This window comes from Ambystoma mexicanum, chromosome 7q (assembly GCF_040938575.1).
Source record: "Ambystoma mexicanum isolate Mex_15411 chromosome 7q, UKY_AmexF1_1, whole genome shotgun sequence".
Classification (NCBI taxonomy): Eukaryota; Metazoa; Chordata; class Amphibia; order Caudata; family Ambystomatidae; genus Ambystoma; species Ambystoma mexicanum.
The window spans coordinates 147,404,137-148,557,569 of NC_090941.1; the positions used below are offsets into that span (position 1 = coordinate 147,404,137).

Genomic DNA, 1,153,433 nt, shown 5'->3' on the forward strand with positions numbered 1-1,153,433 from the left:
CTGGGGGAAGACAGTTACTCGCTTACTTTTTTCACTGTTTCTTGCTTGCTTATAGTTTCTGAGGTCTACCCCTGCCATTCTAGTGGGGAACAACCTCAGTGGAAGTTTTGTCTTTGGCGGGAATCCTTTGTGTTCCCTGCCAACGCTCCAGAGCGTCTGAGAAGGCAGGAAGCGAGGGTGGAGTCAAAAGCTCCACAGCCCTTTGTCTTTCACCTTGCCTGAAAGGAGCACAGATTTGATTGGGGGCTGGCTGTCCTGAGTGGACTGCCACACCGCCCCTCTCTGTAAAAAAGAGGGGGATTGCAGAAGTTGTGCTGTAGTTCCTGTTAAATAATCAGAACCTGGAATCTGCTGACAAGACGACCACTGGGGCTGAAACTGAAGAGGAAGATGACGAACAATGGCTGTAGCTATTTTCAGTGACCAAAAAGCCTGCTGTGTAACCAGAACTTGCTGTAACCCTTCCTTCCAATCCACCTGGGGTTCCTGACTGAAAAGGATGGCCCCAACCAGGAGCCTACTGTGATCCACTAGACTCATGAACACCTCCATTTTGAGCCATCCCACATTGTGATGGAACCTTTTTTTTGGAGCTGCAATAACCTAATTCCCTGGGACTTCAAGCCCTCATGCAGTGCATGGGCTTCCAAATTCTGTCTCAAGCTGAAACGTTGATGGCCTTCTCCTGACTCTCCCGAAACACGATTGTAGTCTGAAAAGTCACCTCATCAGAGTGCTGAACCTTGCAAGGGACGAGAATCCAATCAGCGATATTCGGTCTTCTGGCTCCTGAAAAGGGCGCCAAAACCACAGAGCTGCATCCAGCCAAGAAGAAACTTGTGCCTGCAACCTTCCCTGATGATCCGTGTCCCTTCCAGTGTCCTGTCTTCAGTCTTCATGAGAAGGAAGTCATCGACCGGGGTCTTAGCTGGAGATCCTGAAGTCTCTCCTGCTGCAAACTCTTCTTCTGTGCTGAGGTACTGTGTTGGCTGGGGTATTTACTTACCTTAAGTCGGTGTGATTTTTGTATAGCTTTGGGGTGTTTCTTGTGATTGTGAGTCCCCTCATCTAGTTCACCCAGGCCCACTGCTGGAATCCTCCTAGGGTGTCTTCACAAAAGTCCCTAGACCCTTTAAACTACTCTAAAGCGAAATACATACTTGTTTAAACAGCCTTCCTTAGGATCTCTGACTTTTGCTACTTATGTGCCTATCCTGACCTGTCTGTTGGACACTAGAGACCTAAGGACCCCCCTTCTGCCACTGAGAACACTCATGCTCCAAGGATAGGAACAGACTTCTAAAGTTTAGCCCTTTTGCCTAGAAAATATATCGTGTTTAAAAGTGCACTTACTTGTGAAAGAGTTGGTTGGTAACTGTCACTCTGAGGGTGACCAGTTACATTAGTTATTTCCCTTGAATGTGTTCTGCCATTTTGTAAAGTATATGTAAGGTTATTTTACCCACCTGTGAATTGGTTATGCCTTTTTTTCCAAAAGTAATGCTGTTGGCTTCACTTAACTATTTCTTTCAGAATATTAGTGTATATGTTTACCAGCTGGGTCTTGCTTCCCATGACCTGCTTTATAGCCTATCTAGAATAAGTCTGCTTTGTGTTGTACTTAACTAGAATACCTGTGTGCAATTCCTGATAAGTGTATTGTAGGTTGTACGTACCTTGGTCTGCATTGTACCATCCTAAAATAAGTTAGAGAGTTCTTTCTTATCCTAGTTTGTGTGCACTGAGCTGAACATCAACTGTAATAGTATACTACACACTTAGGTTTTACCTGCCCAGAATAACTGGGTGCCAATCTTAAAAGGTGTCCTATAGGTTTTTAGCTGGCCCTGGTCTGCCTGGTGTAATCCTAAATTAGTGTAACAAGTTATTGCTTACCTTAGTCTGTGTTCCACTGATCTGAAAAGCAACTGCAATTGCAATTTACAACAAATGGTCTTACTCACCTGAACTAACTGTGTGCTATCCTGAAAGTAGTTATAGGTTTATACTGTTCCTTGCATCTGTGTTCCTCTATTCAGAAAAGTATCTCGATAACAGGGTTGGTTTACTAAGTGATTCCTTAACTGAGTGTCCCTGCATGACTGACAGGGTCTACTACAATTTACTTACTGTAAAGTAATCTAAAAGTAACTGATGGTTTTACTCCCCATGAATAGGTTTGTCTTATACTAAATGTGTTTGATATGGTCTGGCTTTGCACAAAATACTGTTTGTTTTCTGAACAGGGTCTATGCTTTGGCCTGTGTACTTTAAAGCAGTGTGTTGTGCTTTTATATGATGTGTTTATGACTCTGTGACAAAGAACGTACCCCCAAGAGTTCACTTAGCCTAACTGTATTTATAATTAACCTTTATTTTGTATAATACTTCTGGTTGTAAGTGTTTGTGTTGAACCCTTGATATACTACCATTTCTCTGTGCCTTCCTACAGCCCTCTCTCCCTCCTAAAATAAGCCTGACTGCTCTGTCAACACTACCAAATACTCAAGTGGTACAGCCTTATGCTAATAGTGAAGTTTTGTACTCTCTCTGTTTTATGGCTTTGTGAAGCCCTTAGTTGGACTTCAGAAAAACTGCCTAACTAACACACTGATTCATAGAGCGGTGCAAAGTGTATTTTGGACGTGCACTGCCAAAGTACTCTTTTCACCACGCTACATTGGCCTAATTCACAGTGCAAAGTGTACTTTTGCAGTGCAAAGTGACTTTGCACTAGTGCAAAGCCACTTTGCACGGTGCTACACAATTCCATGAATCAGGTTCAAAGTCTCAAAATAGATTAGTGATCAAAATTCCGAGGCATGTCACAGCTCTGTTCTACTGCTTTAGAAGGCAGTCAGTGATGTACCAGCATTGACCTCCAGGCCCTGAAAAAACTGTGGTAATCATGGTATTCCCTGCCCGTCTGATGTGCCTACTCCACAATCCCACTCATGGAGGAGTTTACTTCTAGATCATCATTTGTATCATGTTGTTTTCTGGATATCAGGCGAAGCTTTTCAGACTCGGCAATGTCCCACAGCATCCAAGAATATGATTAATGACGATTTTTGAGAGTGTTATTAGAAAATGTTTCGTTTTTACAATTGGAAGCGTTGTAAGAACTGCTGATAAACACAATTGCCATGGGAAGTGAAGATAGGGGAGAAATGGGATGTGGGCAAGGACACGTAGCCTGTGGGTGTGGTTTGGTTTTTTTTACCCACCCAATGGCCGCCTACGCTAAATCCTATGACCATTCCCACTCATGTTAATGTTAATGGATAGTTGTAACGCACACTATCACCACTGGAGTGGTCCCCTGGCACTCTGGCGGATCTGAAAAGGAATGGGGTCTCATGACCTGCCCCTCTCTGCCCAAAGTACCCCCCGCCTCCCTGTACCCAAGGATCTCTTTGATCTCTTGCTGTGCTTTTAAAACTATACTGGGCTTGTGTCTAAGAAAGAGGTCTTTTAACCGGTAATTGCACAAGTGCAGCTGTAAACCATCCCCTGGTGAAATTAAAATGTCTTAGCCCAGCGTGTCTGCAGGCACTTGTCTCATAAGTGATTTGTGTGTCCTTGCATTTGTTCTTTACACTGAATTCCTGATAAAAACATGCATTGGCAAAGCCAACAGTTTTGGCTACCGTGTAGGCATCAGATGGGCAGTTGCAAAGCACTGCTATAATATGCCAAGATACAAACACCGTTTGTCAGATGTTGCCAATTTGTGAGCCGGCAGTCCCATTATGGCAGTGCCTCAAAAATGCCTATCCCATGTCTGAAAAAAATCCAAACTATTGGCGTTGCCAATTCTTGTTTAAGTATGTCTCCTTAGCTGGCACTGCTGTTAACCAGTCAACAGAAAATAAATGATCTTTCTCATGAGATTAATTTAAAATAATCATGAAAAATCACACCACAGTTACACTCCCGTACCTGCATGTGAAGAAGAGTAACTCCTAAGTAATGCGCCCAGCTACCTTTGGGTTAGGTGCGTTATACAAATAAATAAATAAGAGTACAACTACAAACAAAGCAAGTCCGGGTCAACCTCTTAGTAACTCATCTCACTCTTAAATGGGAACAGACGCCCACGCTCCCTGTCATCCAAAACCCCGGAAAGGAAGGACCCATTGCGGGCTGCAGATCGCTAGCACGTCTCCCCGTCTCATTGGCACCAAGCCTAGTCCAGGCAGACCGCCGGACGCACACATGAGACGCTCCCATACACAGTGCAGACCGCCTTGCTTGCTGATTGGTTATGGAACCAGACCCCACTCCGCGCCTTTAGGTGAATGGATGCCTGTAGAAGAGACCTGCCGGTGATTGGGCCAGGGAACATTAGCCAGGCTGCCTTCAAAAAAACGCGTCTGCCTGGGTTTATAGGCAGCGTGTGCAGGGGACTACCGCCCGGCTACGCTCCAGCAGCGGCACCGAGAGAGAGAGAGAGAGCAGGGCAGGCGGGGGGAGCTGAGCAGTAGCCCCGCCGGCGGTAACAGCCGGCACCGGCCCGGGTGTGCAGACGCAGCCTGCAGTCACTGCAGCCGCGGCCGTCAGCAGCCCGCCAGGGCAGCGCTGTCCTGCTCACTAGTGCTGAAACTTCCCTCGCTCGCAGGTGCGCGGGCGCCACCGCTGCAGCGTGTCTGTGCAGCGCCCGGAGCAGCGTCGGCCGGCTTCCTGGGCATCCGCGCAGGAGAGGAGCACGCGCCCCTTTACTGCAAGGGGGCGTAGAGTTACCGGGCCTTGCCCCGTCGACGGGCACCCCGTGCCTCTGTCTGAATTTCTGGCGGCGGCTGCTTCTGAGCTTTGATGAGCTGCCTACCTCTGGGCTTGTGCCGCTGCCTATTCTTGGATGTGGATGAAGGCAAGAGGGGGGTCCCGTGCTGAAGGGAAGCCCCCCGTCCGCGCGCAACTGCTGATAAGTCTGGCATTTTTGGCATGAGGGCGTTTGTCATCCCAGCGCCTTCCGTTCGTTCCGGCACCGCGCGGTAATGTTTACGCATTGGAGGCATCGCGCGGTGATCCCCACGCAGAGCCGCGGTGCTCTGTCTTCTGTTTCGTGGCGGTGAGGGCATCCCTGGCTATAAGGAACAGCTAAGTGGGCTGCGTCTGCCAGTGAACACTCGGGCTTTCCTTGACTGCATGTGTTTTTAAGTTCCTTTTCATGCCGCATTGTGGAATATTGTTCATCCTCGTTTCTACTGCTTGGGAATTTCGTGAACCACCGCAACAGAGAAAGGGTATTTTGAAGGGCATTTTGGGATGTGCGGAGCCCCCTTTCAAAGTCATCCGTTGCTGCATTTTGGAGATTTTTTCTGGGACTTTTTCCAACTTTGAGGATCATCCATTTTTTTGCTGTTGACGTGGCACCCCATCCTGAGTATTACTACTGCGTGCTATGGAGTCTGGGTGGCCACCTTCCGGATTATACATAGAAAACACAGCCTCTATTTGAGAAATAGGGAATGGCTGAGATTGAAACCCAATTATTTTCCAGATCTCAAGAAGAGCAGGCTGTTTTTGTGGGAGCAATTCTTTGCTAAGGCTGTTGGCTTTGCCAGGAGATGATGGATGACCGCTCCAACAAGTTGGTGCTGGTGCCCGTGCTGGCACTGCTCTTTGTCATGATTGTGTACCAGTATATCTGCCCGGCGGGCACACACTCATGCCACTTTCGAGATGGGCAGAGCATGGGGCCGGGGCTCTTTTCGGCCCAGGACCCCCAGCCATCTATATGGGACGATGAGGGCGAGGAGGAGGCAGAGGAAGAGGGTGGAGGCGTCGCGCCGCGCTCTCCACCCCGCTTCAACTTCACCGCCCAGGACCTGGCTCGCTTCGTGAACTTTAATATCAAGGGTGAGGATGTGCTGGTCTTCTTGCACATCCAGAAGACGGGGGGTACCACCTTTGGGCGCCACCTGGTTCGCAACATCCGCCTGGAGCAGCCCTGTGACTGCCGACCCGGCCAGAAGAAGTGCACCTGTCACCGGCCGGGCCGGCAGGAGACTTGGCTCTTCTCACGCTTCTCCACCGGCTGGAGTTGCGGCCTGCACGCTGACTGGACCGAGCTTACCAACTGTGTCCCCGCAGTCATGGGCCGGAGGAGTGGGCCCTCCCCAAGTCGCAGGTCAGTTTTGTTGAGTGGCTTCCAAGAGGCTGGTTCACCGTGTGCTACTGTGCTTTCGTGGCACTATACCGCTCTTCTTCGCTGCCATACAATGTGAATTATGCAACTGTTGCACTGTGCCCTCAGTCTCTTCTGCTACTGTGTTATCTTATTACTGTGCCATTGTACTCCTGTGCAACAATACTTGTGTGCGTCTGTGTCAATACATTAGTGTTCTGGTGCACCACTAACACTGTGCACCTATACTATTTATTTATTTATTTTGCAATTTATATAGCGCAGCAAGCCCGAAGTTATCTAGGCACTGTTCTTGACAGTAAACTGTCCCACTATATACTTGTACCACCGGCCCATATTATTATTTTACTGTGCAAGTATACTGCTTTGCCACTATACCAGTGTTGCACTGCACCGCGTGCATCTGTAGTATTGTTCCATTGTACTACTGTGCAACGAAAATCACAGTCTACAGTGCCATTATACGACTATCATACTCTACCTTTGGGTCATCATTCTACTGTGCCACCAGAGTACGTTGTCACTGTATGACTCCGCCACACCCTAATGCTGCTACTCTATACTACTGAGTCCCTGCACATCTCGGTTACCATCCAACCCCCCACCCCCTCTCTTCCCCCCCAAGTCCCCTGACAGTCTTAAGCCTTGGAAGTGCCAGTGTTCATGTCTCCTGGACACATCAAGACCACTGCTGCACCACTGCACACATATGTCAATGTGCAACCAAACTACTATACAACTTTGCAGCATCCATTTCAACATGCTCTACTTGTGCTAATGTGTCCTGATATCACTCTGCCACTGTGCCATTTCACCAGCATGCCAGTCTGCTAACGTACTGACTGTGCCACAGTGCCAATGAACCCCTGTGGTAATGATCTACAGGACCATGTTACCGTGGGTGTCATTTATTAAGGGGGGGGGGGCAGGTGTTTCTCTTCTCCAACATTTGTGGCACACCCTTTTGTCCCACTCATTTGGCAGGGGCACCTTTCATTTAGATGTCATGCCCCCCACCCCTCCAACATTTTCAGCAAAGATACTCCACTGCATGTTACACTGACACTCTGACCCATCTACATGCAATTAACCCATGATAATGTGCAGACCAGCACTTATTTGATGGTCTTTCACAGTGTGGGGTGTGTGTGCATTGCCGTGCCCCATAGCAGTGTAGCAATATTCAACCTTGTCCCTAGTCTACGGTGGAACTGTGTTACCACACTGAATACACGAAAGCCACAACAGTGCACATGCTCAGAGGTTGTGTGGCAGTCTCATTACGTGTGGGCACTGTGTGTGATACTGTGCCACATTCCATTATAGTAATACACACCAGTGTGCCTGTTCTACATTGCCAAGACAATACCACACCAGACTAAAGCCACGACGGTGGCTTCTGAAAGGATGTGTGCTTTATATCTGCTACTGTATCACCTTGCCATTGCACTCCTGAAGCAGTCTTCCTCTGGTGGTTCACTGTGCCGAACCCTCCCCACCACAATCCGTCCACGTCACGACAGTGAAAGTGTTCAGAGCAGAGTGGGGCTCCCTTTAATACCGAGGGGTGTGGCCCCGCAAGGCTTCGTTTGTCAAAACACAGTGGCATGGCACAGTGGGGTTTGGGGCAAACGAGCCAAGGCAAATACAAATGGTGAAATTGTGTACGTTTCAGAGTAGTGCACTTAAGAATTTCATGGGGTGCACCTTTAAGTGCGAGCAGGGGGTCAAGGACAGCTAAATATCGGTGAGGGCTCGCCATTCAAATGTTGGGCGAGGTGCTTACCAGAGATAATGGGGGAGGGGCAAACTTATTTCTGTAGGGGGCATCTAACTTCTTTACACATTCTAATGACACTCGTCTAGTGCAGATTCAATGTTACAAGCAGTTAACTCTCTCCTTTAAGTCTGAAAGCACCCACTTGAGGACTGCGGACAGAATGACCGGTTTCTTGGCCCCTTCCACCCTTCCAATCACCCCCTGGCATGCAAGGACGAAACCCACATCATAATTTCAATTGCCTAAGAAATTAATCATATCAATGGAGGTCCTAACAATGAAATGCTTTAGGTTAGCAATTGCTGGGCCTTTGTTAACAGAGAAGCCCAGCCGCCATTTAACATCTCCTTCCTGTTCCGTCCCGCTACGGCTCTGTAGGTCAGGCAGGTTGTGTCAACATAGCCCCAAATTTCGGGGAGGGGGACCCCTGAACAGGGGCGTAGGAGACACATAAAATCTGGGGGGGACAGGGGACATCTTTGGGACTTTGCTTTATTTATTGTGTTTTAGTCAAAGAACTCGACTTTTCACAAAATTAGAATTAAAATAGTAGTACGTATTAAATTACAAATATCACTGTATAAAACAAGAGAAAATAAGAAAAGAAAACACAAGAAAATTAAAGGATGCAGCAGCAAAGAACATGTCTTTGTATGTTGCATTTCTGAATTTATCATCTGACTATGAGCTCATGGTAAGAGAGAGGAAATAACAATTACTTCCAGTGGTCCACAGCTAGGACGCTAGCTCATTAAGAGGCAGATCACCTGTAAGTGGACTCCTGCCAAATAAGCAGTTTGGCAGTGGGTTAGCCTTTTCCCTTTGCGCACAGGTAGGTGCACCCACACATGTGAGGTACCATTTTCATCGGGACACCTATGGGAACGCAGGATGGTAAGACATGCATTTTTTGGCAGTGTGGTTCAGTGGGTGGCCAGAGTGAAATGTCTGAAAATTACGTTTTTTTCTACCAAATTTCAAAGAGACATTTCCCTCTGCCCACCCACAGAAACACGCCACCAACAACAGATGTCCTACCTTCCCGCGTTCCCACAGGTGTCCCAACAAAAACGGTACCTCACATGTGTGGATGCACCTACCTCGGCACAAAGGGAAAAGGCTGCCCCACTGATAACCCCAAGCCTTTCGGCAAAGCAGATTTTGCTCATGTGGACAACCTACAGATTTGGACTTAGGGTGTCGAAGCCACCAAGGAAAACAGAGAACACCATGCATTTAGGAAAGGAAGACACCCGTGGGCACCCCCTTTACACTAAAAACATCCATGGTGGTTTAGTGACCCCCACACCCACTCAAAACAAGTGATCTTTTTTTTATATTTGTTTTTGTTTTGCCTCTTTCCTAGGGGCAGATTGTGCTAGCAATCTGCCCCCAGGGAGGGCTACATGAGATGCCCCCCATCCATTTGGGGTAGGGGGAGAGGGCCACCCCCCTTTCCACTAAAAACATCTATGGTGGTTCAGTGGCCCCCCACACCCACCCAAAACAAGTTATAATGTGTTTCATTTTTTGTTTTGCCCCTTGCCTAGGGGGAGATGGGCACATGTGTGTGGCCATCTGCCCCCGGGGGGGCAAAATGTACTGCCCCAGGCTTGGGGGGTGGCTCTGCTAATATTTGCAGTGGCCTCCCCCACCCCAAATGGATGGGGGAATCTCATGTACCCCTTCCTAGGGGGTGAAATCTGCCCCCTGGGAAGGCTACATAAGGTGCCCCATCCACTTAGGGGGGGGGGGAGAGGCCCCCCAGTGCAAAAATCCCTGGTGACTAGTGGTCCCACCCACACCACCCCACCCAAACTACGTTTTTTTGTTTGCCCCCTTCCCTGGGGGCAGATGATCACCCATCTGCCCCCAGTGTATTGCCCCCATGCTTTGGGGGCCAGGGGGGAGAGGGCAGCTTACATAGTAAGCAGCCCTCCCCCACTTCAAAAACAGATCCCTGTAGGACACACTAACCACATATTCTGGGGGGGATAAATGACATTACATCCCCCCAACTTAAAATTGTGGGGGGGGGGATTTGTCCCCCCTCATCCTCCATTGTTCTACGCCCATGCCCCTGAAGCCCGGTCTGCTGAATGGTGTTGTGCCACTGAGTGCGAGCACATGTGCATGTAGAGCAGACATCTGAATACCTTTGTACCTGGCGTTTTACCGAAGATTAACACAATCTGATTTCTATTATAGAGGGACTTTTTTCGAGTAGACAAAGTGATCGGAAATGTGTTTTCAGGTGTACATCTGAGTGATTATTTCAGAGGGGCACAGCTGTGCGTAGACAGCTGTTTCTTACAAAACAACCCACTACAAAGAGCCTTTTTTTTTTACACAGGATGGGTTTGGTAGTCAAAATTCATAAGTCTGAGCTGCTGTAGTTCTGGCAGGAGAAGCATCCCTGCAAATGAAAACAGATTTGCATATTGCGCATTATGCAGGACTCTTCTGGCTTCTAAACACTGTAATAACTGTCGACCATGTGGGGATTTAAACCAGTGGAGCGCAGGCTGGAGCCATGTCTGAGGTGAGCACTTAGCCCTTAAGACATCCACCCATATGGATCTCAAGAAGCAGGAACTTTCTGCTCTAACCAGACTCTCTTCTTGAACTCTAATAAAGTAGCACAGGTGCTGAGACAGGCAGCCCGGTTGCTGCCCCTAACTCAGACAGCAGCTCACTCCAACATGAATGAGCACGTGATACTCTTGGTTAGGACACAAGTCGGCCTTCAGAGGTAATTGAACTCTGTCAGTCAGTATTCATTGAAAAATGAACTCATTAATGAGAAGGAAACGAACATCATCCTCTTTTGCAAGAATGTGAACAAAAAGATGGGTTTCACCTGGGTAATTCATGATGAGATCCTGATTCCATCACAAAGTTTAATTTACTTGGGCTTTAACTTGGCGCTTGTCAAAGCCTAAGAGTCTCCATGTCTCATATTACGGCTAAAGCTGACCAGTTGACAGGGCATACGAAAAAGATACATTCCAAATTTTGTTGTTTTTCAATTTATCAGTTGGACAGCTTTTACAAATAGAATGTTTTGCCAGTGCTGTTATATGGTATGAACCTTGGTAATTATCACAAGGGCCTTGGATTACGAAAAGATAGAGGCAAAAGTTTGGAAAACTGTTCTTAATTTACCTGATTGTTTACCGATGGCTGCTCTGAGGTACGAGCTAGGGCTCTTCTCTTTGAGTAGTCATTTGGATTGGAAGGTTTTGATATTATGGGCCCAATCATGGAAATGTGCGCAGAAATCTTGCAAGGGCTGCACGCTGAGAAGGACACTCCGCAGGCCTACGAGCGTTAAGAAAAATGCATGCTCTGCTTATTCATGGAATTTACAGTACAAACTAACCGTATTCGCAAGTCGTGCCCCGGAGCGCCCCCGACACCCCCACACGCAAAGCATGAACAGCCAGAACAGCTACCTTTGCGCGCTCCCCGGGCACAAACACACTCACCCTTCAAACAGTTTGTGTGGTCCCCTGTAAGCAGGCCTGCGACTTAGAGACCCTGCGTGGGGTCCCCTGTAACTGTATCCGGCACCCTGACAAAAAGTGCATAAAAAATCATAACCCGGCAATAACATTAGAAATCTGCATTCATACCCACCTAAAACGTTCCTGTACCTCACTACACTGCTTACGCGCACCACTAAGTTACATCGGAACCCCGAGTGTACACACACCCCGAAATCCGACATGCAAGCCGACCTGCGTGCTGCAAATCATATACACTCAAGAGTACTTATTGTGGCGGATTATATGAAGGACTCGCGTGGCCATTTCCCAGCTGAGAGGTTGTGCAATTGAATCCATTAATACGTATCATACTGTGCAATTGTGGGCATGCAAGGAACTGCCTGGAGGCCGTCCATTTGAACGCCCACTTTTTTTCTTAAGTTCTTCCCTATTTTTGGTGTTTCACGTCTTTCTGAGCCCTCTGCGCAAGCCATGCCCACGCTCTCCTTCCAGTCGCGCACAGGACCATCATCGGGTCGCACAAACATGCCGAGCCAGCACAAACTCCACGCAAGTACAGGAAAAGTACAGCGCATTCGATTCCATGAATCGACAAAGGCAGATTTGCGTGCAGTTGCACGCGCAAGTACCCTATTTTCTGCACAGATAATTCCATGAATCGGGCCCTATATCACAAATTGCTAGATCCACCTGCAGCGTCCTTGTTTTTCAAGCTTTCAGTGCTACTGAACTAAAAGACATATGGTCCCCTGTTAAACCTCCAAAGCCGTGATGAAATAGTCTCGACTAACTGTAATCTATTAGGGGATGGTCTAATTCTAAATCCGGGAGCTGTGTAAAAAAAAATATTTAAGTATGATTGGTTTCTGACTACTGACAAAGTTAGGGCATTGAAACTGTTAAAGAGTTTGTCTACCCTGGACAAGCCTTTGAGTTTTATGACTGCCTCATCCCAAAAGTTTCATAACGCCTATTGGAGGTCTCAATTCTTAAGGTATAGATTACATGTATTGCCGAAAAGGGAGGTCCGTCGAGTGAGGTCAGCTTTGAGCGATGAAGCTGTGGGGAATTGCGGCTTGTTTCGGGATGGTGGCAGAGTTGCAGACAAGGACGCATATCCTGGCTGAGTGCCCAGTGCTGCAAGCCCAGAGAATGTCTCTGCTGGTCCTTTATCTGCATATTGGGCCTCATCACGAGCATGGCGGTCAGGAAACAAGGGTGTCGGTAACCACGTACCGGGACCATTTTGCGGACCACCATGCTCCGACAATGCCAGTAGGGGCTACGGATCCCCCAGCAGGTTTGACCTGCCGGGGATTCTGGCCCCTACCGGCATTGTCTTCAGTGAAGCACCGGCACCGTTAGCAACGGTGCTGGTGCTTCAGTGTCCCCATTCCCGTGGAGTCCTGTGGGACTCCACGGGAACAGGGACTTAACTTCTCCGCCACTTAACATCCCGGCCCGTCGCCACCCGTAATATCCCGTTTGCACCAGGATATCAGTCGGCAGAAACAGTGTTACGAGGTCGGCAGCACCTCGGGTTACTGCCGACTTCGTAATGAGGTCAAATGTCTTATACACAAACTCAGATGAATATTATCTTCGATTTTCCAATGGTGAGGAAACTTCATTGACAGGAGTTGTTAGAATCAGGTGGTGATTATTTGTATTTGGTGATGAGAAGTTTTATATTACATTTTTTCCAATTAGTTTTAGGAATAGCAATGAGGGTAATTTTAGCCGTTACTGTTTCATTTGTGTGTTATAAGTCTTAAATTGGGCTTTCCTTAGCTGTCATCACAATGAAAAAGTACATGTCCTGTGGGACTCCACGGGAATGGGGACTTAACTTCTCCGCCACTTGACATCCCGGTCCGTCGCCACCCGTAATATACCGGTTGCACCAGTATATTGGGCTTTCCTTAGCTGCTTGTAATGTTTGTATGATTGATATTTGATGTACAAAACTTTTGTTTAAGGTTGCCTTGATGAACCGTCATCACAATTAAAAAGTACATTTAAAAAAGTGATCTGTAATGTGTTTTCTGGTGATTATTTCAGAGGGGCACTGTTGTCCGTAGAAAGCTGTTTCTTACAAAACTACCTGCTACAGAGTTGCTTTTTTTGCACGGGGTGGCTGCGCTAGTCATAACTCCGAGCCGCCATCGTTCTGGCAGGAGAAGCATCCATGCAAATGATGACAAATGTCTATATTGGATATTGCGCATTATGCAGGACTCTTCCGGCTTCTAAACGCTGTAGTTACTGTAATGTTATCCAATTTAATGGCACTCAATTTATCGACCTTGTAAGGATTATGGGTTGGGTCGACCATGTGGGGATTCAATCCAGTGGAGCACAAGCTGGATCCATGTCTCAGGCGAGCCCTTAACACTCACGAAATCCACCCATATCGATTTATAGCAGCAGGCACTTGCTGGTTTAAGCCCACTCTCTACTTGAATTCTAATGAAGTAGCATGGGTGCTGATACAGGCAGCTCGGTGTCTGCCCCTTAACTCAGACAGCAGCTCACTCAAAGACTGGGGCACCCTCTGTGCACCTGTAGCTGTTGGAACTCCTCTCTGCAATAATCATGGGGTTGCCAACTCCATGTCCGGAGGGATGCCATGTCCCAGTACTGAGTTTTCACTTCTCTATCAATTGCCTGCTGGAAGCTGTGATGCTGGCTCACTTCCATTGAACACAGCAGACTAAATTAAAACTAAGGTAAAAGCAAAGTCCAGGAATGGCGTAGGGTGTCCCTTGTGACATGGAGTCACCTGAATAATTTAAATAATCCCCCCGCCTTGCCATGGGCTTCTAAGAAAGCAATGGCATTTGGGGCATACGTGTGAAATCTTCAGAGAGCTAGGGTCCAAGGTGTAGCCAGGATTGTCTAACACGTGGGGCCTAAAGCTAATGTGTTTGGGCCCAGTGCAGGACATCAATATCTGTAAATGTCCGACCAGCGCTGCCGAGTGGGCATTTACAGATTGTGGCTGGGCCTTGCCCGGTCAGGCCCTACCCTTTCTATGCCTCCGCGGCAGGGAGATGCCCTTGCTTACCCACCCGTCCATAAGAGTCCTTGGCACAGGAGCAGGGGTCTGGCTTTAGCACTCGAACCAACACAGGCCCTTTGTCCCACTCGCCTACAATGACATCTCCTTCTGCCCGTGCTTGGCATCCAGTGGTTAATCAGCGTTTCAGAGCCATGAAAACACACACGCCAGAAGCACGTCTTAAACAAGCATGCCCAGGGTCGGACTGGGACAAGAAATAGGCCGGACACCCAAAAAATGTGGCCCACCCCTCGCCTCATGACCCTTGACCTCTGATGACATCACCAGAAGTGATGTCATTTAACCACACCCCAGTGACCTCCTGGGAAGCGATGAAAAATATGGTTATGATTTCACTAATGTGATGTACATTTCATACAAGAATTGATCACCATATGTATCATTAATAGCTGTGTGTATAGATGCATATTGCACGTTGCAGGTGTATTATTTTTTTCTTTAAAAAAAAAAAATCTAATTTTTTTTTTTCAAAATCGGCCCAGTAATGCCCGGAAATCGGTCACCACTCCACAGGGACGATTTCGACCCGGCCACGGGCATGTCTTTGGGCATAAAGCGAGCGGCAAGGCGGTGCGGGTGCCTGCATGCTGTTCTCATCGAAGTTTCAGTCAATCACAGTCAAAAGCAGAACCATGGACAGCGGCTGCAGGGAAGAACACTTCACAGGCAGGAAAACCAGGGCTCCCTCGAAGTGGCGGACGTACGTTTCCCCCAGAACCATGTGGATTACCCCGTGTATCCACCACCACCTTTCACCCACACATGGTATCACACGATCACCCAGCGAAGAAGCGAGCTTTGCTCTAGTCGCTCACAGTTCTGTGGAATGCCTGCGCAGGGGCTGGCATTTCCAAACTCTGGCAGCGTGGCGCCGGGCGATGTGTGTCAGCAGAACTCACTCTAGGTCCACGCTGTGCATCAAGGGCAGGTGCAATTAGTAGCTGCGTTTCAACAGCCACAATCAACAGCATTGTCTAGGCATGAGCTTAATAGCTCGCCGAGGTCAACGACGCGTGGGCTCTGCTTCCTCGACTGTTTAGGCCTAGCATCACGATGGCATGAGAGCGCGAGGCTGCACCAAGGCGAATGGATGACCACGCGGCTGTAAAGGCACGTGCGGGATGCACAGCACACGGAGGGAAATCTCACAGGAGGAATTTGGCAACTCAGCATAGGTTTTCAGGTTATGGCAGGATCGTAGAAATGCAGATTTGCGCTCGGAAACGCTTTGCTTCTGATAACGGCAATATGCAGGAAAACAGCGTACATGATTATGCTTTTTCTTTTTGGATGTAAGACATCTATATGCAATGAGGTATAGCATGACCTGACTACTTTTGTTAACCCTCAGCACTCGCAATCTCTTCAGATACAGAGATACAATGAGATGCACACGATCAAACAATTTTGATCCAATTGGGGAAGCTAGGATTAGAACACAAGGCTGCTGTTTACACAGCCAGCCCATTTCCAACTAGAGCAGGGGTCTGCAACCATTGGCTCTCCAGATGTTTTGGGCTACAACTCCCATCAGACCTGGCCATCAGAATCAATGGTATGGGTTCAAAAGCGTGGTATTCCTGGGGCTTTAAGTGGCACGGGGCTAGCCGATGCCGAGACCGGTAGGCTGAGGAATCGTGTTCTGTGGTGGGGCCCTGACGGGGCTCGCTAATCTCCCCTGGCAGCCCCGGCTGCTACAGGGCAAGGCTTTTTTCAAAAGCCTGAAGCTCTCGCTCATGCCCGGGTGCTTCAGAAAAAAATGCCTTTAATCCATAAGGGTGGCTCCGCACGTGCAAGGCATCCCTTCAAGCAAGAGATGCCCGTGGGCCGGAGCCACCATTATGGAAGAAAGGCGAGGCTGCTGGACGCAGAGGCCTTTTTTTCTAAAGCCTGAAGCTACCGCACATTTGGGGAGTTTCAGCCTTTAGGAAAAAAGGGCTCATCTTCCAGTGGCCGTACCTTTTCAGCCTTAATGGTGACCACAATAGGATGGGGGCTTTGTAACGACGAATAGGAAGCAAAGGCTTGCAAAATATATAATGCAACGCTAATGTAGAGCTAAGAGAAAATGTCACAGGTGAAGAAAAACATTTTTTTGCCCCTAATACCAAAATTCTAGGACCTTTGTCTGCATTTCCTGTTGTTCTGGTGTTTAACTTTGGCACACACCTCTACGTACTCTCTTGTACCAACTGTTCATTCATCAAGTTTCTGGTTGCATTGATTTTACGGGGTGATGGTCAAATGGAAGTTTCCTTCCAGGAAGTACTTAGCAAACCAGAACACCTCACACAACGGACCTCCTGCTGTAGAAGTCTGCATAAGTGAATAGCAGATGGCACACCAGTGCTTCACGTGCACACATTATCGGAATTATGCACACACATTTGTTTCACAACAACAAAGAACGTCAAAAATCCAAACTTCGCTGTGCCAGTCAAAACCAGGCTATTAAGAAATTTAGAAATGTATATACCAAATTTACATATAGCCATTCGGCTTCGTATAACACAATACATACGACATAAACATGCAATTCAACTTGTCCATGTGTTGAAGGGCTATAAGGCTATTAATGTCAGACCCATTCTTGCATAGCACAGTTGTCTCAGTTCAAATGAGAATGATTTTAAAAATAAAGGTGACCTTATTGGGAACATCGAGTACAGTCATAGGGGCCAACTGCCCCTATGTCGCAGGTCACCTATACTCAGCCATGTCTGTATAGCCATCAGCAGTTTCGATGTTAAAACAGACAGACGACCACACTTAACATTCAACAACCAAAGGTACCAGCTCCTGGCAGATGTGGATTCACACAGCTAAATGTACCCTACGCCATGTAATGCTCCACACGTTAATGACATATCTCTACCTATATGCAACAGAAGAGAACAACGAACTACTCACCACAGGGACCTTTACAATCTCTCTGTATACATATACCGTGATTCTAAGGGGGTCACTGTCCTCGTTTGCGCATTTTTCCCCATGGTCGTTTTGGTCGAAGGTTTTATTAATGTATATATGTTTTGTGTTTGAGGATAGGGGATTGGGGGTGGTGGGTGCAGGGAAAGGTGGTGGAGGGGTGGGTTAAATGGTGGGTTGGAAAAAGAAACCCCACATTGAAATAAAAATGACAAAAATGACTAGAGGGAAACATTTGCGATTAATGTGCAAATGAGGAAGGTGACCTTGTTAAAACACGTACAACCATCAGTATAGGCCTGGATGAAAGGTAATAACCCAGCCTTATGAAATGAAGACAATCATAGTCGAGGTCCCTTCCCCCCGCCCCCGATATATGCATTGACCAGCTCGCTGTGTGTTCAGGACACCTACCACCTTCTTCAGTCTAAACACGCCTGTAGTCCATGGGACAGCCCCCACTCCCGTGTCAGACTGGAGTTAGATCTATTGATCTATGTGTTATGGTATGTTACGCGACGTCACTGGGATGTATACAGATCACCTCTTCTATCTGTATAGTCTCCAGCCACAGCCACTAGAGATTATTTCATGGTAAGTCTGGGATTTAAAGAGCGAGACTCTATTCCTCAGTGCTCCTGACAAAGAAAACAACCTAACATTGAACTATATCCTGATTGGGATATAGATTTTTAGCTCTTAATGCTAATGTAAGTAGTGTTGTTGTTGTATGGTTGATCTGAGTTCGATGGAAATCCTCAGAGTAAACTAGAATGAATGAATGTATTATATACAATGAAAACTTGACAGATTAATGGCCATTCATAACTGGGGGCAATAGAGGTTAGTGAGGAGGCCTTTGAGAATTTGTGAGGAAGAATCGAAGACAACAATCAGGGCCTTGATATATGATATGGTATGATGTGGCATTTATAACGCGCCTCTGCGCAAGTGTTTCTGGGCGCGACAAGACAAGGAGGGGGAAACAAAGGGAGGACAAAATAACGATCTTAAAAGGCCTTTTGTCATTCAGATCGTGCAAGTGTGGGGAAGATGGAAGGGGAGAAATGCCTGGGAAAGCACACACTATACTTTCAAGCACTCCAGGCTTGGTGGTTCAAAACTCAAAGGGCCTCATTACACGGTAGGCGGTAAGGGTTTACCGGTACCGGTATTTTACCGGTACCGGTAAATCCTTACCGCCTTACTACGAGATCCCTTTGCGGGTTGGGGAGTTTAACGCCTGCTTTTTGCAGGCGTTAAAAACCAACCCGCAAAGGGACCAATGGAGCTAATTACGGTACCGCAATGTGCGGTAACGTAATTAGCGCCTTCCCCATTCCCATAGAGCCCTATGGGGCAAAAATGGGAATGGGGAAGGGCAATGGTGGAAGGGGGAATTACCGCCCCGCCAACCTTAGAATGGGGCGGTAATTCCCCTTTCCACCAAGGCGGTGCTGGTATTTTACCGGCATGAACCATGGCGCTAATAGCGCCATGGTTCTCCGCCTACCGTGTAATGAGGCCCAAAGACACAAATAACCTTTAATGGGCTCTGGATCAAGCAACTAAAGAAAGAGACAAATGTGGAGGCGATTATGTCTGTCTGACATGCAAAGAGAGGCGCTGTGTATGCAGCGTGATTCCAGTGGAAATCCGTTCTCATTTCTTTGCCGGGATTAATATCTAACAGTCTTAGAAGTCACTTTGGAGAAGAAAGCATCAGGTATGTTTTATCGGTAAAACAGTTATTAAGGAAAGGATCAGCGATAAGAAAACAGACCGCTGTGACAGTTGATGTCAAACGGGCAAAGCACGGTTGAGGACGAAACGGCAAAGAACGAGAGTAAGATTTGAAAATGATGACTTACCTGCTGTAAAGTATTCTAAATAGCAATCCAGGCAATTATTTTTTTATTTTTAAAGTGCTTGGCTAAGTAACCGGTTTCCTGGGTGAACGTGTTTTTCTATTCTCTACCCACCACTTTAAACGACTACCTGAAAATTAACCGAAAGCCACAGACGGACGGTGCAAATGGACAACTTGAATTAAATACCTCTCTGAACTATTGTGTTTTAAGGAACAAATTATAAAGTCAAGCTAACCCTTTTGATAGCAAGTCGACTGGCTCTACCCCTGGCCCTGGTGTGCCAAAAGTTGGGATGATTTGTTCTTTGTGAAATTGTGATTTCCATTGTGAGGGCATTTCGCTATATTATTTTGGAAGTACTTTGAACCTATTGTTAGCTGCTTTATGTAAAGGTGAGTTTTATGTAAAAGTGTGCTCAACCTCCTTCGAAACGAGCCTGCAGGGCTCTCAACCGTTATCATGCGAGTCCGAGCAGGACTGTGGGTGCTGGGGGTTCTGGTATGACCCGAGCTCCTGCTTGAATCTAAGGCAAGAGTTGGAGACTTGGGTTAACTTTGAGTGTTTCAAGGCTGCCAAGAATAGGCCCTGCTCTTCTGAGAGAAGCTTGAGTCCCTTTTCGCCCTCCTCTCTAACCTGTCGCTGTGATTTCCCTCCCCCTCACAAAAAACAGCAATGCGTGTTTTGTAATGTTATCGTGGACCCATTCACCGACTTTCTGTTCATGCTAGAAAAATAAACATGTCGATCACTCTGAACCCAGTCACTGTGATTGTCTACTCCCTCACAGAAGCCCTCATGTGCCACTTTCACTATCCATTTCTGACTAATAAAATGCATAACTCTCATTCTAAATGAACCCTCTTTCTAATTGCAAACTAAATTCAAATGAAAGAGATGTACTGTAATCCCAGTTCTAACATTAAACTTACTCCGATGTTATTTCTAAGTCACCTTCTAATTTAGCACTCTTCTAAAGTAACATGAACACCAACAGCAACCTCTTGCCACCATGACTTCCTTCCGGGGAGGGTCGCGAGGGTAATCCGGATCTGCAGAAGCTTAGGCCTTTAACAGGCACAAGCTTGAATTCGCGGTCCAATGAGGTTGAATGCTTGAAAAAGTTTGACACTTTGTCAAACTCGCTGAAATGTATATTTTGTAATTGTAATTGGTTATTTATAAGGCGCGTAATACCCAGAGGTTCTAAGCACGGACCCACGGATCAAACCTGTGTTGCTCCGCGTCCTCTGCTATCCTCCCGAAATGACTCTACGTTTGTTAAAACGTGTTTCATCGACACTAATCATGACCCATTCAATGCATCAGTAGGACTGACACTAACTGCTCAATCTGAGACTTTCAGGTGCAAAGATGTTCTGCCCCAAACTGCTCTGCCCTATACATCTCTGCATATGCGCACTCTCTGCTCCATTGCATGGAGAGTCTGAGTCCCCATAGGTATGCCAGCACTCTGCGTATATGTGAAGTGACCTTGCGCGTTCAGCGAATGATGGGGATTTTTGTGTCATGTGTGCTCAAATCGTCTTGGTGAACTGTGCTTGATCATGCTTCCCCAGCAACAACCATACATACAATATCAAAGTAAATAGTGAAGTTGGAGAAAGCGGGTTGGCATCCAGTCATTTTACTGAAAATAAATCAGAGTGGTTTTACCGAAGTAAAGAAATACCCAAAAAATACAGAACATTTTAAATAAATATATGTATTGTAGTGGGGTAAGGAGTTAAAATGGGTGTGGACAGGGTTAAAAGGGTAGGGAAACAAGGGGATTGGAGGCGACCCCCCAAATAAAAAAAGAATATATAATTCGGTATTTTTTGGGTATTTAAGGGTTTAATTTGTGGCTAAGATAGAAACAATGGCTGCCACCATTGCAGATCTCCACCGTGCACAATTCAGCAATCCCACATGATTCACAGTGTGCCCGAGGTAAAAGGCTCAGCCACTGCGTCACTCCACACACACCTCAGATAACCGGCCACTGTCTGTCCACTGAGAGTGGAGAAAGATCAGGGCAGGGCAATGTCCATTGGCATGATGCCCTATCTGCCAGCTCTTTCACACGACCAATCCCAAGGCTCAGAATGGGCCCCAAAGGAGGAAGGATGCCTGTGGTTCTGAGTTGTTTTGTGATGCCCATGGACATTTTTTCTTGTGGTTTTTTTTGTCCTGACCATCCACAATGAGTTTTTATGGCCCCCGGTCGAGAAGTACTGATGGGTTGGTGACTGAGCTCAAATGAGTCAATTAGAATTCTCTAAAGGTGCAGCAGGAAGATGTGGACATTGCTGGGGCATGTCCACTCTGGGACTATCCCACTCAGGCCCCCCCGCATTTCACTTTCAAAATTGGACCCAAACATTTGCTACCCTACCTTATATGCTCAAAATCCGGGAGCTACTTTTGGGTGGCAAATGATTGAAGTCGTTTGATTTGCATTCATTTCTCAATTGCTGTCAGTTAGGTATTTCGATTTTCCATTGCCGGTTGTAGTCACTTGATAATCCATAAACCATCTGAACGCCATCTTCAATAATGGAATTCTGGGAATACGTGTTTACAGAATATTTTTAAATGTATGTAACAATGAAGAGTTCTAAGGTGCACTACATGCCAACTACAGCCAATCTGATTAAAACACACCTGTACAAACCCCCTGCCTCTATTTACACTTGGACATCCTAGTTAGGTATTAGTGCTGACTCAGTTCGACACACAAACATCTCCAGTCTCTCTTTAGGGGACGAGAGCTGAATGATTTATAGCGTTCCTAGTGAAAAAGTATTTTTTATAGATGAATACAAAAAGATTGATTTAGAAAAAACGGTGAGAGGTAGGGTGTGGGGAGCGGGTAAATGTGAGTGTGTTTGCTTTTTTGTGTGTCTGTATGTCTCTGGGGCGGGGATGAGGGGCAATGGTGGGGTGGTGAAGGGAGGTGATGGGGGGAAAAAGGGGGGATTCAGGGATACATCGGGCTGGGAGGATAGCTCAGGGGCAACATACTCATCTCGGAAGCAAGACGACACAGAGCACCACCCCGGGTCCGCGCTTAGAAACCTCTGGGTATTAAGCACGTTAAAAATAACCAATTATATCCAATTATATATCTGATATCCTGCCAGAGTGGAAGAGGGTAGTGGGGGTCAGGCAGGGGATCAACTTCCTGGGGGGGGCAACGTTAGTGGGGGTTGAGACCTGACCCCAGAAGTGAGATCATTCTGCATTTGATGGCTGCACAAAATTGGCTGAAATAAATCGGACTTCATAATTTGGAAATACCACATACAACAGATTTAAAGGTCAGATTAAAGGCTAAGTAAAATCCGATTTTCAGCACGACTGCATCTTTCAATAACAGGGATCATGGTGCAATGACCCGGCGGGCTGCTATATTCTCCAAAGAATACGGGCTAGTGCACATATCCTGAAAACCAAAGTAATGCTAAGTGCGAGCGGACCAACATGGGTGATTTGATATTAACAGGAAAAAGAAAAGAACATAGATATTGTGACAGAATTTAGATGTCTAGGGCTGCTTCCTACTAGGAGTTAATGGCCCTCACATCTAGATGCTCTTTTGCACTAAACACTGAACCTGGCCGGTTTCATTGGCCATGTTAGTAGAAGAAATGGCAACATCTTAGTTCCTAAAGCAATGTCTGTTCAGCCCTTACATACTGCTTTCAACAACATTAGAGGCACAGTTGTGGGTGGAAAGTATGTTAAAAGTGTAGATGAAATTGAGATATCGGTTGTCCGGATCCATTTGAAAACCCAATTCAGGAGGATCCTTAAAGGGCTGTGCCTCTCCAAATGGCCACGTAGAGCCCAACGTTCTTATTAGTTATCTTGGCTATCCCTGTGGAAATCAGCTACTTCGATGGCTAACCAGGATGAGATGGTGGAGGACAATGCATGCGCAATATTGATGACCTATAAACAAGATGCAATAGTTTGTTTGTTTGTTTATTTATTTATTGTGCACGCCGGACCCTGAGGTAGCAGAGCGCATAGTAAAGTTTGGCCGAAAAGGCTAAGATGCTACACTGTCTGTTTCAATGGTAGGTCAAGTAAAGGGTGAGGATGGCAAGGATGGCAAGGGTAATGCATCTTATTATATGTCTGGTTCTTCTGCCAGGAACGTGGTGTAAGTAATAGTTGGTCTGGGAATAGTTGTTAACATTGGTGCTTTTTTCCATCCGTTTATAAGAAAGAATAGTCACTTGATTTAATTAATGTTGGCAGTGTTGCCAAGAAGTGCCTTACCACTTGAGTTTCCTGTGGGCATATGGTGAGTTCAGCATGGTAGGTAAGGTTCTGAGGTACTTTAGTGGGGGAAAGTTGATGAATCTTTGGGTGTCAGTGGGGTCATGCTACTAATCAGTGTGGAGGGGCCAATGGATTTGCAAGTCTGGTAGGTAGAGGCTGTAGACAGGTAAATATTAGTGAAAGTGATGGGTTAATACACAAGCAGATGAGATCATGACCCAGGTCTGTTGGGCTTCACTGACCTGTAGTTAATGTGAAATAACAGTGTATCAGGGTCTGCTACTCTACCCAGATGTTCAGATCTGCACATCCTCAACTGTTTGAGAGAGAAGCATAGAGCAATCTCTACATCTTCAGAAAAACAACACCAAATGGAACATGTTGGGCCATAACATTTGAGGAGTTATGCCAGTGTACATCATTTCATGGACCTGGCTATTAAACTGAGCTTCAAGGAGCTCGTGCAATGTATCTTAGTAGAAGGATCACACCAGTTGTTTTCAGATGTGGAGTGACACAAACTAAGTGGTTTGTTCCCCCAATTCCTTTTAGGACACATTAAATTGCTTGCTCTTATGGGCCTAGGTGGGCAGCAGGGTCCTAAAAGTCATCTACGTAGCTACGTTGTTGGGAACAAATTGGTACATTTTATTTTGTTTGTGCTATTGGAAAATGGCAACTTTCCTTTTTTTCAGGTGATATGCTATATGTGCCTGGTCATTAAACCCTGAGGGTAATGGCATCTGAGATTGGTTGATGAAAAGGGAAGCATCTTATAACTGTAATTTGGTTAGTCTATATCAATCGGCATATATCAATACAACACCCTTTGAAAAGATGGGATTGGGTAAATGATTAGATGCAGGGTACGGCAGGTGAAAAACATGTACATGAATCCCTATGAAGCTGTCACTTTTTGTCAGATTTCAGGGTCTTAATTTTGTATCTTAAAAATTGCATTTTATGATGAGGATTTTACATGATATTGGGCCTCATTACGACCCTGGCGCTAAGGGGTTAAAGGCGCCATGAAAGGCTGCGGCGCCGTTAACCCCTTAGCGCCTAATTACGAGGTCCCTTTGCGGCTCCCGACCTTAACGTCTGGTCTGGACCAGCCGTTAAAGTAGGGACCCGCAAAGGGATCTTGAAGGTAATTACGGTACCGCAATTTGCGGTACCGTAATTACTGCCACCCCCATTCCAATTGAGCCCTATGGGGCAAAAATGGGAATGCAGAAGGGCCAATGGTGCATGGGGAATTACCGCCCCGCCAACCTTGGAATGGGGTGGTAATTCCCCATTTCACCATGGCGGACTCGTTACAATACCGGCAGCAACCATGGTGCTAATAGCTCCATTGGTTACCGCCGGTGTTGTAATGAGGGCCGTTGTGTGGTTTATAGGCAATAAAGATGTTCGTTTTGTTTACTGTTTCATAGTGTTTGCATATCAACACTAGTTGTTAAATAAAAAATAACAAAAAAAGCCATATGTGTTGACAACGGGCATACATCACAATAATATGCCTGAATGTCAAGAGCTGCACAATCCATAAGTATCTCAGAGCCGTTGGTTCACTCCAACATAAGTGGTAAAATTAAAAGATCTGTTTTTGCTGCTTACTTCCAATAAACAATTGGAAATGCGCTTCGATATGGGCTAACACATCTTTCATACTGCTTGGTGCTTTAATAAGGCTATAATAGAAATCAAACATAAAGAAATGCCTGTAAAATAAATAAGCTTTGCAACAAAGATTCATATTACATTGCTTTTTACTTGTGGACAATTTACTGGTTTCAATATTACAAAAAATATGTTTAATATCAGGATAGCTCTTAGTATCTGCGAGACCTTCCAACCACAGTGCAATGCTCTTGTAGCGAATACTCTAAATTAAATAAATCGCCTTTTATTTCTCACGTGGCTCCTAACCTAAATTTATTTTTCAATATGTCATATCAACCTGCCTCACTCAAGATCTTTTCTGTTATCAAAAGTGTTCTTGATTCCTTGAAAAGTCAAACTTCGATTCATTATTTCCCAGATGTGTTCCTTGTATAATCCTCAAAGAAACTATTATGAACAAGAATATTCCACTTAGTTAAAAATTAATAACAAACAATAACAAAATAACACACATTTTTTTAACTCATTCTACAGCACAGCTTTTACCAAATATTCTTTAGTTTGTGAACACTATCCTATGTCCAAAATATCAAATGTTTAACTTAGCAGGTAAATCACAAGCGAAATCAAACCGTATAATACCAACCCTACAGTTAACAGAGTTGCATTAGAAATCATCTTTAAATCTAGATTGATATCTTTTAGATCTATGTTCTACTTATCAGTTATTTTAGCTTGCAGTTCAAAATATATTTGCCCTCTTACTCCTGAATTAAAAAAATAAGGAGGCTCGTTAGCTCTTGTAGTGGTCGCTACACCATGAACACAAGTTATGTTACTTAACTGTTGTTTGCACAGGCTCTGTTTGAAGACTATCCTACTTGTCTTTCCATTTTATCAAAATAGAAATGTGAACATCCCAATAAAGATGCTGGCATTCTAGAAGTGGTCAACATTTGTAGTGTGTGTGTGCAACAACATATACAGGATCTGTTTGAAAGATGTCTTACTTGTTTTCCGTTTACACAAACACAGAAAAGGGACCACTTGAATGAAATTGGTGGGCAACCTATCTGTGGTTGCTTATACCCATTAAGCAGTATATACCACATACCACCATATCATGTCAATGGAAACAAGGAATGGTAAAGCCAACATTTCTGTCTTTTGCGTAGGAATTTACCAGGCACTGCCTTAATGATTCTACCTAGCTATAAGGTAGCAAGAGCTACACAATCATGTGATTAATCCTGGAATATATTAGCAGTCTGAATAATGCAACTATACACAAGCCAAAACTCTTGCGTTTGTCGTTGCTTGTTTCTAACTGGATGTCACTGTAACAAACCAATATAAATCAAGTGGCTAAAGGCATACTTGGTGATGATTTAAATTTATACAAGTCGCATAGTTAAAGCTGCAATTAAGCTATTAACACTCATCAAAATGCTTAGAAATAACATAGGCAGGCCAACGTTTGATTTTATTGCTTGATATAGATAGCTGGAAGACATCCCAGTAGGATGTGTTTAGGGTGACGTAGAGGGTGGAAATGGACATAGGGATTTGCATGGCCATGAGCAGTTCATGGGTGGGTAAAATATTCAAACAATACCTACAATCTTAATATCCATCCTTGCATGCCATTCACCTGATAGCTGTACTTCAATGCAATTGTTTTGGCTTATAGGTGGAACTTTAGTGCCACCTAATAGCCAAAATGGATAGGACTGATTTTGCCTATGCAGTGGCCATGTTCAAATAGTTTAATATTATCTAGTAGAGAGTAATAACCCACTGTTTGGCTCTGACTCTATAATTCTCTCTGCTTCCTCAAACTATCATTCAAGCCTTAGTGCAAACTTCAATTTCAGTTTCTAACAACCCCTTCTATAACAACATCTCCTATTCGGATTCATATTTTGTGGAGATATACCTGAATCCCAAAGGAACATAAATACATATGTCCAATTTGTAATACACCTTACTTACATTTTGTAGCATTGATTTTCAGTTGCCATTGTTTGTCATAGTAACACCCACAATATTGGTAACATCACTTGGTTACACATTATTACCCAAATTAGTTAAACAACACTATCACAAGCATCTCCATTGCCTGTTCCCTAAATGGAGTTCCATGTGCAAGACTAACATGGATGTAAACTCCATTGCATGTTGCACATCTCAAACTGTCTGCAAAGAGACAATATGCCAGAAAGCTTTATCTGCAGTCTAATCTCCTGTAAATGAGGTATCAACACATTGAAACATTTAGGAAGGGGTAGCCAACATTGAAATGGCAACCCCAACTTGTAGTTCTCAGTCTCCAATGAATATGTGGATATGTTTAAAACATCGGGGCTCCTGGAATAGAAAAAAGGTAATACTGTCTGAAGCCTTCTTTATTGAACTAGAAGAATATGAGCCTGATTACCCTCAATTTTATTCCATGATTTTCTTCATATTATTTACAATTACATCAAAGTAATAACTAGTAATATCACACTCTGAATTGCTGGTATATTTCAAAATTCTGCTGTTGAATTTAAAGTGCAAAAATAAAATACACCTCTGTATGGTATGAGATAATGGGGACAAACAGACCACTTTGTGTGAAAGGTGTTCGTATAAGAACCCATTTATTCACCTTTTGTGAACATGTGCGTTACAAATAAATAGGGTTTTAGAAGCATGATTAAAGTGGTGTCTGAACGTACATAGGGGAAATGCAAATAAAAGTTATACAGTCCCAATAAGTAATGTTGTTATCTTTGAGGACATGCCTATCTATTAAGGCTGCATAAAGTGTACCCCAATATTTTCCAAGGGAACTTTTCTAGGATAATATTCAAGAGAGTATTTATTCAAATGTTTGTAATCTGTTCATACATATTGACAGTTCCACATGGAATACAAATATGTTATACAGAGGATCATCAAAGTTTGAGAGTTTTACAGTTTGTAAGACGATGATTTCATTTGTCAAACAAAATACATGAATTAATAAATTTACCATTTAAAACAATGTTGCATCCTTTTTCTTTTATTTTATACTAATCAAACATTTTTTGTAATGTCTACTTAGTACAACATGGTCATATGTTAGTAGCTCAATTCAATTCAATGTTCTATGTGAAGTGCTTTAGCGAAAGCACTATATATATATATATATGTATGTATGTATATATGTATATATATATATATATATATATATATGACAAATTTATTATCATTAGTAGATTTTATTATTTTATGTTGTAGAAGTTTCATGGACAATAACGAAATAAATATATAGAGATGATGAAGAAATAACAATTTCAAAGGTCTGCAACCTTCAGCTCTCCAGATGGTTTTCATTATCACTCCCATGATCCTTCACCATTGACTTTGCTGGCTAGAGATGATGGGAGTTGTAGTCCAAACATCTGGAGACCCAAAGGCTAAAGACCCTTGAACTATGGGCATGTTTCTGTAATGCCCTAATGATTGATTAACGTCAACTATAGAATTATTCCATAGCAAAATCTTACACATATCAAATACCTTCTATGTAACCCATGCAGTAAATATCCCAATGCTACTCAAACTCATAATTAGGTGGTATTTAAAACAAAAATAAGCATTTAAAATACTGCCTGTTCTTACCATTTCCAAAATACACACAATGAGGTCTAACATCAGCTTTAAATTTATGGTGCCTCTAAACCTCCTCAAATCTCATCACTCCTGCTCAAATTAGATTAGTTGTGATAAATTGCATGCATAAATAATAATCCATGAATAGAAGTGGTGAGATCAACCAATATAATATTAAGGGAGATTTTTTTTTTTAAGTTTGATAGTTTTCATTGCCCTATCGAAAAGTGAAACGTATCAGGGCCCGATTCTCATTATGGTGCAGTGAGGGTGCTAAATAGCATGACTCACTGCACCATTTTTTGACGCCCAGGCACCACTGCTATTCTCATGTGGGCCTGGGCGTCTTTGCAAAGCACGACAGTGCTTTCCCTGTAATCCGCCTGTTTCTAATGGAAACAGGCGGATTGTAGATCTCGGCAGCATTTTCGTTAAATAACGAGGGAATCGTTATTTAACGAAAATGCTGCTGAGATGAAAACAAAAAAGCACGTGCTGTTTGGGTGTGCAGATCGTGGCAGGTGGGTCCTGCACTGCATTTATTTATCTTTGTTTGCAGACAAGTGCATGCTGCCATCCATAGTAGAACCATGGATCGCAGTATTCATTCTTCTGCAAACTAAGATGCAGTGCAGGACCCAACTGTCACCATCTGCACACCCAAACAGCCGTGTGCTTCTTGTGGCACTCCTCCTGTACGTGTGGTTTTGGTGGCACTCCTCCTGTACGACACCAATTTGGTACCGTAATTTCGGCACCAATTTCAGGCAGTTCCAAAATTGGAGGAGTGCCACAAGAATACCCATGCAAAAGGAGAGATAACGAAAGTGCCGGTTGCTAGGTCGGTTTTCAGCCCTTCCTAGCAACCGGCACCCATATTACGAAAGTGGCGCAGTCAGTCCGACTTCGGAAGATTGCTCCACTTTCAGAATAGGTCGTAATTACTGAAAATGTCGTTAGCACTTTTTACGACATTTTTGGTAATTAACACCAACTTGAGAGTCGGGCCCCCAATATATTTTAGCATTTGGAATCACAATTACATTTACAAAACAACACGTTTAGAAATGATTACAAGAAATTGATACAAATATACAAAAAAGTAATACACATGACAATAATGAAAAATGGGTCACACTTATTTAGTATTATTCGTCTATTTCTCACTAGTCCGAGTGAGTCTGTATAGCTGCGATGAAAATGATCATGTGGTTTATTCTTTGGGTCTTGGTTGTTGAACTGATTGTAAACTCTGTAGGGAAATCACATGGTATTCAATGAGGACACTGTAGAAGGTAGAAACAGTGTGAGGATGTGACTTCATATAAAGTGTTGTATAAGGATTGACAAATCCATATAGGTGTGAACCTAAAAACATTCTGCCTTGTTTATATGGGGACGATAGAGGTTTTAGTTTATTGTTGCAATATAGAAGCTGGAACCACACTGTGTATTTCAAAATGTTGTAGATTCTATAGTTATGCTACCATTTACACACCAAATGTGCCTTATGCCGCCCAGAAAACACCACTTTGTGAACGCCACTTTTCCTCTTTTTGTTAGTGTCTCCCTTTCATGTCTTCTGCTTCTATTTGGCCGATCAGCCCTCGAGCCACCTATTCTGTGCTTCCTTTCAGGTCCCCTAATCCACCAAACCCGCCTCCCCTCTGCCTCCATCCCCAGCACAAGTTACTCCTAGGCCCCCTTACCTGAGTATTCTGCAGTGTGGTGTGGGCGGATGTCATGGGTGCACTGGCCAAGCATTCTGCTCACCTGTTCCAGCTGCTTTCAGGCTCCTCACGCTGTGAGCATCCTCCTCTGTGCAACCTTCTACTGACATGGCATGTGTGTGGGGTGGATTTCAACATACCACATTTCCTATGTGTGGGATGTACAATGCCCACATTAAACCCCCCAAAAGGTTTGCGTCTAATGCATGCTAAAATAAAAGCAAGCCTGGAATGAATTAGGTAGCGATGTGGTATTGATTGCACAGCAGCACAGTCTCAAGAGTCTCATACGGTGAAGTGTCTGATAGCGTACACATACTGGAATATGATGGCATACTCTGCAAATATATCTGCATGTACTACTGTGCAATGTGTAGGAAGCAGCTGGAAAACACTGAAACATATAACGATCAAGGCTGTATGAATTCTTGATGAAGGAAGGCATTGAACAGGTGTGTCTCTTTCTACTGTTCCTGTATTCACCCCTCTTGATACTCCTGGGGGTCCCCAGGTTCGCTTCTCGCCATTGCCCCTCGCCAGTTCTCTCATCTACCTTTTCCCCATTTAGTTGCCTGTTTTCCTCTGCATTTTCATACTTTCTTCAACTTACGCACGAGGGAATGGAACAAGACACTGTTGATCCAAATGTATCCTGATTCTGATAGGATTTTACCATTAAATCACACTTGTAAATCAAGGCCATAAAGTTTGGACTAGGGCAGAATGAGCTAAAGGTTTTCCATTATGTTTTCTGTTGAATTATGACGGGAATCCTTGAGGCAGTGTGTTTAAAAGAATATTGTCACAGCATGTTTGTCGTTGTTGTGTAGTGTAACAGTCTTTATGTGGATTTCAGCAGAAACTGTTTGCTACAATCCGTCCTGTGCAATAGCAAAAATAGTGCAACGAGGTTTGCTGCACCAGTGCAAACAAACTATAATATGGCCACTTACCAGAACAATGACTGGATTAAAACTTTTTATGATGGGAGACTGCTCTGTTCCTATGTGTTATGACTCTTTCATTGGAGAGTTCCAATGAAGAATACAAGTGCACTGCAACTGTTTCAAAGCACATGATCAGAAATTGCTTCAAAATGCATGACAGCAAACGCCAATCACAAGCGCTTCTGTTTTCTTCACATGTGCGTTTAAGAACCACTGTACCTAAGCATTTATCGGATGCTGGTGTGATCTATACATATGCATATGACATATTTAAAATGAATTCATATATATGTGTATATAAATATAATATGAGAGAAAGCAAACGGACTGTCACAGTCCAGAATGCAGTTGGACTCGGGAAATAATGCTAAATAAAATGGGTCCCAGGCGATATTGTTGTGCACAAAAAGATCCTTTATTAGATCATTGTACGTGGACACGAGGGCAGCAGCACAAACAGAAAAGAACAACGCGTTTCAGCCTGGCCGGGCTTCGTCGGGTTATATATATACATAGAGAGAGAAAATGTTTTAAAACGTTTAAGTTGCTTAAGTTATTATATGATGACAAAGTGAAGAGTACAAATGTTGGAAATATCAATGTTAACATGTACTGTATTATTAAACAGAAATTACATTAACAGTAAACATAACATACAATAACATTATTTTACAACCAATATTATTGGATGGTGTTAATGTGTCAATGTGCTCATGATTAATTGTGTTTTTTGTTCTTTTCGTTGTACACTGCTGTTGTATGTGTGCTTTTTTGTCCTTAGACTATGGATGCTAGTTATAGTTTGGTGTGATAATTGGTATGGGGATGGTAGTAAGACTATATGTAGCATTGAATTAGATGTGGGTGTATGGGATGAAGTGATTTAATATAAATTGCAAATGTGGGTGTATACTTTGAGGTCATTTAATGTGTAAATTGTGATTGCAAATGTCTGTTTTGAGCTCGTTTAAGATTTGGTGTATATTATTTCCATTTAGTTACATGGTAATGAGGTGTGTCTTTCAAATGTCTTGCATGTTTGGTATTTGTGCTCTTGTATGTTCTAAATGTATGGTTGAATGATGATGTCACTTTTTCCAGTTTTTTGGGTTGTGAGGTAAAGCTCCAACAAAGTTCCCTTTAATATAGTTATTATTCTCTGCTATACTGCTCAAGTTATTTTTATGTTTAAAAATATGATCAACCTTACTGTTGGTATGTCCAATGTTTATATTCTTTAATTTTTAGTTTGGTAATGACCTAAACTTTACAAATAATGTATCACTTTTATTTCTGTACTTTTCAAAATTCTTGATTGCTTTCCCTTTACATTTTACTTTTTGTCTACATGGTAACCTTGACTTTAAAAAAGGGTTTCACTGATTTCTATTTTTTTTTTTTTTAGGTTATCGGGTATGTGCATATTTGCATATTGTGGGTAATGGTACTGTGTGGCATATGAAATGAGATATAAAGCTATGACCATTTGCTTGTTAATGAAACTCAAAATATAAAAAATGGCTGTTGCAATGCTTGTTAGATGAGTTCTCTTGTTGTATGTTTGTATTGTCCTATATTATGTTATACTTTGCAAAATGAGATATGAACGTACAATAATTCTTTTGTCAATGAGCAACTAAAATTACCAAAGTTATTGGCTTTGTCAGTGCTTATTATGCTAGACATGTTTACAGAGCGATCAGTGGTAAAGTTTCCGATTTGCTAATGCATATTATTCAATAAACCTATAGGCTTTGTGAATGTTTTTTATTTTGTACCTATTTATATAAGTGACTGCACATAGTAATTGAAGGTATGAGTATTTGCTTGTAACGGAACAACTACCGATGAAAGCGTATTGGCTGTGCCAATGCTTGTTTTTTCGTAAATTTTTATGCAAGTAGTTGGTCGTAGTAATTGCATTTATGACCATTCCTTTGTCAATTAACATCCAAAAAGGGTAAACATATTGAATTTGCCAAAGCTTATTCTTTCATAAAAGGTGATTGCTTGTAGTTATTGAAGCAACCACTATTTATTTGTTAACAAACAACTACAAACACCAAATGTTATTTAGCATTTGTTTGCACTGGTGACTGGTCACAGCAATATAAGGTAGGACCATTTGTCAATGAACAATTATAAATGACAAACTATGAATGACAAAACTGCGTTGACAAAGCTTGCTAATTTGTGCATATTTACATTATTTATCTATCTATATATTTATAAAAGTGAACATTTTTTTTTTTTTTTTTTTTAATTTATTTGTTTACAATTCAATGAAATGAATTTTTACAAACAGTTGAGAGCGACAGCAACCCTTAATGAGATGCGCCGCGAGCTTTCATGTAGTTATGTCAGATTCCTGGTGAGAATAGGATTACCTCTTCCAGGTCAATGTAATGTTTAGATGGAGTTGGTTGGGCTCAAGCGGACGTAAAGGGCCGAATGCGTAAAAGATACCAGAGGAAGCTTAATCTCCCTGATTACCATTATGGTGATAAAGTGGTGGCTTTGGAGGTATTGCTCTCGTTCGTGGTTTGTGAACTGGAACTGATCATTTCAAAGGCAGACTCCAGGATTTTAACAGTCGCGATTGTCCATCTGGTTTTTTCTCCCGACATTAACCTGTTCCACCACATAAGTTCTTCTTCCTCTCCGAAAGATGTGTGTTCGCAGACCAGTGTCGATAGGTAGGTGGCTCGAATTTTTCTCACCATAGGACATCTGAGTAAAAGAAAAAAAAAAGTGAACATTTGTTTGTGGGTTTGTGGCTTGGCAAATGATTGTTCCTCATACAATTCCCCAGATTCCAGCAAAATTCTGTGGGTTTGGGGCTTGGCGAAGCGTTGTTGCTTATACAATTCCACACCGTTTCACCAATCTGCACCAAATCTTGCATAGTTACCTGTTAGGACCCGGGCATTACTGGCTACATAACATTTGGATACCCCACTGCTTTCCCCAAATGCCAGCACCTTCACACATGAGACGGTTGCCTGAAATCGGCAAAACATCAATGCGGTTGTAGGAGGACCGGTCCTCAAACCTAGAATGCATGGTTTCTGGGATATTTGAACCAGAATGCACTGCAACAAAATACACCATGCCAGGGTGAGGCAACAGGTGGAGATGTCAAACTGTAATGCAATCGCACAGCCCGACTGGTATGTTTTGTATGCTGGCCATAAGCAAATCGCACCATGTGACAAACATTGCAAACCATGATAACCTGAATCTGACCATTGGGAGTCCATTTTGTAATTGCCCGCCTTTTTCTTTTCTTTTTTTAAATTTTTTTTATTTTTGTCGGCAGAGGTTCACAATGCACAAACATCAAGGCAACAAGCATACAAACCAGGCATAACGTAGAGCATCATAATGATTACAATATCTTAATTACAACAGTGGTTTCAGAGCACCACCAAATAGAGAAGGACACAAAAGAGATTACGGTGCATGGATGGAGACTGGAGACAAGCCAGATCCGGGCGTGCTCTCACTTTGGTTGTTGAGATATGTATTAAATTCGCTCAAAATTTTCCTGGGGCGAGATTGGGCTGGCAACATAGTCAAGTATTCCTCCTCACAGTTTTGTGACCATGTGAGCATACCCAGCCATTTCTGAGGGACCGGTGGGGAGGAACACTTCCAGCTCTGGAGTATACATTTTTTGGCAATCATACAACTTATATTCAAAAACTTTTTCAGGCGCTTAGTTTCATCAGTCCTCCAGACCCCAAACAGAACTGCCAAAGGATCGAAATCAATTACAGTTTCAGTTACTGCACTGAGTATATTTAGAACACCATCCCAAAAGTCGGACAATTTGTTAAAGGCCCAGAACATATGTAATTGATCGGCATCCACTGTCTTGCAACACGGGCAGAGGTGCACCTCAGAGCGAGTAAACCCCGAAGTCCTGCGTGGTGTGTAGTAGAGCCTGTTAAGGAGTTTACATTGCATGGCACGAAAACGGAAGTTGAGGGAGACTTTTTGGGTGTGAAGGCACATATCCTCCCACAATTCATCAGGTATTTCTAGGCCCAGTTCAACCGCCCATCCGTCGCGCGCCCCGGGAGCCGGGGTGGGGATGATGTCTTGTAGGATTTGATACAATGAAGAGACGACACTCCATACACCGCCCGAGTTAGTGATGTATGCTATTGCCGGGTTATCTGGGGGCTCATCAGGAAAGGAGGGCCATACGGTGCGGAAGTTTGGGGAACTATGAATTTGCATTCAGGATAGAAGTCGGATAGCGCCCGATACCCCAGTGTACCCCAGTGTCGGGCCAAAGCAGTATCCAGAGTGGGCTCCAGGAAAGGCCCATACGGGAACCCATTTGTAATATGGGGAGGGGCCGCTTGTCTAGCATAGCAGGCGTGTCCAGGCATACAGGGTGCAGCAATGGGGTCGATAGGGGAATCCGATGCATAGTGTCGGTGTAGTATTAAGGACATTAAGTTGATACCAGCAGACGCAAGCTGCTCCAGTTTGACATGTGGGCACACTGGGGAGCCAGGGTACCAATGAGTAGCATGCTGGGGTGGGCCGCAATCCAGTATAGTGTTAGGTCCGGAGCAGCAATACCACCCCGTTTGTATGAAAGCGCCATGTCAGTCCACTTCTTGCGCACTGCACCAGAGTGCCAAAGGAATTGTGCACAAAGCATATGCAATTTAGTGAAGTATGCCCTCCCAGGCCATATGGGTATATTACAAAAGGTGTATAAGAGCTTGGGGAGCAAAATCATTTTAATAAGAGATAGTCGGCCAGCAACGGATAACGGAAGAGTGCGCCATTGTGAGATTTTGGTCTCAACTGTTCGTGCTACCGCTGAGTAATTATCGGCAAGCAGGGTGGGCTTAGTGAGGGATATCTGCACCGCTAGGTATCTAACATCCTCTGGGGCCCAGCGCAGGGGATATTCGGTGGTGGGCTGTAGGGTAGATTTAGTGAGCGGGAAGATCTCCGATTTGGAATAGTTAATTGTAAATCCGGAGTGGGTGCCGATACAGGTGATATCTCTCAGTATGGGATCTAGGTGGGTTGTGGGATCTCTGATGTATAGTAGGACATCGTCAGCACATAGGGATATAATTTCAGGATCATCTACCAGTCTTATTCCTTTACGAGAGTGTCGTGCACGGACAAAGTCTGCCATAGGTTTTTTCACCAACGCAAAGAGGATGGGGGAGAAGGGGCAACCCTGTCTGGTGCCTCTGAATAGCGTGAAAATCTTGGATGTTAGTGAGTTAACTCGTACTCGCGCAACAGGGGAGGTGTATAATAGTTTGATGAACCCTATCATGTTTGGGCCAATGCCCATTGTTTCGAGGACCAGCCACATGTATTTCCAAGAGACCATATCAAAGGCCTTCTGAGCGTTCAATGTAACCGCTACGGCCTGGACGTCTTGATATATACAGGACATGACATTGAACAATCTCCTGATATTATGGGAGGTGGACCTGCCAGGAACAAAGCCTGCTTGGTCTTCTTGTACCAAGTGCGTCATAATAGGCAGAAAGCGATGAGCAATGATCTTAGCAAAGATCTTTGTGTCGAGATTCATGAGGGAGAGAGGTCTATAGGACCCGGACTCGTCATCAGGGTTACCCGGTTTGAGCAGCACCGTGATGACCGCTTCACGCATGGAAGGGGGAAGGATGGAGGTACGGAGTGCCTCATTTCAGACCTCAAACAGCCGGGGGGCCAGAATGGCTGTGTACTCTTGGTAGAAGTCTGCAGAGAGCCCGTCAGGACCCGGCGCCTTGCCTTTGGGTAAGTCCGAAATAGCCATTACTATCTCGTCTAGCGTAACCCGGGAGTCCAACTGGTCCCGGGTCTGTGGGGAGATTTCCGTAGTGGGGATCTGATCAAGGAGTTCTCGCATATGTCGCTCGGCATGCTCTACGGGCTGGGAGTAAAGGGATCTGTGGAACTCAGTAAATATATCCAGTATTTGTTGGTCCGCCCACTGAGCGTCACCATATCGATCTTTGATGGAAATGATCTGCGTTCAGCCCAACTCCCCCCTCACAAGTGTCGCTAGCATTTTTCCAGGTCTGTCTCCCTCTCCATATTTCCTGGCGGCCTGCAGGCGGCTGAAATATTGAACTTCGCTGGTAGCTAGTGTGTTATATACTTGGAGTTCATCCGAGATTTGGGCAAGAATGGTGGGGTCAGTACCGGTAGAGCAACACTGCTCCAGTTGTTTCAGTTTGGCCTCAGATCGCCCAAGGGCAACTCTAATGGCTTTCAACACCCCAGCCTCCCGGGAGATAGACATACCCCTAATGTACACCTTAAAGGCCTTCCATCTAACTGCGGCGGACGTGTCTTGAAGAGAGTTAAGTTCAAAGCACGACTCAATGTCAGCTAGTATCTCAGACTTAAACACAATGGGCTTCATTACGAGTCCGTTGGTAACCAAGGCGGTAAAACCACCTGGTTACCGCCGGACTCGTATTACCATTCCGCCTCTGTGATTCCTTGAATTACCGGGGCATTACAACCCCGGTTTTCCGGGAATCACGGAGGCGGAATGGTGTTAATCCCCATTCCCATTGAGTCCTATGGGACTCAATGGGAATGGGGATCATGGAAACACCGGCAGCATCTCGTAATGCTGCCGGTGTTTCCTCGTCCGCCTGCAGGCGGGCGGTGTTAAACCCGCCAGGTTAAACCTGGCGGGAACATCACCTCCCGCCTGCAGGAATCGCGATCAGGCGGTCCGGAAACAACGGTGGCGGCAGGTTTACCGCCACCGTTATTTCCGGACCGCCTGATTTGTAATGAGGCCCAATGTCTTTTAGGGCTTCGGACTTAAAGCACCAGGTGCTGAGTGTTGGAATGGGAATTCCCAGTCCTAAAGACAGTGTGATTGGAGCATGATCCGAAAGTGTGCGGGGCAAAATGCATGCACCCTCCACCCTACCCATGACCTCCCTAAAGACCAAGAACAAATCTATCCTGGACATGCTATCGTGTACAGATGAATAATAGGTGTATTCCCGCTGCTGGGAGTGAAGTGTTCTCCAGACGTCACAGATGTTGAGCGACTGCATGTGACCATGTGACTCTGGCAGCCATGGCAGTTCTGTCCAGGACAGTGTCCAGAATAAGGTTCAGATCCCCCCCATATAATCTGTACCCCTACGAAGCCCAGCAGTATGGTGGTTACCGTTTCAAAGAATTCCGGGGAGTCTACGTTGGGACAGTAAGTGTTAACCAGCAGATACTCTTTATTGACCAGTGTACAGTGTAGTATGACATAACGACCTTCAGGGTCAATGTAGCTTTTATGCAGCACAAACTTAATTGATTTGTGGATCACCCTGGGAACGCCCCTAGATTGTGTGGAATAGGAGGTGAAGAATCTGGCGGGACCCCATGAGGGGGCAACAGCCCTTGGGATGAGTCCATTGGCTTGTGTCGCCTGTAGAAGCAATATCGTGCAGTTGTGTCTGTTGGCATAAGCCACGATCTTACGGGCCTTGGTGTGATTGCTCAGCCCCCGAATATTCCAGGACATTATGACAGTAGACATTTCAGAGGTAGCCATCTACACCCACAGTACCCATTTTTCAGTGAACATCCCAGCTCCAGTGAAGGTATGAGCTCCCAGAGTTAGAACAGCAATTGCGCATGTGGCCCTTCAGTGTGTGCGCCGCGAAACCTTGTGTGCCTTTTTGAAAAACCACCCCTTTCCCACCCCCCGCCCTCACCACTAACCATGGATCAGCAGTGTAAACATCGGCCACCCTTAAATGGGCGCAGTTGGGCTGTCCCCAACCTGGCCCAAACTGCCCTAAGGCCCAACTGGGGCCAACACATACCAAAGGTGCGAAAAAAAAAGTGCAATCGCAATGGGGTGCGCCGTTGCCGTGCACTAGCACGCTTGGAGCCAAATGGCTCTGTTGCAAAACGAGCAGTGGTGGCAGACACATGACGCAGGCCTCCGCCTGTGGAGCGGGTAGCCGGGGACTGCGCATGAGCCCCTGCGGTTCCGTTTAAAACCAGAACAGTTTCAACAGTTATATAGTATGCACCCCTGTGTCCCATATATGGGGAACGGGGCTTGTCGCAGAGAGATTAAAGACCTGCATTTGAACAACAGGAAGACAGAAATTGCAATAGGACAACAAAACAATGCAAGATTAGCTCTGTGGAGTGCCTCACTAAGACGCCAAGGAGGATGTGCACATTAACGCTGTGGATCGTAAAATCTGCAGAGACGTGATTCATCGCAGGCGCAAACAGCACCCGATGAGACATCCGGCTCCCAAGCAAGCGTAACATCAATAGTGGGCGGCGGGACAAATTATCCCAATGTAATCAGCCTTATGGGCATACCGTGAACCAGCGTGCCCTGAGTGGGGCGCGCCACCTTAGTTTGCAAATTGTGTGGTCGACCTCGGAACCAGCCACCACCCCCCAGAACAACCAAGGACTCAGGCGAGATTGGTGTGAGCGTTCAGAACCCGGTAACGGGAGAGGTAAATGCCAGCATCGACATTTCGTGACCCACCCACGCCCCAGGCGGGCGCTGCCGGGAGCCAGAACGTCTCAGTGAACAGAGCAACATTACCAGTAACGCATTGCAAATGAAGAGTTAACAAGTTCAATAAGTGTCTACAATCCGAGCCATTCGTAATCAATTATCATCAGCACAGCTGTCTCTAGAACCCTGGAGCGGTATCTGCATCTCAATGAATTTCACCGCCTCATCAGGGACGGTGAAAAAATACAGTTTGCCCTTATGGGTGATTTTGAGCCGTGCAGGGAATAAGATGGCATATGGGACATTGCGTTCCTTGAGCATTTTCTTGACGCCGAGGAATTGACGTCCCTCCTGCTGCACCGCCACCGAGAAGTCTGGGAAGATTGTGATAGTGTGAGCCTCCATCCGCAACTCCCACTTCTCCCGCGACAGGCGAAGGATGAGGTCCCTGTCACGGTAATTGAGAATCTTGGCTATAATGGGCCTGGGGCTATCGCCTGGTCTGGGTCACGGGGATAGGGCCCGGTGAGCCCGCTCAACCGTGAAATAAGGGGAGAGGTTCGGATCACCCAGCAAGTCCTTGAGTAGTTGTTCGACTGCGTCCTCCATGTGCCCCTTCAGGGCAGTTTCAGGGACCCCAATAATGCGCAGGTTATATCTGCGGGAGCGGGACTCCTAAGTCATCGCATTTTGCCTTTACGCTCTTCATGTCGCGCGATAAGGTGGCCACAGTGTCTTGAAGTGTGTGTATCACATCTTCATTGGTGGAGATCTGGTTTTCGGCCTCAGTAATTCTAGATCCAGCCTGGTCAATACGGGTCTTGAGTGAGGCAACGTTTGCATTAATGTCATCAAGCTTTTCATGGAAGGAGGCAAAGTTTTTAGCCATTGATTCCATCATGGCAGTAAGGTCTGGCGCCGCCACCCCCGGATTAGGGTCGTTGTCGGGTTCTTCCTGTAGGGATGACATGTGGCCCACTTCAGACCGAGGGACCGCCTTAGTAAATTTGTCCATGGCACCCCCTTTAGCAGTTCCCTTGGAGCGGCTCGACATGGCCAGAACCAGAGGGGAAGATGATGAGATGGAGGGAGCAGGCTCCGGTAGCGTTAGGGGCTGCTACAGGCTCGACGAGAGCAACCCGACAAATTGAGAACACAGCCCCCCGTGGCCAGTCCAGCCAGTGAGTCAGGTATTGAGGAGGCCCTGTGCGTGGGAAGTCCAAATATATAGCTCAGCCAAGTATGAGACTCACTGCTAGCTCCACTAAATGGATCATCACATTCTCTAATGAAGCTCCCTCGGAGGACACCACCACAGGGAGCGGTGTCAAATCTGGGGAGGTTACAACTCCCAAGCAGTGTATGGCAGGGCGGCAGAGGGAAACTCCACCGGGTGCGCTGCGCTATCAGCAGGCGATAGAGGCACCCCCTATAGACACACGGCTGAAGTGTGGGTGTTTGGGCAATCCACCGCAGAATGACAGTGTCCCGGTGCCCCAAGGCAGGAACCAAGTAATGCACACGCCGCCAGCCAGTATCAGGAGAGGGGAGAGGGCAGAAGAATCATGGATACATGTAGGGCCCAAGTGGAGCCACCCCCTCAACTCCTCACCTGATCACCACTGGATCGGCAATGCAGCGCAGGAGCGGGCATCCCCACTCGAGGCAAAGCCGCAATGCAGAGTTCACAGACACACCGAGGTAACCCGCCGGATCTCATGGAGGGGGGCCGCAGCACAACGGGCCAACATCCAGGAGCCACAGATCAGCAGCGGTACAGGAAACAGGCCGCAACAGCGGTCCTCACCGGCCCGCCTCCAGCAGCGCAGCCCCGGCCCCTCATGGCCGCAGACGGGCAGCCGATGCGCCGCGGGCGGCCGTGGCCCAAGCCCCCAGCGGAAAGGACAGTCAGACGGGGCAGGGACAGGAACGGACTGGCCCACAAGTGTAGTGTGTGCCCCAAAGCACCAGGGGCAGAGCAGCCAGCAGGTAATCCGGCGGGAGGCACCCGATCAGGTCTCGATGAGGACGGGGCCCATCGGAGGCCCAAGGGCAGCCCATCAGCAAGACACAGTGGGACGAAGATCTCCGGTACGAGGGTCCGATTTCTCCCAAAATTTGACGTGCGGATAGTGCTCGTTGGCCGCAGTGCAGGGATCGTAGCAGGGACACAGGATCCAAAGCAGAACCGCAGATGTCGATGGATAAAAGGCGGCTAGGCACAGAGCTCTTGCACTAGGCAGCCATTTTGCAGGCTGCTCAACAGCGTTCCCCTGGCCATTTTCTTTTCTGAACGCTTTTTGCAAATACATTCTGTGCTTCAGGTCCACACACGGTGCAAGGCCACAGCTCGAACTTTAAATGCTAACGTAGGCAGGAATGTGAAACCCTACAGTAATACAATGGCCCTTTTTTGTGGGGACGTTATTGCATGGAACATGCGGGGGACGTCCCCGCAACCCCCAAACACTTTTTTTTTTGCTGCCCCTGTCCCTATAAATATGGTCACCCATATAATATTGCGGCAACCTGTTCCCGGCAATATTATATACAGTGAACATATAAATATGGGGATAATATTAACTGATACCGTACATATGCAGTGGCTAATCAGCAACCTGCCTTGCAAATGCTATTATACAGAGCAGTTAAATAAAAATTATATGCAACTAACGATGCTTCTTCATGAAAGATGGTATTTTCTTCAGAACTGTCTGACCCTTAGCCCATGAGCGCAGCAAATAGATAACATTGCTGGAATGTCTGCCTGCTAGAACATGATATCCTTCCCCGTGCCAGTGCCCCGTGTTCCCCAAAACAGTAAGCTGTCTCTGCAACCTCGGCTAGAAACACCAAATGTTTAGACTAAATGAAGTTACATGCCTAACTGTCAATTACTGAACCCTAGCTTGTATGTCATGTATGTGGGCGGACCGAATAATGCTGTACAATGATGATGTGTTATTTATATATATTACTGCTTTATCGACGGCTCTCTCTCTCTCCTCTCATGGTGTTTGTGAGCACACGTCGTGAGGTGTTGAGACCCGGTCGGCTGACTGAAATACTCTGAAAATAAACAAGACTTGTTTGGGAAATGAACCTCACAACTGGCGTGTCATTAGTATATGGCTATTGTGACTTTATTCCATATATGGTCTTACAGAGAGGGAGAACAGTAGGTCCCAGTATGCAGGAGCACATCAACTCTTGCCTCCCCCCAATGTCTGCGCTGGGGTACGTTAGCCAGCCACGCATGCCCATTCTCAGTGCAGTTTACTTCAGAGTGCAAAGCACATCAAGTGATAAACAAATCGGAACAGCGACCTACAGGATCATTGATGTTCAACAATTGATGAGAGCGTTGTCATGCCTACCCACAAAACCCGTTGCTAAAAGGGGTACTTTTTGTTAGTTGGTTATATCAATTATATGTACCATTATTTTTGTCAATGAAGAACTAGTGTCAGAACTATTGGCTTTGCCAATGCTTGTTATTCTGTACATTGTTACACATGTGATTGGTTTTATTAATTGGAGTTATGATAATTATTTTGCCAATTAACAACAGCAAATGCCAACACTATTTACGTTGCCAATACTTGCTGTTTCTTACCGTTTTTTATGAGTGATTGGTCTTAGTAATTGCAACAATCATCATTTTGTTGTCAATGAACAATTTTAATTAGCATTTCTATTGGTACTGAACATGCTTGGTCTCACCTACAGTTTGACATTAATGATTGTTTGTAGTAATTGAAGCTATGACCGACCATTTATCAATTACCAAATACCAAGGGAAAAATATTCACTTCCTAGTGGTTTTTGTTTTCCTTAATCCATTTTTGGCTTTGCCAATGCTTGTTATTTGGTACATATTTGCATGTTTGCACAACTGTTTGGTTATAGCAATTAAAGCATTTGTTTGTCAAATAATAACTACAAAGGGCAAAACAGTTGGCTTCACCAATGCTTAATATTTCAGATAGTGACGTTAAGGTGTTGACTCTACCAATGCATGAAATTTCATAAAGTTTGACACTAGTGATTTTTCATAGTCATTGTTGCTACAACCATTTGTTTGTCAATGAAGAACTGTACATGGCATGAATCTCTGTCGCTAAAATGTGTGTTTTCAGACTTTTTAAACAAGTAATAGATCGTATTAAATGAAGGTCCAACCACTTCTTTGCCAGTGAACAACTATAATTGTCAAAAGTGTTGTCATTGCAATGCTTCTTATTTTAAATATTTTGCTTGCTTCTTCACATTTCCGAATGAACAAATACAGATGGAAAAGGGCTTTGCCAATACTTGCTATTTTATACATTTTTACATGAGTTGTTGGTTTTAGAATTTATAACATGTTTTTGTCAAAGAACATCTACACATACCACACATTTCGAATTTGCAGGTGCTTCTTCTTTCATACATTTGTATGTGAGCAATTGCTCATAGTAATATAAGCTTCAGCCATTCATTTGTTAATAAACAACTAAAAAGTTACAAACACATTGTGCTCTGCTGTGCTTGTCATTTTGTACATATTTACACAAGTCATTAGTTTAATCAATAAGCACTCTGAACATTTCTTTGTCTATGTATAGCTAAAAACACCATAACTCTTTGCTTTGCCAATGCTTGTCATTCCATACATGTTTACACTAGTGATTGCTGATAGTATTTGAAGGTATGACCATTTGTCTATGAAAAACTACAAATGGCAAAACTGTTGCTGTTTCATAAATCTTTCATGAGTGATTGGCCATAGTAATTGAAGCTACCTTCGTTTCATTGTCAATTAACAGTGGCAATGGCAATTCACAATATCCAGTGCTTGGTCTAGCCTACATTTGTAAATGAGTGGTTGGTCATTGTAACTGAAGGTACTACCATTGGCTTGGCAATAAACACATACAGGGAGAAAAACTGTTGGCTTTGCCAGTAGTTGTTACTTCATACTTTGTTGTGTTTGCCAGTGCATACTTGGTATCACCACTAAGATAGCTCAGTGGGTTGAGAGCTCGCTGCAGTGATCTGCGCGTGATCTGTAGGTTCGAATCCTGGCAAGACCAGCTCAGCCTTTCATCCTTCCGATGTCAATCAATGTGTACTAACCTTGGTTGGGATGATGTATGTAAATATGTACAGTGCTTAGTCATAAACACTATATAAATAAACACATCCTCATATGTACACAACTGTCATAGCAATTACAACTACAATGATTTGTTTTTAAATTTACAACTACTAAGGACAAATCTATTGGCTTTGCCAATGTTACTTATGTTATATATTTTTGGCCTTACCAATGCTTGTTATTTCATACATATTTACATGTCTGAATGACCACGGCAATTGAATCTAAAAAACGTGTTTGTCAATGAACAACTACAAAGGGCAAAACCAATGTATTTCCCAATGTCTCTTACTTCATAAATGTGTACCCAAGTAAAGGGTACATTGGGCCTCATAATAAGTTTGGCGGTCTGGAAATACAGGTGTCGGTAGCAATGTGCCGACACCTTTCCCAGTGAGTTTGACCGGAACCCTACAGGCAGTATTTTCACTGAAGAACCGGCAAAGTTAACAGTGGTGGTGGTGTTTCAGGGTCCCCATTCCCATCGGAAATGGAGATTTACTGTTCCACCGTAGCTTATGATATCCCGGTAGCACCAGGATATCAGGCAGCAGAAACAGTGTTATTATGGGGTCGGCCATAGCCTGCCACCTACTGGCGAGTAATGAGGGCCATTGTGAAGTGAACAAGGCTGACCTATACATTTGAAGGTTTCATGTAACACATTTTTACCAGTAAATCCTTATAGTAATTTTATGTGGAGTGATAGTTAATTGTAAAAGGTACATTGTAAAGTGAATGTGGCTGTTGTATATATGTCTCGGCATCTTGTATATTTCCGACAGTGATTTCTTGTAATAATTCTGTTATACTTCATATTAAAGGGTACAGTGTGAAGTGAGTATTAACTGTTGTATACATTTGGAGGTGTCTCATATATATTTCATTATTTTATTCGTGTATACACTGCACATGTCAATAAATAAATCAGTGTTTTTTCTGAATTTCATATGCCCCGTTTGGATGGTATGTTTTAGGAAAAGCACTGAATGGTAAACTTCCAATTTTGGGTACATACTTTGAAAATTCGAAGCAGACATTGTTTAGTTATCATCTTCTGAAAATCCTGTTTCCCCTTAAAGATCCCCATTCCAAGTAACTGGAAACATGAACTTTTTTAACTTCTCATAACATTTTCACCCATGTATGCACTCTCAGCATGTTTGGCATTCTTGTTGGATTGCAGCATGATCCATCAATGGGTTCAAAAGTTGTAGACAAAAGCATTGTTTCATTTGCCTTTGATGGAACTGTGGCTCTATAACCAAATATTATTTATATGCATATTACATATGCACGCAAGCTTTTTCAAGTGTCCTGTGGTTAGGTAGTAGAAAAAACAATCTCTAGTTTTAGGCAGGGGTGTACACTATTTTACCCCCTACTTTAATATTGCCAATGTGATAAGCATCCGGGCTTAACTCTTAGGAGGGGAATGGGCGTGGTCATGAAGCACGCTTGCAGCACTCAATAAAGGATTGCCCACACAGTGTTTTTACTGAACACTTACTCTTTTGTTTAAAACATCAATAGATATACACATCTGCAGGTAATTTAAACAAAGGAACATTTATTATAAAAATAGTAAAGATGATTCCTTTTTTATTTCAATGTAAAATATTGTATTTTAATATATATGTATTGTTACACATGTTTCTTTTATAAACGTACGTTTTTACGGAAATAATAGTTTTTCCAAAATAAATGTCATTGATTGATTGATTATTCTACTTTCATTTTTCAGGTGGAATGGTTTTTACCAAGCCAGTCAGTCAGTCAAAGCAGCTTTACTTTGTCCTCAGTCATAAAAATGCATCACATAACAGATATCAAACAATTCATACAAGCCTTACAATATGCAAAAATAAATATCAAAACAAGTGTCAGTTATAAGCCAGGATCTAATACACCTGTCCAACTAATTGCAAATGTAAAGAGCCTATGCAATTCCCGCAAATAATCATATTAAAAACAGCTTTAGACTAAGTACAAATACAATAACAAATGTACATTAATAAAACCCAACATCCCCAATCAAAAGTACAGACAAAGGTTATTACCAATAGGCCATAAAACCACTGCCCAGCTTTGCTCAGCTTTGCTCTTATGATTCAGACTCTAAATAAACATGGGATGATATTTGAGGTTATTGCAGATGAATGACCCAAGAAGAAAGCACTGATTGCCTCTTTGACGGCACTGATGTCGCAGCTAAGGAAGAGCGGAACAAGAAGAAGTCTCCTCCAGTAATTGTACTTTGGCCAGATATATTACAAAATGGGTCAAGTATTCTTTAATATCTGGACAAAACTTGCAATACATATTTCTAGTAGCAGATTGTTCCTATTTGGAGGTAATTTTGTCCAATGGCAGGAGCCCCAGCCCCATACGCATATGCACATTAGTGGCTGAAAAATTCTCCACCTCATCTATATTTCTTTTCAGTAAAATTGCAGCAACTCACTAAACTCAAAATTCTTTCTGATGCTAGCAATAATAATTTCATCATATTGTTTCTTGATCGCTCCTTCCGTAGCTTTTTTAATGCTGCTGTGGATGTCCCAGAGGTAAAATATATCAAGCGGTGTACACGTCTCTCGGATGTGCAAAAACCCTGGTACTGACATTGACTCTTGGGAATTGCGTACGTCTACCATGGCTTCCCAATGGGAGGCGAAGAGTGGTAAACACCATAAAGTGGACCAGAATAAAATACGTCTTTGTCAAGTCTCATCCGTAATCCCTTTGATACCCATTTCTAAACTCATTGCCACATTGGGGGCATTTGGGGTGAGGGATAACCATGTTTTTAGAGTTTATTTTCTGCTTTTTCCAGTAAATGTAAGCATCCAACCCTCCAAACTTCTGCCCCATACAATGCTGCAGACAAGACTTGACAGTGATAAACCTCAAGGGAGGCGGCAATTGCGAGACCACCAAATATTTTTGAAAATGACATTGTTGCACCGCCCTCCCTGTTTGGCCAAAATGATAACATTATTGTAGACCTGAGGAAGCCAGATCCCCGGAGTAATTGAAGAATGCTACTTTTTATATTAATGTATAACCCCTTCTCCTCACAGTGTTGTTGAATACATCTAGTGTTTTTTGGAGCTCAGACAGAGATTTAGAAATTAATATAGTAATATACCTGTTTACTTCCCTCCCAGGGCTATTTATATCTGAGGGTAGTGGGCTATTATACAATAAGTATACAACACAGATAGGACACACATTGTCTAGCCACTTGTTCTACACAGAAACTTGTAGCAGTCTCGCCCTTCTGTCCAACTCTGACTCTATCTGTATTCTCCTTATATAGAGGGCAAATTGCAGTTATTGGCTGTGAGGAGCGGGGGCGGAACTGCTAGCTAATACATAACCTCACTGGACAGTATCAAACACTGTCTTCCAATCTATCAAAACAAAAGATACGGTTTGTGCTCGTAAAACCACATATTTCGGAATTAATAAAAACAACCTAAAAAAGTAGCCAACAGTGGTGAGACCATTTCTAAAACCATCCTGAACATCTGCTAAAATACTGTTGTCAGCTTGCCCATGTCTCCATGCGGACCAATAAAACTCTACCATACAATTTGGCAGACAAATCTATCAATGATACAGGATGGTAACTTGGAGGATCCCAATGATCTCCCTTCTTCAAGATTGGGATTATGTCAGTGTACTCCAGATTTACAGGAATCCATGCCCCACATCAATTATGTTGAATAGACTTGATTAAAAAGGGGCTCAGATACTGGGTATGCGTTTAGGTAAATCCCCTGCCACTTTATTAGATTTATGGGCAATTGTTGATGGCTTCAGTTTACTCTGTACAAATCAAGTGGACCATGACTTTGGACTGACCCAGACTCTTTATAGAATGGTTAACCACTGGAGCCTGAATCAGAGGACGTTTATATAGACCATGAAAATGTGCATACCAGGTGGATTCTGTTCCGCAATTAGACATGAGTTGGCAGTGGGATCTGCTAATTCCCCAGCAGACTCTACCTAACACACTCTTCATGTGTCCTTTGCCTTCATGATGGACTTTAAACAATTCCATTTAAATTATATGACCAGTTTTCTTTTCAATTGCTATTGGCTTTTTATATTTTTTTTTTATTGGACACTATCTTGCCTTTTCAACTTAACTGACCATTTTTCATAGACTCCAGACATGTCTGTCTTTTTTTCTGTCTACAAGTGTTGTTAAACCATTCTCTGTTTGGACCTTCTTTTCTACTATCCCTCCCATATTCTGTGGCAACATGAGGCTTCCAAAGGTGTAATAGGAGATAATATACCTAATTACAAGACACAGGCCAAGTATCATGATTTAAAAGGAGTCAGACGATCCTACAAATATTCCATTGCCGGCAAGGATTCAATTTTGTCGCAATTCATCTTCCTTTTGACTGACATGACAGTTGGGAGAGTTATTCAAGCACGCCCAGCATTTGGCAGCCCTGGGAGAAGAACAATATCCAAGTAAGGACCAGCATGTTTTGCTTAGCCTTTTTAAACTCACCATAACTTTGCTGGTGTTGGCTACACATGCCCCAGTGCTCCAACCTCAAAGCTGCCACACTAGATGACACTGATGTTCCCAAAGAATGGGCGAAACCGGTTGACAGTGTCCTGTTACCTTGAGAAGTGTTTGTCTTGAGTTGAAAAAACGAAGTATAACCAAGACATTCTTCTGACACTAAAGTCCTGTTTTTCAGCTAATTTGCATAACCACAATGCTTTGCTCATGTGGCTCTGAATTGGAAGCGAATTTCAGGTGATAGCTGATAGGTAGAACTGTCGCATTTGTGAATTGGTTCAAATAGCTTATTCTCCTTTCACATTGTTTTAAAAAAAAAACATGATACTAGTCAATGGAGTTTAGACTGATGCTACTGCTTTTTTTTATCATAGTAGTTTGTAGTTCGTGCATTCTAGTAATTTTGACCCTTATCTTCCTAAGCATTACATTCCTTATCTCTTGACAGTCCTTCATTTTTTTGATTGTCTATTGAGGAAATACGGTGAGTCCACTAGGGAGCTTGCACAAACTACACACATCTTTGATTCGTCTCTGTCTGAAACTAATTGCTCATTTGTTTAGCAAGAGTTTTGGTGTGGTGTACATCGACATCATTAAAGGTTCTACATCCAAATGCTAGTTAATTCTAGTTTACTTTAAACCGTGCAGCGGTAATATTATGCATCCTCACGGGCCCCCTCATCTGAATAACCATTGGCTGGTGGGATGTACAGCTTTGCGAGGCCCTGAGTCTTGTTCATAATGTCCTGTTACCATTAGTGAATGGAGGACCCAACCATTGTGTGGAATCTGCACAGCGCATTGGTCTATTTGTGGATCCTCGCCATTACAGTGTATGATGCAGGCTTAAGGCTTCCATAACTACCCTTGCCATGTAGCTCAATGGACCACTTTGGCTAGTTTCAGAAATCACCGATCTACATCACCAGAGCTGGGGTGAACTTAGTCTGTATCATTTTCTAAATGTCACATATGAAGATCAGTGATACCTGCAAAAACCGGTTCCTTATTACACTCAATGCAGGACCCTTTGGACAACCAGTTCAAGTCTTATCCATTGGGGAAAACACATAGAGGCATATCCATGCGGTTCGGGGATTTCCTACGGAACACCCTACACCTAAACATAAGGGCGGAACACCGGCACCTGCGATTCAGGAACCTCTTGAAAAAAGATCCGCTCCAATTGGCATTTGATTGAGTTCCAAGTTCAATCAGGTTAGCGAAGGATGAATTCTGGATAAGGGCTTGCGTTCTAACTTTCCTTGAGCAAATATCCAGCAAACACCCCTCCATTTATTGGAAGTTGACATGTAGCGATTTTTAAAAATAATGAAAAAATGAATGAATGCATTAAATATATGGTCTGTGAAGGAAGCCAATCCTGTTCTGCACAGGTTGACCTCATTTTATATTCATTTGGCTCACATCTGTTTGTTTTATGTGCGGCCATTGTGATGGCTACACTGTTATTCATTTCTAAGAATTGTTTATTGATTCGCTTTATTTCTTTATGGCTCTGCTCCTCAGAGCGCGTCCAGCCAGATTACTGTCGGATTGGACTTTCGATAAAATTGTTCAATCTTAAAGTTTTCAGGGGTTGTTTAATATTTCACTGAATCTGCAGTGCTTTTAGAGACTAAAGGGAAATATCCAGTTGCTTGTACCAGCATCTTTTAATTAAACATGTGCTTAATTAATTACGTGCGCAAGCAGATCAGAAATGTTGGTTTCATTTGGTATGTAAACAAATAAATAATTAACATAATATTTTTTCATGAGATATATATTTTTTTATGGGAAATGTACTTTCACGTTCAATTAGTGTGGGCTCATGGTAGATGTAGTCCAAAACATCTGGAGAACCATAGGTTGCAGACCCCTGCCTTAGAGTCATCCGACATTCAAGAGTTACTCTTAGACACCTGGGGCCAGATTACAGAAACTTTGCACCGGTACATGTGCAAAGTTTGCATGGTATTAGCACTAGGGCAAAGTTTGCCCTTTTTTAAAAACACTGGGGCATATTAGAAAACTATTGTACCATGACAAGTGCAATTTGGCATTCTATACGCACCTGGGAGAAAATTGCCACAGTGCAAAAAAGATACATTTTCAATGTGTTGTTTCACCAGGGCAAAGTTTGGCCTATTGCTAGGGCAAACTTAGCCCTGTTGTAATAACGCAGTGAAAAGGTATATTTTTTGCCCGAGTGCAATATTTGCCCTGGTGCCTATAACCTGCCAAACTGCACTTGTCATGGTGCAATAGTTTTCTAACGTGTCCCATTGTTTTTAAAAATAGGGCAAACTTTGCCCTGGTGCTAATACTGTGCAAACGTTGCACTTGCAGCGGTGCAAAGTTTTTCTAATCTTGCCCCAGGTGTACAGCGATTTGTTCAACAGAATCTACTTTTAAAGATATGATGCTTCCATTCCTAGGGCAAGAAAGGTTATGGCAAGTATGGGACATAAGCTTGCACATGGCCCTTCTACATGACTGCCTTCAGGAATTTCAGTGCCGGCACAAAGATTCTGCACCTAGCCATTATTTTTGCCTATGTTATTTGCATCTCAAATCCTCCCTCCCTCTCACTCACTTGCTCATGCATTCACATTTAATTGACCATGATCTTGACATGAGAATATTTTGTTTTTCTTTGCAAAGGAAACTATTAGTATGCTTGGGACAAAAGGTGCTAGAGAATCCTGGGCATTAGCGAGGCTGTGTAAATTGTCCTCGATTCTCCCTCCTTCCACATTGTCCGAACCACATACTATTTTGTGCACTTTTTCTGGTGGAAAGCTGCGGCAAGATGAAAGCCTCTGGTAATCGACACTTGTCAATCTTGGGCAGAGCATACTGTAGCGTATTCGTCTCCTTTCTCCTTCTTTCTCCTACTCTCCATACTTCCTGCAAGAACCTTACACAGGGCTTAGAGGTAGATTCACGCTGATCTTTCTTTAATTGGCATATTTCCTGTGCCACAGATTCTCTAACAGTGTCTTTTCCGTGGACCAAGGGTCTGCAACCTGTGCCACTTTTGGAGTACGACTCCCACGATTCCTCGCAATTGACTATGCTGGCAATGGCTGATGAGTTTTGAAGTCCAAAGCATGTGGAGAGCCAAAGGTTACAGGCCCATGCCCTAGACCAAAATATCATGGAATCAGAGGAAAGTAATAAAGTCAAGATTATTCTGAGTTTCATTCTCAGTTGAAACAGGTGCAGTTATACATTTACCAATTATATGTTTTGATTTTAGAGGTATGGAATTATATCTTGTCGGGGGGGAAATTCTGCCGGGGTCGGCCGGACCGTCCGCAGACCTCCAGGCAGGGAGGCCCCAACTCCTCCCGTGTGTATCCCAGATAAGATGAGATAGAGTATGAGACGCACACAAGGAGCAAGGTGACTCTGCTGTTTATTAGACAAAACGGCAGGGATGGGTCAAGGAGCGCACGCGTTCGTCCTGACACACACTCAATCGTGGGGCTCGCAGGCCCTTTTTACTGTATTATGACGCGCTACTTGCGTCACTTCAGAAAGTTAACAAAAAACCTATCGCCACTCTTAATTGGGTGTTCGAGTGGTAGGGTTAGTATAGCACACATATAGAGAAAGATATTAGTGGACAAGGTGTAGTCAGGTGGTATATCTGGGTTGTCCCTACAATTAGATACATGAAAATTGTTACATGAAGGCTCCTGAGGATTGGCTAAATGTGCTGGCGTCAGTGATAAGAGCCCCATGTTCTGATTGGTGCGCCCGTGAGCTTCCCAGCCTGGGACCACCGTCGTTCCCAGCTCTCGGTGTACCTGTAAGTTGCAACAATGTTTCACTATGGGTACATGCAGACAATGTGAGGACTTATTCATAGCTAGACGGGGTACCGTTCCCACTGTTGCAGATGTCCATTGAGCCTTTCAAGTGTATCTGCCAGTGTCTCGTAGCGAGGGATCCAGACGCCTCTGTTCTCCCGGGTTTGGCATCTCGTCAGGTTCGGCTTGGTCACGTGGGGAGGGACCGTGAAAGAGGCATAATTCTGCACAATTAATATTGTTTTTCTACTGTGCGTCTGGTTTAATTTGTCGGTGTGACTTTAACGTTGGTGCGCGGAGTGCGAGGTTGCAACATCGTGCCTTTGATGATTTGCTCTTGGAACGTGGGTTTGCAACATTGCGACCTTGGCTGGTTGCTTCGCCAAGCTCATTCTGCAGGATCAGCAACTGACTCTTGTCTTGTTGATGTCCACGGGAGCTCTTGTTTGAGGCCTACTTTGGCCCGGTGCATAAGTTGTCCGTTTGGTGCACAGGTGCTTTAGGTTATAGGAGCATATAATTCCATAATCAGTATTGTCTTTATTATATTTCTCATGGTGGTAACTGGTTTCAAAGAGAAGCGTGAGCAAGCTAGTAAAAAGTTCATGACGCGTCTTGCGTTTCCGCATTCTGAAAGCCTATATAAAAATAATAAAGATGCACGTCCGTGAATATGCCTGTCGCCTACGTCATAGCACTGAGTATATTCTTCGTGTAGGTTGGTGTGGGAATGTCCAGTGTGTATATTTGTACAGATGTGCTTCCCGTTGTCTAGGTCGTCATGGCATCTCTAACGACGTGTAGATTTTAGTCTAGTTGATCCGCGCCGCAGGTGTCGGCATGGCCAGTGCGGGCTGCTGGGCAAGCAGATGGACACATCCGTATGTTCCTGTACCAGGGTATCTGGTCGTCTGGTAAATGGGCAAACTCTTCTCCTGGCGGGTGTTTGGGTCGTGACCCTCTAGGCCAAGCGCGAGAGGTGAAGGACGGGAGCCTGGTTTTCCATTCTCCCACTTCAGTCCCCCCTCTGGTCGACTTGTCGACCACAAACATATCCTTCTCGTTATCTCCTCTTACTCGCCATATCTTAGTTATTCCTCCGAGATGTCCATAGTGGTTTACATGATCTTCGAAGGACCAATACATATATTCACAGGTACCCCCAGGAGTACAGTATACCCATCTTCCTATGTAGCGCCTGGGGTTTCTTGGGTTCTCGGTCTTTACTGATGGTGGGTCTAGATGGTTGGTAATTATTTGGGTGCGCAGCTTCTCCCTTTCCTGTATTATTACACCTGTATGCTGGCCGTCATCTGCTGGCATCAAGGGGTGCATTCCCACCATTTCCAGCAACTCGTCAGTAGTGCGTGCCTTTCGTGCCTTCCAAAATCTAATTATGATCAGGGTAGCTCCAGCCAATATAGTACAGCCCACTATTATTTTCAGTCCATCTGACAGCCAGGATGGCATCCACGACCATAATAGTGAAAACCAGCTCTCATCCTTGTTCACACCATTGCTTTCATCCGTCATTTTGGAGTGCATCTGAGCTAATTGCGAAACTGCTTCTGTCAGTGTACCATTGTCAGCATCATTGGCAGGTATGAACGTGCAGCATGATTGTCCTATCTTTGCACAAACTCCTCCTTCCATTGCTGTGAGAAGGTCCAATACATATCTGTTCTGTAGTGCTACCATCCTTACAGCTCGCAGCTCCTCTTTTATTGCGTTGAACCCATTTACTGTAGAATTGATGGTCATCATTAGTTCCCATCTAGTTATTTGGAGCCATTTTGCGTTTGCGTAAGCCTGTAATCCCGGGTGTATTATTGAGGAGAAGAACATTGCTGCTCTGCTGAATAGTCTGTGTTCTGGCGGTATTGATGTTAGTGCCGTTTCCGACCTTCCCCACAGGTAATTTCCTGTCAGCGGCTCTCCTTGTCTTTTTCTTCTATTTAGGACAGTGTCATTGCTGTTGGTCCTGTTCCCTTGGTCCTCCTGGAGTGGTGCAGATCTCTTTCTTCTCTTATCCCCTTCATTCATTCTAGGAAATTTCGCCACATCGACGTGCTTCTTAGGTACCACTAGTGATGGTACATTGACGTGTACCATTGTGCACACACCATTCCACAGGGGAGGCAGTGTATGGTATGCCTTTTCTCCACAGGCCCAATAATGGTCCATTATTACTGCTGTTCCCGCTCCCCCCTCAGGTAACTCCGTCAGACTTGCGCAATTGGTGTTATATCCTACGTCCACCTCTCCTTTATGCTGGTAACATACCTTGGGCGCAGTCAACGGTAGTATCGTTATTGGGTCTTCATCTTCTTCTACCCACGTGAGCATTGGTACATACTTGATCCACGTCGTCCAACATCGGTGATTGTGTGTCTCGATGGTTAAGATAGTTTCTTTTGTTACCATGTTGCTGCCAATCACTCCTATCTCCCAGCTGTTATCCAGATACACCTTTCCTGTTATCGTCAGTAGCGGCCTCATCCTTGTTTACCCGGAACTTCAGTGGCGTACCAATCACATGGTAGATACTGCAGTGTTACTTTCTGTGTTTCTCCTTTTGCAGGGCCACTTGTTATATATTTGAATGCTTCAGCATGTAAACTGGTCTTGTGATAACTCAAGTAGGTCTTGAGGAAGTTGTTTTCATATGGGTATGAGTCTCGTGTTTTCCATGTCATGTGCACTACAGTTCCTTGGAATCTTCCTTTCGTCTGGAACAGTGCCAAGTATATTATGCACTGCGCTATCTTCTCATTTATTTCTGTGGCAACAAATGTTCGTGAAGCACTCATGGCGTATGGTATTAATGAGCAGACGTAGCAGCTATCCTCAGTTGTCTGCTTACCAATGCGGGTCATGTGTTGGTACCATACGTTGTTTGTGACGTGTGCTGAATCTTGTACATAATTATCAATACCTTTATTGTCTGAGTATGTGCTGCGTTTAACTCTATTTTTCTTTGGTGCAATGTTACTACTACCACCTGACGTAACACCTGTTGCAGCAAGGAACGGGGGTATATTAGGTTTGGGTGCAGCAACAAAATTGATAGCACAGCTATACTGCCATACAGAAGCAGCCAAAAATCCGGTGATCATCAAAATCCCTATTATTTTTATTACAATTGCTAATCTCACCGGCATTTTGCTCTTACCTTGCTGCAGTCCTGGCAGCTTATTCTTGCGACGTTAAAGTTGCCCGCCTAAAAATTCTCAGAAATGCTCGTTTTTAAATGTTAGTTTTGTTTTGTTTAAGCTCTCCCTATCAAATAGTCATTCAGTGCCCAGGCGAAGAGCTGCTCCCACGCTACTCTAAGTGATTGGTCTCTTAAGACCGGCAAGTATGGGCGGAGGTGGGGCATGTAATATTCTATGGCCAGGAGGAAGGCTGTGTAGTAAACACGTACCCTTCTTCTTTTTAGGTATGTTGGCCTTTTTATTTCGTATACAAATTGGTGTGACAATTCTTCTGGGTAGTTATCGTCTGGGAGTACCATCTACGCCTGGACAGTGGACTTTGTTAGTTAACTTTCTACTTAATAATACAATAATACGCAGTTCCTGTATGTGCGAGAGAAAAAAAAAGAGAACATTCACGTGTTTACATGTGTATTTGTGCGGCCAATGTCTTTCAGTTTAAGTTACAACTGTCCTTTGCAGTCAATGGGCGGGGGGGGGGTTTTTAGCGCTCAGATGGCGTAATTATTTTTACTCTTTGAACGTGTGACCATGGGGTGGGCAGTGTAGTGATCACCCCTTTCTTCGTCAGTTGTTGTCTCTGGGGTGTCTGGGTAGTGAGAAGGTAAGGGAACAATTGGGTCGTTGTCTGTGGTAGAACTTCCTTCCGCTGTCAGGGATGTTGTTGCTGTTGTTCCAATGGACCTGTCGTTGGCGCTGGGGCGGGTCTGCAGTTTGTATATCTTTACATCATGTAGATGGTTCCAAGCACGCTTATCCTTTAGTTTTACTGCTCTTGTTGATACGTCTTCTACCAGGTGTGGGCCGGTGAACCTTTTGTCGTTCCACTTTCTATTGAAATTGCGAAGTAGCACGTGGTCACCTTTGGCTAGTTTGCACAAGTTCTCTTTTTCTAATTCTGTACTGGCGCCTTCTTCTTTATCTCTGGTGGACCCGCCCCGCGTGCGCTCGAGCTGTTGAGACACAAACACAACACTACTAATCAAAGACGACACATATTGATACATTTCATCACCTAGTACACTCGCTGAACTTTCGTGGTCAGTGAATGCCCTTGACGTTGGCGTTAGGGGAAGGCGCATTTGACGTCCAGTAACCACCTCGTGTGGGGTGAGGTGGTGGTCGGACCCTGGCCTGTTCCTCAGTTCGAACAAGGCTAACGGAAGGCAATACAACCAACTTTTCTTTGTTGTTTGTTGTATCTTTGCAATTGCCTCCTTCAATAAGCCATTTAGGCGTTCACATACACCGTTAGCCTGTGGGTGATATGCACATGCAAATTTGTGCTTTATGCTCAGCAGGGCTGTGATATGTTGGAACATTTCGTTTGCGAAATGTGGGCCGTTGTCTGATCTTAATACTTCGCACACTCCCCACCTGGGGAAGACCTCCCTTACTATGAATTTGGCTGCTCTAAATGCATCTGGGTGTGAAAAGGGCCCTGCTTCAATCCACCTAGAAAATGGGCATACTACTACAATCATGTATCTATTACCTTGACATATGTTGATCATATCAACATAGTCAATGTGGAGGTGCCGAAAAGGTCCTTCTGGCCGGGGTATGGTACCTCTTATCACTTTTAGGGTATGACCGGCCGTAAACTGTTGGCATGTGAGACAATTGCTGATAAAATTTGACACATGAGAATTTAACTCGGGACAGAACCAATCATCTCTAATTCGTGCTGCAATTATTTCCTTGCCTGTATGGGCTGGGTGATGTAATTGGCTCAGGGCGGTATTTAAAAGTGCCAACGGTATTACAACTTTCCCAGTACCACTCTGGCGCCATAGTGCGTCGGTTGGTGACATTGTACATCCTCTTTTTACCCATATTTCCTTTTCGGCCATTGGTGCTGCTGCTTGTAATTCCATAATCTGTGTGGCTGGGAGATGGGTATACCCTTCTCTTATTAACATCTCCCTAGCCATTCCCCTCCCTCTCCCTCTCTGTGAGTCTGTGGGGTCCCATATCTCACCAAAGTATGCAGCATATTTCGCATGTGCGTCTGCTGCTGCATTCCCTTTTGAGACGTGGTCTTCACCATTGGTGTGTGCGGTGCATTTTACTAGGGCTAGCTCTTGGGGGTCGTTTATTACTTCAATTAATTCAGCCAACAAGAGGGCATGTTGCACTGGAGTGCCGTCAGCTCTCCTAAACCCTCTTCTCCTCCATTTTGTTAGCCCTGAGTGGACAGTGGATGTAACATATGCACTGTCGGAATATATTGTTACACGTTTGTTAAAACTTTCTTTCAATGCCAATATTAGTGCAACTAGTTCAGCGGCTTGAGCAGAGTAATGCTGTGGTAACTGTACACATTTCATAGCCACACACACCGGAGCCTCCATCATTTTTACCACTGCTGCCCCAGTTCTCCGTATCCCATCTCCTTGATCAATAGTTGATGACCCATCAATAAACAAAAGCTCACCTCCCTCTAGTGCATTCTCTTCAACTTTTCTAGTACATGAATATATTTCATTTAGTTGGGTGCAGTCGTGGGCGTAATCTCCCTCCTCAATTATTTCTGCTAGAAATCTTGCAGGGTTAACAGTGCTTCATCTAACAATCGCTAGTTCAGCCCTAGACAAAATGATCTCATAACCTGATGCCCTTTGTGTCGTTAGTGTGGACTTGGGTTTATTCAATATTGCAAATAATGCATGTTCCACAAACAGTGTAGTTGGACACCCCATGGTTATTGCTGATGCCTTTTCTACTGCAAAAGCAGCTGCAGCGAGGCCTTGTTCGCAAGGGAAGTGGCCTAACATCACGGGGTCTAAGTGACCGCTATAAAATGCTACTGGTTTATAGCCCATGCTTGTTTTTTGGGCCAATACTGCTTTCATTACTGCTGAGTCGCAATGTGAAAATATAAAAAAGCGTCGCTCATAGTCTGGGGATGCCAGTACTGGAGCTGTTGATATCGCGTCCTTCAATTCGTCAAATGCCTCCCTCATTTCCATAGTCCACCCCAACCTTTTCTCCCCTTTATTTGCTTCCTTCAAACCCTCAAGCAGGGGTCCTATGTATGAGCTGTAATGAAATACCCATGCTCTACAGTAGTTGCATAACCCCAGAAATTGCTGCAGTTCTCTCACAGTCTGTGGCATGGGAGTGCTTGAGATGGCCTGTGCTCTTTGTGGTGCAATCTTTCTTCCATGTTGGGATATCAGTTGGCCAATGTAGAGTACCTGTTCCTGACAGTATTGTATTTTTTCCATGTCTACCTTATACCCCTTTTCAGCCAATATAGTCAACATTTTTAACGAGTCCTCTCTGCATTTACTTTCGTTTATACTGCAAATTATTATGTCATCCACATATTGTAACACTGTGCTTTCCACCTCAACGTTACCCAAATCCATCTGTATTACTCTATTGAAAATTGAGGGTGATTCACAATACCCTTGTGGTAACCTGGTATGTTTCCATTTAGTATTTCGGTAAGTGAAACTTGTTAAATCTTGTGAGTCGGGGTGTAATGGTATTGAGAAAAATGCATTTTTAAGATCTATTACTGTAAATCGTGATGCCTCTGCTGGAATGCCACACAATATTGTGGCCGGGTTTGCTGTTACTGGATATTCTGCTTCCACTATGTTGTTCAAGGGCCTTAGGTCCTGTATGAAGCGCCAAGACCCCCCTTTAGCCTTGCGCACTGGGTACACAGCCGTGTTACATGGTGATTCTAAGGGGACCAATATGCCATTGTTTATAAGGGCCGTTATAGTTTCATATATGCCCTCATCTGCCTCTTTTGACAATGGGTACTGTTTTACTCTTGGTAGTATTGCACCTTTTTTCAATTTTATCCGTACACCCCCTATGCTTTTAATGCATCCTACGTCATAAGGGCTAATGGTCCATAATGATTTGGGCACCTTTGACATATCCTCCTTAAAGAAAGGGACTGGGGTGCATGCAGGTGCCTCAAGTGCCATAGCAATTTTCTGCGCTATTTGTTTGTGAGCCACTCGTAACCATATTTCTACACTCATCATGAACACCATTTCCCCCTCCTCCTTTTCTTCTGAAAACAGTTCCTCATCTGACACCTGGGTCAACCTACATCCTTCTGCTAGTGCTATCACTGCCCTCCATGCTCTTCCTTCTTTGTCTTGGGCGTGCACAGCAATATACTCAGCTGTTGTAATAATGCTTTCAATGTCTATTGCAAACACCTTTCCTTCTTGTTCATTAACAGGTGTTTCTGGTCGGAACAGATAAGCTGCTGGCCTCCTCCATATTTTCCCTTCTATCCCTGGCATCCATGCAAATGCCATGTCTGTTCCATACTGGAATATCTCGCCATCTACTGGTTCCGCCCTAATTGCTGTCTGCCCACAGTATGCTTGCATAATCTGTCGTGCTGCTAGCATGTTAATCCCTGGAGTAGAGCAAATTATACCATCCTCTGTAAAGGAGATTGTCATATTTAACCTATTCATTATGTCCCTCCCCAGTATATTTACTGGTGAGGCACTATAATACAAGAGTGGAACTGACAGATCGTAATCTCCGATAGATAAGGGAACGTTATCAGTAAAAGGAACCAATCCTTTAGCCCCAGAAAATCCTTGGGTGTTCATGGCTTCGCCTGACATCTTAAATTTACCTTCCCTTATGCAAGACCGGGTTGCCCCGGTGTCAACAAGGAATGATAACTTTTTGTCACCTATCGTTACCTCTATGCGTGGCTCCTCCGCACTATTAGGTGTTACTGACAGGATGGGACACACCAAGGCCGTCTGTGGGCAGTCCTATTGGGGGTACAATGATTGGCCATTTCCTGTGTAAGGGTTGTGTCCCAATACCGTCACCCTACCCAATTGCGTTTGTTCAGTTTGGGGTTGTTGTGTTATCACTACTTGTTGTTGTGGCAGTGGCTGTTGTTGTGTTAATTGCTGTTGCTGCAGTGGCTGTTGTTGTGTTAATTTCTGTTGCTGCAGTGGCTGTTGTTGTGTTAATTGCTGTTGTTGTATGCCCTGCTGTTCTTGTGGTGGCCTAGGTTGTGCCTGCTCATTCCATGCTGGTGTTCCTGGCCTGACCCTACACGTGCGTGACTTGTGTCCTAGTAGTCCACAACTCCAACACACGGGTGGTTCTCTGTTTTGCCATGGGAAGCTCCCTGTGTTGTCCTGGTATACCGGTTGCCCTGTGGGGTAGGAACTTCCAACTCCCCCCACCTGCTGTTGGGTATTATATCCGTATCCTCTCCCTCTCATAAATCCTCCTCTCCCCCTGTTATAACCATAATACCCAGCTCCTTGCATTGGGTACCCTCCTCCCACGTTTGGTGCGTGTAATTGTAGTGGCGGCATTTGCTGTATTATACTTTGTGGAGGTGCTATTAGAGCTGGATCTTGTGCAGCCACTACTTGTGTGGGGCTTTGGGCCATTGTTGTGGGCGCAGTTATTAGTGCCCCTTCCATTGTGTATTTAGTTAGTTTTTTCTGTACTAGTTTGGCCTCTTCTGTTTTCCTGTCCTCTTCCTTTTGTTTCATTTTTCCTTGCCATATCCTGCAGTGATGTACTATTGTCAGCTGTATTTCAGGCCATGGTTTTACTTCCATTCCCACTACTTTCTTTAGTTGTTTCTGAACTCCTTCTGGGAGCCCTTGTACTAGTATATGATAAAATATGGCTGGTGTTTTATCCCATTGTTCTCTAGTTTCCATGCGCCACTTCTCTTGAATATCCTGTATATAATCAACAGGATCCTCATTCTCACGCATCTTACGGGAAGTAATTGCTCCTATGTCTGATGTGTCTGGGTACTGTACTCTCAGTGCCTGCCATAGCGCATGTCTGCAGTTTGCAAATGGAGCCCCATCATGCGATGTGTTCGTTATTGTTATCCCATGGAATCCCGCTCTCTTCCAGATGTCGTCCGCTCTATCCCCTAATATTGATATTAACAGGCCTTTCACATCTCCTACTGCTAGTTTCTGCCCTGCGGTGTGTTTTTCCATTTCATATATCCACTTACCCGCACCTCCACTTAGTGATGGGAGCCTACATTTTATATTTTCTTTATCCGTATGCTTCCATGGTACATACTGCGGTCTAACCCCTCCTCTCTCCAACAGTGGCATTAAGTTGTGTCTTGTGTCACCCTTTATGTTCCATAATATTGAGTCCTCACACCCCTCCTCCTCCCCCGTTTCCTTTACCACTTCAAATTCTTCCTTACTACCCCTCCTCCTACCTACCTCTCCGTCCCTTGCCCTTGTTTCGTCATCTCCTGTGTTTAATATGGGTATGTTTATCTGTCTGCCTTGCCTGCGGCTAGGGAGGTCTCTAAGCCGGCATGCATAGGGAGTCACTTCGTCCATGAAGGGCGCAAGCTTTATTGTGCGCAGCGTGCGTGTGGTGGTTGAGCATGTAGGGTGCGATGGGGGAGGGCGTGATGGAGATGGCGATGGTGTGGCTTCATGGGTTTGTTTTTCCACTAGTTGTTGCACCCTCTCCTCACTTTGTTCCAGCTCCTCCCTTCTCTTACGGATCCATGGCGAGTCTATGTTTGTTCTAGTGAGGTACAGCTTATCTAAGCTTTCCCTTTCACTCTTTCTTCCTACCCTCTCTACTCCTTCTTCCTCCTCACTGCAAAAATCAGTCATAGATGGTATCCCCCACTCTGTTTTTTTCCCTTTTACTGTTACTGTTTCTAAGTCTATTAGCTCCATTTCTCCTCTTCCTTTGTTACCAACTGTTCCCCCTGGTGTTGATGTTGTTGCTACTTCTCTACTTCTATATACATCCCCCCATTTTTCACTCCCCTTATTTCTCCCTCCTCTTTCCCCTTCACTCCTATCCTCCATTTCCCTACTATTTTCCTTCCTTTTCCTTTTTAATTCCTCCATTACTTCGTTGCTCATCTGTTCCAATATTCTTTCATCTTCTTTCTTTCTTTCCCATTTCACCCTTTCTCTTTCTATTGCTTTCCCTTCTTCATATTTCTTAGCTGCCTCTGATACTACCCTCCTCCTCCATATTTCCAATTCCCTTTCCTTGTCCTCTTCTTCCTTCTTTTTTTCTCTCAACACTACTCTTGACACCCTTTCTGCTGCTGCTCTTACCCTTCCATCTTCTATCCTTTGCTCCTCATTTTGTTCCCTTAATTTGTCCAATTCGTTTTTACCCTCTTTCCTTTTCCTCACTCTCTCTTTTTCCCCTTCTCAAGCTGTGTTAGTAATTCATTCTGCTCATCCCTTAGCTTTGCCAATTTTTCCTCCAAAATCTCTTCTCTTTGTCGTAGTAGCTCCTCCCCCTTCATCTCACTCTCCCTTGTACTATCCTCGCCTGTTCTCTTTACTGCCTCCCTTTCTTCTCCCGTTAGTGAACCCCGTAATTTTAATAATATCTGTGCAGCTACCCACTCATCATGTCCTATCTCTACAATCTGCTCTTCTCCAATCCTCCCCTCCCCCACTATCTTCCTGTGAGCCACATATGGTGGGGGGCTGTATGCCGGGTTCGAGTATCCTTCAGCCGCCCTTAACTGTCCTTCTATTTCTCCTAATTCTCTTAAAGGGTACAACCCTTCTCCCTCTGTTTTCACTCCCGGTGTTATGGGTATCTCGTTGCTCGGTTCCTTTTTTATGTCTTCTAATTTATCAATCTTTTCTCTTCCCTCTCCTTTATTCTCCGCATTCTTTTTCCTTTCACACCCCTTTTCCCCATCCGTTCCCTCTTTCATAATCTCCTTTACTTCCGGTGTTTCTCCCATAGAAAACATTCCATTTGGTCCTGGTCGGGATCCCTGGAACATCCTCCATAAGTTAAACACCTCCACATGGCTCGCCAACTTCTTCCCCTTGTATGTATTGTGCAGATGGTTTAGCAATGAATGTTGGGCATATGGATCGAAACTACCATTAGGCGGCCATGGTGTTAACATTTTGTTATCCGTCCCCTGGGTCCACTCTATGCTGTACTTAATTAATTTCTCCCTATGGGGTGGCAGTGTGGTGCATATGTGTTGTAGTGGGGTAGTGAGGGTGTTCCCCCACCCTCCCGACCCTGTCCCATATGACATAGTTGTGCCCCACTTGTTACTCCTCCCGTCGCTATCAGTTTGCAATTTACAACCTTATATTGTTTACCTGGCCCCGTAAGTGTGGGGACTTACGACAATCCTTTACAAAGTATGCAATAATAATAATTAAAAAAAAAACAAAAAATAATAAAACACAAATATGTATATGTATAATTTTGTATTGTATATTCCTTCCCCTACGGCCCCCTGCGGCCGAAGCGCACGCAGCCCCCTGTGACTGCGTACCCCTTACGACGATCTTATACAGTCGTCCTTATTCCTCGTTCTCCTCCCCCTTTTACATTTGCCGTGGCCGGCGTTCTCCGTGCTCAGCCACGCCCCTCTCCCCTTCTCCTCTTCCAATCCACTCGTTTATTGTTTATCTTCGTATCCGCTCCCTCATCATTTTTCTCTTCCCCACCACTTTCAAAACTCAATGTTCCTTGTGCTCGTGATATCCTATAAAATCCCTACTGGTGACGTCACCGATGTCTTTACGCTACTAGTACATTCTCATTATTAATTTCAAAATACACTTGCAATTTACCCCCGCTAACCCTACAGCTGTCTTCCTGTCTCTCCTGGAACAAGGTAATCTCATCAATAATATAATCGGACTGCACACGCTGCGTCGCCTCGCGTGTGATACGCCTCTCAACAGGAGGGCTTAACCAGCCAATTATCTTCCGTATTAGGCAACTATGCAACTAGCTACCCCCTACAGGGAAACGTCATCTACCTATCGAGTTTCTTGCTCGACCAATAGGAAACCTCATCTACCTATCGAGTTTCTTGCTCGAACAATAGGAAACCTCATCTACCTATCGAGTTTCTTGCTCGAACAATAGGGAACCTCATCTACTCATTGATCAATAAATGCCAAATCGTAGGAAACCACACACGCCCACCCCTACACGTTAGTCGCGATTTAGGCCAATCAGTGTCTACGAGCGGCCACACGTGATGTTTCGTGCTCCGCCCCCCTCTTTCGCGTGACTGCTCTCGCACTCTTTTCACTCCCTTTCATTCCATTGCCAACACTATATTGTCAAACCTTCGCCGCGCACCTGTGCAACACCTCCCTCCTCCCTTATTTAATTCCTCCCCCCTCCCTCACAATTTCGCATTGCTCGTTGTGTGTGTCATGCTCACCAAGTTCTCTCGATGCAGGGCCGCTCGACTGCGTGCACCCCTCCAAGCGGCTCGCCACCTCCCCTCGTCTGGACCACGTCTGGACACTCGCCAACCGCGGGCGGGATACTTCTCAACCGGCTCCCGAGGGCCAATATCTGGATTGCGCTGTCCGGTCTTCTCGCAGCTCCGCGATGGTCCTGTAGTCCTCAGAAGGGGGCAACGGCAGAGGGGGCCGCGCCGCCGGGCCTCCTCGCAACGGGAGTGCCTGGAAAAGTAAAAATAAAAGTCGATCTTAAACTTATCTCAGCAGTGCCTCCAACTTGTCGGGGGGGAAATTCTGCCGGGGTCGGCCGGACCGTCCGCAGACCTCCAGGCAGGGAGGCCCCAACTCCTCCCGTGTGTATCCCAGATAAGATGAGATAGAGTATGAGACGCACACAAGGAGCAAGGTGACTCTGCTGTTTATTAGACAAAACGGCAGGGATGGGTCAAGGAGCGCACGCGTTCGTCCTGACACACACTCAATCGTGGGGCTCGCAGGCCCTTTTTACTGTATTATGACGCGCTACTTGCGTCACTTCAGAAAGTTAACAAAAAACCTATCGCCACTCTTAATTGGGTGTTCGAGTGGTAGGGTTAGTATAGCACACATATAGAGAAAGATATTAGTGGACAAGGTGTAGTCAGGTGGTATATCTGGGTTGTCCCTACAATTAGATACATGAAAATTGTTACATGAAGGCTCCTGAGGATTGGCTAAATGTGCTGGCGTCAGTGATAAGAGCCCCATGTTCTGATTGGTGCGCCCGTGAGCTTCCCAGCCTGGGACCACCGTCGTTCCCAGCTCTCGGTGTACCTGTAAGTTGCAACAATGTTTCACTATGGGTACATGCAGACAATGTGAGGACTTATTCATAGCTAGACGGGGTACCGTTCCCACTGTTGCAGATGTCCATTGAGCCTTTCAAGTGTATCTGCCAGTGTCTCGTAGCGAGGGATCCAGACGCCTCTGTTCTCCCGGGTTTGGCATCTCGTCAGGTTCGGCTTGGTCATGTGGGGAGGGACCGTGAAAGAGGCATAATTCTGCACAATTAATATTGTTTTTCTACTGTGCGTCTGGTTTAATTTGTCGGTGTGACTTTAACGTTGGTGCGCGGAGTGCGAGGTTGCAACATCGTGCCTTTGATGATTTGCTCTTGGAACGTGGGTTTGCAACATTGCGACCTTGGCTGGTTGCTTCGCCAAGCTCATTCTGCAGGATCAGCAACTGACTCTTGTCTTGTTGATGTCCACGGGAGCTCTTGTTTGAGGCCTACTTTGGCCCGGTGCATAAGTTGTCCGTTTGGTGCACAGGTGCTTTAGGTTATAGGAGCATATAATTCCATAATCAGTATTGTCTTTATTATATTTCTCATGGTGGTAACTGGTTTCAAAGAGAAGCGTGAGCAAGCTAGTAAAAAGTTCATGACGCGTCTTGCGTTTCCGCATTCTGAAAGCCTATATAAAAATAATAAAGATGCACGTCCGTGAATATGCCTGTCGCCTACGTCATAGCACTGAGTATATTCTTCGTGTAGGTTGGTGTGGGAATGTCCAGTGTGTATATTTGTACAGATGTGCTTCCCGTTGTCTAGGTCGTCATGGCATCTCTAACGACGTGTAGATTTTAGTCTAGTTGATCCGCGCCGCAGGTGTCGGCATGGCCAGTGCGGGCTGCTGGGCAAGCAGATGGACACATCCGTATGTTCCTGTACCAGGGTATCTGGTCGTCTGGTAAATGGGCAAACTCTTCTCGTGGCGGGTGTTTGGGTCGTGACCCTCTAGGCCAAGCGCGAGAGGTGAAGGACGGGAGCCTGGTTTTCCATTCTCCCACTTCAATCTTGTGAAGTAAAACACATGATGTACTCACTATTTTTTAAGATTGTGTATAGGATAATTAGTCCTATTACTTTATTGGCTTACAAAGCTCCTCCCCAAGGGTTAGTTTACTACACTGCAAGCTTGCCGTTACCCGGTGAGCTTTGGCATAGACATATTTACTCTGATAACTGATCACCTCTATGGTTTTAATAATGGGGTGTTATGTTCAAATTCATTTTTGCTTTCCCTAAACCAATATACTTATTTATTTTGCTTCTCATAGCTCATAAAAGACATGTATGTGGCCAGATTCCAGAATTTAGCCACCATACACCATACAAATGAATATGAACTTTACCCAATGATATAGGTTTTTTAGACTACAGTTGATCAGTGCCTATATGGCTCCACATTCCATCAAAGTGTATGCTGGAGCCATGACCAGTGTTGATGGACTGTAGTGAGCATAGCACCAGCCTTCAGAATCAGCGCTCACAACTTGGGAGATTTTGTGTGAAATATCTATCCATCAGTCACAATTCCTTCCCTTTTGGAAAGCCATATCCGTGACCCCATTTACCAAATTTGTAGAGAATATTGAAAAGGTTTGGGATGCAACCTCCCCTTACCCCCCACTCCAAAAGTATGAACAGATGGGAGCTCACTGAGAAAAGATCTTGTCCGAATAGGGAAGCATTGAGAAAACATGGAAAGGCAAGGGACTAGGACTCCATTTTAGAATGAGTGCTCATAATGTGAACACAACCAATGTGATAAAAATGTACATGTGATGTATGTGAAAGTGATTTTCTGGAAGAGTGAACATTTTATAAAGCTTGCAGTGTAAAAGGTGCAGTGAGAATCGAGCGTGATTTAATGTAAAGCTGGAGGATAAGTATTCACACCCAGGGAAGGGCAGGAGACAATATACATACTCCTCGCCCGCTGTGCCAGCCACCTGAGTGCCTTCCCTGGGTGACGTCATTTTTTCGATGTGGTGAGGCATTAGGGAGCCTCTCTCTGTTATCTCCCCACCCCAATCCCCTCAAATAAACAAAACCTTTCCCTCACCCCCTCCCTCCACACTTACCTGTGGTACCGGACAGGGATGTCATTTTGCCAAAATGCCAGGGGTAGCGGAAGTGACGTCACGTGACCCTTGACCTCCAATGGCATCACAAGAAGTGATGTAATTTGACTCCACCCCAAAGTGACATCACAGGAAGCAATGGCACACAACCTTTCACCCCTTGACAAAACGCAAACCGGCACACTACAAAAAATATGTTTACGATATCACTGTAATGTAAAATACATTTCATACAAAAATGGATCGCCATATGTATTGTTAGGATAAGTGTGTATAGGCCCATATTTCCAAATTACTGTGAACGCAAGCATTCGTCCAAGGCCAAATGATAATGATGCTTTATTGTATAGCACTTATGCTAAGGCGCTTTACATAGAACAAATGTACATACAATATCACCCAACCCGTGTTGGTACTCATGTATCGACCTCGGAAGGATGGAAGGCTGAGTTGGCCTTGCTGGGATTCAAACAGACAACCTGCAGATCACACACACACATCACAGCAGGGAGCGCTCAACCCACTGAGCTATTTTACCGGCTATAGTAAAATTAGCAATTACATGCCTGAATGTTCTCAGAGTCAGAAAGCAAATTACACTCTGTAGTGGATACAATTAAACTGGTAACTGTCACTGGCTGGCCAGCTCATCTGCAGGTCTGATGCAAATTTGGCCACATGTCAAGCTTGTGTGCATCTACTTTTCAGGCTTCAGAGGTCAGCAAAATACATACCATTGGGATGGTTCATTAACTCATACATGCAAACAAACATCCTGAACAGTATGGCACAGAGAGGAAACATTTAGGGGCACTGTTACATTTGTGAAACCCTCTCTTTTCTTTTCTTTTTTTTTTTAAGAGGCCTTAACACCAAATCCAGCCACTTCAGAAACAAAGAGCCACATGGTGCTGGCCACAGCCCAGGAGCTTTGGTTTGTAAAAAAAGATTTTTTTTTAAAAAAAATGATTTTTTAGGGGTAGCAAAGGAGACCACAGGGGTCGCAGTTGCAACCCCTGGCGACCCCCAAATGACGTCCCTAGCACGGGAGCTTTGAGCTCATGTCAGCCGCAACTCCTGCTCTGGCCGCCACCATAGAAATCAAAAAGGGACATAGTCCCTTTTCCAAGGGTCTTAGTCCCTTTTCTCTATGGTGGCAGCCATATTTAGTTTCTTTTTTATTCCTCGGGGATTGGGTGAGCAAGCAGCACGAATCTCCTGAAGGGGGAAAAAAGAAAGCCATTCACACCATGGATGAACCCAGAGGCGCAAATGGCTTTTACGCCCCGGCAGGGGTGCGGACATGGTCGGTAATGGCCCACAGTCCTCACTGAGGCCCTCACTTTGCTTGGGCCTACCATGGCTTAGGCTGGCGGGGCATTACCAGCCATGTCTGCCTCCCTGCCAGGGCATGAAAGCCATAATGTCGCTAAGGCCTACAATAGGTATAAATACAAGCAGCCCAGGTGGTTTGAATAGTCTGTATTTGTCATCACAGACATTTCTTTCATTTCTGCCTCCATATGGCCCAGTTTGGCATTGCAGAAAAAGGGTCCCTACTGTAATACTAGATGTGAAATTACTCTTGAACAGCAGCCCCATTTTGATGGGTTGTTTCTCATTTGATGTAAGAGCTACACAGAAAATAAAGGAATGGGCATTACCCCATGGTAATAGCCCTTTAAACGACATCTTCGAATGGTGTCACTTCTCTCCATGGAAACACCTATTGTATAAATCCTTCAAATTAGTTCCCAAAAATATGGTCCCTGTGGAAGCCCTAGCTCACTGACAAAGGCATGGCAGTTGTGCCCTTGTTCTCACACAATGACAGTGGCTAAGGCTGTTCTGTATGTGCCAGTGTGCTGGGGCAACAATGCAGCCGGGTGCCCTGCAAGTTATGGGGCAATTGCCCTCCATGCCACCCGCTGCACAATACACAGTATGGCACAGTGAATAGTTCCGAGCGACATGCATTCTTTTTGCATCGTGGCTGTTGTGTGTTCAAGAGCTGTACTATGTTGTGTAACCTGCCCCATGAATCCCATTTAGTATAAATGTGTGAAGATTTCAGAATAACATTAAGAGTACATACATAGATGGTGATTCTTGCCCAACTATTGTCCTAACTATTTGGAATCATATATATGGCTGTGTAATGTCTCTAGGACGCATGCTGTAATGTGTTAGATATCAGTGAATGTGAACAGAGGATAGAACAGGGGAAACACTCTGGTCTTGGAAGCAAGACCACACAGAGCAACAGAGGTTCGAATCTCAGGTCCGCGCTTAGAAACCAAGCTCAGGTATGGTATTAGGTGCATTATAAAAAATCAATAAAATAAATAAATCACAGGGCCTCATTATGACCCTGCAGGTCCGGTAACATCTATGCTTACTGGCAGGTCCGGTAGGCTTACCGGCACCGTTGCTAATGGACGGGCAGAATACAATTTTGTGGCCGGATTGCCCTCCCACCCGGCAGACTGTGACGGTAGCACCGTCACCATTATGATTGGTGGCGGTGCTACCATCTTCCCCATTCCCATTGAGTCCTATGTGACTCAAATGGGAATGGGGAATACCATTTTTCCAGCGACTGACTTCCCAGAACGCCAGGGTCGGAATACCCCGGTAATTCCGGGAAGCCAGACACCGGAAAAATTCACAAGTCCGGTGGCAGCCTGCCAGTTTTACCAGAACGGTTACCGCCGGACTTGTAATGAGGCCCACAGAATTCCAAGATAGCTTAAAGTGAGACAACCAGGAAAAAGTCAATTCCCTTCTTAAGTCCGGCTTCATCCATTGAACCTGGTCTCATCCACACATGTCAGGTCAAGGCGCTAAATGTGGAACCTAGTCCAGGGTGCTTTGCCCATTTCATCCACCTGATTGGCTGATTTTGTTTGAATCGTGGTTGGCTCTACAATCCTCCCCACTTTAAATTCATCCAAGACCTATTTGTCTGCATTTGCCAGGTACTTGTCTGCAATTCTCAGAAAAAATCCACTATATTATGCAGACTCCTGAGAACAAGTAAATACTCAGTGTAAAAGTAAAGAAACCCTACAGTGTTGGTTGGGCAAGCAATTTTGCCCAGTGGCAGGCATGTTTGCACTGGTTCAATGATGTTTTGGAGTGACACTTGCACTGATGAGCTCAAAAAGACCACCGGCCAGGGCAAAGATGTAATTTTGCTCCAGTCAGTTCAAGAAAGTTTTAATGCCAAATAGCCCTGTACCGGGGCAAAATCGCCTGTCAGCAGGGTAATTAATGTAATCTGCACCAAAATGCACTTAAGAGGGCTGTAGGGTCTTTCAGCAGACATGAAAAATGCCCTTTCAGATTGTCCTGGTAGCCTCTACAGTAGCTTCCATTGTAATATCTGTGGATTATTAATGCTACGCCATAGCCACTGTTCGCAAACTCAGCTATCCTAGGTTCTCCTCCACTCCAACTCCTCTATGCAACATTGTTAGCCAGGGACATCTTGGTGTTATTTACTTCTGTGTACACCACACCCATCACTTGAGGTGGGATCTGAATGCTGCCCCTACACATGTGATCAATTAGTTGGAACCCACAAACACCTTCCTCAAGTAGTGGGAAATGTCATCTGGCAAGGGTGTAGAAGCCCTATTGAATTTTATTAATACATTAAATGACTCTGGTAATTACATCTCAGAAAGGGTGGTCTGCCAACCAGATCCCACTTTTCGTCAAGCTCCATGCCAAAAGCCTAATGACATATGTATACTGCTGCATCAGTCTCGTGGTCTGCAGCACCTGCTCTCCACTGGTAACAACCAGGTTGACAGGTCGCAGGTGCACCTTTATGTGAGCATTACATATCTCTACAGGAAGATAGCCCCTCAGCAGGACCTGTCCTAGGAAACAGGAATTAAAGGGCAGAGCCTAAACAAAGGGACTAACCTCACAACAAGGTTTTGCATACCAAAGTGCCTTTTATGCTATGCATCTGAGAAGTAGGCGGGGTTAGTGTCGTCAGAGGGAGTTCACAACAGAGAAGGATTCCATCATCTTGTTTCTCTCTGTACCTCTAATTCCTTCCTGTCTCATCCACTCCCTTAGCACAAATCAATTTGGGTATGATGCAAGAAGGCAAATAACACTTGTTGCAAGGACAGGAATTGGACTCCTTAAATTAGGATTGCTTTTGTCAATTCAGTTGTGACCATTTGCCTACACGAGAGGGGGTCTCTCAACCCTCCTTTGAGTCATTCCTGGATTGCAAGAAGAATTAATTTGGACACCTTTTGGAAGAGTTGACCTTTCCAGAGCCCTCCACCGATGAGGTGAAGATTGAGTGTTCCAAGTCGGAGGCAAGCTCTTCTTCCTAATACCTCACAGGGCACATGTGCTGTGTCATGCTGCTGGGGAAAGGCCTGTCTCTCTGCCAGCCAAACCAGTACCCACTGGAGGCGAAGTACTCTGGCAGGTGCTTGCCAGCCTCATCCTGTTGGGAGAAAAGAGAACAATGACTTATGATGTCCCTGAGCCCCTTTTTTACCATCAAACCACTTCGAGTAATCTTCAAACCCTGTTTGACAACCGTCAAACCAATAGGAATGGCTGCTGCTTCTGGCACTCACTTGATCTTTGACCCGCTGTTGCCACATCTTCAAACTAATTTGTCGCTGCACCATGCCAGCTGAGTATGTCTTGGCCTCAGTGCAAAACAGACATTTAGCAGCTGCAGAAATACTTTGAACTGCTGCATCTCGACCAAGCACATTGAGTTATCAGCATCTTCATCTTTGATCTGTGATCGAACATCAAACCAAGCTAGCTAGCCATAATGCCTCACGTCATTATAATGCCTCACGTCATTATAATGCTGCATTGAATTGCATCAAGCCTCTCTTTAAACCCAACCTGATGCCTGCTCCCCATCTGGATCACTGCGAATCACTGCATCCGATCATGCTTCGGCCTGCCTGAACAGCGGGAAGAGGCCTGGTGTGACGCTGTTGAACGGCCAAGAACTGATAAGACCCTGGCCTTCCTGGTCCAATTGTCAGGACCCTAGAGACTGGCTAAGTCCATTTTTGCTATTTATTTTTCCAAGACGCATATTCTTTTTGAACTCTGTGGTAGTCTATTGCCTTTTACCGCCCTGATAAGTATCCAGAGCAGTTGTATCCTTATATTCTGCATTTCTCTGCCTTCCCTTACCTAAGATTTCTTTTTATATAGCTTTCGTAATAGTCAGTTGTGTTTAATCAAAGTATTATATTTGTATAGAACCTTCACTGGACCGTTCCTTATTTTGGACTGTTGCACTATTGCTGTTTGGGTTGCTACTGTTTCATATAAACACCCCTCTTAAGAGTGTAGCCAGCCCTCGGCCCATGTTTCTCCTAAAGGCGAAGGAGCTACACCTCTTTTCTCTTACCTGCGCCTCTTTCACCTTTGTGATTGGCATCACTCTTGTTTTGTAGAAGTGTGAGGGATGATGATATGGTATAGCCACTACTCATCGCAGGACGCCTGGAGGGCAGAAGTCATTCTTCCAGAGGAGGCCTCTTGGACAACTTGATGGAGTGGCAGGCAAAGGTTACGCAGCATCAGGGTGTGATGCTTAACACTAGCTACCGCACAGCACACCGCAAAATTATTTTGCAAACTGGTACATGGTCATGATTTGGGTATATGTTGTTTTAGTGCTTACTTAACCCTACGTTTTGTGTTTGTTTTCATATGGCGATCTACATGTGTTATATGAGATGTTCTACTAAGGTGCAGAACGCAACACATGTAATAATCAGCCCACATACCTGACACACTCTCCTAGCTCATGTATGTTTCGCAGGCCTTGATGCAGCCGATAGCCATAAAGTTAGCTCGGTGATTTATTTGAGTACATGGGGCAGTACAATTATCATATTTCTTTAACAGCATGTCATATGGCTTTTTGCTTTGCTGGTTTTAATATTAAAATGCTATCGTACTGCCTTTCATGTTTAATGTACCACTACTTCAGCAACACTCTGTCCATGGTGTGTTGTAAGAGGTGGTGCTCCCTCACCCATTATGGAACAGAGGATAAGGAAAAAGCAAGTGCTTCTCTCAACTGGCCTCCCAGCTGATCCGCTTGCGACCTGGCAAAGTGGAGTGCTCTGTGGGAAGCCGGTGCCTCTGCCTGCAGAGCAAGCACATGCCTGCTTCATACATAGGTGATCCTGCGAGGATTCTGCCCCTGACGTCACAGTGAAGTGCTGCTGAGCAAGATCCATAGGCAGGCTTGAGTGTACTAATATGTACTGTCGCAAGCACGTACCGAATAGTGCATGTCTGGGGATGTGCACGCAGCTGTGCCTATTGGCAATGAAGAAGACAGGCCAACTGCTCACGAGAAAAGTACTTTAATCAGAAAAAAAAAGAAGAAAAACATTACATTAATAAGTGTGTGGGCAGCGTGCGCACATGCGCAATGGGTCAGACCTGGGGCCGTGCAAAGAGCTGTGGGAGTGATATGGTCAAGAAAGGGGCAATGGGGCACTGGCAATGCCACTTTGTAAATATTGGGCATTAAAATTTGACACCAGGCAGGTCTGACGCTAATAATGGTGACAACGAGCAGATCAGGGAGTAATGGGGCATTTCTCGGGGTTAATGGAATTGACAGTCAAATTGGAGGACTGGTGAATGTTACATTCAGTAGTGCTAGGGGCTATGCGAAAGGCATGGGGCAAATCAGAGGGCAATTGGGCATGTATTTGGCAATGAGAGTGACAAGGGGCGATCAGCGAACAATGATACGTTCACTGGGGCAGTTCCTGGGACAATTAGAGCGATATGTGGAACATGTAGCGTTAGTGGGGCAAGTTCTGGAGCCGAGTGACATTAGGTAAACCGGGCGCACTCAGGTGTTTTATGGATATGTTTTAGGCAAAATGAAATGGCATGGGGCAATTAGAGGGCAGTGGGCTACCTCTGCTGCAATGAGTGGGACACATTTCAAATTAGTGGAAAATTAGTGGAAAATGTTGATTTTTGGGGCAATGAGAGTAACAGGCCATTGTTGAGCAATGGCAGTGACATGAGGCAAAACAAGAGATTAAAGGGGCAGTTTAGGAAGCAATGAGAGTGAGTTGTGTAAATAAGTTCAGAAACAATGTGTCACTTCTGGGATACTCAGAGTGACATCGGACAAACCCGGGGGTAGTGCCAGGCTATGTGGGGCAGTTGTTTTCGGAATTAAAATGCATGGTGAAAATCAGTGAGACGTTGGGCTACTTTTAGGGGCAATGAGAGTGACATGGGCAATCAAAGTGATATGGGCCACTTCAAGGTCGAGTGGAATGTGACATCGGGCAGTTCTAGGGGCAATGAGAGATATGTGGGGAAAGTCAGAGGGCTATGGGCCATATCTGGTGGATATGAGAGTGATATGGAGCAAATAGGATACTGTGGTGTTACATGAGGAAGAAATACGGGATAACGAAATTACATATGATACTTCAATTAGAATGGCAATCAGAGTGGGGCAAATCAATGGTGAATGGGGCAGTTATGGTGCAATCAGAATATGTGACAAATCAGGGGGTAGTGGGATGTCACATGGGGCAGCTCTAGGGGCATTAATAATGTCATGTGACATATTAGAGACTAATTGGGGAGTTCTGTGGAAATGAAAGTGATATGGGACACATTAAGGTTAATGGTATGTTACATGGGGAAGTTATAGGGAAAATGAAATGACTTGTGATACTTCAGAGGCAATGAGACTGGCAAGCATAAAATGTTCTATCAATGGCGAATGAGACATTTCTGGGGCAATGGGAGTGACATGGACACATGAGGGGCTGTGGGCCAATAAGAGAGATACAGGCAACAGCATGAGCCATGTTACAATGGACATTTCTAGCGGCAATGGCAGACACACAGAACAGTCAGAGGCAATGGGGCCATTATGGGGTAAATAATTGAGACACATGGCAAATCAGTGGGCAATGACATATGCCATGGGGATGTTATAGGGGGGAATGAGAGTGACATGTGACAAACCAGGGAGCAGTGGGATGTTGCATGTGGAAGTTGTAGAGGTATTTAAATTACCTTGAACTTCTGGAGCGATTAAATTGGCAAACAGAATGTGTCGAATCACTGGAGAATTGGGCAGTTATGGGGAATATGGGGTGTTATGTGGCAAATCAGGGGGCAGCAGAAAGTGCGATGGTCCAATTGTAGGGCACTAAGTGTGACATGGGGCAAATCAAAGGTCAGAAGGGCGGTTTTGTGGGAATGGGATTGCCTTTGTTAATTACATTTGGGTATAATGGAGTTGTTCTGGGCCAATGAGAGTGACTTGGGAGACATTCGGGGTATTGGCTGCCACTTAGAGCAGTTATTTGGCAGTGTTAATGGCATTTAGCTAGTCAAGTTGGCAAGGAGGCAGTTGTGGGGAAATGGGAGTGGTGTGGGGAAAATCAGGGGGTAGTAGAAAATGTAGTGGGGCTACTCCTAAGGCAATAATGAACATTGGACAATTCATGGGACAATGGGGCAATTCTGGTGACAATGCGAGTGACATGAGAAAGTTGGGGGGCAGTGAAATTTGGCAATGGGTAGTTTTAGAAATAATGTAAGGGGTATTGGGCAAATGAAGGGAACAGGAAGAAGGATAAGGCATGAACCCGTACAGGGACACTAAGAGTGGCACGCATCAATTGAGGGAGAAATCGGGCAGTTCCAAGGGCAGTGTACATTCCCACCTTAACAATTTGCTTTAGTGGTGCAACAGGGGTACTTTTTTCTGGGAGCAATATAGATGTGTCTAAATTGTCTTGAGAAAGTGCTGATGCCCGACTACAAATTCTACACCAGAGAGTCCTGGATAAACCATGGTATATGGTGTGATCTTAGAAAATACAAGGTTGAAAGGTTACAAGTTTGAAGAAACAAGAACTGTCAAAGCCAACATGTTTGGCCTATGTGTATGCATGGAATAGACATTAACTAGGCAGTTCCATAATGGTAATATTTAGCCATAGCATGGCAACAGCTAAAACTTGGGGCGATGAACTTGTAACATGATAGCTGTACCTGTCAAATGTCTATCAAATACCTATACGCATGCCAAAACTATTGACATTGCCAATGTTGGGTTTTAAAAGGACGTCAGTGCAAGAAACAGATAGAAATAAAGTGGCTCAACGCACACCTGGTTAAGACATTTTATTACTCCAGTAGCACATTTACATCTGCAACTAAGCAATCAACTCTCAATAGACTGTGGCAAAAGAATACTGTCAGGGCAAATGAAGTTAATGTTTGATATGGCTATCTCAAATAGATCCGATGAGGATGCGCTTTGGGCAGCGAAGGGCAGGCATTGGGTGGAAATGGGTATAGGGCTTATCCATGGGGCAGTCAAGGGGTGAGTAAAGAACTAAACAACACCCACAAGATGTCTGTCCCTTCCACGTGTTATCTCTCTCCTAGCTGTCCTCCAATGCAATCGTTTTGTCTTATAGGTGGTGTTCATGGCCAAATATGTGAATTGAAAACACCAAAGTTAAAAGAAGTTTCAAAAAGAAAAAAAATGAAACACCCACTTAAAAAAATCAGGAGGAAGAGGTGAGATTGATTCTTATAGACAACAGAGGGGTGACAACACACACTTGAATATTAAAAGAAAAACATTGTTCATATAGGTAGCCGGACATATGGTTTTGGGGAAAGGAGGAGAAAATGTCAGCTGGGAAAAAGGGAGGGTCAGGCGATTGAGCCTCTCATTCTAATGTTAACAAATGCATGATTACAGGGTGGGGCCATTAAGTAAAAGTTAGGAGGACATATTTTCGATTGAATGTGTTAAAAAAAGATCATTTTTCCGACTTTACTTTTTGAGAGTTAATTTTCAAGATTCGGCTTTTAAAACGTAAAGATTTTAAGCTAATCGCCTATAATCATGAAACAAATTAACACCATTGTTTGAGTTGCTGAACTCACATGCCATTGACAATTAGTGATTAACTGGAGCAGCTGGAGACTGGTTTGGCAGTGTGGAAATTGGCATGACAATGTTTAAACTGACACGGCTGGAACGTTGAACTGGACTTAGTGACTTGGCAGGCAGTGGCTACACGCTTGCAACTAATTCCGATTTTATGCCCTGGCAGTTCTGACTGTACTGTATTAACTAGCAGACGTGTAATGATGTGCATTAAATGGCAAGTCATCTGGCACAGTATTTAAAACTGGTGTAATCTCTAATGGCATATGATCTACAATTCTAGCATTTTTTATTTCTGCATGGCAACTGAGAGGAGGATAGCTCTGTGGCAATGCGCAGGTCTTGGAAGCAAGACCACGCTGACCAACAGCGGTTCGAATCCAGGATCCACGCTTGAAACCAAGCGTGTTATTAATAACCTGCACTTGCACGACCTAAAATGTACAAAGGCAGCAGGATTGTCTCCGCCTTGAGACACACACGTGTATAGGTGCATAACAAATCACCTATAAAAAAACAAACACAAATCTATTTCCTTCAATGGGGCACACGATTTCCTGATTGCCATGCATACAATTAGCTGCAGGGAAAGGCTCCTTTATATACTGTCAGTGACCTGGCAGCTGATGATTGGTATATTCAACATGTTCTCCATAGCACTGCTTGTCAATCTCATGACTTTATTGCTAATTTCACCCCAGCATTTGATGTACACACCATTAGTACTGGGAGTATTGAGGAAAAGACTGAACACCACTGGGTTTGCTATCAGTTCACTCTGCATTGGAGCGGCCATTGAGGGGAGCTGAGACCAGTCAGTTGGGAATATGGCATAGCTGGAAGCTCTAGGGATTTGCAAGATCAGAAATGCCACACAGTCCATTCAGGTAGGCTTCTAACTGATAGTTTCCCATCTCCCTTTTAGAGTCTAGGAGTAGCCATGACGCAGCCTGTGTGCAACGGGTGCCCTTATAAATGACCAACAAATGAATAAATCAGTTAGGCAAGATCAGTTCTAAGATGGGATCAAGTTTGTGTGCCATTAAATCACCAATTGGTGTAGAGCACACACTGAAAAGAGGCCATATGCAACACAGTTGGTTTTATCTACAATGCTGATAAGCTTCACTGATCATGATTGCTAGTGTAAGATACTGGCCCTGATCTTAGGGCAAAAACCACAAAGTCCCAGGCAAGACACACTAATTGCAACCCTTTGGGAATACAAATTCGTCCTGGTGCCTGGCTTGGAACTAAGAAAGGAAGTCAAAATGATTTTACTGAGATAAAGGCCAAATACCTCAATTGGTGCAGGTACTACTCGCTGTGAGAAGACTTTGGTACGAAGCAAAGCACCCTTTAAACCCTACACAAACAACGCAATGAATTGGAGGTTTAAGGCTTTTGTGCTAGACAGGGCTTGTAGAAATACATCACTGTCCCCTCGCCTGTCAGATCTTTTATGGATTTAATTATATCAATCGATAAGGCAAATCACCTAATTAATGCCTCCTGATATACAACCCGCTCCAACATTCTAGGACAAGAACAGGCTATATTAGGAATCAAAATCTTGTTTTACCTACATAAAATCCCTTAACTTAAAAGGTGGTGCCTTAACTTTATGCTGGGGAAGGTACACATATTGTATCAGAGGAAAGATGCATACAAAATGTAATTTATGTAACACATTTAAATGAATTCTCATCCTTGTCGGTTTCTAGCATATACACGGAAATACAATACAAACTATGGTAGGTTGCATTAAGATCTACAGGCATGTGTTTAGGGACACTGTCCTTTCAATTTAGAATGCACAGCATAGATTTTGCTACTTCATGCATCCACCCCACATTCTGATGTTCTGAAAGGACACCAACTCCTTCAATCAGGGGAGTTGCTAGGTCTGGAAAAGACTCCGGGGCTATACTGATGTCAAAACTGTTGGGACTGGGGGCTAGCTAGTCTTTTGGCTGTAGCTCCTGAGATTCTATCCGGGGCTACAACCAAAAGATCAGGGGCTATAGCAACGCCCCTGCCTTGAACCACCTTGAATTATTTGGTTGTTTTTAGTTATGAGTCCTGTCACTTCAACACAACATCATTGGGACATTTCAATGTTCATTTAGAAGTGCATCTTTTCTATAGGAATGAAATGCCAAACTCCTTGCATCACAATCTGCCTTTTTAAATATCTATGTCTTTCAGAGGTGTTGATTTATCAATTCTCTGTTACACTATGAAGCATGGTCACTGACCCACAGATGCTTAGGGTGTTGACTAAATATGTGGATTCTAATTTACTTGGCTTTAAATATAATGATAACACACTGTTGCATTTCACACTACATTATCAAAATATTCTATTTGAAATAAGCTTCCCTTAGACAAAACCACCTCCCATTTACCCTCTCCTGAGACTTAGCAGATAAATGGTCTTTGAAGGTCTCTGTCTAATTAAATTGGGGTTATTGTCATACTTTTGAATAATGCATTAAGGCACTGAGTCAGGTTGAACCCTCAAGAGCTTTCAAATGAACTCCCATTCATCTTATGCTTCCTGTTGGAAAGCAGGTCTGATACAGGTATAGGTTTCCTCATGAATAAGGTCCAATCATCCAGATAACAGCCAAGCTCGGCTCTCATCCATTTAGAACAGGTGATCTACTTCTATGCAGCCTTTGATTTCAGAGGTTGTTTTATTATCTCTGTTTCTACTTTTATAATGGTAATTGTTCCCACACTATGTCATACCTGAAAACACACTTGTTGATTTGTCAATTTTTTCCATTGGCTTGTTTAATAAACAGCCACTCCCACAGCTTAACCCCTTAATTTGTATAGGTTGATCATATATTCAATAAATGTGAAATGTGTGGGGCTGCCTGCTCTGGATACCTTTGAATTCAAAATAATTTGTATTGCATATTTCATCGTGGCAAAATAACATATTGATCACATATGTATTTTTGGATTCCCCTGGCCCCTTTACGAATGCAGGGATACACAACATAAAATGTGCAATGAAAAATGTTTTTTTTCTACATATTTCTGATTTGATCAATTATTAATCATCATAGGCATTTAGTATCATTTGAAAGAGGAGAATCTCACAGTCTCAATACATGCTTCCTTTTGATTCTAAGTCATATGGTGGAGGATGTATGTCGATAGTACTTTTTAAAATTCATTTCTGAGGCATGATTACATCTTTAAGTTTCATTTCTTTGAATTATGAAACCCTTGTGGTTGTACCGGGAGTCATGTAGACAACTCTCAGAGTCTGCATTGTTTAATTTTCCATTAATGGTCATCTGGTCGGTTTTATTGCCTTGACTGATGTTAAGAGGTGAAACTTTAAGCACATCCTGGCTGTTTGAGGTTGAAAGTTAGGAAAACCGGGCTTGGACCATGTCATCAGTTCAGATTTGTATCTTTCCAAAAGACTGTGGATTCAACCTTTCTGGAATTTAAACATGTGTTTTCTTTAGAATATTTTCTCCTGAAATGCACCCATATTGTTGGGGCATCTTGCTAACTCTGAAACCCTGCCAAATGGTCTTTGTTATGTGATAAATAATACGTTTTCAGGAGTGTTTTGAGTTTCTCTAATGGTTTTTAATTATTTAGGTCGGTTTTCTTATAATGTAAGCCAGTCTCAAGGGCCATAACCACCCTACAATAATCCTGAGCTGAACATGAGCTCATATTGTTGCTGAGTTTCTTTGGTGTGATAACAAAACCAGCATTGGCCAAGTCAACTCAGAACATCATATGATTTCCTGTAAATGAAAGTCTTGTTTACTTCTTTTGACTTGACAGTGCTCAAGCTATTCTTTATGAATACCTTATGGTAATATCTTTCCTTTTTTCAATACATCTTGAAAATAAATCACATTGCAATTTCAACCCTGTCATTTTCATGTGTTAATATTTGTATAAAAAGTGCTCAATTTGAAACACAACATTTAAGCTTATAAAATGACAAGAGCGTTTGCTTTTATTAAGTGCAGTTACATTTGCATTGACCCTTTCAATAATGCAAACTATGTTCTCTTCTGTGCTTAGCAACATTACTCACAGCGGGAGTGTTACAGTTCTAATATCTGGACATTTCCATGTGAAGCAGAAAGCAGAAAGTTAAAGTTTCTAAAAAATCAATCCTTGGGTCTTGAAACTATGTTTTCACCTATGTAGTTCCAGGGAATGTCCTGGGGGGTGGCAAATCTGTGCTATTTGTTGCGTGCGATCTCTCAGGGAAGCCAGTAACTACCTTCATCCCACAGGTGCCTCTTTTCATGGTATCTGATGAAAATCATTAATCATCAATGAAGCAAGGAATTGTTATGGCGCTTCTTCACTTCACATTCAGGAATTCTTCATGCATCCTAATTTCTCTTACAAGCCTTTTAAAGACTCAATAAGATCCATCTATCTTCCTTCAGTGCAGAGATCAGCCTAGAATCTGACAAGTTGGATGGCTGTTGGTCAGAAGGTTCATCAACTGGAGAAAGGTTGCTTATAGCATAGAAATATAACAAGTATTATTGGTGGCAGTTTTACGGTTTTGGTGGGAGATGTGGTAGGCACCTACAGTTAGAGATCACATGGGAGGTCCCTGTAGACAGGCACATATAACGAAAGAATAAGGGACTCAAGGTCAAGTATTGGGATAGAATTTTAGAGGCCTGACAGAGGGGCTTGGGTTATCTCAACGCCCAGCAAAACAATGTTTTGGGAGTGGCAGGGTGGCAAATGGCACTGGCATAACTGAGGCCCCTGCCGCCCCAGTGGTGCGGAGGGCCCCACCAGCACATGTCCTTGGAGGGGGCCCCACTTGAAGAGAAAAAAAGAATTATGTTTTTTTTAATTAAAAACATCTTTTTTTCTTTTTGATTTCACTAGCAGAAATAATGTCTTTATGAAGGCAGAGTGACTACAAAAAGAAACTTTCTTTTTGAAGTCCGAGGGATCCCCCAACCCCATGCAATGGAAGACCCTAGACTGGAGGCCTCCATGTCATGGGGTGGGGAAGCCCTATGACTTCAAAAAGAAACAGTCAGCCTCATCATGAGTTTGCCGGTACTGTTGTTTCCGGACTGGCAAGTTCTGCGATCGGGTGCTTTTCAGCCCGCCAGACCTGGCTCCGGAATGCACAGAACTCGACAGATGCACCGGCACCATTCATGAATGGTGCTGTTGCATCCGGCCTCCCCATTCCCATTGAGTCCAATGGCATTGCGCTGATTTTGGAGGTTGGGGTATGGGTGGGAGGGAGAGGGGATGTTTGTGGGGGGGTGGGATTGTGTGACAAATCATAATGTTTGTCCATGTCCAGTATATGTAGGCATGATATGTGGTATTAGTGGCTAGAGAGGCATTTTGGTGCTGCCAGACTAGTCGTTTCTTACAGGGGCATTGTATATTTTTCTTGGAATCTGTGATAAAAAGATATGATCTATGTCATTTATAACGCGCCTGTACACAGGTGTTTCTAGGCACGACAAGACACGAGAGGGAAGATAGAGGGAGGACAAGACAAACAATCTTACTAGACCTTGTGTCATTCAGATCGTGCAGGTGTGAGAATGAGAAGTGCAAGGGGAAAGGGAGAGGGGAAGTGCAAGGGAGAGTGAGGGAAAATGGCAGCAATTCTCTAAGTAAGTGCAGCCAGGGCAGTGCAGCTCTGGGTAGTGCAACGAAAACAAGGGACTGTAGGGTTACAGTTACAGCCCCTAAGTGCATGGTAGGCCCAGAGGCAGTGCAGGGGTGACTGATGAAGAAAGAGTCTGAACATAGTGAGACTCTGAGGGCAGCTGAGCAACCAGTTGGTATGGCAGACAGGTAGGTCAGGTAGGCCAGGAGGGGAGGGAGAGAGAGAAAGCAGAGGAGAAGAGGAACGTTTTGAGCTTCTTACGGATATTCAGGTGGTCCGGCTCAGGTTTGAGAGGCCTTTCCAGAGAGAGGCACCTGCATAAGAGAGAGATCTACCCCCCTGCTCTCTGCCTGGGGAAGTGCCTAACCCTTAGAGAGTTGGAGGTAGCTGAGCGAAGGGCTTGAGAAGGAAGGCATTTTGGAAGGGAGTGATAGATGTAGTGTGGAACCGAGCCCGGAAAGCTTTGTGGAAAATGCAAAGGGTCTTGAACTTGATCCTTGCAGCAACCAGGAGCCAGTGGGGAGAGTACAGGGCTGGTGAGATATGATCCCTGGGCTTGAGGCCAAGGATAAGTCTTGCAGTCCTGCTCTGGATTAGTTGCAGAGGGCACAGAGTAGAGGAAGGCAGGTTGAGAAAAAGGCTGTTGCAGTAGTCCAGCCTAGAGAGAACCAGGGCTCTGGAGACAGTGAGCTTCTGATGGGAGAGTGAGAAATTGAAGAGTTAATTTGAGGAGGAGCAGCTGGGTGTCACACTTTTTGGAGATGTCTGAGATGTGAGGAGAGATAGAGAGAGTGGAGTCAAAGATGACAACCAAGATTTTTGCCTCACAGGAAGGCGAAATAAAAGGGCCGAAGGTGGGTGGAGAGAGTGCGAGCGGGAAAGCAGGGGCAGGGGTCCCAAATGCAAGGATCTCCATCTTACTTGCATTAAGGGAGAGATCGGTGGATGCGCACCAATCGTGAATCGTGGATAGACAGTGAGAAATGAGAGAGAGAGGAGAGGAGTCTGAGGGGAGCATGAATGAAAGCTTAGTGTCATCTGCATAAGAGGGGAAGGTAGAGATCAGGTGGGCCAAAGGGGCCAAGAAGAGGTTGAAAAGTCAGGGTGAGAGGATGGAACCCTGGGGAACGCCTCAGGTATAGAGAGATGTGGCAGAAAGAAAGGGACCAAGGTGCACCTGGGAGGGGCAGTCCAAGAGGAAGGAGGTCATCCACTCAAGGGCCTGATCCGTGATGCCCAGGTTCTCATGGAGTCGATTAGTCAGGATGGCGAGGTTGACCATGTCGAAAGCAGAGGAAATATCAAGGAGGATGAGGACAGAAGGAATGCTGTAATCAAGGTTAGAGAGCAGATCTTCACAGGTATTCAGGAGAACAGTTTCCATGCCTCTGGCAGCTCTGCAGCCAGACTCATGGTCATGGAGATAAACAACAGATTCATTGTGGAGAGTAAGCTGGAAGATGGGCAGTTTTATTGCAACAGTTTGCCTAGGAAAGAGGTGATGGATATTGGGTGATAGTTCTCCAGGCAGGCAGGAAAGGCAGACGGCTTCTTGAGGAGTGGGTGCACAAGAGAGTGCTTAAAGGGAGAAGGGAACATTCCAGTGGTGAAAGAGTGATTACAGAAATCAGCCAAGGCTGGAGTGAGGGTGTCAATATGGCTCTTGATGGTTCTAGAGGAGCATGGGAGCACCTGTTTGGACAACACTTTAAAAGATCGGACTTGTCTAGAAACCTCATCAGGTATTGTCAGAGAGAAAGAGGAGAGAGGAGGAAGAGAATTAGAGCTGGCCAGGGGAGGGGATCAAGAGAGGAAGAGGTAGAGGAAGAGGAGATGAGGGACTGGATGTCCTGAGTTTTAGTGGAGAAGTGAGACAACAGAGCCATATAGAGAGCCTGGGATGGAACAGGAGAGGTAAAGACTGCAACAGGATTGACCAGTTACTTACAGATTTTAAAGAGTTTGGCCATGTTGTTAGAGGCCACAGAGATACAGACTTGAATGTATGTTCTCTTCTTAAAGCGTGTTATTGCTTCGACTGGCATTTTGGTGCGACCAGTCTAGGTATGTCTCAATGTGGCCTGCCATGCTTTACTGTAATAATATTACGCTGGTCTACATTGTGCAGCCAGTTTGACACGTTTTCATTGTGGCATGGTATTTTTAATAGCAAAGCAACAATGTTCCTGTGCACGGTTGGTGACTTGCATGTATTGGATTGGTGTTACCCTACAAAACCATTGCAAACACTCTGGCTTTTTAGCCAATTTTTCTCAGAAAGTGTGCTGTATATTGCATTAAAACACAGATTTATATATTTCTCCCAGTGCAGTGTGTGGCATACCCCTTCAGCAGCACATTTGTGCGTATTGCACAAGCGTGATAATCTAGGCAGGCCCAGAGTGTGGCGAGACCTGTCATTTGTTGCCTAGTTGGGGGGGGGGGGCTCAGCATGGCTCCCAGGGAGCCCCCACATTTTGTGTTACGCCACTGGCAAATGAGGGTGCATGCAGATGTTGCTACGTGACAGGGTGTGTTAGGAAGTGCATTTGCTGATTTTTCAATTTAAGGCATTTAATAATTTGGAATATCTAAATTGTAGAATGTGCCAAAGTTAGAGCTATCTTCAACAGAGCAAAACACTAGACAGTAATGTGCCATTTTCTAAAATGCTAACCATGTTTGAGCAAGTCTTCTTGTGCCACATCTCCCATATGATACCATTAAACGATTGGCAATAATTAAACTGCGAATATAATAGCCACATTGTTGTTTGCAGCGATGGTTCCAAAATATTCCCAATATTACCAGTAGTGCCATTCCCTTTGTAATGGGTTATTTATAACACGCTTAATACCTAGAGGTTTCTAAGTGCGGACTCGGGGATCGAACCTGTGATCACATCATCTTGCTTCCAAGACGACTGCGTGGCCCCTGAGATATCCTCCCGAGACATTTTAAAATATGTATCTGGTTCTTGCCTGTGCATTTATTAAAGCCTTCGCATTTGATGGCGAACTAACGGAAGGCATAGGCATGATGCAGCATCTATATTTCGCAGTGTTCTTTTAATTGAAAGTCGAGGTCTTGTTGTTTTACACACTCTATTCCACGCACACAAATGATCCTCTGTGATCAGTTTAGTATGCACTCCCTGAACATGTTAGTTGGCATCCGCCCAGTGATTCCAGAACTTTCCACCAGTTCCCAAGCACGTGGGTCCATTTTGTGTTTGACTTTCCGTGTTAAGTGTCAGTTAAAGATCAATGTTGATGACCTTCAAAAAGTGCCTTCATGGACACAGAGGAGTGGCACAATGTACAGAAACGCGCTTTGGGGTACAGCTGGATTTTTCTATAGGAACAAGAGCTCCCCCCTCCCCCTCCGGATGACTATGTTGGGTCGTGCTTGGGGAAACATTGCAGCTGCACCAGGATTTTGCTCAATGGGTCCAGTAAAATCCTAGCAAAACACCACTACACTGTTTTTAGGAGGAGCCAGTGGGTGATGTCTGTGCTGGAATCAGAGCCTGCAGCTGCTTAAGGCGTTGGGGTGCGGTGGCGCGAGGAGCTGTTTCTTCTGATGGTGGTGAGGCGGGTGCCACAGATGTAATGTCTAGGTTGGGGGTAGTGAGGGTCTGTCGCAGGAAGAGCTTGTCTCCTCGGGATACGGCTACTGTCACCGATGAGGGATGAAGAGCTATGATGTAATGCATTGCCAGTTGGCTTGATTAGTCACCTGCATAATCTGGCAATGGCAGACCTGCATATTGCCGATTTGCTGGTGCAAGATGCGGATTGCTCTGAAGGCCCGACTGTATCCCTGACTGGCCAAAAAAGCCACAGAGGCAAAAGGCAGCACACGCCTGTGAGCCAGAAAGACTGGTAATGCAACCAGCAGCCAATTTTAAGCCAGCAGCAGAGAACATGTCTTCCAGGGAAACTGCTGCTCACAGGGAGCCTTGCAGAGCATAGTAGAGAAGTCTTTCCTCACTCTGAGAGTCTCTGCTACAGGAGCAAAGGCGCTCATTAAAAGAGACACTCATTCCGGGAGTAAATCCCCATGGAAGCAGATCACAGAGTTCCAGAGAACCTCAGTCCAAGAGCAAAGACCAGCTGCTCAGCTGTAGAGCGTAAGCATCCGCTCTCCATAGTAGTAATTGCTGCTCTCTTACTTGGACAGGCACTGTTAACCCCCATTTCTCCTTAAGCTCAGTAGGGACTGTGACCGCAGAATTTAAACCTGCCATTTCAGAGTATTGCAAGGACGAAACACACCCGATGTTCCCAAACCCACTTTGAGCAGGATGCTCGCCAACAGTGGTGCCTGGGTCGAATGCTATTACCCACAGGAGAAGTATCTCTTGCGGGAATGAGGCGTGGAAATGGAAAGGAAGTGTTGCCAAGTGACCCCTACGACGTGTGTGACAAGTTAAACCTATACTGGATGTACAGCCAACAACACTTTGGATTCTGGAACTTATAGTTAAGTTTGCCTCTTTATAAGCATGGCCATGGAAGTCCTGGCATTCAATGCTCTCTTGGCTAAAGAGCAGGGCTGGTTGAAGAGTCTGCAATATGAAATGAGGTCACCTGGTACCTACGGGAGTATAGCTCAGGGGCAACGCGCTCACCTGGGAAGCGAGATGACAGGAGCAGCACAGGTTCGATCCCTGGGTCTGCGCTTAGAAACCTTTACGCATTAAGCGCGTAATAAATAACATATCATAGGGACTGGAAACAACGTGTTAGCTATTCTTTGTTTAATGGAGGCTACCTCCTCCCCATCCCTGAAATGAAGGCAGCCATTCAGTAAAGATGTGTTCCCATAAGTGGAGCTGAGGACAAAAGAGTGACTGCATAGGCGCCTTATTTTGAAATCTAATATGCATGAAAAAGCGAATAATGAGGCTATCGGCTGCAAAGGGGGTTCTCCAATCCCTTCATGTATACTCAAAAATTCCCTCTCTTGTGACAGCCCAAAGCAGCTCAGGCAATTGTCTGTAAACACCAGAACAAGTTCGATTTGATCTTAAAGCGTGAAACGAGGCGTGCAGGTCATTCAAATGTTCTTAGCCAGGGCTTTCAGAAAACGAACTTAGAGAAATAAGGCCCATATTAAAAAATCAAATGACCTTTCGAATGGAGAGGTAATTTGATTGCAAGAAATAAGAGCGCTAGCTTTGCCAGAAGCAATCCTGCACACTGGAGCGGTCAGAGCTTCTAAGGCAAGCCCCCTTGGAGAATGTTGGTGCATGCACAGCAAATGTGAGGTCTTGTTTTGTCTTCATGCTGTGTAACATACAGACATCCATCAACAAACTGAAGAAACATCAAATCAACCATTGCGGAACATACAACATAACATGGACCCAGCTACAAAACCCCATTAATCTCCGAGCTAAGTTTAAACTCAACCTAGAGAAATGTCACCAATATTACATCAATTGTTCCCATTTTGGTGCATTGGGCTATAATGTAAAACCTCTGCAAACAAATTGGGGCCGATTCATGGAAATATGTGCGTGCAAAATCGTGGAATTGTACGCCATTCTGCGCGCAAATCCCTGTTCGTCGATACATGGAAACAACTGCGCAGGACTTTTCCTGGACTTGCGCAGAGTTCACGCAGTCTCTGCACGTCTCTACGAGCCGTCAAGCACCTTGCACGATGAACTATGCAGAGAGGGCGTGGCTAGCGCAGAGGGTCTGGGAGGTGGTGGAACACAGAAAATGGCAAAGAACATGTGAAAAAGTGGCTGTCCCGAGGAACGGCCAGCAGGCAATCCTACACACACCCAAAATTGTGACAAACGACACACGTATTCATGGAACCACCCGTGCAGACTCTTGACATAGTAATGGCCACGCAAATCCCTCAATCTCTACGTCACCCGAAGGGAGGCATAAGTACACTTGTGCGTAGGAATCGCAGTGCAGACATGGGTTTGTATATTGGATATAGGGTTGCGTGTACACAACTGGGGCTGTGATCTGACTTAATGGTGTGCATATGCAGTTTAGCGGGGTGGACAAACAGTTTTTGGGTGTTCACATGCAGATTTTCTGAGTTTTTACCAAGCTACAATTTATCATACATATGTTGTCTGGGTGCCAGCAACAGTTACAGGGGACCCTGTGTAGGGTCCCTGAGATGCAGGCCTGCTTGTGGGGACCCCACGCACTGTTTGAAGGGTGCATGTATTTTTACCTGATGTAGCTGTTCTGGCTGTTTGTGCTTTGCATGGGGTGTGTCCGTGGCGTTAGGAGCACAACTTGCGAATATGGCTACGTTGCATGGTGAATTTGGTGAACACGGGGAGTTTGCATATTTAATTCAGCTACAGGCACACGCAGTGTCCTTCTCGGCATAGGGCACTTGCAGGATTTCTGCGCACATTTACATGAATCTGGCCCAATGTCTCCATACCTGATATTTCCTTCTTCCTATGTTAAATGCTTGCTAGTGACGTTAGATGTCTTTCACCAGTTGAACTGACATTTCTCCGTCTACCACTTTTTTCGTGCACTTTGTCATGTGCTGCATTTTTGGAACCAGTAAGTGTGTGTGACCAGTGGCGTAAGCCAATAATGTCTACATCAGGGGTGTTGGTAGGTCTAGAAAAGATCCGGGGCTACGCTAATGTTGGAACTGTTAGGACCCAGGGCTAGCCTCCCTTTTGGTTGTAGCCCCTGAGCTTTTATCTGGGGCTGCAACAAAAATTCCCAGGGCTATAGTCCCATCAGATCCCACCAGCAACGCCTCAGGTCTAAATAAAGTTTTTTCTGATTTGAGCCCCCTAGAATCTTTCTGCTCATTAACCGTTCAAACATTGTTTTGTTTACAAAATCTTTACCAAACACAAAAGAGATGTGCGTATTTTTGGAGTGTATATGTATAGCACGATTGTTGAGCAGAAACCAGTGTGAGCCAGCATACAGCCAGGTGGTACAATGCTTTTTTCCTATGTTGCTGGCTCAGTGAAATGGGGGAGGAGCAAAGGGTCTCTTGCGTTCACCTAGTCCACCCACCCGCCATCTGCAACCCCTTAGCTCTAGCAATAGGACTGTAACATGGTTTAACCTGGCACAGGATGCAAATACCTGCTGTGTGGTGCAAGTATACAAGCGTTTAATACCACTCCCTGTCAAAAGGTGCAAATACCTGGGCAAACCACAGCAATAACAGACGGATGGTGCAAGTACCTCGCAAAATGATGGTTATTTCTGGAAAATAGTGTGGCTACCTAGGCCACCTGTTGGCCTAGGTAGCCACACTAAACATGAGATTCGATTCCAATAAACAACTGCTCGTCAGTTTAGATATAGTTTTTTTTATACACCTGTATTCCGCAGAGAGACACACTTGATGTACTTGAAGAAGTACTGCTTTCTAAAAGATCTATTTGTCGCACCCCGAATAGTTTTGTTCTGTGGTGTACTGAAATGGCATTGACAGAGAACTACTTTAGCTTTAACCAAGAATTATCCCATCAGATCCATGGCACAGTGATGGGGTCTCCAGTAGCCCCGATCGCAGCCAACATTTATGTCGAGTTTTTCGAAACTCATTGCATTTACCACATGTCAAATCCATTTTTTTATCAAATATCTCTATGGCAACGTTTCATAAATGCTATTTTAATCCTTTGGGACGGGTCGGAAAAATCAGTACTTGAGTTTATCCAATGGATCAACCAACAGAATCCATTTCCCAAATTCACTTTCACGTATAGTAGCAGTAACGTCAACTTTCTTGACATAACAATTTGGGTGGACAATTCAAAAAATGTATTGAAGGTCAGACCTTTTCACAAACCTACTGACAGAAATGCGCTGCTGTGTTTTGAGAGTTGCCACCCGAGACACACACGCGAAAACTTACCATTTGGGCAATTCTTAAGGTTAAAACGGAATAGCACACAGAATTATACCTTCTTGTTAGAGGCTGAGGTATTAAGTGCCAAATTATGAGCCAGACGGTACCCTAAGAAAATAGTCAAGATGGCCCTCAAGAGATCGTTGAACAACAATCGGGAGGCACTGTTAGAGTACAAAACTAAGACGGTGACAAACACAGAGGTCGTGTTTGTCAGTACCTTTACATCTAAATCTAATGAGATTACAAAGATAATTAAAAAGAACTGGCACATACTTGAAGGTGGTGAATGCCTGTTGCCAGTGCCTCTATGTGCGTACAAAAGGGCAGCTAACCTGAAAGAATTACTTACCAAAAAAGACATCTCGCAGAGAACATATCAACAAAAACGCATTACTGAACTCTGGGGATTACCCACACTCAAAGGACATTCGCCTTGTGGTAATTGCATTAATTGTAACTTCACGTGTAGGCCTAGTGAGGTGGACATAGGCTTATAGAGACCATGGACCCAGACTCGATTTACCAATTGCAATTCAGCCAATGTCATCTATGCAATCTGGTACCCATGCTCCAAACTCTACATTGGAATGACAGAACGAAAAGTGAAACAAAGGATCAGTGAGCATAGGAGCTGCATCAAGAAGAAAGTTATGACTGCTCCCCTAGTCAATCACTTCTTGATGATGGAACATGACATTGATTCTTTAAAGTGGACAGTGTTGTTGCACCTGGTGAGATCACATAATAGCGTGGCAGACACCAACACACTCTTTTATAAAGAACAATGGTTGATTTTTCAGACTAATGCATCAAAGTCTGGATTGAATGAACAAGTACAATGGAGTAATTGTTAAGGAAATAGCAACTAGCAGGGTGTTAGCCGACGTGGTCTGCGGCACTGCTTTGTCTGTGGCTTACACATGTTGATAGTTGGTGGCGACAACTTGAAGTTAAGGAAGGCAGTTGTTCCATAGTGCTCCCCCTTTTCTTCCACCAAGTATTTATTCTGTAGACCAATTTGACACTATGCAGGTCTTATCTCCTGCGAGGTAATTAACACACTCTGTTCAGAGGTGTTCCCCATTCTCAGTAGGAATCCACGGAGTGGTCCATATTAATGTACCCACATTGCAGCTAATGCGGTACTCGCGTTAGGATCATTCATCATGTGGCACAATGAGTGTATATGGAATACACACCTGGCAATGTCTCTTTCATTTTCTTGTATTACCTCGAGTTAACCATTGTAGCCTGCAGTACATTCAGAGTATACATCCTTACAGTGAGAAATGCATACGCGCTCTTAGTACCCAGACTACCTGTTCGCACATGTGACCTGAGCCATGTGGTCACCGTCTGACCAGTCTGTATCAGGCATGCATTCTTATGGGGTCCGCAGCCGGTGACTAACTGGAGACGTAACCAAGCGGAAGCACAAAGGATACGGAGCAACTACGGCATCTCCACGGTAAGCTAGGAGCATATTTATACGAGGTTATTTAGGAACCAGCTCGGTAATCAGCTAGTTCAGGTCCATCCGGAACTAACTTTTTTTAATGTATAGTCTTCGGTTTTTGCAGAATACGTGCACTTGCACAGAAGCCCACCACTTTCAAGTATTACAACCTGGACGAGGTTTGACCTATCGGAGAGTCAACATGATACATTGAGTGTTGTTACCTTAAGAACAGGACGCAATGCCTGCACCAGTTTGTCGGTCCCTCGTACTTTCCGATGGCAAGTAAGTGCAATAATTCACACGTAATGTTAAACGTATATACAGCACAGGGAGTCGCTAGACGGCACACCCGTTGCAAGTATAGGTATGTAAATCCGCATTTTAGTAGATTCCGGAGATTCCTCATTTTTTTATTGTTTCCGACGACTACCTATTTGACCAATTTTGACTGTGTTATAGAGTCCGTTTCATGGCACAGGGATTACCGTACACACACGGTTAATTGAGGCAGTTACTTACACGACTATGGCAAGTGTCTCTACATGCAATTGCAGAGGATAGTTTCAAATCCTCATTGTCCGGTTGATGTTACAATTGACTTTTACTCATTCTCTTGTTTTCACATTTCCCCTTAGATTGTTGTATACTCTGAAGGCACTCGTAACCATCCGTGTCAAGGATACTTTGCATACTTGGAATACACGGTAAGCCTAGTGTGGGTAGATTACAGTACCCCATAGGTATAGCAGCTGGTAGTGTTAACCTAGTTCTCATGGCTGCTCTTTCTCCACTCTCTTCTAGGTTTTTGGACTCCAAGCTTCCATGGTCTTTGGTTGTGTTTGCTGTTGCCTACTTGTTTTTGGTGTAGGCTTCACACCCTGTTATGTAGTGTTGTCTTTGTGAAGGGCAGTTGGTCCCCTGATGAAGTTCTCAGTGTCAATCGTTTTTTCAAATAGTACGAAGAAAGAAACATGTTGGGTGTTCTGTTTGCACTGGAAAATACAGCAGTGCCTATAACAACATATTGAGTTGTACATGGTTCCCTTTTTGCAGAGAAGGGACAAATAGATATAAGATCAGTCATATAGGTTAGGGGAGGCAACCCGTATCTAAGGAGCCGCCCTGGTCTGCCTACCAATGCTTTTTTAGCACCAAATTGCTGTATTGAGTTTTGTTTATTACACTGTATAATCTAGTTTTGTATAGGAAGGGTGTTCTTGAGTACTGTATTTGTTTGCACTAGGGCTGTTGTAGTTTTAGAATATATGAAATGTGATGATAATATGTTTTTTTACATTGTATATGTTTTATAATGTTACTTTTTGTACACTGTTTTTTAAATTGCGTTGATTTAATCTGCTGTTTCTTAATAAATTGTGGATGTTTATACATGATTTGTTATGAATTCTGACTCAGTACCTATTTGGTCCATGGATTGAGTTGTTCAAAACATCAGAAGGGAATCCAGAGAGAAACTTGGATTCTTTGGTCTTTGATTGTCCGTTTCTAGCAGTGGGACTCAATCCCTGTGTCCTTAAAAAAATGTTTCCCCTGGTCTCTTCTTGTATTAGTTTGGCAATTGCTAGCAAACATGGGTGCTGAGTACCTGCAGAAATGATTGCCATACCTTTGCAAATTATGTGGCATTGCACAAAATACAGTGTGATGTTAAAACCTGGCATGTGATGTAAGGACCGGGCATTTCCTGGAAAAACCTGCGGTATAAGTAGTCCCTTGGCTGGTGGTAGCATTAGCCGTCAACTCAGAAAACCTTTTCAGCGTCCAAAAGTCAACAATGCTGGCTCTTTCCATGCTTGTTCTGGTTGCAACGAATGCTCTGAGTAGTGGCAATGCTGCATATGGACCGGTGCTTTCCCACAGCTGCTTCCCAGCAGGACACTCAGCCAACAGTTATTTCTGCAACTCAACAGGGGAGGAGTGGGTATAATCCATAGCTTTTAGCAGTGGGATATCGATTTCGTAGGATAGCGCAGTTGACTGTGCACTAGCCCGAGTTCTCAGTTTGTGACCGAGGGTTCAAAGGTTTATACCAGGGTTGTCCAACTCCGGACCTCGAGGGCCGGGATCCTGATGGATTATCAGGATATCCCTCATAAATCTTCATGAGGAAAAATGTGCATACATTTAGAATCAATGTTTACAAATTGATCTCATGAATATTAATGACGGCTATTCTGAAAACCCAACATGGATCCAGCCCTCGAGGCCTGGAGTTGGAAAATCCTACTTTATACAATGTGTGTTCTGTAATAATTCAGGGGTAAATGACAATTTCCTTTTGATAAAAAAGTACTATTTTTATTATTGTATACCATGCTGCCGATATATACCTACTCTACTGCAGAATTCTGAAGATGGATAACACCAGGGGCCTCATTACGACCCAGGCGGTAAGTTACCGCCTGGGTCGTACCCTTACCACCATGGTGTAAACTACACCATTACCATTCCCATTTTTGCCCCATAGGGCATAATGGGAGTGGGGAAGGCGCTAATTACGCCACCGTAAATTACGGTGGCGTAATTAGCACCATGGTCCCTTAGCGCCATGGATTTTAACGCCTGCAAAAAGCAGGCGTTAATATCACCATGGCGCTAAGGGACCTTGTAATCAGGCATTAAGGGTCGGCGCCGTTTACGGCGCCGTTAACCCCTTAACGCCTGATTCGTAATGAGGCCCCAGGAATTTAAAGTAAGACTTTGACCCTCAGTATTGTTCAGTCTGTCACTGTCATGCCAGGTCTTGCATGCAAGGCCCCCATTGGCTTCACGTGTAGTCTGACTCCTTCTGCACTCTCTTCTCTTTGTCTTTCCAAAGAAGCGTCCAGTGAATTTACTCTTGTGATTACGTGTGTACACACTAAAGATGCTGCTTCTACTGGTAGGCACTACAAAACGCAAGGACCTGCGGAAGTGTACACTTCCTAAATACTCCCAAACAGAATACTTTGCATTTTTATGGAGTCGCAAAGCTGATGATGGTCTTATTCTGTTTGATTGGGTCTTTCACAAAACATGATTGCGGTTTCCTTTTTCTACCTCTCCTTATTTGGGTACATCTTCCCTCATCGGAGTCTCCTTGGTATGGTATTGTTTATTTATATAGTGCCTATACAGAGGCAAGAGGGTGGGAACATGGGGAAAAACAAACAGTCGCTCAAAGCCCTTGAAATTCTGAGACGATATTAGTTTGCACATGCAAAGTAAGTGCATACAGTACATTTAACAATTTGGGGGAAAGCAAAATATGCCTGACAGCGATTCTGCATTTTTGAACAGTGCAATTAAAGGGTGAAGACAAGGGAGAATAGATATACGATCTTTGGCGAGGTACGTACGGATCGAGCACAGAGGGTCACAGGGAGGGGGAGGATCAAGTGCACCCGGTCGGTTGAGACTGGGGTAAGTGCTTACTCATTTCAGTGTAAAAACACCTAACGGGTCTACTAAAGTGGTCTCCCGAATTTTGGCAATAATAGAACCCCTTTCGGTTCAATAATGATTCTTTCTGAAAAGCTTAATTGCAAGTGTTCATATAACAAAGTGGGTGCTTTGTGAATTACAGTGCAAAGTGCCTATTTCTGTAATTCTTAATCGGACAGGCCTAAAGACTGGCCTCTCCTGCCCAGTGACCCACCAGCTCTGAATTCAGCTAACAGAAGGATTAAGGGCCTGATTCACAGAGCATTTTCCTATGTGATTGTGCCATTACAAAAGGCTTCTGTGAATCAGGCCCTAAGTGTTAGAAGAACATATTATTTTCCCCTCTTAGATTCCAGAAAAGTAAGAGAACAAGGAACATTGCAAGAAAGGTGAACCAAAAAATAAAATAAAATAAAATGAGGCTGGTACTACAGAGTAGGTCCTCTTAGAGAGTGTTCTGCGAGCACACAAAGACTCCGTGTAAGGAGGCCTCACTGCCGAAGTCTGCAGCACACCAATACCTTCTAATAGGACTCCTGTATCTTTGCACGGGCCCCCAGGGGCTTCCAATCAAATCCTCAGCTTCCTCCTGGGAGTCCCTACGAGCCCTAATTTGAGGGCCCCATTTGACGCACGAGTAGCTTATCCAGTGGGAGCTTCTGCTATGTTTGAATGTTGATACCTACGGTGCTGCATTTCTTATAGGTAAAGCAAAGCCACCAGTGCTATACAGAAAAACTGCCCAAACCGCAGGAGGAAAAACCTGAGAGTGCGGTCCCATTGCGTGGTCTATTCGTCCCGCACACTGCCATCTCTTCATCTTAACACCTCTCACCTGTGTGAGTGCTGGTGACATGGGAGTCTTTTTACCTGCTTTATATAGGGTGGCCAACTTTACTAAATGGTTTCGCAGGATACTTTAGATGCGGTGGTGCCGCAGAAGCAGCTTGTGATGCGTGCGGTTCCAGACGAGATCATTCACACACTCCTTTTCCTCTGCACCCATCCATTTTTGTGGTAGCTTTAGTTGCAAAAGGCCTTTTAGCTCAAGAACAGCACAAAAAATAAAAAAGACTATATGCATGTTATGCATAATTAGACTGAAGTATTAGATTTCTCTTCAAAGCGCGGTTTGGGATTTCCAAGGTCCTATGCCTCAAGAGACATGCAGACCTCCTAATTTGGGTCTGTATTGACATTATCGAAAGTGACATCATGGAAAATAACATTACTGTGAGGGTCAATATTTGATACTCTAGACTATCATTGGTAGTGACATCAGTAGGCGTTTCCATGCATAAGCCAAGAGCCTGAAAACGTTATGGCATGCCATATGTGCATGCTGACTATTGTTAATATGTAACAGCTCTACAGTTTAGTAAACCACAATAAATCACTTCTAGGGACTTGGCAGAGGAGGCAATGTGGGTTTAAATGATTTGCCCAGGATCACACACATTGCTTAAGTGGTGAACCAAGGAATAGGGCCAAGCCTGCGAGTTAAGTACTTGAGCACACATCTTCTCAGCAATGGTTCTTACAAGTATTTGATCGGGTTTGGGATTCTAGAGATAAAAAAATTAGTTGTATAGCAAAGCTTTGAAAAGTGACAAAAGATCTCAGAAGAAACTAAGCTGACTTTATATATTATTGAGCAAAAGAAAGGAGTCCAGCTTTGTTTTTCCAATGCTGAATGCAAGATTACAGTAGCAGCCTCCAAAGATATGCGAGCATAAAGAAATCTCATTTGGGTTTTCAAAGTCTGTTCATTGTAAGTGGAAAAAAAATGCAGAGCAGTTTGATGGAACTGCTTCAGCCATGATTCCGCACCGTGTGCTGCGTTGGGCCCCTCTCGCATTTATCACCCACCAGTCGCACCTCTTAAGGGACCATAGTCCTTCAGCAGGCACCCGTGTGCTGGCCCATTAAATCCACCATCCCCCTTATTGCAATAATTGGTTGACGCAAAGCACATCCGAGTCAGCTGCTTCACTTCCCTGTCCAATGCCTTCCACGCTAAGATGGGATGGCATTGGACAGCTCATACTGGTTCAGATCAACAAGGCGGGACTTATACCCTCACACCACTCCCCCCCCCCCGCACAGGATCTCTGCGGGACAAAGCCCATTAAAACAGGACAGTCCCGCAGAATACACGACTGATGAACCCTCACTCCATGTGCACGGTGCAGCTCTGCTGTGTTGTGGTGGGTTTCGGCAGAGGCGTTGCTAGTGGGGTCTGAGGGGGATATAGCCCCGGGTCTTTGGGTTGTTGCCCCAGAGAGAAGCTCAGGTGCTACAACCAAAATGCTAGCTAGCCCCGAGTCCCGCCAGTCCCGTCATTAGCGTAGCCCCGGATCTTTTCCAGACCTAGCAACACGCCGTGCAGAGGTGAGAGGGAAAGGGAATGCATTTTTTGGCTGCTGGATGCCGGCTGAGGAAGTCAGAATCAGGGCAGTGTCCCCAGTGGCTGACCGTAGACCACCAAGAATATATACCCCTCCCCCCACCCCTCACACTCCCTCCACAGCGGTTCTCACCTGAATCATAATGCCCTTGGCTGAGCTCATGCCAAACAGATGGAAATAAGGGTGGGAGGGACTTAATGTCACAGAGCGGCAGAGAACCCACAGGGGAAATGTAAGGGGTAAAGTCACGGGCCAAATATATCAGAAACGTGCAAAAAGGCAAGGACTGGGGGGCAACACTCCCCCTTCAACTTTTTTTTTTTAATTGTTGGAATGTACCAAAACCAACCCATAATTCTGGCAAAACAACTCAAAATTCATATTTCCTACAAGTCATGCAATCATTTACTGCACGCATATTCTCATAGGATTGCATAAATAACTGCAACACAAAGGCTACCAAAACACATAATAAAAAGTAACACAAAAGAATCCAGAGCTCTCAATAGGCACCTCTGCTCTGATGTATATGGTTCACCCACATCTGAGTGTTGAGACCCCTATGAAGCTCCCACAGAGGTCCTCTAACCCGATTTGCAATGTGCATCAGTATCCCCGTGCCAACACATTCACCGCAAATACGTTTGTCTCAATGCATTTTATTGAGGATTCGAAGCACATCACTCTTTCTCGCGCCTCGAAACACTTGTGTCTAGGCACATTATAAATGCCATATCAGATCATATTATAGCTCGGGGCATCGACGCACAGACTGTAAAGATCTGTGCAGCCACAGGGTTCACGTCTGCAAATTGTGAATGCGCTGATTGGACCCCCCCCCAATAAAATGTGAATCAAACGGCCAACAATATGTTGTGTGAGTGTGATAATCACACCTCTGATAGTCACACCTCTCATTCACTGCTTCAAGAGGGTTCAGTTTAGTGCAATGCAAAGTCGGTCTAATTTTTGACAATATTTCAAGTGTTTATATGTGGCACTTAATAGAAAAAGTAGAAATGAAGCACGAGAAAAACGTTGTCCTGTGGTGCAATGGCTACAGGCAAGCTGTTGAAATAGCTTGGTGAGTGAAACACTCGCAGCAGAGGTCATGTGGAGTGAATTTAAAAACTAGAGAAAACAGATTGATTTAGAAAGACCGCTTGCAGACCGCTCCGAATCGAACTGTCAGCCCTTGCGACGCACACGAATGCATGCAGGATCTGACAGGCGCGGCCGGGCCGCAAGAGGAGGGAAGCGGGTGCCTTAGGTAAGTGCTTTTGGTGTGTGCCTGTGTGCGTATGTGAGAGTGTGACTGAGTATCTGTGTGTGCCTATGGGGGAAGAAGGGGAATGTTTGTGGAGTGTGGAAGGGAGTGGGATGGGGAGCGGGAAAACGTGAGTGTGCATCCATGTTTGTGTGTATGGGTCAGTGTGTGTGCGCTTGGGGGCGGGCAGAGGAACGGCTTTCAGAATGGGGTGAAACCCCCTGGTAGTGTGCTATTACTGCTTTTTAAGGCCATACACAAAAAGGCTGAAATAAATCGGCCTTTTTGATGTGCAGCCTTTATAAAGTGGAAATATCACATAGAACCGAAGAGATATAATGGGCCTCATTATGGGTTTGGCGGTAACCCTGCCGGTAAAAACGGCGGATTGCCGCCGGACCTGAAAAAAATTACCAGCGCTTGACATCCCGGTGCCACCGGGCTATTCCATGCCCGTTCGCTGGAAAGTCGGGCGGCGGTAAATTTGTTAGTCCCCATTCCCATGGAGTCCCATTGGACTCCATGGGAATGGGGACACGGGAGCACTGGCACCATTAACAATGGAGCCGGTGCTTCCGTGTGAACTCTGCAAGCCGGTGCCGTCCCTCAGGGCAGGTCTGACCTTGGTGGGTGCGACTTGTACTTTGCAGGTCGGAGACAACGGTGCCAGTAGGCCGTTTCTGGACTGGCACAGTTGTAATGATGCCCAATGTGTATGTGTCACTGGATCTTTTTTTTTTTTACAGCATGGCTTAGTTCATTTACAAGTTTTCTTTCCACTTCAGGTTCTGCAATAGAAAAGTAGGCGGTTGTGGGTCGGTTAGTTTGAGAAGACTAATGTTTGCTATAGTCATTGTTGCTGGGGATTGGAATTGTGCATGCCTGTATTTATTATTACTTTTTTTTAAATGCAATTGGTTTTTTATAATGCGCCTTATATCATACCTGAGTGTGGTTTCTAGGCGCGGATCCGGGATTCCATCCTCTGTTGCTCTAGTGGTCTTGCTTCCAAGACCAGCGCGTTGGCACTGTGCTATAGGTTTACCTGAGCGTGAATGGTCAGCTGCAAGCAGCACATATCCTGCATTTAGTTTAGTGTAAGGCTGTTGAAAAGTGTCAGGATTTATTGATAAATGTTGGAAGGTTTAATTTGTGAGTGAGGGCTTTAATTGTGTGGATGTTAGTTATAGCAAGAGGTTGATAATCGGATCTTAGTCGCAGATTATAAATGCATCCCTTGCATAACATGACAGGTCACTGGTTCTAATAGCAATACAATAGTTTGGTGGGTTAGTGCAACTACGGCAAATAATAATGCGCCTCCATTAACTCCAGATTCCAATATGGCAGAGGGGGCATATGTGCCTGTTGCAGAAATGTGCCTGCAATCTGCAGGTTGCAAGTTCCACTACCAGTAAGGCAATACAAGGGCTCATTTCCCTCCCATTCCGCTGTGTTTATAATCTCCAGGTCTTTGGTTCTAATCCCAGTAAACTAGCCCAGAAGGGTAATGTGTATGCTGCAGAGGTCAGCTGCAGTCTTCAGGTGACTGGTTCCATTCCTAGGAAACAGGGGTAATGTCCCTGCTGTAGAGGTCGGCATGCAACAGTTAGTTCAGAAATTAGAATCCCTTCAGGTCCCATTCAAATATTCAGCCTTCAAAGGATGTCAAAATGTGCCCTTTTTAATAAATGTACAGGAACAATTGTTACTTTAGGATTTCGATATCCAAAGGTTTTAGAGTTTTTTAAAACCACAATGTAGTAGTATTTTTTTCAGTCAGCTACACACGGCTTTTTCCAACTTCATCCAATTGGGAGACAGGATTTTATGGCTATTTTTCCAGGTCCCCCACCACTCTGAAGCAGAAGGATGGCAAGCCTCAGAATAATACAGATCTGAAAAGATGTAAACAACGTTCTTCCACTGAATTTGATAGGTTTTTATTAGTGCAACATAACCATAATGTCCCTTTGACAAAGTTTTTTCACTGAATTTTATGAGTTTTTACCAGGATACCCTAAATTTTTTGACAGGTCCCTTACATCATACTGACCTCCCTTCCCCCAACATGGTAGCCACGGAGTCTGCGGACGTCGGGCAGCACTCACACTTCCCAAAAGCACAGGGGTTACCTTACATTATTATATTCTGCAGCGAACAAAGACATGTACTTTAAAGTACAACAGATAACAAGTAGCCCATTCAAAAATTAAATATATATAAAAATTCTGTACTTATGAAACCAAAAGTACAATTTCAAAGGCTGTGCAACATACTGGAATGCACCAAGCACAAAAGTGAACTGTGCATATAACAATATTACCCCAGTGCAACCTTACATACACGCTCAGAAGCAACTCTTAGAAGCAACTCCAAGTTACTTAGAAGAAACCCTTACAAAAATAAGTAAGTACACTATATTTCTTCCAGTAACAGTAGAATGTGTTGTATGTACATGACGTGTGAGAAAAAGCAGTATTATTTTTTTATACAGAAATGGCAAACACCCTGTGGTGGTTAGAAGAAAATGTCCCCCATGATGAAATGAGTGATGACAATAATTCTAATGGTACAGAATACAATTTTTAAAGTGGAAACATTTATGTAAATTGTTTCACATGTCCCTAAAACATGGTTTTCTGATTAACACTACAAAGTGCAAATGAAGAAAGTGGGCCGAATTACCATCAAAGGTGCAAGAAAATAGCCACACAAAGCCCCAAAGTCCAAATGCTACCAATGATCTGTTAAGTTTCTCTGCAAAAATGGATGAACTGAACGCTAATTTTGCACAGTTAATGACATTTGTCAAAAGACATATTACAGACAATATTCGATATCACTGCCCCATGTGTACCTGTGCCCCTTCCCCCTGTCACAGCCAATCATCCCCACCAAATTCAACGACGCTACGATGAAACCTCAATCCCTTCCTCCCCTCATAAATAACCGGTAGAAAAACCCAATTCCCTCATATATATTTCCCAATGTGCTACCCCTTCCCTTTCCTAATTGAGTGTATTTCTGTGTGTTAATAAATATCTGTGTATGTACTGTTGGTGTGTGTGTGTGTTTTTTTAAAAAGTCCTGTTTGGAGTCCGCGGACAGGGCGACTGTCCGGGCTGTCTGCAACCAAAATGGAGGTGCCCCCCGAAGAGCACGCCTGTCTGGACATGTCCTCAAAGTTATTACGCACCTTTATATAGTTCGGGGGCCCGGACCCTGTCCTGCGTACACCTGGGTGCATGCGCATCCGATCCCCTGTACCCGGATGTCCATAAAGTCGTGACATACTTTTAATTAGTTTTGGTGCCCCACTTATGTCTTTCGGACACCTGGGCACATGTGCATCTGATCCCCTAAGCCCTCTGATCACTGCGCCTGTCCGCTTGCACGTGTCACACTTTTAATTAGTTCGGGGGTCCCACCCCTGTCCTATGGACATCTGGGTGCATGCACACATCGCATCCCGAGCAATAGATGTCCTACAGACAGCCGTCCTATCCGCGGACATCAGGGGCGTCAGCATGTGATCGCACCCGTGCTGAGTGTCGGGAGTATCCGCGGACACTGTCCTTACCCGCAAACAGTTTAAAAGTGCATTTCTGGCCAATCCAATGTGTTTTAAGCTATGAATTCACCCTCAAAGAGGTCCCAGGCCATGCCCTGCCTGGGACTCGAAGTGTCCACGGAGTGCGCATATGTCTGAGGACAGCATCCCCATAAAAAGCCACCCCCCACTGCTGCTCCTCATTGTGTTTCTGGCTGACCAGGACTAAGCACTTGCTGGAGATTGGTGTTTCTGGATTCCTGCTTTTGCTATGCAATGGCATACATGGCTGCTGCAGCCGCCTCATCACCACCTCCACCACCACCACCACCACCACCATATTGAGGGCCTGGAGAGGGGAACAGGCGTGTTGATGCAGAGGGGGATCAAGAAGACGAAGAAGATGAGGTAGTGAAAATCCCTGTTACCAGTTGCCAGCGTGAATCTTGGTTGTGGAGGTAGTTTACCACCATTGGGGGGGTACCCAAGGTGTGTGCAGCCAAGGTCTGATGCACTGAGTGCAATGTTGTACTCAGTCTTGGAAAGCCTGGGCTGTATAGCTACAGGACAACCTCCATACAGCGACACCTAAGGTCTAACCACAAGGCAGCAGTTTGGAGGGTCGTCCCATTTTGAAGGCGGTAGCAGGTTGACATCCACTGTCGCATCCTCAACATCTGCTCCTGCCACCACTCTGTAGGTACTGTGACATAGCACTCTGCCGGGAGGAGCAGATTCAAAGTGCTTTAGGGGCTGTGTTCTGAGAGCACACAAAACATTTCCCCCTTCCTAAATAAGGCCCACCCAACATCTTCCTCTCTCCATCTGCCCCTTCCTTCCTGTGGCTGGTTCCCCTTCCCTACCCTCTGTTCCGTTCCTTCCCTTGTGTGTCCTGTTTAAAAAAGCCAAAACAATCATAAAACACAAAAAATAAGAAAATAAACGGTTCTTTTCAGATCCACCTTTCACAGTTCAAAAATAGAAATACTAAAAAAATGGTGCAGGATATCATGGTAGTGTAGGTGGTGGCAGCATCTAAACCATTGCACTCTTTTGCATGGGAAAGTGGTGGCTCTGAAAAGAGCATTTTTTGTATCTTTGTGTTTAAAAGTGTTTTCCAAGTTGTAAAGTAGGCAACACCAATTGCAAAATGCTTGCTATATCTGCAAAAAGGGCTGCAAAGCATTTAGGATATTTTGTAAAATAAAGCTGATTACCATCATCAGTGAGATGTACTACATCTCTGCGGAAAATGTTGGTGTTGTGAAATTTAATGTTTTCATTATCAAAAGACGTCATGGCAACATCTTGCAAAAATGCACAAACAGCCTTGTTGACATTGCACCTCTCTTTCTCCACTTGCGGACCAAATGAAGTAGAGAGCAGGTACATCTGTCTCTGGGCAGTGCGAGAAAAAATTAGTTGGGAGTTCAGGAACATGTCCATCATTTTCCCAAATGTCTCTTTCATTGTAAACAGCAGGGAAAGTCCAGTTACATGCCCTAACCTGTTCCTTCCACAATGAACGAAGTTGGAGCGTGACCAAATTGCCACAAAATGGGAGCAAGTCCATCCACTTCATACCGCGCACTCCTTACCACTTCACATCAACTTGAGGAAATCCAAGATGTTCAGCTACTCCACACTGCTCTGCATACACCTTCAACCAATGGATCCACAAGTCCCCCATAATCCACACACTCGGCCTCCTGAAAGACACAGCCATAGCCATAGCCATCTGCACTTCTCTCAGCAAACAGACCTTCTGCCACAATCGCTCCTTGCATACCACACCTAGGAAACCTTATTGGCCAATCCCCTGGGCTCCACGGTCCTGTTTCCATGCCTGCCATCCTCAAAAGCCCCAGGTCTGGCACGTGCTGTCCATGATCTACTGCAGTGTCCATGGACCAATCGTCCAATTGAAGGGGGTGGGGAGAGAAATGAAACACAAGGTAAGGTATGTACTCTTTAGTGGTGGCTCTGAGAAGAGTCTTTTTTGTAAGTGGCTTGTAAACAAATCACCTTTTTTAAAAATGTTTGTTTTGCTTTTCTCTTGTTTTCTACCTTATAGGCTTACATGAACCTCTTCAAAGCACCCCTTACATTGTAAAGGAAAATGGCATTTCCAATGGTGGACAAATAAATGCCATCTGCAGTAAAATAATTCACACTCAGAGAATTAATGTTCTCATTCTCAAAAGAGAACATCCCAGCACTACACACAAAATAAGATATGCCTCTGTTCACAAGACACCTTCCTGCATCTTGTTGAGGACTGAAGACATTGGGACTGTTCCATAGTGCTCTAGGTGGTATTTGTGAAAATACCACCTTTGCACATGGAAAAAGCATCATTAGCGCCATCAGCAAGTCCTTCAGTGCACTCTGCAAACTTACTGCACTGATGTACCCCAAATGCAGTCCTCCACAGTGCACCGCAAGAACATCTGGAGTTCTGAAAGTGGCCATATCTCGACAAAGTCCAAGCACAACTTGCAAATTGCGGCCAGGCACACCGTACCACAAAGCTCCACTCCCTCAAATCAAATGTTGGAAGAAATGCCACTTCTCTCTGCATACCTATGCAGATCACTGTCAAAGCAATCTCCCACCACCCGCACACCGACTCTCTCCATCTCTGCCACCACATCCATCTTCACTACACACAGCATTGAAAAAAGTATTACCCTCTCTTCCTATAAAGCACAACCAGTACACCTGATTGGCTAGTCCCCACAGTACCTTTTCCATGCCAGGCATCCTGGAAAGACCCGGATGTGGCACGCCCTGTCCATGGTGTCCACATACATGTAACACAGGGGCAGCCCTTCTTCCCTTTCCACTTCACTCTTTTGCAGTACTTCCTCATTCGCTACTGTTAAGCAGTCACGCACCCATCCACCAATCACATTCAAGAACTCTACATCTAACTCTGGCATCTCAGTTCAACAATTCAGATGTACTGTTCAACACTAAGAGTACAGGTCTCCTGTTATTCCCCTGCATCAAAAACTACTGTAACACTCACCAAGATTTCTACTTTCCAGATTCATCCACATCTCCATCAACACAAACTACAGGTATGCATATATTTTGTAAAGTAAATTTCCAACTCTTTAACAAATGCATTTGAACAGGGTTCCTGCCACTTACCCTGCATAACCTACTCAATAATTATAATCTCATTTATTCCATCCCCTGACATCAAGTGGCAGTTACCATGCTGTGTGCTTCGAAAGTTTTCTTTTAATGAGCACTTTCATAACAGCTTCAAAACACATATTTCAATTTCAACAGCACTCTCTGTGATTTATTTGTAAATGAAAAGAAAACCACATTGGAAACACTTCCACAGCATGTTTAAGTGCGAGATCCTATGTGACACTTCAATATATTACCGTAACATACATACCTGCCCATATCACCCATTCTAATGGACAAACTGTTATTTTCTTCTTTCATTCTGTCACTTTTAAAACCACGTCTACCACTAACAAAGCTGCACTAAAACTCCCACAATGCCCACTCAAAACGAAAACTGGATGTATGTTACTAAAGCATGCCATGTAAATGGACTGAAAAATGACAAAAGCCAATGCGTTTAAAACTATTCATTGCAGCAGCATTTGACGGAAATCAAATAAATGCATGTGTACATTTACAGCAGTGCTGTGTGTAATAAATGAATGAAAGAAAGAAAATGGAAACGATTTCTCCAACATATTGCAATAGCACTCACATACCAAGCATGCATGTGTGGGAAAGTTAATAAAATTGCACACACTAACATTCTTCTTTCTAATCTTTACATGTTTCTTGGCTTCCCCATTTTTCTCGGCATACTAGGACTTGCAGTGCTCTATTTTTAATACAAAGAGTGCAACAACTCTCACACTTTCAAAACTCCAGCCCCATAGGACATACTTTTCATGAAGCACCGGCCTGAATACCAATGCTGCGGGTGCTCCCATGTCCCCATTCCCATACAGTGCTATGCAACTGCACACACATGCACTCACAAGCCTAGGGACTGGCCACAACCCCCATATCATAATACTGCCATGCACCCAAGAATGTGGCCACAAAAATGTGCCCTTAAATTCCCAATTTAAACACCATCCAAAATAGGCTGCCAACCCTATTTTTCACCAATGGCAATATCACCATATCATCTAGATTCCACTCTCCTACTTAATGGCTGCAGCATGCACCATAGAACTAGAACATTTTTAATCTAGTAATTTTGGATAGTAAAATAATGAATGCTACATTATCTGAGTTTTAGGTATTGTTAAACATGGAATAAATAGCTAATAATTCCATACTTACTACATACATGTGCTAGTACAAACAATACACATGAAGACAAACAATGCATACAAATAACATACAGGGAAACTAAAGTAAGGAAGAAAGAAACAACATCACCAGAAAATGTCAATAACATTAAAGTTCATCATCAAGGTTACCCATGAATTGTGAGTTTGAGGCCTGCTTATTGCCCCATATATGTGCACCATGAGCTGAGACCAAACCCTAAGGAAAGTATTTTAAGCACATACAAGAAGGTTAATGTCTAGATACATAGCACCTTTTCAAATTTCACATTTCGACTGTTAGTGAGCAAAACCACCTGGCCTAAATAGGTCTGTGAACAAAAAAAAAGAGGCCCAGATATATGATGTCATCAGTTATGTCATCAGTTATGTCATCAATTATATTTGTGATGTCATTTTTGATGTCCTGGGTGTTAGTCTTAGCAGTGCACAGTGGTAGAGTGAGATATGTTTGCTTATTTACCATAAATGGGGAATTTCTGGGGCTTTTTGGTTTTACTTGCAACCATAATGTCCCTTAAATAATGTTTTTTTCACAGTTTTTATTAGTGCAATTTAACCATAACGTTACTTTAACAATGTTTTTTCACTGAATTTCATAGGTATTTATTAGTGCAACTTAACCATAACGTCCCTTTAACAAAGTTTTTTCTGTGAATTTCATAGGTTTTTATGAGTGAAAATGTTTCATTATGTTACATCACAGCATGTAAGTTATTAATAATTCCTCTTTTAACATATACAAAAGAACTGTAAACCTCATTTAACAAACATGTTTTACAACGCATACTGATGTGTGTCGTTGTCAGCAGCACATTCTGGGGATGAAAGTCATGGTTGAATTGCCTTGGGCATGAGGCTCAACCATGACCCGAGCTTCGCCAAACCACTCCAGTTATCCACTGCAATGTTAGGGAGAATTCTCAAAAACGTGCTAATTCCGTCCACCTTGGAGACCCCCAGCAGCTTTGCTGGATTTTGAGCACCTAATTTTTTTAACATGGAGAGAGTGAGACCCTTTTTCCCACTCTCTCATGTATTTTTGTGTGAACTTTACCTCTCTGTTTCTTTTTGTATATGGAGTCTGACAAACTCCATAGGCATCATCTTTTACAATTGTGTCACACAACACCTTCAGTGCAGTGGTACAGGAAGTCTTACCTTCTCTGGGGTAAACTACTGTTTCCCAGAGCAGTAAAGTGAAACTGACTTTACTTAGCATTGTTCTTGCTAGACCCAACACACCCTATCTTACAATAGAGTGCTGGAAGGGTTACTTAGTATACCCTGTGTCTAAATGCTCTTGTAACTTTTTTTATGTTACCCTTTCCTCACTTGACTCGCTGATGGCAGTGGTTTCATTCCAAACTACCATGGTTTGCATTTACCGCGGCCGCTCGCACCTACGGTAACGCTAACCGCGGGAGCCATCTTTTTCAAAACGGCGCACCGCCATCTTTGACAAAATGGTCCCCGGTTTTTGTTTTTCGCCATGTCTTTTTGGAAAGGTCCTTCTAGATATTATCTATTGTCTCTTTGTTCATTTTGCGTTTGGCAGGGTTTCTGTGAGAAACCCGCCTCTGGCTCCAGAATTTCTGGGGTAGGCAGGAAGTGAGGGAGGTGCCTGAAAATCCCTGTGCTTAGTCTCCTAGGAGACTGAAATGATCTCTGTGGTGATTGGCTGGCTGACTGTCCAGCAAGGGCAGCCACCCTGCTGGGTGAGTGACAGCTAGGCTGGAATGAATGGGAGAGAACTGAATAAAAGGCGAGTATTTTGGCTTTGTAAAACAGAGTCGACCGAGTGGACGAAGGTGTCACAGGAGTCAGTAATATCCTCTTCTTCGAAAGAAGATTCCGTCTCACCACCCTCCTCTACCTCCTTACCTTCGTCCTTCTTCGTGGGCTTCCTTTTCTCTCTGCTTCCGAGTCTCTCCTTTTTTTTGTGTAGATAAGAACGTCCACGGAAGGACGCCACCGTGCCACCTTATAGGTGGGCGATGAGCAAACCTCTGTGAATGCCAGAAGGGGGGAAAAAGCCGGCGGCACAAAAACCCCCTATGAGGCTTTCACAAGGTGGTTGTGGAGCAGTCTTGGGTAAGCAGGTAAGCAAGAAGATCTGAGTTGAAGCTGGCGGCTGTCTCAAGGCAGGCTGAGGTCTGGTACACTGGCTGGTTGGAGAGTACAAGGCGAATGGCAAAAGGAAGTCCAAAGAGCAGGCTGAGGTCTGGTACACTGGCTGGAGGGTAAGTACAAGGCGAATGGCAAAAGGCAGTCCAAAAGGCAAGCTGAGATCTGGTACACTGGCTGGTGCGTAAGTTCAAGGCGAATGGCAAAAGGCAGTCCAAAAGGCAAGCTGAGGTCTGGCACACGGGCTGGTGGGAGTGTAATAGCGAAGAACAAGAAGCAGACAGAGCAAGAGGAAAAGAAGGACTCAGAAACAGGGATTAGAGAGAGAGGGAGCGGAGCGAGAAGGAGAAAGAGAGCGTAGCAAAGAAAAGGGAGAGCGGGCAGAAGAAAAAGAAAGGATCCTCGAAGAAAACAGGAACAGAGAGAGGAGAAAACAGGAATGACGCGGGGCTCCGAACGAAGAAGGAGAACGTGAGCGGAACACAACACAGGTGAGTAACCAGGAAACGTTGCAACGCACCCGTAACCCGGAAGTGACTGTAGAAGTACTTTCGGTTACGCGCACGAAACAAAACATCTAGACCTGTACGAGCCGCAAGAAAAGATGTGATGGAACATACTATGGCACAAGTGGTTCCACACCCACCACCTTCTCCGAGACATGACAGAAAGAAGAGCTTGAAGAGGACACCTGCTGCAACTTCTGGACCGTTGGTTTGCCCAGTGAAGCCCTGCTGCAGGGACTACTTGCCAAGTTCACATCGACAGAGAAGCCCCTGCAAGGACGACTTCTCCCTTTGAGTTAATGGGACCAATCAACTCCAAAGTAAGCCACCTGGACATCCATCTTGGAGCTGGTTGAATTTCCTCAGAGTTGCTGCAGGAAACCGTATAGCCAGGGAGAGGGACACCAGATTGTATGCGCTATGTTTAAGCTGGCCTAAAGCTTTTGGAAGATCCTCCAGACTTCCACGAAGCAGGACTGACCAAGCCTAAGTCCCCTCAGCAGAGTGCGGCACCCCAGAAGCAAGGACAGTCCACCTTGACAGCCAGGAACCGCGCTTATTGCTATTTGCTGTACCGCAAGGAGCTGAAACGCGAAACAGCCACTGAAAGTGAAGTTTGATGGTTGCCAGTTTTGACAGTGCCAGTGCAGTGCAGGAGTCCCCTGACATCCTCCCTCTTGTCCCCACGACTGAGGCCCAGGAACAGTGAGATCTGCAGAGCTGCACAGGAACATAAGTCATCAGCTGCATCTTTTCTTCTTTACCGATGTATTGTAAAACATGTCTAAGAGAATTTACCTCATAACGTGGAAGTGCGTGTAACTTCTGCAACTCACAAGTCTAATCAGCTTGTGGCCCTACATTTGATTCTTATTTTAATCAAAGACTCCTAAGAACTTATGCAAATACTTTTCCATTTAATTACCTGAAGTGCTGCATCCTATACAAAGACTTTTGCCCATTGACTTTGGCTTAGCCTATTTTAATTGAATGGCTCTTCTAAGTGCTATCTGAAAGTATTTGCCCTGCTTAAGAATATTTGTAATTTGATGTGTTCTAATAATCTTTGCCTTTTACCAACTTTTAAAGAGTATTCTGAATGCCACATTAAGGTGTTAATGTCCCCAGCACCCTTGTTACTGAAGTCACCTCTGGGTGTAGGTTGTGTCTGTGGGTCATCCCAAAGGGGCCTTGTCTGAATCAGAAACTCAAAGTGTACAGTATTGAAGTATATGTCTGTGTTACTATTCTATTACTCCCTTCTGAAGAAGGCTTTATGACTGACTGATACATAAATTATTAATTGTTTATGCAAGAAACCTTGAGTGTAAGAATTTATTTGAATACCTGTAACTGTGAATTTTAGTGTAACTCCACTACAGCTCACATTTCCCCTCTTGAGATAAGCCTGACTGCTCAACACGCTACCAAAACTGCGTAGTACAAGTTTACACAAAAGGTTGGGTTGATCATACCTGTAGTCATAGTTGTTTGTAGTGTTCCCAGAGGGAACTGCATTCAAACTTTGCCTAACATGCACCTACCCTGCATCCTAGCTCAGTGTCCACTATACCCTCATAATGTGACCAATGGCCAGTTCTCATGGCTTGCAGCCATGGCCAGTCTCAACAATCCATGGGGCATGGGCTTTCGGCCATGCCGCACACCCCAATAGGCAAATCAAAGTAGACATTTGTACTTGCCGAGGGCCAGGCCCACTGCCCAGAAAGCAAAGTTATACCACTATTTTTTGTACTTACTTTTTGACACTTTCATTTTCAAAAGGATGCTTTCAGATCCTTGCTGGTTTGCTGCAATAATGTCCAGCACTTCAGGCTGCAGCAGCAAGCAGAATTTTATTGCCATGTAAACCTATGGCTTCGGTCATGCTGTATACACCAATAAGTAAACCACAGAAGGCATGTGTCCTTGCCGAGGGCAAAGCCCACTGTCCATGCACCAAAATTATATCACTCTTTTTTGTACTTACATTTCAACACTTTGCAAAAATTAAAAACAAGACAGATTTGCAAAAGCATGCTTTCAGGTCCCTGCCCATGGCCACAGGCTGTACCTCCTCACCAAACATATATCACTGTTTTTTGTACCTACATTATGACACTTTTCAGAAAATAAAACACAGACACATATCCAAAAACCATGCTTTCAGGTCCTTGCCGATGCCCCTTGCATGAGTTTGCTGCAAATCGGTTTTATTTTTTGAAAATGTACGTACATAAAATAGTCGTACAACATAGGCCCCACTTGACAAAATCCATTCAGACTTTGCACAAAAATCCAAGGTTGGGTCTACAATTTTTCTGAAAAACTTTGTGCAGATTTGCCAAACAGCAACAAACTTATAAGCCATCTAAAAATATTGTGACCCCCACTCTAATTTTGCCCTCTGGGCAAAATCCCACCAAAACTTTACAAAAACATTCAAATCTTGTTCTAAAATCTTTTTTTCAAACCTTTGTGCAGATTCATCAAACTGCATCCATTTCAAATATGTTGGGTCCCCTCTCTAATTTTGCTCACTCTTGGCGAAAAAGCAACAAACTTTGCAGAGCTGTTCAGGAGCAGGGCTGTAATGATATTGCAATATTTCATGTAGTTTCATTGAATTGCTCCAGAGTTATAAGGCATCCAAAAACTGCTTTTCACCAACCGTGGAATGCAGAAAAAGGCATGGATGCACCCGAACATGTCAGGTGTTTGCAAACATCACAGGGCTGCCTGCTGATATCTAAGGTATTCACAGACTTTGGAGATGAGAAAACATCTTTTTTTTGGCTTTTTATGGCCATATCCCATCCCATCTGCATCACCCCTCACCTCCCCAGAGATTGTTTAATTAATTTGACAAGTGTAATATTGTGTTTTTTAATCTGTTTTTACTGCAATGTCTGCGGACACCGGCGGCTATCCGTGGACCCACTATGGCGAACATTTGAAAAAAATATGATGCACCTCATGTTTCTTAACATCCAATCAGCAGATGTGTATGATGTGCACGGATGTCAAGCTCCTCTCTGATTGGTCCTGGGGGTGTCCGCGGACTCCGAATCAGTAAATTAGTCTTCGGACCGGTCCCAGATATCAGTAATTTGTTTTTTCTACTTTTTGGGCATTTAAAAAAAAAAACAACTACTGGTCGGAATTACACCAAATTTGCAAAAGCACACTTTTGGAACCAAGCCACCACTCCTGGTGAAAATTTGGTGAAAAGTGGTCCAGCGGTTTGGGCCTGTAGGTGCGAGCAAAAGATTTTTTACATTGGGTCTATGAGGATTTCCACACATTTTTGGACCCCATATAACTTTTCCCCCCTGATGAAACCACACCAAACTACCCAAAATCATTCTGGGGGGACATATACTTTTTATTTGCAAAGTTTGGTGAGGATACGTCCAGTGAGGGAGCAGAGTTATAATACGCCCAAAAAAGTGCTCCTTCTATGAGTCGAGCAACATAACCATAACTACAGGCTATCGCAGGCCCTATAATATATGCCAACTATGGGCCTCATTACACGGATGGCGGTGAACCATGGCGCTATTAGCGCCATGGTTCATGCCGGTAAAATACCGGCTCCGCCTTGGTGGAAAGGGGAATTACCGCCCTATTCCAAGGTTGGCGGGGCGGTAATTCCCCCTTCCACCATTGCCCTTCCCCATTCCCATTTCTGCCCCATAGGGCTCTATGGGAATGGGGAAGGCGCTAATTACGGTGCCGCAAATTGCGGTACCGTAATTAGCTCCCTAGTCCCTTTGCGGGTTGGTTTTTACCGCCTGCAAAAAGCAGGCGTTAAATTCCCCAACCCTCAAAGGGACCTCCTAGTAAGGCGGTAAGGATTTACCGGTACCGGTAAAATACCGGTACCGGTAAACCCTTACCGCCATCCGTGTAATGAGGCCCTATGACTTTAAATGTCTGGATTGCCCCCCCTAAAGAATGACAGCCTAGCATATTCTTTCTGGGTTTGGGATGACGCCTACTACACTCGAAAGCTCTAAATGGTACAGTAATGCTCTCCTTTTAAAATTCAAATAAATATGGCACACCCAAATATCTTTGCATTTAGCCCCAAATACACTACTATTTCAGCCGACCTGTTACTTTAATGGAATGCCTCCTGCAATGCAGGGGCTGTAGTTGTGCTTGTTGCATAAAAACTACAGGATGTGTGTATTGTAATGCATGGCAATTTACCTTATGCATTCTGGACATGTAGTTCTGGATCGTCAATAGGAAAAGCAAAAGGAAATTGACACATCTCAGAATGCTAAGAAACATCTGTGAGTAGATGAGCATCTCTCAAATGACACGGGGCATGCTGTCATGGACAGAACAGTGCAGTGACATGAGGCTTGCTACCCGACTGGCTGGTATTGAGGACCCCTGCCAGATAAAGAGAGCCTCTGGCCCGCTGTTACCGAATAGTGTGAGGTGCCTGAGATTGTTGCAGCTGTGAGAGTCTATCCTGCCACAGTGTAGTACTCTGAGAACTGGTTCTGGACTGACAGCACTCCCCTGAGACGCATGATGCAGAGACCAGACTCTCATGCTTGCCTCTTTGACCAACAAATCCAACCACGTGTGGTCATATTTAAACTTTATATCTAGCAATTACAGCGTGAGCTTCAAACAATCACGTAACCTAAATATTTGTGTATGATCACCTGGAATGGCATGCAGCCTTTGTCATCATACAAGACCACTTGTCTCATCAAGCAGCATCTGGGGAATTATTTTTTCTCATGGAGATTGTAATATAAAAGGTTGCTATATTCTCAGAAAGTCACCCTCTAGTTACACATTGTGCTTCTCGGGATTTTCGGACACTGGGAATGTAGTACTGCAGACAACATGTCATTACTCTGTACTGTATCTCTTAAGACATGAAATAATTGATAAATAACAATAAATAAAAACAATGGTCACACCCCTTAGTTGTGTTTACTGTATACAGTGGGTATCAGGTAATGAAGTCCCCATATATATGGTCCCCTGCATGTTAATTGTAATAATGTCCCCGCAAAAAACAATTTTTTGGGGACTTTTTTGCCTGGCGACATGTTTCTGGGGACATTATTACATGGAACCGACAAAAGACTATTTGATACCTTCTTATGAACGCGCACCAGCCTGGAATCTCCAAGAGGCTGCACAAGCCTGCAACATTCCATGATACCATGGTATAACCCGCAACCCTCGTTTCTTGAGGTAAAATGGGTGTGGATATCTTTGGCTGTGCTACTATGTGAGCTAGACTGTTTCCACACCCTTAACCAGTCACCAGTCAGTCTCGGTGGCTCAGAGATACGGTCCTGCCCAATAACTGGACAATGGTAAGTATTGATGTTATAATTCCCAGGGTTTGACCCTTCTCCAACATTGCACATGGCTGTATGCTGGGGCATGTCCGTTCTGGCAGAGTGCTTCATAGGTTGAAACACATAGACCTCAAAACCCATTTTGGGAAAGAATTGAAGTTGTTACAAATTTGCTCCACCACACTAGGGGATATGAAAGAAGCCAATACCCAGTCTGAATGGCTAAAAGGCAAAGGCAATTGGAGTCTTTCAATGTCCTCGAATGAGATGACCTCCAGATCGGGAACAAGATGCAAAAGTTCTAGTAACCATGAGCATTTTACAAAAGGACGGGCAGCCGTAGCGTTGAGTTCCACTATTTTGACGAACTTAGAGCCAGCTGGCTCAGATGATTCCAAGGAATAAATCAATTTCACAGGCATTGCTGGGTTCAAAGATTCAACACATGAGAGCCAAGGCCCAGAGGTCGCTTTTGCCACGATCTCCACGGTGGGATTAATTATTGAAGTCGGACAAAGGTGATCACTAGGGTGGCCGGAGGGCTCGACCTCGCTGCAGTGCTTTACCAAGTTGTCATTTGCATACCCACAGGGCATGTTTGGAGCAAAGTTGCCTTTAACTAGAGAATTTGAAACCAAAGCTTGAGTAGGCCTCAGTGAAAAGTTAGCATGATCAGCCGCCAGGGTCAGTAGAGTATGCTCATTTTGAACAAACAGTTGAACAGTTTTAGAAGAAACGCCTAATGGGTCCTTCCTAGATGATTGCGCTACTATCTCATCAGTAAATGCCAACATGGCTGCATCAGGTGCAAGATTAATATCGGGCTGAGTGAGAGTCGAGACAGATTTCGGAGGGGAGAGATGGGAAGCACACAACTGGTTGTCAGGCGGGCCCTGAAGCAACACCTGGCGGGTAGATCCATCGGCCAACTCGTTCTATGCCACATTTTGGCCATTAGTTGTAAGCCTCAATATTGGGCCAGCATGACTTGCAGCAGATTTAGTAGAAGACTTCCCCAAAAACTCTGCTGGTTTGTTAAGCTGGCTCAGAGAACTGGCTTGCTGAGTTTTCTTGCTCTGCTATTTACATCTACGGGCCGGACTATTGAGCAGCGTTTGTTCCGTTCGTAATGCATCTAAGGCATGTTCCTCCGTATCAGCAGTAACTGTTGAAGTTTCTTGATGCATAACTACTAGGCTGAGGACAAACATGAGGGGGGGGGCTTAATGGCACGCACTTGAGTCATTGCTATTGTTATTGCTGTCGTTTTCTTCACACATTCATATGAGGATGTTAACTCCTGTGATGAGTTACGACTTTGTGATGTGAGGTCAATATTAGAGGCCCTGCAGGGAATGAGCTTAGTACTTATACAGGAGCTGGAGTCAATAATAATGTCCACTTCCAAAGCTAGGATACGTTTCGTCTCACACATCTCTTCCACAAATGCAGTGCAAAGGTGAAGTAAGGCGTCCATTTTAGCACAAATCGGATTCCGGGTGGCCGCCGAGTCAGACCTTTCCCCTGAAAGCCCTAAAACGGAGGCTTTAGTAGATTAAGCAAAACACACTCAAAAGCAGTACAATACAAAATACACAAAGTAATAGAACAAATATAATGTTTTAAAAACACTCTAAAACCAGTATAAACATGCAGTCTCATAATTTACAAATCATTTCTTTAAAGGACACTGCACTATGCCCAGTGGTGTAGCCAGGGGTCCTTGCTCGGGTGGGCATCTACATTATAAATCTCAGCCCAGGGCATGTCCAAGACAACTAAAGGAGAGCTATTTCTTTAATAGAGGTGGTTTGATTAGCATGCTTCTGCGGGCCATTCTTCAATTTTAACTATTCTGTGCAGGGAGAACTTTACATTGTTTAAAATACGCAATTCAACCAAATGCCCACTTCCATTGTACCAGACACAGTGAAAAAAAAATCATCTGAACTCTACAACCATACTTTCAAAACACACTACAAAATAAACTTTGCCACTATGGCATCTGTTGACATTCATTTCTTGACAAGGGCAGACAGCTTGTTTTTGTGTGTTAAGTGATGAAATTTAAGTGCTATAAAAATGTACATATGTGTTGTAAGCAGCCATTACGGAAATAAACTAGGCAGTTTGAATAGAAAGGAGGTTTTCTTTGCGATTTAATGTGTTGTCTTCAAAGATAACATTGTTAACTGAGGTTTATTGGGTCTTTGAGAATAGATTCACCTTTTCCAGTGTGAATCAGCCCGCCCCTCACACTTACCAGAAGACCTGTGACATGAAAAGAGGTGAAATACACTGCATGACAGTGAGTGAGCTGTGTCACAACATTGTACATAATATATGTTAATACTACCCAAATAAATACTAGTTATTAAAGATAGAATCAGCTGTGCCAGAATTTAATTTAAGCATGTGCATGTTTTCTTTTCTAGGGCACAACTAAAAACGTCATGTTAAGTAACCTCTGAATATCGAAATGCTAACGTGTAGTAAAGGTAGCAAAAAGCACAATCTAATGTCACCTTATAAACCACTTCATTCACACCCCTGTTGCCTAAAAATAAGCTGGAACATAGCTCTCAAATCATGTTCTATTTGCCCTAGAATTTGTATTCCATGACATTTTATATTCCTGTACGTATTATACATTCCGGACTACATGCACCAGAATGCAATTTCGATATAAAAGCCAGGACTGGTTTATTGCTTCGCACCTGGCAAGCCACAAGTTGAGGTCTCCTCAAACTACCCTATCTATGGCTGTTCTCTTAGATTAACAGCTAAAAAGGACATGTGTGGTAGTCACCTGATTGCAGTCATTATTTGACACATGCACCTATCTTGCTACTATGTATATTGTACACACCGTTTGTAAATCTGAACATTAAGGTGTTAAACCACTTGAAACAGATGCACATTCAAAGCCTCCTGCATGGGTCCGTACTGGGGGTATAACTGTTATTTCCTAACGTGATTTCAGGTGTTTCTAGCAGCTGCCACTTTCACTAGAGGATCACAGTAAGGAGTTTGTAGTTTGGGTGTGCAGCTGTGTATATTATAAATGTAACATCAACGTTCTGGGAAAGGACGTACCTCTGAACACAATGGGTTTAATGCTGTATCCTTGCATCATTTACATCAATGGAAGTCACAGAAACAGACGAAACCATTGTATTCATCTTATTAAGGGAAAGTAGCTCCGGCCAGAGCTCTGGTGGTTTACTTTCTTCTGTTCCCTGTAAGACTGTGCTTGACTTTAAGTGTGTTCACTTATCAGCTCACTCTGAACAGTATTTCTGGTACCTTGTGAACTGAAGAAGGCATGCCTTGGGCCACAAGCCCCACCCTGTCTACGGCACATATGAAGCAAGCTCAACATTACTTTCCACCGATTCTTTTTGCTTTTTTGGGGTCATTTTACCCGGCATGCCTCTGCAGGTGCAGCATGCATGCTCATTGCAGACCATGGCGACTCTTGGAATACAACATCTGTGTCTGCACAATACTCAATGTGTGCTTGTGAGTACATGCGTCCATTTGTATTGTGTGCAATTTAAAGTAGTGAAATGAGATAGCAGTTCATACATGTATGGCTCATGTGTCAGGCATAGGCAGAAAATAAAAGACAGGATGACAAGGGACCCAGTCAATTTCCCGAAAATAATAGAGTGGTCAATTTCACAGAAGACCATAATACTGAAAAACACGGAAAATATTAAATAAATATATATAGGGTAGTGAGGTAAGGGGTTAAAATGAGTCAGGAAGAGGTAGGGGTGGTGTTATAAGGGTAGGAAAGCAGGGGCTTGAGGGGGACCCTCAATAAAAATAAAAAAAGAATTTGGTGTTTTGATGTTTTGGTCGCAATGAAATGTATGTACCACTCTGAATTTTCCGTCGGCAAAAGCACATATAACCGATGACAACAGTCAGAACAGGTGGTTGTTCTGAGACAATCCGGGGAACTCCATTCAGTCACATGGGAATTGGCTTTGTCTGAAAGAGAGCCAAGTTGTATGCACAAAATCAATTACAGGTTTCTGAACAATGAAACTCAAATACATCTACATCCACTCCAGCATTTTTCGACTATTCTAGTACTGCCATAAAAGTACATTTCCGAAATACAACCCAATAGCTTCTCCAGGAATATCAGCCAAACCAACTGTTCCTGTTGGAGGGGACAGACATTATAAAATAAAGGTTCATGACTAATCGATTCTGCTAGAGTACTCGCTTTTGCACATACACACAACATCTCACCAGTCTGCCAAAGAACACAACAATGGCGTTCATTATGAGTATGACGGCGCAGTAAAATAGTGATGTTAACGGAATGAACTCCAACTTTACTGCACCACCATGCAGTGAGTTTTGTGTTGAGGAGTTATCTGCAGCTCTTGGCTGTAGGTATTTCCTTCACATTAGCGCCAAAAACTGTAGAGATTTCCATTGAAGAATTACTACCCACTGTAATTTCTCCAAAACCCCTGTGCAGTCCTAAGGACTCAGAAAATGGGGATTTACCCTGCCAGTATCCAACTTGCACTTGGGCAGTAGTGGTACTCATGTTTTGTGCTAATACTTCTGTTATTACCACCAAAACTCGTTATAAGGCCCAATGACAGGACAAGACCATTAGGTTTTAACAGCTCCTAAAAGGGTTACTGACGAAGAAGTCAGATAAGTAACATAGGCGTGTTCAGGGAGTGGCACGTGCTATCCCTGGAATCTGATTGGCCACCGCGGGTGCCACCCCATTATCCTAAACTATGATCATTATGTGTGTGTGGGCGCTCGTACTTCATGCCACCCCTGCATGAGTCAGTGCCCCACTTGGGCCACCCCAGTCAAAAGAGTCTGAACACGCCACTGATAAGTAAAACCCAGTGACAATTGTAGGAGTGGCCACTGGCAGCTCCCTGCCCTGACAGCATTGGGAACAATGACAGACATTATAGCTGTGGCCAAATGATAGCTGTTGTCACTAGTGATTGGGCCTGTCGTTTGGGAAATATTCGCATGTAATAGAGCTCCACACCGGCATTTGCTCCTTTGCCTTGTCTCGCTTCAGGCACCCAGGCCATTGAAAAGGGGCCTTTGATAGAGTTGCCTTTCCCATTGGTTGGTGAGCATTTTGATTGTTATATTTTTGTGTGTGAAAAAAGCTTTGCCTATGCGCAGAATCATTTATTTTCACAAAAAGAGAACCCTCAGTCTGTAGCATTGTTGCCTAATATTGAAATGTGAGTCGACTTTTTTAAACAATATTCCCAAAGAGGGCCTTAACCACTGTTACAAGGGCCGCTGTTTCCCTCCCGAATTCTGCATCCATGCCCACTGTTTCCCTTACCCATAATTCCACTTTGACACTGCTCGCTCTAAGGTTCCAAGCAACCTCGCCAGCTCTTTCGTTTTTAACCGACTTCTGTGGTTTTTCCATGTTATAATGGCATCACAGCTTTGGGTGTAGAGCTGTAACAGGTGTTATTGCCTCTTACCCTTGTTATGCGCATTCAGATTCGTGTAATGCTTATGACATGGGTATGGGCAAATAATACCTGTTACAGACTCCTTCCCTGGGCTGTAATGACACATTACTCTACTTTTATTTCAAAATCCTAAAGCAGAGGCACTGCAAATGCAATCCATTAAAACAGTCATATTGGCTTAATGAGGTTTTTTTTTTTGTAAGACCAGCGTTTGTTCTAGTGACTACTTAAGGCAGGCAACATCCTTTCCAATCTGTTTTGGAAACCATAGCATTTTTATTAATTCTGGTCTTGCATGCATGCCTGACAATATAGCTGCCATTAACGACAATAATAGTCTATGGTTCCCATTTCTGCCACCAAACTTTAGTCTGCATACCCATATCACACACATCTCATGTATCACGAAATCGAATACCAAAGAGCTTTGTCTGGTTGCACTGTTCTGTTGCTTTGTAATGTGATTTTAAAGTATTTCTAAAGCTTACATGCACCATGACTGGGCTCTTGGCAGTGGGAGCACAGAGGGGTTAGCTGAGAGAAGAGCCTTACACAGGTTGCGTGCCCAGCCATGCCTTCAGGACTTCTCTGAAGGCTTAGCAGTTCATTAATTCACAGCAAGTAAGAGGTGAAGAGGCCCATGTTCCCCATGCGGAGAACCGGAATCAAGAAGGAACAACTTTCTGTCTATCTGCGGTGGAAAGAGGAAACTAGTAGAATCAGATTTGAGCTCAACAAAGGCTTTCAGTGGGTTTGTGTGAAGTTTGGTCCATAAGGAGAGGGGATCCAAACCCTCCTTGTTAAGTCCACCAGACCAGTCACTGGGGCTTGAGTTGAAGTCTTCTTTTCTCAAAGTGAAATTTGAAGGACTAACTATGTAAAGAGCTGTGGCCTGACCTTCGTGCACATGCCAGAAGTCTGGATGCTGCCTTCTGAGCTAACAGCAGTCTGAGAAAGAGGAGTGACTCTATTCCCAATGGTAGGCGACCAATGGTGTGATCAAAGTTCATAAGCACGGTTCCTGTAAACAAATTGAATGAAAAGTTTAATCACAGCTGTTTGGGGTAATGGGTGAAGATCCAGGTTACTTGTGAGATTTATTTTATGTGTAAAAGCAACATGGTGTTCTTGCTTGATCGATCACTTTCATTGTCTCTTTATTTTCTGCAGATAGCTGTGAAGTTCATTCTCTGGCGTGTTGCTTGTTTAATTATAGAGGATCGTGGATGGCAACGGCCAGGGACGGGCATCCACAGGCTGCTGCTAGAATCTCTATTGAATGCCTGTGAGGACTAATGGGTGTGAGTGTGATATAATGAGAAAACTGGGCAGAAACCCTCCTACCTCATTGTGCCACTGTGGCCGGCTGATGCAGGTAGAAACGAAAAATAGGGGCCTGATTCATGGAATGTTTAGCACAGTGCAAAGTGATTTGGCAGTGGTGCAGAGTCACCATGCACCAGTGCAAAGTCACTTTGCACCGCGCTAACAATTCCATGAATCTGGACATGGAGTGGTCATTTGCAAGAGCTACAGGCACTCTAATAATGGCTGGAAGTTGAGAGTGTGTTATTTTCTGAATACTGATAACAAGTATCAACTTTACCCCCACAAACACTACATTGCAGAATGCAGAGGCATTTATCCTGGTATCTTGTTACCATGCGGTTTGTTCCAAACCTTTTCTAAGCATCTGCTGTGATGGACCAGGTGATGAATGGAGCATATTGCTTTACTATTACTGTTATCTTTGCCAGTAAAAGATTCCATGCACAATAAGAAAGGATGTCAAAATTGGTTGCACTTATGAAGACCAGTTTAGAAAAGTTATAACATTCATCATGCTGGTGTTACTGTCATAACAGTAAAATATTTAATGCCCAATAAAAAAGTATATCCAGACTGACTGCACCAATGAAGGCAGGTTAGCGGCGACTGCACCAATGTAGGTCAGTCTAGCAACATTATAACACTCACCATGCTGGCACGACCTAACTACCAGTTAAAAATACCTTTCCACTTTAAGACAGTATATCCAGACTGGCTGCACCAATGTCAGCCAGTCTTGCAGTGCTGTATAATTCATCATGCTGGCTTTACCTTCACAACATTGTCAATGTAGGCCAGTCTAGCCACATAATAACATGTATCATGTTTGCTTTACCCTTGATTCTCATTAAAGAAATACCATGCCACAGTAGGAATATATATGGCCAGGCTTGTGCCATTAATGTAGGTCAGTCTAGCTACATAACATTATAACACTTCTTATGTTTGCTTTAACCTTCGTGTCCAGTAAACATGCAATGCCACTAGTACCCCTCTTACTCCCTAAGTTAAGAGGCCCACCACCCACTGTCCCCTCACACATGCTGTGCAGGCACACCCACCCTACATCACAAACACTCTCTTTCATGGACATACATACAACATATACTTTCTCATTCACCTGCACATTCATAGAGCACTCAGACCACTCATTGCATGCAGTCATACATAAAAACAAACATACACACATTTACACATGGGCACAGTCATACACATGCATGCAGACAATCCCCATTGCATGCATGCAAGCACATTGCACATAAACAGTAACATTTCACTTACCTTGCTGATCGCACCATCAGTACAACAACACACAAGACATGACCAGATGGCCCATCTATTTTAGAGCGTGGTGACCGACAACGGAGGAGAGACGTTCTATGTCCGTCTGCCTTTCATTATTGTACTCTTTGCATTTTGTGGAGGCAAAAGGGCACTGTATTGAACATTTTAAAAAATAACTATTTATCGGGAGGCGGCGCCCCTGCTCAGAGGCAGGTATTACAGTCACTCGTGCAAATAAAGCACCCAGATGGCCTGCGATGCCTGCCACTGTCATGGGAGACATACATATATGTTTAGATTAGCGTTCTAAACATACATTAGAATGTTAATCGAAACATGTGCTTCTCTCAGGAGCAGCGCCCCTCGCCCACGTAAAGGAGACATCACCAGTCAATTTCTTACATCTCAGTATATAAAGTGTCCTAAATATAACAATTCAAATTTTGATCTTTTAAATATTATAATAGCATAAACTTTTCTGAAAGAAAATACACTTTCAGCCGAGACTAATTTATTCATACTCAATGGGCTTCATTATAAGTATGACGGTCCAGAAACAACGGTGCTGGTAAACTACCGGCACCGTTGGTTCCGGACCGGCATACTACAGGTCTGCCTGCCGGAGCCACTGTGCCCAACAGGGTGGACCCTGCCTGGCACAACGTCCACGGATGGCAGACCATCACAGAAGCACCGACACTGTTAACAACGGTGCCAATGCTTCCGTGTTCCCCATTCCCGTAGATGGGGAATTACAACAAGTGCCTGATTTTCCGGTTCACTGGGGTTCTAATTCCCCAGTGGCACCGGGAAGTCAGGCCCTGGTAAATCATTCCAAGTCCGGCGGCATCCCGCCGCTGGCAACGGCAGGGTTACCGCCGGACCCGGAATGAGGCCCAATGCCTCTATTTTTTCCCTGTTACGTTCAAATTATACATTACCCAGTGAGCAGAAAAATTCCCTTATGCATTGTATTGCCAATGCAAACGGATTAAGTACTATAAACACTACTGACCTCTGATCAATACTTCCAGGGCCCTGATCAATGCACTTAGTGATGATTTACAATGGGACTTGGATTCTCTTTTTTCTCTTAAAGAAATTTGCTTTCACAGAGACATAATCTTCAGCTGCTGCAACTTCTAGCAGATCTGGCTGGTATTATTATTGCAAAGTAGTTTTATCTGTGACATGAAGTAACTAGTGTTGCCAAGGATCTGTATTGTTTGCTAACTTTCTCAATGCGCTTTTACTGGACCTGCCAAGATGCACTTACAGGTTTTGACAGAGCAACCATGATTGACAACATGATTATTTCCATGATTATTTTTCTTGAGTTTTCCAGGAATTGAACAAGAGAAAATAGAAAAAGTGAGTGGGGAGAACAAATGAATAATATCTTACATATGGAGTGTACTAGGAATTTAAACATGTAATATCCAACGACATGTACATTTCTTCGTCACTAAGGAAATTATCTAAAAAATAAAACACTTTGTGCTATGACTATTTATTTATTTATTTATTTATTGTGTGTTAAAGTACAAATATGCACTTTTCACACAAACGAGAAACAGCCACAAATTTCACAAAATTCTTAAAAACACAATTTAACGATTTCATTTCCACCCCTGTGATCCATATACTAGAAATCATCAGCAGGACAAACTACACTCCATTTTGCAACCAATAACCTTGTTAGAAACACACATCCATAGAAACATTAAAATTCCACTAAGCATGCGTTTAAAAACTCTAAGAGCCTGATTGACAAGGAGATTTTTCACTTGTGTTTAAAATCCTAATCCACAGATGCTGTTCTGTTGATCTAATATACAGATGTGTAATGTGGCCCCTCGACATACACAAAATGGGACATTGGACACATAAGTGTTTTAAGGTCTCTACCTCCTTATGGCAATGCCGGCAAAGTCTCTGATCCCTCAGCAACTTGGATCGCCTGCCCAGGACTTCTTGGGTTGGCAGTAAATTTAGCTTAAGTCTCAAAATGTGGGACCTAAATAACCTTGAAGGGTGCTTTTTCAAGTACAGTGCAGCATTGTTGTAATTCTTGATTGTCCAAATAAAGTGGTCTCCTAAACATTGGTAATTCATTAGATTCTCTCTAAGGGAGATCCACACATGTCTAAACAGTTTTTGTTTTACCAAGCAAGGCGTAGCTGTAAGATCTTAAATTGAAGCCCCCATCGTTAACTACAGTTGCAAACAAACTGCCCCCCAATCCGTTAAGACCTTACATGAACCTTTCAGCCATAATACACTTAGTCTCTCATAGATATAGGGCCTCATTACGACCCAGGCGGTAAGTTACCGCCTGGGCCGTGACTTTACCACCATGGCGTAAACTACGTTTACGCCATGGTGGTTGGCGGACTTACCGCCCCATTCCGACCTTGGCGGGGCGGTAAGTCCCCAATCCCCATTTACCCTTCCCCATTCCCATTTTTGCCCCATAGGGTATAATGGGAGTGGGGAAGGCGTTAATTACGCCACCGTAAATTACGGTGGCGTAATTAACTCCATGGTCCCTTAGCGCCATGGATTTTAACACCTGCTAAGGGACCTCGTACTCAGGAGGTAAGGGTCGGCGCTGTTAACGCTGCCGTTAACCCCTTACTTTGTACTTAACAATATTTACTGACAAGTCCATAGAAATCCTCTGCCGCATGCAGGGCTCTCTGCAATCCAATAGGTGTCAAGTTGCAGATGACTATATCATCTGCACACTTTAAGTGCTGAATTTTAAACTCTGCCAACCTTGGGGGATATGTCCTTACACGACTAAAGCTGGCTAATATGGCGCAAACCACCTATTTGTCTCTATCCAAGACATGCACAAACCGTGGGCATCTAATCTCACTTTAATCCTTGTGCCCATGTGCAGAGCCTCCGAAATCCCTACCAAAAGAAGAGGACAGTCATTTTCATGTAAACCTTTCCATAGCATTGCCCTGTTTACATGATCAAAGGCCTTGCTAATGTCCAAGAATCCAGAAATACAGGATTACCTTGCACCTTTGCCTGCCGTGAAAGTCAATCCAATAGAAACATATTTAGGGAGGTTCCCATCCCCTGCCTGAACCCTGTCTGAAATGGCTTCAGGCAATTGGAATCATGTGCCCAGATCTGGAGTTCCTTCAAGAATATTTTGGTGAAAATGTTTGATACATCCAACAATGAGATTGGTCTATAAAAACAGAGGTGAGGATCTATCTCAGACTTTAAAGGTTAGAATTATTGTAAGCAGCAGACCAAATTTCAGGGAACTCCTTCTTAATCAAAATATTTGCGTACAATTCTGACAATAATTTTTACCAAACAAATACGTTTGATTTAAGGGTCAAATTTGAAAAGCCATCAGGGCCTGTGGCATTTGATTTCTTACTCCTTTTTATCAAAATGGCAATATCATCCAAGTACCACTGAAGAGCCCCCTTCCAGCTCGTCTGCAGCAGCACATAATCCCCATTTAACCCAAGTTTCACATAAAGGTCGGTGAAATGCTTGACTCAAGTTTCCTCTGAGATTGGTTGGGTTTCCAGGAACCGATCCCTTCCTTCAGGCTTTATCAGTTGCCAAAATCTACCAGGGTTATTTCCCGACATACATGCTAGCATTTTTTCAGCATCATTAATGTTCATTAAGAATGTCAGACCCTTGACCTAATTCTTATAGTCTTGCTTTACCCTGCGTACCTCTTTGCCACAGCCTCATGGGTTCTCCTTCCTCAGGCCTGTTAGCTCCCTTTGCATTTGTTTTTTCTGGGCCTGTACCTGCCTGTCAAAATCGTGCTTACCCCCCCACCCTTAGCACCCCCTTGTTCAGGGCTTTTTCTGTGGTTAAACCACCCAGTACTGCCACTGTAGGGGAAGAAAACCCTTCCGGTGAGCAGAGGAAGCCACACCCCTTTGCACTTAATCCTCCAATCTCGTTTTCAAAGGCCGTTGCCAGTTTTGGTGACCATTTAACCTCATGATTTCTTGGGTTTATTTCCACCAAAAGAGGCATATTTTTCTCCAGATTTGTTGTTGGGAGAGCAATTTCGCAGATAATCAGTAAATGATCACTTAACGCCAGTTTCTTTACCAGAAGACTTCCACCCTTCAGGAACAAGTCTAAGGAGACAAAGATATAATCTATGGTCGATTTCAAGGGTCCGTTTTGCCATGTAAAATTGGGTGGGATGTCCTCCTAGAAATGCCCATTTAGAATTGATAGATCCCATTCCTCCAGCTCTTGACAAATCCTCTTGCCCCTGTTCCTTGACTCCTTCGAGGTTCTCATTCTATTGGGAGCCAAGTACCAAGAATCGTCCAGGCATTTGCATTAAAGTCACCCCCAATGATCAATGCAGCTCCTTCATCAGGTAATTCCCCCAAAATTGTGAAAGATAGGGCGGCAAGTGCTTCTTCCAGCTGCTTTTTATCTCGATTTAAGTATACATTTATCAACAGACATTTACTAGACACACCTGCAGCATCGGGCTGCCATTCCCGCAGGGCCACCGGCATATCACTCCGATCTAGTTCAATTATAAAGAGGGATAGGCTGTGGCTCCGCTTAATTGCTGTCAGTAACCCGCCATAGGGCCTTCCTCTGTCACCACGCAATGCTTTGATATAAACTGAATCAAAACCTTCAATAATCAGTGATTCAAGGAGTAAAGTTTCCTGGAGGCAAACTATGTCAGAGGAAACAAACAAATCCTGATAATTTAATATGTTTTTAAAACCTCTGGAATTCCAACAGGTCAATATCCATTTGGGCAATCACGAGTTGTATCCAACCCTAGTGCCCCCCTCATTCCTCGGTCCTTGGGCTTGGCTCCATCCATCAATGCTATGACTACTGAACTAGGGGCCGCATTTTCCTAGTCCGGTGGATCCGAAAAAGTGCCAGAGAAAAGGGTGGGTCACTTTTACCACCACTTTTTCCAATCCAGCAGATGTTCCGTTATTTGGCAGTCATATTTGGGGAACAGAAGAATTCAAAATATCGCCCTGCTTTTCCTGGCTCCGCCTGACAAATCAACTTGCATTAGCTCCACCACGTGATTTCCAGGCTGCATTTTTCTGGAATCCACCTGATGTTAGTGCCTGATAGAAGCAAGCAGATTCCATAGGAATCCATTGCAAGGGTTCCTGCAGTCGTTACTTGCACGAGGCATTTACCCTTTTTTTTCTAAAATAAGTGAAAATATAAGGTGTAAAGGCGATCTCGCATGTGGTTTACACTTTGCCATTGCTAGGTTGAACATTTTAAAATTGCACGGTAGAGACCTTTTTTTCTGAAATGCACGTTGCCCCTAGCCTTGCAAACTTATTCTTCAGATTACAATTACTCCCATAGTGTTTTGATCAACTCATGTCACTATAGTGCACAGAAGGGAAGCAATTCAAAAAGAAGTAAAGGGGGAGGGAGTGGAATGAAATGTTGCGACACAAACAAAGAGAGGGATAAAATAAAGAAATGGAGGGTGCACCCCCCAGCTCCACCAGTGTTTGCACTGAGACAAACTGTAATCAAGAAAAGCAGTCAAGATCCACTAAAACAGTATCATTTCAGAGCAGAGAGGTGTGCAGGTGAGAGGGGTGCAACGCCTGGGCCCCATATTTCCGGGAGCCTCTTTTCACCAATGTCCTTTCTGCCTGCTGCCTTGGACCAGCGCTTTGAAGTTGACTGTAGCTTAAAGCAGGTGTTTCCATCGGTCACTGGGCCTCTTCCTAGGAGGGAACATGCCCTTTTCTTTTCATTTGGTTTTGGTAGGATTGGCTGAATGTCTTTGGATAAAGTTTATTTTGCCTTGTGCATCACGTTTTTGTACATTATGGCTGGTCACGGTTATTGCCACATACGCAGTGTGTTGGGAATGAAAGAGAATCAAAAACAGAAACAGGTGTATGGAGAAGTGGAACTCCGACTTTAAAAAAGTCTATGCAGCATTTACTCTGAAATTCATTTAAAACATTAAAAAAAAGGTTTGCGTTATAGTGCCTGATTGATTCTGAAAGACATTTTGTTTCTGTCCCCGTTAGACCAGAAACACTACATTATATCTTGCTGCCAAGTGTAAAACCTGCTGTGTTATGCCATTTACATGGCAAGTGTGGCTCAGGCCTATATCGGCTCGAATAGACTCCAGAAGAAGGACTATGTATGGAATAATTGATCCAAAAATAACATTATAAAGACAAGGCAAGGCAATGAGCACCTCTGTAAACATCTCGAGTCACAAGGCAAAAGGCTAAGTGCCTTTGAAAGGTCACACATCTCTAAGGTGACTTTATCATTTCCCGTTGAAGGTTGGAGGCACTGTTTTTCTTATAATAGCTGGGTGTAACCCTCCCCACCTCAAACCCGTTTTTTAATTTTCTTTTGCCCAACGCTTTTATTTTTTGACATATTTCTTTATCCATTTATTTATCTGAATGTTTCACGCGATCACCACCTATAAACTGAACTATTGCAGTACTATAAACTGAACTATTGCAGTAGAGTATTAGAGTACAGATCCGGAGAATTGGGATGTGAGGAGAAACAGAAAGCTTTTAGGTGTTGTTTAATTATTTGCCCACCCATTGGCTGCCATTGGCCATGCAAAACCTTATGGCCATTCCCACCCAGTTCCTTCCCTTGCCCGCCCAACCACTTTCTCATGGGAACTCTTTGAGCTCACTTTAATCAAGACTTACTGTCAAACTTTGCACTCAACGGTATAGGTAGAGGTATAGGTATAGGTAGAGAATCAGACCTACATAATCACAATATAGTGAGGGGGAGTAGGCAGGAACACGCCACAAAAGTTCAGTTTGGTCAATGAGATAGTTGCTTGTTGGTCAGCAGTAGAAGCCCATAATGGGCTGAGTAAAGACATGAGGTCATACTTTATTTATTTTCTTTGTTGGGTATATATAATGTGCCTTTATAGCCAAATGGTGTTTCAAGGTGCATCAATGGGTCTGGGAGGTAAGGTAGAAAACAACCAAAACGTTCCTACTAGATCTTGAGACATTCGGAACGTGAAAGTGGTGTAACAATAATGTAAGGGAAGGGAGGCGAGGTGAAGGTGGGGGCGGGGAGGACAGGGAAGAAGACAAACGATAATGTCCCTACTAGGTCAAGAGAGTAGTCTGAGCATGCAAGTGCAGTGACAGAAAAAGAGGGGAGAGGGGAAGTAGGGGAAGTGAGAGGATGGGGATGGACGGGGTAAAAGACAAACAGTAACGTTCCTACTATGTAATGAGACAATTCGGAGTGTGCAAGTGCAGTAACGGAAATTAGCAGAGGGGGAAGGGGAAGTATAGGCTGGGAATGAACAGGGAAGAAGACAGACAATAACGTTCCTACTAGGTCATGAAACAGTTCGGAGCCTGCAAGTGCAGTAACAGAAAAAGAGGGGAGAGGAGGAGGAGGGGAAGTGAGAGCATGGGGATGGACAGGGAGGAAGACAAACAGTAACGTATTTAGACAATTTGGAGCCTGCAAGTGCAGTAACAGAAAAGAGGGACAGGGGAATAGATGAAGTGCAGGATGGGTAGGAGGGGTACTGTTATGGCGGGAGGGAGGAGAAGGGAACATTTAGTGCAAGTAAACAGATTCACTTGCACATTGCACATTGAGGAGAGAGTTCACAAGGGAGTGCTAGAGGAGAGGCGGGAAGGAGCACAGTGGAAGGAGTGATTGCAGAGTCTGCCAAGGTGGGAGCATAGGGGGCGATGCTGTCATTGAAAGTTCCGGAGGAGCAGGCAAACACCTGTTGGATGAGAACTTTCACAGAGTGGGCCGTCCAGAGACCTCACACAGTGAAGTGGGAGAGGAAGAGGAGAGAAGGAGGGAAGGGGAGAGGGGGCCATGGGACGCTAGAAAGCGGGTGAGGGAGAAGCACAATGCAACCATCTAGAAACACGAGTCCAGGATGAAGGGAAGAGCCTAGGTTTCAGCATACAGCAGAAGGCACAACACCTAAAATCAATGTATTGTTTCCATGGTGGCTGACTGAGTGGGATGATAAGAGACAACCACAGACCCAGAATGCTTTAAAGCTAAACGCTGATCTTCATTGTGACTCTCAATAATTAGTTATTATTATAATTTGAACTTCTGTTCAGTGCTGTCCCTACCCAAGGGGGTCTCGGAGATCCTTACGATGTGCAAAATATCTGAGGTGAAACAGAAGTTACAAAATGATTTCAGGATAAACCAGTGAAATTAGGATATACAGGCAATAGCAGGGGAGGTGGTGAGGCCGGATTAGGTGTGAGGAAGCAGATATGTTTTGAGGCTTTTTTCAGAATTCAGTGATAGAGGGTGCAGTGCAGAAGTGAAGTGGTAAAATGTTCATGCTCTGGGTGCCCACTGAGTAAATAAATGCTTGTTTTTGTGTGTATGTTAGCATGCAGAGTGGCATGTGTAGAAGATACTAGCTAATATATTCTACATTTTTGACATGTAACATTTCAGAGCCAATCAAATTATACTTGTGCAAGTGTGAAAGCATCATAATATTTGTGGAGTTTCTTTTCAAGTATAATCTGCCCACCTGCATGTTAATCAGTGTTGTCGGACTGATGGATACATTTTGAAGTCTGGGGTATCATTGAGTGTCTGGCTACACCCTCAATGGTGGTTTGTATTGCGCTTATTGAGTCAAGTAGTAGGGCTGTTATAATTATAATGATTTATTTATAACACTCTTAATCCCAAATAGGTTTCTAAGCGCGGACTGAGGATTCCAGCCTGGTTGCTCTGCGTCATCTCGCTTCCAAGACGAGCGCGTTGCCACTGAGCTATACTACCCGTGCTACCGTACCCTGTCCAGGGAATGGTCGGAGGAGGTGAAAGTTGACATCTGGATTCACATTCTTGTGTAAGGGCTCAGTGTACATAATCCCATCACGTTATTCATTCAAGAACATGTTTTGTGGGCCCTTGGTTGCAATGCCATGTGTAGTGGAGCATGGCCAAACCGCAGGAAAAGTACTGTTTCAGAATTTGAAGTGGTCTTGTTGCATAGCCTTAAAGACATGTGGAGGTTATTCTATAATTTTGGGAATGCTGAATGCACGCTCCACTTTATTTTTGGATCTCCCTGCCTTTAAAAAAAAAAAAGAAGTATTCAACTTTCCGAATTGTGCGAACAATCGAGGAATCTATGTCTGGTTCGATGTTTTCGCTGCCATGGAGTGTTTGTTGAATGTGGAGAGCAGATTTTGCTGTCTTCCAAAGCTCCAAGGGTGACTTTTAGAATGTAGTTATGCACATTTTGTAATATACCTTTGAACTGCTTATACCTTCAGGGTTTAAAGGCACACCATGATTTTTGGTAGAATCAATAGGTGCTGTGTAGGTTATGGAATATTTTAGGACAGTATTGTTGGGGTGGTTGATGCAGACAATTTTGATCTAATTTATTTGACCTTTTTTTCAGTCTAAAATGCAGGGGGAGACCCCCCTCCAATCAATTTACCATGTTCAACTTTTGGTAATCTAATCAGATGTATATTATCACTACTCAACCTTATCAAGCATAAAATCCAAGCAGATCAAGAGGACGTCTCCCTTACTCATGCGTACATGTAGCCCCATTCCTTAGTGTAAGGTGAATCAAACAAAGTTGGCGACTCGGCGGATCTTCCATCTTCTAGGCGTCAATTTGATGCGCGTATTTTCATGTGCCACCTCTGTTTAGGCTTTTTAGGGGGACTTTAAACGATGTGGCCTGATGCTTGTTTCGATACGTTTGTTGAAGGTTCGATTGTTTCATGTTGTCGCGGTCTCACACCTCATGAGGTTTTCCCAAAATGTGCTGCACGATGTCAATTGATTAGTGGCACTGTGGGGTACTCTAATGTAAAAAGAGAAGCTCTCAAACAATTAGCCATTTGTCCCAGTGTGGATGCATTGTGTGCAGTAGCATAGAAAATTGAGCGGGGCGACACTCGTAACGGCAATTTGCAAACAAAGATATTGGATGCGATGACCTAAATTGATTTTGCCTATGAAGAAGTCTTAGCATGCAATCTGAATTCCTCCCACACGTCTAAGCTTTTTTTCCAGATTGGCTGCGCATTAATTGTTCTCATTAGCAGAACCAAGAATAGTGTGTTTACTCCAATGCTTGCATTTTTAATGTGCACTGCAATCATTTTGTAAGGTTATGCAGAAACGTCAAAGCATGTATTGCATTCCACATTCTTGCACTAAATCTTCTGCTTTTACTTACAATATTAATAGGCGTTACCCTTTTCCTGTTGCACGAGGACTCATATATATCACGTTATAATTGATTCTTTATTTAATACCAGCATTTCATTTCGCATGTAGTCCAAAGGCTGGCTTTGTTTCAAGCATTGGTTTTTAGAATTTGAAATGTTTGCATGTTTTATTTTATACCCTTTCTTTAACGAGTCTTGGCCACTGTAATTACAACGTAAGCAACTAAAGCAAAGGGCCTGACTCTGAGATACGACGAATCCTTTTTCCGATATTTATGCCTCGATCAATTTGCCATCCCAGGCTACATTACTCTTGGCATTAGGGATAACTTCATAAATCACATGAGGAATGAAGAAGTGGATTGCAGAAGGGGACATTTCCAGTATCGCTTCTCCCTCAAATGTCCCCTTTAAAATTCTTAACATTCAAAGCAAATCTCTACTTTCTCTATTCTCACTTATATTGTCTGCCTTTTCTTGAGTGTTCAGTGTCTTTGATTTTACTCTCGTTGTTCTTCTTCTCATCTGTAATTCCCAAACCCTTTCTTCTGTGTCATTGCCCACTTTGCCCACTGCCCATTTCCTTCAAATCTGTTTCCCCGCAATTGTTTTTACTGCATCTCACAGCAAACATGCGGGATTGGGGTTAGCTATTTAGAAAGGCAGGGGGCATGGGGGATTGAGGAGCCAACTGAGGTTCTCCATTGCATTTTATTAGATTTGTTATAAGGGAAGTGTGTGGGTGGGGAAACGGTTGGGGATGTTGAGGTTTATAACAGTGGCCATGATGAAGGTGTGTGCATGGGCAAAGATCGTGATTTCAAATCTGCTATGCTGTTGTTGACATGCGTTAAAGTGCAACAGGTGTCTTTGTAATAAGAAAAAAGACAATACACTTTGATTGTGAAAAAAGAATGTGGGGGCATTGGATTTGAGGAAATGGACCGTGAATAAATGCCATAGACCCTCTTCTACCGCTCTCCTTGTAACTTTCTAGATTTTTATTTTGACTGGCACACTTTAGCTTCCTATAAACTGGCTGTATTTCCTCTCTCTTCTCTACTACTTTCGTGCATGCATTTTGCCCTTCGCCCTTCTTTGGGGTCATTATGTGTTTGGAGGTAGCCATGGCGCTATTAGCGCCATGGCTGCCTCCAAACCCGGGTCCGGGTCCGGTCTGACAGACCTGTAGACCATTCCCCATTCCCTTTGAGCCCCCATGGGCTCAATGGGAATGGGGAAGGCACTAATTATGGGCCGCTATTTGTGTTATTAGCGCCCTGGTCCTTAGCGGGACCCGCAAAGGACGTGTGGTCAGACCACACGTCCTTTGCGGTTCCCACTAAGGGAACTCAGAATTGGGCAGTAAGGGTTTAACGGCACCATTCTCCTTACCGATGACAATTAACCCTTACTGCCCTACTCAGAATGATGTCCTATGTCTCCAATTCTTTAGGTCCATTAGTGCTATCTTTCCCTTTTGAATGCTCCCATCTTTCCATTTCCCCCTCTTCCTATTGTCTTCTTCCATCCTCCCTTGTCTGCCAAGCTCTATTCTCTATCTCTCCTCTGCTTTCCATGCAGCCTGCCCATTTTCGAACTCTTTCGAACTCAATCCTCTATTTAAATCAGTTCCCAAGTTAAATGGTTTCACAGTCACTATTGCAGAGCTCAGAGTAACAACAAAAAAAACACTAACCTGTTCCTGTTGGATTTCTTAACTGAAGATTATAAGGCTCAACTGTCCACCTCTCCGTGCACCTGAGAAACTGGCACAAAGAGAAGAAGGCAGGGAAACCCTCGTGGGGAATAAAACCCTGTCGTGCCGGGAAGTCGGGATCAGCGGTGTGGAAGCCACGGTCCGAGATGAGTAGTCTGATGGCAGTGACTTCGGGAGTTAACCTCTCGCTATCTCGGACTATCCTAAACAAGGAAAACAGATTGATTAGACAGGCTTGAGAGTTATAGAGGGCTGTCTCCTAAACTGCGATATACCTTTAAATCTGCAGGTCTGCAGCCGGGATGAAAATTAATACCGCAGATTCCAACTGTATCTGCGAGTCGGGAGGAAAGGTAGAGTATGGTTAATATGGAAAAAGAAGCGTTTGAAATATTTGTGTCAGAGGACTGAATATAAACCCACCAGAGTTGTACGGCACGATGTTTGTAGTCCGTTGAGTTTGCACAGTGTATTGGAAAAAGTTATTCCAAGACTATGCAGGAGAAACTAAGAGAGGATGGAAAGGTTAGTATGGTAGTGGAAGAGGAAAAGGTATGTGTGAAAGACGAAAATGAGGAGCTATACGTACTGAACTTTGTGGAGCTAGTGATTCCTGTGGACGAGTGTAGAGAGATGACACTGCTAATGTTTTGGGAAGGAGAAGAATCTCGCTACGGAAAGGGGAATGGTATTAAAGAGGTTTGACAAGAAAGCTTTTCCTAAATCGAAAAAGAGCAAGTCTAGATTTGCGGACTTACTTTGCGTGGCCTCTGAGAGCAGTAGCAACGCGCTGCTTCGAAGAAGCTGCCGAAGGAAATCCATTCTCTGAGTCTGGGGCGGAGTCACCTGGAACTTCCTGTTTCGGAAAACTGGAGCGCTGCTCTTCCTTGCGACCTCCATGTTAGAGGTATTAGGAGCAATATGAGAAATGTGTGTCCACTTGTGCCATAAGGACCACGTCCGTGGACTCCTACCGGGAGCGGATGTGACACTTTGCTTCCAATCCTCTCACATCTTTGCTTCTCCACTCTTATCTACCAGTTTTGCCACCTTTGGCCCATTGACACTGATGTGCCTTGGTCCATTTTTATGACTCATCTTTTCTCGTTCTGTTCAAACTCTACTTCTGACTCATATCCACTCTAGGATTGCATCTCAGCCCACCAATGTTTTCCATGAAGCCTTGTGTCATCTTTCTCTTTCAGGGTTGTCATCAGTTCACCTCCAAACATCTGACCAAATTGTTGTCATGTGATTACAAAAGTGATCTGAGATGCGGGTTGTATAATTAAGCCTTGTAGACCAAAAGAGAGTTTGTTATCGTGGGATAATGACCTGTCCCTAAGGTATCGCTTGAGATGAAAACGAGGACTATTTGTTGGCGGAAGGTCATTATCCCAAGCGATAATAAACGGGATCTGTAAGGCTATTAGCACATGGAGATATGCAACTAAATTAGAAAGTGCTTTTAATGTGGGGAATCAAAATGATCACACATAAGTAACTCGTAATGTTAATTTAATAAACATGCCACTCAGTGCCGGCCCTTGGATATGTGGGTCCAAGTGCGGCAAATTAAGTGGAGGGCCCCTTAATTTGTATTTGAGGATATCACAGGAAGTGACATCCCAAGATAATGACCACTACGTATGTAGGCAGCAGCGAAAGAATTGTAAAAAAAACCAACATTATATATATATATAAATTGAGCCCCTGAGCAGAGCAAAACCAGCGGGTTGCACTCCCGAGAGCAGCTGAATAAAGAGAATCCAATCTTCAGCAAAATGAAAGGCTTGACGGCAAAATCAGGCAAAACCAAATGTTCTTTGTTCTTTATTCATCAAAAGTGCATAGGAAAGAGGAACCTGAAATAACACAACGACGCGTTTCGTGGTACTCCGCCCGCTTGTTCACGTAGGTAGGGAAAACACAGACAAGGGACTCCTTAAAACGTTATTCAAACTCTATGGTAACAATGCATAGAGCGTCACATTGCACAAGTGAATACAATGTATTGTACACAAGGCAGCCATGTTGTAGTGTACCAAAGACAACCCATTCATTAATGTACAACAAAAATAGAGTACACATCATAGTAATCTGGACATTGAATAACATCTTGAAATCAAAAATGCTGCCACAAGTGTCACGAAAGTCAACAGAGTAGGGACTGTGGAAGAGACGGCATATAACGCGTGAGAAAAAAGGAAGGGAAATCATTACCATGGGAGATAACCTGTAGGTGAAGTCACCGCTGTACAAAAGGTACCTAATATAAAAAATATATAAGGTACTCCCACAGTGTAAACATTCAACGGGGGCAAAACAGACTGAGACATACCTCTAAACAAATATAAACATTAATATGGATAAAAAAGAAGCCCAGTCTGAAAATGCCAGCCAGAAAAATAAAATAAAAAATAAAAATAAAAAATAGCGCTAGACATTAGCACACACACAGTTATATTGCCATCCCCTCAACACAGTCCCACAGTGTGAGTTTCAGACGTGTAATTGATTGTTTGACATATAGGCATGCCCCAATAAATTCTATAGTCTCTAAATGCCTAAACATATAAGTTACATCACATACTCACAAGGGTAAAAATGGGACATTTCATGCAAACGTAGCAGTATGTGGGCAGTATAAAGTGCATAGTGCATTAACAGCCAACAAGCAAGGTGCAAAAGTGCATAGCAGCCAGGATAAGGGAAACAAGAGGGAGAGTAATAAAATGGATAAGAGTTGCAAATTCCACAGCAATAATAATGTGCACAGTGCTCTACGTCCATGGATGCACTCATATATATCTAAATATACTGATATTTCAAACCATAAGACCATACATAAGGTAAGCAAATATCAATTAAAACATCATTAAATATATAAGATGACATAAAGTGTCAAATATTTAAAAACATCCCTGCTCACTATGAAAGAATAAATGGCACAAAAACCGTGCATACATGGACGGCTGAAGAATAGTCAACTAATTAATCCACAATAAAGTATATATATATGTTTCCAAAGTCAGGCGATTAAGCCCTCAAAATATGGAGCTGCACACCTATCCACCTGGAATTGCACCAGACAGCAGCTCCAATTGGCGCAAGTAAAAGGCTTCAGAAACTCCAAAAAACTGCCAGACGTTCGTAGAAATGGTAGCAGTTTTAAAAAGGCTTCCCAAGGTTGAAGAGGCTAGCTGATGCGTTTTTCCACACTCCTGTGGCTTGTTCACAGTTACATTATGTAGTTACACAGATATATATAGAAAACCAAGAGGCCTTAGAATTTGCACTATACCAATGTATGAAGACCCTGACCCGGCAATGTTAAATGAATGGGGGGAAGCTACCAGTGAATGTTCTTTCAAAATGTTGACAATCTTGGTTAAATATGCCAAGAGTGATAGAATCAAGGCACTCAAGGAGATTGAAGTGCTCGAACAAGATGTATACAATGGTCCAGATGCTGAAGCAGCAAATAAAATTAAGATTCAAATGCAGACCAATATCAGTAAATATGAAGAAGAACTAAAAAAACGTAAACAAAGAAAGTTTTTAAGAGACAAGGAAGACTATGCCACAGGCTGTATCTATACTTTTGCCAGAAAATAGGACAATGTTCGCAAAGTTATTAAAAAAAAGGCAGAGGTCAGCGATGAAAATGCAAGTCTGACAGAATCAGAATTAGAAGAAGATGCCAGCACTTCCACTGATGTCTCAAACTCTAGCAGTGAAAATACCCCCATTAGGTTAGATTTTTTAGAGGAAATGAGACTCTTACATCAAGTAGGAAAAACAGGACAAATGCGAAATACAAACAAAAGCAAGCAATCCCAGAAAACAATGTCAACAAAAGGAGGTCAAGGGGGTGCCAGGGAAAGAGGAAGAAAAGGAGAGCAATCGACAGACCGTCTGACACGCTCTGGCAAAACCAAGAAGAACACCCAGTAGAGGATACAATGAAAGTAATCAATCTATCAGACAGAACCCTGACTCAATATAAACAAGAAGTATTAGAAAAGGGTCTCTCTTTTTGTCCGACTACTAACTTTGACTATTCCCAACTAAGAATCGATCTGTACTGCTATATTCGTAAATTAAGATTGACTAAATTCCACGCTAGTTTGAATAATGTACCAACGCCTGGACAGAATAGAATTCCTTCACATTTGAACCATCAGTGCTATACAAGCATTAAGAGACCTTGCAAATTTAGAAGAAACGGATACCACCCAGATTCCTTCACATGCAGTACAGGATGAGTGGCAAATCGAATTACCTACAGAAATAGATACCTGCATGGCAGCTTCTAGTGGAATGAAAAATAAGTCCAAATTCAACCCTTATAATGTATTTTGTCCAACGATAGATTTATTTGAGGACCTTGTTATAGATGATCTAAAAAAACTGGCGATTAGACCAGGTACAGTCCAGAATCTGACGAGACTACAACATACAGCGATGGAAAATTTAAAAGCAGATACGTTGATCATTATTAGATCCTTGGATAAAGGCGGAAATGTGGTAGTTCTTAATACTAAGGACTATCAAAAAGAAGCAGCTCGACAACTGAATGACACTAGTAACTATGTAAAACTGCCTTGTGACCCTTACCCGGAATATAACGTGCAATATGACATCATGTTGGACCGATGGTACAGTTTGGAACTCATTACCACTAAAGAGAAACAATATCTAAATAAAACCATCCTAAAACCCCAATCATTCACTTTATACCGAACATCCACAAATCAATGACTAGACCACCAGGAAGACCCATAGTGGCATCAATAGATTATCTCTTTGAAAACACCTCAAAGTTTGTTGATAACTTTCTGTTTCCCTTTGTGGAAACTTTACCTTCTTATACAAAAGATACCACAGCATTTTTTAATCAAATTGCACATATTCCCTGGCAACCTGACTTTCTTTTAGTTACGTTAGATGTTGTTTCTCTCTATACGTGCATCACCCACTCAAAAGGCATACAAGCAGTTAAAAGATTTTTGTCAACCAGATCTTTGAGTTTTCGTGAACATTCCATCATGCTTTTAGATATGCTGTCTGTTATTTTGACTCATAACACTTTCATGTTTTATTCTAAATATTATAATCAAATTTGTGGAATGGCTATGGGCACAGCAGTGGCTGCAACTTTTGCTAATTTGTACATGGGCACATGGGAAGAAGATCTTTTCTCCAATGACAACTACAAAGAACATACAGATAAAGTAATTATGTGGCAAAGATATATTGATGATCTACTCATTATCTGGAGTGGGACGAATGTGGAATGGACACATTTCTTTCATATTCTGAATCAAAACCAGCAGAATTTACAATTTCCGGAACATCACAGTAAAACAGAAATAGTTTATTTAGACATAAAGGTGAAAGTCATTGGAAACAGTATAAGCACAGAGTTGCATAGAAAAGAAACGAGCACTAACACATTACTACACACAACAAGTGCGCACCCACAATCTCTCAAAGACAGTATCCCATATGGTGAGTTCTTGCGGGTGAAAAGAAATTGTAGTGAGAATGGAGTATGGGAAACAAATGCTAAAAAAACTGCGGCCAGATTCTTGACTAGAGGCTATAAGAGAACAGTTATAAACAAAGCCTATAACCAGACCTGTAACAAAACCCGTGAGGTGATCCTGGCCAACAAAAAGTACACTCAGGGATCAAACAAAGGATCAACAGCACGAAGACTGCTCACTCAGGTTCATCACCACATTTAACTCTGGAGCCAAAGAAACAAAACAGATCTTAAACAGACATTGGCACCTTTTGAAACGAGATCGAGATACCAGTCCACATTTGCCAACACATGCCACTGTGACGTATAGAAAACCACCTTCTATACAAAATAGACTATCACCCAGTATGTTCCAATCGCCCAAATAAAGTATTACCACTTGGCTAACCACAAGAACATCAGGCTTTTATACCTGTGCCAAATGTAAAGCATGTCGTTATGGAATGAACATGAAAGTTTTCTCACATCCTCGAACGAAGAAAGGAGTTAAAATCAAACGATTTCTGAGATGTTCCACACAATTTGTTATCTATGTGATTACTTGTGCTTGTAATTTATGGTATATTGGTAGCACCAAGCTGGAATCCAAGTTACGAATATTGCAACATCTACGTGCCATCAAGAACCATGACATGTCGTATCCACTTGCAAAACACTTTGAAGAGGTTAATTAAAATGACATCAGTTCCTTCAAATATTTTATCATTGACTCAGTAGGAATTCACCCCAGAGGAGGGGACAGATTGCGTACTTTAAGACAAATGGAATCCAGATATATGGTAGATTTTAATACTAAGGCCCTCATTCCAACCCAGGTGGTAAATTCCCTACTTTACCACCATTGGTGGATGGCGGATTTTCCGCCCCATTCCAAGGTGAGTGGGGCGGTATCCCCATTTACCCTTCCCCATTCCCATTTTTGCCCCATGGGCCTAATGGGAGTGGGGAAGGCGCTAATTACGGCACCGTAAATTACGGTGCCGTAATTAGCGCCAAGGACGCTTAGCCCCTTGGTACTTAACGCCTGCTAAAAGCAGGCATTAATGTGGAAATCAGGCATTAAGTGTTAACGGCGCCGACGGCGCCGTTAAACCCTTAAGGCCTGGGTTGGAATGAGGTCCTAAATATCCAGGAGGTCACAATTGTGACGACGAACTATATGCATTCCTGTAATCTTGAAAAATTCTAAAACTTTAAAACTATTATTATTATGTAGTTACTTGGTTATATTCATATGATAACATAGGTATATATGTGAGTGTCCGAAATTCCTTGAATGTTCTGAATTTTTTTGAATTTTTTGAATTTTCTGCTTTTTTGCATATCTGCTGTGCCCATATAATGAATTAAGGGTTCTAGCAATTCATGTTTGATTTGGACGTTTAGGCATCCATTTGCAGTTTTTTCTGCATCTATTTTTCAACTTTTATTCTTCACTGTGTGTAGCACTTATATCTTTTAATCACTATTTTGTACACATTCTTTGAAATGAGAGTCTGTTTTATATTTTTAGAAATTGTGTATTGTTTTTATCAATACATAAAATGCATTATCATCAAGTTTTTTGAATCGCATGGGAATATTAGACCATCTAATACAAGGCTGGTTGAGCTACAATATATAGGCGACCGCAAGGGTAAGACACTTCCTTTACTGTTGAACCAGACCAACCTATGTGTTTTATTATGAATGTTTACAACATATTTTATGGATTATTATGTCTTCCGTAGCATACTCATGTTGAGTTGAGTTGATTTGATTTGTGTATACTAAGAACATACTATAGAGGCACCCGCAAGGGCTAGATACAGCCTCAAGTCACAACATATAGGCGCCCGCAAGGGTAACATACCGCCTTTTATGTTGCACTAAATCAACTTACGTGTCTTATTATGAAAATCTACAACATGTATTATAGATCTTCATGTTCTCTCCAGTATATCTATGTTGAATTAATTTGATTTTATAAAAGAATATACAATGGAGGCACCCGCTAGGGTTACATACAGCCTTATGGTTAATGCATAAACCACATGTGGTTTTAAAACTTGCACTTTACAACAAGCACCTTATTGATAGCACACAGCACTTTAGTAATCAATAGTCCTCTGATGTTTACATAGCACATAGCACTTTCTTACTTATGAAATATCTGTAATTTTGGTACTAATGTTTATAATATGTATTTTGTAAACCTTTGATAGCGAATTTCAGTTCAGGCTTAGATACTGTGTCGGCCCACTTGGGCTGTTAAAATATGCCTGGTGAATTAGGAAATGATGAAAAATTGCTTCCTTCAATCATGTTGGTAATGGTGAAAAGCAGGATGCAAATTATATTATGTTAAACTAGTAATTCCGTGCAAAATTGTCCACCTTTAACCCACTTGGGCTAATAGGTATCCGGGACTAATGCGGAACGGAATTACCAAAATATATCTCATATAAAGTGTTTTTAACAAGTGAACTAAGATGAGAGGTCATATAGTTCCAATATGTCCGCCTTCTTGACTAACCATTGTCATTTTACCTAAATGTTAAACATCAAAGATGGACTTATGCACTTTTTTCTATAATATCACAGTCCTCTCTCTCTTTCACATACCAGACGAAGCCCGAGTAGGGTGAAACGCGTCGTTCCTTCTTTGCACCTAAGACTGCTGTTGTCTTTCTTGTCCATGTATTTTAACCATTAAAGGACACTTTAATTGTACGGTACACCAAGACTGCCTGTGGATTATTTGGAGAAATTCAGCTCCCCGTTGGAAATACAGCCGGAGTGCCGATGTGACTTGGATTGGTTTCCAATGCACCTTTTCTGTTTATGTTTGTAACGGGGTCTGGCCGCGTTCAGCATTAAGCACCCGTGTGGACTTCTATTCTTTGAATCTATAAGCTGCAGCAGGAGCGTGACGCGATTCAGCCAGACGTTTCTTTGGAAGTTGTAAACTTCAAGCGCACGCAGCCATGCTCGCAAATGCAGCAAAAACTCTAAAAAACTTTCCGTGTAAAGGATCTCCACTGCAGTCAGAAGTCAGCAGACCCCTGTGCTGCACGAGTCGGAGGACCCGAACAACACAGGTAAGGCAGCTGTTTTCCTGAGGCTTTACGAGTGTTTCTGAATATTCACACTGCCTGTATCCTTTTTATTACACGGAACAGCATCAACACGCCGCATATTTAGAGTTTTTAACACACGTGGCAACACATTTCTATACTTTGGGACCACCAGCACAAAGACTGTTAATTTTTAGTGCTTTTCTTTTGAAAGTATAGAGCAAGCAAAACGTCAATCTTATCCACAGCAGCAAAGTGTACTTGTTTTTTTACTCAGTAAATCAAACGCATTACAATATCATAATGGCAGACAAGGAAGGCAGCAGGGATACAGAAGCGTCCATTTTATTCAATGAAACCTTGCAACAATTGCCTAAACAGGCTGATAAAGCAATGCCACCACAAATGAGAACAGTACAACAGAAGATGTTAAAATTGGAAAAAATACATAAAAAGGAAACAAACAAATGGTGGGAAATTAAGTCCTTACAAAATTATCTGGACAATCGGAGAATACCAAGAGGCCTTAGAATTTTCACTATACCAACGTATGAAGACCCTGACCCGGCAATGTTAAATGAATGGGGGGAAGCTACCAGTGAATGTTCTTTCAAAATGTTGACAATCTTGGTTAAATATATCAAGAGTGATAGAATCAAGGCACTCAAGGAGATTGAAGTGCTCAAACAAGATGTATACAATGGTCTAGATGCTGAAGCAGCAAATAAAATTAAGATTCAAATGAAGACCAATATCAGTAAATATGAAGAAGAAATAAAAGAACTTAAAAAAAGAAAGTTTTTAAGAGACAAGGAAGACTATGCCACAGGCCGTATCTATACTTTTGCCAGAAAATATGACAATGTTCGCAGAGTTATTCAAAAATAGGCAGAGGTCAACGATGAACAGAATCAGAATTAGAAGAAGATGCCAGCACTTCCACTGATGTCTCAAACTCTAGCAGTGAAAATACCCCCATTAGGTTAGATTTTTTAGAGGAAATGAGACTCTTACATCAAGTAGGAAAAACAGGACAAATGCGAAATACAAACAAAAGCAAGCAATCCCAGAAAACAATGTCAGCAAAAGGAGGTCAAGGGGGCGCCGGGGAAAGAGGAAGAAAAGGAGAGCAATCGACAGGCCGTCTGACACGCTTTGGCAAAACCAAGAAGAACACCCAGTGGAGGATACAATGCAAGTAATCAATCTATCAGACAGAACCCTGACTCAATATGAACAGGAAGTACTAGAAAAGGGTCTCTCATTTTGCCCCACTACTAACTTTGACTATTCCCAACTAAGAATCGATCTGTACTGCTTTATTCATAAATTGAGATTGACTAAATTCCACGCTAGTTTGAATAATGTACCAACGCCTGGACAGAATAGAATTCCTTCACATTTGAACATCAGTGATATACCAGCATTAAGAGACCTTGCAAATTTAGGAGAAATGTATACCACCCAGATTCCTTCACATGCAGTACAGGATGAGTGGAAAATCAAATTACCTACGGAAATAGATACCTGCATGGCGGCTTCTAGTGGAATGAAAAATAAGTCCAAATTCAAACCTTATAATGTATTTTGTCCAACGATAGATTTATTTGAGGACCTTGTTATAGATGATCTCAAAAAACTGGCGATTAGACCAGGTACAATCCAAAATCTGACGAGACTACAACATACAGCGATGGAAAATTTACAAGCAGATACCTCGATCATTATTAGATTCTCGGATAAAGGCGGAAATGTGGTAGTTCATAATACTAAGGACTATCAAAAAAGAAGCAGCTCGACAACTGAATGACACCAATAACTATGTAAAACTGCCTTGTGACCCTTACCCGGAATATAAAGTGCAATATGACATCATGTTGGACCGATGGTACAGTTTGGAACTCATTACCACTAAAGAGAAACAATACCTAACTAAAAACCATCCTAAAACCCCAATCATTCACTTTATACCGAAAATCCACAAATCAATGACTAGACAACCAGGAAGACCCATAGTGGCATCAAGAGATTATCTCTTTGAAAACACATCAAAGTTTGTTGATAACTTTCTGTTTCCCTTTGTGGAAACTTTACCTTCTTATACAAAAGATACCACAGCATTTTTGAATCAAATTGCACATATTCCCTGGCAACCTGACTTTCTTTTAGTTACGTTAGATGTTGTTTCTCTCTATACGTGCATCACCCACTCAAAAGGCATACAAGCAGTTAAAAGATTTTTGTCAACCAGATCTTTGAGTTTTCGTGAACATTGCATCATGCTTTTAGATATGCTGTCTCTTATTTTGACTCATAACATTTTCATGTTTTATTCTAAATATTATAATCAAATTTGTGGAATGGCTATGGGCACAGCAGTGGCTGCAACTTTTGCTAATTTGTACATGGGCACATGGGAAGAAGATCTTTTCTCCAATGACAACTACAAAGAACATACAGATAAAGTAATTATGTGGCAAAGATATATTGATGATCTACTCATTATCTGGAGTGGGACGAATGTGGAATGGACACATTTTTTTCATATTCTGAATCAAAACCAGCAGAATTTACAATTTCCGGAACATCACAGTAAAACAGAAATAGTTTATTTAGACATAAAGGTGAAAGTCATTGGAAACAGTATAAGCACAGAGTTGCATAGAAAAGAAACAAGCACTAACACATTACTACACGCAACAAGTTCACTCCACAATCTCTCAAAGACAGTATCTCATATGGTGAGTTCTTGCGGGTGAAAAGAAATTGTAGTGAGAATGGAGTATGGGAAACAAATGCTAAAACAACTGCGGCCAGATTCTTGACTCGAGGCTATAAGAGAACAGTTATAAACAAAGCCTATAACCGGGCCTGTAACAAAACCCGTGAGGTGATCCTGGCCAAAAAAAGTACACTCAGGGATCAAACAAAGGATCAACCGCACGAAGACTGCTCACTCAGGTTCATCACCACATTTAACTCTGGAGCCAAAGAAACAAAACAGATCTTAAACATACATTGGCACCTTTTGAAACGAGATCTAGATATCAGTCCACATTTGCCAACACATGCCACTGTGACCTGTAGAAAAACACCTTCTATACAAAATAGACTATCACCCAGTATGTTCCAATCGCCCAAACAAAGTATTAACACTTGGTTAACCACAAGATCATCAGGCTTTTATACCTGTGCCAAATGTAAAGCATGTCGTTATGGAATGAACATGAAAGTTTTCTCACATCCTCGAACGAAGAAAGAAGTTAAAATCAAACGAGAGCTGAGATGTTCCACACAATTTGTTATCTATGTGATTACTTGTGCTTGTAATTTATGGTATATTGTAGCACCAAGCTGGAAGCCAAGTTACGAATATTGCAACATCTACATGCCATCAAGAACCATGACATGTCGTATCCACTTGCAAAACACTTTGAAGAGGTTCATCAAAATGACATCAGTTCCTTCAAATATTTTGTCATTGACTCAGTAGGAATTCACCCCAGAGGAGGGGACAGATTGCGTACTTTAAGACAAATGGAATCCAGATATATAGTAGATTTCTATACTAAATATCTGGGAGGTCACAATTGTGACGAAGAACTATATGCATTCCTGGGATCTTGAAAAATTCTAAAACTTTAAATCTATTATTATTATGTAGTTACTTGATTATATTCATATGATAACATAGGTATATATGTGAGTGTCTGAAATTCCCTGAATTTTCTGAATTTTTTTGAATTTTCTGAATTTTTTGCTTTTTTGCATATCTTCTGTTCCCATATAATGAATTAAGATTTCTAGCAATTCATGTTTGATTTGGACGTTTAGGCATCCATTTGCAGTTTTTTCTGCATCTATTTATCAACTTTTATTCTTCATTGTGTGTAGCACTTATATCTTTTAATCACTATTTTGTACACATTCTTTGAAATGAGAGTCTGTTTTATATTTTTAGAAATTGTGCATTGTTTTTATCAATACGTAAAGTGCATTATCACCAAGTTTTTTTAATCGCATGGGAATATTAGACCATCTAATACACAGGCTGGTTGAGCTCCAATATATAGGCGCCCGCAAGGGTAAGACACTGCCTTTACTGTTGAACCAGACCAACCTATGTGTTTTATTATGAATATTTACAACATATTTTATGGATTATTATGTCTTCCGTAGCATACTCATGTTGAGTTGATTTGATTTGTGTATACTAAGAACATACCATAGAGGCACCCGCAAGGGCTAAATACAGCCTCAAGTCACAACATATAGGCGCCCGCAAGGGTAACATACCGCCTTTTATGTTGCACTAAATCAAGTTACGTGTCTTATTATGAATATCTACAACATGTATTATAGATCTTCATGTTCTCTTCAGTATATCTATGTTGAATTAATTTGATTTTATAATAGAATACACCATGGAGGCACCCGCTAGGGTTACCTACAGCCTTATGGTTAATGCATAAACCACATGTGGTTTTAAAACTTGCACTTTACAACAAGCACCTTATTGATAGCACACAGCACTTTAGTAATCAATAGTCCTCTGATGTTTACATAGCACGTAGCACTTTCTTACTTATGAAATATCTGTAATTTTGGTACTAATGTTTATGATATGTATTTTGTAAACCTTTGACAGCGAATTTCAGTTCAGGCTTAGATATTGTGTCGGCCCACTTGGGCTGTTAAAATATGCCTGGTGAATTAGGAAATGATGAAACATTGCTTCCTTCAATCATGTTGGTAATGGTGAAAAGCAGGATGCAAATTATATTATGTTAAACTAGTAATTCTGTGCAAAATTGTCCACCTTTAACCCACTTGGGCTAATAGGTATCCGGGACGAATGCGGAATAGAATTACCAAAATATATCTAATATAAAGTGATTTTAACAAGTGCACTAAAATGAGAGGTCACATAGTTCCAATATGGCCGTCTTCTTGACTAACCATTGTCATTTCACCTAAATGTTAAACATCAAAGATGGACTTATGCACTTTTTTCTATAATATCACAGTCCTCTCTCTCTGTCACATACCAGACGAAGCCTGAGTAGGGTGAAACGCGTCGTTCCTTCTTTGCACCTAAGACTGCTGTTGTCTTCCTTGTCCATGTATTTTAACCAATAAAGGACACTTTAATTGCACGGTACACCAAGGCTGCCTGTGGATTATTTGGAGAAATTCAGCTCCCCGTTGGAAATACAGCCGGAGTGCCGATGTGACTTGGATTGGTTTCCAATCCACCTTTTCTGTTTATATATATCTATATATAAACATCACCTATTGTCAAGTTTGAATAATGTAAATGGTGCGCTTAGTGACTTCTATTTGTTTTTCGAAAGTCACGGATTACAGGATTGGTAGATGAATGCCTACCTGGGTTGCCCACATTGTCAGCGTGTCATCCTGAAGGTTTGGAAGGGGGACTGGCCTGCCCTGTTGGTTGGAGCCGATGATCACCTCAACATGTGCTGGGGCTAGTCGTGGTGCTGTCTCAGTCCATTTATAACTGCAGCATGCGCGTGACACTGAAGTCTAAAAATATGACTCTTTCGTGGGTATTTTCTAAAGAATCGTGTGCATTGCTGCCAAGATGTGTCCCCAGAACTGTACTCCTCTGATATTAACTGGTGTAGAGACGGACACCTTCACCACCTTGTCTATTTACGGAGCTCACTTGACACTTTCTCCCTTGCTTTAGTGCCATCATAAAAATAACATGTCTGTTTAATGTATATATCTCTCAGATAACAGGGCACCCAAAAGCAGCTCAGGGGTAGTCCCTTTATTAGTGAAATACAGAGTCAGCCACATTGAGCTCAGACATGTGACCTGCAGGCTACAGATCTCTGCAGCTGGAGCTTTATCCGACTGAGCTCCATTCACTGCATAGGTTATTTGTGATTCAATTACAGAATTAAACTTCTGAAATGGCGCTGGGCACGTCACATGACATCATGGCGGCAGAGGCGCAGGGAAAACTGTTAAATTTTTTCAGGTGTGAACCTATGACAACATTTTTCCGGGGCGCTAACCCTTCAAATCTTGGGAGAGGTGCTAACTTCAGAGACTCTGGGGGAGGGAATGTTGTGAGAATGAGCGGTCTCCTGTTCCCCCACCCTTCCAATCACCACCCTGGTATGCAAGTACTAACCCCAAATCACAATTTTAATTGCCTAACATTGTTTGCATATGACTACGGGTGCTAACAATGAAATGCTTTACATTCGTTATTTCCAGGCCTTTGTTAACGGCGAAACCAAGGCGCCATTTAACATCTGTGTCCTGTTCTGTCCCACCACGGGTCTTTAGGTCAGCCAGGTCAGGTCAGCATAGCCCAAAATGTCCAGAGGGGTGGTGGGCTAGAGCCTGATCTGTTCAATGGAGTTGTGCCACTGGATTTTTGTTACAGTCTGAGTCTCGCTGTGCGTGTTCCGCCCACTCTATCCCCCACTGCCCCCCCATGCTTGCACTTAAGAACAGCTTCAGTAGTCAGCAAGCAGGGCCGACCCTAGGATTTGTGGCGCCCTGGCCGGCAAAAGGTGTGTCGGGCTCCCTTATTTGCATAAATAGTACATCAGTGTTATTGCAGAAAATGATATAGAATGAGTAAATTAAACACACCTTGCGATAAGTAAGGCAGGAGACAAATAAACTGACGTCCAGTATATAAAGTGTCACTGTTAATAATTAACTATTTGGCAGTATCAGGAGTCAGGCTTTCTTGAAGTAGCAGACAGTGTGAGCTGAATACCATATATATTTTAATTTTGGCAGATAAGGCATATTGAGATAAAAGGATTTGTCCAGGAGCACACGCTTTGATGAAGTGGAGAAGCCAGGATTGGAGACCAGTCTGCAATTCAGGAACATGAACACATCTCTTCCCAGGGGTAAAGGGTAGAAATATTGTTTGTAAAAGGTCGTTTTGAAACTTTTGTTTGAAAACACTGTCTACTTTGGAAGGCCTTGCAGAAAAATTGGGATTGTGTTTTGCTAACGGAAGTTAACTGCTGTTGTTTCCCTGTTGTTTTTATTTTTGTTGTGTATATATTTGCCCATATTGTCCAAACTAGCAGGATGCTTATATTTATGAAACTAAAGATATGGATTATTTTGGCTGTCAAAAGAAATAAACTCCAAGCAGGTTCCAATGATGTCATGTCGGGGAAGGGATTGGCCCCGGGGCAGTCAGGGCAGGTTGCATCCACTGCAGGATTGCCTTATACTGCGATAGAGCCTATTTACTTCGGAGGCCTTGAGGCAGGGAAGTAAGCAATTTTTCAGGTCTTCAAATGTTAATAAAATTAACAGGGCTCAAAAGCCCTAAAAAATAAAAGTGAAGGAGCGGGGGTCAATAATATATGCCTAGGTGCTGAGTACATTGGGGCAGAGAGCTTAGTTGTACTCAGTGACCTTACCATGCTCATCTGAATCAATAGTTGTGGCAGGGTGTCTGTCTCCTCCCCTTCAGTGTTCAGGCTTGGTGACGTGTTAGCATGCATCTTCCAAAATTAGCAAGTGCTGCTCACTTCAAAATGGGAACGAAGCCTCATTAATGGCCACCTGACCCTTGATTGTATGGGGTGGCAGGAGAAACCTGCTTTGCAGGTGCAGTAGTAGCAGAGGATCCTATAGCAGAATGCTGCAAAGGCAACTCAGCAGGTTAGGTGACTGTTGCTGAGATGTAATATGTTTAGACCTTCCTGTCAATCATATGGCTTTTTTTCTATTCCTGCTGCAAAATGTGCTGTAAAAGGTGTTGTTTTGACATGGGGATGGGTACAGCTCCCTCACATCACTCAATGTGGAAATGTCTGCCCCATAGCAAAAATCCAAAAGCTGGAATCCAAGAATATACCCAAATAAAGTGAACATATCTTAAAGGCAAATATATAAATTTAGTTCAACTGACCTTTCCCCTTAGAAGAAAGTGCGCAAGACAAATAAGCAATGACCTTTTGAAAAAATTAAGCAACCTGCGAAAATAATGTGAGAGGAGAACTTCCAGTAACTACACTAGCAACGTATAAAAGTGGTCACCTTTAAAGCCCAACATTTTAAAAAGAAATATTACAAACAAAACAAAGTTCAAACATGAGACGTGCGCTTTAATTGCACTTGTATGTGTTCTTGTGGGTAAGCGTATGTATTATAACCATGACAACCTGGTGTGAAATTTAAGTAGCTTAACACTTGAGCAAGCAAACTTGTTTTAATGCTGGCCTCAAAAACACAGAACAGGGGTTGCGTCCACCCGTTGAAAACAGTGTGCAGATGCTGTCCATCCATGTATTGACTTGTGACCTGAAAATCAGTACAGAGCCAGAACTAAGAAAATATCCCCTTAAGTCTCCAGGATGACAACCTCTCTTGCCACATCCTGGGCAAATATTCATGGCTCACTTGCATGCTTCATATATAATGTGATGAAAATGTTACATTATACTTAAATGCTTTTTGGCTTAGTAAATAAACATGTGAAAATAAGACAAATTGCTAAAACGGTTTTGTGTGATATGTTTAATTGTGCTAGAGGAAGGCACAGATTTTAGGCAGCTAACTGCTGCTTTCCATCTGCTTTCAAAATAAAAATTCCTCTTTGCAGTTCTTAACTTGTCCAAAACAATGGTCTCTTGAGTAGACCATCACTAGTAAATCACACCCACTTTAAACGCTCTGCTTTAAGAAAGAAAGTGATCAGCAGTGGCCCGCTGCACCCACTGGTACTCTGGAATGGGGCATTTGTCTCAGCAGGAGGTTGACAGCTGACAAGATGCCTCGTCAAAAGAAAAAAACAGGAGCCCAACCTCGAGGTAGAACAGCCGCTTTTGAAAAAGATACTCCGACAAGCTTCCTCGTCATCGTGCATGCTGCAGCTTTTATGTTTGAAATACCTTTGTTTTTGCAGAGGAAGAATGGGACCAGATCACTTGAACGACTCTAAATTATTGTCTCATTAAAAATACAAGGTTTCCACTCAAATGTATTTAGAGGGAAACCACTAACTGTGACTTGTTTCAGTTCACAATAGTTGGAACTTTCTTCAGGTGGATGGTATTAAGAAGAGGGGCTGGTAATATGAGATCCTGTGCATTGTTTTTTTCTTTTTACTTATAGTGCCATTGGCCAGGTCTTAGCATTGCATCTTTGGTACCTAAAAATGAAATAACAGTGACAGTGCTATTACTTTCTCTAGACACAGTGGGCCTCACTACAAGTGTGCCGGCCTGGAAAGAACGGTGCTGGTAAGCCTACTGACACTACGGGTCTGCTTGCTGCAGTTACTATGCCCAGCAGCTCGGACCCTGCCGGCCACTGCGGCCACCCTAAGCAGACCTGATTTGTGAGCTCCCTGACCGGAACTTTGATTAATGTTATTCTTATAGATTTGTAATGATTGTCCCATAACATTTTGAACGAGCTTCTGCAACTTACATTAAGTCTTCTCTAGGACAACCCGGATGTAATTGAAAATATGTTTCAAGTCTTCTGTGTCAATCATTATGAAGTACCTCCATAGACAAAATCTTGCTTCCTGGGTCTTATTAAAACCTGTGGATAACAATGTAAATATAGTCTTGAAATGTTTGTTCTCTCAACTAGTGGCTTACTACTGATGAAGTATAGCTTGGCAGGTATTTATTGTTTTATTTCGTAATAGCTTTATTTCAGTAATTTATACTTGGGAGGATAGCTCAGGGGCAACGTGCGTGCCTTGGAAGCAAGACATCACAGAACACCACAGGTTCAATCCCCAGGTCGGCGCTTAGAAACCTCTGGGTATTAAGCATGCTATAGCCCTTATCTTCCCTGAGTGGATTCCTGCCTCTGTCATTTCTACGCAGGCCTACTCCTCTTTCGAATGCCTTGTCTGCAGGCTCTCTCTCTCGCCTAGCCATTCCCTTACTGTGGCTCATAGGGCGGACCTCTCCTCCTCACTCCTGGCCTCAACCACTCAACCCCTCCTTCTTAGAGACTTCAACATCCTCCTGGATGCCTCCTGTCCCCCCTCTGAACTCTTTTGCGACCTCTGCTACTCTCTCTCACTCACCATTCTCCTCTCTGGCCCGACTCACTCTGCAGGGCACACTTGATGTTCTGATCTCTTCAGACCTTCCCCTCTCTGTCCCTCTCTCTACTCCTCTTTCCTGGAGTGACCACTTTCTCCTATCCTCCCACCTCACCCTCCCTACCCCGCAGGCCAAGCCACCTTCGACATTGCCACCCACCTTCTCGGTTACCCGACCCATGAAGCGCCTGTCAGTTGAGGCTTTCGCCGCCACCTTCTCACCCCCTTACTGCCCACCTGGCTGACTCCCACCCTGACACAGCCCTCTCCACGCTCCACTCTGCTATATCTGATAATCTTTATATCCTTGCCCCTGTCATGAGAATCCCCCTGAAGCCCAAAGCCAAGTGCAACTCCTGGTATGACTCTGACCTCGACACCCTAAAATGCAATTATAGGTTGCCGAGAGGAAATGGCGTGCTTCAAGTTCATCCTCTGACAAACTGGCCTGCCACCTGCTGCCAAGGCAATACCGGCTCTCCGTCCTCACCAAGAAGAGAGCTCATATCCAAGCCTGCATCTCTGCAGCATCTAACAACTCGGCTGAACTCTTTAAAATCTGCAAGGAACTGGCCAATCCTGCTGCAGTCTCTACCTCTCCTGTCCCTTCCCAGGCCCTCTGCACGGCACTGGCTTCTCACTTCATTTCTAAAACTCAGGACATTGTGTCCTCACTCTCCTCCTCTCATCCCCCTCCCGCTACTCCCTGCTCTTCCTCTGGCCCTTCTGCAGCCACCCCTCCTCCTTCCTTCTCTACCTTTCCTCTTTTCGCTCCAGACAAGGTTTCTAGACAAGTCCGATCTATGAAAGTCTCGTTGAAACAGGTTCACCCCGTTCCTCCAAAACTATAAAGGATCACATCAACTCCCTGGCTCCTGCCCTGGCGGATTTCTGCAATCACTCCTTCGCCACTGGAGTCTTCCCATCCCCCCTGAAGCACTCCCTTGTGCACCCTCTTCTTAAGAAACCCTCTGCCGACCCCTCCTGTCTGGCTAACTATCGCCCAATCTCCATAACTCCCTTCCTGGGCAAGCTCCTGGAGAAACTGGCCATCTCCCAGCTCAATCTCCACACTGAATCTGTTGGTTATCTTCATGACCATCAGTCTGGCTTCAGAGCTGCCAGAAGCACGGAAATTGCTCTCCTGAACATCCGTGAAGACCTGCTCTCCAACCTAGACTCTAATACCCCTTGCGTTCTTATCCTGCTTGATCTCTCTTCTGCCTTTGACACTGTCAACCATGCCATCCTGCTCAACCATCTCCGTGATAACCTGGGTATCACTGGTCAGGCTCTGGCGTGGCTGACTTCTTTCCTCTCCAACTGACCCTTCCAGGTCCAACCTGGGTCCTTCCTCTTCGACATCTTTCTCTCTACCTGTGGTGTCCCCCAGGATCTAACCTCTCTCCCTGGCTGATCAACCAATACCTGGCACTCCTTGCCCACCACATCGCTGCTCTCTGTTCCAACTTTCAGTGCTATGCGGATGATACCCAGCTCATTTTCAGGCTACCCTCGGCCTCCTCCTCCTCCTCTTCCCTCATCTCTTATTGTCTGTCTGCCATCCAGGAATGGTGTGCCGCCAACGACCTCTGCCTTAATGCCAGTAAGACTGAGATTCTACTCATCGGCACACCCACTCCCTCCTTCCCTGCAGCTCTCTGGCCGGCTTCTCTTGGCCCTCCTCCCACTCCCACCTGCAAGGCTAAAAACCTTGGGGTCATCTTTGACTCTGCACTCTCCTTCTCCCCTCACATCTCTGACGTCTCTAAGAAGTCACACTACCAGCTGCACCTCCTTAGAGGTATTCTCCCTTTCTTCTCCTTCCCCCAGAAGCTCACTGTCTCCAGAGCCCTGGTCCTCTCCAAGCTGGACTACTGTAACAGCCTCTATCTAAATCTTCCTGCCTCCACTCTCCGCCCTCTGCAACTTATCCAGAACAGGAAGGCGAGACTTGTCCTTGGCCTCAAGCCCAGGGATCATATCTTTCCAGGACTGAACTCTCTGCACTGGCTCCCAGTGGCTGCGGGGATTAAATTCAAAACCCTCTGCATTGTACACAAGTCCTTCTGGGGTCTGGGGCCGCAATACCTGCAACTCTCTCTTCCTAAATATCTTCCTTCTCAAGCTCTTCGCTCATCTGCCTCCAACTCCTTCAGGGTCAGTCGCTTTTCCAAGCAACGAGTTGGTGGCAGATCACTCTCTTCGGCAGGGGCCTCTCTCTGGAACAGCCTTCCTGCCTCCCTGAAACTCGAGGCGAACCATCTCCGGTTCTGGAAACACCTCAAAACCTTCCTCTTTGCTTCTGCTTTCTCTCCTTCCCTTCCTTGCTGAATTCCTGACTGAAATTGCACTGGTTACCTGGCCACCCTTTTCTGATCTCTGGCCCAGGCCCCCTCAACTGCCCGCCTACACTCCCTCTCTGGCAACCCCTGCACTTGGGGACCGTTTTTTTTCTGTATCCCTTCAGTCCCCCTTCCAGCACTTATGTCTGCACTTCCTTGGACTTGCCACCAGCTGGCTGTTTTATGTGTTCCCATGTACTGCACTTTCCCCTCTCCCTTCCCCCCGCGCACTCTTCCTTTCCCCCCTTCCCGTGCATTTGCGCGATCTGAATGACACCTGGCCTAGTAGGATCGTTGTCTGTCCTCCCTTTGTTCCCCCCCTTGCCTCGTCATGCCTTGAAACACTTGTGTATAGGCACGTTATAAATGCCGTATCATATATCATATCATATATAAATAACCTATCATATCATAAAGGCCAACATGTTAAAAAGATCATCATATCATTTGAGATAACCAGAACAAAAGAACACATCATAACAAGGGTAAGATCGAGACAGGTCACAGAGATTTAAAAAAATAAATAAATAACTAAACATTATTTGTCATGTCATTTCAAATACTTATTGAACAGCAATATCTTTCATAAAGTTCAAGTATACCTAAAGTGTAAAATAATTCAGCAAATTGATCCTAATAGTGTCATCTCCATACCCCTTCAAATTATTATTTAGCAGAAATAGAACTCGTAAAGTCACAATGTGTCTAGGGTGCGTAGTGATTCCGGCCATTCCTTTGGCTGTTCTTTTGAAAATTCTTGTCACCATGGTACAAAATGTTCCACTAAAGGAGCATTCAAATTCTTGTTCCCACTACAGCTCCTGCGTTTTGTGATTCTAGTGTGGATCTTATGCAAAGTCATGCCAATATATCTTTTCTGGCGGGTGATGACATATATCACCATTGTAATATTGCATTCGGGTAGATTTCTCTGGTCACATGCTCTATCTAACCCAATGTCAACCTGAGTGGATTTGGTGGTCAGATTGCAAACACTACAATTTCCACATTGGGAGTGTCCCGCTATATTGGAGGTTTCTGTTCTCACTCTGACATTTTTGATGCTTTTACTTTTTTTTTTAAAACAAGCAGGAGTAATTGAATGCCATTGTATCTTTTTTGTAACAGGGGACTGGTATGCCTAGCAAACAAGGCACCAGAACCTCAAGGATTGCCAGAGAACATCTCGAGTTCCTCATTTAACCAAATATTACATAGAGTAGTAATTTTCTTTCTCAAAATCTGTCTTGGAACACAGTCCGATTGATCGCATTCACTTTAAGATGTACCGATCTTTTCTGCATCATGAGTCTACGGTCCACCTAACTGGACTGCTATGCTATTGCAAAACATTTTTCTCCTGCTGCATCCCTCCCTCTTTTTTGTCTGTGACACTTATTCTTTTATTGCCAACCCATTATCTTTCCCTGCTGCTCTTCCATCTCCAGACCTAGTCCTGGAGAATGAAGGGCCATAACATGGGTACACAGACTTGCATCTGGCTACCTCTGGTAGAGGGAGAGTACGCCAACTCATAGACACGCATAGACCTTCTGAGTGTACTATGAAGCTGCTTCTGTGCAGTATAAAAACCTTGTAACATAGCATACCCGTTGCAATGCTCCTTAAAAAGCAGCTCATAGATATTCCTTAAATACAATGAGCTTTCCTTTACTGTTTTATGTGTGTAAAATACCTCTCTCCAAGTTCCAAAAAGGTAAATATTTCACAGGTAATATTAATTTGCCATTGGACATAATTGCATCATATTTTCTGTTTTCACGACGTATTTCCTGGTTAACAAAAACACATTTTATCCTCTGCAATTGTCTTATAAGCCATGTCCTACTCTCGCTACTCCTCTCACTTTCTTCTGTGCCCTATTTTTCAAAACGCTTCATAAACATTGTAATATTAGAAATTACTTTTTTATTTGAAAAAGTATAATATACGTTCACATTATCATTTGTATACATTTTTAAATATACAACTGTATCACTTGCAACTATACATATATTTTTTTTAAATGCATACAAACACATTCCATATTTTTTATAAATACATACATCCATTTTAGACATTTCTCCCATTATCTATTTCATTCTCATACATCCTCTGTGAGTGTTACTTGCCCAATTAAGTGCAACCTCGTCCACTGCTTAAAGAATAGAAACCTCTCCTTCTAATGCCAGCCAATTTTATTCTCCATAATTGTGATAGGGATTGCAACCAACCTGCCTTTTATTGACTATCCTTTATGGTCTGTCTGTCTGTCTTGTCATTCCGTTCAATGGAATGTCCTATTTATTTACTCTACTGGGCACATAGTAAATCTATAAGGAGTATGACTGGCAGTACATTTTAGGAACACATCCTATTACTCATATGATATGATATGATACAGCATTTATAACGTGCCTATACACAAGTGTTTCAAGGCGCGACGCAGCAAGGGAGGGGGAAACAGAGGGAAGACAGAGACAACAATCCTACCTGGCCCGGTGTCATTCAGATCGCACAAGTGCGGGGGAAGGGGGAAGGGGGAAGAGGAAAAATGCGGAGTGGGGTGGGGACAGTGCAGTACACGGGGTAAAGAATAAATAAAACAATGAGAGAAGTAGGGCCAGCTGCGGCAAGTGCAGGGTAAGTGCAGACATCAGGTGACAAGTGTGGCCAGGGGATAAACCAGTCTCTTTCAGCCAGATATACCTTTTCTAATTATACTTATGTGTATGTGGCATTCCGAATAAAACACACAGCGGGCTTCCATTAATGGCTCTTTTCTAATATTGCCAATTAGTAAGTGTTGCCACACATGAGCACATGCAAAAGGCATTCTTGATTTCATTTGTTCCTGACACCCCTTTTACTTTTCACAGATGAGTTGTTATTCTTATGTTTCAAAGTGTGATGTCTCAGTTTGCTTCCATCACAGCTTTATTCTTGTATAGTTCCCTCTATGTATTTAATGCTCTATGTCGCCGCACCTGAAATATAAACGGGACGAGTGTTGACCCCAGTTCTATTTCGAATTCTGGGCCAAGACCAAAAGCAAACAATCCAAGCAAGTAGAGGGAAAGCTTGTGCCCCACTCGATAGAACGATTCTCAGAAACTTCACCTCAACAGTTTCCTCTTGTTGATTCTGGGTGTGTTCAGCCGGAATCCGGGTTGACTCGTCCTCTCCTTCAAAGGCTGCTGGCATCCCTAAGGCAGCATTTTTGCAGCAAAAGCAAGCCACACATTTCTCGGCGCATCTCACGCCAGAAGCTCATCCACAACACACAATCCCATGGCTCTGTCACCCGCTGGCCCGGGATAAAGCACCAAATTGGTGATGCCTTGATTAAAAAAATGAGTCATTGTCTCAGCTGGGTCTTGACATGGGATGGTTGCAACTTTCTTATCGGTTTTGCTATTTTCAAAATTATTCTAAAACATATATAGATCTCATTATTCTGCGATGTGTTTTTTCTACTCTTATTGTGAAATATTATATTTTTGTATTCATGGCAATTCTCATCCTGAACCTTCCCGCCTGTGTTGCTACACAAGGGCTCCCTCAAACCTGGCATCTTCACGCTGACCCTTACAAAACAAGTGAACCTCCTTTTCATGTATGCCACCATTGATAGTGTTTAAGAAATGGATGCAATGTGTATCTTTCCTTCTGAAGATGTTCCCTCTTTCCCATCAGGCATGACTGCTTACCACCACTGTGTACTTGATCATGCCTTCTACATGTGGTTTCTCCACCAAACTATGGACTTATTTTGTGGAGTTTTGTACATTCCATATTTGAGAACTACATTCTGCCAACCTTTTGGTGATTTCCCACGAGGTCACTTCCAAGCAGTATAGATGACATGAGCATTTGAGCACAGAGTGTACAATAGTCGCTTGTTTTGTTCCTCCCCTCCCTTTCTGCATCCCTGTCCCTCACCTTTTGCTTTCGCCGGTTCTACCAGAACTGTCGCCAGGCCTAGTACGGTAGTCGCCTGTCTGTTTCCACTTCGTTCCCACTCTTCATCTCTCTTCCTTATCTATGTCTTAGCTCTTGCACTATCTGAAATGTCATCAGGCCTAGTAAGATAGTCGCTTGTTTTGTTCCTCCCCTCCCTTTCTGCACCCCTCTCCCTCACCTTTTGTTTTCCTCTGGTTCTACCAGAAATGTCGTCGGGCCTAGTACGGCAGTCGCCTGTCTCTTTCCATTTCCTTCCCGCTCTCCCTCTCCCTTCCGTATCTATGTCTTAGTTCTTGCACTATCTGAAATGTCGTCAGGCCGAGTATGATAGTTAATTTCACATCCTTACTGTTCATGGCCTGTAAGAATGTCATTGTATTTTCCCTTGTTCCCTCTCTTGCCTTGAAGCGCTTGAAACATATTGTGTACAGGCGCTATATAAATGTACTACCATATCATATCAGAGATTGTGTTCTATGACTTAAAGTTTAAAAAAGTATTTTTGCCACACGATGTGGATGGTGACCTAGTGCCCAATATGTGTGGCCAGGGGATAGGTCCATGCTCAAAGATATTTCTTTACTAGTTGTTGTTTAATGTTACACGCTTTCTGAAAGGCAAAGATGGTCTGACTTTTTTTAGGTGCCAATTGCTTTTGATCTACTGGCTTAACTTGTTGGTGGCTTCATTTTACATGGTGACACAGGCATTTTTGTCCATATTGGTTTCTTAATTTTGTATGAGAAAATACAACTACTCTAACTATATTTTGTGCTAATTTTTGCACGCTTGAGATGGTTGTTTTAGAATACCCTCTAATGATATTGATAGTTGCTCTGACTACCTGTTAAAGGTTGTCAGTTTCCTGCAATTGCAACTGATATTAAAGTTCCCCACAAGGATGGGTAGGTGGTTGGCTTTGCATAACATCTTTCAGAGCTTTCAGATGCCCTTTTTTTTTTTAAACCTGACTGAGGGCCTGATTCATGGAATATTTTGCACGGTGCAAAGGGACTTTTCACTTCTGCGAAGCGACTTTGCATTGCCAACAAACACGCTGATTCATGGAACAGTGCAAAGTGTCTTTGTCATGCAAAGTCACTTTGCACGGCAACAATACACTTTGCACTGTTCCATGAATCAGGGTGGACCAGTGCAAAGTGTATTCTTTCACTTAAAGTGACTTTGCATGGCAAAAAGACACTTTGCGCTGTTCCATGAATCAGCGTGTTTGTTGGCAATGGAACGTCGCATTGCACCAGTGAAAAGTCACTTTCTACCGTGCAAAATATTCCAAGAATCAGGCCCTAAGTTTGGTTCTCAGTGATTGCAGTTCTGCTGCGAACCAAAGGTGATTGTTTTTAGGGTTCGTAACAATTTTAGTTTTTAATGTGTGATTGTGTCAATTTCATTAGAACGTGTGGGATTGTTCAACGGACTAGATCTGCAATTTCTAAATATGTGCTGTCAGTTGTAACGTTTTAGCTCTTAGCTTATGTTTAAATAGTAAAGTGGAAATAGGCCGATTCAGTTGGTCTACAAATCAAAGAATTTCACAGTACAGCTGGAACAAAATAGGTTTACAAGTAGACCATTTCAGAGGCAAACAGACGGTTGTCAATGGAGACACCTCACATGGTAACACCCAATCCAGAGAGTGTCTCTTAATGTACTTGAGATCCAGGGACGTCATTTAAGGGTCACCAGGGGTCGCAACTGAGACCTCCGAGGTCTCTCTTGCTACCCGTGTGGTCTCCCTTGCTACCCCTAAAATAAAAAAGTTTCGTTTTTTTTAATGGAAGCGCCTGGGCTGTGACCAGCGCCATGTGCCTCTTTGTTTCTGGAGTGGCTGGCATTCTTGTTCAGGCCTCTTAAAACACTTTTTTTTTAACCAACAGGGGTTCCACAAATCTAACACTTTCAGCAGTGACCCTAAATAAGAAAGAATAGGAATAGCAAATAATGTGTCTTTCTGGAATCCTCTACAATAATTGCTAGACTCATTAAAGGTTTATGTCAGGCACACTTCATGGGGTGAGTCATTGATTTAGTCTGTTCTTAAACACCTCAACTCAGCCTTTCATCCTTCTGAGGTCGATAAATGAGTACCAACACAGGTTTGGTGATATTGTATGTATATTTTTTATATTAAAAGCGCTTAAGTGTAAGTGCTATATAATAACACATCATTATCATTTGGCCATGGACGTCTGCTTGCATTTACAGTAATTTGCTAATCCGGCCCTATACACACTGATCGTAATGATACAAATGGCAATCCATTCTTGTATGAAATGTACATCACATTATAGTGATATCGTAACGATATTTTTCATAGTGTACTTAGGAACAATGCTATGTGATGCCAATTCCTGTTTTTTCAAGGGGTGAAAGGTTGTGTTGCATAGCTTCCAGAGATATCACTTTGGAGTGTGGCAAATGAAATTACTTCCTGTGGTGTTATCAGAGGTCGATGGTCGTGTGATGTCACTTCCGCTACCCCTGGTATTTTGATGAAATTACGTCCCTGTTGAGAGCATGACTGTTCGAATCTATACTCCTAATGTATGGACCAGAAATCAACAGCTTGCAACCCATTTTCATCTTTAATCCCCAAGTTACAATCTCTCATCACACGTGTCTTGTTAAAAACCTACATTACAGGCAGACCGTCTTGGAAATTGTTGATACAACCAGTTTCACAATTTGATGGACAGTAACCATGAGAATGTATAATGTGGTGGAATCAGAGAACCCACATTTCACACCTAACCATTTCACAAACTTCAGTGTTAGCATACATTCTGTAGAGAATGGTAACTCTAGGCCTGTAAATAAGAATGTTCACAAAAACACCTATGGAACAGTTCACGTTAAACACCTTTTCATTTAATTTGCTGACTTTTTTGCAGCAATGTTGCGTGCAGGTTTTAAAATTCACAAAATCACTCTATGTGCCACAAATCCACAGATTACATTTTAATTATTGTTATTTCATGAATTGCCTACATTGTTGGTACACTTTTTGGCACACTTTCCAAAATTGGGGAAATTGAAACGGCTCAACTTTTCACAACCATAGTTGTAATTTGGCATCCTGTTGTTGTTTTTGAACTTATGATATCCTTCAACCAATGGGGACCAAACTATTGTGTGTGTTTATGTGGTTGCTCATTTAGATGAGGACTTTACTTGGTATTTAATTGCTATGGAATGGTTGAGCCGTGCAGATTATCTTGCCAGTAAGCTAAATACTCACACGATTTTGGGGTTTTGTGTGGGCCCAGAATGCCCCAGGGAATGTTACAATTTGATTAAGAATGTGTAACAAATTAAATGATGCTTTTCTAAGGCATGGATGTTTTATGGAAACAGGATACGTCTGTCGAGTCTCTTAGTTTAAGAAAGTCCATGAATGTCTGTGGCGGATTGATGAGTTTAATCCTTCCCAATTATTGTTTGATACATTGAAGGACTAACTATAATGCAAGCTTGGTGACAGCTTTGTGTTTACACAGATTAGATTGTACATTCATTGTTTTGTCAACTGAGTGGGAAGAGCTTATTAGGGCTCAGTGAAAACAAAGGTAGAGCAGCAAGGTGTAAGAGAGATGCTGCTGAAAAGTGCCTTTCCATTGTACTGCTACAGTATGAGCAGATTTTGACCTTGCCTGCACTTCTCGTGGTTCTGGATGGCAGGGGTTTGTTTTTTCCTAAAATAGGACATCACATTTAAACAGTTTTGGGTGGGATTGGTTGTGCCTAGAAAAAAGTTAAAGCCATTTCAGTAACAACTGAAAAAGTGGGTAGCCTTGACTCACTTGCTTTTATTTTTTGTCGCGCTGGTGTATCAACATATTTTATTTATTTTTACAAAATATGCAAGGGTGTTTCCTTGGCACCCTAAACTGATGAGTATTACCAGCTATACAGTGATTACTGTGAGCAATCTGAGGGCGTCCTCACTTCTTCTACATAAGTTATCCTTCTCCCAGGAGGCCATGGAAAGGCCATTGTTTTTGGATCCTGACTCTGGGGGTGGATATGCGAGGGAAGATCATCTGGGCAGGGGAGACTTGGGGAGACAGGAGAAGGACCCCAGAGATGAGACATGGTATCCCCCTTCTCCCTTTTGTGATGTTCCTTCAGTTCCCCATACCTTTATGGGTTATTTTCAATCGGACACATATTTTCCCATTAGCTTGTGTGCATACAAACACCAGTCTAGTGCTGGGACGAAGAACAAGACTAAGAGAAAAAAGAGTGTGAACTCCAATCAGCGATCTAGTTGTCAGAACGTTCTGATTGTCCCAGTCATTTCAACTCCCAACAGTGGGAGTTTAAAGATGCTGCATGTGTGGAGGAAGGGAGACTCATGGCACCAAGCAACGGCTGGGAGATGTGTGCGTACAGCGAGTCAAACCGTGGAGACAGGTGCAGAAACGGAGCTGGCGAGAGGCGCGAGACAGGGAAAGCTGTGGTCAATAAGGAAGGATCAGCAGAGGCTCCAGAAACGAGAGACCCAGGTGGCGAGAGCACCAGAGAAGCCATGGAGAAGCCCAGCTGCCAAACGGGTGAATGTGCCTTACAGCTACAGCGGAGGATGACAAAGCTCCAACCGCAACCGGTGAGCCTTACCAGGGATATAGGGCACAGGCACACCGGCATACCCCAGACCTAGTAAAGTCATATTCCTCAGTAATAGGAAGTCTGAAGAAACATATGAATATTGGAGAAATCCCGAATGAGGATGCTGAATAACCTATCAGTAACTGATTAGCCATTGTGATAAACACTTTTGAAAGGCTGAATAGCTTACAAGTACATTATGAGCAAGGGTGAAAGGAGTGAAAGAGAGGTGACAGAAAGACAAGCGCTAGAAAACCCAAGGAAGTGTATGCACGTAATGAGAAAATATTAGCAAAGGAACAAGAGAAGCCAAAGTAACTTCAAAAGTTGCCAAAAACCTGAAACCAGTTTCTTAGCAGGACAGTATACTGGAAAATCTGTTTTGGTTTGCATCAGGTACATTCAGAAATTAAGAAATGTGTTTCGGTTGCGTTACCTGTAATTGGTGGACCATATGATGCAACAACTGTGCCTAGACTGAGGGCCCCCGGTTTGAAACAGTCAAGTAAAATACCAATAGTAAATAGTCATGTGTGAAAGAGATTGCTAAAGTGAATCAGAAGAAAGCAGTCCATATGAACTGTGTAGGAACCAGAAAGATGGTGAAGTTAACCTGGAACTGGTCTTTTTCTGAATATTGGGAGACTGAGACTCCTTATAAGTGGATAATCCTAACAAGCTGAGGTTTTGGGAAAGGAAAACCCAGAGGCTATTTTGTTTAACTGTCTTGAAGCTTCAGGAATGGAACCCTTAGGCATTGAAACTTTTGCAATATTAAGGAAACTTGTGCTTCAGAAACATGGGCCAACAGGAGGAGCTGGGTCGCAACCTGTGCCTGTTGAAGGTTGGAGGAACCGCTTGTGAATTATATGTGAGAACTGTCTTGGGTGAACTCTGAAATTACAAGGAATTTTGGTGTCATGAATTTCTGATTCAACAGTCCAACTGATACAAGTTTGGAAACCCTCAAATATGAAAATTTAAATCATAGGGTGTCAGAGCCTTGAGTAGCCAGTAAGGGCTTGATTGGGTTCGATATTTGTAGCAGCAGAGAAGAACTTATCCCTCCAGGAGAAAGAAGGTTAATCTCTACCGATTTAGTCCTAATTCCACCTCCACACACCTATATTAGGTGGGCCCCTAAATTAGGATTTGCTTGGAAGTTTGGAATTGATGTACTAGCTGGAGTTATTGCTCTTGACCCGGACATCCGAGGAGATATCAAAGTTCTGCGACACAATCACGGGAAAGATCCCTTCTCGATCAAGCTGGGAGATAAAATTGCTCAAGGAATCCTGGAAAGAGCAGTGTTCCATAAAATAATGAAAGAGGCAGGAAAATAGATAACAGAGAGAGGTACCCGAGGGTTTGGGGAGGCTGGTGAAAAATCTGACACTACAACAAAACCCATACCTACAAAGAGACTAGAGGAAGAATCAGAAAGTCTTCCCGACCTTACATTCATCCATCAAAACAATTACCTATTAACTGAGGCTTTTTTTTACAAATCATACCAGAGACAGAGGGTCGAGAAAGGGAGGATCCCTTTTTCTTCTTAAAACAAAGTCTTTTATACTGCGGAGATCTCACAGCAGAAGGAGTAGTTAAAACTCAGCTTGTGATGCCAAAGTGCCACACGCAGTTAGTGTTAGAGATTGCACATTCACACCTAACGAGGGGACATTTAGGGCAGACCAAAACTCAGGCTCAAATTTTGAGCACATTTTATTGGCCAAGCATTTATGCTGACATTAAAACAAGCTGTGTGAACTCTGACATTTTAGGGGTAGAAGAACCACCGACCAGCTTGTATCTTGGGGAAAGTAACCCAGGATGTGGTTTTGCATAGTTAGAAGAGACCCTGCTGAGATTATTATTTTGAACATCCTTCACATTGTAGATTCTAGATGTGAGGGCAATAATAGGTTTTGGACACAGACAGACATTTGATTTGGGACATCCTGATGCAAACTAACCTTAGTTTAATTTATGTAGGGAAGCCCCACCTCAGCATAGGGCATGTTAGGCCTTCCACCAACCCCTTTTGTATTTAAATAAAAGTGTATAGCCCAAACTACACTCTTGTGTCTGTGTCCACTCAGTGATGCCATCACAGTACACAGTAGAACCTCACACTCGGCTCTTAGGGACTGCTGCCTACTGGATTGCGGCCTTGTTGACCTCGCTAGCTCGCCCCCTCCCTTTTCCTATTCATCTCACTGCGTTACTGTACCTACTCCTACACTCCCCTCCCAATACTTTGAATGCTTTGAAGCAGTTTCTTTTGCATGCAACAACAAAATAAATAAATATACAAAATATAATTAAAAAAAACACTCGAGACACTTCTAGACCCTCCCAAATGAATTGAATGTCAACTGCACAGCTGATAAAGTGAATCTTGTCCTAATTAACTAGAATATAAAGCCGAGTCACCAAGGAGTGTTCTGTCATACAGTTCCATGTATGAGGCCCATATTCTGATAAATTGGCCTACATCATGGCTCAGCCTGAACATCACCCTTTGGAGGGGATGCCTGCTGGGTGAGTTGTTGCACTCAACACTCATTAATCATATTGTATTTGTTCCATTTCATACCCATAAGCAATTTCTCAACTACCAGATTTTACTTGTTAAAGTCTTAGAATGTTGTCTTTCCGTTGCCTTGGCTTGGTATAGGATAACTAGCTGAGGATTTAACCGATAATTTTCTCAATGCTATGAATTTGATTCTAGTGAATATTTAATTCCAACGTGACATGCGAACTTGAAGCATATGCTGGAATGTTGATCTAACTCAGGTTATACAGTATCGATGGCAATCAGAATAGCATAACACATGTGTGTGTCTAATTGTTCAAGGCTAAACAAGTGGTTACATGTGAGACTGTATTTCAACATTTGCTTTAGAGATGCTTGAAAGAGAGAGTGGTGTTATGTATGCAGCCTTTATACTGTGCCAAATCACTTACATTTTATTCTCAGAGCCCCAGGTGTGTCTGTAAATTGAGGCATTGTGACCCCTGCAAGGGATATGAAGACATTATACGGTTGAAGGTTAAATGGGACCAGGGGGAGATTAAGAGGGTGGGAAAGAGGGAAACCACTTGGGTGGGAGGAATGCCACAGGGTGAAGGATGTTTTATCACAGCATGTGTGCATGCCAGTACTGTTAGGTAGACCACAGGTGAGAAAGAGATATTAATGTTAGTCGTGTTTCTGTGTTCATGTCCTTCTAGAATTTATTTATTTACTAATATTACTTAAGAGGCCTGGTTATAGAGATGTATAATTTCCCTGAGCTCTTGATTCAACATAAACTGGGTAGATAGGCTTATCCTCCCCGAGGGAAGTGCTTTCAGTGCGTCACCAGAGCCAGAGCACAGTGTGTGATGGCCCCAAATAAAAATGTGCGCAAACACGACCATCCCACCCGAGAGGAACCAACTGTTGACGAGTACTGCACAATAGCTCCACATGGAAAACCGCATGCACATCACATGAACATCTGTTAAAACACTATGGCCCCTATTCATGGAATACGTGCCGGATTCAAAGTGAATTTGCACTGCTGAAAAGTGACTTTACACTGCCAACACAAACCCTGATTCATGGAACCATGCAAAGTGTATTTTGGCTGTGAAAAGTTCTGGCAAAGTCCTTTTGAACTGCAAAAATGACTATGCACTGACTTTGCCCAGAGTTTGCACTGCAAAAATACTCTTTGCACGGTTCCATGATTCAGGGTTTGTGTCAGCAGTGCAAAGTCACTTTTCAGCAGTGCAAATACACTTTAAACCGGGCAAATATTCCATGAATCGGGTCCTAAGTGAATATCATATGCACAGATGATCAACATTTCATACACATTACATGCACACCCAGCACACATTAATGACCTGATCCCAGCACACATTAAGGACCTGATTCATGGATTTTTTTGCACAGTGCATAGTGACTTTCCATTTTGCACTGCAAAAATACACTTGGCACTGCTCCATGAATCAGGGTGTTTGTTGGCACTGCAAAGTCCATTTGAACCAGTGAAAAGTCACTGCGCACCGTGCAAAAATGATTCTTTGAATCAGGCCCTAAATGTTTTACCAGCATATTGCCCTAGTCTGAGAACACAGAAGAGCCCATTGCCCTGCAGGGAAAGGACACTGTGCTACTTCACGCGTGCACCACTACGTGAAAACGTTGATCCGCGGGAGAGACGACCAGCACCACAATTCCATACAAAGCAGCTTCCGGTGCCAGGCGCTGTGTGCTGTGCGAACTGTGCAAACTGCTGTAGCATACATATGATTATATACTGATAGATTTTAGAAGGATAACAAACATGCAAAGGCCATTCAAATACACCATGAGGCCATTTAATGAACAAATATGCCCCATGTAGGGGAAAAAAGCTGGTGTAAAGCAGGCAGTTGATTTCTCATAATGTGTAAAGTCAGCATAATACGGATTGGTGTTAGCACTAGGGCAAACATTTCCCTGGCCTAAACATGAATTGAAAATGTTTCTTTTTGGCACTAGGGCAATTTTTGCCCTGGTGCTTATGCCATGCCAAATTGCATTCGTCATGGTGCAAAGGTTTTCAACTATGCCCCAGTGTTTTTAAAAATACAGTGCATACTTGCATCAGTACAAAGTTTCTGTAATCTTGTCCCTGCTATCAGTAACTGCAACATTTAATTGCACGGAACAGTGTAATTAATCGCATGCATCTAACAATCGAATGCCTAGTCACAAGACAAAAACCACCAAATCATATTTGTAAGTCAAAGCACGAGACAATGAAACTAGTCATGGTCAGGAAAGTTTAACAACGGACTTTTAAATGGAGACACATATTTCGACGTGTGAACTAATAATAAATGGTCTGTCAAAATAAGACAGAAACTTGGTTTTGTATGAACATTCTACGCAAGAATTCACTTCTATGAATTACATGTGAATACATCCCGTTTCCCAGTGTCCTGTAAAATGTTCCCATAGAATTTTAAGGCGCAATTGTAGGGCTGAAGATGACAGGAGCTTCACATGAGTGTGAGCTGTTTAGATTAGTTCTGGATCATCCCTGAAATTGACCCAAAGCGTGAAGGAAAAACCCAGCTCTATGTGCTTTTCCTGATTTATTTGGGTGTTTCTGTGTTTCAAATACCACTGCTTCTAAATGTATGATATGATGAGATGATATGGCATTTATAACCCGCCTATACACAAGTGTTTCAAGGCACAACGAGGCAAGGGGGGGGGGGGGGCAGAGGAAAGAAAGAGATAACGATCCTACTAGGCCTGGTGTCATTCAGATGATGCAAGTGCATGTGAAGGGGGAATGGGAAAAGTGCCGGGGGGAAGAGGGAGGGGACAGTGCAGTACATGGGATAATAGAATAAATAAACAGTAAGTAAAACGTACGTCTTCCGTCTGGCACCATCAATATGCATATACAAATTCAGCGCAGAGAGACGTCTTACCGTTGTAGTTCAGTAACCATGGTCACCATCAAGTGAGTAAGAGTGACCATCTTAGAATGGGCAAAATGGAGTATTACGAACTATGTTATTCATTGCCAAGAAATTTAGTGAACAATCAGCATTAGAATAAACAACATGTAGCGATTCTTAGCGTGTGTATTACATTTACCATATAACATAATAGTCACATGTCAGGATATTCTCATATCTGGATAACAAACTCTTCCTTCTCATTTAGCCATTCTGTGATGGAATTCGTGAATACCATCCAATACTGTTTGACAGTGCATTTCTAATCACTTTCATGGTGTAACTTCTCTGTAAAGTATGCAAACATTTCATTAGATGCCACCCCTGATCTTAGACCTGATCATGTTCATTCATACGCACTGCAACTTTGCGGGTTGGGTACCCTGCATAGAGCAGATTATGTTGCAAGTGACATTTAACCTACACTTCCATTTCAAACCTTTGATTATTGAGGCTGAAGTTGTCTATCATGAAGTATAGCTCCCACTTGAGAAATGACCACACATTTCAGGTAATCTCCATCATTCCCCCACAGATTGAGTTTGTGGATCTAAGTATGTTCTTACTAACATTTTTTTCAAACTTCGGCCTTTTATGAAGGCAAACAATGGAAATGTATCAATGCGGTAATCTCTGTCAATATTTTTCAATTGTGTCAAATTATTCTACTCACCCAATCTCTGGAATAAACGCGGTTACACATGTGATTCGATTAATGTTAATATATATTTATATATATATATATATATTTTAATATTTTTGATGTGCAAATCCGCAAAGGAACCGGGCAGTAACTGTGTCTAGGCACATATGTTGATAAGAAGGTTGATAGAAATCAATTGCGCAGGAGATAAAGAGTTATTGGAAGAGATATGTTTTCAACTTTGTCCTAAACAATGACAGAGAATTTATCTTGAGGAGGTCAGCAGGCAGCAGATTCCAAGCTCACGGACCAGACATGGAGAAACCCCTGCCTCACTGATACACAAAGTTGGATGCAGGAGTGATCAGATTTTGATCAGCCGACTGACGTAGGCAATTTGGATGGTATAAAGACAATTTTGAGGCAAGGTAACTGGGGGTTAAGGCACAAGGACACTTAAAAACCAGGTAGAGTATCTTGAAATGGACCCTCTGCCAAAGGAGGTTCCTAAGAAACTGGAAAATAGTGGCAGATCTGGGAAGACTATAAACATTCTGAGCGTCTTGGAGGGGGTTAATCTAACTGGTTGGAATGCCCACAAGAAGGACATAACAGTAGTCCAATTTAGAATTAACCAAAGTCCCAACAACAGCTGGATGGTCTTTTACTTTAATAAGGGGCAGAACAGGCCTCAAAAGTTTAAGTTGGAAGTACATGGATTTGATAGTCTCCCTGTCATGCAAATTACAATCTAAATTCCCCTGCCAGATGCAGCCAAGCATTTTAACAGTAAAGACAGTCAGAACTTCAAACAGAGCTGGGCAGGGGACACATGACTGTAGGCCAGACTGAGTCAAACACAATGATCTCAGGGTTTAGCTTTAACCTATTTTCTAACATCCAGCTTTGTATCTTTTGTGCACAAACCAGCACTCAATGTATTGCTCCTGGGGGATTTTTGAGTCTGACGGACATTTGGGTGTCGGCAGCATAGGAGTGATAGCTTAAGTTAAACTGGGAAACATGTTTCAATAGTGGAAGGATGTAGATATGAAATAATTATGGGTAAAGAGAAGTCCTCGTGGCACTCCACACAGAACAGGCATGGAGTCTGAATTGTAGGATCCCATTTTGACTTGTTGGGTGCAACCTGATAAAAACGAGATGAACCATATCAAAGATTCCTCGGATACCAATGCCACCTTAGTGAGTCTGAATGAGGATATCTAAGTCGACAGTACTGAATGCGGCTGATAAGTCAAGCATGACCAGCATGTTAAGGTCCCCTTCATCAGAATCCCTCAAGCTATCGTCCCAGACTGCCACGAGAGCAGTTTCAGTGCCGTAGCCAAGCCTGAATACTGATTGATATGTATCAAGAATTCCCTGATCTTCAAGAACATTATGGATTTGGACCGTCACTACCTTTTCAAATATCTTAGAGACCTATAACAGGCCTGCAACGGGTCGATAGTTGGACATCTGATTATGGTCCAATGATGGCTTTTTAAATAAGGGAGTTGAGTAGGACCTTTTATGGTCAGATGGCACAAAAACTTGAGTGAAAGAAGCATTAACAAAAGCAGTGATGAAATCGATCAATAGAGAAGCGTGTTGTCTTGGCAGACAGGCTGGGTTTGGATCATAATTATAATTAGTAGATTTCAATTTGAGAATCAGTTTCCTGATTTCCCCTGAAGTGACCAGGTTAAAGGTAAATGTAGGTGATGTCAATAAAGAGGGTGTTGCAAAGTCAGATAATTAACAAGCTTGGAATCAGTATCCGGCTGGATAGAGTTTACTTTGTTCATAAAATATTCATTGAACTCGTTAGTCAGATGGGTCATGGGAGGAGACTGGGTGACGCACATGATTGAGTGACTAGATTTTTTATGACTGCAAAAAGTTCTTTAGGTCTATTGTCAATGAGATCTATCTGATTCTGGAGGAACAGAGATTTAGCTGATAAAATACCTTTTTTATGTTTCAATGATGTTTTTGCAGTTTGACCATCATTAGGATCTCTGGACTTTTGCCAGATTTTTTCATTTTGATGGTATTCTTTCTTAAGAATCATTAGTGACTCAGTGTACCATTGATTACTCTTATTTTTAGCTGTTTAGCTGTTTTAATGGTTTTAAGCGGTGCATTAAAATCACAGATTTTCTGTAAATGTGCCATATTGGCCTGATAGAAATCTGCATGTGAAAGAGCAGTAATAATTGGGCAGGCTTTGTGAGAGCCTTGATGGGCTGTCGGGATATAAATATTACAACAAAGTGATCGGACCATACAACTGGCTTATTTTCCTGATGAAGTATGGTTTTTGGTTTTACCCTTTAACATGACTAAAAATAAGCCATGACCACCTATATGAGACGCAGAGGCTGTAAGTAATGGAAGATTGGGAGACTGGAGGATGTTGTTGTGTTTAATGTAATTCATTGGCGTTGCTGCACCCAATGTTAACATCTCCAAGGATTATCATATTAGAGTAAGGCAAAGCTTCTGTACCAAGGAGAACCTGATAAGCTGATAAGAGTCAGCAGCCAGGGAAAAGGAGAAGGAACATGCCATCCCAGCTCAAAGTGCCAGGGTTAATTAGTTCCAGAGAACACTTGACAATAATGGCCACCCCCGCCACACCCCTTCTGGGTTTCCTGATTAAGCCATTTGATTTGGAAATTGTGTGGTACTAGCAAATGAAAACGTGCAGTGGAGCTAGAGATGAACCACGTTTCAGTTATGAAGAGCCCATCTAATTTTAAAGACTCAATCAGGTGTTTTAATTCAGCTACATGATTAAAACAGCTGATCTAGCATTGATCAGTGCAGCACGTGTGGGCAGCCTTTGCTTATGAGATGTAGTAATGTGTAGGGACTGCAAAGCTTCTCTGGTTTTACAGATACCCAAGTGTCTGAGTTCATTAAGGGTACGTAGGCTGAACAAGCCATCCTCACTGTTAATTTCCAGAAGTACATTTTTTGCTCCTTTGGTGCAGGGGAATCAGGGGTCACGCATGGGATGGCTGCAGGCAGTGGACAGGTCGGGAGATTAAGTCTGGTGGGTGGTTGGTGCAATAACCCAGCAGGTTTTGAAGTCAGACCCTTGCTTCGGGCGCAGATAGGACAAGAACCTACATATAGATTAATGTCAGACAGCATGTTAGGCCACCAGAACATTCGTCTAACCAGGTCGGAAGTGGCAGCTAAGCCCTTGTGACCAGCAATCCGTGATTCATGACCCCAATGAAGGACTCGTGACTGTAGCTTGGTGTTGGGAATGAAAAGCTTTCCTTTGTAGAACCACAGTCCTTCTTTCTTGATTAATTGCTCCTGAACCGGCTTGGAAAGAGGTAGTATAGCAACCGGAGTCGCTTCCTTGACGTCCTGTAGAAACCTTGAGATTGTATGGACAATTCGGACCTCAGGTAACAAAAGTTCCCCCTTAAAGGGTGGATTAACCCAACTGGAAGGGCTACGAGATAGGCTATCCGCTAGGATATTCTTGCTGCCCGGGAGGTATGTAATAAAGAAATCATATTGGGCAAAAAAGTAAGCCCATCGGGCTTGTCGAGTATTCTTACACTCCATTTGTTGTAGCACTTTAAGGTTGCTATGATCAGTGCGGATCTCAAATGGATGTCTTGACCCTTGGAGGAGATGTCTCCATTCTGAACATGCCTGCTTAATGGCCAGTAGCTCCTTCTCTATAACAGAGTAGTTGTTTTCGCTAGGCGTAAGCGTGCGAGAAAGGTAGGCTATTGGGTGTTCCTTACCATCGTGTTCTTGTTTGAGAACAGCCCCTATTGCCCCTGAAGATGCATCGGTTTCAACCACAAAGGGCCTTCGTTGGTCTGGCTGTTTGAGAATAGGAGCCGAACAAAATGCCTTTTTTAATCCTAGGAACGCTTGTTCTGCCTTGTGATTCCAAATAAAGGGAATATCTTTTTTGAGAAGTGCTGTTATTGGAAGAACTTGCTCAGAAAAGTTAACGATAAATCGTCTGTAGAAATTTGAAAGACCCAAAAAGGCCTGTACCTCCCTTACCGAAGAGGGGGCTGGCCAGGAGAGAATAGCTGAGACTTTTTTTTGATCCATCTCGATACCATGTTCCGATAGGATAAAACCTAGATAGGGTACCGAAGGTACTGCAATCACACATTTTTCCGGTTTAGCCAAGAGTTGATGGCGTCTCAAACGTTCCATGACTTCAGTGAGATGACCCTGATGTTGAATAGGGTTACTCGAAAAGACCAAGATGTCATCTAGGTATACTATGACTGAGACAAATAAGAGATCAGCAAAAAGATGATCCATAAACCTCTGAAAAGCTGCTGGGGCATTGACTAATCCAAATGGCATTACTCGATATTCATACAGCCCAAAGGGTGTACGAAACGCCGTCTTCCATTCGTCCCCCGCCTTGACCCTTAAGAGATGATAAGCACCCCTAAGGTCTAGCTTGCTGAATATACATGATCCTTCAACTGCCTCCAAGATATCTTTTATCAAAGGCATTGGGTAACGATCTCTCACTGTGATCTTGTTTAAGCCCCTATAGTCTATACATGGGCGTAGTTCACTTGTGTCTTTCTTGGCTATGAAGAATAACGAAGCTCCTGCTGGAGACTTGGAAGGACGAATCAATCCGTTTTGGAGATTTTGATCTAAGTATGTCCTCAAAGCTTGTTTTTCTGGTAAGGTTAAAGAGAACATGCGTCCAAAGGGTACAGTAGTACCTGGAACGAGATCGATAGCACAATCTTCGGACCGATGAGGAGGCAAGACTTTGGGTATTCTATCTTCAAACACATCAGCAAACTCATGAAAAATGGGGTGAATGTTAAGAACCCGAAGGGAACCAGAAGTTCCGGATGGGCTAGAGATCACGGTTGCTTCCGTCTGTTTAGAAGAGCAGCAGTGTTGGAAACAGAACTCAGAGTCGAATTTTATAGTGTTAAGGGACCAGTTAATAACAGGATTGTGTTGACGAAGCCAAGGGATTCCCAATATTATGGGAAAATGTGCTGCTCTTATCACATCAAAGGTGAGGGTTTCCTGATGAAGAGAGATGCATATCTTGATGTCGACAGCAGCTTGTACAATAGGTCCTGAACATAAGGGACGGCCATCCACCCCTTCCACCTTTTGTTCCTCTGTCTTATCTACCAGAGGAATACCTTCTTGTTTAGCCCAATTGATGTCTAAGAAATTACCAGCCGCCCCACTGTCAATGAGGGCTAATGCATTCTTTTTTGGACAGTTCTTGCACTGGAGTGACACTTGAAGGACCATCAGTCGGGCGTCTTCTCCTGACATCTGAGCACAATGTGAGCCTTCCACTGAACCCCGGTAAGAGGCTCCTTCTAAGACCGGGGTCCGTCGTTTCCCCGACGTCTCGGGGGAACCTCCGGGCAATCCCTGAGGAGGTGTGCATCTGATGCGCAGTACATACATAAACCCTTTTCCTTCCGTCGGTTTCGTTCTGTGGTTGAAAGAGGACCCCTGGTCGTACCAATCTGCATGGGTTCTTCGCTGGAGCGATGTGACCCTTGGGTGGAAGTAGGTGACGGTCCAGGGATCGAAAATGTCTGAGTTCGTGTCTTTCTTTTCTCAGATCGTCTTTCCATGAGTCGGTAATCTATCTGCAGGACTAAAGTGTACAAGTCGGTTAACGTCGCCGGTCTAGGAACTCGGGCCAATTCGTCTTTTAGGTCGTCATGGAGACCTCTTCTGAACGCCGTGTATTGCACTGTGTCTGGCCAGCCCACTTCCGCCGCCAGCTTCTTAAAGGTAGAAATATAAGACATTAGGTCCATCGAACCTTGTTTAATATCAAACAAGGCTTCTCCAGCAGAAAATCCAATCTCTTGTCTTTCAAAGGTTTGGCGTAGCAGGGTTGTGAAAGCATTATAATCTTGTAAAACGGGATTGTTGGATGTGACCAACGGAGTTGCCCAGGCAAGGGCATTACCGATCATGTTGGATATGAGGAATCCTACACGAGTGCGATCTAGAGTATAAGTAGTAGGTCTGAAGGTAAAGTATATCATGCACGCATCCAGGAACTCCTTAACCTTTTTGGGTGAGCCATCAAACTTTCCTGCTGCCAAAGACAATGGGGGTAAATCCGTCTGGTGGGCTTCTCTGGCGACTGCCATTTGACGGAGAACAGCGTTTTCTGCCTTAACTCCCTGCAGTTCGAGGGAAAAGTTCTGAACAGCGTTTATTAGCTCCTGGACTTGTTCTGCCGTAGCCATTTTTGGGCGTTGCAATCTGTCAGGAGTGGAGCTCACCTGTATCTCGGTGTCTGATTCACTGGAGGATAATTCCGATCCGGGTAGTTCTGTTGTTTCTTCGGAATATCCTTTTTTTGAGAAGAGATAGGGTCTGTTTCGGGAATGCGCCACAATGGTTGCCTTAAGAAACAGACTGCAAAAATTATGGCACCCTCCCTCTACAGCCCAAGATGGGGGAAAAAGCCAGTGGCATAAAAAACCCCAGTTGTATTCAATTCCGAAACTGAAGGAGGAGGAGTGTCTGAAGTCTTGGTTTTGAGATTCCAGCTAACAGTACATAAACAAAGGCAGAGCCGAAGATCTCCGTGGACGTTCTGAAGTAGAGGCTGGCAGGAGAATTCCAAGTATGTAGTCTGTAGAAACAGGAGCTGAAGATTTCACAAACCACCTGGGATTCAGATGGAAGGCAAGCCAGTGACAAGGAAGCCAAAGGAAGAAGGGCTTCAGGAGGGCGAATAAGTGGAACACAAGTAAACAAAGATGGAGGAAAGAAATGAAGGAAGAAAAACGTACCCAGAGAAAGGATACTACCAATCTTATGAAATGAAAAGAAACTCACCGAGCCGTTATGAAACCGGAGCCTTAGAGGTAAGTGTGAATAACGAATATCGTGAAACACTTAAGCAAAGGAGAAAGAGCAGGGGGAAAAGAAAAGGGGACGGTAAAGGCGGTAAAGATGGCAGAGAATTGCCGGTAGCAAAGAAAAGTATAGAGATAGACCAAACGCAAGTCTGAAATAAAAACGAAAGATCACACAGCGAAATAGTAAGACCGAAAGGAACTGGAGTCAGGAGGACAAGGTAGGAAGAAAAAATACAGGAGGGGGGGACGATTCCAAGGCTGGAAAAACGCTAGGAGGACTGAAGTACGAGGCTTCAGTGGAGCGAGGAAACGAAGATTGTTGCAACGCACTGAGGGGGCGTGGCTAACCTCGTTATGAATGCTCCAGAAACGTAACGACTAGAACGGCGCAGGAGATGCCGTAATGTGTAAGTTAATGGTGCTTCCATCGGGACCATAGCTTCCAGCCCCCCGCCCTCATGACAGTATTTGACAATGGCATACTGCCAGTGGATGTCAGAGCTCTCGGGTTTTCTGTGGCAATGCGTAAGATTTAAGAAGGCCACCAGTCATGTTTTTATGGTTTTGGATCCTGGGACTTGTAGTTTTATTTTATTTTTCATTTGAAATTTCAGAAAACTACGAATCCCAGAATTCCAATAACGAGAGGACGGCCACAGAAAACCTGAGAGCTCTGGCATGGTTGCTATTTCCAACAGATGTATATGTAAAACCTTTTATGTAATACAGCTCAAGTGCTGCTATTGTTTCTTTTGCTCACCTGTAACTTATACAAGAATTGATCAATCAGTGCTACACCTTTTAGACGTATGCCCCCTTTCATGAATTTGTGTTTAAAAATCTTTCAGGTATTAGCCATAGACAATACTAAGTCATAAAAATATCCCATGAAATTTCTCAAATATAAGAGCGTAATAGTGAATTTCTCACTATTGAAGTACGAGAAGAAAGGTGGGTGTTTGGCTAAGGTTTTATTGTAGAATAACATTTACGTTCCAATGTTTAATTTTGACCTTAACTTTGTTAAATTGCTTTAATGCTTTAAAACGATTTCACTCAAAGGTATTTCCAACAGTGGTATACTGGAAGAAATGAGAAATGGCATAGCTACTTTTGAGTGATCCTTCCACTCTTGAAAACATCTTACCCTATTCAGAAAATTGTAAAATGGACAACTTATATGTAATTTTAATATCACTTTTTCAATGCTCTTGTGTTGGAATGTATGATTTCTTCAATCTGGAAATGTAGGGTACGAAGCAGACTTTAAAGCTAAAACACCTCAGGAGCTTCAACATTAAGTGACACCTGGGACCTGATTTGCAAACGTTTTTTCCATAGGTTTTTCCCATTGAAAAACAAGTTTGTAAATCAGGCCTATGTGCAAAGTCTGAAATACTACCCTCAGAAGAACCGTTTTTTTAACCTCTTTTTAGTGTTCCTACTGTACAGTATATATTGACATAAAGCAACCGTATATTAGTAACACGCAAAAAGTCTCTTAGTCTTAGTAGTAGGCGACAACAATACAGAATTAGTCTTAAATGACTCCCATAAAAAAGTACAAACACTCTTTATTACAAATAGTTAAAAATACTTGCACATATATAACAATTTCTAGAGTCGTGAAAGTGCATAGGTAACATCAAAGAATAGTGCAGCTCTGTAGTGCATATCTATACAGTAAAAATGCTTTGCTTTCTAAATCACAACTAGCACCAATATTTACATGTAAACAAATACTTTTTTACAAAACTGTTGTTTGACAATTATAGGGTCTTGTAAGTTCTTGTGGGTACTTTTGACACAGAATGTGACCTTCGAAACAGCCCCATGTTTCAATCCCTCTTAAGAAGTGCAGGGATTTTCTTCAGGGGCTAAAAACGTTGTATGGTGCAGGGTACCTACAAGAATAATAACTGAAGCTAAAAAAGGGGTAGGGGAGAGAGACTCTGCTGAAATGTGTGGGGTAGCCCTTCAACGCACACACGAGACAAAATACGACCCACTTAGGAAAAAGGCCCAGCACACCTCTTGCAAGGAGAACACAATTTAATTACACAAATGTGCAAGTACGCACGTGCAAAGAACTCTGCTGCCACAGAGTGCTCTGACAAAAACAGCATAAGCAATGGGCTTTAAAGATACATAACGTGACGAGTAACATAAATTACATAGGTTACAAATCCCTGTAGCTGGTTGCTGCAACCCTATTCACATATAGCCTGCTCCATACGGGATGCCAGGCGATTGGTCCCAGTATCTGCTGTCCATCTTTTTTCTCGTGGGGATCTTCTTCTCCCATCATCAGGTACAAAGGATCTAATTAGCAATTTAGTTACATAATTCATTATTTCATAGCTCTACAGTGCACCTAATGCCAAGGACATGACCCAGGTGGAAACTTTCGAGGTCGTGAGAACTTCTCAGAACTACGTAAACTCACGCTCCATCCCAGACATGCTGGCACCTGCACCACTTTCTCACCCGCAATCTAAATTTGTTACCTTCTCGCCTGGAACCTTGCAGCACAAATCACATGAACCGATGGTGGGGGCAGCCAATCACTGCTCTCTGGTCTTACTGATTGGTTGACCAATTTACAGTTTTATGGCCAGGCGTCTTGTGCTGGTTAGTGCACTCAAACATTATGGCTTCGGCTTGGGGTCTCTAGCCACTATAACTTAAAGATCTGGACTGACTAAGGCCTAAAACACTTGCCCCCCTTCTCCTGGGATATGTCTCCAGCGACCAATTCCAGCCCTCTCTTGGACGTGCACAGCACATTCCTTCTGGGTTAAATGCACTCACAATAAGACACAACGGAGGACTGTGTTTCTTTAGTTTATTATCCTCCTGCAGGGCTGCCAGGCCTGCAAGCAGAATGCACACGCACACTTTCCTAACCCTCGGAACGGGATTTCATGTACTGGCATAGCAAAGGCACTAGGCATCAATTTCAAGATGGTGTCTAACTTTTCAAATGGAGTATCATTACACATAGGATATTGGTCCAAGGATTCACTACATTTCCACTACAATCTGTCTTGTATGGATGACACGCTCCCCTTCCATTCTCCCAGCTCCCAAACAACATCTCCTTCTACAATCACCTCATCCTAAATCGCAGAGGGGTCTGGGACTTCTGCCCCTGCTCCCCAACAAATGTAAAAAAAATGTTGCTAATGCAAGAAAGACTAATATTGAGTCTTACCTTGAACCGGCTCTGACTGAACAACAATTATGTACTGTAGTTTAGCACGTTTTGAAAGGCATAGTAAAAATCATTGCCTCCTAGCAGCCGGTCACTTGTGGTTGAGGGGCTAATCCTAGCAAGACAGATATGTATATGTATCAGTGTAAATAGACGCTTGGATATAATATGTGTAATAGCTGCAGTCGTGTTGGTCAAAAATGTGATAGCGACTCACCCATTACTGGAAACAGGCAATGTCCAAGCTTGTTGAAAACAAAGACCTTTTTCTGAGCTTGTTTACTAAAAATGCAAAACAGAGAAACCTGCAGTCAATATAACATTATTCCTGAGAGTGTTACACTTAAATAGTAATATGTGAAAGGAATAGCCCAGAGTGAAGTGTGTACATATCAGCACTTACTTGTTAAGGTTGTAAAACCATGTGGTGCCTTGGTGCTCGTCTGCTGCCGGCAGGCTGGCTGACGAAAACAGATTCGAAATCAGTGCCATTAGTGATGTATTTATACACATGTGCACCTTTCAAAAATTTAGTGTGTCTACTCCTGGTGAATTGCAATGATGGCTTCCATCTTGGAAGTACTAATAGGACGGACGTCCTTCTTGAAACACCCCGGTAAACAAATGTTCTGTAGTGATGAAAGACCTGATGCATGCATTAGCTGCGCCATTTAAACCATGTTAAAGCTTTTTTGACTAGAATGCCCCAAAACATTTCTATGGAAGCACCGTTGTTACATCTTGTATTAAAACAACTAGTGTGCAGTTGATACTGAGCACCTATAAATGATCATACTGCTCCATGTTGAAAGTAATTACTCCGCACGGAAGCTCTGATCTGAACAGTACTTCAATAAATTGGCTGTATGCTGACTATATAAACTTTCTCTGGATGTGACCTCAAAGATGTGTTTCTTGGATCTTATGAAGAAGAATGAGTGAGAGTGCCTCTATCAAATATTGTCAGTTACATGATAAATGTCTACACTTTGTTCTTAACTAAGTTGCAAAACTGACCTCAGTGAGAAGGCCAGAAAACATGTATACATCTTTACCAAACCAAAGAGACTGCTACAGGTTCTTTTTCTTGGATACTGGCTAGACAGTGCAAGCTTAAAAGAAACACAGAAGAGATCACACAGCTGGCTCTATTGCCTGCATGTAAAGAAAAGCATTTGCAAGAGGTTTAACTAAATAACCGCTAAACAACATTTTTACTCTGTACTCTAGCACATTCCCGATGATAATCTGGCAGCAAGCACTTAACATCTGTACATGAAGTCGAATGTGGAACACACAGCCCGTAATAACATTTGGTATAGTGGCACAGTATTAGGTGTAAATAACCAAATACTAAAATATTAACATGCTCTTATTCTCAATGGTAAACACTTCATGTCTCTGATGCTGATCAATGAGATGATATTTGCTGCACAGTTTATTCATTTCACAACCTGATACAATCTGTTTTGTAAAATAATATATAAAGAGGAAGTTTGGCATATTGTTTGGATAGGGGGATAACTTCAGTAGGTATCTCCGTATATAAGCACATAGTACTGACAGGTGATCCCATCGAAGGGTGTCCTCACATTGGGGGACAGTGATTGATACATTAAACAGGTGTGGTATGGAAACAATGGGGCAGAAAGAGGAGATGTCACTGACAGAAGGCTACACATGTACAAATGAGAGTGTCAAGCAAAGACGAACAGCAACAGCCGTGGAAGCACATAGGCCAGCCTGCAATAATGTATGGAAAGGACCCTCGAATGCTCCAAAGTTGGATACAAATACATGGCTTTCTGACCTTGTTATAGAAAGTACAATCCAACGCTTGCTGAACGACAGGTATGACATGCAGCAGTGGCCATCCATCTTCCAGGAAACACATTCAAAGCCACCTGCACACATGTCAAAATGCATCTCGTGCCGAACTGATGCATATTTAAGGGGAAAACAGCATACAAAACCACTAAAGTTACCAATTATATACACAAATGATTATTTTTGCTCAAGTTTACACACAACATTACACAAAATAAATGATCTTAACAATGAAAACATAGCCATTGATATACACAATAATATATATATATATATATATATATATATGTGTGTGTGTGTATATATATATATAAATATGTGAGTGTATATATATATATATATATATATATATATATATATATATATATAAGGCAGTTAGAAACTAAGCTTATTCTTGATTTTGAAACCAAAACTCCCAATGGTCATAACATAGATGAGGAGCTCTATACCTTCGTTGAAGTATAAACACTTGCTTTTGTCTCACTGGTCTCTTATATAATTAGGTCTATCCTGTATTTCATGCCCTATATATTGTTTTTTTTCCCTTTTCCCCTTTTCTTTGGGATTTCTTTGGCCGCTGCATGCGTTCTTTCATTCTTTCAAGGAAAGTTCACGTTTCTTTGGGCTGCCATCACTACTCAGCTTTGTGTGGGATCCCTGTTTTATTTTTCATCTTTTTTAGGTTGAAGTTTAAATTGTTGCCTTCTCTTCCCCTTTGTGCTTGACTTTCCAAATGCATGCGTTTTGTTGCTGGAGCATTTTTGTGATGCAGTACATAAATTGTCAATGATGGGGTTTGTTTTTAACATCATTTATTATTCTGTAAAATGTAGTAGAAATTGTGAAATTATGTTGAGCAGCGATCAGCACCTCATTGAATTAACTTTATGCAATCATGAGGCTTCACTGAGAGGTACATGTAACTGCATGCACTTGCATGTCAGTTTGTCTTTTCGACTTTGGTTATATCTCATTTTAAATAATGTTTTATTATGATATCTTGCATTTGATTATGGATTTGCTCAATTGTGATGCGGTTTCATTTTTAAAGTCATATGCTAGTCATTTCCTGTCTTCCTTAATTGTGAAATCATTGAATGTGCTGCTACCTTTTCAATGCTGCTATATACTCATTCAGATCGTATATGGATGTTGCACCTTATTTTGAATGCTGCTAGCGGTCCGATGTTATCATGCACTATGCACTTTATTATTCCCTTCATTTTTGAAATAATATTATGTGGTGTTTTAAAAGCAATGACTGCACTGATGTACTATGCTGCACTTTACCATGTATGCTGCTAGTTCTAAAATGCAGTAACAAATCGGCACTTTACTTTTTTTAATGCTGCTCTCCGCAATGCACTGATGTACTATGCTGCACTTTACCATGTATCCTGCTAGTCCCAACAATGCTGTAACAAATGTGCACTTTATTTTTTGAACTGCTGCTCTCCACAATGCACTGGTGTACTATGCTGCACTTTACCATGTATGCTGCTAGTCCGAACAATGCTGTAACAAATGTGCACTTTATTTTTGAAATGCTGCTTTCCGCAATTAATACAAGTTTGCATTTGTATTTGGATACTCGTATGAATCTGATGCCGGGCTGTGATCGTTTACGGCTCTGAGCTGGGATTGACATGATTGGATAAATGTGGATGTCCAGCCAGTTAACGCAGTGCAAAGAAGGGATTGGTTTGAAATACATTTTATGTTGTATGTGTATCATCACTCAAACAGAATATTTAATTGTTTGTATTCTACTTTGCACTGTATCTTCAGTTGGTACTATACTATACTGTTGTCTCACGTTCAAAGATGTCTGCTGAATTGTCTACACTGAAACCTCTTTGTTGTTGTCTGCAGTGGACACAGTAGTAGGAACACTGCCGGTCCTTTTAACACTGCTGTCTATTCTGATCCCTCACACGTGAACAAGCGCAGAGTGGCGTGCGAAACCCGTCATGTTGAGTAGGATAGTATAATGTTAGTTGGGTTTCTCTTCATTTATTGACTCAACACAAGTGAAGATTGCTTCTCGTCTGGAGTGCGATTTGGATTCCTTCTTTTTTTCGTATATATATATATATTTTTTTTTCCAAGAAAAGGGAAAAGTATATGCACTTTTCCACACGGGGACGGCACTCGTGAGGTGGTCAGGACATCAGCATATGTCTCCTTTTGATAAATCAATCCATCATCAGCCAATATTTGTATTCCATATCCAGCTTTATTACAGACATCACACGATACGACACGTTTCGCAACGCTCCCGTTGCTTGTTCCATATATATATATATATATATATTCCGAAAAGTGTTTCCCACGCTCGTGGTGCACAGCCTACTAACAGTGGGTGCTTATGGTTTTGGGCCGTGGGAACCACCCTTAGCTAACAAACAAATAGTTATAAAAAAAGGTTTCTTCTGTGAATCAGAAGTCTCTGAAAAAATGTGTAGTCCCCTTCGTGCCATGAAGTATAATAATGTAGTGGATGAGAATTATGGTGATCAACCAAGTCATTGGGCTAAAAAGGGTATAATAATAGAATCCTTATATAATTCCATAATAACACACTAACAGGCCGATTCATGGAATAATGTGTGCCAAAAATCTCTGCGCAAGCATGCGAAAGCGTGCGAATCGCAGCGCAAGTGTGAAAATCGCAGTGGAAGCGTGCGAAATCCGTGCACATCGATTCATGGAAGTCCGTGCGCGTGTAAAATCTGGGATGTGCGCTAAAATTCTGCGTGGTGCACGCAGGCGCACACGTCATTGAACGGCGTGCGCTACGTGCACAGCGAAAGCGCACATAGCGCGGCGCACACAACAAAAGTAGTCGTAACACGCGGAATGGGGAACAACGCGTGAAAATGTGGCCGTTATGGGGGACGTACAGGAGGCAAATGCGCGGAACGCCCTAACGCACGCCTACAACACGTATTCATGGAATCGAACAGGGCAAACGCGTGCGCCAAAAAAAAACGCGCTAATCCAGAAACACGTATGCCAGCAGGAAGCAGGCGTACGCGGACCCACGCAGCATAAACGTGCGCGCAAACAACAAACAAGCTCATTCCTCTCAGCAGTGGTCGTGGGACACCGCGGGAGGAGGAGTAGGATAGTCAGGGGCAGAATTCTTACACACAGGACCAGTTTTTTTGGGATGCCTGATGACCAGGTGTATGGGAGGTATAGGTTTCCACCTCACATAATACTCAACCTGGTGAGTGAGTGGGAGGATGACCTCACATCACCCACCCTGTGCTCCCAAGCACTGAGCCTCTTGGAAAAGGTGCTCAATGTACTGCACTTCTTGGCCACTGGTTCATTTCAGCGGACAAGTGCCATAGTGGGGGGGGGGGTGTCACAGGCCACGCAGTCACGTTGCCTACACCAGGTGTTGGCCATCATGACTGCACGCCCATCAGTCCGCAGGCACATATACCTGCCCAGAACACCTGCAGAAAAGCAGGCTGCCGTCCAGGTTTTTTAAAGGGTGGCAAACTTCCACAAAGTGCCAGGTGAGATTGATTGCAACCATGTGGCTCTACATCCTCCCAGGGCAACTGAGCACATCTATAGAAACCGCAAGCAATGGCATTCCATCAACGTGCAGGTAGTATGTGATGCCAAAGGAATCATCACCTCAGTATATGACAGTTTAATTTACAGAATGTCAAACCTAACACAGGACCTAGAAGCTGGGCGGTATGGCGATACATGGCTGCTTGGTGAGTATAAATACCTCTGCACATGCATGCATGTCAGATACTGAGTAATGTCACAACCCCACTAATGATACCCATCATCACCTCCCCAGTGGACAGTGCCTACCCTCTGAGCACCCACCTGATGATGCCAATTCGGAACCGCACCACACCACCCGAGGCAAGATACAACACAGCCCATATTGCAACCCGGGGCATAGTGGAGCGCACATTTGGAGTGCTCAAGTCACGCTTTCGCTCCCTTGACCGCTCTGGTGGGCAGCTGCTATACGCGCCCCCAGTAGTGTGCAGGATCATAGTGGCAGCATGTGTCCTGCACAACGCTGCAACATGCCCAGGCCTGCCGGTGGACATGGTGGTGCCCCCAACCACATGCACGGCCGCTGCGCATGGGAGGGGAAAGGGCACGTGGTGAGGCAGCCCGTATGCAGCGGTGGCTAATTACTTCACCTAATATCACACCCCTCTGGAGTGCACACAGCCCTGGTACATACCAGCTGACAATCAAAGATGATGACATAAGGGACAGTCAACTATCACAACCATACCAGCCTGAGATTGGTCACCTGGAAGTGTTAAATTGTGTGCATCCCTACCTACCGAAAGACAACCAATGCTGTGTCACAAAAAGACACACATTTATGCTGCATGAATGACTACCCCCTTGCAAAATACAACATGAAAACAGCGCCATGTCACCCAACCCCTCCCCATCTCCACTACCCAACACACCATGGCATGTCATGCAATGTGAATGCAAACAAATGAATGCACAATACATGGTAAAAGTGTCACAAAGTGCACTGTCCCAAATGGAAACAGGCCACAGACAATATGCTCCCAGTAATCAATAACAAACAGCACACATGCCCAAATACTTACCAGCAACACAATACAGCAACACAGGATGAAACATTGCCAAAATATGACAGTACCAAATAAAAGTAGTGCAAGTTTTACAACCTGAATAAGCCAGCACAACCACCCCTTCCAACTGCAGAGTGTTGACGTCAGGCAAATGTGTCAGTGTACTGCATACAACATAAACTGCATCCGCAAAGGAGACAGACTTGTGAAGACATAAAGAAGGTACCTGTGAATAAGGAGGAAGACATGGATGCACAAGCACATATCAATACACCATGCAGTGTTCAATACAACAACAATCCCCACTAGGGATGTACACACAGTTTTGACTACAGACTGCCCACGCAGCTCATGGGAGCCCAATGTCACTGTGTAAGTCACTGTCACTTGGTCACACCCTTTGCAAGCCCATGGAAAGGGAAGCAGGAGGGGTGTGTGTGTCAGGAACCCAAGCATCTAACCAAAACACAGGACAAGCCTGCATGTGCCCAGCTGGAATACACAGTGGATGCTCTCGGGAGCCACACAAGGCAATGCACTGTAAAAAAAATAAAAAAATAAAAATTATTGCCATGTGGGGCCCAGGGGAAGGGGGAGGGCAACCAGGAGTTTCGAGGACAGGGTGCACACCAACAGCCACCTGCGTGGATGTTGCGAAAAAAAAATACCTCCAAGGGCTCATGGCCTGCACGGCTACGCTAGTGTGGGAGGAGTGCTGCTGTCGCTCTCATCACCCTCTGCTGCTGCATCAGGAGGTGGTGGTGGTATGGGAGGCAGCCCACGCAAAGCCCTGGTACGGTCCTCCATGGCAGCAAGCATGCAGGTGTGGAAGGTCTCGTTCTGGAGGATTATAGTACGGAGATCCCCATGCAGCACCTGACGGGTTGCCTGCATTTCTGCACGTATGGCCTCCCGTGATGCCCGGATCTCCTCCCGAGTTGCCTGCAGCTGAGCTGAGAGTGAACGTGTGAGCTGCTCCAGCTGCTGTTCTTACCTTAAATTTCGGGAAGCCTCAAGTTCACCCAGAGTTTCCCTTAGGTTATGGAATTCTATCCTCAGGGCTTCCCTGTGGCCCTGTGACTCTATAGATATGGCTTCGCGCAGAGTCTCCAGTGCCGCCCGTCGGTCCCTGTTGGACGCCAATATGTCTTCCCTGTGTGATTGGCAAATGGAGTCTGTTGCCTGCTGTTGTTGCTCCATCTGCCTTTCAGGGTGGAGAATGGAAGTGGCCACCCTCTCCATTGCCTGAGCCATCATTTCAACCAATGCTCCCTGTTGGGCTGCTATACTGTAAATGGAGTTTTCCCATACAGTATTGTCTGGTGGCGTACGGCCACCGCGTCGGCGGGCACCACACCTGTTCGGGGCAAGGCGATCTGCACCTTGCTGTGCTGGCACTGACTGAGGGTGCAGGACTGCATTCCCCCTCTGATCTGCTGGCCCAGGAACAGGATCAGATGTTGTGGAGTGTGACCATGCATCCGTAACCGCCAAAGGCGGACTTACCAACACTGACATTCCCATAGATAGTTCTACCCCTGGTGCAGGTGGGTTGGACAGAACAGAATCCCTGCCAGAAACACTCACCTGCGATGGCACATAAGTCTCATCATCCGATTCAGCACCTGAATAGAGGTCTGGGGAGGTGTACCCAGAGACACCCCTGGACAGTATGGTCTGCAGTAAGATTGGGTTTTCACCCACCACCACACCACGTCCCCCACTGGTGCCCGGTCGTACCTGAGATTCCTCCTGGGTCAGCACCATCTCCTCAACAGCATCAAGTGCATCATGACCTGCAAAAACATGAAAGACAAAAAATGGAAACAGGCCTTAGCACCATAGCACACACATAGGCCTGACAAGCCAGATATCCAGTACATGATTTACACATGTCCCACATGACTATAACTCTGGCATGCATGCACTGTCAATGAGTTGGAAGGGGAGGCAAAAGCAGACACTGATGACACCAAGATGGAAAAGCACACATTTGCTGCATGCTGGGTAGCACTGCTATCACACATTAGCCTGTGAGTGGCATGTCCAATACACGTACATGACACATGCCAGCACACAGATGGCATGTAGCATAGCCATGGTACATTTGACAAGTATAGCCATATGTCAGTGAATGAGTACTGTCACCCATCCATGTTAGATAGACATGATGAGATGAAAAATGCTACATAGTGTGACAAAATACGCATGTGCAACACACTGCAACACATCCAGTGTACAATAATGCATTGATGGCAGGCAGATGTACAGATCAATGGTTGGTCACTTCAACATGACAGGAAACAACTATCATGTACCACATTCAAACAGGCACCAATTAATTAATGTGAGCAGGCCAATACTCAATCAGCCTGAATGGTCTAATCATTCACATGACAATGTAACAAATGTGGGCCAATGAGGGGTGTAATCAATGACAGAAGCATGTCACATATGTGGCGTTAGGGCTGATAAATGTGTTGCAAAAATTGGAGAATTGAAACAATGTGCCTGAATGAACCCTGAAAAAATCTGAACAATGTTGTTGCAAGATGACAGTTCAAGGGCAACTGCAGTAATGTTGCGCTAATTGGCTACTGTGGCCAGAAGGGATACTGTCATACCCAAATTCAAGGCTGGTGAATGTTTTGGAGGAAGCACATGGGTGACGCATACCACTCAGGAGTACACACCCTCACCAGGCACTCAATCAGAACCCGTCACCCAAACAACATACACATGGATTACACACACATGCATGGGCACTCACTGGACAATGCGTCGTAATCTGGTAGGTCTCCCACACCTTGGATCTGTTCCTCTGTGACAAAGGTTCCAGCAACAGACTCATGTTCAGTGATTCGGTTGTCCTCTGGTGGAGACCCACCGCCAGTCACAAGAGTAGAGGCATGATTTGAGGCCAGCTTGTTCTTTGCTCTGCGCATCAGGTCATTCCACCGCTTGTAGCAATCATCAGCTGTGCGCCTCACAAATCCAAGGGCACTAATGATGTCCGTGATGGTCTGCCAGTGTGCCTTATGTTGACCAGGTGTGGTCTTGCAACCTGCAGTCACCACCATTTCGCGGCTATGTGCTGACACATAGGCCATAAGTGCATCAAGTTCTGCATCATTAAAGCTAGGCTTCCTTGATGTGCCGGAGTGTGTAGCCGTGTCTGGGGTCTCAGCCTGTACTGCCAGAGCACCCTTCTTCTTCTTTTTCAAAGGTGTTTCGGATCCTGAGTGGCTTATGCCGCTCTGGTCAGTAGGAGCAGAAGCGCCAGTGGACTGGGTACTAGGAGTGTGCGAATGCACAATGACCATAGGTATTGGTGCAGGCATTGGCTGCAGGGTGATGTTGGCAGGGCCAACGTCGGTTTGATGGAGCTGGACCGACACTGTCCCGGCTGGGAGACTCAGAACTGAGGTGGATAGAGCTGCAGCTGCCCCTGCCCCTGTGCCAGTTCAAGTGCCAAAATGGGCTAGTCCAACAAGGGCTGAGCTGGGATGGTGTCAGCTACGTTTCCCACAAGCATGGGGGGGGGGGCGTGGGTGTCCCTGATTGGTCCTCCACACACGGGGGTCTTGGGGCACCCTGCAAATCCTGGCCACGTCCCCTACCACGCCCACCATGCCCACTTTTTGGAGGACGGCCACCTTTGCCTCCCTTACCGCTTGGTCGCCTCTCAACCATGGCACTGATGTTGCTGTGCGTATGGGAGTAGAAGTAAACAACTGTCCTGGACAATTGGGGGTGAAAGGGGTAGGGTACTAGATGGAATTCTTACCCTAGTGCTCTAGCAAGGCTGTCTTTGTCCCCTCTAGGAAGATGACGGGTCACGCAACGCACAGGAACCCCCGAAAACAAAAATGAACGTGCACGCAACCCCTCGTAGACCACGTGCATGGAAAAATGAACCCGCACTACGCTGTGGCACCCAGAAACACAAAAATAAGCGTACGTGTAATACACGCAGCCTACACTGACCTCTGAAGGGGTATGCAACACACAGGGCAAGCACAGTTGGTAAATACGTGCGCGACTCACCGTATGCCTGGAAAAAGAACGTTAAAAAGACGTGCGTGTGCGTGTTGGCAACACCCCCGCCAAAAGAAGAATTGTACGTTGTCTGAGGAAACAGGACAAAGAAGAAGTGAACGTTGTTTGAGGAAACAGGCCAAAATAAGAATTGAACGCTGTCAGAGGTAACAGGGAGTACGAACTTGAACCGTTGTGAAGTAATTGCGTGTGAACCGACTAGAAGTACAAAATTCACCCACTCGCTCTCCACGAAAAGCATGTACAAGAAAATGGCGTCCTACACGTACCTTTTCAACCGGCCCACACGTATAACGTCACTTACGCGTATATGCGCTAAGGCCCTTTCCTCCAATTACACGAGCTGACACTCGGACGTGCAGTTTTTGCACGTGTACAATGAACATGCACCCGTGTTGAGGGAAATGCCCTTGCGCGTCAAGTCACAGACACGCTTATGCGCTAAAGGGCCTTTGGTCCAATGAATTCGCGTACGTGCTGTGTCTTGACGTGCTGATTCACTATGCACCCGTCACGAGGGAAACACCCGCGCGCGTAACGTCACAGACGCGCTTACGTGCTAAGGGCCTTTCCTCGAATTACACGCTGACACGCAATTTTTTCACGTGCCAAATCACTCCGTATCAAGCTGGCCACGCGACAACACATGGAAGACCACGATCCTGCCCAGAAGGCCGAATTACTGCCCCCAAGAGCCCCGAGCACGCTCCCACCTGCCATCTGCTGCTGCCTGCCTGCCTGCTGCCCACGTGCCCTGCTATTTGCTGCCTGCATGTCAGCCAGGGGTGCAGTTGCTGTGACCACCCCTGCTGGAACTGAAGACTCCCGACTCGGATACCATCACTCCACAGCCCAGCCCCAGGACCCAGTTGCCCACCCTCTGCCTCTGGGGTTGCCATGTTGGGCACAACACCATCTGGCACCACTGGCAACCCCCAGCCAGAGAGGCAGAGGGCCACCAGCTTCAGTGCCAAGGAAGTTGGTGTCCTGGTGGAGTAAGTCCTGGGGCAATATGATGCCCTCTTTGGAAGTTTGCGCGCTGACAATGAAGGACGGACCAGGATCTGGATGGACATCGTGACTGCCATCAACGAGGAGGGGGTGGCAGTCCGCGACATCAAACATGTCTGGAAGCGCTGTGAGGACTTCAGGTCCAGGACCCTCGACAAGGCTCAGCGCCTCTTGAAGGCAGCGGATGCCAAGGGGCGCCGGGGCCAACTGTCAGACCACCAAATGAGGGTCCTGGAATGCATACGCCCAGCGCTCCACGGCCAGGTCCTTGAGAGGCAGACCCGTTTGGAGTCGAGCGGTAAGTGTACATGCATACTGATTGGACGCTCTGCGTGTTGTGGTGTGCCAGTAGAGTGCAGGTTATACGTGTGTTTTTGTAGGGCCATGTATGGATGTGTATGTACAGGGACGTGAGGCTGACACATGTGAGTCCTCTCATGTATGAGACACATGGATGGTGTATGTGTTGGCAAGCATGCAGGCCAAATACAGGCGTGGGAGCACACAAGTTTGCATTGCTGTATATGTACGTTGGCATTGTTGTGGTGTCACACATGGATGGTGGTTCCAGCTGCATGTACCTGCACTGTGTGCATGTGTGTGTATTTGACAAGTGTGCAACTGTGATGCAATATGGATGCATGTGGCACTGACATGTAGAAGGCTGAATGCCAGATATGACCTGCATGGCGATCTCCTCACTGTGACAGTTGGTGAACATGTACACATGCATGTAAGTGTGTTGGTGTGTGTGCATGTGTTGTGCACTCCCCGTGTTTCATGTGACATCAGGCTCACCTTCGGATGCTGATGCTGTTGTATGTGTATGGATGGTGCCGCCTGGTGCAATATTGCTGTGGAATTGCTCATGTGTGTGAGTAGAAATGACATGTGTGTTAGGGAGTGTGATGCCATGTCTGAAGTTTGACAATGCCACTCATGTACAACTGTCATGTGTGTATCAGTCCATTGTACAGTGCCCTGATGCCTGTGTTCTATCTCTCCCTGTCTGCAGCGTCAACTGATGAAGAGGACGGAGAGGGTGCTGTGGAGCAAAGTGGCAGTTATCGCATCACCAGCCGGAGACGCAAGGTCCGGCTCCCCTCCCAGATTGTCATCTCTTCGGGGAGTGAGGAGTCTGGTGCCGTGTCCCAGGCCGCAGCTGCTGAGGGTATGTCCAAGAGGCAGAGGTTGGAGATGGACTCCTCGGCAGCAGAAGGGGCAGCTGAGTCCCCACAGTGTCCGATGGAGGAAGATGGAATGGAGCCATTCAGGTTGGTGGGGGGTTTGGAGGAGGAGGAGGCTGTTGAAGGGACACACACGGGGTCTGGAGGTGGGGATTCCACTGGTGCCAGTGGTGCAGTGCAGGGGCAGGGACAGGAGGCAGCACAGGCTGCCACGGAGGTGAGTGTGCGTAATCCTGTCCCTGATCATGTGACTGCATCATCTGGCACCAGGAGGGATGCCTACGTCCTGACCCGTTTTCAGGGAGGGGTTGGGCCCACAACAACTGGCCTTCCTCTCTGTGTGGACGTGGCTATCCAGGCCCGGGTTGAGCCTGTCCTGGCTGGGATAGCGTTTTGTCAACGGGGCATGCGAGGTGACCTGCAGTGTTTTCGTGAAGACACTGCACGTCATCTCGGATGCCTCTTTGACCGCGTTGACCTACTGGGACGTGTCACCAGTGCTGGATTCCTCTGTGTGCTGGACCTTCTTGCGACCCCCTCCTCACCTGAACCCCCGACGCGCCAGTCGTCCTCCATGCCATCTTCCCACCCATGTATCACCTGGGTACCCTGTGTAGCTGCCTCTGACCCAGCGGCCAGGCTGGTGGAGGACACATCCATGCCACAGTCGGGAGTCGGACGTCCAGCAGGGGTGGCCACCATGACAACTGCACCCCAGCCGGAGGAGGACATGCAGGCAGCAAGAGCCAGGGCGCAGGCACAGCAGCAGCAGCAACATGGTGGGAGCAATGATGGCTCGGGGCCTTCAACATCGGAGGGGCAGGCATCGGCCAGAGGGCAGGAGGACCCAGGATTGCAAGTGTCTTCCATGTGGCAGCGGTTGGGCCACGCCATAGATGCGGAGCGGCAGTGGGCGGAAGAGGCACGGCTCACAATGGTCAGGGCGGAGAACTCCATGCGGAGTGCACTGAGGCGGGCCGAGTGCCTCGAGGCAATTCGCAGGGAGTTGGAGGTCAACATGTCATTGTCCCTGCGAACCCTCGGGGCAATGGAAGAGGATCGCCTTCAGGACATTGAGCGGGAGTTGGATGATGCCCTGTCCCGGGACATCAAAAAGTGAGCCGTCGGACTAGCCCACTGCCATTGTAAATAGTTAGTTAGTTAGTTAGTGTTAGGTTTCATTTTTGTTTTCATTTTTTTTTTTGGGGCGCTTGGACAATACCCCACTATTTTGTATATAGTTCTTCATTAGGTAGTGTATTTTTGTAGGTTGCATTTGGACAGTTGGGCTCATGGACCCAGGATTTCATCCTTGTAAATAGTTGGAGTGTGGATTTGTCGGCATTTTCTTTTTTGATTTTTCCATGGAGCAATGGATTTTACTTTTTCATTTCTGTTTGGATTTGCTTTGTTAGAGGGAGACTTTGGAGACATTTTTGATTTCATATATTTTGGATTCTGATTTCCTTTTTTATCATAATGTGACATTCTGTATTGTTTTCCTTATGTCCATTGTTTGGTCTTTGAATCTGTTTCACCACTTTTTTTGTTCAATACATTTTTTCCCGTACTTCAATGTGTGGTATTCTCTCATTGGTTTCATGCATGTCACGATGTGGGTTTTCACATTCACTGGCACCCATTGTGTGTGTGTGACGGACATGTGTTGATGTACATACATGCCATTTGGGTTGTTTCATGTAATGGGCATTTCAATGTGGGGTGTATGTTATGCTTGGTTGGTTATTTGGGCAGGGGTGGCGTGCAGTGGGATTTGGGTGGCCATGAGGGCCATGATTGTGGGTCATGTTGACGTGTTGTGGTGGACATGAGTGGGGGCCTGCTGGCAGGTGCCCTTCACTGCTGGGTGGGTGGGTCTTCTGGGGGGAAATGAGTGGGGGCCTGCTGGCAGGTGCCCTTCACTGCTGGGTGGGTGGGTGCATTGCGACATGAGTGGGGCCTGCTGACAGGTGCCCTTCACTGCTGGGTGGGTGGGTGGGGGGACATGAGTCAGTGCTCACTTGTGCGTGGTGACATGGGGGCTGGCTGGGGAGCTTCACCAGGGTGGATGGGCTGCCTGTGGGGCATGGCCAGGGGTGCAGTGTGTTCCCCTGTGTTGTGGTCTGCCTGAAGGCCCTGGGGAGGGGTGTGAGGGCACACCTGGGAGGACACACACTGCCAATTCGTTTGGGCACCCCAGAAATACACGTGCCCCACTCGCACAGGGCCTACCGCATGTGAAACTCCCTGTGAACCCCAGTAATACATGTGCCCCAGTCGCATAGGGCCTACCGCATGTGAAACTCCCCGCGAACCCCAGAAATACACGTGCCCAGCTCGCACAGGGCCTACCGTGTGTGAAACTCCCAGCGAACCCCAGAAATACATGTGTCCCGCTCGCACAGGGCCTACCGCGTGTGAAACTCCCCGCGAACTCCAGTAATACACCTACCCCGCTTGCGCTAGGCCTATCGCGTGTGTAACTTCCCGCGAATGAGCGGGGTACGTGTATTCTGAGGGGTGCGCGGGGAGTTTTACACGCGATTGGCCTAGCACGAGCGGGGTACGTGTATTCTGAGGGGTGCGCAGGGAGTTTTACACACAATTGCCCTAGCGTGAGCGGGGTACGTGTATTCCGAGGGGTGCGTGTGGAGTTTTACACGCGATTGGCCTAGCGCGAGCGGGGGGTTTTAAAGGTTGGGGGGGCTGTATGCTGGTCCACTGGCCTGTGCGCCATGTACTGGATTTGTGCGCTGTTCATGGCGCGCGGGGCGAGGTTGGGAGCGTAACTGGCACTGCTGCAGGGTCGCTGCGCCACTCTGCGCCACGGCTGCTTAGGGATGTTAAAATCCATGAATACGCTGTGCGCCGAAATGGATTTTGGTGCACGCGGCTGGCGCAGACTGTCGCACGTGCACACTGTGCGCCAGCGGCGTGCGCCACTTGTGCGCTGAATTCTATAAATTACCCCGATAGTGTCTAAAGTGAATATAATGGATGGGTGTTCATTAATAACATTAGATCCAATTCATAATGATTTAGATGTAATAACACTGTAAATAAGGCAGGTTAAGATGGCCGCCAGATTTACTGTAGAGCTAGAGCCACACTAAACAGAGGTCACATGACCAATAATCAGGTGACTCCAGTGCGTGGAAATAAAATATGCCCAGTACACTTATACTTATTTTGCAAATTCGCCTGAAGAAGTCCCAGAGATTGGGGTGGAACGCGTGGAATTAAGTGAAGCATTGGGGACTACCCAGACAGCTTGTAAATCCATGTTGGTAGGAAGAATATGCAGATATTTTAACTTTGCATATGTAAAAATAAAGATGATTTTTGGCACGTTAATCATACTGAGTGCTTTGGTTAATTGCTTGTTCCTTGGCGCAAGTACTGGCAATATTATCAATATTGGTAGCACTTTGATTTTATAAATATATGTATATACATCATCCACGAGGGGGTAACCGTAAATTAGAACTTCGTCAGATGGGGACCAGATTTATTTTGGATCTTGCAACCAAGAAGCCCAAAGGACATAACTTAGATGAAGAGTTATATACCTTCCTAGGAACATGAATTGCTTAGACTATGTGAATTTTAGAAATTTTTCTTATAAAAAAGTTAAATCTGGAATGCCTTAAAAGCTGGCCTTGAAGAATTTTTTTTTTTTAACAAAGTCTTTTTTACCAGTTGAGTATATTGTATGTGTAGTTTATTGCCTAAAAAATACATTTTACATGCAAAGTCCAAAATGCAAAAGTTGAGAATTAACAATTTGTGAGCCCTTCTCCCTATATAACTAAGCTTTAGGTAAAATTGTGATAGAGGAGCACTAACAACTGTGGCAGCTATGTTTTCTAAGCACTATGCACTATGCACTTTAGCCTCTCTGCGCATGGATCGAATATGGTTTTAATTAATCAAAGGAATCTATTATTATTACCTTTTTATTCAATTGGTGTGTGCATTAGTAGTCCAAATATAAATATGTTTGCATTATTTTGTAAACCCAAGGAATATGCCAACCGTATCCGGCAATGGGTCTCATTAAGAATTAATTTGCATAAACACTATGCACTTTATACATTGCATGAATATGAATTGTACTTCAAAATTAAGTAAGCCTAGTACTTGTTTAAAAATCAATAAGCGCTTACACGAAAAGGCAAAAGGCAAAAGGCAAAAGTTGTATTTTAAATTGACTAGAGGCGGTCGCAAGCAATGAATGGATATATCTAAATAAGCGAGAGAGGAATGAAACTACAATATATTTCTTCTATGCACTAAGCACTTTATATACTTTTATAAAATGAACTAAATAGTTTCTCCTTTACATTCATTCTAAAAACACAAGGAATTTATGAAAAACTACATAAATGCAAATCGCACAAAAAAAGATTCAAACCAATTAAATCAATTGTGAAACAAGTATGAAACCTATTACAAAAAGGCCAGATGCATTCACTAAATAAATGTATGGAGCTTTACCTGGGTGGAAAGTGAAAACGGACAATAGGGCTCTACGGAACCATAGAGTTTTGCATACATTTGTATTTAATGGCTTTGTGTAACAGTTGTTCTCTTGTAAGTGATCAAGCAACGGGAGTGTTGTGAAACGCGTTGTATCGTGGTCAAATCTGCTTTACTGATGCCTAAATAAAACTGGATATTTGAACGAAATTGCCGTTGTATGCTGGCCTGATTTTGAGGAACTATGGGCTGGCGTACGACCAAACTTGGAGAGTGCCATCCCTCCATGGAAGAAGTGGAACTACTTCTTCTTACCTTTGAAATATATGTATATATATATATATATATATAGATATATAAATATATATATATATATATGTTTATATATATATATATTTTTTTTTAAAACACTCTAAGAACATTGATCACATCAAAGGAACATTCTTCTAAAATGTATCATCTTTAGTAACCTCTTTATTAATTAATTCATAAAGTCGTATATTTTAAATATAAAAATTCTCTTCTAAACATTCATGTGCGGTTTAAAAAAAAAAGGCAGTAATGAGGGATGTATTGGATCCCTCCATCAGCCTAGACCAAACGTTCTGGCTTATAACCCTGCTAGGATCATATACAAATCCTCCAAACAACCTTTCTCTATGTAGAATAAGAATCCTACAATCCTACAATGTAAAATTAGATGTTTTAATGGCTCACAAGAATTGGGGTCCTTACCCAGCCTAGAAATATAACCTTTAGATCCTAGGCCATGAATAGGACCCCATGTATCCAGGGTACCTAACAAGTTTAGGCAAAAGTAATGTTTATTCGGCTAGAGGGATGGATACTTTGATAGTTGGTGCAAAGGTCTCCAGAATTTCACATATTCTGAGTATCATTTATATGTGTGTAATTTATCAAGTTGCTGGCTCCAATCATAAGTTTTCAATTCATACATAGTCTTTTTTTTAATTTGTTTAATGTGATATAGTTTTATGAACACAAACATTACACATTTATCAAAAGTACTGAGAAGAAATTTCATATAACCACACTTAATCGATAAAAAGTAGAACCACACTCTGAAAAGGGGCAGCTGAAGACTAGCATTAAAAGTATTAATACATAAATGCCAGAACTCAGCATCTTTGATATGATCCAGATTGTGTACATATTTGCCATACTGTTTGATATAAACTGATCCCAGCATTGGACATTGCATTAATATATGTCTGGCTGTTCAGGCACCAGACTGTTCTTACAAATCTGACAGCACCTTTCTAATTTAGGTACTGAGCTCTTAGGTCCTGTGACCAATGGTTAATACGCAACAATAATATGAATTGTCTCAGATTGTCAGAAGGGCACAGATTTAAGAATGTTTGTGCCTTTTTAAGTTTAAACAATACTTGTGATACAAACCTATGGATTTTCAAAGTCTCCTGATGTACATAGTTGTTATGCCAATCCCATAGTTTTCAGCGCTTATCTAGATGGTATTTCATATATTCATGGTCTTCTCCTCAGGGGCGGGGTGCAACATATTTCTTCGAACAGGTCATCCATAGCAACTATTGTCTTTTTTAGATTTAGCATAAAATTATCAACAATATTATCTATGTCAAATAAAATGTGCTCACATTCCTGGGTGAACTTTCTTATAACTTGGGAGGTGTTATATATACAATTGCTTATTGGGTTTATCATTTTTATTTGTAATTATTAGCTTCTGAAGAGCAGATATCTAATAGAGCTATCTCTACTGCTTGTAAATCCAAAGTATTGAGAACATGCAATCAGAGGGATCCGGCCCATCAAGACGGGTTGCAGACAATGTTAGACAAGCTTGTGCAGAAGAAGGACATTTTCCCACTCCCTGCTCGGGAAGCAAGAGAGGGTTTCTACTCCCCATCTTTGTGGTTCACAGGACTTCAGTGGGGTTCCAATTTGATCCTCAACATGAACAATCACTCCACAACAATTGGATACCTCCTGTCGATTTCATGATGGAAGTTATGCAGAAGATTCTGCCACTGCCTCATCGTACACCAAAATGACGCAAATTAAAATATAATATTGTGACCTACCACCGGATGCATCTCGCTTGGATGTTTTAGAGGGTATCACACCAAAATAACGTAGATAAAATGCTGAATGCGCTTTTACTGCCCATTCAGCATGACAGAAAATGGCACACTTTCACTTACAAAACATGGTTTAGCACATTTGCAGGCCCTGAGGAGATAGGATGACGTTTTAATGGTGGCTTGTTCCAAGACACCTATAGATGGGTGAACTGATGGTTCCATCACGCTCAAAGGTCCTGACTACATATACCAACCAGGTGGCCTGGCATACTACACCGATGGAACGGATAGCCCAAGACCTGTAGTCAATCTGTGAGAGCGTTATATGGTCCGACTTCAGAGAATTGGCTATGGTGCTGAAGGTACTTCAGATTATATTTACTCTATTGAAAGGCAAAGTGTTGCTCTTGCATAGCAACACCACTGTGACAAAGGTATGCATTCATCAAGAGTGAGGAATGAAAATTAGACATCTGGTACAGTTGGTAGAAGATATTATCTGTTGGGTCGAAGTGAACTTACTGTTTATCTCAGCAGTTCATCTAAAGCTAGCTCTAAATTGCATAATGGGTAGGCTCTGGCAAGTGTAGTGTCATTGGTGGATCTGTGCCTGTCAAAGGAAGCCTTTTTCAGATCAGCCGGTTCTTTGGGGCTCCTCAGACATACTTGCCAACTAGGGCAATGCTGTTATTTCCCTTTTTTACAGCAGGATTTGTGATTCAGATGCAGGAGGCAGGAATGCTCTGTCCATCTGTTAGCCCAGACTTCTCTATGTCTTTCCTTCCTTTGCCATGATTTTGAAGTTGTTAGCAAAAGTCTGGATGGGGGGAGGAAAGATTGTGATTCTTGTTGTCTTTTTCTGTTCCAGGGCACCAGGGTTCTCAGTAGTTATGCAGATGTCAGTAATTCAGATTTTCCTTCTGGCTGTAGATGCCAACCTGTTTCCCTCTCTTGGCTGACTGCAAGTTGTTGCAACTCAGTCTCTAGGATTGAAGATTGAGTGACAAGGTTTACAGAATTTAGGATTGTCATGTGGGACAGTGCAAGGCTCTAAGTGAGCAACTATCATTCAAGCTTGGAGTAGTTTTCTTCAGTGGTGTTTTAAAAGGCAATATATTTGTTGTACCACAAACCACCTTTGGAGCTGGACATTGTGTTTGTTACACTCCCTACAGGTTTTGCTGTGTCTACTATTTGAGTAGGGTGAACTGCCCTTCTGGAAATACTACCCTGTGAGAACATGACATTGTTTGATGGACTGGCACTGGAAGTGAGGAAATGCTCTGTACCCACATAGACAGTGTTTAATATCTATGTGGTATTTGCATATGGTATTGGTGACTCTGAAGAAGCTTCTATTCTAAAGATCTGATGAAATTAGGTTGGATTGGTTTTCATACAAAACTTTTTAGTTGTTTAAACATCTATTCACCATTTGGAGATGGTGGCGCCTTCTCTTTAGGTCTTTCTTTCTTTTAATTCTGTTTGAGGCCAGCTGATCTATGCATCTAAAAGTGGAGATGGTGTTGCCCGTCCTTGCCTTAACTCTTGTCCTGCTAAGAAGGGAAGACAACTTCAATTGGGTGTGAAGGAGACTGTACTTTTTCATCCTGATAGGATTAAGCCCTTTCGTAAAAAGAAGAATCTTTTTGTGGCCCTTTGAATGAAGTGTGATTGGTTGTCCTGCCTCTGAGTAAGGCTTTGGGCATTTGTCTGATATTTCCAATGTGGGCTGTTGGGCAGCCCCTTCAACATTTATGTCTCACTACAAATTTGACACCATGTTAAAACCCACTTTGGGGAGCAGTGTGTTGAATTGTTATATTTTGGGCTGGTGGGTAATATGATGGGACTCGCAACAAATGTGTGATGGGCTCGATTAGTGTCTCCCATCGCTGATGAAGGCCTGTTATGTGGCTGTTCTATGGTATTTCTTTAATATGTATGGAAATGGCAAGGGCTGTGTGTTGTGGGTAAACCTTAGATTACATTTGGTGTCACACATTACTACAAAGCTCCCCAATGCAATCATAGTCATAACCCTCCCTGCTGGCCTGTGTGACTGCAACAGGGGGATTCATTTGAGGTTCTGGATGACATCACTGCCTTAGACAATTTGATTGGACCAGGTACGATACGATGTAAGGGGGAAAAAGGAAGGAGCACGGGTAGAGATGCAAACGTTGTCTAATAGATAATATCATTTGGCAGGGAACACCTTACTATGTGAGGAAGGAGTCGAGGATTAGGAGTTGTAATACAGAGAATTACCAGATCTATTCTGACCATTAAAATGTGTCACTTATGATTTATTATTCTTGTTATACAAATTATTCATAAAAAATGTATCGTGCCGTGGCTCCAAGTTTGTGAAAAAAGTTCATAAGTAGTGCTTCCTTGTTTTGCCATTGAACTGATAGTCCATGCAAACTTTATTTCTTGACGTTGGACAATACGCAAGCGCTTCAGCAGATATTGCAGTCAGAAAAGCTTTGCTGTCAACTGAGCTTGCTACTCAATGAGGTCTTGCAGTTACTTAAGTGTGTTATACAAAGTCTCTCCTTTTGTACTATTTAGCAATGAGTGTGTACATATATGATCAATTATCTCTTATAACGATTTCTTTTAGAAGATATTGGGTATCTTTTCATGACTGTGTTTAATTTATGGGAATTCGCTATATGTGCAAATATTTAAATGTAATATGTTTGTAATTCCTGAAAAGAAACTGGAACTGAATCCCATACCTTGCCTTTCTTTCTGCCATACCCTTATTCATAAAAATAGGATTTCTTACTTGTCAAACCTGCATTATATAGACTATCTGCTTAGGAATATATTCTAAATGACTGGTCTCTAGTACTGCTCTCCAATAATCAAATGTCCTTCATGTTTTTAGGATATATATCCGAAATCAATTTGAGTACACTGAATCTAAATGGTAGTGTTTTACACAGTCGCTCGTTATCTTGAAATCCTGGCTCAATTGTTGCTCTTAAAAAATAAACCACTGGACCTCTGGCCTAAATTAAGTCTATCAAGAGAATGGTTGATGGTTTAATAGTTTACATGTACACAGACAAGGGAACTCAGCCAATCAGGTGGGTGGTACAGCGGGCGTGAATACACAATCCCCGCCCGCTGTCCCAGCCCCCGAGGCACTTCTTCGAGTCAAACTTTTGTTCCTTTTTTTCTTACATGGGGAGGCAACAGGGAGGCTCTCCCTGTCACATTCCCACATTAGAAAAACCCAATTCTCCTTCCTCCCACCCCAATTTACATGCAGGACCTGAGCCTTGTGCCCCGGTCCTTGATGATCTTCCTGTTTGGCCGTCATCATTAACATAGAAACAGGACTAGGTCCCTTTTTGGATGATGGTGGCCATTTCGGATCATGTTTTCCATGGCACCTGTCATCCAAAAAAGGGACATAGTCCCTTTTCTATTTCAATAACGGTGGCCATTTGTTTGAAAAAAATAAATCTCCATTGGGAGATGGGCTCGCACTGAGCTCATCTCCCGTCAGTGGGAAAACAAATAAAACTATTCGCACCCCAGTAAATCTAGGGGTGCGAATAGATGTCACACCCTGACTGGGGAATAGACATGGGGTTTAACAGCTCACAGCCCGAGCTGAGGCACTTGTTTTGCTCGGGCCTACCAAATCTCAGGCTGGCGGGCCGTTAAACCCCATCGGGGCGTGAAAGCTATAGTAACCATTCATTGGGCCTCATGACAAATTGCCCGGTATGGAAACAACGGTGGCGGTAAACCCGCCGCCACTGTTGTTTCCATGCCGGTCGATCACAACTCCTGCAGGCGGGAGGTGATGTCCCGGCAGGTCTGACCTGGCGGGTTTAACACCGCCCGCCTGCAGGCGGACGAGGAAACACCGGCAGCATTACGAGATGCTGCCGGTGTTTCCATGATCCCCATTCCCATCGAGTAACAGAGGACTCGATGGGAATGGGGATTAACACCATTCCGCCTCCGTGATTCCCGGAAAACCGGGGTTGTAATGCCCCGGTAATTCTGGAAATCACAGAGGTGGAATGGTAATACGAGTCCGGCGGTAACCAGGCGGTTTTACCGCCGCAGTTACCGCCGGACTCGTAATGAGGCCCATTATCTCTTTATTTGGAAATCGAGGTTCCATAAGAGTAGCTCATAATAAATGTACAGTTCTTCACATAAATATAAGATTGTTTCCAAAAATAAATAACAAATTCATCACTGAATGTTAAAATAATACCTTGCGCCTGCACAATGCAAATTGATGGGTTGTAAACCCATCATAAAACACACTGCAGCATAAAATGTCAAATAATTATTCTGACAGGACAATATATGTGATTCACTAACATACATAGAAATGTAAAGTTCTTTGAATATGCTAGAACGTCATTTGCTTTTAATTTGTCTGGGAGGATAGCCTAGGGGCAACGTGCTTGCTTTGGAAGTAAGACGCCACTGGGCAACACAGGTTCGATCCCCGGGTCCGCGCTATAACCTATCATAATGCAGGTATTCCTAATGCTGAGGACAATATGCAGAAAACATTGCAATGCCCACCCGTACGAAGTGAATCTGCCCCCATTAGGTAGTAAGAAAATGCTTAACCGCATTGGCGAATGCCCATCTCCTTTAGAACTAGCTCTAAAGTGATCTCTATTATTGCCTGATAAGCTGGACAAAAAAAAAATGGAGTCGATTTGCCCATCTTCCCTTGCCAATTATTTATCATAGCTCTTCTCAATGGAAGGCGTTTAGTCTGACTCTAGTCATGAGGGACCTGTCCTTCAAGAAATCGCTAAACTCTAAATAGCGAGCCATGAACATTCTTTGCTGAAAGAATGATAGAGCTTCTATCAGAGGATTTAGCTTATTCACGTGTTTCTCGCTGAGATCCAATGCATAGTTTAAAAAAATCTATACGTTTGTTAAAGCCACTTTTACTAATTGGAGCTGGATCAGTAAAATAAGTACATGCATTCATCTTTAAAAAAAGACGCGTTTATATGACTTTACATATGAGTTTATTAATCACCACAATATTCCTTAAGATCAAGATCCATATTTAAAAATACGTGCTCTCATATTAGTTTGAGAGTCCTGGGTTGGTGACTGTAGGTATTAGTGTTTTCCAATTGTTGCACAGCATTCTCGTAAATGTCTTTTTGACAAACGAAACCAGAAAGCATCAGCTACTTAATTTGTTCTTTATTTCCGCTGCCTGGATTTCACACTGCTCATGAGAGCTGTTCAGCTTTCACAGCCTGAAAAACGGCCTCACTGGCAACGTATGCTTCAATATTTATAGAGAGAATTGATTGAAAATATAATTGCGCTTTCTCTAAAAACATATTGTTTTAAGAACCACCTGCCTTGAGTCAGGGTAGGTATATATAACATGTATGCAGTTAGTGCTATAGATAATATTGGCGGCAAAGCACAGCAGTTTTGTTAGTATCCTGCAACTGCTCAGACAATTGTATGTTATTAAAATGTGTAGTGCTGAACTGCATATGCACATTTCTGGAGAAACCTTTGCACAAGGAGATGCTGTGATGGCAGCTGGAACTGGGTAAATGACTATTAGTTATATTGCTTCGTCTTTGGAAGACGTGTGTCACTTTAAAACTACTTACACACTCATCGCCAAGGCTTTGAGAAATGTTTGCTTTGGCCTAACCCAGGGACCTGCAATCTTTGTTGCCCCAGATGTTTGGACCACAAATTCCATCAGCCTCTGCAGTAGCACCTTGGAGCGTATCTCATGCGCAAAATGGAATTACCATAGTAAATGACCTCAGACCCAAATAACCAGACAGACTCAAAGAATGTGGCAAATTACTACTTTATTGTCAGCTCAAATAAAGTAGAGAAATCTGGTGACCATACAAAATGCAGCTCACTCACTCTTGTCTAAGTTTCAATTACACAAAGGGTCTATACTTCGATGTAAATCAGCTATGATGTCATCCTACTTGCAAACCTATCAAGGAGAGGGATTGGTTAAGAGAACATATATACCTATAGTTTGTTTGAGGGTTAATGACATTATTGGCTGCCATTATCTGGTAGGCACGCCTGCCTCGAACTACCTCTAAATGCGTATAATACTGATTAAGAAAAATAATAACAGCGAATTGGCTTCCACAACATTGTATAACATGATGCTACATGGCCACTCAACCTTGGGCATACTCTCTCAACCTTGGCCATTCGGCTTGCTAGCAGAATGTGAACAGAATGAAACCCAGGTTTAGAGAACAACGACATACCACTGTCCACTTTGGTCAATTAGCCTACCATCTCTCATCAGTCAAACCATGAGCCAAGACTTCTGCTTTATAGTTAACCTTGCTGACTGTTTTCTGCTCTGGGATTTTTAAGGGAGTCAGGGTACACCATTATCTTCATCTGAGGATTAATGAATAGACCTTGTTTTTGAGTCTTGCATCACGTGTCAGTAGACCACGAATATGTCCATTTCGACCTGTTATTTACTACTATTTGATTTCATTATGCTGGGTGCTATTACCCCTCTTGACCTCTAGAGACTTGGTTGCTCTGTCTTACATGTTCTTTCTTCATCCTTGATTGTCCAATACTTGGCAAATCGTTCATAGCTTATACTGGTTAACTCCCTTTCTAATTTCCAATTATGTCTTGCTATGTCATCCTTAGTCTTCGGCAAAACAGATATTCCTTGTTTCTTGCATGAAGCTGTTTTCTGCAGCGTTTCTGATCTGTGACCCTGGTTTGTCTCTGAGGTAGTTTTAACATGATCTGACGTACATCTTTCCATCAAGGCCGCTTTACTCATGTTGTAATTTCTACTGCACCACACTCATATGTAGCTCATCTACCTTGTGTTTCTGCATATATACATTCATATATACATTCCTTTAGCTTTGTCTTACTCATCTTCTCGTCATACATGATTTCTTCATTCCTTTATTCTTGATTACATTGTTACTTGGATTACACCTTCATTCTCGAAATATTGTTGCATCGTTTCTGTATATCATCATGTCTTCCCTTTATGACATCTCTTTATTGTCATTGGTTCACACTTACAGCTCTTCTGTGTCCAATGGTGTATGCCGACAACCTTCTAACACATCAGTGCGAGGGTACATGTGATACGGCTGTCTAAGTGCATATCGTCTCTCATATCTTCGGTGCAGTATTGGAATGTTACCTGGTGCCATGCACTTAGTCGTCCTGCTTTGCTTCCAGTATGACAGAGGTGAGAGGACGGACACTAGCAATAACGTCAGCTGCTTCTCTACATTCCCCCCTATGGTCGAGTCCTTAACCACCTCCTCAATTTATTCCACCTTCTCTTCACACTGTGGCTTCTTTGGGATCCATATCTTCATCACCACACTCAGGTGACCTGCATTCTTTATATGTTTATCCACACTCCAAGTCATATAGCAGCACGGATGGTGGACAGACTATACAACATCTTATATATTTCTGTGGTCCTTATGGTAATAGAACTTCGTTCCTGGGAGTGCCAAGGCACTTCCCTTTAAATTTTCATAGCTGGAGCTCTCATTTTGCATGTGTTCACCGATTTCAGCATTTATGTTGATCATTATCTTCATCTCAATAGCTTTCTTTGCTGTCTTTTGACATTGTTCAATGATGATTCTCACAACGCAGAAATCCCAGTATTACCAACACTAGTACTGCTCCTAGTAGTTTGAAAGCATTCGCCATACAGGTCGGAATTCAGGACAACGGGATGAGAACCAGTCATCTTCTTTGGTCTTGTCTACTTCTTACTCCATCTTCATGGGTAAGTTTGACAAGAAGGCCCGATCTTCTAACATCTCCCATTGCTGTAATCAAGTCCAAAACATACCTGTCCTGGAGAGTCATCAGTCGAATGGCCCTTTCTTCTTCTTGAATCGCATTGAATCCTTTTATAGTGTAAAAGCAAAAGGAAATATCGAGGCTGAGTACCCCAAAAGGAAATACACCAAACACAGATCTTTTTTCTATATCTGTACAGTTTACAAAGTAACCAAGTATCAGATAGCTATCTGGCACTCAGTACATCACAGCGAATACCAGCCCTTTCGGTGTGAGAAGTGAGAGGTACTGGATGTCTAAACAGTTGTTCATTCTATACATTTCCAATCATAATGTCCAGCCCCTCTACAGGTTAATGATACTCGGTCTACGGTTCGTGCCAAGGTCACTTCTGACTTAACCAACTATATGCATGTCGATCATCTTCAATGTGCATGTAAACAAGTCACACTGGCAACAGTGTATTCTCGTATTTAACATTAGGCCTAAACACATGTCCTATACAATGTAATTCAGCAAGTGTCCACGTTGAGTATTTAGACAGCATTGTAGTTGATGTATGTCCGCGGATCGGACTTGTTGGCGCAGGTAATCCTCTGTCTACAAGTCAGCCATGGGACAAGTTCTCTTTACTCAACCCAAACTTTCGGCCAATGGACAGTTTGAACATTAACTTCCATACAAAGGTCAGGGCGGCTCAGTTACAAGCGGGAAACACTGTCCACCATTTTAGAACACAGAATTACTTTGGAGTAGAAATCAAAATGGCGGATGGACCTAAAATGGCAGCTAAGTCTATCTAAGATCGGAACTTTGTAACGCGGTTTTCTTCGCAGAGCGACTGGGCTTAGGCCAATGTATACAATCAAGGAGGCACAATATCATATCCCATTTAACAAACCCTCCTTTTGGCCTAAGCCAAGCGCTAAACTACTTCTAGTCACTTTACAAATAACTCCACGTCTCAATGTCCATACATCCTCAATCACTATCGGAGATATCAATTGCCATGAGGTCAGATACTGAGATTTCCTTCAGCACGAATTCATTAGATATTTTCTCTGGGGCGTATACCTTATGCCCTAATGTACCCATCGCTTGTGCACAACATCCTCCTAACATCGAACATATACCAGGAAGACATTGTATACAACAGCAGAAAAACACCAGGATACCTAAAATAATCATCAAGACCGAAAGTAGCTTCCATCCCCAAGAATCCAGGAAGTCCCAGAACCAAGCACTAAGATCCCAGTTTCCCTCGGGAACATGCACTTAAGAACTGAGAATATGCAGATTTTGAATCGCCCTGAAGATAGTTGGGGAGGAATCTGGCACGAAAACACAGCATGCGGACCCCACTAATTTACATACCCCACCATGCTCAGCTAGGATGACATCTAATGCCATCCAGTCCTGAAGTGCCACTAACCTTATTACATGCACTTAAGAACTGAGAACATGCAGATTTTGAATCGCCCTGAAGATAGTTGGGGAGGAATCTGGCACGAAAACACAGCATGCGGACCCCACTAATTTACATACCCCACCATGCTCAGCTAGGATGACATCTAATGCCATCCAGTCCTGAAGTGCCACTAACCTTATGGCTTTTTGTTCTAAAGTCATATTATAGAGTATGTCAGTGGTCCAGTTGATAGTCCTCTCCAGTACTCTCGCTAGTCTTCTGATATCTTCAGAGTTTAGCATTTGCCCCCAAAATGGCACAAAGGATTTAGCTACATCGCCCAGAACTTGTGCTGAAGTATCGCCATTCTCGCCCCGCCGTGGACGAGCCTTTGAAATTTCTACAGTGCTAGCAATGAATACCCCGGGTAACAGAATCCCTAAATAACAGGTTCCCGGCCAATCCCTGGGTAACCATGAAAATGCTACATTACCGTAAACAAAGTAGACAGGTTCGCCTACATACAAAGGTCTGTCTTCACTAGTCAAATTCGCAACGTTGGCGCAACCCTTAAAATCACCCATTGACTGAGTACCATTCCTCTGTATGCAGAAAGATATTGAATCAGGGCTGTGGTTGACAGTATAAGAAGGTGGCGTGGCATCCCTATTGCCTATAGGAGCCATCTTGAAAGAGATCAAAAATTGGAAAGGACGGGACAGTCTATCAGAAGGCCTAATAGAAGCAACATTAGGCTTGCTCCTATTCGCAAAGAGTGAGCATCCCATGGGTGTTAGAACACGTTTCTCAAAATCATTTAAGTTAGTTCCATCAAAGTTCCCTGAGATGCTATCGTTCCATCGGCCAAAGAATAGTGCTCTTAGAGAACCATAGCATGCAGTTGACAAAGGTAAAGGATGAATAAACCAACCCAGCCCCTTTTCCCCTTGTTGCGGTAAATGTGTGCAGACCCAACAATCGGACTTATTGAAAATGGCATGTGTAGCGTTCATAATGAGTAATAGAGTATTGTTATGGTAACTCTGTCTGTGCTGAGAGTCTCTAGGAGATAGAGTGTGCAGATGCACGAAAGGCGTAGAAACAGTGAGTATATTTTCAGTGGGTAACACATTTTCAAGCGGATGTACTTCTTCCAGATACCAGAATCCTAAGGCAATGACTATTGTAAAACCAGTTCACATTATCACAAGACAACAATACGTTTTCGGGGCCCACACATTAGATTGTTCATTTTCACGACCGGTCACACAGTCTCTTATCTGTTCCGTACGAGTGGGAGCGGTTGCAGGCATTGTTTCTTCAGACGATTACACCAGAGTCAATGTGCTGCCGATCTCCTGATCGAGCATCTTCTTAGTCCTTTCACAAACCCTAGCCAACAGAATCCCCTTATGTACAAAAAGATTGGACCAAAGAGACAAGCCCTTCGATGATTTTCCTTGATGGCACAGCCGAACCGTGCAGTAAGTCTACTTCCTCGGATGCAGATCATACCTTGTGATCCCTGGTACTGAGTGATCTGTGAACAACGTGTCGTTACTTCCTGATGGAAGCGGCGAATTCAAAGCAAGATTTGACACAAGATTCGGAACAAGTTTTGAAAACGGAACTGTTGGAGAGTGTGGAGATGAAGTCGCTGTTTCCCCAGGCCCCACGGGCTTAGGGAGAGTCTCCGAGGCACTCTCGATGCTGTTTGATACTTCATGATTGTTGATTACAGTATTGGTGAGGGGTTCTGTGTCTTCTGAAGCATGTGGCAAAGGGAAGGGAATCCTCTTGATGTGAGATGCGTGGATCCAATGCTTCCTGCTCTCCACTCGCACGGCAATCTGTGTGACCAGGAGTACTTGGTGGGGGCCCCGTCAACGAGGTGCAAGGCAAGAAGATCGCTCAAATGACTTGGTCAGGACCCAGTCTCCCAGCCATATGCTGTGACCTGGGACCTTGTATTTTACGGGTAAATCCTCTCGCACCTGGTGATAAATCAAATACAGATTTTTAGTTAACTGTCCATAATAGTCAGAAAGAAGTACATTTTCAACCTCACGTAGAGAACAGGGCTTTGGTAAGTTCCAAATGTTAGCTGGCCTTCCTGTGACTACCTCAAATGGAGAGAGCCCAGTCTTAGTTTGAGGGGTCATCCTCATAAATAATAACACGATCGTTAAGGCGTCTGGCCATTTCAGTTTGTTGCCGGCACACGTCTTAGCGAGCTTGTTCTTGATGATGCCATTGTGCCTTTCTACTAGTCCAGCACTCTGAGCGTGTCTAGCGAATGGAACCATTTATCGAGCTGTAATCCCGTGCATATCTGCAGAATTACAGCAGCGATAAAATGTGGACCATTGTCCGACCAGATGACTCTTGACAAACCAAATCTAGGAAAATATTCCTTCAGCATGGTTTTTGACGTGGTCATAGCTGTGGCATCTTTGACGGAAAAGCTTCAACCCATTTGCTAAAAAAGCAGATAACAACTAGTACGTATTTGTAGTTATTACAATGCTCCATTTCAATGAAATCAAAGTGAATTACCTCATAGGGGACAGAAGGTGGACCAAAACTACCCCTAGGAGTCGATGTGCCCTTTCCCACATTATGCTGCAAACAAATCATACACCCTTGGACAAAATGCTCAGCTACCTTAGGGATTTTATCATTTACCCACACATTTTGCAACATTTTGGTGACTTTATGTGCACAAATATGGGTGGGACCATGAGCCATAACAACCATCATCGTAATGTATGCATCAGGCAGTAACCATTTCTCTTCTACTTTGTCCACCCAACACCCGTCATCATCCAATTTTGCCAAACCCTCAGCCCATTTCTTAGATTCCTCCAACATGGCATCAGCTTGAATGTTTTTCACAGATTCAATACCCTCATCCAAAGTACAGGAATTTGTGGCTTCCCTTGAAGTATACATTTCTGAAGAGAGATCCGTGGCAGTCTGTTTGGCTATCAGGTCAGCGAAAGTGTTCCCTTTTCCTACATTATCTATAATCTTCTGATTTGCTGCGCATTTCATAATTGCTAGCTGAGTTGGGAGTGCGAGCGCTTAGAGTAACCGTACTATCAAGGAGCCATGCTGGATTTTAGTGCCATGTGAGGTCAAGAAACCTCGTTCTGCCCAAAGTCTGCCGAAGTTGTGAACCACCCCAAAGGCTTACTGACTGTCAGTATATATATTTACGGTAAGCCCTTCGGAAAGTTCACAAGCTCGGATCAATGCTATAATCTCTGTGGCCTGTGCGGAGTTATATGTGATTCTTTTGGTCTCCACTACCGTGCTCAATGTGGTGATTGCATAAGCCATCGCAAAACAGCTCCCCTTGTGGGTTATTCAAAGGAGTATCTTTTAGATCGATTCTGCCTTTTGTCTCTTGCTCTGTAGTGTAAAGGCAGTCATGTGACTCTTTGTCACTGCAAGCAGTACCTTGCGGGAAAGGTAAAAGTTCAGCCGGATTAAGGACACAACACCTCTTTATTTGGATGTGCTGTGCAAACAAGATCAATTCATATCTTGTTAATCGTGCGGAGGTGAGGTGTTGTGTTTGTGTTCTGTTTAATAGAACATCTACAGAGTGAGGTACCATCAGGGTTAAAGCATGGCCTAGGACCATTCACTTGCTCTGTTTTACGGACGCAGCAGCAGCAGCAGCGACAGCTCTAAAACATCTTGGCAAAGTGCATGCAACAGGATCAAGGGCGGAAGAATAGCAGCCGCACAGCCTATTCTTCCCTCCAATTTCCTGTGTTAATACAGCCAAAGCACATCCATCACATTCATGCACATACAACACGAAGGCCTTTTCATAGTTTGGTGTGCCCAAAACTGGTGCCGAGCACAATGCAGTCTTGAGCAGATCAAATGCTTTCTGGTGTTCCAAGTTCCACGGCAATGGCGAAGAAATGCCCTTCTTCATCAAAGCCAACATTGGTTTGATCACTAAGGAGAAGTTTGGGATCCACTGCCTACAGTCAGAGGCCATTCCTATCAAGGCTCTAACTTCCTTCTGTGTATTTGGGACAGACATGCTAGAATGGATTTTTATCCGTTCAGGCGTCAACCTTCTTCCCTGCTTTGACAGGAGATAGCCTAAATAGGCGACCACCTGTTGACAATACTGACATTTTTTAAGCAAAGCTTTGTGCCTGTGTTGTGCTAGATGGATAAGCAACAACACGGTGCCCTCCTTACAAGTGCTTTCTGAGTCAGCAGCTAAGAGTAGATCATCGACATACTGAACCAGTGTATAGGCAGTGGGCAACTCAAGTGTGTCGAGCTGCTCTTTCAAAGCCCTACTGTAGATGCTAGGACTCTCAGTGTAACCTTGCGGTGCACGGGTAAAGGTAAACGAGCACCCCCCTAAGGTGAACGCGAACAAGTATCTACTGTCTTTGTGCATAGGATTACTAAAGAAGGCGTTCTTTAGATCCACAACACTAAAGTGAGTAGCAGAAGCCGGAATAATATTTAATATTGTTGTCACATCAGGCACAATTGTGGAGCAACAATCTTATTGATGGCATGTTAATCAATAATGAAATGTAAGGGGATTGCATTATCTCCTTTTTTGTACATGGGCAAAATCGGACTATTGCACAATCTACCTGCAATTTCCTCAATCACCCATCGATGCACTACATCGGATACTATGCATTTCAAAGCCTGCTCACCATCGACTGAGATCTTATACTGGGGAATACGTGGCAACTTCACTCCATATTTCAAAATAATCTTAACAGGCTCAATTTGCAAAATACTGACATCATTGTCGTCAATTGCCCACAAACACTCCGGAACATCACTGAATTCCGACGGCAAAGGTCTCGTTAAGAATTGAGGGACAGAAAGTTACTGTGGTGAAATCATCAAACGCACTCCATCAGAAGAACAATGAATTACTGCATTTAATTCCTTCTACAGATTCAACCCCAACAAATTCTCTCCGCAATTAATAGTCAAAAGGAATGGACAGTGGTCCGTAAATGGACCCAAAGTAATAGGTACCGGCGAAGAAACCGGACAGACAACTGGTGTGCCAGAAAACCCTACAGAAACATTGGTTTGACCTGACAGTAGACTGTTTGGAATCCGTGAATGGTCAATGGAACACTTCTGTGCCCCTGTATCTATCAAGAATATATGTTTCCTATTTCCCGCTATCATCTCAACGTAGGGACCTTTCTGAATAACGGGAATAGGCGTTGGTTCCAAACCCTGCTTTGGGTAATCCTAGCGAAACAGAATGTCGTTGAAAGGAAGTTCTTCAGAGAGGTAAGCAGCAGAAGGATGATCAAAAATGTTTCTACAAATCCACACTTGGTGCCTGATTGTTCTGTGAAAAAGGTTCCTGTGAATCCTGCGAAATCTGACTTCTACCAGGACCCTCTTCCCCAGGGCGGCCTCTGGATTGTCTACCCATATTACCAAATGCGTTATTCGACCTCTGCTGGACGATCGGGCATTGTGCACACCAATGACCCTCTTGTCTGCAATAGGCACACTGGTTTATGTTTACACGACCCAATAGCGCATTTCCCTGTCGAACATACTGACCCCTAAATTGCGGATTACCCCCTCTAGGGCCTCTAACAATTTGCTGCAATAGTACTTTTGTTTTTAAGTCACCTTTTCTCTTTTCAACTCTTTCTTTTTCATTATTGACATGCTTCTCATAGTACTGAGCCATATGCAATACTTCTGACTGAGACTTCGCTTGCCAAGCGCTCTCTGAGGACATAATTTGCGACTGGATGTCAGGGAGCAATCCACGCACAAATTTGTGCACAAATAGTCGTTTCGCAGACTCTGTGCTTAAGTCTTGCCCACTGAAATCTGAAAATACTTGTTCGAACCGATTAAAGTACTCGTTAGCACCCTCAGACTTTCCTTGGACACAGGCAGTAAGCTTGTCCCAAATAATCTTTCTTTCAGGAATTATAGCTTTCAATTTCGTGACTATTCTATCAGGCACAGTTAGTATTACCTGTGGTGGTCTCTCGCCAGCTGGCCTTTCTCTATCGAGTCTAACCATGTTATCCCATGTATCTCCTAATGCTGGTACATCATCTATAGTCCTAATCTGCTTCCACAAGTCAACAGGCAGGAGTACAGGAAACAAGAGATCAATATCACTTACGGTAAATACTGATGATTGCAAGACAGACTCTATTTCTTTGTAGAACCCTGTCGGATTCTTCCAAATATCGGGAATAGATTGTTTAATGGTGTTCACTTCCTGTCTCGAGAACGGGATGTGAACGAACTGCGACACATAATGTGCAGGAATATCTCGAGCAGGTGCACCCGTGCCATGATCGGCAGGAATCTCTACTTTTTGGGACAAATGTCGGAGGAACCTCTCTCATAGGCAACTGAGAAGTAGGCAACTCCGAACGCTTACTAAGCAACAGAGCTAGATTGAGCGCTAAAGCAGCTGAAGAAGCGTCAAATGAAAAAGCCCTCTTATAAATATTCAATAACTCTGCGGGACAACAGATCTTTCTTTTTATACATTCATCCTGCAGGTACCCTACCATTACCTGTATCACTTTCCTCTGCATTTCTGGCGTATACTGTCTATACTTGTCATATACTTTAACGGGAGTTATCAACGTGTCTGAAATCCACCTAATCGCATCTTTTGTACAAATTCACGTTGCCTCCTTTATCGATTTACGACAAGGAAAGAACCGTTCCTGTACTAACATAGCATCCATACTATCACCATCTACATCTTCATTCCGTAACCTTTCCAACTCCCTTCTATACTCGAAAACCCTCTCGACATGCTCATGTACTTTCTATGCAGTATCTCTAGAAAATGCTAAAATATTCAGATCCCTTAACCCTTGTGGGAGATCTACATCATTTAGCCTGTTCCACATTATACATAAATGAATTCCTAATCCTGCAATAAAAGCGTTTTTCTCAGGAAAATTGTCTAAATTATAGAGTGTGGCAAAAACATCAGCTTGTTCACCCCTCTACATGCAATGTCTATCCCATGTAGTCAATTCATGCTTTCTCTCTGAAGACACAGTATTACGAGTTACAACTCTCGATCCCGCCCCCGATCTACTACAAGCGGTGTACAACCACTTGGAAGAGAGAGAGTAGGCACATTTTGTACATTCGGAAACAAAGCTACTATCACTGGTGCAGCAGGCAAACCCACCGGACCCGTAACAGCAGGCAATGGTGGAGGAGCAGGTGCAGGAGCAACAACAAGAGGAGAAACAACAGCCGGAGGAAGAGGAACATTAAGAAGAGCAATAGGAGGAGCAGGAGGAGCTATGGGAGGAGGAATAACAGCAGGAAGAGGAACATATGGAGGTGGCGCAGTGGCACCAGACCTTTGTTCATTTCAAGGTTTGTCAATCAGCTCATCAGATATTTGAAAATCTTTTGAAGGATACATTTTCTGGATACCAAGTGAAAAAGCCCTATCCAGGTTCCTAACTGACTCAGACTGTTTATTCTGGTCTATAACAACGCTTTTTCGGCATTTGTCATATGACGGCATGCATGCTTTTCTCTACTCTTAAGCTGCTGAATAGCTTCTTTCTTCCAATTCTGTAATACATCAAATACTGCAGGTCTAGCCTTTTTCTTTAATAACATGGATTCTAAGTATTCAATACGAGGAATTTCAAAACTGCAATTGATTGGCCACTGAAGTTCGGAAGCATGTGCCAAATATCATTAAACACTATACTACCAATGCCGTGCTTACAGTACATAGTACACGCCAGCAACCCCTCCACTGACGCTGGTCAGCCAAATTCCAAAGATTGTCTATCACTGCAGAATAACACCCTAAAGAAGGCAGACAATTTCCCAGGCATATCGGAATACTGGTGTTACCTGGTCAATAATTGTACTCGCGAGTGCAATACACCAAAACTAATTATCAGGATACTTAAGAATCGGGTCACGACTCACCTGATCAAATCCTAAGGAGGTCTGATCGGATTTCAAAGTAGTAACAAAGGTCCCATGTGGTTGGTGATTTCGGCAAATTTGCCCGCCTCGATATATGGACCCTCGTCAAGATGCCGTCTCGGACCGCGGGCTCACCGTCCAGATATCGGGTCATGCAGTGCTGCTGAGGTGTCGCGTCTCATCCAAGAAAGGGGCCCCCTTTGTCACCGCCCGATCCCGGTCCGATAGCCGCGTCAACCTTCAACGAGATGGCATCAATCTTGAGGGACCTATTCGGGCGCCATCTGTAAAAGCAAAAGGAAATACCGAGGCTCAGTACCCCAAAAGGAAATACACCAAACACGGGCTTATAAAGATTCACCAATCTTTATTCTATAAATGTACAGTTTACAAAGAAACAAAGTATCAGATAGCTATCTGGCCCTCAGTACATCACAGCGAATACCAGCCCTTTCGGTGTGAGAAGTGAGAGGTACTGGACGTCTAAACAGTTGTTCATTTTATACATTTCCAATCATAATGTCCAGCCCCTCTACAGGTTAATGATACTCGGCCTAGGGTTCGTGCCGAGTTCACTTCTGACTTAACCAACTATATGCATGTGGATCATCTTCAATTTGCATGTAAACAAGTCACACTGGCAACAGTGTATTCTCGGATTTAACATTAAGCCTAAACACATGTCCTATACAATGTAGCTCAGCAAGTGTCCACGTTCAGTATTTAGACAGCAGTGTAGTTGATGTATGTCCGTGGATCAGACTTGTTGGCGCAGGTAATCCTCTGTCTACAAGTCAGGCATGGGACAAGGTCTCTTTACTCAACCCAAACATTCGGCCAACGGACAGTTTGAAGATTAACTTCCATACAAAGGCCAGGACGGCTCAGTTACAAGCGGGAAACACTGTCCACCATTTTAGAACACAGAATTACTTTGGAGTAGAAATCAAAATAGTGGATGGACCTAAAATGGCAGCTAAATAAATCTAAGATCGGAACTTTGTAACACGGTTTTCTCCACAGAGCGACTGGGCTTAGGCAAATATATACAATAAAGGAGGCACAATATCATATCCCGTTTAACAATAGTTGTGTTGATTGTCTGTAGCAGCTCCCATCTGGTGATTTGTAACTACTTGTCATTCACTGTAGTCTGGAGTCTTGTCATAAATATAGATGTAAGTATCATTGCCGTCTTGCCAAATAGTTTATGCTCATCTGGAATACTGTCATAGGCTTTTATTGATTTAGATGAGAAATAGTTCTCTCTTTTCAGTCGAAGGAGGGTAAGTGACCTCTTCTATCTCTGGTGTGCATCCATTTTTGGAAAGCTTTCAATCTAAAGATCACTTTGGGGAATTACTAATGCAGGAACATGTATGATCACTACAGGGTATATTCCTCCCCAATTCTTAGGCAGTTGCATGTAAGCTTTGGATCCATAGGCCCATTAATGGTCCATCAGCACAGCAGTTCCTCCATTCATTCCTGGGACATCAGTTATCTGGTTACATTCTTTATTTTCTCCAATTTTAATCAGCCTCCTATTTCGAAAGCACATTGTGGCAGTCTTCAGTGGTAATATGGGTACAGGCCCTGCTTCATCCTTGACCCATGTAAATAGCTTAGAATACTTAGCTCATGACATAAGGCATATGTTGTTTACTATTTGCACTATGCTTACTGATTCCTTCTTCAATAAGTGTGCAGTGCAAGATAACATTATGTCTTCTCATCCTGTACTGGTACCAACTCGTATATACACCAATAGCTGAAGTTTCTCCGAGCATCCTGGTACTCCTAGTTTTTCCTGTATGTCTGGTCATCCCAGCCTCTTCATTTCAACAACCGTTACTTGTTCTCCAGTCAGGGATGAATATATAAGCATTCTCTTTTTCCATCTTTTGTGTTTTCACATAAGCATCTTCATATGGAAATGATCTGAGGGGGCGGATACTAGACATGATGTCAGCTGCTTCTCTACAAGCCCTAGCCAACATAGTCAATGGTGGGTAATCATGTGAGTCATAGTACAAAATATCTGGCAAATTGTATATTGCAGACTCCTGAACTATAGTCATATCACTTTCTGTCTGACTACAGACAACCTAAAATGACTGGCCACCTGGTCATAGATTGTGCTCAGTTTTTCTGACATCTAAGTGAACAAGCATTGGCAATGCCAATAGCTTTGTTTTTTGTCTAGGCATGGAAAAGGCACTTGCCAGGCACAGCTGTAGTGCTGTTAACTGGCCATTGATGCCAGCAGATGCAAAATGGTGCAAGTGTCTTGGCATCTAATACCAATGCCTGGCAGATACCTAATAGTTATACACAAGCCAAGACTGTTGGCTTTGCCAATGCTTGTTTTTAACAGGACTCCACTGAAGGACATGCAGAGTGCTTGTAAATCGAGTGGCTGAAGGCAGACCTGGTAAGACAATTTTTATTACATCAGTAGCTTGTTTATAGCTCCAGTTAAGTCATTAACTCTCAGAAGACCGCTTTGAAAAAACACTGGCAGGCACTTGATTAAAGAGAGCTCAAAGAGTTTCCATGACAAAATGTTTTAGGCAGTGAGGGACATGAACGGGTGGGAATGGCCATAAGGATTAGCATGGACATGGGCAGTCATTGGGTGGGCACATAACCAAACAACACCTGCAAGCTGTTTGTCGCTCCTCATGAAACACCTTCCTATCTGTAGTCTAATGCAATAGTTTCTGCTTAAAGGTGTTGTAATAGCCAAGACTCAAAATCAAAATGACATTCAACAGTCAAGTATGACCCAGACAATGTCTTTGAGCAGCCTTGACTATGAGTGATCCTGCAAATAAACATAGATGTTAGAGATGTGTGCAGGAGGCTCTCAGATAACCTTATGGCTATTGGTTGGTGGCCAGAAAACAGATAAAATTCCATAAAGTATAGGACGCGGTTTGGAAAAATTGCCTGCCATTTTACTTCAAAGCCTCCACCAACGCAGGAGCCTCCAAGAAAGAAAGATGGTGGGCCAGGACCCTCACTCTGAAGTTTAACTAATGTGTCTTACTGGGTAATACCCCCACACTGTGGAAAAGTAGCAATATTCTAATTGCAATCAACAAGAAAGACAAATTTCAAGACGCAAGAACGTCTCCTTGAATTTCACAGACAGAATAATCAAAAATGATGCTAAATATATGTTTGTTTGTTTGTTTGTTTTATTACTTGTATTGCACATCAGACCCAAAGGTATCAGGGCACATTGCATTAGACAAATCACAGCTTGGTTACAAATAAGTATAGATACATATGAATACATCATAAAATATCAGATACATTTTCATTACACAGAGTTATATACAGGGTGTCACGGCACAAACGTTAAGAAAGGTCTAGAGAGGGTATAGCCGTTGAGGCCTATTCAGAGTTTTTGAGGCAGTTTATAAAGTTCTGCCGGAAGTAAGGGTAGGATATGCTGTAGACATATACATATTTGCTGTTGTGTTTGAAGGAGTAGGCAGCTCAGACCAGCTTATTTGACAAATGCCAACCTGACTTCAGAAAGGAAGAATGATGAAACTGCATGTTTGATATTGTCCTACTTGATGAACACAAGTCCGATGTCTAGGGACAAGAACTTTACACGGGCTACATCATCTTAAATGAGAATTCAATGTGTGAGACCAGGAATGATTATGGGACAAGCTGAAGAAGCTGGGCATTGATAGAACACAGTGGTGACTATCTACTCATGGATTTGGGCATTGATGAACAGAAGGAGTGGAGATGCTAACTTCAAGATCCCTGTTAAGATCGAACTCTTCCAGTGATGCATACTTATTAATGTATAGGGTAATTTTGAGAAAATGTTTGTAAAGTGTTTATTACATAAAAGCAAGGGATGTCACAGATATAAAGAGAAGGTTATCAATAACATTGCTGTTTTAAAACATCAAAAAAGCATCCTCTGCTAATAATATTATATTCAATAATTCAATAGTTGATACTTTTTACACTTACAATATCACATCAATAATATCCCAAATCCACCAAAAGATGGCCACATAGTTTAAATATAATCCAGCATAATAATGTTTCCTTAAAAATCCTGTCCAATTTCTAATCCTAAACACGTCACAAAAAAAAGGCACATTTAAACAGTTGACTGTCAATTTGTAGGTAAAAGAACACACACTTAAGACCTCTTGCTGTCTATTACACCTATAATCAAGTTGAACAGGTCTAAGCAAAGTTTATCTTAGCTGTCTATGCCAATGACAGAAAACTGATAAAAATGCGACCTATCATTAACTAGTCCCAGCCCACACCTACAACTGCCATTGTGGTCAGTTCCACTGTCCCACTTCTTAATACTATTCATACATATAGGCAAGGTGTCCAGTGTATCAAGCAGAGCTGGAAGACATGGCTCACTTCTGGATGTTTTGTACTTAGTATGCCCCAATACAGAAAAAGTTATTGGTTCCCCTACTTAAGGGACATGGTTGTACTCAGTATTTGCCAGCATTATATTTCTTGCTGGATATTACAACCCCTGTAATTGCATGGTCTTTGTCTCTGTACATAAGAAGAGCCTGGAGAATACATGAAAAGAAAAGGCTTATGGTGGTCTAGTTCTCATCTTTATTTACAAAAGTGTACTAATTACATTATGTATCCATTTTAGGATGTATAGTATCTGTTGTTATTTGTATTAAGTATGGATTCAATGGATTTTATCCTATTTCACCTAATTTTATTCTAATTTAGATGCATCGGCTTTTAATGGTCAATCTAATTGGTTGTTATGAAATGTTACCTTATATTGAGGATATGTACGGGAAACTAATTTATTTATAATATTGATATTCTTTTATGAATTTTATTTTTTAAATCTGAAATAAAGATTTTACTACTATTCAGTAAAGGGTGCCAATGAAGGTGCACTCAAATTATCAGCATGCTATCCGATAATCATGGAATCAAAGCAAGACAAACCAGCGGTTCACCCACAGTTGTAATCTCCCGCCATCCTGAGAAAAAGGGTATCACCCTCACAATGACCCAGATGTGTACATCTTCCTTTCTTTTCTAATACTTATCTGACTGATCAACCATGCTTGCTCAAACTGGATGAAACCAGTGCCCCAAAAGTAGACACACATCACTGCCTATCTTTCATCTGAGCTGACAACATTGCCCTCATCTCACAAACTACTTAATACCTCTAGAATCTTCCACACGCAATGATGAATACACCAAATGAAATATTCTAATTATTAAAGGAGGCCTCCCGTGGAATTATTTTTAAAACATCCACAGAATCACCAACTGAAACTTTGAAAACAAGATTCTTGTGCAAATATCTACGACTTCTACACGTTACCTTCATGGGGGACACATTTTAGAATGAGTCACTCAAAGTACTATTTTTTCAGATTCTGGATGCACTTATTTTGTTAGAATTTGTTAATTTTAAGCTTCCCCACAAGAGGCCAACTGTTCAACTGTGAAGTGCAGTGATACACATTATGGTTTACGAATGTTTTTCGAGAAGAGAATCCTTGTATGATTACACTGTAACATAGAACCATGACTGGGATATCAAAAGATAACATGGTTAGACAGAGTCATTGTAAATGTCTCCCTACAGAGGAACATTGCATTATAGTTTTCTGGGGTAAATGAGTATATTTGTAGAAGTCTGGTTCTAAGGTTCAAATGTTGATTACATCAATAATGAAAAAGAAAACATATGTGAGGTTTCCCCTTTGAGAGATATAAGAAAGGTGAACCCAAAAGACAATGGCGCATAGAAGGAGATACTGTTTAGACAGTGACCACTTTCAGCTCCTTGCAATTGTTTGTTTCTGAAAAGGAGACTGTGGCCAAAAGTCTACAACAGTAAGCAACTCTTAACTATAACTAGTTATAACCGGCATATAATTCGCCACTCTAGCAGTCTTTCTTCCACTGCAGCCTCTGCTGACAGCTGCATGATCAGAGTAAAAAATAAACAAATATCTTGAGGGCAGGGTGTGCTTTTTGAAACAGCAGCTTTTAACAAAAGGACATTATTTAATTGTAGTAACATTGTAGACTGCTTCTTTTTAAAATCTTGCGATGATCATTCATGTCAACATTCCGACGCACCTGGGAGGGAGATTTTGGCAGTGAAATCGGGGAGACATACATTTTCCCATAGGAATGCATTGGGGCTAGAACTATTTTAGGTGAGAGAATGTGAAAAATAGCAATATTTTTCACTGAAAAACCGTGAGTCCCCCTCCTAAATCTGGAGGGTTGGCATGTATGGGATGTTTATTTCTAATGACTATTTCCAGTATGTGTAGTTATCATAATAAGAATGTTACACTTGTCCTACAGTGCAAAGCACATTATCAGAACACAGAATAAAAGGTTATCAGGCTGGCTGTCAGAAAACCAACAAAGAATGCAAATCTAAATTTCCTGAACTCATTCTGTTGACTTTCCATGTTGACCATGCATAAGCATGGCTGGTATAGAAAGGTAAGTGAGACTGTGAAAAAAGCCAAAAAGAAAAACAAGTTGATTAAAAAGGGGAAGGAAAGTGGAATAAGTAGTAGGGGAAAAGGATGGTGTGGGGGTGTAAGGCCCCATTAAGAAAAACGAAAAAGGCTGCAAAAAAAGGAAAGTCAGATATGTTGATCATTTTTCAGGGAGGAGAGAAGCAAAGTGTGAAATTCAAATTTTTAACATGAAAACAGGTTACAATTCCAAGATGGACAGTCTGGTAAACTTGTTTTGTGAAAAAAGCACTAATGAGGGTTGTAGCCTGCTTTGCACATGAATGACCATACATTTCTTAACAAATACATCTCTGATTAAATGGTTTTATGCTTTGCTCACTAAGTATATAATGCACACCAGCTTGGTGCTAATTTCATTTTTTTACAACACTCACCCTAACAATACAATGTTTTTAACAATGAAGCAAATAAACTGGTTTGAATACTCAGAGGATTCAGATGTGTGGATAAAATGGCTGCAGCATCAATTACTACATCGAGTTCCTCACTCTGGGTGGAATTTTAGCTGGGTTTGCTCAGCCCTCAATGTACAGAGATCTCTAGAGAATAACATATATACAATACTGGCGGCACATCTGCTATTTCAGGGATTCAAATCGGACAGCTCAAAATCCTTTGGATACGCTTTCATGGAGTCTCAGAAAGTGATCAGAAGGGGCACATGCCTTATATATGAAAGAAGGGAAATTAGTGTGGAAAATACCTGGGCTCCCTAATAAAAGTAAGGCAGATGCAGTAACAAGAAATAGATTCATGGAATGTTGGATCTCAAGCCCTCAGCCAAAATGTAGCTGTTTTGAATCAATGCGCCTCAAGACGTTTCGGCCTCTTCATTCCATAGATCGTTACGGCTGTAAAATAAAAGAGGAGAAGATAACCCAAATATGGATTTACATACTGCAACCAAGATCAGCTGGAGATCACATGATTTCTATTTTATGAAAAAGAACCATACACTGGCATGCAAGAAGTACATCAGCAACACGCATAATACAATGCTAATTTCCAAGATGGCCAACTTCAGAGATTACTTGAAATATGCACAAGAGAGGAACTTGACACAGGTGGTCAGCTGGCGTGTGAAGTCCTTTACTTCCATAGCGGAGAGGTGGGTCTGAATGTCAGGGTGTTTGGTATTGTTGGTCCGCAGTAAGAATTCTGTTTTGAAAGGGGTTGAGCTTCAGGTAATCACTGGCCATCCAGGACTGGGTCAATGCGAGGCAGGCCATGAGACTGTTGAAGTCTTTAATAGTGGCTATCTTGAGGGACAGCGGCAGGTTATCTGTGTATTGGTGGATGTTGATGTGGAGGATTCTGCGCAGTTCCACGTAAAGGTTGAAGATCAAGGGCGAGAGGATGGATCCTTGAGGGACTTTACAGCTTATATGTAGAAATGAGATCTTGAGGAATCCATTTGGATGACTTGATGGTCGTTAGCAAGGTTTGATTTTAATCTGCCAAGGACTATCTTTATGATGCATTATGTGATGTCATGTGTGAGATCATGGGCAGTGCATTGGTGATGTTGAGGTCGCATAGCTCCTTAAGTGATGAAATTAGGGGATTTTTAGGTTTTATATGACATCCTTAAGTTTGCTAAAGGTAACTAAGTGATCTTTGGATTTTGAGGTTTTGTTCCAAGATGTTAAGATTCTTTGAAATCCCAATTGTTCATGGAAAGTCTTAGCATATCATGGGACTTCTACTAGTAGTCTCATTCTGCTGGTGAGTGATGCATGGAAAAACATACGAAAAGGGATATTTCTGTATTTCCTCTGCATCCGCTCCGGACATCAACAGTGCTGCCAGGATGACTGCATGCAGTGTTACTGTGAGAACATGGGCAAGCTGAAACACTGCATCCGGGTTGGCATACCTCAGATATGTGGCCATTCTGTTCTGAGAGCAACTGAGAAATATCTGCAATATGTCTGGACAAATCGTGCCCCACCCCATATCGGGCACGCGCCACTAAAATGGCTGATGGTAAGGTCATAAAATGCCCCCGCAAATGGTCATATTAAGGAGTTGTCCTATATTTGTAGACATAGTGCTGGAAGTGGGCGTGTTGAGTCATTGTTTCTCTCCACCTTGCATATACTCCGGTGCACAGCGTGGGAGACCACTGAGATTCGCACCATGCACTCAGTGACCCTCAGGAGGAGGAAGCTCAGCTGATGCTTCTTTCTAAGCACCACCACAGACATATATGGGATGCCTGATCCATAGCCACCTGCCGCAGATCCCATAAATACTCCTCTGATGCGATAGCAGTCGGGGTATTTTATAGGGACTCGCCTCAGTCGTTAGGGTAAGATCAGCATCCCCCAATGTAGTTTGCTGTGTGGTTGATTCTTTTCCTCGGAATCCTTACTATTGGTGCTGTATTTTTATGTTATTTTTTCAAAAAAACTAAAGAATAGTTCAGATAGGATCAGCAAAAAAATAAGCAGGTTTTGTGCTGAAAACCGAACGCGTACAGAGAGGCCATCTGCATTGTAACACAACACTGCGCAGGTTATGCAGAGAGTAACTATTCAGCAGAGCGTTCCTTCCGGTCAATTGCATGTCGCCATTTTTCCTTTGACAGCTGACAAGTCCCCTGCAGTAAGTCTTATATTTATATCAGGCAAAGGCTTCGGTTCACTTCTCTCTCTCCCGTGATTTTAGCTCTAATTACCACGGGGCTCCTGGGGTGACGAACACGCGCTTTCGCTCATTTTCATGACATTTTAATTTTGTTGGAGTTTTGCAACTACTGGCGTGAGGAGACGCGCTATCATTTTAATTATTCCGGCTAGGTAAAAGGTACATTCAACATGGCGCCTGGCTGAGTTCGACATTTTGACGTGGCTGTCAGACTGTATATTTGCTTGGCATCCCTGGCAGACAATAAGTAACTGTTTTGACAACTTCCTCTCAGTGTCTGCAGCGAGTGTTCAATGTCGTCGGTGTGTTCTAGGGTGACGATCGTGAATCAGACATTAGCATATCCTTGGCACACGGGGCCACGTGGGAAATTAAAGCTCTTGAAGTTATATTTCTCCAGGGAAGGCTTAAGACTGTACTAGAGGACTAGCTTGAGCTGCGAACATTGGCACGATTCCCTTCAGCGCTAAAAGTTCCGGGGAGAGTCTGGTGTATGCGAGCCTCGCGCCACGTAAATGTGGTGCAACCGTTTGTGAGCACTCCTCATTCTCAGATTTCAAGAAAATGGACAGATTCATGTCCACCCTTTTCTCATACTGAAATGCAAAATCCAACCTTGCTTCTCAATGTTGCCTGCTTGAGGTTATATATCTTTTAAAACGCTGTGTCAAAAAATCGTTCACCCACGCTTAATGCCACTCAGCTGCACAGCTGTTCCTAAGGTCATAGCTTTTCTGATGTTGATAAATATGTAATGCTCCAATATTTATTTGAACACGTTTAGCACTCTTCTGAAGTAGGACCAACACCAAGAGCAGGGGCGTTGCTAGGGGGGGCTAAGGAGGCTATAGCCCCTGATCTTTTGGCTGTAGCCCCGGATAGAATCTCAGGAGCTACAGCCAAAAGATTAGCTAGCCCCCAGTCCCAACAGTTCCGACATCAGCTTAGCCCCAGGTCTTTTCCTGACCTAGCAACTCCCCTGACCAAGAGGATATTTTATAGCAGTGTACCCAATATAAATAATCACACTTACCCACTCACTCACTCACTAGCTCACTTTCTACTTCAAGAATAACTACGTCAAGTGTGGCCACCATCAAAGAATGTTGCCGCAATTGTTTGGAAAGTACTTTCCTGGGCTTTGCTCTTCTTTCTTGCAACGCAAAACAATTATGATGCCAGACTGAAAGATCCTAGAGAGTGTCAGTGTTCCAACTCGTTTCGGCCGAAAAGGTGGAATAAAAAAAAGCTGAATGCGCATTTGCTATACATTCGGCATTGGTAAAAAAGGCCAAAGCCTATAATACCGAACAAGGGAACCAGGGATTGTGGGGAACAATGTTCTCTGTAAGGTGCGTGGCTGTGCGGCCGCGCACCTTTGATTCTGAAGCTGCGCACATTCTTTCAATCACCGCACACATGAATTGTGGCTGTCCTGCCCTCCCTTCATCAGTATTTTGTGTTCAGCCAATCAGGAGCTGTGCACAGTGAACAAACACCATGCTTTTAAGACGATTGGCTACAGCAGAGCTTGGCTGCACGTGCTGCGCGGCTACAGCCACTCAAACACGGCTCCCTTCAACCACCAGCCCTCGTGCGTAAGGAGTGGCACCTTGAAGTGATCCAGTGTGGTGTGAATACAGATTGCTTGTGCCCCAGCCAGTTGTTTTCAGGCCCATGAGCTGCATAGATTGTAAGCATTGCGAACTTGTGGGGGAATATTTCCGTGCGTGTACTTGTTGAAGCCTAGCAGAGGCACCCTCTTTTCATACTGGAATCGGATTGTAAAAAGGTATGCACCGAGCGCTTTACTGCAGTGGTGAAATATGGGAGCGGTTGGCTTGGGCACTGGGAGGGAGCAGCGCGCCTTTCCTTTTAAAAAAATGTCCAGCAGTAGATTGGAAAACCTAGACAATTGCATTAGCAGAGAAGACTGGGCAGTGGGCATGTTTAACATTAGCAATATGTATAATTACTATGTGCCGGTTTGGAACAGGCAGTATTTAAAACACCTATATTCAAATTATGATGGTTGAATGCCGGATGAGTCGCAAAGAAGCCTAATTTAGCTAGTTAAGTGATGCTGTGCGCAAAAGTAACCTGGGGATACCATGTGATGGGAGGTTCCACCAGGTGAGCCTGGTGCTTCCCCAGTGCCACACCAAAGCCAAGGAGCTGCAGTTAGTGGTGGTAGCATGGCATCTATGCTGTTGCCGCCGGGGTCAGTTGGAGGCAGGTTTTCCGCCTATGTGGCCCCACTGTATTTACAGAGGTGAGGAATGGTGGAAACCGAGCCAGAGGTCTAGCCTGCCTTTCTGAAAGATGGCTATCCACCCTCCCGCTGAGCCCCCCAGTGGGTAAAGTAATGTGCCATGTAGGGGTTGTAGGGCGATCGTATGATGGAGGTCTTTGCCACCCAGCAATCGTGCATTGGAAGGTGGCTTGGCAGCGTGGCAATTGGAATAGTATCCAAATCCATGCATACACCCATACTGTCAGCGAGTGGCTCTCCCGTGAAATGGGCCATGCCCACCTCTATCATTGAGGTGGCAAGCCAGGCGGCTCTATTGGCCTCTCCAGTGCGGTGGTTATTGTCATGCAACCCATGTCTCCATTTAAGCAGGTGTTTTTTATTGATGCTTAGTGTGTCCCCTTGACCCAGAGAAGCACATCTCCGAACCCCCCTCCACCCACACCTAATTAGGCCGGCCGGCCACCCTCATCATCTTATTCCATTGCCTCCTAGCGAAAACAACTTCACAATCCTACTCATCTTCTGACGCCAGTGCCTTGGGGAACTTTCGGGATGCAGGGCGCTATGTACATCTCCAGTGTCCACACAGGCTGTCATACCACCCATATAATACAGCTGAGTCCCACGATGTGTTCACATTCACAACGCTTCGAGGCCATACCTATGGCAGCAGACGCTATACAAATGTCACATAATGTTTTCTGAAATCTGCAACTACATTTGAATAACACAGAGATACCCAGCCAAACCCATCCATTGCTATAAAGTTGTAAGCATATACATATACATTTTTCTCATACATTTCTACATGTAAAGCAGATACGCAGATACATTGTTTTAAAAATCTAATATGTAGTTTTTTGCACACTGTAAATGCCCTTTTACCAAATGTGCACTTGATTTGCTGGGGATTTAGGATAAATGCTGGTCTGCATGTATGCTGCATAGAAGATGGGAGGTCCAGGTCTTATTGAATGCATTTTAATGCATTACCCTATGTAAGGGGCTTGCTCATACATGACAGCCAGGTGCTCGCACGCACACACACACAAGGCATATCTGCTGCAGGGAAGATGTTCACTGCTTGTACGTTTTGTTACGTTTGAAGTACGCTGTTAGGTTGTTTCTTGTAATTCACGAGGCTTGCATGGCAACCATGTGCCGTAGTTGATTGTATGACTCCACATCCTTGAGATTATTCGGACCCTTTTCTATCTTAAAGTTGATTTGGATATTAGTTAAGTGCAGCAGGTGCACTGCACATGCACTCTAGCCTTGCCCCTGAATGCAATGCTTTCACCTCCCTTTCCCAGTGACCTGCATGGGGTCCACACCTATCTGGAGCATAGTCTATACTTTATCTGTTTTATACCAACAGCAGCCTGTGGGCCTGATCACGACTTTGGCGGTAACGCCGACGGTATTACTGCCGGTGGTATTAGCCCTACCGCCGAACTCCCCGGTGCTAATAGCGCCGGATCACGAATTTGGCGGTAATGTTAATCCCCATTCCCCATTGAGCCCATTCGGGAATGTCCCATTCCCCATTGGGCTCAATGGGGAATGCTCACGCTCTTATCTCTGGCGGATTTCCCGCCGGCGGTAATAGCGTGAATTTTCAGCGGATTTACCCCCAGCTAAGAGCTGGGGCGAAATCCGCCAAAGTCCTGATTTGGCGGACCCTTAAATCTGGCGGTAATAGCGCTACTGCCGGATTTAAGGGTTACCGCCAAAGTCGTGATCAGGCCCTATGTCTGTTTTTAAGTACATATTTTGCCAATGCCTACTCAACTTGCTAATAGAGCTGCATTAGCAGCAGGAGATATGGCAGAGCTATATTTGTGTAATGCTACAAAAACATTTTAATGGCCATTATGAGTAACGCGCCAAGTGGAGACTCCAAAAGTGCACAGTTCACACAAGGTTCAAGGGGCTGGATAGGAGACACCTGTAACCTCACAACATTATAGTGCAAGACTATTTCTTGTTCATTTTTTCACAAACATATTTCAGCAGCATTTTAAGCTCTGATATCCCCTTTGTTTTGCCATTTTCCCAAAATGTGTGCAGAGTCCCTGACCTGTTTTCCTCACTGAATCCCCATGCAGTTTTACATGACATTCCTGCCAGTACAGTACACAAACAGGTTCACCTTTTCCAAAACAGGAAATGTGCATCGGAATATCTCTGAAATTGGTGCTTTTTCCACTTTTAAGGGACCTACATACAACACCTCACATATGCCTGCCAGCCTGGCAATACATCCTTTCTATCATCATCCCACACCATACTGGTCACTGCCACTGTCCTAGTGCACAGTTTGTGTTCTTCTGAAGCAGTGCAGGCTTGGTTTACAAAACCCACTGAGTGAGCAGGCCTGTTTTACCAGCTAATGAACCCTTTTTGGGTTATTTCCCAATGCCAATGTTATTTTCAATTTCTGAAACGTTTGCATGGATTTTTAAATATTGCACACAATGCCTGTTTTCCACCACATTAGGTACGTGTTTTTGTGGCTACTCAATAACCTACTGCATTCTAGAAAGAGGTACTAATATAAACTAGTTCTGGTTACTTACTCTGACCAGGTATGTGCTCATTTAAGTAGTGGAAGTGACAATCTGACATTGATTTAGTGGTATTTATTTAACTCCCCAAACCCCCTCTCTTTAGTCGACTCAGTCAGTGATAATGTTCATGTATTGCTTATTTCGTTCAACCAATAGAAAGCGTTTCCTTTATATACCATACACTTAGTGAACTGAGAATGCAGGTGCTACTGCTGTGCTACTGCTAATATTCATTTGTGAGACAGAATCTGTGTTCCACCAGAAGAACCAGACTCCCTTCTTGTACCAATCATCATAAAACAAAAGATCTTGCTAATGTTTTGAGATTTAAAAATACACAATTGCAGATGAGTTAAAGTCTTAGGAGGAGGATAGACCACTCAAATGTCCTTTGAAGGAGAACTTGTGCTGCAAATTTGCATTCCTCGCTTGCACAGTGGATCACTAACCACTAGCTCATTGGCGGGCCGCCGACCGCCACTTCATCACTCAGTTGCGCACATGACTGAAAAGCAGCCCGCACACAACTATTCTTTGGCTCACAAAGCCAAAATAAATTAGAGGGAACATTGGCAGGGATACCCCCCACCTTCTAGTTTGCTATTATGGGCTGCAGTGGTAGCGGGGTGTCCCCCACATACATTAAAGGCACAGCAGTACAAACAATCAAAATCCCAAAAGCTTGCGTAACAAATTACGAACAAGTGGGCTTTGCCATTTTGTAACTCAAGCTTTTGGGATTTGTTTTTTCAACGTGGATTCTTCCAACTTCAGCACCACAGCATCATCATTTGCTTGTGTCAGAAAGACCATTGTACTGCAATTTTACTGGAAGGCAATAAACATGGCCTAGAGCTGAATGGGGCCTTCAGAGCCAAGTCAACAACCAATGAGTTAGAAAACACTGTTCTAGAGCAGTGGGTACATCCACTGCTTCATGGCAGTGTGTAGGGCTGTATGCTGCCTATTTACAAAGTGGTGTGCATGGCACACCACTATAGTTGTATACCTCTTTTGTTTTTCTTTAGTCACCCCGAGTGGGATGCGTATGCTCAGACGTGGGCCGTGCCTGCTGGGCCTAGAGACCCAAGCTTTTTCCTCACTGATGAGGCCCAACAAGGCCAAAACATGTTTGGGGATGATTGTGGTCTCGTGCAGAAGGGTTGTCACCAAGGAGTCTGGGCTGGACTGCCCCTTTTGGGGTGGAACCAAGCCTTACCAATCCTGATTTGCAAATGGTCTTTCCCCTTTTCCCCTTTTGTAATGGCTTGGCAGGCAAAGAGCAATGGTTTGGAGGGTTGCTCAGAGCAATTGCCAGAGGTTAAGATGAATTCTAAACCTTCCAGTCATCGCCTCTTTCGTTTTTCTGTAATTCTACAGGAGTCCGCGATCTCTGCCTATATAAAGGCCTTAAATTATCGCAAGGGCAGCACCTCTGTGAGCAGCTAGTCCGCTCTATTCACAATTTGCTTTGCAGTGTTTGCTTGTGAAAAATGGATGACCCTATTCTGCATGCTGCAGTCACGGGCCAATGTGTATTTTGCATTATTTATTATCCATTAATGTTTGTACTGTTACATCCAACAATATAGCGGAATGACCAATGTATGTATATACATCACACTTGTATTAGACAATCAAAAAGAGAATCAATATAAACCTGTGAATTTGACGCAATGCTGAATGCAAAAAGCGTAGGCCATGTTCAGATCACTGGGAGCACACCTTTTCTAGAGCTGTGGCCTGCATGCCAAGGTCTCCATCTGTCTCAGTGTATTCCACCCTGTATCGTCACTCCAAAAAAACCACAAATATGCAAACACAATAGGGTTTCAGCCATGGGGTACAGAATTGGAGGTAGCTTTTGGTGCTGGGGGAGGTGGATAATAGGGCATCAGCTGGAGGCTGGGGGCGCACAGGGCACCAGGGAGTTGCCAGGGGGGGCCCTCTACCTGCCCCCACCGGTGCTCCGCCAATGTTGGGGTAATGTGTTTATTTTTCACTGCCACCTTTTATCACATCTGGAAGAAAAAATATGTTACGAAAGCACTTTGATGGAGACTTTGCGCCGCATTACGAGGTGGCCGGAATGGGTTTAACGGCACCGGTAATGGTGCCGGTAAACCCATTCCGCCCTATTACGAGGTTCCCTTGCGGGACCCGCTCAGAACATCTGGTCAGACCAGACATCCTTTGCGGGTCCCGCAAGGGCACCAGGGAACTCATAACGGGCCCATTATTGATGGGCCCGTTATTAGCTCCCTCCCCATTCCCATTGAGCCCTACAGGGGCTCAAATGGGAATGGGGATGGGTTTTTTGAATGAGGAATTACCTGGTCCTCCAAGGTTGGAATGACCCGGTAATTCCTCATTCTAGGAACCCGGACACGATTTTGGAGGCAGCCATGGCGCTAATAGCACCATGGCTACCTCCAAACTCATAATGAGGCCCTTTCTCCGTAGTCGTTACCGCTATTACCATAATAAAACAGAATGCCTCCTGGCATTCTTTGAGCCTCTAACATTTGCGAGATGTATGCAATGTATAGCAATTAAAAGCTTACTGTTGTTTGGGATGAAGTAAATGTATTTCCAGCTTAGATCACTGTCAAGTTTACTCTGATGTGACATGATGTATTAAGGTGAGGACACACAACACACAGGGAACATTATCTATCCCTTAAGTCCAATTTTAAGTGATGTACTTTGACAGTTTCCACATTTTATGTTTCCACATTTTTCTTTTTACACAGCAGTTTTGACCTTGTTTAAATTGGGGGTGTGTTATACACTTTTTGTTTTGCATGAGACTATTCCTCTGTTCTTTTCTTGTGAGCTGGCCGGGTTGCAGTGCACGAACCCGGCATTGAAACCATGGGTGGAAGAAAACCAGGCCCAATGGTAGAAGTGTACTGAAAAAAGTAGTGGATCTATGGTGTCGGCCGGGTGAGCGGGTAGGTAGAAAACATAGGGCAACACGTGACAAGGGTTGCTGCCGGGGCATTCCAAAAGTCTAAGTAACTAGTAACTAAGGCTCCTATTACAACTTTACACTTACACCCCGGGACATGAATGGACAAGTCCTCTATATAGAATGGTGACTATCGTCGTAAAAAGTAGAGGAATGGTAAACAGAAAAAAACAAAAGTAGTGGAACACCGCTCCCAACAGTTCCCGCTCACTTCGATCACTGACCAGACCCAGTCTTTTATTTTAGGAAATGGCAAACAGATGATTGTATTCATTGGCTTTCAAGTCAAGGAATGCACCTCAGCAATCCCACCTCACTAACCTAACCAACCTTCCAGGCCTGGGGTCTACACGCGATCCTGATCATACTTTGAAAAAACCTCGCCTCCTAGGCCTTCCGGCACGTTCTTCCCGCCTTGGCCAGAACAATCCAACAATCAGTCATGGAAATGAAAGGACCTCACGCAATACTCGGCTCTCAATTGACAGACAGATTTCTGCTTATTATTTGCAAGCATTTGTTTCGCGAGCAAAGGCTTTTTCACTCAATGCACAGAATGCCTACTGCATGTGTGCCTGGAGAGGTTCTGTAACTGCCAGGCTATTATGCAAGTCTATGCAAAAAGGACAAGCATACTCGTCCTTGGCACTTAAAGGGGTTAAAAGCATCACTCAACTGTTTCCCAAAACAAAAGTTACAACACACTAAACACAACATGACATATTTGGCACGCCGTGGGTAAGAATTGGATGCTGCAAGACACTGGATGGCCTTCCTCTTCCCCTCACTCTTCTTCCTATACCCCAGTGCCCCAGCTAAATGAGGGTATTTGTGACTGTGCCATGAAAAGCTTTATATACAATAAGAGAGTGCCTGGAATTGATCACATCCTGCTACTGGAAGCCAATGAACGGAGGGAAGCTCAGGGGCAACGCTTGGAAGCAAGACCACACAGAGCAACAGAGGTTCAAAGTTCGGATCCACGCTTAGAAACCAAGCTCAGGTACGGTATTAGGCGTGTTATAAAAAAACAATTAAATAAACAAATACAAATGAAAGTGGGCCGAAACGAAAGCATATGACTTCGGTTTTCCCTTCTTGCCACTTGGTGGTTTGCCACATGTTGGTTTTGTTGAAGGTGGGCAGGAGATAGGCAAGGATACCCAGGTCTTTCCTCATTGATAGAGAAAGTTGATTATAGCAGTAAATAACACTGCTACCCGGGAGAGGAGTATTGTCTTGGTTGGTGTTGTTTTGGTGTTCACTAAAGGATCCTGGGTGGGATTTCGTTTTATTGCACTTAAAACTTTAATGCAGAGGTAGGAGAGGCCAGAGCTACCGGGCAAGTTTGGAGTCCTTGCGAGCAGGCAGATCACACAGGCCAACCAGTACATGGCACTACCCAATACGGATCTGTGATTTTAACCAATTAAATAATAAAGAATGACATTTGAGCAAAACAAAAACAATGAAAAAATATCGAATTCTTTTTTCTTTTTCTGGGTGGTCTCCCCCCAAGCATCCAGTTTCCTAATGTTTAAAACCCCACCTCAACCCTTCCCACCAGATGTAACCCCTAACCCTACCCCACATATATTTAAAAAGGAAATTGGAATTTTTTCGTTTTTTGTTTAATTCGTTCAAATGTAATTCTTTGTTTTCTATTCATTAAAACTACTGGATACCCCCAATACATCTTCTGGCAACCCACATTTCAAGGAGACGCTGGTGTATCCTATATATGTTTTTGTTTTATTGCACTTTTCACTTCAATCAATGGGTAGTGCTTGCTGGGGGCTGTCTGTGCAGCTTGGAGGCCTTTCGCAGACACAAGCAAGTCAACTGGGCCAATCATTGCCGCCAGGTGGCATACATTTCCCAACGTTCCTGGTACCTGGGGCATGTGAGGAGTACTGCCCTGCACTCTGCTGCTTTGGACTACACCAATGGATCCTTTTTGAGTTTCGTGGTTTACCCGCCGGAGCAGCTCAGAGCCCTTGCAAGCAGGCAAGTCACCTGAGCCAATCAGTGGGCAGCCATTGGGAGCCATCTCCCCAAACCACGTATTTTACAGCCCTTAAGAAGCTTGATGAATGCAGGAGTACTGTTGTGTCGGGAGGTGTAGGCAAGTAAGCGTGGGTATTGCACAAACAGTTCCAGATTAGTGGCTTGTTGTTTTTGGAGGATCTTTTGGGTATTTGACCGGCCCCGTTTAAGACAAGTGGCGTTTGATTGCTTGACCTATCAGGGGTCACTGGCGGATAAAGGAAAGACCATCATTTGCCTCTTGTCAGGTATAGCCAACACATGAAGAGTTGTGAGCAGCACAGGGAGGAAGAGGCGGGGCAAAGGAGTGACCCACTAAGGTACGTCAGGGATCTAGCAGGTATGCTACCAGATTAAGGGCCTGATTTATGGACGTGTGTTATAATGGCACAATCGCATAGGAAAACGTACCATGAATCAGGCCCTAACTGCCTACGAGCATTTGCGCCTCAAGCAGGGAAACGACATGAGTGGGGCTGCACCTCCAAACGGCCAAAAAACCTACGGCAGGCTTGGTTAGGTTGAGAAGGTAATGACACAGGGATCTGGCCAGGAGCCAGGGGCAGAAGCCCCAGACTGATTTGATTGGTGGAAACTCAGTGAACAGCCATCGCTAATCATGGCAGCAGCCATCAGCCTCCTTTGATAGAGCACGTGAAAATGTCGAAGCATTGCAGCCGAGAGTCACTGCGGTGAAAGATGCGGAGGGAAAACAGAACACGGTATGCACCCAGGCAGACGCAAGTGGTGGTACTGAAGCTGAACTGTGGGCCTTATTTGGTCAGCGGCGATGCCCATTGGGCTCCTAGCTGCCGGAATATAGTTCCACAGCCATCCCTCGACATGGCTACGAAATGGTGTCCCTCTTCTATGTTGAAAAGTAAGACTATGAACAAGATCATAAAGGAGCCACGGCGGAGAGCAATTGGATTAACTTTCTCCCCCTCGGCCCAGCACAACACTCAGACTACACCAAACATCTGTGCAATATTTTGAAGAGCTTTGTCATCCACATATGAGAGATCCAGTGCTATCAATGCTCGCAGTGGGAATGTAATGAGCTCTGGGCAGGGAATGCCTGTCTGATGGAGGCATGCATTTCTTTATATCTCTGCTTTGACTGCTAAGTGCGCTGCTTCACACCCCGTCTTCCAACAGTACAGCATGTGATGAGGCGTATTGGGCGGCGACAGCTGTTTCTTCTCGCAAGACTTCGCTGCAAAAAACAACCGGCGAAGAGAGGAAGCAGGATTAAAGGAAGCGTCACTGAGTCATATTTATGGATGTTCTTTCTTGTCGAACAAGGATGCAGGAAGGCAGAAGAGCAGATTGGGACGGAGGCACAGGATTTGCCGTAGCAAGGAGATTTCTGTTCACTGCCGTTAGTGTATGGCACATTTGAAGAACAAGAGAAGGAATTGGTGATCTGGCCGCATTAAGAGGATACAGTCCTAGATGTCACTACGGGCAATGTTATACCTGGCGGTAACATCAGTTCCCTGTAATGAGCAGGGTACTCCTGGGCAGAGAACAGTGGCCATTTACAGGGTGCTGAGGCGGGACAAACAACATTGCATGGGAGGGTCTGGGTCATTCAACCGATGTCAGACCTTCCACCAGGGAAGTGTAATCCCTTTGGTGGTGGGTGGAAAGCAAGACAAGGTCATGTTTTAGACCTGCGTTTCTCCGGCCTAATCTGAACAGTGTATTGGTGAGGGGTGGGCTCCCCAACACCCATAGGGATGTGGAATGGCATTTCAGGGAGCACATTGAATGCGCAAGGACCCTTGATGGGGATCATGGTCATGACCTGCAGTACAAGACTCCACTACATGTCTCTCCACTACCGCCCGCTCTTATTACCTGCCCTCCACACTGTCCTCTCCTGGGGCGGCCTCCGTCAGCTCTTGCAACTAGCCTCAGGTCGTCTCATTTCACAGCAGACACCCCATGATCCCTTAATTTTATGCCCTGTGACCCGCGTCTCCCCTACCTTCTCCTGCCTGTTTTCCCATTCCATTCCTCCTGCCTGTTTTCCCATTCCATCGCAGTAATAATACTAGTATCACATTATTGTACGGATCTTCATGCCATATTATTCCTGCTTCGAATTGCTGAAATCCTTAAGCATTATTACCAGGCATTGTGGGTAATGCAGGCAATTTAAATGTGCCCAGAAGCCCATCGTATGGGTCCAAGTGAATGGAGGGTACATAAAGCACACCATTTGCTGCATTGCCTGCATATCCGCGCAATGAAACTGTTTGCACCCGGTCAAGTGGACGAGTACTAAGCATATTCAGTGCTTTGGGAGGAAGAAACATTCTCACATAACCTCTGAGCAACAAATGCTCTGCGGCCCCCAGTAAGACGTTCTCCCTTTATTTCTACTGTGCCCGCAACCTGGTGGCACAGAACAGGGCTAGGGGCAGTGTCAGAGAAAATGATTCAGCCTATGGTAGGAGGGATGGAATCCTGAGCACCACCGGAATCCAAGATCACAATGGAGAATAATGACTCGAAGGTCTGCATCCCGAGTGACTCTCAGGATTCCAAAATACTACTCCATGTACTCAAAGGTTTTATTATTACCCAATTTAGTGATACTCATGTTATCGACTTCAAAAAAGATAAGGAACTGAGCCCTTCCTGCCACGAGTCAAACCTTAACTCAGTGGGATCCTTTGCTGTTTTACTATAGATGTGTGTGAGTGGGTGTGTGTGTCCACCACTGCCACCAATTTGATGATTCAACTTCCGGGGCACCAGTGGTCCAGGGATGAATATCGGTTTCTCCTTGGCGGTTACATCATTCAGGGGCATGGAAATGGTTCCATACCCTCTGATAAATGAGCGGTAGTACCTTGTGAGACCTAAAAAGGCCCTCACCTGCGTTTGTGTAAGTCACTGTGCCCTGAGCTATCTGGCACTTTGTGGTCTTGATAGTCAGACCTGCATATTGCAGTGCCTGTAGCACTTGTTTCAGGTGAGATACGTGATCCTCGCAGGTGTGGCTAAAGACAGCAATGTTTTCCAAATAGGCGACACTGAAGTTTTCAAGACCAGACAAAACCTGGTTAATCATCCTCTGAAAAGTGGCAGGGTCATTCTTCAATCCTAAGGGCATCACAGTGAACTGATAATGTCCTCCTGGGGTTGAGAATGATGACCTCTCTCTTGCTCCCTCTGTCAAGCCAACCTGCAAATACCCCTTTGTGAGGTCGAAGGCACTCATGTACTTGGCAGCACTGAGCTTGTCAATGAGCTCATATGCCTTCATGACAGAATTGTGCCCTCTGTAGTCCACACAAAAGCAAACTTCAGTCTTCCCACCACTGTTCCTTTTAGGGACCAATACCACTGGGCTAGCCCCGGGGATGTGGAATGGCTCTATCACGCCAAAGGACGGCTGCTTGGAAACGTCCTCCTTGATGGTGGCCCTGACCTTATCGGAAATCCAGAGAATCCTACTCTTCACCGGCTTACTGTCTCCAGTGTCCACATCATGGGTGCACCAATCTGCGCAACCCGGAGTCAGAGAGAACCACCCAGCAAACTGTCCCAGTAAATGGCGACAGTCTGCCAGTTACTGTTCTGACAGGTACGTTGCAAGGTTGACACCTTCAACTGACCCATCTGTGGCTTCAGTGTGCAGGAGGTCTGGGAGGAGATCTAATTCTGGGAGGAGATCTATCTCTGCCTCAGTCTCTCCATCAGTCACTAATACCATGACCAAGTCATCCCGGCTAAATCAGATTTTAGCTGGTTGATGTGAAAGACCCTGCACACCTGTTTAGGTCCTTTCACAACAATGAGCTAATTCACCTCACTGACCTTTTCCAGAACAGAGTAAGGCCCAATCAACTTGTCCTGAAGGACACTGGGTTTGACAGGCTCCATCATCCGCACCCACTGGCCTGGAGAATAGACTGGCACTTTGGCTGTCTGGTCGTGCCAGTGCTACATCAGCTCCTGACTGGCCTTTAGGTTCTTTGTCGACTGTTTCATGTACTTTGCCATTAGAACCGAAGGCCGAGTACATAGTCCACCACATCTTGTGTAGGGTATGAGGGGTTGCATACCCATCGCTCTTTCACTAGATGGAGGGGACCTCATACAGGGTGTCCAAACAGAAGCTCAAAAGGTCTAAACCCTACGCCGTTCTGTGGCACCTCCCTGTAGGAAAATAGAAGGTATGGCAGGAGAATATCCTATTTTCTCCTCAGGTGCTCTTCCAAGCCACCTATCATGTCTTTCAGGGTCTTGTTGATCTTCTCAACAAGACCATTTGTTTGAGGATGGAAGGATTTAGAGAACCTATAGGTGACTCCACACTCTTCCCACATGGCCTTCATGTACGCTGATATTCAGTTTGATCCCCTGTCAGAAACGACTTCCTTGGGGAATCCCAATGAAGGCAGCCTAAGGAAGGATTGGGAGAATATCCCAATCAAAGCCTTCATAACCACAGGGCCTTTGATGCTCCTACCCATGCTTGGAGACTGGTCAGCAACTCAAGTTTATTAACAGTGCTGTGGAGAGGTCCCCTCTATTGACATAAGATGCACAGGACTTTCTTGGTCCTGCCTTTTTCAGTCTCCATGTCAAGATCCATAACTATTACTGCTACCTAACAGTGACTAAACATTGCCTACAATAGTACTTTTATCATTGGGTGACTAAGCTGTGCGCAAGGCTCCAACTGATCCCACTCCTGCCACCAATGGGATGAATTAACTTCCGGGGCACCAGTGGTCTAGGGATGTATATCGGTTTCTAAACCATCAATAAGCCCCACACCTCTGGTACACCAGAAGGGATCCGAACAGATTGGAAACACTAAGTAAATTATAAACCTCTGTGTCCAATTTTGGTAACATGGACAGAACAGCAGGCTTCTCTCTGCAAGGTCGTGGATCATTGGTTAGTTGCAACACAGCGAAAATACAATTATTTCCCAATGATAAAAGGGACTGTTCAGTCAAGGTTGTATGAAAATATCTACTTTATTATTATTACAACAGACTGTTCTAGCACACTACAAAATACAGCCCACCCTGTAAAGGAACACAGAGGACAGGCAATTTCACAAAGGAAAGGGATGCACTCTGGATACTGACTGGAGGGTAGCCAGTGACATAATCAGTCTTAACTGTTCAAGGTTATTTGGCTATAGAACCAAGGGAGTAAGAGGTCGTGAATGTCACTAGGTGCCTTCGGAGAAGGACCCGGGGTACACAATCCAATGTACCTGGTGCTTGAGATGATCTTGATGCGCGATAGCTTTGAGTCGGTTCCAGGATCTTTTGCAGCTCCTGTGACAGAGTTAAAGAAGGGAGACAGCTGCGGTCATTCGGCGGCAGACAGTTCAGCTGGAGAGGTTGGGGCTGCAGGCTGGCCTACATGGCGGCTTGTGGTTAAGAATCATTGTCTCTGTCCTGGTTGGCAGATCTGGAACGCTGGTCGAGGCGTCTCAGATGGCTTTTGTGACTGCAGCATGACAACAGTCAGTGAGGCAGCAGCTCACGCTTCGAGGGCTCGACTGCCTCGAAAATGTCCTTAAAATATGTATGCTGGTTGATGCTTGTCGTGGCGCTCCTCCTAACTTCTTTTGCAGGGCTTGTGTCTTCCTTTAAGGCAGACGGCCCAAAGCTGAGGAGAGTGTTTGCAGACAACGGCCTTGTCCTTTGTTCAGAGACTCTCTGGCACTTCCCACCTAGGAAACTGGCTGGCATAACCTAGCAGGACACACTGTGTGCTGGCTGTGTATCATTTCTGGAGCTGTTGGATGGGTCCTCTGAGGTCAGTATCTCCCTCTGTTCCTTGGAAGATGTTTAGGGGAGGGATCTTGCTTCTCTCTTGGAAATCATGTCCTTCCTTTGCTGGCGGAAACTGTAAGGCAGACTGTACCTTCAGCCAGGGTCCACATAAGTCCTTCTTCTTAATTCTTTTGAAGTCATTGAATGATCTAATAAGTGAGGGGCTCAGCCCTCTTTTAAAGCCAAATGGGCCCCAGTGATTGCAGCATGCTAAGGCTACCTTAATGAACCAATTGAGCTCTCTGTGGCTCTTGATTAAAACACAGGTCTTCCTGAAGATTGTGGCGAGAACACCATTAGAATGAAGGAGCATCAGATGGATATGTACCAGCCTGGTACCAGCCTTTTGATTAGCTAGTCCAAGATACATGAATACCAAGCAAATTAAATGCCCCACGAGGCTGACTGCGTGAACCAAACCACGACTTAAAAAGTGATGCCAAATGACTGTCTTCAGTCTCTAACTAATGCCAGTAGCCATTAGCCTCAAAACAGTGGTGGAGCGCAAGGCAGAGAACCGTGTTTAAACTATGCCAAAGGAAAGTTACTGCCGAGTGCCCAAAATTACTGTGAGCCGCTGTAATTGGCAAAGTAAGGGGCCGGGTACTTACATAAATGCCATTGCATGCACTGCATAACAGGGACACTGAGCCATTACATGGAATGTTGGAAGAGAATCATCAGGCCTTGAAGCATCAGTTAAGTATTCCTCCTAGCCACTTGTTTACAATGGCTTGCCAATATTCCAATGCTCTAATTAAGCAATAAACCCAAATGGCGAGGACTTTACTGGGTATTACCTGCCCCGATAAAGCACCCCCCACAGCCCTCAAGGGGTTTATTGCTAGTATCATCCTGCATGTTGCACTGAGATGCTAATCAGGTTTTTATCAATTTGTGAAACAGTGTGTTTGCCACAAGGTAAGTGGGGAATTGGTGGAGGTGGCAGGGGATATGGAAATTCCGGTTGGGGGAAGGATGGGAAAGAGAGTGCAGGGGCGCACTTACCTGATTCCCAGCATGGGAGATGGCGACCTCCCGCTATTGAGGAGGTTCGGAGCAGGTGTTTTACCTTGTCGTAAAGCTCCCGTTTTGAGCCTCCTGATTTGCTGGGAGGCCCCAAACTCCCCTCCCGACCGAGTACTAATTAATCAATAATGCCGCAATTGTACCGGGAGGCAATGGTTTGCCGCTCAAGTTAATAGTCCATAGAGAAGCGAGGTCCTCCAATACAGGTGGTGGTCCATTAACAGCTGTTATAGCCCTCCCAATGGAGAATTGTTGCTATAAGGACTCTCTGGATCTGGAAAGCGCACTATGGGATGGATGGAACAAAGTGCGGGGCACAAAGCTATGGCGGAACAGGAGCAAAGAGGAATACAACTGCATAAAGGAGGGCCTGCAGAGGTAGGGCATTATGGACATGGATGACGTAGACAGAAGGGGAGAAAAAAAATAAAAACTCAGCAGTATGATGCATGAGGTGACAGAGGAAGCAGCGGCAGGCAGATTGGATGGCATAAACTGGAAGACAGAGGATCGGCAATAATACTAGAGTGCACACAGGATAAAGATGGTGGGGAAGGCGTTGGCCATGTTGAGGCCAGAGTGAGGGACCATCAGTGACAACACACACAAGGGGGAAAGCTGACATAAGCTCCCAAAAGAGGCCTGTAGATTTAACAGAAAAAGGGAGATGTATTGAGTCAGCTGTCCTACATGGAGTACAGCTTTCCATTAGTAGATAACGCCTGCATTCTCGGCACGATGATTGGCTGAGGAGCAAAACCATTGTACTAGTATGATGATAGTGCCTGGCAGACTAGGCTCTACAGGCTGCTAACGGCCTGCTGACACAAGGTTGTGGCCTCAGCAAAGCAATGGCTATAATCGTGTGCAGTGGTCTGTTACAGGGACAGGCCAACCCGCTGGCCATTATTGCCATTAGCATCCCAGCACAACGACGGATGCGCTAAAAGTGTTCTTAAAAGGATTTTGTTTGATGTAACTCTGTAGGTGAACGGTGTTGCATCTAAGAAAATGTTACCCAACCAAGATGGCTGCCAGGAAAATAGTAAATGGAGTTCTGCTCAGAATCCCTTTTTTCAAAAGGGCTGAACTGCGCGTGTAGAAGGTTGTGTGATGCCTCAGGTGGCAAAAGGTACCTTTTGGGGGATCTGGGATAAGGTTAAGAAGGGAGAGTGGATATGGGACGGCATGAGACAGGAGTGAGTGGTTGGAGAATGGCAAGATTGCAGCTAGCAAAGAGAAGTCTCAGATTGCGGCCTTGCCCACGCGGATGCAGAGGTTCTATGAAGCACTCCCCTATTATATACCTAACTCCAATTTACCATATACTTGTTTGTGGTAAAAGAAAACAGCAAAGGAAATGCAGCAAAACCGAATATGGCAAAGTTCCCATTTGCCAAATCAGAGCTAGACCGTTGCAGACCATGATGCAAGCATTGTCTATTGCGACTACACTTGCACCAAATGCTAAGGTACACTAATCTATGGGCCAGGCCTGTTATCAATCATGTGGGGACTGGCTGCACAGGGTAGGCATTAACACCCAGCACCCTATGCCACATTTCCTATTAACAGATCCAAAATCCTAGCCAAGCAGAACTGCATTGTTTATTCTACGCCTACTTACTTAAGCCCGGAAGTTGGGTATTACCCAAATTGACCTTTTACAATTGAGCTTTTGCACAATTGATCTAATTGTAGTGGTCCTAATTGACCTTCTGCACAATTGACCTTTATATTATTTTAGTTATTTCATATATGTATTGGGTTAGTTTTGGATTATAAATAATATAAGGGGATTGGGTGGGGGGCTACAGGGGGTTTTGGATTGGGTGGGGGGTGCAGGGATTCTCCCCCCACATATATATCCTAATTGACCTTCTAAATTAGGTAAAAACTCCTGAGGTCAATTCTCCCGAGGTCAATTGTGAAAAGGTCAATTAGTATACAACCTGGAGTTGAGCTTTAAGGCTTCTTTGAGTCCTCTCATTGGGAATACCTGATCATTTTTCAGAAGCAAAAAGAGGACCACCTCCTGCTGCAGTAGAACAAACTAAACAGTGCAGTTTTGGCTCATCTCGTTTATCCCTTAACACTGAAATGTTTTGAAAATCATTTGTGATTTTCTCTTCTGTTCCAAAGTGTGTGCCCTCATATCCGCGGTTCAGGGCTGGACTGTAATGAGGTGACCTTACACATCTTTGGGTTTTCATATAGCTCTGGTGGACTGAGCTAATTGAGCCCATAAGCAGGCCTGCATGTGCGAACGCATGCATATCACACTGATGAAGTGAGTGCCCCATCAGCACAGGCACGCAGCATTACACATGTCCTTGCGGAGCTCTTCATCTCAAGCTCTGCAGACCATGTATTTGTGTTTTCGCATTAATCACTTTTTTTTCCTTCAAATTTGGCTGGTGTCTGGCTGGAAATGTGCTGTATTTGTGAGCATCGGAATAGTTTCCAAAGGGGCATAATTGCTTTAATTATTCTCAGAGCACAGAACAATGTTTACTTTGATAAATAAGTGTATTAAATAGCACATCCTCTTTAATGAAGATGTAAACACACAGGGGTAGATTTAGAAAATACAAATCGTTCAGGTGGCCTTTTGCCAAGTGCATCTAATGAACAGATGGTTGCTTTCATTTATTCTGGTTTTTCAATTTGATTCCCAAATTGAATATTGCAGGGGTGTTGCCTTTTTTTTAAATACATTTTCATTTTCAAGGCTGTAGACATTACGTTTTTTTTTATCAGAAGTAATATTTAGTCATCACGCTCAGAAAGTTTGCAGATCATCAATGGACTGCTGTATCTACTTTTCAGAATGCAGATTTCAGCTTTCTTTTTAAAAAAAGTAATTGTTTTTTAAATAAATATTACCATACCCGAATTCGGTTCTAAGCACGGATCCAGGATTCGAACCTCTGTTGCTCTGTGGTTTTGTTTCCAAAACCAGTGCTTTGCCCCTGTCTTATCCTCCATCCATCTTTTGTGACTGGCAGACATTTATGGGTGTTTCACAAATGTCCTTAAAAATATGCACTTGTGAGCAGTCTTCAAGACATCATGCGACAGGCCCATCCATCACGCAGATCCCCCAATCGCTTTAGTTTGTATTTCCAAGGTAGAATAAATACAAACAATTGATACTTTTTCAGACTAATAATCATACAATTTTTTTATTTGTATATATTATTTAGATTTTTTTTTTATCCAAGTACCTTTGAAAAGGCACCCATGTAGGCATGCACTGTCTTTCTTGCAATGTACAAAAACATGTTACTGAGTTGAATTGACCACACCTTGTGCATGCATCCTGGCGGCCCTGGATACGACTAGCCTAATCAGCAGCGTGCAGCATTCCAACTGAAGACTCATTTACAGTGATTCGGCCATTATGTATTCTCATAAAAGACCTTCTCTGCATCTCCCAAGCTTTCTCTCACCACAGAATGTGTATACTCTTCCATCCGGGGAAAATACTCCTGCCGTGCTTACTCGGGTGGTGGCTTCTTACGTTTTAAGCACCTCTCTCTGCTATAAGGCTCTAGATCCTGTGTTTAACAATATCTAGAATGTTGTGACAGGCCAGGAAATTCCTAATCTTCTGGTATTTGAAAAGATGTTATAATTGCAGCCTAAAGATCAACCTGGGATAATCAAGGGTACCAAATCTAATCCTAAAGCATAGGACAAATAGCTGTCCTGATGTAATCACCATTGCTTTGCCAAACCCGCTGATATAAGGTTCAGGGAAATGCTTGGGAGAGGGATATTATTCCATCTGCAGATAAAACGATGCATGCTAGGGCTCTCCAGACATTTTGAGACATGGGACTACATCTGGACATATTTGCAAAGACCATTTAATCTGCCTGTTCATAGTGCCTCTTTTTCCATTGACCACATAGTGAACATGTTTGTTTGACTTTATAAGCCTAATTTAAATCGGGGGCTGACTCCTTTTTTAGAAGGACCAGTATAGGTGCTCCAGCAAGAATTGTGGCCAAGTAATCATTCTGGGGCTTCCAGAAAGAGAGACCCTCTTATGCGGGGCCCTTGAATAGCCTTGCTCTATTCCTCCGAGTTGCTTTGTCATTCCATATAAAGCATCTACATATTGAATTCATTTCATGTATCTGTTTCCTTGACAAACATACAAGCAGTGAATGCATAACATAGAGGTATTAATGGATCAGGGTCATCATTATGACATTAATTCTGCCAACCATTAAAGGAATTAGACTTTGACTGCCCCACAGATAAGGAAGAGTTACTGGGAGATTGGCATTACTTTTTTTCCATGTGACGGGGTCTCTGGTTGCTCTGCAGTTTCCCCTACCTATACTCAAGATGTCCTCATGGTCCACTGTGTGGTGAGGTCTGGCACAAGCAGTGGAGGACAACGACGGGCACCAGGAATTTGTATAACTCCAAACTAGAAGAGAGTGGCATTGACTACCATGTTTCAGAAGACAACTATCTATCAAACACAATTGCCAGTAGTTTGCCATGAGAATGAACGAGACTGGTATATCGTTCCAAGCGACGTGAACTCTTGAGTCTCATAATCAACTTCTTTGGAGTGAAGAGGATAAAAATGAAAACAATGATGAACTTGGGGCTTCAGGAGCACTGAGGAAACCAGTTGTGCCTATTGCGAAAAAAATAGCAAATCTGACTCTTGGATACAGCCAAGCCGAAGTGAATGGACCCAGTGCACAGAGGTCTAACTACTGATAATTATAATTATTCTTTTATAAGGCGCTTAATACCAACAAGTGGTTTCTAAGCATAGGATCAGGAATCGAAACCTGTGTCGCACTGCGTTGTTTTGCTTCCAAGAGAAACACATTGCCCCTGAACTATCCTCCCTCCTTTCTTACTATGGTGCTTTTTCATAAGGCCCCATCATTCACAGTAATATGGTGTGAATTTGGGCTTATTTTCCTTCATTGTCCCTACCCACCGCTTGATTTAATTTTAGTGCGGTAGTAAGCTTTCTGTGTATAGTGCTAACGGTACAGTTGGCAGGGTAATAAGGAGGAAAGGCTGAGTCAGGCCTGCTGGGGTGCAGTGACAATAAGGTTATACACAGACATCAGCACTGAGGAATTCACTTGAATGAGCAGCACATCGACAAACGACTGTAGAAACAATACAAAAGTCTTTTCCCCCAGTCTTTGTCCACTATGTGCACATCATGTGAATTGCACATCCACTTCTAAAGTAATAGGAGGCTATGAATTTCCATGTTCTGTACCTATGCAAAACAGCACATGCTTCCGGTAATTGCTAGTGGGTCTTATCATGAAGAGAAATTCAAATATTTAAAGATGATTGTTCAGATGACCACCTTTAAATTTAAGAAAAGGCACACTAAAGTGGTGGCAATGGCACTTAATGTAAGCTATGTTTCTCATTCAAAATATCAACATTATGCATAAAACATATACATTCTTCTATTATCATAAGTACAACATGGATATTAATAATATATGAGATTAATTCATAATGATATTGCAAGTCACAAAGGAGTTCCATGACCAAATAGATGAAAGGGGCCTGATGTCAGAGATCTTTATAACATCACGGAAATCTATGATAAACAAGTAACAAAGAGGTGATCAAATACATCGGACTATTGTGGAGAAGATACAAGAACTACCCAGTGGCAGAGACATTAATTCCATGCTGTTCTGCCATGATCAATGTTGGATATTTAGACTTCAAACAGACCCAATCTGACTCAATGAAGAGAACCAACAGAATAAATTGGCCACCACATAATTAAAGAAATGAAGAGTGATAAGACAAAAAGCAGATGCAAATTTTCCAGATTGGCTTTAGTTATTAACAAGAGTGCGTCATATTTAATTTATGATTTTTCTACTCAATTATTTAATATAGTTTCTAAATTAATTATGTTTCAAATAATTTGAAACAAATGAATATTTTAAATATGGCCTCGGGAGGATAGCTCAGGGGCAACGTGGCCGCCTTGGAAGAAAGACGACATGGAGCAACACAGGTTCGATCCCCGGGTCGCGCTTAAAAACCTCTCGGTATTAAGCGTGTTATTAATAACCTATCATATCATATATAAAAAAAAGCTTTTTGGGTTTATAATTGTGTGTGTGTCAAGATGTGACCATAGGTTTGTGCCCAAAGATTTACGAGAAAAAGAACACATAAGAAATAAAATAAAAAATAAAGGTGCATGCATTACTTGAGCGACTCTAGCTACATCATTATGCAATTAAGCACATAGGATAAACATAACAGCAAAAAAAGATAAATGAAGGTGCTCACATTACATAAGGTACACTAGCTGTTTATTTACGTCATTACACAATAAGTAGGACATGAACACTAGCATTTCCGGTGGTAAAAATACCCACAACATCATTTCACCAAAATGCCAGGGGTAGCGGAAGTAACATCACATGACCCTTGACCCCCTGATGACATCACAAGAAGTGATCTCATTTGACCCCACTCTTAAGTGATATTGCGGCAAGCGATGGAACACCAACCTTTCACCCGTTGACAAAACAGGAAGTGGCATCACATAGCGTTGTACACTATGAAAAATATGGTTATAATATCACTATAATGTGATGTACATTTCACTCAAGAATGTATCGCCATATGTATCGTTAAGATCAGTGTGTATAGGCCCATATTACCAAATTACTATGAATGTAAGCAGACGTCCATGACCAAATGATAATGATGTGTTATTATATAGCACTTACGCTTAAGAGCTTTATATAGAAACAATATACACCCAATATCACCCAACCTGTGTTGGTACTAATTTATCGACCTCAGAAGGATGAAAGGCTGAGTTGAGGTATTTAAGAACAGACTAAATCAGTGGCTCACCCCATGAAGTGTGCCTGAAACAAACCTTTAATGAGTCTAGCAATTATTGTATAGCATTCCAGAAAGACACATTATTTGGTATTCCTACTCTTTCTATTTAGAGTCAGTGCTGAAAGTGTTAGACTTGTGGCACTCTCTTATTTTTCTTCTTTTTAAGGGGCCTGAAAAAGAAAGCCAGCCACTCCAGAAGTGCTGAGCCACATGGTGCTGGCCACAGCCCAGGAGCTTACGTTACAAAAAATAAAAAGTTTTTTATTTTTTAATTTTTTAGAGGTTGCAAGGGAGACCACAGAGGTCGCAAGGGAGACCACAGAGGTCGCAAGGGAGACCTCAGAGGTATCAGTTGCGACCTCTGGTGACCCCTAAATGACGTCCCTGACCCACGACTAAGTGAGTGAATGATTCACATAGTAATGATTTATAGGGCCTTTTTGAAACGTTGTGCCTTAAATGGAGATTTTGAACATCACCTGCCACTCATTAGTCTCATCTTGACTAAGGTGAGTTCCAACTCTACATTGTGTCAACAAATGATTGTGATTCAACTCATAGTGGATTTTGGTCTGCAATTGTACGAATCCATACACATTAAGGTTTATGTTTTCTGGTCTCCCCTTAGAAATGTGGCGAAACACGTACCAATAAGGAGAAAACAAGCAGAACATATTACTCTTCAACATGGCCCTGAATAATTGAGAACCACATATGGGTTTATGAATGCAGCCTACTACCATAGTGACAGAAACCGGTAGACCCCATGTTAGGGACGTTCCTTAGTTGCTTGGGATTCCCTATTTAATTGACTACATACTTTTTAACGTCATGCATATTCAGTTGAGAGTAGAATACAAAGATTGTAATCCCCCCTGAATATTACTTGTAATAGATTGTCTTTCACTTCAGCAAGTTTTTGAGTAAGAGTAAAATATGGCCTAAACCCTTGTTTGTGAGGTAGTGTTGAGAATTTCTTGTATCCCTTTTAAGTAGGTGCTACATCAACCTGGCAATCTAGGGTTAGTCACTTTCCACCGCTTTGTTCCCAACTTGTTTAAACTTTGACCTAAGTACATTCAGCGATTTACTCTGTGCACCTGTTCAATGTATGTACATTGTTCCCTCTGGGAAAACCAATGCAAAATGTGAAAAACGGCCTATTTATTCAACGCTTATAATTGTGAGACCATTGGAAAAATGTGCACCCAACTTTCCAAAACTTGGTGCCAAGAAGCACTAAACATTTTTGGAACCTTTCATACAAATACATCAAACGAGTCACAGTTATTAGCAATTGAATTTCCACAAAGTCAATGGAAGGTAGGTTTCACCTGGACCATAGGGCATAGTCCTATAATAAAGGATTCATGACTTTAAAGTGTCACGGAAAACTAGGTTAGAAAAGATGCATTTGTAAAGCAACTCACAGCTCTCATGAAGTCCTCCAGTGGCAGCTGGAATTCTGCTCTGTGCAGGCTCAAGTGAGCTGTTACAACTGAAATGGAAACAGTGTAGATTTCTTTCCAAATGTGGTTAATAATGTCACAATTAGGCTGTTACAAGAACATTGCTGCAAGGTTTTTACACAGGGCATTGCAGGCCTCAACGTATGATATAGTGACGATGGTGCTGATGAATATTATATTAATAATAACAGTACGCCATTTACACAGTGCACGCAAGAAACAAAGAGCTGAAATAATAATTGCCATTATTATGCAACTCTTTTTTTCTCATTTTTAGCACTTCAGAAATTCCTATTTAAAGATGTTTCTTCTTTGTGAGGATACTTTGATAGTTGCTAATCAAATGCTAGATTTGAAAGCATATTTCCATAGCCTTTAAGTGACTTAGTGGAGAAGTAAAATTGCATTCTCTCTAACTTGGCATCTCCGGTCCTTATAGTTAATTTTCAAGCAAAGTTTCTTCTCTAACATCAGCAATAAAATGTAATTGTTTTCTTGTACAGATGTCAGCCCTTCGACGGTGCTTCCCTCTCCGTGCCCCGAATGAACACGCTTTAAAATTCATTCCATAACCAATTGTGTTCCTAATTATCTCTTGACTGTGTAATGCACCCAACAACTCACATTTCCAGAAAGATTATTAAGCTGCCGAAGTTGTTTTCTGAAATTAAAACATCAGAGCAAGATCTAACATTTATGCTTGCATTACCTTTATCACCAAAACCATCATGAACTATTTTTTGAAATATTTTGTATTCAAATTATTACTATTAAGACATTTCCTCTTTATGTAGCTTGGCACCTAAAATTAACTAAGCACATTAATATGCTGGCTCCAAAAATATGGCATTTATGCTAACCGCGTGTCTACTCTCAATATTGCTTCATGCAAGGCGCACCACTGCAGCTGCGCATTGACCTACAACCACATGCTGTGTGTCAGTCGAGCAGTGCGATGTTACAGTGTGTAATGGCAATGCTGAGGTTTTCTGCCCTGTCATAAATTCCACTGACAACATCTGACAGAGGCCCTAGCTCTGACCTGATTCATTTTCAGCAAAACCCCATTCGTGTGCCCATTTTACAGAGACTTTGCACTGGTGCAAGAATAATTTGCATGTTGTTAGCACAGGCCCTGCTTTATCAGCCTACCTCACTGCGACATTGATCTTCCGCACAGACCACCAGGTGTGGACCATATGGATTCATTCATACTTCAGCATTGATTTCGTCCTCATCCTCCCTTTCTAATCTGATTTTGCTAGACCAAAAGACTATTATACTGGGTAAGCGTCCCCTCCTTTTTATTTGTATTTCACTATATTTCTCCTGTGATCGTTTAAACTGATTCTATTACCCATACTTTGTCTTTTCCAATCCCCCCAGTAATATGACACACGTCCATCCTAAAATATTTTCCAACTAGTTTGGTGATTCCAACTCCATTTCTTGGAACACCAGAGTGAGTGTCCCTTTACAGATTCCTTAATAATTCTAAATATGTTTAAGGGCACAAAAGTAATACAACCATTGTGATATATCTTTTTCAGAATAATTATCATGAATTATTGACAACAAGCAAAAATATTGCTTTTCTGTTACTCTCTCCTGCCCTGATGAAGGCTGGGCTCTTTTAGAGCTGAAATGCTTACATAGCCGAAACCCAAGTTCTCGAACATATCATTTGATGTCCTTAGTGTTCGTCTGAGCAGCGCTTGGTGGGGAGGTGAGTTATGAATGCATAGTTAGCCATAACTGGCAAATTTCTTTGGTTTTTCGATATAAAGAGATCTGAAGGGCACTCACTGGTTAAATCCATTGTTGTAATATAATAGCAAGCCTATGCTCATATCGAAAATATTGCTGAAAGTGGGCAACAAGTTCATTTTGCAGTTGTCCTTGCTAGCATCTATTACACCAACATGACACAACTTACATTTTGTAACACTTTACCATTCATTGTACATTATGATGCCTTCATCACCATGAAAAATGCATTGGTCCCTTCTATGAAAGATATATGTAACTACTGTATAAAGATAGTTTTACAAAGGTAGCGGGCGCCCCTCTCTCGCAAGAACAGACATGATAACCTGTTCAGTGGTTATTAACCACTTGAGAGTTCGCAGCCACTGCTTTTACTCACTGTGCCTTTCACAGATGGGAAATATCCATTTGCATATCAGTATTTGTCCTGCCCAGGGGCAGTCCAGCACCGAAATACAATGGCAATTCCAATCTGAACGAGAGTACCACCAGCAACCCCATACACGTGTTTCAACCTTGTTGGGGATCATCATTGAGGTGAAGCTGATGCCTCTCTAAGCACAGTGAGAGGGAGACCACGTCTGGTTGCCCCCAGGAGACCTAGGGTTACCAATCCCAGGTTCCTTAAAAAATAGTTTTACAAAGGTAGCGGGCGCCCGTCTCTCGCAAGAACAGACATGATAACCTGTTCAGTGGTTATTAACCACTTGAGAGTTCGCAGCCACTGCTTTTACTCACTGTGCCTTTCACAGATGGGAAATATCCATTTGCATATCAGTCTTTGTCCTGCCCAGGGGCAGTCCAGCACCGAAATACAATGGCAATTCCAATCTGAACGAGAGTACCACCAGCAACCCCATACACGTGTTTCAACCTTGTTGGGGATCATCAGTGAGGTGAAGCTGATGCCTCTCTAAGCACAGTGAGAGGGAGACCACGTCTGGTTGCCCCCAGGAGACCTAGGGTTACCAATCCCAGGTTCCTTAAAAAATAGTTTTACAAAGGTAGCGGGCGCCCCTCTCTCGCAAGAACAGACATGATAACCTGTTCAGTGGTTATTAACCACTTGAGAGTTCGCAGCCACTGCTTTTACTCACTGTGCCTTTCACAGATGGGAAATATCCATTTGCATATCAGTCTTTGTCCTGCCCAGGGGCAGTCCAGCACTGAAATACAATGGCAATTCCAATCTGAACGAGAGTACCACCAGCAACCCCATACACGTGTTTCAACCTTGTTGGGGATCATCAGTGAGGTGAAGCTGATGCCTCTCTAAGCACAGTGAGAGGGAGACCACGTCTGGTTGCCCCCAGGAGACCTAGGGTTACCAATCCCAGGTTCCTTAAAAAATAGTTTTACAAAGGTAGCGGGCGCCCCTCTCTCGCAAGAACAGACATGATAACCTGTTCAGTGGTTATTAACCACTTGAGAGTTCGCAGCCACTGCTTTTACTCACTGTGCCTTTCACAGATGGGAAATATCCATTTGCATATCAGTCTTTGTCCTGCCCAGGGGCAGTCCAGCACCGAAATACAATGGCAATTCCAATCTGAACGAGAGTACCACCAGCAACCCCATACACGTGTTTCAACCTTGTTGGGGATCATCAGTGAGGTGAAGCTGATGCCTCTCTAAGCACAGTGAGAGGGAGACCACGTCTGGTTGCCCCCAGGAGACCTAGGGTTACCAATCCCAGGTTCCTTAAACAATAGTTTTACAAAGGTAGCGGGCGCCCCTCTCTCGCAAGAACAGACATGATAACCTGTTCAGTGGTTATTAACCACTTGAGAGTTCGCAGCCACTGCTTTTACTCACTGTGCCTTTCACAGATGGGAAATATCCATTTGCATATCAGTCTTTGTCCTGCCCAGGGGCAGTCCAGCACCGAAATACAATGGCAATTCCAATCTGAACGAGAGTACCACCAGCAACCCCATACACGTGTTTCAACCTTGTTGGGGATCATCAGTGAGGTGAAGCTGATGCCTCTCTAAGCACAGTGAGAGGGAGACCACGTCTGGTTGCCCCCAGGAGACCTAGGGTTACCAATCCCCGGTTCCTTAAAAAATAGTTTTACAAAGGTAGCGGGCGCCCCTCTCTCGCAAGAACAGACATGATAACCTGTTCAGTGGTTATTAACCACTTGAGAGTTCGCAGCCACTGCTTTTACTCACTGTGCCTTTCACAGATGGGAAATATCCATTTGCATATCAGTCTTTGTCCTGCCCAGGGGCAGTCCAGCACCGAAATACAATGGCAATTCCAATCTGAACGAGAGTACCACCAGCAACCCCATACACGTGTTTCAACCTTGTTGGGGATCATCAGTGAGGTGAAGCTGATGCCCGCTACCTTTGTAAAACTATTTGTTAAGGAACCTGGGATTGGTAACCCTAGGTCTCCTGGGGGCAACCAGACGTGGTCTCCTTCTCACTGTGCTTAGAGAGGCATCAGCTTCACCTCACTGATGATCCCCAACAAGGTTGAAACACGTGTATGGGGTTGCTGGTGGTACTCTCGTTCAGATTGGAATTGCCATTGTATTTCGGTGCTGGACTGCCCCTGGGCAGGACAAAGACTGATATGCAAATGGATATTTCCCATCTGTGAAAGGCACAGTGAGTAAAAGCAGTGGCTGCGAACTCTCAAGTGGTTAATAACCACTGAACAGGTTATCATGTCTGTTCTTGCGAGAGAGGGGCGCCCGCTACCTTTGTAAAACTACTGTATAAAGATAATTACACAAGTTTTCAAAAATAATATGATGTTCAGATTTGCTTTTTGACAAAAAAAAGGAAACCTGAGTCACAAAAATATTCCCGAACATGGGTGAGTCCGCTGATAGCACAAGTAGTGAAATCAAGTGAAATCTAAAGCCTTCTATGTTAAGGACAGTTGTCGACAAGGAAAACTGAACGTGATTTACGCTTGCAGTGTGGACCGCCTGCACAATTATCATTTGAAGGTGTTCTGGTGATGTTCCAAGTAAAAACAAGACTGCATCCCAAATTCACTTTGGAATGTTTTCTACATGTGACATCCGTCCACATGTCTGGTCTGGTGCGCAGTGCAATAGGTTTGCACAGCAGAAAGTAGAAAGCAGACAAGGCTTACTGGTTTCCCCTGCTTGAACAACAGTACCAAACACCAGTGCAGATGCAGAGCTCCTCTACTTTTTTTTAATTGAGTTTTACCGTTCCTATATCTTTATTTTAAAAAGAAAGCGTTCTGGAATGGTTTCTTTTTAAAATAAAAGTGTAGGAAGAAGTTGAAACTTGCACTTTAAGTGCACTGCACTGAACGTTCCCTTAAACAGCAGGCGCGTTTGTTTGGGGGTTTGAATTGCGCGTGGGAGGGGGCATGGCAATGGGGTTTGAAGGAAGCGGGGGCAGGCCAGCAAGGAACATAGTTCCACTACTTCTTTTTGTACACTTCGACCATTTGGAAGAACCTAAGCCCAGAGGAAAAAACGCAATGAATCTTGCAGGGTCCAAGTGTAAGCTAAGGAAGCATGTACTAGCATACAAACAGCCCACGACAAAGGGAACTAGGATAATTGTACAGGGGTGGACTGGCCCATAGGGAACTCTACAAAATAAGATCTACAGAAAAATCTTCAGAGAACCCAGCCATGAAGCTACTCTGCTCTCCTCGTGCCGCCATCGGGAAAGCTATGGACACATCACCTAGGCTTCCAAGGGCAAACCCTCCTGCCAGCCAGTCAATCCTACTCAACTCATCTGTTTGTGCCCTATAAACTAGGAATCAACAACACAAGTACAATGCCCCACCTTATGGAGAGCCCTGACCAAGCGGACTTTCAAAAGATCAGCATCCAAAAAGATGCTCTGAAAGGTGATGTTGCTCCATACACTGGATGGATGCCATGTCATCATTCTCCAATATCAGCGTAACCAATACACTATCAGCAGTGAAACAGTCCATCTACGTCAGTCACATTTTTAAGTTTGATCTTCTAAGGTAATATGGATCATCAGCCGGTCCATCACCGTACTGGAAGAATTGATCACTGACTTCGTGGAAAATAGAAAGGACAGAACTGGAGAATCGCTACCCACTATCAGCAAATCAGAACCCTCCTTAGTGAGGTTAGAAGGGGCCCTCCCAATAGCACTTTAAAAGACGTAATAACCTACCCTTTCTAGGGCCCAACCCCTACATCACATTAACCGGATGATGCCTGGGTTATGATATGATATTATAGGTTATTCATAACGTGCTAAATACCCATAGGTTTCTCAGCGTGGACCCGGGGATCTAACCTGTGTTGCTCTGCGTCGGCTTGCTTCCAAGGCGAGCACGTTGCCCCTGAGCTATCCTCCTGAGACGGTTACAACATTACCTTTCCTAGCAAGGTTCTTAACTTGGCAATAATCCTGCATTCGTCATACAAGTGAATCATCACTCAACTTCAATTTATGGGTGGGAGACAAAAAGAAGAAACATGACACCCATGCTACTTTTGAAGCCCTCCACCAAGCCTAGTTCTTTGCTTTAATAATGGTTTCCCTTTTGAAATACAAATTGAGAAGACCATGGTAAACCAGCATTGGCAAAGCAAACAATTGTGACCTTTGTGTCGGCATGCGATAGGCATTTTCCAGGCACTACCATAACGGTACTGTCTGGTCACAGGATAGCAACAGCTGGCAAATGGTGTTAGTATATAGGAATACTATGGCAGTGCCTAGAATATGTCTATATAATGACTGTACAACAGTCAAAAGCGTTGGTCTTGCTAATGCTTGATTTGAACAGGAATTAAGTGCATGGAACAGATGCAAAGATACATATTTTGCTGATAAATTAAGTGGCTGAAGTCATACTTGGTTGAGAATATTTGATTGCACCAGGAGTATATTTACAGCTGCCATTAAGCCTTTACCTTTCAGGAAACTGCTTAGAAATACCAATGGCATCCCATGAAAAGCTAGCTCAAAGAGATCCCAGGAGGGTGTCTTTTGGGTAGTTAGGCACAGGTACTGGATGGCAGTGGCCGTAGAAACTAGCAGAGCCATGTGCAGTCCATAGGTGCGTAAAAAAGCCACAGAATACCCACAGCGATGGGATGTGAGGAAGGACAAACATGTCATAGCGATAGTTTTGGCTGATAGGTGGTGCTGGCCTCATGACCTGATAGCTAAACATATCAGCTCTTCACATAGAAATGTATTGCAATCGCCGAGTGATGTGACAGTGCATTAAGATGCACCGATCACTTGATAAGAGCTGTCATTGTGTTCTCCGAAGCAGTACCTACAACGGTTGAATAGTCACTAACAAAGAACAGCAATCTTTCTTTCTACAGATGTGATATTGATAGAAAAAACGGAATCGAGTCCTGGGTTATTCACTTAGGAAAAGGCAGAACAGTACATTGTTTTGAGAAACCGCGCCACAGTTTGACATTCTCTCATTATTAGTGTTGCATCAATTTTCTTAGATTTCAATGTCGCCACACACCTCCTTTTGACCTCACAACAGTTACAGCAAAACCACATTTGAGTCAGAAAATCCTGGAAAAGGAGATTGTTGGGGCCTAATAAATCATTTTTGACAAGCTAAAGAATTGTGTTCTGCCTTCCACTTGAACTGACCACTTTGATCATATGGATTTTTCAATAGTTCTCTGGCCCCCTTGGTGACATTCAATTTCTTCGCACCAGTGTGCGCAGATGAAGAATGCTTATACAGCCTTGACTTATTTCATAAAGTCCTGACTGATGGCTCACATTCCGTCTAATTGGAAGAGAAGGAAACAATTTGTTTTTATTTTGACTTGTACCGCAAGCTTAAAAGCACATTTTCGTCAAAGTAGTCTTTCTTCATTTTTAAGTCTTTGTTTACAAGTAATCATGGAGAATTGGATGTTACTCCTCTGTCATTTTTCACCTTTTTACACTCATTGTTCCGTTAATTTCACACAATTAGAAACATTATAAATATTACTTTTTATTTCCTGTAATGTTTTTTTTTTTGCGTTAACATTTGCCGACCTGTTACGGAAGGAATAATCAGTGGCCAATTGCTTTTCTTTATAAGCGATGGCAGCCATTTTATAAGATGTCTTAGCGATACGCTGCAAAAGACTGCATATTCATTGTAACATCTAAACACACCCCCGGGCCAGTTCTTAGGGCCTGGGCATACTCAAAATCAACATCACCATGACGTCAGTTACTTAAGTGTACAGTTAGATTTGACAACATTGAAAGTAAAAAGCCAGACAAGCCTATATTTTGGACGAAAAGCGTGGACAGACAATTTCAAATTGAATAGTTTTAAAAATAAAAAAATGTAATATGTTTTAAAGCATGACATGTAATGGTTTAGCTAACCCTTATGCCGCTTACCTCTATTTTGCCTGATTTTGCAAAGTGCGATATGATATGATAGGTTATTTATAACGTGCTTAATACCCAGACGTTTCTAAGTGTAGACCTGGGAATCAAACCTGTGTTGTTCCGTGTCGTCTTGCTTCCAAGGCAAGCACGTTGCTCCTGAGCTATCCGCCCGAGACGCATGCTTGCCCTGAGGCATCATGGCACTGATGGAGGATAAATAACACAGAAGCCAAGTGTGAGTCACAAAAGAAATCAGAGAATAACTGTTTTTAATTGATGACGGAACACAAAATGGTCTTCGATGAAATGGATAGAAGATGGAATAACATTCCAGAGGATGGATGCTGCAATTGAAAAAGTGCAGCAACCCACTCTAGTGCGATGGAACCGATGAACCTGGATGCAGAGAGCATTCGGAGAGATCTGGTGGGAACATAAGTGCAAAATTCGTCCTGGAGAAATACTGCAATCCATGACCATAAAAGGCATGGTGGACAATGCAGAGGGTCATACATTTGATTCTGCCAGCTACAAGGAGCCAGTGTAGGTCACTTAGAATGCGAGAAATGTGTGTATGACACAAGGAACCAGACACCACTCTAGCTCTAGAGGTGCAATTCTGTAGAACCTGAAGCCTGTGAGCAAATGCGCAGGCTGAACCAGAAAAAGGGAGTTGCAGTAGTCAACATGGGTAGAAAAGAAAGCACCTTACCTAGGATCTATCCCTTGTGTACTTTGTAAAACCAATTTCTTCCTAAATCTATTGTGTCTGGGGGCATACGTTTCTTAGCTACATAACCCTCACATAAGTACAGCTCAACAATGGTCCTGAACCTACCTATTTGAATCACCCAAATCGTGATAAGACATGTGATAGTGGGTGAAATGTGAAGGAGGAGCAGATAATCCATTGAGGCAGCTTGTGGGAGACTAATGTCAGTTGATTTATGTGGGGTAAACTAGCAGAGCTACTGGGAAACAGAGATACTATTTAGTTTGCATCTTTTGAAGTGAGTGAAGGAGACATGTCCAATCAGATGATGCTTCGGAGGAGAAGCTGAGAATCCCTGAAACCGGTTTGTGTGAGACTAATGCGATTTGAGTTTTGTCGGGGAAAGTAGTGGAGATACTGGGTGACAGAGCTACCATTCATTTTCCGTCTCTTGAAGCGGCTGAATGAGACATGTGTGATCAGATGACTCTTGCGAGGAGGAGCAGGGAATCCATTCGAGCAGCTTGTGTGAGACTCACTTTCAAGTGGTTTCTGTAGGAGCAAGTGGCAGAGTTTAAGGATGGCATGAGATGCTATTCAGCTTTTGTCTAATGAAGTGAGTGAATGAGGCACATGTCATCAGGTGTTACAGAGGAGGAGGAGCACAGAGAATCTGTGAGGGTAAATGGTGTGGGACTTATATTTGTGTACAATTTTGTGAGCGAAAGTGGCAAAGGCTCAGTTAGGCAGGGTTTACCATTCCGTTTTGATCTCTTAAGGTGAGTTAAGAACACACATGCCATTAGGTGATACATGGGAGGAGTAGCAGGGAGTCCCTAAGGGCATCTTGCGTAACACTCACGTGTGTGTAATTTGTGTTAGAGAAAGTAGCAGAGATTCAGGAGGACAGGAGATACCAGGAAGACAGAAGATGCCATTCAGTGTCTGTTTCTTGAATTGAGTAAATAAGACACATGCCTTCGGGTGACACTTGGGAGGAGGAGAGAACATCCTTGAGACTGCTAGAGCTAAACTCATACGCCTCTGATTTTTGTGGGAAAAAGTGGCAGAGATTCAGTGAAGTAGAAGATATCAGTCAGTGTCCACCTCTTAAAGTGAGTGAGTGAGCCACATGCCATTGGGTAACACTTGGGAGACTCCCTGAGGGCAGCTTGTGTGAGAGTCACACATACATGATTTTTGTGGGAGAAAGCAGAGATTGGGAGAGGTGGTGAGTGCTTTCATCTCTTCAAGTAAGTGAATGAGACATTTGCAATCGGGAGGATGTGCAGGAGGAGCAAAGAATCCACAAGGGCAGATTCGGCTAGGCTCACAGTGACACGATTTTTGTGGGTGAGTGTAACATATTATGTGAGGAAGGCGATACCATTCAGTGAATGAACAACACATTTGGTGAACATGACTGCTACTCAAATGAGCTAGAGGCACAGAAAGATGTGCTGGTCATGCTCTTTTCACATTTGCGGCAGCAGTTGCTGTGTGCACTGGGGATGCCAGAATTGTACATGACCAATTGAAGGCATCATCCAACGCACATTCTGCACCCACCACCACAAGTCACCCAGAAGTACGTGCAACAGTACAAGCGAACGCCCAAGAATTTCACCATGATCATGAGCATCCACTGGCACGTGCCGTGTAAAGTGGCCACTTTTGCCTTCAAACCTGAGTCCATAAAGGAAGCCAGAAAGTACTCAATGTTACCTTTAGATACTACTACCAGTGGACCAGCAAGCAAGGTAGAATGCAGGTCACACTTGAACTATGTCACATTCTCATCGTCTGCCAAGGCACGGTCCCTCGCCATGTTGCACAGGTTCAGTACAAGCAGGTACACCAGAGGGAGTACCCTCCAGGTCGACATTTGAGCTGTGGAACTTTCAACAAACACTGGCTCGAAGAATGGAAACAACGAGAAGGCACACAAAGACAAAACTTATTGGTAAAATGGAGTCAAACCACAAATGCAGTTGAAGGCAAGACAGAGCAATTTTAAAACACCACTCTACAGTGAACGGGGAGCCATCACCTCAGCTTTTTTGGAAACACATATCACTTTGGTGGGTGAACACACAAATGTATCCCACATCGCAACATGTAGCCGTCTTGTTAAAGGGAGCACGGCTAGATCTCTGTCTGCCTCGTGAATCAATGAAGAATTTACAACTAAATTAGATTGTCATGCGTTTGCATTTTTTTCTGAAAACCCTTCCTGCAGAATACTAATAATTACATTGAAATTAGTATTTGCACAAGAGGGAGCCTATAATTGGATAGATAATGGGTGAGATAATAGGGAAAGGCCCGTAATTATAGAAGGAATCTCATTTTGAGAGATGGCAGCAATGTGTTTGCATTTTTATAGTCAAACAAACCATATTAACAGAATACTCTGCATTGCTAGAAACAAATAGACTATTAAAAAATACGGACGGTGACCCGCCATGGGGGAGCTACCGCGCTGAATAGTTATGCATGGGAGGCGGGAAAGTACTAAGTTGTTTCCATTGCGTTGCATGTGTGAGAGAGGGTGGGTGTGGGTTGTAATGTACAAGTGGCATATGTTATCTAATTGGAACGTGTTTAAATGTGCAGTTGTACAATATGAAAATAAAACTTGATTTTGAAAAAAAATAATCTCCACGGTAACCAAGTGAAGCATTAATGGGGAATCGGGCCAATTCAGCAAAAGAAAGCAGTATTTTACGCCCACATTAGATGGGCAATCTTTAAAATGTTCAATACAATTCACCTGATTTGGGAAAGGGAAATAGAAGTACAGCTTGCTGACAATTCCTCGAACCCTTGAGAATAAGTCGGACACTGCTCTGCTGGCTAATTTATTGAGGCTCAGTGAAAAGAGAACTGTTAGCAATTCAATTTGCATTTGTGCAGTCCACTCGGGTGTGGATGGATAGCCAAAGTGGGTCTGTTTGTGGATACGCTCCCTTTGATATGATCTGATACAGGGCTGGACTGGGAACCAAAAGTGGCCCTGGAATTTCTTTTCAAAGTAACGCCATGTGTCGCCGATGGAGCGAGCACAGCGTGTGAGCTCAACCCTTCTATGAGGGGATTGCGAGTATCGCCCAAGAAGATGTTGAATAAAATTAGTCCAAATTAGTGCGTTTAAACCATCTTTTAATCATACATGGATTTAAAAAATTCATGTTTTAAAGAAGTTCATGATCTCGCAAAGTAGATCTTCAATGATATAGGGACAAAGCACGAGTGCAATATCAGTCTCAATAAACGTAAGAAACATATCAATAAAGCATGGATCGTAACACATGTTTTTATTAAGTAACAGAAATCTGTGAAATCTCTGGGTTCAATATAAATGACAACAATTGGGAGCGTAATGTGATTAGTAACAAGCAAGTTTAGTTTGAAAAATGTATAGGCTTACGGTCAGAAATGTTCACTGGTGTACATTGCAATCTGTGTGTGAGCTGTTCTGACACAGGCACGTGATCAGAATATGGCGCCACCAGCAGTTACCTCAGACCTCGGTCTGCGGGCATCAACGATGAACGAGAAGCACAGGGGAGGAGACAATCAGGGTTGCCCGAAATCCTGCAAAGAAATTAAAAAGAAAAATGAATGACGTTTCACTGGCCCAATCCCCTATAAAACATTGCCCAGGTCACAGTTCACACACACTCTGCAACACACTTCATGGCTGTGCACCAAAAATGATAAAAATCCTACGCTCTCTCATGCAGTGCCTGGAAGAGTTGACTGTGATGAGTGGTTCAGGCCTGTGCTAGAGTGGTACCTGATGCAGTGCAGCATTAGTGGGACGTCCAGTGGAGTGCTGTTTGTCGTTACAACATTTGACCTTTGACTACCAACTTCCTACTTTGGTAAAAGTGGGTTACTTTTTTGGCCCATGTGGGCCAGTTTGATGAGTTACTTCACCATGCAGCTAGTAGTTTTGACTAGTGTTGTTGAATAAATATTCTTTAAAATGCACAATTTGCATCACATTTAATCAAAAACCTCCCCTTGGTTACTACTCAAACAGTCTGTCACAAAAGGAATGAATTGCCATTTGCCACAGTGGGACACTTTTTCATTGGTGCCCCAGAAAATGTATGCCCCAGTCCGACACTGGAGCCTGAGTGCATGTGCGCCTGTGTACAATCACTGCCAGAACGTGAGCCTACACTCAAAACCTCCAAGTGAGTCTGCTAACTTGGCGGAGGAGCCTAGATGAGATAGCTCAGTGAACTTGCTCTGGACCAGAGGGGTGAGGGTTGGGGAACTTGGGAAGGGCATAGCGCTGGCCAAAGGGATAAGGTTTGGAAAGAGCTGGGGGCTCTTTGAAATAGCTGCCAGGTGAGGGAAGTCAGCAGTGCCCACACACAGTGAGGGTGTACAGAGGTGCTTGGTGACCGCAGGGCAGAAGCTATGTAGCAACATCGAGCACTATGTACTGTCGGCCTGCATGTGGGCTAGAAAAGTCAAGTGAAAGGCTCGAAACACCAAGAGACTTCAGTCACTACAAAATCTTGCCAGGATCTGACTTGTGCAAAGTTTTTGTTTACTCCTTGTTTTCAAAAGCAGACACAGGCTGGAATCAACCTAGCACTCTGTGTGCAACGTGATCAGTTCACAGGATACAATACTTTACTTTTACTTTATTCAATTTATTACGCGCAGCCGTGAACCCTGAGGCGTGAGGGTGCGAAGACATGACAAACAAAACATAAAACATAAAGGAAGATAGCGATGAATCAGAGAGGGGAGAAGATCAATGCCAGGATGTAGAAGTGCACGATCAGCCAAATGAATACAAGAATGTTCGATTAATAGAAGAGGTGGGTCTTGAGGATTTTCTTAAAAGAGGTGACCGAAGGTTGCTGACGAAGCAAAGGGGGAAGCAAATTCCAGAGTTTAGGGGCTGCCATGCAAAACGCCCCCTTCTCCACCTTCTTAAGTTTACAGCGTGGCAGAGATAGCATTTCTGGTTGCTGGATCTGAGAACCCTGGGATTAGATTTAAAGCCTCTTCCTCACTATGTCCGAGTTCAAAGGGTGTTTACAGTCCCCGAATAATTGTAGCAATAACAGGGTCCACAATTTGCAAGCACATTTTAGATTGATTTTTGTGGTCCACAAAGATCAATCTAAATTGCGCGTGCACTGCAACAATAGACAACATTGCTATATTGTTTGTTTTTTAATTTGTTGACCATTATAAAGGTTATATACAAAACTTAAACTCAAACTAAATAATTATTTAACCGTCCAGTGACGGAATTTAAAGGTCTGCAGGGGATGGGAGGGTTCCGTTTTGGATCCTCTTTTCTCTCTGTTGAAATGTGCTACTTGCCATGTGTATTTTAAAATGTTTAATGCGTTTGATTTTTAAACTTGTAGGCCATACGAACACATTTCATCAACACATTTAAACAAAAAGAAAATTAAAGAAAACACACCTATCAAGGGGCACATTGCATTTGGCCCAATTTAGAACCAAACATGGGCAATTGTCCCTGTGTAATGTAAAACCAATGGACACAATTGCATGGAAATGCATTTTAACGCAATAATATTGATTTGCACTATACAGTGCATTCTATGTCATCTGGCCCCGGGCTATGCAAATCCCATCTGCATGTAAGTCTTCAAAAAGGGATGCATAGGTTCCTCGTTAAGATGTGCAGTTGCTCTGTTACTAAAATCAAAGTGAACAACCCAAAATTAGTAACTTAATCATGAGTGAGGCTCACATCCAGGCTACGTTTTTTAAAAGTAGGACACATTTTCCTATCTTATAGGCATATATCTGGCTTGTGACCGCCAAAGGAAGATGCTTACTTAATGTGACGTTGAAGCTTTAAAAGAACAACTTGACTTGTTGACCTTTTGATTAGTAATATCCTGTTGAGTTTTCCAAAAGACCTACACATTTTAAAATACCCTTACCTGAAATGAATGTTATGTCTGTCTTATCCATATTTATAATGGACATAAGGACAACATAACTTAAGCTTCATATTTGGTGGGTCAATGTTACCATTACATGAAATGACATATGGCAGTCATGCTTAAAGGGCCCTTGCTATTTTATGTCCTGCTATGCAGTTTGAGCTTTATAGAACCTGCCTGAGGACTGTACTAGGAGTTATGGGCCCCCGAAGACTGAGTTAAAGGCCCGAGCACAGCACGGGCATTTAACAAGGTTTACAGACCCATAACTGTATGTACGGCCTTAGGGCAAGGTCTGTAAAGCTATTATATCCAAAGTGAATATGGCATGGCGGGGGTGTAGGGGAAAGCCATTCGGCCTATTCCCAGCAACCGCAAAGTACAGATGTGATGTGGAGGGAGGAGCTGGCTTAATCAACAGTAGGGACACACCTGTTAGGTGTGGGCGGGCAAAGTAATGGAGGCGGTCCGGTGGTGAGGTTGAGGAGTCGGGCCACATCTGCCATATGCGTCCCGACAAAGAATGCAGAGGCAGGGGCCAAAGCCATCTGCTCCCCACCACAGCGAGGTATGGAGGGGCGGTGAGAGGGGGGATTTCTTTTGCCTTGGCCGCATCTGTTAAGTGTGGCCCGGGCAAGGAGGAGAGGGACACTGGCTGCAGGTCTCTGAGCAGTGTTCCCTCTCCCCATGTGAGCGCTGCTCAAAGCCCTTTCTCCAGCTCACACACATTGGGGAAGGAAGCTGCATCCAACTATTGGGTAATTTCTGTGCCATACATGATTTCCTAGCCATAACGGCTCAGAGGGCTGGAAAGTGACTAAAGCGAGAGTGCCACCTCACTCCCTTGCGATATAATTTACTTCTTATGTTATGATATGATATCATAAGGCATTTATAACGCGCCTGTACACAAGTGCTTCTAGGCGCCACAAGACAAGGGAGGGAGACATAGGGAGGACAAGACAAATGATTCTACTAGGCCTTGTGTCATTCGGATCGTGCAACTGCTATAATAGAAGAGCAAGGGGAGGGGAGATGAGGAAGTGCAATCAGGGCGGCATGGCTCTGAAGTGCAGCCAGGCAGTGTAGCTTTCGGTAAGTGCGAGCAGGCAGGGGGCTGTAGGGATTACATTTACAGCCCCTGAGAGCCAGGTAGACCAGGAGACAGTGCAAAGGAAGACTGGTGGTGTGAGAGCGTGTTACCCGGTAAGACTCTGAAGGAACGAGGCAACCAGTCAACGCAGGAGAAACAAAAGTTAGCAAGGGAGTGGGAGAGAGAAGGCAGAGGAAAAAAGGAGGATATTGAGCTGCTTCCGGAACTTCAGGTGGTTTGGCTCAAGTCTGAGAGGGCCAGGGAGGCACCTGCAGAGGATAGAGATCTACCCCGCACTCTCTGCTTGCAGAAGCTTCTGACCCTCAGAGAGTTGGAGGTAGCTGAGCGCAGGGCTCTAGAAGGAAGTTATTTTAGAAGAGAGAGTTGCATGTAGTGCGGACCCCGGCCTCCAAAATCCTTGTGGACTAAGCAGAGGGTCTTGAACTTGATCCTTGCTGCCACCGGGAGCCAGTGGAGAGATTTCAGGGCTGGAGAGATGTGGTCCCTGGGCTTGAGGCCAAGGATAAGTCTTGCAGTCCTTTTCTGGATTAGTTGCAGGGGGCAAAGAGTAGAGGTAGGCAGAATGAGAAAGAGGCTGTTGCAGTAGTCCAGCCTGGAGAGAACCAGGGCTCTGGAGACAGTGAGCTTCTGGGGGAAAGTGAGAAAAGGTAGGTGCAGGTGACAGTTGTTATGTTATGTCATGTTATGCAATATGTAAGGTGTTGTTGAGGATACCGCAGAGCTCACATGTGTGTTAGGCTTGGATTGGTTCATTGAAGCGAATTCATTTCTCTTTTTTGTAGCTTGCAGATTGCTAGACATTGGCAATCAACAACTCTAAAGTGCTAGAAACTGGTCCAACCAAAAAAAGACACTGACACCACAGATGCTCTACACTGAGGACACAATGAAAGAAGAATTAGATGTTGTTGTTTGACCACCCAGGATTTCTACTGGGTGTATAATTAATGGATCTAAAAGTCTTGAGATGAGAAGGAATGGGAGATTCAAACCTTACCCAGGGGCATGGTAGGCAGAACTTAGACTTCTGACCAGATGATCCTGTGAGAGTAAGAGTACGCTGAAGACTGTGGACATGGTTGGGAGGTAGACCACAAAGAGGAGAGGTAGCCATAACCCGAACAAGCAGAGAGAGGTTTTAAGCTGCTCTGGAATTTAAGAGTGTTCATTTCTGAACAGAACTGTAGTGGAAATTCATTCGAAAGGGATGATGCCAGCACATGCACCCTTTGCCCCATATCTCCCAAATCTGGTGGGATCAATGTGTGTAGATTTGGAGCAGAAGATATGAGGAACGTAGATGGCTGTTATGCTTGGCAGATATTGCAAAAGTAGTCCAGCATGCCACCAGGGAGTGCTTTCTACACACAGCCTAGTGTCTTAAAGTGCGTCATTTCCTTCCTCAGGAACCAACGTAAGGTCTTCAACGGAGGGGTAATGAGGACATGACATTTGAGGCAGAAGGCTGGATAACCCACTGCATCACATTTTGTGCAAGGATTCCTGTGGGAGCCCTGAACAACATCTGTTAAAGTACTGTAGGGACACAATAACTACTGCGATGACTAAGAAGCAGCAGAAGGAGCAGGAACCCACTCACTTGGTGTAGATGGTAAAAACATTCATTGCAATAACATTCACTTGCGCTGCAAAGTGGAGTTCCTTGTCAGGGCATAGTCCCGAGTTGTGAGCATTCTGTGCTGAAACTTTCAGTAGTTCTAGGGAGTCCAGCCAGGCCAGAGGAAGAGTGCTGTGTCCACTAAGTAATAGAGACCAGAAGTACACTGAAGTACTTGGCTGTTTGGCTGTTGGCGGGTCTCTCTGTTCCACACAGCAAAGAAACATGGTGAACGATGTGAAAACTGGTAACACGTTCCATGTGCAAGGTGAGGTGCGTACTGTGAGGAAACTCGGCCAGGACTTTGGATTTTGAAATACGCCCTACTGTTCTGACGACATTCAGGCATGCCCCTTTTCCAAGCAACCAATATTAGCAGCGTGCGCGCGCGCACCAGAAGTACACCAGAAGTACTTGGCTGTTTGGCTGTTGGTGGGTCTCTCTGTTCGACGCTGCAAAGAAACATTGTGAACGATGCGAAAACTGGTAACATGTACCATGCGCTAGGCGAAGTGCATACTGTGAAGAAACCTGCCCAGGACTTTGGATTTTGAAGTAATTCAATTCTTATGAATTTATACGAACTTTAATGACATATGTTGGTTTGGTTTCTAAGGACTTGGACCATTTGTGTTGATACCCCTGACTAGTTTCTTATGCTGCTTTGTTCTCCGTCCACTAAATACGCACTACTGTTCTGACGACATTCAGGCACGCCCCTTTTCCCAGCAACCAATATTACCAGCGTGCGCGCGCACCAGAAGTGCACCGAAGTACTTGGCTGTTTGGCTGTTCGGGTGCTTCGGGATGGAGGGCAGTCGGAGCCTGTAATTTCGGGGCACTAAATACGTATGTTACAAAATCAGTTCAGAAAGGAGGGGTGAGTAATATAGGGATTGATCTGTATTGGCATATCCAAGGTTATTCGGGATAGAGGGATTATGGGAAAAATCAAAATCCCTCAGATTAGAAAGGAGTCGGGAGTGGATTTCTTTACTGCAGTTATCAACAAAAGAGCAAGCCTGGCGCGCACTGTGGCTCTCCCTCTTCCTCTGCCTTGTGCAGAGGAGGAGGAACTTCTACGGTGCACGCAGGACTGCTCAGCTGAGTTAAATGACCCTAATAACGAGGATGATGCATCACAGTCTTTATTTATTGAAGATTTGACGGGCTCCTTGCCGAAAGCCGGAATTTACTCTCCAAATATATATGATATCGCCAATCTATTTTTAGATACCCCATCAATCTTTATTTCAGAAAATGTTTATAAAAATCCCAATTTTTATAAAAATCCCATGATTGATCCCACGAACGACCCACAAAGTGAGGAAGGGAATGCTAAAACAGGTGGGAGGGAACTAGCCACAATGTTGGGAATTTTCAATAGGACTATTCTGGCGGAACTCCGCAAACAAACGGAACTGCTGTCATCATTAGTTAAGGTGTCTGCAGAACTACCCACTAGATTATATGAGGCCTTCACTTCCTCTTTAACGGGGGCTAAACTTGCATTATTACCATTGAGTATGGAGGGGAATTCAGTGGTCGTGGGAGGAGCGGCTCAAGAAGTTCGACCTACAATTGGAGGGCAGGGGCAGAGGGAGAAACCTGACATTCTAGAGAACATGACAAAGCCAGGGGAAGCTGTGAACAAAATACCTGTTCCAAATACTAATCGGGAGAATAATAAATAAGAGGAAAAATTATCAAAAAAAACAAATCCTCCAGGAAATTCCTAAGGGATGTGGGGTTCACACATTTAATGGATGGAGAGTGAAAGGAGTTGGAAGCTCAGAGTACTGCTCCGTCCAGACCAGCTAATGCATGGGTAGACCTCATAAGAACATTTCAAAAGAAACAATCCATCGAGCAGGCTACACAGAGTGAATATTTTGAGGGGGAGGAAGGCCTGTACGATATAATGAAAACAATTACAATCTTTGGAAAATGGATTGAATGACATCTTTGACAAATTTCATAAACACTGTACTGATTTAGAGGTGCCCAATCGTAAAACGACGATGCAAAAAAGAGATGCGTAGATTACAAAAAACAGGGTAGTCATAAGCCTGAAATTAGGAAAAACATCAAAGAATTAAACAGTCCTATAAAAACTGGTTAATTGATCACAGGAGCAGGACAGCCCAATTAGATGGAGAAAAGATGATAAAGGCAATGAAGAGTTTTAACTCATCGAAATTTTGTCAGTTAATTAATAATCTCGAACGAACTCAGAAAGAACTAGCATTAAATCCCATTTCAGCTGATGTATGGTTGAGGCATTTTTCAAACTTATATAAAGAAGGCAACATGTCTTATACACCGACAGGAGGAGAAAACATCAGCTGGTCTATGGATTGCCCTGCAGAGAAGGTTAGGGGACTAATAACCAAAGCAAAGAATTCAGGGGCACCTGGACCAAATTGCCTTTCCAATAAAATCTTGAAATCAAATCCTCCTTTTTGGGCTAGCATACTCTGTTTATTATTCAATGATGTATTATTAACAAAGATCAGCCCCCAATCATGGAGAGTCTCAATTGTGCTACCCATTTTTAAAAAAGGCTCCCGTATGGTACCCACAAGTTATAGACCCATAGCAATTGCAGATTCGGAATCCAAAATCTTTGCATCAATGGTATTAACAGATATTCATTACTGGATCTCGAATAACAATATTCTAGATTGCAAAAAATAGGTTTTAAAAATGAATTGTGGAACGGAATGTGGGGGATTGATTCTAAGATGTTTACAAAGTAAAGCAATGTTAAAAGGATCAAGGCCAACTTCATTCGTGGCAATCATGGATATCAGTATGGCCTTTGATCTAGTAGACAGAGTTATTCTATGGAAAAAATTAAGTGACCTTGGGATGTCGAGACAGCTACTAGAAATAGTGATAGCACTATACACAGATACAGGACTGTTAATAAGGCTAAATGCAGAGGGGCAACTTTCACCAGTAATTGTGATCAAGAATGGCCTTCGCCAAGGTTGCATGTTAGCACCCACAATTTTTAACTTGTATGTGAGCAGAGCTGAGATGGCTTTCGCCAACAAGGGACTAGTATCTCCGAAATTGAGTGACGTCCGTATACCATGGCTGGTGTACGCGGATGATTTTTTATTATTAGATAATACAAAGTGGGGTTACAAAGGTTGATAAAAGAATTTGGGAGATTTATTTCCCAATTACATCTTAAAATTAATGCCACTGAAACCACAATCATATGTATGGGAAAATTCAATAAGCGTCAAGATGTTTATACTTGGCAGTGTGAAGGGAAACAAATCCGTTGTCAATGTGCTTTTATGTATCTTGGTTATTGCTTCTCGGGAACGAGATCCATTACATTATTCAAAAATCAGCTGAAGGCTAAAATGGAAATCTCTCTAAGACAGATGTGTTTGATCGAAAGAAAATGTGGAAAATTCTCGATGAGACCTTTAAAAGAATTTTACATCATGAAAGTAGTCCAGAGGATAATCTATGGATTGGAGCTGTTTGCAACAGATTTCATGGACTACTTAAAGGTTTTGGAGGGTATAATATGGAAGGGCGTTCTATTCTTTCTTCTGAAGTGTATCCCAGTCGAGTTAATACGATATGAACTCGGTATCCAATCATTAAGTTCTATGGTAACATGGAAAAGACTGTTACTGTGGAGAAAATGTATGTTGCATAGGGAAACCTAAATTAATACAAGCATGCTGGTAAGGATTTATCTTGCACATTCATCAATATACTAAAAAAAAGAGGTGGATGTTACATTAAGGGATCTGGGGTTGGCACACACTACATTGTTAAATAAACCAAAAAAGATTAAACAAGTTATATGGGGGAACGATTGGGCTAATAGAATGAATGTTGTGGAAAATTCCAAACTGTATAGTCAGGTTTTCTCAGTGTGGAAATATTTCTCAGAAATGGAACATTACTTGATCAAATATCCCTCAAGAAAGACACAGAATTCATTTATGCATTTTAGGATGAATGCAATGCTTACCAATCAAATTATTCAAATTAGGAACAATACAATTGAGGATTGGAAATGGTGTAGATTTTATAAATGTAAGGGTGTTGAGGAAACATTACAACACATTTTACTTCTCTGCCCAGCCTTGTTAAACCAAACAATTGCATATTTATCACAATTTGTTCGTTCAACTGCTTGGGTTGATAGACAATTAATCTGGAATAGACTGTTGCACGAAGGTACTACAATCCTGATTATACGTGTGACTACTTTTTTGAAAACTGTCTGCAATCTCTGCTAAGAGGCTCAAATGATAACCTCCATAGCTAAATTGCCTTTGGTCATGCTAATAATTCACATTGTTACACTTAGATGTATTTTTACTTGTTAAGAGTCCAATGGGTTTATAATGTGGACGTTTTCTTTTTCTTATTGAAATGTAATCAAAGAAGATGAAGTTTTAGTCTATTGTAGAAGTATGAAGTAGGATGAAAAGTCTTCTTTTAAGGAATGAGTATTAATGATAAGGAATATATTTTGTTATATGCGGTTTTATGTAAACACAATTGTATATCATTTTGTAAATGTTTATGATAAACCAACACAAATGAATAAAATAAAATAGAGTAGGATTTCAGGTTGCTGTTGATGCAGAACCAGTTAACCTGAATATGGTCCTGGATCTCATTGGTGCAGTTTGCAATGTGAAAACCAATTGAGATTAAATAATGTGGGCCACTGGGGCCATGCAGATATTAAAGAGGATGATGTGTGTGAGTGAAGAACCCAGAGATACTACGCAGGTGTTCTGTTGTACTTGATGGTCGTGCATATTATTAGGACCTCCGTCCCCAAGTACCACACTGACAGATTTAGGTATACTGTCAGTGTAATCTTTGAGGCCACAGGTGAGAGTGTTGAAGGCCGGAAACGGAAACGCCGGAAGGACCCCCTGACCGCTGTAAGGCAATAATGGTTAGGTCAGTTAAGAAAAAACAAATGGCAATGCAGTAAGGCGAATCAATGTGTGTAAGCTTACCCCAGTCTGATGGGCCGGACACTTTGAAGGGATAGGGGAGGAAGGATAACTGGGACCGGCAGGAGTATCACAAGCAAGTGTCAGGGCAAAGCAGTTCAATCCGTGAGAGTTCCGTGGTCGAGTAAGCCAGAGTTCCAAGCAAGTGTCAGGGCAAAGCAGTTCAATCCGTGAGAGTTCCGTGGTCGAGTAAGCCAGAGTTCCAAGCAAGTGTCAGGGCAAAGCAGTTCAATCCGTGAGAGTTCCGTGGTCGAGTAAGCCAGAGTTCCAAGCAAGTGTCAGGGCAAAGCAGTTCAATCCGTGAGAGTTCCGTGGTCGAGTAAGCCAGAGTTCCAAGCAAGTGTCAGGGCAAAGCAGTTCAATCCGTGAGAGTTCCGTGGTCGAGTGAGCCAGAGTTCCAAACGTGATGACTAAACGCTATGCAGCACTCCAGGAATGAGGCAGCTGTGAAGCGTTTGTTGATTGTTTCCTTCGTTCTTTTAACGGCATACAGGGATCACGTGATTCTGCTCCGGGAGCGTGGCGTCGGATCAGGTGACCCTCGTAGTGAAAGGAGCAGCCGTCGATGTAGAAGCACGTGACTTGAGGCGCTTTGTTTTTCTCCTTATGGTAACACAACGCGGCGAGCGCCCTGCGTTGTTTCGTGATCCTGTATACCAACGTTGTTTGGGATAGCAACGCCAAGGTAGGTGCCAGTAAAAGAATGGACGCAGTCTGAACGAGGACTGGCGTGGGTTGCGGGATGTCCGAGTGTTACCCTGCGCTTGTGGTGTAGAAGCGGGAGGCTGGGAGTAAGACGTGGACCTGGGAGGGGAAACGGAGGATATGACAGCAGGAGATATCTGTATGGCTGAAGAATGAAGGTGTAACTGTAGTTTGAGTTGGTGGGTGTGGTTATGGAGAGGTGAGGTGAACCAGCACTGGGAAAACACTTTGATTCCCACAGATGTCATAAGGTATTCACGGTAAATGATGTGTTTAATATTGCCAAATGTTGCTGATAAACCAAGCAGAATTAGAAAACCAAGCCTTACCATTTTCCTGGGCTGTAAGGAGCTCAGTGTTTCTGGTTTCTGTTCTTGCCTACTGGCCTGAAGACAGAGCGGAAAACACTTAGTGGGTGATTTGAATTTAAGACAGGAAGATAGTTTAACAGGTACAACTACTTACTTGATTTTAGCTCAGCAATAGATTCCTGATATAAGTAAGAAAAAGTATGCAGTGTGGCTGGAATCACGGATGGCTGCTTTAAGAGTGGGTAATGATGACATGTTTCACAGTCTGTGGAACGTCTCTGGATGAAAGAAAGGGATTTATAACATAGGAAAGTGAGGATAGAAAAGAGGGTAGATGTTTTGAGGATGAGCAAGCTATATCTGATGGTTTCCTCAGAAGGAGGGCTTTATTGAGCAATGTTTGGCATGCTGATTCTGGTAGGCAGGACTGGTTGCTAAATGAAAAGCTGATGTGATGTTAGTTTGTAGTGAATCAGTTTTGTTGCGAAAGGAAGACTTGGTAGTCTGGTGGCGGCCAGGAGCAGCAGCAAGCAAATGCTCACCTAACCTGGGCACTATCTTTAGTGAGTTTTCAGCATCAGTGAAACAGTCTTGGAAGTGTGCCATCTTGCTCTAGTGCAGTCTACCTTGTAGCGCGAAGCATGAAACCCAACACTAAGAACCCTTGCCTATAGTTTCAAAAAGGAACATTGACTTTGAAATGTACAGACTTTTATTTTCATGAGTCTGACCCCTCAATAAACCAGTAACTTTCTCTGTAAGGTGTTCAGGAAATAGGATAGGCTATATCAATGAAGGGTCAGCAATCAGTTGAATGCAACTGAGTTCAGGGTCTTCCTATTCCTTTAAGGACTTCATACCAATAATTAGAATTGTGTTTATCACTCCATTTAAAGCACCTAATTTGTCATGGAGAGAGACATTGGATAAATGTTTTTTGTGTTTTTGTGTTTTTTGTGTGGATTTAACAAAGCCACATTACTCAATGCACTGAAACGAGAGCAGAGAGAATTGGTAGCCATTGGATCCTATCATTCACAGTTCAAGTCTGTTTGCCACAATGCTAACAAGGCATGCGTGTATCCTGCATGGGAGAAGATGGTAGCTGCTGCTGACTCCAATTCTAAAATTAGGTTTTGGAGGCTTGCTGTCCAGGGACGTAGCCATAACCAACTTAGAAGTGAGGAGATCACATAACTCTTAATGCAGGGGTGGAGCAGATCCCAAACATTTAGAATCCGCACAATATACTGTTGGATATACCAATTATTCAAAACTCAAATCAAGTATCCCCCTTTGGATCTAAGAAATGTTCGCTCAGGGGTAATTACAGGATAGTATAAAATCAGAATCTGACTCTAAGAGTCCGGGCTTCAAAACAGTGTTGTTGGTACTTTCTGAGGCTAACCTGGGGTAAAATGTTCTGCTATTTACAAGAACGTTCAACTGTACATTAGCAACATTTTGAACAGTTGCCATCTCTCCTTAATTGTGCTGATATATATATAAACAAAAGAAGAGTGGAACACCCTGAAATGTACCACCCTGTTTTCATTCAGGACAAAACTTACAAACTATTTGGGGAATTGTTTTTTTCTTCAAGTAGCTGACTGGTTCAAGGATGTTGACATTTTAGCAGTTAATCCGGCAAAGTTGAGGCCCGGTTTGGTAACTACTGAGAAGACTCTCACCCTGTACTTACTAGTTGGCAAGTATTACTGCTGATTGGGGATGGCAGTATATTTGGCATTCATGGACCTCTCACCCACCTTTGGTCAAGTTAATTGGGTCAAACTACCAGCAACACTGGATGCCTTGGGATACCACACCCATTTTGTCAATTTAGAAGCTTTTACATCAGCCCACAACCACTTGTGTGTGGTATGGTGTACAAGTTGAGGCGAGAGAGTTCTTCCTTGCCATGAGCGGGGTGAGGTGCTGCTGCATCTTTGCCCCAATTTTATTCAATCTTTGCACCAATCGATTATGGATTTTGAGAAGCACCTAGATATCCTGGTGGAAAGTGATCTCTGTATGCTATTGTTAAACTATGCTAATGGCACAGTGCTTTTAGAAAGAGCCCCCAACCCTCCAGGGGCTGATTGAGGTATATGGCACTTCCAATGAAAGAGAGGATATTGCTGATGGTTTCTTCATTATCAAGGACAACTTTACAGGACCACCATTTTACAACAAAGCCATGGGTAGCTGAAATGACATGACACGACCCTTGACCTCCGATGACATTCCAGGAAGTAATGTAATTTGCGCTATCCCAAAAGTGACATCACAGGAAGTGATGGAACACGACCTTTCACCCCGTTAATGAACCTAGCAATTATTGTACAGAATTCCAGAAAGACACATTATTTGTCATTGCTATTCTTTCTAATTTAGGGTCACTGCTCAAAGTGTTACACTTGTGGAACCCCATATTATTTTAAGAGGACTCAACAAAAAAGTCAGCCACTCCAGAAACAAAGAGCTACAGGTTAAGGTGTAGCAGGTGAGACCATAGGGGTAGCAAGCGAGAACTCAGGGGGTCACAGTGAGACCCCTGGCAACTGACAAAATAACGTCCGTACAATTTTAGTGAGTAATGCTTGACATGGTGATTCAATGTCTAAGGTCACCAACCTATTAAGGCCATTCTGCACTTATACCGAGCCACATCTTGGGACACTAGCTTGCTTGTTGCAGATGTTTGGGGTTATGAAGCCTATGCACTCTTACAAAGGGTCAAAGACACCATTTTCACCCCATCTCAGGTTTAGCAAGATCAGCTGCACCTTGGAAATGCACAATGGCCAGTTCTGTATTGAGGTCAAGGCAGATTCTCTTATGGGGGTTCATTTAGAACAACCCTTCTGCTGTCCTTCCTTGAACGATCTTGATGGCTCTTCTAAGAAAACACAATGCTTCAAATATTCACTGGTTCTCACTTGTACATCACCTATTTATGTTGGTACAATGGCCCACAACATTTGATATCATTCTGCTGAAGAGGTAATCGGACAAAAACACATTGCTATAACTGTTAGAGGCTTTTTTGGCCAGAGAAAAAGAAGATCTAGAGAGGCAAAAGACAGAAAAACCACACTTATCGCTCTGTATTACCCTGCAGAACAGTGGAGGGCTACTTGATATTGATGACCACAATCAGCGATAGGCTATGTATAACTTGTTTTAATTTTTAACTTTTGCCAATTGGAACAACAGCTTCTATCAAACTTTGTCCTATTTGCACTGAAGTACAGGGGAAGTAAATGCACTTTCTTTTATTTTGCTCCATATAGGCCTTTTGGCCGTCCACTTTACTCTTTGTTCTCATGATCCAGGGGGGCAATCAGTGCTGCGCTGCATTTCTGTATTTGAAATCAGTTCCTGACACAGCAGTACCAGGGCCTTCGAACCGCTCCTGAAAATTACGCTAAGGATCAGGAACAAAGCTTAATGACTTTTAGGCTGATGTAATTGGATTTGATGCTATGACTTTTGTTACTTTTGTATATCATCACTTTTTTAGTTCAGGTTTATTTTTATGTGCGCACATATATCATATTTTTTGGTGCAATTAATGATCAAATTATCTGTGAATTGATTTGGTTGACTCCTTGGCCAGCGTGCCATTGTAGGTCATCATGTCACAATCATTGATAGCCATGATCATGTATTTACATTTTATTGTAACAGTCTCAGTTGTTTATTGCTATATTTTTTTTGTAATGAATATATGTTGTTTGGGTGACTTTTTGGGGCGATGTTGCTGTTGTTTCTATGGATTGTTTCATGGGCAGACACATGGAATAAACTTGACCTAACTCCTTTTAAGGATGGGTGGCAACCAAGCAGGTGGTTGCTTGGTACAGGGTTGTAATTCTGCTTTAATAAAAGAATGGATCAGCAATTGGTCCAGCCATAACAGAGGCTGGTAGCCTGTGTAGTTATTTTGAGTGGTCACAGTGTGGGTTAACATCAGCAGGTTTTCCTGTGTTTATGGGCACCTAGTAATTAAGTTCTGGATTTTGTGCAGTACATTTGGTGGGTTCTGAGGTTTCCCACTTTATAAAAGGGAATGGGAGTTCCATAAAGATTGCCTATTTTCAGATGATATTACGTTCTATAAAGGGGATTCTGATAAGGATGTCTCCACACATTATTTAATAGGCCATAGAATTTGGGAGGAATCTGGTTCCCAGTTGTATATCCAAAAACAGAGTATGGTTAGGAATACTGTAAATTCCCAAGGTGACAAAGCAGATCTAGTCACCTACTAGGGAGTGGGTCTCTACAAATCTCCGGCCACTGTTAGGCACAGGATGTTTGAGAGATTGATAGGACATATGGAAAGGCAATCTGCAGAGTTGAAGCTCTCTCACGATCTCTATTCTCAGATGAATAATCCTAAGGACCATTCTGCTTAAACTATTGGATCCATTCAGATTATTAGCAATCCGCTTGGTTATTGCATGGTAAATAGTCTTAACAAGGTATTATACCTTTCGTTAGAAAAATAGAGGCTGGGGAAGAGCCATCAATGACTGGACTAGGTTGAGGGTGGGGTATCTCTTTTCCAGAGTTCCAGCTATAAAATGGAGCAGCTTTTACAAATAGAATACACTGGTTATTTGATTAAGTCAATGATCCTCTGCACACTTCTGTTCTTAATAAGGAGTCTGGAGGTTAAACAGCTAGATAAGACGTATGAGCTGGATAGTCTGGTATGAAAGGCATAGTTTTCCATTATCTAGGATCCAGCAGGTCAGACATGTCCTTGCAAACCCTGAGGGGACACTCTACTTGTTAGATGAGGCAAAGCGGACTTTTTCAGATCGGCAAAAGAAGGAGAGGACTCCTCTTAGAACTATAAACTTTAGAACCATGGCAACTTCCCAAGTGACTTGGGCACAACGTAAGCACAAATGTATATTCCAAATGGAAATTCTGTAGAGATTATCAGGCAGTGCTTACAGTTGACATAAAAGCTGTGCATTATAACAAAACATAGACTTTTTGCAATTAAGTTTAGATTCTGACAACATATTATTGTTGCATTATTATCATAACGAGCTAGCATGTGGAATAAGAATCATAGATATTGCTGTACTAGATGTGGCGAGTACATCAGCCAACACGATCTATATGCCTGTGTCCGGGATAGAGATTGCCACTTATTGAAACATTGATTACAATAAATTGACTAGAATTATGGGAACACTGCTCGGCCAACCAGAGCGGAATGTTTTAGTAGCTGTGGGCCCATAGTAGGAGGGTGTAGCACATGAGTTATTTTTGTTTTTGCTTGCACATATATTGGTGGTCAGGGCCTGGAAATCAGAAGATCCATCACTGTCCTAGAATTGGTATAATGAACAGTTGGGATGGCTTTCTTTGGAAAGATGGATCCTGAAGTAGCAGTGGCAAGCATGGCTGTCCCAGGGGACTTAGACACCTCTGATGGGTAGTTGGATGGACTGATTAAACCTTTGAATCATACTCTATAATGCATTACTCCTTCAAAGAGATGGGAGTCGTACAGTAGCTCTGGTTTAATTTGTAATGAGTAATGCTTATGTTCTATACATTGAATTAAATTGACATGATCTGGAATTCAATGAAAAATAGTTTTGTAGATGACAATACAGAGTTCTGGACTCAGAGAGAGCAATACATTGAGACTGTGCACCTCCGGAATGTCTAAGTTGTCGGTCAGGTGTCTGAATCCCAGATTGTAGAAGTTGCTGATGATTCTAAGACTGTAAGTGTTGGTTTGGTCATCTGCAGAAATATCACTTTTGCCCAGGATGAAAACACATCTGGCAATACCTAGGATTATATGGTGGCATTGAAGGAGATCAGAAGGAAAGACGGTGTCCCTTTTAGTGAGGGTTGATAAATGAAAGCACAGGCAAACGAGTTTGCAGATGTAATGATACAGTTTATCAGGCATATTCTAAGACATTGACCTGAGGGCCTTGTATCACTTTTCTGGAGTTCACGACTGAGCAAGCAAAAGTTATAACATCATCACTGCATGAGTACCGATTTGTGCGGGATTGGCTTCTGCCCTGCAGGAGCACAAGGATGAGCAGAGGCTAAAGGGCCCGCTCAGATGTCTACAAGCCAAGAGCCAACACAATCATAAAGGTAAAACAGGCACAGTAAAGAGATATACCTCCTTTTCCTTTCACGGTAACGTGGACCAAGGGAAGACTATGCTCTTTATGAGGGGTGTGAATGTAGCAACTCAAACAGCGAAGAATGACAGCACAAAATATAAGAATTCCCAATCAAGGTTCTATAAAACTATACATACTTTAATCATACACGCCATGCACTGTATAAACTAACTAGAAAACACTACAAAAACCCAGAACACAGAATATGCAAAGATATCAGATACAGCACTCTGGGTAAACAGATAGGGAGAGAAACGTCAATAAAAAAACACAATGTTCAAAAACGATATATTCTTTTGTTCAAAAGGAATAAAAGTGACAGTTACCAATCAATGGTACCTTTTTGCGGTTCTTGGTAGTCCGGCTGTGCCGAATCAAACTTCCTGGCACTGTGCAAGCAGTTCATAGATCGAGAGAGTGCAAAAGGCAGCATCGGTCGGGCCTGGTAGTTCAAATGTGTCGAACGGTTCTTGAAACAAGTCTCGAAAAAAGTTCACCAGCAAAAACACTAGGCTCCCAGCTGTCCTGGCACTCTGGGTGTTATGAGTCCCAATCCTGGGGCGCAGGGACAAGATGAGTCCTTTTCTAATGTTCTCAAACACGGGGAAGGCTGGCACACAACTGCAGAGGCCATTCAACACAGTGGGGTTCTTGATAATGTTGTGGCTGGCAAAGAAGCAGATCTTGCTTCAGCAGCAGGTAACTCCTCAGAATGCTGTGAGCCCCACTCCAGGAGCAAGATGGAACCTTGTTCTCAGGCTGCCAAACATGAGAGGGGTTGACACACAACTGCAGTGGTCCTTCAACACGGGGAGGTCCTCAGTACCACTGTGGCTGGCCAAAAGGCAGGTCTTGTTCCAGCAGCAGGGCCCCCAATGGCCCATGTGGCTGGTTAGGGGACATAGCTTTCCTCTGCCTTGGAACACCTGCCTTCGGCTCACAACTGGAGGATTCTGGAAAGGACTGCTCTCCCAGCAGAGCTCAAACAATATATTCTTCCAGGGTTTTCAGTACAAAAGATAATTCCAAGATAATTCAAAGAAGTGATGGTAGCCCCCTTCCTTTAAAGGTAAAAGGCCCCAGGTAATTGGACTAAAGCTAGACTGACTTAGCGGTTCAATGCTTGTTCTTGAAAGAAGTGGACATCACACACAATGTGCTTTTCACTAGGGGGGGGGGACAGGAACGAGAAAGAGTGGCAGGGAGAAACAAGATGGTAGAAGTCGTCCTCCACTGTACAGAGATCTTCTGTCTGCTCTAACCCTAGCCCCTTCCCTTCTCACAAGGATCAAAGGCCTTTAGAAATGCAGCACCGTGATGTGAGACTACTTCCTTTGAATGGGTGTGCATCTTTGATGCCTGGGCCAAGGATAGCTGGCTGTTGTCCAGAAGTCTCTGGAGGAGGACATTGCCTATCCTCACAAAAATATCAAAGAATATGCATGGTCATTCAGGTTCCTTTCCTGTCATATGGCAAGCTCAGCTGAAAAGAATACACATCACCTTCCACAGCTGAGCCAGCTCACAGGAACTGACACATTTGTAATATCAAATTGAATGTGACTGTACTGATCATGAGTAGTGCCATGTATCATTCCTTAAACCACCCAGACATAACTTATATTTAAAGTTTACCCTGCCAACGGCATGGGCTACTTATGGCCATCATAGTTTTGGTACAGGGGGGCATATCGTAAATGAAGCCCCTGCACTGCAGACTCTTTGCTGGCACTGCAGCTGTCAAATGGGCAACAGTGACCTCGCAAACTGCTCTCTACCACTGATAGAGCAAGCGTTGCAGATCAGGATACTGATGCAGCAGGGCACAAGTACACACTGTGCTTTTGGCCTAGAGATTATGAAAGATGAATCTGATCAGCATATTACCCTTTCAGACGTGGAATTACCCGCATCATTTTACTGATTAATGAAAAATCCCAAAAAGACAGGGCTTTCATACCCTTGCAAGAAGGCAATTCATCACACTATTCCTGCTATAATTAGCTGGGATTAGGTCTTAGATATCTGCAAATAAAGTATCCTGAAGCCTTGTTTCAGTTAAGCTAGAAGGCCTGGACCATGGTGTGTGATCATATTGCGGTAACATGAACAATATTTGACGGTGAATCAGGTGCTGCTAAGAGCACTGAAAGCTGAGTACCTTGTGTAGATAGGAGTGTGCGTTGAGTGCAGATATTGAAGTGAGCGGGAACAGTCGGGAGCAGGGATCCACTTCTTTTTTATTTTTATTGTTAACAATTTACCTAATTGTTATAACCATTTTCATCATTCAGGGACTGTTCTTTTTGAAGTAAAGCATACCTGTACACTTTGCCATCCTATAGAAGTTGCAGCAAAGCTGAAATCTGACCATACATCTATGAAGCCTAAATGGCATAGCCTGTATTGATTCAAGCTGGCTTCATTTTAGTCGGGGGAAGATGGAAGAGATCATGTTATCACTAAGAAGGATCTCTCCTCACATTGCCTTTCCCCCAGACGTTTGGAAGACTTCTCAAGTTGTTATCTCAAGCTAAATGCTAAGACAATATAGTTTCTATAGGTCCATGCCCTTTGTAAGGGATACTATTTTAATATTAGGAGGCTATATATGATTTATCCATTCATACTCTTGGGAAAATGTAAAGCTGTAGTTGGAGCCATAGTCACTAGTCACATGGACTCCTGGGAGGGTGGGGGGTACTTCAATTAGACATATTAGCAGACTCGAGGTGGCTAAAATTGATTGATTTAGGGACATCAGAAAAGGGTTCATGTCTAAGTTGCTCACATGAAGTGGCTGTGCCTTCCAGTAGAGTAGATAATTCAGCTTAAAAATATGTGCATCCTTTTCATTTGCAGCCATGGATCTGCTCCTGCCTACCTTAAGGATAATATCTCTGACTATATCCCAGGGTGGAACCTTTGGTCTATGGAAGATCTCAGACTATTCATCCCTAAAACTCTGCCAGGCCAGAGGAGATAAGACCATCAATCTTGGGACCCAGTATTTGGAATAAATTACTACATTCTGTTCATGACAAAACATGTTTTTTCTAGTTCTGTGCCCCTGTTGAAGCAGCATCTGTTCAGGTAGATGTTAGATGTAGGTGCTGGTGGAGTTATGAACAGAAAGTCTAGGCAATATATAAATGCTCCACTCACTGACAGAAGGACTGAGAAAAAAAAGAAACTATATAGAGTCACTGCCTTCTTTTGCCCGTCCAACACACTTGGCTGTCAACACACCCCAGCCACAAAGCCTTTTTATTTGTTGCATTATACTCCCACTTACACCTCCTCCCGCTGGGGTCACAGTTCCACTACTATTTTTAATACATTTCTACCAGTGATTGAGTGAGTAGTCCACTGACACACAGACAGTGGTGTGGAGGCAAACAAGGCTGGCAGGGAACAGTTACCTTAAAGTCATGCTGGTGTTGGAATAACCTTTTAGAAGAGAACCTTTGTCATTCAGAAATGTGTTGAAATCTGTTGTTATCTTGGCAAAGGATTCTAAAAAAAAAAAAACAGACTGGAAATCATAGGGCTATAAAAGGCACTGGATTAGTACTTGCAGTTAAATGGCTAAAACCGAGCTGGTGAAAGTTCTTCCCAAGCTCATGATTAATATGAAACAATGAGCGTATAACAATACTCCAATACATTACCTGACACACTACTCTGGTAGTAAATGTTGTTTGTCTCTGTTGGTGTTTTTAAATCTTTTCAATAGCCATGCTTTTTATTTAGCTTGCATTGATTTTTATCCTTCACTGACTGAATGCAACCCTTATTTGTCATCGCCTTTTTACTTCCTTCCTTATTCATCATTCACTATAGGAGTGATTAAAAGCGTAGAGGTGGCGGTAAAACATGTAATTTTTCCAAACTCCACATGTTGTACCATTCTACCTAAAGTATGAGTTTCATTACCAAAACTCTTCATTTACACCTTTTATGTGGAGGAAATGTTCCCTTCACAAAAGAGATAGTGCCTGTTTTGCCAAATGTGATAATACCGCCTGGGGTAATCTTCTATGCAGAAATACAGCATTTCCCAAAATGGGAAAGAACTGAAAGGTCTGCATGACACAAAATCATTCAGACCATTCCAGGTTCCACATGGTTACCACGTGCCATAATGGAAAACAAGGAAATACCACATGTTATCGTCAACATACATCTGTTCTTTATTTGCATATTCTACGACCTTTTATTATCAGTCTATCTTTGTTGCGACACTTCATTTGTTGCATGCCCATTGCTCCGGTCCATTATGAGGGGCCTCCTGCACCTGCGCTATACTCTTTTCTATTTTATCAATGCATACTTTCTATGGGAAGTAGACTAAAATGTGGAGTAAGAAGGTGCTCAAAGGAATATCCCGCAACATCTATCTGTTATGTTGCCTAAATGGGTAGCAAAGCTTCAGTATATTACACAGTGCCTGCATCTGAGCCTAATGGGATTTTATCCATGCAAGTAGGCTTTAGAGTGAGCTTTGCAATAAAGTTAAGTCATTCAATATTGGATTCTGTTAGAGACACACAAATGAAATCCCAACAATTCCAAATACTGATTTCTTTTGGAGAGGTTTCTCAATTTAAACTAACAGTTTTGTGCTCCATTTTTATTAAAACACGCCTTTCAGCTCAAAACCGTCAGCACTTTATCTCACCGGGCCCTCAGGAGGACGCCTGCAACAAATGGAATAGTGGTATATATGCTAACAGACTGATTCAGAAAGAAATTTCCTTTATCAAGTCTTAATTTCTCTTGACTTACAACTGAACAAGGACATTCAATTCAACAAAGAGGTTGCTCTGTTTAGCTCTGACATACTTTTGACTTACTCCGACTTACTCTCAGTAAGTCAGGAGCAAGTCATAGTTACTCAAAGTGACGGATTTGGTGTATCGATCCTACAACACATCATAGTGCCTATTCAAAATGGTTTGACCAAGTTGCACTTCCACTTCCTATTTTCTTCCCGAATCGAGTGAGTTTGACTTAACTAATTTGCCTTAGAGACAATTAGCAACAGATATTAAAACAAATTAAAAGCATTAGTTAGGTATTAAGGCTACACTAATTTTCAGAGAAACAGAAATAAAGTTAATTCCCCATGGCTAATCACTTTAGAGGTACCGTCAATTGCTTGAGATGATCTTGAGATCCTTGTTCGATTATTGGAACTGCTGGGGAATTTTCACATGATAAACCTATACTCGTTCTACTAGTGTGCATAAAGCATCATGTATTAACATGTTGTGAGATGTTCAGCAATTCTATTTTTCAAGAGTTTGGGAGTTGATTTTGGCACACCCTTGTTCTATTGTATAAACCACATTTGTGAAAGTACTTCCCAACATTTCTTTTGGGGGTAATAATGTCACCCCATGCTATACCTTGAAATACACCCTTTTGTAACTGCTCTTTTTCACTGTTGCTCCATAACTAGGTTTTTGCTACCTAAACACCACAAACATAGATAGAAGATATTGAAATTGTGTAATTTTGTCTGCAGATTTGACAGGGAGGTGTTGGAAGCTAAGTTTAGATAACTGGTAGTGCAACATAACTCGGATTACCCATATTTCTGACACTGGTCACTTTTGTGGAAGTCATCTGTGGAGTGTCAGGAAGTGTTTACGGACTGATTCTGATTGAAAATGACTATATTAAAGCGGACAATCATCTTCTGGAATTTCAACAATTAAACGTGAAATTAGATGGCTGAACATTGCCAGAATGTACTAATTGTATTGCATTTAAGCATACTCCACTCCACCACGAATTCCCCCATTCCAGACCACCCCACACCCCTGCTCCTCCTACCCATCCCATTTGTAGTGAGCATATGGCCCTTAGGAACGTGCATATGGAATGGATGGGATTACACCAGATTAATTCTGAATCCAAATAACCGAACCAACTCAGGAAGATGTGCAAAGTACTGTTTATTAACAATTACCTTCTTCGCGGGTGGAGCAGGAGCTCCCCCCAACCACTGCAGGAGCAGTGCCTCCCAGCACACGGCATTCGCTCAGGTAAGGCTTCACTGCCTCCTGTCCCCCGCCGGAATCGAGCATTATTTCTGCGCTTCGCTCGATATATTTGCCCATCAGGCAATACTACTGCGCATTCGGAAACATACACTCCTCGGCTGAGGAATCCACATTTTTCTGCAATCCGGCCATTGAAGGCCACGAGATCGACACCATCGTAAGATGGCCGCCCGCATCCTGCACTGCTCGCCCAGCAGTAGCCCCAGCCTGCACCACGCCTGATTGGATGGTCATCTGCATTTACAGACCAATCCAACACCGGCAGGCGAAGCCGGCCCGCCTCTAGCAAGGCCCCCGAGATCAAGGCTCTCTTCCTGTCGTGAGCCTAAGGAGCCGGGGCCAGAAACGCTGCCCAACTCTAGTCACATTGGTGAGATCCCCTGGGTAAGTGCCTACTGCACCCTGCCACTCACGCTACACCATTGACTAATGCGCGCAACTTTCCTAAGACTATCCGAATCCCACGTGGTCACCACCCGCTACAGATGCTAGCCACCATATTACCCTCCCCCCCCAACCCTGAACGCTGCTCAGGCAACAATTGCAGCAGCACTAACTCGTAATCACCCCTCTGCTGATTGATGTCCTATCCACCTGCACTTCGCATAACCCCACCGGTAACGCCGATCAGCCAACAGCCCACGTCTATTGATCGCAACACTATCTGATTATTTTACATCACACCCCCATTCCTGCCACTTCTAACAAAGTCAAGATGTGTGTTACTCTGCATGTGTACCTCAACCAATGTGATAAATTTGGATGCTGCCCTGTCTTGTGAATCTCAGCGCACTGCGGTCACATCCAGACACTACCAGGTGCACCTCAGCCTAACTGTATCACCTCTGCCCGGTACATCCCGGACCACTGTGCTTAACGCCCCTTGAAGTCCTCAAATATTGATGCCCTCCAATGTATACACTTTAGTCGCTGATAGAATCTGTCACACCCAGATGCCTTTTGAAATATGCATCTATGTCAGTCACTGACAGGAATTTCAAACCTAGCTGCCCACTAATGTATGCATTTTCGTCGCTGATAGGAATTGTCAAATCTAGTTGCCCACTCAGGTATGCACTTTAGTCGCTATTAGGAATTGTCAAATCTAGTTGCCCACTCATGTATGCATTTTAGTAATCTAGTTGCCCACTAATGTATGCATTTTAGTCGCTATTAGGAACTGTCAAATCTAGCTGCCCACTCATGTATGCATTTTAGTCGCTATTAGGAACTGTCAAATCTAGCTGCCCACTCATGTATGCATTTTAGTCGCTAATAGGAATTGTCAAATCTAGCTGCCCACTCAGGTATGCATTTTAGTCGCTATTAGGAATTGTCAAATCTAGTTGCCCACTCATGTATGCATTTTAGTCGCTAATAGGAATTGTCAAATCTAGCTGCCCACTCAGGTATGCATTTTAGTCGCTATTAGGAATTGTCAAATCTAGTTGCCCACTCAGGTATGCATTTTAGTCGCTATTAGGAATTGTCAAATCTAGTTGCCCACTCATGTATGCATTTTAGTAACCTAGCTGCCCACTAATGTATGCACTTTGGTCGTTGTTAGGAATTGTCAAATCTAGTTGCCCAAGCATGTTTGCATTCTAGTCGCTGATAGGAATTGTCAAATCCAGTTGCCCACTAATGTATGCATTTTGGTCGCTGATAGGAATTGTCAAATCCAGTTGCCCACTAATGTATGCATTTTGGTCGCTAATAGAAATTGCCAAATCTAGTTGCCCATTAGTGTATGCACTCTGGTTGTTGATAGGAATTGTCTAACCCAGCGCCCAACAATGTATGCACTCTGATTGTTGATAGGAATTGTCAAATCTAGTTACCCACAAATGTATGCTTTAACCTTGAATCTAGCTGTGTTTTAATCTAGCCACTATAGTGCCCAGGCTGCACCTTAACCAATTCTACCCGACCTACTAGCCATCAACCTCATAGGCTGGCCCGCTCCCCACCAGCGCCCAGCGCCACCAGCCTCCTCTGCTATCTCCGGACCATGATCCTCTGGCTGGCCCCAATCATGCTCCCCTTCTGCATAATACTGGACAATGTACCCTGTAGCAACAATAGCTACATAGCCCACCAGGATGGCCTGGCGAAACTAGGGTGTCCCAGACACCACCCCATCCCTTGCCCCACTCCATTCCTTCCCTCGACATCCCCTTTCCCTTCCACTCACCACCAACCTCCTCTCACATCCTTTATCAACCAAGGCCTACCTACCAACAGCCACCCCAGGCCCATCGCTAAGTCTACCCAAGATAAACCGACCACTAAACCTCCTGCCCGCTCTAGGCCTGCTCTTACTCCCAACCTCATAGCCTGCAATGACAGATTAGGCTCCAGGCTCCCCACTACCTCTAGTTCTAACTCCAAACCCAACACCAAAACCAATACTAAGCACAATGCACCAATTAAGCCCACACCTCCCCCACTAAAAGGCGCCTTACTCAACGTCAGATCCCTGGCCGCCCACCCCACAGAAATTGCAGACATCATCCTTACCAACGACCTTGACTTTCTAGCCCTAACAGAAACCTGGCTTCATGAGGCGTCTGGACCACATTTATCGCTAGCCATCCCAGACAATTACTCTATCCTCAGAGCGGATAGACCAAAGGCCAAAGGTGGAGGTGTAGCGATCATTTCCAAATCCGCCCTAGACCTCAGACCTACCGTCACAGCCGCACTTACATCCTGCGAGCTACTCACAGCCAAATTACAAACTTCCCCTGCAACCACGATCACCATCCACCTCATATATAGACCCCCAGGTCCCTCTGGGAGCTTTGAAGAAGACATCACATCCCTCATCACCGAAAACTCCAAACTATCAGCACAAATTATGATTCTGGGAGACTTCAATCTCGGCTACCAAGACCCGAACGATGCACATGCTGCATCCCTAGCCAATGTCCTAACCGAGCACAATCTCACCCAACTCATCGTACTCCCCACCCACCAAAAAGGCAGAACCCTCGATTGGGTAGCAACCTACAATTGCAATACAACCTGCAAAGACCCCCAACCACTGACATGGAACGATCACCACATGATCCCTCTTGAGGTCAACACCAATCAGGCACTGCCCAACAAACACCCCCTGGCACCAGCATGTCCCACCAGGAACAAACGCAACATTACGGCTGAAGCCCTACTACCACTGGTCCTACCTACTCTCAACGCTCTCCCAGCCAACACTGACTTAAACCTGCTGATCGACACCTTCAACGACTCCATGGCTAGAGCAATGGACACCGTTGCCCCCCTGAAAATACGCAAAATCAAACCCAAGGCGCACCTAAACTCGTGGTACACCCCTGAGCTTAAACTACTCGGAAAAGAGAAAGCGAAGGCACATCACACCTGGAAGACTAACCCCACCGCGGAAAACAAATCCAACCTCACCAACCTATCCTCACTTTACAAAAATGAGATAATCCGTACCAAAAAAGATGTATACAACACCAGGATTGCTCAGGCAGGATCCTCCACCAAAGAATTATTTAAAGTTCTGAAGGAACTAGAAAGCCCTATTGCACCTCCAGACACCTGCCTGAAAGACAAATCCTGGTGCACCAACATCCAAAACGCCCTCAACAATAAAATCTTAGGACTCCAAACTAAAATCGAGGACAAACGGCAACAACTCTCCAACAACAAAGTCACCAACCCCAGCCCTCCCACACCTAACAATACTAGCTCAGGCTTCTCGTTTACGAAAGTCACCATCCCGGAAGTCCAAAAAATCATCACCTCCCTGAAACCCTCTAATTGCAAAGGAGACAGCTGCCCAGCACAAATCATAAAAGATGCAGCCAGAGAGCTCTCACCTTTCATCACCAAACTTATCAACCTATCCTTCACCAACAACTCTATCCCTAACAACCTAAAACAATCATGGGTCCTCCCTCTCCTGAAAAAACAATCCCTCGATCCGGCCATACCCACTAATTACAGGCCCATCACCACTGTCCCTTTCCTACTGAAAATCTTGGACAGAGTAGCCTACATCCAAATTCAGAAATACCTGGAATCCAACCAACTGCTAGGAATACGTCAATCTGGCTTCAGACCTCAACACGGAACAGAAACCGCCCTTGTTGATCTCAAAAGCCAGATTGACGAAATCAAAGACAAAGGCAATGCCGCAATCCTACTCCTATTAGACCTCTCAGCGGCCTTTGATCTGGTCAGCCATGAAATCCTCTGCAATCACCTTGCCACCGCAGCCCACTTCTCACCCTCCGCCATCACATGGATACAGTCCTTCCTGGCAAACAGAACCATGCGGGTCTTCTCCGCTACAGATGCAGCAGACCCCATCCCCATCACATGCGGGGTCCCACAAGGTTCCTGTGTATCCCCCACTTTGTACAACATATTTACAAAGCCTCTATTCGACCAACTGGACCGTCTGGGTGTCACCTACACAAACTACACAGATGACACCCAGATACTCCTCACCATCTCAGGCAATTATCAAGCAGACTCCGCCCGGATCAACAAAATATTCTCCATCATTCAGGCATGGATGGCCTTCCATGGCCTCTGCCTGAACGATGAGAAGACAGAGCTCCTAATCGTTGGCTCCCCCAACACTCTAACTAAACTCGACCCTAGCTATAACAACATCACCATTGACGGCCACACCATCCCCATAGCCAAAAGTGTAAAAACCCTTGGCTTCTATCTAGATGCCAACACCAACCTTAGCAAACACACCAATATGACCGCCTCAGCCGCTGCCTACACCAGCAAGCTCATCAGGGCCAGCAGACCATTCCTCTCACCCAACAACTGCCTCACCCTTGCCAGGGCCCTCATACAATCCAAACTGGATTACTGTAACAGCCTATACCTAGGTGCTAATCAATCTGTACTCAACAAGTTGCAGGTAATACAAAATAACGCCCTGCGCGCAGCCCTCAACATTCCCAGACAAGAGCATATCTCTGCTACCAGGAAAGCCTGCAAATGGCTATCCATACGCCAAAAAATTGATCTAAAAACCATCTGCCTCACATACAAATCCCTCAATCATCTAGCACCACCTTATCTAGCCAACAAATTCACCCTGAAACCTGCTACCAGATCCACCAGATCCTCCAACACTCTTTCACTGACAGTGCCCAGGTTCCACCTCAAAAGAGCTGGAGGGGTAAGCTTCAAAGTACTCGCCCCCCAACTCTGGAACACCTTACCGCTCAACATCATAACTATCAAATCCTTCCAAATCTTCAGGAAACAGGTCATCAGATGGCTCCTAAACAAAGAATAGCGCCCCTAACACCAGACCCCCGCGCGGTAACTGGATTAGGTACTATACTTATACTGAAATTGTATATTATGCGTACTGTATGTGTTTTGTATATTGACAACTGTATATATATGTATACTCTATAACATGTATGCAACACAAAAATACTTCGCAATGCTGTAACCATTTTCTTAAGCGCCCGTCTACCCCTGGGTTTGGAGCGCTATACAAATAAAAAAATAAATAAAATAAAAAAATAAAATAAATAAATTACCTAACACAGGAAGGTTACAACGAACACCAATGGATGTGCGCCCAGTCTCTCAATCATCTCCACCCAAAATATAGTTCTTATACACAAAATGAGTTAGAGTGACATCATACTACATGGCAATAGTGAAAAACCTATCAAAGGTCATGATTGGTTAAGGGAGATATCTAAATATACATTTCTATAGGAGCTAGGATTGTTATTCGCTGTCCGTTATCAGGTGGGCAACTTATGCCTAGTTCTAAAAACATGTCATTTCAGAAATATTAGATACACAGTTTCTCATTGATCTTCAAACAATACAGTCCTTTGTTTAATGGACTAATTTAATTGGTTGCCACGCGTGTGCCATGTCTGGAACATTTGGTTCATTTAGCAGCATGTAAGCCCAGACCCAGGTTCAAGGAGATAGGGCATGAAACTACCTCAACACCGAATTAGCCCAGCATCTCTCATCACACATGCCTTCTGCCATGAAAGTGTCTTTGTACTTGGCTTTGCAGAGTATCCTTGTCTTTGATAATTCACGGGAGTGAGGCACTCACTACCGTGTATGGAACTCTAAGTTCAAACCCTATTTCCATCCCTGGCTCACTTGACAGGAGACCACCATTTGGTCCATTTTGTAGCTTTTAAATGCTCTAAATGAATTAAAGCTTGGCATCCTTTGTGTTCTTTCTTGCACCTTAACGTGAGAAGGTTCATCCTCTGCACATTCGTCCTTCTTCAGAGGAGATAGCTGACCTTGCCTTCTACAATCGTGAATTTAGGCCAGGCAGTCTCGACACACAGCTCCATGACCCTATTATTCTTAATGCGACACAGATTCCATTCCTGCTTCATGGTTTCTGGCTTGCTTAATTCATTATACCAATGTCCAGTTTCTGTACAATGATGGCTCCACCTGCATTCTATTCACTACTCATAGCCAGCTTCTATGATGACCTGATCTACCTGTGTTTCAGTGTCTATACATTTATTGAACGGTTGTTTTCTGCAGCACTTCGTGCACGTGTAATGTTCCTCTTTTACATTTGAAAGTTCACTTGATTCTTTACTTCATCATTAGTTTCTTCAAGATCTATACAACATCTTCAGCCAGTATCTTGGGACGTCATGGACACTTTTTACTAGCTCCTTTTCTTCGCTCTTTCTCATATTCTTTCAGGGAGTTTCTCCCGTAGGTTATCGTCGCTTTGGGGGTACATTCGATAATGTTCTCTTTATGGCTATCTTCTTCCAAACACTTGCTGCGTTATTGGCACAATGGCTGGTGTCAAACACGTCACAGTCTGATTTCTCCAATACAAGGTAGGAAGGGGGACGGGATCTTCTGCAGATGTATATTGCTTTTCCTCTACTGTAGTAAACTGGACTACTGCCATGTGCTAGTCACAGGCATCTCCGGCAAGAACGTATCCGAGCTACAACTTTTACAAAACAACATCTTAAGGGCTGTCTTGGGTCTAAAACATTCGGACCACATTTCTGCTGTGAGACGTAACTCCCCCACTGGCTACCTATCAAAGCATGGATCGAGTTCAAAACTCTAGCAATCACGCACTGCTGTGTCCAAAATGATAGCGCCTCTTACCTCAATCCTCGTATTTCAACTAAGATGTCAGTGCAAACCCTCCGATCCTCTTCCAGCCTTGCTCTCCAAACTCCTCAATTCAATAACAAACTAGCAGGTGGCTCCAGCTTTTGCGTCACAGCTCCAACCGTGTGGAGCTCACTCTCCGATGACATCAGAAATGAACCCTCACAATTTACCTTCAGAAAACCACTGAAAACCTGGCTGTTGGACAAATATGACTAAGTTCTACTTCTGTTATCTGTTACTTTTCTCCTACATTGACTACCCTACCTACACTTTATGTACAATCGCGGTGATACCTCAGGTTTTTGACAGTTATACATATGTAATAAATAAATAAATCCCAGCAACCTCTGCTTCCGCTAAACCTAACATAGAACCGTCTTGGTGTATTTCCTAAATTCATTGCTCTGCTACCTTCCAGCTAGGTTTGCACTTTTTCACATACATACATACATACATACATACATACATACATACATACGTACATACATACATACATACATACATACATACCTGTGTATACCAAGCCCTGTATTGCCACTTAAGGTTTAATGTTCTCTGCAAGGATTCAGATCAGCCAAGATGAGGGTAGAGTGGTTTGGCTCAGTATCTGGTACAATACAGGTCAGAAAGGGTTCATGGTTTGAAGGCCCATGGGAATAGTATGGCTTTCAAGACATTTGTGAATGAGGGCCAATTTGGTTGGAAGTTAAGTGATAGTCACAGTGCATTTCAGAATATCACCTAAAAGATCAGTCTCCAGTTTTGATTATTTCTTATCTTTTTGTGACACACAGACGAGTGTCAGGGCCAGAGGTTCCAAGATGGGGTGCAGTGTTCTCCTAGATGAACATTACACTTTGGTCCATTACCTCCATAGACATGTGTGTGGTGAAGAAAATAAATGTTTATCTCGATCCTCAATGCCGCTTGAGCCAGTGGTGTGTCTTTGAGATAAGGGTTACATTGTTGAATTTCGTGAGGCCCGTTCAGATGCTGCCATCCTATTCTGTATCCTTTGTAATTCCCTAATTTGTGTTTTTTTTGCTCTTTTGGCAGGCCTGTTACATTGGTTCAGCCTTCCTTAAACCATACACCTGGTGGGTTCCACTGGATTGTTTGGCACAAGCGGAGGCAGTGACACTCAAAGCACATTCAGCTAAAAAATACAGTTAACAATGGTATATGAAAAAGAACCTGTGAAAGATGATAACTCCCTCATTGACTGCCAATGACCATGCTAATGCATATGGCCATTCCCACCATTTACCAGCCCCTCTCAACTAAATACAATCTCCTGGGATGTTTGAGCTAGCTCTATCATGTAGTAACATCACGTTTTAGGATAATGTGGACTTTATTGTAGTGAAGGTAATGAAGTTTACCATTACCATGATGTGTAACTAAAGGAATGGCATAGCATACAAATCCTGGAGTTGTTCTATGTAAATGGTAAATCTGTGTTGCTGGCGTGATGAGGGACTGTTTTGAGGATGGGGTTGTGGGGTTAGGGTACTGAGGTATTGTGATGCGGAGAGATGCCTTTGTGAGGTAATGAGGGGATGTTACGAGGAGGACTGATGACCCTTTTTGATAATCTTTTCATGTTCTTATATGGCATTGCACATTGCACATGCTTTGCTTATAGGCAAGCTCTGCTTGTTCATAATAATGCACATTACAATGATTCTACTTATTTGTCCATTTGGGGAACATAATATTACATATTAGTACCCCGTGAGGGCGCAATCAGAATGAGAGAACCATTCTGATTGGCCCTCGCCGAGGCATTACCCGGCCGGGAATCCCTCAGCCGGGATTCCACGGCCACTGTTCCCGGTGGGAGGCGTGGCAGCCCCTCAGCCAATGAGGAGGCTTGAAGCGGGGCCATCCCCACTCCGAGCCTCCACACGGATGGAGGCTTCCATCGTCCCCCGCCAGGGACCCAGGTGCGTGTTTTTTTTTCTTCTTTTTTTCTCCCTTCCCCCTCCCTCCCAACCCCACTTACCTTCTTGTCTTTCCCGGTGACCATTTTCTTGGCCTTTAAAAAAAAAAAAATTGGGACAGAAAAAATGCTTTTAGTGCCCAGGTCACACAGATTTTGCGGGCTGGGGTATTAAAGCAATATGACCCGAGCAGCGGTGGCATTACCAACTCAGGTAATGCCACGGGGCCTTCGTTAAGCACCTTGTTTTGCTCGGGCCTATAACTATGGGCCCCGGTGCATTACCTGAGTTGGTAATGCCCCCGCTGCTCGGGTCATATTGCTTAATTATGCCATTTTGGGTTATATGCATGTTTACGCTTGTTCATAGTGTTCTGGTTATTCGTGCACTTGGCTATGTTAGTAATATTACACATTGCAAAAGATTCTTCTTATTCATATGCTTGTGGTCATTTTTAATGGTACTCATACACAATATGGGAGTCCCTATGTTCAGCAAAAGTAAAATATGTGCATTTCTTTACACGATTGAATTTACCTGGGCAATAGATTTGCCACGGTGTGCCCAGGTCTTGTCCCCCGAAGTACTCATGGGACCCCCTTTTGCACTATCCTTTTGACCTTGTAACCAAGATCAGGCCGGCAGCACCTAAATTACCTATAACATAATTAATTCTTCCTAATTTCTTGAAACCCAAGTATCCAAGTGTGCACCTCCACACATATTCTTTCATTTCTTTACACAGACAGAGGGCTGGAGGTAGAGCCTAGCAGATCTAAAATGTGTCATTTTTCGGCTGGCGGGAAAGACTCTATTTCCATTTTGCACTACACCGGCTTTACACTGGGAATCCAATTGTCATGCAGTTCCTGTATATTCCTGTACATCCAGTGCAGTGCAGTCATAAACTAGAGTCGTTTCTGGCAGTGGAAATCTGCCTCAGAATATCCTATATTTAGATATACTTTGTATGTTTGTATATGAACTCAAATATTACTAGTGTCCGGCCGAGGGAAATGAGGGATTGTGATGAGGGTAATGGTTGTGGGGCTAATCAGAGGCTATCAAGAGGTGAGGGTTATGGGAGTAATGAGGGACTGTGCTGAGGAGGTGGTTGCAGGGATAATGAGGGACAGGGATAAATATGAAGTCCTTGAGGGTGAGGAAGTACTGTGATAAGGATGAGGGTAGTGGGAGTAATGAATGATTGTGACAAGGATTAGAGCTGCCGGGGTAATGAGGGACTGTGACGAGGGTGAGGGATGTGAGTGTAATGAGAGACAGTGATCAGAATGGGGTATGCCACGGTAATGTGGACCCCAGGATGGGGGATGCCGGGTTAAGGGTAATGAGCTACTGTGACAAGATGTGGTAGTAATTAGAGACTCTGCCAAGGATAAGGGATGCAACTGTAATGAGGAACTATGATAAAGATGGCATATGCTGGGGTGATGAGGGACTGTGACAAGGCTGAGGGATGCTGTTTCAATGAGGGAGCGACTGTCAAATGATTGGGGAATGCTCGGATAACAATAATGAGGTACTGTTATTAGGAATAGATATGACTGGGTGAATTTAATGTGGAACTGTGATTAGCAGGAGAAATGCCTGAGGGAGGGTAATGACCCTTTTTCGGTAACCTTTGTATGTTCATATATGACATTACACATTACGTGTGCTTTGTTTCTTGGTATGCTTTGCCCTCTTCATAATAATGTACAGTACAAGCGTTTTGCCAGATCATTTGCCCATTTTTGTTAAAATTATTAAAGTTTATGAATTTGTATATGCTTATGCGTGCTTGTAACATTACACATTTAGGCCCTGATTCATGGAAATGTGCGCTGGAATCCTTCAAGGGCCACATGCCAAGAAGGACACTGCGTGAGCCTGCATGCAAAATAAAAAATGCGTGCCCTGCGTATTAATGTTATTTACTGTGCAAAGTAACCGTATTCGCAAGTCGTGCCCGGAATGCCCCCGACACACCCACACACAAAGCATCAACAGCCAGAACAGCTACCTTTGCACGCTCCCCCGGGTGCAAATACACACACCCTTCAAACAGTGCATGGGGCTCCGCCCAAACAGGCTTGCTTCTCGCTGACCCTTCAGAGGGTTCCCCATAACTGTTGCCGGCACACCGACAACATGCGTATGCAAAATCAAAACTCAGTAAATACTTGGGAAATCTGCATGTGAACCCCCGTAAACCATTCTTGCACCCGCCTAAACATGCGCATTTGCACCCCAAGTCAGATCATAACCCTGGCTGTGTACACGCACCCCTATGTCCGACATGCAAACCCACCTCTGCGCTGTGATTCCTACGTGTAAGTGTACTTACACCTGCCTTTGGGTGGCATTGAAATGAAATGATTTGTGTGGCCATTACTATGCCAAGAGTCTGTGTGGGTGGTTCCATGAATACGTGTCATTCGGCACAATCGTGGGCATGCGAGGGATTGGCTGCGGGCCGTCCCTCGTAATGCCCACTTTTTCACATGTTCTTCCCCATTTTCTGTGTTCCACCCCCTACTGCACCCTCTGCGCAGGCCTCGCCCATGCTCTGTGTAGTGTCTCGCACAAGGCGCTTGACGGCTCGCAGCAACGTGCCGAGCCTGAGCGAAATCCCCGCAAGTCCTGGAAAAGTACTGCGCATTCGATCACATGAATCGACGAATGCAGATTTGCACACAGTTTGGCACGCATGTACCCTATTTTACATGCACAAATTCCATGAATCAGGCCTTTAAAGTGTTCTGCGTATGCATGTGCTTTTTGTACTTCACAATATTACACACTGAATATTACACATATTCACTATGAGAATTTTCTTCTGCAATAAAAGCTACATGCACTTTTTTGTAGAGACAGAATTTCCTATGTTTAGGTATCCTTCTATGCACATATACGAGATTATGGCGGTTTTAGCAAAGTGTTTTTTGCTACAATGTTCTGTCCGTGGTCTGCTACTGAGTCTGTCCACCATTGCCAGCATTTCCAGGAGGAGCCTCTGCATCCTGTTGTGCGGCAGCATAAAACCACAGGGACAGGGCGCAGCACAGCGCGGTTTTGACCAAGTGGTTTTTGCTAAAGTGGTCTGTCCGTTTTCCATACAGGGTCAGAGGGGCAAGGAAAGCTACATCAGACTAGACTGCTGCAAACAGAGAATCCTGTGCACACATTAGAGTGAGCCTGTTAAACAGACAGCAGTTTATTTTCAGACTGAGTGCACTTCTTATGAGTACTGTGATGCCTGGAAAAGCTCTGACCCAAAATAAAGGCAACCTGTCACGTAATGCCAAACCGTACGACCTACGGTCGGAAAAAACATCTATTAACACCATCTCAATGTGGGTAGGCAGCCGGAAGGTGTCACAGCTGAACTTTGCACGGAATACTGGCATAGCTGCAATTGACATTGAAAGTATGTGAGGGAAAATCACGGGTTGTATCCAAAAAGGGAAATAACAGCCGCATTTGACAACTGCTACTGAGGTTATGGGTACTTTTGAGATGAGTATGAATAACTCGCTGGGGGACATTGGTAACTCCTCTCTGCTGTAGCTTTGTTATGCTCTGCATAACTACCCAGTCTAGGGGTAGCAGTATAGCTAACAATGAAACCTCAGTAGCTATTATTGATAGGGGTGAGGTTGAAGTACTTACACAAGCAGGCACTCAACAAAATCGGTCTATGATACAAGCAGTCTATTCTGCCAGTATATACCAACATTCAAAATTCCAATTACAACTGTGGTGATGACTCCACGACGAATCCAAGCCCAGGAGTGTTAACTTTGCAGTCAAGATACTGCCTTAACTTTGCGGCACCTTTCATGAAGACCTTAACAACAAAGAGAAGTAATTACACAATTACATCAGCTCATTGTTGAACAAGGTAAACCACAGTCAGATGACAGGGTTTCTTTCCTTACTCCACATCAAACCAACGTCAGTCAGTCTGACAGTCAAAACGTTCACAATATAAAGGAGGAAGGTTTAGCCTTCTCGGCTACACACCCTACTCACAAACAGCAATGGCTTGCAAAAAAACAAGAGAGCACAACAAGCCCTGATTGACACCACAGCTTCACCCCCCCTAAACTACACCATAAGACCAGTGCCAACTGCAAAGTCTAAAAAGTTAAGGAAAAGAGAAGTTCATCGAAAGAGGAGGTCAGCACAAAATGTGGGCACACTAACTAGTTGGCTGGTGAAGCATGATGGTCCTGAGGCCCTTGTTGTTCGTGTGACTAGAGAATCTAGACAGTCACCTGGGACTGTAGCGCCACAGAGTGCCGATGTAAGCATCAAGGCCTACATCTCAATATCCCAAAGACAGCAACAAATAAACAACGAGAAGGTATTGGTTGTCGAGGAACTCGATACTCAAGTTTTCACTATTGAACCAGCCACAGTGATCGAATGTAAATGGAACTCAAACTGCTCAGTTCTGATGGAGCTATACTATAAGGTACCATCATTGAGATTGCTGAACTCATGCGATTTTGACTTTGTGGAATAGCTGATCGCACTGCCCAGGAAGGTATCTCAGATACATTGTTGCAATCCAGAAACAGTAACTCTGATACGTCAACACCAGGCATCATTAAAATATCTGAGATTTGTCTTGGACAAAAAGCTTGACAGTCCAAAGAAATCAACATGCTGTTCACAATGCATGAGATCTCATCCCACAAACGATGTTGTAAACAGAGAACCTATTCTTAAAACATCTGAAAATTATGAGGATGCGAAGGGTTGGGAATGGCTTCAGAGATTCCTACCTAATACCGGATCTACTAAATGAAGCAGCACAATTTTGAGCTGGAATACACAGGGGTTCTCCCACCTGCTAATGAAGGGTGAAAAAAGTACTAAATTGTAGTGTAATTCTAAATTTGCCCTCGAAGAGACTTAGAAAACATTTGACATTGGTTTAGATGGATATGCGGTCATCCAATCAAAAGCAGGGAAGGGTAATATGGGCCTCCTATAGGGCGGTCTTATGATTGGAGTACGAAATGAGCTCACTCCCTCCTTAGTCTTGCCAATGGTTGGCAATGTTTTGGCCATTGAGGTTCATATGAAAGTTGGTGGGGTGCAAACATGTAAACTGGTCCTAAACATCTTTTCCCCCCTGGTACTTGTGTTACAGATGAAGTGTTTGATCACATTGACATAATCTTGACACAGCGGGGATAGTTGGCTGTCAATAACCCGGTAGTAATATGTGGAGATTGGAATTCTAGATGGCTTGACAAAAGAGGTGTGTCCCATATAAAAACGTAGCTGAATATAGTTTAATGCCACATAAAACATCCACTGTCCGGGGTTTCAATGGCTCCTTTGCTTGAAGTACTGGGATTTGGGTTTGCTCAATGGTCAGGCTCTTGGCGACTGGCCGTGTGGTTCTATGTGGTTTTGTGGGGTAACGAACACCACGCTGGACTACTTTGGTGGTAACAATTGCCTATTGAAAAACGTAAATGCTCTTAGGGTCATACCAAATGAGTACAGTGATCACGCCATGCTCGTACTAGAAATCAAGTTGAATTTAATAGAGCCTGACAACCTTATGTGTAGTGACTTGGTCCCAAACAGTAGTAGTGATTGATTAAACTGGACCAAGTTCAAAATAGAGAACATTTGTACTACTATTTTTGACCACAGTTCCCTTGATGGGCAAAAGTGCAAATGAGAAGAATGGCTCACACAGATTTCACACAGAACGGGGGCATATGGTAGGAAACAAAATGTGGTCAGTGAAAAGCAGTACACCAACATTTTCAATACCAACATATGAAATTCTAAACGCATTAAACGTAGGGACATCAGAGCAGTTAAACTAAGGTACAAGGCCTATGGCTTGACAATGGCCATGGTTGGGGAAATAACAAGAATAAATAAGGAATATCGGTCTTGGTTAAAACATTATAAGGCTAATATTGCCAGGGCCAAATGGGATAGGTTTGTACATGTCTTTAAAAAGCGTGACACCGGTGCAATCTGGAAAATGCTTGCCACAACTAAAGGTGTGAGAGAAAAAAGTTGGTAAACCCCATTTCTGGTGCAGTCTGGAGTGCTCATATAAGACCTAAATTCATTGAACCAACAGCTCTATGCGAAGATACTAGTGTAGGGCCCGCCTGGCCGATGGATATTGGTCGGAAGATCATCAAGGATGCACTAATTAAATGAAAGAACGCAAGATCACCCGACCATAATCGATTAGCCAATGTGGTCCTTAAGAGTGACCCATGTAATTGAACTCATATCATGCTTGTGTTATTTTCTCGGGTCTGTAGGAAGCGAAAGGTGCCGTCCTCATGGCAGCAGTCTGTGTTCATACCTATATCCAAAAAAGGTTACCGGATGAATGTAAACACCTACAGACTGCTGTCCATGTTGGACATCACCTATAAACTTTTTGTCACCCTGGTATTAAAGGAGCTACAAAAATGGATCGATGCCAACAATATTCTACATCCATTCCAGACGGCTTCCCACCAGGTTCTGCTACCGTTCATAAGATCAGAGCACTAGACTATTTGAAACATGGTGCCCATAGCAAAGGTGGTTCAGCTCTATATGCCACAATTGTAGATTTTAAATCTGCATTTGACCAAGTAAATCCTGTGGGCAAAATTGAGAAAGCTTAGTTCTCCGGGCTGGCTATTGCAAATCCTGATTGAATTGCACAATAACAGCTGGGCATGTGTTTGGTTGGACAACCAAAGAACACCACTCCTCTCACTATCCTACTCTCTTCTTCACCTTACTAACCCATCCCACCTTTATCGTTTACAGATCCGCCTGAGCGCCTTGGGACCAATTCCGTTGGTGACGGTGCGCGGTACAAATACCTTTTACATTTAACATTTAACAACGAGGGAACAGTGACAACTTTGGTGCAGATCAACAGGGGAGTCAAGCAAGGTTGTGGCTTGGTTCCCCTGTTGTTTAACCTGTACATAGCGGATTGCCACAGCATTTGCTGGAGGGATCCAAATGTCCACTGAAGATTGGTAGTGCTCCCTTGGCCGCCATGCTATATGCTTATGACATGGTTATGTTCGACCAGACTCTCAATGGAATGAGGAACATGCTGAATGAATTATCAGGATTTGCTGATGAGAATGATTTGGCTGTTAACCTCGATAAAACAAATACAATGTTGATATCAGGCAAGAGGGTAAATAGAGTGAAGATGGACACTCAGTTGTGTATTATTAATCATGCATTAACCTACCACTACTTAGGTGTTGAACTAGGTGCATCTTCTGACTACAGTTGTATCATTGAAGCTAAGACTAGAAGGGCCAAACAATGTACTCACTAGATTAAAAAATTTGCCAGGTAATATGCTGCCTTCTTATCTGCCGGTATTATTTCACAGTATAAGCAGCGCTTCTGCTCTGCCATACGCTAGAGGCTTGCGGCAATATAATTCAAGAACTAACCTGGCTGACTAAGATTGAGGGCTTTTTTTGGCATAATCTGTTTGGTGTGAGTCCCTCTTTTCCTGTCGAATTCACACAACTGGAGCTAGGTCTGACCTCCCTACGGGTAATGGTGCTTCAGGCAAGAGGCCTGCTCAATCTTAAATCTAGAAAAAGCTCTGTATGTCAGCTATTGACAAGTCTCAGAGAAAACTGTGACTGGGAAGCTGTATCAAGGGGCAGTAATTTTGCTGCATTGAATAACGACATTTTTGCAAAGATAGACTGGAACCAAAATTTCAATAACAAGAAGACATACACTGCATTGAAAGTGGCTTTTGAAAAAAGATGTGATAGGTGGGACTGGTACAGTAACTATTCACACCTATCAAAGTTAAAAGGCTATGAGGCGATGGCTACTGTGGTACATCAGTATAGGAAAACTCAGACTTACTTGCTGCTGTGTCCTGAGCCAGCAGTAAGACGCTTTATACTGTTGCTTCACACTAATTAACTGCCCTTACTAGCTGTCTGAGGTTCACAGTTACATCTTGCTGCTGAGGCTCGTTATTGCCACATTTGCAAACATTCCCAAAAAACTGAAACTGCGAAACATGTCTTTACTGTAAGGACGGCATGGTATCAATAGTAGACACAGACACAATGGATACACGTTTCGCAAACCTTTATTGGGTAATTTGGTTGGATTGCTAGAATTCCTAACTGGCCCTAACTCTAGAATGGGAATAATCTCAGCCATTAAATAAATACCAAACAGTCCCAGTCAGTCTAGTCAACATAAAAGGCCTATACTAAGAAAACCTAACCTTGCCCTGCTTCTACAAATGACAAATGTGTTAAGGAAATACACACAAAAAAATTGTGTCTCAAAACAAATGTCAGAATGGCTTTAACTAACAACTCCCTTCTCCACGTTCAGCACCGCAGGGTCTAGAGAGTTTCCTGAAAAGGATAGGTGGATGGCACAGTTCTTTCAGTCTTGTACACTTTGGCTTACTGGTACAGTTTAACAGTTCAACAGTTCCAGCTTGGGCTTCAAGCTTCTGTCAGTTTAATCGCTTCCTTGGGCTTCGTCTGCCTCATCATAAATACACAGTTCCACTTTTGATATTCACTCTACAGGCTTCCCTCTCTCAGACTCGAGCCTGTCTTTCACCTTTCACTTTATCAGGCAGTTCTGCACAGACTTCCCTCTGCTGGGCTGAAGCCTGTTTTTCACCTTTCCCTTTATCACACAGTTCTGCACAGGCTTCCCTCTGCTGGGCTCGAGCCTGTCATTCACCTTTCACTTTGTCATACTGTTCTGCACAGGCTTCCCTCTGCTGGGCTCAAGCATGTCATTCACCTTTCTTTTTGTCATACGGTTCTGCACATGCTACCCTCTGCCGGGCTCGAGCCTATCTTTCGCCTCGTGGAGGTTTGCTTCCCCACGTTTTTTCTCAGGTGTCTTTTCACTCTCAAAGACTTTTCAAACTGCAAGTATTTTACATAGACCTCTGCAAGACCCCTTTGTCCTCTCTTTCAATAATTCTGCATGCCAAAATCTTCCTCCTCTTACAGCACAATGCCTCTTGGTACTTGTAGTTTCTTATTCTCTTAGGTTTGCCTTCTTGGCCTTTTTCCGAATGTATATGTGACACCAATACCTCTTGGTATTTGTAGTTTCTTGTTTCCTTTAGTTTGTCCTCTTGGCCTCTTTCAGACACCAATACTTCTTGGTATTTGTAATTTCTTATTTTGTTTAGTTTGCTTTCTTGGCCTCTCTCAAAGTTCATATATTTTGCCCTCTTGGCATATTCAGAGTTCACATAGTTTGCTTTTCATTCATTCAACTTTCTTTCAGGATCACAATTGCTTTCTTGCCTTTGATTCCCAGTCAACTAATAACATTTTGAATGTGTTATTTCGCCTCAGAGGACAACTCTTTTACTTTGTATCCATCCCTCTTACAATTCAGCAATTGTCCTTTGTCAATATGCATTTTATTGGCATACACGCAACCATCAACTCTTGCATTACAGTTTCTTTTGCTTTTAACCCAAACTGGACTTTGTTGCCTTCGATAACTCACCAGTTGTGTTAATCAGCCTTCTTTCATCAACCCTCTTTATGCAGCAGTCAAGGTCTCTGCAACAATTCCTCCGCTCCTCCCTAACTCTATCAATCACCCAGTTGGGTTGCAAGCTGCGTTTAAGTACCTTGAAGGTTTCTTTCTGCACACTCGGTTTCACCCTTGGAACGCTTACAGCTTCCCGAAAGTTGGGGATTCTCGTCTGGCTTTCTCTTGATCTTTGTAACTGCAGATCAGTCCCTTGGCCTTCCGACTTCCATTGCCTGGTTTTCATTAGCTCCAAAAGAGCTATTCCTTCTCGTACGAAGCCTCGCTCTCTCTGTGCGCCACCTTTTATTTATCTCAATGGAAGTGTTAACAAGTGGCAAGTGTATGCAGTTAAGACTACCTGCCTGACTCTGCCTGGCCTCATTACAGGGGCAGAGCGATTGCATGTCAACTGAGGTAATCTGCCTGACCGTATTCTTCATCTTCCTCGGCTAAGTAGTGTTGCCAATGTAACATGGGGAGGAATTATGGAAGTTGTAGTTCCCCATAAATTGTGCAGGGATAGGCGTTAGATGGATTGTGGAAATAGGGAGATACCATGCCTCGCCAACAGGTGCTTCTCCCCCACCCCTGAGGACCCCCTACCCAGGTGATCCTCCCTCGCTTGTCCCCGGCAGGGTCAGGACCCAAAAGCGATGGCCTTTCCCTGGCCACCTAAGTAGGGTATCCCCAGGGACTAGGTTGTGAAACACCCTTTGGGTTTCACATTACAAAATGCATTGAGCTAGGTCTTAAATATATGTGTAACATGGGTGGCCTAGTCCACAATTATGAGGCAATTGAAACAAATGTTTTCTGGGAGTATTGTCTTAACACAGAGCCCATCTCTTCTTAGGAGGCCTTGTACCGTGTATAATTACCCTGCGGTATGTAAAGTGCTACCGAGGGGTAGTAGACTCTGTTAGAAGGTAATTAACAACCAAACTCTTAGGTGATCTTGGGTCCCTTAAATTGCACTGATGACCACATTTAAATTTGATCATGTCTACGTCACTGTCTCTATGACAAATTTATGGCTAGAACTTAATTTTATTAGGAAATTTGTATTTGATATTTCCTGTACGTATGTTTAGCTCATAAATGTTACGCACTCTTATGCATTATATATATATGAGTAACTATGAGATATGTTTCTTAAATGTTATTCTAATGATGTTTTTATGTTTTATTTATTGATATTATTTATTTGTATAAAGTTCAATCTGAGCTATAAGACAATAAAGATTATTATTATTATTATTATATGAGATTAACCATTTTGAATGTGTTGCTTATTCAGATGCTTCTGCTTGTTCGTACTACACGTAACCAGCTGTCTGCTCCTATAAATTCCATTTCATTACAACTTACTATCTCGAGTTTGGCTAATGAGATTTTCAAAATATTTGATGCATGAACTCCTTTATAATAAAGTGCATAGGTGTGCCAAAAAGCTTGAAAATCGAAGTGGCGGATTTAGAGAAATAGAGTCCTAAACCTTCCATTTCCTTTGCGAGAGCTCCGTTATAGTAAGTGTATACATGCCTTTATTTCCACTTTTTATAGATATTGTTCAAGTGCATGGACTCTTATCAAATTTGGCATTCTAAATTTGATCTCCCAGGTTCGGTGGTTTCGGCTACAAAAGTTACATGGAAATGCATTTTTCCCTTTGCACATAGAACGTGCAATGTGACCTAAACTACAGAGTTGTGGCTTTATGGTGTATATAAATATGTACACACACACACACACACACACGCACGCGCGTGCACGCACACACACACACACACACACACACACACACACACACACACACACCCCTCTCTCTATTAGATCCCGACTGCCATTTCCTGTGAGCATTCCTTAAAATATTTTTTTTTGTTTACACTGGTACCCAGGCTGTTTTATCTGGCTCTTAATATTTGAAGAATTTGGATGTCTTTGAGTTCACATGTTTGGTAAAGAAAGAAAAACGGATATGAGAGTAATTGGCTTAACAAATGAGAGTAACAATTCATATGTTTGATAATTAAGAACATCGTGAATTCCTTGCAAGCCTCCTTAGTAGTATCTGTTAAGATAAATGAATGTTAACACACTGGGCCTCATCTCGAGTTGGGCTGTATTTGGGCTGTAATTCTGCCTAACTATATTAGCGTTAGCGCCCACAGGTCCGGTGGTATTGCCACAAGATCACGTGTTGGGAGCTAACTGTAAGTCCCCATTCCCCATTGAGTCCGTAGGACCCAGTGGGACATTTTTGGCGCAGTTACTGTGCAGTAATACCGCTGGTGGTAATTGCACTGAGACGGGGGATTTTTTCAGCTTATTTATACCCAGCCCAGAGCTTGGAGCAAATACACCAGACTCGTGATTAGGCCAGCCCTTAAATCTGGTGGTAATACCATTACTGCCGCATTTAAGGGCTACTGCCCAACTCGTGATGAGGCCCACAGTCTTTAACCATGAGAGAGACCGTTGATTCTTTCCTATAATGATTGTTACTTTCTCACAGAAATGTGTAGACACTTGTCTCGGAAAATAAGCATTGGAATTGCTGCACTTTTTATTGTCAATGGAGTGATTTTTCCTTGATAGATGTTATTGATTTTGACTTTCATAATAAAACGGCTCTGCCAATGGTTTCCAAATGTACAGCGACAACTGAATGAAAAACATTATGTTTGTACAAAATGCAAATTAAGCAAAGCTCGCCAAAATAATTTCAACAAAGTCAAAATTGTAGCCCTGAAGAGGAAAGTGTGGTACACCAAAATGTATGCACTGAATTTTTCCAAAAGCATATGTTAAAATATATAGGAGGCGCTATCAACTAAGAGGATACATTGAACCGATGGCCAATGAATGACATTTGATAGACATCGAGAGTTGTCTTTCGTGTCACTTGGTACCTAGATGTAGAATATACTTAAGAGTTAATAGCTACTGTTAAGAATTCCAATCAGCGTCACACACTGGACCAGGACACTTGGGGCCTCATTACGATCTCGGCGGTAGCCATGCTGCTATTGGCGGCATGGCTGCCGCCGAAACCCCAGAATGAGCAATTACTGGGCCATTCCGAGTTCGGAGGGCCCGGTACTTCCTCCCTCTAGGAACCCGGACCCGGACCTTCCCCATTCCCATTTCAGCCCCCATTGGGCTGAATGGGAATGGGAGAGGGAGCAAACAACGGGCCGATTACGAGTGGCCCGTTGTTTGCTCCCTCTTCCCCTCGCGGGACCCGGTAACGACGCCTGGTCTTACCAGGCATCCTTACCGGGTCCCGCGAAGGGTCCTCGTAATGTGCCGGAACGGGTTTAACGGGTCTGCCTCCTTTAGCAGGTCCCGTTAACCCGTTCTGCTAGGGTCGTAATGAGGCCCTTGGTCTTGGCCTGGGATGTGGTGCTCAACAGGAATGTTTTTTCTTTAATTTCAATGAATTCAAATTGAGCCGATACCCGACCAGTCTCACACCCCCTTTTACAAATACCTTGGGTCACAATGGACCATGAACCAGGCCGGTTGGTGAAAATACAATATTTATTTATTTTTAGAATTCACAGAAATCACACAAATTTTAATATTGGGCAGCAATCACCATTGGGGTGATAATTACAATGGAAACGGGAGCAATGCACTTGGTTAACCTTCTAGTAGATCCAAAGCACAATTGAATAGGAGAACTTTTTGAATTAGGATAGATAGTACCCTAGATAGCACCCAAGTTAAGGTTTCCCCTGCAATGTTCCCTCAACCTACAAATAACCAGATTCTGAGTGGATAGAAAGAAGCATTGGGTAGTCAGGGATATGAGACAGAATCAAAATGTGACCTTCCCTCACAAAATAAGAGGGAAAACCCTTTGTAACAGCATTAAATGACACTCGGAAATTGACAAATAAATAATTAATGTGCGGTTACATTTTTGAGAGAAATATGACTTCTCACGACAACAGTAATGCATAAACCCTAGCAATCACAAGACAAGGGATCAACAAGAAGCATACAATTCAAAAACAAGTGGAAAATTAGAACATGCTGCAGCCGAATGACACGTTGGAAAGTTGCAATTTTCTCAATTCCTGTTTAAAATGACACAAACGAATTTGAGGAAAAACGGGTGAAATACTTGAATTCTCAATGCGGTTTTTGGGCTGGGGGATAGATATATATCACAGAGACAATATAGAGGTGAAAATAGGTCTCTAGCTTGTGAATTGAGAGAGATTTGGAAGGTGGAGTGAGGTTAGTTTTTAGGAAAATAGAGCAGTGAAAAAGAGAACATCGGTTTTAAAATGAAAAACACATTTTACTTAAACTAGATTTAATGCCTAAGAAAAGAGGAACGCTACCCGTGAATATAAAAGTTACGCTGCATATGTAACCCTTCACGCAGTGTACCCCTTTTCTTTAGGGAAAATTCATTTATTTAATCAAAATATCGCTAATGACTTATGATCTATGCAAGACAGAAATGAAGAGAAAAGTGGCGCTAACGCTTGGAGATCAAGGACAAGAGGTACAGAGAATTCTGACAGTTGGACAAGTTATCAGGATATGGATAGGGTTTGCTTAGAGAGTGGAACAAAGACAAAGGGGCTGATTAATGGAATTATTTGCGCCGAAAAACAGGGATTTGTGCGCCATTCTGTCCGCAAATCCCCATTTGTCAAACAGGGATTTGTTTTTCAGTGCAAATACTTCCATGAATCAGCCCCGAAAGGGTAAAGATGGGGTAGACTAAGGCCCTCATTCCGAGGTTGGTGCTAGTCATGGCGCTATTAGCGCCATGACTAGCACCAATACCGGTACTGCCACCGATGTGGCGGTATGGGGGCTTACCGGTCCATTCCACCCTTTGCGGGACCGATAAGTCCCCATTTGAAATGCCATTCCCCATTCCCATTTGAGCCCCCATAGGGCTCAATGGGAAGGCGGCAATAACGGTACCGCAGATTGCGGTACCGTTATTGACCCCGGTATCCCTTTGCGGGTCCCATCCTTAATGACTGCTAAAACCAGGTGTTAAGGGAAGGACCCGCAAAGGGACCTCGGAATAGGACGCAAAGGTATTACCGGCACCGGTGTCATTACAGGTACCCGGTATCCCTTTGCGCCCGGGTCGTAATGACCCCCCATGTGTTATGGGATGTGGGATACTCACAGTCCACGCTTGGGTTTGGGAATTTTGGAACAGTCATCAGGGTTCTGGTCACTGCACCGCTCGGGTCACCAGTTAGCGGACTCTCCTGGCAAAAGACGGCTAGGCAAAGGTCTTGTCATCGGATGGCAAGTACAGCTGGGTAATTCGGGTCACTCGATGGCACAGGTAGTGGACAAGCCGGTCTGGTCTCAGGATGCTAAGGTACCACAGCCTTTGCTCTTTTTAATGGGATTTGATTGGGATTTTCTTAATCTAGGCCTTTGCTGAAGTAGAATCGGCTTTGGCATGGGAGTGAAATCTGGTAAGCTTTGCTTTGGTCTTGTGGTGGAATCTGGAGTCTGGCAGGATGAATGTGGAAGATCAAGAACGCCGGAGGTGGAAATTCCGGAGAGAGTGTGTGTCTGGAGCTCTGTCACCCCCTCTTATTTATAGGGCATGGTGACATCATAGAAGTATATGGCAGGGCAGTCTTAGCTAGGCCTACCTCCAAGACGCAGATAGCACAATCAATGTTGGTTGCCTCCTTGAGGAGGAGTCCCAGTTTATGAGGTTGCATTTTATGAGGTAAAAAGCCATCCCACAGTCCTTTTTGCCAAAAATCAGTCATAACCTAATTTACACATTTATACATTTGTGGCACTTTAACAAATCACATGGGCAGATTACATATTATATGTAGAGCATAGCAGTCCAATCCTCACGGTTGTGGGACCTTGTTTCACCCTTCTACCAGTTTTTTACGCTTTTCAGTGAGAATTATAGTACTTAAAATTCTATAACTTTACACATGTGTATATACTATCATGGGACCTATTTCTGTACATTTTTAACATTCCATCATATGTCCTTCCCCCATGATTCACATTCTTCTGGTGTTCGTGTCCCATACATGCTATTGATGGCCAAGATATCTTATTTGAAGGCAACGAAAATCATATTTAAGCTGCACAACTTTTACATTTTTGCAAAGTCCTGTTGCAAAGATAAAAGTCTTACAAGTTTTATTTACTAAATAGTCTTTGAAACAAATTGGCATCCTTTGTCCTTCACTGGAAGTATTTTTTTTCTCTTCAGCTACCCCCAAATGTCAGTTCAGCCCATTGTGGAGGGGGTTTTCCCAGTTTGATTGAAGGTGTATGACTTCACATGTTGGTGTCGCAGAAGTTCCATTGTAAGAGACTGGAGCACAGACCAAAGTCTGTAAAGGTAGCACTTATCACTTGTTTGTTAGGATCTACTGCGAATGGCCTTCTGTTGCTAGCATCCGCCCTCCCAACAGAAACCTGTCTTGGGCTGGTTTCTCCCAGGTTGCCAATGCAGTTTAATTTATATTATTTATTTTTGCTCTGAATTGGCAAAAACCTGCCGAATAAAACCATTTCATACCTGTATTTCACAACACAATCCCCTTTCATATTGCTAGGAAAGGATACGTTTTTGTTCAACATAGTCCTTTTAAAACAGGCATTTCCTTCTTTGGTTTGTAAAAGCCCATTTTGACACATGTGGTGCAAGCTGCTAGCATTTTGCTGTCAAATTCGGTTTTTCCATCTGACTTCCCAATATTGTTTTGCAGCCATAGTTAGTTTCTTGTAGGCAGCAGTCTGTACAAGGCAAAGGTCTCCATGAAACTGACATGTGCACAGCAAGCTAACATTTCTTTTCAAGCTGTGATTTTTGCCATTTTGTAGCAAAAGTTTAAGGGCCTCATTACACGGAAGGCGGTAAGGGTTAACGGTCACCAGTAATGGTACCGGTGACCATTAACCCTTACCGCCTTACTACAAGGTCCCTTTGCGGGTTGGTACTTTAACGCCTGCTTTTTAGCAGGCGTTAAAAACCAACCCGCAAAGGGACCAGGGTGCTAATTACGGTACCGCAATTTGCGGTACCATAATTAGCACCTTCCCCATTCCCATTATGCCCTATGGGGCAAAAATGGGAATGGGGAAGGGCAAAGGGGGAAGGGGGAATTACCACCCCGCCAACCTTGGAAAAGGGCGGTAATTCCCCTTTCCTCCAAGGCGGTGCCAGTATTTTACCGGCATGGACCAAGGTGCTAATAGCACCTTGGTCCACCGCCTACCATGTAATGAGGACCTAAGTGTTTTTCCATGCAGCTGAGTAAAGCTTTTGTTGATTTTCTCAGATTTGGCTGGCACAGAGCCTGGAATAATGCTCTTTTCTGAAGGAGCATAATGTGAATATGGCTGGGCATGACAGGGTCTTTTTGATAAAAGTAGTTTGATGAAAAACACATGAAAATAATGTCAGAGCAGCCTCCTTTTCAATGTGAAATATTGTCATTTTCAAATGGGAACTTTGGGCTTTGCAGGAAAGCAGCGCTGCTTTTTCACTCCTCTTATTTTGTACATGTAAGCAACACACTGGCAGACTTTTTCAGTGTGCCCCCTTGTTCCATCCTGCCAAATATGTGCTTGGCAAGAGGTTGCAGCCTTGCAGCCATCTTTTTGTTGTTGCAAAATACAGTTTTGGTGTGAGGCAATGGGGCTCACAGGAGCCAGTGCAGCCATTTTGCTGGTTCTGCCAAAGTGCAGCTTGGTGATGTGGAGAAGTATTGCTGAGTGGGTAAATATATCCCACACTACCCATCTTTGATTTGCTGCTGTGAATGGCTCATGTGAGTCCATTTCTTTACTTCTGTGTTGCTTGCCTGTACCACCATTGCAAACAATGGAGTTAGGAGGCAGGGATGAACTATGTGCAACATCCTAAAAGAATTCTGACCCTAAACAAGTGAAAAAAAGCTTGCATCCGTTCCTCTGATCCACCTTCCTTGAGCACTCACCTCCTCCAGCATAGAAAGAAATATACCTGTGACTTGCCATTTGCCTCCACCTTCCTCATGTTTCCTCTTGCCAGTGCCCCACTCCAAAAAAGAAAATAAATACTTGGTATTCTACCACCATCTCATACTTTCGGTAACTTGGTGAGCCTTTACGCACAACCAAAAAATATACATGGCCTCCAGCCAGTCGCTCCTAACTCCCTCACCTCCTTTACCGCTCTCCCTCCCAGCTCAGATCCTTGTGAGGGAGTGGCATCCGCATTTTGACCATCAGAGCTGCAGACCCCTGTGTTGAAAACGGCACAACAGCCTCTGTCCAGTGGGGAGCTGCAGCTTTGATGATCTGTCTCAAAAGCATGTCTCCTATTGTTACAGGGGAGCCACTGTTTGTTCAGCTTGCCTCCTCTCCTTTACTCGTGCCCCAGGGGTCGTGATCTGTTCCTTAAATGTCTATTGATGTCTACCTGATCCTGTTGTGTACATACCTGCAAGTAACTAGAGTTGTACATATGTGACTATGTATACTAAACTATCCTGGTTCAACCTACGTGGCTCCACAGCTGGTCTGTGTATTTATTTCCTTGGGTATCCAGGTTTTGGTCCATTAGGTTTAGGATGTTTTTGATGTTTATCTTGTGTTGTGATGACTGATTACCCCAACACCGTTTTCTGTTTAGCTTGGTGAGTTAAAGAGCCATACTTTTAGTAGTGTTATGCATTTTAGGTCCTCTTCTTCTGTTAATTGTATTTCCTTTGGGTGTGAGTTCCAAAGTTTTGCCGAGATGCAGGAGAATATGCCTGAGTAGAACGCTCATGCTGTCTCGGGAGGATAGCTCAGGGGCAATGCGCTTGCCTTGAAGACAACACTGCGCAACACAGGTTCGAACCCTGGGTCTGCGCTTAGAAACCTTCGGTTATTAAGTGCATTATAAATAACCAAACATAATCATGCATGGCATACATGTTTTTACTCATTCTTTACATTTCAACCATTGACACAAAGGCAGAAAGGTGAAAATAGTGCTTCCCAAGATTTACCAATGTAAATATTCTTCCTGATTCTACATAGGTAGGGGACTGACCCCAGCCCACAGCTACATGGGTCCTCCAGCTAGTCATTGCATATGTAGGCACCAAGCACTTAGGTATGGATGGGGCAGATGGCTGCCGTCCCCTTGCACTGACAGCCAGTCCCCTGAACTCAATCCTGCTAACATTTTGGGGATTGTGAGCAGGATTCAGGGTGGCTTCCAACTTGCATCCAGGGAGAGGTTGAGGGGACTTTGTTTATTCACTCTAATGTGTTTTGGGCATTGGACTACTGATACTTTGACATTTCTTCAAATGCATTCATACCAGGATTGAACATTTGTCTATTGCTACAACTTTGCCAGAAAGACATTCAGCAGGGAGTTTTGGAATAAACTGCAGTGAATCCATATGTGTACTTAGCACTTATCCTCCACAATATTACATTCCTGATCTGGTGATGTGATGACCCTATTACCTTAATAAATTCAGCAAGACAGGGCCATTCTCTCTTCTGATGACTCTCTTGGTGAGCCCAGTGTTATTTCTGTGCAGCACTGATTATGCCATTTCTCCACTTAGCAGAATTTAGAACTGTGTTAACATCATGGACTTCAATCAGCGGCCAGGCTAACGTGTGGGGAAGGCGGGAAGTGGTTAATTTCACTGGCTTATACTCTCAGAGGTTTCAAGCGGCTCTAGTTTAACATCGTTTTAAAAAGCAGCATGATTTTGTTATATATAATCAGGGAACATTTAAATGAAAATGCAAGTGTTCCCTGCATTCAGCCATTTTGAAATCACAGAATACCACAGGACCAAAACCAGTATTCACTATGCAAAGAAATCACTTGTGCCTACAAGACACAACGGTTTTTTTCGACATTGAAACTAAAGTCTGTGCATGAAGCTTATTATTTTTTTTAAATCGCATTACACTGTTTTTCATCTTGTTGGTGTTACAAATGAACAGAACTCAGTTAAGTACCATGCTCATGTTTCCATGTTCATATAAGCCATGCAGAAGGTGGTATTAAGTTTGGCTGTGCCAGGAACGTTTTTTCTCCCTGCCCTGTCTGAACATTGGTATGTAGTAATGAGCAGTGGACTAGGTCACTACAGAACCCGGAACCCATGTCTTAGGAAAGAGGCCGTCGACTTCAGGAATAAATAATGTCTTTCTGCAGTCAGAGTAACTTTAGAAATTATTTATTTCCGTTGAGGTGGGCACGGATTGGAGGTGCTCTGGCTCATATGCTCTTGATTGGAACCAGAAAGCTCTCCCTGATTTCAGGTTCCTGTCTGCGAGGAGGTTGGGCTCCAGAGGGCTGACTGGAGAGGAGTTCCCTTAGGTAAAGCATTCCGGAAAAATGTCGGGGAAAAAACGTGTGTTTATAAATGTGTCTATGCGTGCATTGGTATGAGGGTGTTGCATGCTTATGATGTCTTGAATCTGCTGCTACTATGTGTGTGAATTAGCTAGTGTATGATGTATTGGTGGCTGGGTGTGCACGTGAATGAACCAGCAGATGGCGAATGGGTACGCGTATGAATGAGAGGATGAATGAAGGTTGTGTGTAAATGAGTGAGCAAATGTTGTGTAAATGTGTATGTGCTTGTGTTTAATGTTGGGCCAAGGAGCTAATTTTTACAGGCGTTGGTTGGGTGGAGGGGATAGGAGGAAGATAGATGGGTGAGGGTCATGGGGGGCTCGCATAGATCTCATTTTATGGGCATCTATGAGAAAGCAAACATAATATGCATTATTATGTGGCTTGGATTTACTGCCATTTCATTGCAGTCAATCTAGCCATTTATTATTATTATGGCTTGACATTTATTACCCGCATCCCTGATAAAGCTAGCATGATAAGTGTTATTACCTAGCTAGACTGGCAATTGTGTCCATCTAGTCTAGCCTTTTTTTTACTCTGCATGGCATATTCTTCTGGGCATCTATGATAAAGTAAGCATGATAAGTGTTATGGCATGGCTAGACTGGCATTTTCGTGCAGCTGGTCCACCTAATTTTACAGTGGCACAGCATTTTTACTGGGCATCATCACGGTTAAAGCAACCATGATAAGTGTGATTATTTGTTTAGATTGACATACATTGTGCTGCCAATTTGGACATATTTTCTTATTTTGGCATTGCATTTTTAATGCCAAAGCCAACACAAGTATGTTGTTACATGTGGCTTGTTCCATATATTTCAGAAACAGCATGTACATGTTTTCTTAGAATATCATTACTGGCATTAGGGGCAAAGCAAGCATGAGTATGTTCTTATATGGTAACACTGACATAAATGGGTGAAGCCAGACTGAAAATGTATGACACAGCCAGTGTGAACATGTTTTCATAAAGAACATTTGTTGGGAAATGCTTGTGTGCACACGCTGGTGACTTGCATCTATTGTATTTTTGGATTGGGATTACCCTAAAAAAACAATTGAAAATTATCTGGATTTTTACACAATTTTTCACTTAATGTATGCTGTTTAATGCACTATTTTAACCCATTCTTCAAAATGGTTTCTGTGGGGAACACCTCAAACAACCTTCGGTTGGTTTGGGCTCCCTTGCTGTGCACGGTCCCGCTGGCATATTTGTGAGGAATTGTTTACGCCCCCTGAATTACAACAATTCACTATCCAAGGGGCATTGGAAAATGGACGTTTTTCTTAGATGTTTTTACTGCCACTTTTGGCCAAATTCAACTTGATGAATGTTATTACATGAAAGAGGGTATGGGGTGGGGGATTACACTGCGAGGGGCCAGGCAGACTGGACAATTTCTGTGGCACTGCGTTTTTTTACTCACATAAGGGGCTAGGCCAATAGAATGTGTATTCTTACAGGAGGAGACCGGGGTCACCTGTACAGCCAGAAAGCAAATATTTCCTTACTGTGGCAGTGCATGTTTTACTGGTAATAAGGGCAAAGTCAACATGATAAATGTTCTTACATGTGTAGGATGTTTTAATCACCCACCCCAAACCAGGTGCACACAAATTGTAATGCTTGATAACATTCTTTTGTGAACATGTGACCTCCAATTTAACAATATTGATTTCCTACAGCTTTCCTCTCCTTTCATAACAAAAAATATGCTGGGTTGCAAAGAAGGGCTATTTATTACTAAAAATAGAAATGAGTGAATCATTTTAAATATAAAAACATTAGGCATATATGAAGTTCCAACTCCAATGGTGATCAAAACACTAGTCACCTCAATTTTCCATGCTATTTTTAGAAGAATGGGGACTTCAAAGCACACATGTCACCATATGTGCATTTGATTTATCCAGAGCACACATTCACCACATGTTGAACAGTGGATGAAGGCTCTGGATGAAATTGACATTTTGTAGGAAACCAAATTCAATCAGAACATGCAGCCTAGCTAAATATCTCTTCTTCTTATTCACTGAATACACATTTACCCTTCGTCACTCAATTGACACATCAGATCTTCAAACAGCACTTTAGTAAACTAAATTATAAGACAAGCTACTCATCATTCCCGCATGTGACTCTCTTGAGAAATGAAAAAAATATGTTGGTTATATTTCCTTCAGTGAGGTTTCTATTGCATTACCTTGTACACATTTACATTTGTAATTTTCAAAGGGCAACTTAAATATGGGAAATGGGTAGCAGTTACTAACCCTTCCCCTTTGCCTTGAATGGACCAGCAGCAGTATCATGTCTCTGCTTGGTTATCTAACCAGAAAATTACTTCAATTACCTTATTTTTCTAGGTGTACACAACGTGAGATACCCCTTTGGCTCCCAGAATACGTGTTCTGTGTTTGATCCCATTACACACATCATACAAGCTATTCTATCAAATCTACAATTCCAGAGGCACATACACTTCTGAAATAGTTCCTAACTTGTCAGGATGCACAACCAATTGACATACTCCCAATCCTCAGTACTTCCAAATGACAGGGGTCGGGATTAATCTATTCCCCTTTGGAAAAGTTTTCCTGTCTGAATTATATTTCCCCATCACTTTATTCTTTCAAAATAATTTATTTTCGTTGTCTCCCAGGCAGGAGAGCACTCTCTTAAGAACTGGTTCAACTCTCCCCTTGTACGAACATATGGGTATCAGTCAGCAAGAGTGGACATCCTCCCTCCACAATCTGGTTCCCTGCTTTCTGTTTTGGGCATGTCTGTTGTCTCTTCGACTGAAGATCTTTAACTCTGGGTAGGCCTCTGTTACAGTATGTTCCTTGTAATCTAAAAATGGGTCCCATGGAAAACAATCCATTCCCTTTTCCTTTCTGTTGTTATCAATTCTTCTTTCCCTCTCTTTTCCCCTCCATCAGTCAATCAGTGAGTTAGTGAGTGAATGAGTGTCTAGAATCTAAGGGTTTGGACTTTTATTTATTTTTATTAAGTGGTGTTATCTTGACAAACAAACCTTACACTAAAAGAAGGAAAAACGCTAAGAAAAAAAAGGAAGACAATCACATGTAAAACAAACATTTGAAATTGTAAGAACCAGAATTATTTAATATCTATTAAAACCATTAGATGACAAAAAATGTACGTTAAAAACCTAATAGCAGCAACTGTCAAAGAGATTTGAGTTCCAGGCAGTATGCTATTCCAGTCATAAGTCATATGACGAAACAAACTGCAAATCATGAAAGAATACATTGAAGTATAACCATCTCTTTTTAGCAAGTTCTAGACAATCAGATATTTTAAAGTCTCCCTAATTGTTGAGTTCTTACAAAACCTGCAGGAATTCAGATGCATATCTATTTTTTGACATGCTCCTAGGATTTCGTTTGTGGGCAACAAGTTAAATCTGAAACTTAGGTACCAAGTTCTCCATTTTGCAATAGGAAATCGGTTACAGTACAATTGCACTACATTTAGGGCTTTATTTATGTCTGCAATGTAGGAGTATAACTTATACTTCTTAGTGTATTCCCTAGTAGTAATACAATCTGCTGTCCATGATTTTTTCATTATATCTGTAGGATTGTTAATCCAATCCTCAAAAGCATATTAATGAAATGTAACATAGAGACACCATTGGTTGCCCAATGTATTAATTCTCTGTCCGTTAATATAATCAGAGCTAGATTCAGAGTGTATAACATAGAAGCCTCCCAAGGTTCTAAGATATGTCTGCAGAGCGAGAGATATTTCCATTTTACTATCGCAGATAGCTATAATAAACCCAATTCATAAGGAATTATAACAGTTGGAAAGGAATTCAGGAGATTAAGAACATGGCTCCAGAACAATCTTTATTTTTTAATGAAATTGCAGGTCGTTTTCACTGACATATCTCCCAAAGGCCTTTAATTGGCATTGGAAGCCAACCAGGGTAGCGTTCAACAGGGCAACATTGTTGGTGTAGGCCAACCAATTCACTGGTGCTATGCCAAATCTAGGTTGAAAAGATCAAACCTTACTTAGCGTTTCTGCCGAATCAGAGATAAAAAAAATTAAACAAAAACAGGGCTAGGATGCAGCTTTGATGCAGGTCTTTAAATGTGGCGATAGGTGTGGTCATGTCGCAATGTGCATTTAGTCGAATCTTCATGTTTGTATCACTATACAAGTGTCGAAGCATGCTTAAAATTGATTTAGGGCAAACCCATTTCTCAAGTTTCAACCAAAGGAGGGATATGTTAATGCTATCAAAGGCCATAAACAGATTATTAACGGCAACATAAACCGGTTGTCTAATCTGAGAAGCCGTGGTTTATAAAAGATTCAGAATAGGCCCATTTAGCGATGTGCCTGGTTGTTATTAAAGCCTGACTGGTTTATATGATGAACACCATTTGTCATTGCCCAACTTTCCAGGTGTTTTAAAATGAGAGTAGGAAAAATATCTTGCTTGGAACATCTAGCAGGGCTATTGGTCTGTAGATCTTAGGCCGCACCATATCTACTTTTTTGTAAATCAGAACGATATGAGAGGTTTACTATGTTACCAGGTCTGGACTTTAAGATTATTACCTGGTCAAATAGAGATTTAAAAATGCTGGACCACATGGAAGGATTTCCTTTCAAACTAATGTTAGAGAGGCTGTCTGGTCCCAGAGCCTGTGACGTTTTGGATGTTCTGATAATCTCATAGATGGTTTCAACATCATATTCTGATGACCAATATACATTTAATGCATCCTGAGTTGGAAACTGCTTGTTAAGCTTTGCATAAAGTAACTTGTAGTGAGTAATCCACTCTTTCTCAGGTATCACATTTATTAAAGAGTGGGCTTGTTGAACCACCCTACAGTTAATTAAAATTCCAGAAGCTTGCAGAATGGTTTTGTAATGAGGATGGATAACATCTTCTCAGAGTTATTTTGTAGCATTAAATGTTTGTAGTTTTGTACCCAGTTTCAACTTTGACCGAGCAGACAACAAATCATTGGAATGGAGTTTCACTGAAACCTGAAGGTTGTGGTAAAGTATTTTCTTTTCACAAATGTTTTTTGAAAGTTAATATAAAAACCTAGGGAAATTAACTTGTTATAAAAGCTGCTTTAAATTGATCAGTTGATAAATAAGAGACTTCCCAGCTTAAATAGGAAATAATTACATCGGTAAAATGAGGGCTCCATCTAAACCTGGTGGTTCCTGGATTAATTGAAATGAAAGCCATCCTTGCAGTATATAGAGGGTCAACCATACTTAAAGGTATGGGATCACTCTTAGTTGTGTGAAACACCTTGAAACCAACACAGTTTACAAAAACACAATTACTGACAAACATATAATCTAAAATCGACTTGGATGACCCGCTACACCAGGTGTAATTAGGTGGATGTCCCTCCAGATAGTTTCATTGAGCAAGGAAAGACCCCATCCATTCATTAGCATACGCCAATTGCCCCTCTCTCCTGTGGAAATGAGTCTTCTGTGTAATGCAAATAGGACAGGGGATACATTACTTCCATATCTCTACAAACACACTTTGAATCTCTTTCAATAATGATACTATATGAGTCCGGAACTGATAAACAACTGGTTAATATCTTAGATATCAGGTAAAATAATGATTCCTGAGTAGTTTTAGAAGAATTGGATTAAAAGAAAACTTTATAGATCAGAAACCTCTCCCTTCAAAGGTTTGTATAATGTATCTAATCTAATTAGGTAATATATTTGATCTGACAGTATTCCAAAAGTGACATCACACTAAACCATCCCATGCATGCTCATTGTGCATTTTAATGAAGAGGGCAATTTGCTGGGAGTAACTTCCAAACTCAGTTTCCCTCCTGATGTGATGTCATCTTAGAGATTTCAGTATTAAGCAATTGTAACTTTTAAAAACATCATATTCCTGATATGTGATCATGTTACTAATCTGTTCATCAGAATGCTTTGTCATATAATGTTGAACATATGTAGATGGGCCACTAATATCACACATGTTCTCCGACATGTTATTTTTCAGATGCGGTGCAAAGGCTGCAGCTCACATGTTTGTTTTTAAATGTAAAGTTTTGCTTTGCATCCTTTTCTTTTGCATAGGTTTCCCTACACATGGTGTGTGAAGCAATTCATGAAGCTGAAAAAGGGCAATGTTTACTTACTGTAGCGTTTCATGTTTTACTCTAGTTGGGGGAAAAGTCAACATGAAGGGTTTTCTGCCATGGTGGTGAGGGAGTAGGGAAAGCATTTATGCAGCTAGGAATAACCTGTTTTCTTCATGTGGCAGGAGATTTTTACTGACATTATTGACAATGCCAACAAAGAACATGTACGTAACTGGGGATGCAGGAAAATACTAGCAGAGCCAGCATAAACATGTTTTCCCATGGTATAATTACTGTGCATAATATTAATGGCTGTGCACATAGTTGACTATTACATTTAGGAGCTAGGATCCAGGCACAACCCCATTGTTTCTGCACTACGTGAATGTTTTAAGGTTTGATTAAAACATATACTGACATCTTTCACCCAGGGCAGTTTGTGGCATGTCCCTGCCGCAGCATCATTATCATGCACATTGCATGTGCATTTTGGTCCAGGCTGGCCCACAGTGTAGCACGGCATATGTGCTTGTTGCCAAACTTACAGGGCAAAGTATTTAGCATGTCTCATTGGTGTCCCACACATTTTGTGTTATGCCCTGGTAACCAGAGTGATGTATCCTGATGTCTTATTACTTGATCCCGAGGCTGCATCTGGTATGGCATAGACAGGATTCACTAAACTCAGCTCTTAAATTTACACAACATTAACATTATGTGTAGCTGCTCCCAGACACTCATGCAGCACTTGGGAGCATAGCGGCTTTGCACTTCCTTTTCTCCCTCGATTCCATGTGGCATGCCCCATCCAAATGAGAGAATGCTCACGGTGGATGCGTGTCCACTAAGGCAATGCCCCCTGGAAATGTGTGTACATTAAGGCAAATGCTGCGCTTTCAATATTACATAATATACCGACGTATTACAGAAGAGCTGTTTGCACAGACAGATCTCTTTACTTGATGAGGTGCCAGGTCTCTCTCTTCTCATGCAGCTCTAGTTTGAGAACACCAGAGAACAGATTGCAGAAGGTTTTTGTACTGGTGCAGGTATACACTGATGCACAGTATTAAAGCTAAAGCAAAGTTTGTCCTAGGGCAAAAACCTATTCTTTGAAAGCATTTTTGCACCAGGGCATAGTTTCCCCTAGAGCTATTTATTATACAAAGGAGCCTAATTAAATGATTAATTAAGCACATATGCATGGATTGACAAAACACTTTGAGACAAATAATAGTATATGGGATTGTAGGTTTATGTACTGATTTCTGACAAATGTGTACGTTCTTTTAAAAACAGAAACCAAGTGGCTCTACTGTAAATGTATCCAACCATTTTGGAACAATTTCTGTTATTTCTGTACAGTCCACTTTGCAAGAGGATGTTAAGTTTCCTATTTCGGACCTAGAACTAGGGTAAAATGTTCATGGCTGAAATCAGCCACAGGACACAGAGCATTCAGGACATGAGATCCAAGATAAACCAAAAACAATTTTGGCTGAGGTATTTGAATAAAAGAATGTTCCTTCCCCTCCAGGTTTTTCTAAGTATCACAATCTAAGCGGTAGCAGTGATCTGGAACCCATGGAAAGGGAGGAAGTCCCTGTACCTATGATGATCTCTAAGTGCAATTCTAACCCTACAGAGTCCTTGACAACTCACATGAACATGATCCTAAAGGAGAATGCCCCTGAGGGGACTGCCCATGGTCAAATGCTTGAAAACCCAAACATCCACAGAATGCAATCAGAATTATCCACTTACTAACAATTTCTCTGTAAGTTGGAGATCAAATGTTCGCGCATAGGCCCGCCTCTCAAAGGATTGCCCCCATTTAGATCAGAAGGCTGGTTTACAACAGGAATACCATACCAAGGATGGTGAATTTGCTTCCTTTTCCACTGTTTGCTTCCACACTATGACAGGCAATTCATTCACCCTTATATAGAAGGCAAAGCCGGCGACAATATGTACACCATAATAGGGATCTTAAAATCCTGTACTTGATTGTGAATCAATGCATAGTTTTCCTTTCTCCAGGCTCATCTTGCTTCCACTCACCTTGTCAACTTTCCATATGCCTTTGATGTCTCTTGACAATTATGGGAACATTGCGCTGGTCAATGAAAATATAGGATAATTACAAAGTAAACCTTCGGACCGAGCCTGTGCTACAGCCACTCTCCCACAACATGAATCAATGTGGACTGACTGCCACGGATACATATCAGGTTAGAACACACTATATCATCAAATTGAACAATACATTGTGTCAAGTACAAGAATGCCCACAATGTAACAGGCATTGTTTTTCTGGTAACAAAGGCAATTAAAGATTCCTCTATTTGAAAAATGTTTGTCAAATGTCTTACGTGTGTTCATGTGGCCAGCAGCATCAAGGGCTCACTATTGCCCTGCCAAGGAGATTGCAGAGTGGGGTAAGATGCCCTTACCTGATACCAGTACATTTTTGAGATTTCCCATCTAGGGTGAGGAGATGACCTCACCATATCACTGGAGCAGCACATTTCCAGTCCTACTCTTATATTTTGCGAATTAGTTGACTCTGGAAGTTTTAGTAACACGTAGCTGCAATGGAAACAAATGAAAACAATTGGACGGAAATACCAGATACCAATGAAATATCACTGGGAATCCTAGGATGAAAAAGATGTGTCGGGGGTCTATCTTTTTAATCCATACAAACATGTTTAAACAAAGGCATGGCCGTTTTACGGTACTATGTCCGGCATGACATTTTCAGCATGTCCTGGTTGTCTGCAATGTATGATATGACTTGTAGGACCATGTTTTCAGTGGGAGCAGTTAAACTAAGAGCTCTAACATGCAATGAGAAAAAACAGAATGTTACACTTGATATGAGGCACTTAGAAGCTATGCAAAAGCAGCCATCATTCTATTTTCTCCTTCCCCACTAGTTGAATATGTGTGGCAGGGCCGGAAATCCGGTCTTCACTTGATAGACCGCCTTTCAATTATGTTTCCTCACTTTTACCAGGTTCTTAAAATATGTTATTGAATTATTGATCTGCTTTTCATGCATTTCATGTTTTTAATAAATTGGTTGGCCTTCTAAATGTCAGGTATTTTATCAAAAATGTCCCTGGCAGTGAGCCATATTGTTAAATTAGTTTACTTCAGCAGAGTTCCAAATGATGGACTATAATCAAATGAATTATAATCTGTAAGGGAATTACAAAATGCCATTTCATGGTTTCGCTGGTAAGTTGTTTAGCGCTGCATACGATGGCAAGTATGACAGCACTGCCTGGCAGGTCCTGTAAATGTCGAAGAGCAACAAAGAGTTGTTGCAGAGAGCACAGCACACCTTTTAGTCAACAGTGCATTTCTCCCTGGGACGTGCATATTTTGTCCCATGCATGGGGATTGGATATCGGATGGAGTGACTCTCTCTCACTGGGGATTGGATATCGGATGGAGTGACTCTCTCTCACTTGTACTCAGCCTCATAAATAAATGACAGAGCCATATAACAGGGAACCTTCTGAATTATCCCTTACATCTGAATTCCCCATCCCACACTTTGCTCTCCCTCTTCCATTTCTATGTTTTCCCGTGCCCCTGACTTCCTTCCTTTCTCTTAAGGTGGTTCTCTTCTTAAGGTGGTCCACTGCTGTTCCCATATACAAAATCTCTCCCCCACGTATCACCTTGTTCCTATTAGATTTCTTGGATCACTCTCTCTGGTTTCTTGATTGTCCCTTCTGGTCTTTATTGTTATCATTGGCTGTGTCAGTTTAATAAGCTCTCAACTGAAGAAGCGGGTTTTCTGTTCTTGATAGTGTATGGTTTTTCCGCTCGTCTTTCCAGGAGCGAACTAGTGTTTGCATAGGACTGCCTCATCAACAATTCTTTTGTGGACAGTGTCCCTTGTCATTCTTGTTCTTTCATCTTCCTCTTTAGTGTTCCATTCACCCACTAGTTTGGTATTTCCCCTGCATCCTGATGGGTATTTGGCTGGTGTCTGGACAAATGAATAAACTAATGAGAGTTGTCCTTTGATGTAGTGCTCTATATGTAAGTACTGGATGTGGAAACCCTTCTCCAGGGGTTTCCTTGTGTAGTGCATGCACTTTGGTTGTGTTGGTACTTCCACAAGCACAACTCTGGCCTTCGGTGGGTGCGGTTCTTTTACTGTTGATGTCTCTGTTTCCATCTGTGGGTATTGTTACTTCTTTTTGCGGCATGTGGGCCAGTTTTCCTGTGTACAAATTCTCTATTGGTTGTGGTGTGAGTGCAGTATTATTGCCTGGTCTTTGAAGTGCATAGCAGTAGGTTCACACAATGTTTAGCATTTCCATATTTACAATGCCACGGAGGCCTTCAGATGCCCACTTCGCCCTCGCCATCCACACATATCTTCACCCGATCCCTGTCAGAGTGGGGAGTGGAGGGCCTTCCTTGTGTTGAGTTTGCTGACACTTTCCTTGTGTTCTGTGCAGTGGCTGCTGTGGACAGTTGTCCCTTGGGTGTAATGTGCGCTGTTTTATGTGCCTTTTAGAGCCCACATTTGTGTCCCATGTGCTCTGGGCATTTGACTGGTGCTGGATGCTGGCTGAACTGACAGTGCTTGCAATAGTGCCCCGAATTGAGACACTTGTGGTGTGACCTTGTTTCCTCTGAGATACCCTGGCTTTCTGTCCTGCACCCCCGGGCGTACTGTCGCCTGATAACATCTGTACTGTGGGTCTGCTGGACAGCGGTTTCTTTATGTGTGTGGCCTTTGTTATTGCTATGCGCAGTTGTAAGTTTGTGGGGGAATTCTTACTATAGAAATTTTTGTCGATGGATATTTAGTGCGGGCCGGAGCAGACTAGTGTGGTTTCGCAGTGCGGGCTGGTTGGCAGAGGGGCAGTGTGGCCTGCGGTCACCATTGATACCTGGTAGTGTGCCCTGTTAATGCGGCCTGAAGTGGGCCAGTGTTGACGTATGGAAGAGGGCATCAGGAAATTGCCCACCTTGCGTCGGATTGGAGGTGGGTTCCGGTGTTGCTTGCTCCTTTGTGCCGCGATCGGCAGATGGCGTGCCTCCAATGCAGCTTTCATTCCTCTGCTGAGATCGGCAGAGGGGGCAGAGGGCAGGAAGCTGCCGATGTTGGCAGAGTGTCTCTCCTTCTTCAATAGTTGTGCTGGGATCAGCCGAGTTCGCAGAGGGTGGACTGCCGCTGCAGCTTCTTTCGTGTCGCAGGGGGCAGACTGCCACTGTCACCGATGCCGGGATTGGAAGAGGGCGGAAGACCCCATTTACTATATCTTTTGCCAGGAATTGGAGGAGGGTGCAATACCCTGTTTCTCAGAAGGCAGAGTGTCCTTCTATTCTTTGCCTTTGGATGCAGCCCATCGTTTTTTTCTTGCACGCCAAGAACGGTAGAGGGCGGATGGCCCATCCCTTTTTCTTGTCTTGCCTTTCTACGCCAGGAACGGCAAAAGGTAGATGGGTCATCTTTTTTGTTTTCTCCTTGCCTTTGGACTCCGGGCATGGCGGAGGGCGGGTTGCCCTTCTGTTTTTCCTTCCCATGGCGAACTTGCCTTCTGTTGTTATTTTGGTTTCCACTCTCTGCAGAGTTGCCTTCTGTTTTGTTTTTCTCAAGGCAGAATTATTTTGTTTGCACTGAGGATTTCTTTCCCTTCGTCACCAGTTGTTTTGTCCCATGCAAGGTGACTGGATATCGAATTGAGTGACACCCACTTGTACTCAGCCTCATATATAAATGATGGAGACTGAGCCACATAACAGGAAACTGCTTTATTCCTCCCCAAATCCTAATTCCCCCTGTGATCCTTTGCCCCTCCTCTTCCCTTTCTTCATTGCCCTTTGCCACTGACTTCCTTCCTTTCTCTTAAGGTTGTTCCCTTGTGCAACAGTGCAGACCCATAGTGGCTAGAAACAACACTGTATAGGTACCCTCCCGGTGACGTGAGGCTATTTGGCAATTCTGCATATAAATCATCCTACGTGAATATGCGTGATATGCGATGGGCTCCTTAGGAAATGTCCAAGGCGAGTTAGAAAGATGACATTGGGGACTAGATTCCATCCAGAGCTATGTGCTGGTGTTTGGCAGAACCCTGCACGCTTGCTCTACGATTGAAACACATGTTTCATAATAATGATGTATGATTTCTCAGTGCATTCAAGGTAATTGGGGCTTTCAGCTGTAATGTGCTAGTCCATGGTGTTTAGGGTGCGCACTTCAGCAAAACAACCGTACTGTAGAGCAATATTGCAGACTGCCATAATACATTCACCATTCAGCAGCAATATGAAACCTGTGGGGCAAAACAACTTACACCGCACATTTGCCCGTCTCCTACGGCGGGGCGCCAGAGGGAAACTCACTTTCAGCCTGATACTTTTATACTAAGTAGACGGTAAACTAAGAACTCAATGTACAGCAGATTCCTTCCACTGCAAGAGATGTTGTTTAGTGAAACTAATGAACATATAGGGAATGCCCAAGCTGTAGCGAAATGTCTGCAGCAAGTGTCAGCCTGCCCAGTGTCATGGATTATTGCAACCTTCTAGTTAATGGTGGCTTATGCTCTTCTCCAGAAAGCGTGCTGTCTTAGAAACAAAACTAAGGTGCATTAATACAATGATACTATGGCGCTTTGCAAAATGTGTTACAGAGGTGTAGAAGGAATGAGGTGGTTCTGTGTAACAATTACTCTGGGCATGGCTTTTAGTGAACAATGTAGTTCAGCTGTCACAAATGCCCAAATGCACTCCTAAAATGCAAAACTCTGTTCATCACACTGTGTGTCATGTACTCTGTTTGAGAGTGAAAGTGAAATGTATTACTGTATTTTTTCGCCCGAAACAGAACATTCATTTACACGTTTCATCACTTTTTGGCACGCAACCTGTTTTCCTAAAATTTTTCTTTGTATCATTACATCCTGGAATAATGGGCAAATCAAGAGTGGTATTTGTTCATGGACAAGTATCCAGAGAACCGAATGGGGTTTGACAGCATGTAAGTGATGAGATGCTGTTTCTATTAGCTCAAGCGCTGTGACTCTGCCAAAGTCTTGATTTTATGTGTTTCTTTGCCCTATCACTTGGTGTCATATACTGCCTAGGAGGACCGTGTCCACATGCTGCTATTGACCCCTTCCCAAATGCAACCATTAAGGAATCTTTTTGCACTTTGATTGCATTTCAAGTTGACAGGAAGGGTTACTCTGTAAGGTTCCCTGCAAGGTGCCCTGCAAGGTGATTATCCTTGCCTTCAAAGTGATCCTGGAAACACCCACACATGCCATCACTGCAAAGAAGAAAGTAAGATTTTTCTATAGGTGCCTAACACCTGGCAAACAGACTCAAACAGGATATCAGTAGTCCATGGTAACTGGTGTGAAAGTAAATGTAACACAACAACGTTCCCTTGAGCGAACGGACAATAAAAACTGTGCTGCTTTTTATAAGCTTGACACAGAAGGTTCATCGCAGGAAGAAAGAGACATGAAGACTGCCACAATGTATAGCGAGAGGGGCCAAAATAATGCATCACTTTATTCATTAACATTTCTAGTCAGTAGTTAATTACTTCCTTTTGAAAAAGCACCTGTCAATGGCACAGAGCTTGTCACATAAGCAATGCTTATGTCAATGACATCCCGCAACCCTCAGCCAGCCATAGAATTGGTCCTTGTAGTAGTCAGGTGGTGGAATGAATGGCCATATATGAAGTTGTCCTTACTGCCGTGAACCATCAGCTCCAGGAATTATAATCTTAACTGATTGAAATTATGTTCAAGTAGGATTTGTTGAGCACTTAGTAAACTGAAAAGCCAGAGTTATGCTTTGTGCGAACATCAAGCCCTTAGAACATGGAAATGAATCCAAATGTTAGATGATTTAGTGACGCCAAATGATATGACCCTATTTTTTTAGAAAGATAAATGGTTGGACCAATATTGAAGGCCCATCTAAGACAGGAAATGATTTGACCAATCAACTAGCCAAAACTGGAGCAATCCATGGAGTATACATTGATAGGGAACATCACCTTGTGGAAATGGAAATAACAGCTGTAACACAATCATAATCTCAAGCTAAAAGCAAGCTTTCTACTCTGCAATGAATAGAGATGCTCCAGAGAAAGACCTAATTACCGCCCAAAAAGAAGACGTGATTATTGGGAAAGGTTATCAATACCTTGAAGACCTAGACAAATTTCCCTTATGAACCAGTTTGGCAAGGAAATTAAGATATTCCAATACCAAGGAAATTCCAGAAAATGTTCAAAATAAATTAAAGATGACTCTTTGTTTTGAAACCTCAATCTCTTTATGGTCAGTGGGTGGAAACTACCTCATTACAAAGCAAAATGTTACATCATGCCCATGATGTAGCTACAACTGGTAATCAGGGATTCCAAAAAACAATCGACATCCTTTGTGAAGTTGCTTTTTGGTCACATATGGTTCAGGACCAGAATATATATATTTGATAGGATCTTTGGTGTGTGCTCAGTTCCAACTGAGCTCTCTCACTCACAAGGCATGTCTAAAAAAGAGGAATTATATTACCATGGTCTGAACCTCAGATTGATTTAATTGGTCCAGTCATTTGTTCGGAACATGGCAACAAATGTATATGTTGAAGGTTACATGGCTCTTTACCAAGTGGATAGTATGCCTCCCTGACAAAACTGCAAGGTGGAGACTGCAGCTGTGTTATTGATCAACCACATATTTTATTTCAGCCTCCCTCGAAGGACTGAGTCTGGCCAAGTTAGTTATTTTACCAGTGAGGAAATTCTCAGCATAAGGGAAAGTTGCCTTTCACCTACCACCTACTATCTAGATGGGTGGTGGAGCAATACAATGAGATGATTTTGGGCATTGTGAAAGAGTTTGTGGTGTAAATGTGAACCCAGTTTGCAATGTATGATTAAACTAGTCCTTCTGCCTCTGAGGTCTACCCATAAATCTGCCGCTTAGATGTCTCCTTTTGAATTTATGACTCATAGAATATGGCCTTGCCAAAACATCTATTGGACTGAACATAGGAACAGCCATTGATCAATGCCTCTACCATTCATGAATATGTAGAAAACCTGTGTAAGCATCTCCAGCACACTTTTGCATTTGTGCTGAGAAATCTAGAGAATGCTGCATTAAGTATAAAGACCCATTACGACCTTTGTAACTCTAAGCAGGAGTATGAGATAGGTGATTGAGTTTACCTTTATAGTTTCCAAAGGAGCCTATGCAAAGAGCCCACATTCCTCTCAAGTTGGTGAGGATTTTTTGAGATCACAGATAAAATCTCTCCCGTTGCATATACAATCAAAATACTAAAAGGGGACCAGACAGAGGAGCTCTGGGTCCATGTGAACTAGCTCAAAACCTGTCATCCCTGAACTGTCCTGATTGGATTGAGGAATCAATTCTTCATCCCGATGAGTTAACCTCCATGCAGGAGGAACGCGACGTGCAGCAGGGCAGCAACCATAACCAGGAACATGAAACTTATTGAGGAAAAAATCCATTACACACTAGGTTTTGGAATGTAGAATTCAAGCTGTAATAACCACAGAGGAAATTGGATACAAGGAAACGCAAAAAGCAATGGCCTAATGCCATTATCAACAACCCACGATCAGAACAGCCTTATCTTACGTTTAAGAACCACAGGACACTCATTTACTCAGCATCACAAACTACTGAAAAAATAGAGAGAATTGATTTTGTAACATGAATACTATGTTAAATAAGGCTAACAGTATGTTAAAAGTCGTATGTTAAAAATGAACCAATAACTGTTTAATGAATTGCTTTATTTGTGCCTTGAAAAAGTTTGAGGAAGGGCGAAACACATGCATGTGCCTCCTAGCAGAGTTTTGTTGGCACCACTATATCAACAAGTGTGATGGGAAAATAATAATAAAACAGTGTAAATGAATATGTTTGGAAAACTGAATAAACTACAACATTTTGTAAATAACCAACAGGTTTACACTAATTTATTGAAGAGGCAGCCTTAAAAGAAGTGATATACCAAGTGCACAGGCTTACATAGAACCCCAAACTTCAATCTACAGACCCAATGACTGGTCAGTGGATACCAGTCCCAATGTAGTCATGCAGCTACTGGGCCCCACACGTGAAATAATCAAAAACAAAGGAATACAAAATATAAAGGGGAAGAGGGCACTAACCAATCTATTCACCCTGCCTACCTGAATCTTAGCTCAAAATCTGTCTTCCCTGAACTGTCCTGATTTGGATTGAGAAATCAATTATTCATCCCGATGAGTTGATCTTTGAACGAAAAGGAATCTGAGTAAAATAATAAATAAGGATGTTTAGATAAAAGCATGAATGCGTGTATAATGCTTAAAATTAAATGAAGGTACAGTTATACTGGTGTGTGATACTAAGCACACCTTTCTACCCCTCTCTTCTAGTAATTTACAACCAGTCCTTCTAGGCTCCAGACAAAAGAGGGAAAAGAAGCAGTAATAGAGAAAGGGTGTAAACTTGGCTCTCCAATGAAAAAAGGAGGTGGTGATCTGAGTACCCTTACCAAAAGAAATGGATACTAAACCAAAACCATAGCATTGATGAACTGAAGCCATTGGAGGCTCTGGAAAAAGTAGACATGGAGGGATGTTGATACTCTTTGCAGGACTCATGTGGATTCCATGTCGGGAGAATAATACATTTAAACTACCATGAAGCCATAACCCTCAGACAAATGTCCTTCAGCTTTAGACATGGGTCCCACGGTGGGGATTTGTGAAAGCAAATGGAACCCAAATGTGCTCCCTAAAGCAAACTGATACTGAAAAACTGCACTGCTTCTTTCTAGCATGATGCTAATGATTAATCATAGGAAGAACAAGGGACATGAAAACTGCCTCAATGTAAAGCAAGAGGCACCAAAATAATCCGGTTCTACGTGATTTCGCCGACCTATTTTTGGTTGTGGTACTTTTCATCGCCGACCCTTTAATCACCAATATTTTTATTTATTTCTTTTTATTTATTTATGGGGGGGCTGCGCCCCCCCAATCCCCTCCTTACTTAAATAAACATACCCCAACCCGCACAAAAAATAAATGTTAAAATAAAAATGTTGGCGATGAAAGGGTCGGCGATGAAAAGTATCACGACCAAAAATAGGTCGGCGAAATGCGTATATACCAATAATCCATCACTTTATTCATTAAAGTTTCTAGCCATTAGTTACCTACTTCCTTGAGAAACAACACCTGACGAATGAAACTGAAACAGAACTTGGCACATATCAGCAGCATTGTTATCACGAGGACTTCTTCTTTCCAACAAATTCTAACACTAATAGAACTTAATAAAATTATTAATATTGATAACTTTATGAAAATTCCACACATTTGCATTGTATATCCACATGTGTGAGGGCAGGGGGATTGCAGAAATCCATGTTTCATTAATGTACCATATTGCTGCATTTACATATAAAAGAAAACATATTTAGAATTCAGCACTATACTTTGCAAATTCCCCCCCTAATTTTTCATATTCAGACAAATGAACATCCAATGAAGATTGCAGAGGTGTATTCTCTGTGAGTGTCTGACATTTGGCAAATCCAATGCAAGGACTTGATCAATTAAGATATGCAGTATCATTGATATAGAAGGGTGGGAATATTTTAGTTCATACATAGGAAGCACACAGAAGATTATTAGTATTGATGGAATAATCAAAATAGCCAACTTGAGGGCTGCAGATGGGAGGATTCCTGTTCCAAGGTTAAGAGTCCCATCCACAAAGGAACCTGCATATTAGGGATTCTGAATAAGATCAGACAGGAACTTGCTGGCTGGGAGATTTCCAATCTGAAAGGGTCTATGCTGATCCCAGCAACTGAAAGGAAAATTTCAAAATGAGTATGAGAATTCCCCAAATGGAAAGATATATTCTCTGTATAGCCTATTGTTTTGGTCAATCTCAGAAAGGAGTGGTCTGGAAAGGACACTAATAAAAAACATTGATGGGGTAAATATATTTCTGAGCTGTGTGTGAAGGTGATACAGATAGCCACACCCGTGCAGCCTGCGCATGGCTCATGGCAAACAATAATTTAACACTGAGCTATTATTCGAAGACGTGCGTACCACATCCTAATGAAAATGTCATTAATAATGTGTCATATTTGAAGGCCATAGCTATAAATTAAATTCAAGAATAAGAGCAAACTGAATTGTATAATTACTACTACCATAGAAAAATATGTATTTATTTATTTTCACATTTATATAGAGCACTAATTCCTAAGGAATCAAGACGCTGTTACAAAACCTGTTACACAAGTTAAAAAGTCACATAGGCCAAGCATAAAGGTGTTCTTTCCAGTTTATATATTATGCAAAGAGCCACATTTGTAATGCTCTTCTAAAGACCCAGTATGATTGTTCAGCTCGCAGGACTGTTGCAGAGCATTCCAAAGTTTTGTTTTACTGCAATCGTTGGGAAGCTTGAGCCTCCGGCTCTTGCTCTTTTGAAGTTTGGCTGGGTAATTTCATGTGCATGAGCTGATCTGGTTGGTCTGGAGATTGAACTCTCTGCATTTTTTCTGAGAGGTATGGAGATGCTACTTTGGTATGGCATCTGTGGGTGACTGGCAAAGTTTTGAAAAGGATGCGTTCTCGGATGGGAACCAATGAGCCTTTTTTCTTGCCACTGAGATGTGTTCCCTTTTTGGTATGTTGAGGGCAGCACAAAGTGCCTGGGTTTGGATCCCCCGCATTTTGTTGATATTAGCTGTTGATGTGCCAGCAAAGAGTGCATTACAATAGTCCAATCTGGCATGTATATTTGCTTGGGTGAATGTCAGGCAGCTGTCATTGGATATGCAGGTTCTGGTGGCATTAATCATTTTAGTAGTGTAAGTGGCGGAGGAGGCAATAGCATTCACTTGGCGGGACAATGAGAGCATTGTGTCCAAGTGGACTCTCAGAGTCTTCACTGCTGGTGAGACTGGGATTGTGTTGCCATCAATGTTGAATGCTGTGTATTGAGGATTGAGTTTTTTTTTATCACTGTTAGTGCACCTATGAGCAGAATCTCTGTTTTGTCATCATTCAGGCAGAGACAATGAGTTGCCACCCATGCCTGGATGGACAGGTAGAGAGAGTTCAGCAAGGCTGAGTCATCATGGTAGTTGCCAGAGAGTGGGAGGAGGATTTGTGTATTGCCGGCATAGTTCATGTAGGATATGCCGATGGAGTCAAGAAGGCTGAACAGTGGTTTAGTGAAAATGTTGTATAATGTAGGAGATACACATGTCCCTTGGGGTACTCTGCAGGAGATTGGGGCTGGGGAGAACAAAAGTAGGAGAAGGGCAGGCTTTCCTTCGTCCCTAAACCCATCCAGCTGTTTTTTAAGTATAGCAGCTCTGATTCAGTTTCATGGCCTGGTTGGAATCCAGATTGCTGCAGACCTAGCATATGGTTATCTCGTGTATGGTTAGATTCCAGGAAGTGCTGTATTTGAATGTAGGCTGTTCAGTCTAGTATTTTCAGGTAAATGGAACTGTTGTGATGGGTCAGTAATTATTCAGTACCATCAGATCTAGAGTAGATTTTTTAATGAAGGAGAGAACCAGGCTTCCTTTAGACTGGTGGGGACGACCCCAGAAGAGAAAGAGGCATTAATGAAGGAGGTGATGAAGGGCGTAAAGGCCTCAGAACAGTCTTTGATAATAGTGGCCAGGCAGATGTTGCCTTTACATCTTGAGAGTTTCAGGCCTTTAAGGATGGTTTTGACTTCAGGCTCTGTGACATTAGAAAACAGAAAAGTGGGCAAAACTTGGTTGGGGAACAGGGAGGTTTGAATAGCTTGAGATTGATTTTGGTGTGCAAGGTATCGATCTTATTGATCAAGGCATTTTGGATGTTGGCACACCAGGCCTGGTCTTTCGTGAATGAGGGAGGAGGACCAAATGGGGTTTCCAGCTCCCTGAGGATTGTGAAGATTTCACAAATGTTGGAAATTGCGTTCAGTATTCTAGTGTTATAGGCAGTTGCTTTTGCCAGTATGGTGGCTTTTTTGTACAATTTTGCTGTAGTGGTGAAGGTCCGTTTTAACATGTCAGAGGGTGATCATATCCATTTTGCTTCTGCTATGTTTTAGTTCAAAGCTCTTGGAGGTCATAGGCAAACCAAGTATTTATGTGAATAGAGGGTTTAGTTTTACATGGTGCCAGGGAGGCAATGGTGTCAATTGCTTTGGACAAGGTATCAGAATAGAGATTAGCTAGCGCATTGGGATCAGTGAAGTTAAAGTATTCTGAATGGACGGAGTTAAGCAAAGATAGAATACATTCTTTTGTGATGTTTCTAGAGCTTTGGGCCAGTGTGGGTAGCATGGACGGTGCAGGTCATACGGAGTGGGAGATTGGCAAGACAGCAAAGGTCACTATGTGGTGGTCAGACCACAGACAAGTGGTATTTGCATTGATGGTGACCTGACAGTTAAGATCTGCAATCCAATCAAGAATGCACCCTTTATCGTGTGTTGGGGAGTTGAAACCGAGGTTACTGAGGGAGTTCGCTATTAGCGTAGCATTACCATTGCTAGGGTCATTCAAACCAAGGGTCAATCCACCTAAAAGGATGATATTGGAAGTTGGTTTGATGTTGACGCCTATTAAGTGTAACACGTCTTCTTCAAAGGAGGGCATTGGGCCTGGTGGGCTGTAAATTAGGTAGATGCAAATGGTGTTTGGGAGCAAGATAGGCAGTTTAGACATGAGCATGTTGCAGTTACCCATCTTAGTCATGTTAAGCTGTCTGATGTGCAGTGAGTCTTTAGCAATCAATGCTACTCCCCCACCCCTGTTGTCAGGTCTGTCACTCCCGAATATGGAGTAGCCTGCTGGTAGGGCTAGAGAGAGGGCCGGTCCAGATGCTACATGTAACCATGTTTCTGTGATGGATAAGGTGTCCAAATTATGGGCAGTGATTAGATTATTGATGTTTAGGGTGTGGGCCGGGACAGATCTAGCGTTAATGAGTGCACATAAAAGCGGCGGGGTGACCTGTTTAGTAACTGGTTTAGACTTCCTAGGACTGGTGATAAGAGATTTCAACGATCTGCTCAGGAGTGCGCCTGGTTGAGCAAGGGGGGCAGATGCGGGTCCATAGTACTTTGTATGATAGGCTGTTTGTGCCTACCAAATGGGTGAGCTCCTTCATTGATATTCGTCTGGATGAAGTTGTGGTTTATGGCTCAGATTGCCTTGAGGCCGTGACCAGTGGTGAGGGATTTAGTGTGGAGGGGTTTTCAGGAGCGCTCTCTGAGTTGGGTGTTCCTTGTGGGGAGGCTAGGGGGGAGGGTACAGGGTGGTATCTGCCTGGTGTGTGTATGTAGCCCGCTATTTTTCATCTGGACATGCTCTGAGTTGAGGAGGGGCAGGAGTGTGCAGTACCTTCCTGGTTGTCAGTTACAATACTCAGAGGGATGCTGCAATTTGCCTCTCGAGTAGTGAGGGTAGTAGTAGTGACATGCTGAGGCATTAGAAAATATGGTATTTTGGCTGGATGTGGGCCTCTGGTTGTGTGTGACCTTGGAACAGCGACTATGGTTGCACAGGTCGTGTTAGGGGTAGTGGCATGTAGCAAGGGCTTATTGGTTTGGATATCCCTGCCAACATTGGTAATGTGGTTGGCATGTAATATGGTTGGTCTGCCATGTGATGGGATGTTCGAGTTAGAGGTGCTCAGTGCATCCTGATGGGAGACATAGGACACTTTACAATCCACTGTGGCTTTGCTTTGATTGTAAGCGTCATGATCGGTAAAGCTAACTGGAGGGAGGCGCTTGGTAACAGAAAGCAGGCTGTGCCGGATAAGTCAATGGTCTTGTGTCTTTCCTGTAGCTGTAAGTATTTGAACATGGTAGAATGAAAGGCCGTGATGTGAGGGGCTGGCCATTAGTATCTAGCATGAAAACTGGGCAGTTTTCTGCAGGGGGTTGGTTACATATAGTGAACGGGTAAGATGGGTAAGGGGTGCCTTGTTTGGCAAAGTGGCCCTGGACTATGGGGTTATATGCGGGACCCCACTGTGGGAGCTTATGGAACAGTTGTATTGACAATGTTTTGGATGAGACCAAGTGACGGTAGTACATACCAGAGGCATAGCATTATATGGGCACACTGATGCAGATGTGATGCACTTACCTTTTTCTATCCTCTGCAAGCCATGCAGTCAGTTGTCAATGTTGGATAAGGCTGTGGCTGTAAGGCGCAGACATGTTCTGGCCTTGGCATACGGTATTCACATAAAACATTATGTGAATGTAAATCCCATGCAACCTCTCACTCTCGACTTTACACAATAGAGAAAAAGAATCTCTGACTAGTGGGACTCAATCTGTGAAATAAAATGGGAGGGCACTCATACTTGTATCAGAATATTCTAAAACGATTCTCCTCGGTGGAGTGGATTAACCAAAATTCTGTCTGTTCTGAATCGATAACTCTGCACCCATAATCCAAAACCTGTAGAATTCTGATGCAAGACTGTGTAGACAGACTGTTTAACTGCACAAGCATACTACTAGCAACCCACAGGACTATATGTAGATGGGAAATGTGAGGTTTGATATGATATTATATGATAAATCATTTATAATGCACCTGTACACAAGCGTTTCTAGGAGCAACAAGACAAGGAGGGGAAACGGAAACGGAAGGAGAACAAACAACAATGTTACTAGGCCTTGTGTCATTCAGATCACGCAAGTGCAGGGATGAGGGAAGGGGTGAAGAGCCAAGGGGGTTAGGGGTTGAGGAGAAGTGCAGGTGGCTCAATAACTGCTGCCAGAGGTTGGCTCTTAAGTGCAGATAGAAGGGACTGTAGGGTTACAGATGCAGACCCTTAAGTGCTGAGGGAGCCCAGAGGCAGTGCGAGGGCAACTCGACATGCAGGAGCCTGGGCCCGGGTTCAGGGGGTGACCAGTGTGTGGAGCAGTCAGGTGCATCATCAGGGGAGAGGAAGAGAGAAAGGGGAAGCAAAAGGAAGGCCTTGAGTTGCTTCCGGAACCGTAGGTGGTTCTGCTCAAGTAATGTATGAAACCGTTCTCTGATGCCAGCACTTGTTGGTGATATTGGGGAAAGCATAATTATTTGAATAATTTGCTGTGTTATTTAGAAATGTTTTCAAGTCAAGAGAGCTCTGATAAAGTGACCGACAAGTGGGAGAATTATGACTAAAATGCCTATTGTTTATCAGAAAAAAACACCAAGAGATTTGACTACATGAATGGGTGCATGTGTGTGAGAAAGAGCTAGAATTTTGCAGGCAGGTTTTTTTCGTTTTTTGTAGACAAGCTGCCTGTGACTGTGATATTGTGGTGACTTCCCCTTCATAAAGCTTGGGGACCACCTTTCCATTGATTTAATTTTAATAAAACAAAATATTGATTCCTAAATTAGCCTGGTTCTTGCATTCAGTAATGTGGGGTTGGATTGTATGCACAGGAGCATTAGATCACGGGTGGCCTCTGAGTGCTCAATATGTAGCAGTTCATATCTGCAACACTGGACAAGGCTATAGCATGTCATCATGCACCTAACATGTACATTTAACCCAATCAATCTCTCATAGTCAACCATTGCTCCTTAGGGAACCAGCCAAAGAACTTGCATAGACTGCAAACCTACCATTAGTCAAAATGAGTCCTCACTAGATGACCAATATCTTTGCTGTTCATTTTACAGCTGCCTTGAGTTTAGATATAAAGATGTATTCTAGAGAGGACTACAAGGTGTGTATTGCTATTTGGTTACTTCGTTTCAATAGTTTATCAGCTGAGGCACATACTCCCCAAATGGTTATCCAAGGTGAGGGTCTTCATGCATAATTAGGCCCATCAAGGGTATTTTGCACTTAGGTTGTATCCCAAGGGAAAGGAATGACTGCCCTGCAAGGTGTTAATGCAAGCCTACGTGGTGAACCTACCCATAGGTTGGTGGTGCTGCAAGAAGAACATTATTTGTATGATAACACATCTGATGACATGACAAGGGTCCTTGCAATACTTACAATTGAGACACAGTTATACCAATAATTCATGTTCATACCTGAGCACAATAATTGCCATAGCTCAAACTTTTGACAGTAGCAAGCTCTGAATGGAGACCAACCCGTTCTGAATTAGGTTGACTATGCCATGTGAACAGCGTATGTGCATCAATAGACCAGTGTTGGTTCCTAAAGTGCATGCCTTGAAAAGACAAATACCCCAAAAAACGAGACTGATCATCTGCTCAAAAGCCACATTTGTATGCTACATATTCTGTGAGGTATTATCCAAATTGACCTTTTACAATTGACCTTTTGTCCTAATTTACCTAATTATAGTGGTCCTAATTGACCTTTTGCACAATTGACTTTTATATTATTTTAGTTATTTTATATGTGAATTATAGATAATATAAGGGGATTGAGTGGGTGTTATGGGGTTTTTTGGATTGGGTGTGGGGTTGCGGGGGGGGGGTTTCCCCCGCATATATGTCCCAATTGACCTTTTAAATTAGGTAAATTCACCCGAGGTCAATTCTCCTGAGGTCAATTGTGAAAAGGTCAATTAGTATACATCCATTCTGTGAGTCTTGGAGGAGTCTGCTAAGGGGTACAATATGTAAGAATACCGACCCATTGCTAAATATATATCTAGATTGCTATGAACTCAATTTGTTTATTGCTTATCCACCCAGGACCATACTTCTAAACACATTCAATTGTTTGGGTGTCACCTGTTTTGGTCACTTTTCCACTCTCCTAACAAACCCCTTGCCTTTCAGTCAAATCAACCTCAAACGAATGTTCATTAACCATGACTAAAAACAGGAACCATCGGTCTGCACCGTCTTCACCTTCTCTGTATCCATGCCAAATGTAATACTGTGTTCCAGAGGTGTAGCCGGGATTGCCTAACAAGTGGGGCCTGAAGCTAATGTAATTGGACCCACCACAGTGACATTAACATGTGTAAATGCCCACACAGAGCTGCTGAGTAGAGCAGAGCAGATTTTGGTTGGGCCTTGCCCGCTCATGCCCTACCCTGTCTACGCCTCAGCTGTGCTCCTGACATTACAGCTCCGTGTGTTCCCTTTAGAAGCAACACCTTGTCTGCCCTTACACGCGTGTTAGATCTTGCACCTAAAAGCATCTTGGAGGAGACATTGCAAACTAAGACACTGGATAACACTAGTGAGTGAGATAAAGCGTGTTACCCCTTAAAAGCAATAGAAAGAGAAGCACCACATACATCCTGTCTACACACTGTTGGCAATGGCAGAAAAAACTGTCTCTGGGAAGGTGGGCAAATGGAGTACAGATCAGCAGTTGTCCTTCCAAGGTAAGGCTGCCTGTAGTGTGTGCTGTCAGGAGTTAGTTGTACATATAATACTCAGCGGCGCACGACATGGACATGCATTAAAATGATGGTGCATAGGGAGAACAGCCGTACATATTTGGAAAAGGACAAATACCGCAGCAGTGTTGAGTTGAATGGTGCTTTGTAACTTTGTTTTAGAAGGAACATGTATGAACTCTTGCACCATAGTCCGTGGGGGCATTGTTGGGGGTGGGGGACATTGAGTTTCAAACCCACACAATATCATTGAACCACTGAGAAAGGAAAGATGGCAAAGTCTAGTTGTTCTTTAGCCTGCGCCTTACCACACTATGATCCCAAATAGGCCAGAACATAGCTGAATACAAAAGCAGCATGGACATCACTGGGCCGTATAGCACTTGAATGTAATATCTAAGTGATAGTCGAGAAGACTAAAAAACCTTTTGACAGTACAGTGAACCAATAACTGCACCTTGCATTTTTTACTTTGTACTTCTTCCGGAAAAGCACAGTAATGCCACTGCAAAGCACCGTGGGGCCACGGTATGAAAGCAATTAACAAGTGCTGTATGTGGCATTAACCCCCCGCGCCCCTATATGTGATGCCATGGGCACCGAATGCTATCGTAGAGACTATATCCTACCTCTGCCCTATACTGTCAACTCAGTTAAATTGTTTCATGAACTCCCCACAGAATTCATTAAATGTTTTTTGTTTTTTTTTAATTGGGAAAAGCTCAAGGAAGAGCCAGCCTTCTACACTAGATAAAGCGTGCACCTATGTGCCGCGCGATTTCTCATGCACCCTCCGCCCCGCTGACACTAGCAGCAGTTCATGAGGTCAGACACAATCGTCACCTGTACCTGAGAGTGATATTTGGAAATACTACTGCTCTTTTTTCACCCCCTAAATGGCTTATTCAGGCGATGTATTTTGAGTAAGTGGACCGGCTCACTGTTTGGTACATTACTGAAGACTCAAGATATTTATGTATTATCTTTCATTTATTGGAAAAACATGTAAGGAGAATCACATTTCACAGTTTGAACACATTGCCCTGCCTCTAGCTCCTTTTGTGCATCTCCTACTTACAGCACTAGATTGCTTCCCCTTTGTATACTGCTCACACTGGTGAATGCGTACCCACATTTTTGCTCTTTTCTTGTCCAAGTCAAAGAGAGAGAGGTCAGAAGGTACTGTACAGGCAAGGAACCACTTGGATTAAAACACACACGTTATTCACAGCCCCATTCTGCTCAGGCAGCACCTCGTTCAAGTCACCATTTTGCCTGCCACAAAATGTCTATCAAAGGTAACTCTGCCTAACCTATTTGCAGACCATCCAACAGGTCAGCATGCTTTTTGAGTTCGTGAACATGTTTCAAATAACTACAGAGCTGCTCACAGTCCATTTTGATTGTCTTTAGCTCGGGTGAATCTGGAGGAGACCCACAGCTGTTTCTGGCTTTTCATGAAATCCGTGGCACAGGGGTGGGGTACCTCTTTAATTAGGCCACGCCAGAGCACAGTTTTCAGGTGCCCTGAGTATACTACGTTTGGACTTATGGCACCGGAGCCCCACAGAGGATGTTCTCATGGAGAAGGCTGTTCCGTAATCCCTTCAAGGATGGCTATTGGTTCTCAGTCATTCTGGGAAGTGCCCCCTCAGAAATAGACATCCAATGGCCGTGATGTGCTGGGCAGGTAGCCACATCCGAAATGATATTCTGTTGAAATGTTTAAGCACAATATATTTTCGGTGGTGAACAAAATGTCTGCAAAGTTCTCATCTGTCTCAATCCAGTTGTTTTTGGTACACCACCTGTTTTTTTTGTTGTTGACATCAGTACATCCCCAAAACACACCATTTCTTTACTGCACATATACAATTCTCAAAAAGTAAAGATCCTTTTCCTACCATGTTACACCCCACCCGTCAGTTCACCTGGACATTTGTAATTTTAGAACAGAATTCAATACCCTGTTTCTCCATTAGCCTCCCCTCCTAGTGTGAAAGAAATGGCTATACAGCGGCAATGTGTGCTTCGTGATATTGGTATGAGCTTATACTCATAGTTAGGTCTTAATAAATTCAGATGTGAACTATCCAGCATACTATAGCAAAGAATATTCACCAAGTTGTTTCTAAAGCCTTCTCAAAATATCCAATTGTTTTATTCGTTACTCCTTTTCAAGATATTGCCATTTTGTGCTTATCAAATGTCAACTTAACATGTGTCTAGCTCAGCTGCAAAATTCAAAATAAATGCAGTCCAACCAACATGCGTTTCACAATGTCTCAATTCCTCCTTTTTAAAGGTCTTTACATCTGCAAGAATACAATAAACAAACATTAGTAATGACTCCACCCAAAGCCATCAGTAATAGAGTCATCAAGTTACAGATAACAATATTATAACATTATAACTAAGCTACCGTTCATAGAAAATTCCACTGTTTCTTACCAAGTACTGCTTCTCCACGAAGCCATGAGCCAGCCTGGTTTATGTCTCCGATTATGGCAAACAAACAAGGAATGCTCATCTTCATCTTATAAGTACCAAGACATCAACCATTCTGATAGTTCCTCTCTTGAAGTTCTTCCATCTTGGACTAGTCAGTATACCGAACATGTCTATCCTTATACAAACTTCAAACATCCTGGAAATCTACCAGAACCTTATTCCAAGTTTGGTAGTATCCCACCAGTAATTCCGGCGGGATGCCACCAAAATGGAATTAGCATTCCCGCCACCTGATATCCCGGTATTATTGGGATATTATGGGCAGCGGAAACGCTGGTAACTCCCCATTCCAAGGAGTCCAATAGGACTTCATGATGGTAATTGCAGCATGTGGTTTGCTGGCAAGACTGGCCTGGAGCTAGATCCGTGGCCTCCACCGGCAAACTTGTGTTTCCCCGGTCTAGTAAAAATGCTGGTGCCAGAAATACAATTTTACTGGCATTTTTCCAAGACCGGGGAAACTGTAATGATCCCTTAGTGGTAATCCAGTGAGTAAAGAACACACTTTCACGAAACAACACATTGTAGTGAAATGTCTTTGCTAAAATAATTAGCCAATCAACATTTTACGACTGCTAGGGTCAATGGGAGACTCAATGCTTCTATAAGCCTATGCAATAGGGCTGCATGTTGTACTGGAGTGCTGTCTGCACGGAGGAAGCCTACCCTTTTCCAGAGTGACAAACCGGCGTGTACAGTTGACATCACATAGCAGGAGTCAGAATACACCATCATTTCCTCATTCGTAAATCTCTGCAGCGCTTCAATGAGCATCACTAATTCTGCAGCATATGCTGAATAATTCAAAGACAATCTCACTACCGCTGGTCCAGTATGCCTTTCTCCAGTTGCCTGGTCAATTTTTGAAGAACCATCAATAAAAACAACAGCATCCACACTCTCGGGGGCATTTTCTCTGGCCTGGGGAATATCATTATAACATTCATTATACGTTGTGCAATCATGTACGTAATTATCCTTTTCTACTAGTTCAGCTATAAGCGTTGTTCGATTTACTATCTTACATCTAACAATTTTAATCGCAGGGTTGGAAATAATCACCTCATACCCTGATGCTCTTTGTGTGGTCAATGTACTTTTGGGCTTCTCTAAAATCACGAATAATGCAAGGTCTACAAATATCATTATTGGACAACCCATTGTTATACTTGAAGCCTTTTAAATTGTGAATACAGTAGCAGATATATATTTCTCACAAGGATAATGTCTCTTCATTGCTGGATCTAAACTCCCACTGTAGTAAGCCAATGGTTTGTGTCCTTTTCCTAATGTCATCTTCTGTGTAAGGACTGCTGTCATAAATGGTGAATACATACAATTCTTCATTGTAATCTGGGATTCTCAACACAGGGGCTGTAATGATTGCCCTTGTTAATTCTTTGAACCCTCTGTCATCTCATCTGTCCATGTTATTGTGCTCTTGTCCACTTGTGCTTCTTTAAGTCCTTTTAAACGTAATCAAATATATCTACTATAGTCAAAAACCTAGACCCTGCAATCGTTGCATAAGCCTAGAAACTGTGACATTTTCCTCACTGTTTTAGGTGCTTCGGTTTTCATGGTTGTTTCTTCTCTTCCAGGTGTCACTTTTCTCCCTTGGTGAGAATTGGCCTATATACAAGACTTATTCCTGACAATGTTGTATTTTCTCCTTGTCTACCTTATATCCTTTTGTGAAAGTATAGTCATAGGTTTAACTGAGTCTTCTCTACATCTTTCTTCTGTCTCACTACACACCAAAACGTAATCCATATACTAAATTATTGTACTTTTTAGTTGGACATTACCCAAGCTCAGCTGGAGGACTCTATTGAAGATTGAAGGTGACTCACAGTACCACAGAGGAAAATACCTGTTGTGCTTGCATGGGTACTTGCTGTGGTTGCCCTTGCAGTGATTGCACTTGCAGCGATGCTGGCTGTATTTGTTGGGGTTGCGGCACATATGTCTGAGCCTGCATGTGATCTTGGGCATAATATCCCTGTGGTTCTGTATTATATTATGGAGCACAGCCAATCCCCCCTCTTGGAGCTTGCCAATTATGTTGCATGCCTCCTCTGCTTCTGCATGCCCTAGCTATATTCAATTTTGCTGTGGCTCTTCACCATTAAATCTTCCTCTTCTGTTGGGGTTTCACCTCAGCCTACTCCTCTAGGCCCATTCCCTCTTCCTCTTTGCAAAATATTGTACCCACTCTAGTCTATGGGATATCCTGTGTTATTTTGCTGACCTGGCTGCATCTCCTGTGTCACCCCTCCTTTATTATTCGTCAATACCGCTCCCTCAATGGTTATTTTGGACAACTTCTTTTGAACTAAGTTTGCTTCCTCCCACTTTCTGTTCTCTGCTTTGTTCTTGCTCTTCTCCTGCATTCGGCAGTGATGCACGATTGTCAATTGTATTTCTGGCCATGGCTTCACTTCTATTCTCACCTGTTTTTTCAATTGGCATTGTACTAGCTTGGGCAGTCCCTGACACAAAATGTGGCAAAATAATGCTACTGTTTTATCCAACGGTTCGTGAGTCTCCTGCTGTCATCTACCCTGAATACCTTGAATGTGAGCAACAGGGTCTTTGTCCTCCCCCATTTTTCTAGTCATAATCACTCTCATTTCTGATGTATCGGGGTGTGGCACTCCTGCCGCCAGCCATACATCTGCTCTGCAATTGTTAAATGGCTCTCCATCGTATGTCATGTTTTGCACAGTCACAGTAGGATAGCTGCTAGCAGCCCTTTTAGGTCACCTATAGCTAACGTCATTCCTGATGTCATTCTCTCAAAATCATGAATCCATTTTCCTGCAATACAAGTCAAACTTGTCAATTTACACCTTAAATTATCTTTATCCATCTGTGGTCACGTTATATATTGTGGTTATCCTCCCCCTTCACCTATAATGGGAATTGTGAAAATCCCAGTCCATAATCATACTTGCCTACACTCCTCGTCTTCAAGGAAGAGCTACCCTCACCCATTTATCTCCTCTCTGGTTTAGGGAGAATTCTCATAAATGGCTGATTGCCCTTACCTAAAGAGTCCCCCAGCAGCTTTGCTGGATTTCTAGGATTTCTTTCTTTCACCTGGTAAGAGTGTGAGCCTTTTTTTCCCACTATTACATGTGTTTTTCTGTGTGTATTTTCACTTTGTGTGTGATCTTGGGCACTGGAGCCTCACCTACTCGATGTGCACCACTTGTTGTGTGTGTTACACAGCACCTTCAGTGCAGTGACACAGGGTTGTCTTTGAGACTTCCCCCTGACTCAATTTTTCTGGGGCTGACTCCTGTCCCCCAGAAACAGGTAAAGTTGACATTAACTTTATATAGTCACTTTAAACCACAGACCCAGTACACCCCATCTTACATGGAGTATTGGAAAGGGTTAATTCTTATCCCTTTTTGTCTGTGCCTCTTGGAGCCTTGTTTTGCTCCCTTAACATTAAGACTTGGCTGGTGGCAGTGGTAACTACCCTAACTTTCCTACCGCAATTATCTTATCTATCATAGGAGCCTTGAACATAAACCCGCTTGACCAAATACATATTATTTTGGTTCCGGCTGGGTTTATTGGCCATTTCTTTTTGTTAAAGTCTTTCTTGTGTTTTTCTCTGCGCGCCAAACTGGGGATGATTCCTTTGTTCACTGTCTTTTCGCGGGCTTCTGCACAGAAGCCCTCCTTAAGGCGCCTGATAGTCGAGAGGGGCAGGATGTGAGGGAGGGATCTTCGGACCCCTGCCATGGGTTGCCTTAGTAACCCAAGTCGCACTCTTGTCTGATTGGCTAAGGGGACTGGCCTTGCCAAGCCAGCCACCCTGCTGTGTGATTGACATCCAGGCTGTATGAATGGGGGAAAACTGCATAAAAAGCAGGTCTCTGGGACTTGAAGAACAGAGTCGCCACTGGAACAAAAGGACCAATGGGGAACTGGAAGAAGAGGACCCCTACCACGACTGAACCACCCAGTGAAGCCCTGCTGCAGGACCGAATCTCCAAGTCCGACGACAGAGAAGATTCTCCAGGAAACTTCTTCCCTTGAGATGGTGGGACCAACAGGTTCACCCAAACTGCAAGCCAGGACCCCTCCTCTGGTCGAATTCGCTGTACCGAGCTACAGTGGGCCGGATAGCCAGGAAGGTCGGACCCTGCTTGGGTTTTAAGGAGCACACCTTTTATTCGTTGATTTGCTCTGCTGCTGGTCTCTTCCCTGGGTGGTGAAGGACCCTCCAGTCTTCCTACTTTGTGTCAGTCCAACAGTCGCTTCAGGAACCTTGAGCCTGCAGGAACCACCAGGAAGGTCTGCCTCAGCTACAGCTCCCTCTCTGTTTCAAGGTACTGTGCAAATCCACTTGTCCGTTTCGGTCAGCCACGGTGAAAGCGCTTGATGCAATTTTGCTCCCACTTCATTTGAGAGCTTAACTTGTCTGGAATTTAAGGGAAGTGGTGTGGTCTATTTATGATTGTGATTTTTGACTTGCTTAGAAAGGTGAACTGTTTTACAACTGATGAGTAAATAAATATATATTCTTTTACTTAGAAACCTTGAGTCAGTGTTTGCCTGAACCATAGTAATTGCTGCCCCTTTGTGTAACTCTTGTACTGCTCACTTACTCTTGAGATAAGTCTGGCTGCTCCGCTACTGCTACCACTATAACTGTGTAATACAGGCTTGTACCAAAGGTGAAATTATACTGTCACTTGTAGTCTTAATTGTGTGTAGTGTTCCCAAAGGGTACTGAATATAATTCTGGTAATAATGAAAATCTACTTACATATGGCAGTGTTATATTCCCTTTACTGCGCGATTGTGCTTATGGTAGCTCATTATATGGTGTCAGTTCTGGTGTCTTTTCTATTGGGTCCTCTAAATCTGACCATATGACCCCTTTCTCTATATTTGATTCCTTTGAAAACCTGTATGCTCCCTCTCTTCGCACCCGTTCTCCTCCTTTTCTTCATCTGACATCATTATGCCTCAGCTCGTATGGCTGTTGCCCTTCTCTGCATCATCCAGATCTAGTCTATTAAAAGACATCTGATCTATCTTCAGTTTCCCTTAATAGCGACCCTTCTATGTTCTCTTGAGTTCTATGCCTGTCTTTATCGCTTTTTTGCCTGTATACATTCCAAAGCCTTTGCACTATGTCTTCTGTGTCCTGCCCATCAGCCCATTCTGATCTCTGCATTTCTTGCAGCTCTCTATGCGGCTGTTGTGACCCTCTCTCTTCCTCCAATCGTTCTTGTTCGTCAATCGGCACTATACTCCTATGGCATACATTTTCAATTTCATCGTCTTTTAATCCCCTATTCCTGTTAATTTCTTCTCAGTTTGTCTGTCCTTTCTCTCAGCACGCTGTTTACTTTCATTGTGTGCTAATATATCTTTGCGTTCTTTGCTCTTGCTATAAGCGGGGGACGCATACCTTGGATTAACATACCCCGCTGCTGCTTTTAATTCCTTTAAAGGGCAACATCCCTTCTCTTTTGTATCTGCACTCTTATCTTCAGGAGGTGTGAGAAACCATAGGGTGTATCACCCACTAGTCACCGGGGATCTCTCTCTCAGGTGGCTAGGGCACAGTCATCACCTTTGGATCAAGACTCTAGGGGTGGACCAGTGCGGGAGGATCACCTAGGTGAGGGGTCTTCAGGGAGTGGGGCGAGGCAGCCGATGGTGAGACACAGTATTCCGCCCTCTTAGGTTCATCTACCCAATCCAATTTTATAGGATTTTCTGAAGTCCCAACTACCCCCCACTACCCACTTTTAGCACAAACACTGGGCTGAGGAAGAGGATGACTGAGAGCAACCAGACTAACTCTCTCGCATCGTACTGGACATGTCCCGTTAAATGGGTCAGGCAAAGTCAGGCACTTTACACTATGTGCATGCACATGATAACAGTTAGCTCTCCTCACATGCATAAAAGGCAAAACCTAAAGACACATTCTGAACAAGGCAGATAATGAGCACAAGCAGAACTTCTAGGATGAGGGCACACCTACTGGAGCAGAGCTACCGACCAAGGGACGGGAGCAGCGTGCCAAAAACCCCAAGGGTTCCCTACTGGAGATCGTTACCTCCAACAGGCTCCGAAAGACATGTGGAGAAGGCCAGATCCCATAAGTGAAGATTGCATTGTGTTCCAAGGACACCTGCAACTCTCTCGGGTGAATGGGAGAGTTGGGGAGGTGAGGCCAAGCCTGTGGTACTAAAACTTGACTCGTGAATTGAAAATAGCAAAACAAAAAAGAAGCACACACAGCCGGTGAGTTGGCAAGCGACCTTAGAGACTGGTGTGTGTTAAAACAAATGAAGTAGCAACATTATATCACAAGTAAAGGCTGCACATGTGTGGAGCAGACACAAAGAAAAGAAGGCTTGTGAATGAACTTTGACGTAAAAAGCAGCTGCGAGATCAGCGATACTAAGTAACAGAGTGGTCCATCAAAAGGAAGTAGCCCATTCGAAAGTCTCAGTGAAAGGTACATTGTTATAAAGCAAACAGACAGCGAAAACAAATTAAGTGAAAGTAACCATGAACTTTGAGTCAAAGTGGTCCTGCCGTGGTCTGGTAAAAGCACCACGCACATTCTAAAGTCTTCAAAAGGGGTCTGAGCCGATTGAGGGAGACCCGAAGTACACTAAACTTGGGGAAGGCAACCCCCTTGCAAAATTGTGTTGAATTGCGATATGAGCGGTCTGAGCCCAGCAGAGGGGGACCTTTGTGAACTGTGTGCTGTAAGGTCAGAGCCTGGCAGAGGGGGACCTTTGTGAGTTTTACATTGGAAATACAATTTTGGAAAGTCAAGAAAAAGACTTTAACATGAAAGGCCAGGCGGGCCTCAATCCATGGTTTGGAACTTCTTAGAGTGTTGGAAACCGAGCCAGAGTGTGTCATCTTTCCTACAGGGACAACCTTACACTTTGAGGTGTAACGTGGGGGAGAGCTGGTTCAACTACCGTTATTCTTTTGAACACTGATTTTTCCTTTTGCATACATTTTTCCTTTTACACTTTTTGTATAAGAGATTGTTTATCGTTTGATGGTCGAGACTACTCCCATCTAAGTTATAGGGCGAATTAAGGGTTTCTCCCACCCCAACATTTTCAATTAGGGTTTTACAAATTGTATCTATTGTGTCAGTGTCATACTTGGGATACCATGCCTTTACTACAGAGGGGAAGGGGAGTCAAAGGCATTTTATCCTCCCCTTTATGCCGATTGAGCATCCACTCCCTATAGGCTGGATCTTCTTTCTCACTCTGGTACATCTTCCATAGCTCTAAAATGGCCAGCCTTTACTGCAACTTTGTTCCCTTTTATGTGGCATGCAAGTTTGTCGTCATATGCCGTAATACGGTTTTTGACAGCGAACCCTCCTGAGGCCATCACATGAGTGTCTTATTGGTTGTGCCTCAAACCCATTCCGAATGATATTTCTTTATCTTTACTGTGTATTTCAGTAATGTCCTACACAAATGTAAAAGAGGTGTGTCCCCCATGATAACAGATTGGTTTTGATCGTCAATACTTAGCCGTTTTTTATTTGATTCTTTATTTTATCAAATATACCATGCCGGTCAATTGATGCAAGCACCATCAATCACTGTTTATAATCCCAATCAGGAAATATTTGAACTGCTCACTTTTTTAATTTGAAAAATCTATACAATGATATTCTGTTTGCTCCTTCGTTTACACTTTCATTCAAGTTTTTTTATCTCATTCTTTTATTATTAGTATTTTAAGAGCCTCTTCTTTATTTATATGTACATTTCCTTTGATTTTTCCCTTCCTGGTTGACGTCAATCTCTTGGTCCAAATGTTCACCAATCTCTTTAATTTTTACTATCGTTCTTTATTTACTAGTCTATACACAACAAACGATTTCTATTAACATTTTCATAACCACAAACATGTGCACTTGTTTAATCTTACTGCATACGTCTTCCTTTACTATCTTAGTAAATGTATTCCGTCTTTTTCTCACTCCATTTTGGAGTTTGATATGCACTCTTCTGTGGGCCTTGCCTCAGGAATCCTTAACACCCTTTACTTTCGTGTGTACCCTTCTGTCCCCTTGGAACGAGGAATCGAGGTATATACTTTTCTTCAAAATCTCCCCAAAAAATCCTGTTACTTTTTACACCTATTATTTACAACACAATACCTCCCCCTATTTTCGCCGCCTTAGTTAAATCCGTGGCTCAGTTCATGTCCTCTGGCATCGACTCTCCCTCAATTGATCAGTTTGCCTTCCGTCCAAGGGGCACCTGCGGGAACCAGACAGGGAATTCGTTGAAGGGGGACCTGCCAACCAAATCTTCTTGCACGTGAGTCTGAATGCTGATCTCCACAGGACACTCAGTGGTCTTCTGGCTAATGTTGTGAGCATCCAAGTGTCTAGGGGTCTGGATCTGGCCTAGGTCAACTAGACCATAACCATCCGCGCCGCTACCAAATGTGCTGTAGCACCTTGAAGCCTCTTTTGTGGTAGATGGAATTACAAATAATGATCTCAGACAGACTCAAGGAATATGGTCAAGTACTACGTTATTCTTCTTTAATAAAGCAGGGAGCACTCACAGGCATCAGACTGATGTTTGTGCACTCACAACTAAAATTGATTACAATATGCTTCATCAATGATGTCATTTTATGTGGCAAAATACAAAACCTATCGAGGGACGGGATTGGTTAAGGGATCATATCTTCTTTAGGAGCATATAAGGATTAGTGCATCATTGGCTACCCCTTATCTGTAGGGCACCCCTTAAAATACCTCTAAATATGTACATTACTCATTATAGCAGACTAAACAACAGTGGATTGGTCTATGCAATATTGTATGTTAGCTTGTCCCTCACCCCACTGATTGGTTGGAATACTATCCCAACCTTGGACTTTTGGCTCTTTGGTAGCCCATACGTGAAACGAAACGTAGGTGTTTGAATCCCATAAGACTACTCCCCGTTTTCCCAATTAATCCCTCATCTCTCATTGGTAGGCCATAAGCCAAAGTCTTTCTCTTTGTAGTTGACCTTGTTCCCTGCTCACTGTCCTGGAACGTTCAAGGGAGTGTGATATCTTAACTTGAGGCTCTAATGAATAGACCTTGTTTTTGACTCCTGAGTCATGTATGTGTGAAGAGACCACAAATGTGTCAATTTCAGTCTTTACTGCTATTTGATTTAATTATGCAAGGTGCTGTTGCCCCTCTTGACCCCTAGAGACTTGCTTAATCTATCTCACATGAACTTTGTATACTTTTAATTGACCAGCAGTTTGGTGCTCACAGATGTTTTTTACTTCTTCACTCTATGAGGAATGTCCCACATTCAGAGCTTATCCATGAGCTTATGGCACTTATAGCGTGCTTTCTATTAATGGATGGGATTACACCAGAGTAATTCTGAGTCGAAATAACTGAACAAACTCAAGAAGATGGCAAGTTTCCATTTTATTAGCAATTATCTAAAACAGGGAGATTATAATGAACATCAATGGACGTACGCTTGTTCTCAGTGATTTCCACAATAATACAATTATCTACTTCTTGATGCATCAGAATGACGTCATGCTACGTGGCAATAGTGAAAAACCTATCAAGTCTTGGGATTGGTTAAGGGATACATCCAGATATACAATCATATGGGAGCTAGGTTTGTTATTGGCTGTCCGATATCAGGTGGACAAAAAATGCCTACCTATTCAAATGTGTTATTTAAGAAAAAAATCAGTTACACAGTGTTTCATTGGTATCTTAAGCTTAAAGTTCCTTTGTTATACTGACTAATACAATTGCTTTGGCACACTTGTGCCATGTCTGGAACATTTGGTTTAATTAGCAGCACGTAAGCCAAGACCCAGGTGCAAGGAGATAGGACATGAGGCTGCTCAGCCACCCAATTAGCCAGACATCTCTCATCACCCATGCCTTCTGCTATGAAATTGTCTGTGTACTTGGCCTTGCAAAGTATTCTTGTCCTTGGGATGCAACAGGACTGAGGGCACTTGCTATTGTGTCTAGAACTCCAAGTTGAAGCCCTAATTCCAGCCTCGACTCACATGACAAGAGACCATGATTCTGCTCATTCTCTAAGCTTTTAAATGTTTTTAAATGAATTAAGACTTGGCATCCTTTGTGTTCTTTATTGCACCTTAACGTGAGAGGATTGGTCCTCCGCACACACGTTCCTCTTCAGCCTAGATAGCTGTCCTCGACTTCTTAGTTCTTCACATCAGGCTAGGCAGCCTCCAAATGCAGCTCCAATAACCTGCCATTCTACTGCGACACAGGCTTCTATTGTCTCTTCATGATTTTTTGGCTTATTTTTTCATGATGCCAATGTCCAGTTTCTATACAATGGTGGCTCCGCCTGCATTCTATTTACTACTTATAGCTAGCCTATATGATGACTTCATCTATCTTGCGTTTCAGTGTCTGTACATTCTTTATACTTCTGAGTTTTGCAGCACTTGTTACAATGTAATCTTCTTCTTTTACACCTTAAGGTTCACTTTGTTGGAATTGAAATAATATTGTACCTCCTATCGCAGTATTTGAATGTGTATTGGCCTACGCCAAGTTGTCTAAAATATCGTGTAAATAGATTCCGCGGCAAGGTCTTGACCTTAACGAAAACTGTGTAATTCGCCATCTTGGATTTAGCCGCCATCTTAGGTTCTCTTGTAAAGTGGAAGTCACCCTGAACATCAAAATGGAGGCCGAATGACATTCCGAGTGAGATTCTGGCCGTTGTGACCTCCGCACACATGAATAAGTAATATGCCTGCAGGCCACTTGTCAGGGTCGCGAACTGAGACCTTGTCCTATCCCTGACCTACGTGTAAATGAACAACTGTATCAGCGGAACTGATCAAAATGCATACCTTATGGGATTGACCTGGCAAGGAACCCTAGGCCTGGTCTTAAGAATGGTTAACCCGCGAGGGGGTTGGCCAGAGCTGGATAAAGAGTATAAAAGCACAAGTATTCCAATGTACGGTCTCTCTACTAATGCATCGAACCTTCGTTGAAGTTCGTTAAGTTACTCTGAGAGGCGAATAGCTATCCGTTTGTCAATTGACTTTTTGGTAACTGCTGTAGCTTTTAAGTAAAGCACTTTGTATGTCCTTTGTAACCTGTGTTGGTGTGTTTCCTTTGGGCTTCCCAGCCTCATATCAATTTCTTGTTTTCACAGTTGGCGCCCGAATAGGGACCCTCAAGATTGATGCCGGATCATTGAAGGTTGACGCAGACTATCGAACCGGGATCGGACGGTGTGATTCTGCGGGCCCGACTGATCGAGACGCGATACCTCGGCAGCGCTGCACGATCCGATCCTTGGACGATAGTCGTGTGGCCTGACACGGCATCTTGACGAGGGTCCATTTTTGAGGTGGGCAGATTTGTCAAAACCACCAAACACAAGGTAAAATTCATTAGGTAAGTTCTTTGATAAACCGTACGGTCCTCCTTAGGTTTGGTCAGGTGCAGTCGTGACCCGGCTCTTAATTTAACCCTGACAATTTGAATTTGGCATATTGTATCTGCAGACACAATTATTGACCAGGTAACACCAATTCTTCGTGAAATGCCTGGAAAATTGTCTAGCTGCTTTAGGGCTCTGTTCCACAGCGATCGACAATCCTTGGAATTTAGCCACCCGGTACCACAGGAGGGGTCGCCGGCATGAACTATGTACTGTAAGTATGGCATTGGTAGTATAGTATTTAATGATATTTAGCACAGACAGACCAGACATGCCTCCGAATTTCAGTGGCCAATCAACGGTAGTTTTGAGATCCCCCGTATTGAATACTTAGAATCAATCTTGCTAAAAAAGAAGGCTAGACCTGCAGCCTTTGATGTTTTACAGAATTGGAAAAAAAGAAGCGTTACAGCAGCTTAAAAGTAGGGACAAACACGCACGCCGTCATAAGACAAACGCCGAAAAGGCGTTGTTATATGATAAAGAAAAACATTCAGAATCTGTTAAAAATATGGATAGGGCCTTTTTCACATGGAATCCAGAAAATTTACCCCTCTAGAGATTTCCATGTTTCTGAAGAATTTATTGAGAAATTGTTAAACGTACGCAGGCCTGATGCCTCAGCGCCACCTCCGTAGGTTCCTATTTTGGGCACTCTGCCCATTCCTGCTGTCGTTCCTGCCGTTATCCCAGTTCCCCGTGCACAACCTATTGTTCCTAGTCCCATAGTTGTTGTTCCTCCACCTATCGCACCGCTCCTTCCTTCTGCACCGATAGTTGCACCTTTATTAAATTTACCTACACCTCCGCTTCCGAGTGGCCCCATATTGACTGAAGTTGATCCAGGTGCAGGATCGAAGATCGTCACTCGTAATACTGTTTCTGCAGATAAGAAACAGGAATTGTTTGCATGGGCTAAGCATTGTATGGAGAAAGGTGGTCAAGTTAATGTTTTTTCCACATTATCTAATTTGAATAGTTTTCCCGAGAAAAATGTTTTTATCGAAGGTTTGGGGACTCATTTATGTGTGTGCTGTGGGGTAGATTACAAAATTCGGACCTTCCACAAGGAGTGAGAGATCTGAATGCTTTGGCACTTTCGAGGGACACAGAGCAGAAAGTATACGGGCATGTTGAAAAATTGTTTGAGTTTAGGAAAGACTTTGAAAAGTCACGAGATGAGGACGACGAAGACGATAGAATATATGTACAGAAACGGTTCCTTCCGTGCCGTAGATCGGCACCTGAGGAAATACGAATTTGTACTAAAGATGCGGTTCGATGGATCTCAGATTCATCGATTCCGCCAGATGAAGTATATGACACGTATAGTCAGTATACAGTAGAAATGCAAAGAAAGGTAATTCAGGTAATGGTACAGTACCTGCAAGAAGAATGTGTAAGAAAGAAGGTTAGTTGCCCCATAGAATTATTGGGGATTTGTAAAAGGGCTTTTTCGCCCGATACTTCTTCAGCTGCCTTAGCGCTCGACCTGGCTCTGTTGCTTAGTAAGCGGCTGGAGGTACCTATATCTCAGTTGCCTATGAGAGAGGTTCCTCCGACCTTTGTCCCAAAAGTTGAGATCCCCGCCAACGCTGGGACTAGTGCCCCCGCTGTGGATATCCCTGCACATTATGTATCACAATTCGTTCACGTCCCGTTTTCACGACAGGAAGTGAACACTATTAGACAATCAGTTCCCGATATCAGGAAAAACCCGACGGGGTTTTACAAAGAAATAGAGTCCGTCTTGCAGTCTTCTGTGTTCACCTTGAGTGATATTGACTTGCTATTTCCTGTACTCCTACCCGTAGATGTATGGAAACAGGTTCGGACAGTAGACAATGTGCCAGGGTTGGGAGATACGTGGGCTAATAGGATTAGGATTGATGGGGAAAGACCAGCTGGTGAGAAACCCCCACAGGTAATACTTACTTTGCCTGATAGAATTGTCGCAAAATTAAAAACTATAATTCCAGAGAAAAGAATTATTTGGGACAAGCTTACGGCCTGTGTCCAAGGAAAAACTGAAGGCGCAACCGTATTTTTTAATAGATTCGAGCAGGTATTTTCTGACTTCAGCGGACAGGATTTAGGTACAGAGTCTGGGAAAAGGTTGTTCGTGGACAAATTTGTACGTGGACTGTTGCCTGCCATCCAGTCACAGATTATGTCCTCTGAGAGCTCTTGGCAGGCAAAATCTCAATCTGAGGTTTTGCACATTGCTCAGTATTATGAGAACCGTGTTAACAATGAGAAGGACAAAATTGAAAAGAGGAAAGGAGATTTGAAAATCAAAGTATTATTACAGCAAATTGTTAGAAACCCCAGAGGAGGCACGACACAGACTAGAGGTCAGTATGTCCCAAAAGGAAATGCTCCTTTGGGTCCTGTGAATATTAATCAATGTGCTTATTGCCGCCAGGAAGGTCATTGGCGAGCACAGTGCCCCGTCCTTCGCCAAAGGTCAAACAGTGCGTTTGGGGGTATGGGTAGACGACCTAGGGGCCGCCCTGGAGCAGGGGGCCCTGATAGAGGTCAGTTTTTACAAGATCCTCAGCAACCTTTTTCACAGGAAAATCAGACCTCGAGTGTGGACTCGAGGAACATATTTGATCACCCTTCTGCTGCCTACCTTTCTGAAGAGCTTCCTTCCGACGATACTCTATTTCATTAGGATTGCCCGAAGCAGGGTTTGGAACCTTCACCTATTCCCGTTAATCAGAAAGGCCCCTACGTTGAATTATTAGTGGGGAATAGGAAACACCAGTTTTTGATAGACACTGGAGCGCAGAAGTGCTCCATTGATCATTCTCGGGTTCCAAACATTCCACTGTCAGGGCAAACAAATGTTTCCGTAGGGTTTTCTGGTATACCAACCGTCTGCCCGGTTTCTGCACCGGTGTCTATTTCTTTGGGTCCCTTTACGGACCATTGCCCTTTTCTTCTCACTTCAAACTGTGGAGAGAATTTGCTGGGGTTGAATTTGTTAAAGAAATTGAACGCAGTAATTCATTGTTCTTCTGATGGAGTACGGCTGACGGTTTCACCACAGCAACTTCCTAATTCTCAGTTCTTGATTCGACCTTTACCTCCTGAGTTTAGCATTGTCCCGGAATGTTTATGGGCGGTAGACGACAATGATGTCGGGGTATTACAGATTGAGCCCGTTAAAATAGTTCTGAAACATGGAGTGAAACTACCACGCATTCCGCAGTATAAAATATCAGTTGAGGGCGAGCGTGCTTTGAAATGCATTGTCTCCGATTTTGTGCATCGTGGGGTGATCGAGGAGATTACAGGTAGTTTGTGTAATAGTCCGATCTTGCCTGTGTATAAGAAAGGCGACAATGCAATTCCATACCGGTTCATAATTGATCTTCGTGCTATTAACAGTGTGGTCGCCCCACAATTTCCAATTGTGCCCGATGTGACGACGATATTGACAATGATCCCTGCTACGGCTACGCACTTCAGCGTTGTGGATTTAAAAAACGCTTTCTTTAGCATTCCTATACATGAAGAAAGTAGATATCTGTTTGCGTTCACCTTGGGGGGACGCTCATTTACATTTACCAGGGCACCTCAAGGGTATACTGAAAGTCCTAGCATTTATAGTAGAGCTTTGAAAGAGCAGCTCGACACCCTTGAATTGCCACCTACTTGTACGCTGCTTCAATATGCTGATGATTTGCTTTTGGCTGCAGACTCTGAGAGTGCTTGTAAAGAAGGCACTGTACTGTTGCTTGTTCATTTAGCTAAAAATGGTCATAAAGCTTCGCTTAAAAAATGTCAATATTGTTGTCAGGAGGTCGCCTATTTAGGCTACCTCCTGTCAAAGGAGGGGAGAAGATTGACATCTGAAAGAATAAAACACATTTCTGGCATGTCTGTTCCAAATACACAGAAGGAAGTCAGAGCCTTAATAGGTATGGCTTCTTACTGTAGGTTGTGGATCCCGAACATTTCGCTAGTGATAAAACCGATGTTGGCTTTGACGAAGAAGGGCATTTCTCTGCCACTGCCATGGAAATCGGAACATCAACGATCATTTGAGCTTCTCAAAACTGCGTTATGCTCTGCACCGGTTCTGGGTACTCCAAATTATGACAAGGCCTTTGTGTTGTTTGTGCATGAATGTAATGGATGTGCTTTGGCTGTGTTAACACAGGAACACGGAGGGAAGAATAGGCCGTGCGGCTACTACTCCTCTGCCCTTGATCCTGTCGCATGCCCTTTGCCAAGATGTTTGCGCGCTGTCGCTGCTGCTGCTGCGTCTGTAAAACAGAGTGAGGGAATGGTCCTAGGCCATGATTTGATTTTGATGGTACCTCACTCTGTTGATATTCTATTGAACACAACTCAAACGCAACACCTCACATCTGCGCGGTTAACAAGGTATGAATGAATTCTGTTTGCCCCTCACATCCAAATTAAGAGGTGTTGTGTTCTTAATCCGGCTGAACTCTTACCTTTCCCGCAAAACACTGTTTGCGGTGACGAAGAATTACATGACTGCCTGTATACCACTGAACAAGAAACGAAGGGCAGGAAAGATCTCATAGATACTCCTTTGGATAATGCAGAAGGGGAGCTGTTTTGCGATGGCTCCTGCTTCAAACTTTCGGATGGTACATCTACAGCTGCTTATGCAGTTACCACATTGAGCAAAGTTGTTGAAACTAAGAGAATTTTGCATAACTCCGCACAGGCCGCAGAGATTATAGCGTTGACCCGAGCCTGTGAACTCTCCCAAGGACGTATAGTAAATATATATACTGATAGCCAGTACGCATTTGGGGTGGCTCACAACTTTGGAAGGCTCTGGTCGGAAAGAGGGTTCCTGACCTCACATGGGACCAAGATCCAGCATGGCCCCTTGATAGTGCAATTACTCTCGGCACTCTCACTCCCTAAACAGTTAGCGATCATGAAATGTGCAGCACATCGTAAGGTCATAGATGATGTAGGCAAAGGGAATGCTTTTGCGGACCTGATAGCCAGACAAACGGCCACAGACCTTAGCACGGACATTTATGCCTTGAGGGAAATGAGAGATGCTTACATAATGGATGAAGGTATTGGGTCTCTGCGAGATATTCAAACTGATGCCACAATAGAAGAATCTAAAAGGTGGGCTGAAGGAATGGGGAAATTGGATGATGAAGGGTGTTGGGTGGATACATCCGAAGGAAAATGGTTGCTCCCTGATTCATATGTATTGGCAATGGTTACGATGGCACACGGTCCTACACATGTGTGTGCCCAGCAAATCACGAAAATGTTAGAACAAGTTTGGGTGAATAACAAGATTCTGGAGACTGCAAAGAGGCATGTCCAGAACTGTATGATCTGCTTACAGCACAATGTGGGTAAGGGGACAGTAACTCCAAGGGGAAGCTTTGGGCCCCCTTCTGTTCCCTTCGAGGTCATTCACTTTGATTTTATTGAGATGGAACGGTGTAATAATCTGAAATATGTTCTTGTAATTATTTGTGCCTTCAGTAAATGGGTCGAGGCTTTCCCCGTTAAAGATGCTACCGCCATGACCACTGCAAAGATTATGGTAAAAGAATTCTTTCCTCGATTTGGGCTCCCGAGGGTAATTTGGTCGGATAATGGTCCCCACTTTATTGCAGCAGTAATTTTAAAGATATGCACAGCTTTATGTATTGAAAAACGATTTCACTCAGCTAGACATCCTCAAAGTGCTGGGTTGGTGGAAAGAAACAATGGTATCTTAAAGAATAAGCTTGCAAAAACATGTGCTGATACCAAACTGAAATGGCCAGATGCCTCACCTATTATATTATTAGCTATGCGTACCGCACCTCAGACTAAGACTGGGCTTTCTCCATTTGAGGTAGTGATGGGGAGACCTCCTAACATTTGGGGTCTCCCAAAACCTAAAGCCCTGAGAGAGGTGGAAAATGTATTGCTTGTAGACTACTGTAACCAGTTAACTAAAAACCTGTATTTCATTTATCACCAGGTGCACTCAGCTTTACCTGTACGGTTCACGGGCCCAGGACACGATATACAGCCTGGAAGTTGGGTCCTAGTGAAGGCCTACGAGAGGTCTTCCTGTCTCGCGCCTCGCTGGCGGGGACCCTACCAGGTGTTACTGGTCACCAGGACAGCAGTGCGGGTGGCTGGAAAGAAGCACTGGATCCACGTGATGTCAAGAAACTCTCTCACCCGACGCCACACGTTACAGAAGAAGCAGAACCCCTCGCTGATGCTACAGTCTCTGATCTTGGAGTAGCAAACAGCGCTGTGAGTGCGTCGGAGAATTTCTCTGAGCCCGAGGAGCTTGGGGAACAGTCCATTTCGTCTCCACACTCTCTTGAAAAATCACGTCCGGAAAACACTGTTTCAAGCTCTGCGACTTCCGTCGCCTCCGATACGTCGCTTCCCTCAGGAAGTGACGACACCTTATTTCCGGATCAGACAATTTTGGGTACCACCAGGTACAACCTTCGACAAAGGAAATAGAACTATGGCACGGGTTTTTCCGTGCATCTGGGAAAAGGAAGTGATTGGAAGTTTTCCTTTTTATAAGAAAGTTCTGTTGAACAAACGGGATTCTGATGGCTAGGGTTGGGAAGGACTAAGAAATCGCGCGACCGTAGCGTTGCCAGCAACGAACATTGGGGTCGTCGATTGAGGAACTACAATGCCTGCCACCTCCGCTGCTGCTCCCCGCACTGGACTTGTGAATAAGGGAGTGACCAACTCGGACAATGAACAATGTGCCTGGGCCCCGAAAACGTACTGCTGTGTTTTGATAATGATAATTGTTATTTTTGCAACTGCTGCTGTAGGACTTTGGTATTTTGAAGAAATCTATCCTCTGAAACCTTTACTACCGACCGAGATTGTACCAACTGTTTTGACTCACTCTGTACACCTTCACACTCTGTCCCCTAGAGACTCCCAACATAGACAAAAGTATCATAATTACACTCTAATGATAGTAATGAATGCAACTCATGCCATTTTTAATAAGAGTAATTGTTGGATTTCTACTCATTTACCGCAACATGGGAACAAGGGACTGGGATGGTATATACATCCTTTACCTTTAACGACTGCTTGCTATGCCTCTCTTAGAGCACTATTCTTTGGCCGATGGAATGATAGCATCTCAGGGAACTTTGATGGAACTAATCTGAATGATTTCGATAAACGTGAATTGACTCCCCTGGGATGCTCGCTTTTTGCAAATAGAAGTAAACCTAATGTCGCTTCTATTAGGCCGTCAGATAAACTATCTCTTCCTTTTCAAACTCTAATTTCTTTTAAAATGGCTCCGATAGGCAATAAGGACGCCGCACCTCCTTCTTATTCTATAAATCATAGCCCTGACTCGGTTCCCTTTTGTGTACAAAGAAATGGCACTCGGCCAATGGGAGATTTTGAAGGTTGTAAGAATATTGTAAATTTGACTGGAGAAAACAGGCCTCTGTATGTAGGGGGGCCCGTTTATTTTGTTTGTGGTAGTTTAGCATTTCCCTGGTTGCCCAAGGATTGGCAGGGAACCTGTTATTTAGGAATATTATTACCCGGGGTATTTGTAGCTAGTACATTGGAGGTTTCTAAGGCTCGCCCAAGGCGGGACAATAACGGAGATACCCCTGGGCAAGTATTGGGAGATGTAGTGAAATCAGTTGTACCCTTTTGGGGACAAATAACAAACTCTGAGAACATTAGGGGATTAGCAAGGGTACTGGAGAGAACGATCAACCGGTCCACGGACATACTCTACAATATGACCTTAGAGCAAAAAGCAATAAGATTGGTAGCACTCCAAAATCGGATGGCATTAGATGTCATTTTGGCAGAACGAGGTGGAGTATGCAAATTAGTGGGGTCCGCTTGCTGTGTTTTCGTACCAGATTCCTCGCCAACAATTTTTAAAGCAATACAGAACTTGCATACTCTTAGTTCTGAAGTACATATCCCTGTAGGAGATTGGAATCTTAGCACTTGGTTCTGGGATTCTTTACGATCTTGGGGTTGGAAGGTGCTTTCTGTTATTCTGGTTATTTTGGGGATCCTGCTATTCCTTTGTTGCTGTTTTCAATGTCTTCTGAGTATATGTGGAATGCTAGGGGGATGTTGTGCCCAAGCAGTGAGCACAATAGGGCATAAAATATATGCCCCAGATGCCGCATCTAAAGAATTCGTGTTACAAGAGGTTTTGATGAACGACCTAATGGCTATAGATATTACAGACAATGATTCGGGATCTATGGATGATAACACATGGAGTTATTTTCAAAAGTATTAGAAATTATGTTAGCACTTGGCATAGGCCAAAAGGAGGGTCTGTTGGAATTGAAATAATATTATGCCTCCTATCGCAGTATTTGAATGTGTGTTGGCCTACGCCAAGTTGTCTAAAATATTGTCTAAATAGATTCCGCGGCAAGGTCTTGACCTTAACGAAAACTGTGTAAGTCGCCATCTTGGATTTAGCCGCCATCTTAGGTTCTCTTGTAAAGTGGAAGTCACCCTGAACATCAAAATGGAGGCCGAATGACATTCCGAGTGAGATTCTGGCCGTTGTGACCTCCGCACACATGAATAAGTAATATGCCTGCAGGCCACTTGTCAGGGTCGCGAACTGAGACCTTGTCCTATCCCTGACCTATGTGTAAATGAACAACTGTATCAGCGGAACTGATCAAAATGCATACATTATGGTATTGACCTGGCAAGGAACCCTAGGCCTGGTCTTAAGAATGGTTAACACGCGAGGGGGTTGGCCAGAGCTGGATAAAGAGTATAAAAGCACAAGTATTCCAATGTACGGTCTCTCTACTAATGCATCGAACCTTCGTTGAAGTTTGTTACGTTACTCTGAGAGCCGAATAGCTATCCGTTTGTCAATTGACTTTTTGGTAACTGCTGTAGCTTTTAAATAAAGCACTTTGTATGTCCTTTGTAACCTGTGTTGGTGTGTTTCCTTTGGGCTTCCCAGCCTCATATCAATTTCTTTGTTTTCACAACTTGATTCTTTACTTCGTCATTTCTCCTCTAGGTTACATCTTCTTCATTCAGTATTTCAGGACATTGTGCACTATTTTCTTAGCTCTTTCTCATCTTCCTCCTCTAGGCTGTCATCAACTCAAGGGTACATTTGATATGGTCGTCTTAATGGATACCATCTTCCATATACTTGCTGTGGTATTGGTACAATAGCTGTTGTTAGACAGGTCACAGTCTCATGGCTCCAGTACAGGGGAGGTAGGGGGGTAGGATCTGCTATAGATATGTATGTCTGCTGCTCTACATCAATGTAACTACATTTCTGCTCTGTGCTTATCCCTTAAAATAGCATCCTTAATTCAGGGCCAACCTTGACTCATCGTCGGCTCTGCACACAGAGCTGTTTTTCTACGTCTCCCGATTCTACAGCCTCTGTTTCTCTCTGAGGCAGCTTGGTTAAGTTCAAAGTGAGCCAGTGTCCATTTTCCTATTATGGCCGTCCTTTCCACGTTATATATACCATGTATAGCAAGCTTCTATATGTTTTCTTTCTATCAAGCCTTACTGTGTATTTACAGTTATTGGTCAGGACGTTACTTCATCCTCTTTGTATCCATGATTAATTTAGCTTTAGGTACATGTTTGTCTTGGTGCTTCAGTTACAGCGTTACTCTTAAGTATTTTCATATTGTTTCAACATATCATCATGTATCGTCTTTATGACATCACTCTGGCCTCGTTAGATATCACTTTAACGTACATTCATGATGTCCATAGGTGCCTTGTGACACCCTTTCAAGTGGCATCCTTCCACACGGCAGCCTTATACGAGGGTACGTTCTGTATGGTTGTCTGAGTGCATAACGTCTCTCATACCCTCAATGCGTTATAAGAACAATACAGGAGGTCTCATTTAATGCTCTTCTCATACTGTTCCAGTATGACAGTGGTGAGGGGGCGCAAACTAGTGTGAAAGCATATACCTGCTCCTCTACAGTCTCCCTAATGTGCTGTGTTTCTGTAGTTGAGCATTCTTCCGCAACAAAACAATCATATGACTCTTATCTCAGTACCATTAATACTGCTGACACACAAGGGGCCTCATTATGAGTGAGCCGGTCCAGAAATAAAGATGCCGGCAACAAGTCACGGTCATCTTTTCCGGACCGGCTCACTCTGTGTTTGCCAGTAGGGGCTCTGAACCTCCGGTAGGCCTAACCTGCTGGGAGTTCAGGCCCATACCGGCGTGTTTTTCACTGAAGCACCGGCATCATTACTGATGGTGCCGGTGCTTTAGGCTTCCCATTCCCATGGAGTCCTATGGGAAGGGGAACTTACTGTACTGCTGCCACTTGTGATATCCCGGTAGCACTGGGATGTCAGGTGGCGCTAACGGTAATACAGGTTTGGCAGCAACCCACCGGTAGCATCGGCGGGTCATCGCCAACCTCGTAATGAGGGCCAATGGCTCTTTCCCATCTCATTCTCTATCACTGACCTCCTCCAGTTTCCCTGTGCCATCAGCCAACATGTTTTCTTACACACATAAAAATGAAATCAGTAGCATAAGCCTACACGTTTTAATGATGCAGACCACTGACACACTTCTCCTCAAGTTATATTTGCTTCGGTCTCCACTTTTAGCTCATCCTCTTTCATCAGTGAGTCTTAATTCAAGCAGAGCTACATATTCTTAGAACCAATTTCACTATCTGTTAACTAGATTGAATAATGTCTGGCTTTCTGCTAGATGTGGCTCCTGTCGCAACACTCACATATGATATGATATGATAGTTTATTTATATATCGCCTGTACACAATGTGTTTCAAAGCACTGCAACGCAAGGGAGGGAACAAGGGAAAATACAATGACATTCTTACAGACCATACCACATTAGTCACTCCTTTGCTTCCGAATAGTTACCTTGTTGATGTCATTTTACCGATGTGGTGAAAATGACAGTGTCACAAAATGGCTTCTGCTCTGCAGAAGTACAAGAATGAGTAGTGGCTAAACCACCTAGTCAGCCCCCACACTTCTGCAAAGCAACAGTGATCCCAATCATTAGAGTAAAACAGGCATTGCTAAAAGATATACCCACCTTTGGCATGTGTTGTAACATGGGAAAGAAGGATGGCTGTACTCTCAGAAGGTATGTGAATGCGAGCCTGTAGCAATCCAAACAGCAATAGTACAACACTTCCAAAATAAATGTCCAATCAAGGACATATGTACTGTGAGGAACATGAGGGTGTCCTCACTACTTTTCCCCCAGGATCCTCTTCTCGGGTAGCCAGGGAAAAGCCATCGCTTTTGGATCTCAACCCTGGGGGTGGATATGCAAGGGCCAATCACCTGAGTGGAGAAGACTTTGGGAGTGGAGAGAGGATGTCATTAGGTGAGTCACGGTATCCCCCATTTTCCTTTCACTGCGACCCCTCCATCCCTCAAGTCTTTATGGGCTTCTGTCAGCGCTTTCCCTGTGCACCCCCACCCACCATTCTTAAAAATACGCCAGTATGCTACTGTGACGAAGAAGAGGACAATCGGAACCACACAACCTGATTTCATTAATGCAAACACATATCCCACTTATTTGGTTACAGGGATGAAGAAGAGAACGACTGGAGCAACACATCCTCATTTTGTGAAAACGATCACTTATCAAACCCAACCAAGTACTGGGATGAGTAAGAGGACAACCAGAGCAAAGCAGGACTACCACTTTGATGGTGAGCCGTCTAGTCCTTTTTCTGTATGGAAATGGAGTCAGGAGCTTTACAAGTTGGAAACCAGGAAGAAATGGAGTCAGCTGTGGGAGAATGCGCACAAATTGCTGGGTGCAGGCAGAGCTCTCCAGTGTGGCAGCTTGGCAGGATACCCGAGGGAAAGTGGAGAGCATATGCAGGGTGAAGCGAAAGCACAAGAAATTGGAGGCCAGTGGCAATCTGTGAGATGGAGGATGGTATGACATAGCAAAATGGTTGTGTAAATCCTGCTACGCCGTGGAAGTACTGCTGGGTGTGTGCAAGCCTCAAGACGATCGCTGAGAGAAGATGGGAGCGACCCCATGGAGAAGCAGAGACCTGTGGTGGTGGAAGACCTCACAAGGAGCCGTAAGACCGACCAATGAGTGCAACCTAGAAGGGGGAAATATAAATATACTTTTGACATTGACAAAAATAAAAGAAACCACTTCGAATTTTGAACGAAATGAAAGCAAGGCACTTTGAATATCGAACGAAGGAAAGCAATGCATTTTGAATACTGAATGAAATAAAACCAGTTAAATAATATCAAAGGCATTTTGAATACCGAATGAAAGCAAAGCAAGCTGCGAACACTCTTGGATCATGAGAGGAGTGAAATAAAGAGTGTGAATCTTACTGAAAGGATAGTTTTGAACTGCATTGAAATAATGAACTGCATTTATTGAAACTAGTGCTAGCAAAGTCAAGAGAGCACTAACAGTTGAGTGCATGATAAAATACACCCAGCACTGGCACAAATCAAGAAAGTGGAAAGAACTGTATATAATGAACAAACGAGCATTGGCACAAGCCAAGGAGGCATAAGAAGTTTTAACAAGTGCATGGTGGTCAAGCAAGCCGCAATACAATGTCAGGAGAGTGTTACACACGTGACTGAAGCAGTGGACTGATGTCAATGGAAAAGCAGTCGTGGAGGGATACTGGTTGTGTGACATGTAATGGGTGGACTGTGTGGTCCGAAAACTTCCCCAAGACCAGGTGCCCTCTAAATATAAAGGTACCACTACTGAGGAGAAGGAGTGAACTGGCGAATGGCAAAGCAGTCAAGGAATTTTACGGGTTGTGTGACCTGTAATGGGTGGACCGTGCAGTCTGACAACTGCACCTATGCCAGGTAGTCCTTCATGGGAAGGCCACTTAAACACCTAAAAAGAAGCTTGTGTTGTACAAAGTCCTTGTTGTGATATTGAAGTCAAGTGTTGGGTTCCAAACTTAAAAAGTCTTCAACTCTTTTTGTTTGAAAGCTGCAAGATTTGAACTCTGGGGGAGGGGAACCCCTGTGTTTGGTGAACTGCTTTGAACTTGGGGAAATGGAGCTGATCACAAGCCAATGAGCTAGAAGACGCTCTGAACTTTGCATTGAACACTATTCATTTTGATGCTGACATATCTACACATTGTATACAGTTAGTTGTGAGGGCAAGTATAGGTTTTGGACACAGACTGATGTTTTACTTTAGACTTCCTGATGCAGACTATCCTTAGTTTTGGGTAGGGGAAGCCCTCCTTAGCATAGGGCAAGATAGGCAATAATCCACCCTGCCTTTTTAAGTTAAATAAAAATTTGTAGGAAAAGTTGAACCTGTTGACTTTGTCTGACTCATGATGCCTTCACAGTACATACTTTAATAAAACAAATCAATCATTCACTTAACTATTAAAACACTATCAAAGAACCACCCATTTAAAAGAAGATAAAAGATGCAGAACCGAAATATATAGGCACTCTTAATACTTTGTTCAGGAGGAAAACATGCAAAAAAATAGCTATGTTCTAAAGGATATGTCTATTAGTGGAAAAAGGTTCAAAAGGCACTCCAAAACTCCTAAACAGCACAGTCACTTGAAATGACATGATTACAATATTCGACAGTTCGACTGTGTCGAACCAGGCTTCAGGCCGTTGTGCTTGTGGGTCAAACTGGATTTCAAGGCATGAAGTTGCATGGGTACCAGGGGGTGAGTCAGAATCAAATCAGATTTTGGTGGATGCTCTGTGCGGTTTGAGGCCGCAGCAAGTGGTGTAGGTCAAATGGATCATCAGGAACGGTACAACAATCGAGCGTGGCTTCAAATGATGAACACCGCCTGAGAGGTGAGAGATTCTGCTGGGGTGATGCAGAATCAAGCCAGTTCGATGATACAAGCATGGTGGTTTGAATTTTGAGAGTGTGCCAAAAGCAGCTTTGATCGGATAGGTTTGTTGAAATGAAACAGGGTTCCTGGCTGTTCTGGCTCTCAGGATATTGTGAGACACACTGCATGGAGCTCTAGGACAAGGTAAGCCCTTCTCAGTCCCTGCTCTCCCAGCATAGGGAAGATTGGAAGCAGAGTTATAGTCTTTTGTTGTCAGCAAGATTCACCCTCAATGTGTTCTGCGAATGGGTAGGGAGCAGGGCTAGCCTCTACCGTGGAGCACTCCTTCACATAAATCACTGAGGACCAAATGAATTAAACTTTTAGTCCTGAATTGTTCAAAAGTGAATCAAAGAAGGGGTGGATACCCCACTTTGATTGGAAAAATACCACAAGGAATTGGACGAAAGCAAGCCTGCTTTAAGTGGTTCAATTCCTGTCCAAGTGCCCCTTGCCTACTCATGTTATTCCCAGAGTGCTTTGCAGTGCTAGAAGTATGGAGGGGGAGGAAGGAAAGAGAGATCCATGGATATGAAGATGGAGGAACTCTTTCATCCTTTTGCTCTCCACTCCCTGTCTGTCTAAACCTGCCTCTTTCTCTAATCTTGACCTTCAAAAGATCTCTGGTGTGCAGTCCCCTTGCGTGAGGCAGGCCTTTGTTATGTACCTTGTTCTCTGAAGCCAGGCTCACTGGGCGTAGCCACCTGGGAGATCCCAGGCCTGGCAAGGAGCGTGTTGCCATCCCTCCCAGACAGTCAACACAGGCATGCATCTTGCCCTTTGTCTCATTTACTGGAATGCAGAAAGGCCTAAAACCACATAGTCTTTCATAGCTGTGTGAGTTCACAGAGATGACACTGGTACAATAAAAAATAGAAATGGCTTTAATAATTAGGTGAACTCCCCACCATGATACCAAAAATTGGTCTGGCTCATATTCTCAAACTATCCTGCCACCAGGTGGGTAGTTTATCACAATTATATTGAATTTAGAAGAGAAGTGCAACCTTTGTAGTGTGGTGACTTGGTTGCCACCACCAGCTGTCAAACAGAACACCTGTTACATCTGAACCTGTTCTGTGCCAGAGGAGCTCTAGAGCTCAGGCTACTGAGGCAGCAGGGCAAAGGTCTTGTAGCTGCCGCAAAGCACCAGTGGCCGAGCTCAGCTCTTCATATACAACAAAGTTGTGTCCCCTCATCTTTATGGTCTTCAAAGCCACAATGTCAACCATATGACCAAACTGGGAGAAAAGAGCGTACAACGATCTCTTCAATTCTTCTTTCTTGACCTTGTCACTGATGTTGTTGATGTACACCGTGTGGTTGGGCCGAATGTCAATAGTGCGAGTTGCTTCTTTAACAGCCTGATGCTGCCTGGCAATTGGACACAGGTCTACTATATTGTTTTGGTATGGGGTTGACTGACAGGAGGACTGGTTACTCACATCATTCATACAAATGAAAAAAGCTAAGCTTTGTACACCCTTATCACAGACTACTAAAACTATAAAGATGGAAGATGCACTTACTTGAAGACAATTAGGGGCTTTAAAACAGAAGATTTATGGTTGGTGCACCAAAAGGCACCAGCAGCACAACCACCTTTTAAAGATGCAAACATGCATGCCATTATGTATTGTATCATTATATATTAAATATGCCATACATTGGATCCAAGGTATATGAAATGTTGATTATTGTGGATTGTATTGTGCACCACACTCACCATTGCAAATGCATGGCAAAGCAACGTTATAGTAAATGTATGCTTGCACAAGATGCAATTGTATCTGTCACCATGTACTGGGTGTGTCCAAGCAGTTCAGAGTGGTTGCAAGGGCCTCTCTGGACACCAGAGAGGGCCTTTGAAGTGCAAGGTTAGAGGACGGGTGGATTAAGACAGACAGGCACAGCAGAGCACAAGGAAAAAAGGGCTGTGCCATCTTCTTTTATGTGGTCTTCTCTTTACTTCGTGGCAGCTGGGTGGTCCCAACCTTTCCTGAGGATAGGTTTGGGGACTTACCTTATTTTGGGTCCCCACCATTTATGAAGGGGGTTTCATGGCACCTTGACCTCTTTCCTTGCCACGCCCACCTGACGATCCCACAATTGCCCATCTCATGTCATAATTGTATGAGCTAATTGTCAAATTTTGCACTGTTAATGTTAATGTTAAAGGATATTTATACCGCACACTATCACCATTCTAGTGGTCCCCTGGCGCTCTGGCGGATCTGGAAGAAAGGGGGCTAGGTTGGGATATGTTAGTAGGACAACGTTTGGAGAAAGAGCCTTGGAGTTGTGATGTGCTGTTGGCAGCTTCAGTTCAGTTAACACCGCTCGCTGAGCTTTTTGGTGTGGTATCCAGTCTGTCTCCATTGTGTGCTGTTGTGTAATGTTCTGTGTGGTTTGTTTGTTGTTGCAGTGTAGTGAAGTGTGTGTGGGTTGCTGTGGTTTAAGAGGTATGGTTGTGTTTAGTTAGGGTTTGAGAGGCATACGAACAGGGAGGAGGTTTTAGTAGGGTTGGTTATTAGTATTGTCTGAAGAGATGTACACACATGTTGGGTATCTTTCAAGGGTTAGATGAATTTCTTCCTTACAGTTATCTTGTTGCAGCATGGCGCAAGGCTGTCCCTCACCTCTCTGTCCATATATTACGCTATTCTGTCTCTACAATTCTGTCTTTATTGTTACTTATGCTAGCCCTCACACCCCAGTCTGTGCCTGATGCAAACGGGTCCCCATGGAACTTATCTAGTTGTTACCCCTGCCCCTACCCATAGCTCTATCTGTTTGCGACGCGGTTCAGTTCAGTCGTTACCACCATGTCCAGTTTGACGCAAGGGAATCACCATACCTATGTCTCATTTGATTTTTGTTGTGTGTCAGGTTAGTCGTTTCGGATGTAAGTCCATCTCCAGGAAATACGGCTAGGGTTTCGTGTATGTGAGTCTAGTGCATTCCATCTTTTACTTACTAGCTTAGGTGTGGGTTTCTTAGTGTAGCACTAGTTGTCTCGTTTTGGCTGTCAGGTTTGCTTATATGATGGGGTTGGTTTTGAAGATGGTTGTCTTGTGAGCGTGAGGTGATTATTGAATAGTGTGGATGCAAAGTTGCATTGGGTTGGCGGTTTATACATGAGGTTATGTTGTCATGTCTGTCAGGGGGATGCTTGGTAGTGGGTTAGGTTGATAGTTCTGCCTGTTGTTTGTGTCATCCGTGTTAGCTATTGTTATGACCTGATTGGATTGTTGCTCAAGGTCAGTTATGCATTGCATTGTCTCTTTAGTTCTTGCGGGTGGTCCCCTTCTCTGTTGGTTCTCAGTGTTACCTGTACTCTCATCAGTGTTTGTCAACTGGCTCTCTTTTTGTTTTCGCTTTCGTTTTTTTGTTTCAGTTGTTTCCATCTCGTTCCAAGGACTTGAAGAGCCAGGTTTTGAGCAGTTTTCTGAATTTTAGGTGGTCTTTTGTGTTTCCTATTTCTTTCGGGAGGTTGTTCCAGATTTTTGCCACCAGGTGGTAGAAAGAGGAGCCCCCAAGTGTTTTCCAAGCGTATGGCTTTGGTTCCAGGTGGAATATGTTGCTTGATCTAAGACATGTAGATTGTTATTTTCTTTAGTAGGAATTCTGCTTCCTGGCCGCTGATTGCTCTGTGTGTTATGTGCATTGTTTTGAAAGTGATACGTTGTTTGATTGGAAGCCAGTGTAGCATTTCTAGCGCTGGTGTGATGTGGTCTCTTGTAGATAGTTTGAGGAGAACTTTGGCTGCTATGTTTTGGATGCGTTGCAGTTCCTTAAGCAAGCATGCGGCATTCCGAGGTAGAGGCTGTTGGCGTAGTCGATTTTTGAGATGATGAAGGCGACGATTGTCAGTGTTTTGTGGGTGAAGGACAGGAATGGTAGGATTATTTTTGTTGAGTGAAGGAGGAAGAAATATTTCATAATTATTGCGTTTACTTGTGGTTCTAATTTTAGTGCGCTGTCCATTAGGACTCCCAGGTTTTTTACTACATTTCATGGTATGGGTGTGATTCCCAATGCTATCGGCCACGGGATGTAGGTGTTGTTTTCATGGATTTTGGATATAATCATGATTTCTGTCTTTCCTGGGTGGATTTTTAGGTTGTTGGAGTTCATCCAGTCATAGATTTCTTTGAGACATTCTGCTGGAGTTCTGTGTTCTTCTTGTGTATCTTCGATTTTGTAGATGATTTGAGTGTCGTCTGTGTAGTTGTAGCATGTAAGATTGTATTTTTTTAACGTCTTGATCGGTGGAGTCTGGTAGATGTCGTGATAGTGAGGCTCCCTGTGGTACTCCACAGTCATTCACTCGTGGAGCTGATTTGAAGGGCTTTATCCAGACAGTCTCTATTCTGTTTGCTAGGATTTATCTTAACCAGAGTAGTGCTAAGTCCCTTATGCCTATTTCTTCTAGTCTCTTGATGAGGGTGTGATGGCTTTCTGTGTCGAATGCTGCGGTGAGGTCAAGTAGAATCAGGGCCGATGTTATGTTGGATTCGGCATTTGTCCTTAGTCCATCCCAGATGGATAGGAGTGCCAATTCTGTTCCTCTCATTGGTCTAAAGCCGACTTGTGCTTGGTCCAACAACTCATGTTTTTCTACGTGCTCTTGAGTTAGTTTGTATACATCAGTCTCTAGGAGTTTTGCCGGTTAGGGGATGTTTGAGATAGGTCTGTAGTTGGAGAGGTCTTCCACGTTGCCATTTGTGTTTGTAAGGAGTGGTTTAATGTATGCTGATTTGAAGGATCATGGTATGCTGTGTTGGTGCTGTTGATTGGGACTGTCACAATTTTATCTAGACATTTGATGACCGAGAGACATATACAAACTTGCTCTATGAATACTGTATGCTCCCTACCTCTTTCAAATCTGCAACTGTCTTACCCCTGCTGAAGAAACCATTGGCTGACCCAAACATTCAAGTAAACTATCACCCTGTGTCTCTCCTTATCCATTCTGCAAATGTCCTTTAGTGGGTGGTCTTCAACCGGATCATTGAGTACCTTGAGGGTAGTGGCCTTGGACATCCACTTCAATTTTGCTTTCGTAGCAAATACTCTACAAAGACTGTACCCACGCATGTCTCCAACTATCTCTCTAATGCACACCATGCAAAAATATCTTCTGTATTCAACCTTTAGGAACTTTTTGCCATTTGTGACACTGCCATCCACTCCTATCTCCTCTTCACTCTACAGGACCCTGTCCTTTGCAAATCTGTTCTTGCCTGGAACATCTCCTACCAGGAAGGACAATCCTTTTAAATCTCTTGGAACTCGCAAGTCCCTGACCCTACCCCTCTCCCTTTCAGTGTCCCCTAAGGAACAGTCCCTGGAACTGTGCTCTTCACCATTTATACCTCTACCATAGGAAGATTTATCACATTATTTGGCATTCACTAGCACCTTTATGCTGATGAAACTCAAATATTTGTCTTTTTTCACTCCTTCACCACAGCCAATCTCTGAACAATTATGAACTGTCTCACTGCAATTGCTCACTGGCTGGCTGTCCACTGCCTAATGCTGAACTTTTCAAAAACAGAAGTAATCTTTCTCTTAGCTTCCATTGCCATCCCTCTCCTCTACTATCTCCTTCCCACCTGACCTTTTTGCACCCTCACCTAATGCTCACAATCATGGGATCTTCTTTGATAGCGACCTACAATTCACCAATATCACTGCTGCTGCTGCTCATATTAACCACCTCAACATTTTGAAAATTCCTCCTTTTCTTACTAAACACCTTACAAAATCTCTAATCTCTACACTTGTGCTCAGCTAACTGAATTACTGCTTAGATATATTCCCATGTCTTCATCTCTACTCCTTCCCCCCTCCAGAGAAAGTCTTCAACTTTAATAACAGCACTCTCTAACCTACCAAGATCCTCCCTCACTTCTACCTACTGACAACATGCTGGTTGGCTCCCAATGCACAATCACTCTCTTTTTAAGTTTCTTCTCCTAGTCTAAAAAGCTATCAATGGACTTGATCCTCAGCACCTGTCTGATTGTATCTCTGTTTACTTAGCATCTTGTTCCCTCTGATCTTCCTCTGCACTCCACCTCCCCTTTCCATATCCTCCCTGTTCATCCTCTGGCTTCCAGTCTTTCTCCCTACTCACACCGCTCCACTGGAACCCACTACCCATAACAATCCTTGCCAGCACAACTGCGGATTTCTTCAAAGCATAGTTTAAACTTCACTTACTTGCTAAAGGGGGAGCTCCCCAGTACTCACCGTGATCATCCCTACCTGGCCCCACCACTACCTCCAGTGAGGCTTAGAAATATTATTTTGTACATGTATTAGTACTCCTCTTTAGTTTGAAGCACATATATCCTTAGGTTAATGTTACCTTTGTAAGTCACCTATTTTATTATATGCATTTTGTTTCTGTTTGTTTTTTTTTTGTCCCCGGTATATATCCCAATTTTGTACACCCTCATAAACTGGCTCACTGCTTGTTCTCATCTTTATGTTACTGTACAGGCGCCCTTCCTGAGAATGCTTCTGCCATCTCTAAATATGTTATTGTAAGTCATTTCTGAACAAAATTGACATCCCTGTTCTTCAGATAATTACAAATACAAATAAAGAATTACAATTTCCTACCCGGGATGTGGGTGAGAGGTCCTCACCTGTGGAAAAGGTCAGCAAGCTAGCATGGCCAACTGGCTGGTCCTGAGATTGTGCATCTGGGAAGAAGGCGGGTCGCAGGTTGGGTTCTGTGACTGCCCGTAGTGACATTTGTCTTATCAATTAGTCCAGATCAACTCAAACAGCTGGTAGATCAACAGGTGACTACTGGTGGTTAAGAAGGTGTTTCCAATTACATGGTCAAGTTAACATTTAAAATGTAGCACTAATGCTGGGCCGCCGGCAATTATATAAGTTTAGGACAATACAATCCTAACAGTTTACCTGCAAGAGGCTGTCCATCTAGTTGTTGTATTTGTCTGCATGAAGTCGGGGTCATAAACAAGTCCACCCCCTGTCGAATGCAGAACCACTGCATACGTGGATTGAATTGTATGCTGTTTAAAGGTAGGATAGCCATGTCACATTCAATATCACCAGTGGTAGCTGAAGTTTATTTGGATGCACAAGAAGTAGCATACTGCCAGTTACAGCAAATAACCTTCAACCACCCTTCCTGAAGACAAGCTTATTTGGTGTGCTTGCCGCACACGCTCGATGAGGACCTTATTGGTAAACAGGTGACTGGCCCAATTGTTTTGTACCAGGCAGAAACCTAGCAGATTTCTTTGTTTTCCTTTTCATTGTGAATGATACATTTCTCAAACAGAATCTGTGATACACGCGTGCTTACTCAATTTCACCAGAAAAGGCACTCAGGTAATTAATTACACTTAAAACACCCTGAAATTAAATATTAAATATTAAATAGCAGTGTGAATAAGATGGATCTCAAACCCAGAGAAGGGGAAACAAATCAAAGTATAGCCAAAGAAAGTATTCAAGCAATGCAAATGAAATAATCCAACATGTGGTGCAGTGCACCGAAAAGAATTGTACCAAGAAGCAAGTTTTCATTCCCAAAAAAATAGTGAAATAAATGAATTGAATTCAGTTGCCATTAGGAGAGGTAGGCCTTGAGGTGATATGAGGTAGATCTGTTTCCTCATAATGTGTTCGCTTTCGTGACACTGTTTCATGGATGTCTACTCCAGAATCTCTGCATTAACAATATTCTATATAGACTTGGTGGAACAATGCATAGGTGCCTTTTCAGAAACATTTGCTTAATAAAGACTAGTCGCTAAATGACACAATGGTATCAATCTGACTGATGGCACAAACCCTTGGGGGAAAGCAGGACAAGAGCCCGAATGCTGTCTGGACAAAGAGAAAAAAGAAACTAATTAGAGTCAAAAGGTTTGATGAAATTCTTATACTGTCAGTTTTTCATGTGACTCTACCTATTTTATATTCATAAATTATTCACTCCATGAATCACCATAATGAAATATAAATGTCCATGTCAGAGCGATTTCTTGAAACTCTCACGGGCCGCAGTAATTTGCGAGGCCTGGAATTTGGACCATAACTTGGAGGTTTGGATTTTCTTTCTGAAAGGATATGGATGTAATCAGTTGAGAAATAGCAGACTATGCATGGATTTAATTAAAAACATATATTTGCACTGCTACTTTTTTTCAAAAAATGTTTTATTATTCATGGTATTTATTGAGCTTAGACCTAGCTTCGAGAAGCAACAGAGAGCTTTACAGAGGGATGCACCAATAAAGATACATAACTAAGCACTTTACAGATGCATAATGGAGCTCTTTTCAGTGGTAACAACAGAACAGATATACAGCGTGGGGAATAGGATACAGAAGGGTACGGAGGAGGGCTACAGCTGGACTGGGTGGCGGGGAGGAGAGGGGCGTCCGGCATCTAGCGAGTCCGTGCTTTCCATGTCTTATTGATTTTTCATGGCTGGGATTCAAACATTGTACTCGTACGACTGAGCAAAGAGGAAACGTTGCTGCGCAATATCCATCAGGCTTATTAAATTGATTTTTTTAAATTACATTTTGCTCATTAATGAAACTCCTACAAATTAAACTCTTTTAGCTTTTACTTTTGGATTATTAAAACTATGACAAAAAGTATGATAAAACGACTTATTATTACTAAAATCAGATTGAGAATGATAAAAGAATCTTTATTTCAAAGAACATCAATGTCCTCATATAAGTGTTTTGCTCAAATAATTAAGGCACATCATGGAATAACAGCTCAAGCAGTGATACATTATTCAGCACCACAATTAAAGACTGCATTGTACAATAATTACAGAGAGTTCTCAGGAGTCTACAAATATTAAAAAAAACAACTTTAAAACAAAGCATGAACTAATGTTTTAGCTATGGTGATTTAGTCTGTTTTAAACAATTGTTTTCCTAATATTAACACCGACATTGTAATATATTTGTTGGTGTGGGCTACTAAATATCCTAAAGCTGCCTAGGAATGGCTCATTTCCAAGCATTTAAGAAAGTGAAGGAGATATTTCCTGCCTAGGGTTGCATGAGTTGGGCAAAGCAATAGAAAATGCATAGGCTTTTCCACAGTCCCGCCATCACAATTCGTCATCAGAATTTAGATATCCACCACACTAGTAAACCACTCTGGCCAATGGTAACAGATTTGTTCTCATTTTAGCTGCGAAACACTGTTAATGGGGATTAATCATCCAACTCAAATTTTATTCATGGGCTGGACCCATTTTAAATGGAAGATAATATTGGATGGAAGATTTGCATGTATCTCTCTTATCCCTTTTATCGATCTGACATTAAAAGAATTTGCATTCCCACAAATTCATATATTTTTTATATCGGTTCTTGGATCACAATATGCCAGTGAGTACCCTAAGCCTGTCTGTGCTCACTTAACATAGGACAGTCCACCTGTTAGAAATGTACCATTCAATATGTTTAAACAGTGGTAATGACAAGGAAAGAAACCTTAGAGCGTACTCACCGAACAAGCTGAGGATTCCCGCTCACTTGTGACCGGGATTCGGGAAAGAAGAAGCTGGTGTGAATTCCACTGAACCCTCCCTCCTCTCCCGTGGCGAAGCCCCAGAGGCGGAGAGAGAATCCAGGGAAACCCTTGGGGTGAAGAAAACCCTGCATGTCAGTCGATCGTCTGCTTCTGGTGTCCTGTGGCAGTGAGGATTCCAGGTGAGGTTACCTCGTACTGTAGACTACAAGGAAAGTGGACAATACACAGTAAGTAATGGTGGCTGGTAGAGTAGGATCATGTAAGAAGGAGAAGGTAAGGGTAAACACCTTGTTGCGGACCGGAAGAAAAGAGTACGGGACACCGGAGTCTCTGCCTCTGGGAAACCTTGGAAGACTGCACTGAGATAGAGAAATAGGTTTAATTAGGGCCGAGCAGGAGAGAGAGCGAGAGAGAGAGAATGAACAAGGAGTACCTGTGGTAGGAATGGTCTGACCGTTGAACTGTAGTTTAAATAGAAGTCCTGTCGTTTGGCGGAAGTGTAAGATTGACTGCGATAGAGGGAGAAACAACATCAGGATAGTGCTTCAGTGGAAGGGAGATAAGAAAAAGTCAGCCCCGGCTTAATACCTCGTATGAGATCGAAGAATGATCGTGATTGAGGTTCTGAGGCGACCCCGAATGTTCCCTTGGGAGAGAGAGGGTTCGAACGGCGAGTGGAAGCACCAAGGTAAGGGTGCTGCAGTTTGTGCAACCACTGGGAAGTAACGGGAGCTGAAACACAGAACGTATTAAGTACAGATAGGAATAAAGCCTAGATCCGAACTCACGTAGCGTTGGTAGGTAGGAGTAGCAACGTGTCTGTTTGTTGTGAAGTGAGGCTGATATGCTGTGCTTGGTCGAGAGGGTGGAGACGAGTCGCTGTGTGGTAGCCAAGCAGCTAGACTTGAGCGGGTGGTAGCAGCCGCCATCTTGGGTGTAAAAATGGACGCTGTATGTCTCCGAACCCAATGGTGCCATAAAGACCAGCGCTTTCTAAGAGGCGTGACAGTATGCCCCCTCCGAAGGGCAGGGGAACCCAGCTTACCGGGATGAGAACGATAGAAGCGCTGAACCAAATCAGGGGCATGTACCGCAGACGCGGGTTCCCAAGACCTGACGGCGGGTGAATACCCACGCCAATCAATCAGAAACAGAAGATGACCCCGATGTATATGGGAGTCACAAATTCCAGCCACCTCACATTCAGGACCCAATGGTGTAGAGACAGGAGGGGGACGAAAACCCTGGTGTCTAGAAAAGCTATCCTTCACATCCTTCTTAAGCTGGGAAACATGGAACACTGGATGGATCCGGGACCATGTGGAAGGGAGTCGAAGCTGGAAGGCAGCAGACCCTACCCGTTGAAGAATAGGGAAAGGACCAAAGAACTTGGGTGACAGCTTGGAGGGCACCAGATGGCGGGGTAGGAAGCGAGAAGCCAACCAGACATCATCCCCTGGAGCAAGCTGCGGAGCCGCGGAGGGTGTCTATAGGCAAAGTTCTTGGCACATTCCTGGGTAGCAAGAAGAGAGGACCGAGCCACCTGCTGACAATCCCGGATGCATAACAGCAGACTGTCGACATCTGGAACCTTAGATGGAGAAGCTAAACCCACAGGAAAACAGATCGGATGAAATCCATAAGAGCATAGAAATGGGCTAGTCTTCAGAGCCGAATGTTTCGAGTTATTGTAAGCAAATTCAGTCAAGGGAAGAAGTTTGTGCCAATTGTCCTGAGAGGCTGAAACGTAGCAACGTAAGTAACCTTCCAGCGTCTGATTGAGACGCTCAGCCTGGCCGTTGGTTTGTGGATGGAATCCGGAACTCAAGGACTTATTGACCTTCAGATGTTTACAGATCTGACTCCAGTATCGAGAGGTGTACTGTGGACCACGATCCGAGACTATGGTTTCCAGAAGTCCGTGGAGGGAAAAGATCTGGGCGATGAAAATTCTTGCCATTTGAGCGGCTGTGGGTATCCGAGGAAGTGGGATAAAATGGGCCATCTTAGTAAAATAGTCCACTACTACCATTATCGCGGTGAATCCTTTAGAAACCGGTTGGTCAACCACAAAATCGGTCGATATGAATTGCCAGGGACGAACTGGAACAGGCATTCTGGAAAGGAGACCCTGGGGAGCTGTACGTAGTGTCTTGGTTTGCAAGCATATAGAACAGGCCACGACATAATCATGGATATCCTTGACCCATTCAGGCCACCATAATGTCGCTGTACCAGTTCACTGGTGTTGGCTCTTCCACGGTGTCCTGCCATTTGTGAGTCATGGCATAATTGTAACACCATCCTTCTCAAATTTTCAGAGGGTAAAAATAGCCATTTCTCTCGGTAGGCACATCCCTGGGATAACATCATCTTTAAGTCTCGTAATGATGTAGGGTTATTTCTCAGAAACGGCGTTTTGGCCTCTGAGATGTATTGTAAGAAGGTAGTCACCACAAGTAGGAAGCGAGCCCTGGGGAACAAAGGCTCTGACCGAAAGGGTTTGGAATAGGTGGAATCCTTTCTTGACAAGGCCTCGGCCTTGAGGTTGGTTCTTCCAGGTATGAATGTGAAAGCTATATCATAAGGGGAAAAGAAGTGCGCCCAACGGGCTTGTCTACTATTTCGAGTCTGGGCATACTACAGGGCTCGAAGGTTTCTATGGTCTGTTCGAACTTCGATAATATGCCGTGCACCAAGTAGTAGATGGCGCCACTCCTCGAAGGTGCATTTGATAGCCAGTAGTTCCTTTTCAAGGACTGTGTAATTTCTTTCAGAAGGTGAGAGAGTCTTAGACATATAGGCCACCGGACACTCTATCCCCTGCTTGTTCTCCTGTAACAGGACGGCTCCCAAGGAATGGTGAGAGGCGTCTGAATCCACAATGAACCTCTTAGTTTGGTCTGCAGTAAGAAGTATAGGACCAGGGACAAACCGCATTTTAAGTTTATCAAAGGCTAGTTGAGCCTCATTCGACCAAAGAAATTGCACTCCCTTCTTAAGAAGAGCAGTCATAGGCAGGATTTCTTCTGAGTAATTAGGAATGAAACATCGGTAAAAGTTTGCGAATCCGAGGAATCTCTGAAGGTCCTTTACACTCCCTGGAGTCGCCCAATCAGTAATTGTGGATACTTTCCGTGGATCCATTGATGTTCTCTGTGAAGAGAGAATGTAGCCTAGATACGCCACTCTGTCCTTGTGGAACTCACATTTATCCAACTTACAGTACAAATGGTTATCGGAAAGTCTTTGGAGCACCTCCATGACATGTTGAATATGTTGAGAGAGGGAAGGAGAGAAGATCAGTATGTCGTCCAAATGAACGACCACCGAATGAAGAAGAAGATCCGAGAAGATATGGTCCATGAAGTGCTGGAAAACGGCAGGGGCATTCGAGAGACCAAAGGGCATGACCCGGCATTCAAAATGGCCAAAAGGGGTATGAAATGCCGTCTTCCATTCATTGCCAGCTTGAATCCGAATGAGGTGGTAAGCTCCGCGGAAGTCTAATTTTGTAAAGACTGTGGCACCTTGAACGGCTTCAAGTATATCAGGGATCAGAGGCATTGGATACCTATCGGTGATTGTAATCTTGTTCAGACCGCGATAATCTATACATGGTCGAAGTTCTTTAGTCTCTTTTTTTGGTACAAAAAATAAAGAAGCTCCTGCTGGAGATGTTGATTCTGCTATAAGACCATGATGTAAGTTCTTTTGTAGATATTCTTTAGAACTTCCTTTTCCTGTGAGGACAAAATGTACATACGCCCGAAGGGGATAGGAGCATACGGAGTCAGTTCGATAGCGCAGTCGTCCCTCCGGTGAGGTGGAAGTTCTGCATATTCAGTGTCCGAGAAAACCATGTTATAGGGTTGATAGACGTCTGGAATTCCCTGAAGGTGGTTAAGTATAGTAGAGCTTGGACAATGTTCTTGCAAAGAAGGCCCATGAGGAAACCCTACAGCCTCGTTAGCCAGGCAGTATTTGATACAATGTTCCGACTCCATAAAAAGGGTTCCTGCCGTCCAGTTGATATACGGATTATGGATCTTGAGCCAAGGTAATCCAAGTATGATTGGATAGTGAGCGGTTCGAATGAGATCCAACGTGATGGTTTCACTATGGGAAGCTATTCTCATATGTAGAGGTTGAGTTTGTTTAGTTATTGGGCCTGAAACCAAAGGGCTTCCATCAACTGATTCGACTGGGATGGCTAGCACCCCTACTCGTTGAGCCCATTGAAGATCAATAAAATTTCCTGCAGCAACACAATGGACCAAGGCAGGTACATTCACGGGCTCAGCATTATTCCATTGAAGAGAAATGTTCAGAACGACCATTTGAAGATTCAAAATTTCTGTGACTTGAATGGGCATATGCAAAGGCGAGGAACCATTTCTCAATTCCCTATCCCCGGTTCCCCTGACGGTAGAGAACAAGCATTTCCCGATCTCTTACTGGAATGATGGGACAGTTCTGAACAGTGTGATCTTTGGCCCCACAGTACATGCAAAGATTCTGCTGTCTTCGCCTGTTACTTTCTTCTGGGGTTAGACGACCCCGTGCCAAGCCAATCTGCATTGGTTCATCGGGTGGAACCCTGGTGGGGATAGGTGTGTTATCTGAAGTAGAACGTGAATTCCTGGGTGTACGACGTTCTCTATGTCTTTCCTGTATCCGGTAATCCATTTGCATTACCATGGAGATTAGTTCTGCAAGATTGGGGGGACGAGAGACTCGAGATACCTCATCCTTAAGCTCCTCATTTAGGCCTCTTCTAAAAAGAGTAATGAGAGCGTCATCAGCCCAGGAAGTACCGGCTGCCAACATTTTAAACCTAGTGATATAGGTCAGTGTGTCCTGTGAACCTTGCCTAAAGTCCAGGAGTTGTTCCTGAGCAGAGATAGTAATCTCTTGCCTACTAAACATAGTCCTAAGGCTATTTAAAAAAGCCGGAAACGAATCTAATAAAGGATTATTATTAGTGACCAATGGTGTAGCCCAAGCTAAAGCGGGACCGGTTAAGTTCGAGATTATATGGCCAACCTTATCCCTATCGGTATGAAAGAAGGCAGCCTTAAATGAAAATTGGACAGTACAGGCCTCAATGAATGCCTTCAGTTTATGGGGATCACCATCGAATAATCCTCCGGGAATCGGGCCAGGAGGTAACTCCGAGCAACTAGGGGCTCTCCCCATCTGTTGGCGTAAGATAGCATTTTCTTGTTTGAGGGATTGAACCTCAGCGGCCAGAGACTGCACCGTTGCCAGCAATTGTTGCTGTTGGGCCGGATCCATGTTGGGGTATACAACCGAAGAGTAACCCAAAGAATCAATCCACGTCACAACCACTGATTATTTCTATTAATCTTTTGGGCGTTGCTAACTGTTAGAAGTCTACCATTCAATATGTTTAAGCAGTGGTAATGACAAGGAAAGAAACCTTAGAGCGTACTCACCGAACAAGCTGAGGATTCGCACCCACTTGTGACCGGGATTCGGGAAAGACAAAGCTGGTGTGAATTCCACTGAACCCTCCCTCCTCTCCCATGGCGAAGCCCCAGAGGCGGAGAGAGAATCCAGGGAAACCCTCGGGGGGAGGAAAACCCTGCGTGTCACTCGATCGTCTGCTTCTGGTGTCCTGTGGCAGTGGGGATTCCAGGTGAGGTTACCTCGTAGACTACAAGGAAAGTTGACAATACACAGTAAGTAATGGTGGCTGGTAGAGTAGGATCATGTAAGAAGGAGAAGGTAAGGGTAAACACCTTGTTGCGGACCGGAAGAAAATAGTACGAGACACCGGAGTCTCTGCCTCTGGGAAACCTCGGAAGACTGCACTGAGAGAGAGAAATAGGTTTAATTAGGGCAGAGCAGGAGAGAGAGAGAGAGAGAGAGAGAGAAAGAGAGAGAGAGAATGAACAAGGAGTACCTGTGGTAGGAATGGTCTGACCGTTGAACTGTAGTTTAAATAGAAGTCCCGTTGTTTGGCGGAAGTGTAAGATTGACTGCGATAGAGGGAGAAACAATGTCAGGATAGTGCTACAGTGGAAGGGAGATAAGAAAAAGTCAGCCCCGGCTTAATATCTCGTATGAGATCAAAGAATGATCGTGATTGAGGTTCCGAGGCGACCCGGAAGTTTCCCTTGGGAGAGAGAGGTTTCGAACGGCGAGTGGAAGCGCCACGGTAAGGGTGCTGCAGTTTGTGCAACCACTGGGAAGTAACGAGAGCTGGTACGGGAGACAGGCAGGAAGAGATATTAGAAACACAGAACGTATTAAGGACAGATAGGAATAAACCCTAGATCCGAACTCACGTAGCATTGGTAGGTAGGAGTAGCAACGCGTCTGTTTATTGTGAAGTGAGGTTGATATGCAGTGCTTGGTCGAGAGGGTGGAGCCGAGTCGCCGTGTGGGAGCCAAGCAGCTAGACTGTAGCGGGTGGTAGCAGCCGCCATCTTGGGCGTAAAAATGGACGCTGTATGTCTACGAACCCAACAGTGCCATAAAGACCAGCGCTTTCTAAGAGGCGTGACACCACCACTGCGAATACTAAACGCAGAAGTTATTAAATCGTGGATGATGATTTTAGTGGTGCTTTTTCCTTCCTATAACCTATACCCCCACACCATAAGAGCCACTGTAGGGATCTGACGGGTAACTGCCAATTTCCTCCCAAACTTTAATAGCGTACTAATCATGTGTGCCATTTTTGCTGTATGATTTTTGATCTGCAGAGTCCATTTTGATTTATCAGAGAATACATCTTCCGTGTTACTGCAGTGTCTGACCCACTGTAGCGTTCCCTCTGATGCCACTATTGAGCACAATCTTCCACTAGGGGTATTAATAATGGCTGCAATATGTGATTTCGGTACTTTAAATTTAAAATCTCCGGTGACCATGTAATACAGGTATCTCTTAATAAATACCTGTACAAATGACGATAAACATGACAATCGCACAGCAGCACCACATCATTTGTGTAGGGCAATGTGTCGATGTTTTGGCCTCCCATCCTGGGTGTATAAGAACATATTTTATTCTTTTTGAGGGGCAAGGAATTTTAAGTTAATTTAGCATTTTTATATAGCGCTACGAATCCTCAGGAATCTGAGCACTGCTTATTATTACCAAAGGTGTGTGGTGCTCATTTATCGACCTCAGAAGGATGAAAGGCTGAGTTTGGCACTGCCGGGATTCGAACCTGCATCAGCAGGCTTTGCACAGATGTCAAGGTGAGCACTCTACTCCTGTGCTATCGGAGCGGCTACACGTAAACAAATAAATGAACACATAAATTGAAAGGAAGTGGTGCCAAAATGCACCCTTGTCTTACATTAGCAAACATGCAAAGCCATGTAATTATTCAGCTAACTGGCCATAGCAGACCTTAGCTGAGAGATCACAAAAAATCACAAACAGGATGGAAAATAGCAGGCCTGGCATCCCCATAAAATATAACGCTGCCCATAGGTTTGACGGTTAAGCTGTCAGATTCACGAACACAACCTAAATTGTGCTCTTGTAGGCCTGCATGGATGAAGAAGTGATCTGAGTAATCTGAGATTGAGGGCTGGCTCAGTATATCCGAGCCTCAGAGGATCCATACTGAGTATCAGAGAGCAATTTGCGGGTCCTAAACAAAGGCCCAATGCTGTGAGGCTTGCTGGTGAAAGCAGAGCTTTTTGCACATATTCACAGGTAAAAACTGGTGGATCCCAAAGGTATTGTCAAAGTTGACTCTTTTGGACCTTCAGAATTGAGGTAGGTACATCAAGGGTGTCCTCAGCCCTGTTATTGGCATGAGCAGCTTGTTTGAGATTATCCCAAGCCTCCTTTCATAGGGCATGTTGCCCTTGCTTGTAGCTTTTTTTATAACCTTGTCTACAGGATGGCATAAATATTGGGTCATGGTGTGGGTTGATTATTAGGGATACATTGCCCACCTTGCTATACGATCCTCTGGCTACAGGTTTACTCTACTGGGTATGGCATGGGCTCATTAGTTCCAGTCAGGCAATCTCCAATATACAACAATACAGGCCACATGTGTGGATTCAGGACCTGTGCCCTTTCTCAGGCATAGTTCAATATCTGGTAGAACCATAGAAATAATGTTATCAGATGTTTACTCTTGAAAATACCTAGGTTAAATGCTTACAGGCTTATTGGCATCCAATGCATTCTCACTAGAAAGAACACCATCCGAACTTGGTGCCAATTTAATGACGAGCACCCAGGGATTGTGCTTCTAATTTCCACAGTGAAATCTGCAATCCTTTGCCAATCTTTCACTTGGATCAAGAAATTGTAATTTCTAGAGGAATGTCTTACATTACAAAAAGCGAAAAGGCCTGCGACATCAGAGGGACGTCTGGCATTCACTGGGTGATGCCTTAGTTCGAAAAGGACTGGTAAAAATAGCTCCACATCCAAATTCATGTTTTTGTCTCACATAAGAGGAGAAACTCTATCAAGGGTGCATATTCTTTCGTCATGCATCAGCAATCACCCATTTGAGGTTAGAATATCCTCCTCAAACAAATGAAGGTTATGGGATGGCTATTCCAACTCAGTTATTCCTTTCATGACGTATCTATCAGGGATGTTAGGTGTGAGCCGAAACCTTAACCATGACAGGCACTAAAAAGAAAAGCAGCCAGGATCCAGTGCTCATATCCAAGGTTATGGTTGACTATGTTTCCAGACACAAAGGGTCATGTCAACCACTGCAGTGTAATGTGGTGGATACAGATGTAGACAGGTCACTGCTATTCCTACCGGATATCCGTGATATTTTCGAGAAAAGAAAACTAATTGAGAAATGACCTCATTTGTTTTTACTAGAATTCGAAAATTACTTTTAGCTTTTTTTGCTTTTCTTATTTTTTACAATGCGAGGCACCCCAAACCTCAGCTACCCTAACTTATACCCGTACCCCACCCCCCCACCTATTATTTACCATTCATATACCAAAATACCAACTATTTTCAGTCAAATAAATTAGGTAATTGCACATTCGTTTTTTTCTTATTAGGTTATTTGTACGGATTCGATTCTTAGCTCAGTCATTTTTTTGGTCAGTACATAAAAGTGTCAAAACCATCAGTGGGAAGGGACAAGGGGCAGGTCTCCTGGAACATTATAATATTGAATTTACTTTTATTGACAATGAAATTAGAATCACTCAATTTGCTATGAAGCTTGTATCATGATGCTCCCATCAAGCACTGGAATAACAGAACCAATGCTGGAGGAGAATGTTGGCCACAATCATAGACTTTTTCTTTGACATGATTCCTGTTAATTTCCAAAAGCCTCTTAAAAAACATCATCAGAATTAAGCCAGTAATTTGGGATGCATTGATTGGGCCTGTGAATTAGTTTTACGAGAGAGTGGTTCAGCAAGGCGGGGGTCTTGGCAGATTTTAAAACGTGCACATGTTCTTGGATGCACCAATCATTGTGCCAATGGCAGAATTGAAATAATTTATCTGGATATATGTTCACTCCTGCTGCAAACAATACATGCTGTTTTTCCAAAGAAGATATCAAATTGAATGATCTCTAAAAGAGAATCAAACTGTACACCCAACACAATGCATACAATTGGACAGAATTCTCAAAGAAAAAAGGGAGTATTTCGTTTGATATTACTCTAATGCATAGCCAAACATTCAGATACTTTGAATTCAAGATAAGAGCAGATTTTGAAAAAGGTGATGCCGTCGAGCGAATAGGACTACCTATGTTTGAAGTATTTCCTTTCAATCCTGTGTCTGCCACATCGACCACTACACATTCACTAGAACACATCCAGCCTTCATAGGTAACCATGTGTGTCATGCGCGTATCGCATGACGGCACGCACGCATTCTCAGAAGAATGTAGCAGCACTGCACAAGGGGATTCACTTACAAGTGGAGCTGCTTGTCAATTGATATATTAACACATTAATTTGTGATCAGTAATTAATAATACCAGTCCCTCACAGCACTGGTGTCCAGTGTTTCGTTTTCCCCACCCTACCCAACAACATGCTCAGACGTGACACACACACACACACACACACACATACACCAATCATGCAAACCTTTATTCATTTAAATGTATGCAAAACGTTGCACAGAACATGTACTGTAATGGTAGCATGTTTCTGAGTAACAAATCGGGTAAGCCACATGAAGTTAAATGTATGCTCAACTATTAGATAGACGATGAATTTTGAGAGACAAGCAAAAAGAGGAAAGAATACAGATAGAACATTTAGAGAAAATAGCATTTGAACATGTAGAGGCAAGGAATGCAATGGAAGGGAACCATGACTGCACACAGGAAGAAGGAAAGGCAAGAAGGAACACAGAGGATGATTGAAGAGTACACGTGGGAGCATGGCCAGACGCCAAGGCGCCAAGGCAAAAAGATAAGAAAGAGCGAGACCATGGACACACTTGAAGACAATACATGAGAAATGAAACTGGAGTCGAGCCATGAAAGAAAGCCATTGAAGTGCAGCAAGAGGGTGTGGGGGTGCAGCTGTGGACACAAGGAGGAAGGAGGCAAAGAAGATGAATAGCAGAATTACACATTGACGGTAAAGGTGTATGACCTCAGACTCTGAGTCCTAAAAGGAGAGAAGAGCAGTAATCACACCGGGGAAAAAAAACAAAGTTAGAATACGAGTTTGGGTGGCCAAGAAAGTAAGAAATTGACAAATTTGAGTAATATTATAAAGGAGAAAATGGCACATATGGGCTAGAGAGAAAAAGTGAGTAGAAAAGGAAAGGGAGGAATCAAAAATGATGCCCAGTTATGCGTGGACAAAGATAAGTACAGAATCAGGAGAGAAAGCACAGCAACTTCAGGAAATCAAGAGGCAATGACGTGAATCTTTGTTTCGTAAGGATTATGATGCAGGGAATGAGAGACCATGTATACATGCATGGCAGCAGAGAGACAGCTGGAAAAATAAAGTTGATGCTGATCCGAAATGGAAGAAACGGAGGAAATGATCTGGTAATCACCCGCACAAAAATAACAATTAAAGGCAAAAGACTGAATAATGGCGGACAAATGAAAAATGTACAGAGAAAAGAGCGGGGGGCCAAAAACAGATCCTTGAAGGACCCCCAAATTGTAGCAGTAAGAGAGGGAAGGTTTACCAGCCTAAGAAACAGAGCAAGTGTGATCAGTTAGGAAAGAAGGAAGCCAAGACAGAACATATTTGGAAATATCAAGAGAGCGAAGAGAACAGCAAGAATACACTTGTCCATCATGTCAAATTCCCCAGACAAACCTAAAACACTAAGAGAAGACTGTTTCAGGTGACCAGATGTCTTAAGCACATTAGTCGAATGAAGAACAGATTTAGTGAAGTAAGCAGAACGAAATAAAAATTGTAAAAGCGGTAGAAGAGAGTTAGCTTACAGGAATGAAGATAGCTGACAAAAGCTTAAAAAGACAAGAAAGGCGAGAGATAGGCAAAACATTGGAAGGGAGAAGGTAATCAAGACAGGGTTTTTTTAACACTGGGAAACCTAGCAGCGTGCTTGAATCAAGAAGAAAAGACTTTGGGATAAATTGAAGAGGGTGGTTCAATAAGCAGGAAAGAGAGGACAAACCAAGGGAATGAGAGCTGATGGAGGATGATTTGATGGAGTGGCAGAAGGAATTTCCCAGTGGGACAAAAAAAGAATGAGGAGAGATACAAAAAAAGGAAGAAAAAACAGAGTACCTAGCAAAAGAGAGGGATGGGGAAGTTGAGGAAAAAGAAAGTTTAGAAGTTAACTAACCAGCAAAATGCAGAAGCAGGGAGAGAACAGTTTGCCAAAGGACCCAGTGAGCGAGGAGGCTGAAGATTGTTAAGAAGAGAGACTAACTGCCCGAAGGAGGCAAGAATGCGGAAATGAGGGTGGGGTCATAAAATGGATTTGCACAGAAACTTACAGCAGCATAAGAGGTGTGAATAGAAGAAAAAGCAGCTAGAGACGAATAAGAGCGTCACAAAATGCCAGTCAGGGTATCAACTGTGTTTAATAAGAGGACTGAGTGCCATGGGGAAAGGGCTCACATGGCTGCACCTGCGAGAAGCAACCCATCACCGGTGTTATTTGGGGCTGTCGCCTTCACTCACTGTCTGGCACACGTTAGGGGTGATGTGAGGGTCCTTGCTGCAGTGCATTGATCATGTCGGAGAGAACCATGGGTGAAGCAACTTCAGCACTCTCCACCGGCCTGCACCTATGCAGCCGCGGAATGTGGGTGCTCGGGAGCAGGGTCGGGAGTAGGAGGAGAGCAAGGACCCCTTTATATTGAGTAGCCTGCCACTGCAGGTTCAGATAACAGAAACGGACAGAGACAAAATACTCGTTTCTGGTGTGTTGGCAGAAAAAAAGACACTTGCCTTCAAATCATCCAGTGCTTTGGGTGCTCCTCCCATTTTTGATGTTTTCCTGCAAGAAGGACCTTTATGGTACTTCAAGGAGGCTGTTAGTCAAAGGTGCCGCAAATGGCGGAGGATGTTGGAAAAAATAAGTAGTAAAAATGGAACCACGTACAGACATATTATAGAAAAATAACAATGGTTCTGGACCTGGGGCATGAAATAACATCTATGTGGAACCAAATAAGAGCAAGCAATAGGGTATGGTGAATAAGTGTAGGCTGCAAAAGGCCGCCACTTTAGCAGGGAATACATTGAACAGTGTTTTAAAGTCTGAAAAGACAATTAAAGGGCAGTTTCCACTTACAGGTAGTCTTTCAGATTTCTGAGGGTTATTTTAGGAAGATGTTGGCCTCAATCACCCTGATTCATGGATTATTTGCGCCGAAAAAAACGGGATTTGTGTGCCATTGTGCCCGTAAATCCCCATTTGTTAAACAGGGATTTGCGGGGAGAATGGCGCACAAATCCCGTTTATTTTGGCGCTAATAATCAAGCCAGCTGGCTAATTGGATTATGGTAAACCTAGCCATAAGTATGAACAACATTTTATAGCTGACAGTAAAAGTGTTGTCGGGATATGGTAATTCAAAATTCATCTGTCTTTAGACATATTGCCAAATTCCAATAGGTGATGCCTGCAGTATTTAGAACATTTTGAGTGCCTTCCTTGTATCAATGATCCCTCATGATACAGAGCAACGAAGGCCAGACTTTATATGGGAGGATATTATACTGCACAAATATTGCACATTTGTTCATGACATGCAATGTGGTAGTGGCACTACCCAAAGGCGAACAAGGTACATTATGCCACCAAATTAAATTTCGATTGGGAAATGCCATTGTGGCCTCCTCCCATTTCATCCAAGCTAGTCACCCTCCAAAAAATACCCTCAATGCCAAGAGTTTATTCAGCTATGCTGTGTGGCTATACACAAATGTTCCCAGGCAATCACTCGTCAATGTGTAACACAGACAAATCAAGTACGCGCAAAGGGCAATGTATTCATCCCAATGTTATCCTCATTCTGTGGGCCGGGTGCAGAGAGAGACAAACGTGGACAATGGTTTCTGTCCTTTTTTCCCGTTCGCCCATTCTGATCTCCGGTTGCTAACCGATAGCTATCGAGCCTGCACCGGATTTCCCGGCTGGGATTCCCGCCGGGATGTGGGAATTCCAGCTGCAGCTGGACATTGTTGTTATGGTCCCTGCAGAATGTCTGGGTTTGAGCAGTCTCCGCCTGAAACAACCAGACACAATCTATGGAGCAGAAGTAGACGATTGCATTGCAAAAATAGTGGTCATCATTGGTAATCTTATGCGTGTGAGGACGAGCAAGGTGAAGACCAGTAGTCACTGCATTTTCGCAGTGAATGAAGAGCACACTGCATGGATACAGCGAACCCTTGAACTGTCTGTGACTTGTGGCGAAGGATTTGTAGAGGAGATGTATACCACTGGCCTCCTCGTATATGACAGGCAGGTAAATATGGTAGTCAGGGCCTATGCCTCGTCCCTGTCCCACACTGTAAAAATCAGGATTATTGTCTGGTTATTCAAGGCAACATAAACATATGTTTATATTACACACACAATATTTAACACAGAGTATAGATTTCTGATTTATAAGTTAGCAAGAGATAGCCAGAGTTAATGTTTAACACATCCTAGTGGAAACGGGCCAATGTGATGACATGTTAGCGCCAGGACTGTTTCCTGCAATCATATTTTACAGTGATGCCTAAACTGCCAACAAATGCAATTGACTAGGAGAATCACAAAACGATACCTTACAAAAACGAATCAATTAGTGAAGAAAACAAGCAATTTGTAAATTGTAATCTAGGGAAAAATGCACTGACCCGTAGCGGCAGGAGATTTTCAAATGTTCAATAAGGTTGTACGCACACTTCACAAAATATGTTGTAAAACTTGACACACCTCGCACAGTTTTTCAATTAGGACATACAATGTGAAAAATCACCCTTTGAAGGTGTTCAATTTGGCATATTTTATGTTAGCAGGTTTAAGGGTGCGATAGAAAAAAAAGCACATTTTATTCTCGACAAATTCTTATAATCTAAGGTCATATTTCGCCATGTGGTCTGTGTGGGAAATAATTTCTGCAAAACTCTAATTGCTGGAACTATTTCTCACATATCGTTAACAGGTTCTTCCAAGTCAATCGGATGAGAGAGAGAGAAAGAAAGAGAGAGGAGGAGTGGGGGAGGGGGGTCATTCCATGTACCGCATGCAGCCACTAAGCCGGACAGTGTGGGCCTAATTCACAGAAGCATTTCATAATGGCAGACTCCATTGGAAAACGCTATGTGAATCAGGGCCTATAACTCTTCCACTTCCTGTTTTGACAGATTGGCTGGGCAATGTTGAACAGGGCATCCTCGTCAATAGGGACATTTCTGCATATGTCCTGTGTCCTACTGTTCTACTGTTTGACACTTATGTTTTTGATTTTTTGATTTTTGGTGAATTCTGATAAACGAAAATGTTAATTTTCTCGCGTATTCGCCATAGTTGAGGGTTTGTGAGCCTATGATTTATTTCTCTCAAAACTGTATTCAGCCATGAAAATTCGGTAAATGTGGTTATTTGTATTTCATTTCAAGTACCTCTATCTTCAAGATGTCTGTTTGCAAGGTAATTGACTGGAGATTTCATCCACTAAAACGGGATGCAGTAAAACAAAACTTTCCGGCCAGTCTAATTAAAAATAAGCATTGGCAAAGCCAATAGTTTGGGCGTTTCCTGCTGTTTGTTAAATTCTGCAGGGTGCAAGGAGAAATGTGCAAAGTTTCAAAGGTGGACACAGGTGTGCAAGATAATGAGAAGGGGAATAGAGTGAGGGAGAAAGCCATTGATAGAGGGTGCCGTTGATGAGGAAATATGAGCAAGCGTGAGAGGGTAAGAAATAAAGCGAGAGTGTGAGAGGAAGAATAAGAGGGGCGAGAGGGGGTAGGGTGAGTGGGTGGGAGAATAGTAGGGGCAGTGTGGAGCTACACTACAGAGAGAGGGGGTAGGGGACATGGGTGGGGTAAAGAAAGGGTGTATGGTGGGTGGGGGTACAAAGAGGGGGTAGGGTTGGTTAGAGAGAGTTGGGAGTAGGGTGGGGGTAGAGAGAGTGAGGGTGGGTGGGTGTTAGTAGAGTGAGTGGGTGTGAGTAGGGGTATAGAGTGGGGTTTGGGTAGGTTGGTGGGGTAGAAAGAGCAGGTTGGGTTAGAGATAGTGGGGGTAGGGTGGCTCAGTGTGGCTAGAGTGAGTGGGGGTTGGGTAGGTATAGGCTGTTTGGGTGGGGGTAGGCTGGGCAGGTGGGTTTAGAGAGTGTTGGTGATGGTAGAGAGTGGGGGAAGGGTGGGTGGGAGTAGAGATAATGGGTGTTAGGTGGGTTGGTAGATTTTGGTAGAGATATGGTGGGTATATAGAGAGAGTGGATGTGGATGGGGGTAGGGCCGGTGAGTGAGGGAAGAGAAGTTGGGGTATGTTGAGTGGGGGTAGAGAGAGTGCGGGTAGAGTGGGTGGGTTTAGAGAGAGTGGGGGTATGGTTCAGTGGATGGGGAGAGAATGTGGGTATGGTGGGGATATAGAAAGTGGGGGTAGGTAGGGTGGGAAGGGGTAGAAAGAGTGGGTTAGGGTAGGGGGTAGAGAGAGTGTGGGTATATGGTGAGAGTGTGGGTATATAGAGAGAGTGGAGGTGGGTGGGGGTAGGGTTGGTTAATGCAGAAAGAGAGAGAGTGGGGTAGGGTGGGGGGTAGAGAAAGTGAGGGAGGGTGGGTGGGTGGGGGAGAGAGTGTGGGTATGGTGGGTGGGTATAGAGAGGGTGAGGGTAGGGTGGGATAGAGAGACTGGGATAGGTGAACTGGGTTGTTTAGAGACTGGGGTAGCGTGGGTGGGGTTAGAGAGAGTAGGGGATGGGTGGGTGAGGGTAGAGAGATTGGGGCCATGTGGGTGAGGGTGGACTGGGTGAATGGTAGAGAAGGTGGGGCAGAGAGGGTGGGGGTGAAGTAAGTGGGGGTAGAGATGGTGGTATAGCGGTAGAGAGATCTCGGATGGTAGAGAGAGTGGGGGTTGGGTGGGTGGCTGTGGGTAGATAGAGTGGGGTAGGGTGGGTGGGGGTTGAGGTAGTAGTGGTAGGGTGGATGGATGGGTGTAAAGAGAATGGAGTTAGTTTGGGTAGGTGATGGTAGAAAGAGTGAGGGTAGGTGGGTGGGGGTAGAGAATGAACATATTGTGGGCAGGTGGGGGTAGAGAGAGTTAACTTACGGTAGAGGGATTGGGTGAAGGCTGAGTTGGTGTAGAGAGAGTGGGGGTAGAGTGGGTGGGGATAGAGAGAATAGGGGCAGGGTGGGTGGGTTGGGGTAGAGGGAGTGGTGGCGTGAGTGGAAGTTCTGATGGTGGGGAGGCGAAGAGAAATTGGGAGTTGGGTAGCTGGTTGGGCTAGAGGGGTAGGGTGGGTGGGGGCAGAGAGAGTGATGGTATGTGGAGAGAGGCAGGTTATGTAGAGAGAGTGGAGGTGGGTTAGTTGGGGTAGAGAGAGTGGGGGTAGGGTGGGTGGGGGTAGAGAGAGTGTGGGTATGTAGAGAGAGCAGGGGTATGTAGAGAGAGTGGAGGTGGGTTAGTTGGGGTAGAGAGAGTGGGGGTAGGGTGGGTGGGGGTAGAGAGAGTGTGGGTATGTAGAGAGATGTAGAGAGAGTGGAGGTGGGTTAGTTGGGGTATAGAGAGTGGGGGGTAGAGTGGGTGGGGGTAGAGAGAGTGTGGGTATGTAGAGAGAGCAGGGGTATGTAGAGAGAGTGGAGGTGGGTTAGTTGGGGTAGAGAGAGTGGGGGGTAGAGTGGGTGGGGTTAGAGAGAGTGTGGGTATGTAGAGAGAGCAGGGGTATGTAGAGAGAGTGGAGGTGGGTTAGTTGGGGTAGAGAGAGTGGGGGGTAGAGTGGGTGGGGGTAGAGAGAGTTTGGGTATGTAGAGAGAGCAGGGGTATGAAGAGAGAGTGGAGGTGGGTTAGTTGGGGTATAGAGAGTGGGGGGTAGAGTGGGTGGGGGTAGAGAGAGTGTAGGTATGTAGAGAGAACAGGGGTATGTAGAGAGAGTGGAGGTGGGTTAGTTGGGGTAGAGAGAGTGGGGGGTAGAGTGGGTGGGGGTAGAGAGAGTGTGGGTATGTAGAGAGAGCAGGGGTATGTAGAGAGAGTGGATGTGGGTTAGTTGGGGTAGAGAGAGTGGGGGGTAGAGTGGGTGGGGGTAGAGAGAGTGTGGGTATGTAGAGAGATGTAGAGAGAGTGGAGGTGGGTTAGTTGGGGTATAGAGAGTGGGGGGTAGAGTGGGTGGGGGTAGAGAGAGTGTGGGTATGTAGAGAGAGCAGGGGTATGTAGAGAGAGTGGAGGTGGGTTAGTTGGGGTAGAGAGAGTAGGGGGTAGAGTGGGTGGGGGTAGAGAGAGTGTGGGTATGTAGAGAGAGTGGAGGTGGGTTAGTTGGGGTCGAGAGAGTGGTTTTAGGGTGGGTGGCTGTCAGTAGAGAGACTGGGGTTAGGGTGGGCGTGGGTTGAGATACTGGGGTAGGGTGTCTCGTGGGGGTATAGATAGTGGGCATATGGTATGTGGGTGGGGGATACATGGGGTAGAGAGTGGGGGTTGGGTGGATAGTTTTAGGTATAAAGAGTGGGGATGGGTGGGTTTGGGTAGAAGTGGTGGTCGGATGGGTGGGTGGCAGTAGTTGGTTTGTGCTGTGCCCTGTGGCAGAAAACCGAACATGAAGAACAAAACAACCTAGGGGCACTGGGGAAATAGCCCAAAATAGATCAAACAAAACCCAACCAGCACACGTAATGGCGCTTTGAAAAATAAACTTTAGTGAGTTGCCTTTTTCATACCATAGCATTGTCGTTTTCTATGCCAACCAGATCTAAGTTCAGAACCTCTCCCTCTCTCTCTCTCTCTCTCTCTCTCGCTCTCTTCTCTCTCTCTCCCTCTCTCTCTCTCTCTCTCTCTACCCCCTCCCCCCCCCCAATGTTCGACCCTAGATGTGACATTCTTGTGTAACATTGTCGAATCCCATTCTCTTGCTAGACGAGCTTCAGACATGGAGGAACTGAACTGAAATGCAAAAGTGTACACAATTCAACTTCGTGTTCCATGCCCAATGAAGCTGGAAATGCAGGCGGTTCTAGCCATAGCTTGACACATGGATTTCAGCGAAAAGAACTTTCCAAGGTGGGAACTATACCTCAAATCATGACCAAATCGCATTCTCAGATCATTTGGTTATTAAAAGCTTTCTACACTTCATTATTTTTCCCTTCAGAGTCCCATTTAATCAAGATAAACCAATATCAGGTAATTGAATTCTGGTGTCAAACTATTAGATTAAAATCCATTAGAATCAGGTCGGTTGGCAGCTTTTTTAAATAAATGAGTCCCTTCACTTTTAAATAATTGTGCTTTCCTTCCGCTTGTGAGTAACATTGGGGGATGACTTCATTTGCTCATGTCCTCTATGTGCTAGCAGGCTGAATTATGTCCAGATATTAACCATGCCATTAATTTATATTACTTGTCTCGCGTTCTCCAACTTGTAAGATACGGGGTTATGCATTTATCAAAAGACAAAACGATCGTTAATTATCTGCCTTTTATGTATATAAATGTACCTGTTTCGTATGCACATAAATCATCCGCATGAAGCTTTGGTTTTCCGCCAAAGGGTCGGGCCCTAGTATTTGTTATCTTGTTCTTTCGTGTATTTTACTGTTCTCAACGAAGCCTTTTTTAATCATAGCTTTACCTTTATTTCCGAGGCATACGTGTGTACAGTAACTCCGGATTTCATGATCCGCAAGCAGTAGACACACTAGAGCACAAGTGTGACCAATTGACATCTACCTGGAAGGAGTACAAAGACGAGCAGAGGCTAAACTGCCCACTCAGCCCTCACGCTTCTCCAAAACAAGAGTGAACCCAATCATAAAGGTAAAACAGGCCCCGTTAAGAGATAAGCCTCCTTTGCCTTTTGTGGTAACGTGGGCCGATGGAAGGCTGTATTCTCGAAAGGGGTGTGACTGTGAAACAGTAGCAACCCCAACAGAAAAGTCCAACGGTCCAAAATAAAGGAATTTCCAACCAAGGTTCTATAAAAAATATATATACTTTAGACACCCATATGCAATAGTAAGTAACTACTAATACTGGAATTCTGTAAATATTGTATATTCTATGTACTTTCAGCAACGTTAATACCATGCATTATGTCTGTCTTGTATATTTTCCGTGCAACAACTGTAACTGCAACATTTCTGATAGTAAGAAAACGCCCAGATGCCATTGGGTTCGGCGCTATATAAGCTTAAAAAAAGTAAACAAATAAATAAATAAATACAAAAAAAAACACATTGTTCTCTAAAAAATATATGTTCTTGTATTCGAAAGGGATTAAGGTGACCTTGCCATTCCCTAGGGCCAAAATAAGGACCACTGGGCTTTTTAACAGTCACCAATTCCTTTGCTGTTCTTGGTGGTGTAACAACAGTAAACCATGCTTCGTGCACTGTGCAGATGGTTCTATTCGGGCTTGAATGCAGCAGTGGCAATAATTCACCTGGAAAGCAGATGACCAGCCAGTATCGAACTGAAGGTCATTGCAGTTTGAAGCAAAGCTCAAGCGATGCAGATCTCCAGGTTCGGTTCGATGGTTGAGTTTCGAAAGTGGACGAGCTGACGACTGGATTTGCAGGGTTAGTCGACTCAATGTGGTGCTCAAAGGACATAGTTCGGGAAAAACACCAGGGTTGGTTCTATCATTGACTGGATGGGTGGCGAAGAGGAAGGAGGTTCGAACAGTGATTCAAGTGTTGCAGGTGCCGTGATGCTTCTTTGGCCGAGCCGAGACAGTGACACACTCCGCTGGCACTGTTTGTGGCGAACTGGTTTGAAAATGTGAGGCAGTGGTTCGTAAATTGGCAAATTCCAAAGGCAGCTCCAAAGGGTACTGTTGGTTCAAACATATGCAACAGGCTTACATGACAGTTTGCAGAGGTTTGAAGATGAGGATATAGGTGTCCTGGCTGACTTAGTTTTAGGTGCTGTGAATCCTCAACCCAGGGTCTCAAGGGCAAGAGTAGTCCTTGTTCTTGTGGTCCAAAACACAGGGAGTCTGGCACACACCTGTAGGGGTACTTCAGTACGGTGAGGTTCTAGGTACCAGTGTGGCTGGTAGTGTGGCTGGTAGGGAGGCAGGCCTTACTAACGCAGCAGTTCACCTCCAATGTGCCCTCAGGATGGTTAAGGGGCAGAACTTGGATTACCTTTCTTCACCTCACAACTGGTGGACTTTGGAAAGGGCATGTCTCACAACAGGGTTGAACTAAATTCCTCTTGAATTTTTGAAGTCCAGAGATGAATCAAAAAAGAAGTGGGAGACCCTCTCTTGTATACTTAAAAGTCAAAAGCTGACTAGACGAGAGCAAGCCTGATTTAAGGACTCCAATCCCTGTCCTTTAGAGAAGTGATCATTACCATCTACATTATACCCAAAGTGCTTTGTGCTAAAGAAAGTGGAAGAGACAGCAATTAACGAGAGAGACAGAGAGAAACAAAATGTTGTAACCCTTCCCTACGTGTGCTAAGGGCCCTCTGAATAAACAAACCTCTCTCTCTCTTCCCAGACCCATAGCATTAAAGACCCTTTGGAATTCAACACCATGGTGTGAGGATAGTCCTTTTGATTTGGGTGTGATTTTGATTCTTTTTTCCTAAGAGAACTCTCCTGAGGGCTTGCGGTGCTGGAGAGAGGTGTTACCTAGTTATCTCACCTCTCAAAGGATCAAAGGAGAAGCATAGCCATTCAGTCTCTGGTCCTGTGAGGTTGGCACCAACAGGCTGCCTGACCAGAATACACATACACCAAAAATCAGATCTGGCTCTTAATGATTAGGTAACCCTTCCACCACCATACCACACAGGGTAAGGCTTACATGTTCGGAATATCCTGCCTCCAAAGGAGGGATTTATCATACTCATCGAATTTAGAACAGAGGTGCAAACTTAAATGCAACCACTGCACTGCAGTGACTGAACTATCCCAGCAGCTGTCAAACAGGACACCTATGACCCCTGAACCCTCTCTGTGCCAAATGGAGAGCAGGAGCTGCAGATCAGGAGACCAATGCAGTATGGCATAGGTGTATGTTACCTCTTTCCTCTATAACAGACCCTACCTAGTGCAAATGGACACTTTTCTCTCCTCCACCTCACTCTCTACTTGTGGCGTCCTTCAGGGATTTATCCTATCACCATGGTTCTTCAACATTTAACTGGCTCCTTTGGCCCACCCGATCTTCTCCTACTCCCCTAATTTCCAGTGTTACTCAGACGACACATACCGACTGCCTTTCCCAACCTTCTCCTCTTCCCCTTCCTCCGTTATACCTGATGGCCTAACTGCTAATTCAGGCATGGTGCTCTGCCGATGATCTCTGACTCAATGCCAGCAAGCCAGAAATCCTTCTCATTGCGACACATGCTCCTAGTTCCCGCTCACTCTCTGGCCATACTCCTTGGGTCCCCTCCCCTCATCCACCTTGAGATCATCTTTGTCTCCTCTCTCTCCTTCTTTCCACACATCACAGACCTTGCCAAGAAGTCCAATTTTCATCTTCATCTCCTCAGGGGATTTCTACTTTTCCTCACCTTCCCCCAGAAGCTTGATGTCTCCAGAGGCCTGGTTCTCTCTAGACTTCACTACTGCAATAGCCTCTTTGCTCAACCTTCTTCTTTTCTCCCTTTTCCCCTCCAATTAATTCAGAAAAAGACTTCAAGACCTATCCTTGGCCGTAAGCCCAGGGACTGCAGAAGATATGACTAATACCCTCCTGGATGCTTTAGAAAAGGCAACGAACACCTTGGCACCTCAATAATGCAGGAAGGTGAAAAATCATCCCCAAAAGGTCTGGTTTTCAGAAGAAGTTAAAGCCCTAAAAGTATGTAAAAGGAAAGTCATTCATCACTTGAAAAATTCTAGGGACGAAGATGAAAAACTTAGCTACACCAACTCTGCTAAGAAATATAAAGTGGCTGTTATTAAAGCCAAAAAAGGATCCTATGATCTACAGATTGCCGAGGCACAGCACAAGTCCAAAGACATCTTTGCAATTCTGAAGGAACTAGAGAAATCTTCGACTATGCTTCAGGAAACTACTTGTAAAGATTTCGACTTGTGTGCCCGCATCCAAAAAGCCATGGAGGATAAAGTAGAACAAATCATAAACACCATTCTGAAAGCTAAATCCCGAGATGTTCAGGCTAGTAGTTCCACTGAGGGAGAAACTAAGGAAAAAGACAAGAATAAAGACCTTCCGACAATCCCAGTCTTTAATTTTAGGAGCATTACAGAGGATGAACTAAGAATCATTCTGCTCAAACTTAAACCATCATCATGTACAGCTAGAAAGGCATGTTCTGAATTACTGATCAGTACCATCACTAAGATCGTTATTGCATCCCTTATGGAAGTCCATGTTTCGGCAAGATTGAAGGGAGCGTGGATCACCCCTTTGCTGAAAAACAGGGTCTTGATCCCACAATCCCCACTAATTATAGGCCCATTACCAACTTGCCATTTCTGTTAAAAATACTGGATAGGTGGGGGCTATGAACAAGTACTGAAACACCTGGAAAGCCACACCATTCTTAATAACTGGGAGTCTGGCTTCAGGTCAGGTTTTAGTACAGAATCAGCATTATTGGCTTAAAATCCAATATGCTGAGAAAGATAAATGAAGGCCAAAGTATAATGTCGATGGCTTTGGATCTGTCGGCCACCTTAAGTGGCCAATTTCAGTGATCAAGCTGTGTCCTGGATGCAATCATTCCTGAGAGACAGGATCATGAGGGCAGGGCATGCAGTAACACAGCAGAGGCTCAGCCAATCTCTTTAAGATGTGGAGTCCCACAGGGCGCTTGTCTATCGCCAGTGCTTCATAATATTTTTATCACACCATTATTCTGGATGCTTAAGGAAAAAAAGATCTGCTTTTCCAACTATGCGGATGACACTCAATGCCTCATCCCCCTAACAGGCAACTATGAGGGAGATGCCAAATTGGTTAAAGAAACCTATGACCTAATTCAAGATTGGATGTGTATGGGTGGGTTAGCTCTTGCCAAAAGCGAACTGATGATCTTGAGTATCAGGCTTAGACTGAATAGGTTGAATGGAAATCACAAAAGCTTCCGAATTGCAGATCATGATATTCTTACGAAAGATGAGATACAAACACTTGCAGTCCTATTTGATCAGACCCTCAGTATGAAAGCTCAAGTGAAAAGTCTGATATCGTCTTTGGCATATAACATCAGACTGCTCTCACACATCCAACCCTTTCTGTCCCAAAAAGGTCAGGAGACAGTAGCCGAGCCATCATTGCATCCAAAATCAACTACTGTAGCAGCCTTCTGGTGGGTATTGGAAAAGGAGAAATGGCAAAATTACAGGTAGTACAAAATAGCAACATCAGAGCCATCATGGGGATGACGAAATGCAAGTATATATCCAATGTTCGGAGCCGCCTCCATTGGCTCCCCATAGAGGCTAGGATTGAGTTTTGGCTACTCAACATACCCTACAAATGTTTGACAGGGCAATACCCAGCGCACATAGCACTTAGACTAAACAAAAAACAGTAATCTAGAATTTTACGATCGAATAACCAAAAACTTCTAGCAGTCCCCAGAGTTAATCTGGCTATGGTTAAAAGAGTGCCTTCTGGGTAGCAGCACCCGCTAGCTGGAATGCCATGCCCTCTGAGATGCACCTCCCTGGACTGCTTTAAGAAAAACCTCAAAACTCTCTTATTTAGATAAATAGACTTTTTAGGTTTTCTGCTTGTTATCCTATATCACCGAACAGCAATTTGGCAAAAGTACTGCATACATTAAAAAAAAAAACTAAATAAACAAATACATAATCTCCTTTTGCCTAAGGCTTTCTCGAGCATGAATGTTCCTGTTGTTATGTTCCTACCAGTTAAGATTGTTATTGCTCCATAAACATCTTTTTTGAGGCATCTCTTAGAACTTAGTTAAGTTATGCTGTTCCATAAGTTCTAGTGGGATCTCATTTCATACTGATGGACATGTGATGTGAGTATTCTACAGCCTACTCTAGATTTCGTTTTGGTTCATGTTTTTTTGGTGTGACGGATGATGGGGTCCTTGATGGTTGGTAGTGTGGGAGTGTTTTTGCGAAGTAGGTGGATCCCTTTTGGAAAAAAAAAATACTTTGGTGTCTGATGCAAAGTGGTTGTAGGTGGATTTTCCATTTGGATTGGAGCCAGTTGAGGGATTTCAGTGATGCTTAAATGTGATCATGCTTCTTTAGAACACACATTTGTCTGACTGCTTTGTTTTCTTACTAATTGAAGTTATTTGATTAGGTTTTATGGATTTCAACTGTATAGGTCATTGAACCTATCTAGTTTACTGATGATAAATGCTTGCATTATTACTATATATAGTCCATCCCTAGATAGGGCATGATTTTTAGCCGGGATAGCTGATAATGGGAGTTTATGTCAGTGTGTTTAGTTTCTGCATAAATTACCGTAGACATTCTAATCTTATACACTTCCATAGAGCATGCACTGGCACTTTAAACCATGGAGTATTTCTTTAAGGAAAGCTCTGCTTCTTTTTTTCTGCATTTCAAAATGCTTAAGGAATTTTTAGAATTCACAATGGAGAACAACATGTACATATTCAATGGTTGTTTGTTGTTGTAAATGTGCATGTGTACACTTTCTTATATATTAACTGATCACTTGTATTGGCATTTGCAGTGTGCCCTACCATTAGTTTAGAAATGCAGCTCACTATGTTACTTCTCTAGCAACTATAATATATTTTTGGGCACAGAACAACTATAGGACACTGCATTATGTTTTCTGTCGCTTAGAGTCTAATATTAGCCCCACTTTAAAAATAAATGGTTTCACTGTGTAGGTTTTGCTCCTAGAGCATCTGACCCGTTGACTGGGACATGGCTGTTTGGATTTGTACCTAACTTAATCATTACAATTTTTTCCTGCATTAAGGAAAAGTTTGTTTACGATCACCCTATGATGAATTGTGGTGAATTACTCAACTATGATGTTGCTCTGTGCCTGGCTTTATGATTTTTAAAAAAAACAATTGCATATTGACTACATAGAGTGGAAAGAAGTCAATTGCTGTTTCTAGTGTGCAGATTAGTTAGAGGTTAAATATATATGTGTCAAACAGCCAGGGTAACAATGGTGATCTTTGCAGGACACCACACATTAGTGTGTAGGTCTGCCCTACAGATATCATTCCATCCATATTAGTGCCTGGTCCCCCAGGCCTGCTTTGCTTTTCAGTCTTTCTCATGGAATTTCATGATTCAATGCATTGTAGTGCATTTAAAGTTGTAAGAAAATGAGCAGAGTATTGTGATTGCTGTCTGTTATTTGAGGTGTTTATGCTTTAAGTGAAATAATGTCGTTCCTGTGCTCTTATGGGGGCAGAAGCCTGATTGTCTGTTATGTAAAAGGCCAAGCATTTCACTGTGGCTATGGAGTTGTGTTCTTCTACTGTTGTTCTGTTAAGGCAGGGAGATAGGTCTGACGTTTGACGGTTTGTCAAGGTTGTCATTTTTTTTTTCAAAAGGAGTTTAATTATTGCCTGTTTGGGTATTATAGAGACTTTGGGCCTGATTTACAGAAAATGTTGCGCCGCACAAATGCACTTTGGGCCAAAAAAGGGCACTATGCAGCGCACAAAACTATACCCATTGATTTACATATCTGACTCTGTGCAGGTTCTTAGTACAATGCGCTATGTCCGTGCACCTTGCGTGAGGCTTGAGGGAATGGCCAGTGCAAAGACCAAGGAGGGGAAGAATATGCAACCGTCCTCATTAAACTAGAGAAATTAGGGATTGCATGGGCATGGGGGGGAGGCGCCGTGCAAATGTACAAACACGCCCAATGAAGGGCAAACAAAATCGTATTTACAGATTCAATTGTGCATCTGCTATAAAGGACTCAAATTGCACTGCCGTTGTGACCAGCCGCAAAGTGAGAATGTGCCATGCAATCCCAGGTTAAAAATTGTCCATGCAGTCCTAGAGAAATGTTGCAACCATGCCCGTTCCTGCATTGCTTGCATACCTACTGCATTATGGAAGGAGGAGAAGAAGGATGAGGAGGGCCAGAATCTACCATACACGCACAACGATATTCGGCATGCCAGATAAGGAAGTGTATAGCACATACCGCTTCCCCCACATGTCATCCTTCAATTGGTCAGGGAGTGGGAGAATGACCTGGTGTCCCCAACCATGTGCTCACAGCCAATACCACCCTTGGTGAAAATCCTAACTGCCCTTCACTTCCTGGGGACGGGCACATTCCAACAGACCACAGCCATTGCCCGAGGTATTTCACAGCCTACACAATCACACCGCCTCAACCAGGTCCCAAGCATAATAGCATGTGTGCACAGCCACATAGACATGCCATGCATCGTGCAGGCAAGGTAAAGAGTGGCCAATAATTCTATACAGTTGCCCATTTCCTACGGGTAATTGGGGAAATTGATTGCACACATGCCCCCACGAGCCACAGAATATATATATCGGAATCGAAAAAATTGCCATTCGCTCAACGTGCAGGTCATCTGTGATGCAAAGGGTCACATCATGAATGTGAAAGCAAACTACCCTGGATGCGCCCAAGATAGCTACTTATTACGATATTTCCCCATCCACCAGGCAATGGCATCGGGAACGTTCGGCAGCAAGTGGCTCATTGGGGAGTATCAGGCAGCATGCACACCAAAACCCACCAATTGGGGGTCACATCCAATACAAACCACTATAAAATCACATACCATAACAAAATGTGATCATCATCATTTACAGGGGACAGTGCTTATCCACTATCACCATTCATGATGATGCCTATCTGAAATCCCGAGCACACCAGCAGAGGCCCACTACAATGCAGATGACATTGCATTCAGGTGGAGTATTGTTGTATGTGCCAGCTGTTGTATGTAAAATAATATTGGCATGTTACATTTTGCATAATATAGCCACACGTCGTGGCATAACAATAGAGGTGCATGAGGGGTTGCAGCCACACGCAGTAACCATACCTTTAGCAGGCCAAAGAGTGAGGGGTCAGCACATACGCAATCAGCTAGTCCAGATATACTTCACAAGAATTACATACAGTGTGAAAGTCACACCATAGCCACATCCCTGATGGCCTTCGATGATGAAACATGGCGAGCACAGTTGGGACATAAACAACATCCTTAGAATGGCAGTCCAGTGTCGACATGTGGTGTGTGCCTCATTCTCAAACCATCACACATATCCTCCATCTACATCCTTTACATAGAAATCTGAAAACATGGGCAGACTCATCAGTATTACATATTGCATTTTCCAAGTCACTCTCCCAAGCATACAAATACATATAACAGGGGCACTTGGCTTCACAGATCAACTAAGAAGTAACATGAACAGGACTCATTGAACAATGTCAAACAAAGAGCATGCCACATCATCCCATATTGAGCTACATCCATTACCCGTTAACGACGCATGAACCCTCAATACGTAAGTCGTAATTGACTGTTTGCCTTCCTAATAATAAGCATGTTCCTTTTAAATGCAGACTGAAAGCGGATCCCTTCCCCAGGTGGAGGGGCCACTGGGTTGGGCAGGGTGGGAGGTGCCAGAGCAGCGGTAGAACTGGCGGCTGCAGGTAGCAGCTGCCCAAGACTGGATGTGGGCGGTATGAAGCCTGCTCCAGCACAACAATGCAGGCGCAGCGGGTTGGCCAGCGTGTTGCTTTTTATCACCTCAGTAGTGGCAGCATCACCAGCATCGGGCGTGGGCTGGGGGAGCGAGGAGGGACTGCAGTGTGGTGGAAGGACAGTCCGGTCTGGGGATAGAGGATAAGAGTGACTGAAGAGCTCAGGGACCTCTGCATTCCCTGTGCAGCCAGGTGTAGTTGTGGGTGCTCCTGAAGGTGAATTGGGGCTACTTGCCGCGGGGAGCAGAGCACAAGTGTTAAGGGAGTTTGGTGTGGGACTTAACCAATCTGGGCATTGCAAGCAGGGGCATGGATCCTGCTATGGTTGCATCTCTCTTTGCATTATGGCAGGATAGAGGCATAGGTAGGTGATGGAGCACTGCTGGGGAGGAACAGCAACAGAACACAGCACCAGTAGACCATGAGGGTTCACGCCCAAGGAGAAAGAATGTCCCTCTGAGGGTAGCATTTCCACCGACATAAAAAAGGAAGGGAAGCATAAAAAAGGGCGATTCCGCTGTTTGGGTGGTCCCCAGTGAACAGGATCCCATCCCAGTCATGAGCTGTGCTGGGGCAATAGGGGTGCTGGATACACCAAGCATTGGCACGGTTAGTACAGCAAGGGGGTTAGATTCACCACAGGCAGCAGCTGTGAACAACAGGGACACCGTTCCAAGTAATGTAGCACAGGGGGCGCCCACTACCCAACGCTATGGGGCTAAGGGGGCTGGGGCCATGATGCACAACTCTTCTGTGGTGCAGCAACTGGCACCTCAGCTGTCTTATACGTGGCAGGTTCTTTTGGTGGTGGGAGGACCGACAATACAGCCGGATGCGGTTTAGGGGTAGGCACTGGCATTTCAGAGACCGGGGTGGGAGGCAGGGTCTCACCCGCCAGGCAGTGGGCCCGCACAGCCGATACGGGCCCTTGGAGCACCTTCACAGCCAGACGCGGCAGGGTCCAACATAGGGGGGATGCAGGTGGTGCAGGGGGCTTCCCCTTGGGTCGCCACAGGGGTGGGAGCAGGCCTGGTGGGGGATCCAGCTTCCAATCATATTTGGGACCACGGAGTTCATCAGCAGGGTTACAAGACTTAAGGTGTCACCACAAGAAGGACAACTCCAGATGGTGACACTCTCTTGAGGACTCCATCTGCTCATTCAGGAGTACCCCCAAGTGTGACATCTCCTGCCTGCTTTGGTCCCTTGCGGGTTTAATCTCCTTGTGTAGACATTGCCTCAAGGCAGAGATCTACCCATGCAATAGTTCATCAGTAAACATTGTGGCATTAGATGATATTATATTCTCTGCCAGATGATGCATGTCGCTGCTGATCTCCTGCATGAGCTCGCCCTGTTGGACAATTTAATGTAGCACCTCCTCATCCCAGTGTAAGCGTGAAGCAGGCATACATCCCCCATGTGTGCGTGGCCCGCCAATCTGGTGTGAGGCACTGCGGCCCTGTCTCAGTGAGCACACTGGCATGGGCTGCCGGTCTACATGCATCCCACTCCCATTCCACACCTCTGCTGCCTCCAGGATGGGTGAGGGCAACGTTACTGACACAGTGCTGTCAAAAGGAGCATGGCTCACCAGTGGCCGAGCAAAGCATCCTGTCTCCCCTCAGGCTCAGTATCCTCCAATATCCCAGGGAGAAACATAGGATCAGGACTGGTTGTTCCACCATCTGCCTCAATATGGTTGCTACATCAGAATAGTCATCCTCATCCGATGATGCATGTGCAGGCCTACTGAGGATAGTCTGTAACAGCAGTAGGTTCTCACCATGCACAGCAGCCTGGCTCCTGCTGGTGCCTTGTTGAGTATCCTCTAACAACTCCTCCACCACCTGCAACTCTTCTGCTGCATCATCACCTACAAAAGACAGAGAAAAATAGTCAGTGAGCTATCTGGATGTACACATGTGACTCACATGAAATGCATGCTGAGCAAATGGACCATCTACACATGCATCGGACTCCTAAACAGGGCATATAGTCATTTTAAATATCCATGTGAACCTTAGCCGAAGCACCATGCCATCCCCAGACACTTCATATTTGACATACATGAGGGCAGTGTAATGCTGATGAGTTAGGAAGCAGGTCTCCATACAACTTGAACATGTCTTGAAACTCATCAGGACGTTCGTGGAGCCCACTGACAGTGGCCTGAAGACACCATTGTAACATATTTTGGTGATGCAAGAGCAATGTCCCATTCAAGCAAAGATCATTAGTTGCAAAAAAAGGTTTTAGCAGCAATGCCATTGCCAGCAGGATTTGATGTGAATGGGAGAATATGCATGTTCGAGTTGGCTTCAGTATTTACTCATGTCAGCAGCATCATGTAGCTACACTGACAGAGAAAGGAACACAAGAATGTTGTGGCTGCAGAGGCAAAAGGCAGGGAAACTTATTGTAGTTTTTTTAAAAGATAGCAGGCACCCCTCTCCAGAAAGAACATTGCATGATAAACTGTTCTGTGGTTTTTCCCCACTATGAGAGTCCGGAGCCATCGCTTTTTGCTCAGTGCACCTTTCAGAGATGGGAAATATTAATTTGCATATTGGTCTTTGTCCCACCCACATGAGTAGGCCAGCACCAAAATGCTATGGCAATTCCCTTCCGAACAAGAGTACCAACAGAAGAAACCCATTACATGTATTTCAGCCTTGTTGGGCCTCATTAGTGAGGTGGAGCTGTGCCTCTCTGAGCACAGTGAGCCGGGTGTCCACGTCTGGGCTCCCCCAGGTAACTCAGGTTGACCAACCCCAAGTTCCTTGCAATTTCTTTTTTTTAAAGGTAGCAGTCATCCCTCTCCAGAAAGAACATGGCATGATAACCTGTTCTGTGGTTTTTTCCCACTATGAGTGTCCGGAGCCATCACATTTTGCTCACTGTACCTTTCACAGATGGGAAATATTCATTTGCATATAAGTCTTTGTCCCACCCGCATGAGCAGTCCAGCACAGAAATGCTATGGCAATTCCCTTCTGAACAAGAATTCCAACAACAACCCCATACACGTTTTTCAGCCTTGTTGGGCCTCATCATTGAGGTGGAACTGTGCCTCTCTGAGCACAGTGAGCAGGGAGTCCATATCTGGGTTCCCCCAGGTAACTCAGGGTGACCAACCCCAAATTAATTTTTTTAAAAGGTAGCAGGCGCCTCTCCCCAGAAAGAACATGGCAGTGTGCAGGACTGTGTTTCCTGTTACTGGCTGGACAGTCTGTTTGCCATTGCTGCTACTTTGGAAGGAGGAGTTATACCTTAAAAACCCTGTTAGCTACGTGGAGCATAGTGGAGTGTGCAGGAGTGTGTTTCCTGTTAATGGCTGGACAGTCTGTTTGCCATTGCTGCTACTTTGGAAGGAGGAGTTATACCTTAAAAACCCCTTAGCTACACGGAGCGTAGCAGAGTGTGCAGGAGTGTATTTCCTGTGTTCCCTGGTGTTCCCTGGTGTTCCCAGTGATCCGTGTGGTCCGTGGTGAACTTTCAACTATACACCCTGGGAGCACTCCAGGGTACTCCTGACACACGCACCTCTGGTGTCAAACGTGGGCTAATGAAAGAAACAACACATAACTTATCATCAAGTGGTTGTGCAAGCGAAATGCTGCAGGGCGAGGATAGACTGGAAACAGCCTCCAACGCCAAACTTACTGTGACTCCACGAGAAGCTCCTGCTGTGCTCGCTGTGCCTCATATCCGCCGGAGCTCGATGGTGACTGCCTTGTTGCGAGCGGTCCCGAGGAGTGGCGTGGAAGGCAAAGGCGAAGAAGAAGAAGGTGAGAGTAAGAGCGAGAGTGTGAGAGGGGACGAGGTGGAAGAAGCAGGCGGAGGGGAAGTTGCGCAATTACTTAAACAGACGAGACGCGTGTCTCGCAAGTCTACACCAGAGCCTCAAGTAGAAGCAGCGGTATCGTGTGGATCGGGGGGTCGGGGTTGAATCTCAGACTTTACATGTTCGGCAATGATACACTGTTCCCAGTTGTCTGGTAGTCTTTTGTCTTCCCCTATTCTCACCAGGCATGAACGAACGCTAGGGAATACGATGACACTGTTATGTAGCAAGCAGTGGCCAAATGGTCCTAGTGATTCAGAGGGGCACTACAACATCATGCTGGACTCATGCAAAAATCATGCCCCTTTAGAAAATCAAATTAAACAAACAGAGAAAATTCCCATATGCTGTAATAAAGAGATGGATGTAGAATTGGAGAAATCCACCCGAGGTTCTAAGTTGATTAATACCCAAAATAGTGTGCAGTACATCATTGATAATCACCTAGAGGGCGACAAGTCCCCCGCAGAACACTGAATGGCCTGCAATCCAAATGTAAGGAGTGCACCATCAACCACAGGACCCCGCACCCAATCGTGGAGCACTGAAAAGTTGCCACGGCCAGGATCATCATTAAAATTGCTGGCCTGGCTAAAGGTCGCTGAGATGCACAAGCCCAATCCGAAAAATAAAGTGAATATGAACATATGGAAGTACGATCAGATTCCAAAAATGGGGCCGGAGATTTATGATAGTCAACACCAGATGTTGCTGATAGAGCCCTTAAGATCAGCTCAGATGACCGAAGGAACTGAGGATATTTGGGCTCCCACAGAGACCTGGAATAGAGGCTCAAAGTCACACACAGCCCCACATCGCACAGACTCTCTTGTGATCGCAGACCAAGTGTTAATAGACCTGGCAGAGCTGAACTTTAAACTAACACAACCAAAGAGAGTCTCTCAATCAAGCTCCTGCGGAAGAACATCACCTCATTCTGAATGGCCACAGTACAAGGACAGGAGCATTCGCGAAGTGTTGAGTTTAGAATCAAACACTCTGTCCTTTGAGGCACGAAATGATGAGATCCTGGCTTCTCAAAAAAGGTCTAGATGCGCAGAAAGCGAAGAAAAAGAAATTTGCAGTTCGAACAAACGTTTTAAAGGTTGGAGCAAAAAGGTAGCGGAAGAACTGACACCTAAAAAAGTTCACGAGGTGTTCGAGCGATTGACCTCCTCTGACTCAGAAGATAAAGACAGCTCTCCAGAGATAAGAAACAGGAGCCAGCAGAGGTCAAAAGCTATACGGCGGAGTGAAACAAGGAGCAACCAAGCAACATCGCTCCTTGTAGAGAACATAATCTCAAAACTAAGCCCAATTTTGATGTCTGCCACTACGATAGCCTTGGCTCCACTGTTGAAGCTATATGGGAAACTAAATGAGAACTTTCAAGATCAAACAAATCTGATTGCACTCCTTAATTCCAAAATTGTAAAATTGGAAATTGATTTGATGGAAATGATGTCACAGATTGTAACGACAAGAAGAGGCAATGATATCTCACTAATAGCACTGAAGGAGTCTCTAAAAAACAATTCAGAAGATAAGAGATTCCTAGCTGAAGTGCCGAGACAAGCGCTCCTTTTACTGCAAAAAGAACGAGATGGCAAGGGAATAATTGACTCAAAACTACCTTGCCCCAAAAACCATCCAATCATGGAAACAGTGATTAATCTCGAACTACTCGGAAAAGCACAAAGCCCTAAAAGAAACAAAGAAATGGCAGAGATCCCTAATAAAAACATGCAACAGAATTTCTGCTATGGGAAAGTTTTAACAATCAGCCCAGATGACATGAACAGTCGAACGAAAGAGAACGAGAAAGCGGACAGGTCTCAGCCAGTGAGCCTGATGGTGCTCGGTCCCATGAGTAAGTTGCCAGTAATCGAGGAATCATCAGATGTTCCGATAACTGCAGAAGAAAAAGAAGTGAATCGACATCTGACAGATGACGTGACCCTCAGACAAGGAGTTAGCGATCTCCGAAATGTGACATTAGGAAATAAATCTGCTTCTCCTGGACAAAAAAGAAAGATGGCAAGTGGTTCAACATGTTTGAAAAACCTAAAGCACAACCAGGACCCTCCAAAACAAATAAAGACCAGGATGTGGAAACAAAGCAAGGCAAAAGTAAAAAAAAAAAACAATTTGCAACCACAAAAGAACAAATATTCTTGAAACTCTGCAAATTTCTTTAGAATTATTAAAGCCCTGAACATTACTGTAAACAACACAGAGCAAACAAAAAACAAAAATAAAGAAGTCACAGTAGAATCTGCTGTAAAAGACCAAAATGAAATCCAAATCCAAAGAGAACAGAGATCCTGTAGTGGCTGAAGATGATGATGACATGTCCGAGGATCTATTGAACATGTCGACTTACAGCAGTCCCTTAGAAGATGAAACGGACGTCGATAACCCGACCACTGTAAAGAGGACAAATGAGGGAAAATCCAGCCAGCCTGAACATGCTGATGATTTCAAATCTTCTCAGCCGTCATCGCAAATGTGTGATCAGGAAAGAGAGGAGAACAGGACGGAAAAAAGAGTAATATCGTGGCCAACAACACTGAAAAAAGTATGTCCCCAAAATTTGAGAAAAAATGAGAAAGCGGCAGTAAATCAAAGCTTCCGAACCCTAGAAGAGAAACGCAGGGTAAGTACGCAGAAAATGGAAGCCAAGTTCAACATAGTTAATTTTGCTTTTAAGGAGCCAAGTGAAGTACCCATGAAAAACAACTCTAGCATTGAACATCGAAAAGAGAAGCCGAGTGACACAGAAAATACAAATGAGGCGCACATCGAAAAGACAAAGGGGAGAGACAGTCAGGAGTTTCAGAATTCTCCACCAACTTCGAATGCCTCAATTACACTTCAGCCATTTAGAATTTTGGTTGAAAGAATAGAGTATAGAAGAAAAGATGCGCCGTTGAACAGACATACCATACTACAGCTATTTCAAACAATTACGGTTCCGAGAGCATTAAAAAGCTCATGAATAGAGCGTGTTGAGATCATCACCGATATGAATCAAAAATTAGTTCTATTGCATATCGGTGATAAGAAGGATGTGCAAGCTGTAATGATGTGCGAAAGACAGTTGCTAGATGCGGGGTACCAAGTATATGAGGTCGACAATGCCTTGCCGACTAAGGAGCACGCTAAAACCAAGGATTCAAAATCCCCCCAAAAAAAGGGAAGCGTCTTCATGTCAATTAAGACACCATTGACGAAAAAGAGACTAGACGTCACAGCGATTGACAAAATACCGCCGGAGGAAATAGAAACTAAATCATCATTCTCAACTGAAGAAATAAGGCAAAAAAAAATTAAAATAACTGTATAGAATGTTTTGACTAAGAAAATAGATCTGGATACAAATTAAGAAATGGAAAACATTGACGAAGAGAGAAACAACTGGTCATGGATAGCAAAATCCCTAAATGCTCCACCTAAGAGTTAACGCCAAGGTCAAATGAGCAATGTCGTGCTCGCCACTTGGAATATGAGAGGCTTTTCACATTTTCTGAAGATAATTCCTGAAGCTCTAGCGACGGCCGACTTGATATGTTTGCAAGAAACATGGTTGACAAAAACTCCATGTATTGAAGGATTTGATGTTGCTATAAACCCAGCCATTCCTAAAAAAAAAGGTTGCCCAATGTCGGGCCAACAGATCTTCATTAAAAGAAACTGTGGACTAAGAATTAAGTCATCAGAGATAATTTCTCCCTATCTCCAGACGACATGTCTTGAATTAGTAGAACAAACTACGCTGACCTTGATAACCCTACATCTGCTAAATGTATACTGGAACACAACCTCGGCAACCCATCAAAAATTTGAGGATGATCTCCTTGAGACCATTGATAACATCTCAATAAAGGATTCAAATGCTCAAATCATAATATGTGGAGATTTTAATATGAAGCTGATTGTAGTAGAACATTCAAAGGTATCGGCAAACCACAACGAGAAGTGTAAAAGCAAAAGTTGTCTCGAAGAAATAGCAAGTAGAAATCTAGTAATGCTGAATGGCATGATAAGGGGAGACACCCCTCCGAAGTCGACTTGGGAAAGAGGCTCCCAAAATTCTATACTAGATTACAACTTTGTTTCTGATGCATTATTGCAGTAGATCAGATCCCTCAGAGTCACCAAGACCAAACAAAGTGACCACAACGTGGTATCAATGGAATGGCACAAGCAAACATGTTTATATTGCAAACAATGGAATCAACAAATTGCGGTGGAACCTGGTCGTAATAGATTACGATTAAGAAACAAGGATATAATGGCAATAACAGATATTTTAAGACCGAAACATAAGGATTCCCAAATGGACTCAATAGAATATCACCATCTATTTGGAATCTATCAAACTAAATAGAAGAACTCCCAGAACGGAATCTGTCATCAAAAGCACCAATATGATCCTGAGGTTGCACAAAAAAAAGAGAGCTCAGGAAGACCTTAAGAGGAATTCTTGCCTCGAAAGAGCCTGACTGCAAGAGCCTGTTAAAGAAAGCGAAAAACAGATACTATAACTGGTGTAAAGCACGTCGCGCAATGATGGAGCAGAGAGACGCTGAGACAATGTTGACGGCGCTAAACCATCGAAATTCGAGAGGGTTCTGGACAATAATAAATGAATCAATGGATCCAGAAAAGGTAGTCCTAACGAACATGGTAACAGAAAAAGAGTGGGAAAATCACTTCATAAAGTTATTCAAAAAAGCGAAAAATTCAACCTACGCGAACCTGCAATTAAGCCATCCATGGGAATTAAAGATCAATCGAGAGGACATCCGTACATCTATTAAAAAAGCAGTGCCTCTAGAGCAGCAGGGCCGGATGGCCTATCCAATGCCGACCTAAAAGACAATATTGACGAGTGGGCCGATTTTTGTGATATCCTGTTCCAACAAATAATCAAAGGAGGTAGGATTTCATCGACCTGGAAATCGGGAATTATAGTACCGATATTCAAGAAGGGCATTCGTACAGATCCCGCAAATTATCGGCCAATAGCCTTACTTGATGTGGTGGGCAAAGTCCTTGCAAGCTTCCTGCTTACACAACTGACAATATGAATCAAACAACAGAAGATCTTTGACGAGCGCCAATCTGGCTTTATAAAAGGAGTGGGTTGCAGCCTAAACCTCTTTATCCTGAACCTGATGAAAATAGAAGCCATCAGAACAGGCCAAAAAGTCTACTTAGCATTCATCGATATGGCTAATGCATTTGATGGTGTAGATCGCGAAATGCTGTGGACAAAATTAAAGGAAAGAGGCTGCAATATCAGCTTAATTCATGCCATTTAAGAACTATACTCAGGCACCTACATCAAAGTACATCTGGATAATTTAGGAGATTTAACAAACCCTATACCAACAGAAAGGGGGATGAAGCAAGGGTGCCCACTTGGAGCCACACTCTTCAACTTTTATATATCAGAAGTCAGTGAAGCTTTAGCAAGTGTGAAGTCATTCCCACCAAAGGTCAATGGATTCCAAATAAACCACATCCTGTATGCTGATGATATGGTCATCTTAGACCATACACCCATAGGCCTACAAAGAAAATTAACAGCTTTAAAATCCTTTATAGAAGAACTAGGATTGGAAATCAATGTAGCAAAATCTGAAATTCTAGTTCTTGAAAACAAAAGAGGAAGGACGTCAAGTAAGTTTAGGTCAAGTTGGGCCCTTGGGACGAAGAAGTTAAATAAAATTCCACATACAAGATACTTAGGAACGGTTATCAATTCCAGCATGAATGATGAACCCATGACGAAAAGACTTCTAAGTAACTGCAAGCAACTAACAGCGCACGGAATCATAATACAAAAAAAATATGGAACATTTTCTTTCGAGCCGATAAGGAAATTCTACCAAATTAAAGTTACTCCAGTACGAACATATGGAGCCGAAAACATGTTTGGATGTGACTCAAAGATCTGGTTAAGATGTCAAGGCTCTTTCTGGAAGAAAATCCTCCAGATCCCACAAAGTACTCCGACTGCCTGTGTTCTGTATGAAGTCGGGATTTCCACACTAAATGCTAGAATAATATGGAACAAACTAGCATTATTTCGAAAGACAAATGAAGAAGCAGACTTGCCACCTTTCAAAATATTAATCGATAAGAAGTTGCAAAGGAAATCTGCTCAGCTGGAATGGAGACAACAATGTAAAGACATCTTAAACCAGCTGGGCATAGATGAAATAACACTATGGAATAACCCGGATGCAGTTAAAAGAAAGTTGCTAGAGCTCGATTGGATGGAAACTGGTGAGCGAAGATCAACATATAAATCCATGCAAAACTCACTGATAGAAGCTAAAAGACTTAACACTCGTTTAAAATATCTGACTATCGCACCATGCAAACGCTTAAGAAGGCTCTATTAAAAATTCTGTTTTAACATTTTTGAAACTAAAGAAATTTTGAGAAATCGACGGATGATTCCATTAGGAAATATAATCTGCAGATTTTGTTCAACTGAGGAAGAAAATCTAAAACACCTAGTTCTCTTCTGCATCAAATTGAGAGAACAACGTGAGAAATGTCTAAGGAAGGAGATGGATAAACATGTGACTTATAATGCAGAAGAATGGTTGAGTCAATTGCATAACTGTGAGAGCAAATCATTGATGATAGCAATTACGAGATTCCTCGAACAACTGCAATCGATGCTCGAGTCGGTGTCAGCCAGTACGAACTGAAAGGGAATTCAGTAAATAGGGAATGTGAACAGATGGACATAGTGTTGGTCTCTTGTACCGAATGTTCTCTTCCACCACCCAATGCTTCTATTTCTATGAGTATATGACTAAATTTTATTTAATTTTAGTTTAGTTACATTGTGAGTATTTATGTTGAGTTTTACAAAAGTTTGTATAAACTATATGAAATTTAAAAAAAAAATGGCATGATAACCTCTTCTGTGTTTTTTCCCACTATGAGATTCTGCAGCCATCGCTTTTTGCTCACTGTACCTTTCACAAATGGAAAATATCCATTTGCATATCAGTCTTTGTCCCACCCACATGGACAGTCCAGCACTGATATGCTATGGCAATTCCCTTCTGAACAAGAGTACCAACAGCAACCCCATACACGTGTTTCAGCCTTATTGGGCCTCATCAGTGAGGTGGAGATGCGCCTCTCTGAGCACAGTGAGCAGGGAGTCCACGTCTGGGTTCCCCCAGGTAACTCAGGTGACCAACCACAATTTCCTTGCAAGGCATGGTATTAACAGTATGACACTGACAGAATGGGTACAATTTGTAAAACCTTTATTGAAATGGTTGGGATTGGAGAAACTCCTATTTTACGTTATAACTAAGGTGGGAGTAGTCTTGACCATCATAAATAATAATAATAAATAATGCATTCCTAGTGGAGTCTATCAAATCGAAATGGCTTATGCTAGCAAAACCTAATGCCTGCCCTATCTCTTGTACAAAAGTTTAAAAAGGATAAATGTATGCAAAAGGAAAAATAAATGTTAAAATAAATAAGTGTGGTTGAACCAGCTCTCCTCCCCACGTTAGACCTCACAGAGTAAGGCTGTCCCTCTAGGCAGAATGACACACTCTGTCTATGCTTCCAATACAATAAACAGTTCCAGAACAGGAATCGGGGCCCATCTGGCCTTCCACGTTTAGGTATCTTTTCTCTATTTCAAAAATAATGTTTCAACTAGAAAGTTCACAAAGGCCCCCCTCTGTCGGTTCAGACCTTTCACTACACAGTTCTCATAGGTCCTGCTCTGCAGGGCTCGGACCTCTCACGATAAAGATCAACACAAACTGGCATGGGGGGGCTGCCTGCCTCAAACTTATTTCACTTCATGTCTCCCTCTGTCGGGCTGGGACCATTCACGATTAAGTTCAATATAAACTTGCAAGGGGGGCTCCCTTCCCCAAGCATATTTCACTTTGGTTCTCCCACTGTCAGGCTCGGACCATTCACTACATAGTTCAACACAAACTGGTAAGGAAGGGCTTTCTTCCTCAAGCTTATTTCACTTCGGGTCTCCCTCTGTCGGACTCGGACCACTTTCGGATGTCGAAGACTTTTGAAAGTGCGTTGTTTACTTTTCAGACCACTGCAGGACCACTTCGACTCAAAGCTTACAGTTCAATTTTCACTCTGCCCTTCTCTACTTCTTTATTTCACGTTTGCTGTTCATTCACTTCATCGCTTCAAACAATGTACCTTTCACAGAGACTTTTGAGTGGCCTAGTTCCTGTCTGCGGACCACTCCGTTACTTAGTATGGCTGATTTCGCAGCTGTCTGTTACTTCAAAGAACATTCACAGGTCTACCTTTCCTCGCATCTCATCCACACACATCCAGACTTCACTTGCGATATAATTTTGCTACTTCAACACACACCAGTCTCTCAGGTTGCTTACCAACTCAAAGGCTGTGTGCGTGTCTTTCTTGGTTTTGCGATATCCAACTCACAAGTCAAGGTTAGTACCACAGGCTTGGCTTTGCCTCCCCAACTTTGCCGTTCACCCGGGAGGGTCGCTGGCCTCCTCTACATGTTTTCTGTGGCCTGTCGGAGGCAACAACCTCCAGTAGGAAACTCTTAGGGTTTTTGACCCGCTGCTCTCGCCCCTTGGTCCACCGCTCTGCTCCAGTTGGTATGCCTTTGTCCCTGAATTTCTGCTCACACTCGTGTTTCATCTTGCTCACACTGTGTTTTTTGGTGGTTCTGCCTTCTATTTGTGTGAGGAGAGCTAATTGGTATCCGGTCTATGCACCTTGAGTCAAGTGCCTGACTCTGCCTGACCGGATTAGCGGGACATGTCCAGTACAATGTGTGAAAGTTAATACTGTTACTCTCAGTCACCCTCTTCCTCGGCCCAGCGTTTGTGTAAAAGTGGGGGGGAGTTGGGACCTCAGAGGATGCTAAAGAATAGGGGCGTTAGATTAACAAAAAAGGGGGGATACAACATCTCACCATCGGTTGTCTTACCTGCACTCCCCAAAGACCCCTCACCCAATTGATCCTCCCGCAATGGTCCACCCCCAGGAACTGGATCCAAAAGTGATGGCTGTGCCCTGGCCACCTGGATGACTAGTCCCTGAGAACTAGCAGGTGAGACATCCTTTGGTTTCTCATAGATCTCAATCAGCATCTCATTGTTTTGAGTTGACAAGATTCTGTGTAGCATATGTCCATGCATCTGGTCACCATGCAGGTATGATTCTGTGTTACATGTGCACATTGCCAATAAGCACTGTGTGGGCTGAATGCAGGTGTCAGGCTCACAGCCATGCACTTCCAGATCAGCATATGTAAATCTAACCATTGGGACCTTCTCAGTCCATACATGTAGTCTATGCATGTGCATAGGATTGGTACATGTATTTCTGTTACATGCAGACTGTCATGAGGTAAGGGTGGTGGTGTCTAATTGTGGTTCATCATTGTGGTAGTCAAGGTTGTCCTACATTGCATTCCTTGCACAGATGGTCATGTAGCCATGTATGTTGGCTGTACAGATCTATGATTACCTATGTAGTACAATGATGACTGTACCTGGCAGTACCCATGGATGTTGCACTGTAAACGCATGTGATCCTGAGATGTGGTTGGTGTATATGACCCCACTACTCATACAGGGTTGTAATTGTGTTGTGCACGTAGGTGTCCTTTTATGGGTGAGATTTAAATCAGAAAGGTTTTTTCAATGTCTTGTGTGAGTCAAAGGTGTGTTGTGTGTGGTGATGTTGCCAGTGATGGTGTTTGTTGCTCTGTGATGTTGAAAATCACAGGGATGGTCACTGTCATGCTCAGTATATGTAATGTGATTGTCTGTGCTGTCTGGTAGGGTCTTTTGTGTAGAGTTGCATTCATTTCACACACTGTGACTGCAAATGCACATTTTACAACCCAAACATCACTCCAACATCTGTTGAGCAGATGAGTGTCTGCCTAAGGGTGATTGTAGTTGAACATGTGCATCAGGTGAATGCATGGCAACAGCACCACGAGAGCCTCCAATGAATTTAGTCATTGATTTCTCTGTGGTGTACATCTGTGCAGGATTGGAATCTGAATGATCGGTGTACAAGAGTGAGTAGGGATGTGATGGGCACACTCAAACCTCACATTTATAAGAACAGTGACACGACACATTCATGTGGGAACAAGTACACTCAGGTGATATTCCTTTGCCTTAGTTGGTGTGGCAGGCCAAGTGAAGTCAATTTCCTCAAGAGGGGTGTAAAGTTGAACCAGTAGTTACAAAGAACATGCAGTGTCACTGTCGGAATTGAAGGACATGCCCAATCCAGGTTTTGTCAACAAATTTGGTCACTAATTTTGAACAAGCCACCCTCAGATTGTATTTTAAAGGATGAGTGCACAATGTCCCTCCAGAAGATACAGAAGGGTGTTGTGGCAACACACTGGATGTAGTGACACTTATGGTGGATTTTAATGGGGTATTGGATTAAGTACTGACTTGCAGAGGTATGGGAATTGATCACATGTCCTAACAATTGTCTTGTGAACAAATGGTCCGGGTGGTCAGTTCAGTGTCCCTGTAACTGCATTTGGTTTTTGGTGGGCTGATCCAGCTGAGTCTGGTTGGTAAATTCGTGTGAACAGATCTGGCTCAGTGGGGCACAAAGGTTCATGGAGGCCCTGGAAGCATGCAGGTTTTGAGCATGGGCAAATGCATGCGCTCTGTGAAATCATGAGCCGGCAGCTCATGTGATGCAGGTTATCAGTCCAATGTAATCTTCAAACTTGGGCAGGCCAAGTTGGCCTTTCCACACTGGAAGCAGACATGAAGTGATGCTGAAGGGTGCATGGAGGTGCATGGAATGAGCCTGCAGTTCTCTGTCATCAGTACATGGCTGTGGTGGTGGTCTACTGTAAGAGTCAGCAACAGACCCTCCAGATGTATGCTTGGAGGCCACAGTTGAATAGACTATTCAGGACTGGCCAGTGATTGCCAGGACACATTTCAGTGTCAGGCTGGGTGGGGTTCAGTGGATGATTCAGCTGTTTGGAGTGAAGGAGATGCCAGCATCAGCACCTTCCCTTTAGGATGCATGCTGCATGGTGCAACCACTTTGGTGCAGGTCGACAGGGTGATATCGCTGATCCTGACTTCCGGGTTGTGTGCAATGGACTCCTGGACAGGATGCTCCACTTCAGGGTATGGTCTTCCAACACAGGAGTTATGTTTTTGATTATTTAGTCCTGGTCCACGTCCACGACTCGGTCCTGATGTTCCTTGGGAGTAGTTGGGGGATGGTTATTTATTCTGTCATGAACACTACTTTCCTCACATATGGTGATGGGCTTTGGGCAGTGCTACTGTCCCCAGAGATGTCCATGTAGGTATCCGTGGACCATCCGTTCAGCCTTGAGAGTTTGTTAGAGGAATTACAGTGCTCTCTGTTAAGATGATGTCAGACTGGTTATCTTCAGGGGTTATGTTTTCAGGTGATTGGTGTATAGCTAGCCTGTTTTAGGGAACCAATCCAAGATCCTGGCTGGCAAATGATGATGTGCTGAAATGGATGCCCCTTTGGTGACGTAATCACCAACTACATATGGCATTAGTGGGCTCAATTTTGTGTATGGCTTAGCACCCTTGGTATAAGGATGTCCTGCACAACAGCACAGAGGAACAGTGTTTCAATACAGTATGTACTCAGTTGTAGTTTAGCACATGGGCCAGCAAGCCACATCACATATATGTATCATTGTACTTGCTGCCATCATTGCAATTACATCTCTATACTGAGGGAGGGACATTTACACTGATCACCAGCCATAGTGAAGTATGGTTTGCTGAGTAGTCCAGTCACCTGGTAGTGCAGAACCCTTTACATGCTTATGTTCATAATCACAAGATGGGTGCCCATGACACATTACAGCGTATCCCGTGTATTTCTGACACCTGCTGGATTAGGGGCCCATCGCCACACATGGGAGGCTGCTGGCCAAGGGCCATGGCTCTGGCCTTGGTGCCATAGTACTTTTCAATCCTTTGAGTGTTGGGGCCCCTGAGGACCAGAGCTGGGATAGGGGCGAGCTGCCACGCTGCAGCATACAATGGTGCCCACAGGGCTGAGTTCTTGTGGGGTGCAGACCTGGAAGGCACCTGTCAACCTGTCCAGGCCCCAGCCCCACCCTCACTGCCTTCTTCTGTGCATCCAGCTGCTGGTCTTGGTTGGGATGGACTCACATTCAACTCTGGCCACTTGATTTAGCTTGGTGGATGCCCAGCGGTCGGCACTGGCAACCCAGTGTGTCATGGTCCACATCACAAGCTCAGCCAGCTCTTCCCCTGGCAGAGGCAAGGCTCCACATGGCCCACAGCTTCCGGTCTCACTTCAGCATCACTCTGGCCTTTGGGCAATTGAGCAACGCCTGCACTGGGGGCAACCAGGCCACCTCAGGGTTGGTTGGCTTGCTGCCTTCCTGTTGCACACATACAGGCGCATGGGGTGGCATCCACCAGCTGCACCACACAGCTGCTACCTGAGGTGAATAATTCTCATCCAAAATTGTGCCCCCACAGAGTGGGTACTAAAGGAGACAGCCCAGAGACAAATGTATGAGTCAGCCATATGTCTTATTTTCTATTCCAGAGGGATGCATGTGTGCTGGGTTGTGAGGATTTGGGGTGCACCTTGTGTGTGCTAGTACTTTGAGGGAGATGCGTGTGTGCAAAGTCCTGGGGATTTAAGATGCACCTTGTGTGTGCCAGTACTTTGAGGTGGATGCATGTGTGTGGGGTAATGTGTGTGGGGTGGTGATTGTTGGTTGTACAGAGAGTATGAATAGCAGGTGTAGATGTACTTGCATGTGGGGGCTCAGATTGGGGGCTCTGCAGGGAGTAGGAATATTTGGTGTAGGCGCACATTGCATTTGGGGGGCTCAAATTGGTGGGTGTACAGAGAGTAGGACTATTGGGTGTAGGTGCAGTTTGCATTTGGGGGATGCATATTGGCTGGTGTACAGGGAGTAGGAATATTGGGTGTAGACACACTTTGCATTTGGGTGGTGCATATTTGTGGCACTTCTGGGATTGTAAATGATTGGTATGAGTGCAAAAAATGGTGATTACTTGTAAGTAAGCATCATGAAATTCAAATTATTTTGCAGCATCTTGTGACACGGTTCACATTGCGTGCAAAACCATCTATTTCAGTGGGTCCTTGGTTTGCACTGGGGGCATGTTGTGAGAGAGGCGGCCTGACTGAGAAGGGTTGGAGCTGAGAAGGAGAGGCAAGTTTCGGTCACAACGAAGTTTCCTGAGTGTGCAGGAACCCGGGTGTCGGCATCCAGCCTGTCAAGGGACCGTGAGGAGGACAGAAGAGAGTAGACGTCGCTGGCCTCGCACATCTGGACTCGGGAGAGAATGCCTCATCCTAGCCCACCCTGAGGAAGGACGTCAAGTCTGAAATGCATCGGCAAGGGCCTCTGCTTATTAACTCTTGAATAAAGACTAATTGTACACAAAATTAAAATCTGAATCCAAAAAGAGTGAATTATTTTGTCAGTCTATTGAGATTGACTACACAAAAAGAATCACAAATTTGCATTTCTAGAATCAACAATTCATAAGTAGTATTTACTACAGAACAGGCAGGCGTCTTCAAGCTCAGTGGAAACTCCACTGAGCAATTATTGCCGGCGTTTTGTGGGCGTGTCAGGTACATACCTGGTTTCTTTGCACTCCAGGTCTCAGCTTGCACTTATTTCTGTGAATCGCATCCTTGTGTGATGCTTTTCGCTGCGCAATCTTAGCGCATGCGCTAACACTTTTGCGCGCACTTTGCACTTTTTTCTGTATATCACTTCCCTTGGACCTGATTTATGGATTTTTTTGCGAGGTGCAAAGTGACTTTGTACTGGTGCAAAGTGACTTTGCACTGCCAACAAACACCCTGATTTACAGACCAGCGCAAAGTTGCACCATGACTTGGGCCCATTTAGCACAGTGCAAAGATTACTTTTTCAGTGAAAAGTGATTTATAGAACAGTGCAAAGGACGTTATAGAACTTTGAACTTTATAGAACTTTGCACAATTCTGTAAATCAGGGTGTTTGTTGGCAGTGCAAAATCCCTTTGAACCAGTACAAAGTCTCTTTGCAGCGCTAACAATTTAATAAATCAGGACCTTTGTCTGATTTAAGGGTGTTCTGTAGTTGAATTGGGCCTAGGGCTAGTGTGTGCATTTGTTCTCTGATTACTTCTGCTGGGTAGATGTGGCAAAGGTTGTGGTATTTGCTTCATTGGTGCAATGAGTAGGGATCCTTTAGTGTTGTGATTTCAATGTGGATTGGAACGTTATGGTTTTATCCAGATAGAAGCTTGGTAGTTTTTCCTGAAGTTCTACCGATGGTTTCACTTCACTGCTTTTTTGCTCAGTGTTGGTTAATTCCTTGGCTATCAATAACATCTCTCTAGTTTATTTGAGGCATTGCAGATCCTGCGCGAGGGAAAGCCCTGCATAGTTTGTTGAATTGCCTGAGGGCATCGCTTAGTTTGACCTTTGAACACTAGGGCCTAGGGAATTCTTTCTTTGGTTGGTGACTCGCCATTTTCTCGCAGGTCTTCATCTGCCCTTTTCAGGAATCCAGATGGAGGTTGTTCCATTTGCTGGCTTTTTTTTAAAGGGGTTTGGCGTTTTCCAGGATGCTGGTGCTTTACCCCATCTTCCAGCTCATTGGAAATGGATTACAGGATTGCTTCTATGAATGTCATACTTTGGAAGTTTATTATGGGAAACAGAGTGTGCGTGCAACACTACAGATGCAAACGTTGCTTGGGAGCTTCGGACTCCGAAGGGACTGCATTGGGTTGATCCATGCCTTGCTCAGGAATGCCAAACCTTTAGTAATTCTTCCCCCTACTGTGGTTGCAATACTATGTCATGGGGAGAGTTCGTTCCTGGTTACCTGTGAATAACTACAACTACCAGAATCCCTTGCAGCAGTGAAACTGGCATCAATCAAGAACGTCTGCACTTAACTGCCTCCATGATTATTGCAGAAGGCATTACAGCACTTGCAGCAGACCATCACTGCACTGTCAGGTCGTTACAGCTGGGAACCAGAGTGTGACCCACACCCCCTACAAAAGGAAAGATAACAAAAAGTCTGTGCAAAGTTAAATAATGCGTTTGTCAATTTAAACACGTACATAATAAAATTACATTTCTGTATGACTAGGCTACTCAAATATAAAAATGGAGTATAAGAATTTGAAAATGCAAGAAATTAATTGACGAATCAGAGTGTGAAAAGAAGGTCCTGGAAATAAATCGAAGGCACCACACCTTCTGACATCAGCACTATTGCCTGTATTAATTGCATAAATAATTAAATCACAGATAAGATGAGATATAGCATGAGTCTGCGTCCTTTTTCTCTCTGAATATTTTGGACTACAACTCCCATCAGCCGTAGCCAGAATAGTCAATGGCAAGTGATCATGGGGGCCAGAGCCCAAAACCATCTGGAGAGCCACAGATTGCTGATTTCCTGGTATCCAGGCTCATTCACACCAGAGAGTCGCCACAAAGAGAAAATACACCGTGTTGTTGTTGTACAAAGCTTTATTTGGCATTAAAACCTTAACAGTACTACATAGACAGCAAATAAAACAACCAGAACAAAACAAATTAGACATTTCATTTTACAATAAAGCCTAAAATAGGATAAAACAGAGAACATATATTTTAAAAAATCCACAAGAGAATTACAATGCTCAGGCTGTAAGGAATTTCCTTCTTTGGAGCCATGCCCAATACACAGATGTTTAAACAAAATAAACTGAGTTGAGGTCAACAGTGATTACACAAAAATCGACAGCAGCACCAGTTAATGTGCCATTTTTCAGTTTAAAAAGCGGATTAGATAACGAGTCCACAACTCAGCATGCCTCGGGCAAAATAGAAAAAAGTGAACAATAGTCTCCTCAACAGTACCTCAAGACAGACATAATGGGCCTCATTACGAGCTTGCCGCTCTGGATACAACGGTACCGATAAGCTTGCTGCTACCATTGCATCCGGACCGGCAAACCCCGAGTTGTGCTCCCGGGTGACTTTAATTCCGCCAGGCATATCCCGGGCTAAAGACATAAACATGCATTTAAAATACCCTGTGGTCCCCCAAACTCAAAACATTTGGATATGAAATATCTGTGTTATATCAGGCGTGTCGTGGAAGCAATTGTGTTTCATCTCACAATACTAATTGAATGCATGTGTGCTTATTGTCAATGCTGCCTTTTCTGTGGCCCACACCTTACTGGTCCAGGAAAAGCTGTGATGATGCTAAATGGACAGGCAAAGGCAGGACCGTGCAGCAGCCTGGCTTACAAACCAGCCGCCTTCCCTTCACGAAGACCACTTTATAGCTGAGCTGGTGGCCCCATCACTCCGCAAACCCCCCTTTAAAGCCGATTATGAACAAAGTGTTCACATGCAGCGTGCAGGGTGCGTCAGCAATGCGCAGTGCAGGAAACCTTTATCACTGATAACGCTGTCCACCCACATCAAAATGGCCGTGCCTTTCAAACCCACATCAAAATGATTGCTCTTAACTCAGAGTTCATCTCTGAGACGATTACTATACTTTGATCTCCTTCTCCCCTCTAAGATTTCAATTACAAACCTGTAATTATGTGGACACTGAGGTTTTCCACAAAAGCGGGTACACATGAGTACAGGTCTTTACACATAAATGGATGCTTTCAGCTTCATAGTGGCTGGTGGCTTTTGGCATCCGTTTTAGCACTCAACCCCCGTCGTTTTTGGCAAATCATGGGGCCTGATTTACCAAGCATTTTTCAATGGGAGTTCGGCATAGTAAAATGTTTTTGTAAATCAGGCCAGCGTGCTGTAAAAAACATCCTTTATTATTGCCACAATTATTCCTACCAAATGCATGTCTCCCGGTGACCACTGCACAATATGCGTTGCGCGGGAGACCCTTCCGATAAAGGGAGTGGACGTCACTTTAAGTGCGCACAGCTTTGTGGCGGTGAATAGGACTCAAGCGGTGGTCGGCTTGCTGAACAGCCCGTACAGTGCACCTGCGTTATCCGGGGGCAGATGAGTAGGGCAGCGGGGAATGGTGGACAAGGAATAGCGACTGAGTGGATGGCGGTTGGGTGAGGCTTAACAAGGAAGAGGGGCTGGGACGCGCAGAGAGGGGGGAATAAAGGGTGGGTAGGGGAGGACCTGACGGACAGAGCGAGGAGTGGCATGGAGGAAGGGAGGTCTAAGGAGAACTCTGTGGCGCGAAATGGTTATCGCCACAATACAAAGTATGCGAGGGAGAAAGATCCCAGGCGAGGGCAGTGGCAGTATGAGATCAACTAGAGACGAGTTTATTGACTGTAGCCGACTGAAAAGTTGCTTGATACGAATTTCAAAAACGACTACTTAACTCACTGAGGCATTCGGGTGTTGACTTGTGTTTGTTTGGGTGTTTTTTTTGTTAGTTTTATTTTCTCTTTCTAGTGTTTTCCTGTCTAATTGCATTGGTTATGTGACTTATGGACATATGATTCTCTTTTGTTTTAAGATCAGAAATTGCAAATAAAAAAATTAAAAAATTTAAAAAAAGAAAATTACTGATCCATCAAACCAGCTGGGAGACTGATCTGAGTGCAAGCACGACATCGCTTGGAGAATTGCATTCATATTACTAGTATTTACAGTTTCCCAGTCAAAAAATCTAAATGTTGCATCCTAGGATTTTCTGTGACTACATTTCCCTAAACTCTGCTATAATGGTAACCATTTTCCAAATATACAGAGTCCTATGTATTTATATTGCAGTGTTAACACCCGATCCGGCGGGCCTGACCGGGTGTTAAGGCCATTAGCACCCCGGGTGACCAAAGCAGCAACCGGAGTGCTAAAAAAAGGATTTTCCTTCTTAGAACAGGACGCGTGTGGTGTCCCGTTGTACGATGGAACATTTTTCACCAACATGGCTGCCATGGAAAGGGAAGGCGGGACTCCATACAGAGCCTCTCTTTCCTTTCCATGGCAGCTGTTCTGCGCAGAGAGGAAGGTGCGGCTGCCGCAGCGAGTGCCACCTTAGTCGCGAAAAGGTAAGTTGGTGCAAGGGGATAAAAAATAAAAAAGGGGACAGCGGCGCAGGGGGAAGATGGTGGCGGGGGAAGACGGCCGTCAGGCAGCTTGGAATGCAGGCTTACACCAATGGTTCAAGCCCGCGTTCCTGGCCACCTGATTGGCTGGCTCCTCCCAGCCTGGTTGCTAATGAGGGATACATCATGCCACTCTTACTCCACTGCATTGAAAAGCCTTATGGAGTAGAATACAATCCAAGATTATGTTTTCGTATTGTCACTGTTTTGTACAATCTGCCAAGGGAGGGCTTCTGGTGCCAGCAGGCCGAGCTTAAAAGTGGGACAGTGGACACCACATTAAGCTCGCTTTGGGGTTTCTTCCAGTGGCAGAAACATGCAGCTGCCAAGAGTGGAACACTTTGTATCAAAAGCGTACATATTTTTGCTCAGAGAAACAGACCTTGGGTTTTCGCCTCTCTGGGTTTCTGCAAAGTCAGGCATGAAAATTAGTTTGGAGACGCTTGGGGTTCCACCCGCAAATGAATGGGGAGTCATAGGCATCTGTGAGGGCATATGGCTCCCATTTGATGTTGAACAGCTGAGCTTGTGCGCTGTGAAATCTTGGTGCTAGAGCATTAAGGCCTTGCAATTAGTCTTTTGGAAGAGGACTGCAGAAGGTGTTATTGTCCCACACTTGTGTTATAGGCCTTAGGTAAAGCTGAGGCTACATAATAAGTATAAGGGGCTATATCACCTGTGTTAGGCAGAATCCCGTGCAGTGCCCTTAGGGACCACTACACACAATTAAGACCACAAGTGGCAATACAAGTTCACCTTTGGTACAAGCCTGTACTACACTGTTAAAGTGGTAGAAGTAGCGGAGCAGCCAGTCTTAACTCAAGAGCAAATGAGCAGTAGTAGAGATTACACACAGGACCACAATTACTGTGACTCAAGCAAACACTGACTCAAGGTTTTTGGTTAAAAAGTAAAAGTACATTTATTTTCGAACATCTGTTTGCAAAACACTTCACCTCTATTAAATTAAAACCGAAAAATACACTACACATAAAAAATTCACTTTGGATGAAACAACTCAATGTAAGTACCTTATGATTTTTCGGACCGGTGTTGTGAAACAAAAGGCATTACCAGGAATACATAAGCGATCACTTTTTGACAGTAATGACAGTTCGGTCTTACTAAAGATACGCGTATCCACGGGAAGAAATGTTACCGGGGTAAAACCACACTTAGCACCTGAGTTACCAAAAGAGAGTTGGGGCAAAAATCATCAGCAATACTTTTGTCAAGGCAGACAGAATCAGAGAACACTTTCTAACCCAAAGATAAAAGTCAATAGGCGTGCGCCAGTGTTAGTTGGATCATGGTTCCTGTTGTCGAGGATCACACCGTCAGATAGTTCAAGATTCAATGCTGCCAGGAGTACTTGGATATTGTTAAAAGAGGAGGCAAAAGTTATAAGAAGGAGAGAAGACAAGGACGAGCCTTGGATGAGGAGAAAAGGGTTCACCCTAGTTCCTCGAAGTCAGACACAGTACCTTATTCTTTGAAGAAGCTGGTGCCACGGCAGTTGTTCCTGGTAGTTTCCTGCAAACTCGCAGTTCCTGGAATTCAGTCGTGGGGACAAGAAGAAGGACGTCTGGAGTGAGTTTCACTACCCAGGCATGAGGCCAGCAGCAGCAACTGTAAATAAAAGGTGCACTCCTTTAAAACAGGAGAGGCTCTTCAGATGGCTATCTGGACCACTACCGCAATGTGCAGAGATTTCGACCACAAAGAGGATCCTCTGGCTGTGGAAGATGAGCTGGATGACCCCACCAGGCTCAAGGGAAGAAGACTCCGGACTGGATCTTCCCTGGTCATCGAAGGGTAGATAGCTCAGGACTGCAGCAGGGCTTTACCGGGACAGGGTAGTTGCAGCATCCGTCTTCTTCTCCGCTTCTCTTCAGATCCTTGCAGTTCCAGTGGTGACTCTGACTTCCGGCCCAAGAGTCCTGCCTTTTATCGGAAAATCCCCCATTCACACAGCCTGGCTATCAATCACGCAACAGGGGGGTTGTCCAGCCCGGACAACCACCTTAGCCAATCATGGCAAAGTGCGACTTGGGTTTCCTAGGATACCCTTTGCAGAGGGTGACTACACCCCTCCCTCACATTCAGCCCATCTAGACACCCAGGCGCTGAGAGGAGGGCCTCTGTGCAGAAGCCCGCCAAAAGACAGTGAACAAAGAAGGCAAACCTGGTTTGCCGCACAAGTAAAACCCAAAAAGGACTTTAACAAAAAGAAATGGTGAATAAACCCGACCGGAGCCAAAAGAAAGAACATTTGGTCAAGCGGGTTTATGTTCGAGGCTACTATAATAGCCTGGAACAATACCACGTTTATATAATATAATCGCGGTAGAAACGTTAGTTTTAACGTGACTATGTAAAGTTAATGGCGACTTTACCTATTTCTGGGGGATGGTAGTCAGCCCCAGAAAATGGAGTCCGAGGGAAGTCTCAAAGACGACCCTGTGCTACTGCACTGAAGGTGCTGTGTAACACACACACACATGGGGCTCATGGAGTGGTGTGCTCCAGAGCCCAAGATCACACAAACAGTAGAAATTCACATGGCAAAACACTGGTAAGAATGGGAAAAAGGCTCACACTCTTACCAAGTGGAAAAATATACTCCAGAACTCCAGTAAAGCTGCAGAGGGACTCACTAGGTGAGGGAAATTAGCCATAGAATGAGAATTCTCCCTAACACTCACCCCTCCCAGACTAAGGGACAGGAGGATATAATCCACTCCTGGATGGATCTCATTCCTCTAGTCGGTTACAAACATCCTAGAGAGACCATCAGCATTTTGGTGGTGACTTCCTGCTCTGTGCTCAATGGAAAAATCAAATCCTTGCAGGCAGATTGACCATCTGAGAAGTTTGGGGTTTTCCCCTTTCATTTACATCAGCCATTCCAAGGGTTGGTGGTCAGTCTGAATAATGAAGGTAGATCCATACAAGTATGGTCTAAACCTCTTCAGTGACCACACAATAGCAAAACATTCACGTTCTATTGTTGCCCACCTTTTCTCAGGATCCTTTAACTTCCTGCTGATGAAACAAATGGGGTGTTCCCTACCTTTCTCATGCAGTTGACTAAGGACTGCACCTATACCTACATTAGAAGCCTCAGTTTGTACAATGAAGGGTTGGTGGTAGTCAGGAGCTCGTAGGACTGGGGCTTGACAAAGATCTTTCTTTAGACCTTCAAAGGTGTGATTGCACTCCTCATTCCACCTGACCTTTTTAGGGAATTTGGGAGAGGAGATTACATACAAGGGAGAAGCTATGGTCCCATAGTTCTCTATGAAGTTCCTGTAATACCCAGTGAGGTCTAAGAAGGCTCTCACTTGGGTTTGAGTAGTAGGGGTGGCCCAGTTTCGTACAGCTTGTACTTTGATAGGCAATGGCCTTATTTCACCCCCTCCTACCTCATGTCCAAGGTAGACCACTGTGCTCTGACCAATTTTGCATTTACTTGCATTTATGGTCAGATGGGCCTATTCAGGAGCCTGCAAAACATGACCTAGGTGATCAATATGTTCTTTCCATGTAGGGCTGAAGACTGCAATGTCATCCACGTATGCCATGCAGAAGTCCTCCATCCCATTCAGAACTTGATTGACCATCCTCTGAAATGTAGCAGGTGCATTCTTTAATCCAAAAGGCATTACCTTGAATTGGTAGAGGCCAGCTGGGGTGGAGAATGTAGTTTTCTCCTTGGCATGGTCTGTCAAGGCTATTTGCCAATAGCCTGACGTTAGGGCAAATGTGCTGAGGTACTTGGCTGCACCAAGTTTGTCCACCAGCTCATCTGTCCTAGGCAAAGGATGGGCATCAGTCTTGGTGACTACATTTAGAGCTCTATAGTCCACGCAGAATCTCAACCCCTTGGATCCTGCCTTTGGTACAAGCACAATTGGGCTAGGCCATGGACTAGTAGAGAGCTCTATAACCCCAAGATCAAGCATCTTGTTGACCTCATTCCTTATATGGGTCCTTACATTGTCTGACATTCTGTACCCCCTGCTTTTCACAAGAAAACAGTCACCAGTGAAGATATCATACTGGCCCCAAGTGGTCAAACCTGGTGAGAGTGAGAACAGGGAGGCAAACTGATTTAACAGTAATTTGCACTCATCCTGCTGGTCAGATGTGAGACTGGAAGAGAGATTAACTGCTTCAATTGCTCATCTAAAGGTAAGCCTCTGAGGAGGTCAGGTAGAGGTTCACTCTCCTCCTCCTCCTGAGCTGAAGCTAAGAGCAATGCTTCTATGTCAGGTCTAGAGACATAAGCCTTTAAACGGTTGGTGTGAAAGACTCTAGGAGCCTCCTTAGGATTGCCTAAATCCACCAGATAGTTCACCTCCCCAAGTTTACCCACAACTTTGGAGGATCCTATCCATTTGTCCTGTAAGGCCCTCTGCCTTGTAGGCACGATAACAAGAACAAGCTGGTCTTGAGTGAACTCAACCATGTTAGCCTTCTAGTCATGCCAATGCTTGACCAGAGCTTGACCAGCCCTCAAATTATCACTTGCCTCTGTCATCATGTGTGACATTCTCCTCCGGAGACCTATCACATAGTCAGTCACTCTGACTGGCTTGGGGGAAGGAGCACTCTCCAACCCCTCCTTGATCATGGCAAATGGACCTCTGACTGGATGGCCATAGAGAAGTTCAAAGGGACTGTAACCTACTCCCTCCTGAGGGACTTCCCTATATGCAAAGAGAAGGCATGGCAGTAGAAGGTCCCACTTTTTTTAAAGGGGTTCTTCTAAAGCAGCTATCATGCTCTTCATAGTTCTGTTAAACCTCTCCACCAATCCATTGGTTTGGGGATGGTAGGCAGTTGAGAACTTGCAGGTGACTCCACAGGTTTTCCACATGGCTTGCATGTAGTGGGACATATAATTGGATCCCCTGTCAGATATCACCTCCTTAGGAAAACCTATTCTAGTAAAAATACCACGTAGGGCCTTAGCCACAGCCTGAGCCGTAACAGTCCTCATAGGTATTGCTTCAGGGTACCTAGTAGCATGGTCTACTACAACCAGGATAATCCTGTTACCTGAAGATGTGGCAGGGTCAAGAGGACCAACAATGTCAATCCCAACCCTCTCAAAAGGGACTTCCACCCACCACTGGGAGAGGCACCAGGGGTGCAACATTTTTGGCTCCACTCTTGCCAGAGGTTTGGCAAGCATGACAGCTCCTAAGAATTTGTCTACTTCTGAACCCATTGTAGGCCTGTAGAAGTAGAGAGAGAGCCTTTCCTTGGTCTTCTTAAAACTTAAGTTACCAGCCAAAGGTATCTCGTGGGCTAACTGTAGGAACTGGAGTCGGTTCACTAGAGGTACTACAAGTCTTTTGCAGTCTCCAGGGGTTGACTAAGTTGGTTGACTGTAGAAGAGGCCATCTTCCCAGTGCAACCTCTACTTTCCAGGCTCTTTCCCATCGAGCTGAGAAGCTGCCTGTAGGTGAAGACCTTCAAGAGTAGGACACTCTCTTTGTCCTCTGCTGAAGTCTGCCCTGTTGGGTCAACCTGCTGCCAGTAAAGACTGCAGCTCAGGATGTTCAACAGGGTCAAGATCTCCCACCAGAGTAAGATATTCTTCTTGATCTGATTCCTCAGTATCTAGTTGAACCATACAGGGTTGAACCTCAGACTCAGCTGGTGGAGGAGTCACAGATGTGACTTTGGACAGTCTTGGTGATGTCCTTCTGGGCACAGGGGTGCTTGCTGGTTTCTTGCTGGCAGACTTGGGTTTCATTTTTGTCTCTTTCTGTCCTGCAATGACAGTAAGTAAGTCCTGTGGAGTTGGGGTGATAGCTTCTTCTATCAATTCCCCAGGAGAGCCTCTCAAGATTCTCTCCCTAGCAGACCTTTTGAGCTCCTGCTTCCTTTTGCTGGGAGACCTGGGGGTACTAGACACTACTCCAAGTGTTTTGATGTCATTACCCAACAGGACCCTCCCAGGTATGTTATTTTGCGCACTTATAGGTATTCTGACAGTCATGTAATTACACTGGATGAGAGCTGGTAACTGGGGAACCATTTGCACAGGGCCTCCAGCTAACTTGGTTAGGTGTTTGGGTGCCTTAGCAACATCCTCTACCTTGAAAAAACATTCATCAACCACAGTTATCCTGGCTCCAGTGTCTCTGATGGCAGGGGTCTCCTGACCATTCACAAGAACACTATCTTTATAATACTCTTTAGTATTATCTGGGATTGAGTTATAGACATCTAAGTTCTGTTGTTCCCAAGGGGATGGTAGTCAGCCCCAGAAAATGGAGTCAGAGGGAAGTCTCAAAGACGACCCTGTGCTACTGCACTGAAGGTGCTGTGTAACATACACACAAATGGGGCTCATGGAGTGGTGTGCTCCAGAGCCCAAGATCAAACAAACAGTAGAAATACACATGGCAAAACACTGGTAAGAGAGGGAAAAAGGCTCACACTCTTACCAAGTGGAAAAAATAAACTCCAGAAATCCAGTAAAGCTGCTGGGGGACTCACTAGGTGAGGGAAATTAGCCATACAATGAGAATTCTCCCTAACAACCTCCTACACCCCTCCCTCTCAGGGCTGTAATGCCATTATAATATGACAAAATCACAGTTTAGAAAGAGGATCGAAAAAAAGGTAACAGTTGAAGACGGTGCCCCGAACCTTGCAGCGAGCACTGTGCTACACATGCCCTCTCTTCCTCAGCCTCACCTGGGTCTCCAGGGAGCTGAGGGAAGCAGTGGAAGGATGAGGGGCACAATAATAGGTATCCCCATGATCCCCTGCCTCCCCACTCCTCAACACGCCTGTGGAATTACAGGGAAGGGTGGGTCGCAGTAGCCTCCCAATGAACTTCCCAGGCCTGCTCATAGGTAAAATGCTGGCCTCTGACATGGTGCCAGCTGGCCCTTTCCAAATCTTGGCAGGGCTGACTCAGCCCTTCCTCCTTCTGTGTTGAGTGGCTATCGTACCATTAAGTTGAGAGTGCCTTTCCCCTTGACCTTTCAGTTGCGTGATGATGTCATGAGTGAGCGTGCTGTCATGTAAAAGTGTTTTCCCATCCAGGGCTGCATCGGTGTCAGTTGGGACTGTCCTACCTGGGTGGTGGGCGCCAGAGGGTCCATCTACTGAATTGCTTATCTTGGCAAGTATAACTGGCATCAAATAAAGAAGTACAGTATATGAAGACCTATCTGATGGCTCCAGAGGGATCCTTTCTGAGCACAACATTATACTGCCGACGGGTGGTGTAAGGCCAGGGAATTAACCGGAAGCACTGTGGTGGTAAGAACAGCCAGCTCTGAAAAGACTGCCCCCCGTAAGTCCCACCACCCAAGGTAATGTTAGAGAAGCCAGGGAAGAAAGAAAAAAAACAGCTCAGCTCTGCTCGAGAAATTAAGTAACACTACATTCAATAATCTGTACCTCGAAGGAAGAGCCTTGCATCGGGCATATGTCCCATCAAGCTGGCAATTCCTCAACAGTTGGAAGTAACTAAAATGAAGAGAGGTAGAGAAGCATTACTACCATAACCATATCTGATGCTCAGTAGTGCAACTGTGACTCCGGCGGGGGACCGAGTAGACAGGAAGGGAGCGACTTGCAACACATTTTTCAAGAGTTGCAGTCATGTTGGTTGACAGCCAATTGAGTTGGAATAGATTTCAGTTTAGCTGTAACTGATATCCGGTGGTAAAGTTGAGAAGTGTGCTTTAACTTCACAAACAACAGTTCCGCAATGGCTAAAATGGTGGCAAAAAGTAATGGAGCTGTTAACAGTAAAAAATAGAAGTAGTGGAACACCACTCCCGACCATTCCCGCTCACTTTTGATCACTGCTGATGCTCCATGGGAGACGGATTTGGAAAAGCGATTCTGATTGAAAAAATTAAAGCAACCCAGTAATTGCAATTGATTCTGCAGATAAGCAAACGCAAAAGTTCTTTATTAAGAAGAGGCCAGACATCGCCATTGTCTGTAGTCCCGCTGGTGTGCTGTCGTAATTTCGGCTGTTCCCACAGGAGCTCCTTTAGGTTTGGCTCCCTCAGAATAAATGACGATGTCAGCCTTTGGAAGGCGCGCACGCGAGAAGAAGGTGCAACGTCTCACGTGGAAGGACGTGCTACATGTTGAAACCGAGGCCATTGGGCCCAAGACGGATACGGCCTGAAAGATTCACAGGTCAAAAGTGAGTGGATGCGCCGAAAAGTGGGGCAACGTCAGACTGGTCAAAGATACAATCAGGTGAAGGCAAAAAAGGATTTACAAATGAGGAAGTCAAGCAATGTAGCAGTGTGCAGAATAAAGCAGCAGCACTCTTTGGGACTGCCAGGTGGAAGAATGTGGCAGGAGAAACCAGTGTGGAAGCACCTTTAGGGGCTGGTTGATTCTGAGTGAGTAGTTTCATAATGATTGTAATCCGTTTTTGGCATGCTTTATGCACTCTTTTGGAGTGGTGTGAGTGTTTTTTCTAATATATATATATATATATACATATATATATATATTTTAAAATAATGTATTTATTTAATCATTTATGTATTTATATTTTTTGGTGAGCACCTTGTGCTAATCTGGTGTCTGTCTAGTGCTTCTTTTGGCTTCTTAGCATGTTTTTTTCTGTTCTGGGCTGCATCCAAAGGGTGCAGTCTGTGGGGTGAAGTCCTTTTTTTGTGTCTGGCCTTTTCACAGTCCCACCCTCCCCAATTGCTATTGGTTAGAAAAGTCAGGTGTGTTTGTGGCTTGGCTCCAGCAGCCATTTTCCATTTGCTTTGAGGACTGCCATGTGGAAGGATGTGGCAGGAGAAACCAATGTGGAAGCACCTTTAGAGGCTGGTTGATTCTGAGTGAGTAGTTTTACAATGATTGTAATCCATTTTTGGCATACTTTATGCACTCCTTTGGAGTGGTGTGAGTGTTTTTCTAATATATATATATATATATATATATATATTTTTTTTTTAAATAATTTATTTATTTAATCATTTATGTATTTATATTTTTTGGTGAGAACTGTGTGCTAATCTGGTGTTTGTCTAGTGTTTCTTTTGGCTTATTAGCCTGTTTTTTCTGTTCTGGGCTGCATCCAACGGGTGCAGTCTGTGGGGTGTAGTCCTTTGTTTGTGTCTGGCCTTTTCACAATCCCGCCCTCCCCCTCCAACCCGCCCACCTCCCCTGATTGGTGCATCCACCTGGTCATAACTGACCTTCCCAGGGCAGCCCTCTGCCCCACAGCCCCCTCGGCTAAGGGCCCAGAGGCAAAGGGCGGCTCCTACAGTAGCGGCTCCAAGGTGTGTCTACAGGTGTCCGCAGGGGAAGCAAAGGAAGCCAGCAGCCAATAGACACCAACAAAACTGTAAGTGTGGCATGGGTGGGGTGTAGAGCAATTACTCTACTCCAGAAAGCCCTCACCACTCTACCTCACCTCTCCATAACGCAGACTGCCATAGAATTACGCCATGCATTCATAGAGAGATTTGTGATCACAAGTCTAATTCCATTCTTGGCCTGACTGTAAATGTTGCATTGCATTACGCACTAACACACTAGCCAATGTTAAATAGTGCCACACCTATACAGAAATGTTAAGATTAGCCCGCGTCATATTTAGACAGTGGTAACAATGTTAACATGTGCCACACCTGGATGGAATTCTTAACGTTAGCTTGTGTCACATCTAGACGGGATTATGATTATTAGCATGTACCACACTTAGATGGAATTCTTAATGTTAGCTTGCATCACATCTAGACGGGATTATGAATATTAGCATGTACCACACTTAATTGGAATTCTTAACATTAGCTTGCGTCACATCTAGATGGGATTATGAATATTAGCATGTACCACACTTAAATGGAATTCTTAACTTTAGCTTGTGTCACATCTAGATAGAAATGTGAATGTTAGCATGCGCCACACTTAGATGAAATTCTTAACTTTAGCCTGTGTCACATCTAGACGGGATTATGAATATTAGCATGTACCACACTTAATTGGAATTCTTAACTTTAGCCTACGTCGCATCTAGATAGAAATGTGAATGTTAGCATGCACCACACAGATGGAATTCTTAACTTTAGCTTGTGTCGCATCTAGATAGAAATGTGAATGTTAGCATGCGCCACACTTAGATGGAATTCTTAACTTTTGCTTGTGTCGCATCTAGATAGAAATGTGAATGTTAGCATGCGTCACACTTAGATGGAATTCTTAACTTTAGCTTGTGTCGAATCTAGATAGAAATGTGAATGTTAGCTTGCAACACACTTAGATGGAATTCTTAACGTTAGCTTGCATCACATCTAGACGGGATTATGAATATTAGCATGTACCACACTTAGATGAAATTCTTAACTTTAGCCTGCGTCGCGTCTAGATAGAAATGTGAATGTTAACATGCGCCACACTTACAGGGAATTCTTAACTTTATCTTGTGTCGCATATGGATAGAAATGAGAATGTTAGCACGTGCCACACTTGGATGAAACTGAATAATGGTAAGTGCAACACTTGATTGGAATCGTGATCACTAGCCTGCATCACATCTAGACAGAATATTGAAAATTAGCAACGATGGAATAGTGAATGAAAGCAAACATCAGACATAGACAAAACTGCAAGGACAGCAATGCCAACTAACCAATCCACTAACAATTTCATCCCTCTGCATACACTTCCCAAACTCTAACCAAACACAACCACAAGCCTAAAATGCAACAATCCGCACTAACTTCACTACACTGCAACAACAAAACAAACCCCACATAGACTTGCACAACAGCACACGACGACTATTGACCGTAAAACACCCCAAGCCCAGCCGATGGATCCACCGGGCTGAGGCTGCCATCAGCACATCACTGCTCTCTTGCACTTTTCCAGCTTATTCCCACTAACTCACCCCCCCTCCCTCTTTCAGAGCCCCCAGAGCGCCAGGGGACCACTCCCGTGGTGAGAGTGCGCGGTACAAATATCCTTTAACATTAACATTTTACATTATATCTGAGTAGTAAAGAGGGGCTTATAGCTGAGTGGTAACGAGAAGAGGGTAAAAGTTACAGGAGAAGATGTAAACATTAATTAAGGACACACTACAGTGAGGTTGGTGGACTGTCTGCGGTGTAATAAGTGTAAAATATCAGACGACTGTGCTGTACAAAGGAATTAATACATTTTCACCAGATCTATTAAGATCACTGCAACAAAGGAAATTGGGCAATTCCAATGAAATATAGCAGGGGTGTTGCTAGGTCTAGAAAATATCCGGGACTAGGCTAACGCTGGGACTATCGGGACTCGGGGAGATTCTATCCGGGGTTACAACCAAAGACCCACAGCCCGCTCAGATGCACCCCTAGTGACGCCTCTAAAATATAGAGAGTATGCCCTTAACGCCATGTGAGGTTATTGAGTGTTTGCAAGTTAAGCAAGTTTGATAATTCTATGTGTTTGTAAACAATACGGATGTTTCATTTCTAGATGTTCTTTTTGAATTTAGTGCTGAAGCAGACAGTTATTCGGAACAATACTGATCGAGTAAGTTGAGTATGGGGCATAACTAGAAGCAAGTACTCCGCTACACCATAAACTTTAAACTGACCATAAACAGGTCTTCAAACTGTGGGGCGGGGCGCGGTCGCCTCCTAAGGGGGGCGCCAGAGCCCAGCATGAAATGTAAAAAAAAAAAAAAAACATTTTTTTTTTTTTTTTAGATTGGAGGAAATGGGAGGGGGCAGCTCACATGGTCAGACTGGACCATAAAACGGTTTTAGGCACCAATGAAAACATGGGCAGCAGTTTCAAATGGATATTCAGTCCTTTAGTCACAGAGTGTTTGAATAGTACCCAAGGGGTTGTTTTTTATTCAAATGTAAACAAATTGTGATATTTAAAGAATATTTATTCAACAACAATGGTCAAAACTACTAGCTGCATAGTGAAGCAACTCCTCAAACTGGCCCACATTGGCCAAAAAAGTGGCCCATTTTGATTGGCCTACACTAACATTTTGCATTTTTGGTACAGTCATCGCCCTATTGCCCTATGCCCTATGGGCCAGCCCAAGCCTGCCGACTCATCCATAATGGGTGAGGGGGCGTCCACCCACTGGCCACCTCACCCATTATGGAGGAGCCGAGGAGCCAGCCCAGTGAAACACTGAGCACTCCCTGAGCTGCTTTTTCCAGCTGAGGGAGTGCTCCCTGGCTGGCTGAGCTGTCAAAGGGAAACACTGTTTGCCTTTGACAGTTCATTTCCCAAGCCGCACATGATCACTGAGCCATGCAACGTTGGGGGTGTTTTGCTTTGCCAGCCTTGCATAGCTCATTGGAAATGCTGGCTGGGGCACTGCATATATGTATGTGCGAGGGGGTGCTCCTGCGCCTCCTCGCACATATGGGCAGAGCAACCTGGAGCGGGGCATTTTAGCAACCATGCGCAGGCCCCTGCAGAAGGTAAGTTCATGGCGATTTATTTTTTATTTAAATGTGTATGGATGTGTGTATGCTTGTGTTATGGGACTCTGGTTGGAGCAGGATGGGCGGCAGCACTGGGCAAGTGGTGGGAGTATGGTGGGGAGAGCCCAGGGTCTGTATTGGGAGTAGGGTGCGGTGACGGCACGCAAAAGTTCATAGCGATTTCTACATACTGTCCATCTGGCACTTTTAGGGGGGCCCGGCCTGCCCAAACCTGGCTCAGGGGGGGCCGGAGCCAAAAAAGTTTGAAGACCACTTTATGGCATAAAGTAATGCTAAACTCTTTTGCAGGATTGTCAAGGCTAGAGATACCCCCCCGCCAGTTGTACACCTGCACTGCCTCCCTGGCAACCCCCACACTTCGGGACTGTTTTTCTGTATCCCTACAGTTTCTGTAAACCCCTTCCAGCACTTGACACCTGATGTCTGCACTTACCCTTTGCACTTGCCACCAGCTGGCCTATTTTTTTAATTATTTTTTTTAAATTCTATGTATCCCATGTACTGCACTGTCCCCTCTGCTGTCCCCCGCACTTTACCCCTTACCCGTTCCCATGCACTTGCACGATCAGAATGACACCTGGCCTAGTAGGATCGTTGTCTCGATCTTCCCTCTGTTCCCCTCCCTTGCCTTGTCGCGCCTTGCATCTCGGAAGGATAGCTCAGGGGCAACGTGCTCGCCTTGGAAGCAAGCTGACACAGAACACCACAGGTTCGATCCCCGGGTCCGTGCTTAGAAACCTGCGGGTATTAAGCGCGTTATAAATAACCTATCATATAAAATCATATCCTAACACTTGCGTATAGGCCCGTTATAAATGCCATATCATATCATATCATACCGACAACAATACTTTGGAGATTACAAGAAGCAACTGTTGTTTACTACTGTGTTCTAACTAAGGTTAGGGTATAAGCAAAAGAGTTAATGGTGGGTATTTGCCCAAGACAAGCTGTTTCCCATGGGATAAGAGGCCTGTTAACATGAGCATAGTAAATGTTAGATATGTGGGGAGTCTGTAGAGCATATAGGCTCATGGCAAATCGAAACATCATTGCGATTTACCCAATCCATGAATTTGAAATGGTTTTAAAAATATAAAGAGTGTATGCAATTCCAACATTATATGTAAAGTTCTCCTGATGTGGTATTGGGAGTTGGGAGAGGATTGCATTAATGTTTAGGCCAATCAATTCGGATATGCTGTATTCCTGGCGGCATGCGTTAGTGATAATGTTCTCCTGTTTTTTCTAAGATGCTAACCCTGTCTGATTACAAGAATGTGAGTGAAAAGATATTGAGGATGGCATGATATCCTCACAACAGGTGGTGCCCGGGTGGGTTGAGGAGGGTGCAAGGGTATCCTCTGCTACAGGAGATGTTTATAGGCTTGTGTGTACTGGTGAATGCTGGTGGAGGAAAGTAAAGTAACCTCTGTTTGGGTATGTAGGGATATTTGGCGTGTTACAGTACACAGTACAGCAATACTGCACAAGTAGCACAATTTTTTTTGCAGCACCACCACCACAAGGGTGCGGTGCATTGCTATATGGGTTAGCAGATTAACAAGGAAAGACAGACTATTCAGTAAAAAACGATTTTAACATATAAGATGCAAATCTATTTTTACAGTTAAAAGCACACGTGTTCATTTAAAAATGCACACTATTTTTCACCTGAAATGCCTATATTGCTAGAGACACATTTGAAAATTAACAGCTAACCTATTAACCATTACCCTGACTAATAAAACCTTATTTTAATATAACCCACTAATAAAATGTGTTCTCTACTGCAGAATTAGGCATACTCTGAAAACCATTTAAATAAGTGTGCAGAGTTTTCCCTTCTCTTCTCTGCCTGATTATCCGTGTTGTTGTGCACAGTAACTGCAGGAAGGAGGAAGTCAGATTTGCAACAATTGCAAATGTATAAGCGAAGCTATTGTTGAAGAGTAGGAGGATGAGAGATGATGAATTTCATTGGGACACGTCATAAAGAGGGCTGAGAGGAAAGTTTTAGTGGGCAGTAGCAGGGAAAAAGACAGAGAGACATCTTTCTGCACTACTGGGGAGAAGACCTGGCTGTGGGGTCCTGACTGAATGCAAATTCCGGTGTCCTGCTGCAGTCGAGACTGGGGAGAGCTGAAAGAAAAACCTTTCCACTGGCTGAGGCATTCCTATCTGAAAAAGCTGAGAATTCCAGGCAATGACCCCGGCTGGAGAAGGCAAGCGTTCCTTTTTGCTGGAGTTAATCCAAGAGAGCCACATTCACAAAGAGAACAACTGAAGAACACTCAGATAAGGTAATTACCTAAGCGTGGGAGCCGGGTGTGTGCACGAAATTATGCAGTCAGTGTAGGATTCCTGTGCGTGTCTTAATCAAATACCAATGTTGCAAGTTGAATTCTGTTCTCCGCCACTATAATTGCAGTGTGTCATAGAAAATGCTTTTACTGTACCATTTTATTTATTTCTGTAAAGAATGAGATCATGTCTAAATGCAACTTTTATAATACAGAAAATATTTGAAAACAGACGGGTGGTTTATTTTCTATTTACCATTACAATGCCAATGATGTGGGGAGATTTTTAAACAGTGCAATGGTCATTTTAAGACAGATGTGTGCATGTCAGAATCAGTATGAATAATTGTGAGTGACTGTAGTATAACTTGTTGGAGGTACATGAGCCAACGGGAAGAGAGACTCTCTGAACATAGCTCCCTACCGTATATAAGGTAGTGGAAATTACCACAAGACTACCACATATAGCTCTCTGTCGTAAATAAGTCAGTGAGTTTGCCCATGGTGGCGCACCAACACTATCACTGGAAATTGTGGTATCCCTAGAATGCAGGTCTGAGGTCTCTCTAGTGATCACACGAAAAATCTAAGCGAAGATAAGGGATTCTGGACATTGGGGCCACAAATAAAACAAGGGAATTATGCTCACCAAAATACCACCAACCACGTATACCAAATATGCAGGTCTGGGTGCTGAAATAATGCATGTCCATTGTATTATTGTTGCACATGGCCAAATCTGAATACAAAGAGTGATTATTGCTAAGTTATTTTTCGGCGGTAATAAAATACCGTCAGGCCCCAAATCTCCACAAAATACCCTACATATTTATGGTGCGTTGCAGGCCGGGAAAGTGATCATAGAGTACCTACTGGGCGTGGCAAGCGTGTCTCACACTGCCATTTGCACATTAAAGGGAACCCATTTTATAATAGCAGTGTGCCACTAAAAACGAATTTCAGAATGTCACAAAGGGAAACCACATTCTCAGATCTAGTGCAATATTTAGAGGCAAAGTTATTTGCACATGGGAATTGGTCTTCGAACAGTACCTTAGAATGGAGTAACCGCATTCAGGGTGAGGTGCAGAAAGAAAAACTAGACAATATTTTTGCAGAAGGCAGCATAATTCAGGTCTGCCTTACAAGATTATTGAATGCAGCCGATAAAAGTGCAGAGAAAGACTGTTTAATACGGCTATGCGGCAAAATATGGTTTATTTTAAACAAGTCCCTGCGAATGCAAGAGAATGATACTCAGCTAATTAACAGGTTAAAGACTGAATTAGATGGGGCAAGTAAAAATCAGGAAATGTTGAGAGCAGAATTGGATGTATGCCAAAAAGACATGCAATTAAAATGCAGAGACTTTGATACTCAGTTATCCAAAAGCAAGAAACAATTTGAAGATAGTGAGCAAGAATTGACACACTTAAAAGCCTTAGTGGATCACATTAGGCAGGATAAAGATGAGATTGTTTCAGAAATGCAGATTTTACAAAAAGAACATTGCGAAAAAGAAGGTGATCTCCAGGGTGTAGAACAAGAAATGATTAAAATGATTCAAGAAAGAGACAAAAGAAATAAAGAGTTCAATGAATGCCAAATGCAAATGTGCGATATGCAGGAGGCAATTAATAAAATGAGTGATGAAAATAATTATTTGCATGATGAAGCCAACAGACTCCTTAAAAAGTGTAAGGACTTAGAACAGCAAATGTGCATTCCCAGGTCCCAGGAGAGGCGGCAGGGTACCGCATTCAATGGAGTGGAGGTGAATTCTAGCTCTGCCCAAAGAGCTAGTGCCCCAGTGACTGGGCCGGTGACTGAACTTGGTTGCAGCGCCCTTGGGGGATTTGATACTCCCATTGGGGGCAGCCACCAATCTCATACACCTGAAAACAGGATTGAATCACAAAATAGTGCAATTCCATGCATTGCAACAAGTAGCCCCATAAAAATAATGAAATCCATTAAAGCCCTGATCAAACCATTTAAAAAGGGAGGTGAATGCTGCATTGAGGATCACTTAGAAGCGGTGCATGACATTTTTAAAGCGCTCCAGATACCTAAGGAACAGTACAGACAATATTTTCATTTAACTTTAGATGCCCCGACGGCCAGCATCATAAGGGGATTAAATGAACAGCAGAATATGACATGGCTGGAGTTTGAAAAAGAAATTAGGCGTCATTTTTCTCCTTTTCAGTCATTGCAGGAGGCAAAGAAAGTCGCGTACACTATTACTGCTGGACCTAATACATCACCTCGCCAATTTTTACAAGACTTAAAAAGAGCATTCTCTCGCTTTGATGTATCTTTTGACTCAAATTCCAATGAGTTTAAAACCGCATACTTCTATGGGCTACAGAAAGACATCATATCCCAATTGGTCCGTGAATTTGACCGTGACAAGTCCCTTGAATGGATTGTACATCAAAGCACAAAGCTATATGAGGTACTCTATTGTCAGGGTAGAGAAAGTGATAAAATGAAAGATACTAGGCCTAAATCTAAAGAACCCTCAGCCACAGTAATGGAAATCAGGTCAGCCAAAATGTCCCTTGAGTCTGCTCAAAGCCAAGGTAAAAATAATGTGACACCTGAACAAAGGGGTAATCAACAAAGATCGCCATTTCCTGTACCAATGTTCCAATCACATGATCCTAGTAATAGAGAGAGCTACATCAGCCCTAGATATTTAGGAGATAGACCCCGGGTAAGATACCGGTCTGATATGGCAGGTATGAACAATAACCAGAGACAAAATCAAGATCAAAGAAACGATGGTCCCTACCAGTCATTGGGGACACAGAGTAGGTTTGATCCCAACACCATGATATATGGTAATCAGGATAGGCCCCGATATGTGGATCGATTTACTGATAATGGAAATCAACATAGGGGCCAGTACCCACAATCTGAGAGACAGGACATGAGGCAAAACGTGAACTACAGTCCACGCCAATACAATGATTCCCCACCAGGGGACTATAATCAAAGGATGGGTGCAACCCGCTCCCCTCCACAAATGAATCAAGAGTTCAGAAACCATCCCAACCGGTATCAATCACCTGAGAGGTATCAGAATAGATCCAATCAGGGGGAAAACAACCAATATCGACCTAGGCCACAGAAAGAGGATCCTAGAGAGATGGAAAGGTTCCAGTGCCTTGAGGCCCAAGTGAAAATGTTAGCTGAGCAAATAGGAAAGCTCTATACAGCGCAAAAACAACCTTCCAAAGAGGGGGCTGATGGCCATAGCAATGACCGGGGGGCTTCCGAAAAGTGACTAAGTACTCATGATAATCGCAGTGCCAAAATGACAGATTGCTCTGATATAATTTTGCATAACGACTCTGAGATGACTAATGGATTAAAAATGAAAGTACCAGTAAATGAAATTGTGATAGAAAGTGTAAATACTTCTAAAAAAGAGGTACGGTTTAACTTAGAGCTAAATAAAACAGTAAAGATTTGCACAAATGAAAAAGAAACATTAGGAATTCCAAAAGAACAAAGGGACAGATTTAAGAAAAATGACTCATGCATGGGGAATACCAGTGAACAGGGAGTAAGTGGGGATGCCATAGCTCCTTCCCTGGGCAAGCAAAACAATGACCAAACACAGACAGAAAAAGGAAATACTCACAAGGAGGGTACAAGTCAATCACCTGAAAAATTCTTTGAGCCACATATTTTTGAAGAGGCTGAAAGGGCTGGTATTACACTAAATGATCACAAATGCACAGAATTAAAAAATGACAAATTGCTGAATGATGTTGTTACACATGTTCAGTTGGAAGGTTGTAATGTGGTCTCTGATGTTAACCAGATGGATGGGCGAACGGTGGCCACACTCCAAAAAACCTCTGAACATGGAGAAATGAATAAAATACCTCGCACAGAAATGGGTAAAAAGGAGGGAAAAATGTCTTTTCATTTACCAATGTGCTTAGCCAAAAGTGAAAAAGACCTGAGAAAGGTGAGCCCTGAAATCAGTAAGAATTCACATTTCTTATGTGTATTAGAGGAAGTTGAGGACAGATATTATGCACCCATCACTGTAGAAGAAAAATGCCACACCTTTGCTATGATTGACACTGGCGCACAGGCCACAATTATGTCCAAGGAGCTGGTAAAGAGTATCAATGAAGGGAGGCCTCCACAGAGTCAGATCACAGTGAAGGCAAATCAAGGCCCAGTGCATAACTTTAATGGGGAGGAGGTGCCCATCATAGGTGTAACTGAGGTTGACATAAAAATAGGAAAGCACAGAATGAAACAAGAGGTATTGATCACATCTATTTGTGAAATTCCATTTCTGATGGGGACAGATTGCCTGAAAAGATTGTCTCCTCTCATAGATGGGGTGAATGGAGTGCTGTGGTCCTTAACCAAAAAACCATTGAGGCCTAAGAAACTAAAATCACAAAACGGCAATATAAAAGAATGTCACACCGTTGCCAAAACAAATGATGCTGTGGAGGTATATCTCCAGAATAGCTGCATACCTAGTGTCACTGTTATATTAATGTGTCAAGACAAAGATCAGAGCGACAATGAAAAACTACCTGTACAAATATACTTGGACCCAAGGAAAGATTGGCAGACTGCTATAGATGAGCACACATTACGTTTTTACTTAAAAGAGAATACATGCAAACAGAATATTGTTCCTAAAACAGATTCAGGAAAACACATTACCACTCTGGCAGAGATACACATGGAAGATGAGCAACCATGGGTTCACGTTGGTATAAATGATTATCTTAAAACAATAAAAGCCACTTTAGCGCTTGAACATGAAAGGAGTTTCATTAATGAGAAATTGTTGCAAAAAATTATGGAGAGGGAAGAAATCCCGAAATTTAGGATTAAAAACCAATATGTTTCTGGGTTGGACAGTCCAGACTTTGAAAACCGAATTACAGGCAGATGCATGCTTAAAATTAGCATTGGGCAGAAAACAATTTACCATAATGTATGGATAGTGAGTGGAGCACAAAATGAATTTTACATGGGCAATGACATCATGCACAGAATGTGTATGGTGTTAGATTTCCTTAATCAAAAAATATGGTCACGCCTAGGTGGGCCGGCGCCTGAATTTGAAGACAAAAGAAGGGCTTATCATTGTGCACAACTAGTTCCTTATGCAGTCGAATTACAGATGAGGAAAAATACTATTGTTCCTGCATTTACAAAACAGTTTGCAATAACACTGAAATGCAAAAATGGACAGCAGATGAAAGGCTCTGATGCATTTGTATGCCTGAATGAATCCATAAAACAGCAAGGCCTGGATTATGAATACATTCCATTGGTAGACATTGGTGAGGGATCTGTAAAAATCATGGTAAATAATAAAGGTTGTCAGGATATTCATTTAGAGGAAAACTCCCCATTAGGAATGGCCATACAAAAATCACATTATACGGCAGATTTAAATAACATGGTGATTGGGAATATTCCTGAAAAATATGTAGATGCCAAGGGCGAGTTGCCAGAACACCTGGACTCTCAGCCCAAAGGAATATTTAAAATTCATTCTGTGTATCCTTATGATTCAAATGAGACAGTGTGCTGCCATCAAGAGGATTGCATAATATTTAATTTAAATGAAAATGAAACAGGAAATCAGCCCATTGAAGTGGAAGCTGATCTGCCAAAATATTTGAAAGTGGCAGCTCTACAAAAAGACACAGCCACACAGTTAGAGGAAAGCGCTGAGATTCCTTTACCAGAAGAGTTTCCAGAATTTTCCAGAATGGTAGAAGAGCAGATCTCCTTAGCGGATGCATGTGACAGCGATGAGGATCGACGCAATCTGAGGGAAATATTTATGGAGTTTAAGGATGTATTTGCAAAAGATGCTTATGATTGTGGTTTAACTGATTTACATGTGGCCACACTACCAGAAGGTTGTAGCAGAAATCCAGTGTTTGTACGCCAGTATAGACTACCGCTGGCATGTTTAGAATCATTGGCAGAGATTATTAAAAATTTGGAATCACGGGGAATAATTAGGCCCATTCATAGCACATCCAATACGCCTATTTTAGGTGTGTTAAAACCAAATGGTCAATGGCGGCTGTGTGCAGACTTAAGAGAGTTAAATAAAAGAGTACCAGTATCTAGATGGCCACTACCATTCATTGATCAGGGCCTAGCTCAGATACATGGTTCAAATGTATTTACCACGTTAGATCTCACATCTGGATATTGGTGTGTGCCATTGGCAGAGGAGATACAACACCTATTTTCCTTTACATTTGACAGGACTCAATATGCCTGGCTTAGAGCTCCGTTCGGGTACATCAATAGTGGGAGTGAATTTGGCATATTTTTGAGAAAGGCCATGCCAGATGCAGCGGAAAGAGGAACAATAGTTTATGTGGATGATGTCTTGATAAAAAATGAAAACCTTAAAAGCCATTTTGATGAAATAAGACATGTGCTTGGCCAATTGCAGAAAGCAGGCGCCAAAGTATCTTTGCAAAAAGCACAATGGTGCAAGAAAAAAGTGAACTTTCTAGGGCATGAAGTGACTGAACATGGGCTAAATCCACAAAGGAAGAAAATAGAGGCCATACAAAGATTAAAAGATCCTAAAAATGTGAAAGGAGTAAAAAGTTTATTAGGGATGACAGGCTATAACAGAAAGTTCATTGAGAATTATGCAGAAATCACTCAACCATTAACTAAACTGCTTAAACTAAATACTCCCTGGAGATGGGAAAGAGAGCAGTCTGATGCAGTGGCTAGATTGAAGGAATGTCTTGTAAAGGCACCATGTTTAGCATACCCCATAAAGGACAGGGATTTCTTTATAGAAATAGGCTTTTCTGAACATTGTATGTCAGCAGTGTTATCACAAAAACACGATTTGAATCACAAAACCATTGCATATGCAAGTAAGGCATTTTCCCAAATTGAAATGAAATTTAATGAATGTGAGAAGGCCCTATTAACCACTGTGTGGGCGCTACAACATTTCCGCCCCATTGTTCAGGGAGAAAAGGTGATTATTGAAACAAATCATCAACCTTTGCAATTTTTAGAGAGTAAAAGAATTAGATCAGGCAATCTAGCGCAATCCAGAATCACTTCATGGACGCTGGCATTACAAGGTTTTCCCGTAGAAGTAAGATATGGACAAAATAAAAAGAGCCCAATTGCTCAAGGGTTAGCTGACTTACATGACTGCGCAGCTGAACAAATAACAAATGAAATGGATGTGGAAGCTAGTTTACAGGAATTTGAACAATCACCACACAAAGCTTTTGATGAAAAAACATGCAAGGATTTGCCAACTGTATATGTGGATGGTTGTGCTTTTCACATTGAAAATGACAGTAATAAACAATTAGTGGCAGGAATAGGAAATGTCTGGTTGAAATGTGAAGGCGTTCCTAGTATAGGGATGAGGATTGGAGATAGGAGCAGTCAGGTGGCGGAATTGGCAGCCATCTATAAAGCAATTGCTACTGCAGTTGATAAAAAGTTCAGTGAAATTGTCCTGGTGACTGATTCTGACTATGCACGGAATAGCTTTGTGGAGTATTTGCCTGGTTGGAAAGCAAGAGGCATGGTTACATACAACAAAAAGCCACTTAAACATGGAAAAATGATACAAGCCATAGACAAATTGGTGTCAGAAAATAATTTAACAATATACTGGAGAAAAATTTGTGGGCATTTAAAAACACCAGGAGAGGATAAGGAGGGAAATGATAAGGCAGACCATCTGGCTAAGATTGGGGCTGTGATGGGAGAATTGCTACCTATTGATTATTTAATGAGTGAAATACAAATTGATGCAGTCACACGTTCTAAAGCACCAAAGGAGGTAGATCAACCGGTGGTGCAGTGGAGTCATGACACGCCAGACCAAGATTTGATTGAGGCACAAAAGAATGATCAAATTTTGGGAATCTATTATAATTATTTGATAGATCCTGAACAAAATCCTTTAACAGAAAATGATTGTATGGGAAAAGAAGAGTTGAGGGTGTTATTAAAGAACAAAACACGAATTAGATTACAGGATGGGCTCATGATTAGAGAGTCCATAACAGGGCAAATACAGTGGGTAGTACCCCTTTCATTCAGAGGACTAATGCTACACCATGCACATGATGCCATAACTGCAGGCCATAGAGGTTCACAAAAGACATTAGAAATACTAAAAGATTATGCTTACTGGCCACATATGTCCCAAGATGTGGAATTATATACTAGAGGATGTCTAGTATGCGCCCAATTTAAACCTGCTTCACCAATGCATAGAGCACCATTGATGAAAAGAGGCCTAACTCTCCCATGGTCAGATTTGCAAATAGACTATGTAGGTCCTTTAAAAAGGTCGAGCAGGGGACACCGCTATATTTTGAGTGTGGTATGTTTGATGTCAAAGTGGATTGAGTGCATTCCCGCACCAGATTGTAGTGCGCAAACAGCAGCCACATTGCTGGTGAACCATGTGTTCTCAAGGTTTGGGTTGCCACAAAGAATTGAGTCAGACAGAGGAAGTCATTTCACAAGTACTCTAATGAGTAAGGTATGGCAAATACTAGGTGTGAAAAGGAAACTACATATCGCATATCGGGCGGCGTCTTCAGGTACAGTTGAAAGAAGCAATAGGTCTGTTGTGGATATTTTAAAGAAATTTGTGGCAGAAGCAGGTTCCAGCTGGGATTTGCGTTTACCATTGGTTTTGATGGCAATCAGGTCGACTCCTGCCAAAGCAACAGGTGTTAGCCCCCATGAGGTCTTAACAGGTAGGAAAATGGTGTTACCACAACACCTACTATACAGAACACATGAGCAAACTCTAGTGAGTGCATCCACAGTTCATGAATATATTGATGAACTGAGGAGGCATTTGCAACATGCATTTGCTTTTGTGCAGAGAAATCTGGAAAGAGCTGCTGACAGTGCTAAGTCATATTATGACAAAAAGACATCAGTAAAGGAATACAATGTAGGGGATCAGGTGTACAAGTTTCATTTTGGAAAAAGTAAACAGAAAAATTCTAAATTTCTGGCAGCCTGGCAGGGGCCATTTCGAATTATAGATAAAGTCTCTCCTGTAGTGTATAAAATTTTGAAAAATGAAGGTGAAACAGCAATAGAGCAGTTTGTCCATGTAAATCAAATCAAACCATGCCATCCCAGACATGAGATCAGGCAGCTTGAGCATGTGGAAACGGATAGAGTCCCTTGAGAAAATAAATGGGTGTAATCAGGAGGCAGTGACAAAGAAGTTAAAAAAAAGTTGATTGTTATGATGGCACATAAACACTGTAATATATGTAAAAATATATAATATAAATAAATAAATAAATAAATAAATAAATAAATAAATGCACATATAACGGAAGCTCGTGGTTGGTGTGCAGAGAGAAAGTGTATTAAATATTGAATGCTGTTTTATATGTGTTTGTTTTCTTTTAACTTGTGTTTAATTTCAGAAAAAAGAAAAAAAAAAACGAAGTATTTTTACCAAGCATGTTTTATTTTTGGCAGAAGGATGAAGTTAGTATTGTGCTATGTACTTAATCTGTTTATTTTCTATTTTGATTTAGACAATTAACATTATTTGGTCGGAGGTTCCGGGATCAGAGGCCACGGGAGACGATGGAGTCCTGGAGTCCCCTGGATGAAGACCAAAAGATGCCTGCCTCCAGGTGGAGGTGAAGACAAAATAACCGGAATGCCAAAAGAGATGACTACTGTGGATTCAAGATTGCCAAGATGAAAGAGTACTCGAATGAACCGAATAACATCGCTGGTCGGGACATACCAAAAGAGATAAAGCAAAAGTTCCGGCATATGAAGTTCCACGTATTTATTATTTTAATTATTTATTTTAACTTGTTATATTACTTATTTGTTTTAGTTAGTTGTTTTATTTCATTGTTTTTAATTGACTTGGAAAATTTAAACTTAAAGTAATGCCACTTCCACTGAGAAGGCAAATGTGGAACATTTTATGAACTGATGGACTCAGATGAAATGTTGATTGCAAATTTTCATTGATGCACATGAATATTCATTTTGTTGGATTGCTATATTGTAAAAAAAAAAAATAGAACAAGTTGTTTTTAGGAATTGGCTTGGATTATAGCCAAGTTCTAAAAACAAAAGGAGGGTATATGTAGGGATATTTGGCGTGTTACAGTACACAGTACAGCAATACTGCACAAGTAGCACAATTTTTTTTGCAGCACCACCACCACAAGGGTGCGGTGCATTGCTATATGGGTTAGCAGATTAACAAGGAAAGACAGACTATTCAGTAAAAAACGATTTTAACATATAAGATGCAAATCTATTTTTACAGTTAAAAGCACACGTGTTCATTTAAAAATGCACACTATTTTTCACCTGAAATGCCTATATTGCTAGAGACACATTTGAAAATTAACAGCTAACCTATTAACCATTAACCTGACTAATAAAACCTTATTTTAATATAACCCACTAATAAAATGTGTTCTCTACTGCAGAATTAGGCATACTCTGAAAACCATTTAAATAAGTGTGCAGAGTTTTCCCTTCTCTTCTCTGCCTGATTATCCGTGTTGTTGTGCACAGTAACTGCAGGAAGGAGGAAGTCAGATTTGCAACAATTGCAAATGTATAAGCGAAGCTATTGTTGAAGAGTAGGAGGATGAGAGATGATGAATTTCATTGGGACACGTCATAAAGAGGGCTGAGAGGAAAGTTTTAGTGGGCAGTAGCAGGGAAAAAGACAGAGAGACATCTTTCTGCACTACTGGGGAGAAGACCTGGCTGTGGGGTCCTGACTGAATGCAAATTCCGGTGTCCTGCTGCAGTCGAGACTGGGGAGAGCTGAAAGAAAAACCTTTCCACTGGCTGAGGCATTCCTATCTGAAAAAGCTGAGAATTCCAGGCAATGACCCCGGCTGGAGAAGGCAAGCGTTCCTTTTTGCTGGAGTTAATCCAAGAGAGCCACATTCACAAAGAGAACAACTGAAGAACACTCAGATAAGGTAATTACCTAAGCGTGGGAGCCGGGTGTGTGCACGAAATTATGCAGTCAGTGTAGGATTCCTGTGCGTGTCTTAATCAAATACCAATGTTGCAAGTTGAATTCTGTTCTCCGCCACTATAATTGCAGTGTGTCATAGAAAATGCTTTTACTGTACCATTTTATTTATTTCTGTAAAGAATGAGATCATGTCTAAATGCAACTTTTATAATACAGAAAATATTTGAAAACAGACGGGTGGTTTATTTTCTATTTACCATTACAATGCCAATGATGTGGGGAGATTTTTAAACAGTGCAATGGTCATTTTAAGACAGATGTGTGCATGTCAGAATCAGTATGAATAATTGTGAGTGACTGTAGTATAACTTGTTGGAGGTACATGAGCCAACGGGAAGAGAGACTCTCTGAACATAGCTCCCTACCGTATATAAGGTAGTGGAAATTACCACAAGACTACCACATATAGCTCTCTGTCGTAAATAAGTCAGTGAGTTTGCCCATGGTGGCGCACCAACACTATCACTGGAAATTGTGGTATCCCTAGAATGCAGGTCTGAGGTCTCTCTAGTGATCACACGAAAAATCTAAGCGAAGATAAGGGATTCTGGACATTGGGGCCACAAATAAAACAAGGGAATTATGCTCACCAAAATACCACCAACCACGTATACCAAATATGCAGGTCTGGGTGCTGAAATAATGCATGTCCATTGTATTATTGTTGCACATGGCCAAATCTGAATACAAAGAGTGATTATTGCTAAGTTATTTTTCGGCGGTAATAAAATACCGTCAGGCCCCAAATCTCCACAAAATACCCTACATAATACAAAGAGTGATTATTGCTAAGTTATTTTTCGGCGGTAATAAAATACCGTCAGGCCCCAAATCTCCACAAAATACCCTACAGGTATCAGTTACAGATGTAATTGGTTACTTAGCAACTTGTGACTGCAGTCCTTGCTGTTCCTTTCATTCCCCTGTTTGTTTCTTTTGTTGTGATGTTTGGTGTCTGAGTGAGTACGAGTTTTGGGATACAGGGTCTGTGCTCTTGTTCTTATGGGGTTCACATGAGTGTGCCTTAGCTTTTAGTCCAGTTGTTTCCAAGTATAGCTTCTAGACTGGGAGGATCTGTGATCTCTGATGCTTGTGGGATGGATAATGGCTGGCACTGATGCATGGTTTCATTTTCACATTTGCGAGTTTGTAGATTTGAATTTAGAACGTTGTGTTTGGGTGGGCGTCCCTGTTCCTATTCTGCCTTTAATGTATGTTCTTTCAACCTCTTTTCTCCTTGTTGCCCTCTGAGCTGGATGTTTGTTGAGAAAGGGAGATGTGTGGTATCGTATCTGGCATGCTGTTCCCCTTGGCCTGTCTGTGGCCTGTCTGTGTGTGCGATGACAGAGTGTTTCTGAGTGTTTCAGAGTGTTTCAACACCCAGGGTTCTATCAGTGTCAGTTGAAAATGGCCCAGATTTGGGGTGGGTGTCAGTGGGTCCATCTACTGAATTAATTATCTTGCCATATAACTGGCATCAAATAAAGATGCAACTTATATTAAGACTTACCTGATGGCTCCAGAGGGACTCCTAGTAAGTACAATATTACACTGTGTAACAATAGGAGCTTTACAGGCGGAGGAGTCTTGAGTGATGCACTATATGGAAACCTGATATTTCTTTGATAGGTGGAAGGCTGGGTGCTGTGACCACCTATAATACCCTTCCTTGTTGCCACCCTCGCCCACAGCTTGTAGTCTTTCAATATCAAGGTTTGGGACAAATGGAAGCTGGACTTTGATGTGTCAGCTGACAAATCTTTCATGCCCATAAATGACCCAGTGGTAAGATATTTCTAGTTAGTTTTCATCATCTGTGTAAAGTAGATATATCCTGACACTGGGGGCAGTGTTAGCCGGGAGGATCACCTGGGAGGAGAAGGGCCCTAGGGAAAAAGGAGGACTTTATGGGATGAGATGCGGTACTTGTCTACCTCCAGGAAAGGAATATCATGAATACCAGTACATGTAATGGCATGTTGTCAAGAGAACGGGTACTCCATAAAGTTAATTGTAACAATGTGCATGAAGACAATTATAACCAGTCATGTATTAAGGGTGCAAAAAGCACTTACAACAATTATTACATTCCCAGAACTAGGAAATCCTATGAGAAAAGCATGCAGAGAGGTCTACTGCCAATCTGAAATGGGAAAAACCTCAATCCTCTATAAAACCAAATATATATTTTTTTCCTTGTGATACTCCTTTAAGGAATATGCTAAAGGAGGAAAAGGAACTTGATGGGGAAAATATTAATGAGAAAACTGACTTTTGTGTTAGGAACTTCAAGTCCCAGAATTCCCAGAGTTTCGGGATGAAAAGGTGGACTGCAGAGGCACAAGATGGCTGAGAGGCATGAAAGATCCCCTCAGGTGCAGGACAAAAGACCAAGGTAGAAAACAGAGAGGCAGCCAAAGCAGCAGCAGCAGTAGTAGTTTGTGGAGAAGTTGTGAAATCCCCACAAAGCAGTAGAGGAAGAAATTGTGGAAGAGCCAGGATGCCGAGACCAGAGTGGCAAGAGAAAATGACACCGGTCCAGAGAGGGTCGTATGGGCTTGAGATGTCAGCTGCATAGGTCATGCAGCGTAAAGCGCTCCTTTGTGTGACTTTCCCCATGGTGAAGAGTTTGGCGGTGAAAGGCGAGCACCGGATCACTGGGGGAGCCGCAAGGGCTCTGGAAGTCACAGACGTGAGACACAGGAAACCATGCAGTAGAAGTTGCTGGGCCACACAGCAGATCTGAAGCAGTTGAGCTGGGGTAGTGGGGTACACCGAGGCGCACGCATACCCGGTGAGATCACTATTATTTTGTACCCCCACAGCACTCCAAGATTACCTGTTGCTTGAATCCAGACTCCCTTTTTGAATACTGAACTGATGTACAACAAATGACTTATCATGACGCATACCAAACTGATATAACACAAGGCAGATGGCATAAAAGTCCCATGAGACGGAGGTGATTGTGATACAGTGGGTGATTATAACAACCAATAACACGAAGGGACAGGTTCTTAAAAAGGGAACATAAACTATTATTGCCAAAGCCAAAATGGATGCACATTAAGGTAATTGAGAAACAACCAGGGTTCGCTAAGCCAAAAGAAGATAACTGAGCCTAACAGTGTGTGTGAAGAATGTTGCCCAAGTGGTGAGAACAGCTTAAACCCAAATTGCCAAAGTCAAGAAAGTGTGAAGAAGAGAGAGTTATTATTAGCATTTGGTTAATAATACAAACGTGGAACAATATTGGCAGGACTGCTGCCCTTCTTATTGAAGACGTTCAGGAGGAAGGATGCATTGCCTGTCTTGCATGTGTGCAAACACTCTGGTGTAGTAAATAGCACCAGTGTGATTCTTGAATCACTTCAAGAAAGTCCTAAACCTAATTGTGTAAAGCAGAAGACATTGTTAAAACCTTTGAAGATGACCCTTACCGCTAAGTACTTAGAGATAATAGTTGGGCCTGGCAAGGGAGTATACCAGGTCCTAGAACTTTGTGCCAGTTGGTTCTGTTCAGGTAGGAGGGTATACCCGCACAGAGTACTGCAGTAGTTTATCTTGGCTGGCAGGAGAGTATACCAGACCAATAACATTTGTAACCATGTGGTTCTGTTCTGGCAGGAATGCACCCCGAACAAAGTGTTGCAGAAGTGGTAAACCTGGCATGAGATTAAACCAGGTGGAAACTCATAAAGTACTTTGATGGGTTAAAGCTTGTGGCGAAATGGTGCCAAAATATATTGACAAAGACATTTGTTTTAAGCTAATGAAGTATTGAAATATTCTTAATTGATGTCTATTTTGATGAAGTAGTACTGAAGCTAACGTGGTGCAAACATTTCCTGGCAAATACTTTTTTTCTAAAGTTAATGAGGTTCTGAACTATTCATTGTTAATGACAAGAAGCTGTCTCAAGACCTTGACTATAGGTGGTAAGAGAAACGCTTTGTTAAACAATTGTGAACCATTATTGGAATCCAAGTTGGAACCTTGTGTTGTCAAATTGGATTGGAAAGAGAACTAACATAGTATTTCCTTATCCTTTTTGAACATTTAAAGAAAGACCTGTTTGAATCTGGGGACAGGGAGGTCATCCCAGGTTATCAGAAGAAGCAGCTATTGTGGTGTGGGGGAGATGTATGGGGGACTATCCCATTAAAAGAATAAAAGTAAAGAACCCTCATTGAAACATACCACAAAGTAACCTACCACTTTGTAATTTATGAGGATAACAACAGGTGGAACCCCTTTTAGTAGACGCTCCTTCCTTGATGGGAGTTCTACCATTATGAAGTCTAGCATAAATACACTGCACTGGGGTGTTGGTCCCAGATTCGTTTTGGGGCATTTCCCCTAGCACAGAATATTACAGAATGTATCTAAAGCTCAGATTAACTGACACAAATCCTTTGTTATGAATGAATCAGAAAGAGAACATGCAAAGCATTAGGAGGATGTCATAAACCCAGATTCTTTGCAAGAAATAGCCCTGTCAAAGCTTTTGTTCATATTACAAGGCATTTGAGCAATACTCCCTTATCTTTTTAATGGATGTAGATTGTACGTATGCCACCAATAAGTGCTTCAGCCATTGGAATGTTCAGAGAGATTTCCATGGTTCTACACATGCTCTTCTCTATAACATTAGTATTGTGCATGCCCAAACAGAATGTTAACAATTCAAACTATATTTCATGATTTTCAGCACACAGCCCTTCTTCATTAACCTTGCCACTTGTCTGCACATCATCGTCATTTATCTCCCCAGCACTACCAACTAATCGTATAACCCTCATAGGGGTTCACTCTGTTCTTCACGTTCATAAGTGCCCAGCCACATTTTCTTAAACCATGACAAATATGTAGATTGCATGCCTTTCATTTGGATACATTACCCTTCATATAGGATCATAATGTACAGCCCTGCGGGTAATGTACCTCATTAATATCACATTGCCATTACTCGCTGTAGACTTAATCATGTTCAAGCAAAGGTAACACTAAGGTTTCCCATATTATTCAGACACTTCTTGTTTGTAACTGCAGTGTATGGCACTGCCAGTACATTCTCCCATCTATCTCAGGTTAATGACACTCACTGTGACTGTGTAAGGTTGAGTGTTTCTCCCATGCTATGTGATCAGACCATGCATGAAGGGGGGAGCCCTGATGTCAGTGGGAAATACTATCATGAGAGCAGGAGTTTTCCAACTTTATCCCTGAGGGGGCGCGGGGGCTAGAGAGGGATCACCAAGCACGTTCTCACATGAAAAGGAGGGGAGAAACTATTTGGGACTAGAGGGGGGGGTTGTTCGGTGTTGGAGTGGGGAAAGATGTCATGGGGCCAATTTACCAACAATATAGTTGTCAGGTGAAGGTTACGCCTACCCGTGATGTGGCTTACATCTGAAAATGATATGTACTAATCACCAGAGTGAATCCTCATGGTACCTAAGCCCTTCAGAAAAAAACTATTGGACTATCATTGGGATTGACAAAATCAGCACACGCACTAAGTATGTTTTTAACTTAAATAGGATCAAAAATCATTTTCACACACACACACACACACAGACACAAATAGGTTTCTCAAACAAGTGTGCACTTACTCCTATCAAACTCATTTCCATGTGCACATTTTTACTTTCAAACTTTTCACTCCACAATTACACCATGAACTGTTGAATTTAAGTTAATCAACAGGGAATAGGTGTTGGCAGCCTCAGTAAGTTTTGGTGACCACCGTGCTGTTATACCTTTTTATCTGTCTCACTAAAGCAGACCCTGACACACTCTCAAGTCAAAGCCACAATCCAGAAAAAAACCTATTCCAAGTGAGTTCCATTGGCTGACAATTTGCAGCGTGGTAGAACATCCCTCGAGATGTATACCTGATGTACACCTTTCTGTTTGGTGAAGTGTCAGGTGCATGCCACTTCATGAAACAGTAGAAGTTCACCAGCAAAAATGAAAAAAAATCCAGGTGGAAGTTCACTTAAACCTGGAATATGCTTCAAGAATGACCCCACAGTGGCCGATTTACAATAAGCAGATTGCCTGTAGAGCATCATTTTTTATAGCAGTTTATTTCAAGGTATTGTGTTTAAATTAAAGCTAATTTTGTTTTTCTGAGTCCGATTGATCCAAAGCAAAGCGTGATCCAGCTCCGGCTGTTGGAGGTCACTACATTCTGACAGCTAGAATGTTTGAGGACCAAACTTTTATATACACTTCATATTTACAAAAACTTTATTGTTAGGACGACTTTTGTCAATTATTTTTTTTAAAGGAAATGTGTACCAAACCCCACGTGCATTATGCATTTCGTGATTCAGTCATGCTACTTTTACGGGCATATATGACAGATATAAATCTCTGTGGCCATTCTAATGTTCCCAGAATACTCCTTACTATGCATTACCACTGGAGTTCTTTCTAAACAGCACACGCACATACACTGTGTTCGGCAATCAATTTTATTTTCAAATACACATGACACACGTTTTTGAAACCATTGCAAAAATGAGGGCGTGCACTAGTACTTGGTGTGTATCTCATGCGCAGAATGGAATTACCATACTCAATGATCTCAGACCCAAGTAACTGACAGACTCAAACAATATGGCAAAGTACTATTTTATTGTCAGCTCAAATAAAGTAGGGAAATCTGGTGATCATACGAAATGCAGCTCACTCTCGTCTAATTTTTGGTTACACAAAGGATTTATACTATAATGTTCATCAGCTGTGATGTCATCCTACTTGGCAAACAACAAAACCTATCGAGGGGAGCGATTGGTCAGGGGAATATATATACTTATAGTATGTGTAAGTGTTAATAACATCATTGGCTGCACCTTAACTCGTGGGCATGCCTCAAATTACCCCTAAAATATGCATAATACTGGTTATAGAAAAATACATTGGATTTGCTTTTGCAACACTGTATAGCATTCTGCTTCATAGCCACATATGATTGGTTTGCATAACCCCCCAGCCTTGGACATTTGGCCCTCAAGCAGCACGTAAGAAAAACAAAACTCAGGTGCAAAGAACAACGTCAATCCACTGCCCACTTTTAAGGTAGTCAAGGTACACCACTTTCTTCGTCTGAGGCTTAATGAATAGACCTTGTCTTCTGTTCTTGCAAAACGTATTTGGAGACTGCACATTTGTCCATCTGGTGCATTGTTCTGGATGCTCTTACTCCTCTTGGCCTCTGGAGACTTGGTCGTTCCGTCTTACATAAGCTTTTTGCATCTTTAATTGTCCAATACTTGGCACTTGCAGATGTTTTCAATTCTGCATAATCTAAGAGAAATGTGCCCTTTGTTCATAACTTTTCCTAGTTAACTCCTTTTCAATTATGTCTTGCTGTGTCATCCTTAGTCTTAGTGAAATGGATATTCTTTGTTCTTTGCACAAAGCTCTTTCCTGCGCGTCTCATAGTTCTGTAGCCTCAGTCTGTCTCTGAGGTAGTTTCAGCACAATCTGACGTCCATCTTTTCAACATGGCTGCTCTATTACGCTATAGTTTCTAATGCTGCAAGCTTCTGTTTGTCTCATCTACCTTGTGTTTCTGCCTATGTACATTCGTTGAGCTTCATCTCTCTTCACTTGATTACTTCATTACTTCAATTGCACCTTCATTCTTTAAGTATCTGCATGTTGTTTCTGTGCGTCCTCATGTCCTCCCTTTATGACGTCACTTTGCTTGTGGCAATTTGCACTTACAGCTCTTCTATGTCCAATGGTGTATGTCGACATCCTTCCACCACTTCAGTATGAGAGTACATTCGATATGGCTGTCTGAGTGCTTAACGTATCTCATATCTTCGGTGCTGTATTAGGATGATACTTGGTGTCACAAACAGCTCTCTCTTTCAGTATGCCGAAGGTGAGGGTGCGGGCACTCGAGATGGCATCAGTTGCACCTATACAAGGGTTTCCCCCCCAGAAAAGTAAAACTTAGAAATGCTGCATCATTTTACAATTTTACACCCATGCTCAAAGGTGGGTCTGAGGCTGCCCGGAAGGTGCAAGCATGACATCTTGGCGTCCAGGCACGCCACCTCAGGAAACCTTAACAAATCCAAAACGCAGCAGCCAGACTGCTCCTTGCCCTCTTGCCCAGAGAACACATCACCCCTGCACTTAGAATATTGCATTGGCTCCCTGTTAGCAGAAGAACAACCTTCAAAGCCATGTGCATCACACACAGAGCCTTCCATAATACAGGATCGGAGTTCCTTCAGAACAAAATCATCAACCACCAACCCCCCAGAAACCTTTGATCAAACTCAGCTCTTTGCCTTGCTATTCCCCCCTACCACTCCACCAGAGTTGGTGGCTCAGCTTTCTCTATCCTATCTCCCATGATCTGGAACAATCTTCCTCTGCACATTTGCTGCACCAAAAACTACCTTTACTTCAAAAAAGCCCTTAAAACCTGACTATTTGCCGCATTATCCTGAAACCCCTCCTTAAAAAATGTCCAGTTCCCAATCCGAACTTATAAACACTCAGCACCAGGTGGTGGGGGCTGCATTCATGGTGACCCTGACTTCTCAGCACCTAGTGGTGCCGGACGCTTTTGTGGCGGCCCGGACCTCACACACTATCATACACCAACCATTATGCTGGTTTCCTACAAGCACCACTAGGTGAATTACAGCCCTTCTTATACAAAATGTCACAGGATTGATGAGTCACTGCACCTGCCATGTACGGGAAAACAGACAAATCGCACTCACAGTGGTGTGATAGAATCACCACCATCGCAATCAGACATATTGCTATGCACTGCCGGGAATTGTCATGGGAGGAAGACTGCCATGGCCATGTCTCACACCAGTAGGCCAGTAAGTGGGTCCCCTGTGCAATACTCCATAAGAGCAATCAAGAACTAGTCCCGGAATCACTCTGGAAGGAACGGGGGATGGGCAGGTATTGCACTTGTAAGAACTATAGGTTGGTCCACCCATGGTAAAGGTAACAACTGAAAAGGTTTAGTAAGTGCTCGCTATCTGGGTAGAATTGCCACGCTATCTGCCTAGAAGAACCTGGAAGTGCAACCCATGCTCCTCTTGTTGCAAATAGTTGGAGCATAGCCTGTCACTGACCATTTTATCGACAGAAAGGCCAATTACCTGAGCAGGTGCCCAAATAACGAACCACCACAGAATTTTGCTAGGTACATATAGCGCACCACTCCAGCGGACAGCAGCCACAGGCATGGCTACCCGTACACATCAGAAAACAGCAAGGACTATGAAAAAATGTGGTTGTGCTGTTCACATGATTCTCTGCCTACTTACACCAGACTACGCCTCAACACCTCTGACATCGGTATGCAGTGACATATGACAAATTCAGGCAAGCTAAACACATTGCGAGTCTCTAGCACTCACGCCATCTCCTGACTCCTCTCAGCACCTGTCCACATGCCTGACCACATGGGTTGCCATGTACTGGAGCCCAGTGGCGTAACACAAAATGTGGGGGCCCCCCTGAAAGCCATGCTGAGGGGGCCCCCCAACTCAGCAACAAATCACAGGTTGCGCCACACTCTGGGCCGGCGTAGATTGTCACGCTTGCGCAACATATGTGAATGTGCTGCTGAAGGGGTATGCCGCACACTGCACTAGGAGAAAGATATAAATATGTATTTTAATGCAATATACAACACACACTCTGAGCAAAATTGGCTATGAAGCCACAGTGTTTGCAATTGTTATGTAGGGTAGCATCAATCCAATTCATTTAAGTCACCAACAGTACACAGGAACATTAATGCTTTGCTATTAAAAAATGCCATGCCACAATGAAAACATGTCCAACTGGCTGCACAAAGTAGGCCAGTGTAGACGCGTAATAACATTACAGTAAAGCATTCAAGGCCACATTTAGACATACCTAGACTGGTTGCACCAAAATGCCAGTCAAAGCAATACCACTCATCAAGAAGAGAGCACACATTAAAGCCTGCATCTCTGCGGCCTCTACCAACACGGCAGAACTCTTTTAAAATCTGCAAGGAACTGGTCAATCCTGTAGCAGTCTCTACCTCTCCTCTTCCATCCAAGGCCCTCTGTACGGCTCTGGCCTCTCACTTCTCCTCTAAATCTCAGGACATTCTGTCCTCTATCACCTCTTCCTCTCCCTCTTCCTTTCTCGGCCCCCTTTGGCCATCTCTACCTTTCTCCCTCCTTTTTCCTCCTTCTCTCTGACAACATCTGAAAAGGTTTCTAGACAAGTCTGATCTATGAAAGCGTTGTCCTAACAGGTGCTCCCCTGCTCCTCCAGAACCATCAAGGACCATCAAGGACCATATTGACAACCTCGCTCCAGCCATGGCCGATTTTTGTAATCACTCTTTAGCCACTGGAATGTTCCCCTCTCCCCTTAAGCACTTCCATGTGCACCCACTCCTTAAGAAGCCATCTGCAGATTCTACCTGCCCGGCAAACTATTGCCCAATCTCCACCACCCCTTTCTTGGGCACACTCTTGCAAAAGCTTGCCATCTCCCAGCTTACTCTCCACACTGAATCTGTTGGTTTTCTCCATGACCATCAGTCTGGCTTCAGAGATGCCAGCGGCATGGAAATTGCTCTCCTGAACACCCATGAAGATTTGCTCTCTAACCTTGATTCCAGCATTCCTTCTGTCCTCACCCTACCTCTTTCCTCTGCTTTCGACACAGTCAACAACGGCATCCTGATCAATCGACTCTTGAGAACCTGGGCATGACCGATCAGGAGTGACTGACCTCCTTCCTCTTGGACCACCCCCGAGGTCCAACCTGGTCCCAATCTCTCTGCCACCTCCCTCTGCCTGTGGCGTTTACCAGGGCTCTATACTCTCACCCTGGTTTTTCAACCTCTACTTGGCCCTTTTGGCCCACCTCATCTCTACCTTTTCCACTAACTTTCAGTGTTATGTGGATGACTCAGCTTTCCTTCATGCTCCCCTCAGCCTCCTCTCCTCTCTCGCTCATTCCTGCCTTAATGCTAGTAAGACGGAGATCCTTCTCATTGGGACCCTGGTGTAAGGGACAATTCTCCAAAATGGCTAATTTCACTTACCTACTGAGTCCCTCAGCAGCTTTGCTGGATTTCTAGGATTTATTTTTTTCACCTGGTAAGAGTGTGAACCTTTTTTCCCACTCTTACATGTGTTTTGCTGTGTGTGTTTAACATATTTGTGTTCATAGACTGTGGAGCCTCACCTACTCCATAGGCATCATCATTTTACTGTGTGTTACACAACACCTTTAGTGTAGTGACACAGAGTTTTCTTTTTCAGACTTCCCACACTAAACTCCATTTTCTGGGACTGACTACTGTCTCCCAGAACATGTAAAGTTGCCCTAGACTTTATTAGTCTTTTTAAATCCACAGACCCAGTACAAACTATCTTACGTAGAGTTCTGGAAAGGGTTAATAGTTATCCCTTTTTGTCTGTTTGTCATGGAACATTATTTCATTCCCTTTTCAGTAAGATTTGGCTGGTGGCAGTTGTATCTAGCCTATTTTTCCTACCGCAGTTATTTTAAATAGCCTTGGTATTGTTTTAGGCTATCTTATTAGCCTCGAACTTAAACCCGCTGGACCATATATACTTTTATGTGATTCCGGCTGGGTTTATTCGCCATTTCTTTTTCGTGTTTTACTCTGTGCGTCCAACCAGGTTTGGTTCCGTTTGTTCTCCGACCTTTGGCAGGCTTCTGCACAGAATTTATATAGCGCTATGAACCCTCAGGTATTTGAGCACTGCCTATTATTACCCACGTTGAAGGCATCATTTCATGAAGGCAGAGTGACTTCAAAAATAAACTATTTATTTTTTAAGTCATAGGGCTCCTCCCCACCCCATGACATGGAGCCCTCCAGCCTAGGGTCTTCCAAGTCATGGGTTGGGGGGAACCCTCAGCCTTCAAAAATAAAGTTTCTTTTTGTAGTCACTCTGCCTTCATAAAGAAATTATTTCTGTTACAGAAATCATTTCTTTATTAATGCAGAGTGAATTCAAAACAAAACTTTTTTTGGTTGAGAAAAAAAAAATCAAGTGGGCCCCTCTCCCAGGACAAGTGCTGGCGGGGCCCCCTGCACCGTGGCAGCTGGCGGGGCTCCTGTTACGCCAGTGCTGGAGTTGGGCCAGCCCTGCTAAGCCTTTTTTGGCCAAATGCACACATGAATCCTAATCTTACTCCATGACCTCCAACACTCTGGACTTTGGTCCTCCGAGGGTGTTCCCACTAACAGCACATTGAGACTGTAATAATGGTAAAAAGTGCTATATAAATGAGACGTAAAATACAATACAATAAAATATAAATAGATCATACAGACAGTAAACTGTTGAAGAGTACATCTAAATGTGCAAGTGCATCAAGATGCCTTTGAAATGATACCCAAAGCCAAAGAAGGGTGAGAGAGAAAAAACTGTATGCCAAAAGTACACACTGTTTCAGAGCTAAAGGAGAACGGTCTGATGTGTCCCGTCAAGATATCTATTCAGCCTTCTTTACAGAAGTTGTCCTTCGCTCTGCAGGCAAATGGCATCTCTGCTGGGTTTTATCATGTGTCTTGGGTGACATTCAGCTGTACGCTCAGCACTACCAGGAGAACAACTGCAAAATATGCCACACAATCCATAACGGTTATGCATATAAGTAACCTTTACATCAATTAGATTTTAAATGCAAGGTAAGACTTTTACTGTTAAACAGTACCTCAGTGACTGTAGGCAATCTTTATAACCCACACATTTTAAAATGTTCCTATGTATTATATAGTCTAACTGCCTCTCGGGAGTTAGCAAACATTTTAAATTACCGCAAATGCAAGCTGGTAGGATCCATAGATTAAATCACACCCAGAAAGGTAATGATGTGCTGGAAAGCCAGACCCATGACTCTGTTTCAATTTTGGGGTGTTCGGTATTTTGGGCAATGTCACACATAACAATGATGTAAAGAATATGTACCACACAATTTGACATAAAAGCTGCTTCCCCTGAACAGCTGAGAGTAATTCTGTTGCTTCAACACCCATGAATGTTCAGGGTCGCCCTTATCTATTACTCTACCGCGAGAATGCTCGGCTATAGAATCCAAGAACCATCTTCAACGGTCTTTACTCCACTGACATGTATATGACCAGGCAGTATTAACACATTTCAGTTGTGATTTTGCCTTCTTTTGAAGGGATTGGAGGTGCACGGGCCGCAGCAGGTGGTGACTTGCTTTATCTCTGTGATTCCCCCCCTGCTAACACCAGAGCTGTAACCATGAGAAGGCGTTGCAGTTCTTTTTAATCATCATTTTTTAAGATGCACCTGTACCACCTGCAGATATTTCATGTGTAAACTTTGCCTTTTAACAAGACTTCATATAGAAACGTAGTAATGTTCCTTGAAACATTACTACAGGTACTTCTAGATGCTTCTCATGCAGTGACTGCAGGCAATTTAGACAAAAAACAGATTAGCATTCAAACCAACATGTCTCATTCCAACCCTCTCTCACTTGGGTACAGTTGGCAGACAGCCTATGTTCTGAACTTTTCATCTAAAATATTGCTCCCTGCCCTAAACGAAATTAGGCAATTGGCCTCAATAAGTGCCTCTCGTGCACTCAACTGTAGAACACGCTGCCTTCTCCAAAATTGGAGCAGCAGAGAAATCTGAAAACATTCTTTCAACTAACGTAACATAGAACATAACAGGCTTGAACTAATAGAGTGGAAGCATTAACTTTCTAATCTCATGAGCCTTAGAAACATCCTTATGTTGTTTCGGAGCCAAATTGGGACAAGATGGTGGTGAAGGGGAGTAGTTTGGCTAAGGAGGACAACGTCTGTTGATCGAAGCGTAATCTGGCGGAGGTGCGTAATCTGGCAGAGGTGGAATAAAGTTGGGGAAAGAGGGGGCGCATGTAATTGGTTTGGCCTAGGACAGGAGAGAGCTTAAATAGGTCACTGATTAGCCCCCATGTCTTTTTAACACAATTTTTTCAATATTGATTGATTGATTGATATTTTATTTCTATCGCGCTCGTACACAAGTGTTTCAGAGCGCAACAAGGCAAGGGAGGGGAACAGGGGAGAACAAAGCAGCGATCTTACTAGGCCCAGTGACATTGAGAAGGCGCAAGTGCATGGGAGAGGGGGGAGGGGAAAAGTGCATGGAAGGGGGGAGAAGTGGAAAGTGCGAAGCAGAGGAGAAACAGATAAATAACAATAAATAAATAATAAAGGCAACAAACAGTGGTAATGCAGCCAGCAATCTGCAAGTGCTAGTTTTAAGGCAGCAGACAGGGTAGGTCTGATAAGTGCAGGAAGAAAAAGGGGGGGCTGTATGGGTACAGATACAGACCCCAGTGCAAGGGGTGGCCCGGAGGCAGTGCAGGAGGTTGGCAGGATGATCAGGTACTTGGGCCCGAAGGACAGAGGGTGGCCAGGTGCACAGTGCCAAGAGAGAACAGATCAGCAGGGGAGAGGGGGAGCGAAGGCAAAAGAAAAGAGGAAGGTCTTGAGTTGCTTCCGGAACCGGAGATGGTTCTCCTCAAGTGTTAGAGTGGCAGGGAGGCTGTTCCAGAGGGAGTCCCCAGCCGAAGACAGAGATCTACCCCCAGCTCCGTTCTTAGAAAAACAACTGACCCTGAGGGAGTTGGAGGTAGAGGAGCGGAGAGCTCGAGAGGGGAGGTATTTGCGGAGGGATAGCTGAAGGTATTTTGGACCCAGGCCCAGAAAGCCTTGTGGACAATGCAGACAGTTTTGAATTTAATCCTTGCATCCACTGGGAGCCAGTGGAGAGATTTCAGAGCTGGAGAGATACGATCCCAGGGCTTGAGGCCAAGGACAAGTCTCGCAGTCCTGTTTTGGATTAGTTGCAGAGGGCGGAGAGTAGAGGCAGGTAGATTTAGAAAGAGGCTGTTACAATAGTCCAAGCTAGAGACAACCAGAGCTTGGGATACCATGAAATTCTGGGGGAAGGAGAGGAAAGGCAGAGTACCTATGAGGAGGTGCAGTCGGAAATTTGACTTTTTAGAGACCTCAGAAATGTAGGCGGAGAAGGAAAGGGTGGAGTCAAAGATGACCCCGAGGTTCTTAGCCTCGCAGGTGGGGGTAGGAGGAGGGTCAAGGGAGGCCAGCCAGAGAGTGAGGGGAAAGGATGGTGAAGGTGGGCCGATGAGGAGGATCTCCGTCTTGCTGGCATTCAGACAAAGATCATTGGTGGCACACCAATCTTGAATGGCAGTTAGGCATTCAGAGATGAGAGAGGGAGAGGAGGTGGCAGAGGGCAGCCTGAAAATGAGTTGAGTGTCATCAGCGTAGCACTGGAAATTTGAGCAGAAAATGGCAATGCAGTGGGCGAGAGTTGCCAGGTATTGGTCGAAAAGCCAGGGCGAGAGGTTAGACCCCTGGGGAACACCACAGGTAGAGAGGAAGATAGATGAAAGGAAGGACCCAAGTTGGACCTGGGAGGGTCGATCTGAGAGGAAAGAGGTCAGCCAGGCCAGAGCCTGATCAGTGATACCCAGGTTTTGAATTGTGTTAGGGACCAATACCAGTAAGTATGGCAACAAGGTAGTTTTTACTTAATTAAATGTTCTACAAAGGTCTGCAGCTAATTGAGTGCTGTGGGAGAGTGGTGGTTGGATATGCGCAGTGCACCAATGTTCCTTGTAGATGAGTAGGCATGGACAAGTGGACGTTTTCCTTATTGGGGTTCAAGCAAGCGCATGGACATGTTCAAGTTTCACTCTCATATTATTCAAAACTACAGTACCTGAGAGCGACGTTTGTACATATAGGGCCTCATTACGACCCAGGCGCTCCCGGAATGAAGGGGGCCGGTACGGGACCGGCCCCCTTCTTTACGGGAGTTCCGATTACGAGCTTCCCTTTGCGGGACCCGGATCGGATGCCTGGTAAAACCAGGCGTCCTTTCCGGGTCCCGCGAGGGGAAGAGGGAGGTAACAACGGGACACTAATAATGTGCCCGTGGTTACCTCCCTCCCCATTCCCATTGAGCCCTGTGGGGGCTAAAATGGGAATGGGGAATGGTTCCTGCAAGGAGGAATTACCGGGTCCTCCTATGTCGGAATGACCCGGTTATTCCTCATTGCAGGAACCTGGTAATGGAGCCTGGTTTGGAGGCAGCCATAGCTCCATGGCTACCACCAAACTCGTAATGAGGGCCGTAGTTTTTATTTTAATCAGGCAAATCGGACACACTGCCCACACATATGAACACCATTTTGACGCCAATGTATCTTCTATACATGCTGTACACAGTCCGTTAAGACACAGTTTATCATTGTACTACTACATAGCTCCTTGCAATTTAATGGAGTGGGAGTATCTCCACAATTGTTACTATTAAAGCATACAATACATTGTTAATTTTCCACCTGTCACCTTAATGTAGTATTCTTTGTATTGTGTTTTGATTTAGCCACTGTTTTTCATATGCTTGGGTTTTGGGGTCTGGTGAACAAGTGCCAGAAATACACCCTTGTGAACGTGTGCTGTGTTTATTGTTATTTTTTTATATGTATTCGTTTTTTTTGTTTCTCCTGTTCTTCTAATACATATTGAATACATTGGGGATATTGTTTTTACATACTGTACAACATAAACAAAAACATTCTACTGTGCAGCACACTTCTTGATGAGCCCCAATTCACAACATGTTTCAAAAGTGGCGGTTGGCTCAAGCTCCACCCTATCCCAGCTGTTCACACCTAACAACTACTGAGTCCCATTTGAAATTGCAAACACCTTACAAGAGGATAGAATATACTCTTGCAGGTTCTCAATAATTGGGAGAAATTTTGCAGTGCTGCCAAAGTTAAGGGGAACAAACACATTTGTCCCCCCCCTTAAATTATATTCATGACCGAGTCCGAGAAGCATAATAAAGGGTTATGCTCATGCTACATTTTTGAACCACCAGTAGGTTAATGAAAGCATGCAATAAATGAGTGTGGCCGTCTGTTAGGCAGAATCATATGCAGGACCCTTTGGGAACACCACACACAATTAAGACTGCAAGTGTAAGTACAATTTCACCTTTGGTACAAGCCTGTACAACACAGTAAATTGGTAGCGATGGCTGAGCAGCCAGACTTATCTCAAGAGCAAAGTGAGCAGTACAAGAGGTTACACAAAGGACAGCAATTACTATGGTTCAACCAAACACTGATTCAAGGTTTCTGAGTAAAAGAATATACATTTATTTACACCATCAGTTATAAAACAGTTCACTATCATAAGCAGCAGAAAATCACAGTCATAATATACTACAATAATCCCCAATCAATTCTGGACATGTTAAGCTCAAAATGAAGTGTGAGCAAAATGGCACTCCAGCAATTTAAAAGGGAGAAAAGACAAGGTTATTCAAAATCAACAACACCAATAAGTTATAGGCAGGGCAATCTAGAAAAGGCTACTACAACTAGGATTCAAGTCAATACGCCTGGGCCAATGTTAGTGGTGCAGAGTCTTTGCAGGGGATCACACAGTTCAGAGTAGTTTGCGGTTAAGTCTTTGCCAAGAGTTCAAAACGAAGTTGGTCAGAGGAAAAGTTATTCAAAGGAGAAGAGAAGGACAAGCCTTCAGAGAGGCAAAAGATCTCAAGCACTTTCACTGCGGTCGGACGGACGAACGACCGTATTTGCACAGTACCTTAGATGGAGAAGAATGCTGTAGCTGAGGAAGTTGTTCTTGGCAGTTCCTGCAGGCTCACAGTTCCTGAGGGTTCAGTCATGGTGACGAGAAGGAGGGCATCTGGAGGGTCCTGCACTGCCCAGGGAAGAAGCCAGCAGCGGAGCAAAACATTGAATAAAAGGTGCGCTCCTTAAAACCCAAACAGGTTCCGTTCCTCCTGGCTATCCGGTTCACTGCAGCGATGGACAGCAAATTCAACCAGGAGAGGGAGGCTGGTGTTTGACGTTTGGTGAGCTGGTTGGTCCCACCAAGCTCAAGGGAAGAAGATTCCTTGCAGATCTGCTCTGTCATCGAAGTTTCGGGCGAGTCGGACCTGCAGCAGGGCTTCACCAGGATGTCCAGTAGTTGCAGCAGTCGTTTTCCTTCAGCTTCTCTTTGGTTCTCTCGATCCAGTGGCAACTCTGCCTTCCAGTCCCAGAGACTGGCTTTTTATGCACCAAATCCCCAATTCACACAGCCTGGCTGTCAATCACACAGCAGGGTGGCTGTCCTGGCAGGACAGCCACCTAGCCAATCAAAGTAGAGTGTGACTTGGGTCGCCAAGGCGACCCTGTGCAGGGGGCCTCAAACCCCTCCCTCACATCCTGTCCACCCAGACACTCAGGTGCCTAAGGAGGGCTTCTGTGCAGAAGCCCGCCAAAGAACGGTGAACAAAGGAACCAAACCTGATTTGGCCCGCAGAATAAAACCGCGGTCGGACGGAACGAACGACCGGATTTGCACAGTGCATTAGATGGAGAAGAATGCTGTAGCTGAGGCAGTTGTTCACGCAGTTCCTGCAGGCTCATGGTTCCTGCAGCTTCAGTCATGGTGACGAGAAGGAGGACGTCTGGAGGGTCCTGCACTGCCCAGGCAAGAAGCCAGCAACGGAGTAAAAAATTGAATAAAAGGTGCGCTCCTTAAAACCCAAACAGGTTCCGTTCCTCCTGGCTATCCAATTCACTACAGCGATGGAAAGCAAATTCAACCAGGAGAGGGAGGTTGGCGTTTGGCATTTGGCGAGCTTGTTGGTCCCACCAAGCTCAAGGGAAGAAGATTCCTTGCAGATCTTCTCTGTCGTCGAAGTTTCGGGTGTTTCGGACCTGCAGCAGGGCTTCGCCGGGATGTCCAGTAGTTGCAGCAGTTGTCCTCCTTCACCTTCTCTTTGGTTCTCTTGATCCAGTGGTGACTCTGCCTTCCAGTCCCAGAGATTGGCTTTTTTTGCACCACATCCCCCATTCACACAGCCTGGCTGTCAATCACACAGCAGGGTGGCTGTCCTGGCAGGACAGCCACCTAGCCAATCAAACTAGAGTGCGACTTGGGTCTCCAAGGAGACCCTGTGCAAGGGGCCTCATCCCCTCCCTTACATCCTGTCCACCCAGACACTTAGGCGCCTAAGGAGGGCTTCTGTGCAGAAGCCCGCCAAAGGACGGTGAACAAAGGAACCAAACCTGGTTTGGCGCGCAGAGTAAAACACGAGAAAGACCTTTACAAAAAGAAATGGCGAATAAACCCGACCGGAACCAAATAAAATAAAATAAAAGGGGTCCAGCGGGTTAGAGTTTGAGGCTACAACCATAGCCTCTAACGGTACTGAGGCTATTTTATAGCTCGCAGTAGAATAAAAATGGTAGATAACACTGCCACCAGCCAAATCTTAGAGAAAGGGAACATAAAAATGTCCCATGAGAATTAGACCAAAAGGGATAACTATTAACCCTTCCAGTACTCTATTGGATGATAGGGTGTACTGGGTCTGTAGATTTAAAAAGACAAGTAAAGTCAATGGCAACTTTACATGTTCTGGGAGACAGTAGTCAGAACCAGAAAATGGAGTTTAAAGTGGGACGTCTGAAAAGACAACCCTGTGTCACTGCACTGAAGGTGCTCGGTGACACACAGTAAAAAAGATGATGCCTATGGAGTAGGTGAAGCTCCATAGTCCATGAGCACAAAAGGTACAACACACTGAAAATGAAAAGTTCAAAGCCCAAAAATATAGCAAAAGAGCTGAAGGGCTCTAAGGTAGATTAGCACTTGTGTGTGAAATCTCCCTAACACCCCCTCTTTCAGAAATATAGGTTGGAGTTGGTGGGATTCTTGGGAGGTTTTCCCATTCCTTGAGCACATTCTGAAACTGTCATGTGTCACGCTAGCTGCAGTACCGATTGGTCGCAGTGGCAACACTGGAAGCTTTGCCACACCAACATGGCGGCTGTTATCCGTTGCGGCGCCCATTCCACCACCACGACCGTGGATTTCGTCTTTCTGCTTCTACTTCCTGCAGCAAACAATCAGTGCTGACTTCAAGAGGACACGGTTCCTGACACTCGGTGCATCGCAACATCAAGTAATCACTGGTCCTGATGCTCCTTTTTTTTTCTTACAGATCTCTTTTCTATTCAGCCTGGCTTTCTTTCTTGCTCACCCACTAACTGGTCTCCAGTCTTTTTCTCCTGCCTGTAACCTAGGTCCTCCAGTGTTTGTCTCCTGCAGTCATCACTGGGTCCTCTTGTCTCCAGCCCCCACTGTTCTAGGTTCTTCAGTCTCCAGCCTCCTGCCCTATCCTGCTATCTAGACTCTCTGCCGAGACCTTACCAGCTCTCTATTTATTGGTCTCCTGTAATTTCCGGCCACCTGCATCCTGTCTCTGACTGCATCCACCTAGTTACTGTGGAGAAGGGTTTCCCTTCTGGAGATTTCCCTGAGGATCACTCACCTTCTAGTTCCAGTCAGACAGAAGGTGACATGCCTCTTGGCGGAGTTCGGATATTATTCAGCAAATTCAAGAGTGAGCAAATAACTCGGGTACATTCAATCGCTGACGGAGACTATTCAATATGTCCAAAAGGTGTTTGCCCTTTTTGTCACTAGTTAGGTAAACAAGGTTTGCTAGGGGGGAGGGTATGCTTCTTCCACCATTTTATATTCCTCCAAATTTCACACAGAAAGCATTTGATCTATATCCCAAAACCTCATATATATTTCGAAATAAGTTATATAGATGATCAAGTTTGTCCCTAGCCTGCCAGTAATCTTGCAATTTCATGGCATTGTAAAAATGTATCTTTATCATATTGCATGCCAAGACATCCTTCTTCTAACACAAAATATTCTCTAAGTTGACATAGCTGTCCTCGATGTTCCTTGCTAATAGAGTTGAGAGACATAAATCAAGCCCACCACAGGGTCTTCCTATTCTGGTTCCTATTCACATTTTCCCATATATCACACCGTCTTATAATTCAAGATTTCTAGTATACAATGTTTTTTGCAATGCAACTATTTTTTGCGTTACCTTTCCATTGGCACCATGATTACTCTTCTACCTTTTTTGACAGACCTACAATGTTCCAGGAACCAGATGCCACCATATTGTTTGAAACGTATAGATCAAACATGTGTAGTCCTTTACTTATTACGCTTACTATACTTTCTACACTTGCTATTAATAACTATGGGGTGCTTTTGGCACTATTTGACATTGTTACACATGCCCTAGCATGGCTATTATGGGCCCTTACACCTACCAACTTTTACTCACTTTAACAAGGGTGCCCCCTCTTCTAGTTGGGCCAATATAAGGCCACCTGTTCCATTCATACATTCCTTCCTCTACGTAGGTCGGTCATCTAGTGATGCTATGACTTGGCATATGATAGAGAATGGAATGGAATTCTGACAACCCTCTACTTGTTGCCCCACAAAGCCTTTTTCAATCACCTTCCAGCTGTTCCTTTTGTAATAGAAGGTTAAGGGATACTACATCTGAGTCTTGACCTATTTACAACAGTAGGATGGGTAAATAACAAAACGTATGGTTTTGTCACACCTGTGCCACTGGCGCACACATTGGCAACCATCATGGACGATATGGTACTCGTTTATCTTCATAATACTCTTAAAACAACCCCTATTTACATTTTGGTCCTTAATTTCCATTTGTACGACATTGGTACTTTCCTATTTAATTCAGCTAACTACATGTACCATAATGCACCTTGCTACAGCTATCAATTCCTGGCCATTCCCATTCGTCAGTATTGGAACCACAATCCCCAGAAGCCCTAGAGATCAGTGCTGCTTCCACCATCTCAGGGAGGAGACAGATTATCTTCAGGTGTGCTGCTCCAGGTGCTGCCAATTAGCCTGCCTCAGTACAGGGCAGGGCTGTATTTAAGCAGCTGCCTGCAGGAGCTCAGTCTCTTGCATCAAGAGTCCTCCAAGCCCTTTTTTGCCTTGTGACTCAAATTTGTATGCTGTTCCTTTTGCTGCATTCTCCTGCTTTGATCCAGTGCTCTTTCGGGGTTGCCTACCTTGCAGCCTGCTACACTCTGCAGCCTACAGCCCTAGCCTTCTGGGCTCCCTACTTCACAGCCCTGCCCCTCTGGGCGCCCTGCCTTGCAGCCTGCAACCCTCCGCTGCCTACAGCCCTGCTCCTCTGGGCTTCCTGCTTTGCAGCTTGCAATCCTCCGCTGCCTACAGCCCTGGTCCTCTGGGCTCCCTGCCTTGCAGCCTGTTACACTCCGCTGCCTTCAGCCCTAGCCTTCTGGATTCCCTGCCTCACAGCCCTGCTCCTCTGGGCTCCCTGCCTTGCATCCTGCAACCCTCCGCTGCCTACAGCCCTGGTCCTCTGGGCTCCCTGCCTTGCAGCCTGTTACACTCCGCTGCCTACAGCCATAGCCTTCCGGGCTCCCTGCCTTACAGCCTGCAATCCTCCGCTGCCTACAGCCCGGGTCCTCTGGGCTCCCTGCCTCGATGCCCTGTTCCTTTGGGTTCGCTCCTTGCTGCCCTAGTCCTCTGGGCTCTGTCTTCTGCCTACTACAGCTCTCAGTCCTGCTCCTCTGGACTCTCTGCCTTGCAGCCTACTACAGTCCTCTGCAATCCACTACAGTTTTTCTGCACCTTGTGCCATCCGTTACTGCAGCCCTGCTTCCTTGTTTGCAGCGCCCCTATTTCCTGGCTGCTGCTCCCTTGCTCCCTTCCTTGTTTGCAACCCCTTGTTCTTGATCCCTGTCCTTCTCTTCCTTGAGTGCTCTGCCCTCCCCTTTAGTTTACCCATTTCTATTGTACTGTTTTTTTCCTTCATTCCCTTCTGCTAGTTTTCTCTTAGACTTCCTTTTCCCTGGTTATTTCTGTTCTTGTGTCTATGTTGATCCTTTGTACAGATCTTGACTGTTGGTTTCCGGTAGGCAACCTCTGCCCCTTCCCTTGTTGCGTTTTCAGTGTTACAGGCACCCACAGCTGTTGTTCCCAGCCATGAGCAGACAGAGTGGGCCCCTGTAATAGTAATCTGTGCAGAAGGCTGGAGTTTCCAAAGGTCCGTGGAACACTCTTTTCCATTTCTGCATACACCCTAAGGGGGAATCCAGTTTATTTGTATCTTTGTATTTCCTGCCCCTTTCTGTTCACAACTACAGTTGCCTACTTTTCTTTCTTGTTGAGTTTCCTGCTCTGTGTGTACTTATCTGTCACCTTACATCAGCACAGTCACCCAAACCCTACCTGGGGGCCCTGTGCCACTCTTGACAGAGTGCCATCCTTGACAGGTTTCCTTAAACTCCTTAGTGACTACTTTGCATCCATGCTGCCCTTCTTGCCATTTCCATATATGTGGACAAGCTCTACATTTGCCACTTCGTTTAGCCAATAAACTAGTTATCAATGACAGATCCATTTATTTCTGGTAAGCAGCTCTTAGCATAAGAACCAATGGTGCTGCTTGGGAGGGCCAATGTAAATATGTAGTGGCTGACAATTGGCTGACGTCTTTCCTCAGGTATATTGATAACCGGTCTTTCTCAATTTCAACTATCTTCATTCTTTTGGCATGGTTTACACTTGCCTTCCCAATGCTGCTTGTGGCTGAAGACAGCACCCCTGTATCAAGGGGGCAGGATCTCCTGTTCTGCAATATTTTCTTCTCAGTGCGTATCCTTACCACTCAACTGGGAGATACGCTATTCCTCTCTTTCTTCTTACAAGATCAAATCGTAATCAATCGGTTATCCAAAGTAGAAATTATTTTATATAGGGTCATTTCAAGGGGTTCAATGAGAACGCGTGATTAAAACACGTTACAATCTAGTGGAAGGAGGCGCGCAAGATTTTCTATTGAGCGTGCCCTACGCCCAACCTCTCCCCTTGTATGTTTCTTCTGCCCCTTCTTCTTTCGGGGACACTTAGAGGGTGAACGTATTCTCGTTGTGTGCATATTTCTGAGAACACATCTAACACTGTCATCCCCATGCCTCTGTCCTTTTAACCCTTTATCCCTTTTGCCCTGGCCAAAACTGTCTTGGAACCTGATCATTCTGCTTTTTGTACTGCCTCACACTTTCATCATTCCTGCTCTCATCTGGATTTTGGTATTTGGAAATTAACTTGCCTATCGTCTAAAATTTAAAATCAATTTTCCATCTCGTTGTTTCTAGCCTCTAGTATTAAATAATGATCACTAATTAGCAATTTAATTTTATTTTTGGGGATCTGTGTTGTACCCTGGGAGCCTAATGCCTTCCACTTGGCCATATTATGGCGAAACCTGCTTTAGTAACAAACTCTACCAAGGGGTAACAATAGCCGTCAACTCACAGTACACCTTGCAAGCCAAGTGACAGTTCCCTAGGTAGCCATGCCAATCATACAAAAGGGCAAACAAGTTAACAATAATTAAAAATAATAAAAATACTTGAAATACAAACCTAGTTCAAAGGGAGCGTGCTGTAGTCATACATAGGGAAAGAGCACCCAAAGTCACTTTTACAAGGTGTGCAGCCTAAATCCCTTCCCCTTTGTTATTCTGGCTGTGATGAATACACTTGTCTGGAGCCACTGGGACGTCCAGTGTTCAAGGCAATTCCTGGGAGCTTTGGGGCAACTGCCTAACTGTCCCCGACAGCTCCAGTACCAAGCCACTCACAGGAGGTTCTGAGCAATCACAATCTCACGACACAGCATGTTACAAAGTTCGACTTCAAAAGTGTGCCCCTACTTTATTGGTAATAGTCAGCTGCACAGAACAGAGTCCTCAGACATCATACCTTGACAGCAGCCTCTGAGTCAATGGGGATGGGGCAAATGGCTAAAGGGGCTGCCGAAGTCCAACACTCCCCCGCTGACACTGCAGCTACCATAAGGGAGCAGTAGTCCAAAGATTAAAGCGCTAAAGCCAAGGAACCTCTTTTATAATTGAGACTAACCTAGACCCTTCAACAGGTGGCTATTACGTGTTACCAGAGTCTGTCATATTAATTCTTCCAAGTAATCCTTCTTTATGCATTCCAGTGATCCTTGCAGAATCTCTGTGCTTTTCCTAAAACAAGCCGGATGCATACATCTATGGGCAGTGTCCTATTCACTAGACTTTAGCTTCAATGATGACAGCAGCCAAATATAATGCAATGGGTGATTAAACCCCTTCAAGCTGTAATCTCTCTGTGATTTTGGTTTCCTCAGCCCCACGGATAAAGATCGTGGGGCTCCATGAGTTCTACATTTAGCTGATATGATATATGTCATGTATAATGCGCCTGTACACAAGTGTTTCTAGGCGTAATCTCTTTTCCCCAACTCTTAACTCCTTCCTCCAGCCCGGACTGTCCAGGCTAAATCATTTTGCGCGCTTTGAGTGTTTTAGATTGTGTGAGGAGTGGGCGAAGGGGATGGAGGAGAAGATGTTCAAGGTTGTAATACCTGAACGCCAGTGCCAAAATCAAGCAGTGATCTTCCCAGATGACCTCACTTTGACCACTCTGCATGCTTCGCTGCTATGTGATGTTTTGAGCATTCTGGAGCATGGCAGGGGCTGGCAAAAGATGTGCCAAGGTCCCTATGCCTGCAAACAAGTGCAGAAGTCAAGCAACAATCTGCCCGGACGACCTCACTTTGACCACCCGCTCGCTTCACTCGTAGATGACATTCTATTTTGGACCATGGGAAGGACAGGTAAAAGATGTTCCCAGGTTTGTATGCATGCACACCAGTGCTGAAGTCAACCAGAGAACATGTTCTATCAAAGGTTGCTGAAAACCCCCCACAAAACACCATTTGCAGATTATTGTGTTGCATTGGGCAAGCTTATCATTTATCTTGTTACACTGCAATGCAGAATGTATATAGATAAACCGGTGTAAACATTCCATGTTGGAATGATCAGCCATAGAATGTAGGGAAAGATGTTTTGGAAGGAAGTTGGGGAGTTGCAGTGAGGGAGGGTGAGCAGCAGGATGTATCATCTGGGGGTCTTCTTACCCATGCAGTCCTGAATTTACTGTGAGAACAAATAAAGCGACACACCTGTGTGGTCTTGGCTCCATAAGTAAGAAGGCCCATGTATAGCTAGCACTACGTACATGAGCCCTCTTACAGCCTGGAAAGGAGGTGTGCTCTCCTTATGCAAAGCGTGGGATTCGTAGTGCGGGCGAGTCTTTGAATGCTTATGAAGCCATCCTTTGGAAGATGGATTTACATTTTGAAAAGAAGTCGAGCAGAATACTCGAGAGCTACTACTCTGGGATTCGAGAGAAGGGACTAAGAGAACCGGCGAATAGGTGCAACTTTGGCATATCATATAACAAACGCCTTAGGGACCAGTTCATGTTGGTGATCCGTGAGTGCAAGATCAGAGAAGAAATCTTTACAAAATTAGACCCTAGTTTGGATGATGCTCTTGACATAGCCAAAAAATGTAAAATATGAAGACATGTGTCAATGGACTCGATAAAAAGGAATTGCAGGGGGGTGGGGGCAAAGTATGTGCTGCTGATGGCGAGCACACAGAGTTAAAAAGAACTGGGGCTAAGAGACAAATGGCAGCATAGAGGGGTGAGTACACAAAAAAAGAGAGTGGTTACCGACGCCATAGAAGAGAAAAAAAGGAAAGGAAATGGGTGTTAAAAGGTGTTTCAGGTGTGGGGGCATGTGTCACTTTGCCAGTTCCGGGGTGTGCCCTGGAATTAGGGCTGAGTGCCATTAGTGTGGAAAAACTGTTTTTCTTTGCCTGTTGTTGTGAGAATATTTCTCGTTGCGTTGTCAGGGAAATCAACATGCAGCCAGAAGGAGTAGCTCCAGCTCTCCAGGAACTCACTTAACCTAAAAAAGACCCTACCTTGGTTGTTCTTGAATGCAAATTACCCATCCCTGCCAGCACCCCCTCCTTCTCATTTGCCCTTTGCGCCGAGATTGCTATCTGAGAGATTGTCTCTAACATGAAACCTACCTCCTGACGGGGGGGATGTTTGCCGCTCCAAACTTTTTATTGTATGTATTGACGTGCTTTGTCCTTGAGTTACCAGCCTAGTTAACCTCTCATTTGTTGAGGTCTCTGTTCCACTCTTACTCAAGGAGGCCTGGACCACTCCTCTTCTAAAAAAGGATAACCTTGATCCTCTAGTTACAGAAAACTACCGTCTGATAAAAATGTTTGCTTTTCTCCTCAAAATCCTTGATAAAGTTGCTTATTTACAATTCCAGCGATTTATCGAGCAGAGTGACATTCTCCGTATCCACCAGTCGGGCTTCAGAGCCTGTCACGGTACGGAGACAGCCTTGCTGGATCTTAAGGCCAACCAGCACTTTTAATGCTACTGGACCTTTCCTCCGCATTTGATCTTGTGCACCATAGCATTCTGGTGGATAGATTACAATCTAGCAATCCAGTCTGGATTCTCTCTGGATTGCCTCTTTTCTTGGCCCTCGTAATGCCAGAGTCTTCCTAGGAGAGGCCTGCTCTAGGCTTGCTCCTATTACATGTGGCGTCCCTCAGGGGTCTTGTATTTCCCCCTCCTTGTTTAATGTCTATATCATCCCCCCCTGATTGACTCTCCGGACTGATATTTGTTCTATGATGCCGTTCTGCTTTGCAAATTGCCTAGGCCTTTTTGTCACTCCGAATCCCTGTTCACTTGTTCTGTTGTGTGTTCGCCCTGAGGCCTTCGGGCATGTGGCACAGTTTTTAAGAATTCTAATAAATAAATGGAGAGTAGGTAGGGGAAACTGTGGAAGGAGTGAGTTAGTGTGTCAGCTAGGTGGCATCTAGACCAAAAAGGATTGAAAAGCCGCAAGCTGTGGTGAGATTGAGTGAAGTTGGAGTTCCTATGCTTGTGGACTCGGACTCTGATTATAGCATAATTTATAGCATTATTCATATAATTGTATACAAGAAGAAAGATAAATCCCCTCTTGATTTGGTGTGGGAAGTCAAGAAGTTTAAGCCATTCCAGTGGTCAAGGGCTTTCACTGTATGTAACGACCATAAGCCATTGGTGGTATATTTATGAAGAAAGCACTTGCTGCGGTGTCTCGCAGAATGAGGAGGTGGGTCATGTTGATGCAAGGGCATGAGTTTGTTCTGGGGCATGTTCCAGGAAAGGACAACAGACTGCAGATTTTGTATCCAGGACCAGACAAGAATGCCAAACAGGTGTACTAAAAGAGGGAGAGGAAGATGCTGATAATGTTTTTTTTTGGTTTCTGAGGGTATCATTAGTGAGCAGGAGTGGGAGGCAGCTGCGAGGGGAGATGTGGAACATACCCGTGTCACTGAATTTGTGAAAATTAACTGGAGTGGGTGGCCAGGCCCCGATGTGTTGGGAGCACTCCATAGGGTCAATGATGAATTGAGCTTGGATGATTGACTTTTATGTAAAGCACAGCGAATAGTACCTCTGCTGTGTGTACAGCGTACGTTGCTGGAGGCAGGTCACAAGGGCCAACTTGGCGTGACTAAGACCAAAGGGAGATTGAGAGGTGATTTTTGATGGCCAAGTGCACATGTGGACGTAGAAGATTTGGTCAATGTTGCAGTTTGTGTATAGAGTCAGATAGAGTGCTCAGGAATTATATGCAAATTCTTAGGTCATTATAATTGCCAAGCATGCCCTGGGAATTCATTGCCCTGTCAATGGTGAGAGAGGCAGTAAGAAGTATCTGGCTGTCCTCATGGACCTTGATTCCAAATGAGTGAATGTGGAAGTTGTGCAGGAAGTGGATTCACGAGCTGTAGTCAACTTCTTGGACAAAGTGTTTCAGAGGGAGGAGTCCCGAGGAAAATTCTGACCGACAATGGGGTTCGGTTGATGTCAAGGATAATGGAGATGTATTCGAAGGCATTGGAGTTGCACATCACAGAATATCTCTATACCACCAGGGTGTTTGAACATTTCAACCGCATTCTCATGGTGGGTATCAGGATGTCTCTGGAGGCGGGTATTAGCTGGAAGAGTATGGTTGAGAGGAGAGTGCATGCATATAGGTTGGTGCTGCATGCTACCACCGGTTTGGTACTGTTCAAAGTTTTGAGGAAAAGGACATTGCACACAACGGTAAGCCAGCCATGGTTAAGAAAGGCCTGTTTGTGGATTAGGATGAAGAGAACATGTAGGAAGATGTTGGCATAAGGCTGAGAGGATGACAAGAGGTACGACATGCATACATGTGTCAGGAGGAGAGATGTCTCAGAAGGAGAAGCAATACAAGTTAAGAAACCGGGGCTGATACCGAAATGGTACAATATATTTTAGGGACCACACAGAGAATCAGAAGATGGTTGGATGAAGAAGTATTAGGAGACGGCAGTGTGTGCAATAAAAGGAGAACTGCAAAGAGAACAGACACATGGTGGCAATTTCTATCTGCAACCGTGGTACTTATCACGGGGGCGGGTGTGTTACATTGGGTTAGCGTATCATTCGTAATGTTACACTGCAATGCAGAATGTATATAGTCAAACATGTGTAAACATTCCAGGTTGGAATGATCAGCGATAGAATGTAGAGAAAGTTGTTTTGTTTGGAAGTTGGGCAGTTGCAGTGAGGGAGGGCGAGCAGCACTACAGACCATCTGGGGCCTACTTACACATGCATTGCTGAATTTACTGTGAGAATGAATACAACTGGAAACTGATTACCTGTGTGCTCTTGACTCCATAACATACTTTCATCAACAAAACCTGTGTAACACTCAAAGAGTTTTCACTTAGTTTATTGAAAAATGATCCCACAAAGAGCGAATTTTCTGAATCTTTATCAGAAAAATAAGTGGAAAACGATAGTAAGAAAATGTTCGCTCGGTTTGCTTGGAGCAACTGGAGCAAAGGTTTAACAACAGGTTTTTTGCCGATTGGTAAATGGAAAACTCAAGTACATTTTGTCTTGATTTTTTTCTTCAAGTGAAACAACTCAAGTACATAGTTTTGAACTGTTTTAAACTGTTTACTTGAGTTTTCCACTGACTTTGCTGAAAGCAAATAAATACGGGTACACTTTTGCTAACAATCTTCTCAGCAAACTAAGTGGCAGCTGTTCACTTAACTTGAAGATACAATCTTCAGTTATCTTGCAGACTTTATGTAGCAATTTTTAATTTATCTCAGATGTAATGATTTGATTTTTCAAATTTGCAAACATTTCAGCATGTGACTGTAAAAATTCACAAAATTGACAAAAGAGAACTCCCCTTTTTCCTAAATTCCTAGTTAACACACATCTATCTTTAACTCTAGGCTGTGCAGCATCAGGAGAAAATAAAAACTAGAGGCGGTTCTTCTTCCAATAAAGAATGTTTAGCTCATGCATTAGATGTGCTCAACTGTTATTCTTTTAGCATTTTAATTTTCTGCTTGGTCTCCTTTTTGGCCACAATGAGGATGGAAATTGTTTTAACATCTGGCATGTTATTGCTCATTAATTTATCAATCAACCATCACTGTGTTATTTTAATCTATATTTTAATTTATAGCCATAGAACTTTAATTAGTTCAATGCACAATATTTGATACATTTCAATCAATATGAAATAAAGGGTGGCATTGCAAAGCCCTTAATTCAAGGGACACATAACCTGAGATTATCTCGTGATTGCTAAATATTGCTTAACATTCCCACTCTCATATTAGATTCAGTTGTGATGTTTGCCTCTCAAGCACAGCTATGACACTCCTAAATATATTAGCGGCTGAGAGTAAGCATCAGCTGTATCACCGTAGATAGTACAATATAACCAGTTCTCAGCTAGGCCACAAACCAATAAATGCTGCCTGGCAGCTGCAGTAACATATGATGGTTTATTTACACAGTGCTTATACACAATGGCCCTCATTACGACCATGGCGTTGGACCATGGTGCTAATAGCACCATGGTCCAATGCCGGTAACTTACCGACTCCGTCATGGCGGAATGGGGAATTACTGCCCCATTCCGAGGTTGGCGGGGCGGTAATTCCCCATGCCGCCATGGCCCTTCCCCATTCCCATTTTTGCCCCATAGGGCTCAATGGGAATGGGGAAGGCGCTAAGTACGGTGCCGCAAATTGCGGCACCGTACTTAAAACCAAGGTCCCTTTGGGGGTTGGTTTTTAATGCCTGCAAAAAGCAGGCGTTAAAATCTCCAACCCGCAAAGGGACCTCGTAATCAGACGTTAAGGGGTTAACGGCGCCACCACCTTTTACGGCGCCGTTAACCCCTTAACGCCAGGGTTGTAATGAGGGCCAATGTGTTTCAAAGCACTTCCCGACAAGGGAGGGAACAGGGGAAAATACAAAACATTCTTACAGGCCATGAAAAACAAGAATGTGAAAATAACTATCATACTGGGCCTAGCGACATTTCAGATTGAGCAAGTGCTAAGACACAAATAGGAGGGGAAATGGGAAACAGACAGGCAACTACCGTACTAGGCCTGACGACATTTCTGGTAGAGCCGGAGAAATACAGAAGGTTAGGGAGAGGGGAGGAGGAGGACAGGGGGACAAAATAAGCGGCTATCGTACTAGGCCTGACGACATTTCAGATAGTGCTGGAGGGGGTAGGGGAGGGAATAACAAATAAAGAAGGGGGGAGGCGACAGAGCTACTATCATGCTAGGTCCAGTGACCATTCAGATAGATAAAGTGCTTAGAGTAGGTAGAAGGGGGAGGGGAAGGAGAGAAGGGGAAGGTAGAGGAGAAGAGAACAAGGAATACAACAGAGAAAATAGCAGAGAAGCAGAGGGGGAAGCAAAAACAGGTCAGTGAGGCATATAATGTTGCAAGGGAATAAAAAAGGTAGTCAAGGAATTAACGAAGATGATGAGCACAGCATGATTCAGGGCCAACCTGAGAGGGATATCCAGAAAGGTCCAGCATGAGAGTTGAGGGGGGTGAAGCCCCAAAGCCCCAAGAGTCAATGTGTCCAAAAGTCAATCCAAACGTTGGCAAAAGTCAGTGATGGTGAAACCTTTGTGAATAAAGACAACTCCAGCAATGAAAAGAAGAGGGGGGCAAGAGGAAGGGGGGAACACAGCAATGCCACAGGGACAAGAGAGGGTGGTGAGGGGCAAACATATGCATCACAGGACAAGAGGGGGCAGGGGGCACACACACACATCACGGGGGAAAGATGGGGGAGGGGGCACACACACTCATGCCGGGGCAATAGGAGGAGTGGGGGCACACACGCATCATGGGTCAAGAGGGGGCGTGGGGGTCACAAACACACATCACAGGGGCAAGAAGGGGTGGGGGCACACACACGCATCACAGGGGCAAGAGGGGGGAGAGGGGCACACACATGCATCACAGGGGCATGAGTGGGGTGGGGGCATACGCATGCATCATGGGGCAAGAGGCGGGTGGGGGGCATCACAGGCATCACAGGGGCAAGAGGGGGCATGGGGGCACACACACACATCACAGTTGCAAGATGGGGAGTGGGGGGCACCATGCGCATCACATGGGCAAGAGTGGGGTGGAGGGGACACATGCATCATGGGGGCAAAAGGGGGTGGGGGCACACACACACATCACATGGGCAAGAGTGGGGTGGAGGGGACACATGCATCATGGGGGCAAAAGGGGGGTGGGGGCACACACACACATAACAGGGGCAAGAGGGGGGTCACACACATGCCTCCCAGGGCAAGAGGGGGGTAGGGAGCACACACATGCATCAAGGGGCAAGAGGGGAGTGGGACACACACACACATCGCAGGGGCAAGAGGGGGTGTGGGGGGAACATACATGCATCACGGGGCAAGAGGGGGGTGGGGAGGACCACAGACATCATGGGGGCAAGAGGGGGGATGGGGGACACACACACGCAGCACAGGTGTAAGAGGGGGGCTGGGGGGCACCACATGCATCACAAGGGGCAAGAGGTGGGTGGGGGGCACACACATTCATCATGGGGGCAAGAGGGCTGGGGGCACCACATGCATCATTGGGGCAAGAAGGGGGTGGGGGCACACACACGCATCACGGGGGCAAGAGGGCTGGGGCACCACATGCATCATGAGACAAGAGTGAGGTGGGGGGCGCACACAGACATCATGGGGGCAAGAGGGGGCATGGGGGCACACACACGTCATGAGGACAAGAGGGGTGTGTGGGGGGCACACACATGTATCACAGGGGCAAGAGAGGGCATGGGGGCACCACAGGCATCACGGGGGAATGAGGGGGGTGGGGATACACACAAACATCACAGGGGCAAGAGGGGGTGGGGGTACACATGCATCATGGGGGCAAGAGGGGGTTTGGGGGCACACACGCATCACAGGGGCAAGAGGGGGCTGGGGACACACACACGCATCACAGGGGCAAGAGGGGGGTGGGGGCACCACACGCATCATGGGGCAAGAGTGGGTGGGACACACATGCATCACGGGGGCAAGAGGGTGGTGGGGAGCACCACATGCATAATGGGAGCAAGTTGGGGATGGGGACCCCAGGCCTCACAGGTCACGGGGGCAAGAGGAGGCGTGGGGGGCACACACATGCATCACAGGAGCAAGAGGGGAGTTGGGGGGCACCACACACATCACGGGGGAAAGAGCAGGGTGGGGGGCACAATAAGCATTATGGGAGTAAGAGGGGTCATGGGGGGCACACACATGCATCAGAGAGGCAAGAGGGGGGTGGGGGCACACACATGCATCACAGGGCAAGAGGGGGGTGGGGGAAACCACATGCATCATAGGGGCAAACAGGGGTTGGGGGCACCACAAGCATCACAGGGGCAAATGGGGCGGCAGCGAGGTGGCATACTGGAGCGGACAGGGGCAGACATGCCCTTTGTTGTGGCCTACATTGTAATGGCTGGCTCACGCCTCCCGGCTGTAATTATTGGCTTAAAAGCCAAGTGCAGCCAATGGGAGGTCACCAAGCACTCCCCTTCCATCGCCTGCTAAGATTTTTAAGATTGTGAATGAAGCACCTCATCTACAATGAAGTAGTGTAGGGGTTGGGTGAAAATCCTGCCAGCGAAAAAGGAACTGGCAAAATTCACCAATAATTCTGTTCCACTGGTTGAGTGATTTTGGGTCATAAGAGGCCCCAAACTGCCGGTTCTGTTCTGCAGGCCACATTGGTGGATTGGGCTAAATTGGAAAGGAATCCATACATTTTTAAGTGGAAAGGAACTAGCAATTTTTTTCGGCCACCCCTACATACTGAACAGACATCATTTCAATGTCCTGGGTACTGGTCCATTCCTCATTAAACCTACTCCCTAGACAACCTCATCTTATACATTGCCTTTCACTACCATCGCTTTGTTTATGAAAACATCTTCTCCTTTTCCGAATGAACCCCTATTATCTCTGAATACATTATCATATGTCACGCAGCAAACCACCACTGATGGCCTTATTCTGGCTAAAAATCTATTCCTCCAAGATGGAAGTCATCTATCCCTCTGCCCAAATGCCAAGCCCATGTTCCCATCTATAATCTGCATCCAACCAGACCTTCTCACTCCCTCATCTAAGACTCAAAACCTTGGGGTCCTATGTGACAGTGATGTAATACACTAGCAATTCACTATGGCTACTTTCACTGATGTAAGGATTAATAGGCTAAACATAAGGACAGTCCACCACATCCTCTCTGATCATATGGTTAAAACCCTGATCTGTATTGTGCTCAGCAAACTGGACTACTGTTCAAGCCTATTCCCTGGTCATCCCATCTTCTCCTTCTCTGAAATAGATCTTAAGTTTCCTGCGTACACCCTCTATAGCGTATCCATCTCCTCATATGTCTCTACACACCAATACCATGCTGGATGGTTCTCCATGCAAAATCAGTTTTGCTTTAAGTGCCTGCTCCCCTTTACAAATCTGTAAAGGGTCTTGCCCCCTGTACCTCGCTCACTGACTCTATCTCTATTCTACCAATCATCCACTTAAACTTTGTATTCCTCCTCTCTGCTTAACCTTACTTTTCCCTTTCATTGAAACTCTTCCCATTTCCATTCCTTCTCCTTATTATCCCCTCACCACTGGGATGCCATCTCACCTGACATTAAAGCTAGGGACTCACCTCCACCTGACCCCCCCAGTCCCCACACACCCTCTAAAACCTTTCAGCTTCTCTCCACTATCCATTGAGGAAGTGGAAAATATTATCAAAAAGCTTAAACCCTCAAACTGTCAAGGCGACTCCTGTCCGTCACCTTTCATCAAGGAAGCTGCGCATGACCTTGCACCATTTATCACTACTTTTATAAATGCCTCTTTTAGATCGGGCATTGTCCCAGATAACCTCAAGGATGATTGGGTTATCCCATTAATCAAAAAACCTTCCCTTGACCCAAGCAACCCCTCCAATTATAGGCCTATCACTACGGTACCATACCTACTAGAAATCTTGGACCGCGCTGCATACCTGCAATACAGGACTATCTTGAATCAAACCAATTACTTGGTCTTTGTCAATCTGGCTTCCGTACTAGACATGGCACAGAAACTGCCCTGATTGACTTAAAAACGCAAATTGACGACCTAAAAGATATGGGCAAGTTGGCACTCCTCCTCTTGCTCGATCTGTCAGCAGCATTCAACTTGGTTGATCATAAAATTCTTTGCCACCATCTCAAAATTGCTGCGCACTTCTCGGATTCAGCATTGTCTTGGATCAGTTCATTTTTAGCTAACAGAACCATGAGGGTTTTTTCTCCTCTAGCCTCAGCAGAACCTGCACCGGTCCCTTGTGGAGTCCCCCAAGGATCTTGCGTTTTCCCCACACTATACAATGTGTTTACCAAGCCTCTCTTTGACATACCTGACTATCTGGGTGTCTCATACACCAACTATACTGATGACACCCAGATTCTCATCCCTATCTCTGGTGACTTTGCTCTTGATGCAAAGGCACTTAATGATGTCTACCTAATCATCCAGGTTTGGATGGCTCATCACGGGCTCTGCCTCAATGATAAGAAAACGGAGCTACTCATCCTAGGAATGCACTCCAAATTGGCCAAACTCGACCCAGCATACAAATCATTCACCATAGATGGCAACATAATCAAAGTGTCGGACATAGCTAAAACTCTAGGCATTTATCTCGATGCAACTCTATCGCTAAACAGACAAACCAATGCCGTAGCGTCCGCTTCGGCCTAATCATGTAAACTTATCACAGCCTGCACACCCTTCCTGAACACTGAGAACTGCATCATCTTAGCTACAACACTAATCATGGCAAAAACAGACTATTGTAATGCCCTCTACCTAGGGTCTAGCCAAAAAACATTGACAATCTGCAAGTTACACAAAACAATGCCATCAGGGCAGCCCTCAAAATCCCCAGAAGATCTCACATTTCTGACATCAGACGTAACCTTCACTGGCTCCCTGCCGCACAGTGAATATCGCTCAAAACCTTAGCCTTAACTTACAAGCCTCAGGATAACCTGGCACCGGCTTCTCTGACCAGCAGGTTCTCACAGCATGTTGCGCACAGACCGCTGAGATCAGCCTATGTCAACACACTCTCTATACCCAGATTCAAGCTAAAGTCTGCTGGGGGATTTAGCTTCCCAGTCCTTGCAGCTAAACTTTGGAACACCACCCCCTTCACACTCAGATCAGAACCCACGTTCCACTCCTTCAAAAGAAAAAACAAATTTTGGCTTCACAAGCTTGATGAGCCTACCTCACTCCCAGTATAGGTGCTCCCCGTAGTACACCAGCACTTCTTTCCTTGATCTAACTCTCATGCTCTCTTTATTCTCTCTCTCCTTTGCAGTCTTTACTTTAGCTTCTAGTACCTGTTATACGTTTCTGGAGTAATTATGTGTAACCTGCTCTGCTATGTCACTAGTTGTATCATTGTAAGTTTTTATTATTTCTTCTTTATAAGATGTTCCCCCAGGGGAACAGGTTATGCTTGTCTGTAACCGCCTTCTTGTAACTGCGTGCCCAGATGCCTCAGGGCAAGGCTGCACGCTACAAATAAAATAAATACAAAATACAAATTCAAGACAAGCCTTAAACTTCACCTGATAGTCAGTGAAGGGGCATTCCTTACCAACCCCTAACCACCCACTAAGGGAGCTCAGTCTACCCTTCATGATAATGCTATGTGTGTATTCATAATAAGGTATATATCTATACGTCTTGCTTTTTCAGACTCTCTAAGCCATACATGTCTACCCTATTTATGTCTGTACCTTTTCTCTGCCCCTGGTCTATTTCTCTCCATAGCACTACTTTTGCTTAATCATACATCCACCCCGTGTGGTAAAAGGCACCCTTGCTGGGGACTGCTTTTATATCTGTATTACCTTCCGTCTATATCATTTCTGTAAGAAAAGACATCCCAAAAGTTAATAAAATACAATAGGAATCTACAAAAAGGTGGGCTACTAGAACCTATTTAACCATTACATTGGGAAGGGAGCAATATACTCGGTTTAACATATGGTAATTCCACAGATCTCCCAACCAGATTTTAGACCTTAAATACATATAGACAGCCATCAGGATTCTACCAAGGAATAGCAATAATTGTAATTTTTCAATATCAAATTAATCGACAACATTGTAGAAATCAAAAAGCAAAAGCCCTTAGTGTGCACTACACTTGAAATAGCATAGTGCCAATTTGCCTATTTCCATTCCATATCCACTCTGACACAAATCCAAGTTTTACAATACTTGTGACAAAAGTCAATCTGTCTCATTTGTTTCACATGATATCTTTCAATAATTATATTGTCATTCGTTTTCTATAGATTTTGACTGTTGGATCAGTGTCTTCTTAAGCCTGACATGGTTCTTTCTTTAGGGATGGTTTTTGAATTTCCTCTAGAGGCACACAAGTTACAGATGTGGATGCCTTTTATTGGACTAACTGCAAAATCCATGCAGAGATGGAACAACACATTAGCTCACAAAGTCCCACAGACCTCTTCATCAGATGTTGCAGAGGGAAGTGATTTGTAAAGGAGCATTCCCAAAATTAAAAAAGGGGTGAAAAAGGATAATTTAATTGGCTGAATGAACAGAATTAATGAAATGTGGGCCTGAAATTGTTTTTTTTTATCTAAAAGGCCATAAAGGAAGTAGGTGACACAAGGGTTTGAAAACAGTGCACATTCTGAGAGTTGCATTTAACAGAATAAAGGAAAATAAAACAGATTGTTTTCACATGTAACCATTAAGTCAGGTGCAAGCAGTCTTAAGGTGGACCCTGCTAGTTTCCTAAAATTACTGATGTATTGTTAAAAGGTGTATTGATGTGAGAGCTTTAAAAACACATCATTGGACAATTGGGTCCTTTTGTACTTTAATCACAGAGTCTGAACTAGTATTTTGCAGCTTCAAAGTTGCGTCCAGGTGTTTTAAGGATTCCAGTGCAGCAGCTAAGACTGCTTACCTGTTAACAATGTGGCACTATAGAAATTTGCTCTAAGGTTTAACTGATGTATTTTCCAATGTTACCTCACTATGCCTTAAGCTTCACTATGGTTTCCTGGCTTGCATACCGTGTGGCAAATGAAAAGAAAAAGCAAAGCATTACCCATTTTTGGACGGTGCAGTGCCTGCTGTAATCTCAACTTGTCTCATGCTCAGTAATAGGTGCCAAACAATTGAGTTTAGACACCAAAGATTTTCGTTGTGTGTGTCCTGTGCCCCACTTGCATTAGGGATCTTGAACAGACTGGCAGCAGTTAGTGAGAAATGGTGCTGGAGGGGAGTCTTCGGACTTTGTAGATGTGATTACATTGCTGGACCTGGGCTCAGAATTGTCCATAGTGTGTCATAAATCGAATGTCGATATTAAGCCTGCTATCTTTAAAGTTAACCATCATCAGGTACTTGAGCTCCCACGTCCTTCTGTTGTGGTATTTGAGAGGCCACCTTTTAAAACCATCATGGATAGATCCTGCAATGAACCCATTTTATGTGAAGTATCGACCCACTGGTGTTTCTGTTTTGTGGTGTGAGATGGTGTTTCTATGTAGGTTCATCCTTTCACTGAGCTCTTTGCAGGTCTCAGCCACGTAATTCCCTTGAATGCGAATGCATTGTTTGCATTGGATGAGGTATTGTGGGGTTGTTATGGCAGATCTGGTGCAGATGTATTGCCATGTTTTCCATCTCCTGATATTGCAAGGGTACATGATCTAGTAGAATGTACTCCTGATCAAAGACTGTCATAGGTTTCTAGGTTGCTTCTATGCAATTAGGGGAGCTTCTTAGAAGATGTATCTCAGTTCATCATCCCTGTTGAAAATTGGTTGTAGGTCCTTAACAATTATATTCAGTTGGGCTAATGCCTGGTAGTAGGTGAGAACCAAATGTGTTTGTTCTGTCTCTCTTGTGTCTCTGTATTACAGCAGGTTGCCTCTGAGTATTTTCAGAGCACGGTCAAATTCCCTGTCAATTTGTCTGGCTGAATGACCGTTTTGTAGGAAGGATGTGCGGAGTGTGGCAAGTTAGCTGTCCCGTGTTTTCTTGTTGGAGCATATGTGTTGGTATCAGATGGCCTACGTCTAGATAATTGTCTGTTGTGTGTGGCTTGGGTGGAATCTTGCTCTGTGCGTGTATTAATTCATATCAGTGGGTTTCTTGTATACAGCTCTTTCTAAATGGCCGTTTCTGCCAACCAAGATGGTTGTATCCAGGAAGTGTATGTTCTTCGTGGAGTATTCCATGGTGAACTTAATACATAAGTGAAAGCAATTTAGTAATTCATGGATTGTCCAAACTCAAAAGATGTCACCAATGCAGTGCAGGTATGTTAGTGGTTTTCAGAGACTGTTGTTGTAAGATCTCCTGTTCGAGACCCGCCATGAAAAGGTTTGCATACTGAGGTAGCATTTTTGATTCCCATGGCCGTTCTGGTCTTTTGTACGAAGTGTCTTCCATTGAAGCAGTAATTGTTGTGCATGAGTCTGATTCTCATAATATCAGTGATAGCTGTAAATTGCAGTGTTCACTTTTTGCAGGAATTTCTAGCATGGTGCAATTCCATCTTCATGTGGAATGTTGAAATAAAGTACAGTGACATCCGATGTGACCAAGGGTGCATTCGGTGATACATGGTCTATCTCTTGAATCTTTCTGAGGAAGTTTGCTGTGTCCTGTATAAAGTTTTCTGTGTCCATCGCCAGAGGCTTTAGGATGGATTCAGTATATCCGGATAGGATATGGCTTTGGTTGATGTATTTATTCCAGAGATGATCAGGCAGCCTGGATTTCCTTGCTTGAGGATGTTTGGGAGCAAAGAAATGGTCCCGGGGATTGGATTGTTTGGTATCAGATGTTGGCCGTATTCCTCTGTGCTGCTTGGCATGGATTTGACAATTTGTTTGGGAGTTTTTTTTGTACTCCATGGTGGGGTCATCACTAAGTTTCAGGTAATATTTCGTGTCAAGGAGTTGTCTATATGCCTCCATTTTGTATTCCTGTGTTTTTCTCCTTTTTTGTTAAATGCAACTCTCAGAATGTGCACTGTTTTAAACCTCTTGTGTTGCCTACTTCCAGGAATGTTTATGGCCTTTTGATTAGAAAGCAACTCCAGTCCCACATTCCATTCATTCTGTTCCTCCAGCAAATTAAATTAAATATTCATTTTTTTTGTCCTTATACTTAATTTTGAGAATGATCTGTGCCGTGGCTTTCCTTTACACATCATTTCACTCTGCAACATTTGATGAGAGGTCTGTGGGGCTCTGTAAGATAATGTTTTGTTCCATCTCTGCATAGATGCTTCATTTAATCCTATAAAAGGTATCAAAATCTGCAACTTGCGTGATTTTATAACTGGACTAACACGACCTCAAACTTTTCTTTGCACTTCTAGCCACGTTTAAAGAAACTCATAAAACGGGAGTGTATATTTTATAAGGTAATTAATGTGTGCTAGCTAAATTGCTAAAATATTAGTTTGTGAAAAATGATCAATGAATACACAATAATCTAATTGGACACTAATTGTATGAATGAAAACTTGGTTATCAATATGTTTCATTATATAGTGTTCTTTCTAGGGCAATGTCTTCTTGATGTAGTCACCTCGTCGCTCTTTTTCAGCAATATAAAACTTGCTTACTCTCTCTCTGATCTGAAATTACCCTTGCTTTCGCTCTTAAGCAATGCCTACTCTGGTACTCTTCGGGCGTGTCTTTGGCATTCTGTGCTTCATAATAATTTTTCTTCCCTTTCTCAATATTGGTGCTCAGCAACTTAGTTTGAAAATATGTCTGTTATTCCTATTTGGTTTTTGTAAGATTTAGGAAACATTTACTGCATTAAGTTTAGTTTTCTTTTCAAGAAATATCCACCATCAGATTTATGTTATCAAGGGAATTTTGGTGTATTTATCAATTCGAACAGTTTTCTATTTTTTAGGTCTGGGGACTATGTGTATTGTTTTTTAAATTACATTATACAATTGTTAATAAATATTGTTGAGAATGTGTTACTTTAATTCCCTCCGTCATCTTTGTATAATCATCTGGAAAATCAAGAATGTGTTTGCCTTTGCTAAGTGTGTTAGTGGTTATTTAATGCTCCCAGGCAGGAGAGGTGTAAATGCAACTCCCTGAGGTTCCTTTTAGTGTTGCAAGGACATACTTTGGTCCCCAGTTCACAGAGAAGTTACCCAGAATAAATCTGCGTTACACCTGGAGATGTACCATTCAGTTCAATGTGATCAGTGGTAACTCTGGCTTTCCCTGGGCTTACTCTTCACTTTCCAGCGGTTGACGAGCAGGCAGCCAGAGTTACTGCTGGTAGGTTCTTTGTGAACTGAATAGTCAGTGTTTCTGAAGGGAACAACTTTGTGAATGAGCCCCTGAGACTATAACGAGATGACCTGTGCTAAATTTGGTACAGATGCAGTGTACATAAGGCCTATTTTTTCATGCATAGTTCAAGTATAGATGACAACCTAGAGCATGCAACTGTGAGAGGGTGTAACACCAAAATGACAAAACTTTGCAGGAGGTTTCAGGGGTGGAAGCAACGTAGTCATATAAATAGAGATTCCTTTCGGTTTTAACATTTGGAAAAAGTAGAACAACTAAATGTTCTTACCCAGTGAGCAGAGACAAATCGAATGTATGGATGGGTGATATCTGAAATTGAGGGGATGAGTAGTAGAGTAGTGTTTGTGCGTTGGTTGTTTGCCCCGCTTACTCTCTTGCATATATTGAATCGTTGCCACTTCCTTTGTCTCTGCTATCACTACCAATGTAGCCTGGAATCCAGCATGCCTTGTGATATCATGGCAGTTTCTTTCTTTTTTTGTTGGGCAATACATTTGTATTGATTTATCTTTCTTTGGAATTCAAAATACAGCGCATGGGATCACATTCCAAATACAGAAAACACTTTTCTTTCATTCTGTATCAAAATGCATGTTAAGTTTTTCTAAGAGTTTTTCCTGGAGGAACTCTATACAAAAAGGCAGGATGTAAAAGAGGTGCACTCTGTGCTTGCACCAATGACTGTTAACCACCATGCATAAACACAGCCATGCATTCCCCTGCAATGAAACCTGCCACCTTAGCAATTTCTGTGAGGAATCATAAGTGAAACATATAACCCTTGGTGATTACACCTTTATTTCTATCAACTTTGCATCACACCCTTCTGCCATGAATCTTTTTTTAACAATTAGACCCCTCTTACAACACATGTGTCATGCATAACAGTGAGGCAAAAATCATGCTTGTGCTATTTTGTCGTGAAAAGAGCACATTAGCATTACAGAGTGTGGCCAAAGAACCTTGTGTAATATTGAATGCCCCATTGGACTTAAATATATACATATGATATAATCGTTCTTTCATAACACGCTTAATACTGGGGACCGGTTTCTAAGCACACGCCCAGAATATGAACCTGTGTTGCTACGCATTGTCATGCTTCCAAGGCAAATGTATTGCCCCTGAGCTATCCTCCCTGCCCACTTGATTTGCAGATGTATTATTGGAATACATCCTCACATCAGAAATGAAAGGACACACTATGCAAATCAGAGGATGTTCTTTCCTATTGGGTCACGCCCCACTACAGTTGAAACAATGACAGATGAGACGCTGGGGGATATCCTCCAGACACCAGGTGCCCAATCTATATAAAAGGCTGAAAGTAGCTGTAACATTTCAATCCCTTGAGATTGAGGTATAGAGCGTGGCCCCAGATGGTCCCCTAGGCCATATGTGCATCATATCCCACCATTGGAACCCCCAAGTAGAGACTATATAGCCATGTGACAAGGTTCTGGCACTCTACATAAGCCAGAAATAGTCATACTGCACTCTCTTTCGAATAAATGCAAAAAAGGTTCTCACATGTTTCTTTAACTAGTTATAAGTCAGCTAACATTCAATCCAGAAATGGCTTTTTCTCCTAGAAAACATCAAATGTCTCGTTTAGATGAGGATCGAAGATCCGAAGAGGATACAATATGAAGTCATACAAGGAAAGTGGCTGAGGTACCCAGGAAACCGATCAGCCTACGTCACGGGTAGACGGCTGGGTGTGTGAACATCATAAATGGGATCATATCAACGTGGAGGCGCCTACTGCCATCTTATAGGACTCTGATCAGGGATTCAAACCTGCTGATCCCTCGCCACTACTGGAAGAATTGTATACCAAACTCATCGCTGAGACTGATACTTCGGCACCGGTGGCTCCGCGAAGGCACAGGGGAGTAGGCAGTAAGAGATATTAGTGGTTTTCCAGCACACTAAGCACCAAAAAAAGCAAATGAAGAGCGTTCGAAAAGGCCTGGAGGAAAAGGTACGATCAGAAGGCAGAATGTGCTTATAAACGCCATCTACACGTGCATAAAAAGAAGTTAATCCAGGCAAAATGAAGTCACATCTCCTGCATTTTCACCCACCCAAATGTGGTGCAAGAACATTTTCACGTTTTGGTGGAACTCTGAAACACCATGGCGTTAAAGAAGTCTTAACTCCATCACAAACATTTTGTGAAGTGATGGCCCGATTCTTTATGGACAATGTTACCAATATACAAGAGAATGTATACATGATTGACTCTAGGGACAAGGTCATCACCGGTGAAACTGTGTTCTTCCTTTGACTCGGTCTCAGTATCTACTGTGCTTGAGATGATGGGGAAAAACAGCCATATGTATAAGTCCACGACCTGTGCCCGGCGAGGTTCTTAATTTTTGTGAATTCAGTGGTTGCCCAGGACCTTTGTCTTCTGATTAGCAGCTCCTTTGATATGGGCTTGTTACTTTACAGCGTAAGAGGGCTGCAGTATGCCCCATGCTGTAAAAGCCCTCCTTAGACCCTTTGCACTACTTCAACTATTGACCCATCTCCATTCTACCTTAAGTAAATAAATTGATGGAGGCAGTAGCAGCAGCACAACTGCAGACCCATGTAAAAGCGCAGAACTTGCCGTATCGCAAGCCATCTTTCCGGGTGTATCACGAAAATTGCAGTGGCAGTGGTAACATCTTTGGATGACTTGAGACGGCTGATCGATTCTTCTCTCTCGTCTTCATGAGTGTGGGATCAGAGATAAGGCCCTAGACTGGCTTTCTACTTTCCTGACGGACAGAACGCAGTCAGTGGTTCTTCCACAGTTTTAATCAGCCTTAAAGCCCCTTATCTGTGGTGCTCCTCAGGTATCCTCTCTGAGTCCGATGTTGTTCAATCTGTATATAAGGCCTTTAGTGGACCTTATCAGCTAATTTTGTATGATATTTGAGATTTTATTTCAATGAATCACAGCTGATTTTCCATGTGGGCTGCAGACTCACTAGGGGATAAGGTTAGGACATGCCTAACCTGTGGATATTTCAAAATTGACTCAAAATTAACATTAAAAAAATGAAATGCTGGCGTGTTCATCTGGTGTGTCTAATCCGGGGTCTTCTGAATGGATGGATCCTTCAACAGCGAACTGGCTTTCACAGTTCTGGCCCCCTCTCTTGACATTTGTCCTACACCTGTCCCGAAGGGCTGGAATCTGGTGGTTTGGCTGGATGTGTGGCTGTCTCTTGATGTCCACATTTCATGAGTGTCCAGTTCTTGCATCTTTCACCTGCTCTCTTTAAAGAAATGCTTGGACTATTTTGCTTTTCCACACAGGATCCAATTGGCGAATGCATTTATATAGACGATTGGATTTCCGAAACGCAATCTTCTGGGTCTTCCAAAATCATCTATTCGTAGACTTTGGAGGGTTCAAAATGCAGCTGCAACAGTTGTGCAGAACTCGGGCCATGGTGATCATATTTCCTGTGCTCTACTTTGGCTCCCTGTGGATGAATGCATACAATACAAGATGCTCTGTATTACTCACAGAGCCTTTCACAATGCGGCCCCCGGTTTCTTCAGTGGTAAATTGCAACAGTACTCACCCTTCAGAGTCCCTCAGTTGCCTCAGAAAATGATTTGGCTGCCACCAAAGTTAGATTGGAAAGTTGGGACGGGATCGTGTTCTCTGTCCAGACGGCAACACTCTGTAATTCCCTACCAGTGGCCATCTGGGGCTTTTTGTTCCCTCCCCGATGTGGGACTTTCTGGCGGCTGAGGGGCTGATATCTATAGCCTGAATGTCTTCTGGGTCTGACTCTGTTGTTCAGCTCTGTGATGCCTTGTCAAGGTGGATGTTGCACTTTATAAGTGTCGGATACCATACAATACCCAGAAAATTACAGTTTTTAATTTATAAATCATAATCCTGACTCCTTTTCTAATTTCTACCTTAGTAAAAGGATGCACCTGTCCACCTCTGCATTACATTAATGTTGCCAATGAACAAGTGAATATTTTCCAGTTGATCTGGAAAATGAATTACATTTCTTTTACTCTAGGTTTGAAACTGTGATGTCAATGACACATCATTCTAAACATTATCAGGAGTTTGGAGCAAAGAGGAGCTTTCCTCCAATGTACATAATCCTATATTGATGTTTTTCTATATGCCCGCCTGGGGGGGATTTCAGAATAATCAACTTCAAATTCTGCAGTAGGTTCAAAACAGATGATATAACTTTGAACCAGCTGACAAAGGCAGAGCTTCGGCTATTGCCTTTGCTACCAATATAAGGGTAAATGCATGTTATGGAATCCAATGACCTTCTGCGATAGTTCATGTTGGTCTCACTATGAGAAACATACCATCTGAGGAGACTGAACACAAATCAGACATTAGAAAAGGCAATCTGTTAACTCCCAGAACAAATCACTATAGAATATCTAGACCTACAAAAGCATATATACAACTAAATAATTAAAACACAGGCACATCGAGGTAATATTAATGCAATCTTTGGAGGTATATTTGTATAGACAAATTGTCTGCACTTTGCCTGACAGGAAAAAAACAAAAGTATTTATGCCTAACCTGCTTCCTTTAAATTGTTGTTTCTAATTATACTCTAATATACATTTAGCATTTATTTCTGTAGACAGAATATTTAGACACCTGCACTGGTGACCTTATGCATGTATGCCTACATGTGATTTGTGCTGCTTTTAATACATGCATTACACTGCATATCTAGATACACTTTATGCACACCTTTTGACCTGGAGAGCTTTTCTATACAGGGTTCTGAGGCATCTGGAGTGTTTTCTGAAAATATATATTGACTGCATGAAAGCAACTTCAATAGGAAGATGGAGATCGGAGTCTGCACACATATAATTAACTCCCCAATGGGAACATGAGATAATTTCTTGTTTAAGTATTAGAATATGGACTATGTAAAACATTAATTAATTGCTTCTTCTTTGTATTTCTTTTTTATACCAAATGAAATATAAATAATGGTTGTTTTGAACTTTTTTCATCCTCATTGTAATGTTTTGCAATGTGCATCTGTCAATATAGCCTTATAGACCGAGAGAGGAAGTCGTTATCACGGTATAATGGCCCACCACCAAGTAATGCTTGCGACAAAGCCGAGCGCCATAAATTGATGAAGGGTCATTATCCCAAGTGATAATTACCGCTCCCAGGGTCTATAAGGCAATTAGCAGATGGTTTGATTGTGAAGTAAAACATGCAGATTTAAGAGTGAGAAAAACAAATTGGCAAATGAGTTGGAAAATTAAATGTGTTTTTTTATTTTGTAGTATTTCAATAACATGGATGTCTTAATAAATTAAGCAATTTGTTGAAATGGAACAGATTTGACATGAGCCTGCATTAAGAGTAAATGGTTTCGCTAAAAGAAAGTGAAAGCATTTTCAAATGGTTTAGCTCTCTTGTTCGTGTGCTAAGGAGCATGTTGCAGCAAAAAAAGGTCCTCCCACAAAGGAAGTGTCTTGTTGAAAAAAAATAGTGTCTGAATATTGCATTGTTGTTTAACTGTCTGCTTCTTAAAACAGAATGTCCAGAATGCAATCAATACCGGTAGCAATTGACTGCACTCTAAACATTCTGATTGGCTGAGAGGAGGTCATTAGTGATCTCCATGTGCTAATATAGCCTTATAGACTGAGCGATGGGTTGTTACTGCAGGTTAATGACCCACCACCAAGTTATGGCCAGAGACGAAGCCGAGGGCGATAATTTGGGGAAGGGTCATTATCCAAAGCGATAATGACCCCAACCAAGGTCTATAAGGCTATCAGCACATGGTGGTAACAGAAGTAAATGTTTTGCAGTTTTTGTGATGCTGTAAAAAAATGTGCTTTAAGAGTGAGTAAAGTAAACAAACTGAGTTAGTAAATTAAATGAGGGTTTATCTTGAAGTATTTAAACAACACGGTTGTCTTCATACGTCAAGCATTTTACTCGCAACTTGGCTCAACCGAAACAGGTTTATTATGAGAGTGCACTAGGTGTCATGTCAAACTAATTGGTTTCTCTATAGGTAACTCAAAGAATTTTCCAATGTTTTTATCTTAATCTTTCGTGTGTTGAATAGCATGTTGCAGCAAAAAATAGATCCTCCCAGAGAAGATGTGTCTTGTTGAAACAAATTCTTGCTTGGAAATTGCATTGCTGTTTCGCTGTCTACGTGTAAAACGTAATTTTCAGAATGCAGTCAGTACCAGTAGTTATTGACTGCACTCTAAACCTTCTGATTGGCTGAGAAGTGGTCAATGACGATTACCACTATTTGATTTAGACCACTCCAAGACAGTGCTACATTCTGATTGCTAAAAACCAAGTGGTGATTATGTCCAGACTTTTAGTTTGCACGACCATCACAGCCTTTATCTTTTGTCTGATAATATTGTAATTCTGGCAGTAAGATAGAAGATGCTTCGCACGGCCCATTATCTTGGGGCAACGGGAGGATGCCAGCCTGCGTGATCCAGCCTGCAGCCATTGTCAAGTTAGCGATCATATGGAAGGATCTGTGACCATTTTTATGAATCATAGTTGAGATCTCAGTGCTTAGTAAAGCTATAAGTTAAACAACACTGTGTTGTAACCTATAGGATTGAAGTAAGTGCTCATATACTTTGTAGCCATCCAGGGGTAGACTGGTCCATCAGGAATTCTGGAGATTTTCCGGTAGGCCTCTGCAACCTGGGCATCTTTTGTGTGATAAACTATTTTATTTGCACAGTTTCTCATAGGCATAGGGTTGGGCTTGCTGAAATGTGTAACATGGGGTTACCTAGAACATTATTTCCTGGGCCTCTTTTTGTTCCCAGACCACCCCTGTAGCCATCCTATGCAGTGCTACCTAATTGAAATGGGAGTTGATCATTTTGTTCTACGTTGTGTTCTTTTATGATTTCAAAAGAATGATCATAGAAGATTAAGCAGATGATTCTTGGAGAATGTTTTATGAAAACCTATAAGTTTAAGTTTGGTTCCCTCTACCTTTTCAGGTATCCTTTATTTTTAATTCGATAATTAAAGAGTGCTTGTTGGATTGGTTTTTTGTTTCATTAAGCAATACACTCAAGGAGAGTTGCTTTCACAGCCAGTAGCAGCACCTGTCGGTCTGATAGCACAGCGAGTAGTGAGCTGCTGTGACATCTGTTCAGATCCTGCTGACACAGGTTCGAAACCGACAGGGCCAAACTCAGCTTTTCATCATTCTGGTATTGCTAAATGGGCACCACACACTTGAGTAATAATAAGCAGCGGTCAGATACCTGAGTGTTCGTAGCGCTATATAAATGTAAAATTATTATTATTAAATTAAGAGTGGATCTTAATGCGGCCCTAGTACGTTATCCGTCATTAAAGCCTCCTTTCAAAGTGTTTATAGCTAGTAACATGATGGGCATGCAAGCCGGGGTGTTCATTTTTTTAGGGAATTCAGTACTGCACAGATTGTGGGGACTGAATTTCCTTAAAAACTACAAACAAAAAGGTTACCATGGACACAGAAAAGAAGGCTTGTTGGAAACTTGTGTGCTGGTGAGGCAGTAAGGTCAGTGGTGGCGGGTTCGGCAGAGCCAAGTACATGGAGACTGGAGTGAGGGGGTAGGAGTGGGCAGGGAAGTGTGGGAACAACAAAATGGAACACAGGCTTTCACTCAAAGTGAAGCCCATGTTTCTGGCCACGTGATTGGCTGGCGCCTCTTACAGAAGTGCTAGTTAACATGAACTTAATTTTGTGATATTATTTGCCTGATACAGAGACGCTCACTTGGATGTGAAATAAACCGAGTTTAGAGTAGATAATAATGTATAGGTTTAAATATAATCAAATCAATTGTTGTATGTTATGTTTTCTTTTGTGTTGTAGACGAATGAGCATATTATGTAGTTCTCAATGACCAATTGGTTACTACTTAAATTAAATCCTAATTTTCATTGTTTTTTTCTGTTTTTCTATTGTATTTTGTGAAAAACGTATGAATATATCCTACCGAAAACATATAATAAATAACTTCAAAATAAGAATATAACTTCTATCTTGTGATTTAAGAAATACGTCTATTTTTTTAGTTTCTCCCAACAGTTTGCTAGATTGTTGCCGTTGAGAGAGTGCTAGAATTCAAGCACATTTCTGTGCGTGATATTTTTGTTTTGCGTGGGCAGCTCATTCTAGGTTGATCTTTTTCGCCAAAGACAGTTGTACCCTTGTTATAAAATTAGTTTGGGAAATATAATTAGAAATGAATGTATTAAATCAGCTCATGGGTTCCCCATTACAGACACTTCGTACAGTGGCCGGAGAGGCCGTTATTGTGTCTGTATTAATGCACCCACACCTAAGCAGTGATACAAGGGAGCATTAAGTCCATGACTCCACACTGCAGCCCTAAAACAACCTCTTTTCACCGCAAAAGCTGATGGCACCCTCCTGATACAATATGGGGGGGCAGCTAAATCCTATGGCGTGGCACACGCGACGTGTACAGTTGCATCAGATGACAGCGTACAGCTGCATGGACGGGACACACTTTGCCTAATTGGGTCTGCTGCATATTCATACAGTTGCTGCATACACTTTATGCCTGGCACTTGGAATACCCTCCCTGTCAGCCTTAGAGTAGAACCATCCTACTACAAATTCCAAAAGAATGTCAATGCATGGCTCATCACTAATTAAGCCTAACTACCTTGTTATATACGTCATCATGTTAATACTCCCCACAACTGTAAATTGTTTCGTGTATCATGCAATCAATCTCATTGTATATGTTTCATGCTAAATGTACAAATGTATGCTGCCTATGTAACTGTGTAAGAAATGTGCCCAGATTCCCAAGGGCTTGCCCCGCTGTATAAATAAATGCAATACAATACTGAAGTGTTCAGCACCTCCGTTTACATTGTTCGACTCTGAAATAAGTCATTTCACTATTTGAAATGTCAGAGGTATTTTGTTTCTCAATAAAGTCTTCCCTTCAACACACCAATTATTTGAGCAATTAGTAACAGGTTACTCATTCATACCAATGAATCCATGGCCAGGAATCTGTGGAAAAAGAATACTGGATATGGCTCCTGAGTAACTGCTACTTTACAATCCATTGACCATATCTGAGTCTCTTGAATGAATAGAAAAATGCGAGTTGCAGAGCTACACATGCTACGGTGATGCAACATTGCATTGCCCAAGCCCATATAAATTCATCGTATTGCCAGTGTCCACCAGAAGCTTTCCATTGTAGACATCAGGATCTCCCACATGAAACCGCAGTCAGACAGCGAGCATCGTGGCTGAATTTGCAGGGAGGGATGCGGCATGACATACCAACCATGCCCAAGCCTTTGCTGTATCCCTTTACCAACGAGGTATTTTGGAGCTAGCAGAACTTTCCCCATAACCGCATGGGTAAAGCCTTGTTGGATTTGGACTTGCGGATTGTTTCAAGAGACAATCATATGTCTCGTTGGGTCCTGCATCGTTGTCGTAATCCCTAAGGGCATCTCCCACCTCACGAGAGGGTCCACAGAGGACCTCCCCAGGCACCACACTCCCCCCTATGCTTAGAGGAGGCATGGCCCTCAATGGGGTCCAGAGGCTTCCCATTGGAAATGACCAGGCTGGTGGTGAAACTGGCTGCTTGATTCCTGCCCCCGTTAGTGGAGTGCCATTCCTTTCTGGATTTCCACACCACTACGGCTCTTCCACCCAGCAAGCACACTGACCTTCCACCGGGGCAGACAGCTCCGTAAACACTAGCAAGGCCCTGTGCTGTAAATTGGATTTTGTTTAGGAGTAGAATCCTAATGATGCAGCTGAAATGGATTCGGCGTGCTTGGATTGACCCTACTTTTGAGTAGAGCGCCATTTCCAAATGAGTGAACTTGCTTATTGGTCTGAAAGACACCCTGTTGAGGAGTCCAACGACCCCAGTGTGGAACCTCGTGACGAAATCAAGAAAGTTTCCGGTATGAGACGTTATATAGTACTCAAGTACAACCATGTGGAGCCTCAAGCAGCCTTGTTAGTGTTAACGTTACACTTGGTCAATTATAGAAACTCCATGCTGACTCAGAGCTCCAGTTTCTGTCATTGCCTTCATGGGGATTTTCACAAAGCATTATTTTAAAGCATTTCATGGCTCTGGCTTTATTTATTTATTTTTGCATTTATACAAGTGCACAAAGCCCTTGGACATCTAGGCGCTAGTTACAATGATGGTGGAAGACAGAAATATATGTAATATGTATACGTAATACATAATCATTTGAGTAATGGTGAGCAATGCATATACTGAAAAGCCCTATTTTATTTTTTTATAGAGAAGAAGAGACGCTTGTTAACATTTTAAGTCCCCAATTGGCCAGTATTTCAGGAAGCAAGGGATGTGCACACAGGGGCACGCAAGGACATGTAATCACCGGCCACCCTCACCCCGTGTCAACTGTGGCACACGCTCTAACATTCAGACACCAGCACTCAAAATTCGTGACTTCACACATTCACAAGGCAGGACAGAATGGCAGGTCAGGATGGGCAAGGGCCCTGGGCGCCTGCTGTTTCCCTTACTATTATGGACACACATGTGAATAATATGGAAGCTGCTAGTTGTTGATCTCTGTCTTGGAGTCTGTAATGGTCAGTCTGCTTGACTGTTATTGTTGGTACTTTTATGATTTTCAACCTGGGGATGTTGGGGCTGATTCCCAATTTTTTGGTGACATGGTGCGCACTAGTAGGTCGTGTTGTGTCTTACTATTATATTGTTCTATCTCTTTTCCATCAATGTGGAGAAAGGAGGGTGAAGGTGTTGCATCGCCTGATCCGCCTCCCCACCTGCTCCTCTGAGTTTCCTGAACCTAAATCATTGATATTGTCACTTAAGACATCCTTTCCTGTATAGAACCTGAAGCTAAAGACCTCCTTCCAAAGATCCCTGGTTGCTAACAGTTGCTGGGAGGACAAATGAAAGACGAGGCAGTAACAGGCTAAGTAGCAAGTACTGCTGCAGCCGCACCTGGAAGAACATTCAACCAGGTATTAGAATCCAGCTAATATTGGAACTGCAACCTAAAGTATCACATCTCCTTTTCAAATTGTTTATGAATAATGAAGTGAGAAAGGGAGGTGAAGCTAGAGGATGTAGGACCTACAAATATAGCTGTCACAGAGTTCAGCATATAATTTCCCTAATGGACCCAAAGTTGAACCAAGCTTTTCTCACTGAATACCTCGCCAACAAGAGCACTGATTTGAAATTGACTGCAGTATCCAAGGAGCTCGTTACAAGTCCCCCGGTACCGAACCATATCTGCCACCCTATATCCCTGTATTACCACAATATTATGGGTGGCAGAGACGCCAGTAAATCCCCATTCCCATGGGATGCTGCAATCACAGCCCCGGTAATACCAGGGCTGGTGATTGTGGCTGTTTGCTGGTAGGGGCCTGAACTACCGACAGGTCAGGCCAGCCGGTCAACCACAGCCCTTACCCAGAGACTCAGAGTTTGCCGGTCTGGAAAGGTTCCGGTACATGTTGTTAACGGCACCTTATTTCCATAATGGCAAACTCATAATGAGCCTCTGAGTATCAATAATCTTAGCTTTATTGGGAAAATAGATTGATTTAAGCGTAACAAAACATGGAGATTTATGTAACAGCAAAGTTACTCAAGGGCCACATGACTGCAGTAACTGCACTGTTACACACATAAAGAAATAATTGCTGCATCTTTAGAAACACTATTTAGCAATATCGCTAGACAATTATAAAATGCAAACCATGCTTGCCAACAACATCACCCTAGATGCACATGACATGCAACATCCTTCAGTGCCAGGGTAGTCTGGGGTCTTTGAAGTGGTGTTTGAAGAGTAGAGTGTCAGTGCCTTCCTGAAGTGGTGGAAGGAGGGAACTTGTCTGATGAAGGTTGTTCCAGGTTCATAATGATTAGCCAGAGAAGGCCTAGTTCCTGTTTCCTGCTCCTTACTGCAGTTTTAGATTTTGAGTCTGGCATTATCTTAATCTCAGACTCAAAATCCAAAACTGCAGTAAGGAGCAGGACATAGGAAGTAGGTGTTCTCTGGCTAGTGATGTATAGGCCCTTCTCATCTCTGGATGTTCCCAGCCAGGCAGGATGAGGAGGTTCATCTGTTGACTTTGAAAGTCATGTCTGCCTGAAATGCGACAAGGGTAGTTGCTTTCTCGGGAATGGGGTTAAGCGGCTGAATTTCTTTGTGCAAAAGATGAGCCATGCACCTGCATGGAAATTTCAATTTTCGTAGAGGTTCCAGCCTGGCCTCCCAGACTCCTGTCAAGAGGATGTTGCCACCATCTAAGTGGGAGATAACTTAGCCATGCAGAGAAGTCATGAAGTGGTCAGTGGGAAAGAAATGCATGATTGTTCAAAGAAGTGGGAGGTTGCAATATGAAACACTACTAAAACCCTGGGATCAGAGAGCATCTCAGTGAACCTGTGAAACGTATGCACAGCCATGTCTTCCCGCAAGAGCCAGTGGGGGTTTATTAGCCGAAAAGCATGTTGTGATTTGTCCTCTAATTGATTCCTTCACATAATGTGAGCGATTATCAGCCACTTTATGCTCCATTTAAAGATTTCAAAACAGTATTCCAAAAAGTCAATAACTGGACATAATTCCAGGAGTGAAGGGCACCCTGTAGACCTGTAGAGAGGGAATGATTAAAAGGGCCTGAATTGGACCAATTATTGCACCTCTGGGTTTTGAAAGAGGAGTATAGCAAGGATGCTTCTTTGATCCTCCCCCTCCTTTACATAACAACATTAGTGACTTTTATGAGCTGGGTTCCTGGAATACCACTGACACACAACATCCTTTCGGAAGATACTGAAGACTTACTTGTTCTGATTCTGCTCTGCATCAGCTCTCCCTGACCTCTTTCCTAGCGCCTACAAGCCTTTTTGGCCTTAGTCCACACTTTATAAATTTCTATACATTACATCCTCTCCCATACACTGAATTGTTGGGCTCTGTTTGGAGCTCTCTTATTATTCCCAACTCTCTTAGTTCACAGCCCATATATGTCAACAATATAAAAAGATGTGGTACTACCGGGATCCCTAATAATCCCTTACCTTTCCATGCGGTTGACAGTCATGTTCGTATCATTGACAGTAAACTATCTTTTTAGCACTTACCAAAACCTAGCATTCACAACATTCAGGATCCATCTCTGTTGTCGGCCATCCCATATGGGTGTGACATTTACAGTGTGGACAGGGTAATGGGGTAGCACTTATTGACAAAAACCATTTGAATATTCAAAGCTTCTCCTGCAAAACTATTGAGGGATGCTACATGTTTCAGGTGACGTTTAGTTTAGTTTAGTTTGTTATTTGATAATGCGCTCCAAAACCCTGGGGTAGCCGGGCGCAACCGTAACAAGAATACTTAAGCTTGGTTAGTTACAATGAATGCATACATGTTATTACAGTATTTACAGTACAGATATACAAACTGTTAGGCACGTCACGCGTGGGGAAAGGGATAGTCTATGTTACAAGTTTCGGGAGAGTACAAGTTTCAGGGTATTTACATGCATAAATCCAGAGGTCTAGCGCCGGGGAGCTGTTTAGTGGGTATCATTTGGTCCGAAGCCAGCTTTTCACTTTACATCGGAATCTAGAGTATTGTTGATCATCTCTTAGTGCAGATGGAAGTGCATTCCAGGCATGGGCAGCTCTAACAGGGAAGCTCGCGCCACCCGATTTCGTAAGTCTGAATCTAAGGGTTTCTAGTAGAAGATGGTTAGAGGCTCTAGTGTGGTGACTAGTGGTTTTTCTGGTCAGTCTAGCCGAGATATATGGTGGCGCTGTATTGTTAAGACCTTTGTAGGTGATGGATAGCGTCTTGAGGAGAATTCTGTCACTGATTTTTAATCAATGGCGGTCCTTCCTGATATTGGATTTAGCACCCTTTATCTCTAATCTAATCAATGCTTCCTTTGATGAGGTTACATTCCTATGATAAGGTATGTTCTTCCCCATATTCTACTGTAATGCCCCACTGAATGGACACATTCATTTACAGCTGCTTTTCTTGAATTCCTGGGTCCTAATTAACAAAAGCGGTTTTGAATGGGAAATCTCAGTTGAAAGATTATTTGTAAATCAAGCCCCTTTTCGTTTACCCAACTACATTTCCTGCAACATATGGAAACAATCTGCTCAAAGTACAGTAGATTGGCATAGGTAATCTCTCTTAACGCTGTGTTATCTTAGGAGGTTAGCTTAGGGGCAATGTGGTCCCCTTCGAAGCAAGACAACATGGAGCACCACAGATTTGATCCCCGGGTCCGTGCTTAGAAACCTCTGGGTATTAAGCGAGTTATAAATAACCTATCAAATCAAATCATCATTGCATGTTGATCCTTTTCATATTTAGTACTATACCAAAAATTCAGAATAGGGATATGTTTATCATACAACAATTCTTTATTTATTTAATTATTGTCTCATTTTATTAAGCCACCGTCACTGGCTAATAGTTTTGTTGGACATACATGTTATAAAAATGACAAATGCACAAAAGATTTCATCATTTCAAAATGACAACACAATCTACATACATAAATATACAATATCATAAACTGCAATGTGTAATGTGCAAGATGCAATGTACCCCTTCCCAATCCGACCCTGCGGATGTGTCTTGGAGTACACTCAGTGCAACACTAATATACATGAATCCACAACATTTGTAAATCCTGAGAGCAAAACCCTACATATTGGTGCCCTCATCAATGTGCAACAAACATCATCAAAATATGGAAACAACCATAGTCAATGATCTTCTTCAGATTTAGCACATTAAACACAAAAGTAAGACGGATACAAATGTTGAAAACATTTGTTTCTGGGGTAAAAGGGGTAAAAGGAAGCTCCAAAGGAGGCACTCATTCCTGGAGTTCACACACCTGCAGTATGCGACATTGTCAACAAATACGGTAACTGCTTGTCTACGATGATTGATCAAATTGCACCACAAAAAATTAAATAAACATATGCCTCTAACTGCAAAAAACAAATCCTGGTCCCTATGAGATTTGAGTACTAAAATCTAAAGCTAGAAGTGTCAAACGAAAGTGGCGCAAAGATCCTAACTCAGTTCAAAATAATATTTCAGAGCAGTTGTGGACAGAATATAAAAAAGTTATTGTTACGGCAAAAAAATCATATTTTAATTCCCTGAAGGAGAATGATAAACACTCTGAAAAAACTCAATTCAGGATTTTTAATTCACTAGAGCAACCTTCCTTAAAACATAGCATCTGCACTGTCCGGATCCTGGTGCAGTGATCACCAATCTTTCTTTCTTAAGAAAGTTTCAAAGGGCCTCATTACACGGAAGGCGGTAATGGTTAACGGCCACCGTTAATGGTAACGGTGACCGTTAACCATTACCGCCTTACTACGAGGTCCCTTAGCGGGTTGGTGCTTTAACGCCTGCTTTTTGCAGGCGTTAAAAACCAACCCGCTAAGGGACCTCGGAGCTAATTACGGCACCGCAAAATTGCGGTGCCGTAATTAGCGCCTTCCCCATTCCCATAGAGACCTATGGGGCAGAAATGGGAATGGGGAAGGGCAATGGCGGAAGGGGGATTTACCGCCCCACCAACCTTGGAATGGGGCGGTAAATCCCCTTTCCGCCAAGGCGGTGCCGGTAATTTACCGGCATGGTCCAGGGTGCTAATAGCACCCTGGATCACCGCCTTCCGTGTAATGAGGCCCAAAGATTCAAAACCATAACTCTTATCAAGCAGTGGCAGATCCTGAATAAAAAGAGCAACTGAACAGATCCAGTGCCCCCTGCATGAATTCACCTTTCAGCCTGCAAGTGTGAGTGATATTTGTAGGGGAATCGATAAACTGAATTCCATAATCTTCCCTGATGACCCGTGTCCTGCAGCAATTGCAAAGTAAAGTGCCGGAGCCTTAACACCATTTATTGTGGCCCTGATTAACTGATACTTTCTGGGGGGTGTTATCCCAGACTCATTAGAAAAGATGCATGCCATCCCCTTGTAGTGCTGAAGAAGACCTTCTCAGATCCATGTTGATGCTCTAATTATAGAAATCCCTGTTGAAGATGGTGAATAAGGCGACATCAACGCAATTGCAGAATGTGTTTAGAAAAACACCATTTACTTGGGGACAGACATGGTAACAATCACGCCCCAGTAGGGGGACGTACATGGCTGGTAACAGCCCACCAGCCCTAACCTAGGAAGGCGTGAGCGAAGTGAGGGCCTCTGCGAGGGGTGTGGGCCGTTACCAACCTGTACGTCCTCCTGCTGGGGCGAGATTGTGGCAATAAGACCCGAGGCCGCGGGCCAATACCGCCCCAGGTAATGCCCGGGGCCGTAGTTATAGGCCCGAGCATAGCAAGGGCCTTAACAAAGCTCCCGGGCATTACCTGCGGCGGTATTGGCCCACTGCAGAGGGTCTTATTGCCATTAGCACCCCGGCCCGTTGGATCGGGGTGCTAATGGCATTTTTTTTTCTATTTCGCCACGTTTCGAAAAAGAAAAAAAAGAAAAATAAAAAAAATGAAAAAAATGGCCACCGGGAAAGGGAAAACAGACTCCGTTTTCCCTTTCCATGGTGGCCATCGAGAGCGGACGTGCTGGGAACACAAATGTTCCCAGCACGTCCGCTCCTGAAAAAAAAAAATTAAAAAAGAAGCAGAAGGTAAGTGGGGTTAGGAGAGTGGAAGGGAGGGAGGGGAAGAAAAAATAAAAACGTACCTGCGTCCGCGCTGGGGGACGATGGAAGCCTCCAGACGTGTGGAGGCGCGGAGTGGGGATGGCCCGCTCCGAGTCTCCACACTGCTGGAGGGGTAAAACAAGCGTATTGAGCTAAAGAAGTCCTCTTTTTTAGGGGGCTGTGTGGCTGAGGACCAAATGTAAGAGTATATAACAGGAATGTCACTGAATACAGCTACCCGCCTCTACACATGCTGGGTGTACCTGGTTACACTAAGTGTTGACAGTCAGATTGGGCAAAATGATCCAAATAGGACAGAGAAAAAAGAAGAGATCAACATATTTTAATTAATCCGTAGAAAAAACTAACGTGTTAAAAAAACCGTAATGCATTCTGTTTACAAAACATAAAAACAATTAGAGAAAAACACAATTTTTCTAGTCGAAAAAAACAACAACTACAACCGTCATTATTTTTTTAAAACTGTTGAGTGAGGTTAGTTGCATTCTGATTGTCTCTCGCCGGGTACTAATGCTGTTTGACCCCGAGAATTGCCCAGTGTGCAAAGAGTTTATTAATTTTTTCTCTGGAGATTGGCAGCGCTTATTGTGCAATGCCAATCTTCAGAGAAAAACAAAACAAAACAAAAAAAACAAGATGCTTGCTGCCGTTGGAAAAGGGACTAGGTCCCTTTTGCATTTCTTTGGCGGTGGCCTGGAGTGGGAAGAGCACTGGGGCAGGAGCACAAAGCAGGTGAGTGGGGAGGTGGAAGTGGGTAGAGAATGGGTAGGGGTTTGGTTTGTTTTGGGGGCTGGGGAGGCAACACTGAGAGGCTCACTAGTGTCTCCCCACTTTCCCAAAAGAAAAAAAGATGGCGCCACCTGGGGAAGGGCCTCGGATGGCTGGAAACAGCAGGAGGAGACTATGTATTCTCACCCGCTATTCCAGCCACCTGATTGGCAGAGTGCCCTTCCCCAGGCGGGAATCAGGCTTCAGGCCTGGCAGATCTACTGCTACTATTCTCCTTGATGTGAGATCTAACCTTCTTCAATACTTGGAGCCTGACGGATCCAGCATGCTTGATCTCCTCGTTCCTGAGGAGAGACTCGTGTCTGTGATAGGGTGTGAGCAAAAATCAAAAAGATGGGTCATGCCCTTTTTACAGGGAAGATCATCAGCAGGTTAACATCAGTCATTTGAGTCCTTCTCTGCATGAATGGATCCGGGAGTCCCTCAGGGATCTTGTCTCTCTCCAAATCCATTCAGTGTTTATTGCAAGGAAGGGGTGTCTGAATTATAACTATGCAAATGATACAGGTCTTGATCAGACTGATATAGAGTGCAGTAAAGAGCCTTGCTCGCGTCCATGCACTGTTCAATTTTATTGAAAGCGTGGATGGTAGACAACCGGTTAAGATTAAACAAATCCAAAACGTAATTGTTCATACGTGCATCTGGCATGTCAAAAAGTAAAATAAATAAACTCTATCCTTGCATTTCAATATCTCAAACCTGCATACAACCTTTAGACAGAGCTGACTCCTTGATCGTCTTATAGAACACACAGTACAAAAAAGAAGGTGGGTGAGGCGCGCACTCCCGGTCCTGGTCAATTGAACCTGTTGTATAAAATAAGTAGCTGGGTCAAATCCCAAAATGGACAAAAATTCACAGGGTTAGATCCCTTCTGCTGCAAATCAGGTACTTAGTAATAACAGGGTTAGATCCCTTGCTGCAAATCAGGTACTCAGTAATAACAGGGTTAGATCCCTCGGCTGCATTTCTGTGGTCTGTAGTTGTTCTCCTCCTAGCGCTTTCTTATCTCAAATAATCATCAGGGAGGCTGTTGAGCAGGTGTGTCTAATTAGACTCAAAGGATTCTGGTAGCTGTAGTGAAAACGTTTTTTTCTGTTCAGGTGACCAGCAACCAACACCCCTCCAAAGCACAAGTCCTTCCCAAATTTGGGGGAGGGGAGAGAACCATCTTTACGATTCTCCAAAGTGGGGCACAGTCACCCCGTGGCGCTGCCTCTGGAGCCCGGGACTCCCATAGCATTCAGTACAAAAAAGAAGGTGGGTGAGGCGCGCACTCCCGGTCCTGGTCAATTGAACCTGTTGTAAAAAATAAGTAGCCTGGTCAAATCCCAAAATTGACAAAAATTCACAGGGTTAGATCCCTTCTGCTGCAAATCAGGTACTTAGTAATAACAGGGTTAGATCCCTTGCTGCAAATCAGGTACTCAGTAATAACAGGGTTAGATCCCTCGGCTGCATTTCTGTGGTCTGTAGTTGTTCTCCTCCTAGCGCTTTCTTATCTCAAATAATCATCAGGGAGGCTGTTGAGCAGGTGTGTCTAATTAGACTCAAAGGATTCTGGTAGCTGTAGTGAAAACGTTTTTTTCTGTTCAGGTGACCAGCAACCGACACCCCTCCAAAGCACAAGTCCTTCCCAAATTTGGGGGAGGGGAGAGAACCATCTTTATGATTCTCCAAAGTGGGGCACGGTCACCCCGTGGCGCTGCCTCTGGAGCCCGGGACTCCCATAGCATTCAGTACAAAAAAGAAGGTGGGTGAGGCGCGCACTCCCGGTCCTGGTCAATTGAACCTGTTGTAAAAAATAAGTAGCTGGGTCAAATCCCAAAATGGACAAAAATTCACAGGGTTAGATCCCTTCTGCTGCAAATCAGGTACTTAGTAATAACAGGGTTAGATCCCTTGCTGCAAATCAGGTACTCAGTAATAACAGGGTTAGATCCCTCGGCTGCATTTCTGTGGTCTGTAGTTGTTCTCCTCCTAGCGCTTTCTTATCTCAAATAATCATCAGGGAGGCTGTTGAGCAGGTGTGTCTAATTAGACTCAAAGGATTCTGGTAGCTGTAGTGAAAACGTTTTTTTCTGTTCAGGTGACCAGCAACCGACACCCCTCCAAAGCACAAGTCCTTCCCAAATTTGGGGGAGGGGAGAGAACCATCTTTATGATTCTCCAAAGTGGGGCACAGTCACCCCGTGGCGCTGCCTCTGGAGCCCGGGACTCCCATAGCATTCAGTACAAAAAAGAAGGTGGGTGAGGCGCGCACTGCCGGTCCTGGTCAATTGAACCTGTTGTAAAAAATAAGTAGCTGGGTCAAATCCCAAAATGGACAAAAATTCACAGGGTTAGATCCCTTCTGCTGCAAATCAGGTACTTAGTAATAACAGGGTTAGATCCCTTGCTGCAAATCAGGTACTCAGTAATAACAGGGTTAGATCCCTCGGCTGCATTTCTGTGGTCTGTAGTTGTTCTCCTCCTAGCGCTTTCTTATCTCAAATAATCATCAGGGAGGCTGTTGAGCAGGTGTGTCTAATTAGACTCAAAGGATTCTGGTAGCTGTAGTGAAAACGTTTTTTTCTGTTCAGGTGACCAGCAACCGACACCCCTCCAAAGCACAAGTCCTTCCCAAATTTGGGGGAGGGGAGAGAACCATCTTTATGATTCTCCAAAGTGGGGCACAGTCACCCCGTGGCGCTGCCTCTGGAGCCCGGGACTCCCATAGCATTCAGTACAAAAAAGAAGGTGGGTGAGGCGCGCACTGCCGGTCCTGGTCAATTGAACCTGTTGTAAAAAATAAGTAGCTGGGTCAAATCCCAAAATGGACAAAAATTCACAGGGTTAGATCCCTTCTGCTGCAAATCAGGTACTTAGTAATAACAGGGTTAGATCCCTTGCTGCAAATCAGGTACTCAGTAATAACAGGGTTAGATCCCTCGGCTGCATTTCTGTGGTCTGTAGTTGTTCTCCTCCTAGCGCTTTCTTATCTCAAATAATCATCAGGGAGGCTGTTGAGCAGGTGTGTCTAATTAGACTCAAAGGATTCTGGTAGCTGTAGTGAAAACGTTTTTTTCTGTTCAGGTGACCAGCAACCGACACCCCTCCAAAGCACAAGTCCTTCCCAAATTTGGGGGAGGGGAGAGAACCATCTTTATGATTCTCCAAAGTGGGGCACAGTCACCCCGTGGCGCTGCCTCTGAAGCCCGGGACTCCCATAGCATTCAGTACAAAAAAGAAGGTGGGTGAGGCGCGCACTCCCGGTCCTGGTCAATTGAACCTGTTGTAAAAAATAAGTAGCTGGGTCAAATCCGAAAATGGACAAAAATTCACAGGGTTAGATCCCTTCTGCTGCAAATAAGGTACTTAGTAATAACAGGGTTAGATCCCTTGCTGCAAATCAGGTACTCAGTAATAACAGGGTTAGATCCCTCGGCTGCATCTCTGTGGTCTGTAGTTGTTCTCCTCCTAGCGCTTTCTTATCTCAAATAATCATCAGGGAGGCTGTTGAGCAGGTGTGTCTAATTAGACTCAAAGGATTCTGGTAGCTGTAGTGAAAACGTTTTTTTCTGTTCAGGTGACCAGCAACCGACACCCCTCCAAAGCACAAGTCCTTCCCAAATTTGGGGGAGGGGAGAGATCCATCTTTATGATTCTCCAAAGTGGGGCACAGTCACCCCGTGGCGCTGCCTCTGGAGCCCGGGACTCCCATAGCATTCAGTACAAAAAAGAAGGTGGGTGAGGCGCGCACTCCCGGTCCTGGTCAATTGAACCTGTTGTAAAAAATAAGTAGCTGGGTCAAATCCCAAAATGGACAAAAATTCACAGGGTTAGATCCCTTCTGCTGCAAATCAGGTACTTAGTAATAACAGGGTTAGATCCCTTGCTGCAAATCAGGTACTCAGTAATAACAGGGTTAAATCCCTCGGCTGCATTTCTGTGGTCTGTAGTTGTTCTCCTCCTGGTCACCTGAACAGAAAAAAACGTTTTCACTACAGCTACCAGAATCCTTTGAGTCTAATTAGACACACCTGCTCAACAGCCTCCCTGAGGATTATTTGAGATAAGAAAGCGCTAGGAGGAGAACAACTACAGACCACAGAAATGCAGCCGAGGGATCTAACCCTGTTATTACTGAGTACCTGATTTGCAGCAAGGGATCTAACCCTGTTATTACTAAGTACCTGAATTGCAGCAGAAGGGATCTAACCCTGTGAATTTTTGTCCATTTTGGGATTTGACCCAGCTACTTATTTTTTGCAACAGGTTCAATTGACCAGGACCGGGAGTGCGCGCCTCACCCACCTTCATTTTTGTACTGGAGTCTTATAGAACACATCTCTCTCCATGGAGGCCCAAACTCATTATATTGTCAGTGCCTCCAATTATAGCTCGGAGGCACCCACATTGGGAACAAGGCTACAGTGGGCAGCACAAGTTCGTAACCAGGTCTCGGCCCCACGCTTCGAGGCTGGAGTCCGGCATGAAGTGCAATGGAAGAAACCCATTGAATTTTTTGGAGTGCTCTTCAGGCAATTCTGGGCTTTTTTTAAAGGAAGATGTTTGAGCCAGTATTGCTCAACTAAACTCGATTAGTAAAACGTTATTTTCCTTGGAGCTAAGGCGTGCACTGTCTCTAAGCTCCAAATGCCACAAAACATTGCTGCTACAATCATTGACAACTCATTGCACGCATTTCATTGGCTGCCTGTTAAAGACCACATCAGATTTAAAGCCTTGAGTCACAACGCACGTTATGGTTCGACACCAGAATACCCTCGGGCAAAGGTACAATGGCGCAAAACTGGAGACGGCTACGATTTAGCATTACATGTTTTTTTTTTTTTTTTTTTTACTCCATGTTGTAAAATGAAAAAGAATGTTTGGCCGCTCTATTAAAATGCAAGTCTGAACACTATGGAGTACTCGCCCGGAAGATATGTGCAGAATCGAGCAGCAGGTGACCATTGTAAATGCCTGAGTATTTTCCTCTTTAAACTCCTAACAGCCAATTAGATATCGGGCAGCACCACAGAGCTCTATGATACCGTTTTTTATCATTATCCACTATATTAATTAGTGAGAAATAGAAACAGGTCGCTTCATAGGGTGTGTGTTAACTGGGTCCGCACATTTTTATATGTGGATGGGGCGGAACTGATTACAAGGATGGAAACTTCCGGCAAGATGTGTCACCTCAAGTTCAGTGCTGCAGAGCTCGAGGTGATGGGCGCTAGGCAACAAGACACTGATAAGACTGTGTTCTCAGGCACAATGGATACAATAGAACATATTTTCTCCTTTAACTATTTGGACCTGTATTCCACCATTCCAACTTTAAAACCTTCACGCAGAGGATCAACGGCCCTTTTATTGTCCAAGGTATGATATGGGGGGGAGGGCATCTTTCAAAGCAGGGTTGTCTAACTCCAGGCCGCGAGGGCCAGAATCCCGACGGGTTTTCAGGATATCCTTCATTAATATTCATGAGCAAAGTTACATACATTAAGACTGAATGCATACACATTTATCTCACGGCTATTAATAAGGGGTAGCCTAAAAACCTACCAGGATTCCAGCCATCGAGGCCTGGAGTTGGACAACCCTGTTTTAAAGCATTAAGGGAAACCTGCCGAGCCAAATCCCTAAAACAGGATTGGTGCAGAGGTATGTACGGGCCGCTTGGTGTGCCACGGGTTGAAATCAATCTCTTAAATTGCTTTTATGAGGTACACCAAGACCCACCCTGTCCCATTGTTGACTGGATGGTCCTCAGCTCCCTAGGAGGATATCTGTGCCCCACTTTATGTAAGTCAACACTTGAAGAATGCACCTTTGACATCACTGAATACGCTCCTGCAGAAAAGGAGTGACGTATATTATCTGGTTCTACCTTCATCTGGGAACCTATTGAAGTTGGGTCCCAGGCTGCTGGTTTCAGATCCACTATCTCTTCCACTTTCACGGGCCGGGCACATTGAAAAGCACCGTCTACTGCCCATGTCATGGAACGCCAATTGGATAGTGGGAATGATAAATCAGCTGTTTAGGGCTTTGTCACAATCAAAACCAACTGTGACTGTGAAACTGACCTGAAATTGATAAAGCCCTTTGTCAGCAAAAATAAATCTAATGGAAAAACTGGGTTCTTTGTGTTTGTGCTCGTGGTGCTTCTTTAAGGTAAATGGCAGGATACAGCCCCGGATGAATGTGCCTGCCACCATGATGGTAAATTAGCACGGGCGGTGCAAGGCTTTATGCTACCTTAGGCCGGGAAGTGCAATTTGGTCACACTGCCCATTGTATTTAGTGTCCGTGTTGTGTCCCCTCCTGGTTGCAGCTTAACCATCTGGCAAGATGTGCTTTATGGTACACAAGCCTGGTAAATGGGTCGAAATCGTAGATAATTTATTTCCTAGATGCTACTTGGTCCTGCTCCAAAACGTCCAAATCAGAGATAATACACCTGATCGGAGACACCAGAAAATACAGGAAATCAGCCACACGCGGGCTTCGGTCAATCAGATGGCCTGAATATTCCGTTCACCAAGATTGTCATGAACGGAGGATAGCCCAGGGGCAACACGCTAGTCTTGGAAGCAAGACCGCAGAGCAAAAGAGGATCAAATCCTGGATCCACGCTTAGAAACCACACTCGGGTGCGGTATTAGGCGCGTTATAAAAAAAAATGATTAAATTAAATAACTGGCCAGACCGGAAGCCAATTAGTTGGCCAGAACTCTTTGATCACAATGATTGACTGGAATGCAGCAGGTTCCAGCCAATCACTGCCCATCTGGGCACCCAAGCACCACACAGTAAACAAAGAATGCTGAATTAAAAAAATGTTTCATCGCTGATAATGTGGAATCAGAAAGCAGAATCTACTGATTCAACTTTCCCGAAAGAGGCTCTACTTGCCCTGTCTTTTTACAGCAGTCACCCTATACTGTTTATTAACTGTATGTTGGTAAAATCACGGCTAAGGCCTTTTTGACATCCATTCCAGTTCTCACTCCAGACTCTAGATATTTATTTATTTATTTTTGCATTTGTTGCACTGCACTGAACCCTTTGGTATCTAGGCGCTAGTTACATCGTCAGACATAGAAATACCCGTTGCATGTGGTAATGTATGACAGGCTGCTGGGAGAGCATTTCACAGAAGCCGGACCTTAAGTGGCCCGTCTCTGTGAAATGCTTGAAAGAAACAAAAGTGTGTCCATCACTGTTCCGGGGATGTACATGTAAGTGTGACTGCCACAGTTTAAACCATGTCTTTGACACTTAAAAAGAAAACCCAATGCAGGGTCAAAAAATTACCCTGCCATGCTTTGCGCCCCTCCCCCCCTCCTGATCACTACAGGCAGAGGGGGTGACCCTCATTTCTGAACATTTAAAAGCACATCACATTTGTGAATTTGTGAAGCACGTGTGCTCATTCTGATGGCCGCGGTGAATCGGGCAGCTCCTTTTTTTGGGGCAAGGGATGAGATCACATCTCATTCCTTGTGCCAAAAAAGGTTGGCGAATCTAGCCCTGTTTATAGATAAAAAGCGATCATACTCAAGTTTATAATTCAATTTTAGAGTCGAACGATACAAGTAAAATACAAATAGCTACATTGATAAAGACACTGGGCCTCATTATTAGTTTGGCAGTCTGGAAACAAGGATGCCCTTGAGTTTACCAGCACCCTTGTTTCTGGACCGGTAAACTACAAGTCTGCCTGCCGGGGCTGCTGTGCCCGACAGGTCTGACCCTGCCGGGCCCAGCATTCGCGGTAGCAAGACTTTTCACGGGAGCACCGGGATCATTAGCAACGGTGCAGGTGCTCCCGTTCCCCACTCCCATAGAGACTCATTCGACTCTATGGGAATCGGGATTAAGAAATATACTGACGGCTGACTTCCCAGCCGCTGGACTCGGAATGAGCCGGTGGCACCGGGAGGTCATGCGCTGGTAAATTATTTTGAGACCAGTGGCAACCTGCCGGTAGCACCGGCAGGATAGAAAAAGCAATCTATTTCTTTGATCCACCATGGTGTGTAAAAGGCAGAGTTTTGGGCGGCTCCTTATTTTTCAATGCTACTGTAATGGGGACTGATGTTAAAGTGGCACATAACATGATTGGATAAGAACCTGCTATACGGACGGAGAATCTAATCACGAGCGCCCCCAGACAATGTCATGCTTAAACCAATGAATAGATGATGGAATGGGCTGCAATCGAGTGGAGCTAGAATCTACTGCCCTACTTTAGTAATACAGATAAAGATCGAAGGAGGGTGCTAGCGTGGATAAGTGCAGCGGGCCTAAGCCCAAGGCCAAACAACAACAGACATGGAAAGTATAATGCTGCTCCCATTCGCTCTTAACCTCCAAAAATAAATTGTGACTCTCTCCAAACCCTGTTGGCCTAGTAGTAAATCTGGATTGCACACAAATAATACTAACTCAACACTTAATATTTCAAAGTACAAGGACTGGTGTTAAATACCAATATGACACGATGTAGGCAACAAAAGCTAAAGCCGACATGTGTTTTGACCATGGAGATCGAAACTGAGGTCCTCCTCAGGGCTTTATAATTAATCAGAATCTGCCAATACAGTCAGCACTTCAAAAAGCGCTCTCGTATAAACCACACTGCGCTCAGTATCTGTTTGATCAGGCAAACACAGATCACGAGTGGCGAGTTGATATTCCACGAACTTGCAATTAATTGACTGTCCGCTGTTAAGGAAATATGGTCCATTGACTGTCCGCTGTTAAGGAAATATGGTCCATTGACTGTCTGCTGTTAAGGAAATATGGTCCGTCTATATTAGTGTGGTCGTTATGTCCACCCTGCCGAAGTTGGGAGTGTGCGCTAGGATCTGCTGATAGGACCGTTCTTCCTTAGAAACGGGATACTTCTTGGATATTGGCTGACAGTAGTGTGAGTTCGGTATGTGCATACATTCATAGCTTTAGTTCCCTGAATCCTGATGTTTCACGGAGCCCCGTGTTAAAGGGAATCCCTAACCTGATGGCGTACCGCGTGCTCTTTAGAACACGGTGCGCCACACACTACTTCGGAGTGGTAGGATATTATAAGATTAAGTACCCAGTTTTGATAAAGACCACAGTTGGTCAAAACACGTGCCAACATCGGAGCACCCTTTTTCAATAAAGGCACTTTTCTTTATTCTTCTTTAACATTTCGTGGTACAATATTTTAGGGACCTGCGCAGCACACAGATACACAATTCAATTTTTGCAAACTAAGGTTTGGGTATACCTCATAGTACCTGGGACAGCGAAAGTCCACACCATCAAAACAATCCAGCTGTTACCGCAGAGTGAGCAGAACTACCCCAAACTGACATTAAATACGTCACATCCAGCTCAACCCCAAGAATGGGATATGATATGTTAGTTTATTCATATAGCGCCTATACACAATGGCCCTCACTACGACCCAGGCGTTGGACCATGGTGCTAATGACACCATGGTCCATGCCGGTAACTTAACGACTCTGCCATGGCGGAATGGGGAATTACCGCCCCATTCCGAGGTTGGCGAGAGGCGGTAATTCCCAATGCCGCCATGGCCCTTCCCCATTCCCATTTTTGCCCCATAGGGCTCAATGGGACTGGGGAAGGCGCTAATTACAGCACCGTAAATTACGGTGCCGTAATTAGCTCCTAGGTCCCTTTGTGGATTGGTTTTTTAACGCCTGCTAAAAGCAGGCGTTAAAGTCTCACCCGCAATGGGACCTCGTAATCAGGCGTTAAGGGTTTAACGGCGCCGCCACCGTTTACGGCGCCGTTAACCCCTTAACGCCTGGGTTGTAATGAGGGCCAATGTCTTTCAAAGCGCTTCATACGGACCTTGTTTTTAGAGTGCCCAAAGATGACATACTAATTTGCTGAAACAAGGCCTGCAGGTTTTCCCGAAAACCAACACTGTGTACTGCCACTCGAGTAGCAATGCTCTCCGATTATCGCGTGCAGTAACAGTAATTACCCCATTCGGTAATTGGAGATGGAACTCTGCGGGGCTCGTGATAAGGTCCAGTGACTTCTATTACTTCACGGCGGTATAAAGCCGCTGCATCCTGGGGTGGCCCGTTCATGTTTAATATACTATCTTTTTTCATTGTGTTTATTTCAACATTGTGATATAGTTCACGTTAAGTTTCTGCACAAGTAAATAGGAAAATACATCAATAATTTCACACAGATTAAAAACAATGAATGTATCAAGAAATGATACTGCTTACTACTGTTCTTAAAAAACATTCATCCATAGTAATCACATCGAAAGGATACATCAGCACGTAATATTGTGATTAAATACGATTTGTCTTTCTATATGCAGCCATCATTTAGTTAAATCTGAAACGAGCTGCCTAGATTCTCTACTACTAATAGTAATTCTGTGACTGTGTTTAAATTGCACAACCTTTTGAAACCAGGCACTACGCCAATAAAAAAACAGGAAGTGCTGTTCACGTATATCAGGGGTGCACAACTGATTTTGACAGAGGGCCGAAAGTACCTTACATGAGGGCTATAGTGGGCGGAAAAGTAAAAGTGGGCGGGGCGGTAGGCGGGACATGTCAGGAGGCTTTTTCAACCAACCCACAATTTGTATTAAACACATGGAAAAAGAATATGTTTTTGAGGGGTATCGATTTTTATTGCATTTCAAACTTACATTTTGTACTACACATTTTCCATTGTTATCATTTATTTCGATTTAGTTATTGTATATCGTCTGTTTAATTAAATTATATATATTTTATTGACCCTTGATTGGACATTCCGTTATTTTGGACTGCTATAGTTTGATGTTTGGGTTACCCAAGAGGAGTATGACCTTCGTTGAGTCAGGTTTCCTCAGAAAAGCAAAGGATGTACATCTCCTAACTGTGCCTGTTTTAGCTTTATTATTGAGTTCACTCTTGGAGTGCAACACTATGCCCCAGGGCTCCCACCCCCAACCAAACACTATGTCCCATGGCCCCCTCACCCCCAACCAAACACTATGCCCCATGGCCCCCTCACCCCCAACCAAACACTATGCCCCATGGCTCCCACCCCCAACCAAACACTATGCCCCATGGATCCCTCACCACCCCCAACCAAACACTATGCCCATGGCCCCATCAACCCCAACCAAACACTATGCCCCATGGCTCCTACCCCCAACCAAACACTATGCCCTATGGCCCCCTCACCCCCAACCAAACACTATGCCCCATGGCTGCCACCCCCAACCAAACACTATGCCCCATGGCCCCCTCACCACACCCAACCAAACACTATGCCCCATGGCTCCCTCAACCCCCAACCAAACACTATGCCCCATGGCCCCATTACCCCCAACCAAACACTATGCCCCATGGCCCCATCACCCCCAACCAAACACTATGCCCAATGGCTCCCACCCGCAACCAAACACTATGCCCCATGGCCCCCTCACCGCCAACCAAACACTATGCCCCATGGCTCCCACCCCCAAGCAAACACTATGCCCCCTGTCCCTCACCCCCCAAGCAAACACTATGCCTCTGTACCTCACCCCCAACCTAACACTATGCCCCATGGCCCCCTCACCCCCAACCAAACACTATGCCCCATGGCTCCCACCCCCAACCAAACACTATGCCCCATGGCCCCCTCACTCCCAACCGAACACTATGCCCCATGGCCCCCTCACCACCCCCAACCAAACACTATGCCCCATGGCTCCCACCCCCAACCAAACACTATGCCCCATGGCCCCCTCACCCCCAACCGAACACTATGCCCCATGGCCCCCTCACCACCCCCAACCAAACACTATGCCCCATGGCTCCCTCAACCCCCAACCAAACACTATGCCCCATGGCCCCATTACCCCCAACCAAACACTATGCCCCATGGCCCCATCACCCCCACACTATGCCCAATGGCACCCACCCCCAACCAAACACCATGCCCCATGGCCCCCTCACCGCCAACCAAACACTATGCCCCATGGCTCCCACCCCCAACCAAACACTATGCCCCCTGTCCCTCACCCCCAAAGGAAACACTATGCCCCCTGTCCCTCACCCCCAACCAAACACTATGCCCCATGGCCCCCTAACCCCCAACCAAACGCTATGCCCCATGGCTCCCACCCCCAACCAAACACTATGCCCCATGGCCCCCACGCCTCAAGCAAACACTATGCCCCCTGTCCCTCACCCCCAACCAAACACTATGCCCCCTGTCCCTCACCCCCAACCAAACACTATGCCCCATGGCTCCCACCCCCAACCAAACACTATGCCCCATGGCCCCCTCACCCCCAACCAAACACTATGCCCCATGGCTCCCACCCCCAACCAAACACTATGCCCCCTGTCCCTCACCCCCAAGCAAACACTATTCCCCCTGTCACTCACCCCCAACCAAACACTATGCCCCATGTCCCCCTCACCCCCAACCAAACACTATGCCCCATGGCTCCCACCCCCAACCAAACACTATGCCCCATGGCCCCCACGCCTCAAGCAAACACTATGCCCCCTGTCCCTCACCCCCAACCAAACACTATGCCCCATGGCTCCCACCCCCAACCAAACACTATGCCCCATGGCCTCCTCACCCCCAATCAAACACTATGTCCCATGGCTCCCACCCCCAACCAAACACTATGCCCCCTGTCCCTCACCCCCCAAGCAAACACTATGCCCCCTCTCCCTCACCCCCAACCAAACACTATGCCCCATGGCCCCCTCACCCTCAACCAAACACTATGCCCCATGGCTCCCACCCCCAACCAAACACTATGCCCCATGGCCCCCACGCCTCAAGCAAACACTATGCCCCCTGTCCCTCACCCCCAACCAAACACTATGCCCCATGGCCCCCTCACCCCCAACCAAACACTATGCCCCATGGCCCCCTCACCCCCAACCAAATACTATGCCCCATGGCCCCCTCACCCCCAACCAAACACTATGCCCCAAACATACTCAAGCATGCACCCATACAGACCCGAACCCCCACCCCCCAACTCAGCGCACACACTCTCAAACATGCACCCATACAGACCCAAACCCCCAACTCAGCACACAAACTCTGAAGCATGCACTCATACATGCATCTCAACATACACAACACAAACATACAAAAATAAACATTCATGCACACCCGAACCCCCCACCCCCCAACTCAGCACACACACTCTCAAACATGCACCCATACAGACCCGAACCCCCTACCCCCAAATCAGTACACTCTCAAACATGCAACCATACAGACCCGAACCCCCCACCCCCAACTCAGCACACACACTCTCAAACATGCACCCATACAGACCCGAACCCCCCACCCCCCAAATCAGTACACTCTCAAACATGCACCCTTACAGACCCGAACCCCCCACCCCCCAACTCAGCACACACTCTCAAGCATACACCATGAACCCATACAGACCCGAACCCCCACCCCCAACTCAGCACACACACTCTCAAGCATGCACCCATACAGACCCAAACCCCCCCAACTCAGCACACAAACTCTGAAGCATGCACCCATACATGCATCTCAACATACACAACACGAACATTCAAAAACAAACATTCATGCACATCCGACATGCCCCACCAGCCCCCATCTTAACATACACAACACAAACACTCCAAAACAAAAATTCATACACATCCGACACGCCCCCCACCCCCATCTCAACATACACAACACACTCAAAAACAAACATTCATACACATCCGACACGCCCCCCACCCCCCATCTCAACATGCACAACACAAACACTCAAAAACAAACATTCATACACATCCGACACACCCCCCCACCCACCATCTCAACATACACAACACAAACACTCAAAAACAAACATTCATACACATCCGACACGCCCCCCCACGCCCCCATCTCGACATACACAACACAAACACTCAAAAACAAAATTTCATACACATCCGACACACCCCCCAACCCCCCATCTCAACATACACAACACAAGCATACAGCAGAACAGACCCGACACACAAACACAAACTCACAGACCACTTACCGGAGATGTGCTGGAAGGCAGGTAAGCTGGAACGCTGGCGAGGTGAGTGGTACTACGGCTGGCGTGGCAAGCAAGGCTGAAATGCCTTTCGGCATCAAGCCTTACTGGCCACGCCAGCCGTAGTGCTGGCACTCCATTGGTGCAGCACACACGCACTACATGGCTCATAGGAGTGATGTGGTGCGTGTGTGCTGAGCCAATGACGGCCAGTGTTTTGTCCGGCCTGGAAGACAACAAAGACTTTCTAATGGAGGGCGGCCGATGCTGCTTGCGGGCCGCCCTCCATTAGGAAAGCCTTTGTGCCTCGCGGGCCGGAAAAAACAGCATGGCGGGCCGCAACTGGCCCGCGGGCCGTATGTTGTGCACCCATGACGTATATGAATAATGAAATATCCTCAAGGCTGCTGTAAATGGTGAACACATTCGGTGCTATGTCCCATTACTGACACACAGGGCCCAAATCATGGAATATTTGCCCCGATTCGAAGTGAATTTGCACTGCTGAAAAGTGACTTTGCACTGCCGACACAAACCCTGATTCATGGAACCGTGCAAAGTATATTTCTGCCGGGCAAAGTCTAGGCAAAGTCCTTATGAACTGCAAAAATGACTATGCACTGACTATGCCCAGACTTTGCACTGCAAAAATACACTTCCGGCCCACAGTTTTTCAAAGTAAATTTTGCCGAATGAATTACTTAGAAAAAAACTCTAATTTATTTATTTAGGGGGCCCTTTAAAACCCCTTTCCCTTATACTCTTAGCCCTCTCCACCCATTTGAACCCTTTACCCACTATATATTTTGACTCGTTTTTCGAGGTTTTTCAGCAAAAATTACTTTGAAAAAAATCAGTGTCGGTAAAACAACCCGATACCACACATTCTTTTCAAGAGAGAGACACAAAAGTCAGAAAAGTGTGCAATGTTATTCCCCCCCCAATATACCTGAAAGCCTGCCACCTATGTCTGACCTGACACCTGAAGCCAACCTACCATCTAATGACCTGTTATGTCGTGGTGGATAGCTCAATGCTCCCCTCTTGGGCTGCCCTGCACTTTGCAAGTTGGAATCTTATGGCAGGCTTGGCTCAGCTCTTCATCCATCTGATGATGTCCAAACATCCAGTACTGACAATGCCTTCTATCACAGCGCTTAGAAGTGTGAAGAATCCGTTTCGAAGTGATATATAAGGACACACATGAAAATACAACAATGATCTTTCACCTGCTCTGTGTGGACCTTTTCTCTCATTGGCAATTTGTTACTGATCATCGGGGGTAAGCTAACTCCACACATTTCTGACTGGAAAACAAATGGCTTCTTTTTCCCTGGTATAGGTGAAAATAGTGAATACATCATATAGGTAAAACAATGAAGAAAAACACAGCCACAAACGCTCTTCCCGGCTGAAATGAAATGGCTGCCATTTTGTGTTGTGATGACATACCCTCATGTGATGCCATTGCATCGTCTATGAAGGTAGCGCACCCTCACCTTCCAAACCAGCTTATCTTTAGTTCTCTGTATGTTATGTGCCAGTGTAAGATTTTGGAGAACTATTTCATGTATTTATTGTCCTAAGTTCTTATGAATTGTTCACAAATAAAAATAGTAGAACTTTTCATTAATACATCGCCATCACATAAATATATCAGACAATTATTATTATTATTTACATTCACCCACTTTTGCATATTGCTTCAATGATCATGCAACCTTATAATCTAAATACAATCAAACATATTCCATTAAAAGACAATGTTAAAATAAATTGGTTCAGACCTTCAGCAATTTGCTAACTAACATGTAACCAGATGCAAAAAAGTGCAATATGCAATGAGGTAGATTCACAGCTAAGACAGAGGGCCTCATTACGACATTGCTGGTCTGGAAACAAGGGTGCTGGTAAGGTTACCGGAACCCTTGTTTCCGGACTGGCAAATTACAAGTGTGCCTGCCGAGGCGACTGCGGCCGACAGGTCTGACCCTGCCGGGTGCAGGGGTCACAGTAGGCAGACTGATCACGGAAGCACCAGCACCGTTAGTAGCGGTGCCTGTGCTTCCTTTAACCTATTCTCATGGCGTCCTATGGGACTCCGTGGGAATGGGGAAAAACATTTACCGCCACCTAGCTTGCTGGTCCGACCGGACTTGTAATGTCCTGGTGGCTGGACGGATTTTCACCAAATTTGGACCATGAGCAGCGGCTTGGACCCACAAGCGTGCTTTTGCATATTTGGTGAAAATCCGTCCAGTTGTTTTTTAAAAAATGACCAAAAAGTAGGTCAGAAAAAATGTGTGATATCTGTGTCCGCTTCGAGGACACACTTCCCTGTTCGCTCCGCAGACAGGACAGGGATTGGGTAAGCGGGTTCCGTGGTGTCCGCGGACATGTTACGTGCTTTCCCATTGGCTGCAGTGCTGCGTGCAGTGCGTGGTATTTTCAAGACGCCCGCCATCTTTGTTTGTGGTTTGCCTGAGAGCCGAGGAGCGGGATCTGCCACCTGCTAGTAAGTGTCTTCCTTCCGTTTCCCCCACCCCCACTCATGCCCGTGTCTTCCTCCCGTTCCCCCCCACCCCTCGCTCATGCCCTTTGTCTCCTTCCTGTCCCCCCTCACCCCCGCTCATGCCCCGTGTCTCCCCTGTTCCTCCAGCCCCCGCTCACGCCATCAGCACACTGTGGCCTGCGGAGGGCCGAGGAGCGGGATCTGCCGCCTGCACACTATGTCTGTTTCTCCCTCTCGATCCCCCCACCCCTCCCGTTCCCCTGTTCCCCCACACCCCGCTCATGCCCCGTGTCTCTTCTGTTCCCACCCACCCTCCGCTCATGCCCCGTGTCTCCTCTGTTCCCCCCACCCCCTACTCATGCCCCGTGTCTCCCTCCTGTCCCCCCCACCCCCGCTCATGCCCCGTGTCTGCCCTGTTCCCCCACCCCCGCTCATGCCCGTGTCTGCCCTGTTCCCCCCACCCCTGCTCATGCCCTGTGTCTCCTCTGTTCCCCCCCACCCCCCGCTCATGCCCTGTGTCTCCTCTGTTTCCCCCCAACCCCCGCTCATGCCCCGTGTCTCCCCTGTTCCCCCACCCCTCGCTCATGCCCCATGTCTCCCCTGTTCCCCAACCCTCTGCTCATCCCCCATGCCTCTTCTGTTCCCCCCCACCCCCTGCTCATGCCCTGTGTCTCCTCTCTTCCCCCCATACCCCGCTCATGCCCTGTGTCTCCCTCTTCTTCCCCCCCACCCTCTGCTCATGCCCCGTGTCTCCCTCCTGTCCCCCCGGCCCCCTGCTCATGCCCCGTGTCTGTCCTGTTCCTCCCACCCCTGCTCATGCCCTGTGTCTCCCTCCTGTCCCTCCCCACCCCCCGCTCATGCCCCATGTCTGCCCTGTTCCCCCCACCCCCGCTCATGCCCGGTGTCTCCCTCGTGTTGCCCCCACCCCTGCTCATGCCCTGTGTCTCCCCTGTTCCCCCCACACCCCGCTCATGCCCTGTGTCTCCTCTGTTCCCCCCACGCCCGCTCATGCCCTGTGATTCCCTCTTCTTCCCCCCCACCCCCCGCTCATGCCGCGTGTCTCCCTCTTCTTCTCCCCCACCCCCCGCTCATGCCCCTTGTCTCCCTCCTGTCCCCCACCCCCGCTCATGCCCCGTGTCTGCCCTGTTCCCCCCACCCCCTTCTCATTCCCCGTGTCTCCCTCGTGTTGCCCCCACCCCCCGCTCATGCCCTGTGTCTCCTCTGTTCCCCTGTTCCCCCCGCTCATGCCCTGTGTCTCCTCTGTTCCCCCCCACCCCCTGCTCATGCCCAGTGTCTCCCTCTTCTTCTCCCCCACCCGCTGCCCCATGTTTCCCTCCTGCCCCCCCACCCCCCGCTCATGCCCCGTGTCTACCTCTTGTTCCCCCCAACCGCCCGCTCATGCTCCGTGTCTACCTCTTGTTCCCCCCCACCCCCCGCTCATGCCCCGTGTCTCCCCTGTTCCCCGCACCCCCAGCTCATGCCTTGTGTCTCCTCTGTTCCCCCCACCCCCTGCTCATGCCCTGTGTCTCCTCTGTTCCCCCCACCCCCGCTCATGCCCCATGTCTACCTCTTGTTCCCCCCACCCCCGCTCATGCCCCGTGTCTGCCCTGTTCCCCCCACCCCCGCTCATGCCCCGTGTCTACCCTGTTCCCCCCACCCCGACTCATGCCCCATGTCTCCCTCGTGTTGCCCCCACCCCCCGCTCATGCCCCGTGTCTCCCTCGTGTTGCCCCCACCCCCCGCTCATGCCCTGTGTCTCCCTCTTCTCCCCCCACACCCCTGCTCATGCCCCGTGTCTCCCTCCTGTCCCCCCAGCCCCTGCTCATGCCCCCTGTCTCCCCCCTGTTCACTCCCCCCGGTCATGCCCCGTGTCTCCCCCCTGTTCCTCCCACCCCCGCTCATGCCCTGTGTCTCCTCTGTTCCCTCCACCCCCCACTCATGCCCCGTGTCTCCCTCCTGTCCCCCCCACCCCCTGCTCATGCCCCGTGTCTCCCTCCTGTCCCCCCACCCCCCGCTCATGCCCCGTGTCTGCCCTGTTCCCCCACCCCTGCTCATGCCCCGTGTCTCCCTCGTGTTGCCCCCATCCCCGCTCATGCCCTGTGTCTCCTCTGTTCCCCCCACCCCCCGCTCATGCCCTGTGTCTCCCTCTTCTCCCCCACCCTCTTCTCATGCCGCGTGTCTCCCTCTTCTTCCCCCCCACCCCCTGCTCATGTCCCGTGTCTCTCTCATGTTACCCCCACCCCCCGCTCATGCCCCGTGTCTACCTCCCGTTCCACCACCCCTCGCTCATGCCCCGTGTCTCCCTCCTGTACCCCCCCACCCCCCGCTCATGCCCCGTGTCTGCCCTGTTCCCCCACCCCCTGCTCATGCCCCGTGTCTCCCTCATGTTGCCCCCACCCCCTGCCCCGTGTCTCCCCTGTTCCCCCCACCCCCGCTCATGCCCTGTGTCTCCTCTGTTCCCCCCACCCCCCGCTCATGCCCTGTGTCTCCCTTTTCTTCCCCCCACCCCCTACTCTTGCCCCATGTCTCCCTCCCGCCCCCGTGTCTCCCTTTTATTCCCCCCACCCCCTGCTCATGCCCCATGTCTCCCTCCTGCCCCCATACCCTGCTCATGCCCTGTGTCTCCCTTTTCCTCCCCCACCCCCTGCTCATGCCCCATGTCTCCCTCCTGCCCCCCCACCCCCGCTCATGCCCCGTGTCTACCTCTTGTTCCCCCCACCCCCTGGTCATGCCCCATGTCTGCCCTGTTCACCCCACCCCCGGTCAAGCCCCGTGTCTTCCCCCTGTTCCCCCCACCCCCGCTCATGCCCTGTGTCTCCTCTGTTCCCCCCACCCCCTGCTCATGCCCCATGTCTCCCTCCTGTCCACCCCACCCCCCGCTCATGCTCCGTGTCTGCCCTGTTCCCCCAACCCCCGCTCATGCCCCGTGTCTCCCTTGTGTTGCCCCCACCCCCTGCTCATGCCCTGTGTCTCCTCTGTTCCCCCCAGCCCCCGCTCATGCCCTGTGTCTTCTTCCCCCCCACCCCCTGCTCATGCTGCGTGTCTCCCTCTTCTTCCCCCCCCACCCCCTGCTCATGTCCCGTTTCTCCCTCATGTTACCCCCCACCCCCCGCTCATGCCCTGTGTCTACCTCCCGTTCCCCCACCCCCCGCTCATGCCCCGTGTCTCCCTCCTGTCCCCCATCCCCCACTCTTGCCCCGTGTCTGCCCTGTTCCCCCCAACCCCTGCTCATGCCCCGTGTCTCCCTCGTGTTGCCCCCACCCCCCGCTCATGCCCCGTGTCTCCCCTGTTCCCCCCACCCCGTTCATGCCCTGTGTCTCCTCTGTTCCCCCCACCACCCGCTCATGCCCCGTGTCTCCCTTTTCTTCCCCCCACCCCCTGCTCATGCCCCATGTCTCCCTCCTGCCCCCCACCCCCCGTTCATGCCCCGTCTCTACTTCTTGTTCCCCCCACCCCCCGGTCATGCCCCATGTCTGCCCTGTTCCCCCACCCCCTTCTCATGCCCCGTGTCTCCCCTGTTCCCCCCACCCCCCGCTCATGCCCTGTGTCTCCTCTGTTCCACCCCACCCCCCGCTCATGCCCTGTGTCTCCCTCTTCTTCCTCGCCACACCCTGCTCATGCCTCATGTCTCCCTCCTGCCCCCACACCCCCCCTCATGCCCCATGTCTCCCTCGTGTTGCCCCCACCCCCCGCTCATGCCCTGTGTCTCCTCTGTTCTTCCCCCCGCTCATGCCCCGTGTCTCCCTCTCTTCCCCCCCTGCCCCCCAACCCCCCGCTCATGCCCCGTGTCTGCCCTGTTCCCCCCACCCCCCGCTTAAGCCCCGTGTCTACCTCTTGTTCCCCCCACCCCCCGCTCATGTCCTGTGTCTCCTCTGTTCCCCCCACCCCCCGCTCATGCCCTGCGTCTCCCTCCTGTCCCCCCACCCCCTGTGTCTCCCTCGTGTTGCCCCCACCCCCGCTCATGCCCCGTGTCTCCCTCGTGTTTCCCCCACCCCCCGCTCATGCCCTGTGTCTCCTCTGTTCCCCCACCCCCCGCTCATGCCCTGTGTCTCCCCTGTTCCCCCCCACCCCCCGCTCATGCCCCGTGTCTCCCTCTTCTTCCCCCACACCCCCTGCTCATGCCCCGTGTCTCCCTCCTGTCCCCCCCACCCCCCACTCATGCCCCGTGTCTACCTCTTGTTCCCCCCACTCCCCGCTCATGCCCTGTGTCTGCCCTGTTTCCCCTACCCCCGCTCATGCCCCGTGTCTCCCCTGTTCCCCCCACCCCCCGCTCATGCCCTGTGTCTCCCCTGTTCCCCCCACCCCCTGCTCATGCCCTGTGTCTCCCCTGTTCCCTGTTCCCCCCACCCCTGCTCATGCCCTGTGTGTGCCCTGTTCCCCCCACCCCCGCTCATGCCCCGTGTTTCCCTCGTGTTTCCCCCACCCCCCGCTCATGACCCGTGTCTCCCCTGTTCCCCCACTCATGCCTCGTGTCTCCCTCGTGTTACCCCCACCCCCTGCTCATGCCCTGTGTCTCCCTCCTGTTCCCCCACTCATGCCCCGTGTCTCCCTCGTGTTACCCCCCTGCCCCCCGCTCATGCCCCGTGTCTCCCTCATGTACCCCCCACACCCCGCTCATGTCCCGTGTCTACTCTGTTCCCTCACCCCCGCTCATGCCCCGTGTCTCCTTCGTGTTACCCCCCAACCCCCACTCATGCCCCGTGTCTCCCTCCTTTTCCCCCCACCCCCCACTCATGCCCAGTGTCTGCCGTGTTCACCCCACCCCCCGATCATGCCCTGTGTCTCCCTCCTTTCTCCCCCACCCCCGCTTATGCCCTGTGTCTCCCTCCCGTTTCCCCCAGCCCCCGCTCATGCCCCGTGTTTTCCCTGTTCCCCCCACCCCCTGCTCATGCCCTGTGTGTGCCATGTTCCCCCCACCCTCCGCTCATGCCCTGTGTCTCCCTCTTTTCCCCCCCACCCCCGCTTATGCCCCGTGTCTCCTTCCCGTTTACCCCACCCCCCGCTCATGCCCCATGGTTTCCCTGTTCCCCCCCACCCCCTGCTCATGCCCTGTGTGTTCTCTTTATACACCCCGCCTTCCCTTTCCATGGTGGCCATCTTGGTAAAAGATTTTTCTTCCTACACCGGGCCCGGTTTGGGAAGAAAAATCTTTTTTTTTACCACCCGTTGTTCCCACTTTAAGGACCTAAGATGCTAGTGGTCTTCATCTATTGAAAACGATGTTATGGTGACGTTGCACTAATAAAAACCTATGAAATTCAGTTAAATAAAATGTGTTACAGGGACGTCATGGTTAAGGTGCACTAATAAAAATCTATGAAATTCAATTTAAAAACTTTGTTAAAGGGACGTTATGGTTAAGTTGCACTAAAAAAAACCTATGAAATTCAATGAAAAAACTTTGTTAAAGGGACATTATGGTTAAGTTGCGCTGCTAAAAACCTATGAAATTCAGTGAAAAAAACGTTGTTAAAGGGACATTATGGTTCAAAGTAAAACCGAAAAACCCTTGAAATTTGCCAGTTATGGTAAGCTAAGCAACCATAACTCGCGCCACCACCGTGCACTGCTAAGACTAACACCCACGACATCAAAGATGACATCACGAATGTCATTGATGACATCACTGATGACATCACATGTCTGGCTCACTCTTTTTTCTTTTGCTGACATATCTAGGCCACATGGTTTTCTTCAGTAACAGTCAGAAACTAAACATTTTATTTTATTTGTAGACGTATCCTTCAAGTAGGTTCTTACAGTAATTCCCTTAGAGTTCAGTCGCATCATATGAAACATATACATACGGGAAGACACAAGCTTGAAAGACAGCAATCCTTTTTGTGCATAAAGATAATCAATAGACTTATCAGCACTTTCTGATTGTTCTGTTGTTTTTTTATGGCTGTACTTCCCCTGTATATGGTCATATTTGCATACATTGTACTCACACTACTTTCCTTAGGGTCCAATCACATCAAGTGATATATATACATAGGGTAAATAGCAGCTTTGAAACAGAGCAATCATTTATTTGCATGAAAATAATTAGTTAAGTTATGAATAGTTTCTGCTACTACTTGTGCTTTTTTGCTAACTTCACTTTCCCTGTATATACCCATATTGGTATGTGTTCTTGTCTCTTTGTGTTTTGTCTATAGTAATGCAATTATGGAATGCATAAGTTTTATTACCTACTTATTACATATTTCACAGTATACAAAAATCTATTAAGAAAGCAATTATCATTTCATTATTGAACATATTAACATTACGAATATTATACCTTCATCTTGTACGCTGCACACAATGCTATGTTTCTGCATGAGTAGCTTAGTCTACTAGATAGAACCCCATAATAGAATGCTATTTATATCAATGCATCATTCAATGCACTAAGTAGGGTATATTTATTGCAATGATCCTTGACAATTTTTTCGCAACATTATAATAAGAATCTCTTGTACACATATTTCATGAAAAGTACATACACATGTGATGTCATCAGTGATGTCATCAATGGCATTTGTGATGTCATCTTTGATGTCGTGGGTGTTAGTCTTAGCAGTGCACGGAGGTGGCGCGAGTTATGGTTGCTTAGCTTACCTTAGCCTTCATCTCGGCAGCTCCCCTTAAGTGGAACTCGCTGGCAGCTACATTGAGGACCACCACGTCCATGGAAATTTTTAAAAAGGGGCTGAAAACCGCACTCTTTTTATAAAATACCTCCTCCGTAGGCTGGACCTGACTCGTGTATAATTACTGCTTATGAGCCTGTCTTGGATTTGGTTCCGTTCTTTTTTGTTTCTGTACTGTTTGTGTGTTGTTGTTTCTAAGCACCCTTAAGCCTTAGGGTACCTGGCGCGCTATACAAATGCTAAACATAAACACACATAAACATAAACATAACTGGCGAATTTCAAGGGTTTTTCGGTTTTACTTGGAACCATAACGTCCCTTCAACAAAGTTTTTTTCACTGAATTTCATAGGTTTTTAGTAGCGCAACTTAACCATAAAGTCCCTTTAACAAAGTTTTTTCATTGAATATATATATATTTATAGGACCGAGCTGCTTACACGCCGTGAAAATAAACTTAATCGACTCCATCTTATGTCTAAGTTTACAAATACGACAAAACCTTAACTCAGGAGGCATCTCTAATCGCGAGCCACACACTGCCAGAAGTGGAAGAACTATTTGGGCTTTCTACAAAGGCCTGGTGCCATTGTCTTCCTAATAAGTGAGTGATGAATTTGCTAGTTAAACGATGCATGAGGCCCCGCGACCTTCATTCCCGCTTCCTGTCCCTGTGGAGGTATAAGGCAATGACCTCACCTTACTGTTGAGCCTAAACCCTTCTGTCTTGGCCGCTGCAGATCTGCTGCGGCAGATGGTCTGCACTTCTGCCGTGCAGCATTGAAATCCAGGCAGAATGCAAAACTGTCATTAAAAGATCCAGCCACCTGCTTTATTGGTTTGCTTTCCCATATTACTCCTTGAAAAAGGGTATGCGTTGACGCCCCAGTCCCAGTGTAGCAGGAACGGCGTATCTCCAGTCCAGACATATCTTCATGGTTTGCTGCTTAGTAGTATCAGGGCGCATAACGTGTTTTTTAGTGTTGCACATTTCAGTAGGTGGTGTCTAGTGCAGGAGTGTCGAGCTCAATCGGAAAGGTGTCCAGTTTGGATTGAAATGCACCTCTCATGGGCTGCACCACTAGTTTTATGAAAACTATAATAGGTATCAGGTAATAATGTCCCTATACATAATGTGCCCATACATAATGTTGCCGGGAAAAGCCATAAGCGACATTATATAAGGTGATATTATGGATGGGGGTTGATTGCAGGGATGTCCCCTGGTCCCCTTGTAAAAAAAAAAAAGATCAGGAATTGCCGGGGTGTCCCGCACATGCTCAATGTAATAATGGCTTCGCAAAAAACAGCAACTTTTTTGTCAGGGGACACTTTTGCAGGGACATTATTACATGGTAACCCTATAATACGCATGAAATAAGGGTGCAGCACGTGCAACGTTGCCTCAGCCTCTCCGGGGAATGTGAGCTGTGAGTTACACAAGCATTGAAGGTTCATCTCTGCTTCAGAGATTGAACAGGCTCCAGGCCTTGAGTCTTTGGCGGTGTTTTATAGGACATTTGGGTGCAGCTTCTTGGGCCCAGAATAATTTCCTTCTCAGTCTATAAATGGCTTCAGAAACATAACAAGCATATTCATAGAGCGCACATTCACCCCCAGATGGCCACCATGGTGCTATTGACAGATACGTTTCTTGGTACCCAACTTAATGGTACTCATTTTATCGACCTCAGAAGGATGAAGGGATTCGAACCCGTAAGCATGAGGTCAAACACAAGACCCTTTTGTGGATGCATTAGTCCACCGACCCACAGACCCGCATAAGCACCTTGGCTTTTCCCTAAAATAAAATACTTCTTTAAGGGAAAGGTAGCTGCTTGTTTCTATAGATTTATTTCTTTGCATACATGTTTTGCTTGTCAAAGCGTAGTTTTAATATCCCATCCTTCTAGGCTGTTTTGCAGTTAGTCCAGGGGTGTGTCTAGATCAAGGTTGTGCTCGAGGGCTGGGATCCTGACAGGTTTTCAGGATATCCCTCATTGATATTTATGAGAATAAATGTGCATACATTTAGAATCAATGGGCCTCATTACGAGGTGGGCGGTAAGGGATTACCGGCACCGGTAAGGAGACCGGTGCCGGTAATCCCTTACCGCTATACTATGAGGTCCCTTAGTGGGTCCCTCCAGTAACGCCTGGTCTGACCAGGTGTTATGGACGGGACCTGTTAAGGGACCTTGAAGCTAATAACGGTACCGCAATTTGCGGTACCGTTATGAGCGCCTTCCCCATTCCCATTGAGCCCTATGGGGGCTGAAATGGGAATAGGGAATGGCTTTTTCAATGGGGACTTACTTTCCCGCAAAGGTCGGACTACACCGATAAGTTGCCATTGAACGAGACCGGTGCTGGACACGTTATTGGTGGCAGTCATGGCGCAAATAGCGCCATGACTACCACCAATCTCGTAATGAGGCCCATTGTATGGAAATTTATCTCATGAATATTAATGGAGGTATCCCGAAAACCCGACACAGATCTATCCCTCGAGGCCTACAACCGTGGTAGATGGTCAGCGGTGAATCAGCTAATGGTGACAGCTTCGTTATCTCACATCGTGGAGACTGAAGCCACTGCAGCAGCCAGCCTCGCCTCTGTGCGCCCCTGTCAGAGCACGTCGCTTTGCATTGCGCACAGTGTCTGTAGGGCAGGAGGACGGGACTCCAGAGTACTGATCATCTGTCCCGCAGGCCTTAGGTTTGACATCCCTGATCTACATTGATGTTAATTTATTTATTTATTTGCATTTATAAAGCGCACAAAGCAGCCCAGAGGCATTGTGGCGCTGTTACATGGTATCGGCTTAGTTACAGTTGCACATAGATGTACCTAGTCATGCAGGATGCGTTACATGTGATGGTGTATAAGAGAGTAAGGAACTTAACAGTGTAGCTCAAAGTGAAATCTTCGTAGCTATGTTTTCCCCTCTCAAGCTATACTACTGCAGACGTGATACCATGTCCCTGTTGTTGCAACTGTATAGGTGTTTTATTGTCCAATTAATGATAAGCCAGACTTTAATGCTGCTCAGTGAAGTGTTTTACTATTTGTAGTGTGCCAGGGGAAAGGTGAGCCTAGTGCAGGTCTGTAAAACAAGTGCATCTCCAACTGTGCTTTTTCAGGGCCGATCAATTAGATACGTGCAGTACTTGGAAAGTTCCAAAACGCTATGGGTCAGGTTCTCAAATTTTTTTCTGGCGCAAGTGATGGGATATGCACGTGCATCTCATCTCTTTGGCCAACAAAGGTTGAGCGAAATTCACAAAGAGCATCTAAACACAGGCTTCTTAGATGCACACATGCACACCTCCTTTGTGAAATTGAGCAAATAAGGGGTGTTTCTTGGCATTTTGTAGTGCATCCCAAATTCAGAAAGTGGATGCCCTTTAAAATGCAGACAAAGAAAAACATTCCACCTTGTAGAGGTACTTGAGGTTGTGCAATGCATACAAGGATCCATTTTTGACCCTTTAATGTATCTTTGTGCAAGTGAGACAGCAGCAGGGCAGACGGCTGATGGTCCACTTCCATTTGTATCCTCCAAGCGCAGATACAAAGGTTTGTGTTCTTTTCTTCTGAATGTAACAATGGTGGACATTTAAGGGCCCATCACTGTGAAATATACTTTTATCACCAACATAGGTGCTGGGATGCTGTCACACATTAGTGTTGGGAGAGCGCGTCTGCTACTTATATATGCAAGGGGATGCCCTCCACGTCATTTGCACTGACTGCCAATCAGGCCCTTAGAAATGCACCTTTGTGATTAAGGTATTATGGAATGAATCAATATCTCCTTGAGCTAATGTTGATGGCTCATTAGGTGATTTATTTGGAGAAATCTGGTTAAACAGGTAACGTGGGTAAATGCCCCAATGAGCAGCCACACACCATCTCTGCCTTCCTCCAACCACCCTCACATAATCTTACAACTTTCCAGAAGCTAACTGCTCTGACATTCCCCTAAAGGGAGTTCTAACCCACCCATTGTTGAAACATAACACTTCACAAGGTGACCGGGACATTTCTCAAAGTATTGCAAATTAAAAAAGTACATTCGCTGCACATTTCTTTATTTGCTTTACTGTTTGTGAATTGGGCACTTTGGGCCTCATTACGACCCTGCCGTTAAGGGTTTAACGGCGCTGTAAAAGGTGTCGGCGCCGTTAAATCCTCAACGCCTGATTACGAGGTCCCTTTGCGGGACCCGACCTTAACGGTTGGTTTTTCCAGCCATTAAAGTAGGGACCCGCAAAGGGACTTTGGTGCTAATAACGGTACCGCAATTTGCGGTACCGTTATTAGCGCCTTCCCCATTTCCATTGAGCCCTATGGGGCAAAAATGGGAATGGGGAAGGGCCATGGCAGCATGGGGAATTACCGCCCCACCAACCTCGGAATGGGGTTGTAATCCCCCATTCCGCCATGGCGGACACCGGCATGGACCATGGTGCTAATAGCACCATGGTCCTCCACCTGGGTTGTAATGAGGCCCTGGGCCTCATTACGAGATGGGTGGTAGCCATGGTGCTATTAGCACCATGGCTGCCTCCCATACCGTGCCCATGCTCGGTCTCGTTCAATGGGGATTTACCGGTGTAGTCCAACCCTGGCGGGACCGGTAAATCCCCATTGAACAAACCATTCCCCATTCCCATTTGAGCCCCCATAGGGCTCAATGGGAATGGGGAGGGAGCTAATAACGGGCTTGTGAATGGCAAGCCTGTTATTCGCGCCCTGGTCCCTTAGCGGGACCCATAAGGGACGTGTGGTCAGACCACGCGTTCCTTACAGTTCCCTCCAAGGGACCTCGGAATCGGGCAGTAAAGGATCACTGGCACCGGTCTCCTTACTGGTGCCCGGTATCCCTTACCGCCCGACTCGTAATGACCCCAAAGTGGATCCTCATTATTATTATTATTATTATTATTAGATTTGGTTATTTATAACATTCTTAATACCCAGAAGTTTCTAAACGCCGACACAGCGATTGAACCTGTGTTGCTCCGCGTTGTCTTGCTTCCAAGCAAGGGTGTTGCCTCTGAGCTATCCACCCGGCATGAAGCATTACATAAATAAACATATTATTATTATTACATTTGTGTAATCTAACAAATATGCATGAGAGAAAGGAGCTTCTGCCAAATATTTATATGGCTGTAATTAGAAGGCCTTAAACAGAAACAGATGGACCAGTAGAGTTGCCAAATTCAGACTCAGGGCCTCATTACACGGATGGCGGTAAGGATTTACCGGTACCGGTAAAATACCGGTACCGGTAAATCCTTACCGCCTTACTACGAGGTCCCTTTGCGGGTTGGGGGTTTAACGCCTGCTTTTTGCAGGCGTTAAAAACCAACCCACAAAGGGACCCGGGGAGCTAATTACGGTACCACAATTTGCGGTACCGTAATTAGTGCCTTCCCCATTCCCATTGAGCCCTATGGGGCAAAAATGGGAATGGGGAAGGGCAATGGTGGAAGGGGGAATTACTGCCCCGCCAACCTTGGAATGGGGCGGTAATTCCCCTTTCCGCCAAGGCGGTGCCGGTATTTTACCGGCATGAACCATGGCGCTAATAGCGCCATGGTTCTCCGCCATCCGTGTAATGAGGCCCTCAGTGCTTTACAAACCTCTAGCAAATAATTGTTAGTCAATTCTGGTTTGAGAGGTTTGGTGGTCGAGAGATGCTATACCACAGCAGAATATGAACTGTAAGCTGTATTAATACTTGAAACGCCTTTGATGGACTTAACCGGGACCATCTACTAATAACATTGCCTTCAGCAATGCTTATTCATATTGAAGGCAAGTCCCTGTTTACACACACTCCAGAATGAATAAAAAACCCTCTAGGGAAATAAGCCAGGAGATAGCTTGCAAGGATAACGAGGTGTAATTGTACAGAATACAAAATATCAGCAAAGGACTCTGCTGCTCGTGAACTTTCTACCTTCAGACTGAATGTTGATAACTTTTAAGAGGTCACAGCGTCAATGATGACATCACATATAAGGTCTAAGCCCGCACAGCTGATTGGTAAAAACCTATACATGGTCTGGCTCCATAGGGGATGCCAGGCTACAACTGGATGATCTCTTTGCCATCTGTCAGGTTCCATGTGGGTCAGCTGGGCACATCTCTCTGAAGAGTGAAGGTCAGGTCTCTCATAAATTACATTGTTGAGTCTATGCTAGCATGATAAGCCTACTGCTACATCACTGTTGGCACGCACCTTGGAGGCTTGGGGATTGGTACCAGGGGGAAGAGAGGGAGAAATATAGTTGCAATGACCCACACATTCTAGTCTTTGTTGATACTGCTCCTCGCACACTCAAGGTCTCTTTCCTTGCTTGATCTATAATTCATCCCCCTCTGTACTTCGTGTTACAAAGAATGTGTTTTATGCCGAGGGGTGAAATAGTCACGCATGCTTAGATCTTTTATGGTTGCTTGGTTTAGGCTACTAGGAGCTGGGGCTTTGCTCACTTATCATGGAATGCATGGGTGTGGGGTTCGGATCAGTGGTATGGGCTCTGGCTCTGGGTTGGCAGGGTGGGGTTTAGAGGCATGCTGGCAGCATGGTTATGATGAATGGGCACTGCGAGAAGCCTGGAGTTGTCTCACGGCCTTAAGGGTGCGCTCTTCCCAATGATACCAAATGTTTGCAACATTGAAGGGACAAGTGGGAAGCAAGCTTCTGTGAGAATTGGTGGTGCAGGCTCATTCTGCCTTAATGATCTGGGCCTTGTGAAATTCTTCCATGTAGCATGACTGGTGCAGCGCAGCCATGCAAGCCTGCAAGTACAAAATTGATTTTGTTTCTATGTGCCTTCTGAGGTCATACATCTGCTGTTTACACTACATTTTATCTGCAACAAGTTTCATAGTGCGGTCCACCCCCCCTTGTACAGCGAGGATTAAGTTCAAAACCCTCTGCATTGTCCACAAGGCATTCTGCGGCCTGGGACCTCAATACCTTCAACTCTCTCTTCTTAAATATCTACCTTCACAAGCTCTTCGCTCATCCGCCTCCAACGCCCTCATGGTTAGTCACTTCTCCAAGCAGCAAGTTGGTGGTAGATCTCTTTCTTCAGGTGAGGTCTCCCTCTGGAACAGCCTCCCTGCTTCCCTGAAACTTGAGGAGAACCATCTCCGGTTCCGGAAGCACCTCAAGACCTTACTCGTTGCTTCTGCTTTCTCTCCTCCTCTCCCCTGCTGATCTCCTGGCTGAATCTGAAACTGCATTGGTTTTCTGGCTACCCTCTGATCTGCATTGGTTACCAGGTCCCACCACTGCCAGTCGCACACCTGCACTGCGCCCCTTGCACTCTGGGACTGGTTCTGCATCCCCACAGTCCCTACTAGCACTTGACTCTGATGTCTGCACTTACCCTTGCACTTTCCACCAGCTGGCCACACTCTATTATTATTTATTGCCTTATTATTTTACTGTTACCCTATGTACCGCACTGCCCCCTCCCCATTCCCCCTGCACTTTTTCCCCTTCTACCTTCCCCTGCACTTGCGTGATCTTAATGTCACCTGGCCTAGTAGGATCGTTGTCTCTGACTTCCCTCTGTTTCCCCTCCCTTGCCTCGTCGCGCCTTGAAACCCTTGTGTATAGGCGTGTTATAAATGCCATATCATATCATATCACTACACTATTTCATAGGGGGTTTCGCCTCACCTGAAAGCGCCTAGGGGGGTGGGATATACTCATTTCCATCCCAACATTATGTTAAATCTTTGAATCTTGACATTATAAGATTTTGCGTCCACAAGGAACACAGGTGTTTTGTGTAGGCGGTGCTGTGCTAGGCTAGCAGTTTGCATTCAGCATCCTTAGAAATACAGCTGTAAGTATACCGCCCCCAGGGCAAGAGCGAGTGGGCAAGTACACCAATAACCCGATTAGAGTCTGAAAGTGGCATGTAACGAAATGGGTTTGTCTTTCTCGACAGCAGCGGCGAGCGGCACTCTGACAGGTTATGATTGCCAGAACAGACGAGCCAATCGAGGCGGACTAAACAGCAAGATCACTGTCTCAGCCATTAGAGAAACATGTGTTTTTGAGTCTTTGAGTTTTTCTGATGATGAGCTTACGGTATCAATCTCCAGAGGTGTTTTGAAGTATGCCATTCTTCTGTGATTCCTGAAACCAGTCATGCTGCAATCTGAACTCTTCAGGAAAGCCCGTCTTATTATCAACAGAGCCGATATTGCTTGCCATTATCTTCATTCCTTAGACATTTTGAATTTACTTGATGCTGTACCTTTTTGCAGTCTCTGTGTTTCTTTGACCGATGCCTTCTTTTGTGGCTGCACTGCTCAAGAACAGATTGACAGGCGAAAATGGTTTGGTTATCCCATAAAGTATGCAGGAAGCAGGGGAAGCTTAATGGGTTGGAAAATGGGGGTCATCGGCTGCGTACCCTTGTCTTGTGATTTTAGCGAGTAATCGGACTTAATAGTTATATAACAATAGAGAACACCGTTCAATATGCACTTTGGAGCACTTAACAAAACTGAAAGCAATAAAAAAGCTGTGTGTTGGTCTATCCTTTATTGTGAAATAGTCTACAGGGTGCTGATGCCTTTAAGACGTTATGCCAGTCATATCTTTCTCCCTCCTCAGTATTCACTCCGAGGACCATGGTACATGTATAGAGTTGGGCAGCCACTCATCAAGCATGTATTTTCCTTTTTGTGTTTGCTATGTAGCATTACATAGTACATATGTCCCCGCCTTCACAGCACATTTCGCTCTTCTATTACACTTTCTGCAAGGGTTGGTCAACCCAACTCCCAGCACTGTGCCCAAAATCATTGCTGGGTTATGATCAACCAAACCAGCTGAAGCCCCTGATCAATCTTTGCACAAGGCACATGTTCTAGCAATTTGTGAGAAGTTATTCCATTGGCTATTATTTTGAAGTACACGTGTAAAGTGTGACTAACACATCACTCTTGAATTTAGCAGTACTCAAATACATCAAGCTATCTTTTCATGGTAGCATGGATCTTCACATAGTTTGTGGGTACAGCTTAAATTGGGGGATGGTATTTGGGGATTGTCAACAAATTAATGTTGCATTAAAATTACTAGTGACAATATAATAGTGATGATCGCACAACAACTCTCATTTCATGTATAGAATGACGACAACAAAGAAAAGGTACTACTTGAGCAACATTAAAGTATACGTTAAAATATGAGAACTCCCAGATCCATACACTTACAGACATTCCCACACAAACATATCAGAGTGGGTGCACCAACACTCACACACACACATTACGTAAAACATAAAAAGTCCAGAAATTCGCTCGGCAAGCAGCAAAGCTTTCGCCCCACCATATCCTGCTTGAAATGTAACGAATGACATTAGAAATCATATACACACACCATCAGTTCCTACAAGGTGTGAGCAAAAGCAGACACATGAATGCCACAGACTGGTTATGTTAAGATTTACTTTTTGTTTGCGAACAAACACCAGCAAAAGACCAGATTTAACTGAAGATAAAGGGCCAGATGTTTTATTGCAATCTTTGTAGTCTTTGGAGGACTTCTGCTGCAATGTATTGGCTCTTGGTAGGCGATTTAGAAAATGTTCCCAGTTGCCAAGGTAAATTCTTTTGACTTAAGCCTTGAAAGGACTAGTGAAATGATTGATGTGATCTATCTTTTCTTCCTACCCATATAACAGATCGAATTCAGGTGTGCCCAGCAATGGTAATGGTAATGTTTATTTATAAAGCACCTATACACAAGGCAAGTATTTCAAAGCGCTCAAGGAGGGTGGGAACTTGGGGGAAAAACATCAGTCATTGAGAGCCCTTCAATATCTGAGACGATAATAGTCTGCACAGGCAGAGTAAGTGCAAATAATAAATTTAACAGTTGAGGCACTGCAAATAGGCCTTACCACGATTCTGCAGTTTTATCAAGTGCAATTAAGGGGTGAAGACAAGGGAGAACCAACAGACGATCTTCAGGCATGGTACATCTGGATCGAGCACGTGCACAGATAGTCACAGGGAAGGGGAGGTCCGAGTGCACCCGGCCGATGGAGACTGGGGTAAGTGCAGAGAGAGCCACTCTCTTGAGTCATTTCTCAAGTGCAGTGAGGGTCGGGCGAGTGCAGGGCCCTGAGGCAAGTGCGAGAGAGGACTGGTCGGGGTGCCCAGGACCAGTGAGACTCTGAGGTACACCAGGCGGACAGTCAGCAAGCTGTAAGGAAGAGGGAGAGAAGGAAAGAACAGAGAGCTAGGTTAGCAGGGTAGGGAGCGAGAGAAGGAAGAGGAGAAGAGGAAGGTCTTGAGGAGTTTCCAGAACTTGAGAAGATCAGGCTCAAGTAGGAGGGCGGCAGGGAGGCTGTTCCAGAGGGAGGCGCCTGCTGAGGATAAGTATCTCCCTCCAAATCTCTGCTTGGAGAACCTGCTCACTCGCAGAAGGTTGGAGGTAGGTGAGCGAAGGGCTCGGGAGGGACAGTATTTAGGTAGGCAACTTTGCAGGTAGGCAGGTCCCAGGCCCCAGAAAACCTTGTGGACAATGAAGAGGGTCTTGAACTTGATCCTTTCAGCCGCGGCAGTCAGTGAAGGGATTTCAGCGCCGGAGAGATCTTGAGGCCAAGGATAAGTTTTGGATCGGCAGGGAGGCTGTTCCAGAGGGAGGCGCCTGCTGAGGATAAGTATCTCCCTCCAAATCTCTGCTTGGAGAACCGGCTCACTCGCAGAAGGTTGGAGGTAGGTGAGCGAAGGACTCGGGAGGGACAGTATTTAGGTAGGCAACGTTGCAGGTAGGCAGGTCCCAGACCCCAGAAAACCTTGTGGACAATGCAGAGGGTCTTGAACTTGATCCTTGCAGCCACGGCAGTCAGTGAAGGGATTTCAGCGCCGGAGAGATCTTGAGGCCAAGGATAAGTTTTGCAGTTCTGTTCTGGGTGAGTTGCAGAGGGCGCAGGGCAGAGGTAGGGAGGTTGCGGAAGAGACTGTTGCAGTAGTCCAGCCTAGAGAGAACCAGGGCTCTGGAGACAGTGAGCTACTGGGGGGGAGTGAGAAAAGGTAAAGTACCTCTGAGGAGGTATAGCTGATAGACTTTTTAGAGATGTCTGAAATGTGAGAGGAGAAGGAGAGAGTGGAGTCGAAGATGACCCTGATGACCCCGAGGATTTTAGCCTCACAGGTGGGTGCGGGCGCAGGGCCAAGGGAGGCCGGCCAGAGTGAAAGCGTGAAGGCGGGAGCAGGGGCCCCAATGCGGACGATCTCAGTCTTACTGGCATTGAGGCAAAGGTCATTTAAAGCACACCATGATGAAGTAGCGGACAGACAATCATATATGAACAAGGAGGAGGGGTGGCTGAGGGTAGCCTGAAAGATAGTTGAGTGTCATCCATTTAGCACTGGAAGATAGAGGTAAAAGTGGTAATCACATGTGCCAAGGCAGCCATATAGATGTTGAAGAACCACAGGGATAGGTTAGATCCCTGGGGAACGATAGTCGAGTGAAAGGCTCTGATTTCCACCAGGGATGGGTGGTCAGAGAGAAAGGAGGTTAACCACGCCAGAGCCTGACCAGTGATTCCAGGGTGTCACAGAGAAGTGCAATCAGGAGGTTGTGGATAACCGCGTCGAAGGCAGAAAAGAGGTCACGGAGAATGAGGACAGAGGAAGTGTTAGGGTCAAGGTTTGAGAGCAGGTCTTCACGGGTGTTCAGAAGAGCAGTTTCCGTGCATCTGGATGCTCTAAAGCCAGACTGATGGTCATGGAAGCACCCAATAGATTCAGTGTGGAGGGTCAGCTGAGAGATAGCCAACTTCTCCAGGAGTTTGTCCAGGAAAGGAGTGATAGAGATAGGGCAGTAGTTTGCTGGAATGGAAGGGCCGGCAGAGGGTTTCTTGAGAAGAGGGTGCACAAGGGAGTGCTTAAGAGTAATTGGGAAAATCCAGTGGAGATTGAGAGATTGCAGAGATCAGCCAAGGCTGGGACAAAGGAGTCAATGTTGTCCTTGATGGTTTTGCAGGGGCAAGGGTCCACCTGTTTGGATGACGCCTTCATAGACCGGACTTGTCTGTCGACCTCATCGGGTGAGACGGGTGAGAGAGAAAAGAGGGGAAGTGGACAGGGGGCCAAGGGAAGCTCCAGTGCTTGTCTATGCTCCGGTGTGGAAGGGAGGGAGGAAAGGATGTCTTGGGTGTTTATCATGAAGTGTGCAGCCAGGGCTGAACAAAGGTCCTGGGTGGGTGTGACAGAAAAGGCTGCTGTTTTGACCCTATTTCCATACAAATAATCCATGACACCAATAACGACTACTAGACATTGAGTAGGTCTTACTTCTTTTAATGTCTCATCTTAACTAAACTCCAGCTGTCACCAGTCCTACATTCCACATTCCATTCTCCAGGCTCCCTTGCCTTTATTCCACATTCTAATAAGCTACAACACCCCCCCCTTACTTATCATCTGAGTTCATCATAAACATCTGTTCATTGTGTCCACAGTTCAGTCTACTTCTGTTCACTAATAGTCTGTTCGACAATACACAGGTTGTTTTGTCCTCTGCTGTGAATAATATACTCCATCACAGCCTTGCCTCTCACGTTCCCACGTCCTTGGATTTCTTCTCTGTTATTTTCTTATGAAGGTTCCTTCATCACCATGCACATTGCGATGTACAGATAATGCCGGGACAGACAGCCAACGTAGCACAGTTTCTCAGGGGCCAGATTACCGAAACTTTGCACCGGAGCAAGTGCAAAGTTGCACGATATTAGCACTAGGGCAAAGTTTGCCCTATTTTTAAAAACAGTGGCACACACTAGAAAACTAGTGCACCATGACAAGGGCAGTTTGGCATATTAAAAGCACCAGGGCAAAAATTGCCCAAGTGCAAAATAGATACATTTTTGATGCATTTTTGCATCGGGGCAAAGTTTGCCCTAGTGCCAATACCATTCCGTATCAGCACTAGGGCAAACCTTGCCCTGGTGCAAAAATGCAGTAGAAATGCATCTTTTTTGTACTAGGGCAATTTTTGCCCTGGTGCTTTTAATATGCCAAACTGCCCTTGTCATGGTGCAGTAGTTTTCTAGTGTGTGCCACTGTTTTTAAAAATAGGGCAAACTTTACCCTAGTGCTAATACCGTGCAACTTTGCCCTTGCCTTGGCGCAAAGTTTCTGTAATCTGGCCCCGAGCTGATCTTTATATCTTGAACCCGTGCACGGCCCCAGTGGTAGTCCTCGTCTATGAACAGTGCATGTGTCTGCCTTTCATCGTGCTTCCACTGACAATATGCCCAGCCTGTACACTTTCACCTTGGCATCTCTTTTTACTTGGTATCCTTTTATGGTACGGCTTAGACAGAGTGCTTTTCCAACATGTACTGTGTCAGCACACTGCCTGTTTCTAGCTGTGCTTGCATTTTATCTTCAGTCGCACAGTTCATACCTGGCTTTCCCATTGTAGTCTATGTCTGGCTTTCCATCGTCTTTGTTGTTAAGTTACATTTTCATCACCTTCCCACAGCCACTGCACCTTCCACATGTCATATCTTCTCTCCCCCTTTTTCTTCTTTTTTTTTCTTAGCCTTCAACATGTGCTGCTGTATGTTATGTAACCTCTTTGATGTGTTAGCACTTAACACAAATAACTACATTTGACCTTCTGGATCTCAGTAGTTGTGTTGCCGTTGCACAGAGTTCTTTGAGTTGGCCATGTTGTATTTGGCTCAGGGTACAGAGCTCCAAACAAGAATCGGTATCCTCAGGGTTAACAGAACACATGAACTTGGTTCAAGGGCTTCTTGTTCGTGTGGAGTTGTGGACAAGCACTGTAGTCACATTGCATGCATGCGACTTGACTCCGCAGTTTTTTTAAATACATTTTTTAGCATATATTACTTTATTAAGAAATAAAACATTTTTCCCCAGTGAAAAGTGGGGTTGACAAGCGAAACATGATGCATCAGAATTATTTCTGCCCTCTCCTGTGCTTCTTCTTTTGGGGTTTTGATATGTTTTCTTCGTGTCAATAATCCGCTGGCTTTCCCTTTTAATGTCGTCTCGTGAGGGGGCATACTCTTGATCCACAGCTTTAAATTCAAAAGCATCTATATCGTCACCATCGTCGGTCTCTAGATCGATTTTCGGGTTGCGGGTCTCATGCGTGGTGGATGCCTCCAGCAGTATCCTGATCTTTTTAAAAGGCTCAGCATGTTCATCTGTAAGCCACTCTTCTTCAAGGGATCTGGCTCCTATTTCCATCAGATAGACAAGCTTCTCCTGGAAGACATCAAGCTTCTTGTAAAACTCCTTTGGGGTCTTTCTGGCTAGTTCGGTTCCATCGAATTCCTTTGGGGTCACAGGAGATGCATCCTTGAGCATATGTATCCTGAGAGAGTAAACCTTTGGCAGAGTTTTTCCGCAGATGTCACATATAAACTTGCGTTTAGTCCGCTCTCTGTTGAAGGCTCATCCAGTACGGGAGTTTTTTTTTTTTTACAGGGAACACTTGAAGTCTCTCATCACGTGCATGATGAGTGCATAACACCTCTGAAAACCAGTTCACACTCGCTGCACCTGTGATCTCCTTGCACTTCAATCACTGCACCTGTGATCTCCTTGCAATTCAATCACTGCACCTGTGATCTCCTCCGCTCTCTCTTTGGCATCTTCAATTTTTTTCGTCTTTGTACGAGTTTCATGGCAACCTGCTCCGCAGCCAATTTAGGAGTTATCTTTCTGTTTGATAACTTCTTCGCCAATCCTTGGTGCAAATGGATATATCCTCCTTCACCAACGGAGCGTTGACGAAGCAGATTTTTATAGACATCGTGTACCGTCTCCCTTGCTATCTCAGGGGGAGAATCTGCGGTGTCGATGGGCTCAACCATGTATACGTCTTCCGATAATCTGCCACCCTTTTGCCTGGTCGCTCCCTGGACACATAGCACTCCATTACTCACATTTGGTATTGTGTGGAGGATTTCTGGTGAACAGGTAGGGTCCATGTCAGAAAATCCTAGCAGATCTGCAGCATTGGTGAATGAGGTTTCTTTTACCGAATGGATATCAGGCACTACTAGGTCTAAATGGCCATGCACACATTCTTGAATGCCTGTATGCACTCCAGACATACTTACATCTGTAGAGATGGCCTCACTTGATACTAAATCCGAATGCACTACATAAGCTTGTATTTCTGCAGGGCGGTTGGTGATCGTCTGCAATTCTGTAATCATATGAGAAATAATAATATTTGTGGATTTGGGCAGCCTGACCGCACATCAGGCTGCCCGCTAGAAATACACCTTTCGACTGAGGTGGTAATGTATGGAAGTACCTATGGGTGCAGACTACAAGCGATTTCTGTCGGGCTGGCCACGGTGTGATGTACATCAGGAGTTAAAGTAAAAGCATTTGATTTTGTGGGTATATGTTGTGTATGTTGTGCAGAAAAACTGGTCTTTGCTGCTACTTTACAAGCAAAACAAGCCACTTTACACATTTCAGCACTGAATTGAAAAACTTCAAGGCTCCATTATGATTGTATGAGACTTGAACCCCTTTGTTGCATAGCACTATTGTGTTATTTTCTCATTGAGACGTGATATTCCCTCACCACTTCTTTACTTTATGGCCAGTATATCATACCCTCGGAATTCTATCCATTCTTTACCTCTCACCTCCGTTTTGCACATTTCTTAACGCTGCGTATTGCTGCAACCTTGAAATCTTTCATCTTCAAACAGCGCTTTGTTTGTTTGTTAGCGTTGCTAAGGCAAGGCTTGCTATTTTCCTTTCACTCAAACAAATATGGAGGCACGCTCCTTTACACAATAGGGTTCTTTACTCTGATGTTGCTATGACAATTATCTTTCCAGGCAAAACAAATATGGCGGCACGCTTTCCCACACCGCTAGCCCCATTCCTCTGAACTCTCGAGGCTACGCAGTGACTGTGACTATCCAGTGACTCACGCTCTAGTGAGTTATGTATCTTCCAATTCTGTTTTAAAAAATGCTTTCTTTGGGCAGCATCCATGAATTAATAATCATAATTGAATAACTATACATATCACTGCAAATCAAGAATATTGCAGAGCACTTTACTCTTTAGTCCCTTAAACATCCATATATGATGGCTGCGCCTCGTGCTTTAGTAGGTTCTGTTACTTTAAATTTCATTTGTTTCCTTTATTATGCATGCCCCCTCCCTGGGCAACCTTTCTTTTCCTTTGGCCCCCTCCTTGGGTAACCTTTCTTTTTCTTTGGCCCCCTCCTTGCGCAACCTTTTCTTTCCTTTGGCCCTTCCTTAGGCAACCTTTCTTTTCCTTTGGCCTCCTCCTTGGGCAACCTTTATTTTCCTTTGGCCCTTCCTTGGGGAACCTTTTCTTTCCTTTGGCCCTTCCTTCGGCAACCTTTTCTTTTTTCTTTTTCCAGCCACCTCCATTGGCTCATTAGTGTGCTTTCAGCTAACTCCATAGACTGATCATTGTTTCCTTTTCCATGTGCCATATTTCCTTTTTTTCATCAGATGCGTGGGTTGGTCATCTCCTCGTCACCAATTGTTGTGATCCTATTTCCATACAAATAATCCATGACACCAATAACGACTCCTAGACATTGAGTAGGTTGTACTTCTTTTAATGTCTCATCTTAACTGACCGCCGGCTGTCACCAGCCCTACATTCCACTTTCCATTCTCGAGGGTCCCTTGCCTCCATTCCATATTCTAATCAGCTACAACAGCTGCTACAGAATTGCCCAGTTCCTTACAGACTTTGAAAAGTGTGGCTGTGTTCCTTGATGCCACGGAGATGCAGGCTTGAATAAAGACTCTTTTCTTGAAGCGGATGCAGAGTCGATAATGCCTTTGAAGGAGGCGGCAGGCCAGCTTGTCAGATGGTCCGCAGGACGAATTACATTTTCGCTCAGCTGCCCTACACTTGTGTTTAAGGGCAGCCAGATCAGAGTCTTACCAAGAGTTGCACTTTTTGGAAGGTTTCAGTCGGACCCTCATGACAGGGGAAAGAGTATCAAGAGTGTTGGAGATAAGAGAGATTGAGGTTAGCGAGGGCTATGTCAGGGTGTGAGTGAGCCGCAGGGATGGGAGGAGAAGAGTAGGTGGAGGCAAAGGCAGCCACTGCCACTTTTTTCATGGGTCTGGTGGCTTTGAAGTCGAGTGGCCGTGCCGGAAGTGCAGCTGCAAGAGAAGAGGAGAGCTTCAGGTCTGTTGAGAGAAGAGAGTGGTCAGTCCAAGAGAGAGGGGTAATGAGAGGGATAGAGAGAGGGATGTCAGTAGAGAGGAGAGCATCCAAAGTGTGGCCTGCCATGTGCGTGGAACCAGAGGGTAGGATAGAGAGAGAGAGAGTCCCTCAGGTTACGGCAAGGTCCTGAGGAGTCAGGAGAGTCCAGATGGATGTTGAGGTCACCCATCAGGAGGAGTTGAGAGGAGGAGGAAAGTAGAAAGGTAGCCAGGTCAGCCCATTCCAAGAGGAAGAGATCGGACTGTCCTGGTGGCCGATAGAAGGAGAGAAGATTTAGGATAGAGTGAGAGTTTGTAGACTAGGCACTCGAAGCAGGAGTAGGCCTGAGTAGGGATGATGGACACAGGTAACCATTTTGGGACGATCAGCGCCACTCTCCCACCTGTCTTCTTTGGCCTGGGCACAGATAGGATTTTGTAGCCTTCAGGGAGGAGTGTGTCAAAGCTCATGACAGAGCAATCCTTGAACCATGTCTCCCTAATTGCGAGCACATCAAGATCCATGAGTTTGAGGAGGTTGCAAATGTCAGACGTGTGTTTGACAGCAGAGCGAGTGTTGAGTGTGGCAATGTGGAGCAGCTCACCTTCTTTGAAGGATTCAGGGGGGGTACAGGGGACAGTGGTCCCCCCGAGGGTGGCAAGAGGGCCAGACTGATAGTGTAGGATGGCAGAAGAGCCAAGACCAACAAGGGAGTGGGACAGAACGGCAAGGCAAGGGCACCTGTGCAGAGGAGGAGGAAGGCACAGTTGTCAAGGGAGTCTGTGAAGAGGAGGAGGAAGACACAGTGGGCAAGGGAGCCTGTGCAGAGGAGGAAGAAGGCACAGTGGGAAAGGGAGCCTGTGCATAGGAGGAAGTAGGCACCGAAGGCAGGGGAGCCTGACCAGAGGCAGAGGTAAGGTTAGAGAGGTGAGGGATGAGCCTGTCAAAGAGAAGAAGGTTGGGTTGAGGATCCTGAACCATGATGGTTCCATTGAAATAGACATAAATGATGACTCTGGAAATGGCGATGAGACTGGGAGAACCTCCCAGTGAGTGCCACCATTAATGGGAGAAGAGGCGATAGGGGAGAGAAAGCCGACCATGTAGCGAGTCCATAGGTCAGGTGCCTTAACAAAGAAAAGGATGTCAGTGAGAGTCTCTCTGCCGGAAGCCGTGACATAGGGGTCTGCAATAGGAAGGCCTGGATTGGAGCCCAGTATGCCCTTCTTAAGTTCCTTCTGGCCAGATTTAGTGATAGGAGAAGGATAGGAGATAGCAAAGCAGTTAAAGAAGATAGGAGAGCTAAATAGCGGCATAGCTGGTGCAGTCGTGAAGAGGACACTTACCAGTCTGAAGTACTGAGGCACAAGGAGGATGGGGAACAGGGGGGAGACAGAGGGTAGTGCACACAGGTATGTTCAAATATTAACAGGACAGAATGAATACACAATGCAGCAACTGAGCACAGCAAGCAGGACAGAATGAAAACACAATGCAGCCACTCCGCACAGCTAAGTTCGATTTTAGCAGGACAAAATTAAAACACAATGCAGCCACTGAGCAAAAAACACAATGCAGCTACTGGGCACAGGTAAGTTCGATTTTAGCAGGACAAAATTAAAACACAATGCAGCCACTGGGCAAAAAACACAATGCAGCCACTGGGCACAGGTAAGTTCGATTTTAGCTGGACAAAATGAAAACACAATGCAGCCACTGTGCACTGCTAAGAGCACTTTTCTTCTCTTTTTGAAGGTATCCAGAGTGGGAGTCCAGGTGAGAATGTGTGAGGTTGGGACACACATGCACATGCAAATGCTTTTTTAACTCATTGTGATTGTTGCAGTAATGTGGTTTCTTTTTTTAGATGTTTTAGAATGCATTTTTCATGTATGACTTTGCATGTTTTATGGAGTTTATGCGAATTGACATAATGATGATGAAATTTAACATGGTTCTGTGTGGGAAGGTTAAGTACGGCATGGTGCATCAAATGGTTCAAAATGGAGGAGGCAATTCCTCACTATGTCTTTCCCTGGGTCCCGGATTCTGTGGGCATCAATGTTTTTTTAACTTGTTCTGTGTTGCCCCACAGACCCAGCATGGGTTGCATATGTCTTGAGGCAATCAATGTAGACTGGAGGAACTAGCTTGTGGCCTGTGGGCTGCAAACCGGGTCTGAGACAGGTCAGTGTGGGCCCAAGGAATTGGCCCGAGACCAGATGTTTGTTGGTGTGCAAAGTTCAGGCTCACACAGGCACAGAGATGGGTCCAACTTGGTTATTTGAGGCCCTAACAGATCTGGATCTAGGCCTTCAGACCCTAAACCATATCTTATCTGGCACTGGGTCCTGGCACAGGGTGTAGGGGTTTGGTAATTCAGAAAAGGCTTGGGCCTGCAGGCCCTGAATTGGGTTGGTGAGGGCCTGCTAGCCCCTCACAGGTGCTTGGACACCAAGCCTGGCATGAGTCAGGCCTTTATTCTTGCACAGGTGTGGCTCTGGGGGTCTCATGAACTGAGCTGGTTAGTGTGACACTGTGTGGCCCCACAGACTTATTTCAAGGTCTGCAAGCCGTAAGTCATTTCTTATCTGGGCATGGGGGATGCATGGAGGTCATGTCCAATGGATGCAATGGGTAGGCAGGAGGAGCCTGTGGCATGTGCAAAGACCATGCCCTTGGTAAAGTGCCCACTGGGTATGACTGGAGCACATTGGTTATGGTGTCTGAGACTAGGGATTGGCCGGAGTTCAAACCACAGGCAAAGTATCCACTGGGCATGATTCCTGGGAACTTTGGAGCTCTTGGAGGAATCCACAAAATGATAAGTGGCCATGCCCATTGGGTGTCTATGAAGTGTCATTGGCTTGGCTGAAGGGTATCCCCCTGGCAAAGCGCCTTCTGGGCATGTCCAGAGCACATTGTTGGTGCTAGGGGCATAACCAGAGTCTATTGTCCACTGGGCATGGTTGCCTGTTGCTTTGAGGCTCTTGGAGGAATCCAGAAAATGGTAAGTGGATATGCCCATTAGGTGAATTGGGTGTTGAGGCGCTGTTAGTGGTTTTTCTGAAGACTATGCCCCTAGAAAAGTGCCCCCTGGGCATGACCACAGCACATCGTTTGCATTGTTGGTGCCTGTGACATGGGCACAGGTCATGCCAGAGGCAAAGCGTCAACTGCTCATAGTTCCCGGCCAGATTGGGGCTCTTGGAGGAACCCATGAAATGGCATGTGTTCATGCCTATTGTTCAAATTATGTGTCTCTGTGCGGCCTAAGGCATGGCCACAGACCGTGACAGAGGCAACGTGTCCAAAGGGCCTCGCCAAAGGGTATTCCATGTAGGCATAATGGGGTCTTGCAGGGTCCTAGGACGTGGCTGAAGGCCATGTTCTGTGTAAAATCGTCAATTAGCATGCCCGCAGGTCATGCCCCTTGGGCAAATTGGAGCTCTTGTGTTTCTTAGAGGCGTCCGGCGCGTGGCTGAGGGATATGTACAGGGCAAAGTACCCAGTGAGCATGACCGGAGGCCATGTCAAGTCGCAAAATGGTGTCTTGACATGCTCACGAATACCTGAAGGCAATGCCATGTGCAAAGTGGCTATTAAGCAAGGCTGCAGGCCATGCATATTCTACTATTTGGGAATCGTCGAGAAGTCTGGGACATGGCCTTAGCCCAGTCCCTGGGCATAGTGTCCATTGGGCATGACAATGTTGGATGTCTTAGTGCTGCCAGGGCATTACAAGTGGCCATGCCTGATGAAAGTGCGCCTATGAATATCCCACAGGATGTACGTGGGGGCTCAGGGATGGCTGCATATTATAGGTCAAGGTGACCCCCCCAGCAGGGGACCTCTGGTAATCTTCATAGGCCCTACTTAAAAGATATAACAGATGGCTTATTGATGCCGGTCAATGGCCAAAGGCCATCTCTCAAGTAAAGTGCCCACTGTCAATGCCCTGTGAGCACAGTGGGTTTGTCAGTGAATATAATTATACATGCATGTTCACCAATAAAATAAATGTTGCTAGGTGCAGAAGTGGTTAGCCAAGTCAACCAAAAACATTGCTGAGTACAGTTATGGTTAACCACTTTTATATACACCATACAAATTCCTTGAAAACAATAAAAAAAATCCCCCAAACCGAGACATTTACTATCTATGTAGTCTAAAGCATTCTTAAGCAACCATATCTCAGTCATACACGGCTCAGAACATCAAGGGTTGTATTTAAGGACATGGAAAATAGCCTTTTGGAAATAATATTTGCGGCCTAGTTAACACTTCTTTTGCGTTGACCCTCCAATGAATAGTACAACTCAACATAACCCATGAGTACCACTGCTAATCAATCGCTCATTTTGTTCCTCATGTCTTGCACAAAGTGTGGGTATGTGGGTGTGATTTGTGATATCATGTGAGGCATCATGGCCTAAAGTAGCGCATGTTACTCTTTAAGACATGCAACCTTAATACCCCTTCAACTAAAAGGTTTTCAGTGAATGTGTATGGTTACAATGTTGTTATGACCTTAGGTTAAAAATAAATGTGGACATGAGGTACAGTACTGGAGAACAGGGGTGTACATCAAGTAACCCATCCAGCGACCAGAAGGACAAGAGAGGGAGAAACCCTGACAGCTTTCCAAAGGTCTGGGGTATGCCAGATACTGATTCAGTCTGTTCTTAGGGATAGGACAGTTATGCCACCAATACTGAGAAGCCTGAAAAAGGTTCATGGCAACCTGAGGCAGAAAGCAGGGAGCAGAGCCATCTTGTGAGGACCGAGTGAGGGAAACATCAAATTGACATTCAAATCCGTATGTTCCGGAAAGCAAGGGGAATGAGTGAGAAATCAGAAGCCAGCAAAAGTCTAACGTAAACTGGAGAACAAAGCAAGCACACCTGACACTGCCTCCAGGAGGAAATGGAGTTTCCAACAGGAGAGATAACTGCAAGTCAAGCTGACATAGGACTGGACGCACTGTTGAAGATTCTATGGCTACCATTCTCAATTCTACCAAGGCTGCATCCTCTGATCTAACACCCTTTATTACACAATCCCACCCCACAAGAAAGGGGCAGTATTTGGGATTAATAGTCTGCTATTTTTTTTTTATATCATAACCAAAGGTGGTCCCCTAGAAGTCACCAACAATGTTATCTAATCCCAGGTATCCTTTCTACAGAAAGAAAAAGTAAGATGCCTGTAAGAATCTTGCTGTAAGAATCTTGCCAATTTTCAAGACACTTAACATACATTCATTATATCATATATATATCTGAGGAAGCCCGTAGGGTAAAAATCATCAGTTTCTTCCTTTTTTTGGAAACCACCAATACATGGTAACCAAATATATGGCAAAGAGACCAAATTGTGTGCAGTAAGTTATTCAGCGAATAGTGACTTGTCCCACCGAGTGCGGCCCCTTTCTGATTAGTTCCTTCATTGCCTGATATATATATATACATATATGCACAATATATGCATCTACACACATTTTTTAATTGCAAGAATGTATGCATTACATATAAATTACTTAGTACTAATTGATGATAGGCACTTTAATATAATTTCTCTTCTCCAATACCAATAAAAAGTGCTGGAATTAGAAGGAATGTTTCAATATAACATATATATATATATATATATACAATATATACAAAATCTGTTTGCTCATTTATTTCTTTATTTATTTATCTACAGGAAGATCAATGCTCTTTTGATAATAAAACATCGTACAATATATAAGAATCAGATTTCACCGAAAGCAGTGAGCTTCTTACAATGGGGTGAGTTGGATGGACATTTTGACCAGGCTGGAGAGGGGAGAAATGGAGCAGTCACCTGAGACAATACATAAGTGGACATACATAGATTAAGAACAAACCAACATTGGATATTTGTAAGTGCAGGAAGTCGGTACGGCCAGCTGTCCTCGGGATGTGACCATGATGGGTGACGTACTAGAGTGGATGCAGAGGAAGTGAGGGACAGAGGCAGGTTAGAGGCGATGGAAGAATGTTAGCTAGCAGGCAGATAAGAGGTAGGTTAAGAGGGTAACTCAGAGGCAAGGAGGTTGGCTTTTAGTTTGTTTTTGAACACATCTGTGTGGACTGTTTCTTGGATGTCCAGGGAAGATAAATCCATATGTGGAGCAAGAAGAGAGAAAGAGCGGAAGCCGGAGTAAGCACACAGAGTGGGAGGAGCCACAAGGGTAGTCGTGAGAGGCAGAGCAGAGATTACGAGAAGGCTTGTAGCGTTGGATAGAGGATGATAGATACAGTGGTGCCTTACCATGGATAGATTTGTGAACCAGGAGAAGACATTTAAATCTGCATCAACAGCCAACCAGCCTGCTGACAGTACAAGGAAGTAGGAGGGAAGTGGGGGAGTTGAAAAAGAGCCCTGGTAGCTGACAGTTAGAGGAGTGAGGTGAGAGGTGTTGCTTCTCCAGGAGACAGAGAATTGGTGAGGTGTGGGGTAGGATTCAGTCCAGGGTAGGGCTAGATCACGCATCCCGAGAAGAAAGAGAGTATCAAGGAGATCATAGTGATCAGCAGTGTCGAAGGCAGCACGGAGGTCATTGAGAATTAGGATAGAGGATAGGTTGGAGTGCTTAGAAGAGGCAATGAAGTTGCAAACATTCATTGCCTGCAGCTTCTGTGGCATGACAGGAGCGGAAACCTACTTGTAGGGGGTCTTGAAGGTTGTGGATGCCTAGGAAATTGGTAAGATGGTTGAACACAACCCTTTCAGGCACTTAAGAGTAGTGCGGAAGGAGAGACATAGGGCAAAACTTAGCCGGTAGGTTCGTGTCAGCCCCTTGCTTTTTTAGGAGAGGGATGACTACGGCTGTTTTGAAAACAGAAGGAAACAAGCAGAGTCGAAGAACAGGTTGAAGAGTTTAGCAAGGTGAGAGGTCACTAAAGGGGCAATACGCTTGACTAGCTGAGGTGCAAGAGGGTCTGATGGGGCACAAGAGGGGTTGGCCTTCATCAGTAGAGATAGGACTTTGTCAGTATTAGTGTGACTGAAGTGGAAGACAGAGGCAGAGGATGATGGTAGGAATAGTGTACAATATAGGAGGAGGGAGTGTGGGGAAGGTCAGGAGAGAGTGTTTTATTTTGAAAATGTTTGTAGTGAACTATTCAGCTAGGTTAGTAGCTGAAAGAATGGAGTTGATAGTCATAGATTTAGAAAGAGTGAGGAGTGAGGTTAGGGTGTCCTATAGTGCGTGAGGATGGTTGTATTGTGAGTCAATGAGGGTTGGGTAGACGTCCCTTTTTTCTCTATCTTGAGTGGACGTGAGAGAGTTCTGGGCAGGGAGGCAGAGTTGCAAGTCCTCATGCAAGTTGGTAAGCCTCCATTTGCACAGCAGCCAATGCATGCATGTGTGGAGAGAGCGTATGAATGGGGTGACCCATGTTTGAGGATGCTGAGACTTAGGGGTGAAAGTAAACAGTGAGAAGTGAGATGAGAATTAGTCGTATAATAGGGAATGGAAGCTGGAGAAGGCAGAATTGGTGGAGAAGGCAACGGTTGTGAATGAAAAGAGTGAGAACTGGAGATCAGGGAGAAATGGGGAATGGCAGAAGGTTTACATTTCCGTAGGCACAGAATTGGCAAGGCCTCTCAAAGTATATGGTTGATTTCACTCAGTCAGTTAGACCCAATGGTAAGAATTTGTTCCAGGGAAACAGGCCATATTTAGGCAAATCCTGCTTTAGGCTTACTCTGGAGAGGCGAAAGGGGCTCCTTCCATCATCCCAAGGTGTAATACCACTTCAGACTAAAACAACAGTTTTGGCCTTTGTGTGGGCATGGGCAAGCATTGTGTCTGTACTGCTATAATGGATATAAGGTGGCAACACATGGCAGACAGTGTGAGATCCTAAGCATGAAATGGCGAGTTTGAGAAATGTTCATCTAACTCCCTTACAAGCCCCAAAATTGCTAGCTTTGCCAGGGCTTTTTTAATCAGGAATACAGTGCAAGGAATAGATGTGAGGATATAAATGCTGCTTATAAATACAGTGGCTGAAGGCATACTTTTTTAATCAGTGGCTGATTTATAGCTACAATTAAGTCATTACCTTTCAGAAGTCTCCTTAGCAATATGAATGCCAGTACCATAACAGCACATTATTATTTTATGTTTAAGAAATATTTGATTTCAACAATCAATTAACAATGTATATATTACCAGCCATTCAATGGCAATAAGCCACATTCAACCGAATAGCACTAGAAGTTCATAAAGGGCATATGCATCCATAAATAAGTGCTGATATTGCAAATATAGATTAAGAACCACCTAGCAAATGATTATTGATAATAATATAAGCTGTACAGAATTTCACGACAATACAGTGGACAAAACACACACATAGGGAGGGGCCATACGTGATGATAAAATAAATAAGAAAGAAAAGCAGGATTAAAAAGCACAATACTATAAATATTAAGAGTGAAATTTGATCAAAAGTTTACAAACAAATTCCATTTCATTTCATGCTTCTTCAATAACAGTGTAGTGAAAGCTAAACATTGTTCAAGACTATGAATATTGCATACTGAGTTCCACCACAATTTGTAAGTGATAGAATCAGATTGTTTCCATCTAGATGTCATTTCCGGGACAGCAATTAATAACTAAAGATCAAACAATGAGCAGGCATTTTATATTAGCATATCTTTTAACAGAGTACTACCTAATAATAGATGTTTGAATTGATAAACCAGACTTAACTTGAAAATGTAGATAATTATCAAACATTACTCCAGAAAAGCTTAATAAATGTTCAGTCCAGAAACATGTGTTTGCACGTGCCATCAGATTCACTAGAACAAGAGCTTTATAGAATATTGATGCTTTCAAACTGTAGTTGTCCATCTATTTTAATCCATCTTCTTTAGACAAACCATTACTATCAGACCAACCCGCTACAGTTTCCATCAAATCATCCATGATTTTAGCACACTGGTGCAAATAGGAGGAAGGGAGGAAACATTTTATTTTGAATTCATTAAAAGGTATAGGAATACCATCTGCCAGATGTAGTGCCTTTATATAGCCAGGGTTTCCAAAATAGAGATTTGCCCTTCATTTGAAAATGTTTATTATACCATGTAAATTGCGATATGAACTCAGCCATTTTTTTTTAAAGTGTTGAATTAGAACATTTCAAAGATGCTCATGACATTAGTTACATTTTGTAATACAAGTCTTTTACCTTTTAGATAACAAGCAATAAGAGAAAGGGGTTTCATTAACACACTTTACAATAAGCACCAAATAGGCCTATTCTGATTTTCATTAGATACAAACCATGCTTGAGTATGCTTGAGTATTAATAATGAGATGTAAGATTTAAAATTTTCGAATATTTTACACTCCCATTTGAAGTCAATTTCTTTAGCTTACTCAAGGAGATTCTATGGTTAACGTTGCTGAAAATGTTGGGGGGGACATGACATCTTAAGAAAAGGTGCCCCAGCCAAATGAATGTGGACAAATAGTATGCCATGAAAGTTGTGGGGGACAAACCCCCCCACCCCCCTAAAATCCCCCTAAAATTAAGGCCATGGTTTTTTGGTTCCCTCAGAGACATTTCACCAAGATTGAGTCAACAGATTTAAAGAAGGATGACATAAAGGTGTTATGCTCACCTGGTCTCTGCTGAGGCATTGGGGCACGGTTGGAGCCCTCCAGGGGTGAGGTCGCTCGGGTCCGACTTCGCCCTCTGAGCTTATGTGGTGACTGGTGGTAATAGGTGATGCTGCTTGGAACTGCTCCTGTTGATTAGTTTTGGCGAGCACTCCGTCCTGCTGCTTCTGGCAGGGACGCTTGTATGATCTGGACCGAGTTCCTTCACTGGTCCCTTGCACGAGGTAATCCAGTCCTGCTGCGACTAAGCCACAAGTAAGTGTTCCTGTTTGCCTTTGTCTTTCCTTGTCTCTTTTTGTTATATTGTAAAGTTTGTTGTCTTGTATTGCTGTCCGTTCCACTTTTGATGTTTGCTCTTTTGCTTTCTTCCCTTGCAGGTAATGCTGCCGGCCTGGAAGAAACTGCAGAGCTCGAGGCGGCAGCCGGAGGGAATGAGAAACGAAGCTGCAGCAGTACAGTAGCTGGTAAGTTGTTAACTAGGGTGCACGGAGTTCAAATGCGGCGCAGCCCTAGGACGGATGTTCTAACCTTGTCTTTCTTCTTCTACACAGGGTCCGAGTTCATGGATACGGAGTGCGGTGCTGCGGCGTCGGGATCAAGATCGCTGGATGTCAGGAGATGAGTCTGCAGGTGGAGCGAGGTTTCCTGGAGGTGAGTATGTAGGAGAATGCCTGGTTTCAAAGGTAAGTAAACTGGTCCAAGCGACGGTGAGCGTCACGTTGCGCGCGAGTACACAGTAACGCGAAACACCGTCCTTAAGGATGGAGCAGCTTATATAGCTGAGCTTCTGAAGCCACGCCCACCAGGTTCAGCCTGCCTGCCACACCCGATGAGTCAGCACAGGAAGACCAGGCCTAGGGAGCCACACCCGATGAGTCAGCACATGAGGATGTTCTCTGGAATAAAGGCTTTCCGCTCCTGGAAAGTTCTTGTAAAATAAAGGCACTTCTGCACTGAAATAAAGTAAAAACACTCCTGCACTGAAACAAAGTAAAAGTTTTCCTGCTCACATCTCTGTATGAGCCTGGCACCAAAGGTGCCAGGACTGAGTCCAGCCAGCGACCCTGTGTTTATGGGTCCCAAAGGGACATAAGTGAGTCAAGTTACCCGTTGCACCATCACTAGATGGTGTGGTTTTTGTGTTCTGGGGCCCGTGGCCATGACAGCACTCCCCCTCAAGGCCCCTCTCATGGGTGGTTTCCCTCCTGGCCCTGGTTTACGGGGTTATTGCGGTGGAACTGCCTGATTAATCATGGAGCGTGGCCATGCTCACTGGGTATCTAGGTCCAATCTTGGGGTCCATAACCTTTCCAGTCTATAAGGTACTGTAACTTGGACCAGACCATCATAGAGTCTAGGATCCTTTTAACTTCGTATTCTGGTTCTCCTTCAACTATTTCGGGATCTGGTGGAGTATTGATCCACGTACCTGGTCTCAATGGTTTTAGGAGGGAGACATGAAACACCGGGTGGATCCACATGTGGGCCGGTAATTCTAATTTCATTGCCGCAGGGTTGATCACAGCCTTGATAGTGTAGGGTCCCAGATATCTGCGACGGAACCACCATGTTCCTTTCAGGGGAATGTTTTTGGATGCTAACCAAACCTTGTCTCCGACTTGGTAGTTGGGAGCTTCTCTTCGGTGTCGATCCGCAAACTGCTTCTGTTTCTCTTTGGCTCTGGCAAGATGCTCTGCTGCTTCCTTAAAAACCTGGGTGATGGTTTTGTGTGAGGTCATTACAGCGGGCATTTGTAATGATTCGAGTGGGTCGGAAATGCATGTCCGCGGATGTCGACCGTACACTATGTAGAATGGGCTTTGTCCCGTACTGGTGTGAATGGAGTTGTTATATGTGTATTCTGCTAATCAAAGTATGTCCTTCCAGGTATCCTCGGTTTGTTGCAGCATACACCTTATGTATTGCATCCCGGGGCTGGTTAGTCTGTTTGGTCTGGCCGTCGGTTTGGGGGTGATGGCTTGTAGATAACCGGAGGTCGATTTTGGTAATTTTACAACACCTTGTGCAGAATCCAGAGACAAACTGAGTTCCTCGGTCTGATATCAATATTGATGGGAACCCGTGTAGCTGGACGATCTGTTCCAAAAACACAGTAGCCAGAGTAGAAGCAGTTGGGAGACCTTTCAGAGGAATAAAGTGGGCCATTTTGGAAAACAGATCTACGACGACTAAGATGGTTTTGTATCTGTTACAGGAGGGAAGGTCTGTAATAAAATCCAATGATAGCGTAGGCCAAGGTACTGGGGGTACTTCTAAAGGACGTAGTAGACCTGCAGGACTTTTTTTGGGACTTGTGTTGTGCACAGGTGCCACAGGTTGCGATGAACTGGACAATGGGACTCATTACGAGGTAGGAGGTAGCCATGGTGCTATTAGCACCATGGCTACCCTCTTACCGCATTCTGGGTCTGGGTTCTCGAAATTTAGACTTACCGGGTCATTCCAACCTTGGAGGACCCGGTAAGTCCCCATTCCGAGAACCATTCCCCATTCCCATTCGAGCCCCCATAGGGCTCAATGGGAATAGGGATGGAGCTAATATAATTATTAGCTCCCTGGTCCCTTAGCGGCTCCCGCTAAGGGTGCCTGGTAAAACCAGGTGCCCATAGCGGGATCCGCTAAGGGACCTCAAAATAGGGCGGCAAGGGTTTACCGACACCGGTCTCCTTACCGGTGCCCGTTAACCCTTACTGTCCACCTCGTAATGAGGCCCAATGTCCTTTCGCCAAGTTGGCCATCAGTAATTTTTCTTTATTTTAGCTTGGGTTTTGGCTATTCCCGGATGCCCTTCTACTAATGAATCATGAGAGTTTGTGATGATTTGATTCTGTAATTTCTTATCCGGGATGTACAATCGTCCTTGGTAGTATGGAAGGTTGTCCACGATCATATACCGGTCTCCCTTCCCTAGCCATTCCTGTTGCGCTCGTGGACTCATCAAGTGTTGCAGATCAGATTTTAAGTTGTCTAGAGTTGTGGTTGCGGCAATCATGCCTTGGGTTCGTCCTTCAGGGATGATGGCCACGGGGTCTGGTGTAGTTAATGCCTCTTCTCCCTCACTCATCCGAGACAGGGCGTCCGCTTTTCCATTGCGTACTACGGGTCTATAGGTGATGACGAAGTCGTATTCCGCAAAGAAGAGAGCCCAGCGGAGTTGGCGTGATGATGGTGCATTAGCGGTCTTCAGATATTGTAGATTGCGATGATCTGTGACGACGGTGACTGTATGTCTAGCTCCAAGAAGATAATGTCTCCAGGCTTTGAACACTGCCTTAATGCTAGCAGTTCTTTACCAGTGAATGCATAATTCAATTCAGGGGCTGAAAACTTGCAAGATCAGAATGCCACGGGATGCAACTGACCTGTTTCGGCATCTCATTGTGACAGGGCTGCTCCCACTGCTATGTTGGAAGCATCAATTTCGACCACGTATGGCAGTTCTGGTCGAGGATGCCGTAGAATTGGTGCTGTGGTAAATGCTTGTTTTAGCTCCTGGAAGGCTTTCTCTGCCTCTGCTGACCAATTAAATTGTTTATTTTTCTGTAGTAAAGAGGTGATCTGGGAGAACCCAGGAATGAACTGGCGATAAAAGTTGGCAAACCCGAGTACACTCTATACTCCCTTTATGGATGTCGATGAGGGCCAGTTAAGGATAGCGTCTACCTTGAGCGTGTCCATGCGTATGCCCCGTGGTGTGAGAATAAAGCCAAGGAATTCTACCTCTGTCACATGAAAGAAGCATTTCTCCAATTTGGCATATAGCTGGTGTTGCTGCAGTTTCTCCAAAACTGCCCAGACATGGTTGACGTTGTCCTCCTTGGTGGTCGAATAGATAAGAATGTCATCAATATAGACAAGAGCGCAGACGTCCAACAGTTCGTGGAGCATGTCATTCATGAAAAATTGGAACACCGCCGGGGCATTACATAGTTTGATATTCATAAAGGCCATATTTCGTGCAAAAGGCTGTCTTCCACTCGTCTCCTTTTTTCACTCTTACTAGGTGGTAGGCCCCTTGTACCTCTAGTTTTGTATATATCTGAGCATTTTTGATTTGATCCAAAAGCTCGGGGATAAGCGGTAACAGGTACTGTTTTTTTACCGTGATGGATGAGGATGAGGGTGATGATGCAGGGGACTTGGACTGACAAATGAAGCCATTTGCCAAATACTGATCGAGGTAGGTTTTTAGATGCTGGTTTTCCTGTTCTGTTAGGGCGTAAATCCGGCTGCAGGGAACTTGAGCTCCAGGTACCAGATCAATTTGTCAGTCATATGGTCTGTGCGGAGGTAGGGTGTTTGCTTGCTCTTTTTCAAAGACATCTTGTTAATCCAGGTATTCAGTTGCTAGTGAACTGGTGAGGCCCAGTATGGTTTCTTTCTTTGACAAACCTGGGTTGGTAAGACCTTTTCATGAGAATCCCTTGCTATAACAGGTGTCTGCACAGTCTTGGGTAAAGGTCAGAACTCGTTTACACCAGTCAATCCTGGGATTGTGGGTCTCCAGCCAGGGCATTCCCAATATCATCTGGAACTGAGGAGCACCGATGAGATTGAAGGTTTAGTTTAGTTTCTTTATTTATACCGCGCGCCGAACCCTTGGGTAACTGGGCGCTGGAGACTTAGATGAGGTTACAGCATAGTATAGATATAAAGTAAAAATAGTGCGATTGATCAGGTTACATGATGGTCGACAGTAGAAGAGTACATTTAAGAAGAGAATCAGATGACGATGGAATTCTTGTTGGTGAGCCAAGATTTAGTTTGGCTCTGAAAGTCCAAAAGGAGGGCTCTGCTCTGAGGTTCAGTGGTGTGGCGTTCCAAGCTTTGGCGGCTAGGACCGGGAAGCTGGAGCCGCCTGCTTTTTTTAGGGAGAATTTGGTGATGTCCTCTTGGTGACCGTCCTGACACAGAAGCGTGACCTTCTCGGTGTAATGCATCACTGGGCCGATGATAGCTGAGATCCATCAACTGCTGTGACGTTTTCCGAAACCTGCTTCTGTCATAGAGGAAGGCTTATCCGGGTAGCCAGATCTTGGTCCATGTCATTTCCCACAGCCCCACTGTCAATGTATGCCTCCAAGGCATGTATTTTCGATGGTTGCTTGTAGTTTACCAGGAGCACAGGAATGACTAGATGTGAGGTCTGTATAGGTTCCTTTTCAGCGCTTGACAAGTGGACCCCTACGCTTGCCGGTTGTTGGAGTTTCCCAAGTCCTGTTCTTCTTCTTCACCCTTGTCAGTTGCTCCAGCTGCTTTCCTGGGTGGTTTCACTGGGCATTCTCGGAGATAGTGACCTGCCTTACCACAGTAGAAACAAAGCTGCTGCTGTCTCCTTTTCTCCCTTTCTGCCTTGGTGAGTGGGCTCCGCAAGTCTCCGATTTGCATTGGCTCGGACTGATCATGGGTTTGATTCTCACAGGGTCGCATAAAGACCGACCGCCCCTCGGCCTTGGCCCGATCCATCTTCCAATCCTGCAATCTGTGATTGAGCTGCACTGTCAGGTCGATGTATTGAGCGCATCTTTCTGGGGGATTTACTACTTGGGCTAATACGTCCTTAAGTTCCTCTCACAAGCCTTGGTAAAAGAGCATAGTTCTTTTCTCCTCTGGCCAGTTAGTTTGTGCTATCAGACAATTGAAGGAAGCGATATATGTTTGTAGGTCTTGGTTACACTCCCATAGTGATAACAGTTCATTGTCCAGAGCCCATCCTTGAGTATGCCGTGCAAATAGTTTCTCCATTTCACGCTGGAAACCTCTGAAGTCTCGAAGCAAAGGATCTTCCTGGTTTACCAAGGGTATTGACCAGTCTGCTGCACTACCTCCCAAATATGAGAGTACAAATGCCACTCTCGCTTGATCGTTGGGGAATGCCCCAGGTCTGCACAAGAAATGTAGGTGACATTGATTCATAAAGATGGCGTACTTATTTGGATCGCCTGTGAAGCATTCTGGCGGGGCCAGAGGAACCCCCCCTGGACGAACCACCTGTACTGGCATGGGCTGTGGAGGCGTGGCAGGAGGGGCATACCCCGGCAGTGAGACCTGGCACGCTTGTGCCTGGAGCATTTGTCTTGCTAGTTCATCTGTCCGCTCCTGGTTCACAACTAGATCCCTCCTTAGGTCATATGTTTCCTGTCTTGAGACATGAACTTCAGACCGTTACTCTCCCAGTAATTGGGCCAACTGGTCAGTTTCAGAAGTTTCCATAATGCCCAGGCAGAGATTTGAAGAGGCTTTGTGTTCTGTTACACTCACCTGGTCTATGCGGAGGCATTGGGGCACGGTTGCAGCCCTCCCGGGAGTCAGGTTGCTTGGGTCTCACTTCGCCCTCTGCGCTTATGTGGTGACTGGTGGCAATAGGTGATGTTGCTCAGAACTGCTCCTGTTGATTAGTTTTGGCGAGCACTCTGTCCTGCTGCTTCTGGCAGGGGCGCTTGTATGATCTGGACCGAGTTACTTCACTGGTCCCTTACACGTGGTAGTCCAGTCCTGCTGCAACTAAGCCACTATACTTCAGGTAAGTGTTCCTGTTTGTCTTTGTTTTTCCTTATCTGCTTTTGTTTTATTGTAAAGTCCATTGTATTGTATTGCTGTCTGTTCAACTTTTGATGTTTGCTCTTTTGCTTTCTTCCCTTGCAGGTGATGTTGCCGGCCCGGCAGAAGCTGCAGAGCTCGAGGCGGCAGCCAGAGGGAATGAGGAACGAAGCCTCAGCGGTACAGTAGATGGTAAGTTGTTCACTCGGGGCCTCGCGAGGTTCAAATGTGGCGTGGCCCTAGGATGGTGTTGTAACCTTGTCTTTCTTCTTCTTGACAGGGTCCAAGTTTGTGGATGCGGAGTGTGGTGCTGCACGGTCGGGATCAAGATCATTGGATGTCAGGAGATGAGTCTGCAGATGAAGCGATGAAGCACCAGTTTCTGGAAGTGAGTATGCAGAAGAACGCCTAGTTTCAAAGGCAAGTAAATTGGTCCAAGTGGCGGTGAGCGTCATGTTGCACGCGAGTGCACAGTAACGTGAAGCACTAACCTTAAGCAGCTTATATAGCTGAGCTTCTGAATTCACGCCCACCAGGTTCAGCCTGCCTGCCACACCCTACCACACCTGATGAGTCAGCACATGAAGACCAGGCCTAGGGAGCCACACCTGATGAGTCAGCACATGATGATGTTCTCTGGAATAAAGGCTTTCAGCTCCTGGAAAGTTCTTGTAAAATAAAAGCACTCCTGCACTGAAATAAAGTAAAAGCACTCCTGCACTGAAAGAAAGTTTTCCTACTCACATCTCTATATGAGCCTGGCGCCAAAGGCACCAGGACTGAGTCCAGCCAGGGCCCCTGTGTTTATGGGTCCCAAAGGGACATAAGTGAGTAAAGTGACCCATTGCCCCCATCACTAGATGGTGTGGTTTTTGTGTTCTGGGGCCTGTGGCCATGACAAAAGGGTAGTGGAAGAATATACAGAGTATATTGTACAATTGGAGATATCATCATTTTGATTGACTCTAAATAACCCCACCATGTTAAATGTAAAGGAGACCATGCATTAACAAGTTAATTTATCCTAGACATCAGTTATGCTTTGTTTCATAATATCAGTGTAAGTATATTGATTCCTAGATATATAATACCCTTCAGGCACCATTTTATACCAGACTTCAGCAGCTCACGTTTAGTAAAATGAATATTTAGGGACAAGATTTCTTATTGATCTATATTCAACTTATACCCCGAAATTGATGAGAACAATGAGATTTATTGCATCAAATGATCTATGGAAGAGTTTGGTTTCTTCAAAAAAGAAATACATCATCAGCATATGCAACAAGTTTGATATTCAAGTTAGATATCTCTATTGCATGTATGTGCCCATCTAATCTAATTGTTTTACGGAAGGGCTCCAGGGATAGAATTAATAAAATATACAACCTTGTCTAGTTCTTCTGAATAAGGGAAAAAAGGAGGGCATATTTCCATTACGAAAAATAGAGGTTTTGGGCCCTGAATAAAGTAACTGAATCATATATATAAACATAGTTCCTAAACCATTCAATTTTAAGGTATCAAATAAGTAATCCTTTTCAGCATCAAGTGCCAGAGCAGCATAACTATCATTAGATTTGTTAACCATAGCTAAAAATAATTTAGAGTTGGATGAAGATACTCTACACTTGATTAATCAAACTTGATCTTTTTTTATCAACCTAGATACAAAGGGGGTCCAGCATTTAGCTAATATTTCCAAAACATTGTACAATCTGAATTTATTAGGGACATTAGTCTATAATTTTGGAGAGTTCAGAGTCTTTATTTGGTTTGGAAAAACAATATGCATAACCTCAGAGAAGGCCCCAACTGATTTACCCTTTAATGAAAAATATGAGAAAAATAAATGAAGCTTAGGGGTTAGCACATTCTGAAAATGCGCATAAAAATCAATAGCAAAACCATCCGAACCTGGAGCCCTACCTTTCTTAAGGTCACGTAATGTACATTTCATTGACAGAAATAGGGCTCTGCAGAGACACAAGCTCCCACTCGAAAACAGGTCATCCACCCAGTACCTTCTTTGCAGCTTCTACTGGCGATAAGTGAGTTTCTTGAATACACACAATTGATGGTTTCTGTTCAAATAAGAAAGCACTTTCTGTCTCTTAACTGGATTATTTAATCCTTTTACATTCCAAGAAGTGATATTTAACGCCATTCATGAGAGTGAGACCAGATCAATAGTCTATGTATTGCCCAATATATGAGAAATGTTGGAAACTTATTTAACCTCTTCTACAAGACAGATTTGCCAATTGAGGAAGAAAAATTCAATTTTCCACACTTTGTATCCTGTAAAAATAACAAACAAAGACACTCACAGTAGGTGGGAATACAACAAAATCATCAACATGAAACAGTCTTTCAGTAACAGAGAACCAATAACTATAACCGTGGCTAACTGGAAACAGACACGTCAGTTTATGCTTATGCGTAGCATTTGGGCGGTGGATAGGCAGGCAGATCAAGCCAGTCATACTAGCCCACTCCAATAAAGAACAATATATGTTTTAGCAGAGCCACATATTTTAGGACAGTTACTCAGATGAGGCAGGTGAAGCTACATCAAGGATAGCTTGGTTTATTTAGATGATAACACTGAGTTTAAATCAACTATGGTGGTGAAGTATTAATTTCTTCCTTGTTTTGGGCTTGGATGAAACGTTTTAAATCTATAGGATGTTCAAATGTTGAAGTTTGACACTTTATGGTGACTTTGAAAAATCCTGGATGAATACTACCAAATCTGGCATTTATTTGCCTCAAGGCCTGTCTAAATGTCAAAAATACTTTTCTGCGTGACCCAGTCGCATTTGATACATCTTGAGAGATATAGATTTTGTGGCCATTCCATATTATTTGTTTAGACATTTTAACCTTATGCAAAACAATTTGGATATGTTTATAGTCTAATAAAACAAAATAATCATTCTTGAAAATTGGCTTCTGCTGGCAAAGGAGTTCAGAAGTCCCATTCCATGGGCTCTTTGAATGCAAAGATTCACTGAGCTAGGAAGGTCAAGTAATTTAGGGATTATAGTTCCCAGAAATAGAATGGGGTCATCTCCCTGAACCCCTTCAGGAAGATCAAAAATATGTAAGTTGTTTCTCCCCTTCCTGTTTCCCAAATCTTCAGGTTATTTTTGCAGCGTTTCAACAGCAATTTCCAATTGAATCACTCTGTTAGAAACATCCTCAGGTTTACAAATTTGTTTTCCACTTTATCCATTTTGTTTCAAAAGAAGCCAATTGACCATCCAACTGTTGTAATTTCACAATGGTAGTTTCCATAAATGGCAGCTTTCAACTCTGATCATATAGACAACATAGTTGAATCAGTAGGCGCCAATTTAGATAGTGGAGAATCACGTTTATGTCTTTTATGTGCAGTGACAGAATCCTGTGCAGATTCTTTACTAAAATTCCATTTTGAGGAGGCCAAAATAATATAATAGGAACACCAGATGACCCAAACGGCCTCTGAGGAGAGCTGAAATATAACAAAACACACTTGCATATTAAGTCACTTTGTTAAGCACAACGGATACTTTTACCGAACTTTCATGTCACTTATTAAACCAATGTTCTATGTAAGCTTAGTTTTGTGGATTAGACCAGGGTTTAAACAGAATTGTCCTCATATATTTTTTTTCTTCTGTCCGGAAAAGCCTCTGAATCAATTCTTCTGAAAAGGAGTCAAATCACGATTGAGGAAATTGATTGTAGGTTCTGTCATTGAAATCAGAATCAATAAAACATCTAGTATTGGAATACAAATCAGTTACGGTGCTAAGTACTAAATTCCTTTCGGCCTTGCAGCATTATCGTTTGCATTGTAGTCAAGATTTAGTATGGAAACAATGTCACACTACACAGAATGTCCATGAGGGTCTTGCCTTATCGGGATTCATTAAGGGCCTTAATATTATGAAGATGGGATGAAGTGAACCCTTAGGATCAGTGCTGTTGACCTGGGAATAGGATAGGAAGGATTAGGTATACATGGTTTTGAAATACCCTTCAGATCTTGGGTACCCCTTCTCTTTTCCTCTCTTTGCATATTCTGACCTTTTATTCGGTTTTCTGCTATTTTAGAAATTGTGTAAATGTGCGAAGCTAAGCACTCTGGGTAGTTTAATTTATCGGGTATTTTTTTATTTTTTTTAATGCTTTATAATCTGTAATTTGGTCATTTTTACTCTCATATTGTTTAAATTCTATTTAGGTTTAATATTTCTTTGTGGTTTTGATTCTTCTGAATGTATTGTCGATTTCTATCTTGTTTTTTTGTTCCATTGGTAACATTCCTATTTGTTGTTTATTTGTCTATCTTTTCTGTTTGCATATTTATTATGTAGTTTATGTGAATTTGTAAAGGTTTAATTTAAACCAATTGCAATAAAAAATACCCTTTTTTAAAAAAGCCTCTGGATCAAATGCCACATATATTCTCGCTAGCTTAATTTATCTCATTATGCAAACATATTTCTGTTAAATAGATATTTCATGAGGCACCATTTGGGGAACACATTTCTAAGCAGTTCAACTATCCGCCCTTCCTCTTTCTTTCTTTTCTTTTTTATACAACTCGTTGAGTGCGCCAGGGTCTTGAATCCGGCCCCGTTCAGGGACTCAGGAAGCCACATCTCGGCAGGCAAGCCATGTGGTGTTGGAGCCTTTTATGTTTCAAGGCTTCAAATACCTCAATTAGTTGTCTGGCAGTAGCCTTGTTTCATTATCGAGGCCCTTCAGGTAGGCGATATTTTGGAACAGGGCCCAACAACTTTTTTTTATCCCATCATGGAGAGGAGTGGGACTGTTAGGCTACCATCTACAGCAGCGCCAAGCCACACCCCCAACCACACATCATTTGATGTTACTGTTTGTCAGATCTAGTTCAAAGAGATCAAAGGAGGGTGCATTTTGGGTGGAGAGGGTGGGTGGGGATTGGGAATGGCCATAGGCATTGGCAAAACCAGGTACAGTCACTTGGTGGGTAAGAACAGACCACAACCACAGGATGTGTGCCCCCCTTCCCCACATCCCATCTCAGTCCTGTCTGTATTCCTATAACATAGGTTCGGCTTATAGCTGGTGCTAGATCACCACCTAATAATAAAAACGGAAAAGGAATGGAATAAGAAGAGAGCAGAGTTTGAAGAAAGGGACGCAATGAATCAATAATGCAAAAAAGGCGACTATGGGAAGAAACTAAAGGTGGGCACCAGATAAGTTCCTGTTTGGATAATGAATAAGTATTCCCACCACCTTACACTAAAAAAATCCTATACACATGTCTTCGCAGTGCAAAGAAAATGCTTGGACTAATCCCGAATGGTACTGGTCACCAAGGAAGCAAAATCATGTGTTCAATAGAACTTTACCTGTGCAGTTTATGCAATCCGACCCCTAACCTTTGTTGGGGGATTCTCTGAGTCTTGCTCAAAGAACCTTTTAGACAATTTTAACCACTTAGCCCTCATTGCAAGTTGGCCGGTATCCCGCCGGTAATTTCGGAAGGATACCAACAAACTGACCGACCGAAAGGGCGGTAAATCCCCATTCCATGGAGTCCCATAAGATTCCATGGAGGGTATTGCTGGTATTTCCGGCACCATTAATACCGGTGCCGGAAATACCAGCTGTTTTTTGCCAGTGGGGGACTGATTTATCTCCAGCTCTTGGCTGGAAGTAAATCAGTGAACCCTCACCGGCAAACCTGTAGTTTGCTGGTCTGGGAAACTTGCTAGTCACAGAATTACTGGCAATTTTCACTGCAATTTTCACAGACCAGCAAACTTGTAATGAGGGCCTTAGTGTTATGAAGCAGTTTGCCCAGCAACTTTGGTAAAAACTGGATGATCTTCAAAGACCCATTTACATGGGTGGGGCTTGTCCAATGGGTGGGGATTGTTCAGGGTTCCTCTGTTTACATAATATATTAGACCACCTATCAAGAGATTTTCCTCAGAGGCAACATTTAGAAAATGCGTGTAAAATAGTGCCTTTTAAAACCCACTGGGCATGATATACAAAATGATATACAAAAGTATTTTACGATGGCTCAATCCCATTAAAAAACGCTTTCTAAACCAGGCTCATTGACTTAGTAACATAGGCGTAAATATGTAAGGATTAATTTGTAGACTGGCGGTTCTGTCCCAATTACCTTTTCTAGTAAGGGATATGAAAGTGCAATGTAAAGTATCGGTACCAATTCCGGGGTCAAGTCCTAAAAATGTAAGTGGGGGCCTCATCAACAAACGCAATGGGATGCGACGTCGCCAGAAATGAGCATATCAAGGCGAAATATGTGCATTTCATTACATTGAACAGGACAAATGGCATTTGCCTTTCATAAAATCAACACACAGACACAAAACCAACAGAGGATATTTTCTTCTAATAGTGTTTTTGAAAGCGTTAAAAGGTGTGCATGTTTTAAACTCCAAGAACCAATACAAATGTTTTCCCTGGGACTTGTAGTACGGAAATGGGACATTTCACCTTTAGTTGTTTGTTATTTATCATCAGGTTATATAGTGCAGTGGTGAAGTGTCGGCCTACAAACCTGACAACTGAGTTTTGATCCCTGAGGTGGGCTTTAATTCATAAATTCAAAGAGGACATCCAATGTTTCTCTTTTATCTAGGGGGGACTGAGTCCACCCTCTGAATAAAGTGGGTGGACTTTGTCCCCCCGCGTGTACCCTTACTTGAGCCATGGGTACCATTGACAAACATTCGTATTGTTTATATCCAAACCACTTTGCATTGCGGTTTAAGGGATTCAGCCAGAAAGCATTGTCTAGAAGAAAAAATTAGTGCAAAATAGTCCACCTTAATGCACAGCAGATCACTTTTCCTATAGCTTAATTCGTAAAATATTAGAATGCTCTAAACACATGGCATACAGCTGTCGAGTGACCCTCAAGTGGAGCGACAGCGGCTCACTATAATATTTTTTAAGACATATTTTCAGTCAAAAGTCTTCCTCTTTCAGAAGAAATTCAATAATAGTTGTGCACTGGTCCAGTATGTTAAGTGCACAAAGCACTGTTACAAGCACACACATAATTAGCAGCTTAGAAAATAAAGCAGAAAAATTGAGCAGTCTGCACTTGGGCATTGTGCGGGGTAAATTGCAAGCACACCAATCTACTAGAGGTTGCCAAATGCCATGTTACGAATACAAATAGCAAAGGGAGAGGCAAGAAAGGCAGCCTTTTTGGTAATGAGATACGAAAGTAAAAACGACTGCTGCGGTTGTCTTATGCGACCGACCCTTATACTACTAGGCGCTGTGCTGGTCGTCGAGCAGTAAGATTCTCTACTAAGATTTTGAAGATGTCCACAGAGAATGTGTATGGTATAAAAGTAAATCCATTAGTGGGGAATATTGGATTGCTATTGTGGTCATTCTGAAACCCCTATCGGCCACCCTGCTCCAATAGTGAAAGTGGTTCAAAGTGAAGTATTACACTTTTGAGTGCACTAAGCCAGGGATGCCATTTCACCAAAATGCCAGGGGTAGCGAAAGTGACATCACACAACCTTTGACCTCTGATGACATCACAGGAAGTCATGTAATTTGACCCCACCCCGAAGTGACATCATGGGAAGCGATGGAACACAACCTTTCATCCCTTGACAAAACAGTAAGTGGCGTCACATTGCATTGTACCTAAGTACACTACGAAAATAAGGTATGGTTACGATACCGCTATAATGTGATATACATTTCATACAATAATGTATCACCATATGTATCGATAATATCAGTGTGTATAGGCCCATATAACCAAATTACTGTGAATGCAAGCAGACGTCCAAGACCAAGTTTGATGTGTTATTATATAGCACTTCCACTTAAGTGCTTTACATAGAACAAATATACATACAATATCACCCAACCTGTGTTGGTCCTCATTTATCGACCTCAGAAGGATGAAAGGCTGAGTTGAGGTGTTTTAGGAAGAGAGTAAATCTGTGACTCACCCCCTGAAGTATGCCTAAAATAGTTCTATGTTCATTCTTCAACGTTTTTTTTCACAACACTTTTTGCCGAAAAAGGCTTGTTGAAAAAAATTATCAATTTGTTTTTTATTTGGGGGGAGTCTCCTCAATTCCCCCTCCCCTATTATGTATCCCTATACACCACCCAACCCTACCCCTTATATGACCCTCTTCTCACTCTCCCATATTTTTCGGTGTTTTTTCGGCAAAGCGTTGTAAGCAAAAAGCTCTGAAAAAAAAAAACGGGGGTTGAATGAACGTCGTACCCCTAAAATAAACCTTTAATGAGTCCAGCAATTATTGAATAGAATTCCAGAAAGACAAATTGTTCCTATTCTTTCTTATTAAGGGTCACTGCTCAAAGTGCTACACTTGTGAAACCCGCTGTTTTTATTAAGAGGCCTGAACAAAGAGCTACATGGTGCTGACACAGCCCAGGAGATACACTAAAAAAATGTTTTTTTTAAAAATGGCGTCCCTGCACTAAGCATGTAGAAATATGGGATAAAAATGATCTTGATTTGCCACGAGGCATTCGTATTTCCCCTAATTTGGAGGAGAGCGTGGACAGCATACCTGTGCACCCCCTAAGTCAAAGGGATGCAGGAGCAGAACTATTGTTTAGGCCCTTGAAGTCAGGCACACAGACATTTAAAACATGCGCAGTCGGAGCTCTGTCACGTTGGCAAGAGCTTCAAGTGTGCCGGGGCCACCTGGGGATCTGTCCTAGCAGGGTCCAAAACATTGCCTTAAAGCCAGGATTCTGCTGGGGTTCCCAGACCTGATTTGACTGAACTAAATGTCAATAAAACGTTGTGCGACATTATGCCTTTTCCCGCTAGATGTGATCACACATGTTTAGAATGACATCATCAGTTTCGGACATTTCAAGTTTGTTTTATAATCGTTTGAAGGACAGTATAATATAGCAAATACTTTGATTTGTACAATATATTATAATATTGAAGTGTGGCCATTAGAATGATTACATGCAATTGATTAAAAGATATCTATCAAATATGTCTTTCAAAAGAACTGAGGTATTGGAACTTGTATTGAACTATTTTGATTTAGCCCCATTTGAATATTTGAATCGTTTCATGTCAGTCAATGTCTTCACTGCTGATTAATCATATTTGACTCATCTTTTAGAATAGATTTGACTAGGTTTCATCCCAGGTTCGAACACGCCAAGGTCTCCTAAGCCACTTCCCTAGTAACAGAGGCCACACCTCTTTCAAAGTTTCCACAGCTACTTGCAATCCTTTTAAAGTGCCAGACAGGTATTAGTCCTGCTGCCAAATATAGTTTTGTGACTCGTTCAACGTCCCACGTTTTTGTTATCCATTTCAAGTTCTGATTTTACCCAGACTAAAGGAAGTGTAACTACCAGCATTTGACAAACAGGCAGGGCTCAAGTCGAGGGTACACGCGGGTGGATGGAGTCCACCCACTTTTTTCAGAGGGTGGACTCAGTTCCCCCCACCAAAAATTAGAAACATTCTTCATTCGAATCTATGAATTAAAGCCACGGTCGTCATGTTTGCTGGCCAGACACTTCACCAATGCACTATAACCTGATGAAAAATAACAAACAACAAAAGGTGAAATGCCCCATTTCGGTGCTGCAAGTTCCAGGGAAAACATTTGTATTGGTTCTTTGAGTTTAGCACATGCACATCTTTTAACATTTTCCAAAACACTATTAGAAGAAAATATCCACTCTTTGTTTTAAGTGTGTGCTGATTTTATGAAAGGCAAATGCCATTCGTCCTGTGCAATTTGGGTGGTTATGCAAAGCCAATTTAATGACATGTGCATATTTTACCTTGATATGCTAATTTCTGGGGACATCACATCCCATTGCGTTGGTTGATGAGTCTGCCTTTTTAATTTTTAGGACTTGACCCCTGCAAACAGGTATGCGGATTTTTAAGGTTGACCTTCCAGAACATGCTCTAAATCACTCCCAGTTGATTAAAATGTGTATTGCGGCATCGTAATTGTTCATCTTCCTTGGGAAGGTCTGGCTGTGAGGTGATTGGTGAGAGATATGATGAACAGTCCCGCAGGCCAATCGTCCAGTTCTGCTTCACAAATGTCCCCGCCCCATCTGCTGTCCTTTTCTTTGCAAGCGGTGCACGTTAAAGCAACCTAATACTCTGAGGGACACAGAAATGGCCTCAAGACATTTTAAAATGTACAGCAGTGTTTGAGATCCCTCGCCAGCCAAATAGTTGCCGCAGATTCTGAAAGCATCTTACCAGTGAAGCAAATCCTCTTTCATCCTGCTTTTTAGCACACTCTATCCCGCTTTGTGCTTCTGTTTCCTGGAAAGACCCAACGCGCGTGAATTCTCCATTCGAAACCCTGTCATTTTATCTCTCGGCTTATGACAAGCCATTAAGCATCACTTTGCTAACTTCACTTTCTCTCCCATTAGCGCATTACTGTCTCCGACAGTCAATCTGCCCTGTTTATGCCGCTGCTTCTTGTCGCTCCTGCACTTTGCATTCCCATGCTTAAAACGCAGGTTGCCTCGATTGTAATGCAAAGGAAAGAGAACAAAAAAAAGACATTTTTTTATTTATTTTAAGAGTCGATAAATTGCTTGCACCTTTCAAATACGGTGCCGGTAGTTCTGTGTTTGCTGAAGTGTTCGAGATTCACGGCTGCTGTCAGTGTGAGTGCTGTTTTGCTGACCTCAGAAAATGTTGGCGGACTGCAGGGAACGCATGTCATTCTGTCCTCCTGTGACAATGTGTAAGAGGTCCACCCGCTCCTGCAAACCACCTGGATTGGTTGCATTTTTGTTGCATGTTTTTGGTAAAGTGAGGGCTCTTTTTCAATTAAACAAGCATTCGCAAACACAGTGCATTTTGGCTGCAAAACAGCTGGTCTAGATTCAAATGGCCAATAAACTTCATCTCATGACAAAAGAACAATAATACAGTTTTCAGCCTTACAAGTGCAAACAATCATTAAAGTATTTATCAGTTAACAAGCATACATTTCAAACACAAAAAGTTAAGCAAACGGACTTTGCACTGCAAAAAGCAAACACTTTGTACCGTTCTGTGAATTTGGCCCAGTTCAATGTAGTTTTTGGCAGTTCAAAGTTCCACGCTAAACGTTCCATGAATGGTTGCCTTTGAAATCAATTTGAAGGAACTGTGAACTAGGCCCTAAGGTACATGCATAAGGGATTGGTTTTGTGTCAGGACATCATGCACATGGTGCATAGGAATCATGCATAAGCATTGCATGCATGGTTTTAGCCCACCGCGCGATTATGATAGTTATGTCCACTGAGCAGGGACAAGGAATGGAAAGACTGATTCTGACTCCTCAATTTGCTCTGTGAAACTCATTAGCCAGCATCTCCATCCAGAACTATTTGTGGTCCAGACAAAGATGTTTTGGACGCCTATGGAATCTACATGCTTTTTGCACCTTCGGGAAGATTCATTAAGAATCCATGTAAATTCCCTCCTCGTGTACAGACAGTTCAGGCAGTATTTTCAATTCTTTACCTGTTTAGGTGTAAACATGCACAGAAATCCAGGACCGCCCGGATTTCCGTGCATGTGTTTCCCCCGATTGCATGGCGTGGACTGCTTAAATGTAAGTCTACATGTAATTTATCCTACCACTCTAGGGACATTTGTTAATAAAGACCTACACATTGGTCCAGACACCATCACACTTTATGGAACCGTTTAATCAGTAGCACTTAGCTGCTTCCTGAGGTGGTGTCAACCACCATTTAAAGTATGTTTTATCTATTTAGACAGCTGAACAGTATTTACTTATTGCACTGGGGTTTGTGCATGTGACATACATGGACCGGTATGGGCCTTCTCCCGGGTCCCTGCTGGGCTCCTGTCAGCCCCATGCAGCACCCTTGTCCTGCTCCTTTTGTCCAAAGGGTGTGAGAGTTTTTGGAAGAGATTGATTGTTGAGTGTGCCCGATGTGGCAATATAACCAAACACACCCAAGTCTCTGCATTCCCAGGTGAAGGGCAGAAGTTTGATTGGGGACAGCACATGTGAAGCCTCAATCCTTGCAGGGATCTACACAAAAGCTGAAGCGTCCTTTTCGGGACCCTTTAAGAATCAGAAAGGGGATTACTATCTTCTGCATGACTTTGGTTGTCCAGCTGCAGGCCTTGAGGGCTGGATCCATGGCGGGTTTTCAGGATAACCTTCAAGACAGATGTACACCCCATACGTAGGGCGGTAGGGCAGACAAACTAATTGACAGATTAGGCACAGTCAAGATCATGAGCACCTCTGATCTCACAGCTGGGCAATGGCTGGTCAGCCTAACTAATCAAGCAAAGGAGAGGTCATCATTTTCCACTCCAGAAAGGCACTATCAGTTTACTGTACTGCCCTTTGGTTAAAGTGTGCCCCTGGCCACCTTTCAGAGGATGGTAAATCAGGTACTGTCAGTACTGGAAGACTTCAGCATTGCCAATTAGACGATGTTGCCGTGTTCAGTTATACTTGGGAAGACCATTTATCCAGTCTGAAACAGGAGTTTCAAGCCTTGCAGAAGGCTGTCCTGACAATCAAGACCCCCAAGTGCCAGATAGAGTACAGAACTGGACCTAAGGTCAAAGTCCACGCAGTGATGGACTGGGACATCCCCACTACCTAGACTTAAGTAAGAGCATTCCTGGGCCTTATAATTTATTATAGGCATTTCATCAAAGGGTATGGGACACTTGCCCTTCCCCTTAACAACGTCACTTCAAAAAAGTTGACAAAGAACAAAGTTGTCAAAATCGCCTAGTAAATTAATAAACGCAGATACAAAGAAGGCCACCTGAATCCCTGCCTGTCAGACATCCCTCTAGAGTTCGGAGAATAGCCTGTACAGGGCACACGTTCTTAAGATCCTGGATTATGGAAAGGAATTCATAATACAGACAGACACCTGTGAATTTGGAATTGGTGCAGTGCTAGCACAACTGATCTCTCAGGGGGTGGAACAGACTTTGGATTACCTAAGTAGGCACTTGACCAAGCAAGAGTGTCAATGGGCCCAGTGGTCAAAGTGTACGAAAAGAAGTAGTGGAACTATGTTCCCTGCTGGCCTGCCCCTGCTCCCCACAAACCCCATTGCCACAACCCCTCCCACTCACAATACACCCACCAAAAACTTGCACCTGCTGTTTAAGGGAACGTTCAGTGCAGTACTTCTTCCTACACTTTTATTTTAAAACAAAACCATTCCGGAACGGTTTCTTTTTAAAATAAAAGTATAGGAGCTGTACAAGGTAATTAAAAAAGTATAGGAGCATCGCTCCCGACCGCTCCCGCTCACTTCGACCACTGAATGGGCCACAATTGAAAAGGAGGCATTTGTAGTAGTTTTGATGGTATTCAAGCTTATACTCTACCTTTTAGGGTCTCACCTCATGGCCCAACACGCCCACAGACCTCTGAGGCAGCTCATGGTCATGCAGGGGGGGAATCCGAAGTTATTGCAGTGGGCCTTATCCCTTCAGGGATTGGATATGGACATCCAGCACACGCCTGGGCTGCAGCATTCCAATGCAGATGGCCTTAGTAGGCATTCTAGCCAGGAGGATGAGCCAAATTGTCTCAGCCTTTGTGGTTGGGGAGCATGTGATGGATTGCCACCTAGCAAGGGTACAGACGCCCTGATTTTAATCAATAACACAATGAAGCCGGTCATTCTGTCCCAGAAATGAGGAGACAAACTAAAACCAAAAAAGTGATGGGTGGAAGGTTTTGAATGAATGTGAACCACTGGCACTGCTCTGGGCATCCTTCCACACCACCGTTCTTTAGCCCATCTGTGCCATTGCAAAAGAGGTCCAGCCATATGCAAATCAGTCAGGTACTGCCACCATTGGGTGCAGCCCTGCCCGAACTGCTATGCCAGGTCCCCTCTGCACAGAAACACAAGCAAACCCAGACATGTTTCGGCCTTGTTGGGCCTCCTCAGTGAGGTGCAGCGTGGTTCCCTATGGCGCAGTGAGAAAGGGACCCACCTCTGGGCATACCCTTTCTCACATAGGGAGACAAACTAAAACCAAAAAAGTGATCGGTGGCAGGTTTTGAATTAATCTGAACCACAGGCATTTCCCTGGGCAACCTTCCACACCACTGTTTTTTAGCCTGTCTGCGCCATTGCATTAGGGGTACAGCCATATGCAAATCAGGCAGGTACTACCACCATTGGGAGCAGATCTGCCCAAATTGCTAGGCCAGGTCCCACCTGCATGGAAACACAACTAACCCCAGACATTATTTTGGCCTTTCAGCCTTTTGGTTCCAGAAATGAGGGTCTGCTAACAAGACCCCCACTTCAGAGAACTCCATGCCAAAAGCATAGTGTACACCTTTGCCCTGTGGAATCAGTATCCTAATCTGCAGAACCTGCTCTCCAGTGGCACAAGGCAGGTTCATGGGTGTCCTCTTGACAGCTGCACTGACATCCAGTTCACTCCAGGGCAGGGGCTGCTTTTAAGATATGCACCTCTGTCCCCACATAACATAACTATGAGAATTACTATCATGGTGGTAGTGGTTAACTTTAAATATAAGTCATGCCTGAATTGAGGTATGGTAGCTAGTATCTCAAACTTATTAAAGCCACATCAAACTGATATCAATTATTTGTCAGCACTGTGGGCCCTGCTCAGTTGTGGAATGGGCATGTGTATTCTAGTCAGACAGCCTGGCCCTGTTAGCTTGCAGAGCAGGAGGATGCATGGCTGGACCTCTCCTTTGATCCTATGTGAGGTCTGATAACACATGTCTCCAGCAGGACTGCCTCACAGCATGAGCTGCTCTGGGAAACAGGCATTGATTGTCACATCCATCCCAAAAGGACTAGCCTTACACCAGGGTGCTGCATACCAAATGGGCCTTTGATGCTATTGACAAGGGAAGGGGGAAGAAAGAATAAGTGTAGACAGGGGGAACTCAGCATAGTTAGAGAAAGAGTCCACCGTTTTGTTTCTCTCTATAGCTCTCGTTCTTCCTGTCACCTCCGCAAAGATCACTTGTATCAAAGACAGGAATTGGACCCCTTAGACAGTCTTGGTTCTAGACTCATCGGTAGTCTTTTGCCTTTAAAAGAAGGATTCTTCTACTCCTTTTCTGAGTAACGTTTGGACAAACACTTAAGGAATAATTCATTTGGAACTCTTTTGGGAGAGTTGACCTTCCTATGGTCATCATCCATTGAAATGAAAAATGTAGCAGTCCAAGGCAGAGACAAACTTTGCTCTCTGACCACTCCCAGGGCACATTGGGGGTGACTTTTGCTGCTGACCAGGGCTTGCCATTCTGCACCTAAGCTCCCTGGGCCGGGATAGTAGAACCTGATTGGACTAATCGTGTCATAGATCTATTTGAGTGGGTCTCACAGCATCTGGAGGATCAGATCCACCAAAGATCCCTATTCTGCTGCATCAAACTTGTAAAACAGCATTCAAACTGTGTTCACCACATTTGCATGAGAGTAACTGGCTGGTGCTGCTTTTGGCACTCCATCGAACTCAAACTACCACTGTGTTGCACCTGTCAAACTGGCTTAACGCTGCATCGTGCCAATCATGAGCAATGCATCACTCAGGGAAACCGAAGGAGTGATCATCAGTGGTTACCAATGTCTTGAATCACCTCGACTCGGGCGAACTATTTGAACTACATGACCTGAACACTGCAATCAAACTGCACCAAGCTACTGATTCAAACCAAATAGATGATAGCTCTCCACTTGACCCAGCACGACTCGCCGCCCCAGAACCTTGTTTGATCTGCACTCAGAACAGTTCGAAAACCTGATTCGATGCTGCCGAACTACTTGAGAACAGCTGAAAGGTACCATTGACTCCTAACTGCCCCTCTGGTCCTTCATTGGGCTCTTTAGACTGGTTATGTCACTTTTGGTCAGGTTTCCGTGAAGAGGCAAAGTAATATCCATGGTGCATAGAAAAAGGAAGTATGCTGTCACGAGTGGGTGGGACAAGGGTCCCAGGTAACATTTACATTTGACTAGGGTGGCAAAATTACTTACAGTCTGCTCTAGTTTAGGGCTATTATTTCACAAAATTGCCTTCCTGATGAATTAGAGCTTGTATACTGATGGACATTGTTAGTCAGTAAGGGACAATGGGGGTCATTATGAGTCGGGCGGTAGGGGATACCGGGCACCGGTAAGGAGACCGGTTGCCGGTAATCCCCTACCGCACTATTCCGAGGTCCCCTAACGGGAACCGAAAGGGACGTGTGGTCAAACCACACGTCCCTTACGGGTCACGTTAGGGGACCAGGCCGCTAATTACGGGCCTGCCATTAGCAGGCGCGTAAATAGCGCCTTCCCCATTCCCATTGAACCATATGGGGGCTCAAATGGGAATGGGGAATGGTTTGTTCAATGGGGACTTACCGGTCACGCCAGGGTCGGACCAGACCGGTAAGTCCCCATTGAACTACACCGGTGCCGGACACGTTATTGGTGGCAGTCATGGCGCAAATAGTGCAATTACCACCAATCTCAGAATGAGGCCCAATGTCACAGGGAAAAGCATTGTTTACTCTGGACCATTTAAAACCTCTTTTGTAAATATTCTTTGGAGGACAACTACTAAATCCTTATTCAAATATAGACATTTTCTTTTAATAGGTTATTTATTATGCACCTATACACATGTGTGTCTCAAGGCGCAACAAGGCAATGGCGCAAGGATCCTACTAGGCCTTGTACATTCAGATCGTGCAAGTGCAGGTTATTTATAAAGCACTTGGTTTCAATCACAGATCCGGGATTCAAACCTGTGTTGCACAGCGTGGTCTTGCTGCTAAAACCCGCGCGTTGCCACAGAGCTATTCTCCCTTCACATCCTCCATGACCCTGAATACATCTTGTTAACATGACTAGTGGGGTCATGTGAAGGAAGGTCACAGTACAGGGTTGGGATGGCTACAGAACATGCAGCGTCTCATGAGCGGGCAATGTAAATGCATCAGGCAAAGTTTACTTACCCCGGGTAGCAGCAATCTTTTCCACCTGCCCTATGTATAGCTTGTATTTGAGCTAAATTGTCTCTCTGATGAGTAAGAGCTTGTTATCAAAGAATGTATGAGAATCTCAACATTACCACGGTGGACCGAACACATAAAATATGCTAGAAACAAAAACCAGACCAAGTAGGCGTTTGCTCCAATATGTTGTCCTGCACGCAAGATCAGTTGCAATTGGTGGAGATTGCCTTTCCTCCTGCTGCCTTTCATTGTATATCAAGAGCCTGACCTTGGGAGGAACACACCTCTTAGTGCTCTATCATGCATGCCAACATGATCCATTCTATTTGGTAGAAGCTAGTCCATTTCTGGTCTTAACTTTGCCTTCTGAGACTTGCAGTTCTAGATTTACAATAGGAACATTCAGGACTGCGAGTCCCATATTGGAAATTTAAAACCAGGACTGGACTAGCATCACCCGAGTGGAATGGAACATGTTGGCTTGTCTTCTCTATCAATTGCACTCTGACTTTCGCCGGGTGGCCAGGTGGATTGATTGCCCCACCTAAGGCTTAGAGCAGAACATGTAACTGCTCATAAACTCTGCTCATAAACTCAATCCAGTTGCAATCGTAGTCTAGTGAATAACACATTGCTTATGTGTATTTCTGCACTCCCAAAGTACATTTTTTTAAAGTGACTTTTTTGTGGCACAGGCTATCTTTTTTTAACACACATTTATAATCCACTTTTATTTATCAGAATATAAATAATTGCATAGTGAGAATGTAATACTTCTGCTCATTACTTTAACGTATGACAGAATTAACATTGTGAGTAGGTTACATTTTCTTCATGCAATTTGTTCTCTAACTGTAATTATTGCTGGCAATACAACACTAGGAAGGGTTCATAGGCACAGTATGTAGCTGCATGCATTGTGCAAGAAAGAACCAAGTTGCCTGTTATTCTGCAGGAAACTTATTGTGAGCGACGAGGGCCTTATTATGCAGAACACCTGTAAGTAATTTGCATCCCCACATGTGGAAACCTTGCCATTGATGCATTGTGTGGCTTTCATCATTGACAGACTGAAATGCAACAGCACTTCTGTGCTGTCAGTCATGTAGTCTTTTGCATAATGTCCTTCTTTTCATTCTCAGTTTTATGGTATTTTGCTCCAGTGGTGCTAAAAATCACAGTGCATTATTTAACGCATTGGACAATTGTATGGATGATACGTTACACCTGCCATGTGAGTTTCTTTTATTTTCTTCATTTTATTGTGTAGTCGTTGTGTGTTCAAATTGAGTAAACACTTTAAAAAAAGGAAAAACACGCAATTGTGCACGCCAACTAGCGTATTTTACCACTTCATGGGAAATGTGACACTGTCCAGTTCACCACCGCTGGAGCACCATAACACAGAAATGCAATTTTATTTCTTTTATTTTTTTATTCTAATTTTTGTAACGCGTCACATGCCCGTGGGCCTCAGGGCGCACACAAAGAACAAAGACAAACAAAGGACAGGGCAGAAAGAAGCGTGGGACCAAGAGAAAATTATTCTAGGTTAAAAAAGTGAGTTTTTATGGCCTGTTTCGACGCAGTGTAGCTTTGGATCTGCCGTATCCGAGCTGGTAGTGTGTTCCAGAGAAAGGGTCCCTGTACATCAAGGGTTTTATCCCCAAACTCAGCTGTCCTAAATCTGGGGTGTTTGAGAACGACGGCTGTGGATGAGCGAAGGTTCCTCTCATTAGACTTAATGCTAATGCGATCAGACAAATATATAGGGTTGCTAAGGCTCAGGCATTTGTGTGTAGTGGTCAACACCTTATGTGTAATACGATGTTTTACTGGGAGCCAGTGAAGTTTCTTCCTAAAGGTGGTGATGTGGGTGCGGCGAGATTGGTTGAATATAGTGCGCACAGCATTGTTCTGGGTCACCTGTAAGGACTGGACATTCATGGCTGCAGTACCAGATAGAAGACTACTGCAGTAATCTAATCGAGAATATATCAGTGCTGAAGATAGAAGAGCACCGTTTTTTTCAGTGATAAATGGGCGGATATATCCTATTCGCTTGTTAATTAGTCCACAGCTGAACCTTATGCTAGAGACATGAGATTTCAAGGGTAGCTGTTCGTCCAGAACAACTCCTAGGGTCTTCACTTTCTTTTGGACAGTGATAATGTTATCCGCGATAGGAAAACTGGCGTAGTTAGAGTCAAGTTTAGTCCGAGTGCTTTTGGAAGACACTATCAGGAGTCTTTTTGTCATTTAAAGCCAATTAGTTGCAGGCCATCCAGTCCTGAATGGCTTTATATATGTTGTTAATTATTTCAGTGTCTTTGCTGTATAAACCCCTCAGTTGTATCACAACCTGCATGTCGTCAGCGTAATTCGTATATTGAACTCCCAGTTTACTCAAAAGATCGAGAATGGGGCGGATATATAGATTAAAGAGTAGGGGTGACAAACAGGAGCCCTGTGGAACTCCACAAGTCTGAGAAATGGGGGAGGAGTGATTATTACCTACACATACCCTAACCATTCTAGGGCCTAAAAAGGAGGCTATCCATCTGGATGCTGTCGTGGAACAGTTGTCAACCTCTCCGAGCCTAGACACAAGTAAGCTGTGATCAACCAGGTCAAAGGCTGCGGAGAGGTCAAGTGCATGAGCAGAGTGGCTTGGTTTTTGTCTGCTATACCAGCCAGGGTAGATTTAAGATCAAGCATGGCCGTCTCGGTTCCATGACGAGCTCTATAACCCGACTGCTGGGTGCCGAGGATTTTATGTTCCTCGACGTGAGCCTGTAACTGCAAATATGCCAGTTTGTCTAATATTTTAAGGATAAAAGGCATGTTTGTTATGGGCCTATAGTTGTCATTATTGGTGGAATCCAGGTTTTCTTTCTTTAATAATGGTGTTATCCATGCAGATTTCAGCAGGTCCGGTACTAGACCTTCATCAAAGGATAGATTTATCAGTTTGGTAATCCAAGGAACCAAAGTGTCAGTGGACTCCTTAAAGATACTTGTCGGACAGTCATCATCGGGACAAGAGGCGGCCTTGAGGTCTTGTATGACCTTGGAGACTTCTTTTTCAGTGTAGTGAGTGAAGGAAAAAAGAGGGATTGTGCTTTCCACTTTATTAGGGGAGATTTTTCGCACTACTTTGCCGAGGGCTTTCTTGATTTTCTCCTTATGTGAATCAATTTTAGCTAGGAATGCGTCATGAATGTTCAGACACCACTTATCATCTTTGATGATGTTATTATCTGTCGGAGGATGGTCTTGAAACTCTGCTAAGATTTTAAATGGTTTGCCAACATTGGATTGTGCATGCACAATCCTATTGTTGAAGTGTGTGGCTTTTGCCTCTATAATACATTTTTTATAGGTTGCTATGGATTTTTGTAGTTAGCTAGGGTGTTGTCATTTGGATCCTTCCTGCAGGCTCTTTCAAGAGCTCTTTTTGTTTGTCTGGCATTGATAATGTCGTCAGAGAACCAGGTGTTCTTTAAGGTTTCAGTCTTAATGGTCTTCATTTTCATCGGGGCAAGGTCGTTAACTGCTTCTTTTATATTAAGTAATAAGTGGTTGACTAATTCAGATGGGTCATCAAAGCTAGAAATGGGTTGAAGCTTGGATGACAGCTGTGTGGTGAATTTAGAGGCTGTGAGGTTTTTTTAAATTGCGGGTCATCTTTTGTATGCGCTGGCGTGTGTTAAGTTTGGGGGGACTGGAAGGCAATGTAATTTTTGCCTTAATGAGAAAGTGGTCAGACCATATGCATGGAGTCACCAGAATGTCAGAGATGTTTGTATTTTGTGATATGAGCCAGTCGAGGGTATGCCCACTTTTTTGTGTGGCAGAGTTAATACATTGAGTGAGACCAAAAGAGGTGATAGTGTTCATGCGGCTGGTACCTACTTTATCACGTTGGTCATTAGCCAAGTGATTGAAGTCGCCCATAATAATAACAGGGAACTTGGTGGCGTATATTTGAGCTAGTAGATCACCGGGCTGCTCTTTAAAGAGAGGCATTTCTCTAGGCAGTCGATAAATTGTGAGAGTGTTGAGAGTTGTGTGTGGGGAAGTTTTATTTTCACCCGTATTGATTCACATCCCTCTGGGGAAGTATGAGGGATTTCATGGCATTCAAGACTGGACTTGCACATCAGTGCAACTCAACCACCTTTGCCTGTTAAGTGGTCAGCTCTGAAGAGTGTTTAATTGTCGGGTGTGGAAAGTGTAGCTTGAGTGGGCAGGTTTGGATTCAGCCAGGTTTCGGTTATTCCAAGGAAATCTGGTTTGTGGTCATTGACAAGGTCATTGATTTCAACACCATGTTTGTGTAATGATTGTGTATTGAGTAACGAGAGGGATAATACTAGCAGTGGTGTGATATTGGCACCTTTCATGTTATTATAGCACATTGTTTTGTCTAAGCACATAATGGTAGTCGGGAGAGAGTGTGTATAAAGCTTACTTGAGGAAGAGAAACAACGTCTGGTCTAGCAGGAGCAAAAGCCAGCAAACCGGCGAGCTGCGGCGATGACCGTTGAAGAATGGCGCAACCCAGAAGCGCCAGTGTTGAAGCGCCTGGACCGGGAAGTAATACCCAAGGAGTCTTGGGAAATGTAGTTTCAAGGAACTACTAGCAAATACAACACAACACACATACACGAGAGTGCTTTTCTCTCAGCCACACAATCAGTAACTCACAGAATAAGCACTTAAAACACACGTGTGCAAGGAAAAAAATGCACAGTCAAGTTTAACAAATTAGAAGCAGAGTAAGTCACTGACACTGCCGTGATGGGCAATGGCAGGAAAAGTGAAACTGAAAAGCAGAGAAACGGCGGGTAGCCAATCAAAGTGAAATGGGTTTTACTATACCCCTAACAGAAGCAGTATTAGCTGCAAAGAAAGATGAGGTGCAGGAGGTTCCTCCTCAATATATTTGCTTCGCGGCATGACCGGTGAAGACCGGTGCGACCCAGAAGCGCCAGCGCTGAAGCGCCTGGACGAGGAAGAAATACCTAAGGAGTCTTGGGAAATGTAGTTTCAAGGAACTACTAGCAAATACAACACAACACGCATACATGAGAGTGCTTTTCTCTCAGCCACACAATCAGTAACTCACAGAATAAGCACTTAAAACATACGTGTGCAAGGAAAGAAAATGCATAGTCAAGTTCAACAAATTAGAAGCAGAGTAAGTCACTGACACTGCCGTGATGGACAATGGCAGGAAAAGTGAAACTGAAAAGCCGAGAAACGGCGGGTAGGCAATCAAAGTGAAATGGGTTTTACTATTCCCCTAACAGCAGCAGCATTACCTGAAAAGAAAGATCTCTCATCAGAAAGATCAGATCAGATCAGAAAGATCAATTGAACACATCCTCCTTCATTTTCACCACTCAGATGAGTTTATGTTATTCGACCCCTGTTGTATTTTAAACATCTATATTTTAGTTTATAAAATTGTATAACATTTGTCACGCGCAGAGTTACCCAAATACTATGCCCCTATCTCATTGGTACTTTCTCCAGGTGCCCTGTATATTGTCTTGTTTTTCTAATCAGCGTTGTTGTGACAAAATGACAACTGCTCTGCATGAGTACCGGGAATAGAACACCTACTCAGCCCCACACTACTGCTAAACCAGCATTGATCCCAATCAAGATGGTGAAACAAGCCTAGCCCTACAGGTATACTGGTGGCCTCTAGCCCTACAGGTATACCCTCTTGCCTCTTAGGGTAGCACAGGCCCAGGACAGTCTGTTCTCTTCGTAAGTGTTAGAGAAGCAACACAAACAACAATAGTACTGTGGTACCAAAGTAGAACAATGTCCAGGTTCTGTTAAAATTGGATCTTTAATTGAAAGCAACACAAATACTCACAACTTCTCAAAACTCGATTGGACCACTCCTGTAAGTGGAAATACAGAGAAAGCAGATTTTGAAATAAAGGGACACTCTGGGTTTGTAGGCAGAGGTGCTCAGGTAAAGATACCAGCAGCAAAATGTCAAAGTTATTACCTGTGTCTTTCAAAAGGTAGAGAAGGAGGGCTTACAAGTCACTATTGTCCTTTAAAGTAGATCAGGGGGACAGAGCCACATTGAATTCCACTTGTTCTTATTTTTCAAGGCACAACAGCATTAAAACAGGCTTCTGTGTGCTTTTCTGTAGTTGAGCCAGCGTCGAGACGGTTGAGTCCTGTTGTACCAATGGCATGCTGGCATCATGACAATTTCGATATGGGGCTCCCAGTGGATTCATTTGGTGTTCAAGGTCTAGTGAATGCCTTCCAATGGGTTGAGTCTGTGGTTAAGTCTGGTCATGATGATGCTTTCTTAAGGTCAAGACAATGTTCAAAATAGGTGAATTGATGGCTTCCTGCGGGTTAAGTCAGCTTTTGAGTCAGGTTGTGATGGCCCTTCTGTTGGATCGAGATGACTATCAATACGCGGCGAGTAAGTGGCTTCCATGGGGTCAACCTGGCAGTCAAGTTGAGAAGAGACGAGACGATCAGCTGGAATGGGTCAAGTTGGTGTCAAGACAACTCAAAATGCCAGTAAGTGGTTTGAACTACCTGGAATACCAATGGTAGCACTGCAGGCCACGTAGCAGCTTATATGGAGTTGAGTATGGTTGAGTTATCTCGAAAAAACATCTTGAGGCAGCGTATATGTTTTGGGTGTGCTCCCCGGTTTGCAGTTGTGGGGAGACCCAGCCCAGGGTCTCATGGTTAAGGTGAGTCCTTTCTTCTGCCTGTTCTAACTAGGAGGTTTTGTAGAGGCCAGTTGCAAGGTCCAGCTACCTCCAGTTAGCAGGTCCTGGGTACTAGTATTTCAGTTTCATAAGGTCTTGTTCAGCCAGCTGCTCATACCAAATCGGCCCTTGGAATGGTTAGGGAGAATAAATGTCCTTTTCGATGGAGCTCCTGATAATCACCTCTCTGTCATAGGACTTTGGAGTAGACTGTACCTCCAATCAGGTTACACTGAATCTTTCATTAAGAATGGTCAAAAGATCAATCACCTGAAGGGAAGCTCTCCCCCACTTACATAGGAAAACGGCCAAGGTGGATTAGTCCATAGCAGGTCTGTTGTCAAAGGTCCAATCTAGGCAGCTATAACAAGTGTCCTTTGCCTTGTGATGTCACACCAAGAGTGCTCTTCCTGCAGGAAGTGATGGGGGACAGGATAATGGTACTGCTCGAATACGGTCAATTGTACCATTCGTACAAAAAAATGTAGTCTTTTGGGGGTCTTTCTCCCGCTGCCATTGCAAAGCAGCTGCTAGAGAGTCACAGCAAAGGTGCATGGGTCTACTATGTGTTTGGGCATTGAGTATTACTGAAGTAGGGTAAGACTGAGTCCACTTTGAGACAGAGAATTCCGCCATCATTTTATTATTAATCAGGCTATCCTTCCCTTGACAGATGACATTCTATCACAGTTGTGAAGTTAAAAATTAACATCTTAAACAAAGAGATGACCTGAAGAGCGATCTGAGGATAGCACCACAGAGGCACAAGTCTACATGTGTTCCGGTTGTGGCTTCGTATATGAACAGGCTGGCGTCAGCACATAAGTAGGACAAGGATGGATTCAGGGTACTTGATAATCAAGCATGTGTGTGTGCAACATACATGGGTGACTACAACATGTTCAGAGACACATGTGCTAGCAAGGATGCTGGAAAAGGATTTGCTTCCTAGATTTGTATTCAAAGACCACATCATACATAACTGATGTTAGATATTAAGATGCATGGGAAGTCGGGATATTTGGGAAAGACATAACACCAACATTATGGGCGGCATGGCTGCCTTCAAACTCGGGTCCGGGTTCCTTGAATGAGGAATTAGTGGGCCATTCCAACCTTGGAGGACCCGGTAATTCCTCATTCAATTTACCCATCCCCATTCCCATTCAAGCCCCCATAAGGCTCAATGGGAATGGGGAGGGAGCTAACAACGGCCCCGTTAATAAAGGTCTGAAGTCCAGAGCGGGTCCCGCGAAGGAACCTCGTAATAGGGCGGAATGGGTTTAACGGCACCGGCACCATTACCGGAGCTGTTAAACCCATTCCGCCTGGGTCGTCATGAGGCCCTATAAGTTTGTTTATCATAGCTTTATTTCGGCAGAGCCATCAAAGCATGTCCATTACACATATAAAACACCAATAAATAATGGGTGTGCCGCGCAAATCAGCACAAGCTATGAATTTGCAACACAATGGTTTTCAAACAACAGTTAAAACATGCTGCAAACATAAAATGTCGGCCAGTTCATCAACAGAGTCAAATAACATCAGGTCCACATAATAAAACCGGAAGTAATACTGAGACATCCCTTATTCATCAGCACATGGGAAGCACACAAATTATCCAATACGACTAAGGCAAAATATGTACACGCTAACTTTAATATAAAACCCAGATAAAGCTGCAGACACAGAGCATCACACGTTACTGTACTCTTGTCATACGTTTCTCAACCTGCCAAGCTGGACCTTGCGGTAATAAAAAACGACTGGGGCCACTTAGGCTGTGACCCTCTAGGTGAGGACGCCAGGTGGATTAACGTCTGCCTTATGCCCTTATGCAGTGAGGGTCTTAGTTCTTACACCCATACCCTATGCATGTAAGTAGACACTGAGAAAATGATCACCCTATTGGCTGTAGATGTGCAAAACACTAAAGCTTCCCTGCTGTTTTAAACTGCAAAGGATCTCAGGATGCGTGACCTGAGCTTGTTAAAGAAGGGCATAAAAAAAGAAAGTGAGCAGGGTCTTCCCTATGTAACATGCATCACGGGCAGAGGTCGGAGCTATTTCTCTGCCACGCCAACATCCAATCTTGGAGTCTTAACAATCCCAATTGGAATTTTAAATAAAGGGTGTCACAGAGATGCCTAAGGGGTACAGAATCCAGATATTCTTCGTAGCTAAAATCCACTTTAAGGGATCGATATTTGCAAGAGTGGACCGGGAACATGCTTGAATTGCCCTTTCCCTCTGTTAGAGCTCAAGTCTGCGCGCTAATAGACACTTGGAGCTTACTTCTATTTGCTGCGGATTGCGGCCAGGCTCTATAAGGTCAAGCTCCTGCAACAAGGCGCAGACCTGTGAGCACCAATTGAATTCCTGGCTGCCCCTGTGAGACAAAACATCCCCCACTGCCTCTCTATATTTACTAAGATAGGGTGAGGGTCATAAACGTAACCAATACAGAGCTGGCGTGATGCCAATAATGTTGGCCACTGATTGAGCTCCAACCGCAATGGGTTGAAGCTGGAAGGCACAACCCGTTTTTTCAGGAAATGGTTCTCCGTTGCGGCCAGTTTAGTCGTGGATGAATGGCCTCACAGTTCTGCACCGACGCAGGCTGCAACTCTGGCCTGCTGATTGCAAAGCTACAGCACAGGACGATGCACACGATTACTAGGATGTTGGCTAAACCTCAGCATGGCATTGCTCTGTGTCTCCAAGGACAGCGGAGCCCTGTCCATCTGGTTTGCCCGACCACTACTGCCAGAGAACATACTGCCTAGGTACACAACACTCTATGTTAGAGAAGTACCTATACTTTTAGAATGTTAAGATAATTGCATAAAATATGATTGAATGAAGGGGTACCGATAAAAATAACGACATGGTTGTAGAGCTATTTATTTATTTATTTTTATTTATTTTATTTCTTGTTACGCGCCACATGCCCATGAGCCTCGGGGCGCACAGCCTTGTGGCAAAGCACTCTCCACTGCCCACCAGTAAGCATAAACGATCAAGGTTAATACATTGAGTTCCATTAAATTGGGTAATAATAACATTTATTTTACAGCACTTACAAACAGGAGGAATTGGTGATGATTCTTTACATAGAAAGGTGATGTCATTATTCCTGGCCTTTCAGGATATTTACTGTCTGCTTTCTATCTGGAAGATAGATATGTTGAATTTGGCATGAGAAGGCAATGTCCTAAAAAATGCAATGATTTTATATCTTTACTGATGGCAGAAATAGAATCTGTTGTAAATCAGTAGTTTGTCAGTCTTAGTGACTGACTCCTGCTACAGCAATGCATGTATCAGCCTTAACTATCCTACCAAATTGACATGTGTGTACATATTGTTTAGATAGATAATGCAGAGAAGGTTAAGTGCTGCCACAAAACTTCCAACAGGCCTTGTGATGTTTATCTTTTTATAGGAAACCTGAGGCTTCTGGATAATTAAACTTCATGTTATTAAAAAGTAAGTGCTGTAACCATACTTTCTTTTAACTAACTGATAATCAGTCAGATTTAATCACAGGGGTTGCAAAGATGGTAGCTAGAGATGCAAGCAAGGGCATAGTGGCAGGAATCACTACCCTTAGGTATGCCCAAATGTAGACAGACATCTTGGCAGACACCTTTGTTGAGTATATGGATATCACATCACAGAGGGATCTGTAAGACAAGCATAATTCCTGTTTGCCACAATACCTCCCTTTTCTATAGAGAGAAAGGCTAAGTGGTTTTCTTTGGAGCCATGGTCACAGGTGTTTTCTTTTTTGGTTTGGTTAATTCTCCTGTCATGTCCAAAAATGCATGGTAGCTGCCAGAGATTTCTAAATGCATGTTTAATAAGGGTGGTGTACACATGGTTGGTTGAGGTGCTGGCTGGTAAGAGCCCATTACCCCCAAAGTTAGTGGTTTTCATTTCTTCCAATCTTTTATTCTCTTGAATTCATCAATTGATGGTATAGCAAGTGGTGCCGACAAATGTTTCGACCTAACAGGTCTTTTTCTGTTAGGTAATGAGGAGAGATTGTCTTGGGTCCTGCTTGGTGCAGGCAAGTCAGTTAATTACTGGGTAGTTGGGTTGGTGAGGGCTTTGGTCCGCCCAGTTAAGTAGTTCTCAGAGGTAAGTATCTCTCGTGATTGATGTGTTTCTGCCTCTGGGTTCTGCTACCAGAAAAAGACCTGTTAGGTCGAAACACGTGTCGTCACCACTTGCTATACCATCAATTGATGAATTCAAGAGAATAAAAGATTGGAAGAAATGAAAACCACTAACTTTGTGGAAGTGCATTTGTCATGCAAAACCATTGTTAAATACACATCTATTAGGACAGTAATCAGTTTCAGGGATTCATCTCTCCAGACCCCCTTTGTGGTCATGTCTCCTTCTGCCCCAAATAGAACAGTAAATCATTGAACAACAGGCCATGCGATTCTCATTCTCAATATTTGTATCCAGGTAACAAGGTGTCCCAAGCTCTGCCTCCCTTTTTGTTCTGTGGGCGAATTCCCTCTATGCTCTTGAATGAAATTCCTCAGCCTCTGTCTCAAATTTGGCATGGCTTTTCTCAGTCAAATTGTCTGTGCCGTCTGTTTTCAGGTATAAAATGCAGATCTTGCTCTGCCCACAGGGTGTGGCGTTGTATCTCTTTTGCACCTCCCACATGAGTGTGATTTGACACAGCAATGTTCTTTCGGATGGACCCTCTGATTGACTTGATGTCACTAATGCACAACAGGAGAGTACACTCTCATGGGTCCCTTTGGCCACAAGGTTTTGGATATATATCAGGAGGAGTTTCTAACTTCTATTTCAACCCAACCTTTGTGAATGAGAGTTCATCATTAGTAAAACATGTATTGTATTTCTTAAATAACAATTGATCTTGTCTTTAATACCATATTATTGTTTGGAAACATGTGCTAATTCAGTGTCTTTTAAAAACTACGGCAAAATGGCTTTATTAATGTTTGATTATTTCGATAAATAAATATATATTTTCAAAACAATAATTTTTATTAGTTTAATGAAGCATGTTATGACAAATCAGAATACATATGACATACATCTCTGGCACATGCAGTTTTGACGTTATGCACATTCCTCTATTTAAATGGGCTGTCTTTGTTGCAAGTCGCTTTGAACTGTTAATTTGGAATGGCGAATTCCAGAGATCTTAGGCCATGAATAGAGCTATTATTTTTCATATAATTAATAGAACAGTTTATGGCGTTTAACCTTGGAGCAACACTTGCTTGATATTTAACATGTTCCACCTTTACCGCAAGCATTAAGTGACTTTTGAACTCGCATGAAACCGCCTTTAATTTATATGGATTTCTAAGGCAAAGATTAATGCAGACACTCCGGTCACCTGCTTATTAAAAGCCAGAAGTCAATTTATAAATTTCATATCACTTCTGAGGCAAGGGATTGTTGGACATTTTCGCCATTGTTCTGTATAGATCAGATAGTGTCCTTAACATTTCTCACTGTTCATCCATCTTCCTTTCAGAACAAAGGTTGACATGTTAATGTCCCCTTTGAAACTGCTTTAGGCTTTTAGAAAGGTCTAGTGAAATCCACTGGCCATAAAGTTAAAGACATATTGCAAAGATGTCCCTGTAATATTTATAGGCAAAATAATATTTTCTTTTTTTCTTTCAAATGTCCAATAAACAAATTATCCATCTGTTGAGTGATTCAATGGCATGCACACAATAATAAAATAATGCTGATTTATTTACTGCATGTATTCTAAACAACATAGATTTTCTGCCCTGGTCTTCATCTGTGCGGCGTTCATAAGCAATGTCCTTTTTCTTTATTCATGTAAACCCTTTACTGTGATATCAAACAAAGGCCTGCTACATTAGTTTCATTGCATACTCATTAAAAATGATGTTGAGAAAAAAGGCATAACGGATATACTCTCTGACTTGTGATCTATGGGTGGTAATTGTGTAAAGTATTTTATTTGGTACCTTTATTAATGTTTCATATTACAAAACCATGGATGATGACATGTCCTCTAAGTTAAGCTTTTGTTTTTCTGACTTGCTTCTATTTGATGTTGTTTGGTGAGTGTGTTGGAGGGGAACTAGGAAGATGTATGGGATTGCGGATCCGTGTATTATTATTGTTACCTCGTGTTATATGTTCTCATTCTTGCTATAGCACATATACAACTAAAAATAAAGATTCTTTAAAAAAATGATTTCATTTAGACAAAAAAAGAAAATCCAGCATAATGCACATTTCAAATGTACATCTTGCTGATGATTTGTAGCAAAACTGTGGTGTAGTACGCAACACAAATTAGGTAGTAAAATACGACAAAATAGCCCACAGCTTTAGTGTATAAATACACATGCCTTCTCAAAAGTAGTAATGTTGTAATAATGTGACGGACACATTAAACATAGGCAGCATTCTTCCTGCGATATTATTGGACTGATTATCAAAACAAAAGCAGTGCTTATACCTACTTTACTTATGTCACCTGCACATTAATAAAATTCAACCAGCTCACAAAAGGAAACAGAAATGCTAATTAGTCATATTTACTGAACCTTTATGAACCAGACCAAAGAAGCCATATATGTACATGAGGTGCCAATGGGAACCAGCTGTGTACGAAACGAAGTGTATACATGGGCGGATAAATATCAAAACCAACCACAAAGACCACGTAACCCTAATTTCAATTCAGACAACAGTAGCTCAGACGCAGACTCAAACAGAGGTGAACAACCAACACAACCAGAACAACAAAAAACAGGAGGACCGAGAGAAAGTAGCAGGACCACTCCAGGCACCAGTAACACTAGTGCTACATCATAACAACCTTTACGATCAACGAGGAGGAATCGAACAAGGAGGGGCAAGAAGAAAAGGCGCAGGAGTACAGACGAGATTCCAAGCACGAACAACTTAGTGGTGAACATCTCCAACAGAACACTTACAGAACCAGAAGTGAGAGTTCTACAAAAAGGCTTGAAATGTGTTCCTACCTACAACACCAACCTATTCAATACCAAGGTTGAGTTACATAAGCTCACTAGAAAGTTGAAATTGAAAGTTTTCTTCTCAGAAATGGAAAACACAGAGTCTATGCAGACACCACCAGACTTGGTGGAGTTTAAACCTAAAAGTACCTTTTCACCTCCTATTAATGTTCCAGCAATAGACATCTTTGAAAAAATGGTTATATCTGACATCAAGAAAATTAAGTACAATACATCAAAAAATTGAAATTTAAGTAGAGGAGAGATGTCTATAATTCAGAACTTATATTCAGATGACGCAATAACTATAAGACCGGCAGACAAAGGAGGAGCATTAGTGCTACAAAACACAGAAGATTATGAGAAGGAATGCAAAAGACAACTCGACAATTCCAACGTTTACTCTAAAATTGATTACAACCCAATCGTAAAAATATGAACAAACCTGAAAGAACTACTTGATAAAGCAGAAAAAAGAGAAATGATAACGAAGAAAACTAAGGCATATTTACTTAATCCGAATCCTAAAACCCCTCATTTTTACCTCCTACCTAAAATCCACAAAAGCCTCAACGACCCACCTGGAAGACCAATAGTGGCCGCCACAGGAGGCATCCTACAACCATTAGGAACTTATATTGATTATTTTCTACAGCCTTTGATACAGAAAACATCTACTTATGTAAAAGACAATACTCACTTTTTGAACATTCTGGAAGAAATACACTTAACAGAACAAGATATCCTTTTTACCATCGATGTAACCAACCTATATTCAAGTATCCCTCACGATTTGGGGCAGGAAGCAGTGCAGTGGTTACTTTTACAAGAGGGAGAGATAGGAGCAGTAAAATAATTCATCCTCACTTTACTCAAATTCATATCAATGAACTCTTATTTTGAATACAAAAAGGACTTCTACATCAAACCTCAGGAACGGGGCACCTGCATACGTGAATGCATTCATGTACAGATTTGAAACAACACACATATTACAGAAACCCGAATGGAAAAGGCAACTAATAAAATGGGTACGATATATAGATGATATTTTTGGCATTTGGCGAGGAACGAAAGAATCATTGGACAAATGTATGATTTACATTAACAATATAGATCCGCAGATACAATTTACTTCAGAAATTGGATCTCCTGGTATACATTACTTGGACATTAAAGTAAACGTACACAACAACCAGATTACAACTTCTCTCTTCACCAAACCTACTGACAGAAATAACTTATTGCACCGCATGAGTTTTCACCCACAGAATACCGCGAGGAATCTCCCGTATGGACAGATGCTACGTTTAAAGAGGATTATCAGCGACCACCAAGAATGTGAACAAGAGCTAGCAAAACTGAGAGAAAAACTGAAAGAAAGGGGATATCCTAATGAAGATTTACAAACAGCTAAAGAAAAAGTTGATGCAAAGACAAGAGAAAGCACACTTATACCTAATGATAAGAAACAATCACCAACCCTTGTATATGTATCAAAATTCTCATCGCAGAGTATGCAAATTAAAAGATGCATCACCAAGCATTGGACGATACTGAAAAAAGATGAAAGAACGAAAAACCTTTTTTCAGATGCCCCTACTTTTGCCTATCAGAGATCTAGTAACTTGAGAGATTTGCTAGTCAATACAAGAAACACAACAAAGAAGAAGAATAAACCCAAAAGAATAGCAACCTTCCCTTGCCTAAACTGCAGAAACTGCAATAACATCATAAAAGGGGAATTAGTTCCCCACCCGTACACCGGAGAGAAGATCACAATTAAATGTTACGCCACTTGTAACACAGAAAATTGCATTTACTGCATACAATGCCCATGTGGACAATACTATGTAGGGGGAAACAGGCAGAAAAATAAAAACCCGCATGAATGAGCATAAATCATGCATATGCAACCACAATGCAAACTCAGCAGTTGCAAGACACTTTAATGAAAAGAAACAGAACATTGCACAGATCAAGTTTCAAGTGTTGGAAATTATTGAAGCACAAGGTTCCTATATGGACATCAAGAGAAGAAGGCAACAAAAAGAAGCCTACTGGATAGACCGATTGGAGGCTCTATCCCCAAGAGGACTAAATGAAGAATTGGACCTTAACTGTTTTTTATAATAACAATGAGATACAACATGACCCTAATTGTTCTTTACAAGAATGTACATAAACAGTATTTATTGATTCATTTTTTTGGGAAATATTCAGTAATATTGTATCCTAAATGTTTAAGATGCCCATATATCGACATCAAGAATACAACTGACCCATTATCTTGCAGCCAACACAAATATGTAGTCATTAGACAAGAGTACATAGACACAGCATCACTATGTTTACATCTCTGTGAGCCGTCGACAAAAACGAGTGAACAAAGTTGCCCCCACCAAAATGGCCGACACACGTAGCTACGTGCGGCCATGTTGGTACCTAGCGTTGATATAGCAACACTCAGGACCTTAGCAAACATTTGCAGTCGGCGCGCGAGGAGGAACAATCATACGCTTGTAACAAGGTAAGCGACTTGCACAGTACGGCGGTCAATGATCGCTTAAAAAACATTATGCCGATATTGTTTAAACTGATAGGGATCTGTTAACAGGATCTTACCTCCTATTGTAGAGTGAGCATTACGAGATAGTGTATCTCGTCACACAGAGAATTAATACGGCAAACAGGTCAGTAGTTCACATAGGGTGCATATTGACACAAATACAAGAATACTCCTCTAATAATTAAATGACACTATATGAGGGAAGAGAATATTAACAACAACAATGGGCACACTGCATGGGTTTATGCCAGTAAGCAAACTCGGATAATGCACACGACAATATAGAGGGATAACTCGGTTACTTTACGTATATATTGAATGACAACATTGGCACTGGGCATGATAAATAAGATGGTTCACAGATGCTATAAGGAATGACAATTGAGAATTGCTATAACAGAAATGCTATAACAAAATATATTCATGAGATACTTTTTGCTTATGTTTTCTCCTATCTGTTGATTGTGTGTTTGTAACTGTGGGCGCCCTGTACATATTATATGGATCAAATGTGTTTCATTAATGTCTTTATGCATAATTGATTTGAACATTCCAATATATAATGTATCCTTGGTATTTATGATTTAGTTGACATTTACAACCTGGCTCTGAAGAAGGATTTCATTCCGAAATGCATTAGCCACATAGGGTTGCATATTTGTTTGCCTCTGATACAGCATTAGCCTAATTGGTGAAGCTGCACTTCGAAAAAATTGGATAACTGAAATCCAAGAGATACTTGAGAAATAAAGGATCTTAACATAACCATACTTAAATGACAATTTTTTGACAAAGTCTCACAAAACTGCTGAACCCGAAGTGGGTATTAAGGGTGTGCGGCCCACACCGAAGGTTTAAAGTCTTGGGGCCTCATTACACGGTAGGCGGTAAACCATGGCGCTATTAGCGCCATGGTTTATGCCGGTAATTTACTGGTACCGCCTTGGAGGAAAGGGGAATTACTGCCCTATTCCAAGGTTGGGAAGGCGGTAATTCCTCCTTCCTCCATTGCCTTTGCCCCTTCCCATTTTTGCCCCATAGGGCATAATGGGAATGGGGAAGACGCTAATTACGGTACCGCAAATTGCGTTGATATAGCAAATTGCGGTACCGTAATTAGCACCCCGGTCCCTTTGCGGGTTCATTTTTTAATGCCTGCTAAAAGCAGGCGTTAATGTACCAACCCGCAAAGCGACCTCGTAGTAAGGTGGTAAGGGTTTACCGGTACCGGTAAGGGTTTATCGGTACCGGTAAAATACCGGTACCGGTAAACCCTTACCGCCTACCGTGTAATGAGGCCCTTGGTCTCTTTGCTTCAACCAGCTGTGTATATGTCATTGGCCCTTATTACGAGTTTGCCGGTATCCCGCTGGTAATTCCAGCGGGATACTGGCAAACAGCCAATACTGTTACCAACGCCTGATATCCCGGTATTAGTGGGATATTCCAGGTGCCGGCAACGGTGGAAAATCCCCATTCCATGGAGTCCCGGAGGGCTCCACGGAGGTAATTGCAGCAATGAGTTGCCGGAGGGGCCTGATTTGCTGGCGGTTCAGGCCTGGGGGTAGATCCGCAGTCCCTTACCAGCAAACTTGTGTTTCCCCGGTACGTTAAAAATGCAGGTGCCGGAATTGCCGGCAATTTTACCAGCATTTTTACCAGACTGCAATTTCAGTAGTTCTCTAGACTCGACTCTACGTGCATGCTAACTTAGACAGCATTGGTGAGGGTGTCTCATGGGTGCTGTAAGTGCATGAAGAAACATAGTAAATGGCCTGTACTGTACTTACCCAAGCTGACATATACCTTTACAAACTTGTCAATGAAATGATCATAGAAATGTGGATCAACTATTCAAAAGCTAAGTGTTGAAAATAATGTGACAGTACTAGTCAACTCTGCCAAAGGAACTGTTATTTTTTGCCAATATAAAACAGTCTTGTTATGAAATGCTCTGTTTATGGTCTACCAACTTCTCAGACAGCCCACAGCACTTGCAGGCCACAACAATGACATTTAGGTGTTATACAAGAGTCACATATCATGACATAACATATGCCTGCCGGCTGTCAGCGCGTTGTACATAAATAAATAACTAATTAAATAAAAAAACTACTTGGGCATTTTTTTGTGTGTTTTGCGAGCCCAGCAGTTCTTCAGGTGCTACCGAAGTAACCAACAAAACAGTGCCCGTCCCTGTTTCTCTGCATGCTTTCCTATGTCTCCCCTCCCATCGTTCTGCTTGCCCCCACCATGCTGTAGTGTCTGGCCCCAAGGCACATTGGTAGCTAGATGTCCTCACCTTAGCAGCACAAATGGGCCTCGAAATTGCTTTCCATAAAGACAGGACAGAGCTCCTTATCATGAAAAGGATGTTAGCCTCTGTTGCTTGGTTGGAGACACATTGTGCATGTGTGCGTGTCTGTGTGCGTGTGATGATGAGAATTTAAATATCTGTTTTCTTCCTCTCTCCACACAATACAGTGAATTCTACATGCCCTCAGGCTCCCGACTTTAATTGAATACCCCTAACTGCATAAAGGCATAGGGGCATTTTTTAATTCGTTAATTACATATCTTTGATTTGCAGAGCCCACTGCAGCAATCATCTGCACTGGAAATCAACTGACCATACATGCATTATACACGTATGCACATCATCACTAGATTTACTGAATTGATTACCCATATTTGTGACTTCTAACAAATAATATGCAATGCGCTGCAAGAGTGTGTAATGCAAAATCGGCCCAGATTCTTAAAACATTCAAAGCAATACCAATTGCAGTTGAGCATTTTACAAATGTCACACAGCATAACGCCTGTCTTCCTGTTGTGGAACGTGTCTATGAGTAGGGTGGGAGCAAATTAATTTGTGTTGTGAGATGTTTGATCCGATTAGGCCAGGGATTGTAAAAGGTGTGTGAAGGATTTCTAGGCGTATTACATGGCCATGTCACAATTTGGCTTGCATGTGAGGAGGAAGGTGCCTTATCTGCCAGTCCATTCTGAAGCCATTTCCAGTGTGTATCAGTGCCATGCTTTACACTTTGGGCCAGATGGCAGTTAGGGTATGCAACCAATGTCCACCATTCCGCGCCACACTCCGCGACCAGGTTGTTTGGTAAACTGAGCAGTTTGCCAGAGATATCTGGCTTCTCCCTACTGTCACCTGTTAATCTAACTAGAATAATTCTGCTCAGGGCAGGTGTGGGAAAGGGTGGTATCCATTAAGATTATTCCAATGAGGACCCAGAGGCTGCATCGGAGTGGCTGCCTAAAAAAGTAAAAAGAAATGCCCAAAGGTTTTCCTGCAGTACTAAATGACTTCTCAGACCACATTCTGGTGGATGTATTGTCAGCAGGAAACCTTCATAATGGAGACCACCCTTACATGGAAGTGTCTCAGGGATACCCACGTACCCCTGCTGTGAAACGGCCGCTTCGGGACCATTAGGCCCGCGGGGGCCTGCACTGCTAGACCCATTCGGACAATTGTGTCTTCACTGGTGAACTGTAACCTCTAGGCCTCTCCTCCTGTCCAGCATTCTCAGCATTGTGAGGCAGTCGTATTGTGGCATAGTGTCCTTTAACTTGGCAATGGTGCTAGCCAATTTAATTTTCAAAGGTTATCATCATTACCTTACAACTACAAATAGTTACACTACCTAAGATACTTGGAGGCAGTAGCACTATTTTCCCCTTTGTTAGTTATAGACGAAAGCAGCAATCGGCACAAAGTGTCCACTTTCTTTGAGAGCAGAGACACTCTGCCGAGGAATGCAGCGTGTCTCTGTACATCAGTGGTCATAGGAAAATGAACATGTCCTGGGAGGATAGCTCAGCGGCAACGTGCTCGCCTTGAAATCAAGACGACGCGAAGCAACACAGGTTTGATCCCCGGGTCCATGTTTAAAAACCTTCTGGGTATTAAGCACGTTATAAATACGCAACTAAGGTACATATTCCTGTAACAGCGCCTCGATGCCGACCCCCGGGCGTGTGTAAGCGCTTTAAAAATGCAAATAAATAAATAACATCGTCCAGGAGTTGCGCAAGCATACCCATCACCATCAGTAAAGCTAAAACTAGAGCCCATCAGTAAAGAGATTAAACACTGTTATCAGGAAAGGTATTTCCCAATCCCTGCAGTGGAAGCAAGTGAAAGGTAACCATTTAGTAGCAATGTAGTTGAAAGGGAATTGCGTTAATAGTATTTGATGCTAACTGCCCCATTTAGCCGTAAACCAGCATTTTTGTCACAGGATTACCGCCAAACGCTATTAACATTGATGCCTCTTGGTCTGGCAGAATGACTGCTGGATTCTGAGTGGGGTAATGATGGTGTTAATCCCCATTTTTGGAGTCCATAGGACTCCATGTGGATTTTGGTGGATTTATCATAATTGGTGACTCCATGGCAACACATCTGCCAATTTCTTTAGGTAAAGTGGAGGGTTTACCCTAACGATATGTGCTGGAGGTAAGTCCTACTTACCTCCACACACATGTTGGAAGTAAAGCCTCCACTTTACTTCCTAACTCGGAAGTAGGCAGTGCACTAAATATGTCAGTAATTCAATTACTACCAACAAATGGTGGTAACAGAATTACCGCCATTGTTTACCTCACTGCCTAACTCGTAATGAGGCAGTAAGTCTCCTATCCATCATTGCCACTAGTTTACTAGGTTTTCATAGTTTATTTAATTCCTCTAAATGTTACCCACTAAAGAAATTCACACAAAACAGTGACAGGCTATGGCACTTCATGTTTCTATGCTTTCACTGCATGCATGTGGTTGGACCCCCCCCTTACTACACATATATATATGTGGGGGGTCTACAATAATATAATATTAATATTGGGGGCTGCAGGGGGTCTCCCCCCACATATATATGGTGTAAAGGGGTTTAAAAAGTCTGAATTTCCAGCCGTCGCAATAATCACATAGATCCTACTATCCCTCAAGTCTTTTTTTTTAACTTCTGTTTATTAGGTTTACAATACATCAGTTCCACATAGGCTGAAACAAACAATAAATCACTCAATTCAAATGAAAACACGAACAAACCAATTATACCAAATCTTGCAATAAGATCAACTATGTAAAACGCAGCTAAATGAACCTCACCAAATGTCTAGCCCTACAAACACAAAACACCACGAAGATAAAAACACAACATCACAAGGAGAAGGGAAGTAAATGAGAAAAAAGAAAAAAAGAAAAAACCTTATATCAATCTCCACCTGGCACCAAAATGTTCCATGAATGAGCAAATCAATCATAGAGAGCATCAAACGAACCCCACAGCAACAAATACAAAAACAATTATTGTATCGTTAGCTACCTTTTTTAAAGATGTTCCTGCAGACACTTTTGAATTAGCCCTCTCGATTTCCTGCACTCGTCATCCACGATCCGCATTGGCTGGACTGACCTGCATCCATACTATCACAAACATCATGCCTCTCCTTTGCTTGAATCTCTGTTTCTTTCATCCGCGCCCTCTCCCATCTTCCACTATGCCTCTATCACTTTTCCTCTTTCGACTACTATGCGCTAACCTCTGGCAGGGGCACACAACAGTAACTTATAGACAAGCTTCTGTGATCTGAGAACACCAATGATATGATATGATAGGTTATTTATAACGCGCTGTATACCCAGAGGTTTCTAAGCGCAGACCCGAGGATCGAACCTGTGTTGCTTCGTGTCACCTTGCTTCCAAGGCAAGCACGTTTCCCCTGAGCTATCCTCCCGAGACTCCGGGGCAGTATAACCTTTGTTACATAACATAGCATAACACATAAGGACTGGCATTCCTTAACATATGTTGGATAAATCGCTTTCAAAGTGCCAGGCTATTATGCAAGGCTATGTAAAAAGGCTTGGCACTTAAGCGGTTAAATTAATAAAAATCAAGAACAAGCTGGGCCACTGTTTGATGAAAATCTTGCCATGCCAATTACTTTCAAGAAATCATGAATATTTCCAAACGTTGTTTTCACAGATGGACTGGTATGACATATCTCCTCCGCCCCTTCAGCGGAAGCAGCGTGTCAGGAAGTATCGTGCCTTCCTGATTGGCCTGTCTGCCTCATGCCATTCTCCTGTATATTGTGTATGGTGTTTTGCAGAAGTTATCCCTATGCTGACACACATTCTTACTTTTGATTCAATGTAGTTCCAACGCCAAACGCAAGTGTCCATTTTGACAGGTGTACTTTACACCTATGTAGTCATGGATGAGCTTTCCTATACGAATCTCGAATCATCCGAATTTCAGGAGATTTGACCAGGTTGAACTTGAGACAAATATTTGAAGGAGTTTATTTGAGTTCGACCTCATGGGCTACAAAGGGACACGTGGTTGGAGTTTGTTTTCAGACCTAAGCGGCTTTAAGAAAGGAAGAGGTTATTGCTGTGGATTGTTGTTGTTTGGAGACAGGCATGGCCACTTTAGGGAAGGGTTTATGAAATGGTGTTACACTAGCTTAGTAGGAGGAACGGTAGTGGTAGAGAGAACTCAGAGAGTTAGATTTAGGGTAGGTTATGGTTGGATATGTGTTGATATTTTCATTCTACGCTGTGTGACACATTTAGATGTTTGAAGTGGGTGAACAACACAAGTGCCATCAGATGATATGAGGGAGAGGCAATGCCTGCGAGCAGTTTTGATAACCATGAGAGACTTATAGGTGATATGCAGCCTTACAATAACTGGTGGCGAGTCCAGATTGTAATTGAATAAAATGAAAGTTGAGTTGGCTGCAAAGCATCGAGAACCTGATATTGAGACTACCCAATATTTAGAGAAGATTTGAAAAAGAGAGCGGAATCGGTGCTTTGCGCGAACTTGTTGAATTTTCCAATGAAAGGTTACACTTTTTGTAAATTTCCTATTTGTTTATTAGGTGGACATTAATTCAGATTGTGTCTAATAGTTTGGAACATTCTCAACAGGTGTTTCCCCACTGGACAGTCAGTTGTTCATCAGGAGAGCAGATCATTATTGATTATTGATTCATATTCACAGTGTTACAGTTCAGAGGAGTTGCTTTCTCTCTTAGTTGGATATTTTCTGGCTGGAAAATGACTATTGATGCCAGTACAGGGTGTTCAGTTGTCTTGTCTCCCTTGTTTCTAACTTGAAGGTATCCAGTAAGTAAATTGTGCTCACAGGATTCAATTCTCTTTGTTGCTTCGGTAGTTCATGCTGCTGTAAGGCATATGAGACACACACACACACACACACACGTGACATTTGCCATTGAGGTTGCATCTCTTGAAGAGTGGGTGACACTGGCCTTTGGGTGACTCATGGGTAGAAGGAAGCGTAGCACAGACTCCATGGGGGCTGGGCGTTCTAGATACACAGTCATGCAATATCTATGTGAAAAAAGAAGCTTAAATTCAGGGAGGCAGGAAGTATCATTTAGTGAGTGAATGACACAACTGAACTTTGTATAACTCAAACTAGCCCAAGGCATGGGGCAAGGGAGAGGTGTTGTTTATGTTCTATTCACAACAGCACCAGTGTTCACTGAGGAGGCCAGAATTGCATGGTATCATCGTTATCATGTTTCTCACACATTGTCACAAGTCACTCTGGAGTGTTTACTCCCAAACAAGTTCATGAACCAGAATGAACAACCTTCAAGACCGACATAGGAAGCTGTATTGGCAGGTTCCATCACTATCTCAAGGTCAGAAGGGCTAGAGGTACAAATCTCATCTACTGAAGGTCAGAGGAGAAAGCGTTAAACAGTTCAGCAGTTGAAGAAAATTGAAAACTCCAGGTCTCTATCTCCAGCACGCCCCTCCACTGATAGGTCAGACAATGGAGGCGATGATGACCTTGATGATGGCATGGATGATCATCAAGATAAAGATTATGATACATCAGAGTCCATGTATAAATGTGACTTTCTGCTGGAAAATAGACATACCGATGAGGAGGAGGATGAGACTGAGAATTCCACCAGAGATGCAGAGGCAGTAGAAATACTAGACGCTTGCCACCCACCTCTGTGAAGTTTATCTGAGAAACAACCTTCCTGACATAGATCAGAGAGAAAAACTGATCATCATGTGGCAGCTAAAACAACACCACCCCAGGCACCATCATTGCTCACATATTAGCCCAGCCTGTGTGCCATCGACCCACAACGAAAATCTAAAGTGTGCCACTACTTCACACAGTGTAACCAGCACCCACATCTGGACACTTGCACACTCTGATGGAAACAGTGCAGAGGAAAGGAAGGGACTCACTTGCTTAACACATCTCGGAGGTGCCATAGGATGCATCTCGGATGCACAGAGATTGGAAGAAATGAAATGATCGGAAGCGCATCCCTCCACATGCCATCAGACAAGCATCATTCCACCAGATGTTTGCACAATTACCCGAGAACATTATTGCTTTGTACACCAGCCTTACTCCTAGTGCCCCAGTGATGCATTGCAATGATCCCCCATTTTGTCTGGCCAGTGTTATTGAAATATTTGGGTCTGGACACAAGTATCACAAGTCACATGGCAAGTAGCGCCTGCTGAATGCTAACATGGCTATATTTTTTTTGCAACTGATCATGTTGCCCTGCCCTTTTGCTAAGAAACTTTGATTCCGGAAGCTTTTGTGAAAAGCCAAGCACAGAATTCCTGGCCACTGTTTTTTTTCTCTCACAGGGCACCCACATTGCTGTATGAGGTTATGGCCATGGTGGGGCGGGAACTACTGCAGTCTGAATGCCAAACATATAAAATTCACCATGACAATGTAGAGAGCATTGACAACATCGCTATCAAAGCACACGGGTTGGTCTTTTCTTCCACTATCAGCCAAGCGGGTTGCCGAAAAAACACATGGGGCAGCAAGTGAATGCAGGTCAGCACCTGGCAATGTTGTGCATGAAAGGATTTCATAGCAGGAGCCACAGGGGTGTTGATTCTGAGAGAAGGGGGAGGAGGGGAAGGCAAATTGGCTGAGGGCTCGTCATTTGCATTAGTCATTGTTGCAACAGAGAATGGATTGAATGCCAATGTATGTCCCCCTGCTTTGCACATGCCCTTCACCTCATTGTCACAAGCTCCATCAGCAATTGTCAGCCTGTGAACAAAATGGTTGCTGTTTCCCAAAAGATCAGCTCACATTTTGCCTGGGCTTACCTTTCATAAATGCACAGCATCATTTGCAGGTGTGCCGCAATTTGCCAATGCACAGCTTGAAGGTCTTAGTGGCCGCCCATGGGTACTCTACTTTGCAATTGTTGGATAGGGTATGTGAGCAGTCCAATGCCATAACAGATTATTGCAATACCCACGGCAGAGTTCTACACCATGCATTCTTTACACCGAGCCCATGCATAGGCTGCCTAATGTCCACTCGGCACTACGACCTTTTGAGGAAGCCATCACAGTGCATCCCTCAGTGCAGTTCTCCCTCTCGTGTGGCTGCATGGCATGAACCTGCTCAACATGGTGAGGGCTCTGGTGTGCCTGCATGGCATGAACCTGTTCAACATGGTGAGGGCTGGTGATGCAATGTGGCACAGCTGGTGAGTGCCCTGCTCTATGTCTTGCATACAATTCCATGGGCAATTGAATTAAAATATAATATTGACTACCTACTGCCTTCATTTATGGATTCACTTTTCAAAGTAAAAGTGGACACTTTTTATCTACATGTGTCAGGGGAAGATGACTTGCAGCAAACAACATAAGATGGAGGCAGTTTATAAATATATAAGCAGCCATTATTGAAGTGTTTGTAAAATCAGTTGTATAATTTATGCAGGCAACAAATAAAACCTCAACAACTACAAACCTCTTCAAACTACATTGGGAACGTCGAGCTCAAGATTATTATTGTCACAAGCTGTCACTCACCAAATGTTTTTGAGCGGTCCCACAGAGCACAGCTAACCCCTAAACTCCTCATTCTCGCAGGCAAAGCACAGTCACCGATAAAGTCCTTGACCTTTCCACAGACCCCAGCCACCCACCGAACGTTCAAGGGCTCTACCACAGAGCACAGCCACCCCCATGTTTCTCGGGTTCTCTCACAGAATGCAGCCGCCGCCTGATATTCATATTTTTTTTTTATTTATTATTGAATATAGTTGAAATTACATCAACTTTTTCAATTTATAAGAAATAGCAAAATCCATAAATATCAAATCCAAGTAGCAAAAATATTCATAAAAGTTTACAAAATGCTAAAATATCATCATACAAATTTTTCAGAAAGAGATAAGCAAAGAACTCTTAATTTCATTCCATATTCAAGGCTTTTAAAAAATTGATGGTTGCAAATCTTATGCTCATGCATTCGGTGGCTGCCATGGCGATCCATCTATTTCTAGGATCAATTTGTGCAAAATACGCGAAGTGGTTGACAAAGTGCAATTTTCTTAAAGTGGATAGTGCAGGACAGTTCAATAATAAGTGTTGTAAAGTTTCGACAATGGTTATATTTTTGCAGAACCTACACCAGTAAAGGTCAGAGGGGATTTGCTTTCTTCTTGTTTTAACCTCACGGGTGGGCCAGATGTTAAACCGTAACCGAAGAATGGCCGTTCTTATAGCAGCAGATGGTGCCAAACGTAAATAAGCAGCTGTGTCTTTATAACGCTTGGGGCCAAAGATTGTAGAGTCAAAGTCTTTGTAGGTTAAGCACTGAGTTCTAGTGTCAATCCAGTCCATCATGTCTTCTTGGCTTGCTCTGGATGAAGTACAAGAAGCTCAAGTGATATGTCAGCGTTCACCATAATTGATAAGATTTTTGAAGACCAATGTCTCGGAAATTTCTCTGCGGAGCTAAGCAAATAGCTAGAGATGGAAGATAGTGTGGAATTATCACATGAGGATAACAAACATTTGCGAAATAGGGCACATAGACGCCAGTTGTATATGGCAGTTAGAGAGGTTAATCCCAATTCATAGCGTATCAGCACACCAGGAATACACTGTGGAAGATGTAAAGTTGCACGCCAAAACTTAGCTTCTAATAAATTGAGAAAACCTGGGGGAACAATTAACGTTTCTAACCCATAAAGGATAGTTGCTACAACATTGTGGTTCCAATATGTGATGGCAGCTTTGATAGAAAATTTGCCATATTTAGAAGCAATTACTCGAGTTTGACAGATTGCCGTGACTAGTTTATGTTTAATTTTGTTCAGATGCGAGTCTAGCATTGGACAACCATCGAAAATTAGGCCCAAGTAAACGTAATTTGGTACCATCTTTATGGGTATTCCCTCAATTTGCCATTCTAACAAGTGTTTACGTAAAACTTTCGGAACGTACGGGACAATTTGTGTTTTCCCAGTGTTTACTACTAGTTCATTTTCTTTAAAATAGGAGCATAGTGCTGACAAAAGATTACGTAAACCACTGGGAGTTTTAGACACTAAAACAAGATCATCCGCATACCACAAGGCACGCATTTTTTCACCGTTCAGTTTGGGAGCATCAGTTGTTATTTTGCTAAAGAACCAGCGTACATCATTAATAAAAAAATTAAACAGGGCAGATGCTAAAATGCACCCCTGTTTCAACCCTCTAAATGTTGGAACTGGGGATGAGAGAAGACCCTCAGAATTCAATCTCACATAGACCTTAGTGTATGAATGGAGGGCAAAAATAATATCAATAAGAGTTGGAGGACAATCCGCTTTGAGTAACTTATCTATGAGTTTTGGTCTTGAGACCGAGTCAAAAGCAGAGTGGAGATCTACAAACGCAAAATATCTGGCTTGTCTCTTGTTAAATGCTTGTTGTCTTATAGCATTTAAAGTAATTAAATTGATGCCAGTGCCTAAACCTGCAACAAAACCAGTTTGTGCTGGGTCACGTTGATTTGCTTTGTTTGACCAAACATTAAAATCTCTTAACACCAACCCAGAGAATATTTTGCCTGAAACATCCAGTAACGTTATTGGACGATAGCTTTTAGGGTCCATTCAATCACCTTTTTTATAGATCGGAATGATCACAGAAGAGCGCCATGAATCAGGAATATTTTTGGTTTGTATGTTGTGGTGAAAAGCATTGTTCAAAATTAGTGCCCATTCTGTTATATTTTGTATGAGCATTAGATTAGTAAGACCATCCAGGCCTGCTGCTCTAGATGAAGAAGATGATTTAATAAAATCTTGAATAATAGATCTTGTACAGTGCAGAGCCCACCCATTTATAGAGCTGCTGTTGTACCTATAGCAAGTCATCTTGGAGTCATCATATAGAGTAGCAAAATGTGTGACCCACACTGATTCAGAAACTCCATTGAGTTGTGCATGACCTTGGGGTGATGTATTACATTTGTTCAACAAATCCCACCCCAATGCAGAGTTTTTGTTATGACAAGCTACCAAAAAGTGTTCGCTGTCTGTTTGATACATAGTTGCTCGCCTCATGCGAACCCAATTTCGATATCTCGATGCAGCAACCTTAACTGCCTTAATTTGATCGATCATGGGGAGTTTACAATGATTTCTGATCTCTCTTCTGTAAGCTTTTTTTCTTTCACAGAGGGCTAGATCAAACCCATGCACATGTCTTTTAGGTAATTTACTATGAGTGGGATAAAGATTCGCGAAAGTGCTTAACACGTCTATATACGAACCAGTCTTATATAACCGTTGGTTGTCTAAAATAGCACCATTCAAAGCTAGTTATTTATTAACAGACCATTTGAAGCGGTTTTTACCATTATTAACAAGTACAGGTTGATTATAGTAAAATGCAATTTTCGAGTGATTTTCAATTTCAACCGCCCAAAATAGTGCTAAAAGATGGTGATCACTAGATGACTGTTTTACTATGATAAATTTGGTAGTATTCGTAAAGATGCTATTGGACATACAGATGTAATCAATCGTGGATTTTGAGTTGCCTCTCTCCCAGGTGTTCATTGGGGGAATGTCACCTATAATCGCACCATTTGCCATCTTTAAATCGTGATCTTCCATAAAGGAGATCCATTTTGCACTCTCACGATTCATCTTTCTAGTGTGCGAATCAAAACAAGAAAGGTTCAGATCACCCATAAGTAAGATTCCAGAGATATTATTTTGTGCAGAAATGTACTCGAAGAAAAGAGAAAGCGTATCATAAAAGCAGTCATCATTGATTCCAACCGGATTTCTGTAAAGATTAATAAGTGCGTATATCTGTGAGTTAAAGGAGATTTTAACCAATTGCATACATTTATTTGGTGCTTTCCAGGGAGATATATTTAAACCCTTACTCACTTTCACTGCAACTAACAGTCCAGCTTTAGGTCTACCTTTATCAGCTTGAACTGCTGGCAGCAGACTAATCTCATGATCATCCCATATAGGGGGATTTACTAGCCACGTTTCTTGCAAGGCCACTATGTCATAAGTGTTCAACTTGTTGTTTATAGTCCACTGCAGATGAGAATAGCCTCTGGTATTCCAGCTGGCAAGTGAAAGTACAGTAGTGGGAATAACTGCTCGTGGTTATAAGTGAGAATTACAAGATGCTCTGGGGTCTGATGAAGAGTCTTTAGTGCAAAAATTGCAGGCACAAGATGATGCAAGGGTGGTACCTACGATAGATATATTACCATCAATCTCCTTAGACTGCTGATGTGCTGGATCTTGGGCTAGTAAAAAGCCAAGATTGAATAGATCCATTCTGGCGTTCCACAAAGTATTACGAACGATTCCAGACTTTATCCAGAGTCCAACGATGGAAAGATTTTTGTCACAAAGAAACTCAACTTGATCCAAATCAGTGGAGGAAATGGCATCTAACCCCTCAATATCTCCAAAAATATTTAAAACACTAGCACGACATAAGTCGTATTTTGGAAAGGACCCATCGCGACACTTCAAAATTAAAGTATGGAATTGATTAAGTTTCTTTGAAAATGCAATGTTATCATCATTTATGTAAGGTTTGGTGCCATCATTACGTAAATCGGAATATCTCTTATTGCTTTGTTTTGAAAGATCTTGAGGACAATTCCTATTACAATGAGAAGGTTTGGAATTCATACAATTATCTGTTCTGCTTGAAAGAAGTGAAGCTTCATTTTGGGTATTATGAACAGGGTTATGTGTTTGAAGGGGTTGATCAATGGCATGTGAAGCTTCGGGCAACACCTCAGAAATTTCTTTTAGTAGATAGGAGTCTACAGCGGCTCTTAAAGAGCTTAAACGGTCTTCAACTCCCACTGTAGAAGCAGCAGAGGGAGGTAACTTACTAGCACCTGTATTGATGACATCACATTGAGTAGGTAATGTTGTTTGTACAACAGGAAGGGATTGTTTTATTTGTATATTATCAGGCTTGAATGTTAACAGATGTACCAACTCATTCAAGGGATCATACATAGGAGGCGACCTTGGGACTTCCTTTAAAGCAACTTGAGAAGATGGAAAATTGGCTGGCAAAGCTTTAACAACAGAAGATTTGCCAGCCATAGCGGCTAATTCGCTATTCGTAACCACATCGCGACTATCTGAAGGGGCAGGAGCACTGTGAACAGCAATTTCCATCACCGCCAGAGTTTTTTTATTTCTTTGTGTAGCTTTGGTTGAGACAGATTTTGTTTTTTTGTTGTTCACTAGTAAAGATCCAATTTTTTGTAAGTTTTGGTTGACGCCCCCCTTTTGTTTACTGGCGGCAGATTGAACATCACTCTTCACAGGAGAAGCCACACTGATCCAGGACTCATTATTTTTTGAAGTCACAATTTCCTCCACACATTCAATAGGACGGATAATTTTAGAAAATGTTGGCAATACTGAGGTAATAGTCAGAGGGTTTCGAGTCAAATTTTCTAGATGTGAGAGACGTTGTGTAATGGGTACCCCAGAGTATTCATTTAAACTTTGATGGGATAATAAATGAGATTCTAGATGGACTACTCTTTGTTCCAGGTTTCCTAATGAAAGACTTTTAGCGCATTTAACTGAGGTGTCTTTCATCCAATCACTTATATGGTCTAGTTTAACAGTTTGAACAGCTATCTTCTGCTCTAAAGAGTCGAAAAGCTTAAATAGAGTGGACATAGTAGTGTTAATGGCCCACAAAGTGATTTCTAATAAGGCAGGATTAGCCGAGGGAGCAAAAGATTGTTGTTTCCTGTCAGTAGTTTGACAGCGGCGGGGGGTCGGATGTAAAAAAGACACCTCCTCATCCAGTCTTATTGAATCCATGGAGCACGGTTGTGCATAGTCAGTCATTATTGAAGCTCTTGAGCTTTCTAAGTCCCTGCATTCAGGAGAATTTTGACAGGGAGAACATATGGATTTATTTGGACTGACATATCCCACGTCTTCGATAATTACTGAGGCCAGCGAGACGTTCTTGTACAAAATATCACACGCTACATTATGGCTTTCGATTGTCGTGTCTTCAATATGAAGAGTCGACTCTTCTAAAACAGTAGCAAAGGTTTGAACGGATTTGATAGGTTTAATAGGAAAATGAGGTACAGTTAATAAAGTTTGATCTCAAATAGTAGAACTCAAAGGGCAAGTAGAAGCCTCGTTGTTAAGGGTGGGATATTGGTTTAGAGTTTCACTACCTGGACCACAATTAGGTAGCGGTGGATTCGAAGAAACCTTAACAAGAGATGCCAAGTTAATCGGATCAGACATTGCTATACTACCTGACTTTGTCTCATAAAACTTACAAATGTCAGGTTGAGTGGGAGTTTTATTAATTGGGGTTAAAATAATATTTTTCTTAGAAATACCAGTTCGACTTTTGGTCTTTTCCTGTGATTTTGGGATATTTTGGTTCATAGGTGTCTTTGAAAGCAAGGCTGGATCCGTTGAACTAGGCATCGAACTAGGATAGGTAACCATGGGGTCTCTAGTGATCTCCGATGGCATACCTGTTTTCAGGGTAAACATGAAATGATTTATATCAAAACGTTAAAGAGTGAAGTAATTTCCTCCTTTGATAAAATGCAGGGCACCAAACTCAAATAGCAATAAGAACTGATAAAATTTCAACCACACATCAATTCGGAATTTAAGCGGTTAATGTTAGTAGGTGCAGCGGCAATAAACAGTACCTGAGGCAGGGTGGTATAATGCCACCATCCGCCAAACAGCCGCTCAACAGCCGGTGGGCTTGACGCCACAGGGCTTATCACCGCAAGGGTGGTTCTGGCGCAGCTTTGAGTGCGCTGCCGGGTCACGTGATCGCCCACGTGATATGGGCTAACTCCGCCTCCACCAGGAAGCGGGCCGGTGCAGGCAAGAGCAAAGCTCGCAGTGCCTGTGTCGGTTGAAAGCAGGAGACAGGTCCAAAGTTTGTGAGAGGAACGAGGGATGACAGGAGTCCGCTCCTGTGACACGCCAAGTTCTGGTGGGCAGAAACAAATACGCCGCTCGGGCGGCTCTGGCGCAGCTTTGAGTGCGCTGCCGGATCACGTGATCGCCCACGTGATATGGGCTAACTCTGCCTCCACCAGGAAGCGAGCCGGTGCAGGCAAGAGCAAAGCTCGCAGTGCCTGTGTCGGGTTGAAAGCAGGAGACAGGTCAAAAGTTCGTGAGAGGAACGAGGGATGACAGGAGTCCGCTCCTGTGACACGCGAAGTTCTGTTGGGCAGAAACAAATACGCCGCTCGGGCGGCTCTGGCGCAGCTTTGAGTGTGCTGCCGGGTCACGTGATCGCCCACGTGATATGGGCTAACTCCGCCTCCACCAGGAAGCGGGCCGGTGCAGGCAAGAGCAAAGCTCGCAGTGCCTGTGTCGGGTTGAAAGCAGGAGACAGGTCCAAAGTTTGTGAGAGGAACGAGGGATGACAGGAGTCCGCTCCTGTGACACGCCAAGTTATGGTGGGCAGAAACAAATACGCCGCTCGGGCGGCTCTGGCGCAGCTTTGAGTGCGCTGCCGGGTCACGTGATCGCCCACGTGATATGGGCTAACTCCGCCTCCACCAGGAAGCAGGCCGGTGCAGGCAAGAGCAAAGCTCGCAGTGCCTGTGTCGGGTTGAAAGCAGGAGACAGGTCCAAAGTTTGTGAGAGGAACGAGGGATGACAGGAGTCCGCTCCTGTGACACGCCAAGTTCTGGTGGGCAGAAACAAATACCTGATATTCATAGGCTCGCTCACAGCGCACTGCCACTCTCAAGTGTGTCGAGTCTCCTTGAGAGAACAGCTGATATCCCATGACTGCCTAATTCCATTTCATTTTGCTTGTGCAGCCACCGGCAGGTGGGAAGGCTGGTGATGCGGCATGCCTCCTCACCGCAGCCTCAATTGCACTAGATTCCAGTGCCCGCTCCCCAACCGAGAGGAACCAGTGAAAGCAAGTAGTACGTGCCTATATGCCTCATCAGCCAGTGCAATAATTCAGCACAAATGTCAGAGGTATACTGCCTTCAACCATTTGTTGGGGCAGAAATGGCAACGCTAGCCTTATTTTGCCTGCAGTCGCTGGTGCCGCTGGAACCAATCAGGCAGGCTTAGTAGATGCTGTGATTGCCTGCTGTTTAGCACTGCCTGCCATTCATTGACATGGTTTGGAACCCTGGCCTTGAGAGCTGCTAGCATCTGCAGCCTCACTATAGCTGGAAGGGGCTGTGGTAACTGCCTACTCAGTGGTGCCATGATTGCCCGCTGTTTGGCACAGCATGGCTGACTGTCGTGGAAGACTGGTCACTGTAGGGGTCTGTGGTGGTGGGTGACTCGTTTGCCTTGCTAATCTGTTGAGGCTACCGGTAAATGTGATTTCCAATAGACGTCGTTCCCAGGGAGTGGCCCTTGCTTCTTTGTCATTGCCTCACTTTTTCCCCACAGCCATTCACCAACAGAGGAATACACACTCATCACACTTGGCAGTTTTAGTCAGTGGCAGGATGAAGTGCTGCCACAACCAGGACCATGAGAGCTATGTGAAGGTGGGAGAAGTCTTTCATCTCCATATGTGCCTGGATTGGCCCTCTATAATTGCAGGTACATGGCCAGGCTCCCCCACATCCTCCTTCTCCACCTCTCCCAACTACCCTGACTAAGGTAGGTCCACTTCCAGATTGGACACCCTCACAGGCGGGTCTTCTGCTCGAGTCTCCTCCCCAACTTGATCCTCCTACACCACAGGCTCTGATTTCCATGTCTCTCTGGGGACTCAACCACATGCCCTTAACCCTGCCTCCTTGATCAAGGTGTCCGCCATTGACTTGACTCATGTTCTACTACGCTTCCTCCTCCTGAGCCAGCTCCTAATCTAGCAGCCTCCCCAGATGAATCGGAAGCCTGACAATGCTGAGTGGGCTCTGACCATAAGCAGGGTCCTGCAAACAGGGGTGTTGCTAGGTCTGGAAAAAATATGGAGCTATGCCAGTTTTGGGACTGTCGGGACTGGGGGCTAGCTAGCCTTTCGGTTGTAACCCCTGGGCTTCTATCCGGGGCTACAACCAAAAGACTCGGGGCTATAGCCCCCTCAGCCCCCCCTAGCAACGCCTCTGCCTGCAAACAACATGAGGCTCCCACCCTCCTCATCAGTCAGAGGGGAGTCCTCCTCCTCTTGCAAGCTTAAACCCAGGTCCTCATTCTCTTCTACCACCTCCTTCTTTTCCCAGCACAGCAATGCTGCCATTCCGCTCATTATTCGCAGCTGTGTTTTGAAATAAAAATCGGAGAAGAAGCATAAAACTAGTCTACCAGAGAATGCCAAACAAATCCACCCAGAGAATCAATGAAACATCTAAAGAATTGACTCAGAATGGCACCCAAGGAACAAGGGGAAAAGACACAAAACAACACTACACTGCTCCCAATTAACAACAGGCAAGCACAACAAAAGTGGCAAATCATCGCATCAAACAAGTGGGGAATAAACAAAAAGAAAGCAAGCAAGGGGAATCTGGGAAAAGGTAAACAGTTTTTTGGGCGGTTTTGGGTTTTTTGCGGGAAAGACCCAATTGGAACAGGGAAGATTTGTTTAGCCCTTTAAAGGTTTTCAGTGTAAACAAAAAGGGAAAATGGACCAGAGGAAAGGGCAGAGATTTGTATGTTTTTTATCAGAGGAAACACTGAACAAACACTAAACACTAATCAGACAAAGGAGTACGCAAACACCAAAAAGAGAAAAAAGCTCCAGAAACAAAAAACAAACACAAGTGTTTTTAAACATTTTCAAAGGCTAAATGTGACCCTGTCTTCATCGCTTCTTTTCTTACAGCCTATCAAAACCCATAATGGACCAGAAAGTGAGCCAATCCTTTTGTAGGCCCTCAAATTGTATTTTGGAGTTTGAGGCCTATGAATAACACATCACAGGCATGTTTGTAAAGTGCATGCTCACCCCTGAAGGGTCATCTTGGTGCTTATAACAGATGTTTATTGTTACCCAACTTAATGGTACTCATTTTATCGACCTCGGAAGGATGAAAGGCTGAGTGGACCTGTCCGGATTCGAAACCTGTAACCATGAGGTCAAACACAGGCCCCTGTAGTGGATGCTTTAGTCCACTGAGCCACAGACCCAGCTTATGGATGGGGCTTATGATTTTGACAAGTGAACAAGAAATTGAACCTCAGATTGGATTCTCCTGTTTGGAACCATGTATCTACCCGAGACATATGAACCTCCAGTGAGATTCGACCTGGTGGCACACTCGTGAGACAGAACAAATCTCTCTGGGGTTCATACACCAACTCCTAAGCGTGGTTCTGACTCATTACAGGGCATGGTCATCACATTGAACAATTTCCAAGACTTGGGTCACTTATGCATGCCCAACCTGAACATACCAGAGGCAAATGTTCAAATAGAAGACACATACTTGGAGATGTTAGGATATGCGTAACTAATGCATGCAGTGCATAAGCTATCAAGTTATGCATACCTTAACCAAGGAATTGAACAGTTCTTGCACGTTCTTTTTCATCATGTTTGCAAATGATTTGCCCACGATTGTTGTCACTTCCTACACACATGCTGCCAACTTGAAAGCAGCTAGACCACTGTCGAACTTATTGCACTGCCTATAACTAGATAGATGTAATTTAGCTGTGCAGATCCAGGAGTGACATGCATTTGCAAATATTTGTGACTACTCAAGCATGTTATATCTCCTTTGTATCCAGACAAGTCAACCCATGTAATCTACGCCGTGATACCGCCGGGTTTGGGCGTGTAACAAATGTTATAAATAAATAAATAAAATAAATATATCCACCAAATGTTCATTCTGCCTAGTTGTGGGATGCCAATTTTGCAGATTTGTTAGAAAGTCACAAATGCCTCTTACCCAAGTAGGTGTGCATTTAGAGAAGTACATTTTTTTGTGAATCAAATGTAACTTGCTTTCTGAGCAGTGGTACGAACCCATGCGAAATGTGCAATTTATTTGCAGCCGCGTGGCACACTTACACATGGAAACGCTTTGTGAATAAGGCCCTTGCCCAGATAAACTGCAACAGTGACATGCAATTTAGCCAGGTTGGGGAGCACATATCCCCATCTGACCGGGAATTTTGCACTGAAATGACATGGATGCCAGACACATCTGCTCTGACTGACGAGTGCAAGGACCACTTTTTGCACTTTCTGGCCTGTGTAACTATTGCTGCTAAATTGCTAATTCCTGGTGCAAAATTGAACCGTCATCGGTGAGGTGCATGCAGGGCCGGCTAAAGGGGTGCATGTGATTTGGCCCGCCCCCTCGCGTATGATCATTCCCCCCAATTACCCTCACACGCCACCCCTCACGGGGTTGGTTCTTTGTATCCAGCACCTGCATTCCCGCATGCCTCATTATCGCCAGTTCTATCGCCTGGGCAGCAGCATACTCATTCGAATAAGCGAGATAAGTGCCTCTGTCGGCGCTGTAATACAGTCCTCGCAGAAAGGGACATTAGCAAACAGTCGAACAATAGACCGAAGAAATTCTTAGACAGAACCTTGGCAGAAACACTTACCTATACTCGTTCCTTCCCTTCATCTCTTGTAATGTGCGGGTTACAGCGCAGCAGTGCTGAAAAAAAGGGAATTGTTTGGTTTTCAATTCGTATTTTTCTTCGCGCTGATCTGAAATGGAATAATGGTAAACAATTGTGACATGCTTGCATTTAAATTTGTGTTTGAATGTCCTCATTGTGTGAAGGGCAGGCCAGGCAGGTTATTGTATACCAAGGAAGGAAAATACAAAGAGACGCGTTTTGAAGCAAGGGTTAGTTAATAAGGTTAGCCACTTTCCATAAAAGCAGCAGTAGAAAGGCCTAGTGATACTGGCAGTTCTTAGCTTCACTGTTCACGCTTATTCTCCCCTATCCCGCCCCCATCTTCCTCTGTTTTGTGTCACTCACACCCAGGGACGTCATTTCACCAAAATGCCAGGGGTAGCGGAAGTGACATCGCATGACCCTTGACCTCTGATGACTTCACAGGAAGTGATGTCATTTGACCCCACCCTGAAGTGACATCACCGGGAAGCGATGGAACACGACCGTTTACCCTTTGACACAACAGCAAGTGGCATCACATAGCATTGTTTCTAAGTACATTATGAAAATATGGTTGCAATATTATTGTAACGTGATGTACATTTCATACAAGAATGGATCACCATATCTATTGGCAGAAAAAATAAATATGCTATAACTGCAACTTGAAAAAAGCAAAACATATAGGGCCTCATTACACGGTAGGCGGTGAACCATGGCGCAATTAGCGCCATGGTTCATGCCGGTAAAATACCGGCACCGCCTTGGTGGAAAGGGAATTTAACCCCCTTCCAAGGTTGGAGGGGCGGTAATTCCCCCTTCCACCATTGCCATTCCCCATTCCCATTTTTGCCACATAGGGCATAATGGGAATGGTGAAGGCGCTAATTACGGCACCGCAAATTGCGGTACCGTAATTAGCTCCCTGGGTCCCTTTGCGTGTTGGTTTTTAACGCCTGCAAAAAGCAGGCGTTAAAATCCCCAACCCGCAAAGGGACCTCGTAGTAAGGCGGTAAGGATTTACCAGTACCGGTAAAATATCGGTACCGGTAAACCCTTACCGCCTACCGTGTAATGAGGATCATAGTCCGAAATGGATGCTTATTCTACTCTAAATGCTTTTTGGAGGATTTTGTCTGCATTGTGAATTTGAGGTGTTGACGAACAGACTAAATCAGTGACTCGCCCCCTGAAGTGTGCCTGAAATAAACCTTTAATGAGTCTTGTAATTATTGTATGGAATTCCAGAAAGGCAAATAGCTCAAATAGGCACATGGCATTGGCCACAGCCCAGGAGCTTAAATTTGTTAAAAAAAATAATGTTAGCAAGGGAAACCACAGGGGTAGCATGGGAGACTTCAGGGGTCGCAATTGCGACCCCTGGTGACCCCTAAATGACGTCCCTGCTCACACCCCTTCTTTCTCTGCTTCTCATTCTTCCCCGTCAAGATGATCTTCCCTTCCGCATCCATGTGTACATTATCCTTCCAAAACCTGGTGCCTCCCATTTTACCTCTCCTAGCTGTAAATTGCATTATTGTTGTCCACCAGCTCGAGCGCACTTGCTCTTTCGCCACTCAGTGGACTAATTCGTCACCTGCACAGAGCCTGTGCAGTTGAATTCTGATTTGTCTTTCTTCAGGCCTTGGGCCTGGGCCAAAACCCCATCTACATTCAAAGGAAACTGTGCGAGTATGGGCCCATAGTCATAGGCCAGAGGCAGTTGGTTTTCTTGGGAAGCAGGCAGCCAGCTAGTATAGATATCTCAGTGCATAGTATTTCTTCAATTTTTGTTGTAGCGACATGTTGATTTCTCATTTCTGACCTCACTTCCCTGTTGTTAGTAGAACTTTCAACAACAACAATACAGGACTGTAGGCTCTGGGTTCAGGTTGTTTTCTAAATCAATGAAGGGACATTTTCCAGTGTGATTAGGCACGTCTTCACGGATGTTTGCACCTACTGATGACTGCAAATACACCATTTGCATCAACAGAGCAGTACAAAAACGACATGTTCACCAACAAACCAATGCCAATAGACAGGGGTGTTGCTTGGCCTGGAAAAGATCTGGGGCTACGCTAATGTCGGGACTGTCAGGACTCGGGGCTAGCTGGCCTTTTGTTTGTAGCCCCTGAGTTTCTATCCGGGGCTACAACCAAAAGACCCGGGGCTAAAGCCCCCTCAGCACCCCCCAAGCAATGCCTCTGACAATAGAAAATTGCTCTGGTTTGCGATTGTACGTGCCCATGCAAAATGCCTCCACAATGGTGGAAAATTGCACCAGTGCAATTTATGTGACCTCAGCCATACTTCAGCAAAGTGAAACACCAGAAGGCCTGCTTGATCTAATATATTGCCATTTCCTCTTCGCGTTCATGTAACTTATCAGATCATCCGACGACTTTGAAAGGAGTAAGAAGAAGGGCTCATATGGACCCTGGCTGAAGGTACAGTCTACCTTACATCTTCCGACCAGTGAAAGAAGGCCAGGATTTCCAAGAGGGAAGCAAGATCCCTCCCCTAAACATCTTCCAGAGAAGAGAGGGAGATACCAGACTCAGAGGACCAGTCCAGCAGCTCCAGAACCAGTAGCCTGCCAGCATAGAGCGTGCCCTTCTAGGTTCTGCCATGAAACTTCCTAGGTGGGAAGTGCCATAGAGTCTCTGAACAAAGGACAAGGCTGTTGCCTGCAAACACTCTCCTCAGCTTTGCGCCGTCCGCCTTGAAGGATTCCACGAGCCCTGCGAAGAAGCTAGGAGGGGTGCCACACAAGCATCAACCAGCATCCATCTTTTAAGGACATTTTTAAGGCAGTTGAGCGCTCGAACCGGGACCGGCTGCACCACTGACTGTTGTCACGCTGCAGTCACACATGCTGTCCGAGGCACCTCAACCAGCTTTCCAGATCTGTCAACCAGCACAGAGACAACGATTCCTGACCCCGAGCCACCATGTAGACCAGCCTGTAACTGTCCGCCCAGCCTTGACCCCTAAATGACGTCCCTCCTCACACCCCTTCTTTCTCTGCTTCTCATTCTTCCCCATCAAGATGTACTTCCCTTCCACATCCATTTGTACATTATCCTTCCAAAACCTGCTGCCTTCCATTTCACCTTCAGCCGGCCCTCTCAGCAAAGGCCCACTTCCAAAGCCCCTGTCTGCTCCCTGTCCGCTTCCGGAACGCTAATTGGGGTCCTCCCTGTACCTTAACCACAATGATGCTGCCACCTCACGCCTCTAAGAAATCCGGACTGCTTTGACTTTTCCACCTCCAGAACTATGGGTTAGTTCCCTCCTTATGGACTCACTTCTACTACCTTTGACTATCACTGTTCTTTCTGCTTGTTGCTCCCATGATGTCATCCTGCTCCGCAATGTTTCCTAAAACCCTTTGCTAACATCCGATTCCAAGATTGAAAAAAAAAAATCTTGCTGTTTTTGCTTTGCTCTTAAAAGTCAAATGTTGCTGTTTTTGCTTTGCTCTTAAAAGTCAAATCTTGTTGTTTTTGCTTTGTGCTAAAAAGTCAAATCTTGCTGTTTTTGCTTTGTTCAAAAAAGTCATATCTTGCTGCCCATTGCAAAATTCTCTGTATTTTGCTTGTATACTGTTTCTTCTCTGTAACTTGCCAGTCCAGTGACCTCACCATTCTCTTTTGTCTCACACCTACCTGCCTTAGCCCCCCCAGTATCTCATTCTCTCCTTACTTCCACCCCAATGGTGCTTTCTGTTTCTCCTATCTTCTCCAACTTCTTCTCCATTGACTATCCTTCCCATCTCACTAAGTCTGGTAGGAAGAAGTTCAAAAAGGATATTTTGGCCTCTAATCCCGGTCTTCCTATCGCCGACACCTACTCCAATTCTTCCGTCAGACAGACCCTTACCAACATCCTCTTTGTCGTTCCTTTGCCAGATCTATGGACTCCTCATATGGTCTCTGTGCTCTGCCCTATCTCCTCCTCTCCCATTAATGGTGGCACTCGCTGGGAAGTTCTCATGGCTTCCTTCCACTCCTCTAAAGTCATCATTAATGTCTACCTAAATGGCACCATCATGGTCCAAGGCCCTCAGGCCAATCCCCTCCTCTTTGATAGGCACTTCCCTCGCCTCATCAATTCCCTCTCATCTCCTGCTGTCCCCTCCTCTCCCTCCATGGCTACCTTGCCCTCTCTCTCCTCCTCCTCCTCCTCTGCCCCTCCTAGGGCTCTTTCTCCTCCGCAGGGCGTACCTCTGATCTGTACCCCTCCCAGGAAGGTCTTTAAGGCTGGCAACTTTCTTCATATTGCCACTCTCAACTCTCGCTCTGCCGTCAAACACTCCTCTGACATCTGCCTTGAAGAACTAGACCTTGATGTCCTTGGTCTTACTGAGACATGGTTCATGGCCAGCTCTGTCACGAGCTTTGACACTCTCCTCCCTGATGGCTACAAGATCCTCTCAGGACCCAGATCCTCCCGGTCCGGTGGGGGGTAGCCCTGATCTTTCCTGAGTGGATTCCTGCCTCTATCATTCCCACTCAGACCTACTCCTCTTTTGAATGCCTTGTTTGTAGGCTTTCTCTCTCGCCTACCCATTCTCTTACTGTGGTTACCATCTACCAGCCTCCTGGTCAAATCACCTCATTTCTCTCTGAGTGGGCAGACCTCTCCTCCTCCCTCCTGGCCTCTTCCACTCAACTCCTCCTCCTCGGTGACCTAAATATACATTTAGACTCTCCTTGCTCCTCCTCTGTACTCTTCCGTGACCTCTGCGACTCCCTCTCCCAGTCCATCCTCCCCTCTGGCCCGACTCACTCTGCAGGGCACACACTCGATGTCTTGATCTCCTCTGACCCCCCCTCTCCATCCCTCTGACCACTCCTCTCTCCTGGAGCGATCACTCCCTCCTCTCATCTCATCTCTCCCTCTCTTCCCCCCAAGCCAAGCCTACCCGAACACTGCCACCTACCTTCTCGGACATCGGGCCCATGAAGCATGTGTCAGTTGAGGCTTTTGCCGCCACTTTCTCTCCCCCCCTCCACCTTTGGCTGTCTCACATCTTGATACAGCCCTGTCTCTGCTCTACTCTTCAATTTCTGATACGCTTGATGCTCTTGCCCCTGTCATGAGGATCCGTTTGAAGTCCAAAGCCAAGTGCAATTCCTGGTATGACTCTGACCTAGCTACACTTAAACATACGTGTAGGGCAGCTGAGAGGAAATGGAGGCTTCCTGTTCATCCACTGACAAACTGGCCTGTCGCCTGCTACAAAGGCAATACCGACTCTCTGTCCTCACCAAGAAGAGAGTCCACATTCAAGCTTGTGTCTCTGCGGCATCTAACAACTCGGCCAAACTCTTTAAAATCTGCAAGGAGCTGGCCAACCCTGCTGCAGTCTCTACCCCTCCTGTTGCCTCCCAGGCTCTTTGAAATGCCCTTGCCTCTCACTTCATTAAAAAAACCCAGGACATCCTGTCCACCTGCTCCACCCACACTCCTCCTCTTCCCTCTCCATCTGTGCTTGCTGACCCTCCTTTAACCACCCTCCCACCATCCTTCTCGGCCTTTCCTCTTTTCACCCCTGACGAGGTTGCTAGACAAGCCCGATCTATGAAAGCCTCTTCAAAACAGGTTCATCCCTATTCCTCTAAAACCATCAAAGACCACATTGACACCCTTGCTCCGGCCCTTGCTGATTTTTGCAACCACTTCTTTGCCTCTGGATCCTTCCCCTCCCTTCTGAAGCACTCCTTTGTGCATCCTCTTCTCAGGAAACCCACAGCTGAGCCTTCTTGTCCAGCTAACTATTGCCCAATTTCCATTACTCCCTTTCTTGGCAAACTCCTGGAAAGGTTGGTCATCTCTCAGCTTAACCTTCATTCCAATTCTGTTGGCTGTCTCCATGACCACCAGTCTACCTTCAGAGCTACCAGAAGCATGGAAACTGCTCTCCTAAACATCCATGAAGATCTGCTCACCAACTTTGACTCTAACATTCCCTCTGTCCTCATCCTCCTCGATCTCTCTTCTGCCTTCAACACGGTCAACCATACCATCCTGCTCAACCGTCTCTGTGAAAACCTGGGTATCACTGATCAGGCTCTGGCTGACCTCTTTCCTCTAAGATCGACCCTTCCAGGTCCAACTTGGGTCCTTCCTTTCATCTGTCTTCCTCTCTACCTGTGGTGTTCCCCAGGTGTCTAACCTCTCGCTCTGGCTTTTCAACCAATACCTGGCAACTCTCGCCCACTGCATTGCCATTTTCTGCTCAAATTTCCAGTGCTATGCTGATGACACTCAACTAATTTTCAGGCTGCCCTCTGCCACCTCCTCTCCCTCTCTCATCTCTGATTGCCTAACTGCCATTCAAGATTGGTGTGCCGCCAATGATCTTTGTCTGAATGCCAGCAAGACGGAGATCCATGAAAGAAGCATGGAAACTGCTCTCCTAAACATCCATGAAGATCTGCTCACCAACTTTGACTCTAACATTCCCTCTGTCCTCATCCTCCTCGATCTCTCTTCTGCCTTCAACACGGTCAACCATACCATCCTGCTCAACCGTCTCTGTGAAAACCTGGGTATCACTGATCAGGCTCTGGCTGACCTCTTTCCTCTAAGATCGACCCTTCCAGGTCCAACTTGGGTCCTTCCTTTCATCTGTCTTCCTCTCTACCTGTGGTGTTCCCCAGGTGTCTAACCTCTCGCTCTGGCTTTTCAACCAATACCTGGCAACTCTCGCCCACTGCATTGCCATTTTCTGCTCAAATTTCCAGTGCTATGCTGATGACACTCAACTAATTTTCAGGCTGCCCTCTGCCACCTCCTCTCCCTCTCTCATCTCTGATTGCCTAACTGCCATTCAAGATTGGTGTGCCGCCAATGATCTTTGTCTGAATGCCAGCAAGACGGAGATCCTCCTCATCGGCACACCTTCACCATCCTTTCCCCTCACTCTCTGGCCGGCCTCCCTTTGCCCTCCTCCTACCCCCACCTGCGAGGCAAAGAACCTCAGGGTCATCTTTGACTCCACCCTTTCCTTCTCCGCCCACATCTCTGAGGTCTCTAAAAAGTCATATTTCCGACTTCACCTCCTCAGAGGTACTCTGCCTTTCCTCTCCTTCCCCCAGAAGCTCATGGTATCTCAAGCTCTGGTTCTCTCTAGCTTGGACTATTGTAACAGCCTCTTTCTAAATCTACCTACCTCTACTCTCTGCCCTCTGCAACTAATCCAGAACAGGACTGCAAGACCTGTCCTTGGCCTCAAGCTCTGGGATCATATCTCTCCAGCTCTGAAATCTCTCCACTGGCTCCCAGTGGATGCAAGGATTAAATTCAAAACCCTCTGCATTGTCCACAAGGCTTTCTGGGGCCTGGGTCCAAAATACCTTCAGCTATCCCTCTGCAAATACCTCCCCTCTCGAGCTCTTCGCTCCTCTACCTCCAACTCACTCAGGGTCAGTCGTTTTTCTAAGAAACGAGCTGGGGGTAGATCTCTGTCTTCAGCTGGGGCCTCCCTCTGGAACAGCCTCCCTGCCACTCTAAAACCTGAGGAGAACCATCTCCGGTTCCGGAAGCACCTCAAGACCTTCCTCTTTTCTTCTGCCTTCGCTCCCCTTCTCCCCTGCTGATAGGTTCTCTCTTGGCACCGTGCACCTGGCCACCCTCTGTCGTTTGGTCCCAGGTACCTTCTCATCCTGCCACCCTCCTGCACTGCCTCTGGGCCACCCCTTGCACTGGGGTCTGTATCTGTACCCAGCCTTTTTTTTCTGCACTTATCAGACCTACCCTGTCTGCTGCCTTAAACCTAGCATTTGCAAATTGCTGGCTGCATTACCACGGTTTGTTGCCTTTATTATGTATTTATTGTTATTTATCTGTTTCTCCTCTGCTTCGCACTTTCCACCTCTCCCCCCTTCCATGCACTTTTCCCCTCCCCCCTTTCTCATGCACTTGCGCGTTCTCAATGTCACTGGGCCTAGTAAGATCGCTGTTTTGTTCTCCCCTGTTCCCCTCCCTTGCTTTATCGCACTCTGAAACACTTGTGTACGAGCGCGATAGAAATAAAATATCAATCAATCAATCAATCAATCAATCAATCAATCAATCAAAAAGCCTTACTTGCCTGTCTGCTGCCTGATACCTGCAGCTGTCTCCCATCTTGAACTCTGTCACAGGAACTTCAAAGCTTCCTGGAAATGACTCGACGCTGTCAAGCATCAAGAACATCTCAAGCACCAGGTACTGTCCCCCTGGTCCTTCTCCGAAGGCCCCTAGTGACATTAACAACCCCTTGCTCCCTTGGTTCTGAAACCAAATAACCTTGAACAGTTAAGACTGATTGCTTTACTGACTACCCTCCTGTCAGTATCCAGAGTGCTTCCCTTTCTTTCGTGAAACTGTCTGTCCTCTGTGTTCCTTTACAGGGTGGGTTGTATTTTGTAGTGTGCTAGAACTGTCTGTTGTAATAATAATAAACAACTTTGTTCCTGGAACACTCGCGTACACACCCACTTGACAACTCGAAACGATGCCGATATGGTATCATTCGACGTGATTTGTCTTCAAGAAACATGGCTCGTCGACAAACCCATCCTGGACGGCTACGACGCAGTCCTGGCACCTGCAAAAAAAGGCCTTTTAGGCCGACCATCATCCGGAATACTCATGGCATGTAGAAATGGTGTAGGTTTAAGAATGAAAGAAACCTTGCTGTCAAACCAATTCATATTGGCAGTACTCATCGATCTTGAAGGCTGCGAATGGACGTCAAGCACAGAAATAGCGATCTTGAACACCTACTGGAATACGGCAGCATTAGACGCAAAAAACTTCACCCATATGATGGAAGAAATAATCGACGAAATTCAGTCAAATCGCCAAGTCTCGTCCTTCATAATCTGTGGAGACCTCAACATCGCTCTCAAAAACCCCAGCTCAATAGAGGAGAAAAACTCCAATTCGAAAAAAGCAACTCAAAGAGGAAAACTTTGGTGCAAACTGATGACCTCACGGCATATGTTAACCCCCGACATGGTCTTTTCAGAGAAAGACCGTTTGCCGACCTGGGAACAGGGAGCGTTGCGAGCAACAATTGACTATACCGACGTCTCCCGTCCCTTTTTGGACACTGTAACAACCTTTAAGGTGCATAAGACAATAAACAGTGACCACAACCAACTAATAACAACGTGGTCAACCAACTTCCGCAGAACCAGCGACGAACCATTTGGCATTGTAGTAAATAACCAGGGAAATTGGCTAAAACTTTCAATGTCGGCAGTAAGGAAGCTCACACAAAGATACTCTGAAGGGGGTATGTCGGAAGAAAATCCAGAACCTGACTATGTGCCTCTGCTCGTGGCATTTTCCACAAAAAAGACAGCTCAAATTACAGACACCAAACATAAGCATACCTATGATGCCCAGTTAGCCCAAAAAAGATGCGAATTTCGAAAAATCAAAAGGCAACTGAAGCAAACACAGTCCAGCGACCAGGGGTCAAAACTAGCAGAAGCCTCGAGAAACTACAGAAATTGGGATAAAAACCATTGCTCAAATCTCTACCAACAAGATTCGGAAAAAGTACTGAAGGCGATTTGTGGCAACAAAGCAAGAGAATTTTGGTCCCTCATAAAAACCACATCATCATCAAAAAAAAACTCGATTATCAATTCAATGGGGGAGCAGAAATGGATCGACCACTTTTCAACGCTCTTTGAATCTGCAACCAAAGAGGACGTTGGACCTAGAGAAAACGACCCCTCGAGCTGGTTATTTTTCGATGACCAAGAAGAAATCTTCGAGACTCTAAAAAAATGAAAAAACTCACGAGCGGTTGGCCCAGATGGGATTTCCAATATGGACCTTAAAAAAAATCCAGCAGAGTGGTCAAAACTACTAAAAAAGATCTTCATGAGATGCACAAAATCTAGATCCATTCCACCATCCTGGACCAAGGCAACCATCGACCATTTATAAAAAGGGGGATGTGTGTGACCCTACAAATTTTCGGCCAACCGCCCTCCTAGACTGCATTGGAAAGGTCTTTGGAGCCTTACTGCTGAAAAGGCTACAAACTTGGACTAAACTTGCACCATGCCACAATCGTTTCCAAACTGGCTTCAAAAAAAAATATTGGCACAGCGGCGAACATCCTGGTCATCAGCATTTTAAAAAGCAAGGTCCTTGAAGGAAAACCAAGATCTTTTGTGGCCTTTGTTGACCTTTCCCAGGCCTTTGACCTGGTAGGTAGGTCACGACTTTGGTCAAAACTTGAAGGATGGAAATGTCCAAAGGAGATCCTTCTACCACTGAAGGCCTTGCATCCAAACACCACCCTCACAGTACGATTAACCCTGCAAGGTCAAGTCTCTGCAGAAATGCCCACAAGTAGGGGGGTCAAACAAGGTTGTCCTCTCGCTCCAGAGTTATTTCTCGCATACATGGGCGACTTCAGTGCAACAGAAGATCTTACAAAAACCTTTCCGCCAAAACTGGCATAGGTACAAATCAGCCGCCTTATGTACGCCGACGACCTTGCCCTGTTTGACCAGACCGAAATAGGCCTACAGAGACAACTGACAAACCTGCTACACTACACAGCGAAAAACAATCTACAAATCAACAAAGAAAAAACAAAAATACTAATTCTAGAATCAGCATCGAAAAGATCAGACAAATTCAAATGGTATCTAGAAGATACAGAGATTAAAAGAACAAAAGAGTTCAAGTACCTGGGAGTGACGCTCGACAGTTCCCGCACAGAAAGTGCAATGCAAGAAAGCCTGAAAATAAAAATCAGAAAACTAGCAGCACAAGGCAAAGCTATAGATCTCAAATTCGGAACATTTTCAACAATCCCGTAATTGAATTCTACTAGAAAAAAGTAGTACCATGAATTACTTACGGAGCCGAAGCAATGCCCCAAATTCCCAAAAAACTCTGGACAAAGCTGGAAGGGCATTTTTGGAGAAAAGTGTTGTGTTTGCCAAACTCAACTTCAATGCCGGCGATTCGACGAGAATTGAGCCTCCGCTCTTTAGCAGGCACGGTAAATATCAACTCGGTACTGCTCTACCGCAAGTGCATCGCCCAAGATAAACAAAACATCTACACAATGATTGGCAAGGAAATGAAAATGGACACAGTGAAAATGTTGACAAAATGGAAAACGGAAAATTTAGCATCACTGGATTCAGTAGCTTCTACAGAAGCTGACCTGACTTCAAACCCGGTCAGAGTGACCGAAAAACTCAAAAATCTGGACTGGTCAATTACCATAGCAGATGCTACAGCAAATAAACTTTTAAGTCATCTTCCTCATACCCAGTGCAAAGTAAATGAACTTCAGAGGTACATTAAAAAATTCCCAAACAGAGCTTCCAGAAACTACCTACTCAGGATAAGACTAAACTTAATCGAATCAAACGAGATTCGCCACATTCGAGGTATCTCAGAAACAAGCGAGTGCCGATTCTGCGGTGCCGAAAAGGAAACAATTCGCCACCTACTAATGGTCTGCCCAAAAAACCAAGCGATAAGATCAGCTTACCACGACCACCTACTCGCAAACAAACACTTTGATGCGGACCAATGGTGGCTAAGACTGATCAAACAACGTGGCAAATCGCCTTGGTAAAGATCATCCAAGAAACATTGAAAATCCTGGGCATAGGCCCCTGAGGACTTGCGGAAATAAAGGAACAACATTTTGTAAAGTTCCATTTTGGAACAAACACAAGTAAAAAAATAAAATAAAAAAAATAATAACTTTCTTTTATACAACTTTGACTGGACAGTCCCTTTTATCATTGGGTAATAATTGTATTTTTGCTGTGCTGCAACTAACCAACGATCCACGAGCTTGCAGAGATAAGCCTGCCGTTGCGTCCACGTTACCAAAATTGGAAAAGGAGGTTTATAATTTACTTGTGTTCCAATCTGTTTGGATCCCTTCTGGTGTACTGAGGTGTGGGGCTGATTGATGATTTAGAAACCAATATTCATCCCTGGACCACTGGTGCCCCGGAAGTTGATTCATCACACCCCTTGCAGAAGGTGATCCGGGGATTGGGCTGATGCGGCTAGTTGCAGGCTCGCCCCCTTTTGCTAAGCGGAGGAATGGTGCACGTGGGTAAGATGAATGGCAGAGCGGTGTTATATGGAATCCGATGTAGGGCAGCTCCCTCTCCTGGTTAGGGAGATGGTGTGTACTCATAGAAAATGCAGAATCAAGAACACAGAGAAGTACCCTGTTGCCGAGTAACAACAGAGCAAATGCACGTGGTGTGCATGGTGTCTGAAGTGTCGCGTCAAGTTTTTGGGAGGAGATCCCTTCTTTGCCACCAATTATGGTGTCTTCCCTCCAGGTAGACATGAAGTGAAAGAAAGTCATGGATACAGAATAAAAGTACTAGCTTTCTTTGTTTTCTTTTTAGACTTTTTAACGTTCTCAGCCTTTCTCCTTGTTCACGTTTTCTTCACTTCCTCTGCCCTAGCCTTTTCTTCTGCCTTCCCATACAACCCATTTCCCTGGTAGGCAGATGGACGGTGAGACCATCTATCAGGATGTGTGAAGATATTAACCCTGCATTGGAAAGACTTGACAGGCAGTTGGAAAATATACTGTTTGGAGCCTCTGAGAGGGACAAATGGGCAATACCATCTGGTAATGCCTGCATTCCAAGACATCTGATTGACTCTGGCACAGTTTCCTTGTCCTAATTGTATATACTGAATTACAGTAGAGATGGTTTGCAAATTAATTCATAATTTTGAACACCTTTCTGGATTTTGACAGGACTACACGTTCAGACCTAACATGGCATTTATATTGGGTTTTTATGGAAATATACTGACTTTCAAGGTAAATGTGATGATCTGCTAATTTTGACTCATTGATGCTTTATATTGCTGAGTGATAATGATGCATGTTAACTTTTAGGGGGAAACACGATGCTGTAAACCTCACACAAAAATATACGTAAGTGCTGCACCAAACGGCAGCCTAATATAAAGTACATGTTGTGGCATTGTGTGGATTGTTTAGTCAGAATGCATGTGTAACTAGTCGACATCAGGGTAGAGAGGCATATTATAAAATGTTCTCCTTAGCCTGCTGCACAACTGTACACTGTGGCATGTGTGCTTGCACAGCAGAACATCAGAACACACATTGCAGGCCATTCTCTTACGGTGCACTGAAGGCCTGAGGAGGGCCTGAGAAGCTGAATAAGGGAAGGTGCCGGTCCTGGATGTTTGGCTTGAAAATGCAAATCCAGACTTCTGGTCTTAGCCCTTCAGCCTGCATCATCTCCTCTGATTTCCAACTCCCACCCTCAGACCACTGAGAGTTCTTTGAGACCCTATTTAGCCACTCCCGAAAAGATAATTTCCCTCATTTCTCTGAGAATAATTTCAGGAAATATAGTAGGATATTCCTAAGAGAATGCTCCTTGGACTAATCTGTGCTGTGTCATACGGTACTACCAAAGGAACTGGATATTTCCTTTTGTACTGCAAAATTACACACCACCTACTAAATGTGGATAGGTTCAGCACAAGTGTCCTCTCTATGGTAGTCAAGGTCTTGTATGCAATATAGGCATTGGATACATGAAGGTGGACATGATTATATTGGTTAAATTGCATAGAGAAAGGTAAAACCAATCTCACCTAGTCTCTAAGATCTACAGGGCATCAATGAAGAAGACCAGCAGCAAATTCCCAGCTAAGGCTTCCGATCAATTGAAAATAATTTTTTAAAGAATTTTCATAATTTGATTTTGTGTCACTCATTAGAAAGTGGGTCCATAGGTAGACATGACAGAAATAGCACTAGCTCCATTCAATGTCCCTTCAATGTAATGCTCACAGATAAATGCAGCTGTCCACCTTTAATAAAATGATTGGTTCTGGTGGTAATGTGGTTATCCAGTTTCTAAATACTCAAATTAGGCACGTCCAAGAAATGAGGCAAAGAATACATTGATTTGCTTTGAAGCACGTCATATAGTCAAAGGGAGATGCAAGTATTGAAATGAGGTCTCAATATTCCCCAGTCACCAATGTATCCACTATGTCCTACCCCCTACCACCAACATGTACTGAAGAAGGACTTCTCAGTATGTTTGTTGGAAGGAGCGCTTCATAATGATTTCCAGGACCACAGCCCTACCGCAGGCACAGGGTAAAATTGATAAATAACCCAATGAGAACTAGTATTTCAGATTAGGTGAGACCTACAAGCATCACACGACACAGCCACCATGGGATGTATGTTCAAAGATAAAAAGGGATTGCTCGATTTAATATATATTGACAAATATAAAGAGAGGGGTGTCAATGCATGCTGAGAAGTCTTGAGATTGAGCATTCATTCATGAGTCTGATCAAACCGTGTACGCATCGTACAGGTCTAGTGCTGTGACTGGGCGTGGAGGCATGGGGGGACATTTACAACTCAGAATGGAATTTTTTTTTCAAAACTTTATTTTCATTTTCGCAAACTAATAGGGTTACATGTCATCAAAATATCACAAGCTCAATTTCCTGTGACTGTCATAACAATTTATGGTGAGATTGTGATTGCGTGTACATTCTCAGAATGCAACCTTAATGATAACATTAACAACATATGCCCCCTCCCCCCCGCCTCCCTACCCCTCCACCCTAACTGGGATGGTTCCAACTTCTGCGTCAATGGTTGATCTTGTCTGTGGTTTGTTCATCCTTTATATTACCTTGGCTTTGTGTATAGTGCCGATCTTCCCCTCACCTGTCCAATAGGCTTCAGTTCAGGATTGCTCTCATTAGCTTTGGTCTGAAGTAGTAAGCTTCCCTCTCTTTGACAAAGTCTATGAATGGGACCCATATTGCTAAGAATTTCTGGTGCTTTCCCTCTAACGGGGGCTCCCACTTTTTCGATTGCTAATATGGTCCATATTTTAAGATATTATATGTTATCCTTTCTGTGAATAACTTTCCTATTAATGGAGTGCTCTCGTGCTTACTTGGCATAATGAAACACTTATGCTCATACTTGTCATTTATTCAATTTCACTGAATATTTCTTTGCCATTGGTTTGTAATGCCTTCTAATTACAAAAGTTTCAAAGTGTTTGATATCCAAAATGTTATTAGATTATTCTCTGTATGTGTTTTGCTGCTTTTGCAGTTCATTAGGAGGACTAGTATGTCATAACTAAATACGGAATAGACATAAAAAGACAAAGAAAATAAAGACACATGTTTTATTCATGTTAACAAAACTGACATATATTGATACTCAAGATTAACATGTGATACTGAATGATATTGGGCTAACCTTGTATATTTGTGGATTGTTAATGCTTGATGGAGTTTTTTATTTTTATGTCCTCATATAAAGTCTTTTGGGCCTCATTATAAGTTTGGCGGTGAGGCCACAAGCAATGCTAATGCAGTGGTAACAGAGCTACCACTGCTTTACCTCACTGCCAAACTATGGGTTTGGAGGTATGTAGAGGAAAAAAACCCAGCAAAAAGCTGGAGGTAATTCTGCCAGTTTGCAGCCAAAAACAGCAATTCTGGCAGAATATTCACCTGTGGAAATCTCTCCAGCTAACACTGCCATACCACCACTTGTAATCTGGCAGTGTTTCTGAAGTGGCGGAAACAGTAAATCTGTTTGGTGTTATCTTAGTGGATTTACTGCTGAGATAACACCAAACCTATAATGAGGATCTTGTGTTTTGACTCAGTTATAATAATGTACCTGACCTCTTGGTGTACACAGAGGAAATAGAATATGAAGTATAGATTTTATGATCTTCGTATAATCTAAAGGTAACATATGAACTCTGCAGAAAACTTGCCTGACAATAAGTTAAGAAGTTGTATTAGCTTTTTTTATCATTGGCTAGTGTTTCTAACTGTACTGATTTGTATCAGGAGATATGTGTCTGGCATTGTTTTACTGTCTGATACTAATAAGTGCTTGATGATGGTTAATAGTTTGATACTTGCATGGTAGCTGTATGGATGTTATTTGGATGACGTTGAAATAGGGTAATTTCTCCTGCCCATTGAACTTTAATTGTCCTTTGTTGTTGTATTTAATTATACTTTGGTGGGATATAGACTAGGATAATGCTACAGCTTAATGAATTGTGTAATGACTTTTTACAAAATTAAATGTTTGGTGTAACATGTTATGTGCTAAATCTTTTTACTGTTGTTAAAATAATTTTGTATTGTACAACATTTACATATTGGCATATTTATTGGTGATGGGTTTATCATGTTGGTTGATGCAATAAACTGCAACAAACTTAACTTGATACAGTTTGATATATGCATTAGAAGATGGATTAATAATAGTAGTTAATGAAAGATTTCAGCACGAAGGACGTTTTGTTGTTGTTTTTGTATCAGGATATCTGCATGATTTTCAAACCAAGTTCCTGCCATGTTTCCTTTAAATATGGTGTCTATTTGTAATGCTGTTGAACCCAACATGGTGATGTCATGATGCAATGATGTCATTGTGTTTCAGTTTGCGGTGCTGGGGTTCTACCTTTATTATTGTTCAGGTAATCAGATGGTTTACATGGGCGGTACTCACTTATTGTACTCTGATTGCGTCAACATATATATTTTAACTATTTAAACATGGTACTTTTAAAAATGGTGATAATATAGCCATGTCAAATTAGATGCAGCTTTCGTTCTTTTAGACATTGGGGCATTATGACCTACATAATGATGTAATGACTTTGCATCTGATTTGATGATGCATTTATGTTTATTTTGCAGCCATTTTGTTATTGAGCATATGATCAGATTTTTGACTTGCACAGTTTTCATTAAAGCTACACCGGTTGGGTCATCATATATATTTGAAACATTCAAGCATGCAACATATAAACTCATATTACTATCATTTGACCTGTGCCATCTTTTGAGATTTTTAAAGTAGTAACTTTTTCATGTTATTCCAGAATTCACAAACATAAACATATTTGTGTATGTTTTATGCTACAAAACCAATAGTTTGGTAACAATACTGAAAGCACTGAATAAAAAGGACACCATTTTACATTGGTGATTGACTGCAAAGGGAAAAGAATGTGAATTACAGTTCACAATAATGTAATCACATACAACGTTCCTTAATTTGCATTTTAAGTCTGTAAAACACATAGGGCCTCATTACGGCCCTGGCGGTAGGGGGTTAATGGGGCCGGTAGAGCTGGCGCCCCGTTAACCCCTACGGCCTCATTACGAGGTCTCCTTGCAGGACCCGCTATGGACGCCTGGTAAAACCAGGCGTTCTTAGCGGGTCCCGCGAGCAGACCAGGATGCAAACAACGGGCCAGTCATTAACGGCCCGTTGTTTGCATCCTTCCCATTCCCATTGAGCCCTATGGGGCTCAAACGGGAATGGGGATGTACTGGGTCCGGGTTCCCTGAATGGGGAAATTCCGGGCCCTGCAAGGTCGGAATGGCCCGGTATTTCCCCATTCAGGGAACCCGGACCCGGTACCCGGTATGGGGGTAGCCATGCCACAAATAGCGGCATGGCTACCTCCATGGTCACAATGAGGCCCATACACTTCTTTGTCCTGATTTAGCCTGATTTAGCCGTCTATAACATGTTTCTTGATGTCATAACATCATCTCTCAGTTTTGTCCTCTAATGGTTGCTGGATTTCTTCAACTCCTATGCATTTTATAACTTCCACTTTCTTATTGAAATGTTCTTTGATCCAGTAAGTGGCTGAAGGGAATTTGGATCTTGTTTTTCAATCACTCTGATATTTTCTTGCATTCATATTTTATGTTTCCTTTTCATACTTCCAGCATAACATTTAGAGCAGGTACGCTGTATTGCATACATCACATAACCTGTTTTTACAATTAAAACACGTATTTTGATTTCTGGTTTATTTCCATTTGGCAGCTGAATTTTCTTTGTTTTGTTCAAGATATAATGGCATATGTTGCATGTTCCATCTTTTTAATTACCTCATAGGTTTGATGTCAACCATGTTTGTTTGTCATGCTCCTTCAACATGTGTCGAGATAGGTTCAAAAAGCGTCGTCTGATTTCTTTGCTTAGGCTTTTTCCTTCACGATATGCTAAGCGTAATATTTCAGTTAAGTATGTGTTTAAGCTTTATACAATCGTAATGCTTTTCAATGTGTATAAAGTTTTTTGAGAATTTTATTTTTCTGAACTGTAAGTTGCTACAAATCTCATTTTCTCTCCACTTAAATTTCAAATTTGCTGAAAACAGATAGTTGTTAATACTTGATTTGCTTTTTCATAAGCTTTGTTAATTTGTTTTCCTTTATTATATGCATGTTTCTTGTCCATATTTGCCCTATTAGTTATGGCAACTGCAATCTGGTTTTGTTTTAAGAAATTCTCTACATGGAATATTCTTGATTGTCTGTACTTGATTATTACTTTTGACTGAAAAGATTATATCACCAGAAGAGGTTTTCTTTACAGTGCTGTCTGTATTGTATTGCCCTTCTTATGTAGTTCCAGATCCACGAATGAAATTCTTTCTTTTCTTTCTTTTTTTTGGTTCACGATGAGTTCAGCATTATACGTGTTCTTGAGATTGTGTCTGGGGCACTGATGATGTTGAACATAATACATAAAAAATATAAAGTGATGTGCTTTCTCACAATGGAGAAGACCTAAACTCATTCTGCAGTTGTTAACTATTTATTCTACACCGCTGCACACATGTCTTTAGACCAGAGTCCAATCAAGGATCTTCTTGTTTTGTTGGGTCTCTTAATGCCACAGTGTTTGTCTTTTTGGCATTAGGGAACAGCTCGCATTCTGCTCTTCCTTTGTCAATTTGTATCCTTCTTTTAATTCTTTTAATTGGTGGCTGTGAATTGGATTCTGGATATGTATGGAGACACAACTATTAATGTGTCTTTCTTACTCGATTCTGCTGGGTTGGACTGTGCTGCCACACTGGTTGTTAAAGTACTAGAACCACAACTACCAGCAGACAACGCGGGTCTCTTGTTCAATTGGCTTTGTTAGACCCCTGGCTAAGCCTTCAGAATACTAGATCCCCAAATCCCATGCAGGCAATGTTTTTCTGGTCCACTTTGTTTTTCCGGAGCAACTGAGCAGGTTCGTTGGACTGGTAGAACTATAGATTCCAATAGGCAATGTTTCCTTGGTTCACTTGACTTGGTCAGAGTGACCCTGCTAGGTTTTGGAGTGTTAGAACCACAATGTCAAATAGGAAATACTTCTGTTGTTGACATGGCCAGTTGGCTAAAATGTGCAATGGCTCTACAGTGTTAGAACCACAGCTCTCAAAAGCCATTGCTTCTCTGGTTCACTTCACTTGGTTAGTACCACTGTGCTAGCTCTTTGGAATTCTTGAAACACAAAACCCTATAATGTAATTCGTCCATTGCATCTCTCTGTGTATAGTCCCTGTTCTTCCTGTTGTCTTTTGGCCTGGATTTGTCCCTCCTTACGCCCATCTCCAATATCTTGTAGTGTGTCAGCGCTTTTAGAACCTCTTTCCCCAGCGATTATTCAGGGTTTTCTCAGTATGTCATCACTTTTGTACTTCAATCCCAGAAATTACTTCTGTCCTTCACTCTCTGTGGTCGTTTTTATCAGAATCCCATTTGTGAGCTTGTGCTTGTCTCTCTGTTGCTCTTTTTTGCATAGCTTCTTGGAAGTGCTTCATGGACAGGGCTTCCTCTGACTGCATTCCATCAGTGTTTCTGCAACCTCTTTGCATGTCAGCAGTCCAGTGATCTGTGGAGCCCATGATGCCGCAACACAGGTTCTTCCTTGCCACCATGTCATCCCAGTACCCTCCAGCACAGCTCTCTTCTGCACATTTGCCCTCTCCAGTATACTCTGCTCATCTGCCATCTCATCTTTTTGATCAACTTCTATTCATATTGTAGGCATTCATGCAGGGAATGCTGTGGCTTCATCAAAGGAGACAGTACGTGCCTAGGTTAGCATGGAGGAGTGAGATCTTCCAATACCTGCCCCCGTATTGTTAATATGAACAAAAATGCCAATCCACTTGCTCTGTTTTGTATCACAGATGGAATTTCCATACAGGCCAGCAATTCCACACTACAGGTGTTAGTACATACAGGTCAAGCAATTGAGATTGCCATCAAGTGGAAACATAATCTAAACTGAGCAGTAAATCACTGTCAGCAGTATTCCTTGGGCAATGGGGACCTGGTGAAGCTTCTCTGGTTGCTTTCAGTAGAAAGTGATGCAACATAGGCCTGAGTCATCTGTGCATTCTTACCAAAATAAACAAGGAAAGAACAAGCATGAAACCCTTACATGAAGTGCCTCCCTCGTTTCAGTACTTAGTTGATAGTAAACATTGACAAAACTGCTATTGTGTTATCATCATAACCATAGCATTAAGGGAATGTGGATTGGAAAATAGAAGTAATTCATCATAATGATATACAAGTATTATTATTCAATGGAGTTGCGAGTGACCATATATTGGGTTCCCCTCCCCCCCAACACTAGAGAGAACTGGCATTTTCTAGAGTGCATTTGCTGTTCCTGCATTTCTCAGAGTGGTAAACATCATTATGACAACTGTTAGGTTATCATAGGGCAGTGTTTTACTTCAATGGATGGGTGGAGTCAACTGAGAGGTATACAGATCCAGAAGTACTGATAGCTCATATTTCACCCATGTGACCTGATTCACTGCTGGAAGTATCAGGCTACTCCTCCAGCAAGATGTGAGTGGCAAGTGCGGGCCTTTTCCTCCAACGTACACAGAGTTCAAGTCTCGCCTGTGCTATGTGGGGGAGGGATGCAGCCCACAACTCGATACTAGATACAACTAGATAAAACCAACATTTAAGATGGACCAGGAAAGGCACACCTATATCCTATTGTTGCTAAAAGAAACCCTTGATAAGAATAATTCTTTTTGAGCGACTCTTTTTTTAAAATTATTTGGCAAAAAAATTAACCTTTAAGAGTTTTAAAATCTTAAGCAGATATACATCAATACAGAAAAAAAATATCCAAATGACTTAAAATGTTCCAAGAAATACAAACATATATAATAAAAACATATATATCCCATAGGAATTGCACATTCATCTTTAAATTACACATACAATTACCATACTTTCAAAACCTACGCCTCTAATTAATAAAGTCACATTCTAAAAAAAGAATAAAAAACAAAATAATTTACAAATTACTATTCGTATGCACATTCTGACTAATCCATAGCTCCAAAAAAGCCCACCACTACATTTGTGTCAGAGGTAACGTCTCCCACGCATCTGACCCAGAAATACTCAAAATCAACTCCTTGCAAACTATGAAAAAAGTTTCTCAAGTATTTTAATTGATTGGGTTGGAGCATAGGACACTCTGTTATCAAATGCTTAGTTGTTTCTCGCATGTTCTCCATGTTACAAAATCTACAATTCATTTCCTCTGTGCCTATTTTGTTATACCTAAGGAGGAGTTATTTAGTTGAAATTAAATTCCAACGGAATCTCAAGAAATCACTCCTCACTGCTCTACTTGAATAGCTGGATAACAAAGGGGACAAGGTTCCCAATTTCGTGTGTAGTCCCTCAAGACGGGACAAGGAGGGATAACTATGCATTTTCCCAATAGTAGAGGTCCAGTCCTATAGCCCCAGATGCTTTTTAGTGCAGCCTGGTCTCAAAAGTAACTCTTCACACCGGTCCCGATTTCTGATAAAGTACCATCATGAAAAATGCTCAATGACTTCAAAGGACAAGAGGAACTCAGAATCTGTTCACAGTTCATCATGTCATTTAGGTCCCGATAGAGGGTATCAACCTGAAAATTCATCATGTTATGCAGTAAACTTAAAATATTCTATAATCCCATGCTCCACCATGATCGCATCCCCAATTCATATTTTATAGCAGCAATGGGGAATGATTTTGGCAATTTAAACGCCACCCCCCGCTCCCCGAGCTAAAATGAGAATCATTCAATGCCTTATTTGAATTTATGAATTGAAGCCGTCCTTGGAAGTCGGCAGATATGTAGGCCATACAATTCACCACTACACTATATAACCTGATGAAAAATAACAAACAACTAAAGGTGAAATGCCCCATTTTGGGACTGCAAGTTCCAAGGAAAACATTTGTATTGGTTCTTGGAGTTTAAAACATGAACACCGTTTTAAGTTTTCAAAAACACTATTAGAAGAAAATATCCACTCTTGGTTTGTGTGTGTGCTGATTTTATAAAAAGGCAAATGTCATTTGTCCTGTTCAATTTCGTAGTTATCTTAAGCCAATTTAATGAAATGTGCATATTTCACCTTGATATTCTAATTCCCGGCAACATCCCATCCCATTGCGTTTGTTCATGAGTCCCCCCACTTTAATTTTTAGGACTTGACCCCTGCTCATTACACATCTTTTTCAGACTGTGTTTCCCCTGTTTCCCCGTCAAGGAGCATCAATATTTGGCAGGCAACCCATTCAAGAGTGTTATTTGATCCAAAAATTCCTTTCCTTATCCAACTCCTTACCTTAAAGACTATTTATATGCCAATGATTGCTACTTTAGTACGTGGATTCAGAGAACATCAAACCTGGAGTGCTTTAGAGTGATGCATGTCCATTCAAAATGTGCTTAATATGTTGATTTTATATATATATATATATATGTATATATATATATATATATATATATATATATATATATATATATATATATGCTACAAATTGTGGGATTTCATGAACATTTGTGAATAAGCGATGCGCTAACTTGGCATTAATGATTTGGCAGTATCGAACCTCTGTACAGATTGTGTGGCCTTCTGTGTTATGTGCACTTTTACATAACGTTCTTATCACATTTTGTCTATTTTGGCACTCCTTACTTGTTAGCATGTTCACGCTCATTCCTGTGTTGAGGGCACAACAACCTTCTTTGTTTAGGTTGGGAAATTCCCTTGCATCCTTTTTAGTTTACTGTTGTTTACTTTTTCATTTTATTATTCATTGTCTACAGGGGCAGACACCAGGAGCTTCTCCTTTTTAGTTTGGGTATGGGGTGGCACTAAAGTGCCACCTATAACCTAAACTGATTGCATTGGAGTAAGCTTGGGCAAAATGGCACATGAGGAGGGACACACAGCTTCTAGATGGTGTTTGCTTATTTACCCACCCATTGACTGCCCATGGCAATGCTAATCCCTATGGTCCCTCCCACCCACTACTTGTCTCTCCCCACCCAGAACACATCCTCTTGGTATCTCCTTGAGCTAGTTTTATCAGGCCTTACAATCAAACGTTGTGCTCAAAGTGCTTGCCAGTATTTTTTCAAAGCAGTTATCTGAGAGTTAATGGGCCTCATTACAACTCAGGCATTAAGGGTTAACGCCGTCGTTAACCCTTAACGCCTGATTCCGATTTTAACGGCTGCTTTTAGCAGCCGTTAAAATCCATGGCGCTAAACCGCCTTGGTGCTAATTACGCCACCGTAATTTACGGTGGCGTAATTAGCGCCTTCCCCACTCCCATTATGCCCTATGGGGCAAAAATGGGAATGGGGAAGGGTAAAATGGGAAATGGGGATTTACCGCCCCACTCACCTTGGAATGGGGTGGTAAATCCGCCATCCACCATGGTGTAAACATAGTTTACACCATGGTGGTAAAGTTGGCGTACTTACCGCCTGGGTCGTAATGACCCCCAATGACTTAATTGGAGTTGTAAATGTTCTATTGGTGTAATAAAACATGTCTTAACAAGGTCTGCTTTCAGTCACGTGATTTTTAAGTACTATGCATGCCCTGCACTAAAGTCCTGTTAAAAACAAGCATTGGCAAACTCAAAAGAGTCACTTGTGTATATGTATTAGGCATATGCCAGGCGCAGCTATTATATGCCCAGGTTCTTGCATCGTGTTTGCATCTGCTACCATCGGTGTCAAGTAAATACCACTATGGCAGTGCCTGGCAAGTGTCTTTCCCATGCCTACACAAAAGCCAAAACTGTTGACATAGCAAATGATTGTTTTAATTGTGTTGGCTGTGAGTCCACGATCCTACTAGAAAAGATGAGGCTACTCTAAACGCTGCTGGCATTACTTTGATAATATCTGTCACTTCCCTACCTCGATATGCCAGCCATTCCTGTTCACGACAACTACTATGCCTAATAAGTGGTAGTGGAATACTTTATGCAGTAAGACTAGATGATCCGGTAGCAAATTTAAGATAAGTCACAACCTGAACCCTGACCACAAAAAGAAGATACAAATCTCCTCAGTCTGTTTGGAACTAACTATGACAGGCATTTCCTCAGGCCCAGGCTCCTGCATGTCCAGTTGCCCTCGCACTGCCTCTGGGCTCCCCCAGCACTTAAGGGTCTGTATCTGCAACCCTACAGTCCCTTCTCTCTGAACTTATGAGCCACCCTCTGGCAGCACTCATTGAGATACCTGCACTTCTCCCCCTCGCCCCCCGGCACTTCTCCCCTCTCTCTTCGTCGCACTTGCAAAATCTGAATGACACAAGGCCTAGTAAGATCAATGTTTTGTCCTCCTTCTGTTTCCCCCTCCTTGTCTTGTCATGCCTAGAAACGCTTGTGTACAGGCGCATTATAAATGACTTATGATATATCATATCAAATGTCCCAAGGCTTCCTTGGCTTTTGCAGTGCTCCCTTGAATTGGCCTCATTTTGGACAGTGTGATAATGGCACTCAGGGGACCGCAAACATATGCACTTCCATGCATGCTGCCCCTTCAATTGTTTGCACTAGAAAGCTTAAGTATTGCCTGGAAATCCAGATGGACATGAGTTTCTGTGTACAAACATGTAAATGCGTGCATTGCGGGATTTCCATGGAATCCACAAGCTTTTAGCAGGTGCGAAAACCTAACAAATTCCAAACGAATTCAGAGCAACTCCTCAAGCGTGAAAATTAGCTCCTGTTGAAGGTGCTCACGTATTTGGCAGGGGGAGTGGAATGGGTTCTGGAGCGTAGAATGTATTGCATACCTTCCTCCGGTTGTCAAATAATAAAAAATGATTCAGAGTTGTAAAATAGGCAAATCAGGATGCAACCAAGTTTTACACATGGTTGTAATGTCTGCTTTACCCCTCTGTCCACTAGAAAAGAGAATGTGATTTTGCTGTGGATATCATGTTAGTGGTTATGCTGCATTCAATCATGGATTACCAGCCAGCATGCGTTCCACTCAATATTGGCATTATGGATCCCATAGGCTACCATCTTGTATTATGTTAAGATTACTATAGTGGCCCAGTAAGAAAAGCACTGGATTACACCTGGAGCAATTTCCCACAGGCTGCGACAGGCAGAGCACAATACTAATATCCTATAACCAAAAACATTTAAATGTTCCTGGTGCCAGTGTCACCTCTCTGGACCCGCACAACACAGTGAGTGAATCAGCAGCTGCTGGATAGTCTTAACTGCAACTGTTAATGCAGCTATAGCTGGCCCTCAATTTCAAGAGGGCACCATACCTGAGTAAGAGGTGTCAAGTCAACTTCTCCTATTCTAGAGATAGGCAGAGCAGAGGGTCCTTTGTATTGGGGGCTGATGAACCCACACTTGCCTCCTAGGAGTAGGGGGTACACATATGCACAACACACTGCATACACTGGCAACAGTCATGCATCAAAGGGCAGGTATTCCTTTTAATTAGATAATATACAAACACTCTCTTGTGATGGTGGATTTCTACTATGGGGGGTGTCCGACATCAAAAAATCCCTTATAGACCATAGTGAACTTTTAATAACTTTAAACAGCATAATCATAAACAAAGTGGTCTCTCAGCTTTTGAAGTCATCTTTCCCTTCTTATGGGGTACCTTTCCATATCTTCCATCTTAGCTTGTAGAGTGCCCAAGCCTTGCTGCTCTCCCAGTGTAGCATTGTCAGCTGGCCCTTCTACATTCTGCTTCCTCAGGACCCTCCATGGTGGGTTTAGAATTTGGCATTTGGTTCTCTTCATCTTTGTACCTGGAGCTCGGTGTCTGCCTCCACTTGATTTGCCTCCGGTTGGCCCTGTGATATTTTTCTGAACCAATTACTTGTCACTTCGTTGGCCCCCCTCTTCGCAAGATCAGAGAGACATTTCTTGCCAAGCCAGTCCAAGACATTGGGGGTCATTAGGAGTATGGTGGTAGGGGGTTAACGGCACCGGTAAGGATGCCGGTGCCGTTAACCCCCTACCTCCGCATTCCGAGGTCCCTTAGCGGGTCCCATTAATGCCGGCTGGTTTTACCAGCCGCCCTTAGCGGGACCAGTTAAGGGACCAGGGAGCTAATAACAGGCCCAAAATGTGCGGGCCCGTTATTAGCTCCTTCCCCATTTCCATTGAGCCCTATTGGGGCTCGAATGGGAATGGGGAATGGTTTTCGGAATGAGGACTTACCGCGTCCGCAAGGGTCGGAATGTCCCGGTAAATCCCCATTCCGACACCACGGACACGGGTTAGGAGGCAGCCATGGTGCTTTTAGCACCATGGCTGCCTCCAAACTCATAATGACCCCCATTTATTGTTTCGATTGGGAGGCAGAGTTTGGGTCCCGGATGTCGATTACAGATCAGTGCACCTCTGACAATATGATAATTTCCACAATCCCTCCTTATGTTTTCTCTCACATTTTCTTTTACTTGGTCTACTAAGACAAAGTTGATGGTTGTTGCTTGCCTGGAGATATGCTCGGAAATGAGTGATGTCACCTTCCTACTCAGAAACGCCTCAGGCGTTGCAACTCCATTGGACGACATGAAGGTATCCTTCAGTGGTTCACCTTTCCATGAGCAATCCTGAATGCCTTGTTCAATGTTCTCATAAATCTATATACATCACGGTTGACAAGATGCCAGCATGGCACACTGCCCTTGTATTACACACCAGAGCTAACTTTCTTGCTTTGGAATGGCGGCCCATTATCAGATAAAATCAATGCAGGTACCCCATGGGCTGCAAACAAGTCCAGTACGGGGACAGCCAACTCAGTAGCAGTAGATGGGATGAATTTGACTTTGGTATACCTTGGAAATCATCTGAACGGTTGTCCATGATTTGATTGAATGAGAAATGTCTGAGGGAGAAAAAAGCCAAAGTCATTGAAACGAAAATGACCTTCATTTCTTTCTCCCGTGGACATTTCTGGTTACCCACACCCCACTACCCCCTTAATTACCTTTTGGCAGCACACTTTTCTGTGTGCTGCCGACACCTCCATTCCTCTGCAACGCTGGTTGCCTTCACTTATGTCCATGCGAGACCAGCTCCGCAGGGTCCTTTTTAAAAAATAAAACTTTAGTATTTAGTTTGCGGGTGATAATCCCACACTCCCTGATGAGATTGTAGTGAACAAGAGCGCGAGGGACACCCCTGTAACCCATGCTCCCCTTGATCACTATAATGGCACAGAATGGGATATTTATTTGAAATGTTCGGCTGTTCGTAATTTTCATACATCTGAAATTCGAATAAATATCCCATTCTTTTTTTCTATTCAGTCATTTCTAGGAATTTCCATCTGAACAGCCATGAACTGTATATTTTGCAATAATGTCCTAAAGCTTGATGGCTGATGGCCAGAGAAAGCTGTGACTCATGGGAGACACAATGGGAGGCGGCGGGTGGTCTACAGTGGATACTTGACACCACGTGCAGTGGGATTAACATCTTATCCACCTCTTTTTCCAGATCAGGGAACCAGAACTTTTTCCTAAGTCTGGCTTTCATTTTGGTTGTGTGTGGATGCCACGGGTGGGTTAAAACGTATCACCTTTGGAATCGTAAGCCGCTTGGCAGGTCTCCGTTCTCAGTGATCGATCGCTCTGTTCATACTTGTAGGAAGTCTTGGGTGTAAGGAACATGGTGTCCCTGATGAACCAGGACGTTTTTCCAATGGCCTATTTGTACATGCTCCTTGACCATTTGGGTGCCTTCATGCTGTGCTGATGCTGTGGCGATGTCCACCAGGGATATTGTCTTTGGAACAGCAGCATCTTTTATCAAACACACTAGTACCTCTGCATCCTTGTTCACTTCACCCTGGGTTGAGGGCCTGGTTGTTAGCAAGTAACCCCCGCATATCCAGAATTTCAGCACGATGCCGTAATATTGCAACTACAGCAACCAGTGCTCAAGTCAAATTGGAGATCTTGGTGCTGAGCCGAAGGAATCTGTAGTGTATCACGAACCATTGTGGTGGGACGTTCAAAATGTGTAAATGGTGACAACCACACAGGACAGTCAATGCCTCATGCTCTATTTGCAAATAGGTGTTGGTGTGAGAGACCTGCTAGCATAGGCCATTGTGGGGTTGGGGGCGTGATTCTACTGCATTCTTCTGGATTAGAACGGTTCCTAGATTAACAGGTTTACGATCAGGCAGAATTTCTGATCATCTTGCAAGGTCAAAGGAAGCTAGGAGGGTGCCGGCAAACCATGAGACCCTATGTGTTGTCAAGTGCCATTTTCTCTCTATAGCGCCATGCGATTCTGTGACTGTGGCCAAATTGGGTATTAAACAGCCACAAAAACTAATAATTTCCAAGAAACTTGTCTCTTCCAATGATGATGTGGTAGGAGGTGCAGATTTTCCTTTTCGCTGACAGGCCTGTTTTTTGGAATTTATACCCAAATAATGCCACTCTGTGCTGCAGGAACCTGAATGTCTCCTTATCCAGGGTGAGCCCATTGCTCACTCTGGGGAGAGAACACTGCAGATAATCTAGTGAGATTATCCCTTTCATAGGTAACATGCATGAACATGTGGTCTCTCACCTTCAATGGACGAGGGAGTCCCACAAGCATGCCACAAATGGAGTGTTGAAAGAATGCTGCGGCAGACAAGGCACCAGAGCTTAGGCACCTGCAGTGGAACTATCTCACTTGAGAAGAGACAGTGGTGATACATCTGGATGCTTAATGAAAGGGAACCTGCTGCTAGCCAGCGTTAAGCTCTACAGAGGAAAATATGGTCGCTCCCTAGTGGCCACAATGGTATCATCCAGGGCGGTCATTAGGTGCCATTCCCTTCTGATCGGTCAATTGGGCAGCCTCATGTTAATTCAGTTTCAGAAAGCATCCAGTTGTTTGGGTTTGGTTGCAATCACCATCAGAGAAACCCAAGGCTTTGGTACTGCTATCCTTTCAATTATTTCCCTAGATTTTAATTTGTTCAGTTTAGCCTCATAATTCTTCCACATATGGAACAGTATTCACTGAGGGCACATTGCTACCAAATGCACTGTGTGATCAATATGTAGGCACACCTCTTGTTCCTTGAGACACACTATGCCTCTGAATAGTTCACTGCACACCACAGGACAACATCAACATCTTCCTGGTAGACTGTAAATGCAAAGTGCCCCAACCCTAGCTCCTCAGCTGTGTCACACCTCAGAACGGGGTCTTGGGATTCTAGAGTGACCTAGAATGTGGTATATCCTGATCATGATGCACGCTCGTACAGAATGCCCCTTCCAAAGGGAGTGGGAGATAACCCCAATACATGGAAATTCACATGCAAGGCATCTTGAGTTGTGGGTGGGGTATCAGGTGCAGGAATTGGGATGTCGGCATAATATTGACCGATGCACCAATATCTACGATGACGTGGATGTGATCCAACTGAGTCACCTCATAGTGCGGCTTGTCGCCTTTCGTCACCCGTGCAACTCTGGGAGATTGCTGAGATGAAGAAGACTTCCTCCCCATCCTCATTCACCTTCTGGTGTGGACAAGTCTGTGGAGTCTTCCTTGGTCACTGCAGCTACTCTTGCTTGTCTAAGTTGCGATGCAGACGTTATGCAGTTTGGTGTTGGAGTTGGCCACGCAGCTTTGCAAACTTTTACAAAGTGATTAGGATCTCTGTACCTAGGCAATTCTGGGCATGCAGCCAAAAGCCCCCACAGAAATCACACAGTGCTGTAGGTTTGGTACTTTTTTTCGATGGCGGGTTCTTTTATTGGGCTCTCTGAACTAGCCAAGGTTCTATGTGTTTGTATAGCATAATGTTTTTTTAAATGGGGGATGCCCCATGCCCCACCCTATTCTACACCCTGCCCCCTCACTGCTTCACCCCATTCCGTACCCTCACATGCATATACACATATACATGTATACTTATATGTAATTGGTCGAATTCGACCAAAACTGCATGAACAAAGTGCAGCCTTTGAAAAAATACGTCTTTAAAATAGCTCATGGGACCTAGCCAGCTCAATGACGAGCAGAAGTGTTGTGCCCCTGTACCCTTAGTTTTAGATGGCGCAGCTGGGTCCGGCATCATCGTTGTATTAATTGTGCCCTTGTTTCATCTTCTTCTTCTAGCAGGCTGCATGAAAAGACCTGTTGTCATAGACAGATGTGGATGGCGTCCAATGACTCTTGCGGCACTTGGCTGGTTTGATGCAGTTGAAAACTTTCATAATTTGATTCAACTAACCTTTAATCTTTGGGGGCCTACTTTGTTTCGGAATAGGAAACGTCAACTGCTAGTAACGTTTTAAAGATTTTGTGGACCGCATCGACCGGGAAGAAGAGCTGAATTGACTTTTTTGCAGCATCATCTGTTTTGCTAGTGGCCACGAAAAACATGTCCAACCTCTCAACCCATTTAGGACCTTGAGATGCTGGTGCTCCACATGGATCCAATTCTGGAACTTTGGACCCCTGGAATGCGGTGTGGGCCCACTAGGGCTGGGTTTCTTAAGGTCTGGATCTCCTACCATCTGATGAACGAAATAATGTTGAATGGAAGGAAACATCGGGCCTCATTCCGAGTATGGCGGTAAGGGATACCGGTCACCGTTAACGAGACCGGTGCCGGTAATCCCTTACCGCCACATTCCGAGTTCCCTTTGCGCCCTCCTCCTTAACGCCTGCTTTTAGCAGGCGTTAGGAACGAGGGCGCAAAGGGGCTTTTAAGCCAATAACGGTGACCGTAAAGTACGGTCACCATTATTTGCAATTTCCCCATTCCCATTGAGCCCTATGGGGGCTCATTTGGGAATGGGGAAGAGCCCTGGGGAATGGGAAATTACTGCCCTGGTCAACTCGGAATAGGGCGGTAATTTCCCATTCCACCAGGGCGGTGCCGGTATGGGTCCGGCGCCGACCAAGGCGCTAATAGCGCCATTGGTTAGCGCCAGACTCGGAATGAGGCCCATCATCTTCAAATTCATCACCCTCCATTTTCAAATCTTAGCAGGGAAAGTGTTTTAAGATGTTCTTGCCTCTGGTGTGTCTCACCGATGGTATTTGGAAAGCCACAAAGGTGTCTCACTGGCGCAGGATTGTTGTGCCACAACAGACACCTTCTATTTGGCCTATAGAAAAATAGGAAATGTATATTCGAACACCACTGCTAGGGTGTATGTGCATTGATGCTTATAGAAAGTACATCGCCCTAGAGATGGGGATCAACAGGCCTCCAGCTTGGAGGATCATGGGTGTTTGCTGTTGATGCGGGCATTACATCTGCTACCGGTCTGGGAGTCTTTCATCCATTTCTTCCGCTGGTGGCCCGGCATAGCCACACAAGGACTTTCTTTGGTGCAGAGCACGCGGAGAGTGGAAAGTGTGTTTGTAGTTTGGTTGTTGGGTGGTGAAGCATGGGGTTGCCTTTGGACCTCAGCTCTTTGGTCTGGCTGTGATCCCCCGTGTCCGGCACTGCTGCTAAACCGAGTGTACCGCTGACTGTGTAATCAGTTCCCCTTCCGGTGGCTGAGGTACCTTTGCCCGCTCCTCACAAGTAAGGCCACATTACCGTTGCATCTATTGTTGTAGCAGGAGAGGAGAGTCACCTTTACCCACTCCTCGCAAGTAAGGCCATATTACAACTGCATCTACTGCATTCTTTGTTGTAAACACGCCCCACTGCAGCTTGTTTTCATTCCTGCATCAGCGGCTTCGTTTGCTCGGGCAGTTCCTTTGTCTGGGAGCTTTAATTCCATTCCACAACATGGATGGCGGCACTTCCCCTTTGATCCCGCTTTATCAGTTACTGCTGTTCAATGAAAACGGGGTGTCTCACTTGGCCTTTTGCTGGGCCTCTTCCCACCCTTGCCTGCACCCTTGCTTGCATGTACTTTTGGGGCCCGGGGCACAGACACCTTTGGGGCCCCTCCCACCGAACCAAAGGAATTAAGCGATCCAGAATATCTAGGGGCACACCCCACATTGCGATCATAGGCCATAGCTTGATATGCTGCCTCCCAGTGAACAAAATAAGCATGGGTACTCCTTTTCAGTCCCCTTACCATTCTCGTTTCAATTATAATGATAAACCAGTTACATTTCAAGGTCAACATTCCCAATCCATGACACAGATCTTATGTTCTAGCACAGCTGCAGGACAATGTTCAACAATAGACAGAGGATTCAGAGTAGCAGCCTCATGGAATACAAACGTGCTCAAGTGTGGATACAGGAGACCCAATAGGAAGCAAGGACAAAGCTAAACATACCATAGCATAGATAGTGGATGAACATTAGAAGCTGCCCAGAAGGTGTCCATATCCAGAATAACTGAGATTAGAAGGGGAACATGGTTGTTAAGTAGTGTTGCCATTAGAGAGCAAAGGAACAAGTGCTGTGGTGCACAATATATCAATGCTCACTAATATTATAGAAGAAGCAACACTATAGCCAGTGAAGCCATGAGTGAGGCTTTCCTGACGATCATACTCTAAGAACAAAATCACTCTGATGCCCAGGATCACACATTGGTAAAGAAGTGAAGTTGGGATATGTGCCCACTGTGCAATTTTTGCAAATCACCACTTTATTTTCCTGTTCTTAGCATGAACTAAAATAATCCCATTTTATGGAACTGACTTGGAAAGTACACAAATCACATAACCCAACATGACAATTAAAAAAAATGTCAAAAAAGCTGATTATGCTAAATGGGAATGATTCTAGCTTCATTGTCTCCATCATCAAGGGAAGTATATAAGTAGCACAATTCTGATTGATGCCACCTTAAAATATTCCATCTTGGTTTCTCTTTTGTATTTTAAAGCTTTAAAAAACAAAAAAATAAAGGCTTGTGAAATAGTCATGCATAAATGTGCACACAAATCGTTCAATTGTACAAAAAAGCAAACCATTTATTTTGTCAATTAAGGAGACCTTAAATATGCTTGCCAGAGGCCGTCAATACCTGGACCCTTTTCACAGAAGACAGAACAGTCATGTTAGTGCTATAAAATGAATGATTAGTCCAAGATCACTGTGTTGTCTGCTGGCAAAGCCATGATACAAGCATGAACGCCTTGGTTCTACAGTCTTGAATTTGGATTACTAATCACCTCTCAGACTAAAACTTTATACTCATCATTGGTGGTGGCTTCCTAGGTTTTACAAACCAATTTCTAGACCTTCTCTGTGCTGATGTTATGTTACTTTATATAGTAAATGCTATCTTGTGCAGGTATATTGCTGATAATAGCAGCTGGTGTGCCACAAAACAAGTACAAAAAAGTACATATTCATTCAGCTGGAATTTGTAATCTTGCATATCAATACAGATCTCTGCAAAGAGTGCTTAACACACTGAGCAATCTTCTGAACTATTGATTCACTCAAATGTATTAATATGCATTTCAACTTTAGCTGTTGCACATGATCAACAGAATTCCCATGGAAAGTTGAGAATGTTGTACAACTTGTGCTGTAGTGAATGAACAAACCATGCATTTCACAGTGAGCACAGAAAGCATTACAAGTTGAATTGATCAGAGAATAATGTACTTGTCAACAACAGACAGGCAAAACGTTTAGAGCCTCGGCAGCACACTATAAAATATACTGGTGTGTGCTATATAAGTTTGTTGAGCAATGAGAACTGACTTCTTTTTATCAAGCAGCTTCGTGGGGGCCCCCTCCAAGGTGGTCGGCCCGGGGCAAGTGCCCCTTTTGCCCTCCCATAAAGACGTCTCTGCATGAGGTCCTTATTCCCCTCTGGCACGGCTTCAGCCCACTCTGCTGGGCCTCATTTCCCCCATGTCTGTTCCTACATGATTTCTGCAGTTCCATTTACAGCTACACTCAGCCCGTCTGCTGGGCCTCAACTCACCCATGCCTGCACCCACATGAGCCTGTCATTCCCTTCTGCTATGGCATTCAGTCCATTCTGCTGTGGCCTCATTTAGCCCATGTCTGCTCCTACGTGATTTCTGCTGATGTGTTCAGCTTGTTCCGTACAGTGATGTCGGCATTGCACCTTTGTACCTTTCATCCCACTGCACCAGTTATTTGAGCAACAAAGAAGGGGTTATTCACTCTGGCCTTCTTCTGGGCCTTATCTCGACATATCTGAACCCACGTGTGCTCATGCATTTCCTTCTGCTGCTGCAACCAGCCTGTCTGAAACACGATTGCGGCATTTCACCTTGTTTGTGAAGCACCAGTTGTTCAGCATTAAAGAAAGGGGGTTCTCTCCTTTTGGATACTGCTGGGCTGTATCTCTCCCTTCCTAATGTCTGATCCTCCTCAAGGCCTACTGTGCTGAGTGGCTGATGTGCTCCTGGCAGAGGAAGTTGTAGTGATACACGAAATTGCAACCTTGCCAATCAGGGCTTTAGATGACAGCATTAGCCGCTGAAAGCCAATAGTGTATTCAAAGTATGTGCTAAAAATGCTGACAGTAGTCTGTTGTAGCACTTCCATTATGCAGTAGTGAGCTACAAGGAATATGCAGGCCTAGTAGGAGTGATAGGTCACATTATGCATTATTGATAGACAGGCAGGGAGAGGGCCCTAGCTCTGTACCTGATAGGTATTTTTGGAGTGTTTGGAACATTATGGCACCTATATAGCGCTTAGATAGCCAGTCTTAAGCGCTATAAACACTATGCTATGAGTGCATGCCTTTTAGAGCTTGCAGATGGGGTTAATACATCCCTGCTTCCATCTGAATATTCTGCCTTTCTAACTGTAGCCCTGCATGATTTCGTAAACAAATCCTATTCCCCTGAGAAGGCCTGGTACGGCCTTGCCCACACGCTGATAAGGACATTCCAATGCTTTCGCGGAGAGGGCTCCAAGGGAGGGGTAGGAGCGAGCAGGGAGCATCTCAGAGAGAGTTGGGTTTTTTCCATGAGCAAGCCCATATTTTGCACAGGGAAAGTTCTGGAACTGTGCGTCATGGTGACTGACAGCACGAGATTATATAATATCCATGCTCCCATGACTCGTGGGAGATCGTCCTGTGGACTTGATTCGTGCAGAAACAAGTGCCCGGAATTGGCTCTGACGGCGTCCTGCAGCATTGTTTCTCTGAGCGGGGCTTGTTTAGAGCTAGCTTATGAGAGCCCAGGGTCTCCCAGTGCTGATTAAAGGGACGTAAGACTGTGTTTCTCTATGCTTCTCTATATTTCTCTATGTTTATCTAAGTTCCATGTTTCACTATATTTTGCATTTCTCTAAGTTTCATGCTTTGTAATATTCTCTAACTTGAATCCCAAATGTATATGAAATTCACTGCTTAGAATAAATATGCTAAAACTTTGAAAGTGTCATTTGTCACTAGCATGAGATCACTGCTCAGCACAATAGAACCTGTATTTTGGGCTGAATTGGGTATTTTTTGCTCTCAAAGGGCTGGCCCCGAGAAAGATTTTGCCCAGATCACGACAGAAGTAACCAATTGCGGATGTACCTTGCCCCCCCACACCTTGCTGGTACCCCGATCCCCTGATGAAGCTAATGAAGTTGCTCCAACTTGGAAGCTGTGAGGCCCTACTTTCTCCTCCTCTTGACATTTTGCTACTGGTTCCCAACCACACTCAATTAAATTGTTTGGGATATTTGAGTGGATGTCTGGCTCGCTGGTTCCGCCTGGAATACTCCCCTCTTCTGTGGGCTAATTGGGCACTGGAAGGCCTCATTGACTTAAGAACCTAAGGCCTTCACCTGCTGAATTTTGCATCTGTCCCACTGGAAGGAGGACCTCTATGGCTGTGCAGCCCTAAAGAGTCTGGAATGGACACCGCCTGATCCTGTCGATCAGCATCTGTCTGCTGCTTGGCCTCATGGTAAGTTTGGCATGCTAGTGCAGTTCTCTGCTCTCTTTCTCCTCCCTCTTTCCATCCCTCTTCTCTCTCCCTCCATCCATGGTGCTCTCCATCTCACCTTTTTACTCTAACTGTTACTCTATTGCCTATCCTACCTCCCTCTCAAAGGATGGAATGAAAAAGTTCAAAAAGGATCTTCTGGTTTCCAATCCTAGCCTGCCCATCGCCAACACCCATGGCAATGTTTCTTCCAGGCAGACTGTCACTGACATTCACTTTCTTGCTCCCTCCACAGACCTATGGACCTCACATATGGTCTAAGTCCTCTCTCTTTTCTCCTTGTCTCCCATTAATGGTGGGAAGTACTCTTGGCAGGCTTCTCATCCTCCAGGTGCATCCTTAATGTCTTTTACAATCACACTGTCATGGCCCAGGGCTCTCAGCCCAACCTTCTCCTTCTAAATAGGCGTCTTCCGTTTCTCATCAACTTCCTCCCTTCTTCCATCACTCCTCCGGCAGCCACCCCCTTGTGCCTTCTCCACGTTTGATGGGCATACCACATCCCTGTACACCCCCTCTGAAGACCTTCAAAGGTGGTAACCACATTATCTAGCCACCATCAACTCTGGCTCTGCTGTCAAACACGCTTCTGAGATCTGTCTCCTTCTCGAAGACTTTGACCTCAACGTTCTTGCCGTCACTGAGACTTGGTTCACTGCCATCTCTGTCACTGCTTTTGATACACTTGCACCTGAGAGTTGCAAGATCCTCTCCAAGCCCAGGCCTAACTGGTCTGGAGGCAGAGTGGGCTTGATCTTCCCTGACTGGATTTCTACCACTATCGTTCCCATTCAGTTCTAATCCTCCCTTGAATGCCTCTTCTGCAGGCTTGGCATCTCTCCAACCCTTTCTGTGGCTCTTGCCACCATCAACAGGAAGCCTGCTCTGGTTGCCCTCTTCCTCTATGAGTGGTCTTACCTCACCTCTTCCCTTCTTGCCTCTACCTCCAAACATCTCTTCCTCTATGACTTCAACATTCACCTTGACCCTTCTCAGGTGGCCACTGGATGCTTCTGCAGCCTCTGCAATGATCTTATCCTCACCATTCATCCCTCCGGACCGATGTACTCTGCCGGACATGCAATGGATGCTCACATCTCCTCAGACATTCTTATCTCCAACCTTCTCACTACACCTCTCTCCTGGTCTAACCATTCCCTCCTTTCTTCTCATCTGGATCTCTTAGGTTCCCCTGCTAAGCCTCTTCGTGCACTGCCTGTCTTCTCCGTCATCCGACTGATGAAGCGAGTCTCATTTGCTGCCTTTGCTGCCATCTTCATTCCCCCTCTCACTCTTGCCACAGACTCCCACACTGACTCTGCCCTTGATAATCTTCACCTTTCTATCACCAACACCCTGGATATCCTTGCCCCTGTCATGCAGATCCGAATGAAGCCTGCCTCCAAGGGCAACACCTAGTATGACTTTGACCTAGGCACTCTGAAACGCAGAGCGGCTGAGTGGAAGTGGCGGGCATCAGATGCATACTCTGACAAACTGGCCTATCGCCTGTTCCAAAGGCAGTACAGACTCTCCATTCACTCAAAGAAGAGGGCTCACATCCAGGCCCACATCTCTGGGGCAACTACTAACTCTGGCGAACTGTTTAAAATCTTCAAGGAACTTGTCAATCCTTCTGCAGTCCTCACATCTCCTCTGCCATCCCTGACCCTCTGTACCTCTCTGGCTTCCCACTTCCTTTCCATAACCCAGGATATTCTGTCCTCACTCTCCTCCACCCCATTCCCTCCTCCTCTGCTGTCATTCCACCCTTGACTCCCCGCTTACCTTCCCTACTTATCTCCTCCTCCTCTCCCATAGCACCAGATGAGGTCTCTAGGCTAGTCTTCTCTATGAATGTCTCCTCCAAACAAGTGCTCCCCTGCTCCTAGAGAACCATCAAGGACAGCATTGCCTCCCTTGTGCCTTCCCTTGTTGATTTCAGTAACCTCTCCTGTGCCACTGGCTCCTTCCCTCAACCCCTCAGGCACTCCCATGTGCATCCTCTCCTCAAAATCCCTCTTCTGACCGCACCAGCCCTGCTAACTATTGCCCTATCGCTATTACCCCCTTCCTGGGCAAACTCCTGGAGAAACTTGCCATCACCCAACTGACCAAATACACCAACATTGTTGGCTGTTTCCACAACCACCACTAGGGCTTCAGGGCTACCAGAGGCATGGAAACTGCCTTACTGAACACCTGTGATAACTTGCTCTCTAATCTTGACTCCAACTCTCCTTCTGTTCTTATTCTTCTTGATCTTTCCTCCGCCTTCGACATGGTCAATCATGCCACCCTGACAAACATGTGCCATGACATCCTTGGCATCATGGGCATGCCATGCCACTGGACTGGTTGACTTCCTTCCTCTCCAACCGACTTTCCCAGATTCAACTGGGCCCTTTTCTCTCCCCTCTCACAGTCTCCACATGCCACGTCCTTCGTCTCTATCCTCTTACTGTGACTTTTCAACATCTACCTTGGCCCCCTGGCCCACTTGAACTATTCCTTCTCCCCTCACTTACAGCGTTATGCAGAGGACATGCAGCCCCCCTTCAAGCTTCCCTCCCCTTCATTCTCTTCCTCCTCTCTCATCCCTGAGAGTCCGAATGACATTCAGTCATGGGGTGCTGCCAATGATCTCTGTCTTAATGCCATTAAGACTGAGATCCTTTTCATTGGGACTCCAACTCCCCCCTCCCCCTATTGGCCCCCTCCCCTCTCCCTCTTTTGAAGCAAAACACCTTGTATCATCTTTGTCTCCTCTCTCCTTCTCTCCTCACATCACAGACCTTGCCAAGAAGGCCCACTATCAGATGCACCTCCTCAGAGGTATTCTCCATTTCCTCACATTCCCCAAGGAACACAATGCCTCGAGATCTCTGGCCTGTCTAGGCTTCCATCATCATCTCTCCGTCCCCTTCAACTAATCCAGAATATAACAGCAAGACTTATTCTTGGCCTCAAGCCGAGGGACTGCATCTCTCCAGCCCTAATTTCTAACTGGCTCCCGGTTGCTACTAGGATCAAATTCATCCACAAGGCTTTCTGGGGCCTGGGACCCAGCTACATACAACTCTCTCTCCATAAATACCTCCCTGCTAGAGCCCTTCGATCTGCTAGCTCCAACTCTTTATAAAGCAGATGCGTCTCTAAGCAAAGTGTGGTGGGTAGATGTCTCTCCTCTACAGTAGCCTCCCTCTGGAATGGTCTCCCTACCCCTCTCTGGCTTGTGCCAGATCTCCTCAAGTTCTGGATGTTCCTATAGACACTCCTTTTCTCCTCCTCCTTCACTCTCCTCTTCACCTGCTAACACCTTTCTTCTGCCTTAGTGACGGGCTGCCTGGTTCGCTCTAAGTACTACAGGGTCCCAGCCGCCCCCGTCCAGCTCACCCACCCCTTCCTTGCACTTAGCTGCATTCCCTGGCACTTGTCTACTTGTCTCCAACTTGCACTTCTCCCCTTCTCAATTTTTCCTTTCTCACCTGAGTACTTTGTTATTTTTGCACAGACTGGCATGTCTCTCCTCCCCCAACTCCCTCGCACTTCTTGTTCTGCACTAGCACGATCTGAATGTCACAAGGCCTAGTAGGACCGTTATTGTATCTTCTCCCTTACCTCCACCCCCCACCCATCCCGTTTGTCTTGTGGTGCCTTGAAACACCATTGTTGTATAGGCACCTTACAAATATCCAGTAAATAAAATAAATAAATAGTCCAGCATCCGCAAGGCTGCATGGGCTGCACAACCACATGTTCCAAGGCTTCAGGTCGCCGCCTGGTGAGGAACTGACATCTTACAACGGAGCATAGCGTGGGTCACAGTGCTTCTGTGCTCATCCTTCATCATCCCTCATCGCCAGATGTTGGGGGTCGGCACATCCACACCGGCCTGCCCGTAATTTCCTCTTTGGGAGCAGAAGTACACGGCACGTAGTAACGAGCACACCACACAGTTTTGGATGGTAAATGGCTCCTCCAAGAGGGCGAGTGATCTTTTTATTCAGATAACACATTTGTGCTCTTAGAAGGCAGCCATCTACCTTTGTGTCGTCCTACTTCACAACACTTTGGGCCCTCCATTACCCAACCCAAAAGCCATCTTGAAGATGTGCTTTCCTTGTGTCCAGCTTACCAGGTGCAGTAGAGACAGAGCCCTTCTCCAAGCCTTATTGCCCATAGGAATACCAATTTCAATTGACAACAAGCATGCATGCTGGCAATAAGTATTGCCTTATTAGAGTGGAGTCCTGCCCTTGCGAATCAGTCACAGCTGCTATATTTTCAGAGAGAATGAGCGGAGCGCGAGGAGTGGTGGACTGAGAGCTCAGTTAGCGGCAGTTGGCCACGAGAGCACGAGCGAGCTGAGCCGGTAAGACGGTCCCCTCATATGATGCCTCCAACATTATTTGAATGTTTCCTTTGAAGTAGTGACTGAAAGTGAGCCTGACAGTTTGCAGCAAAGCTCTCACTTTTGCTTTGTGTTCTGAGCCTGTCGACATAACGGATATTATAAAAGCATGGAAGTGAAAGGTGTGAAGTTAAATGTGTGGGCATAGTGATTTTGACGGATCTCCCGCCAGTTTCATTCTGATTGTCTCTCTTATTTTTTTATTTTTTGTTTGCTTTTTCTGCCTAATTCTGGACTAGTGGACGGCCATTTTCACGGATTAGTACAAAGAAAAGGCCACTACATTACCCCTCCGACCTTCTCCTGATGAGGGTACTTTTACCATGGCAACTAATATACACATCAACACTTTAGACGCACCGAATGACAACGATACCGAACCTGAGGTCTGTGTAAAGATGGGGAAGATAATACCACAAAATAACCTCATTTTTTAACCCTTTAAAATCCAAAAGTACTAAAGGCTTTAAATCTATTGCAAAAGAGGTCTACAATGGGAATAGGAACAGGAATATTATAGTTGAAACGACAGTCAGGCAAAAAGAAAATAATCATACAGAAGTTTGCATTCCCAGTCCACTGTCTGTCAACATACTTCTGAGTGTCCCCGGTTTTTATTATTTTTAAGTGCCAAGGACGAGATACCTCGTCCTTGGCACTTAAGGGGTTAATGAAACAGAAAACGTTAGAAGGCATTGAATGGTGAAATACCAAAATCACCAAAAAAGGCCTTGGCACGGGGGGGGGACCCATGGCAGTTAAAAGGTTAAATTGTATTTATGCATTTGTAATGCCCCAGCAGCCCGCAGGCATCGGGGCACTGACATTAACACAGTCAGACAGAACATATAAAAACAGGACAGGGGAGGCTAAGAGGTTAGCGGAAGAGGGGGCTAAAATCATTTAAAGAGAAAGATTTTCAAAGCTTTCCTAAAAAGTTTAATGTCAGGTTCGAGTCTGGGTGCAGGAGGCAGTGATTTCCAGAAAGAAGCCGATTTTACAGGGAAAGATCTGCCTAGGCTACTGCTGTGTTTGACTATGACACCCTGTATCAGCCCTGCACTGGAGTGAAGGATCCTAGAAGGCTAATACAATGGTGCCAATGGTTTGAGGTATTCTGATATTAGGCCAAAAAGGCAGTGGTGAACCAGGGTGCCTATTTTGAAACCAATACGTTCCTGAATGGCAGCCAATGAAGTTTTCTCCTGTGGTCTGATATGTGGGTTCTTCTGTGAGTATTGGTAAGAATTCGGACTGCATTGTTTTGGTTCACCTGACATCTCTTAAGGTTAGAGAGTGAGGCTCCACTTAATGGTGAGTTGCAGTAATCTGATCTGTTCAAGATGGTGGCCCGTGCAATGATGGCATAGATCCTCTCATAGATATTGGGGCGGATGTTCTTAAGGAGATGTAGATGATAGGTGTATGTATGGTTTACATACGTTATATGAGCATCTGCGTTGAGGAAAGCCTCCAACTGAACCCCCAAAGTTTTTACTTTCAGTGGGATTTTAATTATTGTCTCTTATTAGGCAGCTGCTGTAATCTGACCTGAGTTTATCCCGGGCCTGTTTAGACCCAAAGATCAATAGCTCCATCTTGCTGCTGTTCAGGCACAACCAGTTCTCTGATATCCAACATTCGATGTGACAATAGATGTTGGTCAAGGTTTTTAAGTCTATGGCATATTCGCTGCTAAATTCATTGACAATTTGGGTGTCATCAGCATAGTTTGTAAAGAATGCACCCAAATTGTCAAGAAGTTCACAGAGGGATCTGATGTATAGATTGAAAAGTACCGGCGAGATGGAGGCACCCTGGGGTACTCTGTTGTGGATAGGGGCGGAGGAAGAGAAAGCAGATCCCCTATTTATTATAGATTCTCAATTTGAAAGGAAAGAGTGAAAGAGTGAAGCCAGTCCACCGCTTCCTTGGAGCAATGGCCAGGAACTTTTAGAAAGGTAAGGAGATGTTCATGGTCTATCAGATCAAAGGCTGAATTCTTTTACATAAAAATAAAACTTCCCTGATTATCTCAGAATACATTCGCACAGGTGCACCTCACTTATCAGAGATATACTCACATTCAATATGTGCGAGATTTCTATGCTGTTGTCACGGGCAACCCTTATTTGTTGTCCTGCCAACATGCAGCAGTTTCGTAACTCCTGCACCCAGACAATCCAGATAGAAGGCCACAACCTCCCTCCGACTACAACTCACCTTCTCAGTCTGCTGTCCTGTGAAAATCTTGCCTCTCTGCGCTGCACAATCCTAGCCGGTCATTTGCTCATCTGTCAGCTGGGCCCCCACCCCTTATGTCTCTTAAATGTATGTGCTATCCCTGTCAATCTCGCTTAAAACTTGCCTCTAACATGACGTGCATCACCAGTCGATTTGGTTTCTCTGAAGCATAGCTTCATGATTAGATTTGTAACAATAATTTCCTCTGTGTACGATGGCACTTTCACCAGAGTGCATATATTTCTCGCAGTTTGTGCAATGAAATCACAGCCAGCAAACTTGTGCCTGCAGGTTTTTACTCCACTGTAAAAAGCACCTCACATTTGACATGTCATCTGAACAATTTTGCACTGCTTTGTTAAAGGTAAATGATCAATTAATGGGAAAGTGTTAGTTGGTTAGTTTTGGTTAATATGTACCTAGTGCAAACTGGACACTGGACAGATGACCTGTTCACCTTGAAGTGGATCATTTTAAAACATGCTTACTACAAGAAAGTGCATTTCTGTTTGTAATGTATGCCAACTATTTGATGTCTGTATTGTGTTTACTTCCTCCTCTGCATATAATGTCATGGCTCACTTACTGCCCCGCATATACAGTATCCCTACCTCTACAACATCTCTCCTACTCTCTCCTACAGGCTGGAAAAAATACTAATTTGGTTTTGGAAATAATGATCACTCCACCACTGTAACCGCTGCTGCGGTTGGCGCAGAAAAACAAAAAGCCTGTAGGGACTGCTAGGCTGCTAGATGGTCCACTTGTTTCCTGAATACAATATTTTTCATGGTATGTCTAGGTTGTTGTCATTTACCAGGTCATGAAGATCTCGAGCGTGATTCATCAGGGATCTTGTGTTTAGGAGAGCGATTTTTAATATGGCCTCCTTTTTTGTGAGAGGGTGAGTTTTTGTATCTTTAGTGATTTGGGCTGGGTTAATAAAACTGAACGGGGGGTATCATTCATTGAAAGAGGAGTGAAGGGAAGGATGACAGCATCATACTCTGTGAGATTAGTGCTATGAGAAGGATGAAGGCCCTGAAATAAAAGGTTGTGGTTCAGGGACCCGAGTTCCGGGGTACCCGGTAAGTGAGATGAGTGTAGGTTGTTCAGAAGGGCTGAGCTGCATTTTGACTGCTTTGGTTGTCTCAGTTTGAAAAGTTAAAGGGTGCAGTAGTCCGTTGTTGGTGCATGGGTTATTAGCAGCGATCAGAGGTGTTGAGAGACTATCGAGTTTGGCCAATTTGAATGTGTTTATGAGGGATCCTTGACAGAGGATGATTCATTAAAACATTTTCCCTGCCTTTTGAACATGACAACACATAACTCAGATTCAAGCATTACGTCCTACACATACTAACCTGTTCCAGTTCCACCAATATGTCTGTCCACCTTATTACGAAGGGTGGATATGAAAATCTGGGAAACTGAAATTGAAGGCCAGGAGGGCCTATTAACGGAGCTCAATCAAATGCTGTGTGCTTTAGTGATAATATACGAGGGCTTGAAAATGGAGTCTCGGATACACTCTGCTATTTTAGTGTAACTTCTATTTAATCTTTTGCCCATTGGGGTGCAAAATAAACTTGAAGAGTTCCTGGTGGGAAAGCCTGCTCCTATCCATGAAGTCTCGAGAATAGCAGGGGCCCAAAGTTAAGCACAAAGCGTGACATGTGAAGTTTATGAGAGAACGAGCCTGGAAGGGCGCTTACAGGAAGGACTGCATTTGGCTGAGCATCTACAGAGTCCTCAATTGTGCAATGATTCTGACAATCAGTCTAGAGTGTTAAGATCCACTACTTTGATAATTGGGAGGTCACCTTTAAGCGCTCCAGGAGTAAACAATGGAGGTAGTGTGATAGTGGAAGAATCTCCTGAATTTGTTACAGAGGAGCAAGTCATAGTGTTGGATGAGGAAATGGAAAATCAGGATGTTATCGGTGTGGATAAGGATGCACCTGGAGCAACATCCACTAAGGATCAATGAACTCTAAGGGGCACTGTAAGATCTAAAACAGAGTTCAACAAGAAAACCAAAAAACAAAGGGGCAAAACTCACAAGATATCATCTGTTAGATATATTTTCTGAAGGAGTTACACCTAATTCTGTGGTAGTGTATTATGGTGGTAAATAGTGGTATTTATTCTAGCATAGCACCTCTTGTGATAATCCCCTTTTATAATGTTGGCACTCTCCTCAGAATATATTCTAACAAAAGTCCTCTTTATCCCTGGTATTTTGTAATACTAGATACTGGACTTATTACACTTAGTTTGGGTGATGGATTTACCCTTCAGCAACTCATTTATGATGCTGAAATATGCCCTGATGGCTGATCTGCAAAGCTGTAAACATGCAAAATGAAATACCGCACACCGGCTCACTTTCTAACTATAGAGTTGACAATAGATAATTCCCATGGAAGCATTTATTATCACGCACTTGTCTGTGTGTGCAGATTAATCAGAATGACCAAATACCACAAAATCCATTAGAACACAAAGTAATTTTTATAATGTGTCTTTATCGTGACAGAAAAACTTGACAATTACACACGGCAACAGCTATGCATGGAACACATTATTAGTGTGAATGTGGGGAAATAAAACAATTGCAAAAGGCACATTTCAGAAATAGAATGAACTGTAACCAGCTCTGACAGCCCGACCTTGAAGTAAAGGACTTGGCAGGGGTTATGCCAGGAGTTACACTTGTTGAAACATCCAACTATAAAAAAACAACCTTGTAAATTCAGAACCGCATGCACTTTTAACATTGAAATATTACACAGGAAATGACCCACTCCTGACTGACTATCAGACAGGCAAATCCAGCACACCCTCACTTCAAACCATAATTACCTAGAAATTGATGAGATTCCTTGCACTGCTGACCGTGGAAAACCCTCTGGCTTGGTTCGCTACTGATAAGGAATGCCATGACCCCAGCAACTGCCAGCACTGCCTCAGCCCAGCTCTTTGACACAGTGGATGTCTGTCTCCAAGTGACTCCTGCACGGCTCCCTGCACGTCTGACTCACACCCACTCCCAGTTTCCTTTCTTTTGAAATCTCCCACTGTCACTCAAGAAGAATCCTTCCTCTTGCTTAGCTCATGTCACCTCATCCGTTCAGGTCAGTATTTTTCCTCTTGAAAACAACAGTTTTACTAACTACAAATGTAACATTGCTTCCTGCTCACACAATGGCCTTCTGTAACAATGCCCTTCTTCGCATAGTTCAGCCTAGCGAACAAACCCATGCTGCGTGTTTAAAATCCTCATTGAGTGAAGCCACATGCATTTTAATTTTGGATTCAGAGCATTTAATCCCATGTAAACTAGTTTGCATGCCGTGTTAAGGATATGGGATTCAGTTTGTTAAATGGGATTCATTACGTTAGTATGCTACTGTACATTAGTTATTGAATTTGGTGCTAATTCAGTCAAATAAAATATTGCCCTGAAATGAAATCATTTTAACATGTGCTCAGTGCAATAATGTGTGTATTTCCATCTGGTGGACGTGCTGACCTCATTTCTCACTTATGATGTTTGGATTTCTACATAAACCCACTAACCCTACATATGCATAAACCCCTGTATCTCACATCCCCCAGTTATCCCTACACTTCATAGAAAAAATGTGTAGGAATTTGGTGAACCAACCCTTGGTTGCAGCCATCTTGCTGATTAATTCACAGGAGAAAAAAATGATCTGGTACTCATGGCTTACAGTCTGGGTACTTTAAAAAGTAAATTACCTAACATTCCAGTAATTGTAAATCTTGTTACACCAAAAGTAACAGAGTCACATGCAGTGCAAACTGATTTTGACACCCTGGCTACGGGAGATTGGCAGGTACCGGTGGGTGAGTGGTTGAGCCCAAGTAGGGAAAAAGACCCAGACTCTGGTTCCCACTTTAATATTCGTCTTGGGAGCACCTTAATAAACACAGCAATATCAGCAAATATGTCCATCAATCCTAATTACAACAGAGCAATTAAACTCCCTCAAATATCATCAAACTGTTGTCAAGTTGATGTACCGACTGAGATAGCCGTTATGAATGGAGCTCTAAATAGCCACATATCATCTACTATAGGCAACCTGAGTGTACTATTGTCCACATCCCAAGCTCAAGATCCATCTAATTACCCCGAAGTAACACCTAACCAGGTTTTTTCTCATCTAACGATATTAGTAAGAATCACATAGGAATGACGAGCATCTTTAAAAATTCTAATTGTCCGGAGAGAGTGCGTGATTGGGAACATAGCCTGCCGGGAGTAAAAGCAGGTTCTGATGTTCAGTCTACTAGGAATAAGGATTGCCCCATCATGAGGGGTCCTTTCAAGATCCTGGTGCAAGGTTTACTACCAGAGAATCGTAATGTTTTGCTGAACAGATCGAACATCATGCAACTTATGGGTGAGGTTCTGACGCCGCAGGCCTTGTCATCTTTAGACATCAATAGAGTGGATTTTATTGACCAGCATCGCACTGATCGTGCCATCATGTACATTAACTCCAAGGTAGTTGTGGACATAATCATGAAAGAACGTCATTCACTGCGACTAGATTTTGGATGTTTCATTGTACATGGAAATGGACAATAGGTGCTCAGAATCGGGGAATGCGGGTGCCCCACTGCCAACTCAGATTCTGGTTTTAGCTGACTGTAATGGAACTGGTGGTAGAGGCATTTGTTTTTCTAAGCCAATGTGGGGCAGAATCAAGACTGGTCCTGTTTAACAAGGGTCTTCTTGCAGAGTGGAAAGGGGGTACAACTTTTGCTTAAAACTAAAAAGGCTGTAATGAGGGATTTCACACTTCCTGGAAATTAGGGGACATCACAATTTGTTAACCATTTGCGAATTGAAAACATTTAATATGTTTATAGGCAATTTGGCTGGTGGATAAACCCTCTTTGTATGGTTACGTATCCCATTTTCAAGCTGTGCAGAAGGGTGTACGGGCCGCCCTTTGGGGGGTTTACTTACTTTAATTAAATCTTGTCCAGGGTTAGAAATTGTTAGACATGTGACAGACATGACAAGAGGTTTTTTGGCCTCTCACATAATAGCGGATGAAGGAATGACAAGGCATAACCTGTTGTTTCTAAATGTATATTGGCATATTGGGATCTCTGTGCTAGATCAAGCGCCAGACAAATTAACAACTTTTGTAAATGACTGGTGCGACCGAGTTACAGGAGGTTCACCAATTATATTGGGAGATTTTAATGTCTACTATATTAAGGTTGAATCAGAGACTACAGTTATTCCCAGGTTAGTTATATCTAATATGGAGGTGAGTAATGGTGAGAAATGGTTAGGAGCACTTCATGCCCTAGGTTTACAAATATTTAATGGGTCAGTTCTAGGAGATATTCTGCACAAACACAGATGGACTAATAACATCCAATTCTCCACCATATTATGAACACCCTGAGTTACCTGGGGGCAACCAGAGGTGGACTCCCTGCTCACTGTGCTCAGAGAGGCACAGCTTCACCTCACTGATGAGGCCCAACAAGGCTGAAACACATGTATGGGGTTGCTGTTGGTTCTCTTGTTCAGAGAGGAATTGCCATAGCATTTCGGTGCTGGACTGCCCATGTGGGCGGGACAAAGACTGATATGAAAATGGATATTTCCCATCTGTGAAAGATACAGTGAGAAAAAAGCGTGTGCAGCAAACGCTCATCTCAGAACAGGTTATCATGCCATGTTCTTTCTGGAGAGGAGCGCCTGCTACCTTTTTCGAAACAATTCTCCACCATAGATTACATATTTTTGCCGGAATGGATGATTAAACGATGTTACTTTTTGAATATTCAACCAACCACACTAAGTGATCACTGGATGCTGTTTTCAGAGATCGACTTTGGTATAGTTTGTAACGCTGTAGACAGCACGACAGAGATTTTTCTCTTTCATGGAACCTATCTAACATTAACAGGGTCAACAAAACAGTTAGTCTGTGTTAAGGCGAGTCCTCATTCGAATGGTAAAAGAGACACCTCCTCGGTTAATGGATTTGAGCCATTTTTTGATGAATTTCTTGGTTCTATTTTGCATCATTCCTGCAAAATTTTGCGGATTAAGCAAATCATACTCATGCATTTGATCAAGAGGTGCACGACAGAAAATGTCTTATGATATGATATGGCATTTATAACGTGCCTACACACAAGTGTTTCAAGGCGCGATGAGGCAAGGGAGGGGGAACAGAGGGAAGACAGACAACAATCCTACTAGGCCAAGTGTCTTTCAGATCGCGCAAGTGCATGGGAAGGGGAAAGGGGAAGTGCAGGGGGGAAAGGGGAAGGTGACAGTGCAATACATGGGATAATAGAATAAATAACAAAGTAAAGAATGGCCAACAAGTGCCAAGTGCAAGGGAGAAGGTCAAGTGCAGGCATCAGGTGTCAAGTGCTAGTGGTAGGACTGTAGGGATACAAAGAACAGTCCCCAAATGTGGGGGTTTCCAGGAGGGCAGTGCAGGTGTGCGACTGGTGAAGGGCGGGGGCCTGGGCGTGAGATCAGAGGGTGGCCAGGTAAGCCAGTGCAGTTTCAGTATAAGCCAGGAAACCAGCAGGGGAGAGGAGGAGAAAAAGCAGAAGCCAAGAGTAAGATTTTGAGGTGCGTCTGGAACCAGAGATGGTTCTCCTCAAGTTTCAGGGGGGCAGAGAAGCTGTTCCAGAGGGAGGCCCCGGCCGGAGAAAGTGATCTACCACCAACTCATTGCTTGGAGAAGCGACTGACCCTGAGGGAGTTGGAGGTGGATGAGCGAAGAGCTCGAGAAGAGAGATATTTAAGAAGAGAGAGTTGAAGGTATTGAGTCCCTTGGCCCCAGAAGGCCCTGTGGACGATGCAGAGGGTTTTGAACTTAATCCTCGCAGCCACTGGGAGCCAGTGCAGAGATTTCAGTCCTGGGGAGATACGATCCCTGGGCTTGAGGGCAAGGACAAGTCTCGCAGTCCGGTTCAGGGTGAGCTGCAGAGGGCGGAGGGTAGAAGCAGGCAGATCTAGAAAGAGGCTGTTGCAATAGTCCAGCTTAGAGAGAACCAGAGCTCTGGAGACAGTGAGCTTCTGGGGGAAGGATTGGAAAAGTAGAATACCTCTCAGGAGGTGCAGCTGGTAGTGTGACTTCTTGGAGATATCAGAGATGTGAGGAGAGAAGGAGAGTGTGGAGTCGAAGATGACCCTGAGGTTTTTAGCCTCACAGGTTGGAGCATGGAGAGGGCCAAGAGATGCCGGCCAGAGAGTGACAGGAAAGGAGAGTGTGGGTGTGCTGATGAGGAGAATCTCAGTCTTGCTGGCATACAGGCAGAGATCATTGGCAGCACACCACTCCTGGATGGCAGACAGACAGTCAGAGATGAGGGAGAGAGAAGAAGTGGCTGGGGGTAGCCTGAAAATGAGCTGAGTATCATCCGCATAGCACTGGAAGTTGGGGCAGAGTGCGGCAATGCGGTGGGCAAGAAGTGCCAGGTATTGGTTGAACAGCCAGGGAGAGAGGTTAGACCCCTGGGGAACACCACAGGTAGAGATAGAGAGGTATGAGAAAATCAATTAAAACACTGAAAGCCAGAAAAGACTTCCCTCTGTCCTTCAGCATTCTTGAAATTAAAAATGTTAAGCTTTACTATAAAAAATGGCTTAAGGATCATAGATTTTCAAAGACGCATAGAACATGCTGGCAGTGATAAAAACAAAAACATCTCCACCATTTTGGAGGATTATAAATGATGATGCTAATAAGCAACACAACGTGCACATTAATCCTGTGTCAGAGAAGGTTTGGTCATCTGACTATTCTAGTGTGTTCTCAGAGAATCTGCAAAGTGTCTTACTGAACTTTAGTAGTCAGTACAATAATAATTCTACATACAAAATGTCTATGAATCAGCATATAGTAGAGGAAATACTTGTTAAGATAAGTTCCTCGTGTGCCGCCGGTCACAACAAATTCTCAAATGCTTAGTTTAAAAGTGCTAAAAGGGAGTGTGGATTATTTTATACATTTTATTTCAGCAGACATTAGCATGTCACTCATGTCCAGAGTCATGGTGGACCGCATATATAGTACCAATTTATAAAAAATGGGCCCTAAAAGCAATCCAAGAAATTATAGACTGGTGCCTATATTGGACACAGATAGTCAAGCTTTGCTTCTTTGATTCTCGCCCACTTGGAAACGTGGGCCAAGGAATCGGGCCGACTGCAAAAGTGGCAAACAGGTTTTCAACGCCATTTGAATACCACCTTAAATGGCATGATTCTTAAATGCAATCATTGGTGTGGGAAAGGAAACAGCATTCTGCATTTGTCGCTCTCATCGACCTATCTGCTGCCTTTCATGTGGTAGACAGAAATTTACTTTGGGCAAAACTGCACAAATGGGGCCTGCCCGACTGACTACTGTGCCTAATTATTGGTCTCCATGAGCATCCTCTACTCCAAGTCAGACTAAGTGCTGAAGGAGGCCTGACTACCAGAACACCTGCCTCTAAAGGTCATAAAGGGGTGTGTTCTTGCCCGCTGTCTTTTTAATTTAAATATGTCTGATATTGGTGAATATCTAACAACCGCAAGCAACCTTAGCCTCTCCTAATATGGACACACTGAAAGTGACAAGGCTGAGTTACGCTGATGATTTTTTAATTTTTGATTGCACAGAGATCGGATTAAAATGACTTTTAACTGCTTTTAATAATTTTGTAACAGCCTACTCCCTCAAAATAAACTTGACTAAAATGAAGCTATGTACTGCACTTTAAAACAGCACTTGATCACTGTCAAATGGTTTGTTCACGAAGAAACCTTGGAAAAGGTAGATAACTTTATCTATCTACATTTCCAATCATATTCAGAGCACATAAATCCCAAATTAGAGATTGGTTGCGAGCAAGGGTGTCAGCATTGGTTAACCAAACCATTCCGCTAGACACTCGATTCGGTAGATTCTCAATAATTCCCATATTCAAATTCTTTGAGGGCAAAGTTAGCCCCAAGATTTTATATGGGGTAGAGATTGATTTTTCTTGGTGCTGGAACTCCTGCATACACTGGAGGGAAACAATTGGCGACGAGTATTGAGTATTCACACTGCTGTGCCGTTAGTGGCAATCCAATAGAAACCTGGTATTAATTCACTAACTAGTAGAGATAACTGTAGACGCTTACATTTGTACAGAAAGATTATTACACCAGTCCCAGAGTCTCTAGATATCAACTTGGCCAAGATGGTAACAAAATGGAAACAGAAACCCCTAAATGATGTGGCTAGTCATTGTGTAAATTTGTTGACGGAGTTGAATTTGACGGCTGAAGATCTTATATTGAAACCAGACAATGTTACATTTGCATTATATCAAAGTGATTGGAGAAATTCCATTATGGACCAGAACAAGTGTGGAATTATAGCCCCATATTTAACTATCTATCTGGGGTGTAATCTTTATTGCACTAGGCAAATAACTACTAGATATGGTTGTTGTCCGGCAGAATTTTCGAATTGTTGATACTGTGCACCCCAAGAGATGAACGAGGATCTCAGACATTTGGTAACTGCCCGTCTTCTGCTTTTGGGGATGTGAGAATTATATTTCAGAACATTTATAAAACTCAACACACCTTGGGTTAGGGGTATACTGTGGAATGAATGTCTTGCAGGCAGAACTATGTCAACGGTTCTTGCGGTGGCATGATTTGTAAAAGCACTGCAATTAAGAGATGATCAGTATATTAGTACTTTACCATTCTTGTATTTTAAAACGTGCGAATATCAGTTTTCTTTAGGTGGTTTTATGTTTTTTAAAAACTTTTTGTAAGAATATATTAATTGTATGTGAATAAGCATTGTATTGATGAAATGGTGACATATGAATTATTAGTACCCGGTGAGGGTCAACCAGAATGCAACATGCATTCCGATTGGCCCTCGCTGGGGCATTACCTGGCCGGGAATCCCTTGCACGGTGTACGTGCCTTTGGTTCCCGGCGGGGTGCGTGGCGGCCCCTTAGCCAATGAGGATGCTCAAAACGGGGCAATCCCTGCTCCGTGCCTCCCCATGGCTGGAGGCTGCCTTCATCCCCTGCCGGGAACTCAGGTAAGTTTTTTTTGTCCTCCACCCCCCTCCCCTGCAAACTACCCCATCTCCTCCCTCCCAACCCCACTTACCTTCTTTTTTCTTCTTTTCTCGAGAGCGGACGCGCTGGGAACAGAGTGTTCCCAGCACGTCTGCTCCCAATGGCCGCCATGGAAAGGGAAAACGGACTACATGTTTTACTTTTTTTTTTCTTTTCTGTTGCGAAACGCATTTTGGAACAGAAAAAAAAGCAATTAGTACCCCGGTCTAACGGGCTGGGGTACAAACGGCTATAAGCCCCTCAACGGCGGGCCAATACCGCCCGCGGAAATGCCCCCGGTGCTTCATTAAGGCCCTTGCTACGCTTGGGCCTGTAACTACGGCCCCGGGGGCATTAACTGTGGCGGTATTGGCCCGCCATCTCGTGGCTTATTGCCACAGTATTGTATAGATAAAATATCCTGCTCCTATCACTCACTAGTTTGCTCTGTATGTATGAGGGCATGTTTTCTTTTAGTTTATTAGAGTGTTTTGAAAGGAATTTTTATAACCTATTTATTATTTGTATTTTATTGTCTATTTGTTCAAGGCACAGTTTGCCAAATAACAATAAAGAAAAAAAATATGAGTTTGGGGAATGGACTTTGTCAATGTGTGTGCCATGCTTTCATGGGTACTTATTCAGTATTACAGAAGGGTCCATGCAGGCCTTCAATGGGCTAACTGGGCCAGGCAGCAGTTTCAATAATGAGGCAATTCAGACAGTTGAAAGCTGTAGTGTAGTGTACCTTGCATTGTAACCAGGGCTCACGTCGAGGGGACAAGCGGGTGGACGGAGCCCCACCACTTTTTTACAGAGTAGTTCCACTTTTTTGAGAGGGCACCTTGATATGCTAATTTCTGGTGATGTAACATTCAACTGTATGTTAATGAGTCCCCCCACTTATTTTTTTAGGACTTGACCCTTGACTGTACCCATATTCTAAATGCAATACTCTCCGGTCAACTGTACTAACAAGCTGGGACTTGGAAGGCAGACAACGGTGCATCATCTGTTTTTAATTCTTATCTGCCTTCCAATTATTAATAACCTCACACATCTCCGTAGCCTAGACAGAGAACGAAGTGGGCGTGAGCGGTCGGTAGTGGTGCTCCTATTCTTTTTATTTTTTAAGTTTCACTGTTCCTATACTTTTATTTTAAAAAGAAACCCTTCTGGAATGGTTTGGTTTTAAAGTAAAAGTGTAGCAAGAAGTTGAAGCTTGCACTTCAGTGCCCTGCACTGAACATTGCCATAAATAGCAGGTGTGTTTGTGTGGGGGTTTGGGTGTGTGGCGATGGTGTTTGTGGGGAGCGGGGGCAGGCCAGCAGGGAACATAGTTCCACTACTTATTTTCGTACACTTCGACCTTAGGCAGTGGAGGGCATGCATTGGTGTGTGTGGAGCAGGATGCAGATGTATTTCCCCCCTGATAGAGTTAGTCCTGGTTTTTGTGTATTAACGTGGTTGATAACCTTCCGAAAAAGTCTCATTCTTCATGAGGCGGCAGATAAAAAATGAATCTTCAGCGCCAGACTAATCACCTGTGGTATTCCGCCGCCTCTATCCGACGCCTCAAGTAATCCCCAGCTGCATTCCAATAACCACTTCTGCTAGATTTATATTTCTTTTAGCAAATAAACCATTGTATGTTACAGACATCTGTTTCTTTTCTATGCTGCGTGCATGCTAGAATATATGTCCTTGCCGACGCTTTTAGCTTGTATCTTGTTATCTAGAAATCCTTACTCTCGCATTCTCCTTGTCAAAATGTCTACATCTTTTATCTCCCCCCCTCCAACAGTACTATTTTTGTCACCCTCAGAAATTGTGCACATGGCAGAAAATCTTTTAATCGGATGGTGGGCGGAAGCTGTCATTGTGTAACATTCTCTCCGAGAGCGTCCATTTTACTGCTGCGTATTGCGAGCCACTTCGCGCTTTCTTTGCTGTGACATGCAGACAATAAACGGTTATCTGGACAAATTGGCTGCAACCCCTTTAGGCACGCATTCCCGAAATCCAGCAAAGCTTTGTCACCGAACCTCAATCACAGTTACTGTCACTCTTGCCCTATGAAGTGAATGCAACATTCCATATCATTTCACACGCAAGCTCCACATGAACTGGTTCTTTCATAGAGTGACGCAGGTACAGAATGAGAGACACGTGCATGCATTGCGATGACCGCTGGCGCATCCATTGCGTCATTTGTTCAATTTATAAATCGCTCATTTAATTGCGCATTGACAAGTGTCAGTCAAGAGCGTCTTTCGCGTCTGTTTCCTGAAAGAATCATTTTTTTGGTTTCTGCTTAGGGTGCGTCTGGGTACTTCCGATTTCATGCATCGTGGCTGATGTTGTCTGAGGAGCCACGTTTTTGTTATGTATGGGAATGTCAGATATTTCCAGCAAATTTTGTATTTGCTGCTTTATAGCATGGACTGCATCAAAAAGACCATACTCATAAACTGACAACTTTGTAACATACAACACTGCAGTAGAATTGTAATGACCAACTTCCTTGCTTCCATCTTATTTTTAGTTTTGTCCTTTAGGTAAGTGCTACCCGGAAGCCGAAACTATTACATTAGACTACAGCTAGGGAAACATGGCATATGAGGAGTGGCACAAAGTTTGTAGGTGCTGTTTGTAAATGTACCCATCCATTGACTGCCCATGGGGATGGTAATTGCTATGGCCATTCCCACCCACTTCCTGCCCAACCGCGTCCAACAGATATCCTCATGCAATCTATTTGAGTTAGCTTTATCAAGCCTTACCATCATACTTTGTGCTCAACGTGCCTGTCAGTGTTTTTTCAAAGCAGTCTTCTGAGAGTTCATGAATTAATTGGAGCTGTAAATATGCTGCTGGCGTAATACAAATGTCTTAACCAGGTATGCCTTCAGCCACTCGACTTATAATCACTATTAGTGTCCTTCACTGAAGTACTGTTACAAACATGCATTGGCAAAGCTAACCGTTTTGGCTTGTCTATAAGTATTGGGCATCAATGGGCAGTAAATATCACTACGGTAGTGCCTGGCAAATGCTTTTTCCATGCCTACACAAAAGCCCAAACTGTTGCCATTGCCAAGGCTTGCTTTCTAGCCGTGTAGGGCCCCAAAATGAGTCGGGCAGATTTTTTTTTAAAGGAATCATTCTGGCCATAAATACCACCATCTCACATGGTACTTATGCGAATCTGCCCAACTGAGAGGTTACGACTGGCAGAGTGGGGAACTGCTATAATACAACTGGAGGCATTCCAGAAATACCACCTCAGGCAGTGGCAACCTTAAAGGGTAATGTATGAACCTTTATTCCTACTCATTCCCACATTCAATGCAGAGGTGGAAATGGATAATGGACATTAGTACCCAGCAAGGGGGGTGTGACGGCCTCCCGGCCAATGGGAAGAATCAGAATGCTGACATTACCACAAGGTAATCCCCCTGCCCTGAGCATCCTCATGGCCGGCGGCTGCCATCTCCCCTCGCTGGGGAATCAGGTAAGTCTCCCACTCCCACCTCCTTGACCCCATCCACAGAATTTCCTTCCAGCCCGAGAGCAGATGCACTGGGAACACTTCAGTCCCCAGCGTGTCCACTCCTGATCTGCGACAGGCCATCATGGAAAGGAAGAAGGGACTACGTGTAGTCTCTTCTCCCTTCCCATGGTGGCCATTTTGTTTGTTTACTTATCCCTCATTTTTTTTCAATGGGTGCCATGGAAAGGGAAAACGGACTTTGTTTTCCCTTCCCCGGCATCCATTTGTTTTGAAATGTTTGCTTTTCTGTTCCGAAACGCTAAGACGTTTCGGAACAGGAAAAAAAATGCCTTTAGTACCCTGCTCTAAAGGGCTGGGGTACTAATAGCAATAAACCCCTCCACTGCGGGCCATTACCACATACAGTAATGCCCCCAGGGCCTTCGTAACTATGGGCCCCGGGGGCATTAACTTATGCAGTAACGGCCTGCAGCCTCTGAGCTTATTGCCTAAGTAGTGGTTCATACACTACCGTAGGGTTTTAATGCAGAAAAAGGGTCAAAACTGATTCTTGCATGGATTACATACTGATGGTGATGAGGAAGCATCAAAGATACCTATATTTTCACTGCCTTTGTATGCCCCAGATTTATACACACACACACTATAGAAGAGAAGTGCCTTGTAACGCACATCGGTGCAGTAATACATTGCATTTCTATGGTGCCATTTTACATTTTCTATTTCTCAGCTTATTGGCTAAGATAAAAATAGTTTGCTGAAAATAGGACTTTACAACCAGCAATATTTCATTGGTGTACTTCCAAAACATGCATTTTTGCAGATGGTAATTCTAATAGTTTGGTTTGGGTTCGTTTAGTTTCTTTATTTGTACCGCGCACCAAACCCTGAGGTAACTGGGCGCCCAAATCTTATACATAGAAGTTTACATACAGAGTTGCTAAGATACAGATACATGTAATTGCAGACATGAAGAGGGGAGGAGGTTAAGTGCATGTCGACCGAGGTTACATTGGGTCGAGACAAGGAAGATGAAAGATGTCCTTTTAGAAATGCTGTCAGAATGAACTCTACCAGCGACTTCATAATGAGGGAGAGTTTTTGTCTATTCTAGTACTATTTCAGTGTTTCAACTATTCTGTTCCAGGGTTTTGTCTGATGTTCTTCTATTTCACTATTTTCATCTTCTCTATTTCTGTATTCTCCTTCCCTTTTTTAGTTTTTTTGCTTATCTACTTTGGATTTAATATCCATGTTATTTCTTTTGCATTGCTTTAATCTACACTACCATATTTTAATTTCAGTGTTTTTGTCTATTCTTTTTGTTTTTGTCTATTCTGTTCCCATATCAGTGTTTATGTCTATTTCCTGCCTTTCCAGTGTTTTTGTGTATTTCCTTTCAATATTATTCTATGTACTTTTTTCTTTCAATGGGCCTTATTACGTCTGTGGCGGTAAGGCAACAACGGCGTCGGTAGTGCAACCGGTGCTGTTGTTACCATGCCGTCACATTATGAGTTCTGCTCGCGGGTGCTGCTCTGCACGCCTGGTCATATCAGGCGTGCAGAGCGGCACCCATGAGCAGAACAGGATGGTAGCAACGGTACCGTTATGAACGGTCCCGCTGTTTCCATCCTCCCCATTCCCATTGAGCCCTATGGGGGCTCAATTGGGAATGGGGACGTACCCGCTCCGGGTCCCGCAAAAGGGAATTTAGCAGGCCCGCCGAGGTCGGAATGGCCCGGTTATTCCCCTTTTGCGGGACCCGGTGCCCGACCCGAGTTTGGGGGTAGCCATGCCCTTATTAAAGGCATGGCTACCTGTCATGATTCCTGCCCCTCATGTCATCAGCCCTCCAAGATGTCAGGCTGGAGCCAGGCCACGATCACCTACATGGCCCTCAAGGGCCTCTCTATCCCTCCAAAGACCCACTTGGAGTCAGACTTGGCACTTGTGGCACCAGACTCACTCACTCCCATAGGATAACATTGGGGATCGGACTCAATTACGCTATCACAGACAAAGAACTCCTTGCCATTAAGTTAGCCTTTAAGGCATGGCGGCACTACCTCTTGGGCGCCACAAACACAATCACCGTAATAACTGACCACTGGAACCTCCAGTACCTAAAAACGGTAAAGGCCCAATCCTCACGATAACTACGTTGGGCTCTTTTTTTGCTGAATATGACTACGTGATTACATTTCGACCAGGGGTGAAAAACGGGAAGGCCGATGCCCTTTCCCATATGGGGGTCAAAGAGCAAGGGTATCAGACCCCTGACCCAATAGCAATCATCCCGAGTGACAAGCCCCTAGGAATCCCCTAGGAATCACAGCAAAGAATTACATGAAGAAATACAAAACCTGATGAGTCCGGAGCAATTACAAGCGTGGAGTGCACAAGGAGAACATTACATGAAAAAAGTTCAGTTGCCCTACTTCAGGAATCGTTTATTCTTACCAAACCAAGAACTATGAGAACAAGTCATGTACGGTTATCATGATTCCTTGACCGAGAGCCACCCCGGAATCGCTAAAATCCTAGCCAAGGTAAAACTAAATTATTGGTGGCCCACGTGGCGTGAAGACATTATCGCATTCATCCTATCTTGTGGAGTGTGTGCTCAAAACAAGTCTTCCAAGCAGAAACCGGCTGGGCTATTACAACCATTGGAAATCCCACCAACACCCTGGCACACGTTGTCCCTCGATTTTATTACTGACTTACCACCCAGTCAAGGGTTTAACACTATTCTTGTGGTCGTGGACCTATTTTCAAAAATGGCACATTTCATTCCTCTTAAGGGGCTCCCAAATGCTTCCACTCTGGCAAAGGTATTTCTTGAAGGCATCGTACGGATCCATGGGTTTCCTTCAGTTTTGGTCTCAGACCGAGGTACTCAATTCGTATCTAACTTCTGGAGAAAATGCTGCTCTAGGGCCCAGATCGACATCCGGCTATCCACCAGTCACCATCCCCAAACGTATCTGCGTTGCATGTTATATCAAGCTGAAGGAAGCTGGTTCGACCTATTATGGATAGTTGAATATGCTTATGATAATTCCCTACACACCAGCACTGGGCAGACACCCTTTTATACGATGCATGGCAGGCACCCATATACTTCTGAGTTGGACCTTCCTACAACCCTGGAAATGCCAGCAGTCAAAACATTGCACACAACCATTTCTCAAACCTTTAAAAGGGCAGCTGAACACCTACTTCAAGCTAAGAATCACCGAAAGAAGTTTGCTGATTAACACTGAGCAAAGGCCCCCAACTACCAAGTGGGATACAAAGTCTGGCTGGCTTCTAAACACGTGTCCATTAAAGGCACCCGAACTTTCCGTCCAAGACACCTGGGTCCATTCACCGTCACCTCTGTGATAAATCCTGTGGCGGTCAGACTAGCTTTGCCGTCAAACATGCAGATTCATCCTGTGTTCCACGTGTCTCTCCTTAAACCTGTTCAACCTGGGACTCGGGTAGCAACGCCACCGCAGCCAGTAGTAGTCGCCGGGGAGCCAGAATTCGAAGTCAAGGACATCCTAGATTCAAAGTACGTCACATCCAAATTATACTACTTAGTAGACTGGAATGGGTATGGTCCACAAAACAGAACATGGGAGCCTTGTGGGAGCCTTGTGAGTACATCCATGCACCTCGCTTGCTTAGACAATTTCATCAAAACCATCCAACCAAACCAGGACCAGACAGAAGAGCCACCTTGAGAGGGGCCTTGGGGGGAGTGCTGTCATGATTCCTGCCCCTCATGTCCCCAGCCCTCCAAGATGTCAGGCTGGAGCCAGGCCCTGATCACCTACATGGCCCTCAAAGTCCTCTCCATCCCTCTAAAGACCCACTTGGAGTCAGACTTGGCGCTTGTGGTGCCAGACTCACTCACTCCCATAGGATAACATTGGGGATTGGACTTGTAGTGCATTGATGAGCGTTACACTACCTTCAAACTTGTAATGATGCTGAATGTTTTCACTTCCTTATTTATACTGGCATGCTCTTATATTTATTTAATTTGACTTATTTTGTGTAATTAATTTGCTGTTTCATTTCTAATGTCCCACAGATCTATTGCATTATCTTTTTAGAAGGCCTGACATGCTTTATATGCTAGACATTGCAGTACTATCATGCTGTTTATATCTGCATTTGTCACCACTATCTCGACATCAGCACCCTTTGCATGCCTGGGATTTGAGCTCTGTCTGCTAATCAGGCACTTGGCAACATATTTTCTTGCGCTTATTTGGGAAAAATAGGGGGCAATGTGTATGTATTACATTGGTTATTTATACCGCACACTGGGCAGACTAAACTGCATTTTTCATTGAATCTAAAAGTTAGACAAAATGCAGATGTTTTACGGGAGGAGATATTCTTAATTCCTGTTGCAACCACCTGTTCCCTCTTTCATGATGGTGGGATGATGGTACTCTCACCAGTTCTTTTATCGTCGGATCTGAGGGATCGCGTGGGCTTTTAAATTGCGATCTTGTTCGCATATACGAGGGGCTAGTCCATTTACACATGTATGCATTAGGCAAAAGACTTTACAATCAATGGGCCTCATTATGACCCTGGCGCTAAGGGGTTAATGGCGCTGTAAAAGGCTGCAGCGCCGTTAACCCCTTAGCGCCTAATTACGAGGTCCCTTTGCGGCTCCCCACCCTAATGGCTGGTTTGGACCAGCCGTTAAAGTAGGGACCCGCAAAGGGACCTTGAAGGTAATTACGGTACCGCAATCTGCGGTACCGTAATTATCGCCTTCCCCATTCCCATTGAGCCCTATGGGGCACAAATGGGAATGGGGAAGGGCCAATGGTGCATGGGGAATTACCGCCCCGCCAACCTTGGAATGGGGTGGTAATTCCCCATTGCACCATGGCGGACTTGTTACAATACCGGCAGCAACCATGGTGCTAATAGCGCCATTGGTTACCACCAGTGTTGTAATGAGGGCCAATGTGTTGTCTCACTGTCTCACTGCCACCCAGTGCAGTGAGATTAAATAATTGGTCAGTGGGGTAAGCCTCGAAACCCTGACAATAATTCTGACTGCTGCAATTTAGTCCACTTGTAGTCGTAGAATCTGAAATGTAGGAATGCCCATTAAGGTGGCGTTAACATAGCCTAGCTTAGAATTCACCAAGGAACCAACCACTACTGGGACATTCTAGGGGCCAAATATGGAAGGTCTGGTTGCAATATTCGAAGGCTGTTATATATAGATTGCATCATGGTGTTCATTTGAGGGTTATAGTCCAGATCCGACTGCCAGTAGCAGCCAAGATTCGGAATCTTGGAAGCAAAGTTAGATGGTGAACCAAACAGGTGCAGCGGTGAGGGTACTGCCTCTGACTTATTTATTTCATTTATTTGGGCCTAACATGATTTCCGTTTCAGTAGGACTGAGTTTCAATCTATTCACTGTCATCCATCGTGCAATGTTTGTGTTACACACACTAACTTTATAAAAATAAATAAAAAACTTCAAATACATAAATTATACTCTTGTCAAGATGACCTTAGCAGCTTATACATCATATTTGAAACCATATTGAAACAAACTGAAATCCGTATAAAACATGTGAACCGAAAGGCAGTTGTGTCTTGATACAGCTACACCGCTTCTTATTATGGGTGAGGCCAATAGATTGCATCTTAGATTCTACAAAAAAGCACATCCTTCCTTCATCATGTCAACAAGCAGTCGTTGTGGAAGTACATTTGTTCATTTAAAAAGTGGGGTTTATTTTGTGATTCATTTCGATTATCATGAGAGAAGACACATATTTGAGAAGCAAACTCGAGCTGTGTGTAAGTCTTCAAGATGGAAGTTAGGCCATTGCAGTTGTTAATCACCCACACATTCAAACGTAGTGGGGACGGGCTTGTCCCATACAATGGGTCACTCGAATAAGCCATGCTGATAATCAGGAGTCATGTTAAAAAGATATTTGCGAGGAGCCAGCATCAAGCCTTGCACAAAGTGCTATAGTACATGTGTCGGGGACGCCGTATCAGGGTATCCTCCTCAACATGACTCCGGCGAGGGCGATCTAGGGCTGCAAGGTCCCCACAAGAGCCTATGCCTTGCGCCAGCCATCGCAACCCTACGCCACACATCACTGAACCAAACTCTGATCACTGAGAACAAATGCAGGATTGTGGAATGAGTCTGCTACGTGCCGAGACACCCCCCTCTTCCCTCCTCGTAGTTGCATGTTCTATCTCAAAAACACAGAAGCCAACACAGAAGTACCAATACAAATCGGGGGGGTCAGATCCCCCTTGACTAAAGCGGAAAGGGATAAAAGGAGACAGCAGCAGTTATGTCTGTACTGTGGAAGGTCAGGTCATTTCCTTAAAGAGTGCCCTGTGAAGCCACCGAGGAGGACGGTAGGGTCCACAGACAAGGAAGATACCATCAAGGAATCGGAAAACTCCCCAACCCAGCAAGTATAGGGGTCCACTTGTCGAGCGAAGAAAGTGAACTACAGACCTCCCATTTTGCACTATCTGTGGTCTTGATCAATCACCAACAACCATCTCGGATGCACGCAGTAAGAGCATACATAGACAGTGGAGCCGTTGGGAAATACATCGACCAGGATCTTACAGCACAGATGGGGCTTCTGTTACGCTCTAAATCAACCACCGACACTGTTACCAATGTCGACCGCACGGAAAAATAGCTTCTAGTCCAGTATCCCAATGCACTGAAGCTTTAACCCTTATGTGCCAGGATGGACGCCAAGAATCTATCGTTTCGACCTCATTAAGGCACCACAGTTCTGGTTGATTTTGGGAATGCCATGGTTGGTAGCTCACAATCCTCGAATAAATTGGTGAGCAAAAGAATTGGCCTTTCCTGAGACTTGCGCCCACGCATGTTATCGCCAAGAAACAACCAATAGACACCAGAACCTCCACGCTTGCGACTGTGGCAATCGGCACCCTACCAAGTGAATACCAGGACTTTCAAGATGTCTTTCAGAAAGAACAGGCTAATACCCTGGCACCCCATAGACCATACGATTGCCAAATTGACCTGATACCCGGCGCACAAATCCCTTTTGGGAGAATTTACGCACTCACGGATTCAGAAAATCAGCACCTGAAGGCCTATCTTGACCAATTCCTGGCCAACGGGTTCATCCGTACCTCGAAGTCTCCAGCAGCCAGTCCTCTATTCTTCGTACCGAAAAAGGAGGGGGACTTGAGAACGTACATCGACTATCGCGCACTGAACCAGATTACCGTAAAAAAACGCTACCCCCTGCCACTGATCCCTGAATTGCTTGATCAAGTCGAAGGTGCCCAAATCTACACAAAACTAGACCTGAGGGGGGCATATCACCTTGTTCGCGTAAAACAGGGGACGAATGGAAAACCACTTTTCGCACCAAATACAGCTTGTACAAATATCAAGTAATGCCCTTTGGCCTTTGCAACGCACCTGCTGCATTTCAATACTTGTCCTACGGGAATTGATTGATGTCTGTCCTCTAGTGTACATCGATGATATCCTAGTATATTCCGCATCAAAGCAGGACCACGTTAAACACGTCTGATCCGTATTGGAGAAACTCCGTCAACACCAGCTCTACGCCAAGCTCGAAAAGTGCTCATTCCACGTCTCTGAGGTGGAATTCCTGGGCTTTATTCTCAGCCCGAATGGAATCCGAATGGATGTGCACAAGGTAGATGCTATCCTGAACTGGCCACCCCCAAATTCATTCAAGGGGGTTCAAAGTATGCTGGGTTTTGCAAACTTCTACCGCCGGTTCATCCCAGGATTTTCGCAAATCGTGCATCCCATCACGTCATTACTAAGGAAAAGCAACAAAAAGTTCCAGTGGACAACAGAAGCTGAGGAGGCTTTCCAGGAACTCAAAGCAAGATTCACATCTGCCCCAATCTTACGCCACCCTCGCCCTGATCTCCCATACCTGGTGGAAACGGACGCCTCAAGCATGGCTATGGGAGCCGTCCTCTCACAAAAGGACCCCGAAACGGGCCAGTTACACCCTGTTGCCTTCTGGTCACGTAAATTCACACCCCCTGAACTCAATTACGCTATCACAGACAAAGAACTCCTTGCCATTAAGTTAGCCTTTAAGGCATGGCGGCACTACCTCTTGGGCGCCATAAGCACAATCACCGTAATAACTGACCACTGGAACCTCCAGTACCTAAAAACGGTAAAGGCCCAATCCTCACGATAACTACGTTGGGCTCTTTTTTTGCTGAATATGACTACGTGATTACATATCGACCAGGGGTGAAAAACGGGAAGGCCGATGCCCTTTCCCATATGGGGGTCAAAGAGCAAGGGTATCAGACCCCTGACCCAATAGCAATCATCCCGAGTGACAAGCCCCTAGGAATCACAGCAACCATAACTCAGAAAGAATTACATGAAGAAATACAAAACCTGATGAGTCCGGAGCAATTACAAGCGTGGAGTGCACAAGGAGAACATTACATGAAAAAAGATCAGTTGCCCTACTTCAGGAATCGTTTATTCTTACCAAACCAAGAACTATGAGAACAAGCCATGTACGGTTATCATGATTCCTTGACCGAGAGCCACCCCGGAATCTCTAAAACCCTAGCCAAGGTAAAACTAAATTATTGGTGGCCCACGTGGCGTGAAGACATTATCGCATTCAACCTATCTTGTGGAGTGTGTGCTCAAAACAAGTCTTCTGAGCAGAAACCGGCTGGGCTATTACAACCATTGGAAATCCCACCAGCACCCTGGCACACGTTGTCCCTCGATTTTATTACTGACTTACCACCCAGTCAAGGGTTTAACACTATTCTTGTGGTCGTGGACCTATTTTCAAAAATGGCACATTTCATTCCTCTTAAGGGGCTCCCAAATGCTTCCACTCTGGCAAAGGTATTTCTTGAAGGCATTGTACGGCTCCATGGGTTTCCTTCAGTTTTGGTCTCAGACCGAGGTACTCAATTCGTATCTAACTTCTGGAGAAAATGCTGCTCTAGGGCCCAGATCGACATCCGGCTATCCACCAGTCACCATCCCCAAACGTATCTGCGTTGCATGTTATACCAAGCTGAAGGAAGCTGGTTCGACCTATTATGGATAGCTGAATATGCTTATGATAATTCCCTACACACCAGCACTGGGCAGACACCCTTTTATACGATGCATGGCAGGCACCCATATACTTCTGAGTTGGACCTTCCTACAACCCTGAAAATGCCAGCAGTCAAAACATTGCACACGACCATTTCTCAAACCTTTAAAAGGGCAACTGAACACCTACTTCAAGCTAAGAATCGCCAAAAGAAGTTTGCTGATTAACACTGAGCAAAGGCCCCCAACTACCAAGTGGGATACAAAGTCTGGCTGGCTTCTAAACACGTGTCCATTAAAGGAACCCAAACTTTCCGTCCAAGATACCTGGGTCCATTCACCGTCACCTCCGTGATAAATCCTGTGATGGTCAGACTAGCTTTGCCGTCAAACATGCAGATTCATCCTGTGTTCCACGTGTCTCTCCTTAAACCTGTTCAACCTGGGACCCGGGTAGCAACGCCACCGCAGACAGTAGTAGTCGCCGGGGAGCCAGAATTCGAAGTCAAGGACATCCTAGATTCAAAGTACGTCACATCCAAATTATACTACTTAGTAGACTGGAATGGGTATGGTCCACAAGACAGAACATGGGAGCCTCGTGAGTACATCCATGCACCTCGCTTGCTTAGACAATTTCATCAAAACCATCCAACCAAACCAGGACCAGACAGAAGAGCCACCTTGAGAGGGGCCTTGGGGGGGAGTGCTGTCATGATTCCTGCCCCTCATGTCCCCAGCCCTCCAAGATGTCAGGCTGGAGCCAGGCCCTGATCACCTACATGGCCCTCAAAGTCCTCTCCATCCCTCCAAAGACCGACTTGGAGTCAGATTTGGCGCTTGTGGTGCCAGACTCACTCCCATAGGATAACATTGGGGATTGGACTTGTAGTGCATTGATGAGCGTTACACTACCTTCAAACTTGTAATGATGCTGAATGTTTTCACTTCCTTATTTATACTGGCATGCTTTTATATTTATTTAATTTGACTTATTTTGTGTATTTAATTGTTTTCAGGTTGTTTGTTGTGTCTATTTTATTTCATTGCATTCTATACATTTGCTGTTTCATTTCTAATGTCCCACAGATCTATTGCATTATCTTTTTAGAAGGCCTGACATGCTTTAAAGGGCCACATTATATGCTAGACATTGCAGTACTATCATGCTGTTTATATCTGCATTTGTCACCACTATCTCGACATCAGCACCCTTTGCATGCCTGGGATTTGAGCTCTGTCTGCTAATCAGGCACTTGGTAACATATTTTCTTGCGCTTATTTGGGAAAAATAGGAGGCAATGTGTATGTATTATATTGGTTATGTATACCCCACACTGGGCAGACTAAACTGCATTTTTCATTGAACCTAAAGGTTACAGAAAATGCAGATGTTTTACGAAACATCAAAAGGGAGGAGATATTCTTAATTCCTGTTGCAACGAGTTCCATAATTTGGGTCCATAGAGAGAGAACCACCTGTTCCCTCTTTCATGATGGTGGGATGATGGTACTCTCACCAGTTCTTTTATCGTTGGATCTGAGGGATCGCGTGGGCTTTTAAATTGCGATCTTGTTCGCATATACGAGGGGCTAGTCCATTTATACATGTATGCATTAGGCAAAAGACTTTACAATCAATGGGCCTCATTATGACCCTGTTCTAAGGGGTTAATGGCGCTGTAAAAGGCTGCAGCGCCGTTAACCCCTTAGCGCCTAATTACGAGGTCCCTTTGCTGCTCCCGACCTTAATGGCTGGTTTGGACCAGCCGTTAAAGTAGGGACCCGCAAAGGGACCTTGAAGGTAATTACGGTACCACAATTTGCGGTACCGTAATTATCGCCTTCCCCATTTCCATTGAGCCCTATGGGGCAAAAATGGGAATGGGGAAGGGCCAATGGTGCATGGGGAATTACCGCCCCGCCAACCTTGAAATGGGGTGGTAATTCCCCATTGCACCATGGTGGACTCGTTACAATACCGGCAGCAACCATGGTGCTAATAGCGCCATTGGTTACCACCAGTGTTGTAATGAGGGCCAATGTGTTTTCTCACTGTCTCACTGCCACCCAGTGCAGTGAGATTAAATAATTGGTCAGTGGGGTAAGCCTCGAAACCCTGACAATAATTCTGACTGCTGCAATGTAGTCCACTTGTAGTCGTAGAATCTGAAATGTAGGAATGCCCATTAAGGTGGCGTTAACATAGCCTAGCTTAGAATTCACCAAGAACCAACCACTACTGGGACATTCTAGGGGCCAAATATGGAAGGTCTGGTTGCAATATTCGAAGGCTGTGATATATAGATTGCATCATGGTGTTCATTTGAGGGTTATAGTCCAGATCCGACTGCCAGTAGCAGCCAAGATTCGGAATCTTGGAAGCAAAGTTAGATGGTGAACCAAACAGGTGCAGCGGTGAGGGTACTGCCTCTGACTTATTTATTTCATTTATTTGGGCCTAACATGATTTCCGTTTCAGTAGGACTGAGTTTCAATCTATTCACTGTCATCCATCGTGCAATGTTTGTGTTACACACACTAACTTTATAAAAAATAAATAAAAAACTTCAAATACATAAATTATACTCTTGTCAAGATGACCTTAGCAGCTTACACATCATATTTGAAACCATATTGAAACAAACTGAAATCCGTATAAAACATGTGAACCGAAAGGCAGTTGTGTCTTGATACAGCTACACCGCTTCTTATTATGGGTGAGGCCAATAGATTGCATCTTAGATTCTACAAAAAAGCACATCCTTCCTTCATCATGTCAACAAGCAGTCGTTGTGGAAGTACATTTGTTCATTTAAAAAGTGGGGTTTATTTTGTGATTCATTTCGATTATCATGAGAGAAGACACATATTTGAGAAGCAAACTCGAGCTGTGTGTAAGTCTTCAAGATGGAAGTTAGGCCATTGCAGTTGTTAATCACCCACACATTCAAACATAGTGGGGACGGGCATGTCCCATACAATGGGTCACTCGAATAAGCCATGCTGATAATCAGGAGTCATGTTAAAAAGATATTTGCGAGGAGCCAGCATCAACCCTTGCACAAAGTGCTATAGTACATGTGTCGGGGGCGCCGTATCAGGGTATTCTCCTCAACATGACTCCGGCGGGGGCGATCTAGGGCTGCAAGGTCCCCACAAGAGCCTATGCCTTGCGCCAGCCATCGCAACCCTACGCCACACATCACTGAACCAAACTCTGATCACTGAGAACAAATGCAGGATTGTGGAATGAGTCTGCTACGTGCCGAGACACCCCCCTCTTCCCTCCTCGTAGTTGCATGTTCTATCTCAAAAACACAGAAGCCAACTCATGGTGACAATTCGGCACTGTATACAACCAATCAACAAATTAATGGAATGGATCGAGGTCATCAAAGAAGTGTCACTTGTCTCCCCTGAAAAATATTAAGTGCTAGTTCTCAGACCATTAGAATGCCGGGTGGGAAATCTCAAATTTTTTGCACGCGGCTGTCGATCAAACTCCATTTAAGCCCATTGACACATTGTCTTTCTTTGATCTCTAGAGGAACCTTACAGTGCTGTGGCATTTCCATGACCGACTGAAGAGGCCAACATGTCATTTTCCATTATTGATCAGGTGGACGCGTCCCTGGCTATGTTGTGCCTGACTGCATTTGCTGTGTGGACTAAGGAACCAGTAAACAGCCTTTGTGTACTTTCAGCAGCTGCTTCCTCGGCTTTTAGCTGGAACAGCTTTTAACATTCAGCTTCGAAATTAACCCATTTTGTTTATTCTGCACTATGCTTTTCTCTATCCGTTCTCAGTGTTCTTCTGCTCAAGATGCTTTTAAAATGGATTCTAAGGATATTCAAGATAAATAAAAGGAACTCACTATGATATGATGTTATCAACAATTCAGGTTTGTCTTCTTATGCAGTGATTATTTGATATCTGAAAGTCTAATACCACAACAAAATAGCATTTAATAGTAGCATCATTAGTGAGCGATGAGTCAAATGTTCTCATGTTCCCTACTTTTCTTTCTTTCCTTTTTTTGAGTAGTTTGCAAGAGAAATAATCTTTAGAAAAAGCAACTGAATTTGTTAAGGCATCATTGGATGTGAATTCATAGGGCCTGTTTCACAGTGATTATGCAATGAAGCAAATCAGGATGTCCACACGAGCAACTACATTTGCACTTGCCACCTTATGCCTGAGTCACAAAACTTAAAATTGGACCATCTCTGAGATTCCTTTGACCAAATCTTTGTGAATCACATTTACAAGTGAGCATCTCAAAAATGTTCCCTTCTGTTCTGATCTTGGTGATCCGCCTTGATGGTCGTGCAGCTATAAACTACCTCCGTCCCCAAGTACCGCTCGAGCAGGTAAAGAATACTGCCCTAGCAATCTCTGAGGCCACAGGTGATGAGTGGCGTCGTCAATCAGATACCCGGAACACCGGAAGGACCCCTGAGTGCTGTAAGGCAAAGGTTAGGATCAGGTATACTATGAACAATAATGGCAGTGCGAGCAAACAAGGAAATAATGGCAAAGCTTACCCTGGGAATGACAGGACAGGTAGTAAGCCTGAATAGACAACGAGGGAAGACCGACAGCAGGCTGGGATGTACAGCACTTCCTCCAACTCACACCGGTAGCCAGAGCGTGACCAGATAGCAAGTCCATCCAAGGTCCAGTTGGTGAACCCCAAATGACTCAGGAGACAAAACGTGATCGCCAGGAGCGTGGGTAGAAGTTGGCCAAAACAGAAGGGTAATCCAGAGCAATTCCAGGGCCAGAAAAAGGGTGGTCAAGAGTTCCAAGGGTCCAGAAGAAGCGTCGAAACAAAAAGGGCAATCCAAGACAAGTCCAAGTAACGGTCCGTGGTCGAGTTCCAAAGTCTATCAAGAAGAACGAGGGTAATGCCGAACAGGTCTCTGGTGGAAACAGCTGTGAAGCACTGAGTGTTTCCTCTCAGCTCTCTTTGAAGGAAAGGTAGATCACGTGACAGTGCACGTGACCGCACAGGAGCGTCACGTGATGGACGGACGCCATCAGTGATTGGTGTTCGTCCGATGTGGACGCCAGCGTCGGCTACAGGCGATCCCGTGACCAGTCACGTGATCGTCTGAGCGAGACGCGATCAGGTTCCCCCGTGCGCGGAAGCTGGAGCCGCCGACGCCGGAGCCGTTGGGCATGTATGAGACGCCATGGCAAGCGCCAGCACGGAAATGGGCGGAAAGAGGTGGTTCTGCCCCCTCGGACATCCCGCCTGCCGTGCCTTCCCCGTTGGTGTGGGTGGTGGGTATGGGAACGAATGGTGCCTGGTGAGTGACGGGAGGAGGGCAGGACCGGGGACGTGACACCTTCTGCTCCATACTTGCTCTGGGTTTAGACTTTGTGAATCTTTGTGAATCACCTTTGCAGATGAACATCTCAGAGATGACCCACCCAGCTTAAGATTTGCTCTAGTTATAGGCTTCAGGAACCTATGCAAATCACGTTTGGATGTGAATATCCCAGAGATACCACACCCAGCTCTAGATTTGCCCCACATTTAGGCTTTGTGAATGTTTGTGAACCACATTTACATTAGAACATGCCAGATATGCTCTTTCCAGCTCTAGATTTGCTCCAGTTTTAGGCTTTGTGAATCTATGTGAATCACATTTGCATGTGAACATCCCAGATTTGCCCAACCCAGCTCTAGTTTTGCTCAAATTTTTGGCTTTGTGAATCTTTGTGAACCACGTTTACATGAGAACATGCCAGAGAGGCTCTTTCGAGCTCTAGATTTGCTCCAGGTTTAGGCTTTGTGAATCTATGTGAATCCCAATTACATGTGAACATGCCTGAGATGCTCTACATTGCTGTAGATTTGCTCTGGTTTTAAGCTTTGTCTATCTGGTTAAAGTAGAAGAAGAAAACAAACCCGGAGATTGGAAAATCACTTGATTTGATTCCGTGGAAATCCTTGTGAATCAGGCATATAGACATTAGAAACATTTTTAAACAGTTACCAAGCAACACTCAGACTATTTCTGATAGTGGTTTGTTCTGTTCTGTGTTATTGTTCTAAGATTTCTTGTTAAGAAGGAAATGATGGCTGAGATCGCTCCATATGAGAAATGTGCTGCTTGAATGCTTTTCGCTAGGCCTGGAAGAATTTATTCTCCAGGACATCGAATCACCCAAATTTCAAGTGATTCGACCGGTTCGAACGGCATACATACTTTTAAAAAAAGTCGTCCAAAGTTTGACCACATGTCTTAAAAAGCAATATGTCATTGTATGTCCTTTTCAGTCCTATGAAGCTTTCAGAAAGGTAGAAGGTTCATGCCGGGAGTAGGCTGAGGAGATTTAGGGAAGGGGGAATAAAGTGCAGTGGATTAAGAGTTGGCAAGTCAGAAGGAGGGTTAGGAAAGCTAATGAATAACTTACTGCAGGCAGCTCAGAGAGTTAGATTTGGGGTTATGTTTTGTTTATGCAGCACTGTGTGACAATTCAGTGATTTGAAGTGGGTGAACATACAAGCACCATCTGGTGTTCATTTAGGTAGAGCGGGAATACCATTGAGGCACGGGTGACTGAGAGCAACAGATGCAGGCGACTCTTGATTTACCAAAGAGCATCTAATGAGATGAGTCCCCCTCATCCGATTTAGGTGGGAGGGAGCAGCAAAGATTCGTGAAGGCATGTGACAAACCAGTCAATCTCTTAAAGTGAAATAATGAGACAAGTGTCATTGGTAAAACTTGAAAGGAAGAGCAAGAGGAGTCAGGAATCTTGAAGGCAACTTGTTGGAGGGTCACACTTGCAGAACGCTCTTGTGAGAAACAAGATAGTGTCAAGGAGACAGATTAGACACAAGTCAGTGTCCATCTCTTGAAATGCGTGGACATCCCGTAGGACATCTGTAGTAGATCCACACTTGCACACATTTGGCGGGAGTATGCCGGAGATTCAGGGACATGGGTGACACAGTGTCTTTTACTTGAAGTGAGTGGATGCAGCACATGCCATCAGGTGACACCTGGGAGGAGGAGCAGAGGAACTGGGAATCCCTCGGGGTAGCTTGTAGGAGAGTTACTATTGTGTGATATTGGTGGGAGGAGCAGCAGAGATTCAGGGAGGCAGGTGACACACCAGTCAGTTTGCATCTCCTGAAATGATGAGGTGAGATACGTGCCATTGGTTTACATGTTGTAATAGGAGCTGCTAGTGCCTGAGGCAGTTTATGGGAGGGTCACACTTGCATGACTTTGATAGGAAGAGCAGCAGTGTTTCAGGAAAGAGGATGAGACATCAGTCAGTGTCCATCTCTTGAAGTGAGTGAACGAGACACGTACCATTGGGTGATAAATGATGCGAGGAGATGTTGGGAATTCCTGAGGTCATCTGAAGGCATCTTGTGGGATAGTCATGCTCATGTGACGTTTCATGGGGAGGCAGTAGAGATTTGGGAAGGTGGATGACACACTAGTCAGAGTCCATTTCTTGAATTGAGTGAACAAGGCATGTGCTCTCAGGTAACACCTCGGAAGACAAGCAAGACAACCTAGAAAAACCGAGACGAAGCTTGCAAAGTGTCATGTTTGCACAACTTTGATCAGACGAGTAGCAGAGCTTTGGGGAGGTGGCTGCCAAACCAGTCACTGTCTGTCTCTTGAAATGAGTGGACACAGAATCAGGGAGGTGAATAACACAGTAGTCATAGTTGGTGCCTGTCTCTGTAAGGGTATAGATGAGACAGATGGCATCAGTTAACTAAGAGGAGGAGCAAGAGGAGCTGGGTATCACAAGGGCAACTTGTGGGAGAGTCATGCTCACTTCACTTTGGTGGATGACACAGCAGAGATTCTGGGAAGTCAGTGAACCATCAGTCAGTGTCCATCTGTTGATTGGAGTGGATGAGACACATGGCATTGTGTGACATCAGGCAAGGGACACAGTAGTAGTCAAGACTTGCAGGGGGAAGCTAGTGGGAGGGTCATGCTTGCATGACTTTGTTGTTGGAACACCAGAGTTTCACAATCATAGATCACTCACCAGTCAGTGAGTGGACACCATTTTTGGGACCACATGTCAGCAACCACACCAGCAAGAGGAAGGGGGAGAAGTGATGCTCATAGTCTGATTACTTCTTCAGCAGGATTTTCTGTGTGCATTGGGAATGCCACGGATGCATATTGCAAATTGAAGGTATCATCCAAATCAAATTCCACACCCCAGTCACATGCCACTCTGAGGTACATGCCCCTAGTACAAGTAAATAAATGTATGGGTATTTCATCACAACACAGAACATCCACACAACCTACAGAGGAGGCTGCACTGTCAGTTCCTTCCATTCCCAGGGGCAGAAGAGTGATGTGTGCAGATCCTATCTACCAAAGATCAGGGAATATCAACAGATAGTGCAGTTGAACAGTGGGGTGAGTTTTAAAATGAAAGGACTTCACATCCAACACACCATGCACTGATGAATCAGATAATGATGGCAAGATGGCTGATGATCAAGACAAAGATCATGATCCATCAGATTACAGATGGGAACATGTGTTGCTGCTGAAAAGGAGTGATACTGAAGAGTAGGAAGAGAATGGCATGACAGATACAAGGGCTTTAATTATAATAGAAGGTTTCCCACATTTGTGTACAGTCTCTTTTAGAAAAATCCTTCCTCTTACCGATCATAAAGCACATCACTTCATTATGTGGTATCCAGAACAGGACCAGCATCGCCTTCACCATTATGCCCGGATGAGCCTAGCCTTTGTGTTGTTAGCCCACAATGAAAGTCAAAAGTGTCAGTACTTCGCAGAGAATACACAGCAAAAAATTGTAGCCACTGGCACACTTTTCTAGAAAACCGTCTACTGAGGGAAGGCACAGACCAATTTGTGCACATCTATGCTGTCCCATATGTGGTGGCACAATATACAGATATGGGAAGAGATCCAAAGATCTGAAGAGCATCCCTCCGCTACCATCAGAAAAACATCAGACCTCCACCAGTCTGCAGAACTAGCCCTGAATACACTGCAACTGTGTCAGTTCTTGGGGTTGGAACACCAAACTCTCCCTCCAAACCAAAACCATACCCAACAATGATCTTCCATTACATCTGGCCAGAGTTGCGAAAGTGCTTCAGTGTGGCTGGAAATATCACTAGACAGGGCCTGCTCGATGCTAAGCTGGCTATAATGTTGGCAGTACTTGTCTTGCCATACTTTTTTTGTGGAAAATCCTGGATTGTTTTTTCTCTTACAAGGCAGTACTAAAATTGTACTAAGCGTTTCTATGTGGACCGGTGATTATAGCATTGGCTAAATGAGTGATCTTTCCTTCTTCTACCAACCAAGATGGCCCCATAAGAGTAGAAGGGCACCAGGCCAGGTTGCGCATGCAGGGTTTTCAGGGAATCTGGGAGTAGTTTGAGAGGGTGCACACACAGTGGCTAAGGCTATCAAATATTCTTGCTGCCTTATCAATGTGCAAGAAATGATATGTCACTTTCTTTGCACATGCCCTTCTCGTGATCACGTGTTTCGTCAGCACCTGTGAGCCTGTAAAAGAAATGGTTGCTGTGGTTCAGAGAAGATCAGCTCACATTTCATCCACACTTACCATGCTAAGGTTTGCCACAAGTTGCCACTGCACAACCTGAAGACCACAGTAGCTACCTGTTGGAACTCTACTTTCTGCATTTTTTTGCAGGCTACGTGAACAATGCAATGCCATACCCAATTACTGCAATTATTACAGGAGCGTCCTACATAGTGTATTTAATGACAATGTGTCAGCAGCAGATGCTCCCTAATATCCGCTCTATGATACAACCTTTCAAAGAGCCCACTAACCGGGTTATCCATCACAGACCAACCCTCAGTAAGGTTCTCTCTCTTGTTCACCTGCTTGAACCATTACTGACCAACATGGAGGGGAAGACTCAAAACAAACACTACAGGGACGTCGCACTGTGCAAATGTGTAGGATGTATATCAGTATACTATAGAACCGCAGTTGTTGGTGTGTATTTAAGGTTACAACAAAGGCTACGTAGGAACATGAACGAATGCTTTTCCATCCAACTTTTGACACTTTGGAAGAATTGTCACCAAATATGGCAAGCAACTGATCCATTAAAAAAGTTTATTTTTTTCATCTGCTTACAATGGGAATTTCTCTAGGGAAAATGGATGTTTAGATCATTGTATGCATATTTATAAAAAAAACAAAAAACATTGGCAAAGCCAAAAATATATTAATTAACAAGTCAAATGGCCCCAGCTTCAATTATTACAACCAATCTCACATGTAAACATGTAGAAAATAGAAAGCATTACAATACCAATAGTTTTTCCATTTTTAATTGTTCATTGGCAGACAAATAGTTTTAGCTTCTAATGCCATGACAACTCATTTAAAAATGTATGAAAGAACAAGCATTGGCAAAGCAAAATGTTTTGGTGTTTATAGCTGCGCATTGACAAACAAATGGTGTTAACTTCAATTTCTATGACGATCACATGAAAATGTATAAAATAACCTTATAATGTTGGCTTTTGAAAATGTTAATTGATAAACAAATGGTCATCGCTTCAATTAGTATTAAAAAACACACAGGTAACAAATGTATGGCATATGAACAATGGAAACGCTAACAGTTTTGCATTTGTACTTTGAAAAATGCTTGCACCTTCAATTACTTCAACCAGTTCATTGTGTAAAAATGTATCAATAAACAAGCATTGCAAAAGCCAATACATTTGGCATTTGTAGTTGTTCACTTACAAATAGTTGTACCTCCAATTGCTACAAACTATTTCTCATGCAAAATGTACAGTATGAGAAGCTACCTCGGCCTGCCCTTTTGGCACCTCTCCAACATTCCACCACCTTGTTTTTGCTCTGCTTCCACACTCCCTAACTTCTTTAATGCTCCTTCCAGCTTTTTTTAAGCTCTGGTCCTTGTTTTACCGTTGTGTTTCCCTTGACGTATGCACCAGTGTATCATAAGGATTCTGGGTTTGTGATTGGTGAATTATTAACGTTATGCCCACACTCGAGAGAGGTACAGTGGAATATACTAATTTGTGCATAAATAAGGATATTTATGGGTTTAGACATACCAGAGGCCTCCTCTCCATAATTAGGAGTGATATATTAACAGCAGAAAGAATACCTGACCCAACTAATTGCACATACAATATTGTACAAATTGCATTAATGTAATGGGCATTTGTAAAGTGCCTTTCACCATTGGTATGGTCTCAACGCGCTGTAGGTTGAACGCCCTTGGGTACCGAAGTCCAAGTATGGGGAATTTGGCAAAGTGTCATAGAATGCGTGTGTGCATTTTAGCCAATACGGAGGTAGGTACTGGTGGCCAACTTCCTGCTAGTAACACATGTTGAGCATGCATATGGGTGGGTTCAGAGAGCTATTCTGGAGAGTATGCGCAAGGGATATTATGTGTGCAGCTAGACAGAATTTTATTAGGGGGATAGCTGCCTTCTAATGGCAGAGGTGTTGTGCAATGTATGTGTAGCCAGAGAGGCATTATGTGTGCGGCTACACTGAATTTTACCATGGGGGTTAGCTGCATTCTAAGGATAGGGGTTTTGTGGAAAGTATGAGAAACAAGAGACACATTATGAGTGCAGCTAGGATGCATTTTATTGTGTGGGATAGCCACATTCTAAAGAGCAGATGTGTTGTGCCCAGTGTGAGAAACAGGAGACACATTATGTGTGCAGCTAGACCACACTTCTATTGTGGGGATAGCCACATTCTAAAGACAGAGGTGTTGTGCAAGGTATGACGAGCAGGACATACATTATGTGTTCAGCTAGACGAAATGTTATCTTGGGGGATAGCTGCGTTCCTATGGCTGAGTTGTTGTGCAGAGTGTCCTTGAGTAGTGCATGTAGTGGAAAGGTGCAGAGAGGAGGTCTCAGGTAGGCTAGCCTTCATCAGTAAAATTTCATCTTGATGCAGCACATTGCTCGCCCTCAAATCAATATAAATGGGACATATTGCACGCCCTCAAAATCCATCCAAGTGCAACACATTGCCCACCCTCAAAATCCATTTAAGTGCACCACCTTGCCCACTCTCAAATCCATATAAGTGTAAGGTGTTGCCCACCCTCAAATCCATCTAAATGCAACACCTTGCCTACCCTCAACAACCCATCCAAGTGCAAAACACTGCCCACGCTCTAATCCATCCAAGTGAATGCATTGTCCACCCTCAATGTCCATTTAAGTGTAACACCTTGTTCACCCTGAAGTCCATCCAAGTGCAACACATAGTATACCCTCAAAAACCATCAAAGTGCAACACATTGCCCACCCTGAAATCCATCAAAGTGTTACACATTGCCCACCCTCAAATCCAAGGCTGCCCCGGGACATCCATCTATGAATAAGGTTCAATTCATGCTGAGGGGAATAGCCATGTCTTGAGGGCCCTTTGAAAAGTCATTTGGTCTTGTGTGTGTTGGATGTTGGGTGGCAACGAATTCCAGATGGTAGGTTCCAGGACTGAGAAAGTGGACCCTCCAATTCTGGATGACTTGGAGGGGGTGATCACTAGGAGAAGAGTGGTACTTGATCTCAGGTTTCTGCTGGGGTAATAGGGGGTGATTTTGTTTGAAGATATTTAGGGCAGTGCTCGTGGGTGATGCACATGACTTTGAAATTTACTGTCATCCAATAGGCAGCCAGAGGAATGTACAGAGGGTGGGGAGATGTATTCTCTTCGACGGAGGGAAAAGAGGAGCCTGACTGCAGAGTTCTGGACTCTTTGGAGCCTTTTAAGTTGATAGGTGGGGCACCCAGGTAGAGAGGTGAAAGGCAGGTGCCTTCTGGGACTTTTTTACTGACGGGTCGGGCGGAAGAGGTGAAAGGGGGAATGTAGGTAATTTGGTGTCTGTTTACAAGGAATGAGGAGATCCAGTTAATTCTGGTGTTCTTAATGCCAAGGAAGTGGAGCCTGTCAATCAGGATGCTATGGTTAATGGTGTCAAAGGCCGCAGAGAGGTCAAGGAGTATGAGTGCGGCACAACCTTCCGAGTCTGCAGAGTTTTTGAGATCGTCCCACATAGAGACTAGGAAGGATTCTTTTCCATTAAGGGTTCTGAAGCCAGATTGAGCGGGTGAAGGAGGTGGTTGGTTTCTGTGAAGGTGCTAAATTGGGAATAGGCAGTGCAGTTAATGAATTTGGCTAGGAAGCAGGTGAAGAGACTGGTCTGTAGTTCGCTGGTCAGTAAGAGTCAAAAGAGTGTTTTTTCAGGAGGGGTTTAATATGAGATGTTTTAAAGGATTCTGGGAAAGTGCCAGAGGTGAGGGAGGCATTAAGAATGGACCTAGCAATGTCACCTGTACAGGCCGAGATGAAGATTTCTTCGAGGAGGATGGCTGTCCATCAACAGTTTGAGAAATTCCAGTCTGGAGATGGGAGTGAAAGAGGGGAAAGTGGAGGAGGGTGGTGGGCTGGTCGGAGAGTTCACTTGAGGAGGCAGGAAAGTGGGGTGGCAGAATATATAGTTTAGTGCTGATAGTATGTGTTATTTCTAGCGCTGTCTTGTGGAAATGGACAGAGATGGTGTTTCAGAGGGATTGCGAGGTGTGGGTGGGGATGCAGATGCAAGGGGGGGTCTAGTCTATCCTTGTAATCTGATTTTTTGTCTGTATGGATTTCAGCTTTGTAGACATGTTGGTGGTGGGTATAGGCTGAATTGTTTTCAGGGGTTAAATTGGACCGCTATCTAAGTTCTAGGGAGTGGTTTTCTGGTTTGAGAGGTTTCAGGCTGGGGGCGGGGTGAATCACCTGAGTAAGGGACACTGCTTTTAGGGTGTGGAACTTGACAGGGTGAGTGGTGGTAGGGCATTGGAGTGTCATGTATTGACAAGGTTGAAGGGTGGAGGTCCTCCTTGGGTTGGGAGGGTGGAGAGCAGAGAGTCTGCCAGATAGGTGGTATAACAAACTTGTTCCAGATCCAGACGTGGAATGGTGGGTCCATGATAGCCCTTCATGGAGGGGGGATGGGTTAGGAGGGGGAAGATAATGCCTGAGTGGTCTGTCCAAATAAGTGGCCGAGGGAGAAGGGTGGAGATGAGGTTGGTAGAGCTGAATAATTAAATGAAGGTGTGTCTAGCTGTATGGGTGGGACCTGCTAGTTGCTGGGTCAGTGTAAAGAAGGCATGGTATCAAAGTAAGACAGACACAAGTGACCACAGTTCCAGGGTGTTTATTGAACTTTATCAAGGGTGTTATAAACGCCCATCTAAATATACATCTAAAGATGGGAGGAAGCTCTGACCATCAAATAATAATTATGCAGTCCTAGTGGAGTCTTGTCAAAATTAAAGGGCCTATACTAAAAAAGACTATTGGCAATCCTTACAGCTAATTTACAAATAGTGTGGGGAAACTTTCATGAAAAAGAAAGAAGTGTTCACAAAATGGTAACTCAGTATGAGTAGGACGTTGGCCTCCCTTCCCCAGGTTTTCAGCGCGGGACAAGGCAGTTAACCCGAGCACAGCACATTCTTGGGCTTCTTTGGCACAAGGAGACAGTTCCATTACCAACATCAGGGTCTTCTGTGCCCAGGTCTCTTAAATTATCAAAGTCTCTTGGTCCACACATCCACATGATCCCCCCACACTAGTCCACCCCCAGGAAGTGGATCCAAAAGCGATGGCTGTGTCCTGGCCACCTGGATGACATATCCCCGGGTACTGGCGGGTGAGGCATCTTCAGGGTTCTCATGGTCAGGCTGAGGGCTTCCAGGTTATCAAGGAGTGGTCGAGCTATAGGGTTGTCGGGAGCATCAGATCAAATGTTGAAATCTCTCAGTAGGCAGAGTGAGGGATGGGTAATCAGTATAGCTGGTAGGGAGTCACAAAGAATGCTGATGAAGTGTCTGTCATAGCCGAGCAGCCTGTAGAAAGCTCTGGGTGCGTGAAGGGTGGAAGGAAGGAGACTTTTACTATGAGTCATTTGCAAACTGTGCTGCTAGTCTGTGCTTCAGAGTATGCAATGGTTATGTTGGGATTAAGTAGGATGGCAATACCGCCTGGCCTCTGGGCCTGTTGTGGGTGATGAGTGTGTATTCAGGGGGGAAGGAGTTGTGTACGATGGGCTGGAAGTCATCAGAGAACCAGGTCTCTGTGATGAACATGAGGTCTGAGTTTCCTGCGGTGATGAAGTCAAAGATGCTATGTCTATATCTGGCGACAGATGGGACATTGATGAGAATTTAGGTGAGATGGAGGGATGGGAGAGGGTGGGTACTTCTCTGGGAAGTTGTAGTGGGTGGGTTAGGTGCATTGGATTGATGCAGTTTTGGGGGGAGGTCCACCATGGAGTATTTGTGGGGGTGATTCCCCCACAAATAAAAAATGGGAGTTTGTGAAAAGAGGGTTTGTGAAGTGATGGGTTTTGGGCAAGAGTCAGATATGTTGGGGGTCTGAAGAGGAGGAATGTCTAAGAGGGTTTATTAGTGGCAGTTCCAGAGGTCAATGGGTTTCATGGGGGATGTGCAGTGTGCTGAGGGGGCTGCTGTCTGGGAGGGGATGTTTTTCAGGGGGTAGTTGTTTGAGCATATGACTGGTGCAAGATGGGGGAGGCATGCAGGGATGTGGTGGTGTGGGAGTTGCGGGTTCTATGGTTGGCGGTGAGCTTGGGTGCTGGTGGTGTGTGTGTGAGGGTTGGAGGGTCAGCTGAGGAGGGAATGGTTGCAATTGTGCTGGAGAGGCTTAATCGGGCGACACTTAGGGAGAAGAAGGCTGCAGTAGATGAGGGGATTGGTGGAGGGCAGTGTAGAGGAGGGGGGGCTTGATGGGGAAGGTAGGTGTGGTGCACAGTAAATAGTCCTCGGACCACAGTATCAGATGTTGGTGGGTGATTGTGGTTGGGAGGGAGTGAGGTGAGTTACTCTGGCAGTTAGGAAGGGTGAGGTTAGTGAGTGAGTGGGGTGTGGCCCGTCCATTTGAGCGCCAGATTGCTCCACTGGACCGAGAGTTAGTTGGCATGGAGTGGGTGGGTTTTCAAGAGGGCAAGGGTGGAGTGGGGCTATGTGTTTCGCTGGGAGGAGGTGCCTGTCTAAAGGGTTTGCAAGGGGCATGGGAGGCGGGTGGGTGGGCCTCTGGTGCTCTTCTCGATTGTGAGTTGGTTGCCATGGAATCTGTAGGTGTACTACTAGCTTAATGCAGTACATGGGTAAGGGTACGTTTGGGTTCCAAATTAGGTGCACTACTGACTAAGGCAATGCTACGGCTAGATGCTGCGCAGGCTGGGAATGGATATATCAGCTAGATGAACGACAATGCTAAAATCCAATTCACAGCCAGATGCAGGACAAGGCTTGAATCAAATGCACTGCTAGATGCGAGATACATTTAGAATCAAATTCACAGCTAGATGCAAGACAAGACTAGAATCAAATGCACTGCTAGATGCGAGATACATCTAGAATCGAATTCACAGCTAGATGCAAGACAAGGCTAGAATCAAATGCACTGCTAGATGCGAGATACATTTAGAATCGAATTCACAGATAGATGCAAGACAAGACTAGAATCAAATGCACTGCTAGATGCGAGATACATCTAGAATCGAATTCACAGCTAGATGCAAGACAAGACTAGAATCAAATGCACTGCTAGATGCGAGATACATCTAGAATCGAATTCACAGCTAGATGCAAGACAAGGCTTGAATCAAATGCACTGCTAGATGCGAGATACATCTAGAATCGAATTCACAGCTAGATGCAAGACAAGACTAGAATCAAATGCACTGCTAGATGCGAGATACATCTAGAATCGAATTCACAGCTAGATGCAAGACAAGACTAGAATCAAATGCACTGCTAGATGCGAGATACATCTAGAATCGAATTCACAGCTAGATGCAAGACAAGACTAGAATCAAATGCACTGCTAGATGCGACATACATCTAGAATCGAATTCACAGCTAGATGCAAGACAAGACTAGAATCAAATGTACTGCTAGATGCGAGATACATCTAAAATCGAATTCACAGCTAGATGCAAGACAAGGCTAGAATCAAATTAACAGCTGGATAAGGCTAAAGGTAAATCACAGCAAGACGAGGTTTTTTAACACAAAGGTACCTACAGTGCAGATGGTTTCAAGTATAAATGGTACCTATAGGGCAACCCACACAATTATTCTAGTTACCAAATATTGGCAATATAATAAGATGGCAGATAACAGGTCACAATGCAGAGCAGCACAGTATAAGGAGGGGGTGTAAAACATGTGGGTGTGGCAGGGTTTTACAGTAATGGCTGTGATCCCCACCCATACAACCCTACCTGGTTGTTGCCGTAGTGTGTCCTGTCACGTGTCCATGGGCAAATAGGGGCAAACAGGTGTTGGGCACTGACCTACAGAAAGTCCTTTGCGTTACGCCCTTCACCGGCTGCCCGGCCAAGTGATGGAGCGATGAAAATGGCACAACTTCACATAGAATCTTTCTGCCTGTAAAATAAACCGATTGTGAAGTTGCACACTATTCAAATGTGCAAGAAGCAGAATGCCTTGTCGAAAAAATGAAAGCATGTGATCTTATTTTGAAACTACAGGAAACAGTTTACAGAAATCTAAGGTTGCCAGATGGAGTGTGTAGGTAGCACATTCAGGCCGGCCTCCTTTCCTTGATGCAGTGTGGACTGATTGGTGTTCCCACAACCACTGCAAAGACACTGTAATTTTATTTACCCACTAGCACTTTGCATTTGTGGGACCAACCTTATTGAAAAAGCAAAACTGCAAGTCCCATAATGCAAAGAGCTGTTCACTGAAGAGCCAGAGCTGTATGGGGTTTATACAGTGCCACTTAGCAAAACCAAAAGCCTTGTTGGAATGTTGCCCTCTTGGTAGATCTTCAGGCTGTTCCATGTCAAACTAGGTGGCTACTAAGCCGGTCTTGGCACCCACAACCAGGGCCATCTTAAGCACTTTTGGGGCACTGGGCACGGACATCTTTGGGGCCCCCCTCCACCAAACCAAAGGAATGAATGGATCAAGAATACTGGTTGTGCCCTCCAACCGTCCCGCTCACATCCTATAGGTTGATATGCTGTCTCGCAGCATAACAAGCACCCTTACCCCCTTTAAGTCCCCTTGCCCCCTTCATTCTTGCTCTTATCAGAATGATAAACAAATAGCATTTGAAGACCAACATTAGAAGTCTACAAAGGGTTTACTGTTCTAGTACATAGAGGATACTTTTTATCAATAACATCCAGGAAGGTAGATGTAGTATTAATGCAGGACCATATGTAAAAGGTACATGTAACCCATAATAGACAGATAACTCACATTAGCTGCCTCACAGAATGCAAAAGTGCTCATGAATGGATAGAGACCACCAATTGGAAGGAAGGAGAACGCTACACATACCGTAGCATGGATAGTGGAGGCAGAATAGAAGCTACTAGGGAGGTGTCTTTATCCAGAGAGACTGAGATTAGAAGTGGGATATGGTTTTCAAATAGTGTTGCCATTAGATATCAAAGGAACAAATGCCTGTGGTGTGCAATATAAATATGTTCACTATTAACACAGTGAAACCATGAATAAGGCTTTCATGAAGATCATATCATGAGAAGGAAATCACTCAGAAGGGCTGATGATTTTGAAAGGTTTAGGGACTGGCATTATTGAGAGGTTAGGCAATACAAGATTAAATGAGATGCCCAGTATCACACATTGTTTAAGGGGTGAAGCTGGGACTTGTGCCAACTCTGCAATTTCTGCATTTGAACACTTTCTTTTCCCGTTCTTACCATGAACTAAAACAATCTCATTTTATTAAAAAACCGGACTTGGAACATACACAAATCACATTACCAAACATGATCATTTTTTAACAAAATATTATGGAAGGGTGTTGTGCAAAATGGGAATGATTGTAGCTTCATTCTCTCCATCATCAAGGGAAGTATATAAGAACCATCATACCATGTGATGTGATTTAATACATTTATTCTGGGTTTGTCTTTTGTATTTTAAAGCTTTAAATACTTCCAAAACAATGGCTTGTGACATTTTCATCTATAAACGTGCATAAAAATCTTTGACTTTTACGAAAAAACAAGCCACTTTTTGTGTCAAATAATCAGACCTTAAAATATGCTTACCTGAGGCCTGCAACATAAGGTCTGCTCTCTTATGTCTACCAACCCTTCTACCCAAATGGCCTACATAAGAAGAAAGATCAAGTAATGGGCTAAACGATACCAGCAGCATGCAAGAATGCAAACCTCACAGAAGAGAGCAAAGTAATGTAAGATATATTAGAGGATTTGACCAGGATCACTGTATAGTCTGTTGGCAAATCCAGGATACAAACGTGAATGCTGTTGTTCCATAGTCTTGAATTTGGATAATTATTCACTATTGGACTAACAGTTTATGCCATTGTTGGAGGCGACAGCCTAGGTTTTACAACACCCCATCTGAACAAACCAATTTCTAGACCTTCACCATACAAATGATATGTTCGTTTTTATAACAACCCCTATCTGGTACAGGTACATTGCTGATAATAGCAGATGCTGTTCTGCAAAACTAAGTACATATGCAGGCAGGTTTATAAACTTCAGACATAGGAAATGCTCAGCCAGCCTTGGTGGCATGTGGTATTCTAATTTTGCAATTGAACACATATCTCTGCAATGGGTGCTTCACACACTGAGCTTACTTCTGAACCACTGTGGCACTCATTTTATCAATATGCATTTCACCATTGCATATTGCACATGATCAACATAATTCCCACAGGAAGGAAAGAATGCTACAGAGTTGTGCCATAGGGAACAAACAAACTATGCATACCAAAGTGAACACAAAAAGCAATACATGATGAATTGATCAAGGCAGAATGCACTTGCCAAAACAGAAAGGCAATGGGTTTAGAGCCTCAGCAGCACCCCATAAAATATCCTGACGTCTGCTAATTAAGACTGGTGAATAATGGAATCTTACTTTTTCAGATCAGCTAGCCTTGTGGGGCCCCATCCAAGGTGGGGGCCCTGGGCAAGTGCCCTTTTGCCCTCCCATAAAAACGTCTCTGCCCACAACGATATGTCTGCAACTCTGCTCCTCATAGTGCTGCATTTGTATGGGGAAATTAAACTTCACTATCGTAAACGAAAGCTAAATGGCTTCAGCCAAAACACCAATAGTGGGGGAATATATCAAATCCTACATAGGACAACACGGGTGCTCTTTTTCTGCATTTGTGTTAGATATGGGTTTAATGAAGGGGTTACGTTAGATGGTAAAAGCATGCAGTTTAATATTTTTAGCTTCACTGGCAGAAATGTTCTTAGTGAGCAGGTAATTCACCTGCAGATTACTATTGTGTGGCTAAGCAAACCAAACTACCTCAACTTCCCCAAACTTATTGTTGGGCAATATTTACACCTAAGGGTAAGATATGCCCCTGGCCGAGTAGTTCATTGCCCAGTAGACCAGACTGGCATTTCATTTTCCTAGGAGCATGAGGCATTGGATCTATAGACTTCAATGTATAGGCAATTGAGCCTTAAGCAGGTATCCAGTGCAAAACGCCCCCCTGCGCCTCTTAGAAACATGTCCCATGAATATTTGCTTCTGCGTGCCATTAATAGTAATTGGTACCTGACATTACCAATTATTTCATGAAAATCAAACTTTTAACAGATTGCAAATCTCTACAGTGGGCGTTCAACCCACTGAGCTATGTTATCCACCACTGTCCTGCATTTTAGGGCAGATTCAAAATGAATACATCCAACACGCCATTCTAATCAATCACTAATTCATAGTGAGAAGCATGGTTTTTTCACTAAGTTGGTGAACTTCTGAAATATTGCAAAATAGTGGAGCTCACCAATTTCAGCACACAGTTGTGTCCCTTTCTTTTGTTTGAAATTGTATTGTGGGGATACACAAATCTAACTTCTGCACTTTACTGGATGGCTTTGTGCTTATTTTGCCAACATACTGTTGTGTTCTTTTGCCTCTTCAGAGTGAATGGTCCTCACTTGACCCAACACATTTATATAGGTGAAATAGAAATTGCGGATGGCCTTTTGGCAATAGAGCTTGGATCCTTTGCCCCACGAGACATAAATATTGAAATAAAGGGAACTATGCCAAGACGTACATCAACCAGAGTAATTATACCCAACATCAGCAGGGCCACAATTCGAAAGAGGATATGTCAAAGCGTAGATGTTTCATCTGCTAGAGCAGAGTATCTTGATGAGTTGGATTGAATTCAGGTAGATAAACAACCCCCTTCGGATCAAAAGTCTCAAAACTCAAATGGACAAGGGGGGGTTAATAGGTAAAGATGTTCCCTTAATTTAAATATTGCAATGGAATTTGGCATGATATCAAAATAAAACCTACGATCCTGAATGGCCTTTTTTGTGGGAAAAGATATTGGGCCTCATTACGACCCAGGCGGTAAGTTACTGCCTGGGTCGTACCTTTTCCACCATGGCGTAAACTACGTTTACGCCATGGTGGTTGGCGGACTTACCGCCCCATTCCGAGGTTGGCGGGGCGGTAAGTCCCCAATCCCCATTTACCCTTCCCCATTCCCATTTTTGCCCCATAGGGCATAATGGGAGTGGGGAAGGCGTTAATTACGCCACCGTAAATTACGGTGGCGTAATTAACATCAAGGTCCCTTAGCGCCATGGATTTTAACACCTGCTAAAAGCAGGTGTTAAAACCTCCATGGCGCTAAGGGACCTCGGAATCAGGCGGTAAGGGTCGGCGCTGTTTACGCCGCCGTAAACCCCTTACCGTCTGAGTCGTAATGAGGCCCATTGAGCCTAATTCCGAGTTGGGCGGTCCAGTAAAAAAGTGTCTGTGTCCGTAGATACTGGCACTGTACCAGACTGCCCGACTACAGAAGTGCCAGTTGGGCACCCGGGTCACCTCCAGCTAATTGCTATGGGACTTCATGAATGGGGATCTACACTGTACCGCCGGCACCCGGCGGCATTAGATCCCCCAGCAGACAATCTCTGTCCCTTTCCTTTGTGGCATTTCAGTATTGTCCTTCGTGCCATATTTGTTAACAGTGTGCTGGCTCTTCTTTCAGGAGGCAATCACTGTTCAGTTGCTGCAGGATTTATGCAGGCTTCATTCTTGTGCGTATTGGTGTCTTGTTAGTGCCCCTGGGTCCAGAAACAGAAGTGCAATCCTGCTGCTCCTTGATATGAGCATTCAGAGGGGAGCACTGTAATAGTAGTCCGCTCAAAAGACTAGAGTTTCCCATGGCCTTGTAGGAAAGCCTTCCTCTCTATTCTGCGTGCACCCCAAGTGGGAACCTAACATGTTTGCCTTACTTGTATTCCATGCCCCTTTTTGTTCACTGCCTTTGTTGCCCATCTATAGTTATTTCCTACCCTTCCTTCTCTGCAGAACGCCTTACACTCCTTTCTCCTGTACACTATTGTCCTCTGGACTTTGGAGGTATGTCCCTGCCCTCAAGTCCCTGAAAGAATGCAAGAGCCTCATTCTTCTGCTTGTCCAGTAAAGGTAAGCACATGTAAGCCTAAGGTATCTTTATACCAGAAAAAGAAACCTAACCATACGACTTCAGGTTCACTCCCCATAGCTAAGAAATGTGCTAGTGTTAGAGAGAAACATATTCATGAAAATGCCTTTTTGCATGCCACATATTATACACAGTGGCTCAGTCATCCAACAATGATTGATTACAATGACATATGTGATTAAGGCCCTCAGCTATTATTGACTGAAGAACTGCAGAATGTGAATCATTTGTTTTACTAAATGTATTATAGAACTGCCACACAATATATTTTGTGCTGCCAATAACCAGCAACCAATTTGTACCATAATGCCAATGCTGTACTAACCTCCCAGACAATGCATGTCACTAAGCGCCATGATGCCTTGATGAAAGAGCGCTATACAAGTAGCTGATTGATTCACTGTGCTTTTCTCAGTGCGCACTAATTCCTATTAGAATATATTTAGTACCTTGTTTCACACTTCAGAAGGCATGCCACCGGAATACATAAGTGGGATCCCTGTTACCAATGGTATTTGTTCTATATCAGCTTGGCTAGCTGCACCTCTCCAGATTATCAACACTCCTTTAATAGGAGAAGACACATGATTAATGGAACGTTTTCCTATGGGATTGCGCCATTATAAAACATTTCCATGAATCAGACCCTCAGAGCCCTCAGGTTAGTGTATGTGCAAAAGACCAACGCAGACCATAGGATTCATTAACACTTCCCCATTGCCTACCACCAATGAGAACACTGAAGTAAGCCTTCAGATTTCAATGCATAGCATTGTTGTTACATTAAAGTTTGACCTTTCAGGTCTGGAAAATGTTACAGGAACAGCATTTGCACCTTAAAAGACAAACTCAGTATCTCTGTACTGAGTATGTCTACTTCTATTATATGAATCTTGCAACGGATCACATTCCACGAGACCATACAACATTATGTTAAAGACCTGACATTATGGGCCTCATTACAAGTGTGCTCATCAAGTAAAAATGCTGGTAATTCCGGCTCCAGCATTTTTACTGCACTGGCACAGTTCAGGTTTTGCAACGGGGTCCACTGATCTTCCCGGCAGGCCCCTATTGGCAAACAAATGCCGGTGATTCAGTAAATCCCACCCCATGGAGTCCCATTGGTCTCTAGGGGAATGGGAACTTACTGCCACTCCACCGTCCGTAATATCCTCGTAATATCGGGATAGCGGGAGGCAGAGACGGTAAGGCAGGGTTACGGGTACCCCGCCAGAATTACCATGTAATGAGCCCATATGTCTTTAAATATCAACATGATAAGGGCTGGAATGCTACCAAAGAAACTGATACAGAGCTATATAAAGGAGATGAACAACCTGCCCTTGGTGTATGCAGGAAGTACGTGACCTCTTCGAAAATATTTCACCTAATGGAGATTTCACCAAGTCCATTTCACAGAAAAATAAAATCTACATTTTACTTTCTCTACTTTTGTTATAATGCAGGGGGAGACCCACGCAGACCCCATTGCCCCTCATTTCCCTAACTTTTGCCCTTACCCCACACCTCACCTATTATGCATTACACATATACCATTTCCCCTACCATTTTTGGCGAAATAAATTCAGTGAAATCTCATGAGGTGAAATGGTATTCATAGAAATCTACGGTAACACTATATGTATACTAGCTAGAGATTAACAAAGATACTTCTCCTAATTCAACTTCTCTTACAAGCCAAGTTAAAGCAAACAGTTGCACAGCTAGAGAAGAATTCACTCTTCCCATTGGCAAAACAGCTCAAACTTCCCTTACATCACAAACCAGGTTTATGACCTAAGTCAAGAGATTGCCCAGTTCCTGTTCTGGGAGCAGTTGCTTAGCTCACACATACAGCCTACCCTGAACTGATCAAGCCTAATGTTTTCTCTGTTTCTGCGGATGCACCAGACCACGAGCCAGACATTGAGACCAATCCTGAGCCCGGTTCCAGTATGCAACCATGATTTGACATCAGTCAATCTGAACACAAAAGACTCTAATTTCCAGCCACCTGAAAGCCTGCTCTTGCCTGATCATTTCCCAATCAACAGGAAAGACATGAACTTGAACCAAGTTGTCCAAGATCTACTGATAAGCATGGTCATTGTTTTCTTCCTACTTGAAGCCTCTCCTTCCTATTACAAAGACTGTATTTCAAGGGAAGCCTGATCTGCATCGCTTAAATCACTCTGTAGTGGATCTGGTTCCTGTTGTATCTACTGATATGGGCGAGTGCCGAGGGGATTTTGCCAAAGCTTCCAGGTATCTGATTGTCAGTGAAGATTCATTTGTGAACTAAGGTGTACCAGAACAGTTTCTCAGTGAGGCATTGTTTCTGTATCTTAAGACCCCCTGTCTACACTATACAATGAAATTCCTGTCTTGCCTGACTTGGCTTCCAATTAAAAAAGCGTACCACCCTTCGATATTTTTGAAGATTTGGGAGACATCCCTGAAGAAATCAATGCAGCCAATGGTCTGGTTCCACCTTCAGTACTGCGCCAGTGCTGGTCATAAGGAAAATATCTGCATTCAGAAAAAAAGAGACCATTGAGTATTCAGCAGAGCTTCACAGTTTCTTAGTCCATAAACACTCTTAAGTGTTTTGTGCCTCTGAAACTGTCCTCAGACATTCAGACTGGGTCGAGTAGACCCCAAACCATGTTGGGTCTGCAGCAATGGTCATGGGTTACCAGATAAAATATGGAATGACAATTTTACATATATCAATGGTGGAATGAGTATCATAAAATAAGCTGTGGGCAGGGGCCATGACGAGTGAGCTGGCAAAACCTCTGGAATATGGCTTTAAATAAGGTATAAAGGTATTCTGGGGGAACATTGTACCTCCCAAATGTCTCACGGTCTACACAGCTCTTGCAGTCTACAGGCAATGCTCTAGAGTGAATGAAGCCAACACAACCTGGATGGAATTGATGGGAAGGAAATGGAGCATAAAGTAACCCATTTCTTAAGAAGTACATCTCACCACTGACGTCCATCTAGTAGGGTGGGATGCCTGCTGTCCCAGGCAGGTGGGGGGGGGGCTATTTATCTCTCACTCACCTCTCTCACCTCACATCTCTCTCGCACACCCATACTAAAAAAAAATATTATTGAATTTTCTTCGATTGGGTTGCCTATAATAGCTACTGTTGCTGATTGGATAATGTAAAACAAGAGATGCACAGTGTCTGTGATGTTCTTTTTTTGTAAAACATGACTATGAAGTTACAGGACTACTCCACCCCATCATTGTGAGATCATGATGGAAGCCAGCCATCCCATCTAATGAGGTCCCTGGCTGATCACATTGGCCGGAGACAAGGCCCTGCCTCAGTCTATCCCCTCGACACCTCGGACTGTACAGCCCCAGGACTATTCCTGCGACTCCTGCTAACCATGGCAGCAGGCAGGGGTGGAGTGCTCTGATACCTAGAATATACTAACTTTCTCATCTTCTCCAACTCCCTTGGACTAGCCCACAGTCTCAAGGCTAAAGCTTGTGTCATTTACTGTAAACCACTGATCCTACCCCGAGGTTCAAAAGGCCAACTTATTAATTATCAAGTCAAGTTTATTACCATTTCAACAATCAGTTGTAGGTAAGATAAGCATCCAATATCAAAAACAGAAAAAAAAAAACAGTCATACTTGAGCATACTGTAAGAACAAGAAAATATCGAGGCTGAGTACCACAAATGAAATACACCAATCACGGGCTGAAAAGATTCATGGATCTTTTATTCTGTACAGTTTACAAACACACACAGATAGCTATCTGGCTCTCAACACCCCGCAACATATATCAGCCTAACAAAGAGAGGTGAGAGAGTGCTGAACGTCTAAATATTTGTGCTTTTATACAATTTTTGAATAATATTGTCCAGCCTATTAATGTTAATAATCTGTGGTCTAGAGTTTGTGCCTAGTTTGCATACAGCTTATACAATAATATGCAAAAGGATTACACAGGTTTGCGTTTCCATGAAGGCACAATGGTGGTGTATGTTCTCGGATCCCACAGTAAGCCTTGTTCTATATTTCTGCACAATGCAGTTCGGCCTGAGTATACACTCGAGGTTTGTTCTTCATTGTCCCAACGTTTATACAACGACGAGTCTTATGTGCGCAGACAATACTTAGATGACAGTTCATATGGAGCACAAGGTCTCTTTACCTAGTCTAAACAGTCGGCTCTCGGACAGCCTAAACATTAACAGGACTCAAAGGGCGGGGATGATTGGTTGCAAGTTGAAAACACAGTCCACCATTTTAGAACAGAGAATCGTACAAACAGAAATCAAAATGGCAGATGAATCTTAAAATGGCGGCGAAGTCGATCCAAAATCGGAACTTTGCAATATGGTTTTCCTTGTAGAGCAACTAGGCTTAGGCCAATATTAATCACAAAGAAGGCATTATACATTTACCGTTTCACAAACCCTCCTTTTGGCCTAAGCCAAGAGCTTTACTACAGATAGTCGCTTTACTTATAACTACACGTTTCAATATCCATGCATCCTGAATCATATTCATCAGATATATCAATTGCCATTAAGTCTTTCTCAGTAATATCTTTCATCACAAATACATTAGTCATTTTCTCAGGCGTATGTACTTCATGTCCTAGTGCTACTACTGTTTGCGCACAACATCCCCCTAGTATTGAACATATGGCAAGAAGACATTGTATGCAACAACAACAAAACAGCAAAATGCAAAGGCTTACCAATAAGACTGAGAGAAGCTTCCATCCCCAAGACTGTAAAGAGTCCCAGAACCATGTACTAAGATCCCAGTTTCCCTCAGGAACGTGCACTTCTGAATTTAGGACATGCAGATTTTGTATTGCCTCAAATATGGTCGGGGAGGAATCTGGTACGAAAAGGCAACAAGCGGAACCGACTAATTTACATACTCTACCACGCTCAGCCAAGATGACGTCTAATACCATCCGGTTTTGCAGTGCCACTAATCTAATTGCCTTTTGTTCTAGAGCCATGTAATAGAGTATGTCAGAGGTCCGGTTTATGGTTCTCTCCAGTACTCTTGCTAGTCTCCTAATATCCTCGGAATTCATAATCTGCCCCCAAAATGATACACATGATTTTGCTACATCGCCCAGAACTTGTGAAGCAGTATCACCATTCTCGTCCCGCCTTGGAAGAGCCCTAGAGATTTCAGTGGTACTGGCGACATATACCCCTGGTAGCCGAATTCCCAAATAACAAGATCCCTGCCAATCCCTAGGTAGCCACGGAAAAGCCTCATTACCGCAAAATAAGTGGACAGGTTTGCCTACATACAAAGGTCTGTTCTCACTGGTCAAGTTTGCAACATTGGTAAAACCCTCGAAATCGCCCATTAGGTGAGTACCATTCCTTTGTATGCAGAAAGAAACAGAGTTGGGGCTATGATTAACAGTATAAGAAGGTGGCGTGGCATCCCTGTTGCCTACAGGAGCCATCTTGAAAGAAATTAGTGATTGGAAATTTTGGGACAGACTATCAGAAGGCCTAATAGAAGCAACATTAAGCTTGCTCCTATTTGCAAAAAGTGAGCATCCCACAGGCGTTAGGACTCGTCTTTCAAATTCATTCAAATTCGTCCTATCAAAATTCCCTGAGATGCTATCATTCCACCGGCCAAGGAATAGTGCCCTTAAAGAGGCATAACATGTGTAGTTAAAGTTAAAGGATGAATATACCAGCCCAATCCTTTCTCCCCATGTTGCGGTAAGTGAGAGCATATCCAGCAGTTCGTCCTATTCAAAATCGCATGAGTTGCATTCATTATTAACAGTAATGTATTGTTATGATAGCTCTGTCTATGTTGAGAGTCCCTAGGAGGTAGAGTGTGCAGGTACACGAAAGGTGTAGACATAGTAGGAACATTCTCAGTAGGCAAAAATGTTTCAAGTTGGCGCACTTCTTCCATATACCAAAATCCAAAAGCAATCAATACAGTGAGAATGGTTAATGCAATTATGAGAAAACAATACATCCTCACGGACCATGTATTTGATCATCCAATGTCTTTGTTGGCCACACAGTCACTTGTTTGTTCCGCATGAGTAGGGATGATAACAGGCATTGTTCCTTGAAGCTTTTCTCTGAAAAGATTCCTGCGAAAAACTCCATAGTCCGTTTGCTGGTGATCTCCACGTGGTTTCTAAGTCTGTCCCTATCCCCAGCCACCTAATTTTCCTTCAGTGCAAAAAGTGTGGCGAAGGGCAAGCTCTATGGTTGTTCCCCTGGGGGCACAGCCATGCTGTGCAGCGAGTCTAGCTCCGTGGTCGCAGATTGTACCTTGTGACTCCTGGTACCGTGTGATCTGCGAACAGTGCGTCATTGCATCCTGATGGAATTGATGAATTGGCCACAGAACCGGACAAAGGTGCAAAAGGATGTGTAGAAGAGTTTGGAGACAAAGCAGAAATTTCCCCAGGCCCCACAGGCTCAGGAAGTATCTTCGAAACACCCTCGGTACTGCTCAATGCTGATCGATCGTTGGGAACAGAGCAAGTAAGTTTCTCCTTGTCTTCTCCGTCTGTGGCAAAGGGAAAGGTATCCTCTTGACATGCTTTGCATGTATCCAATGTCGCTTCCCAGCTACTCGTATGGCAGTCTGTGTGGCCAGTAGGGCCTGGTGGGGTCCTCTTCAACACAGTGTGAGACAGGATGCTCTCTCGAATGATTTAGTGAGCACCCAGATGCCGGGTCAGATTCTGTGACCTGGCCCCTCGTATTTGACTGGGAGGGCTTCTCGCACCTATTGATAAATCAAATACAGATTTTGAGTTAACCGTTCACAATACTCAGAAATAAGTACATGTTCTACATCCCTTAAATACTTGGGTTTAGGAAGGTTCCAAATGTTAGCTGGCCTTCCCATCACTACCTCATACGGGAAAGCCCAGTCCTAGTCTGTGGAGTTGTGGGCATAGATAGTAGCATTACCGGCACCATTTCAGATTGGTGCCGGCACACGTTTTAGCGAGTTTGTTTTTTAAGATACCATTGTGTTGTTCTACCAATCCAGCATTTTGAGCATGTCTAGCTGAATGGAAACGTTTATCAATCTATAATCCTGCGCATACTTGCAGAATAACAGCAGTGATAAAATGTGGACCATTATCCGACCAGACGACACTCAGCAAACCAAACCTAGGAAAATATTCCTTAAGCATGCTTTTTGCCGTTGTCATTGCTGTGGCATCTTTCACAGGAAAGGCTTTGACCCATTTACTGAAAGCACAAATAACTACCAAAACGTATTTAAAATTGTTACAGCGCTCCATTTCAATAAAGTCAAAGTGGATTACCTCGAAAGTGACAAAAGGTGGACCAAAACTACCCCTGGGTGTCGATGTACCTTCCACCACATTATGCTGTAGACAAACCATACAACTCTGGACAAAACGCTCAGCGGTTTTCGGGATGTTAACATTTACCCAGACAGATTCTATCATTTTGCAAATGTTCCTAGCGCATTTGTGAGTGGGACCATGAGCCATTGAAATCATCACAGTGACATACGTGTCTGGCAACATCCAATTTCCCTTTGAGTTATCCACCCAACACCCATCTTCATCCAACCTCGCCAAGCCCTCAGCCCATTGTTTAGTTTCTTCTAGAGTGGCATCGGCTTGGATATTTGTTATGGAATTATGGAATCAATTCCTTCATCTATAGTACAGACATTTGTGGCTTCCCTTGTAGTATGCGTATTTGAATAGAGCTCAGTAGCAATCTGTTTGGCTATCTGGTCAGCGAAAGCGTTCCCTTTTGCTGACCAGATAGCCTATGATTCTGATGTGCTGCGCATTTCATAATCGCTAGCTGAGTGGGAAGTGCAAGCGCTGAGAGTAGCTGAACTATCAAGGTACCATATTGAATCATCCTTCCATGTAAGGTCAAGAAACCTCGTTCTGCCCAAAGCCTACCAAAGTTTTGAACCACCCCAAAGGCATACTGGCTATCAGTAAATATATTCACTCTAAGCCCCTCGGAAAGTTCACAAGCTCTAGTCAGTGCAATAATCTCAGTGGCCTGCGCGGGGCTGTGCAAAATTCTTTTGGTTTCCACAATCGTGCTTAGAGTAGTGATGGCATAAGCGCAGTGGATGTACCATCCGGGAGTTTGAAACAGGAGCCATCGCAAAACAGCTCCCCTTGTGGATCGCTCAAAGGTGTATCTTTTGAATCAATCCTGCCTTTAGTTTCCTGTTCTGTAGTATAAACGCAGTCATGTGACGTTTGATCACTGTGAGCAATATCTTGTGGAAGAGTTAATAATTCAGCCGGATTTAATACACAACATCGTTTAATTTTGATATGTGGTGCAAACAAGATCAATTCGTGTCTCGGTAATCGTGGGAAGTAAGATGTTGTGTTTGCGTTTCTGTTTAATAGAACATCTACAGAGTGAGGTACCAACAAGGTTAAAGCAGGGCCTAGGACATACCCTCGCTCTGCTTTACAGACGCAGCAGTGACAGCTCTCAGCCATCTTGGCAAAGCGCATGCGACAGGATCAAGGTTGGAAGAAAAGTAACCGCACAGCCTATTCTTCCCCCCATGTTCCTGCGTTAACACAGGCAAAGCACACCCATCACGTTCATGTACATACAACTCGAAGGCCTTTTCATAATTTGGTGTGCCCAAAACCGGTGCTGAACACTGTGCGGTCTAGAGCAAATCAAAAGCTTTCTGGTGTTCCAAGTTCAACGGCAATGGCAAAGAAATGCCCTTCTTTGTCAAAGCCAACATTGGTTTGATCACTAGTGAAAAGTTTGGGGTACACTGTCTACAGTAAGAAGCCATTCCCATCAAGGCTCTGACTTCCTTCTGTGTATTTGGGACAGACATTCCAGAAATGATTTTAATTCGTTCAGGTGTTAATCTTAGGAGATAGCCTAAATAGGCGACCTCCTGTGTGAAGCTTTATGTCCATGTTTTGCTAAATGAATAAGCAATAACACAGTGCCTTCTTTACAAGCACTTTCTGAATCTGCAGCCAAAAGAAGATCGTTGACATATTAAAGCAATATACAAGTAGTAGGCAACTCAAGTGTGTCGAGCTGCTCTTCCAAAGCCCTACTGTAAATGCTCGGACTTTCTGTGTACCCTTGTGGTGCACGGGTGAATGTAAATGAGCATCCCCCTAGGGTGAACGCAAACAAGTATCTGCTATCCTTGTGTATAGGAATGCTAAAGAAGGCATTGTTAAGATCCACAACGCTAAAATGTGTAGCAGAAGCTGGAATCATCGTCAATATTGTCGTTACATCAGGCACGATTGGAAATTGTGGAGCAACAATCTTATTGATAGCACGTAAATCGATAATAAAAGGAAAAGGAATTGCATTATCCCCTTTTTTATACACTGGTAAAATCGGACTATTGCACAAACTTCCTGCAATTTCTTCAATTACCCCACAATGTACAAAATCAGAAACTATTCACTTCAAAGCTTGCTCACCATCAACTGAAATCTTATATTGTGGAATACGTGGCAACGTGACTCCAGGTTTTAAAACGATTTTGACAGGTTCGATTTGTAAAATACCAACATCATTGTCATCAATTGCCCATACACACTCCGGAAGTCACTAAATTCTGGCGGCAAAGGTCTAGTCAGAAACTGTGAGGTAGAAGATTGCTGTGGTGAAATCGTCAAATGCACTCCATCCGAAGAACAATGAATTACTGCATTTAATTCCTTCAACAGATTCAACCCCAACAAATTCTCACCACAGTTTGATGTCAAAAGAAACGGACAGTGATCAGTGAATGGACCCAGTGAAATCGGTACCGGCAAAGAAACCGGACTAACCACTGGCGTACCAGAAAACCCTACAGAAACATTAGTCTGCCCTGACAGTGGAATGTCTGGAACCTGTGAATGATCAATGGAACACTTCTGTGCTCCTGTATCTATCAAAAAAAGATGTTTCCTATTTCCCACCATCATTTCAACGTAGGGACATTTCTGATTAACGGGAATAGGCATTGGTTCCAGACCCTACTTCGGGCTGTCCTAACGGAACAATATATCGTCAAAGGGAAGATCCTCAGAAAGATAGGCAGTAGAAGGGTTATCACAATTATTTCTATTATCCATACTCGGCTGCTGACTATCTTGCGAAAAAGACTGGGAATTCTGAGCAAACTGGCCTCTACCAAGACCCCCTACCCCAGGGCGACCTCTTGGTCGTCTCCCCATGACACCATATGTGTTATTCGACCTCTGCTGGAGGATCGGGTATTGTGTTCGCCAATGACCCTCTTGTCTGCAATAGGCACATTGGTTCGCGTGTACAGGACCCAACAGCATATTACCCTGTGGAACATGCTGACCCCGAAACTGTGTACTACCCCATCTACGTCCTCTAAATATCTGTTGTAACAATACCTTAGTTTTCAGATCTCCTTTTTTCTTTTCAATCCTTTCTTTCTCATTATTGACTCTGTTCTCATAATACTGAGCCATATGCATTACTTCGGAGTGTGATTTAGCTTGCTAAGCTCTCTCAAAAGTCATAATTTGTGACTGGATGTCAGGTAACAATCCACGCACAAATTTATCCTCGGTACTTAAATCCTGTCTGCTAAAATCTGAAAATACTTGTTCGAACCGATTAAAGAATTCAGTAGCTCCTTCAGATTTTCTTTGAATACAAGCAGTAAGTTTGTCCCAAACTATCTTTCTCTCTGGAATTAAAGTCTTTAATTTTGCAGCTATTCTATCAGGCAAAGTCAGTATCAGCTACGGTGGTCTTTCACCAGCTTTCCTTTCTCTATCTTGCCTAACCAAACTATCCCATGTGTCACCCAACCCTGCTGCATCATCTACAGTCCTAAACTGTTTCCACAAATCAGCAGGTAGGAGCACAGGGAATAGCAAGTCTATATCACCAAGAGTGAACACTGATGACTACAAGACATATTCTATCTCTTTACAAAACCTTGTCAGATTCTTCCTAATATCTGGAATGGACTGTCTAATGGTATTCACCTCCTGTCTTGAGAACGGGACGTGAACAAACTGTGATACATAATGTGCATCAATATCATAGGTGGCTACACCTGTTGCGGCATTAGCCGGGACCTCGACTTTAGGGATAAATGTCGGAGGAACCTCTCTCATAGGTAACTGAGTAACTGGCAACTCCGAACGCTTACCGAGCAACAGAGCTAAATCAAGCGCTAAAGCAGCGGAAATAGTGTCAGATGAAAAAGCTCTCTTATAGATATTCAATAATTCTGCGGGACAACAAATCTTTCTCTTTATACATTCATGCTGTAGGTATTCTACCATTAAATGTATCACTTTCCTCTACATTTCTGGCGTATACACTCTATACGTGTCATATACTTCTACGGGAGATATCGACATGTCTGATATCCATCTAAGTGCATCTCGTGTGCAAAATCATGTTTCTTCACTCATCGACTTACAAGGAGGAAGGAACCGTTTCTGTACAAAAATAGCATTCAAGCTATCACCATCTATTTCATCATTACGTAACCTTTCTATCTCCCTTCCAAACTCAAATACCCTCTCGACGTGCTCATATACTTTCTCTGCAGTATCTTTTGGATATGCTAAAACATTCAGATCCCTTAACCCTTGTGGGATATCTATATCATTCAGTATGTTCCACATTACGGATAAATGGATTCCCATCCCTTCCACGAAGACATTTTCTCAGGAAAACTTTCTAGATTAGAGAGCGTAGCGAAAACAGCAGATTGTTCACCTTTTTCTATGCACTGTCTAGCCCATGCATTCACGTCTCACTTTCTTTCTTTAGCAACTGTATTACTAGTTACAATTTTTGATTCAGCACCCTTATCAAGCGGGACAGAACCATTTGCAAGAGAAAATGTAGGCAAATCTTGTACAGTAGGTAATGAAGGTGCCAACACTAGCATCAAAGACAAATCTACAGGAACCACAACAGCGGGCAAAGGTGGAGGTATAGGTGAAGAAATAACAATAGAAACGGAGCAATAGCTGGCGGCAGAGGAACAGTAGGAGGAATAACAGGAAGAGTAGGAATTACTATGGGAGGAGGAACAACAGCAGGAAGAAGTAAGGCAACAGAAATAGGTACATAAGGTGGAGGTGCCGTAGCATCAGGCCTCCGTTCATTTAAAAGCTTATCAATCAATTCATCTGATGCATGAAAATCTTTAGACGGATATATTTTCTGTATACCAAGTTGAAAAGCCCTATCCATGTTTCTAACTGACTCTGACTGTTTTTGCTGATCATACAATAACGCTTTCTCTGCATTTGACATATGTCGGCGTGCATGTTTCTCTCTACTTTTAAGCTGCTGCATAGCTTCTTTTTTTCCAATTTTGTAATATATCAAATGCTGCAGGTCTAGCTTTCTTCTTTAACAATATAGATAGTTTGTCTGTGGCAAATATCGTTAAATAATATGCTACCAATGCCGTACTTACAGTACATAGTACAGGCCGGCGACCCCTCATGTGGTGCTGGATGGCCAAATTCCAAAGATTGTCTGTCTCTATGCAATAACGCCCTGAAACAGGCAGACAATTTCCCAGGCATGTCAGATTACTTTTGTTACCTGGTCAATAATTATACTCGCGAGAACAATACTCCAAATCAAATATCAGGATACTTAGGAATCGGGGCACGACTCACCTGATTCAAAAGACTAAGGGGGGTCCGATCAGATTACTAAGGACAACAAAGGACACTCGTGGTTGGTGATTTCGGCAAAACTGCCCGCCTCGATATATGGACCCTCGTCAAGATGCCGTTTTGGACCACAAGCTCACCGTCGGGGATCGGGTCGTGCAGTGCTGTTGAGGTGTCGTGTCTCATCCAAGAAGGGGCCCTCTTTCTCACCGTCTGATCCCGGTCTGATAGCCGTGTTAACTCTTCAACGTGGAAGCATCAATCTTGAGGGTCCCTATTCGGGCGTCATATGTAAGAAGAAGAAAATATTGAGGCTGAGTACCACAAATGAAATACACCAATCACGGGCTGAAAAGATTCACAGATCTTTTATTCTGTACAGCTTACAAACACACACAGATAGCTATGTGGCTCTCAACACCCCGTAACGTATACCAGCCTAACAAAGAGAAGTGAGAGAGTGCTGGACGTCTAAACATTCATGCTTTTATACAATTTTCGAATAATATTGTCCAGCCTATTAATGTTAATAATCTGTGGTCTAGAGTTTGTGCCTAGTTCGCATACAGCTTATACAATAATATGCAAAAGGATTACACAGGTTTGCGTTTCCATGAAGGCACAATGGTGGTGTATGTTCTCGGATCCCACAGTAAGCCTTGTTCTATATTTCTGCACAATGCAGTTCGGCCTGAGTATACACTCGAGGTTTGTTCTTCATTGTCCCAACATTTATACAAGGATGAGCCTTATGTGCGCAGACAATACTTAAATGACAGTTCATATGGAGTGCAAGGTCTCTTTACCTAGTCTAAACAGTCGGCTCTCTGACAGCCTAAACATTAACAGGACTCAAAGGTCGGGGAGGCTTGGTTGCAAGTTGAAAACACAGTCCACCATTTTAGAACAGAGAATCGTACAAACAGAAATCAAAATGGCGGATGAATCTTAAAATGGCGGGGAAGTCGATCCAAAATTGGAACTTTGCAACGCGGTTTTCCTCGTAGAGTGTCTAGGCTTAGGCCAATATTAATCACAAAGGAGGCACTATACATTTATCATTTCACAATACATGATCAAAACACAGAAAATAGTATAATTAAAACATAAAACCCTTAAATTTAAATGATATCAAGTTCTTAGAACATGATTAAAGTACAATAAAATATATCCTCAATCTAAAAAAGCTACCATTCAATAAATATTCCAACACATTTGAAATATTCAAAGCATACTAGGAGGGCCAGGAATGATAAAGGAAACATCTGTGAGTAAAGGAAAGTACAAGGAGGAATTTGAATCCAAAATATTTCTTGGGGAAAGAAATCAGTTGAAAGACATTTCTGTTCATTGACACTTGCTGATTCGTGATTGCTACTCTATCTGATATCTAATTGTAGATATGCAATTTACACTTAATACCTTTCTTTTGCAAACCTTCTTCTTAATATGGTATGTCTGGGAGGATAACGCAACCACAATGAGCTTGGGAGGATAGCTCAAAAGCAATGTGCTACTCTTTGCAGCAGGACGATGCAGAATGTATGTATTTGATAACCCGTACAGCTTGACTCACCCTTAAACCCTACTAAAACTCCTCATGTCCATAAATCAAGCAACGTGCGGTAATAATGATGGTGTTCTGAAACGGCTTGACAGCGTAATCAGCACTATATGAAACTCTACTCTTACTCTTACTCTATTATGGTATTTTATTTCTGCGGAGTACCTTTTCACATCTGAAGAGGCATCATGTCTTATGAATGAAGATGCAAAGATTGATGATGTTGCAAGTAAAAGCCAAATCAAGCTAAGGTGCCATTTTAAAACAATGCAGAACTTTAGGGCCTGGTTTGTCTGTAGTGGTAAACGTTCCAGTATTGGATGGTTTACTGCTCCACCAAAGCACCAAACTACATGCTTCAATCCGGGAAAAGTCATTTTTCACACCTGCTTCTGTGTAAAATAATTACCACAACACAAAAGCCTACCTGCACACTGTAATCACCATATTTGGGGACAGCTGCATGTGGTAATATGAAATCCTCACAAAGTCCTGTGGAACTTCATAAGGGAAATTACTGAAGGGTCTGTATTTCTCAGAATCATACAAACCCTTCCAACACTGCATCCACATCACATGTAGTAATGGTAATACCATTTGGCGATATTTCCAGAGGAAATGCTACCTACACCATGATCAGGCATTAAGTAAAGTAAAAGACAACGGGGCTCATTACAAGTATGGCGGTGTGGGAATAAATTGGCGGTAATGGAATTACTGCCACATTTCCCGCACCAACATACTACCAGTATGGCTCTGGAGTGGGGGATTTAACTCCAGCATCTTGCTGGAGGTAAATCCTTCCACTTTCAGCCACTTTCAGCTGAAAATCATCAAAATCGTCTGAATTACCACAGTAGTAATTCTGCAAAAAATGCCCTAAAGTGTCCAATAGACTGTCAAAAAATGAGGATTAACTCCACCACTGCCACATGTAATCCGGGCAGTAATTCCGCTAGACCAATTGGCGGTAACAGCATTCCAGGGGATTTACTGCCAGAATACTGTCCAACTCATGAGTCCCAATATGGTTAAGAAAATGAAGAAGGGCGTCCAATTTGTCCCACAGGATTCAGGACCAGTAGTCTGAGCAAGTCATGCGGTAACTTCCTGAGTCAAGAACAGTCTAATGCAAGCCATGGGAGCCCAGAGAACAATCAGATACTCAGTTTCATAAAACAGTCCAGTGCTGTTGATCACCATCATAGTAGTCCAGCAAAGATGTCCAAAGTATAGTGCAGGCATGGGCAGGCACTTACAAAAAGGAGAGGGACTCCCATGGATCCCCACCTATTTTCCATGTGCCAGGCAGTGATTCATCAGTGAATTGCAGGTGGAGGTGTAGAGCACCAGAGACTGCTCAGGCTCGAATTCTTAGGAGATCTGTCCACTGTCTATAAAGGCCAAAAATGTGTAAACAGATGGGGGCTCTGAATCCAGTTGCCTAATGCACCCTCAAACATCCTTCAGAACAAAGATGCCATGGGAGAAGAGATGTGGGCGTTGGGGGCCTCACTTTTATAGACCGATATACCGGGACATTCAGCACCTGTGTTTATTGGAGAGAACTTAGTTCCAACCTGGCACCCCCTCCCTAGATTGAACCTTGTTGTAATGTGTCTTACAAGCTGAGTGGATGACATCACTGCTGAATGGAATGTAGTGATGTCAGTGTGGGAGGAGTGTTGGTGTGTGGGGGTTCTATGCTTGGAGTTGGAGTTATGCTGACTTGGAAAGGACATGCCAATGTTTTGTTCCTGGCTTTGAACTACAATAAATCTACTTAATAACTTACCTGCTGGCTCGGGTGTCATCAGCTTCCAAGTTATTACACTGGCGACGAGGATGGGATGCTGTCGTGGAGGGGGCAGTCCAGAACCAGGAAACATTGCCCTCCATTGAATCCATGTCCTTGAGGAGGTTTAGCCGGTTTAGGGGCCCACAGTTGTTTTGACTAGGCTGAGTACCCTTCTTCAGCAGGCCGGGCGGTGCTGATTTGAGGACCTAGTCGGCACACAGGTCGGTGTGCAGTGCTAGTAGTAACAGCTGCTCTATTGTGGGCCGCCTGTGCCAGTTACCGGGTGGTGCTGTGGACGGTATTTTGATCGGCACACAGTTCGGTGTGCTGTAACTGGGGAGCGCCTGCCATCAGGACCAAGCTGGCCGGGTGGAGCTTGTGCTTAGCAGATCCCCAGCTGGTGCCTGGAGGCTTCCAGGTGGCGGGCATTGCATTGCCAAGTCTTCAGTGCGGCATGCTGAGGCAGTTTTTGAATTGCCAGGAGTCCGCTGGAATTGCCAGGTGTCCGCGCTGCCATGGAGGTGCTGTGGGCTTTAAGCAGTGGGACCTGATGATGCAGCAGCATCCGAGCTGCCAGGAGGGGCAGCAGGAGAAGTGGCAGTGTCCGGGCTGTCATTGTGGCGCTGTGGGCTGCAAGCAGCGTGACTTGATGGTGCAGCAGCGTCCGAGCTGCAAGGAGGAGCAGCAAGGGGTGTGGCAGTGTCCGGGCTGCCATGGAGGAGCTGTCGGCGGGAGGCATTGTGACCAGATAGTGCGGCGACGTGCTAGCTGCCAGCGCTGTGCCGTTCTCGGGTGGCAGCGGCAGCTAAAGCAGTGGACTGCGGATAGCCTCATTCATGGTTTCATGGATTCGGGGGTCTGTGCTGACTGCTTCTGGGAGCGGCGATGTGGCTCCTGCGGGTTACCTGACGGAATGATGACGTTGGTCCGTCATCGTCATGCGTTCCAGCGTGAAGAGCTGGAACGCAGAGAGGAATATGAACGTGTTGCGTGTTCCGCGTGCTTACGCAAGACTTTTGTTGGAGTTCCGGGCACTGTGGATGCACACGTTGATGGATCGGTGGGCTACTGTGATCTCTGGAGACAAGTATGGTCAACGATTTATGCATCAAGGACGATGCGGTCTGTCGGACAGGCAGTCTCACTGGCGTGGGCAGTCGCCGTTTGGAGTTGCATGGTCGAGTTTGGAGTAGTGCAGGAGTTGGATTTCCCGCAATTCCATCAGGGCAGTTACAGTGGAGGAGCTGCCTGCGCCCTGTGATAGTTTGGTGCTGCGCGGACCTTAAGCAGTGGAGTTCTTTATCACTGCGGTCCGCTGCGAGGAGGAGGGTGTACCTGTTCTCCTTGATCTGGTGAAATATGTTTAGTTGCCGGCTGGTGTGTAGGGTGTGTGTGTGCGTGTTGCATGGGTCCGTGTGAGTGAGTGAATGCGCGCGCTGAGAGTTGTGTATGGGTGATTGCTTTGTGTTGTATTGAGAAATTGCAATCTTGTGTGCTAATTAGATGTTGTTGAGTGTGTTCCTGCATTATTTTGCATTAAATTGCATATTGTTTTCTCTAATTCAATGATTCTTTGCAGGTGGGACTCAACTTGAGGGATTTGGACTCGTGGTTGGGGGTACCCGCCCGTGAATTTCAGTGGTTGATATACTTAACTTGTATACTAAATGGAACTGTCCAATACTTAACATGTTTTCTTGCAGGTTGGATTTCCATTATTGGGTTGTACGGACTCGTGGGTGGGGGCACTTGCGGGTTGAATTGCTTCATTGAGAACAGCATTGTTTATCTTGTGCTGTGAGTATTTTTGATGCACTTACAGTTATCTTTTACCAATAATTGACTGTAATGATGCATTTTACACATCATTTTTGTTTTTGAACATGTGTGCAATGTTTAGCGTGTATGCCATCCATCCTGTGTTTGGGGGTTTGCATATGGTGCGTGAGGTGAACATTGCAGTGTGCAGGAGTGGGAGTCGTTGGTTATTGTGGCGTTCTGCTGTGATGCAGAAGGTGGGGAGGTGTCCTCAGTGGTGTTGTAATGTCCTGCGGTACTGCAGTTGGCTGGACCTGGGGTCCATGGTGAGTGGTGAGTGTGCTGCGTTGGTGCAGTTTGGCTGGACCAGAGGTCCATGGTGTGAAGTGTGCTGCGTTTTGCGTTCGCAGGAGGCTGGACCTGGGGTCCAGGGTATAGGGTAGGTGTGCTGCGGGTGGCAGTAGGCTGGACCTGGGGTCCAAGGTATGTAGTTGGTGTGCTGCGGGTGGCAGTAGGCTGGACCTGGGGTCCAAGGTAGGTGGTAAGTGTGCTGCGGCTGGCAGTAGGCTGGACCTAGGGTCCTCGGTGAGGGTAGGTGTACTGTGCTGTGCAGTAAGATGGACCTGTGGTCCGTGGTGGTTAGTGTGTGTTTGGTGTGTGTCTGGTTCAGGTGGTTGGTCCTGGCTGTGTTCCGCATTATTTGCGGGTTGGTTCTCTATGGTTCAGGGTTTTGTGGTGTTGTGGTACCCTTAGGGGTGCTGTGGTGAACTGTTTCGTTGTTGTGCTTGTTGTTGCTCTGCTGGGCGGTGTGCCCGGGGGTGGCAGCTCTGGTGTCCTAGGGGGCAGACTAGGACGGGAGGATGTTTGTGCACTGAGGGTTGAGGAGTATTAGGTAGTTATCTGTTGTGGACGCTGAGTCGTGGCAGGACCTAGGTTCCAAGGGGCAGCTTGGAACAGGTGGAGGTGCGTAGTTTTTTATTTTTGTTCTCGAAGGTTGTCCAGTTCTGTTTATGGAAGGAGTGAGCCCTTTGTAGACTGTGTTGGGTTCCTCTCTGTTTTGTTATAAAGGGAGGAGTGGAAGTGGTGTAGAGTTGGGCGTAGGACTTGGTATAAGGGTTTGGTAGACACATATGTGTCAAGTTGCCCAACGTGTTGGCACAGTGTTAGTATCCTGGGGGTGCCATGTAGGTTTTATTGTAGGACTTGGTATAAGGGTTTGGTAGACACATACGTGTCAAGTTGCCCAACGTGTTGGCACAGTGTTAGTATCCTGGGGGTGCCATGTAGGTTTTATTGGGTTCTTATTCCTTGGTGGAGCACTTTCCTGTTTCCTTGATCTTCCTTGGAGTGTCGGGGTTTTGGTGTTCTCTGGGGGCAGTTTCTTGTCGCCAGTGGTGTTACTAGTTGGTGCATTACGTGCTGGCCACACGTACATGTAGGGGTTTTTGTCTGGTGATGGTTTTGGTGTGATCATTCTCTGTTTCCAACAAAGTAAAGGAGGGAGAAGTGTTGTAATGTGTCTTACAAGCTGAGTGGATGACATCACTGCTGAATGGAATGAAGTGAGGTCAGTGTGAGAGGAGTGTTGGTGTGTGGGGGTTCTATGCTTGGAGTTGGAGTTATGCTGACTTGGAAAGGACATGCCAATGTTTTGTTCCTGGCTTTGAACTACAATAAATCTACTTAATAACTTACCTGCTGGCTCGGGTGTCATCAGCTTCCAAGTTATTACAAACCTCCTTGTTACATCCCTAGCATCAGGCTTCTCTTTGTTGCCAGATTGTAACGCCCATCCCTCTCCCAAATATTAGGGCACCGACTCTTTGGAGATCATTTTTGGGTGGCTGGCGGCAATTATTCGGGAGACGACAACAGCTGACTAGCCACAGTCAGATGTATGGCCCCAGGTCTGCTCAATTCTTATCCCGCAAAACACTTCCATGCTTGCCAATCGAAACACCACTGTTGCTCGCCATTAAGGTGACGTGACGTCTCCCTTGTGCTCCCCGTCTCCTAATTCTGCCCTTAGTGCTGTCCCTCCCACGCTGCTCTGCTCCATCTGCACATCAGAAGTCAGCCAGCTCCTCCTCTGGACCTTCACATAAATCTCGACTATGTCAGTGTTTCAAATGCAGACGTGTGAGGCCGGGTCATATAAGGGGAAGACAGCAGAAAAAAGCCTGCAAGCACAATTGTCGTTAACGTTTTGCTTTTCCGATTGAATAAAAATAGCACTAAGTTCTCTTTTGACCAGTTATCCTTTATTGCCCGAAGCCCCGCATTCATATATGTACTTCCTTATTTCTGTGATCATCAAAGCTTATTTCCACAGCGAATTGAATGCTTTTGTGCACTACGATACACAAGTAAAGTCCTTACACATTGCACCTTCCTCGTCCGTCCTGTGCTGAAGTGGTCTTCTTTCAGTCAATTCTGATATACAACAGATACCCCCTTGAGTTCTCAGGTGTGGGGGCATCTATCGTGAGCCACAGAATATTTTTCAGAGAAAGGCATGCCAGCGCTGGGATTATCACAGCTCCAAATTTACAATACACTTCAAAAAAAACTATCCATTGAATGAAATCCGGCTATCCCTGTGTTTCCAGAGGACTGCTCCACTGTCATGGATCAATGTCTAGCACATCTTTTCGCGGGAGGATATCTCAGGGGCAACATGCTCGCTTTGGAAGCAAGACGACAGGGAGTACCACAGGTTCAATCCCCGGGTCCATGCTTACAAACCTCTGGGTATTAAGCTCATTATGAATAACCTATCATATTTCGTAGTTTTGGGATACGCAGGACAGAATGACTGCAAATCTGTGAGGTCTTAAAAAGCCCCAACTGCTTCAAACATTTTTCCAACTTTATCACCGCTATCCGTGTTTTGTTTTTCAAGACAGGAACAGAGTTTTCGTCTTGCTAACAAGGATTACAATATTTGTTTTCTTTTAAATATAATCGCTAACACACGGTAGCAGACCTTGGGAGGCAGATTTAGTGCTGCAATTAATATAGCATCATCCAGAAAGAGCAAACCAGTGGTAGTCCTTCCCCCATGGTGGGCACATTCACTTTGTTTCCGTTAAATACTCGTTAACATCATTTACAAACAAATTAAACAGCGTGGGGGGCAGAAATGCCATTGTCTTTGTCAAGTGATGACAGCAAAAGGAGCTGTAATCTCTCCTTTCCCCCCCAACTGTATCCTTGCGGTTATCTCTGACTTAGTCGTTTTCAGATGTCGCCCTTTAGCTGCATTAACTTAATTAAAATTAAAGTTCTAATATCGCATGGTGTATCTATAGAACCGAAGGCTGCTTTTTAATACAGCAGCATGAGATAATGATGCTTTTGTTGAATTGATTAGCCCAATCAGAAAATAGGTGTAAACATTGCTGTACTGTGGTAACTTTTTATGGAATCCTGCTTGTGCATTATACAAATGTTTTATTGTCCCTCATTCTTATGATGAATTTTCAGAATCAGCCCTGTGGACAGATTCTGAGAGGCCACCCTATTCTGATGAACAGGGACACGTGCTAATATCTAGTAGAACTATTTATGGGTAGCGCGACTGAACAGCAAGGCTTGAAATGTGGCGGGCTTGAGGTGGTGAAGGGTTCAGTTAAGCACACACAGTGCACACTTAATAATACAAGTTAGGCTGATTGTTTACAAATAAGGTTATTTATTTTGTCATTAGACAACTCTTATCAATAAAAACACACATGTAAGTGGCACACTTAAATATTTACTACTAATATATTTGTATACTAGTGTACAGGCCTGTGCACATGGGTCAAAGTCCAAGGTTTCATTCTTAGAGTAGGACCACTATATATCCTAAGCCGACAGCTCCTTCTAATGGTGACAACAGGCGAAGCTATGCGCGAATTGGCATTGTGCCTACGTCTCCTAAGGTAACAGAGCGGTGACAACAGGCAAAGCTACTGCATCGGGCAAACACACACCGACAAAAATACATCAGGCCTTTTATTATATTGTTAGATTAGATCTACATTCACCTTGGTGTGCTCTGCTAAGCGCACACAAACTTCACTTTTAAACACAGTTAGAAATACATTTCAATGTACTGTAGTGCAGTAACGCAAGTGAATAAAGACATAGAACCAGGTATGCAATCAAGGCTTTGGGAACTAGTAGGTTGAGAAGGTAGAAGCTAGCACATTTCAAAGATTCTAACCTGATAAAATACTTCCCTAGCTGGGAAAGCAGGAGCCTAGTGCCTTCAGAGTCACAGGTCCCAATAAAAGCGTTTTCAGGACGCTAGGAGACTCTTTTAGGAAGCTGCCATGGGCCAACAAGTAGTTATAAATGATTTACATTTCAGTAAGAGGAAAGTTTTTTAAAAAAAATCTCCCAATGCAACCATACTAGGAGAAACTCAGGGCAGAAGACCAGGCCAGAACACTACTGTTCAAGGCGAGGCAAGGGAGTGATAGGGCTAGGAATGTATGTTCTTTTAAAACGATGGAGACAGGGCGCAAAACAGGTATGTTTACTCACCTGTGCACTCGGATTCACGCAGGAGATACTGCAGAAGGCCCTGAAGTTGCTGGGCCTTCCAGATCCATGCATTGCTTTTGTTGGACGAAGTCCAGGAGTCATGGGTGCAAGGTAACTACAGGCGCTGGGTTATTGGGTATGGCTAGGTCATGGTTCTGTGCGCCGATGAGCAAGATTGTGTATTCTGGACTGCTGGACACTCAGGAAACACTGACTTTGATTACAACCTCAGAGGACCGCAGGATGTGATGTAGGCAGCCAGCAACAATGGCCACTTGATGTAAATGGTGGGAGATGATCCTCTTGGCAAGAACAGAGAAAGTGGTTTCTCTAGGCCCCTCTTTGAGTGAAGAGCTGCAATTTTATGGAACGGCTCCTGTCAGTTGAGGTTCTACAGAAGTCAAAGACTCAAGTGACCATTGAAGCAAAGTAGCTCAGGAGGACATCTGTCTAGCCCACAGGATCATTCCAGGGCTGTTCCGAGCACTTCCACGGGCTGGATCTTTGCGGTTGGGACCAGTGTCGTCTTTATGGGAAGCAAATCAGGCTTGTGCCCCGGGCCCCCATCCTGAGATCCTTTGAGGGAGGGCCCACTACTTTGAAGGGGGTCCCGGAGTTGTAGTGTTTGTGTTCAGACATTATCATTGGGGCTGCGCTGCACACATGTGCTGAGCCTTAGAGAGTGAGACATGTGCCTGTCTGCAGCCTGCAGGCATGCACGGGCCCTGCGAGAAGAAAGGCTTCAACAATATAGTTGAGGAAGTGTGAATCCTCTGATAATTCTTTATACTCTGTGCTCCCCACTGGCATTTCAAGCATACCAATCACAACTTGAAATTGCAGGCCACGTGATGACTCCTAGTGCCAGTGTGTCTGGAGGAGCCTGGAACAATGTTAACAAGAAAAAACAAATTTGATTGATGAACCTCATGAGCCATGTCATATGCTGTCCTGGCCCTGCCCCTAAAACGCATCAACCAATCAGGAGCCAAAAGCCTGTTGCAGCAGTATTCAGTTAGCTTCTGACTTGTTCTGGGCATGTCTTTGATGCTCTTTCCTTCCTTCCACTGCGTGCAACCGAGCCAAGCTGTACGAGGCCCCATGTGCTCTCTCCCTACTCGAGTTCAACTTTAATACCCTGGCTGCCTAACCACCCAGGGGTTCAAGCTGGCCTGAGGAAGTCCTGAACCTGGAGCTCTGCTACCGTCCAGTAGGGTAACCATCATGTAGGAATGCTGCTGAATGCGGGCGGCAGCATCACTCGGGTTTGGGTTTATTGAAGTAGTCGTCCGGAGCGGGAGGCACACTCTGAGTGTCAGGAGACATATATGCAAACGCTGATAGTACAGTGCAAAACCTCTGGGCAAAAACAACTTTCTGCTAAGATGGGGCCCTGACTAGGCCAGGCATGGAGACTGGAGAGGAACGGGTGGGGGGATGATTGTGATATCATGCAAATTGGGGGACGGTCCAGCCAGATTAAATACATGAAATTCAACACAGGATGGAAATGGGCAGAGAATGCCGTGGACCGTATTAATATCTCAAGGGGAGACATCAGTCAAATGAGGCATGAGACTTAGGGCTGGGGCTTGGATGGGCCACTTAGAGCTCTGATAAGCAGGTGCCGAACAGGAGCCCAGCTCGTGGGAGTTAATGGGAAGGAAAGATAAGGTGTCTGCAGACTGTCCACACTGGTAATCATTGTGGGGTGGTAAACTCATCTTTGCGTCCTTACTGCAGCCTGCCCAGCAGAGCTCACAGCATCTGGAAAGAGCTAGAAATGCGATAACTGGCCCCAGTTAGGAAAACAATGACTGCATCCCTTGCAGGCCCAGAGTCCTTCACATGAGGCGGGCATGCTTTTCTACATGTGCATGAATGAATGGTACTGAAGAATGTATTACATCGCATGTGCACTGAGACAGCACCTTGAGATTGAGTGTAATCGATGGTCAATGCATATTCCATTGAGTTTCAATTCCTAGTAGTGCAATGCTCCATTGATGGTCACTTAAAGGAAAGTTGACATTTCACTAATTGGGTTGGGCAGGATTTTAATCTTTGATCTCTGTCCAGTTGTGGGGCATTTCATTGTATGCACCAGGAATTGCAAGTGGGGCAGTAAGAGATGTGCCCCAGGTGGTGCACTCCTACACTGCTGATGTCCACTGCAGTGCAGGCAGCACAGGGCAGTCCAATTAATGGCCTGCAGTGTTGCCCCCTTCACTGCTGATTATCGGGGACAGCTCCATAATTATTGCTTAGATCAACCTTTCCTAGCAGTTTTTGTTGCTCCATCTATGGACCATTAATGGCCAATTTAAGTGTTAACTCTTGCACCTAAGTATCTTTGTTGCCCCTTTTGTGGCCCACTAATGTCCTTGCAGCAACTTCTGCACTAGTGCCGCTGGTACCACATATTGACTTTAAATCAATACCCAAGAAGCTGCCAGTCTGCGGATATTCCAGTCATGCCCAATTGAACTCTCATGAATAATCTGCCGATAGCAGAATGATACTGTGTGAATTATACCACTCGTGTCAAAAAATTCCCTCTCACTTTACCACTGTTGCCATCTTGGCATCCCAATAGTGCCCCACTGATGATAAAAAAATGTTGCACTTATACTCACTTGTGCCAGACAATGTTTTTTAGTTATTTCACTGCTACCCAATTGGAATCCCATTGTGTTTCAAACAATGGCCAGACATGTCAGATGAATATTCTGCTGATGCCCATCTGGCATCTAATGTGCAACACTCAGAACATGGCACTTGAATATTAGCCTTTTGGTGTCCCATTTGATTTTCCACTGATGTCGAAACAGCCCTTTATGGATCGTGGACAGATTGATCGCCCACTGATGCCCCATTGGTGTCCCGCTAATTAGCATACAATGCTTTCTGAATGTTTCAGTGATGCCCAGTAGGTGGCACATTTGCCTTTCATTGATTAAAGTAAAGTGATGTGTTAATTCTACAGTGGCCTCCTTGGCGACCTGTTGATTTCTCCTGTTGTATGAGTATTAAATACTGATGCTCACCTCATGCTGCATTGATGTCCCGTTAATAGCCAATAACGTTCCAATGATGTCCCAGGGAGGCTGCAGAGTGGTTTCCGAGATGTGGTGCATTGATATGATTCAGCCTCTCTTTTAACTATGATGGGTGCTGGGCAGTTGTTCGTTCTCGTGCATAGGGTCCAGTGCAGTGCGAGAGAGAGAGAGAGAGAGAGAGAGAGAGAGCCACACAGATTGATCAAGCTGCCCTGGCTCTCTACATTAGTGCCTGGAAGCAAAATAACACACGGAAATGGAATCAACTATTTGAAAATTGGAGATTTCCCGAGGGAACAGGCTTATCATATATGGAAATTTCAGCCACTCCAGGACATAAGGTCAAAAGACAAGTTGGCCAAAGGACAGGTGGAAATCTCATGGCACGACTATTTTAGAATATATGTTACTTTATGTGGCTTTAAGTGGTAAAATGCAAAAGTGCACAAGACTACAAAAAGGAAACCAATGTAAAGGTATCCACTGCCACACACCCATCCTGGACACATCATGCAAGCAACCGCAATGTAGCTAAAAGCAAAGTTACAGGGGCACAAAGTGTCCCTACCACACATCACTGAAGGTGATGCTTTAAGGAAAAATAAGCAAAGACATTTCTGGAAGCCATCGAGACTGATCAGTGCTTCCAAATGAGATGTGCTAAGCAAGGTAAGTGGGGCAAAAGGCCTTCACTTACCTCCAAAAGTCAGGAAAGATTCAAAACATTCATTAGCAAAATGAAGAGACTCCCTGATGTCATGTGGAGGGAAAACAGCAAAAAGTAAAACATTTTGTAACACTCATTCAAGTACATTTACAGCCTGATATTAGATCCATCCATTGCTCCCCAGAACTCTCATTAAAGGAATTGTCAAGGGCTTACAAATGGTTTATTTCGTTCACACCAAACATGCTTAGGTTTAGGGACCATCTGTATCTGAGGTATCTCCAAGACTTATAAGGAAAATAGTCCATAATCATCCATCTCCTTTAAACCTGGCCCACCTTCTCAGTCACAAACAGTCATTCAGATGCTCTATAATGTTTAGTGTCCTCCACGTCTTCACTCTTTCTTCAATGTTTCTGGATGAGTCAGGATGTTGCATTAGTCCTCCATGACTTGTAGAGTATCTGGCAGCATCACCACTGAGACACTGGTTCCTCTTGATGGGGGATTAGGCATCAGGCAAGTTCCGCACTGCTGGACCCCAGGGTATTCAGATTCCCACCTCCCTGTTGGCCTGCACCACACCAAGCTCCTCAGCAGAAGTTTAGGTCTTTGGCTAGCTCTCCCTTCTCTGCCCTCCAAGTTGAGCCTGTCCTCTGCCTCCTCCAGTTCCTCCAGCTCCTCCTGCTCCTAAACTCCTCTGCACTTTCTCTCCACCTCCATTTTAGTATTTGCTTTCTCCTCTCCATGCACATCCTTCTCTATCTCCTCTCCTCCTCCTTGCTGCTCGCCCATGCTCCACCTTGTTCATCCTTAATTCTCTTCCTCCCCTCCTATTCCTCTATTCTTCTTTCCATTTGCTTCTGTTCTCCCTTTCTTTTAAACTCCTCTACTCCTATAACCTTCCCACCTCCTCCCCCCTTTTCTCTCTCACCTTGCCACCTTCTCTGTTGATCTCTTTCTCTTTATTCTTCATCTCCTTCACTCAATCCCCTTGTTTCCACACTGCCAGACACTACTTTGGAACTCTACACACTGGGCCTCATTACGAGTCACCCGGTATGGAAATAACGGTGGTGGTAAACCCCCCGCCACCGTTGTTTCCATAACGGAGGATTTCGAGTCCTGCAGGCGGAGGTGTCATTCCCGCCAGGTCTGACCTGGCGGGTTTAACACCACCCACCTGCTGGCGGACGTGGAAAAACTGGCACCATCACAAGATGGTGCCAGTGTTTCCACTTCCCTATTTCCAATGAGTCCTACGGGACTCAATGGGAATGGGGATTTACTGAATTCCGCCTCCGGAATTCCTGGGTCACCGGGGTCGTAATGCCCTGGTAATTCCGGTAATCAGGGAGGCGGAATGGTAATACGAGTCCGGCGGTAACCTGCTGGAATTTCAGGCACGGTTACCGCCGGACTCGTAATGAAGCCCACTGACTCCTAACTCCCACACTTTCCACTGACCCCATGCTCTTTTTATATTGTTGGTCCCAGAGAGTATGATCGTCTAACCGTAATCAGCATTGAACTTAGGGCAAACACCTTCAGTGATTGCGTCCAGCCAATAAGAACAACAGATACTACAGCTGTCTTGGGCTAACCAGAGAAGCACCTTGTGGTAGCACTAGTTGAGGTACCCACCATCTTGGAATTACTTTGTATGTGGCTGGTTTTCCTGCAGCACTCCATTTAAATCACTGCTTGTATAGTAATGAATCTGAACACATCATTATCCTTGTTCTTACTCTGAAACCTGTGGGAGTCTGTTAATGGCTGTGTTCACACGTCTGCTTGCTAGAGGTGTATGCACACCTTGGGCCTCTAACCACTCACTTTTCATGGTCCTTACGGTATAGATCACAGATGCCCCCGGGGTGGATTTGTGAGCGATTCACAGTTCCCTCCAACTCTCTGGGTTTTCGGGAGTTCATGTATGTTTTGACAACAATGGTGTGATTGGTTATACGTAGAAGGCTAGGGATGGAATAGGGGACCTTAGGAATTCCCCGTATACCACTTCTGGTATCACAGAGTGGTTGGTGGCAGCCCAACTACAGGGCCACCCCTGTCCCATTCTCCAGCCTATGACATTTTCATTGGCTGCAGAAGATGATGCTGCCCAAGTACAGGCCAAATGACACTGTCCCAACCACTGTAGTTTGCCCAAGGCTCTGCAGAGCCATTTGGGGTCCTGTGGGCAGGAAGACAGTAGCCACCCTTCTCAGGCTTTGAGTCATTTACCAAGTGCTCAGAGGCAACTCCCCAATCTTCTTGGCTTATCTGTGGCCTCCGTTTCAAGATTGGGGCCAGAGATTCTACACTGTTTGTCAACCTGAGAGTATAGCCTGACATAGTCACACCTGGCTGAAGGCAAGCCGTGAGTGTTGAAAGTTTCCGCTATACAGGTATCACTCCTTTGCTGAACCGTGCCATTCATCCCGTACTCTGCTTGCAGAACCATCATCAAATCTCTGTTCCTCTCCCTTGCTGACAGTGGAAACACCTCACAGGTGTCACTAAAACCTGCCTTGGCGCCACTGAATCAGTCCAACAAGTCACAACCCAAGTTGTCACAGGTCAAACTGCATTCACTCATCTCACCCCCCATTTTCAAGGATTCACACTGGCCATTCGTCCAGATCTACATAATGTTTAATTCAGACTGCATCACCTACCAGGCCACGACAATCAAGATACCTTCAGGCCTGGCTAATAAACTCATGATTTCAGCATGTCACAAACCATCAGAGGCGCCAACATCACCAGACTGGAACAAATACAAATGCAAGAAAGAGAAACAAAGAAAAGGCTTTACCTGCCATGCACAAGGTCTCTATACTAATTGACCTTCATCAGTCATTCTGGCCCCTGTCTCTGCTGTTATTACTCCTTCCTGGAAACTCTAAACCATCCCTTTTCTACATCACTTTGTTGCCATTCAGTTAGGATTGTAATATAAAATGCTCATACATACATACATACATATATACATACATACATACATACCCATATTCCTGGTAGCAGATCATTCATGGTAGGCAGTGGAACCAGTAGGGGGTGAACCCTGCAACCAGGTAGGCTCCATAATGAAGGGATAATGTACTTAATATGATCAAGAAACTCAGACCTTGAAATAAAGACTTATGGAAGGAGACGGTTGCCACCTTGGGTCTCTGCCCATCCGAGAAGCCAAACTTGCTGCCAGCATTGTGGGTAAAACGTTGTTCCTGCCATGCCTCACCCCCATCCTGCCACAACCCACACTGCACCATCAAACTGAGTGTCAGAAACCACTGCCGGATTTAATGTCTGGCTGTTGAGCTAACATGTGGGCTATACCACTGCCATCAGCTTGGAGATTGAGGTAGGGCTACTGGGGCCCCTTTCAGGCCGCAGGGCCCACAGTGATTATCCCTGCTGGATTTGCATGCAGGGAGGATAGAAAGGAACCTCTGAGGGTTGTGTGAGTTTGTGGGGTGCTGCCTCGGCATACCATGATGAGGCAGGCTGATGTCCTAAGGACTAAGGGATGGCTGGTGACCTTTAAGGCTGTGCTGCCAAACCGTTTCAAGAAGGGCTTCCACCACGCACATTCCCACATCTGGCCTGCCACTGGCACTAGTGGCCAAATTGTCTTAATTTGGTGACGTTTTAGCCCATTGGTCTGGCATTCAGGGGCCATATTACAGAAACGCTGCACCGGTGCAAGTGCAAAGTTGCACGGTATTAGCGCTAGGTCAAAGTTTGCCCTATTTTTTAAAACACTGGGACATATTAGAAAACAATTGCACCATGACAAGTGCAATTTGGCATGGTGTAGGCATCAGGGCAAAAATTGATCTAGGGCAAAAAAGATAGATTTTCACGGCATTATTGCAACAGGGCAAAGTTTGCCCTAGTGCTACTACGGAATGGTATTAGCACCAGGGCAAACTTTGCCCTGGTGAAAAAACGCATCCAAAATATATCTTTCTTGCACTAGTGCAATTTTCTCCCAGGTGCGTATAGAATGCCAAGGTGCATTTGTCATAGTGCAATAGTTTTCTAATATGTCCTAGTGTTTTTAAAAATAGGGCAAACTTTGCCCTAGTGCTAATACCGTGCAACTTTGCCCTTGCATCGGTGCACAGTTTCTGTAATCTGGCCCCAGAAGTCTAAAAGGAAAAAGACTGAAGCCCTGCTTGTGCCAGTTCTCTAAACTGAAGCACCCCTTGTAGTTTTGTTTTTTGCAATTTTGAGAAGGAGGGAGTCATAGGCGCAACAGTGAAGGAGGGTATCATGCTTTTATGCAGTGTTTGAAGATGGTCTAAGGCAGATACAGTTCATGCACATGTGTTCCCGAGGAAATACTGGGCCAGTTTCACTCTCAGCCAGGGATCAGTGAGAAACAATTAGGAGAACATTAAGTCTATCATTCTTCTGACATCTTGCTCCTCAGGCCAAATAGTTTTTCAACAAAGTAGTTTCACTTGGTCAAATGCAGGCAAGAGGTCAATGGTCATAAACATAGAAACAGACCGCTCAGCAGTCAATAGTCATAAACATAGAAACAAAGTGCTCATCGTTGTATCTCATGATAGCCTCCCAAGCCTGCAGCTGGGCTGCCTCGGTTGACCCTTACTGGAGGGAGCCCAGAAGCTAATTTGATGAAAATGCTTCTGAACTAGTCCGATCCCAAATTATTTCTGAAATGCCTACCATTAGCTTCTGGGCAGTTGCTTTCAACTGGAAGAAATGACTCTGGCCTGCATACATTGCCCATAAAGAACTAAGCAAAGGAAACAAAGTAAAGTCTTACCAAGTGACAGAAACTCAAGGCTTCCTTCATGGAACTCCAGGAACCTGGGGGACTCTATGCAAGCAATCGATGGGTTCATCATAGAGAGGGCACGTCGCTAAGCGCCTTTGTTTCTTTACCAACGTTACCCTTGAAAGACATTCGCCAGGACCCTTTCTTGCCTCCCAGCATCTCCAGGGGACGTTTGTGTTCCTAACGTTGCTTCCATCTGCTGTGACCTCAATGCTCTTTTGCGTGCAGTGTAACAAACTTGGTCTAATTCGAGAAAGTTCTTCAATCAATAAAACAGATGTTGTAACGGAAAACATTGACTGCAGTCTGTCTTCTGCTGTGCTATGTATGCCTTGATAAAAAGGCAAAGTTAGGCTACCGGCAAGACACAATACTGAAAAAAATAACGTATGTATTCATTACATTATTAAACAAAATTAAATTAAAAAGAGATCTAAAAACCTGCCAACTAAAGTGAGCCTTTAGCTTTGTAGATGGCTTTAGCAATACTTTCAATGAAATAATCTAAAAAAAATGATGGTGGTAAAATATAATCACGCTTTTAAATTACGTTTTCATATTATCTACTTAAGGTGCGAGATATCGAGATGGCATTTATGGCAAATTTTACTTGAAATTCAGGCTGTCATCAGACAAAATTGTTAAGTTCAAATGACCGCCCACTCACCTCATGCAGGCGCTGTTACAGGAATATGTCTTTGTTGCGTATTTATAACGCGCTAAAAAACCCAGAGCTTTCTAAGCGCGGACCTGGGGATCGAACCTTTGTTGCTTCATGTCGTTTCGTTTCAAAGGCGAGCACGCCGCTGAGCTATCCTCCCAGGACAGCATGAAATTTTCCATGATTAACTAAGCACAGGGAGTTATAACAGACTCAAAACGCCACCGGCTTCCGTTTTTAGCAAAGCGTATCTGTGCTGCTTCTCGCAGGCTCCCTCCATTGCATTACGGACGCTGATAATCCATTCCACTTGGAAATATCCACTGGCGTATGCTCTGTGTTGTGCAGAAGGAGTTGTGATTTCTATGCAAAAGGCTGAACCAAAAACGGTGCCTGAAAGCATGCTTGACTGTAGACACACTTGAGGACCAGCACTTTGTTTTTAGTGCAAGACTACTTCAATGTTATTTTGTAATGGTACTTTCTTTTGTACTTGGGTGGAGCAGCTAATTAATGGATCTTTCTCATTCAAAAGCTTGGTTATTAAGTAGGAACGGGAACCCAATGGTGCTACGTAATCAAATATGCTGCATTATCAATTGTTGGTTTTCCAGGTTGGAGAGAGCTGGAAAATAACAGAAACACAGGATAAAAAAAACATTGTGCCATAGTTATTGGAACTCTACCATCAGTTTCCTCAGTTACCTGGCCTCCAAACAGTGCTACTCACCATTTCCTTAGCCCAGGGTTCTGCAACCTGTGTCTCACCACATGATTGTGTCTATAATTCCCATGGTACCTCAACATTGACTATGCTTACCAGGGCTGATGGGAGTTGTAGTCGAAAATATCGTGCACGCCAATGGGTGCAGACTGCTGCCTTAGCCACAAAGGTACTGTTACTGGAGTGACAGGAGCTGGTTAATAGAATACTGTTTCCTGCTAACTGCGAACAAGCTATCAGACATGTTGCTGACTCTTAATCTTTTTAGTGTATTCTTTTGTTGTTTTTTCTCTCCTGTTACCCAGACAACAGTTCTTCAAATCATTCTTTTGATTAGGATCTTAATGATAGGATAGAAATGACTCAATTAAACTTTCTGAAATTTCCAATTTCTTATTAAGTAGCTATGGCCTTCACAGAATACCCATTATCAAACATATCCTCCTCGGGGCATGGTATGGGTGCGCTTCGATCCATGGTCTAATGTCGACTATATCTCAGATAGCATGCAGGGTACTTTTTAAATATCATAAGAGTGTGGGAGCCACTCTACTGAGAATGGGCATGGTTCAAGTAACCTGTTCTATGGAATTCCTTCCACTCAGGGGGATCTACAACCATGTTTTAGCTCACTGCACCCTTCAAAGAGGAGAACAAGCCATTTGCTCATCAGTCCAGTCCCACCAACAAGGGCAGTCCAGCACTGAAATGCCAGGCAAATATCCTTTGAACAAGAGTACCATCAGCAACCCCAGACACATGTTTTGGCCTTGTTGGGCCTTGTTGGGCCTCCTCGGTGAGGTGAAGCTGAGTCTCTCTAAGGCACAATGAGCAGGGGGCGCACCCCAATTTTTAGGAACTTGGGGTTTCAACCTAAGTTTCCCATGGTTACGAGGGCTTAAAGAGGCAAAGCTTCACCTCACTGATGAGGCCTGACTATTAATATTTTTATTTATTTATTATTTATAGAGCACTGAAACACGACCCAAATGTATAGGAGCGCTGACAGGACAGACTACATTAAAGAGAAATCATCAAACTGATCAGATTGGGGACAAGCAAGTATCAAGTGGGAGCCAAGAGTTGTTACTAAAATAGCAGTGTTTTCAGGCCATGCTTAAACCTGGTAAGAGAGCAGCAAGACCGGAGGTCAGGTGGCAGGGCATTCCAGCATTCAGGTTCTGAATAGGGAAAGGACCCTTAGGCAACCTGCGCCACTTTAGTCCTGGGGGCATGCAGAAGACAGAGGTTGTTGGATCTTAGCACTCTGCATGCTGGTTGTCAAAGGACCCTGTCCGAGACGCATGCCAGGCTAATTCCATAGAGGCACTTGAGCATGATGGTCAGCACACGGAAGGTAATTCTGGATGCTAACGGGAGCCAGTGTAGGGACTTCCTGGCCTCTGGGATGTGATCTTTTTTCTGGAAGCCCTCTACAGCCCAGACTGCGTTATTTTGGACCGTCTGCAGATGAACCAGTTTTCCTTTGCCAATGCCTTGTAACAAGCTAGAACAATAATACAGCATGGTGCCTATGATAGCACTGTCAATGGTGGCACAGGGTACTATGAGTAAGGAATGATCTAAGTTGGGATAAGAGTTTTAGATAATATGAGGTGGAGGAAATCAGGTAGCTGGTGTGCACTTCATTTTTAGTTCTTGGTCCTGGAAAAACCCTAGTGTCTTCACTTTGGGGAGGGTGGTGATGGAACAGCGGAAATTGGAAATTTGCCAAAGTCCAGGCTAAGCTTATTCAGCTGTGGTCTTGTGCCCATGATCATAAGCTCTGTTTCTGAGTCATTCAGAGCAAGGCCGTTCTCCATCATCCAGATCTGGATGAGGCAATAGGCTGAGTGGCTGGTTTTCAAGTCTTTGGAGTAATCCCCTGACAAAGGTATAAGGCATTGCATATTGTCTGCATCATTTGTGTAAGATATCTGATTCTTATCAAGCAGCTCAAATGGGGGCCTGGTGAAGAGTATGAACAGGGTAGGGGATAAACAAGCTCCCTGGGAGACTCTGTATGCCACCATGAAGTCCTCAGCCACAACATCACCACTGAATACTCTGGTTTACCATCTAGCGAGAAATCATTTGACCAAGCTGGCCGATCATGGTCAACCAGGTCGAAAACCGCTGATAAGTCCAGAAGCATCAGTAGAGCTGCTCTGCCTTTCTCAACTATCTGGAGAATGTTAGCTTTTAGGTCTAGAAGTGCTGACTCAGTAACATGAGCATCACGAAAAGCAGATTTCCGTTGACCCAAGATGTTATATTTGGATACAGAATCCTGCTATTGAATGTAGGCTATTTTATCCAGGATTTTTAACAGAAATGCAAGTTAGTAATGGGCCTGTAATTCGAGGGGACGTTAGGATCGAATGAAGGTTTCTTGATCAGTGGTGAAATCCCTGCCTGCTTAATGCATGGCAGCACAGTGCTTTCCCTGAGCAAGGCATTAATACATTTGTTGATCAAAGGAATGAGCTGCTTCGCACATGCCTCAAAGTTTGTGCCGGTGCAGGCATCTCACTTGCAGTCAGTAGGTTTAAGTTGTTAGAGTATAGCTGCTACTTCTACTTCTGAGACCTGACAGAAATCAAAAGCCGGAATGTTGCAGCCTATCCCAATCACCTCTGAGTCTAGCTGTGGTATGTGCATGCTTCACATTTATTGGCAATATCCTTCTGGATATTTTCAAGTTTGTTGGCCATCGCATCCTGAATGGATGTGCACCAACTTTTGTTTTTATTGACAACAGGTGCTAGGGGGCATGGGTCTTCTAGTTCTTTAAGAATTTAAAGAGCCCCTTAGGGTTAGAAGTGGTGTTTTTCGATCCTATGGTTGTACATCATTTTCTTAGCAAGTATGATGGCTGATTTATGTCCCTTGGCTGCATGGTTGTATCTGTTTCTGTTCCCCTATATGTTTTTTTTTCTAGATATTGAATGCTTTGTGTTTAATGATCTTAAGTTTTTGAATTTCCTGAGAATACCAGGTTTTGGAGTTCTTTTCCCTGACTAACCTAGTTTTCTCAGGAGCCACAGTGTTGGCTGCGTGGAGAATCATGTTCTGGTATAGCTCAGCCAGCTCCACAGCCAATTCAAATGGAGGAAGATTGTCCAGTGTTTTTAAATAAAATCGGCGCTAATACTTCCTCAGTCAGCCTGCGCATGTTTCTTGACCGTTTACTGATCCTTTCTGTTTTGACTTTATTTTTCTGGTGTGCACTGCATATAACTCCAAAGCGGATTAAGGAGTGATCGGACCACGTGCATGCAATACGTTCTAGATTTTCTACTGCAAATTGATGCATGTGATCCAGTCCAGCGTCATGCCTTTCACATGTGTGGCATCTTGGATCTGCTGAAAAAAGCATAGATCAACCAGAACAGCCTCAACGGCTGAAGCAGAGGTGTCAGAGTCATCTCCCAGACCCAGATTGAGATTGCCCAGGACAATACATTTAGATAGTGGTTTGAGCAGGGGCATCATCATATCACAGAATTGTGCGTGGAACTCAGGCATTGTAGTGGGGGGGGGTGATAGGAAAAAAAAGTTACGTTGATGGTAGTATCATCACTGGCCAAACATTTGACATGCAAAATCTTGAATCCAGAGGGGCCTGTAATGGCCGCTTCACGTATCTGCTGTGAGGCCTCATATATAATAGCAACACCTCCAACCCGTCCAGTTTTATGGTCTGCCCTAAGGATGAGATATCCAGAGGGAATTAACAGGGCCAGTCCAGTGCCGGCTGCCTCATGTAACCATGTTTCTGCCACAAACATAATATCAATTTGTTTGCTTAAAATGTAGTCTGCCATCTCCATGGCATGCTTCTTCAGGGAATGGGTATTGAGTAGTAGGCCGGTCGAAGATCTGGGGCCTCCCTGACTGATGGCAGATGTGCTCTCAACCCTTATGACATTGGCCATATCAGTCTTAGGGACATTGGGCCTTAGAGTCTGGTCCCTTTTTAATTGAGTGTCTTGCCCATGCTCTGCTATGATTTTGCTGTCAAAGATGTCTTTCACAGTATTTGCACAGTTGTTAGTCATCTTCCTCTGATGGTTACATCTCAGGTATATGGGTTATATTGTGTACATTCCTGTCCTTTGATAGAGCAACATTTAGAAATGTTGGAGGGGATTCAGTGTCCTGGGCTGGTATAATCATGCATGGGTTGGAGGTAGCCTCCATTTCAATCTCGCAGGAGCCCCCAGATATCGGTTCTGGCGGTGTTGTAGGCATAGTAGTGCTGTCTCTGTTGAGATAGCCCTTAGGGGGGTCATTAAGGAGTTGTCACAGTATGGCTCTAATACAATTGCTACATGGTGTTTCAGAATTTCAGCTGACCTGTTTACTTTAGTGGGTGCCAATTTCTGGTAATTAATTTGGTGGGGCATCATGCCATTGGCCAATGAAGTAGGTGGAAAAGCAATTTCTTTGAGATAGTAAGACAGCATCTATCATTAGCAACCACTGCGCTAGCCCCGGGAGGGCGGCAGATAATAAGGAGGGCAGTAGTGCACAGTGATCATAGGCCCTAAATTAAAACAAGTAAAAGCTGTGGGAAAGAGATTCCTATTGAGAGGGGATTCTTGATTAATCAGCGTAGGCATGTAGCACTGGTTAAGATGTCAGTTTTAATATGCTCTACTGACCGAGTAAGCAGAGAGTCCACAGAGAAACGATGGTACAAAAGAGGCGGGTTAGAGTGCCAGGTACTAACATGAGCACGTTAGTTGTTAGCCGTCATCAACTGAAACACGTGTCTGCGTTTCCTGTTGGTACTCTTGTTCAGAGGAGAATTGCCTAGCAATTCAGTGCTGGACTGCCCAAGTGGGTGGTATCAGACTGATATGCAAATGCGTATTTCTCCTCTGTGAAAGGTACAGTAGAGCTAAAACGTGGTTGTAGACCCTCCTGTGTGGGCACCTTCCCAAAGAACAGGTTATTTGGCCGTGTTCGTTCTCGGTAGAGGGGCACCAAGACCTTTTTCTGTACTTTTTAAATATCACTTGTCACTGCAGGGAAATATTCGCTATTTTACAGGGAACTCTTTTGTGTAAATATAATATCCCTTACCTTTGAATGTATCTAAGCCTAGCAAAGCACAATATCATATTATGCTTCTCTAAATAGTATTTTCTCAATCCCTCATTTTATGTGCAGGAATTGCATGTTATCTATGCACAATCAAGTCTCATGATGATTTCAATGTAATGGGAAGCATCTCACACAACACTTTTGGATTATTCTATTTGGAAAGAGCACCTCTTGGTGACAATCACCAAACCCAATTCCCTTGCATCCCAGGTCCTAGTCAGGGCAATACTTACAGGGGACGTATCCAACTATATTTGGGGAGTTTGCATGCACACCTTGAATTCATCTTCAATGCATGGCAGCAGCATGAACCCCTTGTCTTCTCAGAGAGTCTCAGTCAGCAGTGCCTTCTTAGTCATTTCTCTGAAGTCAGGACTGTCTCAGGTTAAGTTGGGTTCAATCCCTTATGAACAATGCCCAATTCTCCAAATGGAATCCAGGTTCAGCCTTCATCTAATGGGGACAGGTGTTCTTCTTCTGTGTAGCTCTTCTCAGTGTTAGCACCCCCTTTCCTGTGCTCACACTGTTTGTAAAGTCTCCAAAATTCTCAGGCTGCGTTATGATTTTGTCATGCTCTTTGATTAGCCAATTTCTTTCATTGGCTTACCAAACAGTCAGACACTCCTACTAAATACATGACCTGTGTCTTCACTGGATGATTTCAATTTCCATGTCTGTGGTAAGTAAAAGGTGGGGGGGGGTACTACTCCTAATACTTTTAACAGAACATTTGTTTTTCTTGGTAATTTCCAAATTAACGCAACCATGATTATCAAAATCTATGTTTCAAGATGTACACATAAGCATGTGGCATAGCTATCATAACCTTATGAATAGTAATGATTTTATGCATCATTCAAAATCACCCACAAGTCAAATCTGGTTTCAAATTGAAGAGACGTCTTCAATTTTCAAAACACAATTGGTTTCATGTTCCTATGTCCTCTCTTTCAAAAGTTATGAGTATTGTTAGCTTTCGCATTTTGTATCAATGGTACCATATATGTTCATTTAACTCATATGAGAATGACATTAAACTGACATGTTCTGTATTTGTACGTGGGGGGCCTCAGTGCTCCATCACAGTTGCATAAGTCCCCATGAGTGGTTCCTGACAGTGATAGATGTCACTTTTTAAAAGGCCTAATCGACCATCTGGCATTATGTGCTGAAAGACAGGTCAAGAGGTAACCACTAATGCATGGAATCCTCATTGAAATCTGTTTGAATTGGGCCATTAACTTGAGCATATACTCAGCTCAGATGGTAGCCACCACCTAGATTGCAAATTCTACCTCTCTGGTAAGTCTGTTTATTTTTGTCAGAATATTCCCTGGAAGACTTCCAAAGGTGGGAGAGAGTTTTGCTCTGTTGAAATGCAAGTGAACTTTGAAAAAATCAGCACCATTTCAGGCTGCGTTGCTAGCCCCAAGTTTATTTGATCCCAATTCAAAAATACCATATTTTGCCATGTACCTGACAAGGCATAAGTAACACTGAACAACACCATTTTTAAATAGCTATGCTCAATTTGAAAGCCCAGAGCAATTACAGTGGTTCAGATTAGTTCAAAACTACCCATCACTTATTTGGTTTTACTTTGTCTCCCTATGTGAGAGATGGTATGCCCAGACGTGTGTCCCTCTCTCTCTGTTCCACAGGGAACCACGCTGCACCTCACGGAGGAGGCCCAAGAAGGCCAAAACATGTCTGGGGTTGCTTGTGTTTCCGTGCAGAGGGGAGCTGGCCTAGCAGTTCAGAAAGGGATGCTCCCATTGGTGGTAGTGCCTGACTGATTTGCATATGGTTGGACCCCTTTTGCAATGGCGCAAACAGGCTAAAAAACAATGGTGCCTAGATCAATGCCAGTGGTTCAGATTCATTCAAAATCTTCCATCTATCACTTTTTTGGTATCAATTTGAAAGCAAGTAACATGGTAGTTTAGAGAATCACAGGTGCATTTTTGTTCTTTGTGTGGTATCAGAAAACAGCAACATTCTATCAAATCACAGGATGATTCATTAACTATTCTCACTTTTCAGTGAATTTCTTGGATCACAGACTGTGTCCTCCAGTTAGCGTAATCATATAACCTATACATTCAAGGCTTTTTGTACTTCTAGAGATAGAGTTTCCTTTTAAAGTGATCCTTTTTGCATCTCCTGCTCTCCTTGGCATTGGTAAAAACCCAGTCTTGGAGTGCAGTGTACTCAAAGATCTTTGGAGTGATTATAGTTTGTGGTGCTTTTCCAATTTGTTAATTGTCATCCCTCAGTTATGCAGGTGATTACCTACATCCTGCAGACACATCCTTATTGTGATCGAGAGTAAGAGGTGAACAACTTAAAACAAAATGCTACATTTTTCATTGGCGCCTCTCTCACTTTACTTTAAATCTCTCACTGATTTCTTCCAGCCCTCAGCCATCTACCTGACACTTGAAAGAACCAGTGCAGTTCGCAATTCTTCAGCTTATGTTAGCTTTAGGGAAATCGTCCTGGGTTCCATTTACTACCACAGATTGTTCATAGTATGACATTTTCTTGCTCTTGAACTTTTAGTGAGATACCCAAAAGCAGAAACTTTCTGGTATTCTTTAGAACTCTTTCTTCCATAGGCATGTGATTTTTCTCAAGCCTTTAAATGCATGCTGGCATACGCTATTACTGTATTTTAATCAAACATGCAGTGCCCAAAAAGCAAACAATTAAAAAAAAAAACAACCAATGTTTTATTTTCATTTCAATATGTAAGCTCGAAGGATTGTCTGGAAGCAGAAAGTAAATAATTTAACTTCATATGGATGCACTTTCTTGACCTTTCCCCTTGGATCCAAACTCTGTATTCAACTGAGGTTAGTTGAAGCACCCTGCTAACAAATGATATTAATGATGTTGAATTGTTTTCCAGTTGTTATTATTGGCTCAACTGGCCAACGCTTACCAGTTTGATTGTATTTCCACTTCAACATTCTCTGCAGGAACCTTGGTGCTCATAATGCTCCTTCAAAGTCAAAAGTATGATTATTTACAAAGCTCTTTGATCTGCCCCACCTGACCATTCCCTTTCTAGCCATAGTTTAAGCGTAAGTCTTCAGATTCCAGCTATTTCTCCAGCCCACAGTAGGACATTGCTTACCAGGTTTGAACATAATGTTGGGAGGGACTTCCAGGTATGCCAAAGTATGGCTGGGGGTCTGCTGACTTTGAGAGCCCAACACCCTCCCCAGAACAAATGGAGGACTCAGCCAACGGCAAGTAATACTGCGGTCTATTGCAAATAAAACCAACAAGGACAAACACAAGAAAACACAAGAAAACAGGAATTCTCTGGTACATTTTAGCTTCCCTTGGTGTGCAGGCCAGTTTTGTGTGACTCCGGCGTTATCACTTGTGCCCTTCCCCAAAAACCTATTGGGTAGTGAGGGTATCAATACCTATGCAATAACCCTATAGGTATTATCTTACTGGTCCTTGAATGCCTGTCCCATCCCCAAGAAACTATCTATTACATTGTTGCAGAGTAATGGGCTTACCATGGGTTCATGCCCATTGCCATCCAACCCAGGGTTTCTATTCTGTGATTGGCTAGAGCTGATCTCCCTAGGCCTGGGATCAGAATCGGTTTTCAGCTCACTGTGCATCTCTTTAAGGTGATGTGAAACGATTATGAGTCTGCATTGTAACTTGTGTGTACCACCTTTGCCTATGAGAATATGCTCCTCACGTCGCAACACTTGTTGCAGTCTGTATCTGACTTACTGGGATCGGCTCCCCTTTCCCAACACGGATGAGTCCAACCAGGTTCCATATATATCCCTATAGTCCCATAGGGTTGTTCACGTTAAGCATCTGCAAGCTTTCTCAGTATCTCTTGTGCATTGCGGTTCTGCATTACTGCTTTTGGCTAATTCAAAAATATTAAAAGCATTGACAGTATGTATATGTACCTGCCCTCTAGCTATAGAGCTGTGTAAGCATGTTCTTCATGTATATGAGTGTGTGTTTGTGTGATACGGTGCAGAACTGCGAATGTGCTTCATGTCTAATGCTGCTACGTCAGGGTGTCACTAGTGATGTAGCATCGTGACTTCTTGGTGCTCAGTCAAGGCTGTTCATATAGGCGTCTCTGTCCATGATCTCAAGTTCTTCTCCCACACATTTAAAGACTTGCATTGTATTCGGTCTGTATGGCTGGCTGAGAGGATACCTCTCTGTGTACTTGTCAATCATTGGTGCACTCAGGATTCAACAAAAATAAGATGGGTGGCTGCGAGCATTTCTGGCCCTTTGTATCAACATGAATTTGGGGATTAGGAGGGGCATCTTCGGGACCCTCTCTTCAGTCCCCCCTCTAGTCGACCTGTCGACCACATCCCGATATGTTAAGCCTTTAACCCTCGGTTACCATATTTTTGTAATTCCTCTGAGATCTCCTTAGTAATTCACATGATCGTCAAACATCCATTCCATATAACTGCACACTCCTTCCGGGTTGCACCATACCCATTTTCCATCATAGATATTAGCATTGAATGGATTGTCTAGCTTCATGGCTTCAAGTGGGAATATGTCACTGTTTGCTATTCTCTCTCTCAGCTTGTCTCTTTCCTCCACTATTTTGTCCTTAGCTCCTCCTATGTTCACATCTATCAGGAACTTCATTCCGATTGTTTCCTCTGCTGTCTTTCGGCACTGGACGATACATACCTTCACCACGCATAGTGTCACTCCTGCCAATACTAGTGCTCCCAATATTACCTTCAGTCTGTCTGATAGCCATGACGGAATCCATTTCCACAGGTATGCTATACAGCTCTGGTATTTTTCAGTCCCTTTTGCTTCCTCTTCCATCTTGCATCCGAGATAGCTGGGTTACCGCTTCAGTCAGTGTGACGTTATCTTCATCGTTGGCAGGTTTGAATGTGCAACAGGAACTTCCAATTGTTGTGCAAACTCCTCCTTCCATTGCTGTGAGCAGATCCAGAACATAGCTATTCTGGTGCACCACAAACCTTACTGCTCGGAGCTCTTCCTTTATTGCGTTGTACCCATTCACTGTAGAGTTTATCGTCATCATCAGCTCCCACCGCATAATCTGCAGCCACTTCTCTTCTGTATACATCTGTACAGCTGGAACAAATGATGCAAAGAATATTTGCGTTCTGCTAAACAACCTGTACTCTGCTGGCACCTCATCTAGAGCTTCTTCTGACTTCAATGAGAAATAGTTGCTTCTTTTCATTCTACTTATTTTTGCCGACCTCTCCCCTTCCCTGTTTGTTCTCTTTCCAAAGACCCTTTCTTCCTTTTGTTAGTGTCCATCTTTGGGAAGTCATCAAGCTTTACATCCTTCAGTGGCATGACCAACGATGGCATATTGATATGTGCCAATGAGCAAACTCCTCCCCAGTTGGGTGGCAGCTTCTCGTATGCCTTGGATTTGTATGGCCAGTGGTGATCCATCAGTACTGCAGTGCCTGTCTTCATTGCTGTATGCTTTTCTATGCTTCAGCATCCTGTATTCTCCCCAACTTCCACCTTGCTGTCATTTTGGTAACAGAGTGCTGGCGTTTTCAGGGGTATTATAGGCATTGGTCCAGGTTCATTCTACACACAAGTGAGCACTTGCATCACACTCCTTCGGGCATTTATCATTTTCTTCTTCTACCTTATTCAGTGGTAATTGTGCTAGAGTGCCTTGCTTCCCACCACTCCATCCTTCCATCCATTCTCTGTATATACTTGACCATACACGAGTATCTGTGGTCTCTCCCATCACCCAGGCTCTCCTTCTATCTCTTTCACCCTTATCCATGGGCAAGGCAATGGTTTCAGCGTTATAGTATTTCTGTCTCCTTTCTGTGGCCCATCAGTTATATATTGTATTGCTTCGTCTAACTGCCAATAATTGTTTATCATGTCAAGAGTCTTTATGTAACTGTCTTCATATGGGAACCTCGCCTGAGACATCCGTCTCAATGTTGCTGTTTTCCCTTGAAATCCTCCTCGAGTTGTTACCATAGACAGGTACATCAGGCATTGAGCTCTTGCTGCTGTTATTTCAGTTGCTATAAACATTCTGGATGCAATAATGGCATAGGGGATTAATGAGCAGACATAACAGCTCTCCCCAGTGGTTTCCTTACCTACTTTTGTCATGTGCTTGTACCACATGTTGTTAGACAGTCGAGCAGTGTCGGTGAGATAGAGATTTCCCCCTTTCATGTCTGTGTCAACACTGCACTTACCTCTCCTTACTTTGCTTTCAGTGGTTTCCTGTCCACCTGACATGGTCATTCCACCTGCTGGGATATGGATAATGTCAGTAGAGGATACAGCGGTATAGCTAGGAACAAGTGATATTGTCCAAAATATAAATGTAAATACTCTACTTGGAATAAAGAGACACAACATAATAATCATATTTTTTATAATTTCACTCATCTTTACCGGTGATACTCGATCCTTGTGCAGCCTTTTAATGATATAGTTGCCTGCCTGAAATGCACATATATGAGCCTTATTGTGTTAGTATCAATTACATTCTTAAGTCCTGTGAACCATGTAGTTGTTGATGGCGAATATTAACAACTTCTTCCAAAGGTTTCTAATTCCAGGCTCCCTCAGCATTGTGAGAACAGAAGGATTTCCTTGTCCGAGCTGTGGGTACACTTGTGCCAAATATTCTATAAAGGCAAGATAATATACTATAGGTGAACTGGCCTGAAATCTGCTGGCCCTTCTCACATTGTGGACAGAGTGTTTCAAGAAAGTATCAGGGTGGTAGCCAGCAGGTAAAATAAACAATTAATAACTATCACATTCGGCTTTCTCGAAGAATGTATGTAGAGAATAAAATAACAAACTGACAATGTATCCTCACTTTATGCATATAAGCATTTCGTTCCGGGGGCGTGGCCAACCGCCATGTGAGTAAGCCGCGCTTCGTTGCAGCTCCGCTGATGCGCCCATCATATTGCCTACAATCTGCATCCTAACTGAAGGAAACTATAACTGCAACCCAGGGATCGCCTCAGTATCGTCTGCTGACCCTCCGACGGTAGTCTGAGACCTGTGCGTGCCTCCAATGAGGAGAAACGCTGTGGCGAAGGTGGAAAGTGTGCGCCCGAAAATGGCGGCTGCCTGCTGACGAGCGCCGCGGCGCAGAGCGGAAGAGGAGGCTTGCCCCCAGCTGCGGCTGACCGAGGAAAGGAAAGCGGACTGCTGACCCTACCGTCTGGCGGGCGCGCAGTGCTGCGACCGGCGGCTGGATACCGCGTCCGCCTCTGAGTGCCTCCCCGGCGCGTGGTCCGCGGCGTTGACGGCGGAGGCACACATCGAAAGGCAGGGACCCGAAGATCGGGTGCGCCTGAGAGCGGCACCACACTGAGAGGTACGGAGTGGAAGAGGGGCAGTGGGGGCATAATCAACTCGTTTGGTCCCGCGATCAGCCCAGCGCGACCGAGGGAGCCCACAGCCCCCCCGCTAAGCGGACCGGAAAGGACCACAACATTACCCCGGGGAGGGACCGTACCCCACCGCCGGCTGAGCCTCAGGCCGCGGTGCTGGTCGCGGGGGCAAGATTTGAGCTCCGGACATCAGGGGCTCACCTGGACCGCAACCCCCACGGCACTCCAGGATTGCCGCTCACTGGTGCCCTCACAAAGACCACTGCAATAAGCCTGCTACGCACAACGCGCCGCGGCGCACACACAAGTACTGAACTACATGGCCACACGCAATGGGGAAACGTGAAGAGCTGTGACCCATATATAGCTCTCCACCACACAACGCAACAAAACAGCCACGGGAGCCAGGCCATGGTGCACACACCCGACCCCAACTCCAGAACCACTGGCAACCATCGCACGCTCGCCAGCACAAAGAGATGTCCGTAAAAGGCGCCAGAAAAAAGCATAGCAGACACAATGGAGGCCTTTGCAGCCACAGGTGTCACCAAGCCAGACGCCGCAACCACAACCTCGGCTGCTGCAGAAGAGGGGCCCCCCAAACCCGCAAACTCGCAACTACTCGAAGCCATCTTGGCCCTCCAAAAAACCATGGAGGGCAAAATAGATGCTGTGGCTATTGATTTGAATCTGCTGAGACAAGACGTGCGCTCCATTGCAGGCAGAACAGAAGCATTAGAATCTCAGGTAAAGGAAAACACTGAATCCAAAACCTACCTCTTGAGAGAGGTAGACGCCCTAGCCCAAAAAGTAAAGAACCTCGAAGACAGGGCGGACGAGGCGGAAGGGCGGGTGCGCCGCAACAACATCAGGATCATTGGACTGCCGGAGGGAACAGAAAGAAATGACCCCACGAACTTCGTTGAGAACCTGCTGCTGCAGGGGGTCGGAGCCGGGAAATTATCACAGGGGTTCACCATCGAAAGGGCGCATCGATCTCTCACTAAACGCCCACAACCTAGGAATCTGCCAAGGCCGATAATTGCCAAAGTCCTCAATTGCAAAGATAGAGAGACAATCCTAGCCCACTCACGGACCGGTGGCCGCATAGAATTTGACTCCGCCAAAATTGCAATCTACCCAGACTATACCCTCCAGGTTCAGAGGAGTAGAGCTCAATACACCCACATAAAGGCTAGATTGAAAGATCCGGGCTTGCGATATATGCGATTGTACCCGGCCAGACTAAAGGTCATCCGAAACAATAGAACGCACCTCTTTGAATCACCGGCAGAAATAAACGAATGGATGGACAGGGAGCAGATTCCTGACATAGATGGAAGGCAACACAAAACACGGGAAAATGGCACCCCCAGGGAAGCCAACTGAAACCACCTTCTTAGAAAGCACATGAAGTAACCTCAATTCGCAGATTGTGGCACCATTGAGTGTCTTGGAGCTGGCCAAATGGCACTGCTTGGTATCGGACACTACCAAGGGGATTGTCCCGCACCCCCGAATCTCTTTGGGTGACTAACCCGCCCGAAGGGCGCCAAGAGACTGTAGGTCTAATGGAGCGGAAACGGGGATGTCAGAATGGGGGGAACCCCGCTAGACTAGTTTTGTTAGCGGTTAACGCCAAGTTTATAGTTCAAAGGGATGGGAACCCGTCTGTTGAAATCATGACCCAGTTAGTTAAAGGGGAAGTCCAGGACCACCTTGATCACCACACACCACCAATCCGATCTAGAGTCAGCAGGGGCTCCTGCCAGCACAGGCCACCGTACCACATATGGAGAGGCAAGAGGGCGACGCTACTACACAGCCCGCCCATATACCCACACACACGCCACATTCATGAATAACGTAGTCAAAGTCATGTCCTGGAACGTCAGGGGCCTGAACAGCTACATTAAACAGCATAGAGTCCACACCTTCCTTAAACGCCACAAGATAGGAATTGCCTTATTACAGGAGACTCATCTGAATGCACAAAAGCTAGCAGCATTGGCTAAGAGTTGGTGAGGAACCCTGATAGGCACCACGTATTCCAACTATGCACGTGGAGTACTGATATGGATCGCCCCCTCCATTCCCATCAACCTAACATACACTAACATCGATACCAAAGGTAGAATGGCCTTGTTAAAAGGCACCATTGAAGCCAGAGAACTCTGTCTGGTGAACACATATGCCCCCGACCACGATGCGATGGTCTTCTTCCATTCATTGTATACCCAGCTCAGTCCAAACAGAGACGGCATGCTAATATGGAGTGGGGACCACAACTGCACCCTAGATCCACGCATGGACAGATCGGATAGTAAACACACCCGCCCCTCCCCTCCCGCTAAAATATTGAAGGCCCTCTTACAACAATACGCCCTACAAGACCTCTGGAGGGCTCAGCACCCAGAAGGCAGAGTCTACTCCTTTTACTCACCCCCACACGCAGTACACACTAGAATCGACAGTTTATTGGTGAGCGAGGAACACTTAGACATATTCGAGGACACACAATATTTGGCCAGAGTGCTATCGGATCATTCCCCCATAGTTACCTCTTGGACAATATTGGCACCCCAACCCCCCATACCCACATGGAGACTCAGAAGCAAAGCACTGCTAGATAAGGCATTCCAAGAACAGATTAGACAATGCACGGCGAACTATTGGCAGACTAACATGGATAGTGTACAGCACATCAGCACGGCATGGGAAGCATACAAAGTAGTGATCAGAGGGGAAATGATAGCCACCACAGGGGGAGCCCAAAAATCCATCAAAACAAAGTTAGCAAGCGCCGAAGAAGAGCTGAAGCAATCAGAATCCATAGCCTCCTCAGACCCAGCCCAGGTATGCAAAATAATCAAATTAAAGAAGGCCTGCCTACAACACTGGGAGGCCCTCGGAAAACTCAGCTACGCCAAATACACCGAGAGAAACCACGCCCTCGGTGATAAACCGGGTAAGCTACTAGCGTGGCTTTACAAGCGAGAAGCCCCCAGAACACCCATCTGCCGTATACGGGATGCCAACGGCATAGACACGCACTCACAAGCTGCCATAAACCACGCATTCGCTGGGTATTACCAGGCCCTCTACACTGACACCCCGCCGCCTACAGACACAGAAATAGAGGACGTACTGGACATCATTAGGCTACCACACCTTGAGGAACACGTAGCAGAATCCCTGGAAGGGCCGGTAACCCCTGAGGAGGTTGCAGTTGTTATTAGAACACTTCCCTCTGGTAAGGCGCCGGGACCGGATGGTCTCCCAGGCGAGTTCTACAAGGCCTACGAGGACAAACTAGCCCCGTTACTCTCTCAAGTGTTCAACGAGGCATACGAAACAGGCCAACTACCTGGTACCATGAGGGAGGCGGTCATCATACCACTCTTAAAACCTGACAAAGATAGCGCCAAGTGCGGCTCATATAGACCCTTGTCCTTACTAAACACAGACAGCAAGGTACTAACGGCAATACTGGCTATGAGGTTGCGTAAAAAGTCATCCCGACCCTGATCCATCAAGACCAAACTGCATATGTGCCCGGCAGAACTATCACCAAAAACCTACGTAGACTGCACCATGTCATTTATAGTACCGAAGGTAGACAAACGCAATGCGCAGTGGCGTCCTTGGACGCCTCCAAAGCGTTCGACTCGGTGCGCTGGAAATGGCTCCTGGCTACCATGTCCAAGATGGGTATAGGGCCTAGCTACATTAAGTGGGTAACACTCATCTTCACCAATCCCGAGGCCAGAGTACGCACCAACAACACTTTCTCAGACAAATGGAGGCTATCCCAGGGAACAAGGCAAGGATGCCCCCTATCACCCATGCTGTACATTATGGCTATAGAGCCGGTGGCAGCATACCTTAGACAAGAATATGGAGATGGGGGCAAAGTGGTAGACGGTGAGAACCACGTGATTTCTATGTACGCTGACGACATGCTCCTCTATCTAACAAACCCTGCACACATATTGCCCTACATACTAGAAACTTTAGACAGATTCCACAGATATACGGGGATCCAGATTAATCAGAACAAATCCTGCCTGTTCCCCCTAGCCGCCTTGAGCGGAGAAGGGGCCAGAGCGCTCCCCAAGCTAGCCCTGAAATGGGAACCCTCCTTCTTTAAGTACCTGGGCATTAGGGTGCACAGAGACCCCAAGACAGAGCATGCTCTGAATACAGTTAGGGCAAAGGAAGGACTGGTAAAATCAATGGAGTTCTGGAGCAGGCTGCCGCTATCGGTGGCGGGCAGAGTGGGATTACTAAAAATGGTGGCGTTACCCAGACTTCTTTACTTCTTCACTAACGTACCATATAACATACCACAACGATTCTTCAATGAATTACACAAGCTGTGCAGGACATTTCTGTCGCAAGATGGAAGGCGTAGAGTCGCCCTGGAAACAATGCAGAGACCATATGACAAAGGGGGCCTCAAGGTTCCTAATTTCGAACTGTATTACCTTGCTGGACAGTTGAAGCACGTGATACAATGGATGGCCGATGAGGCCTCAACAGACACTCGCCTGCTGCAGCCAGGAGTCACGCAACTGCTACTTAGGGACCTGCTATGGATTGAACCGGGAACTAAACACCCACACTCGTACTTGATCCTCTTAGGTATCCAGATATGGAAAAGAGCCTGCAAGGCCGCAAATCTGCCGGACCCCTACTCCCCACAGATCCCGATAGCTGCCATTATGACTAACAGGCCGGGAAGTCAAAGGATAATAAGAGACACTTGGGAACCTAGTGGCATCGCCACCCTGGGCGACCTGGTGGATGACCAGGGAATCTTAAATTTTACTGAGCTACATGAAGCCTCTGGGATCCACACGGGACAGTTCTTACTGCACAACGCAGTGGTGAAGAGACTAGCAGCTCGCTGGCCCACAATGGAGAACTTGGATACCGGACACGAAAGCATTGAGGGCCTGCTTGGAGCAGCGGAGGGTGGCCACGAGACCTCCAGAATATATGAAACACTGCTCGACAGCACCACCCAACAAAGCCTTAAGTGTAAGGAAAAGTGGGAACAGGAATTTGGCTTGCAGTTCGAAGACAAAGAGTGGGAGGACATAATGGTATACCACAAGAAGGTATCCAGGAACTCCAGGTTCCAACTCATTCAATTCTACATCATGAACAGAGCGTACCTCACACCAGACATCATTTCCAGATTTAGCGGAGCCGAGAATACGTGATGCCCCAAATGCAATGAACCCCAAGCAGGGATGACACATATGTTTTGGGGATGCCCCACCATACAGTCCTTCTGGGCACAGGTCAAAGCCAAGGTGGCCGAGGCGAACGTCAACCTGGAGGTACACACGCCAAAAGCATGTATCCTCGGCAGATATTCCAGAAGCAAGAAGAACAGACCACTTAATAGACTAAAAGACCTAATGTATATACTCGCAAAGAGACGTATTGCCATGAACTGGAAGCGCCCTCAGGCCCCGTGCTTGTCAACATGGTGGGAAGACCTTCGCAAATGGATGAATGCCGAAACAGCTGCTTGGGAGATGGCCCAGAGCCAACAAAGACAGGACACCTCGGACGACCTACTACAATGGGTGGCACTAATTGTTACATTGTTCAACCTCAATGCAGAAGGCTCCTCTGGCGATGACACAAATGACTCACAATAATCACAGAGATGAAACTTGTGGTGTATAACATTATGGTCTGGACAGTTGGGAAAGAGGGAGGGAGGGAGGGCGGGGAAGGTGTTATTGTACTATTGTTCTGTTGAGTAACCACGTTACTGGAACACTGTAAACAATAAAAACAGATTTTAAAAAAAAAGCAGTTCGTTCCCTAGCGATGCTGCCCTTGGGCGAGTGTGGGACATTTCAACCCATGCCAATGCACCGTATTACACCCCTTTGCCAATGGGGGAAAGAAAACTGCCAAAAATGGAGGCGCTAACCCCTGTGCGTGCTAAATCTGCAAAAACTGTGCATGGTTCACAAACCACAAAAGAGGCTGCACACCCTGCCACACAAAGGCAAAGTTGATGTCAAAGCAAGAAATCCCTGCGAGAGAATGCCAGTGGGTGTTGTTACCTGTCACATGAATCAATGCCACAGAAGTGGGTTAAAATCCGAAAATGCTTTAAATACGGCTTCCTAATCAATGGCAACATTCAAAGTGCTGTTGCAAAATCCACCTATTTAAAGCTTGTTTGTGAAGGGCGAATTCTTTTAAAATGTCCAAATCCCTTATAAACTGTACTTATATTTTATATGTGAAATGAAAAGACTTTAATTTAAAGGAACCCAGTCTGGAGCTAATCAACTATTTAATTCTAATCTGACAGCCCAGCCTGGGAAAGGTTCACATTTCAGCTTGACACTCAACTGCTATAAGAAGGCTTAGTGATGCTAACGGTTCCCGCATAATGACAACAAGGAGCATAATGAGACCACATCAGACATTCATCTCTGGCTGAGCCAAGAACAAAGGACAGGCTGAGCATTGACCCCTGCTGGGAGGGCAGGAGCTTCCCTCTCCAGGAAGGGGGGGCAGGATGCTTCCCTCTACACCCCACCCTGATCAAAGAGTTCTGACAGCTGTTGTTTGTTGAAAGGAGAAAAAAAAAAACTCTGAACTTCTTGGTGTTTAAAACTATTTGTGGTTAAGTTTGAAACTCGGTAACTGTGCAACCTAAAGAAGGATAAGTCTGAAAATTGGTAGACGGTAACTTAATTTTAGGCTTTTGCTTTTAAGACATTGATGAAATATGTACCACTTAAGGAACCAAAGTTACGAAAAAATCTTTATGGTGGCAGACCTATTAATATTGCAAGCCTAAGATTGTATGTACATGATCCACTAATAAGCACCCAGAGGTGTAACGAATTAGAAATTATTAATCCAAACTGTTATGATTAAAATTGATGAAATCCCATAGAATGAGAAAGACAGCTCTCACCGAGATGCGAATTGGACGCCAGGATAAACCATAAAAATGTAATGCATGTGTCTGATTTTAGTAGAGGGCATAATTGTAAAAATGTGTACTTATGGGAAAGCTAAATTGTGGTCAAAATCAATGGGGGAGTTCCTAAATCGCATCATGAAGATGACAGCTCTGTTCAGACCGCCAGCCAGGACACATCATGTGCCTGCAGCCACTCACAGCTGTGGGGGTGTGTTTTGAAATTCTTCCCACACCATAAACTGGTGATGGCATTTGATAGTATAAATATAGGAACTTCACAACACATAGCACACTGTTTCTAGAACCCATCCAGATTTCCACGCAGCACCTTGTTCGAGAACTCTTCATCTTATAACTGTCTCCAGACTTCTTTGAAGATCCAGATTTCTTTGCAGAATCCAGATTTTAGCATTGCTGAACTCTTGCTAGCTAGATCCAATTTCAAAACATCCAAAACTTAAAAGAATAATTCTGATTCAGCTTGGCTTGCAACCATTAAGGCTTGCCCGCTGAAACTTGCATCCTGCATCCTGTAATCTGCCGTGTCCAGTAACCAGAAGGGCCCATCCATAATCCAGTCTGAGGTGCAGTGACCAGAACCACGCCGCTGATCCAATCCCTCCAGAGGTGCCCTGCTGCCGGTAGACCTGAACCGACCCAATGACCAGAGATGACGGTCCGATGTAATTACAAAGGACTGTAAGTATGAATAGGAAGAACAGTGACCCATAGTATATCTGCATTGTATTATCCCAATCCAACCCATCCCATCATTAAATTCAGAACGCTAGTATCGTTAGAATCCTTCTTGCACTGATTTTTCTCATCTGTGTTACAAAACCATAACTCCTGGGTGATTTTGAGTAACTAAAGTAAATCCCAGAACGAAATTGAGTATCCACCACATGAATGGTTGCGCTGGCCATGTAGCTGTGTAGATTCAGGTGTGGCCTCCTCTTTTTCATAGTCAATAATATAGTGTAATAAAACTTATCTGTCATTTTTAAAACCAAATTCCTGTTCCATGTTTGCGCCTATTTTCCAAAAAACACCTCTCACTAAAACCTCTATAACAGTGCACAGTGTACACTGAACAGTGTATTTGACCCGTTTTTGTCCAATATCGCATAGTATAAATCTGCCGCAAATTTGCAGTTTTCAACTGTTTACATGTGTCTTTTACTCATTTCAAAGTGCTTCTTCCATCCCATCCTGATCTAAAGTGTGTACTGTTGTTTATATTATAGCTCATGTGTGTTAGGACCTGTTTAGTGTTGCTTCCCTTAGAATTTCTCTCCATTTAAGCGCTTTGCACCCTTTTGCAGTATTTTACAAAGCAATTTTCACCTGTCAGTTTAAAGTGTAATTTTCCAAAAATGGTTTTCTCTTGTTTGGGGGAGGGAAGATTGCATTTAAACTCTAGATATTGTTGTTCATTCCTGAATACCTTCTGATTACCGAAACGTGTGTAGGATTGCTAATTTGTACTTCAGTACTTTGCAGGGGGAACAATTAACCTAAACACTATCTGTGCACAAAACAAAACTGTTTGTTTTCCTGTGTTTTCTATTCTGCATCATTATCAATGAATTCAATTGCTTCACTTATTTTCTGAATTGTATTGTCACCGCTATAACTTATAGACACTTATAAAAACAAATAAAATAAGGGTTTCATTGCGCACTACATGCTGGGTGAGACCTGGGTGTGTGCCTGATTGAAATCCTTTACACGAGTAACCATTGGGTGTCCTCCAATCGGCAGTGTATGTTCAGAATTGTCATTTTGGTCCTCTGGCTGCTGGTCATTGGCCCTGTTGATCGCGTTGCCAGGTGAGGCCGCTACTTGATAGGGCTTGGCCTCCGAGAGATGGTTCCATACATTCTTTCCCTCGAGCTTCACTGCTCTGTCTGCCACTTTCTCCACGATGTAAGAACCAGTAAATCTAGGTGAGTCCCACCTTTGTATAAAGTTCCTCCGTAAAACGGTTTCCCCATGTTAACAGGTGTTTCTGGTGCAGAGTATTTGGGTTTGCTGTTATTGCTGTTTTCTGTGCTGTCTTTTGGGACTCCCCGGTATCTTTGTACCTTGCAAGAGGTAAAAGAGGCACTAGAAATCAATGAAGTAATGTAATCGAACATTTCATGGCCTAACACTTCTGCACTACTCACAGCGTTCTTCAGTGCCCTATTGGGAGGAGCAGGTGGGAGTTGTGTGCACTGTCATGTCACCACCTCATGGGGCTTTAAATGGTGGTCAGACCCAGGCTTATTGTGCAATGCAAAGAGTGCCAGTGGCAAACAGTGGTGCCAGTTATTTTTCGTACTCCTCTTAGCTTTGGCTATGCTCTCTTTCAAGAGCCCATTGAGGAGTTCACACATTCCATTTGCTTGCGGTTGGTACGCACAGGAGAATTTATGTTAAATGCCCAGAAACGTAGTGATGTGCTTGAACATCTCATTGGCAAAGTGAGGGCTGTTGTCAGAACGCAGGACCTCACACATGCCCCATCTTGGGAATACTTCCCTGACCAGGTATTTCGCTCCTCTGAGAGAATCAGGATGTGAACAGGGGCCTGCCTCAATCCACCAAGAGAATGGGCACACAACCACTATTATGTAGTGGTAGCCTTGATACACTTGGATCATGTCAACATAGTCGACATGTAAAGGTTGGAATGCATCTATTGGGCAAGGCATGGCTTCTCTCACAACTTTCAAATTTGGCCACGTGGTCTGCCAAATTAGGACAGAACCATATTTCTCCAATATGGGCAGCAACAACCTCCTTCCCTGTGTGTGTTAGATAGTGTAACTGCATCAGTGCAGTGTTTAATAATGCTAGTGGCAGCACCACCTTCCCTGTGTTGTTTTGCCACCATAGGGCGTCTGTCGGAGATACTGTACAGACCCTCCTGGTCTACAATTCCTTCTCCTCTCTGGGTGCAGCTCCCTGCAACTCCATTATTTGTGTTTCTGGTAATGCAGTGTGCCCTTGCTTCAGTACCATGTTTCTTGGGTTCTAGGTTCATTCTTCCCCTGTTTTCTTTTTCGCTGCACTTTTTGCAGAAAATGTTTTGCTGAAAAGAATCATAATTTTGTATTTTTTATTTCGGGATCCCCGAGCCCTCTACCCTATTATTTATCCCTATACACAACTACACCCTACCCTTTATATTCCTGCCCCTGACCCCCCATATTTTTCAATGTTTTTTTCGGCAAACATTTCTCATAAAAAAGTGCCGCCAAGGAAATGGAGGACGTATGAACATCGTACCGTTTCTTGCATAGTCTCGGGCATGTGACGCTGTCCCCATTTCGAGTAACTCTCCAGAATATGCTGCACAATTTGCTTCTGGGTTTGCTGCTTCATTTCCCCTTGAGACAGGATCTTCCCCTCGGGTGTGTGCCTGGCACTTCACTATTGCTATCTGCGCAGGGTACTGTATAACTTCTATTAGCCTGCCCAACAGCAGTGCATGCTGTAATGTATTCCCATCAGCTCTCCTGAAGCCTCTCCTCAACCATCGTGCCAGTCTTGAGTGTACTGTTGATGTCACATACGCGCAGTCAGAGTACACTGTCACTTACTTTCCCTTGCTATGCTCCAATGGTAGTATTAGGGCCACTCATTCTGCTGCTTGTGCTGAATAATGTGATGGCAATCGCGCACTGGCTACTGCCTCACTTGTTCCATCGTCCCTCAACCACACCACTGCAGTTCCTGTATGTCTGAACCCATCTGTCTGGTCAATTGATGACAAACCATCAATGCAGAGCACCTCTCTGCCCTCAAGTGCTTCCTGTAAAATGTTTGCTATAAAGATCACTGGGTTAACAAGTCTGCACCTCACTATCTTTACTGATGGGTTTGATAGTATCACTTCATACCCTGATGCTCTCTATGTTATTAGTGTGCTCTTCAACTTCTGCAGTACCGCAAAGAGGGCGTGCTCCACGTAAAGAGTGCTGGTGCACCCCATGGTAGTCCCTGCTGATTTCTCCACTGCAAATGCGGCAGCAGCCAATGCTTGTTCACACTGGTGATGTCCTCTCATTACTGTGTCAAGTTCTCCACTGTATTATGGTAAGTGTTTTTGACCTAAATTTGTCTTTTGTGTCAGTACTGCCTTCATCATTACTCCCTCAGTGTGTAAGAACAGAAACAATGTATTTTTGTAATCTGGGATCCCTAACACTGGAGCTGTACATATTGCTTCTTTCAGCTCATCGAATGCCTCAGTCATTTCTGTCATCCATCTTACTGTCTTGTGTCCTTTTTGTGCTTCCTTCAATGCCTCCAGTAAAGGCCTGGTGTTGGTGCTGTAGTCACAAACCCATGCTCTGCAGTAATTTCCCAGTCCTCGCGGCTAAGCGGTGGAACACTCTACCCAACCTACTTAGAGCTGAATCTTCGTTCCCCGCCTTCAAGCGTGAGGCTAAAGTTTGACTGTCCACCCTAGACTAGGCATGACCTTGTCTGTTACTTTCATCTCAGCATCTTAGGCCGCTTTTGCATTATATCTTGACCTTATATTTTGCTCAGACTGTGTATCCTGCACACCTCCGTTTATGTATCATGTATATTCTGTATATTTCAAGATAAATATTTTTCTGTAACCATGTATATTTTGTATATTTTAAGGTAAATATTGTATGTATGTAACCTGCCTGTAACTAAATAATGCGCCCGGTTGCCCTCGGGCCTTGTGCGCTATACAAATAAACAAAATACAAAAAATACAAAAAATACAAATACAAACCCCCAAAACTGCTGCATTTGTCTCACTGTTGTGGGTTTGGCTGTTTTTCGCATTGTCTCTGCCCTTTCTTGTGTGATCTGTCAGCCATTTTGTGAGATCGTCTGTCCAATGTGCAGCACTTCTTTTTGACAGTAGTGTAACTTGGCCTTGTCCACCTTGTATCCTTTGTCAGCTAACACTGTAACAATGTGCACTGAGTCCTTTCTACAGTTGTCTTCTGTCGTGCTGCAAATCAAAATGCTGTCTACAGACTGCAGGACCGTGTTCTCCATCTGTACATTTCCTAGGTCCATCTGGAGGACCCTATTGAATATAGAGGGTGACTCGCAGTACCCTTGAGGAAGTCTTGTCTGTATCTGGAAAGAGGATGATCCTGAAGTGGTGGGTGCCCCTTCTGTCTGACAACAGGAAACTTTGGCTCCCTTTCTCCTCCTTTGTCCGGCCTATAATTGGATAAGGCAAATAACTATAATACCAGTGTTAAGACAGAGGGTTTACGCAGTTTAGAGCAGCCCTCCTTCATTGTCTCTTGTTGCAAGACAGAGTTATTTCTTGGGCATGAAGAGAGCTTTGGGCCTAAGGGGAAGTATCTTGAAGGACCATGGCAGGATGGAGTAAAATGTGTTTAATATTAGGGCCTCATCAATTAACTATATAATAATAATTTGTATTCATTATAATTGTAATTTTAAATGCTAATGTTTATATTGTAGGACATTATTGTTTTATGGCAAATACACTGCATGGTTAGATTGTTCTTCCATGGTTGAATCTTTGTAATTATCCTTTATAATGTTTTCGTGTGATTTTTTTAATGGCATTTTACTGTTGCCTGTTTATGATTGATGCATTACAATCAAATAAACATGAAACTGAACTAGAGGAATGGAGGGAGTTGAAATGGAAGAAACATGAGGGAGGAGGAGATATTTGGAGTTGCAAATTGCTGACTGCTGTGACTGGGGAGTATTCGAGGTTGAGTTCAGGGGTGTTGGTCTGACAAGGACGAGCTGAGGCCTACCGAGTTGCAGGAAGTGAGTGTGGGGAAAGAAACAGCCCAAAGGTGTGATAACCGATTCAAGTAACAGGGAGATAGGAAAATCATTGGGATGGTGAGTATAAAAATAAATAAATAAATACCTTCTCCAGAATAATTGACAAGGTGGCAGATTTGACACAAAGCAGCATTTCATTAATCTTTATGGTACCAAAATGTAAATGAAAAAGCTGTTTCTAAATTTGAGTGGAAGATTTTCACTGTCGCAGAAGGTTTAAATATAATGAGCGATCAGACGATAGATGAGCTAAGCTAGGGAGAGACACAGCAAATTGAAAACCAAATGTTTTTTATATATTTTTACAATAACCAATGAATGCAGAAATGTTATATATCACATACGTTATGAATGCCATGCCAAAGTAAATGTTGATTTGCACATGCATTTTAAAATTGCTGTTTCATGTTTTGTTGGTGTCTGTGCACAACAAGGTATGCAACAAAATTGATTCAAGCTGATGAGATCGCTCATATAAAGTGCATAATTGCGAAATTTTGTGGCCGTCTTTATTTGCCTAGGCAAGCAAATAAATTGAGGTCATAAAATTGCAGTACTAAGCATGCTGGTGCATAGCTGAATGTCCAGAATGAAAGGGTGAGATTAGCAAAGTGAAAGAGAGAAGCGACTTATTTCTACACCTCCCATCCACTATCCTGCTCTTGCCTCCCTGACCAGGCATAAGAGAAAGGACTGGGAAGTTCAGGGAAAAAACTGGTGCATTACCGGTCTTTTAGGTGACTTTGATTCATGTACTCGTCAGCTTGTATAAAACGTAAGTGCTTATTTCGATACAAATGTATGCTTTACACAGACATATAAACATCATATCAAGTTACTTTCGACACAGCTCCTTTTAAGATGTATGTTAAAACGCATTAGCACCCGGCACGCGCAGCACAACGGGAATACTGCGTGGTGATTGGCTCATTTGCGAGCCATACCACACGGTATTCCCTTTTACGCCGTGCGTGCCGGCTACTCTGTTCCCGGCGAGGGGCAATCCCCGCTCCGAGGCTTCCCATGGCTGGAGGCTTCCTTCGTCCCTCGCCGGGGACTCAGGTAAGAATTTTTTTTTCCTCCCTCCTCCCACCTCCCACCCCACCTGACTTACCTTCTATCCTGCGATCTCCGGCGGGGGACTCGGAGCGGGGCCATCCCCGCTTTTTTTTTTTTCCTTCCCTGTCCCCCTCCATTCCGCCCTCCCAACCCCACTTACCTTCTTTTTTCTTCTGGTCTTGGGAGCGAACGCGCTGGGAACACTTGTGTTCCCAGCGCGTCCGCTCCCGATGGCTGCCATGGAAAGGGAAAACGGACTATGTTTTCCCTTTCCCGGCGGCCATTATTTTTTCATTTTTTTTTTTTCTGTTTCGAAACAAGCGAAACAGAAAAAAAAATGTCATTAGCACCCCGGTCTAACGGGCCGGGGTGCTAATTGCAATAAGACCCTCGGCAGCGGGCCAATACCGCCCACGGTAATGCCCCCGGGGCTTCATTAACTACGGCCACGGGGCATTACCTGGGCCGGTATTGGCCCGCCGCCTCGGGTCTTATTGCCACAATACTATACTGCACATTTCATCATAAATGAAAAAAGCAAAAGCAGCCAAACCTACTCAGTCAGTCAACAAAGGTTTTTTGGATAGAACAATCCATCAAAGCACAAATACTTACATAGCAATTCAACACATTTCACAATAATCATACAATTGATATTTTAAAACCAACGTAAATGTAAAACATAACAATAAAATGATTCCCTTCTCCGTAAATACAAAGAACTAGGCAATATGCACAAATTGTCCCCTCAGCTTAAGCATCATACATTTAATGTGTATGAAAAATACCATGTCCATGGAGTCTAGAAGAACAAGCAGCCCATTAAAGCCAGTAAAGTTCATGAAACATTATAACGTCCTGACCATGTCATGATAAATACAATTAATCAAAGTGCGTCACAATATGCGTGCAGACCGCCAATATGACAACGTCCATGACACCAATGGGAAATTCGCCTTCAAAAGGTAGTAGAGTAAATACATTCTACTAATTTTCATTTATCTCATGAAATTCTAGGGCTACTTCAATTGTTGTATTTTTGAGGCTGATCTTCCAGCATATCAGTTGCTTCCATACCGATTTAGACCCAATATAGAAAGTAAATAAATAAATAAATAAAAACAAATGAACAAAGGAAAACATTTAAGGAATTGATGGACTTCTCGCACTGAAGGAATACACATAGGTTATGCTGGTATAAGAATGAGAAACAGACCAAATTAACTTAATTTATGAGCTAGGACCACACACTTATTTTTCATGCATGAATGCCACACTCCTTATGAATGGATACACACATATAACGAATGCAGCCATATATATGCACCCATAGGGAATTGGTTCAGACGAAGAAAGATGCTCCCTGTATTGCACTGCGGACAGGAGACTTTGGGCTCATGTTTGCGTCCCCCTGAGATGCGGCAGTAGCGTGCCAGGTGTTGGGCATTAGCCCATAATGACCGGCCATAGATATTTTACATTCTCCCAGCTGCCTTGAGAGGCGTCCATATAAAGTATGCAGCAGTTGTGTCCATGCCGGGGATTTAAAATGACAGCCACTGGCAGGCTATTAGCGGAGCCACAGCTCGTTATCTAAGAGGACTGTAAAAAAAAAAACACCTTTCTGCCGAATTCAGGTGCCGCGAGACAGTGAGTCACGGCGGTCCTTTCTTTGCTATTTCAAGCCCTGGTCCTTGTCAGGCTTCTAATGGAATGTGATGCGCCCATCTCGATGCTGCTGGGTCATAGAGGCTTTCACACCGAACACCTTGGAATTGTGTATAATGGCCTAGTGTCGCGGGCGGTCCCATCATGGGGCCTGATGTACTGCACAGGCGTGGACCTGAAAGTGCCTCGCCAGAATAGCATGTGACAGCAGGCCCCACGAGTATTCTTTCTATTTTTAATTGTGTAGCGCACATCAAACCTTGCTCTTTAAGGGATACAAGGGTGCAATAAGAAGCCATGATCTGCTATAAAAAAAATCACTTGGGTTTACCCGGTGATTGATGGATCATTCACATGTATTTCTGTACCTGTGTCTGCATTGTAGGGTGTCGTTTAGATTTACCCTACATTTATTCCATGAAAAAATACCACTTTGATATGGTATGCGAAAGGTTGTGGTCCGGGTGCAGGGCGGTGTAGCATATGGACTGAAATAGTACATCCTTATTAGCGTGAGGCATTTGCTATTGGTGAATGCCGACTTTGTGGCAGCATGCACTGAACCTATCAACTGCTGTGAGTGTACACAATGTCGGCCTAATTTATAAGGGCCTCTGTAGTTTACCAATGCAACCTTTAACACTTTGGACGCATCTTTGATGAAATCTTTTAAACTTTGGACCTAGATAATACTCTAGTCAAACCTATAAGGCGACACCCTCTGTTGTCTGCCTTAAATAACTTTAACCATGTTGGGGATAATACTTTATTCTGTGTGATAACACTGTTGTCACAGATTTCATCTGCTATTCATGAAAATATCTCTCCTTTTTAGTTGTGGAATCAGGTTGGGACTTCAGTGTCCATTGTGTAGTCCATAGTAATTATACAGGTATGGCAGAGCTATATGACGCAACCTACAATGCACTTGTTGGTTCTGTTTTTGTATAGTGTCTCTCTGCCGGGTGACTTCTCTTTGTCCCACGCCCCTCCTGCAGAAACACCCAACTGCACATCAGTCTTTAGATTTGCATTGTATGGAGACCACTGAGTTCTAATAAACAACTAGAGGGCCAACATTCCACCAGAAGCTGTGACAGCCCTGGACGCCATGTTGGTGGAAAAAAATAGGTCACTTTCCATTGTTTCCTATGGCAGGGTTTCCACTAGCATGGTGCCCATCGCTGCTAAATGAATGGAAAATGGTTGCTTCCCTTTCTGCTCTCGTAAAGTATGGCAAGTTGGCCTTCTAGTTATTTATTAGAACTTTGTGATGGAGACAGACTTGTAGTCTGTCTTCACTTTTCATGACGGTTTACAGATGGGGATAGCCTTACAATCATGAACAGAAGCATTTAGCTGATCCTTTCTCCAGGTATAATAAATAACAATACAGTGTCGGCAGAAGAAAGAAGAAGGGCCTTTCAGGGCAGGTAGAGGCAAGAGAGGTGAAGAACTTGTATTCACTGCGTCTAACTGTCCTTTTTGTTTCAAATGACAGTCTCATTGTGTGAGTACCTGGGCACATGAATGCAATTGCCTTTGTATTGTGTGAGTACCTGGCAATATGGCTAAAAGTGATACATTGTATGAGCACTTTAGTATTTGATACCAATAATCAGCAAATATACCAGTAATTACTCAGGTTAGCAATATCTGAAAAAGGATGGTAGTCCCTGGGCATAAGATGGCAATACAGGGCATAGGATCGCAATCCGTATTGTCCGCATGCGCACACATAATTGTATCACTGCATACATGTTGAACATAGATAAACGGTTCTCATTATAAAAGAGGACAATTGTCGATGCCTGACTATTAGACGACACACAAATCTGCCAACGCAAGGCCTTCCCTTTCTTATGCCTCTCCGCTTTCTGCCTGGCCTCTCCTCCAATTATTCCTATAGAAATGACCAAACTGTTGCATTTGTCAGAGCTTGCTTACATTGTATAATTTTGCATAATTTGACTGAATAAACATACTTAAGTATAGAACGGTGTGCTAGCAAACACAAGGCAAATGCAAGCTTGCCATAACGTGTTTGCCACCACATTATTAATAAGGAAAACTGCTTCTTTGAGCTGCATGGAATTAAATGTTTTATGCAGGAAGCAACTCATTAATCAAACCTATTAGAAAACTGTTGCAGGAAGCATGCTCTATAGTTACAAAAATCAACATGAATTAAAGCTAATTGAGTTGAAATAGCCATGTGCCCTAGAGAGTAGAAAGCAAACTCAGCACTCCTCCCACATGGCACGCTCATTCTCCTGTCAGTCTAGAATCCTCTGGGAATATCTTGCTTGCCGCCATGGATGCCAGTCAAGATATATCCTGGGGAATCTACCCTGCATCCTCTTCCTGCACATACAGCAGAGGTATCATCTGCCCATCTGGGGTGATCCCTTTAAACAAGCCCCTCCATGCCCCTTTCCGCGAGTTAGCAAATGCGTGCGGCTATCTCTAAATGTTCCGAGCCCAGTGGGATGCCTGATGTTATGTGCACAGGGGGCAGGGAGGAAAATCGCAAATTCTGTCTCCCACCCATTTCTGGGGTCCTTTCAAGCCACCAAAACAATCCGCTAAATGGATAATTTGTGAGGCAGAGGAAGGCCACAAAAACAATCCTGTAACTGGATTTTACCAGGTATGGGGTGGTGCTAAGAATGTTGGATCATGGATCCATTACCCTGGACTCACATTGAATATTGTCCCCCTCCCAAAGGTCACTGGCCATATGCCAACCTGCATCATGCTGCCACCTTCTCTCTACTCGTCTCTGTGTCCTTTTCTGTGGTGGCCTCCATGGTCCTTTGTGTGTGGCCCATGGCCCATAGCCTGTCCATCCACCAACCTCTCCCTACTCCAGTTTTCCTCCCCAGCCTCCCCACAGCACTGGTACGTCCCTTCCACCACCCAGTGCAAAATGTTGGGTTGTGATGATCTTCCGCCAACCTTTGTGAAGATGCCCTTCTTGAGCCAGCCTACCAACCTTCAACGTGGATCAAACAGTGAAGATTGCTGATTCTTCTCACCCGGGTATGGTGTGGCCATGTGTCTAGGGTCACTTCATCAGCATGCAGATACAGCAGAGCTGGAATTTACACACTGAGGAGAATATGCAGATATGGGAAAACACAGGTGGTCTTTTTTATGCACAGCACAATTGGGGACCTTGGTTTGCCTTAATGTACTGTCATCAGTGTTCCTTTAAAGAAGGAAATGGATAGGACAGTCTTAAGTTTGATAAGTCAAATGCAGCTGCATGTGCATCATAGCTAAACAGTTGAATAATTATTGTCTTCTTCTTCAAATCATGTCTGAAGAAGATTCCCCAAAACATGCTATCTTTGCGGTACTTTGCTTTGTTTACGCCAAAGTCCCCTGGATGCCACTTCCTATGGGCCTTTGGGGTGCAGACACTCCCACCATTTTCTTTTGTGGGATCTGGTGATCGGGATTAAGTAGGTTTTAACATGCGTGTTCTCAGTGTGAGCAGTGCGCGTATTGCACACCCCTGTGGGCTGCCCAGAATGTCTCTGAATTGCCATATCCCTCACCCATAGCAAGAGTGCTCAACCACTAAGAACCCCTGCATGCTAAACTGACAGTCATGGCAATGCAGGGTGTGAACATCTTAGACAGGAGAGGCCGTGACAGATGAGGTGTCAATACATCAAGTGAATGCTTGCCTGCTGGGAAGAAGTTGGAAGCTGTTCAATTTGCACCACCAAGAAGAATCATGCTTATGATGGATTTGATGGATGTGGTGGGTTCACCCAGTTGGGTCTTTGTGAGTGGTGGAAAGTCTTGGAGCAGTTCCTGGTGTGGTGGCCGAACAGCAAAGTCTGTCTGAGTCATCAGAGTCATCAGAGTCAATTACCAGCCATTTAATTGCAGTACATGGCACCTGTCAAGTACCCCTATATTTGGGGGTCTATGGGTGCCTATCTACATATGCATCAGTAACATTTGTTGTATAGCATGAACGTAGCAGGTAAACTGGTAAGCTGTGCAAAAAAAGTTGAACGGTGCATTTGTAATCACAGAGTATTGTACATTTCAAAGATTGAAATAGACTCTACCAAATCAAAAGGAAAGATATGTACCTTTGGTTGGTGCCTGTATATTTGGGAGGGACATTTGACAGATGCCGATCCTGGTATGGCCCATATATGAATGTTACAAACCAGTGTTTTAGCAGTGACATTTGCCTTTGGTAGCTTCAATACTTTCCATGGCTCTCGAAGTTTTGTCTCACTCAAAGAAACATGTCATGAAAACATACTTCCCACTCTTGTATGGCTGTGCACGTTTTTCTCATAAAACACTTTTAAAAATAGATGTCTTATAAGTGTGTATTAACAATCAGGTAATCAATCGCCAATGAAGTCCTAAGGCTAGAGATAGTTCTGTTGGAGTAATATTTAAAGGGTATGGCAAGATAATCTGAACCAGCTGGGCCTTAATACAGACACACCCAAATACTTTAAGGTGTTTAATATCTTAAGATGTGGTACCATATGCACATACTAGGCCATGGTCCTTGGACCTTTGAAAACAGGCATTGTCTGAAATATACCCAGATGACATGGAAGACATTGGGCCTCATTAGGACCCTGGCGGCCACGTAATGAACGGTGCTGGTAAGGAACCAGCACCATTCATTAGGGGCTGCCCTTTTATGAGGACTTCTGCGGGTCCCGGTAAGGAACGCCTGGTCAGACCAGGCGTCCTTAGCGGGACCCGCTAGCAGTCCAGGATGCTAACAACGGGCCCGTGATTAACGGGCCCGTTGTTAGCATCCTCCCCATTCCCATTTGAGCCCTATGGGGGCTCAAATGGGAATGGGGATGTACCGGGTCCGGGTCCCGTGAAAGGGATTTACCGGGCCCTCCAAGGTCGGAATGGCCCGGTAAGTACCCTTTTGCGGGAACCGGACCTGGTACCCGGTATGGGGCTAGCCATGCCGCCTTTAGCGGCATGGCTACCTCCATTCTCGTAATGAGGCCCATACACTCAATCCAGAATGTAAAGTATATTATAAAAGCATTAGTGATTAGAGTGCAAGGTTGAATACTGCAAAGTCTCGGGAAGATAGCCCAGGGGCAACATGCTCACCTTGGAAGCAAGACGACATGGAGCAAGGCAGGTTCGATCCCCGGGTCCGTGCTTAGAAACCTCTGGGTATTAAGTGCGTTATAAATAACCTATCATATCATATCATTAACCTAGATACAAAACAATAGTTCAGCTTCACCAATAATTGTGCAAAGATAATTGGTGCAACTATGGGATTTAGAGATTCAAAGGTTTTATTTAAATTCCCAGTTTGGTAATTTCCCCAAAGGAATTGTTGAATGTCCTTGGAGTGGTGTTAGGGAAGATGACAGAAGTTGCATTATTTGTATACTATAATGTCTAGACCCTTGAAGATGGGACGGTTCTTCTACATGTTTCTATAGAGAAACCGGATCTTAGAATGTATAGGTTTTCAAAAACCTTTGGAAAGTAAGAAAGGGAAGACGGACATTGTATGGTAGTTTGTTTGATATTATAAATTGTTTCCCAGCTTTTTTAATTAATTAATTCATATTTAATTAATATTTATTTTTCTTTATACTTTTATTGGTTTTATATTTTGTAAGTATTTTCTAAAACCTCCAACAACATAATGTATTGAATGACTTGACAATTGCCCTTTTTATACTTGGCTGTGTCATGCTTATGATTGTTTGCTCCTCTCACCGAGATGCCTATCAGGGTCTTGGACAGCTTCACAAGCTAACACACTCACGTTTTACGTTCCAAAAAACAATTTTCCTACCCACAACGCTATCCACCCATGACAAATGAACGTCCACCTCAAATTACATGAAACTTCAAGGCACTACACCTCCATAACCAACGTCCATACCTTAGTCCTGGTCAGGGCATCCTAGCAGCACAATCACACAATGCTCCTCTTTGGGTGCAAATGCCTCTATGCTCTAGACACAAACCAGCAAGAAGCTGAAGCACACCCAGAGCTGAGGGTGCATGCTGTATAAGGGGGGATAGCTCAGGTGGGGGGGTGGGGCAGTTTCGGGGCCAAACTTTTGGCTTGGAAGCAAAACAACGCAGTGCAACACAGGTATGAATCCTGATCCTGTGCTTAGAAACCAATCTCTGGTATTAATCACATTATAAAAGAACAATTATAATTATTATAATCATGCATGCATCAATAACAAAGTTATCTTGCCTATTCCCTCTCTCCCCACTCACCATCCTTGCCCCTATCTTCTAGATCTACCGGAGCAGCTGGATACCAGGCAGATGGCAGCAGTGCATGATATAATTCCCAATAACATAACTTAACATTTCAGGAGAGGGGAGGTGGGCGTGTTGCATAGTTGAAAGGTCTATTGTCAGAAGCCGATAAGATGTTCTTTGAAGATTAAAGACTTTATTCCTTTTTGAAGTGAATGAGTGAGGGAATTGCCCCGATGTGCTTCAGAATGTTGTTGCATACTTTGGGGGCATAGTAGGAGAAAGCTTATTTTGTATTTCTTGCATTTCTTGTTTCCCGCCCTAGCGATGATAAGGCTTCATGTATTGCACTGGCCTTTGGAGATGGGGAGTTGATCAGCCAGTTTGTGGGCTGTTTTGGTCATCACTGCGTTGTATCGGAAGCAGGATAGCTTGAAGATGATTAGAAGGGATGGTGCTAGCCAGTGCAGCACCTAGATGATAGGAGTGATATGGATGGTGTTTGGGATAAGGGGTCATCCACATTATACTTTTTCAATGCTCCTCAAACCTCTGCACCAAAGTGCTTCTGGCCTGATCATGAATTCTAAGAAAATTTCAAGTTGCTGTCAACCATTGTTGGTGCTCAGCAACCTCACTTTGAGGCGTTCTATCTTTGTAGTATTCAAGAGTTCAGAAGAATTTTAGCCCCATGACTTGCTTGTGTGCCTATCTAAGCGCACATAGAAAATGATGTGCTTGTTTCTTGTGAAAATAACCAAAGATGGAACACGAAAAGCTACGTCTGGAAAACCACAAGACACATAAGCACTCACCAAGAGCAACTAACGGAGTGGGAAACACTTCATCAGCATCTTCTCTGGAGATGTCCAGCATCCATATTAGAATTCGGAAAAATAAATTCTGAAGGTAACCTTTCCCAGCAGACACAACCTCTCGTGCACCCCCAGACTTGTCTATTACACATCTCACATCTCCCTAACACCTTGATCCACTGACATACAGCAGCACAGCTGTCATTTTCAGATTATGAATTCAATGAATTATACTTCTTGTATTTATGAATTCTGGATTGTATTGCTCCAAAACTGAATGAAATAAGCAAACGTAAAAACGAAATGTTCTCGAACATCACAGACCTCCATAGATTTCATTAGCACATGGAAGTCACTATTGACCTACTCTCAGCCAACCAGAATGTTCAGAAGGTAAACATTCTGAATACATTCCAGACTGTGACTTCACGAAGACCCTGGAGAACAACAGTAAGTATTTCTCTGCATTCAAGAAACAGCAACACAATGTCCCAGCAAGATGACTTTCACCAAGACACTTCAGCCTAAAGTAATACACCAAAGTGAAGGCTAAAACATGGAACACTGTGTTCACTTTTGTGAAGAAAAAATATTCTCTTTAACATTTCACTCAAAATAAGCTCACGTGTTCCAGTACAACCAAGTTTACAATTAAAACGTGTAACTTTTAAAGAGTACCTAGCTATTTAAATATCACAAAATCAAATCACATTTATTTACTAGCCATTTCTGTGTTATTTTCTCATGATCAAACTAACATGTTTTACTTCGTCAACGCAATAACAAAATATGTATTGTTACTTCGTAAGGTCTCTCTAACTGTAGACATGAGACTTTTGGTGAGGTCCCCGCCCAGCGGATCATACCGAGTTAACATCAGAAGTGAATCAGGGCCCCACAGGTATTTGGAAAGGGTGGCAGCCGAAGGATTTTTATGAATAGGCCTATAACTACACTCAGATAAGTTGTAACCAGTCTTTGCACCAATACACAGCCCCCCTTTAGGACACCCCTTTTAATACTGGAGCTGTAAGGCTGTGGGCCATGCAATAGCCATTTAATTCAAATAGGTATTCAAATGGTATTGTTACCAGCACTATCTGCCAATAGCCTTACAAAGTTCAGAAGGTATCAATATTATCTCTTGAGATAATGGCCCTTTCCAAATTTGTGTCCCTCAGCTTTGCCACAGGCAATCATTGATCAGAGGGTAAGTATCCCATGATAATGACTGCTCCCTTGGTCTATAAGGCTATAACGGTTCTTTACGATCAACCTTTATTATGAGACTCTAGCCCTAAAACCTGCTTCAGACTTAAGTGTCTTTGAATGGCTGTGTCTCCGTGCCATGGAAGCTTGGTTAGAGACCACAAATTACTTAAAATGATCTTCCATATATGCTAGAGATGTCTTTAGAGAGGTTGTGTAGTATAATCACGAAAAAGGGAATGGTTTGTCTCACGGTTCATTTCCAAAAGGGCACATTCCCTCTGGCATGTCCTGGATTTGTGTCTAACCCTAGTTGTGTTCTCTGAAGTAGGGTGTGTTGGGTGGCATGTCCAGGATGTAGTCCTTAATTTTGGTGCATAAGTATTCAACCAGTGGTTTCCATGGATACAGTTGTGGATGAGGCAGATGGCTTATAAGATCCCTCGAGCATTGACAGTAAACCAGTATAGTGCACATAGTGTTTGCAAGATGGTCACCATAAAACATTTTCTGCTCAAATGTTGAACTGCAGTATCTTGGACAGATTAAAGAAGGGAGTTTACATTTTATGTTGACCATGTTAGAGAGACTTGCTGTAATTGAGGCAGGAGTTGATGATTGTTTCTGCAGCGAAGAGTCAATCCTCTGGGATTAATAGCCCAGTAATGTAATGCGCTGACCTCTAATGAATACACTTTGCACAGTTCCATGAATCAGGGTTTATGTCGGCAATGCAAAGTCACCTTTCAGCAGTGCAAAGTCACTATGAACCATGCAAAAATACCATAAATCAGGCCCTTAATAGTTATGTGGAGATTTCTGCTTGTGGCTTGTGAGGTGAAATAGCCCTGAATGCCATAACCAAAGACCGGAGTGAGTATTAGGGCTCCCCAAAATCAAAGACCTGCTTTGAATTAACATGGAAATAAGGCCCTGCAATTTCAAAGTGAAAAAGAGCAAAATTAGGCATCAAAACTTGGAGATGCCTAAAAATGTTAATTGCCTTACAGAAGGGAAAGACATGAGACTACATTTGCAAAACGTCTTAAATGGCTGAAGTCCTGTTGTCAGAAACATCAGTTTCCTGAATGTTAAGTGAAAAGGCCAAGATTGTGTGCAAGCCTGCTCAGCAGATTGGAGCGTTTTACTGTGACAAGAATAATTCCATGTGTAGGTCAATTTTTCCCTTTATATTAAATACATGTTCATGAAAATGTGTGCATGATGTGTAATAGATTAACTTAAGTTTTGTCCATCACAAGCCCATCACAATTAGGAGACCATCATTCGCTGAATCTACAATGAGGTGTTGAATTGCAGCAGAGTGAAAGCCATTCACAGCTGGAATTGACAAAGAACATTTCAATTATGCCTTGAAAGGGATACTTTGAGCTTCCAGATGTACAACTAAAGTCACTAAATATATGTATAATTATGTTGTCCTTCTTTAACCACTGTGCAAGTGTTTTACATGTTGAAATCGTGCAATTCTAAGAGTTGATTTAAACGTAAAATGCTTGAAGTGGGGGCAGGCCAAAATCCTGGTTTCATTTCTCTGCTGTGGGTTTCCCATATGTGAAACTAGATATTCATGGGGATGAAGTCTGGTTCCCTTCAAGCATGGGTGCTGGCCCTTAGAAATACAATCTTAAATTCCAAGAGAGATGGGATTTGTAGTGGGGGCCAGATAAGATGTGCTCTGTTTTCCAGCAGTTTATGACTCAAACCACTTAGGCCGTAATAAAGCTGGTCATTAGCCCGTGAAGCTGTGGGCTAATCTAAACAAAAGACTCCCTCGTGACGTCAGAGCCTGAAACAGATACCTTCCAAGGGTGGGGTTCAGAGTTTAGGAGTAGTTTCATTGCTATTGCACAAAATGGGAGATATGCTGTTTATGGGATAACTTTGGCAAGATTGATCGTAAACTATTCATGTTCGGATTTCTGAAAAGCTGTCAGCGAGCCACTTCTGGTGAGTCAAAAACGATTCTGGTGATACCAGCATACCAAAAGTTATGAGGAAAAACTTGATTGTGATCTCTGGATAAATGTGAGAGCCATAAAAATGTGAGGAAATATGTAAAATGTTATCTATATTCAGCCCACTGAGTGCCATATTTTTCATGGATACAGTTCGGGAGGAAACAAGAAAATACTGTGGCTTCACACCAGTAGGTCGCACAGACATCTGCTAAAGTTCATTTGATTCCCAATACAATATAGTATTAAACATTGCTGGCATATGTGTCCAAATATTATGAGAAAAGGAATTTGTCATATAGTGGGATTTCCATGTGCAAAAACCAGAACTAGGCCCCTTTCTCAGTTAGATGATGGATTGTGTTTCCTCCCTTGGCTTCTCAGAACACTCCCACTTTCTTTGGACCTATTGGCCCTCAGATGGGAGGGGACCCTTGAACACTGCCTAATCCATTCTGCGAGAACTATGACACATCCGTGATGTCACCTGCCTTATAAATATGTCACTCCGCCTCAAATCAGGACTCTCCCTACCAAGTCGTGAGGTGTGCAGCTGACCAAATCTGGAACCATACTTGCAGAGTGGGGCCTACATCTTAGAGTGAAGCCAGGAGCTGTAGTAGCTGGTGTGGGACCCTTGTGGAGGACAGAGAGAAGCCTTGACTGACCTCTTGATTGTTCCATGCCTTCTCCCATCTCCTCCCCCTGCACTCCCCTTGTTAAATTCTGGCACTACCTCAATTGCCGTCAGGCATAGTAATTGTAGCCGCCTGTCTTTCTCCTCCATCTGCCCTCTCCTTCTCCTCACCCCTCCCCTCCTCTCCTCTTGTTAAATTCCAGAATTACCTCAATTGCCATCAGGCATGGTAATTGTAGACACCTGTCTTTCTCATCCATTGGCCCACTCCTCCTCCTCATCCCTCCTTCCTCTTGTTAAATTCTGGCACTACCTCAATTGCCATCAGACATAGTAATTGTAGCAGCCAGTCTTTCTCATCCACTCTCCTCTTCCCCACCCTATTACTGTTCATTAGCACTAACTCTATAATCTGTCTCATGACATTGTGATAGTGACTTGTTTGTTCTCTCCCCCCCTCCTTGTTTCTCCTTCCACTTTCCCCTCCAGGATTACTCTGAATCATCGTCAGACCCAGTATGTTAGTATCTTGTGTTGTTCTTCTGCTTCTCCATCACTCCATACCCCTTCCTCCCCCTCCTCTTGTTAATAGTATGGCCCTACATCATTTGTCGTTAGGCATAGTAACTTATTTGTTCCTTGCACTATCTGAAATGTCACCAGGCTGATTAAGATAGTTTTTTGACATTCTGAATTGCTTCAAGGACTTGTACGAATGTAAATGTATTCCTACCATATTCCCTCCATCCTTGAAGCGCTTTGAAACACATTGGGCCTCATTATGACCCAGGCGGTAGAGTAATAACAGCGCTGGTAGAGCTGCCGATCACTATACCGCCTCATTACGAGTTCTGCTCGCGGATGCCGGACTGCACGTGTGGTCTGGCCAGATGTGCAAACCGGCACCCGCGAGAAGACCTGGTTGCTAACAACGGACCCATCATTAACAGATCCATTGTTAGCATCCTCCCCATTCCCATTGAGCCCTATGGGGGCTCGAATGGGAATGGGGACGTACCGGTTCGGGTCCTGAAAATGTGAATTACTGGGCCCGCAAAAGTCGGAATGTGCCGGTAATTCCCTTTTTTCGGGGCCCGGACACGAGTTTGGAGGCAGCCATACCACTAAGAACGGCATGGCTACCTCCAAACACGTAATGAGGCTAATTGTTTATAGACAATATACAAATAAACAATCAATCCCCGCAGTGATGCTCTGGTGCCTCCTTGATGTCCATCAAGCCCTCTGCTGTAAGTATAGACATACTCAGCCATAGATTAAATAATCCCTATATTCTTTAGCATTGCCATAGAGTTTTCTCCATTGAAAAATCCCCTATCCTGTTGGTTTATGTAATTCAGTAATTGTCCACTTGACAAATCCTTTACTTGTCTGCACATTGTAGTAATTTTCCCATTGGAAAAATCCTTTGTTTGCCTGTGCATTTCAGTCATTTCCCAGTGAAGAATCTCCAGTTGCTTGTATAGATCCCTAGTATATTATTCACAGTAAATTAATTAATTTCCACATTGATTTCATGGGATTGGGATAGTTGGAATTTGAAACTAACTATCTCTTCCCAGTGTCTTGTGAGTTGTTATAGTTATAAAGTGTTCCCCAAAGAAGTAATTTTATTGTGAGTTGAAACAAAACGTGTCCGTGTTTTTAAATGGTCTTCTACAAAACTAATTTCTATTTGCAGCTGTCATTTTAAACCCAAACCGAAGCCCCATTGTGAGTAATCTCTTTGCCCACAGCTGTTATGAGCCTCTGTCATTTTAATTGAAAACCGATTTTTCCTATTGTGAGTTCCCCCGTACCTGTCATTTGCAGCCTTGGTAAAAATGAGTGTCATTTGCATTTTCTTTTCCCTGGAAGTTTAGCTTAACTGTTTAAAAGCAATTTTTCCTAATCTGTTCCTGTTCCTCTTCTCGGTATTGTGATAACGGATTTCCAATTATATTCCCTTTCCATTTGCCCATGTGTTGCATGTTCTAAAATCGATGTTCCTATTGTGTGCTGGCTAGTATGTTCTGAAGCCCTCTTTGTCTCCTAAGAATAAGCAGCACAACATCCCTTGTGTGCTGTCCCATAGCAGTTGTCCTAACTAAGTAAAAGAAACATTTGTCCTGGTGCAGAATTGGCCCATTTGTTGCTGGCTCCCCATATTGTTTTGGAAAACCCCACTCAAAACATGATTTTAACCTGGTGTTCCCATTCCTTGCCACTGCCTTCCCTTCAAAGCTGAAAAGCCTAGTGGAGATCTAGGGGGGTGAGGGTTGCTGGCACTCAATAATCCTATGTGGGTGCATGCACTTTCCTGTGGGGTGCATTCATTTTCATGGTGTTTTAAACGGTCTTGATAGTACTGATGAGAGACGTAAAAAGTAAATTCTTGTGCCATACATGTCTGAGTTTTCTCAGTGTGCCGCATGACCGAAAAAGTACTATGAAGTGTGTGTTGCCACACCTTGGTGGCTATCGTAACTGTTTATTCAATTCTTCCAATAAATCATAAATTAATAAAATATTCATTGAGAACACACCGGCCTGGTTCCTGGTCTATTGTGACACAGGGTGCTTGTGGAGGTTAGGTGCAAGACGGGTTGGAGGCCTCCTTAAAAACTAATTGGGATTGTAAGAATAAAAAGGGGTTTTATTGTGCGGCACATTCATTACAAGGGAAAGAGATCCCTGACTTGCTTGTACTGTATAATATATTGTGACAGGCTAAATTGCTGATCTCAGAACATGCAGATCTGGATTCTAATCCAAGCTTCACCAACCTAACAACAAACTGTGTGATTGATGGCAAAACTCTTGCATACCTTGTTTCATAAATATGTTATATATGTAGGATGAAGTACCCACTATCGTACGTTATAAGGATATTGTAAGTCAAAGAGGGGTTCCATGAACAAATAGAGCAAAGAGAACCATTGTGACTTGTAATATCCTTTTTACATATAGTTGGGGGTATTTTATTCCTTATATTGCATGGTCACACTGTCATCCCTTTCAGTACCTGGTCTTATACTCGAGATGTTACAAGATGTCTTCCGATTGTTGAGATGTAGAATAGACGTATAATCCGTTGGAAACAATAAATAACAAAAGTGCTTTTAATTCGTTGCAAACAAATATTGTAAGAATATTCAATGAAAATGGTTCTAAAAGCCATTGTGGTTTAAAATAGGTGACAAGATATAGATAGTTGACCACTCTTCTTCTGTACTCAACTCTAGCAGTGCACACAATAAACATTCTCCCAAAAAATGTACCCCTGTCTGCTAATGTCAGTGAATTATCACAAATTAACAAGGGGGGTCCTGGGAGTCCCGCTTGCAGACATTAGTCCTGTTTACGAGAGACTTACCCAGAGTCTTTAGCTCACTATCTTTCACAGAGAAGAAATATCCCAAACATATCAGTCTTTGTCCTGCCCTGGGGCAGTCCAGCACAGAAATGTTAGGCAATTCTCCTCTCAACAAGAGTACCAACAGCAACCACCTACACGTGTTTCGGTCTGGTTGGACCTTATCAGTAGGGTGGAGCTGTGCCTCTCTAAGAATAGTGAGCAAGGGGTCCACGTCTGACAGTTAAGAAGAATGGAATCTAAAAATCTGTCAAGACCTTAATTAGATTCTGAAGTGGCAGCTGGAATTTTCATAGATTGACGCTTGCAGACATTAGTCCTGTTTACGAGAGACTTACCCAGAGTCTTTAGCTCACTATCTTTCACAGAGAAGAAATATCCCAAACATATCAGTCTTTGTCCTGCCCTGGGGCAGTCCAGCACAGAAATGTTAGGCAATTCTCCTCTCAACAAGAGTACCAACAGCAACCACCTACACGTGTTTCGGTCTGGTAGGACCTTATCAGTAGGGTGGAGCTGTGCCTCTCTAAGAATAGTGAGCAAGGGGTCCACGTCTGACAGTTCAGAAGAATGGAATCTAAAAATCTGTGCAAGACCTTAATTAGATTCTGAAGTGGCAGCTGGAATTTTCATAGATTGACTCAAGCAGTAGCATTCTGGCAACATAACTCAACTGTAAGTTAACACTAATGTGAAAAGAGTAGTTTTAAAGTGGTTCTATGTGAAAAAGTCGTTGGGGAAACGTTGTCCGGGAGTCAAATTTTGCCCCTTGCAAACTTTTCCTCAGCAAATTTATCAATGGATTACTTTAAAATGTGATGCTTCATATATGTTAGAAGCTTATTATCGACTGGAAAAGGTAATGCCAATACATAGAAGTCCACAGTCTTTTGATGTCAGAGGCAAGTGCAAGGAAACAGCAATTCAGGGATCCACTGAAAGGTTTAAAGGGCCATGCACAAATGCAGTATTGTCCCACGTGCCAAATTCAAGATTGTCAATGCAGCGAAATCTTTGGGCTTGCCCAGGAACGAAGGGTGGCTGTTTGGTCTAGCAGGTCTGTCTTCAAGGAACGGTGTGGGGGAGGTGCCCCCCGTCTTCCCCCTGGTGCCCAGTGCACCACCCAGACTCCCGCTGGCACCCTATTAGCCACCCCCCCGCACCGATAGCTACCTCTACTACTGTAGCAGGTGATAATCTGTTAATGAGCGTGGCTACAATGGGTGTTATAAGGAGGTACGCATCATAGTGTTCCGGTATCATGTATGTAACAGAAAACAGACATGGCATCTTAGGTCTCCCCCATGCCACAGGAGAACCCCATGTCTCAAAGAAACATGCACTGACACCATTCCATGCTGTTCGTACGCTTACGCCTTGTGCTATTTTTCACGCTAAAGGATACACATAGCATGCATTGTTCGAAATGCAGAACAGTACAGAGCCCAGATGCTTGCCTCAGCCCTCCTTCATGTGCCAAACAACAGTTGGCAGATTGGTGGCTAAGCCACAAATAAGTCAAATCTAAAATCCTTAAGCCACCTGTTAGGTACGAAGCGCCCCATGTCCATGTTTTGTTTTGTTTGTTAATGTTAAGAGAGTGTTGAATACTGCTACATTCGATGGGCCCGATTCATGCAATTATTTGCATGGAAAATCTGGAATTGCATGCCATTCTGCGCCAAATCTTGGCGATTCATGTAATCGACTGCGCAGGACTTTCCTTGGACCTGCGTGGATTTTGCGACAGGCCGGCAGGTCTCTGCGAGCGGCCAAGTGTCTTGCGCAAGACACCATGCAGGACAGGGCATGGCTTGGGTAGACATCTGGGAAGGGCGCAGAACTCAGGAAATGGGGAAGAACTTGTGAAAATGTGGGCATTGCGAGGGACGTGCCGCATTTGCGTGGAACAATGCGTATACATGAACTCAACCGTGCATACTCTCGGCAGAGAAAAGGCCACACAAATCCATCATCCTATCCGCCACCCGAAGGCAGGCATACAGGCACTTTCGCATGGGATGCGCAACACAAATGTAAGATCTCATGTCGTATTTTGGGGTGCATGCCTTCAATCAGGGTTCCGATCAGATTTAAGGGTACGCGTAAGCAGCATATCGGGGGTGCAGGAGCATTTTGCGAGGGTCCACACTCATATTTACTGGCAAATGTCAACTTTTACATTTAGTACTTTACTTGTTGATGGGGCGCTGCACTTGGTTCGGGGAACCCCATGAACCCTTGCCGGGGTGATGGCTTGGTTGTGGGGGTTCACAGCCAGTCTTGTTTGGGTGCATTCATTTCACATCAGAGGTGTGCGCAAAGGTCCCTCTCCATGGCTGGCATGGCGTTGCATGTGGGCGTGTCGTGGGCATTCCTTTCGCAGCCTGTGCATTGGGTAGTTCTGCGTGGATAATTCCATGAATACGCAGAGCACGTACATTTTCTTCTGTGTGACAGGCCACGCATAGTCATTTTTCAGCACGCAGCATATGCAGGGTCAATGCGCCCTTTGCCATGAATCGGGACCAATGGTTTTAAGCCTGAGACCAAAATAGAAGGCAGATCAACCAATCTGATTTGTAAAATTCCCAATCTGCACACAGTGAGGGGTGTGAGGGAGCCAGGGAGACAATCCAGGAAAATAAACTGTGCATCAGCACAGGGACGTCATTTAGGGGTCGCCAGAGGTCGCAATTGCGACCTCTGAGGTTTCCCTTGCGACCTCTGTGGTCACCTTTACGACCTCTAGAAAAAAAAGAAAAAAAAAACGTTTTTTTTTAGTTTTTTTTGTAATGCAAGCTCATGGGCTGTGGCCAGCACCATGTGGCGCTTTAGTTTTGGAGTGGCTGGCTTTCTTGTTAAAGCCCCTTTAAAAAAAGAAGAAAAAGAAGAAAAGGAGTGACACAAGTCTAACATTTTCAGCACTGACCCTAAATAAGAAAGATTAGGAATACCAAATAATGTGTCTTTCTGGAATTCTATACAATAATTGCTAGACTCATTAAAGGTTTTGTTCAGGGACTCTTCAGGGGGTGAGTCACTGATTTAGTCTGTTCTTAAACGCCTCAATTCAGCCTTTCATCCTTCTGAGGTCGATAAATGGGTACCAACACAGGTTGGGTGATATTGGGTGTATATTTTTTCTTTATAAAGCGCTTAAGCGTAAGTGCTATATAATAATACATCATTATCATTTGTTCATGGACGTCTGCTTGCATTCACAGTAATTTGGTAATATGGGCCTATACACACTGATCTTAACGATACATATGGCAATCCATTCTTGTTTGAAATGTACATCACATTATAGTGATATCGTAACCATGTTTTTTGTAGTGTACAATGCTATGTGATAGCACTTCTTGTTTTGTCAACGGGTGAAAGGTCGCGTGCTATCGCATCCCGCGATATCACTTTGGAGTGGGATCAAATGATATCACTTCCTGTGATGTCACCAGTGGTCAAGGGTCGTGTGATGTCACTTCCGCTACCCCTGGCATTTTGGTGAAATGACGTCCCTGCATCAGCAAGTTTAAAAAAACTTTTGCTGCTGCACAACTTTGAGTCATATTTCATGATGAGCAACATCTTAAGGAGGCATGGACAATAGAGACCTTATTTGTGGACTTATTTTGGGGGGGAGCTTTTTCTGAATGGAAAAATCTTCAGTAAAGTGTCTCCCTGAGGTAATTATCTTGCCTGTGTTGGATGAGCCCCTTAAAACACTATTTGCTTTTCTTGTTTAGGCTCTTTGATGATGGCCGTCAATGCAGTGATAGAAGTCAATATGGGTACTTCCCACTTTTCTGGTGACGAGGGCCCTGTTTTGAAATGGAAGAACACACCTAAGGCGACCCAAAGAGGAAAACAGGCTGCCCCTCCCTTAAACGCATTCACTCGTAAGAGTTACACATTCCATGGGCAGGCAATATCTTCTCAAGTACCAGAATCTATGTTATGCATAGGTCCATTTATACACAAATACATAAAAACATCAATATGACACATGGAAAACCAAAACCTTGTGGTTCACCGCTGAGTATTGAATTTGAACTGTAAAAAAAATTATGCACATTCAAAAGGTGAGAGCGTATGCTACTCTCTCACCTTTTGAATGTGCATCTCTGAGTAGTGATCACACCACGGGGTTAGTGCACCAAAAAAAGTGTGAAAATGCATTTTACAAACACAAAAGATAACCATTCCCTCACCAAAGTCGAATTCAACGTTTAGTATTTATTTTTTAGTATTCCATAGTATTCGTTTTAAGCAACACACTATATATGAAGACTATTCCGCGTACTGAATACTAGTCGATTACTAATCGAATACTAAACAAATGCTTCTTATGAGTCTTTAAGTCTTCATTCAGTATTGAATGCTACATTACCTTTATTGCCCACTACTGAGAAGACAAAAACGAAGATGAAAATAAGACCTTCCATTTCGGTGAGGGTTAGCAAAGCGAGTGTGAATGCGTTTAAGAGAGGGGTAGCCTGTGTTCCTGTTTTTGTAGCGTCCATGCAATCAGCAATAGCCTAGAGTTTAGTTTTCTATTTGTTTTACACATTTAGATGGATAATCGTTTTTTCCCCCGTTTCCCCCTTTCGAAAAGCATAGCTCACAAGGCCCGCCACCTGTTAAAAGTATCACCTGCCGCATTCCTGTGATTAGCACGAACATGCAAATAAAAGTGCCAACACAAAAGGCGCGCGAGCCTCACTGATGCCAATATTATGTTCCTTTTTTTTTTTCTTCAAGTGCATTTGAAATGAAATTAATGAGCTGGTAATGTTCAAAACGTTATTGTAGTTTAACAAACAGAACTAATCACAACAGAATGAGTGTGTTTGCAGCACTCTAATTCGCTAAAAGCCAGAAATTCCATTAAATGTGTATCTGATAATTGGAAAATGGTATGAGGTATTTAATGCTTTAATGCTGTTGAGTGGGCTGAAAAAGCATTCAGATTTATGGTGTTTAGAATTTTCCTTCGGATATTACTGGCTTAATGAATGCAGTTATTTTTATCAGAAATGAATTAGTCATCGCCTGTTGCAGGCGCGCAACCTCACACAGGCTGACTTTTGAAGCTACAGCACTTCTGCATGGTACATTAGGTCATGCATATATGTACGGTCACAGTTTGCGCACAAGAGGACTCTTTTCTAAAAGGAAGTGAAAGATAATTAAAAAGCTGGAAAGGGCATGTTTGCTGTCAAGGGCGTTGTCGGCCTTCAATCAAAAAGAAAGTGTGCAAGTCTGCAGATGTACCAACTGGATTTTGCAAACAGCATTGCCAAAGGCCAAATGGTTGGGCTTGTAGCATGGTCCTTTCACCAGGCCCCTTGACGAAAATGATGCTTTGCCTCACTGCTTTTTCCAGTCCAGAGAAATACTTCAGAGCTGCTGACGGGGTAGTTGATACAGTTGTGTGCAGTGTCCCCTGGGCACCAGCAGTCATCACTAGTAGGCAGGTGTTCTTCCAGCAGTGACCTCTCATGTCCCCCAGAGGCAATTAAAGGAGCAGCCATCAACTCTCCTTGGGATTTTGTCTCCAGCCTATGCGAGCGACATTGAGCAGCTTTACCTCCAATAAGAGTTCTGCTTGCCCATGCTTCTGTTCCAAAGATGATTAATTAAATTGGGGGTTTCTGCCCCATACATAGTCAAATCCTATCAGAGGGGTTCATCTTTTCAAAGCGTTCTATCTCTATCTCTGTTACAGGATTTCCCTCTGCAGTGTCAAGTCCAGTGTCCTTGGTTTGCAGGTTGTCAGCAGGGGTTTAGATAGATGAAGTGTACAGTAAGATCCAAGATGGTCAAAGTCATTTTTCTGAAGCTTCCTCATCTCTGAGCTTCCCAGGACTCCACCTCATCCCTGCCTGTCTCAAATCAAAGCATATCCATGTTAATTATCCCCTGTAAAGTATTTCCAATTTGTCCTGCAGCTTTCTAAAAAGTGTCTGTTCCCAGCTATACCCCCTAAGAAACCGACGTTTCCACCTGGGAGAGGTGTTAGAATCCCCACTAGGAGCACACTAGGGTTCTCGGGTATAGCTGAACCATGTGTTGTGTGCAGAAGGCTTGATAAGATGGATGATGTCTATTTCATCTATTCAACAGTGAAATGCCAGGGGGGTAAGGTATGTCAGAAAACTCAGTTTTGTCAGATTCCTCATAATGATTCACTGTATCTATCTTTTAATTAAGCAATATGCCCCGAGCGGTGAGGGCATTACTGAGTCGGTAATGCCCCCACCGCGAGGGACATATTGCTATTAGTACCCCGGGCCACAATATCTGAGTGACCGTGGCACTAAAAGTATTTTTTTCTGGCCCGAAACGCCACAGCGTTTCAAAAAAAAAAAAAAAGAAACAACCAAGAAAATGGCCGCCGGGAAAGGGAAAACGGAGTCCGTTTTCCTTTTCCATGGCGGCCATCAGGAGCAGACACGCTGGGAACAGAAGTGCTCCCAGTGCGTCCACTCTCGAAAAAAAGGAGCAGAAGGGAAGTGGGGTTGGGGGAGCGGGAGGGGAAAAAAAAGTAAAAAACAAAATAAAACGTACCTGTGTCACCGGCAGGGGACGATGGAAGCCTCCATCCAGCCGTGTTGAGGTGTGGAGCGGGGATGGCCCCGCTCAGTCGCCACACGGCTGGAGGCTGCCATCGTCTCCCTCTAGGGACGAAGGAGCATCAAATGTAATTGGGGTGGGGAGGGCGGGGAGGAGGGAGGAGGGTGGAAAGGGAAAAAAAAGCGAAGGCAGCCTCTCAGCCTCGCTTCGAGCCTCCTCATTGGCCGAGGGACTGCCACGCCCCCCGCCGAGGACAAGGCGGCTGAAATCCCGGCTGAGAATCAAAGGATTCTCGGCCGGGTAACGACTCAGTGAGAGCCAATCAGAATGCGTGTTGCATTCTGCTTGACTGTCGCTGGGTACTAATAAGATATATTTTTGTATTTACTTTAGCACTGCCCCTAATATATATGTGTCAATAGTGCTTCCACCCGGCTTATAGGGTTGATGATTAAGAATTTAAGCCTGTCGTTTTACCATCATATGGATTCCTGTTTTTGTTCCTAAAAAGGCCTGTGCAGTTTGTAGAATAATACATCACATTGTAGACATGTTTGCAGTAACTCCTTTAGAGGACAACATCCTACTGTCCTCAGGAATGTTCCTTTCAGCTTGTAGATTGCAGGCACTTTTTTAGCAGCTTTGCCAACAAAAAACAGATTTTTACTTTGCCAGTTAACAATCAGCTATGTAGCCCCATTGTTGAGCACAATACATTTAGTTACAACAGTCAGAAAATCCCCATCATACTTTCTCGTATCCTATAATACTTCATGAATAAGGTGAGATGTGTCATTAGGCATCTGTATAATGTGATGGTGTTCCATTAGGGCTGTCTAAGATTTGAAAATGAAACCCACATGAGAAGTTGTTATTCAGTTTAAGCGTGTGCACATTTCTCCCTGTGCATAATATTTGTTAGGTATGGTGAGGTCAAATAGCTTCTGGCATGCCAATTGCTGATGCCCAGCAGGAGGCATAAGTTGGTGTCATTTATGTGGGTGTTTGTAAGTTCAATTATACACTGAATGGCTTATAGACCCATCTGGGATTAAACCCGCCAATACAAGTTTTTAAACCACAGAGCACTGTCTGAAAGTGAGTCTGTTTAGCAGAATCCATTTACTTGAATTCCTGATATTTCATAAACCCAGCAGATTCCCCCTAGAGGATGAACATCTGTGATAGCAAGAGTATGGACACAGCTTTTGAAAGTATTAAGTCCTTCCCCTGCAAAGTCAGTGGATTTAGATAACCCCAGCTGTATCATCAACATGCAGGTAAATATACAGGATCTCTCAAGAATACTCCCTCTTTCCCTCTTCCCCCTCCAATTCAATATATACTTGTGCTTGCTAGCCCCGATCATTCAACGTTACCAGAGTCTTCTGCATATGTACTCTGACCACACACAAATCATCTTCCAACTAAAAAATGGCTGGGTGTATAAGAATACCATGTAAGGCTACCTAAATCTCATTCACCATTGAATTCACAATAGCTGTTTATGATTAAAAGGAATCAAGACTGTTAACCTCCTACTTCGAAACATGACACCTGAAACACCACTGCATGAATGGCCTATAAGCCCTGGGTCACCCCCTGGCAGCTAACAGCACGTTTAGAATATGGGATTCAGTTTCTCTGAGTGAAGTTTAGCCTTGTGGCAGATTTAGATAGAATTGTGAAGATCAGCCATGCATCACATTAGATAGAATTGTGAAGGTTAGCCATGCTACACATTTAGATAGACTTGTGAAGATTAGCCTTGCGTCCAATTTAGATACAATTGCGGAGATTAGCCATGCGTCACACTTAGATAGATCTGCAAAGGTTAGCAATGGATCACATTTGAATGGAATTGTGAAGAACAGCCGCTCATCACATTAGATAGAATTGTGAGGATTAGCCATGTGCCACATTTAGATAGAATTGTGAAGATTTGCCAAGAATCACACTTAGATAGATAGCTCAGGGGGAACGCGTTTGTCTAGGAAGCAAGACAACATTGCGCAACACTGGTTTGAATCACTATCCCGTCCTTAGAAACAACTTGCTGGTATTAAGCGCATTATAAATGAACAATTAAATACATTAAAATAAATTGGGACGATTACTCATGTATCACACTTAGGTAGAATTGTGAAGATTAACCATGCATCACATTAGATATAACTGTGAAGTTTCGCCATGCACATTACTAGATAGAATTGTAAAGATTAGCGATGTGTCACAGTTAGATAGATTTGTGAATATTAGCCATGCATCACACTGAGATAGAATTGTGAAGATTACCCATGTGTGACATTTGAATGGAAATGGGAAGATCAGCCACGGATCACATTAGCTAGAATTGTGAGGATTAGCCTGAGGATTAGCCTTGCACCACATTTAGATAGACCTGTGAAGCTTGACCTCCTAGAACAACTTTGAGAGTACCCAATGTACTAACCACCCCGTTCCTGCTACCCTCCAACACACCACACCTCCCAAGTACTATATATGCCCTATGGGCTAGCCAAACTACACACAACCACACACCCAACAGAAGTAACAATTGCATACAGCAAACAATCCCAGGCACTGGACATTACCTCTATGGATGCAACATTCCAGTGCGCACAACCACAAGCTTAAGTACCAGCCAATCTAACATAAAACACACAAACATGCACCCAACATAACAGACATTCAAATACAACAAACAACCCAGGCATTGGGCCTCCCCCTTAGGGATACAACAAGCCGGTGCACGCAATCACATCTGCAACCCAACACACTCAGATGCCAGTTTCTCCTGGTTCTGGATCTATCCAATCACTCTATCTTCACTAAGCCACCCGTCCACTTTCTTGCCGAGCCATGTGAGCGCCTGGAGACGGCCTCTGTGGTGGCAATGGTTTACGGTATGAGTCAACATAACATGACATGGTACGTAATTTATAACGCGCCTGTACACAAGTGTTTCTATGTGCAACAACCCAAGGAAGGGAAGACAAAAGAGGACAAAACAATGATCTTACAAGGCCATGTGTCATTCAGATCATGCAAGCGCAGGTGGGAGGGGAAGAGGTGCCGGGAGGAGTGCCTTGGAATTCATAAGTGCTGCCAGGGAGGTGGCTCATAAGTGCAGATAGTCAAGAGACTCTAGGGTTGCAGAAACAGTCCCTAAGTGGTTGGGAGGCCCAAATGCAGTGCAAGGGCAACTGATCGTGCCGAAGCCTGGTCCCATAGATTCAGTGGGTTGCCAGGTAAACTAGAAGATGCAGCAGACAGCGACATCAGCAAGGGAGAGAGAAAGTGGAAGCAAAAGGGAAGGTCTTGTGCTGCTTCCTGAAACTTAGGTGGTCCTGCTCATGTTTGAGAGAGGCAGGGAGGATGTTGCAGAGGCAAGCCCCAGCCGAGTACAAAGATCTACCCCCCACTCTCTGCCTGGAGAAGCGTCTGGAGGTGAATGAGCAGATGGCTTCAGAAGGAAGATGCTTAGGAAGAGAACATTGGATGTAGTGTGGTCCCCGGCCCAGAAAGCCTTGTGGACGGTGTGTGTGGATGGTCTTGAACTTGATCCTTGCAGCCACAGGGAGCTAGTGGAGAGATTTCAAGGTTGGAGAGATACAGTCCCTGGGCTTGAGGCCAAAGACAAGTCATAAAGTCCTGTTTGGGATTAATTGTAGAGGGCGAAGAGTAGAGGTTGTAAGATTTAGAAAAAGGCTGTTGCAGTAGTCCAGCCTAGAGAGGACCAGGGATCTGAAGACAGTGAGCTTCTGGGGGAAAGTGAGAAAAGGAAGAACATCTCTGAGGAGATGCAGCTGTTAGTCTAACTTCTTAGAGTCGGCAGAGATGTGAGGAGAGGAGAGGGTTGAGTTGAAGATGACACTAAGGTTCATAGCCTCACAGAAAGTTGTAGGTTGAAGTCCCAGGGTGGTCGGCCAGAGTGAAAGAGGAAGGCAGGAACAGGTGAGCCAATGAGGAGAATCTCAGTCAGACAGTCAGGTATGAGAGAGAGAGCAGTGGAGGCTGAGGGGAGCCTGAAGGAGAGCTGGGTGTCATCCGCATAACACTGAAAGTTAGAAGGTAGGGATGCAGTGGGCCAGAGGTGCCATGTAGTGGTTAAAGGGAGCGAGATTAGACCCCAGAGGGACAACACATGTAGAGAGAGAGATAGCAGAAAGGAAAGACCCAGAAGAACCTGGGAGGGTTGAACTAAGAGAGAAAAGGGGTCAACCAGGCTAGGGCCTGACTAGAGATGCCCATGTTGTAACGGAGACAATTCAGTAGGATGACTTGGTTGACTGTGTCGAAAGCAGAGGATAGATCAAGGAGAATGAGGACAGAAGGAAGGTTAGAATCTACATTAGTGAGCAAGTTTTCACAGGTGTTCAGGAGAGCAGTTTCTGTGCTTCTGGCTGCCCTGAAGCCATACTGGTGCTCATGGAGACAATCAGTAGATACAGTATGTAGATTAAGCTGGGAGATGGGCAGCTTTTCCAGGTGTTTGCCCAGGAAAGGAATGATGGAGATCAGGCAGTAGTTTGCCAGTGAGGAAGGATCGGCAGCGGGCTTCTTAAGGAGGGGGTGCACAGGGGAGTGCTTAAGGGGGAGGGGAAGGTTCCAGTGGCAAAAGAGTTATTGCAGGAATCGGCCAGGGCAGGGTATCAATGTGGTCCTTGATGGTTCTGAGGAGCAGGGGCGAACCTGCTTTGACAAAACTTTCATAGATCTGACTTGTCTAGAAACCTTGTCGAGAGTGAACAGGAAGGGGGAGGAGATCAAAAAAGTGGTTAAGAGCAGACATTTCCATCTGTGAAACCAAACATCTAGTGGAGCAGCCAAACCCCTGGTGCTGATGGCGCCAGGACTATTGAAATCTACACTAGGATACCGAAAATATATTATGCAGACTCCAGAAAAACCTGAACCAGGTGGCCAGGCTTAGAATCAACCAATGCAAAGATGATCACATAAAACCAGATCTCTGATAGCCACAGGAATCCAGAATCCAGGATCCAGTACCAGTACCTTCTGCTTAATTTATAATGTTTATTGGTTTATAGAGTGTATTGGTTTATGGTCTCAGGGTACCACATCACATGCAGACCACAAAGGTCAGCTAACTCCAACCAATTCCATCTGCAGGCTACACATGCTTGAAGCACAATGCAGAATACTGAGAGAGCAGGGCCCCAGACTCTGGACCACTCCCAAAGCTACCCTGAGGGCATTTTTCGAAAACGTCTGCAAACAGAATTCTTCAGAGCGGAATTTGACTGTACAATAGCGACTATAGGCGACCTCATTAAGTGTTGGAGTCCCAGTGAGGTGTGATGTCAGACATTAGGTGTTCAGAAGCATTGCTCAATGTTCCTGAATCTATCCAGGGCTGTTAAGAGTTGCTCAGGACACTTGTTGGCCAAAATTCTTTTGTCAGTGTGTGTGTGTGTGTGTGTGTGTGTGGTACCCCGATAACATGGCACGCACTTTGGAACTGATAAGGCCAATGATATATATGCATCACTATTGTTTCAGCGGAGAAAGAGGCCAGCTCCTTTGCAAAGGGCACAAGAAGGGCAAGGAGTGGTGTGCAGATGCTGTGAGACGTCACACGGTGAAAAGCATGCGTGCCCCCGATGGCCCACGTGGTCTAGCACGCAGTGAGGGCAATCGGACTGAGTGATTAGCACCTAGGATTTCTCATTTGTGATTGGATGAGCTGGATGAATGATTCTAAAGTGGTTGCCAAAGAGAAGTAATAGTTACAAGATATTTGGACTAAAGGGCTTGGCGTTTTCCGGGAAGATACAACTCATCTTGTTCTTTCCTAGTGCTCCGAAGCGCCGGAATATGACATGAGTACAAAGCCCTAGATATAAAGTAACACATGAATGAACAAATCAATATAATGACTGCTTTAACAGTACAGCTATCACCCATTATCATGCCCTCAACTAACACATTCATATTCCAACCTCTTAAAACGCTCCCTTAATGTAGCTAGATACACACAAAGACACACAAATTCCATTGAACCTACCATTACAACTGAAAACTGCTTTCAGAAACTCTTTGAGGACTGTTAAGGTCCTGTGAAGATGGAGACAGATAAGGGGGGGGGGCAGCATGAACTGCAAACACACCAACATATATGAGCACATCTATGCACGCTGACCTTTCACATTGGAATGGAGTGTGGCTGGACTTGGAACAGGTCTGGCCAGATACATACAGTCAAATGCTTTCAGACCTGCATAATCAAGAAGCAGGTCCTCTTTGTATTAATCACTTTGCCCCCATAGCCATGCCACTCATGAACTCCTGAACTCACATTTTGCCACATACCTCACACCAAAGCACTGGAATAAAGCATATCCCCCCAGCCATATTAACCCGTAGATCCTAGAAGTCCTCCTGGAACCGTCCACTTGAAAAGGTTTCACAATCCTTGAATGTATCATCTCGAAGAACTAGAACATGACGACCCAGAACCTAAAATGTGAACAATTGTGCAACTTTTGCGTCAGCAAATGGGGTGGTCAATACCCCTCCCAGCTAGTCAAAATTGTCAGAATGCAGTCAATACCTGCTTCTACGGAATGCGTTCCAAGCATTCTGACTTCACAAGCATACAGGGTCAGAACATAAAGCATTCTTTTTCATACTCCCCTCAGCCCGAACGAGCAACATAGACACAGAAAAGGAATCAGAAAATCTAACTCGCCATTCGCCTGCTTAACCCTCTTCCATGTAGGGGGAAGAGCAAGAAAATCCTGCCACCAATGCCATGCAAACAGAACCTAAAGCCCAGGTTTCAGAAAAATCGGTCGGCTATATGTTATCAACTCTCCCTCTCTGGGAGCATCTTTTTCACTGCACCTACGACATTTCAGTAAACATCCAATCGAAGGCCTCAAAGTGCATGCTAACATAGGGAAACTATGCTTTCCGTTTCCTACACAAAAACTGTTCCGTTGAGACCAAAAAGGTCGGGAAAAAAGCTAAATGTACATTTGGTGCGCATTCGGCATGGTAAAAAACCAGAAGCCCATAATTACGATAAAAGGGCGAGCGGGAGTGGTGGGGTGACCCGCTTCCTTGGTTCGGTATTATGGGCTGCAGGAGTTGCGGGGGTGTCCCCTGCATACATTAAATGCACAGCGCGGGACAAACAACCAAAATCCCAGAAGCTCGAGTTACAAAATGCAAACAAGTGAGCTTTACAATTTTGTAACTCACTATTGGGTTTCATTATTTCAACTTAGATCCAAACTGTTCACTTTTACATTAATCCTAATACATAATCATTTTAAAGCAACCTTTACTATTAAAATGCTTATCATATGAATGCAACTTTGTAATTTAAGTACTGCAAAACAAAACATTTATTGTACTGATATGTTTTATCTATTTACTGAACTCCCTTTTACTTAAACATCACAGCTACAGCTCCAAAAGGTGAATTATTGCTAGGTGCTAATAACCTCATGAACCTTGCATGTCGGCAGGGGAGTTACGGGGGGAGGGGATGGAGTAATTTACACTTTGGGTGCTAATCTTTCCCATAATTGTTTCCTTCTGCTTTGTCTTGGACCATAACACTGGGGTTAGTTTTTAGTTACTAGAAAAACAAAGACGTGACATCACCAGAAACCTATGAGAAGATTGCCCACAAATCTTCAAAACATATTCAAGTTATCATGTACAACCACCAAAATACACTGAATGCACTTTATGGGCCTGATTCATGCACTGCCAACAAACACCCTGATTCACAGAGCAGTGCAAAGTGTATTTTTGCAGTGCAAAGTCACTTTGCACTGGTGCAAAGTCACTTTGCAAACATTGCACTGCAAACATACACTTGGCTCTGCTCTGTGAATCACCGTGTTTGTTGGCAGTGCAAAGTAAATTTGCACTGTGCTAAACATTCCATGTGTCAAACTAGAAATTATATCGTGGCTCCTATTGCTATGAATATATGTATATTGGCCTACGCCAAGCTGCTAACAAGCTGCTTATAAACTACATGTGAATAAACTCGCATTGCAAGGTCCTGACCTTAGAAACCATGTAAACTGTCATTTTGGGTCAAGCCGCCATTTTAGGTTTTCTTGCTCTATAAAGTCACCATGTGAGCTAAAATGGTAGCCTATGTTATTCAGAACAGAACTTGATTGTCATGACCTCTGAACAGCTAATGTATAACTTGCCTGCAGGCCACTTGTTAGGGTCATGAGCTGAGACCTTGTCCTTCTGCTGACCTGTGTGCAATGGATTACCTGTATCACCGAAACTGATCTATAATTGAATGAGAACACCTGCTTAACTATATTGTATAAATTAAGTCCTGCATTGTAATGTTAGGCCTAGAGCATACATTATTACCATTTCTTCTTGTTAATGTATAAACCTAAGATAAACTAGATTTGACCTGGCAAGGGACCCTAGAGCAGTAACTTATTTATGGAATGGTTAACCCAAAGGAGGGCTGAATAACAGGCTGGAGAAATGTATAAAAGCCTGACTGTTTCAATGAATATTTGCACTCACTGAGCACACCGAACCATGCTGGAGTTCGCTGTGTTGTACTGAGGGTCGATAGCTATCTGAATTTTGCTCTGTTCTTTTGTAACTGGATTCAGTATAAAATAAAGTACTTTGTATGTTCCTTTGTAACCTGTGTTTGGTGTGTTTCCTTTTTGGTTACCCTGCTTCATATTATTTCCTTGTTTTCACAGTTGGCGCCTGGAATAGGGACCCTCAAGATTGATGCCGGATTATTGAAGGTTGACGCACGCTATCGGACCGGGATCGGACGGTGTGACATAACGGGCCCGACTGAATGAGACGCAACACCTCAACAGTGCTGCACGATCTGTTCCCTGGACGATAGCCGTGTGGTCTGAGACGGCATCTTGACGAGGGTCAATTTTTTGAGGCGGGCAGATTTGCCGAAATCACCATACACAAGGTAAAATTCGTTAGGTAAGTCCATTGTAAACCGATCGGTCCTCCTTAGGTTTGGTCAGGTGAGTCGTTACCCGACTCTTAATTCAACCCTGACAATTTGAATTTGGCGCATTGTATCTGCAGACACAATTATTGACCAGGTAACACCGAGTATTTGAGAAATGCCTGCGAAATTGTCCAGCTGCCTAAGGGCATTATTCTGCAGCGATAGACAATCTTTGGAATTTAGCCATCAGGCACCACAGGAGGGGTCTCCGGCATGTACTATGTACTGTAAGCATGGCATTAGAAGTGTAGTATTTAATAAAATTTGGCACAGACAAACCAGACATGCCTCTGTTAAGTCTTGTTAAAAAAGAAGGCCAGACCTGCAGCATTTGATGTTTTGCAAAATTGGAAAAGAGAAGCGTTGCAGCAGCTTAAAAGTAGGGAAAAACATGTGCGCCGTCATAAAACAAATGCTGAAAAGGCGTTGTTATATGATCAGGACAAACAGTCTGAGTCGGTTAGGAATATGGACAGAGCTTTTTCACTCGGTATTCAGAAAATCTTTCCTTCTAAAGATCTTCATGTTTCTAATGAGTTTATCGAGAAATTGTTAAATGAACGAAGGCCTGGTGCCTCTGCACCACCTCCGTATGTTCCTCTTCCTCCTGCTGTACCTCTTCCTGCTGTTACTCCTGCTCTTCCTGCTCAACCTGTTGTTCCTATTCCTCCGGTTGTTGTTCCTCCACCTGCTCCTCTGCCTCTTCCCATTGCACCAGTAATAGTACCTCCATTGAATTTGCCTGCACCCTCACTCCCAAGTAGTTCTGTACCGCTTGTAGTTGATCAGGGTGCGGGGTCGAGGATTGTTACTCGTAATACTGTTCCTACAGAAAAGAAACAGGATTTGTTTGCATGGGCTAAGCATTGTATGGAGAGAGATGATCGAGCTAATGTTCTTGCCACACTTTCTAATATGGATAATTTTCCTGAGAAAAATGTTTTCATTGAAGGTTTAGGGATTCATTTATGTGTAATGTGGGGTAAATTAAATAATGCAGACCTCCCACAAGGGTTGAGGGACCTGAATACTTTAGCGTTTTCAAGAGACACTGTGGAGAAGGTACATGAGCATGTTGAGAGGATATTTGAGTATAGAAAGGAGTTGGAAAGGTTACGGAATGAGGATGACGAAGAAGAAAGTATATATGTACCGAAACGATTTCTCCCATGTTGTAAATCGACATCTGAGGAGGCGCGAATTTGTACAAAAGATGCGATTAGATGGATTTCAGACATATCGATAACTCCAGTTGAGGTATATGACACATACAGTCAATATACGCTAGAAATGCAGAGGAAAGTGATACAGGTAATGGTAGAGTACCTGCAGGATGAATGTTTACAGAGAAAGGTTAGTTGTCCCACAGAGTTATTGAGCATTTATAAGAGAGCTTTTTCACTTGACACTTCTTCAACTGCTTTAGCGCTCGACTTAGCTCTGTTGCTTAGTAAGCGTTCGGAGTTGCCTACATCTCAGTTGCCTATGAGAGAGGTTCCTCCGACATTTGTCCCAAAGGTTGAGATTCCTGCTAATGCTGCAGCAGGTACACCTGCTGTGTACATTCCTGCACATTATGTATCACAGTTTGTTCACGTCCCGTTTTCACAACAGGAAGTGAATACTATTAGACAAACTATTCCTGACATTAGGAAAAATCTGACAGGGTTCTATAAAGAGATAGAGTCCGTTTTGCAGTCCTCAGTGTTTACCGTAGGGGACATTGATTTGCTATTCCCTGTTCTCCTGCCTGTAGATTTGTGGAAACAAGTTAGAACTATAGACGATGTACCAGGGTTGGGAGATACATGGGCTAACATAGTTAGGCTTGATGGGGAAAGGCCAGCTGGTGAGAGACCACCTTAGCTGATACTAATTTTGCCTGACAGAATCATTGCAAAACTGAAAACTATAATCCCCGAAAAGAGAATGATTTGGGACAAGCTTACGGCCTGTGTCCAAGGAAAATCTGAGGGTGCTACCGAGTTCTTTAATCGGTTTGAACAGGTATTCTCGGATTTCAGTGGACAAGACTTAGGCACAGAGTCTGGTAAAAGATTACTTGTGGACAAATTTGTACGTGGATTGCTGCCTGACATCCATTCACAAATTATGTCTTCTGAGAGCGCTTGGCAGGCGAAATCCCAATCAGAAGTACTGCACATGGCTCAGTACTACGAGAACCGTGTCAATAATGAAAAAGATAGAGTCGAGAAGAGAAAAGGTGATTTGAAGACTAAAGTATTGTTACAGCAAATTGTTAGAGGCCCCAGAGGGGGTAGTTCGCAGATTAGAGGTCAGTATGTTCCACAAGGGAATGTGCCCTTGGGTCCTGTGAATATTAACCAGTGTGCCTATTGTCGCCAGGAGGGTCATTGGCGTGCACAATGCCCCGTCCTTCGACAGAGGTCGAATAACACATTTGGAAATATGGGTAGATGATCCAGAGGTCGCCCGGGTGTAGGGGGCCCTGGTAGAGGCCAGTTTTTTGCAGGATCCCCAACAACCTTTTTCACAGGATAATCAGACTTCGAGTGTGGATACTAGAAACATATTTGATCATCCTTCTGCCGCATATCTATCTGAAGAGCTTCCTTTTGATGATATTTTGTTTCGTTAGGATTGCCCGAAGCAGGGTTTGGAACCTACACCTATTCCCGTTAATCAGAAAGGTCCCTACGTTGAAATGATAGTGGGAAATAGGAAACATCAATTTTTGATAGACACTGGAGCACAGAAGTGCTCCATTGATCATTCTCGGGTTCCAAACATTCCACTGTCAGCGCAAACCAATGTTTCTGTAGGGTTTTCTGGCACACCAGTTGTTTGTCCGGTTTCTTCACCGGTACCTATTTCTTTGGGTCGCTTTACGGACCACTGTCCATTTATCTTGACTTCGAAATTGTGGAGAGAATTTGCTGGGGTTGAATCTGTTGAAGGAATTAAATGCGGTAATTCATTGTTCTTCTGATGGAGTGCGTTTGACGATTTCACCACAGCAATGTTCTGTTTCGCAATTCTTGATTAGACCTTTGCCGCCAGAATTCAGTAATGTACCAGAGTGTTTGTGGGCAGTTGATGACAATGATGTCGGTGTTTTGCAGATTGAGCCTGTTAAAATAGTTTTGAAACATGGAATTAAGCTGCCCCGTATTCCACAGTATAAGATCTCAGTTGAAGGCGAGCGAGCTTTGAAGAGCATTGTTTCCGATTTTGTGCATCGTGGGGTGATTGAGGAGATTGCAGGAAGTTTGTGCAATAGTCCGATTTTACCTGTGTACAAAAAAGGTGATAATGCAATTCCATTTCGTTTTATAATTGATTTACGTGCCATTAATAAAGTCGTCGCTCCGCAATTTCCAATTGTGCCTGATGTGACAACAATATTAACCATGATTCCAGCTACAGCTACTCACTTCAGTGTTGTGGACCTAAAGAATGCTTTCTTCAGTATTCCTATACATGAGGATAGTAGATACTTGTTCGCGTTCACCTTAGGGGGATGCTGTTACGCTCACCTGGTTCCCACGGGGCCGTCGACCGGAACTGGGCCGCTGTTATTTCCACCAGCGTGACGTGTAGCGCCGCGATGACTGACTGGACTGGCCCGCTCAGCCTAGTTTGTCTGGCTCGCAAGAATATTCTTCTGCAAAGGAGAAGAGGAATTGACCACCCGTGGAATTGAGTGTCAACCCACCTTCCCCACTCCCGTTGTCTTCCCACTGATCACTCTTAATGTCCCCTCCTTAGTCTCACCTGATGGTTCGGAAGGATGAGCTCTCCATCCTGCGTCGACCGCAGGGGAGCGTTGATGATCAGTTACTTCACTGGCGTAGAGGAATTGGTGAGTTCCAGTATTGACTCTAAAGTCCAATTGTTCATAAGAGTTCAAATGTCTGCTCTTCACTCTGTCCGATTCCTTGCAGGTTGCCGATTAATCCACTCGAAGATTTCCAAATGGCACTCGGTAAGATTCAGGTAAGTCTATTGCGTTTTTCCCCTTAGGGGCCGGGGTATGGCGATGAAGCAGAGTTGACTGTGCCGACCCGAGATGAGGTAGGACCCCCGTGGTAAATCAGGTAAGTTTTGTGGGGGGTAACTGGTATTGTCCTTGCTTTCTCCCCTTAGGGGCCGGGGTACGGCGATGAAGCAGAGTTGACTGCGCCGACCGGAAATGAGGTGAGTACCTCCCGTGGTAAATCAGGTAAGTCCTTGGGGGTAGCTTGTATGGCCTTAGAGAGTCCCCTTGCTCACCTTGCTGTCTTTGTCTCCTTAGGTGTCGGAGGGCGGCCGCGAGATGGGGAGAGCGTGATAGAATGCTGAAGTACCGCCAAGCAGGTGAGTTCAGCGCAGCGCCGTAGGAATGCGAAGCGATGCTTCAAAGACTTCTGTCTTTCAGTTCCGTGGCGAAATGGATCAGGATTCAGGTAAGGATTAAAGTTAATACTCCTGTTCTAACCTTTATCCTTTTTGTCTTCTTGTTTCAGGAGTCCCAGGACTGAAGCAGGCGTGGCTGAAGACTGGATCTGCTGAAAACACGGTGAGCATTATGCTGCAGCAAGCAGAATAACGCGAAGCACGTGTGGCTGTCCGGGCGTGGTTTAAATAGCCTTGGAAGAAGATCCAGGTAAGTATTCTTCCACAGCCCCACCCAAGTAACAAAATAGTCCCTTCAGTAAAATAGTCCCTCCTAAGCCTCATTTGGCTTGAGTCTTCATGCAGCATGGTCTGCCTCAGGTGAGTATGCAGCATGGTCTGCTTCAGGTAAGTTATCAATAATGAGCCTGGCGCCCATGGCGCCAGGACTGACTTTATCTTTATGAGCTTGGCGCCATAGGCGCCAGGACTGTACCCAAACAGCCCCTAACTTAGGCTTTTGAGCATGCTCCAAGTGGCATGATGCCTGCTTCCGGGGCTGCTGGGCCTGGTCTGGTCTTCCGGGGGCCGGCATCATGACAGACGCTCATTCACATTTACTTGTGCACCTCAAGGTTATACTGAGAGTCCTAGTATTTATAGTAGGGCTTTAAAAGAGCAGCTTGATACCCTTGGATTGCCCCCTACTTGTACGTTGCTTCAATATGTTGATGATTTGCTTTCAGCCGCTGACTCTGAGAGCTCTTGTAAAGAGGGCGCTGTGTTGTTGCTCATCCATCTAGCTAAGCATGGTCACAAAGCTTTGCTTAAAAAGTTTCAATATTGTTGCCAGGAGGTCGCCTATTTAGGCTATCTCCTGTCAAAGGAGGGAAGAAGATTGACACCTGAAAGAATAAAACACATTTCTGGCATGTCTGTCCCAAATACACAAAAGGAAGTTAGAGCCTTGATAGGTATGGCTTCTTACTGTAGGTTATGGATCCCAAACTTCTCACTAGTGATAAAACCGATGTTGGCCTTGGCGAAGAAGGCTATTTCTTCGCCATTGCCATGGAATACGGAGCATCAACATTCATTCGAGTTGCTCAAGACTGCATTATGTTCGGCACCAGTTTTGGGCAGACCGAACTATGAGAAGGCCTTTGTGTTGTTTGTGCATGAATGTGATGGATGTGCTTTGGCTGTATTAACGCAGGAACATGGAGGGAAGAATAGGCCATGCGGTTACCACTCTTCCGCCCTTGATCCTGTTGCATGCGCTTTGCCAAGATGTTTGCGCGCTGTCGCTGCTGCTGCTGCGTCTGTAAAACAGAGTGAGGGAATGGTCCTAGGCCATGATTTAACCCTGATGGTGCCTCACTCTGTAGATATTCTATTGAACAAAACCCAAACGCAACACCTCACTTCCGCACGACTGACAAGATATGAATTAATCTTATTTGCTCCCCACATTCAAATTAGGAGGTGCTGCGTTCTTAATCCGGCTGAACTCCTACCTTTCCCGCAAAATACTGTTTGCGGTGACAAAGAGTCACATGACTGCCTGTATACTACTGAACAAGATACAAAAGGCATAGTTGATTTGAGGGACACTCCTTTGGATAACCCACAAGGGGAGCTGTTTTGTGTTGGCTCCTGCTTCAAACTACTGGATGGTACATCCACACCTGCTTATGCAGTCACTACATTGAGTACGGTTGTGGGGACCAAGAGAATTACGCATACCTCTGCGCAGGCCGCAGAGATTATAGCATTGACTCGAGCTTGTGAACTTTCCGAAGGGCTAACAGTAAACATTATACTGATAGCCAGTATGCCTTTGGGGTGGGTCACAACTTTGGGAGACTTTGGTCAGAGAGAGGGTTTTTAACTTCGCATGGCACCAAGATCCAACATGGCTCCCTGATAGTACAATTGCTTTCAGCGCTTGCGCTCCCTAGTCAGTTAGCAATTATTAAGTGCGCAGCACATCGCAAGATTATAGATGATGTAGGGAAAGGGAATGCTTTCGCTGATCAAATAGCTAGACAAACTGCCTCTGATCTCTTCACGGAGATGTATGTTTCAAGGGAGACTGTAGTTGCCTATGCAATGGATGAGGGTGTCGGGTCTGTACGGGATATCAAAGCCGATGCCACATTAGAAGAATCCAAGAGGTGGGCTGAGGGCTTGGGGAAACTCGATGATGATGGGAGTTGGGTGGACATGGTTGAAGGGAAATGGTTGCTTCCTAATGCCTATATAGTAATGATGGTTACCATGGCACACGGTCCCACACATGTGTGCGCTCAACAGATCACGAGAATGTTAGAGAAAGTCTGGGTAAATGATAAGATTTCAAAAATTACCCAGCATTATGTCCAAAATTGCATGATTTGCCTACAACACAATGTGGGAAATGGGACAGCAACTTCAAGAGGTAGCTTTGGGCCTCCTTCTGTCCCGTTTGAAGTGATTCACTTTGACTTTATTGAAATGGAGCGATGTAACAATCTAAAATATGTCCTTGTGGTCATTTGCGCCTTTAGTAAGTGGGTCGAGGCTTTCCCTGTTAAAGACGCTACAGCCATGACCACTGCAAAGACCATGTTAAAGGAATTCTTCCCACGGTTCGGTTTGCCGAGAGTTATCTGGTCGGATAATGGTCCGCATTTTATTGCTGCTGTAATTCTACAGATATGTACGGCATTGCAAATTGACAAACGATTCGGCCAGACATGCTCAGAGCGCCGGATTAGTGGAAAGACACAAGGGTATCATAAAAAACAAGCTCGCTAAGACGTGTGCCGGCACCAAACTAAAATGGCCGGACGCCTTACCGATCGTGTTACTAGCCATGCGCACAACCCCTCAAACTAAGACTGGGCTCTCTCCATTTGAGGTGGTAATGGGGAGACCTGCCAATATCTGGGGTCTTCCGAAGCCTAGGGCATTGAGGAATGTAGAAAATGTATTGCTTTCAGACTATTGTAGCCAGTTGACTAAAAACCTGTATTTCATTTATCACCAGGTACGAAACGCTTTACCCGCGCGATACGAGGGCCCAGGCCACAGTATACAACCTGGAAGTTGGGTTTTGGTCAAATCCTTTGACCAATCTTCCTGCCTTGCACCTCGGTGGGAGGGCCCGTTCCAGGTCCTGCTGGTCACCCAAACAGTGGTGCGTGTCGCAGGCCGGAAGCATTGGATCCACGCGACGCATGTCAAGAAACTTCCTCACCCAGTGCCACACGTTACAGAAGAAACAGAACCCCTCGCTAACGCTGCAACCAATGATCCCAAAGCAGTGAGTAGCACTGAGAGTGCGTCGGAGAATCTTTCTGAGCCCGTGAGGCTTGGGGAAGCTGCCATTTTGTCTCCGCACTGTCCGAAAATTTTGCTCCCGGAAATTGCTGTTCCAACTTCACTTGCCTCTGATACGTTGCTTCCAACGAGAAGTGACGACATCTTGTTCTCGGATCAAACAATACCAGGCACAGCAAGATACAACTTCCGGCCACAAAGATAGACATATGGCACGGTTTTGCTGTGCATCTGATAGACATATGGCACGGTTTGGCTGTGCATTCAAGGAAGGAAAGGATCATCAAGGGCTTGCTTTTGCCCAAAAAAGTTGAGGAAGGGGATTCTGTTGGCTAGGGGTTGTGGAAGGACTAAGAAGCAGCGCGACTGTAGTGTCGCCAGCAACGAACATTGGGGTCGTCGATTGAAAATCTACAATGCCTGCTACCGCCACCGCTGCTGCTCGTCTAGGACTTATACATAAGGAGGTGACCAACTCGGACAATGAACAATGTGCCTGGGCCCCGAAAACGTATTGCTGTGTTTTTATGATAATATTTGGTTTTATAATAGTCACTGTCTTAGGCCTTTGGTATTTTGAAGAAACTCATCCTTTAGAGTCTTTGCTGCCGACTGAAATTGTACCCACTGTTCCTACAGCTTTTGTACATTTGCATACTCTGTCACCTAGGGACTCACAGCATAGACAGAAGTATCACAATAATACCTTGTTGCTTATAATGAATGCAACACATGCCATTTTTAATAAGACTTATTGTTGGGTCTGCTCACATTTACCGCAACATGGGGATAAGGGGCTAGGTTGGTATATTCACCCTTTACCTTTGACAACTGCTTGTTATGCTTCACTTAGAGCACTGTTCTTTGGCCGATGGAACGATAGCATCTCGGGGAACTTTGATGGCACTAATTTGAATAGTTTTGAGAAACGTGTTCTGACTCCCCTGGGATGCTCGCTTTTCGCAAATAGGAGTAAGCTCAATATTGCTTCTATTAGGCCTTCTGATAGACTCTCTTGTCCTTTCCAATCTTTGATTTCCTTTAAAATGGCTCCGATAGGCAATAAGGATGCCGTGCCTCCTTCTTATACTGTTAACCATAGCCCCGATTCAGTTTCTTTCTGCATCCAGAGGAATGACACCCGGTCAATGGGAGATTTTAAAGGTTGTGCCAATGTTGCAAATTTGACTGGGGAAGACAGACCTTTATATGTAGGCGAACCTATCTATTTGGTTTGCGGTAATGTAGCATTTCCATGGTTGCCCAGGGATTGGCAGGGAACTTGTTACGTAGGAATCCTGTTACCTGGGGTGTTTATAGCAAGTACTGTAGAGGTTTTGAAGGCTCGTCCACGGCGGGACGAGAATGGCGACACTCCAGCACAGGTTTTAGGAGATGTAGCAAAATCATTCCTTCCATTCTTTGGGCAGATAGCGAATTCCGAGGATATCAGGAAGCTAGCGAGAGTACTGGAGAGAACCATCAACCGGACCACAGATATACTCTATGATATGACTTTAAAGCAGAAAGCGATCAGATTGGTAGCGCTTCAGAACCGGATGGCATTAGATGTCATTCTGGCTGAACGTGGTGGAGTATGTAAACTAGTGGGGTCCGCTTGCTGTGTTTTCGTACCGGATTCCTCCCCAACTATTTTTAAGGCAATACAGAATCTGCACATTCTTAGTTCAGAAGTGCATGTTCCCGAGGGAAATTGGGATCTTAGCGCTTGGTTCTGGGACTTCTTGCGGTCTTGTGGTTGGAAAGTGCTTTCAGTCTTGCTGATTATTTTGGGAATTCTGCTATTTCTTTGTTGTTGTATCCAATGTCTACCAAGTATATGTTCAATGCTAGGGGGATGTTGCGTTCAGGCGATAGGTACAATAGGACATAAAGTGTATGCCCCGGATAAACCCTCTAAGGAGTATGTAATGAAAGAGATTTTAGTAAAAGATCTAATGGCGATAGATATTTCTGACAGCTATTCAGGGTGTATGGACGATGACACATGGAGTTATTTGCAGGGAGATCAGAAAGTAGTTTAGCACTTGGCATAGGCCAAAAGGAGGGTTTGTCAAACTAGAAATTATATCGTGCCTCCTATTGCTATGAATATATGTATATTGGCCTACGCCAAGCTGCTAACAAGCTGCTTATAAACTACCTGTGAATAAACTTGCATTGCAAGGTCCTGTCCTTAGAAACCATGGAAACTGTCATTTTGGGTCAAGCCGCATTTTAGGTTTTCTTGCTCTATAAAGTCACCATGTGAGCTAAAATGGTAGCCTATGTTATTCAGAACAGAACTCGATTGTCATGAACTCTGTACAGCTAATGTATAACTTGCCTGCAGGCCACTTGTTAGGGTCATGAGCTGAGACCTTGTCCTTCTGCTGACCTGTGTGCAATGGATTACCTGTATCACCGAAACTGATCTATAATTGAATGAGAACACCTGCTTAACTATATTGTATAAATTAAGTCCCGCATTGTAATGTTAGACCTAGAGCATACATTATTACCATTTCTTCTTGTTAATGTATAAACCTAAGATAAACTAGATTTGACCTGGCAAGGGACCCTAGAGCAGTAACTTATTTATGGAATGGTTAACCCAAAGGAGGACTGAACAACAGGCTGGAGAAATGTATAAAAGCCTGACTGTTTCAATGAATATTTGCACTCACTGAGCACACCGAACCACGCCGGAGTTTGCTGTGTTGTACTGAGGGTCGATAGCTATCTGAATTTTGTTCTGTTCTTTTGTAACTGGATTCAGTATAAAATAAATTACTTTGTATGTTCCTTTGTAACCTGTGTTTGGTGTGTTTCCTTTTTGGTTACCCTGCCTCACATTATTTCCTTGTTTTCACACATGAATAGGGCCCTATATTTCATATTGTCTATATGTCTATATTTTCGCACCTTGAAACACTTGTGTATAGGCACAATTATAAATGCCATATCATATCCTTATACCACAATACCATCAGACAGGCCATATGTGAACTATCACCAGTAAAGCTAAAAAGACCCAAAAAAAATAACTAACTACAGCACTCACGTGCCTTCAGTAACCAATTTAAATGCAATACAATAATGCAAAATCGACATGGACAAAGCCAGCAAATACCCCAACACAATTCTTCAACAGTGTTAATGAAACCTCAAACTCAGTCACTCCGGAACCTTGTTAACAGCTTGTAGTCTTAAAGCAGGAATAAAATACCCTGAACCTTATTATGAATTGTACAAGTGGTAAATCGGGTGGTATTTTGGAATACTGTGTGTTTACGGCTCTACAGTATCATGGGCGCTGTAACCAGTATGTGTTTGCAAGTGGAGATGTTTTGTCCCCACTTATAATGCCATATTCCCCTTAATTCATGTGGTAACATCACAAGCCCCCAATGGAGACCAGTGCCACTCTTGGGCCTCATTATGAGTTTGGTGGTAATTCAGCTGTAAATCTGTCAAATTTCTGCAAAACTCAATTACTGTTACCGCCATTTGGTCCAGTGGGTTTACTATGAGATTACAAATGCTGGTAGGCCGGTGTTAATCCCCATTTCCAGACTCCATAGTACCCCATAGGGATTTCGGTGGAATTACCACTCACAGTAAACCATCGGTGGGAATGCCGCTGATTTTATTACCTTAAAGTGGCGCATTTACCTCTTCTATAATGCTGGAGGACAATCCTCCACTTCAAGGTAGTTCGGGTGGGCGGGAAAAACAACAGTAATTCTGTTACCACCAAAAAGAGTGACGGTAATGGATTTACCCCCCGATTTTTCCCTCGCTGAGAACTTGTAATCGGCCCTTAGAAAATGACTGTTACCAAATACCCCCAAACTCATAATGAAGCCTTAAGAATTATGCAAAAGCCCTGTGCTAAGTGAGATGCCATAGAGGCCATTTTAGAAACTAACCAGCCTGTATAGTTTATTCTGCTGATCATATTCGATTTTTTAAATACTGTCTTAAATTATTGGAGAGAAAACTCAATACCTATTGGAATGGAGGGAGGGGTTGGACTGAGTCATAAAATTGTCTCGAGCCGACAGTTGCAAATGGCAATCCATTCCTTTTGTTGACAGACTGTACCTAAGGGGGAGTTTATGCAATGCGATACACATTGTGCATTGTATAGAATATTTTTCAGTAACAATGGTCAAAACTAGTAGCTGCATTGTGAGGTTACTCATCAAACTGCCCCACATTTGCCAAAAAAGTGGCCCACTTGACCACAAAAACTGCACCACACTAGCATTTGGCGTTTTGGGCATTGCCCAATTGCCCTATAGACCAGTCTGAGCATGTCCATAAGAAGGTTTTTCAATCTACCGGTACAGGCAATTTGCAGGCCATACAGCTGCGTTTCTATTGTTTTGTATTAAGGTCCCAGACATTATTTGTATGTAAATAAACTCAAATATTCAGTCTCTGGCATTGACATTACATATTTAAGCATGCAGCTGGTTGGATGGCCTCCATGTTTATCTGCATGTGGTAGCCATTTATTGCAACAAAACCACACAATTAGCTAATGCAGCCTTAATAACTTAAGGAGAGTACGAATGCGTAAATAAGTCCAGATGTGTGCAGCAACTTGCCAATAAAGCCCTATTTTGAACTTTTCTGAGTGATGCACATTCAGACCATTCCTGAATAACCTTGGCAGCCGCGTGCAAGCGCGCGCATTGCGTGACTGTGCATATATCAAGAGGATCATATTCAGTAGTAGGAAAGCGCTCGCCAACTTGAGAGAACCTGAATTGCACAGGGCTGCTGCAATAAATGTACTCTTACCACTAATAAAGGAGACAGCAGATGCCTTCCCTGCTGTTTACCAACAAACCGCGCAGGAAACTGCCTCCTTGGGACTGATTCACAAAGCGGGTGATGCCAATGACTACGGATGCAGAGAACATCCTTGTTAAACATGGTTGCGTGGATGTTCTCTCTGCTTGCAAGTTCTAATGCCTCCCGGCATTAAGTTGTTCCTCAGGAGTGTGGGAACCCCAGTACCACCACATGCAGGCCGGTCACGCGCCATGCAGTAATGCTCAATGCCGCGAGGCATGTTTGCAATGATTCTCTGGAATCAGATGAGGTTCATGAATTATGGCTGGCTTTCCTGCACCTGTACTAACCAGGTGCAAAATGTGAAAATCCCTGAAGGAATGGCAGAAGCCACTCTGCCAGTGGTGGCCGGTCCATAATGTGAGCTCAGGAGCAGCTCCTCCCACCAAACACAGCCTGTCACGCATTCTCTGTCATGCAGAGTGCTCCATCCAGGTCAGGCACGCTCTGCATAACAGAGAATTCAATCCACAAAGTGCTTGCAGGAAAAGAGGCCCTGCCTGTCCTCTTGTGGTGTGCTCTCCTAGATGGGAGCGTGCAGGTCCTTCATGCCTGCATGCAATATATGGGACTGTGAAGCTATGACTCACAGGAAGCCAGGGTGGAATTCATTTTAGGCACTCTCATAGCTTACTTTGGGGTAACGTGAAGGCGGGACTGAGGCAGGCATGGACTGGACTTTAAGGCAATAGGGCAATGGGCGAAACAAAAACGCAAGTTACTAGTGTGGGCCAGTTTTTTAGGTCAAAGCAGGCCATTTATTTTGCCAACAATGTGGTCCAGGTTGATGAGTCCCTTCACTATGCAGCTAGTAGTTTTGACCATTGTTGCTGAATAAATATTCTTTAAATTACACAATTTGCATCACATTTTATTAACAAAAACTCCCCCTTGGGTGCTATTCAAACAATCTGTCACAAAAGGAATGAATTGCCATTTGCAACTGTGGGACACTTTTTCATTGGTGCCCGAGACACGTTTATGCCCCAGTCCGGTCGAGAAGTTGTCAATCATTGGAAGTTTCTCTGCCTGCTTGCTGAGTGGGGAAATCCATCTGGAGACAAGAGCTGTATTCTCAGGCTAAAGTCTAATTTCCACATCAGCAATGCAGAGAAAAGTCAACTAACTACCAGAATTCACAGCGATCTGAGTTGAGCTAGCCTGCACAAAGTGAACAGCTTGTTTGTGATAGGGGACTACCTGTGATGTCAGAGTCCGGAGAGCACGCCTTGCCTGCCAGGGATATTATAAATGGGAAAAGTGAATGCTGTGTATATTGTATGTCAATTGCCACTGAATGAACACCAGGGATACCAAATGTTTGATATTGTTGGACTTTCTTTTTATTAAGACACGTATCAGCAATAACGTGGGTCAACCGACCATGTATTAGCATAAACGGTGAATTGCTAAACAAATATAACATCTGGGGGCAGATTACAGAAAGTTTGCACCGATGCAAAACCAAAGTTTCACGGTATTAGCACCAGGGCAAACTTTGCACTATTTTTAAATACACTGGCACACACTAGAAAACTATTGCACCATGACAAGTGCAGTTTGGCATAGTGAAAGCACCAGGGCAAAAATTGCCCTAGTGCAAACAAGATGCAGTAGAATTGCATCATTTTTGCACTGCAGCAATTTTTGTCCTGGTGCTTTTAATATACCAAACTGCACTTGTCATGGTGCAATAGTTTTCTAGTGTGTGCCAGTGTATTTAAAAATAGTGCAAAGTTTGCCCTGGTGCTAATACCGTGCAACTTTGCCCTTGCATTGGCGCAAAGTTTCTGTTATCTGGCCCCTGATACGGTTGGAAATAGGGGTGCATTCTTGCACCTCTACTTTTTCAATAAACTTCAGCACTGACAAGTCTCTGAAAGCTTTGAGGCATTTCTCCTCAAAACTGGATACAGGAGATCTTTCTGAGCGCCGTAGTGTGGATGTTGCCCTGGACTCCAAGCCTATTGACCTCCCATAACGATTTTAATGATTAGTCCAAGGAAACCTTTTGGGGGGAAAAAAAACACTTGACATAGTATGAAAGCATTTCACTCTGTCTCTGCATATGGGAGCGGGTAGGAAAGAAGGCGGTAGGCAATGGCCGACCTGGCACCTGACAATGTGCTTTACAGTGCTATCTGATATATATTGGTATTTATTTATTTATTTATTTATTTATTCATTTATAACGCGCACAAAACCTGGAGGCATCAGAGTATCCTTTCCAGGACACTGCATTATAGGTAAATCCTGGATTTAATCGGACACTCATTGCACAACAGTGTTTTATGAAAACATTCTGCCTCTTGTTGGGTACAAACTGCATGCCCGAAGTTCCCTCCAAAGTAAAATGTCTGGCATCCTGCTTAGAGAGGATTGGGTGTATCGTGTACCCGTCAGACTGCAGTTTTGCAAATCTAAATGCAAATGCTACGTTTTTATAGCACTAAATAACGAGCATTACCCTGCTTGTTATAAATGTTTTTTTTTTAATTATTAGGCTTTTATTGGTTTAACAACATCGAAAACCTTTTGCCAAAATCATCATCTTAGACATACATGATCCCATGGTAGCCACGTCAATCCTCTCCATCTACAGCTTTATCTCTTATTCAGTGTCTATTGTTAGTTCAAGTCGGAAGACTCCTAAATAAATGCTCTATTTAACTACTTGCGATGTTTGCAGTTAGAATCTAACTGCACACACTGCAGTAGTAGCAGTGGTCTTCAAACTGTGGGGCTGGCCCCCGTAGGGGGCCTGAAGGATGCCCTCGTGGGTCGCAAGGCTCTTCGAAAAAGGGAGTACAATGACTGCTTTCAATAGAAAATAGAAGCACATATGGCATGTGTGGGGGGACTCAGCATAACAAGTTTGAATGCCACTGAGTTAGACCGTCTTCGCCACAAGCGGAACATTTATTCGTCAAAGTTCACAAGAGTTGTGTCAAAATAGGACCTTGTGTTTACAGGTCAAGTGTACTGGTTTCAAAGTCTGTGAGCAGGAAGTCCATGTCTTCCCACAAAAGACGTGCTTGGTAAAGCCCCCCTGCAACATGTTTCTCCCCATTACTTCGAAAGCATAACGATGAACACTCTTATTTATTGAATATTCACAGAAACTGAGGAACTTTTTCACAGGTAATCTGTGAATAAACATTTGATAACCATTATTAATGTTGGATATATTGCTACATATCCTGTGCAGGGAGCAGTCTGACGCAACCTAAATTCAACGCCATCTGTTTCTTTTCTGGCCTGTACGCCCTACCCAGTGGATGTTTATCATCACTACGCACCTAATTATAATGGCATGTAAAAAGGGCTATCAGAAAGACATACCTGCATCTACCTCCAATACGCTTAAGAGGCAGAAGAGTGATTCACCACCACCTAAAGATGATCCCTTAGACCAAGGATGTCCAAAATACAGCCCGCGGGACACAATGTGGCCCTCCGAGCCATTTCATGTGGCCTGCAAGACTGAACAAACAAAGAAAGGAAATCCAAACGAATAAACCGGCATGGGTTGTGATTTCCATTGGCTGAGAAACAGCCAATGGAAATACTGTTGCCATGCAAGATATGTCATAGCAAAAAAAAAGAACACCTTGCATGGTCACAGTATTTCCATTGGCTGTTTTTCAGCCAATGGAAATCACATACGTAATGTTTATGGGAGTTCATAGTCATAAAATCGAATGACATAATGTCAAAAGTCATTGTGTCGAAAAAAAAGGTCGACATTTTTTTTCCTCGAATTTCTATTTTTGCTTGTATTTGTTCGAAATGGGGGGTTTCCCCAACCCCCCCCTTTTTTTAACCCCTTTTTTCTAATCGCGATAGAAAAAAAACCATAAATAAAAAAATAACAAATTTGAAAAAAATAAATCGACATTTTTATTTTCGACATTATGACTGTCGACATTATGTTTTCGACTTTATGACTGCACACCGTTTATGGGAGAAGTGAAGGTAAGATATACCGTGCCAGCGGTGCCACCTTCACACTTCTGTTCCAGCCAGCAGCCCAGACCAGACCAGCTCAGCCCAGTCCAGCCCAGCCCAGTCCAGCATCACACCAGTGACCGTGGCCTGGTAAGCTTTTCTTTCTTTCTTTTTTTTTTTTTCAGGCCACGGCCCAGTTTATTTATTTATTTGTTCAATGTTTGTCGGGTCCGTGGACCCTATTCATTTATTTATTTCCGCAATGTTGGTTGGACCAACATTGCGGAAATAAATAAATTAATTGGGTCCACGGACCCGACAAACATTGAATAAATAAATAAATAAACCAGGCCATGCATGGCAGAGCACTGTTACTGGCACCAGAGGGAGTTACAGGCCCGGTGCATTTTTTTCCCAGAATGTTTGTCGGGTCCGTGAACTCGAATTCTGTGCCGTGGCGGGAGACTGTTACTGCCTCTGGTGCCCCCTTTCTGGGGGCACTAGAGGCAGTAACAGTGCTCCGCCATGCACAGCCCAGTTTATTTATTTATTTATTCAATGTTTGTCAGGTCCGTGGACCCGATTAATTTATTTATTTCCACATGCGGAAATAAATAAATTAATTGGATCCATGGACCCGACAAACGTTGAACAAATAAATAAATAAACTGGGCCCTGGCCTGTTACGTGCTCTGCCATGCACAACCCGGTTTATTTATTTATTTATTCAATGTTTGTCGGGTCGGTGGACCCAATTAATTTATTTATTTCTGCAATGTTGGTCGGACCCAACATTGCAGAAATAAATAAATTAATCGGGACCACGGACCCGACAAACATTGAGCAAATAAATAAATAAACTGGCCCGTGGCCTGAAAAAAAAACAAAGAAAGAAAAACTTACCAGGCCACAGTGCTGAATGCTTTACAAGTTGCAACTTTACAAGTCCGCCTTTGATCCAAGAATCACAGTGGGTGAGAGACAGGTTGGTAACGCAGAAGATGTTGTTGGTAAAGTCCAAATGTTGGAAAGCTCTGTTAACTCCTGCAATAACAGACAGAGCATCTTGAAACCCGCAATAGAAGGAACAATCTTCACATTATTGGCCCTTGGAAGGTTCGGAAGGACAAAACGCAGGTGTATTCCTAAATGCAATGCTCATCAAACTCCTGGATTTACCAGCATCGACACAACTTAATATACAAAGAGCTCATCGAATTGGCCCTAATAACAATATACAGCCTTCCAACAATCCCCCCAGAACTCTCATTTTTGCACTACTAGACTATACACATGTATGTCATGAACCATCGGACGCGTCCTTTCTGGACTTCATGGTCCCTGACCCATAGGGAACTGAAATCAGCAGTACTCCCAACATGGCCGCCGAATGCGGAACGCTGTTTGCCAGTCTCTGCGTTGTACGCTCTACATTCTACAAAGCAGACACACCCCCACGGCCCTGTGCGTCTCAACGCTACTGCTTGCAGTAGCCAGACGTGTGCTGCCGTAGTTCGTACAACAAATTCCTCTGATTCCTGGTTCCCGGTCCCCTAATTTTCCTCCTCCTTCATCCTTCCCTTTCTTGTCCTCAGTTTGATTTCCTGGATCTCCTTTGCACTCGCCTTCTGAGTGCTCTCCTCTCCATTTTCCTGGACTTTTTCCAGGACATCTGAACGCTCCCTGGAGACGGAACGCGGAGCGCACGCTGGAACCCGAGGACCCATGCACAGGGTTATACAAGACCCGAACTGTGCAAAAGAAGACCTCATTGAAGAACTCCAACAAACAACACAGACAGGTGAGAAGGGGGGAAACCTGTGACAATGTAATGCTTATAATGGAGAAAGTTAAGCTAGTAAAGCAGCTCTTCTGGAATGGCAGGAAAATATTCATTTCTCAATATGTTTCAAATGCTACATCTACAAGGAGGAAAAAACTACTTACCTTTAGACCTGCGTTAAAACAACTAAACGCCAGATATGGCATTATCCATCCAGCTACTCTTAAAGTCACCCTCAATGGCCATATGTCCAACTTTCAAGATCCTGCTGAATTAAGGCACTTTATTCAAAACTATAAAAATGATGAAATGTACACATCAAGAGCACCCACTTGACTATTTTAACCGATAAGATCACTATGATTGCAAGATATAACTTTTTCACTTCACCAGAGTGGGGTGCAAGGAAGGGTGTCACCTCTGGGGCCGTCTAACCCCCCCCTTTTAGAAACTATATTCTCCAATCTAACCCAAACAATTTAATTATTTGTGGGATGGCAACGAAATTATTGATGCATTCCTGGATAAAAAATCCAATGTTTGTTTCAAAAAGACCAAATCCAACACACAATTTGTTAATATTATACGTGAATTACGAATCATGGACACCTGGCGCATTACTCACCCCTCAGATTTAGACTACACCTTTTTTTCTAATCCTCACAAAACTTTTTCTAGACTTGATTACATAGTCATATCAAAATCCATGTCCATCTCCCTACTGCAAGCCAATATTGAGTGCATTACACTTTCTGATCACACACCAGTAAACATACCGACTCACTTCACCGCAAACTCAATGCAAATCTAATAGGTGGAGGTTCAATTCGTCCCTTTCAATGGATGACCCGTTCACTTCTTATACAACTCAAGAACATAATCTATTTTTGCAGAAAATAGAACTCAGGACACTTCCATAACCAACAATTGAGATTGCTATAAAGTAGTTCTTCGTGGCTCTATTATATCATTTTCTTCAAGAAAGAAAAAGTTACTTAAACAAGAGTCAGACAACAACTCAAAACTCAAGAATCCCTATATGCACGTACCAACTCAGAAGCTATTCTAAACAATATTATTAAACTGAGAGTACAATACAATATACTTGCCACAGAGTATTCTTGTGCAAATCTCCTAAAATACAAAGCGAAAATATATCAATTTTCTAACAGATCTGGTAAGTCCCTCGCATCATACCTCAAATTTAAAAGGGAAAAGGCCAGAACTGTGGTTGTTAAAGATCTAACCGGCAATAGGGTCTTCTCAGACAAAGATATTGTTAAAGTCTTTACTGAATTCTATCAAACGTTATATACATCAGAAGCACCTCCCAATAACACTCATATAGAGGAATTCCTTTGGTGCATACCTCACTCCACCTACCCGAAGATCGACATGCAGATGCTTAGTAATCCTATATCCCTTGAGGAGATTAATATATCATTATTGACTTCTTCACCCACTTTAAACAACGTTTGGTGCCCACACTTAATGAGGTCTTTTCTCATTTCATTCTAAATAATGAAGCAAAAGGCTCCTTTTTGGAGGCTATGATTATTGTCTTTCCAAAACCTAATAAAGATCTGGAGCTGCCTCAAATCTACAGGCCTTTACCTCTCATCACTGTTGATTGCAATATTTTTGCTAAAATCTTAGCGAATAGACGTCTCGCCCTATTAAATAAGCTAGTTAAACATGATCAAGTGGGTTATATTAAGGGTAGGCTCTCTTCCTCAAATATTAGACTTTTCCTTAATAGATTAGACCATATTCATAAATCCAATGACCCATTTCCTGCAATATCTCTTGATGCAGAGAAAGCATTTGGTGGAGTGGAGTTATATGTTTGAATCCAAATGGTTTTGATTCTAGTTTTATTTCCCTTATTAGAATACTCTATTCTAATCCCAGAACTACCGTATGCGTTAATGGATAAATGTCCCCTTACTTTCCCCTTTCTAGAGGTACACGTCAGGGCTGTCCACTTTCCCCACTTGTATTCATTTTAGCTATGGAACCATTCCTAGAAAGTATTAGGCGAAATTAAAACATAATGGGAATACAATGTGGCGATGTACACATTAAAACTGCAGCTTTTGCTGACAATATCTTGTTATTATTAAAAAGCCTGGATCTCTCCATACCATATCTTTTGAATAAGATCTCAGTATTCTCTCTAGCATCAGGATATAAATTGAATGTAGACTAATCAGAAATTCTACCCCTAAATGTACACTGTACAAAGCATCATATCCTTGCATCAGAAATGAAATTGTCCCCAAATGGTTTAAAAAAGTTAGGAATCCACATTTCTAACACCATCAAAGAAATCATAAAACTTAATACCACATCTATATTGTCAAAAATTAAAGAGCTCACACATTCCTGGTCTCCCTTCTTTCTGTCCTGGTGGGGTAGATTGGAATCTATTAAAATGATGGTATCTCCTATTATTAAGTATCTGCTATACATGCTACCACTTCCCCTTCCATCTTCATTTTTCAAATTCATAGACTAATGTCTAACCAAATTTCTCTGGGGAACCATGATGCATAGAATTTTGTTATGTAAGCTCAAGCATCCATGAACATCTGGTGGAGTCGGTTTTCCAGATTTTAGGAAATACCATATATCCTGAAGCAAACTCAGTTGTGGTTTACACATGACCAGTCTATTAATGTACCTCAGTTGCCATGTCTGGAGAGAGCTATGGCTTCCCTCGATTCTTTATCAAATGCTATTTTATTTAAAAAAAAATGTATTAAATGTACAAGTACTATTTTGTCATCTTGTTACCTTAGAATGTATTTGTACCCTCATACTTCAAACCCTGCTTAATTTATTTTATCATATCTCTGGTTTGATCCGTTGATTACATTTAAAAAACATTTCCTTCTTCTGGGGGCAATGGCTCTCTTGGGGCATCAAATATCGTAATCAAATGTTTGCATGTGGAGCTCCAGTTACTTTTTATGAACTTGTTACTAAATTTCATGTCCTGATCTCATTTATTCGACAATGTGTATTAATAATTGATGCAGTCATGGACACCTATGAATCTCTCATATGTAATAATATAACTGCAGATGCCCATAGACTAAAATCAGTCCATGGATACCTCATGACTGCTTCACTTTTTTATAAGATCCTTCTAGGTACATCTTCAATTGTCACTATGCAAAATAGTTTTCAAGCATGGCAACACGATTGTGCCATTCCAGATGATGAACTACAATGGCCTTCAATAAGGAAACATATATTGAGAGTCATAACACCTCAGCAAACTTATTACAAACTTTATTCTTCCTTCATCACAGAGCTTTCATCACTCTGTCGTTACTCGTCAAATGCTGTGTCTCACAGGATGACAATTGTTGGAGCTGGCTCCAACCTTCAGGAACTTTTAAGCATATGATACTTGAATGTAAATTTGTTAAACCTTTCTGGCTTAGCGTTTATCCCCAAGTTCTATTTATTGGCATGCTTATTCTGTATTTACACTCACCTTACACAAGAATAATGTACATTTGTTTAACCATTTCATGTTAACAGCCATCAAGACGACAACATCCAATTTGAAAACATTCAGACTAACTTTATATCAAGATTTGGTGGAACTCTTTTTGTACTATACATAGATTACAAAAATGTAATGCTTATACCCCTCCTCACAACTACTCATATATGAATTAAAACTGAAACTTTTCATAGAATTTTTAACCAATACAACCTCTCATAGATAGATTTGGGAATATTAGCCTGCGTCACATCTAGATAGGACTCTGAATATTAGCATGCCCGCACCTACGCTAAACGTGAAGACTAGCACAGGCCACAATTAGAATTGTGGACAATTGGCCTGCGTTGCATCTAGATAGGATTGATTGAAGGATAACATGCCCGCGCCTAGATGAAACTTGAATGTTAGCAGGTGCCACACTTAGAATTGTGAACACCATCCTGCGCCGCATCCAGATTAAGTTATGAATGTTAGCATGCCCACACCTAGACAGATTTCTAAACACTAGCCTGCGCCGCACCTAGAAAAGACTGTGAACGTAGGCATGCCCACATGTGAAGGCCAACAAGTGCCACACTTAGACAAAACTGTGAATGTCAGCATGCTAAAAGTCATGTAACCCACTAACCAATATAAGCTCAAACTCTGCATACTTATCTCACTCAAAAAACTCACACAACCATCTCTCGCACAACAAGCCGCACGCACTTCACAACACTGCAACAACACATAAGCCGGAGCAACAGCACACGCGGACTGACACCGATCCAATACCCGCACCAAAGCTCAGCACCCGGTGTACACTGAGTTGAAGCTGTCAACAGAACACCACTCCTCTCACTATCCTACTCCCTCTTCACCCTACTAACCAATCCCCCCTTATCATTTACAGATCCGCCAGAGCGCCTGGGGACCAATTCCGTTGGTGACGGTGCGCGGTACAAATACTTTTAACATTTAACATTTAACATTAACAATCATCCGTCTAATTTAATCTATGCGCATGATCTGTTTCCACCCTTTTTTTTCCTGTTGACCCCACCCATCCGTTTTGTATATGTTTTGTTATGTTTTGTCCTGTTTGTCTTGTATGTCTTGTATGTCTTAATCCCCTCCTCCCCATATACCAAAATACTTTGGGTTTATTACCCTCTTAGGTCTATATCCATATAAATCTTCAATTTATCCAAACTGTTAACTTTAGATTTTTTTCATTGTTAACTCATATGTTCTAATCAAGTTACTGCACTCTAATATTACTTTGCTTTATGCTTTGTATGGTTATTTTTAATAATAAACATTTCTTAAACAACAAAAAAAAGAAAAATAACTTCAATGCATTTAAACCAAGATTGAATGTTGGAACAATATCGACTGGTGTCTAAAGTGATGAATCATTTTTTCAATTTAAGCCACATACAAATTTGCCACACTGGGCAGACGTTTGGCACACATACACGTGTTTACCATGATGGGACAAGGAAAACTCGTAATGACATCAATGTACATTAATCATATGTAATACATATGCATGCACCATATGTCACACATACTTTACACATGTGTACAAAATTCAATCTATGTGAATACCCAACATGTTGTGAACTGTGGTAATGCTTGCCCATATGATATGAATTCCAGAGTTTAAGAAGCTCATTTTGAGTCCAGCGGGAAATCCATCAGGAGTGGCTGCTACCTGCTCCTTCTGATGCATTGTCACCATTTTCTGCATGATAGGCCCGGTCACCTGGAGTTTCGCTGTCTGCCCTCGCCTTAAGCTGCATCATGAAGTGAAAGTGCAGTGATCAATGCAGTCCACACATGGGGAGCATGGCAGTCATCGGTAATAGCACCCAGCATGTGAAAATATCGGTCCGCCATTACAAGAGATCTCATTGGGCTCTGTCTGCTTGTTTGCAATGCAAACGAGTGTGCAGAATCTGCAGGCATCCCTCCATCATTCATTTGTGATCTGAGTGGCGCTGCTGGAAGGCGGCCTGCATTAAGGGAGAAACCCACAGATCTCCGAGCAGGGAATCTGGTCCAAGCCAGTCCCAAAACGGAACAGATAAGAAAAACAGGCAAAGATTTTGCATCTACTGGTTTTTGCAGCCTCTGTGTCTAATTGTGTGTCCATTAAAATGAGGCCAAAAGCGTGAGTGAGAAAAGTTGCGCTCCAACAATAACTATCTTGTTTTCAGAGCGTGCAAGCTCTATGTCTGAGGATAACTGTGACTGAGATATTGTTAATTTAACTACCTATGCAATCAATATGTAGTCAAATACACCAAGCAGCTCATTTATTTGTGTGAAAACAGCATCATCAAGCAATCTTGCCGAATGCATTTTCTGTTTATCCTTTTGATAGTCTGAGGTTTTCAGGTTTTGGTTATGAATTGTTGAGTAATAATATTAGAATGTTTTTGGAAGTAAAGTTTTGAGCCACCAAGTAAAATCTAGGGAAATATTTTTCATTTTTCATTAGCTTTTTCTAAGACGATATCAATAGTGCACCCAACTTTTAGATAAGACTTCCTGCACAGCTTAGTTTTGATGTGGTTTTGATATCCTCCCCGCACTGTATAATGATATATAATTGGAACATGTACCATTTTGCATTTCATTCAGTTTTCTGATTTTATCCTTTTCAACTACATAGGAACACCCATTGTTCCAAAATAGCCTCCCCTCATCACCTCATTCACCCATCCCTCCACCGCTGTAGGGCTTGAATCGTTCACAGCATTTGTGGCATTTGCTTCAGAAGACAACTTCATGCAGAAGCATAACCCCCCCGCTCCCACTATCAAGTCACTTTCATACAGCAGAATAACCCCCCACTTCCCCTTCGCCTGGCCGAGGGACAGAATTCACAAATCATTTCAATTCAGAAGGCCCAAGAGGTTGCAGCAGGACCCTTGCACTGAAATGCACACGTCAGTGTGCATTATACAATACGATTTGCCATGTGGGCTGCAATCAATGACCCCAAACCAACGGAAATGAAGGCCCATGTGAAAAAGGCTTAACTGTTATTAGCAAAGGAAAAACAGCATTTTGATTCACAAAGGCAGAAGAAATTCAAAGGTCCATTTCACATGAAAAACAGCATTTTTAAACACTGACGCCAAGACGGGTTTGCATGTGTGTTTGCAAGTTAAAGCAAGGCATGAGAAAAATATCCACCTGCCAACATCAAGAAGCCAGAGAAAATACATGGTGTATGTGTTGACAAAAAGTAATGTAGATTATGCTTCACATGCAAAATACCAGAAAACATTTGAAAAGAAAAGACCACTTGGTTGCCATGAAACGTTCCTGAAGGCCTGAGGCAGACTAGGCAGGTGTCTTTCTGTAAGGGAAATCCAGAGGAGGCTAAAACAAAAATGTAGTCCAAGTGCAGATTGCAAAAGCACATCACGTTGCAGGCTGAGAAATAAATGCAGCAATTTTCACAGAAACTGGCAACCATCAAAATGTGTTGCACTGTGACGATTCAGACTCAATTTTCAGGAGAAAAACAAAGAGCAGAAAATTAAAAGTGTACTTTATAAATGACTGAAAGAAACAGCCCTGTACTTTCAGCGCAAAAGCAAAGTGGACCCCGAAAACACACCATATGTCAGGGAATCAAGTCTGATGTTAGAAAATGCAATATGTGGGTTCCTTTCAGCCAAGGACAAATGGTGGGCCTCTGGGCAAACTTCACAAAGAACTCCTCTACTGCAAGCCTGGCTACTACATCCTCCCAGCTGTTTACAAATGCAATAAAGTGTTGCCTGCAAAGGGTGTCAAAAAAACTAGTGCTCGCCAGACTTGCTGTCTCTGATGTCAGTTCTATGCAGAGCAAATGGCTCTGTCGCCAAGGCCCCAGGTTTTACAACTGTCAGCTACCAACTTCAAACAACAAAGAGGATAATAAAAGGAAAAAAAAACTCTGGTCACATGCTGGTCCAGAGAGGCAAATGGTGCTGGGGACAGTAGGCCTCCAACTTGCATATCCCAAAGATGTGCTATTCATTTAAAAGTACTATTATCATTTAGGCCATTTTCTCAGCAACAATAAGTCATACTTTCTTGACTGATGTACCATTTATTAGATAATTTCCAGGCGATTTTGTTTATATAAACTCATCTACCTGTGACTTAGGTGAATTGTAATGGCAAGCTAACATGTGCTCCTGGCTGCTTTTAACATGTTCCAAATGGAGGGGAGTTGGCATGCTGGTGGGGAGTAAAATTAGGAATGTGGGGAATAAATGGCATGTTGCTAATGATTGTGCTTTTGGTAAAAATGGCAGAAAATTGCATGCAACATGGTGCGGACCGGCTGTTGTTTTATTAAATTCACCTGATTAGCTGAATTAGAAAATATATATATATATATATTATAGCAGTTACTAGTAAATCACAAAGGTTTTGACACATAACTAGTTTTGCCAAAAAACTGACATCGGAACAAATGGGGATTGCAAATGAAAGCTGCCGTATGTCTGCTGCAGACTCCTAAACCAATCATTAAAGAGGGGATGGATTTGGCAGGAGAGAGAAGGGTAACTGGGCAATCCTATTTGCGATAACTCTTGCAGGGCACTCCCCAAGATAGTACACTTGATGGTGTCATTGCTGCTATATTTAAGTGGATGCACTATGAGGAAGGGACAGAGCTGCTGAAACTTACCATCTGACAGCTGCAAGGAATCACCAACAGAGATTGCATCTGGCTGGATATGTCTATTGCTAGGGAGGCCTAAAAAAGCTGACTGGACTCTATCGTGAAGAAGTGGGGACCATCCCTGAGAGTGGAGTGATCAGACCCCTACCCTATCCTTCCATAGGGTCCTGACATGGCTGGCTTTCCTGAACTTTAAATAGAGGTTTTCCATGTAAGTAGAATTGAATCATTTGCAACCAAAAAGTGCGGGATCTGCTGGCTTTAAATCCTTTCCCTTTAAAGCAAGCCTGGGGCAGGGGAGGGGGCAAAATTGTGTAGATTCCTACCCTTTTTAACTACAAAATATTAATTTAATCAATTCCCCTTGTCGGAACAACATAGGGTGATTTTTGTTAAAGTTCACAATTAACAAAGCTCATTCCCGGTGTGCACTGAAAACTATAGACTGTAATATAATTGAGTGATCCTATTTGTCCTGTTGATCCTGAAATATTTAAGAAGAGTGGTGTCTTTGTCCCTAAATGAAAAAAAAGATCCCTAAACTACCAGCTTCCCCAACTCAGGCCTTTAAGTGGTGGGGGTATCAGAAATCAGAAATTCTCAAACCATTCCCATTTTTCCTGTCCAGCTTCCCCAACACAGGCCTTTAGGTGGAGGGGGTCTGATATCCAAAATTCACAAACCATCCCCATTTTTACTGTCCAGCCTCCCCAACACAGACTTTTAAGTGGAGGGAGGTCTGAAATCCCACATTCTTAAATCATCCCAATTTTTCGGTCCGACTTCCCCAACACAGAACAAAAATAGGGGCGGGGGGCGGAAAAACCAACTGCTAAATCACCCTATGTTATTTTAGAGAAAAAGGTGTGGGTGAAATCATTATTGCGATATGCATTGTACCAATCGGTTAACGAAACTGCTAGCCTTTTTAAGCGTGTAGGAAAATCAACATTGCACAGCATTGTATACGTAATTGTTTTTGTTTATTGATCAGTTTAATTATTTCTTGAAATGAAATTTGTAGAAAGTAAATAATTGTGATTTGTGTTCTTTTCAAACCACTTGTGTGATTTATTTCTGTTGAGAGAACTTTATTGTGTTGTGCCACAGATAAAGTGGTGTTTGACATTTTAGTGCGATTTTCTTAACATCTAATTCAAACAAATATATTACCTGTACACCGGCCTGGGTCTTGGATCATTGGTAGCTCATGGGGAGGGATCCAAGGGGTATTACAAGAATTTGAGATAGGGCTGAGTAATAGAACTAAAAAAGGACCTTGGCCGTGAAGCCAGCGGTGCGTGCTGCACTCCCTAATACCACTGAAATGTGGTATTTATTCACTTTGTAGTTTCTCAAAAAGTATTTAGACAAAAATCGTTGATTTTTTTATGTGGTGCTTTATTCTTTTTGAGTAATATCGTATCACTCGAGTTCACTGTTATGCAGATGGATCTGAGACCTAAAGGTTATGGTCAATCCATTTCGGATAAACTATCCTTTTTCAAGGCCACCTTAATGAGGCGTGCGCCTTTAATTTGATCTCTAATAGCCAAAATGTACATTGTGTTTGTTTGTTTGTTTGTTTGTTTATTTATTTGTAATGCATGCCAGACCCGAAGGTATTAGGGCGCGAAAACAAGAATACTTTAAGTATACATACATAGTTACAAGGTTACATAGTCACTTTACGAGAATACTTTAAGCTTACATACATAGTTACAAGGATACATAGTCACCGAGCTACAGTGCTACTGGTAAGTACAACAATACAGCATGTAATACATATTCAGTTATCGGTATGGATCCACAGCTGAAGTGCAGGGTCCAATCTAGGTCACAAGGTCAGGTACTAGGAGTAGCTGGTAATACTGGAGCTACAGATCGTTTTCTTTAAGCCACTTGATGATGTTTAATCAAAAGTGTGGGTAGGGTTGATCAGTCCTTGAGGTAGGCAGGAGGGAATTCCACAGTTGGGCTGCTTTAACGGGGAAGATGTTCCCTCCAATTGTAGGCATTTTAAAAGGGGGATCTGATATGCAGTTTGTGTAGGCTGCTCTGGTGTGTCTGGTTGTGACTGTTCTTTTGAACCTCTCTGTCAGGTAGCTAGGGGCTAAATTGTTGAGGAATTTAAATGTTAGGGATACAGTTTTAAGTTTGATTTTGTCAATAGTAGAAAGCCAATTAGATTGTCTTATAATCGTTGATATATGTTCTCTAATGGGCATTCCTAGGGCTGCTCTAAGGGCATTATTTTGCAATATTTGGATTTTCTTAGTAATGTATGTATTAGCTCCCAAGTAGAGAGGGTTGCAGTAATCCAGTTTGGACAGCACAAGAGCTCTTGCCAAAGAGGTGCAACTGATTGTTGATAGGTATAGTTTAGCTGATCTGATCAGCTTGCAAGTATAGACTGTGGATGATGCCATAGCCTTCACTTGTTTTCTTTAGTGTATTTACCTCCTTATCAACTTTGATTGTATGTCCACCTATAACAAATGCTGTGTAGTCCTGGCTAAGTTTCTTAATGTTAGGTGTCGTCCCCAGGATGATGAGTACCATTTTATCATCATTTAGGCATAGACCATGAAGTGTCATCCATTCCTGGATGATGAGGTATATCCTATTCACCAAGGCCAAATCCTGTTTGTAATCCCCCGAAAGTGGGATGAGAATCTGGGTGTCATCTGCATAGTTAGTGTAGGTGACACCCAGAAGGTCAAGATCATCAAACAGGGGCTTGGTAAAGATGTTATACATGGTAGGGGAGACGCATGATCCCTGGGGTACACCACACGTGATGGGAGCGGGGTCAGCAGCTGCTGTGGTGGAGAAGACCCTCATAGTCCTTTCGCTTGGAAATGATTTGATCCATGCTATGGCTTGAGGCAAGAAATGTGATGCTGATTCTAAGTGGTTACAGAGTACTTTATGGTCCACCAGGTCAAACGCTGCTGAGAGATCGAGGAGGAGAAGTAAGGCAGCTTTTCCCTGATCTCTAAGCTCATCGACCTGGGCCTTAAGATCAATAAGTGCTGTTTCAGTGCTGTGCTGTGGTCTGACACCTGATTGCCGGGTGCCTAGGAGTTGGTGCAGCTCCAGATACTTCTGTATCTGTAAGTAGGCCACTCTATCTAGTATCTTTAATAGGAATGGTACCGTGGTGATTGGCCTATAATTTGTGGGTATAGTTGGGTCCAACAATTGCTTTTTAAGAAGAGGGAGGACCGAAGATTTCTTAAGAATACTCGGTATGGTACCTGAGGTGAATGAGGCATTGATACGTTTAGAGATAAATGAAGATAAATCAGCGTCTTTTATTATTTGTGCAGGGCAATTATCACCTCAGCAATTTGATGGCTTGAGCGATAGTATTATTTTTTCAACCTTCAGTATGAATCTCTGTTCTGGTTTGGTAGTGGTATGTGATTTGTTGACTTGGGCAGTAGTGGGTGCTATGTTTAGTTTTTTTGTTGTCAATTTTAACTTGGAGGGTGGCAATTTTGTCGTTAAGTGCCTTCTGAATGTCAGAGCAGCATGTTTTATTTTTGACACAGTTGTCCGGTACCGGGATGGGGTTCTCCAATTCCTTTAGTATTGTGAAGAGCTCCTTAGTGCCCGATTTAGCTTGCATTATTCTATTGTCAAATCTTTCTTTTTTGTCTCGCCGTATTTTGGTTTTGTATTTTGATGAGGTTTTGATAAAGATTGCTTTACTCACATCTGAAGCTGATAGTCGCCAAGAGGATTCACACTTGCGTTTTCATTTCTCAAAGATTTTAGGTACGGGGTAAACCAGGCATTTAGGTGTGCTCTAGGTTTACTGTTTCTCATCTTTAATGGGGCAATAGCATCCAAGGCGTTGGCCATGACTGTGTTAAATTCATTAACTAGGGTGGATGGATCTAGTGTGTCTGGCAGCGCATTTAAGGTAGGGAGAATTAGAAGTAATAATCTGTCTGTAGTTATGTTCTTGTTTTTCCTTGTTAGCGTCGGGGGTGCTACTGGGTTGCTTTGAGGCAGGAGGATTTTAGCATCTATCCAGAAGGCTATGAGAGTGTGGTCAGTCCATGCCTGTGGACTGATGGAGGTGATGGTGGTATTGCAATTATAGTCAGCCACCCAGTCGAGTGTACAGCCTTTCTCATGGGTAGGCAGTGTCACTTTTTGGGTAAAGCCGAGCTCTGAAAGGACATTGGCTATGTTTGTAGCTTGTGCGTCTTTGTAATTGTTGAAACCCAAGTTCAGGTCACCTAGTAGAATGGCTTGTGATGTGTTTTTTAAGTTATCTGAGAGGATCGTAGATATGTCCTCTTCGAAGGAGTCAATAGGTCCTGGTGGCCTATAGATAAGGTGTATGGTAATCGTTTGTGAATTGGATGTGAGAATCTTGACAGTTAATGACTCACAGGATTTGGTATGCAAGGGTGTTGCTATTCTCGTTGACAGGTTCATTTTAGCTAGGAAAGCTATGCCTCCTCCGCGGGAGTTTGTTATGTCTTCTCTAAGGATAGTGTAATTGGTAGTCACAGTGAGCATCAAGGCAGGGCTGGCTGCTTGGTGTAGCCAGGTTTCAGTGATGGCTAAAAAGTCATAATTGCCTGCTTTTATAAGGTCGCCAATTTCTGTAGCGTGGGCTATTAATGACCTGGCATTAATAAGGGCTCCTTTAATGGAAGGGCTTGGTGTTAGTTGAGTAGGCAAGGCAGGGCTATTGTGTTTAGCTGTGCAAGTTGATAGTTTGTGACGCTTGTCTTTTTTGTGATGACGTTTAGTGGCAGCGCTTGCTGGGAGGCAGTTCTGTGTGGTAGAGGTAGTCTCATGTTGATTTCTATAATGGGTACATTTGGTGTGGTGACTGGCAGGTGGTTCGAATATTTTTGGTAGTCTCAAGCGTAGTTTGGAGTTGCTAAGTGTCAGGTCACACGGGATGTGGTGACTGGCAGCCAGTTCCAATATTTTTGGTAGTCTCGAGCGTAGTTTGGAGTTCCTAAGTGTCAGGTCACACGAGATGTGGTGACTGGCACGCAGTTCGAATATTTTCAGTAGTCTGAAGCGTAGTTTGGAGTTCCTAAGTGTCAGGTCACATGGGATGTTGGTTGTTAGGGATGTATAGTTGGGAGTGGGGGGCCTTCCTGTGTCTGTGTACAGCCATTCTGTATCTAGGGTGGTCGTGGATAATCTAATATTACTGTCCAACATTTTGGTAGGTATGAATTGTTGAAGTGGACTAGGGATGCTATAGGCCAGGCAGCAGTTAGGTAGAGGATAATGATAAACATTATAATTTGAGACACTATGGATATCTCCGGAAACGAGCAGCTAGTTTGCCAGGCGATGCATAGTGTAAAATCACAAGTAATGCAGTAATACTAATTATGCTAGTTCGCTAGGAAATGCATAGTGTAAAATCACAGGTAAGGCAGTAATGCTGAATAGACTAGTCCACCAGGCAATACATAGGGCCTCTTCACGAGTTTGGCGGTAACCCTTAAATACGGCGGTCGCGCTATTACCGCCGGATTTAAGGGTGTGCCAAATCAGGGCTTTGGCGGATTTCTCCGCAGCTCTGAGCTGGGGCGAAATCCGCCGAAAATTTGCGCTATTACCGCCGGTGGGAAATTCCACCAGCGGTAAGAGCCCGAAAATTCCCCATTGAGCCCAATAGGGAATGGGTCATTCCCGAATGGGCTCAGTGGGGAATGGGGAATTCCATTACCGCCAAACCCGGGATCCGGCACAAATAGCGCCGGGGGGTTTGGTGGTAGGGCTAATACCGCCGGTGGTAATACCGCCGGCGTTACCGCCCAACTCGTGATGAGGCCCATAGTGTAAAATTACAGGTACGGCAGTAATGCTGAGTAGGCTAGTCCGCCAGGCAATACATAGTGTAAAATCACAAGTAAGGCAGTAATGCTGAGTAGGCTAGTCCGCCAGGCAATACATAGTGTAAAATCATAGGTACGACAGTAATGCTGAGTAGGCTAGTCCTCCAGGCAATACATGAAAGGGTTCATTATACAGTCAGTTTCCATGAATACAGAGTGTTACGTTTGTTAGCTACTTATATAAAGCACCAAAATTGACTCACGCTGATACCGGAGACAGGTTTCACATCTAATAGGGCTAATCCATGCCAGTACATATTTGCCTTCAAGGCTAGAGGTGGTAGAATGGGCATAAACCAGCTGCACAGTAGTGTGTGGGTTATGAATCAATGGCATGTGAGCATTTATACCATGGAATTGTAGCGGATCAGGGACATGTTCAGTACCACTCACGCATGTATGGTGTTCACGCTCCGACAGCGCGTATGTCTCTGGAGTTGTGAGCGAGATGAAAACCAAGGAACACAATAGGTTTAGTAGATGCTCCTAGGAGCGAACAGGGGCAAACAGGGCCTTAGGTGGCCTTTGGTGAGGCCGGCTCTTCTGCCTTCCGGCAGAAAAAAGGGCAATTTGTTGATGGTTGCTTGGCAACCAAACGGACGCTAAGCCACGTTGTGGCGCTGCATTGCGCCCGACATTTTGTTTAGGAAACTGATGTCGGTGAGTATGCAGGCGCAGATGCTGGACTGCCTGGGTGAAAAATGACCAATCATTTCTTCAATCTCACGGATGGTGAGCCTGGATGGCACTCGACACCACTGCAGGGATCATCACGGACATTGGCTGCAGGGGATCACGTGGGCGGGCGGTGATGTTGTCTCCATATTTTGACATTGAAAAACCATAAATTCATACCAATCAACTCAAAGTGTTCCATCAATAAGTTAGAAGAAAGCATGTGGGTGTCAAACATAATACCATAAGGGTCGATAATGACCAATTTTCATAATTACATTGACCACATTGTTTATCAAGGAGTTCCATAGTTCACAGTGTTGATCATCACATCATGCCCATTATTGTTACACAAAATGTGTAATCAAAAACATGTAGACCGTGGGAGTAGACAGTATTCGGAATACACAGATATTGCATTGCATTACATTGCATAATTATCCACAATAACATTGAATAAATACATACGTCAGTGGGCCTCATTCCGAGATTGGAGGTAGCCATGATGCTATTAGCGCCATGGCTACCTCCAATACCGGGTCCGGGTCCGGTCTGGTTGAATGGGGATTTACCGGGTCACTCCGACCCTGGAGGACCCGGTAAGTCCCCATTCACCAGCCATTTCCATTTGAACCCCCATAGGGCTCAATGGGAATGGGGAAGGCGGTAATTACGGGCCTGCTAATAGCAGGCTCGTAATTAGTGCCCAGGACACTTAGCGGGACCCGTAAAGAACATGTGGTCAGACCACACATCCTTTACGGTTCCAGCTAAGGGACCTCGGAATTGGGCGGTAAGGGATTTCTGGCACCGTCTGCTTACCAGTGCCTGGTATCCCTTACCGCCCAAGTCGTAATGACCCCCAATATATGTTGTTGGATAGTCGGACAAATATAGAGGAAAGAAGAAAGAAAAAAGAAAAGAAAATATCGTCAGGCTCAATGTTAGCTACTCTCAAAAAGCTAAAAATTAGTGATGTAAACAAGATATAACTGACTTGTGGATGCTTTAGGCAACGTGAGCTCTGAAGAATAATAAAAGATGTGCAGTCAGTACGGTGTCTACTTGTTTGTTAAATTAAGCGCATCATAGTTGGTGCAGTCGTAAAAAAGAATGCCTCGTTGTGTCTTACCAGTAGTTCTGCAATCAAGATGGAGAATCATAATCAGATGCAAATCGCGTTGAAAGCCGCGCGTGCTGTGTCCTATAATAGTATAGGTTCACGTCAGTAATATCATGCTCTTGGGCGGTATCATTGGGATACTTCGATCAAGAGGGGTTGCTTACCTCAGTAGTTCATGTCTCTGGTTGTCTGGGGACGTGGCGTATGCGCGTGCCAAACGCTTGCCATACGTGTTGTGTTTTAGGTTGCCATGGTGACCGCGCTCAACGTGTTTGTGGGTTGGCCACTATTAATGAGATACGTCCTGCGTGTCGGAGTGCCGTATGGGCTTACTGTAATAGCAATATGAGATGATAACTCTCAAAATAATGCTTCGTCTGCATATACACAGTTTAGTGTACTACTTAAATAAGCATATTAAGATGAACAATGCTCACCGAAAGTGCGAATAATAGAACTGACATTAACTGTTTATTGTGTGATATTTAGCTTGGCAAGGGAAGGAAGCTGTTAGTGGTACAGGCCTGCATTGGGGGCCTGTCAAAGTGAAAGCACACAAAGACAACAATATCTAGTGAGCTATTTTTAGACTTATGTAGAAAATCTAGTTGGAATGTTGACCAACATATCGGTTAGATCCTTGACAGACATACAGTGACTGCTGATGGAGTGGCAGTTGAAACATGGCAATATGGGATATCTAGTCCAAAACAAAGCTCTTTGTGCTGCGCTGGGGCTTTGTCATTCCGATCACATCACTGCAACATGTCGAGAAGCCCACTGGCTGCCCACAAAAGCCTATATTGACTTTAAAACCCTATCCATTGCTCACTAATGCATCTACAAAGAAGCCCCCCTCTACCTGAACAATTCCACCAGAAGTGATCCCTTCACTCTTCTAACCATATCGCTCTGGCAATTCCTCGTTTCAAACTCACCAGAGCAGGAGGCGGGAGTTTTGGCATCACTGCCCCAACCCTCTGGAACTCATCACCACCGAACATTCGAAATTAGCCTTCCTGCCCAGCTTTCAACAGTCCTCTACAAATGTGGCTGATTGACAAATATGACTAACATCACCTCATCCATGGTGCTTCCTGCCACCCTATTTAGCCCGTACTTTGTTTACTTCTGACTATACCATCAAACTTGTCTAACCCCACATCATCCTTGTGTTTCTTTTGCCACTTTTTGCCACTAGTTCCTCTGTACAAACGCTTTGATACTTATGTTGTTTGGGGTTTGCTTTAGGCCTCTATTTTAACATCTGGATAGATGCCTTCTCCAAGTTTCTGTCCCAGTCACGGCCCAGGAAGAGAGAACTCATTTCATCCAAGCATTGGATTTGGTGCCCCAGCCTGGATTGGGTGGCTGAGTGACGAAAGCATGTGCAACCTGAAGGGATAAACCAGAAGGATAATTTGGCCAGTGTAGAGAAGCAAAAGAAGAGGTGCTCTCAGTCCAAAACTAGCAGGGATGTTAGCATTGCAAGCTCAACCCACCTGTTTACCATTCTCACCTCTAAATCCAGAAAAGACTACTGCTTCTCACATTAATAAATGCAGGAGAAAGGCACAGTGGAGGCTGGAGACTAAGTGTTGTCTGTACCGGTACAGAAACTTGTCACTGTCCTTCAGTTTGCAGCGGTCTAACTCAGACATGTTAGAGGATAGTTTGATCATTGATTTTTACCAGTTGCCCAATGCTGCATATAGTTAATTCGTATTTGTATTTATTTGCTTGATGGGGTTTGGGACTCCAATCATGAGTGCCTGGCATATACCAAGCAGGCAGTGGTGGCACTTCCATTCGTGGTTAACTCGAAAGAGGCACTGATGCAATCTGGGAAGTGATAAGTCAGGTGTGGTGACATGAAAAGGATGGAACATGACAACAAAAACCATACAAATTAATATATTATACATTGAGTATTATGACAGCAATTACATTATTACATATTTAAATCAGGTTTGGGTTGGGCTTTAATGGAGAAAGGCTCTAAGATGCAAATTCTCTGCCTAGCAGATGGTGATTCAGCCTGACCTTGAATACTTCCTTTGACTGGACTGCTTTGGTATCAAGCAGAGGTGCAGTCCGGTAGTGCCAGTAGTGATGGACCAGTAGAGTAAAGGTGGGGGAGCGGGAGGCAGTGAAGGGGGTGTAGGACAGAGAGGCTGTTGCTAGCTAGTGAGCATGGAACTCGAGCTGGAGAGAAGATAGAATTGGAGTCAGCCAAGTAGCGGGGGGCTATGACTGGGTACATTTGAAAACAAACAGCAGAACATGTAAAAGGAAGTGACTCTTTATCGAGGCAGGAAAGTTTCTAGGTAGTTTGTAAAGGGTGGTGTGGTAAAAGTGAGTACTGTATTCTGAGAACAGAAGGAGTAAAGAGTGAGAGAGAGATCCATGGGTAAGCTATTGCAGTAGTGTAGTGCCCCGAGGACCGTGGTGGAGATAGGAGCCTTGGCACAGTGGTGTGTGAGGTGAAGGCAGAGCCTGGTATTCAGAAAGTTCATCCTGGCTCAGCGGCCATCATGAAATAATGTAGTCTGAATTAGCTGTCATAGAGGAATCCAGGATTCCGAGCCTTGGGTGATGGAATGAGGTGGTCAGGAGGGAAGTGTTATTGGATGGGAGGGTGGTGTTGCCGCTTGCATTATGCAAAAGACGTGCCCTGTCCTGTGCAAGCATATATAGCCAATAGCCACAAAGATGGCAAATCCAGCTAGGGTGCCAATCAAGGAATCAATCAGCCTATTGCTTCCTATTTACAACACTTTTATTAAGATATGATGTCATCCAATACAAAGAATATTTTCCACTGGCATGATTTTGCGAAGTTCCTGACTACAAAATCATTTCAAGAATAAAGTTGTACTGAGTGAGAATTGGGAAAGATCAGCACACTTGCAAAGTGTATTACTTGCTGAAGTATATTCAGCAGAAAACAAACATGCATACCCATGTACATTAAAACGACAGGCTAATATCACACAGGCATTTGTATGGCCCGTTTTACTCTACTCCAACCAACAATCCCTCCAAAAGAGTGAGACATTTGTTAAAATGTTAACCTCAAATTAAATCATTATTTCTACTAAATGTACCTACATGTATTTTAGTATGAAAAAATGTGAGGATCTCAGGGCAGACACAGATTAATCCAGATTCTTCCAATCACGAGGATGTAGGAAAGCATCACTCCCAGGGCAGTAACGAGAGAAAAACAGGAACTGACAGTAATAACATGTCTATCATGGTCTGCTCATCTCTGTCATGCTTTTGACCTGGAAGTGATTGGTTTGCAAGAAATAATTGCAACAGGTAGTATTTTGCAGGGATATTTCACTTTGCTCACTTCCTAAATTCGTAGGGCATAATATGTTAGCAGAAGTTGTTCTTCATTTGCAGTAAACTTCATGAAACTATGCGACTTGTGATAAGGCGAAGTCCTGCAAGCTGGCCCAGCTCTAGTTCCGACCCCTTGATCATTTAATAGTTGGCCTCTCCACTCTGCAGAGGCTGCCTACAGGATTGCCAATATAATGCCCCAATCTCGATTGCTGAAAACACAAGAGAATACATCATAGAAGGCCTGGCACATTAACCACAACAATCAATGCTGATGGGCACGGGTTGTCACTCAGCAACTTCAAGATAATTGACAACAAACCCTAGATTTTGCAAGGAACATATGTACAGTCGAGGAAGCATAAAGACTAGACTGATATGTATTTCACATAGCGTAAATCTTGCAAGCATGATGAGGCTAAAAGTCCCAACACACTTAGTCAGCATAGTCCATGTTGATGTGGGATTGCAGGAGTAATAGTTAAAAACATCTGGAGAGCCTCCGGTTTAAGACCGCTGGTTTAAGTGTGGGTAATGACAGTATAGTAGGTATGCACAAAAGCGGTAGAGGGTTACAATGAAAACCTTCCCCTTAAGTAGGCACAGGTCATCCTATAACACAATTGAGCATATTTTCTACCTGTTTTAATTTGATAAGATTCAACTTGTATCAGTAGAATTTCAGGGCAGGAGCAATGAACTGCCTTGATTTCTTGGTTTACATGGTGTTAACTTTGGCGTTTTGGGTGTGATGCAACTGGGTGACTAGTGTAACAGAGAGACATACACTACATGATCACTATAGCTAAGCTGGGTTTTGCAAATTGAGCCATTCACATTTTTTTCTAAATTGCTTTGATTTAAGGGAATGCCACATTTCAACCAAGTGAAGTTGCAGTTTCACAAGTTAACTTATTTCAATGGCAGATCTCTGTTGAAAATAGCTCCTATGAACTGGACTTGCCTCCTTGGACGGGCATGTGAATTTAGCATTGGAAACTCCCAGTCAAGAAGTCCAAACATCCAGCCTGTTTGCCCCAAATTCGAGCACCTTCTTTGTTTCATCAAATTTGAGACATTGTTCAGACATATTGAAAGGACAGCAAAGGAACATGCATGTATACACTTTTTATATTGCTGTCCTCATCAAATGGGTAGATCTGGTATCCTTGCCCAATAATAGAGTCAATAAGAGGCCAAAAATAGACAACACATAAAATGGGGACCGTGGAGATCCCTGGGGTAGCACCTAGGGACAACATGTTATTGTGTGACAGGACACAACCTGTTTTACTCTTTGCTTTCTATAGTACAAAATTGAATTAAAAATGGAATCAAGCTACAGATTCTGCAGGAGGAAGTTAACATCCATAAGAACTAAAATGTGGGAGGGTTGAGTGTATTGCCTTCAAAGGAGCCTGTGGTCCATCCCCTAAAATGCCCATTATGGGTTGAGATCCCCTGAAGATCATCAGCAAATCTGTCATCTCTGGATAGAAGAAACACCTGGGAAGCATCCTTAATGCTTGGAGTAACATGTGTCATGGCTTAGGCAGAACGTACCAATGGGTACATTTGGATAAGGCTGCTTGCCATGAGATAGGTTCTAATGACTTTAGGATAGTTTTGAATGAACCTGTGAAGAGATGGACTCGAGGTGAATGTGGCTGGGGCAAAAGGCATGAGGGATTGTTTCTGTAGATAAACAGCGGCTATTCTGCACTTTGCTATAGTGACCTTTTGACAAAGGGTTGTCAAGCTTTTCATGGGCATAAAACGGGGGAGGGATCCAGGCAGAAGGCTCCATTGAAGCCCACCTTGTGCTCACATTTGCTGTAGACCTTTCAGAGAGATCCTCCTGAACTTTCAGCTATGATATGTACTTTGTTGTATCGAAGGACATCCAGGCCCGAAAATGTCTTTCGATAAAAACTGATCATGTTCAATAACCATGCTCAAACCCACAATAGTGTGGATTTGAGGGAGCATGCAACCCGTTGACATTTGTACTCCTATCCAACATCAATCTAGTTCCCAACTACATGGCACTCATCACCAATTCACAAAAACTATTGGTAAATGCAGGATTAAAAGTTGAGTCTGATAATGGAGGGGAGAGTGGCAGAAGTAAGCCTTAGGAGCAAGGGGTCATTATAGCAGGCTGCTGATTAGTTATTGCCAAGGTAAATCAAATCAAATATTTTTGGAGTGGGCATTGTCACCCCAGCCCAAGGTCTATAAGGCTTAGCCGTTTGTCTTACAATAAAAAAAGAATTGTTTGCAAATGCCAACTTTTGGGCTGCTGCTGAAGTCAGAATTTTTAGAATGAGGTCAATGATTAAGCTTAACAGATCCTGTCTGAGGGCTGCACCAGGAGTTATGGGCTCTGAAGACGGTGAACACAGGCTTTTAATCAGGTTTATGGGCCCATGACTCTCACTAGGACCTGAGAGGGATGGAGTTTATAAAGCCATTATAATCCACCTAGAAGGGCGTAGGTGGATTAAAAAAGAAGGAAGGCAATCTGCCGGTGTGGTCAATGGGAACTGGCAAGTTCCCAGTAAGCATGTAGTGAGGGAGTAGGAAGGTGTGGGGCTTAGTAAACGATTGAGCTGCGTCTGCCATGTGGGACCTGACAAAGCAATGGGGTGGCTTCTGGAAGTGTCTTGAAATGGAGGTCGGGTGGTGCCTGCCAGGCGTGACCCGGCAAACATTTTAAGAGCCAAGGGTGGAGTAGGGGTCAAAGGCTGGGCTTTGCAGTACCCAGGTTATGTCGGTCAAGGGTGTTCCAAGTGAGGATGTTGGTGAGCAGGCAAGTCATGAGGACTGCAGGGCTCTCAGCACAGCACTCCAATGATGAGAGGGAGCACCTCGCTGAGATCCCTGCTCGTGGCAGTGACCTAGGGAGTCACGGGTATGTTCCTGTCATTGGCCAAATTCTAGGCCCATTGTCAGTTTTCTGAACTATTCTGTATAATACGGTATGTAAATTGGCCAGTGTGGGAGTGGTACATCACCCCCCACGGTCATGATAGAGAATATTGACGGCATTCCATGCAACCTGGTTTAAAGGTCAATCATAGCGTATATGTGCCATTTAGGAATCGCGCTTGTGTAATAATGATAAGGGCCCCAGATCACAAAGCCAAACTTCTCTGACTTACTTGGCAGATCTAGTGAAATAAGCCTAATTTGGGATCTACCTAAACCTATGAAAGGCGCATGCTCCTTGGGTGGCGTATCAATACAGAGAATTCGTTATAAGGTGGTGCTATCAGTGTAGATAATGTAATTATCATAGAATGCTGTTTAACTAATATTAGAATTATAGAAGGTTTAAAGCATAATTGAAATTAGAGTATGGCTAGATTTAATCAGAATGTGTTTAGAGTTAGAATTAAGGTAGAATTAGAATATGGGTTACACTTCTTCAGGATATTTCAAGGAATGTTGACACATGGACATTTTAATCACAGAGACTGTGTTAAGATTGATACAAGTATTAATGTTTAATGATGGAACATTGCAGTATTGACTGTGTACAGAGACACATACATATTTTGCTAAACGGAACGGAAAATGAGTGAATGTGTTCAGAGTTACACACAACATATGCAACTATATGTGGGCAGATGAACATGTCTTTTTTAGGAAAGGAGCAGCAAATCAGTGGCTGTTTTCGGTGAGGCAGGCATCTTCGTATCACTAATGAGCATACAATCAGTGACTATAGTTAAAGAGAGGGGCACTTTTGGTAATGGAGGGGTATACACATTCGTGACTGAGTTAAAAGTGTGATAAACCTTGTTTTTCTTCTAAACACACATGCACACAGAAAGACACACACGCCACGCACACATTTTTCTGAGGTAGCTCAACATCAGTGACTGGTCAGATTGATGGACATATCCTTGTTCTGGGGAAGCAGACCATCAGCGACTCAGTTCAGAGAGACACATGTGTCTTTTTCCTGAGGGAGCGGAAAGTGACTGGGTTTAGACATACGCACTTGTCTTTCCCTGAGGGAGCAGAGCGTCACTAAATGTGTCCAGAGACACATACATATTTTTTTCAACTGGAAGGAGAAACTCAGTGACTAGATTCAGAGAAACACGTATGACATCTTAATGAGGAAACAGAAAATCACTGAATACGTTTTGATGACACATGTGTTAGTTCACGAGGGAGTATGGCATCAATGACGTGATTTACAGAGTGACCCACTTGTTTTATCTTGAGGGACAACTACGACCTGGTTTTCACTGAGAGTATATGATTAGTGACTGGGTTCAGAGAGACATTTTTTTTTTCTTGAGGGAGCACAAAATCAGTGTCTGTGTTCAGAGAGTGTCAAACTTGTTTTTCCTCAGTCAGGAGAACATTGGTTACGAGGTATGGAGATACATATACATTTCTTTGGAAGAGCCTCAGCGTGTAACACTCATTGTTCTTTAGGGAGCATAAAATCAGTGACTGGGTTGAAAGAGTGGCACCCATTTATTTTTCTGAGGGAGACGAAAAGTGTGAATGGTCCCTCAGTAACCCACACATTGTTCCTAGGAAACAGAAAGTCACAATGACTGGGGTCAGAGTGCCTGGAAGTAAGATGGCCTTCAGTTTTCTTAGGAACACAAAATTACAATGCCTTTTGGGAGATGAGGCTAAAAAAGTCCTTGAACAACACCAAGAACTGTAAGAGCTCTTCTTGGCCGCTTCAGATAACCCAAAGTGACAACAAATCTCAAAGGCTTGAGGTACAAGCTGACATGTACCTACAGAAAAATCTCTTGTCTGGACAACAAGCCTGCTCACACTTCTAAACATTGTTCAGGGGCTTGCAGGTCTGTTTTGGAGGTGTTTGACAGACCTACATGCAAACAAGGGACATATAGACAATGTTCATCTTTGCATGAGAAATCAGTATTTTCAGCCAATATGCTCTGCATATGCATGGTACAATATCATACACGCGTATTTCCAAGTCATTATCAGTGCCAATTTCCAATGCAGCAATATTGCTTCTGCACATTTCTGTCTGAAATAAACAATATTTTCATGTTTCAAATCAACAAAATTGGTCCCCTGGTTTATCTGTTGGCTAGTCTTACTCCTGTGAACACCATTGATCTGGATCATCCTTCATTTCTTTTTGGAAATCAGCCATGGTACTTCTGGCAGCCATTTTTATTTTTTTTAACATAAGCAAAAGATGCACTTTATATCACACATTTCATCCCCTGAGCAAAAAGACTGCATCGGGTGAAATGCGCATTCCCTTCACCTGTTTTACTGGGGATTCAGTGTTAGAGTTTGTCCTTCCTGCTGTTTCCCAGTCTCCCTGCGTGCCTGACTGAGTGAGGTCACCTGCAGAATGTTGGGTGAGTGCTAGAATGCTGTGGGATAATTGAATGTTCTGAGTGTTCCCCTGGAGGCAGTTGGAAGAATGTAGCCTGGCTGGTGGGAGCCAGTGGGCTGCCTCTAAGCTCCCTTCTATCTCCTGATGAAGTAATGCACCTGATGACAACTGAACTGTGTAGCCAATGATTAGGGAAACCTAATCACCTGCTGCCTCCAGAGTCATTTACCAACATAACATTAATTTATGGGAACACCAAACACGGGGGATTCTCCATGGACATACAGACACGAAATTCAAAAATATATTCTTTCGTGGGCATGAAGGATAAAGCCAGCCCTTCGTTGTTCACTACAGGAAAAAGTTAGGCGTTCAGAAAAGAAAGACAAACTGACACAAACATCAAATGGCCCGAACTACAAAGAAGCTAAATGTTGTTGTTATAAAATATCATGTTAAATAAGGAGGGTACACCACCTGTTAGGAAAGAGGGGTGACAACTACATTTAACAACAACGTATTCCTAACAATACAAATTTGAAACCTCATTCACCATTGTTCATACTGTACTGTCCCCATCCAACCTAATGTTTAAATCTCATATCTTGGATGCGTAAGCTAATCGATGTTTAAAGAGAAGTCAAAGGCTTGTCGCAAGTTAGGAGCATGCATTCTCCTTTATGCCATATTTATCAAACATTATTCACCATGCATGTTAAATCATGTAGCTGCACATATGTGCGGTCAAGATACTAATGTACCTGCAACTACTCATCATAACAGCATAAATAGACAAGTCATCTACCATCCACAACAGCACGGGTAGTCACATTTCAATACATATGCAATTTAAAGTGCAAGTGAGTGCATTGTACAAATGAACAATTTTATGGGTAGCACACTCAGCCCTAGTAGCAATCATGATAGTGTACATTTCAGACGACAAAATAAACAAATATAAACAATGACATATTAGTGCAAAACAATATCTTGACAGTATGCCTGTACTAGCGAATGTACTATCCTACTACGACCTAGCAGAAGGTGATGTAAACATTTTCCTTCCAGATTCTCAATCCATTCCACACCCAGGGATCTTGGGAGGGATGAAGATCCTATCTGGCAGACTGTGATGGCTAAATCCAGTCCACACCCAGTGATCTTGGGAGGGATGGAGATCCTATCTGGCAGACTGTGACGGCTAAGTCCAGTCCGGACCCAGGGATCTTGGGAGGGATGGAGATCCAATCTTGCAGACTGTGATGGATGAATACAGTCCACACCCAGGGATCTTGGGAGGGATGGAGATCCAATCTTGCGGACTCTGATGGATGAATCCTGTCCGCACTCATGGATCTTCAGAATGGTTAAGGTCTAGTTCGCTTAAGAGTTGGCGCCATGACGGCAGGTATGTGGAGCCCAGTTACTTTGGCTCAGTGTCTGCTGTACTGGGATGTTTCTGTTAAAAATGTCTTCACCATTTGTCTAATTTGGGGATAAAGAAAGGTGTAGAAGACAGCAGAGGTTAGTGGACGTGAGGTCTTAAAGTTAGAACAAAGTGATAAAAAGCTTGAGCCCCTTTTATTATACATTTAAGGAGTCTTCTGAGACTTAAGCACGCTTTTCTTCATTATGCAACACAGGAATTGTTTGAGAGATTGGTGGTTGACCTTAAGGGTAATTTAGAAATTCGCACTTTAGGCTGGGTGCATATTTGAGAATGTGTTCCCTCACATTCAGATTTTTCTGGGAGAGGATTAGAGAATAACACACTGACTGCTGCTCTACATCCTATTTAACTTGCAAAAGGCTACTTTATAGGTTCCACACTCAATAAGGGTGGACGTGCAGGCAAACAAGGAAGAGATCACTCAATCTTTAATCATTGACTCTTTTCTGTGCTGAATAAATTTGCATCACTTTATTCCTCTGTACTGAATTTCATCTTGGAAAAAATAAGTTATTTATTGGCAGAGCAAAAAACAAACAGCACTGGCAGGAGGTACTTTCCAATTATCCACCCGGGAATTCCCAGTTTTCGAGGGCACTAAATATACTTCACCTATGTAGAAATTGCACTTAAAGTGCCATTTTATCCTTCTGGTGACAGGCATAAGATTTCTAGGACTTCTAAGAGTTCATCCTGCCAGAATAAGAGAAACCTAGAGGTCCTAGCCATGAAAGTGTTTCGGGGGTGGAGACCTAATTGCCCTCCCAACACCTTCCCATCCCAATATGTGAGCAGGTGGAAGGGAGTGGAGACCCATTGGCCCTCCACATCATTCCCATCCCAATATGTGATTGAGTGGAAGGGTATGAAGACATAATGGCCCTCTGTAATAAAGAGGCACACTAAAATGGAGGTGAGTAAGAGCTTTATTCGAGGCCCCCGGGGTAGTCACAGTGGAAGCACCAACTGGCGAGGCACTCTCAAATGGAATATACATGCACGAGGTTCTAAAGAGACTCGTGCATGTATTACCATAACATCTCCCCCACCTGAGGCAAAAAGAAAAAAGAAAAACAGGGGGGGGGGAAACAGGAAAGTGAAGGGGAAAAAAAGGGGGGTCAAGTGGGAGAGGAGAGGGAAGATGGGTAAACTGGGGTACATTAGTAATAGACATAGTCATTGTTGAAGTTTTGGATGATTTTGCGGTTCCTTCTGGACATTCTTCCAGTGGGGACTCCTTGATGCATGGAGTGAGGTCTATCATTGTCCACATGTTCACAGAGGGATTCTCTTAGGGAATGTGAGGTGTGTTGTGATGGTCTGTCAGGACTGTTGTCCTTAGATATGCTGGTCTCTTGGATGTCTTTTGTTACTTTTATGAGATCATCTCCAGACCATCTCTTTCCATCATCGAGGATGACAGACTTCCCATGACAACTCACAACTCTCTGTGGAGGTCTGAAGATGGATTCACCCTTGAGAGTTTTCTTCGGTTCTTTGACACATACCCAGTCTCCTTCACGAACCATCATCTCTTTTACTCCATGTCTGGAGTCGTATTGTCTTTTGTATTTTGCTTGTTTTTCTCTTACTGTCTTTTGAAGTAGATCCATGTTCACCCTTGCTTCTCCCGTGTATAAGAACATCCACGCCGGTCTAAATCGGTTGGTTGCAACCCTACCTCGCATGAGGGTGAAGGGCTCTATGTTTGTGGTGGTGTGTGGGGTTGTTCTATACGCATGTAAAGCTTCTTTGAGGGTTTCTCTCCACGGGAGGTTGTTGGCCGTGGCCAGTTGAACTACGCTCTTCACGAGGCTGTTCATGCGTTCCACAAGTCCGTTGGAAATTGGATGGTACAAAGATGTTGTTATGTGGCTGATGGACCTTTTCTTGAGGAATTCCCCAAATTCCATAGACATGAACTGAGACCCGTTGTCCGAAACCACTTCCTTGGGGTCTCCCTCCCTGTTGAACATCTCTGTCAGGAAATCTGTGACTTTCTTTGAGGTCACATTGTCCTCAGCTATTCCCCATTCTGTCCATTTAGAGGTGTAATCGACAAGTACTATGATATATACTTTGACTGTTTCGAGGTTCTCGAATGGACCCATGATGTCGATTGCCAGTTTAGACCACACATGTTTGGGAGGTTCAATAGGCTGTAAGGGGGTCTTTCTTAAGATCTTGGACTTGTCACTCATGGCACACGTGGAGCAATTTTTGACCAGTTCTTCTGCTTCTTTCCACATTCCTGGCCACCAATAGATGTTTCTCAACTTGTTTTTCGTCAAGCTCCTTCCTAGGTGACCTTCGTGTGCCAGTTGGAGTACTTTTTTTCTGAGTTGGGTGGGTGGGATTACTCGATCGCCTCTGAAGATATGCTCATCGTCCATTGATAATTCTTCCTTGAAGGAAATGAAGGTAGTTAAAGCCTCTCCCGTTTCCACCCAGTCATTGGCTATCGCTTCCCTGATTTCTCGCTGTTCCAGATCAGTATTGGCATTAATTTTCCATTCATCTCTCGAGATGGCAGGGTTTACGACAGCTATGATGTCTTCATCTGGAGATGCAATCTCAGTGTCGATGTTGGTCGATAATCTGGAAAGACAATCTGCTACTTGGTTTTGTGGACCAGGAGTATAGCATAGTTGGAGGTTGTATTGCATGGTGTCGAGGAACCAACGTCTTATTCTCGGTGATATAAGGTGAGGGGTTTTGGACTGAAGGACATTTACTAGAGGTTTATGGTCTGTTTTCAGTATGACGGGTAAGCCCCAAATTAGGTTCCTGAAATGCTGAAGAATCCACCTCAGACCCAGAGCTTCTCTCTCAATGGTGGAATAGTTTAGTTCGGCTCCCCTCAGTACTCTCGATGCGAATGCGATCGTCACGATGTTCTTATCTTGTTGCTGTTCCAGGATACCACCCAGTCCGGTTTTACTTGCATCTACGGATATGATGCTTTTGGCTTTACAATCGGACATTCCTAAGGCTGGAGCTTGGTTAATTTGGAATTTGATTTCTTCGAATTCGTTCTTGCATTCAGTGGACCATATGAATTTGGCTGCCTTCTTCAAGATGTTCCTCATGTTTTTGGTCTTATCAGCATAGTTGTTTATAAACTTGGAGTAGTATTCTGTCATCCAGAGGAAACTCCTTAATTGTTCTTTACTTTGAGGCTCGGCGATATTCATTATGGTGTCCATGAGTTTCCTCTTGGGGCTGATGCCGTTGGCGTCAATGGAATGGCCCAGGTATGAAACTCGGTCGCACTTTATGTTGCATTTCTCTAATTTGAGTGTGAGCCCACTTTTTTGTATGACCTGTAGGACACCCACAAGTTTTGCGTTGTGCTCTTCTTCTGTACTGGCTGATATGAGGATATCATCTTGGAAGCAGTGTATGCCATCAAGTCCTCCAAATAGATGTGACATGAGTCTCTGAAAGACTGCTGCGGCTGAAGCGAGTCCAAATGGCATTCTGTTAAACATGAATGCACCGAGAGGTGTGACAAAAGATGTTAGGTTCTTTGAGCTCTCTTCCAAAGCTATCTGGTGATAAGCTGAGGAGAGGTCCAGAGTTGTAAAGTATTTTGCAGGTTTCATGGTCGATAGGAGTTCAGATATATTGGGAAGTGGGTGTCTGTCAACCCATATGTTTTTGTTTAGGTCTCTCAAGTCGACGCACATTCTTATGGAATCATCCGTTTTTTTTACTAAGACAATAGGGGCAAGCCATTCTGAACTCTCGATGGGCTGTATGATATTTTCATCGCAGAGGCGCTTAAGTTCTTTCTTCAACGCCTCTTTTGTTCCAAAGGGAATACTGCGGACTCGGTGGGCCACTGGGACAGCACCTCTTTTGAGGATTATTCTGTGTTGGAAACCTTTTAGGAGTCCAATCTTGTCGCAGAACACCTTGGGGAATTGTTTTGCTAGATTAGATTTGATGTCCATATCATTATTGAGCACACTCAGCACAGGGATTTCTTCTCCAGGGTGTATTCTTACTCGAAGGGCGGCTTGTTCTTCCCATCCTACAACGGAGGAGCCATCTTTGGCTACATAGAGTTTGCAATATGTTTCTCTGTCATGGAACTTGAGGTTCACCCACACATATCCCATTATCTCGATGGGTGTTTTTCCATAACCGGTAGCTCTTACACAAGTTCTTCGCAGGTCATGTATCTTGCCAGAGAGTACACTCAAAAAGATCTTGAGATCCACGATGGTGTAGGGGGAGCCAGTGTCTACCATTACGGGTAATGATATGCCGTTGATTTGCATTTTGACCCAGGGACCGTTGCTCTGTTGTTGGGATGTTACAATGAGTATTTGTACCGTTTGTTGCATTGGACTGATAGATAACATGTCATTGTGCTCTTGGTTGCTTTCAATCACTCTCACAGAGGACGGTCTGATGAAAGGTCGCCTGGTGAGATCGCCATATCTGGTTGTCTTTCCCCGTGTGTTCTTGCAGACTTTGGCAAAGTGTCCAATCTGGCTGCACTTATAACACTCCATAGCGATGGCGGGGCATTCTTTGTCAGGATTTGCATGCTTGTACCATCCGCACCTCTGGCAGCGCGTTGGATTCTGGGAGTTGTATGGCCTCGCTCTGTTTGAGCCAAATTTCGAACCCCTTGATGGCGGAGCCTTTCTTACTGCTGCTACTAGAGGCTCGTAAGGCTCGGACTCAGGGCTGACACATTTGATCTCCACACTGGTCGTGTGGTCACGTCTTTCCCTCATGCACCGATCTCCCAATTCCATGCTCCTTGCTATCTCCGTGGCTTGGTCCAGGGTGGGATTTTTGGTTTGCCACAATTTTTGTTGGATGCGTGGATCAGCCACATTCAGCACCAATTGGTCTCTCAAATACTCATCACAGACACCTGTGAAACTGCAGGTTGACATAAGCGCCCTGAGGGACGCTATGTATGAATCAATAGACTCGCCTTTGAGCTGCTTTCTGGAAAATAACCTGTATCTTTCCAGTACTACGTTGGTCTTGTTGCCAAAATGACTGGTGAGTTTGGCCAATGCTATGTCAAACTTGCGGTTGCCATCTCCTCCCATGTTGCCGGGTTCGGGAAGGGTCCTGAAAAGTCTCAGTGCTTCTGCCCCTATACAGTTCAAAAGGGTCGCCTCCTTGAGGTCATCATTGAATTTGCTGCCCCCAATGGCTCTGAGGTAGACGTGGAATCCATCGATCCATTGTTCCCATGGGCAGGTTGGGCTCCCAGGGCATGGAAGAAACTTGTTGGGAGGCGGAACGCCCTGCATGGTGGTGTGCCTGATTCTAGGTTGTAAGTGGTGAGGAATGGCGTTGAGTGGCACCCGTTGCTGTAGTGATAGGCAGAGGTTTGCAGTACTGTTGGCAGTTAGCAAGGAGGCGCTGGGATACAGTCTTTATAGAATTGCTTGAATGGCAGGGTGGGACCCCATTCAGAGAATGCCCAGGTGTATCTGTACTGCAGAGTCTTTAGGCTTCAGTGATGGATGGTCCTTAGTACAGATTGTGACCTCACAATGGGCTGGGAGCGCAGGTTGGCTGGTTCGGGGAAGACCTAATGGAATGTTCAGTTGTGATGTCACAATGGACCAAGATAGTGAGTAATTAGTCCCGGAAGGTCAGGGTAGCCATTGAGAGAATGAAGACTGCTAATGCTGTGTGTGCGTTGCTGGGCAACAGCTAGCAGCTTTTGAAAATGATGCAGGGTTCTGCTCAGGGCAGCGGTGAGGGTTTTACACAAAAAAAATGCCAGCAAAAGGAAAGCGCACGTTTCACCTCGTCCGTTTTACACATAAAATGCCAAATGAAAGGAAAGTGTAAGTTTCACTTCGTCCTCCCCCCTCCTCTGACCTGATAGGTGGACAGCTCCTGCTGTCTGAAGCACTTTTGGAGTAGGGCAGGAGTGCAATGTGCGCCGCTCTGAACTCCCAGCGGGGAGGAGCGGCACCCTTTACAGTGTAGAACTGAAGGTGGGGGGAAAGGATGTCCAGGCCTCTCTTGGCAGCGCCCGCAGCGGCCTGCCTGTCAACTGTCAGCAGAAGTCAGCGGCAGCGGAAGGGGGGGGGGCTGTGCTCGCAGTCAGGTGGCATGATACACTCCCGGGGGCCTCGGGGTATGGTGCCTCGTCGCCATTGTAATAAAGAGGCACACTAAAATGGAGGTGAGTAAGAGCTTTATTCGAGGCCCCCGGGGTAGTCACAGTGGAAGCACCAACTGGCGAGGCACTCTCAAATGGAATATACATGCACGAGGTTCTAAAGAGACTCGTGCATGTATTACCATAACACCCTCTCTGTCACTTTCTCATCCCAATATGTTAGGGAGTGGAAGGGGGTGGAGATCTAATGGCCCTCCACATTAGTTTTTAGTCAGATTTTGATGAGTTAAAATGTGTGTGCCTGTCTGGTCTTGTCATATATTCCTGTAGGGACCCTCAGCTCCTCAATCGAGTTTGGTGGTCTGTATCAGTGGAGCCCTACTAAGTGGTGGACAGAGAAGGAAATGGTCACATAAACTGAAGTGCTGATTAGTCTCACATATTATTTATCTATTTATCCATTTGTATAGTGCCAAGGTGTAGGTGCCTGAGGGCGAGGGCCTTGTGATGCTGTTTGCAGGTCACATGTGTGTTGGTGATTGTAAGGGAAGGAGGTGTTAGGTTTAGCCTTCCTTTATGATTAGCTTTCCTTCCTTTGGTTTCTCCTGTGAATGTTTGTGGTGATGTCACTTGTGGAATGTATGAGGTAAGCTTGGAGTGTTTGTGTATGATTGAGTTCTAATCCAGGAAGTTGAATAGTGTTAGCCTGGGTGGTGGGAGCCAGTGGGTTTCCCTCATGATTTCCTCCTATCTCGTTATGGACTTGATGAGACTTGATTTGTACCTGTAACTGAAGAAGTGGAATAAAGCATCAATGAAGCACACCTGCAACTGTATCCTTTCTTATATCACTATGACCCAGACCGGGTCATAACAACTGGCGATGAGGTCTGGTCTTCAAGAGGACTGGTCGGATGGACCCTGAAACCCTGAAGGCAACAGGTACTTGTGTGTGTGTGTTACAAATGCAGGAGAAAGGAGACACTGCTGCGGGGGGTGCAGAGCAGGAGGAAATTGATGTGAGAGGCTCTACAAGAAGATTGAGTTCTAATCCAGGCAGTTGAATAGTGATAGCCTGGTTGGTGGGAGCCAGTGGGTTTCCTCATGATTTACTCCTATCTCGTTATGGACTTGATGAGACCTGATTTGTACCTGTAACTGAAGAAGTTGAATAAAGCATCAATGAAGCACACCTGCAACTGTATCCTTTCTTATATCACTTTGACCCAGACCGGGTCATAACACAAGGGCCACGTGCATCAGGGTGCTACATGAACACACAGACAGATCAGTTAGATGGAAAACAACAAAGAGAAGGAATTTCGACTGGCTTTATTCAAAGAGACAAGTTTTGAAATGTCTCCAGAAAATCAGATGTCTTTTTTCTAGGTGCCGGTCTGCGGGATGATAATTCCAGGCTTGGCAGCCAGCACTGGGAATGGTCGTCCATTGCCTCTTGTTCTTTTAACCCGAGGGATTATGATCCTCTGGGCAGTAGTACATCACAGAGATTGTTTTGGATTGTACTTAGCGACATTTTCTTTTAGATAGCTGCAAGCTTCCCCGAAAACACATTTATGGACCACATTAAGAACCTTAAAGCGAATCCTCTGAACCACTGGTAACCAATGAAACTCTCTTCGGGACATGGTTATGTGTTCCTTCATTTTCTCCTCCTCTCCCCTGCTGACTTCCTGGCTGAAACTGAAACTGCACTGGTTACCTGGCTACCCTCTGATCTCGGGCTCAGTTCCCCTCCCCCGCAAGTCGCACACCTGTTAGACGGAATTCCTAACTTGGGCCTGTGTCACATCTAGACAGGATTGGGAATGTTAGAACATGCCACACCTAGATGGAACTTGAATGTTAGCATGCGACACACTTAGAATTGAGAACATTACCCTGCGACGCATCTAGATAGAATTGTGAATGTTAGAACATGCCACACCTAGATGGAACTTGAATGTTAGCATGCGACACACTTAGAATTGAGAACACTATCCTGCCCCATATCTAGATAATTATTGTGAAGGTTAGAGAGTGCCGCTCTTGGACAGAATTATGTAGATCAGCAAGTACTACACTTAGACAGAACTGTGAATGTCATATAACCCACTAACCAATATAAGCTCAAACTCTCTGCATACTTATACTCAAAAAACTCACACAACCATCTCTCGCACAATCAAGCTGCACGCACTTCACCACACCGTAACAACACATAAGCTGCACCAGCAGCACACGTGGACTGACACGATCCAATACTCGCACCAAAGCTCAGCACCTGGTGTCTACCGAGTTGAAGCTGCCAACAGTACACCACTCCTCTCACTATCCTACTCCTTCTTCACCTTACTAACCCATCCCACCTTCTCGTTTACAGATCCGCCAGAGCACCTGGGGACCAATTCCACTGGTCACTGTGCGCTGTATAAGTAGCTTTAACATAACATAACATCCCATGTACTGCACTGTCCCCTCCCCCCTTCCTCCGCACTTTCCTACTTCGCCCTTCCCATGCACTTGCGTGATCTGAATCACACCTGGCCCAGTAGGATCGATGTCTGTCTTCCCTCTGTTCCCCCTCGCTTGCCTCATCGCGCCTTGAAACACTTGTGTATAGCCACGTTATAAATGCCTTATCATATCATCATATCATGGGTATATTGCATACAATGCTGACCGCATTGTTTTTGATTTTTGCAATTGTTTACACAATCTTACTGGCACCACCAAGCAGGGAGTTACAGTAGTCCAGTCTTGGCATGATATCCCACAAAGTAGAGTTTTGCAATGTTTCTGAGTAACCAGAGGACTAATCTGTCGAAGTACTTTTAGGTGATATTGAGAGTTTTCACTGCAGTGTTTACATGGACATTGGCACCAAGGGAGGCTTCCATGTAGACCCCTCAAGTCTTGATTTTAGCTGGCACCGAGATTTGACAGACTTCCACTTCATACCCCATACATTGTTGACGCAGTTTGGCCCTTGCCTGCCTGGATCCATAGATCATAAGCTCCGGTTTTTAGGCAAAGCTAATTTTCAGTCATCCAATCTTTGATACTACTGTTTATTTCTTCTAAGCCCTGAGGGTATTTTCCACTAGGTTCTGTCGTCAGCTGGATATTGTCTGCATAATTTGTGAACTGCAGGCCCATCTGTTCCATTTGGATGCATAGGGGTTTATAAACACATTGAATAGCGCCGGAGACAAGCATGCACCTTGTGGTACACCATAGAGTATCTCAGATGATTGAGAGGAGGCATCCACCCAGCAAATCCTGGATTTTCTGTTACTTAGAAATGATGCTATCCATTCAACAGCATTCATGAAACAGTTACCAGAATCGGCCAAGGTATATAGCAGTCGTTTGTGGGCTAATAAATCAAAGGTGGACAATAAGTCTAATAAAATCAACAGCCCTTTCTTACTATCGTCCAAGCTGCCCAACATCTGGCATTGTAAGTCCAGGAGGGCACTCTCGGTTCCATGATTGGTGTGAAAACCTGATTGTTTCATGTGCAAAGATTGTGATAGTTCATGATGCTTTTGTAATTGAATGGCAGCAATTTTATCAACTATCTTGATTAGAAAAGGGGTATTTGTGATGGGCATTAGATTTGATCCTTCTTTCGGGCCCAGTCCTGTTCTCTTATTAAGGCAGTCACTGCTACTACCTCTTTAATTGCTGTAGGAACAGAATTGTGGAAGAAGGAGGAAATGCGATACGTGTAATTGAGAAAGACATTGCAGAATGGTAGTCATTTGCCGCAGATATATTTTTGATAGCACCTGGGAATTGATGTAACATTGCATGCAGGATAGCAAATCAAATTGGAAGACTATGGTAGGCTGTCCCTTAACTGCGTCTGAAAAAATGGTAATCCTGCTGCTGTAAAGTGGTGTGTGGTTGACTATGTTGGTTGTAACGTTCATGCTCAGCTGTGCTGTACCATTGCTCAAAGTAAGTCTGGCTGAGCTTTTGTTGGAATATCTGTTCGAAGTCAGTGAGCAGCTGGATTAGAGGCACAGACCAATTGGCTAAAATGTGTGAATCTTGGGTTTATGTGCTGAAATATTGTGACACGTATTAGCATGTGTATTGACCAACAGAAAACACAAATGATATATACTTCAAACAGACTTTTTTGTTGTCAAAATGGGCAGTGGAACAAACTCCAACATTTTCAGTCCGAAAATGGAGAAATAGTGGTGAATGGTTCTGCCCGCTTTCCACAGTCCTGGCTCCCACTTATTCTCTGTGTGGTTCTCATAATTCCCAACACAGTCAGCGCCTATTGTCATGATCTCTGCTAAGAAATTATAGAGTAGATCGGGGGTGGGCGGGGCAGCATTTTTTGGAGGGTAGGGGCTCTCTGCACTATGGGGATCAGAGCCTCAAGGATTCCATACATGAGACTCTCCAGGTAGCTTGCGGCATTTGCCCAAGGACCAATATAGGCCTGCTTTCCTGGTCTGCAGATTTCTCCCTATTCCTTGGGATGACATCTGGGTAGTGATTTCATTACACATAACAGAGGCTCGCATGGTGTAATATAGATCTATGTAGCATAACAAGGTATAGGAAGTAATAGCATGGCAGGACATGGCATCACAAGGCACAGAAGGCGTAGCTGGGCAAAGCACAGTTTCCACACAAATGGGGAAAAACAGCTATGAAGCACTTCTGGCCAAAAGTTGTGAATGTGAAGTTTGCCCATAGTTTCAGTCAGTAGCGAAGGCAGATGCATATTCGCACTGTTATCTAAGTTCTTGAACACTGCAGAGTCAATGCAGGGGGATCTTCCTGGAGAGGTTGATACATGCAGAGTAGACGTGTGAAATGTGATTGATCATATGCTCATAGCAGAGAATGGATATTTCTTGTTACCTACTGAAGCATCACGGTAAAGCTAGTTGCATGGTCCATTAAAAGCTATTTCTGTGATGCTAACATCCACGGCTTATGTGTGATATCATCAGTACTACAGGAGTAACATAGTACCTGCACATATAATTTCAGCTAAGCATGTATTTAACTTCACCAAGGGCTTCTTGTTTTGGTAAAATGAAGAGCAGGAAGGAGTAATTGGGGCATGCACCTAATTAGAAGCATATCTTGTGCATTGATGGGATCTGAAACATAATGTACTGTATTCACTGCACATGGACTCTTAACATTATGAAGGCATGATGCTTTAAATAACAGGTCTAATATAAAACTGCCTTCCTTTTATTAATTTGAAGTCACACATTAAAACTGCCAGCAGAACATTGCATTTCTTGGAAAGACACTTCAAAAGAAGAGAGGTCATCACTCTCTTCAAATACAACACATTGCCCATCCATCGAGTTTAGATGTACAGGTTACACAGACACATGCTTAAAGCTGTGAAGGCAGGCGCTCTGTTACCAGTCTTTAGCTTCTCCTCCTAACGCACGTTTTCATGACTTCATCAATCTTCAGGGAGGCTGAGTTTCTTTGTTTTTTCAGGCGGGTCCGCATTTCTGTTTCAGGTGTGACAAGTTAATTAGCTCTGAGGATTCTGGTACTTGTATTTTTCGCACTTGATTTTGCTGGCAGGTGACTGGAAACAACTCCCTCCATAGCACAAATCTTCCCCTTGATGGGGGGAGGGGGAAAGCCATGGTTATGGCTCTCCAATGTAAGGCATGATGGCCCTGCTGCACTGCCTTGTGAGCCCGGGACTCCTGGAACAATGTTTAAAGATGTGAAGGCAGGCGCTCTGTTACCAGTCTTTAGCTTCTCCTCCTAACGCATTCATTGCACATGGACTCTTAACATTATGAAGGCATGATGCTTTAAATAACAGGTCTAATATAAAACTGCCTTCCTTTTATTAATTTGAAGTCACACATTAAAACTGCCAGCAGAACATTGCATTTCTTAGAAAGACACTTCAAAAGAAGAGATGTAATCACTCTCTTCAAATACAACACATTGCCCATCCATCAAATTTAGTTGCACAGGTTACACAGACACATGCACATCACATTTCATTACTTAAGTAAAAAAAAAAGGTAATATTGAAATAATTAACAAGGTGCTCCCGTCCAATGATCAAATTCAACTTAAATCATGAAGAGAATCCTGGGTGCTTAGGATGTCATTGCATTACTTTAGACAGAACTAGGTCTCAGTGACCTTTTTGTAAAGGTGTTTGCCCGCTCCCGCACATCTCTGCGTGAGATCTGGGTTATTTAGCAGGTTCCTTTGAACCTTTTTTGATGAACAACTTTGGGTGAGTCTCTTAAAAAATAATAATAACCTTCTGGCTCTCGCTAGCGTGGGGTTGGGGGGAGGATGGAGGCTGGAAATTGCCATTCTTTACACAGTGCCAGCACCACAGTGATTCAGGAGGGCCGTGCTACCAAGTCCACTGAAGAGAATGCACCACTCCTGCCACTTGATTTGCAAGTGAATTTTCCTCTGGCACATTGACATCATTTGAGGCCGAGGTTGTGCTTAATTTGTAAGAAAATAAGTGCCAGTGCCCAAATATATTTTAGCACACCTTGTGATACCGCAGGCGAGCAGTTCTGCACCATTGATGCCACCAAACACAGCTGCTCCCCCCAGTGTCGACACAATTAGGGTCAACTACAGCTTGCACCTGCTCGTTGGGGTTGATGGATGCTCTGGCTATCATCTCTTCATAATCAGTATAAGTCTGAGACAATAATTGCCGGGGCTCAGCAATAGGTGCCAGGGCTGAGCCCTGGCAAACACCCCACAAATTATGCACTGGTCGAGGAGGGTTATAGCAAACGGATTGGGCTTCCCCTTGCATGCCTGGATCTTCAGTAGAAACTCCTTGCCCTGCCTTGAACTCTTCCTGGGCTCAGTGTCTTCGCATCCCATCTGTAGTGACAGAACTCACTGCTATGCTCCCTCAGACTCTCACGCAGCCTTTTCCACCTCATGTTCCCCTACCTCTCACTCAGGCTTCTCTCCCATCGTCTCCTCTTCAGGCTATTCGACCATCTCAACATTATCATCATTTTCAGCATCACCCTTAGCCCCACCAGTCCCATCAACAGCGTAAGCAACATCATCATTTCATAATGCCAGATTCTCTGTGTAGCGCGTCCGCAGGTTACATACCACTATCTCCCCCAACTCAGATGCTAGGCAGGAGGAAAGGAGTTCTAAGGAAAATAATTCTACATCCACCGCACCCCACTCTCTCCATCATGAACACTGCCCGCGCTCACTGATGATCACCAATTTCTGTTGCTGCCTGTTTAACAATGTTTGGCCAGGTTGAGAACCACCTGGCCAAACATTGTTAAATAAGCACACACAAAAAAGCGGCAATAAGAAGAGAACGAAAGAAAACGGGTGTAAATTAAACCAAACCCAGAGCAAACTGAAAATGTAAACGAAACGAACTGAGTCCATTCATTTTAGATGCAGCAACAATCTTTCCATACCAAAAATAATCTAAGGATTCCCTAAATAAAGGCTAGCCCTACAAAATTAAACAAAAGCAAAAAAAGAGAAAGGGTTCCCTAATACAATACTATGTAGGACGTGGTATGCAGTCTCTATATCGAATCTTTTATAAAGAATGAACAAATATCAAATATTTGATAACACCATTTTTTATGGAGAATGCATTTATAGGTGGGATAAAGGGTTAAATATTTTGGGGAAATAGTTGGGGTGGGTTTTTAGAGGAGGGAAATGGGGGTTTGGATAAAGAATGAACAAATATCAAATATTTGATAACACCATTTTTTATGGAGAATGCATTTATAGGTGGGATAAAGGGTTAGATATTTTGGGGAAATAGTTGGGGTGGGTTTTTAGGGGAGGGAAATGGGGGTTTGGGGTAACCCCCCCAAAAAAACAAAAAAAGTGCATCCCTCTATAACATTTTTGGTTATAAAATATTTGAAATATGTTCATTCTTTATAAAAAATGTTCAGTATAAAAGCATGTAACCGGAGGATGTTGCCCTAAAAAAATGGTCTACTTTAACAAGTGTGAAAAAACAAATGAAGGGCTCTCTGACTAAAATATACACTAAAAAAAATTAAAATGAACACAAAATGTTCTTGATATGCTTTGAAAATCTCTCTCCCAAAATTCTCATACTCCTTCCATGGTCTTCATCATCCCCATACAGCCATCCTTTTAACACACTCAACACACAGGGCCTGGTTTACTAAGCGTTTTTCAATGGGATTGTGGCATTGTAAAACTCTTTTGTAAATCAGGCCCACAGTGAGGAAACCAGTAGTCACTGGCTTAGATATACAGGTGGCCCAACTCTGTTTCCTCCTTTGAACTCCAACCTAATAGCACGTGAATCCCAGCTTTCCTAGTTGCACAGTGTGCAAGTCTGCTTGCATTCACAGTAATTTGGTAATATGGGCCTATACACACTGATCTTACTAGTAAAACTGGCAAGGCTACCTCCAAACTCGCAATATGGGCAATTACTGAGGTATTCCAGCCCGCCGGACCCGTTAATTGTCCTTTTGCGGGTGCCAGAACCGGTACATTCCCATTCCCATTTGAGCCCTATAGATGCACCGGCGCCGTTTATAATGGTGCCGGTGCATCCGACTTGCTGTGCTCGCGGGTGCCACTCTTCCCACCAGGTCAGACTTGGCGGACTGACAGTCACCCGCGAACACAGCTCGTGTTTCACAATGTTGCCCAGACTTGAGTGACCCAATGTGCGGCTTTCACAATGTTGCCCAGACTTGAGTGACCCAATTAAACCATTGCCTCCACACACTTGCCCAGCACAACTAGGTGATCCTGCAGATATTGGGCCTGATTTACATAATTTGTAGTGTGGTGCAATGTGACTTTGAGCTGGAGCAGAGTGCCTTTGCACTACCAACAAACACCCTGATTTATACAACATTTTGCACTGAAAAAGTGCTCTTTGCACCGTGAATTGGGCCCACTTAGCGCAGTGCAAAGAATACTTTTTCAGTGCAAAGTGATTTACAGAACAGTGCAAAGTGATTTACAGAACAGTGCAAAGTGTATTCTTGCATTGCAAAGTGACTTTGCACTGCCAAAAATAAACGTTGCACTGTTCTGTGAATCAGGGTGTTTGTTGGCAGTGCAAAATCACTTTGTACCAGCGCAAAGTCACCACACTAAACATTCTTTAAATCAGGACCATTGACTGGCGGAATTTGGAACGATTCGCCCGAGCGCTGGAGGTTGATAGACTTCCATAATGTCTGGTCTTTATACCACTTTCCATGTACTCTACTATGGTGCATGGTGTCAAGCTCTATACAGAAACTAATATCAATATTATTGTGTAGAAAAAGCTCTTTCATGGGCGTATGTATACATATATAACATGAGAATATTATATATAGAAACTTACGTTCAGCCACTTACAATTTAGCATTTGAATTGTTCTGACACACAAACACAATGGGCCTCATTATAAGTAAGGCGGTAAGGTAGCGCAACGGTGCTGGTAGCGCTACCGGCTCCGTTGCTACCGTACCACTATACTACGAGCTGTGTTCGCGGGTGACTGTCAGTCCGCCAAGTCTGACCTGGTGGGAAGAGTGGCACCCGCGAGCACAGCAAGTCGGATGCACCGGCACCATTATAAACGGCGCCGGTGCATCTATAGGGCTCAAATGGGAATGGGGATGTACCGGTTCTGGCACCCGCAAAAGGACAATTAACGGGTCCGGCGGGGCTGGAATACCTCAGTAATTGCCCATATTGCGAGTTTGGAGGTAGCCTTGCCAGTTTTACTAGTAAGATCAGTGTGTGTAGGCCCATATTACCAAATTACTGTGAATGCAAGCAGACTTGCACACTGTGCAACTAGGAAAGCTGCAGATCAAATCCTGCTTCCTCACTTCACCAAATGATGTTATCCTTGTGGTCAAATCAGTTTACTTTCCTGTTCCGCTACAATTGTGAGCAGCTAGAGGGGATTTTATCGAGTATACATTTTACAAACAGCCTTGCGCCTAGTTGGTTTGGTAGGCAGCAGTGTTCCTCAACATACGGCCTGCGGATACTTCTCATCTTGGGAGCCAGTGTACATATGTTCTTTATGTGCGTCAGAGCAGGAAGAGCATGCCTGTCAACTAAGCTGAGTTACTATAAATACACTTTCTCCCAGGATGGGCCTTTGCGGCTCATTGGTGTAGTCACGCATGCGTCCCTTGATGCTTCCATCAAACATACATTTCTATTGCCTCCAACGTAACATATCTGATTGGCATTGGAGAAGCAATAATGGAATATATATGTGGTAGAATGTTTAGTGTTTTTGCGTTTTCATTTCTGTTGGTTCTGATAAATCGGAAATAAGCAAATATTTTTATTTTTTAAAAAGACATTTCTATATGAAATGGCACTAAGTTATTGAATGGTTCCTATATGTTTTACCTTGCAAGTATTTTTTAATATCCTAATATGTCTTTTCATAGATATCTTTTTAAAAGTATGCACTTTGTGCACTTTCGGTCGATATCAAACAATTTCAAATACATATACGTGTGCATGTGTATGTGGGGGCAGGAGGGTTGGGGTGTGGGATGGAGGAGAAGTATGGGGCGGAACCACCATTAAAACAAAACTGCTCAAATTCATTCCTACAAAAAGTGTGCATGTTTAAAAAGTGGTCTATGAAAACACATAGTAACTTTTCATATCAAATATCCAAATTCAATACTGGTTCAGAGCCACTGCATGGTTGGCCTGGTCGGGGTGGCTGCAGCATGGGCTACTATGGCGTAGATGCCCCCCAGGCCAAATGGTCCAAGTCCTCCTCTGCCTATTATCTGAAAGACATCATTGATGTTGCAACCATCATTGCACTCTAAAGCCACACTTAAACCTTCATTACACCCTGGTGCAGCTCCTCAGGTCTTTCGATCTTTGTATGCAATTGCGGTCACTCTTGCAACCTTTCTTTCTTTGATAAATAATACAGAAAGAAACAACACTCTTGTTCATATATGAGAATAACATGGGCAAAACCTATTAGTCATTAACAAAACCACTCTTTGTGGGAAGTTCTTCAAATGTAAAGCGTGTGTCCTACAAGCGACAAATGTTTTGATATGTTTTCATTACATTTTGTGACTAACTAATATTGTTCAAAGAAGCTGTTTTGCATATTTCAAAAGATTCTACAACCCCAAGGTATTTATAGTAACTGTCTGAAAGATAAACCCTTTGGCATTCATTAAGTACCTCAGTGAAACAATCCTGTCGATATGGGAAGAAATCAGGAACTCTTTAACCAGTGGGTAATTGGATGTTTCATGGCAACTCTCCCTACTAGCCTCTACAAACCATATATGGTGTTGCACAGGTGGCCTATAACCAAGAGTTACCAAGCATATAAGGAGTCCATTCTCAACTTTAAAAATAAATAGAATAACATATAAAAAATAATGCAAACAATAAATTGTGGGTCTTTTTCCTAAACTGCCCTATTTCCTGACCCTATTTTCATGCTCACAGCTCCCTGGACACCAATACATTAGAAAACCTACCGTTAGTGCCTAGCTAAAGAAGTCAGCTTTCATCCTGGGGATGGGAGCTAACTTATCAACTGTTTTAAATCTGCCCTGTGTGTCATGTTGTCTATGCTGCTGTATCGTCCTCTGTGGAGAAATTCAATGCATCTAATGATGTTTTCTGCCAAGTTCAAACTGGCTTTTGTCCTTCTAAAGGTAAGGAATCAGTTGTGGTTTCTCTTTAAGGTCAAATGCACCAAATCCTGGATGAAGGTATTGATAATATGAATTCTTTTGGTGACAATTGGCACAATTGACCACAACCTGCTGCTCTTTTGTTCAATAGAAATATGTATTTCTGGCAATGTACAAAGGTGGCTTGCTTCTCCATAGATTCTCAATTTTTCCATTTGAATCATCCTGTTGCGCTTCTAACCTCTGTTGTTTGTTAATGGTCTCTGCAAAGTCCCCCTTTGTGTACTATGTGTGTGTTCTATTAGCTAGCTTGAGTATCCTGTTGGACAGCCACTGGTTTCCATATGTGATTTATTCCCAGAACATGTTTATGATGGGGTTCGTTTAGCATATGCTGCTCCGAACACCACTTCTTCTGCATCTACTATTCACTACTGAATGTGGTCATACTACTTTTAATCCCCACCGCTCCTTTCTTCTTTATCCTCATAGGGAAATTGTTCTACATACTGTTTTACTGGTTTGATTCATATTTTGTAATTTGCTTCTACTGTTTTCATGTTCTATGTATTCTTGTTGTTAAAGTGTAAAGCGCTTTGGAGTAAAGCGCTATATAAAAACAAATAATACAAATACAAATACAAATTAAAAGGCAATGTGAAGGAAGTTGAACTTGTCCTCTTTTTACAGTCTTTCATGTCTTATGAATTTGACTGCTGAGGAGGGACCGGTATGCATATATTGAGCCTTCAATTTAACAAGCAGCTTGAGATGACTCCCCGGATTTGGTGACATTTGGCACAATTGACCAGAATCTGCTGCTCTTTTGTTCAATAGAAATAGGTATTTCTGGGAATGTCTCCGTTTCTAAATACACATACATTTTTAAATGAACGACTCATTATATTGCATTCACAATATGGTTTAGGCTTAGAAATGGTATATTATTAAGAAGAGCTACTAAAAATCCTCCATTCCTGAACTATAGATTTCAACTCTACCACCTTACTCTTATCCTTTGATCAAAAGATTTGTTTTGTGTGAAGGACCCTCGATTTTGATGGTCCCATTGGTGAGGCAGCGTCTCACCAGCCCTTGATTTCAAAGAGTTGAATATCCTTCAGGGATACGCATAATTTCCAGTCATTTTCATTTTCATAAAGAGAAAAAAGACTTGTCTTTAACTCTGAAACTGGGCATACAATGAGGATAGGCTGTGCAATGGACACCACCAAGGCACCATTTGACTACAGAACATTAAAAAGCCTATAAGCATAACACAAATCAGAGGTTGATAAAATGAATGCCATCAAGAGGGGTCACATTGATGTAGCAGCTCTTTCAGGTATGCATTTAAAAAGGAGCAGGCCACTGGTATAATTAACAGCCACTCAGCGCCAAGGTTATCTGTTTAAGGTGAGTAGACAACTAGGGAAAATTGCTCATATTTAATTCTCAGTAGATTCAGACTGTAGTTTTAAATCCTATGTGCTACCCTGACAAATAACTGATTTCAGTTTCTCAAAATGTGTGAGTGGGCATTTAACATATTTTCAAGCACCTGAACCATACCCTCTTTTTCAAAATACCTGTGGATGTGCAGTCCGGTCAAAGTAATGTGTTCCTTGGGAATTATTTTCCTAGAACACATGTCCACCATTTTGTTTTTACAAATGTTGTACTAGAAAAAATGTTATCACAAGAAGAAACAGTAATTAATTAAAGCTATAGAATGTACATTTTCAGTAATATTTGAACCAGAATAAAAAAATAGACAACTCATGGAGAGAAACCAATTCAAAATTGGATACGTAACATTTTGCAGACTTTTGCTTAATGAATCTATGACTTACTCGATGTTTATTGATTTATTTAAAGAAATGCCTTTTTTGCCACATTCTTCTACTGAAGATTTTCCCAAACCTATATTATCATAGCATATAAAAAAAGATTTAGGCTAGTAGTGTTTCATCAAGCCCCTTTACCACTGCCGAAGAGCAACAATTTACGCTATCACCGACCATTGATTGACAAACCACATCAGAAACTCCTCAAGATTTGCCCAAACAACAGACATGCTCAATCACAACTTTTTAAAGAGCAATGGCCACTCACTGGAAATAAAGAAACAAGGTATCACAAATAAACCAATAAACGAGGAATCACCTAGCAATGAGTAAAGTAGGTAGGGAGAGAGGTTTCAGGGGATGGGACCGTTGGTTAGCACGTGTCAAGGCGTTCTTTGAAGGCCAAAGTTTTCAGTTACTTCCAGAAGTGCAGGAGGTGGAGGGCGATTCAGACGTGTTTGGTAGCTTGTTCTGTAGACCAACAGGGTAATTCATAGAATTTCGCAGAAAAGTGTCGCAAGCGGCTGGCGCAGAGTGTCCGCGTGCGATTGTCTGCGCCAGGCGCGTGCGCTAAAACCGATTTCCGCGCACAGCGTATTCATGGATTTTAGGCTCCCAAACCAGCTGTGGCGCAGAGTATCACAGCGACCCTGCAGGAGCGCCAGTAACGCCCCCAAGAAGCCCTCGCGCAAGGAAAAGCCATCAAAATCGCTAAATCATCGCAAAGGGCTGCGCTAACCCTGGACCAGTTTACAGGGCTGCCAAACAAGGAACGCAAAGCGGGTAACGTTTATATCAGGGGTACGCGGGAAGTTTTACACGCGATTGGCCAGGGTACGTGTATTACAGGGGTACGCGTGAAGTTTTACACGCGATTAGCCAGGGTACGTGTATTACAGGGGTACGCGGGAATTATCACACGCGATTTGGCTGGGTACGTGTATTACAGGGGTACGCGGGAAGTTTTACACGCGATTAGCCAGGGTACGTGTATTACACAGGTACGTGGGAATTATCACACGCGATTTGGCTGGGTACGTGTATTACAGGGGTGCGCGGGAATTATCACACGCGATTTGGCCGGGTACGTGTATTACAGGGGTGCGCGGGAATTATCACACGCGATTTGGCTGGGTACGTGTATTACAGGGGTGCGCGGGAAGTTACACACGCGATTAGGCTGGGTGGGTCCTCACAGGTGTTCCCTGTACACCCTCCACGGCCCCTGCAGGCAGCCCACAAAACAGGGGACTACCCTGCACACCTGCTCATGTCCCCCAGGACCCCCACCCCCCAGCACTGTGGGCCACCCTCCACCAGGCCCCCACTCATGTCCCCTTGCACCCCCACCCCCCAGCCACCAGGGGCAGCCTCCACCAGGCACCCACTCATGTCCCCTATCACCCCCACACCCCAGCAGTGCAGGGGCAGCCTCCACCAGGCCCCCACTCATGTCTCCCACCACCCCCACCCCCCAGCCACCATAGGCAGCCTCCACCAGGCTCCCACCCATGTCTACCACCACCCCCACCCCCCAGCAGTGCAGGGGCAGCCTCCACCAGGCCCCCACTCATGTCTCCCACCACCCCGACCCCCCAGCCACCATGGGCAGCCTCCACCAGGCCCCCACCCATGTCTCCCACCACCCCCACCCCCCCAGCAGTGCAGGGGCAGCCTCCACCAGGCCCCCACTCATGTCTCCCACCACCCCCACCCCCAGCAGTGCAGGGGCAGCCTCCACCAGGGCCCCACTCATGTCTACCACCACCCCCACCCCCCAGCAGTGCAGGGGCAGCCTCCACCAGGCCCCCACTCATATCCCCTATCACCCCCACCCCCCAGCCACCATGGGCAGCCTCCACCAGGCCCCCACTCATGTCTCCCACCACCCCCACCGTCCAGCAGTGCAGGGGCAGCCTCCACCAGGCCCCCACTCATGTTTCCCACCACCCCCACCCCCCAGCCACCATGGGCAGCCTCCACCAGGCCCCCACTCATGTCCCCTATCACCCCCACCCCTCAGCCACCATGGGCAGCCTCCACCAGGCCCCCACTCATGTCTCCCACCACCCCCACCCCCCAGCAGTGCAGGGGCAGCCTCCACCAGGCCCCCACTCATGTCTCCCACCACCCCCACCCCCCAGCCACCATGGGCAGCCTCCACCAGGCCCCCACCCATGTCTACCACCACCACCACCACCCCCAGCAGTGCAGGGGCAGCCTCCACCAGGCCCCCACTCATGTCCCCTATCACCCCCACCCCCAGCCACCATGGGCAGCCTCCACCAGGCTCCCACCCATGTCTACCACCACCCCCATCCCCCAGCAGTGCAGGGGCAGCCTCCACCAGGCCCCCACTCATGTCTCCTACCCCCCCACAGCACTGAGGGGCACCCTCCACCAGGCCCCCACTCATGTCTCCCACCCCCCAACCCCCCAGCACTGAGGGGCACCCTCCACCAGGCCCCCACTCATGTCTCCCACCCACCCCACCCCCCAGCACTGAGGGGCACCCTCCACCAGGCCCCCACTCATGTCTCCCACCCACCCCCACCGCCCAGCAGTGCAGGGGCAGCCACCACCAGGCCCCCACTCATGTCCCCTATCACCCCCACCCCCCATCCACCAGGGGCAGCCTCCACCAGGCCCCCACCCATGTCCCCTATCACCCCCACCCCCCAGCAGTGCAGGGGCAGCCTCCACCAGGACCCCACTCATGTCTCCCACCACCCCCACCCCCCAGCCACCATGGGCAGCCTCCACCAGGCCCCCACTCATGTCTCCCACCACCCCCACCCCCCAGCAGTGCAGGGGCAGCCTCCACCAGGCCCCCACTCATGTCCCCTATCACCCCCACCACCCAGCCACCAGGGGCAGCCTCCACCAGGCCCCCACTCATGTCCAACTCATGTCTCCCACCACCCCCACCCCCCCAGCCACCATGGGCAGCCTCCACCAGGCCCCCACTCATGTCTCCCACCACTCGCACCCCCCCAGTAGTGTGAGGCACCCTCCACCAGGCCCCCACTCATGTCTCCCACCACCCCCACCCCCCAGCCACCATGACCATCCCCCACCAGGCCCCCACTCATGTCTCCCACCACCCCCACCCCCCAGCAGTGCAGGGCCAGAACCACCAGGCCCCCACTCATGTCCAACTCATGTCTCCCACCACCCCCACCCCCCAGCCACCATGGGCATCCCCCACCAGGCCCCCACTCATGTCCCCTATCACCCCCACCCCCAACCACCATGGGCATCCCCCACCAGGCTCCCACCCATGTCCCCCTGCCCACAGGCACTGACAATCCTCAAGCATGGGCCTCATGGCCAGCCACCACAGCCCAAAGACACAACCAAGTATTACATGCACCCATGATACTACTCCAATGGAAACAATGTAAATCAACACATGTGTCTCACACACACACAATGGTTGCAAGTGAACCTGAAAAACCATATCATGACATGCATGAAAACAATGAGATGAAACCACACATTGAAGAATGAAAAAATCCAAATAATGTATTAATAACAACAGTAATGGCAATCAAAATGAAACAAAATACACAAGTAAAAAAAATAACAAAATCAAGCTGGCTGTCCCTTTTCAAATTAAAATCAATAAATGATAATCCTAAAAAATTTCTTCCAAAGTTCAAGTCCATAAAAAGGAAATGAAGGGAAAAAAGAAAATGAAAACCATTGCTCCATGGAAAAAAATATCCATAGTAAAAAAAATATCCAAATCCAAAGTCCAACTATGTACAAAGTATTCAGGGTCCAACATCCCAACAGAAGAAATGAAACCTACCAAAAACGGAAATATATACAAAAGGTGGAGCAGTGTCCGTCGACTCCAAATAAAAATAAACTATAAAGGAAACCTATCACTAAATAACTATATACAATGGCGGCGGGCCAGTCCAGCGGCTCACTTAGTGGTGTTCCGGGCCAGGGCATCATCGAACTCCTCGTCTATGTGCCGGAGGCGGTCCTGTTCCATGGCCCCGAGGGTCCGCAGGGAGGCCGACATGTTCACCTCCAACTCCCTGCGGATTGCCTCGAGGCACTCGGCCCGCCTCAGGGCCCTCCGCATGGAGTTCTCCGCCCTGACCATCGTGAGCCGCGCCTCTTCCACCCGCCGCCGCTCCGCACCTATCTGCTGGCCCAACCGCTGCCACACGGAAGACACTTCCCGTCCTGGGTCCTCCTGCCCTCCGGCCGAAACCTGCCCCTCCGATATTGAAGGCCCCGAGCTATCGTGGCTCCCACCTACAGCCTCCTGCTGCTGCAGCTGCTGCTGTCCATGTGCCCTGTCCGATGGTGCCTGCACATCCTCCTCCAGTTGGGGTGCAGTCGTTGATGTGGCCACCCCTGCTGGATGTCCGACTCCCGACTGTGGCAGGGATCTGTTGTCCACCAGCCTGGCCGCACGGTTGGGGGCAGCTCCACAGGGCACCCAGGTGACACATGGGTGGGAAGATGGCATGGAGGACGACTGGGGCATAGGGGGTTCCGTCGAGGAGGGGGTCGGAACAAGGTCCAGGAAACGGAGGAATCCAGCCCTGGTGAGCTGTCCCAGTGGGTCAACGCAGTCAACGAGCCATGCAAGAAGACGTGCAGACTCATCATGAAAAGACTGAAGGTCAGCTCGCATGGCCCGTTGACGCAACGCCACCCCACCCTGGACAGGCTCAACCTGGTGCAGGATAGCCACATCCACAGGGAGAGGAAGGCCAGGTGTTGTAAGCCAATCCCCTCCCTGAGAACGGGTCTGGAGGTAGGCATCCCCGCTGGTGCAAGATGATGCAGTGACAGGAGCAGGGACAGGATTGCACACAGGCACCTCCGCGGTGGCCTGTGCTGCCTCCAGTCCCAGATCCTGCACTGCACCACTAGCACCAGTGGAATCCCCACCTCCAGACCCCGCCTCTGTCGCTTGCACGGCCTCCTCCTCCTCCAAACCCCCCACCAACCTGGATGACTCCGTGCCATCTTCCTCCGTTGGGCCCTGTGGGGTCCCAGCTGCCCCTTCTGCTGCCGAGGAGTCCAACTCCAACCTCCACCTCTTGGACCTCCCCTCGGCAGCTGCGGCCTGGGACACGGCACCGGACTCCTCACTCCCCGATGAGATCAGAACCTGGGAGGGGATCCGGGCCTTGCGTCTCCGGCTGGTGGTGCGACCCCTGCCGCTGTGCTCCACAGCACCTTCTCCGCCCTCTTCATCAGTTGACGCTGCAGACAGGGAGAAAGAAAACACAGGCATCAGGGCACTGTCCAATGGACTCATACACACATGACAGTCATACATGAGTGGCATTGGTAAACCTCAGACATGGCATCACAATCCCCAACACACATGTCATTTCAACTTGCACACATGAGCCATACCACAGGCATATTGCAACAGCCAGCACCATCCATTCACATACAACAGCATGAGCAGCCAAAGGTCATCCACACATCACATGCAACATTGGGAGTACACTACACATGCACAAACACCACCAAACTTGCATGCATGTGTACACCTCCGCCAACTGTCGCAATGTTCCGATCGACATCCATGTCACACCTGACAATCATTCCTCCACATCCTGTGCCATGCAAGCCCACACACACAAGCACCATCCATGTGTCACACATGAGACCCCTCGCATGTGTCACCCTCACGGCCCTGTACACCCCCCCTACTTGCCCACATAAAAATACATGTTCAACCTGCACACTCCTGGCACACCACACGCACTGCTCACAATCAGTATGCATGTACACTTACCGCTCGACTCCAGACGGGTCTGCCTCTCAAGGACCTGGACGTGGAGCGCTGGGGATATGCGTTCCAGGACCCTCATCTGATCTTCCGACAAGTGGCCCTGGCGCCCCTTAGCATCTGCTGCCCTCAGGAGGCGCCGGGCCTTGTTGAGGGTCCTGGACCTGAAGTCCTCCCAGCGCTTCCTGACACGTTCGTAGTCGCGGACTGCCACCTCCTCCGCGTTGATGGCAGTCACGATGTCCATCCAGATCCGAGTCCGTCCTTCCTTGTCGGCGCGCAACCTTCTGAAGAGGGCTTCATACTGCCCCAGGACATGCTCCACCAGGACACCAACTTCGGTGGCAGTGAAGCTGGTGCCCCTCTGCCTCCTTGGCCGGGGGTTGCCACTGGTGCCAGATGTTGCCGTGCCCGACATGGTAACCCCAGAGGCAGGAGTGGGTGGGCAACTGGGTCCTGGGGCTGGGCTGTGGGGAGATGGAAAAGCAGTCGGGAGTCTTCGGTTCCAGCAGGGGTGGTCACAGCAACAGCACCCCTGGCTGATGTGCAGGCAGCAAATGGCAGGGCACGTGGGCAGCAGGCAGTCAGGCAGCAGCAGATGGCAGGTGGGAGCGTGCTCAGGGCTCTGGGGGGCAGTAATTCGGCCTTCTGGGCAGGAGTGGGGTCTTCCGTGTGTGAACACGTGGCCAGCTTGATACGGAGTGATTTTGCATGTGAAAATCCTGCACGTCTGCGTGTAATTCGAGGAAAGGCCCTCAGCGCGTAAGCGCGTCAGCACACGTCTGTACATTTATTGGCCCAAAGGCCACCAGCGTATGCGGGTCTATGAAGTCACGTGCACGTTGAATATGGCACACGTTTGAAATGTTGCGTGTTAAAAAAATGAAAGACACGTCCCAATGTCAAAGCGTGTAATTGGTGGAAATAGCGCGTACACGCGGAAGTGACAAAGCGTGTAAATGGTGGAAAAAGCGCGTACACGCGGAAGTGACAAAGCGTGTAATTGGTGGAAACAGCGCGTACCCGCGGAAGTGACAAAGCGTGTAATTGGTGGAAATGGCCCTAGCGCGTACACGCGGAAGTGACGCTGGATGTGTGGGCCTGCATAAAAGGTACGTGTAGAACACCATTTCCTTGTACGTGCTTTTCGTGGAGAGCGAGTGGGTGAATTCTGTACTTCTTGTCGTTTCACACGCGATTTACTTCACAGCGTTTCAAGTTCGTACTCCCTGTTACCTCTGACAGCTGCTTTTTCTCTTTTTTCTCTTTTTCTGGCTTTCCTGGGCCTGTTCCCTTAAACAGTGTTCCCTTCTACTGTTGTCCTGTCTCCTCAGACAGCGTACAAATCTTCTTTTGGCGGGGGTGTTGCCAACCAAACGCGCTTCTTTTTCACGCTCTTTTTCCTGGCAGACGGTGAGTCACGCACATATCTAACATCTGTGCTTGCCCCGTGTGTAGCCTACCCCTTCAGAGGTCATTCTAGGCTGCGTGTGACACGCATACGTTCATTCTTGTGTTACTGGGTGCCATAGCGTAGTGCAGGGTTTTTTTTCCGCACACGTGGTCTAGGAGGGGTTGCGTGCACGTCATCTCCCTTTTTTGCGCTTCCTGTGCGTTGCGTGACCCGTCATCTTTCCCCAGGGGTCACATTCAGCCTTGCTAGAGCACTATGGTACAATTACCATCTGGTACCCAACCCCTTTGACCCCCAATTGCCCAGGATAATAGTTTACAGCCACTCCCATACGCACATTAACATCAGTGCCATGGTTGGGAGGCGAGGATTCCGTAAGGGTGGCAAAGGTGGATGAGCCACAAGTGGTGGCCGTGGTGGATCCGGTAGGGGACGTGGTCGTTACTTGCAGGGTGACCCTGTCCCCCCATGTGTGGAGGACCAGTCAAGGGCACCCATAATACCTCCCCCCCCTTGGTTGAGGCTGATGGGGCTGACACCATCCATGCTCAGCCCTTGTTGGACCAGCCCATTGTGGCACCAGACCTGGCTGACTCCATGGCTGACTTCCAGGTCAGCAGGCCTATGACACGTGCGCTGGTGCACGTTGATGTCATCAGGCCACGTGGATCAGGGGCAGCAAGGTCATCTGCTGCCCCAAGTAGGCAGGGTGGAGAGGCTGCAGGGGCAGCTGCGGCTCCATCCACCCCAGCTCTCACACACCCAGCCAGGACAGTGTCGGTCTTAGTCCATCCTGCTGACATTCCCCCTGACACCATTACACTTGAGCCAATGCCTGCACCAACTCCCATGCTGAGTGTGCAATCCTACACTCCTGATACAGAGTCCACCAGGGCTCCTGCCCCTAGTGTCCAGAGCGGCGCAGGACACTCAGGATCACCACCACCTTCCAAACGGAAGAGGAAGAGTGCTCGTCCGGCACAGGCTGATGCCCCAGACACGGCTACACAGTCCGGCCCGTCGAGGAAGCCCAGCTTCACGGATGCCGAACTGAATGCACTTGTCGAGTATATGTCCGCACATGATAACGAGATGGTCATTGTTGCAGGATCCAAGACCACACCTGCACAACGCCAGGCACACTGGCAGACCGGTGCGGACATCGTAAGTGCCCTTGGAATCGTGAGGCGCACAGCCAATGATTGCTATAAGCACTGGAATGACCTAAAGCGCAGGGCAAAGAATAAGCTGGCCTCAAGTCATGCCGCAACTCTAGTGACTGGAGGTGTGTCTCCAGTAGAAGACATGGAACTCACTCCACATGAGTCAGTCGCTGGGACCTACGTCACGGAGGAACAGATCCAAGGCGTGGGAGATCTGCCTGATTATGAGGCATTGTCCGGTGAGTGCACATGCATGTGTGTGTCATCCATGTGCATGGTGTGTGTGTGAGGGCTTCTGTTTGTGTGCCAGGTGAGGGTGTGTGTGCCTGAGTCATTTGGGTCACCCATGTGCTTCATGCAATACATTCTGCGCAGCAGAATTTGACCATAGCAGTATCCCTTCTGCCAACAGTAGACATCTAGCCCAACAGCACGCCAGTTGCCCTTGAAGTGTCACCTTGCCACAACATTGTTGCTTATTTTTCTCTGTTCATTCAGGCAGATTGTTTGCATTCCACCACTTTTACTAGGCATTTCTCAGTCCTCTAGTCACATGTCTCACATGGCTATGGTAAAGTGGAGTGACTTTGTTACCTGGATATCATTTGTTCACACATGTCCCTGTGCAATCGGACCATTTTGGACTGGCAGCTCCAGGTGAAAAATCAGACCTGTTTGAATTAGAAAAGCTATTACATGCGGGAACTGGACTGAATGAATAAGTGCTGCCCTCCTCTCCATCTTCACTCAATAGCAATGGTACATGCCATCTGTGTGATGGCATGTGTATTTCACCTGGCAATCACAGGCCAATGTGTGATGCCCTGCCAGGCAGCATGCAGAAAATGTGTTCATCTTCCATCTTGGTGTCATCAGTGTGTGCCATTTGCCTGCCCTTCATACGCAGTGAGGGTGCATGCATGGGAGGGTTTTAGTCATGTGGGACATGTGTCAATCAAGTACTGGTTCTGTTGCTTCTCAGCCCTCATTGTGTGCCATGGTGCTAATGCCTGTTTCCATTTGTTTGCTTTTATGTCTTTGCAGGGGAAGACGCACCTGATACTGCTGGGGTTGTGGAGATGGTGCAGACCCAGGACGGGTCCGAGGGCCGACCGACCACCAGTGAGGGACGTGGTGTGGTGGTGGGTGAGAACCCACAAGTGCTGCAGGTCGTGCTCTCAAGGGGTGTCTCTGGCTGCACCTCCCCCGAGCTGTACTCAGGTGTTGATTCGGATGATGAGACCTACGTGCCGTCGCAGGTGAGTGTTCCTGGAAGGGATTCTGTTCTGTCCCACCCACCTGCACCAGGGTCAGAACCCTCAATGGGGATGTCAGTGTTGGCAGCTATGCCTTTGGTGGTTACGGATGCAGGGTCACACTCCGCGACATCTGATCCTGTTCCTGGGCCAGCAGATCAGAGGGGGAATGCAATCCTGCAGCCTCAGGCAGTGCCGGCACAGCAATGCGCAGTTCGCCTTGCCCCAGACAGGTGTGGTGCCCGCCGACGTGGTGGCCGTACGCCACCTGGCAATACCGCATGGGAGCAATCCATTTACGGTATGGCAACCCAACAGGCAGCATCAGCAGAGATGATGGCTCAGGCCATGGATAGGGTGGCCACTTCCATTGTCCCCCCCGAAAGGCTGATGTAGCGACTACAGCAGGCATCCGACTCCATCTGCCAGTCACACAGGGAGGACATGTTGGCGTCCAACAGGGACAGGCGGGCGGCACTGGCGACTCTGCAGGAAGCCATCTCCATAGAGTCCCAGGGCCACAGGGAAGCCATGAGGCTGAAGCTCCTTCGCCTGAGGACGACTCTTGTTGAGCTTGAGGCTTCAACAAACCGAAGGACAGAACAGCAGCTGGAGCGTCTCACCCGTACGCTCTCAGCTGAGATGCAGGCAACTAGGGCGGAGGTCCGGGCATCCCGTGAGTTGGTGCATGGGGACCTTCCCACACTCATCCTCCAGAACGAGACCTACCACACCCGCATGCTTGCAGCCATGGAGGAACAGAGTAGGGCCTTGCGTGGGCTACCTCCCATAGTGCAACCACCCCCGGATGCAGCTGCACAGGGTTATAATAGCGACAGCAGTGATACTCCCACAATAGGGTAGCCGTGTGGGCCATGAGCCCATGGAGGTGTTTTTTTTTCGCAAGATCCACACAGGTGGGTTTTGGTGTGCACCCTGTCCTCGGACCTCCTGGGTGGCCTCCCCAACCCCACCGGGCCCATTAATGGCCATTTTTGATTTTTATTATTATTTATTTTTTTTTTTGGGACAATGTGTTGCCTTCTGTGGCTCCTGTGGGCATACGCTGCATTGTGGCTGGGCACATCAAGGCTTGTCATGTATTTGGTTCAGATGCTTGGGTTTTTGTCACACACACCCCTCCTGCTTCCCGTTTCCATGGGCTTGCAAAGGGTGTGCCCAAGTGACATTGACGTACATGGTGACATTGGACTCCCACTACATGTGTGGGTAGCCTAGTCAATACTGTGTATACATTCCTAGAGCATATTGCTGTTGTGTTGTACACTGCATGTTGCATTGATGTGTAACTCATCATCCGTGTCTACCTCCTAATTTGCAGGTCCTTTCCTCATGTCTACACAAGGCCATGTACTATGGAGATGGGGTCCATGTTGGCAGCAGGGCACCTACAACTCTACATGGCGGCAACACTGTACAGTTGCAAGTGGTGGGAGTGCAGGCATTTCGAGGTGGTGAGACTACTAATTCCTTACATTCGTAATGTCATGTTAATGGTAGTTTAGAGGGTCAGTGGCTGATAAGTGTTATTGCTAAATACCCGCTCAAGTGTGTTGTTGGTCCTGCATTACTGTGAGCATTTCAGGTGTCGCGAGTTTCAATTAGGGACACTGTGCATTGTGACACTTGTGTCATGTTGTGGGGATTACTTTGTTTACCTGCACATAGCATGACATGGCACGGAGTGTTGTGTGGCGTTGCTGGGGATGGGTTGGGTGACATGGCACTGTCCTCATGTTGCATTTTGCAAGTGGGTATTCATTTTAGCTGCATGAATGTGTTTGTTCACGAAATTGCATTGGTGGTGTCTGTGTAGGTAGGGATGCACACATTGTAACACTTCCAGGTGAACAATCTCAGGCTGATATGGTTTGGACAGTTGCTTCTCCAGACATTCAGGATCAGTGTCAGGTTGAGTCATCATTGATTGTCAGATGGTATGTGCCAGGGCAGTGTGCACTCCACAGGGGTGTGATTTCTATGGGAAGTAATTAGCCACTAGCTGTGTACGGGCTGCCTCCCCCCATGCTCTTTCCCCTCCCATGCGCAGCGGCCGTGCATGTGGTTGGGGATGTGGGGCCACCACCATGTCCACGGCAAGGCCCCGGCGTGTTGCAACGTTGTGCAGGACACATGCTGCCACTATGATCCTGCACACTACTGGGGGAGCGTATAACAGCTGCCCGCCAGAACGGTCAAGGGAGCGAAAGAGTGACTTAAGCACTCTGAATGTGCGCTCCACTATGCCCCGGGTTGCAATGTGGGCTGTGTTATATCTTACCTCGGGTGGCGTGGTGGGGTTCCGAATTGGCGTCATCATGTGGGGGCTGAGAGGGTAGGCACTGTCCCCTGTGGAGGTGGTGATTGGTATCATTGGTGGGGTTGTGACCTTGCTCAGTATCTGACATGCATGCATGTGCAGTGGCATTCATACTCACCAAGCAGCCATGTATCACCATGCCGCCCAGCTTCTAGGTCCCGGCTTAGGGTGGACATTCGGTAAATGAAGCTGTCGTGGGTGGACCCGGGATAGTTGGCATATACTGAGGTGATGATTCCCTTGGCATTACATACTAACTGCACGTTGATGGAATGCCAGTGCTTGCGGTTCCTATAGATGTGCTCAGATGCCCTGGGGGGACGTAGAACCACATGGGTGCAGTCGATGGCACCTAGCACTTTGGGGAATCGTGCCACACCGTAAAAATCCAGGGCGGCAGCATGCCTTTCTGCAGGTGTTCTGGGCAGGTATATTTGCCTGCGGACTGATGGGCGTGCAGTGATGATGTTCAAGACCTGGTGTAGGCAGCGTGACTGCGTGGCCTGTGACACCCCACCCACTATGGCACTTGTCCGCTGAAATGATCCAGTGGCTAAGAAGTGCAGTACATTGAGGACCTTCTCCAGGGGGCTGAGTGCTTGGGAGCACAGGGTGGGTGATGTGAGGTCATCCTCCCACTCACTCACCAGGTCCAGTATTATGTGTGGTGGAAACCTGTACCTCCCATACACCTGGTCATCAGGCATCCCGAAAAGGCTGGTCCTGGGTGTGAATATTCTGGCCCTGACTATCCTCCTCCTCCTCCTTTGGTAGCCCACGGCCACTGCTGCTAGGAACGGTATATTCATCCTGGTGTCTGAGCTTGTAATTTTATTTGCGCGCAAATTTATGCGTCGCGGGTCGACGTATGCCTGCTTCCTACTGGCGTACGTGTTTCTTTGCGCGTGTTGTAGGCGAGCGTGTGAAACTTCCCGTGCACCCCTGAAATCCAGTACCCAGGCCAATAGCGTGTGGAAATTCCCGCGCACCCCGGTATACACGTGCGCTGATGTACTCGCGTGTGAAACTTCCCGCGCACCCCTGAAATCCAGTACCCAGGCCAATGGCGTGTGGAAATTCCCGCGCACCCCGGTATACACGTGCGCTGATGTACTCGCGTGTGTAAGTGCCCGTGCACCCCTGAAATACACGTACATAGGCCAATCGCGTGTACGCGCACTTTTGTCCAATTACACGCGCTGACACTCTGACATGCAGTCTTTCCATGTGTGCTCCGTCATCACGTGCTATGAGGGAAACACCCGTGCGGGTCACGTCACAGACGCGCTTACGCGCTGAGGGCCTTTGGTCCAATAGAATCGCGTATGCGTGCTGACGCGCTTACGCGCTAAGGGCCTTTCCTCGAATTTCACGCTGACATGCAGGATTTTCACGTGCCAAATCACTCCGTATCAAGCTGGCCACGCGAAAACACACGGAAGACCACGCTCCTGCCCAGAAGGCCGAATTACTGCCCCCCAGTGCCCTGAGCAGCCTCCCACGTGCCATCTGCTGCTGCTGCCTGCCTGCCTGCCTGCTGCCACCGTGCCCTGCCATTTGGTGCCTGCACATCAGCCATCTGCAGGGGTCCAGTTGCTGTGTCCACCCCTGCTGGAACAGAAGACTCCCGACTGGGATTACATCGCTCCACAGCCCAGCCCCAGGACCCAGTTGCCCACCCACTCCTGCCTCTGGGGTTGCCATGTCGGGCACTTCAACATCTGGCACCAGTGGCAACCCCAGGCCAGAGGGGCAGAGGGGCACCAGCTTCACTGCCACCGAAGTTGGTGTCCTGGTGGAGCATGTCCTGGGGCAGTATGATGCCCTCTTTGGATCGTCCCGCGCCAGCAAGGAAGGACGGGAGAGGATCTGGGCCGACTGTGTGGTTGCCATCAACGCAGAGGGGGTGGCAACCCGCGACGTCCAGAAGATCAAGAAGCGCTGGGAGGACTTGAGGTCCAGGACCCTCGTGAAGGCCCGGCGCCTCGTGGAGGGAGGCTGGGGCTGCATGAGTTCCATCCAGATGAAGGTCCTGGAATGTGTACGCCCAGCGCTCCACGCCCAGATCCTTGAGAGGGAGACCCGTCTGGAGTTGAGCGGTAAGTGTCCAAGCATTGCTGTGTGAGACAGGGCATGTTGCGGTGTGCTGGTTGACTTATAATTGCCTGTATGTGTGACATAGGCCATGTATGCATGTATGTGTGCAGGGACATCATGGTCATGCATGTGCGAACAGTGATGTGTGAACCACATGGTTGTTGCATGTGTTTAAATGCAAAATGGGGAGCCCTATGCAGATTTTACACATGAGAGCATGCCAGTCTCTGTTCCTGGACATGGGTGGGGGTGAGGGATGTGTGCTGATGCCGGGTACATATATGGTAGCCATGTCTGTGTGCCTGACCTGCGTGTCTGTGACTTGTGAATGCCATGGATGCATGACACATGTGTGTGACAATGCACAGATTCACTGATGCAGCCTAGTTACCCTTGTATCCGCTGTGTTTGGGGTGTATGAGGCCAGATGGATGTGACTGAGGTGAAGTGTGTGCTTGTGATAGGCATGACCCATGATGCATGTGAGTTCCATATCATTGTATGTTTCAAGAGTCCATTGGACATGTATGGAAATGTCCATGGCATGCACCATGCCTGTTACTGTGTGTGTTTTGCCTGGACTGACCCATGTGTTGTGGAGGGACATGATGGAAGTGTACTTTGACAGTGGTACTCATCTGCTATTGCCTCCTGTCTAGGGGAACATTGAACAGTACCCTGATGCTTGTATTCTATGTCTCCCTCTACGCAGCGGCTAGTGAAGAAGAGGGCGGAGACGGCGCTGTGGAGCAAGGCGGCGGGGATGCCCCCACGGCTGCAGCGGAAGGAGTGGGTGAGCCCCCACAGGGGCCTGCTACCGCGGAAGACGGTGAGGAGCCATCCAGGTTGGTTGTTTCCACAGAGGAGGAGGAGGCCGCCACTGAGGCACACATGGGGCCTGGTGGGGGCATCCCTGCTGGTGCAAATGGTGCAGTCCAGGGGCAGGAGGCAGCACAGGTCACCATGGAGGGGCCTGTGCATGTCGCTGTCCCTGACCCTGTGAGTGCACCACCATGAACCAGCAGGGATGCCCCATTCCCGGCCCGTCCGCAGGTAGAGGGGATGTCCATGTCACCTGACTCCCATCCACCTGCGGACAAGGGGACCCGTGTCCGTATGGAGAAGGTCCTGATTGGGGTCGCGATGCGCGCGGGTGCAATTCGTGATGACGTGCGTGCTTCCCGGGAGGAGCATGCACATCATCACGAAGAGCACCGTGCCGACGTGGCCCAATTGGGATCTTCCATGTTCGGGGGTTTCCTGCATGTGTCAGCCAATCTGGCGGCCCTCTCCTCCTCTGTGGAGGCTATACGCCAGTCGTTCCCCTTGCCGTCTTCCGGCCCAGATGCCACCAGGGCCCCCTGTGGATCTGCCCTGACCAATGCAGCCAGCTCGGTGGGGATCCCATCCCTGCCACAGTCGGGAGTCGGAGGTCCAGCAGGGGTGGACACCACAGCAACTGTACCCCAGCAGATGGAGGATGTGCCGGCATCATCAGGCAGGGCACGTGCACGACGGCATCGGTGGATTCCATCAGCCTGGATGCCGTTGTGCTGGCAGAGGCAGTTGCGTCGGAGGCAGCAGCAGAGTCAACATGGGAGGCATCATGGCTCGGGGCCATCAACATCGGAGGGGCAGGCATCGGCCGGAGGGCAGGAGGACCCAGGACAGGAAGTGTCTTCCGTGTGGCTGCGGTTGGGCCAGCAGATAGGTGCGGAGCGGCGGCGGGCGGAAGAGGCGCGGCTCACGATGGTCAGGGCGGAGAACTCCATGTGGAGGGCCCTGAGGCGGGCCGAGTGCCTCGAGGCAATCCGCAGGGGGTTGGAGGAGCAGATGGCATCGTCCCTAAGGACCCTCAGGGCCATGGAACAGGACCGCCTCCAGGACATAGACGAGGAGTTTGATGATGCCCTGGCCCGGAACACCACGGAGTGAGCCGCTGGACTTGCCCGCCGCCTTTGTATATTGTTCTTTAGTTTTAGGTTTCCTTTGTTTCTTCTTATGATTTGGAGTCGACGGACACTGCTCCACTTTTTGTATATAGTTGGATTTTAGTTAGGGTTTTTTGTAGGTTTCCTTTGTTCAGTTGTGCTCATGGACCCTTGGATGTTTTGTACATAGTTCTTCATTGGATTGTTTTATTTTTTTATTCTTAATTTATTCTCCATGGAGCAATGGTCTTTGCATTTATTTTTCTCTCTCGGATTGATTTTATTTTTAATGTGACTTTGAACAACATTTTTTTGGATTTGGATTTGTAGTTTTGATTTTTTTGGACGGACATGCAGCTTATCTTTTTTTCATTGCCATTGTAGTTTGTTTCATTTCATTTGCATTCAATTTTTTTAATACAATTTTGTTTTCATACTTCACTGTGTGGTATCATCTCATTGGTTTCATGCATGTCATGTTGGGTGTTTTCCCATTCAATTGCAACCATTTTGTGTGACGGACATGGGCCATTTGCTTTATGAACATTGGGGTGTAACATGTAATTTCCATTTCCATGTGGGTGAATGGGTTACTTGGTAGGGCCTTTTGGCTGTGGAGGCTGACCATAACGCACATGATCGGGGATTGTGAGGACCTGGGTGCAGGGGGACATGAGTGGGGGCCTGGTGGGGGATGCCCATGGTGGCTGGGGGTGGGGGTGGTGGTAGACATGGATGGGGGCCTGGTGGAGGCTGCCCCTGCACTGCTGGGGGTGGTGGTGACAGGGGCCATGAGTGGGGGCCTGGTGGAGGGTGCCCCTGGATGCTGGGGGGTGGGGGTGCAGGGGGACATGAGTGGGGGCCTGGTGGGGGATGCCCATGGTGGCTGGGGGGTGGGGGTGGTGGGAGACATGAGTGGGGGCCTGGTGGGGGATGCCCATGGTGGCTGGGGGGTGGGGGTGGTGGGAGACATGAGTCGGGGCCTGGTGGGGGATGCCAATGGTGGCTCGGGGGGTGGGGGTGGTGGGAGACATGAGTTGGACATGAGTGGGGGCCTGGTGGTGCTGCCCCTGCACTCCTGGGGGGTGGGGGTGGTGGGAGACATGAGTGGGGACCTGGTGGGGGATGCCCATGGTGGCTGGGGGGTGGGGGTGGTGGTAGACATGGGTGGGGCCTGGTGGAGGCTGCCTCTGCACTGCTGGGGGGTGGGGGTGGTGGGAGAAATGAGTGGGGGCCTGGTGGGGGATGCCCATGGTGGCTGGGGGGTGGGGGTGGTGGGAGACATGGGTGGGGGCCTGGTGGAGGCTGCCCCTGCACTGCTGGGGGGTGGGGGTGGTGGGAGACATGAGTGGGGGCCTGGTGGGGGATGCCCATGGTGGCTGGGGGGGTGGGGGTGGTGGGAGACATGAGTTGAACATGAGTGGGGGCCTGGTGGTGCTGCCCCTGCACTGCTGGGGGGTGGGGGTGGTGGGAGACATGAGTGGGGGCTGCCCATGGTGGCTGGGGGGATGGGGGTGGTGGGAGACATGGGTGGTGGCCTGGTGGAGAGTGCCCCACACTGCTGGGGGGTGGGGTGGTGGGAGACATGAGTGGGGGCCTGGTGGGGGCTGCCCAGGGTGGCTGGGGGGTGGGGGTGGGTGGGAGACATGGGTGGGTGCCTGGTCGGGGATGCCCATGGTGGCTGGGGGGTGGGGGTGGTGGTAGACATGGGTGGGGGCCTGGTGGAGGCTGCACTGCTGGGGGTGGGGGTGATAGGGGCCATGAGTGGGGGCCTGGTGGAGGGTGCCCCTGGATGCTGGGGGGTGGGGGTGCAGGGGGACATGAGTGGGGGCCTGGTGGGGAATGCCCATGGTGGCTGGGGGGTGGGGGTGGTGGGAGACATGAGTGGGGGCCTGGTGGGGGATGCCCATGGTGGCTGGGGGGTGGGGGTGGTGGGAGACATGAGTTGGACATGAGTGGGGGCCTGGTGGTGCTGCCCCTGCACTGCTGGGGGGTGGGGGTGGTGGGAGACATGAGTTGGACATGAGTGGGGGCCTGGTGGAGGCTGCCCCTGCACTACTGGGGGGTGGGGGTGGTGGGAGACATGAGTGGGGGCCTGGTGGGGGATGCACCTGGATGCTGGGGGGTGGGGGTGCAGGGGGACATGAGTGGGGACCTGGTGGGGGATGCCCATGGTGGCTGGGGGGTGGGGGTGGTGGTAGACATGGGTGGGGGCCTGGTGGAGGCTGCCCCTGGATGCTGGGGGTGGGGGGGTGGCAGACATGAGTGGGGGCCTGGTGGGGGCTGCCCATGGTGGCTGGGGGGTGGAGGTGGGTGGGAGACATGAGTGGGGGCCTGGTGGGGGATGCCCATGGTGGCTGGGGGGTGGGGGTGGTGGGAAACATGAGTGGGGACCTGGTGGAGGCTGCCCCTGCACTGCTGGGGGGTGGGGGTGGTGGGAGACATGAGTGGGGGCCTGGTGGGCGATGCCCCTGTATGCTGGGGGGTGGGGGTGCAGGGGGACATGAGTGGGGGCCTGGTGGGGGATGCCCATGGTGGATGGGGGTGGGGGTGGTGGTAGACATGGGTGGGGGCCTGGTGGAGGCTGCCCCTGCACTGCTGGGGGGTGGGGGTGCAGGGGGACATGAGTGGGGGCCTGGTGGGGGCTGCCCATGGTGGCTGGGGGGTGGGGGTGGGTGGGAGACATGAGTGGGGGCCTGGTGGGGGATGCCCATGGTGGCTGGGGGGTTGGGGTGGTGGTAGACATGGGTGGGGGCCTGGTGGAGGCTGCCCCTGCACTGCTGGGGGTGGGGGTGATAGGGGCCATGAGTGGGGGCCTGGTGGACGCTGCCCCTGCACTGCTGGGGGTGGGGGTGCTGGGTGACATGAGCAGGTGTGCAGGGTAGTCCCCTGTGGTGTCGGCTGCCTGCAGGGGCCGTGCAGGGTGTACAGGGAATACCTGGGAGCACACAGCCAAATCGCGTGTAGAATTTCCCGCGTACCCCTGAAATACACGTACCCAGCCAAATCGCGTGTGAGACTTCCCGCGCACCCCTGTGATCCACGTACCCAGCCAAATCGCGTGTGTAAATTCCCGCGCACGTACCCGGCCAAATCGCGTGTGTAACTTCCCGCGCACCCCTGAAATCCATGTACCCTGCCAAATCGCGTGTGGGACTTCCCGCACACCCCTGAGATCCACGTACCCAGCCAAGTCGTGTGTGTGAATTCCCGCGCACGTACCCTGCCAAATCGCGTGTGAGACTTCCCGCGCACCCCTGAGATCCACGTACCCAGCCAAATCGCGTGTGTGAATTCCCGCGCACGTACCCGGCCAAATCGCGTGTGGAACTTCCCGCGCACCCCTGAAATCCACGTACCCTGCCCAATCGCGTGTGAGACTTCCCGGGCACCCCTGAGATCCACGTACCCAGCCAAGTCGCGTGTGTGAATTCCCGCGCACGTACCCGGCCAAATCGCGTGTGGAACTTCCCGCGCACCCCTGAAATCCACGTACCCTGCCAAATCGCGTGTGGGACTTCCCGCGCACCCCTGAGATCCACGTACCCAGCCAAATCGCATGTGGGACTTCCCGCGCACCCCTTAGATCCACGTACCCAGCCAAATCGCGTGTGTGAATTCCCGCGCACGTACCCGGCCAAATCGCGTGTGTAACTTCCCGCGCACCCCTGAAATCCACGTACCCTGCCAAATCGCGTGTGAGACTTCCCGCGCACCCCTGAGATCCACGTACCCAGCCAATTCACGTGTGTGAATTCCCGCGCACGTACCCGGCCAAATCGCGTGTGGAACTTCCCGCGCACCCCTGAAATCCACGTACCCTGCCAAATCGCGTGTGAGACTTCCCACGCACCCCTGAGATCCACGTACCCAGCCAAGTCGCGTGTGTGAATTCCCGCACACGTACCCCGCCAAATCGTGTGTGGAACTTCCCGCGCACCCCTGAGATCCACGTACACAGCCAAATCGCGTGTGGGACTTCCCGCGCACCCCTGAGATCCACGTACCCAGCCAAATCGCGTGCGAAAGTTCCCACGCACCCCGGAATACACGCACACGTTATTTTTCAGTCAGCGGGTGTCTGCGTTTGTGGGTACCCCTTTGCACGTCATTTGTCCTGGAGGGCCACAGTATAGGACATTCATCATGGCTGTATATAGGTGCTATTTGTTGGCGCACCTTTTGGCGCACATTTATTACAGGCGCTGAGACGCTACCGCCTGCTTTCTTGTGGCGGTCGTGTTTGTGCCTGTGCGCTGGTTTGACCGTGCGCTTTTTTGCCTTATTCGATTCCATGAATACGTGTTGTAGGCGAGCGTGTGGGCTTTCCGCGCCCTTGCACCGTGTACTTCCCCCGTGACGCCCACATTTTGGCAAGTTGTTCCCCATTCCGAGTGTTACGCCCCGTGTTCCGCCTACTTTTGTTGTGTGCGCCGCGCTATGTGCGATTTTCGCTGTGGCCTGTGCGATTTTCGCTGTGACCTGGCGCACGCCGTTAGATGGCCTGTGCGCCAACGTGCGCCGCGCACTTTTTTAGCGCACATCCGATGGTTTTCTCGCGCACGGCCTTCCATGAATCGATGTGCGCTGCTTTTCGTGCGATTTTCGCACTTGCACTGTGATTTTCGCTATTCCAATGTGAATCGCACGTTTTTGGCCACTTGCGCCGCGCTAATTATTCCATGAATCGGCCAGCAAGTGTATAAATGGAGAACACTTGTTTTTTTTTCTTCTTTCTTGCAATTTTTGTCCTCCAATCTGGAAATGTGTCTTCTGCATCGCACTGACTTCCAGAGCTCCTGAATTTCTCAGCCAGGTAGCACTGTGTTTTGGTTGTCATTGCCTTGTAGGTTGTATCTGCTCTCTTGATAATTAAAGGTTTGGAGGGTTAGCCAGTGAAGTTCCCTGAGGACGAATTTGACATGGTTGAATATTCTTGAATCTGGGATAAGAAGCGCTTCGGCATCGTGGAGTTTCAAATGAGCCAGGCTAGCTTACAGGTTGCCTTAGAAGAGGGGTGATGCTGTTTGGATGTGAGAGAACCAGAGCCTGGTTGGCATTTCGGAAATCTTAGTCAGACAGGGAAAGCAGCATTTTGCAGAGTAGTGAGCGTTTATACCAGTCTGTCTGCGTTTTCTGGTTGGCACGGGCCCTGGAAATGATGGACTCATTTGTGAATCTGAGGGACTCCGTGCAGCAGGGTATTGGGGAACAGATTCCACTTTATTTCATATCTGCCAACTTAGCTTGCATTTCACTCTAACAATTTAAGGTCATAAATCAAAGACAGTTATAGGTAATGACGTCTGTTTTTCTCTTGCATGTCTTACTTGAGCTCGGACTTTAGTTTCATGTTGTATTCACGGAGGTAAAATGCAATGGGTAATAGAAAGGACATGGAATTGCTTCCTGGCACAAAATCAGGAGATAAACCAACTTAGTAGTACTCATGTCATCAGATTCAGAAAGGTGAAAGGCTGAGTCGTCCTTACATTGGAATGTGTGATTTATAGGTGACAATATCTACAGCAGGTCAGTTAAGTCATTTTGTTTTCTTACCGAACCTTTTTACGAGGAAGGAAGGGAATATTGAAATAGCCCAAACTATAAATGCTATTGTTTCCTCCCCATCCTGTGAGCTATTTACCACCTCACACACTCATTCTGATGGCCATGGGTTCCCAGTGGAAAGAGCCTAAACATAATGGGCCCGATTCATGGAATTATTTGCGTGGAAAAAAGGGTACTTGCGTGCCAAACTGCAGGCAAATCCGTGTTCGTTTATACATGGAATCGAATGTGCTGTACTTTTCCTGGACTTGCGTGGAGTTCGCGCAGGCTCGGCACATCTCTGTGAGCCGCCGAGGGCCTTGCAAGAGACTCCATATAGAGCGTGGGCGTGACTTGCGCAGAGGGCTGGGATGGGGGCAGAACACCAGAAATGGGGAAGAACTTGCGAAAAAGTGGGCATTCCGAGGAACGACCTGTATGCAGTCCCTCCCATGCACCCAATTGCGCGGCACGCGATGCATTAATTGATTGATTGATTTGATCGTGCAACTCTTCGGCCAGCAAATGTCCACGCAAGTCCTTCATACTTTCCGCCATCCGAAGGCAGGTGTAAGTACACTTGCACGTATGGGTGTGTGTACGAAACTGGGGTTCCGATCTAACTTAGGGGGGAACGCACGCAGTTTTGGGGATGCAGGAACGGTTTTCGGGGTTTCGGACGCAGATTTCCTGAGTAATTACTGAGTTACACATTTTTATACGTATGTTGTCTGGGTGCAGGATACAGTTATGAGGACCCTGTGCAGGGTCTCCAAAAATGCAGGCCTGCTTGCCTGGGATCCCACGCACTGTTTGAACGGTGCTTCTATTCATGCCCGGGGGAACGCACAAAGGTAGCAGTTCTGGCTGTTTATGCTTTGCATGTGGTCTTGCCGGGGGCGTTCCGGCTGCGACTTTTGATTACAGTTACTTTGCACTGTCAATGCCATGAATACGCGGTGCGCACATTTTTCATTCTGCGTGCAGATTCGCACAATGTCCTTCTCGGTGCAGGACACTTTCACTATTTCTGCTCACATTTCCCTGAATTGGCCCCAATGTGTTTATGTGCGTGGTGTTTTGCTTCGATTCTGGGTTGCCTCCACATGCAGCACGGGTGGATCAGGGATTTAACACATGCATGTAGTAAAAGCTGCTGGAATTAGGGACCCACCTGACTTCCGATGTCTTGCGATACATGCATGCAGTCAAACCTTGGTGATCTGACATCATTCACAGACTCTACTTTTCAAATTTCTCCTTCACCCAATTAGACCCGCTTGCTTCTGTGCTTTCTTTAGCTTCACTTTTAAATGCTAAAATAGAATACATGTACTGTGTTTACAACCAGAAATACACTTCCTGGTTGGAGACACAGCTTGTTACTTTGAGAATATTTCAATGGATATTCAAAATATAAGTGGCATCACACATTAATGTCACTGTACAATACACAGGAACGCCTTAATTCCAAATGCGAATCATTCACATTGATCATTGTTTTTCATTGAAAGACATTCAGATGCATTGTCAGCTTGATCAAATTGTGCAATAGCAGGTTTAGGATCTGTGAGTGAACGGAGGCGGCAGGAGCTGGCAGCTTAACGAGGGAAAGCGTTTCCAAGATGCTGAAAGTCAAAATAGTGTTCATTGCTCCAGGACATGCCTGCTGTTTTATTTTAGCAGCCATCTGCCTAAGAAAAATGTCTCACGGGTAGGAACATGGGCACACGTCTATTTTTACATTCAACACAGCAATACGCTTAAATGAACTGAGGACCTGATTTACACAAATGTTTTTACTTGGGTAAGTCCCATTGAAAACTTGTTTGTAAATCAGGCCCAGTGTGCTATTCAAGTGAAAGAACAGACGTATTTGCTGCAGTCCCTAAAACATTTTAGAATGTTAAGCCTTCAAATTAAGTTTTATTTATTTATTTATAGTGTGTTCTGGTTTCCAAGGCAATGATACACAACATTCTGAAACTTTCCACACTGAACAATTCTACAAAAGATCATAATAAAACCGATTCATTCATACATAACAATAAATATCTAAGATCACCACTAACAAAAATATTTGATAAAAGTTATCATAAATACATATAGCAATTCAAATAAAATCACCAAAACCCTAATTCATCAACATTTTAAAAAGCTTCATCCATGAATATTTGATTTGCAAACCGCCCCATTGCTATATCCAGTTCGTCTCTTGGTACAGATAAAAGGGAGCACCAAATCCATTCCCATGATGTCATCCCCGTTTTAGTCATGATTTTACGAAATAAAAATGCACATACAGCAACTAGTCCCATATGTTCCACATATAAATGATATATGTCTCTATAATTTCACCACAAAAGCAGCATATTCTTTTGGTTTTAAGTATTCATCTTGCACTCAAAACATTCAGTGTTGGTAATAAATTGAGTTTCACCCTTAATAACAGATTTCTATTTATCTCCATAAATATGATTGTAGGGCATTAAATGGTTCTCAAATTTAAAATGGTCAAATATCTTAGAACCAGATGCAATGTGTCTTTTTTCCATCTAGTCTTGTACAAATATTGTCCTTTTCACTTTTTGTGGGGAAAACAATAGATTTAGGCCCAATTCATGGAATTATTTGTGTGGAAAATAGGGTACTTGCGCTCCAAACTGCACGCAAATCCGTGTTCGTCGATTCATGGAATCGAATGTGCAGTACTTTTTCTGGACTTGCATGGAGTTCATGCATGCTTGGCACATCTCTGGGAGCCATCGAGGGCCTTGGGTGAGACACCACTCAGAGCATGGGCGTGGCTTTCTCAGAGGGTTGGGAAGAGGCGGAACACCAAAAATGGGGAAGAACTTGCTAAATGTGGGAGTTCCGCGGGACAGCTTGCAGGCAGTCCCTCGCACGCCCACAATTGCGTGACACGAGACGTATTCATGGATTCGATTGCACAACCTCTCGGCCGGGAAATGGCTATGCAAGTCCTTTATACTATCCGCCACCTGAAGGCAGGTGTAAGTACACTTGCGGATTGGAATCGCAGCACAGAGGTGGTTTTGCATGTCGTATTTCGGAGTGTGTGCACACAACAGGGTTCCCGATCACACTTAGGAGTGTGCATACGCAGCATAGCGGGTGAAGGAACCGTTTACAGATTTTCCAATATTTGAACCGAGTTACAATTTTTCAAGCACATGTTGTTGGGGTGCCAGATACAGTTACGGGGGACCCTGGGAGGGTCGCCAAGGTGCAGGCCTGGTAGCGGGGTACCCCACGCCCTGTTTGAAGGGTGTGTGTATTCGTACCCGGGGAAGCACGCAAAGTTAGCTGTTCTTGCTGTTTTTGCTTTGCGTAGGGGTGTGTCGGGGGCGTTCTGGGCACAACATGCGAATACAGTTACTTTGCGCAGTAAATTCCATGAATACACAGGGCACGCATTTTTTTTATCTGCACACAGGCTCGTGCAGTGTCCATCTCGGTGCGCAGCCCCTGAGGGATTTCTGCACACAATTCCATGAATCGGCCCTTTAGTTTTGGAAAGTTTAGAATGGCCTTCGAACAAGAAAACACATTGCCCCTGAGTGCAAACTGCTCACTTCACTGACATCAAAATGCCACAACATGAAAAAATCAAGGAAGGAAAGGTTACATGTCTTTATATCGAAACATTATATTAAGAATAAACATATATCGAAACTTTTATACTGAAAAATATAACAATTTATTTTATTTTTTTGTATTTTTTTGGGTCAGGGACGATCCCCACACAAACCCACATTTCCAACTCCTAAAAACTCACCCCAACCATTTCCCGCACACGATTTACCCTTTAGCCCAACCCTAACTGCATTCCTCATAACAATTTTTATTTTAAAAATATTCGTTATATGTTCATTCTTTAAAAGATTTTTGATATAAAGACTGCATACTGGAAAGAAGCATTAGACAAACGGGCAATACACTCTAAATTTGAAAAAGATTAAATGACATAGGGCCTGATTCACAAAGCATTTTCAGTGGGTATATACCATTGAAAAACACATTGTGAATTAATCCCATGGGGTATTTGGCACAAATACCTCTGTTTGATCAGCAAAGGAACAATGTTACGACTAAGGATTTGGCACATCTGGCGGCATGCCTTATTTAGTGAGATGTGAACGAAAAACAAGCATTAGCTAAATTGATGAAAGAGAAATTTGAGTCATACCACAATAATCTCAGGCTTTTCTATTTCATAAATTATTTGTTGGCATTTCTTAAGAAAAGTAAAAACAATAAGATTAGTTTGAAACAGCCCAAATCAACTTCAAAAGAGTTAATTGCAATTGGATACACTAGACATTAAGCACTAAGTAACATGCATACAGACTTATTTTATGGTCTCACTCAAAGCCTGTTGCTCAGCATCAGTCAGTAGTAACTCGCTTGGTAATGGTCTCATTGCCGGATTTCCTGAGCTTGATTCAAATATTCCTATGGATTGCTCCGTTTGAGGGTGGAGGGAGTGAGGCACTGGTGTTACTTCTTCTCAGTGCAATGTGGGGTGCTTTTTTCTATTGGCAGGGCAGTTTGCACATTACAATGCCAGTTTAACATTTCCTCAGGTAATCACGTGTTAAAGGACCAGTGTTAACGTGTGCATGCCAGTTTAACATTCCTTTAGACATTATGAACATGCCAATTTCAGAAGGAAAAGATACATCAAGGATCTTTGGCTATGTAACGAGGTTTCCGATGGGCCTGATTTCACCTTCTATAGGCTGCTCAATGGCGGACTTCATCAAATCCCTTCTGCAAATGAGTGTTCTAGTCAAACATTTCCTTGTGAAAATAGAGGAAAGTCGTCTTCCGTTGAGAGCGCAGCTTGATCTTCTCTCATACTGTCAGTTTCTTAAATTCAGATTATTTAAACTATGGGAAAATAGACCTTCTTTACCAGGACTTCAGAATCTTTATCCTCCACAGGATTTCTTCCATTGCCTCCTATCAAATCTAGACACATTCCCAGCATCACAGCACTTGTCGAATATAACTCCTATTTTTTTAGAATTTTTCTTTTTTATTGAAAAACTTCAGTTTGAATTCAAGAGACAAACTTTTGTTTCAACAGAAAGAGATCAATTCACAAACGAGAAAGCGGCAACACAAGGAATAAACAGCTTTACAAGATCCCGATAATGTAATGGAGCCAAACAAAATCACATTTATTGAGGCTATCAGAAGCCCAATGGATGATCTGAGACAGAGATATTCGGGAAAGATCCAGCAAATGCAGGACCCTCTTCTATTCTTTGTGTATCTGAACAATCTATGATCCGGGGAGGATAATGTGGATGATCCTTAATTTATCCCAAATCCCAAAAATGTCACCACATTGGATAGTGAAATCTCGGATTTTTCTCATTGATGATGAACTCTTAAGTCTTAAAGAAGGAAAACTGGCAGTTCCAGTTACAGGAGAACAAACTGTTTCTAAGGTGCCATTAGAACGATATTGACGAGGTATACAATCAGTGTCAGTGTTTAGGCTCGGTGGAAGGCCACCCCTGGCTTTAATACATTTATGAACCACTATGGTACAGATGAGAGGCCAAAAGGTGGAATGAACAATGGTACAGCTTTCCTTCCCACCTGAAACCTACAAAGCGCATGTGAGTAGGAATCCCCGATGCTGTCAGATATGCATCTTTTAAATTCAGCCTGATCAAACAATCTCCTGGTCTCAACATCTCTTGTAAAGCTGAAATGTCTGTACACCTGAAACTTGTTGAGATCCCAGCGATTGAACTGGAAATGACATAGGCAAATCGTTGGCTTTTTCAGTACTGCCTGAACTTCCTGGTCTAACAGCAGACTCTCCTCCTTGTGGGGTGAAATGGGTTTCTTCAAGGTTTATTGCACAAGAATGTAAACAAACTGCATCCTGAAACCTACTGCGTCCCCAAAACCTAAAAGTCTTAAAAGAAACACGTTGCAATTAAGGGTTTGTTTCATTGTAGCCAAGTAAACTGTGGAGGAATATCAGAAGAGAAAAAAAACAGATTGCACAGCCTATAAAAGCACTTGGTGCAATGCATACTTCAAGGCACTTTACAGAAACCTGCAACAGGTCCGCAGCTCAAGTGCTCTGCATCCGGAAGGAGCCATTGGCATGAAACACACCCATTTCCCAGGCATTATCTGCACCCACCCTGCCACACTGCAATAGGAAATGGTCACCATACTTGTTAGGGGAAGTGGTCACCATACTTGTTAGGGGAAGTGACTTCCCTGGAAACACATAATGCCGAGCGGCGAGGCATGTCTCTGGTACTTGAAGCTAATTCAGCCTCTACTCTGCATGCAGGAGAATGTGCCACTAGCAAGTGCAGAATGCTAATGTAAAGGCAACTCATTACCTATAACATAAATGTCAAATGTATCTTCTGATAGTAATAGAAAGGAAAAAAAAGACTTAACTGGGGACTCGGTTGTCAGCAGTAACAAAAGAGGATATGGACTGGGCAGAGTGCACTTTAAGGAGGAAGGACTTGGCTGTATGGTAAGTCGTATGTCCTGGAACAGGGGAGTAGTGGTGCTAGTTTAGCATCACACAATGGTTTTCTGTTTCCTTTTTTCTTACTGCTATTTATAAATGAAGTGTTTTGCAGCATATTACAAAGCCTCTGTGCCATGACATAGACATGCTATGTCACATCACTTCTGCATTCGACCAATCCTGAATGGTCTTTCCCTTTCTATAATAACATGGCAGGGTGCAAATCATGGGTGAAGTGTTATCCCACACAGTGCCAGTGGTTATGATGTATTCAAAGCCCTCTAAATATCGTGTATTAGTTTCGTTAAATCCACAAAGCAATACAATCCTCCCATGCAGTCTTGCATTGAGGATGATCCGAGTAGCACAGTTATGGGCTCTCTGTAAAGTTTCTTCCATTCTTAACAGAGCCCTGTGAATGTGTCCTTGCAGTGGTTGATTTGGGATGTGACCAAAGCAACTTTCCAAGGGAAAAGCGGGAAGCAGGCAGGTCAGCAACGTCCATGCAATGAACAGTGGCCCTCATTACGACCCTGGCGCTAAGGGGTCTGCGCCAGCGTTAGCTGCGCCGACCCCTTACCGCCAACTACGAGTTCCCGGAGCGCCATGGTCATTTTTCCGCCCGCTTTTTGCGGGCGGAAAAATCCATGGCGCTCTGGGACCTTGGTGTTAATTACGCCACCGTATTTTACGGTGGCGTAATTAACTCCTTCCCCACTCCCATTATACCCTATGGGGCCGAAATGGGAATGGGGAAGGGTAAATGGGTCAATGGGGACTTACCGCCCCGCCGACCTCGGAATGGGGCGGTAAGTCCGCCATCCGCCATGGCGTAAAGGGACTTTGCGCCATGGCGGAAAAGTCCGCCGATGGCGGAAAAAATCCGCCAGGGTCGTAATGAGGGCCAGTGTGTTTGCCAAAAGTAAATAATAGATGGCTGGCCTACATTGGGTAAAATTAAAATTCTTCTTCAGAGGAACTAGCGTATTTCTGCTAATAGACACGCAAGAAGGACTGAAAAATAAAAAAAAGTGGAATAAGTCCTCCCTTGGTGTGTTATGGAATAAATAATGAGTACCTGATGCATGGGTTGCAGACCATTTGGCAGTGATCGCTCTCAGAGCGTGGAAATGAAATCTTGCGCTGGTGATAAGTGTTCACAGGGATGATTAGACTAGTAAGATGATTGGAGATTTGATTAGTCGCCAAGATTTCGTGGAGAAGCTTTGCTGATTTCATAATCTCTCTGTCTTCTTTCCTTGAATAGATGCATACTTTCAGTTGTTCCCTATGAAAATACATATGAAAGATAGCCAAGGGATTTGAGTGTTATTATGATTAGGTGATAGAATATAAAATAAGATACTTTGGGTCAAAGTTGCTTTTTTGTTTGCCCATATTCTGAGCCACAGTGTCATAGGTTCAAGTTGTAGTTTGTGTTCTAAGAACGATAACCCCAATTCTGTGTGGAACTGCATAGTTGGTGGCTGAGTTTGGGGGGCACAATCATTTCTAAAGAAATGCATTTTCTTACAATTTAAAAATTGTCCGTATTAGAAAAGCCGCAAATCATCCCATCTTAATACTTTGTAATCGCTTTCACTTTAACCTTTTATACCCTGATAATTCCAAAGAGTGACTCCTGTGAACCTGGAACCCACCCACCCCCAATTGCTTGAAGAATCTTTAGTCACCGTTTCTCACAATGGATAATCCCACTGAGAGCAGATGAGAATGTCATCCCGAAATAATAATATTCATCTGAGAGATTAATGGGTTTACTATTTCCCCCAAAAAGTTGTAGGGCTGGCTAATCATCTCTTATGGCCCTGGGGAACATATCATCACAGCTGACTCCAATACATTTATATTCAGGTCTAGATCATGAATACAATTAGTATAGCTGTCCAGCAATATTTGCAGTGAAGAAGGTACTCGTGCTAACACAGCTGTATGGTTGGCTTAGGACAGGACTGGTATGGATAAATCTCCTAGACCAGGTACGTCAGCCTCTGAGTAATTATGTGTTTTGGTTACCCCATTAATGTACAGGGAAGAAGTAACAGAGCTAAGATGAATCCTTGTCTCATGCCATTCTCTATTGAAAAGCAAGAAGTACATTGTCCACCCCACCTGATCATGCAGAGGCTTTTCTGTAGTAAGCATTCCAGACAGTTCATGGACCTCAAGCACAGCCAGAGTTTCTGTCAGATGACTTTGTCAAAGGCAGGGATATATTTTCCTTCTTTTGGTATCATGAATTTGCAGTGAACAAATATAGATTCAGGGCCTCATTACAACTTGTGCGGAATGGGTTTAAACCCACTCTGCACTATTATGAGGTCCCCTCGCGGGACCCGCTCTGAACGTCTGTTTTTTCCAGATGTCCATAGCAGGTCCCGCGAGGGGACCAGGGAGCTAACAACGGGCTCTTTTGTAATGGGCCCGGGTTCCCTGAAGGAGGAAATACCGGGCCCTCCATACTCAGAATGGCCCGGTATTTCCTCATTCAGGGAACCTGGACTCGATTTTGGAGGCAGACATGGCCTTACTAAGGGCATGGCTACCTACAAAGTCGTAAGGATGCCCTTAGTGTTTGCTCGCTGGTCCCTAGGCCTTCACAAATCCTATTTGGAATTCAGTCAAGGTGTTGGCTATTGCTCTACCAAATATCTTGAACTATGAGCTAAGAAGCAACATAGGTCGATAAGGAATAGTGTTGTCTCTTGGTCCCTTTTTACAGAATGGGGAAATTATGGCAGAACTCCAGGACCTAGGGAATGATTTGCGTTCCTTGAATATGTTAAACATTCTTCTTAATAGAGGCACTGAAAGCTCTTCAAGATTGCTGTAAAAGTCAACCAGAATTTCATCTGGTCCCAGAGCTCTACCCATCTTCTCACTACAGTTACTCCCTTCATAGTGAATGATGGCTGATCATTCGCTACATTATGTGTGCTGATGGCTTCCCTTCTAGCTCTCTGGTTCTTATCCAGGCTACTGTATATTTATTTTAAATGTGACATCCACTCAGAATCGAGTACATTTGTAGATAATACATGTGTTTCTATCAAATATTTGGGGGCATAATTAAACCTTTTTCCAAAGCTTCTCAAATGTTTCCAGCCTGCTGCTGACAACTGCTCTTCCTAAGCGACTGTCTCTAAATTGATTTGTCCGAATGGAATTTGACTTTTTATAGTTAGAGAGTGCAAGAGCTATATTAGTTTGATTGCTTAGTTAAGTAGTAAAAGCATCATCAAACCATCCATTAGTCTGTGGCTGATGTCTAAGGTTTGTTACCTAGAAGAAAAATGGCTGAAATATTATTTGATAATTCATGATGGATTTCTTGCGGTAAATATTGATCCACTGTAGTTCCCAATAGAACATCAAGCAGATATGAGTTGGCCTTAATGATGGTCTTTACAAAGTTTCTGTCACAAAGCCTATTCCATTTAATTGGTTTGTTATAACCTGCAGTGGAAACACTATCCGTATGTGGTAACAAGACAGATAGGCTGAGAAAAGCCATTCAATTTCCAAAGCTATACCAAAGTGATCACTATACACATTTCTTGTCACGTTGAAATCCAACACCCAGTGCCACCTAGAGACATACATGCAAACATAATATATCCATGATTTCCTTTGATGATCTTCAAAAGTGGGTCTCTCCGGTCTATCATTGGGTAAGTTAAGTTACCATTAACTGTTTTATTTCCCCATTTCAAATGCCAAGTATAAAATGCAAGGCCATTAACACATCTTTGGATCAAGCATATTCAATTTTTATATATACTGAGACTATTCCTCGGCTTCATCAAACAAGTTTGGAGGGGGTCCATTGCCTATTTTTAAAGTCACCCCCAAAGATAAACCATTATGGGATCTCCTCTATTTGAGTCAATCAGAGTTTCCATTATTCAGCTCCATCAAAGCTGTATTAACAGTTTCATATTTTTGTCTATAATAAAAATCGCCCAAGTGTATTAAAGAACTTCCTATATCAATCGATAGAGAAAGAAATTGTAAATTCAATGATTTAGTTGGAAGAACAGTAATATTTAGCACAAGAAACATTCTAATGAAAATTGCCAATCCTCTATAAATGTACAATGAGCTTTCTTTGTTGACATTATTTGATATGTACAAAATCGCTTCTTAAGTGTATTAAAGAACTTCCTATATCAATCGATAGAGAAAGAAATTGTAAATTCAATGATTTAGTTCGAAGAACAGTAATATTTAGCACAAGAAACATTTTAATGAAAATTGCCAATCCTCTATAAATGTACAATGAGCTTTCTTTGTTGACATTATTTGATATGTACAAAACTCATGCATATGTAATTAACAATTTGACCAAGTTTCTCGTAGCAAAATGATTTCATCAGATTCTAATATTGCCACCGTATCCATGTCATCAAATTCTCCTTTATGCCAAGATATATTCTATGACAGGAGCTTCAAAGATTGAATAGACACCTCTTCAGCTGTTCCCCTCACAGGTGATGCAGAGGCTGTAGGTTATTTTGGAGATTCACCTGATCGTCTATTTATCTCATCCAAGGAGAGAAAGACCTCAAATCTATTCTCTGTCAATACTGCACCATTATTAGAGCCTCAGTGATTTGTTAGGAAAGAGGATTGTGATTCTGCATTACTTAACCCCTGTTTGACTAGTATTAGGGTAGGTGTCAATGACCTACTCTTTGTTGGCACCATTGTCCAGTTATCCTTAATTTGAACTTGATCTTTTAAGCTATAGCCCTGCACATGCCTCTCAACGTTGCAATTTGTGGGAGTAGATTTAGGCACAATTTTGGTCTAAAGAGCTTGCAATATACTATGGCCTAAATGTAAATGTATCACAGACAATGATAGCCTATTATCCGAGAAGGTCACTCCAGTCTCCCCATACAAGATACAAGCCTGCCCATTAAGTTTCATTGAGGGCTAATTCTGTGGCCTAATCATCTGGTATTTATTTAGTGTGTTACTTTGTTGATTAGGGAAACTGTTGTCTCTTTCGTCTTTGGGGTCAAGGGTTCAATCTGTACCAGGACTCCAACCAATGGTGCTGCCTCAGAAGGTAAGCACAAGATAATTGGCAGAACATTAGAATCCGGGGTATTCTGCTTTCTTTTTTCCAGCAGGTTAGGTTTGTGAACAATTGAACAATTTCCAATAGGGTCCTCTGCATAATAGGAGAGTTTCACATATGTATACAAGTTAGTCTTCTTGGAATTAGCCGGGTTGACCATAGGCTGCTTTTACGACTTATTCTCAGATATTGAATTAAACAGACCCTTGGTGTGATTATTTGTGGAAGTACTGGTTTCTAACTTTACATTTAAAGATCAAACTATATAATCAATTATAGCTAACGACCCAAAGACTGTTTGCTTAAACATTTTCAAAGTAATGCCTCATTACAAGTTGGTTGGTGCAGAATTAATGTGCCGGTATTAACGTTTACTGCATGTTTCCGCGCTGGCCAACTACAAGTTTTCCATTGAGGTGATCGGAATGACCTCACCTTACTGGCAAGAAACAGCTGGTATTAATGGCACCAGTATTACCAGTGCTGGTAATAGCAGCAAATCCCCCATGGGGTCCAATGGGACTCCATGGAATGGGTTTATACCACCATCACTGGCACTTGTAATCCAGTGGACATTCCACCGGACCGAGCACCTGTAACAGTAATACAGTTTTCTGGTATTCTGCCGGAATTAAAACTCGAAACGAGGGCCATAATGCTTGCCAGATTATTTGCTAGTATATCCAGGTCAGTTTTAAGATCGTTGATCAATTCAGGCACCTTTGTATCCCCATGTATTGGCTGGAATAAATGTTCTGACCTGTCGATGGCAGCGGGTTTGTTTGAGTTATTTCAGCATTAGTCAATATTGTAGCAATTGTAGGATTCTGTGATATATGGGAAGGGGTTAGAGATGGTAATAGTAGGGACTCTCTATTTTGGTGTTTGTTTATAGATACCTGGTGAGAATGTTTATATGTTTCGTAAAACGCAAGCTATGATGTCCCGATACAACCTTCTGAGCCATAACGTTCGCAGTTTGTTCCACTGGACCTACATTTTGTCAGTGCTTCTTCTGCTTTCTGTAGTCAATGTTCAAGCTGCCCCTTCCTTTCTTGCAAATATGCATCAAAGGAATAGTTGGTACCCTGAAGCATAGTCTTGAGGTATTCCCTATAGTATTTCCTATAGCTGAGTTTGCATGGGCAGGGACTTATCACTTTCCCATATTATGCAACCCCCTTGAATGCAGTAAATAAAATTGCTAAACGTATACCGCTGTCATAAAGATAACATGCAGATATGCTAAAAAGAAGTTGTAAAACAGCCAGCACTTCGCTAGTTATTTTCAGAAACACAGAAGGGTTTTGGGGTTCATAGGCTTAGAGGCTGAAGTAACCCGCAAACCCCTTTCAGCCACAATTCAGCTCATCGGAGGGAAATTCAGGTTCAAAGGCAGAAAGCCGACAGTCACCCCCAAACACGTCACCTCAGTTCAGCTCATTAAAACGAGCTTTCCATTGTTTCCATAGTGTTTATGACTGCTTGTAAACGTATTGGTTTAGTCCATCAAATGGTCTATAACAATTACAACAGTCCGAGTGAAGCAGAGTGAAGTGACATTGACAGATTAGACAACTCCAGGCGTTGCTCTAGAAACACACCTCGACACTGTTGTGTAGGAATTATTACATTGTAGGGGGAAAGCAGGCTCAAAAATAGCTCCCCACAGTTACTTGCTCCCTAGGCAGACGGATAAGCAGAAAACTTCCACAAACGTGTATGACGTATGAAAGTCCAACGTAATGGAGGCGAAATATACAGTACCTGAGGTGATCAGTAATTCGCATAGAGGTCTGATGACTCTTATTTAAGCTTACTGTGTAAAACACTCGGCGGTGCACATGTTCCCCTCAAGCAGGCACCCCCTAGCCAAGTTAAAGCCATATGTTCCAATATGCGGCTTCTGGACTTCACTAAGTCAAAATGCTGCAGGGCGTTGCGATGAAACGCTGGTCGGCTGCCCTGGGAGCTCCACTTCACACAACATGCGGCTCAAGTAAGCGCTGAGAGTAAGGTAATCGCAGGTAATCGCAGGGCACAGCAGGCAACAGCTCGCGCACAGCCCCACTCCACTGCAGCAAGGCACAAAGGCTTTAATGGCGTAAGACTGAAGCACTCCTCTTCCACAAATGCCTACTTTCAGCTGGGCGCCCAGGTGAGTTAAAACAGAAGGCAACAAACCGCTTAAGCCACCGCTCCATTCGCTTAGGGTGTGACTAAGTCGTGCTCAAATCAACCTCCAAGTTACAAGTGAATATTTCTGTGTCGCTCTTTCCTAAGATATGGTGGCCCCTGAATTTTTGAGGGTCCCTTGAGGGGCTGGAAAACTTTACAAATTCAACTCCACATCTCACCTCAGTCTACCCTCAGAGTACCTCTATTTCCACCATGAGTGGGCCTCTCTTGCTAGCAATGGGAGAGGAAAAACAAAACCTTTTTCCTATTTCAGGGAGAGCGGCACTGCTAGACCAGGAATTTGGAACCTTCGAATCTCCAGATGTGTCTTATTAAAACTCCCACCATTCCTAGCCAGCATAGCCAATGGTAAGGGATCATGAGAGTTGTAGTCCAAAACAACTGGAGCGCTGCAGGTTGAAGACCCTGTGCGACAGCTAGAAATGTAATGTAATGCTACTGGACATTATTTGAACTGGATTCTGCCATCTGCAGGGCCTCTCTGAGCTTTGGTTACTGCCAAATGAAAGGGTAGTTTCGTGGGTGCTTCATGGGGAGCTGAGTCAGCAGAATAAAAGTTTCGATTCTTGGCTGTGGGTGTTATCATGTATGCATGCAGGTTAGTGTGTGCTGTGTGTGTGTTTGACTTTTTTTCTGGACGTTAGAAGTCAGCAGACCAAAATCTATTGCCTGTGTGTAGGTTACTAATAGCACCATGATGAGATGGTAGCAGTAATGGTAGGTGTTAGGAGTTGGAATTGGCGAACCGGTGCATGTCGTGTTGGAGAAAGGCTGCATGAAAATGAGAAGCCATGTGATTACTGCAGCATAGAGCTGTGTAATTGTTTATTAGTGTGTGAGGTTCAGAGGTAGGTGTTAACGATAGAATAAAGTTGCATAAATTGGCTAACTAGGTATTGGCACACACAACGTTAACATCACAGCAAGCGGTAGTCTTCGGCTATTGGATCTGTTTAGACAACACATCTATGCAGATAGCACTATGCCATGCTATAGAAAATAATAGTACTGCTTGACATGTGGCATTTACATAGCGCAATGTTACTTAACTGGCCGTTTCGTAATGAAGTCAGTCAAGGTAGTAGCACATTTTCTTCTGCCATTGCAGGATTCCCCATGGTTCATATTGTAATGGAATTCTATTGGGGTACTCGGACAAGGAAGAGGGATGTGCGGGTAATTCAAAGGCCTGCTGTTGAGGTACTGGGACGAGGAAGAGGGAGGTGAAGGTAATGCAACAGATTACTAATGGCCTACTAGGACGAGGAAGAGGGAGTAGGGGGCAATGTAATGGATTACTAATGGGTACTGAGAAGAGGAAAAGGAAGGTTAGGCTAATTAAGTACTTGGATGAGGCTAATGGAGTACTAGGATTAGAAAGAGGGAAGTGGGTGTAATATAATGAATTACTTATAGGATACTGCAATAAGGAACAGGGAAGCAGGGTAGTGCCACAGATTACTGTTGGGGTACTGGGACAAGGAAGAGGATGTTGCAGCAATGTAATGGATTACAAAGTGGGTACTGGGAGGAGGGAGAAGGAGGAAGGGGTAATAGAGTACTGTGATGTGGAAGCAAGAGGAAGCGAGAGGCAGGGTTAATGGAGTGTTGGGATGTGGAATAGGGAGGTGGGTGAAGTGCAACAGATTACTATTCAGATTACTTTCTCCAATCACACTACAACTTCCTCCTTTCCTATCCCTATTATAAAACTCACAATTCGAAACTCCCAATGCTCCATCTTTCTTCCACCTCCTTTCAACAAACAAAACCAACGAGCTACCCATACCTCCTCCAACACCTATTCACCTCTCCTCTCTTCCTCTGTGACTCAACTTCTCTAATCTTCCTTACTGAATCAACTGAACATTGCATGCTGGAATGCTCGGTCTGTGTGCAACAAAACTTCCTTTATCACTGACTACTTTCACTGCAGCTCTCTTTTCCTACACCTTCTTGCTATCACTGACACCTGAATTTCTCCATCTGACACTGCCACTCTGGCACCCCTACACGACTCAAAACTATCCTTTATTCACTCTCCTAAACTGACTGGCAGAGGTGGATGGGTCGCACACCAACTCTCTTCCCACCTCAATGCCTCACAAATCTCCAATGTCACGTCCTCTCCCACCTCTTTTGAATTCACCATCTCTACTATTGCTCTGCCTCACTTGGTTCACATCATCTCCATCTCTCACCCTCCTGGTCCCACTGGACCATTTTTTGATGAACTTGGGCAACTCCTTGATTCTCTTTCCACTACACATCTCCTCATTCTCTTAGGTGACTTTAACATTCCCTCTGTAACCACTTCTCAGAAATATTTTTCTTAGTGACCACACTCTCCCCTCTATCCATAACTCACCTAGCCAAATGGGGGTAACTCTTTGGATCTCCTATTCATATCCACCTCTCTCTCAGCCACCAATGTTACTGTCACACCATCCATATCTGATCACTTAATTGTTTCTAGCACTATCTCCTTTACACCCTCTGACCTTTCCTCACCACTTGCTTCACCTATTACTAAAAGGAAATGTAAACCTTCTGCCATTCCTCGCTTTCTCTCTGACCTACATTTCTCACTCTCCTCCCTCAGACCCGATGCCTCTTCCACCAACATTGCCTTCTCCAGCTTTCAATCCCTACTATATGACTAATTCTCCTCTCACTTTACACTGCTTACTTTCACCCCTAAGTCTCAGCATCCTCCACCATGGGTCACCCGATTCATACGCTCACTCCAAACAGACATGCATCGGCTGCAGCACAAATGGAGGCGTACCCACTTGCATGAGGACCTGTAACTCTACCTCTCTGCCCTGAACTCTCTAAAAATTCAACTTTTGATAGAGTGAAAAGGGAATTCTACTGAACCCTCATTAACTCGCCCTGTAACCATGTTGGCCTGCTACAGGGCACCCTAAACTCACTCCTCTCTCCTCCTAAATCTATAATTATCATTATTATTATTATTATTATTATTATTATTATTAGTATGTATTTATTGAGCGCAGACCTAGCTATGAGAAGCAATGGAGTGCTTTACAGAGTTATACAACAATACAGAAGCCTAAAAGAGTGTTTTTCAGAGGTAACAGCAGAACAGATGCATAACTGAGTGGTTTACTGAGGTATTCAACAGTACAGATACATAACAGAGTGCTTTTCATAGGTAACAACAGAACAGATATACAGCAGTGGGTAGCATACAGAGGGGCACAGAGGAGGGGTACTCCTGTACCATGTGGCGGAGAGGAGAGGAGAGGGGCGGGCAGCATCTAGTGAGTCAGGTGGTGCACGGGGGTGACATGATGACCTAGGTGTTGAGACTCCTTGAAGAGGTGGGTTTATGACTAAGACATAGCTGAATACATCACTGCAAACATTTCCAAAACTGAAAACTCTCCCCTGACCTTCCACCAACTCCCTGCTCTTACATTTTACACTCCACCATCATCCTCTGTCTCTATCTCCTACCACAATCACACTCATACTGACAAAGTTCTATCTTTACTGATGAAGGTTAACCCCTCTTGTGCCCCATCAGACCCTCGTGCTCCTCAGCCAGTCAAGCCTATTGCCCATTTTTTAGCCTCTCTCCTCGCTGAACTCTTCAACCTGTCCTTCAACTCTGCTTGCTTTCCCTCTACTTTCAAAACAGCCACAGTCACCCCTCTCCTAAAAAAGCAAGGGGCTGCCCGAACCTACTTGCTAACTTATGCCCATTGTCTCTCCATCTGCACTCTCTAAAGTGCTCAAAAGAGTTGTGATCAACCATCTTACCGATTTCTTAGCCATTCACAACCTGTAAGACCTCCTACGAGCAGGTTTCCGCTCCTGTCACTCCACGGAACCTGCTCTCATTAAACTCATCATCTCTGCTAAGCACACCAACATATCCTCTATCCTAATTCTCCTTGGTCTGTCTGCTCCCTTTTACATTGTTGATCACTCTGATCTCCTCAATGCTCTCTTTCTTCTTGGGATTCACAATCAAGCCCTTGCCTGGATTGAATCCTACATGGCACCCTGTCAATTCTCTGTTTCTTGAAGCAACAGCACCTCTCAGCTCACTCCTCTAACAGTTGATGTTCCACAAGGCACTGTCTTGAGTCTGCTGCTCTTTACACTTTACACCTCTGCTGTTGGGGCACTAATCTCCTCCTTTGGGCTCTCGTACCAACTCTTCACAGGTGACACTGCTTCTCTTTCCCTGAACTCTCCCTCTGATCTCGCTATTGAAAATGTCAAACTGTCTCTCTGATGTTAAACTCTACCAAAACATAGGTGCTCTTCCTCCCTGCAAACAGTTCTCTCTCATCTCTTCCTCTGCCTATCCAGTTCCCACCTGACACACTTCCCCTACTCTTCTTCAGCTAGAAACCTCAGTGTCATCTATGACTCTTCTCACACCTTCTCTACTTTCATCTCCAGAACTGGAGCAGCAGCTCCCCTCAACTTCCTAAAAACTAGGAAATCAGGAACCGCCTTCCTTTCAAGCATCTCTTAACCACTCTAGTATCCTCTAAACTTGACTAATGTGCCAGCATCCTCTTTGGTCTCTCCAACTATGCTTTCTGTCCTCTTGAGAAGATCATTAACTTTGATACCAGGACTCTCATTCAATTCCTTCCCACTGCACACCTACTTCCTTGTACCGTACCAGGCTGGATGGCTGATGATGGAAAAACGGGCCAGATTTAAATTTCTTGTCCTGGTTCACAAATCTATCCACGGTAAGGCACCACTGTATGAATCCTCCTCTATGAACTCTACAAGCCTTCTCATAATCTCAGCACTGCCTCCCCGACTATTCTTGTGGCTCCTATCCCTCCCTGTGTTTCTTCTCTCTTCTTGCTCCACTTGCATGGAACTCTCTTCCCCCAGACGCCAGAGAAACAGTCCACATGGATTTGCTCAAAACCAAACTAAAAGCCTATTGCCCTGCCTCAGAGTTACCTTTTTAACCTATCTCACATCTGCCTTCTAGCTAACATTTTTCCCTCACCTCTAATCTGCTGCTGTCCCTCACTTCCTCTGCCTCCAATCTAGCACTTTACCCATAATGGTCACATCCCGAGCACAGCTGATGGTACCACCTACCTGCACTCAAAAATGTCCAATGTTGGTTGACCTTAATCTATGTATGTTCATTTAGGTAGTGTCCGTGGTGACTGTACCATTTCCTCCCCTCAACAACCTGGTCAGAATGTCCCTCAAAGCTCACCCCATTGTAAGAAGTCCACTGCTTCCTGTCAAATCTGATTTCTTATCTATTGTAAGTTCTTTTGTGATCAAAAAAGCATTGTTCCTCCCGTACATACAGTAATAATAATAATAATAATAATAATAATAATAATAATAATATTAATAATAATAATAATAAATATTATTATTATTATAATAATAATGATAATACCAAGGGATTACTGGGACGAGGAAGAGAGAGGCAGGGTTAATGATTTACTGGAACAGGTAGAACAGGTGGTGGTAATTTAACAGATTACTAATGGGGTACTCGGACAAGAAAGAGGGAGTTGGCGATAATGCAATAAATCACTATTGGCGTGTATGTATGAGGATATAATTCACCATATTGCTAATGCTGTACTGGGATGAAGAAGAGGGAGGTGGGTGCAATGCAATGGATTACGAATGGGGTACTGGGATGAGGAAGAGGGAGGTGTGGTTAATGGAGTACTGGGACTAGAAAGCGGGAGGTGGCGGTAAGGAAATAGGTTACTAATGGGGTGTTGGGATGAGAAAGCGGGAGGTGGCAGTAATGCCACAGGCTACTAGTGGGGTTCTGGGACGAGGGAGGTTGCAGTGATGGTGTACTAGCAAGAGGAAGAGAGAGGCAGAGGCAATGAAGTACTGGGATGAGGAAGAGGGGGGTTTTGTTAATGTAACCAATTACTAATTGGGTACTGGGACAAGGACGAGGAGGAGGGTGAGGTAATGGAGTACTGTGAGAACGAAGAGTGAGTCGGGGATAAAGCAATGGATTACTATTGGGATACAGCAACAAGAAAGGGGGAAGTGGGGGTAATAAATTACTGGGATGAGGAAGAGAGAGGCAGGGTTAATGGAGAACTGGGATGTGGAAGAGGGAGGTAGGGGTAGTGTCACAGATTTTTAAGGAGGTACTGGGACGAGGAAGAGAGAGGCAGGGTTAATGGATTACTCGGACAAGGAAGAGCAGGTTGTGATAATTTAACAGATTACTAATGGGTAAATGGGATGAGGAAGAAGGAGCTGGTGGTAATGCAAAATGTTACCATTGGAGTACCTAGATGAGGAAGGAGACATTGGCTGATGTTTGCACACACAAAACCAAACAGTTTATTAATGGTGTCCTGAAGCAAGGAAGAGGGAGGTTGGTGCAATGCAATAGATTACAGATGGGATACTGGGATGAGGAAGAGGGAGGTGGGTGAAATGGAGCACTGGGACGAGGAGGAGGGAGGTGGGTAATGAAATGGGTTACTAATGAGCTGCTGGGATGAGGAAGAGGAGGTGGCAGTACTGTAACAGGTTGCTAGTAGGTTACTGGGATGAGGTAGAGGGAAGTGACAATGATGGCATACTGGGAAGACGAAGGGAGAGGCAGAGGTAATGAAGTACTGGGATAAGAAAGAGGGGAATTGCGGTAATGTAACTTATTACTAATTGGGTACTGGGAAAAGGAAGAGGGAACTGGGGTAATGGAGTACTGGGAGAAGAAAGAGTGAGGTGACAGTGATGTAATGGATCACTAATGGGGTATTTGAAAAGGAGTTTGGGTGTGGGGCTAACGGAGTACTTGGACAATTAAGAGGGAGGTGGAGCAATGCAAGTGGTTATTAATAGGGTGCTGGGATGAGGAAGAGGAAGGTGGCCATAATGTAATGGTTTAGTGAGGTACCAGGACGAGGAAGAGGGAGGTGTTGGTGATGGCGTACTGGGAAGAAGAAGAGAGAGCAGAGGTAATGAAGTACTGGGATGAGGAAGAGGAGGGATTGTGGTAATTTAAGCGATTACTAATTGGGTACTGGGACAATGATGAGGAGGGTGGGGTAATGGAGTACTTGCAGAAGAAAGAGTGAGTTGGGCATAAAGCAATGGATTACTATTGGGATACAGTGACAAGAAAGGGGCAGTGGGGGTAATAAAGTACTGGCATGAGGAAGAGAGAGGCAGGGTTAATGGAGAACTGGGATGTGGAAGAGGGAGGTAGGGGTAGTGTCACAGATTTCTAAGGAGGTACTGGGACAAGGAAGAGAGAGGCAGGGTTAATGGATTACTCAGACAAGGAAGAGCAGGTGGCTATAATTGAACAGATTACTAATGGGTTACTGGGATGAGGAAGAGGGAGCTGGTGGTAATGCAACATGTTACTATTGGAGTACTTAGATGAGGAAGGCGACATTAGTTGATGCTTGCACACACAAAAACAAACAGTTTATTAATGCTGTCCTGGAACAAGGAAGAGGGAGGTGGGTGCAATGCAATATATTACAGATGGGGTACTGGGATGAGGAAGAGGGAGCTAGGGGAGATGGAGCACTGGGACGAGGAAGAAGGAGGTGGGGTAATGAAATGGGCTACTAATGAGCTGCTGGGATGAGGAAGAGGGAGGCGGCAGTACTGTAACAGGTTACTAGTGGGTAATGGGACAAGGTAGAGGGAGATGACAGTGATGGCATACTGGGAAGACAAAGAGAGAGGCAGAGGTAATGAAGTACTGGGATAAGAAAGTTGGGAATTGCAGTAATGTAACTCATTACTAATTGGGTACTGGGACAAGGAAGAGGCAGCTGGGGTAATGGAGTACTGGGAGAAGAAAGAGGGAGGTGACAGTGATATAATGGATCACTAATGGGGTATTGGAAGAGGAATCTGGGTTTGGGGCTAATGGAGCACTTGGGCGAGTAAGAGGGAGGTGGGGCAATGACAGTGGTTATTAATAGGGTGCTGGGATGAGGAAGAGGAAGGTGGCCATAATGTAATGGGTTACTGAGGCACCAGGATGAGGAAGAGGAAGGTGGTGGTGATGGCGTACTGGGAAGAAAAAGAGAGAGGCAGAGGTAATGAAGTACTGGGATGAGAAAGAGGAGGGATTGTGGTAATGTAACCAATTACAAATTGGTTACTGGCACAAGGAAGAGGAATGTGAGTTAGTGGAGTACTGGGTGAAAGAACAGGGAGGTGGCGCTAATGTAATGGATTACTCATGGGGTAATGGAATAGGAAGATGGAGGTGGAGGCAATGCAACAGACTCCTACTGGGTCTTAAAGGAGTTAGAGGGTGCTGGCTGGAATGTGATAGATTACTAATGGGGTACTGACAGGAGGAAGAGATTGGTGGGGATAATGGAGTACTGAATGAATAAGAGGCATAAGGCAGACATTAACGGATTAGTAATCAATGACAAGGAAGAGGAAGGTGGGGTAACACATCAGATTACTTTTAGGGTACTGGGATGAGGAAGAGGGAGGTGGGGATAAAGTAACATTACTATTTGGGTACTGGGGCATGGAAAGGAGAGCTGATGTTAAAATGGTAATGCAACAGATTACGAATGGAGTACTGGGATGAAGAGGAGGGAGAAGGTGATAATGTAACAGATTATTAATAGGATACTAACCAAGAAATAGGGCAATGCAATGGATTACTATTTTGATACTTAGATGAGAAAGATAGAGGTGAGTGTAATGCAACAGATTACTATTTGGGTCCTTCTCTGAAGTCCTGATAAATACAAGCATCGGAAAAGCCAACAGTTTTTGCTTGTGTACAAGTATTAGGCTTTTATCATGCACGGCTATTAGAAGCTCATGTACACTAACCATGCTGCACCTGCTACCATCAATGGCCAGTTTATACCACTATGGCAGCGCCTGGCAAGTGCCTTTCCCATGACTACACAAAAGCCCAAACTGTTGGCATTGCCATGCTTGTTAATGTAGGTATAATGGCATCTGCTATCTATATTTTGGGCCCATTTGTTACTGTTTCACCAATTTATATACACATTTGAGCTGCAATTCCCTATCGCAATTATAGCTATATCTCTTTCTGAGGGCCGAATAATGCATTGTAAGGTGTGTTTGTTTTCTTTCCCCCCGCAAAGTAATCCCGGGGAAGTGAACCTGAAGTGGTCAATGCAACAGTAATGTTCCATATCTGCTGAGCGCCACCTTTGCAGCCTGGTGAGGAATGCACATCCAATCTCTTAAGTGCCTGGTGATAAATAATGCAAGGCATATGTCTGGCACTGAACTGCATCAGAGCTAATGGATTGTTGGAATGTAGTTTCAAGGACAAGCTGTGAAGAACCTCACCCACAGTGAATGCTTTGAAACCATAAACTGCAGGACTGTCGAGCTTCTCTGGGGAGGTCCTACCAAACATTATACACCCCAGTCTGGTAGGGGGTAGTACCACTGCAAAGACCAATAGGGGACCCCCAAGCCACATACTGAAGCGTGTGCAATTAATAAATGGCAACCCCCCGCAGGACAAAACAGTGAGTATACATTATATGAAAATGGGCTCATGAACTATATATTCAATTTCTTCTATTATATCTTATAATATGTAGTATTTAAAAAAAAAAATAACCCACATGTAACTGTTCTAGAGTGTTAAGGCACAGGCGAGCCTAGTGTAAAATAGCATTAGAAGCCCTTGTCCAAATTAACATACTAATTCCATATTACTTCATAAATGTATTTAAGATCTTTGTTCAGTCTGATTTTAAAATGTCATCCTTAAATCATGCTTGGAACAAATAAACAGGCCACTTCCAAAGACTTTGGGCCTCAATAAATTTGCTAGTGTGCTCTAGCACCTTGAAGCATATTTTGTGCTAGATTGAATTACCAATAAAGATCTTAGACCAAATAAACGGACAGACTAAAGAAATATGGCAAAGTACTACTTTATGCTCAATTTAATAAAGCAGGATACGCCGGCAGACATAAGCTGATGCTTGCACACACACACATAAACTTGATTATACAGAGATTTTATACCCAATATGCGTCATCTATGACATCATTCTACATGGCAAACTGTAAAAACCTGGCAGGAGGGATTGGTTGGGGAACATATCTACTTATAAAAAGTATAAGGGTTTATACTTTATTGGTGGTCTCTTAGCTGTAAAACACACCTCAAACTAACTTGAATAATACTGATTATAGCGGACAAAATGGCAGCGAATTGGTCTATGCAACATTGGGCCTCATTAGGACTCCGGCTGAAAACCATGGTGCTGTTAGCACCATGGTCGATGCCGGAGTCCGCCATGGCGGAATGGGGAATTACCACCCCATTCCAAGTTTGGCGGGGCGGTAATTCCCCATGCCACCATGGACCTTGCCCATTCCCATTTTTGCCCCATAGGGCATAATGGGAATGGGGAAGGCGGTAAGTATGGTACCGCAAATTGCTGTACCGTACTTACCTCGAGAGTCCCTTTGCGGTCCCCTACTTTAACGGCTGGTCTAGAATAGCCGTTAAGGTCGGGTCCCGCAAAGAGACCTCGTAGTAAGGCGTTAAGGGTTTAACGGCGCCGACACCTTTTACAGCGCCATTAACCCCTTAACGCCTGGGTCCTAATGAGGCCCATTGTATACTAAGTTGCCCCATAGATCCACTGATTGGTTGGCATTCCCACCTAACCATAGACATTTGCCTCGACTAGCAGCACGTAAGGAAACCGAAACCAAAGTGCTTGAGCGACGTCAGATAACTTCCCACTTTCCCAATTAGTCCATCATCTCTCATCAGCTTTGCCATAAACCAATGTTTCACATCTGTAGTTGACCTTGCTACTGCTCTTTCTTCTAGAACATTCAAGGACTTATGAGCACATCACTTCTGTTCAACCGCAGCTTAATGAATAGCCCTTGTTTTCGACTTCTGCATCACGTGTGAGGAGACTGCAAATTTGTCAATTTCAACCTCCTTTTTACTGCTATGTCATTCAATTATGCTGGGTGTTATTGCTCCTTTGGCCTCTAGAGGCTTGCTCACTCCATCTTGTATGAACATTATTCACTGTTAATTGTCCAATACTTGGCTCTTGCACACGTTTTCATCTTCGTTAAACTAGGAGAAATATGTCTCATGCTCATGGAGCTATTTCTTGAAATATAATCCTTGATCCCAGGCCAACACTGACACCTCTTTATCTGCACACAAAGAAATTTCCCAGCATCTCCTTACTCTGCAGGCCTGGTCTGTTTCTGAGGTAGTTAGAATGAATGTTTGTATGAGTCAGAATCTGTTTTCCAATTATGGCCATCCTAGCCACGTTATACATTCCTCTATTGCAAGCTTCTATGTGTCTCATCTACCTTGCGTTGCTGCACATTTACACTTATTGATTCACAGGTTGCTTTATCTTCTTTCATACAGGATTACTTTATGATTTTGTACATGTTTCTCTTGTGTCTTCAGTTACATCGTCATTCTTAAGTGTTTTCATATTGTTCCAATATGTCCTTGTATATCTTCTTCATGACATCACTCTGCCCCTGTCAGATGTCACTCAGACCTCCATGATGTCCAATGGTGCGTGCAGACATCATTTGACCCTCTCAGTGTGAGGGTACATTCGGTATGGTTGTCTGAGTGCATATCCTCTCCCATTCAATAGATGCAGTATAAGACAACAAAGGGGGTCCCACATGCTGCTCTTTTCCTGCTGTTCCAATATGACAGCAGTGAGGGGGTGGGAGTTAGGATATATGCGTCCAACTGCTCCTCTATACCAGCATACAGACAAACGGAATTACTGTTACCGCCACTTGGTCTGGCAGATTTGCCTTCGGATTACAAGTGGTGGTAGGTGAAGGACTAAATGCAAATCAGAAAAGAGATCTACCCCCACTATGTTGCTTCCCCTCCCAGCCTCTTTGGTGTACAATTGTATTTATCTTGGCTTGGATTTTTCCTTGTATTTTTGTCTTTATCCTGTATTTACACACAGGATGCTCACTGTAATGCTCTGTAAAGCCATGCATGCCATTTTACCTATTCAGGACATGTGCAGTAGAATATACATCCCACTCTTGAGGGCACTACTTCATCTCGGGACAGTAGTGGCATGATCTATTGCTTACCAGGACATTTTTCTTTTGCTTTGTCAAGTATAGAAATACATTTAATGGAATGTTTTAGTTTATTAGCATCAGGGAGGTGATGTCACAGGACATTCTAACCAATCAAGGCACCCAGAAGGTAGATATTACCACACAGTATGTCTGATCTTCTAAGCATTATAACTAGTAGGAGGACGCCATCATCCCCCTTGTGTACAGACATCCTTCTTTGACTCCTGACCTATCGGCCACCCCACGCCCTGCCACCTCATCACTCAGCATCAACATGTCCACCAACATATCCTCTCACCAGCTCCAGACACGTTGCTGGGCTACTCACCCCCGACTACTGGAACTGCCCCAATGGCCACCATGGAAATGGAACGGGGTATAGGAATAGAACCCTTCTCTGTCTTCCACAGCAGCCATTTGCCTTTGAAATATCTTGAAATAGAGAAATGTCCAGAACACTATTTCTCAGCTTAACAAAAAGCTATTAGCACTCCAGAAATTATACCAAGGCTTTGATAGCTATAACCCCCTTAGGGACATCAATTCACTAAAATGGCAGGGGGAATGGACATGACATCACACGCTCAATGACATCATAGGAAGTGATGTCACAAGACATTTAACCCAATTTCATGTGATTGATGGGTGTAAAAAATATACAAAAGCTTACATTTCATAAAATACCAAACCGTTACTAAAGTAGACATACAACTTCTGTAAATAACAACCACATTAATTATAGTTCTGCCTTGATAGGTCATGGAGGGGGTCATGTTATGATACGGGTAATTCCAGTAGAACCAACATTGGTCAGGACGCTGCCATGCATATGCCACTACAATCTTGTATGGCCATTTACTGCCAACCTATACCAATTGTAGCTGCACATATCAGGCCTAGTACTCATATGTCAAGTACAACCCCACATTCAAAGGTGCTGCCATAATGCAGTAGGGCTATTGTATTTTGTATTTGTATTTGTATTTTATTTATTTGTATAGCGCACCAGGCCCGAGGGTAACCGGGCACATATCTTATGGTACATGCATGAATGGTAAAGTACAGTTACAATCAGACAATCAATTTGTTATTAGGAGACAGCATTCATAATAAAGGCGGTAGACTACACAGCGGTCAGAAGGTGAGAGACGGCTGTGGGTCAGATGTAGCAGATAGCCAGAGCTTGGCTATGTGTTTGAATAAGGTGGGGGAAGGCATGGTTCTGATGGTAAGTGGCAGTTGGTTCCAGAGTTTGGCCGCAAGGACTGGGAAGCTGACACCTCCGGCTGTCTGAAGTTTGTATCTGGGGATTGTGAGGCATTGTACTTGGGCAGATCTGAGAGACCGTGCGGGTATGTGCTGTGCAAAACGAGAGGCTAGGTAAATAGGGGCCTGGTCGTTTACACATTTGTGCGTGAGGGTCAAGGATTTGAGTGATATCCTTTGGGTAACTGAGAGCCAGTGTAGACTCTTTCTGGTTTCGGTGATATGTGCAGATCTAGGGATGTTGACGGCTGCTCTAATAGTATTGTTTTGAGTGATCTGGAGTTTGTTGAGGTTTCGTTGGTTGGTGCCTTGATAGAGTGCATTGCAGTAATCGAGTTTTGACAAGTCCAGGGTCCTGGCGAGGGTGATGCAATTCTGAGTGGAGAGGAAGGGGCAGCAAGCTGTGATCAGCTTGCATGTGTAAGCTGAGGCCGCGACAACTGCGTTAGTTTTTCTGTTTAGGGAGAGGGTGGAGTCAAGGTAGATTCCTAAGGTTTTCGTGTCATTGGCGACTTTGATGGAGGAAACTTTGCACCGGTGCAAGTGCAAAGTCGCACAGTATTAGCACTAGGGCAACATTTCTGTAATCTGGCCCCTGGTGTTGATATTACTGTGTCCTAGAGTATCTGGGGTCAGATTACAGAAACTTTGCACCAGTGCAAGGGCAAAATTGCACGGTATTAGCACTAGGGCAAAGTTTGCCCTATTTTTTTAAAACACTGGTACATATCAGAAAACTATTGCACCATGACAAGTGCAATTTGGCATGGTGTAGGCATCAGGGCAAAAATGGCTCTTGCGCAAAAAAGATTTTCACTGCATTATTGCAACAGGCCAAAGTTTGCCCTAGTGCTAATATGAAATGGTATTAGCACTAGGGCAAACTTTGCCCTGTTGAAAAAATTTATCCAAAATGTATCTTTCTCACACTAGGACAATTTTTTCCCATTTGCTTATACAATGCCAAGGTGCAGTTGTAATGCAGCAAAAGTTTTCTGATATGTCCTAGTGTTTTTAAAAATAGGTCAAACATTGCCCTAGTGCTAATACCGTTCAACTTTGCCCCTGCACCGGTGCAAAGTTTCTGTAATCTGGCCCCTGGAGTTTTGTTGCACACAATTGTAGGTCTCAGAAACATAAAACAATCACATTGACTGCAAATAAGAATCTCTGCATCTGGGACATACACTCTGCTGGCCTATGGATATAGAAACGAATCTACACCTTTGCAAATAAAGCACATGAGGAAGGTAAACTTCACAGGGTGAATTCCAAAAATAAAGAGGGCTCTCATTTATTTGTTTAACACTGCCTCTACATAACTAAGCCATGAGTCGTAGGGGCAGTGACAGGGGTCACAGCTGCAACCCCTAGCTACCCCAAAATTACATACATCCATGAACCCCTTTGGTGGGGGGCATTATAGTCAGTAATTATGCCAGTGCCCTTGAATAAGGACTTGCTTTACCGTGGCCTGTAAATTGGTCCTGGGCATTAAGTGCTGGTTAGGCCCCCTAACTCAAAGGTTATTTCTTCAGTATGACTCACCTTGAAGGCCCATCATTCTGAACTGCTCTTGCTGCACACCCATGTGGATAGTGGAAGGTAATTAACACATTCGTGTGCAGCCTGGCTCTGCTTCATTCTCACTGATGGATGAACTCAGACAAACAAGCAGATAATCTTGGTAGATCAGCTCACCTGCACATTTCTCGGACTATGACATTTTTGGAGAAGCCTGTTTATCAGAGGGTACATGCACAATTTGGGAGAAATATACAATAGGAGAGGGAATTTACTCTAAAATTCTGCACAGCAACATTTCTAATAAGCAATCTTTGCTATTGCAATAGATGTGTGTGTTCCCAAATCAATACATCAGTGTACATTTTGGGGTAAATTGATGGGAAAGCTGAGAATAAAAGAGAAAACAAACTAAGGAATGTGTATTCAAGCAGTGTCCTGGGTGCAGATATGTGCTTCAATGAGCAGAATGAAGGCAGAGTTTCTCTGAAAACAATTAATTTGTCATTTTGGATTAATGCCCAAACGGAGAAGAGGCACGCGGCTCATGTGCGTTCACAGTAATCGGGGCCATATTAAATTATTTATTGGAAATAGAAATGTTGATGTCAAAAACACTTATAAAGGCAATTTTTTGCCTAGGCCTTTTCATCAGTGAAACATAATGTTTGCGACCAGTGCATGGACTCAATGTATGCATATTAAAGAGGCTAATGGTGTTAGCAAGTATGCTTGCCACAAGCTGTCAGAGGAAAGTATTTGAGCTTGGAACTTGCTCTCAATGCTCAAACATGTGGTAATTTTGATACATTAATTAGACCTGAACAAACTGAGATTAAAATGTATTATTAACTGGGTGTACCTAGAATATTACACCGGTTTACGCCCCCATCTCTCTATATCCCTTTCTCTCTCTCCCCCTCCCTCTCTCTCGTTCCCTTCTTTCTTTTTCTCATTCCCTCGTCTTGTTCTCTCTCGCTCTCGCTCTCTCTCTCTCTCTATATATATATATATATGCATATATATATATATATGTATATATATATATATATATATATTCAATGAAAAAACATTGTTAAGTAGACGTTATGGTTAAGTTGCACTAATAAGACCTATGAAATTCAATGAAAAAACTCTGTTAAAGGGACGTTATGGTTACAAGTAAAACTGAAAAAACCCTGAAATTTGCCAGTTATGGTAAGCTAAGCAACCATAACTCGCGCCACCACCGTGCACTGCTAAGACTAACACCCAGGATATCAAAGATAAAATCACAAATATCATTGATGACATGACATCATATATCGGGGTGACTTGTTTTTGTTCACTGATATATATAGGCCAGGTGGTTTTGTTCACTGACAGTCACAATATTAAAATGGAAAAAGATGCTATGTATCTAGACGTTAACTTTGTCATATGTTCTTTAAGTACTTTCCTTAGGGTTTGGTCTCAGCTCATGGTGCACATACATGGGGAAATGAGTAGGCCTCAAACACACAATTCATTTGTATACATGAAGATAAACTTTAATGTTATCAACATTTTCTGATGATGCTGTTTCTTTCTTCCTTACTTTAGTTTCTCTGTATGTGCCTCTGCTTTGTCTGCATTGTGGTTATTCATACATATTGTTTGTACCAGCACAAGTTTTGTAAGTCTTGAATTGTAAGCTAGTTATTACATGCTTAACATTACTCAAACCTCTGATAAGGTAGCATTCATTATTGTACTATCCAAAATAAAAAGATTATAAATAGTGTACTTCTATGGTGCATGCTGCAGTCATTGCCTATTTTTATATATGATTCGGTTTCTGTATTAACAACAACACTCCAATACAATAGGCCTCATTCTGAGTTGGGTGGTAAGGGTTAACGGTTACCGGTAAGGAGACCGGTGCCGTTAAACCCTTACCGCCCAATTCCGAGGTCCCTTAGCGGGACCCACAAAAGACAAGTGGTCCCCATTCCACCAGACCGGACCCGGACCCGGTTTTGCAGGCAGCCATCACGCTAATAGCGCCATGACTACCTCCAAACTCGGAATGAGGCCCAATGATTTCAGATGAGTACATTCTTTAATAGATTAAGTAGTTCACGATAGTTCACGATAGGTCTCCCGATCACCCCTGACATCTTGTTACCAACAATATAAACAGAACTACTTGTAAGGACTTTTCATCAAAATGTATTTCATATGTGATGTCATCAGTGATGTCATCAATGACATTTGTGATGTCATCTTTGATGTCCTGGGTGTTAATCTTAGCAGTGCATGGTGATGGCGTGAGTTATGGTTGCTTAGCTTGCCATAACTGGCGAATTTCAGGGGGTTTTCGGTTTTACTTGTAACCATAACTTCCCTATAACAAAGGTTTTTCATTGAATATTATATATAAAAACTTACATTCAGCCACTTACCATTTAGCATTTGAATTCTTCTGAGCCACAAACACAAATAATGTGTGCTTTACGCGAGTGAATGATGATATTTGCTAACACAAATTTAAATACACATCTATATATGCCTGTGTTGTAAGTCTCTTGTGGAGTTGTGGATCGTCTAATGATCGGTTTTACTTGTAACCATAACGTCCCTTTAGCAAAGTTTTTTCAATGAATTTCATAGGTTTTTATTAGTCTAACTTAACCATAACGTCCCCATAACAACATTTTTTCATTGAATTTCATAGGTTTTTATTAGTGCAACTTAACCATAATGTCCCTTTAACAAAGTTTTTTCATTGAATTTCATAGGTTTTTATTAGTCCAACTTAACCATAACGTCCCTTTAACAAAGTTTTTTCACTGAATTTCATAGTTTTTTAGTAGCGCAACTTAACAATAATAACTTTGACTTTATGTACATGTAATATGAAACATACTGAACCCCTTCTATTGAACCTGATGCTGCGAACTCTTTTAATGTCCGCGGACATGTTCGGAGAACAGTACCACTACCTAAAAACTCTGGGGGGGTATGTTTGATTGTTATATCATAACATAGGAACATTTAACAAATTCAAAAAGCAGCACACACACATTATATGTAGTAATACATAAGAAATGTAACCCATATATGTAACACACTAACCATTAATTTAAATACAATATGTACTAAAATGGAATATACCAAAAGAAGATAAATTGGCTTCCAACATAATTACCTCACAGGCACTAAAGAACTAAGAGCAAGACCCCAGACCTACAGAGTACTTAGAACATATCTTACCTGAAATAGTAAGTGTACTTTATTTTACTCATATATTTATAAACTTTCTGTATTAGATAAAAATAAATATATTATCTTTTTTTTTTCTCACAGACATGTCTAGTACTCTGGAATGGCTAGAGGAGCATTTCCCACATGAGGAAATGTCAGAAGATAGTGAAACTAATGGTAAACACTTTACAATATAAACTATTTAATTATTATTATTATTTTATATACATTTAACATATGTATTTTTTTTTGTACAGAGCATACCAAAATAGAAAACACCTCTGAAGAAACTGTTATGGATAACACTCTTGACAGCATAAAACAAAAAATTGATTTATTGTTGACCAATTTTAATAATTTGAAAACTTTTGTTGAAGATCATTTTAAAACAAAAACCTCATACCATTGTCCCACATTTACTTGTCCCCCCCACCATATCCCAGTCAATTATCCCCAACCCCTCTCCATAACCCAAAACGTTTTGATGAGACTTCCATCCCTTCTTCACCTGATACCAATCATGTTGAAACCCCTAATTCTCCTGTTTTTGTTTCCGTTTCTACCTCACCGTCTCTATCATAAATTATTAATATATGTTAAATAAAGTTACATTTTTATATTGTGTTGTAATTAGTTTCCGTTTTCAAAAAAAAAAAAACAATGTAGATGTCCGCGGACAGCGCGGGTGTTCTGAAATGTTCATAAATAAATGAAAATGGAGGTGTCCTGAAGAACACTATACCTGTCCGTACTGTTCACTAGCAAGTTGAAACTGTTCTAAGAACACACGCGGTGTCCTGAAATGTTCGTAAAGAAACGAAAATGGAGGTGTCCTGAAGAACACTATACCTGTCTGTACTGTTCCCTATCAAGTTGAAACTGTTCTAAGAACACACGCGGTGTCCTGAAATGTTCGTAAAAAAACGAAAAAAAAAGTGTCTTGAAGAACACTATACCTGTCCGTAGTGTTCGCTAGCAAGTTGAAACTGTTCTAAGAACACAATTGGTGTCCTGAAATGTTCGTAAATAACCGAAAATGGAGGTGTCCTGAAGAACACTATACCTGTCCGTACTGTTCGCTAGCAAGTTGCAACTGTTCTAAGAACACACGCGGTGTCCTGAAATGTTCATAAAGAAATGAAAATTAAAGTGTCCTGAAGAACACTATACCTGTCCGTAGTGTTCGCTAGCAAGTTGAAACTGTTCTAAGAACACAATTGATGTCCTGAAATGTTCATAAATAAACGAAAATGGAGGTGTCCTGAAGAACACTATACCTGTCCGTACTGTTCGCTAGCAATTTGAAACTGTTCTAAGAACACAATCGGTGTCCTCAAATGTTCATAAATGAACGAAAATTGACGTGACCTGAAGAACACTATACCTGTCCGTAGTGTCCGCTAGCAAGTTCAAACTGTTCTAAGAACACAAGTAGTGTCCTGAAATGTTCATAAATAAACGAAAATGGAGGTGTCCTGAAGAACACTCTACCTGTCCGTACTGTTTGCTACCAACTTCAAACTGTTCTAGAACACATGCGGTGTCCAGCAATGTTCGTTTGACTTGTGACGCACTTTTAATTACTTCAGGACCCGAACAGTGTCCGTAGAACATCAACGCGCATGCGCAAACCAATGTCCGTGAATTTGGTGTCCTGCGGACAGCTGCTTCCTTCGCGAACATGTTCGTGAAGCGATCATGTGACTGCGCCCATGGTGATCGCGTGTTCGGAATGCAGACACTGTTCGTGTCCCCGAACAATTTAAAAGTACATTTTCAAGTAATCCACAATATTTCTCAATAAAAACTCACCATAGCACAAGTCCCACATACTAATCCTGAGTTTTTACATACTTTTTGAAAGTTTTTTAACCTTTTTTTGTGTTCGATCTGTCCGCGGACAGTGCGCATGTCCATGAACCGCGTACAAGCACCCCTATAAAAGACCACACCCTAGAGCTTATTCTCATTGTGTTTCTGGCTATTCTTCAGAGCACAGCTATTTTTCCTGCAACTTGCAGATTACACCATCATCGAGATGGCATCCGTGGCTGCACTACTGCCACCTGGTGCTGCACCTGCTTCAGCACCAACCCCACCCCCTCAACCACCACCACCTTCCCAAAGGCCTGAAGAGGGGAACAGGAGTGAGGATGCAGAGGAGGAAGAAGAGGATGACGAGAATGAGGTAGAGGAAATCCCTACTACCCGCACTAGGCGTGAGTCTTGGGTGTGGCGGTTGTTTACCATTCATGGGAATGGTCCTAAGGCTCATGCGAACCGTGTCACCTGCAATGAGTGCAAAATGGTACTCAGTCGTGGGAGGCATGGTTCGTACAGCTTTGGGACCACTACCATGAAGCGACACCTAAGGTCATTTCGCTCTGGGGCCATTCGCAAGGTTGTACCTTGCGAGGAGCGTAGTAGGTTGATTTCCTCTACTTCATCCTCCGTTTCTGATCCTGTCACCACAAGGACCACCTCTGTGGGACAGCGTCTTCCTCAAGCTGCCTCACAGGCCATACAGAATTCTGATGACCCTTACCTTTCGAGGGTCACAGTTGTATGTATGTACTGCGACACAGTACTCTGCAGGGGGGAATGACCTTGCAGTGCTTTTGAGACTATCGTCTCAGAGCATGAGAAGACCTGATCACTACCCAAATAAAACCCACTCTACATTTTCCTCTCTCAGCTCGCCCTTTCTTATCCCTGTGGATGGTGTCCACCCCTTTACCCTCCTTTCCCCTCCTCTCCTATTGTGTCGTGTATAAAAAACAAAAAAAAATCCAAAATAACAAAAATCAAAAAAAAAATAAGGATCTTTTCAGAGCCGCCTTTCACAGTTAAAAAATAGAAATGAAAATAAATGAAGCAGGGCCCTTTGTATTTTTTAGAAGTCCGTGGACAGTCCTCGGACATCTAAAAATGTGGGGTGCTACCCTATCATAACCATTGCAATTTTCTCTGGGAGGAAGTGGTGGCTCTGAAAAGAGCCTTTGGGAGGTGTTTGTATGTCAAAAATTATAAATACTCAACACCTACTTCAAAATGGATGCTGTAATTCTATAAAAGGTCGCAATGCATTTTGTACATTTCTCAGAAAAATCTGATTGCCAGCATAAGTTAGATGGACTCCATCTCTGCAAAAAATGTATGTACTACGAAACATAATATTTTCATTGTGAAAAGAAGACATGCCAAAATCTCTTAGAAAGGCACAAACAGCCTTATTAACATTGTGCCTTGCTTTTTCCATTTGTGGACCAAATGAAGAAGAACGAAGCCACATTTGTCTCTGTGCAATACGTGAAAATATTACTTGAGAATTAGGAAACATGTCCATGACCTTCCCAAGTCCTTCTTTCATAGCAAATTGCAAAGAAATTCCAGACACATGTCCTAAACTGTTCCCTCCACAATGAATTACAATTATGTCTGGATGTTGCTCTGTCTCCAAAGTAGCACAGAGAGGTAGCAAGTCCAACCACTTCATTCCACTTACTACATGCCAGTGTACTTCCACATGTGGAAATCCAAGATCTACAGCTACTCCACAGCTTTCTGCATGCATCTTCAACCAATGTATCCACGAATCTCCCAAAATCCAAACAATCTGTTTTCTGAAGCACACAACGGTTACCAGACATTTGGTCGAAAAAAATTGGTCGACCAGACAAATGGTCGAACCAATTTGGTCGAAAACCAAATGGTCGAATTTTTTTTATTTTTTTATTTTCACCTTTTTTTTTTTACATTTGAAAATCTACTGTTTTTACATTGTTTACTCTTTTCACTTGTCACGCATTACGAATACAGAAATCATGTGAAATAATGAAGATTTCTCTCTGTGCCCACTACTTCTTTCCCAAAATTGACAACACTAATCTACCTCTTTTACACCCTTACATCATCCCTTCAAACAAATCAAACATTAAAAAATCCTAAAATCAACTTTTAAAACTTCTGTACAAAGCCTAACTTCGAGAACAACACATAAGAGAATAGTGAATCGGGAAGCGTTCCTTCAGATCACATGAAAACCTCATCCAATCAAAACAAACAACAATGTAACCATGGCTCGCCCATGAATGCCTCGTTATATTTGAGCACCTTGAAAAGTGAATGCCATGAAGTCCTGCATAAAATAGGGGTATCCCTGGACTTATTGATCTTTTGATTGGAATAACACTGTTGAAAAGGTCCTCAAATTTAAATTATATGGACATTTAGTATCCAATTACAAAACAATAGGGGTAATGGAGCCTTATTTTGTTAAAGTTCTTGAAACAGGTGAAATTAAGGATATTAGGGGCAGACAGATTGCTAAATATTCTCTATGTAGATTCAGTAACCTGACAGACACAATGGAAACGTTAAATCATCTATTAATCAAGTGTTTTGCTTTGAGAGCTGAGTGTATTAAATGTTTTAGTAAGTTTGTCAGTAACACAGAGTACATGGATCTAAATATATTATGGTCAGAAATGATCCACGGACGAAGGGTACACTTGGAGATTGCTGTGGTAAGGTTTCTAACCGACACCCGCAAGCTTACAGACCAAAAGGGGAAGCTTACGGGACAACCATTTGATGAGGGAAATGTTGGACCCCCTAAAGTGTGTAAACTACTTAACGTTACGTGAGGTTGTTTGAGACTGCTGGAAACCTCAGACAGACAATACTGTTATGAATTGTTTACATTTTGCTATTGGGAAGGTGTTTTAATTTAAGCATGACGAAATTTATATTTTGAGAATGCTATCTATGGTAGCGCAGGAAAGTTTGGTTTTGTCAAAACTTAATCGAGTATTTACTTTTTATTCTAAGAAAGTTTTAACTTGGTTGTTTTGAGTATTTGTACTAAAACATTTGTATACATTCATATTCCAAATAATTTCATTTTTGTTCTTCGGTTTGTAAAGGTTACTGTGTAACCAACACAAATAAATAAATAAGACATACTTTATATTCACAAAACAAAGTTAATAAAACATAGCTCGATCCCCCTCTACGTATTTTAAGTTAATTTAGAAGCACATGAGTTTTACAGTTCACACATTACACAATTAACATCTCCTAAAACTCATATCAAAGGCAAGTCACAGCTGACTTTGATGTCAGTTTTAAGGTCATGTAATAAATGCACTCTTTTCAAATGAAGTGTGTGAGAAACCTGAAGGTGTCTCCCTGACTGGTCCCTGGGGATCTGTCATCCAGGTGGCCAGGACACAGCCATCGCTATTAGATCCAGTTCCTGGGGGTGGACCAGTGAGGGAGGATCACCTGGATGGGGGGGTCTCAGGGAGTGGAAGTGGGACACCGACGGGTGAGATGTGCTATCCCCCTTCTTATAACACCTTTTCCCCATCCTGTGCTGTAGGATATTTAAACAGTACACGTACCAGATACAGTAAACAGTATTCCGACACTAACACTTACGCACAGCACGAAAGATGATGGACAAACACCAACACAACAAAACACATCAATTGTACACACCATGAAGGTTAGGTTAACGTGATTAATGTTACCTAACGTTGTTAGAACTGATATAATATTGTTTTGTCCTCATTGTATATGTTGGCCTATGCCCAGTCGCTTTGCGAGGAAATCCGTATTACAAGGTTGTGACCTCAAATGAATCAAGCCTCCATTTTAGGTTAGAGCCGCCATTTTAGTTTATTGTACAAAGTCACCCTGTAGTCTAAAATAGCCGTCTCGTGTGCTCTTGCTCTTGCCTTAAACCTCTTCAACCTCTGGGAGAGTTAATGTCCAACCTGCCTTCAGGCTACATGTTAGGGTCATGTAGACCTTGTCCTTTGTTGACCTCGGGATCAGGGGATTACTTGAATCAGCATTGTTAACCTACAAGTCTACAAGAACAATAACGCTATCCAAATATGACATGCGAAACATTTGTTTGATCTGTATTAAAGCAATGTGTAAAGAGTGTAACGTTAAAACTAGAGAATAATAATGTTTGTTAGTGAATGTATTAAAAACTAAACCACATGCACGAGATATGTAAATTAGGAACGAACCTGGCGTGACCCTAGCCCAGTACATTATTAACTTGCAGGAGGCTGGACATCAATTTAATAAACTGTATAAATACACTGATGTCCAGCTAGCAAATCCTGCTCACTGCTCACATTGAACCCTGCTGGTGGTCTCTGTGATGTATTGACAGCCAAATAGCTATTTGTGTAATTTGTTTTATAACTGTTCAGTTTTGTAATAAAGCTTCTGGGAATCTTTACAAGCCTGTGTCGGTGTATTTTCCTCTTGCATGGTGTAAAACCCTTAATATTGTATTTTCTGATTCCACAACGTAGTAAATGCCCTTAATTGGTAATAGCTGTGTAGGAGCAGCTGCTGTTATATATGCAGTGGCTACAACACGTTGGACGAACAGTTGACAGGCAACGTGATCCTAGTCGGTGGAAGCAACACGTCATTCGAGACTCTGTTTGAGTAAGTAGGAAGCACGGACCCGTTTAGAACTGTTTTGGCTCACCTCCCTAGTCCCCGTAGCGAGTCCTTCGGATTGATTTTAGCTTCATTTCCCTGCGTTACGAGAGTCTGTTTCTAGCCGTACACTTCATTGATATAATAAGTATGCTAATACTCGGCTTTTCCATGTAGGTCTAAATCCTGTGAACAAATCAACGCCTACCACAGTTAGTAGCAACAGGGCATTTTCAGCTTGTGAGCTCGGATACACCGCACTATCATATCAGGAATGATTGCTCCATCATGATCGAACAAAGGATGACGCTTGTTGCAAAATTGCTGGTAAGCTTCAGGTCGCAACAGTTACCAGCAGTTGTGCAGTTTTAAGGGATTAGGTGTTTCTACAATAATATAGCATCTTATAAGAGGCATTATGAATGTAGTTAGAATGTTAGTATTCATCCAAAAAAAGATTTTAGCAATATTATGCATGAATACTACCAAGTCTCCAGCTTATAAGTACCGGTTCTGTGTGCAGGTTATAACGAGGCATGGGTTGTAGTTGCTGCACCCGTAATGTGAGGTAATACCTTCCAGCATCATCTGTAAGTGTTATATGAGGCAGTAATTTAGCATACCATAATTTACCTTGGTAGTGTGACTGTTGAGTTAATAAGGTAGATTTCTGTGTGTTTTTTGGATTGGAACTTTATTGGCACAGTTGTCATCAGTCGTTGTATTCATATCTGAAGATCATCAGTCTACAGTGAAGACGAATCTACTCATCCGTCAAAGGCGTTAATTATAAATGTCAATACGGTGAGATATTAGTGGGAGACTTTTTGCGCCCACTTGATTTTAAGCTCTATGTAATAGTTAACAGCTTTACTAACTGCTGTTATTCTATGTTGTCCCCCCCTTAAGGTTTATGAAGAACACCACAGAGAAGAGTAAATACATATTGTTTTAAGAGTGTCAAGACCTGTTTTTCTGATAAATTGCTTCTTGTTGCCCTGAAGAAATTCTTATATATCTATAATTTCTATCAAAGAATGAAACATGTCTAGTGTTTTTAAGGTGTACAGCTGCCAACATATGTCAATGAAATATTGAGTTGAATAGAACCACATGTCTGTACACATGAGGATTCACCTATCAAGGGTATTAGATGCCGTAAAATAGTATCCTACAGGATAGGGACTGTCTTTTGTATTAAATAGAAGTGTTTATCACTATACATGATTATGTGTAGCTTTTAGATAATTGGTAAGTGAGCATATTGGTTCATTGTATAGGTCTCACAAACATATTTTGTAAAGTAGAGTCTTGGTTTAAAGACTCAATCGCACTTCTAAAAAAGAAAAAGAGAAAGAAATAGTGTTGTAGATAGGTGTTTAGCACTTAGTTTTAAAATGGTATGAATTATGTGTATGTATTTTCATATAATAAAGTATTGCAATTGATTTTTAAATTCTATGTTATATCTGTTTTAAGTGTTATGTTTGTCTAAAGAGTGGTGTGTCTCATTCCAGAAGGGGTAACAACATGTAGGCAATGAGATTCTTGAGTTCAGAAGCTGTCGCAAGCCTTATTATGGCGATGAATCTTGGAGCCATTTAAAATTTCCCCAGAGTCTTTCTTTCGTTATACGGCAGACAAACACCAGAGCCATTTACCTGACATGTCCCGCCACAAGGGTTAGGGAAAGTCAGGCAATTGACCAGAATTACACACACCCGGTGGCCCTTTCCCTTCCCCACAGCGATAAAAAGTGGAGCATGAGAGCACAATACAAGCAAGGCAGACTGCACAACGAGAGAGCTAACTCAGCATGGCAGTTCAAGAGGAGGAGAAAAATGGCATGAACGAGAAGGTGACAAGTAGAGAAGGGACTTTGCCCTTTCCGAGCCAGGTCCATAAAACCTCCATAGGAGGAACCGTGAGACCACAAACAATAGCCAGCATGTGTTGCAGCAGATGTCAATGGTATGCTGGGCCCTCCTCCGCTGATAACCAAGCCAGGGAGAGATGCTTGCCACCGTGGTACCGACATTGACTCCAGAGACAAGAGAAGCCAGGCAGTTCATCACAACACGTGAGTCGAGTGGAAAGCTGATAAGAAACCAAACTGTGCTGAACAAAAGTAGAAAATAGCCAATTGAAAAAAAGTACATAGAACTGTTAATACAAAAGGGGTCCGGCACCATGTTGGTGCTCACTTAAGAAACTCTGGGCGATTACCTTATTGTTGAAACTCCATACCAGAAGGCCTTGGGAACAGAGCACAAAGGGGGTCAAAGTGGTCATACATGGGTCTAGCAAAATCTTCTGTATGGTCAAAAGTCTTACAGTACTCTGTATTTGAAAGGCTGCATTAATATTTTTCATTCTTATGCAAGTATTTCTGCTCTTGCTCACATTAATCCTAGTCCTAGTGACAGTTGCAGTGCAACAAAAACAATTGCCGGTGGTGAAATCACAAGCATGGCTTATAAACTCACGACAAATATGCCTCAACCCACTCCAAGTTTATACGGCAGATCTACAAGTTCTTTACCTCAAGTCTTCCAAGAGGGTTTCGGGGTGCCCCCACAAGTTTTTTACTCGGCCCACACAAGTATTCCAACGGGCACCTCGAACTCCTCAAAATCAAAGTTTACCTTTGACAATAACATTGACAAATCAATCGTCTCTATCTCTTCAATGTCAATTTCCCATTTAGGGAACACCATTCAACCGGAGCATTCTAACATTCAGGAAAAACCCATGTCTTCAGAAACTCCAAGTGCGAGTGTCACGAAAGAGTCTTTCTGGTGGCTGAAGTCTGGAACCTTCCGACACCTCCTTCCGGGATAATGCGTCTGCTAGTAGATTCAGAGAACCAGGGATATAGGTAATCCGAAAATCATATTGGGCAAAGAAATGTGCCCATCGGGCCTGGCGAGAATTGACACAATCCATGTTCTGGAGCATCTGCAGATTTTTGTGGTCGGTGCGGATGGTGAATGGACAATTACCTCCTTGTAGTAGATGCCTCCATTCTTCACATGCCAGTTTCATGGCCAGAAGCTCTCGCTCGATCACAGAGTAGTTCTGTTGACTCGGGGTGAGGGTCCGTGACAAATAAGCAATGGGGTGTTCTTCCCCGTCCTGTTCCTGCAGTAATACGGCCCCTATCGCAGCTGCCGAAGCATCTGTCTCAAGTATGAATGGTTTACTTTGGTCTGGATGGCGCAACATGAGAGCTTTGCAAAACAGTTCCTTTAGATGAATGAAATTCTCTTCTGCCTTGGAATCCCAACAAAATGGCAGGGAAGTCTTCTTTAATAGACGAGTAATGGATAGCACTACCTCAGAGAAAGAGGGAATGAAGCGTCTGTAAAAATTCGCCACTCCAAGGAATTTCTGTACTTCCTTGACTGATCTGGGAGAATGCCAACTCAGGATCGCCTCCACCTTAGTCTTATCCATGAGGATACCCTGGGGAGACAGAACGTATCATAGATAAGGTACTGAGCTGACTCCAAACTCGCATTTCTCTCTCTTTACCAAGAGTTTGTGTTCCTTAAGCCGATTCAGAACTTCAGTAAGATGAATCTGATGTTGCTCAGGGTCCTTAGAAAATATCAAGATATCATCCAAATAGACAATAACAGACACAAACATGAGATCCGAGAATATCCGGTCCATGAACCTCGGAAAAACTGCAGGTGCGTTGACCAGCCCAAATGGCATCACATGGTACTCAAATAATCCAAATGGAGTACGGAAAGCCGTTTTCCACTCGTCACCAGCATGGATCCGTAAGAGATGGTAAGCACTGCGAAGGTCCAATTTGGTGAAGATCTTAGCTCCTTGGACTGCCTCCAAAATGTCTGTGATGAGGGACATGGGATAGCGATCCCTGATGGTAACTTTATTTAATCCTCGATAGTCAATACATGGTCGAAGATCTAGGGAATCTTTTTTCGGAATAAAGAACAATGGGGCTCCTGCTGGGGATTTTGACGGGCGGATAAGTCCGTTTTGCAAATTATCATCCAGGTAGGATCTGAGAGCCTTCTTTTCAGATTGAGATAATGAGAACATTCGACCAAAGGGGACTAAAGCATTGGGGAGAAGATCAATTGAACAGTCCTCCGGCCTGTGTGGAGGTAATTCAAGGACGTTCCTTTCTGCAAATACCGTCTCATAGGACGAGAGGTCCAATGGAAGGGAGTGTACACCAATCGTGCTTACTGGCGGGGCAGTATGTGCCGTGGCCTCCATAAAAAGTAGGTCTTTTAAACATGCCTTTTGACAAAACCCTGAATCAAAACTGATACTGTTAGTAGACCAGTTGATTTGGGGGTTATGTTTACGTAACCATGTGATCCCTAAGATGAGAGGAAAATGTGCAGCACGAATAATGTCAAACTGAATTGATTCAGAATGCTGTTGAATGGACATCTGTAAGTATTCGGTGGTCTGCGTGATGGGTCCAGAGCTAAGTGGACTGCTGTCCACTCCTTCCACCTTCTGGTCTTCTTTCTGGTTGATTCTGCGTAGGCCAACCTTGTCTGCCCAAATGGCATCTACAAAATTGCCGGCTGCCCCGCAGTCCAATAGGGCCAAGGCATCAATCTTCTGTTGATCAATCATTAGTAGTACTTTGAGCACCATGAGTCGTGAATCCTCCAACTGATTAGCAGGACCCACGGATAAGGACACATAGGGACTGGCAAAATTCCCTCGGATTCCTGCCCCTCCTAGGACCGAGGGTTCTCGTTTCGACTTTCGGGATGGAATCTCTGTGCAGTTCTTTATCTGATGTTGGTCAGAACCACAATATGCACATAACCCCAAATCTCTCCGTCTCTTCCTTTCTTCCAAGGACAATGAAGGACGAGTAGTACTGATCTGCATCGGTTCATCTGGGCGTGGAGGAGCTGTGGTGGAGGAAGGAGGAAAACTTGTAGGGAAAGTCGGGTTACGATTCTTCCGTCTTTCCAGTCTTCGCTCATGAAGCCTATGCTTAATCTGGACGGCTGCTGCCAACAATTCGGGGAAAGAAGCTGGTCGAGGAGATCTGGCTAATTCGTCCTTAATATCTTCTCGTAGACCCCTTCGGAATATGACAAACTGAGCTTGCTCTTGCCATCCAGCTTCAATGGCCAGTCGATTGAAGATGGAAATGTAAGTGAGTACGTCTGTCTGGCCTTGGCGCACATCTAACAGATCCTCACCTGCTGAAAAGGTTAGTTCGGGCCTCTCAAAGTTCTGTTTCAGCCTTGCAATAAAGGCCTCATCATCTTGCAGTACCGGATCGGCCCCCACCACTAACGGGGTGGCCCAGGCTAAGGCATTTCCGGCCATATTGGAAATCATGAAGCCCACCCGGGCATGACCGGTGGGAAAAGTGTTGGGCCGAAATGCAAAATGGATGCTGCAAGCCTCCAAAAATTCTTTTAATTTCTTGGGTGTGCCGTCGTACTTCCCTGAAGGTAAAGCCATGGGTGGCAAATCTACCGATCTGGGTTCCCGGGCAGTTATTAGTTGTTTCAGCACATTGTTTTCAGTCCTCAATGTCTGTACCTCTACAGAAAGGTTGCGTACCTCTGCTGGGAGGCTTTGTACTGCGGACACCACCTCTTGCAATTGTTCAGTGGTAGCCATCATGGGATCTTGGCGTTGCAAACTGTCAGCCCCTTGGGGCTGAACCTCCCACAACTCCGACTTTCCCTCTTCCTCCTCCTCCTCACCTGACAAATAGTCCAGAACTGAAGAAATCTGTGGTTGGCTGGCTCGATAATCCTGCTTCTTCTTCTTCTCTTTTTTTTCTGAGTAAGAGTCTCTCTCCCGGAAGGAAGCCACATTGCTATGCTGTTAACTAGCACCGCCTGTGGCCCCTCTCCCGAAAGGGACAAGAAGGGGAAAAAGCCCGCAGGGCACAAAAAACCCCAACTGTAGGTAAGCAGTAGCTGATGTCCGTTCTGGAGGATGTAGAGCGGAATGCGGACTCCAAGGATGCTGTGGACAGGGCCAGGAGCCAGCGGAGTGTTGACACCAGGTAAGGGAACCAACCAAAAGCTCCGGAGAGCTAACGGGGAAAGAGGTATGGAAACCAAGCGCGGAAGTACGGGAACAGAGCGAGGGAAAGAGGCGTGATAGAGACCCTAGAGAGAGAGAAAGTATTTTGTAGCGGTGCCTAGAGGAGGCAGTACCCAGAGAGAAAGCACAGGAAAAGAGATAAACTAGCGTTGTAGCAACCGAGAGAGAGCAGCCGCAGGGAGGCTGACCGAAGCGGGTTGCAACGCACAGTGAACAGGGAGGGCGTGGCTAATAAGCCTCCCTGTCCGCTGTTGCCGCAACGCTAGACCGCTGCCGTCAACGTCGGAGAAACGTGATGGTCAATTCAATGGCGGCCTGCAAGCCGCAATCTGGACCACAGGGTCCACGCAAGGCGGCGGCGGGTGACACACACGCACATACTAAACATGTGCCTAATACACATAACATGTCGACGTATGACACATGCTCTTACAAAACATGTTCCAACCATGCACACTCTTACTATACACACTGCTATGATGCACACTCTTACTATACACACTTACCACACACTCTTAAGACACAAACTCCTACAACACTTGCTCCTACGATGCACGCATCGATTTCACATGCTCTGACTAGACACACACACTCCTTCCACACATGCTCCTACAACATGCACTCCTATGAAATGCGCTCCTGCAACACAGGGTCCCATGACACACCTCTTACAACAGATACTCCTACCACACAGGCACATACATCATTTGCTGCAATCACGTATGTAGAGAGTATGAGTTTTACTGCCGGTACAACGCGTTAAAAAGTGTTCCTGTTTACTGTTGGTGACTTGTCATATATTGGGCCTCATTACACGGTAGGCGGTAGGGGTTTACCGGTACCGGTAAGGGCACCGGTACCGGTAAACCCCTACCGCCTTACTACAAGTTCCCTTTGCGGACCCGACTTTAACGGCTGGTTTTACCAGCCGTTAAATTCGGGTTCCGCAAAGGGACCTTGGAGCTAATTAGGGTACCGCAATTTGCGGTACCGTAATTAGCACCTTCCCCATTCCCATTATGCCCTATGGGGGCAAAAATGGGAATGGGGAAGAGCCTTGGTGAATGGGGAATTACCGCCCCCGCTCACCTTGGAGTAGGGCGGTAATTCCGCCATCCACCAAGGTGGACACAGTAAAATACCGGCGGCAACCATGGCGCTAATAGCGCTAATAGCGCCATGGTTACCGCCTACCGTGTAATGAGGCCCATTGTTTTTTTTCAAGTTGTATCCTGCATAACCGACTGTAAATAGTGTGGCTCTTTACCCACTTTCTTACTTGGGGCCTGATTTTGTAAATCAACCCTTTAAGTGTACTGAAATGCAGCCTTTTATCAATTATATTTAAAAGAAATGTCATGGGTAGTGGGATCCCCTTGGTTGTTTTGGGCATTCTTGCTTGCATCAGTTGCTCATGCTCATTACTTGGAAATATATTTTTCCACCACCCGACCCTCATTAAAATATCCACCAGCTGCCAGTGCTGCTGCTTCACTAATCCTTTGAGCACATTTTGAAAGTATGTGCTAGACAAAAGTCAACAAGCAGAATACATTTTCCAAAAATGTATTTAGTTAACTTCTATACTTGACCTGATCATCTACTTAGAACTCTAAGCCTGTTAACCTCCAATGCTTTATCGAATCTTTTGAACACACCTTCACCCCTAACATTGAAAGTGCTAATCAGAATCAAAAATAATGCTGCGGGTCACTTATTATTTTTATCGTTATTATGGTATTTACTTAGAGTAGAACTCTCTTCAAGAAGCAACAGAGTGCTTTCAGAGGTATACAGTGATAGAGATGCCTAACGGAGCGCTTTTCAGAGGTAACAACAGAACAGATATACAGTGGAGGGTGGGATACAGAGGGGCACAAAGGAGTGGTAAAGCAGTGGCAGGGAGGAGATGGGCGGGCAGCATCTAGCGAGTCGGGTGGTGAAAGGGGCGATTTGATGGCCTACATGTTGAGGCAGAGAGATTCCTTGAAGCTGTAGGTCTTTCTGAATTGTAGGATCGTGGAGGCGAGTCTGATGCTGACGGGGAAGAGGTTCCGTAGTCTTGGGCAGTAGGCAGAGAAGGCTTGTTGCACTTACATTTCCTGAATAGAAATACGCAAATGCAGGAAGATAAAATGCAATTGTGTATATATATTCCAAAAGAGAATTTAAGGCTAATGCATTAACAAAGAGCAAAACTTTCAACCACTTCCTCTTACACATGGCACCCGATAACAATTCTTCAATTAAGCACTAATGCCTTTGGCGGCAGAAAATCTTCAGAGTTATGCGCCTAGAAGGCAGGGTCGAATGATGAGCTTTGCCTCTAAATGTTCTCCTTCATGGACTGAACTGAAGTGTACAGCGTAAGAAAGAGAAAAATAAGAGTCAAAGCAGGAAATGATTCTAGGATGGCCAGTAAGCAAATTTTGCTTGGCATCCATGTGTGCAAAGCCCACTGTGATTCAAATTAAGCCCATCAGTGAGAGATTGAGGGCCACAGATGAAGAGGTGTGAAACATGTATTATAGGAGTGTGTGTTTTAGGAGTGCTTGTATCAGCAGTGGTTGTGGTACGAGAATGTGCCCTAGGAGCATGTGTTGTAGGTGAACGTGTCATAGGTGCATGTGTTGTAGGTGTATGTGTCATGTGTGCATGTGTTGCATGTCCATGTGTCATAGGTGCACGTGCCCTAGGTGCATGTGAGAGCGAGAGCAGCGCATGGTGTATGTCTACGTGTTATGTGCAGTAAGCACATGTGTATTAGGTGCACGTGTCATGGGAACATGTATCATAGGAGTGTGTGTTGTAGAAGCATGTGTCATAGAAATATGTGTCATTAGAGTGTGTGCCGTAAGAGTGTGTGGCGAGTGTGTGTTGTAAAAGTGTGTGTGGTAGTAGTGTGTGTCGTAGAAGCATGTGTCATGGGAGCATGTGCCATAGGTGCATGTGTCATAGGTTCATGTGAGAGCACATGTTTTACATCCACGTAATGTGTAATAGGCACATGTGTAAAATCAGCTCTGACTTTTCAGGTGCAGAGAAGATGAGGAAGGTAAGTGCGTGGACAATGGGAGAGCAGGGAGCACCCTAAGGGTAAGCAAACACTACTGTCAGCCCAAAATGATTCCTGAAAAGGCAAACGATACCAGCACGTAATGCCCTAACGCTTTCAATCTTGACTGGCTGTCAGGATTACGGTGGGCAAAATTACCAAAGGCGAAATTAAATTGATGAAACTCACCACCAATTCTGTTTTGCCGAATTGGCGTTTTGTTCCCTGTTCTGCCACATTTTTGCAGGATTTATTTTTACTTTGAAGTTTTGTTTGTTTAACCAACCGCACTTAAAATGAAATTTCAGAAAAATAACTTTTTGGAGGGAAAACATCTGAAATGTTATTGCAGGAAAAGGCCAGAGACTGCAAACATCACTTACAGGCCAAATTGTCTGTTAGGGTGAATTTTGCAAGGAATTTGCTAAATTTCCCATGGAATGCAATTTCGCCCACCCCTCCCTACACAGGATCTGAGCATTCCACTATGCATGTTCATTTAGCCTTACTGAGCCTAAATTTCTATTGCTGGCATGCTCTAATGGCCTTCGCATTGTGATGCAAGTCAACAAGATGAACAAGGTTAATTAAGAAGCTGGTATTTCCCATAATTCCAGGTAAGTTGGCTATAAGCACCCAGAAGCAGGACAGTTGTCATGCACAGTTATCATGTTCGGAGACCAGATTCCATGCTTGCACACCAAATGCTTCATGTGAAATCTGGTAAATGCTGTCTGGTAAATGCTGACCACAAAAGTGATGGGTGGAAGGTTTTGAATTAATCTAAACCACTGGCAATTGCTCTGGGCCAACCTTCCACACCACCGTTTTTTAGCCCGTCTGCGCCATTGCAAAAGGGGACCAGCCATGTGCAAATCAGTCAGCAGCTGCCGCCACCGAAGGTAGCAGCCCAGCCCGAACTGCTAGGCCAGGTCCCCTCTGCACAGAAAACCAAGCAACCCCAGACATGTTTCGGCCTTGTTGGACCTCCTCAGTGAGGTGCAGCCTGGTTCCCTGTGGCGCAGCGAGCAAGGGACCCACGTCTGGGTATACCCTCTCTCACAAGGAGAAACAAACTGACCACAAAAGTGATGGGTGGAAGGTTTTGAATTAATCTAAACCACTGGCAATTGCTCTGGGCCAACCTTCCACACCACCGTTTTTTAGCCCGTCTGCGCCATTGCAAAAGGGGACCAGCCATGTAAATGCTGACAAAAGAATGTGGCGTTCTTAACCTGTTCCATGGGCCATACCATGGGTAACTGCCTGGCAGTACGAGTTAATGGGCGAGTGACGCAAGAGCGGTTAACAAGTTACTGTGGTTACTGCAGGGTAAGCGGTGTAAAAAGATTACTCCCTATGTGGCCTGAGAGTGGTAGGGGACGGATCTTCCTTCTGTCTTGGATGATTCCTTCTTCACCTCAGACTGAGGGCTTTGGAGGGTGAAACTCTCCCAAAGGAAGTCCAGTGAGATCTTCAGAACAAATCTGTGGCCTTAAAGGAGCCGAGAGGAACTGAGCAAAACTGCTGAACGGACGGAATACCCCTTCTTTTAAGGGAAAAAGCCCTCAGGTGATTGGGAAAAGGCTAGCCTGCCTTGGTGGTCCAATACATGATATTGAACGGAGTGGACCATACCCTTTTGATGTCACACCCAAAGTGCTTTGCTCCAGATATTGTGGAGGGGACAGGAAACAGAGAGAGAGAGAGAGAGAGGCAATGAAAATCGAGATGGTGGAAGATTATTTCTCTTCACAGGAGCTGCCTTCCTGCCTATCATGATCCCACCTGCTTCCCTTCTCTCTGAGGACAAAGGCACTTAGACACGCAGCACCTTGGTGTGAGTCTACTCATTTTGAATGGGTGTGCTCCCTTGATGCCCAGGCCCACTACAGCTGCCTGCTGTGTAGCTGTCTCGGGTGGAGTGATTTACCTTCCCTCACAAATAGATTAAAGAGGAGGCCCTGCCCTCCAGATTCTTGTCCTGCCATTCAGCAGGCTACACCCGGCTGACCAGAATACACACCACCTTCCATAGTGGAGCGGCCCACAGGAGCTAATACATGTGCACGATCAATTGGAATGTGGTGGTTGTATCAGTAGCATCATACACTACAGAGTTTACCCTGCCACCGGCATGGGTGACTCATGATCACTGTAGTTTTGGGTGCAGAGTGGCATATCTTAAATGCTGCTCTACGGTGCAGGGACATAGCTGTCTCTGTGGCTGTCAAGTGGGCCTCACATGACTTTCAACCCCCCTCTGTGCCATGAGTAGAGTGGGGGTAGCGGATCAGGCTACTGATGCGGCAGGACACAAGTGCACTATGCTTTTGACAACAAGTCAATGGAAAAGCGCAAGCTGATTGGCAGATTACCCCTTTTGAGATAGAATTACCCTCATCCATCTATTTTTTTAATCCAAATAAAAAAAGCCAGGCTTACACCCTTGCCAGATGGCGATTCCTCGCAGCCTTGGAGAGTACCCAGAGCTTCCAAGGAATGACAGGCAAGCAAATAAATTTGATTCAAAAAGTCTAATGTTATTTTTGAGTCTGGCCTAAATGCCTATCATATAAAGAAATGCGGTAATCTCTAAAGGTGTCCTTTAATAATTGTATGTCTGAAGAGACTTCTCAATTCACCATATCTATATTATTGATTAGTATCCTATAATGTGTTCTTGAAATCATCCAAGCAAGTGCCTGAATTATCACCATGCTTCTGCTGAAATTAAAAAACTTCATCCGCTCAAATGTATCTAGCCTTTCATGTGCATGATTTATTGAAATTTGCATCACACACAATTTCTTCACTGTACTGCCTTCAGTAATGTGGTGTTTAACTAGAATTTGTATTCAATTTTGGAGTTTGCCAATCTCACGTAGTAGGTTTTCGCTGCGCCCCTACCCCACACACATATTAGCCACGGAGAAACTATGGATAGTGAATGTGAAGGATTCCCATATTGACTATCGGATTCAACTGTCCCAATGTTCTTAGTGAAGAAATCCTGGATCTCTGTTTGTATCCTATGTACAAGGTCAATGCCACCCAGCGTAGAAGATTGTAACCTACAGGTCGTTATGGGAGTACCTATTCTGTTGATTTTTGATCTATCCAGCTATTCTGTACACATCATAACAAATATGTGTTAGATACTTATCAAAATCATATTAATCCATGAGAACACACTGCGGACCTGTGATCAATAAGAGAACCCCATCTTTCCCAGATTTGGTGCCCTCCAAATACCACATAGCTGATAGCGTGGCATTACACCTAACACTACCTCGGCTGATGTTCTCAAGGAGCAACCATTCTTCTTTGAATGTCTAGGTATATACACATAAGGCAATTCAAATCGGCACACCATATCATAATACAACCAGGTTGGTCTTGTAGAAGTTGTGCCATTCTGCTGAAAACTTATTTATTAAAAAGACATTCATGCCCCACAAAATGCCCCTCAATAGCACAGATCAACCGGGAGCATCTGTATACAGCTTATCTCGCTCTAATTGTACCGCAGGTCGGGCCGAAGTTGCCGCACCCATGGCCGCTGATGAGAAAGATGAAAAATATAATTGGCTCCCACATTTACTATGCAGGATACACACAAGGTGGGTTTTCTGCAGCATGGCCAGCACAATATATTCCACAGTCTCAAATAGGAACTAACACTCTGCTTCTTAAGCGCTCTGTTAATACCCTCAGGGTCTCAAGGCCCAACCTCACTAGCCACGTCACACCTGCTAAGCAGCCATGTAATTCTGTGCAATTCTTGAACCTGTCATTATATAGAGTTGACCATAGTCACTCAAACACCCCTCAAAACCATAGGTAAACAAGAACAATACCACTCCCTGTGCTTCTGGACCCCCAATTTAGAAGCAACAATGGTGCAGCAATGTCTAGCAGAGCAGTTAAACAATCCATCCCCAACTGCGTGAATGCCAAGAAAAGATTTAAAGGTGAATGGACATTGCCAATGTCTCCCTTCGTGGCAGACAGGAAGAGGGCATATCCAGCATCGACTGATTGCAAAGAATCAAGCAAACGACCCAGTAGTAGTCAATAACAAAAGATTCCATATCAATATCAATAGGTAAATGAATAACTAAACTTTGCACATAGAAATCGCCAAATTAGGAAGAAAAAGCCGGCAAGGACTGCAATCAGTTATACAAAAATCATATCAAAATCAATGAATGGTGCTGCAGATCTGGGGTCATTAATGAAGTTCCACAATCATGCTGGTGGCAGCAAAGCATATTGTAGGTTCTTATCACAAATCATTTTATTCACACCATTAAAGGTTTATCACTGCCACTGTGTTGCCACACTCTAATCAGGATATAGAGGTAGTTAAGCACTATTGTATGTTAAATTGCCATGCTCGGTCGCTATGACAAAAACATTGACTTTGTCTCTGTATCTGAGAAATTTCACTGTAATCAGCCTCGCTGTGGCACCAGAGGTATGTTTCTTTGATGGCATGCGTGCCATCTGCATTTTGAAGGAGGCTGGGGAGAAACCCTCCAGGAATGTTTCGATGCTGCCCCTTCCAGTTTCTTCAGCCAGATCGGTGACTTTGCACTGGAGTTCGTTGTTTCTCCCTGGAAGGGATGCTACTTACCATGCACTGGTGGTAAGAGTGTCCTCCACAGATGACACTCACTGTTCAACCTCTGCGGCTCTCTCTCTCAACCTCTCAACCTCATATAAGGGGCAAGTCATGAGACATTGCATCCATCTGACTGGAAAGCTGCTTGTGCCCTTACTAATAAACTTTTTAATCTTGTTCCGCGATCTACCAGTTTGCATAGCCAATCCATTGCGAAGCCCTGTGTAGTGTAAATAATTGTGTACACAGTGATGTTAGGAGAGGTGCTCCTTTGAATAGTAGTGTATGGACTGTTTTTTGGCTTAGGTAGTTTTCCCACTTTGCATACAGGAAACTACGGAGTATGTCCTGGGCCACATAAATATCAAGGCATGAGGTAAATATTTTTTTTTCGTGTTGAATACATACTAATGTCAATGTAGTTTACAACATGAGATGTGCTAATAGCAGGTAGTGTGAATGGAGGAATGTCCACTTCCAGAAGCCCACAGCCAGGCATCTTTTGACCTGGACCCTTGCACTTGCCGCAGCACTACTGCACTTGGTTATGACCCACGAGAGTGGTATCTCTCTGCACTTAAGCCATGTTCTTGCCACGCTTGGTCCCTATTGCCCCCCCCGACGCACTTCCTGCTCTGTTCACCTGCATGATCTGAAAGTACCGTGCCTAATGAGATCATTTCTATTGTCTTCCCTAGGTCTTCCCCTCCCATCCATGGTTGCGCATAATAAATAAACAATCAATAAATCAATTTCTTTATCTATTAATTTGGCCTAATTAGTCACCATGGCACTCTCTGCCCCACCGGGGGCAGGAGCTGCCCTTGCATGCAAGAAGCCCAGGACAGCAGCCTTGAGCCAATATGAGCTGTCTTGCAGACCCAAATATCCCTAGGCCACCCTCAGCCCTTGTCAGCAGGCAGGACCGAGCACAGGAGTCCAACAATCACACGGCTATTGAGATCCACCCCCTATGTACGCGCTCAGAGAGCCAATGCCAACGCCAGCAGGGCAAGCTCTCTCTCAGTCCTAGAGCAATGCTTTAGACAAGGGCAACTGACCCAGTCCAAAAATGCACTAGCAGGACCGCCAGTTTCAACAGTAATTTAAAAGACCTAAAAAATGTTCTTTATCATTTCTTTTCATATTTATCCATACAACAGAATACCATGCTATTGTTTTATTTTGCCTAATGTAGTAAACATTATTTTTCATGTTCTTTTCACAGCCTGATATTTAAGCATAAACATGGTTGACAATAGTCATTGGGGCTCATTACGAGTTTGGGAGTGTGGGAAAAAAGTGGCGGTAATTCCGTTATCACCACTTTCCCGCACCACCAAACTACAAGGTTGCTGGTGGGGTGGCCTGATTTACCTCCAGTATTGGTGCTAGTAATACCGGCAATCCCCAGGTGCAGTCCTATGGACTTCATGGATTGGGGATTAGCCTACCTTTGCCGGCAACTGTAATCTGCTAGTAATTCTGGCAGATCAGGTGCTAGTAACGAAATTACCCTTTGCGGTAATACAACCAGGATACAGGCAAACTTCTAATGAGGCCCATTGTCTCTAATTACTATCAAAATGTAACAAGACAGAAACATAGCAGAGACAAACTGTCACAGTTGCTAATTCCAGGGATTAGGGACTTGGGGGACAGCAGCCTTTTTGTCCTATAAGCCTTTAATTCTGATTTATTACAAATTTAGACCTATTAGTTAAGGAGAAAGTCAGAGTTACTCCTCACAATATCTTTCTTAAATTGAATGGCTCCCTCATGTCAAGGGAAAGTTAGAGTTACTATCAACAACTTCTTTGTGAATCATCTTCTATGAATATTAGATGACAAATAATACATAGAAGCTCGCAATAACTCTATAAAGACTGTACACTATTTTCTTATTACAGGCTAGTTGTGACATCAATTATATCAGTAATGAAAAAATGACATCACTCTGTAATCAGTAATTTGCAACTGGGGAATGGTGCTCAGCCAATCAGGTGGCTGGAAACACGGGTCAGAACACACAGTGTACTGCCCATGTTTTCCAGCCACCTGAGCCCTTTCCTCGGGTGCTGTCATGTTAAATTCCAGCTCAAATGCTGGCTACCCACACTCTGTACAGTACTCTGCTGCTCTCAAGCTTGGTACATGCTTTAAACAACAAAATAAAAATAAAAATAAAAATAAAATAATGCGGGGAGGCAAGATGGAGCCTCTCCCTGTTGCCCCCATACCCCTATCCAAGATATCCTGCACCCTATCCACTTATCTGCTGGACCAGAGCTTTGTGCTCCGGTCCCGGCCCTCCTGGCCACTTGTGGCTGCCACCACAATGGAAATAGAAAAAAGACGTATTTACTATGGTGGCAGCCATCTTTTTTTAAAGGGAGATTGGGCTTGCATAATATGCGCTTAGCCAATCTCCCATTTAAAAAAAACAAAAATTCCCACAAACCCTGTGGTGCGTATAGAAATCACCTCCACATATATGTATGAGCAACTGGAAGACAATACAATAAACAAGAGGCCAGGTATTAAAAGGGATGACAGTGTATGGCCATGTAATATAAAGAATAAAATATCTCCTACCTAAATAAAACGGATGTTGCACTTCCCCTTGGAGTCCCAAGACCTTATAAAGGACCTCAGCCTTGGGCATTATTCCTGCATTTGGTCACAGAACTCCTCAGTGACTTACAATATCACTGTACCATATAGTAGGGGGTACTTTATCTCATATATAATAACTGATTGCATTTCTTCGCATAGATTACTGCCACTGGCCAGCCAGTCTTCCTGCTAGGCAATTGGGGTATTGACTGTTTCTGATATGCAGTTTATCATATCACGCAAACGTCAAACTACTTGACTATCGGCCAGTTATTTCATATTTTGTCACTTCAATACCAAACAGGAGTAACTCTACTATTCTAGATATTTTGCCACAGACAGGACGACCCACAGTTGCTCCTGTTCCTCAAGCACAGTGATCAAACAAAACAAACAAATCACTCAACGTGATCTAGGCCAGTTTACCCCTTGTATCAAACTACATTATTATGTTCTAGTCCTTTATGGGCCTAATTCATGGAACCGTTTCATAATGGCAAATTCTGTGAATTAGGACCTAGATCTCTAAAAAGGTTAGTCAAAATCGGTGCATATCATCCCCATATAATTAATAACAGACATAATATATTCCATATCTGACACATTTGAATAGTTTATATATGCCCCTATAGCTTTGGCTGCGCCTACCCAGAAGAGGAGCCCATTATTGCTACTACTCATCTAATTGAGTTTTAATGGTTCCATTTGCTGAAGGCCTCTGGCCTCATTATTCTGTCAGAAGCATTAATTAACACAATTTAAGCAGGACATAGAAATGGGGTCTTTTGGCCTTTCAATTAACACAATTTACAGAGTGAAAGCTGTAAATGCTGACATTGTTCATGGTGTGAGCTGAGCAAGCAAGCAGCAGTGGAGAAATCTACCGCCCCACTGGACAAACAAAATCCGCAGCAATCCAAGTGATATAGATACATGTATGATAACTAATAAAAATAATTATTTCGGAATCCTGCAACAAGTAGGTCCACAGCAATAATAATTTACGCAAAAAAGCATACACTTGTCAAAACATGTCCTACGGTTGCAGGAATCTTTAGAAACTGAAAAGGTGAAAGGCGTGTGAACTAGACTGAAAACTATCAAGTACTGTCAGGATCATCTTCACAAAGTGACATATCTTGTCAGGGCGTCTGAACCCACTCTGCTCTAGCCATTGTCTGCCAGGATTCACTAAATATATGTAAAACAATCAATACCGACCCCCTTTACAAAGTAACATATTGCAATCTCGAGCTCACGTTTGTCTCGTGCCCTGCTACGTGTCATGATGGTACTCATGGCGCTGCTTGGAGCGCGCAGCAGCACGGGAGTGGCACATGACGAGAGCGAGCAGATGACAGATGAAGGAAGCCATGGCTCCAGGGTCGGACTGGGACAAGAAATAGGCCTGGACACCCAAAAGAAAGTGGCCCACCCCTTGCCTAGAAACCATGGCCCTCAAACCATCATCCGTGAATCGCGTCAATTCACAACTTTACAGAAAATGCTACTTATGGAGGGTTCATGTGTCACATGTGAGGTTTTGTGTAAATGCTTGAGAAAGTGATACCATTCCTTTTGTACTTTTTATTTTTAAAAAACATCATCACATAGCTAAATACTTATTTTGCAGAACCAGACTCAAGGCATGTCTTCACGTTGCCACCAGTAATGAAAATAGAGTTGCATTTAATAAGCAGTACAGTCAAATGATGACTCCGGAAAATACCTTGCCCGTTGTATTCATGCTCAAATATTACATTACAACACAACTCATAAAATAACATAACTTTGCATACAGTTCTGTGACAGGGTCCACAGCTCGGAGGCGCAGGAGTGGCATGAACCAACCACCCCCACTGCAGTTTTGGGACCTGATGCAAGTCGATGCTTGTAAAGGGCTCTGCAACCCCAGCAGGGAAGGAGGGTTAGGGTGATATTGGTTGGATATGAAGGGGGGAATTAGGGAAGCCGGAAGGAGGTTCAGGGAGAGGTTATGGATAGGTTGGGGATGTTAGGGTAAAGTTTTGACCACTGTGCACGCTTCCAGTGAGCTGTTACACAGCACTCATACAAACATACAAACCTGCTTCTGACTCTACACACACACATACAATATCACTATCGCAGTGTACAAAGGCACAGCAGCATAATAAACACACAGGAGGTAGTGGAGCACTTATCTTAGGTTAGTTGTTGCCCTGAGTGTCCCTTGTTGTTGCCTCTTGCGATTTTGTTGTGCCAGGATGTGTCGTAGTAGCTGTTCACATGTTGCAAGAGAGAGAATGCTACAATTAGTGCACATATCAAACACTGCCGCAAGTGGGCTGCTGTTCACGTGCATGTACACATGCAGGAGCCGTATACATCTACTAAACATGCACAGTGGGGGCTGCATGTGGCTCTGGTAAGTGTTAACATGTTAGTTAGAGCATGAGGGGGCAAGCAGTTACTAATGCCTTAGGGTTCAAGAACTGAACAGACATAGAGGCCGAATGCCATGAATGACTCTGCTTTTAAAGTGGTAATACCACTGTACCTTCAGGCCAGTATTAGAGACCCAATAGCCTGCCCTGCCCAAACCCATCTACCCACCATTTAGCAATCAATGGTTTAATACTTTGCTCACTGTTTTATTTTTTTAAGTTTTGGCTATTAGTTGCCACCTTAAACCCAAACTATTGCATTAGAGTACAGATGGGTGAATGGTAAATGAGGAGGGACACAAAGCTTGTAGGTGTTGTTTGGTTATTTACCCACCCATTGACTGCCCATGGCCATATCTACCCAGTTACTGCCCCTCCATATCCAAAACACCTCTTCATGGGAATTCTTTGAGCTTGCATTACTCAAGCATTACCATAAAACTTTGCAGTGTTTTCTCAGAACACCCTTCAAGAGTTAAGGACTTAATTGAAGTTGTAAACCTGATAATGGTGTAATAAAAAATGTCTGCCTTCAACCCCTATGGTTGTGGTTCACTGAAGTCATGTTAAAAACAGGCATTGGGAAAGCCAACAGTTTTGGTATTAGGCATTTGCCAAGCACTGCTATTATATGCCCATGTCGTACCATTGTGCAGCTACCATCACCGGCCAGTTAATACCACTGCGACAGGGCCTTTGCTGTACCAAGCACACAAGCCCAAACTGTTGGCATTACCAATGCTTGTTTAAGAATGCTCCCATCTCCCAAATTATCATCTCTCTGCAGTGTGATAATTGCTCCACAGCACTGTCATGCTTAAATGAAGGGTTGGGGCGGAGGGTAGACTACAAGGGCTTTTTTTTGTCAATGGCTGGCACCGCACTCGAAAGTTGGGTCATGTGTGTGCAGACACTTAATTAGCCAATCATCAGAACATTTTTTCCCTGGACGGTCCCTGCTTAAAAATGTAAAAGCGACACAATGGGAATAAATCTGAGATATGCAAGACTAAGACTCTGCGAACATCAATTAATCACATTGAGAAGAAAAATGTCTTCTCACTTGTAAGGAAGGATTTGCCAGAAATGTTCAAGCAAAAATAGTTCTGTCTGCATGCTGCATCTCATAAACCACAAATCAACAGTGACACACAAACAATAAAGTGGAGAGCCACTCTAACCAGCACATTCTGGTCCTACAGAGAAAATGTGCTACACATTGAATGGGCCGATTAGAAACACATTGGCATTGCATCTGCTTTACCCATTTCCCCTCCAATTCTATTTCTCTCTCCAGTCTAATACTGGAAGGGCAGATTGTGAAAGGTTGCACTATCATTGTATCTCCATTGCCTGCAGCAGCTCTCCTTATATTTTATTCTCTGAGTGCCTCCTGCACTCCCTCCCTCCACTCCTCCCACTCCCCCATACACACAGCCCCAGCTTCCTCCCAAGCTGCAGCTATAACCCACGAAAAATCCCCCAGCATGAAGCTGTGCAGACTACAGTCAGCCCTATATTTGCATGCAAAGTTGGAAATTTCATTAAGTAAGTAAATCATGCTTCTTTCCTGCCTTATATCCAGACATGCAGCGTCTGTCGTGTGACTGAAAGTGGAAATGTTTGAAGGAGAAGGTAGGTCGGTACGCTTTTTTCCTCCTTCACTTGATACCTCAAGTTACCACCCAGATTCAGCAGCTCACACGTAACCCAGCCTCAGGATCCACCCGCCCAGTCCACCCCCCAACCCCAGAACCTTAATGGACTTGGAGGAGGAAGCAATTTGCAACTTGCAAATGCGGATGGCCTGGGAGCAGGACTCATGTTACTTACAATTCCCTGGGAGCAGGCTGGGCATCCTCAGCCCCGCCCAGCAGCCCGGCCGCTCCCAGTATGAATTGTTTCTGAACAGTAACACTTGTCTTCAATCACCTGGCGCCATAATGTCGCCAACTGTTAGCAGTTGGCTCAGGCCCACAGGACTGCCAGCAGGGCACTCTGTGCATGGTTGGCCGGGCCCAACCCGGACCTACTGTGATGAGGCAGTCAGCCCAGACATTCATCAAAGAAAAGTAACACTTCGGTGTTACCTTTTGAATACATCCACGGCGGCCCGGGCCGCAAAGCAAAGCAATGTAACTTACATTATTCAAAAATAGTAACCCCCAAACCGGCCCAGGCATGGTACCGGCCTCCAGGGCCTCGCCTTCCAAGTGATTTCTGCCAGGCCATGGTTCGAATGGCCGATGGCCCAGTCCGACCGTGCGTATCTCCCCATAGTTCCATGGGGATATTGGTTTACACGCCAGATGAAATAAATAAACCACTTTAATAACTTAAGCAAGTTGCCTTTCAACTTATTGAAGCTCACACATTAAAATGACAATGGCGACAAGAATGGGACGGTGAAAGGCAGTGCCGACACCTGAGGAGAAACTTCGAGGGAGAATAAAAAGAAGTGTCACTAGTCCAAAACTGGGCAACATGGCAAGGAATCACGCCTCTGCCCACGTTCCTTCAAACTCCAGATGGGCCAATCATTCTATGAAACCAATGGAAGTCCCAGTATCACATGCATCTAGAGGCAATGGACAGAATTAAATGTGCCCCTGAGAGGAAGTCTCAGTTCCCTAGAAATACATTTGGTACCGAAGGCCAGAGGGAGGTTGGTTGTCCTATTCAAAGTAGCAAATAGACCAGATGGTTCAGTTCTTGATGATGCATATGAAGACGTAATGGATAGGTTGGAATCCAGGTTTGAGAAAAATCTAATTTTAGTCCTTGAATGTCAGAAATGATAAACTAGGCAGCAATCGACCTCAGTTGATAGATGACTTTATCACTGCACTTAAATGTGTATATGCACATTTGGGAACACAGCCGATCAAATCATTAGGGACCAGCTCATAGTGTACTGTTCAGATTTGAAGACTGAAGAATATTGTGGATGAGTAGAGATCCACTCTAGAGCAAACAATCAACATCGCCAACACAGTGATATATCACTATGCTCCATTAAAGAAGCCAAGTGACCATCAACAAATGGTTCTGCAGTAAGAAGACCTGACAAACTAGACAGACAAAGGACTCCCACAGAGCGTACAACATGGGAAGAGGCACTGAGGAGATGCATTCCGGAAAGAAGACGAAACAAAAAGAGTTGAGAATGCTTCAGGTGTGGGAACCACAACCACATAGCCAGTGACAGGTCATGGCCAGCCACAGGAAAAGATGTGCAGAGTGCCACAAAATAAGCCATTTTGATGCAATGCGCAATTCAAGGAGAAATCACACAGTAGCAGCAGTACAGGATGTCTCAGACAACGAAGAACCTAGTGAACAGTTTGAACAATTTGTTCTAGGTTGATGGAAAGGCGACTCCATGCAAGAAACCATTCTGTGATATAACGATTGACAAAACCAGCACCAATGTTCTAGCTGATTCTGGTTCTGACTATGCAATCTTACCCAAGGAACATACTTTAAACTATTTCCATATTGCAGAGGATGCCTTCAAGCACCAAACATAAACCCAGGAGCCTATGGTGGGCAAAAAATCAAATAAATAGGATATAGAAGAAGCACAGTGTCCTTTAAGGAACGTTCTGCTGTGATCAAAGTATATATATCTGAAAGATGTTTGGCTGTCCTTGGATGCGAGGGCAAGAGGCTCCTGGAGATCAAATTAGATCTGTGTTGTCCTGAGCAAGCTTACTCAATGCTCAGCAAGGCATATTTTGAGAAGAACTCTGAGAAGTATTCCGAACACTCAAACAGTATGTCCACAGGATCGTCTTGCACACTGACACGCTGCCCATGAAACATAAAGTAAAACCAGTTCCTCTGACAGCATGCAAGGAACTCAAACAATTACTTGTTTAACTACTTATACAAGGCGTGGTTGAGACAGTATAGGGCATGGAATGGATGATTCTATTTTACTCACAAAGAGGCAAGGGAACTTGAAAATGCGAACGTGGGTCGATCTTTGCAGCTTAATCATGAACATTGGGCCTCATTACAACTCCGTCAGTAGCCGTGCTGGTAAAAACAGCAGTCTGCCGCTGGAGTTGTGTATTTTTTCTGGCTTCAGGGACCACCACGGCTCTAATGCCCTTGTGATTCCCATTGCCAGATGTCGGAAAAAGTCACTCCCCATTCCCATTTGAGTCCCATAGGACTCAATGGGAATGGTGAAGATTGTAGCACCGGCATGATTCATATTCAAGTCTGCGAGCGGGTCCCTTTGCGCCCGCCAGGTCAGACCTGGTGGGCGGAAAGGCACCCGGCCCGCAAACTTGTACTCATCCGGTCCGGTAACAACGGTACCGGTAAGCCTACCGGCACAATTGTTAACGGACCGGCAGGGGTGTAATGAGGCCCATTGTCTCTGATTCATTTTGACAGCATTGGTGTAGAGTTGGTTACCTCTACAAAATATGGGAATGGATGTGGTGTTTTCAATGCTGTATTAGCCCATGTAGAAACAGAGTCCAATCAGACACCAACATGGCAACTAACTATTGGGTCTGCATGAATCTAAATCACGTGAATCTTTACCATTACTGCGTTACTGGAGGCCCTGACAGAAAAAGAGTTTGCCACTATTGCTGGAAGCCATAATTCCAAAATTGCAGTGAAGCTCAAAGCCTCACACTCCATCATCACCACACTATCAGTTGATTAACAGAAATAGTGAGCTATGAAATATTTCTAACTGTTCATGCTGTTAAAAAATGAAAGACGGGCGGGTCAGCTCTGGAAGAATGGGTCCTTCATTACAATTTTGGAACTGTGTGAGAACCTCGGGCAGGGCCCTCTCCCTGATTTTCACTTCCTGCAGATTAAGGGAGTTCTTTCAAGAGTAGAATGGAAGGATAAAGTAGGTAGAGAACTTGCCCCCTTTGAGAAGCTCTTGAACTCCAGAATAGAAATGAAAGGTTTGATATCCGCCATGTACAGGGAATTGATCGAAGCGGGGAGGGGCTTCACATTGCCCCTGAAGAATAGATGGAGGAAGGATCTTGGTGAAGAGATTGACCCGATCATGTGGGGTGGGATGTGCAGGGCTGCCCCTGGCCAATATAAACTTCATGTGATTAAATTGCTACACAGGTGGCAATATGACCCCCTCAGGCTCTCCAGAATGTTTCAATCACTAGGCCCACTCTGTTGGCGTGACGTGGGGGAATAGCTGACTATTGGCACATGTGGTGGGTCTGCCCAAGAATCAAGGTCTACTGGAATGAAGTCTTAGGGTGGATCAAAGACCTCGAGGGAGTACCGAGGTCTGAAGATCCCTTTTTGATTCTCTATGGATTTGAGCAATGTGAAGGCGAAAGAAAGAGAATCAAGGGCCTGGCAGCCCACATCTTATTAGCAGTCCGTGCCACTCTTGTCATTAAATGGAAGTCCGAACACACACCATGCAAGGGTGAATGGATTAATGTAGCATTGATTATATGTGTCATGGAGAAAACTACCTCAACCCTGCATGCAAATTTGCCCAATGTGACATACTCTGGGGAGACTTTGTCTGTAAGTATTTGCCAGGAACTAACCAGTAAAGCACGGAATGAAAACGAAAGGTTGTACCCTTCCCCCTGAGGAGAACACTCTGATTTGCCCTATTAGAAAAGACATACAGCATGGCCCAGAGGAACTCACACCCGGACAACCTATGTTAGTGGGTGTCCGGTCAAATGGTTGAAAATAAAAGAACGAATGACCATTTGATCGAAAGTCAAATGGTTGAAAAAAAATGGTTGAATTTATTTATTTATATATATAGAAAAAGGGGGGTTGGGTTGAACCCCCCCATAAAAAAAAAATCAACAAAAAAAAAATCGACCATTTTTTCGACCACTTGACTCTCGATCAAATGGCATTCGATCATTTGGTTTTCGACCAAATGACCTACAACCATGTTAGTGTAACTACCATATATACTATGCTGTGCACCAAATGAGTCTCTACTTTTTTATCTTTGGATATATATGCTAATAAATCAACGAGGAAAAATGTTTCCGGGGAGGGTGGAGGTTGGATGGAGAAAACCTGTTTTGAATAATGAGTACGTTTTCTATTGGGGAGGCAAGAATGTTTCACTTGTATGTGACTAATTATATTTGTTTTTGAACACTGTACTGTAATGCCTTTTTCCATGACTTTGAAAATCTTAATAAATTCAAATTTAAAATAAAATAAAAATGAAAGACATTTTCAAAAGAATAGGTGAGGATCAGAATGTGTACGATACTCGAGGAAGAATGAAGCACAGCATGAACACTGTGCACTATGTTGTAACATGTCAACGTGGATAAGGAAAACAATGTTGATTATGTTTTTTTATGTCAGTGTATTTTCATTTAAATTGTAGACATTTGTAAAGCACAAAACCCATGCACAAGTGTATTTTGGACCTTAGAAGTTTAATTACTACCAAACTCAATTGTTCTTTCAACCCTGCAATGATAAAAGGCGGTCTGGGCAGTCTTAGAGTTCACACATGGGACCTCAAGTTTACAGGCAGATCCCTGCCGAGTCACCTAATCTTGAGCTATATTTCTGGGATTGAAACCTAGTGACTGCCAACCGATCTCTCCAGTGGAGGCTTTAACCCCGTGCTATACTAACAGACCTGGAGGCTATGTCTTTAAGGTTATACACTGAAGTCTGTAGCAGGCACACCAGTCCACTGAGCTATGTAGCAGTGTAGCTTGCTTGTAGCTTGCTTGCGAGTGGAATGAGCACATCCCTCGTCCTGAACTACCAATAGTAGGCCCGGGGGAAGTATCTGACCGATGTGGGGCAATTGCTGTCAGTTTCAGACTGTAGGTTTGTAGAAAAAACATCTTGTTGATTGGCATTTAGCATAGCGATGTCTGCATGGATATGAAATGCCAGGGGTGTTGTTAGGTCTAGAAAAGATCAGGGGCTACGCTAATGTCGGGACTGGCGGGACTCGGGGCTAGCTATAGCCTTTTGGTTGTAGCCCCTGAGCTTCTAACCAGGGCTACAACCAAAAGACCAAGGGCTACAGCCCCCCTAGCCCCCCCCCTCCTAGCAAAGCCTCTGTCAGACACCCCCTTGTCATGTGTGACACCTTCCTCCAGTCCTGGCTTTTCAACCAACAGCAGTTTGCATTATCAGATTTGAAGATTCGCGTCCCCCAGTTTGCAAGCTAAAGTGTAAAGTCCCCAGTCACTCTCTCTTTCCTCTTATCCGTCTGTCTCTTCACTCTCTTTCTATTTCTACTGACTTTGTGAAGATTCTGTTTCTGGCAACTTTGAACTCATACGAGGCATCTGTATGAAATGTTCCAAAGATATTTCCTGGCCCAGGCCCCAGACATTTGGCACATAGCAAAATCTGCTGGATGGATTTACTTAAAAATTGAATCAAGAACGTCACAAAGAAATGCAGATGTGCCCTTTGGTGCCTTGGTGAAAATCAGTCGAGTAGTTTACTTTTAAATACTTTTCAGAGAACGGCTGCACCTGGCACCAACAGTTTTGTCTTTCGGCATTGCAAGCATCAATTGCATTTCAGCAAGTGAGGCTTTTTTTTTAGAAAGAAACGTTGCAATTCTTTTCACGAATATGAGGTGCTCTTGTGATATTCTCACAAGAATGAAACATTACAATGTTCTGAAAATGAAAATAAGGAGGGGGTGAAAGGGAAGTTTGAAATTGGGAAGCTTCAGAGTTTTTGCTGAGCTAGGAATAGCATTTCTTTTTCATTGTATATTCACCTCTTTGCGAGAATTTTCATGTCCATGTGAGAATATGATTTACAATTTAAAGTGCATCAAAGGAACAAGACCATCTTGTACACAGGCCATTTTAAATTCTCATGAAGATTTGTGGCAAATTCTCCCATTAAATTGTCACAGTAGATTTACATGATAAAATCTCAAGATAGGAAAGAGAGGGTTACCAAAATTCCCTTTTCTAAATGTATGCTATAACGTACACCAGTTCCTCATTATTACAAAGCGACCATGGTCAGAGGCCATGAAATGGGGGTCGAAAAGGGGATAGATCCCATGGTATGTATCTTAGAAACATACTGATGATATTGAATATGATATCTGTGATGATATGATGTGAAATAACGTAATACTACTGATGGTGTGTGACTTTGCACAACATAACCTAGAGATTGTTTGGTTGAAATAGTTCAGCATAACAAACCTCTTAAAATTCAGTAAAAACTGTAGCTGACTTGACATTAAGTCTATGGTTTAACACAACAAAACTCTGGAATTTTGGAAAGTGTCGGAAGCTAAGCCACCTTAACTCTAAGCACGCCATTGTGCAGCCCATGAGCCCACTGAGGACATAACAGATGTCATCACTTATGATATTAGTAATTACATCACCTAGGATATCACTGGAAACTAGCACACATGATGACATTAGAGACACCATAACAAGGTACGTCACGGCAACTACCTGTCAGTGTAAAGCATGCTTTTCTATTCCATATTGTATAGGTGTATGTGTGGTGCATGTTAAATGAAATGGAATATACCCACAGATCTGTTATAAGGGTAAAGTGGCCACTAGGCCTGGCCAAAGGTCTGTCCAAATGGCTTATTTGGGTGGCCTGTGGCATCAGCTGTGTGACCAGTAGTTATGGCCACAAGCCACGGCCAGTGGACCACACACTTGCTAAGGGGATAGAGTCTCCCCGTGCATGGCCACTGGCAAGGACCAGTCTCTACTTTGGGTGGCTTGGCAGGGCCTGAGACATGACTGAAAGCCATATCCGTGGCAATGTGTCAACAGGCCATGGCTGTCATCAGTGTGCTTTAGTTTATAGTGATGTCATTGATGATGTGATAAGTGATGTCAATGGTGATGTCATCAGCAATGTCATCTATGATCACATCATTGTGCTCATGGGCTGCTCAAAATAGGCTTAGGTGGCGTAGCTTCCAACAACTGCCAAATTTCAAGGGTTTGTTACTTTAAACCATCAGCTTAATGTCACTTCAACTAAAGTTTTTTCACTGAATATGTGTATCTTTCTATCGATATCTATCTATTTATCCATGGCACTCATTTTCTCTGCCACACTCACCCTCTCTGCATGTGTTGGCCTCTTCCACCCTTTCATCATGTCTCTCCCTCTCGCCCTCTCTCTCCTTGTCTATCCTCATCCTCTCTCTCCCTCTATATATCTCTCTCATTTCTCACCCTCTTGTGCTAGCAATGTCTTGCTCTCTCTCTTCTACTCACTCTATGTCTCTCCAATTATTCAACTCTATTGGCCTCTCCCCACCACTCCCTCTTCCTCGTGTTCAATATGCCACTGCCTCTCACAGTGTCTTTCCATTTCCCCCTTTTCCCTTCTCCCATCTGTCTCCTCTCTTCTTCCCGTTATGTCTCTCTCCCTCTCACCCCACCCCTCTCTATCTTCCCCTCTCTCAAATTCTCTCCCCCCGCCTCTATTTCTCTTTCCAAAATCCCTCTCATGAAAGCCTCACTTATTTTAAGTCTATAAACTTCGTTACTGATTCCTGTAAATACTGATCTGATCAAAAGCCCAAACCAGTGGGCAGATTCTGGACATTTTATTTAAAGTTAGAGGTGGAAGAGTTCCAATCTCCTTTACTTAGAGTATCCTGACTTTTCAGTGTGTTCCATTAGATTTGAAAAACAGATGAAATGATCATTGTGATGACGAAACTCTAAGTCACGTGGTACACATGGCGCCCTAAAATGAACAGAACATATTTGAAATTTTAATTTGATTATTCTTAGGTTGGACACCTCTCTTAATTAGAGCAATTATTCTGAACTGTGCCTTCCCTCAGACTAGATCTGCACCTTACTTAAAGATGTGCACTGTACTTAGAATGATGCACTTAAATGTAAAACATTGTTAATTATAAAGAGTAGTGCTTTATCAGAAAATTCATGAATATGTTTTATTCATAGTTTTTTCCACCAATGTCCTGTATGACCCATCAAAGTCCTGCCTCTCCTTTGTTGAAGGTTCCCTGGCCACTACCTGCAGAGAACCCAGACCCATATTCACCAAGCCCTCGGTAGTTGCAGAATGCGATCTTTTTTTCCTGTGCATTTTATTGTGATATAGACACATCACAATCAAATGCACAGAAAAATCATCACATTGTGCGACTAGCGAGCGCTATGTGCATCTCCCCTGATTCCCATAGTTAGCCGGAGAGTATAGAGAAGGCTGGGCTATTAGCCCATGCACTGCACAGCTGCTCCCTACCTGCATATGTGGGTGCCATAGGCCCACTGACACACGCATCTACCTTGATCTCCTGCACCCACTTGATTTGAGGGCAAACCCCCATTCACATGCATGGTTGGTGTGTATTTCAAGGTCCACTACTTGAAATGTTGTTTTATACATCTACCTCTCAATTAGCGGCAGAACTTTAGAACTTGGCTGAAGAACTTCCTTGTATGAGTGCCAAGCTTGCATATTTCACTGCAACTGCCCTGATTAGATTAAGTGCACCAGAAGGTCGTGACGTCGACTCACAGTGGTGAGCGTGTCCTTTCGCGAAACATTGATAATCTCACTACCGCCCATACCTCACCATCGCTTCACATTTACCTCCAGATCGAAATGCCCTAAACAGTTATGCTGGTTCCCTGTAGCATCTGGGGGGCCCGTTAATGTAATCTTGGGGCCCTATGAGTATCCTTTATAAAGTGCGACGAGGGATTCAGAAAGAAGCATTTCTAAATAGTACATTTTCTTTAATACAAGTGCACATTATTCATTAACGGACAGAGAATGACTTCCGTTAATTATGATAGCAAAGGTTTTGCCAAAATGTAACGGCACTATTCATCTAAGGTATGTCATATTTCTTTTATCCGTAGACCTGAAGCCGGGAAACCGCAGGAACCGACCCAGAACAACCTTCAGATTCCAGGTGGGAGCCAGACCTCTCACAGGTAAGGTTATTTACTTTTAGCATCTGAAGAAGGGATGAAATGAATGATTCTTGGGATAATTATTCTTTGCTAATCCTTTTGTGTTACAAAAGGTGATGACGTAGCTGATCGTAGTTAGGCAAAAAAGCAGGCATTGATGGATGTTATCTGGAAATATATCCGTTCAACACTTCGAAGAAGGCATCAGAACCTGTTCCTCTTGATAGAATGTAACCGCCTGATAGAAATCGATCTTGGTTCTATGGAAGAGGTGCAGCTACTGGAAATCTAGGACCTCAGGAACCAAGCTACCGAGTTCAGAAGAGGCACAATTGGATCCGGGATTGATGGGCATAAGAGTATGTTTTCTGTGTTTATTAAAATGGCCGTAAATCAACATCAAATGTTTACTGACTGAAGAAGTCTTGACTCATTGAATTTGTTCATTGTCTAAAGAGTACGAATGTTTTGAAATGTGGTTGGTACATTAACGGTGTCATTTGAAATTTAGTGTCTGGTTCCTCTCTGTTTAATTTGTATTTGTATGCTGGTTTAAGCCGTGGAGTGTAAGGAGGCAGCTATAACCATGCAGTCTTGTTTTCCGGCTTGCCATGAAGTTCTGGCATCTTATTTGTTTGAAGTAATTTGACGTTGGAATACATTTTCATTTCTTACCAGTGAGAAACCTTACCAGAGATTAGTAGGCCTGGTAGCCTATATTTGTTGCCTTCTAATGTGACATCACTGCAAATGCTTATACGTTCTGCACCTGGAATGCCCCATCAGGTGACTTTATTTCTGACACACACATGCAACTCATCAAATTATGCCTGGACGAAGTGATGTTTTTTTAATAATCTATTTGGACAATGGTTTTACATATTTAAATATATATGTCTGAATGTATGCAGATGTGTTTGCATTTATTGGAAAACACACTACACACACACAAGCACACACACACCTTGTCACTAATTCACGAGGAAGACACAGAAACGGACTCAACAATAACCAACAATACACTGTTTTCTCCAATGCATTTCCACACTTTAAAACAATTGTGTTGCAAGCTAGTGTGAGTGGCCGCACACCAATAGAAAGGAGTGAATGCATCTTCAATATCCGTAAGAATAGACACTACGTTTCTTCTGAGCATTCCACTATAATGCATGCAGTGTTTGTCAGGATTTCTCCATTTTGGAGTATGTAGAGATTGTTTTACACTTTCTACCCGGTGGTATCATATTAATAGATTGTATCACCCACACTGCAGTGTTTCTGGCTAGGCCAGCAGGTAAAAGAGTAAATATGTAGACCTCTGATTTTCCATTTGTTGATATCTCAAGAGTTTTTAATGTAGATTTGTTGTCATTTTGAGTTCTTTTTTTCACTTTGGCTGGTTGTATTCATCATACCAGTTGGCTTAATGAAGCTAGAGTAATTCATTACATACTTTTCTAGCTAAACTTGTTCCTTGAAAGGGTAAAGGGAGAAATGTTTTTTAAAACCAGACGCCATGCATTGCTTTTCGTAAGTGACCCGGCTGACTGGATGAAGGCTGAAAGATTTCGGAGGGCCGCGTTGGCTTTAATTCAAGTGTGGGTTCTCTTCCAAATCTAGGGGGATGAGCATTCTGAGCCATGAACATATACCATTGTAAAATGATTCTCAATGACAAGATTTGGAAGGTCACAAAAGTATTAGTACAACATACAGTCCATGCATTGTTGAATATGTAGCTGCCTAATCAGAGTACACGCAGAAATGACCAATGAGTGCTGACATTCTGAAGTAGGGTGCATCGTGCCTTGGGGAACACTTCAATATAGATCATAAGCATTAACTAATGGAGATACGAATGCTCCTACTATTACTTATATTGATGGCGGCAAATTGATTACATTTACGAACGATTTCAACCTTTGAGATATTTGGTGGCTGCTCATCTTAATGGTTCTAGATTATACATTTGTGCCCCCCCCCATACCATAGTCAGACCCCAGGAATTTTATTTATTTGTCAAAGGCGTCAAAGTTCTTCTCGATCACCAATGGCAAGGGACCCCTACCTGACCATGCTTATATTTCAAAGAGAAGTTAAGAAAGGAGCTAACCTTATTAATAAACCTCAATGTGTGATGCTTAGAGGACATGAATGTGAGCTGAGAACGATGGAGGGCTTTTATACGGATATCATAATATTGCATACGGCTTCAAAATTGAAAAGGCAAGGATAGAATCTGCCGATTTTGCCATCAAATAGAAAACCCTATAGCTGCGAATTCCCAGGACAGAACATCTGCCTCAACAAATAGTATGAAGGGAAAGGGAACTTGGGAAATACAAGGAACTATAATTTGACCATCACACACAATATGCTTTGCTTCACAAATACGAGGATGGTTGGGTATGCTGTCCAAAACTGCCCGCCTACACCTTGACGAAGAACACAAATATTAAAAAGGTTGTTTAGGACTGTAAGCGTGGGGCCTGGACTGGGTAGCACACTTGTGCTGCTCAGTATAGCCTTGCTCCAAGATGTGCGCCCTGCATCTGCGATATCCTCCAGGTATGCAAAAAATCCAAAATGGCTGTCCACATAGTCGAGGATTAATGAAGCATTGCTGCTTTGTACGGCAGTTTATATGCGCCCATACCTTTGCTGATGTGCAGTTTTAGAGCGTTCCTGGTGAAAGCTGATTATGACTCAGCTCATTGAGCAAAATAGAGGTATTACCCCTCTTGAAGTCACTGATACCATTATGCTCCTGCTGATGGTTTCATACATTATGATTATTTTTCAGGTCTTTCCCACAAGCTGCTGTTTTAAGTCATGCCTGGAACTGCCACACATACACACGTACAACTAGGGGATTTGCAGGGCTTTACCCCAAGTAGGCTGTGGGTTCAATGCCCACTCGGTTCCCCGCTAAACAGTGATACCAAGATCGTAACTAAGGTCTGGGCCATTAGGTTGGATAAACTAGCAGCTCATAACCCATGGAGATGAAGTTGTTATCATGAATGGGCGACATGGAAACTGAGACGAGAGAGAGGAAGTGAGAGGGAGCGAGATAGAGAAAGAGAGTAAGGAGAGTCAGGAAGTGTGGGTAAATCTGACGAGTGTGCATTCACTCTACTACCATGGTATTAACTACAAGGAGAAAAAAAATGAGGACAGCAGATTTTGCTTTTTCTTCGGCAGTTCCTTGCATGGGCTTCAAGGCTGAGATATAGGTCAATGGCATAATCCCACATCCCCATTTACACTGCATAGCTGCGAAGCTAGGCTAGGCTAGCCTTACATTTTAACATGGCTGAAGAACATTTTGCTATCACAAATCAAGCACATTATTCTGTTTCTCTTATCGAAGTCAATGGATGTGTCAAAGGTGATGTCCTCAAAGAACATGCATGTCTACTTCAGCTGATTTAGCCAGTAGCAGTGTTGCTCGGGCTGACCATACCTTTAGGTAAATTGCAGGCCTAGGGTTAAACAAGAGCAAGACAAAAGCAATGCCTCTGACAACATGTGTCAACAAAAATAGGTTTTCAGTTAGCGATTTCAAGCAGTATGACTAATGACATTGATATTTTATTTGTACCGCGCTCATATGTATCGCGCTCATACACAAGTGTTTTAGAGCGCGACGAGGCAAGGGAGGGGAACAAGTGAGAACAAAAACAATGATCTTACTAGGCCCAGTGACATTGAAAACGCACAAGTACAGGGGAGAGGGAAGGGGGAAAGTGCAGGGGGCAGGGGAGAAATGGAAAGTGCTGAACAGATGAATAAAACAACAAAGGGTGGTGCAGCCAGCAAGTGGCAAGTGCTAGGTGTAAAGCACAGACAGGGGGTGTCTGAGAAGTAAGGAAAAAAGGAAAAGGAGGGGACTGTAGGGTTACAGATACATACCCAAGTGCAAGGGTTGCCAGGAGGCAGTGCGGGTGCATGGAAGGGAGAGAAAGTACCCGGGCCCGAACTCAGAGGGTAAGCAAGTGCACTATGCCAAAGCAGAACAGGTCAGCAGGGGAGTGGAGGAGAGAAGGCAGAAGCAAAGAGGAAGGTCTTGAGGTGCTTCCGTAACCGGAGATGGTTCTCCTCAATTTCAGGGTGGCAGGGAGGCTGTTCCAGAGGGAAGCCCCAGCTGAAGACAGAGATCTACCCCAGCTTGTTTCTTTGAGAAACAACTGACCCTGAGTGAGTTGGAGGTGGAAGAGCGAAGAGCTCGAGAAGGAAGTTATTTACGGAGGGAAAGTTGAAGGCATTTTGGGCCTGGGCCCCAGCAAGCCTTGTGGACAACGCAAGGGTCTTGAATTTAATCATTGCAGCCACTGGGAGCCAATGAAGAGATTTTAGGGCTGGAGAGATACAATCCCATGACTTGAGGCCAAGGGCAAGTCACACAGTCCAGTCTTTATGCTTGAAATACTTGCCTTTGTTTTTAACACAGCATAGAACCTGATGTCAGCAAATGTCTCTAGAGTTATTCCTAAAGTCCTGGCAATATTGTGATTTGGCAAAAGTTACATGCATTCCTTCTGGGTAACATCAAGATAATACAATGGGCAATGTTCTCTAAGATTTGTTAGGTTTTTTCCTGAATTTCCCCTTAGCTTGTCTGGCAAAGTAGGCGATAAATTGGATAGACTCAATTAGTGATTTCTATGCAGAAGGGTCAGAAGCCCATTCCCACACTCATAGGACTTATGTTAGCAGCAAGCAAGGAAAGGCTTAGTAGCCTGGATAGCAGAATCTGCCATATAGCTATTGTCCTGTACACAGCATTGTGTTGGCACATTGGGCCTCATTCCAAGTTTGCTGGTATTCCCGCGGCAAGTATACGCGCCTAACAAGCAAAAAATAAATACATAAACAGAATTGCTACTAATGGCACTTGGTCTGCCCGAATAACCGGCAGATTACAAGGTCCGGTAAGGGCGGCTAATCCCCATCCCATGGAATCCCAAAGGAGTCCATGAGGGGGATTTTGCTGCTATTACCGGCGGTGCCGGTAATGAAGGTAGTTTTTGGGCAGTAGGGGTCAGATTTATCTCTAGCTCTTAGCTGGAGGTAAATCATTAACCCCCTGTAGCAAAGTTGTAGTTGGCCAGTCTGGTAAAAGTACCAAAATATGATATTACCAGCAGTTTTACTGTCTACCGGCCAACTTGGAATGAGGACCATTCTTTCTTAAAAGTCGAAACATGGAAAAAAACACAGCATTTTTGTAACAGGATTTGCTCCAGGCACTGCCCAAAGCTTTATTGAGTTCTGCAATGCTTGAGAATATTGAAATGGTGAGAAGGTTTCAAAATCTGTCAGCAAAACAACTTGTTCAGTTGCTTATTTGCATACATTTGGCACAGTCTTTGCATTATGGTTGACATTAGGTTGTTTCATTGGTGAACGCAGAGTCAACGGGGAGGGGCTTAAAGGTGGTCCATGCTTGCCTTAAACCACTTGACAAAGTCTTTTGATCGATCATTTACAGAAATGTGTTACTGCTCAATTTCAAGGAACAAGCATCCATGTATTTGTTAGGAATATGTGGACGATTCAAATAATTCTCTCTAAGCAAGGATGGTGGTCTGCTTCGGGCACTGGGGTGTGGTAATGGAAGCCTCCGCTGCATGGAACCTTTTGTGTCTGTGCACAATGTGTCGGCTCATGGTGAGGACCATCAACGCCTGGAAAATAGACCTTCCTGTGACTAAACCTTTGCAAGAATGGGAAGCGCTGCTGGCTAGAGGCCAGTAGGTAAGCATTGATTGAATACTGATGATCATGCAGCTTCAGATATGTGGGTGTACTGAGGGTGTATCTATGAAGATGTTTCCTGGGGTGTTCTGAAGACGTATCCATGAAGGTGTTCACTCTAGCTCTAGGCTTAAAGTATACCCCAAAGTTCTAGTGATGCAATGGCCTAAAGGCAGGATGGACAAACATGTTTCTGTTTTGCCCACACATTTCCAATTGGTGGAAATAGATTCTGAAGAGCATCCCCTTGGTCACAGGTGTAGGGGGGTCACAGGCGGAGGATTTGTCTAGATCTGAGTTGGGTGATTCTGAACGCAATGACAGCAATTAAAAAATGGGGGTGTCACTAGGTGTTCTCCATTGTTAAATGCTTGTTAAATGTGAGAAGCATTATGCTTCTTTATTCAAAGAGCCCAACCAACCTCTAGGTTTATAGTTGGACATCATATGTTTCCAGTCAGGCCTCGTTAAAACATATATTTTTCTTATGAACAGATGTTTTAGGACATTGCGACCAGGGCCCGTTTCAGCACCTCTCAAGTCCATCACGCATCCCCATCAACCAATCAACTACATCTAGCAGCGTGCTTCGCCTGGTCTAGCGTTTGCCATCAGAATACTCTCTATTCTTAACCGAACTGCACATTCCTGAGGCCTTTCCTTTCAGAAAACAGACAACTAACTGCAGTTAGAAACATGCATGCCTACTCCCACAATCATACCCTGTCCCAGTCTTTCCAATTGCTTTGCCCCTTCCATTTGTTCTTTGTACTGGCCAATCCCTCTTTCCTATCAACTGCCCACAACCCTACTCCTTCTTACCACAGACTGGCGTCGCCCTAGCGCGGTCACAATGCGCCACATTTCAGACAAAAGCAGGTGCCCTAAGACCACTACGGTGGTGATACACACAGCATGGATAAAGTATAACATAAGAAAACATAACATTGAATGACTAATTCGGTCTCCATTGTTAGGATGCCAATGAACTGCTGCTCGGGACCCTAACACCATTTTTGGGCACAGGTCTATTGTATCTAGTTAGACTGGAAAAGTCGTCTTCTTTTTCAGATCTCTGTAACCATTTTCTTTTTCTGGAATTCACTTGGACAGGCCACAATATTTTTATCCAGAACAATTATTTTTGTTGGTTTCATTTAATAATCCTTTTAACATACATTAAAAAAGAAAAATCAGGCACATCAGGAAAGGCAACATCTAATTTGTTTAAGAACACGCAGTAAATGAACTTTGCTTTTGGGTTTTTGCACAGCACTGGGGACTCGTTGCAACTCCAAGAAATCTTCTTGATCTTTCAGGACTGTATCCATTATGCGCAGGCATATCTTCATCACGCGTTAGCTTCTCTAGGACATCATAATGACTATCCCATGTGTGCATAGCAGGACACCCTCCATTACATCTTCCGTTTCATCGCTGAACTGACATCCCATGTGTATTGCCTTGCATTACTACACACTAAGGAATTCAGCTGATAGATGATGTGCTGCTTTTCCCCAAATAAGTGTCTTTCAATCCTCAATTCAATAGCTTTATTTGGCAACGTGCCGTAAAAAGATACAAAATACATAACGTGAAACAAATATAACTGTCTTCATTCCAGTGTGCCTGAATTAAACCCCTTACTGATTTATTTTTTTACTTACTGTTTTTTTCAGTTTTTTTAATTGCTTCAGCTAGTAAATATCCCAAACGATATCAGTTTTGTGTACAGTGCGTCAAGTCGAATTCCCCCTCTTCTAAGCACTGTAATAGTAGTTGGCATTATTCCTCAATTTAATACTGCTTAGGTCAAGACAAATCAGCCTAAGTCAAGAGTTATACACTTATTTTCTCTATAATACTTTTTCAAGTGGAGAAACATGGACATACAATTTGGAAATTCTTTTGAAATATAGTGAGTAATTTTGGGCGTTTGGAGCCGTTACAGACAGGACAGATGTATGTCTTTATTTCTTCTGCATTCACTTTGCTATACATTTCCTTTGTCACATGTACCTCTTCATACCGTGACTTCTTCTGTCTTTCTCTTCTTCTAACATTCACTTTGATATTACGAAAGGGGAAACCCCCATGTAACTCCCCCTTGTTTTCAAATCCATATTCTTCCCCAAGCCCCTTGAACCCAACCCTAATGTTACAGCTAACCTAACCATATCTGTTGCCACCTTGACAATGTGAAGATGCAGAGGACCTAAAGATACGAAGAAATAAATGCATGAAGAAGTAAACGTCTGATGAAGTGAATGTAGCAAAAGTAAATGTACAAGACGTTTTTTAGGTGAAGTAAAGGGGGGTAATGCCAGGACAGCTCAGGAGCAAAAGCAAAGGGACGTGACAAAGCCTGAGTTAGGCAGGATAGGCTACGATCAAGGGGCTCTTTTTCTTGCTCAGTGTTAGAGCTTGAAAAAAGGTTATCAGATAAAGTGGATTGTGAAGGAAATTGCTGTGCATATTAGAAGTTGCAGAAAGAGACATGGGGAAGTAGAAATCACGGTGAGCAACCTTTAGTCGGCTGACTAAATGGACTTCTAATAATTTGCATAATTCTCACAGTTCCCCAGTCTTAGTCTGTTCTTTTAATTTTTATTTTAATTGTCTTGCTCTGGAGAGTGCTTATTGAAGACTAGAACATGATCAGGCCGCACACAGCAAATAAGCGAGGTGATATAAGTGATACACGGAGGAAGGCTGTGAAAGGGAGGGAGTGCACAAGTCACGCAGACTAGTGAACATCGCAGTCTGATGAAGGTACTGAATGAGTTGTACTATGGCATGGGAGGGCAGCACCTTTGGGGGATCACCAATGTCCACTTTTGTATTTTCTGGGGTAGCTACTTATTTGTGGGGTCAGACAGGCACTGGATACTCCTGAAGGGGAGTAACCTTCATGATGACAGCCTCCGTGCAAAGGATTGATGCGCAGCGGCGGGGCAGGCAGAGCTCAGCGCAGGCCCGGGTGTCAGGCAATCAAGTGCATGAAGGAAGAGCTTGTACTAGCTCCCAACCTCACAGACATGACACCCTCAATTGCACCTTGCAACGGAATGACCTTTCGAACTCAACTCCCATACTATGCCATCAACAGTTATCATTGACATCTCTTCTTGCATTCACCCCTCCATTCTACTCCCGCGGCCCGTGCAGTGTCGGTGAGGGAGATGGATGTGGGTAATAGAGGCTTGCTAGCAGTGGTGCCAAAGCACTGGCTCTCACCCAAGCTTAAGCATACAAGGGCCAAAAAAAACAGCCCATTCAATGGTTTTCACAGCTGCTGCCTGTGTAATTGGCCAATGGCACCCCTCTATTCCCTTAATGTCAGCCTGCGGTGTGCATGCTCCATGTGATCATGCCTCAGAAGGACACTCGCCTGCCCTTGAGGTTCTCTTCCACCCCCTTGTGCTCCACGAATTTCACGATGGCCTCAGCGCAGACGATATTATGGGTCAGGGCTGGGGTAGTGGACCTGTACGCGAGAACATGCGCAGTTATGAGAGCCTCCAGGTGCCAATGGTTTCTCAAACACATCAGCTTACCCGCCATCAAGGTCGTGGCTGCAGGGGCGACCGACGCCGCTTTGTTGAGTGTTGCTCTGTCAAGCACTGTTCGTAATTCACAGCAATGTGTTAATACATCCGCCTTTTATTAGTTTCCATTCTTTAAATTATATTTGTGTTAATGATTGTAGTTCAATGTTTAGGTTTTGAGTTTTCTAAAGCACACGTTATCACTAAAGAGCATTATGGTGCTGCATCGAAAAACAAGTTAAAACAAGGGGGAGGCAGATTTTGAACTCTGTACATAGAGTCCCAAGAAGCCATATAGGTGCCAACATTGCACGGTATGACAACCTTTGCCATAACATAGCCAGATTTTAAGCTTTTTTCCTAAAACAAAGCAGATCATTCGGCTGTGTGACTGCCGCAGGCAGGCCGTTCCAACCAGTTCCTACTTGGTAAGAAAAGGATCTTCCGCCTGCTCTTGATTGTGGAATTCGTTGCACCCCCAGCAGATTGGCCATAACAGGAGAGCTGCCTTTTAGGTTGATACTGTACGAAGCAAGGAGTTAGAACATTTGAATTAATTTCATGCCTAACATGGTCACGACCTCGAGCCTAATTCCTTCCTTGACAACAGCCAGTGCATAAAGGCCGCTTTGTTGCTATATGGTCATGTTTTCTGATTGTGGACACCCTTCTTGTGGCTGAATTTTGCGGACCGTGTAACCGTGAAAGCAGTCTATCTGGCAGCCTGACATAGACTCTATTGCTAAAAAACAAAGCGCGAGGACTCATGTCTTTAGTGCTAAGATCTTAAGTTTAAAGGAAATTAGTAGAACCAGTTGTTTTAGGTCCTTTAGATGAAAACAACCTGACTTAACCATAGGGAGTCCCTTTCCGTTTCATAGGTAGTTCTTCATCAATAAGGATGCTTAAGTTTCCCATTTGCAGTGCTGGGCTTAGGAAGATACCAAATGATGAAAGCTTGAATAATAAACTCCATGGATCCGTGGCTCCATTGATAACTAGTACTTCCGCTTTTTCTGAATTAAATTTTAGAACATTGTCACCAATACATCCTTTAATTGAGAGAAGACAATTCTTGAGTCTCTCAGAATGGTTAGCTCTGTTCTTAAGAGAATAACCATCATTTGGGTATCATCTGCATAATTGCTAAATGATTTACCGAAAGAGATGTGCCAGAGGGCAAACATACAGGTTAAAGTGCATTGGATACAAAGGGAATCCTTAAGGTACCCCAGAGTTTCAGTTTATTAGTTGACAGACAAATCCACCCAGTTGAACAGTATGCAATCTGCTGGCCAGAAAACATTGGAGCCGATCCATGGCTTCCTACTTGATACCATATTCATTAAGAAGATTTAAGAGGACTCGATAACCCACAGTGCCAATGCTATGTAATTTGCTTCACAAGTATCATTTCTAAAGTTCTTAGATGTCTTTTCCACATGAACCACAGTCTTGAAAAACATATTAGTGTAAGTCTCACGGTTCCAAGAGTAATATGAATTAACACTATGTGCTTTGGCACATCAATTTTATTTATTTATTTTATTGTTCATTTATAACACGCTTAACTTAATACAAGTGAGTGGATTCTAAGAGCAGGATCAGGATTCGAACCTGTGTTGTGCCACGTTGTTTTGCTTCCAAGACAAATGCTTTGCCCCTGAGCGATCCTTCCTCAATGCATGTATTGCGCATTTTGAGGTAGATGCAGCAGCTTAATCCACTCACCAATCACCTGTGCTAAGCATTTTCGCAATGCTAGCTTTATGACTTGAGCATTCACTGACCCTTACCAGGGAGACAATTGTGAGGTAAAGAGATACTAGCTGACAGGAAGAAATGGATAGAGTTATAAAGGTTTCCAAACCACAGTCATAAGTCCATAGATGACTGACATATAAAAGACCACTTTATGGGTAGTGATACAGTGCAGACTTGTTTTGTTTTGGGAACCTCGTCGCAATGGGCTTTGATGGGAAAATCTAATCCTCCAAAATGTGGCTCTAATTGATTCACTGATAATGGGCCTTACAGATCTGGTCACCTCCATTGACAAATCATTATCAGGGGATGGGTGGCAACAAAAGAGAATTCTGAAACCACCTGCAGGCCATTAAGAGAAGGTAATGTAACTTCTGTGGACAACCCCCGTATTGATCGAACAAAACATACATGTGTCCTATTGACAAAGAACAGCAATGATAGATTGCATGTTTGAAAACCAATGATTCCTCCTACAATTAGATTGAACCCGAATGTGATGGCCTGTACAGAAAGTCCATTCCAGGGGAGGTTCTGGTGCTACCTTTTCAAAGAGCAAAACTAGTGAGGCACACTGTTAGGTCTAAGTATAGGCTGAGTTCCTCCGGAAAAGGGGAAATCGAGCCACACTCTCTGTTTATCTTTCATAAAAGGCATCTGTTAATTTCAGAGAGTGCATCGCCATCTAGGGAGCAGGTGAGAATGCAAGCTCTCAATTTCAGAGAAAGACATCATGAGGCCATCAAGAGGCCCTGGAATGAACCCTGGGCGCACCCCCAGAATTGACAAATAAACATGAGGTCCTCAGTACACTGGAAGATAATGACTGTCTTGCTATCAGAAATACTACATAGAACAGCTGCTATGTAATGCAACTCCAAGCACTGATAACTCCAAAAATCCAAGAGTTAAGAATTCTGTTCTGGAATGGGGCAGGGCTAGAGAGAAATTGCGTGGATGTACAATGTGGCTAGTTTTTCAAAACCTTCAAATTTACAATGCTTCAAGAGACCTGGGCTCGGATTTGTGCAATGATGGGTTTGAAACAATTGCAGCAGGTGGCAACAAGAACCACTTCAAATAGATAAAGAAAAGGCTGGGGATCTCTGTCTATAGGTTTTCCAAGTGACAAATTGCACATTATGTGAAATACCAAGTATCTCAGACAACATCTACATAATAGAAGAGGGAAAGTGGGAGGGTATTGCCACCTTGTTTGGGATTCTTACAAAGCTCAGAGAATGGTTGGCCCAAAAGCACCCCAACCCCAATCACAAAATATCATAAGGGACAATTGAATTTAACACTCACCCTACAAGGGACAATGGGTACTGAGTTGTCACTTTAATGTAGAATGTGGCTGCTGGGGGATGTGATGACCCAGAGGACGATCAATGCTACAAAATTCACAGTTTGAAATGATTGATGGGAGATCATTGAGGGGAGAATCAAGGCCTAAGGATTGCAAATGCATGTGTTTCTAATCGAGCAAAGCCTATGTTCAATAACTGCTGAAGCTAAATCTGACTGCCCAGGAAACATTATAGTCAGGGTCAGCAAGGGCAAATCCATCATCACATATTTTATAGCATGGGCATGTAGTGAGGAAATAATTGAGGATCTTGAGGATCTAGAAATAAGAGCCAAAAGAAGCAGTTCTCCCAAATGATTTAAGCTACCGTTAATTTCTAGATTCCAAGAACAATCTACCAGAATGGAGGACTGTCTGCCAGTTGTATCAAACCATGAATGGCAACCGACATGGGAGAACCTCCCTCACAATAGAATTTTAGCAAATGTGAAAGCCAATACAGAATATGAAAACTGCATTTCCTTAAGTGAAAGCCCCACATCTTCAACTATTAAAAACACCACTGAGATTATGTGCCTTTCAAGAATTCCCATACAACAAGGATAGAATGGTCACAAAAGGGACCAACATTGTAGAATCCATTGAAGGCCTTGAAATTCCAATGGAGGTGTGAGTACAATTCAAGAGTATAGAAGGACTTACTAGGACTGTATGAAGTGAGCAAAACAATGCAGATCCACAAAACATGAACAGTAACTAACAAAACGGGTTACATACCCTTTCCCTGGTGTACTGTGTGGTGTACTGTGGAGAAGATGCTACCTGTTTATCATGGAGAGGGCATGACAAATGGATTGAATTTTATGCAGAGCAAATCCCATAGTGCACAAGGGACGCAGTAATACACCCATTCTACTAGTTTCTTCCCATGCCTTGTGGGTCTCTTCTTTTTGCTGTGGATTGTCATAATGTGAAAGTTTGTCACCACGGGACCCTTTGCCAAGAATAGTAGTGAGTCCAAATCACATTAGTGGGCATGCTCCTCTTCCTGGTCCTCGGTTCGAGGATTGCACGGACATGGGGGATGAGTACAACCACCTGTTCCATGGTATTGGACACTGGGAGGGTGTAGGCAGAATGCTCCCATCCCACCCCAGCCATTCCCGGATGATTGGCAGAGGAATGTCACACTGATCCGCCATATTCTCCAAATGATTGTAAGAAGATTCCAAAATTAAGTATGCTCACTAATCCGCCTGCAACCCCATGGCCCCATTTCCCTCAGTGTTAGCCTTTAGACCCCCTCCCCACCCCAACCTCCCATAAGACTTCTCACAGCCCAAACAGTATATTCTAAGATTCTGCCAAAGAATTAGGATTTCCTGTTTTTAGATCATAGAGAAAATATTGCCACAAGAATGCGAAAATCAAAGAGAAAACTGATGTGCATTACAAACTATGCTTCCCAGAATGCTACAGAATATCTGGCAGCAGTCTGACTTTCAATAGGCAATAGATGAATGAGGAACAAGATGTTGCATGGGCTTAGTCAAAGCTTGGTCCACATTTAAGCACATTCATGGGTGTGGCAATTGGATATTTTTTGTTAATATCACGAAAACCAAAATCTCGAATTACAAAATCACGAACACAATAGGCTTGCATTTTGTAATTCGAGATTTGTTTCTTTTCTTTTTTGGACCCCCGCAACACATGTTGTGTATGCAGGGGACCCCCCTCTGACCCTGTAGATCAAAATACCAAATTAGGGGAGCGAGCACACCCACCCAACCCCCGTTCCCGTAATTCGGTATTTTGGAATACAAGATTTTTGTAGTCCGAAAATATGGGCCTTTAGGTGATGTGGGATTTTAATTACAGTATTTTTGTTGAATACCATGGCAATTGAGGTTTTGGGGAACCTGTGAAACAAAGCAATCCAACCAATCAGATTTGCTCTACATTTATGACCAACACATAAGTGTACTTAGGGTTAGGCAGCCACCAAAGCATGACCTAATCCATACATAACCCAGGGGCTAGGAGGGAAAGGCGTGGGTGTTTTGGGAAGGTCAAAGAGCACTCAAGAGAGTTGGTGGTTTACAGAGAAGGACGTGAAGGTTGAGCAGGAAGGCAACGGAGTAGTGAGGTGTTGAAGAAGGAGGTGCTGCTAAATTGGAACAGAAGAATGAGGGGTGTGCAGGAGGAAGAGCTAATAGAGGAGAGGAGGATGAGGGGTATAGTGGAGAGGCTGCTGCAGCAGCTATCAGGAAGGCATCTTAAGGAGGTAGTTGAGAAAACATCATGAGGAAAGGGTGAATATGCCTTTCCTATGCTGTACCCTTTTGTAGTTCTAGTTTATGGTAATGCATTATTTGAACATCAACACGCAGGAGCAAATGTGACGGCATATCATTGATCTACATACAGGATGAACCACTCATTCCATACCTCCCACAGATGCCCTCCCTCTCCACATGGTCCATCTCTTTCTCTCTCTTCCTCTTGTTCACCATTTCCCTTTATCCCAACCTCTATCTTTCCCTTCTTAGTTCTCCCCAGCAACCCTGGGCACCATTCACATTTGCTTTTACTAAAGTACACAATGATATGATATGATATGGCATTCATAACGCGCCTGCACACAAGTGTTTCACAAGTCTACACAAGCAACTAGAGGTCTCAAGGTACAGCCGTGCATACATACCCTTTTATTCATGAAGACTCAGTCATATTAGCAGATGACTTCTGCGTTCATGGTGGGGTTACCACAGTGGATCACATGGGCATTGGGATTTATGAAGAGTTCTCCCAGGGGTGTGTGGATACAATCCATTGCCCCAGTTGTATTTGACATGTTGCACAAACAGTAGCACGTGATTGTGTTCTGGCACCGCATCTCGTACAAACCCCACATGTGCATGTGTCATGTATGGCATTGGTGGCAATCATGCCGGCACATTGTTCCATAGAGTTCAGAACGGATCCAGAGGCCAACATATGCACTATTGGATTGATCTTTAGGTAGAAAATGCACGTCCCTCTGTGTGGTTGCTATGGTGCAATTTTACTATGTTGTTTCATGTGTTTATTTTAATATAGTGCATTAATGTTAAGCACTTTACACAGGACATATTCACATACATTACTATTATTGCCCAATCGAAATTGGTACTCATTTATCAACCTCGGAAAGATGACAAGCTGAGTTGGCCTTGCCAGGATTTGAACCTGCAACCTGCAGATCAAACACAGATCACATGAATAAGCTTTTAACCCGCTGAGCAATCTTACTGGCTGTCACCCAATATTTGTGAGACAACCTCACATATGAAGTGGTAGAGGCTATAGATCTTCCTTTCAAATGAGGAAAATGCAGGTACCCTCAGCATGAGTATTGACAGCTTAATGATTGCCTGTCATACATTCAACCTGGCCCTGTGGGTAGCAGATCATTTCTCTGCCATCCTGTGGCATGCCAGCATTTCTCCTGGTATCCAACCTTTACTTAAGATGCAGAAAATGTTTATTGGTCAACATGGAAGAGCAACACAAACAACCCCACGTGTAGGCATGGTGCAGGAGACCAATAAACATGTTATCACACCGCTTGCGCACATAAAGTAGTAGATACATCTTAATTAAGGTGCATACATATTCCTGGTAATTTTTAAGTGTTCATGTCAAACACAATCTAAACAGACCTTTCCAATTGAGCCTTAATACTGCGCCAAATTTCACAGCAATAGGGCTCTTTAAACCCATGGACAGAAGAAGGCAAATTTTGTCCAATTTTGTTTTTATTCCGCCACTTCTGTAACAAAATCTTTAGAATAAATTAAATGCAATCATAGAGTATATGCTCCATACAGTTAGTCTTTCTATACAAATTTCTAACTGCAATCATAAAAAGATTTAAAAAAAGAAAGAACTCCAATAAAATCATGGTTGCCCACACTCCCACATGTCTTTGAAAATAATCCCTCTGATTATACTTGAGGAATCAGATTTAAGGGAAATACACAATCCCTTTTTCCAGGAGTTTGTTGCAACCGCCCCCAAGTCGCTTTAGAGTCCCCTAGAAATCATTGTGTGATCTTTATGCAAGTCTGAGTGTCCAGAGCGAGGCTCATTGGAAACAGCATTCTATTCTTACAGATCCTTTAAAAAAAAAGATAAATATTGTCACAGGTTAAAAAAAAAAACATCAATTATATTTTCTCGTCTGAATAAATGCAAATATATAAAGTGATTGCACGGACAAACAGTCTCTTTGAATGGCTTTTAAATGTTGATATTGATTATTTTCCAGGTTCATCACAAAAAACATTTGGTTTAGATATGAAAGTAGAATTTATAGTAGTAGGGAACAAAAAGCAGTGCAATTAGTAGCAGTGAAAGCACATGAAATGACACATGTTCCCATTCAACATAACACTTTCAAACTGTAATTGCACTCAGTGAGAATTTAAGATGGCAAATTACACTCAAAAGAAAGAGCAAACAGAAAATGCAATTATGAAATTATGATGGAACCTATAAATAATAATGACTGAAGGATAACGAAGAGCCATTTTGCACTAAAGGATTTGCTTAGAGACATTGTGTAGAACAAAAGAAAACTGTCGTTGGGGTAAACCAATAAAAGAAAAAAGTGTTACCCGAGAAAATTGGGATTTATAGAGGCATCCCAAAATGCATGGTTCTGGGGTTTAAATACATGTCATAAGAACAGCTGCATCCAACAGATGGATGTATTTGATTAGGTAAACAATCCTCCAATCTAAACCACCACTCGCCCGCTTTGAAATATTAGCTGTACAAGAAACAATGAATTATTTAATCACATAAGAAAGTTGATCAAGCTTTATAAAAATTAGCAACTGAAGTGGTACATATACACAGTCTGTAATTAGTAGCAGTTTTTCCAGAGGTTTTTTGCATCTTGATTAAAGGGTGCTAGATGCAATCAAGATTAGGAATTGATGTGTGGATTCAATAATCATATCTCTGGAAACATGTCGGGCGAGATCCCGCGAGAATTGGAATTGCATCCAGTTAATGAAAAAAAGGACTGCGCATACCTCCTTCGTTTGAACAAGTGAACCAGAATTGCCCAATGAATAGATGGAAGGATAAGCAGGAGACGTGTATTTTTTTATTGTTTGACAAATTAATTGAAGCAGGTGACGGGTGGAAATTAAAGCAAGGCTCGCGGCTCGCGAGAGTCAAACTAATGATGCAGGAACTGACAGAAGATGACTACATCTAAGGAATAAATACAGAGAAAATCGCTGCATGTAGACATGCAGAGGGATTTCCACGTTAATCAATCATGGTACTGACAACATCTGCAGGCAGCCATTTTGAAAACTAGATTAAGTTCTGTCCCTTTCTGGCGGTAACAGTATTTTAACTTTCTCCTTGGTTAAAAACGGTTTAGACAAGTTACCCATAGCTAATGCATTGTTATGTTATATTAATGTGTGTTATGTTTTGCAGTGTTAGTGGAATTGTTTGCACTACATGGCCTATGCAAAACATGAATTAACCATCCGTCTTGCACCACAGGTCCCTCACATGAGCCAAAGACATTAAACTACATAGAGCTGCTCCAGTTGTGGGTTGGATTTACAAACCTACGATATATTTCGGGACTGCATTAAAATACTGATCGCATTCAGGACAATCTACTAAGGAGGCTCTTTGATTATTTTGTCAAGGTCCTGCGAGCAAAACACATGCCATGTGATGGCATGACATTGAAACATATCTGGGAATTGTACAGTTCTTGCACCTCTACATAAGTCAATACATTTTCTTATGCCAACCTACTAATTGAACCCTTGATTCCATGATATTGATTTGGTCTAAAAACTTTCAGAATGTCTGAGTACATGTATATTATAGGGCAATGTTAGCCACACCCTAGTTATCATCCAAAGGAAATGGGAAAAACATTATATGGCTAATAGCTTATGAGCTGTAGGACTGATCAGAACATTAACACGGGGGTCCTGGGAGTCCCTCTGCCAGACATTAGTCCTAGTTACGAGAGACTTACCCAGAGTCTTTAGCTCACTTTCACAGAGAAGACATATCCCAAACATATCAGTCTTTGTCCTGCCCTGGGGCAGTCCAGCACCGAAATGCTAGGCAATTCACCCCTGAACAAGAGTACCAACAGCAACCCCAGACACATGTTTCTGTCTGGTTGGACCTCATCAGTAGGGTGGAGCTATGCCTCTCTAGGAATAGTGAGCAGGGGGTCCACGTCTGGATTCGCCTAGTAACTTAGGGTGAGACCCAAAGTTACTTAAATATGCAAATTAACAAAGGGGTTCCAGGGAGTCCCTCTGCCAGACATTAGTCCTGGTTACGAGAGACGTACCCAGGGTCTTTAGCTCACTATCTTTCACAGAGAAGAAATATCCCAAACATACCAGTCTTTGTCCTGCCCTGGGGCAGTCCAGCACTGAAATGATAGACAATTCTGCTCTGAACAAGAGTACCAACAGCAACCGCAGACACGTGTTTCGGACTGATCTGCACGACATTTGAAATTCCTAATTTCGTGCCAGGCTCCCCAGAAGTGGAACATTTTATGCAAATCCGTGTTCATCACGTATAAAGGAACAGAAAAGGGTAAGCTTTTCACTTTTCCATTCCTTTACCCATTGGAAAAATGTAATAGTTTTGCTCAAGTGCACAGCCCAAACCGCTGGATGCATTTGCACCAAATAAAAAACAAGTTGGGCACAAAACGCTTGAAGGAAATCCTTTGTTGGTTTGGTGTAAATACGTCCATTATTTTTTTGTATTTTTTATTTGGTGTCCAGCAGGGTTCCCATCTGCCCAAAAACATAGTTATATCTCCCATGATGCATTGCTGGGGTTAAGGCTTTTCATTTCTGAAAAACCACCATTACACGATTCAAGTTCTCAAATCGATTTTGGAAAGGGCCCTGAACCAATATAACTGGTGTAAGTAGGGCAGTTTTGAGGCCGGGGAGCATGTTTGAAGGCTAAGAAAGGATGATTTGTGAAGGTTTGGGGCCTGGGGACAGAGTCATTTTGTTTTCTTTTTTTCAGGCCTTTGAGAATCAGCAGGAAGGGCAAAAAAAGAGCAAATGATTCAGAACTATAATATATTGAGATATGGTGGCGAATTTTAAGTTAATTTAAGAAATCTTTAATTTGATAAAATTACAGGGATTCATTCTAAATCTAACTTAAAATATGTGGGGGACATTAGAGGGCTATTAGAGTTTTTGGGGTTGTTAAGCTTATATTTGCTTAAAAGGAATGTGAATACATCATTGCACCTCCCTCTTCTTTCTCACAGTATATAATTAATAAACCTACCTGAACCCCTACATCTCTCTTCCTCATACTGAATTGTAATCTTTCCTATATACCCTCACTTAACTCTTCCTGGTCACAGTACCCTACTACCACCATCTCACACTTCCTCATCACAGCTTGCCACTACCACCATCTCACTCTTCCTCGTCACAGCTTGCCACTACCACCATCTCACTCTTCCTCGTCACAATGCTGCACTATTACCACATCACTCTTACTCATCAGAGTACCCCACTAAACCAACTCACTCCTCCTCATCTCAGTCCCACACCACCACCATCTCACTCTTCCTGGTCACAGTATCCCACAACCACCAACTCACTATTCCCGTCACAGTACCCCACTAGCGCCAAATCACTCTTCCTCTTCAAAGCAATCCACTACCAACACGTCACTCTTCCTCATGACAGTCAGCTGTAGAGGAGCAGTTGGACGCATTTTCCAAAAGTCCCACCCCCTCACCACCGTCATACTGGAACAGCAGGAGAAGGACCCTATATGGTACTCCGTGCTTATACCGCTTCGGTTGAATGAGCGACGATATGCACTCAGACAACCCTATTGACTGTACCCTCAGACTGAAAGTGTGGAAGGATGTCATGTGGAAGGATGTCAGCACGCACCATTGGACCTCCTGTAGTGCTGAGTGAAATCTGACGTGGGCAGAGTTATCTCATAACGAAGATATACAAAGCCATACTGAAACAATATGAAAATACTGAAGAGTAACGATGTAACTGAAGTGATAAGAGAAACATGTACGAAATGATAAAGTAATCATGAATGCAAAAGAAGACAAAGAAACTGAGCAATAAGTTTAAATATGCAGTAATGCAAGGTAGATGGGATACATATAAGCTTGCTATATTGTATTGTATTGTATTTGTTATTTATATAGCACCATTTCCCCATTTGTATGGCTTCAATGCGCTGTGTGGTTGAATGCCCTTGGTGACCACAGTCCATGTGCAGGAGGTTCTAAGAGTTTGAATTTAAGATGATTATGTGCTTTTTTGCTGGGTTAGGACTTAGGTGGGCTCGCTTGGCTCCAGTAAGCAGTCTGGAGGTCAGGCACATGGGTGGGTGCTGTTGGTATTTTAGGATATGGTTCTAGTGCTGAAGATTCAATGTTTGCCCAGCTAAACCAATTCTTTTTTGTTGGTTGCACAGTGCACTTATGGCAGAAGTGTTGCTGTACTTCAGGGGTTTCAGTGTGCACGGCTATGTGTGCTGCTAGGCTGGAGTAGCATAGCCATAGCTGCTTCTAGGGTGCATGGATGGGTGGCTGTGCCTGTGGCCTGTGTACACAGACGTGGTGTAAGGTATACGTACCATAGCCTTGGCTGTAGTTCAACTGCTTCCTTCTTCTTCTTGGTCCAATGCGATTGGCTGGTGTCGCTATTCGTGGTCTCCCAGGAATGAAAGTCTGAGCAGTGGGAGAGGGCCCAGAGGAATGACGGGCCGGGGTTGGGGAGGGCGATAGTTCGATACGGTGTGCCTCTATGAACGCTGCTGGCATCCATGGGGTGTCTTTGTGGAGGGTCTTGTTGTACTTGGGTAGGAAGAGTTTGTCACGGTGTGTCACTGGGAATTCTGCGGGCATCTGTGGGGTATTGGTGGGTAGGTATCATGTTGTGTTTGCGAAGGAAGAGTTTGTCACGGTGTGCCGCTGCGAATGCTGCCGACATCCGTGGGTTATTGGCGGACAGGAGTCTTGCTGTCATTGGGTCCACGTTTATGTGCACCTATCGAGCGTGTAGAGTGGGGGAGGGTTTCAAAAGGAGGGAGGGAAAAGCCAGTTTTTGAGGGCCTTTCTGAATGCCAGGTGATTGTCAATATTGCGAATGTGTAGGGGTAGGAAGTTCCAGTTGGTTGGTGCTTGGATGGAAAAAGAAGATCTGCAGTCTGGAGGAGTTGCACTGTGGGACTACTAGAAGAGATGCTGTGCCAGATCTGGGAGTCCTTGCAGAGTGGTAGTGGGTGAATTTGTCTTGAAGGACATTTTTCTATGCAGTTCCTTAAATTCGGTTCCCATTCAATGCTTTCTTGCCTTTTCTGATTTCTAGTCTGTATGCTCTGGTTAGTCTTGCTAGGAGGCCGGTTTTATTCTGGGCATTGGGGTTGATCTCTAGGACCATTCCAGTCAGTGCTTGATTGTTTTTAGTGATTTGAGGTTGTTGGTGTACCACCTGGGTGTGGGTCCTGATCTCTGAAAGGAATGCTTTGTTGGGGTGAGAGGTGTAAGGGCATTCGAGAGGCAGAGGTTGAAGAGTTTTATAGGGGTGGCCCTTCCTGGAGGATTAGTGTTGGGAAAGAGGAGGGGAGGGATTTGGCTGAATCTGGGGTGATAACGACTTTCTTCCATAGTGGAATAAGGGTTGTGGAGGTTGGTGGAGGTCTGACATGACCTTGGGTGTGAGCCTTGGTTATCAGTGGTACAGAGAAGAAGATTGCTGAGTGATCAGTCCATGATAGGGCATGTGGGGGCAGTGTAGATATGTTTGCTGTGGTGAAGATGGCATTGAGGGTGTGACCTCCAGTGTGGATGGGTGTGGTGATGCATTGTGTCATGTTGAATGCTTCTAGGTTGTCTGTGAGAGATCAGGTCATGGGGTCTGAGGGTGAGTCAAACCAGATGTTGAAATATCCTAGTGTCAGATCATCACAGAGCGTGTCTACGAAGTTTTTGTTGTAACCAGGGGGTCTGTAGATAAGTAGAAAAATGTGCGAGGTGGAGAGTGAGATTTGGAGTTTTACCAGAAGGGTTTCGTACTCTGTGGTGTTTGCTAATGTGTCCTTAATTATGAGTGGCAATTGGTGCTTGTGTAGTATCACAAGTCCACCACCCCTTTGTGATCTGTTCCAAGCGATAAGGTTGTACCTGGGTGGGAAGGCCTTGTGCACAATGGGCTCGTAATTATCGGGAAACAAGGTCTCTGGGATTAAAAGGACATCCTCTGAGATGAGGTCAAAGATGTGGAATGTGTTTTTAGAGACTGACCTAGCATTGATCAGGGTGCAGGAGAGTAGGTGTGGTATGTTTACATGTGCTGGATGGGTCTGGCTGCGAGTGGTAGGAAGGGTGGGAGTTTATGGGGTTTGGGGGTGTGACCAGGGGGTCGTTAGGAAGAGGGGTTGGTCAGGGTAGTTAAGGGCAAAGGGGTGGGTGGTGGAGGGTGTGGGGAGGGGGCATGTGGAATAGGAACTGGACCAGGAGGAATGGGAAAAGAGGTGAATAGGGCTAGAACTAGGATTAGGACAGGATTAGGTGCCAGTGGGGAGGGTTTGGGCTCTACAATAAGGGGGATGGGTATGGGATCTGGGTTGGAGAATGGGAAAAGCTAGTAGGGGCATGGCGTGGTCTTGATCTGGGCCATTCCTTGACTTTCAGGCTTCCCCATGGGGTGTGGGTAAGAGTGGGGGGGCTGTGGAGGTTGGGGTTTTGGCCAGGGCTGCTCTTGCTGCTCTAAGAGAAGGGAAGTGTGATTTGGGGGTGGGGTGCTATGTTATTTGGTTGAGGAGCAAGCAGAGGGTTTAGGTGAGTAGTTGGCTGGGGGTGGGGTCAGAAGATTGGTTTACTTTGGCTGCTGGGAGGTCTGGAATATTCCCAGGATCAATGTTTTCTGCTCCCACTCTCCATCTTGACACTCTTGATTGAGAGGCGTGAGATCTACTTTGAGGGTTTAGTAGGTGGGAGGTGGAAGGCTGGGATGATGGGCTCTGCATTCGGGATGGCTGAGTTGGGGTGTGGTGAGTATCTTCAGGTCTACTGGTGCACCAGCGTGTGGCTCTGATTTGGTCAGTGTGTGGCATGGCATATATGCTGTGGGAGGGTGTCATGGTGCTTGCCCCAGACATCAGGAGCAGACCAGCCCGCCCAGGGTACTGGCACCCATGGGGACCTTTAAGGCCCCAAAGGATTGCCTAAGGGCTTCCTGGATTCGGTCCTGGTGCCGTTGGCGCCAGGCCCATACTTCCCTTTCAGGCAAGGCAGGTTACAAAATAAGAGAACCACGGAGGCAGGCGGAAGGGACTACTTTACCAGGGAACTATTTGATAGGGTGTAGTTAGAGGGACTACTTTACCTGGGGACTACTTCTGGAAGGCTATTTAAACCACGCCCTCAGAACAGAACACGCATCGCGTTATTCTGCACTCCTGCAGCGTAACGCTCACTGTGTCTGCTAACTTCAGGCCAGTCTTCAGCCATGCCTCTCCAGATTTTCACAAGTTACCTGCAAGGAAAGAAGAGAGGGGAGAAACCAAACAAGAGTCTTACCTGATGCTCCATCTCAAACGTTCGGGAGTCTCCGCCTCTGCTGAGCTGAAAAGGAAGACACCAGGTTAGCCGCGCAGACCATGTTAAAGACATTGCAATGCTGCGCAATGCTAATACTTACCAGAAGCCAGCTCACCCTTGTGATCCATCAAAGCACCATCACTCGATCGCTGCTCCGGAGCTGCCGCACCTGTCAAACACAAAGAAGGCATCAGGTTAGCTGCCCCGTGGGGAAGGGTCTCATTAAAGACATTTAGATCTTACGCAGCGCTACTACTCACCTGAAGGCTGCATTTCCTTGCGGTCCTTCAAGACATCATCACGCGATCTCCTCCCCGGAGGTACCGCACCTGCAGAATAGAAAAAGAACAGCAGGTTAGTTGCACAGAAGAACAATACTGTATGTTAAGACATTATCGCATAACGCTGGCGTGGCAACTTACCTTGGAATTCAGCTCAACATTTCTGGGGAGGAGTCAGCTTCATTTTATGCACCACGGGGAAACCTGCAAAGAAGAGACACAAGAGTGAACTTTTTACAACTTGAACTGTAAAGCAAGCCATAACATTGGTATAAAGACTTACCCCATTGAGTCATAGTTGTCTGAAACTCTTCAGGATCAGTGAAGTAACTAGATCCTTGGACTGCTACGCACCCCTGCATACAGTCGCAGGATGGAGGTTCCGCCATTCATAACATTAAGGTGAGACATAGCAGAGGGGTGCACAAGGAGGCCACGGGAGGTGGGAGTCGGTTCTCCTCCTTACGGTTAGGTAACATTTTGTTTTAACATTTTAGGCAAATCTGCTTTTCGTGACTGAATAGGCAAACAGAGGCGGCACGTGGAGCCATTTAGCATCAGACCATCCAGTTCCATTCGGCGCCCCTGTGGAGACCAGGTGAGCGTGACAGAGGGGTGAATCAGATTGTGTGACTGAGTAGGGGCTACATCCAATTGGGTGCATCCAACTCAGTGTGTACTTACCTGGCCTTGTGGAACTGGTGAGGGTATTAGGGGTGGCTTTGAGGTCCCTTGATAGTGGGGTGTGGGGGGCACCTAAAAGGGGTACCACAGTAGACAGTGAAAACTAGGAGCTCCCAAATGTGGGACACGTGCATGGCGGGCGGAATGCCCAAATGGGATAAAGCAGTGGCGGTAAAATACACTAACACCTATATTTGGGACACCTGGATAGAGGGGGAGAGGCCTAAATGGGCATACAACTGTGAAAAATAAAATCCAGTAGCTCCTAGATTTTGGACACCTGGATAGAGGGAGAAATGCCCAAATCGGGTTGCAACAGTATACCGTAAAATACAGTAGCATCTAGTTCTGGGACACCTGGAAAGTGGAAGAACCACCTAAATGGGGTTGCAGCAGTACACAGTCAAATATAGAAATACCTAATTTTGGGACCTAGATTTTGGACACCCAGATAGTGGGAGAAACACTGCAAATGGGATAGCAGCAGTAAAGAACAAAATACAGGAGCACCTAGATTTGGGACACCTGGATAGAGGGGAAGAACCATCTGAGTGGTGCTGCAGCAGTAGACAGTAAAATACAGTAGCACCTAGATTTGGGACACCTGGATAGACGGCGGAGGCCTAATTGGGCACACAACTGTGGCCAGTAAAATACCTAGATTTTGGGCATCTGGATAGTAGGAGAAACACCTAAACGGGGGTGCAACAGTAGACAGTAAATACAGTACCACTTAGTTTGGTACAACTGGATAGTGGGAGAAATACCTAAATGGCGGTGCGACAGCAGACAGAAAATACAGTAGCACTTAGTTTCAATATGACTTTTTGCTAATTAAAACAGTTCAACTAGATGTGAGAAATGGCTTAGCAACAGAATTTGGCTGGTTGTGGGAATCTAGTACAGTGGGTCTATATGAGAGGTGTGGTTGTCATATGATTGTGGGTATTTGCATCAGACTTTAAGCTTTAGTTGGAAGAGCAATAAGAGAGGTGGGTCAATTTAGTGGGGTGCAGTGATGGCCGAGGCCCGCACCACCCTTACCTTTTCAGTCACTTCTGGTTGATGGCTGCAGGCTTCCTGCTTCCCCTGGCAATGATCAGGAATAATATGCAATCACTATCTGGAGCTGCTTCTACAGGAGCTGCCCTTTTTCTTTGGGCCTCTAGCCAAGGGCTGCCTGGGCAAGGCTGGTCTGGAAGGGCCTAAGAAATACAGCTGTTCCAGTCACAGGTGTGGTACAGACCAATGAGATTCAAACAGGCAGAGCCAGAAACAAACAAAGGACTACACCCCAGAGACTGCACACTCCAGATGCAGACTGGCTTAGAAAACGGGGTAGGAGTCCACAAAAACACAAGATAAACCCCACAAAATACCACAAACTAGGCAAAAAATGATTGCAAAAAGCACACAAATCCCTCCACAAAAGCACCTGAAGCAGGTCAAAAAAGGATTGAAATCAATGTAAAACTACTGACTGAGCCTCAAATAGCCCCAAAGCTGCTCTTAAAGTGATTCCATTGCAGGATGCTTCTAGATTACAGTCAGGAAGGCAAGTGCAAATAGCTGCCAGGACAGAGGCAGAGAGACACCTGACTGTTCCAGCCAATTGCAAGGGGGCGGGTGGGGACAGTGAGAAAGCCAGAAACAAACAAAGCACTACAACCCAAAGACAGCACACTCTAGATGCAGACCAGCTCAGAAAATTCCCTAGCTTGGAATGCCCTATCTTGGGAAAGCTTCAGCTTTTATGTGTGTGGCAGATTTGATGGATGGGACTTTCTGGTCCCAGTCCACATCCTGTTACTGGGCAGAATGTGTGGCTAGTGGGTATACATGATTAGATAGCCACTGCCAGTTCTAATGGTGCAGATCGTTTCAACTGGGCATGCTTCCAGTCCAAATTTTGGATAAAAGGAGGACTCCTGTAGCTATTCAACAGCTTGTTGTACCCAAGACGCCTGTGAAGAAGTGCATACAGAGGACGTCCATTGCAGTGAATACTCTCACTACCAGCCAAGTCCTGGTGAAGTTCTGCACCGCACCTCTGCCTTTACTTCAAGAATGCTTGTGTCTGTGCTTTGACCCCTGAACCGGTGGAAAACAAATGTCTGAACCTCTCCTTAAGGAGCTGTGCCTGCTGAGCCTTTTGAAGTGCCCCTGGACCACCTGTTGGACAGAGCTGCTCACTCCTTGGATACCTTGGTGCAGTCATGTCATGGTGACTGCCACTGCCACCAGTGTTCTTTGCTCCCTGGAGGTCTCCTGCTCCACAGAAGTCTTATTCTTTTTGTCATCAGCTAGACAGCCTCTGGAACCGAGATTCAAGTACTGCAACTTGCGAAACTAAATCCTGTGTCAGAAACAGACCTCTGCATCTGCAACATCTAGTCTTCTCTTGACCGGACCAAGCACAGAGGTATGTGTCCCCAACAAAAATCCAGAGCCTCTGAAGTGGTCTCTGGAGAAAACGGAGCAAGGTTTTGTTATGTTAAAGGATATTTATACCATACACTTTCAGCATCTGAGTGGTCCACTTGCACTCTGGTGGATCTGAAAAGAAAGAGAGTAGGGTAAGTTAGTAGGACTAAGTGGGAAAAAAGTACAAGAGAGCTGTGATGTGCTATCGGCAGCTTCAGTTCGGTTTACACCATTCACTGAGTGTAGGTGTAGTTTTTAGGTTGGTGGTTGTCATGTGCTGTTGTGCATGGGTATGTGTGGTCTGTTTTGTAGTTGCAGTGGGAAAGTTTGCATACCCATTCCCCTTTTGACTCCTCCAACACTTCCATAGGGTTACCTGGGCATAAAGTCCTGGCATTCTCTCTCTCTTTCCTGACTTAGATTGGTGGAGGTCTAGTAAAGGTTCCCCTACTGTGCCTTCCCTAGTGTAGAGGAATTGAGAGACAGTTACCTTAACTTTCCTTACATTTGTGGAACTCAGACTCACAACCACTGGCATTGTCCAATCACATAGTAAACCTACCTGAAAAGTATATATTTTTGACCGGATGACTTTAGGGCACTAGGCCCCAATCTCTCTCAGGTCCAGACTTACTAAGTATTTGGGAATTATTCTAGTGTTCTATTAAGTGTTTCTACTGTAATTTCTGAATCTGATTACTTACCTCTGTTGGACTGGTTTAAATCAAATAGTATTTCTATCTTTTCAAAAGAGTATGTTTATATATGTATTTTATAGTAATTGTGTGACAATACTTATATAAAGGTTTAATTGCTTATAGTGCATTTTAAAAGGCCTAATAATTGCATTAATTTGTACTTACCTGTCTAACTCGAACTATTGGAGTGCTCTGTGTGCATCTCAGTGTAGCCACTGACAACTCACACCCCTCCAGAGTCCATGCCCTGCCGCTCTGCTACCTACCTTGATTAGGTTTGACTAGACTCCAGGGTCTTTCCTGGTCACCACAATAGGTTGGCATCCCAAAACCCACCTCCAGATTGGATTTTGGAAATCCATTTTAACACTGCACAACATGCTCTGGTCCAATTCCCCCCTCCTGGGGAGTGCAGCCCACCAGTATGGAGCAAAGTTAAAAGGATAATCCAAATATTATTACACATGAACAAATTTCTAAAGTCTGTAATATTGGTTGAGGAGCTCTTACAAAAAATAAAATACATAGGAGAGTAACGGAAATATTCAAGGTAAGTGGCAAAGACTGCTTCATTAACAATTCATATAAAGCAGGGATAGCAATAAGCGCACAAGTCCAAAAAGCTCTCTGATTCTTTAATACAAAATTTCAGCTTTTAACCAGAATATGTCATAAGTGACATCACATTCCACTCTTAGTTACAAAAACCTACGGGATCGAGGGATTGCTTTGCGGAATTGTCTACATATAGTTTTCATAGGGGTTAGTCCCTTCATTGTATATAACTATCTGATGGCCCCACCTTGGACCACCCCAAAATTGATCGAGGTACGAATGACATCTTAACGACCGGTAGTTAGCTAATGCAACAGTTAAAAGGCGGCATCATTTTGAGAGATGTGATTGGTTGGCATGGGTCTTACCAAACATGAACACTTGGCAGATCATCAGCACATGAGCAAGAAATAGGGATAGGGGGAATATATAACGCCACCAGAATGGCCATAATTGGAAAATGGATGCCGACTCGTGTTAAGATTCAATTCAATGACCTCCGAAAGAGGACAGTGTTGCAGAGTAAGGTGACGCCAGAACAACAGCTTTGTGTGCAAAACAACAAGGAATATTGGGCAATTTAAAGTGTATAAGTCTATACAAGGTAGAGTGAGTAAGTCTAAAGAGGCCAAGAAGAACAATGACACTCAGTATAAATAAATCAAATAGGAATAAATAAGAGGCTGAAATGGACACATTTGTGGTCTCTTCACATGTGACTCAGAAGTCGAAAAGAAGGCCTATTCATTAAGCCTTGAATGAAGATAGTGATGGTCTTACACTCCCTTGAATGTCCCAGAACAGAGAGCAGGCTACACGGTAAACTACAGATGCCAAAATTTGGCTCAATTCTGGACTGATGAGAGTTGATGAACTAATTGGGAAAGTGGGGCGTAATCTGGCGTGATTCAAGCACCTGGGTTTCGTTTCACTTACGTGCTGCTACCCGAGCAGAAAGTCCAAGGTTGGGTGAGAATGCCAACCAATCAGTTGGTCTACGGGGCAACCTGCTATAGAATGTTGCATAGACATAGACCTGTTGCCATTTTGTTCGCTATAATCAGTATTATATGTATTTAAAGGTAGTTCAAGGCATATCTCACAGATAAGAGACAGCCAATGGTGTACTGACCTCTATGTATTCTGTAAGTAGACATGTTCCCCTAACCAATCCCTCCTGCCAATACGTTTTATAGTTTGCCAAATTGGATGAGATCATGAATGACACATACTGGGGTATAAAACCTCTATTTAATCAAGTTCGAATGTGAGTGTGCAAGCATCAGTCGGATGCCTGCCAGTTGACCGTGCTTTATTAAATTATTAAAGCCATATTCTTTGAGTCTGTCCGGTTATTTGGTCTGAGATCTTTATTGGTAATTCCATCTAGCGCAGGAGATGCTTCAAGGTGCTAGACCAAACAGCCACAACCACAACCACCAACTCATTCTTACTTGTCACAGTCCTACCACCATCTCACTCTTCCTAATCACAGTATGCCTGCACCACCACATCACTCCTCCTCAAGACAGTACCCCACTACCACCAACTCACACTTCCTTGTCAAAGGCCCCGACTTCCACCACCTCACTCTTCCTCATCACAGTACACTAATGCCACATCACTCTTCCTCATCACAGTACCCCACTACCACCAACTCACTGTTCCTCGTCACTGACCTCCGACTACCACACCTTACTCTTCCTTGTCACAGTCCCCAACTGCACAACATCACTCTTTCTCATCACAGTCCTCCAATAACCCTATCTCACTCTTCCTCATTACAGTACACCAATATGAATCCATTCTTATCTAGTGGGCACAAAAAAGATGAAATACTTCATAAACCTGATGTTGCGTTGCTGAAGAACAGATTGATAACAAATTATCTGATATCAGTTATGTTTTCAGAAAAAAAAAACAGACTACTTGTGCTGGGAGGTTTAACATATCAAACCCCTTGAAATTCAGTGAAAAAACTTTAGTTAGTTAAAGTAAATGTGTTCAGTGCAACACAACCACTGAAATTCAGTGAAAAAACGTCAGTTGAAACATCGTTAAGGTGAAACAATGTAAGGCACAGAAACCCTTGAAATTCAGTGAAAAAACATTAGTTGAAGTGAGATGAAGGTGCCGGCATATGTTGGAAGCTATGCCACCTTAACTAGGACGCCCCCATTGCACACCCCCTAAATACACTGATGGCATCACAAACGAAATCACTGATGAGATCACATATTTATTTTTTTACTGATTATATCTGCATATACAATGCACCAAAAAAGTTATGATGGGGTTAAAAAGGCTTGAAAAAACACCTTTCACCAGAAATGTGAATTTAGGAGAATCCATTTGAGCCGAGTCACACATTGCACAATGCCACCTAGTAGCCATCGCTGGAGGTTCACCTCCAGTACTGAGCCACATCACCAAGGCATTGTGGATATGCAAATTAACCCAAATGTAAGCCTTGTTCTCTAGGATGGCCTGCTGATGTGACTCATTACTGGAGGTGAACTTCCAGCAATTGATACCAGGTGGCCTGGTGGAATATGTGACTTGGCTCAAATGGTCTATCCTAGTATCACCTTTGCCTCGATCTCTTCCATTTTGGGGTTTAACACCAAGGTCCTGATTCACAACGCGTTTTTCAATGCGATATTGCCATTGAAAAGCACACTTTGTCAATCAGGCCTCAAATATGTTACCCTTAACATAGTATGTGAACAACCTGTTTCGCTGCATGCTTTTTGATCAGTAGGTTGTCTTGATTTGAACTCCCAGTGCCTCGCCACCTTATTTTTTCAATCTGCAGAGCCCTCCGGGCAAAACAAACATGAGAAAGAGTCAAGAAACAGGACTTATGTTCACAGAGTCTTAGATGCCAGTTGGTACAAAGGGTGTTTGCAGAGGACTTTTAAGTGCATAGCCTTCAGACCTAGCATTACGCAAACATAAATAAGTAACCATGGAAGTCTTGCTATCCACATGACTCATGAGTAAATGTGATCACAAAGATATATATTGTTTTCATACCAAATCACGACTTGCCCTTTCGACAAACAATTATCCCGCAAAGGTTGTCTTCAATATTTGCCACTGCTGCAATCCCAAAACACAATTTACACACTATTGTTTCACATAAACTGTGCGAACTGTAGAGGTGTTGTCTTATATGAAATCTAAAGAGCTTGGTGGCCAAGTTTCCATTTCTGTTTCATTGTACTAATGAACATTTTCTTTCTAGGATGAAGCTTATTTGAGATTATGCATATTTAAGCAAATGTAGCTCCCACCTTTAACATAGCTGCTTTCGATTCTGAAACTCAATTGCCCGTTGAAGGCATTGAATTAGGTAACAGTACGTGAAGTGAACTGTGCTATGCGCCTTTGTGTGTAGTTGTCCATGTGCCAAACTGTTCTGCAGTTGAAGAAGCACTTGTGTTCCTCTTGAAAACAATGTCAGGAGGGTGCTTAATGCCCTCTGCAAATAATGTGCACGTGTTGCGTATGAATGGGGGGATTACACATTGGGAGTCATTTAAAGAAAATGGGAATTGCATGCAGAGGACCACATATGTTTGCACTTACATGCTGTTGGGTAGACTGCATGCCGTTTTAAACATTTGCAAAGCAGAGTATAAAAGGCAAGAGTACAACTAGGTGAAATGTACTTTATTCTTTACTTTTACTCTTCTTGGCACAAAGAAACGCAAACCTGCTTGCAAATGACGCTTTGTAGATGGCATTTACCAATGAAATCCTATGGGATCCACCTGATTTTAGCTGATGCTCATTGCATGCAGATTTCCAGGAATCCACTTGTTTCACGTCAGCAGACAAATCTCATGCTCGTGTAAAACAAAGAGGTTTTGCTGGACGCGTGGAGGTACGAGACAGAAATGTATTTCCTCTTCTGTCTCCCACTCCGCCTTCAAAGGATATGGAAATCTAACGAAGCAGTTTAGCAGGCTATAAATAGCTTTACGTCTTGTTTGTATGCCTTGCTATACCGCTAAGCCAGCTCTAAAATACGGAACAGGTCATATTCCGAAAAGTTGTACACCAACTTTTATGTGCACAAGTCAAATTGACAGCGTCACCGCGAGTTGAAGAGATCATGGTTCCTACTAAGAAAACGGTCAGATGGATTGGGTTGGGGCGTTCTCAAGATTATCATCTGTAGGTTGGGTCATTTACCTGGCAAGGTTAATAAAAAGTATTACGCACATTTTGGGCTTATGATCTACAGATGTATGACCAATGAAATTGCATATTCTTTATTCCTCTCGGCTATCTAGATTTCGCTTCGGGGTGTGTTTAACCCGGGTGCTATGAACTAGAGATTGGGGGCAATAGAAATGCAGGACCACTACGCTTGGCAGTTACAATGTTGTGTATTCTGCTGAGTCTGCAACAGGTCTCCTAGGGAAGTGCCCCACTATCCCTGTTGGTTGATAAATACTTGGCCGCGAGACCAACCGTGTGTGCGCTGAACGCTCAAGGAATTCTGTCTTGATCAATAGCAGTGGAATCCTCTTTAAGTCATGCTCAAGTAATCATATATTCTGTTTCATAAGATTTTCTTTTATTGCGATTTGCCGACACGTGTTTCAACCTTCCAGGTCATCATCAAGGACATGAGATCTGGTAAGCTCCTGCAGCTTGTTCTTTGTTGAATGGGGTATACCCCAATGAAAAATTCAGATGGGTAATCAATTACCCACCTGAATTTTTCATTGGGGCCTTCCCCATACAACTCAGAACAAGCTACAAGAGCTTACCAGATCTCATGGCCTTGACGATGACCAGGAAGGTTGAAACACGTGTCAGCAAATCACAATAAAAGAGAACCTGGGTTCTAGTATGGCTTGTTTGAGATAGGTTCCAGCGTACTATATGCTGTGAATTTCTCATGGCTATGTACACAATGTGTCATTATATATGTTGAATAACACATTTGAAACAATGTATTTTTGCTCTGTCTTTTGAATGGAAATAAAAGTACTTTTAAAGTTTTTGAAAATTGCTGAGGTGGTCTTGTAATGGAATTACATGTGGCATGTTATCACACATGGTATGGTACTATACATCATGTATAGGAGCATTTTGAGGTAAATGCACACTCATGCAGTGTCTGGTGAATTGGAAATACACAGACCACACCGATGATGTTGCACCTAATTGGAGAGGCTTATTGTATAATACTAGCTACTTAAGATTAAATTGGGCCTCATTACGAGTCCGGCAGTAACCTGCCGGTTTTTCCAGCTCGGTTACCGCCAGACTCGTATTAACATTCCGCCTCCATGACTCCCGGAATTACCGGGGCATTACAACCCCGGTGACCCGGGAATTCCAGAGGCGGAATTTGGTAAATCCCCATTACCATTGAGTCCTACAGGACTCAATGGGAATGGGTACCATGGAAAAACCAGCACCATCTCGTGATGGTGCCGGTGTTTCCACGTCCGCCTGCAGGCGGGCGGTGTTTAACCCGCCAGGTCAGACCTGGAGGGAATGACACCTCCCCCTGCAGGACTCGAGATCACCCGGTATGGAAACAACGGTGGCGGCTGGTTTAACGCCACCGTTATTTCCGTACCGGGTGACTCGTAATGAGGCCCATTGTGCATATTGTGCCAGGCAAGCAATTTATATATTTTTAAAGACATTATATGTTTGTTGGGTACAACTGGCATAGGATTTCACGTTGTGTACCCGAGCATGTGCTGATCAGTTCACGCACCAAATAGTGCACATGGTCCAGCAAGTGCAGAATCCCACACTGCGTAAGTTCTGTCCAGTTAAATAGTTCATTGCTTAAACTATGCTACACATGGTAGTCCTTTTATTATGTCTACAATGCATGTACTACTAGAAGCATACAGCAGCCCACAGGTGTCCTGGTCCACACCAGTATAGTCAATGGCCCTCATTACAACCCAGGCGTTAAGGGGTTAACGACGCCGTAAAAGGTGGCAGCGCCGTTAAACCCTTAACGCCTGATTACGAGGTCCCTTTGCGGGTTGCAGACTTTAACGCCTGCTTTTTGCAGGCGTTAAAAACCAACCCGCAAAGGGACCTTGGTGCTAAGTACGGTGCTGCAATTTGCGGCACCGTACTTAGCGCCTTCCCCATTTCCATTGAGGCCTATGGGGCAAAAATGGGAATGGGGAAGGGCCATGGCGGCATGGGGAATTACCGCCCCGCCAACCTCGGAATGGGGTGGTAATTCCCCATTCCGCCATGGCGGAGACGGTAAGTTACCGGCATGGACCATGGTGCTCTTAGCAACATGGTCCAACGCCAGGGTCGTGATGAGGGCCAATGTCTGGGGTACAACTCTGCAAGACTGGTGAGAATGGGACACCATGAACATTTAATTTGAATTAAAATCGAATGAAACAATGTGAGGATCTTTGGGATCTCCTGTAGATCTTGCTAAAGAAAAGCATGATGGCAAGTGAAGGTGATGTTAATCAGACATCATGGGTCTTGGAAATGTCTTTGCTAAAGCCAGGCCTGGATCTATTGATGGGCATAGGATTGGAATATGCAGGCGCGGACTGCTGTGAGCCATCTGCCGCTCTCTCGTAGATTACGATATAGGTTCACCAAAATGTACTGCCATGTGTTATGTTATGTGATGTTGTGTTATGTTACAGGGATTTCTACAGCACACCGCCTCCATTTCCATGGTCTTCAGGTGCTCGGGTGGATTGGAACGAGATTAGGGTGTTTTTGGTTAGCGGCAGAAGAAGGAAGGTTGAAGATAGCTTTGCTGTCATGTTGATGCGTGCAGGTGGGATGTGACTTGAGACCTGCGGTTGTTGAGTATTTAGGTGTGTTGTTTAAATAGCACAGAGGTGTTTGTGTGTTGATGCAAGCACAAGTAACCCATTTCTTGTAAACCATATGAGCCTTTTTCCAGGCCAAGGTTTGTGGAAGCTGCCTTCAACATATTGAAGGCATCTGTGAGCTTCACAATAACATTGGGCACCTAGACTCGGGATTCATCGCTTCAGGTTATTTGTGGAGCACATGATTTATTTATTTACATTTTTAAAGCGCTCACACAGCCCGCAGGCATCGAGGCGCTGTTACAGGAATTGTTTTTGTTTTTTAGTTGCATAATTGATTTTTGTTTTTGTCTTAGTTGCGTATTTATAACGTGCTTAAACACCCAGAGGTTTCTAAGCGCGGAACCGGCGATCGAACTTGTGTTGCTTCGTGTGGTCTTGCTTCAAAGGCGCGCATGTTGCCACTGAGCTATCCTCCCGGGATTGGCCCCATGCATTATCCATGCCTCCCTGCCTTTTAATGCTGAGGATGTAACATATTTGCTAGAATACCACATGAATAATATACACACAACATGATCAGGCTACAATATGTCTATTCAAATGCATTGTGCTGCTTTTGATATGATATAATACGTCATTTATAACGCGCCTGTACACAAGTGTTTCTAGGCGTGAAGGAAGCCTATCAATAACGATGCATTGCGTCCTTTTCCTTCTACGTCACTCAAAGCAGACTTTAGGCAGACATTGAGTAAATGTCCTAGCTAAAGTTTTGTGATGTGGGTAATCAGCGCTACTTATCCTTAACAGGGTATTGGCTGTTTTGTTCTTCTTGTTTCTCTAGAATCGTGGTTTCAATGTTTGCCCATGTATTTATTTATTTTATTTATTTATTTATTTATTTATTAAATTTATATAGCGCGCAGGCAGCCCAGGGGCATTGTGGCACTGTTACTTGCAAGGAAGACTTAGTTACATTTATGTAGGTGCCCATGGAGACAGTCCAATACATTCATTATCAATGCATTGCATTGTACGCTTTGGACACCGACACAGCGTAGTATGCGCATGTGCTCAGGAAATATGCATTAAAAAAATTAACAAGATCATGTTAGGTGCCAATATTGTAAAATACAGCAAAGCTACCTTAAAGGTTACTCCTTTATCCCTAGTTCATTACTCATACTTGTTTAAAATGAAGGAAAACACTCACCCAGTGGTGGGGACTAGAATATGCTTCACAGAGCTGTTTTAACCAAGGCTCCAGGCAGCCAACCACCCTGCATGTCTGCCTACGCAGCTCTGTGGGAGCCCTCCTTTCCTGCTCACGCAGGATATATTATGATATGATGTTTAATTTATAGCGCGCCTATCCACAAATGTTTCAAGGCGTGAAGAGGCAGGGAGGGGATCGAGGGTGGGACAAGCCAGCGATCTTACTAGGCGCAGTGACATTGAGATTGCGCAAGGGCAGGGGAGAGGAAAGGGGAGAAGTAGTGCCGGGCGAGGAGGAGCAAGCGCAGGACATAGGATCTAATCATGGAAGAAAAAACAACAGGTGGCAGTGCAGGGGTTAAGTGCGGACAGCAAGTGTTGGAAAATGCAGACAGGGAAAATGCAGGTAGGGGGACTCTAGGGTTGCAGATACAGCCCCAAGTGCAGGGTTGCCAGGAGGCATGCTCTCTATAAGGCTTCCTCAGAATTAGCCAATCAGAGGTGTGTTCGTCTGATGATAGCGGTGACAGCATGAGGGTGTTATGAATAGGAACACAAACATGGTCTAGGAGTAACCATAAGGGTAGTACTCTACAAATAGGTCATGGGTTTTTCCTAGTCATACTGTGGGGAAAGAGTCCCCAGCATGCAGACAGAAGCACAAGGAGGATAAACAAAGCAGCCATTGCCAGCCAGTGTCTACGCACAGCAAGAACATGGCCATCCTGGGCACCAAAGGCCACGTTTTTTGATGGTGCCTCTAGGGAATAGTGCCTGTAAAGGACAAGTCTGCTAAACCAATCATCTTCCCTAAGGGTGGCTGTAGGATGTCTGCTCAGGACTGCAGAAGGCTTCTGATGGAAAGATCATAGATGTGTGCGTGGTGCTTATGTGCTGCGCAATAGGTATCGATGTTAGATGAACAAGGCCATCTGTCTTTCTGGCTGGTATAGACAAGGACTAATGCAAAAAGCACTCACAAGTAATGACAGACATCAAGCAAAGTAGTGTTTTAGTTAGAAAAATGTGTTCACACGTGTCAAATTTGTATCAAGGGTTATTCTGAAGTGTGCAAAAGCATGCACTTTTTCATTGAAAAGCTGAGCCAGAATCTATTTCGTCAGGGCAGCCTTGTTGGCGCTCTGCAGTGATTTAGAATACTGCAAGAGTTTGAGAGAAACATTAAGGTACAAAGCTTGGCCATCGATTAAGAGGGTCCCAAGCTTAGAAACGGGTCTCTGGTGTCGGGCTGGGAGGATTGAGCAGGGGCAGCGTCTTTGTCTTGGAAGCAAGACTATGCATTGCAACACAGGTTCGAATCCCAGATTTATTTTGTCTCCTCTATTAAGCACGTCATAAAAGATGACTTATAGCAACAATACTTTCGTCTGCTCTGGTCATGGTAATAGGTCTGCATCTTTGGAGGAACCTACTAATTGAAGCACAAATTGGCTGAGATTTTCAACAATAAATGGAAGTATTTTACAATCTCACAGTAGTCTTCCAAATATGTCTTGCAATGAGTAAACATACAATCTGCTAATGAGACTGCGCTATTCCCTGATTAAGTAATGCATTTATTTATTTATTTTCACATTTATAGCAGAGCACCAAACCATCAGGCATCAGGGCGCTGGTTACAGTGAGTGAACATTCTTTAAAGTGCAAGACACTTAGAGAGGTTACAGCCTACACGTAGTTCTTGATCAAGTGAAAGAGTAAGGGCCCGATTCATAGAAAAGTGTGCATAGATCCAGCAAAGCGTGCGCGCCCGAGAATGACTGTGCCCGAGCCTGGGCTCATATGTTTTTCTGCACGCTCTGCTTATTCATGGAATTGTCCCTGCAAAGTAAGCCAATATGCAAGTCGTTGTCGAAACTGCCCCGACATTCCCCCGCAAAGCAGATACAGCTACTAATACGAACTTGTGCGTGGCCCTTTGGCGTAAACTCATGCACCCCTGTAACCCCATGTGGAATCCCACGCAACCAACCCAGCACTCCGGTGACACTGCATAGTGTCCCTCAGAACTATTCCCAGCACCCCCTCAACATGCGTAACATGTATCGTAAAAGTTAATATTTCCTGGTAAATATGCGTGTGAACCCCCATAAACCATTTGTGCACCCTGCTATACTGCTAATGCACACCCCTAAATTCTATTGGAATCCCAACTGCGTGCACGCACCCCTAAATTCAACATGCAGTCTCAACTCTGTGTGGTGATTCCTATGCGCAAGGGTCTGTACGCCTGCCTTTGGGTCTCGGTTACATCCAGAGCTTTGCATGGTCATTTCCCTAATGTGAGGTTGCATGGTCAGATCCATGAATATGATTTTACCTGCACAGTGGTGGGCATGCGATCGCCTCACACGGCCCATCCCTCGGAACGGCCACATTTTCCCTTGTTCTTACCCATTTTTCGAGTTCTGCACCCTACTCCGGTCTATGCGCAGGCCACGCCCATGCTCTGTGAGGTGTCATGTGCAAGGCACTCAGCTGCTTGCAGAGACATGCAGAGTCTGTGTGAAGCCCCTGCAGAGTATAACAAAATCCCACGTGGTCAGTCGAATCCATGAATCGACGTAAGGGGTTTGGCACGTGGTTTGGCACACAAAGTCCCTATTTTCTGCACAATGAATTGCGTGAATCAGGGTCTTCGAGTCAAACCCATTGACACGTTTCCTTTTTTGCTTTTTGATAAATGAGTCACTAATGCATCAATATTTGTCTGTACCTACATCACAGCTTACCTGTAATCAAATATGATTGACAGCCTGGCAGCTTCTCTGGGCCGATCCAAACCATGCCATCCACATGTCAATCCCTGCCAAAAGGGCAGCCTAGCCAAGTGGCAAAATTGCAAATCTTTGGATGTACAACTCTCAGACACTGGGTTACCTGCATATGAAACTCTCTTGGTATACAAGAGAATGGATTGGATGGAAATGTAACGTTTTTCTATTTTGAATGATTTTTATAGCACTTTCACACGTAAGTTATGGAGGATCTCCTCTGCAAATCCTAAGTGTTGAAAAGGTAAACAGACGGGCAGATAAATAGTGATTATTTCTGAGGCGCATATGATTCAAAACCCAATTTTGCATCTCCACAAGCTGAGGATGACCAAAGAAGTATCAACTCGCTGAGCTATCTATTTGTGACCCAGAATACTGTTTAATAAACTGTACATTTAAAAAGGAATTTGTATTAGTATATCTACCCACCACGCTCTCCTGTCCACTTTAGTAACTTTTTAAAGCAAAACATAACACTACTATTATCATATTTACTAGTGGGCCATGGCATATTCCCCCTGCTTTTAATACCTGTAATAATAAGTATTATGTTACCAAGAACTGTAACCCCTAGGGCTAATGCATTAATAAATGCTGTAGTATGCACATTTCAGGAAAAATACCTAGTAAGAAAGCTCAGTGGGTTAAGTGTTAACTGCTGGGATCTGTGTGTGGTCTGCAGGTGAAACGTTTGAATCCTAGCAAGCTCTACTCAAACATTCATTCTTCTGATGTCGACAAATAAGTATTATTTTTGGTTGGCGGGTCACAATCATTATATATATGAGTGTTTTATTTAAAGTGCTTTGGATAAAGCACTATAAATGTTATGGACTATTCTCAGAATAATGTCATACTCCTAAATTCATGTTGTTTTCAAAAGTTTCTTTTGATTCCTTCTGGCCTACTGGCATGTCAGAAGCTGAATGAGACACAGTTATGAATACATTGGGACAAAACAATCAGATTCCCCCATGAGGTTTAAAAGTAAATGTTTGAGTGTGCATAACTTGTTTACATCTGTGATGTTTTGAGGGCATGTTTTGATTTATCCGAACTACAAGTCCCAGAAGGCAATTGTTGGAACAGTTACTTGTAGCCAAATGAAGTATTTCTGCAGCAGAAATAATGGTCCGTCACATTATTTAAGCCTGGGGAAAGTCATAAATGTTGAGAGAATGTAACATGAAACCTGAATATTAATTTATCAATAGGTCTTACGCGGGACATGAACATGCGATAATCAGAATGTTTTGACAATTTCAAAGAGCCGAGAGTGTCCAGGTTCTAATTTCAATGACGATGGTAAGACACTCTCATCCTACTTTCAACCTTTACATCTCTTCTCCTTAACAGTGGGCAGTGCTTTAAGAAGCCTAGCAATTGATTGCAAATGAAAAACATCGGTTTCTGCTCCCCATTTTATTTTTTAAACGTGTGATGCTACATTGGTGAGGTGTGGGGGGCCCTGAGTCATGCCCACTATGATTGTGCTCCCTGATGTGTTTTGGCCCTTCTCTATTGCACCTTTATATGTTCATGTTGTTTGTCATTGATATGTTACTACTACGTTTTCCTAAAGTCCTGCAGAATCCACTGTGCTTGAATCTGCTCCTTTCAATGTACCAGCATAAACGTTATGATATGTGACCCAACTGTGATTTTGTTCCTTGTGTATATTACCATTAGGTTTTGCCTACTTGATGAACCCCACTGGGCTATGCTCCATATGTGATTTTCATCCTAAAAGTGTTTGAACATTATTAGGTTACAATATGTCAGGTTATGCCTCCTTACATCGAGCAGCACAAGTTATACATTCCCAAACCTTCATTGATTATAATCACCAATACAATATATTGCCATACATTCACTGAGAGACAGGACCCTGCCCCTTCCTTTCTTCACTTTCCTTAATGTTTCTTTTCACGTACTCCTTTTTCACAGTCTACTCTTTACTCTGCTACTCTTGGCAGCCAGGTTGGCCAGTCTCGGAAATATGATTCTGGATTTTTTTTTTGGGTCGGAAAATGCAAGAACAAAACAAATCTGACTCCATGCTACAAAAGTCCACTTGAGCACATCTCAAGCACAACACATAATCACAAATTAATTCTATGCGCTTACCACTTGAAACTGCCTCCATGAAAAACCTCCTATATTGTACAAACACAATGCTCTCCTCATTCTGCATAGCCCCCAAGACACCCATTGGGATCAACATGCATGAAAAAGGCCACACGCGTTACTCTTGCAATTAGGCCTACACGTCTAACTTCAAAACTCTGCTAGCCTAAACCTGAACCCACTTTCAAACCTTAATACTAATTGTACACTGGCATATTGTTGGTACAGGCACCATTATGGAAATATTTTACAGTGGCAATAGTGGCATATATTTGGACAGAAGTGGTATGGCAAAGTGTTTTACAGGGCCATGCTGCCATATATTGTGGGTATCATCAGGAAAGTGTTTTACAGTGTTCTACTGCCACATATGTGGGTGCAGGAAGCATGAAAAATGGTTTACATGGCCATGCTGGCATATATTGGACACATAGGCTAAGCGCCATGAGCATGTGGTTCATGGTGGCTGCACTGGCTTGTATTGTGGGCACAATCCTGAAAGTGTTTTACAATAGGAATGCTTGCAGATGTGCAGCATCATGAAAGCATTTTCAAATGCTCCAGTGTACTGTTGGAGAACTGGCATCTGTTTGCTTTTTTCCATGACTTACCCTACAGAACGGATTGCAAACTTAGCGACATTTTATCCAATTTTTCTCACAAATTATAGCGTAAAATTCACCATTTCATCCTATTTAAGAAATGTGAAGTGTCATACCCCCAGCTTGCTCAATCATGCTAACTCAAGTAAATATTAGTAAATATTAGGAAGATACTTCCTTCCCCCCATGTTTTCTTTTGCGCCTCGATTCTACTCAGCCCTCAGTAGTCTCTACAGACTCCTCTGACCTTCCTCTTTTGCTTCTCTCTCTCTGTGTCTCTCTCTCGGTCTCTTTCATTTTATTCACACGTTTGCTTCCTCCTTTTCCCTTGTCTTTTGCTGTTCTCTCTCTCTCTCTAACTCTTTCTTTCTCACACCTTCACTCGTCGCCCACTGCATCAGCACACTTCTCATATTTCCTGTTGCCCCATATAATATGTCTCTCAGTTGTTTCCCTCCACTGTACTCCTCCCTTTTGTCTTGATTCCTCCCTTGTCTGCCTCTTCCTCCATCAATATCTCATAAACTGGTAGTTCTGGGGACTTAGAAACCATGCTTTGCATATGATGGCAGAAAATGGGCATTTGAGGCTGGTCATCAACTATCGCAGTGGCCTGACACCTTTGCCTCTCCTGTTTGCTTTCACTGCACCTTTCTTCACCTTTAAACAGCATAGTCAATAGTGAGGAATCATGGAATCGATAGGACAAAACATCTCATTAGCCAAAGGCCTTCAGACCCCGGATGGTAAAGAAGCCTTTCAAATGAGGAACTCACTGGAGTTTTTAGGTGCTTGAGGCTGCATTTGGCATTTGACAGCAGCAACTGAGCATGAGGCTGCGAATCATATTCAGTGACATATCATTTGCATGAGGCATTCATTGTCATTTCCTGCGGCATTTGAGGCTGCATGTCACCCTTGACAATGATACCATGGATTTAAGGAACTATGGGCCTTATCATAAGGTTGCTGGTCCAGAAACAATGGTACCGGTAACCTTGCCAGTACTGTTGTTTCAGGACCGGCAATCTACGAGTTCTGCGAGCGGGTGCCTTTTCACCAGCCAGGTCTGACCTTGAGAGTGGAACGGCACACGCTCGCAGACCTTGATGGATTCACCGGCACCATTCATGAATGGTGCAGGTGCATCCGTCCTCCCCATTCCCATTGAGTCCAATGGGACTCAAATGGGAATTGGGAGTAATATATTTCCGGTGCCCGGCAATGGGCAATTACCAGGTCAGCCGGGGGTGTAATGCCCCGATTATTGCTCATTGCCGGTCACCGGAAAAAAAATGACTCCGGCGGCAGCCATGCTGTTTTTACTGGCATGGCTACCGCCGGACTCATAATGAGGCCCAATGTCATGTTTAGGGGTCATTTGGGGCTGAACTTTCACATGATGGAATCAATTACATGTGAGGCTGCACAGATGGCACCTTATATCATGCATAGAAAACATTTAATGGCATTACTGGGGCATTTGACACTGCACTTTACATAGCATGCAAGCATTTAGACATGTACGACTCTTCCGTACCTACAGTGACTATACCAGGTGTAGGAGGCATTAACTGATATTGAGTGGCATTACTGGACATTTGAGGATGCACTTAGCATATGATAGACACAACTGAATATATAAATCTATAACTAATGTATTGAATCTAGGATGTAATGCTATAACAGATACAAGAGGGAAGTATCTACAAATCGAGGGTACATTTGGCATATTGTCTTATGGCAGCACCAGGGAATGTGGGGCTTTACTTGGCACATGGTTACTAGACCTGACATGTGCAGCTACTATTGTTATAAGATGGCATACAAAGCCTTATAAGACTGTAATGTCAGTACACATGGCCTTTATAGGTTCTACTGGGTCTACCACTGTCATTACATGACCACCTTCATACATATCAAAGCAGCACCTTAGATACAATGTGGTTGGTGTCTAAAAAGGTCTTATGTATGCTTTAGTGCCAGTGATATTTAATGAAATATAAACCTATGTACATTTTTTACACCTGTCAGTCACTTCAGGTGATATAATTGGGGTTAAATGTTATGTCATCAAAGTTCATATGACATCACTTCATATGATGTCGTCGGGTGTGTGATGTCACTTCCGCTACCCATGGCATTTTGGTGAATTGACATCCCTGTCCTTTGGTGGTAATGTTGGGCCAACCATTCCGCAAGTGTCTGAAGATGCCCACAAGATTGAAACAAACTGAAATGCACAGATTCCTGTGAAGTTATTGAGATTATTTTCATGTGGCTGCAAATGGAAGTGGAGGCTTGGTTTCCCACTGTATTTTATCTGCATGCCTTGTGTGGCAAGTTTTGGAACTGAAGATGCATTGACAGAGGCTTTTGGATGAAAAAGAGAATGTGATTTGAAGGAGTGCAAAGCCTTAGCTAATAGGTGTTGGCAATGCTTTAAGTAGGATAGGAAATTGTGGAGGGGGGGCCGTAACGTGTGGGTTCATGTGTAGGGAAAAGTAAATACATATTGTCTGTCTTCATGTATAGGAACAGAGAACAAAGCAGGACATAAGATCACCCCTGTGAAATAGGTTGCAGTCAGGGGTATACATGCTAAAATGGAGGCTGCGTGGGGGACAACAGGAAGAGATGAAATAACACTGAATTGACTGCCTTCTGGCCATGTACACATTCGTAGGTATTTTTTACCAGGTTTTTTGACCAGCAATATCAGAGTGTTGCATGGACTAGTGTTAGGAATAACAATGTCTTGCCTCAGACGTGATTCAATAACTGGAGTGATAACTTCTTCTGCCTCTGGTTCAAGGGATACTGTTTAATGTTTGCAATCATTTTAGAAAGATCCATTTTAATATTTACAGACTCAGTGTTTAGATGTAACCCCACACTCAGAAACACGCCTTCTGGGCTGCAGTAAATATTGAACCTGAGCTTGCACAGGAAGTCTCTTTTTTTTTATTGTGTTTTGGTTTAAGAAATAAACCTTTCAAAATACATATCAACATAATACAATGCAATATAAAGAGTAGAACAAGAAATATAAAAGGTACCAAAGCCATTACATTATTTAAAATAGACAAATACCGAAATTAACAAGACAAGCATACATTGCAATAACATTCTGAAGTATTACGCAAATTACTATTATTAATTTATCATGATTAAAATCCAGTTTTCCCACTTAAATAGTAATACTACCATGCTATAAAACCCACGCTTTTAACAGTGATGCCTGTCTCAGCCTGTTCCCTACGTGCAGACCGCCGCGACGGAGCAGGAGCTCCCAACCACACTGCGGGAGCAGTGTACCCCCCGGTGAAGGTGGAGCAGGAGCTCCCTTCACGAAGGTAAGGCTGAAATCCATTCCTGCCTACCCCCGCTGACATCACCACATCTTGCTCCAATTTGGGAATAAGCGCGTTTAATGCGCACCGTCACCCTGCAAACCCCCGTTTAGCCCAGCAAGGCTGCCCGCACCCGCACCTGAGGGATATTTACTTACTGCACCCATTTGGATGCATGAGGCGGTGACCACTCCAAGATGGCCGCCTAGCCCCCTTTGTGTTATTTTCCTGGCGGCTTAGCCCTGCCGGGCCACGGTCATCACCTATTGGCCCACACCGTCCTTAAGAGGACCAATCCGGTGCCGGGAGGCGTGAGCCGGCCTTCCGGAACAAAGGCCATCAGGAACAAAGGCTGATGCCTGTCTCAGCCTGTTCCCTGCGTGCAGACCGCCGCTACGGAGCAGGAGCACCCAACTGCACTGCATGAGCAATGTACCCCCAGGTGAAGGTGGAGCAGGAGCTCCCTTCACGAAGGTAAGGCTGGATTCCATTCCTGCCTACCCCCGCTGACATCACCACATCTTGCTCCAATTTGGGAATAAGCGCGTTTAATGCGCACCGTCACCCTGCAAACCCCCGTTTAGCCCAGCAAGGCTGCCCGCACGCGCACCTGAGGGATATTTATTTACTGCACCATTTGGATGCATGAGGCGGCGACCACTCCAAGATGGCCGCCTAGCCCCCTTTGTGTTCTTTTCCTGGCGGCTTAGCCCTGCCGGGCCACGGTCATCACCTATTGGCCCACACCGTCCTTAAGAGGACCAATCCGGTGCCAGGAGGCATGAGCCAGCCTTCCGGAACGAAGGCCAACAGGAACAAAGGCTGATGCGTGTCTCAGCCTGTCTTTGCCTGAGTTTTCCTCTTGCATGGACCCCTGACTCTCCGGACCGGTAACCTGGACTTAAACTCAAGGTACTGTTGCACTGCATACCTCGCTGTTACCTACTCTCACAGACTCTCTCAGTGTCCTACTTCTTGGCTATGTTCATGCTTATGTGTCGCCGCTGACTCAAACTGCTTATTGTGCCATCCAAAGGCTGATGCACAAGTTGTACTACGCTTGCTCCCTAGCCTCTCACGTTTCAGTACTCAGCCACCTCCTGGTAAGCTACCTCCAGTCTGTTAGCATAGTCACTGCTCCCACAGCACTACCTGCCTTTTCTATATATGTTCTGCATACTGATAACCACCTCTAGCCTGCCTGTACCGAGCCATACTATAACTTACTTTGATATCTAGATTGTACCCAGCCTGATATTCGTATCCAATTTGCCTGTATTGAGTCATCTTTATCATGTACTCTGATATCTAAAATTGTATCTAGCCTGATATTCGCATCTAGCCTGCCTGTACTATACAACTTAAAGTGCACTTTACATCCTTATTGTTCCTAGCTTGCTAGTAGCATCCAGCCAGCTTGTACTGAGCCAGCTAGCATGTACTCCCTAAATCCAGGTCAACAAATTATCATTGCCCATAATAGGATAGCCAAACCACCTCTATACATCACCTCTACCTTCATACTAGCAGCACTATCACTGAGCTTAGCGACCAAAGTCAACATATTGTTCCACTGCACTAGGTCCCTCCACCTCTCCTACCCCATCATGCCTGACACACATCAAATCACAGGACCTATAGTAAACCAGCATCAAGAAGATACTACCTTACAAAGGCCACGTAGCACCATGGAAAGAAACCAAAGACTATGCGCGCGCCTGTCTAAACTGTATGAGCTACCAGCAAAGAAAATTGAACAACTCCATCTCCATAAAAAACACTCACCCTTGATGGTAACTGCAGAGTGCATTAGGAAATATTGCAACCCCAAAAGACACACTCAAAACTGCACTAAACCTGTCGCCATAGATAAATGCAGCACCTTGCACCCTAACACTGAAATCCACAAACACCTTCTCAAAGGTGCGCTTATAAACGCCAGATCTCCAGTTGCACACGCAACAGAGATCTCAGATATCATTCACACAGACAACCTCGATTTCCTGGCTATCACAGAATCGTGGCTGCATGACGCAGCTGGCCCTGCCCTTTCATTAGCAGTTCCCGATAATTACACCATTTTACGAGCAGACAGACTCACCTCTCGAGGTGGGGGTCTAGCAATCATAGCTAAAATCAGTCTAGACATGAGAATTGTCTCAACCCCAACTATGAAATCCTGCGAATGTCTCACGGTCAAACTTGCCACCGCCAGCTCCCAAACATTAAACCTGTTCCTCATCTATAGGCCCCCAGACCCAATTGGAACCTTCACTGAGGACATCTCAACTACCCTATCCAATAACTTAAAAAATACTTTCCAAACAATAGTGCTAGGTGACTTCAACCTAGGCTATAATGACTTCAAGGATACGCAGTCTACAGCTACTGCCTTGATCTTAAAAGAGCTGGGATTTTCCCAGAAAGTTATCCTTCCTACTCATAACAAAGGTTGAATCCTTGACTGGATAGCGGAACACAACTGTGAAGTTACCATCACAGATACTGTACCCCAGATCTGGTCTGACCACCATCTGCTATGATTCACAGCAGCAACAAACCCTGCCACGGCCCAGTCCTCACTTGTCCCACCTATGCCCACGAGGAATAAAAAACTTATGCCAGCGGAAAAACTGTTACCCATTATATTACTGCAACTAAACCTGATCCCAGACAATATGGATCCCAACGTGTTATTCGAACAATTTAATGAAACTATCAATACAGCCCTCGACCACATAGCTCCGCTCAAACTTCGGAACACCAAACCGAAAAAACATCTTAACTCATGGTTCACCCCTCACCTAAAAAATCTTAGGCTAATTAAAAGAAAGCTTGAAACTATTTGGAGACTCTCTCCTTCAGCCGAAAATAAACACAACCTAGCCATGGCATCATCCCAATATAAGAAAGACATCCTACTAGCCAAACAGGAAACGTATAATACTAGAATATCTCAATCTAAATCTAGTGTCAGAGAATTGTTCAGCATTCTGAAAGAACTGGAAACACAGATTGTTCCCCAAGAAAACTGCACCAAGGATAAGAAATGGTGCTCTAGCATACAGTCTGCCCTCACAAACAAAGTAGCTAACCTACAAACTAAAATTGCCCTAAAAAAAGCATCCCTAACGCCTCACATCCCGCTGACTATAACACCACCACCTAATCCCAAACAAGAATCGCGCTTCTGCTTCTCTAAGGTATCGACCATTGAGGTAGAAAAAGTTATTCTGGGACTTAAACCCTCCAACTGTAAAGGCGATCAATGCCCTGCCCAACTGATTAAGGATGCGGCAAGAGAATTATCGCCATTCATAACTAAACTCATCAATTCATCCTTTACCACAGGCACTGTACCGAACAACTTAAAAGAGTCCTGGGTACTGCCACTTTTAAAGAAGCAAACCCTCAACCTGGCCATTCCCACTAACTTCAGGCCCATTACTACAGTGCCCTTTCTTCTATAAATCCTAGACAAAGTGGCATACATGCAAATACAAAACTTCCTTGAATCTAACCATCTACTCGGAACCCGCCAATCCGGTTTCCACCCGCTACATGGGACCTGCGACAGCCTTAATCGATCTCAAGGCCCAAATAGATCAGTGCAGAGACAATGGCCAAGCAGCGCTACTCCTCCTGTTAGACCTCTCTGCTGCATTTGATTTAGTTGACCACACAGTCCTATGTAGCCATCTAGACTCGGCAGCCCACTTCTCCAAAGAGGCCATAATCTGGATCAAGTCATTCCTGAGTAACCGAACCATGAGAGTCTTCTCTCCATCAGCCTCGGCTGACCCGATCCCTAAAACTTGTGGTGTACCACAAGGTTCTTGTGTGTCACGTACCCTCTACAACATATTCACAAAGCCCCTCTTTGATGAAATGGATCATCTGGGTATCGCCTACACAAATTACGCAGACGATACCCAGATCCTCCTTCCGCTTTCAGGAGACTACGCCAAGGATCTGGCCCTAGTGAACAGAATATACAGCATCGTTCAGGCATGGATGGCCACACATGGTCTATGCCTGAACGATGACAAAACAGAGCTCATTATCCTAGGCACCCCAGCATACATATCTAAACTCAGCCTGGACTATGCCAATTTCATTATCGATGGGAATAACATAAAAGTAGCTAAGGAAGTAAAGACCCTAGGCTTTTACTTAGATGCCACCTTGAACTTTGCTAAACAAGTAAACTCTCTAGCCTCAGCTTCTGCATACACATGCAAACTTATCAGAGCCAGCAAACAATTCCTCTCTACAGACAGTTGCATCACGGATGCCAGAGCCCTCATACTTTCCAAACTGGATTATTGCAATGGACTATACATTGGGGCTAATAAACAGACCATCCATAAAATTCAGGTCCTCCAGAATAATGCCTTAAGAGCAGCTCTTAAGATTAACAGGAATGAGTATACTTCATCGGCAAGAAGAGAATACAAATGGCTATCCACTTCGGCCAAAATTCAACTCAAAATTGCCTCCCTCACTCATAAGTGCCTCAACAACAAAGCACCCCCCTACCTCAAGGATAGGCTACATATAAGAACCTCGACCAGACCCATAAGAACAACTATCGCAAACTGCCTACAAGTCCCGCGGTTCAAACTTGCTTCCCCGTCAAGGCTGCGCAGCTGTGGAACTCCCTTCCCCATGGCATTAGAGAACCAAAGTCCTTTGTGAATTTCAGACAGAATCTGACCGACTGGTTGAGAGCAAATGACACCTAACCACTCTGATATGATGGTATCCGCTGACACACTAACCTGAAGTCTTACGTGCACCCTATTACTAGCCGTTTCCTGCAATGCAATGTTCCCGATGTATGTATAATATTATTGTGTCTTTTATTATTGTGTATCTGGTATCGCTGCCTTGTATATCTGATCTCACTGCATTGTATATATTTGCCTTTACTGTAACCTTGTGTACCTGATATCACTGCCTGTATATATCTGCCTTTACTGTAATTTGTCTGATGCCCCTGTACTATCCTATTTAACTTGTACCTGAAACTAAGCTGTGCATATTCTTGTTTTCTGCGCCCTGATGCCCCAGGGTCTGGCGCGCTCTATAAATAATAAACTAAACTAAACTAAACATTATTAAACCTGCCTACCAGAATTAACATTGGTGCCAGAATAGGTCGGCATCCATTTCATAGTCACTGAGATATTTCCCCAAAAGAAGACTCTGGATCTCAGAGAGTCAGAAACACTCTACTAGAAAATGCTTCAATGTCTCCTTCATCAAATCCTGCTTACAGAAGCAGCAACGTGGGTTGGGATAATCAATTGCTTTTCGAATATTAGATATTTCACTTGTCAGAAAAAGATTATAATAAAATCTCATACATAATTATCATAATATAGCATGTGGGATAATTTCTAATTATCTCAGTAAGTGGCCACATTTCTTATTAAGATCATGATATAGTGGTTAGTTCCCCCAGGATTGAGCACATAGTCATCCAATCCCATTCCTACAGTTGTTTCTTTACTACTGGGGAGGTTCCTATCCGTTGGTAAGTACAGCATACCTTCGCCAATATAGATTTACATGTATTATCCCAGTCCAGCAGAATCCCACGCATTTTACTTAACAGCAGAATAGGGATTCAGGGAGGGTCTTTCGGGGGTCAGGGTGGATCGGGGGGAATCACTTTCTGGAAAAGAAGCTGCATTTTCCATACAACACCCATTTTCAGACAGGCTCATACCGAACAGCCACAAGCAGCACACAGTTTGGTGTACTAAGTAACTTCCTCCACAATCTTGCTTCTATCCCATTCATGCACTTTCTATCAAACGATAACATTGTCTCTGAGACAAATGTCAATTTTGGGACCATTTTCATTGTAAAGTATTTAATTATGGGCCTCAATGAGAGCCTCCCGTACTTTCTCTGGATCTTCTTCATTATTACGATAAAACTATCTATATTCAGTTGTAATAATTGTTGGACGTCCCAGTTTTTCCATTTATATCATGGATCGATGTTCCAGGTACATGACATGTTCAATCATTTCGATATATGTATTCTTAACCATCCATGTACAACACATCTTCCTCCTACTACGTGAGAACTTCATGAGTTTCTTTTTAGATGTATTTATTCTAAGCTCATTGGTTACTGCATGAGAATGTAGCGCTGCTAACATCTTCTGTGAGCCCCTTGCAGTGCAATCTAGCAATAGGATATCACCAGCATAAGCTTGCTTTTTAATTCTAGTTTCTGCCAATTGTTGGGGGCCCAGTGCATGATCTTCTATGGCTTCACATAGATCTGATATGTAGATGTTAAAAAGACAGGGGGCCAGTACGCACCCCTGTCGCAAACCATTGTCCGTGGGAATGATTTCTGATAAGTTCCCTGCCAAATCCAATATTACTTGCATTCATGTGTTTGAATGTAGGTAGTTTAGAAATATACTCGACCAATTCACTAAAGGCTTGTTTGCGTTCTGCAGGATATACTCTACCACTACTCAGGGGAGCTGTATTGTTGTTTGCCTGAAATTATTAGAAACAGACCAAGCCATTTCTCTATTAGGACGGGGATCGTTAACACATCGATCCATTTAAAGATAAAACTCCTTCGTTGATCAATTTTTCTACAAACTGTACATTTTCCAAGTTCAATGGTACATTTTGCACATTTAACCCTTTTGCTTCTACTCATGATGGTTCAGCAGGTGCGGTTGCTGTCACAATACCAATCTGCTCATTATTTCCCATTAGTCTTGCTAAGGAGACAACCTCTGCAAGTTCGAAACTGTCTTTATTCATGACTTCAGCCACCTCCATATCCTTACTTGGAGAAACCTGCGGAAACAATTGGATATAGTTCGTGGTGATCCGGCACTCATTATTTTCCTCCATTGTTTGGGGAATTCGTAGACGCTTTCCCTCATTTCTTCTCCTAGCCAAATTGTTCCTGGTTTTACCAACAACCTGCATACGTTTTCCTGGAATCTTAAGAGCCCTCAAACATTTTCAAGAGGATATTTAATTGAGGTTCCCTTTTTTTGGTTGATTTTGATTCTCTACCAAAGTAGGGGCGACCTCAAATAGATCACATAATTTCTCAATAATGTGCCCCTGATTATTACCACATATTGAATTGCTGCATCCTTCAAATACATCAATATTAGTTTCTTCATGGTCCAATGGTGCTTATATTACAATTACAGAAGAAGCCACCTTCGATGATGGTTCAGCATGAGTTCTTTTACCACTGGAGTTCCATAAGCCTTTTAAAAAAATCTGGGGGTCTAAACTTGCAGGAATAGTGATGCTCCTACCTTATTTGAGGGCATTCCCCATGCCAGAGTCTGCCAATGTCAATTAGCATATTTAATCAATTGTTGCCGAACTTCCGGAGGCATTATAAAACTCATGAGCTGGTTCATATCTGACCATGCAAGTTCGTAACACTGAATGACTGTGAGTATCCCCTCAATAATGCACTGAGGCTCCCCAAGAGTCCAGGGAACATAGACAGTAAGTAAGTGTGGATTCTCCCCTTTCACTGCCAGAGCTTCTGGTATCTGTCATAGCGGTGCTAGTAGGAGAACAGAATCCATCTAACATGGCGCAGCCTCCTCTCATCTGTAAGTGTAAAGGGGAGGCGCACTTGGCATGAAAGTCCAGGGCAACTGGCTGTGCTTGTGCAAATGATATCAGCCTTTGTTGTGGCCATAGAGCAGGTGTTCGTGTTGCTGTCTCTGTGGGTTCCTCTTATTGCTTACCTTCTGCTTTTTCATCTATTATCTTTTATCTGGGGGCACAACAAAGTGGACAACCCATCAACCCCTTTAACGCTTAAACATCTAATCTGTCCCTTCAGTCGCTCATTCAAATCTTTTAGCTCTCCTATTTTTGATGCATTCTTTCTTATTGTAGCCATTTTTTTAAAACACATTGCATATGCCCTTCTACAGTCTCAGGCTTATCTTCTACTTCTGGATGTATCAGAGCTACTAACTTATCCAGATTTAAAGTATACTCTACTGGAAACTTAACATGTTGGTTGTCTTGTGTTAACTGTTGCTAGACCTCTAGAAACTCACATGTAGCATTATTGTAATTGGCATACATGAAGTGGACAAGTGTGCCATTAGGTGGAGCTTCCACCTGCTTAGATAGTTCTTTGACCATTTTGCTCTCACATTTTAGTACCAGTCACACAGTTTCATTGCTCCTTGGTCGCTCACACTTTGACACCATTCTTATGTAGTCCCGAGCACCTACAACACCAAGACTCTACCTGCAATTGTGGAAGCCATCTGGAACACTGTGACCGACTCCCAGAGGAACATGTGACACACTGCCTCCCTTATTCAGTCTTCACTGGGCATCCAGCCTGGGGCTTTGCAGCCAAGAAAGGGTGGCTTCGCTGTTTGGGCCTGTTGGGGCTGGAAAGGTCTTAGGCCAAAACCCCTGCTCAATCAAGGACTTCACCAAGCTCACCCTATCCCTGACTTCTTCTTCCATGGATAGGAATCCTTCATCCATTGACTATCCATTCACTGCGCAGCTTCTTCACCTCACACGAACAAGGAACATTTCTTATTGTGTCTGTTAACTGTCATTTTCTGCATTAGGCACCACCCTCCCCATCTTCCTACTTCCCCCTGCACCAGCACCCCTCAAATAAGACAATCCTGTGCTCCCAGTTCTCATCTATCCTGCTCACCTACCACACAACACGTGCTCTTATCCCCCCAGCTACTGTCACTATTTCACTTGGCCTCTGGAATGCACAATCCATCTGCACCAAGGCTTCCCACATAATTGACCGCTTAATCTCTTATCACCCTCAACTTTCACTTGCTGCTATCACAGAAATCGGAATCTCCCTTCATAACTGTGCTACACTAGCAGCTATCAAAAGTGACTTTTCTACATTCGTCCACTCTCCCAAACATGTTGGGAAGGGCAGCGGTGTGAAATTCCTTATCAATAAGTCCCTCAACACTGCTGCACTACCTCCCTCTGATAGCACTGTTCCTCTTTCGAATATGCCACTATTCAACTCCTCCCTCCTACTCCTCTAACTGTTAAGGGTTTCTATAAACCCACTGCTTCTCCACTGATCTCACCCTTATCCTTGAGTCTCTTCCTACCGACATACCCATTGCCAAGCTGGGGGACTGGCCACCTTAATCCTCCACAGCCCTCTGCAACCACCTTCCTTATGTACCTTCTATCTGACCATTCCCTCTACTCCCTTCACTATCAGGGAACTCTCTTAATCTTGTCTTTCTCACACTCCTCTTCCCACCTCTCCATTGAGCCCTCTCCCTCTGATCACTCCATTGTTCACTTTAAAATATCAGTGCCTCCACCTTCTACTCCTCATCGTGCCTCTTCAGTAACTAAGATGAAATTCTGTCTGGCCTCTATTGCCCTTACATTGATGATGTGATTACTTCTCTCCTTTCTCTTTCCCCTATTCATGCCTCTTCCATTGACTGTCCTTTCCCTGACTTTCACTATGCACTTATGACTTCATTGAACCAACAGTTTTCTACTCACACATTCACACCTTCCCGTCCCCGTCCTTAGCCTTGGATTCACTCTGAAATTCAGACGCTTCCTTCGTAATCACCCCCGCCAACTTTCATCTACCTTCTAATATTTGCTCACACCTCCCAAGTCAATATCCATCCCATCCTCCCTTTCTGAAAATTACTTTTCTCACCATATTTCCTCTAAAATAATTAAAATTCATGATATTCTCACAGACGTCCTCTCTCTCACACCCCAACCCTTCTTCTGTCCACCACCTCTCCCCCTAAATCTTCTATGCTCGACTACTTCTCCCGTACATCTACTATTGAATTAGCAAACCCTACTTTGCAGTGCTAACCCATCTTGTGCTCATATCAACCCTTATTCCTCCTAAATGGTCAACCATTTAGTCCCAATTTCTTGCCCTTATCTCTCTGAGCTTTATAACCTCCCCCTCTCCACTGGACTCTTCCCTGCGTTCTTCACATTTGCAACTTTCTTACCCCTATCAAAAAAAAAACTCTGATGACCCAAATGTCCCAACAAACTATCGTCAAGTTTCTCCCCTTCCCCATTATTCAAAAGTCCTTGAGTGGGTGGTCTTCTGGATCACTAAATTCCTTAAGGATATATGTTTTTTAGAAATGGGACCAATGGTGTCCAACTTTTATTATGTGTTATGGAATAAAATGTAATGTATGTTTATAACCCTCACCTGTTTTTCATTTTCTCATCTTTTGGCATTTGTTTCACAAAAGATATTTCACATTCACCCAATGTGAGTTTGAATTTCCAACCTAAAGTGTGACATCAGTAGGAGCTTGTTGTGGACCCCCTGTTTTTCCACTGTTTGGTAGTCCTCCCCCAACAAGCCCCTGACAAAAAAGAGGACACACTCTGCTCTGGAATCATTTCTCTCCAAAGCCAATATAGCACGCCGTACTAGAAGACCACTGAATACATGTGGTTGATGATATCACATAGAATCCAAATATATAATTTCCAAAATCATGAAAATAAGCCAGACAAAAACTAAATGTAAAACCAAAAACCCGACCCAAAATGTCCACCCCATATTCAAATAACTCTGAAACAATTTGATGACTTGCTTAACCATCATAAAAACTCTCAGCTCCCTAGAGGGGCCCAAGCAAGCAGATGACTTGGGACTAGCCTCCTCTCAACAGTTCCATGTCATTTCATTACGGGATGAAACAACAATACGTTTTTCTCCATTAATATTTCAACGCGAAAACTCATTTTTTTTTAAAACAAAATTTGTGGTGGTCCCACCCAACCCCCATTGCCTTTAATTATTTAACTATTCCAAAACACCCACACCACATCTATATATTGTTTTTTAACACCCCTACAAAATTCAATGAGTTTTAACGTTGAAATGGCAACAGTGAAAAACCCAGCGTCCTTTCATCCCACGATGAAAGGACGGTGTACCCTCTCAACTACCATTTGGAGTTTTAACCAGTATTCCTTACCTCTTCTTTTGGTAGGACACATGGTGTGGCCAAGAGGTGGCTGTCCGTAAGCTTAGCGGTGCATCCGCACTGCTCGCCTCGACTGAGTCTCAATCACCAACTATCAGAGAAATTAGGAATGCACTTTAATTTAGGATGACGGTAAACAGAGATTATTTTTTCATTGGCTTGCAAGTCAAGGAGCCCAGCATTCTGCCTCTAACTGAAGTCCACCTAACAAACCTCACACATATGACGACATCTGTTCTCTTACAACTGTCCACTGTGCAATTCAGTTCATGCCGGTTTATGCCACTGTGCTCCGCCCAGCGTCTTGCCTCAGTAAAGTCGGAGTGGACGGAGCCTGCAGTTCTCCTTCTCTGAACATGCATCCTTCAGTAGGTGGCAGAACCAGCCTTGAATTTGGTAAAACGTGGGAAGGGGTAGCCTTATAAAAGTCCACTAGAAAAAGAAAATAGGGGCATAAGGGGGGGATGATATCATTGGGGTGGGTCAGGGGGTGCAGCTGTTTATATGGAGTTGTCTCTTGTCCCTTCTGCAAAGAAACCCCCTTCATCGTTTCACCTGTGCATTCAGTAATTTATTTATTTATTAAAATTAACAAACTTCACACCGGTATACCATGAAGGAACGGTGCACTAAAAGTGAATTACCAGGTGTGTGATTTTCGCAGGGGATTTCAAAATTCAGGGTGAACAGCTGGAAAGCTGCTCTAATCCTCCGTGCAACTTGCCTGAGTCACCTAGCCAATTGTCTTCTTGCACAAACCTAGAACAGGCTTCACACTCAATGCCATTGTGCAATCCCCTGGAGCTTAAGCCCCTCCAATAAAAGAGGCTGTGATCGACCTGACAGTGCAAGAAGTTCAATGATAATCAACTTAGAGGGAGAAAGAGCTATTGAATAAGGTGGTGGGCAAAAATAGAGACGTTCCTACTCTCTGCCTTGATTCAGCTACCCGCCTCATCAAGATTATTAATGCCTTCAATCTCTTCATAGAAAATTGTCCCATAAGAAATTTATCCTGGCTTCCGATAGTTCTAAGCCAAAAAAGAGAGCTTTTGGAAACCCTAAAAGATGCCTGTCCAGATACTAAACCTATCAGGCAAAGGCGTTTGGATTATAAAAAGGATTTCATTAGAGGAAGAGGGATATTGCTAGAGAAAGCTGGGATGCTCTCTGTGAAGTTGCAATGCAGCGGATTCAAAAGTATTCTGGTGAATAGTATCCAGAAATATTACTGGGCCGAATGTAGGTAGGCAAGCTGTTCCTGAAGTACATGTGACAGAAAAGGATTGGGTACAATATTTCTGCACCATCTATAAACACACAGGGAACTGCTGGGAGACGATGGCCGCTTGTCAAGTAGGGAACAGTAAGGAGACGGTGACTGCATAGGAAGCAGACTAAACGCCAACTGGTAGCACAGCCCACTTTCCAGTCCAGGAATTTGAACATGTGTTCAGGAGACAGAAACTCCTTAAAGCCCTAGGATATGATGGGATACCAAATGATATGTTTTGTGGCCCCTGGAACTTTAAGACCCTTTTTGACTCAAAGCTTTAATGGAATTAACATGACTGCACTGGTTCCTAAAAGCTGGAAAAGAGAGACCATTTTCACCATTTATAAAAAAGTGGACATGTCCTTTCCTTTGTCCTACCGCCCAACAACTTTTTTGCGTGACACATCCAAACTCTTCTCGGAGATCATACTTGGAAGATTAGAAGACTGTATTACAGAACACAATACCCTTTCTGATTCTCAACTGGCTTTTAGGTCTGGTTTGGAGACTTTAGATCAGTGCCTCAACCTATATTTAATCTTAGCAAAAATGTTTTAAATTTTGATTCCCCTGTCTACGTGGCTTTCATGGACCGTAGTTTGCCCATTGACTATGTGGACAGGAGAATTTTGGGCATACCCTATCTGATCTGGGAGTCCCAAAATCTCTTCTGCAAGTGCTGGAGTCCCTCTATACAAACACACAGGAATACGGATATGATACGGAAAGGAGGGTGAGTTAAGGGGCCCAACTGAGGTATAAAACAGGGTTAGACACCTATTGTTTAGCCTCTCTGTGAATTACGTGAAAGATTTGTTCATTGCTTCAGAGGCAGATATGCCTCTCTGTAGAAGTCAGAGGGCCTCATTACGACCCTGGCGGAGTGGGTTTACGCCAGCGTTATTCGCGGCGGACCCGTCCGCCCTACTACGAGTTTCCGTAGCGCCATGGAGCGTTTTCCGCCTGGTTTTTCCGGGCGGAGAAATCCATGGCGCTACGGGACCTTGTCGTTAATTACGCCACCGTATTTTGAGGTGGCGTAATTAACGCCTTCCCCACTCCCATTATACCCTATGGGGCAAAAATGGGAATGGGGAAGGGTAAAATGGGGGATGGGGATTTACCGCCCCGCCAAGGTCGGAATGGGGCGGAAAATCCGCCAACCCCCATGGCGCTATCGGCAGCTTTCCGCCGTGCTCCATGGTGCATTTTGCACCGCGATTTCCGCCAGGGTCGTAATGAGGGCCAGAGACTACCAGTACTGAGTGATGCAGACAAAGTCGTTCTGCTGGCTGGGAACCTCAACTCCCTAGCTGCTGGTAAATAAATATGTGTTGTCTCAAGGCTTTATGGTAAATGCAACCAAACGCCAGGTAATGTGCTTTTCAAGCAAAAAAAATGCTTTATGCAAATAACTATGGAAGGCCATTGGTTAAGGGCAAGCGATCACGTCAACTATTTAGAGGTAACTTTCAATAAGCACCTAACATGGAAGGATGCGATTGGGAAACAGGCACTAAAGATGAGGCAGGTAGTCGGTCTATTTAGATTTGCCAGACCCATGCGAGCATGCTCAGTTGACCATACGCTGACAATATATACGAGCAAGTGGATTACTGTAGGAGTTGAAAACCCTTCCCTCGCTCGACTTCTTGGTGTCTTGGTGCCCCATGCATCTCCATCATCCTACACTATGCACTTGGAGATAGGCCTTATGCATCTTACTGATGAACTTTCCCTAAGGTACCTCCTGCTATGGCGTACATTGTGGTCGAGGGAGGATGGGGGAACTGACAACACTCTTAGAAATCTGTTATCATAGGGTAATTATAGCAAGACAGGCAAGCTATGACATATTAAGACCTCTTTGCAGAAAGCGGGTCTGTGATCTTGCGTTGAGATGTCTGAAAATATTGCATATGTTCCAAAACATGTGATTAAAATGAGTTTCAGAAATCTCTAGGTACATACAGAAGCACATTTCCCTGCGATCTCGCTAGGTGTTATCTACCTTTCCCCCTCTTGAAGGAACCGCAGGCTACCTCTTGGCTGTCACCAATTCTTAGCATCGGATTTCGCTAACTGAAACATGTTTAAATGTCCTTGACCACAACATGATTACTTGTAAGTGGTCTGGACGCTGCAATACAGCAAACGTGGCATGTTTTTGTGGGGCAGAAGAAACATTGCTCCATTTTATGCTGTTTTGCTCCGTTTACAGGAATATTCAGAAACGGTTTCTGCAAAGCTATTTGAGAGAAAGCTCTTTGCCACAATGGAGGCAGGCCTTTCCGTTCCTACAGGCCGATTCATGTAATTCCTCTCAAAAGTGTCGCACGCGGCTGGCGCACAGCGTGCCCGTGCGAATGTCTGCGCCAGCCACGTGCGATAAAATCAATTCCCGCGCACAGCGTATTCATGGATTCTCGCCTCCAAAAGCAGACATGGCGCAGAGTGGCGCAGCGACCCTGCAGCAGCGCCAGTTACGCCCCCAAGAACGCCCTCGCGCAAGGAAAAGCCATCAAGATCGCAAAACCATCGCAAAGGGCTGCGCCAACACTGTACCAGTTTACCGGACTGGCAAAAGCGGGGAACGCGTATTACGGGTGTCGGGAACACGCGTGCGCGAGAAGATTCACACGCGATCGGGCCAGGGGGAGCGTGTGCGTGTATATCAGGGGTGCGCGAGAAGTTCTAAACGCGAATGGCCTGGGTGCGTGTATTCCAGGGGTGCGCGGGAAGTTCCACACGCGATTGCCCTGGGCGCGTGTATTTCAGGGGTGCGCGGGAAGTTCCACACGCGATTGGCCTGGGCGCGTGTATTTCAGGGATGCGCGGGAACTCCCACACGTGATTGCCCTGGGCGCGTGTATTTCAGGGGTGCGCGGGAAGTTTCACACGCGATTGGGCTGCGTGCGTGTATTTCAGGGGTGCGCGGGAAGTTTCACACGCGATTGGGCTGCGTGCGTGTATTTCAGGGGTGCGCGGGAAGTTTCACACGCGATTGGGCTGCGTGCGTGTATTCCAGGGGTGCGCGGGAAGTTACACACGTGATTGCCCTGGGCGCGTGTATTTCAGGGGTGCGCGGGAAGTTCCACACGCGATTGGCCTGGGCGCGTGTATTTCAGGGGTGCGCAGGAACTCCCACACGCGATTGCCCTGGGCGCGTGTATTTCAGGGGTGCGCGGGAAGTTTCACATGCGATTGGGCTGCGTGCGGGTATTTCAGGGGTGCGCGGGAAGTTTCACACGCGATTGGGCTGCGTGCGTGTGTTTTTTAGGGGTGCGCGGGAAGTTTCACACACGATTGGGCTGCGTGCGTGTATTTCAGGGGTGAGCAGGAAGTTTCACACGCGATTGGGCTGCGTGCAGGTATTTCAGGGGTGCGCGGGAAGTTTCACACGCGATTGGGCTGCGTGCGGGTATTTCAGGGGTGCGCGGGAAGTTTCACACGCGATTGGGCTGCGTGCGTGTATTTCAGGGGTGCGCGGGAAGTTTCACACGCGATTGGGCTGCGTGCGTGTATTTCAGGGGTGCGCGGGAAGTTTAACACGCGATTGGGCTGCGTGCGTGTATTTCAGGGGTGCGCGGGAAGTTTCACACGCGATTGGGCTGCGTGCGGGTATTTCAGGGGTGCGCGGGAAGTTTCACACACGATTGGGCTGCGTGCGTGTATTTCAGGGGTGCGCGGGAAGTTTCACACGCGATTGGGCTGCGTGCGTGTATTTCGGGGGTGCGGGGAAGCTTCACACGCGATTGGGCTGCGTGCGGGTATTTCGGGGGTGCGCGGGAAGTTTCACACGCGATTGGGCTGCGTGCGTGTATTTCGGGGGTGCGTGGGAAGTTTCACACGCGATTGGGCTGCGTGCGGGTATTTCAGGGGTGCGCGGGAACGCGATTGGGCTGCGTGCGGGTATTTCAGGGGTGCGTGAGAAGTACCACACGCGATTGGGCTGGGTGCGGGTATTCCAGGGCTGCGCGGGAAGTTTTACACGCTCGCCTACAACACGTATTCATGGAAATGAACGTGGCCAATCCGGAAACACGTACGCCAGCAGGAAGTAGGCGTACGTCCACCCGCACAGCATAAAAGTGCACGCAAACAACAAACAAGCTCAGACGCCAGGATGAACATACCATTCCTAGCAGCAGTGGCCATGGGAAACCGCAGGAGGAGGAGGAGGATAGTCCGGGCCAGAATTTGTACACCCAGAACCAGCCTTTTTGGGATGCCTGATGACCATGTGTATGTGAGGTACAGGTTTCCACCTCACATAATACTCTACCTGGTCAGTGAGTGGGAGGATGACCTCACATCAACCATCCTGTGCTCCCAAGCACTCAGCCCCCTGGAGAAGGTCCTCAATGTACTGCACTTCCTGGCCACTGGATCATTTCAGCGGACAAGTGCCATAGTGGGGGGTGTGTCACAGGCCACGCAGTCACGCTGCCTACACCAGGTCTTGGCCATCATCACTGCACGCCCATCAGTCCGCAGGCACATATACCTGCCCAGAACACCTGCAGAAAGGCAGGCTGTTGCCCAGGACTTCTACAGGGTGGCACAATTCCCCAAAGTGCTAGGTGCCATTGATTGCACCCATGTCGCTCTACGTCCCCCCAGGGCAACTGAGCACATCTATAGAAACCGCAAGCACTGGCATTCCATCAACGCCCAGGTAGTATGTGATGCCAAGGGAATCATCACCTCAGTATACGCCAACTATCCAGGCTCCACCCACGACAGTTTCAGAATGTCTACCCTAAACCGGGACATAGAAGCTGGGCGGCATGGCGATACATGGCTGCTCGGTGAGTATAAATGCCACTGCGCATGCATGCATGTCAGATACTGAGTAATGTCACAACTCCACTGATGATACCCATCACCACCTCCCCAGGGGACAGTGCCTACCCTCTCAGCACCCACATGATGACGCCAATTCGGAACCCCATCATGCCACCCCAGGTAAGATACAACACAGCCCACATTGCAACCCGGGGCATCGTGGAGCGCACATTCGGAGTGCTCAAGTCACGCTTCCGCTCCCTTGACCTTTCTGGCGGGCAGCTGTTATACGCTCCCCCAGTAGTGTGCAGGATCATAGTGGCAGCATGTGTCCTGCACAACGTTGCAACACGCCGGGGCCTGGCCGTGGACATGGTGGTGCCCCCACATCCCCAACCACATGCATGCCCACTACGCATGGGAGGGGAAAGGGCACGGGGTGAGGCAGCCCGTACGCAGCTCGTGGCTGATTACTTCACATAAAATCACACCCCTGTGGAGTGCACACAGCCCTGGCACATACCAGCTGACAATCAATGATGATTGTTACTGACAATTATGATGTGTCAATGGACAGTCAACTGTCACAACCATAACATCCTGAGATTGTACATCTGGAAGTGTTCCATTGTGTGCTTCCCTACCTACACAAACAGCACCAATGCTGTGTTCAAAAGACACACTTCTATGCTGCTAAAATCATTACCCCCTTGCAAGACACAACATGACAACAGTGCCATGTCACCCAACCCCTCCCCACCACCGCCACCCAACACACCATGGCATGACATGCCATGTGAGAGCAAACAAAGTCATCCCCCAAACATGACACGTGTCACAAAGTACAGTGTCCCTAATGGAAACTGGCCACACACAATATGCCCACATAAATGTAGAAACAACAACACACATGACCAAATACTTACCACAATACAATCGACATAGCATAAACATGACAGTACTAAGGCAAATGATACGTAGTCTTACAACATGAGAATGCCAGCACATCCACCACCTCCAACTGTACAGTGTTGTTGCCACGCACATCTGGAAGTCCACTGCTCACAACATGAGCTCCATCTCCAAAGTGGACGGCCTTGTGAAGACATGAGGAATGAACCTGCAAATTAGGAGGGAGACATGGATGCACAAGCACACATCAATACACCATGCAGTGCACAATACAACAACAATATGCACTAGGAATGTATACACAGTATTGACTACAGACTGCCCACACAGCTCATGGGAGTCCAACGTCACTGTGTAATTCACTGTCACTTGGGCACACCCTTTGCAAGCCCATGGAAACGGGAAGCAGGAGGGGTGTGTGTCTCACTGACCCAAGCATCTAACCCAAACTCAGGACAAGCCTGCATGTGCCCAGCCGGAATACAGTGGATGCCCACGGGAGCCACACAAGGCAACACACTGCAAAAAAAAATCAAAAATCAAAAATGGCCATGTGTGGGCCAGGGGGGGTGGGGGAGGCCACCCAGGAGGTCCGAGGACAGGGTGCCCACCAACATCCACCTGCGTGAATGTTGCGAGAAAAAAAACACCTCCATGGGCTCATGGCCTGCACGGCTACTAAATAGTGGGGGATTCACTGCTGGATTCGCTCTCCTCAACCTCTGCTGCTGCTGCCACAGGAGGTGGTGGTGCCATGGGAGGCAGCCCACGCAATGCCCTAGTTTGGTCCTCCATGGCAGCAAGCATGCGGGTCTGGAAGGCCTCGTTCTGGAGGGATTTGGTGCGGAGATCCCCATGCAACACCCGACGTGTTGCCCGGACCTCCGCCCGAGTTGCCTGCATCTCTGCTGAGAGCGTACGGGTGACGCGCTCCAGCAGCTGTTCCGTCCTGGTGACAGTGGAAGCCTCAAGGTCCACAAGAGTCTGCCTGAGGTGCCGGACCTCTCCCCTCAGGGCTTCCCTCTGTCCCTGGGCATTTATAGAAATTGATTCCCTCAGATTGTCCAGGGCCGCCTGTCTGTCCCTGTTGGACGCCAACATGTCCTCCCTGACTGATTGGCAAATGGAGTCTGTTGCCTGCTGTAGTAGCTCCATCTGCCTTTCTGGGGGGACAATGGAAGTGGCCACCGTCTCCATGGCTTGAGCAATCATTTCTGATGATGCTGCCTGTTGGTTGGCCATACCGTAAATGGATTGCTCCCATGCGGTATTGCCTGGTAGCGGACTGCCACCGCGTTGGCGGGCACCACACCTGTCTGGGGCAAGGCGAACTGCGCCTTGCTGTGTCGGCACTGCCTGAGGCTGCAGGACTGCATTTCCCCTCTGAACTGCTGGCCCAGGAACAGGATCAGATGTTGCGGAGTGTGGCCCTCCATCCGTAACCACCACAGGCGAACCTACCACCACTGACATCCCCATAGTGAGCTCTACCCCTGGTGCAGGTGGGTCGGATAGAACAGTATCCCTTCCATGAACACATACCTGCGAATCCACATAGGCCTCATCCGAATCAACACCTGAAAAGAGTTCTGGGGAGGTGCAGCCAGGGACACCCCGGGACAGTATGGCCTGCAGCAAGAGAGGGTTCTCCCCCACCACCAAACCACGTCCCCCACTGGTGCCTGGTCGTGCTTCAGATCCCTCCTGGGCCTGCACCATCTCCTCTCCCTCAACAGCATCAGGTGCGTCATCCTCTGCAAAAACAAGAAAGACAAAAAATGGAAACAGGCATTAGCACCATGGCACGCTATTAGGCCAGACAAGCTACAGTACCAGTACTTGATTTACACATGTCCCACATGACTATAACCCTCCCATGCATGCACTGTCCATGAGTTGGAAGGGGAGGAAAATGTCAGACACTGATGACACCAAGATGGGAGAGCAACACATCAGCTGCATGCTGGCTAGCAGTGCCATCACACATTGGCCTGTGAGTGGTATGTCCAATACACATACATGACACATGCCATCACACAGATGGCATGTACCATGGGCATGTCATATATGTGACAATAGGGCAGAGTGATGCGCAGTAGAACCAGGTGAATTCCTACAATCAGCCTAAATGAACACAGCTAAATACGGAACAATGTGGTAGCAAGATGCCACTTCAAGGGCAACTGGCGCAATGTAGTGCAAAACGCCTACTGTGGCCAGAAGGGATACTGTAATACCCAAATCCCGGGGCGCAGAATGCATTGGATGAAGCACATGGGTGGGACAAAACACTCAGGCACACACACCCTGACCTGGCACTCAACCAGAACCCCTCCCACAAACTACATACACATGGATCACACACACATGCATGTGCACTCACCGGACAATGCCTCGTAATCTGGCAGTTCTCCCACACCTTGGATCTGCTCCTCTGTGATGTAGGTCCCAGCAACATGCTCATGTAGAGTGAGTTCTATGTCCTCTTGTGGAGACCCACCTCCAGTCACCAGAGTTGCGGCATGACTTGAGGCCAGCTTTTTCTTTGCCCTACGCTTAAGGTCGTTCCAGCGCTTGTAGCACTCAACAGCTGTGCGCCTCATAAACCCAAGGGCACTTATGCTGTCCGTGATGGACTGCCAGTGTGCCTGATGTCGAGCAGGTGTAATCCTACACCCTGAAGTGACCAACATTTCGGCGTCATGTTCGGACACATACTGCACAAGTGCATCCAGTTCGGCATCATTGAAGCTAGGCTTCCTTGGCGTGCCGGACCGTGTAGCCGTGTCGGGGTCATCAGCCTGTACTCGACGAGCACTCTTCCTCTTTCTTTTTGTGGGTGGTAGGGATCCGGAGTGCCCTACGCCGCTCTGGACACTAGAGGCAGGAGCACCGGTGGACTGTGTAGTAGTAGTGTGCGATGGCACACTGACCACATGACTTTCTGCAGGCATTAGCTGAAGTGTGATGATGGCAGGGGGAACCTCAGTCTGATGTACCGGGACCAACACTGTCCTTGCTGGGGGAGTCAGAGCTGGGGTGGACGGAGCTGCAGCTGCCCCTGCAGCCTCCCCACCCCGCCTACTCGAGGCAGCAGATGACATGGCTGCCCCTGTACCACGTGGCCTGGTAACACTGGCTTGCGCCGCCACCCGTGGCCTAGACTTGGTGACCTGGAAGTCAGCCTGGGAGTCACCCTGTGCTAGGTCAGGTGCCACAACGGGCCGGTCCAACAAGGGCTGAGCAGGGATGGTGTCAGCCACGTTTCCCTCAACCATGGGGGGGGGATGTGTGTCCCTGACTGGTCCTCCACACGTGGGGGGCTTGGGGGAGTCTGCAAATCCTGGCCACGTCCCCTACCGCGCCCACCACGTCCACCTCTTGAGGCTCGGCCACCTTTGCCACCCTTACCACTTGCTCGCCTCCCAGCCATGGCACTGATGGAGTTGTGCATATGGGATTTGCAGTGGACAATTGTCCTGGGCAATTGGGGGTCAAAGGGGTAGGGTACTAGATGGAATTCGTACCCAAGTGCTCTTTTAAGGCTGTATGTAACCCCTGGGGAAAGATGACGGGTCACGCAATGCACAGGCACCCCTAAAACAGAAAATGACGTGCACGCGACCCCTCGTAGACCACGTGCGTGGGAAAAGGAACCTGCACTACGCTGTGGCACCCAGAAACACAAAAATGAACGTATGCGTGTCACACGCAACCTACAATGACCTCTGAAGGAGTACGCTACACACGGGGCTAGCACAGTTGGTAAATACGTGCGCGACTCACCGTCTGCCTGGGAAAAGAGCGTGAAAAATACGCGCGTGTGCGCGTTGGCAACACCCCCGCCAAAAGAAGAATTGTACACTTTCTGAGGAGACAGGAGAAAAGGAGAAGTCAACGCTGTTTGAGGAAACAGGTCGAAGAGAAAATCTGAAAAATACTGACAGAGGTAACAGGGAGTACGAACTAGAAACGCTGTGAAGTAAATCGCGTGTGAACCGACAATAAGTACAGATTTCACCCACTCGCTCTCCACGGGAAGCACGTACAAGGAAATGACGTACTACACGCACCTTTTAAACCGCACCACACGTCCAACGTTACTTCCACGTATACGCACTGAGGCACTATCCTCCAATCACGCGGGCTGACACTCGGACGTGCAGTTTTTGGTCTTGTAACATTCCCCCGGGTACAGGGACACGCCCGCGCGTGTCACGTCACAGACGCGCCTGCGCTGTCAGGGCCTTTGGTCCAATGGAATCGCGTACACAGGCCAATCGCGTGTGGAACTTCTCGCGCACCCCTGAAATACACGCGCCCAGGCCAATCGCGTGTGAAACTTCTCGTGCACCCCTGAAATACACGCACACGCTCCCCCAGGCCCGATCGCGTGTGGAACTTCTCGCGCACCCCTGAAATACACGCGCCCAGGACAATCGCGTGAGAAAACACCCGCGAGCCCCTGAAATACACGCACCCAGGCCAATCGCGTGTGAAACTTCTCGCGCACCCCTGAAATACACGCACACGCTCCCCCATGCCCGATCGCGTGTGGAACTTCTCGCGCACCCCTGAAATACACGCGCCCAGGACAATCGCGTGTGAAAACACCCGCGAGCCCCTGAAATACACGCACCCAGGCCAATCGCGTGTGAAACTTCTCGCGCACCCCTGAAATACACACACACACTCCCCCAGGCCCGATCGCGTGTGGAACTGCTCGCGCACCCCTGAAATACACGCGCCCAGGACAATCGCGTGTGAAAACACCCGCGAGCCCCTGAAATACACGCACACAGGCCAATCGCGTGTGAAACTTCTCGCGCACCCCTGAAATACACGCACACGCTCCCCCAGGCCCGATCGCGTGTGGAACTTCTCGCGCACCCCTGAAATACACGCGCCCAGGACAATCGCGTGTGAAAACACCCGCGAGCCCCTGAAATACACGCACCCAGGCCAATCGCGTGTGAGACTTCTCGCGCACCCCTGAATACACGCACACGCTCCTCCAGGCCCGATCGCATGTGGAACTTCTCGCGCACCCCTGAAATACACGTGCACAGGACAATCGCGTGTGGAACTTCTCGCGCACCCCTGAAATACACGCACGCGCTCCCCCAGGCCCGATCGCGTGTGGAACTTCTCGCGCACTCCTGGAATACACGCACACGCTCCCCCAGGCCTGATCGCGTGTGGTACTTCTCGCGCATGTAGAACTTTGGCGCACATTTTTTTCCTGCGCAGGGACGCTACAGCCTGCTTTTTTGTGGCGGACATGTATGGGCCTGTGCGCGTCTTTGGCCGTGCGCTGTTTTTCCCTATTCGATGCCATGAATACGTGTTGTAGGCGAGCGTGTGGGCGTTCTGCGCACTTGCCTCCTGTACTTCTCCCGTGACGCCCACAATTTCACGAGTTGTTCCCCATTCTGCGTGTAACGTCCCGTGTTACGCCTACTTTTGTTATGTGCGCCGCGCTATGTGCGAATTCGCTGTGGCCTTATCGCACGGCGTTCGATGACCTGTGCACCAGCGTGCACCAGTGTGCGCCGCGCACTTTTTCAGTGCACATCCCACATTTTGCGCGTGCACGGACTTCCATGAATAGATGTGCGATGTTTTCTGTGCGATAATCGCACTTGCACTGCGATAATCGCACTTGCACTGCGATTTTCGCTATTTCACTGCGAATCGCACGTTTTCGCACGCGTGCGCCGTTTTTTCGGCGCACGTTGATTCCATGAATCGGCCTGTAGGTGTCAGTTCATGGAACTTTTAGCGCGGTGCAAACTGTCAACAAACCCCATGATTCACAGAGCAGTGAAAAGTGTAGTTTTGCAGTGCAAAATGACTTTGCACCACTTTTGCACCACTGCAAAAATACACTTTGTACTGCTCTGTGAATCAGGGTGTTTGTTGGCAGTGCAAAGTGACATTGCACCACTGCAGAGTCACTTTGCATAAGGTTAAAAATTCAGTGAATCAGGTCCTATGGGCCTGATTCACAGACATGTTTTATATTGGCGCAATCCCATTGTAAAACGTGGCATGAATCAGGCCCTAAGGATACCTACCTATTAGCTAGCTATTTAAAGAGAGCCTGGAAAAGGAGTTGTAAAATGCTATATTTGGCTTCCAAATAGTATTGCTGTTTTATCTGCTTTTATCTGTTTCGTTCACTGTTTATGCTGGTATTATTGAATGTATTATGAAGCTACGTATGTATTATGTATTTTGTGAACCACTGTGTTATTACATCACTGTTAGATTCATGGATTTTACTTAATCCGACATAAAATAAACAAACGGTTTGATATTGAATTTACAGAATAGGTTGTTTTTTTTTTATTCGATATCCGAGCCATGTTTTCACTCCCAAAATGGCCGATTCCAAAATGGACGCTGTATTTGGTGCGTGTAGTGGCGTGCGGGCAATCTGCGACGTGTGGCGTGCGGGCAATCTGCGACGTGTGAACCGTGACTAAAGAAATGGATGTTTAATGGAATCCTAAGGGATTCACGAATCCACAGGCAGGGCAATCGCCTAATGAGCGCAAAGCGGAATCCCTTCCACAGTTTAAACATTGCACTTCTTCATTAGTCAGTTGATTCAATCAGGCAGTTTATGTATTTGTTTACATGGCTGTTTGCCTACAGCTTAGCAAACTGACACATGGACTTAGACTATATTACATTGATCTTGCAACGCCCTGAGTTACAGCCAATCGCATAGCATGACACTGAAGTATGCGGTACAACTACGTCCTGGACAAATATGTCACGCTGCAGAACATCTTTACAAGCAGGAATAGTCCCAGATACCCTCAATCTCTATCGTGACAGTAATGCATCGCCCCAATGTTGCCTTTATTGCGTCTGCCTTTCTATCTACTTTTTCACACGACACCCCCTCCTCAGGCACAGCACTCAGTAGCCTCCAGTTTGCATGTGGCACCTTTTTGAATCGCTTAACAAATAATGCATAGAATAAAGGAACAAATACATACATACATACATAAATACATCAAATAAATCAAATAAGCTGTTTTCAGACAACAGCCTGGAGCCAGGTTGCAGATACTTTGCACCAGTGAAAGTGAAAAGATGCACTGCATTAGTGCTAGGGCAAAAGCGTGCCCAAGTGCAAAATATATTGGAGCCATATTCGAAAAAAATATGACAAGTGCAACGTTTCATGGCATAAGCACTAATGCAAACATTTTCCTAGTGCAAAAAAATGCACTTTCAATGCATTTTTGCACCAGGGTAAAGTTTGCCGTAGTGCAAAAATGCTTTGAATGTACATTTTTTTGCACTAGGCTAATGTTTCCCCTAGTGCTTATATCATGAAAAACTGCACTTGCCATGGTCGAAATGTTTTTCTAATACGGCCTCCAATGTTTTTTGCACTAATGTTAATACGGTGCCACTTTGCACTTGCAGTGATGCAACGCTTCTGTAATCTGGCCCTATAGTGGCAATAGTAAAAATAGCGTTTGCCCACATACTAAGGGGCCTGCTTACCTCTTGTGCAGATCTGCGCTCGGTATCAGCATTTTACAACTGACTGGCTCCTGCAGCCACATCTCAAGGCTGGCTCTTGCAGCCACATCTCAAGGCTGGCTCCTGCAGCCACATCTCAAGGCTGGCTCTTGCAGCCACATCTCAAGGCTGGCTCTTGCAGCCACATCTCAAGGATCACCCCTGTGCAACCACAGAACTCGAGCCCATTCTGCTTCTTGGGCTAAACTAAGGTGAGATCAACACATGGTACAGAGTTGGATTTCCCTCACAGAACAATTAGGTTACCGAGTCCATACTCACCCAGACTATGTGGGGTATTCTTCTGCTACACATCACAGAGTCACAGCGCTGAATTATTTACCCAGAACTGTTCTCTCACCACTGAAACCGGGGGTGAGTGATCTCTCTTATATATATATTCATTTATTTGACTAGTTTTCTATTTATTGATGGAACTATTTTACCTTCAGTAGTTAAGGACCTGATTTGATCCTTACTACTCTCATATCTATTACATATTATTAAGGTAGCTATCCTAATACTACGCCTGAACTAAAGTGATGGTTGGCTCATTCTAAGTAGAACGCGATTCTTCCTCTTATACAGAGGTAGGCATCTTCACTTTACTTTAATTTATGTATAACGCGCATCCTTAAACCCGTAGGCATGAGGGCGCAGACAAGACAAACAAAACGAAAAAGACAACATACGTACTCCCAGTGAAGACACTGTCCATGGAAGAACACCCTCAAGAATACCAAGACCCCCTACCAAGAGGAAGGACTCGGAGGCTACTTAGCGAAACAACCAGGTCTTGAGCTCCTTTTTGAACAGGATAAGGGACAAAGAGCCTCTCAGCGGTGCCGGAAAGGCGTTCCTTTTATTATATCTGGTTCTATGGATGTATGAAGAATATTCTGGCTGATTAATATGAGACATACTGCATCTCCTATATTGTCCCGCTACTAGATTGGAATACACTTTGAAAAATGGAACAGAAGCTTTGTGACAGTCCCAGGAAAAGATATCTTTGCGGACACAACTCCCTGTGAAGTCAGCCAGGTGAGTGAGAGTTGAATACCAATGAGGCACGCTCTTATATTTGTTAATGTAAACCATTAATAAATTAATTACACCATTTTTTTAACTTGTTATTTAGATAACTCATGACGTTTTGAAGACTTATATATCTGCTCAGAAAAGTGCTCCCGACGAAGGGTTGAACCCGAAATGCGTTGAGCTCACTTTACTAATTGTGTTCATTAAATAGTAATATGATATGATATGATAGGGTATTTATAATGCGCTTAACACCCAGAGGTTTCTAAGCGCGGGCCCGGGGACCGATCCTGTGTTGCTCGGTGTGGTCTTGCTTCCAAGGCGAGCACGTTGCCGCTGAGCTATTCTCCCGATAATATGTATGGCTACTTTGTTATTTGTTCTCTTAAATATTTTGCATGTAACAGTTATATCATACTGATTCATTGTTGACTGATTTTACTCAGTATCTATGGTGTGCAGGTGACAGGAGCATCCACTACTTTAGAAAATATGGCCCAAATCCACAGAAGCGTTTTATAATGGCGAAACCCCATCGGAAAACATTCTGTGACTTAAGGCCCTATATGTTTCTTTGCCATGGCAGCAGCTTTGTGTGCCAGAGCTGCTTATTTCCTGCCCCACAAACTAAATAACCCTGAAACACAAAGAATAATCTCACAAATTATTTTAGCGACAAAGGTGTGCAAACACTAGAACTCTTCTTGTTAATTGTAAAATCATGCCACTTGTGGCTACGATTGATGTAAATAGATCAAATATTGAAATGCTGGGTATTGTATTATCATTAATATGCCTCTTCACATCATTGACATTATTAATTATGCAAAGTTCATTGGCAGTTGGTTTAGATGGATCTCATCAGCTCTTGTATTTATCTTTTCTATCAACCATCATTCAACCAAAAAGCTCCAAGAATTCAGCTAAACCTATCAAAATGCAGGAGCTTTGGGCACTTGATAGCACCCAGAATTCAGCAAGATAGATCAGTGGGTAGAAATACAAGTTTCAGAAATCTGTGAACAACTCTTAGGACACCCATTGCAATCGTGAGGTGAACACATCAGCCTTTCATCCTTTGGAAGTCAATACAACGAGTACTGTTGAACTGGGCAAGTGCAACTTCAGAACCTGGCAATGCTATAAAAGGACACAGTTTCACATCCTTTGCTACACAAGTCAAATAAATGAAGTTATGGTAGTCTTTGGAGATGTATGGCAGCCCTTTTTATAAACAATGCTCAAGAATAAATTTCCCTTGGCTCGTTCTGAGGTAGAATGTAGCATCATATATAAGTATCCATTCCAGGCTCTGGAATCAAAATATGGGGACAAGATGGCGCTGGGAATGACCACGCTCACACTTGCAGAGAAACGGCAGCCATCTTGTATTATCATAAAGGCCAGTACTGCAGCTCCATGTTACATTATGTTATGCTAATATGCACCAAAACACCACTGCAGTAGTCCCAGACTGCCTAGAAGTGTCTGTGTGTTTCCGTTTGCCGTGTATCTCGTTTTGTGTGCTCAAACAATGTATATAATCAGTCAGAAGGTGAGCAGTACTTAGAACGCAAACGATATTACGGTAACCTGAACAAGATTTAAATATAATGCATATGTTTTACAGGTAATATATGTGTAATCTTCTCAACAATGCTACTGAATGGGCTAAGATAACATGTGTCGGCAGCTATCGAAGCACAACGGCTAACCATTTTCGTCGCTTTCAGACCATTCTCCTCACCACAGAGGTGCAACAATCCTTAAACATCGCCTAGAGATTGTTCAATCGCATCCATTTTAATATATAATTGAGCAGAAGAACATGATGCAAGGAACAAGACGGCACATAAAACAGGGCCCAAACAAACACCCCTACAGTTACTGGAACTGAACAAGGCGCAGTAATGTTGTGAGCTTCACCGCTGTAACATTTCGGCAGCATTTCAGGTCGGCTCACATATGGCTTATCAGAAATATGTTTAGCGAGAACATTCCAGGTCACTGAACAGAATGCATCATAACTGTGTAGATTAAAAAAAACTAAGATTTTTCACAACCTCCGCATTGTATCAACTGCAGTATGACACCATCGCGCCACAACAATTCCAGATGGTTTACATGATTCACTTCACACGCTTCCTAGAATTGCAGCGTGACGTCAGCGCATGAGGTCGGCAGGGATATCTTCCAGCTGTGCTGCAAGTGCATTTTCTTCCTTCAGGTCACTCGTTCGTTTGGATTATTGGTGAGTTTGCAGAATGCATTTTACAGACTCACACTTGCGCTCGGCTGTTCTTGAATGGTTTGCATTTATTTTCAGCAGATCAGACCTTTAAATACCCTTCTCTATGAATGTTTCCAGTGCCAAATTGTGGGCACATCCAAATCACTGCCATTGGCCAATTGAATGAACACTTACAGACATCCCCCACCCGTTTTCTGATTTTGTGCTTCTTGATCCCACTGGGGTTGTCTGTATTTGAATAAATATTGGTGGGGTACCTCTTCTTCATCTTGTAGTGCAATTGACCAATCACAATAGTGGTCGGCCAATCAATGGCATTGATCGCTATCCATCTAGAATGATGTGAGGGCATGGGTGTAGGGAGCTGTGTTTAGGGATCTGGTATGCTGATAGTATACACCATCTAGTAATGCCGGGTGGTCTCTTCGCTCCATTCTTCCTCTTTCCTTATTCCTCTTCTCTCCCGTGTGGCTCTATAGTTCTTCTCTCGCCTGCTGCTTGGATGCTGTAGCCTCCATCTTAGACGTGTCCCTCTACTCTCCCTCAATGCCTAAGTGCTCAAGGAGCCCTTGCTACCTTATTGCTCTGGTCTTCCTCGCTGAGTGCTCCAGCTAGTCTCCTCAATGCCTTATTCCTCTGCTCTCTTTTGTTGACTAATGCTTTAGACTGCCACGCTACCTTATTAATCATCTCACCCTCAATGCCATATCACTCTACTTGCTCTAATTTCCTTATTGCCCTACTCTCCTTAAATTGATACAGATGCATAGTTACTAGAGCGCATGTATATAGCAATTTAGAGGAGCTGGACCACAGTATGGAGCAAGTGAGTGTAGCACTTCATGAGCAAAAGATGATGGCAGGGGTAGTTGATCAAGATTCCCCTCCCTCAACAGAGTGCTATTGAGGGAACTTCTCATTTAAATACAGTCATTGCATCTGACATGTTTTTACATGAATGCAATCTGCATTCTCATACATTTAAAGGATATACTTATCTATGTTTTAAATGTAGCATACACTTAATTTTAACATCAAGCAGTCTTTTTTTTAAAGGACCAGCAGATAAGTATCCTGTGGTATGAATACCACTCCAAACTCCCCAACAAATCGATTCCCTATGCTGCCACACTCAGTTTTTAAACGTCAAGTCAAAACCTCACTACAAATCTCGATCTTTAAAAGTTCTGGAAGGTTTTGTAATTGTTTCTCTGTGATCTGTAAATTGTCAGTTCTTTCCTTCAGAATCTGCATCACTGGTTCTGTTACAGAACATTGTGCTTGCTTGCGTTGCTTGGGAAGGCTGTCACAATGGGTGGTAAACTTCATCTAAGGCTAAATACGAATACACAATGAATCGGCAAACACGTACGGCAAGGAATTGAACTTTGAGGAGACATTCCAAGAGGGATTGAAACCATCAAGACTTACCTGATGTCACCCAGGTGGTCTAAGTCCTTCTGACTGAAGGTTTCCCCAGTAGATGGTGCTTGGCTGATAGTTGGTACAGAGCCCTGCAGGGCTTGTCCTGCTGAAATATTATATATATATATATATATATATATATATATATATATATTTTTTTTTTTAATTTATTTGCATTTTTAAAGCACTCACACAGCCCGCAGGAATGGTTGCGTAATTGCTTTTTTTTTGTCTTAGTTGCGTATTTATAAAGCTCTTAAATACCCAGAGGTTTCAAAGCGTGGACCCGGGGATCGAACTTGTGTTGCTTTGTGTCGTCTTCCTTCCAAGGAGAACACGTTGCCGCTGAGCTATCCTCCCAAGACAATTATTATTGTTACTATTATTTCCTCACCTGAGTTGCAAAGCAGACTTCTTAAACCTCTTGAGAGCCCTGAAGACCTATCTCTTCTGCACTGTGTATGCCCTAGATTAGTTGCCCACTCTACAAGCACACTACATTGTAAGCACTTCCTCGATCCTGTTGAGGAGAAGACGAGCAATCAGCCAAATGGGTATTTTCCTTTTCCATGTGTGCTTTGCTAGACCACCAGGGTGGGGCAGCCATAATCTTATATTAAATGGGAGTACTAGTTTCGGTCACGTGGGGGGGGACAAGCAGGCGGACAAGGTATTTTTCTAGAATCTCACTGCTGAAAGGTGTTTGGAGACGTCTTCAGGGTAGACGATGGGCCGCAGAAGGATGCTTGCCATGTGGGAGAGGAAGAAATTGTTCTATTTTAAAGGTGACCCCAGGCTAATTACTTCCAGTTGAGAGGTTACTCTAAAGCTGCAAGATGGCCCTTTTAAAATGATCAGTGATGAAGTATTTATTTTTTTTGGCTTGTGACTCATATGCTAAGTTCCCCGGCTTTACAGTTACAGTTTGGATCCCAGTCCACTGGAATTGGTGATGGATATTGCTTGTTTCTTCCCTCTCCACCTGTGGCCTCTCTCCGGCCACAGATTTGGCTTACAAACTTGTCCTCTCCCTTACTTATTAGAACATTTCACCTTTTCCTGGTGCTTCTTTGGGCTTCCACAGGACTCTATCTGTGTCATCAAGGACTTGTCTTTGCTACAACTGTTTTCCAAGTTATCCCTGTTTGACTTCTTCCTGTTAATGTGTTTTCTGGTGTCAGAGCATTGGTTATGGGAAATGAAAGGTTCACTCCCCAAGGGATCACTTTCTTTATTGCCAGGGGTTGTGAGTAGTTGGTCTCCTCCATTTCTTATCCAAGTTTTTCCGGAAAGACTGTTAATATGTGTGATTAAGTGTTTAAATGTTTGAGTTCAAGAGAGAGAGGTTTTTGGCCTCCTCATACATCTCAGCTGCTTTACTATGGGAACCCTATTGCGGGCTTCCTGGCCCCCCCCTTTTTTTGACCAGATAGATTAAGTATGTGATGCGGAAAGAGGGAGTTAATTTCTCCTTTGGTTCTTTCAGTTAAGGGGCTATGGAGTTAGAACATTCTCCCGGGGGTCCCTGGGGAAAATTATCAAAGCAGCTGATTGGTCAAGAGGATTGTCATTTAAAGGGATTTGTTTTTTATCACAAGCGTATTAATCATGTTGATGTTAATGTGATGCAAGGGCTTTAAATTAGCATAATATGAAGCATCCTGTCGTGTCATAGAATGGCTAATCCCCCTCACTAATTTGGGAAGGGGGTTTAGATTCTATTAAAGACAGGAGGCGAGTATTATTCCACCCACCCACCCACCCTCTTTTCTGTTTTTTATTTCATCCACCCACCCTGTTCTGTTTCATATTGTTTCAACTTTCGGGTGAGAGATCCTATCCAGAAGAGGTTGTTGTAGTTTCCAGTTGCAGAGAGGTTGAGATCCCTCCAGTTTCACTGGATCCTTTTCTCCGCGCTTCGCAGTTGGATCATTGCAGTGGACGTCTGGTGCAAGACAGCTGCAGAAAGAGGAGTTGGGATTAAAGTAAAGGACATATATATAGGAGGGTCCCTGCCCATTGGTCACCTGCAGGGCATAACCTGTCCTCCATGTTGGATTGGGGAGTCCCTGCTGTGGTTCAGAAGTAAAGATTGTTATGCATAATACTCGCCTCCTGTCTTTAATAGAATCAAAACCCCCTCTCACGTTAGTGAGCGGGATTAGCCATTGTATACGATTTTCATGCATCGTCCTACTTATTAGGTTTCCACTTATATAATATAGCTGTGAAAAAATTGACATTGGCACAATCAAATCATTTTCTTTTTATCAAAGGGAATAAATACAATTCATACTTTTTATCTTGAGATGTTTGGATTGGTTGATAGCAAAATTATATTTATCTTGCAACTATTTTCTCAATCCATGTGCACATTTATGATGGAATTACATAGCACAAAAATGCACACACAAAAAAAGCTTTGCAATCCCTAGAGTTATATATACTGTGTTCATTTTTAGTTTTGGCTACCCGTAAGTGCCACCAATAAGCCAAATCTATTGCATTGAAGTACATATAGGAGGAGGATGGAATGTGAAAAGGGACATACAGATTGTGGCAGTTGTATTGCTATTTGCCCGCCCATTTACTGCCCGGCGCCAGGCAAATCCACATGGCCATTCTCACCCGCTACCTGTCCCTCCATACCCAAAACACTGCCCACCAGCATCTGTTTGAGCTAGCTCTATCAAGCAGTAACATCAGAATGTGTGCTGCATAGGGCTTGACAATGTCATTTTATGTAGTCTTCTGAAAGATAATGGATTTAAAGGAACTACAAATGTGCTCCTGGTTTCATAAAAATGTCTTAGCCAAGTAAGTCTTCAGCCAATGTATTTATAAGTAATACGTGTGGCCTCAATCTGTTCCTTGCACTGAAGTCCTGTTAAAATCATCTTGGCCTCTTTTGGCAAGTTATTGCCATTCTGGCAGGGCCTGGCAAATCCCATGCCTACACAACAAGTACAACTATGCTTGTTTCATGTGTTGTGTACTGGGAAATATGTAGCCCTTATAAAGGCTGACCCCTTGCCACAAGAACAATGGCAGTGTTAGATTGAAACCAGTTACACAGGCGCATTTAGGACCTAAAAACTCGGCAGTGAAATGTGTCTCTATTAATCTCATCTAACAGATCCTCCCAGATCACCCAACAGGCAGGCTTGTGCTTAGGGGTACATGCGTTTTTTTAAGCTTAAGGATGGTGTACCCCAGAGCAGTGTAGCTCCACATCAAATCCAGAAGCACATCTCATGAGGGAAAACAGAGTGGTTTATCTGTGATACGTTACCATCAGGGAGCATGAGTGTCCTTTCCCTCGAAGAAGCACAACCACAAGGAAATGGAAACAATAGTTTTACTTTAAAAAAAAAGAAGAGAAAAAATAAATGTGCAGTTTTTTTTAATGGTTATGTGCATGTTAATCAACTAGGTTTCTGGGACAGGCCCAATGTGTTCTTTGGTGAAAGTGGTCTCAGAACGGTGTGCAAACAGGACCCAATTGATTTAGATGAAATAAGAATAATTTAAAGAGGTAAATGAAATTGATTAAGGTAATAACAGCTCGAGGTAAAGCTATTGAGGAGATCCTGTGATTAAGTAGCATTTCAGCATGAACATTCCAATTTCCATTTAATCACAATTTTATGTCTAAAGAGTTCTGCATAATTGACTTAGTCACATATGAATCAGTGACAATGCTCTTTATTCAGCTCTTTTCAAGCCACAATGACTTGATTTATGTATATGATACAAAAAACGCGCAGCAAGCTGTGCGTCAAAAAGCCCCGAACTCTTAGACGGATTCATTTAAATAGATGGGTCTTTAACGCTTTCCAAAATAATGATTTAATTGCTTAGATTTTCACAATAAGTCTGTTCCATATTTTGGGTCCGTAAACTGCAAAACTCTGGTCACACCTTGACAGAGAGGAGGAAGTTGGGATCGTCAGGAGCAGTCGTGAGCGAACGGGACAGAGTGCATTTATGAATTTGATATGCCAAATAAGCCGTGCCAGATTGTTTAGCCATTTGAATATGAGGCAGAGATTTTTAAAATCAATGCTGTCACTCACAGGTAATCAATGCACAGAACGACAAAATCCCAAAATATGAGCAGACTACCTTACCCCCATCACCAGTCTGTCTGCAGCATTTTGTGCGCTTTCAAGTCCATGACATTGTTTGTCCAGAATACCTGCAAACAAACTATTAGTCCAGTTGGGAGTTCACCACCACCACAACCATTGTTAACTACATATCTGATGGCACAATGGGCAAGGCCTGCTGCAATAGACTGAACCTTGGTGCTCACTTGCGCCTCACTACTCAGATTCTCCTGCCAAATGCAACCCAGGTTTTAAATCTTGGCAGCAAAAGGCAGACATGTTGCCAGGACGTGAGGTACCTGAAGACGCTTGCCTGGTTCTACAAGATGTTTTGTGCTGAACAACGCAACCTCAGTATTATTAGCAATAAGTTGCATCCAATCTGACGACATCCAGCAGATAACCTCATCCAAACACTCCTTAACCTTAAGGAAAGACTCTTCTATGTTGCTTATTCTAACGTACACTTGGGTACCGTCAGCATAAGATCAGCATAAGATGTCTTCTCAAGATATCCATCCAGGGATGGAGATACTGGTTAAAAAAAGGGGAGATAATGAAGACCCCTGTGGTACTCCACAAGCCTGAGCCAGAGGTTCCAGTTTAACCTGCTGCTGACATCCTGATTACAAAGATTTGAACTAAGAAAAATGTCTTGTGATGACACCTTTCTAATCGTGCTAGGTCGTTTAATTAGGATACAGTGATCCACTGTATCAAATGTGGCAGAAAAGGGTCCAACATCACCATAAGGGGCAAATCCCCCTGCTCCGCACCCCTGCAGAGGTCATCCCAAACCAACAGTAAAGGAGTCTCTGGACCAAACCTAGGGAAAAAACCTGATTTTAAGGGATCTAACAACTGCTCCTTTTCCACATACTCCTGCATCTGTGATGTTACCACTTTCTCAAGTACTTTCCCAGGCCATGGAAGTCCTTCTACTGGCCGTCAATTTTGAAAATTCTCCAGATCTAGAGTATATTTTTCAAGAGCGGTGTCACCATGGATTTGTTCAACTCTGGCCAAACTGAGCCAGAAAATAATGATTTATTCACCAACTGTGCCATGATTGGTGGAATCTCAACAGCTTAACGTTTTGCCACTGTTCTGGTAAGGGGAAAAGAGTGTCAGTTCAGAATCAATGTTAGAATCAATGGTCACATCAGTGACTGGGGAGAATTTGAACAAGTGGGCCTGATCAGAATCACTTGCTTCCCCCATACAAGGCGCGTGAAACACGCCCTTCTCATTCCCAAATATCTGTGTTTGATTGAAGCCGATTTTTTCCTGGATTAATTCAATTTTGCTTTTTCAAAAACATTTATTAAATGCATTGGCCTACGCCACGGACATGGAAATTATGGAAAACAATTCCCTTGGCTGATTGCTTGCATCCAAGATTCTTTTGTGTAAAAAGTCTGCTGCGGCTCTGAAAATTGCCACTTTATAATCCTTCAGGGCGAGTCTAACCTTAGGGGCCATAGAAGTAGTTTGATATTTCCTCCATTTCTGTTCAAGGACTCTCACCTGTTTACATAGGGAGATAAGGTCCTGGGAATTCGAGGGTTGTGAGGATTTAGTAGAAAGGCTTGAATTAAAGGGGCCACACTTGAACAAATATTACCTATAGCATCTGTTCCCTTCTTAAAGAAGGTGGCACAGTCCGCTGTCATCAATAGAATCAATAAGGTCAGGATCTCTTTTCAGATCAGTTCCTGATAAAGTATCTAGATTTTTAGTACTTCGATAAGTGAAGGGAGGAGAGTCGAAAGAAGGAGATTTCCCTATGTTATATTTACTAAATTGAAAAATCCTGGCAAAATTATCGGACCAAGAGGTCAGCAATGTATTTGTCAGAGATGTACTAAAAGTAGGTTCAGGCAATGCCGCTGTATATGTGACGGGGATACCCCTAGTGACTTCAAATCATGATTTTCCTGCAAAATCCCAGAGCTTCCTTGAGTCGGGGTCTGATTGGTCGTCTAGCCAAAAATTAAAGTGCCCAAGACAAAATACCTCCTTGTGTTTGCTTCCCACTGAGGAATGAAAAAGATTGTGTTGTTCCAAAAAGCCTTTAGCAGAATCTGGGGGGTGATACAGTATTTAGATGGAATACGTGGGAGACAGCCACACCGATAGATGACCAATCTGTATTTTCTCCCCCCAATCTAGAACTTCCACGTGGGAGAATTCCAGGGAGGCTTTACATATTATGATATGATATGATAAGTCATTTATAACGCACCTGATCACAAGTCTTTCTAGGCGTGACAAGACAACGGAGGGAAGACGAAGGGGGACAATACAAACGATCTTACTAGTCCTTGTGACATTCAGATTGTGCAAGTGCGACAGCGCCAAAGTGCAGGGGGAAACCCCTCCACGGCTACCCCATCACTCCTCTTAAAGGAACGATTAACAAATTGAATAGTAAAGCCCTGAGGAATTAACTCATGGAAACAAATGGCCTCAGAGGAGTCTGTAAATAATGTCTCAGTAATACAAAAGATATCCAATTTATTTTGTTTTAATAAAGTAATAGATTTCGTGTGCAGGACAGACTGCAGATCTTTCGTTTGTTGCCGTTTCAGTGGTTATACTCGCCGAGCATAGATGCTCATGCTCGTTAATACATCTGGGCTTTATCAATTCCAGGTCCCAGATTTTATCCCACGATGGAAGCGTGGTGCATGTCATGTTATGTTATGTTATTTGGCATTAATATAGTGCTCTATATCCGGAATTATTACTCAGTGCCAGCAAGGTGGTCCTGTCATTTTGGCCCTGGACCATAGGACCGCTCTACATCGATTAGCGTAAATAAACACAAAAGATTCATTGCTCACCCAACTTTCAGGCAGATACCAAGACTAGCGTTCCACGCCGAATGCCAAACCCACCCAAACAGGCCTAATCAGGCCTGCGGCACCGCCCAAAGATGCCAGCAGGGATGCCTGCCACCAGTCATGATGGGAGATGATGTCCAGGGTCTTCAAAATGAATACCACCTTTCCGAGCTTGGGCTCCCAGCCACCTAAATTGCTAAATGTACAACCTACAGCACTAGCAAATTGTGCGATCAAACATGAACAGCTAGCTCAACATTTCTGCATATCTTCAGTTTAAAAAATGTGAAATATAAAATGACAATTAAACATTTGGATTTAAAATGAGGACACTCTATTTACAGTACATTTAAATTATATTCCTCCTAAAGCACTGCGGCACCCAGCTCAAGCAGCAAAAGCAATGCCTTGGCTTTGTGCTGATGCAGGCCAATTAAGGCCTTGCAAGGCCACCCAATGATGTCAGAAGGATGAACCAATAGTAAGCATAGTATTGCTAATAACGCGAATATCGGGTACTGTTACCCATTAGACTGACACTGGGAAAAGTGGCAGAAATAGTTGTTGACTTTGCAACCAGAAAACATGGTTTTAATACTGTGTCCCACTTAATAAAATTACGCTTTAAAACACAATTTTCTTGATGTATAAGTGCCTTACAAATTAACAATAAATAAATAAATATGTTCTTGGAATCATCGCTTCTCGGTTTGAATTTTTGGGTGATTTAAACTGTATAACTGCCCGTGTTATGCTATACAACACGGCCTGGATAGTTACATTCAGTTCCAAAGTATCATAGTAGGCTGCACACATATATTGTCAAAAATAGTTCTCCGGTTAGCAGTTGCTTTGCAAGGGTATCACTTGTAGTTGCAGGAACGTGCCAGCCATTGAACAGGCAGGGTAAATGGGCTCAATTGCAGACGTTAGCTCTCCAAATATGTGACCCTTTTTGCTTAGGCGTCCATCTTGTAATATCCAATTGCTGACAAAAATGACAGTGCAGATAGCTAAAATGGTGGCACTGTTGGAACCGTAGTGTACCGGCCAAAGTGTGAAGACTTGTGTGGGCAGCAAACGCGATTTCATCATATGTTTAACCTCCTTTCCACTCTGACATGCTGGCACTGCCCTCCACTCTCCACAGAAGGGGATGTGGCATGCTAGAGTATTTGATACTTAGGTCCTTATTCACAGAGCGTTTTCCAGTGGGGTTTTGCTATTATAAAACGTTTCTGTGAATTAAGGTATCAGGTAATATTTTCGCCAGCAAAAATATCGCCGTACATGTGGTCATCGGGAACGGCCATAGGCAATATTTTTGGTGGTGAAAATATTAGGTGCGGGGGTTGCGGGGGTGTCCCGCACATAAAAAAATGATGCAGGGGTTGCGGGGGTGTCCCCCACAGGGTCCATGTCTTATTTTCGCCGCAAAAACATGGCGATATTTTTGCATCGCAATATTTTTGCGGCGAAAATATCACATGGAACCTGAATTAAGAACTTAAGTGTGAATGGGCTGCTCAGGATACATTGCGGTGCATTCGACCTACCTTCCCCGAGCATGTTATTGGGATATCTACCTTCCTATCACCCCTCCCTACTGCCCCCAACCCACTACAGCACCGCCGTGAAGGCTCAAAGGAGTTGTGAGGCAGGCACTCAGTGTTAAAGCAAGCTCAGCTGGACAATAGGAGAGCAGTGCAAGAAAAGTCCCAATAGAAGCAGTTTGGAAAATAAGGACATTTTCTTAAATGTTTGTAAAGTAAAATAAATAAATATATGAGTAATTTTCCCCTATAACGATTACCTTCACTAGACTGGGACCATCTGATGAAAAACAGAAGATAGGGACATTTTCTTGCATTTTTGTAAAAATTGCATATCAATTAAAGCAAATAAAGTAAATAAATATATAAGCAGTTTTTCCCTATAACAATTACCTTTACTAGACTGGGACCATCTGATGGAAAACAGGAGATGCCAAGTTGGCAAAATGCCTTTGAAAATTGTTATCGCAAATGCATATTGAACTTCGAGTTGGGCAAATATGCAACCACATAATGCCTGGTAATTTAAACATATGTTGTAGTCTAAATCCTACACATTTTGTAATTAGGCATGCCCAGTGATGGTATACGTGCTGTGGAGTACATTTGATCAGATTGGCAGATACCATCTCAGTCAAACCAATAAATACAATTCTTTAGTGGATCGAGGCACTCATTAGCCTAGAAGTGTTAGAGCTATATTGCTTAATGGGAATTAAACAAATCACCAGCAGTAACCGTCAACTGCTTTCGGCTGCATTGAAATTACCATGAGAGATGGGAAAATACTGTTCGTCAGGAAAACACATACAACCGGGTTACCGCTGGTGGAAAATATCACCAGGGTATTTACTCCCACATTTACAATTTACAATTGTATTTACGAACACAGCTGTGACAATTGCATTACCACCTTCTATTCTAATAATGGAACAACATACAGCCAGACTTTGGTTGTGTTTGATGGCCAAAATAAGACTACCTCTCATCTAGCCTTACACATATTAATGTCAATAAAAGCTTCTGCTCTATGAAGAATGTGTCATGTGCGAAGAGTACACACACACACACACACACACACACGTGATAATGTAAGTGTGGATGGGGCAAGAGCAGTCACATACCAATCACTAACATATGACTGGCTGCAATTTTACTGTTAAAGGTAAATACCCTGCTGGTATTTATATCCAGTGGTAGTTGTCTAACTGCTGGAAAAGCATTAAGATATGTGTGACTCCTGCTCTATTTTCCTCATTGGTTAATGTCTTACCGCTGGCGGTAAAATATAATTCCACAGCAGACTGTAATTGTCAGCAAAGCGTTGATTTATGACTTGCAGCATTTTGTATTTAATAGGGGCCCCCAAAGCACGATCAGGTGAACATTCATTTGATGAATAGAGCCTGTGCTTTTGTAAGTTACTCAGTTTATCTAGCCAGGATTTTGGTGCTACATGGTCCACGGATCTTTAGATGTTCGTTAACGTGCTGAAAAGTCGCACATGTTTTGGTGTATTTCAGGTATCCAAGCACAATCTGTTTCACTAGTAGCAGGTAACAGATTCAGAGGTGTATCTTTTCATCTTGACACACTGAGCTTGCCAGCACCACCCTGGAAGATGGACTCGGGAGGTGCATAGACCCGACGGGGTGCTCGTGATCCACCACCAAGGAGGGACCACATTGGGAGAAAGAACTGTCTGAGAACTCTGCACATTACCTTGTGATGTGATGACCCACTGGTATGAGAGGATTGGGCCAGAGAAGATAAGATGTGGTCTTGTTTTCAAGGGGTTCTGGCATTTATGTGAAATGGTTATTGGAGACTACAACTCCCAGCCAACACTTGCATGTTTGGGGGTGGCCTACAATCAAGGTAATTAGTCGCTGCCTGCACCGAATGACTGGTACTGATAACTGTGTGCAAACCTATGAAATATGGGTTGTGCTTCGTCTACTAATCTCATGGCCATGAAAGACATATTGTACAATATTCACGGTCGGTTGTTGGACAAGGCCGTTCCAGTCCTGTTTCTATGTCCAATGAAATCGTCTAGGTTATAAGTGAGGGCGAACGAGACGCACACTATGAGAGGCCAGGTAAACAAATGAGACGCTGTATGAAGTCGGAATTTAGCAGTTTTCACCGACCCGCTGTAGTAGGTGGTGAAACTCACCGATGCTCACCGATGGATGTGTGCGGGCGAAATGTGCAAAACACTGGCCCTAATTACAATACAGGTATTTTTGAGTTATCAGTATCAGTTTCACTATGACAGAAACGTGGTACTTTGGTGGCATTTCTGTCACACGCCTACTGACCCAAAATATTCTTAAAATACACAGGTTTTTTAACTAGAGGCTCGTCCCTTGAAATACATGGGTAAGTGCATGCATGTGCAACATGCACGACGAAGGGATCCACTTTTGTTGATCACCCCCCCTCCTGGTTTTTCTTTTGCTTTGCAGTCGAGACTACATGAACGAAAGTAGGACTGCAGTGTGCAGAGTACCGCAGTGGGAGAAGGGAATTGTTATCACACACATTAGGGTATGAGGCCGTGGATTGAATACGCCGGACCATGATGGAGTTTTACATTTAGTGGGTAATTCATGGATTATTTGCGCTGAAAAAAACAAACTGGATTTGTGCGCCATTCTGCCTGCAAATCCCTGTTTAACAAATGGGGATTTGCGGGCAGAATGGCGCACAAATCCCGTTTTTTTTCCGGCGCAAATAATCCATGAATTACCGCCTTCATCTCGGAAGCAAGTAAGTGTAGACCATCTTGATACTATGACAAAAACGTAATCCAGAGGGAATATTTCTAATGGTTTAACAAATAAATAAGAAATTGTAAATATGAATAGGCTAGGCATTTATGAAAATAGCAATCCGTAGTGTATTAGGACGCGCTGTGACACACATTAGAGGGAGCCTTGAGTTGCAATATGGATGGATTGCCCATCGAGTGATACATTATTTTGTATTTTGTCTTCCCTCTATTATGCTTTGTAGAATTTGGGAACTTACGCAGTGTGGGATGTTTTTATCCACGCATCCAAGCCCTACCTCAAAACTGTGCAGTACTGACATGGAAAACATCATGATGGCCAGAGATTCCCAGAAAATGCCCAGGGAAGTGCATGAAGAATAGGCTGCCACCCATTTTGCCGATGTTATGGGCACAGAAGGGCACTGCCTAAAACCACCATTGGACTACCCACACAGTAGGCTGAAACCATTGGGAATGGCAATGCTGATTGCCAAAAGCAACCTAGAATTGTGGGGAATTCATTTTCTTAAATCCCAAAAATGGGTGCATTACCAGTACTCACCACTATCAGAAAGCCGGCGGTTTAAAACAACACCAGACTTTTTTCTCTTTTTGTGTAAAACTGAATAAATGAACCCAAAGCAGGCCAAAGAAAGACTTACTGAGAGGTGGATACAATGTAAAGTTATATTCTGAAGTGACTTGAAGGTTTATAACAAGACTGGCTGAGCTGTGGATTTCAGCAGTTTAAGTAAATTTGGACTGAAAGACACTAAAAATCTAAATGTTTAAAAGAAATGAGTGACCTACTTTTGAGTGTCACATAGGTTGCAATTGTTTAAATGTCATAGTTTTAAACTTAGAATCAGAATTCTAGCTGCATATGTAAAAATGGTTAGTTTTATTTGAATGCAGAAAACTGGGTAACTAAAAGTGACATTAGCTGGGGCCTGGCTTAAGGAACTGAATTCTGCCCACCAGCTACCCCCGACAGGAGTTGAGACTTGCACAACTGCTGTGTTCCCAGGCCTAGCTGCCTTTTGCTGTTCCCACCAAAAGGGATATGACACTTCTCTGATTGAATTACCTGGGCTCTGCAGGAAATTGAACAAAGCCCTGTCCTGACTCAGGCAAATGTTTTATTGGTGGGAGTCGTAAAAGTGGCTTCCTCCTGGAAGGAAAGGGGAGGAGCACTGCATGTGAGAGCAAGCTGGCTTGGCAGAACTGGAAAAACCAGAAATTCAACCTTGTGCTGGGGGGAAACCACACCCCTGTAGCCAGAATATGGTTTTAGAAAAAGATGAATAACTCATAGTACGGACTTGTCATGATTATTTAAATGATAAGATAATTCTTGTGATTTTTCTGCCCACATTTTAAGAGGTTTTTAGAACCGGTGGCATGATCTGGGGGCAAACTAGCAGTTAAGAGGGTATTACTTAAAATGTATGCATGTTAAAAGTCTGATACTTCATCAATTAATGCCTGCATGCCTTGCACACATTTGGGTAAATTTGAGTAAGAATCTGATATTGGTAACCTGACCAAAAAGTGCAAATGTTGCCATTTCTGAGTGCAAGCTCCCAGGAAGAGCAGATTTGGACAGGGTATACCTCCTGTGATATGTGATGGGTGCGTGTAATTTTAAACAAATGTGTACCTGTGCAAATATGTCTTTTGGGTCAAAATATAGATTGTGTGTAATTTGACAGGGGTGGGTTCTCTGTATCATAAACAGGCATCATCATGATGACACTTCATTTCATTCCCCCAATCAAGGGGAAGAGGAGGAAGTGGCCAATGACAGGTGGAGAGGGGTGGGGCCTAGGAAGCTAGCCTCTCCACCCATTTTCAAAACACATAAAAGCAGACAGTCAGGACAGATAGAGACATTCAATTCCATTTGCTGCGGAGCATGCTGCCGGACCATACCACATCCAGAGATCCAGACTTCAAATCCATCAATCTCCAGAGAAAGCTGTGCAGAAAGATCCAGAAGCAGTGCTGTACCCAGAGAGAGCAGGGCTGACCCAGACCACTGTTAGCAGAACCAGAGAGCTGACCCAGATCACTGTGAAGTGCCGAGACCAGACCAGAGTCCAGTCTAAAACCTGACCAGATCCGTGGCGAGGCCCATTCTATTTCTAAATATATTGTGAGTACCTAGCAGAACTGTGCAGAACCAATCTCTTAGTTAAAATAATATAATTCAATCTATTTTAATCTAAGTAGAACTGCCTCCTAACTGTCACCTGTCATTTTGTAAAGCTGTCACCTGTCATTTCTAGTTGCTAGCTGTCACTTGTCACTTTGAACTTTTAAAATTTCAAATCTGAAAAACGACCTTTACCATATCGCTCATATCTCCGTGACCGTTTGTCTTAGAGACTTGCAGTAACTTTCCTCTGAAAGCTGGGAATCTTGTCTTTTCAACGAACCTAGAACCGCATTCCTATTCCATACACTTTTGCCGCAATCGCGAAAAACGCACTCGCGAATTTTGCCGCGATTTGCAAATTTCTCCATGTGTGAAAACAGCAGTTTCCTTGCTTTCCTTGCTAAAAATGTTGTTTGCCTCTTAAGAACCACCCCTGAATCATTGCTAGAGTGAGCCTGGACTAATATTAACTAGATACCACTCACCCTGAACCTCTAGAGGGATATAAAAGCATTTTAGTATATTTTTCACTTCATTGCCAGCACATATAAAAGCATTTTAGCACATTTTCCAATATAGTGCTATCACATATAAAAGCATTTTGGGCCTGTGTTTCAAACTTCTGTAGTCTAAGCTTGCTGGGGTGAACTGAATTACATTTGATTGCATTTCTGAGAACTGTGTGCTTCCTTCCATTTCCTTGCATTGCATAAAGGGGGGAGGGGATTGCCAGAGAAAAGTGATTACATTGTTTTGTTGAAGTCATATTGAGTATTTCTATACTGCATTTCATTCATTCAACCTTGCATTTCCTTGAACCCTATAAAGCATTCTCTACCACATTATTCTTCTGTCCCTATTTACCAGTGTTGCTATCTTATCCATCCTATAACCACTCATCATTGATTATAAAGAAGTGTGCTAGTGCCGGACTATCCATTATTGATTACTGCTCAGATTAAGTGTGATATTCAATTATTAATTTATTATAAAGTGTGATATATATATCTATTGTTTAAATTATCAAATAAACCTTTTAAACTTGCAAAACAGAACTACTTCTTGGCTCAGTGGGGTCAGGGGGATTCCAAGAGAGGGGTGTTATATAGGGGTAGTCATCCAGAACACATGAACTGGACATAAAGATATATTAATAAGGGTTTCCATTCAGTATCCCAGACTAGGCATTGACTTAGCTGTAGTGTTGAATTGAATCCTCTTACAGCAGACTATCCACGTGAAGGCAGAAGTGACATGTATTTACTGCTAGCAGTGAAGGACGCTATGATTTGAAAAGTTGGGGCTATGGTGAGAACAGATTATCTGTGCCGGAGTTTTGGAAATAAGTATAGACTGCGTTAGTATTACGTAGGGGCAGTGAGCCACATGTGTTTATGAGAATTGGCTTTCAAGCATGAATAGGAGAAGGAGTTGTGTTCACCCCCTGCCTTTTTTGAAACAGGCGCTTTTGAGAACTGGTCTAATTACTGGAGCACTGAGGATCTATTCCAGGGCTTGCACTACCCACATCAATGTATTTTGGAGCTAAGTGTATATACAAAAGAAGTATTCGCATAATTAAGATGTGCTGTTATGCATAAATAATGAGGTACAAGAGATTTTTCTTTTAATGAGGGTATATTGATTGTTTTATAGTGCTTTCGATGACATCATCCACTGGATTGTGCTATGGGTGTGGTGACATTTGAGCCCCACCTATCATCCTGAAGAAGGTCGGATCAAGAGAGGGCAACACCAGAAGCCCACAGAACCGACCAAAACACGTGTCGACAGACACGTTGACAAGCTTTTTGTGCTGTTCAACATAGAGACACATTTGTAACCAGAAAGGGTGTTTTAGAATAATTGAATCAATTGTATTTGATACCGGGTTTTTATATAGCTAATTACTCTACTAATTGGGCAACACATGGGTGTTATTTGAGATTGTTTCCATTTAGTCATTGGCCTTGATTAACGTGATTATAATATGATGATTTTTAATATGCAATTTTTAAAATAAAATTCAATTTATTTGTGAAAAAATGTTGTGCTATTAGCTTCTTTACAACCTCTCAGCGACGGTCCATTTTTGTTTTTTGTTTCTGACTCTTACCTGGAGGACCAGTAGCTTTACAGGTACCCTTATATTCTATAAATCTTTTCATCTTGATCCTCCGACATGTTTTGTGTCTGAAGCAGTCCGCATAGGGCTATGTGTCCAGATTAATTAATAATAACGCAATGTTACATTAGAGTTCTTCATGATGGAATCCTGCCCCATCCAAGCACTGTCATATGAGCTGTTATTGTTATCAGGTCTAGTGGTCCTCAACCTTTTGACCTCAGGAGGATGCAGCATTGAGTCAGTCCTGCTGGGATATCCACTTGCAGAGAGCAGGTTGGCCCCATGTCTGAAGCTATCGCTTAGTTTGGGAACAATGCTCCCAGACATGCAATAAAGGGATGCCAAGCAGTGCCTTAGCATTGTGATTGATGTGTTTGGCGTGGTCCTCACAGTTTATGGTGTGGCATTTCCTTGGATGAGCTTAGGATTGTTAAGCTCCATTATTGCAGTATTCCTGGAAGAGAAATCTGCTGTGTGTTTCTCGTGTTTGCTATCAACATAATTTAATGAAGAGACAAAAAAGGATTATCAGAGATGTATTCATAACCATAATTTAAAAAATACTCCAACCAGATATGCGCTCAATGATTACTGCTACACAGAGAAGGGTTGCTCAACCAGCATTTATTTCTAACCAAAAACATGCCCCACCCCAACCTGAGTCCCTTCATTGTTGTGGTTGGCTCTCATTCATGCTCATCACCATGCTTTGCAAATATATTTGCTCCTAGAAGTTCCTCTAAACGATGAGCAACACTTAAGAGTGTTTCTGATCCTTCCCGACCAATCAACTTGATGACATATGCTCTTCCAATTCCATATGTGCACTCGGAAGGCGGTTTACGGGTCATCTTCAGATATATTCGCTTTTGTAAAAAAAAAACCTAAGAGACATGGAGATTGCCTCAATTTACAACAGGGGGCACTGAAAAAATGTCTGACTTCAGTTATGATGCTTGCCTCTCACCAGTTACCATGAAAAGCATGCACTGAGGGATGCAGGCAGTTACTTTCTTCCAGGAGAAACAGTATCCAACAAAGGGCACATTTTGCTATGAATCAGGAACATTACCGAATTGTAAGGCGAGAATACCCTAAGCCCACAAATTTGGTTTGGCAGGATTGTAAGTATCACAACCAAGTATGCTGAAAGTTCCTTATAGACGGAAAACATTTTACATTCATCAGGAGGATGGCCATGTGTTTCGAAAGGTGCTTCTTCCTACGATACATGAAGAAGAGGACTTGTAGATTAAAACTTTAACTTTTGTTGCACAGACAAACATGGGAGAAACTTTGATAAGTCCAGAAGGAAATTTAGTTTGCATTATTGAAAGGGACTACAAATGGTGCCTTCCAAAGGCAAAGGGACGACCTGGCGGCACAGATGCAGGCTCTTAGTCAGGAAAGGGATACCTTAGGCCAGGAAGTCTGCCACTTAAAAAGGAAAATGGAAGAAAATCACCTGGCCCTCCAGGGACTGGGTGACCTCCAAAAAGAACACCAGAACTTGTTAGAGCACACCAGGAAGGTGGAGGATGCTCTGGCAAGAAAGGAGCAGGCCAATAGGGACACAGCTCAGGAGGTAACCCTCCTGCAGCAAAGACTGGCCCAGTGCTCCAGGACCAATCAGGAAACGCAGAGAGAGAATGAGGCTCTCTGCCAGCACAATGATAGGCTCCAACAACAGGTAGCGATGTAGGAGAGACTGATAGAGTCTAGTAAGGCCTTAACTGAGGAACTGAAGGCGCAGGCTCTTGCATTGCAACAGGGAGCAGGGGCGGATAGAGACCAGGTTCGCTGGGAAAGGGAAACTCCTGAGCATAACCTCAGGAGCCCTAGTACCAGAGGCCTTTATCTCTCTCAGTCCCTGGACTCTGCCACCCCCATGTCCCCTGGCGTACATGAGCACCGGGCCACAGGGATGGCAGATTACTATCCAGCCAGAAGCATGGGGCTCATAGGCCAGTACCTCCCAGGAATGGATGGGCGGGCATCCGGGTATGGGCACCCAAGCACAGTGCAATTTAGTGGGGAACCCCAGGTGAATAGGCCCATTAAGGGCATCCTGAAAACCTCTGCCCAGTTAGGTCAGTGGGGGGGGTACCCATCAAATCCTGGCAGCAAGGAGGGATCTGAAGACTCCTCTGAGCGGTACAGGACACAGGAGACCAGGTCCCCACATTCTGCCAGCCATTCCCAGGCTCGCAGAATCCGGGAAAACCTGGAAGAACAGACGGGAACCTCTGGGGGCAGTGCCTCTGAGTCAGAAGATGAATGGACCAGGGTTACCCGGACCAAAAGGGCCAATAAGACAAAAAGGGCCTTGCTTAAGGACCCCTTAAAGCAGATTAAGGCAATCAGGAGCGTCATCACGCCTTATCATAAGAACGCCAAGTATACTGTTTGGGAGCACTTAGAGTTGTTTGAGCAAATGATGGAGACTTTCCATTTGAAGGACAGCCAAAGCTGTATTCAATATGTAAAGTGGACCTTCTCCCCGGAATACTCCAGTTTCTTTGCGGGGCTGGAGGACCAAAATCATTTAAGATGGTCCACCTATAAGGCGGCCATCTTGAAACATTTTTCTACCCATAGAAATCCTCAAGAGGCTCGCAAGGCAGCCTACAATTTACAATGTGGGGAGGATCAGACCCCACAAGAGTTTGTGCAGGAGTTAAAGCGTGCTTTTGCACAGACCACAAGAAGGGTGCGCACGGATAGCAGAGAATTTATTAATATGTTTTTCCATGCCTTGCCCAAATACATAATGACCCAGCTCGTGAGGGATTTTCACGAGAAAAGATCTTTAGACTGGGTCATTGAACAGGCGACCCGGATCTATGAGGTGCAGAAGCCAATAGAAAATAAAATTAATGCGCCCAAAAACCCCAAAGCCAACAACACCCCTGCTGCTGCCAAGGTGGCAGAGGTAAAGGTCACCCCCGTTTTAGAGTTGGAGATGGGGGGGCCTAAAAACCTACCTGCACCTAATAATGCTAGGCCCAGAAGGTCCTCGGGCCAGTCACAAACAGGGAGTCAAGGAGGTAGTCCCACAAATGGGGTCCCTCGCTCTCCTGACTATGTAAGTCCCCGTTACAAGGGAAGTCGACCCATCCTGGGTTATGTGTGGACTCCTCCAGCCCAAGGGGGGGGGATCCAGCCAAACACCTAACCCAGGGAACTCCCCTCCTAACTTCCCACCGGAGGGCAGAAATTCTCCAAATCCTGGGCAGAACTTTTTCCCCAGGTATCCACCCAACTTCCAGCCCCAAAATCCTCCACCCTTCTTTCCCCAATTCCCTGAGCCCAGACAACCGAATCCGGGAGAGGGGAGGCCAAGGGTGGAGGGGTATCCAAATCTTCCCAACCAGGGGTACTACCAAAGAAGGGATAGCTACCCTTCACGGGATCAGCCCAGGGGAGAAAACAGGGCCCCGTATCAGCCTGAGCGGGTTTCCCAGTTAGAGCGCCAGGTTCAAAACATGGCGCGGGATCTGGGTCACATACTGAGGGCTCAGCAGAACCCTCAGATCGGCATGCCGGCGCAGAACGCACCCAACTCTGGACCTGGTGCTCCAGAACAATGACGGGGGCAGCACCCCGATAACTCACCGGTTCCCAGGGAGGAGGCACAAAGGGAAGGGGGGTGTAAAGCCTTGGAGGAAGCTTCCTTCCTCACTTGTAAATAGCCCATGGAAACCCAGGAACCGGAAACAAAATCTCTTGCCCCTGAAAGTCTGCCTCCTAAGGAGCAGAGGGGGGGTAGGAGAAACAAAAGACCCAAACAGACTCAGTTTGAGGGAGAGGGATCCTCAGAGGATCCTGGGGAAAGGATCTTCTCCTTCAGAGAGGGGGGAACTCTTCCCAAAGAAAAATGGGTCCCTAGGGATGCAAATCCAGACTGGGGAGATGTGGAGACTGAGCTACCGCCGCCCACCATCTCATCCCAGAACCAACAGCAAGAAAATCCCCTGGTTCAAACCCATCCTGGTGACTGCCTCCAAAAAGGGGGGGGCGGCCCAGAACCGGAGCCAGGGGAACCCACAATGGCTCTGATCTCCAGTTGCCAATTTTTTCTTTTAGATTCCCAAGGCTCTCCACAGAATTCTGCCCAAATCTCTTCGCTAGCGATGTCCAAAACCAGAAAGTTAGCCCACCAGTTGTCCAAAAATGTGCATTATCTGTGCCCCCTTGAGGAGAAGGAGGGAAGATACTATGCCCCGGTACAAGTACAGGGACAGGGTACAATTTTGGCACTGGTGGACACGGGATCTCAAGCTACCCTTCTGTCCAGAAGGGCCTTTGATGAACTGAATGCAGGAAGGGGAGGGAATTACCAAATTCCTCTCACCTCACTTCCTGGACAACTCCAGAACTTTGACGGGAAGGAAATTCCCGTCGAGGGGACGGCAGATTTGGACATTAAAATTGGGCGACAAAAGTTGAAACACCCGGTCATAGTTGTGACTCCAGAGGGCACCCCTTGTTTACTGGGGAATGACCTCCTGAGCAGGTTGTCACCCTTAATAGATTGCGTAAACAAGGTCCTCTGGACCCAGACTAGCCGACCAATAAAATTAAAACAGAGTGTCAACCATGTTAGTTTAAACGGCACCTGCCACATGGTTGAACAAAAATCTGACCAAGTAGAATTTCACTTCCAGAATAGCCAAATTCCAGACGTGACAGTAATAGCAGTAGGACAACAGACTGGTGATGGGGGGTCCTCTCTATTTCTGAAAATCAACCTTCCTTCCAGTCTAAAGTGGTATTCCACACTGGAAGGAAACACCCAGAAATTCTTTACCAATCCACAATCAGAAACTCCCACTCCTATAGTCCAGAAAGATGTGAAATCAGCTCAGAGCCTGGCTGATATTCAGCAAATTGGAGAGCAGTTGTTCATCCCTGTTCAGTTAAATGATGGGAAGGACTCTGTTCTCGCTCGAGTGTGCGTGAACAATGGTAAGAGCTTCATCAGCGAAGCCATGTTTCGCCAACTCCCAAAAGATCCAGCCATTCCCACCTTCAAACTGATAGACAAATGGGGAATGGACCTGGAAGCACCTAATTCCAAACATCTCCTGCCAAGCAGGTGTATGCTCAAAATCTCCATTGGCAACAAGAGCATAGTCCACAATTGTTGGGTCGTGCGAGACGTCCATGCCGCCTTTTACTTAGGCAGTGACATTCTCAATCGCTTTGCCATTAGTTTGGACCTAATAAACTTCAAAGCTTGGTCCCGATTAGCGGATAATCCCATGGGCTTTGATGATCCAGAAAAAGCATTTAGGTCAGCTCAATTGCTATCTTATGCAGTTGAAATTCAGATCAAAGAGGAAGTCACCATCCCAGAAAGGACCCAACAATTCTCCCTGGAAGTGAAAGTTAAAAGAGGACAATATTTGCAAAACCCTGATGCTTACATACATCTAAATGCTTCTCTCCAACAGCAAGGGTTGGGGGTAAACCCAACACCATTAGTCAACATAGAACATGACACCATTCTAATAGAGGTGGATAACAGCGACTTAAAGAGTATTACTCTAGCCGCAGGCACCATTATTGGAATGGCGGTTGATGACCGACATTTTTCCATCGATTTAGGTAATGAACTGTTAGGACCAATCCCCAAGGACTGTTTTGACAGTGACAGTGAGGACAATACAACACCAGACAGGATTTTTACCCGGCATGGGGGGGAACTTCCTGGTGTACACTTCTTGCCCTTATGGTAAGGAAGATGTGATTTGTGACTTCAGAAGGGATGAGGTGATTTTCCAGGTCCATGAGGGCTGCCTTTCCCACCTGAAGCCTCCAGTCCAAATCAGCACTCTGACCAGGGACTTCTCCACCCAGCTGGAGGAGGCCGCTGAGATAGCCAAACCAGAAGTCTTTCCAGGCTTCAGGCAGATGGTGGAAGAGAGAGTCAACCTAGCTGATGCCTGTGTGACTCTGGAACAAAAGCAAAAGTTGAAACAAGTTTTCTTGGATTTCCAAGATCTCTTTGCAGTAGACTCATATGACTGTGGCAGCACCGACATCCACACAACAACAATCCCCACGGACCCTGGCATGACTCCAGTGTTTGTGAAGCAATATCGTTTGCCTCTCGCATCCATGGAGTCCCTTACTGAAATAATTAAGAACCTTGAGTCCCGGGGAATAATCCGTCCAGTTCACAGCACCTTCAATAATCCGGTGCTGGGAATATTGAAGCCAAACGGCCAGTGGAGACTCTGCGCCGACCTCAGGGAGCTCAACAAACGGGTCCATACTTCCTGATGGCCTCTGCCCTACATTGACCAAGGGCTGGCCCAGATCCAGGGGTCACAGGTATTCACTGCAATAGACCTGACCAATGGATACTGGACCGTGCCTGTCAGCAGGGAGGACCAATACAAACTCTGGCTTTTACCTTTGGGGGCCAGCAATACACATGGACCCGGACTCCCTTCGGATACCTCAACTCCGGCAATGAATTCAACATTTTCCTACATAAGGCCATGCCCGACCTGGGTGCGAGGGGTAACCTGGCTTATGTAGATGATGTCCTAATCAAAAGTTCATCTGTGGAGGAACACATAGCGGAGATCCGTTATGTTCTGACCCAGTTGAGGGCCGCCGGAGCAAAACTTTCCTTTCAGAAAGCACAGTGGTGTACAACCCGTGTTAATTTCTTGGGGCATGAGATTACTCCTCAGGGTCTCTGTCCCCAGGAAAAGAAACTGGAAGCACTTCAGAAACTGAAAGACCCCACAACTCTGCGGGAACTAAGGAGCCTCCTTGGACTGACTAATTACAGCAGAAAGTTCATTGAGGGCTACGCAGAGATCACCAGACCCCTGATTCATCTCCTGAAGGGGGGGGTCAAGTGGGAATGGGGTCCAGAACAAGCCGAGGCAGTAAAACAACTCAAAAGAAGCCTCTCACAAGCGCCTTGCCTAGCTTACCCTGTCAGAAACAAGGAGTTCTTCCTGGAGACGGGGTTCTCTAATACGTGCTTGACAGCAGTATTATACCAAAAGCATGACAAGGTCAATAAAGTAATCTCCTATGCGAGCAAAACTTTATCCTCTGTGGAGGAAAAATTCAACGATTGTGAGAAGGCACTCCTGGCAACGGTGTGGGCATTGAAGAATTACCGCCCGTTTATCCAGGGGGAACACATCATAGTGGAGACTCCACACCAGCCTCTGCAATATCTCCAAAGTGATAGAATCCGGGCCGGAAATGTGAGTAATTCCCGAATTACTTCCTGGATTCTGTCAATGCAAGGCTTTCCTGTGGAGGTCAGATATGGCCAAAACAAGAAGAGTCCCCTCGCGCAAGGTCTGGCTGACTTGCATGATTGTGCCAGAGAAAACTGTCTCGAGGACGAAAGTCTAAAAATAAAGGACAACATGGAGGCATACCTTAATTCCCCACACAAAGTCTTTGAAGAGGACAAGTGTGAGGGAATGCCCACTGTCTATGTGGATGGATGCTCTTACCAAGTTGACAACGACGGGGAGAAAGAACTGGTGGCTGGTGTAGGGAATGCATGGGTGAAGGAGTTCCCAGAACCCTCCGCTGGATACAAAATTGGTCCCCGAAGTAGTCAGGTGGCAGAATTGATGGCGGTGCATCAGGCCATCCTCACTGCTGTCCAGCATCAACTCCACGAACTGGTCATAATCACAGATTCGGATTATGTACGGAACGGGTTCGTGGAGCACCTGGTTAATTGGAAAGCCAGAGGCATGTTATGTGCTAACAACAAACCCTTGAAACATGGGAAGTTGATCCAAAACATTGATGATCTGGTCACCTCGAATGAGATGACCATCTATTGGAAAAAGATCAAGGGTCGTCCCAAAGTAGAGGGACCAGACAAAACTGGAAATGACTTAGCTGATCAGCTGGCCAAAACCGGGGCCATCCAAGGGGATCTAATTGAGATTGAGTCCCTGTTGGGGGAAATCCAGGTCACTGCTATCACTAGGTCCCAGACAAATGCTCACAACGACCTTTCAATTGCACAATGGAGTAAGGAGACCCCTGATGCTGATTTGATTACCGCTCAGAAGGGGGATCCAATTATTGGTAAGTTTTACTAACACCTTGAGGACCCTGAGAACTTTCCCCTGACGGATACCGATTACATTGGGAAAGAGGACCTTAGAGTGTTGATGAAATGTCCAAAAATGTTCCGGATCCAAGACGGTTTGTTGGTAAGGAAATCCAAAGCTGGCCACGATCAGTGGGTGGTTCCTACCTCATTCCGAAGCCTGATGTTAAGTCACGCCCATGATGCGGCCACCGCCGGTCATAGGGGGTTTCACACAACACTGGAAATCTTAAGAGAGGTTGCATACTGGCCACACATGGGGCAGAACCTCGACCAATACTTGAAGGGGTGTCTTGTGTGTGCGCAATTTCAGCCGACGTCCCTCACACACCGTGCGCCTCTCCAAAAGAGGGGGATGACACTGCCATGGTCAGATTTACAAATCGACTTTGTAGGCCCCGTGATTCGCTCTGCTAGGGGGAATGAGTACATGTTGACTGTGACATGCTTGTTTACCAAGTGGGTGGAATGTCTCCCAGCCCCAAATTGCAAGGCAGAAACTGCAGCTGCCCTGATGATTAACCACATCTTTTCCCGTTTCGGTCTACCTCAAAGGATTGAGTCAGACAGGGGTAGCCACTTCACCAGTGAAGTAATGACAAAGATGTGGGAGATACTGGGGGTCAAAAGGAAGTTGCATATTGCTTACCGGCCAGCTTCTTCTGGGGCAGTAGAGAGATATAACCGAACCATTATGAGCATACTAAAGAAGTTTGTGGCAGATTCTGGGCCAAGTTGGGATATCCGATTACCTCTGGTCCTAATGGCCATCAGATCTACCCTTTCATCTGCAACCAAAATGTCACCATTTGAGTTGATGACTGGGCGCAAGATGGTGCTTCCTCAGCATTTGCTCTACAGGACCCAAGAGCAGACACTGATAAATGCCTCCACAACCCATGAGTATGTGGAGAATTTAAGGAAACACCTTCAACATGCTTTTGCTTATGCTCAGCGGAATCTAGAAAGATCAGCTGATAGCATGAAGACCCACTATGACCTGAAAACTTCCAGGAAGGAATATCAGGTGGGGGACCGGGTCTATCTAGGAGGAAGACAAGTGGGTCCACATAAACCAGTTGAAGTGTTGCCATCCCAGGCACACTCTGCAACAACTGGAGGAATCCTCTGGAATCCTAGAGGGTACTGTCTCAGATTAATTCAGTTCTAACTTAAAATATCCTACATATCGCCTATCAAATTCTGAGTTTCTCAATGTGGGTGTTTTCGTTGTTGAATGCAAAAAGAAATGTGCATGTCCATATGTTTTGACTATAAATTTATATGCCACCCCACTATATCAATGGTGGGGGAAAAATGTCTATGAATAGGTATTGCCGCTCTTCCTTTGTCGTCCTAGGAGAAAGAAAACCTGGAGACGGGCCAAGGAGGACGATCCGGAGACCGGGAGCAGAGACGCAAGGGGCCCAGTGTACCGCCCAATACTCCCATCAGGACCGGCGAGGAGAACCGATCGATCCGACCGGATGGAGGAACAGATGCTGAACTGTGCCATCTATTGGAAGAAGATGAGGAAACATCCCAGGTCTTGCGAGTCCCATCAGTGAAACAGAATGGCCATCGCAAGAGGGGGGCTTGTGGGATGTTTTTATCCACGCATCCAAGCCCTACCTCAAAACTGTGCAGTACTGACATGGAAAACATCATGATGGCCAGAGATTCCCAGAAAATGCCCAGGGAAGTGCATGAAGAATAGGCTGCCACCCATTTTGCCGATGTTATGGGCACAGAAGGGCACTGCCTAAAACCACCATTGGACTACCCACACAGTAGCCTGAAACCATTGGGAATGGCAATGCTGATTGCCAAAAGCAACCTAGAATTGTGGGGAATTCATTTTCTTAAATCCCAAAAATGGGTGCATTACCAGTACTCACCACTATCAGAAAGCCGGCGGTTTAAAACAACACCAGACTTTTTTCTCTTTTTGTGTAAAACTGAATAAATGAACCCAAAGCAGGCCAAAGAAAGACTTACTGAGAGGTGGATACAATGTAAAGTTATATTCTGAAGTGACTTGAAGGTTTATAACAAGACTGGCTGAGCTGTGGATTTCAGCAGTTTAAGTAAATGTGGACTGAAAGACACTAAAAATCTAAATGTTTAAAAGAAATGAGTGACCTACTTTTGAGTGTCACATAGGTTGCAATTGTTTAAATGTCATAGTTTTAAACTTAGAATCAGAATTCTAGCTGCATATGTAAAAATGGTTAGTTTTATTTGAATGCAGAAAACTGGGTAACTAAAAGTGACATTAGCTGGGACCTGGCTTAAGGAACTGAATTCTGCCCACCAGCTACCCCCGACAGGAGTTGAGACTTGCACAACTGCTGTGTTCCCAGGCCTAGCTGCCTTTTGCTGTTCCCACCAAAAGGGATATGACACTTCTCTGATTGAATTACCTGGGCTCTGCAGGAAATTGAACAAAGCCCTGTCCTGACTCAGGCAAATGTTTTATTGGTGGGAGTCGTAAAAGTGGCTTCCTCCTGGAAGGAAAGGGGAGGAGCACTGCATGTGAGAGCAAGCTGGCTTGGCAGAACGGGAAAAACCAGAAATTCAACCTTGTGCTGGGGGGAAACCACACCCCTGTAGCCAGAATATGGTTTTAGAAAAAGATGAATAACTCATAGTACGGACTTGTCATGATTATTTAAATGATACCATAATTCTTGTGATTTTTCTGCCCACATTTTAAGAGGTTTTTAGAACCGGTGGCATGATCTGGGGGCAAACTAGCAGTTAAGAGGGTATTACTTAAAATGTATGCATGTTAAAAGTCTGATACTTCATCAATTAATGCCTGCATGCCTTGCACACATTTGGGTAAATTTGAGTAAGAATCTGATATTGGTAACCTGACCAAAAAGTGCAAATGTTGCCATTTCTGAGTGCAAGCTCCCAGGAAGAGCAGATTTGGACAGGGTATACCTCCTGTGATATGTGATGGGTGCAGGTAATTTTAAACAAATGTGTACCTGTGCAAATATGTCTTTTGGGTCAAAATATAGATTGTGTGTAATTTGACAGGGGTGGGTTCTCTGTATCATAAACAGACCTCATCATGATGACACTTCATTTCATTCCCCCAATCAAGGGGAAGAGGAGGAAGTGGCCAATGACAAGTGGAGAGGGGTAGGGCCTAGGAAGCTAGCCTCTCCACCCATTTTCAAAACACATAAAAGCAGACAGTCAGGACAAATAGAGACATTCAATTCCATTTGCTGCGGAGCATGCTGCCGGACCATACCACATCCAGAGATCCAGACTTCAAATCCATCAATCTCCAGAGAAAGCTGTGAAGAAAGATCCAGAAGCAGTGCTGTACCCAGAGAGAGCAGAGCTGACCCAGACCACTGTTAGCAGAACCAGAGAGCTGACCCAGATCACTGTGAAGTGCCGAGACCAGACCAGAGTCCAGTCTAAAACCTGACCAGATCCGTGGCGAGGCCCATTCTATTTCTAAATATATTGTGAGTACCTAGCAGAACTGTGCAGAACCAATCTCTTAGTTAAAATAATATAATTCAATCTATTTTAATCTAAGTAGAACTGCCTCCTAACTGTCACCTGTCATTTTGTAAAGCTGTCACCTGTCATTTCTAGTTGCTAGCTGTCACTTGTCACTTTGAACTTTTAAAATTTCAAATCTGAAAAACGACCTTTACCATATCGCTCATATCTCCGTGACCGTTTGTCTTAGAGACTTGCAGTAACTTTCCTCTGAAAGCTGGGAATCTTGGCTTTTCAACGAACCTAGAACCGCATTCCTATTCCATACACTTTTGCCGCAATCGCGAAAAACGCACTCGCGAAAACAGCAGTTTCCTTGCTTTCCTTGCTAAAAATGTTTCCTTGCTAAAAATGTTGTTTGCCTCTTAAGAACCACCCCTGAATCATTGCTAGAGTGAGCCTGGACTAATATTAACTAGATACCACTCACCCTGAACCTCTAGAGGGATATAAAAGCATTTTAGTATATTTTTCACTTCATTGCCAGCACATATAAAAGCATTTTAGCACATTTTCCAATATAGTGCTATCACATATAAAAGCATTTTGGGCCTGTGTTTCAAACTTCTGTAGTCTAAGCTTGCTGGGGTGAACTGAATTACATTTGATTGCATTTCTGAGAACTGTGTGCTTCCTTCCATTTCCTTGCATTGCATAAAGGGGGGAGGGGATTGCCAGAGAAAAGTGATTACATTGTTTTGTTGAAGTCATATTGAGTATTTCTATACTGCATTTCATTCATTCAACCTTGCATTTCCTTGAACCCTATAAAGCATTCTCTACCACATTATTCTTCTGTCCCTATTTACCAGTGTTGCTATCTTATCCATCCTATAACCACTCATCATTGATTATAAAGAAGTGTGCTAGTGCCGGACTATCCATTATTGATTACTGCTCAGATTAAGTGTGATATTCAATTATTAATTTATTATAAAGTGTGATATATATATCTATTGTTTAAATTATCAAATAAACCTTTTAAACTTGCAAAACAGAACTACTTCTTGGCTCAGTGGGGCCAGGGGGATTCCAAGAGAGGGGTGTTATATAGGGGTAGTCATCCAGAACGCATGAACTGGACATAAAGATATATTAATAAGGGTTTCCATTCAGTATCCCAGACTAGGCATTGACTTAGCTGTAGTGTTGAATTGAATCCTCTTACAGCAGACTATCCACGTGAAGGCAGAAGTGACATGTATTTACTGCTAGCAGTGAAGGACGCTATGATTTGAAAAGTTGGGGCTATGGTGAGAACAGATTATCTGTGCCGGAGTTTTGGAAATAAGTATAGACTGCGTTAGTATTACGTAGGGGCAGTTAGCCACATGTGTTTATGAGAATTGGCTTTCAAGCATGAATAGGAGAAGGAGTTGTGTTCACCCCCTGCCTTTTTTGAAACAGGCTCTTTTGAGAACTGGTCTAATTACTGGAGCACTGAGGATCTATTCCAGGGCTTGCACTACCCACATCAATGTATTTTGGAGCTAAGTGTATATACAAAAGAAGTATTCGCATAATTAAGATGTGCTGTTATGCATAAATAATGAGGTACAAGAGATTTTTCTTTTAATGAGGGTATATTGATTGTTTTATAGTGCTTTCGATGACATCATCCACTGGATTGTGCTATGGGTGTGGTGACATTTGAGCCCCACCTATCATCCTGAAGAAGGTCGGATCAAGAGAGCGCAACACCAGAAGCCCACAGAACCGACCAAAACACGTGTCGACAGACACGTTGACAAGCTTTTTGTGCTGTTCAACATAGAGACACATTTGTAACCAGAAAGGGTGTTTTAGAATAATTGAATCAATTGTATTTGATACCGGGTTTTTATATAGCTAATTACTCTACTAATTGGGCAACACATGGGTGTTATTTGAGATTGTTTCCATTTAGTCATTGGCCTTGATTAACGTGATTATAATATGATGATTTTTAATATGCAATTTTTAAAATAAAATTCAATTTATTTGTGAAAAAATGTTGTGCTATTAGCTTCTTTACAACCTCTCAGCGACGGCCCATTTTTGTTTTTTGTTTCTGACTCTTACCTGGAGGACCAGTAGCTTTACAGGTACCCTTATATTCTATAAATCTTTTCATCTTGATCCTCCGACATGTTTTGTGTCTGAAGCAGTCCGCATAGGGCTATGTGTCCAGATTAATTAATAATAACGCAATGTTACATTAGAGTTCTTCATGATGGAATCCTGCCCCATCCAAGCACTGTCATATGAGCTGTTATTGTTATCAGGTCTAGTGGTCCTCAACCTTTTGACCTCAGGAGGATGCAGCATTGAGTCAGTCCTGCTGGGATATCCACTTGCAGAGAGCAGGTTGGCCCCATGTCTGAAGCTATCGCTTAGTTTGGGAACAATGCTCCCAGACATGCAATAAAGGGATGCCAAGCAGTGCCTTAGCATTGTGATTGATGTGTTTGGCGTGGTCCTCACAGTTTATGGTGTGGCATTTCCTTGGATGAGCTTAGGATCGTTAAGCTCCATTATTGCAGTATTCCTGGAAGAGAAATCTGCTGTGTGTTTCTCGTGTTTGCTATCAACATAATTTAATGAAGAGACAAAAAAGGATTATCAGAGATGTATTCATAACCATAATTTAAAAAATACTCCAACCAGATATGCGCTCAATGATTACTGCTACACAGAGAAGGGTTGCTCAACCAGCATTTATTTCTAACCAAAAACATGCCCCACCCCAACCTGAGTCCCTTCATTGTTGTGGTTGGCTCTCATTCATGCTCATCACCATGCTTTGCAAATATATTTGCTCCTAGAAGTTCCTCTAAACGATGAGCAACACTTAAGAGTGTTTCTGATCCTTCCCGACCAATCAACTTGATGACATATGCTCTTCCAATTCCATATGGGCACTCGGAAGGCGGTTTACGGGTCATCTTCAGATATATTCGCTTTTGTAAGAAAAAAACCTAAGAGACATGGAGATTGCCTCAATTTACAACAGGGGGCACTGAAAAAATGTCTGACTTCAGTTATGATGCTTGCCTCTCACCACTTACCATGAAAAGCATGCACTGAGAGATGCAGGCAGTTACTTTCTTCCAGGAGAAACAGTATCCAACAAAGGGCACATTTTGCTATGAATCAGGAACATTACCGAATTGTAAGGCGAGAATACCCTAAGCCCACAAATTTGGTTTGGCAGGATTGTAAGTATCACAACCAAGTATGCTGAAAGTTCCTTATAGACGGAAAACATTTTACATTCATCAGGAGGATGGCCATGTGTTTCGAAAGGTGCTTCTTCCTACGATACATGAAGAAGAGGACTTGTAGATTAAAACTTTAACTTTTGTTGCACAGACAAACATGGGAGAAACTTTGATAAGTCCAGAAGGAAATTTAGTTTGCATTATTGAAAGGGACTACAAATGTAGCTGCAAATGTAATTACACTTGCAACAAAAAAAACCTCTTGTCATTTTATAAGCTTAAATGATGAGTCTTAAATGTAGTGGGCCTCATTACGACCCTGGCGCTAATGGTTTAACGGCACCGTAAAGAGCGTCGGCGCCGTTAAACCATTAGCGCCTGATTACAAGGTCCCTTAGCGGGTTGGAGGCTTTAACGCCTGCTTTTTGCAGGCGTTAAATTCCAACCCGCTAAGGGACCTTGGAGCTAATTACGGCAACCGTAATTTACGGTGCCGTAATTAGCGCCTTCCCCATCCCCATTATGCCCTATGGGGCAAAATGGGAATGGGAAAGGGCAAATGGTGAATGGGGAATTACCGCCCCCGCCAACCTTGTGATGGGGGCGGTAATTCCGCCATCCACCATGCCGGAGACCGGCATGGACCATGGTGCTAACAGCACCATGGTCCAGCGCCTGGGTCGTAATGAGGCCCAGTGTCTCAGTATTTTTTTTTTGTTTGTAAATTTGGTTTTATTAAGTTTTTATAATCATGTCATGAATAAAACAGTGCTACATCATTTGAAATAAACAAAAGATTAATGTTCACAACTTTTCATCCCCCCTCCCATCGTTCACACCCCCCACCCTCTCCCACACCGTGATACATTAAATAGCGGTATCAGCAGGGTTCAGCATGTCATTTCACGAAGATTAAACTCTCAAGTGCAAGGTGGCCCCCCATTAGGGGGGGTAGCTCAAGCCGCGTGTCTCAGCATTTTAACATATGGAAATATTACTTTTGTTTTAAATTGGAATGCGCCTTTTTGGTAAGATAACTTAAACAAAAGGAGTAAAGTCCTTGTAAAAGCTGTTTTCTTGCTGGCATGATCACCAGTTAAAGTTCACTTCAGCCCTGCTTACATGTTCAAATGGGAGGTGGGGGTTAAGTGTCCCAGCAGATTTGGCTGGGCCATTTGGAGCGAATATGAAACCACATTGGGCTCACAGAGCTAAGGGCCATCGACACCAAGATCCCTGAGTTAATGAAGTTCCCCGACCCTTGTGAGCTCACTTTAAGTGAACATTCTATTAAATGCATTTTATAATTCCATCAAAGCTGAATCTATTGGGGCCTAAACTGATTGGAATCAGAACTGCTTACATGATGACCTAGCCTATTCCCTGGTGGACTCTAAGGCAGACTACTGTTGCATAGGTGCAAAAGCATTCCCAGTGTTAGCGTATGCTGACGAAACGGTTTTAATTGCTCATACCCCGAAAGCCCTGCAGAAGCTAATAGATGTTTACACTGATTTTATGTCCAATTTGAAGCAAACACTAGCAACTCAGCAGTGATGGCATGCAACTCCGGGAGAGGCAAAAAAGTCAAAACGCGCAACATGGTAAGCATTGGTGCCATCATTCCACGGGTGTCAAAATGTGATTATTTAGGCATTTGCTTTTCTGAAAATTGGCGGGGGATCACCCATGTTCAGAGACAGAGCATTAAAATGATATGATATGATATGGCATTTATAACGCGCCTATACACAAGTGTTTCAAGGCGCGAAATGAAAATGGAAATGGAAATGAAACAGACATTTGGGGGCATTTCTCAGTTTATGAACATGTGCCAAGGTCAACCACTCAATCTAATTCTGGAAGCGTATCAAGTACAATCAAAGGCGGCTACTAACTATGGGGCAGCACTGTTAGGGAACAAAAACTTAGTGTCCATTTAGGTCATTGAGAATAATTTTCTGAAAATGTTATTAGGGCTCTCCAGTTCTGCTCCGAATTATGCTGTACTCACAGAACTAGGCATACCCCATATTGGGGATGATTGGTATGCAGTGCCACTTATGCACTGGCTTAGAATATGGTCTAACCCAAGAGCTACCCTGTCGCATGATATTATCAAACGTTTACTCTCAGGTTCTCTGTGGCATAAAGTACCATGGTTGAATTTCATCTCTGTTTGTTTGAGAAAGCTAAATGCCCCAAGTTTGCAGTGCCCAGATGATTTCCTAACCGCAGTCCAAAGTAACATGTACAAGAAGCCCTTTCATTTGTTAATTCCGATAAAACACTAATCCACTGGGCTCTCTCTTGAGTGAAACAGAAAACATGTGCTACGTACTAAACCAGACGCTTTTCATCCCTATTTGCTACAAAGCAACAAACCTGTAGACCATTGGGCATTGACCAGGGCCCGCGTTAAAATTATGCTGCTAAGAGATAACATGAGGGATTGGCCGGTTCATGTGCAGTCCCCGGTCTGTCCAGGTTGTAGTGCTGTAAAAGAAGATCTGTCACTTTTTATTTTGTTTTATCCATGCTATGATGACATCAGGAAACAGACTATCACTCCACTGTTGAGAGAAGCTAATTCTAACCATGTCGACCTGCACTTATATTCTTACTGCGAGCTGAACCTATAATCGTTGCCTGGTGTTCCTTTGAATTTCTGAGAAAGGCATGGAACAGAAGAAAACACATGGTGTACACCAAATCTTAAAAGATTTTATTGGATGTTATCAGATTTTAACTAATGACTGTTTTACTGTGATTATGAATATTGTATTCTTTTATCTTGAATTATGTATATTTGTACTGCTTTGCACTGGTTTATGAATTTTATACGAATAAGCTTTACTATGATGATGATGATGATTCAATTATGAAAACACATTGGGCTCACAGAGCAAAGGGCAATTGACACCAAGATCCCTGAGTTAATAAAGCTCCCCTACCCTTGTGGATTTCAAGTCAACATTCTAATAAATGCATTTGATAATTCCATCGAAGCTGAATCTATGGGGTCCTAAACTGATAGCAATCAGAACTGCGTTCATGATGACATAGCCTATTCTCCTAATGCTGGGCAATATTATAGTACTTAGAGTGTCACCTTTGACATCAGTTATGGCAACCAAGCCAACCAGATGCTCACTAATGGAAAATCAAAAAAAGAGACCTTTCATTTACTCAAATCAGTTACTGACTGAAGACATTACCAAGATCTGCTCACATGAGTAATTATGCTGAACGTAAGGTTTCCTGCCTGCAGTTCAAATATAGGGTATTATTTAAAATTGAACATGATTTATTGGGTTCAATGGAAAGTTAAGTTTGGTTATAGATCCACAACCACATGGCCAACAAATAATCGGAAAAGTGTGTTGTACTGTGACATATCATTCTATCATATAATTCCACATCTGAATTACCTACATTTGTTCATCATTTTTAAAACTGGGAACATTAATAACTTCATAAAATATGATTGTAAATACTCATCCCATATATTTCAATGTTCTTGAGTGCCATGGGATCCCAGAAATCTATTTTTCATTGATGTGCCATGTTGCTACAATGAAATATGGAACAACAATGATGTTGCATTTGAATGTATAAGCAGGCAGCCCGCACTTTTTTCACATATTGAAATAATGATCAACCTAGCCGATAGAAAGATTTGACCAACATCATAACAAAGCATGGGAATATCGGCCATTATAAAAGCAGAAACACACAGGGAATAGGACTATTTCACACTCATTACAAGTATGGCGGTAAATGGTAAAATTGGCGGTAACTCTGTTACCGCCAATTTTGCCACTATGCCAAATTATGAGTTTGGGCCTGGAGTGGAAGATTTATCTCCAGAAAAATCCTGAAGGTAAATTCTACCACTCACTGCCAAAAAAATTGGCAGAATCGGTGGAATTACTGCCACGGTAATTCCACCAAAAAAGCCCCTTTGAGTTCAATAGAATCAAAATACATGGGGAATTACAACACCACTGCCACTTGTAATCCAGCAGTAATTCCCCAGACCAATTGTTGGTAATGGTAATTCAGATGGGTGGTATTACAGCAGATTTACCACCAGGATACTGCAAAACTCATAATGAGGCCGTTTATCTGTAATTACAAGCTGCATAGGAGGAAAACACCTGTTTCAAATGGATGACAGCTGAGCCTGGATATTTCCTAGAGGACAGGGCTTGTCCATGTGGGAGCATTAACCAGATTAACCTGCAGCATTACTGCTTTCTTGAATAGGGTAGCAAGAGTCCAGTAGAGAACAGTTCCCTGGGGATTCTTTCCGAACAGTTTAGGATGTCTGTTGACTCTGGCCTTAAAGAATGAGTCCATAGTGATTATGAACATTCCCCCATATGTAATTAGATAAGTCCCTTTGATATCATTGCCCAGCAGCTAAGTCTATGGAGTGGGATTGACCTGGAAGGTGATGAACATAGCGGAATCCATTTCCAATAGGCTACTTTGATATTAGAGTGGGAAATGCACTTTGCTTTCTCACTATATTGAAGGCCAAGTGAGATTGTACTTCCTGTAGAAAGCATTGCATTTTTCTGTGCATGGACTACAGGAGATGATACACTATTGCTAACAGAGTGAGAATAGGATATTGTAGTTTGTTAGAGTAAGTTATACACTATTTTACTCTACTTAAAACTGAGTGGGATCATATTTAGATAAGAACAAAAATACTTCCTCTGTGCTATGTGTGCTGTGTAAAAGAGGGCACACATCCCAGCGCAGGGAGTGCAGCATTTTGTAAACAATAGCTAAAATAAACGGAATCCTGTAGTATTCACAGGACGAGTCAAACACTTCAGGCTGTAAATCAGTTGCTGCACTTCATGGCCTAAATAGAGCATTGATAAATCAACAACTGTGACATCTATAGATATTTTAAAAAAAACAGATTGGAATGGAACAGAGTTCAGCAATTTTATTCCTATAGAAAAGATACGCTTCAAAAGAAACACTATGATTTCACCAATGATTTTCTGTATAGTATACCTAAATAATTATTCAAGGGGACCAGAGGGACATGGTTGTTGTTCTGTCAGAAAATCAGAAACAGGTGTTAGATACACAGAGTAGATAAATCAATACTGTGTGTTCTAAATGTGTAACACAGTTTTCCTAAACACATGACTGCAGATTATAATGAGGCTGGTCATTTGTATTGTGCTTCAACGCATTTGTCTGAATAGAAACACAGAACCCCACATTCACCCAGGGGGGTGTGAATGTATAGAAATGTGTTTACATGAATGTCATTTTTCTATGCAACTTTTTTTCTGAAACCAATACTTGTTTTTGATATTGGACAGGGTAACTGTGTTAACCTGCTATTTATTAAGAGAAACTAAATGTATGTAAATGTTAACTGAAGAGAGTTTTCATATACTGACCGAGAAGCAGCAAGGATTTCAAGGAACTGAGGATGCGGCTTAGAGGTGGCATTGCATTATTCACAGTTAGAAATGCAAGAAATATATTCAATTGATATATGGTGGGACTGTTTGTGTGCTTGACTTGCTTGCAAGATTGTTAAAGACAGGCCAACTCTAATTGTATAAATACGTTTTCAACATTCAAGTATCTTTTTGTGGTGATTTCCCCTGCAAATTTGAGTTTTAAGTATAAACACAGCTCGTTTCCTATGCCAGAATTGTGAGGGGGGTTTGCGTACCAGGGAACATTATATCAGGACTTGCCACTTGGTGGCAAATGCAACGTATCAACAAATGTATGAAGGATTGTTATAGTTATGTTCATGCTGAGTTAGGCCAGCCCCTCACTCTTTATTTATATTTGTCTTTCAAATCACATGCATGTGCTTTTTGCTGCTTTCTTTTCCTCTTTCTCTGTCTCGTGCATCACAGAGAAACAATATGAACCTGGTTCTTGAAGGGAGGATTCTGAATTTGGGATGCAACTGGAATACTCATGTTGTCAGTGAAAGGGTGCTTTTCACAATCAGAATTGCAATTGGACATTGAAAGGCGGGGCGTCATTTTGCCTGGCTGGTGAAGGGGGTTCTCGGATGCTCATTGGTTTGCAATCCCAGCCATGAGATCATCCGAACAATACATTTCTGGAATTATACAGATTTACATTAACAAAGTCAATTAAATCACTTCTTTTCTTGAGTTATTTTATTCAACATATATGAAGGGAATTGTAGCATTAATGCTATGTTGCGACGTGTCACTGGGTGTGTGTGACACTGAGTACATACTGGCGGTTTGAGTTTTGATAACTGAGGGTTACTTGTCTGACAAAAAAAATAAAATAATAATGAACCCAAATCCAGTTCCTTTGCAGAGGGTGCTCACTCGGAATCACACTGCATGCTGCTTCGTTAACTTCCTGCCATTCTCAAACCTAATAACAGGTGCAGCCCCAAGGTGGGGTCATGAAATGAGGGGCATGTTCAACACGAAGAAAGGGCTGAAATGTGCTACACACCGCATTGTAAATGGTCCTATGTAATCATATTTCAAACACACATATTTATTCCATGCTGGAAGGCCAGCAACACAGTCGGAGTCCGTCTTTGTTTTATTTATTTATATATTTATTTATTTTATTTTTGCATTTATTCCAGCGCGCAAAGCCCTGAGGCATCTCGGCGCGACAGGGCATAGTCAGATCGTGAAGTGCAGGAACAAGCATTTTGGTTACAGGCAAGATGGTGAGTGTGCTCAGACTGGGAACGCCTCACCTCATGTTACGGGGGCTACTTCAGGTGGGCACACAGAAATAACACAGGCATTTGTGGTATTGATATTGATATTTTATTTGTATCCCACTCGTACACAAGTGTAGAGATAGTTGAGCGAGTACAGACTGGGAAAGCCTCACCTCATGTTAGGGGGGCTACTGCAGGCATGCACCTGGACATAATACAGGCATTCGAGGTATATTTAGCAGGACTTCCTGTCTTGCTCCACAGCCAATGCATTTGAGGTATATTTAGTACAAGGGACCTTATTGTTAGAACAACATGTACCCTCTCGTATTCTCTGCCCTGAGTTATTATTCTTTATGCGCCCCCTTTAATGGATTTTTCCTCGTGATGGCCCCTGGCACATTTAGCTGGCACGGGTCAGGGTTCCAAGTTGTGTTGGAGTACATACCCTGCTGCTGGGTGCTGCCAGAGCAGTTTTGCTGTTTCACTGGGTTAGAAGGGGGAGGCAGCCCTTCCCTGGGCTGCTTGCCTGTGCTTCTCGACATTAGGAAAATGATGTGGGCACCAGCTGGAGGTGTAGGCGGGATTGCCGGGAGCCGCCATTGTGGATGTCAATGTTTTATTTAATGTATCTGTGATTCAAGCAGGTTGGGCAGACCTCATTGGCTCAAGCAGCCTGCCCTATCTTCAGGATGGTGGTAAGGTCTTGGGACTGGACGAGAGAAAAAGAGAACAGGGTGTGGTAAACAGAGGTTGCTTCCTGGGAGCAGATTTATGGATAAGGCAGGAGGGGGCGCACATGAGGACACTTAGCTGGTGCGCTGGTCTTGTGGGTTTCAATGGCTGCTGCTCACCCTCATGCTCATGAGAGGATAGCTATTACCTCAGCCTGAAAGGGAAGAATGGGAAAGGACAAAGGTTAATCCCATCGGTCTCTTTAATGCTGAGTGAGACACAGCCAATGCACAGGTATCAGGGCTGGGGCCGGAAGTCATGGCAGGAACATGACTGTGACTTGCGAAAGTGTCCACTTAGATCAACACTAAGAAAAGACGTGTCATTGTTGCCCAACTGGGTCTTCTCTGTCCGGCGGCGATAAGGCACCCAAAACATGGCTGTGGTGCCATGATAAACTGGAGAACGATCACTGATGAGCAGTGTGGCAACCACTGATGCATGGAGGTCTGAGAGAAGAATGAGAAGGGTCCCTTGCCTGGAGGAAGGTCCTCTGGTGACTGCATTCATCTCAGACCTTCTGTTCAGACACAAGGATGGATGTTATGCTGACTGGGTTTAAGTGATTTGATGGTTGAAGAACAAAGCAGTGAGGTGAAGTGTGTGGGTGACCTGTGCATGCATATGAAGAAAATATGCGCCAATATGCATGGGCATCTATGCGCCCAGATGCCTCTGGGTTGGGTGTGCTATACAAATTGCTCAATAAATAAATAAATAAATACATATACTGTGTTAGTGCCTTTAAGCCTCAATCATATCAAGTCCAGGCATCCCCTGAGGGCTCTCCTGCTCTTGATATCCCGAAGATCACTGACTTTTCGTTAGAAGGATAAGTGGCGGGAGTGATCTTTCAGGAACGCTGCGATTAACAGCGTGCTTATGTAAAATATATTTTACAATGTATTGCACAATGATTTCACCCTCTGCTTTTGATACTGTTGGGCATGTCCCACCCAGTTCTTTTTTCATGTTTCAGTGTAATTCACTTGCCAATGCTGTTCTATTAACTACTACTTCCTTGCCCCTGATAAAGTGCCATTTTAGCACATCCTCCTATACAATAAAGTCAGATTTGATATTTTTGTGTCAAAATGTCACCCACTCATTATGCCCTAACAGCTGCTTGTCATTGCGTCATGGTAGTACTGCCCCTGCTCGATTGGTTGGATCTACTCTTCCAGACCTGCATAGTAGGCCTTACCTTCTCCCAACTTCCAGTTCCTGTCAATTTAAGGAAGGCCGCGAAAGTTTGAGAATGAAGCCTAAGGGTGCATTAAAAATATAACAAGGCTTTTTCCCGCCGAGGCACAGGCTAGCTTACACCAGACCAGTCTGTGCAATCCCACAAGACAGCAGGTCACACATAATACAGGTTTGTGCTAAACAACACTTCTGCTGCCAATTTTGCACTTGCAATTTTGGTAAAAAGTCACTTTCTAAACTGCCTTTTAAGCGAGCCTTTAAAAATTATGTCCGTCTGGGAATAATCAGAAATCATTTTTTCTGATTCAGTGGCGCTCCATTTTCGCGATTGCCCCGCATGCCTTTTCAGTGTCTGCTTTTATGTTGAATCGGGCGTCCACGGCCTTAAGTGCCCATTTACTTAACGCTCAGCGTGAGAACGTAACGAGAAGCGCCATCTTCTTTCGCTCCGCCGTCAGCCCTCTAATACACTGGAGGACATTTAAGGTGGATCTTCTAGGTGCTGACAACCCGCACTTTCAGAAGTTTTTGGGCAGCACAAATTACCTCAGTAATAACAACGCACAATAATGTGCACATTTTCATAAAGGTTTATATTTTTAGCATTAATCCGAGTCTCATCTTTCGCACAAGTTGATACATCTTTTCATATTCTTGTCAACTGATTTCATGTAGAAATATTAATGATTAGTGAAGGGTATTATTTAAGACTTTATTTTGGAACAATTATAGTCTGGCATCTGGTGACATTCAGGGGGTCATTTTCAAATACATGTTAATTGCATGCAGAAAATCAACAACGGTTAACGTATGTGTTTCTGCGTGAAATTTTCAACACTCAGTGGAGTGTAAATGAATGCAAAATCACATTTACTCCCCACTTTTACTCTCCTCTTTGTGAGAATTAAAATCCTGCTTCCAAATTACACTTTGCAGGCGGCGTTTTATGATGGATTCCTATGGAATTCACTTGCTCGACATATTCCATAGAAATTCTTCGATTTTACACCTGCACGCAGGGCATGGGTTGAAGATGAAAAAAATTCCACACCAGAACACAGATTTTGCTCCATTTTCTCCGGCAGCATAAACCCTGCCTGTGGTAAGGTCCAACAGTAATAACATATGTAATTGTCCAGGGGTAGTAACAGGGAACCTGTAGAACAAAGAAAAAACACCTGCCTCTTGATTTTATGAGTGTAATATGGCAACACATATCATAAACTTTACATTGGGGTAGCTGGTTATGAGTAAGAATATAGTGTATTACATTTTTCAAAAAAACAAAATACATGCACCAGTAATACACTGGCATGCCAGGCAGCGTTTACTTTTCTTCGTGAGCATTGTATGGCATGGCAGGCAGCGCTCACAATTACATTAAAGGGTTTAATTCCCATTGTGAACACTGCTTACCATGCACGCATGGTAAACAGTTTTCATAAATTCAACTAAAACCCTGCAAGACATGTCAGGGAGGCTGTAATTGTAATTGTGCATGTTCCATTGCGGACCCCACAGGGATCTGCAGCATTTGAGTCAGCATGAAAATCCATGCTACCACGGATACTGGAGCATTTGTGTGGCCGAAAGCAGATATATGTTTGTCCAAGGCTGTCATGTGCCCTCTTCACCTGTTACCACCGATAGAGGGAGCTGTTGTCTTAACATACATGAATACGATTTCAAGGTGATCTTCCAGGAGAACAAAATGTATATTTCAACAATGATAACATACAATTGATTTCAAGTTCATCTTCAAGGCGAAGAACATGTGTATTTTAACAATGATAATATACCATTAGCTGCAGAAAAGGCCCAAGACGGGTATACCACTTTAACAGCATACTTCAAGTTGCATGAAGAGAATCATGCTGCACATGAATAGTATCACTCTGACATCCCTTACCATTATATATTTGAATCCAAAACCCTTATGTGGAATCCAAGACAATGAGGAGCAGAAACAACGATTCACTGTATGCACTATGTTGAACTTTCAATGGATTCTGAGAGATTTTGTTTGAGGTCACTACTCTTCCATCTAAAAGGAGCAAGATCCTTTACAAAAGTTTATTTTTTCTATTTACATAAATTACATTAAAATACACCACATAATATATTTACATTCTGAAAATGTCTTCCTTTACGCACATTAGCCCATGTACACAGGCTTTTCCACTAGTTCCATAATAACAAGCTAACATCTTAAGCCTTTTGGCAAACAACTATCAGCTGAATACAAACACGAGTGTTTAAGGCAATGCTTAAACCATAATTGTCAATATCGCTTACATCTCACCCACGAAATACTCCTAACAAAACTTCATAAATGACCATTATCAGGAAAAGATGACCTGCTGTTATTTAGGAATGTCTCACATGCAATCAGCACGTGAAAATAATGGTTCCATGTAATAAAGTCACTGTGAAAAAGTTGTCAGGTTCTGGTGACTTTTTCCTGGCTACCAAAATTCTTTCCCCAAATATTGTAGGAGGGGTATAATTAGATATTATTCCCTTCAGTCCTAGAATATTTGGGGAAAGTGTTTGATAGCCTGGAGGGTGCATCATTGATGCATTTTATTTTAAAAGTCCCTAACCTGATGACTTTTTTCATGGCAACTTTATTACCTTATACCAAAATAACATATCAAAGCTGTAAAACATAACTCTGCCATAGCATCTTCTCATTATTCCACACACAGTTCAAACTCCACAAGCAGCACCTTGGAAAACCTCACTGGCTCTAAATAACTGCAACATCCCTACCTGGAACACTTTCACCCAACTCACCTTAATCCATGTATCACAAGACTACAATCTAGAAACAGAACATCGTACAGCACTTTATAATCAAACCACTACCGCAGAAGCACTTTCCTTCAATTCATTATTATATTCACCCCACTCACTTTTGGGATGTTTCCCTTGAAAATGGAAACTGGATAAATCACTCTCCAGCAATAAAACATTTTTTTTTATCCCAATGAACTGCCAAATTACCATGCCATCAGCTACAAAGCCATGCTGATGAAAGTACCAGCTAGGTCTTAGGCCAAGTTGTATAACCAAAAGTGCTGTTAGTTGATGCCTTCCTCATATATGGACCAATGAAATTCCTGCCTGCTTGCCCTGGTGTTTCTGTCAGCAGCTTTTGACATAGTAGACCCCCCAGGCTCTCCTGTACACCCTCTAATTGCAAGTGGGCTTCAGCCGTAGTGTGCTGTAAATCCTTACCTCATTTCACTCTTGAAGAAGACAGTTCAACAAAATAGAAGCATTGAGACCACTCTGCCACCGGCCAGGGCTCGTTTTCACGAAGGCTCTCTCCTGTGGCAGACAATGATTGACAATCTATCCGCCATCAGATAAGAATCAATGGAAAACTTGGGTGTACTGGCCATGCAGGAAACCAGCATCCATAGATACACAGACAAAACCCCACTGTAGCCTCGATGAGTCATTTGTGAACTTCATCCATTGTCTGAAGCCCTGCCTCTACAACTGAACCTAAGATTAATAGAATGTGCTCTTTTGCATGTTCAAGCCTCCAAAACTCAAAACAAAACCTTGCTTTTGGACATGGTCCAGGGGCAGGGGGTGGAGGGAGGATTCACGCCTTCACTCGCCAACCGTGGCAAAGCCAAGCTCTAGGCTTCCACACTGACGTTGCGTTATCCTTCAAGAAGTAGGTGAACAGAAATAGAGAATGCTGCCTGCTCAAAAGTGTCTCTGCTGCAAGACAAAACATCTTCTCACCGTATGAAGACCTATCACTCAACAAGACAGCCCCTAGTGCTCCGGCACATAGCTGGCAGCATGCATTTCTTGAAAGGTCACACACACACACACACACACACACACACACACACACACATACAGACTACTGGATCTGTGACAATATCACACCGATCCTAAGGGAAATGTATTCTCACACCCCTTCAGCATGCATTATTACACTTAAGGTTCACAGTGCAATGTACAAAATAATATGTTCCTGAAAAACAGAATATTTTGCTAGTAAACCCACTGGGGCCCGATTCAAGGAATATTTGCTCAGTTCAAAGTGACTTTGCACCTCTGAAAAGTGACTTTGCACTGCCGAAACAAACCCTGATTCATGGAACAGTGCAAAGTGTATTTTTGCAGTGCAGAGTCCGGGAAGAGACAGGGCATAGCTGTTTTGCAGTACAAAATGACTTTGCCCGGACTTTGCACAGTTCCATGAATCAGGGTTTGTGTCGGCAGTGCAAAGTTACTTTTCAGCAGTGCAACTTCACTTTGTCGGGCAAATATTCCATGAATCAGGCCCTAAATCTCTCAATGCCAAAACATAACCCACTGCAACAAGATGGCACAACATCTGAAAATAAGCATCAGTCTATGGGAGAATGCTTATTTCCATGTTACAAACCAATTAAAACAGACTATACGGGTCATTCCGACCTTGGAGTACCCGGTAAGTCCCCATTCAGTAAACCATTCCCCATTCCCATTTGATCCCCCATAGGGCTGAATGAGAATGGGGAAGGCGCTAATACCGGGCCCGCAGGGCCTGCTGCGACCCGCTAAGGGACTTTGGAATAGGGCGGTAAGTGTTTACCGGCACCGGCATCCTTACCGGTGCCCATAAACCCTTACCGCCCAACTCGGAATGACCCCTTATGTATTAATTCAGCCGCTACCTCCTGTGGCTATATGCCCAATACAATACCCCTTGACATTTTTATTTCCATGTCCCTTGTTTCCTCTACCCGGTTCAAGTCATGGCAAATATTAGTTTGTTTGAAGCCTGAAGGCCATAAAAGCAAAACAAGAATACATCAATGCATGCAAATAACCTACAATATTTGCCTAAAAGCACCACTCCCTAAGTCAACTATAAGAAATTAAACAATAAACACACTTAAAATAGTCTTCAAGTTCAAACCCCCCAATGATACTAAAAAAAAACTCGATTGATTTTTGACATTAGTACAGAAAAAAGTGCAAAGTGCATGACAATCTCTTGGGCAGTCAAATACATACCCATGGGAAAACAAGTAAGTAATTCTCGAGTCTGTACAGATAAAATATAAAATTCTAAAATGCTGCCATGGATTACTTAAAACAGAACTTGCCAATGTCAATACAACTGTGTATGCTCTATCCGTGAAAGGGAATTTGTATGTACTGGTATTGTCTGGTATCTCTCATATACCATGCTGCCCCTGCCCCTCCACTGCCCCTGTTGATATGTACAGAGCTCTACGGATCTGTTGCTCCTTGATGCTAAATGGAAAAATGTGTGCACCGAGCAACCCTGAAGCAGGGATGGCAAGCCCGGAGGGTCCCAGGGAACCCGATTCCTGAGCAACACAAACACACACTGAATAATGAAATACATAAACAAAGAGAATAACAGAGGCCGGGATGCATGCAGAATCATTTCATAGGCACTAAAGGGCTTTGGAGAGCAAACAAAGCACTCACAAATAAGCAGCAGGTTAACGCAAATTGTTGAGTGGATGATGAACGTCCAAAGAGGCAATGCAGCAGTTTGAAGCGGGAGTTGCTGCCTGACGCCCGTTCAGGTATCCGAGACATAAATCGCAACCTACATCAATACTAAGGGCTTATTTATGAGTAAGGTTATAATGGATAAAACATTTGTTTTAGGAAACACCTCATATTTTTCAATTACCACCCAACTCTGAGTTAAGGATGGCCTGGGGTATTTACTGCACGGTTCACATCAAAAGTATTCCATGGGGTAAAATAAGCCTAATTTTCTAGTTGCAGCGCCCCCTCTGTTCAACAAGCAGTAATTTTCCTATGGCACCACAACACAAAACTAGCTGGAATTTGATTTTTAAATTGCAACAAAAGCAACCAGGTCCTTGAAATGCCGTGAAAGATCTTTCATTGAAGGGACGTTGAGGGGATTGCTTAATGCACCAAACCCCTTGAAATTCGGCATATGTTTGGAAGCTGTACCACCTTAACCATACCGGCCAACATTTGAAAATAAAAAATCCTGAGATTTATGGCCCACCCACAGTCACATAAAAATCTGCCCAGTTTCACATGGCCCCGCCCACATGTCAAAAAGGTAAACTCTGTTGTAATGTGATGTGATGTCAGACATTTGCAGTTCCAATTGAAATATGCATATTTCATTAAATTGCCTTTTCACAACCACCCAAATCACATAGGGCAAAAGGCATTCACCTTCCATAAAATCAACACGTTAAAATGTGCACATATAAACTCCAAGAACTAATACAAAGGTTTTCCCTGGAACATACAGTACCAAAATTGGACATTTCACCTTAGTTGCTTTTCATCAGGTTATTTCGTGCAGTGGTGAGTTGTCCAGTCTGCAAACCTGATGGCTGTTGTTCAATGGGCCTCATCACGACTTGGGCGGTAACCCTTAAAATCGGCGGTAACGCTCTTAGCGCCGATTTTATGGGTCCGTCAGATCACAACTCCAAATACTGCCGGCGCAATAACAGCCGGCGCAAGGAGAGCCGGCTGTACAAGCGCCGGCCATAACAGCGCCGGAACCATTTGCGCTAAAACATCATCAATCACGAGTCTGGCGTAAGCGCTATTAGCGCCAGAAAAGCGGCGGATAATCCGCCGAAAATACCTCCAGCAAAAAGCTGGAGGTAACAGAACACATGCCACAGCAATAAGGGTCCAGGTGGAAGCAATGCAAATCAGAGGCCTACAAAGGACCCACCCATGCACAACACACCCTCCCCAACCCCATTAAACCAGCAGGAGCAGGGAGGAGACAGCAATGAGGGTCCAGGTGGAAGCAATGCAAATCAGAGGCCTACAAAGGACCCACCCATGCACAACACACCCTCCCCAACCCGATTACACCAGCAGGAGCAGGGAGGAGACAGCAATAAGGGCCCAGGTGGAAGCAATGCAAATCAGAGGCCTACAAAGGACCCACCCATGCACAACACACCCTCCCCAACACCATGCTGCCATTTGGAGCCGGGAGCCTTGATGTCGACTTCTACCAGCTGCGTCTGGAGCTACAGAGGCCACTCAACCAGGCCAGGTCCCTGGGAGTGCAGGGGGCAGTTGGGATGAGGAGAAGGAGTAGCAGAGCAGCACCAGCAAGGCGGCCAGCCATCCCCAGGGCCAGGCCAACACCCTGGGCCCTAACTGATGGTCAGTTGGTGACAGAATATCGGCTGGACAGGGCAACCATCACCCAGTTGTTGGACACAATCCGGGGTGACATATGCAGCCGCATAGCCACCAGCACGGCAGTACCTCCCCTAGTGAAGCTCGTGTCTGTGCTTCAATTACTTGGGACTGGCAGCTACCAACATACCGTTGCCATGATGCATGGAATGGCCCAGTACACATTCAGTGCCATGCTGGGACAGGTGCCTGATGCACTGTTGAATCATGTGAACGAACACATTGCATTGCCAGCCATACAGGCACAGGTGCACCAGCTTAAGGGTCAATTCTATGCCATTGCCCAAGTCCCGAATGTAATAGCAGCCCTGGACTGCACACATGTGGCACTTGTACCTCCCCAGGCACATGAGGCTGCCTACAGAAACCGTAAACAGTACCATTCCCTCAACGTGCAGATGACATGTGGCCCTGACCTCACCTTCAGCCACTGCTGTGCCCGTTACCCAGGATCCACCCACGACTCCATGGTCCTATGCAACAGAACCCTGCCAGTGTACATGGAAAGGCACCGAGGCCAAAACACATGGCCACTGGGTGAGTACAAATGTATCCCACAAAGCATGTCAATCCACAACTGATGGTGCCTGTCACAGAATCCATCATTCCAATAGTCAGCAGCATCACAGCAGCATACACATTCAAGCACTTTGCACGATGAACCTTGGACATGTCCTACACAGCAGAACACACCCATGCAGGATGTAAGACATGTGGCGGCACAGTGACATATGGAATCCCCACCACAACAAAGCCTCCTGTGTGAGTAGCATCATGGCTCACAACACTGACACAGTCCAGATATCCCACCCTGGCCATCCGACAGTAATGTAATTCCAAACCATGAGCTGGCACATCCACGAATGCCCCACACATAAGTAGGCCGAGTAATGACAATGCACATCCCACAGACACTGTCCCCAAAATGGCCATGGAAATGCATGGAGAACAGTACAGAATAGTGAAGAGCAGCAAATGCAACTGCAGCCAAATGGATTTGCAATGACACATGAGGCAGCCACTTCTGTCAAGCAGAAGTAGATGGAAGGGCCCCCTCATCCTGCGACAAGTGAATGAGTACTGTTACATACAGAAACATAGGCGTACCAAGTGGAGAGTACCCCATTGATTCAATCGTGCCCGTAGGACAACACACTCCACAATGTTATAGGCCACATGCCAAATATGGCAAAATCACACTGATGACAGGGCTCTGTACACCCACTGGACTTACCTTGTCCCCATACCGGCTTCCTCTCCCCCACAGGTGGTTCTGGATATCCCCAGTACATGTGGCTCATGACCCCTGTGAGTCACCCACACACGGCGGCGGAGTGGGCATACAACCTTGGCCATGCCCGTACATGGATCTGCGTGGAGAGGGCATTTGGACTGCTGAAGGCACGCTTCCGGTGCCTCGACCGCACGGGAGGGGCAATGATGTATGCACCAGAAAAAGCTTGAAAAATTGTACTGACATGTGCCATGCTGCACAACATATGTTGTCGCAGAAATGTGCCACTGCCCCCTGATGCACATGTGCAGCCACCTGATGATGGTAGTGAGGGCGATGAAGTGCCAGAAGGTGTTGCACATGCACAAAGGGTTGGGCAGAGGGAAGGGAGGTCGGCCAGACAGGGATTGATTGATGGATTCCATTAGAAATGGGTAATAGGTAAATTGTGAACATGTCACTTCAACATCAAATTGCATTTGTTACAATCACTACTGTCCATGCATTTTGTTTTTTGTAACGTGATCTATTTTCCCTCCAACAATCCCCCCTCCCCCCAGTGAACACCCAACAATCCCCCCTCCCCCCAGTGTACAACCCCCAACTGTGCAGTTGCCTCATCAGGCCAACAACAATGTTGCCATGCACCACTAGGATGGGCGCGGGCGCTTCCCTCTCCCAGGACCCTCCGGTGTGCGTGCCCTCATGTGGCGCATGGACCAGCGCCTCGGAGATGGTTCTAGTGAACCCTCTGTGGGTGTTGTGGAAGTGGAGGGTATGGAAGCGCTGGCCATCATGTGCTGGCGCATGAGGTTATTAGCCTCGCGTTGCTGTTCTGCCAGTATGACACTGCCTCAGTGAATTCGTGGACTCGTTGCCCAAAGCCTGTCAGGGCAGCGATGCATTGTTGCACAACTTGCCGTGTGCGCGCATTGTCCCGCGCAATGTACCTGCACCCATGCCGGATGGATTTACTCACGGCCTTTATGTGCCGGCTCTGGACCCTTGCCATTCTTTCCACCCGGGCCTGTTTTGCCTCAATGATATCCAGTCGGCCCATGACTGCTGCCCCAGTGACAAAGGGCTCTCCTGGTGCGTCAGGTGGTGGACCACGATTTGGGCGCTCTGTGGGGGGGCTGCATGGCGACATGCCACCAGACTGGACTGGGCTGCCTGGCTCAGATCGCTGGCCCTCTGGACTCCCATAGGACGGAGTGTCCACATCGGGGTTCGGTGTGCTGCAGCGACGCACAGGCACATGGCGACTCCCTGCCTGGTGTCTGCCTGGTCTTGGGCTTCCATGGGGTGTTGACACCCCTTCTCCATCACTACTGCTTTGCGAGTGTTGTGCGGCAGCATGATTCCCGCGTGGAGGTGTTGCTCCCACGTCGGGCTCCACTTCAGGCCTCTCTCCCTCGGCATCGGGGCTGTGGATGGTGGCTTCTGGTGAGCTGCCGGTCGCCTCCCTGCGGCCATGTGGCTGCCGCTGCTGTCTGGCGGGGCTGCATTGGGGTGAGGTGGGTGTTCCCCTGTGTTGTCTCCCATGGGTGCGGCGTCTTTGGGGGGTGCTGGTGCTGGTGGAGGCACAGTGTTGTGGGCGCATTGTCGGTGTGGCCTCATTGCCATCATCACCAGGCTGTTGGGATCGACGTGTGCCTGTGGGATACATAGGGGGTGGTTTGAGTACAATGCTACATACATTTGTGTGATGCAGGTCATGCAAACAAGTGTGAATGAAGACAGTGACAATGACGCAGTCAACTTGCATTCCGTTCAGTCACCATATGGTGCTTGTTGTGGATGTGCATGGAGGTACACTGCATGGGAACGCGTGGTTGGGGTGGACTGCGCTCAGGCTTTTGTGGTTGTGTTGATGCACAGTACCACTCTACATAGCTGTCCTATGGGTATGGGAGTCTATCCCCTGCCCCTGTCATTCATGCACTGCACGTACAGGGTCGTCTAGGCAGCACTACCGTTCTAGGGATGTGGCCCTCACTTACGGGTGTATGCAGTGTCTCAGACACATGTCTTCACTCTCATTCAGATGCATGTATTTGGGGATGGGACTTACCTGCCGTTGGATTTATGCCAGTCCCTGCCTCCGCTCCACCAATGCCCTCAATGGTTCCGATGTCGATGAGGCCCGTCAATTTCTCCTCCCATGGTGTGAGGTCGGGTGGGGGGGGTGGCCCTCCTCCTGTGCCCCTGCTTGCACTCCTGTGCTGGGACAGGATGCCTCGCACTCGCACGCGCAGGTCATTCAGCCGCTTGCGGCAGTCCTCCTCATCCCGGGGCACGCGCCCCACTGCACTGACCCTTTGTGCAACGGATCTCCATATTTGGCCTCTGCGCTGGGCGCTGGTTTTACGCTGCTGCAGCTCATTGTGGTACGTCAGTGCCTCCTCCACAGGTACCTCAAGCTCCTGGTCACTGAACTTGGGTTTTCTGACTCTGTCCAGTGCAGACTTGCCCCTAGTGCGCTCTTGACTCATTTTTAGGGTTCAGATCGCGTGGATGGCTTCCAGTGGCTGTGATATCCGACGGATTGGGATTTCCAAGATGGCCGACGCTTTATTTCCCGTTCCGGCGATAAGGCGTTTCCCGCGCGCTATAAGCGCGTGCTATGAGCGCGAGGTGGCGGTAGCGCACCGTGCGCCGGATTTAAGGGTTTGCGCTAATCGGGCTAATGCCTTGGACCGGGGCGCGTGCACGATGACTCGTGATCTGGGGGATTATCCGCCGGGTGCCTTGGCGTTAGCGCTATTTAGGTCCGGCGGATAATCCGCCACATTTACCACCCAAGTCATGATCAGGCCCAATGTGGCTGTGTTCACTCTAACCTGGGCAAAAAGAACAAAAGCAAAAGAAACGCGCATTCGCATTGAAAGTCGGCAAAAAAGACTGAAAGGTGAAGCAAAATAAATGTGCGTTATTTTGCTTCACCTGTATTCTTTTTGGCAATGTGCTGGAAGCGTTACAGTTATTGCTGCAGAGACAAAGCCACACTCGGGCAGGGCGCCGCAGTGATGAAGTCCTGCAAGGATTTTTAAAAAAGCAATCAGTGAAAGCTGACTCCCACCCCAACAACGGGCTCATAGGAGGCACATTTGCAATGTTTCCGGGCCTGTGCAAACCTCCACCCGATTGGCTACAGGCAGCAGTCTTTGGCAGCCAATTGGGTGGAGGATCTGACGAGACCCGAAAGAACACAAAAATTCCTGAGATTCCAGGGTCTTCCCCGGAGACCTGGAGAAATGGTTAAAATTCCTGAGTCTCCGGGAAAAATCCAGAGGTTAGGCAGGTATGATCTTAACCCTGAGCCTCATGTAACAGAGTCTGTGAGCACACTGATAACATCACAGATGACATCGGAAGTGACATCATGCATGACATCACTTATTAATGATTGATTACATCGCTGAAACAAGAGCACACTGAATGTTTACACTCACAAGTAACCTTTGATATCCAATGGGATGGTTCGTTTACTCCCGTAACAAAACTATGTGTGGTTGGTGACACTGGCCATGGCATGACCCAAAGCCTGCCCCAAGACCTGCCAAAACAGCTAAAGAAGACACTGTGTTTGTCCTGTGGCTATGCCCAATGCTCACTTTACTCCAATAGCTCAAAAATCCATCCAGCGATATAGGCTGGGCAGCTTTCTGAACATTGTCCATATTGTCTAAAGTACAAGGTAAAACAGATACTTTTTTATGCTTTATATATTTTTCAACTGTTGGCCTGATTTGCAGAAAATGTTCAACTTTTTACGGGGCGTGTGACAAAGAATGAATTTCCAGGTAGGGGATGATTCTTCTAAAGACGTTGAACTGAAAATTAGAATTTGCATCACTTGGTTGGCTGGTGGCTGGTGGAAGAAGATCATTTTACTGTCAAGAACTGCCCTAGAAATTTTTGCTTTGTGGAAGAGATAGTAGTTGAACCCTATGAGCTAGACTCATTTAATGGGAAAGGCCTAGACCGGGTATTCCAAAGCAGATCATTTCTGTTTCGTCCACATTCAAGCTTTTATCGTCTTGTGTCCAGTCTTGGCAGTTTCTGCAAAAAGGTGGCGATGGGCTTCTTTTCCTCTTTTCTAGTGGTGATCTTCATCAGAATCTCGGAATTGTTATCATTAGTTTGAAATGGGTTACTTGTGTCATCGTTTCGACACAGGCATTACAAGTTATGGAGAATTGATATACCCTGGGGCCCTCCAAAGGTCAGATAAATTTCACATGTGGCAAGAGATCTTGGAGGTAGTCTGTAATCCGGCGCAGTGCCACCCCGCCCAATTCCCATGGTACAATGGGTTGCGTACCAGCTGCACATGGTTAACAGTGTCTGATGCGGCCAAGAAATATAACGGTTATAAGATCAACTCCAGTGTTCTGATCTGGCTTTCCAATATGTTATAAGATCAACTCCAGTGTTCTGATCTGGCTTTCCAATATGTTATAAGATCAACTCCAGTGTTCTGATCTGGCTTTCCAATATGTTATAAGATCAACTCCAGTGTTCTGATCTGGCTTTCCAATATGTTGTCGCACATAAATAGAAGACAGATTTCAGTGAACCTTAGGTGGTTCTCATTGAGAATTAAATGTGTCTTACTTTGTGCGATTGTGAAGCAGGTACTCTTTCCAGTGTATTGCCAAAAAATATTAGAAATAGGCTGAAATGTATCTGTCTCATCGGGGATACCGCAAGGTTGTGTCAGCTGTGGTGAGAATTTAGCTTTTTAAAGGGAGGTGGGAACAAGGCCGCTGACGTGGGCAGCATTGCATATATCAGAGATAGGTTTGGCTAGCAGATGGGGGAAACAATTGTGGGAGCCCGCCTAGTGAGCACAAACACAGCCAAATAACCTGTTCTCTGGGATAGTTTCCACTCAGGAGTATCTGCAACCACATTTTATCTATTTGTTCCCTTCACAGATGAGAAACATATATTCCTTTTTTTATAGTGTTATGGCTTGTAAAACAAACCTTTCACTTATCATACAAAATATAAAGTGAATAAACAAAGCACATATTAAGTAGCATACAACAATTCATACATTCTTCCACTTAATACGATTGTTATTTACTATTTACATTAAATAACAATATACCAAAGATATCTGCTAACAGCTCAAATCTGATAGATTCCTCAACTGTATTAGAAAGAATGTGCATTAACTAGCTGATGATAGGTAAAATCAAAGACACATGAGAGGAAGCCAATATCGTAGTCCAAAGATCAAGTGAATTAACAAAGTTCATATGAATGTTGCAAGATCTAGTAAGATCGTTATTTTGTCCTCACTTTGTTTCCCCCTCCTTATCATGTCGCGCCTAGCAACACTTGTGTACAGGCACGTTATAAATGCCACATCATATCATATCATATCCCAGAAGAATTTGGTGAAATAAAAATGCCTCAAACCGTCCAAATGTACACATTCAACAACCAGATGTTTTAAGGTTTCAACAATTTTCGGGTTCTAACAGAATATGCAGCACTGCTTACTCCTCTCAATGTTTGGCGGTCGCCAGAATTTCGTTGGTAGATAGGAACTTAAATCTTAATCGTAAGAACCACACTCTCCAGTTCATGTTTGGAAAGGTTTTAATATAGAGTGGCACTACATTTAATGATTTCTCTGTGATACAGGAAAATAAAATGATATCTAATTGTGCTTTCTCTGGTACAACAGCAGTCAGCGATCCATCATTTTTTTACATCTATTTCCATATCAGTCTGGTCCTTACCTCAAGGGCAATCCAGTAAAGAAATACTAGGCAACTCTCCTCTGAACAAGAGTGCCAATAGCAATTCCAAACATGTGTCACTGCCTTCTTGGGCATCATCTCTGCATCTCACAAGGGCACAAGATGCAAGGGCTCAACATCTGGATAACAGTTTTAACTTAGGGTGAAACTCCAAGTGAATCAAATAATAAAAATGGACACTGCACATAGCATGTTCTCTTTGATGCTTCAAAACCACATTTTAACTCTCTAACCCTGTCACAGAGAAGACATCTATATTTGCATATCAGCATGGTTTCCTCCCACAAGAACAGCCCAGCACCAAAATCCTAGACAAGTCTGTTCCTAACAAGAGCACCAGATAGTTATTTCACCCTTTATTGACAGCACTAATCAAGTGAAGCTGTGTCTCTCTAGGGCACAGAGAGCAAGGGGTCCATGTTAGGTTGCAACACCAAGCATTCTAAGTTTGCAAAAGTGTGGGAGCCCCTCTACTGAGAATAAACACAACCATTAAACCTGTGATCTGGGATGGTTTGAAATCACTAAGGCCTATAACCATGTTTTATCTCTCTGCATTGATCACAGATGGGAAATTACCATTTGCATATCAATCTCCTCCCACTGACTAGGACAATCCAGCTCTGGAATGCTAGGTACTTCTTCTCTGAACAAGAGTACCAACACATTTCGGGCTTGTTCTTTCACATCAGTGAGATCAGGCTGTGTCTCTCTAGGATACAGATAGTAAAGGGTCCACATCTTGATTCCCCTTATAACTTAGGGTGACACCCCAAATGTTCCAAATGTGCATCATTTTGAGAGCCCCTCCACACAGAACGAACACAGCCAAATAACCTGTTTTCTGGGATGAATTTGTCTCAGGGGGGGTACAGCATCATGTTTTAGCTCCCTGTCTCTTTTAACAGAGAAGAAATAGCGATTTCGATTTCAGTTTCGTCTCACCCACCAGGACAGTCCTGCACCGAAATACAATAATAATACATAATTATTTCTTAATCCATTGTTGATATTCTTATTTCTCATTTTTATTATGCATATATTATTCATTTTATTTTGATTTTGTTTATTGTATTGCATATGTTAAACATTAAAAAAAGAAAATACCTTTTACTGAAGAACCGAGACAAAATACAGTCTATCTTACCAATATTGACAATTGGCAAAAATAAATATACATTGTAGAATTATTTTCAAAATGATTCTAAGAATGCATGACTATAGGAACATGTATTGTTCATTTTTCTTTTTTTTGGCCAAAGATAAATTAGGGAGGGTATGAACGCACACTAAAAAGAACACAGTATGAAATTGAGAATCTATTGTTTCAACTACAAGCAACACTAGTTCACAATTTTATTTTAAATCTGAAAAATAAGCAAATAGATCGGAAATGTTGAAAGAGAGGGAGAAGGAGTGGATGGATGGGAAGGTCTATTGAGAGCAGATATGAAGGGGATAGGAAGGAAGGGTAAAAGTGAAAACACAATAGGGGTCATTGAAATTGGGTAGTTTGTTATATATCCTTTGGCATACATGCATAAGTGATTACTTTCTAATTCCACTTTATTTGACTTTCAGATTGAAGAATTAACATGTTCATAAAAACGTCTAACTGGTAAGCCACTATTGTTTGAGAAATTAGAAAGATGACTCAGACAGACTGGTCCAAAAACCACCTACATCCGTTACATGGCGGACATTTAATATACTCAGCGTGTGTACATTTGGAACAAGTTGATGGGTAGAGGAGTGGCCTGGCCTCAGGATGGAGCCTTGCCTGTGAGCCACCGGAGCTGTGCTTGTGGTGGAATTATTTTGTATTATTGTCATTTCAAGGTTTATAGAGCGCAACCCTGGCTGAAGGCAGAAGGGTGATGGACAAGAAAAATACATACAAAGGTAAAATGGACATGAACAAAATAAATATGACAAACTGCGATATCATATATGGTAAGCATTCTCAAATGCATGTGTTTTAAGAGCCTTTCAACAGCCAAGCAGAAAAGGCAGAGTACACATTGTCAGGGAAAGAGACTCCCAGGCTAGGGTAGCAAGTGATCAAAAAAGCCTGTGCCAAATAGCAACCATGTTTGAACAAAGACATGTTCAGGTGTAGAACATTAGCACTCCTAGTCTGCCTTGTGCCCCCGGAAATACACATCTTGGCCAAATAAGATGGATGACCCACCACCAAAGGCTCACAAGCGATGCATGAAATTGTGAACAGTGAACACAGGTCACCAGGAAGCCAATGAACAGAGATGAACGAAGAAGTAATGTGGTCACACATCCGGGTACCCATTATTAAACCAGCAGCTGTCCTGAATAGAGACAAAGTAGAAACGGGCAAAGCTGTGATGACAGCATTACACCATCCAAGCACATAAAAGTCATGCTTTGAGAGCTAAAAGGAAGCCTGGAGATGGAATATATGATGTTACCCAACAAAACAGGGTGAACTGGAAAAATACAAGATTGAGCACAATGAGAAATATCAGTGTTAAATTTCAGATTAGAATCCAAATTAAAACCTGAAAATTTAACAGAAATCACCAACGACAGGGTGATACCTAATGAAATGAGTGGAGAACGTCAGCAAGAATTAAGAGTGTTGAAAAAGGGAACTGTATTTTAGAGGGATTCAATTTAAGAAAAAGAGCCAAATCCAGTTATAGAGTTATCTATAATCTGCGTACAGGTCAACCTTGACATCCATCCCTCACAACAGGTTGTGTCTGTAGATGTTAAACAAAATGGGCATCAACTCGAACACTGCGGAATAGCATACTGCAGTACTAAGGGGTCAAATCTGGAGAAGAGCACTTACAGAAATTGTGTGCGGTGAGATAGTAAGGAAGAAAAACATTAAAGGATGGGACCAATCAAACCTATAATGGAGGAGAAGAACTTTATCAAAAGCTCATGGTTGACTGAATCAAATTCAGTTGAGGGGTACAGCAGAACCAGGCCATCTTTGTGCTATACCCGGTTTGAAAAACAGATTGATAGTCCCAAAAAAGCAAATAAGCAGGCAAGGGATGAGAATGCTGATTTGCTGCACACTTTTCCAAGACTTTTTCTAGAAAAGGTAAATTGTTGATGGACGGATAGTTTTATAATCCCGAGGGGGTCGAGGCCAGGTTCCTACAGCAGTGGCCACTTTTCAAGGAGTCCGGAAAGATGGCTTGATTAAAGGAGGTATTCTCCAGGGCAAGCCAGAAGGAACATATTAGATATGGTCTAGACAACTGGCTGGGAGAGGGTCCTCATCATACATGGTAGTTTTCTGATAATAATTTATAATTATAAAATCTGTTTCAGAAAGAAGCGTATAAAAGTCCCAACTGGGAACAAGATAAGACGTAACAGGAGGGAATGATACTAAATAATTAAATGTTTTTGATTACATTTGCTGGACTGTCTCAACAAAATAGGCATTCAAAACAAATATTTTGAGAACAAGTAAGTGATAATAAAGTAGATGTGACGGGGTTGACACAGTACATGATGACTTTAAACAATTCTCAGGGTCGACTTAAAACAGAGTTCATTTTACACTGCAAATACAGACATTTAGCTTGTTGAATATGAACGTTACAGATAACGTGCATATTTCAAAAGTTGGAAAATCAGAGTATTCTTTAGGTTTTACCTTTTTTAGCTCACAAGAGTTCCAAGGAGCTGGAGGGTGCTGTTTTGATTAAACTAGCCTAAGAAGGTCCATAGACCTAACAATAGCTGAAGCTAGTGACTATAATACGGTGATAAATAATTTACCTCAGAGGTATCAGGAGAAGGGGAATTAGAGATTTTCTCATTTGGGAGAGATAGTTCTGGACTTTGTCACAAAAGAAGTTTATGGAGAATTTACTGATATAGCTTCTTCATGGAGTTTGACTGAAGAATCACAGAAGTTTACGTGGGAAGGCTCTCTCTGTGATCATATACGTATAGACTTGGCCTTTGAGTCTGTCAATCTAGTTCCTAGTGAAATATCTTCTGAAGTAAATCTGCTTGAAATACACCTATCCCAAAGGCTGCGCTGAGGCATTTCTTGCTGGTCAGTGATAGTGGCAAATATTTTCTTTGCACAAAGTTTCAGATTTAGGAACTACACCTTTTTACTTTTCCTGAAAGACTTTCTCCCTGAAATATTTTTTTAAAACATTCAGGGGAGCGTCTAGGTTTCAGGTGAAAATAACAATCAAATGCACAATAGTCAAACTGAATACAACAACGCTAGAAGACTTCCCGCCAGTTAAAAGTACCACAAAAACCTTACTTGACTCCAGTGAACTGTGATGGTAGGCTTAATCTTCCCCATCAATTTCTGGATGTACAATGGAGATGGATCTCTGAGGTCACCTGGGACCACATCAAAGGGACATTGCTTGGTCCATGTCCTTTTAAGGCAAAATAGGCTTTCTTAACCCTGATTCACTGGTCAGAGTCATTGGGCCTCATTACACGGATGGCGGTAAGGGTTAACGGTCACCGTTAATGGTACCGGTGACCGTTAACCCTTACCACCTTACTTCGAGGTCCCTTTGCGGGTTGGAGACTTTAACGCCTGCTTTTTGCAGGCGTTAAAAACCAACCCGCAAAGGGACCAGGGAACTAATTACGGTACCGCAATTTGCAGTGCCGTAATTAGCACCTCCCCCATTCCCATTATGCCCTATGGGGCAAAAATTGGAATGGGAAAGGGCAATGGGGGAAGGGGAATTACCGCCCCACCAACCTTGGAATAGGGCGGTAATTCCACTTTCCACCAAGGCGGTGCCGGTATTTTACCGGCATGGACCAAGGTGCTAATGGTCCACCGCCGTCGTTGTAATGAGGCCCATTGTATTATATGAGAGCTACTGTGGTCAGGATTTGGGTGGTAAGACCGTAGCTGAAATGTTCGAGGGAGAAAAGACTGAAAGTTATTTTTCTGAAAATAACTTTTGGTCTTCTCTCCCCTGAACATGCCAGGCTTTGCCCTTGCCCCCACCCCCCTACTTAACTGTGGGCGGAACACCTCTTGTGTGCGCTGTCTCCAACATCCCTCTGCGACACTCGTTTCCTTCACTTGCTTGTATGTGAACCAGCGCCACTGGGTCCGTTTTTTTTTTAGTTTTGTTTTACTGAATTGAGTTGGGGTTGCGGGACACCCCCGCAAACCCTGCTCACATTACATTGTAGAAGGGTGCAGGGGACACCCCTGCAGCCCCCGCTCCCCTTCTTCACTGTAATGTTTCGTATGGCACATTAGTTTAAATTTTTAGGCTACACAAGATTTTCCTATAGCCAAAATCCGGTCATGGGTGATTTCCTCTGGTCAGACTGTCGAAAATCGAAATAATATTATACCTCCTATCGCATTGTTTGAATGTATGTTGGCCTACGCCAAGTTGTCTAAAAACATTGTGTAAATAGATTCCGCGGCAAGGTCTTGACCTTAACGTATTGTGTAAATCGCCATTTTAGGTTCTCTTGTAGTGTGGAAGTCACCCTGAACAACAAAATGGAGGCCGAATGACATTTCGAGTGGGATTCTGGCCGTTGTGACCTCCGCACACATGAATAAGTAATATGCCTGCAGGCCACTTGTTGGGGTCGCGAACTGAGACCTTGTCCTATCCCTGACCTATGTGTAAATGAACAACTGTATTAGCGGAACTGATCAAAAATGCATACATTATGGGATTGACCTGGAAACGAACCCTAGGTCTGGTTCTGAGAATGGTTAACCCGCGAGGGGGTTGGCCAGAGCTGGATAAAAAAGTATAAAAACCCGAGTATCCCAATGTACGGTCTCTCACACTAACACGGCGAACTACCGTTGATAGTTTGTTCTGTTACTCTGAGGGCCGAATAGCTATCCGTTTGTCAATTGACTTTTGGTAATTGTTGTATCTTTGAATAAAGTGCTTTGTATGTTCTTTGTAACCTGTGTTGGTGTGTTTCCTTGGGCTTCCCGGCCTCATATCAATTTTTCTGTTTCCACAGTTGGCACCCGAATAGGGACCCTCAAGATTGATGCCGGATCATTGAAGGTTGACGCAGACTATCGAACCAGGATCGGACGGTGTGATTCTGCGGGCCCGACCGATCGAGACGCGATACCTCGGCAGCGCTGCACGATCCGATCCTTGGACGATAGTCGTGTGGTCTGACACGGCATCTTGACGAGGGTCCAATTTTGAGGCGGGCAGATTTGCCGAAACCACCAAACACAAGGTAAAATTCGTTAGGTAAGTTCTTTGGTAAACTGTACGGTCCTCCTTAGGTTTGGTCAGGTGCAGTCGTGACCCGGCTCTTAATTTAACCCTGACAATTTGAATTTGGCGTATTGTATCTGCAGACACAATTATTGAACCAGGTAACACCAATTTTTTGTGAAATGCCTGGGAAATTGTCTAGCTGCTTTAGGGCTCTGTTCCGCAGCGATCGACAATCCTTGGAATTTAGCCACCCGGCACCACAGGAGGGGTCGCCGGCGTGTACTATGTACTGTAAGTATGACATTGGAAGTATAGTATTTAATGATATTTGGCACAGACAGACCAGACATGCCTCCGAATTTCAGTGGCCAATCAACGGTAGTTTTGAGATCCCCCGTATTGAATACTTAGAATCGATCTTGTTAAAGAAAAAGGCTAGACCAGCAGCCTTCGATGTGTTACAGAATTGGAAGAAAGAAGCATTACAGCAGCTTAAAAGTAGGGATAAACATGCACGTCGTCATAAAACAAACGCTGAAAAAGCATCATTATATGATAAAGAAAAGCGGTCAGAATCAGTTAAAAATATGGATAGAGCCTTTTCACTCGGGATCCAGAAAATGTACCCCTCTAAAGATTTCCATGTTTCTGAGGAATTTATTGAGAAGTTTGAACGCAGGCCCGATGCCTCAGCACCACCTCCGTATGCTCCTATTTTGGGCGCTCTGCCTATTCCTGTTGTCGTGCCTGTTGTTATTCCTGTTCCCCCTGTACAGCCTATTGTTCCTAGACCTTTGGTTGTTTTTCCTCCGCCTATCGCACCGCCCCTTCCCCCTGCACCGATAGTTGCACCTTTGTTAAATTTACCTATACCTCCGCTCCCGAGTGGCCCCGTATTGATTGAAGTTGATCCAGGTGCAGGGTCAAAGATTGTGACTCGTAGTACTGTTTCTGCAGATAAGAAACAGGAATTGTTTGCATGGGCTAAGCATTGCATGGAGAAAGGTGATCAAGCTAATATTTTTTCCACATTATCTAATTTTAATAGTTTTCCCGAGAAAAATGTTTTTATCGAAGGTTTGGGGACTCACTTGTGTGTGATGTGGGGTAGATTACAAAATTCGGATCTTCCACAAGGGGTGAGAGATCTGAATGCTTTGGCACTTTCGAGGGACACAGAGCAGAAAGTATATGGACATGTTGAAAGATTGTTTGAGTTCAGGAAAGTCTTTGAAATAGCACGAGATGAGGATGATGAAGACGATAGAATATATGTACAGAAACGGTTCCTTCCGTGCCGTAGAGCGGCACCTGAGGAAGTACGGATCTCGGATTCATCGATACCGCCAGATGAAGTGTATGACACTTATAGTCAGTATACAGTAGAAATGCAAAGAAAGGTAATTCAGGTGATGGTACAGCACCTGCAGGAGGAATGTGTAAGGAAGAGGGTTAGTTGCCCCATAGAATTATTGGGGATTTGTAAAAGGGCTTTTTCGCCCGATACTTCTACAGCTGCCTTAGCGCTCGACCTGGCTCTATTACTTAGTAAGCGGCCGGAGGTACCTATATCTCAGTTGCCTATGAGAGAGGTTCCTCCGACCTTTGTCCCAAAAGTTGAGATCCCCGCCAACGCTGGGACTGGTGCCCCCGCTGTGGATATCCCTGCACATTATGTATCGCAATTTGTTCACGTCCCGTTTTCACGACAGGAAGTGAACACAATTAGACAATCAGTTCCCGATATCAGGAAAAACCCGACGGGGTTTTACAAAGAAATAGAGTCAGTTTTACAGTCCTCTGTGTTCACCTTGAGTGACATTGACTTGTTATTCCCTGTACTCCTACCCGTAGATGTATGGAAACAGGTTCGGACAATAGATGATGTGCCGGGGCTGGGAGATACGTGGGCAAATATGATTAGAATTGATGGAGAAAGACCAGCTGGCGAGAAACCACCACGGGTAATACTTACTTTACCTGATAGGATTGTTACGAAGCTAAAAACTATAATTCCAGAGAAAAGGATTATTTGGGACAAGCTTACGGCCTGTGTCCAAGGGAAAACTGAAGGCGCCACCAAATTTTTTAATAGATTCGAGCAGGTATTTTCTGACTTCAGTGGACAGGATTTAGGTACAGAGTCGGGGAAGAGGTTGTTCGTGGACAAATTTGTACGTGGATTGTTACCTGACATCCAGTCACAAATTATGTCCTCTGAGAGCGCTTGGCAGGCAAAATCTCAATCTGAGGTTTTGCACATGGCTCAGTATTATGAGAACCGTGTTAATAATGAGAAGGAGAAAATTGAAAAGAGAAAGGGAGATTTGAAAACCAAAGTATTATTGCAGCAAATTATTAGAAACCCCAGAGGGGGTACAACACATACTAGAGGTCAGTACGTCCCGAAAGGAAATACTCCTTTGAGTCCTGTGAATATTAATCAATGTGCTTATTGCCGCCAGGAAGGTCATTGGCGAGCACAGTGCCCCGTCCTTCGCCAGAGGTCAAACAGTACGTTTGGGGGTATGGGTAGACAACCTAGGGGCCGCCCTGGAGCAGGGGGCCCTGACAGGGGTCAGCTTTTACAAGATTCTCAGCAACCTTTTTCACGGGAAAATCAGACCTCGAGTATGGACTCGAGAAACATATTTGATCACCCTTCTGCTGCCTACCTTTCTGAAGAGTTTCCTTCTGACGAGACTCTGTTCCATTAGGATTGCCCGAAGCAGGGTTTGGAACCCTCGCCTATTCCCGTTAATCAGAAAGGCCCCTACGTCGAATTATTAGTAGGGAATAGGAAACATCAGTTTTTGATTGATACTGGAGCACAGAAGTGCTCCATTGATCATTCTCGGGTTCCAAACATCCCACTGTCAGGGCAAACAAATGTTTCCGTAGGGTTTTCTGGTATACCAACTGTTTGTCCGGTTTCTAAGCCGGTATCCGTTTCTTTGGGTCCCTTTACGGACCATTGTCCTTTTCTTCTCACTTCAAACTGTGGAGAGAATTTGCTGGGGTTGAATTTGTTAAAGAAATTGAACACAGTAATTCATTGTTCTTTGGATGGAGTACAGCTGACGGTTTCACCACAGCAACTTCCTAATTCTCAGTTTCTGATTCGACCTTTACCTCCCGAGTTTAGCATTGTCCCGGAATGTTTGTGGGCGGTGGACGACAATGATGTTGGAGTGTTACAGATTGAGCCCGTTAAAATAGTTCTGAAACATGGGGTGAAACTGCCACGCATTCCGCAGTATAAAATATCAGTCGAAGGAGAGCGTGCTTTGAAATGCATTGTCTCCGATTTTGTACATCGTGGGGTGATCGAGGAGATTACAGGTAGTTTGTGTAACAGTCCGATCTTACCCGTATATAAGAAAGGCGACAATGCAATTCCATACCGGTTTATAATTGATCTTCGTGCTATTAACCGAGTGGTCGCCCCACAATTTCCAATTGTGCCTGATGTGACGACGATATTAACAATGATCCCTGCTACGGCTACGCACTTCAGCGTTGTGGATCTGAAAAACGCCTTCTTTAGTATCCCTATACATAAAGAAAGCAGATATCTGTTTGCGTTCACCTTGGGGGGACGCTCATTTACATTTACAAGGGCACCTCAAGGGTATACTGAAAGTCCTAGTATTTATAGTAGAGCCTTGAAAGAGCAGCTCGACACCCTTGAATTGCCACCTACTTGCACGCTGCTTCAATATGTTGACGATTTACTTTTGGCTGCAGACTCTGAGAGTGCCTGTAAAGAAGGCACTATACTGTTGCTTGTTCATCTAGCTAAAAATGGTCACAAAGCTTTGCTTAAAAAATGTCAATATTGTTGTCAGGAGGTTGCCTATCTAGGCTACCTCCTGTCAAAGGAGGGGAGAAGATTGACACCTGAAAGAATAAAACACATTTCTGGCATGTCTGTTCCAAATACACAGAAGGAAGTCAGAGCCCTGATAGGTATGGCTTCTTACTGTAGGTTGTGGATCCCGAATTTCGCACTAGTGATAAAACCGATGTTGGCTTTGACGAAGAAGGGCATTTCTCTGCCACGGCCATGGGAATCGGAACATCAACGATCATTTGAGCTTCTCAAAACCGCGCTATGTTCGGCACCGGTTCTGGGTACTCCAAATTATGACAAGGCCTTTGTGTTGTTTGTGCATGAATGTGATGGATGTGCTTTGGCTGTGTTAACACAGGAACACAGAGGGAAGAATAGGCCGTGCGGCTACTACTCCTCCGCCCTTGATCCTGTCGCATGCGCTTTGCCAAGATGTTTGCGCGCTGTCGCTGCTGCCGCGTCTGTAAAACAGAGTGAGGGAATGGTCCTAGGCCATGATTTAATTTTAATGGTACCTCACTCTGTTGATATTCTATTGAACAAAACTCAAACGCAACACCTCACCTCAGCACGGTTAACAAGGTATGAACTAATTCTGTTTGCCCCTCATATTCAAATTAAGAGGTGTTGTGTTCTTAATCCGGCTGAACTCTTACCTTTCCCGCAAAAACTGTTTGCGGTGACGAAGAATTACATGACTGCCTGTATACCACTGAACAAGAAACAAAGGGCAGGATAGACCTCATAGATACTCCTTTGGATAATGCAGAAGGGGAGCTGTTTTGCGATGGCTCCTGCTTCAAACTTTCGAACGGTACATCTACAGCTGCTTATGCAGTCACTACATTGAGTAAAGTTCTCGAAACTAAGAGAATTTCGCATAACTCCGCGCAGGCCGCAGAGATTATAGCGTTGACCCGAGCTTGTGAACTTTCCCAGGGGCATAGAGTCAATATATATACTGATAGCCAGTACGCATTTGGGGTGGCTCACAACTTCGGAAAGCTTTGGTCGGAAAAAGGGTTCCTGACCTCACATGGGACCAAGATTCAGCATAGCCCCTTGATAGTGCAATTACTTTCGGCACTCTCACTCCCTAAACAGTTAGCGATCATGAAATGTCATAGATGATGTGGGCAAAGGGAACGCTTTCGCGGATTTGATAGCCAGACAAACGGCCACAGACCTTAGCACGGACATGTATGCCTCGAGGGAAATGAGAGATGCTTGCATAATGGATGAAGGTATTGGGTCTGTGCGAGATATTCAAACTGATGCCACAATGGAAGAATCTAGAAAGTGGGCTGAGGGAAATGGGGAAATTGGATGACGAGGGGTGTTGGGTGGATACATCTGAAGGGAAATGGTTGCTTCCTGATTCTTATGTATTGGCAATGGTTATGATGGCACACGGTCCTACGCATGTGTGTGCCCAGCAGATCACGAGAATGTTAGAACAGGTTTGGGTAAATGACAAGATTCTGGAAACTGCAAAGAGGCACGTCCAGAACTGTATGATCTGCCTACAGCACAATGTGGGTAAGGGGACAGCGACTCCAAGGGGAAGCTTTGGGCCCCCTTCTGTCCCCTTTGAGGTCATCCACTTTGATTTTATTGAGATGGAACGATGTAATAATCTAAAATATGTTCTTGTAATTATTTGTGCCTTCAGTAAATGGGTCGAGGCTTTCCCTGTCAAAGATGCTACCGCCATGACCACTGCAAAGATTATGGTAAAAGAATTCTTTCCTCGATTTGGGCTCCCGAGGATAATTTGGTCGGATAATGGTCCTCACTTTATCGCAGCAGTAATTTTGCAAATATGTGCAGCCCTATGTATTGAGAAACGATTTCATTCAGCTAGACATCCTCAAAGCGCTGGGTTGGTGGAAAGACACAATGGTATTCTAAAGAATAAACTTGCAAAAACATGTGCTGATACCAAACTAAAATGGCCAGATGCTTTGCCTATTGTGTTATTAGCTATGCGTACCACGCCTCAGACTAGAACTGGGCTTTCTCCATTTGAAGTAGTAATGGGGAGACCTGCTAACATTTGGGGTCTCCCGAAACCTAAAGCCCTGAGGGAGGTGGAAAATGTATTGCTTGTAGACTACTGTAACCAGTTAACTAAAAACCTGTATTTCATTTATCACCAGGTATATTCTGCTTTACCTGTACGGTTCACGGGCCCAGGACACGATATACAGCCTGGAAGTTGGGTCCTCGTGAAGGCCTACGAGAGGTCTTCCTGTCTCGCGCCTCGCTGGCGGGGACCCCATCAGGTGTTATTGGTCACCAGGACAGCAGTGCGGGTGGCTGGAAAGAAGAACTGGATCCATGCGACGGACGTCAAGAAACTTCCTCACCCGACGCCACACGCTACAGAAGAAACAGAACCCCTCGCTGACGCTACAGTCTCTGATCTTGGAGTAGCAAACAGTGCTGTGAGTGCGCCGGAGAAGTTCTCTGAGCCTGAGGAGCTTGGGGAACAGTCCATTTCGTCTCCGTACTCTCTTGAAAAATCACTTCCGGAAAACACTGTTTTGAGCTCTGCGACTTCCGTCGCCACCGACACGTCGCTTCCCTCAGGAAGTGACGATACCTTGTTTCCGGACCAGACAATTTTGGGTACCATCAGGTACAACCTTCGACCAAGGAAATAGAACTACGGCACGAGTTTCGTGCATCTGGAAAAAAGGAAGTGATTGGAAAAAATTGTCTCGTTATAAAGTTTTGTTGAACAAAAAAGGGATTCTGCTGGCTAGGGTTGGGAAGGACTAAGAAGTCACGCGACCATAGTGTCGCCAGCAACGAACATTGGGGCCGTCCATTGAGAAACTACGATGCCTGCCACCTTCACTGCTGCTCCCCGCACTGGACTTTTAGATAAGGGGGTGACCAAATCGAACAATGAACAATGTGCCTGGGCCCCGAAAACGTACTGTTGTGTGTTGATAATGATTATTGTTATTTTTGCAACTGCTGCTGTAGGACTTTGGTATTTCGAAGAAATCTATCCTGTGAAACCTTTATTACCGACCGAGATCGTGCCAACTGTTTTGACTCCCTCTGTACACCTTCACACTCTGTCCCCTAGAGACTCCCAACATAGACAGAAGTATCATAATAACACTCTGATGATAGTAATGAATGCTACTCATGCCATTTTTAATAAGAGTAATTGTTGGATTTGTACTCATTTACCGCAACATGGGAACAAGGGACTGGGATGGTATATACATCCTCTACCTTAAATGACTGCTTGTTATGCCTCTCTTAGAGCACTATTCTTTGGCCGATGGAATGATAGCATCTCAGGGAACTTTGATGGAACTAATTTAAATGATTTTGAGAAACGTGAATTGACTCCCCTGGGATGCTCGCTTTTCGCAAATAGAAGTAAACCTAACGTTGCTTCTATTAGGCCGTCTGACAAACTATCTCTTCCTTTTCAAACTCTGATTTCCTTTAAAATGGCTCCGATAGGCAATAAGGACGCTGTACCTCCTTCTTATTCTATAAATCATAGTCCTGACTCGGTTCCCCTCTGTGTACAGAGAAATGGCACTAGGCCAATGGGAGATTTTGAAGCTTGTAAAAACATTGTAAATTTGACTGGGGAAAACAGGCCTCTGTATGTAGGGGGACCTGTTTATTTTGTTTGTGGTAGTTTAGCATTTCCCTGGTTGCCCAAGGATTGGCAGGGAACCTGTTATTTAGGAATATTGTTACCCGGGGTATTTGTAGCAAGTACATTAGAGATTTCTAAGGCTCGCCCGCGGCGAGACGACAACGGAGATACCCCTGGGCAAGTATTGGGGGACATAGCGAAATCAGTTGTGCCCTTTTGGGGACAAATAGCAAACTCAGAGAACATTAGGGGATTAGCAAGGGTACTGGAGAGAAGGATCAACCGGACCATGGACATACTCTACAATATGACCTTAGAGCAAAAGGAAATAAGATTGGTAGCACTTCAAAATCGGATGGCATTAGATGTCATCTTGGCAGAACGAGGTGGAGTATGCAAATTAGTGGGGTCCGCTTGCTGTGTTTTCGCACCAGACTCCTCACCAACAATTTTTAAAGCAATTCAGAACTTACATACTCTCAGTTCTGAAGTCCATATCCCTGTAGGAGACTGGAACCTTAGTACTTGGTTCTGGGATTCTTTGCGATCTTGGGGTTGGAAGGTGCTTTCCGTTATTCTGGTTATTTTAGGGATTCTGTTATTCCTTTGTTGCTGTTTTCAATGCCTCCCAAGTATGTGTGGAATGATAGGGGGGTGTTGTGCTCAAGCAGTGAGCGCAATAGGGCATAAAATATATACCCCAGATACAGCATCTAAAGAATTCATGTTACAAGAGGTTCCTATGAACGACCTTATGGCTGTAGACATTACAGACAATGATGCGGAATCTATGGATGATAACACATGGAGTTATTTTCAAAAGTATTAGGAATGATGTTTAGCACTTGGCATAGGCCAAAAGGAGGGTCTGTCGAAATCGAAATAATATTATACCTCCTATCGCATTGTTTGAATGTATGTTGGCCTACGCCAAGTTGTCTAAAAACATAGTGTAAATAGATTCCGCGGCAAGGTCTTGACCTTAACGTATTGTGTAAATCGCCATCTTGGATTTAGCCGCCATTTTAGGTTCTCTTGTAGTGTGGAAGTCACCCTGAACAACAAAATGGAGGCCGAATGACATTTCGAGTGGGATTCTGGCCGTTGTGACCTCCGCACACATGAATAAGTAATATGCCTGCAGGCCACTTGTTGGGGTCGCAAACTGAGACCTTGTCCTACCCCTGACCTATGTGTAAATGAACAACTGTATTAGCGGAACTGATCAAAAATGCATACATTATGGGATTGACCTGGCAACGAACCCTAGGTCTGGTTCTGAGAATGGTTAACCCGCGAGGGGGTTGGCCAGAGCTGGATAAAAAAGTATAAAAACCCGAGTATCCCAATGTACGGTCTCTCACACTAACACGGCGAACTACCATTGATAGTTCGTTCTGTTACTCTGAGGGCCGAATAGCTATCCGTTTGTCAATTGACTTTTGGTAATTGTTGTATCTTTGAATAAAGCGCTTTGTATGTTCTTTGTAACCTGTGTTGGTGTGTTTCCTTGGGCTTCCCGGCCTCATATCAATTTTTCTGTTTCCACAAGACTACTCTGCATTTGGTGCAATTGCATATTGACTCTAGGTAGTCCACCACGGTCAGTTCACCAGAAGGCCCTTGTAGGTGCCTTAAAGTCTGTGATAGTGCTAAAAGAACCTCTCAGTTAGTTTGTGATCCTAAAAGGACTTAACATTCTTCTCAAGCCTAGCATTTTATAGAAAGATGGGAATTTGTGATTAGTGCATATCCTAAACCCCTAAAGGTATTAGTCAGCAGGTCACCTCACCCTAACTCGAAGAACATGAGGTAGGAAGAGAGTAGAGATATTCGCCTGTGTAGTCAAAAATGGACTATGCTAATTAAACCACCCTGCCTCACTAGGAACTGTGGATCCCGGAAGCAGTAATGAAGGGGGTCTATTGGTACAGTGTCCCAGGAAGAAGACCCTAAGCATCAATCTCCTTGATATTCCCAGTTATACATTAGGTCAAAGAGAGAGGCAAAGCCGTTGGGACATATGCATGCAGGACCCCAAAAAGATATGCAGGAAAATAAAACAATTGCGAGTCCTCTGTGCGTATAGCTGCATGTTCACAACCCAAAGCAATACACACAAGCAATACGGTAGCACAGCGCTCGCTTTGACATCTGTGCAGACGCAGGTTTGAATCCCGACAGGGCCAAACGCACGCAGCCTTTCATCCTTCCTAGGTTGATAAATAAGCACCACACACCGAGGGTAATAATAAGCCTCGCTCAGATACCAGAGGGTTCGTAGCGCAATATAAATGCCAAATTATTATTATTATTATTATTACAGTAGCCACGGTGCTACTAAGAAAACGGATTAAAATCTTGTCCACTGTATGTATGAGACCCGCCCAGCTCCCCTCTCTGTGCCTTGGCGTCATCATGGCAGGAAGAAACCAAATCTCCTGCTCCTGCCTAAAGGGAGAGAATGCCCCTATTGTCTGCTCGTGGACTTCTCACAGTGGTTTAGAAAAGAGCTGTAGGCGAAGAATTTGCAGGTATTTTAACTTACCTTGGCATTATGCTTCGCACAGTAATGCATTGCGCCTTGATTATACTGTTCCAAAATATACTCCCCAGGGATTCTATTTAGTACTGATCATAGAGCTCGGGCTCTCTTTTGACAATGCAAACTGGCACTATTGAAAATAGGTACAATGAAAAGAGCTCCTGCCTTGATATGTATGCTTTTGCTGGGTAGATAAGAGCCTATACGGTAATTGGCCAGGCAGTGTGACTTAACATATAATAATGATATGAGGGGAGAGCTCAATGAATTAGCACAGCATATGCTGTGCACCACCAAAGGTTATTTAAAAGTATGCCTGTGTGAGGATTCTAGTTTTATCAACAGAGAGCCAACATCACACCGCCCCCACACATCCGCACTTCTCGGATCCCGCTGCAACTTCTCCGGGATCTTAATCCAGAAAAGACGTCAAACACGCTTCTAATGCACTGTTTCCTCAATTCCATGTTGATTTCTGTAGCTGTTAAATGTCTTGTCGCACTGTCGCTGCACACAAGTCATTTGATCCTTCATGCTAATTTTAACCATTTTTAAAATTTCTGTCGACTAGATATTCTGTACGACTAGTTGGGTTGTAGGTTTTATTGTGGGCATTCTTCTGCAGTGGTTATACACATGTTGATTAATAAGGATTATCATTTCGCACCAACACTTTACAAGTCAGATCAATCAAAATTCAAATTGTGATACCTTTTATTGGACTTATTAGAAACAACAAACTGAGATGGTCGTTCTTCTGAAGTACCAGATTCCTCTTAATGGGATAGTGGCTACCCGACAAATTAGGAAAGAAATCACACACAGAGCTGGAAATGGCTTTTTAATAGATAGAAAATAAAGACACAGGATTCCCCCACTTTTAATTCCAGTGTCTGCAGGAAGAACGTGAGCAAGGCATTCAGTTATGTCTGGCCCCAATATCTAAAGGGCCATACAGTTAGCAAGGAACAGGCACAAACTCAAACACTGAGAATCAGTTCTCATGGTTGTGAAATTACATTTCAAGCAGAGTCACGTTATTCATACAATGTTTTGCATGTGATGTGCAATGTCTCCAAAAAATAAAGCAAAATAAATCTAATAAGTGGAACCCAGTCTGAAAAAACAGTGATGCTGTTGCAGAGAAATTCCAGAATGTTACATTCAAAGACCCACAGTTTGAGAAGGAAAGGGTATGCTTTTTCAAACCGTCGCTGCACACTCTCAGGTTTTTCATGTGTGCAGTGGTTTTATGTTTCACTGTTTCAACCAACCTCAGGTTTGTCCAACTACAATGCATATTAGCACATCCCTGATTGCCACAGAAAAATAATTGGTTGCAGTGATTGTAATGGCGAACCAGACTATAAAATTAAAAGCCTGCACCAGTGTGTTTGGACTAAAACATTGTCAGATAGGTTATTGCATGCTTCTACAGCCCCCCCATACAGTGTTAGGGGCTCATAGTAGGCTATCCAGAGTTAATTGGGCCTATTTATATGCATATGTTGGAAACAATTCAGAAATGTTCCCTAAGCTTCTAAGGTGCCATGTGCACATTTATCCTAGTTCCTCATATTTAACAGTACCTTATTGACTTGCTTATAAAGTGGCAAATACATACCACTGCTAGAATGGTGAAATGTCCGCTGTTGGCTTGGCATGCCCCTTACTTGATATTGGGCACCAATCATATGTCCTCAGACATCCAAAATTGCCATATATGATGCATGTGTTCTTACTCATTCGGGGTTCTGAAATATTGTGTTAAACAGTGGTATGTGAGAGGTGGTAAGGAACGATCATCTCTGGTTCTGTCAATGTAGTTGCTTGAGAATGCCAGACTCAGTGCCTGGGTTTGTTCCCGGCGAGGGGCATGGCAGCCCCTTAGCCAATGAGGATGCTCGAAACGGGGCAATCGCCGCTCCGATCCTCCACATGGCTAGAGGCTGCCTTCGTCCCCCGCTGGGGACTCAGGTAAGTTTTTTTTCCTCCACCCCCCTCATTTGCCAACTATCCCCTCTCTCCCAACCGCACTTACCTTCTTTTTTCTTCTTTTCTCAGGAGCGAACGTGCTGGGAACGCAGCTGTTCCCAGCGTGTCCGCTCCCAATGGCCGCCATGGAAAGGGAAAACAGACTACGTTTTCCATTTCCCGGTGGCCATTTTATTTAACTTTTTTTTTTTTTTAAACGCGGCAGCATTTCGGAACAGAAAAAAATGCCATTAGTACCCCGGTCTAATGGGCCGGGGTACTAATGGCAATTAGCCCCTCGACGGTGGGCCAATACCGCCTGTGGTAATGCCCCCGGGGCCTAGCTAAGGTCCTCACAATGCTCGGGCCTGTAACTATGGGCCCCGGGGGCATTACCTGGGGCGGTATTGGCCCGCCGTCTCGTGGCTTATTGCCACCTTAATGTGACGATGGATCACTCCACTGTAACATGTTTCCCCTTCTCACGCTGCAAAATCCATTTGGCAAATTATGGGGCAAATTCAACTCTTAGGTGCCTGGAGAAGCTTACAACCTCATGCTCTGGAATATACATATTTTTCCACAGTGCACAACACGATGTCACATATACATTTCTGGTTAGTTTCCTCTCCTTTGCTCAACTTAGATAAGTGTTACATACTACCCCCTACTTATTCGGACCTTGCCATGGTTGTACTCCCACTCAGGATTGGGGAACGCCACTCTTCCCATCTCTTATGGAGATTAGACTTATCAGCGTTGCTTGACCAGGTGTTCATGTATACACTATCAGAGAATATTTCAATCTTTTTGTAAACCAATGTAGGGTCCGTCCCCTCACACTCCACACTTTGAAAGGTATTTAAAGTATTAGTTAGAAATGTAGGATTGTCTACATCTGTAAGCATACTTAAATCGATTACCTGGAGCTGACCTACACAGAAATAATATTCCAGTCCATAGAGAATTTATACGTAGTGAATCCCAATGCGAGCCTTCTGGGGGACATTAAGTTGGCAATGTTGTAATTTCGTGATCTAGAAGAAAGGGAAATATGCCACATCAACAAACCCATGATGGCACACAGATATGGAGTAGCTGACGGACCAGGAATGGCTCTCATTTGAACCATCCAATCAAATGTTGGAGGCTTTACAGTAATGGGAATACAAATGGCCAATGGAGTGTTCCATTCAGACTGCATTGACGTATGTGATGCCTTTTCAAAATAATATCAAACCCTATATTTAAATTGTGGCATGGTATCGGTACCCGATATGAAGGTTTACCTACCCGACAATGACCTTCCCACCCTCCGACCCTGTCTTCTGAAGTGGCTGTGTCAATGTGCCCATCACATTAGAATGGGTTACTACCGCAATCTCTGATCTGCCAAAACTAGCAAGATCCCAGTGTCTGATGGGCTGGTGGCAGAATTTTATAAAGCATATAAACACATTCTTTCACTGCTCCTCCTGAAGGTATGAAATGAGTCTATTGATTGTGGTATACCCCCCAATGATGCGAGAAGCGATCATAGCAGTTTTGCTAAAACCAAATAAGTCCTCAGAGAATCTAGGCTTCTGTAGAGAATTCCCTCAAAGCTCACACCAGAGAAAATATAACCCGCTAGGGAGAAAGGCCCAGCAAACCTCTTGCAAAGAGTTTTACTTCCACAAAAATAGAAATGTGCCAGGAAAGCACTCTACTGCCACGGAACTTTCTGGCAAAATGTCCATGAGCAGCACTTTTAAAGGTACAACGTCATCAGTGATGCAATTTACATAATGTACAAATCCAACTGGCTGGTTGTCGCAACCCTATAAATAGGCAACCTGCTCCATAAGGGATGCCAGGCTATTGGGCACAGACTCTTCTGTCCATCTTCATCCACGTGGGTCTCTCCTTGCGCGTCATCAGGCATGAAGCTACAATTAATTGGTAAAGAAAAACAATACAGGCTCTATCTCCAGCCTAATGTGCAATTGGTGCTACAGACACAGGCTAAGAGGATACTTTGAGATCATTGCATCTACCAGACTACAGCTTGATTGCAGACACATCAGTGCCCATCCAAAGCTCTCCACCCTCATTTTAGAAAGTTCATGGTTGGTGGCTTGGGACTGACCGGTATCTTGGAATACTAAGGGTCTCAAAAAGGAGGCATCTGGGCGCTAATTCTTAGAGCGGGAATGGGAAAGGTCGGAGGCTTGTGCCCTCCTTCTTGTGGGATCGTTCTTCCAGAAAGCTCTCATCCCGCCTTGTGCCCTTAAAGGGCGCATTCTTTCTGGGATACGAATGTTGGCAGAATGAGACAATGCAGGGCCTATGAATCTCTGCAGCTCTGGCCTTCCTCACCAATTCCCAAACTACAACCTATTCCCGCATGCATATTCTTATTCCCATATGCATGTGGCTCAGGCCTGCAGCCCTGACTGCAGCATGAAGCTAGGCCTCAATTTCAATATGGCTGCTATTGTGTGAAATGCCTTCTAATTCCCGATGTATCATGAAGGTAAATCATTCACTACCGTCCCGCCCTGGAGCCTCGGCTGACACCCCCTCACCCCTGTACCTCCCCGAGCCCCTACTGCACCATCCAGGCCTTTGCTTCAATTGAAAGTGCTTGGAGGTCTGGGGCAATCAACACTCCTCCCCAACACCTCTGCCATCCTAAATCGTTATTCAACACAGATGTTAAAATCTTTGCTAAATTACTGGTGAGCCGGTTGCTACCCCTAATGCCATATCTAAAACACCGTGCAAAAGTCAGGTTTGTGCCCTCTAGATCAATGGCACTCAAAGTGCGGAACTTTTCAGTTCTTTGTCAGATCAATCCCCAAGCTAGAGCCGTCTCTGCAATTCTAGATATGAAAAGGCATTTGATTCGGTGTCGTCGAACATTTTGCTCACGATACTCAACACATTTCTACCTGGGACCCTTCTTTATTAGCTGTGTCTGGCTACTATATTCCTCGCCGGTAGCTTTGTTCAGAGTGAATAGCATCTTATCCTCTGCCATATCACTAGGCAGGGGTACTAGACATGGCTGCCCCCTATTTCTGCGCCTGTTCTCTCTGTCTACCGAACCACTTGCCAAACTAATCCAAGTGAAACATGGAGGGTGTGGTATACATATTTAGGCCCCCCGTAAAGATAATACACTTATACAGAGATGATGCACTGTTACATGTCCATAACCCGGAACAGAACCTCTGCTTTAATCTTGAGGAAATTCAAGCTTTTTCTCAGCACTCCGGTTATTGCATCAATTTGTCTTAGTCGGAATTGTTTCGATTGGCAGATATTACACAACCATGTAAAGAAATGTTGGTGTTTCATTGGGCTGCGATCACTATTACATATCCAGATGATGCCAAATTAGAGCTTTGGGTCAGATTTTCAATACACTTTTATGGCTGTCTCTCGCTCCAGAAAGATGGTAGTACTACCCAAACTCCTTTATTATAACACTAATATACCAATTTGGAATTGGAGGGCTTTTTTTTAATGAGATCGGTTCCTTGGTGTCAAAATTCCTCTGGGGTTCAGGTGTCTCTAGACTGACATGGAACAAATTGGTGAAGCCCTATGTGGCCCTGGATTTTGAGTTGTACTACCAGGTTGCCCAAGCTCAGTTTGCGGCTCATTGGCCTATGATATCCCCTGTGCACCATCATCTAGAGAGAGAGAAAAACATGATGCAAGGCTACTGAAACTACCTCCCATCATATTTAGCGATACATACATTGATAATTGTCCATTCAATCCATCTTGAATAACCATTAGCTCCTAGACCAGGCTGTTTCGCAGCTGGGGATTGGATTGGTGTTCTCTATAGCAGAAGGGCACCCTTATGGGGCTTTCCTGATATCCTACCGTCCCAAGACAGGAGCATTTAAGTGAAGTGGGACCCCGAGAGCAGACTTTAAATGGGCGACATGTTCCTGAAGGGGTGGTTTGTGTCCTTGTCCAAATTCACTGCTAAGATGTGGAACAATCAGATCATGTTGGTGCAAAATATTCACATGAACGCGGCTTTCAGGCAGCAGTGGCCATTCTTCTCTTCAGAGCCTGATCCACACTTGCTAGTGGATATTGTTAGACAAGATTCACTGCACTGTAGACTGGTGCTGAACCTTTATAACACTTCACCGCAAACCCTAGGGACCGTGTTCCCAGTTCGCAGCCAATGGGAGTCGAACATTGAACTCAAGATTCCTTACGTAACATGGGCAGGATATTGCCTTCTCACCAAGGAACTCTAATGGCCTGTGAGGTATCGCTTAATACAGTTTAAAGTTCTTAACAGGCTCAATTATACCTCGGCTAAAGTTGCTAAATACTCCCCCAACAATAGGGATAAATGCCCTAGGTGTCATTAGGCAACTGCCAGCGTTTTACATGTGTTTTGGGCATGCCCAAAGGCAATGGGATTTTGGTTATAGGTGGCGAGTACACTGGCAGACATTACGGGTGTACCACATTCACAGGACCAGCAAAATACCTTCTAGGGAATATAGGCAAGACAACGGTCAAAAACCAGAGATTTGCCTCATTGCCAATTGATGTATACTATCTGTAGGGAAAACAAAGCAAGTACATGTGGGGCCTATCTCTCTACTATTCCTCTCTGGCACCGACCCAAGAACATATGGGAAGGGTAGCAAGCCTATGTGTATAATATAAATGATGGCATGTCTATTGCAGTCTGAAATAAGTTATTGTGTTTCAGATGAACTGTGCTGTGTCTTCTAATTTGTACGTTGCCTTTGAAATCATTCTTTATTTGCAATGTATTCTCTACAGAATGTTTTATTACCAATGGTTGATGATGTCTGTCACTTGTACCTAATTTGTGATTAAATACAAAGTTTGAAACAAAATATAATGGGCAAAAATGGTGCATTATAAAGCACACTTTCTTTGAAAAATTGGGTAAAAAGCCAAACAGTTTGCAATCGGTTTTGTTGGGTAACACATGAAAAATTCCAATAGATCCTAGCTGCACCAATATACGGTAATTTTCCCATATAAGAACATACTCATGTTTGCTTTGCGTGTAATACCAGTATTGATACTATAGGAACACATGCCCAAACTGGCTCTACCAATATATGCCAGAACCCCCAAGTAAGAACACATTGCTGTTGACTGTTGTATCAAAAGTGCCATGCCACAATAAGTAAACATGGACAAACTGGCTCCAATGTGGAAATGGCTAGACTGGCTGCAGCATAAGGCCAGTCTAGCCATGTAATAATACTCAACATGCTTATTTTTATCATAGATACCCAGAAGGATATGCCATACCACAGTAATCAATGGCTAGACTGTCTGCACCAACCATCATGTCAGAGTGAGTGCTGGGCAGGGCTTTGAGTGGTGGGACCTTCCACACCAGGGGGCCTGTGGGGGTCCCTACTATGCCAGTGGCTCAGAGTAAACCATAGTGTACCATAAATCCTTTGTCTATGTTTAGGCCAGCATTTTTCATGCTGAGAATGACAGGCATTTTTCACAAGGTATTTTTTTAAGAAATGTTATCCAGGGGTCTGCAGATTTACAGGGTAATTCATAGAAATTCGCACAAAAGTGGCGCACGCGGATGGCGCACAGTGTCCCCGTGCGAATGTCTGCGCCAGCCGCGTGCGCTAAAATCGATTTCCGCGCACAGCGTATTCATGGATTTTAGCCTCCAAAAGCAGCCGTGGCGCAGAGTGGTGCAGCGACCCTGCAGCAGCGCCAGTTACGCCCCCAAGAACGCCCTCGTGCAAGGAAAAGCCATCAAAATCCCCAATCCAGCGCAAAGGGCTGCGCCAACCCTGGACCCGTTTCCCGGGCTGCCAAACAGCAAACGCCAAGCGGGGAACGTGTATTACGGGTTTTGCGGTAACTTCCACACGCGAAAGGGCCTGTGCGAGTGGGGTACGTGTATAACTGTTGTTTGCGGGAAGTTTCACACGCGATCGGCCTGGGTACGTGCATTCCAGGGGTGTGCGGGAAGTTTCACACGCGATTCGCCTAGGTATGTGTATTTCAGGGGTGCGCGGGTAGTTTCACACGCGATTGGCCTGGGTACGTGTATTTCAGGGGTGCGCGGGTAGTTTCACACACGAATGGGCTGGGTAATTGTATTTCAGGGGTGCGCGGGTAGTTCCACACGCAATTTCAGCAGGGTACGTGTATTACTGGGGTGTGTGGGAACTGCCAGGCGTGAATGGGTTGGGTACGTGTATTTCAGGGGTGCGCGGGAAGTGCCACACGCGATTTCAGCAGGGTACATGTATTACTGGGGTGCGCGGGAAGTGCCCCACGCGAATGGGCTGGGTACATGTATTTCAGGGGTGCGCGGGGAGTTTCACACGCGATTGGCCTGGGTAAGTGTATTTCAGGGGTGCGCGGGAAGTTTCACACGCGAATGTCCTGGGTACGTGTATTCAGGGGGGCGCGGGTAGTTCCACACGCAAATGGGCTGGGTACGTGTATTTCAGGGGTGCGCGGGTAGTTCCACACGCGAATGGGCTGGGTACGTGTATTTCAGGGGTGCCCGGGTAGTTCCACACGCGATTTCAGAAGGGTACTTGTATTACTGGGGTGCGCAGGAAGTGCCACATGCAAATGGGCTGGGTACGTGTATTTCAGGGGTGCGGGGGTAGTTCCACACGCGAATGGGCTGGGTACGTGTATTTCAGGGGTGCGCGGGAAGTTTCACACGCGATTGGCCTGGGTACATGTATTTCAGGGGTGCGCGGGAAGTTTCACACGCGAATGGGCTGGGTATGTGTATTTCAGGGGTGCGCGGGTAGTTCCACACGCAATTTCAGCAGGGTACGTGTATTACTGGGGTGCGCGGGAAGTGCCACACGCGAATGGGCTGGGTATGGGTATTTCAGGGGTGCGCGGGAAGTGCCACACGCGATTTCAGCAGGGTACGTGTATTACTGGGGTGCGCGGGAAGTGCCACACGCGAATGGGCTGGGTACGTGTATTTCAGGGGTGCACAGGAAGTTTCACATGCGATTGGCCTGAGTACGTGTATTTCAGGGGTGCGCGGGTAGTTCCACACGTGAATGGGCTGGGTACGTGTATTTCAGGGGTGCGCGGGTAGTCCACACGCGATTTCAGCAGGGTACGTGTATTACTGGGGTGCGCGGGAAGTGCCACACGCGAATGGGCTGGGTACGTGTATTTCAGGGGTGTGCGGGTAGTTCCACACGCGAATGGGCTGGGTACGTGTATTTCAGGGGTGCGCAGGAAGTTTCACACGCGATTGGCCTGGGTACATGTATTTCAGGAGTGCACGGGAAGTTTCACACGCGAATGGGCTGGGTACGTGTATTTCAGGTGTGCGCGGGTAGTTCCACACGCAATTTCAGCAGGGTATGTGTATTACTGGGGTGCGCGGGAAGTGCCACACGCAAATTCAGCAGGGTACGTGTATTTCTGGGGTGCAGGGAAGTTTAACACGCGATTTCAGCAGGGTACTTGTATTACTGGGGTGCGCGGGAAGTTCCACACGCTATTTCAGCAGGGTACGTGTATTACTGGGGTGTGGGCAAGTTTAACACGCAATTTCAGCAGGGTACGTGTATTACTGGGGTGTGCGGGAAGTTTCACACTCGATAGGCCCTGTGCGAGTGGGGTACGTGTATTTCGGGGGTGCAGGGGAGTCCTACACGTGAATTGGCAGTATGGGACCTCCCAGGTGTTGCCTCTACACCCTCCACGGCCCCTGCAGTCAGACCACACCACAGGGGACTACCCTGCATCCCTGGTCATGTCCTGCAGGCAGCCCATCCACCATGGGCATGCCCCCCCAGCCAAGCCACATGTCACCTTGAACTAGTGATCACCAACACATTACCCCCTTGCACCTCCACGCAGTGCAGGGCACCTGCCAGCAGGCCCCCACTCATGTCCCCTTGCACCCCCAACCCCCAGCACTGAGGGGCACCTGCCAGCAGGCCCCCACTCATGTCCCCTTGCACATCCACCCCCAGGAGTGCACGGTACCTGCCATCAGGCCCCCACACATGTCCCCTGCACCCCCACCCCCCAGCAGTCAGGGGCACCTGCCAGCAGGCCCCCACTCATGCCCCACTCATGTCACCCAGCACCCCCACCCCCCAGCAGTCAGGGGCACCTGCCAGCAGGCCCCCATTCATGTCCCACTCATGTCCCCCAGCACCCCCACCCCCCAGCAGTGAGGGACACCTGCCAGCAGGCCCCCACTCATGTCCCCTTGCACCCCCACCCCCCAGCAGTGCGGGGCACCTGCCAGCAGGCCCCCACACATGTCCCCTGCATCCACACCCCCCAGCAGTCAGGGGCACCTGCCAGCTGGCCCCCACTTATGTCCCACTCATGTTCCCCAGCACCCCCACCCCCCAGCAGTCAGGGGCACCTGCCAGCAGGCCCCCACTCATGTCCCACTCATGTCCCCCAGCACCCCCACCCCCAGCAGTGAGGGACACCTGCCAGCAGGCCCCCACTCATGTCCCCTTGCACCCCCCAGCAGTGTGGGGCACCAGCCAGCAGGCCCCCACACATGTCCCCTGTACCCCAACCCCTAGCAGTCAGGGGCACCTGCCAGCAGCTCCCCACTCATGTCCCACTCATGTCCCCCAGCACCCCCACCCCCAGCAGTCAGGGGCACCTGGCAGCAGGCCCCCACTCATGTCCCCCAGCACCCCCACCCCCCAGCAGTGAGTGACACCTGCCAGAAGGCCCCCACTCATGTCCCACTCATGTCCCCCCCCAAACATGTCAACATGACCCACAATCATGGCCCTCATGTCCACCAAAAGCCCACGGCACGCCACCCCTGCCCAAATAACCAACCAAGCATAACATACACCCCACATTGAAATGGCCATTACATGAAACAACCCAAATGGCATGTATGTACATCAGCACATGTCCGTCACACACACACAATGGGTGCAAGTGAATGTGAACACCCACATCGTGACATGCATGAAACCAATGAGAGAATACCACACATTGAAGTACGGGAACAAATGTATTGAACAAAAAATGTGGTGAAAGAAAATCAAATACCAAACAATGGACATAAGGAAAACAATGCAGAATGTCACATAATGATAAAAAAAGGAAATCAGAATCCAAAATATATGAAAAAGAACATATCTCCAAAGTCTCCTTCCAACAAAGCAAATCCAAACAGAAATGAAAAAGTAAAATCCATTGCTCCATGGAAAAATCAAAAAAGAAAAAGCGACAAATGCACACTCCAACTATTTACAAGGATGAAATCCTGGGTCCATGAGCCCAACTGTCCAAAGGAAACCTACAAAAAAGCCTACAGAATAAACAACTATATACAAAAATGTGGGGCATAGTCCATGCGCCCCAAAGGAAAGAAAAAAAGAAAGGAAACTTAACACTAATAAACTATATACAATGGCGGCGGGCAAGTCCAACGGCTCACTGGTTGATGTCATGGGCCAGGGCACCATCGAACTCCTGTTCAATGGCTTGGAGGCGGGCATGTTCACTGGCCCCGAGGTATCGCAGGGATAATGAGGTGTCCAGCTCAAACTCCCTGCGAATACCCTCGAGGCACTCAGCCCGCCTCAGCGCCCTGCGCATGCAGTTCTCCGCCCTGACCATTGTGAGCCGTTCCTCCTGCGCCCGCCGCAGCTCCGCACCTATCTGCTGGCCCAACCGCTGCCACACGGAAGACACTCCCATTCCAGGGTCTCCTGCCCTCCGGCCGATGCCTGCCCCTCTGATGTAGATGGCCCCGAGCCATGATGCCTCCCATGTCGAGCCTGCCGCTGCCTCCGACGCAACTGCCTCTGCCAGCACGACGCATCCAGGCTGATGGAATCCACCGACGCCGTTGTGCACGTGCCCTGCCCGATGATGCCGGCACATCCTCCATCTGCTGGGGTCCAGTTGCTGGTGTGTCCACCCCTGTTGGACCTCTGACACCCGACTGTCGCAGGGATGGGAGCCCCACCGAGCTGGCTGCGTTGGTCGGGGCAGGTCCACAGGGGGCCCTGGTGGCATTTGGGCCGGAAGACGGCATGGAGAACGACTGGCGCATAGCCTCCACAGAGGAGGAGAGGGTCGCCAGAGTGGCCGACACATGTACGAAACCCCCGACCATGGTCGCTCCCAACTGGGCCACGTTGGCATGTTGCTCTACGTGATGACATGCGTGCTCCCCCCGGAAAGCATGCACGTCATCACAAATGACACCTCTGCGCAATGCGACACCAATCAGGACCTTCTCCATACGGCCAGGGGTCCCCTTGTCCGCAGGTAGAGGAGTGTCAGATGACATGGACATCCCCCCTACCTGCGGACGGGCCTGGGATGGGGCATCCCTGCTGGTGCATGGTGGTGCAGTCACAGTGTCAGGGACAGTGACATGCACAGGCCCCTCCACGCGACCTGTGCTGCCTCCTGCCCCTGTCCCTGGACTGCACCACTTGCACCAGTGGTACCACCCCCACCAGGCCCCATGTGCAGCTCAGTAGCGGTCTCCTCCTCCTCTGTGGAAACCACCAACCTGGATGGCTCCACACCGTCTCCCGCCGTTGCAAGCCCCTGTGGGGGCTCACCCACCCCTTCCGCTGCAGCCGCGGGGGCATCCCCGCCGCTTTGCTCCACAGCGCCATCTCTGCCCTCTTCTTCACTTGCCGCTGTGTAGAGGGAGACATAGAACACAAGCATCAGGGTACTCTACGATGGTCCCCTAGACAGGAAGCAATAGCAGATGAGTGGCACTGTCAAACATCACTTCCATCATGTCCCTCCACAACACATGGGTCAGTGCAGACAAAACACATGCAGTAACAGGCATGGCACATGCTATGGATATTAGCATACAGGTCCAAGGGACTCTTGAAACATACAATGTTGGTTTGAGACTCATGGGTCATGCCTATCACATGCACACACTTCACTGTAGTTTCATCCATCTGGCCTCGTACACCCCAGACACAGTGGATACAAGGATGACTAGGCTGCATCAGTGAATCTGAACATTGTCACAGACATGTGTCATTCATCCATGGCATTCACAAGTCACAGACACGCAGGTCAGACACACAGACATGGACACCATACATGTTCATGGCATCAGCACCCATCCCTCACCCCATCCATGTCCAGGAACAGAGACTGGCATGCTCTCATGTGTCCATTCCGCATAGAGCTCCCCATGTTGCATTTAAACACATGCACCAACCATGTGGTTCACACATTACTGGTCTCACATGCATGACCATGATGTCCCTGCACACACACATACGTACATGGCCTATGTCACACATACAGGCAATTATCAGACAACCAGCACACTGCAACATGCCCTGTCTCACACAGCAATGCTTGGCCACTTACCGCTCAACTCCAGACGGGTCTGCCTCTCAAGGATCTGGGCGTGGAGCGCTGGGTGTACGCGTTCCAGGACCCTCAGATGGATGGTACTCATGCGGCCCCGGCCTCCCTCCACGAGGCGCCGGCCCTTTAAGAGGGTCCTGGACCTCAAGTCCTCCCAGCGCTTCTTGACTTGCTTGATGTTGCGGGTTGCCTCCCCCTCCGCGTTGATGGCAACCACAAAGTCATCCCAGATCCTATCCCGTCCTTCCTTGTTCGCGAGGGATGATCCGAAGAGGGCATCATAATGCCCCAGGACAAGCTCCACCAGGACACCAACTTCCTTCTGACTGAAGATGGTGGCCCTCTGCCCCTCTGGCTGGGGGTTGCCAGTGGTCTCAGATGGTGTTTGCCCCGACATGGCGACCCCAGATGCAGGCGTGGGTGGGCAACTGGGTCCTGGGGCTGGGCTGTGGAGTGATGGGATACCAGTCGGGAGTCTTCTGTTCCAGCAGGGGTGGACACAACAACTGGACCCCTGCAGATGGCAGAGATGCAGGCACAAAATGGCAGGGCACGATGGCAGCAGGCATGCAGGCAGCAGCAGATGGCTCGTGGGAGGCTGCTCGGGGCTCTGGGGGGCAGTAATTCGGCCTTTTGGGCAGGAGCGTGGTCTTCCGTGTGTTTTCGCGTGGCCAGCTTGTTACGGAGTGATTTGGCATGTGAAATTCTTGCACGACTCTGTGTAATTCAAGGAAAGGCCCTAAGCGCGTAAGCGCGTCAGCACACATACGCGATTTCATTGGACCAAAGGCCCTCAGCACGTAAGCGCATCTGTGACATATCGCGCACAGGCCTGTACGTGCTTTTCGTGGGGTGCGGTGCGTGTGTTTTACAGGCATTGGGGTTCACATGCTATTACTTCATAGCGGGTGGGTGTTGGTTACGCGTTCTTCTACACGCAAGGCAAACAGTGAGTGGTACCCCGCTCGCCCAGGCCCAATCGCGTGTGAAACTTCACGCGCACCCCTGAAATACACGTACCCAGGCCAATCGTGTGTGAAACTTCACGTGCACCCCTGAAATACACGTACTCAGGCCAATCGCGTGTGAAACTTCACGCGCACCCCTGAAATACACGTACCCAGACCAATCGCGTGTGAAACTTCACGCGCACCCCTGAAATACACGTACCCAGCCCATTAGCGTGTGAAACTTCCTGCGAACCCGAGATTTACACGTACCCCGCTCGACCAAGGCCTATCGCGTGTGAAACTTCACGCGAACCCCTGTAATACACGTGCCCCGCTCCCCCAGGGCAAATAGCGTGTAGTACTTCCTGCGCACCCCCGAAATACACGCACATGCTATTTTTCACACAGCGGGTGTCCGAGTTTGTCGCGTACCCCTTTGCACGTCATTTGTCTTAGAGGCCCACATTATGGGACATTCTACATAGCTGTATATACCTGCTTTTTGTGGGCGCACATTTTGGCGCACATTTTTTTCATGCGCAGGGACGCGACCGCCTGCCTTCGTGTGGCGGACGTGTTTAGGCCTGTGCGCGTCTTTGCCCGTGCGCTGTTTTGCCCTATTCGATTCCATGAATACGTGTTGTAGGTGAGCGTTTGGGCGTTCCGCGCACTTGCCTCCTGTGCTTCCCCCGTGAAGCCCACATTTTCACGAGTTGTTCCCCATTCCGCGTGTCACGCCCCGTGTTCCGCCTACTTTTGTTATGTGCGCGGTGCTATGTGTGCCTTTGCTGTGTCCTTAGCGCACGCCGTTAGATGACCTGTGCGCCGGCGTGCGCTGCGCTTACTCGCGCACGGACTTCCATGAATAGATGTGCGCTGGTTTCCCTGCGATATTCGCACTTGCACTGCGATTTTCGCACTTTCACTGCGAATCGCACGTTTTCGCATGCTTTCGCCGATATTTTCAGCGCACATTAATTCCATGAATCGGCCTGTAAGACTCTCGGGTGTTTTGGACTACAACTGACATGATATCTCACTGTCGTGTATGCGATTTGTAGTCCAACATTACTGAAGAACCACATTTTGCATAATCTTTTATATACATTTTTGGCTCTGAAAATGCTAAAAGGCTAAAAGGCAGTTGTTTGGAGAGTAAGAGGCCTGTAAACTGCTGATAATATAACATGTCAGCTTGGATCCTGCCTTTTCAAAATAACCCATACCTCTCTATTTTACACAACAGTCGCCGAAACTTGACAATTCTTACTGAGTCACGTTCTTACAAATTTGCTTTTGATCTACTTTGATGAGCAAGGCCATAGTGTGCCACCACTTGTTGATGGCAATAGAAACAAATGCTTTCCTGGCCTTTAGCAGCCACTGCATATTTGGGAAACAGTGCAATACTTTAATATGAATGCCTTGCTTCAGTACATTTCATCTAGTTTCTGTGATCTTGGGGATTTTGAAGCTGACCTATTGGCAAAGGCCTCTCATTTGTAGAACACACTAAATGGTGTATGACTTTTGCCTTGCTCAACTGTGTGTAATACGCTACTCTTAGGTAGTTTGGTAATTTCACAAAATTGGTCAGTGTACAACTTTTCCACAATATGTTTGCTTTTAATATGCAACTCATATACAGTTAAGTACACCACAACAGAAATTGTGGGAAGTAGGCACATCTTTGCCAGTCAGTATAAATGTCGATTTACAGTGAGGCATAATATATCACCTAACATATTCTCAGATAGGAAAAATATAGCCTTTTCTAGATTTATAAACAACTGGCATTGATACTAAATTCTCAGCAATATAGGAGCTTCAAGTATGGCCTCTGACAGGATGTGCTCAGCATCATGTACTCATGTTGGAATCTGGAAATTGGGAATTGCAATAGGGCCATGACAGCTGCTTATGCCACAGCACTCCCATGATGCTAGTGACCTAGTCTTTTGCCCAGCCTTACCTTAAAGACACGCTGGAAGTTGCTTACATATGTTTGTTATGTTCAGCACTAGACATCATTAAATGAATTCATGTGTGCAGAAATTGCTAACTTGTAAACATTGCAAAATCTTTACTCTACTGCTCTGTTGTAGGCCTGTAGATGGAAAATGGTGTTGCGCATTGGCATCAAAGGAAAACAAGCAGTGGCAAAGGCAGCCATTTTGGCTATTATGGAGACATAGGAGAGACATTTTCCAGGCACTGCCATGATGGTACTATATGGCCATAAGATGGAAATAACTGACAGATGGTGTTAGCACCTAGGTATGTTATGCCAGTGCCTGGAAAATGCCTATTACCTATAAAAGAGATTCAACTATTGGCTTTGCCAGGCCATGTTTTTAACAGGAATTCAGTCAACAGAATAGATGCAAGGATACACATATCAATTATAAATCAACTGTCTCAAGGCAGACTTGGTTGAGACATTTTAATTACAGCAGGAGCTGGTCTATATTTGCAAATGCCCCATTACCTTACAGAAGGCAGCTTAGAAATAACATACACCTTCCCTTAAAAGCACATACCTAGCTCAAAGAGATCCTGGAAGGGTTTTTATGATGGTGGGGGCCAGGCTGTGGTTTAGAGACTAGCATGGCCATGATTGATCAAGGGGTGGATAACTATCTAAAAAATACCCACAATATGTATCTACCCCTTACATCTGATCTCTCTCCTAGCTTGATTTCCCTTGACAATAGTTGAGGCTAATAGGCAACACTTAACTAAAGAACCCCTTAAGTGTCCACTTCTGACTCAAGAGCTCTAAGGTTTCAGGTCACCTTGGGTGGAAAGGCCACAGAGTCCTGTTTTTTCTTCTGTTTGGATCCCCATACTTGTGTTTTTTTCTTTCCTATTTTAAATTTAGGAAAACCAAAAGTCCCAGAATTACAAGGAAAATTAGGACTGGATGGCCTTCTCACACATGGCCACAGGAAACTTGAGAGCTCTGTGATTCCGGCCTCGCTGACACTATAAGCGAACTAAACTTTTGAGCTCGAACTGCAATATTAGTAATCTCAAATGCACTTCAAGAAAGCCTTTTGATTTCCCTCCATCTAAAAACTAAGCGTTAAGGCCGACGAATATTGTGATTTTCCCTTAGACATGTCCCCTCTTGTCCCCCACACCACACTCTAAAACAGGGCAAACTGAAAATAAAAAAGTAGTTACAAAGATTTCAGGAAACACTATGGGAAATGCAAGGATATTTATGTTTCCACTCAAAAAGCATCTTTCAAAAGATATATTGAGGTCGTCCCTTGAAGCAAAGAGTGGATTGGGACTAATGTAAGAAATATCTGTATGCCAAAAGTAACCATTCTGCTAGAAGGAAAAAGAAGTTTTTGTTTAACCAACGTTAGTAGTGTGACCTAAAGCAAGGAGATCACAAATGTTATTTAGCCACAGTATTTGTACTCAGAAAACATTCCTTATTTTCACAGAGTCATTTATTTTGTGTTTTTTAAAGGATAAGGTTAATAAATACAAAAAATTGGAGATGCAGTTTGGAATAAAAGTAAAACAATTGAAGGAGAAACTACAAATTAGAAGAACATTTAACAGAAAAACAAATTGGTGCACGTTGTTTGCTAGTAGATAAATGCAAACAATAGATAAATCAGTACTTGTGGAAAATACAAAAACTTGTATAATAACAAAGCAAACAGGTCAGCGGCCCAAATTTCAATATACAGGTGCTACTGCTTTACTAAATAAATAAATGAATGCAGGTCTGCCTCAATAAGACAGAACAAACAGACAAAGGCCAAACTAGCCTCAGGCCAAATACCCTCAGCTAGAGGGAAAACATTTTTTTAGGCGGCCCATATTTCAATATCCAGGTGCCACTGTTTTAGTAAATAAAAAAGCAGTCAAAGAGAAAGGTGTGTATAATCTTAGACAAACTAGGAATGAAGCGCACAACACACAGAAAGCACCTTCGCATTAAACTATGAAATAATTAAATACGTGAACGTATTTGCCTTTTGAAAGCTGCTACTGTGAAAATGTCCAAGTCACAACACTGTTAACTATTGAATAATTCTGTCTAAAAAATCAACATTGTGGCTTGGCCTACCCATCGTTCAACACAAGTTTGGACAGATAATCACCAAAGATATTCAGGTAATAAAGGTGAGGCGTGAATACATCACGTTGATATTTCACTGGATACTGCTTATTCATTGAGAAAGAAAGCAATGGCCACTTAGTAAATGATTAGATGTAAAGAATGCATTCACCCAATGAAAAGTAACAATGGTGTGCAATGGGCACTGCCAGTTTAAAGCTGCTCATAAGCAATCACAAACCAAACCCATTCTTCTACCCAGAAAACATCACCGGAACAGCAGATATTAAGGTGGGTAATCTGCCATATGCAATAGTGAAATGGAATCTCATGAATTACTGCTTCCATACTGTCCCATGTCCGCAGTGAGTGGTATGAGAAAGTCCGATAAAACTGTTGACTTTATCAGTGTTGTCTTTGATCTTTAGTGCAAGTAACATATATAAATAAAGGGGCTGCAGGCACTTTTGGTTAAGACTTATGTATTACACCAGTAGCTAATTTTACACCTACAATTAAGCCATTACTTCTCTGGCAGGCCAAAGTAGCTTGATCAAGATAGCTCAAAGAGATCCCACAGGTATGTGTTTTGGGTGGGGATTTGCAAATACTGGGCAGAAATGACCATGGGAATTATGATGGAAATTTGCAGTCAATGTGAGGGTAAATAACCAAAACAACACCTACAAGCTTTGTGTCCCTCTTCCCATGCCATCTCCCTCCTAGCTGTTTGCAAATGGCGTTGAAGTGCTACCTTAAAGCCAACACTAAAAAGGTAAGGAAAGGAAGAAATTAAGGATTTGGAATGGCTTTTCACATTACCGCATGCATGCAAACAACTGTCATGTTATTAAGTGTGTTAGAAACCTCAAGTCTGCTTGTGCATACATCTAAAAAGTAGCTGATTTCTGTTAAGTCCCATCTAAAGACCCAGTGGGTAATTTCCAGCCAATTCCAGATACATGGAGTTTAAAGAAATCACTGTGTAAAAATTAAACTCAAGCACTGCACTGTAACATGTAAGGTGACAATCATTACCTTCTAAAACATATAGGCATCTTCGCCAATTTCCAAAACCACGAGGACATCAGAATCGCAAAAACTAGACACTGTCCAATGAACTTCCAAAACATATTAAGGTTTCCTATGCAAGCTCTCAGAGCCAGCAGATCCCCTCTCCCACAAACACAGCACAGCTAGGAGCATCCAACGAGATTCACCAACAAAAGGCCTCGGTTCTTTATTTATTTATTTATTTAGTGTTTACATTTGTATAGCACACAAACAGCCCATGGGCATCATGGCGCTGTTACTTGAGGGGAACTTAGTTACAGGGAGGGTACAAGTGGGTTAAGGCAGGGGTGAGGCAGCCAGAAGGATCAATAAAGCATGATCAGGATTGAGAATCTGAGTGATCCTGCGGTCTTAGGAGGCATCAAAGTTCATGTCTCCAAGCAAGAGCAGGGCACAGTAAGAACAGCGCTATTTTTCCTTTGGGATTTGATCCTGCTAATATTGCCCTTTATTGGATGACACACCCGCCCACCTCTGAATCATGCACTTTCGCTCTTACACTCTAACTTTCCACCCTGTATTAGAATCCCTGGGGAATGGTGTGACACAGGGGTGTTGCTAGGTCTGGAAAAGATCCAGGGCTATGCTAATGTTGGGACTGGGGGCTAGCTAGCCTTTTTAGTGTAGCTCCTGAGCTGCTATCCGGGGCTACAACCAAAATACCCAGTGCTATAGCCCCCCTGAACAACTGAAGTGATGCCTCTGGTGTGACAGCTTCCACGTAAGAGGTCAGTATATATCCAGCCGAGTTTTCTAATAACCGGCTCATTACCGGTGCAAGTCAGCCATTATTGCCAGACTTGCAGGAAGGCTTATCCAAAACAGAGCCATTTGCCGAGGGTTTCCACGTGAACAATCCCAATTTCTCTCCATGTCATGCAGAAAGGTTTCATGCTAAAAAGGAAACAAAGGCAAAAGATTGTATTTCCTTCATTCCCTCTTTTGTGCCCACCGCGCATCCAATTCCATAAAAGAATCCTCAAAAAGGGGTTTCCCAGTTTCAAATGAGTGGCATGGGGTAGCACCGATTTCCCCGAGAAAGAAAACATTGCAATCATGAAATCGTGCTGGCAGTGAGAATCGCCATAATTGCCTGATCTGAGGGTCATGTGCGCAAGGTTACACACCGCTGGCAGCAGAGGCGTTGCACAGTGGGGGGTTGGAGGTGCTATAGCTGGAGGTCTTTTGGTTGTAGCCCCGGGTAGAAGCTCAAAAGCTACAATCAAAAAGCTATAGCTAGCCCCGAGTCCCGCCAGTGCCGACATTAGCATAGCCCCGGATCTTTTCCAGACCTAGCAACATGCCGTGTGGGCAGAATCAGTGGTTGCTAAAAGAACATGACTGGAGCCTTTTTCTATGTTGTTGCCCATGTCTGCTGCTAGCAGAATGAGGGTGAATGTGTGTATAGCGCAGAAGACTTTTTTGACACACTCCAAATGAGAGCACTCTACCATTCTTTGAAGTGCCTAATGACTTTCGTGCTGCTGTTCTGTGGTGACAGCACCAGATTCTGATCCCCAGTCTTTTTTTTATTCTCATGGCCTGATTGTAAGACTGGTGGCATTAGTAAAACACCCGCCATTTTAGAATACCAGTTGCTTCACCACTCCGCCAAACTACGAGTTTCAGTCCTGAAAGTCCTTTTTGTGGCTTCTTTTCTGTGGAGGTAATTAAGGGGCAAACAAAGGAAATAGCGCACCTGGTTATTATCGCATATAGTAATTACTGACCCCACGGATTTGTAAAGGGCTCCAAAATGGGGAACTACAGAAGTGTTGCATGACTTGGAATTATGGGGATCCGAATTTACTGAATGCAATGATGATGAATGAGGTTGGTGGTATTAATGTTGCAAGACCCATAGTCATGGCCTGAGTCTTTATAATAAGTACCAGTGTTTAATTTGTGAAAAAATAAATAAGTTCCAGGCCCAAATATTTTCTAGTACTGCGTTGGCACTGAGGGTCGGCTTGCACGATTTTTATATCCTGAGGACATTTTCTGAATCTGAAGTTTTAAATGGGCAATCTTTATTCTGTTGAATAGTAACCATTTATTTTGATCGATAATTGATTTGATGCCATGTAATAGAACTGTTTACACTAGCTGGTAGGATAACTCGGTGGATTAAGTACTTGCTGCTGCGACCTGTGTTGTATCTGCAGGTTTAAGGTTTAAGGTTTGAATCTGTGCAAAACCAACTCAGCCTTTCAACCGTGCCAGGTCGTTAAATGAGTACTAATTTCGGATGGGTAGTGAGAATTGTACATGAGCATTTTCTATATAAAGCGCTTTACCGAAAGTGCTATTTGAATCACAGGCTATTAAGTTTTGCCACTGTTTCATGAAATATTCTTCCAAAAGTAAATATAGAATGATGATGATGGTAAACGTACTGCAATTATAAAACTGCTGAAGACAAGGGGCAACACGTCGTTTTAAAATAGATGCTCTTTGGTATCCAAAACAGGTGGAAGCTATTGCACTTAGTAATTACACTAAGTGCAAATCAGCACTGCTTCCCTAATTTATAAAAAAGAAAATGCAGCATTATAGTAGGACGTGACTATGAATTCCACTGCAATTATTCTTAGATGAAGACGCCACATACAGCAATTACACATAGCATTTCCGGTGCAGGTGTCCCGGATTAGCTCTCCTGATTTAAAAAAAAAAATAAAAAAAAACATATTGCAGGTTGATCTGTGCAATATGAAGCTAAGAGTGGGCTACGGGCACAGCTGTGTTTCTTTTTTTTTTAAACTGTTTTTATTAGCTTTTGCAATGAAAACAATACAGAAAACAAAATACAAACCACTGCCCCAAAGTAGGACAGCACCCCCCCACCTTCTTCCGGTTTTATAGTCAATGAACATTTGCACCTCAGTGTGCCGCAGACGCATCAAATACCACGAAACCCATACCATCAACACATTCATTATAGGGCATAAGACCCAACTAGAACCATTCAAAGACATTGGGCCTCATTACACAGTAGGCGGTAAGGGTTTATCGGTACGGTATTTTACCGGTACCAGTAAACCCTTACCGCCTTACTACGAGATCCCTTTGCGGGCTTTTAGCAGGCGTTAAAAAACGAACCCGCAAAGGGACCGGGGTGCTAATTACGGTACCGCAATTTGCGGTACCGTAATTAGCGCCTTCCCCATTATGCCCTATGGGGCAAAAATGGGAATGGGGAAGGGCAATGGAGGAAGGAGGAATTACCGCCTTCCCAACCTTGGAATAGGGCGGTAATTCCCCTTTCCTCCAAGGTGGTACCGGTAAATTACCGGCATGAACCATGTCGCTAATAACGCCATGGTTTACCGCCTACCGTGTAATGAGGCCCAATTGTTCTTAAACAGTCCCAGAGGGATGCACCCCCAGATGGGATATGAGGGTGTCATCCGGGTTATCATGTACCGAGGAGTTACACAGTCCGACTCATTGGACATGTAACCCCTAAAGGCCGCCCACTAGTCTCTGGGTCTGCTGTTAGGATGGAGCGTCCGGTTGTACTGTGTCTCCCTTGCTCACAAATCGACATAATATTAAGCCATTGTAAAGTGGGTGTTGCAGCCGCCCCCCAAGTACGTGCCACCACTGATCTAGCAACTACAGAGGCCATGCCAACCAGGCGCTTTTCACAGCTGGAATTCAATTCAACCAATGCTAGCAGCCAGGTCTCAGGAGCAAATGGGATCGGGACCTCCACCATCCTCTCCATAACCTCCGCTATAGCTGACCAATAAAGATGAATCCGGCGGCAGGTCTACACCACGTGGTAAAAGTCAGCTAGGGCCTGATGACATCTCTTGCAGTTCGGTGACCTAAGTGGGAACAACTTGTGCAGATAAGGAGGAGAGTAATATAACTGATGCATACATTTAAAGTGGATCAGGCGGAATCTGTTGTTAATGGAGACAGTTTTGGTCTGGGCGAGAATTGAACACCAATGGGCTTCCGACAATGACCTTGTCATGTATTCCTCCCATTTAATCTTATATTAAGGTGGGGGTGGGGGTCAGAGTGACCGAGCCAGACCATATATGAGAGATAGGAAGACATACCCATTGTGCCTACTTTGTGTTCCAACTTTTGCAGGGACATAATATAGTTCTCCTCATATAGCTTAGTTGGGGAAGTGGACACTCGCATATCCAGGTAGCAAATTCTCTGCGGACACCATGCAGATTGTTTTTAAGTAGAACGCCCTGGTATAAACCCTGCCTGATATGGGAGGTCAAGGGCGGGCATATGGGGGAGAAGACGGTCGGCAAGCAATTTCGCCAAGATCTTATTGTTAGTATTCATCAGCGATAAAGGCCAGTAGGACGAGCATTTTTTGGGTCCTTTATTGGGCTTAAGCAGTACTGTAACAAGGGCAGTCCTGATGGATTCCGGGAGGACCGCCGAGGAGGCCACCTACGCGAACATACTGCGTATGTGGGGGATGAGCAGGTCCGGGAAGGCTTTATTTAGTTCGGCCGTGATACCATCCATTCCCAGAGCTTTACCGTTCGGGAGCGAATGTATTACCTTAAGGAGTTCTTCCTCCATGGGGGGGGTTAATTGAGAAGCACCCCAATCTCCGGGTCTAACCATCCGAGAGCGATCCTATCAGAATATTGGGTGATATCGTCATGCCCCGCAGTACACTGAGCGGTATACAACCTTTCGTAATATTGTCAGAATACTTCATTTATTCCCCCCATGTCTCTAGTGAGCTCCCCGTCAGGGGACTCCACTTCTATTATAGGGTCCTTGCAGTGGTCCTGTCTAATGGCCCAAGCAAGGGTTTTACTCGGATGGACCCTTTCCCCATATCTTGCCACCACAATGGGGTCACCTAAGAATCTTTCCTCACTATCTATCAGCGAGCGGACTTCACGTCTTTTAGCTAACAGGTCAGCTTGAAGCGTGGAGGAGTCCGTCCTAACCTGGAGGAGCTCCATGTTTTTAATTTCTTTTCTTTGGATGCAATGGCCCTGCAAATACTTTTCAGAACACCTCCCTCCTGTGACATACACCCCACAAGTATATCTTAAATGCTTCCCATACAACCCCCGGGCTTGGGACAGATTCCTTATTTAGCTGAAAGAATTCTGAGATGGCTTGGAGCATATCCTTCCGGAACATCACATCCTCAGGTGCCCGAGCCCAAAACCTCCATCTGAGTTTCTTAGGGGGGAGACGGACCTGTGAATTGTACTAGGACCGGGGAGTGATCAGACAGGGTACGGGGAGAATCACTGTCCTGCTAGACACGCGCGCCAATTCTTGGGTCATGTGGATGTAGTCTATCCTGGAGGAGCTATCATGAACACTAGAGTTGCAAGAGAATTCCAAGTCATTAGGGTGGTGTAATCACCAAATATCGATCAGGGTATAATCCACTGCGATGGACTGCCACTTTTGGGCCGCCCAGGCAAGTGGCCTCTGAGCCGATGTAGACCTGTCTAATGTCAAAGAAAGGGCAAAATTGAAGTCCCCCGCCCAGACCACCTTGTACCCCGGAAACGTCCGTAGGTGTTCAGAACATGTTTGAAAAAAATTGGGGGAATCATAATTAGGGCCATAAATATTTATGAATAGAACAGACCAGGCCGCGATTTCTCCAGCCACCAGGATAAACCAACCCTCGTCATCAGAAAGCTGTCTATGCAATTTAAATTCCAGCGAGCAATGTATATAAATTGCAACACCCCGGGAGTCGGTAGAGTGGGAAGACCCATACCTGTGAATACTCCAACTGTGCCGGCGGGGGGGATTTTGTGCTCCTTCCCTAGGTGGGTCTCCTGTATGCACAGGACAGTGACGTGTTGATTCATCATGTAATAGGAGATGAGGCGTGTCTTTTTCCCATTAGTGAGACCACAAATGTTCCATGTAAGCAAAGTGATGTTAGAATTTGTGGGAGCAGTACGCTCCTGAGAGAGAGTCACGTTATGCCTCGGCTGTTGGTAATGGGCCAATATGAAGCCTCAGGTGTCTCATTTGGTGTATGACAGTTGAGATACTTTACAAGATTACAGTGTGCATAGGGCTCCATAGTCCCGGAAAAAGAAGGTTCCCTCCCACCACACGCCCCAAACTGAGAACTCCAACCAGTTTACAACAATCCCCGGCCAACCCCGCACCCACGCCAGAAACTCCAACCTACCGGTCATCGTATCCCACCCTCCACCCAAATAACATCAGACATAAAACTTTAAGCCGATCAGATGCCGCTAGGCATGGAGGGAGCCGGCGCCCGCTGTGCCTCCCATAGGCAAGTGGTGCATTTACCACATATAACATCTAGCTTAGTGTTCCCATCCTTAGTTGAGGATCCAGCCTACAACAGGTGCTGCCCAGAGACGCTCCCACCAGGGACCCGAGACTGGATCAAAAGTATGAAGGGGACAAGAGCTCGCTAGTTCAGGCTAAGTGAGTGATAGGGTGAGACCTACGGATCTGGGATCTCTGAAGCAAATCTCTCTGCTGACTCAGGAAACGTAAAGAATAAGGTTTCCCCTCATGCACCACCCTGAGTTTGGGAGGGTACATCATTGAGTAGTGTATGTTTTTCTTTTTCAGGGTATTTTACATCGTTTGGACGGGTTTCTTTAGATCTTGAACTTGTTGGCTGAAATCTGGAAACAGTCTAATTGTTGCAGAGCCCCACCACAGAGTCCCCCTGTCACGTGCAGCTCAGAGCAGAGTGTCCCGATATCGATAGTTGGAAAAGCGGGTGATTATAGCTCTCTCGGGGGACCCCAGGAGGAGACTTGGATGTGAGTGAGTGATGGGCCCGCTCGACCATAAACATTTCTGTAACGGGGGGATTGTCAAGACTCTCACTTAGCAGTTTTTTAACAAAGAGTTCCAAATTATCAATAGAGATGGACTTGGCAACCCTGGTGTCCTAATATTATTTCTTTTTGGTCTGCCCTCAAGGTGATCATTCTTAGCGACCACCTTCTTAACTGTTTGTTGAAAGGAGGCCACCTCACGTTGAAGCACCGCAATCTTGTCTTCCCCATCCCCGATGCGTAGCTCAGCCTTCGACATCGTGCCTCGCAGCTTTTCAATTTGGACAGCAGAGACATCCACTTTGTATGTGAGTGCATCGATTTTAGCGCCAAGACTGTCGTGCTGTTTTTCAGTGCTAGCAAGGTTTGGTTGAGGGCCGAGATGTCCAGCTGCGAGGGTATTTTACATCGTTTGGAAGGGTTTCCTTAGATCTTGAACTTGTTGGCTGAAATCTGGAAACAGTCTAATTGTTGCAGAGCCCCACCACAGAGTCCCCCTGTCGCGTGCAGCCCAGAGCAGAGTGTCCCAATATCGATAGTTGAAAATGCGGGTGATTATAGCTCTCTCGCGGGCCCCAGGAGGAGGCTTGGATGCGAGTGAGTGATGGGCCCGCTCGACCATAAACATTTCTGTAACGGGGGGATTGTCAAGACTCTCACTCAGCAGTTTTTTAACAAAGAGTTCCAAATTATCAATAGGGATGGACTTGGCAACCCTGGTGATCCTAATATTATTTCTTCTTGGTCTGCCCTCAAGGTGATCATTCTTAGCGACCACCTTCTTAACTGTTTGTTGAAGGGTGGCCACCTCACGTTGAAGCACCGCAATCTTGTCTTCCCCATCCCCGATGCGTAGCTCAGCCTCCGACATCGTGCCTCGCAGCTTTTCAATTTGGACTGCAGAGACATCCACTTTGCATGTGAGTGCATCGATTTTAGCGCCAAGACTGTCGTGCTGTTTTTCAGTGCTACCAAGGTTTGGTTGAGGGCCGAGATGTCCAGCTGCGAGGGGCCAGGTTCGTTCTCTTGCTGTGGTGGATCTGACCTAGCAAATTGGTCCATCTTAGCTTCTTTCTTCTGATTGTCCTTTTCTCCTAAATCAGACTTACCCCAATTGGTTATGGGAGACCACCCATATGCCGGACCTCTCAGGATTGGGGAAAGTTGCTGTGGAGAGGCAAGCGGGCCACAGAAAAATGGACTGGACTGAGAGTCTTACATACCACAGCTAGTTGGAAGCTCTATTGCGTGAGGAACAGTAGTATTAGGAACTCGGCCCAAGCCCCGGTGGGAGAAGAGGATACCCGCGGGTGCCGAGGCGATAACGTTGGTTCAGGGTGGTGCACTGCTAACTTTAATTAGATTGACAGACCATAGCGCTGAGCCAGGAAGAACCCCTCAGGAGGCAGGGGTTGCAACATCAAACAGGTCCCTTCCAAATGGTGCAACAGGTGTCATGTTTTACTGAGCAGAGGATATGCATACAGCAAGAACCGGATCGTAATGAGGCCACCGGCCCAAAGCCACAATTATAGTCCCGTGTTGAGCCCCCCAAAAAAAGGAGGCGGTTGTATTATGAGGGGCACCCTCTAGGAAAGTCCACCAGTGAACTGGTACCATGGGTAGCGGACCATTGGAGTAACAGGGTGGCCACGAGAGGGAGCCAGCTCAGAACTCAGTGGAGGATATTATATTGGGCCAAAGGTGTAGTCATGGGTGCCGATGGAGTCCAACAGTGACTCCCAAGAAGAGGTAGGCAGGGGGACACCCCAGTGGTGAAGAGAGTGGATAGGTAGAGCCCCACAGTCCACGGGGCGATAAAGTCCCGCCCCTCTCACATTGATGTTGTGCCGCAGAAACCTTGGGCGCAGCACAGGGTGCCCAATGGTGGATCGACGACTGGTGTCCGTTATGATGACTCCCTTTGGAGATCCCAGGTGGTGATTAGTCCCACTGTCGCAAGATTTTGAATCTAGGTGTTCGGGGGAAAGGGGAGCCAACCGTTGCCATCCCGGACCACTGCTCCTCCACCCTCGAGAGCCAGCGCAGGTAGCACCGGGGGCAGGAGAGTCCAATTGCGCTGCCCGAGGGGGCCAAGCAGAAGGAATCAAGGAGGAGGGACCGTCCATGGGGGCCCCCCACAGACCTCACTGGGTGGCAGGGAGACTCCACCAGAGCCTCCCCCAGGCTCTGTGAGCCACCAACAGGGAGCCGCGAGTCGGGAAGCACCCAGCCCACGCAGGATCCAAGGGCGGGCAGCAAGTGAAGTTCTTCCCAAGCAAAGAGTATCACAGCAGTGGGTCCGCCGCAGAGACACGCATGCAGGTCCGGGGAAAGAAGACAGCCAGCCATTGGTGGGGGACGGGCTGGCGGTGTGGCCACATGAAACGAGGATTTTTTCCAGGGATTTCACAGATCTTCGTCCCTTGCCAATATTGTTGTGTGCAGTAGCTGTTCGGCCGCCTTATTTCTTATTTCCTTGGGATGGCAACACGTCATCAGAGCAGGATATTTAGCCAGATATTAAGGCTTCCGCCGGAGCACTCTCAGGACACGGCCATTTATCTAGCCGCGCAACAGCGCCCCCCAGGCACACCTGTTTTTCTAATTAGATACTCACATTATTTTTGCATTGGGCTTTAGTCTATGAAATGTTATGACCAGCGAGAAAGAACATAGAAAAAAATGGCATGATTTGCATAATGTTCATTGGAGCAAATCAGAAGATGCCTGTGAGCACATGCTACATCATACATGATTCATACAGCTTGAAACACTGGAGCAGATCTAGAGAGGCCCAGAGCGAGTTCAGGATCCTTACGGGACAATGCAATCCCCAGAATCTTGCTCGAGGGCCTCAGAGAGGTGGTACCCATATCTCCAGACCTGCCCCAGTTTTAGGCTTCATGGAACAGCTCTAAGGCATCAGGTGTAAAGCAAAGCTGCTCGTGGCCACCTCTTGATTTGCTGCTGGGCCGATCTTTATGAATCCATGTTCTTCAGATGTTTGCAAAGTTTTGCCAGGCATTAGAAATTTATAATTTCCTTTTCCTTTGTCTGGGACCTTCAAATCCACAATATAATATGCTGCAGGGTTTAAACTTAACATACTTAACATGTTAGTCTATTATCTTCGCTATTCAATACATTCAAAGGTTTGACTCACTGCATTTGGGGAATGTTAGAATTGCATTCACAGTGTCAAACATTTGTTTGAAAGCTTAATAGCGATAACGTGAGACTGCAAAGACATAGTGGGGGTCATTTTTGAAAAAATGCAAATTGCTTGCCAAGGTTTGCATTTAGTGCTCTTGGGTCTGCTGCATGCAATTTGAGCGCAGTGCAATCGTGAAGAGGCGGAGTCATGGCCTTTACTCTCTGCTTTCTGGAATATCAAACGCTGCCGGCATATTACGCTTTGACAGACTGAGGAGGAAAGCAAAGTGAAGATGCAAACTCCACTGTGATTATGATTGGTTATTTGTAACGCGCGGACCGAACCTGTGTTGCTCCGTGTCGTCTTGCTGTCAAGGCGAGCGTGTTGCCCCTGAGCTATCCTCCCAAGACCTCCCGAGACCTCCTTTGTTGCCGCCCTAAGCCTTAAAAGGGTTGAACATGGGGCAGAACATGAAACTGAGGTACAAAAGGCATTATACCTCACTTGTATGCCTCCATTAATTGCAGCGCCCCATTGAAAATGACAACCAGTCTGTCAAATACCAAATAGATGGCCGGAAGGCTGAAATAAGAAAATCGCTGTGATAAGGGGCCTCAATCCAAATCGTTCCTATGAAGTTAACTACACTTTTAACTCCCAGAATGCCTTGATTGGTTAAACTATGGGTATCCAAGTCCAGATCGCTGGAGCAATATCAACTCTGCATTCTGTTAGCACCAGTTCTTTTTTTACAAAAGGGGAATTACTGACACATTTACCACATCAAACTATTGCTCATTACGAATTTGGTTTTAAAAAGTGTTGTTAATTCAGTTACTGCCATTTTTTATAGGTGGTAAAGGAATTACTGACATTTTTACAGCGATGCCAAATTACGATTCTGGAGGCAAAGTAGATGATTCAAATCCAGCCAAAATTTGGAGGTAAATCCTCCACTTGACCTACAATTATTGGCAAGTTTACTGTGCAGCATTACCGCTTGCGGTAAATACACCAACAATCATCACAGAGTCCTCATAATGCCGTGGTAATGCCGTGAGAGTGATTGACTCTAATGGTAAACAGGTTTGGCATGAAATCAGGCAGATTTACCCGTAACTAAGCCCTACAGGGGTAGTTTACTGGGCCAAGGAGTGTCTATTTCTGAGAAAGAATGATTTTGTCTTTGGGCACACCCAGAATGAAAGTCTGGTCTGACATTCTCCTGTGCACTGCTAGTGACGTGCACTGGGTGAAATTTGTGATGTGTTCCCTTATAGAACCTATTCTAAATTGTATGCCTTTTTACTTAATTTTTCTGAAGTTTTTGCTGTAAACTTAATCATTTTCATCCATCATTTAAATTTCGCGGGAAAGAACCCACCAAACCACTCTCAATGGTTTGAATCACTTGTGTTAGCAAGGGCGAAGTTGGAAAAAAAGTTACATCACCACTTTAACGATTCAACAACCTCCAAAGATATGTCCTGTCTTGTCTTGTATTTGGCATGTGTTCATGTACATTTGCATTGTCCCTAAATTTTCTCCAGTAAAAAAAGAAACATTAAACGTGAAAAGGAATCCGTGGATATCTTCAAGTTCAGTATATTGACAGTATTGCAGCAGTGCAGCAGAGCTGAAGATCTCTTGTGATCTTGTTTTTGCAAAGATAATTCAACATCCTAACATGTATTGGGAGAACATAAAGGAAGCCATTTCCAAACCAGAACGACAAGTGCTTCAATTGAGGGTTGTCCAACTCCAGGCCGAATCGATGGGTTTTCAGGATATCGCTATTCATAGGGGACAATTTGCAAATATTTAGAATCATTGCATACAAATCTATCTCATAAATATTAATGAGGGCTATCCTGAAAACCCGACATGGATCTGGCACTCAAGGCCTAGAATTGGACAATCCAATACTGGAAGACTTCAATTTTTCTTTATGAATAGCATCCCAGCAGGGTAGTAAGGCTGGTCACCTGGCAATCCCTTTCTTTTCATGAAATTATGCCATGTCCAGTAATGTGTCTGTACTACTGAAATGGGTACGGAACCAAACATAAGTGTAATGTGTACCAAGAACAAGGTCAGTGGCAGTAAATACATTCATATTATCCACATACATTTTCCTCTATTAGATCAGTAGGGCTCTCTGAAAACTTATTTTTTTTATAAGAGAAGATAATGCATCTACCTAGTGTCTCTAGATATGTATATGGTTCAAGGAAATGAGATGAGTTTGTCAATATATAGATCAGAGTAGCTCCTGACAACACAATTTTCCTTTCCAAGATCCTAAATGAATGCACGTACAAGCAAAGGTGGCAAACGCGCTGCATTGCATATTTTAAGAGGAATTCCAAATATAATGACAGGGTTAAAACTGTTTACACAGAAAACTAATAATTGATGGAAGCAAATATCTGAGCTAATGGCAACATTTTCTCAGCATTCCATCAATGGGCCTCATTACAAGTGAGGCGGTAAGGGGTTAACGGCCCCGAAACAGGTGCCGGCGCCGTTAACCCCGTACCGCCTCATTACGAGGTCCCCTCGCGGGATCCGCTCTGGACGTCTGGTTAGACCAGACGTCTTTTGCGAGTCCCACGAGGGGACTAGCATGCTAACAATGGGCCCATCATTAACGGGCCTGTTGTTAGCATGCTCCCCATTCTCATTGAGCCCTATGGGGGCTCAATGGGAATGAGGATTGTCCGTGTCCGGGTTCCCTGAATGGGGAAATACCGGACCCTCCAAAGTCGGAATGGCCCGGTATTTCCCCATTCAGGGACCACGGACCCAGACAGGAGTTTGGAGGCAGCCATACCCTTATTAAGGGCATGGCTGCCTCCAAACTGGTAATGAGGCCCAATGTGTATACATGAGGCGTATTATGTTCATACTGAAGAAGCCATCTGTGAAGTCTCTTTGCTGTCTAGCCCGCACATAAACTGCAGTGAACAATATAACAGCAGGCCCCACCTTTGCAGCCCCACAAAGTACACACTTTGGGGGAATTGAAACATCCTATGGAACTGACCATATTTATCCAGGTAGATGTTTCTTGCACTGAAAAACAGAACAAAAAACATCCTTTATGGCAGATGAATTCTGAAAATTGCCTATACCAGAAATGGCCACAAGAACAGGTTGGTAAAGTACATCTTCTCTATGCAATTCTGTTTTGCTATGCAATTCTATATTATCAAGTGCTCCAAGCAAAGTCAAAGGGAAAGACTTGTGTTGATGTGACACACCTAAAAAATACCACTGGGAAGTATCTTCACTGGGGGACTTAATTTGTGTGTCACGTTTCACGTGTGAATGTAATCAGGAGGCACTGCTTTTACATTCCCCCAGTGGCAGACGTGCGAGTCTACAGAGCCCAGAGGCAGCTCCACGGAATCTAATGGACTGAGATAAATAAGTCAACATTACGTTTTACGGCTGGAATCAGTGTGGTTCTCCATGCAGCCTGGCAGAGCATAACGCCTTTCCATTACTTGAAATGCAAGCAAGCTGCTCTTAGGGCGAAACAGAAGGCGGAAGACTCAAAGAGTACATCAAACAACCAACTACAGCTCAGCCGATGGCGCCATAAACAAAATGGCAGTGAACGGGGCTACTCCATCATTATGATAAAAAATGACAGCTGATTTATTCTAAACTAAACTTCTTTTAAGATTCTCTAACTAATATGTGCGGTGATATATACTGCGATGTGCAGATCCTCGGGAGCCCTAACAATACCAGATATCAAGGATAACAAGTGGCTAAGTAACTTACTCCTATTAATACACAATGGTCCTCATTCTGAGATTGGCAGTAATTTGGCAGTAAATCCACTGTATTACCAACAAAATCAGCTACTGTTACCACCACTCAGTCCTGTGGACTTTCTATGGGATTTTAAGTGGGGTTACGGGGGTGTTAGTCCCCATTTTTGGAGTTAGTGCTCCATGCAGATTTTGGCTGATTTAACAGGAGCAGAAATTCTGCTGCGGTAAATCCACCGATATTTGCCATTAAAGTGGAGGATTTACCTCCAGAATAATGCTGGTGGTAAATCCTCCACGTCATTGTAAAACTTATAGGATCACATCACGAGTTTAGCTGCAGTTCGTCTGAAATTCTGCTGAACTACCATCAAACGTAATTACCATTATCGCCACCGGTACCTCGGATTTACTTTGAGACTACAAGTTGTGGTACGGAGTATAAGTCTCAATTTTTTGGAGCCCATAGGACTCCATGTGTACTTTGGCAGAATGACCACTGGGTGTAATTTCCGCCAGCAGTTAATCCGCAGATTTTGCATGATCCTGGAGGTAAATCCCCGACTTCAAGAACAAACTCGGAATTAGGCAGGGTGGTAAAGGTGGTGGCAATTCCGTTACCACAACTTCTTTGTTCCTCCACCAAACTCAGAGTGAGGCCCAATATTATCTTGCTCCCAACAGTATATGCCAGTATTGCGATGTAAAACATGCTACCATGCTACCATTGTCATTCATTGCATGCTAATATGCTACTATAAAATATGCGTCGATGCTGCAAGCACCCACGAATACACGGAAGCATTGACCTGCAAAACATGTTGTCATGGTGTAACACAAGGAAGTCTGTAACATCACTGTTGCTTCTACTTGCTCTCTTTGACACCTTCTGCAGTGCTGTAAATGTTTCAGGGCCAGAGCTGTTTGTCAGTGGTCCTGGCTCATGCACAGCAGTGTGTGGGATGGCAGAGTGCATTAGTCTTTGAATTTCCAAAGATTGGAAGAATGTGTACAATACAAAGAAACTGCACTGCAACTCTCCAGGTATTATGTAGAGATTGCCAGATAGATACATGCTCCATAATACAAATGGCAGTAAAGACTTGTGGAACCAGAAGGGTCCTAAAAATAGGCAGTTCCCCTAGCTGCCTATAACACAAACACTGACACCCCTCAAACCCCACTGTACCTATTTATGCACTGTAATACAAATATATTAATTCATAAATACTTTATTTAGGCATCTTGCCATAAAAGGAACATTGAGGCAGAAAAATAATAAAAACATCAGATACACATATGCATAAAAATAACAGCAAAATAAACGTATTCACAACAATAACTTCAACAATATACATCACGGATGTCAAAATTAATTAATTCTTTGCAAAGTAAAAAATAAAATGGCAATTCACCTTAAAATTAAAATATCATTGCAATTCTCTAATGATGGGCTTAAGGGCCCACTATGAGAGGTAGTACTTCTGGACCTATTGAGCACTAACACGTCATTCAACATCAGGCAATAAATCAAGACACACGCAGAAAAGAATATGGTCACAAGAACACAAGAGTGAAAATGAGTAATGGGTGAGGTCCAGCAAGGGACAAAATAGCTGAAGGAAGTGGTGGGACTATGGAAAGAGGAGGGGGCACTTGGTGAGTGCCAATGAGGACTGCGAAGAGTTTTTGATTTTCAAGCAATATCGGGGGAATACCGGGAAATCCTGTGGGCACAGGTAATTCATTGCTGCTGTTTGTTGCCATTATTGGGGGACTATCGGGGAATCTTGCGGGAATTGGAGAGTGAAGATAAAAATGACATTTGACACCTACCGTGATCACATCTACTAGGCAGGGACCAACAGGCCAGGTTCTAATGGGTCTTTGTGCCACTGGCCATGGCCAAAGGACTTGCCAATTGGGCCCCAAATATACTTATTGGTACAACATGTGCAGTGTCCATGGCTGAAGGCTATGGCTGTGGGCCCAATTGAACCTATTGGTGCAACATGTACAGTGGCTACAACCAAAGACCATGACTAGTGGGCCCAAAAGAAACTTATTGGTGCAACATGTAGAGTGGACATGGCCTAAGGCCATGGCTACTGAGCCCAAAGAAACGCATGGGTGCAACACATAGAGTGTCCAAGGCCGAAAGGCTGTGGCCACTGAACATGGCCGAGGTCAATAGTAGTGGACCCCAAAGAAACTATGGTTTAACAACCCCCTTGAAATTATGTGAAAACATTTTACTTAAGAGAGAGTTAAGGGGATCGGATTTAACATGAAAAACATAGCAACACAACCTTTGAAATTTAGTGACAACACCTTGGTTAAGAGAGACTTAAGGTGAACAGATTAAACACAACAAAATCCTTGAAATTCAGCACTCTCATTTGAAGCAAGTCTACCTTAGCTAGGTGCCCCCTCTTGTGCAGAGTAAGACCACATTGATGACATCACATATGACACCACAGATAACCATAAAATCAAATAGTCAAACAATTTAAGTTCATCCTTAGAATAAAATACACAATGTCAACAGTTAAAAAAATCCCAATTGTAGAAGAACAGTATTACAATGGATGAGGTTTTTGCCTACCAAACTATGGCAGCTGGGGACTGTGGTACCTCTGGGCGGTCTCGCAATTTCAATCAAAACCTTCTTGGCGGTGAATATTATTGTGACCCCAACTAGTTTACCATACTTGCTGATTTTGTTGTTAAAAGATGGGAAACAATATTGTTTGTTTTTTTATTAACTTTTATAATAGTCATCTGAATGGAAAAAATAACAATCGGCTATTAGAACTAAAGACTGAAGACAAATTTAGTTGCTATATTTGACACCAATTATGAGCCCAGAGCAATGCTAACATCACATTGAGGAATGGCCTATCACGGAATCTTTTTGATGAAATAAAAGATACTCTTCATAATATTGCATAGCCGATTATGTTAAAACCCCAGATGAGTGTGGAAGGTTTGAAACGATATGCCTACCTGATGCAGTAAGGTCTCTACACTGCACCTTTAAAGGATATACCAGGCTCTTAAACATTTATGGGCCATAAGGGGTGCTTGGCCATTGATTAGTTTATCTCTCAGAATATTGGTTATCCGGCAACATTGATTACCTAGTTGGTGCCAGATAACAGACAATCACTGTAGGTTGATCCTCTAATCAATTAGGGTCTGTATAGTTCTACACTGTATTCCAAGTGTGTGCATTGCTAAGCTCAGAATCCTTTACAGAACTGACCTCCAAAACTGATTTATGATTTACTTTGTGTGATGTTTGCACTTGCCTTTATATTGGAGACCCTCATAGTTTAGGGGGTCAATGCTACTCCTTCTTTGTATTTGTGAGATTTTTTACTAAACTGTTCCATTTAAAAACTGTTTAAAAAATAACATCAAATGGCTGGATGGAGGATGAGAACGGCAAAACGTGGTGGAAGGTCGGGTGCATTACCAGCCGGTGTTTTGACATTACCTTGGGTTGTTGCAGATAAACATGCCACCACTATAATCATTCAGAAATGCTGACGGTCGGCGTGTAATTCACATTCAAAAAACTGTGCTTTATGTCTGGATTATGGTCAGCATGGTAGTTCCCTAATTATTAACCAGGTTCCTAAGAATGATTCTGCTTTGAAAGCTGATTGACACTTTGGTGACCCCGTGTATCCAAATATTAGCCTGGTGAACTGGCGTATTGCCCCCTGTTGTAAAACCAAGACCTCTTGTTGCAATGGTCAAATAATCCAATTATTTGTTTTCAGGATTTTTAAGTATGATTATCTTATGTATTGTTTTACTGGTAGTTCAATGTAAGATCTTTTAATCGTGATTTTTTGATTTTAGAATTGTTTTGGCATCTGAGATAAGGAATCAAATACAGCAGCAATATTATCTAAATTCTTAGTGGTGAGTAATTGTGGTGGGCCTCGTCCGTCAGTTATGAGACGTTTGACATTTATTTAGAGACACAAAATGGGCCTCATTACAAGTATGGCGGTAAGGCAACAACGGCGCTGGTATTGCTACCGGCACAGGTGCTACCACCCTCCCCATTCCCATTCAGCCCCTACGGGTCCGGATGGGGATGGGGAGTCCCTTATTACTGGCACCTGGGAATGGGAAGTTATAGGGTCCGGCAAACTCGGCATGACCCGGTAATTGCCCATTCGCGGGTGCCAGATTTTTTCGCAAGTTTGGAGGTAGCCTGCCTGTATTACTCGTAATGAGGCCCAATATGTTATCATGAACATGCATTAGTTTTAGAAGTGTCTTGTCCTATTATTCCACATGTTTATTTGTGGTGAAATTCTAAATTAGCAGACCAAGTACTTCATTTTTCCAGGAATCATTGTCACCTGGTCATCAATGGTGGTCATTTTCTGTAGTGGCCTAAGGTGCAAAGATTCCTTCTCTCTCCCATTATGAGTCTTGTGTATAATGTACATGTTTTAATTAATCACAGTGGTGTCAACTGGATGTATGTACCATATTATAATTGTTCACTCAACTGTTCCTAAAGCAATGGAAGCTCCCTACAGTTTTAGTATTTACAGAGAAGAACTTTTGCTGCTACTCCATAAAGAAATCTGTGAATCGCCTCTATGTGTATCAAGGCATGCAAGCAATCAAAAACTGACCATAATTCTGTAAAATAGCCATTTATTAGTGTGTGTATTCCAATTCAGCCAGCAGAGGCCTCCAGTAAAAAAAAACTGATTATAGACAAAAATATTAAATTAGCCAATAAGCGATCTATGGTGATTTACAAAGTGCAGTTGCTGGGAAAAGGTAACATGGATTTATGAAAGACCGCAACTTAACGTCAATCTCTATGGATTTAGAACTTTCTCCAGTTTGTGAAATTCATGTTTAGACCTTAAGTATAGGTTAGCAAATATAAAGTGTTCTATGCATGTTTTCCCTAGTTTTTAATGTGCTCTGCACTGCTGTGAAAATCCTGTGAGATTATGGGGCAGTTCTTACTAAAGAGCTGTAAGCAGTTTGGTGGTTATTGATTTTTAAACGTGACGAACGGTTAGTTACAAAGTAATGAAAAGCATTGCAACATTTGTACAAATTGATCTCATCTATTCATAAACTCAAATTACTTATATTACTTTGAAAAAGTTAGAATGCTTGCTAAAATACATAAACAATATGCATAAACTTTTACAGCTATGGCAAACTTTTTCTTAAATGTATGATTTTTTACTTTTTTTACTGTTGAATTAGCCTTGTATGTCATGTGTCTCATCTTACCAAACTACCCCAATTTTTAAACGGTTTGAAAAGTTATTGGAGTTTTTAACAAATTATTAAATTAGCTGGTATAAGCTATGATTGTTCGTAAACATATGTTGCAACCATTTTCCATCATTTGTAAACCATCAAGTTGTTTTACCTTTATTTGTTTCTTGTCTCATGTATTCTACTCCATCTTTTCAAGGTGTTCATTCTTTTTCAAGAATTATTTTGCATGTTTATCTTTTGACTTTAATGGTAATTTAAAAAGAAAAATATAATTTTAAACACATCCAGTCATTAGTAAATCCAGCGTCGTTCACCAATCGATTTGCCTTACTTGTTCAGAATGAAACTTAATAATGTAGGGACATCTTTGACAAAGTTAATTTTTCAGGTTTTTATGTTATTAATTTGCATTTATAATACACCCTTGAAAACAAGTTCCCTTCAGAGCAATTGCGAATTGAAGATTGTCAAGAGAAGGAGCTGTAGGAGGACAACTTCAATATGAACAGGAGAAGAGCTAAGTATGCCAGTGTTCATGGACCAAAGTCAGCTTTGTTTACCCACAATGATGTCTGCGAAGCACATTCCATTTCATAGGGGCAAGGACTGCAAATCTAAAGCAGTTTGTTGATAGAGGACAGGGTTTTAGATTGTGACAAAGACGTCCATATCAAGAAGATGCTCCCTCTACTTTTAGCTAGGATTAATCTGTGGTTTATTCTAAATCTCTTTTCTAATAGTTATCGTAATGACACTCGTGTATGAATTGCAAAGTTACTAACAGAATTGACGTCATGAAATGCCATCTATAAAGGGCAGGCACTGGTTCAACTTTTTAAAATGATTTTTCTTGGGGCCTTCATGCTTTGATTAAAAGATTCCACCCAGATCTTATTTATTTTTAACAATATCGGTATGCTATTTCTGCTTTATGCAGATAGTGTGATTCTTCTGACTAATAGATTAATATGCTGTCAACATTTAACAGTTCCATTTGACCTTTAGGCTTCTACTTACTAGTTCAGAGTCCATGGTTCTGGTGTTGGGTACTTAAGTACTTGGGTACATGCTTATTGTTTCTTTGATTATATTCAAATATTTTACTTATTCTGATCTATGTTTTAAAGATGTTTCGAAATTGAAAAATCATCTAATTAGAACTTTAATCTCTTAATTACAAGGTGCTGAATTCCATGACCAATTTAACACAACACTATCTGCTCCAATTCATCTTTATCGAGGAAAATATTATTCAGTGCCGCTCAAAGTTAAATGTAGCTCAGCTCAATCAACCCCGCGTATTGTTTGTTGTGAATATATATCTATCTACAAGTCACGTGGATAGTTCACATATTACATGCTGTCCTCGAACATGGTCCATCCTGCATGTCCTAAATTTGAATCTTTACAGGACTGACTAAGCCATTCTTCCTTCAGAAGTTGATACATTTGATACCATTAACTTGGATAAATATTACAGCACTTGGGACCAAGAGGTATCTGTCAAGACTCCCTATATAAAACCCTATATTCTAAACATTATTACTACTGGATTGCTCATATTGTTGCCCTTAAACAAATGTAAATTGCTCATTTACATCGTACTTCATGGCCCAGGAGCATAGCTCAGGGGCAACACGTTTGTTCTGGAAGGAAGGCAGTGCAGAGAGCCTCCGGTTCGAATCTCGCTTTCATGGTTAGAGGCTGTTCTCTGGCTTGAAGCACAATATAAAAGCTCAATGTAATGTTTTTTGAAGTTTTTCATGAGGATTCCAGCCTCTAAGCGCAGGACCGGGTAACAATCCCATCCTGGACCTGGATTGCTCAGCCTTATCTTGTTTCCAAGACAAGCACGTTGCCCCTGGCCTGTCCTCCCTGGCCCTTAGTCAATAGTCTATTGGTTTAATGTGGTCCATGTCTGATGGTGAGATCTACAGGGCAACTCTTTTAAATGTTCCACTGGGAAAGCCTCTCATGTGCACTTGTTTGGAACCTGCTGTCGCTCCATAACTTGACAAATATTTCAGAGTCTCCTGACCTGTTTAATAACTCATGTTTCACTATTTAAAACGCTTTGCTGGCAACAGACAGATTCTTAAGACTTTAAGAATTTGATTGGAAGTTGCTTGAAAATTGTCTAATATCAATGCAAACTGAGCACTTGAAGTGATCACGGTTACTTCTGTGCTTTTTATTCCCAATTTAGGATAGGCGTATTTCCTTCCTGCAGCAGACATAGAACTTCAGCCAGTATGATCGGTGCATGTGTTTACTGTCATCAGAAGCGAGTTGTCAATGTCGTTCTCCACATGCATGACAGAGTACATACTTGCCCTCTTTCAAATGGTAGCATTTACAATTATAATGATAATGATGTGTTATTTATATAGTGCCTTTATCCGAAGCGCTTTACAGAGCACATATATACATACAATATCATCCAACCAAAATTTTTACTCAATTAAAGATGCTTTTTGGTTGTGCAGTGCTGCATATTTTACTTGCTCTCAATTGGCTGCTGCTAAAATGACAGATTTCACTTGAAAAGGTTGCTGCTGTCTTATTTATTTTTTGTTGAATGATCTAATTCTAGTTAATCTTGGTTGCATATTGCAGTGTATGCACATCCTAATTAAAGGATACATGACATGCCTGGAGTCAGTTCTTCATTGAAGGAACATCAGTTCTAGTACCTGAGTGAGTTCAAGGAGAGGCCTATCAATGATGTCCATTCACCTTAATGCTAGGGGCTGCAGAAGTGACATCACCCAGCTGATGGCATCACCGAAAGTGTCACAACATGACCTTTGACGAAGATGACATCACTGCAGCTGACATCATAAAACCTGAGGCTGTAGTGACATCACAGATGTAAACAACAATGCCTACAAGGGGAAGATTGATCATATAACAAAAAATAATATTGAAGCCGACAAAGGCTGTTTTCACATTACAGTATTATATTAAATGTGGAGCTGCCTCAATATGCAATGGGTGCACATACAATATGCCAGTGGAACACCCCTCAGAACTATAATCAGTTAGTAGCAGTGCCTTCCTATGCCATTATGGCCTAATATGGCCAGTTACTGTAATCACATGTAACATGTCAGCAATAGTCATAATTGCTACATGCAGCATAACATTCCGGTGCAGGTACAGCTATAATGGTACAACGTTTTTACATTGCCTGTATTTTTTTTCAATTTGTTTTATTTCTGATTGTTTTTTACAGAAAAAACTAATCGAAAAATATTGGGTAGGGGATATAAGATGTAGGCATTGGGGAATAGGTAGAAAATAATAGGGGGGGGTGAGGGGCTTGGTTGGGGAACCCCCAAAAATGCAAAATACAAGTTGTTAATGAGTTTTTTCGGCAAAAAACGGTCAGAAAAAACTCATCGAAAGAAAAGGGCGATGTAAGAACATAGAACCTGTATAATGTGCGAAGTTAAGCATCATATACCCAAGTAGTGTAATATAATGCCAAGCTAAGCCTTTTGGGCCACGTATAGTCATCATACAAAAGGTAAAGTCCCATGGCCTGTTATCATATGCCATGTGCATCCTCAATCGCCCAATTATTGTCATATTTTGTCCAATAAAATTTTCTGATATAACAGCTTAAGTCATTGAGTATAATGTACAGCTTCATGTCTCCAGGTGTTTCCATCAGGTGTTTTTGTACTCTTGTGCCATTAAGCCACCCATTCTCCCCATTATTGACAAGGTTAAGGCAAAGGGCCTTGTTGTGAATACAATCAAAGTGGGGCCAGAATATTTAGGGTGTTCAGATGGTGCGAGTAAAAGGGGTGGGGGTATGCGGTGGACAGAGTTTGGTGCGATGATGTTGTATATCAGGGGGGCATGATTTAGCTTAACTGAACTGAATCTCTTTCAGGTGTTATCAGTTATGGAAACTAAGACTATGAGGAAAAGAGATTTGTCCAGGGTCACATATTGTGGTTAAGTGGAGAAGACATGATTTGAGAGCAGGTGTTCTTGTTTCCCAGCCTCCAATTTGCTAGGTAGGCCACATTGCCTGCCATTGTTACTTTAGTTTTACATCTTCATGCTACAATCTGTGTTTTCTTTACTGAGCAGAGACAACTGCATGTGTTCAGTAAAGGGGATTTAAAAGCAACAGACCACGTTTTAAATTAATCTGAAAAGATCAAAATACATCTTTGTCAAAACGTTTTGGGTAAAACAAGTATGGTTTTTTCTCTTTCGTTTTAGCTCTGTAATGAACGGATATTAATGTTTTTATATGGTTAAATAAACTCTATAACATCTCATAAAATTAAGCACATATATAGATTATACAACATATTTATAAACATCAACCATAAGAAGAATATGTCACCATATATAAAAAATCAATTCATTATAGAACACCCTAGTCAACATCCTATATAAAACCAAAAGTTATAATAACCAGGTCATACACAAAGTATATTATTTCACCAATAAATTACATTTAAATACAATCATTTTCATTTTCTGCCCAGAAGCACCTAAAAAATATTTATTTTGTATTTCAAGCCAAAAATGAATACCGTAAAATGTACAATTGTAGAATTCCCAGAAAATATTAGGCTCCAAGATTGGTCAGACTGGACGCTCTCCACCTTATTTCTTAGATTGTGGTAACCTCTGTTATACATTTCATTTAGTTTTCCACAGCCAGTTAACACATGCCTGGGAGTTTCTATTTCTAAATTACAGCTCCTACACAATCTCAAAATATATGGAATACCTTGCCAAGCCATCACCCTCAAAAGCATTGGGAGAAAATCCAGTCTAATCATCCTAATACATTGTCTTGTCTTATATTACTACCATTAGTAAAATAATCACATTGCCTTTCCACAGGAAATTCTTGTTTAACAAAGTAATCATACTTTTTATATTTCGCAAGACTAGTAACATTTGCGCTACAACCCCATATATTGGCTAGTCTTTGTATCTGTTTTTCCATAACCACAATGGGCATATCCATTTTAACATTAAAACCTATGTAATCAAAGAAAGAAAGGACATCACTTTTGTATCCTTCCAATATACTATTGGAGTCCACATTTTCTATGATATTTTTAAAATATGAAAATATTGACTCAGGATCATTAATCTTAGCCAACATGTGTATATAAAAGATACCCATAGTAATTCTCTTTTGTATATATAATGATGACAGACCTAGTCCACAATCTATGCCTTCCACAGGAGTATTTTTTGCTAGACCAAGAGAATGTCACCAGAGTCTTCCTCTAAATTTTTAATCCATCTGGTTTCTGCAACAGTAAAGCTTTCTAAGTCATAATTTAAACCTGGGCTTGTGCATGTCTTATATCATTTACTAAGACCCTCAATCAAGTAACCACCATTATATTTAATAATGTTTAGTATGGCAAAGAATCTCTTTACTATTTTTAAATACACGTAATTTTTTTACATCAATACATTTTATGTGTCTATAATTAAGATACCCAAGTAGATATATGAATACACAATGTCAATCTGCTCATTGTCCCCCTGCCATGTACAGTTAAATTTCTGCTTCTTTCTCTGATGGATCACCATAATGATGGCATTTTCACTATTGATAATGATATTATTCCGTCTGGAATATAAACCCAGTTTGTCTAGACTATGTTGTAACTCAATCTGCGTGCTGTCCTGCAGAAGGGTGTCATCAGCATAGGCAAGCCATGCTACTTCGTGGTTACTGATTTTCGGAAGAAAGTTACAAGATTCATTCAATGTGATTCTCATATCAGACACATATACATTGTATAAAGTGGGAGCCAATGGGCACCCTTGCTTTAACCCGACGTCTGTCTCTATTTTTTCACTAAAATCGCCCTCTAGATTAAGCCGCACTTGAATCACTGTATCAGAATATAGTTCCTAGATAAAATATAAAACAATGATTCCAATCTCTAAGTTTAGACCATAATATATTTCTATCAACATTGTCAAAGGTCCCCTTAAAGTCGAAAGAACACATATATAGAGCACGATCTTTCTTTGTCAGAGCACCACATATCAAGTAAAGTAGCATCCAGGCGTTCAATAGCGTTCCCATACTTTGTTGGAATCGAGTTTGCTGTTTAGAAAATATATAATTTTTTCCTATCCAAACATTTATTTCTGCTAATATTTGGCCAAACATGTTAGAGCAAACATCAGACATGGCAAGTAGCCTGTAGTTATTTGGATTGTCTCTAGCACCTTTTTAAAATGCCAGAATCAGAATTGAAGCTTTTCAGCTTACAGGGAGACAATCTGAATGTATGAAAGGAGTAAATAAACCTGAGAGAACCCTGGTGCAATAAGTTGGCTTATGCTTGTATATAAGATTGGGAATCCCATCAGGGCCGGGTGCCTTCCTTGGTTTCAACCTAATTAGTACCATTTAGGCACAATGAAATTGTAACATGCAATCTCATTGGCCCTTGCTGGGGCGTTACCTGACCGGGAATCCCTCTCCCCACAACATTCCTTCCTTCCCCGGCAGGGGGTGGCAGCCACTCAGCCAATGAAGAGGTTCGGAACAGGGTAAGTGTTGTTCCCCTCCCCCTCTCTCATCCTCCCCATACAAAGAATTCCCGCCCTGCCCTCCCAGCCCCATTTACCTTCTTTTCTGTCCATTTTGGGACACTTCTTTTCCCAGTGCGTCTGTCGGAATCGAAATAATATTATACCTCCTATTGCATTGTTTGAATGTGTGTTGGCCTACGCCAAGTTGTCTAAAACATCGTGTAAATAGATTCCGCTGCAAGGTCTTGACCTTAATGTACTGTGTAAATCGCCATCTTGGATTTAGCCGCCATTTTAGGTTCTCTTGCAATGTGGAAGTCACCCTGAACACCAAAATGGAGGCCGAAAGACATTTCGAGTGGGATTCTGGCCGTTGTGACCTCCGACACATGAATAAGTAATATGACTGCAGGCCACTTGTTGGGGTCGCGAACTGAGACCCTGTCCTATCCCTGACCTATGTGTAAATGAACAACTGTATCAGCGGAACTGATCAAAATGCATACATTATGGGATTGACCTGGCAAGAAACCCTAGGCCGGTCCTAAGAATGGTTAACCCGCGAGGGGGTTGGCCAGAGCAGGATAAAGAGTATAAAAACATGAGTATCCCAATGTACGGTCTCTCACACTAACGCAGTGAACTCTCGTTGAAGTTCGTTCTGTTACTCTGAGAGCCGAATAGCTATCCGTTTGTCAATTGAATTTTTGGTAATTGTTGTAGCTTTTGAATAAAGCACTTTGTATGTTCTTTGTAACCTGTGTTGGTGTGTTTCTTTTGGGCTTCCCGTCCTCATATCAATTTCTCTGTTTTCACAGTTGGCGCCCGAATAGGGACCCTCAAGATTGATGCCGGATCATTGAAGGTTGACGCAGACTATCGAACCAGGATCGGACGGTGTGATTCTGAGGGCCCGACCGATCGCGACGCGATACCTCGGCAGCGCTGCACGATCCGATCCTTGGACGATAGTCGTGTGGTCTGACACGGCATCTTGACGAGGGTCTAATTTTTGAGGTGGGCAGATTTGCCGAAACCACCAAACACAAGCTAAAATTAGTTAGGTAAGTTCTTTGATAAACCGTACGGTCCTCCTTCGGTCTGGTCAGGTGCAGTCGTGACCCGGCTCTTAATTTAACCATGACAATTTGAATTTGGCGTATTGTCAATAATTGTGTATCTGCAGACACAATTATTGACCAGGTAACACCAATTTTTTGTGAAATGCCTGGGAAATTGTCTAGCTGCTTTAGGGCTCTGTTCCGCAGCGATCGACAATCCTTGGAATTTAGCCGCCCGGCACCACAGGAGGGGTCGCCGGCGTGTACTATGTACTGTAAGTATGGCATTGGAAGTATAGTATTTAATGATATTTGGCACAGACAGACCAGACATGCCTCCGAATTTCAGTGGCCAATCAACGGTAGTTTTGAGATCCCCCGTATTGAGTACTTACAATTGATCATGTTAAAGAAGAAGGCTAGACCGGCAGCCTTTGATGTTTTACAGAATTGGAAAAAAGAAGCGTTACAGCAGTTTACAAGTAGGGATAAACATGCACGTCGTCATAAAACAAACGCCGAAAAAGCATTTTTATATGATAAAGAAAAGCGTTCAGAATCAGTTAAAAATATGGATAGAGCTTTTTCACTCGGGATCCAGAAAATGTATCCCTCTAAAGATTTCCATGTTTCTGAGGAATTTATCGAGAAGTTATTAAACAAACGCAGGTCTGATGCCTCAGCGCCACCTCCGTATGCTCCTATTTTGGGCGCTCTGCCCAATCCTGCTGTCGCTCCTGTTGTTATTCCTGTTCCCCCTGTACAACCTATTGTTCCTATTCCTCTAGTTGTTGTTCCTCCACCTATCGCACCGCTCCTTCCTTCTACACCGATAGTTGCACCTTTATTAAATTTACCTACACCTCCGCTCCCGAGTGACCCCGTATTGACTGAAGTTGATCCAGGTGCAGGATCAAAGATTGTCACTCGTAGTACTGTTTCTGCAGGTAAGAAACAGGAATTGTTTGCATGGGCTAAGCATTGCATGGAGAAAGGTGATCAAGTTGATGTTTTTTCCACATTATCAAATTTGAATAGTTTTCCCGAGAAAAATGTTTTTATCGAAGGGTTGGGGACTCATTTATGTGTGATGTGGGGTAGATTACAAAATTCAGATCTTCCACAAGGAGTGAGAGATCTGAATGCTTTGGCACTTTCGAGGGACACAGAGCAGAAAGTATATGGGCATGTTGAAAAATTGTTTGAGTTTAGGAAAGACTTTGAAAAGTCACGAGATGAGGACGACGAAGACGATAAAATATATATACAGAAACGGTTCCTTCCGTGCCGTAGATCAGCACCAGAGGAAGTACGAATTTGTACTAAAGATGCGGTTCGATGGATCTCGGATTCATCGATTCCGCCAGAGAAGTATATGACACGTATAGTCAGTATACAGTAGAAATGCAAAGAAAGGTAATTCAGGTGATGGTACAGCACCTGCAAGAAGAATGTGTAAGAAAAAGGGTTAATTGCCCCATAGAATTACTGGGGATTTGTAAAAGGGCTTTTTCGCCCGATACTTCTACAGCTGCCTTAGTGCTCGACCTGGCCCTGCTGCTTAGTAAGCGGCCGGAGGTACCTATATCTCAGTTGCCTATGAGAGAGATTCCTCCGACCTTTGTCCCAAAAGTTGAGATCCCTGCCAACGCGGGGACTGGTGCCCCCGCTGTGGATATCCCTGCACATTATGTATCGCAATTTGTTCACGTCCCGTTTTCACGACAGGAAGTGAACACAATTAGACAATCTGTTCCCGATATCAGGAAAAACCCGACGGGGTTTTACAAAGAAATAGAGTCCGTTTTGCAGTCCTCTGTGTTCACCTTGAGTGACATTGACTTGTTATTCCCTGTACTCCTACCCGTAGATGTATGGAAACAGGTTC

At 44.2% G+C, this 1,153,433-nt stretch overlaps 1 protein-coding gene across 1 annotated transcript; it reads left to right on the forward strand.

Moving 5' to 3' along the window:
• Positions 1-4,217: 4,217 nt before the first annotated feature.
• On the forward strand, positions 4,218-960,173 carry LOC138528019 (heparan-sulfate 6-O-sulfotransferase 3-B-like). Its single transcript, XM_069639451.1, has 3 exons — positions 4,218-6,133; positions 960,003-960,077; positions 960,170-960,173. Exons 1-3 carry the CDS (start codon positions 5,571-5,573, stop codon positions 960,171-960,173), a joined length of 642 nt encoding a protein of 213 aa, XP_069495552.1. The 5' UTR covers positions 4,218-5,570.
• Positions 960,174-1,153,433: the final 193,260 nt, after the last annotated feature.

Coding starts and splice junctions, on each gene's coding strand:
- LOC138528019 (XM_069639451.1), top strand. CDS start 5,571: ATGATGGATGACCGCTCCAACAAGTTGGTGCTGGTGCCCGTGCTGGCA. Junction 6,134..960,002: donor GGGCCCTCCCCAAGTCGCAG/GTCAGTTTTGTT, acceptor TTTTATCCGTAG/ACCTGAAGCCGGGAAACCGC.